The 1067557-nt window shown below is 35.3% G+C and overlaps 1 protein-coding gene across 3 annotated transcripts; it reads left to right on the top strand.

Annotated features, from left to right (window-relative positions):
- Positions 1 to 94577: 94577 nt before the first annotated feature.
- Positions 94578 to 891422, top strand: CNTN5 (contactin 5; the record flags this gene model as incomplete). 3 transcript variants are annotated; one of them, XM_079928800.1, is made up of 23 exons in its annotated part: positions 94578 to 94818; positions 380158 to 380379; positions 401484 to 401607; positions 401736 to 401911; positions 475388 to 475483; positions 513761 to 513964; positions 546603 to 546705; positions 601703 to 601884; positions 606799 to 606935; positions 609069 to 609198; positions 611275 to 611425; positions 714225 to 714352; positions 716622 to 716797; positions 755867 to 755987; positions 791855 to 792013; positions 819522 to 819671; positions 838752 to 838822; positions 840905 to 841139; positions 857701 to 857810; positions 877839 to 878025; positions 878493 to 878605; positions 886940 to 887108; positions 891319 to 891422. In XM_079928800.1, the coding sequence occupies exons 1-23, from the start codon at positions 94764 to 94766 to the stop codon at positions 891420 to 891422; spliced, it is 3303 nt and encodes a 1100-aa protein (XP_079784926.1). In that variant the 5' UTR covers positions 94578 to 94763. The 3 variants fall into 3 exon arrangements, with proteins under 3 accessions (XP_079784926.1, XP_079784927.1, XP_079784928.1); XM_079928801.1 differs by lacking the exon at positions 380158 to 380379; XM_079928802.1 differs by lacking the exons at positions 380158 to 380379; positions 401484 to 401607; positions 401736 to 401911; positions 475388 to 475483.
- Positions 891423 to 1067557: the final 176135 nt, after the last annotated feature.

A 1067557-nucleotide genomic window follows, 5' to 3' on the forward strand; every position in this document is an offset into this window, starting at 1 on the left:
ATTCCATTTCTCCACATCCACACCAATATTTGTTATTGATGTTTGCCATTCCGACAGGTGTGAGGTGATGTTTCATTGGGTTTTTTTTTGTTTGTTTTTTGGGTTCTTTTTTTGCGGTATGCGGGCCTCTCACTGTTGTGGCCTCTCCCGTTGTGGAGCACAGGCTCCAGATGTGCAGGCTTAGTGGCCATGGCTCAGCCTAGCCACTCCGTGGCATGTGGGATCTTCCCGGACTGGGGCACGAACCCATGTCATCTGTATTGGCAGGCAGACACTCAACCACTGTGCCACCAGGGAAACCCCTCATTATGGTTTTGATTTGCATTTCTCTGATGAGTAGCACTGTTGAGCATATTTTCAGTGTCTGTTAACCACCTGTATGTCTTCTTTGGAAAAATGTCTATTCAGACCTTCTGCCCATTTTTTAATTGGCTTGTTTGTTTTTGTGATACTGAGTTGTATGAGTATTTATGTATTTTCAATGTTGACCCATTATTTGACATATCATTTGCAACTCCCATTTAGCAGGTTGTCTTTTCATTTCATCAGTGGTTTTGCTATGTAAAAACTTCTAGGTTAAATTAAGTCCATGTGTTTATTTTTGCTTTCATTTCTTTTTCCTTAGAAAACTGATGCAAAAAAATATTGCTACAACTTATGCCAAACAGTGTTCTGCCTATGTTGTTTTCTACGAAATTTATGGTTTTAAGACTTACATTTAGGTATTTAATCCATTTTTAGTTTATTTTTGTATATGGTGTGAGGAAATAGTCTAATCTTATTCTTCTACATTTAGCTGTCCGATTTTCCAAGTACCACTTATTGAATAGACTGTCTTTTCTCCATTGTTTATTCTTGCCTCTTTTGTCATAGGCTAATTAAACATAAGTGTGTGGATTTATTTCTGGGCTTTCTACTGTGTTCCACTGATCTATATGTCAGTACCATGCTGTTTGGATTACTGTAGCTTTGTAGTTTAGTCTAAAGTCAGGGAACACGATACCTCCAGCTTTGTTCTTTTTCCTGAAGATTGCTTTGGCAATTTGGCATCTTTTGTGACTACATATAAATTTTAGGATTATTTGTTTCTAGTTCTGTGAAAAATGTCGTGGGTATTTTGATAGGGATTGCATTAAATGTGTAGAATGCTTTGGGTATTATGGATATTTTAACAATGTTAATTCTTCCAATCCAAGAACACCTGATATTTTTCCATTTCTTTGTATCAGCTTTAGCTTTCTTCATCAGTGTTTTACCTTTTCAGAGTATAGGCCTCTCACCTCCTTGGGTAAATTTATTCCTAGGTATTTTATTCTCTTTGAGGTTATTTTAAAAAGGATTTTTTTGCTTTCTCTTTCTACTAGTTTCTTATTAATGTGTAGAAAAGCAACAGATTTATGTATATTAATCCGGGATCTTATAATTTTACTGAATTTATCTATTAGTACTAATAAGGTTTTGGTGGAGACTTTTGGGTTTTCTATATATAGTATCATGTCATCTGCAAACAGAAATCATTTTGCTTCTTCCTTTCTAATTTGGATGCTTTTTAATTTCTTTTTCTTTTCTGGTTGCTGTGGCTAGGACCTCCAATACTATTTAAACAGAAATAGTGAGAGTGGGCATCCTTGTGTTTCCTGATTTTAGAGGAAAGGCTTTCAGCTTTTCACCATTGAGCATGTTGTTAGCTGTGGGTTTGTCATAAATGGCCTCTATTATTTTGAGATATGTTCCCTCTATCCCTACTTTGATGAGAATTTTTTTTTATTATGAATGGATATTGAATTTTGAATTTTGTCAAACACTTTTTTCTATGTCTGTTGAGATGATCCTGTGATTTTTGTCCTTCCTTTTGTTTACATGGGTGTATCACATTATTTGATCTATAAATACAGTATCATACTTGCAACTATGGAATAAATAAATAAGTAAATCCCACTTGATCATGGTGTATGATCATTTTTATATGTTTTTGAAAACAATTTTGTTTTTCTTTTTTTGTATTGTGTTTGTCTAGGGTTCTTATCAGGGTAATGGTGGCCTAATAAAATGAATTTGGGTGTTCTGCCCTCTTCAATTATTTGGAATAGTTAGAGAAAGATAGGTATTAGCTCTTCTTTAAATATTTGTTAGAAATTCCCTGTGAATCTGTCTGGTACTGGACTTTTGTTTGCTGAGAGTTTTTAAATTATAAATTCAATTTCACTACTAATGATTGGTCTGTTCACATTGTCTGTTTCATCCTGATTCAGTCTTGGCAGGTTGTATGTTTCTAGAAGTTTGTCAGTTTCTTCTAGGATGTCCACTTTTTTGTTGTAGTATTCTTTTAGGATTTTTGTATCTCTGTGATATTGATTGTTATTTCTCCTCTCTCATTTCTTACTTTGTTTATTTGTTTCTTATCCATTTTCTTCTTGATGAGTCTGGCTAAAAGTTTATCAAGTTTGTTTATCTTTTCAAAAAAACAGCTCTTGGTTTCATTGATCTTTTCCATTAATTTTTGGTCTCTATTTTATTTATTTCCTCTCTGATCTTTATTAGTTCCTTCCTTCTGCTGACTTTTGGCTTTGTTTATTTTTATTTTTCTAATTTCTTCAGGTGGTAGGGTAGGTCGCTTAAGATTTTTCTTGTTTCTTGAGGAATGCCTGTAAGAGAATAAACTTCCCTCTTAGAACTGCTTTTGCTTCGTCCCATAGATTTTTGGAAAATTGGTTTCCTTTTTCATTTGAAGAAGCAGTCACCTCTTTCAGTTTTACAGACTCTTTGTGGCAGAGAAAGTCCTTCAGAGTCATCTTGATCAGAGATATTTGGTTGGCCTTTTGGTGGAATCCATGGGTAATCCAGCCAGCCTCCTTCTGGGTTCTACATGTGAGCCTACTACAGGAGACAGTGGACCAGCTCTTGAGATCTGTGGACTGATTATTGGGAGACTCTGCTCCTTTTCTTTGTTTTTAGCTAACTCTAGACAATCTAACCATGCCAATTCCATCACTGGGTGTGGCAAGACAAAATCAGGCCTCTCAAGTAACACTCTAAAAGCCTTAGGAGTAGAGTTCATAAAGACCTTAGGCTTTTCTTCTTATAGCTGATGTATGTTGAAAAGCACTTTACATACATCACCTCATTTAATCCTCACAATTCTATGGGGTCGGAATTACCCCCATTTTCATTTTACTCATTCAAAAAATGAGGCTTAGAGACATTGAGAAACTTACTGGCTAGTTAGGATTTGACCTCAGGTCTCTTTGACTAGAAACTAATCATAATATTAAAACAAAAAAAAAACACAAAAAACAAAATAAACAAACAAAAAATAAATAAAAGCCTGAGGAAGTCAAAGGTTCACTTCACTCTCTCCCCTACAGTAGAACTTGCAGGTTGAGGGGATCTCTCTTTGGTGCTACACTGCCAAGTTAGGTGAGGAGTAATATAGGTAAAGTGAAACTATTCTTTTTCTTTTTAATGCTTCTCTTCTTGTTTTTGTGCATCATTGTGATTCTGTAATCTTTCTCCTGGGTTCCAGAACTCTTGTGAAGCTATTTTCATCCATGTATGATTGTTAAATTGATGTTTCTGTGAAGACAAGAGCTGAAACTTTCTATGCAACCATCTTTCTGACATCAATACCCTCTAGTGCTTTTTTGAATATTCACTTCCATCTGAAGAAAATTATTTTTCTTTATCCTTCTATATTATATCACAATTTTAATCTTGTATGCTATATCAACATCTTTCCATATGAAGCAATCTCTGCCATCATTAATTTCCAAATTTTGTTGCTTTTTGTCTGGGTCATCATTCTTAGATGACCAAGTTTTATACAAAATGTCTTAGATTGCTCCATCTTCTGAGCTTTCTAATCTTTTAGCTCATGTTCTGTTTTTCCTCCAATTATAGACCCTTTGATGTTTTCACTGTTGTATCCCTAACATCTAGCACTAGTGAACACTAAAGTAAATTGAATTTAAATGAATGTATTTAGGTGATTATATGAGAAATATTTTAAAATTCAAAGTTGATGTTGTTATTCCACTGTGCAAAATATTAAAATAATTTAATCAGTCATTGTTTCTTACCAACTTATTATGTTGGCATAAAGACTGTTTATTTTTCCAAGCTCCCAAGTGATTTTCTCCTCTAAGTGTTGACAACCTATCTCACCTCTTCTTCCCTTGAATGACTATATTTGGCTTTCAAATAATTCGGCTCAAATACTTATCTTCTTAACTCTTTCAACAGCTAATTATTTTCTCTCTGCCACAAGTATAATCTGTAGCTAACCCTATTATAGTTATAGTTCTCTATACTGATATTATATTATTATATTTGTGTCTCCCCTGAAGTGATCATTTATATAGGGAAGAGTTTTAATTTCTTTAAATCTTATGTGTTGAGAACATAAACAGTCTCAATAAATGGTATGTGACTAAGTCAGGAATAAATGAATAAACTAATAAACCAAACTAATATGTTGGTAAGGTTTGACATCCTTAAGATAATATTTTGAGTCAGAAATTCTAGATGATTCCATGTAAGGGAAAAGGCAAATTTGAAAGTTTTTTTTTAAGGGGAATAAAAAGTCAATTAAAAAATACTGTTAATTTCCATGTGAACTGAAGGTATAGTAAGATTTAACCCAACTAAGAATTATTATTATAAAAATTGTTATTATAAAATTTAATTCAAATTTTAATTATTACAGTACTCCTTTTACTTTCTTGAAAATACTGTGAAAAATGATACAATAAAGTATGTTGCCTATTAAGCACATAATTAAGCAAGTTAATGGAAATGCCACTTTTAATAAAACGTTTCTTAGTTTCTCACAGACAAGGTACACATTTATGAAAATGTGAAGAACAAAAAAGCAATTCTATGTTGCTTAAATCATAAAGAAATTCTGGTTATCCCTTTAATGTTAGTTTCTCAATGATCAGTATCATGTAGAATCTATTTCTATTGTGTGACCCAGTAATATTTTTTAACATATATATGTAGATGTAAGTTTTGGAAAACCAGAAGAGTTAATTTATTTAAAATTAAAATTGTGTATATTTAAGGTGTACAACATGATACTATTATTTACATATACATAGCAAAAGATAAAGAGTCAGGCTAATTAGTTTATCCATCTTCTCACTCACATTTTTTTGTGATTAGACGACCTGATGTCTACTCTCAACAAATTTCCAGTACACGATATGGTATAATTGACTATAGTCACCATGCTGTACATTAGATTTCTATAAATTATTCATCCTAGGTAACTGAAAGTTTGTATTCTTTGACTAATATCTCTCCATTTCCCCACCTCCCTTCCCCTAGTAAATGCTTGAAGAGTTAATTTATTAAGTCTATTGTGACTTTAGTCTGTTGTGACTTTAGTCTGTTGTTTTTGTTGTTATTGATATTGTCTTAAGTGTGATGCAAAACTATAAAACTCTTAGAAGATAACAAAAGAAAAATAGATGACACTGAGAATGATAATGATGTTTTAGATGTTTTAGACATTTTTTTCAAATAGCTGATACACTAGACTTAATTAAAATTAAACCTCTGCTTTGCAAAAAGTGATGTCAAGAGAATGAGAAGATAAGCCACAGATGGAGAGAAAATTTGGAAAAGACATATCTGATAAAGGATGGTTATCCAAAATATACAAAGAACTCTGAAAACTCAATAAGAAAATATACAACACAATTAAAACAATGAGGAAAAGACCTGAACAGACACCTCACCAAAGATAAATATGGCAAGTAAGCATATCAAAAAATGTTCAGCAACTATGTCACAAGGGAGTTGCAAATTAAAACAAGATACCACTAGACAACTATTAGAGTGGCCCTGATCCAAAACACCAATTACACCAAACACTGGCAAGGATGTGGACCAGTAGGAACTCTCATTCATGGCTAGTGGGAATGTAAAATAGTACTGCCACTTTATTTATTTATTTAGTTAGTTAGTTTTCAAGAGCTCTTTTTTAATTTTTTTATTCACATCTTTATTGGAGTATAAATACTTTACAATGTTGTGTTAGTTCCTGCTTTACAAGAAAGTGAATCAGCTATATGTATACATATATCCCCATATCCCCTCCCTCTTGAACCTCTCTCCCACCCTCCCTATCCCATCCCTCTAGGTCATCACAAAGCACTGAGCTGATCTCCCTGTGCTATGCCACAGCTTCCCACTAGCCATCCATTTTACATTTGGTAGTGTATATATGTCAATGCTACTCTCTCACTTCATCCCAGCTTCCCCTTCCTCCCCATGCCCTCAAGTCTGTTCTCTACATCGGCATCTTTATTCCTGCCCTGTCACTAAGTTCATCAGTACTGCTTTTTGAAATTCCATATAAATGTGTTAACATACAGTATTTCATTTTTGCTTTCTGACTTACTTCACTCTGGATGACAGATTCTAGGTACATCTACCTCACTACAAATAATTTAGTGTTGTTCCTTTTTATGGTTGACTAATATTCCATTGTAAATATGTGCCACATCTTCTTTAGCCAGTCATCTGTTGATGGACATTTAGGTTGCTTCCATGTCCTGGCTATTTTAAATAGTGCTGCAGTGAACAATGTGGTACATGTCTCTTTTTGAATTATGGTTTTCTCAGGGTATATGCCCAGAGTGAGATTCCTGGGTCATATGGTAGTTCTAATTCTGTTTTTTTAAGGAACCTCCACACTGTTCTCCATAGTGGCTGTATCAATTTCCATTCCCACCAACAGTGCAATAGGGTACCCTTTTCTCCACACCTGCTCCAGCATTTATTGTTTGTAGATTTTTTATGATGGCCATTCTGACCAGTGTGAGATGATACCACACTGTGGTTTTGATTTGTATTTCTCTAATGATTAGTGATATTGAGCATCTTTTCATGCATTTGTTGACCATCTGTATGTCTTCTTTGGAGAAATGTCTATATAGGTCTTCTGCCCATTTTCAGACTGGGTTGTTTATTTTTGTGATATTGAGCTGCATGAGCTGATTGTATATTTTGGACATTAATCCTTTCTTAATTGCTTCATTTACAAATATTTTCTCCCATTCTGAGGGAGAATTTTTTCATCTGTTTATGGTTTCCCTTGTTGTGCAAAAGCTTTTAAGTTTCATTAGGTCCCATTTGTTTATTTTTGTTTTTATTTCTCTTACTCTTGGAGGTGGGTCAAAAAGGATCTTGCTGGGATTTATGTCATAGAGTGTTACGCTTATGTTTTCTTTAAGAGTTTGATAGTGCCTGGCCTTACATTTAGGTCTTTAATCCATTTTGAGTTTATTTTTGTGTATGGCGTTAGGGAGTGTTCTAATTTCATTCTTTTACATGTAGCGGTCCATTTTTCCCAGCACCACTTATTGAAGTGGCTGTCTTTTCTCCATTGTATATCCTTGCCTCCTTTGTCATAGATTACTTGACCATAGGTGCGTGGGTTTATCTCTGGGCTTTCTATCTTGCTCCATTGATCTACATCTCTGTTTTTGTGCCAGTACCATACTCTCTTGATTACTGTAGCTTTGTAGTATAGTCTGAAGTCAGGGAGCCTGATTCCTCCAGCTCCATTTTTCTTTCTTAAGAGTGCTTTGGCTATTCGGGGTCTTTTGTGTTTCCATACAAATTGTAAATTTTCTTGTTCTAGTTCTGTGAAAAATGCCATTGGTAATTTGATAGGGATTGCATTGAATTTGTAGATTGCTTTGGGTAGTATAGTCATGTTCACATTATTGATTCTTCCAATCCAGGAGCATGGTATATCTCTCCATTTATGTTATCTTTGATTTCTTTCATCAGTGTTTTATAGTTTTCTGAGTACAGGTCTTTTGCCTCCTCAGGTGGGTTTATTCCTAGGTACTTTATTCTTTTTGTTATGATGGTAAACAAGAGTGTTTCCTTAATTTGTCTTTCTACTCTTTCATTGTTAATGAATAGGAATGCAAGAGATTTCTGTGCATTAATATTGTATCCTGCAACATTATGAAATTCATTGATTACTTCTAGTAGTTTTCTGGTGGCATACTTATTATTTTCTATATATAGTATCATGTCATCAGCAAACAGTGACAGTTTTACTTCTTCTTTTCTAGTTTGTATTCGTTTTATTTCTTTTTCTTCTCTGATTGCTGTAGCTAGGTCTTCCAATACTATGTTGAATAATAGTGGCAAGAGTGGACATCCTTATTGTGTTCCTGATCTAAGAGGAAATGCTTTCATTTATTCACCATTGGGAATGATGTTTGCTGTGGGTTTGTCATATATGGCTTTTATTGTGTTGAGGTAGGTTCCCTCTATGCCCACTTTCTGGAGAGTTTTTATATAAATGGCTGTTGAATTTTGTCAAAAGCTTTTCCTACATCTATTGAGATGATCATATGATTTTTATTCTTTAATTTGTTAATATGGTGTATCACGTTGATAGCTTTGAAGAATTCTTGCATCCCTGGGTTAAATATCATTGAGTATGGTGTATGATCGTTTTAATGTGTTGTTGGATTCTGTTTGCAGGTATTTTGTTGAGGATTTTTGCATCTATATTCATGAGTGATATTGGTCTGTAATTTTCTTTTTTGTGATATCTTTTTCTGGTTTTGGTATCCGGGTGATGGTGGCCTCATAGAGTAACCTTGGGAGTGTTCCTCCCTCTGCAATTTTTGGGAAGAGTTTGAGAAAGATTAGTGTTAACTCTTCTCTAAATGTTTGATAGAATTAGCCTGTGAAGCCATCTGGTCCTGGACTTTTGTTTGTTGGAAGGTTTTTAATTACAGTTTGAATTTAATTACCTGTGATTGGTCTGTTTATATTTTCTAATTCTTCCTCGTTCAATCTTGGAAGGTTCTACTTTTCCAAGAAATTGTGCATTTCTTTCAGATTGTCCATTTTATTGGCATGTAGTTGTGTGGTAGTAGTCTCTTATGATCTTTTGTATTTCTGCATTGTCAGTTGTAATCTTTCTTTTTTCATTTCTAACTTTATTGATTTGCATCCTCTTGCTTTTTTTCTGATGAGTCTGGCTAAATGTTTATCAATTTTGTTTATCTTCTCAAAGAACAATCTTTTAGTTTTATTGATCTTTGCTACTGTTTTCTTTGTTTCTATTTCATCTATTTCTACTCTGATCTTTATGATCTCTTTCTTTGTACTAATTTTGGGTTTTCATTGTTCTTTTTTAATTGCTTTAGGTGTAAGGTTAGATTGTTTATTTGAGATTTTTCTTGTTTCTTGAAGTGAGCTTGAATTGCTATAAACTTCCCTCTTAGAACTGCTTTTCCTGTGTCCCATAGGTTTCTGATCATTGTGTTTTCATTGTCATTTGTTTCTAGGTATTTTTTGATTTCCACTTTGATTTCTTCAGTGATCTCTTGGTTAATTAGCAGTGAACTGTTTAGCCTCCATGTATTTGTGTTTTTTACTGTTTTTTTTTTTTCCTGTAATTCATTTCTAATCTCATAGCGTTATGGTCGGAAAAGATGCTAGATATGATTTCAATTTTATCAAATTTTCTAAGGTTTGATTTGTGACCCAAAATTTGATCTGTTCTGGAGAAAATTCCATGTGCACTTGAGAAGAAAGTGTATTCTTCTGCTTTCAAGTAGAATGTCCTAAAAAAATTAGTTAAGTGTATCTGCTCTACTGTGTCATTTAAAACTTGTGTTTTCTCATGTATTTTCTGTCTGGATGATCTGTTTATTGGTTTAAGTGGGGTGTTAAAGTCCCCCACTATTATTGTGTTACTGTCTTTTTCTCCTTTTATGGCTGTTAGCATTTGCCTTATGTATTGAGGTGCTCCTATGTTGGGTGCATAAATATTTATAATTGTTATGTTTTCTTCTTGGATCGATCCCTTGATCATTATGTAGTGTCCTTCCTTATCTTTTATAACAGTCTTAATTTTAAAGTCTATTTTATCTGATATGAGTATTGCTACTCCAGCTTTCTTATGATTTCTACTTGCATGGCATATATTTTTCCATCCCTTCACTTTCAGGCTCTATGTGTCCCTAGGTCTGAAGTGGGTCTCTTGTAGACAGCATGTATACAGTTTTTGTTTTTGTATCCATTCAGCCAGTCTGTATCTTTTGGTTGGAGCCTTTAATCCATTTACATTCAAGGTGATTATCAATATGATGTTCCTATTACCATTTTCTTAATTGATTTGGGTTGGTTTTTGTGGGTCTCTTTCTTCTCTTGTGTTTCTTGCTTAGAGAAGTTCTTTTAGCATTGGCTATAAATCTGGTTTGGTGGTACTGAATTCTCATAGCTTTTGCTTGTTTGTAAAGCTTTTAATTTCTCCATTGAATCTGAATGAGATCCTTGCGGGGTAGAGTAATCTTGGTTGAAGGTTTTTCCCTTTCATCAGTTTAAATATGTCCTGCCACTCCCTTCTGTCTTGCAGAGTTTCTGCTGAAAGATCAGCTGTTAAACTTATGGGGATTCCCTTGTATGTTATTTTTTGCTTTTCCTTTGCTGCTTTTAATATTTTTTTCTTTTTATTTAATTTTTGATAATTTGATTAATATGTGTCTCAGCATGTTTCTCTTCAGGTTTATCCTGTATGGGACTCTCTATGCTTCCGGTACTTGATTGACTCTTTCCTTTCCCATGTTAGGGAAGTTTTTGACTATAATATCTTCAAATATTTTCTCAGACCCTTTCTATTTTTCTTCTTCTTCTGAGAACCCTATAATTCGAATGTTGTTGTATTTAATGTTGTCCCAGAGGTCTCTGGGACAGACTGTCCTCAATTCTTTTCATTCGTTTTTCTTTATTCTACTCCCTGACAATTATTTCCACCATTTTATCTTCCAGCTTACATATCCATTCTGCTGCCTCAGTTAATCTGCTATTAATTCAGATTAATCAGTTATTGTGTAGTTATTGTGTTGTTCATCACTGTTTGTTTGCCTTTTAGTTCTTCTAGATCCTTGCTGAATGTTTCTTGTATTTTCTCCAGTCTGTTTCCAAGATTTTGGGTCTTCTTTGCTATCATTACTCTGAATTCTTTTTCAGGTACGTTGCCTATTTTGTTTTCATTTATTTGGTCTTGTAGATTCTACTGTGCTACTTCATGTGTAACATATATTTTTGTCCTTTTTTTTTTTTTTTTTATGGGCATGGCTGTATTCCTGTCTTACTTGTTGTTTGGCCTGAGGCATCCAGCACTGGAGTTTGCAGGCAGTTGGATAGAGCCAGGTGTTGGTGCTGAGATGAGGACCTCTGGGAGGCCTCAGTCTGATAATATTCCTTGCGGTCTGAGGTTCTCTGTTAGTCCAGTGGTTTGGACTTGGCACTCCCACAACAAGAGCTTGGGACTGATCTCTGGCTTGGGAACCAAGATCCCACAAGCTGTGTGATGTGGCAGGAAAAGAAAAAAAAAAGGGCAATACAGTAAGAAAGAATAAAAAACAAAATAAAATTAGAAACTTAAAAAATATATTAGGAAAAATTTAAATATAATTGAAACAACTGCAACAAAGTAACATAAAACCACACACAAAAAAATAATAAGCCTTAGCTATGGGGGGCGGAGTTTAGGGGGGTGGAACTTATGCAGGGGTGGGGTTTTGGGTAGGGTGGGACCTAGGCGGGTGAGAGGTGACATTTGAACATGGGGCAGGGCCTAGTCTCTGGACCCACACAGCTGGAAAAGGCCTTGGGGGAAGGGCCTAGGCAGGGTGATGTTCAAGTTTAAGGTAGAGCCTCTGTTTAGGACCTGTGCATGGAAGGAAAGAGGCAGAACCTCCAAAGGAGGGCCTCCAGAGTGTGGAGTTCTGGAGTTTGGAGGTAAGGCCCTGGGTGAAGATTTGAGGGTGTTGTTTAGGCACAGCACAGTTGGAGGGGGACTCTGAGTGTAGAGGTTGGGCCCTGGGTGGGGGTATATGGCTGGGGCTTGGGCTCTGCATGATAGGAGGGAGGCTCCTAGGGCAGAGGATTAGGCCCAGGAGCATAAAAGTCTTCCCAGTGCCTAAGTGGACAGGGAACGCACTGGCCACATTCCCTTCCATCCCTCTGTGCCCCCCTCACCACAGTCTCCCCCATTCCCACTGGACCCCTAAACGTGGGTTTGCCCTGCTGGGTGTAGGAACTCCTCCCCTCCCCCAGCCACCCCTCAGGGTTGTCGGTCCCATAGATCTGGCCTTTACTTTTGCTCCCCCTTCCCTCCCTTCCACTCCCTCAGGACCCACACAGCGGGAGGGAGCCTTAGTAGGCAGAGGATCAGGCCCAGGATCTCAGCAGACTCCTAGGGGCCCAAGTGGACAGGGGAAACCTGGCCACACTCCCTTTTGATACTCTGCCCTCCCAGTCGTCCCCTAATTTCCTGCTATGGGCGTGGGATCCCTTTCCTTCCCCCAGCCACCCCTCAGGGGCACCAGTCCCATCCCACCTCCACTTTTCCTCCCCCCTCACCCCTCCCCATGCCCCCACATCCTACCCAGTTGCTGGGGGTTCCTCCCAACCCCTTAGGTGTTTGTGGTCCCATACTGGTGCCTGGTAGGTGCCCTAGTTTTGCGGAGATGCAAATTCCACGTCCTCCTGGTCGGCCATCTTGACTCCGCCCCCAGTACTGCCACTTTAGAAGACAGTTTAGCTCTTTCTTACAAGACTAAAGACACTCTTACCATACAATCCGGTAATCATGCTCCTTGGCATTTGCTCAAATAAACTGAAAATCTATTTTCACATAAAAACCTGCACACAGATATTTATGGCAGCTTTATTTACAATGTTCAAAATTTGGAAGCAACAAGGATGCCCTTCAACAGGTAAATGGATAAGTAAACAATTGTACATCCAGACAATGGACTATTATCTGGTTTTAAAAAGAAGTCAGCTATCAAGCCATGAAAAGATATGGAGGAAACTTAAATGTATATTGCTAAGTGAAAGAAGGCAACCTGAAAAGGCTACATACTGTATGATTCCAACTAAAAGACATTCTGAAAAAGCAAAACTATGGAGACAGTAAAAATATCAGTGGTTGACAGGGATTTGGGGGTGGGAAATATACTTCTTGACTGTGGTCATTTTTCTACAGGCATCTGCTATAATAAACAATTGTCACAGTGCAGAGACCATGAATAGGGATGGCTTCTAGGAATTCTGCAATTTCCTGTGTTGAATAGTGAATCCTTCTTCCTCTCATGGTTTTCAGGTTCTCACCTACATTTTGTTAATCCACCAACCTTTGCTATATAGTCACTTTAGCTTAATATATAATGAATACATAACAGGAACACTCAATTCCTCATTTGAGCATGTTGAACCAAACTAAATATCTTTGTAATCTGCCAGACCTAAAAAGAACTCAGGTACTTTCTCGATCTTCTTGTTGTCAACATCTGCTCTGCTACCATTTCCACTCTACAGTGGCCACCTCATTTTGTTGTAGAGTGTTTGTTAAGGATGACTCCTCCCAGAATTCCAAGTGGAAAGAGACTTTCATATTTAAAATAGGAAAAGCACAGAGGATTTTTAGGTCATTGAAAGTATTCTGTATAATATAGAATGGTGGATACATTCCAGTATACAATCGTCAAAACACAAAGAATACACAACACAAAGAGTGAACCATAGATATAAACTATGGACTTTGTGTGATAATGTGTCAATGTAGGCTCATCAATTGTAACAAATGTACGAATGTGCTGTGGGATGTCAATAGTGGGGGAGGTTTTGCATGCTTAAGGATGGGGGCATACAGGAACTCCCCGTACTTTCTACTCAACTTCACTGTAAACCTAAAACTGTTCTAAAAAGTAAAGGTTATTATTTAAAAATTATTCAACTGAAAAAACGATATACTAGCAATAAATTAGATTATTTTACTTTTGTAATCAGAGTGATGGAAATAAATTTGAAAAGAAAAAAAAAACCGAGTTTCTGTCTTAATATTATTATGTCCAATTATACTTTGGCCATCTATACAACCAGGAAATTGCTCACTGTATTCTTTCTTTGTAGTAGTAGTAATAAAACAGTCATTTTTCATTTACCTAGCTTGGAAAACTGTAAACATTCTTTCTTTGTAATTGTATACTAATAATTGCACTAATTCTTTTGTCTCTGATTCTGTGTCTTAACCTTATAATTGATATGTATCTTTTGGATTCAGTCACCCCAGTGCTGATCACAACTACTGTCTACTGTCTGTTTTCCCCAAAGTTTATTCTTATTGTGTAATATTTCCCCAAAGTTTATTCTTATTGTGTAATATTTGTAAAAAGTTTATTCTTATTGTGTACTAAAACTTTCTAGTTAAGTCTTATTGTTAACTTGGGCTTTCCTGCTTGAATTGGCCCAATTCAGTAAGTAGTATTTTTTGAAAATAATTGTTGTCATGTCTTTCACATATGTCTAGACCATGTTGATTATTTTATATTGAGCATTATATCAAATTTTTGTTTTTTTTATTTAATGTAAATTAAAATGATGATAAATTGTTTTGTTAACTATGTGTAAAATTGCAACATAATAATGAACATAGTGAGAGTAAAATGTAAAAAAAATTGTTTTAATTTTCAAAAAAGTCTTGAAAACTATGAATTTCAAATACAAAAACTGGACAGTTGATTTGGTTTTTGTTGTTGTTGTTTTAATTTTTAAAACATTATTTTGATCAGCAACAGAGGTCTTTGAAAATCAGAGTTCAGAGGTCAACCAAAAATTATAAAGTGAGGAAAGAGTAGGACATTTAAGAATATTTTCTTACTATACAGAGAATATATATATATATATATATATATATATATATATATATATCTCTCATTATTGGCTGTAAAATGATGGGAAAGAGGCTTTTAGATAAGAGAGCTACATTACAGAAGAGAGCAGATATTGATAACAAGAAGATTGAGAAAGTACCTGAATTCTTCTTAGGTCTAGCAGATCACAAAGACATTTAGTATGGTTCTGCATGCTCAAACAGGGGGTTGAGTGTTCCTGTTATGCATTCACTATATATTAAGCTAAACTGACTATACAGCAAAGGTTGGTGGATTAACAAAATGTAGGTGAGAACCTGAAAACCATAAGAGGAAGAAAGATCCACTGTTCAACAAAGGAAATTGCAGAATTCCTAGAAGCCATCCCTATTCATGTTCTCTGCACTATGGACAATTTTTTTATTGTAGCAGATGTCTGTAGGAAAATGACCACAGACAAGATGTTCATTCTCTGATGCCAAGATCTTATCAGACAATAAATGTTGGATGATTCTAGGTGCAAGGAAATATTCACTCATAACTTGTGAAGTCAGGTGTTCCTGTTGAAGAGTTTATAAAACTCTTTTAAACTTATAAGGTTATAATGTTTTTAAAGTGGGGGATGAAATTCTTTGTCAAATGAATCTTCATGAAGATCTCTTCTTCTTCCCTCATGTCCCATTTCCTTTTTTGTGTCCCTACTAGAGTTCTTGCTAGTAGATATCACTTGGATTGTCTCCAGCTTTCAGGAAAACAAAATCTAATAACATGAAACATCAAGAATGTCTTAATAAGGCATTCTGGAAGTTGGTCATGTAGTGGTTTTATCAGTGCCATATTGATTGTTCTAAGTACAGTTAATCTTCAGTTCCAGGGTCAGTTTGTTTGTATTTCCTTGAGGCAAGTTCTCAGAATTGTATAAGATGGAGCAACTTATGCCATGGCTACAGTCTGATTATGTAGTTAACTCCTTCTACCCGGTGGGGGTTTCAATATCTGTAAAACAACTCAAAGCATATGGCTCAGAATATTATCTATGGCCTTTGACAAGCAGCTAACCATCCTTGACTTTGTTTAATGACTAAACTATTATTCTTTGGTCTTGTTGACTGCTTTCTCACTTCTCTGATTAAATTTATTCTTTGGCTAAAGCTTTTATGCAGGCAAGAGGCAGGCAGAAGACATGGGGGTATCTGTCCTGGGAAGGCCCCATAAGGTTTTGCTTGGTTTTATTACTATAATTTTATTTTGCTTCAGATACGTTTTCTATAACTTTCTTGTATGCTGTCTCCATACACATTTTCTCCAGAATACCTTATTGATTTTCTTTTTTTTATTGAAATAATATAGCCTGTTTTCAGTATATCATTAATATTTTCAGTGTACCATCATAATGTTTGTTAAAAATAGCTCTTCCCACAATAATAAATATCTATATTTTCACAAATAGCTAGACATTGAAGCTCTAGGAAGACAACTGGGCAGAATGGCAGTAGAAGACAAAGGTAACATATCATTTCCTGGGGAGTAACTTCATGTAGATTTCTATGGTTGGAGATTAGAGAAGAAACGTTGTTTTATATCCCAGTAAAGATTATAATTTTCCATAGTCCAGTGTTCATATTGTTAAAGAACCTGCCCATCAGGGTCAAATATCCTATCTCTGTTCAATGGAGCTACATTAGGTGAATGTGTATGAGATGATCGAAATTACATGAGGAGTTGCACACATGGACTTGCCCTCTTATGGTAGAACTGATAACTATATTTGACCTTCAGTATCACTGCATTTGACACTGTATATTGAAGGTATTTACCATTGCCTGCTACAATGAAAAGTTTCCAAATTTCAGTGGATCCACCAAATGGAAGATTATTTTTTATTTATTTATTTTCCTACTTAACTGTCTGATGCTAGTGAGGGATATCTCCTGGGAACTATTAATCTAGTGGTGATTCTAGACTTCAAGATCCTTCTACTGTGTGGCTTTGACATCTCAAGTCCTTTACTTATAATCATAAGGATGAAGGTTAGATCCCCAGCCAAGGACCTTGAAGGAATTTTAGGGAACAGGATAAAGTAGGATACATCACTGTCTTCCACATATTCTATTGTCCAGAACTAGTCACAACGTATCAATTTAATCACATAGAATTGTGGAAAATGCAGTCTCTCTGTGTGCGATACAAGACAAGACAAGATAGGTGAGAATCTACCCAGTCATGTTACCAAAACTCCACATAGTCTGACTATTACTAAATGCCATGTCAGTATAGATTGCTTCTCCTTGGAGGGTCAGTAATATAATTAACAATAAAGGTATGTGGGAATTGGTTGAAAAATATTGAAAGACAAGAGAAAATGAACATTATTATGAAGGCTAGAAGTTTAAAAATGCTTTATTATAGAAAGCAAAAATGTTAGAATACCATTTGTAAGTCTCAATAGAATAGCATATGATGCACACTTTATCAAACAAGGCAGAAAACCATAAATAGCCTACTCTAAGACTTATAAAGGATAAAAACATTTTATTTACTCTATTTTTAAACAACAAATACCTTTGCTTTTCCTTTTTTCTTTCTCCTTTAATGCATTTGTACAATTGAATACTTTCTTTTAGTTTGGGTTTCTCTGGATTTAGAGGCATTCCTCTTGGAGCATGTAGGCACGAAACAAATAGCTATTCTCTGTATGCTACATGCTAAACTACAGGCAACTCAACCCCAAGAAGTAGGTTAAATGACATTTAGGTGAGTTTTCATTACCCTGGAGAGTCGTGTAACTGGATAAAAATCAGCCCTCAAATCAATAGAGCACTATTTATTCTGGTGTGTAAGCATGTAAACATGACAAAGTGAAGCTGTTAAAATGATGAAATATTATCCCTCTAAAGATTTAAAGTACAATTTAATATTACAACATCACGCTTTCTCTTAAGAGTATCTGATTTTGTCATATATATCTTTTAACTTCTCATTCGTTCTTGTGGTTCCTGCCTTTAGGGAAACTCAGTGTTGCTTTATTCACTCATACTGACACCTATGATTAATGAAAGCTTATCACCTGAGATTGTTTGCTCCCACTCAAATTCCCTACAATATTATAGCGTCTATACATACTTCATGACATACATTCTTTTAGCACAAAAGATCTGGCCAAGGTAATATTTATATGAATTATGGAGCAAGATGTCTATTCTGTAACATGGAGTCCCCCAAGAGATGATGCAACCACAAAAGGAATTCAGAAAGATCCTTGTGTTGCCATATTTCTGCTGAACATCCTTAGCCAGAGAGAGTTTTGGGGGAGGGGCAGATTTGAAAGAGCAAGAGGGAGAGCAAGCCAAGAGACTGAGAGAGGGAGTGAATTTAAAATAGAAAAACCTAAAAGAAAAAAAGGAGGACAAATAATTTTCTGTGGTATGAGGAGGTTGAAACAAGTGTCTTGTGCTTACATTTCAAAGTTTAGACTGCATTTAAATCTTTTATTATATCTGGACATCTTCACATCCAGAATTTGGACGTATTTCACTTCTTAGTTTTCTTACTTGGTAATATGATAGACTGCACAGAAAGAGAATTACTGTTTTTCTTTCAAAAATGTATTGGAGGGGCTTCCCTGGTGGCGCAGTGGTTGAGAGTCGGCTTGCCGATGCAGGGGACACGGGTTCGTGCCCCGGTCTGGGTGGATCCCATGTGCCGCGGAGCGGCTGGGCCCGTGAGCCATGGCCGCTGAGCCTGCGCGTCCGGAGCCTGTGCTCTGCAACGGGAGAGGCGAAAACAGTGAGGGGCCCACGTACCGCAAAAAAAAAAAAAAAAAAAAAAAAAAAAATGTATTAGGACATTACACTTAGTATGCTCATAATTTTTTAAATATTAATAAATCATTCTGTGATGTTAATTAATCTTAAAAATTATTAAAAATAAGTGCTAAATTTTACCAGCATTCACAGATTTTGATCAACAAAAGAAGTATAATTTAGGTGCCCAGTATTTGGGCCTTAAGTTACAACATAAATTAATAAAATGAGAGAAGTAAAAATAATCTATTTGGAAGCAGAATGTTATTCTGGACATAAAGTCTATACACAATCATTTAGCAGAAAATATCAGTTCCATTTCTACTCACAGTTCTTATATCTTCAAACTATATTTTCAGTGCACTCTTCTTACTTTAGAAATATCATGGAATTCAGAAAGAGATTTTTATCTTAACTTGGGTTCCCCAGAAAGCATAGTCTGAGAGTGCTTAATTATACTGTATGACAGCTGCTAACTGATTGTTTCCTCTCCCATAGAATTCAAATATACTGCTTCTCAGTTTATGTAGGGCTGGCTATCATGTGGTGAGAAGAGCAGAAGAATTTAGCCATAGTTTCCTATTTCTTACTGATGAAAGTTTGGCTCCACTGGGTGTTAACACATGACTACTTCTAGGTTGTGCATACGTGAGCACCAAGCAGAGTCCCATGGAGCCATAGTTAGGGAATCCCCTGGATAGGATATGCAGGCACAAGGCAAGGAGATGTGAAGTTGTCCTGTATGGAGTATGTGAGACCCCATCCAGATCAAATCATCATAGTGACAGCTAAAGCAAACCACTGGTAAGGCCTGGAAGATCTGAAGCGGTAAATGTGAAAGAATGATACATCCCAACCCTAGCACCACAGAGATATACTACTGCCCTTCACATCTAGCTTTTGTTCTACAATATGGGGCCTCCATAATTGTGAGAACAAAATATCCTCATTTCTTTTTTCTAGCAGAACACGGAAGGGCAGGGGTAAAATTCAGTCATTCCTAGTCTCCCTCAAGGTGTTAGCTCACCTCAGACTCTGAAAGATGTAAGGAACAAGGATCACTGAGGCAAGCTACAGCCTTTACTGCTTTGTCTAGTCTGTCCTACATCATTATCAATATTCATTGTCTCTCTATTCTACCACTTTTCTAGATTCCCCTCACCGTTAACCAGTACTTTGGTTAGTCTATATACTTTACTAGTGGAGTGACCCCAGACCTTTATTCATTTATTTAAAAAAATTGTTTATTTTATTTATTTATCGTTAGCTGCTTTTGGTCTTTGTTGCTGTGCATGGGATTTCTCTAGTTGAGGCGAGCGGGGGCTACTCTTCACTGCGATGGCTTCTCTTTGTTGTAGAGCACAGGCTCTAGGCTCGTGCGCTTCAGTAATTGTGGCTCACAGGCTCCAGAGCGCAGGCTCAGTAGTTGTGGTGCACGGGTTTAGTTGCTCCGCAGCATGTGGGATCTTCCCAGACCGGGGAATGAACCCATGTCCCCTGCATTGGCAGGCGGATTCTTAACCACTGTGCCACCAGGGAATCCTCCAGACCTTTATTCTTGAGAGATCTGAGACTTTAGTTGCCCTGCCTCTGTGAGGTCATGATTGCTGCAATTCCCATATACTGGGTCAATGGGCCTGGCAGAGCAGCACCAAGAGTTGCCCCAGTGAACTCCCTGGGTTTCAGACATACCCCTACTGTCCTGTCTCTAGAGCTATAAACCTAGCCCCTCATAGTAATATGACCACAGGCTTATTGTCACAAGGGACCCAAAGTGAATTGGTTATATTTGTAGCCTCATGCTCAGAGGGATTCTTATTATAACTCCTGGTAGAAATATTTCTCCACTAGTAACTAAGCCTTTAACACAGCAAAGTCTGAGTTGGTGAGGATAGGAGACACACACATTTAAAAAAAAGATACAAAGCTAAGGAAGACAGAATCAATTTAATTTGCACCCCTTGTTTCCTAGACCCAATATGTTATTGGACTCATCCTAATCAGTGATTCAGCAAACACATATATCTGGAAGGACAGCATTTCAATTCTGCTGGGTATTTTCTCTGGGATGGCATCTTAACTGAGGCTTTTGTAAGCCAATTCACTATCTATTAAGCTTTCTTAATGAGGAACATAGTACTACCAGTTCATTTTGTGTTCTTAGGTCCATGATAATAGCTACGTTCTTAGAAAATGGGCCCTTTAGTCTAAGGCAACCTCATTTGTAATTACATCAATAGATCATATATTCTGTAAGCCCTTGGATGGTGCTGCAGGCAGGGGCACCCAGGCAGGAAAGATAAATCGATACACTGAGTAAGTATTGAGGATGTTAAAGATAAACAGTTGTCCCTTTTCAGATAGAAGAGATCCTGTGTAACCAAGTTGAGACCTGGTTGCTTCAAGGAATTGTGCCATACTGAAAGCTTGTTTTGGTCTCTTGTTTTTGGAAAGTCTCACATTCATCAGTGACGGTAGTTTCCCCATCTTTGTTGATAAGCTCACTCATTTCTATTGGGCTCATATTATTCCTGTCACCATGGTCACTCACTCTGTTCTTATGCCCATCACACAAACTTGAGGGTGGGGTGGCTGAGGAGAGAAGCTGGCTGACACCTATTGGATGGGTCATGTCCCTTCATTGTTGAAAGTCTTCTGTCTTAGTAATTTTCTTTGATGAGCATTACCATGAAAAACAAAGATCTACATGTTTTGTGATCATACCCATAGGTATATCAGTTATGTCTTCTGTACACCTCCTTGCCCTTAATCTTCCATTCTTCTTTTCAGGCCCTCAAACCTAGTTAGAGAACATTCTTCATTACTCAGGAATCCATGTTTTCACCTACTTCAGCAATCTATTTTTTTTTCTGGCTATTTTTGTTGATATACATATAAGTTAAAATCTTTAGAAAAGATATGTCTCTAAGGAAGGTGATTAGGGTAATAGAAATATGATAGAGTCCAGTTTTTAAAATTTTTGCAGTTTGACTCTTTGTTTTTACTTTTAGTTACATAGTTTATGATATGTGAGTTGAATCAAGGTTATCTGAGGAAGTTGTGTTTGTTTATTGCTGTCAGAAGACAAAATAGTAATAGAATTCAAAGTTAAAGTTATTTTTTGGTTCAAAAAATAAAGTCAGAGCAACAATAATTGTAACAGTTAATCTTAGTAAATGCCAGAGCACTGTACAGAGTACTTTGATTTGGGCTCATTTGATGCTGTCAAACAACAACCTTAGCAAATGGCATTATTAGCATTTTCATTTTATGGATAAGTATATCCATATGAGTATCAATAATTCTTCACCTTTTGTTATTATGACAGTAGCTCTGACCAACGTTGTCTAACTCCATATCCATAGCTCTTTAAAATATATTATCGTGAATTTGTGCATTCAGTTAACAAATATTAATTGAGAACCTTAAGTGCTAGTGATACAGCAGTGACTCAAAATCTTGTTCTAGTGAGATTCAGAATAAGAAAATTAATATATAGTATCAGTAAAAATAGGTGTTGAGAAGAAAATTGACAGGGTACACAATGACAAAGGAGGGAATTAGGGTGTTCCGGGGAATTCCCTCTGAGAAACTAAAATTTGAATAAATGTTTGCCCTATACATATATTTTTAGCAAATAGAAATACTAAGGTTTTACTTTTCTTACATGTGCTCTGTATCTCTAATTATTGTGATCATGCATTGTAATACAGTATTTAAATTTCTGTAAGATTTCAGTAAGATTTCCTAAGTATAATAAAGTTCAAAAATAATGTCTGCAATCATATTAAATTTTATACTAGTTCTGATATTGGTGGCCATAGATTTTTATAAAGTTCTTAACAGTCATTTATTATGAAAAAAAATATTGCAAGAAATTATTTTCCTGAGAACTAAATCTGTGGAGATGCCTACACATCCATTTAATTTTCATGTAGCACCATTCTGAGACATTCAAGTGAGAGTTTAGAATTCTCCCCTGGAAATGATGAGACTCACTCTATAGGTTTCTATCAAATTTAGAAGTAATCAACTCCATGTGGCAAACCAAGGACTAAATGAAGTGCTTCTTAATCTTTAGAGGAATGTATGTGTTCAGTATTTAGGGCTTAACTCCAAAATAATGGAATTGCAGTACCCTTCCACTTTCCTGCCAGGCTGTATCACGTAAGTAGAGCTTAAATAGATTTAATCCTAAAATATATCCATTTGTGTAACATATTTAATGGCAATGCTAAATCCTTTGAACTGTATACCTTTTATCTTAATTGGAATAAATAATTGCTTCACAATGCACTAACATACCTTTAGATCTTGAGTTTAAATGGTGAAGAAAATCTTGTTACTTTCTGGTAATGGGGTCCAAGAAGCTGATATAACTTTAATAGCTTAAAGAAAAACACTTCAGGGATTCTGAGGAAAAAATAAGTATATGTGGAAACTAGAAGTTTTACACAAAATTTTCTAGTGTGTGGGTCTGAGATGGTCCGTGAGAATTAGCTTACCACAGATGACTATTGTGAAGTCACTATGGCTGAACCAATGCAGGTTACCAGAGTTAATAGGTCTGTTCCCACTGCTATCACCAGGTAAAGGCCTTACTTATTTTCTAGTACTTTGTATTTATCTTTTCTTCCCATGATATTCATCTCGACCTTAACAAACTAGGGATTGTAAGTAAAAGCTTATTTTTAAAAGTGAAAGAACAGATAACTGATATTTTTTTTCATACATTTAAAAAGATGTCAAGTGTTTGCTTATATTTTATATTAAATTAATCTTAATTAGTACACAGATAAGTATTTTTCAATTTAAAATCTTACAGATGTAATAAAAATGCAAAATTATTGATTGATCCAGTTTCCTAGTGTATTATAATAATATTATATACAATATAATGTACTATATATATAGTCCTTTTATTTAAATCATGCCTTCATATATTTCCTGTATGCCATTAGCCAGGTACTTATCTCATGAGATATGGTGCTTTCTGAAATTAACAAATACCCTCCGTGCACCATTCACTCAGTAGGTCAGAAAGATAGATAATAGCTAAAACACAAAGACCACGTTATATTATGCTATGAAGTTTGGATTTTGTCCTAAATGTAATGATGGATTTCCAGCAGTAATGAGTTAATCTATTAATCCTTTTGAAAGATCATTCTGATAACAGGGTAGACAATGAATTGGAAATGGGGTAGAATTTAAATTCTAGGGAGCAAAACTCTATGCATTGACATGGGGAATGAGGAGGAAAAACATGAAAGAGGTTATGCATTCTCCATTAGCTGTGTTAGGTTGAAATGTCTGTAGTGCATCCAAGGGTAAATGTTTTGTGAATTATATGACATATTAGATTACAAACAGGCTGAGATAGAGACTTGGTCGTCACTGATTATATATGCTTATTAAATCACAATAGAAATGTTCATGCAGCTGTTTTAGAGAGAGAAGAGGTTACGACTGAGATCAAACTCTGTGAGGGTTAACATTTAAGGGATGTGTAGACAACTAGGAATCCATGAAAATGATTTTTAATGAGTGGTCAGAAAGATGAGATGAAAGGTGGGATTTGACCTACAATCAATAAATCAAAGGAGGAGAATGTTTATTTTCTTGTTCCTAATACTTATATTTTGCTTGATATATTAAAAAGTTCACCATGTGTGTTGAAAGAAGAAATCCAGCTTCAACAGTCAGGTCTTTCTCAATTTAGGTTTCCTAAGAGGTATATGGGAAAAGGAAATACATTGTAATAGAGATAATTCTGCACATCAAATCAAAGGCTGACTAGCAAGATGCTGAGGAAGGGAAATTCAAGCATTAAACAACTTCAGTCTCCCTATATGCAATCATTTAGGATACTCCAGATAAGATATTTGATGATGGATGTGCAAGAATGTCTGTGAAGTTGTTTGGAAAATGTCATAAATATCTGAGGTAAGCTGTAGTGAAAACATTCCTTGTTCATTAATATCTATATATTTTGATGTATTTTCATTCTGTCTAAATTCAAAACATGAACCCTAAATGTAGATCCTGATGATCACATTAAAAGAAAACAGAGATGCAAAATATTATGCTTAAATATATCATGGTTGTAGTCTGATAGGTCAGAATTGAAGTGTAGATTCCAACACTTCCTAATTGTTTGATTTTGGATATTTTACTCTCATGGGGCTCAATTTACTCATCTACAAAACAAAAATGTTAGTGCTATTTACATCAAAGACTTGAGGAGAGAAAAAGAAAATATTTGTAAAATTCTTTACACAGAGTATGGTGCATTAATCACTCAGAAAAAGACTAAGATATACCAATAACTAGAGACTCTCCAGAGAAGTGTATAACAAACTCAGATAGAAAGAAATTAACTTAAGGTTGATCAATTAGTTTCTATGCAAACAGGTTATCTTTTAATAAATATATACATTTTCTAAAAATAGAAGAGAGAAAATTAAGGAGAAATTAAAATGTTTTGATAAAAAGGAAGTTAGGAAAACTGAGTTAGAAATCCAGGAAAGATTGATCACAAGTCATTTGTGAAAAAATGCAAAGGGACACTGTCTTTGATGGAAATTCTGGCTGTTAAGAGCAAAATGATTTTATTTGAAGCAAAGGAAAAACTAGTGAGCACAAATAGAAAATTACCCTTTTTCTCCTTGGACTTTTAGTAGTAGCAAAACATAGAAAGTACTTAATCCTAGTTCTCCAAGAAAAGGTAATAATGACATGAGCCAGGGAGAGAAAACAAAACTAGCTAATGAAGAGGGAGGGAACAAATAAACAAAACCCCAGAATATCCTAGAAGAGTTGCAATGACATGCATATAGCGCAACACAACATATACTAATGAGATTGTGAGCTTGGAAATAAACTCAACTAAATAATCAGTGTTTGAAAATGGAGATTTCTTTACACAGCTGTAAAAAGTGGGATGCACCTGACAAGTTATAGCTATTGTGAAAACATGAGGAAAATATATTACTGAGTGAAAATGGAAACATATTAGGAATATTCAAGCTTTGCAGGAAAAACAAAAACTCCTTTTAAAATTCTCTAGTGATAACTTTAGAAACTTACCTAGGAAAGTGGGCAAAAAAGAAAAAAAAAATCCCTGGTTAGATTTCTATTTGTGGTATATTCTAAATGGCCCCAAATTTTCCTAGAGTTGATTTTGACCAGTGATTTTATTTTCTACATTACTAACTACTGTGCTTTCAGTTTCATGCTCTTGGCCGTTTTATACTTGCTGCCCTTGTAATAACTTTCTAGTTATCTAATGGTCCCTGTACAGCCATAGTGGGTTTAGAGTTGAAACAGTAGGTCACATTTTCCATGTCTTTTTGCCATTTTTTTGTTTTTCTGTAGTATTTTAAAATGGCGCTTTCTAATAAGGATCAATTTTTAAAATAAGGTATAATGTATAAATATTATACTGTATTTTCTTTTTATAGCTTAATAGCATTATTGCAGTCCAGGGCAGAGTCAGTGTGCCAACTGTTGTTATACTTTTAGGCCTCCTGTATCTGTTTATCTTTTCATTACCAGGGCTAACTGCTTGGTCAAACTTTTACTATCTTGAGTCTGATTTATTGCAATTATTTCTCACCTAACTTTCTTCATTCTAATTCATTTTATTCACGAGTAATCTTTCTTGAGCAAGTCTCATGTTAACTTCTTCTACCATCCTCCTTCTAACTAGCACCAGTCTCCACTTTTCACAGATTTTCTTTTGGAAAACCTCCCCTCCACAGTACTCAGACATGGGAACTAAATGTTTAACTTCCTGCCAAAGACAAAAAAGTAGGCTCGGATGTTTCAAAGCCACCCATTGTACTTCATACCTCTGTCTCCTGTGATTGTTTTAAGAATGAACATATAACTCAGTAGGAATGATGAGGTGTGAGGAGTGTTTTAGGACTTTGGGGGAAAAATGTTTTTTCTCCCCTTAGAGGGAGGTAAAAGAAAAATGATTTCCCTTCTTGTGAACATTACACTGAGAGTGTATGCAGTCTGAAAACACTATAGCCACCTTTTTTATCAGGGGAACTAATTTTAGGATGAAACTGACATGTTAGAGTGAATGGAGCTAAGAGACGGAGCTTCGGATTAAAGCCAGTCCTACCTCTGATCTTTGCAATCACACAAGTCAGTAAATTCCCCTGTAGGCCTAAAGCAGTATTGACTTTCTGTCTTCCTTTCCTATTAAAAGCATTTTATCGGATAGAAGAGATTTTGTTAATAACATCACATCTAAAATTTTTCAATGCTGCTTTGAATTCTACTTCTACTAAGATAGTTAACACCCCATTTCCAAAATTTGAACTTGGACTACTACCTAGTAATTCATGTTTCTCTTGAATTTAAACAAAAGTGTTAAACCTAGTTAATATAAATGTTGTCTCACATCAAATTCTTACGAGTCACTGATAAATTAAAAAAAAAATTATCACAGCTAATTAATCCCCGTTGAAAAAGTTAAGTCAACTCAGCCCTGATATTTGTCACACTTGTCATATTTCCTTTAGTTTAAAATGAATTTTTTTTCAGTTTTATTGAGATATAATTGACATACATCATTGTATAAGTTGAGTGTACAACATAATGATTTAATATATGTGTATATTGTGAAATGATTACTGCAATAAGTTTAGTTAACATCCAAAATCTCACATGGTTACACTTTTTTTTCATATGATGAGAACTTTTAAGATTTATTCTCTTAGACACTCTCAAATATTTAACATAGTATTGTTAACTATAGTCATCAAGCTGAGATTACGTGCCCAGATCTTATCTTACAACTGGAAGTTTGTACCTTTTGACTGCCTTCACCCATTCCCCCACTCACCCACCCACCAGGACCTCCAGCAACCACCAGTCGGTTCTCTGTTTGTTTGTTTTTTTTTAGATTCCATATAAAGGTGAAATCATACAGTATTTGTCTTTCTCTTTCTGACTTGTTTTAATTAGCATAATGAACTCAAGTTTCATACATGTTGTCACAAACGGCAGGATTTACTTCTTTTTTATGGCTGAATAATATTCCATTATATATAATATTTTTTATATATATATATATATATATATATATATATATATATATATATATATATACACACACCACATTTCTTGCTCCATTTATCCAAAAACACTTGGGACTTGGGTTGTTTTCATGTCTTGGCTATTGTAAATAATGCTGCAGTAAACATGGAGGTGGAGATATCTCTCCAAGATAGTAATTTTATTTCCTTCATGTATACCCAGAAGTAGAAATGCTGGATTGTATGGTAGTTCTATTTGTAACTTTTTGAGAAACAACTATACTGTTTTCCATAGTGATTGCACCAATTTACATGATCACCAATAGTGTACAAGGGTTCCCTTTTCTCCACATCCTCATTAGAACTTGTTATATCTTGCCTTTTTTATTATAGCCATTATAACTGTTGAGGTGGTATCTCACTGTGGTTTTCGTTTTCATTTCCCTGATGATTAGAGATGTTGAGAACCTTTTCATGTACCTGTTGACCACCTGTATGTCTCCTTTGGAAAATTGTCTAGTTGGTTCCTTGGCCCATTTATTTAAATGGAATTATTTGGTTTTTTTGCCATTGAGTTGTATAAGTTCTTTATATATTTTGGATATTAACCCCTTACCAGATATTTTCTCCATTTTCATAGGTTGACTTTTCATTTTGTTGATCATTTCTTTTGTTGTACAGAAGCTTTTTAGTTTGATGTAAGGCCACTTGTTTATATTTACTTTTGTTGCTTGTGCTTTAGGTAGCATACCCAAAAAAATCATCACCAAGACTAATATCAAGGAGCTTTTTCCCTATGTCTTCTAAAAGTCAGTAACATTTCTACATACAATAAATTATGTGAAAAACAATACCATTTCCAATAGCATGAAAAACAATAAAATACTTAGGAATATCTTTTTTAATTTTTTAAAATTGGACTATAGTTACTTTACAATATTGTTTTAGTTTCAGGTGTATAGAAAAATGATTTGTACATATATTTGTATACAGGCATGTTTTTATGTGTATGTGTGTATATATATATATATATATATATATATATATATATATATATATATGTTATTTTCCATAATAGATTTTTACAAGATATTGAATATAGTTCCCTGTGCTATTCAGCTATTCAGTAAGTCCTTGTTGTTTATCTATTTTATATATAATGCTGTACATCTTTTAATCTCATATTCCTAATTCATACCTCCCCCAGCCTTTCCCCCTTTGGTAACCATAAGTGTGTTTTCTATGTCTGTGGATCTGTTTCTGTTTTGTAAATAAGTTAATTTGTATTAGCTTTTTCTTTTTTTTGCGGTACGCGGGCCTCTCACTGTTGTGACCTCTCCCGTTGCGGAGCACAGGCTCTGGACACACAGGCTCAGTGGCCATGGCTCGTGGGCCTAGCCACTCCATGGCATGCGGCATCTTCCTGGACTGGGGCACGAACCCATGTCCTCTGCATCGGCAGGCAGACTCTCAACCACTGTGCCACCAGGGAAGCCCTGGATTAGCTTTTAGATTCCATATATAATGATATCATATAATATTTGTCTTTGTCTGATTTACTTAGTATGGTAATCTCTAGGTCCATCCATGTTGCTGCAAATGGCATTATTTCATTCTTTTTATGAATAATATCTTATTGTGTGTATATATATAATCTATTTTTATGTTTTAAGGATTCTCCATACTGTTTTTCATAATAGTTGCACCAATGTACATCCACACCAACAGTATAGGAGGGCTATCTTTTTTCCACAACCTCTCCAGCATTTATTATTTGTAGACTTTGATGATGGTCATTCTGACCAGTGTGAGGCAATAACTTATTGTAGATTTGATTTGTATTTCTCTAATAATTAACAATGTTGAGCATCTTTTCATGAGCTTGCTGACCACCTGTATGTCTTCTTCGGAGAAATGTCTATGTAGATCTTCTTCCCACTTTTTGATTGGGTTGTTTGTTTTTTTGGTATTGAGTTGGATGAGCTGTTTGTACCTTTTGAAAATTGAACGCTTGTCAATCACATCATTTACAATTATTTTTTCCCATTCCATAGATTACCCTTTCATTTTGTTTATGGTTTCCTTTGCTGTGCAAAATCTCACAAATTTGATTACGTCCCATTTGTTTATTTTTGCTTCTATTTCTATTACATTGGGAGTCTGATCTCAGAAAATATTACTACCATTTATATCAGAGAATGTTTTACTTATATTCTTTTCTAGGACTTTGTTTGTAGTCCTATCTTATAGTTAAGTCATTAAACCATTTTGAGTTTATTTTTGTGTATGGTATGAGGGAGTGTTCTAACTTCATTTATTTACATGTGGATGTCCAGCCTTCCCAATAACACTTGCTGAAGAGAGTGTCTTTTCTTCATTGTATGTTCTTGCCTCCTTTGTTGAAGATTACCTGTAGATGTATGGGCTTATTTCTCGGCTCTCTATTCTGTTCCATTGCCCTATATGTCTGTTTTTGTGCCAGTACCACACTGTTTTGATTACTGAGGCTTTTTAGTATTGTCTGAAGTATGGGACGGTTATGCCTCCAGCTTTGTTCTTTTTCCTTATGATTGCTTTGGCAATTCTGGGTCTTTTGTGGTTCCATATAAATTTTAGAATTATTTGTTTTAGTTCTGTGAGAAATGTCTTGGGTAATTTGATAGGGATCGCATTAAATCTGTAGATTGCTTTGTGTAGCATACCATTTTAACCATATTAATTTTTCCAATCCTAGAGCATGGGCTATCTTTCCCTTTCTTTGAATCATCTTCTATTTCCTTTACCAATGTTTTATAGTTCTTAGCTTATAGGTCTTTTACCTCCTTGGTTAGGTTTATTCCTAGGTATTTTATTTTTTTGACACAATTTTAAATGGTATTCTTTTTACTGTCTCTTTCTGATATTTGTTTGTTAGTGTAAAGAAATGCAACAGATTTCTGTATATTAATGCTCTATCCTGCTACCATGCTGAATTCATTTACTAGTTCCAGTAGTTTTTGTGTGGAGTCTTTAGGTTTTTCTCTATAGAGTTTCATGCCATCTGCATATAATGACCATTTTACCTCTTCCCTTCCAATCTGTATACCTTTTATTTCTTTTTCTTGTCTGATTGCTTTGGTTAGGAATCCAATACTGTGTTAAATAAAAGTCATGAGAGTGGGCATCCTCATCTTGTTCCAGAATTTAGCAGGAAGGCTTTCAGTTTTTCGCCATTGAGTATTATATTGGCTGTGGGTTTGTCATAAATGGTTTTTATTATGTTGAGATATGTTCCCTCTATACTCACTTTGGTGAACGTTTTTATCATGAATCGATGTTGAATTTTATCATATGCTTTTTCTGCATCTATTGAGATAATTGTGTGTTTATTTTTTTTTCTTTTCTTTTGTTTTTGTGGTGTATCACATTGGTTGATCTGTGTATATTGAACCATCCTTTTGACTTTGAAGTGAATTCAACTTGACCATGGTGTATGATCCTTTTTATTTTTTATTGGATTACTAATATTTTGTTGAGGATTTTTCCATCTATGTTCATCAAAGATATTGGCCTGTCATTTCACTTTTTTGTAGTGTCTTAGTCTGGTTTCAGTATCAGGGTGATGGTGGTTTCATAGAATAACTTTGGAATCTTTTCAAAGAGTTTGAGAAGGATACGCGTAAGTTCTTTGTATGTTTGGTATACTGTAAGTCTCCTACATACGAACCTTCAAGTTTCAAACTTCAAAGATGTGAACATGGAGCTTACTAATGAAGACCTGATGGAATTGGAGGCCCAGAGAAAGGACGAAGAGAGACAAGAGGAAGAAGAAATAACTGAAGAACCAAAGAGATTCATGATGCAGGAAATGGCAAAGGGATTTTCTTTATTTGAGGCGGCACTGTTAATTTTTGAGGCACAGGACATGAACATAGAACGGTACAAGAAAGTTGCAGCAGCCGATCAGAATGAAATCCAGTGCTACTGTGTCATCTATGATGAGAAAAAAAGAGCTACTATCCAGACATCACTGGATCGTTTTTTCAAGAGGATAGATAGAATTGAATCCAGCAAGGAACCAGAACTTGTGCCATCAATGTCAGGCAGGAGTGAAATTGCAACTTGCCCTCTATTGCTGACGATCCTTCAGCTCTACCATCTCCCACCTCCTCTCCTTTCTCCAGTCAGTAACTCTTCTTGCCTGTTCACTCTATGTCAGCCCCTGTATGCCAGCTTTTGTACTGTACTACTGTACTTTTCAAGGTACTGTACTGTAAGATTAAAAAATGTTTTCCTTATTTTTTGTGTTTGTTTTTTATGTAGTATTTGTGTGAGCAGTATTATAAACCTATTACAGTACAGTACTATATAGCTGATTGTGTTAGTTGGGTACATAGCCTAATTTTCTTGGACTTTGGAACAAATTAGACTTATGAATGTGCTCTGAGAACAGAACTCATATGTATGCATTAAGGAACTTACTGTATCTTTAAATTTTGCCATTTTAATTATGCAATGTTTTGGTGTGGATCTGTTTGTTTTCATCTTGTTTGGGACACTGTGCTTCCTGTACCTCGATATCTGTTTCCTTCTTTAGGTTTGGGAAGTTTTCATCCATAATTACTTCAAATAAATTTAATATCCCCCTTTCTCTTCCTTCTCCTTCTGGAATCCCATAGGTTGGCACACTTTATATTATCCCATAGAGCTTGTATGTTGCTTTCATTAATTTTTTTTTCTTTCTCTCTGCTGTTCTGATTGTGTGATTACCATTACTCTGTATTCCAGATCACTTATTCATTCTTCTGCATTATTTAGTCTGCTATTCATTGTCTTTAGCTCAGTTTTTACCTCAGCAGTTGAGTTGTCTAATTTTGATTGGCTCCTCTTTATAATTTCTAGTTCCTTATTACAGTGATCTGCATTTCTATCTATAGTCTTTCTTAATTCCTTTAGCATTTTTATTTCTTTCTTTTCAAACTTGCAGTTCTGGTAGACTGGAGAGGTCTGTTTCATTGTTTGTTCTTTCAGGGGATTTCTTATGTTTCTTTAATTGGTCACAGTCCCTCTGCTTTTTCTTTTACTTATATTTCTCTGACTGTGGTCTTGATGGACTGTTTTCATGTGTTAGTGTCCCTGTGCAGCCTGTGTAAGTCTAATATTCTTGGTGTGAGGGTTGTTTTTGGTATGGACACCTGCCTCATCTTTCCTCAGAGCATGCTGGCTGTTTTCCCCTTGACGGGAGGTGTGTTTGACCAGAGCCTGCCCTGGCTGTTGGGTGGGGCCTCCTCTTTGCTCTGTGGTTGTAAAAGCCCTGTGGGGGCAGGGTCTGCACCAAGTTGGAGTAGAGGCCTCCAGATCCGGTTCTAAGCTGTGGTGTGAGGTAGGAGGGACCAAAGCACTCCCATTGGGAAAGAAGTGGCTTTTTATTCCCCTTCAGGAGCTATCGGTGGGGACTAGTGACTCTGTGATGCTTCTGGCTACCCCAGTGTGTGTGCCCACAAAGGCTGCTGTTGCTGGCACTACCATTGGATCCAACTTCATTGTGGGAGGGCTGGTTATTGTCTTGGACCTGCCTCCATTAAGCATGAGTTCCCAAAGCCGGCCGAAGTCATCCCCACTGTGGGAGTGCAGACAGTCAGCATATTTGTCAGCCCCACCTTCCAGCTTCTGGTGTTCTCCCAAAACCCACCAAAGCCAGAGCTGCACCTAGCCATGAGCATGATGACAATGAGGCTCTGATGGCAGACCCATGGCATCATGCCTTTCACACATTGATAATGTGTTTCCTATGGCAGACTCACACTCTATCCTGCGTGCACCCCCAATTGCAGCCTGGACCACATGTCAGGTCCTTTGGGCTATCTCTGCACAGCCAAACAGAATCCTCTCCCCAGGTCTGCCTGCTGAAACTGGAGTTTCAGCACCTAACTGCAGCACACACCAATAGGAGCAAGTCTCAGGCTGGAGAGCATGGGGATGTGGCATGGACCATCTGTGTCCACCCCTCCCTACCCTGTCTGGTAGCAAGCCAACTCCCATACCCTCCTTTCAAGCAAATTCCAGATGACTGACTGCAGCTCCCTATCTGTCCCAGCAGACCTCTCAGCTGGCGAAGGAGGTTACCAGGATGAGGGAGCCTTTTCTCTTTCACAGTTCCCTCCCAGGGGTGCAGGTCCCATCCCGATTCTTTTTTTCCTTTCATCCTACCTGGATAAGTAAGGATCTTTCTTACAGCTTTGATTGTATAAGATATCTTCTGTCAGCTTTCAGTGGGTATTCTGTGAGAATTGTTCCACATGTAGATGTATTTTTGATATGTTTGTGGGAGGATGTGAGCCCCATGTCCTTCTATTCCATCATCTTAAACTCCTCTCAGGAATAAATTTAACCAAGGAGGTGAAAGATCTGTACACCAAAAATTATAAAACATTGACGAAAGAAATTGAAGAAGATACAAATAAATGGAAAATTATTCCATAATCATGGCTGCAAGAATTAATGTTGTTAAAATATCGTACCTCCCAAAGCCATCTATAGATTCAACATAATTCCTATCAAGATTCCAATGTCGATTTTTACAGAAATAGAAAAAAAATCTTATAATTTGTATGGAATCGCCAAATAGCCAAAATAATCTTGAGAAAGAAAATTGGAGGCCCAGAGAAAGGCATCACACGTTTTGATTTCAAACTTTATTAAAAAGGTATAGTAATCAAAACAGTATTGTACTGGCATATAACAGACACATACACCAATAACTGAATAGAATTGAGAACTCAGAAATAAATCCATGCATATGTGCTTAACTGATATTTGGCAAAGGAGCAAGAGCTATTGCATTAAGCCATGGGTTTTGTTTGCTTTATTCAAGAGGCCACTAAAACCTAAACTTCTTGTGACAATAAAACAAAACAAACAAACAAAAACCTTTGTGACTTAATGTCCTCAGTGAGTTGAAGAACACTATTTTTGTGTGTGTGCCATATGACAAATCCATGCAAGTGAAAATAGTATTGCTGGTTAAGTTTATTAATATTTCTTCAGGCCAAACTATCATAAAAATCAGGGATGCTCTTGTTTGATCTTATATGAAAATTATGAGTAAGTTTGTTCATATTTAGTGATAGTAACTTGAAGCATGTACACATATTCATTAACCTCCCTTTTAAATTACTCTATTAATACTGATGGTATCTTTTAAAAAATATAATAAAACTAACACAGATTCATTGTAATTAATGATACACAAATAAGTGAAGAGACTTGAATTTTAAATGAAAAAAAGAAAACCTCTTTTTCCACAACACATTTTCACTTTTCATTTTTTCAGGAATTATTTATACATACACAAAAAAGGCATTCATAATTTTTCTCTTTCTCTTATTGAATCTTTCTTTCTATCTTTCTTCTTCCCTCCCTTCCTCCTACCCTCTCTTCCTTCCTTCCACCCTCCCTCCTTCTTTCTTTCTCTCCCTCTCTTTTTCTTTCTTTTCTTTATTTTTTCTTTTCTTTCCATTTTTCACATATATTTTGTGTGAAACTTGCTTTCTGTTTTATATAAAAATATATTAGGGATATTATGTTGTTCAGTACATATCATTAATTTTAACATAATATTCCATGGTATGTAAGTACCACAAATTATTCATTATTTTTTAAGGCATATTTTTGTAATTTCCAGAATTGCATTCATACAAACATAATAGTAATGAATATATTCCCATTTGCAAAGTGTCTTTTACACTTATGCTAGTCTATTTTTGTACAGATTACTTAAGTAAAATTGTTAAAACTATGTTCATTTAAATGTTTTAGATGTTAATAAATTCCTACCAAAATGTTGCATAAATTTGTAATTCTAACAAAGCCATATTATAGTGCCTTTTCTGTACATGCTAGTCTGTATGCCTTTGGAAGAAAATGACTTCAGAGATTTTTCTTCACTAATAAAATGTTTTATATATATATATTAAATATGCATACATATTACATATAGAGAATACATATATTCTTCATTTGTGTGTATACACACATATGTATATAAATATATACATACAGAATATATATATATACACTTATATACATATAGATATACACTGTTTTCCTAAGGTGTTCATATAATTGAAAGTAAAATTTCCCTCTTGAATCTATTATTCAGCTGGATTGTAATTAGAGCACTCAGTGACAAGCTTCTCCTCAGCAATTTGCTTTTCGAGTAACCATTGTTGTCCTGCTCCTTTGTGAAATGAATGAGGTCCAGGTCAAGTCAATTATAAAGGGAGGAAACATTGAAATTAATGCAAATCACTCAGAATAGTTTTAAATAACCCTTGATTTGTTTAAGTAACACTTAATTTAAAGAATACTTGAAATCTTAATTAGTCAATGAGTCCTTTCTTCAACTAAGTAAACCTGAAATGCAGATGCAGCCTTCAAGAAACCACTGACACAGCAATACTCTCTCCTGGCATCCAGCAAAATGCTGTAGTTGCAAAATAACTGATTTGAATCTTCAACAGTAAGGGGGCCCATTCCTAGATCAACAAAAAGTTCTGAATTTTATAGGCAGGTAAAAGATATGTTGATTACCAAGGACATCAGTGATTCAATCATTCATTCATTCAATCACTCACTCATCAAACACTTTTAGGGTGTTATTTCTAAGAGAATACTATCATCCTTCCTTCGAAATAAGGCACACTTGGTTTTAAAACTAATTTTATCTCTGGGTCCTTTGACTTTGGCTATGTAATTTAAGCTATCAGAGATAACACTTTCACGTACAAATGGAGACAAATAGCCCTTCCCTTGAAGTACTTTGAGTATTTAACAAGAATGTATGTATAAGACCTGATGAATAGGCACTTAGTAATTATTCCGCTCTCTTCCTTTCCATCATTCATCAGTGTAAATGATTGTACCGATAATCTGGGCAACAGCAATGGATTCCTGGTTTAAAAGTGTCCCTAAGTATAACACTGATGTCTATTTTAAAATTGCTCATGCATCATTTAATACACAAACTGCATATGTAACTATTCTTCCCATCTTGTACACTATGCTCCCTCAACTGTTTAATCTTGCCTCTATATATGCAACAGATGAGTCAATTATATTTTGTGCATTTCCACAACAAATGGAAATACACAACATGTTGTCTGTGTTGTAGAAAGTAAAAAACAGTACATACTGTACCATTCTTAGTTTTACCTCATTGTTTTCTTTAGAACCTTGCTTTTCCAAATATTGCCATTTTTTTGTACCTTAAATGTCCTATCAGTTATTTCTATTAAACAAAACATAGTTCTACTGTAGGTCCCTGACCTTTTCAATCAATATACCCTCCTAAAGGTGAACAAAAAACATATATGTATGTCCTACTTTGCATCTATATATTTGTTAAAGGCACTTCAAACTCATCTGTCCTTTATTTAACACATCATCTCCTTCCCAAAATTGTCTCCTTGATCTTCAGTCTAAATTTCAGTGAATGACACTGGAGTAACTCTGACAGCAAGCAAGGGAAATTGGGAGTCACCTTTGGGTGCCCTTTCCCTTACCTTTCATATTGAAATATTACTTAACACTGTCAGTTTCACACCCTAAATACCTGTTATCTATCCTATCCTCTCTGTCTTTACTTTTAGCACTTTTATTCATGTCCTCTTTAATTTTTACCTGGCATTCAATAAATATGGTTCTTGCCAGGATTATGATGTACATATTGCTTCATAATCTTTTCCCTGTGTAACTGTCTATCCCTCTTCCATCATACTCTTCACTTCCTCAATATATTTTGCTGTTCCATACGTGCAATGTTTGCACACAGTAAGTACTAGAATGTGAGGACAACCTGAATCCTGTTATCCCTTTCTCCAAAAAAGACATACAGATGACCATAAAGCACATGAAAAAGATGCTCAACATTGCTGATTATTAGAGAAATGCAAATAAAAACTACAATGAGGTATCACCTCACACCAGTCAGAATGGCCATCATCAAAAAGTCTACAAACAATAAATGCTGGAGAGGGTGCTGGAGAAAGGAAACCCTCCTACACTGTTCGTGGTAGTGTAAATTGGTACAGCTTATATGGAGAACAGTATAGAGTTTCCTTAAAACACTAAAAATAGAGCTACCATATGATCCAGCAATCCCACTCCTGGGCATATATCCAGAGAAAACCATACTTTGCAAAGATACATGCACTTCAGTGTTCATTGCAGCACTATTTTTAATAGCCAGGACATGAAAGCAACCTAAATGTCCATCAACAGATGAATGGATAAAGAAGTTTTGATACATATATACAATGGAATATTACTCAGCCATAAAAATGAATGAAATAATGTCATTTGCAGCAATGTGGATGGGCCTAGAGATTATCATACTAAGTGAAGTAAGTCAGACAGAGAAAGACAAATATCATATGATATTTCTTATATGTAAAATCTGAAAAAATATGATACAAATGAACTTATTTATGAAATGGGAACTGACTCACAGACTTAGAAAACAAACTTATGGTTACCAAAAGGGAAAGGTGAGGGGGAGGGATAAATTAGGAGGTTGGGATTAACATATACACACTACTATACATAAAATAGATAATCAACAAGGACCTACTATACAGCACAGGGAACTATATTCAATACTCTGTAATAACCTATATGGGAAAAGAATCTGATAAAGAATAGATACATGTATATGTATAAATAAATCACTTTGCTGTGCACCTGAAACTAACACAACATTATAAATCAAACATATTCCAATATAAAAAATAAAGGAAAAAAATAATATAAAAAACACTTGATGATTAACTCCTATTCATTGCTACATGCATGAGTAAGTTTGTTCCCAGAAAAGACAGTGATTTACCCAGGTAAAAGAGGTCTATTTTTCTGTAAAGTTATGCTAGGATCCCCAATTTCCAATGCTCATCCCTTTTATAGACACCTAATTACTATTCATCCTCCAAAGCTCAGTTCAGAAATAATGTAATTGCCTCCTGGAAGCCTTACAGGATTCTGGGAGTTTGAAATTAGAGCTTTTCTTGCCTCATCTAGGGCAACATCTGTTATAGCACATGACTGTTGATTTGTCTTTCGCCTTGCTAGACTTCAAACTACTGAAAGGCAGAAACTGTATATTTTATTTTGTTATTCCTGGACTCTAATAATACTGTACCTGGTATATATTAGATACTTGATAAATAGATCCAGATATATCTATCACTATATATACATATATATGTATATGACATATAACATATATATATCTTTTATGTAATGTGTATCCTTTATGAACACTGTTTTATGATGATAAGGAATTGTGCTTTATTCATTCTTTTAAAAATTTTCTACTTGTCATGATCCATTTTAGCTAATAAGTGTTAAGTAAATATGAACTGATTTAAGTTAACTAAGAAATACAGTTGGAATTAGTGTGTTTGTAACAAAAACTTTAGTTTAATAGAGTGACTTATATGTTTCTTTTCTGTATTCATTCTTTATGTGTTAATTGCTCTACTGGCTCTTTGGCTTACAAGTTTTTCTTCACCCACATTCAGGTCAACGAGTTTGAGATAACTCTGTAATGAACGGGGGCTGAAAGGGTTTAAAGTAATATTTTTTATCAAAAAAGTAGAGTATTGCCATAACAATATTTTGATGATAATCCTAGTACTCATGGGTTTAGGCAAGCGTTTTTTCTCTCATGGGGTCCTAAAGAAACTAAGACGTTTGCTCAGTTTGGGACCCATTAACAATTCAGTAGCCTGCTTCAATATTTCTACTCTTTTTGTTTTGTATGGGAGTCTATATTTTGAATTAAATTTTGAATTTTGAGCAGGAAGTTACTATGAGAGCAAAAAGTTAGGAATGTATTCTTCAAGCTCCAAATGAAATAGTCTCTGCTTTGTGATGCCTTTCTTTGCTTATTCCATAAACCTAACCACTTGTTGCTAAGGGCTCCCTTGACATTGAGATTGGATTACAGTTATTTGCCTTTGATGCTGTTTTCCTTAATCAAGCATGAACTCCTTGAGTGCATATTTTATTGCTCTAAAAATTATAAGTAATAAATGAAAGAAGGAGAGAATATAGGGAGTAAGGGAAGGAGGTGAATAAAATAGTCTCTGAATATTTTGTAACCACTCAATACAGTGTTATCTCAGATCCTATTTCTCCCTTTATTGACTTCTGATTGGCTCTGTGTCTACCAGGACCCTATCCAGATTAATTTTGTGTTCCAGTATTTTTCCTTTCTTTTCTTCCATTGTATCAACCATTTCCCTGAAGTAGCTCTGGGAACTAGCTGTTTGTAAAGCACTTCATTTAATTAATTCATATTAAGGATTGGGTAACTATTAGCTGTTTTTATATGGTATCCATTAAGGCCTTAGTATTTTTTAAAAAAACGACATGCTAACACAAAGCATAAATCTCTGTCTTAGTTCATACAGACTACTGTAACAAAATATCATAGACTGGGTGGCTTATAAACAGAAGAAATTTATTGCTCACTGTCTGGAGGCTGGAAGTCCAAGATCAGAGTGCCAGCCTGGTCCCTTCTGTGAGAACCCTCTTCTGGGTTGCAGATTGCCAGCTTCTTCTTGTACCACGTCAGAGTTAGGATTTCAACATATGAATTTGGGGGGGACACAAATGTTCAGAGCATACTAATCTCTGATTGTAGAAACTAGCTGAGCAATTTGGTGTTATAAGGGCTTTGCTTATCAATACCTCTCACTATCCTGCTCTGATTAATATTTTCAGAAGGGAGAAAGAGTATACTGACTAATTTTGGAAGCTAGTATAATGTAGAGAGGATAGAGTTTTTGACAGCTTAAGGGATTTTTTCAACATAACTTTTGAATAATTCACTCTGGTCATTTAGTCAGTAAGCCCAAACAGTGATGTTAGGAAGCTGGCAGACAGTGTGCTACACAGGATAAATCCAGCCTTTGGGAGAGTCTGTGGTCCTCCTAGCTGCCTCTCCATTTCTTTATAAATACAAGGCTTGGAGGCTAGACGATAACACAATTATATGCTCTTTTCCTTCCTAAATTATACAGACTTCCCATTTTTAAAAAAAATATATAAAACCTTTGTATTTCTCCAAGTAAGTGAGAATACAAGACTCATTGCACTGCTGAAGGATCTTCCTCTTTTCCCCACTTTGAATTTTCTGAATCTAATCAGCAAGGAGCCTGGTTATTCACCCATAAATAAATGACACTCTCCAGGCCAAGGGCTAACTAATAGCCAAGTCCAAATTCTGTGTGTTTACTACTAGTGTGTGTTCTTTTAACTTTTCAGAGTCACAACGGATCAGGTACAGTGGCTTCTGCTTTCATGTTTGAGCTGCTTGACTAAACAGGTGGTAATCCCTCACCTTAGGGTACTGCATTATGCATTCCAGCTTGTTGCTCTCAGTATTTTTGACAGTTTTAACATTTGTTACTGGCGATTGATCTTGGACTTTTTGATCCATGAATCTGAATGGCGTGGCTTGTCCTCATGCTCATCATTCCTTGGTCAGCAAAGCAGTCTGGGAGTCTTGTTCAGGATCTGGGCAGAAAATCAAAGTTTCCACAAAATAAATATTTCAATGTTTCTGATTATGCTTAAAAAGGAAAAATACTTCTTTAGATGTAGTGGCATGAGGCAGTTATCCTCAGATCTTGTAATCATATTGTCTCCCTTTAAAATGTGTATGTTATGCAGATTTTTAGATATAAAACTTTTATCTTTTTGAAATGAAGGCTAGTTTATTCACCTCTCTTGTGACCCCCTTTCTGGGTACCACTGCCTCCAATTTATTCTTGGTATTCTATGTTGCTATATGTTTTAGATAAATAATTTGTGTTTTATAATAGTCAATGAAAATTTAAGTAAATACATAAATGATGAAACCAGTAATAGTGTTTGTGTAGGAAGATTAAAAGTATTTTCTCATCTAAATTTTCTGTAATATATTTTATTTGTAAAAATATGAATTTTCATGTAGTGAAGAAATACATAACTATAATTAAATAATAATTATAAATGACATTTTAAAATTACTATCTGTTCACTTCATAATAGTAATTCTAGGAATCTATTTGAAGAAAATAAACAAAAAATCTAGCAAAATCATTGGATTATTCATTACAGTAAAAAAGACAAGAACAAAATGCCCAAGCCTGGAGTAATTGATAACACCATGGTGGAGCAATCTGAGGAAATATTCCATGGCCATAAGAAAAGGTGTTTATTAAAAATATCTGAAGAAAAGAAAAATGTTATTTGTATGGAAAAGGAGAATATAACATTCCACTTATGAAATGATCTAAATAGGTGTTATTCAAATGTTTTGATATCTGCCTTAAGTAAGAAATATATTGTACATATATACAGTAAATAAGTATACAAATTAAAAAAAATGTTTCAAAGCAATGTCATCCTATTACATATAATACATACTGACATTTTCTTCTAGTTTAATGTTTTAAAGAATTTAAGTTGTGACTCATTAAAGTGATTTCTTGGCCAACAAATGAGTTGTGACATGTAGTTAACCAAACACTGATCTAAACTGTGTAAATAATATATCTTGAGACTAGTCTAGAAGGAATTGCAACACCATATTCATATTTTCATATCTGAGCATTTGGATTTGGGATATTTTATTTTTTCCTTATTTTGTTCTGAATTTTTAAAAAATATTGACAATAAAATATTTTGACACTACAACCATGACTCATTTTTCACTTGCCATATTTTTTCATCAATTGTAAATGTGTTTTACATATCAAGTGTTTCCTTCCAACTTCCTTCTTGTTTTCAGTAGGGTGGGGGCTAGGTCTTAAATCCCATAGTATTTTCTTGGACATAGTAAATTCAAGGGAAGTAACTATTACATAAATGAATGAGTGGATAAGTGTATGAATGGCTTATAGAACTAAATCCAAATATACTTTTATGAGGTAAAATTTAGTTTTTCTTCTTTTATTCACTTTAATACAGAGCAACATACAGTCTACTGAAATGGGAGCTAGTGTAGCCAAATATGATGACATTTTTATGTTCAACACAAACTCCTGCCCCAAATATGTGCTGTTTAGACAGTTATGTTTTTGAGCTAATGTAGAAGATGCCATCCTGTTGCAGAAAGAATGTAGATGTTGGAGCCAAAGCAAGATAGTGTGAATTCTGGCTATGTGACAGCCTCAGTAGGTCACTGGAGAGTTAATTGATCTCATTGAGCTTTTGTTTCATTTGTTGTAAAATGAGAACAATATTTGTCTCATAACCTTTTTGAATAATTATTGAAATTAATACATACAAAATACCTACTAGGTTCATGTCTTCTATATATATTAAGTTCTATCTTTTCCTCTTCCCCAGCTACTTGGATAATATTTTTAAATATAATACCTGACATTCAATTTAAAAATATATAAAACCATAAGTTTTTAAAATGTAGGTTTTTATATTAACCCATGACAGATTCAACAATACACAGGGTGAAGTTTTAAATATAAATACATATTATAGTGTAATAATAAAATGACCAAAAACCCCACAAAAAACACAATATACTAGAACAACATGTAGAAAACATTTACAGTTATATGATATGGGGCAAAAAGTATTTCAGAGGGCTTCGGTGGCGCAGTGGTTGAGAGTCCGCCTGCCGAGGCAGGGGACACGTGTTCGTGCCCCAGTCCGGGAAGATCCCACATGCCGCGGAGCGGCTGGGCCCGTGCGTCATGGCCGCTGAGCCGGCCCGTCCGGAGCCTGTGCTCCGCAACGGGAGAGGCCACAACAGTGAGAGGCCCGCGTACCACAAAAAAAAAAAAAAAAGTATTTCAGAACCAAAAGCAGTAAGTTGAATGTAAATCATCAGACAGAATTACTCTTATGAAAAGTGAATGCTCATATATATTTCTGAAGTTTGGAGTCACAAGAATAGAAAGTGTCCTGTGAGCTCAGCCCTACATTCCCTACAATCCTCATTGAAGAAGTAGGATTGTTGTTATTACGGTTTTTTGTTTGTTCATTTGTTCCTTTTCAGAGTTTGCTAAGAAACTGAAGTTGTTTCACCAGAATACATGAAAAATGTCCAAAATAAATTTTGCAGATAAATTTATAGAATAATTTAATAGAATAATAGAATATAATAGAATTTAATACAATAATAAATTTATTAGAATAGAATAATAAATTAAGATTAAATAAATATGATCTCTATGCACATCCAAAAGAGGAATGATAAATTGTGCCTCTTGTTTACTGAGAAGAGTTAAGATATTTGTTAACTTAGCAAAAAAGAAAAAGAAAAGAAAGTGCTGTTGAATTCATTTTAAAGCAGAACTGAGCAAAACAATTTTGACACTCCAATACAAAATATTTGGTTGAAATTTCTGAAACTTCATAAATTAATAAAATGTGCCAGAAATTTTGATTTACATTTGAATAATACCCCTCATGCAAACAACTAAATATAAACAAAAATCAAAAGATCAATGGAAAAAAATAGAAAAATTATTATATATCATTTAGTATAGGGCTAATTTCCTTAATATATTTTTCTTGTATATTATTTTAATGAATTAATTTTTCTCCCTATAGAAAAAGCATTCCTAAGGTAATATGAAAAATTCAAACAATTTAATACTGAGAGGCAACACTGCCCAGCAGGTAAACACAGAAACCCTGGGTTTGGCTTCGAATCCTTACTCCATCTGTTACTAGTTCAATGACCCTATATGCAATGTTGCTTACCCTCTCTTTGCCTCAATATTTTTTAAAATGGAGATTAAAATAATACCTGTTTTTGTTGTGAGACTTAAATGATTTAACACCTGCATACTACATAGAATAGTGCTTGACCCATAAAAAGCACTCAATACATTTTAACTTTTATAATTATTGTGGAAAAACAGTCAAAAGACATGAGCAAAGAGTACTCACAAAAAGGAATATATAGGCAACAAATACATGAAGTCTAGCCAGCCATGCTTATAAACAAATAATTGCAACAATAAAATACACTTTTGCACTTTTGACTTATTGGATTTAAAGATTTCTCTATTAGTATAAGCAGGGGTAAAAAAGGGACTCTCATAATCTTGGTGAGTATGTAAATTGGTATAATCTTTTGAGGGCAATTTAGAAACAGCCATTAAACTAAAACACATGTGTCTTTTGACCTAGACATTTCACATCCAAGATTACTAATATTTAAAATATGTCTATGATATTGTTCATGGAAAAACTAATGGATGCAATATAGTAGTTATAGTATGAATTGCATGTGCTTCAAAAAAGTGCATATACACATTCATGCATAGTATATGTGTATGAATAAATGTTTATATATGCGATGAAACCTACTGGAAAGATAAACGATTCCTTGCAATAAATGATTCCTTGCAATAAGTGAGACTGTGGAGGGTGGAACCAGCTGTGGTGATAGGAAGGAAGACTACATTTCCATTTTGTACCTTTTGAAAAAACATGAACGTGTGAGATTTTTTTATAGTAAAATGTTTACATTTTGAAAAATACAACATTTCAAACACAATTATCATCACACAGACTAAGCAGAATAGAAATCAAGTAACTGAACAAGAAGACACTTAGAAAGCTTTACTTATCTTAAAAGAACTTTTGGTTCAATTTTTATGTTTATACATATTTGTGGAGCAAATTATTTTATAAATTTTTCATAAAAGAAGCAATCAGGAGAGGATAACATGCTAAATATGAGCCCAAGTGAAAAGAAAGAATTAACAGCAGTAAAAATCTTGTGGTTTACAATAAGTTTTGATAATATATATGCATATATAAAATATATGCAAAATTAAAATTGATATTCACAGGCCAAATAGATTTAGTTAAATTCTTAGGGAAAAAAAAAACCTTGTTTTCCTGAAACCTTTTGGACTCTGGTATTCAGAGGAAAAATGCGTTTTTGTAGTATATATTAGGTGAAGGCTCAGTTAACTGACCAAGATGTTGTCTGTGTTTCTCACTATTTTATTTCTTGCCTATGCTGACATTCACATTTTATTTATAACAGGAAATCATTAACAGGTCAGATAATTACTTAGAGAAAACTGATGCATTTTATAAAATTCAAATTGGGAACATTTTCAAAACTATGAAAGCTTACCCTTAATCTTTCCCTCCTGTAATCACTATATTAAAATTGTGATTTGCATACTGGGAATAGGTATTTAGCCATAAGTGCATGCATTTTCTATATCTAATGTTGCTTTATTAAAAGGTCTATAAACAAAATATGGAATCTTAAAAGTAGCTAGTTATATAGTAAAGATTTTTCATATCAATTGCTATTATCCTTATTTAAGATGGATAATTGCTAGCTAGTTTAAAAATTATATATTTTTAAACTATTAATATCTTGTAGAGAGTCATATACTTAAGTCTACAAGAGTTGTATCTATATATGTTTTTATAAAACAGAAAAACAAGATCATATCTATATCCCTTGCCAAACTGAGCATTTTCTGGTCAGCTAGGTTTTTCTGGTCACTTTCTCTATAGAAGAAAGTGGCTCACATTTTATTGATTGTAGTGTGAACTGAGCAATTGCTATGCAATAAGTGGTATCATAAGTGACAGAATAAAAAGTAAGTATTAATTGTTAAGAAAATGGTTGATTTAGCAATGCATAAATTATAAGTCCAACTTGTACTCTTAAGTTAAAGTGAGGTATAAATAGTAAGACATAAAATGAAAAATTATTTTTACCATTCTAATGGTCTATGTTCTTATTGATACTCTAAGCTATTGAATTTTTTTAAACTAGTAGAACCTGTTTTATATCAGTGAAAATTCTCCTTATAACCTTGGGCAATTAAAATCAATATTTGACTCAAATTTTACAGTAAGAGAAGGCCAACTCCATATAGATACTCTAGTCTCTGTGGTAAATAATATATTTTAGTCTTTTCAGTTTTGTCTCTTTTTGGAAAATGGAATGGGCAAAAGCATAATAACATGGAAGCAACCTAAATGCCCATCAACAGACGAATAGATAAAGAAGATGTGGTACATATATACAATGGAATATTACTCAGCCATAAAAAGGAATGAAATTGGATCATTTGTAGATATGTGGATGAATCTAGAGACTGTCATACAGAGTGAAGTAAGTCAGAAAGAGAAAAACAAATATCGTATATTAATGCATACATGTGGAACCTAGAAAAATGGTACAGATGAACTGGTTTGCAGGACAGAAATTGAGACACAGATGTAGAGAACAAACATATGGACACCAAGGGGGGAAAGTGGTGCGGGATGGTGGTGGTGTGATGAATTGGGAGATTGAGATTGACATGTACACACTAATACGTATAAAATGGATAACTAATAAGAACCTGCTGTATAAAAAAAAATTAAATTAAATTAAAAAATAAAAAGAATGGCACAAACATGCACACAAACACCCCTTCATCCAAACTGATAACATCAGATCGATGGCACCAATGAGAGTGACTTGAAAGTGCTAATTTCTTTTTTTGCTGTTGAGGTCGTTGATAGCAGAAGTTTTTAAATATGCTTGTTTTTAAAATAGAATTACTTTAAACAGTTCAAGTTTTAACTCAGTCCTGGATTTTAAAAAATTTCCTGCAGGTGATTTTACTTTTTAATAAAATTAAATCCCATGTCCAAAAATTGTGACATTAAAAGATGTAAGAATCTTTTTTTCCATTTCATTTGGGATGCACAAAGTATTAGTTTGTGAGATACTTATGTGAGATTACATTTTGTAAGGGATCTGTTTTAATCCCAACAAGTGAAATAATTAGCAGTTTATACAATGAAAAATAAATTGGCACTAATTGTGATCAACATTAAGAGTATTTCTTTGATTATTTTAAATAATCTGATAAGTAGAAGGAAAGAAGGGAGGAAGCTAAATATGTTTGAAATTCTCCTATATGCTGTACACAGTGATAGATTCTCTGCAAATGCTATCTAAATTTATACCTTACAACATCTTAGAGGCAGTGTTGAATCTCCATTTTAAAGATAAAGTAATCAAATGCAAGGAGGTTAAGTATAAAGTCAGAAATATGAGAGGTGTCCCACACTCATCTTTTTACTGCAAATATAATCAGTCACCGAGCTCTATCAAATGTTTCTTCTTCGCATTTTCCTCTTTCTATATCTCCTCTATTATTGCCTTTGACCTTCATCACCTCTGGCTGCATCCCTGCAATAGTCCCCAGAAATTGCAGTAGATCTTCTACTGACTCTCTTTTCCTGCAAAGTAAAACTAATCGCGTGAATCTTTTACTTAATACCCTTTAGTGTGTCTCCATTTTTCATAGGATGTAGTCTGAAACTCTTGGCAAGCTCTACAAGATTCTCTGCAATCTGGTCCCTGCTCATCACTCAAGGTTTATTTTCACAGCACTCTTATTTTAGTTCTCTCCCAGAGTTCTCAGCCGTCCCAAGATAATTGCAGTTTCGAATCTATTTTCTCCTGCTTTACGTCTAAGTATTTTCTCACCTGTCTCCCTCTGACTTAAGCTCTCCACCTCCTGAGTCCCAATTTCCACCTAATTGTCTTCTGTAAGCTAGTGATAACATCACTTTCTACATGAAGCGTTTTGTCACTTGTTATCCCCAGTCTCTGATCTCTCTTACTGTCAATTGACAACTCCTACCACACACGTATTTCTGTCGAGGCAAGCTAATTTTGTGTAAGTTTCAACTTACATGATTTTCTCTGATTATTAAACTGTGATTTCCTTGAGGGCAGGAACCATGTGAGATTTTGTGTGTAACTGTGATAAACAACACAGTTTTTGTGACATAGCAGACAATAATATTTTTGTTGTAAAGGAATATTTTTGGAGGAAAGGAAGAGTAGTACATTAGATCAAAGGAAGGGTTGAATAGTCACCAACAACCTAGAAGGGAATGAATTTGGAGTCAATTCACGGTATCCCAACAGTTATCAATTATGAACCGTTTTTTATAGTTTTGTAATTAATGTGACTCAGCTCTACTTATTCCATATTTGTGTGTGTATGTGAGTTATGTTATAGGTTTCAAATTTCCAGCACACTAAATCTGGTTTGCTTAAATTAAGTCAAGCATGTACAACTGAATTAATAACAATCACTTGGGTTCATGTAATTAATGTGATCCAAAGGTGCCATTCACAGGGAAGGAAGGTTATCGAAAGCCAGACCACCACCTTATGAGCTGTCTACTCGAGGATTCAATGTATTTTAGCCAACTAGGTAGTGGTTAACAGGAAGAGCAGGCCTATAAACAAACTGTTTACCAGCAGGGAAATGGTAAATCTAGAAGTATAAAACCACTTAAAGCATCTGAGACTTTAAGAGTCAAAACAATGAGACAAACCATCAACCAGATCTTCAAAACTCCTTGACCCTAAATTATGCTTATAACTGCAGTGACTACGGCTATGGAAAATGTTTGATTCCAAAGTAAAGTAGTAACAATAGGTAAATATTTTTCATTGAAATTATAATCTTTCTCCAGGGCAATGTGGCAATAATGGATACATTAAGTATTTAGCCAAACATACCATAGACTTATGGTCTTTTTCCATTTTTTTTTTTATTAAAGTGAATGGCTTTGCCTTCCACTTTGCTTATAATTGAGAAAATATGAAGTCATTCTTGGTATCTTTTCCTCTCTTCCTCCACTGCATGGTTTAATTTCTCACCCAATTATAATAATTATGGCTAAAAAATATCTCTAAAAATTTCAGCTTTGCCCACCTCCACTGCAACACTCTACTTCAAATTACCATTACTTCTCATCTACAGTAGCAAACTAGCCTCTTAACTTATAACTAACTGGTTTAAATCATCCACTCTGCCATTCTCCTTTTCAATTTGTTCTTCATACTTCGTCTAGAGGGAACTGTTGAAAACACAAATCTAAGCATGTCACTATCCCATCTGTAACCTTTCGGTGGGGTCACATATCTCCTATAATAAAAAATAGAATCCCATAACTCGGTCCACCAGTACCATATCTCCAACGTCACTTAATGCCTGGCTCTGCCAGATCAAACTGGTCTTGTATCTTGCTTTTGTACCTGGAGTCTCTCCTTATTGTAGAGCTTGTCCTCTGCCCCTGGGATTCTCTTTCATTACTGTTTTACTTAATGAATTTCTACTCATCCTTATGTTCTCAGCTCAAGCTAATTTCCTTAGAGAATACTTTCTTGATCTTCCTGCTAGGTCACATCCTGATACTATACTTATTCTTACTCACTAATCTCATCCTTAGCATTATGCTACTTTCCCATGAATTGTCACAGAACCAGTTTTACTTTTTAAATTTAATGATTGGATTAATATCTCTTTACTATAGGTAAAGTACTACAGGTACTTAAGGTCTATGAAGGCAGAGATGTATGTGTGTGTTTTTGTTTCTAAGGTTGTTTACCACGTGGCAACAATAAGTATTTGTTGAATGCATTCATAAATGATTGGCTATTCACTAAAATGTTACAGATCTCTGAATAAGAGGAGTTTACATTATTTTTTATGGTCTGTGTATATTTTATATATTTTATTATCCAAAATTTTAAAATAAACAAAAACAAATGAAAAGCTGCTTTTGAAGATGATTTGAATGTATCATTTTCCTTTTTCTTATGTTCTTGTTTGTAATATATGTTCACACTAATACTCCTACTTTTTATATCTATTAAAGACAGTTATTGATTGATAATACTAAGGTTTGACATAAACTTCATTCATGAGTAGATAAACTTCTGCTTGTTTAACCAAATAAAAATAAAGATGCCCCATTCAACCATTATTCAAACTAGTATAGGAACACAGTCCTATAGTTTACATGAAAAAAAATGTCACTTTTTACTGTCAATAGTGTTGATGTGCCCTAATTCTCACCCTAAATAGACTGCAAGTTTCTCTGTCAGAGACCATGCATTTAACATGTTTTACCCCCCCCCCCAAAGAACCAGAATTCCAGACTCTAAGTAGGTAGTCAATAAATAATTTACTCTAGTTTTCTTTCCACATTCATGCTCCCTTGGCTGCTTTAGATCACTTATTTTCCATTTCTGCAGCAACCTTTTGTGCCAGTTCACTGAACCAGAATATTTAAATGTTTCCATATAGCATTTATTTCATGCTTGCCCTGGCTTTTACAGTGTATGAGAATTCAGTACAACCAGAGAAGTATTTGGTGAATTGAAAATTAAAGCATTTGTGTTAGATTCTCTTGCAGGATATTTACATTTGGATTTATATACAGGCATTAAAGTAACACAAAAGTAAACAGAGAATGCTAAACTGTCAAGTAACTTAGAAGATATAAATACAGCAGAATAAATTAATAAAACTAAATGTATTTGATCTCTTCTACAAAACTGATTTTAATAAACTGTTATATCTCGTCTTCATTCCCTTTCCTACCCCCTCAATGCCCATCAGTGATGCTAAGTTGAACTCACATGCTTTATGTACAACTGAATGCTTACACAAAAGAGATAGGCAACTCCTTACTAGAGTGATGGAGAAAACTAATGTGGGGAAGATGTTGGCTAATTTTTTAATTTTTATTTTTAGAGGCAACTAAATTCTCTGAATCTACCTCTAGCTTTTCCCCAGCCATCAAAGGAGTATTGAAGCTGGATTTGAAGTTTCCCAGCTCCTTCTGGGTCATTCACAGTATCCTTCTGGGTCATTCACAGTATCCGCTGCTGAGAAACCAATGACTCTACAGCAGCAAGTCTTATTGCTTGGTAAAGAAAGAAAAGAATGAGGGATCTCACTGATAAAAAGATGACATAGGTAAGGGATATAAGGGAAGGCAGAGGTATGGATACATACACCCACCTGCTTTTTCCCTTTTTCAGTACATATTTTGAAATCCAAAGAGAGAAGAAAAATATTCACCTTGGCCAAAATAAAGAATGTAGGGCAACAACATAGAGATGTGGAGATAGCTTGAGTAGTTCAAACACGCCAACTGGGGATGTTGATTGTACACCTCTAAATCATCATCAAATAAATATCAACTAAGGCAGTATGCATTAAGGAGGTAAATGACTGATGACATGATCAGAATAATAACTTTCAATTGCATAGTTACATACAATTTATATAGCTCTTTCAAATTCATTATATCTTTTAAATCTTATCACACCTCAAGATATATGACTAAAATTTAGAAGAGCCAGAAATAGAACTTAAGTCTTTAAATCTAAGTTCAATAAACTTTCTGCTGTGGAAAGCTGAATCTTTCCCCTTCCTCCTCCTTCTGAGAACCACATCATTTATATTTAGATGTGATAGCATGAATGAAACTGTGGAAAGGATGTGGTTGAAGGTGGATTACATGATTTCTTCACTGCCCACTCAGCTTCCAGACATTGGGCTTTCCACTTAACCTGCTAATCTGTGTCTCTAACTTTTATGAGATTAACTTTCTAAATGTTCTCACACCTTCACACAAGCTTCATTTTAAGTTTGATACAAAATACTTTATGTGAACCCACTTTGTAAGCCCCCCAAATTACAAAAATTTCAAGTTATTTATTTAAATTTTATTTTTTATTTTCAAAGAAAATCAGTGTAATGCAATATGTAAAAATTTCAAATGATGAATAAAAAACTGAGTCATTGTTTCTTTAGAGAAGATGTATTCAAGCTAACAAAGGAAAAAAAAAAGAGCAACTTTCATGAATAAAATTTGCTTTAACTTGGCTTGCTATTTCCCACCATCACTGTAGTCCTCCTTGCTCTTTAAGCACTGAGTCCAGCCAGAGTGTATCTGTTGCTCTTGTTGCTATAGATGGCTATGGGTGTCAACAATCTTTCCTACATTATGCAAGAAGAGCTCCAGCGACAGTCAGTAATCAATTTTCTCCTCGCATTTTCCTTTTCTTTCCTGGGATTAACAGTTACTTTAGAACAAAATTTATTCAAATATATTTCCCTATTAATTAGCTTGGGAAGAGTTTCTGTCACTAGGAAGAAGAATAAACAATGTGCTTGACATGTAGAAACATTTGCTCTCTCTTCACCTTTGCAGTATGTATCTGCTGTGAGTAGCCTCATCATACTTAGCCTATGAGAATTAGAACTTGTATAATGAAGAGAAAGGATAGAAAATAGTCTTTAATGAGACTGTCAAGTAGGGGCCTTAGAGGTCCAGGTCACATCATGATAAATCACCCTTAGGGAAACACATAATGGAGGAGTTTCTTTCTTGTTTTATCTTAAGAATTGGAGGCAGCAGAGGGAGAGGTTATGAACACGGCATAGAGAAATAATTTTACTTGCTTAAACAAAGAATGACTTGTTCATTGCAGTAGACGTGTGTGTCTATAGACATATGTACACAGAATACATCTACGTAGGTGGTCATTGTCTTATCTGAAATAGAGCAACTCTGTTGTTATAAGACTTTAGCCACTGGTTAGGGTGTTCAGCCTAACTCATATAAACTTTCATGAAATTATACAAAGAATGTTTTGAATTAAATATAATAGGAACTTTTTGAGTAGAGCAAGGGTATACTCAAAACATCATCTCCTGCTAAATTATAACTATTATAATCATGAAATTAGCAGAGAAGTGGATAATTTTTACTGAATTACTGAATTTTCTCCATCGATTGAGGCTACCAGTCTTATTTGGAATATCAGAAACTAAGTGGTTATTTTAATAACAAGACTGGAGAATAAAATATTAACATTGTTTTCAAATATGCTAAGGGCTATTCTAGTATACCACTGGGGCAACTAATGATATTCTAGGAAAGTTTTATTCCCATTTACATGAAGAAGGTTTGAAGAAGGAAATAAAATAACACTTCTTGTAAGAAAGATAATTCTCTAGAGAAATTCACTAAAAAAGCTACATAATTTGAAAAATGTAAGTGAATTATTTAACATTTTATAATGCTATCACCCATCTTTTCAAATTGTGCTTTTTGCTTTTATTAAGATCAAAGGATCATATGGTTAATGTAGTAACAATGAAAAGAAGATTTTTTTAAGTTATAATTTCCACCTGCTAGTTTTTTAAGGCATTCATATTTTAAAGACTGGCATGTATGTTTCTTTATTGATATTCTTTAAAATAGTTGAGTAATAGTGTAATAGCCTCTTAACTCCTCTCCTCATTGCTAATCTCTGCCCCTTCCACATCATCATTTATGTGCTATAAGAATCATCCCTCTACCCGAATCTGATTAAGTCGTGATCCTGTTTGAGACCATTCAATGACCTCTCCCTGCTTACACAATAAATTCTAATGAAGTCTAAGACACTCATTCATGATCTGGCTGTAATCGAAACTTCTCTCCTTTTTTTCTTTTCCATTATGTTTCGGAAATACCAAACCATATGCAATTACCTACATTCTTTTATACTTTCATTTTTTTTCTCTTTTCAATGGCTGAAATGATTTTTCCTCCATGTTTTGTAAGGTCTTTTTCATCTTTCATAGCCTCCAACGTTAGGTCATTTGACACTCCTCCTTTCTGCATTCCTATTCATGTACATTGGGCTTACTCAAATTATTGTTCTTATACAATATTCAAACATATTGGTAAATTACTGTCTACATTATGAGTATTTGAAAACAAAACACTTGTTTATTTTTGCACCCCTAATGCCAGTTTAACATGCTTCTTAGCATATACCTAGGAAGTATAGCTTAGGAAAAGCAGAATAGATGTGGAGTAAGATAGACTCAGGAAATGTTGTATGTGTTTTGTTGGTTGTATGCTGTTGTTTGCCAGAGTTTAGTTTGGAAGTTAGACAAGTAGAGGCAGTCATTAATTTGCAAAAGGCATTATTCTCTGAATAGCCCAGACTTCCTCTACCATAACCTCTTTTCTCCGGAGCCCTGCTGTGCTAAAGATGAAGGGTTTGTTTTGTTAGAAATGAAAGAGATGACAAGAAATTTAGGAAAAAAAATAAAGAAAATAAAGCAATTAGTGTCCTTTCTCAATAATTTCAATGTTAAAAGTATTGAATAGGGTTTCCCCGGTGTCGCAGTGTTTGAGAGTCCGCCTGCCGATGCAGGGGACACGGGTTCGTGCCCCGGTCTGGGAGGATCCCACGTGCCGCGGAGCGGCTGGGCCCGTGAGCCATGGCCGTTGAGCCTGCGCGTCTGAAGCCTGTGCTCCGCAACGGGAGAGGCCACAACCGTGAGAGGCCCGCATACCGCAAAAAAAAAAAAAAAAAAAAAAAAAAAAAAAAAAAGTATTGAATAAAAAAAATTCTCCAAAATCTCCTTTGATAAACAGTTTATGATCCTACATGCCACAGCAATGGGTAGAAAATGGTGAGCCATATTCTTTGGTCTGCATCACTCTTGACTGTACTTTGACCTGGTGTGTCAGGTGGCTCTTTGGCGAAGTTTCCCTGACTAGTCTTTTAACAATTCTGATTATACAAGTGTGTTTTATATCTGTAAGGTGACCATTTTAAGTTAAAGGTATAATGAGGTCCTTATTTCTTGTTCAAGTTCGGTTTTATATCTTTGTGTAGATGTATTTTTCATCCTTACTTTCATCTGGTTTGTCAAATTAAAATTAAATCTCAAAAACTACTGATTACTGAGAGACCACCAAAGCCTTTTGTGTATTTGTGCAAATAAATCATGAGATAAAATCTGCAACAATTAACTATATTTACACCAATAGAGACTTCTGATAAAAATATACTAAAATGTGTCCATCAACAGAGGAATGGATAAAGAAGATGTGGTACATATGTACAATAGAATATTACTCAGCCATTAAAAAGAATGAGATAATACGCTTTGCAGTAACATGGACAGACCTAGAGATTGCCATACTGAGTGAAGTAACTTAGACAGAGGAAGGGAAATATCATATGATATCCCTTATATGTGGAATCTAAAAAGAAATGATGCAAATGAACTTATTTACAAAACAGAAACATACTCACAGACTTAGAGAACCAACTTATGGTTACCAGGGAGGAAGTGTGGGAGGAAATGATAGTTAGGGATTTGGGGATTGACATGTACACACTGTTATATTTAAAATGGATAACCAACAAGGACCTACTGTATAGCACAGGGAACCCTGCTCAGTATTATGTAACAATCTAAATGAGAAAAGAATTTGAAAAAGAATAGATACATGTATATGTATAACTGAATTACTTTGCTGTACACCTGAAACTATCACAACATTGTTAATATAAAATATAAATAAATAAATGGAAAACACTGTCCTCACTGGATAATGTAAGGTCAGAGGGAAAAAAAACTACACAAATGCCTAATCTGGTCAATAAATGTGTTTCTCATTAAAATATATATATATATATATATATATATATATATGTATATATACACTAAAATGTAAAAATACTAAAATGTCTCTACTTCTTATCCTAATTTTAGGATAAATTAAAATTTCTACAGTCAGATAGCTTTCAGAACATATTAATCAGCCTTCCTTAAAGACAAGTGAAGACTTCCAAAGAAATAGTCTCATTTGAGTCTAAATGAGTGTGTGTGAGAATAGGGCAAACATGAAATGAATATTAGCTGATATATCTCAGTCCTTATAGAAATAACATATAACAGATTCAGTGCATTGTGTCATATTCTCCTATGTTATTGTCATCATTTATCATAAAAAGTTGATTTATAAAGGAGGTTTATGCTTTTCTGCATCAGAAAGACCTTGTATATCTATTAGCAAAACATTATTAAAATTATAGCAAGGTGAAAATGAGAGAACCTTAATTGATGAATCAATAAATGAAGGCCAAATGTGACTTAGTGGATCAATTTGTAATTACAAAAAGAAAATCCTGACAGTGAGAGGGAGGGAGGGACAAATTAGGAGTGTAGTATTAACAAATACAAACCACTATACATAAAATAGATAAGCAACAAGGATTTACTGTATAGCACAGGGAAGTATATTAAATATCTTGTAATAGCCTATAGTCTGAAAAAAAATAAGTGAACCACTTTGCTGTACACCTGAAACAAACAAAATATTGTAAATCAACTATACTTCAATAAAAAAATAGAAAGTTACACACACACACACACACACACACACACACACACACAATCCACAGTTTGTTTAGGGATACTTCCAAATGCTGCTCTATCTTTAGAATTGTTGATTATTGTTGAAGTATCTACTAAGTACAATAGTCACTATTTCCAACGATCTTTTAATGCACACATGAAAAGATAATTAAATATACAAGGCTGCAATTGATGTGCCAAATACATGGTACAGATATGTAGTATAGGAATTTTGAGAAGTAGAATTCACTTTGAACTAGGATGATCTGGGACTGTTCAAAGGATGAACATATTTGTGTAAGGTGACATAAATGAGGTGCCAGAGGGTACTCCTGAGCTGTCATAAGGCAAATTAAGGTAGGAGCTACAAGATAAAAATGTTTGAGGGAATGTAAAAGCCTGCTAGTGTGGAGTAGTGGGTCCAATATAAGAGAGCAAAAGGAAGAATGGTGTTTTAGTAGCCAGGAAAAGACAAATGAAGTCAATGGAGACCTGGGTATAATTTCTGCATAGAAACACAGTGACAGTCCTCTTCTCCTTTTCCTTTTTTTTTTTTCCCCCAAAACACATCCCTTAACTAGGGTAGAAAGAGGGTGATTACTAATCTGATTACTCTAAAGGGCACACACATACACATAAAACACTGGGATGAGAAAAACAAAAAGAATTAATCTTCCTTAATTACATTAAAGCAAGACTACTTTTAAAAGCCTTGTATTTTTAATTTTTTATGTAAGTAACATCTCTCCTTTGAGTTCATCTCATTGGCTTTGAAAGTTAAAAAAAAAGTTAATTTTAGATTCTCTTTAAGCCTTTAATTGTAAGGCTACATGCAAGTTTGTTGGTCTGTTAATACTCAGCGTTTCTGTTTGTGCTATGCCAATAACTTGATTTAATAATAAGAAACAAAAATATATAGAAAAAAGAGAAATGTGGTAAACGAAGAAAAGAAATAGATAATGTGGTTGTCTTCAAATGCTTCAAAATAGACCTCTTCCCACTGACATATATCAGACTGTGGGGACCAAACCCTGCCAGCCACTGTGTGGTCTCCTTTGATACATAGACCTGCCAAAAATACCTTATTCATTTTATTAGATGACTTCATTTCAGAAATCATGGTTTTTACTGAAATCTGAAAGCAAAGAAATCCGGAACTGGCTTTACAAAGAGATGAAATGGCTTATGCAAGAATAGCTCAAAAGGAATGCAGAGGTTTTTGGATTGCTTGTGGCTTCAGAGACAGTAGTACATGGATAGTTTGGGTTTATATCTCCCTATATTAGAGCTGATAAACAAGTGAGAAACTTCAGCAAATTGTCCAAAGTCACAGTCATTGATTCTCTGAGATATAATAATACTTCATTAAGGCAACTCAATGAACATTTATTTAGAATCTACTATATACAAAGCACGGCATGTTATGTGTAAATGTGTTTACTGTTTCTTCACAATGGATACCAACATATTCATCATAGTTGCATTATTCCCGTTCCAAAGTGAACTTGATGCCATATGAATTCACAGCCTGTAAAGTTCAGGCCAGCATACAGAGAAACACACTGTTGCTGCAATTTCTGTTTCTAAGATCACAAAACTGCTCTGATGTTTCAGTTGCAGAGAGAAACCCTTACAGCATTTCCACAATTGGGTCAGATTAAACAGGCAAGCTATGCATTTGTAATTAATTATGCACACAGAAAACACAAAGTACCCAATTACCTATGTGCTCATTGTAAGCTTGTTAACATCTCAAATGTCTCCTGCGATCCCTTGCCCTTTTAACTAAGAGTAAAGCCACCTGTCTCCCCGGGGAAGGCTAGTATGTCTGAAATAGCTGATTGTTTGCTTTTGGGCTACATGCTTCTCCTGCTCGCTGGTTTATCTATTGATTGTGCTTTAGTTTATGACTGCTTTTCCCTGAGATTTCCCCCAAGGATTATAATCTATTTAACATTTATTCAGCAGAGCTGTTGTCACTAACCCTTTGGGTTTCCTGAGTGGCTTCTGACTGCCATTGTGTTCTTTCAAGAAACTATATGCACAGAGTATATGCACAAGGGATATGAAGGCTATCTGTAGTTTAAATATCCTGTCAATTCCTTTATGCAACTGCTGTCTAAATAAATGACATCATGTGTTTAAAATATAGTCTCTTTAAAATTATTAAAATAAAATTTGATAAGTTGTAACAATTTTTTTTTTTCTGTTTGTGGTATTTTATTGTAGCTACACAAGTTATCATTGAGGGAAATAGGGTAAGAGGCATAAGACATCTCTCTCTATTCTTTCTTTTCTTTTTTTTTTTAACATCTTTATGGGATATAATTGCTTTACAATGGTGTGTTAGTTTCTGCTTTATAACAAAGTGAATCAGTTATACATATACATATGTTCCCATATCTCTTCCCCCTTGCATCTTCCTCCCTCCCACCCTCCCTAACCCACCCCTGCAGGCAGTCACAAAGCACCGAGCTGATGTCCCTGTGCTATGCGGCTGCTTCCCACTAGCTATCTACCTTACGTTTTGTAGTGTATGTATGTCCATGCCTCTCTCTCGCTTTGTCACAGCTCACCCTTCCCCCTCCCCTTATCCTCAAGTCTGTTCTCCAGTAGATCTGTGTCTTTATTCCTGTCTTACCCCTAGGTTCTTCATGACATTTTTCTTCTTAAATTCCATATATATGTGTTAGCATATGGTATTTGTCTTTCTCTTTCTGACTTACTTCACTCTGTATGACAGACTCTAGGTCTATCCACCTCATTACAAATAAATCAATTTCATTTCTTTTATGGCTGAGTAATATTCCATTGTATATATGTGCCACATCTTCTTTATCCATTCATCTGATGATGGGCACTTAGGTTGTTTCCATCTCCGGGCTATTGTAACTAGAGCTGCAATGAACATTTTGGTACATAACCCTTTTTGAAATATGGTTTTCTCTGGGTATATGTGCAGTAGTGGGTTTGATGGATCATATGGTAGTTCTATTTGTAGTTTTTTAAGGAACCTCCATACTGTTCTCCATAGTGGCTGTAACAATTCATATTCCCACCAGCAGTGCAGGAGTGTTCCCTTTTCTCCACACCCTCTCCAGCATTTATTGTTTCTAGATTTTTTGATGATGGCCATTCTGACTGGTGTGAGATGATATCTCATTGTAGTTTTGATTTGCATTTCCCTAAAGATTAATGATGCTGAGCATACTTTCATGTGTTTGTTGGCAGTCTGTATATCTTCTTTGGAGAAATGTCTATTTAGGTCTTCTGCTCATTTTTGGATTGGGTTGTTTGTTTTTTTTGTTATTGAGCTGCATGAGTTGCTTGTAAATTCTGGAGATTAATCCTTTGTCAGTTGCTTCATTTGCAAATATTTTCTCCCATTCTAAGGGTTGTCTTTTGGTCTTCTTTATGGTTTCCTTTGCTGTGCAAAAGCTTTGAAGTTTCATTAGGTCCCATTTGTTTATTTTTGTTTTTATTTCCATTTCTCTAGGAGGTGGGTCAAAAAGGATCTTGCTGTGATTTATGTCATAGAGTGTTCTGCCTATGTTTTCCTCTAAGAGTTTGATAGTTTCTGGCCTTACATTTAGGTCTTTAATCCATTTTTAGCTTATTTTTGTGTATGGTGTTAGGGAGTGATCTAATCTCATACTTTTATATGTACCTGTCCAGTTTTCCCAGCACCACTTATTAAAGAGGCTGTCTTTTCTCCACTGTACATTCCTGCCTCCTTCATCAAAGATAAGGTGACCATACGTGCGTGGGTTTATCTCTGGGCTTTCTATCCTGTTCCATTGATCTATCTTTCTGTTTTTGTGCCAGTACCATACTGTCTTGATTACTGTAGCTTTATAGTTTATAATTTAGTCTGAAGTCAGGGAGCCTGATTCCTCCAGCTCCGTTTTTTGTTCTCAAGATTGCTTTGGCTATTCGGGGTCTTTTGTGTTTCCATACAAATTGTGAAAATTTTTGTTCTAGTTCTGTGAAAAATGCTAGTGGTACTTTGATAGGGATTTCATTGAATCTGTAGATTGCTTTGGGTAGTACAGTCATTTTCACAATGTTTACTCTTCCAATCCAAGAACATGGTATATCTCTCCATCTATTTGTATCATCTTTAATTTCTTTCATCAGTGTCTTATAATTTTGAGCATACAGGTCTTTTGTCTCCTTAGGTAGTTTTATTCCTAGATATTTTATTCTTTTTGTTGCAATGGTAAATGGGAGTGTTTTCTTGATTTCAGTTTCAGATTTTCCATCATTAGTGTATAGGAATGAAAGAGATTTCTGTGCATTAATTTTGTATCCTGCTACTTTACCAAATTCATTGATTAATTCTAGTAGTTTTCTGGTAGCATCTTTAGGATACTCTATGTATAGTATCATGTCATCTGCAAAAAGTGACAGCTTTACTTCTTCTTTTCCAATTTGGATTCCTTTTATTTCCTTTTCTTCTCTGATTGCTGTGGCTAAAACTTCCAAAACTATATTGAATAAGAGTGGTGAGAGTGGGCAACCTTGTCTTGTTCCTGATCTTAGTGGAAATGCTTTCAGTTTTTCACCATTGAGGATGATGTTGGCTGTGAGTTTGTCATATATGGCCTTTATTATGTTGAGGAAAGTTCCCTCTATGCCTACTTTCTGCAGGGTTTTTATCATAAATGGGTGTTGAATTATGTCAAAAGCTTTCTCTGCATCTATTGAGATGATCATATGGTTTTTCTCCTTCAATTTGTTAATATGGTTTATCACATTGATTGATTTGCGTATATTGAAGAATCCTTGCATTCCTGGAATAAACCCCACTTGATCATGGTGTATGATCCTTTTAAGGTGCTGTTGGATTCTGTTTGCTAGTATTTTGTTGAGGATTTTTGCATCTATGTTCATCAGTGCTATTGGCCTGTAGTTTTCTTTCTTTGTGACATTCTTGTCTGGTTTTGGTATCAAGGTGATGGTGGCCTTGTAGAATGAATTTGGGAGTGTTCCTCCCTCTGCTATATCTTGGAAGAGTTTGAGAAGGATAGGTGTTAGCTCTTCTCTAAATGTTTGATAGAATTCGCCTGTGAAGCCATCTGGTCGTGAGCTTTTGTTTGTTGGAAGATTTTAAATCACAGTTTCAAGTTCAGTGCTTGTGATTGGTCTGTTCATATATTCTATTTCTTCCTGATTCAGTCTTGGCACGTTGTGCATTTCTAAGAATTTGTCCATTTCTTCCAGGTTGTCCATTTTATTGGCATAGAGTTACTTGTAGTAATCTCTCATGATCTTTTGTATTTCTGCAGTGTCAGTTGTTACTTCTCCTTTTTCATTTCTAATTCTATTGATTTGAGTCTTCTCCCTTTTTTCTTGATGAGTCTGGCTAATGGTTTATCTATTTTGTTTATCTTCTCAAAGAACCAGCTTTTAGTTTTATTGATCTTTGCTATTGTTTCCTTCATTTCCTTTTCATTTATTTCTGATCTGATTTTTATGATTTCTTTCCTTCTGCTAACTTTGGGGGGGGGGGTTTGTTCTTCTTTAATTGGTTTAGGTGCAAGGTTAGGTTGTTTATTCGAGATGTTTCCTGTTTCTTAAGGTGGGCTTGTGTTGCTATAAACTTCCCTCTTAGAACTGCTCTTGCTGCATCACATAGGTTTTGGGTCGTCATGTCTCCATTGTCACTTGTTTCTAGGTATTTTTTTATTTCCTCTTTGATTTCTTCAGTGATCACTTCGTTATTAAGTAGTGTATTGTTTAGCCTCCATGTGTTTGTATTTTTTACAGATCTTTCCTGTAATTGATATCTAATCTTAATGCATTGTGGTCGGAAAAGATACTTGGTACAATTTCAATTTTCTTAAATTTGCCAAGACTTGATTTGTGACCCATGATATGATCTATCCTGGAGAATGTTTCATGAGCACTTGAGACAAATGTGTATTGTGTTGTTTTGGGGTGGAGTGTCCTATAAATATGAATTAATTCCATCTTGTTTAATGTATCATTTAAAGCTTGTATTTCCTTATTTATTTTCATTTTGGATGATCTGTCCATTGGTGAAAGTGGGGAGTTAAAGTCCCCTACTATGAATGTGTTACTGTTGATTTCCCCTTTTATGGCTGTTAGTATTTGCCTTATGTATTGAGGTGCTCCTATGTTGGGTGCATAAATATTTACAATTGTTATATCTTCTTCTTGGATCGATCCCTTGATCATTATGTAGTGTCTTTCTTTGTCTCTTCTAGTAGTCTTTATTTTAAAGTCTATTTTGTCTGATATGAGAATCGCTACTCCAGCTTTCTTTTGGTTTCCATTTGCATGGAATATCTTTTTCCATCCCCTTACTTTCAGTCTGTATGTGTCTCTAGGTCTGAAGTGGGTCTCTTGTAGACAGCATATATATGGGTCTTGTTTTTGTATCCATTCAGCCAATCTGTGACTTTTGGTGGGAGCATTTAGTCCATTTACATTTAAGTTAATTATCAATATGTATGTTCCTATTCCCATTTTCTAAATTGTTTTGAGTTCGTTATTGTAGGTCTTTTCCTTCTCTTGTGTTTCTTGCCTAGAGAAGTTCCTTTAGCTTTGTTGTAAAGCTGGTTTGGTGGTGCTGAACTCTCTCAGCTTTTGCTTGTCTGTAAAGGTTTTAATTTCTCCATCAAATTGGAATGAGATCCTTGCTGGGTAGAGTAATCTTGGTTGCAGGTTTTTCTCCTTCATCAATTTAAGTATGTCCTGCCAGTCCCTTCTGGCTTGCAGAGTTTCTGTTGAGAGATCAGCTGTTAACCTTATGGGGATTCCCTTGTGTGTTATTTGTTGTTTTTCCCTTGCTACTTTTACTATGCTTTCTTTGTATTTGATTTTTGACAGTTTGACTAATATGTGTCTTGGCATATTTCTCCTTGTATTTATCCTGTATGGGACTCTCTGTGCTTAACTATTTCCTTTCCCATATTAGGGAAGTTTTCAACTATAATCTCTCCAAATATTTTCTCAGTCCCTTTCTTTTTCTCTTCTTCTTCTGGAACCCCTATAATTCGAATGTTGGTGCATTTAATGTTGTCCCAGAGGTCTCTGAGACTGTCCTCAGTTCTTTTCATACTTTTTTCTTTATTCTGCTCTGCAGTAGTTATTTCCACTATTTTAACTTCCAGGTCACTTATCCGTTCTTCTGCCTCAGTTATTCTGCTATTGATCCCTACTAGAGTATTTTTAATTTCATTTATTGTGTTGTTCATCATTGTTTGTCTCATCTTTAGTTCTTCTAGGTCCTTGTTAAATGTTTCTTGCCTATTCTATTTCCAAGATTTTGGATCATCTTTACTATCATTATTCTGAATTCTTTTTCAGGTAGACTGCTTATTTCCTCTTCATTTGTTAGGTCTGGTACATTTTTTCTTGCTCCCTCATCTGCTGTGTGTTTTTCTGTCTTCTCATTTTGCTTATCTTACTGTGTTTGGTGTCTCATTTTTGCAGGCTGCAGGTTCATAGTTCCCATTGTTTTTGATGTCTGTTCCCAGTGGTTAAGGTTGGTTCATTGGGTTGTGTAGGGTTCTTGGTGGAGGGGACTAGTGCCTGTGTTCTGGTGGATGAGGCAGGATCTTGTCTCTCTGGTGGGCAGGTCCCCATCTGGTGGTGTGTTTTGGGGTGTCTGTGGACTTATTATGATTTTAGGCAGCCTCTCTGCTAATGGGTGGGGTTGTGTTCCTGTTTTGCTAGTGTTTGGCATAGGATGTCCAGCACTGTAGCTTGCTGGTCGTTGAGTGAAGCTGAGTGCTGGTGTTGAGATGGAGATCTCTGGGAGATTTTCGCCTTTTGATTTTATGTGGAGCTGGGAGTTCTCTTGTTGACCAGTGTCCTGAAGTTGGCTCTCCCACCTCAGAGGCACAGCAGTGACTCCTGGCTGCAGCACCAAGAGCCTTGCATCCACATGGCTCAGAATAAAAGGGAGAAAAAGTAGAGAGAAAGAATTAGTAGAAGTAGAAAGAAAGAAAGGTGGGAAGGAAGGAAGGAAGGAAGGAAGAAAGAAAGAAAGAAAGAAAAGAAAAGAAAAGAAGGAAAGAAAGAAAGGAGGGAGGGAGGGAGGGAGGGACAGTAGGAGGAAGGAAGGAAGGAACGAGGGAAGGAAGGAAAAAAGAAAGAAAGAAAGAAGATTAAAATAAAATAAAATATAATAAAGTTATTAAATTAAAAAATAATTATTAAGAAAAAAAATTAAAAAAAGGAAATGGATGGATAGAACGTTAGGACAAATGGTGGAAGCAAAGCTATACAGACAAAATCTCACAAAGAAGCATACACATACACACTCACAAAAAGAGGAAAAGGGAAAAAAAATCATAAATCTTGCTCTCCAAGTCCACCTCCCCAATTTGGGATGATTCGTTGTCTAAAGGAAGGAAGGAAGGAAGGAAAGAAAGAAAGGAAGAAACAAAGAAATAAACAAACAAAGAAAGAAAGAAAGAAAAAAGAAAGAAAGAAAGAAAGAAAGAAAGAAAGAAAGAAAGAAAGAAGGTAAAGTAAAATAAATTTATTATTAAAATTAATTATTAAGAAAAAATTTTTTTAAAAAAAGGACAGATAGAACCCTAGGACAAGTGGTGGAAGCAAAGCTACACTGACAAAATCTGACACAGAAGCATACATATACACACTCACAAAAAGAGGAAAAGGGGAAAAAATCATAAATCTTGCTCTCAGAGTTCACCTCCTCAATTTGGGATGATTCATTGTCTATTCATGTATTCCACAGATGCAGTGTACATCAAGTAGATTGTGGAGCTTTAATCCACTGCTTCTGAGGCTTCTTGGAGAGATTTCCCTTTCTCTTCTTTGTTCTCACAGCTCCCAGGGGCTCAGCTTTGGATTTGGCCCCGCCTGTGCATGTAGGTCGCTGGAGGTCCTCTGTTTTTTGCTCAGACAGGACGGGGTTAAAGGAGCCGCTGATTCGGGGGCTCTGGCTCACTCAGGCCGGGTGGATGGAGGGGCGCGGACTGCAGGGTGAGCCTGCGGCGGCAGAGGCCGGCGTGACGTTGCACCAGCCTGAGGCCCGCCGTGCATTCTCCTGGGGACGTTGTCCCTGGATCCCGGGAATCTGGCAGTGGCAGGCTGCACAGATTCCCCGGAAGAGGGGTGTGGATAGTGACCTGTGCTCGTACACAGGCCCCTTGGTTGTGGCAGCAGCAGCCTTAGCGTCTCCCGCCCGTCTCTGGGGTCCACGCTTTTAGCCGCGTCTCTGGCGTTCCTTTAAGCAGCGCTCTTAATCCCCTCTCCTCGCGCCCCAGGAAACAAAGAGGGAAGAAAAAGTCTCTTGCCTCTTTGGCAGCTCCAGACCTTTTCCCGGACTCCCTCCTGGCTAGCCGTGGTGCACTAACACTTTCAGGCTGTGTTCACGCAGCCAACCCCAGTCCTCTCCTTGCGCTCCGACCAAAGCCAGAGCCTCAGCTCACAGCTCCGCCCACCCTGGCGGGTGAACAGACAAGCCTCGGGCTGGTGAGTGCCGGTCGGCACTGATCCTCTGTGCGGGAATCTCCCCGCTTTGCCCCCCACACCCCTGTTGCTGTGCTCTCCTCCGTGGCTCCGAAGCTTCCCCCCTCCGCCTCCCGCAGTCTCCGCCCACGAAGGGGCTTCCTAGTGTGTGGAAACCTTTCCTCCTTCACAGCTCCCTCCCACTGGTGCAGGTCCCATCCCTATTATTTTGTCTCTGTTTTTGTCTTTTGCCCTACCCAGGTACGTGGGGGGTTTCTTGCCTTTTGGGAGGTCTGAGGTCTTCTGCCAGCGTTCAGTAGGTGTTCTGTAGGAGTTGTTCCATGTGTAGATGTATTTCTGGTGTATCTGTGGGGAGGAAGGTGATCTCCACGTCTTACTCTTCCACCATCTTCAGAACACCCCCTCAAGTTGTAACAAATTTAACAATACAAAATAAAATGTAGAGTAAAACTTAGTTTCAAGACTTCCAGTCTGAACATGGCAGGAGAGATATAGTAAGTTCCCTCTTTTTTTATATATGATACAAAAGCAGCAAGGTAAATAGGAAAAGAAAAAAAAATTCCATATTCACTGAGATCCAAAGGCATACATAATTCACAGACTGGCCTGCTTATAGCAGGTATGACTCTCACAAATGCTATGTGGAATGTAGAAGCCTAGCAAGGGGAAGTGAACAGAGTGACCATAAAACTACCCTGGAAATGCCAGTAAAAATACACTTCCAGGAAGGCATAATGCACACCCAGAAGTAGAATATCCCATAATTTGCATCAGAAAGGATCTGCAGGATCTAAAGGAAGTAGGTAGAGATCAAGCAGAGCCTGCATAGGAAGAAGGTACAAGAAAGACCCACAGAAAATGACCAAACAGCCCAGAGGTGCAGATTGCAGAAAAGGCAACAAAATATGCACTCCTCAGAAGGAAACTCCTACAAATAACCCTGTCAGGAAATCCAACTCATTCTTTGATGAACAATGTAGGAGAAGTTGAAAAAGAATCAATACAAAAATACTAAAAGAAACCTTTGTTAAAATAATGATGTCACGAAACAGAGAATTCAAAACATTTTACCACAGCCTAGAAAAGGTAACTAAATGGTCGTTTCAATGAAAGAATACCAAAAAAAATTTGAAATTCAAGAACTCAGGAAAAAGATGGTAAAGTTTATTAAAATGAACTTGTAGGAGTTAGTATAGAAGAAAAAAGTCAAAATGGTAAAAAAGGACAAGGTAAATAGACAATGTGGAAAATACCATAATTACCATGGAGCACAGAAATAGAAAGGAAAATAAAAAGAAAAAAGTGAAATAGGATTAGAAAATGTTATACACATAAACAATAAGCAAAGAGATTCAATCTTACATAATTGGAGTTTCCTATAAGAACAAAAAGAAAATACTTTACAAATTATTAGAGGAGTATAGACATTTAATAAAAGCATTATGTTATTTTTCTGGATTTTGTATATTTGGTCTTTGTCATTCTTTATATACTTGAAATATGTTGTGGTATTTTTATTATTATTATTATTATTTTATTTTTTGCAATATGCGGGCCTCTCACTGTTGTGGCCTCTCCTGTTGTGGAGCACAGGCTCCGGACGTGCAGGCCCAGCAGCCATGGCTCACGGGCCCAGTCGCTCCGCGGCATGTGGGATCTTCCCGGACTGGGGCACGAACCTGTGTCCCCTGCATCGGCAGGTGGACTCTCAACCACTGCGCCACCAGGGAAGCCCTGTTGTGGCATTTTTATCTGACCATATAAACATTTACTTTCTACCTAACTATGTAGTCATAAGTGTATTGATATATTATTTTTCTAAAGAAGTTCTTGAAATTATAGAAGCTTCAGGTCCACAAACTCCTTGACCTGCCCCTTTAAAGTTTTACTGCCCTCTCTTAAAAAAGTATAAATACTAGAGGCATATTTTTCACCACTTCTAATCATCCTTTTGAAATCAGTCTGTAATGAAAAACTGTAGGCTAGTGACAGGCGAATTTTCCGAGGTAAAATGGTTTTGTCACTTTAGTGTGAAACCATGAAGTAAAGGTCAAATTTTTTGCGAATGATCATGATTTTCTCTCATTGATTCATGTAATAACAAATATTTATTGAAGGACTGCTGCCTGATGCAGCTTTAAAATAGGCAATGTGCAAGAAAAAAGGAGCCAAATTAGCTATGTGTGTGAACCTCATGGAATGCACACCCTTGTAGGAGGATAGAATCAAAGTAATAATTACACAGGTCTGATATTTCACTGCGGTACACACTGATCAGAATAAACAAGTTGATTATTACATACCTGCTGGTAAAGTGGATAACTAGCTGCTGTCCCAGCTGTATTGCCTCCTCCTTCCCTCCCCCTTCACTATCCAGCAGCTATAGCATTAACACCAGGCACAGAATCAGGTCTCCAGTACCCAGCTCCAGTTCTCCCACCTCTGTTTTGATTGGTGAGTGCACATGCCACACAGCTGTATCCCCCAAAATCCTACCTCCTTGGTTCTATTTTTAGATCCAAGGGAGGCAAAAGAAGACAGACATCCCACTCCCTGATCTCCTGCTTTGTTCCAAGGAAAGGTGATGGGTCACCACAGGAGCAGGTTGGTGCCTGTCAGCCTAAGGCTAGCATTGGTCCACTGATACACTTATACCAAAGCCAAGGTGTGGCTGGCGGGAAAGCGAGGTGGACACAGCAAGAGACACACCCCTGGTGACTGTGGAGGACACTAGAACCCCAATGGCCAAAAGTCAGAGTTCGTGTAGCCCTAACTGTCTGTGGGTAGACTTTGCCAGCCAGCATGCTCACCACTCCCTTTATTGCAGGGAAACTATAGCTTCCTTAGAATATTAGCTTTGAGAGGAACTGAGAGAGACCAAGAGAACAGCGTGTCTAGATCAATGGGAATAGCTGAGGAGGGAAGCACTTCAGGCTTTGCGCACACTGAGAGAGTTCCCTAGGGTTTGTCTTAGAGGAAATTACAACTGGGATGCTGAGAAGTCCCTCTTTTCACCATCTCTGTTAATTTCCACCTTTTAATTCAATAAGTTTGTTAAAGCCCATCAAATCCCTGCCTTCTTGGCCAATAACAAAATAAGTTTGCAAATATAACTTACAGCTAACTGCTACACAGCTCTACCTTACATACCTGGCCTGAAGGATTAGGTTGAACTTAATTAAATAAGATGTTCCAATAAATGACTTTTATAACTTAGTCAATCATATAGATATTGCATATATTTTTAAATGTCATATACTATTAGAAGGGCTAAAAATAAATTAAATGTAATTGCTGTTAATTTGGCAGTAGCTGAGAGGATTTAGTGCAATGCATACTATTGTTGATATAAAGAGAAAGAAATCCTCTGCTTATTGATATTGTCACCTAATGACCATCATTTTAATAGAATTGTTCAAAAACCTTTATATGATTCCTTATGTTCAAGTCATGACTTAGAAAGGAACTTTACTTAGCTCATAACAGCTAGTTTAAACAAAAGATCACAAACATGTTTTCTAAAAATCAGCAAATAATTTGGGCATTGTTAGAACAATTTGATGAAAAATTTGTGCTACACATGATCACTTAGTAAATGGCAGTTGACAAATAAACACACACATATACACGTATATGTGTATGAATTTATTTAGAGAACAAGGAATATATTTAATTTTCTATTTACAAGTTAATTACATATTATTTTATATTACTGTTCCATTTGTTACATAACTGGAGTATCACACTAATAAATGTATAATACTAGTTTGGGAATACCATTTTATAGGAGGGGGAGAGTAAATTTTTATGAGCATATGATAAAGTAATATCTCCCATACTGGAGTTGTCTGTGAGGACTTTCTTGAGTAGTGATAAGTCAACTGCAATATAAGGACAAGTAGAAATGTGAGCATTCCAGGTTTAAGCAAGGAATGAAAAAGGTAGTATACTGAAAGGAAGCTCATTATGTTCAAGAAAACTGAAAAAGTCTAGATTGTTGGAGTGAAGTGAATAAAAGGAAGAGTGGTATGTGTTGTGGCTTGGGAAGTAGTGGGTGGCCATACCATGTAGAACGTCATAGGCCATGATGGTGAACATGGTCTCTACATTAGTGCAAAAACTAATAAAGGGATTTTATGAGTTTGGTGATGTGAACATATTCAAATTTTGCAGATATTACTTGGACTATGATGTGAACAACAAACTCGAGGGAGACAATTGGCAATGTTGGAAGACCAGGTATTAGAAATTTGCAGTGGTTCAGGCAAAAGAGGATGAAACTTAGAGTAAGCTATTAGGTAGCAATGGAATGATGAACTAACACGAGGAAAACTTTGTAGAATTTGTGAATATGTTGGGTGTGGAGGGTGAGAGAGAAGAGGATAGGGTAGGAAAATTTAAGTTCAGCCTTACCTTTTTTGAATTTGAGCTACTAATACTGAGTCACATGTTCATTCTATTCCCTCCTCTGTACATGCTATAGAAGAAAAAAATGGGACCCTCAAAATATTGTTGCCTAAACTACTCCAAATCCTATTAGAATCACCTAGGAAACTCCTTTCTCAGAGATTCTTATTCCATTGGTCTGTTGTAGGGCTTGGACATGGGAATGTCTTAAAAGTTCCCCAGAGGATTTTAATGTACAGCTAGATTAAGAACTGATATAGTGAGAAGTATGGTTGAACTGAACTAGGAATTTGTAATAGAAATTGAATAGGCCGCAAATTAGATATCTTTCAGGTGGCTAAAAATATTATAGCATCTTTGTAAAAATACTATCTCTCTTTCTCTTTCAGATTAGAGTTCACCTCTCTAGATGATATTTAGTTTCCTTTGGAATAAAAACCCTTCCAGATGTGATAGACTGAATTAAACCCACTGAGCATAGCAAGCATTTTAGAATTGCTTTTAATTCACTAAAATTGTGCATCTTATTTGATTCCTCCTTTTTTTTTCCTTTAGGGTGTAAAAGAGAAAAAAAATCAATTAGATGAATACTAATTAAGCCAGTTTATTGGATGGTAGTTTGTCAATTACTGAACCTTTAAAAATAGTATTATCAGTCACATTCTAAGATAAGTTATAGATCAGATGGTATGTGAGGAGCAGTGGAGAGTGAGTGAGAGAGAGAGAGAGAGAGAGAGAGTGTGAGGGACAGAGAGAGAGAGAGAGAGATTGATAGAATCTAGGTGAATAATTTTATAGGTAAGAATTTAACTAGGATGACTCTGTAATGCCTTTCTTTTAACTTCAGAATCTAATTATTCAAAAGTGGCATTATTCAGGTAATGATTGCATTTATCAATTTATTGTCTGTATTTTGGGGGCATTATTTGAATAGACAAAGTAAACTATCAGCCTTTAAATCAACTCTTTATACTAGAATTGGCAACCAGTTATAGTTAGTTTTAAATACCAATGTTTCTTTCAGCAAATATTTAGTAATTCTAAAATCTGTAACAATAAACATGTAAATGTTAGTTATTCCAAAATAACTAAAAATACAAAGTCCTGTCCTGAAGATGTTAAGATGCATAAGTCACATTCTTAGCTCTCAGGGAATCTTGAAAATAAAAACAGACTGTTTAAGTGTTATGTCATCTGCAAATAGTGACAGTTTTACTTCTTCTTCTCTTCCAATTTGGATGCCTTCTATTTCTTTTTCTTGTCTGATTGCTGTAGCTAGGACTTCTAATACTATGTTAACTAGAAGGGGTGAGAATGGACATCCTTGTCTTCTTCCTGAATTTAAAGAATTTCAGATTTTCACTGTTGACTATGATTTTAGTTGTGAGTTTGTTATAAATGGCCTTTATTATGCTGATGTACATTCCCTCTATACCCACTTTGATGATAGTTTTTTATCACGAATGAATGTTGAATTTTGTCAAACAGTTTTTCTGCATCCATTGAGATGATCATGTGATTTTTATCCTTCCTTTTGTTAATGTGGTGAATCACATTGATTGATTCACAAATGCTGAACCATCCTTGTGCCCCTGAGTAAATCCAAGTTGATCATGGTGTATGATCCTTTTTATATATTATTGGACTCAGTGTGTTAATATTTTGTTGAAGACTTTTGCATTTATTTTCATCAAAGATATTGGCTTTTCTGTAATTTTCTTTTTCTGTAGTGTCTTTGTCTCATTTTGGTATCAGGGTAATGGTAATGGTGACCGTGTAGAATAAATTTGAGAGTGTTCCATGCTCTTCAATGTTTTGGAATAGTTTGCAAAAGATAGGTATTAGTTCTTTTTTATATGTTTGGTAGAATCACTATTTATGATGACCAAGATATGGAAGCAACCCAAGTGTCCATCAACAGAAAAATGGATAAAGAAGATATGATATATATCTCTCTCTCTATATATAAAGGAGTATTACTTAGCCATAAAAATAATGAAATTCTACAATTTGCAGCAACAAGGATGGACCTAGAGAATATTATACGTAGTGAAATAAGTCAGGAAGTAAAAACATATATCACTTATATGTGAAATCTAAAAAAAAATACAAACAAATGTACACAGCAAAATAGAAACAGAATTACAGACACAGGAAAAAAAAACATTAGTGGTTATCAGAGGGAGGAAGGAAGGGGGAGAGGCAAGTTAGGTGTATGGGATTAAGAGATACAAACTACTGTGTGTAAAATAGATAAGCAACAAGGATATATTGTACAGTACAGGGAATTATCTTGTAATAACTTTTAATAGAGTATAATCTGTAAAAATACTGAATAACTATGCTGTACACCTGAAAGTAATATAATGTGGTAAATCAACTATTCTTCAATTAAAAAAGACAGACTGGTAAATAAACAAACTCAATAAAATATTAAATTTATAGAGTGGCATGTAACATGGAAATCTTGCAGATAACCAGTAGAGCCTTGAGTTTCCTATTCTAAGGATATGAACCAGAAGAATGCAGTAAACAGGACCTCACAATTTAGGGAAACTTGCTCTCTCTCCCACATGGAGGAGGAAAAGAAGAACTATAGGATATGTTCTTCTAATAACTAGTATTAATAGCTACTTGTTGTAAGCATTGTGATAATTATTTTTTCATACATGATATTGTTAATACCAATAAAAACTCTTTAGAAAAGTTATTATTATACATTATGTTTTACAGATGAGAAAAATAAGGCTTAGAGAAGCACTGTCCAATAGAAATACAAAATGAGCCACAAAAGCAAGCCATATATGTAATTTAAAATTTTCTAGTAGTCACATTTTTGAAAAGTAAAAAGAAACAAGTGAAATTAATTATAATAAAACATACAGTGAAATCCAATATCTGAAATTCAAAATATAATTATTTCAGCATACAATAAATGTAAAAATACATTACTGCAATGTTTTACTTTTTTTCATACTGTCTTTGAAATCCAGTGTATATTTTACACTTATAAAATATCTCAGTATTTACTAACCGCATTTCAAGTGCTCAATAGCCAAATTGGCTAGTGGCTAGCCTAGCTCAGACATTTTAAATAAGTTGTCCAAGGTTTAGTTACTAGAAAAGAACAGAGCTGAAATTCAAGTCTGTGTATTCTAACTCCACAGCATGGACTCTTAAATACTATATTGTGCTACATAGGAAGGTATGATCCTAGATTCATAAATTTAACTTGAAATGTTCTTATTAAGTACAGGATTTTCAAAAACATCCAAATAATTATATATATATATCCTTATTCACCTAAGAAAAGAAATGGTCTTAAAGAGGTTAAAAAAAAATACTGAAGGATTCACAATTAGTAGACAATATTACAGGTATTGAATTTACATCTTTCTAGTTTCAAATTCCATATTTCAACTATATCACAACCATAAGTAACTAGATTCACTGAGAAAGAATTCAAAGAAAAATCAGGCTCCCAATAGATATAATAGAAGATAATCACAAACAACGCAGGGTGTTTTTATGATCAAGCACTCTGCTCTTATTTTTTTTAGCTGTCTATGCCTTTTCACTCTCTTTAAACATAAAACATAATCACTACCACCAGCACAGCAACAGAAAATTCAATTAATAGCTTATTGCCTACAGGGCTCATGTTGTCCTAGGTTTTTTGCTGACAAGCAGCTATAAGACATGTGTAACTAAGCATCTAAGAACCATGCCCAGTATTCAGATTATACACGTGTGTTAGGAATACATTACCCCATGGACATAATGCTGCAGTAATGACACAGCCTTCTGGGAAATAGCAGACGTAGCCTCAGGCAACAAGGAAGTGGGAGAATACCTTCATGCTTTGTCATTAATGGCCTAGAAAACTTCATGTTATAGTGTCTTGGGTTTTAAATTAAATGTCAAATACAATTTGCCACTGAAAATGTGAAGTGTGGAACTGTCCGTAGAGACTCTGAGCATTCTGTCTTCTAATTGGTGTCTGCCTAATATTAAGTAAAAATAGTTAGAGATCATTATTTAGTGAATCGTCACACCAGTCTGCAGAAATGTGTGTATTTTTACTTTGAAAGTTAGTAAATTCTTGAGGCAGTATTTAAAATGTGCAGTGTTCAATGTAGTATTAAATACAGTGGAAATGGTAAACTCTTCCCTTTGGGACCATGCCACCATTTATGTCCTGATCTTTCTGACATTTAGCAGGTAACATCAGGAAATTTGTGAAAGAAACTGGAGCAGCACATATTCTACATATAGTAGGTTTTTTTTTCCCCCTGCTGAGAAGGGTCTGTGTTAATAATAGGACTAATAATAGGATTTCCAATCCACTTTAATGTGTTAGCATTATATCTTTCTGAACCACCTGTATATTAGTGCTAATTATAAGGTAGTTTATGTCTAAAAATGCAGTCTTAAACACAAAGACATCATTTTTATTGCCAGTTTTAATTAGAAACCTAAAGAAACATGTACAATTAAATATGCCCATAAAAATAATAGATACATTCCTATAATACTAGTTAATTTGTTGCACCATTAATATCATTCAGTGTGGCAGTTTTTAAAATGTATTGGAGTAATTCAAGTGGAAAATGGCTATGAACAAAATTATCACCATTTAAACCACCATTACTGTTTTAGAAAGTGAGTGATGCTTTCAGGTTTGCAGCACTAGCTGTTTTGCTTCACAGTCACGTTGTAAAGTTAACTGTTTGCCTATCTCATTGCACCCCTTTTTCCTAAGAACAATTAATCTTGTTCTAGAAGTATACAGCTTCAGAATAAAATTAATGTAACTTCAGGAATTTATAGTTGCAAACGTAATTTGTAAAGGAAATATTAATATGTCTAAATTTTCCTGTTGCCAAGGAAGTGATTTGTTTTACTTTCAGAAATATACTGTTTGAAAAGTCTTTTCCTGGAGCAGGTAAACCCAGGCTAACCCAAATGAATCCTTTTGGGATGTCCTGTGGGCCACGGGAAAGAGCACATACACTAGGGCACAGGCACCAGGCAGCAAACCTAACTGGTATGCTAGGTATGTCAGGATGAGATGTACAGCCTGGAATCATTTTCCTCTTTCCCTTGAACCTCAGCCAGCAATCCCTCACCTCTTGAACCTTGAACCTCAGTCAGGAATTGTTCTCTCTTCCCTTTAATCCCAAATTTCTGAATATAATAAAGGCAAACTTTCAAATGTACTTTATTTCCAAAGCATTGTCACATATGTAGTTTTATTGAATCATGTCAACAACCTTATATTAGGGTATTATAATGCCATTTTAGAGGTGACAATGTCTCATGACTTTTCCAGCATCACAGTACCTACAATGAAAGAGGATTAGAATACATGCTAGATTTATTCATAGATAACTTGAACTTTGTGCCTGGTCTAGTCTAAATGATCATAAATTTTGAATTCATAAGTTTGAAATTAAGTTTTATCACAATGTTATAGTTCATTGTAAAGTAAAACAATTTTATGTTGCTGGTTAAGATGTAAGTGTTATTATGAGACCGTTTATGGTATAATTTTCAGTTAAACACCATTTGGTAAAATTAAAAGGACAATATTCTAAGGCTATAAATTTGTATTTAGCTGAAACATTACATTTGAAATAGACACAAAGGCTTTTTATTTACTCCCTTTTTGCTAAAATTATGGTTGAATCTGATATTGTTTTTGAGCTGTTAGCCTAAATCTTGTTTAAATAATACTGTTTACACCTAAACCTTAAGTTGCAAAAAAGCTAGATTATTATCAATTAACACTTATTAAATGTTTATTATATTGCTAGCTTCTTTCATTTATTTCATTTATATATCCTTAGTATATTTGCAATGTCTATTACCAGTTATCTTTAGTTTATAGGAGCTAAATTTCAGAGTGATTAAAAGTTTTGAAAATGTCACACAACTAACTAGGCATCTAGCTGAGATTTAAAACTCATGTCTGTTCTCTCAAAATCTCATATTTTTTTCATAATATTACAAATGCTTCTCATGCTATAGTCACTTCAGGGAATGTATTAGAAGTTTCTAAAATCTTGTAGGAAATGTTTTCAACATAAAATAATTTTTTTGCACCATACATTACTATCGCTTTTTTGTAACCTATAGCCTCACTGTTTTAATCATTAAATAGGCTTATAAATTTAGTACTGTTGATGTGTGAACCACACGGGTTTGAGCTGTTCACTTATATGTAGATTATTTTTCAATAAATGCTACAGTACTACACAATCTGGAGCTGGTTGAATCCGCAGAGGCAGAACCATGGATATGGATGGCAGATTACAGGACTTGAACATTCATGGATTTGATATCTGCAGGGGTTCTCGATACTGAGGGATGACTCTAGTTTGATCCAGGATTTCCATTTTTGTAATATATCTTAAATCTTAGATGCTCTTCCTTTTGTAAAAATGTTGAAGTAATTGCATACAGTATATTCAGAGCTGGAGAATTTGCCTTAGTTACAGATTCTTCATTCTCCCAATTTATCTGAGGAAAAGTGAGCCCATCTCATGAGTACCCTTCTCCTCAGCGTGCTTTGTCCTTGACTGAAATACCTGCCTTGACGGATATTAGGAAAAAAAATTACATAGACAAGACATCTGTAGAGTAAGAAGCGTCTGTATTGAGCAAATGAAGGAGTAAGCATAGTACAGATAAATGCCCTAGAACTAATGATGCTTAAATATGTATTGAGTTGCCAAGACCCCAAAGAAAGAAAGAAAAAAGTTTACATAATGCATGTTTTCCATTAGGATTTTTGTTATTGTTTGCTTTGTTGACAATTTGATGATAAATATATCAAATGTGATCATTTATTGAGTGCTTAACTATGCCAAGCCCTTTTCTGGGTGCCTGGGAAACTAGTACAGACAAGATATGTCTTATACCTTCAAGGTGTCCACAAGTTTAGGTCAGAATACAAACTCACAGTTGCTAGACTATTATAACATAGGTGAGAACTGGGATACAAACAAAGGGCAACAAAATACAGTGAAAGCATTAGATTAATGTGCAGGTCAAGGAAACATTTTCTTTTTTTTTAAAGATACAAGACTTGAAGTATAAAGAAAAAGTCATCAGACTAAGGAGATATAAAGGAAGTTTAGTCCTGGGAAGGAGCTCAAACACTGAGGAAGATTCTGAAAGTGCTAATATCTAGAGGCTGTCAGCTAACTGTTCTCCTTGAAGTTGAACAGAAAATTCTTCCTTGAATGGAATTCAGAGCAGCATATCCATGGTTGCCACATAAAGGACACTAGATCCCCCTTTGCAATCGATGGCCTCATATTTGACATGTCTGATGTGCCTTATTTTGTCACTTATATTTAAACTTTTCCAGGACTTGAAATCTCTGTTCTGTTATAAATTCCAGGAATAGAATTCTTTCAATATGGGATTTCCCCTGCAACTTTAACTAGTTGTCTTTCCTGTGCAATTATAACCTCATCTTGACTCTACAGAATCGTGTTTCTCGGCATTCAAAAGTTGAAGTATATAGCTCTTAGATTTTGGAAATAAAGTAAATCCTACAACTGAGCAATACCAAAAGAACAGCAAAAATGTATTCTGCATTAGTTTTATACAGTGTATCTTATATTTAGGTCACTGCCTAATTTACAGTGGTCACATATTTCTTGTACATTCTACTCTGAAAATATGCTTCTGGGAAATATTCAAGATATCTTTCAAGTGGGTCTTCCTGATGGGTGGTCATGTTGACCATTACATCTATTTGCACTTCTAATATCAAATTCAATTGTACCCTAACTTTGCTGGATTTACAATCTTCATCTGGAAATGTAAGCATTTCTCAGAGACTGGGAGCATTTCAAAAATTGTATGAGCCAATCACAGCAGTCTAAAAATATCAGTGCACAATAGTCTATATAAACAATATATATTTATTCACTGTTGCTTTACTAGGCACAATATAAAATAAATGAAATGGATACAATTCAGATTTTTTAAGTTTTCCAAGATATTCTGAATCAGCATATTCTGAAATCATCAGTTATTAAAAGATGTATATTTAAACATATATTAATTAAATATGCTATTTATACAATGTAGAATTCTTGCAGCAGATTATGTAGGTATTGTGCTAAGAATATAAGGAAACCATTAACTGTATGGAGAGAGAGAGAGAGACATTATAAGGAGCTGACTCACATGATTATGGAAGCTAATCATTAGTAGCTAAAGAAAATGAGATACTTATAAATCTAACAAAACATGTTATGATTTGTATGTTGAAAATTACAAAATGTGGTGAAAGACATCAAAAAGGATATAATAACAGGAGAGGTATAACTTGTTCATTGACAGGAAGAATCAACATAGTAAAAATGTCAAATGTCCCCAAATCTATCTATGAGTGTAACATAATTCCTATCACAAGCCATGCATGATTTTCTTGCAGGCATAGAAAGTTTACCTCAAAACTTATATGGAAAGTCACAGGAGGTAGAAGAGCTAAAACAACTCTGAAAAAGAATAAGGTGAGAGTAATCACTCTTCCTTATGTTAAGACTTAATATAAAGATACACCAATCTAGGGAGTATGACAAAGGGTTAGATACATGGGTCAGTGGAACAGAAACAGACCCACAAAAATATGCCAAGCTGAATTTCTAAAACAATGCAAAAGAAATTAATGGGGAAGGGTAACCTTTTCAATAAATGGTGCCAGAGCAGTTAGATATCCTTTGGGAGTTAGGACTAGGTGAAGAGTCTTTAGACTTGACACCAAAATCACAATCCATAAAAGGAACAATCGCTAAATTGAACTGCATCAACATGGTTTTGGTCAATAAAAGACCCTGTTAAGAGGATGGAAAGACAAGCTACAGGCTGGGAGAAATATTTGTAAACCACATATCTGATAAAGATCTATATATAGCATGTATAAAGACCTTTTAAAGTTCAATAGTAAAAATATAAACAACTTAGTTAGAAAATGAGTAAGAGATACAGATATTTCACTGAAGAGGATATATAGATGGAAAGTAAGAATGTAAAAAAGTTGTTCAACATCATTACCCATTAAATAAATGCAAATTAAAGATACTATGAGTTATTACTATACATTAATTGGAACGGTTAAAATAAAAAAAAAATAATAACACCAAAGCATGGTAAGAATGCAAAGAAATGGATCACTCAGCATTTCTGGTGAGAATTTAAAATGTATGACCGTTCTGAAAAATTAGTTTGGTATTTAAACAAAAAAACTGAAAATGGATTTAATAGATAACCCAGCAGTTGCAACCTTTCTCATTTATCCCACTGAAATTAAAAAGCTATGCTCACTTAAAAAGCTTTACAAAAATATCGATAGTAGTTTTTTTACAATATCCAAAACTGGGAACGATCCAAATGTTTTCAGTGGTTGAATAAACAAATTATGATAAATCCACACCCTAAATACAACTCAGCAATGCCGAAGAATACATGTAACAATTTAGATGAATCTCAAGGGAAGTATGCTGAGCAATAAGCCAATCTCAAATGGTTTCCTGCTGCATGATTCTATTTATATAACACTCTGAAATAATGTAATTATAGAGATGGAAAACAGATTAGCGGTTTCTGGGGATTAGGCTTCAAAGACAGGGAGATAGTGGAGGAGGCGATAAAGCATGAGGAAGCCTTGTGGTGATGGAACAGTTCTGCATCTTGATTGGGGTTGTAGTTACATGATGCTAGGTATGTGATAAAATCACATAGAAATACACAAACACACACATGCACACACAAATGAAAGCATGTAATATGATGAGATTTGAATAAGTTCTGGAGATTGTACCAATACCAAGTTCATGGTTTTTATACTGTTCTATAACTATGTAAGATGCTAACTAACATTGGGGGAGGAGAGGTAAAAGTTGCACAGAACTCAGGACCTTCCTGTACTTTTTTTTTTTTCAACTACCTGTAAACCTATAATTATTTCAAAACAAGTAGTGTATAAAAATCAGTAGTAGGGAATTCCCTGGTATTCCAGTGGTTAGGACTCAGCACTTTCACTATATTGGCCTGGATTCAATCCCTGGTGTGGGAACTAAAATCCTGCAAGGTGTGTGGTGTGACCAAAAAATAAAAAAAATAAATAAAAAATCAATTGTAATATATGATATGCTACTTATTTTATTTATTTATTATTATTTTTTTGTGTGGTACGCAGGCCTCTCACTGCTGTGGCCTCTCCCGTTGCGGAGCACGGGCTCCAGACACGCAGGCCCAGAGGCCATGGCTCACGGGCCCAGCCGCTCCGTGGCATGTGGGATCTTCCCAGACGGGGGCACGAACCTGTGTCCCCTCTGTCAGCAGGTGGACCCTCAACCACTGCACCACCAGGGAAGCTTTATGCTACTTATTTTAGATTATGAAATTAATCAATCTGCTTAACTTTCCCTAATTTCTTCACTTCACTTATGTGAGAACTCAATTTAAGGACATCTTTCCCCCAAAATAAAGTACTATCTTGTTGGCTTGGTAAAATGTCAAAAGATGCAAATTCTTATTATACTTGAATGTGAAAAGTATCTTGATTTAATACATTTAAGACTATTTGTAATAGCCTAGAATAGCTATAAATATCTTAAATACAAACTAAGCCTAGCAACTTAACTCTACAAAAAAGTTTCCATTACATGACCTGATCTTACACTTTCCAATTCTTTCAGTTACTAGACTATGATAATCCACTTTTACTCATTTGACTGAAACTGAAGCAGGTCCCTTGGGACCTGTATCAGCTAGTACGGTGTTACATGGACTCTGAATCTCTTAGTCCTGGCAAGTTCTGGACACTTGTATAAATTCTCCCCAAGTTATCTGTTGATGAGGAGTAGAATTAATTGAGGTGCATCTTGTCTTTGATAACTTACTTATATTTGCAACTCTGTGAACTGTAATAAATGCTTGATGCTGAAATAAACTGAAAATTAAGAATTTTCAAAGCCATTTCACTGACTGAGGGTAACAATGTGGGGAAACATTGATGTCCATTTTGGGTTTTTAGACTTTTTATCTGTGAGTCTTCAAAGGCCTTAACAAAATCAGGTAACTAGATGCTGAGAGTCCAGAAAAGCTGGTGCTGCCATGATTGAAGAAGCTACGGCAGAGGGAGGCAGGGACTTGGCTTTGCCCAGAATTTAGGTTTCTTCACTTTCCTTACTAGTCCCTATTGACTTGATCACGTTGCTTCTCAGTAGTTACTGTGTGGAAAAAAAGTCAGTAATAGTCATTCAGATTAAAGTTTTGAGATATAAAAATATCCACTGCACTTCCCTATAGTCTCTTTTCATTCTTTGTTTCTTTATAAGTCCCTGGTCAGTCAACAGCATAGAAAACCACACTTACGCATTCTTGTCATATGGCAAGTAAAATTCCACCAGGGAGCTACCTAATGTTTTATAACAGCACTATACATTTATATGGGACATATTTCCAAGTTTTTGTTTGTTTCTTTCTTTGGTTTATATTTTTTTTGTTTGTTTGTTTTGTTTTGTTTTGTTTGTCTTTTATCAGCCATATTTCCCTTGTCTTTAGAGAATTTGAATATTTCAGGCAAAAGAGCTTAATATGGAAATGAAGAAAAAGATGTATATGATTCCTGAGGAGATTGCTCTTAGCTGTTTCAAACATTGCCTTGGAACTATCTACTATTCCCTTTTAACCATGTGCCTATAACAAGACATTCTTTAAATGCAGTTTAGCCTGGTAGTATCAACTGCCAAGCTGGCAATAATGATTCAAAGTGCCAATTTTCTGAGGAGGTACAGGTTAAATTTTAAGTAAATCATTAAAAACTCAATTTAGCCAAGACCAAGTGAGCACAATAACATTTTAAATGTCTTCAAAAGATCCTTGTTTTCATACTTGAATAAATTAAAAGAAAATTAAATACCAGGATGAATAATGGTTCCATATATCTTTCTAGAGACAATAACGCTAAAATTGTATTCATACCATGTTGTTATATAAAGAAAACCTTCAGTACTCAAGATTCTTTGGGTTTCCTCAGTGTCTTCTTACACTGTCCTACCTGTCCAGCTTTTCAAGCTCCCTCTCAGAGGCTAACTTTCATTAATCAGAAAACAGATTTATACTCATCTTAAATCTTTGCCACCTCTCACGGTTTGGTGGTAAAGAATACATACACCTGAAATTATAACTTTTTTTTTTTTTTTTTTTTTTTTTTGCGTTATGCGGGCCTCTCACTGTTGTGGCCTCTCCCGTTGCGGAGCACATGCTTCGGACGCGCAGGCTCAGCGGCCATGGCTCATGGACCCAGCCGCTCCATGGCATGTGGGATCTTCCTGGACCAGGGCACGAACCTGTGTCCCCTGCATCGGCAGGCAGACTCTCAACCACTGCGTCACCAGGGAAGCCCATGAAATTATAACTCTTTTACACAGAATTTAGTTGACTTACCTGTCCATGTGGAACCTTGTACGTGAACTGCTTTCACGGTTTGTTTTCCAGGACAGCATCCAATAACTCTGGCCCCCTTTTCCATCATTCACACATTTTGCCCTTCACTGAGACCCTATCATTGCAAGAAACCAAGTTTCAAGTCACAAGTCATTCCACTCATTTTTTCAAGAAGAACCTCTCCTAAAATATATGAAAATGTATTCTGTTAAATTCTACAACAACTATGAATTTAAAATACATTTTCTCATCAGTAGAAAATGGAAAAGGCAACTTGCAGATAATATGTAGCTCTCTAGACCAGGAATCAGAAGACAGGAGTGCTAGTCCTGTTGTTGGCATTGAATTATGGAGAGGTTAGGCAAGTGCCATCACTTTTTCACACCTGTCGTCCAATCTGTAAAAACAGAGTGTCATGTGTTCCTGTGTACTCTGTATGGCAAAATTAGATATTATTGGAAAGTATCTGAGAACTTCAGAAATTGAATTATGTGATAGGAATAGTTTATATTTATCAAGATGATGTTTATAATAAAATTCAAACTCCTTTCTCAAACCTATGAATACTTTGAGATCTGGTCTTATGTAACTCACAGATTTGATTCCCTGTTTCTCCTTCCTGAGCATTAGTGTGCAGCCATTCTGGCCTTATCACTGCAGCCTGATACCCCAAATACACTCAAATTATGACTTTTGCATGCCCTTAATTAAGCAACTTAATAATTTATTTTATGCCTTCCTAGATATTTTCAAATAAGGAATTTTATGCTGAGGAATGTGTGGATAAGTTTTCCTGGAAGATATACAACGGGAATTAGATTTGCAAAGGAAAAATTATTTCCATTAGCTGGGCTCCAAAATGTTTGAGGTAGAGTAGTAGAAGATATGACAAGATGTGTACTTTGAGTGAAACTGTGGAGAGCCTCTAATGTTAGACTAAACAATTAAGGTTTCTGTTTTATAGGGCATGCAGAAAGTTGTGTATGTGCTAAATTCTGTGTAAGAGTTTTAAATATAAAAGTTTTCTTCATTATTAAACAGTAGGAGATGGTAAATATTTATACTGAATATAAATAGATTCATTTTCTGACAAATTTCTATTTTGTTAGCAGTTAAATTAGAAAATTTAACGTTGACATTTTATAAAAAAATTAAATTAGTATCTTACTTTCCTTCTGAATATACATAAACTGTTGAACTATTTAACTTCAGTCACTTCTCTCCAGATTTTTTATGCTACTTCATGTATTTTAACTTTATTTGCCTTACATTTTAACCCGCAAGACATGATTATTGTTGCTTAATTAAAACAATCTTTGTTTTCCATTTATTTTTTTCCTTCCAATTTTATTGAAATATAATTGACATATATCACTGTATAACTTTAAGGCATAACAATATGATGGTTTGATTTACATATATTGTAAAGTGACTACCACAAGTTTAGCTAATATCCACCATCTCATCTAGATACAATAAAAAGAAAAGAAAGAAGAAACAAAAGAAAATTCTCCCTGTGATGAATACTTTTAGGATTAACTCTCCTAACAACTTTCCTATATATCCTACAACAGGGTTAACCATAATCATCATGTTGTACATTACAGTCCTAGTAGTACTTATTTATCTTAAACCAGAAGCTTTTACCTTTTGACCATCTTCCTCTAATTCCCCCTATCTCCACCCTCTGCCTCTGGTAATCACACATCTGATCTCTTTTTCTGTGAGTTTGTTTTTGTTTTAGAGTTCACATATAAGTGAGATCATACAGTACTTGTTTTTTTCTGTCAGACTTATTTCACTTAGCATAATGCCCTCAAGGTCCATCTGTGTTGTCACAAATAACAGGATTTCATCATTCTTTATGGCTGAATAATATTCATATATATGAGACATAAGTTGTGATTATATGTATGTTGTGATACATATCCTATATATATCATATATAAATATATAACATATATATATCATATATAACATATATATATTTATATATATAGCAATATATATAAATATAAGATAATATGACAACTTCCTTATCCATTCACCTATCAGTGGACGTTTAGGTAGTTTCTATGTCTTGGCTATTGTAAATAAAGCTGCAGTGAACATGGGGGTGCAGATACCTTTTCGAGTTAGTGCTTTTGTTTCCTTTGGCTATATCTCAGAAGTGGAATTACTGAATCATGTGGTATCAGGATCCTCCATACTATTTTCCATAATGGCTGTGCCAATTTACAATTCTACCAGCAGTACACAAGGATTTCCTTTTCTCCGCACCCATGCCAGCATTTGTTATTTGTCTTTCATGATGGCCCTTCTTACATGTATGGGGTGATATCTCACTGTGGTTTTAATTTGCATTTCTCTAATGACTAGTAATGTTGAGCTGCTTCTTGTATACATGTTAGCCTTTCAAATATCCTCTCTGGAACAATATCTATTCAGACCCTTGGCCCATTTTTTAATTGTTTCTTTTTGTGCTATTGAGTTGCATGAGTTTTTAAATATATTTTAGATATTAAGCCCTCATCAAATATATGGTTTGTAAATATTTTTTCCCATTCTATAAGGAAGAATCAGAAAATATTTTCACTTTATTGAACGTTTCTTTTGCTGTACAGAGCTCTTTAGTTTAATGTAGTCCCACTTGTTTATTTTTTATTTTGTTGCTTGTGTTTTAGGTGTCATATCCAAAAAATCATTACCAAGGCACATGTAAGCCAATCTTTTCTTAAATTTTCTCTCATACCATATTTTTTTCCTGACTATTTTTTCAGGCAGTATAGTGTGTTGTTTAAAGTCATAGGCTCTGTACCCAGACTATCTAGATATAAATCTCAAGTGTACTCTATAGCTGTGTAATTTTAGAAAATTTACTTAACCTCTTTTTACCTCACATATCTCATCTTTAAAATGAGAATATTAGATTTATCTCATAGAGCTCTATGTATTAAATGAATTCCCAAGGTAAGGTACTTAGAACAATACCTGGCATATTGCAAATATTATATTATATGAGTTAGCTTCTGTTATGTTCCTTTTATACATTTCAGAGATTCCCTCTGCAATTACTTTTTGTCCTTCTATTTGATAAATATCATTTATTATTTTTCTCAATAAAAGTTTATTTTTGACAAATTCAGGTGTTTCCCCAGTTTTATTAAGATATAATTGACCTCTTGGTTATTGATTGAGTAGAAAGAACTTTATTTAACTCATGTCCTTTAAGACATTTTCACTGTTCAGAATTATACATTGACAATTATTTCTTTTTTAGTGAAATACAGTCAACATACAATATTATGTTAGTTTCAGGTATACTGCAAATTGATCTGACATTTACATACATTACAAAATGATGCTACAATGACTTGCAACAATGTCCCCATACAAAGTTATGTAATATTGGCAGTATCTCTTGTGCTGTATATTGTTTCCCAATGGTTTATTTACTTTATAACTGGAAGTTTGTACCTCTCAATCCCCTTCACCTATTTCACTCACCAGCCCCACCTCTGGCAACCATCCTTTTGTTTTCTGTACCTATGAGTCTGTTTTGTTTTGTTTGTTTTGTTGGATTTTTTTAGATTCACATATAAGTGAGGTTATATGGTATTTTTTTCTCTGTCTGACTTGTTTCACTTAGCATGACACCCTCTAAATCCATCCATGTTGTTGCAAATGACAAGATTTCATTTTTAATGGCTGAGTTTATATATCTATATATATATATATATATATATATATATATATCTATATATATATATATATACATATATATATATATATCTATATATATATATATATACCACGTCTTCTTTATCTATTCATCTACTTGTAGGCTCTTAGGTTGCTTTCATATCTTTACTGTTGTTAATAATGCTTCAATAAACATTGAGGTACATATATCTTTTCAAATTAGAGTTATTGTTTTCTTCAGATAAATACCCATAAGTGGAATTTCTGAGTATTATAGTAGTTCTGTTTTCAATTTTTTGAGGAATCTCCATAATGTTTTCCATAGTGATTACACCAATTTACAATCTCACAAACAGTGCACAATCATTCCCTTTTTTTCATATCCTCACCATTTGTTATTTGTTGTCTTTTTGATGATAACCATTCTGACAGGTGTGAAGTGATATCTCATTTTCGTTTTTTTTTTAATACATTTATTTATTTACTTTTGGCTGTGTTGGGTCTTCGTTTCTGTGTGAGGGCTTCCTCTAGTTGCGTTGAGTGGGGGCCACTCTTCATCGCGGTGTGTGGGCCTCTCACTGTCACGGCCTTCTCTTGTTGCGGAGCACAGGCTCCAGACGTGCAGGCTCAGTAGCTGTGGTGCACGGGCTTAGTTGCTCCGTGGCATGTGGGATTTTCCCAGACCAGGGCTTGAACCCATGTCCCCTGCATTGGCAGGCAGATTCTCAACCATTGCACCACCAGGGAAGCCCTCATTTTGGTTTTGATTTAAAGTTTCCTGATGATTAGCAATGTTGAGTACCTTCTCAAGTGCCTGTTGGCCATCTGTATGTCTTCTTTGGAAAAATGTCTAACTCAAAATGGATTAAAGACTTAAATGTAGCACCTGAAAACATAAGCAGTATGATCTTTGACATTGATTTCAGCAATATTTTTTTGATCTGTCTCCTAAGACAAGGACAACAATGCAAAAATAAACAAATGGAACTGCATCAAACTAAAAAGATTTTGCACAGTGAGGGAAACTATCAACAAAATGAAAAAGTCACCTACTGAAAGGGGGAAAATATTTGCAAACAATATATCTAATAAAGAGTTAATATACAAAATATACAAATAACTCATCAACTCAACACCATGAAAATGAAAAAAAAAACAATTAAAAAAATGGGCAGATGACCTAAATATACATTTTTCCAAAGAAGACATCCAGATTGACTATTCCTTCTTACTGACACATTATTCCAATTTTTTTTGGATTCCATTACTACTATCATTAAATCAACTGAGAGTCTGATTTTCCACTTTTATAATTAATGCTTTTTTTTTTATCTCTTGCTCTTTTTTTTTGTCTTTGGTGTTCACAGTTTTCACTATGATTTATCTAGGACTTCATTCTTCTTGTTTTTTTCTGGTGTTCATAAATCTTAAAGTTGATACATTTCATCAGTTCTGAAAATTTTTAGAAATATATATCTCTTCACATATTGCATTCTTTGCCTCTTTCTGGAAATTTGATTAGACATATAAGATATTCTTACTATATGCTTCATTCTCTTTACCTTCTTTTCATATTTTCCATCCATTTGCCTTTTTGAGCTGCATTCTAGGTAATTTCTTCATCTCTATTTCTTCTTTTGCATAATGTTAATTCCTTTATGTTTAAAATCAGATCGTATACATTTGTTTGATGATTTGTGTTGAAAATGTCAAATATCTGAATTCTTTGCAAGTCAGATTCTGACCTTTATTGCTTCATTTCCTTCTCATTTATACTGATTTGTTTGCCTGTATATTTTGTGAATATTGATTATGAAGTTTTCACTATGAGACTTTTTTTTTTCTTTCCGTTCAGTCTCATTGTTTAAGACTTAATTTTTTCTTTTACTCTTCTCTGGGTAGAGTATCTCTCTGGAGACATATTTCTAATTCACCCTGACTATAATCTTGAAGCTTTTTGGAATCCTAGTTATAAGGAGTTTCCTATTTGAAGATCCATCTTATGTAGACCCTAAGCTTTGATTTTGGTCCCACTCTCTCAGAGAAGCCATGAATATCAATCTGAAGTTCACTGGGATTTGATGAATAGCCTCATGGTGAAAGTTAGCTTCATTGCTCAACTTGCTATTTTTATCTAGTTTTGATATTTAATAAGTTTTTCCTTCTAAACTAGTTCATTGAGGCATTTAGAAGTATTTTATATTATTTTAAAAAGGTCATGTATTATTTGTCATTGTGTCTAGTTCCCAATTACCAGAAAGGGAATCGTACCTAGAATCCTAACACAAGTCTTGTCAGAATTTACATGGAGGCTGGTGTCAGGCCGAATGAGCCACAGTTCTGTCTTCACCCTTTCCTCATGTCTATCACCAGGAACAGGAATCATGGAATATTTCTGACACCAGATTCCTAGAGTCACTGTCTTTTTTTTTTTTTTTTTTTTTTTTTAGTCCCTGTCTCGATTAAGTACACTATGTACTATTAAATACTCTTGAGTCATATCTTTTCTCTACATTTGTGTTTTAAATAAAATTACAAAGTTGCCTTGAAGTGTCAGAAGACTAGTGCTGACCCTTTTTAAAACTTTACTGTACCCTTTTCCACAGGGAGGGTCTGTTGAGATCAAGAGTTCTTAGATTAAAAAAGATGAGAGAAATAGAACACACTGTAGAAAACTGTGTTAAGGAATATCTTCATGATACGTAAACACTATGAGCTCAGTCTTCCATCTACAACCCATACCACTTTGTCCAGGACACAAAATATAATTTATTTTCTTGTGATTCACAATATCATGATTTACTCTGGTTATGTTTGAAAGCGAGAATTCTGTGTATCCTGCTCCTGACACTGCTGCTGTGTCCTCAAAAGATATATGATAGCAAACATAACAAGACCAACACACATTCTTTTTATTTGTTCTTGCTAGATCTTTGGCAGCATTTTATTATCTATTGTTTTGTTCAGGTGCATTGGGCTAGAAAACTTTAAGAGCATCTAGAATACAACGTCCCATAAAGTTTTTTGTTTTTTTTTTAATGATTCTTTTCTGTGAGTCCCATCCTGGCCTTGCTCAACCTTTAAAGGGTATCTTCCAAACAAAAGTGTCACTGGCTTCAGTCTTAGCAAGAGTCATTGTTGAGGTGGAGAATAAGGCACACAGAAAAAGAGATATTTGATTATCTTACTCCTTTCATTAAAATTTACATCCAAGTCCTTCATATTGCAGCTCTGTCACATGCTAACTGGAGCAGAACACTTTTACTCAACCTCTATTGTTCTAATTTGCCAAGTAACTAGCAACCTTTATTGTCTCCATAAATGAAAATAATGCAGAACTATTTAGATGTTGATGGTTAAGTAGGCTCACCTCTAGTTTACTCACTGTCACTGCATAAGTTGTATACTTACCAAGATTCAGGTGTGTAGTGTCATCCATCTGTGGAGATTGTACATGTTGATGTAATTAGGTAATTCAAATAAACATTATGCAGATCAATACATATGAGTGTACCAAGAGTGAGAGCATTTGGTTCTAAGAAAAAAAAAGGATGAAACATAAAATAAAACAAAAGGTAATAGTCTTAGACAAACAATAAAATGAGTGACTTAGGATATGCTATAAAATTAAATGTGTGTGAAACTGTATAAAAATAATAAAAAATCTCAAGGATGTTGTCATTAGACAACTTCACATTCTTATACCACTCTAAAGAAATTAAAAATTGTATATTATGCATTAGACAAGACTTTCATTGAAAAAGACTCATGATGTTGAGATAAAATAATTTTTCACCAGAATATTGATGATAAAAAAAAATCTCATTCCTATATACTAAGATAGGCCAAAGAATATAGAGTTAGATCATATTAGTTAAATGACAACATTTCAGGTATATGTGTAAGATTTTTTTTAATGATTTTTTTTCTAACTCAGTACTAGTTCCAATTGTGTCAGATAAGAGGGTTTCTGGAGACTTTTGTAGAAATAGCTGTGGAGTTCTGTAAGAGATGATGTAATTTAAAAGTCAACCTTATGCTTACCCCAGTCCTTTTACTAGTTGTGTGTTTTTGGGAAAGTTATCTTCATCAATAAGAGATGTCAAGTTAGTTAATAGAGGTTGTGTAAGTAAAGTGCATGACACAATGCCTGGCACATAGAATTTCATAAATGATAGCTGTTGTTAGTATTATGGAAATTTAAGGGACAATAATTTTTCTATTATCTTGTGCCAAATAATCTACTTACTAGAGGCTCCAGTTTATTCAATAATTATTATTCAAAATAGTTATTGAATACCTGCTAAAAACAAGCAGATTCTCTTCTAGATGCTGGGTATACAAAGATGAACAAGACAAAAATTCTTGCTTTCATTGATATCACATTCTAATAGGAGAAAAAGATAATTATAAACAAATAGCATAACTTCAAGCACTGATAATTGCTAAGAAGAAAAATACAGTAGGTACTGAAGGGCTTCCCTGGTGGCACAGTGGTTGAAAGTCCGCCTGCCAATGCAGGGGACACGTGTTTGTGCCCTGGTCCGGGAAGATCCCACATGCCGCAGAGCGGCTAGGCCCGTGAGCCACGGCCGCTGAGCCTGCGCGTCCGGAGCCTGTTACTCCGCAACGGGAGAGGCCACAAGAATGAGAGGCCTGCGTACCGCAAAAAAAAAAAAAGAATAAACCACTGAAACAGGGAAATGATGAAGCCTGATTTATGTTTTAAAACGTAATTCTGTTGTGTGAAAAGCCAGTAAGAGGCCAAACTGAAGGAAACCGTTGCTATAAAACAGGAGAGAGAGTTTGGTAGGCATTAATAGAAATCTCTCTCTCGACATTTCCCTCTCATTATGCACACTCACATACACATGTCATAAACAAGGCGGTTTCCTCTATGTATCTTTAAGAAGAAAAGCTAACTTGCATTCAGGTGGCAGCATACTATCACTTGATTTATTTTAACATATGTTTAGCAATCATATTTTAGACTCCAGTTAAGGAGTGATGTTTTTAAGTACTTGCCTATGCATTCAACTGCACAATGCATGTATTGTTTATAATTTATGACTTAGTACTAATACGATGCTCTACTTATTTTACTTTACTTGCAAATATTTGCAATAATTCAGGAAAAAATGCAAAGTAATATATCATTTCATACATCTAATTTGATTATCACAGATGATGATAGGTATATATTCTAAACATTGAAATAAGCTCTTTCAAAAATTGTTTTTTTTAAAAAATAATATATCCAATTAGTAGTATGCAACTTAGTAGTTCTGACTTTTCAATCCCTTGATAAATAACAGTTTAATGTCAGTTTCCATTAAGGTATTTCTAAAATATACATCTTAATATGCTTTAGTAACATTTATTAACTGATTATAATTTAACTTGGCATGCAGTAGGACCTTAATGTATGTCTGATTAATTACATTATTTTATCACTTTGATACAAGGATTTTATTAAAGTCATGGAATAATTGTCTTTTCAAGAGAAGCATATACAAATTTACATATTTCAGAACCTAAAGATTATTTTATTTACTTCTTTCTTTACTTGAGCGATTTCTTTACTTTCTTTACTTGAGAGAGCGATTGAGAGAGAGAGAGAGAGAGAATGAGGAGAAAGTAAGCCAGTAAAAAGAAAGAATCTCAGTTAGACATCTTAGAAAGAATGGCTTTTGAAGAACTATTATTTTTTGCATTTAGGCCCCAAGGACCAAGCACTGATGTTTGAAAATGAAAACACACACACACACACACACACACACACACACACACACACAATCACACACATGCAGGCTTTTTTCTCTTTGAAAAAGTTTTAATGTAAAGTGGATTATTTTAGTTATAAAATTCACTGTACTATTTTTATTTGAGAACTGAAAAAAATGTGCCTGGAATATAAGGCTTATTCTACAATGGTATGTTGAAAACATGAATACTGAGCCCAAATGTCATCTTATCAGAAATGCCTTCCATGAACCCTTACGAAAATAGCCTTGTCTATCCTCTGGCAGCTGGCTGTCCCTTTACTCTGTGTTGATTTATTCGGTGTGGATCACTCTCTGATAACGACTTATTTATCCATGTGCTCACGGCCATTCCATACAAAAGTAAGATATCTGTCTAAGCTTAATATCTTATTGAATTTTTGCTAAAGATGCTTCTGTACTATTCCCAACTCTTGTCATCCTTACAAATATATTCCCCTTTTGACAGCTCTGTATCTATGTTACACTTACATTGTCCTGTTTATTTGGCTTGTAGCCTATGGTTAACTTCTGTGTATGTGTGTGTGTGTATGAGCATGTGCACACACATGTGTATTTTCTCTTTGACATTCCCAGTGTATAACATTTAAGTGCTCTGAAAATATTTGCATTTGTTGATGAAGAATATTTAAGACAACAGAAGACATTGTAAATAGAGAGGGAAAGTACCAGTTTTCAGGACGTGGACTGAGCAGAAGCTCATCAAAAAAAGTTAAGCAAAACTGCACTAATGTCTTAGAACTCACAGTCTGTGAAAGGCCAATTTCATCAATGGATTAAGAATTCACTAATTTAAATATGCAGTTTTCATGAATCATAATTGTTTTTCTAGCAACTTTAAGTCTCTAATTGTTATGTGTGAAGTGCTGATTTTCTTCTTTTCCTTTCTGGTAAAAGGCAGTGTATAAATAATAATGTTTTAAACTGTAAAAAGTAGTGATAAGGTCTTTTTTGTGCTTCAAATTGTATTTATTTCTGATATTTACTTGGAAGAAAAACGATTATGAAAAATATCTTTTTTGAAGGGGGTGTCTGTGAACCAACCATTATTAACTCATTAACTTTCTTTTCCATTAGTAATCCATAACCTTGTAATTAAAGTAGGTTTTCAAGGCTTAGATTTTAAAATATAAATAAAATGGAACTAACATTCAGGTGGAAGACTCACTAAGAAAAGCTTTCCCTCTTTGGGTACGTCTGTATTGAATTATGACCTAACTAAGGGAAAAATGCTTGTCTATATTTTTAAGATATTTCCTAAAAGATAGAAATAACCTGAACCTCTAAGTCTATTGGGAGGAACAAGTTGCAAAGAAGCAATTGTTATTTTAAATCATCAACACACTGTACAATTATTTCTCAATTTAGTAGCTTTTGGCCAAGAAGGACACCAGTAACTGACACCTGAAAACTCAGAAGTTACTTGTCTATTATAGGAATTTCTAGTACACATTTGTCAAGTTTTTCCATATTAATTTTCATGTGAGAATTTTGTATTTTTATGCTTATTGTATCCTTCAGGATAGATAAAGGAATCAAAGGACATTAATGTGCTATAGTGGTTATTGTTATAAAAGTGGCATTAGACAAAAAATGTTAAATATTCATGAAAATCCTTATTTCCCTTAGGTTCTGGCTAGCAAAGGATGCTGAGAAAATAACTCACAGAAGGAGGGAACTATAACACAGTACAGATAATCACAGGAGTTATAAACAAAGGCAGTTGACATTAATAATTAAATGAGAAAAATTCCCTGTAGAGGTTTAGATGAGCTACAGACACAATGTGTAAAATCACTTGCTTAACTGATAATTAGTTATGTTCTAGACCAGAGGAGTATATATTGATGTAACTGGTCCTTCTACCCTATTTTTCTAGTCCAATAATTTGTTTAACGTAATAAATATAACTATTATACATTCCCTGTGAGGAAAAATCATCCCCATTAGAACCTGATGTTTTTATTATCTGTAAGGGAGTATTTATTATAAGTAAATGTGACAGAGAAAGTTTATCACTTTTCCGAAGTTTTTGTGTTGTGCATTAAATTAATTCCAATGGAAACTCTATTATGGTTGTCAATGTCCAAGTATATATTAATCTGACGTTTGCAATGAAAGTTATTTATCATTTTATTATGAGATTTTTGATTTGGTTTTTGTTTTTTTACCTTTTTGTTTGTTTATTTTCTTTTCTCTGTTTTTGAAAATTGTTATCTGTCTCAACAGGGCATTCTTTAATGAAGAAACGTCAGAGCTGCTAAATACACTGGGACTCAGGTGATCCTAGTCACCAAGGATGGCCTCCTCTTGGAAACTTATTCTGTTTCTGTCAGTCACTGGATGTCTTTCAGGTAAAAAACCCGCCTTACGTATCAAATAACAAAAATATATAAAGGTCTTCATTAACTATATCCTCCTGTGTTCATTTAAATTTATATCAGGATTCATCTTTTCAACAAGAAAAAGAGACAACAACCCTTAAACCTCTGTTAGCACCACAAAAAGTCACATATAATAAGGTGCTTATAAAAATACCATATAAATGTTAACAAAATAAGTGTCCATCCCATCTCATTGACTTTCATTTACAATCTAAATCATCATTTTATATATATATACATCTCTATAAAATATGGGTAGAGACATTTGTGAAAACATGAAAAATAAGTGAATAGTTTCAGAGACAGTGAAAGTTAAATGAACATCCTGGTTTATCATGATTATGGTCACTTATAAAAGAAATAAAGAGTCTTTAAATATTTTATCCTATCTTACATTCTTTCTGTGCAGTATTACCATCTTCCATGATGCTCTGGTCTCTCTTTTATCTTCTCAGTGCCATTCTCCTCTTGAACTCATAAACTAACTGAGGGGAATGGAGGTAGGTTTGCAAGATGAAATGAATGATGCTCAGTTAAGATTGAATTTCAAATAAACAACATATAATTACTTTATTTCTAGTATGTTCCATGCAATACGTTATTCTATTTTATCTAAAATTTAAATTTAACTGGTGTCCAGTGTTTTTATATATTAATCTGACAATGCTAGGTGGAGGAAGAGTGATAGATTGTAATATCGCTCCAAAGTTTTATTTTCATGTGCTGGCCCAACTTATCTCCCCGAAATACAGTCACTTCAAAGGAGGTATTATATAATGGTGTTGAAAGACAAAAATACTCAGCTTGAGTTGGTATCTGTGATGCCTAGATTTGTAGCTCATAAGGGAATCTAGGTGCTGCTCTTTCTGATGAAACAAGATGATGAGTCTGGAGGTAAGTTGTTTTTCAAATACTATAGACAAAGACAAAAAAAAGTCAAAAGCAAAGGACGTTTCTAATTTTTACATGGGATCTGATTTTTAATCATCTGCATTTAATATGAAGCATATATACACATATTAGTGATATTTAAAACATGAATTTATTTGTTGTAGATAGCTGTTTAAATAAAATTGATTAGATATTGAAAGGACCACTTATCAAGGATAATTATTTTCAAAACCTTTCTCCAGGGGCTTCCCTGGTGGCACAGTGGTTGAGAGTCCGCCTGCCGATGCAGGGGACACGGGTTCGTGCCCTGGTCCAGGAAGATCCCACATGCCGCGGAGCGGCTAGGCCCGTGAGCCATGGCCACTGAGTCTGCGAGTCCGGAGCCTGTGCTCCGCAACGGGAGAGGCCACAACAGTGAGAGGTCTGCGTATCGCAAAAAAACCAAACAAACAAAAACCTTTCTCCACCTCCTTATTTAGCAAATTATTCTAGAAGTACGGCTTTTATTATGCTCTTGTTACTTGGTGATACTTACATTCAATATTTACTATTTTATTTTATTATTAATGTTTTCCCTGGTTATTTGTCTATGAGTATTACCTAACAGGACCTATTTTGTACACTAACTTGATTACTATTACAGAAAATGTGGGTAATTAAGCCATAGGTCATAAGCACATTTTATATTGTTGATGCTATTTGAACCAACACCAGTTGAAGAAATAAGAGAAGACCCAGACTGTATTTCTTCTCTGTTTTATTTATTCATTTTTTAATGGGTGGATTATCTTGGGTGTGTTTAACTAGAAAATATAGAACTCTTACACAACCTTAAGTTTAAAAACTGGCTATTCAGAGCAATGAAACTTTGACACCATTCACAGGAATATACAGCCTTATATTAAAAATGCACTCAAAATTAAAACAATGAGATACCATTATACATATCAGAAAGGCTAAGATCCAGAAAAAAAAAAGAGGAAGTAAAAGCAATACTAATTACTCTTGAGGATGCAGAAAACAAGGAAGTTCATTAATTGCTGGTAAGGAGGCAAAATGGTACAGCCACCTTGGAAAATAGTTTGGCAGTGTTTACAAAGCTAACTGGTTTTACCATCTAATCAAGCATTTGGTTCCTAGGTATTTACCTAACTGATTTTAAAATTTATGGCACACAAAATACCTACACAAAAAAGTTTATACGAGCTTTAATAATAATCACCAAAAACTAGAAATAACCAAGATACCCTTCAATAAGTTAATAAACCATAGAAATTCCATGTAATGCAATACTACTCAGTGATAAAAATAAATGAACTATCAAGTTATTCAAACACAGGATGAATACTATATGCATATTGCTAAGTGAAAGAATCCAGTCTGAATAGGTTACATACTGTATGATTTTATATATATGACCTTTTGGAAAGGGAAAAACTATAGAGAGTGCACAGATCAGTGATTGACAGGGGTTGGGGTCAGGGGATGACTAAATGAGTGAAGGAAGTGTAGGCATTTTTCAGCTTGGTGAAACTATTCTGTATGATACTGTAGTGGTGGAAGAATAACATTATGCATTTATCAAAACCAATAGAGCTTAACAGCACAGAGTAAACCTTAATGTACATAAATTAAAATAATAATAATCTAGGAGGTTAGAGGCTCCCTGGATGAAACGCAGAATGTGACAAAGAATCTAACAGTATTACAAATGTATGAAACAACCTCCACTTTAGGGGAGTGTGGGAAAAATGGTACCAACTTAAGTAACTTTGGAAATGAATCTGTAAAACTAAAGGCAAAAACAAACAAACAAAAAACTGTACTTTGACACTGTACTCTAGTTAAGAACTTTATTTCTCTGTGTTAGCAACTCTAAAACCCCTATGCATGGGATTGAACAATTAAGTCAATGCATGGTGGATGGTGGGAGCCAACTGTCTCACTGATGGAGTGGGAGGTTACAGATAAGCAAAAAGAAGAAGGTTAGAATTATCCATGTGGTAATGGATTAGAGTTGGAGACTTCAATATGAAGTCATGTTTAGCTTAATGTAGATACATATAGTTACATATGAAAAGTATTCATAGATATGTATATATACATGGCTAGGTGTACACACATATATTTACTTTTCTCTGTCATCTGAGAAGGCCTAGAAGCAATGTACTGCAGTAGAAACCAGCACACAAAGTGCCACGATCTTGGTTTCTAATACCATTCTCCAATTAAAAGAATCAGGGCTATTTGGAGATATGGCTGATTCTAGGACTGGGGCAGGAAATATACTTGATTAGCCTAGAATATCTTGTGCCAGAAAGTGAGGAGCTGCTAAAGCAAACAAACCAGTAAACAAAAAACAAACATATGAGGAACCAATGTCAAAGGGACACAGGAACTAACTGAAAGAGAAAAATAATTACCGTATGCTAACAAGTATATATGGAATCTAAGAAAAATAAAAAAGTCATGAAGAACCTAGGGGCAAGATGGGAATAAAGACACAGACCTACTAGAGAATGGACTTGAGGATATGGGGAGGGGGGAGGGTAAGCTGTGACAAAGTGAGAGAGTGGCATGGACATATATACACTACCAAATGTAAAATAGATAGCTAGTGGGAAGCAGCTGCAGAGCACAGGGAGATCAACTCGGTGCTTTGTGACCACCTAGAGGGGTGGGATAGGGTGGAAGGGAGGGAGACGCAAGAGGGAAGAGATATGGAGATCTATGTATATGTATAACTGATTCACTTTGTTATAAAGCAGAAACTAACACACCATTGTAAAGCAATTATACTCCAATAAAGATGTTAAAAAAAAAAAAAAAAGAGTTCCCAATGGCCCAAACTGGAAAAATTTGAGCAAGAAAATAAAGAAGTATTGAGTTACAACCCAAAGAATAAAATTTAAAAGTCCATATTGATATAAATAAGTGATTGAATAATGAAAAGAATAGACAAACTTCCCATGTAGATGAATTTCAAATAATTTATTTAGATGCTTTGTTTTCAAGGAGGTGGAGTGTAGCTCCCACTTCCTTAAGTGTGGACTGCACATAGTGACGTGTCTCCAAAAAGTACAGAATAGAAAAGCGGAATAAAGAAAGTAGCTTTACAGCGGAGGAGAGTGATAAGGACTACATCAACCTAGTGATGAACAAGGTCAACACCAACCGTAACAGCATTTACCCAAGATATAATGTGACAAGAATGGCACCTCACCTCTGTAGTTTTCCTTCCTAAAGCCTGTGTCTCTATATCAGAAAAATCCCAACTGAGGAGCATTCTATGAAACACCTGGCCAGTAATCCTCAACATTTTCAAGGTCATCAAAAACCAAGAATATTAGAGAAACTGTCACAGAAAGAGGAGACTAAGGAAACATAATAAATAAATGTAATGCATTACCCTGGATAGGATCTTGCAACAGAAAAAAAAATATTTAAAAATTAAGGAAATCTGAATAAAGTATGTACTTCAGTGAAAAATAAAATGTCAATATTTGTCCATTATTTGTGGCAAATGTTCCATATTAATATAAGATATTAATAAAAGTGGAAACTGGTTGGGGTTTATGGAAACAAAATGGATTAAGCATAACAGTAGTGAAGGGCATCAGGAGCTGACAGATTCAAACGTTTTTTGGCAATAAAATATATAGAAATTGGTAAATGATTAAATATTTTGTTTTAGAGGAAATAGCAAGGTCTCAATTTGCTTATGGAGTAGATGATATTGTCATTTGCTTGGATACTGAATAAAGTAGGGGGTGCAATTCAGAGTGGGGAAATACTGAACTCAATAATGCACATGTTGAGCTTCAGATATCTGTGACACACTCAGATGGAGATGTTTAAAGAAAGATGACTGAGTTAAAAGTAAATTTGGGGTTCATTATTGTATAGATGGATTTGAAGCTCTGGGGAGGAAAATAATCACCCAAGGATTATGTAGGTAATGATGAGTCATAAGGCAAGGAAGAAATTCTGAGAAGCATGAATAAGGGGCAAGAGAAAGTATAGGTTGAAAAGCAGGGATGGTGAGTTGGGAGAAATTCTAGGAAAGAGTGATAACAGAACAGGTTCTGAGAAGGAGTGGTCAGCAGTGGCAATGCTGTAGGAATGTTACGTGAGATTAGTACTAAAAACATTTCCTCTTAATGCTAATGATAATTGCCTTTAACGAAGTAGTGGGAACATCTGTCTTATGATAATGAGCTGTGAAATGATTAGCAGAGGAGGAAAATAATACAATTACTATAAATTTTGTTTTATGAGAAGTTGAGTTGAGGAGGAGAAAGAGAAAAAAATGACAAATAACTTGGAAAAGAGAAATTCAGGAAGGAATGAATTTCATCTATACATTTCTGGGTGTGTGTTTTAAGGTTAGAGAAACTACTGTTTATAGAAATATAATCCACATAATAGATTAAATAGATGTCAATTGTATATTGTGCTAATTAGCTTTAACTCCATAAAAATCATCCTCAAGTTTTTTAGCTTAAACAAAAACTTCAAAAATATTATTTCTCACAATTCTGAAAGTCAGTTTGGTGGTTCTTCTGATTTGGGAAGGTTCAGCTGATCTCTAAAACTTCCCATGAGGGTTGAAAGAATAGGACTTGATGGTGTCATGCGGTCTCACCCATGCTGCTGGTTACTATCTCCTACTAGTAAAGGCAGTGGGAATGACCTTGTCATGTCTCTGATCATCCAGTAGTCTAGCCCAGGCTCTTGGCTGTGGTTGCGGGTTCCTAGGTACAACAATAGAAAGGGTAGGTGCCAATTTGCAAGCATGGTTCAAGTCTGTCTGTCATGTTTACTAATGTCTCATTGACAAAAGCAAATCACATAGGCCAAGACTGATTCAAGGATTGGAAAACTATATTTGACCTCGTAAAGAGAGTAGCTGGAGAAGCATATTGTAAAGAATATGCAGTACAGTATTACAAACTATAGGCACTATGCTCTATAGTAGATCTGTAGGAAGTATGCATCTTGCATAATTGAAACTGTGCACCTTTGACTAATACTCCTTCCGTCCCCCCTCTCTACAGCCCCTGGCAACCACCATTCTACTCTGTTTCTATGAGTTTGATTATTTTTGCTTCCTCATATAAGTGGTACCCCTTAGAAATTTGCTAAGAGGGTAAATCTTATTTATTTTATATACTCTTACCACTAAATAATAATAATACTAATAACAATAATAATAATATAATGTCAAGAAGGCAGATGATAACTTTTGGAGTTGTTGGATATGTTTATGGCATAGATTGTGGTGATGGTTTCATGGGTATATACTTATTGCAAACTCATCAAGTTGTATATACTAAATATGTACAGCTTATTATAATTATACTTCAGTAAAGTGGTTTAAGGGTGTGCATAAAGCCATAAAAATAACCATGATCAGTTTTGAGTTCTACCACATGTTTATTGATATCTATAAATGTTTAACATGCAAATAATAACAATCCTGTTTTAGTTAACAATAAAGAAAATGGAATTTCTTCGTATCTTTATTTCAGAAACAGTGACAGAGACAGCACTGTGATCTAATAACCTCATTAGCTGAGCTTAAAAAGCTTTAAAAATCAGTCAAACTATTTTTATCCATATGAAATTAATTAAGTTCAATAAAATTTAAGCTTTTCATGATAGAATGTGTGAAATCATTTGGGGAAGCAATCATAATTACTAAAGCCTAGTTATGAACGTATATGTGACAAGAAGCATCAACATTTCAACCTCTACTGTGCCAAAATCCATGTTATTATATTCTTTAAAAGTGATTCTTCAAGGATATATTATCCTTCAAATATGTGAAGAGATAATGATTGGGAAGAGACAATAAGGTTCAGGATTTATAAGCAACTTGACTGGCATTTCAAGGTTCTTTGTGAATTGCTTTTCATTCAGTCTCCATGTTGAAGTAAATAAATAATAACAACAACAAAAGCTAAAGGGTTTACATTTTTCTGCTCTGTTATACAGAATACCCTATTCAATGGATTTCTTACTCATTATATTCCTTTTGAAATATGGCTAGTTTCTTTTGAAATGTTTAACAATGGGTGAAATCTATTACAATGATATTTATTACAAATAGATTTCTTTCTGTGAAATGTAATAGAATAGCCTTATAGGACACTGTCATATACAAATATTAATTTTAATATGTATTATTAGAATATCTAGAAAGCAGCTATTATTAGACTCATTAACACACACCCTTTTCTTTGAAGATTTTTGAAAGTGTTCTTTTTGCATTCCCCAGTACCAGCCTATATTTGTCAACATCACAATTCTATTTATATATTTCTATCAAAGTTATAACTTAAAATAATATTTAATTAGATTTATTAAAGCTAGATGTATTTATATCTCTTCTAAAATGAAAAAAATGTATTTCTCTAACTGCATTTATAAATCTTAGAATTAAAAATAATTTGGAGATTGTGAAGTCCAGTTCCTTGTACTTGGGCAAGTAAAATACTGTTTGTTCTCAATAGGGATGAGAGGCTCAGGAAGATTCTGTCATATGCCCAACATCATATAGATGGTAACTAGTGGAAGAATAATGAGAAAGCTGCCTCCTACAACAATTCTTTCAGCATAGCAGGTGACATGAAGGGGAGGCAAAAGAGGAAATCCAGTTGCTCAGAGCTACACTGACCTCCTTCCTACATAAGTACATCTAGTTACCTTCCTTGGCTTACTTTCAGATGCTTTCAATATAAGCTGTATTGCTTCAAAAACAAGCCTGCAAATAAGGCATTTTTTCTCTGCTTTGACCCCATTCTCCTCCACTGGGTTAAATCCATTTTATTGGGAAGGTGACAGCCTGCTCCTTCTGCCAAGAGGATGATATACTATTAAACAGAGAATGTCTGTCATTGATAAGCTTATACAAATACTATCCTTCTTCTTACTGGCAGTGTGGTAAATAGCACAGAACTTTGTCACTGTCAGCTAGTGCTGCCTAATAACTTTAAAAGGAAATGAAAACAAAAGTGTTACTGAAAACAGGTGCCTGATAATATTAAGTCTGACTGGGCTACTGCAGATGAGAAAGAGAAATGGATTATGGCTCCTCCGTGATCATTTTGAAATTATGTATGTGCACACTGTATTGGTCCCCCAGAAAGTCATGATGATAATGGAGCCTACCTCAGTGCAGAAAACCAAGTTGACTCTTATCAGCTGTGCACTGGTGGTATTAGACATGTAATTAATCAGAATATAATTTAATTTCTCCTGTGAGCAAGGTGGAGGGCAGCAGGGGGAGGGGAGTGCATCATCTGAATTTAGAGAGTTTTATTTGTTATTTTTATCTTAAAGGCAAAGGAAATGTTAAAAAGTATCTGAAATTGGCAGCACTTCCTGGAGTGATATAAAATGAAACCATCAACTAAAGAAAGCATCCTAGAGAATTGAGGATAAATATGTGTTCTCAGTGTTTTGAAGATTAAAGAGAGAATTAACTAATTTATTAAGTCATCTAAATGTTATTTATCTTACATAAAAAAAATATTAAAAATATATTTCCCCTTGAGTTTGGTTAAGGAGTAAGCACTATACATCAAAGTATGTTGTAATCCAGAAAGTGCCATGAAAGTTATCCCATGCTTTTTACACTGGACTGGCATTATTATTTTTAATGATGACAAATATTTGCTGGTAAAAAATGAATCATATACTACATTGATTCTCTTTGTTATTTTAAAATAATGCTCAAAGAATTTGTATTGTATCAAGTGCCCACAAGAAAATGTAAATGAATATTCACAGTATCATTCTTTAAACAGAGATAAATTTCTACCACAGTAATACTACTGTGAAATATGTTTATTTATGGCAGAGATTACTAACTGCTTAGTATGAACTTCTGGGGAGCTGCCCCCATGCATTAGCTTGAGCCATTGTCAGCAAGAAAACAGCTACTTTTTTGTAACTCATTGGTTCAAATACAAGTCAATTCTGTCTGTAAAATGGAGAGACATACACTGAACCCCAAGGAAAGCTGAACACAGTTGAGACGCAGAACAAATGCAAGGAAAAATTTCTCCTCTCCTTGACTTTAAATAAATTGTATAGGTTTATCAGGACACAAATTCTGTAAACATACCATGTGTAAAATAAACCGTATATAATTAGTTGTGAGAATGGAAAAGGGTTAAGTGCTGTATAATTTTATGTTTATTTTAGCTCTTTGGGAACATCTTATTTTTCTAACCATTAATCAAGTTAACTACAGATTTCTTGAAATTTAGTCATCAACTTCTATATTTGATAATATTTATTCGATATAGATGTCAACACAATAAATTTTTCTTTCTAGCATTTGAAAAAAATGCTTTCCATTCTAATTCTCAGTGTTGGTTTAACACTGAAATTTGTCAGATAACTTAATTATTCCTAATGATCTGTTTATGATGCTGGCTATGATTGCAGCATGACCTTAACTACTGTGGATTTAGAGTATGGTGGAACCATCCAAATGGTGACAATCAGGGATAAATTTGGTTTTAAGTGATGATTTTTCCTTTTTAGTACTTGCATATTTTGCAATTATTATTTTTACATGTTTAAATAAAAAATTATAAGGCCATCTGCTCTATAAAAACAGAGGTGATACCTATTTTATTTGATGTTTCATACACAAGTTCTAGCATAATATTTTCTGTAAGTACAGGTACCTATTTTTAAGTGAATTAAAGGAAACAATTAATTGTTTGATTTGTTTCTTCTGTTAAGAGGGGCATAAGCTATGCTTCTGGTTATAGCACTTTCTGGCTAGAAAACATCCAAAAGGAATGAATGATTTTGTATTCTCTAAACTGATTGTTCTGATGTGTGTGTTTTTTAATTGAAGTATAGTTGATTTAAAACATTATATTAGTTTCAGTTGTACAATACAATGAATCCATATTTTTATAGATTATACTCTATTTATAGTTATTACCAAATAATTGTTATATTCTACTCTGCTGTACAATATATCCTTGCTGCTTATCAATTTTATACTAGTAGTTTGTGTCTCTTAATCTCATACCCCTATCTTGCCCATCCTCCTTTCCCTCTCCCTACTGGTAACTATTAGTTCATTCTCTATATGTGTGCATCTGTTTCTGTTTTTTTATACTCATTTGTTTTATTTTTTAGATTCCACATATAAGTGATAACATACAGTATTTGTCTTTCTCTGTCTGACCTATTTCACTAAGCATAGTACTCTCTAGGTCCTTCTCTGTCTGACTTATTTCACTAAGCATAATACTCTCTAGGTCCATCCATGTTACTGCAAATGGCAGAATGCCATTCAGTTTTTATGTCTGAGTAATATTCCATTTTATGTATATACCACATCTTCTTTATCTGTTCATCTATTGATGGGCACTTAGGTTGTTTCAATGTCTTGGTTACTATAAATAATGTTTCTATGAACATTGAGGTACATATATTTTTTATTTTTTGCATATATCTTTTTGAATTAGTGTTTTTGTTTTCTTCAGATATATACTCAGGAGTGGAACTTCTGGATCATACGGTAGTTTTACTTTTAGTATTTTGAGGAACTTCCCATAGTGTTTTCCACAGTGGCTGCAGCAATTTACATTCCAACCAGCAGTGTCCATTTTTTCCACATCCTGTCCAACATTTGCTATTGATGTTTGCCATTCTGGTAAGTGTGAGGTGATGTCTCATTGTAGTTTTGATTTGTATTTCTCTAATGATTAGCATGGTTGAGCATCTTTTCATATGCCTGTTAGCCATCTGCATGTCTTCATTGGAAAAATATTCAAATTTTCTGCCCATTTTTAATCAGGTTGTTTATTTTTTCAATATTGAGTTGTATAAGCTGCTTATATATTTTGAATATTAACTCCTTATTTGTCTTATCATTTGCAAATATCTTCTCTCATTCAATAGGTTGTCTTTTTTTTTTTTTTGATGGTTTCCTTTGCTGTGCAAAATCTTTTAGCTTAATTAGGTCCCACTTGTTTATTTTTGCTTTTATTTCTTTTGCCTTAGGAGACATATACAAAAGAATATCGCTATGATTTATGTCAAAGGGTGTTCTGCCTATTTTCTCTCCTAAGAGTTCTATGGTTTCAGATGTTACAGTTAGGTATTTAACCCATTTTGAATTTATTTTTGTATATGATGTGAGGAAATGTTTTAATCTCATTATTTAACATGAAGTTGTGCAGTTTTCCCAGCATCAGTTATTTAAGAGTCTATCTTTTCTCCATTGCATATTCTTGCTTCCTTTGTCATCGATTATTTGACCATAAGTGTGTGGGTTTATTTCAGGGCTCTCTATACTATTCTATTGATCTATGTGTCTATATTTGATACAGTACCATGCTGTTTTGATTATTGTAGCTTTGTAGTACATGTGGGGACTAAGCAACATGTTATTAAAAAATCAATGGGTCAATGAAGAAATCAAAGAAGAAATCGGGAAATACCTGGAGACAATGAAAATGGAAACACAGCTTTCCAAAGTCTTTGGGATGCAACAAAAACATATGGGAACTTCTAATAAGGAAGTTTATAGCAGTATAGGCCTACATCAAGAAACAGGAAATATCTCAAATAAACAACCTAACACATCATCTAAAGGAATTAGGAAAAGAAGCTCAAAGCCCAAAGTCAGCAGAAGGAAGGAAATAATAAAGATAAGAAAGGAAATAAATAGAGACCAAAAAACAACAGAAAAGATTAATGAAACCAAGTACTGGTTTTTTGAAATGATAAACATAATTGATAAATGTTTAGTCAGGTTTGTCAAGAATAAAAGACAAAGGGCCCAAGTAAACAAAATAAGAAATGAAAGAGGAAAAATAACAACTGATACCGCAGAGATACAAAAAAATCAGAAGAGAACACTATGAACAGTTATACACCAACAAATTGGAAAACCTAGAAAAAATGGACAAAGTTATAGAAACATGCAACCTGCCAAGACTGAATAAGGAAGAAATAGACGTTCTTAACAGAATCATTAGTAGTGAAATTGAATTTGTAATTAAAACAAAACAAAACAAAACAAAACAAAACAAAAAACCTCCCTGCAAACAAAAGTTCTGATATGTTTTCAATACCAAGAACTATGCTGAGCCTTGTTTGGACATTCTGAAGTCTTGAGTTAAAGAAGTAGCAATTTTCTTAGGTTAGATTAGGGGACTGTGAAAATAGCCTGTAAAAATTTGAAAGAAATAAAGAGGAAAAAAAAAGAAATGAAAAAATAAAGCAAAGAAAAATAAATTAGGTCAAATTTTTAAATTATTAGTGCATTTGATCAGGCTTCTCTGGTCTCATGTCACCCATTTCTGCTCAGCATGTATTCTGGCAGATTTTGTTTCAAGAGATTCTAAAGTTCCCCAAGAGGACACTTGGCTTATATACTCTTTACTTGCTCTTTTATAGTGATTCAGAGAGATGTACTAGCTGATATCTTTGCTGACATAGAGCTGTCTTTGTTTAATGCCTAAATTGGTAAGAGCTATTTCAAATTGGGCCCTGGATCCATATTTTTTTCAGTATAACTCTGAAGATAGTAACTGTTTTTTTTTAATAGGATTCAGTAGAACTTTTGGTGCAGCATTGTTTTATTTATGGTTTGGTCTGTCTTATAAAAAATATCATAGCTGTGGATAAAAAGTTCCAAGTGGGCATGACATATATAATGTGTCAAAGATGTTGTTTATTGGGGGTAGAGATTACAGAGATAAAAGGAATTTAAAAAATAATAATCTCATTCTCAGTTCCAGTGGCCTAATAAATTCCAAATACCTTTCAGTCCAATTTATTTGTTTGTTAATTTAACAAATACTAATTCAGTATCTACTATATATTGCTCTGTTCATCAAGGATATAGCAGTGAACAAGACAGACAAAATTTGTGTCCTTAAGGAACTCACTTTCTAGGAAGAGAGACAACTTAGCAAGAAATGAAATAACACAAGACCTAAAAAGGATAATTTTTATAAAGAAACTAAGTGGAATAAAGGGATAGTAAGTGATGTGTATGGAGATGGGGTAGCAAGATGTTACGTTACACAGGGTGATCAAGAAAGGTCACTCTGAGTAGGTCTCCAAGGAAAGACCTAATAAAAGTGGAAAAGGAAACCAGGTGAATATCTGGGTGAAAGTGTTTCAGCCACAGTGTCAAGTCATCAGGGGGAAACAGGGGCTTCCCTGGTGGTGCAGTGGTTGAGAGTCCGCCTGCTGATGCAGGGGACACAGGTTCGTGCCCTGGTCTGGGAGGATCCCACATGCCATGGAACAGCTGGGCCCGTGAGCCATGGCCACTGGGCCTGCGCATCCGGAGCCTGTGCTCCGCAATGGGAGAGGCCACAACAGTGAGAGGCCCGTGTACAGCAAAAAAAAAAAAAAAGAGGAAACAGACTTACTGTGTTTGAAAAAGAACCAATACAGAAGAAGAGAGGAAACCAATATAGATGAAGAGAGTATATGACAAGAAAAGTGATAAGGAAAAATAGAGAGGCAATGACCAGATCATATTTTAAGCAGAGGAGAGATGTAACTTGATAACATGTTAAAAGATTGTGCTAGGTTCTTTACAAAAAATAGATTTTAGAGCTTGGGAAAGAATGTAGGCAGGGAAAATAGGTAAGTTACTACTGCAAAAGTCTGGAAGAAAGAAGACAGCAATGAGGATTTAGAACTGCAAGTATTCAATGGATATTTATTGATTTCATTAGAAGTCAGCAGTGGTATGTGCTTACCAAAAAGGAGTTAGCATGATCTTCAGCTGTATTAACAATGTCTAGAATAAGGGAGAGGTTAGATCTACTTTGCATCTGTTTGCTAACAATGACTATAGTATTATGTTCAGTTCTAGGCTAGATCATATTATGGAAACATGGATAAATAAGAATGGGTTCAGTGGAGGGAAAACAAGTGATGAAGAAAAATTTGAAACCATATTATAATAGAAAAGATAAAAGAAATTAAAGGAATGAGAACTAAATTAAAGATTCAGCTAATGTTTAAGGTAATTTTTGACCAGATTCAGGGGAAACTTCCTTCTTTTTGCAAGGTCTTCCCTGAATTAATTAATGGATACTTTTCTAAGCTAATGAGTAAAATATTCAGAACTCCAATATACAAATGTCTTAGGAGAGGCAGGCAAAAGTATTTTTATAGTTGAACTCTGGGTATAGAACCTGGTCTATATTACAGAATGATTTACAGAATCTGATCATGATTTACAGAATGATTTGACCTGCCTGTATTATATCCAGATTAACAGTAATGACTTTCAATTGCAAATTATCTTCTGTATTTGGGATATTGAGAGTTGGCCTTTGTGTATTGTCTAGTAAACAAGTATAATTATTCATGGCATAAAACAAGCTGCAAAGACTGAAAAAAATAACCTTTTTTCCCCTTAATGTATCATATATAAATATCATTTTCAGTATCCTGATATCTTGGTGAGATGCATCAGCTTATTATTTCCCGTAGCAAGAAAGAATTGTCACATGGCAAATAAGCCAGAATCTCAGCTCAAAAGACAGATTTTTTTAAAGGTCTAACAACTGTTATCTTTAAGTAGCTAAAAGTTTGTTATATATAAGCAGCTTACACTTATTCTAAAGAAATCCAAAGGGACAAACCAGTCAAAGTACAGTAAAATGAGAGGTACAATTAATTTGTCTAAAAAGAAGATCACTCTAAGCAACCAGTGTCTGCCTGTGGTAGAATCAACTGTATCTCAAGAGAGTCTGTCAGTTCTCAGGCATGAGCTGAATGATTATTATATAAAGATAATTTTAGCATCAAAGGGCTTGCTCAATCAGATGATATCAATTTTTCCTCTAATCCTTAAATCTATGATTCTGAAAGTTGGACTTTAAGGAATAGTTACAAGATTTTAATTTTATTTTATCATGTTTTTAATAACAGAGGATGTTTAATAATAGAGGAATACCAAATGAGAGAATGGTGAATAGTTATAGGTAGAAGAACTGGGAATGGAAAGAATAGGTTGGAGTTTAGAAACAATATATGGATACATCCAGTGGAGTTGACACTTACCGGACATAAGGGATAAAAGAGGAGAAAATAAAAAATCCTCCAGTCTGCTATTTTGAGCCAGTATGTGGGAGAAGAGTGGAGCCAACAATAGAAATAAAGACCAAAAAAGAGATTAGTTTGAAATTAAAGATAGCAAACTATGATGTAATATTGAATTTAAGGAACAAACAGTTGTTATTGTCAAATAAATGCAATGAATTGGGGAAAAATAATGCACTAGAATCTCATTATGTAGCATAAATTGGCAAGAACCTAATCTGTTCCAGATTCCATCCCAGGAGATTTATTTTTTTAGAGCAATAAAATAGGTCTGATTATAAAAATGGTCTTTTCATGAACTCAAATGATTCCATTCTATGAAGCTATTCTGTTTGGTCAGAACCTTGTTTTAAATAAAGTTTCCTATAAGTTTTCAGAATGATTCCCTCCAGAATGCAAAATAACGCATTCGACGAGAAATAGACTAGAATTAGGAGGGCCGTGTGCTAATTTAAACTTTGCCACAAATTGTGAATTTCCTCATTTCTTTCTTTGTGACACAGCGTCTTAGGCTATATTATTTTAAATCTCCTTCTATATTCTAATATTGTTTTCCAATCATCTCAGAACTTTTACTACAGCCTCAAAGGTGAGAATAGACACTGTGTCCCAATATTTGAAAGAAATATTGCTGGACACATGGGTGTGTTATTTACTAGAAGATGCCAAATACAGTTCTGCCTAAACAATCAGACAATAAGAAATTTAAGGAAAGTTAAAAGAAGTTAAAAAATCATCAGACTATATAAAGCTGACAGAAGTGGAGTGAGTTTTCTCTTCCCATCACTAAGGGGAAAGAAAGAAGATATTTTCCTCAAGCCAAGAGAGAAGGCTCCAGGGGAACTCTTTGTAGCAATGGGAGTGTCTGCAATAGAAGAGACCTGTCTCTCACTCCACCACTAAATACTTGCTAAGCTACAGAAACTCAGATGTCCCTTACAAAGAGAGGGATGGAGCCGAACATGCTAGAAAAATCTTCAGAAAGCCTGAGGTGCTTTCCCTAGACTTTGAAGGTGGGTGATATGGTAGTCAGAGTATAGAAACTAACTCCTGTTGCTTAAAGTCATGAAGCTGGTAAGAGTTACCCTTGAAGGCTGAATGAGACGCAAAGGTCACAGAAGATGCACTAACTACTAGCATTTGGAAGGGCAAAAGTTCGTGAACTTCCTGGGGGACAGAGGTTGATCCTGATGGGCTTGACCCATCTCAATGGATTCTAGTCAATGCCATGTGATAGGAGATGAACTAAGAAAAAGAAAAAGAGGTAGCCTCCTAGAGGCTAGAACTGGGAGGGAGGCATCAACACAGGACATCAGTCAGAGGGTAGATTGTCATATCCAGGAACTGGGCAGCATGATGGGTTATAAGAAATCTTTAAAGAACCATCATGTGCAAGCCACTAGAGAATCAGCATTTTGTCATCTGACATGCAAAGAGCCTTTGTGACAGTATCACAACAGTGCCAGTCAACTAACATTTTTGGCCTTGATCTTTCCAACAACATCTGAAAGATTCATCAGGAGAAAGGATGACAGGAAAAAAACCTCCACTTTGGCCCTACCTCAGGTCTCCTTTTCACAGGGCAAACCTAATCTGGGGAGAAGAGGGATGACAGATTAAAATTTGGCTTTGGAAAGGCTGGGTATATTAGTATACTAAAAATTAGTCACAATTACCAAAGCATACCTTGTTTTAATACCTTAAAATATATGGAAAGCTGATGACTCATTGAGAATGTCATCTAGGGCAGAAGAAGGAAAATCTGTCAGTGATTGGAGAAAAATAAAACTTTTCAGTTTCAATCATGAGCTCATTCTGTATCACTGGATATTCTCTCCTTATTGACATATAAACCTGCTGGTAGCCTTTCACTGGTATTATTCTTCCAGTAAAAAAAACATTAAATGCTACTCTGAGTCAAGCAATGTCCTGGATGCTGTGAATAAACCAGAGGAAAAAGCATCCTACACATTCTTTGTTCACTAAGGTTACAGACATTTGGACTGATGAACAAATCAGGAACTACAATGAGGGAGGAAACATGTCCAGGAGTCTCTATGGTATAAAGCATTCCTAATATTAATCATAGTTGCATTAGAGATCTTCTGGAGACCCTCTCCTGGCACACTTATTAATTCACACCAAAAAACTTCAGGAAAAGACAGGGCTTAAGTGGACGGTGAGGTGTTGAGTGTATTTGAATGAGTGGAAGGAAAAGTATATTAAAGCAGAGGAAAGGTACTAGCATTTCACACACAGAGCCCTAGCTTTCCCTGCTTTTATCCTTCAGTACACAATTGCTTCCATTCCCCCCAAACACTCATATTCCACAGCCATATGCTCTAAATGGACTCTTCACAGAAAGGAAAATAAATTCAGAGTGTATGACTTGAGTATCTACAAGTGATTAATTTAAATGTTTAGAGAAAGCATGGAATTAAGAACAAATAGATGTTTTTACTAGATTACTGTGCAGAAGTTATGAACTGTTATTCAAGCTTGTATCCTTGGCAGATATTTTCTTTAAAATGAAGTAAGTAGGGAGACCTTCAAAATGGCAGAAGAATAAGATGTGGAGATCAAATTCCTTCCCACAAATGCATCAGAAATACATCTACATGTGGAACAACTCCTACAGAACACCCATTGAACACTGGCAGAAGACCTCAGACCTCCCAAAAGGCAAGAAACTCCCCACATACCTGGGTAGGGTAAAACAAAAATGAAAAAAGAGAGGCAAAAGAATAAGGATGGGACCTGCACCAATGGGAGGGAGCTGTGAAGGAGGAAAGGTTTCCAAACATTAGGAAACCCCTTCGCGGGAGGAGACTTCGGGTGGCAGAGAGGGGAAGCTTCAGAGCCACGGAGGAGAGCACAGCAACAGGGGTGCGGAGGACAAAGCAGAGAGATTCCGGCACAGAGGATCAGAGCTGACCAGCACTCACCAGCCCCAGAGGCTTGTCTGCTCAACCGCTGGGACAGGTGGGGGCTGGGAGCTGAGGCTTCGGCTTCAGAGGTCAGATCCCAGGGAGAGGACTGGGGTTGCCTGCGTGAACGCAGCCTGAAGGGGGCTAGTATGCCACAGCGAGCCGGTAATATGTCCAGGAAAAGGTCTGGAACTGCCAAGCAGGCAAGATACTTTTTCTTGCCTCTTTGTTTTGTGGTGTGCAAGGAGAGGGGATTAAGAGCGCAGCCTAAACGAGTTCCAAAGACAGGTGCGAGCTGCGGTTATCATCGCAGACCTCAGAGACGGGCCTGAGACACTAAGGCTGCTGCTGCAGCCACCAAGAAGTCTGTGTGCGAGCACAGGTCACTATCCACACCTCCCCTCCCAGGAGCCTGTGCAGCCCACCACTGCCAGGGTCCTGTGATCCAGGGACAACTTCCCTGGGAGAACACACGGTGTGGCTCAGGCTTTTGCAACATCAGGCCGGCCACTGACACCACAGGATCACCCTGCATCTGTATCCCTTCCTCCCCCAATCCTGAGTGAGCCAGAGACCCCTAATCAGCTACTCCTTTAACCCCGTCCTGTCTGAACAAAGAACAGACATCCTCATGTGACCTACATGCACAGGCCGGGCCAAATCCAAAGCTGAACCCCGGGAGCTGTGCAAACAAAGAAGAGAAAGGGAGACCTCTCCCAGCAACCTCAGGAGCAGCAGATTAAATCTCCACAATCAATTTGATGTACCCTGCATCTTGGGACTAGCTGAAGAGACAACGAGTCATCCCAAATTGAGGCAGTTGACTTTGGGAGCAACAATATATATATATTTTTTTCCTTTTCTCTTTTTGTGAGTATGTATATGTATGCTTCTGTGTGTGATTTTTTCTGTATAGCTTTGCTTTTACCATTTGTTCTAGGGTTCTGTCTCTCCGGGTTTTTTTTTTTTTTTTTGTATAGTTTTTAGCGCTTGTTATCATTGGTGGATTTGTTTTTTGGTTTGGTTTCTCTCATCTTTCTTTCTTTTTTTTAGAATTACTTTTTTTTTTAATTTTTAATAATTATTTTGTATCTTTTATTTTAATAAGCTTATTTTATTTTTCTTTCTTCTTTCTTTTTTCCTTTCTTTCCTTTTTTCTCCCTTTTATTCTTAGCTGTGTGGATGACAGGGTCATGGTGCTCTGGCTGGGCGTCAGGGCCTTTGAGGTGGGAGAGCCAAGTTCAGGACATTGGCCCACCAGAGACCTCCCAGCTCCATGTAATATCAAATGGCGAAAATCTCCCAAAGATCTCCATCTCAATGCCAAGACCCAGCTCCACTCAACGACCAGCAAGCTAAGTTTCAGGACACCCTATACGAAACAACTAGCAAGACAGGAACACAACCCCACCCACTAGGAGAAAGGCTGCCTAAAATCATAATAAGGTCACACCACCCCAAAAAACACCACTGGACACAGACCTGCCCACCAGAAAGACAAGATCTAGCCTCATACACCAGAAAACAGGCACTAGTCCCCTCCAGCAGGAAACCTACAAAACCCACTGAACAAACCTTCCTCACTGGGGGCAACACCAAAAACAATGGGAACTACGAACCTGCAGCCTGTGAAAAGGAGACCCTAAACACAGTAAGTTAAGCAAAATGAGAAGACAGAGAAACACACAGCAGATGAAAGAGCAAGGTAAAAACCCACCAGACCAAACAAATGAAGAGGATATAGGCAGTCTACCTAAAAAAGAATTCAGAATAATGATAGAAAAGATGATCCAGAATCTTGGAAATAGAATGGAGAATATAAAAGAAATGTTTAACAGGGACCTAGAAGAACTAAAAAGCGAACAAACAATGATGAACAACACAATAAATGAAATTAAAAATTCTGTAGAAGGAATCAATAGCAGAATAACTGAGGCAGAATGGATAAGTGACCTGGAAGATAAAATAGTGGAAATAACTACTGCAGAGCAAAATAAAGAAAAAAGAATGAAAAGAATAGAGGACAGTCTCAGAGACCTCTGGTACAACACTAAATGCACCAACATTCGAATTATAGGAGTCCCAGAAAAAGAAGAGAAAAAGAAAGGGACTGAGAAAATATTTGAAGAGATTAGTTGAAAACTTCCCTAATATAGGAAAGGAAACAGTTAATCAAGTCCAGAAAGCACAGACAGTCCCATACAGGACAAATCTAAGGAGAAACATGCCAAGAAAACTATCAAAAATTAAATACAAAGAAAAAATATTAAAAGCAGCAAGGGAAAATGAACAAGTAACATAAAAGGGAATCCCCATAAGGTTTACAGCTGATCTATCAGCAGAAACTCTGCAAGCCAGAAGGGAGTGGCAAGACATGTTTAAAGTGATGAAAGGGAAAAAACATACAACCAAGATTACTCTCCCCAGCAAGGATCTCATTCAGATTCGATGGAGAAATTAAAACCTTTACAGACTAGCAAAAGCTAAGAGAATTCAGCACCACCAAATCAGCTTTACAACAAATGGTAAAGGAACTTCTCTAGGCAGGAAACACAAGAGAAGGAAAAGACCTACAATAACAAACCCAAAACAATTAAGGAAATGGTCATAGAAACATACATATCGATAATTACCTTAAATGTAAATGGATTAAATGCTCCAACCAAAAGACATAGACTGGCTGAATGGATACAAAAACAAGACAGATATATATGCTGTCTACAAGAGACCCACTTCAAACCTAGGGGCACATACAGACTGAAAGTGAGGGGATGGAAAAATATATTCCATGCAAATGGAAACCAAAAGAAAGCTGGAGTAGCAAGTCTCATATTAGGCAAAATAGACTTTAAAATATAGACTATTACAAGAGACAAAGAAGGACACTACATAATAATCAAGGGATCAATCCAAGAGAATATATAACAATGGTAAATATTTATGCACCCTACATAGGAGCATCTCAATACATAAGGCAAATGCTTACAGCCATAAAAGGGGAAATTGACAGTAACACAATCATAGTAGGGGACGATTTCACTCCACTTTCACCAGTGGATTGATCATTCAAAATTTCCTATATTGCTATTCATTTTGGTCTCACGTTTATAGATTCCACAGAAGGTGATAAGTATCTTTCACCTCTTCCTCCATTAGAAAATTAGGTTAATAATGGGTTTGTTGATCGAGAGCAACACAACTGACTAAAACGTACATGGAGAGAATAATCAATAAACAGCATTTCTAGAAATAAATAAGGAAACACAAGCTTTAAATGATACATTAAACACGATGGACTTACTTGTTATATATAGGACATTCCATCCAAAAACAACAGAATACACTTTCTTCTCAAGTGCTCATGGAACATTCTCCAGGATAGATCATATCTTGGGTCATAAATCAAGCCTTGGGAAATTTAAGGGCACTGAAATCATATCAAATATCTTTTCTGACCACAACGCTATGAGGCTAGATATCAATTACAGGAAAAAATCTGTAAAAAATACAAACACATGGAGGCTAAACAATATACTACTTAATAACAAAGAGATCACTGAGGAAATCAAAAAATACCTAGAAACAAATGACAATGAAAACACAATGACCCAAAACCTATGGGATACAGCAAAAGCAGTTCTAAGAGGGAAATTTATAGCAATACAATACTATCATAAGAAACAAGAAACATCTCAAATAACAACCTAACCTTACATCTAAAGCAATTAGAAAGCAAAGAACAACAACAAAAAGCCCCCCACCAAAGTTAGCAAAAGGAAAGGAATCATAAAGATCAGATCAGAAATAAATGAAAAACAAAGGAAGGAAACAATAGCAAAGATCGATAAAACTAAAAGCTGATTCTTTGAGAAGATAAACAAAATTGATAGACCATTAGCCAGACTCTTCAAGAAAAAAAAGGGAGGAGACTCAAATCAATAGAATTAGAAAAGAAAAAGGAGAAGTCACAACTGACAGTGCAGAAATACAAAGGATCATGAGTGATTACTACCAGCAACTATGTGCCAATAAAATGGAAAACCTGGAAGAAATGGACAAATTCCTAGAAAACCACAACCTTCTGAGACTGAACCAGGAAGAAATAGGAAATATAAACCAACCAGTCACAAGCACTGAAATGGAAACTGTGATTAACAATCTGCCAACAAACAGAAGCCCAGTACCAGATGGCTTCACAGGAGAATTCTATCAAACATTTAAAGAGCTAACACCTATCGTTCTCTAACTCTTCCAAAATATAGCAGAGGGAAGAGCACTCCCAAACTCATTCTACTAGGCCACCATCACCCTGATACCAAAACCAGACAAAGATGTCACAGAGAAAGAAAATCACAAGCCAATACCACTGATGAACATAGATGCAAAAATTCTCAAGAATATACTAGCAAGCAGAATCCAACAGCACATTAAATGGATCATACATGATGACCAAGTGGGATTTATATCAGGAATGCAAGGATTCTTCAATATATACAAATCAATCCATGTGATACACCATATTAACAAATTGAAGAATAAAAACCCTATGATCATCTCAATAGATGCAGAAAAAGCTTTTGACAATATTCAACACTGATGTATGATAAAAACCTTCCAGAAAGGAGGCATAGAGGGAAATTACCTCAACATAATTAAGGCCATATATGACAAACACAGAGCCAACATTGTCCTCAATGGTGAAAAACTGAAACAATTCCCACTAAGATCAGGAACAATACAAGGTTGCCCACTCTCACCACTGTTATTCAACATTGGTTTGGAAGTTTTAGCCACAGCAATCAGAGAAGACAAAGAAATAAAAGGAATCCAAATCATAAAAGAAGAAGTAAAGCTGTCATTGTTTGCAGATGACATGTCCTATATGTAAAGAATACTAAAGATGCTACCAGAAAACTACTAGAGTTAATCAATGAATTTGGTAAAGTAGCAGGATATAAAATTAATGCACAGAAACTCTTGCATTCCTATACACTAATGATGAAAAATTTGACAGAGAAATTAAGGAAACACTCCCATTTACCATTGCAACCAAAAGAATAAAATACCTGGGAATAAACTTACCTAAGGAGACAGAAGACCTGTATTCAGAAGATTATAAGGCACGGATGAAAGAAATTAAAGATGATACAAACCAATGGAGAGAATTACCATGTTCTTAGATTGGAAGAATCAACATTGTGAAAATGACTATACTACCCAAAGCAATCTATAGATTCAATACAGTCCCTGTTGAACTACTATTGGCATTTTTCACAGAACTAGAAGTAAAAATTTCAATTTGTTTGGAAACACAAAAAACCCCGAATAGCCAAAGCAATCTTGAGAAAGAAAAACGGAGCTGAAGGAATCAGGCTCCTGGTCTTCAGACTATACTACACAGCTACAGTAATCAAGACAGGATGGTACTGGCACAGAAACAGAAATATAGATCAACGGAACGGGATAGAAAGCCCAGAGATAAACCCATACACATATGGTCACATATATTTGATAAAGGAGGAAAGAATATACAATGAAGAAAAGACAGCTACTTCAGTAAGTGGTGCTGGGGAAAGCTGGACAGCTACATCTAAAGGAATGAAATTAGAACACTTCCTAAAACCATGCACCAAAATAAACTCAAAATGGATTAAAGGCCTAAATGTAAGTCCAGACACTATAGAACTCTTAGAGGAAAACATAGGCAGAACACTCAATGACATAAATCACTGAAAGATCCTTTTTGACCCACATCCTAGAGAAGTGGAAATGCAAACAAATGTAAACAAATGGAACCTAATGAAACTCAAACTCTTTTGCACAGCAAAGGAAGCCATAAACAAGATGAAAAGACAATGCTCAGAATGGGAGAAAATATTTGCAAATGAAGCAACTAAAAAAGGATTAATCTCCAAAATTTACAAGCGTCTCGTGCAGCTCAGTATCAAAAAAAAAACAAACAACCCAATCCAAAAATGAGAAGAAGACCTACATAGACATTTCTCCAAAGAAGATATACAGATTGCCAACAAACACATGAAAGAATGCTCAACATCATTAATCATTAGAGAAATGCAAATTAAAACTACAATGAGGTATCACCTCACATCAGTCAAAATGGCCATCATTAAAAAATCTAAAAACAGTTAATGCAGGAGAGGGTGTGGAGAAAAGGAAACACTCTTGCACTGTTGGTGGGAATGTAAATTGATACAGCCACTATGGAGAACAGTCAGGAGGTTCCTTAAAAAACTAAAAATAGAACTACCATATGACCCAGAAATCCCAGTACTGGGCATATATCCTGATAAAACCATAATTCAAAAAGAGTTATGCACCACAATGTTCATTGTAGCTCTATTTACAATAGCCAGGACATGGAAGCAACCTAAGCATCCATTGACAGATGAATGGATAAAGAAGATGTGGCACACATATACAGTGGAATATTAGTCAGCCATATAAAGAAATGAAATTGAGCTATTTGTAGTGAGGATGATGGAACTAGAGTCTGTCATAGATAGTGAAGTAAGTCAGAAAGAGAAAAACAAATACAGTATGCTAACACATATATATGGAATTTAAAAAAAATGGTCATCAAAACCTAGGAGCAAGATGGGAATAATGACGCAGACCTACTAAAGAATGGACTTGAGGACACAGGGAGGGGGAAGAGTAAGCTGGGACAAAGTGAGAGAGTGGAATGGACATATATACACTACCAAATGTAAAACCAACATCTAGTGAGAAGCAGCCACATAGCACAGGGAGATCAGCTCAGTGCTTTGTGACCACCTATAGGGCTCAGATATGGAGGGTGGGAGGGAGGGAGATGCAAGAGGTATGGGGATATATGTATATGTATAGCTGATTCGCTTTGTTATAAAGCAGAAATTAACACACCATGGTAAAGCAATTATACACCAATAAGATGTTAAAAAAAAAAAATGAACCAAGTAGGTCTGCCACTTCAAGGGAGAATAACTGACAGTAATTACTGCCAACAGCAAAATTCATTATAGGTTTATTGTAGTTATTTTTAAATATATTAATACATATTTTAAAAATTTCTCAATTTTGATTTCTAATATAGTAAAAGTATAGATAATATATCTCACCTAAAGGAACAGTCTTTGAGAATCTCAAAAATTTTTCAAATTGCAAGTAAACTTTAAATCAAAAGGTGTGACAACAACTACCCTACTACAAAGTTGAAAGCATTGTAGACACTCAGACATATCTGTTCATTAAAATGGGAGTAATAAAATCTGGAGAAGTAATCATGTGCAAGATCATGAAGACCATGTCTGAAGAACCTTGTAATCCATGATAAGGAATTTGCCCTGTATCCCATATGAACTACTGATATATTAAGTGAGTTATTGGAATTTAAGATTTCCAAGATGAAGCAGGTGAATGACAATGGAAACAGAAGATGTGATTGAAAAATTAGTTGTTCATCATTTCTTCCTTCTGAATTCAGTCAGTTATCAAGTTAGTTTATTTCTTCTGTTATAATATCTCACATCACTTATCTCATCCTTTCTATTTTCATTCATTTAATTAAGTCCAGGCCCAAATCACTTCAGGTCAAATCTGCTCATTTCTATCTGGTTTCTGTGCCATCAGTACTTTGTTCTTTCATCCCATCCTAAAATCTGCTGACAGAGTCTTGACTACAACATCATCAACCTTTAAACTCAATCGATGTAAAATAAACATCAGTGAGATGATTAATCTTAAATTTCTCAACATAATGGCCAAGGGCCCTAAGAACCTCTCAGTATATAATTTATTCTTTCTTTAAATAAAAAAAGAGAGAGAGAAAGGAGCAGAGAAAATATTTGAAGAGATTATAGTCAAAAACTTCCCTAACATGGGAAAGGAAATAGCCACCCAAGTACAGGAAGTGCAAAGAGTCCATACAGGATAAACCCAAGGAGAAACATGCCGAGACACAAAGTAATCAAATTGGCAAAAATTAAAGACAAAGAAAAATTATTGAAAGCAGCAAGGGAAAAATGACATATAACATACAAGGGAACTCCCATAAGGTTAACAGCTGATTTCTCAGAAGAAACTCTACAAGCCAAAAGGGAGTAGCATGAGATACTTAAAGTGATGAAAGGGAACAACCTACAACCAAGATTGCTCTACCCAGCAAGGATCTCATTTAGATTTGATGGAGAAATCAAAAGCTTTACAGACAAGCAAAACATAAGAGAATTCAGCACCACCAAACCATCTCTACAACAAATGCTAAATGAACTTCCCTAGGTGGGAAACACAAGAGAAGAAAAGGACCTACAAAAGCAAACCCAAAACAATTAAGAAAATGGTCATAGGAACATACATCTCGATAATTACCATAAACGTGGATGGATTAAATGCTCCAACCAAAAGACACAGGCTTGCTGAATGGATACAAAAACAAGAACCATATATACGCTGTCTAAAATAGACCCACTTCAGACCTAGGGACCCACACAGACTGAAAGTGAGGGGATGGAAAAAGATATTCCATGCAAATGGAAATCAAAAGAAAGCTGGTGTAGCTATACTCATATCAGATAAAATAGACTTTAAAATAAAGAATGTTACAAGAGACAAGGAAGGAAACTACATAATGATCATGGGATCAATCCAAGAAGAAGATATAACAATTATAAATAAATATGCACCCAACATAGGAACACCTCAATACATAAGGCAACTGCTAACAACTATAAAAGAGGAAATCGACAGTAACACAATAATAGTTGGAGACTTTAACACCTCACTTACAACAATGGACAGATCATCCAAAATGCAAATAAATAAAGAAAGAGAAGCTTTAAATGACACAATAGACCAGATAGATTTAATTGATATTTATCGGATACTCCATCCAAAAAAGAGCAGATTACACTTTCTTCTCAAGTGCGCATGGAACATTCTCCAGGATAGATCACATCTTGGGTCACAAATCAAGCCTCAGTAAATTTAAGAAAATTGAAATCGTATCAAGCATCTTTTCTGACCACAACGCTATGAGATTAGAAATGAATTACAGGGAAAAAACCCATAAAAAACACAAACACATGGAGGCTAAACAATACATTACTAAAAAACCAAGAGATCACTGAAGAAATTAAGGAGGAAATCAAAAAATACCTAGAGACAAATGCCAATGAAAACACAATGATCCAAAACCTATGGGATGCAGCAAAAGCAGTTCTAAGAGGGTAGTTTATAGCTATACAAGCCTACCTCAATAAACAAGAAAAATCTCAAGTAAACAATCTAAACTTACACCTAAAGGAACTAGAGAAAGAAGAAAAAACAAAACCCAAAGTTAGCAGAAGGAAACAAATCATAAAGATCAGAGCAGAAATAAATGAAGTAGAAACAAAGAAAACAATAGCAAAGATCAATAAAACTAAAAGCTGGTTCTTTGAGAAGATAAACAAAATTGATAAACCATTAGCCAGGCTCATCAAGAAAAAGAGAGAGAGGACTCAAATCAATAAAAATTAGAAATGAAAAATGAGAAGTTACAACAGACACCGCAGAAATACAAAGCATCCTAGGAGACTACTACAAGCAACTCTATGCCAATAAAATGGACAACCTGGAAGAAATGGACAAATTCTTAGAAAGGTATAACCTTCCAAGACTGAACCAGGAAGAAAAAGAAAATATGAACAGACCAAGCACAAGAAATGAAATTGAAACTGTGATTAAAAATGTTCCAACAAACAAAAGTCCAGGACCAGATGGCTTCACAGGTGAATTCTATCAAACATTTAGAGAAGAGCTAACACCCATCCTTCTCAAACTCTTCCAAAAAATTATAGAGGAAGGAACACTCCCAAACTCATTTTATGAGGCCACCATCACCCTGATACCAAAACCAGACAACGATACTACAAAAAAAGAAAATTACAGACCAATATCACGGATGAATATAGATGCAAAAATCCTCAAGAAAATACTAGCAAACAGAATCCAACAACACATTAAAAGGATCATACACCAAGATCAAGTGGGATTTATCCCAGGGATGCAAGGATTCTTCAATATATGCAAATCAATCAATGTGATACACTATATTAAAAAATTGAAGCAGAAAAACAATATGATCATCTCAATAGATGAAGAAAAAGCTTTTGACAAAATTCAACACCAGTTTATGATAAAAACTCTCCAGAAAGTGGGCATAGAGGGAACCTACCTCAACATAATAAAGGCCATATATGACAAACCCCCAGCAAACATCATTCTCAATGGTGAAAACCTGAAAGCATTTCCTCTAAGATCAGGAACGAGACAAGGATGTCCACTCTCACCACTATAATTCAACATAGTTTTGGAAGTCCTAGCCATGGTAATCAGAGAAGAAAAAGAAATAAAAGGAATACAAATTGGAAAAGAAGAAGTAAAACTGTCACTGTTTGCAGATGGCATAATACTACACAGAGAGAATCCTAAAAATGCCATGAGAAAACTCCTAGAGCTAATCAATGAATTTGGTAAAGTTGCAGGATACAAAATTAATGCACAGAAATCTCTTGCATTCCTATACACTAATGATGAAAAATCTGAAAGAGAAATTATGGAAACATTCCCATTTACCATTGCAACACAAAGAATAAAATACCTAGGAATAAGCTTACCTAGGGAGATAAAGGACCTGTATGCAGAAAACTATAAGACACTGATGAAATAAATTAAAGATGATACAAACAGATGGAGAGATATACCATGTTCTTGGATAGGAAGAATCAATATTGTGAAAATGACTATACTACCTAAAGCAATCTACAGATTCAATGCAATCCCTATCAAATTACCAATGGCATTTTTTACGGGACTAGAAAAAATTATCTTAAAATTTGTATGGAGACACAAAAGACCTCGAATAGCCAAAACAGTCTCGAGGGAAAAAAACGGAGCTGGAGGAATCAGACTCCCTGACTTCAGGTTATACTAGAAAGCTACAGCAATCAAGACAATATGGTACTGGCACAAAAACAGAAACATAGATCAATGGAACAAGATAGAAAGCCTAGAGATAAACCCACACACATATGGTGATCTAATCTATGACAAAGGAGGCAAGGATATACAATGGAGAAAAGACAGTCTCTTCAGTAAGTGGTGCTGGGAAAATTGGACAGCTACATATAAAAGAATGAAATTAGAATACTCTCTAACACCATACACAAAAATAAACTCAAAATGGATTAAAGACCTAAATGTAAGACTGGACAGTATAAAACTCTTAGAGGAAAACTCTTTGACATAAATCACAGCAAGATCTTTTTTGATCCACCTCCTAGAGTAATGGAAATAAAAACAAAAATAAACAAATGGGACCTAATGAAACTTCAAAGCTTTTGCACAGCAAAGGAAACCATAAACAAGACAAAAAAACAACCCTCAGAATGGGAGATAATATTTGCAAACAAATCAAAGGACAAAAGATTAATCTCCACAATATATAAACAGCTCATGCAGCTCAATATTAAAGAAACAAACAGCCCAATCCAAAAATGGGCAGAAAACCTAAATAGACATTTCTCCAAAGAAGACATACAGATTGCTACGAAGCACATGAAAAGATGCTCAACATCACTAATTATTAGAGAAATGCAAATCAAAACTACAATGAGGTATCACCTCACACCAGTTAGAATGGGCATCATCAGAAAATCTACAAACAACGAATGCTGAAGAGGTTGTGGAAAAAAGGGAACCATCTTGCACTGTTGGTGGGAATGTAAATTGATACAGCCACTATGGAGAACAATATGGAGGTTCCTTAAAAAACTAACAATAGAATTACCATATGATCCAGCAATCCCACTACTGGACATATACCCAGAGAAAACTGTAATTCAAAAAGATACATGCATCCCAATGTTCGTTGCAGCCCTATTTACAATACCCAGGTAAGGGAAGCAGCCTAAATGCCCACCAACAGATGAATGGGTAAAGAAGATGTGGTATATATATATACAATGGAATATTACTCAGCCATAAAAAGGAAAGAAATTGAGTCATTCATTGAGACGTGGACATATCCAGAGACTCTCATACAGAGTGAAGTAAGTCAGAAAGAAAAAAACAAAAATCGTATATTAACGCATGTATGTGGGACCTAGAAAAATGGTACAGAAGAGCTGGTTTGCAGGGCAGAGTTTGAGACACAGATGTAGAGAACGGATGTATGGACATCGAGGGGGGAAAACTGCAGTGGGGTGAGGATGGTGGCATGCTGAATTGGGCGATTGGGATTGACATGAATATACTGATGTGTATAAAATTGATGACTGATAAGAACCTGCAGTACAAACAAACAAAACAACTAATACTAAACTTTCTTTGGGTTATTTGTATGGAAATATGTTAATACAAATGTTTCAGATATTACATGAAATTTCTAAAAAAAAGAAAAATACCAATGGCCATTATTGTTGTTATGTTATATACTGTGTTTAAACATAGACCAAAAAGTAAACCTCCAGGGTTCTTAAAAGAAAAAAAAGAAAGAACCTCTGAGTATATATTTTATTCTTTCTTTAAATAAAAACTACTCCAATGAAAGCAAATTATTCATTTTCTCTTTAAATATACTAAATCTATTTCAACCTTGTTACTTTCTTTACATCATGTTCTCCAGCCTGAAATATGCATAGTCCATGCCTTATCATCTTATACAGATTTAATGAGGTACTCTAAAGCAATTAGAACAATGCCTGAAAAGTCTTTTTTATTCTTACTATTAATATTACTAGTATAATGTAAGAACCTAGAGGGCAAAGACTATGCCTTGTGTCTTATTGGATTCTCCATCATGTATTAGACATTTCTACATATAGTACCTGTTCACAAAAGGTACTGTATGTGATTGATAGTAATTCTTACCCACATGTTGACTAAGTTTCTTTAAAGTTTGGGAGAAGAGCCACTCTTCTAAGAAATCTGCTTAACAAGGGATAAAACTTTTAAAAAGGCAACAAAATAAAGTACAATACTCAAATTCAGGGCATCATAAAGTGTTAGACATGTAACATGTTAGGAGTATCAAATATCTTCATCACCTAGACAGAAGAATCATCATAAACAGTCTAGTAATTTGCAGAAGTCTCATTAATCAATTTTTTCTAGGTAAGTGAAGTTCAATCAGAGTTCAGGTTAACAATGTATGAAATTTATACCATATATTAAAAACTTGGTAGTATCAAAAATAAGAAGGTTACATTGGCTATTAAGAAATAGTTGCTCAGAACTGGAGAGGTTTGATAATTCCTCTGACATTGTGCCTCTAACACTAGAGAGTGAAGCAACTGTAGAAGAAGCCTGCTTTATTGCACCCAGTGTATTCAGGTAGACTAGAAATCAAAAACACACCTCCATTTGTTAACATCACAGGGAGGATGAACATTTTTTGGAATAAAATGTACATACTGAAGACCTAAACAGAGTAATGTAGAAGGGGAATTGGCTGACAGAAAGAATGTCTCCCATAAAGGAGACAGAAATTCAATAGCAGATAAAATGGAATATGGGGAGCTATTGCCCTGAAAAGAAGAGCAACCAGATTCAGTTACAGGGTACCTGGGAGCAAAACCCACAACCTGATGCCATTTGACACCAATGAAGAGCCAATCTTTCTGTAATCAGTCTATGTAATAATATGTGTAGTTCTATTAGATGGTATGCTTCATCTCTATTCAAATGCCACTCAGAGAATTTAAAATCTGTGAGTGAGAGAGGGTGTATGGTCTCAAGTTAGAAGTCATTTTCAGGTAATATAAAGATTTTGTTAAAGGAAAACTATAGAGGGAATAAAACAAAATAACAATCAGTTTAAAAACTGGTAGCAAAATTCTCTCTTAACAAAAGAAATGCCATGTGTCCACAAAATGCATTGACGGACAATTTTGGTTTTCAAAAGAGTGTGTTTAAATCTTTGCTAAAATGGGCCAACCTAAAAGACAGAAAGAGCTGAATTATTCTCCTTTATAAAATGGGAGGCATTTAAACATTTTTTCATGTAACCAACTTAGAGAAGAAAAAGGCAGAGAGGAGCAACAGAGCAAGAGGACAAGAACTGGAAGAAAATATTTATCCAGTGAGAGTCCTAAGACTACTATCCCTTCTCCACTGTCAGCCCCAAATCTATGACTTAAGACTATATACCATACACAATCACTTTATGTAAATGGTATTTTGAAGAAGTTAAGGAAAAATCTCTCTGTTCTATGTTTGTGTCATTTTAGGATGAAGACAAGAAAAACAAATTATTCATGGACGAAATTAGGAATTGGGGGGGAAATAGAACTTTGGGAACAAGATGTAATGAGAGACATTACACTCCCAGTGAGCTCTCAGAGACATTGCAGAGAGCAGGTGGTGGAGGTAGAAGAATTTGAACTTTCCACAATTTGTGCAGTACATCTACAAGCCAATTTATTTAACATACTAAAAAAAAAAAAAAAAAGAAGAAGAAGAAAACTTTCTAAAGCTGGAGGACCTATAAGCAACCAGCAGTTGACATCTGGGATCATGGCTGTTTAGCTTCAAACATTAGGAAGATGTAGGATGGTAAAAACCACATGAATATGACACAATGAAACAGGTCTGAGTACAGACCAACATGGTAGAAGTATTCCTGCCTGCGTTAGCAGCTAAATAATTGGATCAAGTTTCTGTAACGTGATTAGACTTTCTTAGAATGAGTAATTGCCACAGTTGCTGTTGTAGAAAAGTAATTAATTATGTGAAGTAATTATAGTTTTCTCTCAAGTATACTTAGGTTTGACTTTTTTTCCTGGAAGTTAAAAAAGCAATATTGTTTATATCTTGATAGGTAGTATGCTATTTGGGGACAGAATTTCAGAGTACAACATGGCATTGACAAAATGTGGAAGCATGTCGGTGAAACTAAAGCAGTGATAGAGTGGAATGTTAACATAAACAGTATCTTAATCTTAGGGAATGACTTTGAAGAGGCAGCTTAAAATGAATATCATTTTTAGTAGAAGGAAATGTTTTACAAAACCCTGTATGCCTGAAGAAAATGATTGGAATAAACCAAACATAGTCATGCCACCTGTGATTTTGTAATTTCAGAAGAAATCACGGTGAATAAGGTGCAGAAGTGCAATAATTTGGAAGTGTGTTAAGTGTGCATATTTAATTATTTTGATTAATTTAAACCTAGAATTCAATAAGTTCCACCATGATCATTCAGTATTCATGTATTCAACATGCTAAACTACCAAAATGAGAAAAAAAAATACTTCTTTGGAAAAAGGACCTGAAATTAAGCACATGTGTATTTAGAATATTGACTTGAAATGTTGTAATGGAAATTGAATCAGGGGTGATTATGGGAATATGTTGTCTACAGTGAATTTCTCACATATTAATTAATATGATTATATATGTCAAGAAAAGCATAATAAAGTCAGTTACATAAAGTATGATTTCAAAAGCTGTCATTAATAATAAAAACAAAAATAAAATAGAAAAGATTGTTGGATACAGAAATGAGAAAATCATGAATAATCTCAGAGATTAGTGAAAAGAAGATTTAGAATTAGAAACCCTGGGTTTAAACCTTGGCATTGCTACTTATTAACCCTATTATTTACACAAGAAATTAAACCACCTTGAATTTCCTCAGCTCTAAAATGGAAATAATGTTAGTGAACACAAGTTTGTATGCCTGATGCACAGTGAGGCCAAATGAACCAAAACGTTCGAGTTTGGAGCAGGGTCTTGCAAAAACCCCGGACTCCCAAAGGGTGTCAGCAAAGCATTTTTAAAGGCCAGGTGAGGGAGGGGCATCCCAGGGTATGTGATCAGCTCGTGCACAATTCTCTGATTGGTTGATGTTGAGGTAACAGGGCGGTTGACATCATCAGTCCTTAGGTGCCAGTATGTCGGCGGACTATGGGCATGATCATCAAGTAGTTAATTTCTTCCATTTGATGGTGGTTTTTAGCATCTGAAAAACTCAGAAAATATGCATGAGATACTATTATCTGGGTACTTCAGAGAGGAGCTACAGCAAAGGATACGGGGGAAGAGTCTGTCCGAGGTAGGCCCCTTAGGGTCCTGCTCAGGTACAACAATAATTAATTCACATGTGGAGATGTTAAGATAGAACAATATTTCTCAGATTATATAACATAGTGTCTGACATAATTGAAATATGTGTCAAATAAATGTTGAATGTGATTCTGGGAAGGAACTTTGGGACTGAGGTACAAGTTGTGTGTTGTAGACATGTGTTAGAGTAGAAAAAGAAAGAAGTAATATTAAGGAGCTCATGTGGTAAAATATATTTGATGATTTGGTTCATTTCCCAAACTAGCATAAGCAAGCATGTGTGAAATCAGCAAAGGGCCCCTTCAAGAAAGAGACAGAGTTAGAGCAAGAGCAAGGGATAAAAGAAAGGAAAGAGAGAGAGACACACATTATAATAAAGAGGAACAGTTCTTCAGAAATTGGAAAGTAATAAGAGTGAAGACACATGGGTAGGAAGGAATATAATTTCCTTTGAAATGGGAAGGAAAAACATAAGGATATGGGATAAAATACAGATAATGTTAATTCAGGTTTTTGATTCAAATGCCTTCAATCTTAATGTCATTGAGTTACTTATTCAGAGTCAAAATAATGGAGGCGAAATGAGGGTATCCAAAATTGCTACTGACCAGTTTGCTTGCCATCATTAACAGGTGATTGACAGGACCATTGAGCAATGGCAAACATACTATTGAGATATGTGTCAAATTGTCACACAAAGTTTAGGTTGTTTAATTCCTGTTGTATAATCTAAAGGAGCAATATTGATATGGAACTGAGTATCACCTCATCTACAAGGCTTTTCTTGACCATCCTGTTGACTGAACAAAAAATGCACAGCCTAAAAGTTGAGAATTATGTTTCACTCAGTGGATGTTCTGAGGACTTTAGCCCAGAAGACAGCATCTTAGATCGCTCTGAGGTACTGCTTCCGAAGAGGTATGGGAGGAGCCATATATATAGGAGTTTTTGCAACAAAAACAAGGTAGTCGGAACATCAAAACATCACTGTTAATTAAAGAAAACTAGACATCTAAAGTTACCGAATTTAGCACTTTTCTATCTATGGGAAGATGAGAGAGTTTGGGCTCACTGCAATCATTACTTTGATATGCACCTTAACTATCTAGGGCCAGTATTCTGCTTTTCTCCATCCTGAATCCCTTCAGAGTGAACAGCTGGGGGTGGCTGCAGTGGCTGCTGGCTTGATGGCCAAAACATCCTTTGTTTGCTGGTATGGTAGGTGACATTCTTGATCCATAATCCTGTCTAAGTAATACTGTGTCCACCATCACTCTCTATTGTTACTGCTTAACTGTCTCCATACCATATATTTCCAATGACACATTTACTTGCTCTGAATCTTATCTCCCCCACCCTCCTAACTTATAAAATCCACAGGATCTTAGATTTTATTCATATTGTTCACTGCTATGTGCCCCACATCAAGAAAATTGCTTGGAATGTGGAGGTCACAATGTAAAATGTTGAATGAAGGCTTATATGTTTTCATTATTTTATTTAAAAATATTTATTGTGATAATACTATGTGTCAGATATCACTCTACATTCAGGAGATATGATGGTGAATAGGAAAGACCAGATACCAATATTCATCAGATTATTATTCTAGTCCTAGAAGTGAGATCATGAATAAGTACAAAACAAACATAAGAAAACATATATCAAAATGCGATAGGGTGGTGGATTGGTAGTGGAGTGGGGGTCTGGGGAGTACTGCTTAGTTAGGGAGATGACATTTAAATGAAACCTAAAGGGTGCAATGTAGCCACTATGCAAAGAGTCATGGCAAATACATTCCAGACAGAAGGAACAGGAAATATAAAGCCTGAGACAGGAAAGTGTTTAGAGTCAGAAACAAAATGGAGATGAACATGGAAAGAATATAGTGAGCTAAGAGGACAGTGGTTCTAGATGATTATAGAAGCAGGCTAGTGTCAATCATCTTATTGATCATTTATCCTTTAAAATACCATAGTATTAATTTTGTGAAATACCATAACACTAGGAATATCAATGTTATGGTATATGTAATGCATTGTGTCTATTAAGAAAAAAGTGTTCAAAATGTATTTTTCAAAGTGCCTATAAAATTAAAATTCACTATATTTCAAATAAAAATATAAGCACATTTCAAAACATCAAGTAAAACAGAAACTAATATAACTATAAATGCAAAGAATACATTATCATTCTAACGTAAATTATCAGCCGCTAATGGCTCTATGCTTCCTTTGACTTCCATCCACTAACCCTAAGGACCACTCCAAACTGCTGCCTCTAATGTAACTTCTCAAGGATGGCTCAGGCCTTCCTGCCCTGTTTGAGGCCCTTAAGAGGAAGTTAGTATATCTCCTCTACTAAGGAACTTCTCACTGGCCACCAAATTGATTTAACCTTCTAGCAGGAAGGGAGCCTTACTCAATCAATCCCTTTCCCTCCCCACCAGACATCTGCTAATTTCAAAATGTTCTTTCCACATTACTAAGCACAGTCTTATTATTTAGTAAGAGGAAGAAAGATAAGAAGATAAGCAATGATATGAAAATTATAAGAGTTATGGGGTAAAGAAAGTCTGAGAGGCTTGAGATGAAGATGTCACGGGTATGGGTAAAAGAAAGCAGCAGAAGGGAAGAATAAGGAAATTCTACAGAGTGCCAAAACTTGCTGATAAAGGCCTAAAATCAGCCATTACATAAAGAGAGATATCAGTATTTTAACATTTAAAAATTATCGAATATAATGGAATAATAAAATCAATATTAAAATCACCTGTAGAGATGAAGAAAAGAGGGTAGATTTGGTTTAAATTTTGTAGATGGGTATGAGAATAAGGCAAAAAGGAGAAAATATGGATGACTCAAGTTTTTGCCTTGAATATTTGAGCATACTATATATATATATATATTTTTCACTAAGTTCATTTACTGAAATTGTGAAGGCTTGGAGAGTATGAAACATAGGGAAAAATTGAGAACTCTGTTTGGAAGATCTTAAGTTTGTGATGTCTTTATACAGAGGCTGATTAGGTGGTTGAATATAAAAATCTGGACTCTCAGGGAAGTCAGGGCTAGAAGTATACAGCTCAAGTAAAACCTGAAGTGAGGTTTAAAAATGTGGGGGAAACAGGTAAAGATGGAAACTTAGGAAGAAGTAGTCAGTGAATTAGAAAGAAAACCAGGAGAGCAAAAGTCAGAGACATGAAGAGAAGAAAATGACCCCTAAATTAGGAGGAGGTTCATGTATCAAACGCTGCTATGATGACAAACATGGCGGAGACAGAGATGTGCCAACTTGGGCTTGATATCATGGAAAGAAGACAGGTTGCCATTGTGAAGAAAGTGAAATAGAGGTAAAGAACTGGAGCTGATGGGCAGAGGCCATTCTCCTTAGAAATTTTGGGTTGAAGGGCATAAAAATTTAGAAAAAGAAAAAGTGCAAGGACATGAGGGTAATTAGAGAATGTGAAATGAAAGATTTTTGGTTTTGTTTTAGTTTTTAATTTTTTAAATGTTTGTTTATTGGGGTATAGTTGCTTTACAATGTTGTGTTAGTTTCTGCTGTACAACAAAGTGAATCAGCTATACGTATACATATATCCCCTCCCTCGTGGACCTCCCCCCCATCCCATCCATCTAGGTCACCACAGAGCACCGAGCTGAGCTCTCTGCGCTATACAGTAAGTTCCCACTAGCTATCTGTTTTACACTTGGTAGTGTATATATGTCAATCCCAATCTGCCAATTCATCCCATCCCCCGTGTCTACATGTTCGTTCTCGATGTCTGCATCTCTATTCCTGTTCTGCAAATAGGTTCATCTGTAACATTTTTCCACATATACGCATTAATATACCATATTTGTTTCTCTCTTTCTGACTTACTTCAGTCTGTATGACAGACTCTAGGTCCATCCATGTCTCTAAAAATGACCCAATTTCATTCCTTTTTTATGGCTGAGTAATTGCAGCACTATTTACAATAGCCAGGACATGGAAGCAACCTAAATGTTCATCGACAGATGAATGGATAAAGAAGATGTGGTACGTATATACAATGAATTTTTGTTTTGTTTTGTTTTGCTTATTTTTTTAAATGGAAGTAGAACAGGATCATATTTCTGTGTTAATGGCTATTCTCCAGTAGAAAGGGGGAAATTGGTAAAATGCAGAAGACAGTGAAAAAGTACGGGAATAAAATCCTTGATAAAGACAGCAGGATAGGATTCAACACAAAAGTGGAAGAGTTGGCATAAAGTAAGGAAAAAGACTTCTCTTAAATTGTAAAAGGACTAAAAATAGATTACTAGTAGAATTGCATGAATGCAGATGTGGTGGTAGATATAATTGCTTCCAATTAACTGTGAGTAGGAGCTGTAAATAAAGTAGAAACTCACTGTGGAGAAAGAGCACATGGCAATTTGAGGAGACTGAAAAAACATTCACAATAGCCATTTTAAAGAGTGGGAAAACCATACTATGTAAATGTGTTTGAGTGTAAATTTGAAGTTTAAGTTCTGGAATTTAAAAGTAAATCAATCAGTCCAGTTGTGTAGTTTTCCCTAGGGTTTTCCACCTAGTTGTTGCATCTGTATGCAACTATAACTATAGTAGTTATTGGAATTAACTGGGGCTGGAAATCTGATGGGCAAGTACAATAGGAGGAGACTGAGGGCGACAATGGAATGGTGATTCCTGATACTATGGAATTTATGCCTGGAAAAGAGGACAGTAAGGGAGAATGAGGGCATGCATAGTGAAAAATAGGTGGGTTTGATAAAAGTAGAGGCCAAAAATTCTTGAGCCAAGGGTTTCAGAGCAAATCAGTTGGAAGGATTGGAGGTGCTGTTAAAAGGATGTTGCTGGAAATTGATGTTTTGGTGGGAATATAGTTACTAGTCATAACAAGTTCTGAGGTATGACTGTGAAATCATATTGCAGATTTAGTATGGAAGAATAGACAACACTTATTTCCTCAACATTTTTCCTGGTTGCAGCCATTCCTATTAGGTTTTTGTCCTTATCCCTGACTCTTTCCTGGTTTTTTGTCTGTACCAAATATGTCATCCACATTCCCACAGCTACCACTTGGAACTTTCCAGTGCTCTCCCCTCACATGCTCTTCTCTTATTTTATTCTACCTATTCAGTCCTTATTCATTCTTCAAGAACCTTGACTATCATTCAGGTGAATCTTCCCCTAATCCATCCAACCCTGAGCAATATTACCCTCTTTCAAGGACACTGAATGTGTAGCATACAGAATTTGTTTGGCACAAATAATATACTTTCTTTCAAAATAGCTTGTGTTACCTTTATATATCATGGTTCTTTACTCAGGGTAGGCTAAATACTGGAAAAATCCAGAAAATATCCCAATGGTTTAACCATATTATGTCTATTTTTCATTCAGTTTACTATCCCATCACTGCTGTTGCCAAGGGGAGGGGGGCATTCAGGGGCCTAGGTTCCTTTCACCTAGTGGCTCCTAGCTTTGTGGTCTCTTAGGGCCTGGGAATCCTCCAGAGAATCTTGGTCATCTGACCCACACAGCACTAGAAAGTAAGGAGGATTGTGTCCAAAGCTGATTGTGTAGGGCATTGGAGTTACTGTAAAGACTTCAGCTTTTACTCTGATTGAAAAATAGTGCCATTGCAAGGTGTTGCCAAAGAAAGTACACAATTAAACTTTTGTTTTTAAAGGAACTCTAGGAGTTAAGTGGGGAGCAGTAAATAGCCCAATAGTAGTTCCAGGTAAGCAATGATTGGACCAAAATGGTTAACAGCTGAGGTGGTGACAGTTTCTGGTTTTATTTGAAAGTTACAGCCAACAAAATGTCCCAATGGTTTTCATGTACAGTGTGAGAGATAAAAAGGGAATCAAAAGTGATAGAGATGACAACATCTAGAATATGACAACATAGGCGTTCAACAAATCAGTTCAAAAAATGGAAGTAAATAATTTATTTTTTTCCTACCAAGACTGGTTTTTACAACTAACTTTGATATCTCTCTGACTTCTGGCCTTAGATTTTCTTATATTAGTGAGGAGTGCTTTTTCCTCCAGTACAATCCTGAAACCCAAATGCATATTTTCGGTATTTATGCATTAAGAGCAAAAAAGATTTTTGATCTTCTCTTGTAATATTCCCTTGATTGCTAGAATGCCTGAAGGATACATAATAATAATAAAAAAAAAAACAGCTTTATGCTACAGGCCAACAAGACACATAAGACATAAAAATTGAAAGTAAACCCTTCTCACTTGTAAGAAAGGGACTGTCAGTTGTTTACTGATTTTTACGTGATCCTGTCACACACTGGGGACCCCCGCCAGTGCAATTTCAACCTTTAACTGCCTTTATTAAAAGTGCATGTTATCATGTGGCCACAAAAGCATGATATATCAGAATTCCATTTCTTTTATTTTCACTAACTGCAACATAGTAAAAGTTGTATTTCTATGGTTGCAGGAGCTAATTAATTCTATCTGAAGCAGATTTTAAAGTAGAGAAGACTTTTTAGATATGGACAAAACAAAGTTAATATTTCAACATATATTTAGGCTGCTTTTACCTTCCTATCAGCAATATCCCACCATATAAAACAGTTTCATGTATTATTGTTTTTAACCTAATGTGTTCTTCTCCCATATCTATGTTCACAAAGATCTGGACCAGAATATGCAGCTTCCTCCAGATCCCCATGATTTGGATTATGTCCATCCCTATTTTTGAATGTTTTCCAGAATCTCCCTCTTATTTCCAGCATAATGCCAAGGTGAAGTCAATCACTGGAGTGTGCAATTAATTTAATATATGCCTTTGCCAGGGGTCCATGGGATGAAGTAGATCCTCTCTTTTATGTACAAAGATTGTGGGGTGATTAAGAATATGTCTCTCTCCAATATTGGTACACTTTAACCAGAATTTTCTATAGAAGTATCAGATGATTATAATTGTTGATCTACCTAGCATAGTCTCATTTTTTTATGCACAGTGTATCCAGTTTACTTTTTATTGGTTTCAGCAGACAATTTTACTTTATCATGAAGAAGCATTTTGGTTTCAAACTTACATAACCCAGCCTTGTTCACTTTTCTAGCACTGTAGAAGGTAGTATTTATTTTATTTGCTGTCAGCTTTTGACTGGGAACAGCTTTCCTGAGTGGAGTGCTTTGGTTGGTAGCTTTTTTCATTAAGTGCACTAGTATGAAAAGCTCCAGCTAATTCAGTCAAGTGAGGCTTTAACACTCTGCCTGTCTAGGGGATGTTGCTGATGTCTGAACAAAGCTTGAACTTAGAAGGTAGCCTTGGTCTGTTTCATTGTGTTCAGATCCTTATGTAAGGTCCATTCATATCATGCAGTTGTTCTTCACCTGTGTACTGTTAAGAAGGGCACTGCACTTTAAGAGCAGGTGAAGGTTAACTATTGGAATCCACTCACCATATAATAGGATTTAGTGGGTTATTATGTTTGCCTTGGCCTGTTCTATCAATCTGAGCTCTTGACTTGGAATGCAACTGTGAAAAGAAGTGCTTTAGTTACAAAGCAATAGGTAGTGTCAATTTTGCACAGCAAAATCTGTAGGTGGTTAACAATGGCTTGTCACACTGCTGTTAGTGGTACCACTTTAGATCCATACAACCCTGTAAGTGACAACATTTAAACTCTGCACAACAATGTAAAAGGTGGTGCTTTCATTTCATTCAAAAAGACTCTGGGGCTTCCCTGGTGTCGAAGTGGTTGAGAGTCCACCTGCTGATGCAGGGGACACGGGTTCATGCCCCAGTCCAGGAGGATCCCACAAGCCGTGGAGCGGCTGGGCCTGTGAACCATAGCCGCTGAGCCTGCACGAACGGAGTGTGTGCTCCGCAATGGGAAAGGCCACAACAGTGAGAGGGTCCCGCGTACCACACACACACAAAAAAGACTCTGGAGAGTTATCTTCACTTTCCAGTTGATTTTTTGATAAGACCCATAGGTGATAATGTAGACTATTTCCATTACCATTCTCATCAAGTCACAGGGCATTAATTTAATATTAAGTGAAAATATTTGTAGAAATTTCCTCAGTAGCAATGATTTCCTCACATAAATAACTCATTCTTTGTTTTAAAATAAGTAAATTCAATGTGAAAATAATCTAAACTTCTCAAACATGTCTCTTTTAAACAAGTACTAACTTAAAATATTAGTAAAAATAGTAGAGTGCAATTTTGAAAAGCAGTCTACAGGAGAGCAAAACTGAATATACAACAGGACTCAGGACTTTATGATAAGCTATAGTGTAGATGGGAAATGTATGCATTACTCATCTTTTCTCCCAAATCTTCTAAATACAGAATAACTAATAACACAGAGGTTGTGTGCATGATAGTCAATTTCTAAAGCGTCACTGAATTCCTCCCTTTTCTTCCAAATATACACTACACTCTCTATATATTGTTAATTGCAAACGACATTGTAGTTTTTATCAGCAAAGTTAATAAATACTGAACTTTAATTTGGTATACTTCATCCCTGAAAAGTCTTAAGCCTATTAAAACCTTGCTGCTCAAAGTGTGGGTCCTGGCTCATGCCCATCAGTGTCACCTGGGAGCTTAGAAATGCAGAATCTTACCTCCACAATCTACTGACGCAGAATCTGCATTTTAACAGGATCCCACTGAGTCAGATACATTTAAAGTTTGAGAAGCACTGATCTAAATGACCTAGATAATTTTTAGAGTCCAGGCCCAAGCATTACAATCAAAATTAGAGCTTTTTCAAAATAGGTCAAGGAAGCTGTTAATTAATTACACCAGAGTTCTTAGTTTCACTTTATGGAGCCACTTCAGGACTTTTCTAAAATTTCCAGAAATCACTCACTTCCTGGCTGAAAAATGCTGCCTTGTACCAAAAGATAAGATTAGGATATCATTAGTTCAAGTGAGTAATCTGAAATCCTACTCAGAACTGAATTCAATCACAGACTGTCCTACAGTTAGACAATCAAGGAAGTTCTCCTGTAAACTCCTGGAGATTCTATCCTCATAGATGAATTGTGAACAAAAGATCCTAAAGATGTTTGAAACAAATTAAAGCAAAGAAATATTTTCTTATATATCTTTGTTCAGAATTAAAATTAACATATCATGCTCATTAGTATACTTAGAAACCATGGAGATTGGCATTAAACAAGCATGCAGGTGGGAGAAAAGACTCATTCCAATTATATTTTTAGTGTTAGTGGATAGCAAATTTTTCTATTCAGAATTTCCTTGTCAGAATGCTAGAAGTTGACAGATTATTTCCATGAATTTACAAAATATGCATTGCTTTTCTACGTTGGGGAAGCACCATTTCAACAATATAAAAGGACTTCTCTTTGCCAAACTGAAAAATCAAAGATGTTCATCAGACAAAAAGATTCAAAATTTTATAAATGGACAGATCATAATAATCACAGCTAATTATATTGGATTGAAATAGTCATGTATAAAACTAATATAATTGAAAAATGATTACGTGCTCTGGTCTATTACTAAATCTGTTATACATGAGAAGTTTTCCTCAACCAATAATAAGCAGGAAAAATAAATAGCACTTTGTCCTGAGAGACATTTTCTTTGTATATCTCAATTTTCAGAAAATTACAAAGTTCTTGCAAACCTCAACTGCATGATGCATTAAAGTTAAGAAATGGTTTCTGATCTAGAAGACTATTCTGTTGTTATAAAAGGATATATTAAAAAAGTACATAAAGTATGAATCATAACAAGTATGATTCATGTTCAAGTAACAAGTATAATTGAACATTTGCCATCAGATATAAACAAATATAAAACTTGAGTTTCATGAACTGTTCTTAGCCCCAAAGCCTTAGTCTTCCCATGTAGCAAGTGATTTATTCTAATCAAATCAGTTAAATTTAGTCTACTCCAGTAATATTTTCAATCCTTTGGATTTGAATAAATCTGAAATTTGAATATAGAATAGACATTGGAAAATTCAACTGTTTCTAATCTATCTTCTTCCAATAGGAAGAAGACTCTAAAACACTTCAAGCTCACAAAAGGAGGGCACTGATGGCAGCTTGTAGGATCTGTTTACGTTTAAGACTTTCTGAGGAAAACCAGAGATTGTTTGATTAGTTTGTCCTCAGTTACCTACAGGCAATCAATTACTAACTGCTAGGGGCCTCACCAGTCTGTTTTCTGGCACTAGCTGTATCCAGATGCTAATTTTCAGGTGCTTGGCTTCTCAGCTAAGGCAACATCTTATCCTGGCTCCCCAATGTGGCACATTTAAGTTTTCCTCAAGTGCCCAGCTGGCCACCCCCTCCATAGACTCCTGTACCAGGAATTTTCTGGAGTAATGACCACTTTTTCCCCAGATCCTCAGTGGGTGGTCTGCCCTGCAGATTTGTTGGGTATTTTTCATTTCTGGATGCCTTCTTGAGGTAAGGTTAAGGGAGAGGCCACCCAGAAAATATCCTAGCATATTTCCTTAGCTCTCTGGGTCTTGGCCCAGTGATTCCTTCCTAGGCCATCTAGTGTTTCAGGAATAGGAAACTCTCCTTGATGTCTTTCTCCTTGCTATTGCAACCTGCCTTCTCTTTCTGGTGTGCACCCATAGTTCTGAGTCATTGGGATGCATATGGAGAGTCTACTGGTTGAAAGAGTTTGTGTAGAGAATATGATGCCAGTCTCCCTTACTTCCAGATATTCTGGAATATTGTGGGAGGTATGTCAAGAATCAAAATATTAGACTCTCCAATAATTCCTCTCTAAAATTCTACCCATGGCATTCCTATTTTGCAGGGCTTTTTCATATAGTGTGTGTGTGTGTATATATGTGAAGTCTTTTTTACCTCTTTAATAACTTAGTGGCAGATTAAGGAAGTGTGCCCTTTGGAAAGGTGCTTTAAAAAATAAAGATTAGAGTCCAAAATACAGTTTATTTTTTCTCAGGTGTGAGTTAAAAGTCCAGCACTTCCCATTTAGCACTCAGATGGGAAGGGACAGTTGATAACTTAGGGGAGCAGGAAAGGACATGTCTAGGTGATGCTTCACATCATCACATTATATGAGATCATAAAATATTTCTAATATTACTGTAGAACCTTAGGATGTTCACAGAGAACAATTCATATTTTAATATACATGAAAAACATCATTTTACTGACAAGCAATGATATATTTCATTTTCATCCATGATAAATGTTAAAGTCAATTTTTAAAATGCTATAAAACTTGAAATTATGTCTGTGATATATATGTCTTTAATAGTGTCCTTTATTAATCAAACAAGATGAGAAAAATTGGATACAATTAGGTTACAAGAGGTAACACTTAAGAAAGTTAAAATTATGAGTCATAGTTTTTCTTCTTTGAATCTATTTCTAAAATGCTCCAGGTAGATGGTTAGTGGTTTTCAAAGCAGCAGAACACTGTATCCTCATAATATAGACTGTGTCTAAAATAAGCATCTTTAAATATCATTGGCCATTTTGAGATTTTTAATGTATAAAAAGGTACCTACATTCTGGAGGTATTGAGAAAATTGGATTTTTTTTTTTCAGATAACCATAGTAACCCTCTTCCATCATTTTACTGAGCTGTTTTTTTTTTTAAATACATCCACCTTTCATAGACTGCATATTAACATGTAACTTTAGAACAGAACTGTTTACTGACAGATTTTTAACACTGATTCACCCATGTAAAAAAAGCATTTTAATCTGTTATTGATTTGCCTATTATTTTACATCTTATAACAAAACCAAATATGTCTATTAAGTAAATCTCAATTTGAGATCATTTATTTCCAAATATGGTGCTTTGTCCTAAAGAGCACAGATCTTATTTTAAGGAAAAGAAAGATGTTATACAGATTCAATGTAATATCTACCAAATTACCAATAGCATTTTTCACAGAATTAGAACAAAAAATTTTACAATTTGTATGGAAACACAAAGACCCTGAATAGCCAAAGCAATCTTGAGAAAGAAAAAGGGAGCTGGAGGAATCCCTGCCTATATTACCAAGCTACAGTAATCAAAACAGTTTGGTACTGGCACACAAAAAACAGAAATATAGATCCATGGAACAGGATAGAAAGTCCAGAAATAAACCCACGTACCTGTGGTTAACTAATCTATGACAAAGGAGGTAAAAACATATAATGGAGAAACAACAGTACCTTCAATAAATGGTGCTGGGAAAACTGGACAGCTACATGTAAAAGAATGAAATTAGAACACTCCCTAATACCATACACAAAAATAAACTCAAAATGGATTAAAGATCTAAATATAAGGTTAGATACTATAAAACCTTTAGAGGAAAACATAGGCAGAACACTCTCTGACATAAATAGCAGCAATGTCTTTTATGATCCACATCCTAGAGTAATGAAAATAAAAACAAAAATAAACAAATAGAACCTAATTAAATTTAAAAGCTTTTGCAAATCAAAGGAAACCATAAACAAAACAAAAAGACAACCACAGAATGGGAGAAAATATTTGCAAACGATGTGACCAACAAGGGATTAATTTCCAAAATATACAAACAGCTCATGTAGCTCAATAACAAAAAAACAAACAACCCAATCAAAAAATGGGAGGAAGGTCTAAATAGACATTTCTCCAAAGAAGACATTCAGATAGCCAAAAAGCACATGAAAAGATGCTCAACATCATAATTATTAGAGAAATGCAAATCAAAACTACAGTGAGGTATCAGACCACACCAGTCAGAATGGCCATCATCAAAAAATCTGCAAACAATCAAGTGTTGAGAGGTATGGAGAAAAGGTAACCCTCTTGCACTGTGGGTAGGAATGTAAATTGGTAAAACCATTATGAAGAACAGTATGGAAGTTCCTTAAAAACTAAAAATAGAGCTACCATATGATATAGCAATTTCACTACTGGGCATATATCTGGAGAAAACCATACTTCAAAAAGATACATGCACTACAATGTTCATTGCAGCACTATTTACAATAGCCAGGACATGGAAACAACCTAAATGTCCAATAGAGGAATGGATAAAGAAGATGTGGTATATATATATAGTGGAATATTACTCAGCCATAAAATAGAATGAAATAATGCCATTTACAGCAACATGGATGGACCCAGAGATTGTTATACTGAGTGAAGTAAATCAGGCAGAGAAAGACAAATATCATATGATATCCTTTATATGTGGAATCTAATTATATATAGAATATTTTAAATCTCGTATTGAATTTTTCCCTTCCTCCCCCACCAAATACCAAACAAAATATTCTTACATCCAGACCAAGTCCTATGCACAAATGTTTCTCATAATCCTTAGGTGGACATCTTCAATACCTCAGTCAGACAATAAGAATTTATTGCATGGTTACAATACATTAATGGTGTGTTACTTAATTTATTAAGCAAACATTGTGTCAAAAGCTTAAAATCCATATGGCAAATGGTAGACAGAAAATATTTAGAAATCAATAAAAATAAATAATAAGGAAACTCAGTAATGGTTTTACTCCTTTAAAATTAAGGAGAAAATAATATCTTCCTGATGATGGCAGGATTTAAGATTGACTTTTAAGAACTGATAAGTAAAAACTAATTTCTCTAAATTTTAAAGGTATTAACAAATTGCTTCTTATGTGGGCAAATTAAGACCAGCATAGAAGGTTCATGTCCCCTCCTGAAATAAAATGTTGTGAGCTACTGCAACTTACCACACAATTAATATAGCACATTTAATGGTTTGCATAATCATTATTATACTTCATGTTAATTAATTATGAATTGTAATGGATAACAGAAAAGCCAATGACTAACTCTGCCCCCTTCAAATTTTGCCTGAGCATAGGTGCACTAAGGATCCAGTCACTCTTGAGTCTACCCCAGCTTCCCAGGGCAAACTCTCCTTCCTCAACCCTAAGATGAATGGTTAACGCAGGAGGATTAGGGTACCTTACTCTGGAATCCTCAGCCAGCCTGCTGCAACTTTAAGACCAGCTCAAAAGGGAAATGAACAGAAGCCAAATTTTTCAAACAATCTCATAAACAGAGTTTTCCTAGATTTGAAACATCTAGATGATTTGAAGTAAGGTTCTCCATCTCATCAGAAAGATGGATGAAAATGGTATATCGTTTAAGTTGTAGAAAATCAAGAGGGAGTTTGTATGTTCTGTCTCATTCCATTTTTCTGCCTCGTAAAATGTGGGGCAAACAGAGACCATTAAAACGAGCTTAAAGAGAAAGACTTTGTTGCATTGGGGTATAAGTTATGCTCTCTAATGAGGAATTTTCCCATTTCCTCTCTTTGCCCACTTCTAACAGAAAACTTCTACTGTTTAGCACAGAAATGAAATACAGAACCAACCAAACAAACACAAAAACAACTGAGGATGATACATTTTCAAGAAGATCAAAGGGTTTTTTTTAAATCTAGTTGATCATTGTTGATCACCAAGAAACTCTTCACTTAGTTTTCCTTGATGCTGAACTTGTACTATATCTTGACAGCATTTGTGTTTACTAACAGGATAATTGTCCCAGTGCCCTTCACTCTATATATTCTCTCAAATATTTATTTACATTTTTGGGTATTTGTCTCCCCAGTAAACTAAACAGCAGAAACCATATCTTATTTCCTATTTTATCTTCAATGTTTAGGCACTTGATAGGTATTTAATAAATATTTGTTTAAAAAACTTCTGATTTCATCCATCAACTGCCTATAATTTATTCTCAATTCTACATTCTAGTTTTTATCTTTATTCAATATGTTGAAAGTGGAACTTATCAATTCTTATATTTTCTGTTTTATAACCTCAAAATGTAGTCATTTCCTATGTTTCCTTCCTCCCTAAGTTGATTAATTCAACACAGTCAACCATCAAGTATTATGTTTTCTTTTTTTCTAACTTTCTTGTGTATACCTCCTTTTCTTTCTACCTGGCTCTTAAAACCTCCTGCCAATAGTTTCTTGCCCCTCAAGTACCTTCTACAGATCAATAACAGAAAAGCTTTTCAAAATGCCTTCTTCTAAGCTTTGCTCAGAAATGTTCCTTAGTAATAAGAAAAGAATCTAAATGCATATGATATTCAAGGTACTTCATAGGAATTTTTACCACAACCTTCCAAAATCTACTATACATATACTCTTCACCACAGCAAACTTTGCTAAACAGCTAATCTATATTTCTCCTTCTTTGCTCACACCACACACTAAGAATTACTTTCTTAAGTCTCATCCTACAGTGAAAGTAATCAGTCCCATCTTCTCCCTGGAATTCTTCTTGATGTCCCAGAACAGTTCTGGCTTCCTCATTACACTACTGTGCTACTTTCTCTCTCAGCCAGCCATTTGGCAAGGCTGCATATGACATTTATGCTTATAAACGTATAACATTTAACTTTTACCCTTAAAGTTAATTTGCTTAAGGATAGGGATCATGTCCTATACCTTTATAATCATACCACATTACAGACTAGCTTATATCTATGAAATGCAATGTTGTTTAATGTATATACTAATAAATGTTTTGAATATCACAAATATAGAGATATGTATATGATATATAATCATTATATTACAGAGATTTCAAATTTAACAGATGAAGTACAAGCTCTCAAGAATCTAGTAATAGTTACAAATCACATAGATAAATGAAGAAATGTAGACCAGAGAATTATCATGAGATAGAGACAAATTCTCATAGGAATATATATTATGTATAAAAAATTTGGAAGTCTGATTTTGTATATTCACCTCTAGTTTCTATTTGATTATTTACTTTATCTATTAATATTAATCAGAAGAGAAATATATTTTTGTTTGAAAATAGATTTAGTTGATAGAACTAAAATGTGTTAACTTACTGAATTCAAGGGAAATATTTAAGGGGAAAGCGAAGCATTTATACTTTTTGATCCCAAGGTAAGATGAGCCAAGAACACAGCTGAAGTTCCAACAAAAGGAGCAGAAGGGCCAGTGGAGATTATACTTATCAGGAATAATTTTTGGTTACCACAGTTGAAAGCCCTATCCATATGTTAATGATACTATAGTGAAGAAAAGCCATCTACAAACCAAGGAGAGAAACCAGGAACAGACACTTCTCTCACAGCCCTCAGAAAGAACAATATAGTCCACACTTGGATTTTGAACTTCTAGCTTCCAGAACAGTAAAAGACTATATTTCTGTTGTGTAAGCCGCCCAGTTTGTTCTTTGTCACAGTAGCCCTAGCAAATTATGCTTTCCATTTCCTTATGCATATATGTATGCAGATTATTATGACAGGAACATTGTGCTTCTGTGTGAGTTTTAAGTCTCAAGACAATAACTATGAATATTCATTAAGTGGAGATCATAGAACTGTAGGGATATTAAAATCTTGAAATGGGTATAAACATGTATTATGACCAGTTAAAATTAGTTTCAATGCTATTCTCCTCCCTCACTGATAAATATATGGCTCCATTTCTTAAGCCTGTCCTTCATCTTTCTATGACAGTTTCACATGATTATTCCCAAATGTCCACCTTTCTTCCCAGACTTGACATTGGTGTGACAGATGATGCAAATAGCTTAGAATGGATTCTTTTAGATCAATGAATGTATGAAAATCCAGATAGAATTTAAATTTTTGTCCTCTTGCCTTTTGTTTATTCATACTTATAGTTATGTAAACTAGCCTTGTGTTACAATACTAATATCTATCTTTAAGGCATTTATTCTTTCTGACTTTGAAGTCTTAGGCTTTTTCTTTCCCTAAAATGCTCAGCTGTCTCTAAATAAATGTGGAAGACTTGTTGAAAAACAAAGAGCATCGAAGCACAAAGCAACATTTAAGAGGAGTATGTAACAGCTATTTTTGCTTCTGTAGGAACATATATTGTTTTAGACTAGAAGTTTAAAAAAATGTTTCTACTTGGAAATGATAAGAATATGCTTTCCGTATGATAATCTAGTGCAGAAATTTTAGTCAATGCCATTAAAATATTTTAGTAAGAATTTTGGAATACTTTTGTGAAAGGAAATGTCTTGGACGTACAACTCTGTATAGAAATGGGTATTAAAAGACATTACATGTTCCAGAAATACTAATTTCTGGTGGGCTGTCCATCACCTCTGTATATGTGTGCCTGTAATGTCTCTACAATCCCAGGATTTCCCATGCTTATTCCTTAGACATTTTGCACCTAGATGTGGGATTGTACTCAAAGAGTATTGATGATCTGTTTATTGTTAGCAACAAATTATATTCCAGAGTACGTAATCCAAGATTGGAGATCATCAAATCGCATTTCTGCACTGGCTCAGGTAGTGTTGTGTTAAGGCTAAGCCAGAGAAAGGAGAAATCAGGAATTAGCAGAAATCTTGTCTTGCAAGATTCTAAAACTTCAAGATTCGATTAAAGTAAAATACAAATATCACTATTAAAATATCCACACCAAATGCAGCACCCAAAAAAGAAGGGTATATGAAGTAAATATAATTGTTCATTGCTTAACTTCAATAATGTGAGGTATCATTAAAGATGTACTGTGTGATAGACATGTATTAGATAATTCAACTCTTACATATTGTAACCCTCACAATCTTAGGAACATCATTATGTGACTTATCTGGAGCTGTTTAAATCAAATTCTGCCTAACTTCAAAGCTGATGTTTTTCATGTACCAGGATAATAGAAGGGAATCAAGTAATCAGTAAACATCCAAATGGAGGTAATCAAGTCTAGGTAAGCATCTTGCTACAGATTTGCTCTGACAATGGGATATAAGGGCAGAAATCTTATAATGGGATTGGGTAAGGCAGACATTGGTTGTAGGTCCAGTGATTAGCTATGGAACATTCCAGGGAGATATTCTTGTCACTGGTTTACCTGAAATGATACAAGATGAAGAATCTTTTGTATTTGAGAAAAGAACAAAAACACAGTACAGATAAAGAGGAATACATAGACTCAAATAGATGAGTGGTAAGCAATTAGGCTGCACATCTGACTAAGAGCTTCTTATGAAACTAGCGATTATAGAAATATCTATACAGATCAGAAAGACCCTACCTATCCAGATTATTTTTTTTCTTTCGTAAGGTTATAGCTGGTGCTTAATATAATCATCATTGTATTCAGGGTACTGTGGAACATATGGAAGTTAAAGACAACCCAAGTAGAAAATTAGGAATTGATTGTTAAAGAAACAGGGAGGAAATTGAATTGTTGATACTTCTATCCTGGCTCATGCCTATGCAGCATGTAAAATTTAGGGACAGATTTTCAAGGCTGTCCACTTAAGAACTTTGGATTGTTGAGACAGGATATGTGTCATCATCTCTCAGAGCTTTTGTAGAAATTGCGTCCATATTGGGTAGATGATTATAGTGGAAAGAACAAGGGCTTTGAAAACAGAAAAAAATAATATTAATATTCTGGCTTCACTGTTTACTAGTTGTCATTCTTTCTTTAAGGTCTTTAATTTTATGGAGTGCCATTTTCCTTTTCTTGAGGTTATTGGAAAGAGTAAGTGAGATAATGGTTAACAATCACATATCATGTACTATGGGCCAGGCACTGTGTGCCCTGAGATGTATTATCTTATTTATCCTCATAACATTCTTATACCGCAAATTGTACTATTATTCTTTTAATACAAATAAGGTAATTTACATTTGGCGACTCATTCAATACTACAAAGATAGTAAGTGGAAGAGCTTAGGTAGTCTTATTCTAAAGTCTAAACACTTAACTCTGCATTCTAATGTGTGCAAAGCACTTAGCACGGTACTTGACACTCAGAAGCATTAAATAAATATTAAATCTCTTCTTTCCAAGTAATTCTAAAATATTAAGACTGTAGGACTCTTGTTAATGATTTCTATAATCTGTTAATAGGAAAATTTCATGGATATAAAGGTCTGATTTTGATTCTGAAACATACTATTATTTATGGCTGGTACTATTTCTCATCCAGGTATAGATGCTCAGTTCTATACCAAAATTTAAGAACAGTCTTGGGCATAGATACCATGATGAGGAATAATGAGATTTAAATGCTTAATTTATGGAGGAAGTTGAATATGATTCCTAAAATATATTTCACTTTACCAAATAGTGCTATAATCAGGTTCAAGGACTGGAGGCAAACTTAAAAACAGTAGGGGGTTTAGAAGAAAAACTGGTTTACAAGAGATAAGACCATTACTTTGGGAAGTGGGTCTCTGTGAGAAAGGTCAGTGACACTTGTTTTATAACCAGATGAAAGTAAAGTATATGGTTCTGGTGATGAGGTGAAAAGAACTACGAAGAAATGTGATAACACCTGGCAATAAATAAAGCAGGGGTTCCAGTGGCTACATGTTAGAAAATAAAGGAAGGCGGATGGAGAGTTATAATGAAAGACAGTGCACTTAGTTTAGATGGTTTTCATTGTATGTTCCAGGTAATGGAAGCAGATATAAGAGGTTTTCCCAATGTAAGTGTATAGCAGGGAGGGTGAAGAAATGGTTAAAGAAACAAAGTAGGAACAGTTGTTAAAAAGAGCAATAAAGAAGTAGAATCATATACCTACAGAAAAGCAGGAGGTGGGCACATAACTGTTAAGTGCACAAGTATGCATGCACACATAAGCTCAAGATTGAAACTACTTATTACTGTAGTTGAACCTCCTTGGTTCTTTTCTCCCCTCCCGTTTTACTGAGATATAATCAACATAAAGCACTGTATAAGTTTAAGGTATACAGAATAATGATTTGGCTTACATATATCATGAAATGATTATTACGATAAGTTTAGTGAACATCCATCATCTCATATAGGTACAAAATCAGAGAAAGAGAAAAAAATGTTTCCTTATGATGAGAACCCTTAGGATTTACTCTCTTAACAGCTTTAATATATACTGTTTAGCAGTGTTAATTATATTGGTCATGTTGTACATTACATCCCTAGTACTTATTTATCTTATTATACCTGGACGCTTGCACCTTTTGACCACCTTCATCCAATTCCCCCTCCCCACACCCCTTGCCCCTGGTAACAACAAATCTGGTCTCTTTTTCTATGAGTTTGTTTGTGTGTTTTTGAAGTATAATTGACCTACAACACTATGTTAGTCCCTGTTACACAACATAGAGATTCGATATTTCTACACATTTTAAAATGATCACCACAATAAATCTAGTTATGATATGTCACTATACAAAAAAAATTATGTAGTTAACTATATTCCCCACACATTTCATTCCCTTGATTCATTTGTTTTGTAACTGGAAATTTGTACTTCTTAATCTCCCTCACCTATTTCATTCCTTCCCCTCTGGCAACCATTTGTTTGTCCTCTGTATGTCTACCTCTGTTTCTGTTTTGTTAGGTTTGTTCACTTGTTTTGTGCTTTCGATTCCATATATACAGTATTTGTCTTTCTCTGTCTGACTTATTTTACTAGCATAATACCCTCTAGGTCCATTCATGTTCTTGCAAATGGCAAGATTTCATTTTTTTATGGCTGAGTAATATACTGTATATATATTTGTGTGTGTGTGTATATATATATATGTGTGTGTGTGTGTGTGTGTGTGTATGTATATCACATTTTCTTTATCTGTTCATCTATTGATGTACACTTAGGTTGCTTTCATACCTTGGTTATTATCAATAATGCTGCAATTAATATAGGGATGCATATGTATTTTTTAATTAGTGTTTTTTTTGGATAAATATTAAGGTGTGGAATTGCTGCATATGGTAGTTCAATTTTTAATTTTTTGAAGACTCTTCATACTGTTTTCCATAGTGGCTGCACTAATTTGCATTCCCATCAACAGTACATTTGGATTTCCATTTCTCCAAATCCTCACCAACACTTGTTATTTGCTGGTCATTCTGAAGAGGTGTGAGGTTATATCTCATTGTGGTTTGCATTTCCCTGATGATTAGTTATGTTGAGTATTTTTTCATGTGCCTGTTGGCCATTTGTATGTCTTCTTTGGAAAATTGTCTATTCACATTGTCTGCCAACTTTTTAAGTTAGTCTTTTGGATTTTTTCTTTTCTTTTTCTTTTATGATACTGAGTTTATTAGTTATTTGTATATTTTGCATGTTAACACCTTGTCAGATATATCTTTGCAAATAATTTTTCCCATTCAGTAGGTGGCCTTTTAGTTTTGTTGAAAGTTCCCTTCACTGCACAAAAGCTTTTTATTTGATGTAGTCCCACTTGTTATTTTTTGCTTTTGTTTTCCTTGCCTTGCCAGAAGTTACATATCCAAAAATATATTACTAAGACAGGTGTCAAAGAGCTCACTGCCTATGTTTTCTTCTAGAAGATTTATGATTTTTGATCTTACACTTGTCTTTAATTCATTTTCAAATTATTTTTGTGAATGTGTGAGAGAGTAGTCCTGTTTAATTATTTTGCATGTAGCTATCCAGTATTCCCAACAGGATTTGTTGAAGAGGCTATAATTTACCCATGGTATATCCTTGTGTCTTTTGTCATGGATTAATTGCTATATAAGTGTAGATTCATGTCTGGGCTCTCTATTCTATTCCATTGATTATGGTGTCTGTTTTTGTGCCACTGTCATACTGTTTTGATGACTGTAGCTTTGTAGTATAGTTTGAAAACAGGGAGCTTAATACCTCCAGCTTTGTTCATCTTTCTCAAGACTATTTTGACTGTTCAGTGTCTTTTGTGTTTCCAGACAAATTTTAGAATTAGTTTTTCTAGCTTTACTCCTTTCTTTCCAATTTGGATTTTTAAAATTTCTTTTTCCTCTCTGATTGTTGTGGATAGGACTCCCAATACTATGTTGAATAAAAGTTGTGAGAGTGGGCATCTTTAATTTGTTCCATCTTAGTGGAAACATTTTCAACATTTCACCATTGAGTATCACATTAATTGTGGCCTTCTCATATATGGCCTTTATTATGTTGAGTCATGCTCCCTCTGTATTCACTTGGTTAAGAGTTTTTGTCATAAAAGGATGTTGGCATTTGGCAAAAGCTTTTCCAAATCTAAGATCATATGATTTTTATTCTTCAATTTGTTATTGTAATATACCACACTGATTGAATTGTAGATACTGAACCATCTTTGCATTTCTAGAATAAATCCAACTTATCATGCTGTATGATCCTTTTCATATATTGTTGGATTAAGTCTGATAGTATTTTGTTCAGGATTTTTGCATCTATGTGCATCTATGTCTTTTTTTTTTTTTTTTTTTTTTTTGCCTAATTTTGATATCAGCATGATGCTGGCCTCATAGAATGAGGTCAGAAGTGTTCCTTCCTCTGAAAATTTTGGAATATTTTGAGAATGATATGTGTTAACTTTTCTCTAAATGTTTGGTAGAATTTACCTGTGAAGCCATCTGATTCTGAACTTCTGTTTGTTGGGTGTTTTCTTTTATTTTATTACTACTAATTCAATTTCAATTCTGGTAGTTGGTTTGTTCATATTTTCTATTTCTTCCTGGTTCAGTCTTGGGAAACTGTCCATTTCTAAGAATTTGTCCATTTCTTCTAAGTTGTCCATTTTATTGGTGCATAATAATCTCTTATACTACTTTGTATTTATGTGGTTTCCTTTGTAACTTCTTTTTCTTTCTGATTTTATTGATTTGGGCCCTCTCTCTTTTTTCCTGATGAGTCTAGCTTAAAGGTTATCAATTTTGCTTATTTTTTCAAGAAACAACTGTTAGTTTCATTGATCTTTTGGGGTTTTTTTAGTCTCTATTTCATTTATTTATATTCTGATTTTTATGATTTATTTTCATCTACTAACTTTGGGTATTTTTCTTCTTTTTCTAATTCTTTAGGTGTAAGGTTAGGATGTTTATTTGAGATTTTTCTTCTGTCCTGAGGTAAGCTTGTATTGCTATAAAGTTTCTTCTTAGATCTGCTATGTCCCATAGATTTTGCATCATTGTGTATTTGCTTTCCTTTTTCTCCAAGTATTTTCTTGATTTATGCTTTGATTTCTTCAGTGAACCATTGGTTGTGTAGTAGCATATTGATAAGTCTCCACATTTTTGTGGTATTTGCAATTTTTTTCTGGTAATTGATTTCTAGATTCATAGCATTGTCAGAAAAGATGCTTGGTATGATTTCATTAAAAAAAAAATTACTGAGGCTTGTTCTGTAGCTTAGCAAATGATCTATCCTGGAGACTCTTTCATGTGCACTTGAAAAGAATATGTATTCTTCTGCTTTTGAATGGACTGTTATATATATATAAAGGCCTTTCGGTCTTATGTATCATTTAATGCCAGTGTTTCCTTATTGCTTTTTCTGTCTGGATGATTTATCCATTGATGTAAGTGGGGTGTTAAAGTTCCCTCTCATTATTGTGTTACTGCTGATTTTTCCCTTTATGTCTGTTAATATGTTCTTTATGTATTTAGGTGCTGCTCTGTAGGGTGCATATATATTTATAATTGCTTTATCACTTTCTTGGATTGATCCCTTAATAATTATGTAATGAACTTCAGTGTCCTAGTTACAAGCTTTGTTTTAAAGTCTATTTTGTCTGAAATAAGTATTGCTACCCTGGCTTTCTTTTTCATTTTCATGGAATACCTCTTTCCATTCTCTCTATTTCAGTCTGTGTGTGTCTTTAGATCTGAAGTGAGTCTCTTATAGGCAGCATATATATGAGTCTTTCTTTATTCATTCAGCCACTCTACGTCTTTTGATTGGAGCTTTTAGTCCATTTACATTTAAAGTAATATATTGATAGGTATATACTTATTACCATTTTGTTACTTGTTTTATGGTTGTTTTTGTAGTTATTTTTTGTTCCTTTCTGCTTCTTTTGTTCTCTTTCCTTGTGATTTGGTGACTATCTTTAGTGTTATGTTTGGAGTTCTTTCTCATTTTTTCTGTGTTTATCTATTATAAATTTTTTAGTTTGTGGTTACCATGATATGTATATAATTATTTTAAGTTGCTGATATCTTAAGTTCAAAAGCATTTAAACAGCTCTGCATTTTTACTACCATTCTTGCCATTTTTACTGTTTTGACATCACATTTTATGTGTTTTTCCCTTGTCAGCCCTTAACTACTTATTGTAGATATAGATGATTTTACTACCTTTGTCTTTTAACCATCCTACTAGCTTTATAAGTGATTTACTGTTTTTACTATATATTTGCCTTTACCAAACTTTCCCAAGATTTTTCCTTTTGTAATTTTCATGTTTCTAGTTGTAGCCTTTCCCTTTTTGCTTAGAAAAGTCCCTTTAACATTTCTTGTGAAGCTGGCTTGATTGTGTTCAACTCTTCTAGATTTTGCTTTTCTGTAAAGCTTTTGATCTCTCCATCAAATCTGAATGAGAGCCTTGCTGGCTAGAGTATTCTTGGTTATAGGTTTTCCCCTTTCCTCACTTTAAATATATTGCTCCCCTCCCTTTTGGCCTGCAGAGCTTCTGCTGAAAAGTCAGCTGATAGCTTTATTGGAGTTCCCTTGTACATTAATTTGTTGCTTTTGTCTTGCTGATTTTAATATTCTCTCTTTAGCTTTAATGTTTGCTATTTTAATTACTGTGTATCTTGGTTTTATCCTCTCTGGGTTGATCCTATTTGGGACTTTCTGTGCTTCCTAGACCTGAATGTCTATTTCTTTCCCAGGTTAAGAAAGACTTTAGCTATTACGTCTTCAAATATGTTCTCTGCCACTTTCTATTTTCTCCTTCTGGGACCCCTATAATGTTAAGGTTAATATGCTTCATGTTGTCATCTCTTAAACTGTCTTCATTTCTCTTTATTTTTTATTATTTTTGTTTGTATAGGTTCAGTGATTTCCACAACTCTGTCTTCCAGCTCACTGATCCATTCCTCTGTATCATCTAATCTGTTCTTGATTCCTTCTAATTTATTTTTCATTTCAACTATTGTATCCTTCATCTCTGTTTGGTTGTCCTTTATATTTTCCAGGTCTGTAATAAACTTCTCACTGTGTTCATCCAATATTCTCCTGAGTTTTTGAGTATATTTATGATCATTAGTTTAAATTATTTATCTAGTATATTACTTATCCCCACTTCACTTAATTCTTCTCCTGGAGTTTTATCCTGTTCATTCATTTGGAACATAGTCCTCTGTCACCTCATTTTGGATAATAAGCTGTTTTAATTTCTATGTATTTGGTAGGTTACTTACATTTCTCGATCCTGGAAAAGTTGCCTTTTATAGGAGCTGTTCTATGTTCCCAGTAGTGCACCCCCTTCTGATCATCAGAGCTATAGACACTAGGGTTGACCCCTGTTGGCTGCATCTGTCCTTCTACTGTGGCAGGCTAAAATCTGGACAGTCTGAAGGACGTGGTTGGCCCACCTTCTGGTAGGTTGCCAGGTATTTCCTTGTGCAGAGGCTGCTGGTTGTAGGTGTGCTGGGCCAGGTCATGAGTCAGCTGGCTGCAGAGCCCCAGGGAGTCCTGAATCTAGTGTTGGCCCACTGGAGAGTGAAGATGGGTTCTTGGGTGGATAGTTTTAGGGCCAGGGGTCCCAAACACAGCTGGTGGTTGGGGCTAGTTCCAGATTGACTGTAGGCCTGAAGTGTCTCAAAGATGATGTTGGCCTGCTGGTGAGGGGGCCTGGATCCCAGGGCAGGTGGTTTAGGGGTCCATGGTATCTTAGAGTTTGTGTTGGCCTGCTACTGGGCAGGGCCAAGACCTGGTGAGATCTCAGGTTTGTTGCCAATCTGCTGGTGTGTGGGATGGATCCTGACATGGCAGGCTACAGGGCTGCAGTATTCCTGGTCCTGTGTCCATCTGCTCACGTGTGAGGCCAGGGTCCAGGGGATCCCATGGCTGGTGCCTGCCTACTGGGGGTTGAGACTGGGTCCTGGGGCTAGTGCCAGCCCATGGGTTGGTGGAGCTGCATCCTGGGGTCACTGGCTGCAGGGCCTTGGGTTTCCCAGTGTGAGTGCTGGCCTGCTGGTCAGTGGGCCTGGGTCCCAATGTCTGGCTCTAGGACCCTGAGGGGTTCCCACAGCTTGTGCTGGTGCACTGGTGTGTGAGGCCAGATCCTGAGCCCTCTGGTGGACAGGACCAAGTTTCTGGGGTGGCTGTGGGCTGAAGGGGTCTTAAGGCAGCCCACCTGCTTGTGGGTGGGAATGTGTTTCTTCCCAGCTATCTGATTGCCTGAGGTGTCCTAGCTCTTGTGCTGACAGGCTGGTGGACAGAGCTGGGTTCCAGTGCTAATAAGCTAGAGGGAGGATTCCAAAATGGCCCTTGTCAGCACCACTGTCCACGTGGTAGACTAAGCTCCCAAGAATGCCTGCCACCAGTGTCTATGACCCCAGGGTGAGTTCTAGTTGCCTCCTGCCTCTCTGAGAGGCTCTCCAAGATCAGCAAGTGGGTCTGACCTAGAATCCTTTCAAATTACCACTTCTCCCCTGGGTCTCAGAGTGTGTGAGTTTTTGTGTGTCCCCTTAAGGAGTCGGGTCTCTATTTTCTACAGTTCTCTGGCTCTCCTGACAGTAAGCCCTGTTGGCCTTTAAAACAAATTCTTCTGTCTTCTCATTTTGCTTAACTTTCTCTGTCTCTATGAAATTAGATGAAACTATTACCTATCCCAGTCTTGAAGGCATGTCCCTGTGCAGTCTGCATGTGCCCAATGGCTTTGGTGGAAGAGCTGCAACTGAAGTGAGCATAGGTCAAATCTTCCCCAAGGGGTGCTGGCAACTATGACCTTGGTGGGAAGTGGGGCTGGAGCTGGAGTAGCTAGAGACAGAGCTAGGCGTGAGCCAGGCTTCTCCTATGCTCCATGGTTATCCCTGCCCTATGAGGGGCAGGGTGGGATCCCAAAGTGCTGAAGCAGAAGCCCTGAGGGTCGGGTCTGAGCTGATTTCATTTCCTTTAACTTTGTGCCCTCCCTACCCCAGAGGGGAGCAGTGCTGAAACAAGAGGGCCTGGAGCGGGCACCTGGTCTGGGCCGTGTCATTCACTGGCCTGGTCCCAGCATGCCAGTCAGAGCTCAAGACAGTTCCCAATCTGCCAACTCCATGAGCACCAACCAGCAAAAGCCACCCTCACCCCGTTCAAATGCAGTGCTGGGTCTGAGCTGGCTCTGCCCCATCTAAGTGTGTACTCTCCTTAGCAATAACAACAGTAGCCTTTGCTCTAGTGGGGAGCTACACTGGAGCTAAAAGGGATGGGGTAGGTTGGAGCAGTTGAGGTGACTAGCCAGAGCCCCAGGCAGTTTCAATCTGCTTCCTCCCTCTGGCCTTTAAAGCTAAATATTCTGGAGGCTTGTCTTTTCAGTGTAGGACCTATGGACCAGGGAGCATGATGTGGGGCTTGGACCCCTCACTCACTGGGGAGAATGTCTGCAGTTGTAATCATTCTCCCATTTGTAGATCTCCCACCTGGGTTATGGGTCTTGTCTGTACCATGTCTCTGCTCCTCCTACCTGTCTTGCTGTGGTTCCTTCTTTATATCTTTAGTTGTAGATGATCTTTTCTGCTGGTCTTCAGGTCTCTCTCATCAATAGTTGCTCTGTAAATAGTGGTAATTTTGGTGTGGCTGTGGGAAGAGGTGAGCTTAGCATCTTCCTATTCCATCATCTTGGCCCAACAATCCAAACCTCCCTGGTTATTTGATGAATGATCAAAAATAAGTCTCTTTCATGCATTTTTTAGGATAATGTGAACTATTTTGTATCTTTATTTCTCAAGGTGCCAGCAAACACAATGTAGATGATCATTTTCCTATAGATGCTTCTGTACTTTTATACATCAGAAATTATATTTGAATATTTAAACCTCATGAACATTGTGAAATAAAACATCCATCTCTTCGTATACACAATATTTCTTATCACAGGAATTCTCTAACCCATAATAACTATACCAAATGAATACCGAACTATATACTGTATTGCGTTTCAGTAGTGTAATCGGTTCAGTAACAGGTACATTCTAAAAACTGTTTAAACCCACCAGTATTTAGACATCCCAAATAGAGATATAATTATCGAAGTAAAATATATACAGCTGTAATTTATCAAGTTGACTCAAGGGAGACAAATCATATTAAAGACATGGAGATAATCACAGCACTTCTTATATTTATCTGGCAGTTTAGAAAAGTTAAATATAAAATAAAATTTGGTTCAGATTCTCTAAACATGCTGTTAATAGAGTCTGTGGTTGAGAGTAAATATATAGTGGAGAATGGACTTTCATTCAATTTATTTAAAGTAAAACTATATTTAAACAGTAGTCCTATTCAATAGCTATGAATCTGCCAATTTCAATTCTTTCATGATTAATGTATAGTATAATCAACTCAAGCAGGTGAAAACAATGTGGAAGGAAATATACATAGTCTTCACTCCAAGGAGATAAGCTGCTTCCTTTATCCAGGATTATTCTAACATCTTCGTTTGACCAGGAAACAGCACTATAGACAAGAAAGTCATGTTTATAGGCAACGATCCAGCATGGCAGTTTTGTACCTTATGATGCTATAACTTTAAGTAAACATTGAGAAAAAAGACATCCAACTTTTTACAAGTATGGATATAGACTTCTATTACTCTACAATATAAGGGGTGCTTTGTGGAATTTATTCTGTGTGAGAGAGTAAGAGGCAGAAGTTAACAAGGGTTATCATCCATACCCACTATTGCATTCTGCATTTTTAAGGACTTACCAGAGCGACAACCTTCCAAGAAGATAATAACATCATTCAGCCACTAATATGTAACAGCCACTTGCATTAATATTTTCTCAGACATTATGAAGTAGATCATATTATTTAGGTTTCCCATATGAAGGAAACTGAAGCTCATAATTGTCAAGTTGAGTGGTCAAAGTCATAATGCTACTAAATTGCTCAACTGAGATTCATACCTAGGTTTCCTAATCTCAAGACCAGTGTCCTCTCTACTTGAAGCAAGATGTAGTAGAAAGAGCATGGGTCTTGGGAGTTTGGGATCAGGTGAACTTGTGTTGGAAAGATTCTTCCACTTACCAGTTGTGGTCGCAAGGTCAGTAACTTAATCCCTCTGATATCATAGAGTGAAAATAGCAATATATCCCTTGCATAGCTGCTATGAGGTTTATAGATAATGAGTACAAGATGCCTAAAACAGCATCAACATTTAGGTGCTTTGGATGGACTAGGTAAAAAGTTAATATATTGTGAAATGTTAGCAATCACATTACATCATCTGTACAATGTAAATACTCTAGTGAATTTTCTTCTTAGTATATTGAACACCCTTTTTAGTGTATAGTTATTAAACTTACACTGTCTTCTTTAGTCTTTTTGAATACTTTTGATCTGGAGGATCTTTTCATAAATTGACAATGTTCTAGCCTGGGCTCTCGAATGCAGCCTTTACAAAATGAAAGATATGCTTTATTTTCTCAAAACATAGGTATTATAATTTTAATCATAATTTTGTCAATATTAATTCCATGCATTCAGTCAGCCTTTCCTTATTTTTTATTATTTAGCAACTATTTATTATCTATTACTTGAAAGGTACTCTGCCAACACTATAGTAATTCAAACTGCATAAACAAAATTCTTGCCTTGGAGACAACAGCCCTGTCAAGAGGTTGACACATAAGTAGATGCATGAGCGCTATAAAGAGGAGTTGATGAAGAATTGAGAGTGCTAGACCTATGGCTAAGACAAAGACTGAAGTTAGAAAGTCAATATAAAAATTTGGAATCCAAGGAAATGGCGGGTGTCAGAGCTGACTAGACTTTAGGAAGTTTGAAAGCTGAATAGCAAAGCATAGCCCGAGTTTTGGCTTAAGGTCATTAGTCCAGAGCAGTGATGTTCACAGGTACCATCAGTAAGAATAACAGAAGACCAAAGAAGGATATTGCAAAAAGTAAAGCAAGAATAAAGTCAGGCAAACAATAACCAAGAAATAAGGATAACTGACAAAAGAAGAGAAAGAAAAATAATATTGAGGAAAGGGAGCAAAAAAGATGAAAATTGTCCTTTGATTCCAGCATCAAAAAATTAAAAAAAAAAACATCCAGGACAACCAACACAATATTGAAGGAAAAAAAATCAAAGTTGGAGGGCTGACACTAAGTTAATTTTTACTTTATGTTTGCTTAATTATAAATCTGCAGGTTTCATTTAAATCTCCAGATTTTGCTACAAAATATTGAAATAGGAGCCAAAAGAACTGTTGCCTGAATTCTGTTTTCTACATTTTTACAACTGTGAGATGATTATAAAAATCTATTATAGCTACATAGCAAGTAATTTATATTTTCATAAAACCAGCATTAAAATTACATATGTGTTTGAAACATTACTCTTTGTTGGTTGAAACAAACTTCTTGCAAGTGAAGAATTTAGGTGAGGCAGTTTTCCTACAGTTTCCTTTTATCCAAATATATTAGCAATTCTGTATTTTCATATAAGCATTATGATCTTCATATCCTTGTTTTTTATATAAATTCTAAATACCTACATCAAGTATTTTCATCCATTATTTATTTTTCTGTGTAATATGATCATCTCTCAATTTTTGGAATCCGTCCACAACAGTGAAACAGACAATATAAAGTATAATTCTAAGGACGATAATAATACATCTTCAATGAATATTTGGTACAGATGTTCTTTATATGATTTTAGACTTATAAAACATGCATACTTTATCCATTGTCTTCATGAAGACTCTCAAGAAGTTTCTATAAAGCTGAGCTCTATGAATAGATAGAAAATTGGGAGATAAATTTCAGTAAAGATTAATGTCAAATTATCCTTTGAAAAAGTATTCTAACTCTTATTTTCATCATTGAAAACCTAGGAAATGGACCTAGGATCCCTAAAGCTCTAGAAGACTGTTTCCTGATATGCTGAGCAATACTAATACCCACGTATCAGCACTCTAATCTTGTGCATTAACTCATGAAGGAAAACCAAAGAAAATATGAATAAATTAATTTGTAAAATGAAGTCACTGGGACTAGTCAGTCTGGTGAAATGAATGTTGAGACAAAAGAGAAAGCAGGGCATCCCTGGTGGCGCAGTGGTTGAGAGTCCGCCTGCCGATGCAGGGGACACGGGTTCGTGCCCTGGTCCGGGAAGATCCCACATGCCGCGGAGCAGCTGGGCCCGTGAGCCATGGCCGCTGAGCCTGCGCGTCCGGAACCTGTGCTCTGCAACGGGAGAGGCCACAACATTGAGAGGCCCGCGTACCGCAAAAAAAAAAAAAAAAAAGAGAAAGCAGATCTAACAGTTCTTCCATAGCGCCCTATGCATAGTTTAATTACAGAAGTGTATCACTTGCTTTGTTCATTATTGGCTAACATTTCTGTGTTCTTTACTAGAGAACAAGTTACTCAACAACAGAGTCTGCATTATATTTATCTGTAATTATAGCACTTAATATAGTGTCTCACACAATAACCTAAACTTGGCAAAGGCCAATTTAGAATAACAAGAACAAGAGTCAATAATTGAATAGTCTCCATGAAATTGTTATATTGTAAACTAATTGAATGTAAGGGCATGATAGGTGGAATTGGTTTCCTTTCTTTGCACTTGGAGCAATGATTTCCTGTGCCAATCATTTTACAAATATATTGGCCTTTTTGATTCTTCACTCACTTTTTCATGTGTCTAATCTTCATCTGCTCTGTAATCTCCATGAAGGCAGATACTATTTTTAACAATTCTCTGACACCTATCAGAAAGGGAATTGGATAATATCTTTAAAAACTCTATCTTTAGCACACAATTTCACTCAAAACATGTTGCTCTTATTTTTTAATCAAAGTGATTTACTAAGGAAAACTAAAGTAACTAAGCATGTCACCAGTTCTAAAATATGTCCCATAAATAAGGTGAACATATAATCTGGTTTACCTGAGACCACTCCTGTTTGTGTCTCTTATACAGGGTAGTTATTAATAGCTTTTCCTTTCACTCTCAAAATATCTGGGTTTGGATAATAAGTTATTTGGTTAACCCTACCATAGTGCATGATGTCAGAATCTGAAATAATCAATGAGTCTAACTTTGCATTTCAGATGGGTATCTATGGTACCTAGATTATCCAATTAAAAAAAAAAAGGTAGATGTTTTAAAGCTTATGAACTCATTTAATAGTCTGTATTAATATCATAAAATGGAAAGACAAAAATGTGAAGAACTGTAGATAGAATGCTTGCAGAGATATCACCTCATTTGTCCCATTTAAAGTGCTAAAACTGACCCTATCAAAATTCTTAAAAGCGAAGTCTTTTTCTTGACCGAAGCAAAAAAACATGACTATTTAGATTTTAACAATAGTTTTATAGACCCTAAAACAGTGCTAGTAAGAAATCAGTATAGTCTATATCAAATTCTAGGGCTTCCCTAGTGGCGCAGTGGTTAAGAATCCGCCTGCCAATGCAGAGGACGTGGGTTCAAGCCCCGGTCCGGGAAGATCCCGCATGCCACAGAGCAACTAAGCCCTGAGCCACAACTACTAAGCCTGTGCTCTAGAGCCTGTGAGCCACAACCACTGAAGCCGGCACACCTACAGCTCAAGCTCCACCACAAGAGAAGCCACTGAAATGAGAAGCCTGAGCACCGCAATGAAGAGTAACCCTCGCTCGCCGCAACTACAGAAAGCCGCATGCAGCAACAAAGACCCAATGCAGCAAAAAATAAATAACAAATAAATAAATTTTTAAAAAAACAAAATTCTAAATTTGTCACAGAAATATAAAATTTTGGTTTATTTGTAAAAAACTACTTTACATCTGAATAAGTAACAAATTAAGTGTTATGATAAATAATGTAAATTTCTGTTTGTTGCTTTCTTAAATTTTTAAAAAATATTGTGGTTAAATAAACAACATGAAATTCCTCATTTCACCTTTTTTAAGTGTAAAATTCAGTGACATCGAGCACACTCACAATGCCATGCAACCATCACAATCATCCATTTCCAGAACTATTTCATTTTCCCAAACTGAAGCTTTTACTTTTAATAATAAAATATTTTTCTTTATTACTACACTTCTTTGCATCAAAATGAAATTTAAATAAATAACTCAAGAAATAAAATGTTTTAATTTCTAAACTCTGCGAAGTTGGCCTAAAATGCTCAAGAAATGATTTTGTTTTTCATTAGATTGAGTTTTATAGATTATAATATATATATATATATATATATATATATATATTCTTTCAGGTTTTAAAAGCCTGTAATAAGTAAAAAACTAAGAAATGAAGCACACTTAGATTAGCTCAGGGACCTGAGAAATTTTAATCTATAATTATTTTGCATTTGCACTTAAATGTTCATAATCTCTTTGCAAATGCTGAAAAAGAATCTTCAGGATAACCTTGATTAAAGGCTGAGAAGAATTATTCAGCTTTAGAGCGACACCACCTTTAAACATTAGGTCTGTCCTCAAGGCTGAGCATAATCTTCCCAACCCCTTGTGCTCATTGTTTATCTTATCCATAACGAGCTCTACAATCTCTTTTATAGTATTTCATAATTGTCTTTATCTCAAAATATGCATTGTAAAATAAATAGTCCATAATTAAATGAAGAGTAAACATATACATCATTTGCCAGTATACATTTTATTATAATACTGCCAAAATCTTATACCCTTCTTTTGAAATTTCAGAATTATTTTGCTGAGTGAAGAGTTATTGACTTAGCAGGATTTTAAAGCTCCCTTATTTCGTTTGAGCTTTTGCCACAGAAAACCATGAAGTGAATAAATAAAGCTATGCTTAAAATAGCTAACTACATGCCTAGTTTTAAAGACTGATGACCCAGCAGTTAGTACCAGCAGAAACCCCAGGAAAGCTATATGTAGCATATCAAATTGTGGGCATGGAAAAGCCAAACAATGGAAAGCTAGCCTCTCAGCAGCATACAATCTCACGGTGCCTTTCATTCTATAGACAGACATAGGGAACACTCAAGAATCAGAAAGCACATTCCTGAGCCTATGAGTTTATCAACTTATAAAATTGTGACTCCACTGAAGAAAATACTAAGTGTACACTGATCAGATAGAGAAATAATGAAAACTTGATTAAGATTAGAGAAATGTAAGCATCTAACTACACTTAGAAATATTTTTCCCTAATTCTTCCTTTAAATTTTCTTCTAGTAAATTCAATAAGCATCTGAATGCCTATTTGTTCAAGGCACTGTGCTAACAGAAAGAGATACAAATGCCAGACAAGGTATATTCTCTATCTTCAAGGAGCAGAGTCTGTAGGTAGAGATCAGATAATGTAAAAGACATTTACTGAAATATATAAATGTATCAAACCAACACATTGTATACTTTAAACTTACACAATGTTATATGTCAATTACAACTTAAGATCTTTATCATAGTGTAAGGACTATGATAAGAGTAGGTACAGCCTACTGTGATGTATAGACAGAACTGGAACCATTGTTCAATCATGACCAGTATTGAAGGATCTCAAAAATTGCATTTAAATTGAGGTCTTAAAGTTTAAGTTAACCAGACAGAGCAAAAAAAGAGCAGACCAGTCAGAGGCAGCATGATGTGCAGTAAGCCTGGAATCAAGAGATGTCTTAAATATTAGAGCCAAACAAACAAAAGAACAAAACCCGTGTCCTTGACAGATTGAGAATTTGATTAAAAATTGTAAGTTATCTACGAAAAAAACGGCATAACAAAGGGGTGACTGTCTGTAAGTTTAGAAAAAAATGCCAAAATTATCAAAAAAGGCTCAAGTAATAAGGACATTTTTTTCATTTCAAGAATAATGAATAACATATATTGATAACACGAAAACAGGTATTGTATGGTCAATACATATTTACTGTTTAATTTTCTTTTATAATTTGGGGAATAATGCTTTTTATACTGCTGTATATTCTATTTAGAGGTCTTCATTCAGGCAGGTAAATACTAATCAATCCTTTCTTGTTTTTTGCATTGCTTATATAAAAGAACATCATAATATTTATGATTAAAATGTTTTATTTCTTCATTAGTTATCTTTCTCACAATAAGCAAGTTATCCTGAAAATTATAAACGATAATTAGACATGCAAAACCATTTGCCCAATATTCTTATCATTGCCCACATATGTCTAGAGGAAAATATTATAGAATATTTATCAGTAAATATGGAATTGAATGGTATGGTTCTATGGCATAATTTTCTTTAAGTAACTGGAAATATTGACAGCATTTTCTCTCTAGGCACTGCTATTCACTCAGCATTTGAACATTATTATCTTCTGCTATTTCTTAAATAGCTGACTGATTTCTCTAACATGACGGATAAAACCTGACTCATTTTATCTGGAGCGCTTCAGAAGTATACACAATTGGGTGGTTTACACCTAATTCGGTATAGGCACTCACACAATGAATCTTTTTAAGAGTGTTCTGTTGTACTTTTCCCCCCTATCAAGGCACTAATTGAACAAATCTTATTTCTGCTGCTTAGTTCCTGAAAAATGTGAAAATCCTGCTTCATTTACATAACTTTTCATTGGCCTGTGGGATTCAGTAAGTTAGGTTAATAACTGTGTATTTGCAACAGCAGGAGACTTTTTCCCCTTAATTTTGTTGGATCATATATTCCAACCAGTTAAAATAAAATTTACAACATCCTGTTATCTTAAATGTAAACGAGCTTGCAATCAATTTGGTTTAATGAAATTAAAGCCATATTCTATGCCTAGAGAGAAGAAAGCCTTTGGTCCTCTGCTGAATACATAATGGAAAAAACTTGTGGACTAAATAGATCATGAGAAACACGGTTGTTTCAAAACACTAAAAAAAGATTTATTCTGTATTAATCAACAAAGTAGAAAATTCTAATTATCTTATCTGGGGAAGACTTAGAGATTGCATTTTCAACTGATGCATTTTGAGGCACTTTGTATGCCTCCTGTACATTTAATTGAGCTGTGGAAAAATATCAATCACTCTTTCAATGAAAAGATGTTTCAAGAATAGATGCTGACCCAACTTCTCTAAGCTTTGTTTTTAGTAGAATGCTAATTACCAGAGATGGCAATCTAAATTTGATTGTGTTCTTAGATTTGGGAACAGGTGTTATAGTATTGATTATTCAATGAAAAGGCCAGTTCCCTGGAAAGGTTATACACATGACTTTTGCTAACTTGTTAATTGATTTTCCCCTCATGGTGTTCTGTTTCACCTTTTTATTGAAAGATTAAGAAAACCAAATACTAAATGAACACACATGTATACACCCTAATGCTCTTTTTAAAAAATTTTAACAGTTTTCCAAATATAAACCTGCACTATGATTGAGGTCCAACCTAGTCCTCCAGTTTCAATTCCCATTATTCTTTAAATTTTCTCTGCATTGTCCAATCAGAACTACTTACCATTCTGTTAAACACTCCCCCTACTTCCCTGACTCCTTCTTTCTGGTTGGAATTGCCCTTTGCCATATATATAGTATATATATATATATATATATATATATATATACTATATATATAATCTCAGTAAAATTTATTCATTCTTTAAGATCCAGTTCAAATGTTACCTCGACTCCACTTGATGAAGCCTTACCGAATAACCTTTCTCTACCAAAGTATTCAGTTTTCTGAGTTAGAAGTGTTCTTGGTACCTATTTGGTGATTAAAATTATGTTAGAGTTCTTTCAGCTGCAGGTGACAAAAATCCCAGTCAGAATAGTTTATACAACAAAGAAAGGGCAGATCGTTGGTCCCAGTAAGTTGGAAGTTCAAATAGTGGCAAAGATTTTAGGCTCAACTGGATCCAAGGCCTCAGATTATATAGCCAAGGCATTCTTTCTTTGATTTAGTTTTCCTTTTCTTTGAATGGGCTTGACTCTCAGTCTCTCTAACTCCAGTGGGAGGGAATTAATACCTACCAGTCCCTCCAAACTTAAATTATTTAGAAGATAGCACTCTTTTTTTTTTTAACTGTTTCAACAATGGTTCCAACAAAATTTATTTTCACATTGGCCTATTTTGAGGCAGATAAATCACTATGAATAAGAGAATGGAGAAACCCTGTCCTTACCCATAGGCTCAATGGCTGAGGGCAGCCTCACAACCACCATATGGATTGTAAAAAGGGAGAGATAGTTACATAAAAAAAATCTGTACTACTTTTACCAAAAAAAAAAAAAAAAAAAAAAAGAGAGTGGTGGAGATGGAGAGATGGGACGTTTAGCTGAGAAAGAAAAAAGATAAAAGCTATGCACTATATCTATATTTGTGGTAATTTGTATATATGTAGTATCTGATTTATAAACTGAAGTTGTGATGCATATTTTATTAACCTGTATAGCCATCAAAATCTTAGTTTCTAATAAATATTCATTTAAATAACTGGAGTTCTCATTTTAAAAATAGCGTTAAATAAACGTTAATAAAACAAAGGATGAATGACACCGTATTCACTCAAACTTATAAATTAAGGGTGAGAGGTTGATACTCCATCTTCAACTGTTAAATCTAGTAATCAAAAGACAAAAGTGTATCTCAATATATTACATTAAGAACTAAAGAAAAGTCAAAGGGGAAATTTCATGGTAATCTTCTGAACTCTCATTTCATAATAAATGAAAGACATTTATTAGCAATGTCTTTCAATTGGCTTTTTCTCCTGACAATAGTGTAACGAGCATATTATGTCCTGTATACTTGACAAGACCAGGAGCTTCTTGATGACAGAACCTGTTTCCTTGGGCCCCTTTGTGTATTCATTATCTCAGTGCCTTACATATAACAGTTGCTTTAAAATGATTGTTTTGATTATTATAAAACTAAAAAATACTATCCCTTTTAAAATAATTTTCTACTTACTTTGACCTTAAATAGTCTCACTGCTAACACTTGAGCAATACTTTCTTTACAAGCTTTCCTCCTGATTGACTAAATAGTTATTTCATGTCTACTGACATTTGCAAGTTGAATTTGCTTTTTGAGCTCACTTTGAACAATCTATATGGGTTTCTAGGTGAACATTAATCCTCCTTGTCAGAGGATAAATTATTGTTTTTACCTGATAGTGTTCAATAAGAATTGATCTTTTACAAACAACCCAATCAAAAAATGGGCAGAATACCTAAATAGACATTTCTCCATAGAAGATATACAGATGGCCAAGAAAAGAAGCTCATGAAAAGATGCTCAACATCACTAATTATTAGAGAAATGCAAATCAAAACTACAATGAGGTATCACCTCACACCAGTTAGAATGGGCATCATCAGAAAATCTACAAACAATAAATGCTGGAGAGGGTGTGGAGAAAAGGGAACCCTCTTGCACTGTTGGTAGAAATGTAAATTGATACAGCCACTATGGAGAACAGTACGGAGGTTCATCAGAAAACTAAATAATAAAACTACATTTGATTCAGCAATCCCACTACTGGACATATACACAGAGAAAACCATAATTCAAAAAGACTCATGCACTCCAATGTCCATTGCAGCACTATTTACAATAGCCAGGTCATGGAAGGAACCTAGGTGTCCATCGACAGACGAATGAATAAAGAAAATGTGGTACATGTATACATTAGAATATTAGCCATAAAAAGGAACAAAACTGGATATTTGTAGAGATGTGGATGGACCTAGAGACTGTCATACAGAGTGAAGTAAGTCAGAAAGAGAAAAATAAATGTTGTATACTAACATATATGTGGACTCTAGAAAAATGACACAGATGAACTGGTTTGCAAGGCAGAAATAGGGACACAGATCTAGAGAACAAATGTATGGACACCAAGGGGGAAAAAGTGGGGTGGGATGAATTGGGAGATTGGGATTGACATATATACACTAATATGTATAAAATAAATAACTAATGGGAACCTGCTATATAGCACATGGGAATCTATTTCACTTTGCTGTACAGTAGAAACTAGCACAACATTGTAAAACAACTAAACCCCATTAAAAAAAAATTGGTGTTTTACATCTATTTCTATATTTCGACCTTCATGTACCCTTTCTGAAACATCATTTTTTAAAATATAGTGTACCATCATTTACAAAATTCTCTCAAGGGAAGTTGGTAGATGAGATAGTAAGTTGTGAAGGTGAGAACGAAGGGATTTAAAGAATAAAACCAAATAGCCTTGACCACACATTGCCAGGACAGACTTTTACTTTAGTCAGTGCAGTCTAAAAGACATTAAATGGGCTTCCCTGGTGGCGCAGTGGTTGAGAGTCCACCTGCCGATGCAGAGGACACGGGTTCGTGCCCCGGTCCGGGAAGATCCCATATGCCGCGGAGCGGCTGGGCCTGTGAGCCATGGCCGCTGAGCCTGTGCGTCCGGAGTCTGTGCTCTGCAACGGGAGAGGCCGCAACAGTGACAGGCCCGCGTACCGCAAAAAAAAAAAAAAAAAAAAAAAAAAAAGACATTAAATGGTTTTGTGGAGTTATAAGTCAAAAATAATTAGTTATCTTTTCTAATTTTCAACAAATTCCTCTAACGTTCTTTATATATGAGAAAGCATAACATGGTGAAATCCATTTCTGACAGCATCTTGCTATAGGCGGTAGTGACTAGACTACTGGGCTAATGTAATACTGACAGTGATACTTTGTTCCATGTACACAAACTTCATCCTTATGCAAATATAGACCATTATTTCTGCAAATACTGTCCATCAGTTACAGGGTGAGAACATGAAGATGGTTTAGAAATTCATCACCACTAAAGGAGAAGTGTTTAAAAATAGTTCAAACCCATGCCTGCTGGTACTGTTATTTTCATTTGACAAGATCACCATGCTGTTTCAGTTACCTGAAAGTTTTGTTTTGTCTCTGTAATAATTGCCATTTTATTCTCCCTTACATCTAGTCCAGGGTCTGATACATGGTAGGATATATGGCAGGAGAGGTAAATAATTGTTCCAGAATTAATGAATAGATACTTAATTATTAAACCATTATGAGGGAAGGGAAATGGACTCCTAAGTGTTTTTTGTTTGTTTTATGCTCATCTAGTATTAAATTTCCCAATGATCTGATGTTTACTCAAAATCTACTTCTTATTTGACTTCTTTACCAAATGATAGGAATTAAATTAACGGAAGAGAGCAGGTATATGCCATGAGTGAATTAAGTAGAACAGTACTTTTATTCCTCTTATATGCCATGAGTGAATTAAGTAGAACAGTAACTAAGGCTCAAAGCAATGGTGTTTCATGGAATGAACATTTGGAGAGTCATGAGACTAAATAGGACAGAAACATCACCAGTATCATAATTCCTCTTTCCCCAGGAGAGGCTGTAGAAATGCTACATCTTTCCTACAATGTTTGAATTACCCTTTAATTTATACTTATACTATGAGTTTCAAAATAGAGAAAGGAAATGTCAATTTACACTAATGTAAAGATTGCACTAAACTATTTCTTAATTCATGGCCCAAATACTTCAAAAGTATCCTCATATGTTATCTATATGCTGAGAATCACTTTCATATTCCCCAGATACTTAACAGCTATTATAATAATAAATTATCATAGAAATACATCATTAAATCTTATAAAGACCTCCCACCCTACCTACATCCCACTACTCTCCTTCATGGAGGTAATGAAATAATGATCCCCTTTATGATAACATATTTCAGTTCAAAAGATATTTTCTGAGAAGCTGTTCCATAAAAGACCCATTCTTAGATGTTGCATGGTGAGGTAGGGAAGCAAAGATGGATAATATATGATCTTTTCATCAAGTATCAAATGAGATCATGGCAGGAGTAAGATATAGTTACAAATAAACCTAATCAAATTTAGAATGAATAAGCATTCTCAAAACACAAAAGGGGAGTCCGAAGCAGAGAAAAATATAGAGCGGGGACAGGGAGAGGCAGACTTCATAGAAATTTGAAGTAGGCTGAGAAGGAAACACAATGGTATGCTATGTGTAATGTAGAGTAGCAGGAAGAGGTGTAGCAGTTGCAGTCAGAGAGAGTCCCATAAGAAAGGCCAGGGCGTAGAGCAAGACTGAGACTGATTCTGTATATTGGGATTGATTTGGCCTGGTAAAAACATAATTTTTATGTAGGAGATTAATGAGAACTGGCAATGGAAAGGTTGGTTGGATCTGCATTGTGCAGTGCCTCAGACCTGGTGAGGAGTTTATAAGGAATTTTTTGGGACATGAGAAACTATTGAATGCTTTTAACATCACAGAATGCTATGATTAGAATGACACCTTTGGGAGACTATTTTAGCAGCAGTATTAAGAATATTTATAGGACTTTGCCTTGTTCATTCAGTTAATGCAGCTGAAATGCCTCTTCTTTCCATCTCTGTCTGCAAATCCTGTCTATCTTTGAAGTTTAGTGCAAATGTCACCTCCTACAAAAAAATCTTCCCTCACACTTCCAGACTAAAGTAATCACTCCTAGCAATCACACTGCTGGTTTCCTGGGTTTAGTTTTTAAAATTTTCAGTATGTCATGGTATGTTCTAATACAAGAAACTATTTTTGTGTTAGGGTAAAACATATATAATCTAAATCCTGAAACATCTACCTCTTAAGAGACACCTAGGAAGCACCACACTGTCTTAAAATTTCAAGTTGAGAAAATGTGCATTTATTTAGAAAGCTTCAATAATTCTGCAGCCTCAAGAGGATGAATAAAATGATGATCAATAAAGCACTGTTTCTGTCCTACATTATCTGTGGTCAACTCAGCATTGTTATACATTGTTTCACAGCCTCTTTAGCATTGCAAAGAATAACAATGGAAGGAGATTTATTAGAATCCCTTTTCCCCATGTAGATCCAGAGCAGAATCTGCCAAAGAAAAGCACTTGTGCAAAATTTTAAAGACAAAAGAGGTCAGTCAGTTGTAGGCAGATTTATTGATAGAAGACCATCTCCATAAAGCCTCCACCTCCATGTTGCAAGCAGCAAAAACTGGTGGTGCTCACTCTTCTTGAGATTGCTGAGATTCGGCACACCTCCCTTGAATCACCAGAATCTAGCAGCTATTTCCCTGGCCTTACTTGCCCAGCCCTTTCAACATGTAAGAATGCTTGCATTTCCCTATTTTGAACATTACCAATTTGCACTACCTAGAGTAGTTTTTGTTTTCCTGATGAAAACTTGATTGATGCAGTTTCCATTGCAAGAATAATTCTTAGTCTAGATAAAGATTGACTTAACAAGTAGAATACAACCTTGGTGGTACCAAACTTAATTAAGATTATAAAACAGAAAATATGTTTTTTTAAATTGAGAAAAACAACATTACATTAAAAAAAAATAATCACAACAACATAAAATCACAGTTCCTACTAAAAATTAAAATTATTAAAAAAGAGCACCTCAAAGTTACCAACGAAGAGCTGTGATTGACTGAAAATAGATTCATAAAAAAATATGATCAGAAAGAGGGCTTAGACCAAATGGTAACTTTACTGCATGAAAATACACTCATAACTGGAAGATGACACCACTGATAGAGTTTTTAATTTAATTTTATTTAATTTTAAAAATTTTATTTGGAGTATAGTTGCTTTACAATGTTGTGTTAGTTTCTACTTGTAAAACAAAGTGAATAAGCTATATGTATACATATATTACCCTGATGTCCATACATTTCTACTCTATGTCTGTGTCTCTATTTCTGCTTTGCTGATAATATCATCTATACCATTTTTCTAGATTCCACACATATGCATTAATATACAATATTTGTTGCTCTCCTTCTGAATTACTCCACTCTGTATGACAGACTCTAGGTCCATCCACATCTCTACAAATGACCTAATTTCATTCCTTTTTATGGCTGAGTAATATTCCATTGCATATATGTACCACATCTTCTTTATCCATTCCTCTGTTGATGGACATTTAGATTGCTTCCATGTCCTGGCTATTGTAAACATAACTGCAGTAAGCATGCGGGTGTATGTGTCTTTCTGAATTATAGTTTTCTCTGGATATATACCTAGGAGTGGGATTGCTGAATCAAATGGTAGTTCTATTTTTAGTTTCTAAGGAACCTCCATACTGTTCTCCATAGTCATTTTATCAATTTACGTTTCCACCAACAGTGCAAGAGCGTTCCCTTTTCTCCACACCCTCTCCAGCATTTACTATTTGTACATGTTTTGACAATGGCCATTCTGACCAGTGTGAAGTGATTCCTCATTTAGTTTCGATTTGAATTTCTCTAATAATTAGTGATGTTGTGCGTCTTTTCATGTGCATCCTGGCCACTTGTTTGTCTTCTTAGGAGAAATGTCTATTTAGATCTTCCACCCATTTTTTGATTGCGCTGTTTGTTTTTTTGATATTGATCTGCATGAGCTGTTTGTATATTTTGGAGATTAATCCCCTGTCAGTTGGTTCATTTGCAAATATTTTATCCCATTCTGATGGTTGTCTCCTGGTCTTGTTTATGGTTTCCTCTGCTGTTCAAAAGCCTTTAAGTTTCATTAGGTTCCATTTGTTTATTTTATTTATTTATTTATTTATTTATTTATCTATTTTTGCAATATGCGGGCCTCTCACTGTTGTGGCCTCTCCAATTGTGGAGCACAGGCTCTGGTCGCACAGGCTCAGAAGCCATGGCTCACGGGCCCAGCCGCTCCGCGGCATGTGGGGTCTTCCCAGACCGGGGCATGAACCTGTGTCCCCTGCATCGGCAGGCGGACTGTCAACCACTGTGCCACCAGGGAAGCCCCCATTTGTTTATTTTCATTACTCTAGGAGGTGGATCAAAAAAGATCTTGCTGTGATTTATGTCAAAGAGTGTTCTGCCTATGTTTTCCTCTGAGAGTTTTATAGTGTCTGGCCTTACATTTAGGTCTTTAATCCATTTTGGGTTTATTTTTGCATATGCTGTTAGGGAGGGTTCTAATTTCATTCTTTTACATGTAGCTGTTCAGTCTTTCCAGCACCACTTATTGAAGAGGCTGTCTTTTCTCCATTGTATCTTCTTGCCTCTTTTGTTATAGATTAGGTTAACATAGTGTATGGGTTTACCTCTGGGCTTTGTTCCATTGTTGTGTATTTCTTTTTGTGCCAGTACCATACTGCCTTGATTACTGTAGCTTTGTAGTATATTCTGAAGTCAGGATTCCCTGACTGTTTATCTCTGTTCCATTGATCTATATTTCTGTTTTTGTGCCAGTACCATACTGTCTTGATTACTGTAGCTTTGTAGTATATTCCAAAGTCAAGGAGCCTGATTTCTCCAGCTCTGTTGTTCTTTCTCAAGATTGCTTTGGCTATTTGGGGTTTTTTGTCTTTCCATACAAATTGTGAAATTTTTTGTTCTAGTTCTGTGAAAATTTCCAGTGGTAATTTGATAGGGATTGCATTGAATCTATAGATCGCTTTGGGTAGTATAGTCATTTTTCACAAAGTTGATTCTTCCAAACCAAGAACATGGTATATCTCTCCATCTGTTTGTATCACCTTTAATTTCTTATTACCATTTTCTTAATTGTTTTGGGTTTGTTTTTTTCGGTCTTTTTCTTCTCTTTTGTTTTGTGCCTAGAGAAATCCCTTTAGCATTTGTTGTATAGCTGGTTTGGTGGTGCTGAATTCTCTTAGCTTTTGCTTTTCTGTAAAGTTTTTGATTTCTACATCAAACCTGAATGAGATCCTTGCTGGGTAGAGTAATCTTGGTTGTAGGCTTTTTCCTTTCATAACTTTAAATATATCCTGCCAGTCCCTTCTGGCCTGCAGAGTTTCTGCTGAAAAATCAGGTGATAACCTTATGGGGATTCCCTTGTATGTTATTTGTTGCTTTTCCCTTGCTGCTTTTAATATATTTTCTTTGTGTTTAATTTTTGTTAGTTTGATTAATATGTGTCTTTTTGTGTTTCTCCTTGGGTTTATCCTGTATGGGACTCCCTGTGCTTCATGGACTTGATTGACTATTTCCTTTCTCATGTTAGGGAAATTTTCGACTATAATCTCTTCAAATTTTTTCTCAACCCTTTCTCCTTCTCTTCTTCTTCTGGGCCCCCTATAATTCAAATGTACGTGCATTTAATGTTGTCCCAAAACAGTCTCAGAAGTCTCTGAGACTGTCCTCATTTCTTTTAATTCTTTTTTTCTTTATTCTGATCTGCAGCAGTTACTTCTACCATACTATCTTCCAGGTCACTTATCCTTTCTTCTGCCTCAGTTATTCTGCTATTGATTCCTTCTACTGTATTTTTAAATTCAGTTATTGTGTTGTTCATCACTATTTGTTTGTTCTTTACTTATTCTAGGTCCTTGTTAAACATTTCTTGTATTTTCTCAATCTATGCCTCTTTTCTGTTTCCAAGATTTTGGATCATCTTTACTATCATTACTCTGAATTCTTTTTCAGGTAGATTGACTATTTCCTCTTCATTTATTTGGTCTTGTGGGTTTTTACCTTTCTCCTTCATCTGCTGCATATTTCTCTGTCTTTTCATTTTGTCTAATGTACTGTTTTCGAGGTCTCCTTTTCACAGGCTGCAGGGTCATAGTTCTTCTTGCTTCTGGTGTCTTCCCTCAGTGCTTGAGGTTGGTCCAGTGGCTTGTGTAGGCTTCCTGGTGAGAGACTGGTACCTGCATTCTTGTGAGTGGAGCTGGATCTTGTCCCTCTGATGGGCAGGGCCATGTCAGGTGGTGTGTTGTGGGGGTGTCTTTGAGCTTTTTCCAAATTTAGGCAGTCTGTCTGCTGATGGGTGGGTTTGTATTCTTGTTTTGTTTGTTGCTTGGCCTGAGGCATCCAGCACTGGAACCTGCTGTATGGAGCCAGGTCTTAGATTCAAGATGGAGACCTCCTGGAGAGCTCTGGCCAATTAATATTCCCTGGAGCCAGGAATTCTCTGGTCCATCGTCCTGGACTCAGCGCTCCCACCTGAGTCTCAGGTCTGACCCCCAGCTGGAGACCAAGGCCTTGCAAGCCACATGTCACGGCAATAAAGGGGGAGAAAAGGTGGGGGGAGAAGAAAACAAATGAAAATAAACAGAGAGGCAAAACTCAAGACAAATAGTAAACACAGAATCAAACAAACACCACCACCACCACCAACAACAACAAAAATACAAACAAAACTCCAGACAAATGGTAAAAGCAAAAGAAAACAAACAAAAACAGACACACACACACACAAGAAACAAAAACAAAACCAAAGAAAACAAGAAACAAGAGAACAACTATGCAAACAAATGAACCCCAAAATGAAATCAAACAATTAAAAACAAAACTAAGAAACACACAAAACAAAAAGCAAATCCAAAACAGAATGCAAACTGAAGAATAAAGGAAAGAAAGCAAAACAAACACACAAAAACTATTTTAAAAAGATAAACACAAAACAGCACAAAGAGAAAAAAGTAAAAACCAAATAAAACAAAGAAAAGGAAAAAACACAGAACAATGTAAAAGCAAAGTAAAAATAGGATATAAAAATTTTTAAATATTAAAAATTTTTAAAGGGAAAAAGAAAAAAAACTCCCCAAAAACTAAATAAAAATAAAAAATAATTAAAAACAAACCAAACCAACAACAGAACGAATCAAAACACAGTCAAAATAATAGTAATAATAATATTTTCCTGGGGTCTCAGCTGTTGGTCTCTATACCCACTGTGGGCACTGAGGGGGAAGCTCAGACTTTGATCTGGCCCAAGTCCCATGTGTGCTTGCTCACAAAGTCCATAACTGCCAGATGTAGACAGGTTTCTTTTGTGGGAACACTCTTTGTTCGTTCATATATTCCACAGATGCAGAGTCTACCAAGCCAATTGCTGGGATTTAATCTGTGGCGTGTGCAGCTGCATGGAAAGATTTTTTTTCCTCTTGCATAGTTGCCCTGCCCCTGGGACTCAGCTGTGGTTTTAGCCCCACCTCTGCATGTGGGCCACCCACAGGTGTCTGCTTCCAAGGCTGTCATGGAGCACTCAGGTCTGCCCCAGTGAGGACAGGGCGTGGAGGTGGCATGACTGCCTGGATTGCTTGAGCCCCGGTGGTGACAGGTGTGTGGTGAAGCCAATGGCCATGGGAATGAGAGATCCAGCCCTAGTGGTAGCCTTTTCTAGTCCCCAGTGGCAGGCCTGCTAGGGCCAGCCCTGGCAGGGGCTTTTTCTAGTGCCTAGGAGGCAGGGGCTGGTGCATGGAGAGAAAGAGGCTGCAGTGGTGGCTCCACCCTATGTGCATCACTCCACAGTAGTGCCTCGCTTCCATGGCAGTCTGGGTTTCCTCCACAGGCATTCCCATTTGTTGATTTCCTCCCTCCCATCCTCTCAGGTTGTCTCCTCACAGCCAACAGCAGTCCTCCCCCTGGCTATGCTCTCCAATTCCCACATTCCAGCTCTCGGACCCGTGTGCACCAGAGGACACATGTCCCAGTCTGGTTCATGAGGGATACTGCATGGACCTTCTGTGTAGTTCTCACTCTGTCCTGTGGGCCACGGACCGGCCGTTTCACTCTCCTCCAACAGCCTCAGATGCTTCCCCTCTATCCCAACTGATTTCCCCATCGGTGAGGAGGTTTCCCTGATGCGGGAAACTCTTCTAAGCTTCAGCTACACCCCAGGGGTGCAGGTCCCATCCCACTTCCTCTCCTCATCTTTCTCACTGTTTTCTTTCATCCTACCCAGTTATGTGGGTATCTTTATTGTCCTTTCCAATGTCCAAGGTCTTCTGCTAGTGTTCAGCTGGTGTTCTGCGAGAACTATTCCATCTGTAGATGTATTCTTGATGCATCTGTGGAGAGAGATGAACTCCACGTCCTCCTATGCCTATGCCATCTTGAAAACTCGAGGTTATTTTCTTGAGAGTGCTTTTTTAAAATTGTTAAAATATTAACTATTATTATTTGATTTTTAATTTTAAGATTATTTTTTAATTTCACAGTTCAGCTTTTTTGAATAATTCTTTATTAATTTTACTAACATATTAGAAAATAATGTGTGTTTAACTTTTATGTTTTCATAAATGTATATTTTTCTTAATATTTTATGATGCCCTTATGTATTTTTGTATTTTAAATATATTAAATTATTGGTTTTACTGATTTCTAAAAAAAAATAGGGCTTATATTCCTGTCCTTATATGTTAACTCTTTAGTAACAATATCTTAGTTTGGCTTCTTCCAAAAGAAGACTTAGAGAAAATTTCAGTTCAAGTGGTTTATATAGTTTATTTGGGAGGTGATTACATGTTTCCAATAGGAGAAAGTAGATGTAGCACAGTAAGGGAAGGTGGTCAATAAATACGGGGGAAGAACGTGTTATTAAGTGAGTTACCACTGTGTGTACCTGAGCATAATCTTACTGGGGAATTTTGGAAAGAACACATTCCTTAGAATTAACTGGAGGGGCAAGAAGGAGGTGGGTACATACCAACTCCTGCCAGTGATTAAGGTTATAGTTAATGAAAACATAATATCACTATTTCTGATACTTGGAAAATTATGCCACTATTTTAAAGTAAAACAACTGTTATTCTTAAGATATTGGTGCATGATTCAATCAGCATCAATGGTTTGTGATATGATAAACTGGTCCCCATATTGTCCACAATGAACCATGTATCAAATATATTAATAAATGTTACTAATTTAACCAAAATGGAAATGGAAATCTGCATAAGAATTTGAATTATATCTACCTACACACATTGCCATGGGCCCAGAAATGGAAGATCTAAATATTTCATATATATGTGTGTGTGTGTGTGTGTGTGTGTGTGTGTGTGTGTGTGTGTATAAATACAAACATATATGTGGAAACAGAGAGAGCAAGAGAGAGAAAGAGAACACATCTACAACAATTAAGTAATTATTATAGGTAAGGAAATATTTAGAGAGCTAACAAAGGGCATAGAGAAAAGTTAAAATACATAGGTATCAATTACTTTTGTTTCTTTTTTCTGCTTTTTCAATGAAATGGAATTGCATCTGAATAATGAGTGACCCTTAAACTTTAGAATCAGAGCTGTTTACAAAAGTTCAAACAAGTAAAAGCTGTGACCGTTTAATTTGTAGACAGTTTACTGTTAAGATAATTGAGATAGTACCTCTTGCTTGTGACAACATAATTGGAAAAATCTGATAGACTCAGCACATATTCGCAAGTACAAATTGAACACTAAAACAAACAAAAAGTCAACTTCTTAAAACTATTAACTTCTCCTGAAATTTACCTTACTAAATACTATTAGATTAAATTACAAATATAAATATATTAGGACTATGCAGGAAAAGTACATGCCTAGTAATGAACAGAACACAGTCTATTACTATTAGGAATGCAAATGGCCCAAGTGGTCATCACCTTTTATTTTTTGACCACAGAATCATAGAAAACAGTAGTTAAAGAACATAGCTCAAGAGATTGAAAGTATGAAGGCATTTGGATTGTTGTTTAGCTTTGGGAATTTAAGAAGTAAATAATTTAAAAACAATGATATTTTATTAGCATGTTGAATGAGATTTTTCCTATTGTCTCTATTTGGGCTAGAGTCCCAAGGTTGAAAATTTTAATGACATTCCTCTAAATTCTGAAAAAGTATCCATTGTTCAAGGAATTTGCTCTTTGAGGGCAGATATTTCCCTAGGATCTATTAAGAAGTGGCTTAAATGGCTCTATTACTGCTCTATCATCTTAACATCCTTCTCCCCAGTTTATATAGTAAAACATTAATATATCAATGGAATTAGCTGGGAGAGGAGTCATCAGAGGTGCAGGATTTATGGGAAAAGAATATTCAAATAAAGTAAGGATGGTCTCACTAAAAGAATAATTTATAATTTTTAGTCATGCCTGCAAGAAGGGAAAATAATATCTCATTCTCTTTGTTGAATCTCTAATTTTGCAACCAATTTACTTATTATATCTGTAAATTTATTTAATTAGAATTTTTAGAGAAATAGAAAGAAGTGACTGAGCAGAGAGAAGGGTCTATAATGAGGCAAGCCTATGCTTCCACCATTAGGCGACACGTAGAAGGGAGCTACATTTGTGCCACTGTGCAGGTCACTACCCAAAAAGACTGTATTTGGATGAGTAATCCACTAGCAAGACTCTATGTAATGAACTTCCAAGGGTTGGAGGTGAAAAGAGAAAAGTTAGAAGTAGTCAAAGAGCAAAGCTGACTTCCCACATCAGGGAACCAGTCATTGAAGAAGCCCCCATAATCCCATCTGAAGAAAGCTCATGTGTATCCCATAAGACATCCAGGAATCCTGTGCTTGCCTCTTGGAGGGCATCAACAGCTAGAGAGGGCTATATTAGCACCCATCAGTGGAAAAGCAGCTATCATTTTTTCTTCTACCTCTTTCCTACATCCTCCCAGAGAATCTGAACATTTAAGAGAATGGCAGAGAAGGGTAAGAGAGAAGACTCTCTCCCAGTCCTATGGTCTCAGGACAAGGCTTAGCTGGCCTTGGAGATTAGAAGATGACCATTACATTGGAAATGAAATTGAACTTTACAACTTGACCAGACTTTTTATACTTAAAAATATTCAGGAACCCCAATATGTCAAAGAACATGTCAGAGAGATAGCTTAGGTGAAGGCTGTAATTAGAATAAATAAATGAATGAACAAATGAAAATTTCCATTTTGTACCCCAATAAGTTCAGAATATCCAAGGAGCTGATTGTAGTCAATAATCAAACTTCAATATATTAGGCAACTACTTAAAAATATCTCACCTATAACAGTTTTCAGAACAATAAAATAAAATATCTAATAAAGCACTACATCACTGGCTTAAGAAAAACAACCCAAACCTCTCCAGATCCCAACAGGGCCCCACTGAGGTATCACTCAAGCTCTCTTCAATGGCCATTAATACCTCTTCTTCTAAACTGCGGCATGTGCCTCCTCTACCAGTTCTGAAATCATCAAGCAGCTTTTGCTGTCTGTAATAATGGTCTCTTTCTATTTTGACCCCATGAGTCACTACCCTGAAGTGGTGAGAAACAGTTTCCTCTTCCTGTGTTTCACTTCATTACAGTCCCCAAGGCACAGCTCTGTCAATGATGAGATCCTCATGATGCCTCTAGTAATAAAGCATTTTTATTTGACTAATTTTTTCAATTCCTCTCTACAAGTCGATAATAGGTTCTTACCAATACTATGTCTTGTCCTGAGTGTATCACCTACACTAGCTTCACTTGTGAAATTTGTTTATTTCGTTCTCACAACAACCCTTAGTGACAGGTGTTTATTATTCCCTTTCTTTGAGAAAAAGGGAGACAGAGAGGATAAACAACTTCCTGTAGGTTACATAGCTACTAAACAGCAGAAGTAGAACTTAAACCCAGGCGGACCTCCAGTAAAGACCCAGTTATTGTCTCCTTGGGGCTAAGTCAAAACATATGTCAGTCTTACCATGCTGCACTTAAACCTGCTTTTTGCTCTGAACAGCAGATTGGTCTGCAGACCAAGCACGGTCACCATATATCTCTCTATTTTGCACAAGTTCTCTTTTCATAATTCAAGATAATTTGTGGACTTTACGGAGTCTCGTCTTCAACTGTCACTTATATGTAAAATTCTTCGGTTCTTTAAGCAAATATTTCCCTGGACAGTTGAATTCCTTTGGGGTGAAGATTGGAAAGCCTCCTGGGCTAAGTTTTGCAAAAGCTTTTTAAGTCATTGGAGGAGGGGAGAGTTTGTGGAGGAGCTGTGGCAGGGTGTGTGAGAATCACTTACAGGGATGTTAGGGAGATGAAGAACAAATTTTTTAGGATCTTTAGGCTGGGCAGTATGCACATACTCACCCTTAGATGGTTTCTTAGAGTGCTCTATCTAAGAGTCAAATGAATTCCAATTCCTTCTTTTCTACCTACATGACATTTCTTTGAATGTGATACTGTGATGAGACTAGACCATGTAGGGCTGGTTTTATGCAAATTACACTAATAGTTAATATGTGCTTTTTAGTTTTGATCCTTAAATTTCTTATCACATTGCTGTTGATTGACTAGACTGTAACAGCCTCTCTGCATAGTGGTTTTGGCTCTATCTTTATGTAACATATGAAGGGTAAGAGGTGGATATAGACAATTATTATTGAAAAAGATTGGAAGAAGTAGACGTTTGCAGTGTTTCAAGCTAGTGTAGCCAGCTTATATTTATTTCTCCTTAAAATTGTGCTTGGCAGATTAAATATTGAGCATTTTGGATGTCTGAATCTTAACAGAACAAGGTTTTAAAATGCAGATTTTCATTTCTTGCCAGTACCTAGGTTCATATATTAAGTTAAAGGGAAAAAAAGCCTAAATTTATTTTAAATTTTATTTTGTTTGCACACACAAGTGTACAAAGGGAGTAGGTGTGCATCAAGTCATTAATCAGCTGTATAAGAACTAGGCAAGAAAATGAGAAATTAAAAATAGGTGATTTGGGGCTTCCCTGGTGGCATAGTGGTTGAGAGTCTGCCTGCCAGTGCAGGGAACACGGGTTCGAGCCCTGGACCAGGAAGATCCCACATGCCACGGAGCAACTAGGCCCATGAGCCACAACTACTGAGCCTGTGCATCTGGAGCTTGTGCTCCGCAACAAGAGAGGCCGCAACAGTGAGAGACCTGCACACCGTGATGAAGAGTGGCCCCCGCTCGCCACAACTAGAGAAAGTCCTCGCACAGAAATGAAGACCCAACACAGCCAAAAATAAATAAATAAATAAATAACCTTTCATTTAAAAAAAAAATAGGTGATTTTTTTTGGCTAGGATGATATTTTTATTTTAAAAAAGATCCTTAACATTGTTGGAGACGTTAAAAAAATGCCTAAGAGAGAAAAATGATACAAGTTAGGAGTCTTTAACTCAGTAAGTTGATCAACAGTTGCAGATAAAATGAGGGTGAACTCAATTTAGCATCCTTATGCTCTGTAACACCTGCAGCATCCTGGCCCCTAAACAGTTTTAATTTTATTGATTGCTGAGTTAAGTCAATGAGAATATGAAGATTTGTGATTTCCCTGGACAACTTGTTTGATGACACATCCTGTTCAGAAATAGACATTTCTTATTGTTAATACATAAAATTACAAAAATTAAAAATTTAAGTTCATGAAAAGAGAAATAGAAATAATTGAAAAGTTTTTAGTCATTTAATAAATGTCTGAAATAATTTTAAAAGAGTTATCTGTACTCTGCCACTATCAGTGTTGGCTCTGACTTTTCTCCTTAACCACTGTCCACACATAAAATTATGTTAAAGTTGGCTAAAATTAAGACAGATATGATCATTTTAAAATAGAATTACCACATGATCCAGCAATCCCACTACTGGGCACATACCCAGAGAAAACCATAATTCAAAAAGACACATGCACCCCAATGTTCAATACAACACTATTTACAATAGCCAGTACATGGAAGCAACCTAAATGCCCATTGACAGATGAATGGATAAAGAAGATGTGGTACATATATACAATGGAATATTACTCAGCCATAAAAAGGAATGAAATTGAGTCATTTGTAGAGATGTGGATGGATCTAGAGACTGTCATACACAGTGAAGTAAATCATAAAGAGAAAAACAAATATCATATATTAACACATATATGTGAAACCTAGAAAAATGGTACAGATGAACTCGTTTGCAGGGCAGAAATTGAGACACAGATGTAGAGAACAAACGTATGGACACCAAGGGGGGAAAGTGGTGAGTGGGGTGGTGGTGTGATGAATTGGGAGATTGGGATTGACATATATACACTAATATGTATAAAATGGATAACTAATAAGAACCTGCTGTATAAAAATATAAATAAAATAAAATTCAAATAAAATTAATAAAATACAGATTTAAAAATATATAGGTATTTCTTTATATTAATAATTTATATTAATTACATATTATATTAATAATAGAAACTGTGATAAAATTTTTTAAAATGTTAAAGATGTATGAAGGATTTATAATACATTTATTTTCAAGATGACAGAACGTCAAATGAGCATGCCCAGATTACATTATAAACAAATAAATCTTCCAGAGTAGCTATAAATAAACATTAAATCTGATGAGTCAAACAATATTTTGTCCAGATTGTTGAGACAATCTTTCAAGTTATTCATGTATATTTTTATGACATATAAACACACATACACACATACATATATAAATATATATATTCCAAAAGTACATATTATGATTCTGATTATGGGGTACATAGTAGTTTACAGAAAAATACAAATATAATGTATAGATAAAATGTTTTTCTCATTTTATATTGATATAAATCCATAAGATGTGTACTCATTAAAAGTTAAAAACTAAAGCCAGATAAACCTCACAAAATAACAAAATAAAATGGTAAATTTATTATCAGAGGAAAAATAGAAAAAGATAAGTTGACTGTAGATTATATTGAGAAGGGTAGTCAAGAATTCAGAATATTTACTCTTTCCTTATTAACATATGTCTTTAGCCAAGCACTTTACCTGTCTGAACCTCAGGTTTTTGCCCACAAAATGAAGTCAAGAAGTAGAGAATTAAAAAACATTTTTAATGTTTACTTCTTAAAAAATTTGATATATACTTTATTTAATCTTTGCTTAAAGAATAAGCTTACTTTTGAATTAAATGTGACATCTATTTTACATAAAATTTTTAAAGTATGTAATTTTATGCAGTGAATTGTTATAGAGAGATTAACAAGTACCAGATAGGTCTTTCATCTTATTGGAGAACATGTATTTTCAAACACAGTATTTTATTCATCTGTATTACTTTTGCCAGACAACTCAATGGACTGAATCGTCACCTGAGACTCAAGAAATCTTATTTCTAACATCAACTCTTTCATTACCCATGTTGTGTCTTGTACATATTCACGTTTAAAATGAGTTTTGAGGCTCTCTCATAATATCATCCACATCTTATACTGTGGACTCCCTGTGTCATTAAAAACTGAAAGTATTTAATTACTAAAAATTACTCTCTCAAATTATAAAAAAATCCATTAACAATCTTTTATTTACTTATAATTTTTAAGAAATAATCACAATAACATTAAGTTTATATAAATATTTTGTTGACACAATTATTCAATTAGGTACTATGAAAATATAGAATGAATTTCCCAATCCATTTCTTGACAATTTGTATATATTGTTCCAGACACATAAAGGTTAAAGGGGTGACTCATTTTGATTAAATTTGAATATGGTAATATTTGATATAAAATCTCTATCTTGAATATTTAGATTATTGTTATTAGATAATAAAATTTCAAGAGACATTTTCAAATGGGATTTAGTTGAAACGGTTGATGATATATACACCTCTACACTATGGGAGATTGGGAAAATGTGATTATAATTCATACTTTCTATTTAAAACTGAAAAAACAAGTAATTTAAATGTCCATCAATAGATTATTAAATTATATTACACTCAAATAATTAAAAATAAATTAGATGGTTTTATACTGGTAAAAATAATAATCACCAAAATATTTGGCTGTATTGAAGACAAGTTTCAAAACATTATTTGTTTGTTTGTTTGTTTTTGGATGCATGTATATATGTCTAGAATATTGCTGGGGAGAAACTTAAGAAAACTGTTAACAGAGATTACTCCTGGGGAAGGAGTAACAGGACACCAAGGTGGCAGAAGTGTGGGAAAGACTTTGCACTGTATACCTTCCCTTTCTCTATCGTTTGATTTGTTTTAACCATGTGAACATGGTTTGGATTAATTTTCTTGTTATGGTTTCATCAGTGATTCAAATAATTCCTCTAGCTGTCTTTACATACACACGCACACACACAATCAACACCACCATGCCTCACTCGTCCTTTCACACAATTAACGTATATGGTCACACATGGTAGAGAACATGAGTTTTTCTCAAGATGAAATCTTCTTATTTCTTAGTTACAAGTTAGATCTGCTGTTAACACTTAGCTATTAATACTGTGTGTTAGAGTTGGCACGTTGCTTCAGTGATATAACACAGTAGCAAATTTCCATATCCAGAAGTATACTCCTGGGTCTTAGTAATTTATAGATTAGATGGTAGAAACTTTATATCAGGTCCTTGACCAATTTCTTAATTATTTACCATGTCAAAGATTCTTTAATGTTGTTGTTTTTTTTTGCACCCTTTCGGACAGTTTGCTAAAAAGCAATTTGCTATTTTGGATATAAATTAGCTTTATTATTTCCTGTTCGTGTACATTGAGAAGCACTGTGGACTGTAAATTTCCCTACTCCATCTCCTACCCTCGGCATCAATGCACCTATTAAAATTAAAATACTTTATTTTTCATATCATAGAAAGGCAGAGTTAGGGTTTTTTCTCCTGATTATATGCACAAAATATTTTTGCTAACTTATCCTGCAGAATCGCTGATTTTTCTTTCAGTAAAATTAATCATACAAAACCAGCAGGGGAGGAAACACTGAGTGCTTTTCAGAAAGGTGAAAAAAAAATAGCTTTTTAAAATGTATATGGAAGATAAGAGCTTGAAATTTAATACTACACTAATAAATGTCCACAGAGAAAGAGGCACGTGGAATTCATTTCACTTGATTTCAATAAGAAAAGAAGACAGGAATCGAAAGAATATTCTTCTTGCCTTAAATAACTTTGATATGTTTTAGAACCACATAGGTGAGCAATTTACTTAAGTGTAGGGTAATATTAGCATATAGTGATAGCATTAGAAAAGTACAGAATGGATTTTATAACTTTTAAGGATACTTAAACTGCTTAAGTTAATAAAGAAAAACTAAATCAGTATAATAAATATTTTTCAATAAAAGCACTTTTAATAATTATATAATTATAATGCTATAAGGGGAGTCAAATCTGTCTGTTTTTTACTACAGACTAGAAAAGCTATAATGTTCTATTCATATTTATTTTCTTTAATTCAGTTATACTTATATTTTTATAATTAGTAATGTGATATGGCTAAGCAGTATTAAGTAATTGGTCTATCTGTAATACAAACTAAAGTTTGTCTGACTGCATAAATCATCCTATTATGAACTTCATATGAGTATTTAATTTTACAATTTGGCACTGAATGTAATGGGATATAAAATATAAATATGTACGTATAATCTAATATAGCTAAATATATATTTAGATTAAATAATCGTAGTTATTGTAATCATTAAGTTTGCAATAAGGCAAGTAACATTTTACCTTTACTCCAACTGAACTGCAACTAGAGCTCTGTGATTGCTTTTAGGGTGAACATGTAATCTTTCCTATGTCACAGCTGAAGTCCAGGGGTTGGAACACTCTGCCCAGGTCGAGAGAGGATTTAGAATGATTCCAAAGGCCCTAAATTACACAAACATCTAGGAGTTCTTCTATTCTTGGCATCCCTCTCATTCTTGATTTCAAAACTGATTATTACTCTAGACCTGAGACATCTAGGCTTGTCACTTTGAGCTTCACAAAACTGAAAGTAAAGAATTTTTAAAAATTAATCTTATACAGATATTTAACAATATTATTATTAACAGCTAAGTTAGGAGGCTGTATGTGTTTAAACGACACAGAATTTAATAATTCTTAATGTTCCCAATAAATGCAGGGAGAGTCTCAGGGATCCTGCTCTGCCTTGCTCATCACTACATTTTCAGGTTCAAAACCTATTGGTTCTTCAGGGCTTCCCTGGTGGCGCAGTGGTTGAGAGTCCGCTTGCTTATGCAGGGGACACGGGGTCGTGCCCTGGTCCGGGGAGATCCCACACGCCGAGGAGCGGCTGGGCCTGTGAGCCATGGCCGCTGAGCCTGTGCTCCGCTAACAGGAGAGGCCACAACAGTGAGACCCACGTACCGCAAAAAATTATTGGCTCCTTAAGTTCTTAACTTTCTCTGCATTCAGAAGGATTTTGTTTAAATCATCACTAATGTGCATACTCCTTCAGGTATCTTCTAGGGACCACAAAAATTACCACCTTCTTTTAGTTCTGGGACAAAGAGTATATTGCAAAAGTAGTTATTATATTCTTTACCTGAATGTGAATGGAAATGTAACTGATTGCATACTAAGAAGATGTATCCCTCCTCAGGTAGTTCAGAGTTTGTACTTAGGACTATAAAAGAAGTATGGGTCAAATGTTGGTGGAATGGGCAACCAGCTCCAATTTGAAACCTCCAGAAATTACTCTCCCCAAGTAAATGGCTATAGATTCTTAAAGAAAAAAGAAGGGAAAAAGTTCTTCAGTTTCTCAGCAACCATTTTTCAGTGTATAATGAATCTGACAAGAATAGACTCCTATTCCTAGAATTGCCAATGTAACACATTTTATGAATACAAAGTGTTCTATTTAAAACCAGCACATATAGACTTTGCCCCTGCTTATGTCTGTGTTCTATAGTAATAGCATACCTAGAAATATTGTAAAGTAGAAATATTTCACTAATTTTCAGGTTCAAAAAAAGGCTATTTGGGAACTCCCTGGCGGTTCAGTGGTTAGGATTCCATGCTTCCACTGCAGTGAGCTCAGGTTTGATCCCTGGTTGGGGAACTAAGATCCCACATATGGTGCAGTGTGGCCAAAAAAAAAAGAAAAAAAAAAGTCTTTTCTTGATAGAAAATGAAGAACAGAATTTTACTGCATATTTAGTCAGAAATTGAAATTTACTCATACAATACTTTGGTCTTGCAATACGTATTCATCAAGCAGCTTCTATAGGCCAGAGCATCTTCTAGGTACTTGCTCCTGAAACGCGAAGACAGACTCTCGCCCCTCAAGAATTTGAGTCTGGTGTAGAAGATAAGACAACGATAATAACAAAACCAGTATCATTCAGAAAAGTAAACCCTTTAATAGAGATATGCCCTCAGTGATGGAAACTGCAGAGGAAAAGCTCACTGCTTTCTCTTAAATGGGAGAGAGCAATGATAGGAGGATATTTTAGAAAATATTTCATTTAGAATAGGAAGTTTAGATCCTTTGGAATATTGTGAGGATGAATAGGCAAAGCAAGCTAGTCATAAAGCATCTAAAATGCATACAGGCAAGGGAGAGCATGACCCATTGGGAGACATGTATTTCAGTATGAGGCTGGGGAAGATACAGGTCAGGCAGAAGAGGAAGGTGAGACCCAGATCAAGGAAAAACTTTTGACGTTGCTCAAGATATTGGCATAAACGTTGTCTCAATCCAAATGACAAAGAGCTTCAAGCAAATATTTGTAATTTAGATAGTTCATCAGGTAATAATACACAAGATACATTGGAAATTGGACTATAGGGAGTTTAAAGGCAAGGAAATGCTCTTAGAAGGTCATATGCAATGTTTAAAGAAAGAGTTTTAAGGGCTAAAGGCAAAACGTGATTAACATCTGTACTTAAAGATGGAAGCTGAATGCCCCCAAATAAAAGCGAGAAGAAATGGCTCAGAGACAAGAAAGGAAAACAATGAAAGTCAAGAGATAAAATAATGTAAGAAGATATTGTATGCACCAGTGCAAATACCACTAAGAAGTCAAATTAAATAAAATTAGGATGGCATCATTAGATTTGATAATTCTGAGAGCATTAATTTTTTTAACATCTTTATTACAGTATAATTGCTTTACAATGGTGTGTCAGTTTGTGCTTTATAACAAAGTGAATCAGTTATACATATACATATGTCCCCATATCTCTTACCTCTTGCATCTCTCTCCCTCCCATCCTCCTTATACCACCCCTCTAGGTGATCACAAAGCACTGAGCTGATCTCCCTGTGCTATGCGGCTACTTCCCACTAGCTATCTATTCTACGTTTGGTAGTGTATATATGTACATGCCACTCTCTCACTTTGTCCTAGCTTACCCTTCCCCCTCTCCATATCCTCAAGTCCATTCTCTAGTAGGTCTGAATCATATTCTCATCTTGCCCTTAGGCTCTTCTGACCATTTTTTCTTTTCTTTTCTTTTTTTTTTTTTTTTAGATTCCATATATATGTGTTAGCAGACGGTATTTGTTTTTCTCTTTCTGACTTACTTCACTCTGTATGACAGTCTCTAGGTCCATCCACTTCACTACAAATAACTCAGTTTTGTTCCTTTTTATGGCTGAGTAATATTCAGTTGTATATATGTGCCACATCTTCTTTATCCATTCATCTGTTGATGGACACTTCAGTTGCTTCCATGTCCTGGCTATTGTAAATAGAGCTGCAATGAACATTTTGGTACATGACTCTTTTTGAGTTATGGTTTTCTCAGAGTATATGCCCAGGAGTGGAATTGCTGGGTCGTATGGTAGTTCTATTTTTAGTTTTTTAATGAACCTCTATATTGTTCTCCATAGTGGCTGTATCAATTTACATTCCCACCAACAGTGCAAGAGGGTTCCCTTTTCTCCACATCATCTCCAGTATTTACTGTTTTTAGATTTTTTGATGATGGCCTTTCTGACTGGTGTGAGATGATATCTCATTGTAGTTTTGATTTCCATTTCTGTAGTGATTAATGATGTTGAGCATTCTTTCATGTGTTTGTTGGCAATCTGTATATCTTCTTTGGAGAAAAGTCTATTTAGGTTTTCTGCCCATTTCGGATTGGGTTGTTTGTTTTCTTGATATTGAGCTGCATGATTTGCTTGTATGTTTTGGAGATTAATCCTTTGTCAGTTGCTTCATTTACAAATATTTTCTCCCATTCTGTGGGTTGTTTTTTCATCTTGTTTACAGTTTACTTTGCTGTGCAAAAGCTTTTAAGTTTCATTAGGTTCCATTTGTTTGTTTTTATTTCCATTTCTCTAGGAGGTGGGTCAAAAAGATCTTGCTGTGTTTTATGTCATAGAGTGTTCTGCCTATGTTTTCCTCTAAGAGTTTGATGGTGTCTAGCCTTACATTTAGGTCTTTTATCCATTTGAACTTATTTTTGTGTATGGTGTTAGGGAGTGTTCTAATTTCATTCTTTTACATGTAGCTATCCTGTTTTCTCAGCACCAATTATTGAAGAGGCTGTCTTTTCTCCACTGTATGTTCTTGCTTCCTTTATCAAAGATAAGGTGACCATACGTGCGTGGGTTTATCTCTGGGCTTTCTATTCTGTTCCATTAATGTATCTTTCTGTTTTTGTGCCAATACCATAGTGTCTTGATTACTGTAGCTTTTTAGTATAGTCTGAAGTCAGGGAGCCTGATTCCTCCAGCTCCTTTTTTTTTTTTCCTCAAGATTGCTTTGGTTATTCAGAGTAATTTGTGTTTCCATACAGACTGTGAAATTTTTTGTTCTAGTTCTGTGAAAAATGCCAGTGGTAGTTTGATAGGGATTGCATTGAACCTGTAGATTGCTTTGGGTAGTAGAGTCATTTTCAAAATGTTGATTCTTCCAATCTAAGAACATGGTATATCTCTCCATCTATTTGTATCATCTTTAATTTCTTTCATCAGTGTCTTATAATTTTCTGCATACAGGTCTTTTGTCTCCTTAGGTAGGTTTATTCTGAGATATTTTATTTTTTTTGCTGCTATGGTAAATGGGAGTGTTTTCTGAATTTCACTTCCAGATATTTCATCATTAGTGTATAGGAATGCAGGAGACTTCTGTGCATTAATTTTGTATCCTTATACTTTACCAAATTCATTGATTAGCTCTAGTAGTTTTCTGGTAGCATCTTTAGAATTCTCTATGTATAGGATCATGTCATCTGCAAACAGTGACAGCTTTACTTCTTCTTTTCCGATGTGGATTCCTTTTATTTCTTTCTCTTCTCTGATTGCTGTAGCTAAAACTTCCAAAACAATTTTGAATAACAGTGGTGAGATTGGCAACCTTGTCTTGTTCCTGACCTTAGTGAAAATGTTTTCTGCTTTTCACCATTGAGGGCAATGTTGGCTGTGCGTTTGTCATTTATGGCCTTTATTATGCTGAGTACAGTTCCCTCTATGCCTACATTCTGGAGGGTTTTTATCATAAATTGGTGTGGAATTTTGTCAAAAGATTTCTCTGCATCTATTAAGATGATCATATGGTTTTTCTTCTTCAATTTGTTAATATGGTGTAGCACGTTGATTGATTGACGTATATTGAAGAATTCTTGATTTCCTGAGAAAAACCCCACTTGATCATAACTTACATTCCTTTTAATGTGCTGTTGGATTCTGTTAGCTAGTATTTTGTTGAGGATTTTTGCATCTATGTTCATCAGTGATATTAGCTTGTAGTTTTCTTTCTTTGTGACATCTTTGCCTCGTTTTGGTGTCAGAGTGATGTTGGCCTCATAGAATGAGTTTGGGAGTGTTCCTTCCTCTGCTATATCTTGGAAGAGTTTGAGAAGGAAAGGTGGTAGCTCTTCTCTAAATGTTTGATAGAATTCACCTGTGAAGCCATCTGGTCCTGGGCTTTTGTTTGTTGGAAGATTTTTAATCATAGTTTCAATTTCAGTATTTGTGATTGGTCTGTTCATATTTTCTATTTCTTCCTGGTTCAGTCTCAGAAGGTTGTGCATTTCTAAGGATTTGTCCATTTCTTCCCGGTTGTCCATTTTATTGGCATATATTTGCTTGTAGTAATCTCTCATGATCCTTTGTATTTCTCCAGTGTCAGTTGTTACTTCTCTTTTTTCATTTCTAATTCTATTGATTTGAATTAGAAATTTTTTTTTTTTCTTGATGAGTCTAGCTAATGGTTTATCAATTTTGTTTATCTTCTCAAAAGAATCAGCTTTTAATTTTATTGATCTTTGCTATCGTTTCCTTCATTTCTTTTTCATTTATTTCTGATCTGATCTCTATGATTACTTTCCTTTTTTTTTTTCTTGATGAGTCTGGCTAATGGTTTATCAATTTTGTTTATCTTCTCAAAAGAATCAGCTTTTAATTTTATTGATCTTTGCTATCGTTTCCTTCATTTCTTTTTCATTTATTTCTGATCTGATCTCTATGATTACTTTCCTTCTGCTAACTTTGGGGTTCTTTTGTTCTTCTTTCTCTAATTGCTTTAGGTGTAAGGTTAGGTTGTTTATCTGAGAGTTTCTTGTTTCTTAAGGTAGACTTGTATAGCTATAAACTTCCGACATAGAACTGCTTTTGCTTCATCTCATAGGTTTTGGGTCGTTGTGTTTTCACTGTCATTTTTTTTCTAAGTATTTTTTGATTTCTTCAGTGATCTCTTGGTTATTAAGTAGTGTGTTGTTTAACCTTGATGTGTTTGTATTTTTTACAGAATTTTCCCTGTTATTGATATCTAGTCTCAGAGTGTTGTGGTCAGAAAATATACTTCATATGATTTCAATTTTCTTAAATTTACCAAGGCTTGATTTGTGACACAAGATATCATCTATCCTGGAGAATGTTCCATGAGCACTTGAGAATAATGTGTATTCTGTTGTTTTTGGATGGAATGTCCTATAAATATGAATTAAGTTCATCTTGTTTAATGTATCATTTAAAGCTTGTGTTTCCTTATTTATTTTCATTTTTGATGACCTGTTCTTTTGTGAAAGTGAGGTGTTAAAGTCCCCTAGTATGATTGTGTTACTGTTGATTTCCCCTTTTATGGCTCCTAGTATTTGCCTTATGTATTGAGGTACTCCTATGTTGGGTGCATAAATATTTACAATTGTTAAATCTTCTTGGATCGATCCCTTGATCATTATGTAGTGTCCTTCTTTGTCCCTTGTAATAGTCTTTATTTTAAAGTCTTTTTATTTTCTCATATGAGAATTGCTACTCCAGCTTTCTTTTGATTTCCATTTGCATGGAATATCTTTTTCCATCCCCTCACTTTCAGTCTGTATGTGTCCCTCGGTCTGAAGTGGGTCTCTTGTAGACAGCATACATATATTAGTCTTGTTTTTGTATCCATTCAGTCAGTCTATGTCTTTTGGTTGAAGCATTTAATCCATTTACATTTAAGGTAATTATCAATAATTATGTTCCTATTACCATTTTCTTAATTTTTGGGGGTTTATTATTGTAGGTCTTTTCCTTCTCTTGCATTTCCTGCCTAGAGCAGCTCCTTTAGCATTTGTTATAAAGCTGGTTTAGTGGTGCTGAATTCTCTTACCTTTTGCTTGTTTGTAAAGGCTTTAATTTCTCCGACAAATCTGAATGAGATCCTTGCTGGGGAGAGTAATCTTGGTTGTAGGTTTTTCTCTTTCATCACTTTAAATTTGTCCTGCTGCCTCTCTTCTGGCTTGCAGATTCTCTGCTGAAGGATCAGCTGTTAATCTTACAGGGATTTCCTTATGTGTTACTTGTTGTTTTTCCCTTTCTGCTTTTAATATTTGTTCTTTGTAGTTAATTTTTGATAGTTTGATTAATATGTGTCTTAACATGTTTCTCCTTGGATTTATCCTGTATGGGACTCTCTGTACTTCCTGGACTTGATTAACTATTTCCTTTCCCATATTAGGGAAATTTTCAACTATAATCTCTTCAAATATTTTCTCAGTCCCTTTCTTTTTCTCTTCTTCTTCTGGGACCCCTATAATTCGAATGTTGGTGCATTTAGTGTTGTCCCAGAAATCTCTGAGACTGTTCTCTATTCTTTTCATTTTTTTTTCTTTATTCTGCTCTGCAGTAGTTATTTCCACTATTTTATCTTCCAGGTCACTTATCAGTTCTTCTGCCTCAGTTATTCTGCTATTGATCCCTTCTAGAGAATTTGTAATTTCATTCATTGTGTTGTTCATCACTGTTTGTTTGCTCTTTAGTTCTTCTAGGTCCTTGTTAAACATTTCTTGTATTTTCGCCATTCTATTTCCAAGATTTTGTATCATCTTTACTATCATTATTTTGAATTCTTTTTCAGGTAGGCTGCCTATTTTCTCTTCATTTGTTAGTTCTGGTGGGTTTTTGCCTTACTCCTTCATCTGCTGTGTGTTTCTCTGTCTTCTTATTTTGCTTAACTTACTGTGTTTGGGGTCTCCTTTTCGCAGGCTGCAGGTGCATAGTGTCCATTGTTTTTGGTGTCTGTCCCCGGTGGCTATGGTTGGTTCAGTGGGCTGTGTAGGTTTCCTAGTGGAGGGGACTAGTGTCTGTGTTCTGGTGTATGAGTCTGGATCTTGTCTATCTGATGGGCGGGTTCTCATCTGGTGGTCTGTTTTAGGGTGTCTGTGGCCTTATTATGATTTTAGGCAGCCTCTGTGCTAATGAGTGGGGTAGTGTTCCTGTCTTACTAGTTGTTTGGCATAGGATGTCCAGCACTGTAGCTTGCTGGTCGTTGAGTGGAGCTGGGTCTTGGCATTGAGATGGAGATCTCTGGGAGATTTTTGCTGTTTGATATTACATGGTCTTTTGTGGACCAGTGTCCTATATCGTTGCTCCCAAAGTCCGCCTCCTCAATTTGGGATGATTCGTTGTCTATTCATGTATTCCACGGATGCAGGGTACATCAAGTTGATTGTGGAAATTTAATCCTCTGCTCCTGAGGCTGCTGGGATAAATTTCCCTTTCTCTTCTTTGTTCACACAGCTCCTGGGGTTCAGCTTTGGATTTGGCCCCGTCTCTGCATGTAGGTCGCCTGTGGGCATCTGTTCTTCACTCAGACAGGATAGGGTTAAAATAGCAGCTGCTTTGGGGGCTCTGGCTCACTCAGGCCAGGTGTTTGGGGAGGGAGGGGTATGGACGCGAGGCGAGCTTGCAGCGGCAGAGGCTGGCATGACATTGCACCAGTCTGAGGCACGCCATGCATTCTCCCGGGGAAGTTGTCCCTGGATCTCGGGACCCTGGCAGTGGCGGGCTGCACAGTCTCCCGGGAAGGGAGGTGTGGATAGTGACCTGCGCTCACACACAGGCTTCTTGGTGGTGGCAGCAGCAGATTTAGCATCCCTTGCCCGTCTCTGGGGTCCACGCTGATAGCCGTGGCTCGAGCCCATCTCTGGAGGTCTTTTAAACAGCACTCTTAATCCCCTCTCCTGGTGCACCAGGAAACAAAGAGGCAAGAAAAACTCTCTTGCCTCTTCAGCAGGTCCAGGCTTTTCCCCGGACTCCCTCCCAGCCATGGTGCACTAACCCCCTGCAGGCTCTGTTCACACCGCCAACCCCAGTCCTCTCCCTGTGCTCCAAACGAAGCTCGAGCCTCATCTCCCAGCCCCCACCTGCCCCGGCGGGTGAGCATACAAGCCTCTCGGGCTGGTGAGTGCCGGTTGGCACCTATCCTCTGTGCGGGAATCTCTCTGCTTTGTCCTCTGCACCACTGTTTCTGTGCTCTCCTCCACAGCTCTGAAGCTCCCCCACTCAGCCACCCGCAGTCTTCGCCCACAAAGTGTGTAGAAACCTTTCCTCCTTCACAGCACCCTCCCACTGGTGCGGGTTCCGTCCCTATTCTTTTGTCTCTGTTTTTTTCTTTTTTTCTTTTGCCCTTCCCAGGTACGTAGAGAGTTTCTTGCCTTTTGGGAAGTCTGAGGTCTTCAGCCAGTGTTCAATAGGTGTCTGTAGGAGTTGTTCCACGTGTAGATGTATTTCTGATGTATCTGTGGGGAAGAAGGTGACCTCCACATCTTACTCTTCAGCCATCTTGAAGCTCCTCCATCACTAGTTTTAGTGAAATTTCAGTGGAAAGGTGTAGAACGATGACTACATGCAGTGGGCATGATGAGTGTTATAAATTTATTTTGCACACATGAAGAAGATACACTAAAATATTTTGCTTGCATTCTAATGTTGGTCTTATATTTAGTACTTGATTCTTTCTAATTGGAAGTGTGAACAGATTAGGGTTTCTTAACACTCTTGTTAGGCAGAAAGAGATATTATTAATATCTGGTATTGTGACAGCTGGAGAATTTACCCAAAAAGCAGTAAATAGGTAAGTATTTTCTATGTAACTATTACAGAAGTATTCTAGTATGCTTGAGAGTGTGGGATCAGGGGCCAGATTGCCTGGATTTATATTCAGTTTCTGACACAGTGATATTACTTTGGACAAGAAATGTAATCTCTCCTTGAGATTTCAGAAGTGATAAAGATATAACATTATTTAACTAAAAGATTGGTGTGAAGTTTAAAAACAAAAATTGGTGGTAATAGTGAGTATTATAGAATTCTCAATTAAAGCCCTTGCATTTACAAATGCTGTCTTTTCAGGTTATAGCATTTCCACTGGGGATTTCTTAGCAACAGTTTTTATCAACATTCATAGAATTCTCAGATTAAACTCCTGTTCTGAATGCTTTCAAACATTAATTCCCAACCCTAACTATCTTCTGGGCAGTTTTGGCCAGATATACTAGTTTTTTAAGATTGCCATAACAGAGTATCACAAACTGGGACTGGGTGGCTTAAACAACAGAAATTTAATTTCTCATAATTCTGGAGGCTCGAAGTATGAGATCAAGGTGTCAACAGGGTTGGTTTCTTCTGAGGCCTCTCACTTTGATTTACATATGGCTGTCTTCTCTTGTGTCTTCAAATAGCCTTCCCTCTGTACTTGTCAGTGTCCCTCTCTCCTTACTTATAAGAACACCAGTCTTTTGGATTAAGGCCCATCCTAAGGACCACATTTCAACTTAATTATCTCTTGATACTTGGGAATACAGTCATGTTCTGAGGTACTAGGGGTTAGGACTTCAACATATGAATTTGGGGAGACACAACTGAGCCCATAACACTGGATATGCGTTTAGCAGATCAAATTTAGTAGACCCTTCCCATATCTTCTCCTCACTTGATAACAGTGCTCATCAAAATCCATTTCCTAAATTTTGGAATACTTTGATGATCTTTGGTGTTTCTCTCTCTTGCACACTTATATCTGATTAATTGCAATGTCTTGATTCTGCTGCCATACTATTTCTCATTGTGTTCACTTCATCTTCAGAATGATATCCACTCAGCTCATGGAAGCTGTTGATACTTCTCACTTGGATTATTACACGTTTCCTATCATTTTTCTCTGTCTCTAGTTTTTCTTATGCAGTCTAATCTATACACTGCTTCTCAGAGAATTATCTTAAAACACCCTCCCACTGTCAAATACCTTCCATTTTTTAATGTATTCCTAAGGATAAGGAACTCTGGCAAATCACTTCCCTGTCACTCAACCTTAAATTTCCCCACAGTCAGTAGTGGCCAAGAACAGTAATGGATTGGGAAGAGAATTAGGCAAGATAAAAGCTCTCCCAGGGGGAAGTCACCATTGTCATTACCACTCCCCTTAAACAACTGCTTGCCTCACCCTACTGCCAAGCAGGTGGAAGCTACACAACTTGAAATCTTCATCCCTTACCACTGTAATGAAGGATTTGTTCATCACAATGTAATTAGGAAATAGATGGATAGAAGACATTTCCCTTTATTTGGGGGAAAAATAAGAAGGTATATTTAACCATACTATTAATAATAATTCTCAGATGGAAATGGAGAGGGGGAATGAGTTGGCCATGAAGAGAAGGATACTTTTACTTCTCACTTGGTGTAATTTCAATGTAGTGTTTCAAGGAACTTTTTTGTCTTTTAAATTTTCAGTATGTTTCTAATGAGGGAATATTTAAAATATTGCTTATGTATGCCACTATATAATGTGAAAGTCATAGAGTTTTATGATACTCCAAAGCAATAAACTCAGCTATCACAGAGATCAGCACATCCTCATTAGATATTAGATTTAGCTGTTTTTGCCTTGTGTATATCAAATTCTTTGAGACCCAGTTTCTTCTTTAAGATGAGTATAATACTACCAAAATTTCACCATTATTTTAAGAGTAGAGATTAGGTATACAGATTGAGAAGCATAGAGTAGGATCTCAGTGCTAGTCGATGATAAAACTAGAAATCATCATGATAAAAGCCATGTAAAAATTTAGCCCAGTACTTGTTATTACTATACTCCCCGCCTCTCCACCAGCCAAGTTCTGAGTCTAGGAACATTTTTGTTTTCTGAGATGTAACCTCTGCTGGGAATTCCAGAGATGTGGTAGCATTTTTACTTTTACAAATTTATTTATCAGTTGTTTGTGTAGCTGTAAAAACAAAGAGGAGAGAGGAAACTGTCCTTTAAATGACAGCATACCTAGGGAAAATGACAAGCTCAAGGTTGGTAAATAAATTATGTTTATATATTTATATACTCATGTCAGTTTTGTTACTATTTTCAAGCTGGCACTTGGAGGTTCACAGCTTTCATTTTATTATAGTCACTTTATATATAAAAGTATAAAACCCAGGGAAAAACAATGTCCCAAGTGGTATGCTGTTTCAAACACAAAACGGTGTTTTGAAACAAGAAAAAGCTTTTGTCTGCTTTCTTTGACTGCTTTTCAATAGAAAATAAACTTAACAAAATTTAGAAGCCCTTTAAAATGGATAAAATTCAATTAAAATTTATTTTTACTCTCTTAAATATATTTCTTCTTTAGAAAACTAAACTAGAAAGCTATATAAATAGGAAAGACTTTTTTATGTTCCATAAATTCCTGAGTTAGGAAAACAGAGGCACATGTGCTTATACCAATTAAACATTTTATAATTTACCTAAGAACAAAAAAGATGGGAATTCTATTTTTATTGTTAATTATTTTTATATTTTTAGTTCTGTAGCTATTTTGGGGAAAAGGATGGCCTAACTAAACTAACTTCCTTACACTCTACCAAAATATTTAGACCTATTGTGACACAAGCACACAAGAAGACTGCTAATTAGAGAAGTTTTTTTTTTTTCTGGTGTTTTGTTTGTTTGTTTGTTTGTTTTCTCTATTTGCTCTTTCAGATCACCTCCCCACTGTTGTCTGTCCTGTCCCAGCTCTGTGTTCTGGGAGGCTGAGTCCTTGGGTTGCACCAATGGCCTTTCTTTTTTTCCAGATTCTGTATGGGTTGAGACCATTAGAGACACATGTAGATGATAAGAGAGAAAAGGAAAAGTGACATTAGAGTAACAGTTCCCTGGTTTCTTCCCAGCTAGGTCTCTGGCAGTCACCTGTATTCTTGTACCAAAGGCCACAACTCTATCAGGCAGCTCTCATGCAGCTGCCTTTCCCAGTACAGTAACCTGGTAAGTTAAATGGTAAATGACTCCCCACTGCCGCTTTCTGCAGAATATTACACTATTGCTTTGATGGTTTCTGAAACTCTGGTAACTCTTTGGTAAACTGTCCAATTATTTAAAAATAATAACAATCCATCTAATTTAACTGTTAAGTGTCTTTTCTGATCCTATCCAAACTTTAAGTGATACAGTTTATAATAGCAAAATTTTGGAAATCACTTAAACCACTATCAATTAGATATGAATAGATAAAATATGGTACTCTCATGTGAATAATATATAGCCATAGAGAATACTCTATAGCATTAAAATGAATAAATAGGATCAATGTAAATCATTGTGGATGAATCACAATGTGAAGGAAAAGACAGGAAATTACAGAGTGTGGTACAGAGCATGATAATATTTATATAAATTGAATAAACACAAACTGATATCACATAGCATTTATCTACATGTATACGTAAAGGGTGAATTGGAAGAACACACATCAATTTGTGATAGCAGATATTTTGGAAGGGGAATAACAGATGGTTAGTAAAGGAGAATATGTGTCTTTTATATAAAAAAAAGTTATATACAGGGAAAACTGAAACATAATAAAAACAAATAGCAACATTTTTTTCTGTTGGTGAGAAAAGCACTGTTTCTTTATATTATTGTTTATACTTTTCTGTTTTAAAATTTCTCAAAACTAACCTGGTTCAGATATACTCACATCATAGTGGCAAGACTATAAAAGATGCTCAAAAATTTTGTAATTATTATTATATTGTTACTTTAAAATGAACTATTATATCAATCTTCTGTACACTTCTTAACTTCTTCATTATACTCATTATTACTTACATACTTGTATTATACACTTATATTACTCCTTATATGCTTATTATTCAAAGGACATCATTTACCATTTATAGCTCTAGTTTTTATCCTCCTATGTCCCTGGACTAGCCTCTGTGCATTTCCTCTCCTTGGCCTCTTATGTAAGAGTTAAGAGTGTTCTTTTAGATTGTTTTTTTATTTTTAATTCATTTTTAATATTTGGTGTTGGATATGTCTGTAAGAAGAACTCTGTTCTCAAAGATTTGGTCTCTTTTATTTGCCTGCCTTGATGTTCCTGTAACTGTGTTTGCCTAATAATATCAGAATCACACTGATTCTTACAAGTGATTGAGTGAGAGGCACTCACGTATAAATTCAAGACTTGTTTTAGTCTTTTGTGCCTCTGTCTTACCTCTCTCATCTCATGAACTCTGACAGAAAGTTAATTGACAGTGCCGTTGATTTTTAAGCAAAAGGTCTAGAATGAGTCACATTTTTCTTTTACAGTTCGTAATCTCATTTGAATATAATATGATACTAAAAATTGTTTTTTTAAAGAAAAAGAGCACTGCAGTGTGTCCCAAGGATCTAGTACTGTGTTTAACATATGATGATGATTAAATAAATATTGAAAAATGTATTCATTATTTTCATGTTTAAATAAAGGAATATTTAAACATTTAAACACAATATATTTTAGTGACTTTAAGGAGTTTAATTTTAAATATTTCTATACATAAATGTTATCTTAGCCAACACACGCACTGGACAGACTCAGTAAGATGGCAATTTGCTTGTTGGAGTTTGAGAAGTGCTCTTGAAAGCAATGCCTGAAAGGAGTGAGGGAGGCAGAACTGGGCAGAGAGGGGATTTTGAAATGCTGTCACAGTTGCAACAGAGACTTCAGCTGATCCTACAGAGAGCCTTTGAGCTGGGATGGCTACTTAGATTTGTCTTCAATTAGGGAAGGGCGGAATACTGGAACTCTTGCATACAGCAGTCATTGGAACTGGGCTAACCTACATCCATCTATTCAGCCGATCACAATTCCCAGACAAGAACACGCAGAGCCAGGAAAGGAGTGCCTCAGTCCTGAAAGCTGGGGAAAAAGTAAGGAGAACTAGAAAGTAAGTTCTTCATTAAGAATAGTGAAGAACTTGATTTCAGAAAACTTGAAATCTTTTGCCAGTGAGTGGAGTGTGCAAATTATCAGGATGTAGCCATTAAAGTTTTAATAATCCAGCTATTAAGATTTCTTAAGAGATGCAGAGAAAAAGACAATATACTGAGAACTTGGACCAAAGTACTGAGTAGAACATGAGAGCCAAGGACTGCTTTAACAGACAAGAGTCAAATCCATTAATAAAAATATAACTACAAAAACAAAGCAAGCTGTAGCAGTCCATAACAACTTAATTCTAATTATTAAATTGTGAATTGGTTCCAGTCTACCTGGGCCAGATTCTCAAAGAGAATAGGCTAAAGTTCTCACCTCTGTATGGGGAGTAGTGAAGGGGCTTTTAAAGGAGAGGATAGGGGATGGTGTGTCCTGGAGTTCATGGATAAGAAATTGCAAGCAACCTATCTTGGGAAGTAGAAATTCAGACAATGAACCTGTAACTCTTAAATCTATTACCTGTGATCTGGCCTATGAAAGAGATGCCTACTGACGGGGAGATTTCTGGAGTCAGTGTTACCATCTCCAAAATCCTAGCCAGTCATAGGGCCCATAATATTTCCATCAATATTTAAGCTGGGGAGGTAATTGCTCCTAAGGAGCACCAAACCTCAACTGAAACCAGGGCAGATTTGATCTGAAGGTCAGCTACTGGGACAGGATTTTCCTCAATCCCCTTATCCCTCAACTACCCTTCCCACTACTCAAACCTTTATTAAATGCACAATAACAACAACAACTAACGTTTATTATTTTGTTTGTCATTATCTACTATCTTTGAGAGAATTACTCGTCCCTCATCCCAACTCTTTGGTTCAGTTGAAGGTTGCCAGTCACTGTACCAACTCTCCTAACCACAGGAATGAGCAGGTGACTTCATTTGTTTGGGCATAATTGTTGGGGCAATGATGGGCAAGAAACTCAAATTAGATTATTCAGAATCCTACCCTGGGATTTTTCTTTCTTTCTTTTTTTTTTTTTTGCGGTACACGGCCTCTCACTGCTATGGCCTCTCCCGCTGCGGAGCACAGGCTCCGGACGCACAGGCTCAGCGGCCATGGCCCACGGGCCCAGCCGCTCCGCGGCACGTGGGAACCTCCCGGACCGGGGCACGAACCCGCGTCCCCCGCATCAGCAGGCGGACTCCCAACCACTGCACCACCAGGGAAGCCCCGGATTTTTCTTTTTTAAAGTGAAACTGATGGGAGATATTTCATTCTGTTCAAAAGAATGGAAGAACACCACTCTTGAGTAGCCTCTGGTCATATTTGTTCCTTGCTGTGCTGGAAAAATCTCATTTGATGTGCTTTATGTAATTGTAAAGGATGGTGCTGACACAGAGAGACAAGACTTAGAATGATAATGAGAGTCCAGAGAGTATCCAACTTTCTTGTCTCTATTGCCCCCAAGTGACAGATTCTACAATAGTATTCTGTACTTTTGTTACATGAGCCAATAAATACCCGATTTTTTTTTTTTTTTTCTATTCTTAAGCTGGTCCAAGCTGGACTGCTGTCATTTGCAATAGAAATGTTCTTATATAAGCACTTCATATGCTCCAAATGATGGATTAAGCTTTTAAAATGCACTATATCTCATGTAAAACTCAAATAATCCTATGAGAACAAAAATTAATTTATTATTATCCTTAGCCATTCATTTTAGGAAACTGAAGAAAGGATGTGGGAAATATTAATAATAAGGAACTGGAATGAATATGTATATATGTATATATATGTATATACCTATGTGTATTGTGTGTTCATATGTCTGTATACAATGTATGTACATACAGATATTAGATAGGTAGATAGATACATAGATAGACAGATAAACAGATAAGAATATAGCTATGTAAAGAGGCAATACCTTATGGTGATTAACAGCACGGATTTGTAGTTGTATCACATGGGATAGAATTCTGTTTCCAGCACTTGTAATTCCAGCAGTGTATTCTTCTGGACTACTTTGGGTTTTAGTTTTCACACATAAATAAGGATAATAAGTGTACTCACTCCATAGAGTTACTGATGATTAAATACACTTATATCATTTAGAACAATGAGTGATACATAAATATTCAGTATAAACATTTTCTATATCTTACTTTAAAAGAATATATATCTCAATATATATGTAATTACAATGCATGAGACACAAGTGATAGATATAGATTGTATAGACTGTTAATAATAATTATAATCACAATGACAGCTACCACTGCCTGAGTTCTCACTATCTGCCAGTTGTATGTTAAGCACACCTGGTATAATTTGTGACTGTAAACCACACAGATCATATATAGATGCCAGCTCTATGGCCCTTTGAAAGGAACTGAGTTTCTCCAGTGACACAACATTATTTTTTAATAATATTTTAAGTATTTAAATTCAAATATTTATAGTTTAAAACAAATTTAATTAAAATAACTTCAAAAAGAACAATATTAACTTTTTGAAAGTTAATATATGTGATCTTAATACAATTCATTAATTTTAGAAACAAAGAATTTCTAAACATTTCAGAGATCTGGATCTCATTCAAAGCCTATATTCTATACATAAGTGATTTGTTCTTAAAAATGTTTTTGAATAAGAGGTATAAATGTTTCTTTACATAAAACATATATATATATCTTCACATATAAAACTATATATAAATTCATGTATTTTTGCCCCAAACGTGCCCATGTCTCTATTGAATCTCTGAACACCATTTCCAGAAAATTTCTCAGAAAAAAAAAAAAAAAAGACTAGAAGTTGATATGCAACAAGGACCTACTGTGTAGGACAGGGAACTCTACTCAATATTCTGTAATAACTTATGTGGTCAAAGAATCTGAAAAAGAATGGACATGTGTATATGTATAAGTGAATCACTTTGCTGTACACCTAATACTAATGCAACATTGTAAATCAACTATACTCCAATATAAAATAAAAATTAAAAAAAAAAGAGTAGAAGTTGATATTATATATTGTTCTGAAACATAACTTACTGCTCATTATGCTATGAGCTCCAGCTGAGAACTTCTGAGCTCACTTGGGAGGAAGAAAACTGAACTCATTTTTCTTTCTCTTTTTATCTTTCTCTTTCTCTTGTATAGATGCCTAACAATTGTCAAGGTATTTGTTTCTGTCTTGTATTGCATTTAGACTGCACTGTCATTGAGATCTGGGAAGAGCTGAAGAAGATAGGGTAGGAAAAGGATAGGGCCAGATTCTGCCCTGTACCACCGTATATCTCATAATTTAGAAAATAATCTAAAGTCTAATAATTAATGTGCTATAAATAATTTATTTTATCTATGGTATTTCAAATAGACAAAATGACATTATTAACACTAGAATTTGGACTTTTAAACATTTTTCAGTCACATTCCTATCAATATTGTGAAATTTTTTCAATAACATGTTACCAATATTAGGACAAGAAAGCAGTTAAAATTAGCCACTTATGGGCTTCCCTGGTGGTACAGTGGCTGGGAGTCCACCTGCTGATGCGGAGGACGCGGGTTCGTGCCCCGGTCCGAGAGGATCCCGTATGCTGCGGAGCAGCTGGGCCCGTGGGCCATGGCCACTGGGCCTGCGCGTCTGGAGCCTGTGCTCCGTGACTGGAGAGGCTGCAGCGGTGAGAGGCCCGCGTAATGCAGAAAAAAACAAAAACAAAAACAACAAAAAAATGGCCACTTATAACAGTTTTTTTGCTTGTTGATAAATTGAACTAAAGTTATTTCAGCAAATCTTTATTAAACATTCACTAATTTAACAACTGAGCAAAACACTGTAAGTTATAGATATATTAGAACATTTCCCTACTTTAGTAAGATTATAACTCTTTTTTTTTTTCATTTTTTGTGATACTAGAAGATAGAAACTAAAGGGAATTACCAAAGAAGATTCCTTTTAAAACACTTATTTTCTTTCATCTAATAATAAATGGATAGTCATACATTCTCAGGTTCTTAGATGTAATATTCTCCTTTTCAGTTTAAATACATTCCAGAAAGTTTGTCCCAGATACTTTGACATTAAAAACAAACAAAATGACAAAAACAACAAGAACAATTTGGAGATAAAAGTGTATGGGTTTTTGAAATTTATACTACACTGAGGTTTTACGTGCTATGAAGTTTGCTAATGAAAGAATCAGTTAAATCTATAATCTATTCCTTGATTGGATTGCTCTCACAAGAAGGGTTAAATAAGGGTTAATAAGTGTTAAACAACATCAGAACAAAAGTTCACAGAACAAGTCCAAGTCACTAGCGCAGTTAATTTGTTTTTGCGGAGTCCATTTCTCAGTATTGATTTTTGATCTGGGCAATACATTGCCAGGAGCTGGAGCTATTTGCAGTTGAAAGGATTTGCTCCATTTTGTTTATTTCATTGGGCAGCTCATGTCTATGTACATTATTTCGTTGGGCAGCTCATGTCTATGTACAATCACTGCTTGAAAGAAAAATTGGAAAAGCATGTCAAAAGTATAGGTGCTTGATAGCAAGTGGATTAATACCTATTTTCTGGGCTTCCCTAGTAGCGCAGTGGTTGAGAGTCCGCCTGCCGATGCAGGGGACACGGGTTCGTGCCCCGGTCTGGAAGGATCCCACATGCTGTGGAGCGGCTGGGCCCATGAGCCATGGCCGCTGGGCCTGCATGTCCGGAGCTTGTGCTCCACAATGGGAGAGGCCACAACAGTGAGAGGCCCCCATACCGAAAAAAAAAAAAAAAAAAAAAAACGATTTTCTATCTGGAGGGATTACATCTACCTTAATATGCATATACAATGAACTTGATATCCCATTTTTCCTATCAGTTGGATGTGGAAAACTCATTCTATTTGTATTGATACTTTTCATGTGTCTTCAGCAAGAGAGATAGATGTCTTTATAGGAATGGTCTTGCTATACCCTATAAGAAGCAAGGATCAACCAAAAGGTAGCATGCAAAAAATCAAGGCAATATTTTCCCCATCTGTGCAGAAAATGCAATGGATCTGCTCACAGACATGCCTAGTTGACTGTTCAATATGATTGTTATTTAAGACATAAAGTTGTCATGCACTTGTTTACTTATATATGTCTTCTCCAGTATACTGGGAGCTCTTTGAAGAAAAATATTGTATCTTATTTATCTCTGTAATTCTCCATCAGGTATATTTTCTAACACATAAAAGATAATCAAAACACATTTGTTGAATAAGTGAATGAACCAATGAAAAACATTAACACTTTTCATTGAATTGATAAATAATTGGGAATATTTGACAAAGAATAAAAGAATGTATTTTTTACAAAAGGCTTGAAGTCTTTTTGTTAATGTCAATTATCTTACCAAAAAAAAAAAAGAGAAAACTCTCTCATACAAATAGTTTCCCATCTTTTCATAAAATTATTTTCCAAATTACTTCTATTAATTTAAACCTATTAAAATATTCTGGATATATATTCATTCAATCATTTAATTTTTTCCTGGGCAAAATTAATAAGCATCCCTCTGGAATTCTGAAACAAAAGAAACATGAATATGGTAGAATTGTTCTTGGTAGAAAATTCAGAATATATGAATATATTAACTGGGCATTATATAAATATCAATATGGCAACTTTATTTTCCCTAGAATCAACTTCAAGTGTTTTACAAACAGAAATGGACACAGAATTATATGAATAATAAACAAATACTGAAAGACAAATATTTATTTCTGGACTGTAGAACTACCAAAATTGCAGTATGTGTTGTAGATTTACTTTGGTCTCATATGAATAGCTACAATGTTACAAGATATTTATTGCTTAAAATAGAAAAAATGAAAACAACAAAGCTATGGGTCAAATATTTTACCTCCATTAGGAAAGGAATTTAGTATCTTTGAAAAGGGAGCTCATTCAGGCAATTTTTAATGGAAAATGAAGTTCTCTTTTTCTATAGTGAGAAGAAAGAGATTTTGCAGAATGGTCTGGAGATTTCATTCATTTGATTCTGTTTACTCCAAGTTATCTGAAGTACTGCCAATATTTTATGTTGATTATCACTACTTGATCACAAGATTGAATTTTCAGTAATTTTACAAATGAATATTCCTTATAGCAAACACATACTATTTTTCATTCCTATAGGTGTGATTTCTGGAACACATATGTGTAGATCAGAATCCTTTTCTGTATCAAGAACATTTGTAATCTACCTGAAATATATCTTTCCTTTCATTTGGAACATGCCAAGAATACAAAACATATTTTTTATTAACTGGTGAATAAATCTGAAAAATGAAATATATTTCTATAATAAAGTTTTTTGGTATGGAACATTCTTATTCAAGTTGAAACATTATTACAGAGTCAAAAGACAAGTATAAATACCATGATTTCAATGAATTAATTTACACTGCGAAATATAACTGTCAAATAAGCTACTCATGTTCAGGGTCAGTGTTTTCTTTCCCTTTCAGCAAATCTATTGGGAATTCAAATATTATCCAGAAGGATGTTTAGTAAGCTTGAACTCTGAGCAAGTAAATCTACTTCATTCATCTGAATAGTTGATTACATCAAGATAAGGTAACACAATGCATCCATCTCTATTATAATAACATCCGTGCTGCAAGAATAAGACCCAGGCTTTAGTGGGCCAGGTTACTCTCCCCAAAGAGCAGTATAAGAAGGCCACCAATGTTTTTGTCCTGATTATAGATTTACTGTAGACTACTCACTTTCCTTTAAGTCTCTCTTTCCTTAGATATAAAACAAGGCAACTTTCTGGAATATTTTTCTTAGTTTTAAGTATTTAGTTACTCTGAGTTTATACCATCTTTCCTTACATGGATTTTGGATGGCAATCTCCTAGGTGATCCTTCCACTACAAATGAGATAATACCTGGTAGTGTTTAAAAATCCTAGCTCTGAAATCAAATTATCTGAGTTTAAAGCTGGGGAATCTTAGACAAAATAGGGATAATTAAACAGTCTATTTAAGGAGACTATGAGCAGGACATAAAAAGTGCTCAAAAGTATTATGTACTTTTTTTCATAGTTGTGAATAGTGAGAGAACATGGATTTTGGAATCAAATAGATATTTAATGCATTTAGGCAGTATACACTTGGAAGCCTCCATGTGCCATTTAAGGAAGAGAGTGATAGGCAAAAACAATGAGATTTGAAAAATATTTCAGAGGGATTCCTACATTTCCTCATTGGCAGATAGTTTATCCCAAGACTATACAAATAGAAAAGAAGCAGATTTATTTTTACGTTTTTCCTCCCTCTATCTCTTTAAGCTAGAGCAGGGAAAATAGCAGTGGAGGAGGGAGACAGTTCTGCATCTTTAGCAGCTCTACGGACATCAGGGTTAATCTTCATAATACCACTTCACTGAGCAAAAGTCACTGTTCTTCACCTTAGAGTGACTGCTTGAAACATTAACATATTCAATTGGGAGTTCCTGTGCCCTGAGGAATTGACACCCGTGGGTCCCAGGTGATGGCATTTCAACCCAAAGTGGTATTCCAGTCCTTCTCATGCAGCTTCTCTCTTATCTGGAAACTCTGCCTTATTTTTTTTTTTTTTTTTTTTTTTTTTTTGCAATTCAGCTCAGGATATCTTCAATTACTTAGAAACTGTTATAATAATGATTTTTGGATCTGTCTTCTAAAGTAAAAGAAATAAAAGCAAAAATAAACAAATGGGACCTAATTAAACTTAAAAGCTTTTGCACAGCCAAGGAAACCATTAACAAAACAAAAAGACAACCTACTGAATGGGAGAAAATATTTGTAAATGATATAACCAATAAGGGGTTAATATCCTAAATATATAAACAGCTCATACAATTCAACAGCAAAAAACCAAACAACCCAATTAAAAATGAGCAGAAGACCTGAATAGATATTTCTCCAAAGACGACATGCACATGGCCAACAGGGACATGAAAAGATGCTAAATGTCACTATCATCAAGGAAATGAAAATCAAAATCACGATGAGCTATCACCTCACACCTGTCAGAATGGCTATCATCAAAAAGAACACAAATAACAAACATTGGTGAGGGTGTGGAGAAAAGGGAACCCTTGTATACTGTTGGTGGGAATGTAAATTGGTGCAGCCACTGTGGAAAATTTTATGAACATTTCTCAAAAAAGTAAAAATAGAATTACCATATGACCCAGCAATTCCTGGGTATATATCTGAAAGAAACAAAAACACTAATTCGAAAAGATACATGCACCCCAATGTTCATAGCAGCATTATTTACAATTGGCAAGATATGGAAGCAACTTAAGTGTCCACCAACAGAAATGGATAAAGAAGATGTGGTATATATATACAATGGAATACTACTCAGCCATAATAAAGAATGAAATTTTGCCACATGCAACAACATGAATGGACTTGGAGGGTATTATGCTAAGTGAAATAATTCAGACAGAGAAAGACAAATACTGTATATCACTTATATGTAGAATCAAAAAAATACAACAAGTTAGTGAAAATAACAAAGAAACAGACTCACGGATATAAACAACAAACTACTGGTTACCAGTAGGGAGAGGGAAGAGGGGAGGGGCAATATAGGGGTAGGAGATTAAGTGGAACAAACTATTATGTATAAAATAAGCTACAAGGATATATTATACAACACAGAGAAGATAGCCAATATTTTATAATAACTATAAATGGAGTATAACCTTTAAAAATTGTGAATAACTATACTATATACCTGTAACATATAATATTGTATCAACTTTACTTCAATAAAAATGATTCATCTTTAAATAATATTTTCATAATAGTCTCACTCTAAAGGTTGGTTCTCAAAAAAAATGTGAATAGGTAGAAGAATAAATATTTTTCTAAAAATGTATTTGGTACAAGGAGATAAAATAGTCATCAATTTGCTTGCCTCACAGGCTCCTTGAAGCATGACCTTATCTCATCCATTTCTTGGTACTCTTTGGAGAACTATTGCTAGAGTTTGTTTAGAGAGCTGGTTCTGACACTGCCTCGGTAGAAATTAGTGTGTCACATCCTGAGGCTGGGCCCTTAGAGCACAGCAAATGGGAAGACACTGTGCTCGGGAGAGTTGTCAGTCCTGCTTAGCATGTTGGGAAGGTTTGCCAATAACAAGCAAAGGACAAAAACACAGCTCGGCTAACATTCTTCTCTACTCCTCCTTACTTAAAGCTTTGAAGGAACCAAGTTTCTACCTTCAGAAAAGACACTAAATGGAGAAAATAAGAGGAATCTTCTTATCTTTCTTGATTTAATTTTCAAAATAAGCTTCAACTCTGGAAGTAAAGTTTAAAGAAGTTACTTATTATTTAGCATGTATAATCAAATTGGGATCAGCCTTCCTTAAAAAGGAAAAGTTGCTTCATATAAAATACTAAGATTGTATAGGTGAATAAATTGAGCTCATATATCTTAGCTGTTGAGGTTTGAAACTTGAATGTGAAACAGAGATGCCATAAACGATCACAAATTCAGTAATTTTTATAAGATATCTTCTTAGATCATTCTATGAAATACTGATTTCTGATAGTAATTGGATAGTTCAGAAAGAGGAAAGAAGTTGAGGAGTTAAAATATGGAGAGTGAAAAAGGTGAAGTGACTTTAAAAAGAACAATATCTCTGCTAAAACCAGTTCACCCTGGAAACTCTGATAGAAATTCAAACTTGTAGGCAATTTGATCCAAACACATTTAAATTTAATATCGTAGAACAAGATCTTTTCACACCCCTAGTAAGAATTGAAGTGACAAATATAAAGTGTTTTAGCTATTAGACTTTCATGAATGATATTCCAAATTGTAAAATATTGTGTGTTTTGTTTTGATCAGATCTGTGTTTCATCTTTGAGAACAGACTCATTCCCAAAACCCTTCTAGTTAAAATAAAACAATGTGTTATGTAAATTAACATATAACATATCTCATCTGAAGTGCTATGTAAATTAAAACTGAGTCACTTTTTTATTATGCTCTTATCAGAACATTTTTTTTAACCTCATCCACTCTCTGTATTATATATAAACTTTCTTTAAGATGACAAGCAACTCTAAAGTTAACGTAAAAATCCTCATTTCAAAGTATCTTTTTTTCTACTTCTTCATAGAACTGAGACAATGACTTAGTAAGAATTGTAGAAAATGGGTTAGATTGTGGTTAAGAATCTGAAAAAAGCTTTGAATTGGAAAGTAATACAATTCACTTATTGTATTACTTTTCTGATGCTGCATAACAAATTACTACAGTCATTGCAGCTTAAAACAACAAAAATGTATTTTCTCACAGTTTCTGTTGATACAAAGTCCAGCCACAGGTTAATTGTTTCCTCTGCTCAGAGTCTCATCAGCTAATATGTTGGCAGAGGCAGCACTCTCATTTCTCATCTGAAACTTGGGGTCCTCTTCTAAGATCATTTAAACTTTTGTCAGAATTCAGTTCCCTGAGGTCTCCATTTTCTTGTTGGCTGTCCAGCATGGTGGATTTCACCTCCTAGAGGCTGCCCTCAGGTGCTAACCACAAGGCCCTCTTACAACATGACAGCTTACTTCTTCAAAGCCAGCTGGACAGTTGCTCTTCTAGAGGCTATGACAGAGTCTTATACAATGTAGAATAATCACAGGGGTGACTAACTATCCCATCACTTTTTTCATTAAACATAATCTAATCAAGAAAGTGCCATCTCATCATATTAACAGGTCCTGCCCACATTCAAGAGGAGAGCCTATACACCAGGGAGTGGGATTTTCTGAGTCCACCTGAGAATTTTGCCCACCATAGTGATTTATTACAAGTCTACAGTCACTTATTCTCAATTATACAGTTTAAACGTTCTAAAAAGTGATATGTCCTAACTCATTTGCTGACAAAATCTGAGCAGAACTGACAAGTAACTTACAGAATGTATTTAATCAATTTAGTACAAATACACATGCATATTGCCAAAATATTAATATGCCTTGTATAAAGTGTATTATGTATACACTGTTATATAAATATGTGTCATTATGTGTATTATGGAACTCTCTGCTGGGGGTGTTTATTAATAACCAACTATGTTCAGCATTACTTTTCTAAAATCCCCAAAATCCCAAATCCTGAAACACATCTGCCCTCAAGGGTTTCAGATAAGAAACATTTAGATTTGGACCAAATCTCTCTGACAAGGAGCTGTTGAGAAAGGGATTATTTCAAAGATATAAACCTTTGGGTAAGCTCAACATTTGTTGAATTAAATTGACCTTCATCAAGATAAGGGTGAGAAAAGGCAGAGAAGAAACCACTGTTTGTTTTTATTTCAACTCTAAATTCACTGGTTCATTTCACTGATGACACCTTCGAAAAACAGGGCAGTATCAACAGATAGGGATGTATATTACATAAAAACGTGAGGGAAAAGATTTCTTTTACTAATTTGTTCAAGTTATTCAACAAATGACCTCATAAGGGGAAAGATTAGATTTGTACTACTAAACTGTAGAACAGAGGAGAATTGTCTCTTTATTTTTTAAAAAATCTATACTATATTAAAAGTAAGACATTTTAAAAAATAGGTATGTTTATCTCATTCTTCACCCTTAGGCAGAATATCTGGCTCTCAGGGCAAAACTTGTTACACTAAGAGTCTAATTTATCCATCCAGATTTTGGGTCAACTAATAAAAATTTTATGTTTATAGCTTCCCCCTTTGCTACAGATTTTAATCTTAAATCAGTAATCAATTATATTTACTAAAATAATTACCATATTTTAAAGGAGCAAATGTATATCTTGTTGTTGACAATAGCTAGGAAAACAAAAACCCTCAAAATGTATCAATGTTAAATGTGTAATGTGAGAAGGAAAAAAAAATGCTTATAGCCAAGAAAGAAATGTAAATTGGACTGCCACCAAACTCTCTCTCCTCTAAAATATCTTACAATTTACACTTAATATATGTGAATTTACAAGCAACACCATAATGCATACTTAAAAGCAATGCTTGAGTTAATTAAATGAGCTCCTAGGAGAGCACAGATCTCATTAGTTCTTTGCTGTAGTCAGGTTGGACTTCGAGAATTTCATTCAGGATATTTGATTCCTCATAATGAGCTGAGTGATCTTACAGAAGTTTTTTTTTAATGTCATTTCTGCAATGGATTGTTATGCAGCTTCTAAACTGCTAGTTAAAATGATATATCCCTCTTTGTCTAAATAATGCCAAAGCAGTCAGTCAATCAAGTCAGTTAAATCAAACTACTGTTATTTCCATTAAAAAAATTAATAAATCCACCAGATTAAGTACAAAACAAAACAAAAGGCTGTTAATGGATTTTTTTTTTCACTCTTCAATAGTCATATAAATGCTTCACTGTCATGTAAACAAATCAGGTGAAAGCTCTAAAGGAAAGTTATCAGAGCTGGGACTTTGCTTTCCAAACAACCACCCTAACTCATCTAAAGAGTGAATTCTAGGTCATTACTAGGTATTTTTTAGAAAGCACTCAGTCTGATGGAAAATATACCTTCTTCTTTTTTTTTTCATTTGAAAATAGCATGTAACCACAGATACTAATGTATTAGCATTGTTTAGTTTATGGAGGTAAAACATGTGGTAGACAAAATCTGAATAGTGATAGAATTTTGGGGTTGTTAGCCTCCCTTTCTTAAAAAAGCAGCTTGGTAAGGAATCCATAAGATTTTTACATAGGCTATTGACATTTTACAGAGGACTAACGTGGGTGGAACTGTATAAAGGTGGAGTTCCATTTAGGAGTTCTGATAACGTAAGAGACAGTGGAAGAGGCAATTGGTATGTGAAATGGTGCTACAGGCATGGTATTAAAGTATTTTAGGTTTCAATTGGATCAAATTTTCTCGTAGAGAGTTACTGTGTTGGGTGGGTAAAAATGAAAACCTGAGTTTTATAATTAAATGGCTTGTTCTGTAAGGAAATTCCCTACCTAAAAATGACGCCTACAAATGATTGAAAAAGTGCCCATTAACTGCATTTTCTTCAATGCTTTTTTTGGATTAGAAGGAAATTAATTGTATCGAATAAATCTTGGAAGCTGGATTGCATTAAAAAAAAATCTCAAGCCCTTATATGTAGACCTTAAATAGAGATTTTGTAGCTTAAAAACTAAATATGTAAACTTACAAGCAGGACCTTTCTCCCTGGGAAAAATCTCTTGCACGCTTCCTTCAAGGCTAATTGCCCACCCCCTCAAGGCTCCAGGTTCACATCTAGTTATAAAGGTCTGTGTCCTTTTGGAAGCTGGCAATTGCAATGTCAATCAGTGACCCCTTTAAAGTGATGTTGGTCACTGTAAGTTTAAATTGGCCTAAGAGTCTACTGAATTATCAGTCTTGGTTCATCCAGGTCTGGCTGCTCACTGCTTGAAAATCAATACTTGAGAGGCAAGTGCTGGTAGAAAAAAGAAAACATTGCTTTTTCAGAAATGCTTTAATCAGAAAGATGGCAATCTGGGGAGAAGGAGGACTCATGTCCCCAAAACCAACTCTGAAGAGCCTGCTTGGCCATGAAAGTTTTTAAAAGGAAAGGGGAAGTAATCTCAGTTAATTGTTGAGTTAGGGGATCAGACTCATCACCATCCACCACTGTGTGCAGGCTTATCGACTTCTTGTAATCTTTCTTTAGATGGTGTCTTGTTCACACAGTTTGTTCACACAGTTTGTTGATGAGTTTACCCAAGGAGAAGCTAGGGAAGAGATCTGGTCATCTGTTAATTACTTGTTCCTCATTTCTACTTCTTTGATCTACAGAAAGAACCAACATGTTAGGCAAGGTATTGTGTGATCAAAAGATTTGAAAGGTGTGCTTGGGCCAGAGATGAGTAGAGCATGGAGGCACCTGATTTAAAAGTTGATCAAATTATAGCTTTGCTAAAGTGACAAGACAAAAGGGGTTTCTTGCTGAAGACGGTTTCCTGAAAAGAGCTGCATACAACCGCATAGCCAAATGAAATATAAAAACACAAATTTATTTGGAATCATGAATAAACTTATCCCTTTCTTCCATCCTATGTTTCTATCCTGCTATGACCTCTTCATAATTTAAAAGTGAAATGTGCATCACAAAATAGATAGGTAAAACAAGTGTGTCTGGTTAAGCTTTGGGACGTTAGTTTGCATTTTTCCTACTATCTTCCCCCTTTCAATTCCAAACAGTTAACTAGACCTTTTATATTTCCTTCCTTCAGGAAATTTTACACAACACAAAATAGAACATTCTGAAAGACAAAAGTTCCACCTGTCTATAAATTTAAGGTCATTGAAAAGATGATGTAAAGTGTCAGATGTAGGCGGGAAACTGGATGGCTTCTTTTAAAGCAATGCTTAAGAAAAGAGGGATTCCTGGATGTTGGGAAGAGTGGAAATTTAGGAAGTTACTAAAACTGTGCCTTGGTATATGGGTGGCAAAAATGAGCTGGTAAAATCTCAGAGGGTGCAAGTTGTACAGGATGCCCAGATAAGTTAGAGCCTCTGCTTAGAGATTCTCAAACTCAGCTGAGATGCCTGAGCTCCATAAGAGACATGGAAAACTGGAATCCAAAAGAAACATGGCCTCAAAGGACCACAAAAACAGGAGCTCAGCAATGACCACAGTGCTTTGGAAAGCAAAGGCTCTTCCTTAGGTTTTCTGACCTCTCCGGTTCTATACTGGGTCTCTAAAATACCCAGTAGAACAATTTTCTGCCCTCTCAGGAGGATAGGGGTTCAGCATCTAATTTAGCTTAATTTTCTTTAAGAACAAGTTTTCAAAGACAACGTTTCTTGCACAATTACGTTTGTGGACTGAAAAATATACTCTCTCAGAAAAGTCAAAGATCAAATAAAGAAACACCCTCAAATAAGTATACAATAAATATAGAAAGCTTGATGAAAAAACACAAACCCCCAACAACAACAGAAAGCCCCATCAAATCTAAATTGCCAAAAATATATATATATATGTATGTATATATATAAATACATATATATATCCTTAACACTCTCTATGAGAGTTACTGGGGGTAGGAGACAACGTAAATGGAGAATCTTTCCAGAAATGTTAAAAAAAATCACTAACATCACCACAATCACATAACTGATTTAATAAGTAGTACAACATACTTGTAAAAATATATGCCTTCATCTATTTGGGGCATCTGGAGGTTTAGGATTTTTTAAATATCTAATTCATAGATAACCTAGGAACTGGAAGTAAGCATCGGCCAGGGGCTGCATGGGATCCATTGAATCAGTCTTGGTGGTATTCATGATTGCTCTGTAGGGTGACAAAAATTCCTTCTATATCATTAGAACCTGAAAATGAGCTTCACTCCATTACTTACCCAGTAATGATGGTTTCTCTTAGAAAAATATTTTTAATTTTCCTGTGTATTCCATAGGAATTTTTTTTAAAAACTGTGAAATCCCTAAAAAGAGACCTAGAATAGTTTCTAGGTACTTGAAAAGTTGCATGGATGTGCTGTCAATTATGACATATTATAATGAATAGTAATACAAATGAAACATATGTTTGATCACTCACTGATTACATCTGTTCTGTCACATTTGACACATTGATCAGGAGTACATGAAAAATTCAACGAAAATTTGTAAACGTGAGTGCTAGATCACTGATTTTGAAGGATGAGATGAGTTAAAATGACCAGACCCTTTCAGAATGTATTATAAAAGTGCCAGATCCTCAATTGGTCTTGTTTCAGCACTCAGACCCTTTTATTAATGGACTCTATCTTTGTAAATGCATTATATTCTTTAAACACAATGCCAAAACATATATGATCATAACATATATTTTATTACTGCATCAAAAATTTACACCAAACACATTTTTGGTGTTGATATAGCCCCAGTTCTTATGGAGTTTACATTCTTAAATATGAATGTGCAAACACAAAACAAACAAACAAAAAACACACAGAAAATAACAAATACTCCAAGTTGTGACAAGTAATCTGAAGAAAAACAAAGTCAGATAAGGAGAGGAGGAGGAAAGAATGTACCAATTTATATAGGGGAGTCAGAGCTCTACATTAGCTCCTGCAAAACTTTTAAAAGATTGATAATGCAAAATGAAATCAGGTCCACTCTTATACAGAACAACTGAATGGAGTTGGATCCAGAAGTCTGATTTGGAGGGAGGAACATTTTGTATAGACTCTCTGGATGATCAGATTGAACTTAAATTTTGTATTCTGATTTTCTCTTAATGTCTCAGGCAGACAGGGTTTCTACTAGAAACTAGAGTGTTTGCAATACATTATTTACTCTTACCTTACTTTAGAAATTTAGATTTGTTACTGCTTCTGAAAATAAATATATTGAATGTCATTTGCCTGTCAAGAATCCTCTTCTTTAGGGCCAGTTTCATCCTGCATATTATCTACATGGTTCCAGCATTAACATCCTTGTTACATTTTGCTCCCACTCATAGCCATAACCCAGGGATGGGCACCTTACCCAAGCTGGCCAATGAGACTCATTCATGGATTCTCAGAATTGGGAATGGAATACATTTGATTAGCCAGCAGCCATTTCTTTGCAATTAGGGTATTTCTGAAAAGTGAGAGTCAGTCTCTCCGAGTGAGAGAAAAAATGAGAAAGAGAAAACTAATGAAAGGAAGAGAGTCATAAGAAGTGTAAAGAGTGCTCTGATGGTATTTGAAACCCCGACTCCAACTGTGCCTGATGCCAGCTGCATTTCCCATTTTTGGATACCATGAGATACTATTTTTTTGCTTAAGCTACTTTGATTAGATTTGGTATCTGCAAGCAGTATTCTAATTCACATAAAAAGATCGTATCACTATATTAATCAAGGTTCTTCAGAGAAACAGAGCCAACAGAATGTGTATATACATTTCTGTCTCTTTGTGATAAATATCAGTATATACCTCTCTCTATTCATTTATTTATTTATTTTAAGGAATTGACTTACATGATTATGTAGGCTGGCATTTCTAAAATCTTCAGGGTAGGCCTGTAGGATGGAGACCCAAACAGTTGTTACTATATCTGGAGTATCAAGGTAATCAAGAGGCAGAATTCCCTCTTCCTCTTGGAACCTTATTCTGTTTTCTCTTAATGCCTTTGACTGATTGGATGAAGCTCACAAACATTATGGAAAGTAATCAGTTTTAGTCAAAGTCTACTGATTTACAGTTAATTTCATCTAAAAACAGCCTCTCAACAGCATCCAGACATGTGTTTGATTAATTGTCTTGATACCATGTCTTAGCCAAGTCAACACATAAAATTAACCATCACAATCACCGAATCCAGTAATTATGAGATTTTACTGTAATTTGAATGAATAAGAAAATGGGCAACTGATTTTTTACAAAGGTGCAAAGGCAATTCAGTGGAGGAAGAACTATCTTTTCAAAAAATTGTGCTGAAAAAACTAGATATTCATATGTAAAAATATGAACTTGATCCATACTTGTATATGTACATGTATATCCATCCAATATACAAAGATTCACTCAAGATATATCTATAGATATTGACTTATATGTAAAACCTAAAACGGAAAACCTTTTGGAAGAAAAAATAAGAGAGACTATTTGTGAATTTGGGTTAGACAAAGAGTTCTTAGATACAATACCAAAGACATGATTTAAGAAGAAAACTAATAAATTGGAATTTTGAAATTGAATCTCAGCTATCAAAGATGCTGTTAAAGAGTAAAAATTCAAACAACACACAGAGAAAACATTTACAAAGCATGTATCTGATAAAAGACTTGTATCTAGAATGAATAAAGAACTCTCAAAAATCAAAGAGAATAAAGCAAACAAACCCATTTTTTTTAAAAAAAAAAAAGGAGACAAAAGATTTGATACATATTTTATCAAAGAAAATATACAGATGACAAACACAAAACAAGATGTTTAATATCATTTGTCATTAGGAAAATGCAAAATTAAAACCATAATGAGGTCGCAATACAAACCTACTAGAAAGTTTAAAGCTTAGATGACTGACCATATCAAATGTTGGTGAGGAAGTAGAGGAAATTTAACTCTCATGCTGTGCTTATAGGAAAGTAAAATAGTACAACTATCGATACTTTGGAAAAGAGTTTGGAGGTTTCTTAAAATGTTAAACATAAACCTACCACAGGATCCAGGGGTTCTACTCCTAATATTTACCTAAGAGAAAGAAAGCATATATTCATGTTAAGACTTATATGTAAATGTTCATAACAACTTTATTTGTAATACTACCAACTTGGAAAGTACCCAATGTTCATCAGCAGGAGGCTGGATGAACAAATTGTGGTATCTTCATATAATGGAATACTACTCTACAAGGAAAAGGAAAGAACTATTCATACACACAACAACATTGAAGAATCTCAAAATAATCATACTAAGTAAAAGAATCCAAACTAAAAAATTATACACTATTTGATACTATTTATGTAAATTTGAGAAAGTGCAAACTAATCTATAGTGACAGGAAGTAGAACATGGATTACAGGAGGTATTGAGAGGTGAGACCAAGGAGGACTACAAATGAGATGAGGAAACTTTAGGGGGTGATGGATATGTTCGCTATCTTCATTATGGTGATGGTTTCACAGGTATATAAATATATCAAAACTTATCAAATTACACATTTTAAATATGTGCAGGTTTTTTTATGTCCATTATACCGTAATAAATTTGTTACAAAACATAGAAAGCCTATCATAGTCTAAATGGTAGACGAATTAGGGTGGTGACAGGGGTCATGGAAAGAAATTAGTGGGCTAAGGATTTACTTTTATGGTAGAACCAGCATGAGTTGTTGGAAGTGAAGGAAACAGTGGGATAAAGGATGACTCCTAGGTTTAAGCCTTGAGAAGCTAAGAAAATAGTGTTTCCACTTCTAAAATATTTATTGTATTCTTTGGAATTCCAAATTCTATAGAGATGCCTCAATAGTAATTACAATGGAAATAAATAGAAGCTCAGTGAATAGAGCCCCACCTAGTTGTTGCTGTATTCTTGTCTGCCCTACAATGATTATATCTCATTTTTGGTCATGTTTTCTCTATTACTTTGCCACATAAGGTTTTATTTGGAAAATTAATTTCCCTGCTGAACAAGAAACCTGAAAATCATTTCACTAGCATCTGAGAAAATATATTGATTATTCTTCCATTCTTCCTTGGAAAACTGAGAATAAAAATATGAAAATATTGGTATAATATTTTAATAGTGGGCAGACTGATGTCCATTATTTGTCAGACTCTATTTTCAACCATTTAAATTCATTACAGTTTACTCTTATAATCCTGTAATATGGATAGTATCAACCCCAATTTATAAAGGAACAGGATCAGATAGGTTAAATAACTCCCCCAAGACCCAAAGCACACAGATAGTTGAGATGATATTTAAGCTAAGTCTAATAATTAAGTTTATGTTTTTCCCTGTACTGCCAGCAGAAAAAATCCCCCAAGATTTTCTCCAATCATAGAAAAGTTTAAACTATATTTCCTAATATGTATTTTGCTGCAAATCTGTAATGGAATTAAACAAGAATTTAGTAAAGTGTCTTACAGAAGGATCATGTTAATTTCAAACTTCCTTGAAGTTATTAGTAATTAATGGAAAGTACATGCATAAAGTTTTACAATTCATTAGTAACTACTTGTCAAGAGTAAATGATAGTTTAATAACTGAGATTGTTTTTAATATTTTTAATACATGTATTATAGGTAAGATTAGAGTGTACTATTTCCTTTAGGGTTATTGTATATGTATATGAATGTGTGCATTTGTTTGGGGGCGTACAGGTTTCAAAGGTACCTAGAAAATTCTTCAGAAAACTAGTGTATGTACTCCAGGATCTAAGACTTTGAATTGGAAGGTCTAGTATGAGCACATATCTAGGTTTGAAATAAATACACTACCATGTGTAAAATAGGTAGTGGGAATCTGCAGTATAGCACAGGGAGCTCAGCTCGGTGCTCTGTAATGACCTAGATGGGTAGGATGGAGGGGTGAGAAGGAGGTCCTAAAGGAAGGGTTATATGTATACATATAGCTGATTCACTTCATTGTACAACAGAAACTAACACAACACTGGAAAGCAATTATACTCCAATAAAAAAAAAAAGCAAGATATAAAGTTAAGTAATAAAATATCACAGATGTAGACAGACTATCATGAGAATAATAGGACAAATTGATTATTAGTTCATTTTTTTCTTATTTTCAGAACACATAATACTTTTAAGCTTATGGGCATTATCTAAGTAGTTCAAATTTTAATGGAGGGAATTAGATTTATATATATGAATATTATCTTTCATAATTTTCTGTTAATGGGTTTTGCTATTCTGAACTGTATACTTATAAGCACTAAAATGTTTGCTTCATTAGGTACTGAAAATATTTCAAAGATATAGCAGACAAAGGTGTTCATCACAACATTGTTGATAACGTAAAACTGGAAGCAATTCTAGTGTCTACTAAGTGAAATTAACTAAGAATATTTGGTATGTCCATATGATAGAATAATAAGCAGCCATTAAAGACTGTGTAGACAATATTAGGAAATTATGAAATATTTACAGCATAGGATGATAAAAGAAACTTTCAATACAGTGTTTATAATGTTATCAAATTTTATTAAAATAAACTAAATAGAAATACTACTAGACACAAATATGTAAAAATTCAATGATGGTTATTACTTGGTGGAGTGATGGTTGGTGATGCCCATTTTCTTGTTTGCTTTTTCTTATTTTCCTAAACTGTTATAGTAAACATTCATTTACATTCAGAAAATATTCTTAAAGAAATAAGTATTTGAAGCTAAATATAGTAATAATAGTAATAAAGTATTAGTTTATAAGTGCAAATACTTCAGCATATGTATTTAGCATTATTATTTTCTAATTTGGGGAACTCAGGTACATTGGAACACCTCTGTCATCTAGAAATCTGCAGCTCAATGTGTAGTCTCCAGAGCAGCAGCAGCAGCAGCATCTGGGCACTTGTTAGAAATGAAGAATCTCAGGCTCCATCCACAGTTACTGAGTCAGATTCTGAATTTTAAAAAACTACCTAGATGTTTACATATTACAGTTTAAGAATCGCTATTCCAGAGGACAAAACCTTCCTTATCAAAAATATTGTTTCCTGATTTTGACTAAATGAGTATGAAGGAGACGATGCAGCATTTAACAAAATATTATATAAAACAAACTCTAACTAGATAGTATTATATAAGAAAAACTTGTTGATTCACATGTCTGTTTGCATATGAGGAATTGCATTTTGAGTTATCTTTTAGCAATGTAAAGTATGTTTATTATTCATATAGACCAGTGTTATCCAATAGAAAGATACAATGTGAACTATATAGGAAATATTTTTATTAATAAAAATAGAGGAATAAAAGGATCCTCAAAGACAAATTTTGGTTTGATTAACTTTTGGTTTGAGATACAAATTATCTTTTAATATAACACCATGTAAACAAAACACTAGCTAGATAGTGGATTATTTTATTGCTTTTTATACAATCCTTTTGCATTCTAATCATTCCATTTGGTACTTGGGAATGAAGGCTTCATCTTATAAGAGGGAGCAAAACCCTCAAATTCTTGACTTTTAACTTCAAAAGGTATTTTCCAGGTCCAAAATAGATGTTGTTTGGAGATACAAAGGGGCACAACCAGTGCATTTAGTCTGCTTTTGTTGACTTTTTTGCTTGAGAGTAAGGCAGAGACACTTAGAAATGAGCAAGAGACATACATTTCCTCACAAGTACGTTTGGATTCTGAGCTGAACCCTGCTTCCTTTGCTTTCCTATTGCTTCTGGAAAAAGGAAGCGTAGTGAATCCTTCTCATGTGTGGTGAAACAAGAGTAGATTAAAAAGCATCAAGCCTCGCCATAGGTTCATGCTGCCCCAGTAGCACGGAAAGGTTTCTGACAGAGCCTTACAACGACTCCATGCACCTCCGGTGGGGGTTGGAGAGAAGCAATAGTGTCATGGATACACCGTCAGAGGACATCCAGGTCTTGGATTGTAGCATTAAACTAAAGAGACGGTGTAGAAAGGTACTGAAAAACTTAGTGGAAGCAAGGGTATGACTGAGAAGTGGACTTTCTCTCCCCATCTTAGCTTAGCATTGGCTCCAGGAAGAAGAGAGAGCTGCAAAAACAAAATTCCTAAATTTGACTGAGAATAAGTTTCTAGGGCTATTAAGACTCAAATTCACTATGATATTTATTATAGGCATTTTAATTGTTTAAAATTAGTTTTTTCTCTTTGAAAAGGTATGTTTTTAATTTGATTTTTATATTAATATCTCTTTGAAGGACTACCAACCTTTTCTAATAATAGAATTATTATTATTTAATAATAATTAGAAAAATAATACAACTATCATTCTAATAATTTTTTTTGGTGTTACTAGAATTTGAAACACTTGGAGAAGGGGGGGGGGGGCGGGAAGGCCTAATTCTCCAAAAATTGTAAATTGTATTCTTCTGTTTGTTTAATATACTTTACTCTTATTTTTTAAAAACAAGTGGTCAGCTGGATAAATTTTTAATTGTGTGAGCTTGATTTTCAATATTTTATTATATGAACTATTTTCTTTGTAATTGCCTGCAACTTTTCTTGTTTTGTTGCTCTTTTTTATTTTAAAGTATAATTAATGAATTTTAGTAAGTAATCAGCTTTCCTGGCACTACTTTTCAAACTGTGTTTATAAAACACAGTCTTGTGAAAATTAATTTTTAATAAAAATTGCTCATTTGTTTTTACACATGTCAATAACTAATGTCAAGTTTAGGGCAGTTTTAAATACAAGTTAAGTCAAATTTTAGCTCTGTTTATTGTATCCTTGTTCTAGGCATGATGCCTGACCCACAGTGAGTACCCAAGAAATGTGACAAAATGAGTAAAACTGAAAGTTATTAAAATATTGGCTCTTGAGTTTTGCAATTATAAATTCTCTGTTATTTTTATAGTAGAATTGGCAAATGCCTGCCATGATACCCCTTGGCAGATCTTACTATATTATTACCCCGACCTGAGCATTGTTTCACCCAGAATCCACACTGCATTCCAGCCATTTCTAGTTAAATGGCATTGCCATTTTAGATAAGCCAGTTTACCATCCTTGATCTAAAGGAAGGGGGAAGTAAAGAGACTGCTAGTAGGACAAAACTAGAGACAGTGTCCAGATCCAGAGTAAAATGGTTACTGAAGAGGAAAGGGGAAACCATAGCTTGTATTCTTCTCTACTGTGTCTCACTGAGACAGCAAAGTATGGTGAGGAGCGAAGTATGATAGTGCGGTATGACATCTGGGGCCAGGAGTTCCTGTATCCTTCATGTCAACCAGAAGGAAAGAGATTCTGACCAACACCTGTGGGGAAGAGTGGACAGCTTGTGGACTGTGGCAGGGCCCAATCTTAAGTCACTCAAGGATGATGCTAAAATCAGGAGATTCTGGAAGAAGCTGGTTTCTTGCCATGCTGCAGGTGGGGTATGAACTAGCAAAACACTATATACTGTATTAGTTTTCATTACCACATTTATTATACTCTCAGACGCCTACAATATAACTATGTACTATCTTACAGGGTGGCATTATTTAGGATAAAAACATGAGATCAAAGTAAATTTTCTCACCTAATTTCATGTTGCGTGACTCATTATCGATTTGAAGATGTTCCAACTGAGGGTAAAAGTTAACTTTCTATCACCATACAGATTACAATTTTAGAATGTACTTTCCTATTTTTGTGAAATTTGATGCATATATTAATATTTATATATTTATATATATTTAAAGAATATATATTTAAAATCATTTATACTCTAATTTTGTCTAGTTTTACAGGGACTCTTCAGTTCTGCCAACTTCTACATTTATAATTTTGTTTCTGTCATATGACATGGTTTGAAAATACTTTCTTTGTGAAAAGAGACATTAGGAAAATAAGACTAGAGTGAACCTTAGGTGAGAAAAGGTCAAAGAGATTGAGTCAGGGAATGAAGATTGGAAAATTAATTCTAGTCCTATTATGGCTACTTAAACGATCATAGTCAACTTCACTTTTCACAACCTTGTTATTTCTTATTTCTAAATGAAGAGTGGTTTGGCTAAGTTAGCAGTTCTTTTTTTTCCCTGGCTATAACTTATACGTGTCAGATGACATTCATAAGCATGATAAACTTCCATGAGACCAGGAAATTTTATGCATGTAGAAAGGTGAGTGAGAGAAAAGATAATGGAAGAATAACCCTATTTGATTTATATTTTTAAAGTGCAAATAATTGACAAACTTAATGATAACTTATTGTTGATAAAGACCTACAACTAATTCTACCACACTTTTATGATTTAGCTCCACTGGAATATCTGATCCCTACCTCCTTACAAAATGTTTGAGCCTACACCGTATCTTTAAAGTACTCCTAAGAATTGGTGGCATAGGAAATACCACATCCTTCCGCAGCACCCTGTTCCCCATGTATTTAATGAATATGTTATAAGCAATAATGAAATATTTAGTTGCTTATTTCCATGGAAGTTTTGGGAATACCACAAGTAAAATCTACATGCTGCTTTGAAAATTTAAGAAGATTTTAAACCTCATTCTTCTAAATTCTTTAAGTTCATCCTTGTGAAGATGTATGTATTGTTTTATGTTCCATGTTTGTGAAAATTAAACTTCTTAAATAGTATATAATAAATGTCTCTAACCCTTATTTTGGTATTATAGTTGCCAGTTTAAAAAAATCCTCTGAGGAGGTATCATTAGATATTTTCTTGATCCCACTGCCCGCTGCTTATGTATTAAGTTAATGAGAATTATTCTAAGGTTGTGGAGTCTCCCTATTGCAAATTCAAGTGTAATCCATCACAGTAAGGTAGGTAGAGTCATGACAGAGTGCAAGTTTTTAATTTCTATTATGCTCTTTAAAAAAAGTATCTATAGAAAAATTATGACCCTTTACTCTCCCAGAAAAACTAGGAGCCATACATTTATCTCCATTCCTAGATCAGGCCACCAACATTTCTCACCTTGATAACTGCAAAGACCTCTTAACTGATGTCTCAACACCAGCTTGATCACTCACCTCATCTGACATCTGCACTGCAGCCAGGGGATTCGACTGCAAACATTGAGCTTACTCTGTACAAAAGGCTTGAATAGCTGTAGGATAAAGACCAACTCACTAGGATCTAACAGTCCTTCCTCATCTAGGTTCTGCCAATCCCTGTGCCCCAGTGACTCTCACCTCCTTTCCCTCTACCACAGCCAGACTGAGTCAGGAAGATTCCCACAAACACACCACATACTCTCAGATTTCTGAAGTCCTGGGGTGCAAGGTGATACTGCAGAGCGGCAAAGAGCGCAGTTGCTGGATCTCTATTGTATTTGAATCCTGGCTGTGCCACTTTCTAATTATGCCACTTGGTCAAGTTTTGATCTCTCTATGTCTCTATTTCCTTTTCCAAAGAGTGGTAATTAGTATTTATCTGATAGTTCATGCATGTAAAGCACTTGGAATTCTGTCTGGCATACAGTGGCCACTATATAATTGTTGTTACTCTTATTTCCCTTATTCTGGAACACTCTTCCACTCCCCATTGACTAGCTTTAACCTTTTGATGCTTCCTTTAGCTGTCATTTTAAATGTCCTTTTGCTTTCTCTTTTTTGTGAGGAGGGGCAGCTCTCCATCTAGATTAAGAGTTTCTTTTTATTTTCTACCCATATTTACCTCTACTTATACTATATGTCAGGACATATTTTTACTTACTTGCCTAGCCCAACAAGCTGTAAACTTGTGAACACAGAGACTGTGTTTATCTTGCTCATATTGGTCATTCCAACACCCAGCACAGTGCCTGAAATGCATAATAGTTAATAAACATCTGTGGCTAAACAAATAATTAATTATAACAAATAATAATTTGTTATAAATAGTAATTTGTTATAAATAACAAATAATAATTATTATTTTATTAATAGCTATTGAACTTTAAAAAACAGTGCGAGCATCCATAGAGGCACTCATGTATAATTGCACCATCAGTGAAGCATTGGTGAATGTGTGTGTGTGTGTGTGTGTGTGTGTGTATCTGCTAGTGGAACAGATGCATATGGTGTTAGTATAAAAAATATCCGAGGTCACTTCATATGTGCAAATAGGAATTAGGGAAGATTTTTTAAAGTCCAAACAGAAATGAAGAAGCCTACTGTGTGAAAGACTTATACACACTCCTGAATTCTCATTTTACTGAAAACATAAAAAATGCTGTCAGGAAAGTACCTTGCTGAAAATATTATTTTTCTATTACTTAGCTTTTGTCCCTTCTCTAAGGTGCTCCAAAGAAATCTATAGGATCAATCTATTAAATACTTCTGGAATAAAAATTAAAATTACTTCTGAGAATTTCAGATGCTTATTGGTAATAATAATATATTATTGTGGAAAAAGAAACTTTAAGTTTAGAAGCATAATATTGCCTCTCCAAGTTAAAGAAACATTATGTGTGTGTGTGTGTAATAATCTATACACTCACATATACACAACACCTGGTTTACTGAGAACTCTCAATCTTTGAAGGTGTACACGTGAAAAATATTGATTTCCTTGAAACCATTTTCCAAATATGCTGTCACAATTCCCTTGATTCTGGACAGCAATAATCTAAATAACAATGTAATCAGATTCCGTAACTGTTGTCACTTGTTCTTATTCTAACATTCTTTTTCTGATTCTAATTATCAAGTGTTGTTTATTTTAAGAATTTAATGTCATACTTATTTCAAAGTTCTTCTCTGGCCACTCTCAAGCACCTGTTACACCTGGTTGTGGTCTGTTCTTCATTCAAACTTATTTCTCTCTGCCCCTTTTATTTGTGCTACTTCTTCTGGTCTTAGGGCAGAGAAGAGGGAAAAGAAAAACACAAGTGTCTCCATCCTTAGGGTCCATTCTTTCCTTGTCAGGCTTGACTTGTTCATCTAGTTCATTGCTTTGTCTGTGGGCTCATCATAAGTGAGGTTGCAATGTGATGACAGGGCCCTCCCAGACGTCTTGTGTGGGCTTTAAAATGCCCTGGGAAGTTTGTCCCCCAGAGGGAGGCTTTAAGATTCATTCCTATGATATGCACCTCAGGCATGAGCAGTCCAAACAAAGACCCACTCGCAATCTCACCTACACAGCACAAGCCAAAGAGTATACCCAAGATGCATCTAACATTAAGAACTGAGAATTCTAGCAGAATATTCCTGGACCCTTGCAACCTGACTGACCCTGCCATGCCGTCGCTCCCCAATTCTTTCCTTCCTTTTCTGGTAGTATCACAAAGAAGAGTCATCAAGTCCTTTGACTATGACTAAGCAAAATTCATGAAATTGTAACTTCTTCTTGGAGGTTTGTACATTTTTACTATTCTCTTTCAGCCCAGTCGCTTTGCTATGCAGAGGAGAAACAATCCTAAAAAAGAAAGGGAAGGAGTAACTTCTTTTTACAAATGCTACACTTTACAAAATTTTAGTTTCCCTCTTCTTATCCTTCTTTTATATCAGTCTACTAGATGGTGGTAAGAGCGGGCTCAGAGGGCTGGTGATTATGGTGGGGCTCATTCTCTGAGGTTAGGATGCTTGGGAAGCCCTTCAGAGGGATGCTTGATCCCAGCTGGGAGTGGCTCCCTTAGCATAGAATTTGAGACACTTAAGGACCTTTTTCCTTAGCTTAGAGCTTTAGCTGCAGTTCTAGGATAACAGGAAAGATCCCACCCAATAGCCTCCTATGCTTTCCAGGGACAGCCCTATCAAAAATTGAAAAATATTAGAGTCTTATCTCATGCACAGCATAGCATAGTGACTGGACACACAGACTCTAGAGCCAGATGGCCTCGGCATGTACCACCAATTCTATAATCCTTTGTAAAAGAAAGGTAATAATAATAATGATTGCCTTGAGTTGTGCTAACAATTTGTACAAAGCACTAAGAACAGTGTCTGATACTATATGAGTGTTTCTTCTGTTTGTTATTATTGTTCGATTGGTTACTTGTCAGTCATATGTTTTGCTCTGTTCCCAAGATACACAGCCCCTTCAAACCAACCTCTGGTAGCTATGGACGCCTCTGCAGCATCCTTGGCTCTGGGTGGATAGCTCCATTGTTTATTCTATCAAGTAATTGTTGGAACCAAAATTGCTTCATGCCCTGAAATACTCTGAGAGGTCACTAACAAGTGCTTATTTAATAGATGCAATCTTTTAGGATACTCATTTTAACAAAGAGCAAACTCTTAAACCCAAGTTAGAATTTTCACCCACAGTACCAGGTTACTCTCTTTGTAGATTTCTCAGGACTTTGAAATCCTAGACTAGAGAAATCATCTGTAAGAGGGGAAAAAACTAGCCTCATGTCATCCTAATATCATGAATGCATTTTGGTAGAAGAGTAAAAAAACAAGCAACTGCCAATAAAAATAGAAACACGTTATTCCAAATGGAAGAATTCTTTAAAATTAAAGTTATATAAAACAATGGAAGGAAAACTAAAGAAGGAACATAACCCTTGAGTACTAAATTGTAACTGCCAAATACTAGTTGTGGAATTTTAAGGATATCATCTCAGCTCCTTGCAAAATGTAAATAACTGTATTTGATTTCTTACCACACAGGACTGCATAAGATTAAATGACATATGAGAAAATATTCTGAAAATATAAAGTTCTCTGTAGATATGATTAATAATAATTTTCAGCACATCATCTCAGAGCTCTGACAGAGTTTGAAGATGTTACACTTGTCTCATTTCTGCCTCCCAGGGATGTTGTGGTTTTTGAATGAAAAAATAAATATCTTATTTGAATATATCTGAAAAAATATCTTAACAAAATGGCCAGCATATAATAAACAATAACTGATGACTTAGTATTCTGGTAATTTGTAATTACTATTTAATTGCCTGATTCCCATGCTAGACTATGAATTCCTACACAACAGCTACTCTATTTTAGTTAGTGTTGCACCACTAACGCCCAGAATATTGTAAAGACTTAATAGTCATTAAATTAATTTATTATTATTAATAATTATATTAATACAAAAATACAACATAAAAGCAAAACCTCTAGTATCACAATGGAACAGTAGAGAAGGTAAAAATTCAAAAGCTACCTGGAGTTGAACAGCTAAAACTGATGGAGAAATAAATCTATTATACGCTTTTTGTCAAGTTACAGGATTTTTCCAAGAAATATATTTCTGTCTCATAGGCCCTTTCGCAGACTGCTGCAGTTGGTATATGTAATGCTGGCACGTGTAAAGAGCCTGCCACAATAAAATTACAAGGGCCTCTGCCTATAAAATTTTATATACTGCAGACTTTGAATCTGCATTACTTTGCAGAAGCAATAGATTTTTTTTTTTTTAAACTTGGTGGTTGTTAAGAAAAAAGAACTTAAGAAAAAAATTAGTAAGTTCTTAAACTTGTCACTGTGAAAAATGAATCTATAGATCAAAGTCTTAAACACAAATCATTACAAAGGAAAAATGTATTACTTAAATAAAAGTGCTATAAATTAAGGAATTCTGCAGTATATAAAATCTTATGGCCATGGGATCTTGTTGTATGCTAATCACACTGCTTAAAGCTCTTCACTCACGTGCAAGAGTGGTGCTAGATCTTCAAAATATGCATATGACACGTTTGACTACACATTTAGAAACTCAAATTCATTATCAAGCTGAAAATTTGTTTAAATTTCTGTTTCCTGTCCAATGTTTTCCATTTTTTTAATAAATTAAAATATAATAACTTCAGCAGAACAAGTTTTTATGAAATAAAAGTATGTTTTATTATGTTGCACAGCAATAAATTGATACTAAACCTCCTAGATTGTTAGGCAAAAATGTGCTTGTTGAGTTCCAAAATCATTTATGTTTTATTGACCGTTGCTCAGAGAAAAAAAAAGGGTCTTCATCTCTTTAATTATCTCCTCTGTTCAAGCTTAGCTCAGAGAACTAAAGCCACAATGGTAAGTGTAGTGAAGCAAGTTTCTTTATGTTTATGGGAACAGTTTTTACAGCAAGCATCTGAGATCATAGTTGCTGCTGCAAACATCAGTCCAATGAATGTCCTTCTGATACAAAGGGCAAGTACATGACTAACAGTTGGACACCGTCTACCATGTGAGCAGTGATGACATTGACCTCCAAAACAATCAGTCAAGTTGATAGCATTTAATTTATTCCACAACTGTATATATATATTTTTTGGGGGTGGGATTTCCAACATGTAATGCCATACTGCTCTAGCTACTTATGCAGTAAGGATATCTTAATTCTATTTCTTTCTTGTTCTGAATCTATTATTCAAAAATTCACCAAAACCAAAAGAGACCTCAAAGACTACATTGAAATCTAGATTATATTTCTTAAAAGTAGGTTTCCTTACTTTTTCAAAACTATATTGATTTGTTCCTTAGAAATGGGATGGGTACTTTGTTTTTATGTTTTTTGGTACTTATACTTTCTTAATTGTGTTATTGTTATGTGTATATATTCACCTACTTCCCACAGAAGAGGTACACAATACATAAATAATTATTGGATAAATTATATACTTGGACATACATGTTATAAAAATATTTGTCTGGTTGATTTTCTTATTATTCAATTGACTTTTAAATATATCTTTTCTAAGAAAGAACTTAACTACTATGGTTATCCAGCAAATGAGCTTTTCATAAATGGTGAAGTTAAAACATACACTAAAAAAACATTAGGTAAACATTGTGACAAAGAGGGATTATGGAATCTAGAGTGGATGATTCTTATATCTGGCCGAACAAAAGAATCATTGCAACACATATTCAAAAATACCTATTCTTTAATTGTAGCCATTTAAATCCACTCTCTCAACACATCTTTTCCCCCAAACCAAAAATTTAGCAATACATGTAAAGAAAACCACATAAGATCAACCATAACAACATTTCTAAGAGACGGAAAAAAACATGAACTTCAAATTATCCATAAACAGAGAAATAAACATGAAATCCCAGCAGTGCTTTGACCAGAGGTCTAGTGGCCACTCCAAGCCTGTGGGCATGGAGAGTGGGAAGGAGAGTTTAAGAGACTCCATGAAAAGGAGAATAAGGGAGTAAAGGACTTTGAGTATAGAGAAAATTATCCCTAGAAAGATAAAGTCCAATAGGAAGAGCTAAATTACTAAACAGATTTCTGAAGCATGGTTCAGAAATAATGGCTCATAGCATCAACTTCAAGAAAGAAATAAAAAAATAAATTACTAGGTGCCCAAAGGAGAAGAAAAATGAAAATTTATACATGGGGAATTGAAGAAAAGCATGTAAACAACCAAGAGAATGAAATTGAGATATATAACCTTTTTTTGTCTATATTCCTTATCATCCACTATCTCTCTGATCACTTTCTTTTTGTCTCACTTTCTCTCTCTCTCTCTCTCTCTCTCTCTCTCATTGTTATCCTTGGTGGAAATTACATGTATTCTCCCCAAAGGATGACAATGAAACAGAACTAATTATATTTACTTTATAATTTAGTAAAACTTGGCAGAAATAAGAAAAAATATACCTTAGATCTATATATTGTGTGCCTGAGCTAAAACAAGTAACTCCAAGACATATCTTACTAAAACTATTAATCTTTAAAGATAATAAAAATACTTAGTATCTATAGGAAAAAAGGTAAAATTACTTATAATTACTTACAATAGTAAATAATTATAGACTGCTGTAGACTTCTGAAGAACAATACACAAAGAAAGGAAACAATGGAACAACAATTTCAAGAAACCTAAGGAAACAAAGTTTGAGTCAAAGACTTTATGCCCAGCAAAACTTTTCTTCCTCAAGGATCAAGAGTATAGAATAATAAACATGCAAGGACCCAGGGAACGCTATACACACTGGCTATTTCTGCAGAATCTATTATATGGGTAGCTTCATCCACTAAAATATAATTCAAAAAATTTCAGCAAGAGAACTGCTGATGTGCATTTATATATTTAATTCTAGAATTAATTTTAAAATAAGGGCAAGGATATGAGTGGATGAACAGTATGAAAATTTTATATGCTCTGGCAAAGCAGAGAGTATTCAACTATAAAATGAAAGCAGAAGGGAGGGAGAAAAGTAAAAATAGAATGAGATAATTAAATGTTGTGTATCTAATAGATGTGAGTTAAAGGACACTACCTAAAAATGAAAATCAAATAGTAAAGTGCTAAATAAGGGGGGAAAAAAGCAGGGGTGGGAATTTAGGGATTATGAGGTATAAATACAAAGATAAAAAATGGAAGATAGATCCTAAATTTCCTAACCGCCAAAAGAAATTTTAAGAAACAAAGAAGGCACAATAAATTGAGAAACACAGTAAATAAAATACTGAACACACAGTAATTATACTAAAAATGGCAGTTAAACCCAAACAGATCAGTCATATCAATAAATGGGAATAGGTTTAACTCATCTTTTAAAATAAAAAGATTTTTAAATTGGTTTATAAAGAAAATCCAAATCTATACTGTATACAAGAAACACATTTAAAGCACAGTCATTACAAAAAATAAATGAATGGCAAAAATGTATCTGGCAAATGGAAACAATAGGAAAGATATCTTAATATGAACAAAGTAGAATGCAGGGCAAAATGCATTAAAGGAGACAAAAAATGCTATTTTATATTGCTAATAGCTACAGTTCATAAGTTATGTAAAAACATAGTGAGTATCTATGCACAAATAGAACAACCACACACATAGAATAGAAACTTCAGGTGACACAAGGAGATATAAATAGAAAAACAATAACAATAATGTTGTCTACTTTCCTGTTGAATTGTCTGTCTTTGCTTACTGATTTGAAAGTCTTTGTTTTATATATAAATAGTATATAACTCTTTTGTCAGTGTCATGCATTACAAATATCACTCATAGGACTAGTCATATGTATATTTGACTATATGACTTGTATTTTCACTGTGATAATTGTCTTTTGATGACAAAATTTCCTAATTTTATTGTAGCCCATTTTATTTTTTTTTATTTTTAGTGTTTTTGTATCATGTTTTAGAAATCTTTCCTTACCATATTTCAAGAAGATATTTTTCTGTGATATATTTTGGAAATTTTGTTGTTTTAAAAACCTTTCACTTTTTGTTCTACTTTCCACCTTACATTATGTATGATGTGAAATAGGAGTCAAGTTATAATTTTTTCTCATATGGGTATGGAACTAATTTACTATTTCTTAAAAAGACTGTACCACCACTCTGTATTACATATTTTTAATATATATATCAGGGGCACATACATGTGAAAAATTCATGTATGGTTTCTTTATTTTATTCCATTGGTTTATTTGTGTATCGTTGTGTCAGTATCACACTGCCTTAGTTACTGTAACTTTATAGTAAGTTGTGGTACCAGGTAGCCCACTCTCAAGCTATGTTCTTTTCTAAGGTTATCTTGGCTAATATGAGCAATTTGCATTTCCATATAAATTTTAGAAGTTTGTCAATGCTTACCAAAGACATGAGATGAGATTTTGATTGGTAGAACATTGAGTCAATACATCAATTTGGAAAACAATTGACAGTTTTATATTTTTTAATTTTTTATTGAGATATAGTTGTCTTACAATGTTGTGTTAGTTTCTTTGCCGTACAATGGAGTTCCCTATGCTACACAGTGGATTCTCATTATTATCTATTTTATACATATTAGTGTATATATGTCAATCCCAATCTCCCAATTCATCCCACCACACTTTCTCCCTCTTAGTGTCCATATATTTGTTCTGTATGTCTGTGTCTCTATTTCTGCCTTGCAAACTGGTTCATCTGTACCATTTTTCTAGATTCCACATATATGCATTCATATACGATATTTGTTTTTCTCTTTCTGACTTACTTCACTCTATATGACAGTCTCTGGGTCCATCCACATCTCTAATAATGACCCAATTTCATTCCTTTTAATGGCTGAGTAGTATTCCATTGTATATATATATACCATATCTTCTTTATCCATTCTGTCTACGGGCACTTAGGTTGTTTCCATGTCCTGGCTATTGTAAATAGTTCATCAGCAAACATTGGGGTGCATATGTCTTTTTTTTTAAATTTTATCTACTTTTTTATACAGCAGGTTCTTATTAGTCATTCATTTTATAGGCATCAGTGTATACATGTCAATCCCAATCTCCCATTTCATCACAGCCCCACCCCCACCCCCCACCGCTTTCCCCCCTTGGTGTCCATACGTTTGTTCTCTACATCTGTATCTCACCTTCTGCTCTGCAAACCAGTTCATCTGTACCATTTTTCTAGATTCCACATATATGTATTAATATATGATATTTGTTTTTCTCTTTCTGACTTACTTCACTCGGTATAACAGTCTCTAGGTCCATCCACGTCTCTAATAATAACCCAATTTCATTCCTTTTTGTGGCTGAGCAATATTCCATTGTATATATGTACCATATCTTCTTCAGCCATTCTTCTGTCTATGGGCACTTAGGTTGTTTCCATGTCCTAGCTATTGTAAATAGTGCATCAGCGAACATTGGGGTGCATGTGTCTTTTTGAAGTATGATTTTCTCTGGGTATATCCCCAGTAGTGGTATTGCTGGGTCATATGGTAATTCTACTTTTAGTTTTTTAAGGAACCTCCATAGTGTTCTCCATAGTGGCTGCATCAATATACATTCCCACTAACACTGAAAGAGGGTTTCCTTTTCTCAACACACTCCCCAGCCTTTAACAATTGACAGTTTTAAAATTGTGTTATCTCCTTTCCTGTTTTTGCTTTATATATTGAGAATAAATTATCAAACACTAATTTAGAGTTATTTCATGTTTTAATTTAATGATCATTTCATGAAAGTTCCCTATTTATTTCTGAGAATGTCTACCATTTGAAGTCTACTTTCTGATTTTAGTCACTTTGTTTAGTGTTGATATGGTGTACATTTCATTTCATTCTTCGATCATTTAATTCTTTTATTTTCAAGCTATCTTTATTATTATAGTTAGGTGTCTCTCTTGTAAGCTGTATATAGTTGCATTTTGTTTTGTTTTTCCAAGATGACAATCTTTGTTTTATAATTTTTTATTCAATTTAAGTCCTAAAATATTTAGATATAAATCAACTATTTTACTGATTTACTATTTGTCCCTCCTGCTGTATATTTTGTTTCTTTCTGTTTGTTTAAATACTTTTGGAGTATTTTTTATTATTCCATAGTTTTTCCACTTCATAGTTTATTATGCATTGTTTTACTATTCTTTTTTTTTTTTTTTTTTTTTTTTTTTTTTGTGGTACACGGACCTCTCACTGTTGTGGCCTCTCCCGTTGTGGAGCACAGGCTCTCGACGCACAGGCTCAGTGGCCATGGCTCACGGGCCCAGCCGCTCCGTGACATGTGGGATCTTCCCAGACTGGAGCATGAACTCGTGTCCCCTGCATCGGCAGGTGGACTCTCAACCACTGCGCCACCAGGGAAGCCCTGTTTTACTATTCTTTTAGAGATAATCTAGAGCTTAAAACATGTCCTTGACTTGTTAAAGCTCAATAAATATTAGTACTGTTACCCCATCACAAGCAATGTGAAAACTTTAGAACATTTTCTCTTCATTTACTTCACTTTGTGTGTCTGTGTATAGCATTGTTTCCATATATTTCATTCTGTATATATCGTTTAATCTAATTATATTGTTGTTTTTGTTTTATACAGTCATTATTTACATAGATTTGCCCATCTATTTATACATAGCTTTTTATTTCTCCCTGCACCTCTGATTTCTTTTATGATATTTTTCATTCTGTCTGAGGAAATTTCTTTAGTATTTCTTTTATAGACCTGCTGGGATGAATTATCTTAGTTTCTGTTTGCCTAAAATATCTTTATCTTGATTGATTTTTGAAATGTATATATGTGTGTGAGTGTGTGTATATATATATATATATATATATATATATATATATATATCAATACATATGATGTTTTTCTTGGGAGAGGATTTCTCTGAGTTTATTATTGTTTCCTTTGTTTTCTGTCTTGGTGCTTTGGTGTATGTCTTCACCTAGCTCTTCTAAGTCAATAACAAACCAACATAGTCTCCTTTTAAAACAACTACAGAATTTTTCAGTTAGAAAATCATGTTTTTCTAACCCCAAAATCCTTTGGAAATTCTGTTTTTAAAATATTAGTCAAGCTACCTTTTAGCTCTCATTGCACTCACTGGAATATATAACTAATTTCCTTCTTCCCAACTTAGAAGGGCTGTTACTGTTTTGTTGGCTTGATGGGGCTCTGATGTATGTTCTTGGGAACTCCAGGTGTCAGCAGACACACTGGTGAAGGGAACATGGAGCTTCTATTCCTATGGCCAGTAATGGAGAGCGTGAGGGCTGCTGCTTTTCTACCTAAAATTCTTATACCCTCCCAGAAAACTGGAGGGCTCAACTCATTGGTTCAGACCCTTCTTGGTAGCCTGGGACAAATATTAACCCTCATCTCAACCAGCAAACTCTTTCCAGTATCTTGACTCCACAGCTCGGATAGTGGCCTGCCTCACTCAACCCAGAGGTGAGTAATCCTCACACCAAGTATTTCTGCCCAGGTTCCCACAGAACTCAAGCAAGACCTCAGAAACCATTTTACTGAGGAGAAGTAAAGAGAGTGGTATTTTTTAGTCTATATGAAGAGCTCTGTTAAGGTCATCAACTTCCTAAACATCTCCACAGTTATTTACATAAGAAGAGCTTGAAGGTTAATGTACTTACATCTGCAATTCAAATTCTGCACTTTTTTTTTTGCACATTGTTATAACTGACCTTCCCAGATGGGGAATTGCACCCAAGAACTCCTCAACTCATAGATACTAATTATTATAATAACAAGGTCAATAAGATACCATTCAGTGTATTGGAACTATAATTTACTAGATGACTGACAGTACACTATTCTTTGTAAAAACAATAAAAACAAAGTTTTGAAGTAATTTTCTAGCTAGTTAGGTTGTTACCTATCCAAATTGGTATTCATAGCTCTCAATTTATGGTACATCTTAAAGGTCAAGATCAGAATGCACACGTTGAATTTTCAAAATATTCCCTTAAACATACTTTACGGTGTGTAGTTCATTCTAATTGCTCAAGTTACATAGTAGTTATGTCACAGTATTCTTCCTTGGGCTTTATGAAAGTTAATACTACATTTAGGTAGCTCAGTGATAATTGATAACACCAGAGACACAGATTATAGGGAACATAAGATTCTGCTGCCTTTATGTACATGTACATTTCTCATAAAATAGATTTAGTTACATGCAAAAGTCTTCATAATATGTCTTGATGTAACATATTGTATTTCAACAAAAGCAAAAGAAAAATCAGGTGTTGGTCTGTCCTGTGACACAGTTATACTCCTATTTATACTCCTAGTATTATTTGTATAAATCCTTATGCCTGTGTTTAAAATTCAGAAGTATATCTTTGGTCAGCAGCATTCTGAAATATAGCTTTGAATAATCCTCTGGCTACTTGGGTTATTTTCAGGATTTCCAGGATCTATAAGATAAATTTAAAGTGATATCTTGATTGGTTATTAAACTGCTTATTTGTTTTATAAATCAGCAGTGGATTCAGGCTGTAATATATTCACCATGATTATTCTTTTCTTACTTGAAAAATCTCTAATTTATATGGATATGTAAAATGGAACAGAAAAGCTGTAATGTATAATAAATCAAAATAACAGAAAAATCTACTAGAAATTTATTTTGAAAAAAATTCTTAGAGCATTTGAAATCAAGTTAAGAATAAAAATGTATTTGAAAATGAATTATTTACAAAGTCTTGTAACAGGTGTGATAGGGATAAATAACATAATGTAATCTACTTTCAAGTAGTTTAATATGAAGTAAGGGGTCAGTCAGGAAAATTACTATATGTAATAGGTAGAAAGACATAAATTGTAAATAGATATGTAGTTAATAAATTGTCCTCAATTAGTTTGGGAAACATGAGTTTATTTTTTTTTGGTAAACTCAAAAAACACATTAGTACACTAAAGGCTCTTATACTAAGGAAAAATCTGTTACTTATTTAACATTGAATTTCCTTGATCATTGAACCCTAATCACACCTTATTCTTTTCCAAAACACCTACTAATGTCCTTTGGAAAACCCTTTTGTGGAACAGTTAATTAGGTACTTATTATATCGAGCAGAAGTAATGAAATGTAATGAATCCTGATTGAGGGAACTATGAAAATATCACAGAGTCAGTGGTCTGGGGCATGAAAGAACTAGAAGGATATTTCAAAGGTGAACCTATAAATAGGAGCTGCACATAAAAATATGGAGAAAATAAATGTTTCAAGCTTTAATAATCACATAAGCAAGCACTTAAAGCAGCATTTCCGAAATAAGGGATAAATATGTACTTCCAGCTATTTTTGAAAAGTAATATAGTTATCAGATGAAAAAATTATTGACGTGTGTATGTGTTTGTGTGTACACAGCACTGAAAACATACATAAGAATAGACTATTTTCACATGAAAGAGGAAATAACAGCCTCTAAATAATGTTGCTTCATGGAAAATAGCTCAATTATTTCAATTTTAATAAAATTATGATAAGCAAAACATTACAAGGATAAATCAGATCATTCATTTATGTATGCAACACATTTGTTTAGTTTAGATACATCAGGTAAATTCTGAGGGTTAGAGATACCTAAGTGAGCCAAAATAAAAAATTCCTCCCTGCATGGAGTTGAGACTATAGTTTATCTTTTAATCAGATAATTATAGAAATAAATTTAAAATTACAGTACATGGTTTAAATGTACAACCTCTGATAATTGTGTTTAAAAGGAAGAGATGTTTGAGTTGAGGTTGAAGATGAGCAGGAGTTGACAAGGTGAAGGTTATGATATGAAGCATGTCAGCAGAGGGCACAAAGACCTAGTGGAGGGGGAAACATGGTGCCTTCAAGGACAGAGCAAAGACCAGTGGGGCTGGGACAACAGAGTGGTGTGGCAAACATGGAATCTCTGTGCGCATAATGCCCAATTAGTAGTTGACAAGAAAATGATTTCATTTCTTAAATATAAATAACAATATGTTAACAGGATTTTGATAGACTAGATTGTTCCTTTGATTTACACAACTATGACACCAATGCTTTTTGGAATGAATAATATCTGACCACATGAAAGTTCAGTTTAGCTGAACAAATATTTCTTGAGTCAGGTCCTAAAGGTAAGAAAATGAATATGATACAACCCCTGTTGTTGAAGGAGACAGGCACATAAATATCTGTTGGTACCTAAGATCCCTCAAAGGCTTTCTGAGTGAGGTGAAGCCTGAGCTGACACATGATGAATAAACAGACAGGACTTAAATCTGGAATAAGAAGGGTGATCAAGATAGAGCTGCATAAGCAGATATGTGAGGCTTGAGAAAATAATGTTGCTGAGAACCTTAAGTAATTTAATGTTAACTAGAATATAAAATGTGAGAAGGGAAGAAAAGGGAGAGGAAGTCAGGAAAAACAAAAAGCAAAAAGAAAGTGTTATATTACAGTAAATCTCTACAAAAACCATTCTGAGGGATGTGGATTTTTTAGATCAGGGATTGAAAACTATGACCAGAGGCCTAATTTTGGCTTACTGCCATTGTTTGATAATAAAGTTTTATTAGAACACAAACAAACCCATTTGATTAGGGTTGTCTATGGCTGTTTTCATATTCCCAATGGCGGAGTTTGTAGTTCGCTAGAGATTATATGGCCCGCAAAGGCAAAAATTATTATCTAGATTTTTACAAAAGTTGGCTGACTTTCTATAAATAATGAGTCATATACAGTATTCAAGCAAGAACATTTCACCTTAGATTTTATTTTAACTGAAATATATATGTATATATATATATATGTGTGTGTGTGTGTGTGTGTGTGTGTGTGTGTGTGTGTGTTATGTGTATATATTTATATACCACTTTTTGAGTCTCTACTATGTGTTAGACCCCAGACTATGATTTACACGTATTCATCAAATCTCAAAACTAATTTCCTAGGTAGACAGTAAAATCTCCCATTTTATTGATGTGAATATTGAGATTTAGGAAGATTAAGTAACTTGCTAAGGCCCAATAATTTTGACATTTTGGAATTGGAATTAAACTCGTTCTGTCTTGCTCAAAAACATATTGTTCTACAGTCTGGCAGCAGATCGGAAAAATGAAGTCAAGAATTACATGAAGTCTGGTGTGAGGAATTTGTTGTACAAATCTCACCAAGCCATTATCTGGGTAGGAATTAGGTGGAAGGATGACAAAGATAAATTCAATAGTTTAGTATGAAAAAAAAGCAGAACTTCTAGACTGAATTATTGATAGATTAGGTAGAGTGACTAAGGGAAAAGGAGGAGTAGGAAATAACTTCTGCTTTCTGCTTTGGGTACTTAGAAGGATGATGGATTCATTTATAGAGATGGGTAGTTCAGGACACAAAGCAGATACATGGGTGAGGCAGGAATGATAAGTGATGTTTTGTACAGGGTATATATTTTCAAGTGCCTGAAATAGATCTAAGGGAAGGACATCAGGCTCTTGACTAAAAGGCTAAAACTGGGAAGAGACACAGGGCACATGCTAGACATGCATTTGATTTCAGCAATGAGTACATAAATAGCAGAAGTTTCCCTTTATATAATTTTATGAACTTTTATGAAATATATATTTTATATATTTTGTAAAAGTCCATTAGATTTAGAAAAGAGCACTGTAATATAATGCTTAAGAACACAGTAGAAGCAGATTACCTGAGCTCACATCTTGCTGCTACCAATTCCTGTAACCTTATACAATTTATTTGATTTCCCTATGCTTCTGTTTCATATTCCCTCAAATGGCAATTAGTAACAACACTTATAAGAATTCTGGGAGGATTAAATGAGTTGATACATGAAAAGATTTTTAAATAATGCTTGTAAATGGTAAGAACCATATAGATGTTAGCCTCCATTATATTGTTTATTTTTTAAAAATCCTTAACAGTTAGCATTCAAATAGGATTTTTCTACATAATTTTTGACTACTCTATACACTGATGTTTATTCTAAAATGCAAAAAGATGAATATGAGGCTAGAAAAAGAGGCTGACCTGAATCCAGCATTTTCTACAAACCTGTATATATACAAGTGTATAATTCATCTGTTTACACATCTCTTTTTTAAAAAAGCAATACATTCAAAAAAATGAGCCATGGCCCTAGAGCATTGTATAATGTTAGAGTGAAGAAAGTGCTCAAAATGAAAACAAAAACAAATCCATAATGATTGGGACATGTCAAAAGGATGCAGAAGTCAACAGAGAGAGATCCCAATGGCCAAAACTGGAATAATTTGAGCAATAAAATAAAGTAGTATTGAATTAATACCCAAAGTATAAAGTAAATATCCTTGAGTCTATATTAATATAAATAAATTATTGAATTAATAAGTAAATGGAGGAGAAGAGACAAATCTACACAGAAGATTTCCAAATAATTTGTGTAGTTATCTGCACTTAAAGTGGTGGAGCAAAACTCTCTAGTTTGACTGTGAGCTGTTCTAGTGACTTTCTTCCAAAGGGTATGGAAAGAGAGGGAAAAAAAGAGTAATTTGTGTTGGTGAACTTGAAAATACTACCTGGGTCAATTGATCAAGGTCAACAACAACAGTAAGTCATATTGGTACTATATACCCTTGATTTGGTGTGATCAGAAAGGTACCCTTTCTCCACAGCCTTCCTCCTGAGAAACATAAACCCAGGTTAATCATAAGAAAAATATTAGACAAATCCAAGTTATTCTACAAAATACCTGTTCAGTACTCTTGAAAACTGTCAAAATCATAAGCAATAAGGATTAGCTGAGAAACTATCACAGCCAAGAAGAACCTAATGAGATATGATGAATAATATTATATGTTATCCCATATAGGATCCTGGAACAGAAAAAGAACATTGGTAAAAACTAGGTAAATCTGAATAAAATGTGAACTTTAATTAATAATATATCAATATGGGGCTTCCCTGGTGGCGCAGTGGTTGAGAGTCCACCTGCCGATGCAGGGGACACGGATTCGGGAAGATCCAGGAAGAACCCACATGGCATGGAGCGGTTAGGCCCGTGAGCCATGGCTGCTGAGTCTGCATGTCCGGAGCCTGTGCTCTGCAATGGAAGAGGCCACAACAGTGAGAGGTCCGTGTACCACAAAAAAAAAAAAAATATATATATATATATATATATATGGATTCATTAACTGTGACAAATGGGGTATATGGAAGTTCCTGTCCTATCTTTATAATTCTTCTGGAAATCTAAAACTATTCTGAAATAAACAGTTTATAAGAGAAAATAATCAGTTACATTATGTAAAATAGCAATCATGAGAACCTTCATTATAATCTAACATTCTCCTTCTTTTGGCCAAGTACTCTTATGGCAATCTGTTCAGCTATGCAATTCATTTGTTTTTCTTAAAAATAAAAAATGACAATTCAATATTAACTATCATCACCTTTGTTTCACTGAACTTTTTTCACTTTATGTGCAGGACATTATTTCATACCGTTAAAACTTCTGGGATAAATTACGGTATTGGGTTTTTACTACATAATTGTATATTCTTAAATTACTGTTGCAGTAGCCACTGAAATCCAGGAGCTTTCTAAAGTGTGTTACTTTTTCAGCAGTTAAACAGATAAAATAAAGGAGAAGAGAACTCAAGGGTAATTTTTGTAATTTGATTCTTTAAAATGATCAGGTAAGGGGAAATCTATAAAGGGCAAGTACTCACTAAATAGTTTTCTAAAAAAAAAAATCAGAAATTTAAATCTCTGGAATCACTTTCTAATAAATTATATTTACTTCGAGTATATAAATGTATTATCATGAATATTCACAATGTAGCCGCTTACTGATCTCCTTTGGGCAAATGAATTTACCGACTGTAGTTTTACATACATGAGGTGAAAGGACATTTTACACTTTAACATCACATGCATATTTACACACTATATGTCAGCACCTCTAAAATGCCTTTCCTATACCAGTTATTCCGTTTGAACACATTGTTTTAGTACTTGCATGATGATGTTTCCTGAGAAAACAACAGTTTTATTTTATTTATACAAAAGTGTCTTTACAATTAACTAGTTTATTACATTCTTCCATATGTTATAAAATTAGTGGAAAAATAGAAAAGTGAAATTACTGATTCTTGTGATACTACAATCAAGATAATGATGAAATTATTCTGTATGGCAAAGCAGTGAATCTTAATCTCAGTTGGATGTTCATTAAAATTAAGTTGTATAAACAATGTGCAAAGGATAAGAACACAAAAAATATATACAAAATACTTGAAACAGTGTTGAAGAGAAATTCTAAAGTGGGGACTAACGTTGTGAGCACAAAAAACAAGTGTAAACAACAGTTTTTCTTCTGAGTCAAATGCAAAGAGAAGTTAACAGAGACATAAAACTGTTGAAAAAGTTAGATCACTCTTTAATTTTCTTCTCACCAAGTTTTGGAAATACATAATAAAATAATTTTTACGTGCTTCCTGATAATTCCCCTATAAAATCTCTTACAAAATCACTCTAGAAAGACCTCTTATTTACTTATTTTTTATTGGAGTATAATTGCTTTATAAAGTTGTGTTAGTTTTGGCCATACAACGAAGTGAATCAGCTGTATGTATACATATATCACCTCCCTCTTGGACCTCCCTCCTATCCACACTGCAATCCCACCCATCTAGGTCATCACAGAGCACCGAGCTGAGTTTCCTGTGCTTTATAGCAGGTTCCCACTAGCTATCTATTTTACACATGGTAGTGTGTTTATGTAAATCCTAATGTTCCAATTCATCCCATGCTTCCCTTCCCCCACTGTGTCCACATGTCCATTCTCTACGTCTGTGTCTCTATTCCTTCCCGGGAAGTAGATTCATCTATACCATTTTTCTAGATTCTGTTAATATACATTAATATGTGTATAAATTAATATACAATATTTGTTTTTCTGACTTACTTCACTCTGTATGGCTGACACTAGGTCCATCCACATCTCTACAAATGACCCAATTTCACTCCTTTTATGGCTGAGTAATATTCCATTGTATATATGTACCACATCTTCTTTACCTATTTATCTGTTGTGGACATTTAGGTTGTTTTCATGTCCTGGCTATTATAAATAGTGTTGCAATGAACAATGGACTACATATATCCTTTTGAATTATGGTTCTCTCAGGGTATATGCCCAGTAGTGGGATTGCTGGGTCATATGGTAGTTCTGTTTTTAGTTTTATAAGGAACCTCCATATCATTCTCCACAATGGCTGTATCAATTTACATTCCCACCGAAGTGCAAGAGAGTACCCTTTTCTCCACACCCTCGCCAGCATTTATTGTTTGTAGATTTTTTGATGATGACCATTCTGACCAATGTAAGGTGATACCTCATTGTGGTTTTGATTTTCATTTCTCTAATAATTAGTGATGTTGAGCAGCTTTTCATGTGCCTCTTGGCCACCTATATGTCTTCTTTGGAGAAATGTCTATTTAGATCTCCTGCCCATTTTTTGATTGGGTTGTTTGTTTTTTGATATTGACCTGCATTAGCTCTTTGTATATTTTAGAGATTAATCCTTTGTTAGCTGCTTCATTGGCAAATATTTTCTCCCATTCTGAGAGTTGTCTTTTCATCTTGTTTATGGTTTCCTTTGCAGTGCAAAAGCTTTTAAGTTTAATTAGGTCTCATTTTTTTACTTTTGTTTTTATTTTCATTATGCCAGGAGGTGGGTCAAAAAAGATCTTGCTGTGGTTTATGTCAGAGAGTGTTTTTCCTATGTTTCTCCTAAGAGTTTGATAGTGTCTGGGCTTACCGTTATGTCTTTATCCACTTTTTAAAATAAATTTATTTATTTTATTTATTTTTACTTTTGGCTGTGTTGGGTCTTTGTTGCTGTGCGAGCTTTCTCTAGTTGCAACAAGAGGGGGCTACTCTTTATAGCAGTGTCCGAGCTTATCATTGTGGTGGCTTCTCTTGTTGTGGAGCATGGTCTGTAGGCACACGGACTTCAGTAGTTGTAGCACACAGGCTCAGTAGTTGTGACTTGTGGGCTTTAGTGCACAGGCTCAGTAGTTGTGGTGCACAGGTTTAGTTGCTCCGTGACCTGTGGGATCTTCCCAGATCAGGGCTCGAACCTATGTCCCCTGCATTAGCAGGTGGATTCTTAACCAGTGCTCCACCAGGGAAGCCCGTCTTTAATCCATTTTGAGTTTATTTTTGTGTATGGTGCCAGGGAGTGATCTAATTTCATGCTTTTACATGTAGCTGTCCAGTTTTCCCAGGACCACTTATTGAAGAGGTTGCATTTTCTCCTATGTATATTCTTGCCCCCTTTTTCATAGAATAGGTGATCATAGGTGTTTAAGTTTATCTCTGGGCTTTCTATCCTGTACCATTGATCCATATTTCTGTTTTTGTACAAGTACCATGCTGTCCTGATTACTGTAGTTTTGTAGTATAGTTTGAAGTCTGGGAGCTTGATTCCTCCAGCTCCATTTTTCTTTCTCAAGATTGCTTTGGCTATTCAGGGTCTTTTGTATTTCCATATAAATTGTAAAAAATTTTGTTCTAATTCTGTGAAGAATGCCATTGGTAAATTGAAAGGGATTGCATTCAATCTGTAGATTGCTTTGTGTGGTACAGTTATTTTCACAATATTAATTCTTCCAATCCAAGAACATGGTATATTTCTCCATCTGTTTGTGTCATCTTTGATTTCTTTCATCAGTGTTTTATTGTTTTCTGAGTATAGGTATTTTGCCTCCTTAGGTAGGTTTATTCCCTGGTATTTTATTCTTTTCGTTGCTATGGTAAATGGGATTGTTTTCTTAATTTCTCTTTCTGATCTTTCATTGTTAGTATATAGGAATGCAAGAGATTTTTGTGCATTAATTTTGTATCCTGCAACTTTACCAAATTCATCGATTAGCTCTAATAGTTTCCTGGTGGCATCTTTATGATTCTCTGTGTATAGTCTCTTGTCATCTGCTTTACAAGTTACAAGTGACAAGTGACAGTTTTATTTCATTTCTGATTTGAAGTCCTTTTATTTCTTTTTCTTCTCAGATTCCTGTGGCTAAAACTTCCAAAATGATGTTGAATAATAGTGGTGAGAGTGGACAACCTTGTTGCGTTCCTGATTTTAAAGGAAATGCTTTCAGTATTTCACCATTGAGAATGATGTTGGCTGTGGGTTTGTCATATATGGCTTTATTATGTTCATATAGGTTCCCTCTATGCCAATTTTCTGGAAAGTTTTTATCATAAATGGGTGTTGAATTTTGTCAAAAGCTTTTTCTGCATTTATTGAGATGATCATATGTTTTTTATTCTTTAATTTGTTAATGTGGTGTATCACATTGATTGATTTGTATATATTGAAGAATACCTGAATTCCTGGGAAAAATCACACTTGGTCATGGTGTATGATCTTTTTAATGGGTTGTTGGATTCTGTTTGCTAGTATTTTGTTGAGGATTTTTACATCTATGTTCATCAGTGATATTGGCCTGTAATTTTCTTTTTTTGTCATATCCTTGTCTGGTTTTGGTATCAGAGTGATGGGGGTCTCGTAGAATGAGTTGGGAGTGTTCCTTCCTCTGCAATTTTTTGGAAGAGTTTGAGAAGGATAGGTGTTAGCTCTTCTCTAAATGTTTGGTAGAATTCACCTGTGAAGCCATCTGGCCCTGGGCTTTTGTTTGTTGGAAGATTTTTAATCACAGTTTCAATGTCATTGCTTGTGATTGGTCTGTTTATATTTTCTATTTCTTCCTGTTTCATCTTGGAAGGTTGTACCTTTCTAAGAATTTGTCCATTTCTTCCAGGTTGTCCATTTTATTGGCATGTAGTTGCTTGTAGTAGTGTCTTATGATCCTTTGTATTTCTGTGGTGTCAGTTGTAACTTCTCTTTTTTCATTTCAAATTTTATTGATGAATCCTTTCCCTCTTTTTCTTGATGAGTCTGGCTAATGATTTATCAATTTTGTTTATCTTCTCAAAGAACCAACTTCTAGTTTTATGGATCTTTGCTACTTTTTTCTTCTTTTCTATTTCATTTATTTCTACTCTGATCTTTATGATTTATTTCCTTCTGCTGACTGTGGTTTATCTTTGTTCTTCTTTCTCTAGTTGCTTAAGGTTTAAGGTCAGCTTGTTTATTTGAGATGAGGTTTTTTTTTTTTTTTTTTTTTTTTTGGTACGCAGGCCTCTCACTGTTGTGGCCTCTCCAGTTGTGGAGCACAGTCTCTGGACATGCAGGCTCAGAGGCCATGTCTCATGGGCCCAGCCGCTTTACGGCATGTGGGATCTTCCCAGACTGGGGCACGAACCCGTGTCCCCTACATCGGCAGGCAGACTCTCAACCACTGCACCACAAGGGAAGCCTGGAGTGAGATTTTATTTCTATAAACTTCCCTCTTAGAACTGCTTTGCTGCATCCCATAGGTTTTGTGTCATTGTGTTTCTGTTGTAATTTGCTCCTAGGTAGTTTTTGATTTCCACTTTGATTTCTTCAGTGATCTCTTGGTTATTTAGCAGCACAACCAAGGTTGTTTAGCCTCCCCATGTTTGTGTTTTTTTTAATATTTTTTTCCTGTAATTGATTTCTAATCTCATTGTGCTGTAGTTGGAAAAGATGTTTGATATGGTTTCAATTTTCTTAAATTTTCTGAGGCTTGATCTGTGACCCAAGATGTGATCTCTCCTGGAGAATATTCCATGTGCACATGAGAAGAAAGTGTATTCTGCCACTTGCAGGTGGAATATCCTATAAATATCAATTAAATCTATCTGGTCTGTTGTGTCATTTAAAGCTTGTCTTTCCTTATTTGTTTTCTGTCTGGATGATCCGTGCATTGGTGTAAGTGGAGTGTTAAATTCCCCCACTATTATTGTGTTACTGTTGATTTCCCCTTTTATGGCTATTAGAATTTGCTTTATGTATTGAGTTTTTCTTATGTTGGGTGCATATATATTTATAATTGTTATATCTTCTTCTTGGATTGATCCCTTGATCATTATGTAGTGTCCTCCCTTATCTCTTGTAGCAGTCTTTATTTTAAAGTCTATTTTATCTGATATGAGTGATGCTACTCCAGCATTCTTTTGATTTCCATTTGCATGGAATATCTTTTTCTATCCCCTCACTTTCAGTCCATATGCTTCCCTAGGTCTGAAGTGGGTCTCTTGTAGACAGCATATATATGGGTCTTGTTTTTGTATCCATTCAGCAAGTCTGTGTCTTTTGTTTGGAGCATTCAATCCATTCACATTTAAAGAAATTATATATATGTATGTTCTTATTACCATTTTCTTAATTGTTTTGTGTTTGTTCTTGTCGGTCTTTTTCTTTTCTTGAGTTACCTGCCTAGAGAAGTTCAATAACATTTGTTGTAAGGGTGGTTCAGTGGTGATGAATTCTCTTAGTTTTTGCATGTCTTTAGAGCTTTTGGTTTCTCCACTGAATCTGAATGAGATCCTTGATGGGTAGAGTAATCTTGGTTGTAGTTTTTTTCCCTTTCATCACTTTAAATATATCTCACCATTCCCTTTTGGCCTTCAGACTTTCTGCTGAAAATTCAGTTGATAACCTTATGGGGATTCCCTTGTATGTTACTTGTTGCTTTTTCCTTGCTGCTTTTAATATATTTTCTTGGAATTTAATTTTTCTTAGTTTGATTAAAATGTGTCTTCATGTTTTTCTTCTTGGGTTTAGGCTGTATGGGATGCTCTGCACTTCCTGGTCTTGGGTAGCTACTCTTTTTCCCATGTTAGGAAAGTTTCCTACTATAATCTCTTTGAATATTTTCTCAGATCATTTCTCTTTCTCTTTTTCTTCTGGGACCACTATTATTTAAATGCTGATGTGCTTAATGTTGTCCTAGAGGTCTCTGAGACTGTTTTCAATTCTTTTCATTCTTTTTTCTTTATTCTGCTCTTCGGCAGTTATTCCCACCATTCTATCTTCCAGCTCACTTATTTATTCTTCTGCCTCAGTTATTCTGCTATTGATTCCTTCTAGTATATTTTTCATTTCAGTTATTGTGTTGTTCATCTCCGTTTGTTCTTTTGTTCGTCTAGGTCCTTGTTAAACGTTTCTTGTATTTTCTCGATCCATGTTTCCATTCTATTTCCGAGATTTGGGGTCATCTTTACTATCATTACTCTGAATTCTTTATCAGGTAGGTTGACTATTTCCTCTTCATTTCTTTGGTCTTGTAGGTTTTTACCTTGCTTCTTCATCTGTAACTTATTTTTTGTCATGTCATTTTTTTGTTGGGTGGGACTGTGTTCCTTTCTTACTCATTGTTTGGCCTGCTTCCAGCACTGGAGTTTGTAGGCAGTTGGTTAGAGCCTTGTGTTGGTGCTGAGGTGAGGACCTCTGGGAGACCTCACTCTGATTAATTTTCCCTGGGATCTGAAGTTCTCTGTTAATGCAGCGGTTCGGACTCAGTGCTCCTGCCACAGGCGCTCTGGCCCAACCCCCACCCCATGAACCAAGATTGTGCAAGGTGCATGGCATGGCAAAAAAAAGAAAAAAAGGAGAAGAACAATAACAAAGAATAAAAAATAAAGTAAAACTAGAAAACTAACAGATATATTAGAAAAAATAAAAAATATAAATCAAACAACAACTGGAAAATGAAACAGAACGGCAATACCAAAAAAAAAAAAAAAAAAAGAAAGAGCCAGAAGGCCTTTGGCTGTGGGGTGGCAGTGGTTAGGCAAGGGAGGGGCCTATGTCAGGACCCCTGAGGCCAGAAAATATCCTGGGGGGGTGGGTGGTGAAGCTTAGGCTCAGCATGGTCGGAGGGAGCCCCAGAGTTCCTCCAGCCTTGGAGGGTGGAGGGCCAGGCCCAGGACTCCAGCAGGCTCCCTGAGACTGAGTAGGCAGGGGAAATGCTAACTGTGTTCCTCTCCAATCCTCCAAACCCCCGAGGGTCTCCCTATTTTCCATTGATTACCTTGCAGTGAGTGGACCTCTCCAGGTGTGGTAATCCCGCTCCTCCCCCAGCCACCCCTCAGGGGCACCAGTCTCATCTGGCCTCCACCTCTTCTCCCCCCTTTCCCCCCCACAACCTACCTGGTCTCTTGGGGGTTCCTCCTCTTCCCTTGGGTGTTGAGGTCTCCCACCAGCATCTGGTAGGTGCCCTAGTTGTGAGGTGACGTGAACTGTGCATCCTCCTACTCCATCATCTTGGCTCTGCCCCCCCAAAACCTTTTAAATTTAGTATGTTCTTTAAAAAAAAGTCATTTTCAAATTGATTAAGTGAACTAAAATTTGAGGTAAAATTTGTTATCTAAAAGTATCATTTATTAATTATATTTAATGTTTATCTGTGCTTCTGTTTTAAAGTTCAGGGAACTTTTTAAAAATCTAAAAGCATATATTAATAGTTAGAAAGATTCGATTATTATGTTTTATGTCTAGGGTGAAAAAATATATAAAAGCATGTATGTTTCAAATTTGTCCTGAAATTTTGCATATTGAGGTTTCTTGTAAGATTTCTGGATTTCTTTATGGATAAAAATGAGAGTGTGTAGTTGCAAAAGTCAGTGAATGATAATATTCACTTATTTTTATTATTTTTCCTATTGTAAATTTTTCCTATTGTAAAATAGAATTATTATAAAACCTGGAAATAATGCAGGTAATATATTCAGCACAATATCAGACACAAATAAATGGTCTACTATTAAAATCTCTCCTATTAAGACTGTGTCCACTTCATTTAAGTAGACAGTTTAAGTACATTTACCGTGGATAGATTTGTGGGATCCAGTTGAAGAACTTTAAACATTTTACTAACCACTCCCTGTAGAGTCACACCCCCACCCTGTAAAGAACCAATAATTGTCTTCTCTTCTTATCCCTGTGGCCTTTAGATCTCATTTCCACAAATCCACCTCCTCCATTTCTAGTTGTTCTACATAATATTTCCCTTTGGCTCATGTGTCACAGCATTCTACAGTTGCTTTATGACACTTAGGAATTACACTTCCTTCAAAGTGAACACATTCTCAATCCCTAACACCATAGGCTGCCACATATTGGGTAAGTGAATGAATGAATGAAGTATATAACTACCTGAGTAAATGATTATTCTACTTACTACCAACTTGATTATCTTATTGTTCTCCAGGCTTCCAGAGGTATAGCCATAAAAAATAGTGCAGCACTACTAAATCCTACCACAACTGTGCACTCTCCTCAGCAGCGGCAGCCTTTTCTGTAGTGTGGGGCTGCACTATGGAGCAAGAGGGGCTGGAGCAGGCACTGGGGCTAGAGCAGAAAACCAGCCAGAGTCAGGGCAGTCTCAGTGTGCTTCCTCTACCTTGTTTCAGAAGCAAGCAAGCCTGAGTTTACTCTACACAAGTGGAGTCCAACTTTCTCACAAGCCTCCCCTGCCAGTCCCACTGGTCTTCAAACTAGACAAGGGGACTCATCTTCCTGGTGTCAGACCCCAGGGCTGGGTGCCCAATATGTGGTTTGAGCTGCTTACTCCCCAGGGATGATCTGAGCTCAAGTAACACCCCGTCTTTTGTGTCCCCTCCTAGAGGTTCAGGTCCTGACCTAATCACTTCTCTTTCCTTTCTACCCAACTCTGTGTGGATATTTCTTACAGCCTTGGTTGTATAAGAGTCTTTCTGCCAGTCTCTGTTTGTTTTCGGTGAGAACTGCTTCATATGTAGAAGTATTGTTTACCTGTTCATAGGGTAGGGGAGGTGTGAACTCAGCAGCCTCCCACTCCACCACCTTGCTCTCCTTCCTCTTCCCTCTAATCCTCCCCTTTGGCTACACCTAAAGAATTGAATATGTGGCATTTTTCAGCTTCCACACGAGGGTGACAGGAGGTAGGCACAGAAAGAGTGGTTACTGGGGAAGCAACTAATAGCAACTTTGATGACACCAAATTAAAAACTGAGTAAGCTGTGAAATGCCTATTAAAGGATTATTTTAATTTACCATTTTGAAACATATGTGTTCATTCACACATTTACTTTGTTTATTCTATAAACATTTATAAATGCCATACCTCTACACTGAGTTAGTGATGAACATATAGAAAGCAAAAGGAAAGTCCTGGTCTACTCCAGTAGGTAAACAGAACACACACATAAAAACCAATCAAACTTAGGCACAAATAATGCCAATGAACTTCAGAAGTGAATATAGTACAGTGAGTGTAACCTGAGAAGTCATCTCACAGAGCCGAGTTTTCAAAAAAAATTTATAGTTATTTTTGTATACTATAGTTAGAGTTCATTGATGTAACAACTTATTTTTCAGAAGATGTTAGAAAACAAGCAGCTCTGCTAGAATAAGCAAGCAGAATTAATTAATTTTGGACATTTACTCATTCTTAATATCCAACAATTTTCAATGTGATACACATACTAGAAATTTTTAAAGAAACAAAGCAAAAATAATTTTATTATGAAGAATAAAGCATTCCAAACTTGAATTCATATTATAAATCTGTATGTAATATATTCTGCTTTAAATATGCATTTAAAGATCTTCGACATATTTAAAATACAACATGGTTACCTACAAAGGAAAGAAATAAAATATGTCTAATTTTCACTTCTGTTTTTATTTTTTTTACAATAAATATATACTACTTTTAAATAATAAAAATCATTTTCTAAAAATTTACTTCATTATCTATAACTGTTCTCTGAATATTATAAACAGAGTTTACCAAACATATGGTAAGTATTAAGATAATTAATAGATTCTGTTGCCTTTGTCTCTTATCTTTGACTTGGCTTTTGAAATCACTTTGTTGATATAGCACTTTCACTCCTAATTTTTTCATACTGCTTTCTCTGATTCTACTGTTTAAGAGCATTCCAGAGTCGCTTGGTACAAAATAATTTACAATATGAACAAAATCACTTTGCTCACTATTTACTGTATTTTTTGTAAGTTTTGGTTTTTTGGTAGTAGAGGTACAGCTATAAATAATAAATAGTATGTTCCTATTAACTTCTCATTTTATGAAAGTTCACAAAATTGTGATATTTTCAAGGACAGGTGTTATGAGAATTCAGGTTGAAGAAGTCTAAATATCCATTTTTATCATGCAAAAGTTATTTGCAGCAGCAATTCATTATAAAATCTACTACAACTACCCAACCATGTGTTTTAAGGTATATATTTCAGATGGGCAGCAAAAACTAACAATAATGAAAAATTCAGGAATATGGAGTATCATTTTCTACTATTAGCCTTGCCACCAATGAAACACACAGTCTTGTGTCTCAATTTCCCATTTTCAACTTACCTGCAATGCAATATCAAATGTTAAATGAATAAGATGTTATAAAGTACTTCAGTGGAAAATATCCTATACATTTAAAAATGGCATGCTTATTAATATCACTATAAACTATGAAACTGTGATATAATTATCATTACAGTGATTTTTATTATATTATCTTATATTGTCTTTCTCTAATTGAAAACTACAGATATACAGATTAATTCTCCTGACATTTACTATTGTCAGCAATAAATGTTACAAAATTGCCTGGATTATATTCAAACACGCAGTATATAAGCACTATTTATCAATATTATTCAGGATACTTAAGTATTCAAAATCCATCCTTGTGTCTTCATATCCAAGTTGTTTGATCTGTTAACGTTTGAGTTAATTTATGGATTCACCAGAAGATCCAGATGTCTTTCCTATTCAAGTGTTGAAACATTGGTTTGAAAAGCTGTTTGCTAAGGTTAAAAGTAGGCACCATCTGTATAGGAAAGAAAAAATACCCTTGTTCACTTTTGTTTCTGTGATGACCTCTGAAAATTAGGTCGAATCTGTGAAGTATGTAAGTATGAAGTGTGCTGTAACTTTCTCTTCCTTTTAAAACAAAGAAACTTCAGTAAAATATAGCAACTTGTAAATATAATTTAAAGAAACAGAGGATCCTTTAAAAGGATGCAAGAAGAGCTTTGCTTCTATACACTAAATGAAAATGTCTATGTCAAACAGCAGGCCTATAATTCATATTGTAAAACTCTTTAAAAATGTTCATTTTCTACATTTAATTTTTACAATAATCATATGAGATAGGCATGATTATTTCTACTTTGAAAATGAGGAAATCTGAGGCTCAGAGAGTTTAAGAAACATACAAAGATTGACACAACTACATAATGGTCAAGTCATAATTAAAATTCAGGTTTATTTGATTCCAAAAGCCACATCCACTTTTAAACACACATTTCATCATTCTGTGTAATGTTTACATTGACAGGACTTCAACATATAGAGGTATTGTTCATTAATTAATTTTACCATTTATTTAGCAAAGGTATCAATCATTTGAGTAACTCTACTGGAACTCTTTAACTGTAATTAGATTAAAGCAACTTTGAGATTTTATTACCAGAAATGATCATGTATGATATTATCCATATACAGGATTGTAAATACAGTGAGAATGGAAATAATTAATCCTGAACAAGTTGTCATGGACACAGAAGGAGCTGTGGTTAGCTGCTGAAACACCCTTATAAGTGAAACAAGATACAAAATTAGAATTTGGGAGGTGAAAATTAGATGACTTTTGTTCCTTCCTAGCATATTAAAAAGTGACTTTGATCAGTAGACCTAAGTCACATCCTGTACAACTCAGAATAGCATAGTTTCTGGATGAAAGTGGCAAATGGAACAAATTGAGTGTTATTGTTATCTATCAAGATAAAAATATATAATAAGAACAAGAAAATATTTTGTCATGTTTTTTTACTCTCAAATGTTGATCAATACAGATTTTCAATATACCTAAAATGGTGTAAAACAAAAGGAGAACGAGATTTTATCTCAAATTGTCATTAGTAAAGAAATGTTTGTGGTGTACTTATCATATTTAAAATATTATATACTACCACTATGCTTTATCTATGTACTTATCTGTATATTCCTGGAAGGATATGCTACTCTCTGGAATTCATGCTACTTCTGAATATGAAATAATTCTGGTTTCAAAAATACAACAAGGAGGAGTAAAAAATTAAAAATGCAAAAGTTATCCCTATGAGAAGACTCCTCTCTTTTTAAGTAGTAACTTAGTCTTTCTTGGAAGATAACCTAATTCTTTCTTTTAAAATGTATACATATTGCTCAGAAATTCTTGAACTTAGAGAGTTTCTAGTTATTCCAGTAATGACTTCCAAATATCATAGTTCATTTTAATAAGATTTAATTCAATTTAGGAGATGATTCTGCATTTGACAGTATTTGTGGCTTATTAGGTGAAAAGGCAATGAATCAATAACAAAAGTGAGCTGTAGTCTCAAACACTCTGGGTTCCATTAACTATCTACTTCAGAGCTATCATTTAGCAATGTGCACAAATCTGTCTTGAACACATTTATGTTATTTTTCTATCCTTCCTAGAATTTTATGCTTCATTATCAATTATATAAAGTAGTAGTCCCTTTATGTGTTCTTCAGAATTCTAGGGATACCTTCCATTTCTGGTGTCCTAGAATGGGGTCTGTGATCCAGATGTGCTCTAAGAAGAGTTGTTGAAATTTTTTGAATTCTAGTCATATTCAGTCTTAGCTTTCACCATTACCAACTAAAGACTCCTAAAATTTTTTGTTCTTTCTTCCTTCAGAAGTAATTCCATGCTTCTGATCAATTTAATGATACAACTTCAGAGGTGGTTGCTCAATGTGTGTATTTAAATTCCTATCACCGTGAATGTATTCATTCTATACTTGGTAGGTTATAAGAATCTTAATTAACTTAAACAAGCACATGACCCCATTTTTTGACTTTAGGAAAGTTTGCTTGTTCTAGAGCTTTTCATTTTCCTTGATAAATAGACACCTAGACAAAAAGGAATGCAGTTATTCATGAGGTCATAAATTAGTATACTTAGAGGTTGGAAAAAGGAGGACCTATATATAAGGCCTGGGAAACAGTGTAGTTTGGCTGCAAAACAGAATGAAGAAAGAGGAGCAGAAGGAGATGAGTTTGAAAAGCTAGCTTTTTAATTAGAATAATAGAATTGTCAAACTAAAGCAAAGTGCTTTGAAAGCTCAGCCAAATCATGCCATACCAAGGGTGGAGAGGGATGTAATAAAACTTCCAAAGAGAAGACTTTTGAGGGAAACATATTAATCATTCATGAAATAAGTAGTAATTGAGTTCCTTTGGTTGTAGGGATTAAAATAAAGAAAGTTCAAGAAAATGACAGTTTCTTTTAATACTGTGTGGTTAGAACTGCCACAAATTTAAAAAGGGAATAGATATAGAAGGAGGAAAAAATTTGGTAGGAGGCAATGGGTTGGGTTTCACAAATGCACATAGGTGGAAATTCATCCTGCAAATTGGGAAGTGCTAATAATGAAGCACTAGATCTGGAGAGTTAGATATGCTTGAAATTAAAGGGCATAAAAAGCATAAAAGCATATGCAATCATCTGGGACTATGTATAATGAAAAAAAATGAGATCAAGAAAGAAAAGAACGATAGTAATATTTAGGATATAAGTTAAAATAATGTCAATGGTAATAATAATAATAACAATAGAGTTTACCTTTGTTTGTGTTATGTAGAACTTTATGAAAAGCGTGTTGCTGGAACTTGATCTCACATCTAAGCAATTACTTTTATTAAAATATTTTCCTTACTACAAGACACTTGCAGTAGTCTTCACTTGTGCACTTATCTTAATTCATTCAAAATAAATATTTAATTATTATCATTGAATAAGAATTAAAAACTAATGGGGTGATTAAGTAGCTTTCTTGCTCTTTTGTCAGTCTTATCAGTGTTTGGGAATACCATGGAAATTATCCATTATTTAAAGGAGTAAACCACTGTCTCTATCAATTTTTGCAAAATAACAACAAAAAATCCTCTCATTATTAATTAAACCTCTTGATTTAAAATTCTTTTTTCCTAAATTTGTATGTGTTGATGTCGGAAACTTTTCTTTCCTGAGTAAAGTTCTATTCAGTAACATGCATAATGATGGAGTGAGTTTCAAAAATTTCAAAATGCGATTTATCTGTCGATTTCACTATCTACATTTTTTTAAAAAATTCTTCTCTCTGGAAGACTTTTAAATTCTATATAAGCAACCTGTTTAATGAACTAAGGAAAGAAGAGTTCTTGTCAAAATAGAGTATTGATTTATTTGTTTGTTCGTTTAACTCTAAGGATACAGAATTAACTATGCAAACTGTGGCATAATCAAAGTTGCTTGTAATCCACTAGATGTAATCATGTGCTATATATCTCAATTAATCTTTCAGGCTCTGGCTAATCACATTCCCACCAGGCAGGATCACACAACTCACAGAGCCAGGATTATTAAAATCCATATTTCACATTAATAGCCACGTGGATAAGATTAGTTCCTAAGTAGTAATGCACCTGCCATAAATTCCTCCCTACTGTTATCTTCTGAAATACTTCTCTGTCAGAAGATGAAAACTACATGATGTGCATTCAGAGCCGGTTTACAGGGTTTTGTTCTTTTGTATTGGTCAAGTAAACTTTATCTTCATCCCTCACTATTTTAAATTCACTATAGAATACAAAGGTATTTAAGCCTCCTATGCAAAATGTGGTAAAGGTCAAAGTGATCAAGTTGTTTTTTTCTTTAAATAAAGCATAAGTATTTTCATTTTAACTTATTGTCCTAAATGAACTTAAAAATCATTAAGGATTATAACTTTAAAAATGTATGGCTCATTTGAGTACCTAAATTAATTTTCCTTCCAAGATTATTAAAAATTAAAGACTCCTGAATAACCTACATATTTATTTGTGCATGAATTTCAAATGAAATGAAATACACTAGAGTGAGATAATAATGAACTAAAAATCAAAATGCCCAAGTCTTAGCCTTGGTTCTGTTATTAAGTGAATAATTTAGAGCTAGTCACACAGTGTCTCTCTTTTTCATAGGACTGGTGTAAAATTTACTTTTGGATTTGTTTTCTTCAATCTGAAAGCTAATCACTTGGAAGAAAATGAAAAATCAAGTTCAGTCTTATATTTACTTTTTAAAAATTTTTTGGCTGCATTGTGCGGCTTGTGAAATCTTACTTCCCTGACCAGGGATCAAACCCAGGCCCTGGCAGAGAGGAGTCCTAACCACTGGATCACCCAGGAATTCCCATTCTTTATTAATCTGAGTTTGAAATATGATTATGTGAGAGATGTCAGGAAAAATTTATTCTCCTTAAAACTTATAGTAACCCCACGATCTCTCAGCAATCTTATCTAAAATATTTTGTATTATTTGGTGAACATAAAAGAAAGTTTTAGAAATATCCCCATTTGGGCCAAAATGGGAAACATTATTTTTGTCATTACTAATAAAATAATGGCATATATAAGTACTCTAAAAGATATAAAGCCCTTTTGCCAGCGCTTTGTAAGAGAATCTTTGAAATGTGTGTCCTACATAGGTCTGGAGCTATTATTAATATATTTGGTTTGGCACCAAATCTTTCTGTACCCTTTTTTTAAAGAGCTTTAAATATGGAAGTGAGTAACCTTCAGAGGGCAAATTTGAAAAGCTAGAGAATAAATTATGACCTAGACCACTATCCTTGATGAATAGCTACAGAGAGATATTCCCTGGATTGGTATAAAATTCACATTTTTTTCCTACTATGTGAAATACAGAGAAAATATTGCAGCTATGAAAAATGGATACTGCTGTATAACCTAAATTTTTAAACCTTTTAAGAAAATAGATGCTAATCGTTGTTATTGAGTTATTATAGTTTTAACATACACATACATAGAGACGCCTTAAACAAATTTACTCCTTTAATAATTTAAATGTTTTAAATGCATACATTTGATATTTGCATGACACACACAAATATATTCATACCACTTTGTAATGCCACAGAGTCAATCAATCAACATTAAACTAGAAGATTAAAACACCAAAGTCAATAGAAATATAAAAGTTGACAGATGCTTTAATGTTTCTTTCTGTACACATTGTTTATAACTCACATTGTTCAAAATTCTAATTAGGTATTAGAAAACAGCAACAACAACAAACCTCTGATTTGTTACAGCTTAAGCATTGCCAAGCAATCAAACATAACTAAACATTACATTATCCTTCATTTATCTTCTAAACTTGCTTTTCTTTTCTTTCTCACTCTGGTGAATGCATCTATAATTGAAGGTAAAGAAAGAGGTGTCAGCCTCCCTGCTACCAGTGTCACCATTCTTGCAGTCAGTGGGGCTGAAAAGCTCTGGGGTCATATTGACTAATCCCTCTCTTTTCTTTGATTCAAAGAGTCACAAGTGCTGTCAAATCTGGGTTATCTCCTAAATTTTCTATTTCCCCTTTTTCTTTATACTGTCCCTGTCCATTCCACACTGTTTAAAATGGAATCTCAAGTAAATTATGTAAAAGCCTCCTACTAATCTTTTTGTCTCCACTCCTCCCTTATTCAAATTCACACTCCTGGACACCTCTATTGGTAATGTTTTTCACACAAAAAACTATTTTTTCATCCCCTCCCACTTAAAAACTTTCAATGTTTTCTAAATGTTTCCAAAAATAACATGCAAATGACTTTTAAGCTAATCTTAATTATCACATCATCCTCTTCTTTTCTGACATAAATTGGGTGTCATTACTAGCATTTTGTGTACAAGGAATTCTTTTACGTATTTGTACTTTTTTTTTTTTCCTATCTACAATGCTCAATTTGCCTAGGCTCTTATACCTAAATTGGCTATTCATCAGACTTCCTTAAGATGCTTGTTAAACATACAGAATGTCAAGGTGTTGTCTGGGAATCTGGTTTTAACAACTGTCAGAAGAAATTCTGATGTAGTTGCTATGGCATTCAGGAATCACAGGTGTGGATCATCTTTTGCCTTTTCAAAAGCCATATCTATTCTTCCAAACAGAACAAGCACTCTTCTTCCAGGAATTCCTTTCTGATCCCATAGTATTTCCGGGTGGATAAGCAAAGTGCTTCTATAATTAAAGATTGGCATATTTAAGACTGAAACTCTTGTCAACCTGACTTCATAATCCATAGCCTTTTTGTGACTATACATAATCTACCTGTGCCCAGAAATTGGGTTTCAACCCCAAATTAGTGTTTGGACCAAGTGGTAATAGAAGAACAGCCCCCTAGATGTTCTAGAATTTCCATCTTCTCTCTGACCTCCCAACTTTTGCAACTTACTCTAAAAAGATTTACTTTTTAGAAATTTCTTATTGCTCCATAATACTCCTCAAGTCTGTTTCATTTTCCTTTGACTCCCCTCTATTTTCAAAATCTAATTCAGAAAATAGAATTACTGGTTTCTAAATTAGTTTTGTCAATATTTTTTTATAATCCTATACCTTTAAATTTTGGAAAAAACACAGAAATTCAGTACAAGTATTGATGCTTTTTAAACTTTTATGGGAGAAAATGTAGGAATGATTTGTCGTATCATAGAGAACTTGTCAACTAAGATTTTTGGTTAATAAATCAGGATCATTTACCTAGAGACATTTAAATAAAAGGTGGTAAGTTTTCCTGGAATGAGCTCCATGCACATGAGTTTGATTCCCATCTTACCAGACAATATATTATCAGGATATACTTGGGTAAATTACTTAATCTTAGCCAAATACGTTCTTCTGTGAATGTAAATGATATCTACTTTGAGATGTGGGATTTGACAATTTATATGAAGCATCTTGTACAATAGTAGGTCCTTTAAAATGATAGCTATTACAACTTAGGTGAAAGAAGAAATAGAACTCACGTTGTGTTCTTCATAGTTGCAATGATTTAAATATAATAACTTTTCATGAGCCTCTGGCAGAGTAAATCTAAGCCTTGCCTGTAATGCTACAGGGCACCTTGCATTACAGAAAAAGTACTGAAATTAAAGTCAGTGGGACTGGGTTTGAATTCAGGTTTACATTTTTTAGCTGTTGTTACCCCCCATAATTCTCTTTATTTCTCTAAGATTCAGTTATTTTTTCCATCTGAAAATTAATGATAATATATCCTCACAGAGTTATTGCCTAAGTTGGGCAATATTTCAATTAAAACAGGACTATTACAAATTAACAGGTTTTTAATAAGCAAATAAAGCTTTTTATGGTTGGGGTAAATCTTAATGGAAATTTGAAATAAAACTTATTAAAGTGTACAATACATCATTGAATTTGGATTAGTTGGATTTTTATTAAGGAAAGGATACTGAAGCGAATTCATGCCCTTTGAGAGTCTTTGCTGAGGAAAGGGATTAGAGGAGCATCCTTAGGTGTGGAGTTATATATTATAAAAATATCTAACAAAAGTTTATTGCTGAGAAGTTTTCTTGGTGTTTATTTTACATTTACATCAGTGATAGAAGTACAGCTGGGATTTCTGCATTTGCCAAATCTTTACACAAAGCACTCTTGTTTTCCTTTCTCTTCCAGAAATGTTTCCTTTCATGTTTTACTTTTATTGCACTACTAGTATTTTGGTGGTGTTCTAAAAATAGAGAATGTACATTCTGGGCATTTGCTGATTTTTATGTCTGGCTCACTCATAAATGTCCCACATGCTTCCCTGGCTGACACTTTTCCATGTATAGTCAGGGGACCTTCTGTAGCTCCATCCTAGGGCCACCAATGTTGCTGTTTTTGTCACCATCACTGCCCAGCATCCCTACTCTGGCAAGAGTCCCATGGGTACCCCTTCACAAAACCACCTTCCAGTCATTCACTAACAGTCTGCACTCTAATAGTCAAGGGTGCAAGCAAACAAACCTTTCTACACACTTGTCTTTATTCACTCTCATAAAACCACCACAACCACACTTCTCTAACAGAGAGAAAGAGAGAGAAAGTTGTGTGTTACCGAATTTGATGTGTTCCTGATTCATAGAGAAGCCAAACCAACCTAAACATTGAAGTCTGCAGCAGAGAAAGGTTTACTGCAGGGCCATGCAAGGAGAACAGGTGTCTCATGCCCCCCAAAATGAGCTCCCCAAAAGGTTTCAGTGAAACATTTTTAAAGGTCAGGTGAGGGAGGGGAGTCACAGTGTATGTGATCAGCTCCTGTACAATTTTCTAATCAGTTGATTGTGAAGTAACAGGGCAGTTCACATCATTAATCCTCAGGTGCCAGTAGGTGTGCTCAAGATCATCAAACAGTTAATTTCTTCCATTTGGTGGTGTCTTTTAGCATCTGAAAACTCAGGAAATGTGCATCAGATACTATTAATCTAGGTACTTCAGAGAGGACCTAAAGCAGAGGATATGGGGGAGGGGTCTGTTCTGGGAAGGCCCCATAGTGTCCTGCTCGGTTACAGCTGTTGTTTGTGAATCTGTGTTGTAAAGGATGGGAGGATGCTGAGACTGAATAGTGAAAAAGTGCATCTATGTAAGGAGGCATACCTGCCCCAGATCCCCTGTTCTAGACGACGTGTGTGTATTAGGATGGATGACAATTGCCTACATCCCAAGTGTAACACTTTTTCCTAGAGAAGCAGTCTCACACTCTGGAGAATGAAATAATGCTAAAACAAGTTCACTATTAGAGAATTAAGAATATATCCCCAAATTAGCAAAGTACTCTGGATTTTTAAAGGAGGAATTGGTATGTTTAACAAAGGACAAGAGGGGAAAAACAGAGACTGATAATTTTGAATAAATAAAACATTCTTTAAAAATGCACTTTGTTTATAAATTGATTTGTTATAAGACATTTGGAACACAGCTAAAAGATAAATGAGAATTTAGATTTGTTATATAAAATACAGGATGCCCAGTTAAATTTGAATTTCAGATAAAGGAGATATATATATATATATATATTAGTTAATATATCCCATATAGTGTATGTGACATATTTAAATGAAGGAGTCCTTTATTTATGAAATCTGGCAATCCTACTTGGATATATCCCATATAACTTATAAAATTTCCAAATGGGTCTTAGAAAGCTATTTTTGAATTGTTTTTCCATTTTATAAATAAGCTTTGATTTTTAAAAAAAAAATAATCTTTAAATAGACTTTTGTGTAAAATAAAAGGTAATGTTGACCAAAGCAATTTTATGGAGATGGGTGATAATGATAAATCTTTTGTTCAACATTTTTAATTCCTATAGTATACTCTTAAAACAAAATTCATGAGGTGAATATGATTTTGGTAGCTGTATTGTTATTCCATGGTTCAATCCCAGGTATAACTCCTAACATATTTATTTTTTCTTGGAATTCAGTAGATGTATAATAAAATAATTTTAGTTTATACAAGATATTCCTCACAGAATAAATATTCTCTATTCTGTTAGTCATCTTTTCAAGAGATATGTTTTGAACCCATCCTCCATGTAAACACTAGGAGTGACCTACAGAAAAAATTTTTGGAGTGAACATTTCTTTCTGTATCATAAATGTGTATATATGTCCACAGATAGAAATATGGAATCCAATGTACTGTTAACTATTAAGATTTCATCTTTTTCATTCAAGGGCATAAACTACAGTCGGGGCATTTTATTGTAAAAAATAAACAATCCATTTTTCTCCCTTCATTTAGAGAATGCATTACTGAAAAAAAAAAAGGATTCTTGCTGTCTATATACATTACAAAGGAACAAAAGCTGAGAAACTGAATTATCTGCATAGCTGAGATAAAAATTGCTATTCTGTGCTTGATATGAGTCAAATATTTTTAATAGAATACTTACATTTTGTGAGCAGAATTAGGGCCATGCATGACATTAAAATGTCCCCTGGACATGGAATAACTTGTATTACAGCTGACCCAGAACTCTTTGGAAAGACATTTTTTTTTTCAGTCTTAGAGTTTAAGAGTTAAGTATTATATCATCCATGTAAAAATTATATTTGTACTTCTGAATTCAAATATAATCATGGTACTATTATTAAGTAAATAAAAACTATTTTAATATAGTTATACAAAAATGACTACATAAATTATAGAGCCTTTGGTTGCAGTAGCTCTGTAGTATTTTACCAAAGGGAAATGTTACATATCTTCATTGTAGATTCTTTTTGTGCTCTACAGATCACCTGCATACTCACTCCAGAAGAAAAAAACAATCGGCATTTCAACTTTTCAACTAGCATAGCATAGATTTGAGTTTTAATTTTTACTGGTAGCTTATAGCAGAAAATTGTTTTACTATGTACAACATTTAGAATATTGAGCAGGACCATTTCACCACATTGTGCTCTACTTTACAAAAGGAGTCTACCTAGTGAAGCAAGTTATATGACGGTTTACATTTCTTATATTCTAGATAGGGAAAAAAGAAAGAAATTAATACTAAGTGGCTGCTTCCAAGTGCTCTGTGTATCATGCCTGCTGCTTACACACATTATCTCATTTATTCAAAACAGAATATTCCTAATTTAAAGATAGGCATTATCATCCTCTTTTACAGACAGACATGGGAGCTCAGGGAATTACAGTAAATAACCCAGAATCATACCAAAAGAAAAATGACATTGAAGTCAACAGCCAAGTACCATTTGATTCACAAATACCTTATGTTCACTATATTCTGCTTGATTGATAAGTGATTATCATTTGTTTGATGAAAATATACTTATACATATTATTAATGTATCTAACCATTTCATCTGGTTGAGCTACATCTCACGTAGGGAGCTGCCTTCAAGCTGCCTCACTCCTCAAGAATATTTTTTTTAATGAGAGGCACTCTTGACAATGATTAAGAGCAAGGGTTGTAGAATTTGAAAGATTGCATTTCAATCCAGGCTCTACCATTAGTTAATCTTTTTAAAGTCTTGGTTTTCTCACCTGCAAAATGGAGAGATAATCATACCTAACTTTGTTTAGGAATGAATGAAATAATACAAGGTTTTTAGAATGACTCCTAGCATATAGTAAATGTTCAGTAAATATTAGCTAATTGATTTGCATACAAAATTTTATTTTGTAAAAGCAGAAAAAAGGAAAGAACTTTGAAGAGAGAAGCCTGAATAGATTAGAATAGAATAGAATAGAATAGAATAGAATAGAATAGAACAGAATAGATTAGTCCCTGGGATCTAGTGATTACATGGTGAAGGCCAGCAGTTGGAAAATCTCTGTTTTTTGTTTTGTTTTGAGAGACTGTCCATAAAATCAGCAGGAGAATTTCTCTATATCCAGCTGACAAAGATAAGGATAAGGCCATCCTTCCCACCCCTACATAAATCTAGAACCTTCCAATGCTATACAGGTTGGCAGCTTGAGGGCACCAAGAACTAGAATAGTCAGTGGCTTTTTTAAATAATGGCACTGGTGAGGCTCCTTCAGAAGGCTATGAATGTTGTCCACTGGAGTCAGAGCAAGAACGGAAGTATAGGGTAGACCCCAAAATCTGTTTTATGTCTGTCTAGTTTCAAAAGCCTCATTGAATACTCCCCAAAATGCCTGAAGTGACCTTGACAGAAAGAGGACATGTACAGAAGGCAAGAACAGGTGTTTTAGATTATCAATTCTAACTTGGTATAACACTGTATGTTCAGGTTGGGAAGATTTTAAACTATTTGATAGATTTTAATATTTATATTATATGCATACATGAATTGGCCCCACCCCCAAAATAAAATTTATTTTTAATGTGTCAGGGAAGTGGAATTTTGTCAAGCAAAGATATATTTACATGACAGAATCATTGACTCACAAATGATTTTTGTTGTCAGAAATAAAGAGAAAAAAATCATTAGCACGAGTATAGAAATTCACTTCCCAAATAATCGTAACATTATTGGTTTCCACATGTGACTTTAGTCATTTAACTTCAAAGAAACTTATTGATTTGAAGACATTCATTAGCAAAGTGGCCCTGAGAAGTTATGTTAGTAGTTATACTCTGTATCTTAGAATTTAACATTATATTGCAATCACTCAAATTTTATATAGTTTTCTTTTGTCCTTCAACTATGAACTCTCTTGGATCAATAACTATTTTGTTTATTCCTTGTGAGCTTATAACAATCCCTAGTGGAGCAATATGCCCATGGAAAATAATTTTAAAGTATTTGTAACAAATTGAGATAGTATTCAATTTTCTGTCCTTCTTACTAGACTTTACAGGGGCATTTTAAACTAATGAATGTTCCTTCCACAAATTCCCTCCTCTCTGAATGCCTCCTGTGGCTTCCATGATATTTAGGGTTATCTTTGTTTTCTATTCCTCTGCCGATCCTCTTCAGTATCCAGAGTGAGCTCATCTTCTATCTCCAGCCAGACTTTTGTCTGGATGCTAACATTTATCATCTGCCTTCCCAACTGCTCCTATGCAAGTCCTACAAACCACTTACCCTCAACACATCCAGCTGGACTCATCAGCTTCAACCACTTCCCAGTTCCTCTTTATATATACTCTATCTCAAATGACATGCAGCCCCTATAGCTTGTAATAAACCTCCCTCCCTCAGTGTTCACAGAATTAATACTGCAAACCAACTCTTATATGGTAAGGCTAGAACTCAAAATTTTTAGGGGCTATATTTAAATAGTTTATGTCTCCTAACTCTAAAGGAAGAATATATCCCAAGAACATGTTAGTAGAATGAATAAAATTGTGTTTCAGATATTCATTCATTCAATATTTTTTTTAATGAAAATGTTTCATTTTTATGTATTGTTCTAAATGCAGTGTGTTATTGGAGAAAATAAAAAACATGTTTAAGATGTAATTTCACACTCAAGAAGCATACCAGGGGAGTAGCTAAGTGAATCAACTATGCTTTCATTTCTGTACTATTTTTTTAAATTTAGTAGCATTGGCAATATTAAAATGGAGCATTCCTTCTACCAATTGTTTTTCCCTTTGCTTATTACCCTGTAGAATTGGAATCCACACGGTGTACATCTATATTTGCTGTTTTTGGATAGCTTGCCAATTATTTTTCTGTCCTTTTGTAATAACACGTGCAAGCCTGTACTATTTGTAGTTTTACTTTTTAACTTTGTTATGTGTGTTGAACTTTCTAAAGGGAGAGTAAATCCAAGGTTGTCACTATTCTTCTGAATATAGAAGACCAAGGAAAGGACTGGGATATAGTATAGTTTAATAATAATTGCCAATATATTGTTTATTTCTAACTATTTAAAATGTTATGATAAATTTTCAGAATTGCTGTACCTGCTTATAAATACAATATAGGGGAGTTATTGCTAGAGAGTATGCATGTGCATTACCAATACAATGCTCTTAGAAGTATAAAACATAATATAGAAAAAAGTTAAGAATATAGTTTTCTATTGTGTCTTTTGGATGAGGAAGAGAGGTATGTGTTTTTTTTTATGTTTTTATTTTTTAATTAAAGTGTTCTGAACTAAACTTTTTATTTTATTTTATTTTATTTTTTATTTTTTTGTGGTACGCGGGCCTCTCACTGTTGTGGCCTCTCCCTGTTGTGGCCTCTCCCGTTGCGGAGCACAGGCTCCAGACTGGGGCACGAACCCATGTCCCCTGCATCGGCAGGCAGACTCTCAACCACTGCGCCACCAGGGAAGCCCTGAATTAAACTTTTTAAATTAAACACTTTTAATCAGCATTTCTTTAGTTAAATGCAGATAAATCAGAGGTAAGATGTGGATATATCCAAAATCTGGTCCTAAAAGTGAATGATAGTAAGAAGATAGAAAAATGTGAAAACCCAGGTGTTCTTCAAATGCATATACAGAAAAATAATTGTCATAATTCACACCAGTCATAAGTACTTTAAATATTATACTGTATGAAATGATTCTGGGGAATATTCAAAATGATCCTGAAATTTGAACACCTTATTATTCAAAGAAAATTATAGTTGGAGAAAGTATTTTGAGTTGCATGGATCCAATACAGCCATGACAAGTCAACACTCAGAACTACCCTAGAACTTTTCCTACCTTGTTCTGCTATCCTTCATTGCTAATTCCCACCCCCATGGATTTTTTTCTTCATTTTATTGTTTTTCTCACTATGAAGTGCCAAACTTTTTCTGAAGAGTATTATTTAACTTTTAGTGGACTTCCATTTGATCATGCCAACAAATCATGTTCAGGAGTCATCAAGCATCTTCAGGAGTTATTTCATTTATTTGCTAATAACCTCATTCTTCATGATTATTCTTTTAAGCTTTTTCCATTGTCTTCTATATTGTATGAATTATTCATTTATTCAATCAATAAATATTTATTAATCACAACTGCACTGTTAGGAGCAATGGGGAAAAAACAGAAATGCACTTTTGACAAGCTAATTAGTTCAAAATATATATTATTAGTTTCTAAATCTGTCTTAATATCAGTATAAACAGATGCTGTTCTCAGAGATTCTGATCTGAGAGAGGATCCAGGATGTTTAGATTTCCTTAGTAATTCTGATATATAGCCAGTTTCAGAACCAAATATAAATGAGTAAAATGTATTTTAACCTTGGAAGAGAAATTTGGGAATCTTCAGCTTGGGGATGCTTCTTGTAGCTGTATGAATGTGTAAAGCTGAGAGAAAGAGAAAGCACAAAGGGAAAAAAGACTAAGACTGAAGCTTGGCCTGCATCTCTGGACTGGTCAAGATCTTGAGACGAACAAAACATGAGAATGGTAATCTGTAGCATCAGATGCTCTAGAGAGCTAGCAAGGTGAAAAAAAGTAATCTTAATTGCCATTCACTGAGATCTTTCTATGTACCAAATACGTTGTCATAGACTTTGCCATGTTTAATTCTGCAATAGCTATATAGAAAAATACTCCTCATATGTATTAAGTGACTTGCCCAAGGTCCTACAGTAGTAAGGCCAGGATTCAACCCTCTTTCACCTACACTACCAATGTACTGGTTTTTGAACATCATCAACCTCAAGGATTGTCACCTATAATAGAAAAAAATAGCTCTTAAACTCAAAAGAAAGAAAAAACGATTGATAGAATGAAGTTCCAAAGAAGAGAGTACAAAGTAAGATTAAGATCACCATAGAGTGTCTTATTTAAGAAGGTCACTTAAATGTGTCACTTAAATAAGGTCACTTAAACTCAGAACTTTGTGTGAAGATATATTGAAATGTTTGTAAAAAAATGTATTTGTAGTGGTAAAATGCATACAAATGTAAAATATGCTTCTTATGATGTAACAAAAGTAGAAGGGAGAGAAAGTATGAAGATGAAGCAAGATTTTGAGACAAGGGATTGGAAGTTTAAGGAAATTCAAGTCAGTCCTAGTCCTTTTAAAGTATGAGGAAGAGTAAACGTGCTGAGAGGTAAGAAACAGGTTTTGGCCAGAGAATTACAGGTATTCTTGGTAAGACCCTATCCTTCATTGTACCCACAACCCTCAGACCTCCAGTCCTACCCTCACACACGTATTATGTATTTGGAGTCTATCAGGATTCCCAATCATCTATCATCCTTGCATTCTGATCCCCATAGGGACATCGACACCATTTTATTTGATCCCATTTCCCACCTACCTACACTCCTGAAACCCTTTAACCTCTGGAACTCAGAGTCAGAAGCAAAACCCACAAATCCTGCACTTCTTTTCTCAATACTATTCACTCAAGCTTTGTGCTCTAGCAGAAAACTGCTCCTCTCCTAAGACATTCTGTCATGGAGATGAAAGAATTGTCCTCCTTACTTCTCTTTGCTGCTTTCAGATTATTCTCTCTATCTCTCTCTAGGAAACACAAACTAACAAACAAAACAAACAGAAAAACATAAGCTTTGAATGTCATGACATCAGACAATATATTGATACTATCCATTACTTATTGCAGTCAACTTTCAACTCCTCATTTACTCCTTTTGATACCTTAAAGATTTAAGCTCCTTGCTCACTGTTGTTTTATTTCCAACAATACCCTTGAAACCAAGTGGGGCCCTGTGGGGCTCCTGGGCACAGAAGCTTTTTTGTCCCCTGTTTCTAGTAGATAAGACTCTAGCCTCCATGACTTTCCCTGAGTTCCAAAATGCAGATATGAACAGTTGCTAATCAAAGGAAGAGCAGCCAAGAAACCACCACCTGAGGCTAGATTAAAGGAACCAGAGAAGGTCATCAAGATTAGGAGACTGACCACCTGAGACCCTGCACACACCCTAATCTTGTCAGCAACCCCACCCTTCAACTATGGCTATAAAACTCCTCATCAAATCCTCCCAGGTTGGGACACACAGTTTTTCAGGGCAGGAGCTTGCTGTGTTCCCCTTTGCCTGGCAAAGCACTAAGACTGTCCTCTACTTCACCCAAAACTGTCTCCGAGATAACGATTTAGCAATGGAGTACAGAGAAGCTGAGCTTTTGGCATCACTCTTGTCATAATCTTATATCCACATACTGACATCTAGCCCTATTAGTTCCTCATTCTCTCTTTTAATGGTCTCATCTTCTACATTTCCTCAGATACCCATTCCCTTTGTCATATCCTAGATGTTGTCCTTACCAATAACCTTAATCACTTTCTAAATACACACACTCTCCTATTGTTTCCCAAATAATACACTCTATCCTTTCCTTTCCAAGTCTTTTGACTTCACTGGAATCTACAATCCATTGTTTCTATCACCTTTTTGCTGTCCAGGGTAATCATTCCATATCTTCTTTTCTTTAATCCAATCTCCAACTCCTCTATCCCCATCATCACTCACAGCTGATGACTCAGCTTCCTATTTCCTGGATAAATTAAAAACAACAAAGAACGTGTCTCCAAGCTTCCACCATCATACCTGGGTTCTGCATTTGAGCCCTATTTTTTTTATTCCATAGCACTCACCACCATCTAATATGCTATATGTTTTCCTTATGTATTTTGTCTATTGTATATTCTTTGCCCCTCTGCTGTCATTACAAATTTCAAGTGGGCAAGGTTTTTGTCTTTTCTATTTATCACGGTGCCTATAATATCTACAATAATGTTTGGCAAGGGAAAGACACAATAAGTATTGTCTGTGTGTGTATATGTGTATGTATACATGGAAAAATAATTTTTCCTCTACCATTCTAGGTTCTTTGCTGAGACTTCTCCCTCCCCCATAAATAAAAAAAGGAAAGATTAATAGGAGAACAGTAAATAGAATTTTAATAACATGTATAATTCCTATATACATGGTGACATCCAGGGAAGCTGAGTAACTCTCCAAAATATTCCAAGCCACCATCTTAAATACTATCTTCAGCTAGACCAAAGAGATGTTGTTGTTGAGGGGTAGGGAGAGACCAGTTATGGGAGATACCAGGAAAAACACAGTAAACAAGGGTATAGTTGTTCTGCAGATATAAGTCTGTGCCTCTCCATTGATAAGAATTTCTAGAGATTTGGTTACTCCTTTCTTCCTGGTACAAAGAGGAGGACACCTTTACAAATGGAGATTTTCTTTATCAATGTAAATTTCTCTTACGAAAATGTAACTTCTACTCAGCTTTCAGAGCTTCTCTTGTGTCTGCTATTTCTTAAAAATAATCACCCTAAAATGAAAGGGGCATATTTTGGGGTGACAAATTCTGCTCCCTTTCAGATTATATGCATACATATTTTATTTAAATAATTTTATGAGGTAGTTCTTAGATTTTATGAGGTAGATCATTTTAGAAATGATAACACTGAGGTTCAGACAGCTTTTGACTTTCTAAGGACCAATGATCCATCAAGTGGTGGAGCCAGAGTTCCAGCCTGTGTCATTCTAAACCCAAAGCTAAGTATGTGCCAACTTAAACCCAAAATATTAGTTCTAATTGTCTGAATAATTGATGTCTGTGCCCCAGAATATCTTTCCAGGTTTATCTCCTCTACCTTCTTACACACACCTTAGACTCATTAATCAACCTGGAAAACTTCCTGTCCTTCAACATGCCCTAAGCTGGGCCAGCCCAGCAATTCATGTGATAGGTGTCCTGTCCCAGCATCTGCTCTGTCTTCTGCCTGTTGAAATTGTATTTATTCTTCAGAACAGATACAAAATACTTCCTCTCTTTCTCTCTCTCTGTCTTTCAAATTCCTCTCAACTGGATTTTCTCTTCCCTTCCCTTAACTCTCAACAATGTCACAATCTACCTTAAAGCACATATTTGAAGTACAAAGCAGAGAAAGATATCCATCTTATCTGTGTTTCAACTTTATCCAGACACCCTAGCAGATAACCAGCTCCTTGCAGTGCTTATTCATTTTTATATTTTCCATACAGCAACACCACTTGATGTTTTTTACCTGATAATTATAAGGCTCTTCGAATACTTACTGCCAAACATTGTTCCCAGCCATTACATTTGTTAATTAATTCACTCCTCACAATTCTGTGACAATAGTTACTATCATTATCCAAAATTTTCAAATTGAAAATGAGGTACAGAGAACTTTGACAGGAAGTTACTTATCTGAGAGTATGAGGTCAAAATCTCATAGCTAGTGATTTTTTGAGCTGGAATTTGAACCGAGGCAATCTGGTTCCACAGGACTTGTACTTTTTAGCCATGAAAAGATACAATATTTCAGCTAGTGGTTGGTAAATTTACCATAAATATTGGTTGACTCCAATAGGCTGACTAACAGCATCTTAAAAATATTATAAAAACGCAGGGATACTAAAGGAATGAGTGTCATCTTGTGCTATCTTATCTGGCTTTAGATGACAAAAGCAGGTCATTGTAATTACAAGCTTTATATATGTTCTTATTAGGAGCAATCATAAAGGGCTCATTAAGGCTAATTGTATTGAATTAAGATGGAATTTGCATTGTACATCAAGTGATAACAGTTTGCATGCACCAGGCAAGCTAACTTTTTTAAAGCATGCTTCCAAGGTTAAGTAGAAGACTTGATCATGTAGAAATCAACTGAAGTCTATTGTAGAGTCTCAAAATGGTCCAGCAAAGAGAAGAAAACATCTGAAATTTTAGTTGCATAATTACCTGTGTAAATTGATATGAAATTTGCCTTTCACAATTTTTCCTCATTCTGGCTGGCCTCAGCAAACAGTGTTGCCATTGTTGGGGAGGGAATTTTCCTCTACATTTCTAGGTTCTACTGGGTGATCTAAGGGTTAAATTGATATGAGACAAATTGACAGGAGAAAATCAAACAGAAGTTTAATAACATGTGTACACGGGAGAGACCCAGGAAAACTAACTTGCCAAAATGACAGAAGACCTCATCTTAGATACTGTCTTTAGCTAAAGACAAAAAAGATGTTGGGAGTAGTGGTTTGGGACTTCAAAGGGAGGAAGGAAGCTCACATGGAGATGGAAAAGCAAGTGTTTGGTAAACAAAGGTTTGCTGTGCCCTGCAGAGACAAGGGGACACAGAGCAGACTCTGATCTTTAGGCTCTGCCTAGAGTTTCTCCACCACCCCTAGCTCATGTTCTTTGCAGATATCTCTGGTGTTAGCTTTATTCCAGGAATAGGCCCTCTATGTAAAGTCTTTTATTTTTTTTATTTTTTTTTAGTTTTAAACTGATTTATTTCTATTTTTCTGAATTTTATTTTTTTTATACAGCAGGTTCTCATTAGTTAATCTTTTTATACATATTAGTATATATATGTCAATTCTAAACTCCCAATTCATCCCACCACCACCAGCACCTGCTGATTTTCTCCCTTGGTGTCCATACATTTATTCTCTACATCTGTGTCTCTATTTCTTATTTCTGGTAGAGATGGTTCATCTGTACCATTTTTCTAGATTCCACATATATGCATTAATATACGATATTTGTTTTTCTTTTTCTGACTTACTTCACTCTGTATAACAGTATCTAGGTCCTTCCACATCTCTACAAATGATCCAATTTCATTCCTTTTTATGGCTGAGTAATATTCCATTGTATATATGTACCACAACTTCTTTATCCATTCGTCTGTCCATGGGCATTTAGGTTGCTTACATGACCTGGCTATTGTAAATAGTGCTGCAATGAACATTGGAGTGCATGTGTCTTTTTGAAGTATGGTTTCCTCAGGGTATATCCCCAGTAGTGGGATTTCTGGGTCATATGGTAATTCTACTTTTAGATTTTTTTTTTTAACATCTTTATTGGGGTATAATTGCCTTACAATGGTGTGTTAGTTTCTGCTTTATACCAAAGTGAATCAGTTATACATATACATATGTTCCCATATGTGTTCCCTCTTGTGTCTCCCTCCCTCCCACCCTCCCTATCCCACCCCTCCAGGCTGTCACAAAGCACCGAGCCAATATCCCTGTGCCATGTGCCTGCTTCCCACTAGCTATCTACCTTACTACGTTTGTTAGTGTGTATATGTCCATGACTCTCTCTAGGCCTGTCACAGCTCACCCTTCCCCCTCCCCATAACCTCAAGTCTGTTCTCCAGTAGGTCTGTGTCTTTATTCCTGTCTTACGCCTAGGTTCTTCATGACATTTTTTTTTCTTAAATTCCATATATATGTGTTAGCATATGGTATTTGTCTTTCTCTTTCTGACTTACTTCACTCTGTATGACAGACTCTAGGTCTATCCACCTCATTACAAATAGCTCAATTTCATTTCTTTTTATGGCTGAGTAATATTCCATTGTATATATGTGCCACATCTTCTTTATCCATTCATCTGATGATGGACACTTAGGTTGTTTCCATCTCTGGGCTATTGTAAATAGAGCTGCAATGCACATTTTGGTACATGACTCTTTTTGAAGTTTGGTTTTCTCAGGGTATATGCCCAGTAGTGGGATTGCTGGGTCATATGGTAGTTCTATTTGTAGTTTTTTAAGGAACCTCCATACTATTCTCCATAGTGGCTGAACCAATTCACATTCCCACCAGCAGTGCAAGAGTGTTCCCTTTTCTCCACACCCTCTTCAGCATTTATTGTTTCTAGATTTTTTGATGATGGCCATTCTAACTGGTGTGAGATGTTATCTCATTGTAGTTTTGATTTGCATTTCTCTAATGATTAATGATGTTGAGCATTCTTTCATGTGTTTGTTGGCAGTCTGTATATCTTCTTTGGAGAAATGTCTATTTAGGTCTTCTGCCCATTTTTGGGTTGGGTTGTTTGTTTTTTTGTTATTGAGCTGCATGAGCTGCTTGTAAATTCTGGAGATTAATCCTTTGTCAGTTGCTTCATTTGCAAATATTTTCTCCCATTCTGAGGGTTGTCTTTTGGTCTTGTTTATGGTTTCCTTTGCTGTGCAAAAGCTTTTAAGTTTCATTAGGTCCCATTTGTTTACTTTTGTTTTTATTTCCATTACTCTAGGAGGTGGATCAAAAAGGATCTTGCTGTGCTTTATGGCATAGAGTGTTCTGCCTATGTTTTCCTCTAAGAGTTTGAGAGTGTCTGGCCTTACATTTAGGTCTTTAATCCATTTTGAGCTTATTTTTGTGTATGGTGTTAGGCAGTGATCTAATCTCATACTTTTACATGTACCTGTCCAGTTTTCCCAGCACCACTTATTGAAGAGGCTGCCCTTTCTCCACTGTACATTCCTGCCACCTTTATCAAAGATAAGGTGTCCATATGTGTGTGGGTTTGTCTCTGGGCTTTCTATCCTGTTCCATTGATCTATCTTTCTGTTTTTGTGCCAGTACCATACTGTCTTGATTACTGTAGCTTTGTAGTATAGTCTGAAGTCAGGGAGCCTGATTCCTCCAGCTCCTTTTTTCATTCTCAAGATTGCTTTGGCTATTCGGGCTCTTTTGTGTTTCCATAGAAATTGTGAATTTTTTTGTTTTAGTTCTGTGAAAAATGCCAGTGGTAGTTTGATAGGGATTGCATTGAATCTATAGATTGCTTTGGGTAGTAGAGTCATTTTCACAATGTTGATTCTTCCAATCCAAGAACATGGTATATCTCTCCATCTATTTGTATCATCTTTAATTTCTTTCATCAGTGTCTTATAATTTTCTGCATACAGGTCTTTTGTCTCCTTAGATAGATTTATTCCTAGAAATTTTATTATTTTTGTTGCAATGGTAAATGGGAGTGTTTTCTTGATTTCACTTTCAGATTTTTCATCATTAGTATATAGGAATGCCAGAGATTTCTGTTCATTAATTTTGTATCCTGCTACTTTACCAAATTCATTGATTAGCTCTAGTAGTTTTCTGGTAGCATCTTTGGGATTCTCTATGTATAGTATCATGTCATCTGCAAACAGTGACAGCTGTACTTCTTCTTTTCTGATTTGGATTCCTTTTATTTCCTTTTCTTCTCTGATTGCTGTGGCTAAAACTTCCAAAACTATGTTGAATAAGAGTAGTGAGAGTGGGCAACCTTGTCTTGTTCCTGATCTTAGTGGAAATGCTTTCAGTTTTTCACCATTGAGGATGATGTTTGCTGTGGGCTTGTCATATATGGCCTTTATTATGTTGAGGAAAGTTCCCTCTATGCCACTTTCTGCAGGGTTTTTATCATAAATCGGTGTTGAATTTTGTCAAAAGCTTTCTCTGCATCTATTGAGATGATCATATGGTTAATTTGTTAATATGTTAATTTGTTAATATGGTTCAATTTGTTAATATGGTTTATCAATTTGTTAATTTGTTAATATGGTTAATATTAACCATATTAATATGGTTAATATGGTTAATTTGTTAATATGGTTTATCACATTGATAGATTTGCGTATATTGAAGAATCCTTGCATTCCTGGAATAAACCCCACTTGATCATGGTGTATGATCCTTTTAATGTGCTGTTGGATTCTGTTTGCTAGTATTTTGTTGAGGATTTTTGCATCTATGTTCATCAGTGATATTGCCCTGTAGTTTTCTTTCTTTGTGACATCCTTGTCTGGTTTTGGTATCAAGGTGATGGTGGCCTCATAGAAGGAATTTGGGAGTGTTCCTCCCTCTGCTATATTTTGGAAGAGTTTGAGAAGGATAGGTGTTAGCTCTTCTCTAAATGTTTGATAGAATTCACCTGTGAAGCCAACTGGTCCTGGGCTTTTGTTTGTTGGAAGATTTTTAATTACAGTTTCAATTTCAGTGCTTGTGATTGGTCTGTTCATATTTTCTATTTCTTCCTGATTCAGTCTTGGCAGGTTGTGCATTTCTAAGAATGTGTCCATTTCTTCCAGATTGTCCATTTTATTGACATAGAGTTGCTTGTAGTAATCTCTCATGATCTTTTTTATTTCTGCAGTGTCAGTTGTTACTTCTTTTTCATTTCTAATTCTATTGATTTGAGTCTTCTTCCTTTTTTTCTTGATGAGTCTGGCTAGTGGTTTATCTATTTTGTTTATCTTCTCAAAGAACAAGCTTTTAGTTTTATTGAACTTTGCTATTGTTTCCTTCATTTCTTTTTCATTTATTTCTGATCTGATTTTTATGATTTCTTTCCTTCTGCTAGCTTTGGGGTTTTTTTGTTCTTCTTTCTCTAATTGCTTGAGGTGCAAGGTTAGGTTGTTTATTTGAGATGTTTCCTGCTTCTTAAGGTGGGCTTGTATTGCTATAAACTTCCCCCTTAGAACTGCTTTTGCTGCATCCCATAGGTTTTGGGTCGTTGTGTCTCCATTGTCATTTGTTTCTAGGTATTTTTTGATTTCCTCTTTGATTTCTTCAGTGATCACTTCATTGTTAAGTAGTGCATTGTTTAGCCTCCATGTGTTTGTATTTTTTACAGATCTTGTCCTGTAATTGATATCTAGTCTCATGGCGTTGTGGTCAGAAAAGATACTTGATACAATTTCAATTTTCTTAAATTTACCAAGGCTTGATTTGTGACACAAGATATCATCTATCCTGGAGAATGTTCCATGAGCACTTGAGAAAAATGTGTATTCTGTTGTTTTTGGATGGAGTGTCCTATAAATATCAATTAAGTCCATCTTGTTTAATGTATCATTTAAAACTTGTGTTTCCTTAATTATTTTCATTTTGGATGATCTGTCCATGGGTGAAAGTGGGGTGTTAAAGTCCCCTACTATGAATGTGTTACTGTCGATTTCCCCTTTTATGGCTGTTAGTATTTGCCTTATGTATTGAGGTGCTCCTATGTTGGGTGCATAAATATTTACAATTGTCATATCTTCTTGGATCGATCCCTTGATCATTATGTAGTGTCCTTCTTTGTCCCTTTTAATAGTCCTTATTTTAAAGTCTATTTTGTCTGATATGATAATTGCTACTCCAGCTCTCTTTTGGTTTCCATTTGCATGGAATATCTTTTTCCATCCCCTTACTTTCAGTCTGTATGTGTCTCTAGGTCTGAAGTGGGTCTCTTGTAGACAGCATATATAAGGGTCTTGTTTTTGTATCCATTCAGCCAATCTATGTCTTTTGGTGGGAGCATTTAGTCCATTTACATTTAAGGTAATTATCAATATGTATGTTGCTATTCCCATTTTCTAAATTGTTTTGGGTTCATTACTATAGGGCTTTTCCTTCTCTTGTGTTTCTTGTCTAGAGAAGTTCCTTTAGCATTTGTTGTAGAGCTGGTTTGGTGGTGCTGAATTCTCTCAGCTTTTGCTTGTCTGTAAAGGTTTTAATTTCTCCATCAAATCTGAATGAGATCCTTGCTGGATGGAGTAGTCTTGGTTGCAGGTTTTTCTCCTTCATCACTTTCAGTATGTCCTGCCACTCTCTTCTGGCTTGCAGTTTCTGCTGAAAGTTCAGCTGTTAACCTTATGGGGATTCCCTTGTGTGTTATTTGTTGTTTTTCCCTTGTTACTTTTAATATGCTTTCTTTGTATTTAATTTTTGACAGTTTGATTAATATGTGTCTTGGCATATTTCTCCTTGTATTTATCCTGTATGGGATTCTCTGTGCTTCCTGGACTTGATTAACTATTTCTTTTCCCATATTAGGGAAGTTTTCAACTATAATCTCTTCAAATATTTTCTCAGTCCCTTTCTTTTTCTCTTCTTCTTCTGGGACCCCTATAATTCGAATGTTGGTGCGTTTAATGTTGTCCCAGAGGTCTCTGAGACTGTCCTCAGTTCTTTTCATTCTTTTTTTTCCTTATTCTGCTCTGCAGTAGTTATTTCCACTATTTTATCTTCCAGGTCACTTATCCGTTCTTCTGCCTCAGTTATTCTGCTATTGATCCCATCTAGAGTAGATTTAATTTCATTTATTGTGTTGTTCATTGTTGCTTGTTTCATCTTTATTTCTTCTAGGTCCTTGTTAACTGTTTCTTGCATTTTGTCCATTCTATTTCCAGGATTTCGGATCATCCTTACTATCATTATTCTGAATTCTTTTTCAGGTAGACTGCCTATTTCCTCTTCATTTGTTAGGTCTGGTGCATTTTTATCTTGCTCCTTTATCTGCTGTGTGTTTTTCTGTCTTCTCATTTTGCTTATCTTACTGTGTTTGGGGTCTCCTTTTTGCAGGCTGCAGGTTCGTAGTTCCCGCTGTTTTTGATGTCTGTCTCCAGTGGCTAAGGTTGGTTCAGTGGGTTGTGTAGGCTTCCTGGTGGAGGGAAGTAGTGTCTGTGTTGTGGTGGATGAGGTTGGATCTTGTCTCTCTAGTGGGCAGGTTCACGTCTGGTGGTGTGTTTTGGGTTGTCTGTGGCCTTATTATGATTTTAGGCAGCCTCACTGCTAATGGGTGGGGTTGTGTTCCTGTTTTGCTAGTTGTTTGGTGTAGGTTGTCCAGCACTGTGGCTTGCTGGTCGTTGAGTGAAGTTGGGTGCTGGTGTTAAGATGGAGGTCTCTGGGAGATTTTCACCTTTTGATATTATGTGGAGCTGGGAGGTCTCTTGTTGACCAGTGTCCTGAAGTTGGCTCTCCTACCTCAGAGGCAGAGCCCTGACTCCTGGCTGGAGCACCAAGAGCCTTTCATCCACACGGCTCAGAATAAAAGGGAGAAAAAGTAGAGAGAATTAGTAGAAGTATGAGGAAAGAATGAAGGAAAGGAGGAAAGGAAGGAAGGAAGGAAGGAAGAAAGAAGCAAAGAAGGAAAGAAGGCAAGAAGGAAAGAAAGGAGGGAGGGAGGGAGGAAGGAAGGAAGGAGGGAAAGAAGGAAAAAAGACAGAAAGAAGGAAGATACAGTAAAAATAAAATAAAGTATAATAAAGTTATTGAATTAAAAAATACTTATTTAAAAAAAAAGGGGGGGGATGGATAGAACCTTAGGACAAATTTTGGAAGGAAAGCTATACAGACAAAATCTTACACAGAAGCATACACATACACCCTCACAAAAAGAGGTAAAGGGGGAAAAATCATAAATCTTGCTCTCAGAGACCACCTCCTCAATTTGGGATGATTCGTTGTCTAAAGGAGGGAAGGAAGGAAGGAAAGAAGGAAAGAGAGAAAGAACGAAGGTAAAGTATAATAAAGTTATTAAAATTAATTATTAAGAAAAAATTTTTTTAAAAAACCATGGACGAATAGAACCCTAGGACAAATGGTGGAAGCAAGACTATACAGACAAGATCTCACACAGAAGCATACACATACACATTCACAAAAAGAGGAAAAGGGAAAAAAATCATAGATCTTGCTCCTAAAGTCCACCTCCTTAATTTGGGTTGATTGGTTGTCTATTCAGGTATTCCACAGATGCAGGGTATATCAAGTTGATTGTGGAGCTTTAATCCGCTGCTTCTGAGGCTGCTGGGAGAGATTTCCCTTTCTCTTCTTTGTTCTCACAGCTCACAGGGGCTCAGCTTTGGATTTGGCCCTGCCTCTGCGTGTAGGTCGCTGGAGGGTGTCTCTTTTTTGCTCAGACAGGACGGGGTTAAAGGAGCCGCTGATTCGGGGGCTCTGGCGCACTCAGGCCGCGGGGGGGGGGGGGGGGGCACTGCGTGCAGGGCGGGCCTGCGGTGGCAGAGGCCGGCGTGACTTTGCACCAGCCTGAGGCCCGCCGTGCGTTCTCCCGGGGAAGTTGTCCCTGGATCCCGGGAACCTGGCAGTGGCGGGCTGCACAGGCTCCGCGGAAGAGGGGTACGGAGAGTGACCTGTGCTCGCACACAGGCCCCTTGGTGGCGGCAGCAGCAGCCTTAGCATCTCCCGCCCGTCTCTGGGGTCCGCGCTTTTAGCCGCGGCTCGCGCCCGTCTCTGGAGTTCCTTTAAGCAGCGCTCTTAAACCCCTCTCCTCGCGCACCAGGAAACAGAGGGAAGAAAAAGTCTCTTGCCTCTTCGGCAGGTGCAGACTTTTCCCCGGACTCCCTCCTGGCTAGCCGTGGTGCACTAACCCCTTCAGGCTATGTTCAAGCCGCCAACCCCACTCCTCTCCCTGCGCTCTGTCCGAAACCGAAACCCAAGCCTCAGCTCGCAGCCCTGCTCGCCCCGGCGGGTGAGCAGACAAGCCTCTTGGGCTGGTGAGTGCCGGTCGGCACCGATCCTCTGTGCGGGAATCTCCCCGCTTTGCCCTCCGCACCCGTTGCTGTGCACTCCTACGTGGCTCCAAAGCTCCCCTCTCCGCCTCCCGCAGTCTCCGCCCGCGAAGGGGCTTCCTAGTGTGTGGAAACTTTTCCTCCTTCACAGCTCCCTCCAGGTGCAGGTGCCGTCCCTATTCTTTTGTCTCTGTTTTTTCTTTTTTTCTTTTGCCCTACCCAGGTACGTGGGGAGTTTCTTGCCTTTTGGGAGGTCTGAGGTCTTCTGCCAGCCTTCAGTAGGTGTTCCGTAGGAGTTGTTCCACGTGTAGATGTATTTCTGGTGTATCTGTGGGGAGGAAGGTGATCTCCGCGTCTTACTCTTCGCCATCTTCAAGGTCCCCCCCTACTTTTAGATTTTAAGGAACCTTCATACTCTTCTCCGAAGTGACCGTATCAATTTACATTGCCACCAACAGTGCAAGAAGGTTCCCTTTTCTTCACACCCTCTCCAACGCTTGTTGTTTGTAGATTTTCTAATGATGCCCATTCTAACTAGTGTGAGGTGATGACTCATTGTAGTTTTGATTTGCATTTCTCTAATATTTAGTGATGTTGAACAGCTTTTCATGTGACTCTTGGCCATCTGTATGTCTTCTTTGGAGAAATGTCTATTTAGGTCTTCTGCCCATTTTTTAATTGGGTTGTTTGTTCTTTTAATATTGAGCTGTGTGAGCTTTTTATATATTTGTGGATTAACCCTTTGTCCATTGATTCATTTGCAAATATTTTCTCCCATTCTAAGGGTTGTCTTTTTGTCTTGTTTTTAGTTTCCTTTGCTGAGCAAAAGCTTTTAAGCTTCACTAGGTCCCATTTGTTTATTTTTGTTTTTATTTCCATTAATCTAGGAAGTGGGCCAAAAGAAGATCTTACTGTGATTTATGTCAAAGAGTGTTCTTCTTATGTTTTTTTTCTAAGAGATTTATAGTGTCCGGTCTTACATTTAGGTCTTTAATCCATTTTGAGTTTATTTTTTTATTTAGGGAGTGTTATAATTTCATTCTTTTACATGTAGCTGTCCAGTTTTCCCAACACCACTTATTGAGGAGACTGTCTTTTCTCCATTGTATATCCTTGTCTCCTTTGTCATAGATTAGTTGATATATAAATTATTTTAGGCAGTTAAGGAGAAGGTCAGGTATTGGGCCTGGGTCTATACTTTTGGTATTGAGTCTTTTGGGCCTTGATTGTTTTCAGCTTGAAATGATACACATGCTAAAGAGAAAAGTTGGGGTAGCAAGTTTTGCTCCCCTACATCATACTCCCTTCACACTTGGCACAGAAGCACTGATATTTGTATGAGAGGCACAGTTTGGACTTCAGAGAATGAAAAGAAAAAATTAGATGCAGTAAAATTGTGTGTAGAAACTGAATTTTTTAAAAGAAGAGAGAGATCATTTGAAAACTATGCTAGATAGCCATTTTCAAAGAATATATGCTAAAAAAAAAAAAAAAAGAATATATGCTAAAGAACCTTTTTCAAAATATTCCCATAAAGATATATTTTTAGTGTGTCACTGAGAAGGATTTTCCATTTTTAATTATATTAAAACTTGATTCTTAAAAAATAATTTGGGTGACATTTATGTGCTGTGGGTGGTCCTTTGATCCAAAACTAAAATGTTCTATTAAAATCACAATGAAATAAGTATTCACCATTTAATCTAATCCTTGATAAGTTTCTCTTCCCTTAATTTATTGGAAAAACAAATAGGAAAGGAATATATTTATCAAAGACTTACTATGGTCAATCTTAATTCATTAAGGTTTTAAAATGATACATATTTCATGTATTTCAGAAACATGCATTATGTAAAATGAGTTCCCCTAGTATATCTTCATGCCCCTCAGTCTCTAGTGTTTAGCAATTCCCTCTCAGGTCATTAGTTGTGCCTATTTTTTTGACCACTTTGAAGAGTCTAAGAGTAAATTTGTACAATCCTTATTAAACACAAACCACACAGACTGTAGATTTTGATGACCAGGACTTCTGTAATGATGTGGCCTTTCAAACCTGATGGTTGGGAAGCAATCTCCAAATATTTCCCATTAGTCTTTTTAAAGACACAAGACTATTCCAGAATAGTCACATATATAAATCTAGGGCATACCCTGAGTTCAAGTAAATGTGAAGCTCTTTTTGGCATTATTCCCTTTTGAACATGATGTCAGTGGCACTTCAAACCTCTCCCTTCATTTCTGGGACCAATGCTCTCACCACTTATTTAATCATTTATGAATATACTCTGGGGTAAACTGAAAATAATCCCTATTTCCTCATCTAAGAGTCCTGACACAGTAGAAGGAAATAGAAGCAAAACAGGAAGCTACATGTCTTGGCCCTCAGATTTATGGTCTATACTTTTGGTGTGTGCCAGTGTTAACAGACAACTAGAGCAAAATATTTTATATAAAGACATCCCTCAGTACCTGAGGAGATGGGTTTCAGACATGCCATGGATACCAAAATCCATGGATGCTCGCATCCCATAGTCAGTTTTATCTATGAGTTTTACATCCTCAGATTCAACTAACAAACACCATCTATGATTGGTTAAACCCACAGATACAGAGCTTGAGGAAGTGGAGCGCTGACTGTATTAAAACTTCTTATACAGTTGCCTCTTGAGCAACATGTGTTTGAACTGCATGGGTCCACTTACACGCAAATTTTTTTTCAATAGTAAATATCATAGTACTACACAATTCACTGTTGAATCCATGGTTGTAGAGGAACCACAGATACCAAAGAACAGTGTGTAAGGAGGGCCAAAATCTAAGCTATAAGTAAATTTTCACTGTGTGGAAGGTTTGGTCGGTGCCCCTATCCCCATGGTGTTCAAGGATCAACTGTAATCTATGGACAAAGTTATGTTTACCTCGGTGTTGTTTTATTGTTTATTTGTAGAGTCTGCATTTAGTGTCTGAAACAAGAGTTTGATAACACACAAAGTACCACAAATTTTCTTCAGCAAGAAATAGAGCTATTCCTTTGAGACTCATTCTGGAATATTTACTTGAAGTTAAATTTTTATGTGATATTATTCACTAACACTGCTTACTTTACTTCAGGCAGTATTCTAAGCATTTTAATATATTGTCTTATTTAATCCTCACAGTTTCTAAAACATAGGAAAAATTATTATCTCCATTTTACAGATGGCAATACTAAGACAGACAAAATTAGTTAATTGTTTAAGATCATACAATTAATGAGTGGAGAAGCCAAGATTTTCACACAGGTTATTATTTTAGACATTTTAGAAGGCTGTTAAACATTGTGGACAGCACATGTAACAATGATGCAATACCACACCTCTCCTCACTCTAACTATATAGTTTTCCTGTAAGCAGATAGGGTAGGGGTTCCCCAGAGAAAGAGAACCAGGAATGGGTTTCTTGATAGAAGGGACACCATTTTTGGCCTAAGCCATTTTGTGATCTAAGCCTGCCCAGAATGATTGCCCTTGAACAATAAGGATCTTAAGGGAACAAAAGAACAAACTGTCATCAAGCTAGAGAAGTAACAGCAAAAAAGACAACAAATCAGTTGAAAAAACTCCCATGTCTCTTTCAATGGTAAAGACTATCCTGAAGCACTTTCTTGAGCTGTTTTGTAGAATTCAAACTCACCAGGTGGTCAACCACCAGACCAACTGGAACCTAACAGATGATGATATTAACCTCTTCTGACCTTCATGACTTCAATCAACTAAAGCTTGGACTCTGTCAGCCTCTCAAGCCCCTGCATGAATATGCATGTACCCTTAGCTTAAAACTTCCCCAATTTTGCTGCTTGGGCAACACTACTTTGGGAAAGATCCCCAGTGTTCTCCTTACTTGGTGTAATTAATAAATCCTTCCTTCTCCTGATCTGATCTTTGGCTTGGTTCTGTCTTTTAGCTGGACACCCACCAAGAGGTGAACCCAGTTGTTTTGGTAACATTTCCACTTAATCAAAAAATGTATTTGTGACAAAATTTTGTGAATTATAATAATTAAAGCTGGCAAGAACAATAAAATTTTGTATTGGAAACAACTTTGAGAAGATTTTACATTAAAAAATAGGCACTATTGGGCTTCCCTGGTAGCACAGTGGTTAAGAGTCCACCTGCCGATGCAGGGGACACGGGTTCGTGCCCCGGTCCAGAAAGATCCCACAGGCCATGGAGCGGCTAGGCCTGTGAGCCATGGCTGCTGAGCCTGCACGTCCGGAGCCTGTGCTCCGCAACGGGAGAGGCCACAACAGTGAGAGGTCCATGTACCGCAAAAAAACAAACAAACAAACAAAAAACAAAACAGGCATTATTTATACAGAAATCTTGGCCTCTGTGCATTGGTGCCAAATTGAATCTCAGAGACAGAGTTTTGGGTGACATAGAAAAAAATAACTTTATTGCTTTGCCAGGCAAAGGGGGACATTTCGGTCTCCTGCCCTGAAAACCTATGTGTCTCAACCTGGGAGGATTTGATGAGGAGTTTTATAGCAATAGTTCAAGCATGGGGTTCTTACAAAATTAGGGTATGTGCCAGGCCTACACTTCTCTAATCTGGTCTCAGGTAATCTTCTTGATGAGTTTCTCTGGTTCCTTTCATCTTGCCTCCGATGGATGGTTCCTTGGCTGCTCCTCCCTTGATTAGCAACTGTTCAAATCTGCCCTTTGGAATCCAGGAAAGGTCATGGAGGCTGGAGTCTGTTCCCTATAAACAAGAAATGGGGAACAGAAAGGCTTCTGTGCCCAGGAACCCCATAGGGTCCTTCATGGTTTCAATATCTTGATCCGTTCTTTGTTTTACAAGCTCTATGTCAGGATAAAGCATGGCAAAAACCCAAACTATGTCATTGAATATAAGTGATATAGTTGGTTTCTTTTGAAAACTGTTTTAGTGCTGTGTGCATTAAATGTTGCCCCAAACTAAATTGTCTCATTTTCAGGTTGAACTTAAATTTATTCTGTCCTTGAAAGAAAGAAGTCAATTAAGACACATTACTCATTTTCCAAATCTCCCACCACAAAAAAAAAAAAAAAATTGGAAAATATTAAAATATGTTTGAGTTCACTGATTGTGACTAAGAATGTTTAGTGATGCCAGCCACATAAGTGAGTTAATACAAAATACAACCCTGTAGGGGATCAAAATTTCCCACTCCAAAATGTGTCTCTGGCAGGCATACAGATTACTTCAAACTGAAAACAAACAAGGCCCAAAAGACTCAAGAAGAAACTTTGACCTTTTCCCCACTGCCAAAAAACTGTAGACAGAGTACCTGTTCCAGGAAGGAAACTATTACCATATATATCTATAGTATGAACTAGTTGTGGTAAACAGGGAGGAACCCAGCAAATTCTGTTTGTTAAAATTCCTCTCTGTGTCTCATTGTGTCTGCATGGCCCTGAAAACATTTGTTACTACACATTTGCTTTTCCATCTCCATGTGAATTGCCTCTTTCATTTTGAAGTCCCAAAACACTTTGCCCAAAGTCTTCTTTTGTCTTTAGCTGAAGCCGGTATCTAAGGTGAGGTCTTTGGCCATTTGGTGAGTTACTCAGTTTTCCTGGGTCTCTTCTATACATATATATAAAATTACATTTTGGTTTGATTTTCTCCTGTTACTCTGGCTCATGTCAGCTTAATTCTTACACTAGCCAGTAGAACCTAGAAAGACAGAGGAAAAATTCTTCTTCCCTGACAACACCATAAAGTTATTTTAAAATGATACCAAATTTAGACCATTTGTGGTTTTGTACATTTAAAATAAAATATTAATTTGTCTTTTTCTGTCTGACTTATTTCACTAGCCATAATATTCTCTAGGTCCATTCATGTTGCTGCAAATGGCAGAGTAATATTCCATTATATGTACGTATATATACATATATACCACATTTTGTTTATCATACAGTATGATATCACTTATATGTGAAATCTAAAAATAATGCTAACAAATATACATAGCAAAACAGAAACAGATTCACAGATATGTCAATTGAAAGAAAAATGCACAACCTAAAAGTCGAGGATTATGTTTATTTGGCAGGCTTTCTGAGGACTTCAAGCCCAGGAGGAAGCCTCTCAGATAGCTCTGAGATATTACTCCAAAGACGTAAGGGAGAAGCCAGGATATATAGGAGTTTTGCAACAAAAAACAGGTAGACAGAACATCGAAAGTTTACTGTTAATTAAAGAAAACCAGACATCTCAGGTTAATGAATTTAGCACGTTTCTCTTTATGGGAAGATGCAAGAGTCTGGTCTCATTGAAATAATTCCTTTGATATGCACCTTAACTATATAGGACCAGAGTCCTGTACTTTCCCATCCTGATTCCCCTCAGGGTGCACCATTAGGGACAGCTGTAGTGGCCGATGGTTTGATGGCCACAACGTCCTTCATTTACTGGTATGGCAGGTGACATTTTAGTCCATAAATACAGAGAACAAACTAGTGGTTACCAGTGGGGAGAGTGTAGGGGGGAGGAGCATGTTAGGGGTATGGAATTAAGAGATACAAACTATTATGTATAAAATAGGTAAACAGGGCTTCCCTGGTGGCGCAGTGGTTGAGAGTCCACCTGCCGATGCAGGGGACAGGGGTTCATGCCCCAGTCTGGGAAGATCCCACATGCCGCAGAGTGACTGGGCCCGTGAGCCATGGCCCCTGAGCCTGCACGGCCGGAGCCTGTGCTCCGCAACAGGAGAGGCCACAACAGTGAGAGGTCCACGCACTGCAAAAAAAAAAAATAAAAATAATAGATAAGCAAAAAATATATATTGTATAGCACAAGGAATTCTAACTATTATCTAGTAATAACTTTTAATGAAATAAAATCTCTAAAAATACTGAAATAAATTTTAAGATAGCACTGGAAAAATAAAGATATGAGATAATTGATCCAAATAATAAGCAATACCAATTTTCAGAAACAAAAGTTTAAAATAAAGCTGAATTTATGTATATGTATTATGTTTAAATGGTAAAATATATATATATTAGCTAATGCCTGTATAGTACTTACTACTTGCAAAGCACAGTTCTACGTGTGTATTATGTTTATTAACTTATTTAATTTCCACAATCATTTGTCATTACCTATATTTTATGTATGAACAAACTGAGTCTTTTGCCCAAGGTTTCAAAACTCACCCAGTTTGATTATTTAACTGCTATGGTAATCTACCTCTGACAATTAACTAAATCGATCATTTTATTCATTCAGGCTTAATAGAATTAAAAGTGAAGACATTTAAGAACTCTGCCTTCTTATAGATTAGAACCAGTGGGGAAAAGAGAGATTTTTTTTAAAAGGAATATATTTTCAAATACATGGATTAATATGTAGTTTTCAGTACAGGTTAAGAAACACACAGCTCAGTTTGATCCTATATGAGACAGAGACAATATACAAAGACACACACACACACACACACACACACACACACACAGAGACAGAGAGACAGAGAGAGAGAGAGAGAGAGAGAGAGAGAGAGAAAGGGAAATTTGAAAAATTTTCCTATCATTAGCAAAGGAATTAGAGCCTTTGGCCAGATGGTGTTCATGGATCTCCAAAACTGAATAATAAATTAAAGACTATACAGAAACATTAATTAATTTTAAGAGAATCGTTAAAGTTATCTATAAACAAAAATGATGGCTTTAAACAGGAAGAGTCAGCAAGTTGGTATTTTGAAACAGTTTTTCAATGGTTCCAAAGATAAAATCCTTAATGGATTTAATTTCTGAACACAAATATAATATTATATTTGTGAATATATTTTACTACCAAAGGCATTATGAACCGTTAACAGATAAACTAAGGCATATTACAATTTTTAAGAGTTTATTTGAGCAAAAATAAATTTGAATTGGGCAGCATCCAATCTAGCAGATAGAAAGGAGCTCCAAGAAACTACAAAATGAAAGACTTTTATAGGCAGAAAGGAGCAGGAACAAGAAATTTATACTAAGTAACAAAGTGGGTTGGTTATTCCAAGGTTACTTTCCTTTAGGGGATGGCAAGGGTCTGTCAGGCAGATTACCTCACTAATGCTGATTAGGCGATTCCTGATTGACTGGTTTCAGATTCTATTGATGTTTCTGAGAAAGCAAACCTGTAATTAGGTTAAATCAAAATTTGGTGACATGAAGCCTAGCATATGCAACTCCATTTGGGACCTTTTGTTTTTTAACAATACAAATCATATATACGATATTTCTGAATGATTTGGGGGCTTTTGAAGCATAAATTCTAACTAAGATTTTTAGATTAGAACCCAAATCCTGCAAATACTGCAACTCTTGTAAAACTCAGGTTAATTAACCAAATTACTATATTCTGAGAGTGTTACTGAACTGAGGTTTGGCTGCTTGCCACTCCAAAGCCAATACTTGAAAGACAAGTGCTGGTAGGAACAGAAAGCTTGCTTTATTCAGGAGGCTTGCATCCTGGGGAGAAGGCAGACGCATGTCCCAGAACCAACTCTGAAGATTCTGCTCGGCCTTAAAGATTTTTAAAGGGCAAAAGGGGAAGTAATCTCAGTTAATCATTGAGGTAGGGCGTCAAATTCTTCACTATCTCCCACTGCATGCAGGCTTGTTGACTCCTTGTGATCTTTCTTTAGATGGTATCTCATTCAGACAGTTGGCTGGAAAGATAACTGAAGGGGAAGCTGGGGAAAGGATCCAGTCATCTGATAATTACTTTTTTTAAAAATTTTTTTACTTCTTTAATCTAAGAAAATAATCGACAGGTTAAGCAAGACGTTGTGTGATCAAAAGATTTGAAAGTTGTGCTTGGGCTGGAGGTTAGTTAAGCATGGAGACACCTGGTATAAAGGTTAAGTTAAAATATAGCTTTGCTAGAGTGACAAGACAAAAAGGCCTCCTGCAGAGAGCTGCTTCCTGCCAAGAGTGGTTTCCTGCAAAGAGCTGCCTACAAAGAGTTGCTTACAAATCCCCACTGTCAGACATCATTCCATCTATGGGATTATGAATGAAGGTACATCTTCTGTAACTTCATGCTGACATAGGGCACCGTATTCTTAAAATGGAGGATATCGACATGGGTCTGTGGTTATCTCTTTGCTGACAATTTTAGTTGCACACTTACATATATGGGCAGAACAAGCCACAATAACTTTGATGCCCACAAAGATATAAATTATTAAGCACAATAGTGTTATCCCATTCTCTTGAGGCCAGTTCTTGGAATTGTGCTTGTCATAGATTTAGTACTGTGCAAGATGTAACATCTTATGTCATGGCTACAGCCTGGTCATCACACAGTTAGCTTTTTCCATCTGGTAGCAGTTATAGTATCTTCAAAACAACTCAAGAATGTACATCACACACTGAAAGATTCTGTGACTCTATTGTCCTAATTATTATTATTATTTATTTTTTATTTTTTTTTACGGTACGTGGGCCTCTCACTGTTGTGGCTTCACCCGCTGAGGAGCACAGGTTCCGGACGCGCAGGCCCAGCGGCCATGGCTCACGGGCCCAGCCGCTCCGCGGCATGTGGGATCCTCCCGGACTGGGGCACGAACCCGTGTCCCCTGCATCGGCAGGCGAACTCTCAACCACTGCGCCACCAGGGAAGCCCTGTCCTAATTATTAACTGTTTGAGCCTGCTCTTTTATGAATGAGGGGAAGCCTCAGAGACTTCAGCTTTTCTACAAACAAGAGACAGGGGGACCTGGTGGGGAATTTGTACTTGGGAAGGTTCTGCTTGGTTTCAAGAGGGTCATTAAACCACTAGCAAAGACAAGAGCACCTTTTTTGTTTTAGTCATTATCGATTATAATATAGAAATCTAATTGATTTTCCTTAATTTGTGAGGGTCTATCTTACAGAAATCATCTTTTTTTGTTCTTTTTCTTTCTTTTTTTTTAATAGATTATAACCTGCTCTCACAGGCCTTGTTTTTCCTTCAAGAGCAGCTTCATAGTGATGCACAGCAAATGTGTCAGAACAAGAAGTTGTATAAATGGCTTGAGCTCTTCAAATCATGACCCTAGGAGGGATAGAGGAGACAGTTGACACTGCAAGAGGGTGATTCGTGACCATGAGTCACTGAATCAGAGTGGATACAATTGGTCTTGGATATAAGCCTTGACTAAGGGAAGAAAAAATGTTTGATGTCTGAGGAGTCAGTAATCAAGGCCTACCTCAGGCAGGAAAGGACAGAAGGAAACATGGTCAGAATACATGGGAGGCAAAAGTAAACTTGTAACTGGAGGATACAGCTAAGTGGAATACAGGTGTCGTGCCTTAAAGAACAACATAAATTTTCGTCTAAAGAGCATGGGTTTTTGAGCCAAACCACCTAGATCAATGATCTGTTCCTGGCCTATAACTTCAGCTCACCACTCTCTGGTTTCCCCTTTTTGTTTAATAATACAAAACCGCTCCTGGAAGCTGATCACTGCTTCATGCCTCTTAGGACATGTCTGCTATTGAACTAGAGAGGCATTTACAAAAGCATTCACACAAGTATTTATAATATAGAACCAAATTTATGTTTATGTTAGGGTATCAAGCTCGCCAATATATCTCCAATATATCACCTGCCTATTTTTTAATGATAAATAAATGGCCATATTAATTATTATTGGTTAACCATAATTTGTTCCTCATTATCAAATGAGTATTGAGTCATGTCTTTAAAACTTATAAACATCTAAGCAAAATGGAGAGGGAAAAACAACTATATAGAACTAAATCTGAGCTTCCTAAAATAGAAGTGGGATTTTATTTTCTGTTACAACTCTTACTTTATACTGGGGAAAAGTCATATTAGTTGACTCTCTTTTTTAGGCAGTTAGAAGTCAGGTTCCTATTTTTTTTTATTTTTAGGATGGCTCAAATCAAAATGCAAATACTTCACCCTGGTCTTTAAGCCCTCATCTAGGAACTCAAAGTTCCATGGGGGCAGGAAGGTGGTAGTGTTATTTGTGAAAGAATTTTTTTTTAATGTAAAGAGTTGATTGAAGTTATTTCATTAAAAATGGACACATTCATTCCTACTAATACTACCATCCTCATTACCTAACCCTAATTTAATTCACAAGTTAATTTCGACCTTAGATGAGATCCTCCTTTCCAGGAAACCTTCCCTAATCCCACAGGCTAGGATGGATACTCCATACCCCACTGTATTTCTTTAGCATCCTTAGAGCCTTTTAGAGGCTGGACTACACATTGTCACCAAATCACTTCTACCACATTATTGGTTAAGTTTAGCATAAAACCATACATCCAGCATAAGGCCAGATTTAACAGGAGGAGAAATAAAATACCTCTCCAGGAAAAGACTAGATAGAGCAATAGGAGAAATGGTTGGTGTGCCCATTGTTAGGTACAGTCTATATGAATTCCCACTTGAAATTTGAGATCACAATTAAAGTTAGCATAGATTTTGTAATTTTATTTTCCAAAATTTTATTTATTTGAATATAGACATGGAGCAGGCAAATAGTTGACTTACCTATCATTTGAGTTTTATCAGGCAAGGAAAAAAAGATGTGGCAGGAAAGGATTTAAAGGTATATACAAAGAAGCTTTTATAGCAAATAAAGAGCCAAGAAAAGAAATGTGGGGGAGAGTGGATAATGAATAACTGCATATGAGGGCATTTTTAGGTAAATTACTGGGATGGAAGTAATAGCGTAAGTGAAGTGGATGGTTATTTAGGGTGATCATGTTACCACACTGAGGTCTGGCAGCTCACAACTCGAAAATCAATACCCAGGAAAGAGGTAAATGTTGGTAGAAAGGAAGGTTGCCTTTAATCAGAATGCCAACAATCTGGGGAGACGGTGGACTCAGTGTCCCCCAAAACCATCTCTGAAGGTTCTGCTTGGCCATGAAAGTTTTTAAAGGGAAAGAGGAAAGTAATCACAGTAAATCACTGAGATGGCGGGGGGGCGGTCAGAGTTGTCGCCGTCCCCCACCGTGTGCTGGCTTGTTTACTTCTTGTGATCTTTAGGTGCTGTCTTGTTCACAGTTTGTTCACACAGTTTGTTCATGAGATAACTGAAGGGGAAGCTAGGGAAGAAATCTGGTCATCTGTTAATTACTTATTCTTCATTTCTACTTCTTTGATCAATGGAAAGAGCCAACAGGTTAGGCAACGTATTGTGTGATCAAAAAATTTGAAAAGTGTGCTTGGGCTGGAGGTGAGCAGAGCATGGGGGTACCTGGTTTAAGGTTAGTTACAATATAGTTTTGACAAGAAAAGAGGTTTCCTGTGGAGGGCAGTTTCCTGCAAAGAGCTGCTCACAAATCCACTCTCCCCCCACCCTGTCAGGTATCATTCCATTTCTGTGAGATTAGGGACAAACGTTCATCTTCTTAACTTCTTCATGCTGAGAAAGGGTGCTAAGGTCTTAGAGTGCAAGATATGGGTTTGACATGGGTTTGAAGCATTTCTTTGCTGACAGTTTTAGTTGCCCACTTACATACACAGATAGAGCAAGCTGCAATGACATAGATTATTATGAGGAATAGTGTTAATCCCATTCTCTTAAGGCCAGTTCTTGGAATTGTGCTACCCATAGGTTTCAGTACTGTTCAGGATGGAGCAGCTTATGTCATGGCTGTAGTCTTGTCATCATGCAGTTAGTTTTTTACCTCTGGTGACAGTTATAGTATCTGCAAAACAACTCAGGAATGTGCATCAGACACTGAGTCTGTGACTCTATTGTCCTATTCATTAACTGCTTGAACTGCTCTTTTGTGACCCAGGGAGGCCTGGTAGATTTCAGCTTTTCTAAAACTAAGTGGCAGGAGACATGGAGGGACCTTTGTACTTGGGGGTGAGGGTGAGCAGGGTTCTACTCAGGTCCAATCAGAGGGCAGATATAAAGAAGTGTAGAGTTAATCGCTATGATAAGGAAACAGAACATAGAACCAAAAATAAATTAAACCAGAAACAAAAACAGCACAATGACCAAATACATAGTACAATTTTTGAAATAAGCCTTAATTTCAGAACAAAGAGAGCTGTCATGGGAAGCTGAACTGGAATAGAAAGGTTCCATGCAGGAGGTGAGAACTGAACTGAATCTAGGAGACAGGCAAGAATCAGTTAAAGAGGGGTGCAAGACAAGACACTGCAAAGACTTGGTAGCACTATTCACATAAAGTGCTTAAAGAATTAAGGGTGTATGAAACTTTCACACTGTCAGGAAAGGAGTTTAGAATTTGATCTTTGGAAAGTGGGAGTCACTGAAAACATAATTTAGTAAGAAAAGGTTATGATGAAGATAATAATTTAGGAAGATTAATCTGACAAGAGGAATACTGTACAAGATTGACTTCAGTAGGACTGAGAGAAAAGGGACCAGTTAAGAGTCTAGTGTAATAAGCCATTGCAATGAAGCATTAGCAGGTGCTTATTAGTTTTGTAGAATTAAAAGCTTTGCCATATTATTAATATATCTGATTGGGCATAAAAAAGGAGAGGTGAGAACTCTCAAGAACTTATTAAATGTATAATAAAAAGCACATGGTCAGCAGATGGTCCTGTAACAGTGAAAGGCCTCAATAGGGCTATTTCCTGTGGACATTCCTAGCAGTTTGACTGTGTCCTTTAGATCCTGATATTTCCCCCACAAAGACCTAGAATGCTCTCTTCTACATGGTTTGAAAGCCAGTTGAGGAAAAATCAAAATACAAGTTCAAGAGTCTATAGAAACAGAGTAAAGAAGGTTGCTGTAGCAGTAAGTGGGCCCATTTCAACTGTGTTGTCTCAGGAATCTCTTTGCTAACTGGAGAAACAATGGAGTTGTCTCCAGAATGCCTATTTACAAAAATGCAAGTTGCTGCAGTAGTACTTATGTCACAATTCACATCACCAGATTCCTAATTTGCTTTAGAAAGAGACTTCTGAAAGGCATTGATTTTGTTTTCTGTACCTAGTGGCTTCCAATGGTTCCCAGCCCTGGAGGCAGGATATGTCCCTATTTACATTGTTTATTATTATGTGGATTTCTTGCCTGTTTCCTACTGGGAATCAATAATCTTTAATTCTACATCCAGTTAGAAAAACATTATCTATTCTATACTCTCTTTAAAAGTTTTCTAATCCTTTATGTTGTGATATAATGAGAATGAAGCTGTCAACATCGGGATTCATTCATTCATTCAACGTATATTCACTTTCACCCACTATGCATCAGACATTGTTCAAAGATCTTGAAGTTTTGGAGCTTACTTTATAAAAGAGCTTACAGTCCGAGATATATCAGGTTAACACATTGTCCCCTGAAAAAGCTATTCCAATAAAACGTTGTATCAGAATTCTCTTTCTTGTACAACATAAAGAGTAAACAGTGGCATGATTCCTTAGGCTGTCTTTGGTTGTTTTTCCTTTATTTAGATACCACCTTACATATTTTCTCAATAGTGAAAATTGAGAGACCAAGTAAATCCTTTTCACAAAGCAGAAACTATATGCTTATTCTGTACAGCTGCTCATAGACTACACTATTTCATAGTTTTGATTAAGAAGACTGAACAATGAAGACTGAATTCATTAACTCACAAAATTGTTTGATGTCTAGTTTGTGTTAGGACTTGTGGGCCAAGGTCATCATTGATACTCAGTAAACATAATTATTTGTAAAGTAAAATGCACCAAATTCTTGTATAAACGGAAAGCCTGTTTTAATTATTATTTTTTTTTATTTTTCCTTTTCCTCGCTCTTCTTTCTTTAAATGTCCTTTTTTCTTTCCTTGTCCCTTCTCTTTCCTTCTTTCTTTTTTCTGTCTCTTTTATTTTCTTTCCTTTTTTCTTTCTTCTTTATCAATTATTTCTTTATTAATTTCTTTTTTAGCTACTGAAAATACTAGATGGGTTTATTTTATAAGATTTAAGGATTTTATTTGCTGTTGGGACACAACACATTGACACTGGGCAGATGAAAGGCAGACTCTTTATTACTTACAGATTTGAAAGAGAGAAGGCTGCTAGGCAGAAGCACACAGGTGTTATACCCAGAGGTCAGGTAACAATAAGCTGGAACTGTAGGGGGCAACTTAATGTTTTTCAGGTGGGGTGGTGTAAGCTAGGTTTCTCAGACTTCCTGAGGATTGTCTAATTCCAATATTTTCAGCAGGAGTATAGAAGTTCTAGTTGTGTGATACCTGCCCCTGGGACAATTAGGGTTGGCACATTGCAGCCCAGAGCATAAAAGTCTGTTAAATGAAGGGATTGGGAAGTGAACTTAATCAGGTATTCAAGAAGGGGAACTGACTGGTGTCTAGGTAGGGACTAGAAACTGGGTCAAGATAACATTATACATATGTATATATGTGTATATATATGTGTGTGTATGTGTATATATATATATATGTATATATATATACACACACACGTATATTATATGACTGTATCTAATGTGTTTGATTTAGATAAGGTTTATGTAAGATACCATTTTCTTTCACTCAAGATCTAGCAGGGTGACTTTATTACTTGTTTCGAGTTCAGGGAACCACACCAGCTAACCATGCACATGAGATCATAATCATATTTCTTGGAATGTAAAAACAATACTACAAGGATAGATTGCCATTGATGTCTACCAAATATTTTAATTTTCTTATTATGTATACTGCACTAGTGTGGGTGTATGTGTGTGTGTGTGTGTGTGTGTGTGTATATATATATATATATATATATAGTCTTATTTAATTCTTAAAGTAATCACTTTGTGAGATATTATTTCAACCTGGATGTAGAAGTCGTGCTGAGCAAAGGAAGAAGTGGTGAGTTAGAAATGAGATAAGAGGTAAACAAGGGCTAAAAGGCAAATGACCTAGAGCTTTGGACTCTACCTCATGGACCACAGAGAGTTTTAAGTAAGTGAAAGAAATTTAAGTAACAAGATATGTGTGGCTTTGTTCAAAACATATGTCAAAAGTGGCCTTCTTCCTTTGCTAGGAGGCAAATTATTAGAATCTTCTGTAGCCTACAACGTTTGGCACATGCATGAGAATAAATAATAAATTGTGTGTGTGTGTGTGTGTGCATGTGTGTGTGCGTGTGTGTAAGGAACTGGCTGTTTTACAGGGTTCAGATATAATAAAAATAGATGATAGCTTAAGAGCTCAAACATTTTTAGTCTCCTAGAGACTAAAATTTCTCTTTTAGTTTTACCACCTTTTTCTGTGTTGCTCACTGTCATTTAGATTTTAAGGTCATTATAGTTATTCCCCATACATTTTTCTTACCACTCTTCCCACATTACCTAATTGTTATTCCTCCATTGACTTTAAAAGTTCATTTATAAGAATATAAATTTGGAAGTTCACATAATTGACCCCTTTTGGAAATCACTAGTAGGACCTTTATCAACATTTTTTATCACTAAGTAGTAAAAATGATGATGATGATGCAATCAATTATCAAACACCATGTACACAGACATACATATACATATGCATTTACATATATATATTAGATAAAATTTAGTTTTTACTTTGAAGAAATACATAATAGGGAAAGTGTGGATAGTAACATAAAGTTTTACTTCAAAGCAGATTGCATTTTGGGGGAACCTTTTACACCTCAGATTTACATTTATGTTGTCCTAAAGATCTGGCAAATATAGTTTGGAAGATATAAGTATTCATTCATGTTGAATGAATAAACAAACACAACTCTCTGAAAGATGCTGGGATTCCCATTTGATCTACGTGTACATCTTATTCCTAAGAAGAATGGAAAGGTGAGGGGCTGTTCAACAGTACCCCCTGACAAAGACAATGTCAACAGAAATCCAGCCTACATCTGTTTACCAAGTCAGGATTGCATGACTTTTTCTTCTTTGTTGCTTCTGTTCAAAGAGATTTTTGTAGGGATGCCTCAGTTTTATTGTAGAGTCTGGTACACAGTAATCACCCAAAATATATAGATAAATTGAATTGAAGTATTAAGTCTAGGCAGGAAGCTTTTTAAAACTTCAGCTGGCATAAGTGACGGTGTGTATTAAATGTGACCATAACCTTGGTGTGTTTTCTGTAGGTTAAAATATATTGATCTTTATATTTTAGGCATTTGGCAAATGCTATTTCCCTTAGCAATTTAACCTTACTTGGTGATAAATACACTCTCAATTTTCAAATATTATGAAATACTATAAGATTGTTTCAAAAGTTGGAGGATAATATAATTTGGTCATATTAAATGACCTTGAGAGAATAATTCCAATTGTAAAGCAAAAGTGTTTTTCAAGGAACAGGAAAGGAAAGAGTTTTGTTTAGTTTTCTGTTCTTCCATAGCCTTACAAATATGAAATACAAGAAATGAAGTTTTTCCTTCTTTAAAGGGGTATAGGAATAAGAGATAAAGGATACTAAAAAAGTAAGAAAAGTTAGTAATCTAAACCCCAGAGTAGTTACATGGAAAGAATTTGCCCATTGCTAAGGTCTGAATGTTGTGGCCCACCAAAATTCATATGTTAAAATCCTGATGTCCAGTGTGATGATGTTAAGAGGTGGGGCCTTGTGGAGGTGCCTTTATAAAAGAGACTCCAGAGAGCTAGCTCGTCCCTTCTACCATGTGAGGACACAAGGAGAAATTTGCAACCAAGAAGAGGGCCCTGATCTCTGACTTCCAGCCTCTAGAACTGTGAGAGATAAATGTCTGTTGTTTGTAAACCACCCAGTCTGTCGTATTTTGTTATAGCAGCCTGAACAGACTAAGACACTCATCTTATTAATTGCTATGTGTGCATGTTCAATAGAAGATGACCTTACTTGTTAAGGTTTAAACATTGTAACAGCATTGCCAATGTAGCTCATAAATAAGATTTATTTCATATTCTGAGAAAGTCAGATGAAGAGAATAGGAACAGATATATCCATTTTTGAAGTAAAAGAGAAGAAAGAAGCTGAAGAGCATATTTGTGTCAGGGCTGCCTCTGGCACCTCGGGAACTTGGGGGCAATTAGAAGGGGCTCCCTTCCATCCTAGGGCTTGCAGTCCCAGCTTGAAGAGCTGACACAGGCTGGATTTCAGCCCCTGGCTGTACCCTCAACAGACATCATGTGTAGTGCATAACCTGTATCACTGAAGTGGCAGCAAATGTTTGCTGGATATGTACCAAAGGCTGAGTGAATTTGAAGTGTTCTTAACTGAAGATACATGAATGTCTAGTATTAATAATACTTAATCTCCCCTGACTGCCCCTCCAAAGAAACCATCAACCCGTACGGAATGGCCTGCTCTTGCCTTTCTGAATATGAGAAGTAAGCTGGCAAACCCAGTTCTAGGTGGTTTTCTGCTCACCAGCAACACTCTATATTTCATATTATTTTATTTTTTATCTATTCGAACTCTATCCATTTTATTGTTTCCAACTTGAATTCCACATTTGCTAAAAGCATTTTAGCCCAGGGTATTATCTTTGTTTTTGGAATTCTGTGAGAGTATTATGCCTGGAATATTCATGTGTGTTACATTATTATTTATTTTGCTTATTAATGTATCACTCAGCCTCTTTCATAAGGATTTAGAGTGGTTTACAGTTTAACAGGTTAAAAATTCCTAGGTTCATAGGTTTGGGGGAATATGGGTAGAAGAGATATTAGTCAGGGCACTCCAGAAAGACAGAATAGGTTTTGTATATGTGTATGTGTTATAGTATATATATATATATATATATATATATATATATATATATATATATATATATACACATATATATATATATATATATAGAGAGAGAGAGAGAGAGAGAGAGAGAGATTTATTTTAAGGAATTGTCTCATGGTGTCATGTGATTGTGAGGACTGGCAAATCCAAAATTTGTAGATCAGGTCAGCAGTCTGGAAAAACAAGCAAGAGTTGATGTTGCAGTCTGGAGTCCAAATTCCACAGGGTAGCAGGATGGAAACTTTGGCAGAGTTACTATGTTGCAGCCTTGAGGAGAATTTCTCCTTCTGTGGGAAACATCAATCTTTTCTCTAAGGTCTTCCACTGATTGAATGAGGCCCACCTACATTGTGTAGGGTAATACTCACTGAGATAAAATAATCAAGAAATAATATCATGTGAAATAGTTTAACTTTGAAATTCTAATTAAGCCAACAACAATTATAATAGTTTTGTATCTATCAGAGAAACTTATGTAAATCACTAATTTCAGTATGTTGGAAGTTAGCATTAAATGGTCAGAATAACCTGTTTCTTTTTCAGTGTAACTATAGTATTATATTTTGTCCAAGTCAATTGCTGATTTTTTTTTCTTTTTATATTACTAAATTCTGGTATTCTCTATATTATGAAAATCTCTTCTGTTTCCTTATTCACCTAGTGTTACTTAAGGTGATACAGGCTACATAAGTATGCCTGAAACTTACAGGACATATTTCTGCTTTACCAGAGTTTATTTTAGAAAAACCAAGTTCACCTCTAGTTTCCTAGCTACCTCATTGACATGTGTAAACAAATATTCTTACACTTTTACCGTGTATCAGAATAGCCACTTACCTTACGCAGTGAACTTGGCCACTAAGAGATAAATTTGCCCTAAACCTAACCTATCAGGAGATTTCACCTCTTAGACCTAATTCATAGCTTAGAAATAAACTCTTAAAAACTTTTGACTTTTTGTCAGATTGGAAATTTGGAATTTGGAAAATTTTACTGAAAGAGAATTCCACAAATTTTTCTACCTTAAGGCAGGTTAAGTATTTTCTTTCTATTACACTTATAATATTGTATCCCGCTGCTATGTGAATGTCTGGTATTATAAACTGTTATATATTCCATTGAATTAATTTTGCAAAAATATGCCTAGTAAGACTGAGACATTTCCTCTGTTTATGAATCCTCCATGCTCTCCTCCACTAAGGGTACAGCTTTTTACTAAGTAGGAGAAAAATAGCTTAATTTCATGGTTTACAAGTGATGAAAATAATACTTTCAATAGCAAAAATTAGGATCTATGAATGTAAAAAAAAGGAAAATTTTACTCCTAAATGTTATGGGAAGCAATGCCAAGATTAGCTCATTTAATTAGAATATAACACAACCATGGTATTCAGCAAGTACTTCAACATCTATTCAAAGCTGAACAAAGTGTAAGACAGGATAGTGAGTCCAAGTCCTAGCTCAGCCCCTTGTGAGCTGTGTGACTTTGGCTAATTCATCCTAAATTTACTGAGCCAATGTTTTCTCCTGTAAAATGTCAGAATGAGGATGGGTAACCTATAGGGCGATTAGCAGTTATGCAATTGTTTTGTAAATTCTAGAGTATGTTTCAAATATATACCTCATATTTGGAACATACTCTAGAAGTTATATTAAATTCTAAATAATCTTACATTAAGTAAGATTGTACTTATTTAACATGTAATTTTTTTTCCTGGTAAGATAATACAGTAAATATAGAACTGGAATGAGAAGCAAGAAATCTTGGTTCGATAACTAATAATTTTCTCTATTTTGTCAGCTCAGTATTTTTGGATGGCAGCTTTAAATGGGGTTGTGGTAAGAAGGAAGAATTCTCTTGGTTCTTTTCTAACTGTAAAAGATTTTAATATTATTATTTATAACTTTATTTTAAATAGGTAGGCAGATATTTTTACATTTATTTGATAGATCAACAAGCTATAAATTCAAGAAAGTGTTAGTGACTTGTGCAAGGTCTCGTAGCAAGTCAGCAGCTGTGTTGAGATAAAAATTTAGCCTAGAATCTGTCACTCCTTGTTAGTGTTCCTTCTTCTGAAATTCTCTGCCTTGATAATACTTCTAGTTACTCTAATTTGATTGATTATGTTCATGTAAATTATTATGGGAAATATTGACATATTGGGCACACTCCTGTTCAATGTTTCAGACTGTGTTAATGGACTGTAACAACCAGAATGATAGCTTCTGCCTTCAGGAAACTCACAGTCTCACAGAGGACCTTACATACTGCCACTTTTATATGAGTCTGTGTGGCTAAAAGTACAAAGTGCCTTGGGTAGTAAGAATTAGACAGCTACCTTCAACATTCACTGTGAAGCACCTCAAAGGGAAGGATAGGAGAAGTTCATTGCTTTGCTCGTTAACAGTATGGTGAGGAAAGTGATACATCATTTTGAAAGAACGCTGAAGAATCCAATTACATCAGGAATTTATACATTAGATGTGACATTTAAAATCCTGTGCCTGATTATGTATGTGTATATAACAAATATAAATCATTCCCCTTATACACATTTTTTATTTAATCTTTATGACAAACCTGTGGGATAGATTTATCCTAGTATTACAAATGATGAATATAATGTTTAGATATTAAGAAGTATAACTGTATAATTTTGCTGTTTGTCTTCCTCCTTAAATTGTAAGTTCTTGGGAGAGAATAGTGGAAAAAACTTGTTTCTCTTGAATTTTTTGCCCCATGAAAGCCGTGGATACCTGAGCAAGTTACTTAACCTCTCTAATCTTGGTGTCCTTACATATAGTAGAGAATTATGTAAAGAGCCTATAAAGTCTTGATAGGGTCTGGTTCACATTAGTTATACAATGGTTGTTTCCTACATGTAGGACACCATTCTGTATGGTAGGTGGCCCATGAATAGGTTCTTTGTAATTGTAAGGGATTGATGCCATTCAGTAGTGTTCTGCATGGGAGCTGTGATACAACTGGCTATTTGGCAGCGCTAAAAGAATCAAACCCATTTATTAGTTATTTGTAAAATCATATATTAAGGTGTAGATAACTTGCAGATGATGGGGTAAGTTACTTTAATAATTCAATGAAAGCTTAGGATTAACAGATACACACTACTATATATCAAATAGCTAAACAACAAGTACCTACTGTATAGCACACAGCACTATATTACATATCTTGTAATAATCTATAATAGAAAAGAATGTGAAAAAGAACATATATATATATATATATATGTGAATCACTTTGCTGTACACCTGAAACATTGTAAATCGACTGCACTTCAATTATAAAAAGCTTAAGAGATTCTTGCCTAAATCCAGGATAATATTAAAGCCTTCCACTTCAACAGATATTTTCTTTTTTTTTTTAACATCTTTATTGGAGTATAATTGCTTTACAATGGTGTGTTAGTTTCTGCTTTATAAAAAAGTGAATCAGTTATACATACACATATGTTCCCATATCTCTTCCCTCTTGCATCTCCCTCCCTCCCACCCTCCCTATCCCACCCCTCTACTTGGTCAAAAACCACCGAGCTGATCTCCCTGTGCTATGCGGCTGCTTCCCACTAGCCATCTATTTTATGTTTGGTAGTGTATATAGGTCCATGTCACTCTCTCACTTTGTCACAGCTTACCCTTCTCCCTCCCCATATCCTCAAGTCCATGCTCTAGTAGGTCTCTGTCTTTATTCCCGTCTTACCGCTAGGTACTTCATGACCTTTTTTTTTTTTTTTTCTTAGAATTCATATATATGTGTTAGCATATGGTATTTGTTTTGCTCTTTCTGACTTACTTCACTCTGTATGACAGACTCTCGGTCCATCCACCTCACTACAAATAACTCAATTTTGTTTCTTTTTATGGCTAAGTAATATTCCATTGTATATATGTACCACATCTTCTTTATCCATTCATCTGTTGATGGACACTTAGGTTGCTTCCATGTCCTGGCTATTGTAAATAGAGCTGCAATGAACATTTTGGTACATGACTCTTTTTTTTTTTTGGAGGGCAAATGACTAACATCTATTTAATTTCACATCCTTATCTGCAGAATACTGTATTCAGTCATTTTTCGTCCATGTCTTTGTTAGGAGGAACTGCCAACATACCGAAAACTTGAAAACATAGTACAAAATGCACCACATGCCATCCCTCCCCCGCAAAATCCTTAATAGAACGTTTTGCTACATTTGCTCTGTCTGTATGTTTTTCTCTGTTTCTGAAACTAAAACATTTATCTCTCATTTTGATTCAAAAGAGTACAGAACTTAAAAGCTTACAAAATGAAATCAAGTAATAAAGTAATTTGATATATTTTCAAATCATATATTCAATCCTGAACATTTTAAGTGGGTATTTCTTTTTTTTTCTTTTATTCTCCTTTTTCTGAACCCCTTGAAACTTTAAACTACACAGCTCATAACCTAAATATTACAACACACATCTCCTGAGGATGAAGACATCCTTTTACCTAACCAAAATGACATTATCATACATAAAAAAATACACAGTAATTTCCTAATATTATCTACTATGCTGCCGTATTCAAATTTCCCCAATAGCTCCAGCATGTCTGTTACGGTTTTCTTTTCTCCCCCTGAAGCAGCATCTAATCAACATTCATGCGTTGCTGGTTTTGTCTTTCTGGAGTCTTCCAATCTGGCGTAACGCTCCACTTTTGTGATTTTCTTTAGAGACACCAGGGCAGTCATCGCAGACAGTTCACTTACCGCAGAAAGAGGTCCAAGTGCTGCCCATTGCTCTTCCAAAAAATCCGGCTGTTTCTGCGCTCCATTCTCACTTCCACCGGTCTGGGACCAGTGCCCACATCCACCACCCGGGCTGGCTCCATCCACACCACCCCCAGCGCTGTTTCTCTTCAACAACGGTGTGGGGATTGTACGTATGGAGGCTACAGGGAAGGTTGGAACTCTTCCGTGGGAGCTCAAGCTTCCATGTGTTCCTGACATGACCCCCTGTCTGACCTCCCCAACCCCCCGCATATCCCAGTACCTCAACCTCCATCCACACGTACTCTTTCCTCCACCATATGTTGGCCATGCTGGGACACTCTTCTTTCCTTTTCTCCTCGCAACACCCTCTGCCCTTTCTCACCCAGTTATCAGCTGTGCCCTGTCTCCCACAAGATTCGCGGTATCTCTCTGCTACAGCACATCATGCTGCACTTCATTCCTTCTGTACAAGTGCGCCCCACAGGGGAAGGGCTTCTCTGGAGGCTGGGCCCAGGCTTCCTATGAGCAGAGCTGCAGAGAGTAGTCTCGGATGCATCTCCTTGGGCTGCCGTGCAGGAGTGTGGCTCAAACACAGGAGCGGAACGTCCAGCACGATGTAGGCAGCTCCTGCCGGGGGTTCCACCGTACACTCCCGCTGTCTGAGGTTGCCCCTTTCTCCACTCTGTGATCAGCTTTCGGGACCGTCACGCCTTTTCATACTGGCCGAGCGGATGGATGTGAATTGCTGTCCCGCTGTCGTTTCTGTTCACTTTTCCTGATTTTCAGGGAGGCCGGGCAGCTTATACTTTCATGGCCACTCAGTCTCCCAGTTCTCAGAATCTCCTGTGGGTTTTTGTGCTGTTGTTGTTGTTATTGGAGTATTTGTCTTCTTCAGAGGAAGGCTCACATGCAGTTTATCTTTTCCTCCTGGTTCATGTATGTCGAGCGCCTGCAGTATAGCTGCAGCTCAATAAACATTTGCTCAGCAAATGTGTTCACGTTGGAAATCCATGGAGTGCATGATAGCAGAGGTTCAGGAGTGTGTGATGGCAGAGGTCCAGCCCTCAGGTCCAGGAGCTACAAAACTGTTCTCTTAGTAGAAGGCTGTGATTTACATTGGCTTATCATACCTTCAACTTATGTGAGGGATTCTGTCGCACAGTTTGTAAATCAGTGCAGGTGAGAGGTCACTTGGTAGAGGTCAGAGAGTGGGCAGTCAGAGGGAGAGGTCATTCTTACTGGCTGCGTGAGTGTCAGGGAACACCTGCTGTGGAGCTGCCTCTGGAGGCCTTGGAGGGTGGGCAGGTATGGAAAGAAGGCTCTCTTTGTCTCTCTGTCTCTCTCTGTTGCCACTTCATGCACATGAAACAGGAGAAGCAAAGGCAATGGGAAACTCCCATGGAAAACAAGAAATACTTCTATTTGGCTGGACCCGAGGGACAGGTCTGGAGAGGAATGGGAACAGCAGCGGACAGAGCAGCTGGGGTGGGCCTGCAGAGAGCCTGCGTGCGCCGACACATGCACGCTGAGCCGTCAGAGCCGGGGCCTTGTTGCAGTCTGCGGTGTGCCCCAGCAGGGACGCGATGGGTCCCTCCATTCTGGTCTTTGCCCCATGAGGGAATCCTGTGTCTGGGTAAAGCCAACTGCTTTTTTTTTTTTTTTTTTTTTTTTGCGGTACGCGGGCCTCTCACTGCTGTGGCCTCTCCCATTGTGGAGCACAGGCTCCGGACGCGCCGCTGTGCGGCATGTGGGATCTTCCCAGACTGGGGCACGAACCCGTGTCCCCTGGATCGGCAAGCGGACTCTCAACCACTGCGCCACCAGGGTAGCCCAAGCCAACTGCTTTTATACCTGCCAGGTATATCAGCTCCAGGGTGAGCTGGCACCCGTGCTTTTTTTTTTTTTTTTTTTTAAACATCTTTATTGGAGTATAATTGCTTTACAATGGTATGTTAGTTTCAGCTTCACAACAAAATGAATCAGTTATATATACACATATGTTCCCATCTCTCTTCCCGCTTGCGTCTCCCTCCCTCCCACCCTCCCTATCCCACCCCTCCAGGCGGTCACAAAGCACCGAGCTGATCTCCCTGTGCTATGCGGCTGCTTCCCACTAGCTATCTACCTTACGTTTAGTAGTGTATATATGTCCATGCCTCTTTATCGCTTTGTCACCGTTTACCCTTCCCCCTCCCCATAGCCTCAAGTCCATTCTCTAGTAAGTCTGTGTCTTTATTCCTGTTTCACCCCTAGGTTTTTCATGACATTTTTTTTTCTTAAATTCCATATATATGTGTTAGCATACGGTATTTGTCTCTCTCTTTCTGACTTACTTCACTCTGTATGACAGACTCTAGGTCTATCCACCTCATTACAAATAGCTCAATTTCATCTCTTTTTATGGCTGAGTAATATTCCATTGTATATATGTGCCACATCTTCTTTATCCATTCATCCGATGATGGACACTTAGGTTGTTTCCATCTCTGGGCTATTGTAAATAGAGCTGCAATGAACATTTTGGTACATGACTCTTTTTGAATTATGGTTTTCTCAGGGTATATGCCCAGTAGTGGGATTGCTGGGTCATATGGTAATTCTATTTGTAGCTTTTTAAGGAACCTCCATACTGTTCTCCACAGTGGCTGTATCAATTTACATTCCCACCAACAGTGTAAGAGGGTTCCCTTTTCTCCACACCCTCTCCAGCATTTGTTGTTTCTAGATTTTTTGATGATGGCCATTCTGACTGGTGTGAGATGATATCTCATTGTCGTTTTGATTTGCATTTCTCTAATGATTAGTGATGTTGAGCATTCTTTCATGTGTTTGTTGGCACTCTGTATATCTTCTTTGGAGAAATGTCTATTTAGGTCTTCTGCCCATTTTTGGATTGGGTTGTTTGTTTTTTTGTTATTAAGCTGCATGAGCTGCTTGTAAATTTTGGAGATTAATCCTTTGTCAGTTGCTTCATTTGCAAATATTTTCTCCCATTCTGAGGGTTGTCTTTTTGTCTTCTTTATGGTTTCCTTTGCTGTGCAAAAGCTTTTAAGTTTCATTAGGTCCCATTTGTTTACTTTTGTTTTTATTTCCATTTCTCTAGGAGGTGGGTCAAAAAGGACCTTGCTGTGATTTATGTCATAGAGTGTTCTGCCTATGTTTTCCTCTAAGAGTTTGATAGTTTCTGGCCTTACATTTAGGTCTTTAATCCATTTTGAGCTTATTTTTGTGTATGGTGTTAGAGAGTGATCTAATCTCATACTTTTACATGTAGCTGTCCAGTTTTCCCAGCACCACTTATTGAATAGGCTGTCCTTTCTCCACTGTACATTTCTGCCTCCTTTGTCAAAGATAAGGTGACCATATGTGCGTGGGTTTATCTCTGGGCTTTCTATCCTGTTCCATTGATCTATATTTCTGTTTTTGTGCCAGTACCATACTGTCTTGACTACTGTAGCTTTGTAGTATAGTCTGAAGTCAGGAAGCCTGATTCCTCCAGCTCCATTTTTCGTTCTCAAGATTGCTTTGGCTATTCGGGGTCTTTTGTGTTTCCATACAAATTGTGAGATTTTTTGTTCTAGTTCTGTGAAAAATGCCAGTGGTAGTTTGATAGGGATTGCATTGAATCTATAGATTGCTTTCGGTAGTAGAGTCATTTTCACAATGTTGATCCTTCCAATCCAAGAACATGGTATATCTCTCCATCTATTTGTATCATCTTTAATTTCTTTCATCAGTGTCTTATAATTTTCTGAATACAGGTCTTTTGTCTCCTTAGGTAGGTTTATTCCTAGGTATTTTATTCTTTTTGTTGCAATAGTAAATGGGAGTGTTTTCTTGATTTCACTTTCAGATTTTTCATCATTAGTATATAGGAATGCCAGAGATTTCTGTGCATTAATTTTGTATCCTGCAACTTTACCAAATTCATTGATTAGCTCTAGTAGTTTTCTGGTAGCATCTTTAGGGTTCTCTATGTATAGGATCATGTCATCTGCAAACAGTGATAGCTTTACTTCTTCTTTTCCGATTTGGATTCCTTTTATTTCCTTTTCTTCTCTGATTGCTGTGGCTAAAACTTCCAAAACTATGTTGAATAAGAGTGGTGAGAGTGGGCAACCTTGTCTTGTTCCTGATCTTAGTGGAAATGCTTTCAGTTTTTCACCATTGAGGATGATGTTTGCTGTGGGCTTGTCATATATGGCCTTTATTATGTTGAGGAAAGTTCCCTCTATGCCTACTTTCTGCAGGGTTTTTATCATAAATGGGTGTTGAATTTTGTCAAAAGCTTTCTCTGCATCTATTGAGATGATCATATGGTTTTTCTCCTTCAATTTGTTAATATGGTGTATCACGTTGATTGATTTGCGTATATTGAAGAATCCTTGCATTCCTGGAATAAACCCCACTTGATCATGGTGTATGATCCGTTTAATGTGCTATTGGATTCTGTTTGCTAGTATTTTGTTGAGGATCTTTGCATCTATGTTCATCAGTGATATTGGCCTGTAGTTTTCTTTCTTTGTGACATCCTTGTCTGGTTTTGGTATCAGGGTGATGGTGGCCTCGTAGAATGAGTTGGGGAGTGTTCCTCCCTCTGCTATATTTTGGAAGAGTTTGAGAAGGATAGGTGATAGCTCTTCTCTAAATGTTTGATAGAATTCGCCTGTGAAGCCATCTGGTCCTGGGCTTTTGCTTGTTGGAAGATTTTTAATCACAGTTTCAAGTTCAGTGCTTGTGATTGGTCTGTTCATATTTTCTATTTCTTCCTGATTCAGTCTTGGCAGGTTGTGCCTTTCTAAGAATTTGTCCATTTCTTCCAGGTTGTCCATTTTATTGGCATAGAGTTGCTTGTAGTAATCTCTCATGATCTTTTGTATTTCTGCAGTGTCAGTTGTTACTTCTCCTTTTTCATTTCTAATTCTATTGATTTCAGTCTTCTCCCTTTTTTTCTTGATGAGTCTAGCTAATGGTTTATCAATTTTGTTTATCCTTTCAAAGAACCAGCTTTTAGTTTTATTGATCTTTGCTATCATTTCCTTCATTTCTTTTTCATTTATTTCTGATCTGATTTTTATGATTTCTTTCCTTCTGCTAACTTTGGGGTTTTTTTGTTCTTCTTTCTCTAATTGCTTGAGGTGCAAGGTTAGGTTGTTTATTCGAGATGTTTCCTGCTTCTTAAGGTGGGCTTGTATTGCTATAAACTTCCCCCTTAGAACTGCTTTTGCTGCATCCCACAGGTTTTGGGTCGTTGTGTCACCATTGTCATTTGTTTCTAGGTATTTTTTGATTTCCTCTTTGATTTCTTCAGTGATCACTTCATTATTAAGTAGTGTATTGTTTAGCCTCCATGTGTTTGTATTTTTTACAGGTCTTTTCCTGTAATTGATATCTAGTCTCATGGCGTTGTGGTCAGAAAAGATACTTGATACAATTTCAATTTTCTTAAATTTACCAAGGCTTGATTTGTGACCTAAGATATGATCTATCCTGGAGAATGTTCCATGGGCACTTGAGAAAAATGTGTATTCTGTTGTTTTTGGATGGAGTGTCCTATAAATATCAATTAAGTCCATCTTGTTTAATGTATCATTTAAAGCTTGTGTTTCCTTATTTATTTTCATTTTGGATGATCTGTCCATGGGTGAAAGTGGGGTGTTTAAGTCCCCTACTATGAATGTGTTACTGTCGATTTCCCCTTTTATGGCTGTTAGTATTTGCCTTATGTATTGAGGTGCTCCTATGTTGGGTGCATAAATATTTACAATTGTTATATCTTCTTCTTGGATTGATCCCTTGATCATTATGTAGTGTCCTTCTTTGTCTCTTTTAATAGTCCTTATTTTAAAGTCTATTTTGTCTGATATGAGAATTGCTACTCCAGCTTTCTTTTGGTTTCCATTTGCATGGAATATATTTTTCCATCCCCTTACTTTCAGTCTGTATGTGTCTCTAGGTCTGAAGTGGGTCTCTTGTAGACAGCATATATAAGGGTCTTGTTTTTGTATCCATTCAGCTAATCTGTGTCTTTTGGTGGGAGCATTTAGTCCATTTACATTTAAGGTAATTATCGATATGTATGTTCCTATTCCCATTTTCTAAATTGTTTTGGGTTCGTTATTATAGGTCTTTTCCTTCTCTTGTGTTTCTTGCCTAGGGAAGATCCTTTAGCATTTGTTGTAAAGCTGGTTTGGTGGTGCTGAACTCTCTCAGCTTTTGCTTGTCTGTAAAGGTTTTAATTTCTCCATCAAATCTGAATGAGATCCTTGCTGGGTAGAGTAGTCTTGGCTGCAGGTTTTTCTCCTTCATCACTTTCAGTATGTCCTGCCACTCCCTTCTGGCTTGCAGAGTTTCTGCTGAAAGTTCAGCTGTTAACCTTATGGGGATTCCCTTGTGTGTTATTTGTTGTTTTTCCCTTGTTACTTTTAATATGTTTTCTTTGTATTTAATTTTTGACAGTTTGATTAATATGTGTCTTGGCGTATTTCTCCTTGGATTTATCCTGTATGGGACTCTCTGTGCTTCCTGGACTTGATTAACGATTTCTTTTCCCATATTAGGGAAGTTTTCAACTATAATCTCTTCAAATATTTTCTCAGTCCCTTTCTTTTTCTCTTCTTCTTCTGGAACCCCTATAATTCGAATGTTGGTGCGTTTAATGTTGTCCCAGAGGTCTCTGAGACTGTCCTCAGTTCTTTTCATTCTTTTTTCTTTATTCTGCTCTGCATTGGTTATTTCCACTATTTTATCTTCCAGGTCACTTATCCGTTCTTCTGCCTCAGTTATTCTGCTATTGATCCCATCTAGAGTACTTTTAATTTCATTTATTGTGTTGTTCATAATTGCTTGTTTCATCTTTAGTTCTTCTAGGTCCTTGTTAACTGATTCTTGCATTTTGTCCATTCTATTGTCCATTCTATCTCCAAGATTTCGGATCAACCTTACTATCATTATTCTGAATTCTTTTTCAGGTAGACTGCCTATTTCCTCTTCATTTGTTAGGTCTGGTGGGTTTTTATCTTGCTCCTTCATCTGCGGTGTGTTTTTCTGTCTTTTCATTTTGCTTATCTTACTGTGTTTGGGGTCTCCTTTTTTGCAGGCTGAAGGTTCGTAGTTCCTGTTGTTTTTTGTGTCTGTCCCCAGTGGCTAAGGTTGGTTCAGTGGGTTGTGTAGGCTTCCTGGTGGAGGGGACTAGGGCCTGTGTTCTGGTGGATGAGGCTGGATCTTGTCTTTCTGGTGGGCAGGTCCACGTCTGGTCATGTGTTTTGGGGTGTCTGTAGACTTATTATGATTTGGGCAGCCTCTCTGCTAATGGGTGGGGTTGTGTTCCTGTCTTGCTAGTTGTTTGGCATAGGATGTCCAGCCCTGTGGCTGCTGGTCGTTGAGTGAAGCTGGGTGCTGGCGTTGAGATGGAGATCTCTCGGAGATTTTTGCTGTTTGATATTATGTGCAGCTGGGAGGCCTCTTGTGGACCAGTGTCCTGAAGTTGGTTCTCCCACCTCAGAGGCACAGCACTGACTCCTGGCTGCAGTCCCAAGAGCCTTTCATCCACAGGGCTTCTTAATTTGGGATGATTCGTTGTCTATTCAGGTATTCCACAGATGCAGGGTATATCAAGTTGATTGTGGAGCTTTAATCCGCTGCTCCTGAGGCTGCTGGGAGAGATTTCCCTCTCTCTTCTTTGTTCTCAGAGTTCCCAGGGGCTCAGCTTTGGATTTGGCCCCGCCTGTGCGTGTAGGTCGCCGGAGGGCGTCTGTTCTTTGCTCAGACAGGACGGGGTTAAAGGAGCCGCTGATTCGGAGGCTCTGGCTCACTCAGGCCGGGGGGTAGGGAGGGTCACGGAGTGTGGGGCGGGTCTGCGGCGGCAGAGGCCGGCGTGACGTTGCAGCCTGAGGCGCGCCGTGCGTTCTCCCGGAGGAGTTGTCCCTGGATCCCGGGACCCCGGCAGTGGCGGGCTGCACAGGCTCCCCGGAAGGGCGTGTGGCTAGTGACCTGTGTTCGCACACAGGCCTCCTGGTGGCGGCAGCAGTGGCCCTAGCGTCTCATGTCTGTCTCTGGGCTCCGCACTTCTAGCCGCGGCTAGCGCCCGTCCCTGGAGCTCTCTCAAGCAGCGTTCTTAATCCCCTCTCCTCGTGCACCAGGAAACAAAGAGGGACGTAAAAGTCTCTTGCCTCTTCGGCAGGTCCAGACTTTTCCCCGGACTCTCTCGCGGTGCACTAACGCCCTGCAGGCTGTGTTCACGCCGCCAACCCCAGTCCTCTCCTGGCGCTCCGACAAAAGCCGGAGCCTCAGCTCCCAGTCCCGCCCGCCCCGGCGGGCGAGCAGACAAGCCTCTCGGCTGGCGAGTTCCGGTCGGCCCGATCCTCTGCGCTGGAATCTGACCGCTTTGCCCTCCGCACCCCTGCTGCTGTGCTCTCCTCCGCGGCTCCCAAGCTCCCCCACTCCGCCTCCCGAAGTCTCCACCCGCAAAGGGGCTTCCTAGTGTGTGGACACTTTTCCTCCTTCACAGCTCCCTCCCGCTGGTGCAGGACCCGTCCCTATCCTTTTGTCTCTGTTTAGTTTTTTCTTTTGCCCTAACCAGGTACGTGGGGGGTTCCTTGCCTTTTGGGAGGTCTGAGGTCTTCTGCCAGCGTTCAGTAGGTGCTCCGTAGGAGTTGTTCCACGCGTAGATGTATTTCTGGTGTATCTGTGGGGAGGAAGGTGATCTCCGCGTCTTACTGTTCCGCCATCTTCCCGGAAGTCCATGACTCTTTTTGAATTATGGTTTTCTCAGGGTATATGCCCAGTAGTGGGATTGCTGGGTCATATGGTAGTTCTATTTTTAGCTTTTTAAGGAACCTCCATACTGTTCTCCATAGTGGCTGTATCAATTTACATTCCCACCAACAGTGCAAGAGTGTTCCCTTTTCTCCACACACTCTCCAGCATTTATTGTTTCTAGATTTTTTGTTGATGACCATTCTGACCAGTGTGAGATATCTCATTGTAGATTTGATTTGCATTTCTCTAATGATTAATGATGTTGAGCATTCTTTCATATGTTTTTTGGCAATCTGTATACCTTCTTTGGAGAAATGTCTATTTAGGTCTTCTGCCTATTTTTGGATTGGGTTTTTTTTTTTGTTGTTGTTATTGAGCTGCATGAGCTGCTTGTAAATTTTGGAGATTAATCCTTTATCAGTTGCTTCATTTGCAGATATTTTTTCCCATTCTGAGGGTTGTCTTTTGGTCTTGTTTATGGTTTCCTTTGTTGTGCAAAAGAAACATTTAACAAGGACCTAGAAGAACTAAAGAGGAAACAAGCAACGATGAACAACACAATAAATGAAATTAAAAATACTCTAGAAGGGATCAATAGCAGAATAACTGAGGCAAAAGAATAGTGACCTGGAAGATAAAATAGTGGAAATAACTACTGCAGAGCAGAATAAAGAAAAAAGAATGAAAAGAACTGAGGACAGTCTCAGAGACCTCTGGGACAACATTAAATGCACCAACATTTGAATTATAATGGTCCCAGAAGAAGAAGAGAAAAAGAAAGGAACTGAGAAAATATTTGAAGAGATTATAGTTGGAAACTTCCCTAATATGGGAAAGGAAATAGTTAATCAAGTCCAGAAAGCACAGAGAGTCCCATACAGGATAAATCCAAGGAGAAACATGCCAAAACATATATTAATCAAACTATCAAAATTTAAATACAAAGGAAACATATTAAAAGCAGCAAGGGAAAAACAACAAATAACACACAAGGGAATCCCCGTAAGGTTAACAGCTGATCTTTCGGCAGATATTTTCTTAAAATACATGTAATTCTTCTCATTCTATTACTCAAACACATACAGCATAGTGATAAAGAAATGGTGAATGATGAATATAACTTAAACTGAAACAGACAAATGAAAACATTTTTTAATCCTGATTTTTATATCTTGGTCAAACCTAGCATGTAATATGAAAGCTTCCACCTCTAAAAGAGAAAAAAATTCACATGTTACAACACAGGGGTTAAAAAGCACAACATTTCCAAAGATTTCTGAGTTGATAAAAGCAAAACCTCATCACCAGGATAGTACCTAACAGACCAGAACATTAGAGCTCATTTAATTACCATTTGAAACCAAAGTGACCAACTGTCAGTTCTACTGCTTATTTCCAATTGACCTCTTTTTCACAGAGGAGAGATAAGCATTAATCACTCTTCAAAACAAAGTTGCTCTGATTTACAAAGATTATAATGCTATAACAAACTAAACCAACAGATTAAGAGAGCAACACATTTCTTATGGAGGTAGGACACAGAGTGGGTAGTGTTTCCTTTAAACAGCATTGGAGAGGTTCATAACAGCTATAATTTTGAAATGGAGATGTTAACCCTGCATTCAGAAAGCCTGAGACTTTTTAAGCACAAGATAAGTACGCCAAATACTGTCCCTCAATGTGGAGAAAGTGAAGAAAAGTTGACATACCTGCCAATGTAAAAGTTTGTTTTTAGACCTAAATTCCAAAAGTTTAAGGGAGGAATTATTTTTAGCCTTCTATGCCTTTATTTCCCTTACTATTCAATTTCACAATTACAGAGATCAATCTCTCCAAGTAGCTGATTGATTGCCATCATTGATCTTGTACACCGAAGGTAGGAGAAAACACACATAAGTCTTTCTCGGCATTTCAGCAAATTTTCTTCATTAAGTGTTTATATTGGCAAACCTGAAATGTATGTTCTTGGTTTGGAAATGGTTCCCTGATGAGCATAGATTGCTGGCCATCCCACTAGTCACTCTTTTATAAATTTCTTAATTAGGACAGTGGTGAAACAGAATTGAAGAAAAGAAGGTATAACTTTCTAAATGCTAGAGGAAAAATAGAACTTCACTGGGATCGATGTAAAATGACTCTAAACTTTTATAATCCTCCCGGAAGTATCAGCAACTATTTTTTATCCCAAATTTCTAATCTTTTTCTTATTTTCTTCTAAAGGCTTAATATTCTGTTTTCTATGGACCTTCTTATACGGGTACATCAGTGGTCTTAGTGTGAATTGAGACGCTTTGGCTAAGGATCGGAAACCATATTGCTGTGCTCAACCAAGCAGTTTCTGCACTGCTGACCTACTGTGGCTGCCTTGTGAAATAGCTTTCATTTTTTGGTCAGGTTCTAATGATAGATAGCACCTATCTGTGTTAAAGAGGATTCTCGGTTTTGCTCAAAAAAATATGATGATTTTTCTGTTTTATGTCTACTGCTTCCTATATGCAATAAAGACATTTAATTCAATTCAATAAACATTTATTGAGAATGTTCAGTATTTTGTTAGGCGCAGGGAGCACAAATTAAGAAGACATGAGCAAGGCTTTTAAGGAACTTATAAACTATTAAGGAAGACAGTCATGTAAACACATATAGTCAAGTGTGATAAGTGAAAGGATGGGACCACACCGAAGTTGGAGGTAGGAGAGGGGAAGCGATGATGAAGTCTTCCATTGGTGGAGGTGAGAGACATTATCAAGGGCATTGTCAGAAAGGCAACCCAGGACGAATTTTGAAAGGTTAAGAGATCTTGCTTTTTTTAAAAATCAAAAGTGACCACTACTTGGTCAAGTTTTCCTAGAAATATTTAATTTTAATTTAAAAGAACAACTGTGGCTTCATCATGGAAACTTTTCTCTCTTCAAAAAGAGTAACTCTGACCCAGTCCTGCTCTTTGCCTTGTTACCTTTTTTCATATTTTATGAATCACATTTTTCTCTGCTCAGCTTGACAGCCAACTCTGCTATTTATTACATTCCATTGATGTTTTCCAAAAGGCTCCTATACTAAACTAGAATCTGTTATCTTATTGCCTCATTCTCACTTTTTTCTTGCTTTAATTCTGTCTCAGAATTAACAGATTTTATTCCTATATGCTTCATCAACTTCAGTTATTAAATATTTCATATGAAACTATTTCACCCCACTAAGTGTTAATCTCTTCATCCCTAATATGGCAGTAACCCTTCAAAGGGTCTTTGTGAGGATAAAGTTAGTTACTGTGTGGTAGGTACTTAGAACAGAGCAAGACACATTGTAGATATTCAATAAATGTCAGCTGGTATTAAAATATTCAAGAAGAGCACCTAAGACCCCAGTGGTCCAATATTTTCTTTTCAGATAAATTTTCTGTGTCTCTTCCTAGGATACTCCCAGATTGACACTAGATCTTTTAAAATTTAGTAAGCATTTTGAAAGAAGGTACAAGGCTGTGTGGACCAGATAGCACTCTTAAATCTAGAAGAACTTTCTCAAGGGTGGGTCAAATGGATATTAAGTTTATTTTTCCAGCTGTCTTTTTATCTAACATGCATTTTTTTTAATCTAAAGCAAGTATATTTTAGTTATATATATATTATTTAATGTTGGTTCCCAGTGAGAGTCATCGGGGTCTAGCTTAGAGGCTGCCACCACACCCAGACTCCCTCATAGCTAAGTGTAGCCATATAACTATATTCTGGTCAATGAGATATGGATATGGTTCTTGACCTTAAAACTGTAGGATGTTGACTTCCCTGCTCCCTTTCTCCTTCCTACTAGCTGGGAGGTGGTAGAAACTGAACCACCTGCCACAGATACACAAGTGAAAGTCAAAAGTCAAGGATAGTACACCCAAGTAGCCTCAAAAAGCCTGCTCACCTTTGGATGGATACATTGGAAAAACAAAAAACAAAAAACAAAAAAACAAAAAAAACTTTAATTCTCACATCTCAGTTACAGTGGTTTAGCCTGTACCCAGAGAAATGAAAATCTTTTTAAATTTGCATAGAAATAATTTAATTTCCCTAGTAAGTGTAAATCTATGTTGAAATTATTTACTTTGAGAAATTTTCCTCTCTACACTAATATTCTGAGTCTCTTCACTACAAAATATTTGGAGCTTTTAACATAATGTTAAATATTGATCCTACATGTAAATACGAAATGTTTCCTTGAAAGTGAGAGAAAAGAATTTCAGTCCTTATATTTTTTATACCTTAACTACGATTTCAGTTTAGCTGTAGAGCACAAACCTGTAAGCAGTCATTGTAGCAATATCATAACTCCATCAGATTGATATACGGGCTCCCGAAATTGTGTGACTGAAGTTTGACAGACTGGAGGGTGTTCTATTCTACCTGGTACCTAAGAGCCACTCTTACCTCCTCCATTAGTGAAAAAAAAAAAAAAAAGATAATATATTAAATTATGCTTCCCTAAAAAGACTGCTTATTACCAAAATCTAACTAATTATGCCATATAAACTATTCCTTAGGAGACAGAAGAAATAGAAATATCACTTGCAATAAGTGAAACTGAGTGTGAGCATTTATGCTCATACAGGAACAATATCTTTCTAAAGATAATCTCTGAGAAAATTCACTCTTAAAGCATCAGAGATAAGGTGCAATTTATATTCATACATTTTCATCTCATTAAAATCTTTTGTGAGCAGTCTTTAGCCCGGAGCATCTGTTTCTGCTTCTAGAAATGTGGTTAGCAAGCTGAATTGAACTACTTGTGCTATCAAAGTTTGCATTGAAGCTGGCCTAGACAAAATTCACTTTGGCCTTTCAACTAATTAACCAGCTTATCTATTAACCTCACCTCTTACAGTGTAAGTGAGGTGTTTGTTTCTCACAATTATAACTTTAAGCTCCATATTTGCATGGAACAAGATCACAGTTTTCCACATCGACTTAATGCCTTTCCCCACAAAAGAAATGTACATTTAAATTGGAAATATAGAATGTATCAAATGTAATATGGCCAAAGGCCATATATAATATAGTAAATTCTCTTGGACTTTTCAAAAGAGTTAGGCCCTCCTTGGGGAGAAGCTCGGCCAATAAAGCAATGATTAGGTGCCCTTTTCATTTTTACCCTAAGGGGAATTTACCAATCTCTCCCTTTGTAAATTGGGTGGTAAAACCTTTCTTGTACAACATTATTTAGAGTTTCTGCACTCCCACATCCTTACAGCAGCATATTAAGATATTACTGTCTAAACACTTTCTGACCTGTATAATAATATAGGCTGCATTTCAATTACTGACATAAATATTTTTGTGTAGTTTTATTACACTAGCAATAAAAAAGCTAAATATACTGGCATAAATAGTTTTACATTTTTCCCACAAGTAAAGTGCAGTTGTCCTATATATATAATTGCTCCTTCCATGCCACAGAAATAAGTTAAGATTTTGTCTTTCATGTATTTGAAGGTGATCCTGATGACAAACTTTATTGAGGAATTGTTTTAAGTTGTTTGTCAGGAAGTTGTATGAGGCTGATCCATGTCAAATATCTTACTTACTCCTCTGTGCAGTTATTTAAGACCCACCCACGACCCCATTGAACTGAGCTTTTTTCTCTTCTTATCCTCTAGAGATATTTAAATTGCAAGTTAATCATTAGCAACCTTTCTGAATATCTGTATAAATAACTGAATGAATTAACAAACAAATTGATTAATAGATCAAAAGCTAACCAAGTATGGATTAAATTATACACAAAATGTCAGACATTCTCAGAGTATTAGGTTCTTGGAATATAACACTCCAAGATTGAACTTAAAGATCTAACAAATAAATCATAAATGAAATCATAAACATCACAATTTGATTTTTAAATATTCTGCTCTTGACTCAACAGACTAAATATTTTCAATATTCTTAAAAATATTATTATTTAAAATCCAAGATTAAGTTTTGGGTTTGCTCTTTATATTCTCATAGAAGAATAAAAGACTTCATTAAACTTCTGAACTTGTAAGTAACTATCCTTATACACACAGGTCCCATGGTATTGTAAACCAATTGCCACTTCAGAATTTTAAAAAGCATCATTCTGTTAAAAAATGAAATATAATATTTGAACTAAATTAAGAGTCCTGGAATCAAGTATTAGCCATGGCATAGTCACGCAGTTCCAGCTTTCAAGAGAAGAAAATGTAAATAGTGAAGTATGGGGCAACACGAAGGACAGGAGAATATATAGAAGATGGCCATCTAGGAAATGATGGAGGTGGGTCTGTACTTGTCTGGCCTACAGAAAGTCATCTTTAAATTTACTTATTTTGACTCTAATATGGAGGAAACCCAGAACTATGCAAAATGTTCTATATATTCCCTTTTCTATTGTAGAGACCAAATAAAAGATATTAACCAATGGATGTACAGATTCTGAGATCCTCTGGTAGATTTAAAACATTCTAAGCAGTATTCCTCTTGGTGTTTTCTTTTTGTAATAATACTTTTTTCAAATATTGAGAAAGAAAGTGCTGAAGTATCTTGCATATGGGCATAGCATGTAATCCAGATGTCAGCTACTTCTTGTCTCTTGAGATGTCAGAAAGATAGACTGGAACCTCCAGTTTCCATGCCCTCTAGACTCCTGTGCCCTCTCCAAGATTCAGCAGATTCATAAGAACTCAACATTCTCAGAATTTCCTTTGGCTTCTTCTCGTACTACTTCAGTTAATTTATCAGTTCATGGTCCCACATGTGCTACCTCAGCATCACCAGGTTTCAAGCATATATGAATCTCAGCCCAATTTTTCACTTAAAAACAAACAAACAAACAAAGTCAAGGGAAAAAAACCCTCTTGATACAGACATTTTTGGAGGTAAGTTCAGGGCTTTTATTCTGGTGATATGCACTGGTAAGTTCAAACTGTTTTGATAGCTGTTGCCCAATCTGATTGATGAGTAGTGAGCCCATGCCATACCAAGTTGTTAAATATTTTAAATGTCATCCCTGGATGTGGTAGGTTGGGAAGAAAGATGAAGATCTTGAACACTTCAAGAATACAAATGACTTCAAAGAACATACAAGTCTAGTCTAAGAGCTCTTTAGGCACTTAACTATTTAACACACCCACCCCAATCCCTTCTTGCTCACAATTTTTTTTGACTCTCCTCTCCTTCATTCCTAAATTCTGTTCATTTATAATGTTGAGCAGCTTATCCATTTCTTTCTCTCATTTCCTGATTTTCTTTAACCCATGTCTCAAGGTCACAACTCCTACTCCCAAATAGTTTATTAATTTATTTTCTTAATTAGATACAGTTGTCTCCTTAAAAGTAATTGCTATGTCAGCTACAAGGATCATAATTTGTTTGTTTAAATAGATATTTTTAAAGAGCAGTCTAAGTTCACAGTAAAATTGAGCTAAAGGTACAGAGAGTTTCCATCTACTTCCTGCACCTCCCCTTCTCCATACAGAGCCACTCCCACTATCAACATATAATCTGGATTTTGATATAAAAAATCATAATTAGGACTATGGTAACAAGAAAAACAGTATAATATAAAGTAACCATGGCTATTATTATTTAGTTACTTTAAGTGAGTCAGTATTCATATATATATGTCTGTGCATGTGTGTGTATATGTATATATATTTATTGTTATTCTGAAATCATTCTCTGAAGTCACCAAATAGGTAAACTGCTATTAGTCCATGGCCCCCAACTATTCTCACATGTACCTCAAAATAAGGACTTCAGAATTAGCATAATTGTGACATTTCTGCAACACAGGACACAGGGAGAAATCTGTTTATTTCAAATTTTTTTTTATTTTAACCACTCCTTGAGAAAAATAAATCAGGGACTTCCCTGGTGGCACAGTGGTTAAGAATCAGCCTGCCAGTGCAGGGGACATGGGTTTGAGCCCTGGTTGGGGAAGATCCCACATGTTGCAGAGCAACTAAGCCCGTGGGCCACAATTATGGAGCCTACATTCTAGAGCCTGTGAGCCACAACTACTGAAGCTGGTGTGCCACATCTACTGAAGCACTTGTGCCTAGAGCCCATGCTCTGCAACGAGAGAAGCCACGGCAGTGAGAAGCCCTCACACCACACCAAAGAGTATCCACCACTTGCTGCAACTAGAGAAAGCCTGGGCATAGCAATGAAGACCCAACACAGCTAAAAATAAATAAATAAATTTATAAAAAAAAAAAAAAGAAAAAGAAAAAGAAAAAGAAATCAGACTTCTCACACTCCAAACCACCCATTAATTTAGAACAGATCCTATGTGTTAGGATTTGCAACTCTTGGAAAAATATTCTGAGAAAAAAGAAGACACAATTACAAGTGTGTTATTTCTCTGACTACTGCACATTTGTATTAATGATGTATTTGATTCATATGCAATACCTAGAGCTACTGGATACGCTGTTTGGATATTTCACTGTTATCTCAAACTCAGTGTATCAAAAACTAAATGCATCATCTCACTGCACTCCCTGTAAGCCTCACTAACTCAGATTCCTTTAGTAAAGTTCCTGTCTCTGTCACTTATATCCCTATTCTTAGTCTTACATGGCGTGAAATATTTTAATCTTTCTTCATGTTCTAATATCCAACCAATTTTAAAATTAGAAACTTTCCTTACTTTTAAGGTTTCTTTCTTTCCTTTTAAAAAAATGCTGTTTTAGTCCCAATGCCAAAAAACCTTCCTTCCTGTACCACTCCTAATCTGATGCCAGATTTGGGGTCATCACTTTGTACCATAACTGGTGTCATAGTTGCTTCCCTGCTAAAGTTTCCTGTTCAGTTATCTCAGGCAAATAGAACTGACCTAACATATATTTTTAATAATTTCACTATCTTCCTAGGAAATCTTCACCATTCTCAATTTTCATTCTCTTCAAATCTATCCTAGAGTTTACACTTATATGTCTACATAATCTTACTGCAGTCTATATATCCAGATTTATTTCGGTAGTTTGGCCAGTTATTTCACTGATCCTGTAACTATGTCATATGAATTCCATTCTACAAATCCCTTCTAAGCCTTTTTTCATAGTACTTAAGTTCAGCCCTGGCACACATCTACTCCTCATGATGTTGGCATTGCCATTTATTGGGTGGGTCATAAAGTCCCTTCGGATTTTAAGTAAAAATATGACACATTTTTCATCTTCACCAAGAACTTTATTGAACAACCTATTCATCATTTTGTTCCACTACCTTCTGCCATTTTTCAGGTAATTTCATAACTCGGTCTTCCCAAAACTTTTTATCTTTTTGAGCAAAGAACTGTTCCAGGTGCCTTTTACAGTCTTTGAGGGAACTGAATTTTTTTCCATTAAGAGTATTTGTAAAGACTGAAATAAATGGAAATCTGAAGTTGCAATGTCTGGTGAATATGGCAGATGAATCAGAACTTCCCAGCCAAGCTGTAACAATTTTTGCTTAGTCATCAAGGAAACATGCAGTCTCACATTATTCTGACGGAAGATTATGCATCTTCTGTTAACTAATTCCAGACTCTGTTGTCAAGTGCTGCTTTCAGTTGGTATAATTGGGAACAGTACTTGTTGGAATTAATCATTTGGTTTTCTGGAAGGAGCTCATAATAGAGAACTCCCTTCCAACCCCACCATATACATAACATCACCTTCTTTGGATGAAGACTGGCCTTTGGTGTGGTTGATGGTGGTTCATTTCGCTTGCCCCATGATCTCTTCCATTCCACATTATTGTACAGTACCCACTTTTCATGGCCCATCACAATTTGTTTTAAAAACAGAATGTTTTCATTACGTTTCAGTAGAGAATCACATGCAGAAATACAGTCAAAGGTTTATTTCTCTTAACTTACGTGGAACCCAAACATCAAAGCGATGAACATAACCAAGCTGGTGCAAATGATTTTCAACACTTGATTTGGATATTTTGATTATGTCGGCTATTTCCCACATGGTATAACATTGATTGTTCTCAATTAACGTCTCTACTTGATCGCTGTCAACTTCAACTGGTCTACCCGACCGTGGAGCATCATCAAGTGAGAAATCTCTAGCACGAAACTTCGTAAACCACTTTTGACAAACCACTTTTTGACACGTTCGAACGGTGACGGCACCTTCTCCATACACTGCACAAATCTATTTTTTGCGTTTCAGTTGCGTTTTAACCTTTTTTGGAATAATAAAGCATAATATGCCGAAATGTTGCTTTTTCTCTTCCATCTTCAAGATTAAAGTGTCTACACAAAAATTCACTAATTTGATTTTTTTAATGCATGCTGATATGACAGCTGTCACAACACAACCTAACAAAATTCTTTCGAATGAAGTTAAAGGCAACTAATTGCTACTACAGCCAGCTTACAGAAAAAAAAAACAAACTTGTTGGCTAACCCATACCTGTGGGAAAATGTCTTAATATCTTTGACCCAGTTTTCTTCTCTGCAGAATGGACTTAACATTCATCTTGCAGATTTGCTATATGGATTACATGAAATAATGTATATAAAATCACCTCTACATAAATGGATCCAATAAACGTTAATTTCCTCAGTTTTCCAGCCCTCCAGAAATTCTCTTGGAACTCTATTGCAATTCTGTTTGTCCACACAGATACGATGAAATCAAATCCAAATAAACTGAAAACTCTTTAAGATCTTGTCCTTTATTTTCTCAAGACTCATTGCATAGCCTCTCCCAACAGTGCCTTTTAATCCTACTGATCTGAGCTATGAATAACTTCAAAATGCTCACAAATCTTTTGCCTCACAAACACTGTTTCCTCTTTCTCAAAATTCTTGTCCTGTCTTCTGTAATTTCTCTAAGGGACTACCTACTGCTAGTCATTCAATAGTCAATTCAATGTTAAGGGACTACCTACTGCTAGCCATTCAATAATCAATTCAATGTCACCTTCTCCCAGAGCCTTGGCACACTCCTGATTTGATCTAGTATTCATCTCTGTGTACAGCACTCTCAAAAGTTTATCATTAAACTTACAATATTCTACAGAAATGATCTATTCACTCATTTGTGTCTCTCACTGGTCTGAGAGGATCTTGAAGAAGGAATCATTTTCATCACCTTTGTGTACCTAATACCCAATATGCTGCCTGACCCAATACAAGGATTTGAAAAATATTTGTTAAAGAAGTAGTTTTCTTATTAAAATTACGATTAATTTGTCTAAGTAAGCTTGCTATTTTATATGTTAGTTTGCTCTTTTAAATAAACTATAAGCTCCTTGTGAGTATGATCATATAATATTTCTGTGTTATTTATATTACCTAGCATAATACTTAACATATAGTAGATGATAAATAACTATTGATTAGTTCATCACAAACATTAAAAAATGATTTTTTTTTTTTTGCGGTACGTGGGCCTCTCACTGTTGTGGCCTCTCCCGTTGCGGAGCACAGGCTCCGGGCGCGCAGGCTCAGCAGCCATGACTCACAGGTCCAGCTGCTCCGCGGCATGTGGGATCTTCCCAGACCGGGGTATGAACCCGTGTACCCTGCATCAGCAGGCAAGCTCTCAACCACTGCGCCACCAGGGAAGCCCTAAGAAAAGATATATTTTTAAATTAAAACAATGTCGTGTTAGTTTCTGGTGTGCAGAAAAGTAGTTCAGAAAAAAAAGATATATATATATATATATATATATATTCTTTCACATATTATTTTCCATTATGGTTGACTACAGGATATTGAATATAGTTCCCTGTGCTATACAGTGGGACCTTGTTGTTTATCTATTTTATATTTAGTAGTTTGTATCTGCTAATTCCAAATTCCTAATTTATCCCTCCCCCACCCCCTTTCCCCTTTAATAACCATAAGTTTGTTTTCTGTGTCTGTGAGTCTGTTTCTGTTTTGTAAATAAGTTTATTTGATTCATATTTTAGATTCTACAGATAAGAGATATCATATATTTGCCTTTCTCTTTCTGATTTATTTGACTTAGTATGATGATCTCTAGATCTATCCATGTTGTTGCAAATGGCATTATAACATTCTAAAAAAAAGATATTTATAAAGAGAAAAAGAGGAGGGTAGAAGAGTTCTTTTGAAGTGGTGTAAAGCACTATAAAGTGTATTGTCATCAAGATCAACCCTGAGGACACTGTATTTCTATGTACCTCCCACAAAGTCACCTGAATCTGAGTACACTGTTAGCAGGCCAAAGGAAAAATGAGTATATTTTAACATCAAGGCAATAGTGTGACAATTTTACAAAATTCTACATATGTTTTGGTAATGATTTGTATTTCTTTTCTAGAATTCTACTCAAACAATTAAGTATTCATGATAGAAAGCAGCTTCTGTGATCCTTTAAACAATAATTATAAAAATAATAACAGTTGATATTTTAGAGTCCTTTATGTGTCAGAGAGTTATTTGACAATTTACAATTATCATCTCTAAACTTTAAAACAACCTGGCAAATTATTTATTATAATCCTCATATATAAAGAGACTGACATATAATTAGAAAGATTAAATAACTTTTCTTAGATTATATAGCTAAGTAGAGTCAGAACTCAGATTTATATTGATCTGTATCCGAAGTTCATATTATGTTTTTTACTGAATTGAATAAGATAGACCCAAAATTCATGACCTTCTTGAGATCTCTTATTTGAAAATAAGATCTTTGCTCATGTTGTCAGGTGAGATAAGATCATACTTAATTAGAGTGGACCCTAATCCAATACAACTGGTGTTCTTATATGAAGAGAAAACAAAGTGAGATACAGCAAGAACTCCATGTAAAGGAGGTGGAGGAGATTTGAGTGATGTGTCTACAAACCACAGAATATCAACTGTTGTCTTTAACACCAGAAGCTAAGAGAAAGGCATGGAACAGATTCTGTCCTAGAGCTTTCAGAGAGAACATGGTCCCAATGACATCTTGATTTGGGACATTTTAAGCTGTACAGTTTGTAGTAATTTGTTACATAGCCCTACAAAACTAATATACAATGTGATAAGTAATATAAAAAAAGAGTTGCTCCCAGAAACTTTAGTATTAGCAGATGTTATTTCAGTCACATACATCACAGAAAAAATAAAAACTATTTCTTTCCATTTTACTTCTGGCTATATTAAATTTTAGAATTGCTAGAGTTGTTATTTCTTCTTTTTACATAATACATAGCTTAAATAATTTCAAACATCTCTTTAGTAAGGAAAAATTATAATTCTATAATAGGTGATTTGAGCATCGTTTCTTTCTTATGTAAAATAATATGCGTGAAAGAGTTAATGAAAGTACTTCTATAAGATCTGCAAAACTGTAAAGTTTAAATACCTTGAGAATGGGTGACAATGCTGAAATTTACCTAAGCTGCTGTGTAAATGTTCAAAAGTCTTAACCACACCAAATCTGGTGAACAGACCATTCTTTATGTGTTTATTTAATGGGACAACTCTGATCTCAGCAGAGAGAAATGTCTTCAGCTCACTCATTGTACTTCGATTTGTGACAAGATGCAATCTGTCTTTCCTTAAGTTTCTTCTTATGTTAATAGTCTTTGGTATTTATATTGACAGGAAAATAATAAAAAATGGGCTGTGAAAAGGCTAGGCTAATCTATGCAAATAATACAAAACTGATGTGCCTATCTGTGTGGCCTTCAATCATATGCTCAGAAGGGACCTATAAAAAAGTATAGGTAGAGATCTTACTTAGAAAAAAACCAACAATCAAATATAATTATTCTACTAACATTTATTTCACAAAATACTTTTATAAGTCCCATTCTATGTTCCTTAGGTAGAACCAACACTTCATCACTGAGAAGAACATTCAGAAAACTAAATAGGACATTCTGATTTTATTCATAGTATTCTTATTTTTCACAGTTTAATAATGACAACCTGAAAAGGTTACAATAATCTGTCAAACCATAGACTTTCTTTAGCCCAGACTGTTCTTGTTAGTCAAGTTGTGTACCTTATGGTTAATTGCATGCTAGGATCTAATAATGTACTAATACATGGGGGAAGGATTTTTGTTTTAATTTTGTTTTCTTAACATAAAACCAAATCTTGAAAAACTCAACAGGCTATTAAATGCTTTTACATGTCCATGAGTTGCTAGTTTATATTCGTATTGATACACTTTGTGATAAGTTGTTGATGTCAAAATTCCATTTGAAAAATACACTTCTTGACGTGTTAAGAGTTGGAAGACAGATATAATCTAGGAACATTCTCTCAGGATCTCTAATTCCTGTACAAGCTACTACAATGCAACTGCGATAGTGTGGAAAAAAATTTTTTTAAATGTTGGCAGTAGAATGATAAGACAAGCTACAGACTGGGAGAAAATATTTGCAAATGATAAATGATTGTTATGCACAGTATACAAAGAACTCTTAAAACCCCCAAATAAGAAAACAAACAATCCAACTGAAAACTGGGCAAATAGATATATCACCAAAGAAGATAAAAAAATGGTAAATAAGTATATGAAAACAAGGTCAATATTATATGTTACTAGTGAATTACAAATTAAAACAGCAATGAGATACTTTTTATACATCTAGTTGAATGGTAAAAATCCAAAACACTGACAATGCCAAATGCTGACTAGGATGTGGAGCAACAGGAACTCTCATTCACTGCTGGTGGGAATAAAAAATGGTACAGCCACTATGGAAAACAGTTTTGCAGTTTTGTACAAAACTAAACATACTCATGCCATATTATATAGCAATTGTAACCCTTGATATTTACCCAAACAATTTGAAAACTTTTATAGGGACAAAACACAAAAACCTGTTTAGGGATGTTTACAGAAGCTTTATTCATAAGCGATACATTTTGGAAGCAACCAAGATGCCCTTCAGTAAGTGAATGTAGAAATAAACTGTGTACGTTCAGACAATGGAATGTTATTCACTGATAAAAATAAATGAGCTATCAAGTCATGGAAAAACATAGAAGATACATACATACACATTACCAAGTGGAGGAAGTAATCTTAAAAGGCTACATACTATAGGATTCCAACAATTTAACTTTCTGGAAAAGGCATAAGTATGGAGATGGTAAAAGGATCAGTGGTTTCCAGGAGTCAGGGAGGAAGCAGGGATGAATAAGCAGAGCACAGGATTTTTAGGGCAGTGAAACTGTTCTGTATGATACCATTATAGTGCATATGTATCATTATACATTTGTCAAAACCCTTGGAATGTACAACACCAAGAATGAATCCTACTGTAAACTACAGACTTTGGGTAATAGTAATGTGTCAGTATAGGTACCTCAACTGTGATAAATGTATCACTCTGGCATAAGATGTTAAGGTAAGTAATAATATTATTTTTAGTGTATCATTTTAACCACAACTTGATAAAAGGAATCTAGTATATATCACTGCATATATGAGTCTTCTTTTATTTCAAATTTAGTTTCAAAAGAGAAAAAAAGTTAAAAGTTCCTAAACAATCTGTTTTTGTTTTTTTGCAAAATGTTTACCCATTATCTCAATTAATTCATGAATTTATGAATAAGGCGGACTCTAAATAAAGATAGATGAGTTACAAATGGTTCAAACCCACAGCTAACTTTCTTGTAGTACAAGGATAATACATGTATGAAAACAATTATAATATGGGTAAAAAGTGATAAATACAATAAGAATTATAAAGACAAAGTATTAAGAGTATTCAGAGATGAACATACTTTTTTTTTTTTTTTTTTTTGTGGTACACGGCCCTCTCACTGCTGTGGCCTCTCCCATTGCAGAGCACAGGCTCCGGACACGTAAGTTCAGCGGCCATGGCTCACAGGCCCAGCCGCTCTGCGGCATGTGGGATCTTCCCGGACCAGGGCACGAACCCGTGTCCCCTGCATTGGCAGGTGGACTCTCAACCACTGCGCCTCCAGGGAAGCCCTGAACATGCTTTTAAGTATATGAATGAAGTAAAGTTTATGGTAAAAAATTTCATATAGATTAGTCAATGAAGACAACAATGAATTTCTTTCCTCATTTCCTCATTCATTCATTTTTTTCAGTGATTTGGGAAGGAAACCATTTTAGAGATGAGGTTTCCAAACTGGAATGTCTGTACACAAACACTTTCCAAGTGGCAGGCCGATGAAAGTTTTAAAGCTAAAAATTTTCCAGATCTTTGTATTCCTTATGAACTTTTTCCTAAAATTGATCTTGGGATCACTTCTGATATGGAAGCTTCATGCATAGTCTCCCTGTCACAGTCTCCTATGTGGCCCTTCATTGAAGATAAAGAACCTCCTTAGATCATCCTTAACCTTACAAAAAAGGTACAAAGGCCAAGGGTAAAAAAAATACCTGAAACACTAAACAAAAGGACAAGACTCTAATGCACCTACATTTGTAACTGATGCCGAAAACTCGGCCTCTGTGCACCAGTGCTGAGACACAGTTATGGGTGAATAAGAAATAAAAAAGCTTTATTACTTTGCCAGGCAAAGGGGGATATAGTGGGGTCCTGCCTCAAAAACTGTGTATCCCCACCCGGGCGAGTTTGGTGAGTTTTATAACAATGGTTCAAGGGCAGGGTTGTTGATAAGGATCAGAGTGTGTGCAGGGCCTACACTCCTTTAATATGGCTTCAGGTGGTCTGATCAGTTTCTATGGTTCCTTTAATCTTCCCTCAGGTGGTCTCTTGAAGAGCTTCTCTGATTCCTTTAATCTGGAATGAAGAATGCTAACATCTTCATTTATTGTGGGTTTTAGTTCTATAAAGAGCTCAAAGATATTGTTATGCGTATCCCTTGAGGTGGAACCAGCACCCTGCCCCAAGGCTACACTACTGTTCCTTGGCTACTCCTCCTTTTTCTCTGTTCCTTGGTTTCATGTGGAGGGTCTGGTCAGTACCCCTACCCCCATGGTGTTCAAGGATCAACTGTAATCTATGGACTATATTATGTTTATCTCAGTGTTGTTTTAACTTTTATCTGTAGAGTCTGGATTTAGTGCCTAAAACAGGGTCCTGCTCCATTTCATAACTCACTGTTTTTTCAATACTTCTTTTAAAATAAACTTAAAGGACAATCAAATTGAGTCTTTTGCTGACAAATTAATAAACATTATTTTGATTATAGATAACTGTGCTTTTTCTAATGTAACTTAGAAAGGGTTCAAAGTATTAAGCATCATTGTCAAAACACTTCTCTTCCTATCTGCTTTATATGGGAACAAGTTTTTATGTATATTTAAAAAGTGGAAATGAAATAGTCACACCCATCTCATTAAGAGACATATTTCCAATAACATTTTTTTGTTTATTTAAACATATTTCTTATGTATTTATTTTATCAGCTGTGTACAAATAAGTACCGTGATAGTTCAATCCAGAAGAAAAAGATTTTTACACTCCAAGTCTTAAGATCTGGGAAATTCTAAGATTCTGTTTTATAACAGACATTTTTTACAGAGAAATATTATAGGATAGTCATAAAAGATTTTTAAGCATGACAGAACTAAATGAACAAAAGATTATGTAGTTCCTAGAATGCTGAGGAGTCATTGTCTAGGCTAGTGCTATCCAATAGAGGTACAACATGAATCACTTGTGTAATTTCACATTTTCTTGTAGCCAACGATAGTTTAAAAAAAATTGAAGAAGAAACAGATGAAATCAGTTTTAATAAAATATCCACTTCATATAAAATATTCAAAATATCTTATTATAACATGTAATCAATATAAAAATGTCTTTGAAATCAGTGTGTATTTTACATTTATAGACCATCTCAATTTATACAAGTCATATTTCAGATGCCCAATAGGCATATGTGGGTAGTGGCTACCTTATAAGACAGCTCAGGTTTAAGCCAGTGTTTCCTAAAGTTTACTCATACACATGCCACTGCTATGATTTTCCATATCTCTGTATTATAATACATTTTGTGGTTTTTGCCATTTTCACATATTACATTTACTATATTGACAGTATTTTTCCCTGAATTGATTTATCATTTTTAGTAAATTTACTTATATTAATTTTTTTAAGTGTATCTTTTTTCATTTGTTACATATAGATGATAACCATAAAGCAAATACAATTTAAAATAAAATTACCTTTCATTTTACTTATATGTGGAATCTAAAAAATAAAACAAACAAATGAATATGACGAAACAGAAACAGAAACATAGATACAGAGTACAAGCTAGTGTTACCGGTGGGGAGAAGGGTAGGAGGAGGGGCATGATAGGTGAAGGGGATTAAGAGGTACAAATTACTAGGCGTAAAATAAATAAGATACAAGGATGTAATGTACAGCACAGGGAATATAACCAATATATTACAATAAATTTAAATGGATTATAATCTATAAAAATATTGAATCATTATGTTGTACATGAATGTTGTACATTATGTTGAAACTAATATAACATTGTAAATCAAATACACTTTAATTAAAAAAAAACATTTCAGATAGATATTTTTGCCTAACAAACTGAGACTGAGGCTAGCTTTTCTGGTGGAAAAATTGAGGAACAGTTGTTTAAAAAACATAAAATACATGAAAACTTTAAAATAATCAGGATAAAAGAGAAAAAGAACAAACGTCTCACTCCAGTCTACTCCAATGTCCCCACACCACATGAATCATCCTGATGCCATCAGCATCAGGTCCCACCCTGAGATTTAACCACTGAGAACATTTGCCAATTCTCCAGTAGGGACTATAGGATCAAACTATATTTTATAACTTATTTAGGCTACTCTATAGTTTAAGTACTCTAATTTGATTTTACAGAAAGGATTAAAATCTCAGAACACTTTTAATTCTGTGATTTTTTGCCATTTCTTTGTTATAACTGAGGAGGACCCTATGGGGCCTTCCCCATATCCTCTGGTTTAGCTCCTCTCTGAAGTACCTAGATAATAGTATTTGATGCAAATTTCCTGAGTTGTTTTACAGATGTGAAAAACTCCCACCAAATGGAAGATGTTAACTACTTGATGACCTGAGCACATAGCCCCAGGCCTCCTGGAGCCCAAGGACTGATAAAGTTAACCCCTGTGACACCACCCTGTTCCCTCATCGTCAGCCAGTCAGAGAATTGTTCAAGATCTGATCACATACCCTGCGATGTCCTCCCTCACCTGGCTTTTAAAAATGCTTTGCTGAAACCGTTAGGGGAGCTCGAGGCTTTTTAAGTCATGAGCCACATCTCCTTGCATGGGGTTGCAATAAACCTTTCTCTGCTCCAGCTCCAAACTCGGATGTTTGTTTGGCCTCACTCTGTGTCTGGCACACAAACTTCCATTAACATTGTGTTAGTGAACTGTATCATATTTTATTGGGCTACCAAGCTTATGTGACTTTTTAGCCTCTCCAATCATCTGAGATATTGTGACAAAGAGAGGAGCTAAGGATTCTGAAATTTTTTATATAAATGGCACCTATAGAAGAGAATGTGCCCCTTCCTTTCTTTCTTTCTTTCTTTCTTTCTTTCTTTCTTTCTTTCTTTCTTTCTTTCTTTCTTTCTTTCTTTCTTTCTTTCTTTCTTTCTTTCTTTCTTTCTTTTTCTTTCTTTCTTTCTTTCTTTCTTTCTTTCTTTCTTTCTTTCTTTCTTTCTTTCTTTCTTTCTTTCTTATTTCCTTCTGACATATAAGTCATAGAGAAGGCTCAAGAAGGATATGGAATAAGAGGCTTTGAAAATGTTTGAAAATTACTCATCTCTACTTACCTGTAGGTGATCAGATGTCGAGCGCAAAGACTTGTGCTTTTTCTGGTTACATTAAATGACAGTAGCCCAGAGCCAAATACCACATAATATTAAGATGAAATAGTTCAAGTACATTTATATCTGTCAAAAAACAACCTCTAGGCACCTAGGTTTTTATTACTCTGAATAATTTTACTAGCATCTTGAATGTCATCCGTGATTAGGGAACATGAATATTTCCCCTGGTAATCAAATACAGTTGCAAATAATATAGTACTTCTCACTGACAACATATTATTTTATTATGATTTACCTGTTAGATAAATATATTTGTAGAAATTTAAAACTTCATAGCTTTATGTCAGATGATAATTATTTTATTAAAATTAGAGACAGCTCCATAAGATCCTTCAGGAAATCGGCTTCAACAGAATGAAGATAATATTTATCTCTAGAATATGTCTCCAATGTACCTAGCACAGAGAAGACTTCCAAAAATACATTTTGGGGCTTCCCTGGTGGTGCAGTGGTTGAGAGTCCATCTGCCGATGCAGGGGACATGGGTTCATGCCCCAGTCCGGGAAGATCCCACATGCTGCGGAGTGGCTGGGCCCGTGAGCCATGGCCGCTGATCCTGCGCGTCCAGAGCCTGTGCTCCACAACGGGAGAGGCCACAACAGTGAGAGGCCCGTGTACCGCAAAAACAAAAAAAAACAAAAAAACATTTTGAATGAATGAAAAAGTCCATTCGCATTTGTAGGCCTTTAAAATAAAATACTTACAGTGTAATAGAAAAAAAAAAAAACAAGATATAAAATTTTATGTGCTGTATAATTTCTGAAGTAAAACAAATGCAGAGATGAATTGTATTAGATGATAACAATAGTCCTGTGCATCTGGGAGGATTATAGGTAACTATTTTCTATTCTCTTGAAATTAAATCGTATTATTTTATATTTTAAAATAATATACAGTTTTAAAAGACTACCCTGTTTCCAAAGAGGATGCAGTTTGAGTTACTTCAAGAGTGTGAGACTACACTACCTGACAAACATTACTCCACATTGCCTTGTCTTTCGATAATATCCCCATCACTTTTGTCTAACTTCTTTCTTCATTGTTTCCCTGTCGGATGTACCTGTTGAATTGGGTTTACATGAAGCTTTTCTTGATGTAGAAGTTATGCCTGCAGTAACTGAGGTGTTTCTAAAACCCACATTAGTTAATTCTTTCTTTATATAAAGGACAACTCAACAGTACTTGAGAGCATTTCAGTTTCCTAAAAAAAAAAACCCACTATGAGCCCTACTGATTTATCTCAGATACCAAATTTTCTGTTTTAAAAAAAGAAATTGTGCTGTGAGCATCCTTCTCTTTCTTTAGATACTTGCGTATCTCTTAATGTCTTCATGTAGCCCTAGATATTTTCAATGCTTGTCATCCTCTGAAGCCTTCCCTACCTTCTCCTACTGTTTAGTCAAATGTAGCTATTCTCTGGGAAATTTATCAAGGATCTAGTGCTAGGTGACAAAGTATACCTTTACCTTTATCTCTACCTCTATCTCTCACCTGTCTATATCTGTATCTATCTGTCTAGTTACACATATACATGTGAGTAGATAATACATATTAAGTATATAAAATTCCATTTTAAAAAACTAGTAAGCAAAGAAAATGAAGTAAAAATTACTTGCAAAACTAAAACCAAGTGATAATCATTAAATTATAAAGAGAGAGAAAGAGAATAGAACAGTGATGGAGCAAGCATTTGCTTTTTTGTATATGAATCACATCTGCTGAGGCAGCTTAATTTTTAAAAAGTCTTCAAGGAAAAAGCTAATGTTCATAGAGTATGTATTGTGGTGTGTTAAGTACCACAAGGTTTGTGAGTTCACATATAATCTAAGTAATCAAATTTATTTTCCTATAGCTAACATATTTTTTTCAGATTTATTGGTTAAAATGTCTAAGTTTGAGATTCTAATAGTTATATTTCTCTGGAAAGGTTTTTTTTCTATTACCATTCATTACTTGAAATTTTAAGTTTATGAGCAAAAAACCAGGATCAAGGAATGAGCAGTTTAATATTTAGAAATCTTTGTTCTCTCTAGCTAATGATCCTTTTTGTTTGTATCTAATGACCTGGATCTAAATCATCTCTAACTTTCTTCTCTTTATCTTGCTGAGAAGGGCAATGACATCACAGCAATTAAAGTCTAAGTGACTTATTATTAAAGACTGTTCCCACTTTTATAATATATAACATCAAGTAAGTAATTTTTGTTCTAACAGAATCCTGCCTCTCTCCACTTTTTTGTGGGGTTTTGACTATTTTCAATCCTACAAGAAAGTAAAATAAACACCTTTATAAATACTCACTTAGATCAGGGGTCTGCAAACTACATACAGTTCCATGGAAAATTCCAGCTTGTTACCTGTTTTTGTAAGTGAAGTTTTAAGAACAAAGCTATGCCCATTCATTTGAGTATTTTTTTATTGGCTGTTTTTGCATTGTAATGGCAGTGTAGCAGTTGTAACAGAGATCACATGGACCACAGAGCCTAATTTGTTTACTATCTGGCCTTTTAGAGAAAAATTTTGTCAACTCTTGATTTAGATTCACTGGTTATTAACATTTTTGCTATATTTGCTTCATCTCTCTACATAGAAATAGATAGATAGATAGATACATACATACATGCATACACACACATATATACACACACACATATATATATATTTTTTCTGAGCCATTTGAATATAAGTGGCTTATGTTATGACACTTCAACATGTGGCTCCTATGAACAAGGACAATCTCCTACATGGTCACATTATAATACTCAAGATATTTGACAGTGGTGCAATAATGTATGTAATATTCAATCCATATTCAAATATCTCCAGCTGTCCCAGTTCAGCATTCAAACAAGGATCATGTAGTACATTTGATATCATAGTTCTTGAGATGCCTTTATTCTATAATGCCTTTTGATTTATCTTTCATGATGTTCACATTTTTACAGGTCAAAAACAATTGTCCTATGTCTCATGATTTTGTTTTGTATGATGGCTTCCTCTTGAATACCTTAAATATATTGGTAAAAACATTACACAGGAAATGATGCACATTTCCCATTTCATCATACAAAAGGGCTTATGATGTCGATTTGTCCTATTATTGGTGAGTTTGATTTACTTGGGTAAGATGGGATTTGCCAGACATCAATTCTAAAGGCATATTTTTTCCTTTGTTATTGATAAGCAATGTGTAGAATGACATCTTGAAACTATGTGAATATACCCCTTCATCACAATTTTATGTCATAGTTTTAGCATACATGGATGATCTTTGCCTGAATGAATTATTACATTTGGAAACATAAAATGAAAATTTTCTAATTCAATAGTTCCTTCTACAATTATTGCCTTGCCTTCCTTTTTGTAAAAATAGAAGTGTTTATGTTTTAAAATACCATTATAGATTCATGGATTTTTATTTATTCAATGTGAAATTATACATTACTTGTTATATTTTTTTAATAGTTACAAAACATTTTCTTGTGATGAGGACTTTTAAGATATATTCTCCTAGCAACTTTCAAATATGCAATATAATATTATTAACTGTAGTCACCACACTGTACATTACAGCCTGTTGACTTTATTTTATAGCTGGAGGTTTGTACCTTTTGACGCACTTCACCCATTTCATCCACTCCTGCCTCTGGCAACAACCAATTTGTTCTCTATACCCATGAGCGTGTTTTTTGTTGTTGTTATACAAATACTGTACGATGCCACATATAAGTGGTATCGTACAGTATTTGCCTTTCTTCATCTGATTTATTTCACTTAGCATAATGCCCTCAAGGTCCACCCATGTTGTCGTAAATGGCATGATCTCATTCTTTCTAAGGCCGACTAGAATTCTGCTGTGGTGTGTGTGTGTATAAACATCTCCTCTATTCATTCATCCTTCCATGATGTTGTTTCCATATATTTGCAACTGTGTGCATGCATTTTTTCAAATTAGTATTTTAGTTTTCTTCAAATAAATACCCAGAAATGGAATTGCTGGATCATATGGTAGCTCTATTTTTAACTTTATCAGGAACCCCATACTGTTTTACATAGAGCTGTACAAATTTACATCCCCACCAGTTGTGCACAATGGCTCCTTCATCACCATACTCTCACCATCTCTTGTTATTTCCTATCTTTTTGATAATAGCCATTCTGATAGGTGTGAGGTGATATCTCGTGGTTTTGATTTGCATTTCCTTGAAGATTAGTGATGTTGAGCATCTTTCATAGACCTGATGGCCATCTGTATATCTTCTTTGGAAAAAGTATCTATCCAGAACTTCTGTCCATTTTTTAGTCAAATTGTTTGTTTTTTGCTATTGAGTTGAATGAGTTCTTTATATATTTTGGGTATTAACCCCTTATGAGATATATGATTTGTAAATATTTTCCCCCATTCCATAGGCTGCCTTTTCATTTTTGTCAATGGTTTCCTTTGCTCTGAAGAAGCATTTTAGTTTGATGTAGTTCTATTTTTTTTATTTTTGCTTTTCTTGCATTTGTTTTTGGGGTCAAATCCAAAGAATCAACACCAAGACTGATGTCAAGGATCTTACTGTGCATGTTTTTTTCTAAGAGTTCAATGGTTTCAGGTTTTCTGTTCAAGTCTTTGACCCATCTTAGCTTGATTTTTGTGTATGGTATAAGATAGCCATCCACTTTCATTATTTTGCATATGGCTGTCCAGTTTTCCTATCACCATTTATTGAAGAGGCTGGTCTTTCCTCATTGAATATTCCCAGCTCCTTTGTCATAAATTTGTTGTGGGTTTATTTCTGGGCTCTCTATTCTGTTCCATTGATTTTTTTGTCTGTTTTTATTTCAATATCACACTTTTTTTTTCTTTTTATACTTAAATTTTGCCAGAGTGGTTATTGGAAACCTCTTCAAACCAGCAACTTTGTTGATTTGTCTTCTCTGTACATTCATTATTTCTTTGAATTCTGAGACAACAAAATATTCTAGGATCAATTTACATTTCCTTCTCCCAAACATGGTGTCTTCCATTCCTCCAAAGAGTCCTAGTTTTAGTGACAAAGATATTTAGACACCAAGATCTAGTGTTAGGTGTGTTCATTGCTACTGAGGATTTAAACAAAAACTAGAAAATTCATAATCCTAGTTACATTTTCTTAATTATAGGTTGTCACCTCTAATTCAAATCAATTGATAACTGGTTCTTCCTCACCTTTCTTCATTCTATAATTTGATCTCCCTTTTCTTATTTTGAGAATTTTGATTCTCAAAAATTCAGTATATTTACTTATTTAGTTTACCTTACAAGGTAGACAAAGTAGATTAAGAATCATGATATCAATACCATTACAAAAAGCAAATTTATTCAATAAAGTTTGAGATTTATTGTGCAGCTGCTTTTGTTCCTAGAACATGTTTCACTGAGTCTTTACAGACAGAGGACTCTTTTCAAAGGTTATTTGAATTCATTCTATACTTTCTGTGTGATTATGTTATAAATTTGATATTAATTTGTTTCTGTTAGTGCACAATATTAGAGTTTGCTTTATTGTTTTTTAAAATTTAATTTTACTTTTTTAAAAATGTAAAACATTTACACAGTTCAAAAGTCAAAACTATAAAGATATACATTCCAAGAATTCTCCTTCTCATATATATTCCTTCCATTTCATCCACACATTCTCATAAGTGAACATTTTTATTAGTTTATGCTTCACTAGTCTGTGTTTCTTTAAAAATAAACAAGAAAAGAAACATCCTGTTAAGTAATAGAAACATCTTGTTATTAAGTGATAGAAACAAGATTTGTTTTCCTTTATTCCTACTCTCTTGCATTATTTTTGATCAGCTGAGTTTTTATGTGATTATTCTAATTTATATAGTCTAGTATCATATCATTTATATACTCTTTTGCATTTTTCTTTTTGAGGTTAATTTATAGATTACAATATGCATATTTGTTTCATTACAGCAACCTTAAATTGGTTCTTTTATTACTTCCTAAATAATGAAAGAAATGTACAGTAGGTTAACTCCATTTATCCTCTTTATCCTCTGTGCTATGGTTGTCATACATATACTTAAATATGTGTCATAACTTCACAAAACATTGCATTATTATTACATTACTATTACTGTGACCAATATTATTTTATTTGTATACATATTTACTCTTTCTAGTGCTTTTATTCCTTTCTGCGATGCAACACTTTAATCTAGGATAATTTTTCTTCAGTGTGAGGAACTTCCTTTATTTTTTATAGTGTGAATCTGCTTGAGCTACAGCTTTAGTCTTTCTAAAAACAGTTTTATTTTGCCTTCATTATTAAAAGATTTTGGGGAGAATATAGAATTTTGTCTTAAGTGTTTATCTTTTAGCAGTTTATAGATGTTGTTTTTGTCTTTTGTTATGCCTTTTGAAAAGTCAGCCATAAGTTTTACCATTGCTTCCTTCAAGTAGGTTTCTTTTTGTACCTGGCTTCTGTTCCATTATTTTCTTTGTCTTTGGTTTATAATAATTGACTGTGATGAGCTTACGTATGCTTTTATTTGTATTTGTGCTGCTTTGGGTTTATTGAGCTTTTAAAATCTGTGAGATATCTTTAGTTTTGGAAATTTCTCAGGCATCAATTTTCAATATATCTTCTCTCCCATTCACTCTTTCTAGGACTCCAGATATAACTATCTAGATTCCTTGACTATGACTCATGTGTTTATTATGTTTTATTTCCTTTTCCTTCCATGCTTATCTTTGTTGTTCTGTCTTTAAGTTTAATAACATATCTTCCATTGTCCAATTTGCTTTTAGATTCTCCAAATTTTTTCTAATTTCCGATATTTTGGGTGCTTTAAAATTAGAATATCCATTTGATTATTGAGATTCAAATTTTCTGTAGAAGCTCTTCAATCTTTCACCCATTTTTACACTCTTTACCTCTGTTTTATATAAATATTTATTATGCTTATTTTAAAGTCCTTGTGTGCTAACTCCAATAACTAGATCTATGTTGGGTTTGCTTTTATAGTCTATTTTATCTCTTGGTCAAGGATCACATTTTCCTTTTTATTCATATGCCTCATAATTTTTATTGTATGCAACAGAAGATGCTGGAATTGATTTAATTTTCCCCAGGAATGGTTCTTTCTTTCCTCTGTTAGGCACATAGGGCAAAGGGGTAATTATCTGCATCTAATCCAGGATTTAGCAGTGATTGAAAAGAGATGTAGTTTTAGTAAAACTCAGTTTACCTTTGGTTCATGTCCATTCCTCAGGTATGAACCTGCCAATATTTTGCTTGAGAACTTGATGGGTCTCTGGCTTATTGAAAAAAATTGAGATATTCAGTTATGTCCTGTATCAGTTTTGAGCTTGCTTCTTTATTCTCTTACTCTAATGAAGATTTGGTTGATAATAAATATTACAAGAAGTAAACTTTGCTCAAGATGAGCTTAAAAGGGGCTTTCTTAGAAGGATATGGGGTAATTCATAGAAGTAAAGGAAAAATTATACAGCCAAGCCCTAGAAAAATATCCAGTCTTAGTCCTTACAGTGTTGGCCATAAGACAAAACACTCCAACAATTTTAATCTCTGTATTTCTTTGTTTAAGTTTCAAATTATCAAGGAAAAGAATCTGACTGGTCCAGCTTGGTATAGGTCACACACTTGGATCAATCTCTTTTATCCAGGCCATTGCAATTATTGTACACAGACATGGTAACTAGTGAGCATGTCCTGTATGTTAAAAAAGATCCCAAAGAAAGGGAAATACTTGAGCTTCAACTAGTATCTATTATATCCTCAAATTTTACACATTTATATGTTACCTGGGAATGTCTGGGTAAAACACCCTGAAGAGAGTCTCTACTAGAAATTTTAGGCACTCAGGGAACCTGTTAAATAAAGCAAAAATGATTTGTGATAACCGAGCCTTAGAAATTTCTCAAATATGATTTTTTCAACACCTAGGGTGATTTCTGTGAAGAATAACCCTTGGACACTTTGAAAAACATTGTTCTGCTGCATTATTTACTTCATTTTTTCTTTTAACATAAACATTGGTTGAGTCATTGGGGATACAAAGATAGGTGATTCTAAGATTATTGATCTTAATCAGCTCAAGGTTAATAAAGTGTAGTCAATCAGCCATATCAACTAAACATTTTTTAAAATCATTTTACTATTATTATTTTCTCTTTTTGGCCGTGGCTTGTGGGATCTTAGTTCCCTGACCAGGGATCAAACCCAGGCCCCTGGTAGTGAAAGCCCAGAATCCTAACTACTGGACTACCAGGAAATTCCCTCACATCAACTATTGTAATGTAGTGTGATACAGGTAAGTCTAGGGTTTAAGTAAGTCTGTTTTTGTTTTCTTGTTTGTTTTGTGCTTTTTTGTTTTATTTACCAGAGGAAATGATAATTAACTGTCAGGAAAGTATTCTTTAAATATTTGTTACTTATGCTAAAACAAGCTCCTTGGCTTTGCTCCTGACGTATTCCTCTAAGAAACCCCATTGATATCCAGGGTTGACTCAGCTGATCAGGCTGATATGCAACATGTACCCTTCCTATTTCACTGATCCAGAAGCTACACTTTGTCAAAATAGACAAATTTGCTTAAAAAGGACAACTATCCTAACATATTCTAAAGATACTTTTGAAGGTCAACTTGTTTTGCTAAAGAAATGGCTTTTTTTTTTCCATTTTAACATGTCCTAATACATTTTAAATACTAGATTACTACTTAAGTTAAACAAGGAGTTCAATTCTCCAATCTCTAAACCTGTAAAAGTTTAACAACAGTTTAACAAAAGGAAGTAAGGAAGAAAAAGGCAATGATCTCCATCCCCAACTGTGATACAAATACAAGACCCAGAGAGGCAAGAAGCTAGATTGGTGTGCCAAGTCTATAGTTTGAAAATAACTCAGCCTTTGTTTAATTGATGTGTTGTCTTAGTTAGGATTTTAGAATTTGCTCCATATTTATAAATAAACAGTTACATAGAGATAAAGCATACATTAAAAATGTGTATATATTGGGAATTCGCCAGCCGTCCAGTGGTTAGGACTCAGCACTTTCACTGCCATGGCGCAGGTTCAATCCCTGGTTAGGGAACTAAGATCCTATAAGCGGTGCAGTGCAGCCAAAAAAAAAAAAAGTATATGTATCGTGTACAGCTTGGTGAATTGTTACAAGTGATCGTAACTGTGGAACCAATGAGCAGACAGGAAATGGATCATTATCAGCATCCAAAAAGACCCTTTTGTGCCCCTTCCAAACATTGATCCCACTAACTAAGGGAAGCCACTCTAGTCAATATACAGTATCTGAATTATAATTTAAATTCAAGGAGAGCATAGTTATTTATCAAAGATGACATGAGGTTTGAAGTTTAAAAGACCCCAGTTGTAAAGGAAAATCCTAGGCATCCATAATTGAACACAAGTTCAAATCTCCAAAGAAATTATCTCTCTTTTGATAGAGGTCTTAAAATTATTGATTAGAACATTTCCACTTAGAGTTTAGTTGCAGAACTAGAATATTATAAGCTTTAAGATTTTGAAAATAAAATATTCTCTGAACAGTTTTTCATTTATGGACTTTTAAAAATTGTTAGAAATCCATTCCTGGGTATCATGAAATTCTTTGGTTTTTAAGTTCATTGTGCTGTATACCTCTGTGTATTTTATTACTACTCTAGGGTACTTTAGAATAGAAATTAATTTTTGAAGCCTTATTATTAAAATGATATCCAAGATCACTCAACCTTTCACATAAAAATATAAGTAGCCATTTTAATTTTCATTTTATTGACTTTATAGGATGAAAAAAACACACATTTTCTTAAAAGCTGATATTTATTGTTTTAGAAATTTTCTTACTACTACAAATTCTAAGTATAAACCAACATTTAAAGTTGATATCTGATTATGATTTTCCTTGTAAAGCCCCTCCATTCTGTAGTGTGAATCCATCAACAGGGTAGAATTCAGGCTCCTTAACATGATGTAAAATGTCCTTTATGACTTAGACCCTGTCTTCCTCTGGATCTTAAATCAACACACTTCCTTATATTACAAAAAATTGCAAACTACTGGTAGTTTTCTAGTAAATAGTGTAGCTTTTCATGACAATATAAGTGCTTATTCTGATGAATAGAATCACATTTCCACTCTTTGTATGATGTAAAGTTCCACTTATCTTTCAAACCCCAGCTCCAGTTGTTCCTTCACTAAGATGTGATGGCCTATGGCAACCAATTTTAATCTCTTTTTCAAGTTTGTTGCCTCTTACTTTTTTTTCAGAATTTTTTCCCTCCAAGTTTTAATGACTTGAATTTCTGAGTCACTCGTATAGTATTTGAGCTTCTAGGGAGCAGGGAGTATTTCTTAATTACCTCTACCTGGTATAATACATGCACTTATCAAATATTTGTTTATGTGTAAGTAAATCTTGATGTACTCGGCACAGTGATGGAAAAATAGCAATACATTTAGGAATTTAAAATAGTTTTGAAGAACTCTAGGCTGTTTTCTGGTGTTAAAACTAAATTTAGTTTGTCCCCAAAATATAATGAATCTGATTTCCCCTCTTTTGTTTCTAATGGTTACCATGTTTCATGAACTCATAGAGCTAAAAAAAAAAAAAAAAAAAAATCTTAGTGACCCAGGCCAAAATTTTCAGCAAATTGATAAGAGAAGTAAGGAAATTGGTTCTATGTTTTAGAAGCTATTTAAAAACAGAACACCATGTGTGCCTCCATGAGAGCTATGAAGCCTTTAAAAAAAATTTTTTTATACAAGTGCTTATTAGTTATCAATTATATATATATTAGTGTATATATGTAAGTCTCAATCTCCCAATTCATCCCAATACCACCACTGCTCCCTTGGTTTTCCCCCCTTGGTGTCCATACATTTTTTCTCTACATCTGTGACTCTATTTCTGCCTTTCAACCCTGTTCATCTGTACCATTTTTCTAGATTCCACATACATGCACTAGTATATGATATTTGTTTTTTCTCTTTCTGAGTTACTTCACTCTGTATGACACTCCGTGGGCTCATCCACGTCTCTACAAATGACCCAGTTTTTTTTTTTTTTTTGTGTGGTATGCGGGCCTCTCACTGTTGTGGCCTCTCCTGTTGAGGAGCACAGGCTCCGGACGCACAGGCTCAGTGGCCATGGCTCATGGGCCCAGCCGCTCCACGGCGTGTGGGATCTTCCTGGATGGGGGCATGAACCCGTGTCCCCTGCATCGGCAGGCGGACTCTCAACCACTGCGCCACCAGGGAAGCCCCCAGTTTTTTTCCTTTTTATGTCTGAGTAATATTCCATTGTATATATGTACCACATCTTCTTTATCCATTCATCTGTTGATGGGCATTTAGGCTGCTTCCCTGACCTGGCTATTGTAAAGAGTGCTGCAATGAATATTGGGGTGCATGCGTCTTTTTGAATTATGGTTTTCTCTCTGGGTATATGTCCAGTAATGAGATTGCTGGATCATATGCTAATCCTATTTTTTGTTTTTTAAGGAACCTCCATACTGTTCTCCATAGTGGCTGTATCAATTTACATTGCCACCAACAGTGCAAGAAGGTTCCCTTTTCTCCACACCCTATCCAGCATTTGTTGTCTGTAGATTTTCTGATGATGCCCATTCTAACTGGTGTAAGGTAATATGTCATTGTAGTTTTGATTTGCATTTCTCTAATAATTAGTCATGTTGAGCAGCTTTTCATGTGCCTCTTGGCCATCTGCATGTCTTCTTTGGAGAAATGTCTATTTAGGTCTTCTGCCCATTTTTTGATTGTGTTGTTTCTTTTTCTAATATTGAGCTGAATGAGCTGCTTGTATATTTTGTAGTTTAATCCATTGTCCATTGATTTGCTAGCAAATATTTTCTCCCATTCTGAGGGTTGTCTTTTTGTCTTGTTTATAGTTTCTTTTGTTGTGCAAAAGCTTTTAAGTTTCATTGGATCCCATTTCTTAATTTTTGTTTTTATTTTTATTACTCTAGGAGGTGGGCCAATAAAGACCTTGCTGTGATTTATGTCAAAGAGTGTTCTTCCTTTGTTTTCCTCTAAGAGTTTTATAGTGTCTCATCTTACATTTAGCTCTTTAATCAATTTTGAGTTTATTTTTGTGTATGGTGTTAGGGAGTGCTCCAATTTCAATCTTTTACATGTAGCTGTCCAGTTTTCCTAGCGCCACTTATTGAAGAAACCATCTTTTCTCCATTGTATATCCTTGCCTCCTTTGTCGTAGATTAGTTGACCATAGGTGCATGGGTTTATCTCTGGGCTTTCTATTCTGTTCATTTACCTGTATTTCTGTTTTTGTGTCAGTACCATGTTGTCTTGACTACTGTAGCTTTGTAGTATGGTCTGAAGTCAGGGAGTCTGATTCTTCCAGCTCCATTTTTTCCCCTCAAGATTGCTTTGGCTGGGACTTCTCTGGTGGTACAGTGATTAAGAATCCACCTGCCAAAGCAGGGGAGATGGGTTCGAGTCCTGGTCCGAGAAAATCCCACATGCTGTGGAGCAACTAAGCCCATGCGCCACAACTACTGGGCCTGTGCTCTAGAGCCCATGAGCCACAACTACTGAGTGCTCGTGACACAATTACTGAAACCCAAATGCCTAAAGCCCATGCTCCACAACAAGAGAAGCCACTGCAATGAGAAACCCACACACTGCAACAAAGAGTAGCCCCTCCTCACTGCAAATACAGAAAGCCCGTGCCCCACAATGAAAACCCAACACAGCCAAAATATAAATAAATAAATATATTAAAACAGATTACTTTGGCTATTTGGGGTCTCTTGTGTTTCCATACAAATTTTATGATTTTTTGTTCTAGTTCTGTAAAAAATGCCATTGGTAATTTGATACGGATTGCATTGATTACATAGATTGTTTTTGGTAGTATAGTCATTTTCACAATATAGATTCTTTCAGTCCAAGAACATGGTATTTCTCTCCATCTGTTTGTGTCATCTTTGATTTCTTTCATCAGTGTCTTATAGTTTTCTAAGTATAGGTCTTTTGTCTCAGGTAGGTTTATTCCTAGGTCTCCTATTCCATTTGTTGCAATGCTGAATGGGAGTGTTTCCTTAATTTCTTTCTGATCTTTCATTGTTAGTATATACAAATGCAAGTGATTTCTGTGCATTAATTTTGTATCCTGCAATTTACCAAATTCATTGATTAGCTCTAGTAGTTTTCTTGTGACATCTTTAGGACTCTCTATGTATACCATCATGTCATCTGCCAACAGTGACAGTTTTACTTCTTATTTTCCAATTTGTATTCCTTTTATTTCTTTTTCTTCTCTGATTGCCATGGCTAGGATTTCAAAAACTATGTTGAATAGTAGTGGAGAGAGTGGACATCCTTGTCTTGTTCCTAATCTTAGAGGAAATGCTTTCAGTTTTTCACCATTGAGAATGATGTTTTCTGTGTATTTGTTGTATATGGCTTTTATTATGTTGAGGTAGGTTCCCTCTTTGCCCACTTTCTGGAGAGTTTTTATCATAAATGGGTGTTGAATTTTGTCAAAAGCTTTTTCTTCATCTATTGAGATGATCATATTGTTTTTATTCTTCAATTTGTTAATATGGTGTGTTACATGGATTAATTTGTATATATTGAAGAGTCCTTGCATTCCTGGGATAAATCCCACTTGAACATCGTGTATGATCCTTTTAATGTGTTGGATTCTGTTTGCTGGTATTTTGTTGGGGATTTTTGCATCTATATTCACCAGTGATATTGGTCAGCAATTTTCTCTTTTTGCAATATCTTTGTCTGGTTTTAGTATCAGGGTGATGGTGGCCTCATAGAATGAGTTTGGGAGTGTTCCTTCCTCTGCAATTTTTTGGAAGAGTCTGAGAAGGATGGGTGTTAGCTCTTCTCTAAATGTTTGATAGAACTCACCTGTGAAGCCATCTGGCTCCTGACTTCTGTTTGCTGGAAGATTTTAAATCACAGTTTCAATTTCATTACTTGTGATTGGTCTGTTCATATTTTCTATTTCTTCCTGGTTTCTTGGAAGGTTATACCTTTCTAAGAATTTGTTCATTTCTTGCTGGTTGTCCATTTCATTGGCATAGAGTTGCTTGTACTAGTCTCTTATGATGCTTAGTATTTCTGTGTTGTCCCTTGTAACTTCTCCTTTTCCATTTCTAATTTTATTGATTTGAGTCTTCTCCCTCTTTTCCTCAATGAGTCTGGCTAAAGGTTTATCAGTTTTGTTTATCTTCTCAAAGAACCAGCTTTTAGTTTTATTGATCTTTGCTACTGTTTTCTTTGTTTTGTTGCCTATCTCCACTTCATTTAGTTGTTTTTCTAGGGTCTTATCTTGTTCCTTCATCTGATTTATAGTCTCCTTCCTTTTTGTTTAGTCTATGTTTCTGTGGATGTGGTTTTCTTTCCACAGGCTGCAGGAGTGTAGTCCCTTTTCCTTCTGCTGTCTTCCCTCTGGTGGATGAGGCTATCTAAGAGGCTTGTGGAAGCTTCCTGAAGGGAGGGACTGGAAGAGAGCTATGAAGCTTTAATTGTCTCCCTAACTGCCCCAAAGGGAGCCTGGGGTAGGCAATCTTTGGTGATCATCTTTTTTGTCCTTTTGTTCCCTGCATTTACTTCTTTGCTTTACGCTTCCCTGTAACTTCTTATGTTGTGTAGTGCCATTCCTCTCTGTAAATAAGTATGATTTCAGCTCCATAAGGAACATGAGACTGTTCTTGCTCTCCATAATAAATCTACTCTCTAGATACTTCATTTAAGCCATTATATTCAAATATAAAATAAGGGAAATAACTTTATTTTTAAAATATCAATAACCCAACTATCTATTTCCTGGTGATTTGGCTGCAGTTTTAAGACATTTATTTGGGGATGTATTTTTAAATTGCTTGAGTGTCACTTTGGCTTGGATCATGCCTATAGAGCTGAAATAAATTAACCATGCTTTGGCAGAGCCATCAGAAAGGAATTGTGGCCAATTCTCTAAGTCTCTTTAGATGCTCTATAGCTAAGTCTATCCAAACTGATTGTTGTGGCCACACTGAGTGGTTTTACTGTGCCATTTTTGTGGTGCTTGGCTGTAAAAAGATTTGCCCTTGAGTGATAACATTTTCATATTTTCTGCTAGCATAGTCTCCCATTTCCAATGACATTGGGAAGTAAAACGTCTTGCTTTTTTAATATGGCCATTTTCATTTATGATTTTTTATTGTCCTTTAAAAATAAAAAGCCAGGCAGAATGATATAAAACCTCTGAGATGCTGGAATCCTGGAAATAAATTGTTGGGTTGATTAAATATCTGTTGGTCAGACTATTCAGAATGACTCTTCATGTCATTTTGTAAATGAAAGTAGGTTAATATTTAATCTAGCTAAAGGAAAATGAATGCGTATAGTGATCTGTGTTTCATCTACCAAAGTGTTTTTATCTAAGAAAAACCCAACAATTTTAAAAACATAGCTAAATCATATAAGAGAAAGAAACAGGAAAATAAGTATTTAAAAAATAATTTTAAGAATTATTTTAAAAATTATCATACTGGTTGCAATCATAGATTTCAAAAGTAGTTTCCTTTGGACATATGTATAATAGATAGATTTAAATCTATATATGTATATATATCATATTCGTGTGTATTTTACAAGTAGAATCTTGAGTTGCTGTTTCGCATTATGGTAATTTATAGTGCTAAGTATTAAGCTATTTTAAATGAAGTTTTCGTAGGAGGGATTATTTCTTCATTATCTTTCTTCCCTGTTTGGCATTCCATTAAAAAAAAAGTCAAGAAAATGGAAAGAAAAAAACTTCCTTAAAATCCTAAATAAAAATACAATAAATAAAACATCAGAATATGTATTGATAATGAATCATTTGCATCTGTCTATATTCAGGGTTATTTGGAGAAAATTCAATAGTCTCCTTAGTTATACCTTTTCACAGAATTTATATTTTAATTGCTCATTTGGCATTCTAAGTAAAAACCTCTTGAAATGATTTTCAGTTTTGTTAATTAACCCCTTGGTCATTTTTTCAATTCATATTTGTTGAGCGAACACTCTGTTCCAAGCATTGGTAGAATAATAAGAGGAGTCTCACCTCATAAAAGCCACAATTTAGCAGAGCCCTAGAGCATGTATATAATTATGCAAACTAAAAGAGCCACATTGTCGGGCACAGATAAGAAACTAATATTCTCATAAGAGGTAGAAATGTCAGGGAAAATTTTTCGGTAGGTAGGGGTATTTAAGTGTTAACTATAATAATTCAATTTCAAAATTAATGCCAAATTTTTCCAAGTCACTTATAGAAAAAAATTCTCTCTAAAATCATTGTTTTCTTTATTGTTATCAAATGTGTTTTAATTCTCCCAGGTCCTCTTTGGGGAAAAGAAAGTGGCTAGTAATTTTTAAACAATTCATGCTGAGATTAAAATATATATTAATATTGTTATTTAAAGGTAAAATGTTATTCTTAATGTCCTTTCCCTTTCTCTCTCCTTACTTTCCTCTGTGATCCCAATTTCTTCATTATGATAATCCACAAAAAAGCATTTGTCCTGTAAAATTTTATTTTCAAGTTTTAATGGCCAAGCAGGGCTTGGATAAATATACAGCAGTGCCCTCTACTGGACAGAAACCCATCAATTCACATAGAAAATTTTTTTTTCTTCACAGGGGAAGAGTTGGGGTGTATATTTTATTACAGGAAACTCAATGACCAATTTTAAAAAAATTCAGAGGAGCCTGCTAAAAGTAGTATCTTATAACTTTACTACTTTGACCTGCTTTCAGTGCCTATTTAAGCTCAAGTACTGAGCACAGCTTGGTATCCAATATGAAGATAAGGTATGAGCAAACTTCCTGCTTTCTCTAAGAAATTGTGTTCTTTCAGGAAAGTATCCATTTCTAACTAAAATATTGTGTTCAGTTTTTTAAAATTTTATTTGCTTTTAGAATGTTCTCCTTCAGTGGAACAACTACCATTCAACTTTCTAGGTAGCCAGATTTTGATGATATTAAATATAACTTTAAAGGTGTCAAATTGAGCAGCTATTTATCACAGTGAATATTACAATCACTGCAATATTTATACTTTTGACAATTTTATATTCAAGAAGTGTAAGGTTTACAGTAAGGCAAGAATGTATTTTGAAGTTCATCATGTCCTTTAAATAACACATTTACATATTGCCCATTGATATTTGCATTTTTGCACATAGATAGAAAAGTTTTGCATCTCTTTTTCACAGAAATGAAAGCCCTGTTCTCGCACTTTTTTTTACCTTTAACCATAAAATTTAGTACTAAATGAACTTGTCTGACAAATAAATTATGAATGTACAAATGTAAAAGTGAAGAAATAAATGATGCCACAAGGTGGTCTCAATTTCAAAAAGGACGTGTTTGAAATTCATAGTTTGCCACTGAACTTTTCCATTACTAAAAAACTGCATCTTAGAGATATATGGCAATTTTTTTGCAAGTTCAATCAAAAAGTGTTAATTCTCAAGAGAAAATTAAAAAAAAAATGTTCTTGACCATTTTGTTCTACTAGAGTAGTAAATGTGTGGTTACCGAAGATATGTTTCTAAATTGAGAACTTCAAATGTCCCTTCTTTGAATGCTAAGGAAACCTCAGGTGTAGCACAGTTGATTTTTACTGCCAAAACGTTTCAAACTGAGTAACAATAATAGTGCTAATTATATCGTCTTGCATTTATATGACATTTTATAGTTCACGGATCGCTTTCGCATATGTATATACATGTATACATAATCACTCCATACTCAGTTATACAGATTATATATAATAATATATGTGAAAGCAATTTGTTAACTGACAGCACCATCAGACACAGCGAAGAAATAGTAACTGGGTTTTCTGTGACATTGTTAAGCAACCCTAATAAAATACCCTCATACCAGCTGGATCCCTAGTATCTTAAATTGTATAATCATATATGGCTTTATTGGTTAATTCAGCTTGAGTTGAAAATTTTCTTCCTTGCAAACCAAAGCATCTTGCCAAAAGCAGTGTTCAAATCTTGGGCAATAGTTGGATCAACCTGGCCTTCTATTAGAATAATCTCCTTCACAAAACTATTGAAATCAAATATGAGACTCTTTATTAGTAATGGATTTCTGGGAACAGTTTTTGGATAGGTCCTGATGAATACACCATACAGGTTTTCAGATTTGTTTAGCTGAGTCTATTAAATACTGAGAAATATTATTATCTTGAGCAATGAGCAATGATTAGATATATGTCTATGACTGTTTTATTCTAAAACCAGAGTTAATTAAACTATTGTTTTTACTATTCTATATGCTTAAATAAATTCATATTTATGAGCATCTAACAGAATCTTTCTATCTATTGTATTCTTTAAAAAATACTGGACTTCCCTGGTGGCACAGTGGTTGAGAGTCCGCCTGCCGATGCAGGGAACACAGGTTTGTGCCCCAGTCTGCGAAGATCCCACGTGCCGCGGAGCAGCTGGGCCCGTGAGCCATGGCCACTGAGCCTGTGCGTGCACAACCTGTGCTCCGCAACGGGAGAGGCCACAACAGTGAGAGGCCTGCGTACCGCAAAAAAAAAAAAAAAAAAAAAAAAATACTAATATACATTGGAGTAGATGAATAAAAGCTTGTATGCCTCTGCTCTAGGAGTGGTGGCTTGATCTTATTAACCCACATTAAATTGTGGAGACAAACAACTACTCTCTTGAATGCTATAAAAATAAATTAATCTCCTCTTCTTATCCATAGTTATTGTGATTATGTGTCACAAAGAGGCAGCCAAACTAAAGTTCACTATAGGTTAAGGCCCTAATTGAGAAAATCTTTTGTTATGCTACCTGAGAACTTCTCCAAGGGCAGGTAATAAATGAAAAAATAATTAAATATATTATTATAATTAAAATTATTATTTTTGTATGGAGTTGAAGAATGGAGATTTCAAAAGCAACTAAATTAATGTTTCACTATTTTTTGAATTTTTTGAAATTAATCTCAATGGTTTTAAGTCTTTATTTGATAAATGTATAAAGAGATTTGGAAATTAATTTTATAAGTTTTTTTGGCTCAGTCTCAAATAATTCTGGATAGGTAGATATGTCATTACTCTCAATATCCAGGTGAAGAGGAGAGACTATAAAACAAAACAAAATAAAACTACCATTTTAGGTCTCATGAGAAAATAAAAATACCTATTACCTTCAAATCACTAAATCCAACTTCTTAAAGCATTTCTTTAATCTTAGTCAGTTTAATATTGCATTATGAATACTTTAAATCTATAAACATATACACATGCAGAAAAAATGTTTGTTTTTGTAAATTATTTCTGCATTTTTTTAATCTGCAGACTTTAGGCCAACAGAAAAATAAAATAAAATAATTGAGCGCATCGCTCTTGAGCAAGATATTCATTCATTTTCTCTATAATTCCAGCTGAATTTAGATGTGAGAAAAATAATTTTGGATCTATTTCATTTAGAGTAGTTGTAAACTAAACCGTCTTATGAATACAACACTAAGACTTCCAAATTCCCCTTCATATGGAGCCGAATAAACTGGCAATCATTCTTCGGTCACATTTACTTAGAATGTGTGATTCACAATCTGATTCAAAATTAACTTTACAGTAGACTGGTAAATTGCCAGCTTGCTTTAGAATAATAATAGTGATAGCTGAGATTTTTTGCCTGCTTTCTGTATGCCAAGCATTATTTCTGGTTCAAGTGCTTTACATGTATTTTTTTTGCTTCAAATTCTCAAAGCAACCTTATAAAGAACAGGGTTATAATTCCTACCATACAAATGATGAAACCAAGGCATAAAGGATAAGTTACTTAATCAAAACATCTGACAGCTACATGCAAACAGTTTACTGCTCAAAGGAAGTTCTTACTACATCAATATGCGGCCAAGAACAAAATCCCTGCACATGGCAAAAAAAAGCAAACTATGCAGAACTATAACCTTGCTGAGCCATGCAATGAACCACAACCCCTTTCTCTTTACCTGCATCCTCGTTGATGCAGCAGACAGCTCAGCTGACACCCATTTATGCAGGACCCTCACTATATTCTAGAACATATTTTCATGGTACATTGATCCTTCCCTCCCCACATTCAAATTCCCCAGTTCCTTGAAGTATATGTGTGGGGAGGGAGAAGTTCGTTGCTTAAGACAGAAGGAATCTGGACAAAGATATTACAGGAATTTCCATGATCCTTAAAAATGTTTTGCCAACATTGCGTTTTCTATTATGTTGTGGATATACTACTGGTACTTTCCATAACTATTGTCTTAAAGTTCTCCTTCTTATAATTTTGGTTTCTTTTGGGGAGATTAATTATGCCTTAAGTATGCAATCCTCTTTTCTCTTGACAGATATGTATTATTAGTACTTTACATATTACAAAACATGTGAACAAAGCTATGGTAACATATATTATTTACCAATGCTGAGGATGTTCACGGTAAGAGAAGAATATGGCTAATAATAATAAAAGATTTCATCAAGTGAGGATAATTAGAACTGGACTTACATGAGATGTTGAATTTAGCTGGGTGGAAAGGAAAGGCATTTAAAAGACATTTTAAATTAGAAATGTGTGAATAAAGGATGGGATGAGCATGAGTTGGTGTGTTGGATCTTAAGACTGGAACTCTCAACTTATTTAGCAAAATATTCAAAAGAGCAATAAGATTGAATCCACTTCAGTGGAATATCATTGAGCTCACTATGAGGACTAGCTCTGAAATATGAGCAATCTTAAAATTTTAAGAAAAGTTTGCCTTTCTATTTCATTGTTCATCTGATTTTATTATAATAGAAAAATAATACTTTAACTTTGTGAACACTTGTGCTAAAATCTTTGAATAAAATTGATGCCCTCTGAATGTGGGTTTACTTCATTGCTTGTTTGTTTTTATGAAATAGAGGCACACACTGTGCTATGTTGTTAATAACTGTTTTTTTAAAATTATGACTTCAAGGAAAATATGCTAAGGGCATGGTAGGAAAACATGAGAGATAATCTTTGGTGGGTAAGATGAATTTAATATACAGAAGACCTTGAATGTTAGGATTAGGAAGGGGAGCCATTAGAAACACATGCAGCATCTTAGGAAATCTGAATATATAGTATTTCAGGTGTCCATCAAGTCTTATGACAAAAATATTAATAGATGCTAATCAACCACATTAAATATCTTTGCATTTACTCCTCCAATTTCAAAATTTTGTCTTAGTCTAGCATAAGTGTGTCATCTTGAGAGGACATTTTAGTTTAAATAATATTTTTTAACTCTCAAATAGTATTCAGGGGTAAAATAGATTGTGAACTGCCTGAGGACATGGGTCATGTCTTTTCATTGTCCCCCGCAAAAGTTTTACATACGTTTAGTACTGAATAAGTATATCTTTTTCATGAATATTTGCATTGAGATGTGTTTAGACAGTGGAGTAAAAGATTACATGGTGCTTGGTTTTTGTAAAATGCCTATTATTTCACACATATTTGACTCAATGGCATCATTTGTTTTAAGGTGCAATTGTAATATTTGTACCTTAATAAAAGCTTTTTAAGATTGATAAATGATAAACAATCCTTCCATGCCAAGTGACGTATTGAAGTTAACATCACTCGTTATTAGTATTTTGTTTAACCCCTTCTCATTTTGCAGGTCCTTTATTATATGAATTTTGCATGGCCTTGTATTATAGTGAACATACGTACGTGTTTATCCTCTCCTGTTCCCATCTGCCTGCTCTTTAATAACTGCATTGTGCTGGAGCACTTAACAGAGTTCCTGGCACCCAGGAAATACTCAAAAAAAATTTATGTTTCAATTGAATCAACATACTTTCAACATCCATGAACATTACATATCTATAAGCAAGTGTTTGAAAATATTAAGTACTTAACTGTTTTCGTGCGGCCCAGGTTCTCATAAAATTCTGATAAAAGCTATGAATTCAGCCTCGTCTCTCCTCAAATGCTTGTATGCATATTATTTTACAGATGATTTCAGGGGTTTCAAAATCCCTGAAAGTTGATAAATGATCAAGTTTAAAAACTTTCATACAGGGCTTCCCTGGTGGCGCAGTGGTTGAGAGTCCGCCTGCTGATGCAGGGGACACGGGTTCGTGCCCCGGTCGGGGAGGTTCCCACATGCCGCGGAGCAGCTGGGCCCGTGAGCCATGGCCGCTGAGCCTGTGCGTCCGGAGCCTGTGCTCCGCAACGGGAGAGACCACAACAGTGAGAGGCCCGCGTATGGCAAAAAAAAGAAAAGAAAAGAAAAAAAATTTCATACAGTTTATTTCTGAATGCTGGAAAATTTAGAAACGATCTGTTTACTAATTGATAAATACTTATTTAAGTATCTTACTTATCAGAAAACATATAGATATAAGCATATGAAAAAGCTAATTTGGTGGTGATTGTCAAATATGTTTATATGTATTTAAATATTATGGAATGATAGTAGTTTTTCATTTGTTTCTAAGAAACAATATGAATATTGATTTTAAGATGATCATTGTAATCAGGGAAGAACTAAAGGCAAGAGGAGTGAGGCATAGAGTAAAATATGTGCATAAATGCATTTTTAAGAAGGGGAGAATGTGTTTCATTGAATAAAAACCAATCAGTTTGTTTATTCCTTTAAAGAGACAGTGACCATGAAATTAAGATCAGTTCAAGATTCCATAAATTATGTTATTGCATTTATTTTCCATGTTAAAAATCTCTTTATCATGTGAGATGATTTTTTCTAAAAATATCACTTAGAAGGTATAATGTTAAACTTGTACTCTTAGCAATGAGATTATATTTGAGGTTATGACCTCAGGCTTTAATTCCAAACAGAAAATAGTTTTTACCAGAAAAAAAAGATGACCAAAGAATGATTCAATATTGCATTGTATCACAGAGTTGACCTTTCTAATTAAGGAATTGTAATTGCTAGTAAGCTGAAGAAAAAAAAGAATAGACATGTTTTACAACAATTGCAATTCTGTTTTCTTTTTGAGAAGAAAAATACATTACCAGGTGTAAGAATCAAAATAATGCAGATATACATGATTTGTGTCCACTAACTTTGTCCAGAGCCAGTAGAAAAATAAATCACATATGCATTATACCTATAATTAAGACTTTAATACATAACTCAAATTTTCACTCATGATCTCATTCTATATGACTTATCCCTAAAGAACTTATCCCCAACCTTTGCAAAAATATGGAACTAACAGACCATAGGCAGATATGATTCCATTTTAATGTGTTTTTTTTTTCATTATAATGTTGGAGCGACTAGGGATGATGTCTAAATTAAACAGCTTTACTGAAATCTTAACATAACTTGGCTATGTCTCCCTGATTTGGAAAGTTTGTATGGTTTCCCCTGATATAACTTATTTTCAGTTCTCCTAATCTCAATATTTTTCACTCTAAATTTCTCCTTTAATGAATACCATCCACTCATTAAGTTTCACTGCTTTTTATTATTGTAAATAAAGCTGTTTTTTTAACAATGGGTAGCCATAAACTCATAAGTCTATGGAGGCCATTTCAAAATAGGAGTTCAAAAACTGTCTTTGGCAGTAAAAGCCAGTATCACTAATAGAAGCAAGTACTTTAAAAGATGAGACTTATTTGGATATAAAAACTTTTATACAGCTATAGGACTGTCTCTTTAATTCATTATAGGGCTCATGAGCAAATTATCTTTCTTATATTCTTTTTTAATGAGAAATTATAGAAAAATCAATCATTCTTTTGGCTTTTATGTTTCTTTTCTACTCAACAATACTTATCCTCAATTGACCACATCCAAAGCACTGTGGTAGGCCCTGTGGGGAGGTTAATTCAACTTTTTATATTATTGCAGCAGACAAGAGCCTTACCGCTTATGCAGATTCTGCTAAGGACTCCTGTGAGAAAACACATAAAATCACTATTACTAGGAACTGTAGTTATTCAAATTTTTATTCAACCACCTCTTGGCCTGATTAAATTTCTCCTCAATAGAGGTAGAAAAGAATTCAATTATATCATGTATATATATATTTTTAATCTTTTACTTCTGAAAAACCTATTTTAGATGTAGGGAATACTTTTAATAAGGGAGCTCAATTTCAGATTTCATCAGCAGAGATCTTTGAATAGTATATTTTAGATCACTTTCTAACTAAAATTTTCAATTAAAGACCCCCAAAAATTTAGTGGTTTAATGTTTTCTTTTTTAAACCTTTTCTTTAATATTATGATATAAAATCTAACACCTCCCTCAAATAGTGCTAATTAACCTGAGAATCTCTACTTTCCTAAGAATGCAAAAATAATAATAATAAATAGTTCCACATTACTTTGAAGAATCAGTACACATATATCGTACTGATTTTAATTTCCAGTTTTTGTAGTACAATACTATTAGATTTAGTAACAATAATAAAAAGAATGACCATGATACAATTTGTAAACTTCCTATTTTGTATCAGACAAGGTACTTGACAATTCATACATTATTATCTCAATCTTCAGAACAGCCATTGTGAAGTAACTGATATTATCCTGATTTCACAGATAATTAGAGATTCAGTTATTTATCTAATATCAGGCAGGTAATGAACAACAGAGTTGGGATTTGAGCTTGAGAAAAATAGGTTTGAAGAGTCAGAAATTGTCTTCAGAAATATTGTTACAAGCAGTAATGTAAATTATAGAATACAGCACACTGAGTAAGGAAATTGTCAACAAAACCTTGTACACTTTGCTGTAGAATTAATGGGCAATTGAATAATCATCACTTACTTTGTTTCCAAAAAACTGTATAAGATTTCTTCTAGATTCGATGAAATTCTTATAATTTTATGTTGTGTTTTGGAAAACATTTTTTCAGTGTTGAACTATTACATAGTTTAAAACATTTTATCTCTTAAATATATTGTCTTCCACCCATCAGGTCACACCATGGTAGTTCCTCAACTACAATGTAACATGTTTCCTCTCTTGAGATGAGAAGCTGGGCAAGCTGTTAGCTGGGGTTTTGAAATCTTTTTCCTTCATCTATGCCATGAAAATATAATGGCAGCATCCATTAGAAAACATCTGAGTAAAAAAAGCCCTCAGACTTCTACTTTTACCTAAAGTTGGTAGTCTCTCCTCTATATAGTTACACTTTATTGAATCAGAAGAATAATTAACAAACTTAAATGTGGCTAAGAATTTAATATTGTTTACAATATGGTAAATACATCCTTTGGGGAAAATATTTTGATAAATTGACCAAAGAAAAATGAATTGACTAAATGTATGCCCTAGTTTGCAAAATATCTCTGCTTCTAGTGAAAATCTAAACTTGTCTCAGCTGTTTTACAAAGCAATACTGTGACATTTGGGAATAGTGCAACTTATTAAAAAAAGTTAGATTGTTGCTGCTCTTCAAAAATACATTTTAAACTCTAAAATTATACCTAACATATCTATTATCCCAATTCTATGTGTTCACCCAAACATTATTACATGGACATGTGTTTTATAAGGTAAAAAAGTCTTAGTAAAGTATACACTTTGACGTTGTGATAGATTTAATTGTATATTTATAATCTCATAACTACATGCAAAGTATAGTTTCAAGAGAACAAAATTCTTTATATCAATCCTACAATATTTGCTTAATAAAGATAAAATCTTTTAATATGGGAGTATTAAAATATTTTTAAAGGCATATAATAAACAGTAAATGGATATATTAAATGTGTTTGATTCTATCTTTGAATTCGAATTATATTTTATCAACCAAGATAAAATGTTTCATTAACCTTTAGTTCTATGAATAACAGTGATGAGTTATGCATAACTGGAACATCCCCCAAATTATGTTTTTATAAACTATTCATTGCTTCATAATTAACAGCAGTAGGGAAAGAGCAAGTACAAAGGCTGAAAAGGAAATATGGTCTGATTCCTTTGAGAAACTGTAGATAATTCATTATTGATTGATTAAAATTTTAGAGAAGGAAGACAGGAAAGAGAATATATGAATTTGGACAAATAGATAAGAAGGGCCTTCTCTCTCAGAAGAAAAGTTTGCTTTGCCTTGCAGGTTTAAAGGTTTGCTTTGCCTTGGCAGGAGTGTACCACAATCATATTTCTGCATTAGAAACATGACTTTCATGAAGTTGTGGAGCATGCACTGGAAGGATCCAGGGAGAATTAAGGAGAAAAGAGTTAACTAGAGCAGTGCTAATGTGTATGGAGAAGGTAGGACTCGGAAAGTATGGAGATTGGGTAAAGTGGCAAATATCTGTGGAACATTCAGGAAGAGAATTCATCTGGCAATTAGATAGAAATATCCGAAAAGTGAGAGGAGAGATCTGGGCTGTTTTTATGGAAAATCAAAACAATTGAGGCTATGCCGTGAATCCCTTATCTGTATAGAGAAAAACAAATCAGAGCTATTGTTTGGCATCATGAAGGCAAACCTACCTGTTAATTTAATGAATTTTCACTTTTCAGCCAATTATTTTGGCAGCCTGTAGACACAACCTTGCAATCACTGCTCATTACGGCATTGGAAATATAGCTCCCCACTCCCTAGGGAAGCAGTGTGATTTCATAAACCATGGTAACTGAAGAATGAACACTTTCAATATGATATAATTAAACATTATGGGAAAGAATGGATTAGGGTTCTTTGTGACATTTGGCTAAACATGCTAGCTAGCAAAAATACACAAATGAAGGTCACATTTGCAATTATTATAAAAGAGTCTACATTTTAATTAGGTAGCTGATAAATGTCACTGAGCCTTAGCTACTGACCAAGTATCATTAACAAAAAAGAAAGAAAAATGTCATCCAAAAAGTCAGAATTTTTTGCATTGTCATGAAATTAAAACTTGTAGCCACAACTAAGTGTGTTCAGAACTAAGGTGTTAAGTGAGCTTAGTGACAATCTCAAATAAAATTTAAATAAGAAATATTTTGACAGCATGTAAGATGTCACTAATAATACAGTTTTGTTTTGTTTTGTTTTTTTTGGTACGCGGGCCTCTCACTGTTGTGGCCTCTCCCATTGTGGAGCACAGGCTCCAGACACGCAGGCTCAGCGACCATGGCTCACGGGCCCAGCCACTCTGCGGCCTGTGGGATCTTCCCGGAGCGGGGCATGAACCCGTGTCCCCTGCCTCGGCAGGCGGACTCTCAACCACTGCGTCACCAGGGAAGCCCAATAATACATATTTTTAAGCATTGTTTTGTAAAGCAGGTTTGCCTTTACTGTAAAACCACGTGGGGCCACACTGGTCTCGAAAGGTTCTTCTTAGTGCAGTTTAAATGTATTTTTTGGCCTGTGGGTTTGGTTTAAATTCATTGTTTATTAATTTGGATTAAATATTCACTGAATTTCTCCATCCCATGGTGAATCAGTCCTCTTTATCCCAGGCAAATTTTTTTACCTGACATAAGAATAAAAGAAATTGATATCACCTGTTAGATATTCTAAAAATTTTTGAACTTTACAATAGTAGTTACAAATTTGTTGTCCCCTTCTTCTGAAAAAATAATAAATAGACTTTGCATCATCTTAGGCTAATATGAAATTTCTTTTAAATTAGCATTTGAAAAAGCACAAAGAAAACTAAATATATGTGCTGTTTTTAGGGCCAATCTGACTAATATTTCTACATCTGGATTCTTAAAATTGTCACAAGTAAATTAAAAAGAGATTAAAAAGGAGAAAAAAGAAAGAAAGAAAGAAAGAAAGGGAAAAGAAAGAAAAAATAAGGAAAGCAAACCATAAAGAAAATAATCAATAAACTTGCCTACATAAAAATATCAATTTTATTTCTATAGCATATTATCATCAAGTTAAAATGAACACTACAGCAAATGCAATAATTAATGATCATAATACACAAAATGCTTTTAAGAATCATGGAAAAGAAATCACAACTCAATAGGGAAAAAAAGGATAACTATTTTGTAAAACATTCAATAAGGAATTATGTACATATGAAAAAATGAAGCATATAACTCATAACCAAAATGCATGTCTAAGCTATTGATGAAATAGGATTTTCCACTGTCATATTTAAAAGGTTAATTAACATTGCAATCATCTTATAAAATGGAATAAAAATACTATAATGAAATGTTAAAAATTACTGCTGTCTTACGATGCTAGCAGGAATATAATTAAGTCAAATCTCTGAGAAAAAAATCCTAGCCAGAACTATTTTCATATTCAGAAATTCCACCTCTACAATATTCTTCTAAGGAAATTATTAGTCACACAAAGATTTATGTACAAAGATATTCCTGCATTACTATACAGATATCCTCTGCTTTGAGAAAGTGGCTTTATGTCACTTTGCTTTTACAAAAGACTTACATTACTAGATGTTTTCACTAGAATAAAAGATATCTGAATATTTTCACTTTTGCGAAAAAAGTCAAAAAGCGAAAACGGCAGTCAGCATTTGTCTTGCATCAAGACTAGCAGTTATAGAGGCAGCGCACCCAGAGCGTTGAGAGTGGCACCCCCAAGCTCCTTGCCTGGGAACTACACTCAGCATCTTAGCATCAGGTCGCCACAGCTTTGAATTGTGTCTGTGAGTGTCTGTGCCTTATCTCGATTTGCTTTGTATATCCATTAACAAGTTGTGTCCTAAGGTAATTGCTTCTTCACTTTACGCCATTTTGGCTTATGAAAGGCCTTAGAGGAATGCTCTACTTTCCAATAGCAAAGAAAACCTGTATATGACAGATAAATTAATCTAATCACAAGAACATAGTTAAATAAATTAAAGTAAAACACATTATTGGGACCGTTTTGTAGGCAATAAAATTATTTTGAAGAACATTTGTGACAGGATAAAAAATCATAGTATTAAAGAAAAATTAGAAGAACATCTATAAACTGATCTTAGTTTCCTTCAAGCAAAACAAAAAATAAGCATATGTTTTTGTTGGTATATCTGTCTGTACCTCAACAGTGTCTCTTGGTTTTTGCAAAAGGTATACTTATGGGTAGCAAGATAAGAGATAATTCTGATTCTACAGTGAGCACATATTTCTTTTATAATCAGAAGGCTTAAAATTAGATTTCATGGGAAACTTAAATACCACTATTCCTTTGAATCTGAACACTATAACTTATTCCGTAAGGAAGATGATTAATAAGAGAAGGACTCTTCTGATCCTGAAGGCAATACCAAAAGAATAAATTGTATTGCCATACCAAAAGGAATGAACACTCGAAGATTTAGAGAGGTACCAGATGGCTATTCCTTCGAAACTTCATTCATATGTAAGTAAAACTTTCGAGTTGGAAAGTAGTAGGGTTTGTGATCTGTAAGTACCTGAGAGATAGCAGTTCCACACTTGGGCGTTGCTTTCTGGAAATAGAGTTTGCTAGATATTGAATAAGTGACACAGATGAAGTAGATGTGGAGGCACTGAAGGTGAGAGTGACATTCTGAATCAGGCTGTAAGATTTTAGCCTGTCCGATGTCTTTATCATTATTTAACTCAGTAAATAGAACAAATGAGCTGTCAGTTAAGGCTAGAGTACTACAACCACTGCAGATAAGTGAATTTAAGTGATTTGCAGGTATTTCTTCTCTTAAATGAGAATTCACATAACTTTGCTAAATTGTCATTGAGAAATTATCTTTTGAGCTCTTTGAAGAAATTGCTGTTTGTTGTACAGTTTCCACATATTCCAGTATGTGCCTCACTAGCTTATGGTTACTAGGGTCAAAGCTGTGGTATTGCCTTTGAAGAAAAATTGCCTTATAATGAGGTCATTTGGGGACTTAATAACAAATTCCCTTTGAAGGGATTCCCAGCAATTTTTTCCTGTGCTAAGTAGCAAAATAAAAATCATGAACAAATTTCCAAAATGCTGATTTTCCATTTGTAAGATATGACCAAAGCTCAATTCAAATTTCACATCTAGTGCCAAACCCTTTTTGATTGGTATCAACTGCATCTTTCCTAGGTGTTCCCAAACAAGCTAGATTAAACAGTAATTCTATCATGCACCTATTTCAGTCTCTTTTTTTTTAACATTGTGGTTTGTGGTTTGGACATCACAATGAGACTGTGATCGCTGGGAAGGCAATAACCAACAACTAAAGAAGATAAACATGGGGATGTCTTTAACTGTAAAATATAAGGAAATTGACTTGCTCAGAGCAGCTGCACAAAGCAGGAGCTGGCACGACCACCCAAGTGGGAAGGTGAAGTTTCCTTGGACCCTACTGGCTTCCTTACAGAGAGACACATGTCTACCCAAAACAGTGCCCATGTGGAGTGATGATTCCACCTGGCCTGAGAGAAACCTTTATTTTCTTAATGAGGGAGGGTGTCATTGTACCCTCTTGCTACTACTGTATGGCTTCTAGCCTATGCAAGTGTAAAAATCACTTCCCAGGCATCCTCTATTTAAAAAACAAAAAAACAATAAAACTAAACCTTGTGAAGACATATACTCAAAAACCGTGATTATGTTTTTATCTGAGTGTCTATCAGTGTCAGACTGAATTTTGTTCAAATTCCATGATTATAAACTGGTTTCCCTGAAATTTACATTACTCTGCTCTTAGATTGTAAGAACTATTTGAAGGCAAAGATTACACATTTTATTGCTTTATGTATTTCCATAGTTACCTTTCAATTTGGGATACATAATTGTTGATCATTTTGTATATACTGAAAAAATGCTAAATCACACAAATGCGTTATGTGTGCCTATGTAGCCCTCACAATTCAAGATTATTCTTAGCTATCTAAAATTCCACTGATATAATTGGCCACCTTGAATTCCATCACTAAATCCACAATGGACTGAGTGCATCCATATTTTATAGATTTTAGGGTCTATACTGCATCATAGAAACACTGGACATATATGTTTACTTTTTCATATCACTGCATATAATGAAAACATAAATTTCCCATAGAATATTTTCAGAAACAGAAGAGAAAGGCATTTAGTGTTATAATTTTTTTTTAATTGTAGTATTTATTGCTAACTAATTTCAGCTTTATTTGATTTATTATTAAGTACTATCTGATCTATCTTAAACACACAGAGAATAGGAAGGAAAAGCTAATATAATCATTACAAAGTTAGAACTTCACGGAAACTTTACCCCAAACAAGAAGGAATTTTTAATCATTAAATTAATTTGGTTATATTACATAACTAGCTCTTGCCTTTATTAATTTCCTGTGATTAGAAAACAGTATTCATATTATGAAAGAAATATCAATTTAATTCAATCACACATTATGCTTTTGGCAATTTAAAGAGACATCATCTAAACACTATAAACTTCTTTTTTTTAGAATTTAATTTTCTTAATTTTTTTATATAGCAGGTTCTTATTAGTCAACCATTTTATACACATCAGTGTATGCATGTCAATCCCAATCTCCCAGTTCAGCACAGCAACACTCCCACCCACCGCCACTTTCCCACCTTAGTGTCCATACGTTTGTTCTCCACATCAGTGTCTCAATTTCGGCTCTGCAAACCGGTTTATCTGTACCATTTTTCTAGGTTCCACATATATGCATTAATATGCGACATTTCTTTTTCTCTTTCTGACTTACTTCACTCTGTATGACAGTATCTAGATCCATCCACATCTCTACAAAGGAACCAATTTCATTCCTTTTTATGGCTGAGTAATATTCCATTGTATATATGTACCACATCTTCTTTATCTATTTGTCTGTTGATGGGCATTTAGGTTTCTTCCATGACCTAACTATTGTATATAGTGCTGCACTGAACATTGGGGTGCATGTGTCTTTTTGAATTATGGTTTTCTCTGGGTATATGCCCAGTAGTGGGATTGCTGGGTCATATGGTAATTCTAGTTTTAGGTTTCTAAGAAACCTCCATACTGTTCTCCATAGTGGCTGTATCAATTTACATTCCCACAAACAGTGCAAGAGGGTTCCCTTTTCTACACACCCTCTCCAGCATTTGTTGCTTGTAGATTATCTGATGATGCCCATTTTAACTGGTGTGAGGTGATACCTCACTGTAGTTTGGATTTGAATTTCTCAAATAATTAGTGATGTTGAGCAGCTTTTCATGTGCTTCTTGGCCATCTGTATGTCTTCTTTGGAGAAATGTCTGTTTAGGTCTTCTACCCATTTTTGGATTGGGTTTCTATTTTTTTTTAAATATTGAGCTGTATGAGCTGTTTATATATTTGGGGGATTAATCCTCTGTCCATTGATTCATTTGCAAATATTTTCTCCCATTTTTAGGGTTGTCCTTTTGTCTTGTTTATGGTTTCCTTTGCTGTGCAAAAGCTTTGAAGTTTCATTAAAACTAGGTCCCATTTGTTGATTTTTGTTTTTATTTCCATTACTCTAGGAGGTGGGTCAAAAAAGATCTTGCTGTGATTTATGTCAAAGAGTGTTCTTCCTATGTTTTCCACTAAGAGTTTTATAGTGTCTGGTCTTACATTTAGGTCTCTAATCCATTTTGAGTTTATTTTTGTGTATGGTGTTAGGGAATGTTCTAATTTCATTCTTTTATATGTAGCTGTCCAGTTTTCCCAGCACCACTTACTGAATAGACTGTCTTTTCTCCATTGTATATCCTTGCCTCCTTTGTCATAGATTAGATCACCATAGGTGTGTGGGTTTATCTCTAGGCTTTCTATCTTGTTCCATTGATCTATGTTTCTGTTTTTGTGTCAGTACCATATTGTCTTGGTTACTGTAGCTCTGTCGTATAGTCTGAAGTTAGGGAGTCTGATTTCTCCAGCTCCGTTTTTTTTTTCCCTTAGGACTGTTTTGACTATTCGGGGTCTTTTGTTTCTCCATAAAAATTTTAAGATGTATTGTTATAGTTCCATAAAAAATGCCATTGGTAATTTGACAGGAATTGCATTGAATCTGTAGATTGCTTTGGGTAATATAGTCATTTTCACAATATTGTTTCTTCCAATCCAAGAACATGGTATATCTCTCCATCTGTTGGTATCATCTTTAATTTCTTTCATCAGTGTCTTATAGTTTTCTACATATAGGTCTTTTGTCTCCCTAGGTAGGTATATTGCTAGGTATTTTATTCTTTTTGTTGCAATGCTAAATGGGAGTGTTTCCTTAATTACTCTTTCAGAATTTTCATCATTAGTGTATAGGAATGCAAGAGATTTCTGTGCATTAGTTTTGTATCCTGCAAATTTACCAAATTCATTGATTAGCTCTAGTAGTTTTCTCGTGGCATCTTTAAGATTCTCTATGTATAGTATCATGTCATCTGCAAACAGTGACAGTTTCACTTCCTCTTTTCCAGTTTGGATTCCTTTTATTTCTTTTTCTTCTCTGATTGCCATGGCTAGGACTTCCAAATCTATGTTTAATAATTGTGGTGAGAGTGGACATCCTTGTCTTGTTCCTGATCTTAGAGGAAATGCTTCCAGTTTTTCACCATTGAGAATGATGTTTGTTGTGGGTTTGTCATATATGGCCTTTATTATGTTGAGGTAGGTTCCCTCTGTGTCCACTTTCTGGAGAGTTTTTATCATAAATGGGTGTTGAATTTTGTCAAAAGCTTTTTCTTCATCTATTGAGATGATCATATATTTTTTTTTCTTCAATTTGTTAATATGGTGTGTCACATTGATTGATTTGCGTATATTGAAGAATTCTTGCATCCCTTGAATAAATCCCACTTGATCATGGTGTATGATCCTTTTAATCTGTTGTTGGATCCTGTTTGCTAGTATTTTGTTGAGGATTTTTATATCTATATTCATCAGTGATATTGGTCTGTAATTTTCTTTTTTTTTTTAGTATCTTTGTCGACTTTTGGTATCAGGGTGATGGTGGCCTCATAGAATGAATTTGGGAGTGTTCCTTCCTCTACAGTATTTTGGAAGAGTTTGAGAAGGATGGGTGTTAGCTCTTCTCTAAATGTTTGATAGAATTCACCTGTGAAACCATCTGGTCCTGGACTTCTATTTGTTGGAAGATTTTTAATCACAGTTTCAATTTTATTACTTGTGATTGGTCTGTTCATATTTTCGATTTCTTCCTGGTTCAGTCTTGGAAGGTTATACCTTTCTAAGAATTTGTCCATTTCTTCCAGATTGTCCATTTTATTGGCATAAAGTTGCTTGTAGTAGTCTCTTATGATGCTTTGTATTTCTGCAGTGTCTGTTGTAACTTCTTTTTCATTTCTAATTTTATTGATTTGAGTGCTCTCCCTCTTTTTCTTGATGAGTCTGGCTAATGGTTTGTCAATTTTGTTTATCTTCTCAAAGAACCAGCTTTTAGTTTTATTAATCTTTGCTATTGTTTTCTTTGTTTCTATTTCATTTATTTCTGCTCTGACCTTTATGATTTGTTTCCTTCTGCTAACTTTTGGTTTTGTTTGTTCTTCTTTCTCTAATTCCTTTAGGTGTAAAGTTAGATTGTTTACTTGAGATTTTTCTTGTTTTTTGAGGTAAGCTTGTATAGCTATAAACTTCTCTCTTAGAAGTGCTTTTGCTGCATCCCATAGGATTTGGATCATCGTGTTTTCTTTGTCATTTTTCTGTAGGTGTTTTTTGATTTCCTCTTTGATTTCTTCAATGATCACCTAGTTATTTAGTAATGTATTGTTTAGCCTCCATGTGCTTGTGTTTTTTTTTTACTCTTTTTCCCTGTAATTGGTTTCTAATCTCATAGCGTTTTGGTCAGAAACGATGCTCAATATGATTTCAATTTTCTTAAATTTACTGAGGCTTGATTTGTGAACCAAGATGTGATCTATCCTGGAAAATGTTCCATGTGCACTTGAGTAGAAAGTGTAATCTGCTGTTTTTGGACGGAAAGTCCTATAAATATCAGTTAAATCTATTTGATCTATTGTGTCATTTAAAGCTTGTGTTTCTTTATTAATTTTCTGTTTGGATGATCTGTCCATTGGTGTAAATGAGGTGTTAAAGTCCCCCACTATTATTGTGTCACTGTCGATTTCCTCTTTTATAGCTGCTAGCTGTTGCCTTATGTATTGATGTGCTCCTATCTTGGATGCATACATATTTATAATTGTTATATCTTCTTCTTGGATTGATTCCTTGATCACTATGTAGTGTCCTTCCTTGTCTCTTATAACATTCTTTATTTTAAAGTCTATTTTATCTCATATGAGTATTGCTACTACAGCTTTCTTTTGATTTCCATTTGCATGGAATATTTTTTTTCCATCCCCTCACTTTCAGACTGTATGTGTCCCTAAGTCTGAAGTTGGTGTCTTGTAGACAGCATATATATGGGTCTTGTCTTTGTATCCATTCAGCAAGCCTGTGTCTTTTGGTTGGAGCATTTAGTCCATTCACGTTTAAGGTAATTATCAATATGTATGTTCCTATTGCCATTTTCTTAATCGTTTTGGGTTTGTTTTTGTAGGTCTTTTTCTTCTCTTGTGTTTCCCACTTAGAGAAGTTCCTTTAGCATTTGTTGTAGAGCTGGTTTAGTGGTGCTGAATTCTCTTAGATTTTGCTTGTCTCTAAAGCTTTTGATTTCTCCATTGAATCTGAATGAGATCCTTGCTGTGTAGAGTAATCTTGGTTGTAGGTTCTTCTCTTTCATCACTTTAAGTATATCATGCCACTCCCTTCTAGCTTTTAGAGTTTCTGCTGAGAAATCTGCTCTTAATCTTATGGGACTTCCCTTGTATATTATTTGTCATTTTTACCTTGCTACTTTCAATAATTTTTCTTTGTCTTTAATTTTTACCAATTTGATTACTAGGTGTCTTGGCATGGTTTTCCTTGGGTTTATCCTGTATGGGACTCTCTGTGCTTCCTGGACTTGGGTGGCTATTTCCTTTTCCATGTTAGGGAATTTTTCAACTATAATATCTTCAAATATTTTCTTGGGTCCTTTTTCTCTCTCTTCTCCTTCTGGGACCCCTATAATGAGAATGTTGTTGAGTTTAATGTTGTCCCAGAAGTCTCTAAGGCTGTCTTTATTTCTTTTCATACTTTTTTCTTTATTCTCTTCTGCAGCAGTGAATTCCACCAATCTGTTTTCCAGGTCACTAATGTGTTTTTCTTCCTCAGGTATTCTGCTATTGATTCCTTCTAGTGTATTTTTTCATTTCTATTATTGTATTTTTCATCTCTGTTCTTAAATTGTTCTAGGTCTTTGTTATACATTTCTTGTATCTTCTTGATCTTTGCCTCCATTCCTTTTCCGAGGTCCTGGATCATCTTCACTATCATTATTCTGAATTCTTTTTCTGGAAGGTTGTCTATCTCCACTTCATTTAGTTGTTTTTCTGGGGTTTTACATTTTTCCTTCATCTGGTACATAACCTTCTGCCTTTTCAACTTGTCTATCTTCCTATGAATATGTTTTTTGTTCCACAGGCTGCAAGATTGTCATTCTTCTTGCTTCTGCTATCTGCCCTCTAAATACTATGGATTTTGAAAAACTTTTGACAATAGTGAAAAAAATTTACACAAGAACTGTAAGAAGCTCTCTCTCTCTCTTTTTTTTTTTTTTTTTTTTGCAGTAAAAGCATATATACTTCCCAGATTTAGGTGTAACAGCTTTCATGATCTATCTGTGCATATAACTGAGAATTAATATTCAGAAAAGAAAATAAAGTTCTCCAAATTTGAAATCATTATGACCTCAAATCCAAACACAGTGTACCTAAAAGGGAGTGATAGAAATAATTTAGAGTTATGTTTCTTTTTTACCCTGTAAGTATGTTTATTTTTCCTTCATATGTAGAGAACACTAGAAATGCAATGCTGTTAAAATATTTTTCTTACGTCAGTAAGAAAAGTACTACAGTTTAGATGCTATACTTTGGTGCTTTAAAAATGGTGAATTCATCCTCTGCACTCCCTTCTTACTCTTGCAGCTAAAACACTGTAAAATTTACACATAATACACTTCTTGAAGAAAGTGCTGAGTTGAGACATAGAACCCATGTGACTCAGGCTCTATCAGACTGTCCTCTGCCATAGATGAAGACAACCAAATTGAAATGATGCACATTATTTATAAATTATTAACCAGTTCTAAATATGTTTCACATGACTGGCTTCACTGAGGTGTTGCATCCATCCTTGCAGGCTTCATAAAACAGTAGCAGGCTAAAGTTGCACAATTAACATTAATTCTTATCGAAGAGAGGACAGCCTTAGCAATTACCTTGAAAAAGATCAGATATGAAATTTCTTTATGCTGACTTTGATGCCAAATTGAGTCACACTGTGGGCATAGATATTGTATGACTTCTGCTCTTTCTGTACACAGTGTCATCAGTAGATGGTGGCACTCTTTGTTCCTCTGACTTATGAGCCAGTGACTAAGCATTAATATTCTTCAGAACATCACATATCACTTGCTGCTATAGTTTACTTATATTTATAAGAGTTTAAATAAATATTTAAAATCAAACTAGAACTATAGGAAATAAATGAATTTATATAAAGACCTGTCATTCCATAAATTTTTGCTGTTGCTTATCCTTGTTTGGCTATAAAAATTAACAGCACTCTATGGATAATGGACAGAAAACATTCAAATACAGAATCCAATAGTGACGGTCTAGTTTTTTCATTAAGATTTTAAGTGCTTTCAGTTCCTGGTACATATGTTTTTCACACTTAGTAATAGAGATAGAATTCTGAAGTATGGTTGGTACCAGAAAATTTCAAATATGGTAAGAGATTAAATATTTTAAAATGTATCCTTTATCATATTGGCATTTTCATTTTTATTTATTCACAAATATTGCCATAAAATTCTAGTGCTGCCAATTCTAATCCCTTATTTCTTGAATATTACTTACATTCAATAGCAATGTCACATCTATAAACTGACCTTTTAATTAGTGAAAAAACAGTGCTTCTAGTTCCAAGACTGAAGTGGTGGCAATGCCATTCTGACTTAATAGGCTACAATTTTATTAAATAATATAAGTGCAGTTGTCCTGGATCAGATAATATTCAGGGTCACTTTATTAGGAAATATTTAATAAAGGTATTAATATTTACTCATACCCAACCTCCAGCTGGAATTCCATGGTGTGAGAGCACCAGGTTAATTGAGTTTTATCACAAAATCTCTAGACCACTTAATAACTGTAATGCACATTCCCTAAGGTCTGATCTATAAGAATTGGGAAAATAGAAGAAAAAATGATTAATGTATTCATTAATCATTATCCATTAATGTATAATAAAGATTCTGCTGACACTTTCAGCATAAATATTCATTAAAAGTTTGAGCAACTGATGAAGATTTCTCTCGAAAGAAATTATGAGTCACTTTTCCTTCCAAACCCTGGACAGGAATAGGGAAAAAAGATAGATAAGTATTGATATAGCCAATATAAACACAAGAATTTATCGGCTTTGAGTTTTCTGTAGATCTATGGTTTCCATCAGTGGCCACAATTTTTTCTTAGGAACTCACTCATGGGAATACATCTGTCAAGGTAATAGAAGTCTAACTATTCCCCTTTCATTTTTCACGCTTTTAATTCCTCAGAGTAAAGTGAGTATTAAAATTTGGTATTTATACTTTCGCTTTGTAACCCAATCAAATCTGGAAAGAGTAAGCCCAATATTCAATTAAGTCCACCAGATGGGAATGTAGATTGGTGCAGCCACTATGAAACACTAAATTGAAAAGATATATGCAGCCTTCTGCTTACTGAAACATTATTTACAATAGCCAAGATATGGAAACAACTTAAGTGCCCATCAAGAGACAAATGAATAGAGAAGATATGATATTATATATATATATATATATATATATATATATATATATATGAATATTACTCAGCCCTAAAAGAGAATGAAATTTTGCCATTTGTGACAACATGGATGGACCTAGAGAATATCATGCTAAGTGAAATATGGCAGAAAGAGAAAGACAAACACTGTGTGATTTCACTTGTATGCAGAATCTAAAAAAAGTAAATGAGAAACTGTTCAAGCACAACCAAAAAGAAACAGAGTCATAGGTACAGAGGAAAAACAGGTGGTTGCCAGAGGGGAGGGAGATAGGGGGAGGAGAGAAATAGGTAAGGAAGATTAAGCAGTATAAACTTTCAATTAAAAAATAAATGAGTCACAGGTATGAAATGAACTGTGTGGGGAATATAGCCAACAGTTATGTAATATCTTTGTATGGTGACAGATGACAGCTAGACTTATCATGGTGATCATTTTGAAATATATAGAAATATTGAATCACTATCTTGTCTAACAAGAACTAAGAGTATTGCAGGTCACTTATACTTCAAAACCAACCAACCAAACAAACAAACAAACCCATGAAAAAGGAGATCAGATTTATGGTTACCAGAGATGGTGGGTTGGGGGAGGGGAAATTGGATGAAGGTGATCAAAAAGTACAAACTTCTGGTTATAAGATAAATAAGTACTAGGGATAGAATGTACAACATTATAAAGATAATGAACACTGCTGTATGTTATAAATGAAAGTTGTTAAGAGAGTAAATCCTGAGTTCTCATCACAAGGAAAAAAGTTTTTTTTCTATTTATATGATGCTGTATCTATATGAGATGATGGGTGCTCACTAAACCCATTGTGGGGATCATCTCATGATGTATGTAAGTCAAAACATTATGTTGTACACCTTAAACTTATACAGTGCTGCATGTTAATTATATCTCAATAAAACTGGAAAAAAATTATGTCCACCAGAAAGTAGTACAGGGTGTTAACTAAAGTGCAGATAATATATAGATAGATAGATAGATAGATAGATAGATAGATATAGATAGATAGATATAGATAGATATAAATAGATATAGATATATATCATATCTTAAAAAGTACAGATAATATATTTATTATATATTGAGTTCTTACTGTGAACCAGGTAAAACTCTAAAGTTCTAAGTGCTTTATGTGTATTGATTTATTTAATCTCTACAACAACCTGTGAAGGAAGTACTATTGTTATCCCCCATTCTAAAGACAAGGAAATTGGGGCACAGAGCCATTTATGTCTTGCCCAAAGCCACAGAGCTGCTGTGGGGTAGAGTCCAGATTAAATGAGGCCATCTAACTTCGGAGCCTATAATACAGACAGGTTTACTGAAAGATCCAAAATTCTCATTCAATAAAACGAGTGGCCAAGGTGTAGGAGGAAGATGTACACACCACAGCCAAGAGAAGAGATTTTGTTCCCAGTAACTCAGTCATGATGTCAGCAAAGAAAACTAAATGTTGTAGACAAGCTTCCTCCTGGGACACTCTGCTTTCTTTGTTTTCCTTTTTCTTCATTCTATGTATCATAGTTCTTGGTTTTATATATTTTTAAGAATAACTTTTTTGTTTATTTAATATTCCTCTATTAATGCTTTACTCAAGTGTAATCTTCTACCAATACTCCCAGATTGTAAATTCCATGAAGTCAGGAACCACATGTGATTTACTTGCAACTGTATCCCCAGTTCCCAACACTTAGTAGAAATTCAATGAAGAGATGTTGAAAAAATCAATGAATGTTGAGTGAGAAAATAGTGAATTTGGGAGAAAATGATGTTTGAGCTTGCTGAAAGCAAGCAAGGAGTTATGTGTGAAAGGAATTCAGTCCAGAGACCACTGGATTGTCACTTAGTATTTATATTTCACTAAGCTTCTTTGAAATCCTGGGCTCAGAATTTAGACCCAACCTACTCTCCTATTTCTTAAATAACAGTTCTTGAAGTGATGACCAAAAACAGATTCTGAACCCTGAGTAATATTTACCAAATGATCTATTTTGAGAGATGTCTTTTAGGACAGAGGTCAGGAAATTCTTAGGAGCTGAGGCAGAACCACTAAAGGAGAGTGAGCAAAGAGACATTACTTAGGAGAAGGAGTTAAGAGTAGGAAATATTGGAATATCAAAGACTTGGAGCGGGGACCAAGTAACTGAGACTATAGGAAACGTGGAATTCATTTGGGAAGGAGTTGATGTTCATGAACAAGAGCATTTAAGAGCTAGTGTAAGTGGAGAAGACTTTTTTTTTATAGTACACTAACATTTAGAATTTGAGGAGACAAAGAAGAACTAGGCAAGGAAATAAGGAGTATCCAATGAAATAGGAATAAAAACATGAGATTGCAGTATCCCAGAATCTCATGAAGAAAATATTTAAAGAAAAAAGGAATCGTTATCCATGTTGCACATGGCTGATAGGCCTAGTAGAGTGATAATTGATCCTTACATTTAGCAGTGACCTGGTCACTATTAACTTGGAAGAGAGTCTTTATTGTGGAGTGGTACAGGCAAGGCTGCTTGGAATAGGCTCAAGGGAGAAGCGGGGGAGAGGAATTGAACACAATGACCATCCATAGCTCTTCTCAAGAAGTCTTGATGTAAAGGAAAATAAGTGGAAGAAATGGTAGGTCAAGGTGGCCCTTTTAAGGTTAGAGGAATTTCTGTACAGTTATGGGAATGATCTAACAGGGAGACAATGATTGATGCTGAAGGAGAGAGAGGGAAATTTCTAGAACAATGTCCTTCAGGAGTCAAGATAAGATGGAATGAGATTCAATGCACACAACTGGCCTTTAATAGGTGCACAGACTATTTATCCATAGCATATCAGTGAATGCAAGGCAGGGTATATGAGTGTACATACAGGTGGTGGGAGCATGTGAAGGACACTTTCTTCTGATTTCTTCTAATTTCTCAGTGAAATAGGAAGTAACATCATCAGGAGATCCAACAAGGTATGGAGCTTGAGGACAGAAGATAAGATGTAAATATAAAAGTCCTGTAATTGAAACACCATTTCCCATTTATTTATGCTAATATATCTATTTTCCAGAGCTGAGGATCCCCAGAACTGGGATTGCGGAGTGGGAAAATCAGAGATGTCAGAAAAAAAGCCTGGGCAGCTAGAATGGCATCAGGTAGAAGAATTAAAAATGCCCTTGAGAGAGGGATACCTCACTGAATTAATAATCAGTTGCTCTCAGACCAGGAGACTAATGGAGGCTACCAGCTAAGTCTAGGGTCTTTACGTCTAATGCAATGGAAATGGCAGTTTAGGGGTTTGAGACTCTCTCCAGGGCCTGGAAAGTCCTCTTTAGCTCCTGACTCTGACCCCACTTTCACGTACAACTGTGCATTGTATGTGGAGCAGTAGGGCAGCTTTGATACTGCTGGGCATCCCCTCTTTTCAGGGCAGCCTCTCTACACTGATCTTTAAACACTGTCTACTGCTCTCCCATTTGCTTTGAAAGACTCTCTTCCCTTCCCTTCCCTTCAATGACGTCCCACTTTTCTGCTTTTCCTCTTTCATTTCCAGGTTCTACTACCTCTGCTTTTATTTGAAATGCTGGTGCTCCTCAGGTTACCATTTTAAACACTCAAGTTTTCATTTTACCTATTTCATTGGCAAATTTATCAATTCTCATAGTTTTTATAACCACCTCTTTGTTTACCATTTAATAATCTCTCATGAGCCTTTATGTTTACAGAATTTTATAATCAACATAAATGCGTTAGAAGCACCTCTAACTCTCTACCTGCCCAAAACTGAATTATTGAGCTTTCATCTCAAGCATGTGCTTTTCCTGCATTTTTATCGATTTTTTGTAGCACAGACCATCCTTAGTTTCTTACTTTCCCTTCCTTGCCTTCAATTCAATCTGTCAGTAATTTTATTTATTTCCTTCCCATACAGATGATCACCTTCTCAGTTCTGACTAATCTTTGCTTTTTTACAGTTTTAGGCTCTTGGGTAGTCTTTTTTCCTTTTGTCTTAGTCCAAATGGCACTTTAGCCAGAGTGATCTTTCTAAAATGCATATTGTTTTCTTTCCATTTTCACATGACATACATTTCATCACTGGTCCCTTGCTTAATTATCCAGCCTTACCTCTTCTCTCATCTGTATGCCTCTAACCCTGGGTTCCAGACTATTTTAATCTACCAAGTATGACATGCTGACTTTCCTTTCCAGTTCTTCATGTACTTTCTCCCCTTTGTATAGAATATCTTTATTTTCCTACACAGAGTTTTGGTGAGCTAATCACTAACAGGCTTTCAGGGCTCAGTTTGGATAGTATTTCATCTGAAAATCATTTTCTGATGTCCCTAGGCTGAATGAGAGGATTCTGTGGCTGTGGATGAGAGTCCATAGGTTCCTGAATTTACCTTTCTCTCACACTAAAGTTGCACACATAGTTACCTTTCTTCTCCACTAGATCATAAGCTCCTTGAAGGCTGATGCAATACTATTTTCTCTCAGAATCCATGGGGCAATGGTTCCAAGATTCCTTTGGATACCAAGATCCGAGGATGCTCAAGGCCCTTGTATAAAATGGATTAGTATTTACATATAACTCACACACATCCTCCTGAATACTTTAAATCATCTCTAGATTATTTACAATACCTAGTTCAATGTAAGTACTATATGAATAGTTGTTGGTGTGCAGCAAATTCAAGTTTTGCTTTTTGGAACTTCCTGGAAATTATTTTCCGTGAATATTTTTGATTTGTGGTTGGTTGAATCTGTGGATGCAGAATCTGCAGATATGAGGGGACAACTATATTTGTTCATCCTTGTATCCCTCACACTTATCCCCTACTGAGTTCTCATTACACGCTTTTTGAATACATGAATGAATGAATAAACTGTTAAATTTCTAGTAGCAGATTTGGAGTCACTTTAATTGATGAAAAAGTAATTTCTACAGCAACAGATGCAACTGATTACATAACAAATGAAATCCTGTTGTGAAACACAACAACCAAATCCTAATTTGGTTCATCTCTAATTACATGGAGTGTCATAAGCCAATTATGGTACCACTTGGACAGTATGCATTTTGTATATATATATATATATGTTTTACAAGCATTATCCTGGCTTTTTTGAACTTCACTGTGGCCTTTCTAGTTTTCCATTGATTATCCTTATCTAGTTTTAAGAACTATAAGCCACATCTCATACTCCATTTTAATTTTAAACACTAGCATGGGACAGTTCTTTATTTCTTTTGTATATGAGCAAGGTAGGCAGCTAAAACAAAAGCAAAAGACTACACAGAGAAATGAGTAGTTTCAGAGACTACAACTACAAAATACTTTAAAGAAACTCATTCTCTTTTCATTACCTTACACCTCTAGGTGCCAAAACTTGCATTTAATTTCAGGTTTTAAAGGAGATTTTATGTCTACCCATAATCTGTTCTCATATAGTTTGCCCAGGAGAGCCTAGCTATTTTCAGTTAAAATTGATCCATCTTTACCAGACTTGTGGTTGAACACAAAGACTAAAGGACATGAATCTCTTAACAGCTCCTGATGGGATTGGACTACACATATCATGCTCATTTTAAAGGTGGAGTGCATCTAAAAATATACCTTTTTGAGTTTCAGAGAAATCATATTTACAATTTCACAGAACAGAAAATGTTAAATTTGATTTGATGCTTAACACCTAAAGGGTTATTTTCAAATCACAGAAATGCTTCATGCATTCCAAAATATCTCTATGAGACAGGATAATGATTCTAAATAATCTTAATTGTGAGAAAGCTTACTCACAAATATAAATTATTTTTTATCCAAAATTAAATTAACATCCATTAAGTTGAAATGTCAAATACCCTGACCAAAAATGTCTGTCTCCTAAGGGTACTTCCAAAATCAATGAATTGTCGAATACAGCCGATATTAGACATAGAAAAAATCCAATTCTTAATTGTTTTTCAGAATTCATCATAATTAGTTTGTGTTTTTAAACGTTTGATCTATACACCAAATTGACTTCCCTGTGGTCGTAAAGGAGAGTCAGTACAATCTACTTCAGGCAATATGCATATCTTTTCTAATGAAAAATCTTGGAGATTAAAGTAAAATATGGGCAATATGTTTCTCAATAATCATCAAAGGTAGGAATTTCATAATAGTATTCCTACTTAATAATATTGTTATATAGATTATATATAACAAACTCTACAAAACAAATTCCATCTATTTTTTTTTTACATTCCATAATGGATTTGACTGCTTTTCAAGAACATGAGGCATAACTTACAGTCTAGTGCAAATATATATGCTTCATTAGACACATTTCCTACTATATGATAAACTTTAGGTGATGAAGATCCGATCTATATTTGTAGAATGTAATTGATAATGCTGTTTTCCTCTTTTTCTCATTTTTAAATAATAAAGAACTGATTTAATGTGTGTGAATGGATATTTTAATATTAAGACCAAATATTCCTGACAAAGAAAATAAAAGAAATGAAATTTGGACAGATTGCGTCCTTCTTCCCTCCCTTCCTTTCTTCCTTTTTCCCTTCATTCCTCCTTTCCTTCCTTCCTTTTTCTCTTTTCCTTCCTCCTTTCCTTTTCTTTTTTTAAAAAATTAATTAATTTATTTATTTTTGGCTGAATTGGGTCTTCATTGCTGTGCATGGGCTTCCTCTACTTGCAGCGAGCAGGGGCTACTCTTCATTGTGGTGCACGGTCTTCTCATTGCGGTGGCTTCTTTTGTTGCAAGCACAGGGTCTAGGTGTGCCGGCTCCCGTAGTTGTGGCACGTGGGCTCAGTAGTTGTGGCTCACAGGCTCTAGAGTGCAGGCTCAGCAGTTGTGGCACATGGGCTTAGTTGCTCCACGGCATGCGGGATCTTCCCGGACCAGGGCTCAAACCCGTGTACCCTGCATTGGCAGGTGGATCCTAACCATTGTGCCACCAGGGAAGTCCCTCCTTTCCTTTCTTTTCTTTCCTCCTTCATGTCTTTTTTCTCTCTTTCTTTCTTTCTTGCAAAACACCAACTTTATAACTAGTAGAGTTTTCAGAAAATGTTTTAAAATATATTTTTAATATTTTATTTTTTCCATTCCCACTGTAGTTTGCATTTCATTGCATCTCCAAGGGAGATTTTCAACAATGTCTTCAGAAGAAAAATTTTCATTAAAAAAAACCAGTTTCCTCAGAATTCACTTTTCATTATTATTATTTTACAGAATACTCTGGAACTCTTCCTAGTCTCTCTACTTCATATGCTACTTTGCTAAGAATTAAGAAGAGTTCATCTTCATCCCTCTATGGTTCAAAGACTAGACCACGATACAGCAGTCCTCCATTAGGAACACTGAGTGTTTCTTCACCGAACTGGCGAGGGGCAGCTCAACATTATTATTCCCCCATCAATCTTTATCATTCCTCAGATGCCTTCAAACAAGATGGTAAGTGTCAAAAGAAAATTGCACCTGTTGGAGTTAAGCAGGGAAAAAAGACTTTATTCAAGACTATTGCAGTAGGAGTTAAGCCTATTGCAATAGAGGAGAGAGGTTAAACTCACCTGTGAAACAGAAAGTGAGTTTTTAAGATCTGGAAAGGTGGAGGACATTAAGGAGGAGTTTGGCCAGTGTGATAAGACCATTGGTGCTTATTGAAGTTAGTCTCTTACCATCTTATAGAGTCTGGGAAATAGGAACCCTCTCTTTTTTGATGATTACATTTCAAAAAAAAAAATGGCTCCCAGGTCCTTGAGAAAGACATTCTTGGGTTTTAAAACTGGTAAGAGACTGGGTAAAGATTTACATTTCACAGAAGCAAAGAAGGAATTTATAACTGCAGTTCTTATAAAGTAAATGCTCTAAGAAAATGGAGGTTAGGGGACCATAGTCAGGAGGAAACCTGTCAAATGTTAAGTGAAGCTGAGGAAAATGTTAAGGCTATCTTGGTCATAAGTTAGTCTTATGTTCCACACCTATTTCAAAATTTTTTTTATGTATTTAATTACAATTGCTTCCAATTCTGATTTAGGATTAAAACTAAATAAATTCATATACTGAAAGCAAAAATATTAAATTTCTGAAGGACAATTTGACAATGAAATTCAAGAACCTCAAAACAGTCATATCCTTCAATCTCATATTTTATTTCTAGAAATGTGTTTTGCATAAGGAAATAATAAACAATGTACACAGAGATATCAGCATATACTTAGCATTTATGAGTAGAAAATAAGAAATTATTCAAATGTCCAACACTAAGAAATCAGTTAAATTCAGGATGACTATGCAGCTATTAACATTATGGTTTGAACATTTTCTAAATGTTCTCTAACTTTGTCATTTTTGGATATATCAACAAAACAGTACAAGGCTAATTAACAGAGAGAAGCACTAGTGCTTGATTATTACCAGGTTCTGTGCCAGTCTCTTTTGCATAGCTTATATCAATAATACTGTCAACAAACATTTGAAGTGGATATTATTACTGTCTTCTTTGGAAACGGAAACTCAGGGGACAGATAAGTATCTTTGACAAGGTCACACTTCTAATAAGTAAACAATTTCATTCATATATCTACTGATTTTAAGTACAATACACTTTGGGCTATATTTCAATTATGATTGATAAAAGACTAAATATTTAGAGAAACATTTTGTAAGAACTAAACTACTTGGAAAAATCCTAGAAATTTCAAATTAGGTTGTGGTACCAAACCCAGGCAAACTCATCCCTCATGATTATGCCAATTGTTGCCATGTGGAGCATCATCTCATAGTGCTGGCATTTAAATTTTATTTAAGTATGGTGTTCGTTCTTTAAAATGTTTTATTTTTCAACGTACTTATAAATTTTTAAGTTTCCATAATATATTCTGTGAAAAAAAATCAAGAGAATTAGGAGACAAGCCACAGCCTCGATGAAAATATTTGCAAAAAGGCACATCTGATAAATGACAGTTATTTAAATATACAAAGTACTTTTAAAAATCAACATAAGAACTTCAACAACATGAGTTTAAAATGACCCCAAAACCTTAACAGACATGTCATCAAAGAAGATATACAGATGGCAAATAATTATATGAAAAGGTACACCACATCTTACGTCATCACAGCAATGAAAATTAAAACAACAATGAGATACCACTACACACTTATTAACAGGATCCAAATCCAGAACACTGAAAACACCAAATGCTGCTGAGGATGTGAAGCAGCAGGAACTCTCATATCTTGCTGTTGGGAATACAAAATAATACAGCCTCTTTGGAAGATAGTTTGGCAGTTTCTTATAAAACTAAACATACTCTTATCATATGGGAGAGATGGATAAACAGAGTACAAATGATTTTTAGGGCAGTGAAAATACTCTGAATGATATCATAATGATGGATATATGTCCTTATACATTTGTCCAAATCTATAGAATGTACAGCACCAAGAGTGAACCCTAACATAAACTATGACTATTGGTGATTATGATGTGTTAATGTAGGTTCATCTTTGGTAAAAATGTGAGTGATGTTCATTCTGTGAGTGATGAATCATTCTGGTGAGTGATGTTGATAATGGGAGAAGTATGCATGTGGGGGGAAGGGAGGTAGATGAGAAATCTCTGCCTTCTCATTTTGTTGTAAATTGCTCTAAAATATAAATTCTTTTTTAAAAATTCATTACATTAACTCTAATGTCATACTCATCAGGCAGAGATGTGTTGGAATTTGTCTTCGTTAGGCCTTATTCATTATTTTATAGGATGACACCAAGAAAGAATGTATTGACTGAGTGATCAGAACTATGGGATACTATTGTATTTGGTATAATTTGGTATCACCTCATGTTCTACTCCTTTGTTCTCTTGTTCCAAATATAAGTTAATGTGGTTTGCAATGATACATAGAATACAGCTAGAAAATGTGAATTAAAACATATGAAAATGATGAAAACAGCCAATATTGAGACATAAAATGGAGCCAAGTTTGAGACTAATTCAAAGTGTCTGTATGCCTGTCATAGGTTAGTCCCATTTGTGGTAATTAGTTAAAGAAAAAGAAACTCTGATCAGTTACACATTTCCCACTCTTTCAAGGATGAAAATGAATCAGTTACTCAGTAGAAATGCAGCTATTTCTGATGCTAGATTAGACAAATTTTTCTGGCAGGTCCTCATTTACAGTTTAATATTTGATGTAATGGTCAATGACCTGAACATTATTGTTATTGTATACATAAAAATGAGTTTCATCTGCTTCAATAAAGGCAGATGAAACCCAATCATCAACAACAAAATTAGAAGTAATTATCTAAGACTGTGCTCTTCCTTTAATCTTTAACATACATACAATCCCTTGAGAGTCTTGTCAAAATATGCCCCCTTTCAACAGATCAGGAGGGGAAGGCTATATAATCTGCATTTATAAAAAGCTTCCAGGTGATGCTGCTGGTCCGTGAACCATAATTTGAGTGGCGAGGCTCTAGGCTAGGGACCAGTTTGATATAATTTAAATCCTTTGCTGCTCTAGTTTAATCCATATTTAGAGTATCAGGCAGAATGGATAGTCTGAGTATTTTCCAAGTAATCTTCCATAAGTATTGTTTTCCCATCTGAGCATTTGATAGATCTTGGCTAGATGTGACTTTGAGTTTGTTCTCTCTGACAAGAGCCTGACATACAGCTTTTGTCAGGTAATTCCCTTTAGACTTAATAGAGAGTAAAGCTGGAGTTGACATGCTCTTGTGAAAAATGAGAAAACTAACAGAGCCTGAATAGAAAGTTATCCCACTTCTGCTCAGAGTGAAGCCCCAAAGTACCCCAGATAGAGTTAAGATTTTTCTGAGAAACATAAAAGTGGTGTTTGCAGATCAATTTGGGAAAGAAATTCTACTTCTGTATGCAAAACCTGGATAAACTCTCCCACACATGCACAAGGAAGTATAAAAGTACTTCACTGCAATGTAAGTTTAATAGCAAAAAGTTGGAAACAACTCACATGTCCATCAGAAGGGGAATAGATACATAAACTGTGTTTTTCGTTCATTGAAAAATTAAGACTGTTAAAGTGAATAGACCATATCTTTATGAAAAAAAATGGATATACCTCAAAATATAGTAGTGAGCAAGGAAATTTACAGAATATTACATATGATGTCATTTATGTAAAAAATAAAAATATAATATAATATTCATGGATAACTATATATAATGCAATTTTTAATATATGAACTTGAGAGAGCAAGTGACTATAGCATTTACCTCTGAGGACAAAGGGGAAAGGAGAGCAGGTAAATGGTACCAGGATAGGGAAGACAGATTACCTCAACAGTGTGATAATTTATTTCTTAAAATATAAAATATGAAAATAATATGGTGACACCTGTAGTAGGTAGACTATAAAACAGGTCACAGTGATTCCCACCTGCTGGTATTTACAGTGTAATCCCTTTTCTTCCACTGTGGGCTGAAGCTAGTAACCTTCTTCTAGAGAATAGATTATGACAAAAGTAATGGAATATAACTATATGACTTCCAACATTAGGTTACAAAAGACTCTGGTTTTCATCTGACTTCTGTTCCAAAGGAAAATGCTTAATTTGGGCCTGAGTAAACAAAGCTTGACTGATTATAGGGACTAGATGCCTAAAAAGAGTACCAACCTGTTAAAATAATTGCAAGAAAACACAGAAAAATAAAATAGATGAAACTTATAAAGAAAACCTTAAAATCATAATATTGTGAGAAGAATGCTCTGTAGCAAATATAGAAGTATGGTGAGGATATCAACAAAATGAACAAAAGTTATATGTTTATTACCTCACAACCTTTGTGGGTCAGGAAAACAGATGTGGTTTAACTTGTCCTCTGGTTCCGTGTCTTTCACAAGATGAGACTCCTGTTTTATCTCAAGGCTCAAATAGGTACAGATCCACTTGTAAGCTCACTTACCTCACACAATTGTTCACAGGACTCGGTTGATGAGGGCGGTTGGACTGAGTGTCTCAATTATTCATTGGCTTTGGCCAGAGGTCATTCTCAGGGGGCCTCTCTATAGGGTAGCACAAAACATGGTAGCTGATTTCCAACAGCAGGAGCAAGTCAGAAGAGAAGGCAAACAAGGTGGCTACCAGAAAAGTACAACAGTGAGTCATTGAATTTTGGTTGAGGTGAGGAAGTAGAGCCAGGGAAATAAATAAAAAAATTTGAGCTGGACTCAAGAAAGGGAGAAGAGAAACAGAGAGTACCTGAAAGAGAGAATGCTGTTCATTGGAGTTGAGCAATCAGAGAAGTCATCTGATTGTCATTTTTCTTTCAACCTGATATTGATATTTTGGATAATGACTATGATCACTTCAAATTATGCCAGTGAAATATTCCTTATACCAAGAGGTATTATGTAGTTTTAAAAAATTTAGTTGTTAATAGTTACTCTAAAGTCATTGTTTGAATGCAAGCAATGTCATTTAATTGATTTAAAAAATTGACTAAAGTTTAAATTGGAAATTCTCATGGTAATATAGGTTAATTGAAAGCCCTTATGAGTCAGCACCTCAAACACCTGCAAAACATGTCCTAGTTTTGGATTTTGCAATGTAGACAAGGGCTATTAACCACTGCTGACACTATACCTGTTCCTCCCATTATAAATGAACATCCAATAACTTGGTCTTTGACTTAATCTATTCTTGTTATTGTGGTTTTAGTGGGAGTAAACTAAGTGTAGGGTGCATTTTATTCTTCCATATGTGATGAGATGGTTAGGTAAGATATTTTATCTTCCTTGCAGAGAGACAGTCAGGATTAAGAGTGATTCTTACTAGAAAGTTTAGGCTTTTACTGGTGAAGCGCATTCTTGAGATTCAGAGACTACAAATGTTACCTCAGGTGGAAAAACAATGTGGTTCTTAAAAGTAGCTGAAGCAAGTTATTTTTCTCTAAGTTTAAGTACATAATTTTGGATATATTTAATTCCCTCAATGATAAGTACCACCTGCAATTTATGTAGCACTCTGAGTCTACCCAGCCTTTGGAGTTTCTACCACTGGCTTCTGACGTCTGGAACAGCCCTGCAACCTACCAGATTTGTTGCCTCACATTCTCAATACCTTTGGCTGAATATCATTGTTGATGTGGCTTATTTCCAGATTAGACTTGGAACGTGAGCAATGGCATCATGACTCAAAGTGGTCTCTGTGTTGACAATTTTCTGTTGTTTCCTCAAAGTACCCTTTGCTGATAAATTGTCTTGGAGGACTAAATAAAAAAATTAAATGATCTTTTATGAGAATAGGAATTCCCTCTGAGCCGGGAAAGAGGCATTTTAGTTGGATGATATACTCCTATATAAATCAGATAACTCCAGTTTCTCTCAGTTTAAAAACCATCTTTTAATAAAAGACTTACCATTTCATGACTATTCATTGAAACTTTGATTTTATTGTTTTATGGTTTCTTAATTTTTAGAGCTATTTCTATTAGTTTCTGTTAGTATGCTTTTCTCTCCAATTTAACTATATTCCATTTGAGGAAAGATCATCTTGTATATTCCTCTTTTTTTCTCTTTCAGCACTTAGAGCAGTGCAAGCTTAGTTGGAGCTTAACAAATATTGTTTAATTAAAGAGGCATGTACTTGAGGAATTTGAAATCTGAATTTAGGCTAAATTTCTACACCATGACAGAATATTGGCCTGAAGATTTTTAAGCTAAACTGTGTTTATTTTTATTACAAATGAAGAGGGAAAAACAATGTCTTCCATCTGTTGACAAGGTGGCTTTGTGGTTTGACATCTTCTGAATGTTGTATGGGGTCGGTACATTTTGATTGTTCTCATAAGTGATAGCATCTCTGAATCAGCTGACCTTTCTTTTATAGCCACATTAAAAATGATGAAAACATCTATTAGACTCTCAATGTATAGTATGTGCACAACATAATACTACTACTCATGAAACATTCATCACAAAGCTTTTTAATAAATCATGCTCTTCAGATCTTAGGAATCCTTGAAAGTTTTATAATGACAGTTTATACTTGTTTACCTTTCATAAAGAAACAATTTCAGTGTTAAAAGGCAACTTAAAGAAAGGTTTGGATATTTTTGTTAAGAATTCATCTTATATTCTCACAAACTGTGAAAAGTTTTACTCACATTGTAACTGTGGATGTCATCATAAAATGCAATTTCTAATTAAACATTTCAAAATTTCTGGAAATTATCACATAAAATATATCAATGATCATTAAAAGTGAATTTGGTTTAATTGTATTGGACATGACAGGTTGTTATTTCCTCTAGACCATAATACCAATATGCTTAGTTCACATTACATGAATAAGCTAGATGAGGCCATTAATTAGAGGTAACCAGTAGGTGGAGAGCATTGGGTCTGGCACTAGGCCTAATCTTTGAGAAAAATGGACACAGAAATAATTGTTTAAAAGAGGATTTAAGTCAGAAAGGCAAGTTTAGAATCTAGGTAGACATGGTAATGGCTGGTCATGATTCAGGAAACAATTGAAAACATAGTGTTTCAATACCAAGAAGCAAGGCTTCCCTAGGGAACCTGGCTGTAGAAGTCTCAGATAAGGTGATACTTAAAACCCTCCTGCAGGAAGAAAGTTAGTATCTGGGTAGCCTATCAATAAGTGACAGAAATTTCAAAAAGGGTTAGAAGAAATGAGATATCAGCTTGATCCTAAGACAGGACTCTACAAGGGAAACCAATGTCTCCATAAACAAAATGACATACCAGTGCTTCAAAAGCTCCACTGGAATTAGGGTAGATGGACTCCAGGGTCATCATTTCACAGTAGAACTTTGTCCTCCTATTTAGGCATCTCTGATGAAAGACTACTGTCAATACAGTGCTAACTTTAGGCTCTGGTTTATTGCTCTGGTCTGATTCTAAGAAGGGGTTGTACCTCCACTTTAGAGGTGTTTTTAAAATTTGTGGAGTAATTTTGATTGTCTTAATTTTGATTCAAGGATGCTATTTTAATTTAGAAAGTGGAGAATAGGAGTGCTAAATGACCTATAATTACAGTACTCTTAAATGTCCTTCTAAACTTTCACATTGGTGAAAATTCTCTTTAAAACTTTCTGAGGCAAGAATCTAACTCTGTACTTTATTATATGCAAGGTATTTTTGGTACATAATGGAAATGTCAATGAAAAACATGTAAATTACAGCAAGATTATATTTAGTTTTGTTAAGAACTTTAACAGAATTTGTTGACCATTTAGAAAATCACAACACCTAACACCAATAACACTCATAAAATTTGATTAATCTGTACTACACTTAGATCAGTTTGCCTTTGTAGCTGCTACATTCATGAGGGTTTTATCAACAAAAACAAACTTTGATTACTTCTTTATGTGTCCTATTACAATTGTTCTTGAGAATTTACATATTGAATTCAATACTGTTTTATAATGTTACTTATTTTTTATTTTATCCCTTCATTAGATTAAAAAATGCATATAGGTAGGCTAGAATATCCATTAATTTAAGAATCATGAGGAAAATTATAAAATACTTGTTATTAAAAGAATTTGATAACCACAAACCTAAAGATGGATGTGCAGCACTTTTTCCTAAATTCTACATTGTTTTTCTGGACATGGTGAGACCAGAAAGGATGGAGTTGTTACTAAGGCTCAGGAATAACAGAAGGGAAAAGGAGAAAGAAAAAAACATATATATGATTTTATGATTTATAAGTATAATTTAAACATTTGCAATTTATGTTACTCTACATAAGTGTCTCCAAATCTAGCCCCTGGCTTCCCCCCATAGGTAATGCCATCTTGCCCAAATAATTTGGATGATCTCATAGCATATCTTGTTTTCCTGATATAAACCTAAGAGAAAGCTATCTAGAGAAACTCAGGAGTTACCTTTCTCACATGCCTACCTTACACATTTTAGTTAACTGTCTGAAGATATATTGCTTCTATGGATGCAAAACACTTGGAAAGAATATATGCTTCCCTTATAGAAGACTGTCACCTACCCAGGTAACTGAGCCTTAAATTGCCATGTGATTTTCCTACAGATCAATATCCCATAACAAAAAATTGGTTCAAATGTAGAGACTAATAATGCTATACATATACCAAAAAGTGTTTATTATTCACATCATGAAGCTTTCTGATGAGAGCAGGATAGGCTGGTAGGAAAATGGCTTGAGCAAGAAATGAGTTGCATTAGTTTTTGTTGTGGTTGGGGAGTGGGGCTGGGGTGAGAGTTCTTATGTGGGCTTGGGTTTTCATGTTATGAACTTTCCTACCTGAGTCAAGGGAGGGATGCATATCATCTTTCCCTGAGGTGAAGCAAAAGGAAAAAAATGACTGGTGGGGCTTGAAAGCCATTTACAGTCAAAGATCAAAAATGAAGTCTGACTTGATTACATGACTGTACAGTGCAAGTCAACCATGTAAAAATGCAAAACAAGAAGCATAACATCCATATAATATAAATGTCTAAATAATAACACTGGACCTTCTAGAAAGGTTAACGATATAGGATTTAGAAATAGAGACACAAGATGAAAACCCATTTTCAGAATTTGGGCATGTGAAGAAGGACCGGGACTAAAGGATTAAGTAGAAAACTAGTTATAAAAACTGGAGTACCATAACCTGATATAGCTAGATATGGGGTGGAATGGTTGAATATCTCCTGTCATAGGCCCATGGCCTGAGACTGTACTTAACTAAGTAGTAATCCAAAGGCCTGAACTTGGAAAGGAGAATATAAGCAAGACTCTATAATCTAATGATATATACTTCAGTGACCATTGCTTCCTAATCAAATTATATCTTCATTAAAAGCTTTAAAATTATGTTGCTTTTAAATGTAATATTAATCAAGGCAAGGTAATTCTGTATGCTATAATCAACAATTTGACACAATAAATGTTTCTTTTCTATTCACATTCCATTCCACTTCATTCTTCAATGAATAGTTCTCCATGTGGACAGTTTGGGAACCATCTAATATTTTGATATCTATTAGGATCTTGCTGGCACCTACTGCTTTTTTACCTTCAGCTAATTTACAGGTGAAGAGAGAGGGTGAGGGCCATGCATGATTTTTGTGACGAGTTCTGAATTTCACACATATTATTTCAGTCCAGAAGTAAGTCACATTGGAGTCCCAGTCCAATCATAAGAAAGGTTACAAAAGTATTCCAGTGTTCTTAGGAAGAATAAGTGGGATTATTGAGCATCTAACCAGTTCCTGTCACACATGAATAGACAAAACCTATCAAATATAATTGTGTGCTAATGATGACATAAAAGTTCACTGTAGATGAACATTTTGACATTGAGTATAAGTATATGCTTAAAATACTCTTCTTCATTTATTAATTGATTATGATTCAAATCATTTAAGGTCAGTCTATTGGTTATATTAAAACAAATTTGTTTTTCAATAAATTAAAGTTTAAAGTTAAAAATATCATTTTGGTTAATTTCTTATTCTACATAATATTCTATCAGAGGAACATAAGATATTCATGGTACAGCCTTCATATTCTAATCTTAATGGCAATTTCCATAAATTAAGCAAGGTATTATTGATGTGCTAATCAACTCAATTATGATAAAATCTTGAGTAAAGTGTATTTATTTTAGAACAGAATTGAATCAAAAGATGTCTTCATCTAGGACATAAACTTATGTTACTTATTTAAGACATACTTTATTTTTGAGAATCCTAACAATAAAACAGTAATTTGTTAAGACTTCATACATTACTAGAAGTGATGAAGCTAAAACTGGATAAATATCCTAGAGATTATTAGAATGGAAAGATTATACTTCTAATTCTAAATGTTTAAGGCTCAATAAAACTTAAATAAAGCATTTTCATTCTCCCAAGTATGATTATTTGTAAATGATATTTTTATTCTTTACTTTTCCTGGGAAGTTCATAGATTTCATAGTTATGTCTTGTCTTAAACACCTTTTCATATAAGTAATATAAGGAGATAAAAAATAGTTTGTTAATTATCTATTCCTGTGTAAAAATTACCTCAAAACTTAGCAAATTAAAACAATAATCTTTCATTTTCTCACAGAGACTGTGGGTCTGGAATCTGTGAGTGGTTTAGGTGGGTGGTTCTGGCTTAAGTTCTCTCATGAGATGAAATGTCAGTCAAGCTGTTGATTGTAGCTGCATTCACCTTTGAAGGACTAACTGAAGGAAGTTCCACTTGAAAACACACTTGTGGTTGTTAGTAAACCACAGCCTCTTGTTGATTGTTGGCCAGGCCAGAGATTTCAGTTTGTCTTGTGTGGATCCCTCCATAACCTGAAAAATTGTACTCAGGATATAACAACTGTCTTCCTCTGAGGAAGTGACTGACAATAACATTGGAAGAACAGTTTAAAGAACCCATACATGAAATCAAAGTACATATGACAAGATAACAGAAAATGATAAGAAGTAATCCTCAGAGCTCAGGAAACAAATGGAAGAGACAAAGAAAACCATTAAAGAGTTGAAACCCTAATTATTGGTAATATAAAGGCAACTAGAGCTCAGGAAACAAGTAGGAGAGACAAATAAAACCGTTAAAGAGTTGAAACAATCATTATTGGTAATATAGAAGCAACTGAAAAGATAGGAGCATAGCAAACAAATTAGAAGTCAAACAAATAGGAAAATAATAAAAATATAAAACTTGTTAGAGAGATGATAGAGCAGACAATTTTTTTAAAAAGCCAACATATGTTTAAGTAGTATGAGGAGAATAAAACAAATGAAGAAGAAATATTCCAAAAAAAGAAATTTATGAGGAGGGAAATAAAGATGGTGGATTAAGAATATGTGGAGCTTACCTCCCCCAACAAATACACAAAAAAGTACATCTATGTGTGGAACTCACTGAAAATGAACTGGAAGCTAGCAAGACTCTGATACAACCAAGGATATAAGAAAGATGCAGATGCAGTTGGGTAGGAAGGGAAGACAAGCAATTGGGTCAAGACCTTTGCCCCTGGAAGGGACTCAGAGGACAAGGGAGATTACACGGGTATACACCCACCCTGGGGAGTGAGCAGCTCAAGCCACAGACTGGGTGTCTCCGTGCTGAAGTCCCACGCAGAGGAGACAAGCCCCCTTGGCTGGTTGGAAGACCTTTGGATCAGATAGAATGTCTGGAAAAGCCTGCACTCCACTTGTGAAGAGTGTGCACATTCTAACTAGCCCCCAAGGCAGAGCAGAGAGGGTCCTGCTCTAGTGGCTGCAGGTTTCCCATGACTGACCACCTCGTGGTTCATACCACAGCCCAAGTCAAGTAAATGCTCTGGCCCCACTTAATCCATGGCACAGTGCAGTGCTGGATCTGGAGCAGCTTGACCGGGGAAAGGACTCTACCATGGGATGCAGAAGCTATCTGGTCCCAGGGCAGAGCCCAGGGAGGGTGGCAGCAGTCATAGTAGGCATTTCCTCAGGCAGTGTCCCCAAAGCTGCCTAGATCTCTGACAGTGACTGCTCCACTACAGCTAATCTCCCAACATGTGCTGAGAGTCCATGTGGGTTCTCCCAGCACTGTGAAGTGACTCCACAACAGTGAGAGGGTGATGGGAGAAACAGAGGCAGGGGGCAATGATTGGCTGTGAGAGACAAAGGGAACTTGCACACAAGGTTGCATCTGAGCAGAGCCACATTCGCCTACACAGGCAGCACATGGACCTCTTTTTGCACATGAGCCCCACTTGCTTCAGCACTCCCCTCTTCTAGGGCAAAGGCCCTGGTGTGGGGAGAGAGAAAAATACACACTGAGGGAACAGAGCCACTTTGAACTCGATCCTCAGGGCTTCTGCTCCAGTAACTTGGAATCAGACCCTACCCCTGACAGTGTGGTGATAGCCACTGATCAGAGAGGAGGTCTTGTCTCATACCCAGTGCCACCTTTAGCTCCTCCACCTCCAGCTCCACTCCCTACCAAGGTGACAGCTATCAGCACACTTTGAGGAAAGATGTGACTGGAGTCCACTTCAGATCCAGTCATCCTACCAAAGGCATTAGGCATACACAGTCTGCATAGGGAGGTTCCCACATAAGAACAGCACTTCAAGACTGTAGTAGGTAATTATTTCACCTAAATTCATAGAGACAGAGAAAATTAAGTAAAATGAAAAGGTAGAGGAACTATTCTCAATTGAAAGAACAAGAAAATACCCCTGAAAAACAAATAAACAGAAATAATTTACCAGTTAAAGAATTCAAAGTATTAGTAATAAAAATGTTAACTGAATTAGGAAAAATAATTGATGTAACCACTGAACATTTTAACAAGGAACTAGAAAATATAAAAAAGACCCAATCAAAAATAAATAGTTCAGTATATGAAATATAAAACACCTTAGAAGGAATGAATAGCAGACTAAGTGATACAGAATAACAAATAAGTTATCTGGAAGGTAGAATAATGAAAATCACCCAAATAGAACAGGAAAAATAAAAACAAATTTTATAAAATGAAAGCAATTGAAGAGATCTCTGACCCAAATAAACAAAATAGAAATGAAAGATGAGAAATGACAAATGATATCACAGAGATACAAAAAAACCACAAGAGAATGCTATGAACAGTTACATGCCCACAAATTGGACAACCTAGAAGAAATGAACAAAGTTTTAGAAAGATACAAACTGCCAAGATGGAATCAAGAAAATCAGACTATTTGAACAGACTGATCACTAATATTGAAATTGAATTTGTAATTTAAAAACTCCCAGCAAACAAAGACCATCAAGGACTGGATGGTTTCACAGGGGAATTCTACAAGACACATAAAGAGGAACTAATACCTATCCTTCTCAAACTATTCCCAAAGCTGAAGAGGATGGAACACTCCAAAATTCGTCATATGAGGTTACAACAACCCTGATACCAAGACCCAATAATAACACTACAAAAAAAGAAAATTATAGGCCAATATGTTTGATGAATATACCTACAAAAATACTCAACAAAATATTAGCAAACTGAATACGATAATATCTAACAGGGATCATACACCATGATCAAGTCACATTTATCCCAGGGACACAGGATGGTTCAACATTTTCAAATCAACTTTTTCTACTCTAATTGCTGTGTTTAAAACTTCCCAAACTATGTTAAATAATAGTGGTGAGAGTGAGCATCCTTGTCTTGTTCCTGATTTTAGAGGAAATGCTTTCAGTTTTTCACCACTGAGAACAATGTTGGCTGTGTGTTTGTCATATATGGCCTTTATTATGTTGAGGTAAGCTACGTCTATCCCTACTTCTGGGAGTTTTTATCATAAATGGGTGTTGAATTTGTCAAAAGCTTTTTCTGCATCTACTGAGATGATCATACAGTTTTTATACTTCAGTTTGTTAATATGGTGTATTACATTGATTGATCTGAATATATTGAAGAATCCTTGAGTTCCTGGGATAAACCCCACTTGATCATGGTGTGTAATCCTTTTAATGTGCTGTTGGATTATGCTTGCTAGTATTTTGTTGAGGATTTTTGCATCTATGTTCATCAGTGATATTGGTCTGTAGTTTTCTTTTTTTTATGACATCTTTGTCTGGTTTTGGTATCAGGGTAATGATGGTCTTGTAGAATGAGTTGGGAGTGTTCCTCCCTCTGCTATATTTTGGAAGAGTTTGAGAAGGATAGGTGCTTGCTCTTCTCTAAATGTTTGCTAGAATTCACCTGTGAAGCCATCTGGTCCTGGGCTTTTGTTTGTTGGATGATTTTTAATCACAGTTTCAATTTCAGTGCTTGTGATTTGTCTGTTTATATTTTCTCTTTTTTCCTTGTTCAGTCTCAGAAGATTGTGCTTTTCTAAGAATTTGTCAATTTCTTCCAGGTTGTCCATTTTATTGGCATATAGTTGCATGTAGCAGTCTCTCATGATTCTTTGCATTTCTGCAGTGTCAGTTGTTACTTCTCCTTTTTTCATTTCTAATTCTGTTGATTTGAGTCTTCACCCATTTTCTCTTGATGAGTCTGGCTAGTGGTTTATCAATTTTGTTTATTTTCTTAAATAACCAGCTTTTAGTTTTATTGAAATTTGCTCTTGTTTCCTTCATTTCTTTTTTATTTATTTCTAATCTGATCTTTATGATTTCTTTCTTTCTGCTAACTCTGTTTTTTTTTTTGTTGTTGTTGTTGTTCTTCTTCTTCTTCTTTCTCTAATTGCTTTAGGTGTAAGGTTAGGTTGTTTATTTGACATGTTTCTTGTTTCTTGAGGTAGGATTTTATTGCTATAAACTTCCCTCTTAGAACTGCTTTTCCTGCATCCCATGGGTTATGGGTCATCATGTTTTCATTGTCATTTGTTTCTAGGTATATTTTTATTCCCTCTTTGGCTTCTTCGGTGATCTCTTGGTTATTTAGTAGTGTATTTTTTAGCCTCCATGTGTTTGTATTTTTTACAGTTTTTTCCTGTAATTGATATCTAGTCTCATAGCATTGTTGTTGGAAAAGATACTTGATACGATTTCAATTTTCTTAAATTTACCAAAGCTTGATTTGTGACCCAAGATATGATCTATCCTGGAGAATGTTCCATCATCACTTGAGAAGAAAATGTATTCTGTTGTTTTTGGATGGAATGTACTATAAATATCAATTAAGTCCCATCTTGTTTAATGTGTCATTTAAAGCTTGTGTTTCCTTATTTATTTTCATTTTGGATGATCGGTCCATTGGTGAAAGTGGGGTAAGTCCCCTACTATGATTGTGTTACTGTCGATTTCCCCTTTTATGGCTGTTAGCATTTGTCTTATGTATTGAGGTGCTTCTATGTTGGGTGCATAAATATTTATAATTGTTATATCTTCTTTTTGGATTGATCCCTTGATCATTATGTAGTGTCCTTCTTTGTCTCTTCTAACAGTCTTTGTTTTAAAGTCTATTTTCTCTGTTATGAGAATTGCTATTCCAGCTTTCTTTTGATTTCCATTTGCAGGGAATATCTTTTTCCACTCCCTCACTTTCAGTCTGTATGTGTCCCTAGGTCTGAAATGGGTCTCTTGTAGACAGCATATATATGGGTCTTGTTTATGTATTCATTCAGCCAGTCTGTGTCTTTTGGTTGGAGCATTTAATCCATTTACATTTAAGGTAATTATCAATATTTATGTTCCTGTTACCCTTTTCTTAATTGTTTTGGTTTATTATTGTGGGTCTTTTCCTCCTCTTGTGTTTCCTGCCTAGATAAGTTCCTTTAGCATTTGTTGTAAAGTTCGTTTGGTGTTGCTGAATTCTCTTGACTTTTGCTTGTCTGTAAAGGTTTTAATTTCTGCATCAAATCTGAATGAGATCCTTGCTGGGTAGAGTAATCTTGGTTGTAGGTTTTTCCCCTTCATTACTTTAAATATGTCCTGCCACTCTTTTCTGGCTTGCAGAGTTTCTGCTGAAAGATCAGCTGTTAACCATATGAGGATTCCCTTGTTTGTTTGTTTTTCCCTTGCTGCTTTTAATATTTTTTCTTTGTATTTAATTTTTGATAGTTTGATTAATATGTGTCTTGGTGTGTTTCTCCTTGGATTTACCCTGTGTGGGACTCTCTGTGCTTCCTGGACTTGACTGACTATTTCCTTTCCCATGTTAGGGAAGTTTTTAACTATAATCTCTTCAAATATTTTTTCAGACCATTTCTTTTTCACTTCTTTTCTGGGACCCCTATAATTCAAATGTTGGTGCATGTAATGTTGTCCTAGAAGTCTTTGAGACTGCTTCAATTCTTTTCATTCTTTTTTCTTTATTCTGCTCTGTGGTAGTTATTTCCTTATCTTCCAGGTCACTTATCCATTCTTCTGCTTCAGTTATTCTGCTATTGATTCCTTCTAGAGAATTTTTAATTTCATTCATTGTGTTGTTCATCATTGTTTCTTTGCTCTTTAGCTCTTCTATGTCTTGTTAAACGTTTCTTGTATTTTCTCCATTCTATTTCCAAGATTTTGGATCATCTTTTCTATCATTACTCTGATTTATTTTTCTGGTAGACTCCCTATTTCCTCTTCAATTGTTTGCTCTGGTGTGTTTTTACCTTGCTCCTTGATCTGCTATATATTTCTGTGTCTTCTCATTTTGTTTAACTTACTGTGTTTGTGGTATCCTTTTTGCAGGCTGCACGTTCTTAGTTCCCATTGTTTTTGGTGTCTGCCCCAGTGGGTAAGGTTGGTTCAGTGGTTTGTGTAGGCTTCCTCATGGAGGGGATTTGTGCCTGTGTTCTGGTAGGTGGAGCGGGATCTTGTCTTTCTGTGGGCAGGGCTGCATTTGGGGGTGTGTTTTGGGGTGTCTGTGAACTCAGTATGACTTTAGGCAGCCTTTATTCTAATGGATGGGGTTGTGTTCCTGTCTTGCTAGCTGTTTGGCATGGGGCATCCAGCACTGGAGCTTGCTGGCCTTTGGGTGGAGCTGGGTCTTAGTGTTGAGACAGAAATCTCTGGGAGAGCTCTCATCAATTTATATTATGTTGGGCTGGGAGGTCTCTGTTGGTCCAATGTTCTGAAGTCAGCTCTCCCACCTCAGAGGCTCAGGCTTGACACCATGCCAGAGCACCAAAACCCTATCAGATACACAGCTCAGAAGAAAAGTGAGAAAAAAATGAAAGAAAAATAAAATTAAATAATTAAAATTTAAAAATAATTAAAATAAAAAAAATAGAAAATAAGAAAAAAAGAAGAGAGCAACCAAACCAAAGCACAAATCCACCAACGATAACAAGCACTAAAATCTATACTAAGATAAACATAAAAATCAGAAATAAGTCAGTCACAGACAGCAACCCCCAAGTCTACAGTTGCTCCCAAAGTCCACCGCTTCAATTCTGGGTTGATTTGTTGTCTATTCAGGTATTCCACAGATGCAGGGTATACCAAGTTGATTGTGGGGATTTAATCCGCTGCTCCTGAGGCACGGAGAAATTTCCCTTTCTCTTCCTTGTTCACACAGCCCCTGGGGTTCAGATTTGTTTTTTGCCCCACCCCTCGTGTAGCTTGCCCCCAGGCTTCAGTTCCTGTTAAAGCAGAGGCTGATTAGGGCATTGTTGCTAATTCAGGCCAAGGGGAAGGGAGGCGAACGGTAGTTAAAAATAGAATGTGGGGCGAGACTGCGGCAGCAGAAGCTGGCGTGACATTGCAACAGCCTGAGGCATGCCATGTGTTCTCCCAGGGAAGTTGTCCCTGGGTCACAGGACCCTGGCAATGGCGGGCTGCACAGGCCCCTGGGAGGTTGTAGCTAGTTACCTGTGCTTACACCCAGGATTCTTGGTGGCTTCAGCAGCAGCATTAGCGTTTCATGCCCTTCTCTGTTGTCTGAGTTGATAGCCGTGGCTCACTCCTGTCTCTGGCGCTCATTTAGGTGGTCCCCTGCCTTCTGTGGGCAGACAGGGAAGGAATCCCCTCTCCTTGCTCACCCTGAAACAATGGTCTCTTGCCTCATAGGCAGGTCCAGAGATTTTCCCGGACTCCCTCCTGGCTAGCTGTGGAGCACTAGCCCCCTTCAGGCTGTGTTCACACAGCCAACCCTAGTCCTCTCCCTGGGGTCTGACCTCCAAAGCCCGAGCCTCAGCTCCCAGCCCCCACTCACCTTGGCGGGTGAGCAGACAAGCCTCTCAGGCTGGTGAGTGCTGGTCAGCACCATTCCTCTGTGCGGGAATCTCTCTGCTTTGCCCTCTGCACCCCTCTTGCTGCGCTATCCTCCGTGGCTCCAAAGCTTCCCCCACACCCACCCCCTGTCTCTGTCAGTGAAGGGGCTTCCTAGTATGTGGAAACTTTTCCTCCTTCACAACTCCCTCCTAGAGGTGCAGGTCCCATCCTTTTTATTTTGTCTCTGTTTTTTCTTTTTTCTTTTACCCTACCCAGGTATGTGGAGATTTTCTTGCCTTTTGGGAAGTCTGCAGTCTTTTGCCAGCATTCAGTAGGTGTTCTGTAGTAGTTGTTCCACATGTAGATGTATTTTTGATGTATTTGTAGGGAAGAAGGTGATCTCCACGTCTTACTCCTCTGCCATCTTAAGGTCTCCTGCAATGCATCATTTTTATCAATAGATGGAGTCTACTACTACAGGTGTATGTATCAAATTGTCTGAGTTTGTCTATAATAATACCTTGTTGGTTTGGAATTTTAAAAACGAATCCCTTCAGAGATAGAATCATCTTTGATTACTCTTTGCTGGGGACTGGAAAGCTCTACAGAGACCCAGGCTCTTCCACCCCTTACAGTGAACTTTATTTCTAAGAGAAAACCAAGAGAAAGAGGAAGGAGAGAGAGAGACAGAGACAGAGACAGAGAGAGAGAGACAGAGACAGAGACAGAGACAGAGAGAGAGAGAGGAAGAGGGCTCACTGAGTCACTAAGATGCTTTTGAAGTGACAATGAACAAAGATATCTAACAGAGCACAGGCAGTCAGAATACATGTTTTTCAGACTAGTCCCTTATTTTCCAGTCTGTGATTTACCAGTTCTTAACTCTTTGCTTTTCCCCAGTCTGGGAAGCCTTTATTTCTCTTGTCCTGTTTTGACAATTTTCAGAATATAAGATTTGGAACCATAGAAACCTAGTTAAAATCAACTATTTACTACGTGGCTAATTTTGTGGAAGTCTCCTCTCAGAACCTCAGCATTTTCAACTTTGAATTACAAATAATAATAAAACTCAACTCAGATAATTAAATAATAATATATGAAAGTGTTTGTAAATGTTGTTTAAATGTATAATAATTATTATTATAAATAATAGTAATAGTAGTAGTAGCAATAGTGGTAGTGGTAATCAGGTTCTATATTCCAAAGCCCTGGATTTGTGTCCCAAAGTTATCATTTATTTACTATACAAATTTACTTAATTGATTTCAGCCTCAGTTTGTCTTCTACAAAATGGAAAATTAAATAGATAACTAAGAGATACCTACCATATAGCACGGGGAATTCTACTCAATATTCTGTAATGGCTTATATGGGAAAAAAAAATCTAAAAAAGAGTGGATATATGTATATGTATAACTGATTCACTCTGCTGTACACCTGAAACTAACATAACATTGTAAATCAACAATACTGCAATAAAAATTAATTAAAAAATAAAGGGCACTACTGCTAAAAAGAAAAATTAAAAATCACTGCTCTATAAAAGAAATAAAAATAAAACGAGGAAATTAATTCTAGTCACATTGCTGTTATGAGTGTTACATGATATATTGCATATAAATTATTCAGTATAATGTCTGACATATAGTAATTATAACACAAGTAAACTTTAGTTATTATTCTTATTAATTATAATTTACTGAGTACTTGTGACATACTAAGTATTTACAAATGATCGATACTCATAATAATATTGTAAGGAGACATTGTTATCCACAATTAATAAATGAAGCAGCAAAGGGTAAAAGTAGTTGGCTCAAGGCTAGAAAATGATGGTACTAGAATTTAAACCCAAGTGTCTGACTCTAAAGCTCAAGAATTTTAAAATATATATATAAATATAAGATATATTTATTAAAAGTTAATCTTATGCATTATAGATATTTATAATATTAATTTAAATAATTGTATTTTAATGAGTAAAGACCAGAAGGAATTCTTTTTTCATGACTTGATTGTGCAGTTTAATTCTAACTGAGATTTTGACAAGGTTTCATGTGCTTTTCTGAATTTTAAAAAATTCATTATGATGCAACAACATGCAGTATAATATTTTGACAATAATTTACTCAAGTTATTTATTTATCAAATCACTTATTTTCCTCTTTTAAAATAAAACTTTAAGTAACAGCAATACAGTTTGGTATACAATAATACATTTTAGTTATTTTCATGTAATTTTTTTTGGTTGTAGCTAAGGAAAAAGCTGCCTTCCTTTTTATGCCTCTTCTCTTCTGATTTCCTTATTCACTTTATCTACCAGCTGGTAAACATTTAATTGTATACAGTTTTGTCATCTTTATTCAATTATTTGACTTATTTTGAGGACATGTCTCATTTATTCCATGAGAATGTGTGTACTTGCATTACATCATTTTCCCCTTACAATCCAGCATCATTAAGCACTAAAAGTCCTTGATTGAATGAGTGAAGAAAGGAATATGTGAAAAATGCATGAGGACGAACATTTTCATGTCTGTAGTACCCAAGTAGTAACACTATATTAGTTCATGATTTTCCTTTATCAAATATTATTTTTAACATTCTAAGACTTTTACAAAATTTGGGTATTTTAAAATAATGTTTTTGTTTAATGTTATTCTCCTTAGCTCCTCTTTTGGTGAATTCAAAGATATATATTTTAAAATGTACAACATCTATGTTTGAGATGTGTTTTTTCATTTCATATATCATATTTTTAAAAGCAGTCTTGGTCAATGACAGAAAAAATCCATTTAGGTCTCTGCAATTTTCTAAAACAATGTAATTTGCTAGCTATACCTGTCTTTGGTAATATGCCTGTTTATTATGAGGAAAGTGCAAGAATTTTGAGTAGGAACATAGTGGAGAAAAAATATTTCGAGAAATTTCGTTTCCTTTTGGTTCTTACAGAAAGTGTGGACTACGGGCCAGTGTTTGTGCAAGAACCAGATGATATAATTTTCCCGACGGATTCTGATGAAAAGAAACTAGCACTGAATTGTGAAGCTCGTGGCAGCCCAGTTCCCAATTACAGGTAGAAATTCAATGTTAATCATTTTTCTTAAGTCTTAAAAATTCCTTTCAATGAGATTCTGACACTCCCTGGGAGTATTATAATGTCTCAAGTAATTTTTATGTACTTGTCTTCTGATTTTTCCTAAGATGGCTTCGAAATGGAACAGAAATAGATTTGGAAAGTGATTATCGCTACAGTTTGATAGATGGGGCCTTCATTATAAGCAATCCAAGTGAAGCAAAGGATTCTGGCCATTATCAGTGTTTGGCAGCCAACACGTTTGGAAGTATTCTTAGTAGAGAAGCTGTACTTCAGTTTGCCTGTGAGTAAAGTATTGCTCTTTCCACATATACATATATATAGTGTGTTTGTGTAAATATATATACATATACATATATATAAAACTTTAAAGTTTAGTGAGGCAATAGCTTATGACTTCAACTTTTAAAATCATGGTATAAACTGGTAACGATTAGAAGTATGAAAACAATGTGTTTCTTCCTGAGATATTTTCAAATTCCCAGAAATGTTTGCCCTCTTCACATAAATAGTAGTCTGGGGAGGTTAAAAATTCTGTTCATAAAAGCAGATAAAGTTTTAGAATTGAAATATCCTTTGAAATCTAGTAAGAAATAGATTTTTAAGTTTTTCTCTCTGCTTTAAAATATACACTTAACTGCTTTTATTCTTCCACTGTCTATTATAGTCACTATTTGCTATAGATTCTTCTGTACATAAGATAGTATACACTAAAAATTCTGCTTGTAGTCAGGTAACCAAAGAAATGCCTCTGAAATGCTAATCTCTCAGATTCTGATTATAACTTCCTTCCCAGTGTCCCAGGTTTTTTTATTAGAAAAAAGACACCACATGTAATCATTCATGTATACTAGAATATATACATTTTAAAAAAATAGATCATACATGTAATTAACTAACTGTAGAGATTTCTTAAAACTCTTGAAATCATTTCATTTATGATGGGGTCTTACACCAAATTAAGGATAGGCTACTGGGTGAGATCATTTCTTAGTAGGTAATCCTACTTGAATTAAATTCTTGAGGATTATAATCTCTAAGAAATAGAAGGGCCAGTGACCTTTGTGCTAATAATTCATATGTAACTATAATGGCTATGTAATTTGTCACAAAAAGAATTTTTAAGTTAAAATTACACCCTGAAGAATGGAATAATTGATTTTTGTCTGTATAATCTTCATGTATTATGTCTAATTAACCCCAAACCCAGACACCCTATTAAAGGAGTGTGAAGGAGAAAAGGAAAGAATAAAGGAATGATAATGGATTCAGTTTCGAGAACATCGAGTTAGGTATTAGAAAAATCAAAATATTATCTTTTAAAGTATAATTGGCTAAGGAGTTTAGACTGGTACTTTACATACACCAAATATACCAAGATAGGGACCTAATTATACTCCTTTTGTTTTTGAAAATATTATGTGGTGTATCACAGAACCTAATACTTTTCAGTATGTACATTGAAAAAATCCTAATAAACCAAATAAACAACCCTCCTAATTGCTCCTCTCTTCAATAGAGCAGTCTTTTCAAGACAGATACAGCAAATCCAGAAAACACGATGTACTAGTATTAGTGGCTTATACCTTTCTCTTTGGTCTATACTCTCTAACACAAGTACGCTAATTCTCAATAGCCTGTAGATCAGTTGTTTTTCTCCCAAATCAAGAGTGGTGGCAAAATATGCAAAGTTTTCTGTATTATTCAGAACAGAAATCTATTTACTGAAAGATCCTAGATGTCTATATGATTGTGCCTTTCTAGATTTTTGCAAAGACCTGTCACAGCTATCAAATAGTCAATTCCACCTACCGTGAGCAAGTTGGCACCAGCATTTACAGTTCAATGACTAGGCAAGGGAAGCTTTATCTCTCAATCAACCTACCTACCTACTTAATTATCTTATCTATTCCACATCAAGCTGTCCTGAACTTAATTTAGAGCAATATTTGCTTTATTTTTAACTTAAATGTATGGGTAGACAGACATATGCAATCATTGGTAGTGTCTTATTACTCTGCCTTACCCCAACCCCACCCCACCTGACTCACTGCTGTGTTCTGGAGGCCATACGTATGCATAAGAGCCTGTAAGATGCCTGGTTGAAGCAGTCAGTCACTTACATAGGGAAGGCCACTTCTGCCTCAAAATTGCTCCCCTAGATTCCATTATGTCTGTGTTGATGATATAAAAATTAAGTCTGTTAGGCTTAGTTTTATTTTTTGCCAGGTGATATTTGGGAAAAAAATGCAAATACAGGTGATAGAGAAGATAGGATGAAGACAATCAATTTGCTTTCTAGTATACCTGGGTGCGAGCGTGGGTGCTAGGAGTCACCCATGCTCTAGGAATCAGGGTAGTTTTATGATTAGGGGGAGAAAATGAGGTAGGATGCTGGGGAGAAAGAAAAGAAGGGGCTTCTGAAAGGAAGTGAGAGCATACAAATGTAAAGCAAGACTACAAACTTGGTGGCAACTTTCCTTTACATCATGATTTTCTATGACCAGCCTCCAAGATAGAGAATGAACTCACTATTTGTTTTTCATAGAATGTCTAAAGGACTTTTGTGGCTACAGGAACTCTGATTACTTTTTATACATTTTGAAGCTGAAATCATTAACTATCTATATCCATCAGCCACTATTTATGCAAAAATTTAAATATGTATTACATAACTAATATTTCAAAACAAGTATATTTAGTAAGTTTAGATAATTATTAAGAGATTAAATTAAATATTTAAATCTAATACAAGTCTGTTCAATGTTTTAAATGTTATATAATTAGACAAAATTACAAATTATCAAAATGATTACAAACTTATGAACTCAGTTTACAGTTATTTTATTATATAAATATTTTTACCTTTATATCTTAATTTTATCATGTATTACACAATAATTTTATCAGCTATGGTTTTCTACATTGTGTAGTGCAATTGTGATCTAAAATCAAATAGAAAGGAGGATCATATTACCTAATCCAGAGTAGTTTCTGAGTTATCAACCAATTGAATTCAGGTTGCTCCTTTCAAAGTGAGACTGTTAACAGACTTGACCTCTTTTATAATTTGAACATTATTTTTGTTATATAAATAATACTTTAAATAATAATACTTTAAATAATAATAATAATACTTTAAATCTATAGCTTTTACATAGGTTTTCACCTTTTGAAATATGACATATTTGCCTAAAATAATGTGATTTTAAGACTTAATTGGACAATGTTAAATAGGCATTAAATGTGTCTTCCCTGATTATATTCATAGAAAAAAGTACTGATCTATATTTTATAAATAGATACATATTTAAATGAAGAATCAAGATATTCATATATTAACAATTCCATACTTATTAAAAGTAATAAAATTTAAATATATCCTACTAGAATTATCTTCCTTTTGTATGAAATTATATATATTATATACACACATGCATCATATTAAACGTTCCAATTTTGAGTATCATTAAAGTTGCATGAGATTTTGCAGATTTACCTTATTCATATACATATATAAATTGTCACAATTTGACTATTGGGAATCCCTGAATGTTAGCTTCTTTGTCCTCTTATTAACCAGAAATATATTTTAAAATATTCTAGCTTTCCTCCAATAACATCTTGATCTTGTGTCCACCCCCCATGTAGATTCAGCTACATTTCGTTGACCGTAATGCATAATGTTATTTATAGAGACTAAAATCTAGGTGTTAGAGGTGCATATAAGATTGATCCAAATAAGTTCTGGTGCTGAGGAGGATGACATTATTGCCAAACCAGTTTAGTAAAAAAAAGATTTTTAAAAACAAAAACTTTTAGGGTCTCAAGTTCATATAAGTAGTTTATATTTATTTAATGCTTACTTCTATGGCAGACAACGTTCTAAGTGTTTTAAAATATGTTAACTCATTTCATCCTCATAACCAACCTATGAAGTATTATGCTGTTAAATGTAAACACATTTTACAGATGACACCTCTTATTTAACTCTAATAGTACTCAGTCTTTTCCTTATATAAATATGTATTATATTCATTTTATGGCATACCCATTTTGTTTTAATTCCTTTCTCAAACAATAATTATATTGTAATCTTTCAAAAAAATCTTTTTATGTTTGCTTCATCAACCATCATTTTATAATCAATATATTAATACCTATGTGTAAAACAAAAATAAATACTGGGATAAAAAATAAGTATATAATCATTCTGCATTTATTCTCATTGTTTAAATTAGTTAATAAATCACTTGCTTAATTTTCCTTATGGAAATTTAAGAGCTTAAGACACATTAAGTCTCCTTCTAGATCTAGAATTTGGGGATTTATAGTACTTTTGGTATGTAATTTTTTTTTTCTTACCATATTTTCTCTTTTATTTTTAATAAATGTATTTATTTTTTATTTTTGGCTGTGTTGGGTCTTCATTTCTGTGCGCGGGCTTTCTCTAGTTGCGGCGAGCGGGGGCCACTCTTCATCGCAGTGCGCGGGCCTCTCACTATCGCGGCCTCTCTTGTTGCGGCGGAGCACAGGCTCCAGACGCTCAGGCTCCAGACGCGCAGGCTCAGTAGTGGTGACTCACGTTTCTAGTTGCTCCGCAGCATGTGGGATCTTCCAAGACCAGGGCTCGAACCCGTGTCCCCTGCACTGGCAGGCAGATTCTCAACCACTGCGCCACCAGGGAAGTCCATATTTTCTCTTTTATTATACCTTTTTCTCTTAATTTAAAAAATTTATTAGACAATCTATAGTTAGGACCTGGAAAACTACATTTTCTAAATAATCTTGAGACAGGACATGGATGACTGTGGCTGTTATCAAAAACTGAAACTATCATCGTAGATCCTGGCTTTTGAAGAGAATGGTGATTAGGAAATGAGTGTTGGCACTTTTACCTGCTGATGTAGCAATAATAAAGGACATATCTAATGTATACTAAGTGTAAAACAAATTTAGTTTCTTTGAAGTTTTGTTCCTATTCACTTGTCACTCAACATATCAAGTGTATATTTATATAATAATTATTGTAATTTACTAATATATTTGACGTTAACCTCATTCCAAAGATGATTTATTTGACTTGCCATATAAAATCATATACCATAAAGGATAAATATGTAAATTAGTAAATACAACACCAGGAAAAATGTACATTTCTTCATAAGAGGTCAAGATAGTATAAGCCATATGTCTCATAATTATTATGGTCAAGACACAAATATTTCCTTGGGACTCCCAGTAGTCAGAGAAAAAGGAGAAATACAAACATTTAAAGGATGTTTGTTTGAGAAAAAAAATTTTTCTTGACATTTAATTCTCATAGAAATTTCTCACCTTAGGCTTTATATAGAGATTTTAACATCTCTACATCAACTCAATAGCACGTTTAATTAGCCTGACTTAAAACCAAACCAAATTTTAAAATGTAACTAGAATTTAATCATGAAGCTATTCACTTTGTTCATTTAAAAATCTTTTTTTTTTTTAAATTTTGATTTGAGCAGCTAATGGATTTGAGCAGCTGCTGCTCCTTTTAACCCACCTCTCACATGTATAAATGTCTACCCATGAGGATCTTTCAATTTAAGCTCTTCCTAAATGAATATTTATAAACATGGCTCAGCTTAGTTAATGTTAATAATATACATTAGCATTAATAAATATATATCTCATAAGGGTGTAGTAAAAATTAATGAGGTGGAGAAGTCATGTCTGTGAACTGATTTTTAAGTTCAGAAAGACATAAATAAACACAAAGTTGGAGTATTATTGCTAGTAATGATTGTTACTGATTATCAATAAGATTATTTTTGACAGAGTATATTTTACTCCTGTAGCTTATGTTCATCATGAGTATAATTTCCTCACCTAGTATAGTGATTTTTCTTCAGTGACAAGCAAGAATACACCATAAAAAACTTTGTCACTCTATTAGCTTATTACCATGCTGATGAGAATTTTGAATTGATAATGTGACACTACACACTTCTCAAACATCCTTCAGAAAGCTAAGGCTCATAACAGTTTCTCCAAAGTTTGGATTTTTAGAAATAATTCATACCAGCAAGTCAAACATAAAATGAATCAAGAATAAAATCTCCTTATGCTGTCTCTTGCTTCAAAAAGATCTTTATATGCCATCCAGTAAATTGATAGTTCATATCTAAATTCAAACATATTGTTTTTCAGGGCATTTAAGATGATGTAGATCCAGAATATTCCATTAGTTTTCCTTGAAGCAGTTGATTAAAATAACCCCCTTAACTCTTTGAGAGATTATATGAGTTTTGTAGACTTTGTATTTAAGCAGTTTAAATCAACCTTTCATTTTCATATAAAACTCAAAAATTACTTCTCTAGTTTTTTCTTAACTTTTTCCCCTAAAGTAAAATTGATCCTAGACTTTAAAATCACATTTTACTAGCATTTAACATCTAATGAAATTATTTGAATAGTTACTAACTCTACAGTATATTCGAAGCTTTATCCCATTAGTCTATGAGGTTTAGTTCATAATAAATTTATTAAATTATTTGAATATTAACCTGAATGAGTCACTCTGGCATGGATGATTTTACTAATTATAAAATTATCTGATTTTATTACAGGAGAAGTTATTAGTTTGTAATTTTGTCTTCTATAAACAAAGTAACACTGTTTTACTTTTATAAAACCATTACTCAAAGAATACAGTTTAAGTTTTCCTTTAAAATGACAATTATTCTGATCATAATAGATATGGTACCTGTACCATATACCCCTTGGGTATGGTACCATATGACCCCTTGACAAACTATAGTATGAATTCTTTGACTGAGATCACAGAAAAAAATTTTAATTAAAAATAGTTTCACATCCTGCCGACTACACCACCCTCTGCTTATGGTGATCCATAGGCACTTCCCTGGGGCACCAGTGGTTGAGCCTTTGTCTTCCAATGCAGGGGGTGCAGGTTCGATCCCTGGTCAGGGAGCTAAGATCCTACATGCTTTGTGGCCAAAAATCCAAAACATAAAACAGAAGCAATATTGTAACAAATTTGATAAAGACTTTAAAAATGGTCCACATCAAAAAAAATCTAAAAATATTTAATTTTATGCTTTAAAGGAAAGTTATGAGTGAATCAAAGTGGAAATCTGTGGCCGATTGTCCTCAAATAATTAATTCTTAATTTTATTTAAAAATTTGCAAGAGTTGTGTTTATTAAAGTTCATCCAAACACATATTTTCATTATTTATGGAAATCATGAATAACTCTGGCCACATGTGAGAGATACAGTGAAATGGCTTGACGTCGGGTACAAGAGCTCCTCTCAGTGATCTCAGTGCTCTGCTTCTAGTTTTTAGAAATTCAGAAAGGCAGTTATTCACTCACATTGTGTGAAGTAACCCAGAAAGACCAGGTTCAGGGAGCATATAAATCCTCTGACCCTTAATGCCCAAGCCCATTTACCTAATTCATTGTTCCCTAATCCTTAGCAGAGTGTCTTTAGAGATCTTTTCCCAGCACAAAAAACCCATGGCATGAAAGTACAATGGAATTTAAATCTCACTACTAGTGCCGCTTTTACTTGATAAAATAGCAGTTCCATCTCAGGACATTCTATAGTCCTGATGAATAGAAAGATACTAATATACAACAAGAAGCATAAACAAAGGGGCAGATATGAGTCTTTTCTAAATTTATTTCACTCCAAAAAATCTTTTATTGAGGGACAAGTCCAAGTGAATATGTATTACACAGTCTAGCGTTCTCGTAACCTCATTGCCATTTCCACACATGGCTACTCTTCATGTATAACAATAGATGGATGGATAGATACATAGACAAATAGAGATGTGGATGTATAGATTTGTATATGTATGTATGTATATGTCTGTCTGTATGTATGTACATAAATTTAATAACACTAACACAGGAATAAGCAGCAATAGCTATTGAACGCTTAAAAGCCAGGCAAACTGTTAAATGCATTTAATGCATTATCACCCTCTTTCATCTTCCTATCAACCTTATGAGGGAAGTTCTATTTTTGACCTAATTTATAAATGAAAAAAAGTGAAGCTCAGGAATGTCAAGTTATTCTCCCAAAGTCACACAGCTAGTAAAAAATAGAACAGCAGCTCCAATTCATATCTAACTTCAAATTTCATACTTATAATCTACCTTGTTCTACCCTACACTGTACTTAACCATACAGTTTTTGTTCAGCATATCTGTAGTTGTTTTACTCATAGAGCATTTACTCAATCTCTACTCTCTCGGGCATTGTTCTAGAAGTCAAGGAGCCCATAATGAGTATCTCCCCTTGACCTACAAGAAAAATTGCCTACTTGGAACTCCTGCCCATCCTTAACATCTCCCTTCTCCACCCTACCCGAGCCCCACTAAAATACCTCTGTATTGTTTTCTGAAATGATATAAAACACAATTATGACCATATTGCCCTGCATAAATCCCTAATGTTTTACCATAATTAAACAGAAGTTTGTAACTTACCCTTTAAGTACATAAAGGGCAGAGAGAATCAGGGCGTTGCTCTGGAAATGTGTATGCAGACAACTCTGTAGGAAAAGCCAAATTAAGAGGTCATTTTGATAACCTAGGTAAAAAGGATTTGAAGGCCCTGATGTATTGGATATGATAGATATCTGTAGGATGCTCCAAAATGAATGAGAATTTGCAAATGGCTGAATAGAAAGGGGTGGAAATGTAAAAAATATGGAGGAGTTAAAATATCAAAATTCTGAGCTTTGATCAATTCAATTGAGCAATAATAAAGTCACACAGAGAAGAGGAACCAGTTTCTGGCAGAATAAAGTGATTTCAGATGAGCTAGTTTTATTCTGATTTTCAGAAGAAAATACCCAACATTGAAAAATGTTAGTTAACTCTCAGGAAAGGCAGACAGGAACAGAACATATTGAATGAAACCATAGGGATGGTTCATCAAGAGAAATTATATTAGGAAGAAAACAGGACTAAGGATTAACCTTTAGGATTATACACATTTCTCTGATAGATAGTGAAAGATAGAAAGAAAGGAGTTAGTAAAGAAGATAAGAAAAGAATGATCTGAGAGGTGCAGCAGAAACCAATAAAATAGAGTAAAATAGAACTGATATTCAGAATTTTAAGGTAGGAACTGTCATTCATGTCAAATGTTGTAGCACTCAGAAAAGACCTTAGGATTTTGAGTCTTTTAAAAATCAATTTTAGTAAAGATCGAGACAGAAATCAGAATTGAAGGCATTTAAGTATAAGATATTATAGTGGGTTATGATTTTGACCGTAACAGTAATGAGGATGTTTAACAGAGTTTTGCTGACATGACATGATAGTGAAACATAGTGTTATTTGGTAGTAGAAAGAAGGGAGTCAGTGTAGAGGAAGATGCTGAAAATACAAAATAGAGAGTGTCTAATTAGTGAAACGAATTTCTGCTTTCCAACTAAGGCATAGGTTTCCTTTAGATTTTAATTTTCTTCTAGGGAAATATTATGCCACACAGAAGATACTCAATGTTGTAAATGTATGTGGGACTAGAAAAAAACTTTTTTTTTTTTCAATAAAACACAACTATTATCTCAAGAGAAATAGAAACAACTTTACTACCATCATAACTTTGTAACACTCAGTGGAAGAACCACATGGTAGTTAGATTTAACTGGTATTTTTCCCATTCCCAAAGAATGTAAAGAAGAGGAACTAAGCGTATAATCCCTAAGCAAGACCAAATAATTAGCTGTGTGCTGCTCAGAAGGGCTCTGCACCTGTGAGTTCATGGTCCTGGTTTCTATATGAGCTTTCTGCAGTGTTTTTATGTCTTTTTTCTTTTTTGTTTTTAGTCAAAATTTAGTAGTTTGGGAAAATTATGGAAGCCCACATGGGTTTCTCATTATAAATCCTAACAGGCCTACTTGCGTATCTGAAACAAGAGTTTTTTAAACTAAAAGCCTCTTCACCTTATTGCAATAAAGTCTTGTTCAACTGTAAATGATGCTGTATGATCTGTGTTGGATCTCATATTAAAGTATGATAAGCATCTTCCACAACTTTGTTTAGGATATCCTTACACATTGGACATTTAAGCTAGTCTGTAAGTTTGATAAGATTGTATCTCTGAGGTATGTTTATTGGGCTTACAGTCTAAGTTTACACTAAAGTGGGATGAGGATGATTTTTCTATGCCAAGGTTATGTTCTGTCCATTCTGTGGGACTTAAGGGCCAAGCACAGAGTTTTTTGGGTCATGGGAATCACTTCATAAACCATTAAGCCTATCTCTATGGACATATATGTATGTATGTATTTATTTGCCTTTCTTTTAAAAAAATTTTAAAATTTCATTTATTTTTGAATTTAAGGTACAATTGATGTATAATATTATATTAGTTTCAAGTGTACAACATGATTCAAAATTTGTATATGTTGTATACTTATTGGTCACCCCAATAAGTCTAGTTAACCTCTGTCACCTTACATACTTGCAAAAAGCCTTTTTTTGTGTGATGAGAATCTTTAAGTTCTACTCTCTTAGCAACTTTCAAATATTCAATAAGCTATTATTAACTATAGTCACCATGCTGTACATTACATGCCCATGACTTATTTATTTTATAACTGGAAGTTTGTACCTTTTGACCCCCTTTTCCCATTTCACCTATCCCTCACCTTCTGCCTTTGGCAACCACCAATCTGTTCTCTGTATCTGTGAGCTCAGTTTTTGTTTAAAATTCCATATATAAGTGGCATAATAAGCTATTTGTCTTTCCCTGTCTGACTTATTTCATTTAGCACAATGCCCTCAAAGTCCATCCATGTTGTCACAAATGGCAAGACTTCATTAATTTTTATGGCTGAATAATATTCCATTATATATGTACATCATATTTTCTTTATTCATTCTTCCATCAGTGGACAGTTAGGTTGCTTCCATGTCTTGGCTACTGTAAATAATCCTACAATGAACATAGAAGTGCAGATACCTTTTCGGGTTAGTGTTTTTATTTTCTTCAGGTAAATATTAGAAGTGGAATTGCTGGATTATATGATAATTCTATTTCAGTTTTATTGAGGGCACGTCACACTATTTTCCATAGTGACTACACCAATTTACATTCCCACCAGCAAGGCATTAGTGTTTCCTTTCCTCCACATCCTTGCCAATACTTGTTAGTTCTTATCCTTTTGATAATAACCATTCTAACAGTTGAGAGGTAATATCTTATTGTGCTTTGGATTTGCATTTCCCTGATGATTAGTGATGTTGAGCATCCTTTTATGTCTCTGTTGGCCATCTGTATGTCTTTGAGAAAATGTCTATTCAGATCTGTCCATTGTTCAATTGGATTGTTTGGGATTATTTTGCTATTGAGTTGTATGGGTTTGTGTATATTTTCAACATTAACCCCTTATCAGATATATGATTTGCAAATATTTTCCCTTATTCAGTAGGTTGCCTTTTCATTTTGTTGATTGTTTCCTTTGATGTGCAGAAGCTTTTTAGTTTGATGTAGTGTCACTCTTCATTTTTGCTTTTGTTGCATTTGCTTCTGGTATCAGATTCAAAAAATCATGACCAAAACTGATGTCAAGGAGCATAGTGTTTATGTTTTCTTCTAGGATTTTTCATGGTGTCAGGTCTTATATTCAAGTCTTTAATCCATTTGGAGTTAGTTGTTGTGAATGGTATATGATAGTGGTCCAGTTTCATTCTTTTGCAAGTAGCTGTCCAGTTTTCCCACCACCATTTATTGAAGATACTGTCCTTTCCCCATTGTACATTCTTGACTCCTTTGTCATAAATGAATTGACCATATATGTCTGGGTTCATTTCTGGGCTCTCTCTTGTGTTCCATTGATCTATGTGTCTCATTTTATGCTGACATTTTCATGTTTAGACAAAAAGTTACTATTCTTTATTTTCTTCACTTTTCCTCCTACCCTCCTAACACTAATATGATAAGCCTGCCCTTCTTCTTAAAACGCTTAAAGTCTTCCCATCCATTCTAGAATAAAGTGCAAACTCCTACAAATGACTACAAGGCCATTTATTATTTAGATTCTGCCTGCTTTTCCAGCTTTCTTTCTAATTCTCAGGCTATACTAAACTATATACAGTGTTCAAAACATTTTATTCTTGTTCATGATATCATATTTTTACTTGTGATATTCACCTTGACTTCTGGGCTATTGTTCAATCACCTCTCTCTCTCTCTCTCACTCTCTTTCTTTCTCTCTCTCTCTCACATATGTTCCTTCTTGTATTTGTTTCTTGATACATTGCATGGCAACTATTGCTGACAATCATCTTTGGTTCCCAAAAGCCATTCCAAACTTGAGCACACCATTGATTCTACAGGACTGTGAATTCATTGAGGGCAGATTTCATGCCTCATTCATTTTTTTAGATTAATACCCAACTGCTAACATGCAATTTCATAGTCAACACTCAGAGAATGTTTGTCAAATGAGTAAGGGAATTAATGAACACCCTCCAGCACCACAGTGGCTGTTACCCTCAAAAAGAATCCCCTCCTGGGCTTCCCTGGTGGCGCAGTGGTTAAGAATCAGCCTGCCAATGCAGGGTACACGGGTTTCAGCCCTGGTCTGGGAAGATCCCACATGCTGCGGAGCAACTAAGCCCGTGAGGCACAACTACTGAGCCTGCACGTGTAGAGCCTGTGCTCCACAACACGAGAAGCCACGACAATGAGCAGCCTGCACACCGCAAAGAAGAGTAGGCTCCGCTTGCCGCAACTAGAGAAAGCCCACGCACAGAAACAAAAACCCAACACAGACAAAAATAAATAAATAAATTTATTTTAAAAAATTAAAAAAAAAAGAATCCCCTTCTGAGACTATAAGAATAATTATTTCTTAGGAGATACATACACATTTTCCCTAACATTGCAATAGAGAATCAAAACAAATAAGACAGTTTATGCAGAAACATTTTATAAATTATAAAGGTCTACATAGATTGTAGTTAGTGAGATTATTACTAAATTTAAAATATATATTAATACCTATAAGGGTATTCAGAGATATAATTGATATTAATATCAAAACAGGTACTGATACTCATTTTAAAATTAATAATATCTTTATATACTATTTTGCTTACTATTGGTATTACATTTCATATTTTAATAGATATCTAAGACAAACTAAAGTAGCTCAGAGAAATATTGAAAAGTTGCCCTTTTAAATGTAACTTTACATATGTCCCTGACTGCAGACAGAAGAAAATTCTGACTTTCTTTTCTAAACATGATTCTAGAATTCTAGCAATATTTCTCTATTGATCCTGGTAGCAAAGAAAGTTTTCTAATTATTTCATAGCCTCATTGGGTTGCAAACATAGTCAAGAATATAGTGATAGAATTTGTCAACCTAAGCAACAAACCTTGCTCTTAAGTTCTTTGAGAATGTATGTGCAAATGTTACTCTATAGCATTCAGTGACAATGCTAATAATAATAATAATAGCTAAGATTTATTGATTATTCAATCGCAAACAAAAATCCCGTAAGTTAGGCATATCCACATTGTATTGAATGTTAGGAAACTGAAGGAGGTAATTCACTTGACATAGTTAATAAGAGATGAAACTGAAATTCAAGTCTTGTTTTATCTGACTATAGAACCAGATCCTTTAATAAAATAAAAGGAATAATAATCCCCTAATGTTTGTAGAGTTTTGCATGTGATATCACATTGAATCACCTGAACAATACTGAGGTTGTGCTGGGTGGTCTCATGACCTCTAATTTTGAGATCAGAAAATTGAAATGATAAAGGTCATATATCCTACTTGTGGCCATACAGCCCAGATTAAAAATGAACTTCATACATGTGATACAGCCATGTACTTAGGCACATTCATATCATCTTTGCTTTTAGTTTATACTGCAGTGTTTTCACACAAGACCACTCCTTGGTTTATTCTATCCTAGGAGCTTATTTATTCACACTGATTATTGCAAAACAATGCCACACAGAGAACATGAACACCAACTGCTTTTACTCTAATGTTATTGTTTCAATAAATCAAGTGATGTATAATTTCATATTATATTGAGGACTTCATGTTGGTTTTTATTAATGTCCAGGTGAAACTCAAAATAGCCCTAATTATAAGAGAGGTAAAAAAATTGTATTCACTCACTTCTACTATCAATATTATCAGGTCACATTTGATCAGAAGATACCTGGAGACCATGGAGATTTCAGTAATGTGGTCTAGGGCTTACCTTCTAAAATAAGCCTAATTCAGCTTACTGCAATTGTATGCACCTTAGAAGGCCTAGCCTTAGAAATTTGGGATATACAGATATTCTACTTTAGTTCAAACTGTTTTCTAGCACCTGAAGTTTATAGCTACTGTTACTAGGCCTAAAGTAAAATCAGTTGAATAACTAGCAATAGCAATATGTATTTTTCTACTTTCAAAATTAGTTTTAGATGCAAGCTTTAACTGCAGTCAAAATTTTATGATTTGAGTTTTCATATTTTAGAAGTACTAGTAATATAAAATCTATAACATAATTTAGTTACATACAATGCATTTTCCCTAACATAATCTGGATGGCACTGTAAATATGGATAAGGCTAAATGAGCATTTAAATATACAGCATAAAAATTAACTGTCAACCTAATCTTGTTTACCTTTACAACCCTGACACTTCTTCATCATTTTGAATAATGAGATTTTCTTTGATGTTGCCAAATATATTTCAGCATAAATAGCTCAGGACAAATAAAATATTTCAATACATACATTTTTTTACATGGTCTTGTTGAACTAGAAATACTTGTCCTTGCCCAGGATCCATTGAAACTCCTCTGCCACAAAATGATATCCTTCATCTTTGCTTATAACAGATGTTATTTTTTACCCCTGGCCTCTGCCATGGAGACAAATTATCATCTCTCTATAAAACTACAAAACAGAATTGCTTTTCCTTATTCATAGATTATGCAGACTTTGTAGGCATATCTCATTCTCAACATTTACAACCTTGCACAAGGAGAAAAGAAAGAACAAAAAAACTCATGTTTTTAACACATTTTAACACAACCCTGTACTAAATTTTAACTTTCCTAATTATCTTTCTTTTAAAATGAAATTTAAAATATATTTCATTATTTAGTTTAGAAAATAATTATTGATTAATTGTTAATCATATATAACTAGTAAATGAGTCACTAGTAAATGGCAGTGATAGAAAAAACACAGGGACAGACAGATGATTCAAATCCTTTAAAACGATTTTAGAGAAAAGCAGCTCAATGGGCATTCTACTCTTACACAAATATAATAGCTTGTTAGAGAAATTTTCACCCTCTTAGACCTAATTTAGCAAATGAGCTGTTTTTTCTCAATAGCATAATAAAGGCATGTAACCTGGTGATTCAATTTACCTTAATGCTGATGAATGCTAAATGTTGATGTGCAGATATGTGTGTTTGGTTAAGAAGTGGTTTTGCTTACACTAAAAAGACTGAATACTCATCAAGGCCATAAAATTGTACTACTTTATTATAAAGTATTAATCATAATAAAAATTAGCAATCAACATTAGCATAAGAAAGACAATTGAGGGTTAGATTAGCCGGGGGCCCTTTGTTGTGTTTGAGATATATCTATCCTTTTACGACTGCTCTCCTAGAAAAGGATAAGGTAGAAAGTCTGTTAGTTGTTTTTTGTTTCATCAGAGTGGAGCCTTATACAATGAGAGAGATGGGATAAAGCAGCTTCTTTGCTCTGCTTAGAAGGACTAAGTCAGTGAGTGCAGTAACAGGGTTGGAAGTGGAGAAACTGAGTAAGTAGAGTTATGGAAAACATGGAGGAGAGATTTTCAATGGTTTGTTAACCACATCAAATTCCATTGAGTTATTTGCAGGTAAAATGGGCAAAGTAACTGCATCTGTCAATTAAGGGAACACTGTTGAATATAAGGACAGTACTTCCATTACAGGAGTGAGGTAGAAGTTAGTATATGGGATGTCAAGAAGTGAGCATATGGTAAGAAATTGGACACAAACATTTGCTTCTTTAAAAGTTAGGCAGTGGGGGCTTCTCTGGTAGCGCAGTGGTTGAGAGTCCTCCTGCCGATGCAGGGAACACGGGTTCGTGCCCCGGTTCGGGAAGATCCCACATGCCGCGGAGCGGCTGGGCCCGTCAGCCATTGCTGCTGAGCCTGCGCGTCCGGAGCCTGTGCTCCGCAACGGGAGAGGCCACAACAGTGAGAGGCCCACGTACCGCAAAAGAAAAAAAAAAGTTAGGCAGTGGATGGATAGTGGAATTTACAATGATAAGAGGGTCGGAAGGTACACATAGTAAATCCTATATTCTACTGAAAAAAAATAATTTGAAATGGCTTTTATTCCTCGACAGTAAAATGCACGGGTGTTCTTCTAGCTTCATCTTTCTCTTCCTTTTACATCCAATTAATTTTAACAACATCAGAGTCTCCTGACCATATCTAAATTGAGCATTTATTCCTGAAATAGGCTTTCAGTGTCAGTACTGTACAGAGGATAGGTCCTTCTTTGAATTATACTCATATGCCAATGCCAAAATTTACAAACATTTCATCTTCATCCCATTTGAGGCTTACTAAAATATCCCTGATAGCTCAAAATTTTGTCTTTGCAGAGAGAGCCACAGTAGAAATGCTGGTTGTGATTTGATTTACCAACTGCCTGACAATGTCACTTACAGCCCTACCCTCACATTTCTTTTGATTTGATGCTCAGATAGCTTAACAGCACTTAATCCCTAGATGAGCATTTCACCTATATGTGCCTCATTAGTTGGAGAGAATTTACTTTTACATAACACATTCTTTAAAGTCATTGCTGCCTACCTCATTTCTTATTCAGTATCTGTTTTCTTTGTTCTGTCCTTATTTTGTCCCTATTCTGTCCCTGTCCTGTTTTTCACTATGTGTAGGTATTCCCAAGTTTTGGGCAACTTCATCTCTATCTCTTTCAATCTCTCTCTCTCTCTCTTTCTCCCCCATCTCCATAAACTACCTCAGACACTCTCTCTTTTTTAACTATTTTCCTTATGCAGGATAAATTCATATCTCCTAAATCCATGTCTTTATTTTTGACTTTATTTCTAATATCTAGTACTACATCATTTATTGAATATCTCATTCAGCATCATAATTCTAATTCACCCTCTTTTCTATAAAAATCTTCTAGGCTATGAATTTCCCTATTGTAAATTGTACCAATGATGACAAATTAGAAAACTTGAGACCATCTCTGATTGCCCCTCCTCATTATCCTTTATCCCCATAGCCAATCAATTTCCAAGTAACTGTCACACATTGATCATTTTCTTACCAAAGTGCAACCACCCTAGTTGAAGTCTTTAATGTACTTTTTACCTGGACTATTGTGGTAGCTTCCTGATTCATTTTGTCATCTCCATCCTCTCAAATCACCCCTTGTGTTCCTACCTCAATTCTTATCAAGACTCCCCTCTGCTGCTACCATCAATGTTCCACTGAGTCCTAAAATAAAAATTAAAAGCCACCACATCTGGACTCAGGCAATCTTTCTCAGGCACTTTTGTACATATTTGCTATTTTACTGCAGGGAATCTGTAATATCCCTTCTTCTCTTTGCTTCATACAGTTATGCTGACCTGGAGTGCCTTCTTCTTTCTTGATTATTGACTTTTCAACTCTCCTTCAAGTTATAAACTACATGTTATGTTTTCCAAAAAGTTTTTTCCTGATTCTTCCCAGAGTGCAGTGACCTCTCTACAATGACAGATTCTTTGTACTCTGTTTATGTGACTTGAAGTCCAAAAATCTGGGTTCAAATACAAACTCCTAGCAGAAAAACTTGGGGCAAGTTACAGATTGTTTTCTCATGTGTAAAATAGGAAAAAAATCACAGACTATGGTTTTGATGTCACAAAGCCTCATTAGGGTCTTGTTATCTTTTTTGCTTAGAATGCTCATTCTCTGGATCTTCCCAAATCTCCCTCTTTCTCAGCTCTGATGATATTTTCCTCAACGAAGCTTACTCTGAACTCTGTAACTGATTAATTTTAAAAATATACTTATTTTCCATTAGGACATTAGTGTGTCATTTGCCTCGAAGTTTCTGGAATTGCGTATCACATCAATACGTTAGCAAACTAATGAAAAAAGACAAAAGAATCTCATCTGTGTTTATTATACAATGATTCACATGGGAAAGTGTACACTCTTCTCTTGAAGCAGTTTCATACACCACAATTTTTGTTTGTCTCCACTGAGACATAAATGCTTCAAATATTGTGAGAATATATGTGAATCCTTAAGAATAAACACAATCATTGGAATAAAATAAACATACATTAAGTTAATAGGAGAATACCAGTTACAACAAGTGGAATCAGCTTCCTCTACCTTGGTTTATACAACAAATCTTAGTAAAATCAATTTTGTGCCAGGTATTGCAGTAGGCGTCCTTCCATCTCTTTATTGGTCTTCAGATGTCCCTTTTACTTTTATACCCTCTCTGTACTCTTCTCACCTCTGTCCTTCAGTAGTATATTATACCTTGCTGTATTGTTGCAATTTTCATATGGACTATTATATATTTTCACTATAAGAATACGAATACCTAAAAGGTTGAGACAATATCTTTGAATCCTTAAGAATAAAAACTGTCACTAGGACATAATAAACATATACTGGATTAACAAAAAAATGCAAGGTACTAGAAGAAGAATTCAAATAACCTCTCTATATATTGAAGAAGTGAAAATTATAGTAATATAGTCTCTAAACAAATTATTTCATTTTACCAGGAGAAAATTTTTGACTTAGAGGTTTATAATTATAACCATATTTATATATCAAAATGAATATAATCTGATATAAAATATTTGAGAAATGATGTGTAAATATAATTTAATATAAGTAATTGAGAAAATATGTATTTTAAGTGATCTGAATAATAATTTACAATGAAAGGAAGTCTTTTATAGCCCATTAATTAACAGCAATGTGTGATTTGTTTAGTTTATTGCATTTTCCACAACTCATTAAATCTGGGCTTATATGTAGTTGTAGCTCACTTTGGTTTCACTTGTTTTAATTATTTTTTGATCATTTAAGACAATAGCCATATGGATTCAAGGTTTGATGTTTTTTTCCCTGCACCATACCATAGTGGAACTATTATTGTTCTTATTTATATATTTATTAAAATGCAATAGTTTTTCTTGAGAATTTGCTACTGGTTTTCACATTACAGTGAACTATGAACTATGGTTCAGTAGTTTCACACATTAGCAGCATCTAAGAATATATGAGGGTGGATATTCTAGCTTTGGGAATGTTCTGACAATATAATTTTTATTAAAAAGCAACGTGATCTCACAGACTATTTGGGTGGTTTCCAAGTGGCTTGTTATTAGTGGTCTTGCTCTGAAGTGTACTTCTGAGGATAGAAAACCAATAAACTGTTCTTTTTTCAGGAACTCAAAAAATTTAGGGACTTGCACAGCTCAACAATTTCCTTTGCACATTTTGTAAGGGTAGTGGTTCCTTCTCCTGGGTTATTAGTATTTGCTCCATTTAAAGTAAAATCTTATCATTTATTAATTACCTACATTGTGCCTGGCACATTATTAGGTGTTTAACATATATAATTTTAATTCTCAGTATGACTCTGCAAGAAAGCTATTTTTATTATATAGATAATATGCTACTGAGAAAATTGAGGCTCAAAGAAGTCTAGGTTGTTTTCCATGGTGTTTAAAGTCTCCTTCAAACTCAGGGTACCTGTCATCCTGGTGGATTTAAGTTTCTTGGACACTTGGCCCTGATACATACGCCTTGTGCCTCATAACCCCTCAATACCACCATCAGAGCTGAAGTTCAGGAGCTAGTACTAAAATGAGTCAATTTTCTATTTTTCTGTGAATCAGAATCAGGACTTTTAATTTGCTGCCATGGTCATTTGTAGGGGGTCTTACCAGTTGGATTCAGCCCATGGGTACTAAGGCCAGGTTGTATTTCAGCCGCTTGGGCTCCCCTCCACTGTGGACATGTCTCTTCCCCCAGTGGCACATGGTAGTGCAGCTTTTATCAGCCCCCACCACAGCTTCCTGTAGCATCTGTGTAAAGGAATGTGGTTGCCTGGTGGGACAGAAATTCACAGATCACTGGGAATTGTGCAGATATTTGGGGGCTTTTACAATTTTACATGGGTAGAAACCACATAAGGCAATGCAATTGCCACATAGAACATATTGAAGAGGGCTCCAATCCCAAAGGTCATACAGATATTTAGAAGTAAACCTGGGATTCCACCCCTGATCTTGGTGACTCCAAAGCTTATGTCCTTTCAACTAATTCCCTCTTCTAAAAACAATTCAATACACGTCTTCCATCTTGCAGTCAAGATCACCGTTTTCTAAATCCAAGAGCTATGAAAAGATACTGCCCTCTTGTCTTTCCCACCCTTAATACACTTTTGCTTTTAGCATGGTGAGGAAACAGCATAAGGGTGGGGTTTTAAATAAACATGCTTTTATTGAGCACCGCCTATGTGCCAGCGTCATATTGGTTGCTGCTATGGAGAACTGGTGTATTGGTTTTCTTTTTCTGCTGTGACAAATGACCACAAATTTAGTGGCTTAAATAGCACACATTCATTATCTTTCAGTTCTGTAGGGTAGTCCAACATGGGTCTCAGTGAGCTAAAATCAAGCACTGGCAGGGCTGCATTCCTTTCTGGGAGACCTAAGGAACTATCAGTTACCTTGTTTGTTCCAGTTTCTAGAGGCTACCTAAATTTCTTATCTTGTGACCCCTTTCCTCCCCCTTCAAAGCCAGCTGCACAGCATCTCTCTGACTGCTTGGGGAATCACCTCTGAATCTCTGCTTCTGCCTTCTTTCTCTACTTATCAGATCACATTTGATTACATTGCGCCCACCTGGATAACCCAGGAGACTCTCCTTATTTTAGGGTCAGCTGATGAGCAACCTAATTACATGTACAACTTTAATTCCCTTTTCCATGTAACCTAACATATTCAAAAATTCCAGGGTTCACATAAAGATAAATTTGGGGGAATATTATTCTGCCTACCACATGGAGAAAGAGGAAAGCACCCAAGATACACCAGACATGGTATACAAGATAACATTCAAGGAGTGTACGTGAAACAGAGAACAAAGCATCGTGTAAGAAGTCATAGCTAAAGTCAACAGTTAGTGAAAATTTATTATATACCAGGCACTCTGCTCAGTGCTTTTCATACAGTGTTTAACTTTACAAAACAACTTTTAAAGGCAAGAAATACTGATCCTATTTTGATAAAGATAAACAGACTTAGCTTGCCCAGGTTCTCCCAGATAATAAGTATTGAAATGAGATTTAAATTTAGGTTTCTAATTTCAAAGTCTGTGCTCCAATTTATAGAATATTCATATCATGCAGCAGGATTTATAGCAAGATGATTCCAAGTCAATACACAGTGCTGAAAAATGCACTTAATATGTAGTTTGCAGAAAAACAGTGAAGGCCACCTAAAAAGGATGAAAATAAAGTAGTCATCACAGGAAGTGATAAGTGGCACAATATGAGGTGGAGAAGGAGATCAATTGTCCTGGGGCATGTGATTGTTTGTGCTGGGGAACCAGGGAGATAAATATTCATAGGACAAACAATGGAGATTTGGGCTGTTCTGAAATCTCTTGAGCACACACTTGAACTGACAAACAAGAGGGGACACATTTAGCTCTTAAATAAGTGAGAAACATGATGAGATCATGTTTTAGGGACTTTAGTTTGAACAATACGAAGGATGATCAGGAAAGAAGAACAGAGTAAAAATAGAGTTAAAAATGCCAACAAGCGGTTGTGGTGATTTCAACACTAAATGACAAGGGACTTTCAGAGCAAGGGTCCGGTGACCAATAATCACCCTACAACAGCCTCTTTATTGAGCATGACTTTATTTATCTACACAACATCTCAAACTTAATATTTTGGAAACTTATTTTGAAAACTCTTATTTTAACTGATAAAACATTGTTTCAAGGAAATTTAAGAGGTTAATTTTCTTCATAATTTTCTCTAGGTTTAGGCCTTTAAATGTTTACAAAGTATTTCCACATACATTTTCATATCTGGGCCTGTGAATTCAATGAAGTGCAGTGTGTCATAGAGGTTATAGAGTGATAATTGAAACTGAGAAATTGATTAGTCAAAATCCAGTGATGATTTCAATCCTGACTTATTGCAAAGACCTTGCTCTTTCTTCTACAGATGTTGGATAGTAGATAAATACAAATTTTTAAAATTTAAATATTAGTATATCTTACATGAGAGAGATCCTGAATTTTATTTCTTTCTTATGAAACGGGCATAATCTTAAACTGTGATTCTTCACATAAGAACTTTAGCAAGTCTAAAAATTACCTCTTCAACCATCTACTCCTTAAATCTCTTTTCCATCTGCCAAAATTGCTATCTTATTCTCTTCCTCAGAACAGAAATATTTATTATAAATACACAGCTGAAATCTACTCATTTCTTCAAACTACACACCAGAAAACAAGATTAGCAGCTGCAACTTCCTGACAGGGCAAAACGTGAGGTATTAATAATACATAATCAATTGATCTGGATAGAGCAGAGCGGAGCTTAGACTATGTCTCCTTGATTTTCATAGAATTTATCTCTATTCAGTTTTCTTCTGCATTTAAGCTATTAAATTCAGATCTATGTGGCAAAGATGATTAGAAAAGTGTAACTACTCCCTTAGGGATCTATTTTTAAATGTCACAATTAAAATTTTCCAGAAAGTTTCAAGTAACTTTAGCCTCCGGGCTGATGCAAAATATTGAGCAGTGCTGTTAGCTTCAGGATGCTATCTGGAAATGGAAATGCTGATTTACCCTCACCCCCTGCCATGCTACCTAATTGGAAGACAGCACTCTCAGTGGTAGATACGCTAATAAGTGATTTTGCCAGTGGAACTGGGAATGGCATAGTAAATGGCTTTGTAGCAGGAAGGGGAGAGGTGGAATTTTTTTGTTCCCAACAGAGAGTGAAAAGTATAATCATTCAACCTCCAAGTTCATAATTCATCTGTGAGAGGTAACCTTACTCTTCCAATCCTTACTGCTTACCCCCAGCCAAAGACCTTCAATATGTGTTTGACAACAATTATTAAATCTGTATAATAGAAAGGACACTTTTCTTTTAGAGGAAGCTACCTTGGGATATTATTAATGTAATTTGAATGTTTTAAATGTTAACTAGATATGATAAAATATGGCTAAACTGATAAAAGAACAGAATTTATTCATGGCAAAATCAGAGATATATTTATTGTTACTTTGTAACCAATCAGACTAATACTGTTAATCACCAGGTTTAGTCAGAAGTGAACATGCTACCATCAAGTGTTTAGGCATAGATCTCTGGGTCAGAAAATTGAATTTAAATTTCAAGTGGCAATTTTTCTCCCAGCCTTTTTTCGGTAATTAAACAAATGGGAAGCTCCTTTCAGGACAAAAAAAAAAAAAAAAAGATGATTCTACCAAACCTTTCATACTTATTCCCTGTAAGTATAGAAACAGGAGTGACTTACCTGTTAACCTCCTATACTTTTAGAAGAGATTCAATGACTTTATTATATTCGACAAGGCTTACCTGGTTTCTCAAACTTGTCAGTGTCATAGCAATAACATAAATTTGAAGTGAATGTATTTGGAACGATTATTTAGGTTCTTAATGGCCAACTGCATTATTTCTTTAGGAACTGACCTAACTCTAGTTATAACTAGCCTAGATTGTCTTTAAAACATGGGAACACAGGTTATAAAGCCTAATTTCTTTGTACGTAGTAATTTACTAACAACAGGAACAAAGCAACCTTAAAACTACTGAGTATAAGAAGCTACCAAAGAATTTTTAAATTATATGCCATTAATATTAATTCCTTGAGAACAGAACAAAAGAGAATATACTCTCTAAACATTAAATAATAGGTTCAAATTCTTAAAGAAAATATAAGTAAAAAGGAGAATAGTTTTCAGTTTATAGAACACTGTTAACCTACTGAATTTGTAACTACTAGAGATTTTAAAAATCACACATCTTCAATTCCTTAATGAGCAGTGTAGATTGATTAAAATACAGACCCTGACTAATAAAATCATTATTCAGATGATCTTAACATTAGCCAGCCTGGATCTGGATTGCTTAAATTACAAATAATTGCTGGACTTAATTGCTATTAACTTAGAAAAAGATTTTCTTCTTTCAAAATTGATCATCAGCCTGGTGTTAAGAGCTGGAATTTTGATCTTTGTGCAACAAATACAGAGGTGTTTCTATCATAGCCACAACTATCCATCATGAGCTTAATGTTAAGCACTGGAAAAGATGTTTCATACACATTTATGGTCTAGAAAAAAAAAGAAGACATATACACAAAGTTGAGGGGAGAGGAAATACAATAAAACTTTTGTGGATTTATTACCTTTTTTTTTTCTGTCTGGGACAGCTTTTGATATTTCCACCAATGGAAAAAAAACACCCGGAAAAAATTGCCATTGAAATTTAGCGTTGATTTTCTCATTAAGAGATCTATGTCTACATATCTGATGTTTACTTCTGAATAAACCTAGTGATTGAAATTATTAGTTTTGTTGGCTTACACATTAACATAATAGTTATATTTCTGATCTTGCCTTGATGTGTAAATACCATTCTTTATATATTTAATATAAAAATAATATTACTATGAAAAATGGCATATCATTAAATAAATTACTTAATGTGTGATTTAATTAACTAATGAAAGATACATAGTACTTAGAGACAAACTTGAAACAGTAGTTACACACAGTAAGATAGGACAACATTTTAAAGGACATACTTGTGAGTACTGTCTTTTTTTAATTCTCATTAGCCTGTCATCTGCATAGTCACAAAAGTCTCCACTCGTCTATATAGTAAGTGATTTTATTATTTACCAAAAAACCCCAAAAACTGATAGACAAATACACTGTGGAATGAAAAAATAACTTGAAACTTTGCTTTTATTTCTCTGCTTTAATGTAAATATGTTTGCTGACTGGTTTCATCTATCTGAGTTATTTTTCATTTGCAATAAAACTATTATAGTATGCGTTTGATTTATAAATTTCTATTCTGATTTCAAAGGCACAACATGTAATAAAAATATATAAAACAAATAGAGCCATGACCTGTAATATTAAAATATTAAACACCTATTTGAAAGGAAGTTTCTTGCCTCATGCTCTAAGGACAGCTGGGTTTGCTAAACAATTGTAAGTAAAATATATCACAACTGAAGATACCTTATAGAATTAAAAATAAGTCCTGCCCTTCAGCTCTCTGAAGATGAGATCTCTAAACTGTTATCAGTAGATCTCATTTTGTGAAAGAGCGGAGGTAATTCATAGGGTCGGTGGGCTTTCTGGTGGAATCATGATTTTTGGTTACATATAGTCTTCTACTAATAAACAAGTTGGGTCTTGAACAAGTATATACCCCAGGTAACATTCAGTATACAAGTAACATGTACCAGTTTCTCAAAACATTCAACTTAAAGTCTTATTTCTGCTTTTATGTCTGTCATATGACTCTTACAAACAATCTTAATACTGTGCCCTTTTTAAAATTATCACATATTTGAGATTAAAGATTTTCATAAAACACCTAAAAAAGGAGAGTAATCAAAAATAACAAACCATATACTAAGGAACAATATAGTCTGGCTTAATAGCATATTTTGGTAGTATGTTATGTAAATTTGATATTCTATTTTATTTTTAAACCTATAAAATAAAATACAGACACAAAAGACAACAAAGAACATTATAACTTAATGAGTTATTATAAAGTGAATTCCCTTGTAACTATCACCCAGAACAAGAACTAGAACTTTGTGATTCCAGAAGCTGTGTCTCATACCAGTTTCAAACCTCTCTCTCTGTACACATAAAAAAAAATTATGAAATGTTTACTTCCTTGAGTTACTTTAGTTTTATCACCCATGTATTTATCCCTATAGCTTGGTTTTGCATATCTTTAAAGAAGATATGTCTTTTTAGTTCTCTTTTCATCCTTTTCCTTTACTTACAACTCAGTTGCTGAAAAATCTAGGTCATTTGACCTGCAGAGTTTCCTAAAGTCTGGAATTTTCTGATTGCACACTCACAATGCAGTTCAACATGTTGCTGGACCTTTTGTGTTTCCCACAAATTGGCAGCTGGATCCAGAGGCTTGATCAGACTGAGGTTTGATCCCTTTGATGGTGGTGGTGCATTCTTTCCACAGAAAGTAAACGATGTTTGGTAGCCTTTTGTGCTGTTAGTAGTTCTTGATGAATGGTTTCTATATCCATTAATACACTGAATTTGCAAAATGATAATATTCTAAATCTATCATTTATATGTTATTTTTTAGTTGGAATGCTTTAATAAAGAGACACTTCCTTCTTCTTTGGTATTAGTTTACCTAATGGTAGAATTCATACTGACAAAGCAGGATAAATATTTGATTCTTTGCCTTTGTTTAATTGCCAAATTCCAAGTTAAGAAATTGGTTCTCTATCATTCTTTGAAGATAAACAATTAGTTTTTTGATAACAAAGGAATTAATGAATTTAAACATATTGATATAGTTCAACCAATTGCAATTATTATCATTTTTGAACCTCAAATTTCCCTGTTTTGGCTAGTGGAAGTCCCCTTAAGTTGGCTCCTGGCATCTTTCAATATGATCCTAATTGTGACCACCTGGTATGACAAGCCCCAGATCTGGAGCTGATCATTTCTCCTAGGTGCTCTGATTTCTTTTACTGGAAATGATATATCAGGAACACAAGGTGGGGGAGGGATAAATTAGGAGTTTGGGATTAACATATTCATACTACTATATATAAAATAGATAAACAACAAGGACCTACTGTATAGCACAGAGAACTATACTCAATATTTTGTAATAACTTATAAGAGAAAAGAATCTGGAAAAGAATCTCTCTCTCTCTCTCTCTCTCTCTCTCTCTATAGTTGTAAATGTATAGTTGTAAATCAACTTATCAATTTATAGTTGTAATCAACAATCAACTTATAGTTGTAAATCAACTATACTTCAATTAAATTTTTTTTTTAGATCATACCACTGAAATGGGAAAACCTGATGACTTCATCCACATCAATGGGAATTAAAAGTACATGGGACTGAATGAACTGATAAATATGATTTATAACCTAAAAAAACAAAAACATAAGTTACTAGAATCACTCATTGCTTCAGTATTAGTAAGCATAAAATGTCTCATGAGTAGATCATACTGATACTTACAATCCAAATCCAGGATTGTAGTGCTTTTTACTTAGCCTTTTCTGAACAACATCTTATCTCTTCTTCCACGTTGAGAATCCCAGTTCTAACTGCTACTGGGGATGATAGAATTAGAATAACTCCTAATTATTCATTTACTTCATCCCATATCATACACAAGAGTCTCAGAATAACAATGCTATTGACCCTCAAAAATAATTACTGCGAATAATTTTTCTTTTCATATGTTGGTTCAATTTTGATTTAGTTCATAATTTAGTTTAGTTTGAATCTAGATTTATTCATATATTGAAAGTTGATTATTAGAGAACTTTCTGCATTTGAAGGGGAGCTAAGTAGCAAACTATTAATTTTCTTCTATTTGATTATTTTCATGTGCTTCTTTTATTACTACTGAACAACAAAAAGGTCATAAATTTTCCTATAGCAATAAGGGATTAAAAACTATGGCTGTGTAATCCAAGGGTTTTTTTTTGTTTTTTTGTTTTTGTTTTTTTTTGCCATGCCACGTGGCTTGTCGACTTTTACTTCCCCAAACAGGGATTGAATCCCGACCATGGCAGTGAAAGGCTGAGTCCTAACCATGGGATTGTCAGGTGATTCCCCATGTGTATTCCTAGTTTTAACTGCACTATATTCTTATAATATTGCTCCTGCCAAGCTTCAGCTTTCTCAGGTATATGTACTTCTCTAACCTCTTGCATTATTTTGTACATTCGAAAAATGTGCTGCATGTAGTACTCAACACATTTCTAATCATTCATTCCAAGTAGTCTCTCTAAAAGGCTGTAAACTCAGATTATCTTCCTTGAATACATACCTGGCACAGAGTAGATACTCACTGTATATCTACCGAATGAATGATTGAATGAATAAATGAAGCAGCTTCCTCATGTTTTAAATAAATGTTAAAATATTAGCTTAGTTCTGTATTTAACAAGCACTATTACACAAAGACATTCCTATATACAAATATATAATATTTGCTAAGTGATTTTTCACCTAAGAAAAATAAAAAAAAAAAAGTTTAACATATTCTTATTTGATGTCCATTAACACTACTCCCTTTTACCCCTCCAGGCTGGACATTGATAAGGTATCAATAATACCATGACAAAACTATGAATAGTGAAAGACTCCATATGATCCCTCATTGAAAGAAAGCTAATAAGTTTTTGACACCCCTCTCTGGTTTTAATATGCATAGTTGCTTTTGTCTAGCCTATCCTGTACCTTTAACTGAGCGCAGGATCCCTGTACTATGCAGCCAACTTCCGTGGAAATTCTCCTGGCCTCTTATTCAGGACCTGCATCTGGAACCCTATTTCTTCACCGTATTTTGCACTCTTTCTCACTATTATTATTTAGTACCCTCAAGTCCTGACTTATTGCTCTATCTCCTAACTATGCCTTTATTCTCTCCCCTGATATCTCATGATTGATTTTATTCTAATCCTGACATTCCTTTCCCCTCAGTTATTGTGCTTAGAACACAGACTATGTGGTTCTCTTCTCTGCTCTAGGCAACACATGAGACCTATTCAGCTTTATCCTCCACACTATTCTTAAGGCTGGGGTCTTAGTTGCATAAGGAATGTAATGGGGAGATGGTCTGAATACATATATATTTAAATTGTACTATACAAATAAGCATGAAACATTCAAACTTTTTGATCCAGGTATCAGATAAATAATTTATCCTTCTTGACAGACTGCAGTAGAAGAGTTAAGAATACAACATTTTATAAATGTAGAGTTTGATAACTTAACAAACCTTCCAATATAAATTATTTCAATGCCCCTGAAACTTGTAGTAACCCCAAATAAGGAAAATTATTCAGTTTTACACTGAATTAATGAGACTCAAAGACATTAAGTTATTTTCCAAGATCACACAGAATATAAGTGGAAGAATATGATTGAACCTCATTACCTTATTCCTACATCAAACAATAAATTTCATTTCTTCATCACCAATTATATAATAGTGACCAAACTTCTTAACTTTTATGTGCCTCAGTTTCTTTTATCCTTTTAAATGATTTTCGCTGTTAAAGTGACTTAACTATGTAAACTGCTTTGAACTCCCAAGGGAAAAAAGAGCTGTAGGAGTGATAATTAGATGCCATGGTATTATAGATGTTTCTAAATGGAGTTGAAAGGTTCATGGAATAATTTTTTTTCCATATTTTCATTAATATGGATTTTTAATACCCTTTGGAAGTTAACCTGAAAAGTGTTTTCCTTCTTTTATAACTAAAAAAGGAACTTTATTCTCATTGACTCTGAAATTCTTTATAATAGCAAATGCTCAAGTTTCATGAAATCTAAAAAGGTAGGCAATAGTTTAAATAGATCATTTGGCCAGTGGACAATTGAACTACTCAGACAGACGTCATTGGAAATAAAAATCTAGTCTTTCAAAGCCATTGGAAATTTTGTTTCTGAATTCAGGTCCACTGGCTCAATAGTCATGTGACCAAGTGGAAACTAGTTCTGCTCATTTAGTCTGCCTTTTAAACTTACTGAAACCAACTTCTCTGCTCCTAAAGGACAGACAAATTCCTTTCTGTGGATTTGGCAGCATTAAAAAAGTCTAAAATCAAGGTAATTTTATATTTCCATTTCTAATCAACAGTTTAAAATGAGTTAATTTGTACATTTATCTTTTAATAGCCTTAATTATTTAAAAAATGTGGACAGTGCTATTTTACCATAGAGAGAAGGCAGTTTTTCACATGCTGAGTCTAGCTTAATTGCTTAAAATTGCATGCAGTAGTAGTGTAAACACCATTATACATGCAGCATTATACAGTACAGTATCTGCATTGGTATTTCAGACTTTTAATCTACCTATTTATTAAACTCATCTCAGGACTATTGAATCTGTTCAAATTGCCTATTGACTTTATAAATAATGTGCACCTTTTCCATGTCTGTAAAATACGAATTTATTTCACCATTTGCCATCAAGAGTCTTGAGAATATGCACAAAATTCTCATCTTCCATTTTATTACTTTGAAGGGTAGGATTCTGTGACATTGCATGGTAATGAACTTCATATTGAGCAGTCTACTTCAATGCAGTCTACCTTAATAATTACTTATCAAGGAGTTCCACAAGTTCCACACCAGTTATTTTCTGTTAAGTAAGTAGCATACATTATACATTACACCAAAATATGATGGCATTTAGAATCATAGAACGGAAAGGAACTTTGAGATTTCTTCTTCCAACCCCTTATTTTAGAGGTAAACAAACTTATATCCAAGAAATGCTTTTCTAAGATGACAGAACTGACTGGTGAGAGTTTTGATATTAGAGTCAAATCTCCTGGCTCCTATTCTTGTCTGCTTTCTGCTTTTTCTTTTACACTGCCTCTCCTCTGTGTTTTGTTGTAAAAGATAAATGAGCTGATTTTACTCTGATTAAGAGAAAGCTATTAATGACCTGGTGGAAAAGAACCAAAAGCAGGGATGAATTATTGTTACACAACTTAGACTGTTTTCAAATTCTAAACAACAATGCAAGCTAGTGATGACTTACATACAATAAGTGACTATGCATTGTAAAAGAGCAAGGGAAACATGACCAAAAAAGAAAAATAAAAAAACCCAACAGACAAAGAAACACCTTTCTGCCCCAATCCAATATTTTGGTTGCGATTATTTGAAATAATACTTCCAGAAATGCTGGTGATGATGATAGCTGATTAAGCAGTGAGGAAAAGCAGGGACCTAGCTAAATGCAACAGTAAGAAGTCTTCCTAAAAGAAAGTTTAAAAAAAATTTGTAAAAGTTCTTCTGCCCTGTCATTATAAAATTCAATTTTTCTTGGTACTGATGAAATATGTCACCAGACCAGATAGTGCACATTGGTAGCTTTTAGGGGATGCTGGGAATTTTGAAATTGGACAGGACAGATAAACATAGATGAAATCTGACACCATCCAGAGATTTACAGATGCTGCAGGTTTAAGAGACTTCTGGATTATTTCCACACACCGACTTGGCAAGAATTGTTTTTTTACTTTTATTTAACTCATGGCTCTGTGTCCTAAATTTAAAAAATACAACTAGCTACCATTTTTTTTGAGTTTATTTATGTGCTAGCTGTACTTTAATACTATGAACACTTCATTCCATGTAATGCTCATGACAACTTTACGTGAGCTGGTAAAAATTATATATTACAGTGAATTACATAGATGAGAGAGTTTAAGAAACCAGCTCAAGATCTAGTAAGTGTGGGAGCTGGGATTTGATGCTCAGTGCATTTAGCAGAAGTTTATGCTCTTATTGACTCCACAGAGCTGCAGATGATGGCAGCAACCACTGGTAACTACACTTGCTTTCAGCAGATGCAATATTTATTTGCTTAACTTTCTGACCGTCTTAAGGGTAAAAAGTAAAAACTGAAACTAGGGCTTCACTGGTGGCGCAGTGGTTGAGAGTCCGCTTGCCGATGCAGGGGACACGGGTTCGTGACCCTGTCCGGGAAGATTCCACGTGCTGTGGAGCGGCTGCACCCGTGAGTCATGGCTGCTGAGCCTGCGTGTCCGGAGCCTGTTGCTCTGCAACAGGAGAGGCCATAACAGTGAGAGGCCCGCGTACCACAAAAAAAAAAAAAAAAAAAAAAAAAACTAATTGCATACGTGAGAACTTATCTTAATATAATGTACGTTCCTTACTGGCCAGCCAGTTTTCCCCTTCTTCTTTTCACTGTTCTTAAATTCAGGTTCATTATATTTGGTTATATATTACATTTCCCCACATATGCATTGCATGTGTCTATTAATATCGCAAATAAAATCAATGAAGTAATTGAATATATTGTCAATCATGAAAAACTATTAACTCAAAATATAAATAGATGAGATAAAGCATTGATATTGTCACTGCTCTATTGGCTCTCTTTTTCTCCAAGAATAAGTTTAAAAAAATCATGGAAATGTACTCAGGCAACATTTTTTTCTGCAATAATACTCATGGAATGAGAAAATTCAATGTAAACACTAAGAAGAATCACTCTCTTTTACTGCATTCGTATTCTTTTCACTCATGACCAATAAAACAGAAACAAAAAGGCCCCAAAAGACTGGCACCATAAGTGATATAATATCAATTAAAATAAGCTTCAAAGTTTTTTCAGAGTTGATGACATCCTTACTTCATGCCAGAAGCATGTCTCAAGAGAATAATATTTGAGCTGTTTGCTCAACTTTACAAAAATACTTGAAATTGAGGCTTATAAAAAATGAGACTGCAGCATCTTGTATAATATTATGAATTGATTTTGACTTTTGCCAAATGTTCTCTGGTGTGACATGTAATCATTTGCTTAAATCACCTTCTCAGTCAAGAATTCCAAGGACATTATTATACAATATTAGTAATAATAGAATTGTCCTCTCTGTTTAAGTATGGAAAATGTTATTTCAGAGATAGAAAAAAATTATTTCAACCATCTATTTGTGAGAGAGCGGAAGGAAACTTTATGAATTTTTCTTAATGTTGAAAAAGTCTCACTCTTTGAAACAAAATTTGTAAAGTACACCTAAAAATTGTCATGCTTCATAAGAAGCTATTCAGTGAGAAATTAAGGCCATCTATGAAGGTATTAATTGGGTTTAAGAGTTGCAAGCTAGTTTTAATTACAACTGGCAGTAATTATTTAGCACACATCTGTGACTTATCAGACATTGTGACAGACTGTGCAGCAGCAGGAATATGGCCAAGTTCTTGGAATTGTAGGTGTGACTAGTGAGAGCCCTTTGCACCAAAAGCTGTCTAGAAACAAAAGATGCTGGAAGACATGGATTTGATCTTCAGGCTCCAGACACTGCAAAATAGGAAACACAATAAATGAAACCATTTTTAAAAAAAATTTCAACTGTTGAATTACAATGATTACTCAAAACAAAATTCCTGCCCCAAACTTTTAAAAATTAGAGCCAGAAAGGAGAATGTTTTTAGGTCCTTATGAAATGATTTATATAACTGCTATTTACGTTTTTTCATGGGAAAGCTCATGGTGCATTTCCCAGGGAAAGTCACTTTGATTCTACATTAGTTATGCTTTTTTAAAATTCACTGAAATCCATTATTATGAATTACAGCATCATTATTCTTCAATCAATAGTGTACATTATGTCAGAAAGGATTTAAGTGATGCTAAAAAAAATCTTGACTCCTCGGGTAGGGTATACTATGTCATTATTTTTAAAAGAAAATAAAGGAGAAACTTGCTTGGTAAGTGCTGGGTATAAACTAAATCTGCCCTGAGGCAGTGATTTTTTAGTGTTACAGAAGCTGCTGGTGCTAGGTTTTCGGTCATTACTGTGATTTGTAGCAAAGGCAGATCCCCCTCCAGCCATGTATTGCAGAGTTTGCAGTTTATTTCACAGACTCCTATCTGAGAGATGCACAGCATTGTCTCATAACGTTCTATAGCTTCCCACTTAAGTTCCTTCTATCTCATCTTGTTCATCACAGAGATCACAGTCCCAGTTATTACTGGTGATCAAACACAGCACTGAGTTTGTCACCATTCTGCTGAGCCTGAATGGGGACAACAGAACCCTGACATATAGGCTTAGATAGTACAGTTTAGCACTGAAATTGTAGATGGGCATACAACCTGACACAAAGCCATCAGAAATGACTTCGCTTATTTTAGCAAAGATGATTTAGGTACTGTGAAGTCCCTGAACAAAATGTTAACAATGTCCAGTGCTGAAGATAATTTTAACTGTAAAGTGACTTCATACATAGATCACACGCTTAATCGTCATAGTTTATAGTTTAGATAAGAGTTTCGTCAATAAGTGCTCCGGACACTCCCAAGAACCTCTCACATTAAAAGATAAAGTACTCTTCCTAAAATATAATTAATGCTGAACTTGCATAAAGTGGGATAAATCTCTAAGAATGCATTCCTTCTAAGCCACTCACCCCCCTATGAAAAAAAGGAGGAGGAAAGACTTTGCTAAAAACAAGAGCTAGGCTGTGAGCATTAAGCAACTAATAACAGAGATTTGGCTTGAAGGCAAATGCCGCAGTCAGTAATACATTCAAAACTATAATATGTTCATAACTATGGCCCAGCAACCAGACCTCCTGAAGAAATCTGGGAAGAAAAAAAAAAACTGAGAAAGAACAACCTGCAACTTACTCATTCCTTTATAAAGGGATGCTAAAAGTAATGACCTACCTGGACGTAGCTTCCTTGTAAACATGCTTATGGTGTTTACTAACAGAAAGATGATGGAGAGTACCTGTCAAGAACAAAAACAAAAGCAAAAAGGTGTCTAATCAGTTAAGATATACCTGATCTTTCTAAGTTATTTATTATAAATGAACCTGGAATTTCTGTGTTTTTGAAGCACGGGTGGCTGGAGAATGAGAAAAGTCAATATTTTCCAACTGTGCCATTGAACGTAAGACTGGGGAACCCCCAAAATGAATCAGTTTCCTTTAAGAACAGTGTTTCCACACATTTTTCAGACTCACAGTCTGTTAATAAGAAATCATAGATGTCTTTTTGAAGAAAAAAAGAGATGATATTAATAGGAAACTGTGTCTGACATACTCATGCTTTTTCAGAAGGAAATGCTAATTCTTGGCAGGATATTACTTATATTGTTTGAATTGTTGGCAAAGGTTGGTATCAGGTAATATCTGCAATTCAAATGGTCCTGCTACATTTTAACCCCTCTTCCAAGTTGTTTTAACACTAAAATAACTTAGAAGCCGGATTGAATGACCCCAAAGCCGGTTTACCTCTTGGTTCAGAACAGAAGCAAATGGAAATCTCTCTGGAGGAAACCATCCTGAATATAGTCCTTCAGAGTCCCAAAATTTAACATGAACTATACATGAACTAACAATCAAACATCACCAACCACAGAGGAAAATGTTACAAGTAAAAGGCCAAATAGGAAAAATATCAGATTTTTACCCTTAGAACTTAAAATAATACAGATTACTTCAGATACAGAATATAAAATAACTATGAATTTAAATTTTTAAAGAAAATGATAATATAATAAAAAATAAATGAGAATCCGTACACTATCCAGATTGACCAAAGAGATTTAAAAAAGAAATAAATATGACTTTTTTAAATGAAATATATTCAGTGAATTGATTAAAGTATAGAATTGCCATTACTGAAGTATAGAAGGGAATAGAAATGGTAATGAAAGAAAAAATATTTGAAAATACAGTAGCTGAGAATTTTCCAAAATTCATGAAAATTATGATTTCACAGACACCAGAATACCAAAGGTGGGATATATACAGAACAGCATGAATAAGAGAGAACTCCACACCTGGACACAATGCAGTGAAACTACAGAGCATGTATTACAAAGATCTTAAGAACAGAAAGGAAAGGCAAAGCACTAAGAGAAGAATGACAACTAAATTCTTCAACAGCAACAAAAGAAGCCGGAAGATAAAATCCTCAAAGTACTAAACAAAAAAATAGCTCTCAACCTAGAATTGTGTGCTCAGAAAAATTACCCGACAAGAATAGGAGATTAGAAAAAAAAAAAAAAAAGACTTTGTAACTTAACAAAAACCTAGAGAATTTACCACCAATAGTTTTACACTAAAGGAAGGATTAACAGTATATTTCAGGAAAAAAGAAAATATACTCAAAAGGAAGATCTAAGATGCAGGAAAAAATGGTGAGCAAGATGTTGGTAAACTGATAATCACTTAAATGTACATTACCGTACAAAATAACAATGGTAACATATAATTATTTGAATTATAAAATATATAAGCCCCTAGCAGGATTAATGAACAAAAGAAGAGATAAGGTAAAATATATGATCTTATTAATGAAAAACAGGACATATAAAGCAATAAGATACCACTACAAACTTAGTAGAAAGGACAAAATCTGGAATACTGACGATACCAATTGCTGGGATGGATATGCAGCAGCAAAGAACTCTCATACATTGCTAATAGGAATGCAAAATATTAGAGCCTCTTTGAAAGACAGTTTGGCAGTTTCTTACAAAGCTAAACATATTCTTACCAAATGATTCATCAATTGTTCTTCTTAGTGGTTACCCAATAGAGTTGAAAACTCAAGTCTACATAAAAACCTGCACACAGACGTTTATAACACCTTTGTTTATAATTGCCAAATCTTGAAAGCAACCAAGATGTCCTTCAGTAAGTAAATGGATGAATAAACTGTGGTACATCCAGAAAATGGAATATCATTCACCACTAAAAAATAATGAACTCTAAAGCCATAAGACAACATGGAGGAACCTTAAATGCATATTACAAAGTGAAAGAAACCAATCTGAAAAGGCTACATATTGTATGAATGCAAAAATATGATGTTCTGGAAAAAGGCAAAACTTTGGAATGGTTCCTGGGAAAAGAGGACCATGAATAACAGAGCACAAAGAATTTATAGGGCAGCTGACTTTAAATCATTTCTATAAAATTCAAAATTAAATAATATATCTCATGATACGTATATGTGAGGAAGATTGTTAAAGGAAGGAATGATAAGCACAAAAATTTAAATATGTATTATGATGGGGGCAGTAATGGTACAAAGGCATAGGGAGGGAAAGGAATAGAAGAGCCCAATCACAAACTAAAGTTCTGCTTCTTTAAATTAGTGGTTGGTATATGGGTGTTCATTTGATATTTTTAAACTCATAGTTATGTTATATATATAATGTATTTATATATAATTTTGATTATGCCAAATATAACAAATTAATGTGTGATTAAAACATCAAATTTTTAATTTCTTTTGACATTCATATGAATTAGACATTCATCTCCACATTCTCACATCCATCCTGTTTTCACCAGGGCAGTCGATAACATAGCTCTTGAGGTTCTCACCATGGTTTTGACCAATGCTGTAGTCTACGATAATGGGACCAGAGACGATGACTTTTGAAGACTGGCAGAGGAGGAAATTCTCAAAATGTGAATTGAGATTTATAAATGCTTTAAAACGGTTGTTCCGGCAGTGATAACGATACATAATGATTAAGTGAGTGATACATAATGATTAAGTGAGTGTTATATAATGAGTAAGAGAATGGAAAAGAATCAAATAAATTTGACGGGAATTCCAGCTCTGTAATTTACCAGCTGAGCATCCTGAGAAATATTATTTATTTTCTTAAGTCTGTTTTCTCCTCTTTATTTTTTTTTTATACATCTTTATTGGAGTATAATTGCTTTACAATGGTGTGTTAGTTTCTGCTTTATAACAAAGTGAATCAATTGTACATATACATATGTTCCCATATCTCTTCCCTCTTGCACCTCCCTCCCTCTCACTCTCCCTATCCCACCCCTCCAGGCGGTCACAAAGCACTGAGCTGATCTCCCTGTGCTATGAGGCTGCTTCCCACTAGCTATCTACCTTATATTTGGTAGTGTATATATGTCCATGCCTCTCTCTCGCTTTGACACAGTATACCCTTCCCCCTCCCCATATCCTCAAGTCCATGCTCTAGTAGGTTTCTGTCTTTATTCCTTTCTTACCCCTAGGTTCTTCATGACTTTTTTTTCCCCTTAAATTCCATATACATGTGTTAGCATATGGTATTTTTTTAAACATCTTTATTGGGGTATAATTGTTTTACAATGGTGTGTTAGTTTCTACTTTATAATAAACTGAATCAGTTATACATATACATATGTAACCATATCTCTTCCCTCTTGCGTCTCCCTCACTCCCACCCTCCCTATCCCACCCCTCCAGGTGGTCACATAGCACCGAGCCGATATCCCTGTGCCATGCGGCTGCTTCCCACTAGCTATCTACCTTACGTTTCTTAGCGTGTATATGTCCATGACTCTCTCTCACCCTGTCACAGCTCACCCTTCCCCCTCCCCATATCCTCAAGTCCATTCTCCAGTAGGTCTGTGTCTTTATTCCTGGGTTCTTCATGACATTTTTTTTCTTCTTAAATTCCATATATATGTGTTAGCAGACAGTATTTGCTTTTCTCTTTCTGACTTACTTCACTCTGTATGACAGTCTCTAGGTCCACCCACTTCACTACAAATAACTCAGTTTTGTTCCTTTTTATGGCTGAGTAATATTCAGTTGTATATATGTGCCACATCTCCTTTATCCATCCATCTGTTGATGGACACTTCAGTTGCTTCCATGTCCTGGCTATTGTAAATAGAGCTGCAATGAACATTTTGGTACATGACTCTTTTTGAGTTATGGTTTTCTCAGGGTATATGCCCAGGAGTGGAATTGCTGGGTCGTATGGTAGTTCTATTTTTAGTTTTTTAATGAACCTCCATATTGTGCTCCATAGTGGCTGTATCAATTTACATTCCCACCAGCAGTGCAAGGGTCTTCCCTTTACTCCACACCATCTCCAGCATTGATTGTTTCTAGATTTTTTGATTATGGTCATTATGACTGGTGTGAGATGATGTCTCATTGCAGTTTTGATTTGCATTTCTCTAATGTTTAATGATGTTGAGCATTCTTTCATGTGTTTGTTGGAAGTCTGCATATCTTCTTTGGAGAAATGTCTATTTAGTTCTTCTGCCCATTTCTGGATTGGGTTGTTTGTTTTTTTGTTATTGAGCTGCATGAGCTGCTTATAAATTTTGGAGATTAATCCTTTGTCAGTTGCTTCATTTGCAAATATTTTCTCCCATTCTGAGGGTCGTCTTTTGGTCTTGTTTATGGTTTCCTTTGCTGTGCAAAAGATTTGAAGTTTCATTAAGTCCCATTTGTTTAGTTTTGTCTTTATTTCCATTTCTCTAGGATGTGGGTCAAAAAGGATCTTGCTGTGATTTATGTCGTAGAGTGTTCTGCCTATGTTTTCCTCTAAGAGTTTTATAGTATCTGGCCTTACATTTAGGTCTTTAATCCATTTTGAGCTTATTTTTGTGTATGGTGTTAGAGAGTGATCTAATCTCATACTTTTACATGTACCTGTCCAGTTTTCCCAGAACCACTTATTGAAGAGGTTGTCCTTTCTCCACTGTACATTCCTGCCTACTTTATCAAAGATAAGGTGACCATATGTGCATGGGTTTATCTCTGGGCTTTCTATCCTGTTCCATTGATCTATCTTTCTGTTTTTGTGCCAGTACCATACTGTCTTGATTACTGTAGCTTTGTAGTATAGTCTGAATTCAGGGAGCCTGATTCCTCCAGCTCCATTTTTCATTCTCAAGATTGCTTTGTCTATTCGGGTTCTTTTGTGTTCCCATACAAATTGTGAATTTTTTTGTTCTAGTTCTGTGAAAAAGGCCAGTGGTAGTTTGATAGGCATTGCATTGAATCTGTAGAATGCTTTGGGTAGTAGAGTCATTTTCACAATGTTGATTCTTCCAATCCAAGAACATGGTATATCTCTCCATCTATTTGTATCATCTTTAATTTCTTTCATCAGTGTCATAATTTTCTGCATATAGGTCTTTTGTCTCCTTAGGTAGGTTTATTCCTAGATATTTTATTCTTTTTGTTGCAATGGTAAATGGGAGTGTTTTCTTGATTTCACTTTCAGATTCTTCATTGTTAGTGTATAGGAATGCCAGATATTTCTGTGTGTTAATTTTGTATCCTGCAACTTTACGAAATTCATTGATTAGTTCTAGTCGTTTTCTGGTAGCATCTTTAGGATTCTCTATGTATAGTATCATGTCATCTGCAAACAGTGGCAGTTTTACTTCTTCTTTTCCGATTTGGATTCCTTTTATTTCCTTTTCTTCTCTGATTGCTGTGGCTAAAACTTCCAAAACTATGTTGAATAAGAGTGGTGAGAGTGGGCAACCTTGTGTTGTTCCTGATCTTAGTGGAAATGCTTTCAGTTTTTCACCATTGAGGATGATGTTGCCTGTGGGTTTGTCATATATGGCCTTTATTATGTTTAGGAAAGTTCCCTCTATGCCTACTGTCTGCAGGGTTTTTATCATAAATGGGTGTTGAATTTTGTCTAAAGCTTTCTCTGCATCTATTGAGGTGATCATATGGTTTTTCTCCTTCAATTTGTTAATATGGTTTACCACATTGATTGATTTGCATATATTGAAGAATCCTTGCATTCCTGGAATAAACCCCACTTGATCATGATGTATGATCCTTTTAATGTGCTATTGGATTCTGTTTGCTAGTATTTTGTTGAGGATTTTTGCATCTATGTTCATCAGTGATATTGGCCTGTAGTTTTCTTTCTTTGTGACATCCTTGTCTGGTTTTGGTATCAAGGTGATGGTGGCCTCGTAGAATGAGTTTGGGAGTGTTCCTCCCTATGCTATATTTTCAAAGAGTTTGAGAAGGATAGGTGTTAGCTCTTCTCTAAATGTTTGATAGAATTCACCTGTGAAGCCATCTGGTCCTGAGCTTTTGTTTGTTGGAAAATTTTTAATCACAGTTTCAATTACAGCACTTGTGAATGGTCTGTTCATGTTTCCTATTTCTTCCTGATTCAGTCTTGGCAGGTTGTGCATTTCTAAGAATTTGTCCATTTCTTCTAGGTTGTCCATTTTATTGGCATAGAGTTGCTTGTAGTAATCTCTCATGATCTTTTGTATTTCTGCAGTGCCAGTTGTTACTTCTCCTTTTTCATTTCTAATTCTATTGATTTGAATCTTCTCCCTTTTTTTCCTTGATGAGTCTGACTAATCATTTATCAATTTTGTTTATCTTCTCAAAGAACCAGCTTTTAGTTTTATTGATCTTTGTTATCATTTCCTTCATTCTTTTTCATTTATTTCTGATCTGATTTTTATGATTTCTTTCCTTCTGCTAACTTTGGGTTTTTTCATTCTTCTTTCTCTAGTTGCATTAGGTGTAAGGTTAGGTTGTTTATTCGAGATGTTTCTTGTTTCTTAAGGTGGGCTTCTATTGCTATAAACTTCCCTCTTAGAATTGCTTTTGCTGTATCCCATAGGTTTTGGGTCACGTGTCTCCATCATCATTTGTTTCGAGGTATTTTTTTATTTCCTCTTTGATTTTTTCAGTGATCACTTCGTTTTTAAATAGTGTATTGTTTAGCCTCCATGTGTTTGTATTTTTTACAGATCTTTTCCTGTAATTGTTATCTAGTCTTATAGTGCTGTGGTCGGAAAAGATACTTGATACAATTTCAATTTTGTTAAATTTACCAAGGCTTGGTTTGTGACCCATGATATGAGAATGTTCCATGAGCACTTGAGAAAAATGTGTATTCTGTTGTTTGTGGATGGAATGTCCTATAAATATCAATTAAGTCCATCTTGTTTAATGTATCATTTAAAGCTTGTGTTTCCTTATTTATTTTCATTTTGGATGATCTGTCCATTGGTGAAAGCGGGGTGTTAAAGTCCCCTACTATGTTTGTGTTACTGTTGATTTCCCCTTTTAATGCTGTTAGTATTTGCCTTATGTATTGAGGTGCTCCCATGTTGGGTGCATAAATATTTACAATTGTTATATCTTCTTCTTGGATCGATCCCTTGATCATTATGTAGTGTCCTTCTTTGTCTCTTCTAATAGTCTTTATTTTAAAGTCTATTTTGTCTGATATGAGAATTGCTACTCCAGCTTTCTTTTGGTTTCCATTTGCATGGAATATCTTTTTCCATCCCCTCACTTTCAGTCTGTATGTGTCTCTAGGTCTGAAGTGGGTCTCTTGTAGAGAGCATATATATAGGTCTTGTTTTTGTATCCATTCAGCCAATCTGTGTCTTTTAGTGGGAGCATTTAGTCCATTTACATTTAGGTAATTATCTATATGTATGTTCCTATTCCCATTTTCTTAATTGTTTTGGGTTCTTTATTGTAGGTCTTTTACTTCTCTTGTGTTTCCTGCCTAGATAAGTTCCTTTAGCATTTGTTTCAGAGCTGGTTTGGTGGTGCTGAACTCTCTCAGCTTTTGCTTGTTTGTAAAGGTTTTAATTTCTGCATCAAATCTGAATGAGATCCTTGCTGAGTAGAGTAATCTTGTTTGCAGGTTTTTCTCCTTCATCACTTTAAATATGTCCTGCCAGTCCCTTCTGGCTTGCAGAGTTTCTGCTGAAAGATCAGCTGTTAACCTTATGGGGATTCCCTTGTGTGTTACTTGTTGTTTTTCCCCTGCTGCTTTTAATATGTTTTCTTTGTATTTAATTTTTGACAATTTGATTAATATGTGTCTTGGAGTGTTTCTCCTTGGATTTATCCTGTATGGGACTCTCTGTGCTTCCTGGACTTGATTAACTATTCCCTTTCCCATATTAGGGAAGTTTTCAACTATAATCGCTTCAAATATTTTCTCAGTCCGTTTGTTTTTCTCTTCTTCTTCTGGAACCCCTATAATTCGAATGTTGGTGCATTTAGTGTTGTCCCAGAGGTCTCTGAGACTGTCTTCAGTTCTTTTCATTCTTTTTTCTTTATTCTGCTCTGCAGTAGTTAATTCCACTATTTTGTCTTCCAGGTCACTTATCCGTTCGTCTGCCTCAGTTATTCTGCTATTGATCCCATCCAGAGTACTTTTAATTTCATTTATTGTGCTGTTCATCATTATTTTTTTCATCTTTAGTTCTTCTAGGTCCTTGTTAAATGTTTCTTGCATTTTGTCTATTGCATTTCCAACATTTTGTATCATGTTTACTATCATTATTCTGAATTCTTTTTCAGGTAGACTGCCCATTTCCTCTTCATTTGTTAGGTCTGGTGGGTTTTTGTCTTGCTCCTTCATCTGCTGTGTGTTTTTCTGTCTTCTCATTTTGCTTATCTTACTGTGTTTTGGGTCTTCTTTTTGCAGACTGCAGGTTCTTAGTTTCCATTGTTTTTGGTGTCTGTCTCCCGTGCCTAAGGTTGGTTCAGTGGGTTGTGTAGGCTTCCTGGTGGAGGGGACTAGTGCCTGTGTTCTGGTGGATGAGGCTGGATCTTATCTTTCTGATGGACAGGTCCACGTCTGGTGGTGTGTTTTGGGGTGTCTGTGGACTTATTATGATTTTAGGCAGCCTCTCTGCTAATAGGTGGGTTGTGTTCCTGTCTTACTAGTTGTTTGGCATAGGGTGTCCAGCACTGTGGCTTGCTGGTCGTTGAGTGAAGCTGGGTGTTGGTGTTGAGTTGGAGATCTCTGGGAGATTTTCACCATTTGATATTATGTGGAGCTGGGAGGTCTTTTGTGGACCAGTGTCCTGAAGTTGGCTCTCCCACCTCAGAGACACAGCACTGACTCCTGGCTGCAGCACCAAGAGCCTTTCATCCACACAGCTCAGAATAAAAGGGAGAAAAAGTAGAAAGAAAGAATTAGTAGAAGTAGAAAGAAAGAAAGAAAGAAAGAAGGAAAGAAAGAAAGGAGGGAGGGAGGGAGGAAGGAAGGAGGGAAGGAAAAAGAAAGGAAAGAAAGAAAGAAGATAAAGTAAAATAAAATAAGATAAAATATAATAAAGTTCTTAAAATAAAAAATAATTATTAAGAAAAAAATCTTTTTAAATAAATATATAAAATAAAATGGACGGATAGAACCCTAGGACAAATGGTGGAAGCAAAGCTATACAGACAAAATGGCACACAGAAGCATACACATACAAACTCACAAAAAGAGGAAAAGGGGATAAAATCATAAATCTTGCTCTCAAAGTCCACCTCCTCAATTTGGGGTGATTCGTTGTCTATTCATGTATTCCACAGATGCAGGGTACATCAAGTTGATTATGGAGCTTTAATCCACTGCTTCTGAGGCTGCTGGGAGAGATTTCCCTTTCTCTTCTTTGTTCTTACAGCTCCCAGGGGCTCAGCTTTGGATTTGGCCCTGCCTCTGCGTGTAGGTCGCCGGAAGGCGTCTTTTCTTCGTTCAGACAGGACGGGGTTAAAGGAGCAGCTGCTTCGGGGGCTCTGGCTCACTCAGGACGGGGTGGGGTGGGGCAGGGGGAAGGGGCACGGAGTGCAGGCGGGCCTGCAGCGGCAGTGGCCAGCGTGACGTTGCACCAGCCTGAGGCGCGCCGTGCGTTCTCCCGGGGAAGTTGTCCCTGGATCCCGGGACCCTGACAGTGGCGGGCTGCACAGGCTCCCCGGTAAGGGCGTTGGATAGTGACCTGTGCTCTTACACAGGCTTCTTGGTGGTGGCAGCAGCAGCCTTAGCGTCTCATGCACGTCTCTGGGGTCCACAATCCTAGCCGCGGCTTGCGCCCATCTCTGGAGCTCCTTTAAGCAGCGCTCTTAATCCCTCTCCCAGGTACGTGGGGAGTTTCTTGCCTTTTGGGAGGTCTGAGGTCTTCTGCCAGTGTTCAGTAGGTGTTCTGTAGGAGTTGTTCCACGTGTAGATGTATTTCTGGTGTATCTGTGGAGAAGAAGGTGATCTCCGCGTCTTACTCTTCCGCCATCTTCCCCCTATTCTCTGTTTTCTCCTCTTTAAAATGCGGTTCACAATAGCTCCTACCTCACAGGGCTGTCCTTAGGACTAAAGGAAATAATGCATATAAAGCATCAAGCACAGTGCCTGGCACATAATCATACTTAGTAGATGTCAGGTATCATTATCATCATTTCATGCATTAATCTATCGTATGATAAAAGAGAGATGCTTACTCTTCTCTTTTCCTCAATTGCTAAGGGGAAGGAATGTGCAGCTGCAAAGTTTTCATTTTTCTTTTCAACTAACACTACTTGACAAGATTGAAATTTTGATATTTCTGTAACAATATGTTAACTTAGATGCCTCAAAAGAGCCCAGAGACTCAGATGTTAAAAAAGATTGACAGTCAACTGACAACAGCAGGCTGCCTAATCAGCCCTTGGCACTGGTGACAACATGGCTGGGCACAGTGAAGGAAACATCTGGGGCACCAGGAAAGAGAGCTAGAATAGGCTTATTTTTATTTCTAAGTTCAAAGACCCTGAAGCTGAATCATATTTGTTAGGCTTTGATTCATTCGTAGTTGTGAGCTTTCAGCAACAGACACCACGTAGGAAAGAAAACCTGCGGAGAGAACAGAGATAAAGGAAAAAATACCTAAAAGGACATTATCTCTAAATGTGCAGAGATGAGGAGTTATGGTGTGAGTATGTGTGATCTGAAATCAGAGGGGCCTGGGTTTGAATTCTGCCTGCATCACACATTTAGCTGTGTGACCCAAAGCAAGATTTTTAATGTCTCTACGTTTCCACTGTATCATTTATTTAATTGGGGAAGGTGCTTACATTTTGGGATTGTTGAGAGGATAATTCATGTAAAAAGCTTAACACTATCACTGGCAAAAACAAGCATTGAATATATTTAGATATCATTATAGTCATCCTTGTTATTATCATCATCTTCAGTCAGTATTTTTAACGGATTTATGTAGAATTTTACAAGAATATAAAACAGAAAAAAATAAAGCGTTTTGTCCAGCAAAATCTTTTCTTATGTAGCAACTTGAGAGAATAAGTGGATATTATTTGAAATGTCATCTGAATATAAACCTATGGGCATTGATATAACCTGCATACATTATATTCTCTAAAAGAAGAAAGCTTGGATGATGTCAGCATGGGTTCCCGTCGTAATCTGATTCTTTTCCCAAAGATAGAGATAGATATTTGAAAAACCATAAGAAAAAAATATACAGTAAGCAGTAAAATATTGACACAAAATTTGAAACTCTGAACTTGGAAACATGTTTGATTTTCCTTTCTACCATAAAAGAAGTCCATCAAGCTCAAAAAAATGTTTGATATATTGGCAAATTTCACTAGACATTTTATACTTCCAACATAATACTGAGGTTGGTCTTTTGAAGCAATAACAACAACAAAATACCTCATTTAAAAATTTTTTTTTCGGGCTTCCCTGGTGGTGCAGTGGTTGAGAGTACGCCTGCCGATGCAGGGGACGCGGGTTCGTGACCTGGTCCGGGAAGATCCCACATGCCTCAGAGCGTGAGCCATGGCCACTGGGCCTGCGCGTCTGGAGCCTGTGCTCCGCAACGGGAGAGGCCACAGCAGTGAGAGGCCCGCGTAACACAAAAAAATAAATAAATAAATAAATATATTTTTTCAAGTCACATTCTATATACTAATTCATTGATCTTCACCTTTATAACTCTTTTCCATTGCCAAATACAATGACTACAATTAAAGACCACAATTAAATGGTCACATTTAAGCTTTTTTTCATAAACAACCTTTCACTTAGCATAGATCATCATAATAGAACAAATAATTTATGCTCACCTATTATGTGCAGGGAATCAGAAAAATATAGTCTCATTCTTATCTCAGTGTACAATATATTTCACATGAAAAATTGAATATAGAAATAAAAAGGCAATGTAAGTGCAAGAAAGTGGTTAAAAATAAAAGAAAAAATCCACAGTAATGGAGTTTCTCAGCAAGGTACAAAATTCAACTGAAAGAGCTATAATTGCAAAAATTAGAATATGTTGAGCAACAAAATAAGATAGTACTGGGTTATAAAGCATAAAATAAATATACATTCATATTATATATAATACATATTCATAATTTATGAATAAATATATATTCATTCATTTCATAAATTAATAAATGGTAGAGAAAAGACACATCTCCCATGCAGAATTCCAAGTATTTTATGATGATATCCACCCTCACAGAGGTGGAGCATAACTACTCACTGCCTAATTGTGGGCTGTCCTTAGTGACTTACTTCCAAAGAATACAGTATGGAAAGGGAAGCTAAAAGGAGTAACTTCTCAGAGGAGAAGCCTGGCAAACACCACCTCAGTCAGGAGATTAAAGTCAACATCAGCAGCGATAAATCATGGTAATATGTATAATTAATATGCAGTGTGCAAAATGACACTTTAGCTCTGCTGTCTTCCTCCTCAGAATCCATAACTCCAGTCCAATAATGAGAAAAATGACAGGCAAATCTCAGTTGAGGGACTTTCTAAAAATACCCGACCAGTGCCCCTCAAAACTCAGGGTCATCAAAAACAAGGAAAAATTTGAGAAAATCTCACAGTCAAAAGGAATATACAGAGATGTGACAGCTATGAAACATGGTGTCCTAGATGGAATCTTGGAACAGAAGAAGTACATTAGGTAAAAACTAAGGAAATCTGAAAAAAATTATGGCCTTTTATATAATAATATGTAAATATTGGTTTATTCATGGTAAGAAGCACACCATACCTATGTAAGATATTAACAGTAGAGGAAACTGGGTGTGGAATATACAGGAATTTTCTTTAATAGCTTCTCAACTTTTCTATATATATCAAACTGTTTTCTATATATCTCAAACTTGTATTGCTTTTGTAAATATACTTTATTTACAAAAGCAATATAAGTACTAAATACATGATATGAGCATTAAGTGCTGTATTCAGAGGAAGAATGAAATCTTTTCAGCTCCCAGTCTTGGCAAAAGTTACTGGAGCTATTGAAGATTGGGCCACTTCACTGGGATTTGCATTTTAACAGGTGAAATCTTGAACATCAGAAGACCTTTAAATCCCATTTTTTCATGGTGACATCTCCAATCTGAGCAAGAAATACGAAGGTGCCACTTTCTGCCCTAACTACATATCAAGGAACCCTTATGAAAACAGCAATCACACTTATTTGGCATTACTATAAAATTACTGTTAATATTGCAAACTAAAGCTTAAGTGAATGTGCAAATAAAAGCTGGACAATTTGGACTACATCAAGAAAGATGGTGAAATTTGATACTTCTCAGTGAATCTTAATAAAAATTATCAATAATAATACTTTCCTTGCTTTTTGATAACATCACACTAATATATTCCTTTATTCAACAAGCATTTATTAAGCACATACTATACTGCAGAAAAGTTCATAGGCACAGAGACTACAGTGATAAATAAGGAATGGGAATCTCCCACAAGCTAGTGCAACAGTTTTGTAGGCAAATTGTTGTAGTAAGGACACAGGGAGACATGAACAAGTACATCAAATTCTTTATGGTTCATAATTGATAATGAAATTAGGAACATTCTTGCCATTCCTTCACATCAAGCTAGCCAACATCGCATTGTTTTTATATATCTCAATATATATGTTGGTGTATATAAACATATGTATATATAAAGAATTTTAAAATTTACTTTGCTAAAGCATATAATCCATTAAAAATATGTATGGTTTTACACAGTTTAAACATTTGGGGCTGGAGATCAAGAGAGAGAACACTTCTCTTTGTTTTCTGGTATTTGTGCAGCTGTTGCCATTGCCTTGCCAGGGATTTTTTTAGGAGGGAACTGCTGGTAACTTTGATGCCAGCCAGTGGCATTCTATTATTAAGTGAGATGAAAGCAAAATTACCTCTTCCTACTGCTGTTGCTATAGTGACTGCTGTACTTACCATTTCCACCCAACACCTAATGGGTAGTAGGAAGGTTTTCCTGGAGTCCAGATCGACCAGATATACTCTTCATGGTGGCATATTTCACATTTAAAATAGATGCTTCATTCACCAGTTAACTTTTCAATATTTACAAGCAAGGTGATCTTTTTTATCCTTACTTTCAAAGAAACAAGGTTTTAGGCTCAGCAACATCGATCATCGAAGTATCAGAGTTTAATTTCAATGTTGTTAATCCCCATTTAATCTAGAGACCTGTAAAGGTGCCGGAGTCATGAATGTGACATGAATAGCTTTGGCTATCCAAAACCTAATGAAACAAGTAGGGAGTTTCAAATTTTACAGGTTGTTTTTTTCCCAGCCTTTCTTTGTGTTCACCACCTGCAAAAATGTAACTAAAACCGAAAAAGAAGAGAATTCCAGTGTATTATGACAGGCACTGGCAGCAAGAAAAAGCTTGTATTCATAGCAGTTGGATCAATAACTTGAAAACTGAACATTTATAAACAGACACAAATGTTGAAAACAACTGTTTACTAGCTATTTCTTGAAAAGTCTTTCTCACATTACTAGTAAAAAACTCATTATTATGTAGAAAAACACAAATGCCAGCTATAACTCTAATGCCATAATAATCTGAAAACCTAATGTCAAAATGTAGAGAAATTTATAAGAAATATAAGCAACATGGTGTTGGATTTAGGAAAACCTAAGTTTTATTTCATAAAGTAAAGTGGTCCTTCTCACTAAGAATAAGAGAGGAAGACACGCTGCCCCTTTCCCATGGCATAATGTTACTATGTTGGTACTGCTGTCCAAAATTATCAGGATATTTTTCTACCCCAAGAGTTTACAATAATTCGTAGACAGCATCTTCTGTAAATGTCTAGGGTAGAAGTAGACCTAGAGGAGGTACATTGTATCTGAATTATACAGTCTTAAGGATAAAGTGATTATGATGGGACATAAGAATATTATGAACCTTGATAACATTGGATATTAAGAATTGTCAGTTTTCTGCTCCCAATCATTTCAGAGTCAGAACTAGCCAGCCAATATAAAAGATGTCACCTTAGTCCAACAGAGGTACCCCAAATGAATGTCTCCTAGGCCTGGGAATTGGAAAAAGTCCTGTAAACATTGACTTTCCCTATGGTAACTAACATAAGAAAGAGACATAATCTTCACATGAGCAATGTTCCAGTTTTCAAGAAAATTGTAACCAAAGAAATATAAACCAGAAGAGTTAATATTCATATCTGGATGTGACAAAAAGATACCTCAATAGTGAAAAGTTCTGAGATTTATCACATACATGGACTCGAAGTTCAAGAGAAGAATCACATAAGTGTTGAAGTTTTGCTGTGAAGAGTTAAATATTTATTTTTAAAGCTAGTTAGTCATAAAAATTACTTGAGAAGAAGAGTGTCAAAAATGTTGAAAGTAGAGATATCTAATACTATAAAGCATAACAACTTAATAAAAACAGTTTGGGCTCTAAACCAGATTATATTAATAATGTTCCAAAAAGGAAATGAGTAGTAATGATTAAAACACCTACTAAGTTTCTCATTTTGAATAGAGAGGAGATTAAAAAGTTCTCACACCACGCTTTATTAATAAGAATGCAATTATGTTTTCTCTTGAAAAACATAAGTAGGTTTTTAAAAGAATATAGATGATAGATAAGAAAGCTAGCCAGATAGATATAACTATATAGAATACAAATATATTGTATTATAACAAAGTTAAGACAAATAAAATTTTGCTATATTAAAGGGAACAGAAAAAAAATCACTATGAAAGCTTAAAAACAGAAATCACACATAAAATGACAAATAAGATCAGACATATCAGCTATGACAAATGTAAATGCATTAAATTACTATATTAAAATTCAAAGAATATCAGATTATTAAATTTTTTCTATGTATATGAAATTTTTATGTCCAGTTACACATACACATATAAATACAAACAGATTATATGTGAAAGAATAGGCAAAATATGTTCCAACAACAACAAAAATACAGCAGAGTTGATTAATAGTAATGTTAGATAAAGTACAAACAAAAGGACGAACATTCCTTCACTGGGTTCTCATTATGTGCAAAGTGTTTTGTTTTGTTTTGTTTTGGCGGGACGCAGGCCTCTCACTGTTGTGGCCTCTCCCGCTGCGGAGCACAGGCTCCGATCGCGCGAACTCAGCGGCCATGGCTCATGGGCCCAGCCACTCCGTGGCATGTGGGATCCTCCCGGATTGGGGCACAAACCCGTGTCCCCTGCATCGGCAGGCGGACTCTCAACCACTGTGCCACCAGGGAAGCCCCAAGGTGTTCTTTTAGATAACGGGCCACAACACTAAGTAACACAAACTTGGTACTTGCCCTTGCGAAGCTTATTGAAGGGAGCCAAGTATTTAAAAAGTAATTGCACAAAGTTATTTACACTTAAGATAAAGGCAAAGAGAGAAATAGTCAGTGTGTGAACCTATAATTTTGGGAGATTGGATTTGTGTGGAGGCATGGCTGAAGAAGTGATATTTAAGCTAATAGCTAAAAGATTAAAAATTCCATATACATATACTAGTCTATGTGTGTTGTGCTTGATCATTTGTGCACACATATGTGACTCTTGGGGGATAGGTTGGTGAGAAATAACATCACTGCAGGCAAAGGAAATAAGAGTGAAGGCTCCAAGCAAGAAAGGAGCTAGTGATTATATATTTATAAAAGGTATAGTCAATAATGGAAACATAAAAATTGTAAACATTTATTCATTAATATTAAATTTAAAAAGCAAGCACTAGTGGGATCTCAAGGAGAAACTGGTAAAAGAGCAGAAGTAAACAACTTTATCATATATCTTCTAGTCTTTTGTATTTCTCGGAATCAAAAAATAAATTAGCATTAGGAAATCTATTTAACATAATGTAGCATGGAAATAGATACATTTAAATTTGATTTTCTTATCAAATACTGAAAAGTCTATATTTAATTTTAAAAATAGTTGAGTGAAATATAAATTTTTAGTGAAACTCTCTTAGTTTCATTTATTCTATCAAATTTGAAGCAAATATTACCATATTATTTAATAGAGAAACTTCTGAGACATTTCCATTAAAGAAGCAAAAATGATAAGGTTTCTTACTTTGCCATCATGTAACATAATAGTGATCTTAAAATTCTAATTGAGTCACTAAAACAAATGAAATAAGAAAAATTTAAGATATAATATTGTTAAAAAGTGACAAAAGTTAACAGTATTTTGAAATGTTATGTTTTTATGTCTAGAAAATTCAGAACAATCAGAATAAAGATAAAAACATATAAGATTTAATATGGTAGCTAGGAAAGAATTGTAAAAGAAAAGGAAATGATTGTCACTACACAAGGAAAATATACAATTCTTCAGAATATTCTCTAAAAACAAAATAAAACAAAATAAAAACAATGAATATTATTTGAAAGGCAAATTCAATACTCATTGCTATAACCTCAGTGCCTTTAAGTGCCTGGAAGATAGTAGACATTTAATTTACACTTGAAAGAAAGAGTGAGTGAGTGAATGAATAAATGAGCTTCTTGAAGCAAGGACTGTGTTATTGATCCTACATTCTAGGTATTCAATTAAAGTTTATCAAATTAATTAAATGTTCATAATATTAATATACAAATTAATCTCCAGGGATTTTCTTTTGCTTACTAGCTGTGTGATGTTGGGCAACTGTATATAATTTCTATGAGCCTCAAGTCCTCATTACAAAATAAATAAGCAAAATTTCGAGTAATAAATGTATTTAAATAAAAGGATATTTTTGAGAGAATTAATTGAGATTAGATTAGAGACCAGACACTATAAAACTCTTAGAGGAAAACATAGGAAGAACACACTTTGACATAAATCACAGAAAGATATTTTTTGATCCACCTCCTAGAGTAATGGAAATAAAAACAAAATTAAACAAATGGGACCTAATGAAACTTCAAAGCTTTTGCACAGCAAAGGAAACCATAAACAAGACGAAAAGACAACTCTCAGAATGGGAGAAAATATTTGCAAATGAATCAACGGACAAAGGATTAATCTCCAAAATATATAAACAGCTCATGCAGCTCAATATTAAAAAAAAAAAAAAGTCCAAAAATGGGCAGAAGACCTAAAGAGACCTTTCTCCAAAGAAGACATACAGATGGCCAAGAAGCACATGAAAAGCTGCTCGACATCACTAATTATTAGAGAAACGCAAATCAAAACTACAATGAGGTATCACCTCACACCAGTTAGAATGGGCATCATCAGAAAATCTACAAACAACAAATGCTGGAGGGGGTGTGGAGAAAAGGGAACCTTCTTGCACTGTTTGTGGGAATGTAAATTGATACAGCCACTATGGAGAACAGTATGGAGTTTCCTTAAAAAACTAAAAATAGAATTACCATGTGACCCAGCAATCCCACTACTGGGCCTATACCCAGAGAAAACCATATCAAAAAGACACATGCACCCCAATGTTCATTGCAGCACTATTTACAATAGCCAGGTCATGGAAGCAACCTAAATGCCCATCGACAGATGAATGGATAAAGAAGATGTGGTACATATATACAATGGAATGTTACTCAGCCATAAAAAGGAATGAAATTGGGTCATTTGTAGAGATGTGGATGGATCTAGAGACTGTCATACAGAGTGAAGTAAGTCAGAGAGAGAAAAACAAATATTGTATATTAATGCGTATATGTGGAACCTAGAAAAATGATACAGATGAACCGGTTTGCAGGGCAGAAATTAAGACACAGATATAGAGAACAAACGTATGGACACCAAGGGGGGAAAGCAGAGGTGGGGGGTGGTGGTGGTGGTGTGATGAATTGGGCTATTGGGATTGACATGTATACATTGATGTGTATAAAATTGATGACTAATAAGAACCTGCTGTATGAAAATAAAATAAAATAAAATTCATGAAAAAACCAACCAAACAAACAAAACACAAAAAGACACTCTATGGAATGGGAGAAAATATTTGCAAATGATGCAACAGACAAGGGCTTAATCTCCAAAATATACAAACAGCTCATACAACTCAACAACAGAAAACCAAACAACCCAATCGAAAAATGGGCAGAAGACCTTAATAGACATTTCTCTAAAGATGACATACAGATGGACATCAGGCACATGAAATGATGCTCAACATCACCAATTATTAGAGAAATGCAAATCAAAACTACAATGAGGTATCAACTCACACCAGTCAGAATGGCCATTTTTAAAAAGTCTACAAATAATAAATTCTGGAGAGGGTAGGGTGAAAAGGGAACGCTCATACACAGTTGGTGGGAATGTAAGTTGGTACAGTCACTATGGAAAACAGTATGGAGGTTCCTCAGAAAACTAAAAGCAGAATTACCATATAATCCAGCAATCCCACTCTTGGGAATATACCCAGAGAAAACTATAATTCAAAAAGATATATGCACCCTTATGTTCATAACAGCACTGTTCACAATAGCCAAAACATGGAAACAACTTAAATGTCCATCAACAGATGAATGGGTAATGGATACATATATATACAATGCAATACTACTCAGCCATAAAAAAAAACAAAATAATGCCATTTGCAGCAACATGGATGCAACTAGAGATCATCATACAAAGTGAAGTAAGTCAGAAAGAAAAAGACAACTACCATATGATATCACTTATATATGAAATGTAAAATATGGCACAAATGAACCTATCTGCAAAACAGGTACAGACTCACAGACATAGAGAAAAGACATGTGGTTGCCAAGGGGGAATGTGGGAGAGAGAGGGATGGACTGGGAGTTTGGGATTAGTAGATGCAAACTATTACATTTAGAATGGATAAACAATAAGGTCCTAATGTATAGCACAAGGAACTATATTCAATATCCTGGGATAAACCATAATGGAAACAAATATAAAATAAAGAATGTATGTGTAAAACTGAGTCACTTTGCTGTACAGCAGAGATTGGCAATACATTGTAAATCAACTATACTTCAAAAAAAAAAGACATAAGAAAATAAAATATAACGTGGAAAAAAAAAAAGAAAACATATATAGAGCCCTTAGTACAGTGATTAACAGGTAGTGCATATTCAGTAAATGTTAGCTGTCATCATCATCATCGCCATCATCATTATCATACTTCCATTTTACATATTTTTTAAAGATTCAGTTTGAGATGCCATTTGAACTATAAGCTGCTAAGATAATCACAATATTTCTGAGAACTATTATTGGTATGTCTTCTCTGTTCAAGAACATAGAATGACTTACTTTTTCCTATACCTATAATCAGCTCACCAGTCAAGGTTTATTCATTCAACAATAATTATTAAGTACATAACATGGTGCCTGACACATAGTAGACATGCAATGAATATTTGTTTAATGAAGGAAAATGAATGAATAAAAAACTGAACTGCTATTTAGTAAACATAGTGCTAGATGCTGGATATAGGATGAATGTGCTAACTCTTCATATAAAATAGTAATAGCTAACATTTACTGAGGATTAACTATAAGTTAAGGCCTGCTGCTGGATGAATTGCAAGCATTGTCCCCCTGATACTAATTTTGTAGTATTATTATTCCTATTGCACAGGTAGGGAAACTGAAGCTTAAAGGAGCTTGTCCAGCATTACATGGGCAATAAGTGGAAGAGAAGTCAAATCCATTCCTTTCTGATTCTAGAGGCCAAGCTCTTCTACCATGCAAATATCTTACTTCTGTAAAATGATTTGAACAGGCTATGTAGAAAAGTCATTGACTCTCTAGCAGTAGAAATTTATTAAGTCTTCCTATTCCTACTAATTTCATCAGACTAGACCAGGGGTCAATAAACTACAGCCACAGGCTAAATCTTTGTTTTTACAGAGCCCACAAGCTAAGGATTTATTTCTACATTTTTAAATTGTTGAAAAATTTAAAACAATAATACTTTGTGACATGAAAATTATATGACAGTATCATATAATATGCTCAGTTTTGCCTTTTGGCCTATGAAGCCTCAAATATTTACTAACACTTTACAGAAAATGTCTGTGAGCCTTGGACTAGATTATGTGGGATGCCTTTCAGCAATGGAAGCAATGCATATGCCATAGCAGATTTAAAGAAAAATGTACAATGAGTAAATAGTCATCTTAGCCCTACAAAATTTCTGGGAAGTATTTTCTTGTACTTTAATTCAAAAGAACTAGAGCAACTACAAAACAGAAAAAAAATCACGAGAATACTAGTATATTGAACTGATGCTTAATGTGAAAAGTGATTTCATTCTGTCAAGAATTTCTTCATATAATTGATGAAAATTTCTACACAAAAGTAGTGTTTTCAATAAATTATTTAAATGTGTATTCTGCCTTAAGAAAAAAAAATAACTCTTCTCTTGTTTCATGGAAATAAATCAAATAGGAAGAGAATAGTGTTTGACATTTACAGAGATCAATTTGTAGCAACTGCCCTTTTAAGTGTGCATCATTTATTCATTCATTCATTCAACCAGTAATTTTTGAATGCCAGGCACTGGACTTACTAAGCATAGGTGATATACTGCAAATGACCTGAGATTTGACCTGAAATAACTTGTTATTTATTTTTTTCTCACCATTGAATTGCTGTATAATATGAGTTGCTGCACATAGTAAAATCAACCCTCCCTAAAATTTGAGCATTACCCAAAATCACTTGCCATATTAGTTCAGCCTAAGTGAAGATCACAAATTAAAACTTCCTAAGATAACTGAATGCTGAAAAAGGAAAAAAAAACAAAACAAAAGAACTGCTACAAGGTCAGAGGAGATTTAGTCTAAGGCAAGGCATGAGGTTTTTCACAAAGATCTAAGATAAGTTGAAAATTGAACACTAGTCAACTGAGTTATGAAATAAAGTAGCTCCCTAAGATTTTTTAATTAAATAAGGTGTAAGTTATTTAAATAGAACTAGTGAGGTTATAGCTTGTAAAAAAATGCAAATCCATGATACTTGATTTAACTCTACAACAGCAAATGAGCTAAGAGAATCAAGAAAAGCCAGCAATTTACATCTTGAAGAATTTGCTCAGGGGGCCAGGACCTGTTCTAAGTGCTCTGCAATACGCACAGCAGTTGAAAACAAATTTGGCAGAGCAAAACACTCGAACACACACATTAGTCAATTATGGAAAGAACTGGTATAACCAAAGCAAAATTCAAAAGAGACCAATACAAATTTTCTCATGCAGTTTGGGACTGGGTTGGATTTAGGAGGGGAAAATCTATTGCCTTGCTGAAATGTTTAATGCTCAAATTCAAAAGTATAATTTATACTTAGAGTGAAAAAATTGTTTAAAAAATATACTCACCAGTTAATTCTATATTTTCAGTAGATATATGGAAAAGAAATAATTGTGTTGTCCATTGAAGCTATTCTAAGTAAGAGCTAGTAGAACTAAAAATTGCCTTGTAGGAGTGGAGAGATATACAACAGAGAGGAGTTTTTCTATAAAAATATGGTAAGGTCTCAGAAATTCTTGATATTAATAGAAATAAATTAGATTTTTAAAATAAGAGTCATCCTGAGTTTGCACAAAGTAGAAGAGCAGACATTTCTGTAAAACTTAACTTCTGCTACAGTTCTTCAAACTGCATAAAGACATCTGTTGGCTTGGGGGTATTATTACAATCTAGTTTTCATATTCTACAAATGAGGAAGGAAATCATGATGTCTACTGGCCTATCATTTACCAAAAATATAACTTTGGAATAATTCCTCTAAGTATTATCTTCTACACTACAATGACTGGAGCTTCATATGTACACACTAAAATACATTTTACTTTATTTTTTTAAATTTATTTATTTATTATTTATTTACGGCTGCGTTGGGTCTTTCTTGCTGCGTGCAGGCTTTTTCTAGCTGCAGTGAGTGGGGGCTACTCTTTGTTGCGGTGTGCGGTCTTCTCATTGTGGTGGCTTCTCTTGTTGTGGAACATGTGCTTTAGGCATGTGGGCTTCAGTAGTTGTGGCTTGCAGACCCTAGAGTGCAGGCTCAGTAGTTGTGGCTCATGGACTTAGTTGCTCTGTGGAATGTGGGATCTTCCTGGACCAGGGATTGAACCCATGTCTCCTTCATTGACAGGTGAATTCTTAACCACTGTGCCACCAGGGAAGTCCTTTACTATTTTAAAACACATATCGTCTTTTATGTGTCAGACACTGTATAAAAGGCTTTAAAATATAATTCATTGTGACTTGAATATAAAGTCTCCTAATGTATAATTTAGAAGATAAGCATGACACATTATAGCAATTATAATGGCAGAATGTTCATTTCAGCAACTTTTTTCTATGTTTATTTTTCTTAGATCAATCATGATAAAACTACAGAAAACTGTAGCCTTGTAAGTAAATGGTGTACAATTTTACGCTGATAACAATATTTTCTTATTTCAGTTGATTATCAAGTCAATCATCAAAATATAAATACAAAATATAAAAAGTGTTTCATTTGATATTCAATGTAGTAATGGAGACTAGTTAGGAGTATTCATTCATATATATTTTATTTTTTATATATGTATTTATTTCATAAGTATGTTTGCAGATTGAAATAAGTTCTGAATGATACGTAATATATAACTACACATAAAAATTAGGTTCTGAAAAAAAAAAATTGGTTCTGAATGATAGCTTGAAGTTAGAATCATAGGCGGTAAGTTAAATTCATGGCGTGTTTAGCATCTTAGAGATCATCAAAACCAAGCTTGAAAAGCTGTTCTCCAGGAAAAATCTTACACACAAGTGTTTCCTTTAGTTTACACAGTGTTTATTAAACACATGTAAATGACTTTGTGTGCATACTCTCTCCATTTTACCTAGGTCCCACCATGATTATCATTTTTTACACAGTTTTATTGATATAAATGACATACGACACTGTAAAAGTTTAAGGTATACAGCATAATGATTTGACTTACATACATCATGAAATTATTATCACAACAAGTATAGTGAACAACTATCATCTCATATAGATACAAAATTAAAGAAATAGAAAAAAATATTTACCTTGTGATAAGAACCCATGATTTACCATCTTAAAAACTTTGGTGTATAGAACAGAGACAGCAGTGTTAATTATATTTATCATGTTGTACATTACATCCCTAATACTTATTTATCTTAAAACTGGGAGTTCGTACCTTTTGACTGCCTTCATCCAATTCCCCCTGCCCCACACTCCTGCCTTTGGTAAACACAAACCTGATATCTTTTTTTTATGAGTTTGTTCATTTGTTTTTGAAGTATAATTGAAGTACAGCATTATGTTAGCCTCATGGTACACAACATAGTAATCTGATATTTCTATACATTTAAAAGTGATCATGATGATTAGTCTACTTGTCATCTGTCACCATACAGTTATCACATAGTTATCAACTTTTACCCACACTGTACATTTCCTAACTGTGACTCACTTATTTTGTAACTGAAAGTTTGTACCTGTAAATTTCCCTTACCTATTCCTTCCCTCTCCTGAGGACCTCCTCACTGACAATCACCTTTTTGTTAACTGCTTTTATGACTCTTTCTGTTCAGTTATGCTTATCAATTTGTTTTGTTTTGTTTTAGATTCACATATAAGTGGGAATCATACAGTATTTGTTTTCTATGTCTGACATTGCACTTAGCATAATACCCTCTAGGTCCATCCATGTTGTCACAAATGGCAAGATTCCATTCTTTTTTATGGCTGAGTAATATTCCATTGTGTGTATATATATATATATATATATATATATATATATATATATATATATATATATATGCCATTTTCATTACCAATTCATCTATTGCTGGGCACTTAGATTGCTTCCATACTTTAGCTATTGTAAATAATGCTGCAGGGAACTATGGTGCACATATTTTTCCTAATTAGTATTTTTATTTTCTTTGGGTAAATACCCAGTAGTGGAATTGCTGGTAGTTCTATTTTTATTTTTTTTCAGGAGTCTCCATACCGTTTTCCACAGTGGCTGCACCAATTTACATTTCCACCAACAGTGCCTTCTCTAAATCCTCTCCAACACTTTTTAATTTGTTATTGATAATAACCATTCAGACAGGTGAGAGTTGATATCTCACTGTGGCTTTAATTAGCATTTCTCATAGGATTAGTTATGTTGAGCATCTTTTAATGTGCCATTTGACCATCTGTATGTGTTCTTTGGAAAAACGTCTATTCAAATCCTCTGCCCGTTTTTTAACCTGGTTGCTTGTTTTTTGGTGTTTTTTGATGTTGAGTTTTATAAGTTCTTTGTATATTTTGCATATTAACATGCTATCAATTTTCAAATTGTTTGAAAATATCTTATCACATTAAGTAGGTGGCATTTTCATTTGGTTGATAGTTTCCTTCACTGTGCAAAATCTTTTTAGTTTGACATAGTTCCATTTGTTTATTTTTACTTTTGGTTTCCTTACCTGAGAAGACGTATCCCAAAAAATTACTAAGACCAATGTTAAGCAAGTACTGCCTTTGTTTCTTCTAGAAATTTTATGATCACTGGTCTTACATTAAGTCTTAAACCATTTTGAATTTATTTTTCTGCATTGTGTGGGAGAGTAATCCGATTTGATTCTTTTGCATGTAGCTGTCCAGTTTACTCAACATCATTTATTGCAGAGGCTGTCGACAAGACTGTTTTTTCCCCATTGTATATTCTTGCCTCCTTTATCATAGATTAATTGTCCATGTAAATGTGGGCTTGTTTCTCAGCTCTCTATTCTGTTCCATTGATACATGTATTTGAATTTGTACCATACTGTTTTGGTTATGGTAGCTTGGTGGTATGGTTCGAAATTAGGGAGTGTGATACCTCCAGTGTTGTTCTTCTTCCTGAAGATTGTTATGGATTTTGGAGTCTTTTGCGTTTCCATACAAATTATAGAATTATTTGTTGTGGCTCTGTGAAAAATGCCATTGGTAATTTGACAGGGGGATTGCACTGAATCTATAGATTTCTTTGGGTAGTATGGTCATTTTAACAATATTAATTCTTCTAATTCATGATCACAGTATATCTTTCCATCTGTTTGTGTCATCTTCAATATCTTTCAACAGTGTCTTACAGTTGTCTGAGTACAGGTCTTTTACCTCCTTAGTTAGATTTATTCCTAGGTACCTTATTCTTTTTGATGTGATTGTAGATGGGTTTTTTTCCTTAATTTTTCCTTATGACAGTTCATTGATAGTATCAAGAAACACAACAGAGTTCTGTATATTAATTTTGTATCATGAAACTTTACCAAATTCATTGATGAGTTCCAGTAATTTTTGGTGGTGTCTTTAGGATTTTCTATGTATAGTATCATGTCATCTGCAAAGGGTGACAGGTTTACTTCTTTCCAAGTTCAATTCCTTTTGTTTCTTTTTCTTATCTGATTCCTATAGTTAGGAACTCCAATACTATGTTGAATAAAAGTGGTAAGGGTGGACATCCTTCTCTTGTTCTTGATTGTAGCTTTTCATAACTATGATGTTAGCTATGAGTTTGTCATATATGACCTTTATTATGTTGAGGTATGTTCCTTCTATACTCAGTTTGTGAAGAGTTTGTATCATAAATCAATGTTGAATTTTGTCAAAAGATTTTTCTCCATCTATTGAGATGATCAGATGACTTTTATTCTTCAATTTATTAATATAGAGTATAACATTGATTGATTTGTGGATATTGAACCATCCTTGTAGCCCTGAGATAAAACTCACTTGAACATGGTGTATGATCCTTTTTATATATTGTTGAATTTGGTGTGCAAGTATTTTGTTGAGGATTTTTGCACCTATGTTCATCAGGGATATTGGCCTGCAATTTTATATTCTTGTGATATCCTTGTCTGCTTTTCATATCAGGGTGATCCTGGTCTCACAAAATGAGTTAGGAAACATTCCTTTCTCTGAAATTCTTAGAAATTGTTTGTGAAGAAAAGGCATTTAGTCTTCTTTAAATGTTTTGTAGAATTCAACTGTGAAGCAATCTGGTTCTGAACTTTTGTTTGTTGTGGGATTTTTTTTATTACTGATTCAATTTCAGTACTAGTAATTTGCTTCTTCATATTTCTTTCTTGTTCTTTTCTAGGAATTTGTCCATTTCTTCTAGGTTTTCTAGCTTATTGGCATAGAATTATCCTCTTATAATCCCTTTTTATTTGTGTGGTTTTAGTTGCAACTTCTTTATTATTTCTGATTTTATTGATTTTGGTGTGCTCTCTTTTTTCTTTCTTGATGAGTCTGGTAAATATTTATCAATTTTATTTATCTTTGCAAAGGACCAGCTCTCAGTTTCATTTATCTTTTTCATTGTTTTTTTAGTCTCTATTTTATTTAATTTTACCCTGATCTTTATGATTTCTTTACTTCCACTTACTTTGGATTTTCTTTGTTCTTCTTTCTCTGGTTCCTTTTGTTGTAAAGTTAAGTTGTTTACTTAACATTTTTCTTATTTCCTGAAGTAGGCTTGTATTGCCATAAACTTCTCTTTAAGAACTGCTTTTGGATTGTTTTGTTGTAGTGCATTTATCTACAGATAGTTTTTAATTTCTTCTTTGATTTCTTCAGAGAACCTTTGGTTGTTTAGTAGCATATTGTTTAGCATTCACATGCTTGGGTTTTTTGTAGGGCCCAGGAAACACAGAAATTTAAGATATCTATATCTATATCTTGATATAGATATATAAAGACCATCTGGTCTAATGTGTCCTTTAAGGCCAGTGTTTCCTTATGGATTTTCAGTCTGGATTTTCTGTCCAGTGATGTAAGTGGTGTGTTAAAATCCCCTTTTATTGTTGTGTTACTATAGAAGATATAACAATTGTAAATATATATGAGCCCAATATAGGAGAACCTAAATACATAAAACAAATATTAACAGACATAAAGGGAGAAATTGATAGTAACACACTCCCATATTGCCTGCAGAGTTTCTGCTGCAAAGTCAGCTGATAGCCTCATGGGTGTTCCCTTGTTCATAACTTGTTGCTCTTTAGAATATTTTCTCTTTATCTTTAATTTTTGCCATTTTAATCACAATGTGTCTTGGTCTGGTCCTCTTTGGTTTAATCTTGTTTGGAACTCTGTTTCCTGGACCTGGATATTTGTTTCCTTTCCCAGATTAAGGAAGTTTCAGCTACGAAGTCTTCAAATATGTTCTCTGACCATTTCTTTCCCTCTTCTCCTCCTGGGACCCCTATAATGTGGATATTAGCATGCTTGATGTTGTTGCAGTGTCTCTTAAACTGTCTTTATTTCATTTTATTCTTTTGTCTTTCTCTGTTCACTGCAGTGATTTCCACTGCTCTGTCTTCTAGCCCACTGATCTGTTTCTCTTTATCATCTAATCTACTGTTGATACCTTCCAGTGTATTTTTGCTTTCAGTTATTGTATTATTTACCTACATTTGGTAAATAATACCAAGCAAAGGTAAAACCAAACTATGTTTGATTCTTTTTTGTTTTCTTACACTTTGTTAAAAATTTCTAACTTCTCACTCTGTTCATCCAAACTTCTCCTGAGTTCTTTGAACATCTTTACGATCATTACCTTGAACTCTTTATCAGATAGATTGCTTATCTCTGTTTCACTTATTTCTTCTTCTGGGGTTTATCGTCTTTATTAGGAACATATTCTTCTGTCACCTCATTTTGCCTAATTTGCTGTTTTTATTTCTTTGTATTTGGTGGGTTGTCTATATTACCAGACTTGGAAAATTAGCCTTTTATAGGAGATGTCTTATGCTTCCTGGCAGTGCACTCATTCTGGTCACCAGAATTATATGCTCTAGGGTTGCCCTGCTGTTGCTGCAGGCTGACTATGTGGGTAGCCTGGTAGGCATGGCTGGTCCTTGGTCTCATTGGTTACCAAGCCCTGATTTGTGCAGAGGCTGCCAGCTGCTGGTGGGTAGTGCTGGGGTAGGTTGTGGTATAAATCTTGACTACACTGTGTCTCACCTCTCCTACCTGTCTTGTTGTTTTCTTCTTTAAATTTTTTATTTGTAGAAGATATTTTCTGCAAGTCTTATGTTCTTTCTCATCAATAGTTGTTCTTTAAATATCTTATACTTTCAACTGCACAGGCATTTAAGCTTATTTCTCTTGAGTGACCAAAATCCCTGATTTATAGATGAAGAAGAAAACACAGGAAGGTTAAACTATTGCTGAAAATTGCATAGCTAAATAATAGAAGAGTTAAGTTTAGCATTAATCTCATGATTCTCACAACAGTGATTTTTTATAACAAGAATAATAACAGTTATAATTGCTTTAATTTATTGTGTTGTGCCATGTGTTGTACTAATTGCTGTGTATACATTATTATATTTAAGTCTTAAAAATTTTTATGAGATAATTTTTTTAGCCTTCATTTCACAGATAAAGAAGCTGAGACATGAACAGAGAAGTAGCTTGTTTAAATTTGGCTCCACTCAGCTGCCTCTTTTACTTAATGAGTGTTATTTCCTCTTTTAATTTGTATAACTTTGTAGATTGTGCTCAAATATTAGAATTTGAGAACCTCTTATACTATAGCTCAAAGTATTTAGAAAAAGAAATATTTAGGTTTATAATTAGAAGTTGATAAGATATATCTTTCTGAAATTAAAGAGGGAAATACTCGTGATTAAGTGCTTTTTAATTGGTCAGTTATGTAACATAGTTTTATATGTCAGGGAATTTTTCACAGTAATCTTATAACATATATATATATATAATTAATTATCTCATCTTGCCTGGGAAGTAAAGCATAGTGAAGTAAAATAATTTGCCCAAGGAGGCCATTAATAAATAGGGATACTAGAATTTGAACCTTGGTCTTTTGCTTTCAAAAATCTCATTTTTTATAGCAATATTTTAAAATATATTTTTAGGATTCTACTCTAGATGGAGAGTAGTTCAGGCAGAGAGAACAGCTAGGGCAAGTGCCTAAGAATATTACAATGAACATAGAAAACAAAAATCCCTTCTCTCATAGACCATAAATTCTCTGTGTGGGGGACACAATAGACAAAACAAGTAAATAGTTTGTTAGCAAATAAGTGCTAAATAAAAAAAAAATAGGGAAATGGAATAAAGGATGTGTAGAGGGTCATGGAGGTCATACTTTTTGATAAGTTATCCAGGAAAGATCTCTCCATGAAGGTGACATTAAAATAAAGACCTAAAGAGGGAAAGATGACAGTCATTATTATATCTGGGGGGAAGGTGTTCTAGATGGAGGAAGCAACAAGTACAAAGGCTCTGAGGCAGGATAATACTTGATATATTTGATAAAAGGCAAGGAAACTAGTGTGCTAGAATGGAGGGAGGGAAGATGTATGTAGTTGTAAGAGATGACATCAAAGAGGAAATAAAGTCTAGATAGTCTAGGGCCTGTAGGGCATCGTAAGTCTCAAAAGTTTGACTTTTCCTCTTAGTGAGATAAAAAGCCATTTAAAGCATTTGGTATATATAACTTTATTTTAAAATAACCAGCTCTGACTACAGTGCTAATAAATAGAAAGAAAGCAAAGGAAGGAGCAGTGACACCAGTAGGGTGATATCACAACAATCAAGGTGAGAGAGGCTTAGATGAAAGCTGTAGAAGAAGTTAGATGTTGTTGGATTCTGGATATATTATGAAATAATATCAGTAGGACTTGCTCATGAATGTATGTAGGGTGTGAGAGACATACTGAATTACAGATTATTTTTGTATTTTGTTTTAATAACTGGAAGAATGGAATGATTATTTACTCTGATGGGAAATATTATGGCAATGATAGGTTGGCAGGTGAAAATGGGAGTCCGAATAGGATGTGTTATGTTTGCAATGCTTATTAAACATTTAGATGGAAATGTCAAATTGTGTGTGTGTGTGTGTGTGTGTGTGTGTGTGTGTGTGTGTGTGCTGCCATTCAAGGGAGGTGTCCAGGCAGGAATAAGTTTGGTAATTTTTTGGTTTATACATGATTTTTAAATACAAGGGCTAGGTAAGATAAACTTGGGAATGGTACGGACTGAGAAATGAAAAGATCCAAGGAGGGGCCATGACATGTCTAGATATTGGGAAGATGAGGAAGAACAAGCTAATGAAAGTGAAGGGGAGGGCACAGTGAAGGAGGAGAAATGCAAGTGAAGAAAAATGTGATCAACTCTATCAATACTACTGAATATAGGTCAAATAGATGAGAACTGAGCAATTGATCATTAAATGAAACAATGTTGAGGTCATTACTTTCACAGTAACATTTGGACAGCAGTAGAGAGACAGCTTGATTTGAGAAGCTTAAAAAAATGGGAGTTTTTCTTTGTGTGTGTTTTTTTTCTTTTGCGGAAGGGGTGAACAAAATGTGTTTGTACCTAGAGGGAAAAATGGGGTCAAAGAGATACAATTTTGCCTTTCACATTTTTTTTGTCAACTTTGGAGCAATACCCATATGAGTGCTACTGATGATGTCTGAAGTGGAGATGGGTCTTTGATTAGATCACAGATAGTTACAATAAGAAGATGGGACACAATATAGATACAGATAAATCAATAGCTATTGTGGTAGTGTTACAGATTGGTTTCCCTGGGAATCAGACTTGGTGAGATGGAGTTTAGTGTAGATAATAATTTTAAGAAGTGCCTTTGGAATCACCCACCAGAAGGGAAGAGGAAGGAGCAGATGTGGGAAGAGAATAATTTGAGCTGTGATACAGGCCCAGCAACAGCCCCAGCTAACACTAAGTATGATGTCAAAAGCTAGAATGGCTTGCCAGTATTGTCTGGAGTTGGGCTGAGGTGGTCAGTGCTCTTATCGAGCAACTGTTGGATGTTGGCTGTTGTGCTACCCAAGGAAGGGATATAACCTCAGATGAGCTGATTCTCTGTAGCAAAGGCAGTCCCTGAGGGAGCTGAAAGTTGGAAGCTGTCTGTCAATGTAACTCCCAACAGTTCAGACAAGTCCTTCACGGAAGGGAAATATGTGGCACACACTGCAGTGCCCCCATAGATGGAATACATGCATGCAGTTTTTAGAATACTTCTATTTTCTTCAGGAATTATAAGGAGAGAAGTGGGGGAAGGGGCAGGAGGTTGTTTTGAAAGAGAGTAATTGTAAACTTATTGTCTAGAGGATTAAGAGAAAATGGACTCCATAAATGTACTGGAATTACCAGGCAAAACAAAGGGCTTGTCTGAGATTAATGGTCATAAATTTAGAGCAAGACTAGTCATCATTGTTGATGTTTTATCCACTCACATTCCCTTACCCAGAACAGAATAGGAAGACAGTTCAATTTAACCAAAGTTGAAGTTGTACTTGAATAAAATGGAAGGAGAAAGGGGTAAGGAGTCATGGTTGTAGATCAGGAAGTGATTATCTATTTAAATATTATAAAATGAAAAATAGCTGAAGAGGATAGTTGGGCTGAAAATTTTGAGAGACAATAAAAAGATCTAATAGTTTTAGGAATTAATGTGTGTACTAAATGACTTGCTGGTTTTACTAAGTGACACACAGGCCCCATCTCTATTGGTCTATAATACTCAAACTCCCTATACATGCTCTATTACTTCCGTTGTATATATAAGTTTCTAATGCTTAGCCTTATAATTTCCTGAGAATGAATTAAGACTAATTTGAGTTTGGAAAAATTGTAAACTTAGAAGCAAGCAAATAAGGATTATTTATGTAATTGTTTACCCAGAGTGGAGAAAATTAAGTCAAATGTACAAAACCCTCTGCCAGGGTTCATAGACTATCATCACATTAGTTAAAAAAATTTATATACAACTTTAACATTTGAGATTATTTCACCATATATATTATTCACAGTTGAAGTAGCTTTTTATAACATACATCAAGATACCAAAGAAAGGGCCTAAAATCAAAAACATTTTTATCACATTCTTTGGATAATTTATCTCTTTACAAAAGCATTTGCAATTTACTATTTCACTTATAATGTAGTTAAAATCATCTTTTTCAAAGCACACATACACAGGTGTGCTTTGGTTTCCTCTTAATCAGTGAACATTTTGGCTGGATGATTTGGGTTTGATAATACGTAAAGTGAAAATTGTAATCCATAGCAAGAGATTACTGACCTGTTAGATATAACCAAAGAAAGAATGGGAATGAGGAAAATTTCTTTATTATAAAATCTACAGGTCTCTTGTAGATTTACCTCACCATGTCTCCAACTGTATCTTAATTCAATTCTTATCTCCGTGTAATAGATGGGACTGTATTTTTTGAGATACCTCTAATTAGCTCCATTGATATTCTCAAAAGACTAATTTTATTAAATAATATACATTTTCAAAAGGTGATATGCTGTCCCATTTACAGATGACTTATAACAAATATATTAAAGAATTACTTCATGTGATATAATAGGAAAATGTTTTTAAAAATCACATTGATCAACATATTCTAAATTAAGAGTATCAGAACAACTCTAGATTAAAAACATGCTAGTTCCCAAAATGAATTTGTCATCTTGGATGCCCAAATCCTTATTGGCTGTGAGTTTTTATTCTTATTACTTAACCTTAGTGAATGACAGTGTCCTCATCAATAACTGGGGATAATAAGCCCTGCCCAATCTGCTTACAAATTGATCACAAGCTCATGAACTCACACTTGCCAATAAAAACCCACAAAGCTTCATGTTTCTATGGCTTTTGGTCAAGGTACCATTCAATAATCAAATTTTTATTTTAAATTTTATTTTAGTTTAATTTTAAACTATTATTAAGAATCTTGCTTGTTGTAGAGTATCTTATGAAAGACTTTTCGTGCAAATAGCTATGTATTAAAATGCTAATTTAATTATCTCTCAAAATAAATGTATGAATTATTTTATCAATTTTTCACTAATTTTCTCATCTCTATATCTGTCAGAAAATGATTTTTAATAATAGGTGCTTATGAAGATTATTTTTAAATTCCTAAAACCAACTATTGGTTGGTTTTAACTTCCAAATATTGAATTGCTTATTTCCTAATACATTTTTTAAAAACAACCACATTGAGTTTGATTTGCCAACTCACTACTTATTAACTGTATGACCAAAGTCAAGTGTTTATTTGCTTTTCACATACATTTAGGAATCTTTAAAACAGAGAAATTACTATTTCATTTCCAGGAAACTTGGCATATAGTAGTATGCTAGTAGCTAGTGTAATTATTATCCATCCATTCTTTTATTTGCCCTTATATTTTTAACATTTTACAATGTCAAAGATAGTTTCTGAATGAGGTCTGACCAATTTTTATTACAGGATATTTACATTGGATACACAAAAAATCTGACAATAATCTGAATTATCTTGATGATAATAACAGGAACAAGAACAAAACTGACGAAAGACTTCAATATGCAATCTATCAGTCATTTTTGTAGAAATCGTAGAAGTTAAATCCATGAGTCCCCTCAGATATATCACTCATCTTAGTTCCTCAATCTTAACAATCTTACATATGAATCTGATACTCCAAAGTTAGTAATATTTAATAAAGCTTGTGTCTGACACCTGGTCTAAAGTGTTTTGCCTTTTTCAATGGTTTCACTTTTTGTAAAAATTCAAACTCAACTTTAAGAATTTTTGAATTCATAATGAATTATCTCTATAGTCATAGCACTTTTAACATTAGAGAATCAATTGAGCATGCCTGGAGCATTGACAGTCTAAAACTTACAGCCCCACCTATAGGGTGAATGTATAACTGAGTGCAATTCAAAATGATCACCCCATTTCCATTCCTTCTTCCAAATGCATGACTCCCATAAGCCAAGGATTGCCATTTATTTGGAACAGATCTAAGACTAGGAAATTAAAAACCAGAAGAAAGGTGAACCTCAGCACTTCATTCCTAATTATATAAGATTTATCTTCTTGCCTTGACCATTTTCCCTCACTTCTCCCCAATAATTAACCAATCTCTTATATTTAGCATACATAATCGTAAAATTAGTATCCAAAACCCCTGTCACTCTCCAACACTTTAAAATAATTCACCATTCTAGGGAATAATTTCTGAAATATTTTTACGTGTGTGTGTGTGTGTGTGTGTGTGTGTGTGTGTGTGTGTGTAGCTCACACTACACCTACTTAAAGTGTTTCAGTGGGTGAAGAACCTTTCTAATTGACTTGAAAAGTTGCTCAGCCTACTATACCACCCACTGTGATCTTTATGAAGTCTTGCAGAAGAAATCCCTCTTGAACCTTAATATCCAGCGACACTGTACTTCTCCTGAGTTACTAGAAAGTTTTGATCTTAAAATAATCATGAATTATAAGACTGGGGACATATGCATGTTTGTTTTGACCCTCTTAAGTTTATGAGTCAAATTTTATGGCCAACTTCCAATAATTTACAAAAGAAGTCTATGACATATTTTCTTAAGTCCTCATGTTATGCTACAGGATTTTTGCCATACCTATTTTGCCTTCACCTGGAATTTGTCAACTACCAATTTTATATTTTGTATTATATACATATATATCTAAGCTACCCCAAACCCTTTGTGGAATAATGAAGGAAAGAAAAGAAAAGATGGAAAACAGAAAAGCAGGCAGGTAGACAAGAAGGTTTGAGGAAGGAAGGAAGGAAGGAAGGAACCCAAAGTGTATGTGCAGTGTATGTATGTGTATGTGTTGGTGTGCATATGTTTGCAACATACATTTAGGGGAATGGCATGTAGTGCTATATGGTACATGCCCATGGTATGTACTAGTTACCCATAAGTATGGCTGTGACAAGCTGAAGCAGTGATGGTTTGGGCTCATGCATCTATTTGGTGGCATAGGCTCATCTGAGCTGGGTCTATGGACAGTTGGTCCAAGTAAGTATGATTAGTTCATTTATATACATCCTTCCTTTACAGCTATTCTGTATCATCAGTACCTAACATAGTATTTGGTGTATAGTTTGCATTGAAAAAAATATTTGTTAAATGAATAAAGGAAATGATTTGTCTTATGTATGGTCAATATGCTTCCAATCACACATTCTAACTCTATATTCTGTCATGTGAGTCTCTCAGTCACATCATTAATTGTATACCTCTTTTTCTTTGTATGGTTTACCTAGGATGAATAGGTGTAATAATTCTGTAAGCCACAGTTCTAGTTAAAGCTCCACTCTCAAACTCTGCATGAGTTTCTGAACTTGGAAAAAGGGTCAGAGAAAAGACAAGGCCTGAGGCCCTGTGATTCTTGATCATAAACTTTCTCCTCCAGATTATTACTTGTCCGTTTGTCCATGTGTTTTATACTAAGTCCAGAAAGAAGTTTACTTCAGTTTATACTTTGAAACTGAATTTTAGAGTCCTTGTATTAAGATTTTTATTTTTACTCATTTTTTTCCCTTAAAGATCAAAAATAGAACATAGGAACAGGTATTTTTTCCCTTCTGTAGGTGACAAAAAATAATCAAAGTCACATCCATAAAATCTCTTGTTCTCTTTATTTTCATTTCTCTCCTAGATATAATAGAATGCTTACTAAAATAATGTGATAAGCACTCAAACTAAGTTCTATGATGAGTACCTCCAAAGAAACCAACTGCTTTCTGTTCACACTGAGATCAAAATAACTGGCTGTATTTTTACTCAGACTATTCTCTCTAGTTGCCATCCCCACTCCAACCAAGAATTTTTTCACATCAGTCTGGTCTCAGATCAACCAGAATCTTGCCTGACACGAGGACCACTTTTACATTATAAATAATAGTGTTTTACCCTTTTTCTTTTTCCTAAGAGGAAGGATTTAAATGAGGAAAACACACTCTCCTTCAAAGTGCAGGCTTCTTTTTAGTATTTCTCTATATGTCTTTATGAAAAAAAAAATCTATTCACAGTTGAAAAAAATCCATTTACCTTTGTACTGCTGGTGCTATAGCTCCTAGGAAATAATGACACAGAGAAAATTCCATGAGAAAATGTTAATTGTACCTGTATTAACTGATGATACAAAATAAAGCAATTAGAGCTGTGTTATCTTTTGGGTCATTGTGATCTCAAAACACAATTCAGGTCATAATTATTGTATAATCTTCTTTTCTTTTTTTGTGTCTAATTTCTAGGCCATGCTTGTACTTCAATTTATCAGAAATAGGCCTTCATTTAGGACTGTTTGCTATTAAAATATTTTTTAGCTACCATAGGTTGATTTGAAATATAATAAGCACAATATAAACTTGTAGTAAATGTATTGGAAGCTATATATATACTTTTCAGAAAACATTTAAGAAACTCAGTTAAAATAAATTGATATCCAAATTGCTTTTCAGAATTTATAAATTCAATGAAGATGAAAAGAGGACAATAAAACCATATAATCTCTAAAGAGATATAACAGCCCCACTGCAACCACTGCCTCACTGTGCTGTGTTTCTAAGAGTAGTCAAAGGAAGTCAAATGGGAAACCTTGTCATGCTTTGTTATCAGACTGAGGTCATTTGTTGGAAAAAAAGGCAGCCTCTATCTCTAAAGGTCAATGCACATTAGTTTAAAGCCATGAATCATATAAATTTGAAAACGAATGAACTTGACTTTTATTAGAAGTTAGTGTGTATGTTTTTCAAGCCACCAAAAAAAGTAAAAATAGAATTATTCTTTCTCTTTTGTATTGTCACTTTATCTATTATTTATATTAACTATTAGACACTTAACTACAGTGAAATGCAGAATTGTGTGTAAATTCCTAAACACTTTCTTCAATAATGAATTCCTCTCTTTTTATTCATTATGCCCTTACTGTTTATTAGTCCTTAATGACTTTGAATGTATTTTAAAAGGTTTGATTGTAAATTCAGCAAATAAGTAAATTGTAACCCATATCTCAAAAAAAATAAGTTATACGATCCCTCTTATAATATTAAAGTTAATGATTTATCTCTTTCATATCCATTCAGTATATTTTCTTAACTGCTTACTTTCATCATTCGTCAGTTTAACAGACATTAAATTTTAAGATCTACATTGTATTATTATGAAATATACTATTTTAGCATGAAATGATGAAAAGTTTGAAAAAAATCTCTTTTATGATTGGTAAATAATGACAGGAAAGGCAGAACATTTTCAAGAAGCATTTCTCACCAGGAGAATATGGTTTTACAAACTGGGAATTCTGGGACAATGTTTATTTACAAAAATATTGAACTCCTACCATTTCCAAGAAACTAAGAATCATTTCTTTGACCAGCCTAGCCCAATAAAAAAGGAAAGGTACATATGTATTGAGTTATGAATAGATTAATAAATGATAAATGAAATATAAATAATGCCTATCATTCTTTTTTTAAGGCCACTTTATTTTTAGGAAAATATTTTAAATTGTGCAAATGCAACATAATTTAAGGGAAGACAATTGAACCCCAATCCTTCATACATACAAGTGAGTGTTTTGATAACTATAATACTTCTAGAATAATCAAAATGGATGAGTATAATTAATTTGTACACACTATTCCAGGCTTCCATAAAATAAAAGTAACATGATTTTTTAAACTTACATTTATAGAAAAGAACACCTTATATCTTCATTATGTTTTGCTTGAGTGCACAAGTCTTTCTAATTTGGCAAATTCATGCTTGGCTTTACACACCGTTCCTAGCACGACAGATAATGAAGCAGCAGGTTGGACGCCAGGCACTCCAACCACTTCTATTTCTGTTCTTACTGTGTATCAGTGGGTTCAATTGGTGGTAGAAAAATTAATATGCAGAAAGTATTATAAAGATGTAAAATAACTACTTAATGAGTTATAAAGGTATTGTTTAATTTATTCCTACACTGGCAACTTGTATGCAGTATACACAGAAATTAGGAGTGTACATATAATCTGAAAATTGTGGTATTTAAAATTGGATGGTAGAGATTTATTGTCAAAGCCTTCCTATCACTGCTTGACAAACAAAAAGAAACCTTCACTGAATAATGATAGAAAAGTATGTACAAGTTACAAAATAGTAATTCTTTAAGCTCCTTTTTGCCTTGCATCTAAATGCTGTGTTATGTTGACAGATCTGGGAAATTTTAGTGGCCGGACAAGAAGTGCAGTCTCTGTGAGGGAAGGCCAGGGGGTTGTTCTGATGTGCTCTCCTCCGCCTCATTCACCAGGTACAGTCGGATCCCATTCTATATTGCTGCTGCTCTCTTTTACTATATGCTCATTCTTTTAGACAGGGTATTGACTGGGGAACATTCAGGTGAAATGTGCATGGTTTTTGTGACATGTATCAGAGTACCAGATGAGTAATTAAAGACCATAGAGTCTAAATGCCATTGGGCAGGAGACTTAGCTCCTGTGATAAGATTGTTTCATTGTCTTTCTAAGTGTTGACTGTCCTGGTTATGTCTCTGCCTGCCACCAGTGAGGAATATACTGCTTGGAGTACAAGGAAAGTGATAAGCTGAAAGAGTAAAAACTATTCAAAATTATTTGTAATGTCAGAGTTGAGTTAACTAAATACCACTGTGCATCTTGTTTCAGAAGATAAGCTGGAAACTGGGTTGTTTATGGTGTAGTTTTTCACACTGGAACAAAAACTGCTAAGAAATTTTTTTGTTCATACAAAACTATAATTTACTTGTTCTTTTCTTGCTACTTGAGTTTTTTTTGTAAAAGTCATGGTAATAGGTAAGTACTTCTTGGGGTTTGGAGTAACAGAATAGTAAACAGTGCTCAGGTTAATTATCTTACCTTTTGCTAACTCACAGAAAAATATACCCATTATGTTTGAGTCCTATAATTTGAGATGAGTGCCTCTTTGTACCTCAGTATAGTTTTCCTATAATACAATTTAAGAAAGGACAGCATCAATTAGAGAGAGAGAGAGAGAGAGAGAATCAAACATCTATTTCTACCTGAGAAATTATGAAGATTTTAGAGTTAACAACTGTAAACAGAATTCAGGATCCTGGTAACTCAACCAATTTTTCTTCTTTGTTTAGCGTGAAAGCAAGCCATATTTGTTTCTAGGTTGTATTATTAGTGTAGTGTTTGGGCTCAGTTTTGTTCTACCATAGATAATCCTTATCATAAATTATGATTAGACCTCAATCAGTTTTCTTAAAATTTCTCATCTTTATCTTACCCTCCTAACTTTCTTTTTAATTGAAAGAAAAGTAAACTATGTTTCAACAGGAAAATATTTTTGAAAACATTCTGCTTTGAAACTCAGAGGAATCACTATGAGGAATAATTTCTGAGTTGTACCAACCTAATTCTTATATGTCAATTCAGTCACTCCAATCCTTTTGTGAGCAGTTTCAGAAAACATATCTAGTCTTACCTATATGTTTTACCTTTTTTTTTTTTTTTTTTTTGCGGTACGCGGGCCTCTCACTGTTGTGGCCTCTCCCGTTACGGAGCACAGGCTCCGGACGTGCAGGCTCAGTGGCCATGGTTCACGGGCCCAGCCGCTCCACGGCATGTGGGATCTTCCCGGACCGGGGCACAAACCCGTGTCCCCTGCATCGGCAGGCGGACTCTCAACCACTGCGCCACCAGGGAAGCCCTGTTTCACCTTTTTAAAAAGGATTTTAGTAGGTTTAGGAGACTCCTATAGAATTAATACATGTTATGTCTAATGTTGGGTCATTAGATTTGTTTGAAGAGAAGTATTAGATAAATAAGTGTTAGAGAGAAAAAAAAAAAAAGAGGGGAAGATGGAGGAGGGGGAGGAGAGAAAGGAGGAGGAGAAGAAGGAGGATGAGAAAGCAACAGGCTCTACAGAGGATGAAGCTGTTCATCACCAGGCTTACAGGGGTTAACAATATGAAGTGACCCCTGTGGAGAACAAGTAAGATTTTTCTGAGGTACAATCTATATTGCAAGGCTGTTGGAACATGTGTTAAAAAATGAAATGAGAGAGGATAATATAAGAAACAAAGCTGCAAGATTACACATAGACAAATTATCCAATTGGCAGAGAAAACTATATACAGAAGCTTTCTAATGGGAAAAAATAGTATAGTGAATTGCATACATGATAAGCATAAGATAAGAATATGTATTAATAATTGATTAAATAAATAAAAATGCAATATCTGATTGAGATCAACAAGAATAAAGTCGGCAAGAGCAAAGCCAGCTGATTGCTATTGTATATGTCATAAGAAATATTAGACTGATTATATAATTTAAAATTGTAGGAGAGGTTATATTCTACCAGATACTCATGTTGAAGTGTTATGCCAAATGACCTACTCAAACATCAGTGTTAGCACAGCAAAGTTTTGGGGGACACATGCATGACACAGAATAACAGGAGTAGCTCAGCATCTAGACCAATGTTTAACACTTACCAGATGGGTAATTATCCTCTGATCAGCCAAATCCTATAGCATATCTTTAGCTTTTTTGTTGAACATGGCATTTACATTCTGGCTCCAATTGAAATCCCTGAAGACATGGTTCCCACTGCAGCTCTTTAAAGTTATGACTGTTTATTCTACCAAATTGTATGTGCCATTCAGTGTGAGATTGGAACATATACCCTCCCTTCTCCTCATTGCCCATTCTCCTTTCTTCCTCCTTACAAAAAAAGACCCCTCAATTTTTAAAATTTCAAGTCATCAAACTCTACACTTTCTTGTTGCTGTCATTCTTCTTCATTTCCTGAAGATTTTACCTTCTTTTCTTCATTCCCATGGTCTTGTTTTACAACCAATCTCAGCCACTTATCTGTTATTACCAACACCTACAATCTCATAATTACCTCATTTGCAAGCATCTATTCTCTGAGTAGCATGAACTATCTTCTGCACACTGCTTATAGTACCCTGATTCCAGGAATCCTTTAACCTCATTGAAATCTACAAATCATTGATCCTACCTCCTTTTCACCCTTCTTCCCCTCCTTTGATCCTTACTTTTCTCCTTCAATCATTATCATTTTCTTGCATACAGGCTTGCTTTCTTCATCTCTCTTTGCTTCATCACACTGACTCGACAGTCAGCAAAGCCCTGATCCCGATGTAAATCCACTTTTCAGCCTACTGCATGCCTGAAACTACTCAGCTTAATATGACTGTAGAAAAAATAGAGAGTTATGCAGACTAGTCTAAATCTAAAATACAAACTATGAATTTCAAGTGCGCTTATGATGACCAGAAATTAAGGGGGAAAAAAAACCAAACCTAGTCCTTTCACTGTAATTTTGTCAAACTTTCAATGTCTCCCATCATTCAATTTTTCTCCCATCCTCATTTTCAGCTGATAACCATTTCATTGTAAAAGGAAAGCGATTAGAAGATAACTTCCACAAGCCTTCATCACCAAGTCACACACTCATTAACATGTGTATTCACACTCTAACTTCTCTTTTTTAGTATAGATGCATTGCTGTGCTTCTAAGGCCAATCCCTCAACTTGTGCACTGTAGTTCATCCTTTTTTATCTACTTAAAGAATCGCTTCAGTAATTCTCTTTCCTCTCTTCTACATTTTTACCAGAGATTGTTTACTTTCTTCTGCGTCATTCCCAACAGGGTGCAACCATACTGTCCCCTACTTCATCTAAAGACAAAACAAAGCAAAGCAAACGTCTCCTGACTCCTGTCCTCTTTCAGCTACTACCTCATTTTCCTGCTCCTCTCCATAGCGAACTCTTCAAAAGCTCTGTCTGTACATGCACTATCCAATTTAACTCCAGTGCGGTCTCTCTGTCTCTTTCTGTCTCTCTGCCCTCTTTCTCTGTCTTTTTCTTTATATTTTTAACAGATTTATTGAGATCCAATTTATATCCCAGGGAATTCACCTAGTTTAAGTGTACAGGTCAATGAGTTTTCATATATTTAATACAGTTGTGTCACTATCACCACAATCCAGTCTTAGAACTTCCATTATTTCACAAAGGCATGTCTGCCCATGTCCCCAATAACTGATCTATTTTCTGTCTCTATAGTTTTACGTTTTCTAAAAATTTTATTTTACTGGAATCATACAATGTGCAGCCACGTGTGTGTGTGTGAGTTTGGCTTCTTTTATTTGGCTTAATGTTTCTTTACGTTTCATCCGTATTGTGGCATTTATCAGTAGTTTGTTACTTTATATTGCTGAACAGTATTCCATTGTGCAGATATGCCCCATTCTGTTTATCCATTCCTCAGTTGATGGCATTTGGCTTATTTTCAGTTTTCATGTTGGTCACTCTTTGCTTTATAAAATACTTTCTTGCAAGATTCCACACACTCTTGCTTTCCCCTTACCTTACTTCGTAATCCCCTATGCTGACTTTGCCCCATTTTCTCAAACTCTTAATCTTGCAGTCCCCCAAGTAAGTGCTTGTCTTTGAACTTCTTTCCTTAATATACCCTCACTCCCTTAGGTTTCACCTCACAATGATCTTTAAGTACTGACATCTCCCAAACATATGTTTCCAACCAGGAATCTGGGTTGTATATTTAACTGTCTATTCAAAATTTCCATTTGGATGGCTAACAGGCACCTCAAGCTTAACCATGACTAAAACTAAACTCCTGGTTATATCTTCCCCAAATCTGAGGTCTTTTCCACCTCAATTAATGGCAATTTCATTTCTTACAATTCATCAGCCTTAGAGTCATTCTTAACTTCTCACTTTCTCTCACACCTCACATAGAAACCATCAGTTTTATTGGCCCTACTTGAAATTTTATCCAAAATCTGACCATTTTTTATACCCTCCACTGATAGTTCTCTAGTATAAACTACCATCATTTCTTACCTGGGTTTTTGCAGTAGCCTCTTAACTAAGCTCCCTCATTTTGCCTTTACCTTTTTTCAATCTATTCTCAACATACTAGCTAAGAGTGATTCCTTAAAACTAATTTGTATCATGTCACCCCTCTGCCTAAAACTCTCCAAAAACTTCTGCTAAAGACTGAAGTGAGTTACCCCAAAATTCATATGAAGCCCCAACTCGCAGTGTGATGGTATTTGGGAAGTAACTAGGTGTATAGAAAGCCCTGAGGGTGGGATCCTCATAATGGGATTAGTGCCCTTATAAGAAGAGATATTAGAGAGCTCACTCTTTCTCTCCTCATTATGACAACATAGTGAGACAATGGCCATGTGCAAGTCAGGAAGCAAGCTCTCACCAGAAACCAACTATGCTGACACCCTGATCTCAGACTTCTAGCCTCCAGCATCGTGAGAAAACAAATTTCTGTTGTTTAAGACACCCAGTCTGTGGTATTTTGTTATGGCACCCCAAGCTGTCTAATACACCATTTTATTCAGAGTCAAAGCCAAAGTCTTTACAGTGGGTTAGAGAGTCCTTACCATTTGACTCCATGTAATCTCTCTGACCTTATCTACTATTCTCCCTCCTATTTTTTCACATGTAGTCGTGGTCTCCCTGATGCTCCACAAGTAACTACACATGGTCCTGCCTCAAAGCCTTTTCAGTTGCTATTCCCTGTGCCTGATCCCTCTTATGCTTGGCATATGAATGTCTCCCTCACATTCATATCTTCCTTCAAATTTTACATTCTTGGTAAAACAGTTTCCTGATTTTCCTCTTTTGATATTGCACCTCCACAATTCCTTTCCTCTTCCTCCACTTTCTTTCTCTCCATAATGCTCATCACTTTCAATATACTGCACAATTTTACTTACTCATTTATTCACTGTCTCCTTGATTTAGAATGTAAATTCCATGAGGACAGAATTTTTGTAGTTTTTGTTCAGAGTTGAACTCCATACCTAGAACAGTGCCTCACACAGAGTAGGAGCTCAAAAATTATTTGTTGAGTAAATATATGCATAACATTCATAAATAAGTTAGCCAAGGATTTTAACCCATACATAACTCTCAGAAACCTTGAGAAAGAAATCATAAACAAGAAGAAGTAAATATAGATCAGCCATGTATTCAATAGTAAGAAAACTTTTCTTACCATTCATCTTTTTCTCGATTGATGCTGTGAATTGTAGAACAGATAAATGAAACATGATTCACATCATCAGTATGGAAGAATAAAATGGAACATTTTATATTTTTGTCAAAAGAACAAACTGTAACCTGAATGATTGGATTTATTAGTTGAGATCACAATCACACTGTGAAATAGTGAATTAATCTTAATGCTTTGCTTAATCAATTAAAAGGAGAACTTTGAAAATGTCTTGGGGAAGTCAAGTCAAAAATTCTTGCTGAAGAGGCAGGGTGAGTGTAGAAAGAATAAGCCAGGTCTACTCAGTGAGAGAGGCCTTGTGATTGCATCCCTGGTCTGGTGCCAGTTAGCAACAGCCTCTACAACTGCCTTTGTTTTGGTGGGATGCAACTGTGCACTGTGAAATGAGTAAATACCCTGAGATGTACTAGAATCTGAGACCCAAATTTCTGTCAAGTCCAAATAGCCATGTAGATCAGCACAGCATACCTGGTTAACTGATGCTTGATTCTGCTTTGTTCCCCACTCTTATTTTACTTCCTTCTTTCAAATCATAATTAGTTTATTATTTTATTTTATCAGAGCTTTATTAAGTGAAGTAAAGTGTTGGAAGTAAAAGTTTCCTAATATTTTTATCTCCTCTAGTAGATTATATGTTCCTTAAGAGTATGAAACTTTCCACCTCATATTTGTATCTCTAATATTTAGTGCACTACCTGACATTTAGTAAGTATTCAGTAAATGCATGTTCAATAACTGAATAAATGTGCTGATTCTAACAAGAGTTTTATAAGGCTTTAGACAGTTTCTATTAGCCTCCTGTGATTAGTTTATCATAACCAACTCACATTTATGACAGATATTTGGGTCACATAATATCATATTCAAATATTATTACAAAGTATAACAGTTACTAAGATTTAGTAGCAACTATATGAAATTGTAAATAGTTTATACATCAAAGAAGATTAAATAATATTCAGAAATAGCCCCAAAATCCATTTACTCATTATCTCAAATGGACATACATGCACATTTTTTTTTCTGTGAATAAAAGCAAGAGCTAGGATTGACTCATTTGCTAAATTCCCCTGTTTACTTCCCAAGAGAGCAATATTAATTCCTGTCAGTAACATCTGTGAATAAAAACATCTTGATTGGATACTGAAGTAGTTATTCATTTACCAGGAAATAGATATATATTTCTAGACTGTTAAGCACATCTGCTGAAAATGATTCTGGTTGCCAAAAAATCACCTCTGTCAGTTTAGAAATTTTGAAATTCAGGGTTATACTATAAAAAAAAAAGCTCTGTGAAAATGTAAAAATAAGCCTCATAAAACCTGTAACCAAATACAGAAATACTTTAAGGTTTAGAGGTTATCACCATAGATACTTTTAAATAAAAAATCAGTAATTACTATTTTACTTTAAATATTTTTTATTCTATTTTGTCCATAAGCATTATCTCAGAAGTTTACACCAATGTGGAACTTAAAATTCTTGTACAAAGTGTTAGGTTGTAGTTAAAAATATATATGAATATAGCATTTTGCAATATAACAATCACATTTTCACATTTACTATACCATGTAATCTTTGCAAAATATCTGAGAGTTAGCAATTATTTATCATCCCTGTTGTATTGATAAGGAATCTACCCTTTAGAAAGATTAAGTGAAACCCTTAAGCTCTCATCTTTAATAAATCATGGAACCAGGATTTCAGTCTTTGTTATATTTTATACCATATAATATATATTTTGGATAAAGCTATACTAAAACTTTTATACCATGAACACAAACAAGAGGTTTTTTTTAAACAATGGATTTATCAGCCTTTCAAAAAATGCTTATTTTATTATATCAAATATTCTACTTAGTTTTTCATTCAGTGAATGCTTACTGAGTGCCTACTATGTTTTTTTTTTTAAATTGGGGTATAGTTGCTTTACAATGTTATGTTAGTTTCTGCTGTACAATTAAGTGAATCAGCTATAGGTATACATATATCCTCTCCCTCTTGGACCTCCCTCCCCCTACTTCCCCCATCCCACCACAGGGCACTGAGCTGAGCTCCTTGTGCTATACAGCAGGTTCCCACTAGCTATCTGTTTTACACATGGTAATGTATATATGTCAATCCCAATCTCCCAATTCATCCCACCCCCCTACCCTACCATGTCCACACATCCGTTCTCTACGTTTGTGTCTCAATTCCTGCCCTGAAAATAGGTTCCTTTGTACCATTTTTCTAGATTTCACATATGTGCATTAATATACAATACTTGTTTTTCTCTTTCTGACTTACTTCACTCTGTATGTCAGACTCTAGGTCCATCCATATCTCTACAAATGACCCAATTTCGTTCTTTTTTATGGCTGAGCAATATTCCACTGTGTATATGTACTACATCTTCTTTATCCATTCATCTGTTGATGGACATTTAGGTTGTTTCCAAGACCTGGCTATTGTAAATAGTGTTACAATGAACATTGGGGTACATGTGTCTTTTTGAATTATGGTTTTCTCCAGATATATGCCCAGGAATAGGGTTGCTGAATCAAATCAAATGATAGCTCTATTTTTAATTTTTTTAAGGAAACTCCATACTGTTCTCCATAGTGGCTCTACCAATTTACATTCCCACCAACAGTGTAGGAGGGTTCCCTTTTCTCCACACCCTCTCTAGCATTTATTGTTTGTAGATTTTTTGATGATGGCCATTCTAACTGGTGTGAGGTGATACTTCACTGTAGTTTTTATTTGCATTTCTCTAATAATTAGTGATGTTGAGCATCTTTTCATGTGCTTCTTGGCCATTTGTATGTCTTCTTTGGAGAAATGTCTATTTAGGTCTTCCAACCCTTTTTAGATTGGGGTGTTTATTTGATTTTTTTTTTATATTGAGCTGCATGAGCTATCCTTATGTTTTGGAGGTTAATCCCTTGTCAGTTGCTTCATTTGCAAATATTTTCTCCCATTCTGAGGGTTGTCTTTTTGTCTTGTTTATGGTTTTCTTTGCTGTGCAAAAGCTTTTAAGTTTAATTCAGTCCCATTTGTTTATTTTTGTTTTTATTTTCTTTACTCTAGGAGATGCATCACTATCTTTTAACTAATGAATTTTGTCTATTTATATTTATTTCTACTATCTTATTTTATACTAGTTACCCTGCTTTTTCTATGATTTATTTGCCCTCATTTCACTTTCATGGGCTTTTTTTTTTTTAATTAATGGAAGGTTTTTAAATACATATTTCCTTCTACTCATTTCAAAATTACAATTTTATTTCTGTTATTTCAGAAATTATTTGTAAAATGTTAATATGCCTATTTAAAATTATTTTGATCACTTTATATATGATTGTTTTGTTGATTAATTGATTCACTCATTCATTCACTAGTCAAACAGAATCTGAATGCAAGTGTATGGCTAAGATATAAAATTGTTTTATAATAGAATACATTTAACTGAGTCGTGGATATATGAAGTGTTAGGTACGTATAGATATTACAGAAAACTTCATATATAAGTCTGAAATCTAGGAAAGGGGTCTGGGCAGGAGACTATAATTTTAGGCATAATCAGCATAGTTGTCTCAGGATTGATTATGAGATTGGTTGGGATCTCTCAGGGAGATTGTTTACAGCGTGAACAGCATGATTTCTCTTGCTATAGTAAACAATATGGGGAAAAAACTAATAAAACAAACAAAAAAATAGTTGTTCTGTTTCTATGATACCAACCAGTTTAAATAGCTGTGAATTACTGACAGAATTTGTGATTTTACTGGCACAATTTCAACAGATTAACTTGAAATTAAAAATATCTACAGTTCACACTTTTTACCTCCAAATGTTTGTTAGGATTAAGTTAACTGCTTAGATGCAGAAGATTCATTGACTATTTAAAGACTGCATTGCTGTAGTTTTCAAACATATAAGATCTAGAATACTCAATGTTTAATGCACCTTCTATATGCCCAGGAACACCAGAGACTCAATTGTTGAAAAAGAGAAGAACTTACATCCTCAAGAGAAGAGAACCAGAATCATTATTTGGCATCTCTATTACTTGCAAAAATCTCTACTAAGTCCTGAGACAGGTGTAAGAAGAGCTTAAAAGATGCAAGCCCAGTCCCAACAAACTTGACTTAAAATAAGAGAAACACCACAGTATATAAAGTCACCTGCATCTAGATAAAAAGCATAATAATTAAGAAATTTATTTGCCAAAAACATTTTATCATTTTCCTTATTCTACTGCCTAGACCCTTAGCTTATTCTCAATTCTACTAGCCTAGTATCATTTTGCCTTGGCAATCTTGTAAAATTATGTGTGATTGAGTCCCAGGCAAAATAAATGCCTGATCTGATATATCTGGCTCCCTACAAATTCAAAACCATAGACACAGGTCCAGTTCCCCCAAACATGTTCTCCAAACCTACCCATCCCTCTACTGTCCCTCCTTCAATCACAGAATTGTGGTGACTCCATGACACTCATGGGGAAATGGGGAATACTAGTGCTGAATGTATCCTGAGTCTTAAAGTGAAGGAGAATAAAATATAATAATTGGTTATATAGGAAGTGCCAAGGAAACTGGATTAGAGGCATTACATGAAGATTTACAGACTAATATTTTATGTCTGCATGTGTGTTTTGAATCATCATAGAATATAGGTGAATTTATAATTAATGAACTATAACAAAGCTAATGACCTGCACACAGCAAACACAAGAGAGTAATATACTTCATTGTCCCTTAAACACTCTCTTTGTACACTCTCTAGTAAATAAGTTACTCATTTCAGAAAAATACTCAAACAGCAATGGACGCTGAATGACTAAGGGCCCTGGTCCTATTCCAGATGCTAAGTCAATTTAGCAACTAGGTTGCTAAAGCAACCCTGCATTTCCTCTAGCTCTGTGACTCCTCTGTGAAGTTTTAATTAGGATAGAGCAAAGGAGGCCTTTAGTACTTAAGTCTGAGCTGTAAAACTCCAGCAGAGACACTTAGTATTAAAGAAAAAAAAATTTTGTTTTTATTTTCTTTAGATAGAAAATATTTTGATCTCAACTTAATTTAAGATGAGTAGACAAGGTCACCAGCCTCAAATCCACTGTGGAACTGGATGATGTATAAGTTAACAAATCCAGAGAATGCAACTAGGTGGCCATCTAGTATGATAAAGGAATTACTAGGTAGTCTCTACTTCCAAATAACTATACTATAGCAGAATATTTCACCTAGGATTTAAACTCAGACAGCCAGGGATTCCCAGCCTGGCTCTGACACTTACTGTTGACTTTGTTAAAGTAAGTCTTATCTTACCTGTAAAGAGAGGTAATAAAAACTACGTCACAGGATCATTATGAGAATTAAGAGATAGTTTATGTAAAGCAATTAGCCCAATGCTTGGATGATAGTAAACGTTAAATTCAGTTTTGTCCTGTGGATCTGTCCTCAAGAATCCTCTTCAGAATGAAAATGCCTGTGAGAGAGATAACACCTCAAATCATTATGTACTAACATTAAGTACCAGTTTGCAGGGATTTATTGACATCAAACTGACAACAAGGTAACTGGAAGATGAGTGGCACTTGGAAATGTGAATCTGAGGGTTTGAAATGGGAGAGGAATCAATGAATGGAAAAATGAACTCTGTCAATGAAGCAAAAGGTCACCAGGACCTCTATCTTTAAAGGACCTCTGTCTCTTTTTTTTAATTGAGTTATAATTGACAAATAACACTATATTAGCTTCAAGTGTACAATATAATGATTTGATATTTGTATATATTGCAAAATGATCATCACAATAGTCCAATTAACATCTGTCACCATATATAATTACAAATTTTTTTCTTGTGATGAGAATTTTCAAGATCCACTCTCCTAGCTACATTCAAATATGCAACACAGTGTTAATAACCATAGTTATCAGGGTGTTCATTACATCCCCATGACTTCATTTTATTACTAGAAATTTTTTACCTTTAGACCACCATCACCCATTTCACCACCCACCCCCCGCCTCAGCCTACCACTAATCTGTTCTCTATATCCATGAGCTTGCTTTTGTTTGTTTTTAGATTCCAGGTGTGAGATCATATGGTATTTATTTTCTTTCTGTCTGACTTATTTCACTTAGCATAATGCCCTCAAGGTCCTACCATGTTGTTGCAAATGGCAAGATTCATTCTTTTTATGGCTGAGTAATATTCCTTTGTGTATATGTACCATACTTTCTTTATCCATTTATCCATCAATGGACACTTAGGCTGTTTCTATGTCTTACCTATTGTAAATAATGCTGCAATGAACATGGAGGTGCATATATCTTTTTGAATTAGTGTTTTCATTTTGTTCAGATAAATACCCAGGAGTGGAATTGCTAGATCATGTGGTAGATCTATTTTTAAATTTTTTGAGGCACCTCCATACTGTTTTTTTATAGTGGCTGCACCAATTTACATTCCTATCAAAAATGCACAAGGGTTTCCTTTCCTCTACCTCTTTTTTTTTGTTGTTTTGTTTTGTTTTTTTGTGTTTTTTTGTGGTTCATGGGCCTCTCACTGTTGTGGCCTCTCCCGTTGCGGAGCACAGGCTCTGGAAGCGCAGGCTCAGCGGCCATGGCTCACAGGCCCAGCTGCTCCATGTCATGTGGGATCTTCCTGGACTGGGGCACAAACCCATGTCCCCTGCATCGGCAAGCAGACTCTCAACCACTGCACCACCAGGGAAGCCCCCATTTTCTCTACATCTTGCCAACGTTCTTTCTTGTCTTTTTATAATAGCCATTCTCATAGGTGTGAAGAGACATCTCACTGCAGTTTTGATTTATATTTCCCTGATGATTAGTGATTTTGAACAGATTTTCATGTACCTTTTGTCCATCTGTATGGCTTCTTGGAAATAAAATATTCAGATCCTCTGCCCATTTTTTAATCAGATTTTTTTTTTTTTTGCTATTGAGTTTTATGAGCTCTTTATATATTTTAGGTATTAACCCCTTATCAGATATATGATTTGCAAATATTTTCCCCCATTCAGTAGGTTGCATTTAATTTTGTTGATGGTTTCTTTTGCTATGCAGAAGTTTTTTAGTTTGATGTCATCCCATGTGTTTATTTTTGCTTTTGTTCCCTTTGCTTTTGGAGTCAGATCCAAAAAAATAATCATCTCCAAGACCTATGTCAGGGGGCTTACCCCCCTATGTTTTCTTCTAGGAGTTTTACAGTTTCAGGTCTTATACTCAAGTCTTTAATCCATTTTTGGTTACCTTTTGTGTGAGGTTTAAGATAGTGTTTCTGTTTCATTCTTTTGCATATAGTTGTCCAATTTTCCCAACATCACTTATTGAAAAGGCTGCCTTTCCCCATTGTATATTTTTGGCTCCTGTGTCATAAATGAATTGATTATATATACCTGGGTTTATTTCTGGGCTCTCTTTTATATTCCATTGTTCTATGAGTTGGCTTTTATGCTTTTATCATTTTGTTTTGATTACTATAGTTTTGTTTTTTAGTTTGAAATCAGGGACTGTGATGCCTCCAGCTTTGTTCTTCTTTCTCAAAATTGCTTTGGCTATTCAGGGTGTTTTGTGGTTTCATACAAATTTTAGGATTGTTTGTTCCATTTCTTTGAAAAGTGCCATAGGAGTTTTGACAGGGATTTCTTTGAATCTGTAGGTTTTTTGGATATTATGGACATTTTAACAATATTAGTTTTCCAATCTATGAACACAGAATATCTTTTCACTTCTTTGTTTTTTCTTTTTTTTTTTCATCAGTATCTTACAGTTTTCATTGTATAGATCTTTCACCTTCTTGGTTAAATTTTTACTAGGTATTTTATTTTAATGAAATTATAAATGAGATAGTTTGATTAATTTATTTTTCTTATAGTTCATTATTAGTATATAGAAATGTAACATCATTTTGTATATTGATTTTGAACCCCATTCAGGGGGACTCTTCATCTTTAGTTGGTACCAGAAATCACTCACTTAAAGCAACTCTATATAAAACAGGAACACAATTTCACAGAGTTGAAAACAAAATATTTTGGTTGATATTTATTCTTTAAAAAATGAAATTTTACATTTTAAAATCTGAATCTCATAACTTAAAAATTCTGCAATAACTACAACTCTGAGAAAAAAAAATTACTCAAAAAGGTATTTTTTAGCATCTTTTTCCTACAAAATTGTAAGATAGCATGACACCCCATGCTCCATATTTAACTTTTGTACCTACAAAGATCACAAAAAATAATTGTTCCCCAAATACTTGAGGAATTCAGCAATCTTCCCAAGGCCTCTATCAATATTCAATTTCAAATCACTATATGTTCAATCATGTAACGTCCACATTCTTGCAGAGTTTCTGGGCACTTCATCACATCTTCATTTGTTAGTAACTATGCTCTAATGATTGAAGCCATTTTTCAAATTTGCCTTGAAATCTACAACTTTTTCAAGATTTGCAGTTTAACTTTGCAATATATGAACGCTGTATCCTCATTTGTTATAAACAACTGACAAAAAAAAGAGATTGGCAAGATGGAAAAAGGTAGATTTTAGTACTAAGAAGGAAAGAGTATTGTTGGGACTAATTTTTAAAGTGATGAATTAATTTGTCATTATTGTTATGTGATTATGATTTTTCTTCCCTAAAATCTCTTGTTATCAAGGGGGCATGACTTACATTATTTGGACACAGACACAGAGAACTACATTGTCAAGTTCTCATGAGGGTCATCCACTTCTTTAGAATAAAGAGAAGGAAAGGAAACCAATATTTTACACTTTCTATATAGTATCTTATTTCTTCTTTATCACTGCTTTGTATGTTTATTATTGTTACCTCCTCTTTATAAATGGGGATGTTGAAACTCAGATAGAAATTTCTCTAAAGTCCATGTCTAACAAACAACATGACAGAGATTCACCCATGTGTAATCCCAAGCCCAGTGTCCTTTTGTTTACATAATATGGGCTTTCCACAGCTTCATTCTGAAATTTCATTGAAAAATTCTATTTTGTGTATACATTGGTCACTGTTCAACCTGTTTGTTACACCAATTTAAATGAATAAGTAGTTTCATCAATTATTTTTACCGACTTGACCAAACTGTTAACTGAATTGAATATTCAGCACTGCCAAAATCAACTGTATAAACAATATATGAAAGTAAATAGTATGAATATAGAAATTTTAATATTTTTACCAAATAGAATAATACAATGCTCAAATTTGTATCTCAACAATTATTTAGAAGCCAGACCGGATACGTGATAATAGAATCATATTGAATGAAACGATAGAGAAATAAAGGAATCATGTATTTTTTACTATGCATGCTTTCCTATGTGAGTCAAATAAATAACAATACATATTTTATACCCTTAAATTTATACAGAAAAAGTCTGTTTCCACCCAAACACTGATAGCCAGTAAAACATTTATAATAAGAGCTTTACCTGGTTGCTTAATAGTTTCTGAACTTGGTTCTTATCAACAGATAAACTTTGACATTCTTTTAAAATCTTTACAAATCAGTTTTAACATATATGTTCTTATCATGCACTCTGTTGTACTGTGTTCTCTAGATGTCACTGGAAAGCTAAGCTCAACGTGTTTTGGAATATTTTTTTTTTAAACTCCATCTGACAAAATTTATACATAGAAAGCTAAATATCACAAAGCAAACACCTCAACCTGGAGTTTGTTTTAGAATATTTAGACACAGTAGAAGAGAAAAAAATGTAGAACATTGCAATGACCCTCTTTTTCTCTTATTATATTGATTTTGGTTTCTACATATAGCAGCTCAAGTTTATTTGTTTTTGGTTGTTAATCATATTTCACCATGTATTTCCAGCTCCTTTAAAATAGTCTATTTTTCCCCCTTTTTATAAGTTACTCTACACGGAAGAGTGTGGGAAATCGTGGGCCAGGAAATCAAGCTGCTCACTCCTTTGGTTATTACTTTACTGGAAATAACTCGTGTTTTCATGTTGTGCTGATATAAATTCCCACTTTGATTTGGGCAAGGCAGTTGAACGAGTCAAATTAATGTGGTAAAATGCAGCCAAGGTAGACTGAATTGATGAGCTTACAAATTAAAAGTCCTCATATTTTTTGAAAAATTTAATACTTCTTTCCTCTCGTGTGCTTTGATATACCAAAGAAACAATATTTTCTCATTGACTCTGATCCAATAAAGAAGATGATAAAAAGAAAAACACACATAATGGAGTCATGTAGTTGAGTGTGGATCCTAACTATACCATAACTAGAATGTTGATTTACAGGGCAAGAAATACAACTTATCTTAGCCTTAGTTTCAACCCTTAAAAATAGGAATACAAAGAGCTCTGATCTAATATAATACTTTAAAGTAATATTTTGGTACTACTTTTCCCAAACTTCTTCTCAAGTAATTAAATAGTACCATAGATCTTTGAGAGAAACAGACAGCAATCACAGTAATTCAAAACAGAAAAGCCAAGGAAAGTAAATAGCAGGTGCTGGCTTTAAAATGAAAATTGATCATCACAGAAAATAATAGGGTCAACAATGCCATAGTCCAGTTCTTTGCTTCCTACTCTGAGAAATCTTCCTACTTGCATTGAATTTAGCTTACTTACCTAAGCATTATCCCACCAAACTTAAATTCCTCTCAATCTAAGTTCAGCAAACTTTTTCTGTAAATAGCCAAATAGTAAATATTTTTGTCTTTGTGGGTCGTATAGCCTATGTCACAGCCACTAAATTCTGCCCCGTAGCATAAAAGTACCCATTGACCATGCAAAAAACGAATGAGGTAGCTCTGTTGTAATATAGCTTTATTTATGGACACTAGCATTTGATTTCTATATGCTTTTCATTGATCTTTTCAATTTTTTTCAGCTATTTAAATACATAAAATCCATTTCTAGCTCACAGTCCATAAAGAATCAGGTGACAGGGCTTCCCTGGTGGCACAGTGGTTGAGAGTCCGCCTGCCGATGCAGGGGACATGGGTTCGTGCCCCGGTCCGGGAAGATCCCACGTGCCACGGAGCAGCTGGCCCCGTGAGCCATGGCCGCTGAGCCTGCGCATTCGGAGCCTGTGCTCCACAATGGGAGAGTCCACAACATCGAGAGGCCCGCGTACCGCAAAAAAAAAAAAAAAAAAGAAAAGAAAAAAAGAAAAAAAAGAAAAGAATCAGGTGACAAATCAGATATGGCCTGTGGGCTGGAGTACGCCAATCCCTGATCTAACCCAAAATTCCCTTCCTGCACCTTTTTTTTTTTTTTTTTAACTTTTGCACTCTGGGGTCAGAAAGGCTCAGCTCTGTCATTTACCAACGGTGTGACTTTGGCAAAGTAATACAACTTGCTCTTATTCTAATTTCTATTTTCAAAATTCTACATGTATATGGTAGGTGAAAAGATGCAATGAGATAATGCAAGTAAAGTGCTTAACCTGGTAACTGATAAATAGTAAATATTCCATAATAGTGATTCTGATGATGATACCTCCCTCACTTTATCTTCTTCGGATCAGCTAAGAAACGATTCATCCTTCTCTACTCCCACTCTCTTATCAGATTTCCTAAGTGCCTACAAACAAGTTTCCTTCTCTAGTCTAATTCTTATCACATATTCCACTGTGTGACAGTCATTTCTGACATTTTAACTTTTCTACTTGATGGAGGTAGTCCTTGCATCTTTGTATCTTTTATAATCTGCTAACACAGTCCTGAATGTATCAGCTGCTCAATAAATACTACTAATTAATCTTATTAAAACAACTTATAAGGTTGTCCAACAAACCCATCTTAAATAGCTCATTTCTGTATTTTTCAGAAGATAAAAGATCATTCTTTATAATTTTATTTTCAAGGAACTAAATGTAGTGATATAGTTATTTAATCACACAATATAAATCTTACTGTAGAGGAATAGAAATAAATAGAAAATGTTATCTTCACCTAGGAATTTAAATATGCTCTAAATTAGAAAATTAACATTTTAATCATTAATACTTTTTATTTTATATCACTTATTAAATATGGATGATTTTAAATTAGCTTCACATATAATGAACATTAGCATTTTTAAGTGTACAATTCAATGAGCTTTGTGACAAAAGAATAGAGTCATATAAACACAGTCATAATCATGCCATAGAACATTTCCATTATCACAGGAAGTTCCCTAATACCTCTTTCCAATCACTTTCCTCCCCCAATGCCCATCCCTAGCATCCACTAATGTCTACCTTATATACCTAAGTGTCGTCTTCTCCAGAAATTCTTTTAAAGGAAATCATGCAGTGTGTTGTCTATAAGCTTGGCTCTGTTCACTTAGCATAATGTTTCTGAGGTCCATACATGTTACTGAGTTAGTAGCTAGTTCCTTTTGATTGCTGAATAGTATTGCATAGTTTCAATGTATCACAGTTTGTTTATCCATTCGTTAGTTGATAATGGTGGCTGTTCTCAAATTTAGGCTATTATGACTGAATCTGCTGTGAGCATTGGAGTATAAATCTTTGAGTGAAGAATATATGTCCTCGTGTGATTTTTAAAATTTTCATATTACAGGTACATACATAATCTTCATTTTCTCCAGGAATATAGCTTGCTTTTAGCATGTATATATATATATATATATATATATATATATATATATATATATATATATATATATATATAGCTGTATGAAAATCTTGTTCCTACTCTTGTTATATTGCTATCATTCTATGAAAATTTGTACATAATTTTAATGCTAGTATCTATTGTTTCTTTCCTTTTGGAATGATAAATACATTTGTCTTTTCTGTAAATATGGAGTCTTTATAACACACATATTTGCTTCCTTTCAGAGTTAAGATTCCTTTCCATGTCTGTAAAAAAAATAGATCACTAATGCTGATGTCACTGAAATGATTATAAAAATAACAGTGGTTGTATTTCTTTTTCTTTCTTTTATTTGAAGAATCTTTTGAAGAATCTGAAGAACACAGAGTGTTTTAGCTATATCTATGCAGTCTCCAGACAGAATCATTTGAAATTTTAACCAGCTGCACATATTTCAGATATATGTATATCTTTCAGTTTGAATACCAACTGATAATTAGTAAAAATCCCAATTTATCTTAGAGCACCATGCATACATGACATAAAACATCAGAATTTATATTCGTCCCATGTAAACATTATCTAAATTATTATTAGCACTTTCCTCCCTACCTCCATTCCTTTCAAAGAAGTAGACGAAATAATGGTTCAAACAAAACTGACATAATCTATGATGAAATTGAAAAATAAACTAAGGATAAATAATGTAAAGTTTGTAAATCCTGAAAACATACAAATGTTTATGTTGCAAAAGTCATAATATCAAGAAGGATAAACTACATCTCCAACCCATATTTATCTTCATATATATCTATATTTATATCTATATCAGTATCTTTATAATTTATTTAAGATATAAGGAGATTAACAGATCAGCAACTTCCTGATATTCTTTAGAGTTTATAAAAAAATGTGACCTGGAAGTAGTGTATTAAAGCTAGCCTTTTTCAATCAGAGTTCCACAAGGAAATTAAACGCTGCAGAAGATGATTTGAATGGCTGTTTTCTCAGTTCTTTCAAGGATAGTACATAGCTAGTATAATTCTAATGAATAGGATAGAAGTTAATTCTTTATATACAGTACATGACTTAGGGCATTAGAGATTAGATTTTTTAATAAGCAATATATTGGAAACATTATGGCATGTCTAATCTCCATTTTTATTTTAATAGCTGCACAGTATTTCAAAAAATAATTTGTTTAACCTCTACCCTGATGTTTGACATTTGAGCTTTATAAAAATATTTATTTTGCTGTAAATAGCCTTGCCATTAACAGTTATAGATATCTGCAGATATTCTAAATTATTTCTTTATACTAAATTCCAAGAGATGGAATTTCCTTGTGAGAGAATCAGCAGTAAGGTGGTTGACAAGTATCGTCAAAATGCTCTCCAAAAATACTGCAACAATGTAAATTAGCTTCATCTAGTCACCCCTGCACTAGCTGTAAAGCTCTCTCCTTAGTCCACTTGAGTTCTATTTAGTATTACTCTTTGCAAAACCTCTGAACTTCAAATTGTTGGTCTTTGTTAGACCTCTGTAGAGTAGGTCCTGTGTGGAGCAGAAGGTACAGCTATATTCCCTGGCCCCTCTTTCATCCTGGCTGGCTGGAACTCAGTTCTCTCCTAGTTTTGTAAAGGGCATTCATTGCCTTTCCCTCACATGTGCTCTGACTGCCTTTCTCTAGTTTCATTTTGTCCTTCTAACAGGAATAAAGATTCCTATTCCTCCATCAAACCCATTTCAAGAAAGATACTTTACAAAGTAGAAGGGCTCCAACTTCACAGCTCCAGTCTCTTCACTGTTCAGAGGCACCGTCATTATTTTTACCTCCTGCTGAACACATTTGCAGAGGTTAAAAAAAAATCTTTACCAAGGATGAGAAATAGCAGGGGGGGAGGAAATAAACATTCTCCTGCGCATTGGCTGATTCACTTAAAATACAGTTAGCACTTTGCCTAAGCAAACATATTGTCAGTTTCCATTTAGTAAAGTTCTAAGACTATATGTAGTTTCCTTTTTTTTTTTTCTTCAGAGAGTAATAGGAGCTAGGCAAGCATTATCTAATTAGTCCTTTGAATGCCTTCAACTTTTCTTTTTCCTTTCTTCAAAAGGACACTGCCTGCTGCTAGGTGCTTAGCTGCAGATAACATTTTTGGACTAGATGAGAAGAAATCCAGACTCTCCTGTAACAGTGAAAGGGTTATATGTGAACCTTGTTAAAAAGTCCGAACAATATCAGATCTCACAGCCTTATTTCTCTCTAGCCCACTGGTAGGCTGGCATCCCAGCCAGGGTCAGGGAATATGGAGGATGATAGTCTCTATGGATCAGCAGCCAGATGTGACTAAGGAAATGAAGAAAGTAAAATCTCAAGCACTGCTGTCATTGTTGTCTCACCATGTAAACAACCAAAACAGCCTAGGCTGGGATAGAAGTCCATTGTCTTAAGTGTGGGCTTCTCCTTAAACATTAAGCACATGTTAGGCGGGGAAATGTAGAAAACTATTCCTTCATTAAAAACAAGCAAAAGAAAACAATATTTATAGAATTCTTACTGAATAAGAGGCACGAGTCTAAGCTCATGCATGGATTAATCAAATTAAAACAATACCTATAAAATAGGTCTTTATATTATTATTTTATTTTGTAGATGAGGAGAAAAGGGTAAAATAATTCTTTAGCTAGTTCTATGATTTTTCTAAATTTGTGTATTTAAGATAAACTATTCAATTTTTTTTTAGTATCTTATTAAGGAGAATTCCCTTAGACCCATAAAAATATAATAAGCAGTGTGACTCTGATTAGAATATGCCCATGTATGTTGGGGAGAGGACAAGTCAGCTGCTAAGAGCTGCCGTCCCAAAATTGTTCTGTAAAGCTGGTCTGGAGGTTACTGATATAAATGGTTTCTCTTACGCTGTTCTTACATATTGCAAAGAGGCATTAAGCTAACAAGCCTCGAAAATGCGTGCCCTTAGACATGGCAGATCATTCATTGGAACCGTTCTTCCCCTTGGGGAGAATGAAAGTCTGGAGAGAGAGAGAACTGGCTGACCTCGCCCAATTAACACAGTACCGATGCAGGCAGAACAGGCCGGCAGTGACAGGGCTGTGCTTCAGGGATGTATGTTCCTGGTCTGTGATCCAGGTTATGTCAACATCATTCTGGGTGCCATTTCAGCGGCTCTCTATTGGACACAAGAGAAAGAAGGGGAAAAGACAAAGGAAAACTATGGACTTTTTAAAATTTTTAATGTACTTGAGAACTTTGCTTTTCCCTTAGGAAATGAGCTCTTTCTAAGCCTGTGTGCAGCTGCAGTCTGAAGCTTGACAAACAGGTCAGGAAGATAGGAAAATGCTATAATAGCAGCACAGCTTTTTCAATGGAAACTGATACTCCTAAATGTTACAGTGCTTCAGTCTGAAGTTTAACTAATCGAATGTCTTTAATCTAGAAATTGAACCAGGCAGCAGTAAACTGCAGAAGGTTTATCCTGCACTGAAAATACATACCATTCATTTTATATCTTTCCTTGTGTTTAATAAATGAAAATTTCCAAAAACCTATTGTTAAAGATATAGAATTTTGCTTTCTGTTTTGGGTAAGCTGGTATCATGCAATTGGTCTCTAAAGCTTTTAAAATAAATATTGTCACCTTTTTCTAAGAACAGTATTGAAAAGAAATCAACAAAGAACTCAGATTTTGAATGATTTTATGGAGGAGGGGGTGTGATTTGTGCTAATATAGTTTCTGTGCTAATAATTAAAGCTTGCAAAACTGCTCTCACGTAGGCCGAGGGACTCCCTAAATTAGAGAAGTCTTCACAGTTTCAGTTACTTCCTAAGATTCTAGTTGGAACTATATCCCTTTCTGTCTGTCTTGTACAAAACAAACAAACAAGCAAACAAACTAATTTTATCAATTCTCAGTTTCAATTCTATAAAACTGAGATAACCAATAATATTATTACAAACAATAGAGAATGGTTAGCAAAATGCCTGGCACATAGTAAGTGCTTAATATATTTATAGGTACTAAAACACTTACTACATGACATGTAAGAGAAAATTTCATTCTTTGCAACAATAGGATCTTGTGTCTCCTTGGGGAATAATCCCTGAATTATTTTAAGCCAAGCCAAATGGGGAAAAAATAGGTTATTAATTCAATACCAATTGAGTTAGGATAACCTTGTAATTTTTGTCCTTGTATATAGATTTGTCCTGTCTTAAAAATCTTCTTTAGCTAAAAGACATTCTGAATTAATAACATAATTTCATTTACTAAATGTTTTCTAGGCACCAAGCATGAAGCTATGTACTTTGCTTAAGTTACTTCTATTTAATCTTTACAAAATAATATGAAGCAACGTATACCTCCATTTTCAAAAGAGGACAATAAAGGCTGAGGAATATTGGTAACTTGCCCAAGGTTACACAGAGAATAAATGGTGAAGGCAAGGCTTAAACAATCAAAAACTAGAAATCTAGGTGAAAGAAAAGATCTGTCTTGTCTCTGAGTTAGTGTGTACTTGATTTGACTCACTCTAGATTGTGAGTTCTTAGGATTTATTACCTCTGGTAAACACAGACATTTGTGTAGCTTTGCCTTGAGTAGACTGCTTTCAACTGAACTGATTTACCAGCCATCCAGAATTTCTACAGTAATTTCTGTATTCAAAAAAATGTAAAAAATATGGAATCTTATGAGTCATGCCAATAATATGCCTTAAAACAGTGATTTAATGATCTGGAAATTTCTCTAACAATATAAGAAACCTATTTCTTTCTTCTCTGATTAGTTCAGACCCCATGTACCTTAAATATTCATGCAAACTCTTTCCTCCTTTTATATTATTTCTACTATAAATTTGCATTTTGTTTCCATTATCTTGAATTAATTTATATGGGCTTCATTTTTAATACAATCAAATAAGTTCTGGAAATACATATTTCATTATTTTTTGAATGTGGGGAAAAAGTAATCTCAAATGGCTGAGTAAAAAGAAGTAAATTAAATGCATTGTTTCAGATTTCACACACAACTTACAAGTCTATATGCTTGCAAGGTGAATTATTTATGCAGAATCAAACAACTGGACTGCTTATGAAACTGAACTTCCTTCTAGACCCTTCTACCTTTTATATAAGGAATAGAAAAATGACAATCTGATAGTGTCTATATTGTGTCATTGAGTCAATATATAGTCAACCCAGTCTTTGACATTTTTTTCAATTATTTTGACAGTTAATAGGGAAAAAATAGCCTGGAACAGTATAAAAATTTTTGATGTATTTTGATATATTCAATCAAAAGTAAACAATAGTTTCTCATCGTTCTGTGCTATGGATATGATTGTTTCCTAATTCTAATTCAATTCAGCAAACTGTGCTGATTACCTAGTCTACATATATATATTATAGAACTAAAATCATGAAGGAGGCATAGTACTCTGCCCTTAAAAATAAAACTGAAATTAAAGGAGCTAGCTTTAATCTTTCTATCTCTCTATCTATCTCTCTATCTATCTAATAATTTATAAAATGAAATAGAACTAAATACAATAATTACCAAATAACTCAAATGGTTGGTTAATCAGAATATATCACTTCTAGATTAATCTAGAGCAGTGATTCACAAACAGGAATACTTTCCCACACAAGGGACATTTGGCAATGTCTAGAAACATTTTTCATCATCATAACTGGAGTGGGGACAGGCAGTGGAGAGGGACAAGATGCTATTGGCAACTAGTGGGTACAAGGTAGAGGCTAGGGATGCTAATGAGTATCCTACAATGCACAAGACTGTCTCTCACAAAAATTATCTGGCCTCAAATACCAATGGTACTGAGATGCAGAAGCCTAGATCCAGATAACAGGAAACTTACTGCATCAAGATAATATTTTACATTGGTAATATGTTTATACAGTTTATTCTCTTTAGTTTTTAAGATCCTCAAAATATCAGTATTACTGAAGAGGACTCACTCTCAGAAATAAAGATATTGAATAAACTAATGAACTACTCTTTGACAAAAGTACAATTGGAAAAGAAAGCCAAAGGGGATAAGTAAAAAAAAGAGTATGGTATTTCAAAGTTATTAAAATTGGAATGGCTCCATATAGGCCAGCACCCTAGTGTTCTCATAAAGATACTATGACACTATCTAATCATAAATATTTATTAGGTATAGTATTTCAACAATGTCAATATTATTAGGATTTCCTTGGTCACCTTCCACATATGCATTTTCATTTTTTCCCCTGCTGCAATCATTGATGGAAATATTGGTATAGGATAGTGCTTGACCACTTGTAAAGCATAACTATCAGGTTGAGCTTTAAAATTTTGGCAATTCTATCTGAGGACTTCATTAGAGAGTTAATAAAATCAGTGCTGTGTTGCTGTCATTCTATAGCAAAGACCCATCACTGGAAAGCCTGTGCTTTTTCCCTAGATAGATTAAAACATTCATTCTGGTGACATTTCTTTGTCATTAAAGTAAAAGCTCAGGCTGAGTTAAAAGTAATAATGCAAAAACTGTACAAAGTGGCAAAAATCGCAAAATGTTGGTCTGATAGCAAAAGAACTAATTTTAAAAAAAAGGATGACATGGTTTTTATTAACAAGTCTTCACCACAAATTTTGAATCAGTAGCCTCAAATGAAATAAACAACACAAAAGAAATATAACAGAGTTGTGCTTACAGGTTCTCCTAATTCATCATTTAAAATTTTAGTTTCATTTTCTCTTCCACTTCTAACATTTGTGAAAACAACTAATAATCATATTGTTACTTCTATAGATTTTATTTACTTTGTATCAACCTAATTGCTCCTATAAAATCTAGCCAACACAGCATTGTAAAGCAACTATACTTTAATATAAATAAATAAATACATAATAAAATAAAGGAAAAAAAATCCAGCCAAATGGTTAGAATGTTGGTATTTATTCAAGTCTCATGTCCTTATCATAACATGTCTACATGTATAAAAAAATACATACATTCCCAGGGGTTCTTAAAAAATTTCCTCATAAATCGTTTTAATATTTTGCTTATTATCTTATAAAAGGGAAAATTGTACCCAATAGCTTAATTTCCAAGAGATTTATGTTATGACACTTAGTAGAAAGCATTTTCACTATTGTATTCATTCTCTATTCATTCAGTCATTACTTATTGTGTACCTCACACTTTTTACAATACTGAGGAATATGGTGGTGAACAAAATAGGTAAGGTTCCCACTGTAAGAAAACTCATAGTTTGGTGCAGAAGACAACCAATAAGAAATATATATATATGAGGATGGAGAGAGAGAGAGGATTGTTAGGGCTCATTTAGGTGAGTTGGTTAGCGAGGACTGCCCAGAGGAAGCTATTTGAGCAGAGACCTGAAAGAAGTTTAGTAGTGAGCCACACAAGCATCTGGAGGAAGAATGTTTCAGGCTAAGGTAAAAATTAATGTGCATGTCTTTGGTTAAAAATTAACAGCAAGAAGGCCAGTGTGGCTTGGGTCAAGTGAAGAAAGGAAAGACAGTGTTAAGGCTAAAGCGATATCCAGGGGCAAAATCATGTAGGGCCTTATAGGATTTATTAAAAAACTCTATTATCAAGGGTTAAATAAATAATATAAGAAAGCATCTTATTTTACTAATGATGAAATGACATAACACTACATTCATCATCAGAAAAGGATTTATAAACTACTCACTGGACACTATAGTGAGTTGGACACTATTTTAGACAACTGGAAAATGACATGCAAGAATACTCTGGTGCCACTCAAGATATCCCCAAGTATCTTTAGTGGCAACATGACATTCTTTTAAAGTCTCTAAATATAAATTAATTTAAATAATTTTATTTTTAATTTAATTTTTTAAATTAATTTAATTGATGCCACATTTGTTCAGTAAGCATATGACACAGCCCCTGCTCTATGATGAATATATAATCCACATAGAACAGAGAACAATGAGAGAGCATAGTCAGTACCAATACAAGAGGAGTTTCTTTTGTGGATGATGTGTGGGGAGGTGGGAGACCATATAATATATTTAATATATAAACTGGAGCATTTTTTAAAGTTAAAGGGGAGACTATTAATAATCCTGCTGGGAAAAAAATAGTGTAATTTGTCACAGTTTCAAGCAAATCGGGACACAAGTTAATGATATGTCCATAGAATTTCAGAAAAGAAGAGTTAAAAGTGACTCCTGACACCTTCTTCAAGAAAATAGCACCTGCACTTGACTTGTATGTAGGCATGTGACTGGGCAGAAGGAAGGTGGGAATGCATTCTAGTCCAGGGAAACGACATTATGAGGCATACTGATATGAGAATCATTTTATCTAAGATGAAGCATTAATGATTATAAAGAGTGGGAGATAATATTGGATGGTTTAAGAAAGAGATGTGTTGAGGTGTAAAAGCAGAGCAGACTATAATATATTTTAAGTTCCATGAAAAGGAGTCTCATACAAGAGAATCACTTAAGGTCTATTGGTAAGCATGTGGCATGCATAGAGTAAAAATACTCCTAAACTCCAATTTGATGTCAGATGAGAATATTATGGAGCCACATATATTATAAAATGTACAGATATTTTAATTCTGCATAATCTATATATTGTTGTATGATAAATTGGAACAAGAATAGCATATGGGTATGTTACTGACATGTAAAGTCAAGCCACTCTTTTATGCATGTGTGTAAAGAGACACATTATGAGGATTTTAGTGACTGCTAGATTGATTTGACAAAGATGGTAAACATAGAAAAATTTATATACATGTGTGTATATATATGTGTGTGTGTATATATATATATATATATACACATATGTTAGTATTTTAGATGATAATGATAATTTGTGAACCCTCAATATAGTCCTGAAATTATGTTAACATTTTTGTAAATGTTTCCCCCAAATCCTAAGAGCTTGGTGTTATTTTGATTATTTTACAGATGAATAAACAGAACTGAAGAAGTCAGGTAATTAGCTGAAGACTGCATAGCTGCTAGATGCAAAAGTTCAAACGCAGTTTTGCATTGGTATGAATTCCATGATTTTGATTTTGGTGCCACCTTACCTGCATGCACTCACTGAGTTCAACCCCATGTGGCTCAGTTCTTGCACAGAGGTCCCAACTGGAATAGGAAGCTGGGTACTTAGTACACATCTCATGTCACTCTACTATATTTGGATTCATGCTAGTATCACTGGTGTCTTAAGCACTTCCTTCAACTAAGAATAAGTACTTAATATTTATTTTTTTAAAAAATCAAATTTCCTGCTCTACCCAGTCTCTGATGTGGTATATCCTGATATTTCCTGATTTTCATTTAAGCAATTTGTGTGCATCCAGTTTCTTTAGGTGATCCCTATAAATCAGAATCTCTCATTTTTCACCTTTAACAATCAGCTCCTTAATCAGTGGTTTCTGAGTAAATTTATCTATCTAACAACTGGTTTACATTCTTGAGATTTACAGTAATCCCTACAAACATACAGTTTTCCTATTTCTAAAACTATAATATTGATTAATCCTCCCGGGTTCCAAGAAAATTATTATAGTGTTTTTATTTTAGCTATTATAGTTCCTAGTAGTCTTGTGATTTTAGAAAATATCTTGAATCAATCATCAGAAACCTTAATTGACCAACAAACTAGGAATAGAGGCTTATCGGGAAAGATACATCACAGAGCCCACACTTGTGGAGAATACTCAGAATACATCTAAGTACTTGATACTCAATAAAGAAGTCTGAATAAGTTTGGATTTTAAGAAGTAAAATCCTCTGTATCCAGAAATTATAAAAAGTGTTAAAGATTCAGGCAATATAGGAACTGACCAAAGAATAGTCAGTTTAGGAAACTGAAGTCTGGAAAACTTCTGGGCAAATTAAAAAAAAGAACAAGGCAAACATAAAAAAATAATTGACTCAGGGAGAACCAACATATTTTTTTCCACTGAAATCTTTTATTTTCATAGTTGATACGTACTACATATCTCTGAACACCTAACATTCATATTTAACATGAATATTAGGCTCAAAATAATGGCCACTCTTAATTACTGTAAATATATCAATTTTAAAGGCATAGTTCTTCTTTCTTAATGTGTACTTTCATTGTTCAAAAACCTCTATTAATCATTACTGGACTTTATCATAATTTCCAGTTCATTAAGTTTATTTTGATAATAATTATAAGATAGGAAAGATATAAACATAATTATAAAAATCAAAAACAATCTGATTTTTGCAGAAAAATCTCTTGTAGAATTAGAAAAAGAATAAATTCTAAATAGTTTTTTTTATACCATTTGTATTATTAGTATAGCTCATACCAACTTTTCTATTTTTTTCAAAGAAATCAACTAAAAAAGTTCTAGCCAGAGTTCTATGCTATGTGGATTCATATGAGTAGGAATTTGAAGATTTATTACAGTGATTACATATCAACAGGTATAAATATGTATTTTTTGATTAGGATTTTTTTTTTCTGAAGCAGGTGAACCATAGGGACAAACCCCCAGAGCAGAAAATATACCATTTCAGTGCCTCTTGATAAATAGATAATATCGACTATTTCTATATGATGCATAGCAATGTGACAAATAAATTACCTTCATTAAAGATTTGCATGAAGGACTAATGAGCATTAGTTAAGCAGTTAAGGCACAAAAATGTTTATGAAAAATTACATTGAATGTAAGAAGAAGTTGAGCATCAGAGAATCTCATTATAATAATTTATCTTATCTAAATATTCTCTCCTGCACCTATATGATAAATGTAACCAAAAGCAACCAAAGTTCCACATTTAACATGTGAAGCTTAGGCTAATCACAACTCTAGAGGATTTTGTCTTCTGTGAACTCATCTACCTAAAGGAGGGATAATTTATTAAACTCATATTTGTTTCCTGTTATTATTTATCCTGCAATAAATCTTCAAATTTAACTATAAAATTTGCATAGCATGAAATTAAAAGAAGTAAAGATATCTCTTAAAAAATTCACTGTCAATGAAAACTGTTGAGTGTTTTGAATATGTACTTTATGAATTTTCTTTTGCTTTCAATGCCTACAGCTAAATTAAATTTTATTTATTTTATTTTATGTACAAATGACAAATACCTTTTGGATAAAAGACATTTTACTAAATAAAACACAGAAAAATGAGAAAACATTTTTTTTACTAATCAAGATTTCCATTTTCCTCCCTTTGGAATATTGCCCAAGATTAATGCTTTCTACTCATCAAGCACTGCCATCTTGTGGACTCCTGTTAATTCCAGAAAATATTGGATTATTTATGTATGGGATTTTTTTTTTTTTTTTTGGTTAAATATTTGGAAAACTCTAAGTCTTAATGTAAGAGGGGAGCAGGAATAAATATCCTTGTTGGCAGTTGTACAATAATATTGCTTTTATCCCTAGGAACATCTGCATGTAAGGCAAACTGTTCTTCCATTTTACAGTAGGTTTCTGTGCTAGCAGGACACATTCTTACCTTTTTACATACTTAAGGCTCTGACCACAGTTTAATTAAATTGTGACTCAGTAGTTAATAGGAATATCTAGAAACCTGCTTTTGTCTGGTGAGTGGGATTTAGACACTGCTCTGATTAGTTGCTATTTGAAGCATCAAAGTTTTAATTGGCAAAATTAGACCCCATAATATACATAACTCAATTTAATAAATACTTGAAATAACTATTAATCAGATTTTTCTTTTTTCAAATAGAGATCTGTGCTCAACAAGGCTTCTTGGTCAAGTTTTTGATCTTTGTATCTTAGTTCCCTCATTCATAAAATGGGGTTACTTATCCCTGTAGAGATTAAATAAGTTAATATACATAGAACACACTGTCTGGAGCCCATTAAAGTGCTATAGAGGTTTACTAGATCCTATTGGTGTTACACCCAGTTCTCTCTCATCTGGTTAATGCACCCATCTGGCAGCTGCACCTTCTCCAGAGTTTTCCTTACCTAGGAAATTATGCTCCCTGCCCTAATTGCACCTCACTTCCCCACCTGGTAGACAATAACCAACTGATGCAGGGGAGGTGAGTATAAAAGACTGGTTCTCTTTACCTTCTGTTGACTTACCAAATCTACAGTGAAATTTGTATTCCAGAGCTGTAAGAAGGATTAGTCTTAAACCAATCTCTGGAAGGGACCACATCTTTGCTTAGGTTTTTTTTTTTTTTTTTTTTTTTTTTTCCTTACCCAATCCTGCTTCCCTTATTCCTTCTCCTGGGAACACTGTCAATAAATCACATTCAAAAGAATCCCCTTCTCAGACTCTGTTTCTAGGAAACTGACCTAAGACCATAAAATGTTCACTGTTACTGTTGTTGTTGTTATCATTAAGCTGTCTAATGTTTTGATTTAATGAGGATAAACTTTTAGATTACCTTGGTCATATCTAATTGATTAACTACACAGTCTTCCAGTAATTCTCCATGCATCTTTTCTTTCAGCTAAGCTCTTCATAATTTTGATAGGCACAGAATGCCAGGTCATATTTCTTGGCAAGATTCTAGGAAACAGATATTCTGTTGTTCATTAAGCGCTGAGATCTGTGTATTTTAACAAGGAATTGTCAGAAGTGTAACATGAATGCTTTTTAATGCAAAGTTTGAAGCCTAAGGTGAACTTGTGCCATGGACCATCACACCCTGCTGAGAAAATGCTGGTCTCTGACTTGATGAAGTTTGCAGTTCAATAAAAATAATTTTAAAACCAATTAGTAGAGCAAGAAATTTAGGTTGCATTTTGAGAAGAGTTAGCAATGACCTTTACATCTAGACACAGGGCTCCTGGGTTTATAAAAAAGTCCTCTGTAGTGTGAAACATTCCCAAAGGAAAATAAAAATAGATACTGTCACTCAGTTGGTATAATCACTTGAACTCTAGAGCTTGGAATTCACTTACTTGGAGTCATTTGAGTTGTGGATCATGAGAGAATACCAGTTTACTACTGTTTCTATTATAAATATTATTTTCTTTATCTTTTGTTTTACTAAAGGTGTTTTGAATTATAGGCACATAAAATTTTATTTTGTCTCAGTGACGTTATAATTTTTAAGCAGAACTCTGTTGTTTCTGACTCTAGGTAATAAACATATGAAAATACATGTCTCAAAACCTTATAAAAAGAAGAATTAGTACTTTGTTTTGTTCAACCAAGATAACTGAAATTTAATGTAATAATACAGCCTGCCTTTGTATTAAGGTAATTTGATTTTTAAAACATACAAATGTCCTCTCTTGCATTCTTCACATCTTTTAAAATATCTTGATTCTCCCGGTGCTAACCAAGTGTCAGTTAGACAGCTTTACTCTTTTGTTACTCTCAGAATCCTTGCTTCTGGCTATGTTTTAGAGGTGAAATTTTTGACACATGTAGAAATTAAACCAAACTGTACAAGGTTCAAGATGAATCTGAATTGTACCAAATACTACTGCAATATATTAGGTAATTTATCTTAAGCCAATAGCTATCCTTACTGAGCAGTTTCTGCATGTTGAACACTCTCATTTAAGTGGCATATATAATCCCCAGCACAATCACATCATATAGATATTATTATTCCATTTTAAGGATATTAAAATTGAGGTTCAGCAAGATTAGAATATAATAATCAAAGCAGAATAATACAATGATAAAATATAGGCTTAGAGTGAGTCAGACAAGTTGGAATTTTTCCTCTGAAAGTTATTAGCTATAATTTTCCACTGGTTCACCTGTTTGTGCCTCAGACCTTTAATGTTGAAGATGATTGTAATAATGGTAATAACTACATCAAGTTCTGTAATACTAACCTTACATGTAATATCTCATTTAATCTACAATTTCCTCCATTAAATTGCATTTTACAGATGAGTAGACTAATTTAAATAGTTTGCCCAAAGATACCTAGGTCAGTGGATCATGCAGCCATCTCTGTAACTCTGGTCTTTGTGATTCTGAAGTCCATGGTCTTATTCACTCACAATGTTGCCTTCTAATCTCTGTGTATGTGTGTGGCTGGGAGAAGTGGGAAAATGTGCAAAGTGTGTGACTCATAGTAAGCTCTCAAGTTAGTTCCTTTCCCAGACCCACCTTACATCTCCATAATATCTTAAACAGTGTTTTGAATATAAAAATGTATCACTACCTACTTGCTGATACTCCCAGTTGTCTTGATCTTAGTCCCCATCCTAAAGCCAGCAGCCAAAATAATCTTTATATATGATCTGTTTAGTAACCTGAGCTGCCAAATCAGCTTCCTCAACAGTGTCAGTGACATGTTCAAGCAGAGGCTAAATGACTGACCACCATGGAAGCTGTTAACCTGAGAGGGAGTTTGGATCACATTTAATTTAATGCTCCCCTCAATCTCTGTCCAATTTACCTAGTAGAATAAATCACAAAACTACTTCATAGTAACTTTGTAAGCAAGACTTTCTCTCTTGTCCATTGACAGTACATTCCAGATTCTTAAAACTGCCTGCATTACTTCTCAATGCCTGTTTTTAGATCAACTACAAACATAATCTTAGATTCATATTCTAAAGGCCAAAATAAGTTCATGTAGAGCTGAGAAAATTTTCAATGAGAACATTAAAGTGAAAAATATCTACTCTTATTCTTAAATTTAGAAAGATTTATAAAAATACATATATAGATATTTTATTCTATTTATTTTTTCATCAAATATGTATTAAGCAACCACACACCAGGCATCCAGCTGGGATCTAAGGATATGGTGGTGAAGACAGTAGATTTAGTCTCTACCCTGCCAAGAGTACTTAATGTGGCTAATAGTGACATTTTCTATCACAATGCAGATATAAATCAGCAATGTAAAAAAAAATTGCCTTCTAATTTCAGGTGTATCCCCTTATGCTCAGTAGTAATGGATAATTAATAGTACAATTCTCTAAAATTTCCTTCATGATGTCCTTAATTCCAAAACTCAAAATGGTAGCTAGCCATCAGCTAAAAGTTTTATATAAACAAAATAATCATAGTACCAATTTTTAAAGCAGTACTGTTTCGGCCAGTAACTTACTAATTTCCACTATTTAATTATCTTCATATCAATTAATTCATCAAAACAGGAGGCAAAGGAGTCATAACGGTTAATGGAATTGTAAAAACAAAAATGATTACAAAGCAATTAGTAAATATTAAAATGCTTATGACATACACGCTATAAAGCAGCATCCAGTAAAAATTAACAAAAAAATATCAAACTACATACAAAACTTAAATTATTTAAAAAACAAACTAAAAAGTTACACTTGTATAATAAATCATAATTATAGCTATTTGACAGATATAACATTAAATCTCACATTACAGGAATAACCAAAAATGGAAAAGACCAGGGATTTTGGTAAATACAGCCCATTAGGTGAAAATTTTACTATAAACCATGAAATTGAGCATATGTTAAAAATAGGGAAGGTTCTGATTTTTAGGTTTTCCTTTTTATAGCTGACAAGGGTAAAGAAACTAGGTTCCCTGGGAGAGTTGCATTATTAATTGGGTGGTGAACAAATCAATTGCTACATCCATCGTGTTCTCTCCAAATCTTTTGACCCAAAGCTTCTTCTGTAACAGAAGCAGAATAATGTGTGTTCCTAATAACACACATTATTAGGAAGAAAAATGTTTATTTTCTAACTTGTAGTTATACTAAAGAATGTTGAAATGAATTGCATATGATTACTCATTGAAATTGTTTACAAAGACTTCAGAGACTGCAGTATCCAGTTTCATTCCCCTTTCTCACCCTTTTTCTTTTTTTAAATTAATGGCACTACAGTTGTAAGAAATGAACATCATTGCCCATACAGTTAATACTGTTTTTATACCCTATAGATGTAGAAATATGTCATTTAAGTAATCATCTTATGTGTCAAGGGAGCAAAGGCAGGGTAATCTGCTTTGTGACACCAAATCAATTACAGCAATTGTGATGAAAGTCTGCACTGCATAAAGTCATGAAACCTAGACATTCAATTAGTACAATAGACAGAGTCAACCCAGAGACTTTCCCAAAATTTAGAAATAATAAATAAATTAAGTTCAGTATACAGCCAAGCTCACAGGAAAGAAAAAATATCCCAGGTATCAGAAACAAAAAAGAACTAAAACCCTAACTGAAATCTAGGAATACTGTTAATCCCGAGGAAATCTTGGAAGCAAGGTAGATTTGTTTACATGTCATGGTAACAGACCCTAGAGTCTAGGAGCTTAAGGATGACTATTTATGCTGGTATAAAGGACAAGTCTTTGGGTCTGCTTGAGAGGGGAAGTTAGAATAGCATGTCTGCAACAGCCAGGACCTTAATGGGCTATTCTTTCAGTGAACTTGAATGGCTCTCACTGACTCAGGGAGAAAGATAAAATAATCTCCCATAAGAAACCAAAACCTTGGGGACTTTCCTGGCGGTTCAGTGGTTAAGACTCCCGTGCTTCCAATGCAGGGAAAGCAGGTTTGGTCCCTGGTCGGGGAACTAGGATCCCACATGCCATGCATGCAGCTAAAAAACTTAAAAAAAAAAAAAAAAAGAAAGAAACCAAAACCTCAAGTCAATACAGCACATGCGTTTGTAGGCCAAATGTATGTTACAACACAATATAAAAATGTACTAGAGAAATTTAACATAGAAACTTTGGGGAGTACTCACTGAAGAATCGTATCAAGAACTTCTAAAACACTTTTAATTGTCTTAGCTAAACATGCTATTAAAAAAGAACCTTAGAAGAATGGGAAAATCACAGTTGACTAAACAGTCTCAGTATGCTTCTGATAATGAACAATAATATTAAGATTTTAGTACTTAATATATCAGCTTACCTTAAAATATTTTTAGGCCAAGCACAATTGGTATGAAACAAAGTGTTATATGAGACTAAAGACTAGACTCCAAAGCCAATTGTGTTTTACTACTTTCCTGAATCATTTTATAATCCTCACACTCTGACATACTAAAAATATAATGAATGCTTGTTTTTTATGAGAGTAAAATTTGAAAAGAATTTTAAATAAATGATGATAGAGAATGAAAAACCATATAGGAGAAAGTAAACAGTGATTTTAAAAGGGATTTAGCCCTGTTCAATAGATGCATTTTTGGCAGAGGTAGAAAATCCAATTCAAGTTCAGACTGTCAGCTTTTCTATTTTGTACTATTTCTACTTTTTCATTCTTCTTAGAATTATGAAATGCTTTGCTATGTAAACTTATTTTAAAAGCTAAATAAGCATTTTTGAACCCCCAAATACATACTTACCTGTAAAATTTGAGAAAATGCCAATTTTGTGTGAATACTTTCTTCTTATTCTAAAATATTTTACAAAACATTGACTCAACAAACACTATCAGTATAACAAAACTGGTATTTCAATTAATGATAGTCTTTAATGTGATTGTTTGTTGCTTTCTTTTACTCCAAATTTCTAATAATACAAAACAAAAATTGAGGTAACTCCAGTAAAACCTAACCTAAAGTAAATTGCAAAAATATAAAAATGCCTGAGTGATGTTTGAGCAACAAATGAAACTCTCATTATAACAATTAGAATAACTCATATACTTAAGGGAAGAAAAGAAGGAAGGGAGGGAGGGAGGGTGAGAAGGAGGAGGAGAGAGAGAGAAAGAAAGAGAGACAGGAAGAAAAGAAAGGCATAAAACAAGGCTTCCCAAGCCTCACTGTAGATTAGAATCACATTTGAGCTTTATAAAAATTCAGGTAATAAGTGTTACTAAACAAATGACTCTGTGGAAAGGGGACCTTAGAATCTGCTCTTTTAGCCATAACGTAGGTAATTCTAATGCCTATTGAGATTTTAATGCTATTGGCCTACACATAATTCCTTCAATTTCTCATATTCTATTAACTCAATTGCAAGCTGGTTTTGATTTTCACTCATCTACTGAATCTTCTATTCAGTGATTACCACATGTCAATCCTAAGTAACATTTTCCTTTATTATATTTATAAACATTCCCATTAAGTCCTTTTTGCCTTATTTGGCATTATTTAACCCTCTTGAAATTGTTAAGGCATTGGTCTCTGTGACACTGCATTTTCTTTATTCCCCTTGAATATTTCCAATGGTTCCTTCTCTCTTATCTTTTGAACATTTTCCTTCCTTTATTTAGATGTTTGTGCTTTCCAGAAAACTATCTTCTCACTGTATTTATTCTCATCTACTTACATGATTCAGTTACACCAACATACCAACAACTCTCAACCACAGATTTCCTCTCATGGACTTCAAACACATATTTACCAATTGCTGGAACTACTTATGTAGATTTGCCTCAAACTCAAAATGTCCTGAAAGTGAACCAATGATCTTTCTTCTTAAACCAGTGTGACTTCATTTATTTTCATCCTGAACTTCATGTGTCATCCTCTTCCCAGTCATTCAAGGGAGATAATGAAAGTGTTCCTGGACTATTTGTCTCTTCATTTGTCTTACTCCCTATATATTTCTTGGGCCAATATCCTTCTCATTGCTATGATTAGGTTCTGATTCAGATTTCTCCAGCTCTTACCTTCAGTATGCAATATCGTCCTATTTTTCCCTCTTTCAACTTGCACTTGCTTAAATCCAACCTTTGCAGAATCACCAGAATACCCTACTAATGTACATCTTTATGTCAACCCTTTGCTAGAAAACATCCAGGATAGAGCATAAGCTCCTTAATACAACATACAGACCATGTTAATTTGTGTTTAGTAATTTGGGTTAATTTCCACTTTCTCTAACCTCTTCTCCTACTACTCCCTTTCTTGGATTTTTCACTCTAATAACACAAAACTGTGGTGGCCCAAAACCTTACTCCTTGACTCATTTTTTTTTCCTTTTCACATTTCATAATCAATCCATCAGCAATTCTGATCAACTCCACTATCACATTTTTACTAGAACCAGTCACCTCTCATCACTTCACCACTACTGTCACTGCCACTACCATTATAGTGCAAATCATTTATATATTTCATGGCTATTTTGAAAATAGCCGCTTAGACGAGGGGACATTATTCTTCCTCCTTCCCCTTCTCCTGGTCCCTGCTTTGTCCTCACGCTGTCTCATCTGTAACCAGTAGACAGAGAGAGTTTTTAAAATATAAATTCATGCATCTTTCTCACCCCTGCCACTCTCTAGCTGTCTTACATGCTTTAGTTTTCTTCATAGCACTTATTACCACTTGACAAATACTTGTTTGTGTATTCTTGTACTTTCCACTATAATGGAAGCTCTATGAGAACACAGACTTTTTTTTCCACTTAGAGCATTCCTGGCCCATCAAGACCCACAACTAGTATTTGTTGAACAAATGAATAAATGAATGTAGCTCAGGCATCTCTTAACTTAAGAAGTTTTTGCTGATCAACATGATGGCTTAAGTGCCCTTTTCCATTGTCTTCTTTACAGTAGAGTATACATCTCCATTTCTTTATTCCACATTGTTTCATAGGTTTGGGTAAATCTTTACCATCAGACCAGTCTTTGAGAATGCAAAACTGTCTCTCTCATCTTTTTAATTTCAGTGCTATCATAGTGCCAGGCATCTAAAATACATTAAACACACATTAGAACTGAATGAATAAGTACATGGATGAATAGATAAAGGCTGAGCATCCTTAAAAAATATTTCAGATCTTCATGTAGTCATTAAGAGCAACAGTTCATTGAACATAAAATACAAAATGATATAGACATCTGGATCAAATATGGATGATCTTGCAACCTATCTAATACTTAGTAAAAGCTTTGTTGTTTGAGTTTTTTAGTAAAATAATCTGTCTTTCAACAATTGAATTTTGTGTATTTTCAGAGATCGTCTATAGCTGGGTATTTAACGAGTTCCCTTCCTTTGTGGCGGAAGACAGCCGGCGGTTCATTTCCCAGGAGACAGGCAACCTTTATATTTCTAAAGTCCAAACATCAGATGTTGGCAGCTATATTTGTCTGGTGAAAAACACAGTGACGAACGCTCGAGTACTTAGTCCTCCAACACCACTCACTCTCCGTAATGATGGTAAGTTCCATGGACTGGATTGAAATGGTCAGCCAACTCAAATGTGAAAAATTGAGTATAATCTGGAAAAATACTGAATCACTATGCTGTGCATCTGAAACTCATACTATATTGTAAATCAACTGTACTTCAATACAAAAAGACCTAAAAAAAAGATGTATTAGTGTTCTTCTAAGCACTTAAACCTAGCACAAATAAAATAAAAAGGCATTTGGCATATTTAGAAACTCTACACTTTTAGTCTAAGATCATGCATACCTTAGAATAAAATTTTTCACATAGGAAAGTGATGATCTATAGCTAAGAAATATTAACCTTAACACTACCCTAATGCCAAAAAGGGAGAGGGATTCCAAAAAGATGAACTGTAATAAAGACTCCACAGTTCTTTTTTTGCTCTTTAGGGCCTCTATATAGCATATGTGTATGAATTGCAAGTATTTTACAGGTTCATTTTTCATCACTTTTTAATTTTAGATACCTTCAAATTGAATATTCAGCTTTTAATACTTCATGGCATAGTTATAATTGTTATTATTACTTTCCAATAATAGGAGCAGTTGGAACTTTAACTTTTAAGTGCAATTCAGGTAGAAATGATGATTCTATAAGTATAGGTATTGCCATCTATCCAAAGTGTCTTCAAATTTAAAAACTCGATTTGTAGTTATAGACATTTACAGTTAAGCATTGCCTTAAAGAAGTCAAGTACTATATTAGAGTTGATATATGATATATGGCTTGCTCTGTCATGCAATAAAAAAGCTATGAAGGTATTATTGAGAAGTGAGCTCGAGAATCCTGATGGATTGTGAAGCTTAAAAAATAATCTATTTCAACACTAGTCTTTTATATGCTTAGTTTTAGAATATATACTGCAGTAATGTATAGCCAGAGTTTATATATATATATAACATTAGTAATAATCCTATAATCCTATCAGGTAGAGAGTACAAATGCAATATCTATTTCAGAGATGAGGAAGCCAATTTGAAAGAGATGAAGGGACCTCCAAATGTCACACTGCTAGGTAATGGCATGGAGGAATAGATGGGAAACAGGGATGAAAAATGGGAAACCAATTTAGAGGCTACTGAAACTAACCAGTCAAGAGGTGAGGAGGTGAGGAGAGACAGAATGAAAGCAGTGGTAATAGCACTGAAGGGTCGAAAACATGCCTGGGATATTAAGAAGGTAGAATTATCAGAATGTGATGATTAAACATGACGCTCTGGAGTAGGAGAAAGCTTTCACATAGTTCAACGAATGGATGATGATTCTTTTCATGAAAAGCGATAAGACAGATGAAAAAATAGATTGAGAAATTGATGAATGTGACAAATTCAGTTTTGGCTATGTTGAGATAAGATATCCATGGGAAATCTATGTGGAAATATGCAGTAGGCTACTGATACATATTCCTAATATGCACAAGAGAGGACTGGGCTAGAGAAAGAGATTTAAGTGTTATCATTGTGTATTCCATCAATACAGTTAAAGCTATGATTGTGTGTATATTATGCCAACTTCAAGATTATATAAGAATGTCTATAGGGTGAAAAGAATAAAGGAAAATAGATATGCATTTAGAAAACTTACCTAGTTAATAGTTTAGATTGAGGTGATTTTCTATAAGCCATTTTCATAAAGTTTCTGAGTATTTTCTCATTAATTATGCAATAATTTGAAGCATCTTTGTTGGAAAATTGTAACATTTTGCTGACTAGTTCCATTTACACCATCCATTTATGTAATAATACCATACATTCAGTTAGTGCCTGAGGTTGAGTAGGCTATTCTGCCTTCTTTTCATGCACCAAAACTAAACATTACATTGAGCTTCACAAGGGAGAGGAACACATGTAAAGTAAGAATACAAAAATTGACACCACCTTCACCAGTGATTTAAAAGCTCAGGACCCATGTTCAACAGTCTCTTGCACTTCTTTGATTTCATGGCCCAAATGTATCACTTAACTTTACCTTATACCTTCCATAGTCAAACATTTCAAGAATAATTAGAGTAATTTGTTTGCTGCTATTTAAACTCTTTGCCCTTCTGATTCTATTGCTTTTCCTGGGCAAAACCCCACTCCCAATGAACTCACTATACCCTTAATTTGTGACTGCCTTGGAATCTGAAAGCTGCTAGAGAGTTACACCTGCCAGGGATTCATGATCAACAACTTCAATACTGCCACTCAATCCTAGTAAGTTTCTGTGGATGGTTAATTTGTAACTGTCTCAAAGATTTTTGGAATCTTCTCTGCATTTCTCAAACTGGACAGCCTCCCTCCTTCCCCACTGCTTTACAAAACCTATTTAAGTATCAAATTTACTTTCCTACTAATGGAATTTCAAATCTAACTATTGATACATCTTCATCCATACTGTTCTTCCCTTATGTAATTTCAGTAGAGATACCCTCAGTAGAGTCCCTCCTACTATTAAAACCAATCCCTCCATCCTTGACTGCTGATTTTCATTCCCACTGGCCTTTTCAGAACATCACACTGTTAGCCATTGTTTCTTATGTAACCAATACTGTGTCAGTAAACTAATAAATATTTTTAGTCATGTTAATTGAATTTACTGAAGCAGTTGAAACCGTTGACTTATTTTTATTTTACAAACATCTATATTTCCAAAAAATCATTATTTGTGCAGTACTATATGAAAGGTTCAATAAAGCAATGCACACAAGTAAAATAAAACTGTTATTTTAAAGTTAACATTTAAGTTAAAAAGAAACAGGTGGAAAACACCTGCTAAATTTCAATTACATCATTCAATGACAGTCTTATTTAAGATTTTGTGAGAGAAGTTAGAAAATTCATATTTCTTCTTTCTGTAAATTATCTGAGATTATTTTTTCTTGGTGATTGTCTACTAATTTTTACTTTTTATCATAGTAATACACACTTATCAAAGGAATATAGTGGTTTATAAGTGCTGATAAGAAGGGGAAAGAAAAAGCAAACCCACACACCTCCCTTCCATCCAATCCTACTCCCTAAAGCTAACTTTATAATTTCTCCTATTTTTCTTCATGAGTTTCTCATATAATGCTAGGAAATATCTGTGCTTCTTGTTTAATCAAGTTTAGACAATAACTCATATGATGTACATCTGCTTCTTCTATCCTCCCCTCTTTTATAGTTAAACAATATTTTTCTGTTGTTTCCTTTTTAACCTTGACAATGTGCTTAAATCTCTATTATCCTTTTAACTCTTGAAAATAATTCTTGACTTTCTATTATATAAAGTGATAGTTTTAGTCCTACTTTTTCCTTTACCTTTCCTATACTACTTTTATGTCCTTTTGTCTTCCACATTTACTCTGACATTCTCTCCTGCAAATGCAACCAAGTGTTCTAAACTTTCCCATAGACTAACTGTAAAAGCTTAAAACAAATAGATGTTAACAAGTTATTACTATATAATTATCTTTCAATACATATTGTTACAGATTTTTAAGCTATTTGTAGATATGTGTGCTCTACTAGACATGCTTTTCATAAGTGAAACTTTGAATATAACAAGAAAATAATATTGTGATACAGTTTGGATGTAATTTCTCTTAAAATTTTGCTCTATAAATACAATTCATCGTTTCAATAATAGTGTTGAAATATGAACATGAGTCATCACAATGCAAATGATAAATTAAACTATTATTGTGGTTAAGAAAGCCCACAAAATGCATATGAAAGAGAAGTGAGCTTAGGAACAAGCCTTGAGTAGTCCAAATCGCTTTGGAAAGGTTAAAAATGAAAACCCTACAAAGGATAATGAGAAGGAAAAGTCAGAGAGATAATAGGAAAAACAATAGTGTAGTATCAAGGAAGCCAAGAAAAATGAGTGTTTCAACAAGGAGAAGTGGGCATGCAGCTCAAGATGGTGGACTGGGTGCCTGTATTTGTCTCCTGTCTCCCTTCTGAGACCCTGTAAGAAGAAATTCATGTCATCAATGAGTAGAGGAAGCATTTCATTAACAAATGAGACACTTTGATATATTTCTGGAAGAATAAGGAAGGACGTGAGTTTAAGGATTAAACAGGCAGAGTAACTAAAACCTAGAATAAAGTTTAAGGGATCTAAGGAAAGGGCTAAAAACCATGTGCCCAGTGGAAGCCTGAAAAAGCTCTGAAATCACAGTTAGCTAAGGGTGAGCATAAGAAATGGGGCCAAAGGGGGACTGAAAGTATATATGCTGAACATCTGTTTCAGTGAAATATTGGAATCCGTTCTCTTCCCTGTCCTTACGTGCAAAAAGACCAAAGGCTCTTAACAACTCTTTTAACAACATGAGTGAACTTTCCCTGGAAAGCTAAAGTTCTTAATGTGAATAGTGGCACAGAATGCAAAACCTTCTCATTCTGGCACATGAGTGTCCGCAGCCTGACAGCCGGTTCCTTGCCCTCACATCAAAGCAGAGCTGACTGTCGACCCACCTCTCCCAGCCACCCGCACCCTCACCTCAAAAGGAAACCAATTCTACAGAACTGGGAAACACACAGCAATGTCCAAGCTTCTCAGACTTAACGTTTATATGCAATGCTAAATTAGCAGTTTCTATTAAAAATTACTGAGCTTACTGAATGGTTATAGAATTCATATCAGGATAATATGCATAAAGCAGAAAAATTTAAATTATTCTAGGAAGGCATCAATTAGACTAGAATTGTTCTTAATTCAAAAAACATCTATTATTACTATTTGATCTCTCTTCAAAAAAAAAAAAAAATTGAAAACTATGTTTATAGGAAGGACATATTCTTGAATGCTTTCCCAAGTAGGTGGCTTATGTTAAACACTTAGTCTGAAAATAAAAATAGAATATGATTGTGGATGATTCCAGTATTTGCATCACAGTCAGCTACAATTCCTGCTGGGTTTTACAAACCTCTCATTGCAGAGACAGGCATTATAATGGTTATTCCTTCAAACTTGACAAACACCTCTGCAGGGGTTTGAATATAAAAGTTACATTTAATCTGCTGTGACCATAGAGTTAGCTATAAAAATCATTTCAGAATATTGTGTTTTTACACTTCTTTGAAAAAAAGTAGGCCTTTCTAAAAATAACAGAGGTTATATACATAGGCAAATTATTTCCCTTCAAGGACAAATAAAATTTTACTATATAAACTATTGGAAAAATGTCTTGGCTTGGATCTTCTTAAAGCAAAGCTTGAAACTAAATTCGCTTGTAGGTAGTTTATTTGAAATTTATCACAGAGAGCAGGAGTGTGGAATGGAGTGGGTTTGAGGAATGAACTAGTGAAAAGGGAGGTTGCATTATGGAGATGACCACTTCTACAGGCAGCTGGAGCTTGGTCGCACAGGACCAGAGCTTCATGAAATAAGGCTCAGAATAATCTCCTTGGCAGACATATCAATGGTCTTCCATCCCTGAAGGTGACTCCACAGACAGTTAACTCCCGTGCATTTACAGGATGCCCTCAAGTTGCAGCTGAGTGAAACTGGTTGCACCTACACAGACCTGGTTGCAGCGGTCATTGCAGGAGTAAAAATTTTGGCCAAGATCATTCAAACACACAAAAGTTGTCCAAAATACAGAGCAGGGAGCTTTAGAAGATTGGAAGTACATGAGTGACATGATCGGCTTTTCCTCTGCTGGCACTGTGAAAAACTATCTTCACACATTTACAAATGTATATTGCATACCTTTATGTGTCAGATAATTCATTAAGTAGTGAGGATATAATGGAGGGCAAAACAAATGCAATAATTGTCCTTAAGTAACTTACAATATAATACGAGGGAAGATATTACCCTAAAAACTGAGTGTAACCAAGCATCCTAGGATCTGTCTGCTTGTCCAGTGCCCCATGGAGCCAATCTCACAGGTCATTGCATTGTAAACAAAACAAACAAATCTAGCTCCAAAACTATTATAGGTAATACAGAATTTTACTAATGGTTTGGAGGGTAATGAACGTGGAGGCAGCATTCTGCAAAACAGAAAAATTTATTAAACACCCGCCTTTAACAACTTCTCTCTTTTGCCAAGTTTTTATTCCTACAACTCTATATCTCTCCCTCGACACACCTCTGCCTCTCCTTCAACACTACTGTATTGGTCTCCCTTCAAGGTCTCACTATCTCGGTCTGATGCATAGCAAGCTCATACTTTCATTTCTGCTCTCATTAGAATTCTCAGCCCAATTCTGAAGACTTTTTTATTTTATTTTATTTTTAGTCAATAAACATTTATAATGAATTAGTACATGTGAGACATTGTTCTAAAAACTTTACAAGTATTAAAGTGAAAAGAATGAAAACATATAGAAACAAATATGAACTAAAAACCAAAAGAAGTTTAAATTGGTCTATGAATATCATACAAGATATTAAATGCATCTCTAGGGACAGAAAAGAACATTACATTCTGATAATAGGTTCACTTTTTCAGGGAGATAGAGCAAAGCATTTTCCCACAATTCACTGTGTACAGCACCAGGTTCCCCACTCCTCTTCTGGTCCAGATGGAATCTTCTCCTGTAAAATCTCACTCCTTCCTAAGGCAGCATTTTTTCAGACCCTTCTCTAGGGCTATAGTGACTCCAAAGTGACACAGAGGGTATAATAAAAAAAAATGAAAGAAAAAGAAAAGGAAAAATAAAAACAGTCCTTGGGGCCCTTTGCCACCCCTGGAGTTGGATAGGGCAGGAGCGAGAAAAAGAATTGAGGAAGTAACTTGGATAATGAATGGGAATAGATTCAGAATGTATGCAGAAAGATTGACCTTTGTTAGAGAATTCATCAGTTGTCACAGTGGGGAGAAAAGTAAAAAAGACTATAGATGCAGATAACCTAATATTTGGTGGTGGGAAGTCTGATGGCATTTATTTTAAATGAACTACAGACAAAGTCATCAGCTAAGAATGTATATGTAGACAACAGGTTTATTTTTAAACTAAGAATTGTGTTGGGGGAATTATGCACAGAATCGCATACTTACATAATTTATGAATCAACCCCATTAATTCACTACTGAATAAGACAGGTCCTAAGAGCAATGGAAGAATATAAAAAATGGTATACCCTTGAAGATGGTGGTGGGTTGAATAATGACCCCAAGTTGTCCATATCCTAATTCCAGGACATTTTGAATGTTACCTTATATAGTAGAAGGATTTTTGCAGATGAGATTAAGGATCTTAATACAAGGGCACAGAAAACTAATACAAACATCAAAGAGAAATCTGAAGCAATTCAGTTTTCTTACTTATCTTTTGGAATATTCATGGCTATTCTAGCAGTGTATTGGAACTGGCTTGTTCCTGCTTACAGGAGTTGGTTGTGCATCTCTTCACATCTTGGTAGCTTGAGATCAACCATGATGGGAGTATCTACAACATAAAAAGTAGCAAAGGCTACATATCAGAGTTCTCACTGTCCTCCAACCCCAGAGAACTGGCTGTTAAACAGCATTCAGCTGGTAATTCAGCACCCAAGATCACAGTCACTGAATCAGAAATAACAACGTTTGATGGAATAAACATCACTTAAAACATATACCTGCTTCACTCCAATCCTCTCTGTTTTCTTTGCTCCAGATAAAGTACAGACTGAATGGATCCTGTGCTATTCTCTCTATTTCTCGTACCTGAATTGGTTTTGCCAAGCAAACAGTGAGATGCAGCAAAGTCATTCTTATTTCCTGATCAGTTTATCACAGGAAATATGGCAATTGGAATGGCCTTGAGTATTCTTAGATTTCCCTTTTCTCCTCTAAATTTTTTAGTGGGTATTAAATGTTATACCCTAAACCCAGGAGACTTTTTCTTCTTTTAATCTTTGTTCAGAATTTTCAATTTATGGATTGTTCCAAAGGAACTGGGAAAGCTTGTGAAAGAAAACTCCTACTAGAATATATTTATCTATGTGAAAGAAGCTGAATAGCATTAAGGTTTTTTGTCAAGTTCTGCAGGAATATAAGAAACTTACTTGGCTTTTATTAATCTTTTATTTATTTTGCTATGCGTCTCTCTGGAAATCTTGTAATCTTGATATGCTACAAATTAAATAAAAACTTCAAAAAATCATTGGAAGATTTCTGAATAAAATTAATAATTTTCTCAGATGTCCTTGACAATCAGTCATTTCACACAATTCAATTTCTCCTCAAGCAGACTTATGAAAACAATTTGAACTTCTATCTATGGAAATAAGAATTTTTTTCAAGAAAAACAATGTGCATCATTTTATTAACTCCCTTAATATGTCTTAGAAACTTTGAAGAATTAGTTAATAAGTGCTTACAAATAATAAGATAAATTTCTTAAATATGAATCTAATTTAGGCTTTTTCTGGTTTCCCACATGAAAACTTGTTATTGTCATTCAGGAAATAAAATCCCAAAGGATGTAAAGTTTTGATAACTGACATTGTAATGGTGAATATATCATTCTTAACATAAGAAAGGTACCATGAACTTTGAATTACTTTTTAAGAGTGGAAAATGTATGTTCAGTAATTTAATCTGACTTCCTTTCCTATTGTCAGACTAGTCTACACACACTGTCTCCATTGCTATACTTCCTTTCTTCATCTCATGGTCTGCAATCTGGCATTTAACCTCACCACACTGCTCAAGGTGTTTTCTCAAAATTCATCAAGTATCTGTTCATCAAACTCACCAGCTTTTTCTCAGTATTCTTCATTCTTGACATCTTATGAAAATCTGTTTAAACCTGAAAATATTTTATTTTATTGATTTACCTGGGTGAAGACTTCCCTGAATAGGTTCCTCTGTACCTTTCACTGTCTCTCCTCAATCTACTATACTACAAAGCTACAGTAATCAAGACAGTATGGCACTGGCACAAAAACAGAAATATAGATCAATGGAAGAGGGTAGAAAGCCCAGAGGTAAACCTATGCACATATGATCAACTTATCTTTGATAAAGGAAGCAAGAGTGATGCTGGGAAAACTGGACAGCTACATCTAAAAGAATGAAATCAGAACACTTCCTGATACCATACAAAAGAATAAACTCAAAATGGATTAAAGACCTATATGTAAGGCCAGACACTATAAAACTCTTAAAGGAAAACGTAGACAGAACACTCTATAACATAAATCACAGCACATCCTAGAGAAATGGAAATAAAAACAAAAATAAACAAATGGGACCTAATGAAACTTAAAAGCTTTTGCACAGCAAAGGAAACCATAAACAAGATGAAAAGACAACCCTCAGAATGGAAGAAAATATTTACAAATGAAGCAAATGACAAAGGATTAATCTCCAAAATATACAAGAAGCTTATGCAGCTCAATATCATAAAAACAAACAACCCAATCCAAAAATGGGCAGAAAATCTAAATAGACATTTCTCCAAAGAAGATCTACAGATTGCCAACAAATACATGAAAAGATGCTCAACATCACTACTCATTAGAGAAATGCAAATCAAAACTACAATGATGTATCATCTCACACCAGTCAGAATGGCCATCATCAAAAAATCTACAAACAATAAATACTGGAGAGAGTGTGGAGAAAAGGGAACCCTCTTGCACTGTTGGTGGGAATGTAAATTGATACAGCCACTATGGAGAACAGTATGGAGGTTCCTTAAAGAACTGAAAATAAAACTACCATATGACCCAGCAATACTACTACTGGGCATATATCCTGCGAAAAGCATAATTCAAAAAGACACATGTACTCCAACGTTCATTGCAGCACTCTTTACAATAGCCAGTACATGGAGGAAACCTAAGTGTCTATCGACACATATCGATGAATGGATAAAGAAGATGTTGCACGTTGATACAATCGATATTACTCAGCCATAAAAAGAAACAAAACTGAGTTGTTTGTAGTGAGGTGGATGGACCTAGAGTGGGTCATACAGAGTGAAATAAGTCAGACAGAGAAAAACAAATACCGTATGCCAACACATATATATGGAATCTAAAAAAAAATGGTTCTGGTGAACCTAGGGACAGGACAGGGATAAAGACACAGACGTAGAGAATGGACTTGAGGACATGGGGAGGGAGAAGGGCAAGCTGGGGTAAACTGAGGGAGTAACATTGACTTATATACACTACCAAATGTAAATTAGATAGCTAATGGGAAGCAGCCACATAGCACAGGGAGATCAGCTCGGTACTTTGCGACCACCTAGAGGGGTGGGATAAGAGGGGTGGGATAAGGAGGGTGGGAGGGAGATGCAAGAGGAAGGGGATATGGGGATATATGTATACGTATAACTGATTCACTTTGTTATACAGCAGAAACTAACACAACATTGTAAAGTAATTATACTCCAATAAATATGTTAAAGGAAAAAAAAAAACACAAAAAACTGCCCCCATATCAATCATTCTACTTAGCTATTGGTTTGGATGTGTCCATTCACCCATTTGTCTGGTTTGTTTACACTTAACATTTTTCCCTAAAGGACTTAAGAAAACTTATCCTTCCAAATGTAGGTATTCCTCCAGAATTCTACTCCTGTGCCCCATCTATATTTCTAAATATTTGTCTTTAGTGGACACTTCTATTTCTGTTTCCAATTTAGAATTTCCCACAAACTAACTTCTTCAGCAGATATCTGTTGTTAGTGAGATCACTTTTCTTCTAAACATCTAATACAAATATTTCTGGATCAATTAGAATCCTCCTAATCTTGTGACTGCATACATAACCCATAGGCTTGGCAAGCCCTATGAATTCTACACCTGCAATTTCATTCTCATTTATCCCCTTCTTTATACTTCTACTTACAACACTTTTTGCCTCTTGCTTAGATCAGTGGCTTTCAAATGACTTTTCCTACAATTCACAGAAGCTATCAGAAAGCAAGTTCATGAGAGTGGCATCATTACAGAGATTTAAATTAGAATGTATTTTTATTAATTTTGTTTAAAGTAAATCAGTCACAAAGTTGGGTTAGATTTACCACCTACTTTATCCCTGGACAAGAGACTTAACCTGCCTGTGCTTCAGTTTATTCATCTGAACAGAGGATAGCCTGGATACTTTTCTCATAGGATTATTGTGAGGATTAAATGCATTAATAAATGCAAAGCGATTAGAACAATGCCTAATACATAGTAAGTTTTAGTAAAAATTAGTGATTCACACAGTATTTATGACACAAGAGCCACTGCATTTCACTAGTGTGTGGGTAGTTGCAGTAAGGAACTACTTTCCTAGACTGTTTCGATTACTGTATTGTTTGTGGTTGCTGCTGTTGTTTACTGTGTAAATTCAAACTCAATTCTAGAACTGAGGTTTTAATAGAGGTTGGGGTGAGGGGTAGTAGCACTGGGAGAAGTTTTATATTCTATCACTTGTCTTCAGTCATATCTCCAATCAAAAACTGCTCCAGAATTTTCTGACTCAATTCCTTTTCTTTTTGTTCTCTTTTTTTGAGATACACTTTTAATTCCTAGCTCTGACTGCATATGTTTGAATGACTTGCCTAAAATCACACAACTTTTTAGTTACAATAAACAGGAATAAAATGTACCTGATAATAAGTATGGTTTAGATTTTATTCTAAAAGAATTTTCTTATGTTTGTCCATATTGAAATCCATCTGCCACTTTCATAATACCCACCCACAACTTTATGATATCGTCATGCAAATGATATTTGCCAGCTTGATATTTCAATACCCAGTAGAGCTCAGTGCCATCTAAAACTTTGGAATTTTATTATTCCAATATTAATTTACAAAATAGTCAGCAAATTCCAGCTCTAACTCAACCCCAGAGGACTATTCCATTTTGCCAACATGTTGCTTCCCATACCTAAGGTATTTCACCAGCCATGACAAAACATATTCCTTCATATTATTTCTATTCACTGTCTGTTTAATTTTAAATAATATTTATTAATAAAATTATCAAAAGCTTTTGGAAATCTATAAAATTACATCTAATAGGCCAGCATTTAATACTGTGATTCTCAAACACTTGAATGAGAATAATCTAGGGTTCTTGTAAAAAATGGAAATATTGGGCCATACTCAAGATCTATACAATCAGAATTTCTGGAGTGGTCCTAAAAACCAGCATTTTTAATGTTATACTAAATGTTGTAAGGTGTGGACTGTGCAGTGTCTTTAAGAATTAAGGCTGCATCCTTGGGAGGTCTCAGGAGAACCTGGGTCTTCAAATGTACCACCTGGACTCCATTAGTGGGGTTGTTCTATTCCTGCTATTCCTTCAGAGACAGGATTAGGTGAAAGATGTAATTTAAGATCTACATGCAAGTTGTCCTCAGCCTATAAATCCTAGGAATCTGCATTTTCATGACATATCCCAGATATTTCATATATTAAGAACAATTGAGAACTGTTGCACTAATCATTACTTGCTAAGTATAATTTTTTAATGTTACATACCTCTTCATATATTTTAAGCTCTTCTTTGTACCAGACAGGATTTCCAGACAAAAGGTGGATGAAAGACTATACAGAATTATGTTAGGAAGAATCTTGGTAAAAATTCAGGTTCCTGGGTCTTTCCCTTAGATACTCTGATTTAGTAGGTCTGCAGTGGAGATTGGAGGTATTCATTTTTGACTGCTTCACTAGGAAATTTTATGTCCAGGCAGGTGAGGGAACATCTGGCATTTTCTTTTATCTCCATAAGCAGCTGTGACTTTATAGTGATTGTCAGTCACAGTATTTTTGCAGTTGGTCGATTGTTTCTGGAATAATTTGAAATGTATTTCATTCATAGTTTTAGATCACCTTTAAGGTAATTATTGAAATTTAGATTAATATGCTGTTTTTGTAGGAGTGTTCTCATAATTGAGCTGTCATAGGTGACATAGGTCTTTTCACTTTATTTAGACAATCTTCCTATTATTAATAAGATGCCTATTATCCTACAGTTACCATTTCTCCTTATCTTACTTTGCACTGCTATTCTTAATATGATCTACCTGATTTTTCTCTGAGCATCAAATAAGGTATTTAAAAATAACCTTGTCTCTTTATGAATCATTTTAAATGATTTCCTTCCATTTTTTTTCTCCTGAACTAATTCTCACATTTTGTCTCAGTTAATTTGTCTAAAACTGAATAACTCTACGGTGGATATTTTAAGATTCCCCTTATCCTTCAAGGTTATTGAATTTATATCCTTATTTATATCTTTCTTTATTGAATTATATTCTTATTTTGTGATCACTTTTATCATCCAGTGCTAAAAATCACATCCAGGATATTGTGGGCTCTAAAACTACTGCTTCTGGAAAGTCATTTGTAATATTTAGAAGTGTTTCTTCCACAGTTCACTCCAATGAGATATTTTGCAAATTTATCATAAAATAACAAGACTTTTTTTTTTTTAAACAAATGTACTAGAACTCATATATTCAATTGAGTGTTATGTTCTTCAGAGTAGACATACTGGGAGGCAATTTACTTACACCAATATAATCTTGCCATTATTTAAAATATTTTGAAACTGAATGATTCATCTTACTATTTTATAACCCTTGTATCACAGTGCTGTGTCAGGGAGATAGCTGTTGCATAAGTGGAAGGCTTGAAAATGATTAACATTCTTTCTATGCAACAGGCGCAGTGGTGAAAGCATTTCATACATCCTCTCATTTAATCTTCACAACAATACAGCATTTGAGTTTATCTTTCTATTACAGTTAAACAATCCGTCATACAAACAGGTAGCAAGTCCTCTTAACCTATGTGTCTATGACTCTAAAGAGTAACCTGCTAAATATTATACTTTATTGCTCAGTTACCAACTGGTTAAGGGACCCTCCCAAGGTCATAGTGTTTTTTCCACTGTATCATTATGCCTTCCTTATGATTTCAATGCCAAATTGGGGTCTTGGATTACTTTATCAATATTACCTAAAATAAAATTTAAAGGGTATGGTTAGAGACGATCCTCTGTATGAATAGCCCACCTATCATAGAAGCAATCTTTGCTTCTTTCCAATTTCATCCCTAGATGATGTGAGGATTTTTTTTCTCAATTTATCAAGAAAGAGAGTATCCATCAAATATATGAAATTAGATAGCAAGAAAGGAGTAACCCGTTTCAGTAAAATTGGGGTTATGCTCATCTTTGGGAATGACAGAATTCATCTATAGAGAATGTAAGGTTGCCTGCTATATTGTATGTTAATTATCTATCAAAATAGCTGTCAAGAGAATACATAGCCTAATTTTCTTAATAATTAGTTGGTTCTACTTAATATTATAGCACACTTTTTTCATTAAAGGTAGGGTTTTTTTTTTAATGTCAGAATGTTAAAAATTTAACTATAAAGGAAAAGAAAATGAAGACTTCACCAAATCCAGGATCCTAAAGAATATTTGTGTTACTCACTGGCTTAATAAATAAATTAAAGCCAACATAGAGAAATATTTTGCTGTCACCCTGACAACTTGATGATCAAATACATGTAGTACAAACCTTACAGATGACCAACTTGAAAATGATTCATATGTATAAATAGCTGTTCTACCATAAGTTGGTCACTGCCATAGGCCCTTCTGATTTTTGCCTTTGTTTAAGCAAAAGACATGTCCTCAAGAAGTTTTTAGAGAATTTGAAATTCAGAAGTGAGTGAAAGCAGAAAACAAGTTAAAAAGAAAAAAGCAGTGGGAACAATTTTGAGGCTCTAACCTCAGAAATGGATTCTCAGACAGATTTGGCCAAACACAGCAGACCCATTGTCTACAATGTCTTCCTCCCCTGTGGCATAAAATGTATACCACGTGAGATAAATTCCACTAATTAAACAGTCATTTAAGTGAATAAGCATCATGCTTTAAAAAATAAGATGCCACAGAGAAAATCAGAGATCAGTACTTTTTACTTTAGTATATATCAGTTAAATCGTATCATTTTGCTTTTGAACATCTACCTGTGATAATTTCCCAGGAAGAAAGGAATAAGTGTTATTTGGGAAAAGAGTTGGATAGGATGTGAAGGATAATAGGAAGGAATTTGGCATCACTTAAAAGAATGGGGTCAGACAGAGAGCTATTCTGGCAGATTTAATTATTTTGTAATCCCAATTCTGCCTCATTTTTAACTATGCCACCTACCCTTTCTAAACCTTAGTTTCTTTATTCATACAACAGCCTTGAGATTGTTGTAAAGATTAAAATAATCATGAACCTAAAGTCTCTGGCACAGTTCACAGTATTTTTGGTGCTGAGGATTCAAGAATAACACACCCTCTGATCCTCAAAGAACACTTGGTCTAATAGGGAAAATAGACAAGGTGATGGTTCTGATATCACAATGTGCAAAAAGTAAAATCAAGAAGCATCATATGTCAAAGGCACCAAGAGGACAGGCACTAACTCCACAGGGCCATCCAGAGAATTTTCAGTGTGGAGTTGACATTCGAGTGCAGTGCTGAAAGAGAATAGGAGTTTGTCAATTGCCTCAATTCTGGGCTGGCATTATGGACAGAGGGAAAAGCATACCCAAAGGAACAAGAGAAGAAAGGTAAATAAAAAGAAGTAGAATATAAAAACAGTACATCTTTCAATTTTTTGTCTGAGGCTGGCTCTGAAACTATGAAAAAGCATGTGTAGGGAGGAGAAGTAATTTATCTTCTTGTGTTATGTCAATCATGATCTAAATTTATTTAGATCACATTTTATGAACTAGGTAATATTTTGTGAGTTAAACTAAACCATTACTTAACAATTTTCTATGGAAAAATATCTTTGCCTCCAAAGTGCTGATTTATGGCAAAACACATGGAATACAATTCACAAATTACTTAGCATTATGGAGAACAGCATAAACTCTGCAGCCAGATGTCATGAATTCAAATCCTGGATGTAACATTTAATAGCCATGACTTTGGACAATTTTTTAACCTTTCTAATTCAGTCTTCTCAGAGGTAAAAAGAAGGTAATTATTAGACCAGTTCAGGGGGTTATAGGGATCAGAGTTGATACATCTAAAGGACTTAGAAAGGTACCTCATATGTAATAAATCCCATATATGGATTAGGTATTATTTTCATTGCTATATTATCATTATACTTTCAACAGTGATTAATGCATGACCTGAGTGCCATACTAAGTCTCTCATTGTAGTTTTAGGTTTTAATTTATCTCTACAACTTTGGAAATCTTCTAAAAATGTGACAAAAAAATCTTTCACAAATTCAGTTATTGGCAATATGAAAAAATAATACAACTAGAATTAAAAAAAAAACAAAGACTTTACAAATCATAATTGTATCTATCAATAATTGATTACTTCCCCAAACCTTGACTTACCAAACATATTTAAGCCTGTGGAACAAGCAGATTTGTTGAACTGGGATAAGGTGATATGTAACTTTAAAAAAAAGCAGATTTCCAAAGACTTTTCAGTGTTAGAAATGCAACATTTGTGTAACCAGCGTGTTTGCAGTGAACACTTAGCTATAGGTACAGTCCTACTTCAGGTTCGCTTCTAAAAGCATTCACTCACACCCGGACAGAACTAGGACAATTTGCAAAAGAGGGTCCCATTTGTATTATGAATCCTCTTCTGACTCACTCCCTTCTTTTTCAAAGGGAGGAAAAGTGTATCTTTTACAGTCTATTGAATACCAGTTTCTGTTGCTTTTTAATGTGAACAGTTATATTCAATAATTATTGTTACCTTGTGGTCAAAATATTTTTGTCCTCTATTTTGGCTTAATACTGGCTAATATGTTCAACCATAAAGGATAATAAGGAAATGTATTAATATTTTTCTACTGTTGTATGTTGTCTAGTCAAATAGGTTATTTTGTGAAAAGAAAGGCATGAAAACTCAAATACATTGTGATTTATTCATCACCATTAACAGTTCATCATTAAGACAGGGTCTCTTTTCATCAGTGTTAAAGATCTAAGATAAATCTCTTTAGTGAACAAGGAATAAACGGTGCTATAATATATTAATGGGTTAATCCATTTAAAAATATTATATCTTTTTTTGTCATATACACATGTATACATCTATATAAAATCAAAAACTGAAAAATTAAATTTTTCTTCCCAAATGACATTGAAATCTGAAACTACCTATGAGGATTTGGAGGAAATTCTGGAAGCTTTATGATATTTTTCCAGTCCTGATAAATGATAAATTCTGGAAAGAATTTGAAGATTAGTTGTCATTCTATGCCTGCATATATAGTTCGTGCTCAAACACTAGCCCCTATCACTTACTTGGCTAGTGGTAGACTAAGACTATTAATGTTCATGAACCTCCCATGATCCAAACCTGTATGACCCAAAACTAAGTGCAGGGCATGGCTCTAGCCACCAATAAATTATCTATCTCATTATAGAGAAATAAGACATGCAAACACAAAACTTTAAATAAAACATGACTAAGTAGAGATGGGAAGTGTAAATAGTATATTTATATAATTTTGAATGCTTTAAGAATTTATAGGATGAATCCATCATTGTGGTCTACTGTGAGAATAGAAGATATTCTTGAGGAAAAGAAATTCAATCCAGCCTTGTTAATGGAGAGTCTTTGAGTGTACATATGGGTTGATAACTTCAATATAACAAATGAGTTAATGTCCCATTTCAGAAACAGTTTAATCAAAGCAGTGGACTTATAATGGTCAAGAGGCAACTAAGATTGAAAAGTTAGCTTTGGAGCAGATTTTTAGGGCTTTGCATGCCAAAATGTAAAGGAGTTTGAATTTTACCCATAAGATAATAGGAGATTTTTTAAAGAAAGGAAAATATGATGATAACGGTGTTTTACAAAGATCAAGCTGGAGTCATTGTACAGAATAGATTAGATGGAAAAGACTGCAGAATCAGGGGCCAAGAATACCAATGATCAAGATCAAGGTAGTGAAGCTTTGAATTAAAATTAAGATTATGTCTGTGGAAAAAAACAGGAAGAGATACTAGAAAGATACAAGAGATACTAGAAAGAATATTACAAAATTCCTTACTTTGCTCCTGAAGCACTCTCATATTCAAATAAGAAGTAAAGAAACTGTTTCTTAGAACCAATCCAAGATAGTAGATCAAAATTTTCATAGGAAAATGAAACCTAGTATTCAATAGGAGAAACTTATGGGCCATGAAATCCAGGCTGACCCAAAGAGTGAAATGTAGCCATAACTCTAGTAGTAGTAGAAAAGACAGACTAACACATTCAAATGTTGATCAGGGTCTTGAATAGCTTTTTGGAGAAAGGAAAGTATTGACAGTATACCCCAACTCTATTCTTCCATTGACTAATGAAAGTCAAATGAATGCAGTAGGGGGAAAATGCAGGTTTCTTTTTGACAAAGAGATAGAGTGAGGAGTTAAAACAGCTGTACAAAAATATGTTTGCTTATAATTACCTGGTATTTCAAAGGACAAGTTACAAAGACATCAGAAAGAAAGACAGACTAAAGGAGAATTAGGGGTAGGACTGGGTTAGATAGTAAAGTTTATTCAGATTTAATGATGATGGTTTTGACCAATAAGATAATTGGAATAGCTGTACACAAATAACTTTAATACAAGGTAGAACATAATTAGTATCATAAGAAATAAAATACTATGGTAATCCAGAAGTAGGGGACAAAATTTCTTGCTGGAGGAATTACAGAAGTTTTCTACACTAAAATAAAATTTTCTGCACTCCCCCTCTCCCTTCCCCTCTCCCATTCCCTCTTCCACTTCTCCTTCTTCTCCTTCTCCTTCTTCTCCTTCTCCTTCTCCCTCTTCTTCTTTTTCTTCTTCTTCTTCTTTTGATGAGATAGAATTTGAAGTGAACTTTATCGATAAACTAATATTTAGATAAGGACCAACAACATGTGTGAAGGTTCAACATCAGTTAAGGATGAATTATGTTTTGAAAATACAAAGCATTTCTGTTATATAAAATATTGGATGCATGAAGGGGAAGAGTGAGAGTAAATTTGAAAAGATAACTTAGGACTAGAACATTGAAGTCTGTGAGTGGAAAACTACAAAATATTGACAATAAATAAAGAGAAAGGATCCAAAGCATGCTTTTCAGGAGTTGCAATCAACTCTAATGCAATAATCTCTCATCTTTTTAGTTCAGTCTTTCTCGTTTACAGAAGATCTTATATTCTGTCTTGGTGTCATCTGTATTCACATCAATGATCCTTTCAGCGTCCTGACCTCTCAGTGTCTTAATCTCCTTGCTTCCCATGAACTTGTACTCCTTCCCACCTTAGCCACCCATTACGAAGGTAATAGCCAGAATTTTTCCATTACCAATCATTCTGCATTCATCAAAATTTCAATTTTAAGTAAACAGCTCTTTGCTCATAGCCTCTTTTCTGTCCAAATAATTCTGTTTATCACTTTCCATGCAAACAATTTTTCAACCCCTCAGGCTCCCCAGTCCTTTGATTAATCCACTATTTCACTGTCTGCCACAGCTTCGTGGCCTCAGGTGCCTTCCCTCTCTAGCTTAGATTACAGAGTCACCCATTATAAACATTTTCCCTGTACGCTCTTAAATCTGTTTCTCCCCAATCTATCTATCATATTTTACTCACTTGCTAGTAAGTAAGTAACACACGCTTCACAAAGTCAAAGAAAACTTGAGAAAAAAAAAACAACCATGAGTTTTAAATAATGGACTTATTATAAAGCTATATATATATATATATATATTTGTTATGTAGATATATTTACAGAGAAGTTTCTGCAATTTTATTTGTGAATACAAATTTATAAAAATAACCAAAATATTTTTTTTAAGGAAGGACAACTTTTCAACATACTTCTGATTCAAAGTGAATAGTCAACCTTTAGTTATCAAAATTTTAAGTTTGCTCTTTCTATCCTATTATTTTAATGCTAGGGAACTCATATGTTTTTTCATATATATATATGGTTGTTTCTTTAGACTTTACTTTCATAAGTTATTTTTCCAAGTTATTGATGCACAGGGAATGAGCCCTCAGATGGTGATGGTGAGAGATGGGTATATTTCCCTAAGTCACTGTGGCATAACCTGCAGAAGAAAATATGCCTTAAAATTCAGTAATCAGAGGAAAGCGATTACAATAGGAGGCAACACCTTGATTGATATATTCTTGATGGTTGGGTAGGGGAAAAAAAAATCTATTCCAGATTTTTTTCACTGATTCTGTTCTCTGATTTTCAGAATATACATAATTGTGATGAAAAACATCTTCTAATAATAAACCTCTCTGATTCTTCTTAATGTCCCCAGGTAAATAATGCCATAATTGTGCATGTATTTGAAGACAGCGTAAGTTATTTATTTCCTTTTGCCAAGAGATCCTTCAATCTCTTTATTTACCTAACAATGACTCACCTCGAGAAAGTATGATTCAGGGTAATATAAAATTTTTGAAGTGAGAGAGCAATATGTTGTCTATCTATCTAGGCTTGTGAAGTTGTTACTTAGGGGCTCATCAGGGAATTGAAAAGGCTTCTAGACACGTGTTTAAATGATTAAAATTTCCACAGATTATAATTTTTAACTTGTTTGAGTACAGTAAGTAAAAAGGGATCTGTTAATGTGTAACATATATTCCCTGACACACCACTACTAGATTTCTAAACCCACAATACCAGGTAGGATTCTCATTATACGTGAGAAAATGGACCCACAGAGGCTCTGTCATTGCCTCCGTGTTTCAATAGAGTCAGGAATGGAGTTGGGATTTTCATCATTTATCTACAATCACAGGTTGATATTTAATATTTCCTGAAAAGATGAGTACAGTATTGTGACACAATATCTGTAGGCATAATGAGAACTATTTAGTCATTTCCTTTCTCCCCCTCTCATCACATACATTTCTGATGAAATAAAGGGAAATCCCCAAGACATTTCATTAAGTCATTTCAATGCATTTAAATGTTCAAACCATATAATGTGAAAACTATATTTTAGTTCATAAGGCCTTCTTTTTGATACTTATCCTAGGTACACCTTCATTACACTTATTGTGTTCAATTTACCAACATGTAATCACTGATAACAATGAGTATGGAAAATAATAACTCCAGGTGCTATCTCTAAATAAAATCCAATGCCTATCAATTGTTGCAACTATTTTTCCAAACAAGTGCTTGTGCAAATTTATCAAGACTCTTCTGAGTCATTCTAATACACAAATGATGAAATACAACATTCCTTGATATTATTTATCATCTAGCTCCTACTTATGTTTGAAATTTCTCTCTCACTCTTACTCCTTCTCACATCTTACTCTTTTACTCCTTTGTACTCAATCCAATAAAATTAAATTTCTGATAAAATTCCAGACAGAATCTCACTTCCATGTCTTTGCTAATAGTCCCTTCCACTTGAAAGTCACTAAACCTCCACAGCCACATTTTCAACTCCAATCCCACTGTCACAATACACTTAAAGCAGTTCCCCATTTTTCTCAATAATCTCTCCTTCCTCTCAACTTCCATAATACTTTATCTTGTGCTTTTCTAATTTCATTTATCCTCTTTTACTAGGAGATAGGTAGATATATAGATATAGATATAGAATATTTGTATCCTCTATTAGAATTTACATTCATGATTAAATGGTACAATGTTTTAAAATAGGACACATTGTATATATTGATTTGTCTTGGCCCCTATCCCTCCACCACTCCATCTTGCCTTTGCCTAATCTAGAGTATGATAGACTCAGAATCAAGATAAATTATGAGATAGAACCTGACAAAGGGTCACCACTGGTTGTGCTGAGCTCAATGAGGTATCAGCCAGAACTCTTTTTGGCTGTAACTGAGAAACCCAACTTGAAATAACTTAAACAAAATAGGGAATTCATTTTATTTAACTGAGAAAAGGGAAAGAAGCTAAATCCCAAGTAGAACTGACATGCTACTAGTACTCTTTTTTTCACCTCTCCTCTATCTGCCTTGGCTTAATCCTATCTAAATTGGCTTAATTCTCTTCAATGACAGATTACCTCCTTCCACTTGTGGAGGTTCCAGTGGCTCTCAGACATGCAGGCTCTTTTTTGCCATGAAGGAGAAAGTGAGACTTGGGCTCCTGGTCCTTGGCTTAAAAATGCCAACCTCAGCCGCCCGTCCATGAATCAAATATTGTGTCCAGGACAAACAGGTAGTCTAACTGGTCAGATGCCCATAACAAGTTAATAACAACAGCAGAACTTATAGGAAGATAGTGGCTCCCATTTAACTTTCATGGTTAGAGAAGATGGAAGAAGCACTTCCCCAAAAAAACATTGAAAAAATAGTTGCTATTCTTGGAAGACAAGAAACAGTTGTTGAGTACAATTGGCATAGGCAATGAAGACAAAAATGTAAATACTCATTATTTGAACATAAGAAGATTACCAGCCAAACCTTTTTAGATAATTAGCTAAGTTAAATTTTTAAGACCTACTGAGCATGAATTCTTGACCCTAGACATGACATTACTGTGAGTGTCAGATGGAAATGTCATTTGAAATATTTATTTAACAAGTGCTATCTCCTGGACACTGACCAGTCAGAACTGATGTCTAGACAATCAGGGAGAAAAACAGCTCTAGTGTGAGTGCCAGTACAAGTTAAATATAATTTGTATTACTGTTAGGGCAAGCCATTAATGAATACAATATGATTGTAGACCCTCCGTATGCCATTTTTTTAGCCATTTTAGTCTGCTACACTCTAATCCCCGCATGACAAGTAACATGATAAAAATCAGAATCAAGGTAGGTCCAACTTTGAATTTCTTTAATGTACATAAAATCATCAAGAGAAATATCTTTGTGTATACACAAAGATTATGTATCACTAGGCTTGGAATTGAAACCGATAGCCTGAAATTTTAGTAAATTTTCCAGATTATTCTGAAGTCATTGGCTCTTTATTCTGCCAATGCACTTGGAGAAACACTGCTCTAAATTGCATTCTACTTAGGGAAAAGCACCCTAGCTCTTTGTAAGTAATTGGAATAAATAAGAAAAGCAACAACCATGAAGACATGGGAGAGTAATGTGCTCTCAGGTGGAAGGCTTCTCTTTATTAGGAATTAGAGTAATTTGAGGTCATCTTCTACTGGCATGTAATTCCAAAGTAGTGCAGCCAATTAAGCCAGAAGAAACAGGTGTGGGGAAGGAGATAAAGACACAGTATAGTGTCTGTTGAGCATATTTAGCTTAATACTGGAGTGATCAAAAAATAAAAGAGCTACCTTGATTGAAGAGATAAGCCTAATATTTTGATCTTTACCTATGTGTCTTATAAGACTATTTCCCTTTCCTTTCACCATCAAATAATACCAGAGAAAAAGAAATTATGAGCTAAGCTGTATATGACTTGATATATTAAAAATTACAGCTGAAATAAACCAAATATCCATGGCAGGCTGTTAATGATTGAAATAGTACATGTGATATGCCTGTACTCTTACACTCTGTGATTGAAATTCCTCAACAGAGTGATGTCAAGAAAATAACTGGAAACTTAAGGTGAGAAAACACCTATTTTGCCCTATTTCCACTAACAGCTTTCAATAGGACTTTGAACCAGTTACTTGACCTCTTTGACTCAGCCCTTTCATCTTTGAAAGAAAGAGGTAAATTATATAAACTAAAGTAAACATTCTTTTTTTCTACATACCACATTTTATTAAATTTTCTTTTATCTTATCACAGATCCAAATGATAGGTTTTATTTATTTATTCATTTTTGCTAATAAACAGAAATTTATTTTTCATAGTTGTGGGAGATGGAGTCCAGGATCAAGGTATCAGCATGTCTGGGGAAGGCCCTCTTCTGCATTGCAGACATGGCACAAGGGGCAAACGGACTCTGTTGGGCCTCTTTTTTTTTTTTTTTTACTTATTTATTTTATACATATTAAGTATAAATGTCGATGTCAATTTCCCAATTCATCCCACCACCACCACCCCCACCTCCACTTTCCCTGCTTGGTGTCCATACATTTGTTCTCTACATCTGTGTCTATATTTAGGCCTTGCAAATCTGTTCATCTGTACCATTTTTCTAGATTCCAATGTATGCATTAATATATGATATTTCTTTTTCTTTCTGACTTACTTCACTCTGTATGACAGTCTCTAGGTCCATCCATATCTCTACAAATGACCCAATTTCATTCCTTTTTATGGCTGAGTAATATGCCATTGTATATATGTACCACAACTTCTTTATTAATTCATCTGTTGATGGGCATCTAGGTTACTTCCATGACCTGGCTATTGTAAATAGTGTTGCAGTGACTATTGGGATGCATATGGTTTTCTCTGGGGATATGCCCAGTAGTGGGATTGCTGGGTCATATGGTAATTCTACTTTTAGTTTTTTTAAGGAACCTCCATACTGCTCTCCATAGTAGCTGTATCAATTTACATTCCCACCAACAGTGCAAGAGGGTTCCCTTTTCTCCACACCCTCTCCAGCATTTGTTATTTGTAGATTTTCTGATAATGCCCATTCTAACAGGTGTGAGGTGATACCTCAGTGTAGTTTTGATTTGCATTACTATAATAATAAGTGATTTTGAGCAGCTTTTTCTGTGCCTCTTGGCCATCTATATATCTTCTTTAGAGAAATGTCTATTTAGGTCTTCGGCCAGTTTTTGGATTGGGTTGTTTGTTTCTTTAATATTGAGCTGCTTGAGCTGTTTATATATTTTGGAGATTAATCCTTTGTCCGTTGCTTCATTTGCAAATATTTTCTCCCATTCTGAGGGATGTCATTTCATATTGTTTATAGTTTCCTTTGCTGTGCAAAACCTTTGAAGTTTCATTAGGTCCCATTTGTTTATTTTTGTTTTTATTTCCATTACTCTAGGAGGTGGGTCAAAACAGATCTTCCTGTGCTTTATGTCAAAGAGTGTTCTTCCTATGTTTTCCTCAAAGAGTTTTAGAGTGTCTGGACCTCAGTTTAGGTCTTTAATCAATTTGAGTTTATTTTTATGCATGATGTTAGGGAGTATTCTAATTTCATTCTTTTACATGTAGCTGTCCAGTTTTCCCAGCACCACTTACTGAAGAGACTGTCTTTTCTCCATTGTATATTCTTGCCTCCTCTGTCATAGATTAGGTGACCATAGGTGCATGGGTTTATCTCTGAGCTTTCTACCCTGTTCCACTGATCAATATTTCTGTTTTTGTGCCAGTACCATATTGTCTTGATTGCTGTAGCTTTGTAGTATAGTCTGAAGTCAGGGAATCTGATTCCTCCAGCTCCATTTTTCCCCCTCAAGATTGCTTTGGCTATTCAGGGTCTTTCATGTCTCCATACAAATTTTAAGAGTTTTTGTTCTTGTTCTGTAAAAAATTCCATTGGTAATTTGATAGGGATTGCATTAAATCTGTAGATTGCTTTGGGTAGTACAGTTATTTTCACAATATTGATTCTTCCAATCCAAGAACATGCTATATCTCTCCATCTGTTTATGTCTTCTTTGATTTCTTTCATCAATGTGTTATAGTTTTCTGAGTACAGGTCTTTTACTTCCATAGGTAGGTTTAATCCTTGGTATTTTATTCTTTTTTCTGCAGTGGTGAGTGGGATTGTTTCATTAATTTCTCTTTCTGATCATTTGTTGTTAGTGTATAGGAATGCAAGTGATTTCTGTGCATTAATTTTGTATCCTGCTAATTTACCAAATTCATTGATTAGCTCTAGTATTTTTCTGGTGGCATATTTAGGATTCTCTATGTAGAGTACCATGTCATCTGCAAACAGTAACAGTTTTACTTCTTTTCCAATTTGGATTCCTTTTATTTCTTTTTCTTCTCTGATTGCCATGGCTATGACTTCCAAGACTATGTCAAATTATAGTGGCAAGAGTGAACATCCTTGTCTTCTTCCTGATCTTAGAGGAAATGCTTTCAATTTTTCATCATTGAGAATGATGCTGAATGTGGGTTTGTCATATATGGCCTTTATTATTTTGAGGTAGGTTTCTCTATGCCTATTTTCTGGAGAGTTTTTATCATAAATGGGTGTTGAATTTTATCAAAGCTTTTCCTGATTCTATTGAGATGATCATATGGTTTTCATTCTTCAATTTGTTAATATGGTGTATGACGTTGATTGATTTGCATATATTGAAGTATCCTTGCTTTTCTGAGATAAATCCCTCTTGATCATGGTGTATGATCCTTTTAATATGTTGTTGGATTCTGTTTGCTAGTATTTTGTTCAGAATGTTTGCATCTATGTTCATCAGTGATAGTGGTTGGCAATTTTCTTTTTTTGTAGTATCTTTGTCTGGTTTTGGTATCAGGATAATGGTGGCCTTGTAGAATGAGTTTGGGAGTGTTCCTTACTCTGCAATTTTTTGGAAGAATTTGAGAAGGATAGGTTTTAGCTCTTCTCTAAATGTTTGATAGAATTCACCTGTAAAGCCATCTGGTCCTAGACTTTTGTTTGTTGGAACATTTTTAATCACAGTTTCAATTTCATTAATTGTGATCGGTCTGTTCACATTTTCTATTTCTTCCTCTTTCAGTCTTGGAAGGTTATACTTATCTAAGAATTTGTCCATTTCTTCCAGGTTGCCAATTTTATTGGCATAGAGTTGCTTGTATTAGTCTCTTATGATGCTTTGTAGTTCTGCAGTTTCCACTGCAACTTCTCCATTTTTGTTTCTAATTTTATTGATTTGAGTCCTATCTCTCTTTTTCTTGATGAGTCTGGCTAAAGGTTTATCAATTTTGTTTATCTTCTCAAAGAAGGAGATATTAGTTTTATTGATCTTTGCTACTGTTTTCTTTGTTTCTGTTTCATTTATTTCTGCTGTGATCTTTATGATTTCTTTCCTTCTGCTAAATCTGGGTTTGTTTGTTTTTTTCTTCTTTCTCTAGTTCCTTTAGATGTAAGGTTAGATTGTTTATTTGAGATTTTTCTTGTTTCTTGAGGTAGGATTTTATTGCTATAAACTTCCCTCTTAGAACTGCTTTTGTTGCATTCCATATGTTTTGGATCTTCATGTTTTCATTGTTATTTGTCTCTAGGTATTTTTTTTTATTTCCTCTTTGATTTCTTCAGTTATCTTTTTGTTATTTAGTAATGTATAGTTTAGCCTCCATGTATTTGTGTTTTTTACTTTTTTTTCCTTGTAATTAATTTCTAACCCCATAGCATTGTTGTTGGAAAAGATGTTAGATATGATTTTAATTTTCTTAAATTTACTGAGGCTTGATTTGTGACCCAAGGTGTGATCTATCCTGGAGAATATTCCATGTGCACTTGAGAAGTCACTGTAATCTGCTGTTTTTGGATGGAATGTCCTACAAATAACAATTAAATCTATCTGGTTTATTGTGTCACTTAAAGCTGTGTTACCTTATTAATATCCTGTCTGGATGATCTGCCCATTCATATAAGTGATGGGCTAAATTCCCCCACTATTATTGTGTTACTGTGTATTTCCTCTTTTATAGCTGTTAGCATTTGCCTTATGTATTGAGGTGCTCCTATGTTGGGTGCATATATGTTTATAATTGTTATATCTTCTTCTTGGCTTGATCCCTTGATCATTATGTAGTGTTCTTCTTTGTCTCTTGTAACATTCTTTATTTTAAAGTCTATTTTATCTGATATGAGTATTGCTACTCCGGCTTTCTTTTGATTTCCATTTACATGGAATATCTTTTTCCATCCCCTTACTTTCAGTCTGTATGTTTCCCTAGGTCTGAAGTGGGTCTCTTGTAGACAACATATACATGGGTCTTGTTTTTGTATCCATTCAGCAAGCCTGTGTCTCTTGGTTGGAGTATTTAATCCATTCATGTTTAAGGTAATTATTGATATGTATGTTCCTATGACCATTTTCTGAATTGTTTTGGGTTTGTTTTTGTAGGTCCTTTTCTTCCCTTGTGTTTCCCACTTAGAGAAGTTCCTTTAGCATTTGTTTTAGAGCTGGCTTGGTGGTGCTGAATTCCCTAGCTTTTGCTTGTCTGTAAAGCTTTTGATTTCTCCATCAAATCTGAATGAGATCCTTGCTGGGTAGAGTAATCTTGGTTGTAGGTTATTCTCTTTCATCACTTTAAATATATTGTGCCACTCCCTTCTGGCTTGTAGAGTTTCTGCTGAGAAATCAGCTGTTAACCTTATGAGATTTCCCTTGTATATTATTTGTTGGTTTTCCCTTGATGCTTTTAATAATTTTTCTTTGCCTTTAATTTTTGTCAGTTTGATTACTATGTGTCTCAGCATGTTTCTCTTTGGGTTTATCCTGTCTTGGACTCTCTGAGTTTCCTGGACTTGGGTGGCTATTTCCCCTCACATGTTAGAGAAGTTTTCATCTATAATCTCTTCAAATATTACCTCAGATCCTTTCTCTTCTCTTCTCCTTCTGGGACCCCTATAATGTGAATGTTGGTGCATTTAATGTTGTCCCAGAGGTCTCTTAGGCTGTCTTCATTTCTTTTCCTTCTTTATTCTGTTCTACAGCATTGAATTCCACCATTCTGTCTTCCAGGTCACTTATCCATTTTTCTGCCTCAATTATTCTGCTAAAGATTCCTTCTAGTGTATTTTTCATTTCAGTTATTGTATTGTTCTTCTCTGTTTGTTTCTTCTTTAATTCTTCTAGGTGTTTGTTCTTTAATTCTTCTAGGTCTTTGTTAAACATTTATTGCATCTTCCCAATCTTTGCCTCCATTCTTTTTCTGAGGTCCTGGATCATATTGACTGTCATTATTCTGAACTATTTTTCTGGATGGTTGCCTCTTTCCACTTCATTTAGTTGTTTTTCTGTGGTTTTATCTTGTTCCTTCATCTGATACACAGTCCTCTTCCTTTTCATGTTGTCTATCTTTCTGTGAATGTGGTTTTTGTTCCACAGGCTGCAGGATTGTAGTTCTTCTGCTTGCTGTCTGCCCTCTCTAAGCTAAACTGAACTTTAGCTGTAACATAATTATCCCATGAAAGACAAAGCAAAACTTAATCCCTGAATGTAATCATGTGTTTAAAGAACAAGACATACCTAAGGAGCTTTCTAATCTGTCCTTATATCACCACTATGAGAGTAAAATTTAAAAGAACTAGTTATTACTTACAGTGTAGTTCAAATTAGGTAATATAATTTGAAGCCTTGTACTTAAACCTTTTAATTTTATTTTTAGTATCCAGTTCAGATATTAGCAAACCTCTTTGGCCCTGGAGTGAGGCTTAACAGTGTCTTTGGATATAAAGGAATCATTTAAGTAGCACCAGAAGCCACTACATGGGCAAAAATTACTTCCCAAAACCCTACCAGGAATGCCTTTCCTTTGAATCATCCTTAAGAATTAAAGCTATAAAAGAATGTCTTCTTTGCAATTCACAAATGTTATCTGGAAGGGAATTTGAGAGAAGACATGGGTCTGACTCCTATTGGCCCCTAATATCAGTAATATCTTGGTATTCTTTTGAGGCAGATCCAGGTTTTGAAGGGCTTAAAATTTTGTACAATTATTGAACTTTCTTTAATATAAAGAATACAAAAGTATTAATATAAAAGTGGATTCTAAAGGGAATTTTTAGTTAGGTTAGGAAAAAAATAATCAAAAAAAATTACTGGAGTTTGAAGATTCTGGTTCTTTTCTTCTGAGATGTCTTTAAACAATTTACTAGAAATAATTATATAGAAATATTTTCTAAATTCAGCCTGACTTTCACTGCCTTTCTACAACATTCTACAGAACTCAACAACTGCCAGCACTCACAGGGACCTATGCAAGTAAGGCATTGAGTTTAATAAGCTTAAGCTTAATAAGCATCACAATAAATCATGTATTATTAAATCATCAGGTTAACAGGCAGACAGGAACACGAATACTACAGAATCAATGTTAAGAGTGGATGAGGCAATCAGAAGCTGACTTCAGGGACTGCTTCAGGTGGGCAGTCAAGGTAGCCACTGAACAGGATTCCTAGAAGTCCTTATATGAGGGCTTCCAAGTAAGACAGCATTAAAGATAAACTCGTCATCATTGGATACACTCAGCCAGGCAACACTAGCAGGACAAATACTGTCATTCAGGAGATATACAGGAAAAATATATATATAAAAAAGAGAAAGGAAGTTGGAAAATATATGGGTGGGGCAGAAGGATATAGGAAAAAAGAAGTAGAAGAGAAAAACAATATTGAGAAAGAGATAGAGAAGTGCTTAAACATCTGTTTTGAGTATTACTGTAGTACTAACCTCTCAATTCACTTGCTGTGTATCAGGAACTTGGTGCTCAGCGAACATTAGGCTTGGAAGGAATCAAGGGAGTTAGCCTGACAGAGCAGGATATTACATTAATGGTAGTTTTCTTCTATTTCCTCAGTTTTCAGATTAGAAAATGAGACACAGAGGTCACTGACCTGTCAGAGGTGCTGTAGGCTAGTCATGAGCAGAGCCAGTGTACACAAGCCCAATCTCTGATGAAAACATCAGTAATATTTTCTTTATGATTGCTTTGCAAAAAAACTAGGGAAAGAAAACAACAACAACAAAGCAAAGATAATATTCTTGTCCTCAGTGAACTTAAACATTTTCCATCTAAAGTTGTCTACATTCTTTATTCCTTCAAAGACCATCTCAAATCAAAATTTAAAATAAAAATAATAATAATAAATGAACACATAAGGGTTTTCTTTGCCAAAGGTAACCATTTCTCCCTTTGCATGCCCAGTGCATCTTGCCTTCATATCTTATGACATTTACTTCTTCCTCTGTCTGGGTTTCTTCCTCTTCTCTCCCTCCTGATACCATACACACACACCAAGGAATTACACATAGAGCTATACACATATGCAGATCTCTATGTGCACATATACCCCTATACAGAGACATCCCCCAAAACACACACACAAGGTCCTCAGAGAAGCATCTGTGCTCAATCACAATTGTGTCCTCTGTGGTACTTTACACATAGGGATCTGCTAAAAATTATTTTCTGGGGAAAATTAGCTCCAGGGCTGCCTGAGGACACAAGCACTGGAATTCACCAGGCATCACTAGTGTATGATTCTTTTAAGTTGAAGTATAGTTGATTTACAATGTTCTGCTAATTTCTGCCATACAGCCAAATGACTCAGTTATAGTGTATTGTTTTCTTGATAGGTGAAAGCCCTCTGCAATCTCATGGCTTTAACTGCCACCTGTAAGTGATGATATTAAGCATATATCACCTGTTCAGAACTCATCTCCAGGTTCATCCTCTCACTGCATTCTAAATATCTTATAGGTATCAAAGACAATACTCCCAAAATAGAAATTATCAAGTTTCCCACCATAGCTGCACACTTTTCTTTCACTTACATCACCCACCCCTCTCCCAAGCTGGAAATCTTACTGTTGTTATTGATGAGACCCACAACCTTATCTCCAGTACCCCTATTATGTGCAAAGTTCAAGTCTTTCTTGTTTTTTTTCTCATTCTAATGCCTCTTCTCTTTTTTTGATGTATAATTCAAGTCTAAGTTTTCATTATTTCTAACTTGCATTATTGAAATAATATAATTGATTTACTGGTCTCTGCTCCAATTCCAGTATATACATCTCAACAAAATGTCAGTTTCCTATTCGAAATTCCAAATGCTCCAAATTACTTACAGATTAAAATTTGAATGTCTTGCTCTGATAATCAAGGTCCTTTTTTTTTTTTGGCTGTACGCAGGCCTCTCACTGTTGTGGCCTCTCCCGTTGCGGAGCACAGGCTCCGGATGCGCAGGCTCAGCGGTCATGGCTCAAGAGCCTAGCCGCTCCATGGCATGTGGGATCTTCCCAGACCGGGGCCCGAACCCGTGTCCCCTGAATTGGCAAGCGGACTCTCAACCACTGCGCCACCAGGGAAGCCCAAGGTCCTCTATTTTTTGGAGTCCATTTGTATTTCCAAATTTTCCTAGTATGATTTCCCTTCACATACCAAGGAGCCAGAAAAACTAATATTCCTATTTCTGGTGGTTTCCTATCTCTTTGTCTTTATTCCTGCAGTTCCATTTACTTTCTCCTTTCTCTCACTTATACAAATTCTAACTATTCTTATAATTCCCTCAAATGCACATAATACTTTAGGGATACCTCATTCAGGGCAGAGCACTCATCCCTTCCTATCTTACATTACAGTGATTTTGATATATAGCTCTTCTCCCATCCTTGAGTATATGCTGTTTTTTTAAGAATACACTTGTTGAGTGCTTGAGGGCACAATCCATGGCTGATTTATCTTTATAACTCCCACAATGCCTAGCAAACTGCATGCATATTATAGATATTCAATAAATATATGTTGACTTAACAAATAAGCATTGATTTATCTGAAAATGATGAAGAAAGTTCTGAGACATTTACTTATTAAAAAAAAAAATCAACACCATTATTTACCATAGGATTTGTTCATAGTTATTTATTTCCTCTGAAATATAATCAGTAGCTAAACTACCAATGTTGATTAGTAGTTTCAATAATTATTACTTTAAATGGTATTGAATATACATGCAATCCAATCCTTAAGGGAAGATTAAGATTTCATCATAATGATTCAGTCTATGAGTACTTCTTATTTCAGTACATCGAAAGTTTAGCAGTCTTCAAACAGATATGGACAGCACAGTGCTTTCCAATCTACAGGACTGGAGAGAAATTGTGACATTCATTTAATGTTTAAAGACTATTCTTTATTTCCCAGGTGTGATGGGAGAATATGAGCCGAAAATTGAGGTCCATTTCCCTTTCACAGTTACAGCTGCTAAGGGAACAACTGTTAAGATGGAATGCTTTGCACTTGGCAAGTAAGTACATACCCTTCTAAAATTAGACACAATTGTTTATTAAGATGTGACATATCTTATTTTTGGATCACTTATTTTGCTAGGTTTTATTTTCCTTGAATGAAACCTTGAAGCTCCTTGGTGGTTATTCATTTTTTAAAAGAAGGGCAAATGGGAATTGATGAAGTAACAAATTATCATCTTTCTGGTTATTTCTATGAACAATAATGTGTATAGTTTTGCTCTTTTAACATAAAGGAAAAGTCTTTAAATAAAAGAAGAGCTTTACATCTCTTTGCTTACTTGTCTTAAAATTTCAGTATCATTCTTAAATTTCCTTCAGCAATGATGAAATAAAATGAAATGAAATAAAAAGGGGATAAGGTGCTATCCCTGACAAGATATAATAAGACAAGAGTATAAAAATCTTAAATAATTACACTGATGCAATTGATTACTTCAGTCTCTCCTGAAATAATGATAACATGATAACACCAGCTGTCAATATGTATAACATGCAATCATTCCCCAAATCAGAAAGATGATTTACATCAAACTCTAATGCCTGCTGTGATTAATGATTCTACTTCTGAGGTTTTAAATCTCACAATATATAATCACTTGTCAATGATGTTTACAGTATAAATATTGGGCATAGGAACAGGAGTGAGATTTTGATTATATTTGATTAGAGTATTATGATTTATTTTAAATAGAGTGTTGTAGTTTTGGGGTTTTTTTAGGGTGATAAGACCTCAGAGTCCTTTCTAGACTCTGTAATTATAATTTGCATAAATGCATCTCTATCAGAGTTACTAATCATTCAACCTCAGTCGTGGTGAGCTAACTCCCACAGCATAACTATAAAGTACTTGGAGATAAAACATGCTCTATAAATGTGTTTGAAGTAGGTGTAGTCTATGGGTGAGAAAAATATTAATAAATATGAAAAATTCAGCTAGTAAGAGGAGGTTTAGGACATGACAATAGTAATCACCATGTTTTCTAATATTAGGACTGATTGAAATAATATATGTGCAATTCTGTTTAAATCTGAGTAGGAGCAAGATCATAATAAACTAAAAACAAAATAAATTGTTGTCTGGTCTATTAAAAGTGTTGAGTGGTCCAACAAAAGATGCCTATAAGTAGAAACATATTTCAATAATTTAAAATTCATCCAGGAGTTATTTGGCAGATATCTGAGGAAGATTTCCAGACTCATATATATTAGATAAATGCACGAGATTAAATAATATCTTAAAAGAAATGTTTTTCACCATTTGCCCATGTTGTGGTACCAAGTATGCCTGAAAAGTCCCAAGTGAACTGATCAATTCTGAAAAATGCAAAAATAATTATTTGGCTTGATGTCAAAGGTTTTAGTATATCCTACAGTTAAATAATTCTTAAATGCCGGAATTTGCACTAAAGTCGCAAACAAAAAGAGGGCATACTATAAAACAAATTAGAGAACTAGATTCATGGAGAAAAAACAATATGCAAAATTTCCCCAGGCAGGCTTATTTAATAAGTTTGATGTGTTTGCTTTTGTAAGTCTTGAAATATGCTTACTAAATTGATCCTTAAAGTCCCTTTCATTCCAGGTAGGATCCAACTGTCAAATTAAGTTCTTTTAATACTTTATTTTTTTCAACTTCTCCACTCCTTCTTTGCTACTCCCTCTCCCCTCATGAAAATAAATAAATAAATAGGAAGATGAACAAAACACACAGCCTCTCAAGAAGGTCTCTGCTGCCCATTTGATATTCTTTATGTGAAGTGTCACAATTATGAAAAAAAAATCATGTTACGAAGAGATTTATCTGTACCTAAAGGCTAACTTACCACTCTGATGAAAGTAAATAAGATCAAAGAAATAACATCTTTATATGTGTTAATTTCTTTACAGCACTTTATCATGTGGAGTAGATCATCATTGCATCCCAACATGATCACAATTTCAAATAAATACCTGAGCATCTGCTTCATTCCCACAGCTCACCTGAGCTGCTTTCCACTTTAACAAGTACATGGTTCTCTGGCAGACATTTGTCTGTCCATAATCTTCAGTATCTGTCACTAGATATTGATCCACACCTTGCCACTCAAGCTGATTTGTCCCCTCAGTCTGTCCACATGGAATGGTTTAACCGAATGTTCCTCATAGAATATCATAACCAAATTCTGGCACAGAGCACGTCAAGCTCTTTTCTATCTTATGGGCCTTGCACTTGCTGTTTCCTCCATCAGGACCATCTTTCCCATTCTTTCTATGCTGGCTCCCACTTATTCTCTGACCTCAACTTAAATATCACCCTCTAAGAGTTCATCTGTAATACTTTGTTTAATTCACACCCATTACACTGTATCTCAATACTTGTATTTGTTTCTTCATAGCCCTTAAGACAGTTCTAAAATATTTACATATGTGTTTCTCTACATAAAATTAAAAATATATATATTTTATATATTCACTGTATCAGTCAGGAATCCAGTTGGAAAGACTCCGATGGCTCAAAAGAGTTTAGTAAAGGCATAAATTGAAATTCATATCCTGACTTTTTCCCCATGCCTTCTGATGGCCTCTGGTGGTTCTCATGGCTAAAGGCAACCAGAAGCCAGCTTGCAAGCCCAGAGAATGCAGTTGGCAGTACAGAAAAGAAGACAGAGAGTCTGGGGGAAGAGGAGTGTGACAGGCAAGGGAGGCAAACAGAATAACCAGCAAGTCACCATTGTTAAGTTTTAAGCTCCATGAGGGCAGGAGTCATGACTGCATTCTTTACTTGTATGTTCCTATTGCCTACCACAGTGCTTGGCACAGAGCACTCAGGAAATATTTGTTGAAGGAATAAATGAACTCAGAGAATACTGTGTCTACTTAATCCAATCAACACTTTATTAACAGATAATAAATAATAGCCTTTATTTTCACATGTCAAAATATACTTCCATTGCTCACAAAATGTTTGTTTGTTTTTTTTACTCCTTTTGAAAAGTACATTTACCTCTGTATATAGTCTGTCCCTAAAGGCATTCAGTTCTTGTAACTTAAAGGATGTAAATTAATGCAGTCATAGTTGCACAGATAATTTAAAAATATATGAATGGATATTTTTTTCTGTATTCTTAAAGGAAAATAACAGAAGGCAAGTGATTTTAGGTTATTAAATTTTACTATGTCTTAATATCACACAAGTTCAGCAACCTGCCAAATTTGAAGTTAAATAAAAAGTCAACAGGAAAGTTGTAAGCTGAAAGTTTTCTTCTAAATAAATCTCTCTAAATTAAATCTGAATTTAGAAAAAATCAAATGGTTTCTCTTTAAGCTACTGCAGAAGAATACAACAGGAGTGTGCTGGTTACACCCTGAGAAATCTCTCAGGAAATAGAATTACACAACACTGAGTACAGAAAGAATGCATAAAGTGACTGTCACATGCTATGTTTAGTATCGGTCAATTCTGCAAAGGTATAGGTTGGCCAAAAAATGTCTTCGGTTTTTAAGTAAAAATAAAAGACACATTTTTCATTTTTACCAAGAACTTTGTTGAACACAATATTCACCCTTTTGTTCTACTACCTTCTGCCATTTTTCAGGCAATTTCATAATACCACCTTCCCAAAACTTTTTACCTTTTTGAGCAAAGAACTCTTCCAGGTGCCCTTTACAGTCTTCCAGGGAATTGAAATTTCCCTGGAAGAGAATTTTTTAAAGACCGAAATAAATGGAAATCCGAAGCTGCAATGTCTGGTGAATACGGTGGATGAATCAGAACTTCCTAGCCAAGCTGTAACAGTTTTTGCCTGGTCATCAAATAAACATATGGTCTCGCGTTATCCTGATGGAAGATTATGGGTTTTCTGTTGACTAATTCCGGACACTTTTCATCAAGGGCTGCTTTCAGTTGGTCTAATTGGGAGCAGTATTTGTTGGAATTAAATTAATTATTTGGTTTTCCAGACAGAGCTCATAACAGAGGATTTCCTTCCAATTCCACCATATACACAACATCACCTTCTTTGGAATGAAGACCAGCTTTTGGTGTGGTTGGTGGTGGTGCATTTCACTTGCACCGCGATCTCTTCCATTCTGCATTATTGTACAGTATCCACTTTTCATCGCCCATCACAATTTGTTTTAAAAACGAAGCGTTTTCATTACATTTAAGTAGAAAATCACATGTGGAGATACCATCAAGAAAGTTTTTTTTGCTTGACTTATATGGAACACAAGCATCAAAGCAATTAAAGTAACCAGGATGGTGCAAATGATTTTCAATGTTTGATTGGTATAATGTTGATTGTTCTCAATTAATGTCTCAATTTGATCACTATCAACTTCAACTTGTCTACCCGACCGTGGAGCATCCTCCAGCGAGAAATCTCCAGCACAAAACTTTGCAAAGCACTTTTGACACGTTCGATCAGTCACATCACCTTCTGCATACACTGCACATTTTTTATTTTTGCTTTTCAGTTGCATTTTTACCTTTCTTTAAACAATGAAGCATAATATGCCTAAAATGTTGCTTTTTTCTTCGATCTTCAATATTAAAATTCACCAATTTTGATAAGTTTTTTTTTAAATGCATGCTGATATAATAGCTGTCAATACAATCTAACAAAATTGTTTCAAATGAAGTTAAAGACAACTAAGTGCTACTAGTGCCATCTTACAGAAAAAACTGAATGAACTCTTTGGCCAACCTAGTATAATTTCCAGAAAAATGGGAAATGCTTAACGAGGATCCATCAGGAAACAAAGGTGTGTAAAGGCAAGGGACATACAGCAAAGTGTAAAAAAGGGGAGGTGGATTAATTACTTTGGAAGAAAAGGCTGTTTTAGACATATAAAATATTATTATCAAGAGATCACCCACAAGCTGTTCTCCAGTTTCAACAAAGTGGGAAGAGGGTGAAATTCCAATGTTATGGGATTAAACTAGCAGAATTAGATTGGGTGTAATGTAGAAGTTCTCGAAAAAAGTTGTTAGAGGGAAAATGGGTTATCCACAGAGGCAGTAGAAGCTTTTCTCCCCACACTGCTGTAATAATATAGTAAGATCCATTTGTCTTCTAATAATTTAGATTTAATGTTTTCTGAAAGGAGAGAAATGATCTGGGTCAGGTTGGAAATGAACATTTTAAACATTCTCTTTTGCTGGCCACTCATCCACCCACTGGGGCTGAATATTAAGAGTAGAAGGCTAGAGTCAGGCAGACTTAATTAGCTGCCTTTTTGCAACTACATTATTATGCAACGTTTTAAAGTGGTTGGTGGTATGTGCAGGAAACAGAAAGGAAGAGTGTTGCCTTTTTTTACTTAACATTCAGCTCAGTGACTTTAGTTTGGGAAGAAAGTGTGTCTTTGATATTTCCCAGGTTGGCTTTTAAACACTGGACACAAAATTCTTGAAAGGAAATGAGAGGTAAGAGGTCAAAGGACAATGCAAGTAAGGAATCTCTTAGGACCCTAATAAATATTTCATTTCAGTGGCTCTCTCTGAATGTGGTATGCCTAGAGATTATCATACTAACTGAAGTAAGTCAGACAGAGGAAGACAAATACCCTATGATATTACTTATATGTGGAATCTAAAAAAGTGATACAAATGAACTTATTTACAAAACAGAAACAGATCCACAGACTTAGAAAATAAACTTAGAGTTACTAAAGGGGAAAGTTGGGGGGAGGGATAAATTAGGAGTTTGGGATTAACATATACACACTACTATATATAAAATAGATAATCAACAAGGACCTACTGTATAGCACAGGGAACTCTACTCAATATTCTGTAATAACCTATATGAGAAAAGAATCTGATAAAGAATAGATATATGTATATGTATAACTGAATCACTTTGCTGTACACCTGAAACTAACACAACATTGTAAATCAACTAAACTCCAATATAAAATAAAACATTTTTTTAAAAAAGAAATGCAGTAAATAAGAAAAACCAGAAAGTTGGTGATGTTTTCAACTGGTGGTACTCGGTGTTTAAGAATAGTCTATATAAGTTGTTAGCAAGGTCACACAGAGCAAAACAAGAACTTTAAAATATGGAGAGTTAAAAAGTGCAAGAAGTAGCTACCATCTCTTAGGCAGAAGGAAAAAAAGGAAGACTTGGAATCATTAAAATTTAGAAGTTTGGAGGCACTCCTCTGGGACTCAGACCTCTGAGGAGTGAGCACCAGCCAGCTGGCTGGTGCTAAGTTTTCCAAGGTGGTGGTGTGATGCAGCTCGAACTACAAGTGTTGGAAAAACTCAAATTGGTTCCTTTGCTGCTTTGGGAAGAATGCCCCACTGAGATGCCATTCACAGGACTCTCAAGCAGACAGTGAGCAACAATGAGTACGTCCCTTCTCCCTCCTCTATCCTTGCAGCCTCTCTCCAGTGCCCCCCTCTTGGCAGGGCAGAAATGTGGTTTCCAGAATCCTAGCCCTTGTATCACAAAGCAGAGTAAGAAGAGTGAAGCTGAGAGATGGTAATTTAATAACCAGCACAAGTTCCACTTTACATTTTCAAACTCATCTTTTTTTTTTTTTTTTTTTTTTTTTTTTTGCGGTACGCGGGCCTCTCACTGTTGTGGCCTCTCCCTCTCCCGTTGCGGAGCACAGGCTCAGGATGCGCAGGCTCAGTGACCATGGCTCACAGGCCTAGCTACTCCATGGCATGTTGGATCTTCCCAGACCAGGGCACGAACCCGTGTCCCCTGCATTGGCAGGCGGACTCTCAACCACTGCGCCACCAGGGAAGCCCCTCAAACTCATCTTTTAATCAACCACAGACACCCCTTCCTGTGTCCTATGCCCACATGCTTTCCTGCGTCTTATGCCCACATGCTTTCCTGCCTATTTGGGCCTGCAACTCGGATACTTCAGTCTAAAATACCCTGCCCTCACGATCCTTGTTCAGTCTTCAGGGTTTAGGTTTAGGTCAAATGCCACTTCTCTATTAATTCCCACCTGTTTTACTCGAGATTCAATATCTTTTCTTTGGAACCATATGAGCACACATATTTCACTAGTTAGCCTGCCCCACTGGACCAGCTGTGTGTATCTGTCTACTGTGCTAAATTTTTGGATCCCTAGAGTATTCTTATATGCAGCAAGTATTGAATATGTTTACTGAATTGAATTCAGATATGAGAAATATGGTCAATTATTTGTAACAGGATGTATATTATTGCCTTGGTTTGGTCAGACAGAAGTCTCCAAATGCCTTTCACATGTCTTGGCCCTGAAAATTCAGACCACTTTATATTAGCTACAGTTTTCTGGCAGGTTTCATTTCACCATATGACCTTTTGCAGACCCCAGAAAGATCACTAGATACGTCACATGGCCACCAACAACAAAGAAGTAAACTTTTGTCACTGATGCTTAAATGACCCCTTACACAAGGGCAAACTTCGGGTTGTTCTGTAATAAAAAAGCCATATGCTATAAAACAACATCAGTTTATCTACTATGACAATCTTACAGGCAGATTTTTTTCCTTTACTTTACCTGTTCCTTATCTTGCTTTTGCAGCCATTAACACAAAATCAGATCAGCTGTGCTCAAAAGGCCTTGAACAAGTTGCTGTAATAATTATGTGAATGACCTTTCCAGACTCATCTGAAACCTGGTGGTGAGGTGGGAGGGAAGAACACATTCAATTTCCTGCCCTTTTTAGTTCCTGCTTATCTCTCTTTCAGATAACATTAACAAATCATCTTTTGTTACACTCCATCAAACGCCTATTAGGGAACCAGGACATTAAGTAATTTTTTTCTCTTTTTATATGTTTATTGCAAATAAAAAAGCACCAGTTATCAATTCATAAAGTCATTTTTGATGTAGTTTATGTTTCATTTTCCTTGGTCCTTAGCCAAGCTGTCTCATATGGCTGCTCTTATGGCCCATTGTAACTGTGAGAATGACAAATATTCCCCTGAGACTTCCCACAGTCTGCAATTGGCAAAGGTTCCTCAAAGAACCGGCTCTTTAGTTACAGACTGATGATTTATTAATACTGTTTATTTGGAACTACCAGTCACTAAGGGCTGTAGGAATTAAAAATAAATTGGAGTTGTGGGGTATTTTTCTATCAAACCAAAATCAAATTACTTAATCGTTAGATTGACGGAAGATCTGGGGAGAGGAGTTAGTCACTGGGTCTAGGAATCAATAAATGTTTAGATATCATAGGAAAGTGGTACGTTATGGATTCAAGAAAATTACCCTTGTGAGCTACTGGTTGCTTCAGTATTGTTGAAACCAAGGATGCATCCTCATTTCAGATGGTACCCAAAGGAAATGGGTGCTGAAAGAACCTTAAAGATCACATAGACTGTTATCAATTTGTAGGTGGGAAAATGAGACTCTGCAGGGAAAGGTTAGACCAAGACATGTAGGCATGCTGGCCAGACTAATTATCTGCTGCTTCATCATTTGATGCTCTTTATATTTTCAACATTCTTCCATAGTGCCAAGTATGGAAGGGAGTGTTTTATTTACTTATTTACTTTTGCACTCAGAAGTGTTATCTATTTCTAGGGACACCAGACCAATTTATTATTCACATTTGGAGTCACAGGTAACAGGCATCATATTTCTAACTTTTCCAGAGCTGTCTTAGGACCACTTAATCTGTCTTACCAAAAAACCACATACCTGTACCAGGCCTCATAGCTAACATGCTATACAGGAAGAACTAGGTATTCTGATTCTAAAACTAATGCTCCTCTCAACTTACCATACCGCTTTTCAGTTGCTGAGAGTAATTTCCATTTTTATCATAGCAGCTCTTTTTCTAGATGCATTCAGGTATCTCAGTGATTAGGAATATTAGTATAGAGTATAAGTCATGAAGAGCATAAAGCAAGAGATCATTCCAAAATGACTGAGCTTTTTACTTGGATTATTTTAGACTCATCGAACAGCTTTATTTTGGATGAATTTCCCTGGAGTTTCATAGGATAACCTCTTCCACTGGAAGTTGATTGAGGGATTAGAAATTGGTTGGCCATTAACATTCATAAAGAGGATATAAGGAATCAGTATCTCCCTCAGGAAGATAAAATATAGAAAAAGAATTGTAGAGGCTTCCCTGGTGGTGCAGTGGTTAAGAATCTGCCTGCCAATGCAAGGGACACCAGTTCGATCCCTGATCTGGGAAGATCCCACATGCCGGGGAGCAGCTATGTGTGTGTGCCACAACTACTGGGCCTGCACTCTAGAGTCCATGAGCCACAACTACTGAGTCTGCATGCTGCAACTACTGAAGCCCATGCGCCTAGAGCCCATGCTCCACAACAAGAGAAGCCACCGCAATGAGAAGCCCATGTGCTGCAACTAGAGAAAGACTGTGTGCAGCAACGAAGACCCAACGCAGCCAAAAATAAATAAATTAAAAAAAAATAAAATAAATAAAAAAAGAATTGTACTTGAGAGATTTTTAGGTTTGAGGGAGGTCAATGATGATGTCCAGGGTTTGAGGTAGGTTACTTGGCTATTAAAGTTAGGGAGAGGAAAGTGTAAAGGAAGGTGTATTGTATTAGTAAGTCATACTTGATCATGACACATTCAAATTTTCAGAGTTGCTGAAATGAAAAATATAAAATTTTAAAATGTATAAAATACTAATCACATGCATTTTACCAATGTTTAGTACCTAAATTACCAATTTAGTATCAAATCATTCTAAAAATTATATATGAAAACATCCTAACATTCTAAATTCCTTTATCTAGTGGACAAGTTTTGATACTCCCTTAGCTCAAACAATATCGATATGACAAAAATAAACATATGACAAGTAGGCTTTATTCATAGTACAATGAATCAATAAGAAACATACCACTTTTAAGAGTCTCGTTCCACAAACGAGACCCTGGTGGGTCCAGGCTGGATTCCTAGAACTCCAACTCAAATACATCTCCCACACCCTACCCCCTCATTTACCTACAAGAGGAGTTTTTACTGCCACTGGAGGTGAGACAGCCACTCAGAGTATAAAGTCATATCTTTCACTCTTCCTTCCATTTCATCTTCACCTGTTTAATCACCATAAATGTCTCTTAAATTCATTCCCACTTAGTTGGTGCAAAGTGAACCTTCATGGATTGAATTAAATCATTCATTAATACAACAGGTATTTATATATTATCAAGAGAAATCAAGAATAAACTAATATATCAGAAAATTCTAAGCCTGAGACCACATATGCATAGGTATTCAGACTGTAAAATTAAAAGTGGCTCTATTAGTCTGCACCTCATAAGATGGCTTCACCATGGTAGGGCCTCATACAGTAGTGTCTCTTCCTGTATGTATAAATATCAGAAACATATTTTTTACAAGTGATATATGGGTTCTAGCATGATAGAGTTGTCCTACCAAAGTCACTCTGATAAATCAGAAAAATCTGTGATAATTTGCTAGTAGCCAGAACTGGTTGTCTATAGAAATAAATAATGCCCTCAGTAGAAAACATGAGTAATTAGAAAGTAGGTGGCTTCTGAGCACAGAGCTAGAACAAAGAGAGTGGACTTCCCTATGGGCTGTAACTATCAAGTCATTGCAAGTTGTTGTATTGCCCTTCTCTTCTCAAAATATTTCTGTATATATACCGCCTGTCAAGATTAAAAACATCTCTTCTCTGGGTGGTGTTAAAGAAAAACTAATTTTATTTATTTATTACTATAATGATCATCATTATTGTTATTTTCTACTTTTCCAATATGATTTATCAATTTACAAAAATAATTAATACTAAGTTTTTACAATACAAAGGTTTTTAGTATTATGTAACCTCATGACTATGTATAACAATTCTCAAAAACACAGTTTTCCTTTTATTCATTACATATTTAAGTTGGTGGTTTGCTTTGAGTTTGTAGGGAGACATTTTTGCCTTAGTAATCACATGCTTAGAAATCATATTCCAGGGTCTGGACAGAAATATTTCAATGAATGCCTAATCTTACCAATTCTAATGTATGTCTTCTTCTTCTCAATTCAGAATTTATCCTGAGATTCAGATGATGCATCATATCTGTATGTCTTTAATCTTTTTGCCAGATATTTGATAGAGTAGAAAACGTTCTCTTATATTTCTGATGTCAGTGAAACCCAGGACACATAAGACCACATATAAAGTTCATTTGTTCACTCTTATATTCTTACCAAATGAGTAACCAGGGACATAATTCCATCTCTGTCTTTGGAATATCTGTTTCAGTGCATCATAAAACTTGGAAACAGGTGCCACTGAGATGAGGTGGGGAGGGTGAATCACGGGGAAAAGGCTGTTACTTGAACTGTATTTTTCAAAGCCATCTCCTATGCCTTTACTGTACAGGTAACATTAGCTAAGCTTTTATTTATCCTTGCAATAATATTTACTGGAAAAAAAATTACTGTGAAGTTAAAACATTACAACTTCATATTCTTTACTTCTATGCTGCGAATATAATAGTATTCTTAAAAATATGCAATTAAATGAAATATATCTACATGCATAATGTATAATCAAAGTGGTTCTGAATTGTCTTATAGCTCATGCTTTGTTGCCTTAGATAATTTTTGATTCTCCATTATATCTAAGCATTTTCTATTTCAGATGACAGTAGAGGGCCTCATTCTCTTTTGGTTTGGTACTTTTTGCATTCATTGTCCCTGGCTGTGTACTTGATCTTCAATGGTAGAGTCACATGCACATGGTAGCATTTGCTGCAATTAAGCAATTTACGTTGGCTGTACAAGTGAAATATGTAAGTGTGGGTATGTATGTATCTGTATGTGAATAAATGGTTAAATCCACAGAAAGAATATCTGAAGATAGAAAATGTTAAGAAAACTAAACATCTGTCATCATGATTTTTCTTTATTCATTGTTTTTGTAATGTAATATAGCAGCACCTACCTTCTGTTCCTGTCACTGTTTTTGTTAGTAGCTATGTGGTACAGAATAGTTTTCATGTCAAATCTTTATAATAATATTTTGTAGACTGAAGAATAATTTTAACTGATAGCCAATAGACACAAAAATGATACTCAAAGGGGACCTGTGTCAGCTGCTGTTTCATAGTAGAAAAGCAAATGAAAAGTACTTTTGACCACTTCTATTCCCTACTTTTCTTTTGGGGATCTGGTTACAACTTTTAGAATGTCTTATTTATGGCCATTTTTTTCAAAGGAAGGTACATTATGAAATCAGGTCACTTGCTTTACACATCCCTGCAGAGAAATGTAGCTTTCTCAACATTTCTGAAAGAACACACGACAGGGTTTCCTACACAGAAACAAAGGGGAAGAACATCTTCCTGTCTCCACCTTCATATAATCCCATTACATTTAGCCACATTGCATTGAAAGAAAGCATAGATATATACGCTCCAAAGTACACATTTAAAAATAATTTTACATCTATGAAATCCAGATATATATTACAATTGATGGTGTGTTGTGTTTAATTGGCAATGTTTTCTTAGTTATTCTTAAAATAATGATGTGTCTTACAATCAGAGGTATCTTGGATGTGATGAATTAGAGCAGCAGTCCCCAACCTTTTTGGCACCAGGGACCAGTTTCGTTGAAGACAATTTTTTCATGGATGGGGCGGGGGATGGTTTCAGGATGATTCAAACACATTACATTTATTGTGCACTTTATTTCTATCATTATTACATTGTAATATATAATGAAATAATTATACAATTCACCATAATGCTGAGAGGAGGTGGAGCTCAGGCAGTAATGTGAGTGATGGGAGGTGGCTGTAAATACAGATGAAGCTTTGTTCGCTCACTAGCAGCTCACCTCCTACTGTGTGGCCGGGTTCCTAACAGGCCACAGACTGGTACTTGTCCATGGCCTGGGGGTTGGGGACCCCCAAATTAGGGTAACTAAGGCTAAAGTGGTATATGTTAAGTCTTAACTTAGTGATCAAGTCAATCAGAACCTGAATGATAGCATATTCTCCCTTCACTTATATGAAATTTAATTTTAAAAATCTGAGTTAATAAACAGAATATCTCCCCTGTAACATTGCAAAGCTATTAGAAAAATGGTTGTTGACTGCATATTTTTATCTTATTAAGTAAACAAGAGTTATGCTAGCATCAACAATATCAGTTACTTCCAATCATGTCATCTATGAGATTCCACATACAAACAGATTTTTAAAGAGGGGATTGAATAAAAAGGAAGCTAGTCCATGAGAAACCCTCTTCCCATTGCTTCATCATTTCTTAACTCTCTGGTTGTTACTGAGTCTGTGTCACAATAACAGAAAATAGAAGAAACATAAAGAATGATATCTAAAGACATTATACATAAGATGATTACCCCATGAAGTTCTTGTTTTGTTTTCATTTGCGGATTAAAAGAGTAAAATGGAAAGGATAAATATTCATATATTTTCTTTCTTTTTTTTTTTTACATCTTTATTAGAGTATAATTGCTTTACAATGGTGTGTTATTTTCTGCTTTATAACAAAGGGAATCAATTATACATATACATATGTTCCCATATCTCTTCCCTCTTGCATCTCCCTCCCTCCCACCCTCCCTATCCCCCCCATCCAGGTGGTCACAAAACACCGAGCTGATCTCCTTGTGCTATGCAGTTGCTTCCCACTAGCTATCTACCTTACATTTGGTAGTGTATATATATATCCATGCCTCTCTCTCGCTTTGTCACAGCTTACCCTTCCCCCTCCCTGTATCCTCAAGTCCATTCTCTAGTAGGTCTGTGTCTTTATTCCTGTCTTACCCCTAGGTTCTTCATGACATTTTTTTTCTTAAATTCCATATATATGTGTTAGCATATGGTATTTGTCTTTCTCTTTCTCACTTACTTCACTCTGTATGACAGACTCTAGGTCTATCCACTTCATTACAAATAGCTCAATTTCATTTCTTTTTATGGCTGAGTAATATTCCATTGTATATATGTGCCACATCTTCTTTATCCATTCATCCAATGATGGACACTTAGGTTGTTTCCATCTCTGGGCTACCGTAAATAGAGCTGCAATGAACATTTTGGTACATGACTCTTTTTGAATTGTGGTTTTCTCAAGGTATATGCCCAGTAGTGGGATTGCTGGGTCATATGGTAGCTCTATTTGTAGTTTTTTAAGGAACATCCATACTGTTCTCCATAGTGGCTGTAACAATTCACATTCCCACCAGCAGTGCAAGAGTGTTCCCTTTTCTCCACACCCTCTCCAGCATTTATTGTTTCTAGATTTTTTGATGATGGCCATTCTGACTGGTGTGAGATGATATCTCATTGTAGTTTTGATTTGCATTTCTCTAATGTTTAATGATGTTGAGCATTCTTTCATGTGTTTGTTGGCAGTCTGTATATCTTCTTTGGAGAAATGTCTATTTAGGTCTTCTGCCCAGTTTTGGATTGGATTCTTTGTTTTTTTGTTATTGAGCTGCATGAGCTGCTTATGAATTTTGGAGATTAATCCTTTGTCAGTTGCTTCACTTGCAAATATTTTCTCCCATTCTGAGGGTTGTCTTTTCGTCTTGTTTATGGTTTCCTTTGCTGTGCAAAAGCTTTGAAGTTTCATTAGGTCCCATTTCTTTATTTTTGTTTTTATTTCCGTTTCTCTAGGAGGTGGGTCAAAAAGGATCTTGCTGTGATTTATGTCATAGAGTGTTCTGCCTAGGTTTTCCTCTAAGAGTTTTATAGTATCTGGCCTTACATTTAGGTCTTTAATCCATTTTGAGCTTATTTTTGTGTATGGTGTTAGGGAGTGATCTAATCTCATACTTTTACATGTACCTGTCGAGTTTTCCCAGCACCACTTATTGAAGAGGCTGTCCTTTATCCACTGTACATTCCTGCCTCCTTTATCAAAGATAAGGTGACCATATGTGTGTGGGTTTATCTCTGGGCTTTCTATCCTGTTCCATTGATCTATATTTCTGTTTTTGTTTCAGTACCATACTGTCTTGATTACTGTAGCTTTGTAGTATAGTCTGAAGTCAGGGAGCCTGACTCCTCCAGCTCCGTTTTTTCTTCTCAAGATTGCTTTGGCTATTCGGAGCCTTTTGTGTTTCCATACAAATTGTGCAATTTTTTGTTCTAGTTCTGTGAAAAATGCCAGTGTAAGTTTGATAGGGATTGCATTGAATCTGTAGATTGTTTTGTGTAGTAGAGTCATTTTCACAATGTTGATTCTTCCAGTCCAAGAACATGGTATATCTCTCCACCTATTTGTAGCATCTTTAATTTCTTTCATCAGTGTCTTATAATTTTCTGCATACAGGTCTTTTGTCTCCTTAGGTAGGTTTATTCCTAGATATTTTATTCTTTTTGTTGCAATGGTAAATGGGAGTGTTTTCTTGATTTCACTTTCAGATTTTTCATCATTAGTGTATAGGAATGCCAGAGATTTCTGTGCATTAATTTTGTATCCTGCTACTTTACCAAGTTCATTGATTAGCTCTAGTAGTTTTCTGGTAGCATCTTTAGGATTCTCTATGTATACTATCATGTCATCTGCAAACAGTGACTTTACTTCTTCTTTTCCGATTTGGATTCCTTTTATTTCCTTTTCTTCTCTGATTGCTGTGGCTAAAACTTCCAAAACTATTTGGATTAGAGTGGTGAGAGTGGGCAACCTTGTCTTGTTCCTGATCTAAGTGGAAATGCTTTCAGTTTTTCACCATTGAGGATGATGTTGGCTGTGGGCTTGTCATATATGGCCTTTATTATGTTGAGGAAAGTTCCCTCTATGCCTACTTTCTGCAGGGTTTTTATCATAAATCGGTGTTGAATTTTGTCTAAAGCTTTCTCTGTATCTATTGAGATGATCATATGTTTTTTCTCCTTCAGTTTGTTAATATGGTGTATCACACTGATTGATTTGTGTATATTGAAGAATCCTTGCATTCCTGGAATAAACCCCACTTGGTCATGGTGTGTGATCCTTTTAATGTGCTGTTGGATTCTGTTTGCTAGTATTTTGTTGAGGATTTTTGCATCTATGTTCATCAGTGACATTGGCCTGTAGTTTTCTTTCTTTGTGACATCCTTGTCTGGTTTTGGTATCAAGGTGATGGTGGCCTCGTAGAAGGAGTTTGGGAGTGTTCCTCCCTCTGCTATATTTTGGAAGAGTTTCTGAAGGATAGGTGTTAGCTCTTCTCTAAATGTTTGATAGAATTCGCCCGTGAAGCCATCTGGTCCTGGGCTTTTGTTTGTTGGAAGATTTTTAATCACAGTTTCAATTTCAGTGCTTGTGATTGGTCTGTTCATAGTTTCTATTTCTTCCTGTTTCAGTCTTGGCAGGTTGTGCATTTCTAAGAATTTGTCCATTTCTTCCAGGTTGTCCATTTTATTGGCATAGAGTTGCTTGTAGTAATCTCTCATGATCTTTTGTATTTCTGCAGTATCAGTTGTTACTTCTGCTTTTTCACTTCTAATTCTATTGATTTGAGTCTTCTCTCTTTTTTTCTTGATGAGTGTGGCTACTGGTTTATCCATTTTGTTTATCTTCTCAAAGAACCACCTTTTAGTTTTATTGATCTTTGCTATCATTTCCTTCATTTCTTTTTCATTTATTTCTGATCTGATTTTTATGATTTCTTTCCTTCTGCTTACTTTGGGGTTTTGTTTTCTTCTTTCTCTAATTACCTTAGGTGCAAGGTTAGGTTGTTTATTTGAGATGTTTTCTGTTTCTTAAGGTAGGATTGTATTGCTATAAACTTCCCTCTTAGAACTGCTTTTGCTGCATCCCATAGGTTTTGTGTCGTTTTGTCTCCATTGTCATTTGTTTCTAGGTATTTTTTGATTTCCTTTTTGATTACTTCAGTGATCACTTCGTTTTTAAATAGTGTATTGTTTAGCCTCCATGTGTTTGTATTTTTTACAGAGTTTTTCCTGTAATTGATATCTAGTCTCATAGTGTTGTGGTCAGAAAAGATATTTGATATGATTTCAATTTTCTTATATTTACCAAGGCTTGATTTGTGACCCAAGATATGATCTATCCTGGAGAATGTTCCATGAGCACTTGAGAAAAATGTGTATTCTGTTGTTTTTGGATGGAATGTCCTATAAATATCAATTAGGTCCATCTTGTTTAATGTATCATTTAAAGCTTGTGTTTCCTATTTATTTTCATTTTGGATGATCTGTCCATTGGTATAAGCAAGGTGTTAAAGTCCCCCACTATTATTGTTTTACTGTCAATTTCCTCTTTTATCGCTGTTAGCAGTTGCCTTGTGTATTGAGGTGCTCCTATGTTGGAGCACCTCAATACACAAGGCAACTGCTAACAGCGATAAAAGAGGAAATTGTAATTGTTATATCTTCTTGGATTGATCCCTTGATCATTATGTAGTGTCCTTCCTTGTCTCTTGTAACATTCTTTATTTTAAAGTCTATTTATTCTGATATAAATATTGCTACTCCAGCTTTCTTTTGCTTTCCATTTGCATGGAATATCTTTTTCCATATCCTCACTTTCAGTCTGAATGTGTCCCTAGGTCTGAAGTGGGTCTCCTGTAGACAGCATATATATGAGTCTTGATTTTGTATCCATTGAGCAAGCCTGTGTCTTTTGGTTGGAGCATTTAATCCATTCACATTTAAGGTAATTATCCTTATGTATGTTCCTATTTCCATTTTCTTAATTGTTTTGGGTTTGGTTTTGTAGGTCCTTTCCTTCTCTTGTGTTTCCCACTCAGAGAAGTTCCTTTAGCATTTGTTGTAGAGCCAGTTGGGTGGTGCTGTATTCTCTTAGCTTTTGCTTGTCCGTAATGCTTTTGATTTCTCCATTTAATCTGAATGTGATCCTTGCTGGGTAGAGTAATCTTGGTTGTAGCTTCTTCTCTTTCATCACTTTATGTATATCATGCCACTCCCTTCTGGCTTGTAGAGTTTCTGCTGAGAAATCAGCTGTTAAACTTATGGGATTTCCCTTGTATGTTATTTGTTGTTTTTCCCTTGCTGCTTTTAATAATTTTTCTTTGTCTTTAATATTTCCAATTTGATTACTGTGTGCCTCAGCGTGGTTCTCCTTGGGTTTTTCCTGTATGGGACTCTCTGTGCTTCCTAGACTTGGGTGGCTATTTCCTTTCCCATGTTAGGGAAGTTTTCAATTATAATCTCTTCAAATATTTTCTCTGGTTCTTTCCTTCTCTCTTCTCCTTCTAGGACCCCTATAATGTGAATGTTGTTGCATTTAATGTTGTCCCAGAGGTCTCTTAGGCTGTCTTCATTTCTTTTCATTCTTTTTTCTGTATTCTGTTCCACAGTAGTCAATTCCACCATTCTGTCTTCCAGGTCTATTATCTTTTCTTCTGCCTCAGTTATTCTGCTATTGATTCCTTCTAGTGTTGTTTTCATTTGTTATTGTATTGTTCATCTCTGTTTGTTTATTCTTTAATTTTTCTAGGTCTTTGTTAAACATTTCTTGCATCTTCTCGATATTTGCCTCCATTCTTTTTTCAAGGTCTGGATCATCTTCACTATCATTATTCTGAAATCATTTTCTGGAAGGTTGCCTATCTCCACTTCGTTTAGTTTTTTTTCTGGGGTTTTATCTTGTTCCTTCATCTGTTACATAGCCCTCTGCCTTTTCATCTTGTCTATCTTTCTGTGAATGTGGTTTTTGTTCCACAGGCTGCAGGATTGTAGTTCTTCTTGCTACTTCTCACCAATAAAGTTTTTTTAAATTAAAGTATGTACATTGTTTTTTGGATACAATGTTCTTGCACACTTAATAAACTACAGTATATTGCAAACATAACTTTTATATGCACTGGGGAACCAAAAAAATGTCATGACTGGCTTTATTGTAATATTTGTTTTACTGTGGTAGTCTGGAATTGACCCCACAATATCTCTGAGGTATGGGTGTAATTATCTTGAGATTCATATAAGTTGTTAGATGTGTAAATAATTCATTCATTTATATTGCTAAGTAGTATTCCATTTAATGACAATACCATAATGTGTTCATATATTCACCCATTGATGGACATTTGGGTTGCTTCCAAGTTTTAACTGTTGCCAATAAAATTTCTATAAACATTTGTTTACAAGTCTTTGTATGTACATAAGACTTTATTTTTCTGTAAGTAACACGTTAAATATTTCCTCTAGTTTTTTGAACATATGTAATATAGTTGCAATAGCTCTTTTAATGTTCTTGTCTATTAGTTCTATCATATGTGTCTTTTTTGTGTGTCAGTTTCAGTTGATTGATTTATTTTTCCTCCTCATTATGAGTTATATTTTCCTGATTCTTTGCGCACCTGGCACTTTTTAATTTGATGTCAGATATTTGAACTTTACATTGTTGGATGTTGGGTATTTTTGTATTCTTAACCTTTGTTCTGAGATGTGGTTAAGTTAGTTGGAAAAAAAAAACTGATCAAGTTTTTCTTTTACACTTTTTTAGACCAGACCTGAGTGCCATTTAGTTGAGGTTTAATTTTTCCCTACCCCTGAGGCAAAACTTTTCTTAGTACTCTAAACAATGACTCTTGAATTTTGAGATTCTCCACTTAAGCTATTAGGGTAGGAAATATTTCTGGCCTGGGCAAATTCTGAGTACTGTTTCTTCCAGTCCATTCAGGTTGTCCTTTGCCATCTTTAAGTATTTTTCTCAAATGCATATGCTGATTCATTGTAAACTGAATAATCAAAGGGAATCATCTGTAGATCTCTAATGTTCTCTCTCTTTGCAACTCTCTTCCTTTGAGTACTGTGAACTCTAGCTGCCTTAGTTCCCTAGATTCCCAAATATGTCTCTTCAACTCAGGAAGACAGCTGGTCTTTGCCTGAGTCTCTGCTACCTGGAAACTTTGTTCAGGGAGCAAACTGAATCAGTTGTGTGGCTCAACATGCATATTTAAATTATATTAGGGATCATTGTCCTTCACAGCCTGAGGTCCAAAATTTTGAGATCGGTGTTCTCCTATATTTTTTCTAGTTTTCAGCTGTTTTCTTTTCAGTCATTTTTAGTTTTTTGGCAAGAGTAACTGGAAGGTCAAAAGTAAAGGCACCCTAACCATATTTATCTAACCAAGAAGGCAGAAATAAAGCATGTGGGATATAGCATATTTTACCTGACTTTATTAGCAAAAAGTATTGTATAAATTCTGGCAGTAGAAAGATAATAAAATGGTTCTTTCACTAAACCCTCCTCAGAAACAATTTGAAATAGGAGAAGCACAAAGCAAAGGTAATTTTATAATGTAACCCTATAATCCTCAAAAAGAAATCTGCCAGATTAAATTCATGGGAACCTGTAACTTTTCTATAGTTTAATAAGTTGTATTTTTAGTGCCAAGTGATAAGACAAGAATGAAGGCTTGGTAGTTTGAGATACCTAATTTCAAATATCGACTGACCCAATCATTTACCAGCAATATGACATCAGATGAGTTATCTTCTATATCAAATCTCATATTCAAAATCTGTATAGTAGGAATAAAAATATCAGCCTCATAAAACTGCTATTAGATTTCACTGAGAGACTCAAGAGTAAAGGCTTGTAAATTACATGTTAATTCCCTCTTTCACCCTAGTTCTCTGGAATATTTGTGAAATATTGTTTATTTCATGAAACATTTGCTTGTAGTTTAATGTTTTGCTTCTTTCTGAAATACCATCCAACACACAGTCCATTTCTCAAGTTTTTCTTAAACAGGAATGCCAATGTTCTATAAACCTCACACTCTCTACTACCATTCAGGTTTTCATGGTTTCAAATGAAAATAGAACATAGAAAATCCACTCTCTGGCTTTCTGCTTATAATATACATTGACATGTGCCTTAGTAATCTAAAGATATTCTGAATCTACAAAAACATTTCTATACATACAAAATACTGGGAATTTTTTGTCAGTTTTGTCTTTCCCAAATATTCTTTCAGGTTAAAACCCTTCTATTTTCCCCATGAGTTTAAAGACTATTTCTTTAGAGATGATTTTGCATGTTAAGTCAAGGGTGAAATTTTACTGGCTGCTGTTAATATTTTAAATATTTTATATGATTATTTGAGCATCAAATTTGACATACAGATCTTAACGAATTCCAAGAGGCCACAAAATTTGCAAAATATAAATATCAAGTGTCAAGTATTTAGGAATATATATATATATATATATATATATATATATATATATATATATATACGATAAATACTGCTCCACCATTAATTTTAATGGCTTAATAACTATTGCTATAAAATCCATATGATATGGATACAGAAAAAAATGTTTAAGCAAAATAGCTTGAGTTATATTCTAGTTTTTTTTTTAATTTATTTTTGTGGTACACGGGCCTCTCCCTGTTGTGACCTCTCCTATTGCAGAGCACAGGCTCCGGACGTGCAGGCTCAGAGGCCATGGCTCATGGGTCCAGCCACTCCACGGCATGTGGGATCTTCCCGGACTGGGGCACGAACCCATGTCCCCTGCATCGGCAGGTGGACTCTCAACCACTGTGCCACCAGGGAAGCCCTATATTCTAGTTTTAATTACAATATGGGCTAGAATCTTCTCTGCTTAAAAAGGTCCTCAGTGACTCTAAAATCTGTAGGGTAATTCAATTATAAAAAGTGCAAGTGCAACGCAGATAGAAATATAACACAAGAAAAATGACACTGAAGGGCAAATTTGAACCTCTGTTCCTCCATAGCAAGATACAGACTATGGTGTAATCTACTCCTTATATGAAATGTTTTATAGGCTTTTTGTGCCCCCTTGGCTTTTGTGGGCTTTATTCAGTTTAAAAAATGTCTTTAATAAAGAATATAAATTTTAAACATGTAAAAATTGAGAATAAATCTTCACAGCACTTTCATTCTATCTTTATCGCAAAATAATATTGTCTGTTAATAAATTGCTCAATATCTGCTTATGTCCTATATTTGAAAAGTTAGAATCTTAAGGCTTGTTCTGTACTTTATTTGAATGGAAATTCATTCAGAACATTGTGCTCCATAAATAAACTGAATACTAGTTAACATGTAAACTAAATGCATGTTAACCTTCATAAGCTGCTCTGGGTTGTACTTGGAACTATAGTGTGCTACGTTTTGGATTCATGGTATACATGAGGATAGGGAGAAATAGATAGAATTAATTTTTACCAGTACAGTCAAATTGTCATGCTTGATATACTTTTGCAGTAACCACCTAATGGTAAAAAAATTCAACTGTAGTAGAGAACAGAATTTACTATATTAAATGTAGATGAAAGTCATAGCTTTCTCATTAGCATGGAATATCACTAGCGTAGCATCTTAACCACCTGAGAGATTAAGCTATGCCATAGATTTGTATAATCTACTGTGTACAAATACTCAGGTATGCCACATATTCTATCCATTTCTCTCCATCTCTTCTCACTATGTACCCTAAAGAGCCAAAGGAGTCATGTTCATGAATATGTTTATTGAACATGAATGAGAATAATGGCTTCAGAGTTAACTTTCTTTTTTTTTTTTCCTAGCTAGAGGATTATTTAATGTCTTTTTCAGTTTACTTACCTGTAAAACAGAGAAAATAAAGCTTACTTCTTAGGCTTCTGTGAAATTAAATTACATACCAAATAAAAATCTGAGAACAAAGTAAAAGGTCATTTAGTAATAGCTATATAGTTTTATAGTCCAAGAATCATAGATGAATCAAGAGTCAGGAAAACCACGCTTCCCAAACACAATCTTTTCACAAATTAAGGCTTAGATAGAAATTAAATACCTGCAAGAGTTTCCCTTGAAATCACAAAGCTGGGTTTAGAATCCCTATCCCAGTACAAATTAGCTACAGTACTTTCCATTGCATAGTGTATAGACACTAGCTTTACATAAAACTCTTGTGGCCCCTAGCAGCAACTTTAATTTGTCTTTAACTTATTGATATAAAGATATACAAGAGAGCAGAGATTTTATTTTCCTCCTTTACTGACAGAATTTATAGCGTCAACCATGAACATATGAACTATACACTTCAACATATGAACTATACACTTCAGAACTTCATAAGTTCTGGTGCACCTAACTATATACTCAGTTCAACTTGAAAAATATTTTGGGAACCTGGGTGATGGAGGAGAGTAAGGATAAACCTTTATTTTGGTATATTTGTCCCATGAAGATTCTGAGAGGGCAGTCATTCTGAAAATGTTACTGTAGTGATATCATCAGATACAGCAAATCAGGTTATCTATTTGAATGTTCTAAATGCTACTTTTCAGCTATGGAGTGTAGTTGTATTAATGTGGATTTAGTTTTAATATATTAAGGAATTATATTTTATTTTACTATGGATTATTTTCAGTATTATTATCAACTTCAAATTTAACCTTAACACTAGAGAAAACTGGAAGTAACTCAAAATGGCAGGGTTTTAAATAAAAACAACCTGAAATGTTCTAGAGAAAAAAGGCATTAATGTTTCTTATAGCATTGTAAAGTTAATTAGCAAGAAAAATATATTAAGTAGCTTCAGGCTTCCTCTTTGTAAGCAGTGTACTACTTGGAATAACCATTAGTGGGAATCTTTCACAAAGATAAGTCTAATCCTATGGATTTATTATGATTATATGTTTATCAAAAACGAAAGTTTAAAGAGTATTAAGAAAGGACTATCTGCCAATGTATACCAGCACTATTGAACCAAAGTAGAATTCTTGCATAAATTTGTCATGAAAACTTAGGGTGATATTAATCTGTCTCTGAATGTTTGTTTTTAAGTACTGAATGTTTTCTTATTCCTGCCCACATTTAAGAGGAAGAAGTTTACACATACCTTTACTAAAGGAGAAATATTTTTTCATATGATCCCTACATAGTCCTTGAGTATAGGAATAGGTAAAATCAATATGAAAGAATGATGTTTATTTCTCACATTAATCTACAAATATGAATTTTTAATGAATGAAATTTTTGGTCGACTTCCAGCTGCAGTTTCATTATTTTGATAACAGAACACAGTTCTTAAAATTTTATCCAACCTTTTGTTTTAATAAAATGCATATTGCTTTGCAATATTTTTAAAAGCTATATACTTTTATAAAATTCTGTGCAGATGAAAATAGGATAAAGATTTTAGGTAGGAAATTAATATGTAGAGCAGATGATCACAAACTGTGGTCTTTCTGTACAGCAGACCCTTTTCCCATGTAAATTTTAATCCAACATATCCACTTTCTACAAAGCACATACAAAGTTTTTAAGGCAGTACATTGTAATATAAATCCAGAGAAGCAGGCTTTGCAATATATAAACATAAACCTCAAATTTGGGAGGGGTTCTAGGAAACAAATCAGGTTTTCTGGCAGAAACTAGAAAATTGCAGTAGAAGGTGAGAGTTCAGGACTTCCCTGGTGGTCCAGTGGTTAAGACTCCATACTTCCACTGCAGGGGGCACAAGTTTGATCCTGGATGAGGAACTAAGATCCCATATGGCATGGCCAAAAAACTTTAAAAAGTAATAAATAAGTAAATGAAGGTGAGAGCAAGGTAGAGTATAAAGTAGGAGACAAAGTTTATTGTTTATATATGTACATACATATATATATATATATATATATAAAATATATCCATATGTGGAATTATGTTGCACTTGAAATAGTAAAATCAATTATAACACTTTTTGACTGTGACTTCCCATCTTTACAAATATCTTACTACATTATTTGCAAGCCCATTCAGTCTTCAACCACATCAAAATTACCTTATCCATGATCTCTAATTTATTCCTTTTTATTAAGACCTCTGTCTTCATCTCTTACGTTTTATGAACTAGAGTATATGGTCCCCTGCTTTAGTCACTCTGTCTCATATCTTTAAGTTTCTTGCCACAGTGTTCTTTCATTATACCAACTCTTCAAATCCTTACTGAATTTAATCCTCCAATGTCTGTGTGCCTCTCCTCAAGCTGCTTAGCACTACTGAGGAAAGAAGAGAATTCTATAAAATGGTCCCACTATAAAGGTATCATCCTTAATCTTACTTAGGCTCTTGATGCTGTCACTAGCCTGCTTATGTCTTCATAATGGCTAATTCTAACACTCACTACTCTCTTCAAACCTTCATCTCCTGCTTCAGCAGGCTGTGTCAGATGCTACTTTACAGAAATAATCGAAACTATTGGACAAATAAAATTACTTCATTCCTGGCTACCAACCTACAAACCTCCAACACCCTACATGTCCTTTTTCCTAACATCATTTTAGAACACGAAAAGGCATCTTTATCACTAATGCAAATCTACCTTCATTCTGCATTTTATCCCCTTTTGTTTCCTTAGCGTATTCCCTCTTCTTTTTTTAATTAAAGTAGGGTATATTTGCAATATCGTATTAGTTTCAGGTATATAGCAGAGTAATTTAATATTTTTATAGATTATAAGCTAAAATTATTATAAAATAATGGCTGTATTTCCCTGTCCTGTACAATGTATCATTGCTGCTTATTTATTTGAAACAATACTTTGTATCTCTTAATCTCTTACCCCTATCTTGCTCTTCCCCACTTCTTTCTCCTCACTGGTAACCACTAGTTTGTTCTCTATATCTGTGATTTTTTTTCTGTTTTTTGTTGCATTCATTTATTTGTTTTGTTTTTTTGGATCCCACCTATAAGCGATAACATACAGTATTTGTCTTTGCCTGAGTTATTTCACTTAGCATAATATAATCTAGGTCCATTCATATTGTTGCAAATGGCAGAATTTCATTCATTTTTATGACTAATATTCCACTGTGTGTGTAAACATATATATATATACCACATCTTCTTTAACTGTTGATGGACACTTAACCTTGTTTCCATATCTTGGGTATTGTAAATAATGCTGCTATGAACATTGGGTTGCATGTGTCTTTTCAAATTAACATTTTCATTTTCTCAGATATATACTCAGGAGCAAAAATTCTGGATCATATGGTAGTTCTATTTTTAGTTTTTTGAGGAACCTTTATACTGTTTTCTATAGTGGCTGCACCAATTTACATTTTTACCAACAGTGTACTAGGGTTCCCTTATCTCCACATTCTTGCCAACATTTGGTTTTTGTAGGTATTTTGATGATAGTCATTCTGACAGGTGTGAGATGGTATCTCATTGTGGTTTTGATTTGCATTTCTCTGATGATTAGCGATTTTGAGCATCTTTCCATGTGCCTGTTGTCCATTTATATATATTCTTTGGAAAAATCTGTATTCACGACTTCTGCCCACTTTTTAATAGAGTTGTTAGATTTTTTAATATTGAGTAGTTTGAGCTGTTTATATATTTTGGATATTAACCCCTCATCAGTCATATTATTTGCTAATGTTTTCTCCCATTTTGTAGACTGTCATTTCATTTTGTCAATGGTTTCCTTTGCTGTGCAAAAGATCTTACATTTAATTAGGTCCCATTTGTTTATTTCGGCTTTTATTTCCTTTGCCTTAGGAGACATATCCAAAGAAAAATATTGCTACAGTTTATGTCAAAGAGTGTCCTGCCTATGTTCTCTTCTAGGGGTTTTACAGTTCCAGGTCTTACATTTAGGTCTGTAATCCATTTTGAGTTTATTTTTTTATATGGTGTGAGAAAATGTTCTAATATCATTCCTTTGCATGTAGCTGTACAGTTTTCTCAGCACCACTTATTGAAGAAACTATCTTTTCTCTGTTGTATATTCTTGCCTCTTTTATCATAGATTAGTTGACCATAACTGTGTGGGTTTATTTTTTTCTATTGCTGCCTTTAGAATTCTCTCTTTATCTTTAAATTTTGTCATTTTTATTATGATATGCCTCGGTGTGGGTCTCTTTGGATTCATCTTGCTTGAGACTTTCTGTGTTTCTTGTACCTAGATATCTGTTTCCTTCTTTACGTTTGGGAAGTTTTCATCCAGAGTCTCATCAAATATATTTTTGACAGTTTTCTCTCTCTCTTCTCCTTCTGAAATTTCATAATGAAAACACTGGTATGCTTGATACTGTCCAAGACATCCCTTAATCTGCTGTCACTTTCTAAATTTGTTTTTCTTTTTGCTGTTCTGATTGGGTGATTTCCATCATTCTGTCTTCCAGATCACTTATGCATTAATCTGTTTCACCTAGTTTTCTGTTGATTCCTTCTAGTATGTTTTTCATTTCAGTTACTGCATTGTTCGGCCCTGACCAGTTCTTTTTTATTTTTTCTAGGTCCTTGTTAAAACTTTCACTGTGTTCAAAGAATAAAATCTATTATTTTCTCTAATTCAGTTAACATTCTCATTACAACTGCTTTGAACACTTCATGTAGTAAAGTATTTATTTCTGTATTATTAGTTGTTTTTCCAGGGGTTTTCTCTTGTTCTTTCAGTTGAAACAAATTCCTCTGTCTTCTCATTTTGCTTAACTTTCTCTGTCTCTGGGAAATTAGGTGAAACAGTTATCAGTTCTTGTCTTGAAGTGGTGTCCTTGTATGGGAGCATCCCTGTACTGTCTGTGTGTGCCCAGTGGAAAGCTAGATCTGATGTGAGCATGAATCACGTCATTCTGGGGTGTGCTGGCAGCTATCACCTTGGTAGGACATGGGTCTGGAGATGGATGGGCTAGAGTCAGAACAAGGTGTGAGCAAGGGCTTCTCCTCTGTTCAATGGTCAACATCAACTTATTGAAGACAGAGGCAGGCCCCAACTTGCTGGGGCAGAACTCCTGAGGGTTAGATTACTCCATTTGCTCTAAGTGTCTGTTCTTCCCACTCCCAGAACTGGAACCTTCAGTGGAGAGGGAAGTGGTGCTAAAGCAAGAGGGGCTGGAGCCAGTGCTTGGCATTGGTCTGCATATGGGCTGTAGTGGTCCTGACCCCAGTCAGAGTCCTGGACCACTTCTGAGGCACTGCCTCCGTAAGTGGCTGTAATGGCTGTCCCTGCCCCTTTCAGATGCTATTCTGGGTTCAGTCATGTTCCGTCCTTCACAACTGAGCAGTCCCCTCAACTGCTGCAGCCTTCGCCCTAGTGTGGAGCTGCTTCACAAAGCAAATGTGTCCAGAGTCAGTGCTCCACTCAGGCTGTGGAGTGTGCCAGAGCAGTCACAGGGAACAGACCAGCGTCCCTTGCAGTTTCAATATGCTTTCTCCATCTTGTTCCAGGAGTAAGCAAGTGTGTGCATGACCTTCATTATCAGAGTCTACGTTTCTTAGAGCCCTCTTTTTAACCCACTGGTTTTCTAACCAGCTGTGGGGTCTCATCTTCCCAATGTCAGACACTAGTGCTGAGGTACCCAATATGTGGCTCAAACCCCAGGGAGGATTTCTGCCCATGTAATCCCCCTCCACTTCTGTGTCCCTTCTTAGGGGCACAGGTCCAGACCTGATCACTTCTCTTCCCTTTCTACATGATTCCATGGGGATCATTCTTAGAGCCTTGGTTGTACAAAAGTCTTTCTGCCAGTCCTCAGTTAGATTTCAGTGAGAATTGCACCACATGTAGATCTATTTTTGATGTGTTTGTGTGGGGAAGTGAGATCCGTGTCCTCCTACTCCACTGTATTTATCTGTCTCCTCTCTTAGTATATTCTCATGATTGTTAACCTTTCCAGTATTTTCAATATCTTTCCTTATACTGGCTTTTTTTTCAAGTGCATTTACATATGATCTTATTTCCCCCCTCTTAAAAGAATTCATTCTGTTCTCAAGTTCCTTAATTTCTCGGTACCTCAGACATAAACTAGACAGAATGGTAATTTTTACTTCATATAGTTGTTATAAAAATAAATTCAGGATAGTGATGGCAGGCATATGGCAGAATAAAAAACACTGGACCTTCATCCACCTCCCCCAGACATTGATTCAACAACAGTACATAGAATGATTCAATTTGTGAAGAATCCAAAAACTAATTGAGACCGTTGAATCCCATGCAAGAACAAAATGAGCCACATTGAAACAATAGGGATATTTATGATATTCTCTTTCCATAAACCCTACTCCTGATGTAGCACCATGCAATTGGGAGGAAAATCCTATTTCTCAGCTTCTCCCATGGGAAGGAAGGGAAGGATTGCAACATGCATGCAAGATTCTAATTTTTCTGTGGGCTTCCAAGATACTTCTGTATCACCTGTCTCAGAGCATTGACAAGACCCAGAAAACTCTAGATACATGTGGGTTACTGAAAACAAAGACAGAATTTTGAACTATCACTAAGGTTTGAGGGGTCCCTAAAATCTCTGGCTGGGTTGATTCATGAGATTTGCCACCTGTACAAGTCTAGGCTTTGAAGACTATGAGAGGTGACCAATTTGTCTACTGTGCAGACACTAATAAAAAGAGTCAAGAAAAATGAAGGAACAAGAAAATATGTTTCAAACAAAGAAATACGGTAAATCTCTAGAACTCTAATGAAAATAAGATATACTATATACTGACCAAGAACTGAAAATAACAATCATAAAGATGCTTAGTGAGGTTAGGAGAACAATGCATGAACTAAGTGAGAATTTCAACGAAGAGAGTAACAACAATCATGGAGCTGAAGAATATAATAATTGAACTGAAAAATTTACTAAAGGCTTTCAACATCAGAATAGGTAAAACAGAAAAAATGTATCAGTGAACTCTAAGACAAGTCATTGGAAATTATCCAAAGAAGCAAATAAGAAAAGGAATAAAAAAGAGTGAATAAAGCTTAGGTGACATATAAGAAATACAAAGCCAACCAATACACATATTATGGGAGAAGGAGGAGAGAGAAAAGGGGTCAGAAAATTTATTCAAATGAATAATGACTAAAAACTTGCTATATCTGAGAAAGAAATGGACATCCAGATATAGGAAACCCAGTGGACTGCAAATTAGATGGGCCCCCAAAATTCCAAGCCAAGAGATATCATAATGAAATTGTCATAAGTCAATGACAAGAGAGAAAACAGCAAGAGAAAAGTGATTTGTCATATACAAGGGAACCCCCATAGATTATAAGCAGATTTCTCAGCAGAAATATCACAGGCCAAAATGCAATGGGATGAAATTCAAAGTGCTGGAAGAAAAAAACACCCAAGCAAGAATACTTTATCCAGCAAAACTGCTAAACGCTGAAGAGGTGTTAAAGAAAGTTCTACAAATTCAAATTAAAGGATTCTAAACAGCAATACAAAAAGATATAAAAGTATAAAACTTGTTGGTAAAGGGAAATATATTGACATGTACAGCATACTTTAATACTGTAAAGGTGGTGGTGGATAAATCTCTTTAACCATAGTATAAAAGTTAAAAGACAAAAGATTTAAACAATTATGACTAAAAAATATAAACACAATATAAACAGATGTAAATAAACAAGGAAACAGCAGACTTGAACAATGCTATTCCAAATGGAACTAACAGACATATATGGAACATTCTACCCAACAGCAGCAGAATACATTCTTTTACCGCCACTGAGACAAATAAAAAATATTTTTTTTAATTTTTTATTGAGGTAACATTGGTTTTTAACCATATATAAGTTTCATGTATACAACCTTCTACTTCTATATACACTACAGTGTGCTCACCACCAAAAATTTAGTTTTTATTCATCACCATACACTAGATTGTCTTTATCAACTTCATCCTCTCCACTCCCCCTTCTCCTCTGGTAACCACTACTTTACTCTCTGTATCTATGTGGTTTTTTTTTGTTTTGTTTGGTTTGTTCATTTATTTGGTTTTTGTTTGTTTGTTTTTTATATTCCATGTGTAAGTGAAATAATATGGTGTGTGTCTTTCTCTGTCTTATTTCACTTAGCATAATCCCCTCAAGGCCATCCATGTTGTTGTAAATGGCAAAATTTTATCTTTTCTCTGCCTTAGAAATATTCCATTGTGTGTGTGTATGTATGTATGCCACATCTTTATCCATTCATCCATTGATGGGCAATTTTTTTTCCATTTTGTGGCTATTGTAAATAATGCTGCAATGAACATAGGGATGCATATATTTTTTGAATTAGTGTTTTTGTATTTTGGATAAATAACCAGAAGTAAGACAGCTGGATCATATGATATTTCTAGTCTTAATTATTTTGAGGAGTCTCCATACTGTTTTCCACAGTGGCTACACCAATTTACATTCCCATCAATAGTGTATGAGGATTCCCTTTTCTCCACATTCTTGCCAATGCTTATTATTTCTTGCATTTTTGCTAATGGCCATTCAAACAGGCGTGAGGTGATATCTCCTGTGGTTTCCATTTGCATTTTCCTAATAATTAGTGATGGTGAACATCTTTTTATGTGCCTGATAGCCATCTGTATGGCCTCTTTAGAAAAATGTCTTTTCAGCTCCTCTGCTCATTTATAAATTGGATTGTTTGCTTTGCTGTTGTTGAGTTGTATGAGTTTTTACATATTTTGGATATTAACTCCTTATTAGATACATGATGTGCAAAATTTCTCCCATTTAATAGGTTTTCTTTTCATTCTGTTGACAGTTTTCTTTGCTGTGCAGAAGCTTTTAGTTTCATGTAGTCCAATTTCCTAGGAGACCTATATAGAAAGATGCTACGACCAAAGACAAAGAATATATTGCCTATGTTTTCTTCTAGGAGATTATACTTTCAGGTCACATTCAAGTCCTTAATCCATTTTTAATTCTTTTTGTGTATGATGTGAGATACTGGTCTAGATTTTTTTTTTTTACATGTGGCTGTCCAGTTTTCCCAACATCATTTTTTTGAGAGAATTTTATTATTGAAGAAATTACAAGCATGTTTTTTGTCAAAAAGCCTATAATTCTTCAAACCCCAAAACATCTCTGGAGCTCCATGTATACTAGGAGGAAATACTAGGTAGGTTTATTCCTAAGTATTTTATTCTTTTTGTTGCAGTGGTGAGTGGGATTGTTTCCTTAATTTCTCTTTCTGATCTTTCATTGTTAGTGTATAAGAATGCAAGAGATTTCTGTGCATTAATTTTGTATTCTGTAACTTTACCAAATTCATTGATTAGCTCTAGAAGTTTTCTGGGGGCATCTTTAGGATTCTCTATGTATAGTATCATGTCATCTGCAAACAATGACAGTTTTACTTCTTGTTTTCCAGTTTGTATTCATTTTATTTCTTTTTCTTCTCTGATTGCCATGTCTAGGACTTCCAAGACTATGTCGAATAATAGTGGCAAGAGTGGACAACCTTGTCTTGCTCCTGATCTTTGAGGAAATGCTTTCAGTTTTTCACCATTGAGAATGATGTTGACTGTGGGTTTATCATATATGGCCTTTATTATGTTGAGATAGGTTTCTCTATGCCCACATTCTTGAGAGTTTTTATCATAAATTGGTGTTAAATTTTGTCAAAATCTTTTTCTGCATCTATTGAGATGATCATATGTTTTTCATTCTTCAATTTGTTAATATGGTGTATGACATTGACTGATTTGCATATATTGAAGAATCCTGGGATAAATCCCACTTAAGCATCGTGTATGATACTTTTATTGTGTTGTTGGATTCTGTTTGCTAGTATTTTGTTGAGAATTTCTGCATCTGTGTTCATCAGTGATATTGGTCTGTGATTTTCTTTTTACATCGTATCTTTGTCAGGTTTTGGTATTGGTGATGGTGGCCTCTTAGAATGAGTTTGGGAATGTTCCTTCCTCTGCAATTTTTTGCAGAGTTTGAGAAGGATGGGTGTTAGCTCTTCTCTAAATGTTTGATAGAATTCACCTGTGAAGCTGTCTGGTCCTGAACTTTTGTTTTTTGGGAGATTTTTAATCACAGTTTCAATTTCATTACTTGTAATTCATCTGTTCATATTTTTGATTCCTTCCTGGTTCAGTCTTGGAAGCTTGTACCTTTCTAATAATTTGTCCATTACTTCCAGGTTGTCCCTTTTATTGGCATGTAGTTGCTTATAGTAGTCTCCTATGATGCTTTGTATTTCTGTGGTGCCCATTATAACTTCTCCTTTTTCATTTCTAATTTTATTGATTTGAGTCCTCTCCTTGTTTTTCTTGATGAGTCTGGCTAAAGTTTATCAATTTTGTTTATCTTCTTTACACCTTGTCTTTTCTTAAATTGCTCAAAAGTTTTGCTCAGCACCAAACCCAAAATAGACTATGTATTGGGACCTGTGTTAGGCAGCTTCTGACATTGTTTCCAATGGTCCCTATCTCCTGGTATGCACTCCCATGTGTTACCTGCTCACCTGAGCCCAACACCATTTATTGAAAAGACTATCCTCTCTCCATTTATGTTCTTTACTTCTTTGTTATAAGTCAATTGTCCATATATGTATCAGTTTATTCATGGACTCTTAATTCTGTTTCATTGATCTAAGTATCTGTTTTTAAGTCAGTACCATGCTGTTTCAATTACTATACCTTTGTTATGTAGTTTGCAATCAGGGAGTGGGATACCTCCGGCTTCATACTTTTTTCTCAGGATTGCTTTTGCTATTCAGTGTCTTTTGTGTTTCCATATGAATTCCATTCTATTTCTGTGAAAAATGTCCATGGGATTTTGATAGGGATTAAATTGAAACTGCAAATTATTTTAGGTAATATGGACATTTTAATTCTTCCAATTCATGAACATGGAATTTCTTTCCATTTATTTTTGTCTTCTTCAGTATCCTTTAACAGTGTTTTATAGCTCAGTCTACACGTCTTTTGCCTCCTTGGTTAAAATTATTCCTAAGTATTTTATTCTTTATGTTGTGAATGTAAATGGGATTGTTGTCTTAATTTCTGTTTCTGCCAGCTCATTGTTAGTGTATAGAAACACAGCAGATTTTTGTATGTTGATTTTGTACCCTGCAGCTTTACTCTATTAAGTTATTATTTATAATATTTTTTGTTATCACTATGTAGTGTCCATCTTTTTAGCTTTTTTGGCTTGACGTCTATTTTGTGTAATATGAGTATGACTACACCTGCTTTCTTTTTGCTGCCATTTGCTTGGAATATCATCTTCCATCCCCTCACTTTGAGCCTCTGTCTTTAGAGCTGAGGTGAGTCTCCTCTAGGCAGCATATAATTGGGTCTTTCTTTTAATCCGGCCAGCCACCCTGTTTTTTGATTGGTGAATTCAAACATTTACATTTAGGATGATTATTGATAAATGAGGATTTAGTACTACCATTTGTTTTCTGGTTGCTGTATATCTTTTTTTTTTGTATGTCTGTCTCACTCTTTTTTCTTGTATGTCTGTCTGCCATTTTAGTTTGGTGGCTTTCTATGACATTTTTTGTAATTGTGTCTTTTTTCTGTTTTGTGTTTCTGCTCTAGATTTATGTTTTATGGTTACCATTAGGTTTTTATAAAACCTCTCATTGATAAAATAGTCCTTTTTCCTGATGATAGCTTCTAATCTTCATTCACATATATGGGTTCCATCCTTTTCCTCTTCCCCTTTTATATGTTTTCTTCTTTCTTTTTTTTTTTTTTTGTCTCAAACTCTCCCTTGTATGTTGTGAACTTGTTACCAACTCTTAGTAGATATAGCTGTTTTTTTTTTAACTTTCTCCCCTTTAACCTTTATGCTATAATAAAGTGTTTAAAACCTATTCTGATAAAGAGTGACAATTATCTGATTCTGTCTATTTATCACCTTACTCTTTTACACTTTTACCTAAGGCAACTTTGTTGATTTGGGGATGTTTTATTGGTTGTAGATAGAGAGAGACAAAGGGAGTGTTTCACTCCTCCATGCTTCTGACTTTACTCCTCCTGAATATACATTCTTATCAAGCACACATGGAACATTCTGCAGGAGGGATAACATGTAATACCACAAAATAAGTGTTAACAAATTTAAGAAGATTAAAATCATACCAAGTATTATTTCTTACCATAATGGAATGAAAATAGAAATCAATAATAGAAGAAAAGCTGGAAAATTCACAAGGATATGGGAATTAACCAACACACTCCAAACAGTCAAAGAAAAAAATCAGAAAAAAAAATTGAAAAATATATTGAGACAAATGAAAACAAAAATACAACATATGGAAATGTATAAGATACAGCAAGTGTAGTACTAAAAGGAAAATTTACAGTGATAAACATCTAAATAAACAACCTAATTTTGTACCTCAAAGAACTAGAAAAAGAGAGCAAACTAAGAGAAAAGATTAACAGAAGGAAGGAAATAAACTTAGAGCAGATATATATGAAATAGTGAATAGAAAAAAATAGAAAAAATAAACAAGACTAAAGGTTTTGTTTGTTTGTTTGTTTTTAAGGATAAACAAAATTGACAAAACAATAGCTAGGCTCACTAAGAAGAGAAGAGAATAGATTCACATAAATAACAGAAAATGAATGAGGAGACATTATAACTGATGCCACTAAAATTAAAACAATCATTAGAGACTAATATGAACAATTATATGCTAAAAATTAGATAGCATAGAATAAATGGATAAATGTATAGAAACATACAATCTACCAAGACCTAATCATGAAGGCATAGAATATCTAAACATATCTACAGTTAGTAAGGAGTTTGAATCAGTAATCAATAGCTTCCAAACAAAGAAGTGTCCATGTCCAGATGGCTTCAGTGGTGAATTTTACACTTAATGAATAATTAATGCCAATCCTTCTCAAACTTTTCCAAAAATTAAACAGGAGGAAACTCTTCCAAATTCACTTTATGAGGCCAGGACTACCTTAATACCAAAGTAAGGCAAAGACACTGCAAGAAAAGAAAACTTACAGGCTAATATCCCTGCTGAAGATAGATGCAAAAGTCATCAATAAACTATTAGCAAACAAAATTGAACAGTATATTAAAAGGACTACACACCTCAACCATGTGAGATTTATTCTTGTGATTCAACAATGGTCCAATATGTGAAAATCAAGTACTATGACACATTACATCAACAGAGAGAAGGACAACAGCCACATGATCATCTCATTAGATGCAGAAAAAAATATTTGGCAAAACTCTACATCATTTCATAATAAATACTCTCAACAAACTGAAAATAGGAGAAAATTAGCTTAACATAATAAAGGTCATATAATAAAAATCCCACAGGTAACATTATACTCAGTGCTGAAAACCTGAGAGATTTTTCCTCTAAAATCAGGAACAAAGCAAGGATACCCACTCTTGACATGTCTATTCAACATAGTACTGGGAGTTCCAAATCAGTTAGGCAAGAAAAAGTAATAAAAGGCATCAAAGTAAGATGGGAAGAAGTAAAATTATCTGTTTGCAGATAACATGATCTTAACATAGAAAACTTTTAAAACTACACACATTCATACACACACACACACACACACACACACACACACACACACAAACTGTTAGAACTAATAAATTAACTTAGTAAAATTGCAAGATACAAGACAACATACAAAAATCAGTTGCATTTCTGTACACTAACATCAATCTGAAGGAGAAATTAAGAAAACAATCCCATTTGCAACAGCATAAAACAGAATAAAATGCTTGGGAATAAACTTAATTGAGGAAGTGAAAGACATACACTGAAAATTACAAAACACTGATGAGGCAATAAAGAAGACACAAATAATCAGAAAAACATCTTATGTTATAGACTGAATGATATAATATTGTTAAAATGTCCATACTTCTCAAAGCATTCTACAGATTCAATGCAATCTGTGACAAAATTCTAATGGCATTTGGAAATTAAAAAAAATAAAAAATCTTAAAATTCTTATGGAACCACAAATGACCTCAAAGAGACAAAATTTTTTTGGGAAAGAAGAACAAAGCTGGAGCCATCACACATCCTGATATCAAACTATATAACAAAGCTACAGTAATTCAAACAGTATGGTATTGACATAAAGACAGACATGTAGACTAATGTAACTGAATGGGAAGCCCAGAAATACACCCACACAAATATAATCAATTGCTCTCAGACAAGAGTGCCAAGACCATACAATGAAGAAAGGAGAGTCTCTTCAACAAATGTTGGGTAAACTGGATATCTACATGCAAAAGAATAAAATTCAACCCCTATCTTACACCATACAAAAAAATCAACTCAAAATGGATCAACAACTTAAACATACAACTTGAAACTATGAGACTCCTAGAATACATTGGAGAAGAATTTATGACATTGATCTGGCAATGATTTCTTGGATATGACACCAAAAACACAAATAATAACAGCAAAAAATCAACAAATGAGACTATATCAATCTGAACATCTTCTCCACAGCAAAGGAGACAATTAACAGAATGAAATGCAATCTACAGGGTGGGAGAAAATGTTTGCAAACCATATATCTGATTAGAGGTTAATATCAAAATATATAAGGGACTCCAACTCAATAGCAAAAATAAAAAAATAATAATGATAATCTGATTAAAATATGGACAAAGAACTTGAATAGACATTTCTCCAAGGAAGACTTACAAATGGCTAAAAGTTATATGAAAAGTTGTTCAATATCACTAATCATCAGGAAATACAAATCAAAGCTACTATGAGATATCACCTTATACCTGTTAGGATTGCTATTATCAAAACAATCAAAAGACAGCAAGTATTGGTAAAAATGTGGAAAAATTAGAACCTTTAGACATTGATGGTGGGAGTGTAAAATGATGCTGCCACTATGGCAAATATTATGGAGGTTCCTCAAAGAATTAAAAATGTGACTACCATATAATCCAGTAATCCCACTTCTCAGCATTTACTCAAAAGAAATGAAATTAGTGTCTTGAGATTTTGCACTTCATATTCATTGTTGCATTATTTACAAAAGCCAAGATTTGTAAACAATCTAAACGTACATTGTTAAATTAATGCATAAAGAAAACGTTTTTATAAATAAAATGGAATTTTATTCAGCCTTAAAAAAGCAAGGAAATCCTGTTATATGGATGAACTTAGAGAACATTATGCTAAATTAAAAATCCAGTCACAAAATGAGAAGTACTGCATGATAACCACTTAGATGAGGTATATAAAATAATCAAACACATAGAAGTAGAGAGTAGAATGATGGTTGGCAGGGGATAATGGAGAGGGAAAATAGGGAGTTGTTATTCACTATGATAAAGTTTCATCTATGGAGAACAATTAAGTTCTAGATCTGCTGTACACAACATTGCACTGATAATCCAATATGATACCTTATTGAACACTTAAAAATTTGTTAGGGAAATTGATCTCATCTTAATGTGAGGGAAGGGAGGAAGGAATTCAGTGAGTTGATATGTACAAAGACAAAGTACTTGGAACAGTGTCTGGCCCATATCAAGAGCCCAATTAATATTGTCTCTTGTTCTCCAGTTATATAAGCCAAAAACCCAGTGACTAACATTGCAAACTTTTTTCTCATTGTACTCAAGTTCTGTTATTTCTACCTCTTAAATATTTTAAATATCCATTTCTTATTTCTACTCCATTACCTTTGTCTAGACCAGAGTCATCTTTCATATAGATATCTTCATCAGCCTCCTAATTTTTCTCCCTACCTCTAATTTTACTTATTCTCAATGCATTCTATTTGCTGCAAATATAATATCCTAAATAGAGAGTTGGTAAACTATGAACTATGACTGATAGCCTTTCTTCATAAACAAAGTTTCATTGGAGCACAGCCATACCCATTCATTTATATATTGTCATGTCTGCTTTCTCACTACAATGGCAGACTTGAGTACTTAAAACAGAGACCATCTAGTCTGCAAGCTTAAAATGTTTACTATATCTTGCTGTAAAAAATGTTTGTAGAGCCCTGTCCTAAACTCACATATGAACATCACACATCTGCTTAAAATGCTTCAAAGCTTTTCAGTAGCCATTAAGAAAAGTCCAAGCTCTTTAAAATTACTTTTATTGCACTTCATGCTCACTCCTGCCTACCTCTTCAGGCCTGTCACCACCAAACATACTGAATTTTTCATTTCCTTAAATACATGATTTTCTCTTACAAGGCAGCACATGCTACTAACTCTTCCTTGAAAATTTTTGCCTCTAACTGGACAACTCCTGCTCACCTTCAAGAATGAACTTAATGTTACTTGCTTAAGGAAACATTCTCCATCTCCCACCACACTGCCTTGGGTGTTCCTATCTCTGTACTTCATCAAAATCATGCCTATTATTCTTTAAAGTCATTACCTAACTAATTGTATGAAAGTTCCATGTCTATCAGGTTTATCATTAAAGCCCCCATATCTATTATAAAATCTATTACAACATATCACATAGTACATACATCATATATAATTTTTTAATGAATGAATGAATAAATATATCATTATTCCAGACACTTCCTTCAGCTATCTACAAACCTAGTCTTGTTGTTCCTTGGCAAAAACAGTTTAGCATGTGATTCTTCCAAGTCCTCATTTGGCTGAATTTAAGAGCCTCCTCTGATTTGGGGGCTAAGAAGCACCTGGGAAGAACTACATGTGGAAAAGAACTCCATGTCTCATATACTGGCATCCAATTGCCAATATATGAGACATGGACTGACCTCAGAATTCACTGTTACATTACTTTCTTTAAAGGAAAGAAAAGTAGTAAGTTTTATAAAACAATGATAAAAATGTTGGGCTGGCCAAATAGTTCGTTCGGGTTTTTCCATTACATCTGTGGAAAAACCCAAAAGAAGTTTTTGGCCAACCCAATATAAAGACCATGCCGGACCATAACCTCACAGAGACTACCAAGATTCTTTACCCAAACTTGATTACTTGCCTAAGATAGACATATTCTGAACTGTGACTCTCAGTTCCTAAGCGGAAAAAGGCTATGAGTCAATACATTAGTCAAGAATCAGAAAGCAGACAGATCTAAAGTTTATACGTAAGTTAGATGCAATTAATTTATCCTCCTTAAATGCTAACTAGTCCAATTGTTGGTGACTGTGACACTTGTTTCTTGCCTCAAAGGTGAAACCCTCTCAAGAAAGATCTGGGCATCATGCTCACTGTTGCTGAAAGTTTCTGAACTTTTACATAGAAAACTTCTGCCTTCAAAGATTTTGCATATTATGTAGCTAGTAGTGATCACCTACACTAGCAGTTGAGCTTTATTCTTTATTTATTTTTTTTTTGAGTTACAGGATCATAAAAGAAAAAAGTACTTTAGCTCAATACCTTTTTTTTTTTATGATGGCTTTTTATGTGCTTTCTTAGAGAAAAGTTACAAAACTTAGTTTTTTCAGTTTCTATCAAAGCTATACAATGTTTCCTTCTTTTCTGTGCAAGTCACAAAGGAGCCATAACTGTGTATATTTTCAAATCAGATGTAAAATTCATATCTCACTTGTGACTTATGTAAGGAAAATAGGAAGCTCCATTAGATATACCTACAGTTTGTCTATGTATGGTGATTTGCAGTTGGGGAGTACTTTCCTTTGAAATCATTAAATCTTTACAGCTAAGTATTCCTTCTGCCTTGACAGATTCCACACACTACCTTATCATATGTATAAAAATGATCTTTAAAAAAATATCTTTAATGAATTCAACAATGGCTAAAGTTCATCCAACACTTTCCTTACTTTCTAGATCTACATTTGGAGGCACTTTTTATCTTGTCACTTTGACAGCGCATAACAAAAAGCATGTGTCAGAATTTCAACGTAGCTTCACAATCTTTTACTGTTGTTAGCAGGGGTATTTTTGAGCCAAATGAATAGTGCCATTCTCAGTACAATATTAGTAAGAAAAAGCTCCTTTACCTTCTTTAAGTTGCGTTGCTTATTCTACATGAAAATAAAATGTATAGTTGAACAGATATAAGTTCAACAGTCTAAAACAAGGAAAAATATAACTGTCTCTGCCTTACCATCAAAGCTGACATTTCTACTCATTTTCTTAGTGTAGCTAAAATAAGTCCTCTTTTTAAGCAAAAACCCCACTTCAGGTTATTATTGAAAAGAAATTTTCTTTGAATAATATTATAATATTAAGTAGATTCAAATTTTACCATATTCTCAGATATTTAAAAAAATCCTATGTACCTACAAAGAAAAATGAATGAAACATACTTAATTATAAAGAAGTCATTTGAAAACAGCAAAAATTATTTTCCCTAAGGTGTCATGAACAACATAAATAAATATGAGCTGTCCAAAATGCCTGTAAAAAGTTAGAACTGCTACTAGGCTCAGGATCACTATTTCATTTAATAATAGCTTGTGCATATCATTGCATACAGAAATCTTTCCAATTAAGTCTTCAGCCACTCCACGCATACTTTTTGAAATTTTTACTTTCCAAAGCTTCTAACAACTTGCAGGCAAAAATTTTAGAATACTAATCTTGAGAATATAAGAAAGTAAAAAAGGAAGTAAAGAGCATTGAAAATTTATTGAATATATCTTTGTTTTTGAAGGGAAAACATGCACTTTTCATAAACTTACCAGCACTTTCCTGCACACATCATGCAGTGTAACATACATTACATTATGTGATGTTCCATCAATCTGACATGCTATCTCCTGCTTTTCTGTGTTTATGCACATGGATTTCACTGCCAGGAACATACTTTTGCTGCCTAGATAAATTTTCCTAACCCTCAAAGCTCACCTCATGTTTCCTCTCTTCTGGACTACATTCCCTCACTTTCCAGTCTAATATAAACAGTCTTCTTGACTATGTTCTCTTAACACCATCTCTTTTTGTATTTCAATCATTTAGTTCATTTTTTGGCCTTTATAATTGTTAGAAATTCCCTAATGCATTCTATCAGTTATTTCATTAATCTTCACTTCTAATATAGTTCTGGTATGCAGTAAGAACTAGGAAAAAATTTATTGAAGGAGTTAATGAACACACTTGAAACTCTTGAAACTTTGACCATAATCACTCTTAATACTGAAGTTCTCTTTATTTTTTCCTTCCTAGATCTTCCTTCTTATGCCATCAAAGTGCATTTTTTTCTTCCTACTTTCAGAAGTGTTTTCTCACGTCCCCTTCAATCTCATAACCTGAAACTACTCATCACTATCTCACAGCCTTGCCTTACATCTCACATTTTTTGTCTATTAATGCTGAGTTCTTTCCCTGGGAGATTGAAAGAGATGCTGCATAGGAATTAAGATTTTGTTACAAAATAAAGTAGCTAGAATGATTCAAACAAGAGTCAGAAAGTCTATGAATATACTACTGAAAATTAAGGCATTAAAAACTTAAGAAAGTAGAGAATGGCTATTTTAACTTTGGCCATTACTATTTGAGGTAATATGTTCTTAGATAAATAATTAAGGGTCAGCTATAAATAAATAAGGGTCACCTATAAATAATTAAGGGTCAGCTATAATTCCATTTATTAAGGCCCAAACACAAAGTAAGCTAGAAATGATGTAAAGATTAGAGACAGAAAAAATATGTCATGCAAGATAAGTGTTTAGTTCAGTAATTTTGTATTTTACTGAGGAGGAAATATAGAAATCTTGATGTAAGAAAATAATATCAAGAAGGGAATATTCTCATATGAAAGAACCAAGCTTTCTTTTCAGTGGTACTTCTCTACTGCATTAAATTATTTATGTGTAGATTATATAACTGGTAGTAAATGTAGAGATGAAGAAACTTAAAGTGTCAGAAATGAATTGACCTCCAAGATCGATTTGAAATTCTATATTACCATATAGATTGGTAGGAAAATATGAATGACTTCATGTAAATTCTTTTAGATATACATCTATTATTAAAAAAAAAAGAGCTGTACTAGAAATGCCATCACATAAGCAAATAGTGATTATAGAACCTGATGATAATAAAATGAATAGAAAAAGAAAATTAGATGTTAAAGTAGGTTTATTTATCCAACACATTTTTATTTGGAAAAAGATGACAATTATGTCTGAGAATACATTAGTGAGAAATAAAATTATCAGTCACTTTTGATCTATACATTTTAATATAACATATCTTTAATATAAAAGAATTCTTAAGAACCCTGCAACAAACATAAGAATCAAAACAGTACCAAGAGTAACAATAATCTTAAAGTCATTGTGTGGTCTTCATCAATCTCACCTGCCTTTCCCTATGAGGAACCAACAGCCTGAAGTATTTGTTTATCATCCTTGTGATTAGCATTAACAAAATTATCTTATAACATGTGGATATATATCAAAATATTCTTAATTTTTCTTAATTTTAAAATATTGCTAAATTCATATTATAATATATGTAATCATTCATGTCTTCCTTTTGTTTCCACAACCTTTGTTGAGGGTATGTGTAGTTTATTTACTTTGTTTAATAAATAGAAAACTAATGTGTATCATTCCAGCTTTCTGCCAGGAAGCATTTACCACAAACTGACCTAGGGAGGAAGAACCCAAGAAGAGCACAACAGTCTCAGTGAGCTGAAAAGACAGAGAAAGAGTAGCAGAGAGGCTGAGGTGACTGAAATTTATAAGGCAGAATAACAGAAAGGGAAAGCAACACAGAGGATGATTTGTTCAAATCTACATTGGGATATCATTGAGTACTTGACCAAATAATCAGCAGTGTATGTATAAAGTGAAACTTCACACCCTAAGAAAAATTACTGGAGAAGAAAAACCACCAGGAAGCTGAAAAAATACTGGACATTGCACAGAGTCAAAAGAAATGAAAACCCCAACCAATCAAAGTGATAAAATTTTATGAACAAATGGTTAATTCACCAGAGAACCTAAAAAAGACCAGACCTTAGGACAAGGGTTAACTTAGTCCTAAAGTAAAGACTACTCTGAACACATCTTCACAAAGATTACAAACAATCCTCATAAGGATTAAGCTGAGCTACAAGTAAGTCTGCATGTCAGAACAAAATCTACCAATTGTTAAGGAACAAATTTAAAAAATCAGGTACCTGACAATGTATAGGATATAACAAATATTGCTAGAAATATGAAGAAGCAAAAAAATGAACTATAAACAGGAGAAAATCAGTCAAAAAACACAGAGAAATATCAGGTATTATACATTTACAAAGAACATTTTAAAACAGCTCTTACAAATATATTAATGACTAAATTAAAAAATTTACTTGTTTGGCTTAATATCAGGTTAGACACTGCAGAAGAATAAATGAGTGAACTTGAAGATAGAGCAATAGAAACTATATAAAATATATAGAGAAAAAATATTGAATTATGCCTAAGAGATCTATGGAGCAATCATTAAGTTATCTAATATATATGGAAGTTTAGTCCCAGAAGATAGGGATAGGCATAAAAATATTTGAAGATTATAGTCAAAAGTTATCACATTATTGAAAAACATAACTCCACAAATATCCAAAGCTCAATGAAATGCAAGCAGTATAAGGCACACCATAATCTAATTGCTAAAAAATTATTAAAAGAAAAAATTTAAAGATAGTCTATCCAGAATTATTTTTCCAGTGAAAATATTCTTCCAACATGAAAGCAAAATAAAACCATGGTCAAGAAAAAACAAAACAAAACAAACAAAAAGACAAATCCTGAATAACTTGTTGTAGTAGACAGCATTATAAGAAATGCTAAAGAACATTTTTTTAAGCTGAAGGAAAACTAATATTATTTGGAAACTCCAATCCCCACAAATGAATGAAAAGCTAGAAATCACTTTTTTTTCTTTTTTAATGTGTGTAAATAGAAAATATATTTCCTCTTTTTAATTTCTAAAATTTCTAATTTCTACTTTTTTCTCTAAAGTAAAAATAATAGCAACGTGGTGGATGGTTTATAAAGTATGTAGAAATAACGTATATGATAAAAATAGCACAAAATATGGGAAGGGAAACAAGTGAGCATAATATTGTCAGATACATATTCCAAGCTTTAGAACAACAATACATACATAAAAAGAACAAAGTGCTATAGCTAATGAATCAATAGAGAGGCTTAATGAAATAATAAATAATAATAAGTAATTAAAGGAAAATAAGGAAAAGAAAGAGGTCAAAAAAGGAACAAAGAACTGATGAAGTAGAAAGAAAACTAGACTTCAAACCCAACCATAGATAACTGTTTTAAATGTAAATTCACTAACACACACCAAAGGTGGACATTGTCAAACTGGATGAAAAAGCAAGACCCTATAATACTATAATATACTATCTGCAAGAATCCCATTTTAAATGTGTGTTTATGTCTATCATCTATCTATCTATCTATCTATCTATCTATCTATCTATCTATCTATCATCTATCAAGAGTATATATGTTGAAAGCAAGAGGATAAAAAAGATATAAACATTACTCATAAGAAAGTTAAAGTTACTATCTTAATATCAGGTAGTATACTTTAGCACAAGGAATGTTACCTAATATGAAGATAGGCTCTTCATAATAATAAAAGATTAATTTCTCAAGACGATATTAGAAATCTAAAATGTATATGCACCTAATAACAAAGCTTTAAAATATAAGAAGGAAAATTTGATATTAAAGAAGAAATTGACAAATCCTCAATTATAATTGGAAATTTTAACACTCTTCTCTAGTAACTTATAAATTACAAGAATAGCAGGATGGAAAATCAATAAAGTAACATTCTTCTCCAGTAATTTATCAATTACAAGAACAAAAAGACAGAAAATCAGTAAAGTACGGAAGACTTGAATACAATTATTAACCAACTTGACATAACTTATATTTAAAGAACACTACAGCCACTAACTACAGAACACACTTAAAAAATCTACTCATAGAACATTCACAAAGATTAACTATATGGTAGGCCATAAAAGAAGTATCACTCCTTATTACAGGACTGAAAATTTAGAGAGTATATTCTTTTTCAAAAAAAATTTATTGGAATATAATTGATTTACAATTTTGTGTTAGTTTCAGGTGTACCGCAAAGTGAATCAGTTATACGTTTACATATATACACTCTTTATTTAGATTCTTTTCCCCATAGGCTATTACAGAGTATTGAGTAGAGTTCCCTGTGCTATACAGTAGGTTCTTATTAGTTATCTACTTTGTATATAGTAGTATGTTTATGTCAGCCCCAGTCTCCCAATTTATCCTTCCCCTGCTTATCCTGTGGTAACCATAAGTTTGTTTTCTACATCTGTGACAATACTTCTGTTTTGTAAATAAGTTCATTTGTACCCTTTTTTTTTAGATTCCACAAATGATATCATGTCACACTGAATGAAGTAAATCAGACACAGAAAGACAAATATCATATGATATCGTGTATATGTGGAATCTTTAACTGAAACAAAATTAAACTGTACCTCTATAACAAAAGTATACTTGAAAAGTCACTAAAATATTTGGAAATTCAAGAAAACACAACTAAATAACCAAATTGTCAAAGAAGAAATCATGGGGGAAATTAGAAATATTTTGAACTGAATAATAATGAAAACACAATGTGTGATATAGTTAAGGTAATGCTTAAGTGTAAATTTATATGTTTAAAAAAGGGAAAATTTGAAAATCAATGGTCTAAACTTCCACCTTAAACAATTAGAAATGTCAATCACTTTAAAATCAAAGTTAATACAAGGAAAGAAAGATTAAATAGCAGATATCAATGAAATTGAATATGGACAGACAATGGGAAAAAATGAAATATCAATATATTGAAATATCAATATAATAAACATAAAAAAGAAGAGATAAAATTCAAATTATCCATATCAAGTAGGAAAGAGGAAACTTCACTGTATCTCTACTCTAAAGCATTAAATGACAGGAAGGGAATGTTTAACATTTAATTTTACAATTAAACTAAATAAACTCCTTAAAGGACATAATTTGCATAATTGGCAAAAGAAGAAATAGAAAAAACTGAATTATCCCATATCTATTAATGAAATTGAATTTGTAATTAAAAAACCTCCCCACTGCAAAAACTTTAGAATAGGATAGCTTCACTGATGTATTTTGTCAGGCACATAAGGAAGAAATGATACCACATGGCCAAGTGAGGTTTACCTCAGGAATACAGAAATGGTTTAACTTTTAAGAATCAATTAATGTGAGCTTCTTTGGTGGTGCAGTGGTAAAGAATCCGCCTGCCAATGTAGGGGACATGGGTTCGAGCCCTGGTCTGGGAAGATCCCACATGCCGTGGAGCAACTAAGCCTGTGTGCCACAGCTAGCAGCCTGTGCTCTAGAGCCCGTGAGCCACAACTACTGAAGCCCGTGTGCCTAGAGCCCGTGCTCCACAACAAGAGGAGCCACTGCAATGAGAAGCCCATGCATCACAATGACGAGTAGCCCCTGCTCGCCACAACTAGAGAAAGCCTGCACGCAGCAATGAAGACCCAATGCAGCCATAAATAAATAAATAAATTTAAAAATCAACTAATGCAACTTGTCACATGAATAAAACAAAAGAGAATAATCTTACATTCATGTTTGTTAGTGCAGAAAAAGCATATGACAAAATTCAACATACTTAATGAAATGCTTAACAATGTAGAATTAAAGGGAAGATTCCTCAGCCAGAAAAAGGGTATCTAAATATATATATATATATATATATATATATATGTATGTATGTATGTATGTATTCAACATCATACTAAGTGGTAAAAACTAAAATATCCCCCTTTCTTTTTTTCTCTTACTACTTATGTCCAACATTTAATGGGAATGGATCCTAGATAGTAAAATAAACCATAAAAAGAAATAAAATGTCTTAGAGACAGGAAAAGAAGAAGTAAAACAGTCTCTGCAGATGCTGTAGATATGTATGTGTACTTTGTTGAGAATCTACCAAAAAGTACTAAAGTTAATATTTAGGGATAAACTATACAAAATATACACATGACTTGTACACTGAGAAATCACATAATATTGCTGAGAGAAATGAAAGAATATCTAAATAACTGAAGAGATATACCATGTTTATGGATTACAACACTCAGTAGTGTTCAGATGTCAGTCTTCCCAAACTGACATATGAATTCAACATAATTCAGTCAAAATCCCAGGAAACTTAAATTAGCAAGCTACTTTTAAAATTTACATTAAAATTCAAAGAATATAGAATAGCCATAATAATTTGGTAAAAAAAAAGAATGAACATAAAAGTCTTAACACACTTGATTTCAAGATTTTCTCTAAAAGCAATAGTAATCAGGAAAGTGAGGAACTGGCATAAGACAGGTTTACAGATTAAGGGAACAGAAGAGAGTCCATAAATAGACCCACACATATAAGATTAGTTTGTCACAAAAATGTCAAGTAATTCAATGGGGAAAGAGTACTATTTTGAGCAAATAGTACTGCAACATGTGGATATTCATATTGAATAAAATTTAAAAGATTGACAATACCTAGTATTTTTCAAGGATGTAAAACAGCTGGAAATTTTATACATTTCTGGTGGAAGTATAAAATTATATAGTTATTATGGCAAATAGTCTGGCAGTTTTTTATACAGTTAAACATTTACCTTATCATATAACATAGAAATTGTACTCCTAGTTACTTACCCAAGAGACATAAAAATGTATCCACCAAAAACTTGTACAAAGCGTTTTTATTCATAATCACTTAAAACTGAAAACAACCCAAATGTCCAATAGTCAAGACTGGGTAAACAAATTGTGGCTTATCCATGTATTAAAATACTACTCAACCATTAAAAGAAATGACCTATTGATCCGCATAACAACATAGATTAATCTCACAAATCTTATGTTGAGAGAAAAAGCCAGACTAAAAAGGGTACAGACTGTATAATTCAATTTACGTTACAGACTAAAAAAGACAAAGTAATCTTAAATTATGGAAGTCAGATAATTGATCACCTGGGACAAGGGTGAGGGTGATAGGGAAGGGGCATAAGGAAACTTCTGGGGGTGAAAGAAATATTCTACATCCTGTTAACCTAATTAAGGTGATGGTTGAATAGGCATGTACGTTTGTCAAGACTCTTCAAACTGTACATTTAAATAGATTTATTTTATTTTTGGTAAATTATATCTTATAAAAAGGTTTATTTTTAAATGCCACTATAAAAAATAGTGTACATTATTCTTTGTGGACGTGTGCAAGAGTTTCTCTGGGGATTGTAATTAGTAATTCCATTCCATCTCATTAGTGATCTTCCAGATCATAGAATATGTAATTATTCTCACTTGTAAGATGATTCCAATAGTTTTCCAAAGTTGTTGTACAAATATAAAACCCTACCATGTGTATAAGACTTCTTATTGATTGACATCCATGTCTACAATTACCAGGTTTTTCAAAGTACTACATTTTGCAAATCTGTTAGGCATGAAATAAAATTTCATTGTAATCTAAATTTACATTTCCCTGATTATTAATGAGATTCAATGTGCTGTCATATGTTTCTTGATAATTTATGTTTTTTTCTTTGTCTCATTTTTATGAGTTGTTTTCTTATACATTTGTAAGAGTTCTTTATTTAATCTGTAGGCTTTGTCAGTTATTTGTGTGGCAAGTAACTCCTCCACAGTTGTGTTCTTTTAATAAAAAGAAATTGTTAATATTAACGCAGTCAAATGTATAAATATTTTTATGGGTAGCAATGTTTTATATATTGCTTTAAAAGTTAATTCCTCCCTACAACAAAGACATAAAAGCATTTTATATATACCTATTTCTGCAAGAGTTATCATTGACATTAACATCTATCCAGCAGACCCAGGAAAACTGAAAATGGAGGATCATGTGGAAATTTCGTTCCTGGATCACGTTTGGTACATTGTTCTTTCCGTATTCTATTGACCAGAACTCAATCTCATGCCCCTACCTAAGGGATGCTGGAAAAATGAGGCGTAATTATGTGTCCAGAGAAAAAGGAAAATGTGGTTGTTGAACACTTAGTTAATCTATTCTTCTGAAGAATATTTTGGTTCTTCCAACACATTGAATGCACTCGTTCCTTTTCCCAAGGGAGACAAACCAAATCTCATCTGGCCTCTGCATCCAGTCAAGTCCAAGATTTCCAGATCTCCATCAGGTCTAGATATGGATCATCTTGATTCTGTAACATATGTACTTAAAAGATAAGTTCATTATCCACAGAAAAAAAATATTCCACTCAGAAAAGAGATGAACAGGAGCCCCAAACTACTCACTGCTCTATCACAAATATGAAATTCTCCTGTAAGATCATTCATTGTAAAGCTTTTCTCTCTTGTGTGTGTGGGAGGAATGAGAGAGTTCTTAATTAGACACTGATATTACTCTTTGTAAGAAATTACCTTGTCTATCCTCCAGGGTATCTTGACTTCCCTCTCTGACAACTTTTTTGTTTTATTTCATGGCCACAGTTGAAATGTGTATTGAGGAATATACCCTCCTTGGGGGCTGTACAGATTTTGTAACTCAAATTCCTGTTGATCTACATTTGGAAGCTTAAATTTTGTTTTAAGGCTCAAATGCTCAAAGATTTGTTGCTGCTTTTAACTGAGACACTTGGTTTCTTTGGCAATGAAGTCATCTCAAAATCTAATTGGCTTCTGACTTGTTTGCTTCCACTCAATTCCATGTACTAATAACTTCATTGAAAATTGTTCAATAAATAATATTTGAATTAAACAATTAACAAAAGCTATCTAAAAGCTAATTTTAAAACATTTATCAAAAATAAAATATACCTTATTTTTCCAAAGGACATATAACTTTCACAATAATTCATTCTGTATTTAGCTACAAAGCTTAATTTAACAAGTTCCAAAAAGCAGAAACTACGTCACAATCTCTACATGTCAAAATATATGGCATGTGGTTACCTCTGATATCAGAGGTAAAAGCAGTCATACTTTTATTATTAACCATAAAAAATAACTATATCACACCTCCAGCTAAAAAAGTTAGAGTACAATAATAAATGTGCTAATCAAGAGACAAGAATAAGGAAATAAAAATAGAAACTCTAAAACACACACCAAAAACTTAAAAATTCAAAATGTTTTTTTAAAGACCAGTAAAAGAGACAAACATTTGACAAAACTGATCGTCAGTAACATTTATTGGGTACTCACTACTTACAATGTATTTTGCTAAGCAGTTTATAAGAACTTAGCTCACTTAATGCTCAAAGTCATGTTATGAAACTTATTCATTCATTTACTTCATAAACATTTATTAAGTACCAACTATGGCCCAGCACTCTATGAGACACTGTGGACATAGTGCTGAACAAGAGAAATGATGTCTCTGCCCTCAAGATATTTGCATTCTGAAAGAACAAATAAATACCCTCATTTTACAGTTGGGGAAACAAGATCATAGAACTTAGATAACTTTCTTAAGGTTACATAGCATTCTTTGTGTTTGAATTTTATTGTATTCCCTGGTATATCGTGACCCTAACCAACACAGAATGCTAAAAAGGGGAGGGGGAGATTGAGAAAGCACATACTCAAACCATTAAAATTGTAAATACAAATTTAAAAAAAAGATACAAATATTATCACCATATTATTGCAAACATTTTTTTTTCACCTACTTGCTCTGTGCCAGGTAGTACTTTAAATCATTAAATGTTTATAATTACCCTCTGAACTATGTATTATTATTTCTACCATATTTTACATTTTGGGTAACTGAAGAAATGAAATTAGATATTAAAAAACTTGTAGTTGCATGCAAATCAAACTACAATGAGGTATCACCTCACACTGGTCAGAATGGCCATTATCAAAAAAGCTAGAAATAATAAATGCTGGAAAGGGAATGGTGAAAAGGGAACCCTCCTACACTGTTGGTGGGAATGTAAATTGATACAACCATGATGGAAAACAGTATGGAGGTTCCTTAAAAAACTAAAACTAGAACTACCATATGACCCAGAAATCCCACTACTTGGCATATACCCTGAGAAAACCATAATTCTAAGAGGTATGCACCACAATGTTCATTGCAACACTATTTACAATAGCCAGGACATGGAGCCAACCTAAATGTCCATTGACAGATGAATGGATAAAGAAGATGTGGCACATATATACAATGGAATATTACTCAGCTGTAAAAAGAAATGAAATTGAGTAATTTGTAGTGAGGTGGATGGACCTAGAGTCTGTCATACAGAGTAAAGTAAGTCAGAAAGAGAAAAACAAATACTGTATGCTAACACACATATATGGAATCAAAAAAAAAATGGTACTGATGAACCTAGTTGCAGGCCAAGAATAAAGAGGTAGACATAGAGAATGGGCTTGATGACATGGGGTGGGAGGGTGAAGCTGGGATGAAGTGAGAGTAGCATCAACATATAAACACTACCGAATGTAAAATAGTTAGCTACTGGGAAGCAGCAGCATAGCACAGGGAGATCAGCTCGGTGCTTTGCCATGACGTAGGGGTTGGGATAGGGAGGATGGGAGGGAGGCTCAAGAGGGAAGGGATATGGGGACATGAGTATGCATATGGCTGATTCACTTTGTTGTGCAACAGAAACTAACACAGTATTGTGAAGCAATTATACTCCAATAAAGATCTATTTAAAAAAAAAAAAAAAAAACCTTGTAGTTGCAGAGCTGTATTTATCCTGGGAAGTCTGGATGTAGAATATAGGCTTAACTACTACTAAAACATGTGACCACTTATGATGAAAGAATTTTTTTAAACCTTTAAACAATTGACATTTATATAACTCACTGCTAAAACATTGTAATTATGGATGAAATACTTGATTTTCTAGGGAAACATGAATCACCAAAGTTGACACAAGCAAAAATTTATATACAAATAATTAAAGAAAACATGGAAGAAATTGAAAACACTTTCAAAAACCTAACTCTGCTGATGGTTGGCAGGTTCAGGTGAATTTTTGTGAGTCCTATCAGTGTTCTAAGGAACATATAATTTCTCTACTATTTAAACTATCAGAATAGGAGATAGGAATGTTCTGGCATGTTTACCAAGCTATCACCCATCACTATGATACCAAATCTGTCAATGCTAACTTGTAAACAAAGCAACCACCAACTCACTAACAAATATGCACACATGCAAACCAAGAAACCTAATGAGTACAGACAATCTCACCTTTGAATATAGATGCAAAAATCTTAAATTTAAAAATATATCAAATCCATTCTTGTACACATTAAAAGAGTGATATATCAGGCCAATGTAAGTGTTATTTGAAAATGCAAGGTTCAGTTTTCCTGGATATTGAAGCAAAAATTGTCAACTCTAGTACAGCAATTTCAAGTCTATATTTTATTCCTAAGAAACAATTAAGAAAAGTGTTAAAAAATAAACAGGGTGTTTATCATAACATTGTTTATAATAGTGAATATTGTTATTGCTCCAGTCAGGAAAATTATTGGAAAATATCCTACATTTAGCGATTATAATCCATCGTAAAATGTTACAAAACATCCAAGTAGTATACACAAAGCACTTTGATGTTTAAAAGAAAAAAAATCCCAGCCGACTGCACAAATAAGGGAAGACTTTACTGAAGAGGAAGCATTTAGAATGGGTCTCAAAGAATTAGTAGCATTTTAACAGATATGACTGGGAACACACAAAGTTGTGTTTCTGGGTCAGGAGATATGGAAGGAAGTAGTGAGAAATCGAACTGAAAAAGCAGACTGGGTCCAGAGCATAAAGTACATTAAATGTAGATAGTAATAAATAAAACAGTGGAACAGAACTGTGAAGCCCAAAAAGATTTAAGCATGTGAGAACCAATTATATAACAAAGGCAACATTCCAAAAATTGTCGGAAAAGGAGTTTTAAGGGTGCTAAAATAATTAGTTGCACTTCCTATTTCACATCAAAAACATGAATATAGTCCAGATGGATTAAAGATCCAACTGCTAAAAAATAATTTTTACAAAATGCTACCAGAAACGCTGAAGGAAATATGGACATAAACTTGGGTTTACAGACAATTTTACAAGAAAACAAAAATTCAGAAGTTATGAAGGAAACTACAAATATGTTTGTTTCTCCCAAAAATATTTATAAACTTGTATCACAGATACCATAATAAACTATCAATACACTGAGAAAGAATTTTTCTGAGAAACAAAGTCATAATAGCCCTAATACACAAAGAACTCTAAGAAATTAAACAATGCAAACAGGCAAATAGAAAAGTGAAAGAAATAATTGCAAAATAATATAAGCAAACAATTCACAGAAAAGCAGATTCAAACAGTCAATATAATTATGAAAAGATGTTCAACTTTCTTAGAGTCCAGAGAAATTTTAACAGAATGCCACTTTTAACCTTTCAATGCTGACAAAAATTAAACAGATTGATCACATAATGCGGTGGCAAAGATATGGGAAAACAGTCTCATATATTACTTATACGTGTGGAAACTGCTACTATATTATTGGAAAACAATCTGGCAGTACTTATTAAAATTAAAAATGTGCACGCCCTTTGATCTATCAATTCCACTTTTGTGAATGTTGTAGAAACTGAAAAGCAATGGTATATGATATATGTACAAGGTTGCTTATAGAAATATTATTTCTTAGTAGCAAAAAAAAAAAAGGAAAAAGGTTGGGACTATGCTGAATGTCTAAGTATAGGGGATGGTTGATTAAATTCTGATACATCTATACAAGGGAATAATATGCAGCTATTAGCCAGAATAAGTCAGGAGTTGCTCTTGGATTTGATATTTTATTAATAAAATAACTCATCATATGTGTTTATATATGCATTACTGCGACAAGGTGGGAAATTACTTGCTAACTGTATTTCTTTTTGCAGAAAGGAGATACTTGAAGGGGTGGGAGCCAAAAAAGTTCTTAATTCACTTTTCCTGACTCTTTTGTTCAACATTTGTAATAAGCATATATTATTTTGTAATTTATCCAAGTTATTTTTGCCATTTAAACAAATTTACAAAGTTACAAAAATAAAGTATAATATATATATGAATATATATATGTATGTAATATATATATATGTAAAATAGAGTCTCTGAATTGCTTTCCTGAAATACAAAAGAAAAGGAAACTATCCTCCGTGTAATCTAACTACTTACCAGACGATCCACATGGAAAGTGAAGTACATCAACCAGCACACCGTCCTTAATTGTGATGACACTTTATCGTACTCAGCCTATTAAGTGCTTAAATTACCAGATAACAGAATCTATGTTCTTAATAGTGGAAAGTGTATTAATGGTATTTTCCTTCCTTATTGTAGCCCAGTTCCAACAATCACATGGATGAAGGTTAATGGTTATATTCCTGGTAAAGCACGTCTGCGTAAATCTCAGGCAATACTGGAAATACCCAATGTGCAGCTGGACGATGCAGGCATATATGAATGCCGAGCTGAAAACTCACGTGGAAAAACTTCCTTTCGTGGACAATTACAAGTATACAGTAAGTGTTTTCAGCAAAAATGGATGCTCTAGTCCCAAGAGTCAAACTGAAAATACAAACTAATTTGAACTAAATATTGCTTGTTAGCTACATTAGAACATGAGTAATAATTTATAATCATGTTTCTTTTACATGGCAAAGCATCAGGTAAAATTACCCTATACACAGAACTGCTTTAAATTAAAAATGAATGGGAATTATAAGGTTCTTTGTACAACATAAAGAATTGATAACCTTAAAAATGAGATACGTTCCCAGCACCAAAGCTATCGTCTAAGTTACAAATCTTGTAACCTTTATTAACTTATTCTGCCCTTGGCCTGAATCAGAAGTCACAATTAATGCCCATGAACCAAATCCTACTTGTCTTTTTTCCTTGTAAATTTATTGGAACACAGCCTCACCCCTTTGTTTACATATTGCCTAGGTCAGCTTTTGCACTGATAAGGCAGAATTAAGTAATTGAGACTGAGATCAGCTGACTTGCAAAGCCTCAAATATTTGCTATCTCATTCTTTACAGGCAAAATTTGCTGCCCCTACTCTAAATTAATGCATCTGTATAATAAATGAACTTCACAGCCTACAAGTGTTTATATTGTCCAAAAATTTCAGAGATAACAAGTTATGTGTAAAATTGGGAAAATCTACTTCAAAAATATGTACAATATCATCTTTACTTCTATGAATCACAAATTGTACTTTTCATATTTACTACTTTTCATATTTGCTTTTATAATGTACATTATACATAAAGGGTAAGTGATAATACTCATATTTCTCAGATAAGGGCACTAAAAAACAGAGGAAAACTATAATGCAGAGCACTGATACAAGCAAATACAGATGTTTCCAATATGAAATTAAACAAATTTCATATTCAACTGAATCAGCCAGCAGCTATAACTGTCACTGTATCTCAAGGTCAGTTCTTCTAAAAAACTGAATGTTCTTCACAGGGACTTTAAAAAGTATTTTGAAATATTAATATCTGAATTCAACCAGTTTTCCTTTTCTTATTTGTAACAACTCCTTTAGAAATTGAGCACCCCAACCAACTTGACTATGCCATGCACATTTTGTTCATTCACTCATTAATTCAACTAATGTTTATTTAGTGGCTATTACTGCACTACATGCTAGTAATAGAGATCTGAAGGAGCTCTTGGTCCACTAGATCAGATGAAAAGCAAGCCCCACATAAGGCAGAGCATGCTTTCTGCTGTGATGAAAGCATGTGCAAAGGACTATGGGAGCACAGGGTCCACTGCATTCTACTGGGATGATTCAGGAAAACATTCCAGAGAATTTGTACTTTAAGGGATATCCCACCCACCAGTGGTCTGGCAGCCAGCTGGGTCAGGACCCAGCCTCTACCATCAGCAGGCTGGCCCCAGTCCGAGGACCCCCCAGGGCCACATAACCAGCTACCAACCAGTGGTCAGTGCCAGCCTTGTGTCACCAGGCCATGAAGCCAGCCATGCTGGGACCCAGGCACTCACTCCAGCAGGCCAGCAGCCACTGTATTAGGTAGGGCCAGACAGCAAATGAGGCAGAAATAAATTACATAGAGGCTAGAAAACAATTTTTAAAAATCAATGAAACTAAGAGCTGGTATTTTGAAAAGATAAACAAAGTTGATAAACCTTTAGCTAGACTCATCAAGAAAAAAGGGATCCCATATAAATTAAATCAGAAATGAAAGAGAAGTTACAGCCAACACCACAGTAATACAAAGATCATAAGAGATTACTACAAACAGTTATATTCCAATAAAATGGACAATGTAGAAGAAACAGATAAATTTCTGGAAATGTCCAATCTCCTAAGAATGAATCAGGAAGAAATAGAAAATATGAACAGACAAATTTCCAGTAATGAAATTGAATCAACAATTTAAAAAATAAAAAAGAAAAGAAAGCTTCCAGAAAACAAAAGTCCAGTACCAGATGGCCTCACATGTGAAATCTATCAAAAATTTAAAGAAGAGTTAACATCTATCTTTCTCAAACTATTCCAAAAATTTGCAGAGAAAGAAATGCTTCTGAATTCATTCTTCAAGGCCAATATCACCCTGATGCCAAAACCAGACAAAGATATCACACACATACACAAAATTTTAAGCTAATATCATTGATGAACATAGGTGTACATATCATCAACAAAATATTAGCAAATTGAATTCAACAATACATTAAAAGGATCATACACTCTGATCCACTGGGACTTACCCCAGGGATGCAAGGATGGTTCAACATCCACAAATCAATCAATATGATATACCACCTTAACAAATTAAACAATAAAACTCAAATGATCATCTCAATAGAAAAAGCTTTTGACAAAATTCAACATTCATTTATGATGAAAACTCAACAAAGTGGGTATAGAGGGAACATACCTCAACATGATAAAGGCTGTATATGACAATCCCACAGCTAACACCATACTCAATGTGGAAAGCTAAAAGTATTTTCTATCAGATCGGGAACAGGACAATGATGCCTACTCTTGCCATTTTTATTCAAAATAGTGTTGGAAGTCCTAGCCACAGCAATCAGACAAGAAAAAGAAATCCAAATTGGAAAAGAAGTAAAACTTTGCAAAAGACAGGATACTTTATAGATAAAATCCTAAAGACACCACTCCAAAACTATTACAGCTCATCAATGAATTCAATAAAATTGCAAGATACAAAATTAATATATAGAAATCTGTTGCATTTCTAAGTAAAAACTAACTGCAAACTCTCAGAAAGAAAAATTATGAAAACAATCCCATTTACCATCACATCAAAAAGAGTCAAATACCTAGGAATAAATTTAACTAAGGATTTAAAAGACCTATACGTGGAACATTATAAGACACTGATGAAAGAAATTGAACATAACACAAACAAATGGAAAAGTATAACATGCTCAAAGTTTGAAAGAATTAATATTGTTAAAATGACCATACTACCCAAGGCAATCTACAGATTCAATGCAACCCCTATCAAAATATCAAAGGCATTTTTTACAGAACTAGAACAAATAATTCTAAAATTTGTATGAAAACACAAAAGACCCCAAACAGCAAAAGCAATCTTGAGAAAGAAGAACCAAGCTGGCAGTATCACAATCCTTGATTTCAAACTATACTACAAAGCTCCAGTAATCAAAACACTACAGTACTGGCACAAAAACACACACCTAGATCAATGGAACAGAATAGAGAGCCCAGAAGTGAACCCACATGTATATGGTCAAGGCCGCTGAGCATGTGTGTCCGGAGCCTGTGCTCTGCAACAGGAGAGGCCACAACAGTGAGAGGCCCGTGTACCGCAAAAAAAAAAAAAAAAAAAAAAAAGAACTAAATCAAACTAAAAAGCCTTTGCACAGTAAAGGAAACTATCAAAAAGGTTGCCAACTGAGTAGGATATTTGCAAATGATACATCTGATAAGGAGTTATAAACCAAAATGTACAAAGAACTCATACAATTCAACATCAAAAAAACAAACAACCCAGTTAAAAAATGGGCAGAGGACCTGAATAGACACTTTTTCAAAGAAGATATGCATATAGCCAACAGGCACATGAAAAGATGTTCAACATCTCTAGTCATCGGGGAAATGCAAATCAAACCAACAATGAGCATCACCTCACACCTGTCAGAGTGGTTATTATCAAAAAACAACAAATAATTGTTGGTAAAGATGTGAAGAAAAGGGAACCCTCATGCACTGTTGGTGGGAATATAAATTGGTGTAGCCACTGCGGAAAACGGTATGGAGATTCCTCAAAAAATTAAAAAATAAAACTACCATATGATTCAACAATTCCACTCCTGGATATTTATTCAAAGAAATGTAAACAATAATTTGAAAATAAATATGCACCCCTATGTTTATTGCAGCATTATTTATAATAGCCAAGGTATGGAAGCAATCTGAATACTCATTTATAGATTAATGGATAAAAATGATGTGAGATTTTATATATATATATATATATATATATATATATATATATATATAGAAAAGATGGACTAATACTCAGCCTAAAAAAAAAGAATGAAATCTTGCCAACTGCAACAACAAGGGTAGACCTAGAGGGTATTATGCTAAGGGAAATACATCATAGAAAGACAAGTAGCATATGATTTCACTTATATGTGGAATCCAAAAAACAAAATAAATGAACAGACATAAAACAGAAACAGAGTCATAGGTACAGAGAACAAACAGGTGGTTGCCAGAGGGAAGAGGGGTGGAGGAATGAAAGAAATAGATGAGGGAGATTAAGAGGTACAAACTTAAAAAAAATATTTGACAATGGAGGAAAGACACTTTAACCATATCTTACAGATTTCATACAATTGCATTGTCATCTTTCTGATAAAGAAATTTTTCTCTGTTGTAATTTTGAAAGCTTATATATTTACATACATATTTATAATGCACTAGAATGCTAGTAAATATAGAACAATTTTATAGCAAATGAAATTTGAATTTACAAATTATTTTCCCAAAGCTATTCAGGTTCTATCAGAAAAGAAAAAGCAGAGCAGTTATTCAATAAACTGACATGTTTTAGTACTTCAATCCATGCTAAAGCTGCTTTAGTATTTGGAAGAAGTGATACCTCTAAGCCTTCTTTACTAAACAAGTTCCAGTGCTCTCCATGGGGAGAGTCTAGCCACTTACTGCAAAGTGGGTAAAACAACAAGATTTGCTTCACTTAGATTATCAGAACATTATCATTGCTATATTTTTTTACACAGGAAATAGAGTGCTGTGTGTAATGTAATGCTGTGTTTCTTCCAAACACCAATAGTTAATGCATAAGAATTTGTGAATATTCCATATGAATTTTGAGCTTGGTGAAGTATTTGAGAAATGAAATCACCCTTATTTAATGCCTAAACTCTTACAGCATACCCACACTGGGTAGCAAAACTGAATGATACTCAGTTAGACAGCGGGAGTCCTCTCCGATGGGAATGTAAGGCTACTGGAAAACCCAGACCCACATACCGTTGGCTGAAGAATGGAGTACCCCTCTTGCTTCAGGTACTGTTGGTAACCTTAGCCTGTTCCAGTGTAATTTTAGATGGATTTCACAAAGGATAAGCTATCTTCCTTTAGTCTTATTGAAAGCCATTTCTTACGTATCCCTTATGTTTGGAATGAGAAAAATAACATATATAAACAAGATTTTCTTTTAATTTTAATTGCCTTATTACTTTTTTGAGTAATATATCACTTCTTTAAACATTATTCTATCCTATAAATTCTTTCAAAAATATCAATGATTATCATAGATGTATTGCCATTTCCAGCAGACTTTTAGACATCATCTAGTTTATTGCTGTCACTTTGCAGATGATGGAGTTATCTCCAAGAAGTAAAGTGACTTGCCCAAGATCATATATCTAGTAAGAGGTGAGACTGAAAGAGAATCCTAGTCTTCTGTGTCCTGGGCACGTTCTTCACAACATCCTGCTACATATTGAAAAGTTTATTTTTAGTAAATCTATTGCATTCTTTTATTTTACTTTTTATTTTTTAACATCTTTATTGGAGTATAATTGCTTTACAATGGTGTGTTAGTTTCTGCTGTATAACAAAGTGAATCAGCTATACATTTACATATATCCCCATATCTCCTCCTTGTGTCTCCCTCCCACCCTCCCTATCCCACCCCTCTAGGTGGTCACAAAGCACCAAGTTGATCTCCCTGTGCTATGCAGCTGCTTCCCACTAGCTATCTATTTTACATTTGGTAGTGTATATATGTCCATGCCACTCTCTCACTTCATCCCAGCTTACCCTTCCCCCTTCCCGTGTCCTCAAAACAACTTAATATCTACTGAATTTGAGAATAAATCGGTTACTATTTAAAATAAGAATAATTGTTATAATTTCAGCTCTTTCCCTTGTCGTGGCCTTTCCAGGAAGGAGGACAAAAAGGGAATAGTTCACTATTTATGGACAAAAGAGAGAGAAAGTTTGAAATTCCAAACACAGCTTCTGCCCAGGTCCTGTCATTACCAAAGGATCTCGTCTGACATTTGCCTCTTTGGGCTTTGGTTTGCTCTTTTGTAAAATGAAGAGATTGGATCAGATCACCCCCACAGTCCCATTGAGCTCCTATATTCCCTTATTCTAAAACCAGTTAGTCCAAAACAGAACACAGTTACACAAAAAAACAGACACAAATAAAAAGAACAATAGAGCTGTTAAGGAAAACTGAGGGGGAGGGAGTGGGAATCCTGAGATACTGGTTCATTGCCTGTCTCTCTCTAATTCTCTGGGATATCAGGTAAACCTTGAGATGGGATCTGTGCTAGTTATATTTTCAACTGTCACATCCAAGTAAAGTGAATTCCACTGGCAGATAATAGTCTGTTAAGTGAATGGGTTAATTTTTAAAATGATGTCAAATTTCTTGGCATCTTCGTTGATAGGTAATCAAAGCACTGCTCACTAAAATTAAAAGAATGATTTGTTTGACATTAAGTAGATAAGACACCTGGTTGTTTAACAGCATTTTAAATTTAAAATTTGCTTGTCAAATGTGTTCTTGGCCTCAGTTTACCTCAGTTTGCTCATGCTCAATCCTCTGTTTCCTGTATTGTTTCATCTGACCAGTTTACATTTTCTGACCAATAGTTCTATACAGAATCCAGTTGCAAGGCAGTTTTTTGATTTGTGTTACTGTGTTGGGAAGTGAGAGAAAATGCAAATTTCTGACCGGATTAATGTAGTAAAGAGATTCTTGTGATGACCTGGTCTGTATTTAACCTTGATCCCATGTATATACAGTCTCGATCCTTCTACCATTTGAACTCCTGCTTCTCCTTTGTAAAATGAATTCAAATAAAAGCAGTATCAGCTGATTGTATTTCATAAGCTTAACTAGTATACCAAACAAAAGCAGCTTATTTTAAAAACATAACTAAAAGTAAAACTCATAACTACAGGAAAATATAGTAATAATTAGGTTTCTGACTGAGAAATAGTTGTATTTTACATAAGATGTTATATTAGAATAATGAACAGAAGATTTGTGTTCCTAAGTTGTCAAATAATGTTCAATTGCATTAATCAGAGGCTTTTCTGTCTTGATCTAGGAGAGAGTAACTGTAAAATCTCTATGATTTGTTCACTTGCTATATCTATTTTTTTTTTATTCCATTACAGAGTAGGGTTGAGATGGTTAATGGAGTATTGATGATCCACAATGTGAATCAATCAGATGCTGGAATGTATCAGTGTTTGGCTGAAAATAAATATGGAGCCATTTATGGGAGTGCTGAGCTGAAGATCCTAGGTATGCAATTTCTAAGTAAATAAAGAGGAAAAAAATGTTGCTTCTTTTCATGCTCTAATTCTTACTATACTGAAGGTTTATGATGTGATCGTAAAAACCTATTTTATGGTTTGAAAAGAAATACTATGTCTTGCTGATATGTATTTTTTAAGCTTGAGGAGACAAGTATACATGGTGTACAGTTTATCCCGTAACTTTCTATAAGATTTTCTCTAATTTTAGTTTTAACCCTAACAGGTTTATACAATATGTCTTTTCTATGGCATTAAAAAAAATCATATAAGAAAACTATGTTAACTTTCAAGGAAGAATGCTTTAAGGGTAGGGAATCAGAATGTAGGTTTTCAACACAGCAGCGCTTAATATTCTCCCAAGCAGCTCCTACCTACCAGTAGGGGTGTGGCTCCTGCAAGGTGGGACTCCTAAGTAAATCACCCTCTCTTGAAGTGTCATCAACCATTGCTACCCTTCCAGGTTGATGAAAGCCTTTCTGAGGCCAGGCCAGCAAGCTCCTAGTGTTACACTCTTGAGAATATAACCACAACACAAGCACTACTTCACTCTTTACTACAAGAAAAATTCAGTCCAGGGGAATAAGCTACCCAGATTGAGCATGGTTCAGTTTCTGGAATGGATTTTACTTTTTCCCACTCGCATGATTTTCTAAGCTTTTGTTCTGGGATGATTATAATACAAAGAGGGAGACTTAGATGGTCTTAATGCACCATCTCCCAAATGTGGCAGGAGCCTAAGTGTGCTTTGTACTTTCCACTGACTCAAAGTACAACATTAACAGAAACACCCAAGATCTCTGGAATCTGAAAATGCACCATTCACATATCAGCTGTGTGATAAATCAAAAACCATAAATCAAATTGAATAATGAATGTTTACATTTGAAATTTCTTCACATTATCACAAATCCATCCAAAATAGATATAGGAGTCCACGTTTCAATGTCGTACATACTAACCAATCAAATATTAATGTACTTTCCTGTCAGCTCATACTCCAACATTTCTGAATTAAAAAGCTGATTCAGCTTTCACCTAGTTAATGTTTTATCCAGAAACACTCTCAAATGTGTCCCTTTCTCATTCACCAGACATATTTTCAAAATTATGTTTAATAAGGTACATTCCCAGCAGGCAACCAAAAATATCACCTGCAATCTTCCTTTAAATTCCTTAACTTTTCTTTCAATTTTTTAATCCATCTCAATTGGTACCTTTTTTGTGTGTGTTGTGTCTTTTAATGTTGTGTGCCATGCATTATACCAATATGTGATGGACATAAAAAACTTATGAAATATTCATAAAATTGTCATATTGGTATAAATAAATGTCTCAGATACAGTAAACCTGTATACATATTTCCAGTTTCTCTTTAAGATTCAAAGGTGACTTTTTTTTTAATTTGTTTTTGTCTCTCTGTCACGTGTTGTTTTAGTCCAGCATTCTCAACCACAGCTACCTACTGGAATTTCCTGGGAAGTTTAATCAAAACTGTCTTAAAATGATCAGGCCTAGATGAATAATTGCAAACAATGAAATAAAATTTTAATTGAAATTTAAATAATTCAATTTCTTAAAAATATATTTCTTTTAAAACTACATTTAATTTTGTATACTATTAAAATAAAATATGCATTGAGACTCACAGATAGGAAATGGGCTACACAGGATTGCCTTCTATACAGATAACCTCCATTTTTCCAAAGGAAGCCCAAAATAGACTTCTGTGTCCAGCCCCTTCACCTTTTGTCCAAAGTGCTCATTAGTCTTTCACAATTAAAGTTGATAATCGTAATTAAAGCATCTCATTCTTTGAAACAGCCTTTGTCTCTGGGCCTCACAATTGTACGGAACTATCACCTGCTGATGGAAAGAAAAGCCAATAAGATAGCTACTAAATAATAATAAATTAAATTTCAAGTTAGTGCCTTTTACATGTGTAGATATCCTATGATTTTATTAGAAATGCATTCCAAAGATAAAGTTGCCAAATCTTGGTGAATCATCCATTAGAAGTTATTGTCATTGCTTGTGGTAGAACTAACCTTTTACTTTTCCACAGCTTCAGCTCCCACTTTTACACTGAATCAACTGAAGAAAACAATAATTATTACTAAAGACCAAGAAATCATCATAGAGTGCAAACCCCAAGGCTCTCCAAAACCAACCATCACTTGGAAGAAGGGAGACAAAGCAGTTAGAGAGAATAAAAGGTTAGAAGTCTATTTCATAATTCAAACTCTTAATATCAGACTTTTTCAATGCAGATGATACAAACAAAGTATATGTCTTGCCATAATTGTGAGATATATGTCATGAACTGACTGAACTATGGTTTTGTCTACATAGTGATTAAAAAAATATCAAATGATTTATAAAGAAAAAAGTTATACCTCAATATAGCCAGACTTCTTTGCTTCAGTGGTATTTCAGCACCAGTTGGGAATTTCACCAGGTTATGAAGAAAGCAAGCACTTTCATTAAGTTAGTAATTTTTGGTTTTCATTTGGGTCTGCCGATTTGAAGACCCACAAGTTATCTATGATAATTTTTAGAGATTGGACTCTCATTTCAATCTTAATATTAATAATAATATAAATATACCCTGGATCTTCTGGATAATCACTTTATGACAGAATACTTCCAAGTGAAATTTGTGCTGAAGTTTGCATTTTTGTTTTCAATCACACTGATGCAAAATACTATAGAATTATTTCAATTGCCACAGGCAAATGAGAAATGTTCAGAAAACTATTTAACGTGTAAAGGTTTGTCTTTGGTATGTAAAGCCAAAGGATACCACAGGAATACAAATGGGGAAAAGTGATGAGAGAATCAAATAGTTGCATGACAGTCTATATATGGCAAATTTGAAAGTCCCATTCTTTACCAATCATTATCATGTGGTGTTTTAGCTTTGGCAAAATATTATCCTCCATTCTGTTAAAATAATGTTGTGTATGTTGTTTTACAGTTTTGTTTTTCATTTGATCTATAAAGATAAGGAGTTTATGTTTTGTTTTATGTTTGGGTCTCTGTAAACATATAGCTAAAATAATTTAAGTCAGCATTAGGGGTCCATTTAAGCAATTCTTTAAGTAATTTTGGAATATTTTGAAATACTTGAAAAATTTCTTTAGAATATATATATATATATATTTTTTCCCATTCAATTCTGAGAAACACTGTTTTAAATTGCTTGTCTCTGATGAAATAATTTATGAATGATTGGATTCCGTCCAGGCCCAAGGACCTACACTGCCTGGAAAAGGTGATAACCTAGAATTGACATGGGTCATAATGGACATTTTGCTTTGAAAAAAATTTCTCTTTCTTAGTGGGGGTAGGGTTGGGCAGCAAATCACACACTGTGAGATCAGTGTTGCATTTCGTTGAATTGCCTTTGGTTGAATTACATATGGTCAAATTGAAGATTTTTGGATTATAACTCAGAAATATGAAAAAAAAACTGACACAAATCTTTCATTAAAGCAGAAGAAAATTAATTCATCATATACCAGTAAGAAAATATTTACATTGTTTGGTTACCATTTTTTCTGAACGTATTAAATTTTTTCATAATATCATCAAAATATATATGCCATATTAGTACAAGCCATTCCATTTGAAATGCATTACTTTGTTTTATGTTTGTGGATGGCATATCAGCTTTGTCTTATTTATTTCAGTTCACCATAGAATGTTCCTCATCAACTATTCATAGACATCACATTGAGTTTAAAAATGTGGCATCTCTTTTGTCAAAGCAAAAGTACTGAGAGAGGAACAGGATTATGTGTTTTCTATTACAACAAATATGAGCATAATAAATTTTTATTTTCCAGAAGTTAAAAAGTATAGTTTGTGAATTTTCCATTTTTCTTGCTCACTTTTCTATTCACTGCTAACCCCTTGGGTTAATGAGACAAATACAATGGCTTCAAACTCAGATCACTCAATTTTTCCAGATCTAAATATTTCTGGTCAAAGTGCTATTTAGGAAAAAGGCTGAAAGGTGTTTTTATTTAAGTAAAAGGAAGATTTGGACACAATTACTTAGCATTGTGTTACCCTGATATGTTTATATCATAATAGGTCTGTAAACTGGTTTAATTTAATAACAAAGATCAAAGATAATAGTGCATTTTTATTTTTTTGGCCGCATCTGCACGACATGCAAGATCTTAGTTCCCTGACTAAGGATTAAACCCGTGCCCCCTGCAGTGGAAGCAGAGTCTTAACCACTGGGCCACCAGGGAAGTCCCAAAAGGGCATTTTTATTCTTAAAAATTGACAGGAACACTTGCAAAATATAATTTTTAGTTGTGTACAATTTACTACCACACTGAGACTTCAGGTTTCACAAAGAATACAATCTAGTTGGGTATAAAAAATATAAATGTTCAAATATTAAAATAAGAGGCTAAAATTTAATTAACAATAGAAAGAATTCCACAAAGTAGTATAAGAAGACACACATAGATATTTGGACAACTACATTCTAAAAATATTAATGGAAACTTGAAACTTAAAATTTTAATTATATGTATTATACATTCTTTAAAATAGCATCTCAGTTACACATGACAACTTATTTCCTTACATATATTTTAGATCGTTTGTCTCTGTTACAAAGAACCTCAACCATTTGTAAGAATTGTAAATATAAGCTTAAGTGGAAAGGGAGATGTTAGAAAACTGTTAAGGCTTTGAAAAGTTTGGGTCATATGTATTTCACATGGGGCTACAGATTCAAATCATGGTTTATTTTGTTGTAATATAAGTATATTCACCATTCATGTGATCTTCATCAAGTATGTCCCCCACTCATGCAAACTACAACTGGAAAAAAAATGTGAAACGAATAGTTTTGCCCTTCATTCATAATCCTCACAGTTATTTGGTGTCTTTCCAAATTAAAGATTGAAACAGCAAATGGCAGTTTCCTACATGGGCAAATAAAGACTAGTATTACATTGGGGAAAAGGTTTTAAAGTAATAATATATCATAAGAGGAACATTTAAGTGTGAGAAACATATCCCAAAGCATAAAATTGTGTCCAGAGCAATAGCATAAAAATGTAATAAAAGCTTTTAATTGCAGAAAAATATGTTACCTAATCATCTGAAAACATGTCAGAAACTCAAAATGGTGAATTTGCATCTAGCATTAATTTCAATTTAACTCTAAACTGTAAATACAATGTTATAACAACTGGAGGTTAATAGTCAGTCATTTGTTTTATCAATAGAGTGTCAAACAATTTATTAGCTTACCTTTTCTGCCACATTTTCATGGAATGTTCCCAAATCCAGTTTCATTTTGTTTGTTTTGGGAGGGATACTTCAAAACACAGACTTCTTTGAATTTATCTGTTTCACTAAAGAAATACATAAACCATTATTCTAAAGTTTAAAATTTAGTAAGGAATAACTAGAACACAACATGAATCTTAGAAGAAATATGATTAACAAATAAGTTGTCTGATTATATATTACAAAATATTTCATTCATTTGGCCCTAAATGATACATCTAAAGTATGTAAGAAAATGGATTATATTAGAGTTTGTGAGTTGCTTGTAGTCATTTGTTGTTTATATTACAGAATGAGTTGTTTATATCAGAAAATGATCAGTATCAACTGCTGTTCAAACATTAAATCATATTATTACTAATAATGATGATAATTACTCATAAGTCTGTAGCATTTATAATTTACAGAGCACTTTAACATTGTGGGTAACAGAACCCAGTGTGTATAACAGGAAGACTATGAGTTTTCAACAAGTTACTTAATTTTCTTACTTATAAAATTGGAATCTAAAAGAGTAACTTTGTTAGGTTCTGAAAAATAAATGAAACTTTGTGTGTAAAATACATTGGCTGGTGTATGGCATTCAGTAAGTGCTCAATGAATGTTACCATGGTGACGAAGTTGTTGCTGCTGAAGTTGGCAGTGGTGGTGTCGGTGATGACGATGGTATCATCTGAGGCTTTGAATCTTTGCATACTGGTCTCAATTTTTGTTATCAATAGTTCTGAAAAACTTTAACACTTTCCTATCCTTTCTCTACCAATTAAGGGAAAGATACCTGAACTAAGTTATTATCTGGCATTAAAGGAGTCTTTGGGGCCTTCCATGTGACAAATTTGTTAATCTGTGTCCCTAAATTGACATTCTTTGTCCATCACACCCCAAACCTCCACTTCTTGGCATCTATTCCTGGTGTGGCCATTCTCACCAATCTTACCTACTCCTAGTTCAGTATCATTGAGATAATTTCTGAACTAGCAGGTTGAATAGTTGCTTGTTCCATGATCAGTATTTTAGGCCATGTGAATATACACATAGATAAATACACATGGGGAGTTAATGGAAATAGAGAAGAAGATTTTAAAACTATATTTATTTTTTTTTCTTTTAAGGAATCTCTTGGTTTTGCCCCATTGCTTTTAAAGATCACCAGCACATATCCACTTAAGTTCCTTTATCAATCATGTCCATTTTCATACTAAAAGGAATTTGCTCCAGGAGTACTAAGACATGAAACAGTCCATGGGGATTTTCTCCTCTAGTATACTTTCATTCAGAATGTTCTGCTTATCAAACTCATATTAGATTTTCACTTCAGCTCATTATTTCCATTACTTGGCCATTAACTTTTGTTAAAATATAATCACCCAGAGGCACTCCAGCTGTGCACAGATATTAAGCTTGCATTATTCCTTGTTCATTTCCTGTACTTTTTGTGGACAAAGACAATTTTGGCTGAAATGAAGAATACATAGTTTTTGGTAAAGGCATGATTTGTTTCCTTTCCATCTGCATGTATATAAACTGTTATTGCAATGCATAGAATATGCCATAACTGTTTTAAAAAATATTCACTATTATTGGAATAAGTACCAATTTTCATTTCTAGATGGGGGCGGTGGGTACCAGTTACAGAGATAATAGACTATAATTCAGATGGGTGCTAAAGAAACCCTGCATCCCAAAATATAAAAAGTATCCTATGGAGGGACAGTATTATAGCATAATTTTTCTTTTATGGGTCTATAATCTAAGGAAAGACTTGTCCAAAATCCCTTGTAATAATCCCCTCCTCACCAAAGGAGCTTCAGAACGGCAAAGTTTCCAACTTACTCATTTAACACGCACAGAAAAATCGCACTTGGAGTGCCCATTAGTTGACTTCTAGTGGGAATTCATGTTGTGTTTATTAGGCAACAATGATCAGGCTCACATACTGACTCACAGACATATGGAAAAATATATTCTTAGCACAAGCCCTGAAGGACACTGTTACTGAGGGGAAAGCAGGGTCTTCTTTCATTTTCTAAGGAAAAAGAGGAATTCATGGGTATAATTAAGGTCTTGTTTCTGTCCCTTTGTTTCCTTCTACATGCTGTGTCTGCTAATGAACAAGCTGTTTCGTTGTTTCTTCTGCGACAATGTCTTTTACATATTAAGAACATAAAACAATATAGACCTTAGGTGTCTTGCTTTTTTCAGGGTCTAAGAAATTGTATAATGAGGGAACATGAGCATTCATATATCAAGAATATATCAGTTGACTTCCTTTATTAATTAAAATCTATGTTTTCAAAGGAAATAAAATAAAATAGCATTTATCTAAGGGAAGAGAAGGTTAATAGCTGATTTCATAAGTTTTAATATGTGTGAACTGCTTGCAATCTACAATGTTTTATCTACAATGTTTATCAGGGACTGTGACATCCCCACCAAGCTTAAGGGGATGAGGAGGAAATGGCCTTACATTCATTATGGTGGTGTTAGGATGCTGACTTCCTGGTTTCAAAAGCTAACTGCAGAAGTTCCTGCCTAATTAACCTTCTCTTTAAAATGTTAGCAAAACACTAAAGAGGAAAAAATGCAAAGCCATAGGAGCATTGGAAATTAACCAATGTAGATGAACAAATTTTTGGCCTCTAGGAGGAATCATGCCTTCAAGTAAAAATGGGCTCAATTACGAAATGCTCAAGGGCTATTAAAACCTAGGTCCCTGAAACTACAACTAAATCAATATAAGAAATCAAAAGGGAGTCTTCCACTAACTGCCTTCCACCCTCCAAAATATTTTATCTTTAATTACACTGGACTCTCATAATTCCCCAAAGCAGGTTATTCATTTTCTCACCTTGTAAACTTTACACAAACTTCTCCCTTCTCTCTCCTCCCCTTCCTTGTAGCATGCTGGTCAACCTCAATAACACTTGAAATCCTAACTCAAAAGACAGAACTCTCTTCTTATGCTTTCTCACCATTGGAAATGCTCAAGTAGATACAATAATCAAGAAGTTGTAGTTAGTAGGAAGTTAGATAAATGATGTCACTCAACTTCTAACTTTTAATTTAGTTCCCAACATGTTGCAATTCACAACCCTCTGATTAGGTACTCTCATCTCTAATATACCAATTTTGAAACTTAAAGAGATTAAATGACTTGTTCAAGGTCATCCATCATAAAGCTGAGCTTTAAAAATCAGTCTGATGCTAGTCAATGATTCTGTGATAATCTTTAATAGTCAGTGACAATCTACATGGAGAATTGTGATTGAATTCCTTCTTAGTGTCCATGATGTTTCTGATAATTCTGATTCACCTTCCCTGTCTATACTCAAAAGCTGCATGAACAACTTCATAGGCAGTTTTCACACACACACACACACACACACACACATACACACACACACACACTCTGACAAATATTCAGAAAATCCTCCAAATAAAGAACTAAATTTGAATCTAACAAAAGCCTTCCAACAAAAGCCATGGAGCCAAACTAAAAACCAAGAGACACAGTGGTCAAAATTTCACCTTGCTTTTATTTTTTTCTTTCTCCATCTTACCTTATGATAAACTAGACCACATAGGTATTGATTGACAGTCCAGTTATAAGAAATATTATGTGTTCTTTAGTTTCAGTGACACATTGATCAATTGATCAAGTGTTATAGAAAAAATAATTCTAAAGGTGCCATTATTGTGATGTTTCTGGGCTGTGCTCAAATATTTTTCCCATTGTAGATCTCCCTTATTTTGAGGGATACCCAATATTTCTAAACTTGGTCTTCCTCAGACAATGAATAACCCCAAATTATTCAAATTTATTGAGTAACAACGTGCTCACACTACGACAAATAGTTGAATGGGAATGGAAGATCAAAAGAATTCTCACATTTTCAGATGATTCCATTTTCAAAAGTATGTTTAGATAACATAATAATGATCATGAATATTCAAATTAATGACATTCATTTAAAGACAAAACATGCATGTAAGAAAGCTTCAAATTATTTGTTCCTAACATTTCCCAAATTTAAGGTTGCAGAAAATCTAAATGTTTCTCTTCAAAGGTCTTCACACTTTTTTTCATGATCTCACCATCAGTTTGTTTCATTTCCACTTTTTAAAAAAATTGTTAAATATAACAAAACATGCCTCAGTTCCCAAGGGGAGGTAACACTGAGGAAGTCAATTAATTTAACCTGCAAATGACAACAAAATAATTCTGGCTCTGTTGTGCTATGAAAACCTCCAGTTTGTGGCTTTACATCTCTAGCTAATTACTAGTTTAGCCAATACTTCATAAATTCTACTTCTAATTATGGTTCATTTACCCCAGTTAGTATAAATTGCTGCACAAGTTCCTTAGTTATGCTCTCCACACAGGCACAACTTGAACAAATCATTAATTGCTAAAAGGTTTTTCTTTTCCAAAAGCCCCCCAGACTACAACGTTCAGCTTAATTTGTCCTTAATACAAACAACATCTAAAATACTTGGGAATTCAAGCATCTAAGTACATACTACTGACTGATCCTACTATCTCACCAAATGACTCTTCAGTGAATATAAAATAGTGAAAAGAGACGATTCCGGGGATGTTTAGAAAAAAAGTATTTTATGACAGACATTTTTAGCTTCCTCTGAGAGTTACAGAGTCACTTCTGTTCAGTTTTTGCATAAATCAGCATCTAATTTAACTATGGTTGACTCATAATGGGAATTAGTGGGCTGGTTACAAATTAGGGCATAGATACAATAACCTTGACAACAATGAAAAACAACCCGCAGATCATTTCTGTAAAAGATAGCATACACACATGTAATCATTAGCGTGCTTTCTTCTCTTTGCTCAAATAACAGAGTTATTTATCAGTTAAGGTTAGATAGATAGATGGATAGATTGATAGATAGATAAATAGATGATAGATAGAAAAATATAAGATGATCACTATGTTCTTAGTTGTATTTAGAGGTTTCAGGGTACCAATTTATTTTTGTTTGTCTCTCTTTTCAGTTGTAAATAGGAGCTCATGCCAAATTGCCGAGACACTGTTCTGTTTAATTCAATTTATTTTAGGGAAAACAAAACTTTATTCAACATATACTGAATGTAAAACACTATGCCGGTTCATACCAAAACAAGTAAGACAGAATCTCAACCCTCAAGGTGGCACCTGTTTAAAGGACAATAAAATTAACTCATAGATAATTATAAAACAGGATATTTAAGGTAATAATAACATAGGATTATTAACACAGGATCCTTAATAGATACTATTTAGGTAATATTAACAGGATAATTAAGACAACAATAAAAATAAATACCTTTTATTGAGAATTGGTTCTTTTATCTAGGCAGTACTTAATATCAGTCCTCAAAATAAGGTACCGTTTTAAGGGACATATAATCAACCTCATTTTAAATAGAGTTATTGACTCACAGAGAGATTGCCTAAAGCCACACACATAGTAAGTTACAGAGTCAGAAAGAAAGTCCAATTCTCATTGGAGCCAAACCACTTCTTGGTGTATTCCATTCTGTAAAAAAAACTTTTGCGATTTAAGAAAAGGAGAAAATGAAATCTGTATGGAAGATGAGGGAAAACTTGGATGAACCGCCATTTGAAATAGTCCTTAAATAGGATTTGACACATAGAGGTAGAATGTATTTTAGAAAGAGTTTAGAATTTGCAAAAACATAATCATGAATCCAGCACACTTTTGTGAAAAGTAAATACTATTATTTGGCCAAGGAATAGATTCTGTGTAAAAATGTAAATAAGCAGGAAAGATTGAATAGCTAAGGACAAATTGAGGAGAACTTAGAAAGACAAATTGAGTCTATGCTTAATTTAGTAGCCAAAGGGTAGTTTTTAAAAGCTCACATCTATTTTGGAATATTTACTTTTATTATACAGTTTTTTAAATTAAATTTAAGTTTTCTGTAACAGGAAAAAAAATATGCCCTAAATATTACACTAATCTTCCCAAAAGAAAAAAGATAAAATGATGACAAATATAAAATATGTAAATAAATATTATTTAAATATCTTGATTTTATCACTGAGTTGACAAGAAAGTTAGGAGGAAATGCTAAGGCCAAGATCTGAGCTTACCCTGGAGTCATGTGCCAAAACTGGCTTTTATCTCAAGGGCATTTACTGACCTTAATTTTTATGTGTTGCTGGGCCAAGGGGGAAGACAAAGCCCAGAGCATGCCCCCTATAAGACTGTCTCACAAGTGGCTACCCATGCAGAGTAAAAGTGACTTTAATACTAATCAACCTGCTCGGAAAAATCACAAGGAAAATCATGTCTTGTGTCTGAGTTCTGAATGGAGGGAGGAGTTCTTTCACTGAGGTTTTGTAATTAAGAGTCAGAAACCCTAAGGTATAGTACCTGGGCAGCCTGAAGAATTCAGTGTAAGAATGTAGTTAAGGTCGATCCCAACATGAAGTGAACCCAGACACTTAAGGTACAACAAAGAATTAAAGGTTATGAAAGTACCCATATGTAGGCAATTTTTGTTTTATATTGCCGTAAAAAACAATAATATTTTTTAATGTTACAAAATAAGAAAAAAATCAAAAACTCAAAAAGCATAACATGAGAGGGTATTTGGAGTTAAAGTGTTCCAAGATGCTTGAATTATTTGGAAACAGGTAAATATATTTATTAATTTTAGAATTTGCTAAGTTTAAGCATGTCTAAATTTCTAGTACAATGAATGAGAGGATTGAAATTAAGTGTGCTGTTTCCAAACTAGTTGAGGAAATAAATATAATGAAAATATTAACTAATTGATGAACAGAGGAGAATGAATATATATATACACGGACACATATGGCAAATGAGGGACAAATAGGAAGTATGAAATAAATTAGTAAAATAAACCCAAACATCAGGAATGACTAGAAATATTGAACTAAAATAAAAATCTGATAATCATATGTTTACAAGAGATATGCTTAAAGCATAAGGAAATAGGAAAGCTGGAAGTTAAAGAGTAGGAAAAGATTTATCAATTAAATAATAACCCCTCCCAAAACTTAACTCCATCCATATCATAAAAATAGACTATGAAAGAAGAAATATAAAGATGGTCATTATATAAAAAAAGCTTGAACTGATCAAGCAAACAATTTAAAGCCTGTACATCTCTTATAACTGCTTCAAAATATGCAAAATAAAAATTAACCATTTTATAAGAAAAAATAGGTGAATCATAGTAGGTGAATTTAACATATATTCCTTGTATTTCAGAACTTAGAGGAAAATTTATATCTTTAAGGCTTATATTAGAAAAGGAGAAAGCTGAAAATGAAAGAGTTAAGTGTCTATCTTAAGAATTTAGGAAAAGAACATGAAACTAAACTTACAGAAAGTAACAAGAAATTAATAAAAGCAAAAAATTAATTAAACTGCAAACAAATATCAAACATAATTTAAGGGTTGACCAAATATTGGTCCTTTCAACAGTCTAAGACAATTGGCACATCCCTAGTGATCAAGAACAAGAGAGAAGACATAAAAAAATTTAAGAGAAAAAATGAAAACATGAGCACAAATTTTGCAGACCAATTGAAAGCATAGTAAGAATATGAGGAAAAATTGAATGTCAACAAAGTTGTACGCTTAAATGAAAAGGAGAAATAAAACATAATTTCCCAACTAACTCAAGAAAAATTGGAAAATCCAAATAGTCAACTAATTATTATATTAATCGTTAAAAACCTTCACCTCTCCCACCACACTCAAACTCCAGGCCCAGATACTTTTACCTAAAAGTTCTACCAAACAAAGGATAAATGATTCCAATCTTACACAGTTGTTTTATAGTAGAGAAAAGAAGGAAAACAACCTAACTGAAGCTGACAAAGAGAGTATGAGAAGTAGAAATACAAACCAAGCCCTCTCATGATCATAGATGTAAAAATTCTAAACAAAATATTTGCAAATATAAAACAATAGAATCTAAAAAAGATACTACATGACCAATTTGGGTTTCACATAGGAAACCAAGTTGATTTAGCACGAGAAAATCAATTTATACAACTTACCGCATTAAGGATTAAACAAGAAAAATCTTATTGTCATCTCAATAGAGCAGAGAAAGCATTTGATGAAACATACCTGTTTATGATTTTTAAAAGTCTCTAGCATCTGGGAGGAGGTGCGGGGACATTCTAAACCTCTGAAGGTATCAACCATTCAATCAATAAACTAAGAATAGCAAAATATTAGAAGTATCCCTTTGAGACTGGGAAATAGACAAAAGTTTCTGCTATAGCCAAATTCAGCATTTTATTAGAGGTCCCAGTCAGCAAAACAGCATGCTTCTGGGATTAGTAATGTTCTAATTTTAAAATTTATATTTAGTTAAAATATACAATTTAATTTATCTATGGATGATAACTTTTCCAAAAATATAGTACAACCAGGACCCAGTATTCTAGAAGCTTCTTGTTTATTCCCTCTTTTCTGATGCCAGAGGAGCATTTTAAGTGTCATATTCTCAAAGGCTTTTTTGAAAGAAACTCCTTTTTAAGATTCCATGCAAAGCAGTTACAGAGACAAGTGGCTTGAGTTTGGGATTTTCCCATAGAAATTTAGATATTTTTGTACTCTTCATCACTGTGTGCACCAGCAGTGTCATTGGACTGAGATTACTAATAACAGTGATTTACTAAACACCCATTGTGTACCAAGCTATGTTGCTTAATACTTTATAGATGCTGTTTCTTTCAAAGATGTTTTCTATGTGTTGTGTGAACAAGTAAGTAGAAATGGAATAAGAGCAGACAATGTGAGAATGCCTGAGTATAGATCTGACTATATTGTTTGTGCTTTTTGAGAAAAATATATAAAATATTTATGGTTTACCTATTATTTTGTTTTTGGTACAACTGGTTTCTCTGCTGGAATGGATCATTTTGTACACAGTTTTCCCAGGGTATCGGAAGGTCATTGCTTTCAGAACCCTCTGCATGGATGCTCAAGACCCTTATATAAAATGGCTTGTACAGTTTGCCCTGCATATCTCTGTGTTCCACATCTATGGATTCAACCTTCTGTTGATCAGTCTTCTAGGTATGTGCCAGAAGATAGAGAGGGCTGGCTGTATATGCATATTCTTAAGCTTTTCTTTTAACATCTATTATAACATACTGGTTGACCTGTACATTATAAAATTCAATTTTAAAAAGAATTAAAGTACTGAAATAGTATTTAGGAAATCCTCGGTCTCACATTTCATTATAGTTCTTGGTAAGTAAATTAAAAATGAAAAACATTACTTATTTACTTGTTAGATGTTTGGTTGTACCCCAATTTTTTCATATACTCATTTTTTGATGATTTAATCATTATTGGAAAAAAAGAGAGAAGTGAACATCACCACTTGCTAGCTGTGTGAATTGATCAATAATAATAATTGGTAACATTTATTATGGGCTTACAGCAGGACAGGAATATGTGAAAGCATTACATATATTAGCTCATTCACTCTCACAAGGTTGGTTTTTGAATCCTTCCCATTTTACAGACAAAGAAATTGAACTCTACAAGCATGAAATAATTTGACAAGTCACACAGTTAGTATGGGGTCGATGGTGACAGGCTTCACATCTAGAAACCCCAGCCTCACTTATGCTCTTAAGCACTTAATAAAGAAATACCATCTCACATATACTGAGCTTGCCTAACTATCTTTCTAAGTCTCAGTTTTGTCATTTGTAAAGTGAAGCCAATGATAATTAACTAAGATTTTTGTGAGACTTTAAGATTTTGCATATTGACTTTTTTATTATTAAAGTATAGTTAATTTACAATGTTGTGTTAGTTTCAGGTGTACAACAAATTGATTCAATTTTCCATATATATATGTTTTTTTCTGATTCTTTTTCATTATAGGTTATTACAAGATATTGAATATAGTTCTCTATGCTATATAGTAGGTCCTTGTTTTTTGTATATTTTATATATAGTAGTATATATCTGGTAATCTCAAACTCCCAGTTTATCCCTCCCTTCTTTCCCCCTTGGTAACCATAAGTTTGTTTTCTATGTCTGTGATTCTATTTCTGTTTTGTAAAGTTCATTTGTATCACTTTTTAAGGTTCCACATATAAGTGATATCATATAATATTTGTCTTTTTTTGTCTGACTGACTTCACTTAGTATGATAATATATAGGTCCATCCATGTTGCTGCAAATGGAATTTCATTCTTTTTTATGGCTGGGCAATATTCCATTCTGTGTATGTGTGTGTGTGTGTGTGTGTGTGTGTGTGTGTGTGTGTGTGTGTGTGTGTGTATACATACATACATATCACATCTCTTCTTTATCCATTCATCTGTCAATGAGCATTTAAGTTACTTCCATGTCTTGACTATTGTAAATAGTGCTGCTATGAATATTGGAGTGCATGTATATTTTCAATTTAGACTTTTCGTCTTTTCCAGATATATGCCCAGGAGTGGGATTGCTGGATCATATAGCAATTTTATTTTTAGTTTTTTAAGGAAACTCCATACTGTTTTCCATAATGGCTGCACCAATTTACATTCCCACCAACTGTGTAGGAGGGCTCCCTTTTCTCCACACCCTCTCCAGCATTAATGATTTGTAGATTTTTTAATGATGGCCATTCTGGTGTGAGGTGATACCTCATTGCAGTTTTGACTTTCATTTCTCTAGTAATTAGCAATGATGAGCATTTTTTCATGTGCCTGTTGGCCATCTATACATCTTCTTTGGAGAATTATCTATTTAGGTCTTCTGCCCATTTTTTGATTGGGTTGTTTGTTTTTTTGATATTGAGCTGTATGAGCTGTTTGAATATTTTGGAAATTAATCCCTTGTCAGTTGCATTGTTTGTAAATATTTTCACCCATTCTGAGGGTTGTCTGTCTTGTTTATGTTTTCCTTTGCTGTGCAAAAGCTTTTAAGTTTAATTAGGTCCCATTTGTTTATTTTTGGTTTTGTTTTCATTATTCTAGGAGCCAGATCCAAAAAAATACTGCTGCAGTTTATGTCAAAGAGTGTTCTGTCTATGTTTTCCTCTAGGAGTTTTATAGTATTCACTCTTACATTTGGGTCTTTAATTCTTTTTTGAGTTTATTTTTTTATATGGTATTAGAGAATGTTCTAATTTCTTCTTTTACATGAACCTGTTCAGTTTTCCCAGCACCACTTATTGAAGAGACTGTCTTTTCTCCATTGTATATTCTTATCTCCTTTGTTATAGATTAATTAACCATAGGTGCATGGGTTTACTTCTGGGTTTTCTATCCTGTTCCATTGATATGTGTATATATATATATATATTTTTTTTTGGTGCTAGTGCCATACTGTTTTGTTACTGTAGCTTTGTAGTATAGTCCAAAGTCAGGGAGCATGATTCCTTCAAGTCCATTCTTCTTTCTCAGGATTGTTTTGGCTATTCAGGGTCTTTTGTGTTGCCTTACTAATTTTAAAATTTTTGGTTCTAGTTCTGTGAAAAATACTATTGGTAATTTGATAGGGATAGTATTGAATCTGTAGATTGCATTGGGTAGTATGGTCATTTTAACAATATTGATTCTTTCAGTGCAAGAACACGGTGTATCTTTCCATCTGTTTTGTCTTCAATTTCTTTCATCAGTATCTTATAGTTTTCAGAGTACAGGTCTTTTGTCTCCTTAGGTAGATTTATTCCTAGGTATTTTATTCTTTTTGAGCAGTGGTAAATGGGATTGTTTCCTTAATTTCTCTTTCTGAGAGTTCATTGTTAGTGTATAGAAATGCAACAAATTTCTGTATATCAATTTTGTATCCTGCAATATTACTGAATTCATTGATAAGCTCTAGTAATTTTCTGGTAGCATTTTTAGGATTATCTATGTATAGTACCATGTCATCTGCAAACAGTGACAGTCCTACTTCTTTTCCAATTTGGATTCCTTTTATTTGTTTTTCTTCTTAAGCTGTGTCTAACACCGGAAGATTCTCAGTAAATAGCAACCATTTGCCTTACTATCAATATCATTAACGACAGCAATAGTGGTCATGTCAGGGAGGGCAGGCATTATAATTAGCTTCTGGGAAGGAGTGAATCTTCACATTTTATCTTTGAATATTATCTTTAAAAATATGAATGAAAATTGATTCATTTATTTTGTCTTTAATATATCACCTATTTTTTATTTACATCTGTGCTCAATCATTAATAATTTCATGCTACAGAAATAAAATCTTCTGAACTGCTCAAAGTAGTTTTATCTCCCCAGCAATGCACAAAATCCACACTACATTGTCTAGCCTACCCTCTCAATAGCCTCTGAACTGGCTTCTCTTTATCTGCATTTGTACTAGCATTCTCTACCCAGCAACTAGAGTTTTCATTTAAAATATAACTTGAATCACGTCAGTTTACTTTTTAAAACTTTCCAATGCTCTCTCCTCTATTTAGAATAAAATTAAAACTTCATACCATGTCATGTGAGACCCTATATGAGCTGACTGCTGCCTTCTTCTTTCTCCACATCTCATTACTCCCCTTCCTCTTACTCAAAAAAGTCCAGCTCCACAGTCCTTCTTCCTGGTCTGTGCACGTACTACTTATTCCTGCCTCAGGGTAAGACACCTCCTATTTCCTCAGTTTGAAACACTATTGCCCCAGGGTGTTAGCACTATTGTGTCCTTATGTACATCTAAGTCTTGGGTTGAATGTTACCTTCTCAGAAGCATTCTTCACCCTCTATTTGTAATAGAACCTCCATCTCAATTATCCCTCTCATTTCACCTCATCTTGTGCTCTTCAAATCACTTACCACAATCTGAAATAATCTTGTTTGTTTATTTTATGTACTCTATAGTTATCTGTCTCCCTCCCTGGAATAGAATCTCTGGGAGGCAGCAACTGTGGTGGTTTGTTATTCAGTAGCCTCAGGGTCTAGAATGGTGCTCTGCACAGTATAGAAACTAATCAATACCTTTAAATAAATCTGTTGGAACAACACAGGAGCCCAAGTCCTCTGCAGTCTTACCTTTTGTCTCCATGACCCAGCCTCTCAAATGTGAGTGAAGATGGTAATATTTCAAGCTAAATTATTAAGGATATTATGAGGATTAGAGGAGACAGCATCATATAATACTCTAAATTTCTCTGAAGAAAGACATTATAATAGAGGAAGTGATAGTATATTATTATTCTATTCACATAAAGATCTGACACTTCTCTCTTAAATGGTAAAATTAAAATAGTGTGGGATTATATTAGGAATTTGTAAGAAGAACGGTCAGTTCAATTTGTTTTTTTAATTTAAGAAAATTAACTAAATGGAGTTGCATTTCCAAGATAGCTTCTTTTATGCTAGTTTAAAATCTGATTCTCTAGTCAACCCAGTTTACATGACTATCACTGGATTAAAAGTGGCAGCCATAAGGTGTGAGCTTTCCCATCTCTACCTCATTTACGCAGTGAAGCATCTGCAAAGCCTCTGTGGGTGGTTTAAATGCTAATATTCAGAAAAGCAGTCCTGGAAGCAAACACCAGCTGTATTTAAGGCCTGCATTTTCCTGGTGAATGTGTCTCTAGGGATGTAACTTTCCGGTGCCCAGACTTTTAAGCACCATCCATATTAAGCACAAATCAGAACACGTTTCACAAACCACTTAATACTGTTTAAACCTCACAGGTAAATCATTTTAACTAAATACTTTGATATAGCTTTGCTCTCCAAACTGTCCCTATCTGGTTTTAAACACTATTATGAAATTGTTTTAAAAATTTAGAGGGTGGCATACGATATTAGAGCTGTTATATCTATATAAATCATGTGTGTGGAATAAGACTGTGTTTTTCTCCCATACTGAGATCAACGCTTAAAATTTTATGTCATTGTCCTCTGTGTATGTGTGTGCTGGGGGTGCACCCACCTGTGCATCAATTTTTAGTGCAGTGATTTCCAACTTCCATTCTCTGGAAGTTGGTTAGGAGCCCTGATGCTTAATATGGAACTGAAACAAGATGTGTTCCTTAACTGTATAGGATGTAAATGGCATTTTGATCCTTAGTCATTAAGCTTCTTCCATCAAGCAGAGTTCTTGGGGTACACAGTTATGTTTGAAGGAAGAGACTCAGTCCCATCCTTCTGCCTCATTTTATGTGTCATTTACATGTATATGAGCCTCTTCAGCAGTGACATACAGTACCTGCCTCCTCACCCAGGGACCATCTCTGAGTTGAGTCCACATGTTTTGCAGCACTGAAGGGTTTGTTTACCTAAAGCCCATGGTGATTCATAGGAAAAGAGGAATGTCTCTTTCCTTCCCCTGGTTCAGGCCTCACAGAACCATCTTAGGTGCTGGCAGCCCTGTGTTCCCTCAGGTTTTTTCCAAACTATAGCATGTGTTTGTTGACGACTTCTGGAAGCTGCAGGCTTCTAAGTGCACACCTCCCTTTAAATTGTGCCTTTCATGAAAGTAGAGATAATAAAAGAAGTCTGATTTTTCTACTTCTTTCTGCAGTTTGTACAACCATAACTTGAGTTTGGGGGCACAATGAAGAACTCATGATCATTGCTCAATAATTTTTTTTCATAGTGGTTTAGTCATAAGGATTATACATAAATCTTATCAGGAATACAGAAGAATAGACCACTTCCCCTTGTAATTCTGATGCAGCGGAAATGGGGTGGGTCTACATGATCTAGAGTTTTTATTAGGGCATGGGTGATTTTCATAAGCAGGCAGGTTTAGAAACCACAACAGTTCAGGATTATCATTTTTCCTCAAACAGGGTGAACTGGACAGAGTTCTACTCTCCTGGTTTGTATCAAATAGTTCCAATTATGCAATTTATTCATAACTTATGTCAGGTTCTTTTGTTTACATGATATCAGATGCAATTAAGCTTTCTCAAATAATGGGGATTATTTGTATGGTAACATCTGGCAATGAGAGAGAAGCAGACACCATTCAGATAAAAAGGAACAAAAACAAGTAGGGAAGCCAGACCTCCAAGAGACTGAACTGAACAGTTATCCTGGATCAGGCAGAATCAGAAACATTATCAGCCCTGGTCCATGGACTTAACTCTAGTGTGCTCCTATTTGGACTAGAATCTTTCTCTTTCTCCACCTCTGTATCTCATTATGTGTCTTCTTGCTTCTCCTCCTGACCAGACTAGACCACTACTCACTCTCCCCTCTGAATCATATACTGAGAACATGACAACTCCAACCTATCTGCCTCTCCCACACCTGCTGCATAAATAACCATTTAGACTAAAGTGGTATTTTCAAATCTCTGTTATATTTCTCATGATCCTTGATTTCTAAAGAGTCAATCTATTTTTAAGCACTTTAAAACTTAGATTTAGTTTTATGAAATGTTTAAAGCATAGTTATTCTAATCACTGGAATAAAGACTCCATGGTGTGCTGGGAGGAAGGCGAGGTGATACGATGTTGTAGGTTCTGATGCATCTCTCTGCTAAGGGGTGTCCCTCACCTCCAGCTTCCCCACCATCCTCATCAAAGAGAGAGAGAGAGAGAGAGAGGTGGATAGGGGAGAGAGACAAAAAAAAAAAACTCTTCATCATTTGGCTTCATGTTTGTTTGACAACATATTTTTTATGGAAATTTATTGCTTACCTTGCATAAGTAGAAACACTAGTGTACATCAAGACTTATGTTTGGAAACCAATTTTTGTTTAAATCCCTCTTGGCAAATATATTTAAAAATTAATGAAGTAAAGCAAATATAAAACACTTTCATTTCAGTGACCCAAATATCAATTATTTTAGAAAAGCATCCATATCGTAGCAAGATTTCTCTAATCTGCTTATTAGATGAAAATATTCCATAAAGAACTAATAAACTTAAAGGATATAAAGTAAAAAGCAAGATTCCAACTTGGAGAATAGATATATACTATCAAAGTTTTCTTTCTGAAATTACAAAGTGTCTGAATTTACACTGAGCTTCCAACAGAACCCAGAATGTGTTTTGGGGTAGAAGCATCTAGAAATGTTTCTACAATTGTTCTTTATTTATTAAATATTCATAATGTGTTTGAAACCATCTAGTGCACACCCTTATTTACTTTCCTGGTGTCTAGAAGCGTTTGAATAAAGACAATATCATACACATCACAGTTGATGTTCATACTACATATGCAAATACATCTGCATAGGTAATTTCAAATTTGTCTCTCTTTTTTAAAAACTCATCTTAAGTAAGAGGCTTTACTTGAACTTTACAGGGTAAGATGATGTTTGTAGTGGTTTGACAAATGTGGTATTACTTTTTCAGCACACATTCTCCCCAGTCAATACTTTAGTCTCAAATTTAGGATCAGACCAGGTTTATATGTAAGCCTTTGTGTTTTAAACTACCAGGCTGTATTTCTGATGGCTTCTCAAGCTTGTAAGATAAAAAAAATTACAGAAAATACTTCAGTTGTTTTTTGTCCACATGTGTACCTTTGATGATATATTTAAACATTTCATCAGATAATATGTCTCAATAATCTTCTGGCAAAGAGCTATTGTCAATATCTTTATGTCCAGTTATAATAGCTCTCCTAAACTTTCATCAGAATGGTTCTGCCCCCCATTCAACAAGAACCAGGATATGAGGTAGAGGTCACAAATATCAACTATGATAGGACTGGGATTAACTATTGGTAGACAGGGCTGGCTTCATGTGTGCAGTTGCACAGAGCACCATACTTAGAAGGGTTCCATTCTTGGTTTGGTGTTTTGCTGTCACGAGATTGAAATTCTTAATGATTTTTTCAACAATGGGTCCTGTGTTTTTATTTTGCACTAGGTAACCAGTCCAGTCACTAGACTGTTTACTTGCTGTGTGGTCCCAAGCAAGTTATTTAATGTTTGTAAGCCTCATTTTCTGCATTTATAAGAAGGAGAGGCTAATCATATCTATTTCACAGATGCTCTCAGAATGTTTACTGCAGCACATGGTTCATGTTCAATACCCATTATGCATGCATTGACTGATGTACACTTCCATTCTGGGGTGGTTCTTTCACTTGGAGCTCTTGACATTGCCTAATGTGTAGACATCACCTACACATCATCCCTTGAAACCTGGTCTCTCTCCTACCTGGAGCTCTGTCACTATTCCCATCATTCTTCTACCAACCATAAGCTTTAAATAATAGTCCTCTGATCGATTGCTCTCCTAAGCCATATTAATCACCAAAATCTCTAAATCCCAACTACCATATCACTCTTGGACTATCTCAGCCTACTGACTTAAATCCAGTTTCCGATTTCACCTATACTAAAATGTAGGCTATGTATCCTACAATGAAAAATTAATATACCTAGAAAGTCATTTTCTGTCAGTATATTAGTCTGCTCTAAAACTTTTACTGGTCTCCCAGAGCAATAATTCCCTATCATTTTCCATGTAACTCTTTCTTGCTATGCAACTACATGGAGAGAGAAGGGAGAATGTAAATATAATTTACAAAAAAATATGCTTATTTGAAAGCAAATTAAAAATCTTCACAGTAGATGGGAACAGCTTCTTCAAGCTGCTAAAGTAAATGCAGTAGCCAGGGAAAAGCAGAGTGTCCAGGATGCTGTTTCCCCAGCCCAGAAATCCAGCTTTCCCCAAGGCTCAGCTCTTCACTTTATTCATTTTCAACACCAGGCTAATTCTCTAAGGAAATTAGAATTAACAAATTTTAACTGAAAGAAAAAAAAATAGATTATTTTCCTTTCACTGTTAGATATTATAGAAAGTCACTTTTTCTTAAGTCACTCTGTGGTGGGAAATACCTGTATAAATTGACTATATCATTATAACCTCAGTGCCTTCCATAATACTGAGGAAGCAGATGTACTTACAGATGGAAGGAATCTTGGATATCATTCAGTCCAACTTCCTCATTTTATAGATAATAAAAATAAGGATAAGAGAAGTAAAATAATTTGCCCAAATTCACTAACCTGCCTCTCCTAAATTTCAGCCAAGGGTCCTTCCCAAAATGCCATATTGCCCTTATATTATGAGAATCAAGTTTATTTTCCATGAGAACAAAGGAGGGTAGTGTTAAAAGGAAGAGGTTGACTGGATGCAGTGTCATTATGCCTATATGGAGGAATGTTAGTGAAAATGAAAAAAAGCCCACACAGAATAAAAGAAGTTATTCTTGGCAATTGACTGAAAGGAGAAGAAATCAAAGAAGCTTAAATGACAGCCAGATGAATAATGTGATAAGATAAATAAAATTTTGGTACTATGGAGATCAAAAGGAGGAATAAAGTATAGGGAATGAAAAATGATGTCTAGATTTAACATTCACCTGAAAATCATTTAGAAATCTTGAGATGAAAAGTTCTCTAGAAATAATAAATGTAGTGTTACTTAAATTTTTATGGACTGAGAGATTTATGCATTGTCAAAAGACGTCATTAAAAACAGCTATTCTTTTTTCATGTAATGAGACAGAATATACATTCTATATTGGGGGCAAAATTACACTTTCAGTCATTCCCATGTATTTTTCTTCAAGAGCAGTTCAATTGAAATTGTGAGTGAATATCAAAGGACAGAGTTGAACACTGTAAAAGAAATTTAATTGGGAAGCATGTAAAAAAATTCTTCCATTTGTCTCATTGTTAGAATTACCAACATTGTGTAAGAACTCGCTGAGCTAAAAGTCATCTTCTATTAAATGGACTGCGTATGCTCTTTCTGGCCCATTTGCATTAGTGTTTATTTAAGTATAGAGTGACTGCTGCATCATTTTAAAGCTTGAGTCCAATTACCCAGGGACATCACAGCATGAATTATAGCTATTATAAGCAAAGAGATTATGTGTCATCAGACTATAAAATGAGTACAATAGTATTTATCTTTAATTATATTCAAAGATGACATCAGGAGAAGTGATTACTTATATTATGTAGTTACAAATATCTATCATTACCCCTAACTTGCAGTATACTGCAAAATGTGAATAATATAAGGATCCCAGGGATATGATCTTTTCAGATAAGGGAGTCCTCCTCTGACTAAGATTCCCATATTCCCAACAGCTTTTTTTGTTGTGTTGTGTTGTTTTGGTCTGTTTCTTTGTATTTTAGAGTTACTCTTTTAAGTAAGAAACATTATTCCCAACCCTGGTCCTTACAATTCTCTGTGCTGGAATATAATCCATTTCCAATCAGATTAGTGTCCCTTGGCACCTCCTTTAGCTTGAATTTATAAGTAATCTTTTAGACCTATCTGTTGCTGTATAATAAACACACTTAAATACAGTGGCTTCAAATGATAGCCATTTATTATTGTTCAGCAGTTTTTTTGGGTCAAGTTGGGTGGTTATTCTGCTGGGTTTCCTCATTTGTCTGCACTTAGTTGCAGCTTGGGTCAGGGATTTTGCTGGTCTTAGTTGGCTTCTTACACATTTCTTGTAATATCTATCACATCTGTCTGGCGCAACTGGGCTGACTTAACTCTGACCTACATATTCTGCCATTTTCTATCAGATTAGCTAGGCTTGTTTGCCCAGTGGTGGGCAGGGTTCCAAGAGACTGAATGGAAATCTTGCAAGGTTTCTTAAAGCCAGCCTCAGAATGGATTTAGCATCACCTCGCTGCATTCTATTGGTCAAAGCAAGTCATAGAACCAGCCAGACTCAGAGTGGGAAATAGATAAGTGGAATGGACTCAAAGTCTCATTGCAAAACAGAATGGATAGAGAGAGGGGAATGTTTGCAGTCAGTTTTGTAAATAATGTATCACAGACCTAGAAGAGTTTCCACGGAGAATTTATTTTAATTAGTTTGATTAGGGTTAAAAAAACAAACAAACAAGAAACCAGTGAAGCCTTTCCAAAGTCAAATGACTGTGGCAAATTGATGGCAGAGTTAAAGTGACTAACCACCCTAGCTTGCCCAGAACTATGTCAGTTATAGAACTGAAAATCCCACATCCCAGACAAACTGTGATGAGTGGACACCCTAGACAAGGACTAGCATTTTCTGATTCCTAGTCCAGTCTTTTCTTCAACACACTGAAACTGGCCTAGGCACTTGACCTACGTGACCAAGTAGCTACTAGCATAAAAGCACCTACCCTATCACCTGCATCCTCCACTCACATACTTGCTTATGTTTAATTAGTTGGTTTGTTGGTTATACCCTGCTTTGTTCCAAGAGCATTTAAGCCATCTTACAAAGCACGGTATATCACAAGGTGATAATTATACAAACCTCTATCGCCATTCTTCAAATATGCCATGTACTTTAATGTTTCTGAATGTTTGTTCTTTCTGGTTTGTGCTTACTCTGTCCCTCTCTCTGTCTAGAATGGCCTTCACTTTTTGTTCTTTGCTAAAATCTTTCAATTTACAGTTCCCCATTACTTTCTCTGTGATGTCTCCCTCCACCTGAAGAATTAATCACTACCTCCTCTGTGCTCCCAGGATATTTGGCCCATATTTTGTTCACAGCACTTATCACATTATTCCTACCAAGTTATCTGATTACCTCACTTTATTGGGTTTTTCACCTTTTATCTCCTTTATTTAAAATAATCCACCATATCCAGTAGGCACTCAGTAATTTCTTTTGTTGTTATATTTTTTGAGTAAATAAATGAACAAACTATTTTCTTGGGGTTTACTGCAATATGAGGATTTTCTCTTTTGTCACTAAAATGCCCTTGATTGCTTTTGGCTTGTTTTTAGCTCCAGTTATGTATTTTATACATTTTTATCTTTTATCTCAGTGTAAATCCTGCCCTAAGCAACGCGGCTTTCCCTTTCTGATTTGTTGATTTTTAATTGGCTGTAGGTTCCAAAGCTAGGAAACTAGCTAGGAAACTAGCTCCAGTAATATTGTTTCTAACTCGTCACCAAATAAGGATTCAAAATAAAATCTCTGGTTAAAGGCTGAGAGACTTGAAAGTAATTGACCCAGATACACTGAGATGCAAATAGATTACAAAGCATAGAGCAGAGTTGGAAGAAATGCCTGCATTTTTGGAAGGAATGGAAAATGAAGAATTAAAGGCTGTGGAAAAAGAGAGGTGGGGAAATGTAGTTTCCCAGAGGTCAAAATAAAAGAATTTCAAGAAGAAAAGGGCTAAAGTTGTGCCAAATGTAGTAAAGAGGTCAAAACCTGAAGAAAATATTAAGTTAGGATTCATCAAAAATCTGATCATTGATAGGAGATATTTAAGGAACAGTTTTAGGAAAAACTATTGTTAAAATGTATGCTTTTATTATATATTTTATTTACCTGAGGTGATAAAATGTTTACTCAGGAAAGGAGAAATTTTTAACTACTGTCAGTGATCTTTGGTCATAGTATATAACTTTCCTCCCTTCTATATTACCAGCAATCTTAACATTAGCACCAGACATGGGATTAATTAAGAGACATGAATTCTATCTCTAACTAGTTGTGTGATTTTGGACAAAACATAGAGCAATCAAATCTTTAAGTTCTAAGGTCATTTTATTCTCATCCAAGAGAAGAATTCCCCTACAGCCTCCTTGGCAATTAATTTGTTTCACCTTTCTAGATGACAGCCCCATTGTCTCTAAAATAATACACTTGAAAGTATGGTTCTTAATTCTGATTAAATGAACTAGAAAATAAAGTCATTGAGTCAGATGCCTTCAACTCATATTCACCATAAATACTGTACAATATTTTAATCCATATTTTATGTTTAAAGTGAACATATTTTTTAATGTTAGTAAATGTTTAAAATCAATAAGTAAAGAGTAATCAGGATGGATACCTTCTTATTGTCCTCTAAACTTTACTTAAACTTAAGAGAAAGTTCTGTTAAAAAGTATTAATATTTGTATTGACACTTCAAATGAGTTGCAAATAAGTCCTTGCCAGCTTTCCTCCTGATTCTAGCATTTTGCCTAATTCTGATTTCACACATCAGTAAATTCTGAACAATCCGTGTCTTGGAGCGCATCATGCACTAATTTTCCTCTGACAACCTTGTAATGGGAATTTAAACACTTATTACATTTTTCTTATTAAACTAGAAAAAAAAAAAGTATTCCAAGTGTTTACAGCTCTCAAACCTTGCCTTACTGAGGTGAAGTTTGATGTAGCTATTTCCTTTTTCTTTGAAATCTCTTTTTTTTTTTTTTTTTTGCAGTACGCGGGCCTCTCACTGTTGTGGTCTTTCCCGTTGCGGAGCACAGGCTCCGGACGTGCAGGCTCAGCGGCCATGGCTCACGGGCCCAGCCATTCCGTGGCATGTGGGATCTTCCCAGACCAGGGCACAAACCCATGTCCCCTGCATCGGCAGGCGGACTCTCTACCACTGCGCCACCAGGGAAGCCCTGAAATCTCATTTTTAATAACACTATCCACACTTGGTACTGCATGTTTCATCTGTGAACTCATTCACCTTTGGAAGGAGTAGCCATAATCCTATAAAAATCCTATTTTGCTCCAGTCAGTGAGGGGTTGAAAAGTAGAGTCTATTTTAATTATTATATTCTACCTATCAGTGCCTGGATATGCTAGAAGGGACCTGGAAGTAATTATTATACTCTTAAGTTTTGGGGAAATTTCTACTAAAAAGTAAAAAGGTGTTTGTCCCTTGAGGAGCCCTTAATCACACTTAGCAACTTCCATAGGCTAATTATGATATTCTCTAACATATTTGCAAGGGGTTACAGAGATCTTTGACTTATACCAGATAAATAAAAAAGTATGAAATCATGAAGTAAATAGAACTTGTGTAACTCTTTTTAAGTCCCAGAATTTATTTTATATTTTATTCTTTTTGTCAAACAACTGGAAATCATGAAATTATCCACTTCTCACACATAACTTTAAAACAAAACAAACACAAAACTCTCAGACACAAGGTACAAAATGTCATGTTTAAAAGGAGTAGTTTTCAAGCATTAGAGTATAGTCAGATATAGGAGCAGGAAGTTCCAGAACAAATAGTCACATATAATAGCTTTTAGTGTTAAGTACTTGCTGGAAACCAAGTGTTGTACTAAACATTTTGCATATATCATATAAATTAATCCTGACCTCATTGAGGAAAGTTAGGAATGGTTACATCAATTTTACAGATATGGAAATGGAGATGAAGTTGCATAACTGGAAATTAAGTGGTAAAACTTGTTAATGGCAAAACTCAAATTCAGTGCTAGGTTGCCTGAAAAGCCTGTACACTTTTTAGAACATCATATAGCTTTGTCTGAGTAGGAATTCACCAGACAGACAAGGGAGAGAATACACTTAATTCAAAAACTGAAGCATAAATTGCCAAAGCACAGAAGCTTGAGGGAAGCTGGAGAACAGGATATGAAGGAGCAAGTTTGGGGTGAGGAGATCTGAGGATTGAAAGATTGGCAAGAACCTAATCTGAGGGTACTTAGATATCATGCTAAGGAGTTTGGGCATTATCTTGATGGCTAAGGTAAAACCATGGAAAATATTTACCCTAAATATATAGGAAGTTTATACAAATTGAAAATTAAAACACTAATACTTTGGAAGAAAAGCAAATAAAGCATATGAATAGCCAACTTAAAAGAGAAGAAATTAAAACAATCATGAATATACCTAAAAACAAGTCTCATGTCCATTATTATTCAGGAAAAATTAGATACCATTTACATTTACCAAATTAGAAAAAAAATTAAACCTTAGTGCTTAGTTGCTGGTGAGAATGGCATTGAGATAGGCCCTTTTATCTTGTTAGTGAGAAATTACATTGTTAACACATTGCTGCAAATGAAGCAAGATGACGGAGTAGAAGGATGTGCTCTTGCGAGAGCACGGGAATCACAAATAACTGCTGAACAATCATCGACAGAAAGACACCGGAACTCACCAAAAAAGATACCCCACATCCAAAGCCAAAGGAGCAGCCACAATGAGACGGTAGGAGGGGTGCAATCACAATAAAATTAAATCCCATAACTGCTGGGTGGGTGAAACTGGAGAACACTTGTACAACAGAAGTTTACTGATTGGAGTGAAGGTTCTGAGCCCCATGTCAGGCTTCCCAACCTATGGATCTGGCAGTGGGAGGAGGAATTCCTAGAGAATCAGACTTTGAAGGATAGCAGGATTTGATTGCAGGACTTTGACAGGAGTGGGGGAAACAGAGACTCCACTCTTGCAGGGCACACACAAAGTAATGTGTGCATGGGGACCCAGGGGAAGGAGCCAGGACCCCATAGGAGACTGAACCAGACCTACCTGTTAGTGTTGGAAGGTCTCCTGCAGAGGCAGGGTGCGATGGCTCTGTCACACCATGAGGACAAAGACACCAGCAGCAAAGTTCTGGGAAGTACTCCTTGGCATGAGCCCTCCCAGAGTCTGCCATTAGTCCCATCAAAGAGCCCCCATAGGCTCCAGTGTTGGGTCGCCTCAGGCCAATCAACCAACAGAGAGGGAACACAGCCCTACTTATCAGCAAAGTGGATTAAAATTTTACTGAGCTCTGCCTACCAGAGCAACAGCAAGCTATACACACCACCAGTCCCTCCCATCAGGAAATTTGAACAAGCCTCTTAGATAGCCTCATCCACCAGAGGGCAGACAGCAGAAGCTAGATAAACAACAATCCTGTAGCCTATGGAACAAAAACCACATTCACAGAAAGACAGACAACATGAAAAGGCAGAGGGCTATGTACCAGATGAAGGAACAAGATACAACCCCAGAAAAACTACTAAATGAAGTGAAGATAGGCAACCTTCCAGAAAAAGATTTCAGAATAATGATAGTGAAGATGATCCAGGATTTCAGAAAAACAATGGAGACAAAGATCGAGAAGATCCAAGAAATGTTTAACAAAGACCTAGAATAATTAAAGAACAAACAAGCAGAGATGAACAAGACAATAACTGAAATGAAAAATAAACTAGAAGGAATCAATAGCAAAATGACTGAGGCAGAAGAACAGATAAGTGACCTGGAAGACAGAAAGGTGGAATTCACTGCTGCAGAACAGAATAAAAAAAAAAAAAAATGAAAAGAAATGAGGACAGCCTAAGAGGCCTCTGGGACAACATTAAACACAACAACATTCAAATTGTAAGAGTTCCAGAAAGAGAAGAGAGAGAGAAAGGACCAGAGAAAATATTTGAAGAGATTATAGTTGTAAACTTCCCTAACATGAGAAAGGAAATAGACCCGCAAGTCCAGGAACCACAGAGAGTCCCACACAGGATAAACACAAGGAGAAACACGCCAAGACACATAGTAATCAAATTGGCAAAATTAGAGACAAAGAAAAATTATTGAAAACATCAAGGGAAAAATGACAACATACAAAGGAACTCCCATAAGGTTAGCAGCTGATTTCTCAGCAGACAATCCACAAGCCAGAAGTGAGTGGCATGACATATTTAAAGTGATGAAAGGGAAGAACCTACAACCAAGATTACTCTACCCAGCAAGGATCTAATTGAGATTCGATGGAGAAATCAAAAGCTTTACAGACAAACAAAAGCTAAAAGAATTCAGCCCTCAAACCAGCTCTACAACAAATGCTAAAGGAACTTCTTTAAGTGGGAAACAAGAGAAGAAAAGAACCTACAAAAACAAACCCAAAATAATTAAGAAAATGGTAATAGGAACATACATAGAGATAATTACCCTAAACGTGAATGGATTAAATGCTCCAACCAAAAGACACAGGCTTGCTGAATGGATACAAAAACAGGACCCATATATGTGCTGTCTACAAGAGACCCACTTCAGACCTAGGGACACATACAGACTGAAAGTGAGGGGATGGAGAGATATTCCATGCAAATGGAAATCAAAAGAAAGCTGGAGTAGCAATACTCATATCAGATAAAATAGAATTTATAATAAAGAATGTTACAAGAGACAAGGAAGGACACTACATAATGATCAAGAGATCAATCCAAGAAAAAGATATAACAATTATAAATATATATGCACCCAAGATAGGAGCACCTCAATACATAAGGCAACTGCTAACAGCTATAAAAGAGGAAATCGACCGTAACACAATAATAGTGGGAGAATTTAACATCTCACTTACACGAATGGACAGATCATCCAAACAGAAAATTAATAAGTGAAACAGAAGCTTTAAATGACACAATGGGCCAGATAGATTTAATTGATATTTATAGGACATTCTATCCAAAAACAGCAGATTACACTTCCTTCTCAAGTGTGCATGGAACATTCTCCAGAACAGATCACTTCTTGGGTCACAAATGAAGCCTCAGTAAACTGAAATCATATCAAGCATTTTTTCTGACCACAACACTATGAGATTAGAACTGAATTACAGGGAAAAAAAGGTAAAAAAAAAAAAAAACAGACACATGGAGGCTAAAAAATACATTACTAAATAAACAAGAGATCACTGAAGAAATCAAAGAGGAAATCAAAAAATACATAGAGATGAATGACAATGAAAACATGACCATCCAAAACCTATGGGATTCAGCAAAAGCAGTTCTAAGAGGGAAGTTTATAACAATACAAGCTTACTTCAAGAAAGAAAAAACGTCTCAAATAAACAATCTAAAGGAACACCTACTAGAGAAAGAAGAACAAACAAAACACAAAATTAGCAGAAGGAAAGAAATCATAAAGATCAGAGCAGAAATAAATGAAATAGAAACAAAGAAAATAAAAGCAAAGATCAATAAAATTGAGAGCTTGTTCTTTTGAGAAGATAAACAAAATTATTAAACCATTAGCCAGACTCATCAAGAAAATGAGGGAGAAGACTCAAATCAATAAAATTAGAAATGAAAAAGGAGAAGTTACAACAGACACTGCAGAAGTACAAAGCATCCAAAAGACTACTACAAGCAACTCTATGCCCATAAAATGGACACCTGGAAGAAATGGATAAATCCTTATAAAGGTGTAACCTTCCAAGACTGAATCAGGAAGAAATAGAAAATATGAACAGACCAATCACAAGTAATGAAATTGAAACTGTGATTCAAAATCTTCCAACAAACAAAAGTCCAGGACCAGATGGCTTCACAGGTGAATTCTATCAAACATTTAGAGAAGAGCTAACACCCGTCCTTCTCAAACTCTTCCAAAAAGTTGCAGAGGAGGAACACTCCCAAAGTCATTCTATGATGCCACCATCACCCTGATACCAAAACCAGACAAAGGTACTACAAAAAAAGAAAATTACAGACCAATATAACTAATGAATATAGATGCAAAAATCCTCAACAAAATACTAGCAAATGGAATCCAACAACACATTAACAGGATCATACACCATGATCAAGTGAGATTTATTCCAGGGATGCAAGGATTCTTCAATATATGCAAACCAATCAATGTGATATGCCATATTAACAAATTGAAGAAGAAAAAGCCATATGATCATCTCAATAGATGCAGAAAAAGCTTTAGACAAAATTCAACACCCATTTATGATAAAATCTATCCAGAAAGTGGGCATAGAGGGAACCTACCTCAACATAACAAAAGGCCATATATGACAAACCCATAGCAAACATCATTCACAATGGTAAAAAACTGAAAGAATTTCCTCTAAAGTCAGGAACAAAGCAAGCATGTCCACTCTCACCACTATTATTCACATAGTTTTGGAAGTCCTAGCCATGGCAATCAGAGAAGAAAAATAAATAAAAGGAATACAAATTGGAAAAGAAGAAGTAAAACTCTCACTGTTTGCAGATGTCATGATACTATACATAAAGAATCCTAAAGATGCTACCAGAAAACTACTAGAGCTAATCAATGAATTTGGTAAAGTTGCAGGATACAAAATTAATGCATTGAAATATCTTTCATTCCTATACATTAATGATGAAACGTCTGAAAGAGAAATTAAGGAAACACTCCCATTTACCATTGCAACAAAAAGAATAAAATACCAAAGAATAAACCTACCTAGGGAGAAAAAAGAGCTGTATGCAGAAAATTATAAGACACTCATGAAAGAAATTAAAGATTACACAAACAGATGGAGAGATATATTATGTTCTTGGATTGGAAGAATCAATATTGTGAAAATGACTATACTACCCAAAGCAATCTACAAATTCAATGCAATCCCTATCAAATTACCAAAAGCATGTTTTACAGAACAAGAAAAAAAAATCTTAAAATTTGTATGGAGACACAAAACACCCCAAGTAGCCAAAGCAGTCTTGAGGGAAATAAATGGAGCTGAAAGAATTAGACTCCCTGACTTCAGACTATACTACAAAGCTACAGTAATCAAGACAATATGGTACTGACACAAAAACAGAAATATAGATCAATAGAACAGTATAGAAAGCCCAGAGATAAACCCACACACCTATGATCAACTAATCTATGACAAAGGAGGCAAGAATATACAATGGAGAAAAGACAGTCTCTTCAATAAGTGGTGCTGGGAAAACTGGGCAGCTACATGTAAAAGAATGAAATTAGAACACTCCCTAACACCATACACAAAAATAAACTCAAAATTGATTAGAGACCTAAATGTAAGACTGGACACTATAAAACTCTTGGAGGAAAACATAGAAATAACACTCTTTGACATAAATCACAGCAAGATCTTTTTTGATCCACCTCCTAGAATAATGGAAATAAAAACAAAAATAAACAAATGGGACCTAATGAAACTTCAAAGCTTTTGCACAGTAAAGGAAACTGCAAACAAGATGAAAAGACATCCCTTAGAATGGGAGAAAATATTTGCAAACAAATCAACAGACAAAGGGTTAATCTCCAAAATATATAAACAGCTCATGCAGCTCAACATTAAAAAACAAACAACCCAATCCAAAAATGGGCAGAAGACCTAAATAGCCATTTCTCCAAAGAAGACAGATAGATGGCCAAGAAGCACATGAAAAGCTGCTCAACATCACTAATTATTAGAGAAATGCAAATCCAAACTACAATGAGGTATCACCTCACACCAGTTAGAATGAGCATCATCAGAAAATGTACAAATAAGAAATGCTGGAGAGGGTGTGGAGAAAAGGGAACCCTCTTGCATGTTGGTGGGAATGTAAATTGATACAGCCACTATGGAGAACAGAACACTATGGAGAACAGTATTTTAAAATCTAAAAATAGAATTACCATATGACTCTGCAAACCCACTACTGGGTGTATACCCAGAAAAAACCATAATTCAAAAAGACACATGCACCCCAATATTCATTGCAGCACTATTTACAATATCCAGGTCATGGAAGCAACCTAAATATGCCCATCATCTGACGAATCGATAAAGAAGATATGGTACATATGTACAATGGAATATTACTCAGCCATAGAAAGGAACAAAATTGGGTCATTTGTAGAGACATGGATGAATCTAGAGACTGTCATACATAGTGAAGTAAGTCAGAAAGAGAAAAACAAATATCGTATATTAATGCATATATGTGGAACCTAGAAAAATGGTACAGATGAACTGGTTTGCAGAGCCGAAATTGAGACACAGATGTAGAGAACAAACGTATGGACAGTAAGGGGGGAAAATGGGGTGGCAGAAGTGGGATGAATTGGGAGACTGGGATTGACATATATACACTAATATGTATAAAATGGGTAACTAATAAGAATCTGCTATATAAAAAAATAAATAAAATTTAAAAATTAAAAAAAAGAATAAATGCACATATGGGTATCAAAATAAATCTGGTATATTCAAAAACCAAAAGAAAAAATAATTGCTTGAATTAGCAATATGTATCTATTTGTATCCCAACAATTTTCCTTCTAGGAATTCATCCCTGAGAGCACAAACCAGGTTTTATTTCAGTGTTTATTGAAGTATTATTCATTATAGGAAAAAGTGGAACAACTAGATGCCCAAGAATAGGGAGATGATTGAATAAAATTATGTGATTGTTCGGCCATTACACTCACGTTTTTTGAAATACATTTAAAACAGAGACAGTTAACTGGAATTATAAAGCTCTAATTGGTTCTTGCACATATTTTGTTTAGTTTTCACATTGTTTTTAGAAAAAAAATAAGTAACATTTAAAAATCAGGAAATTCTTCATAAAATTTAGATTCCCCCCCTTATTTATTTATTTATTTTGAACAGTTTAAAGACCCAACATGGCCACAATTGGCAGATCTGTGTAGTGGCAGTGGCTTTTTTCTTTCAATAGGTCATGATCTCCCAGTTCACCAAAAAACTTTTTGACTCCCTGTTGTTTCAAACACAATTATGCCTGGTAGTTTTACATTTTTTTTAAACTTTATTCACGTGGCCTCATAGGAATTTCTTCATAATATAAGTTTATATGAAAGAAACAGAATTTAAAAACTGTATTTGAAATGTGTATAATTTCAGATATATATGAGGGAAACAATAGCAAAATATTAACAGGAATAATCCTTAGATGAAGATACAGTTGACTTTAGACAGATTAGGTGGATGGATAGATAGATGATAGATAGATAGATAGATAACCAACCTTAGGTGTTTTCCTTTGAGAAGAATGGGTAGGTGATAGTATCTATCAGGATAGTTTGATCCCTCCATTATTACATCTTACCTCTACTAGTTTCATATCTGAATCTGGTAGTATTACTCTCTTTCTAATTAAGAGATCTATGGTATCGTTCTACAAACATATATTTTCCTCCAGCCTTTTTGTCATATGCAATTCTTCTTCACTATACTTGCATCCTATAATCTTCATGCTATATCTTATATAAACTAGAAGTAGAGCCGCTATTTAACATAGGCAATAATAAGAAGAGAAGGATGCATGCTGCTGTACCCCAGTGATAAAAGCAGGGCAGTGAAGAGTTAGTTTTGATATAACACATTCTTTGTATCTTGCACTAATTTAGGCAGATATCGATCCCATCACAACTAGAAAGGCACGTTTCATAATATCTGTTTTGCATTAAGGAAACTAACACTCTGGGGTTAACTTATCCAAAGGGGTTACTTGAGCCAAAAGGGTTTCATAAGTTTGCCCAGGGTATTCACAAGCTTGCTGCTAAAGGGTTGAGATAGGATTGGAACTCAGGGGTTATTTGACTTCAAACTCCTGCTACTTCCATCACATCCCTGTCATGAAGAAGATTCCAAGCAGCAGAATACCTAGCTTTAGCTGGTGCTTCTAGAAGAGATGCATGAGCTGAGGCCGCGAGCAGAGAATATGTTGCATGTGTGTGGCCAGAGACATAGTGCTTCATTTACAAGCAAGAGGCAAATGCTGACCTCTCTGAGATTATCAGCAAATCAAAGAATCCTTTGGATGGCTGTCTTCTGGAACACCTTGTATACCTCATAGAAACGGACCTCAAAGTGTCATCTTGGCGTATGCATCTCCTCAAGTATGCCCGCAAAGTCAGAAGCGTTTACAGGTACAAACCTCTACCAGAAAGAAAAGAAACGTACCATAAAATGACCACAAACAGAAGACTTTACCTACTGAATCATCTGTTGTTCTGAGTCTGCATTCCATGAATATCCAGGAGTTTATTCTTTACCTGGCCTCCTTCCTTCTTCGTCTTTTTTTAAATTTTTTTTTCTTTTATTTAAATTAGGTACGTTATATTAGCTTCAAGTGCACAACATAATGGTTACATATTCGTATACATTGCAAACTGATCACCACGATAAATCTGGTTAACATCCATCACCATATATAGTTACAGTTTTTTTTCTTATGATGAGGACTTAAGATCCACTCCCTTAGCAGCGTTCAAATATGCACTACAATATTATTCACTATAGTTACCATGCTATACATTACATTCCAAGACTTATTTATTTTGTAACTGGAAGCTTGTACCTTTGGCCCCCTTCACCCATTTCACCCACCCCCCACTTCCTACGTCTGGCAACCACAAATCTGTTCTCTGTATTTATAAGCTTGTTTTTCTTTTGTTTTTGTTTAGATTCCAATTATAAGTGACATCATACTGTATTTGTCTTTCGCTGTCTGACTTATTTCACTTAGCATAACGTAATGCTAAGGGCCCGTTCATGTTGTTACTAATGGTAAGATTTAATTATTTTTATGGCTGAATAGTATTCTATTGTGTGTGTGTGTGTGTGTGTGTGTGTGTGTGTGTGTGTATCACATCTTCTTTATCCATTCATCCATTTAGGATACTTAGGTTATTTCCTTATCTTGGCTATTATAAACAATGCTGCAATGAATGAGAGTGCATATATCTTTTTCAATTAGTGTTTTCATTTTCTTCAGATTAATACCCAGAAGTGGACCTGCTAGATCATATGGTAGTTCTAATTTTAATTTTTTTGAGGAAATGCCATACTGTTTTCCATAGTGGCTGCACCAGTTTACATTCCCACCAATAGTGTATGAAGGCTCCTTTTTCTCCACATTCTCACCAATATTTGTGGTTTCTTGTCTTTTTGATAGTAGCCATTATAACAATTGTGGGTGATAGCTCATCGTGATTTTAATTTGTATTTCCCTGAAAAGAAGGAAGGAATATAGCATTCTTTCATGTTCCTGTAGGCCATCTGTATGTCTTCTTTGGAATAATGTCTATTTTGTCCTTTGCTCATTTTTTTTTTATTGGATTGCTTGGTGTTTTGCTATGAGTTGTATGAGTTTTTAAATACACTTTAGATATTAACCTCTTATCAGATATACGATCTGCAAATATATTATCCTATTCAGTAGGCTGCCTTTTCATCTTGTTAATGATTTCCTTTACTGTACAGAAGCTTTTTAGTTTCATGTAGTCCCACTTGCTTATTTTTGCTTTGTTGCCTTCACTTTTCAAGATTTCTTCTTCTTTTTCCTCCTCCCGATTGTACTCATCCACCAGGTCCCCTCCCTTCAGACCTCTCAGCCCCTTAGCTGGTTCCAATTCAAGACAAAAATCCCCACAGCCAGGACTTTATGTTTCCAAGCAGTGCCCAAGGATCCACACAATAACCAATTATTGTTCTTAAAGGCAAATCTGTGAGACATTCAGATTCTTCAAAGGGAAACATCTCTATGTCAAACAATCCTTTCCCTCACAATATTGCCCACCTTTTATAGATTTTGATGTTAAGTGTGCTAACAAAGTGTATTATTTAATGGAACACTAGCTACATAAAAGTTTAGCCCTCAAGTCACAAGGCTTACATCAATGAATATGATTTCAGCTCATATAAAGTTCAAACCAGTGTTGCTGATCAGAAGGCAGCTCTTCCACAAATGGTAATTCACAGGCTCAGGCCCCTTGCAAGTTGTGCCACAGCCATCCTTACATCCAGCTACAAAAAAGAAAGTGGCATGGGAAGTTTGAATAAGCCACACCTGGAATGGGAGCTTTCACATCTACTCACTGGCACTGGCCACACCTAACTGCCAGGAAATCAGACAATAAGGGCCACCAAGTGGCACGACATTGTATAAAATATATTCTTAGTCAGAATATACCATCTAACTGGGTGCCCAGGAAAAGAAGGAGAGACGTTTGCTAGAGATAGGTTGACTTTGCAACACAAAATTTTGTTTGTTTCAAAAGCCTTATCAAGACTCTCTTTCCTCAGGTTTGGGGCATTTTACAAGGGTGGGGAAGGGAGTGTCTGGAGGGGAATAGGGAGGAGAGGGGGAAAAGAAGAGATGGAGAACACTCATCAATATTGAAACAGTGGCATATACACTAGAATCCCTTTATAAAGTAAATTTGCAGTTTAAATTGGACATTATATTGGTAAAACCATCATATAACATGGTAAAGATGGAGTCCATCACTGCCTTGAAAATGTAAAAATAAAATGTATTTGTTTGGATGATGATAAGACTATCCAGAATCGACAACAGGCATTTGTATATTTGCCTGTGAAATCACCTTAAATTGTCTGTTTCTTGGGACAAGATGAGGAAATGATAATGGCTTCCATCTCTCTAACAGAGAACATCATAAGGTGATACAGTATTTATATAAAATGGTGTCCCCACCTGGACAACAGGAAATCAACTGTAGTCAGAGGCACATGAAATATTCTGCATCACATCTTACTTTCATGGGAGTTCTCTGAGCACCATTGAAAGTCAGTCACTCTGAAAGCAATTTAATATTTAGGCAGTTGAAAGACATACTAACTACCATCATATCTATTTATGCTTAAGGCTAAAAGTTCAAAAAATAAATAAATTCACCCAGATTTAGTAGATTTGGAAAGTGGATTTAGTGGATTTGGATTTACTATTTTCGGAACATAGCTTAAACATTAATAAAGTAGACTAATAATAAGCTTAGACTAATAAAAGTATCCCCAAGACCACTTTTCCCTCACTCCTTGCTGACACACTTGTCAGTAAATTATGTTTTATTTCCTTCATGCCAGGTATCCTGTAGATTTTGAGGAAAATAAAGATCCCTAGTGTAAAATACAAGTTTCTGATAGTAGATAAATTCTTATTTATTAAAAATAATTTCTTTCTTAGCATGAGGTCAATAGACAATGAAAAAAATTTATGCTATAAACAATATTAAAGTATGCTAATTATGACACTTCCAGCAAACCCCATAGTGCAATGGATTATAGAATAAAAGGCTTATTTCCAGATGCTGCAACTATAGTTTTATCCTTTTTTACCTAAACATTTTGGTGATTCTTAAAATCAGGGCAAAGTACAATAGAATTAAATGTCTGAGAACCACATTGACAACCGATTTTGAGAACTGAACTGTAGGCTAATTAAAACAAACAAGCAAGAAAGTCACTTTATTATATAGGCAGATTGAAATGGGACTCTATAGTAATTGGATAGCTGATAATTGCACTTCTTTTCCTCTCCATTACCATGTATTCATCATTTAACAAATTCTTAAGGAAAACTTTTGTATAAAACAATAGAGTTTATAGAAGTGAAGTCTTCATTTTCAAAGACCTAAGTATCTATCTACCTATCCATCTATCTACATATATATATATATATATATATATATATTTCAACATGTAAGCTAAGTACATATATATATATATATATGTGTGTATGTGCTTTTAATGTCAAATTATTCCAAAATGGTAATATTATTAATACATACTTTATAGGAAGCAAAGTTTGTTTTGAGTGAAACCTGGAAAGCTGAGTAAGATTGCCTAAACAGAGAATAGTGGGGAGACCTCTACTTGTTAAGAAAAAGCCTAAGTAAAGTTATTAAAGGACATTCTGAGCAGATGGGCTTGACTGTGGTGGAAGATTTGTGTAGGAATAAAGGAGTGAAAAGATTAGAAAAATAGGTCGGGGTCACACTAGGGGGAATGCTGTAGGCCAGACTGAGGACTGCATTTCATGTAAGATGAGAGATACAGGGAACAGGGAGATACTATAGGATTTTCAGCAATGTCTAACAAATGTTATTGAGCTTGAATAGAAGTCAATGGGGTTAGTGCTGTATAGCAAAAGGAATACATAAAATGCAATAGACAACTGGTTTTATGAAGACATCACCAAACAGCTACATGTGGGATAGACAGAGTGGAGAGAGATTGGAGGTAGAAAGCTGATGCAATAATTCAGATGTGTGGTGGGCAATGTAGTTGGCAGGAAGTATCAGAAGAAAAAGTCAAATGAGAGAGACACATATTTATATCACAAAGCTCCAATGAATTAATAAATCCATATATTATTTCAACTCTTTACATATGCAGTGTTTCTTAGTTATATCAAGACCTGTAAAAAAACAAACAGCCTGAGTATGAAAGTTAAACTTTGAGACAGTTCTCCTGAGTCCCTATCATATGGTCTCATATGTGCTCTCCTTGACTCCACTGTTACATATTTTCATAACACTTTATATTTTTCTTTTGTAGCACTTATTACCATTTTGATTAATTAATGTTTACATTACCTTGAATGAAAAGTGGTTGACCCCACAACTAGTCTACAAACTCTGTAAAAGTGCAGACAACGTACATATTCTCACCATTGTATCTAACACTTTAAAGTTTAATAATTTTTGATTGGTGATCTATTGTGATTTAGAGGACCAGAGTCACTTGGCAGCATATCAGCTCTACGTTTCTTGCATAAATTTATCATAGGCAGAACTGGCTCTAGGGAAAAAAATGCAAAATCATTGTGAAGACTTCTTCCCCTTTTGTAATGATATTCCAACACCCTTGACCAAATTCTTATCCCCAGCTTCCAGCACTTTCATGCCACTAAGGTCTTCTCTCCTCACTAAAGAAAAGCCTATAGAATTAAATCACACATAATACTAGGATTGTTTGCCTTTTAAAGATCCCCAAATAATGCAATAGATGACTAGATGATGGTAGCAGGGACATGCCTCAGGCATCCACTCCTGCCACCCATCCATGCAGCTATTGTTCCACTTATGTAGCAGAACTATATTCCTGGCTATTTTCTCTCCTACTGTTTTTTCTTCCTTATAATAAAATAAAAATTACTAACTAACCTTACCTCAGTAATTCCTTGTAAATATGAAAGCGTAAAAGATGGTCTGTATTTCAACTTATATTTCAGATAGATTTTACTCCTTGAATGAGCATTCAGAACGAAAGGCAAAATGTAGCAAGAGCACAGTTTACCGATGCAGCGTATAAGAAAAAATATGGTAAAGATCTGCTTTCTTTATCTTTATGATGGGACCTAAGGAATTCATCTTATGTTTGTTTTCAGCTTTGGAGTCAGCTCATTCATTTCCATTTTCTAGCTGTCTATCTATATAGAAAGATAGAGCATAAGCTGAACAGAATTTTCTCTGTAAATCCTAGACATTTAAGAAATAATGCTGAAATTTTATCATTTAAGTAAATTATATTAAGGTGATCAGTTTATAAAGGATCATTACTTGAATGTAAACATCCCTGAAGATACATGTAGCATTATAAGTGCAGTTATAAGGAGTTCTACCCAAATTGATATTTTTCAATAATATAGGATGCCTATTTTTCATGATACAGGCTTAAACTATTTTCTGAATGTTTAAAAAGCAAAATGTATCCTGGTTCATCATGAGAACGTGAGCTTAGATATGGGTTTTCCCACTAGATATTATAAAGTACATTACAGACAGAAAAACACAGAACAATCTATTTATAAACCATATAATGTACACAAAAGTGCTCTTAATCTAATTTGTGATCCATGCCAGAGGCTATAATTTTCTACAGTAGGATAAAAATGACTTATATTTGTTCATAAAGAGTATGTTGAAGGGCTCCGTATTTAAGTAAGTGTCCAATGACAAATCTGATTGCCCTGCTTGCATCTTCAGAATCAGAGATCGCTAGAAGGCACAGGGTCAGGGGAACCATTTACCACGGTGATAGTGAAATGTGGGATTGATGTCGCTTCAATCTGGAATGTTTTATTTGAAGATGCTTAGTCTCTGGGAGCATCAACAATGACATTTTATTATCTTTCAGCATGTGTGCAAATACTCTTGAAGGTTCAGCAGCCCACTGAGTATTGAATTAAAGAGGGGATTTCAAGCCATATCCTTGACTAGAATATAGCTCTTCCCAAAGTGTCAATGTGAAAAATGTAAAGTCAAAGTAAGTTTGTAACCCTAAATTTCTGCATAACAGAACGTGGTTACATAGATGTACCAAGGGAGAGAGAAAGAAAAATACATTATATTTATATGTAAGACCTGTCAATAGCAACACTGGTTATAAATGACACCTGAGGTTAGTTATTTTGAGGGTGCAAAGGGGGAAGTTTAGACCAGTCTTTTTCCACTTAAGTGATTTTTGTTGGACCAAGTGGTTACTGTTTAAAAACTGGTACCATTTTCAGTTAAATTATTCAATTAATAATTCACTTTAGAAAGTGGTAAAATTACAAGGACAGAGAGACTGAATAAAACAGACTGATGAGGCAACATCTCAAAAAGACAGAAAGGATGAAAGGCATATGTCAGCCAACCAAGTTATCTTTGTGATCCAGAGGCATGGCAAAGAGATAGATTTGTCCCTGAAGCAGTCTTCAGAATGAAAAGATACGTTCATAAAGAGAGTTTAACATCCCCAACCTTCTTCTAGTATTCATTATCTCCTTAAAAGAAGAGACAATAATAGTTTTTCTGTTTACCTCCTGCAACGTCATTTTATCTTTTTCTTTCTTGACTTGCCTTTTATTTATGAATTAAGTAGTTTCCTACCTTATCTCTTTCTCTTATTTTTATACAAAGTTGTATAGAGAAATATTGCCTAAAATGCTGCATTTCCCCCCTGTGATAGTCATTCTGGATGTTCATAAATATTCAGACTCTGTCTTCAGCCCATGATGGGACTGTACCTCCCTGCTGACTTGGAATTAGGTTCAGCCATGTGACTTGCTTTGACCAATGAAATGCGGGTGGAAGCTGCTGTGTCACTTTTGGAGAGGAGCTTTAATAGACTTAATAGCTTTAAAAAGACTGTTTTGCCATGTTCTCATCCTCTCTGCTACCAAAATAGACAGGAGCCAATCCAACAGCCAAGGTCATGAGGTTAAAACAATGAAAAATAGGGCCACCAGCTGACCTTCAATGTACATGCTCAGGAGTGACAGGGGAAAGGCCTGGTGTGCTTTATATATAATGAGATTTAGAGTTTGTTACTGCAGCCTAGTGCATATCATTGGTGATAAACACACTGATGTAATGAAGAGTAGAAGAATATATGCATGAACAGTAGAGAAATTCTATTTTAAGACATGAATTTGTGATACATATTACTAGACACCACAAATGCAACAAGCATCTCTGAATTGTCTTAGTTCCTTCTAAATTATTCCAGTTTTAGAAATGAAATATTTTGATACCTGTTCAGAGAAGTGTTAGGCTACTTGTTACAATTAACTTCTTTGTATGGCATTATGTAACTCTGGCAATCACATTTTCATTCCTCATAACTAGGGTAATAGAAACATGAGAGGATAGAATATAGACAGAATGCATCTTTCTTTACTTGAAATCATTTGACTCATTTTGAGATTGATCAAATGGCACAATTAAGTCTAAAGATAAAGCACAAGTGAAAGTTTCAAACCTATGGTTATGACATAATTTCAAGCTGAATGTAAAAGAATATAATTAAGGAAGAAAAGAGTTCCTTTATGACACAGATCATTCACTAACACCTTCCCTTAACGATACTCTGACTGCAAAATTAAGAGCACCATGATGCTCAAGTGATATATCTACCTCAAAAAGACAGCAAAATCAAAACAGCCGTGTAACAGAACTTTTTGATCACCTCCATGTTAGTCATTAGAGAAAAACATGGAGGACCAAATTCTTCATTTAACCTGATTTAAATCATTTATTATTGAAGTCAAATCTCATCCTCTCTCCAGTGCTATCCAATCAATCTTTGTGATCAGAGCAAATGTTCTATATTTGCTCTGCTCAATACAGTAGCACTTGGAGTGTGGCTAAGTGCCACCGAGAACCTGAATTTGTAGTTTTATTTAAATTGAAATAGCCTGTGTAGCTAATGGCTACCATATCAACAGTGCAGCCTGTACCTCCATGTAACCTGAAAGTAAGGTTGAGTCTTCAAGGTCACAAATAAATTTTGGAAGGGACCAACACCAAACTCTTAACATTCAGAACCTCAGCACCTTCCATTAAGATTACTAAAGGGGATGAGGCAGCACAATGAAAGGAGGCTTTGCTACTAGAGAAGTGTTATATTGCAAATAACAATACTAATTATCTCTTGCTTCCTGAAATTGCTTTGGGTCTAGAATTTAAACTGTGAACATAAATTTTCTCCACTTCTTTTTAATCCAAACAGGCCATGTCCCTGTCAGAAAACAAATTCCAATAGTCGTATTACAATTTTTTGCACACCTAACATCACTATAAATGTTTCAAATTATTTTTACTTCAAATAAAAATTATATCAGTTCCCCAGGTTTTGCTTCTATGCAAGTTCAAAGGTTTCCATTTATGTACAGTTGGGGGGTTTAATTTTTTTAATTTTTAGCATTTGTGTAGCATTGTGTCATCACCAAATGAACATCATATATTTCTGAAACTTACCATTTCCATACCTCCCAAATTTTCAAGTAGAGCCAGTTGAGGTACATCTACCCATCTACCCTCTAGTTGATCTTGGATACATATATATATATATATATATATATATATATATATATATATATATATATACATACATACATAGATCTATATATATGTATGTATGTAGTTTATTTACAATATTGTGTTAGTTTCAGATGTACAGCAAAGTGATTCAGTTATGTACATATTTTTCTGATTATTTTCCATTAGAGGTATTATAAGATATTGAATATAATTCCCTATATTATACAGTAAATCCTTGTTGCTTATCTATTTTATGTATAGTAGTTTATGTATGTTAAGCCTATACTCCTAATTTATCCCTCTCCACCCTTCCCTTTCCCCTTTGGTAACCATAAATTTGTTTGCTGTTCCTGATCTGTTTGGGATCACCATCAAGGTGAGTATCTACCCTATTCTTCCATTAAAATGTTGAAGGATAGGTAAAAGTGTTTGATCTTTGGGTATACATCCAAGGTTTTATGTTTTAGAATTTAAAACAAATTTCTAGTTTGTGATGCATGGTATCACATCAAAATTAGACATCGTTATACTTGTGAGGCAATACCAAAATTTTATTGAAAACACAACATTCAGATAAAACTTTTTTTCTTGATTAATTATTGTTGTGGGTAAGCACAAAGAAAGATTTTGGCAATTCGTAATCATTAATTCTAGACCTGCAGGCTGTAATTGATCTGGCACTAAGACACATTTGCCAATATCAGTCCAATCTTACTTATGCGTATTTGGATCCTATTCCAAAGTGTCAGTTTTATGAGATAGTCAAAGCAGTTTGTGGCAGGGAGAGTTTTTAAATATTTTTTTCTTAATCTCCACCTGAAATAACTTGATGCTTTAAAAATCCTATCACGTGTTAAATTTTTATTTTGTCTCTTTTTTATAGAATTTTGATTTGACAGAATGTCACATTAACTAGAAACTGTCAGTGGCTCCCTCAATGCCCATTGTTTAAACTACTTAATATAATGTGTAGAAAGTTCTTTAAACTTGGGGCCAACCTTACTTTTCAACCCCCTCTTACAGCAGTTCCATCCTTTTGCCCAGAATTTACTTGTCAGTTCTGAAAATTTTTCTGTTCCAACTGTTGAAAGAAATATATCTATTTCCCCAAATATCAAATTTCCTCTCATCTTTTAAGACTAAGTTTATAAATCATTCACTCATTTATTCAACAATTAGATAATAATTATTTGCTATGGGCCAGGCAGTATGCTTAGTGCTGTATAAATTAATTCACTTAATCCTCACAATTGCTGTATAAAACATATTAATGATTTTGTGATTTCACAAAGACAGATGAGGACTCCTCATCCTTTGGTTCCACCTTCCAAAGAGCCAACCCACTCCACCCACCATTCTGACCAGCTGGGCAAGCTCTCCAGATATCGTGTCTCCATTATTGGACAGCACTCACATCATCAGCTTCCATTACCAGTCAGTTCCTCTAGGACCTCTCTTCTTCAGTGGTCAAGTCTCAAAGTAGAAACAAGTGAACCTCATAGACTGAAATAGATTTAGAGTAGGAAAGAAAGCTCTGATTAACAATGGCACAAATCTGTTTTCATCCTGAAAATCCCAGTTGAAATTTAGGTCATTTTATTAGCAAAATGACTTTGGTTACTGCTGTGCCTTTTGTATACAATAATTACAAGCTGGTCTTTTCATTCCAATCAACTATTAAGGCTACTTGAAGAATAGATATTATAATTTGTATTTTGCTCACATCACAGTTAGTGGCAGAAAACATTTATTAAGTGACTACTATAAGTACAAGGGCATCAGCAATTTATATATATATATATATATATATATATATATATATATATATATATACACACATATAAAACTTGATTAACAAAAAAGAAATCAGAAGTCTTGAAAGAGTACTGTTTTGAGAGGATTAACAAAAAAGAAATCAGAAGTCTTGAAATAGTGCTGTTTTGAGAGGAGAAATTGAGAAGTATGTTTTGAGACATGTTATTTCTGGACTGATACAGCAGATCTAACAAATGGTGATGCCCAGCAGATATAAGCGTAACAGAAGGATGGGAGCCAGAGACATAGCATGCTCTATCTCGTTTTTGTTTTTTGTTTTTTTCTCAAAAATGCCAGGAAACTGTAAAAATTTACTGTTATAACCAGTAATGTTTTGGTAGAAGATTAATGCTTTTAAAATATAACATAATTTTTAAATCATATAATTTTAGTAGAACTTGAGAACTTGTTCTTTCTTTATACATGATTTAAAACTATTATTTAAATGGAAAACTGGACATTGTATTAAGATAATATTATAAAGTATTTTTTGTTTTTGAAACTCAGAAGCCAAGAAATCTATCCATAGATAGGTCAGTCAGTGAGGTTTTCATGGAGAAGAACCTGGTTCTACATTCACATTTTACCTCAAGCCATTCATATGAAAAATTCAGGCCAATGGCTACCAGAGAGATGAGAGAATGTGTTGGAAGGATCTGTTGCAACTGATTACCACTTTTGAAAGGGAACGACCTCTCCTTATCTTCCATTCTTCTAGTGCCCTAAGATAGTCCCTCAGACAGTATAACAATAAACACTCCTGGCATCAGACCCAAACTTGGACTCCAGGAATGGACAGTTTTTTTTTTTTTTCCATGGATAATTCTTATATCAAAAAGTCACATATGGGATCCATCAGAACCAGCAAGCAGAGGAAACAATGTAAGAGCATTGGTCCCCCTAATTGTTGGGTCAGTAGAAGTCATCCATAATTCATTCAACATACAACAGTTTTATGTAAAAGAGAAAGCACATTGTACATTTTACATTGCTGGGAGAGAAACTAAGGTTATTAATGAACCATTTAAATAAAAAGAAGTCACCCCTGTATTTATGATATAATTGCAACTTGTAAATATCCCATGAAGCATAAGAGATTTCTTATCAAATAAAAAATTAAGTTTGATGGTTATAACTTGGATTTGGAAGAGTGCAAACATACATAATATATTCAGATATCACTGGCTTGTATACCAGAGTGAATTAGAAAAAAAAAGAATTTGTTATGAACTTGGTTACCTGAGAGGAGGAAAAAGAGAGTAAACCCACTTTTTTTCCTGGGAATGAATAAAAACAGCTTCTGAGAGCCAAGTAGAAAGTATAATTGCCTATTACAAGTTTACTTTTCTCTATATAATAGTAAAATTATATCTATATTTTATTATTCTTATTCTATTATTCTTGACAAATCTCATCTTTGGAAGGCAAGTCTTATTTTATATGTGGATTTTGCACATTTCTTCTCGCAAGTTTGAATTGCTGATAGAAAGTAAAATATAAGACTTAAGGTAACTTTAAAGAGAGTGTTGGCCTACAGCAGAGAGAATGAAATACTGAATAACAGCTTTCAAGAAGCTCTTTTGGGATAATAATGCAAATGGATTTGGCTGCCTTGAAAGTACTTTACAGGCGGCAGGTGAGGAAATTCTCAGCTTCCTTGAATTTTTTCCAGTAAATGTGTCCATCAAAGACACATGATCAGCACCACTTGCTTGTCTTGGATTGTATTCAGGAAAAAATAAAAAGTAAGAGGATTCTGTGATAAGCACATGCTTGTTTTCTCCTGGCCGAGGAACTGCTGTCTTCTGAAGAGATTTTAGGCAAGAACATAGTGTGCCTGTTAGAATCACTACACACCATTGCCTTAAGCATTTTGGGAGTGAGCTTCCAGGACCTGGGTTCTAGTAGGTCTTGATCTGGCATAAGCACCAACTTGCTTTGTGACCTTGAGTAAGTCACTTCCCCGAACTTCCATTACTTGTCCTGCAAAACGAACAAGATAAATAACGCTCTTCCCAAATGACATGTGTTATGATAATACTGTCTTATTTATATCATAGAATTCTGCTATGAAAAGAAAAATACCAACCCACAAAACCTATGAAGTGTCCTGACCTGATACTATCTATTATAAAACAGTGTTCCTGAGAGTATAACATGAAATAGTATGTCTAAACTGTCTGACCCCTAGCATGTGTTCCACGAACATTAATCTCTTTGCCCCAGGGTCAGTCCCAGTATCTCACTCCAGTAAAATCTTCTCTACCATCTGAAAATCTCTTTGTGCCAGGTATAACAGCTGCCACTATGATTACTAGGGTTGAAATAAAAGGATTTATGAGTACCAGAGTCTAAAATGATTATTGGAAAAATAAGTTCACTAACTTTTGCAGGACATTTTTTTAAAAGAAAGGCATTCTATTTCAACACTCTGTTATGTTGCATTTATACTTAACACAACATCTATTAGTTATTCAGTAAGTGAATATTATTCACTTGGATAAATGAATGAATGAATCATTTGAATAGAGTGTGTCTCCACTCTAGCATTAATATATAATATATTTCAGGCTGTGTGTTTCATTAGACTACATATGAGAACCAGACTCTCTGTGATATTGATTTGGACTGTGTAAGAGAATCCTGTTGTGGAGTCAATATGAACTGGGGGAATTAGTCTAACTTGTTGAAACTCAGAGGCTTTTTTCCCCATCCACGTAATGGGCATAATAATACCTAAGTTACAGAGGTTTGTCAAAACTGAAGATAATATCTCACATGGCAAAGCTATGATATGAACTAATGTGGTAATTACCTTTAACATTTGTATTACTTTGAGAATATAGTGTGGCTTTCAAAAAAACTACTTCAATTTATTTATGTAACTATATCTCTGATTGTAGGCTTTTGAGAGATTGCAGGAGATTCTCTCACTATGGTTAGGCTGAACTGTTACTCACTATAGCAGAATGAAATCTGCTGACCTCCACTCTGATTCTGAATTTCTTGCGATCAACAGAAAACAAGATGAGAAGGGCCATAAAAGCTGGTGTAAAGGCATTACTGCTTATTACACTCTAGTATCTTTTAACCATGCCTATCTGTTATAATTTTGTGATAGACAAAAGGAAATGCTATTGATATAAAATGCAAATGACTATATGAGTCAATAATAATTTGCTGGGTACAAACTATTCAATAATAGGGAATTGATTTGAAACCAGGAAGCATTTTCAACTTTTCTATTGTCTTCAGCTATGCTAAGTTAATGAGGATTTGTAACTGTTTTGAATTTTAACTAATACATCTTTTTCATTTGGAAGCTGATTTTATTTCAGTGTCATATTTTATGGTTTGCAAAATTACCTAACCACATAAAAGTTGACAGAATTGACAGTAATCAAAGGCTTTGGAATACAATAAGCCATTTTAATAGGTAGAATGTGTTTTGCCTTTCCAAGAATATCTGTCTTGTCTTTAAATGTTTCTTATGTATAATCATTAAGAACTTCTATTTCAAAATTGTAAAATGGACATGGAAATAGCTTTTAGTAACTAAAAAGCATTATTCATATATGACTATTTTTATTTTTCAAATTACATCGTTTACCTAGAAAAAAATTCAAAAAGCTGTGGCTAGCATTTTAAATCTCTATTTCACAGAAATTTTCTACACTAACCATATCAGAGTGTGATAGACTTTCTCTGAATTTCACTCACCAAGTAACACATATACCACAGAATGATCTATTGTGGAAAAAAAAAAAAAAAGAAAGTGGCACAAGAACCCTCTCTAAAGAGATTAAACTGTTATTTGGCTCGGTTCGGAACTGGCCAATAGCATGAACACAGTATTGCTCGATTCTCAGGGACAAACAGGTTAAGTTAGAAACACATATTACTACAAAAGAGAAAAAAGTTTGATTTGTCCATGGTTATTCATTTACATTTCTCCTTGGGGGTCCCTAAGAAGCAAATGATATGCAAACAGCTGCAAGATTGTTGTTATGCTCTTGTTGCTATTTGTTGATTGCTATTTACATGTAAATTACTACTTAGAAAAGTACAACTTCTTCTCTTCACCAGTAACCAGACAACAGAACAGTTCTTACTAAGCTGTCCAAGATTGATTTCTCAAGAATACTTCCTAAAGGAATCATTCTTTACTTTTCACTTCTGCATTTTCTAAGAAAATAAATTTTGGAATGAATGAAATAAAAGGGAACAGCCTCACCCTGGTTCTGAGGCAGTGTCTATATAATAAACAATTTTAGAAGAATATGTGGAAGAATACGTAAGAGTAAATTTCTTGCTGTGAAGATTGATTTTTTTCAGAATGGAAAGGAAAAGAAAACCATGAAGCTAGAAAAGATGCTTAAAGACAGATGAGAATATATCAAAGATAAAGTTGATTTATCTCCAGATTTTATCTCTGGATCAAGCTAGATGAAATTCCTCTACACCTTTAATGTGTTCATGCCTGAAGATTGTCCTGAAAGTAAACTGCCATGAATTAAGCAAATAAATATTTTTAAAAGTTCTGCATGTTATGTCAATTAACACTTTGATGCTTTTTTGACAAAATGAGAGTTCTTTAATTTGAAAATATGAATACTGATATATTCACAAGTGGAGCATACTCTATATTCAGTTATGCAAGTTTTTCACCTAATATAATATCAAGGCTCATTTTCCATATTAATTTATATAACCACTGCAAAGTTCTAATGTCTGTATAATATCTCCTTTTATGCCTGTACTATTACTTACTTAACCAGTCCTCTATTTTAAAATGTACATTATTTTCATTTTTCACTATTTAGGCCATTTTGAGATGGAAATACTTAAGCATTTACTTTTGCCTTACTTGTCCAGTTACTCTCTTAGAATTGGAACTTCTGCATTAAACAATATGTATGTGATTGAGGGTTTTTATACATATTGACAAGTTGCTCTCCAGGGAAGTTGATCAAATTTATACCACCATGATGAGTGTAAGAGAGTATCAGTTAGTCCAATTGGTTCCATTGAAACTGATCAAAGTGTCAGTAGCCTAGCTAAAGAATGACTTTTTCTTCCTCCAATTTCATGTTTCAGAACATTTTAATCAACACAAAGGAGTTCAAGCTGGATTAGTACAGTCAAGAAAAAGAGAAAAATGGAAAATACATGATTCCACAGAAAAATCATAACCCATTTAATTCAGGGATCAGTCTGGCTTTTCAATACTGGTATATCAATGACTATAAACCATAGATCTAGGGGGAGAGAAAATCAAAATTTAAGAATACTCGAAATAATGTGAAAACAAGGCTTATTCTCAAGTACTCTTTATAGAGTTTGTAGATTTGACTGATTTGTTATTGGTTTGGATGTAGAGTGGCAGAGAAATAAAGTGCATTATTCAAAAATATAAACTTGATTCCAAGGTAATAGTTTAAGGACCAAAATATTATATAAATAGCTTTATAGAGATATATTCCTACATTATTTTTATTCTTACACTCACAGTTTTTTTGCATTTTAACATTTGTAAAATGGAATATCTCCTCCTACCCATCCCACCCTCCACCCCCTGTTAGAAAATATATTTGCTTAAAACTGATCACTATTGCTTCAATAAGCTCTTTTCCCAGCACACCCAGGCCCAGTGTTAGATGAGGAATAAGTTAGGCAGAGATACAGTCACAACTTGGGGTTTTTTGCTTTACCTTCTCTTCTTCACCCATTTGTCTGTCTTCCTAGATCTGTGTTGAAGGATTGTTGCATATTTCACTGAGTGAATCTGATAGTCCAAAGATGGGAGATACCCCACTGTGCAGTACATACAATGTGGAATCTATGGATTTTTATGTAGATACCATCAAGAGACACTTCTTAAAAAGTACATATTTTTCTCTCAGTCACTTTTTAAAGTTAATGTGCTCTTATTTGTTACTTTACTTAATCCACAATCCAGTGAATACACTACAGGATAGCCAAGAATTCAGTTCACCGTGGCCTTCCTGAATAAATTTTATGAGGCCCATTCCTTAATTTAGCTTCTAGCATAGTTGGAGACTAAAAGTAGAATCTCCAGCTCTTGCCCTGGGTTGTTTTCTCCTGAGAAATATATTCACCTTTGTCTCATATTTCAGAAGTTTGACAGAACTAACTATCCAACTTTAAAGTTTGTGAAATAGTATTAAGTAAATCAGTCTATCACAATTTCTACCCTTTAAACATGAAATGTTTTTGCCACAAGATTTTTCTATTACTATTAGATGAAAATCAGCACTTCCCTTTACATCTCTATATATCAAGCCTTAATATTTCATGCAGAGAGAGGAATCAAATTTATAAATAATACATCTCAACCTCTTAGGTGGAATAATATGAATATAGTGACTTGTCATGCTAATCACAAATGTAATGTAATGCACTTTCATGTCAGATGCTCTTTGATGCTATTTAACTGATTAAAGTGCCAATAATCCTTTTAACTATTGAAATTAATCATCATCACTAATTTAAAAATTTTTCCCTAAATTTTTAATTTTACAATTAGTCAGCCAAATTCCTAAGGCACATGGAAATCATTTTTGTACTCTAATATAGAATGGGTAATTGAAGAAAATTTTGGAACTGGAGATGCTTTGAGGGACAGAAAAGATATTAGGCACAGAAAGGTGTCCATCTCTAAGAGTATTAATATTCAAAGTTAATAACAATGAGTGATTGAAATGTAATTAAAATGGTTCATTGGATTGTAAACTGATTAGAAAAGTGTCTCTAAATAAAAGTGAATTAATCAATATTTATTAGTACCCACTAGGGTAAAAGTAGTTTTAAAATTATTTGCTATAAGAAAAAAATTAAAGTCTGGAAATTACTATGTCATCACCAGCTTAATTTGAATCAACAGTGAAGAGCTATTAAGTAATAAAGGAGAATTTCTCCAGGACATATCAAAGTGGGCTTATAAACTGCTATCATCTGAATGTTTGTGTCCCCCCTCAAAATTTGTATGTTGAAAGCCTAATGCTCAAGGTGATGTTATAAGGAGGTGGGGGCTTTTGAGAGATGATTAGATCATGAAGGCGGAGTCTTCCTGAAGGGAATTAGTGCCCTTATAAAAGAGGCCTCAGAGAGCTCTTGAGCCCTCTTTCTGTTATGTGAGGACACAGTGAGAATTCTGTAACCCAGGGCCTTCACCCGACCATGCTGGCACTCTCACCTTGGACTCAACCTCCAGAACTGTAAGAAATATATTTCTGTTGTTTATAAGCCACCTGAGTATTTTGTTATAGCAGCCCAAAGGGACTAAGATATAATTCAAAAACCCATTGCCCTTTTTATAATAAAGCCAATATTTATTGAATATTTATCATGCACCAGGTACTATGCTAAGTACTTTATGTGCAATGTCTTGTTTAATTCCCTCAGGAACCTTCTGAGATCAATGCTATTATTGTCCTCATATTGAAGATAGAAAAACTGATCCTCAGAATTGTAAAATAGCTTAAGGTCACACATGAAGCAAGCGATAGATGTAGGATTATGAGTCAAAATTTTCTGACTCTAAAGCCCATACTCTTGAAAATCGGACCTTGAAACATTGGTAAATGTAGAATTCACATCCCCTTTCCTGTTGTATTCAAAATATACATTTTTTTTCTATAGATAAGAGCCATTTTACATAAATTAAATAAAAGGACAAAGGCTTGTAAATATGTGTCAAGAAAATTATTATAGACCCTGGCAGAGAAGTCAGAGAACAGAGAAAGTTAAATAGCATGAAATGAAAAGGTAAAAAAGAAATAAAGATGAGAGAGAAGAGGAAGCCACTGGGGAAATCTTTAGAGATATCTGATAAGATCCAAGTCAGAGAGACTCCTGGCTCTGAACCCTGGGAAGAAAAGCAGCTAATTTGGGTACATCACTCATCTGTACAATATATTATATTGTGATTTAGACTGAATGCAACAATAGTACTTGTAATATTAACTAAAGAGGAACTGTAATCCTCACTTTTCAAGGGTCCTGAAAAAAAATAGTAATAAATCTGAGAATGTGATTAAACAGGGTGAGATCATGGAAAGAAACCCATGACCATAGGACACAGACTAGAGATGCATCAGGGTTAAGAAATGACACTGTGTACCAATAAGTTGCTCACTTGGGTTCATAACCCAAGGTTCTTCGTGTGCTAATAAAGTAACTCTTACACTGTAAACCAGTGGTTCTCACACTTTAGCATGCAGAGAAGTCACTTGGACAACTTGTTAAAATACAAGACTTCTGGGCCCCATTCCCAGCATTTCTGATTCTGTAGGTCCGGGCCCCAAGAATTTGCATGTCTAACAGGTTCCTAGATGATTACAAATGCTGCTGGCCTGGGAAACCACTGCTCTAAACAGCTGGTTAAGTGTTGCTATTGCTGAGGATGCAAGATAAGAAATGCTAGAGAATACAGTGGGAAATGTTGTTCCCCACTCCCTCATTTATGCAGACCTCCCTTCCAGATGTTAGAAGTGGTAATAACAGTCCTTCCTTGAAAGCAGTCATAATTTTCTGCTTGACAATCCTCTGGTTATCATCATAGTTTGCTATGTTATTTTGCTTGGAACATAAAGTAACCTACCTTACATGAAGGGTTAGTCATGTAATTGAACAGCCAGAAAGATTTGTGTTAGTTGTGGCAGAAGTTTCACTCCCTGGAAGTTATTGAGATCAAGATAAATAACCATTTTTCTAAAATATATTACCTGAAATTCTATCTGAGTCATGGAAGGAGAAAGCTAGATGAATCTTAATGGTCCTTAAATAGACTTTAGTATGGTAGAAATGATGGCCACTCTCAGACCTAGGCACTCTTCTCTTATATTCTCTCTGCAAGTGATCTCTGTTACATCAATTATCATCTATGCATCAGCCACTCAAAATATGTATCTCCAATCTAAACATCCACTCTGAGTTCCAGACCCAATTGTCTGTCTCCACTTGGCTGGCTATCTCACTTTAACAAACCTAAACCTGAACTCATAATCTCAACTTCATTCCTAAACTGACTCTTCTGTTCTTACTATATTCGTAAAGAAAGCACCATATTTTCATATGCTTAAAGCATAAATTTAAAAGACATCCTTTATACTTCCATTCTTATTTTCCACCACATCTAATCAATCAGTAACTCCAGTTTATTCTCCTTCCTATAGCTCTTTCATGACTGTAGTAAGCAGGAAAATAGATCCCCCAAAATAAACAGGTTCTAATCCCTTGAATCCGTAGGTACATTACATTACATGGCAAAGGGCTGCAGATAGGAATGAGATTATGAGTCAGTGGATCTTAAATTAGGGAACATGTCCTTGGATTATCCCTGTGGGCACAATACAATCACAAGTGTCCTTAAAAATAGAAGACATATTAACAGTAACCAAGACATGGGAGCAACCTAAGTGTCCATCAACAGGTGAATGAAAAAAGATGTGGCATATATATACACAGTGGAATATTACTCAACCATAAAAAGAATGAAATATTGCCATTTTCAGCAACAATTGATGGACCTAGAGAATATTATACTTAGTGAGGTCAAAGACAAATATTATATATAACTTATATGTGAAATCTAAAAAAAAAAATACAAATGAATCTATGTACAAAACAAACAAACAAAAAAAAACCTCACAGACATAGAAAACAAATTTATGGTCCAAATGGGGAAAGGGAGATGAGGAAGGATAAATTAAGAGTATGGGGTTAAGAGATATACACCACAATATATAAAATAAATAAAACATTTAGAGAAGACCTAACACCTACTGTTCTCAAATTCTTCCAAAATATATCATAGGGAGGAACACTCCCATACTCATTCTATGAGGCCACCATCACCCTGATACCAAAACCAGACAAAGATGTCACAAAGAAAGAAAATTACAGGCCAATATCACTGATGAACATAGATGCAAAAATCCTCAAAAAAATACTAGTAAACAGAATCCAACAGCACATTAAAAGGATCATACACCATGATCAAGTGGGGTTTATCCCAGGAATGCAAGGATTCTTCAATATATGTAAATCAACCAATGTGATACACCATATTAACAAACTGAAGGAGAAAAAACATATGATCATCTTAATCAATGCAGAAAAAGCTATTGAAAAAATTCAATACGCATTTATGATAAAAACCCTGCAGAAAGTAGGCATAGAGGGAACTTTCCTCAACATAACAAAGGCCATATATGACAAACCCACAGCCAACATCATACTCAATGGTGAAAAACTGAAACCATTTCCACTAAGATCAGGAACATGACAAGGTTGCCCACTCTCACCACTATTCTTCCAACATAGTTTTGGAAGTTTTATCCACAGCAATCAGAGAAGAAAAAAAATAAATAAAAGGAATCCAAATCAGAAAACAAGAAGTAAAGCTGGCACTGTTTGCAGATGACATGATACTATACATAGAGAATCCTAAAGATGCTACCAGAAAACTACTAGAGCTAATCAATGAATTTGGTAAAGTAGAAGGATACAAAACTAATGCACAGAAATCTCTAGCATTCCTATGCACTAATGATGAAAAATCTGAAAATGAAATTAAGAAAACACTCCCATTTACCATTGCAACAAAAAGAATAAAATATCCAGGAATAAACCTACCTAAAGAGACAAAAGGCCTGTATGGAGAAAATTATAAGACACTGATGAAATAAATTAAAGATGATACAAATAGATAGAGAGATATACCATGTTCTGGGATTGGAAGAATCAACATTGCAAAAATGACTATATTACCCGAAGCAATCTACAGATTCAATGCAATCCTTATCAAACTACCACTGGCATTTTTCACAGAACTAGAACAAAAAATTTCACAATTTTTATGGAAACACAAAAGACCCCAAATAGCCAAAGCAATCTTGAGAACAAAAAACGGAGCTGGAGGAATCAGGCTCCCTGACTTTAGACTATACTACAAAACTACAGTAATCAAGACAGTATGGTACTGGCAGAAAAACAGAAATATAGATCAATGGAACAAGATAGAAAGCCCATAGATAAACCTACACACATATGGTCACCTTATCTTTGATAAAGGAGGTAAGAATATACAGTGGAGAAAAGACAGTCTCTTCAGTAAGTGGTGCTGGGAAAACTAGACAGCTATATGTAAATGTATGAAATTAGAACACTCCCTAGCACCATACACAAAAATAAACTCAAAATGGATTAAAGACCATTTTAATCAAAATGTCATGCCATACACTATCAAAGTCTTAGAGGAAAACATAGGCAGAACACTCTATGACATAAATCACAGCAAGATCCTTTTTGACCCATCTCCTAGAGAAATGGAAATAAAAACAAAAATAAAGAAATGGGACCTAATGAAACTTAAGAGCTTTTGCACAGCAAAGGAAACCATAAACAAGACCAAAAGACAACCCTCAGAATGAGAGAAAATATTTGCAAATGAAACAAATGACAAAGGATTAATCTCTAAAATTTACAAGCAGCTCATGCAGCTCAATATCAAAGAAACAAACAACCCAATCCAAAAATGGCAGAAGACCTAAATAGACATTTCTCCAAAGAAAATATACAGATTGCCAACAAACACATGAAAGAATGCTCAACGTCATTAATCATTAGAGAAATGCAAATCAAAACTACAATGAGGTATCACCTCACACTGGTCAGAATGGCCATCATCAAAAAATCTAGAAACAATCAATGCTGGAGAGGGTGTGGAGAAAAGGAAAACTCTTGCACTGTTGGCGGGAATGTAAATTGATACAGCCACTATGGAGAACAGTATGGAGGTGCCTTAGAAAACTACAAATAGAACTACCATATGACCCAGCAATCCCAGCACTGGGCATATACCCTGAGAAAACCATAATTCAAAAAGAGTCATGTACGAAAATATTCATTACAGTTCTATTTACGATAGCCAGGACATGGAAGTAACCTAAGTGTCCATCATCGGATGAATGGATAAAAAAGATGTGGCACATATATACAACATATTACATATATAGTAGAATGGCACAGAGAGATATAACTTTGCTCACTTTAAAAATAGAGGAAGGGAGCCTAAAGCCTCTAGAAGCTTGAACGGGCAAGGAAACTGTAATGGCATCAGGTTCCTTCCTGCCTAGGATGCTTAATAAACTATCCTCTCTTTTTAGAATACTCCTCCTCCCACCTAGATAATTCTTATTTGGCTACCAGCTCTCATATAAAATATTACTTGCCCAGAGAAGAAATTCTCTAAATTTGAATCAGGCTAGGTTGGACCCCCCTCCCCATGGGCACTCTAGTACTATTCTCTAGTTATCCATTATAGCACTTGCTACAATTTGAATTAATATTTATGTAACAATTTGTTCAAGACATATGTGTTCCCAAATAGACTATAAGCACTAGGAAATCTGAGGCCAGTGAATATATCTTTCTTGTTTGTTATTATATCTTAGTAACTTGCAGAGTACCTGGGATCAAGTCGGTTCTCAGAAAATATCTGTGAATCAGCAAAAAACTAAATACATGTATCTATGTAGGAGTTTGGGGTGTATGGGTGGAATTGCAAAATATGCTGATGGAGAGTCATGCTATTATAATGTCGCTGTACCCCTGTTGGTTGGCCTTTTTTTCTATTCTCAGCTGGAAATTTGCTAGAAACTTACAAGATGTATTTTCTTTTCTTTTCTTTTCTTTTTGTGGTACACGGTCCACTCACTGCCGTGGCCTCTCCCGTTGTGGAGCACAGGCTCCGGACACACAGGCTCAGCGGCCATGGCTCACGGGCCCAGCCGCTCCGCGGCATGTGGGATCCTCCCGGACCGAGGCACGAACCTGCGTCCCCTGCATCGGCAGGCGGACTCTCAACCACTGCGCCACCAGGGAAGCCCCAAGATGTATTTTCAATGTGGATTTTTCTTAATCCTGACCAACTGACCAGTAAAAGTCCCAATCCATGAGAGTCATTTTCCATTCTACAACCATTTTTCTTGATTCCATTTTTGTACTTATGCACAGACACTCATCAGATCAAAATTCCCTTGAAGACAGAAAAGCGATTGCAATCACAAATAAAACTGCAGTTGCTTAGAAGTATTACCAAAGCTCATTTTCATCAGGCCTTCCAAAGAGTGACATAAATATATAGCTCTCCAAGCATGAATATTTTCTGAATTTCTTGGGAGCTACAGAAGTTCTTTTGCCCCTATATAGGCATTTAAATTTACCAGTGGAAAAAACTACCCCACCCACAAAAAACCCAAACAGTTGAAGACCGTGAAGTTGCAAATCACGGGATATTACCATATTGCTGAAGAAAATACCACAGTTCAGATCCTCATCCTTTTCTCATAATCACATACCACACCTACAATTAGGATGTATCAAAAAAAGAATCCTATATTCCACCTCTGAAATTTATATATTTATTTTTATATGTGTATTTTATATATATATATATTTATATTTATTTATATGTGATTGATACAATTTTCCAAAACAAAAATCCTAAAAGTAACTCATGAATTGAAAATATAATTTTCACAGATGTTGTCCCGTTGGTTCAGAACAGGGCCAAGGATAAAGAATTTCTTCTTGGGCAGGGGTGCGGGGAGGGTGGAAGAGGAAGTACCACACATACAATACATAACACACATCCAAACCCACACTTTCTTATTGACATTTGCATTTTCCTTAAAGAAAACAATGAACAATAAAGCTTATGTGCAATATATATATACTCATGATGGAATACTTCTCAGCCAAATCTTGCCATTTGCAACAACATGGATGGGCTTTGAGGGCATTACTCAAAGTGAAATAAATCAGATCTAGAATGACAAATACTGTATGATTTTACTCATATGTGGAATATTAAAAAAAAAAGACAAAAAAGAAAGGAACAAAGAAAACAAAATAGATACAGAGAACAGATTAGTGGTTTCCAGAGGGGAGGAAGGGTAGGCGGAGTGAATGGGTAAAGGAGTCAACTGTATTATGAGGGACTGAAGTTAAACTTTTGCTGGTGAGCATGCTTTAGTGTATACAGAAGTGCAAATATAATGTACGCATGAAAATTATATAATGTTTAAAACTGTTACCTCAATTAAAAATTTAAAAATAAAGCTTAAAATACAAACATCTCTGAGTCATAGTCATTCAAAAGATTGTATTGTATGTTTCATCCATTTTATTCCTTCATTCATTCACATATCTATTCAATACATTTTTTGAATGGCAACGGTATGCTAGACACTATGTTAGGTATTAGAGATACAGCAGCAAACACAACAGAATTCCTGCCCTCATGTATCTTTAAATAAAACTATAACAGAACAGAATAGAATTTAATATGTGAATAGTGCTAAACCTAAGAATAAGAACACTTCAGGCAAAGGGAACAGTATGTGTAAAAGCAGTGAGATGGGAAAGAGTTTGGCATGGGGAGCCAGGGTCAAAGTATCTAGTGGCAAAAGAAGAAACAACCAAGGTCTTATCATGCAGGGCTTTGCAGGGCAGGTGTGGCTGGGTGAACTAAGGTTCTTCCAGAACTGTGCTGGATGACACATAGAGAGTGCTTTGAGAGTTAAGATCAATGCTTACTCAGCTTTCTAATAACTCTGTAATCATGAGTTATTTACCTCCCTCCTGGACCTGTTTCCTAATCTTTAAAAACAGTACCCATTACTATGGTCTGAATGTTTGTGTCCCCCCAAAATTCACATTTTGAAAATCTAATGCCCAAGGTGATGGTATTAGGAAGTGGACCATTTGATAGTGATTAAGTCATGATGATGGAGGTGTCATGAATGGGATTAGTACCCTTGTAAAAGGCTAGCTCACCCCTTCTGCCATGTGAGGATACAAGAAGTCAGAGGTCTGCAATCTGGAAGATGGCCTTCACTAGAACCTGACCATGCTGGCATCCTGATCTTGGAATTCTAACCCTCAGAACTGTGAGCAATCAATCTCTGCTGTTTATAAGCCCTCAGTCTATAGTATTTTATTTAGCAGCCCAAATGGTCCAAGGCACCCACTTAATAAAATTATTGTGAGAATTAAATAAAAAGTGATAATTGATGTAGCACATCTCTATGGAGCCTGCCTGGCACATATTAAAAGCACAATATGTGGTAGGTGCTGGTAGTGATAGGGGAGTGCTAATAGTGGGGCAGTAGAGTGGTAAATGTACTACAAGTTGAAGAAATAGAATCAGCTGCTTTTGCCTATTTAATGTTTTCTCTGAATTTTGGAGTTTTTAAAATATAGTTTTTTGACATTCATACTTTATTTTTACATAAAGATTTCATGGATTGATCCATTATGCACATTCTTATAATAAACTTGCAAGTGAAGACATTTTTAGCAATTTGCATGAATCATATATCCTTTGAGAAAACCATGTAACATTATGCTTAAATTTTGTGTAACTAAGCAATAAAATCCCCAAATGTTTCATATTTACTTTTTATAACTGAAACCAAGTGATGTTCTGTTATTAATGCACCAAAGAGTCTAATACTGAAGAAAGAGGACCATTTTTCAAAGAAGGCATTTTGCTTGAAAACAACCTACTTGCCTTGATAAATCTAATATTTATGAATACCCCAATTTTTACTTTAAATATGGAGCAGAACCAGTGTTTTTGATTTATCCTTCCTTTGCAAATACAGAAGCAACCCATATATTTTTATTTTTCACTATTAATTTTCTATAGGCTTATTATAGACTTTATGTACTATAAATTAATCACCTTTATAAAATAATAGAAGTGTATTTTATTATTAATTTTAATTGTATTATAAAATGGACAACATAAATGAAAGATGTTTGGAAACTCTTCAGTAATTTCTCAATTATGGCCACATAGATTAAAAGAAATTATATACACTGAGGTTTATGTGCCGTTATTGGCAATAATCTTAATGATGAATAGCAACCTACATATGAAGTTAATGGCCAGTTCAACCCCTGTCACCCTTCACACAGACTGTCTGCTCTTAGATATTCCCTACACAAAATGTACTGTCACCAACAGATATGGAAAGAATTGCCAACGTCAGAGGATTAACTGTTTCATTTAGGAGGTCCAGCTGGCTAATGGGATTCACTTTGGTTTGTTGTCAAATTCAGCCTAACATATTTAATTTTTCTTCCCTTGAAAATATTGTTTTTCATAGAGATTCTGCACACATAATGCCAATGAAAATGGTACAGTAAAAAGCTGAAAAATCCACACTCCCTGTTTATCTCTAACAACGCAGACAGCTACAAAGAAAATATCATCATACTTTTGCATAGAGAATATATTTATAAGAGCTTATGGGACCCAGGATGGATAATTTGACCATGATACAGTTCACCAAAAATCATTTAAAATTATAAATGTGGTCACAAAGCCCCTCCTTCCTTCATTTCTTTCGTACATATTTATTCAGCTACTCTTTGTTCTCAGCAGCAATGAGCTTGTTCCCTTTACTTTGTAATCTGGGAGGAGAGAAATAATTTGGCCCTCTGTTAGTGATATTAGTTCCATTGGGAAGTTATCAAGGGCATGTAATCAGCTATTTGCTGGTAACTGGAGTTAAAAATTGAACAATTCAATTTTGTACCTAATTTCAAAGGTGATTCTCCCTCAAATTCAATTTATAATTTCATTTGATTTTGATTATTTTTTAATGACACCAAAGATGGATTCATAGATAAGAGTACCACCAAAGCAAAAGTTGGTCTAGAGGGTGAAATGTCAGAAAATAACAAAGGATTGCCAGGATAGAAATCAGAAAGCTAAATAGAAAAGTGAGATAAAAACTGCTAAAGACACAAATGATATTTTTAACTCCCTAAATGTATCAACAAAAAAGATAAAGGAAATATGTCTTTTCAGAGATGATAGAAAAGAAGAGCTCATAGCTGCTTCCAATAATTCACTTACATACAAAACTGAACTTATTGAGCATGACTTTTCTTTTTAAACTCAGTTTTTACCAAAATAAATGAAATGTGAACTTGGAAGGGCAAGCTATCAACCCTCCATAATCTGTTTAGAGAATCCCTTTTTCTTCTATGTTCCCCTTAAAGGGTGGTATTCCCTCATAAAAATTCAGCCTCTGCATCTTATTGGCTATTTGTCCTTGAGCAAATTAACTTTTCCAAGCCTCTGTTTCACAGTACTATGAAGTGGGTGGTGGAGATTTCATGAGGTAATGAATATAAAGTGCCTATGCCAGTCCCTGGCATATGGCTAAATGTTTAATAAATGATAAATTGTAATTTTATTTTATTAAAAAGTACCTGTTTATCAGTCAATTGACTTCATTGGAATAGAAATTCCTGTAAGTCAAGGGCCATCTGTTATTCATATTTGTATCCTTAACCTGTACTGGTACATTGAAGCTACTCATAAAATGTTTGTGCAACAAAACTGCACATTCTGATCATCCATCAGCCTGAAATGCCCTTACCAACACCTGCTGATTTGCCTAACTTTGACTTAATTTTCAAGATCCAGTTTAAATGACTTTTCCCCAGAAAAGCTTTCCCATGGCCTCATGTCCACCTACCCAACACAAGCAAAGTGAGTTGCCTCTCCTACTGTATTTCAATAGTATTTTATTTTCTACACTTTTCCAAATATGAGGATATTGCAATTATTTGTTTATGTTGCCCCCCCAACCTACTCATCTCTTTGTAGTTAGTACTTAATACAGTGTCTGACACAGAGAGAATTCTCAATACATACTGGTTTAATTAATTGTTCATTGGTTCATTGATTCATTTTTTACTTTTATTGTAAAAATTAATTACTGTATTTTCTCTAGGGGTACTAAAGACATAAAGAGACAACATGGTTCAAGTTTTAATGAGGAATATGTATGTTTCCATGTTGAATACAAGTTCTTATGTTATGTTGGATAGACGAGAGAAAAAATTATTTAAATCGCCCAGATAAAACATGTGCTTCTTACCAAAATGTTGTGAGGACTAAGCTTGATCATTTTTCTAATTCCCTTCCATTGCTAATCTTCTCTATTAAACAAGCAACATATTTATTAAGCACCTACTACTTACTCAGCACAGGCAAATGTGGCTCGTTATCTTAAAAAAAGAGTAAACTTGCGCATGAATATTACCCTTACTACTGCTTTTTAACATTGGTTACAGTTTCACTGGGCTCTTTTCTGACTAATATGGTTAATATCACACTTGCAGTTGCTGGTGTTGTTTCATAATTTTTTTTCTCTCATTTAAGTTCATAAACTCAAATAATACCAGCAATCTCTTGTTCCAGTTGGTTCCAATCATAACTTACAGGCTGGTTCTAAATAATGGTCCCTCATCCACTTTGTTAGATATATCTCTGCTGTTCCCTGAGTTAGCTCTAGCCTCATCTCTGCTTGTAATTTATTGAATACTGGTATGTGACATTATTTGTCACCTTTATCTGGAATTTCAGTATATGTTCAGGGCATATAAAAATGATACTCTTCACCTATAGATTATTCAAAAGAATAGTCTTTTGCTGAATTAGGAAAATAGATGTGGCTAAATCATCCATAGCTCAATAAAGATCAGATTAAACCCAGGATTGTCAAAGTAAAGATACAAAATAACAACCATCATTATAATACTGGCCTTAGGAATTTGAGATACCTTACCCTTGAATATGGTATTCAAGATCTGCATTTCAATTCGTCTATTCAATATGAATGGAAATAAAATTTCTTCATATATCACTCCTTATGACAGTGGCATTTCCCCATCTTCTTTAAAGATCACATATTCATCTGTATTTGTACTTAGAGCCTGCCAAAAGTCTGGTTTATGCCAGTTCTTTTGCTTTTCTCTCAATTTACTTTGAAAAAGTAAAATGAACTTTGTTCTACTTCTATCGAGGTTTATATAATTCTGAAGAAAACTAATTTACATGTGCAGTCTTCTTTTATTCTTTTCTGTTATTTTTATGATTCTCATTAATCAATCTAATGATAAATTATATCAAAAAATAACATATAAGTTAATACTTTTTACTGCCTGGACAGTCACAGGTATGTTTTCAGCTCTTTTAAAACTCCTTCCAAAGAAAGATAAGAGGATGATCACTTGTTCAATCAAACAAAATGTATATCTTTTAAACCAGGAGAGATTTATGTTGACTGACACTTTTCAGTTATCAAAGGCATGAAATTAACATGTTCCTGGTTTGCTAAACTTAAAAAAATATTGAGCAATACACAGAAACAAACAATTGGGAGAACAAGAGAAATGTTTTTTTCATCTTTCCATCCTTATTTAGGTTGTATACCAAGAAGGGCCTATGGCGATGTGACTCCATGTTTAAACCTGAAAGAAAAAGTGAAGAAATTAAAAATGAATACAGATATTCTGATCAAGTTAACACTTTTACTAATATATATATTTCCTTACACATATAAATATATATAATATATAATTAAAATATATATTCCAGTAAAAATGACATAAAATATATATGACACATAAAAGATTTTGAGTGGAGAAACTTTATGTTTTACTAAAGATTTCCCTATTTTCCATTTTGCTTTTATATATAGGCATACCTCATCTTATTGCTCTTTGCTATATTTATGCTTTGCAGAGATTGTATTTTTTACAAATTGAAGTTTTGTGGCAACCTTGCATTGAGCAAGTCTATCAGTGTTATTCTTTCAACAGCATTTTCTCACTTTCTCACTTCTGACTCTGTGTCATATTTTAGGTATTCTCTCAATATATCAAACATTTTCATTATTATCATATTTGTTATGGTGCTCTGAGGTAAGTGATCTTTGCTGTTACTATTGTAATTGTTTTGGAGCACCATGAACCTCATCCAAATAAGACTGCAAACTTAATTGATAAATGTTATGTATGTTCTGACTGCTCCACCGACCTGCCATTCCCCTGTCTCTCTCCCTTTCCTTGAGCCTCTCTATGCCCTGAGACACAACAATAATGAAATGGCTTCTAAGTGTTCAAGTGAAAGGAAGAATTGCACGTTTCTCACTTTAAATCAAAAGCTAGAAATGATTAAGCTTAGTGAGGAAGGCATGTCAAAAGGCAAGGTAGTCTGAAATCTAGGCATATTGTGTCAAACAGTTAACCAAGTTGTAAATGCAAAGGGAAAGTTCTTCAAGGAAACTGAAAGTGAACACATGAATAATAAGAAAGTGAAACAGCCTTATTACTGATATGGAGAACAGAAGATCAAACCAACCAGAACATTTCCTTAAGCCAAAGTCTAATCCAGAGCATTCTATGAAAGCTTCCATTCTATGAAAGCTGAGACAGATGAAGAAGCTGCAGAAGAAAAGTCTGAAGCCAACAGAGATTAGTTCATGAAGTTTGAGGAAGGAAGCCTTGTCCACAACATAAATGTGAAAGGTGAAGCAGTAAGTACTGATATAGAAGCTGCAGCAACTTTTCCTGGACATCTAGCTAAGATAATTAATAAAAATGGCTCCACTAGCTGACTGATTTTCAGTGTAGATGAAACAGCCTTCTATTGAAAGAAAATGCCATCTAGGATCTTCATAGCTAGAGAGAAGTCAATGCCTGGCTACAAAGCTTCAAAGGACAGGCTGACTCTCTTGTTAGGGTCTATTAAAACTAGTGATTCAGTTGAAGCCAGTGCTCATTTACCATTCTGAAAATCCTGGGACTCTTAAGAATTAGGCTAAATCTGCTCTTCCTGTGCTCTATAAGTGGAATAACAAAGACTGGATAACAGCATATCTGTTTACAACATATTTTACTGAATAGTGTAAAGCCCACTGTTGAGACCAGCTGCTCAGAAAAGATTCCTTTCATAATATCACTGCTCATTGACAAGGCACTTGGTCACCCAAGAGCTCTGATGAAGATGTACAATGAAATGTTTGCTATTTTCATGCCTGCTAATACAACATTTATTCTGCAGCACATGGACCAAAGGATAATTTCAACTTCAAGCCTTATTCTTTAAAAAATGCATTTCATAAAACTATGCCATAGAAGGATCTGAGCAAGTAATGTAAATTGAAAACCTTCTGGAAAGATTTACCATTCTAGATTCCATTAAGAACATTTGTGATTAGTGGGATGAGCTCAAAATATCAGCATTAACATGAGTTTGGAAGCAGTGGATTTCAGCCCTCATGGATGACTTTGAGGGGTTCAAGAATTTAGTGACAGAAGTAACTGCAGAGGTCGTAGAAATGGCAAGAGAGCTAATTTAGAAGTGGAGCCCTAAGATGTGTCTGAATTGCTGCAATTTCGTGATAAAAATTTAATGGATGAGGAACTGATTCTTATGGATAAGCAAATAAATTGTTTTCTTGAGATGGAATGTACTCCGAATTAAGATGCTGTGAAGATTGTTGAAACGATAGCAAAGGATTTAGAATATCACATAAACTTAGTTAATAAAGCAACAACTGGGTTTGAGAGGTTTGACTCCAATTTTTAAAGATCTTCTACTGTGGGTAATCAAAGAGCACTGCATGCTACCAAGAAATCATTCATGAAAGAAAAAGTAAATTAATATGGCAAACTTCATTGCTGTCTTATTTTAAGAAATTGCAAAAAAAAAGTGTTATTATGGAATTATATAAAATCACGTATGTGAAACTTTTGAGAATTGTAAAGCACTCTAGAATTTAAAGAATTTTTCATTCAATAAAAAAAATTTAAAGAAAAGAAACTGCCACAGCCAACCTTCAGCAACCACCACCATGATCAGTCAGCAGCCATCAACTTCAAGGCAAGATACTCCACCAGCCAAAAAATACTCCATTTGCTAAAGACTCAGATGATGGTTAACATTTTTTAGCAATAAAGTATTGTTAAATTAAGGTATGTACATTGTTTTTTTTTTAGATATAGTGCTATTACACACTTAATAGTCTACAATATAGTATAAACATAACTTTTATATGCACTGGGAAATAAAAAAAAACATTCATGTGACTCACTTAATTGGGATATTCTCCTTATTGTGGTGGTCTGGAATAGAACCCACAATAGCTCCTAGGCTTGCCTGTATAAAGCACTATCTCAACACATATGTATACCAGGGAAGTTATATAAAATAAAAATTAAATTTCCATTTAAATATTCAGGCTGCCATACCTTTATGGGAAGCTTAGATTGTGAAATTCCTCATGTGAACTAATAAACTCACAGAGTTTCAAGTATAAATTTCATTTCAAACCAGAAACATTAGAAACTTTTCACTCACTTATTCATTTGTTTAAAAAGTATATCTTTTGAACACCCAAGTACTATTCTAAATACTGAAACTCTCCTGGGGAATAAAGCAAATAATTACATAATAAATACATTCTCATCTGAAATATTCAGATGATTAAATCAAAAGACGAGAATCTTTTTCTGGTTCAATAACTATCTCAGTTTATCCATCTAGTGTTTCTTAAATAAAATCTTCCTCATTCAAACAATATATTTATATGAATGAAGTGTCCTGGAGTAGAAATTGCAAACCTGGAATCTAGTCACTTACTGGGAACTTGGGCAAATCACTTTATCTCTATGAGCTTCAGTTCCACTGATAAATGGAAACAATTAATTGAAATACACTGTGAAAACCATTTTAACAAAAGTATGCAAAAAAAAATGGTATGAGTGTAAAGAGAGCAAAGCAGTGCCTGTATTTGTAGTAATTATTTTGCAAATAGTATGAAGGATGGATTTAAGAGTTGGGAAGAGAGCCAAATACCAGTTAAAAGGGTATTATAAATATCTAGGTGACAAATAATGAGTCCCTAAACATTGACACTAGCAGTGAACTTGAAGAATAAAAGACTGACTTGAGGAATATTGAAGAGGTAGAATTGGGACTTCCCTGGTGGTGCAGTGGTTAAGAATCCACCTGCCAATGCAGGGGACATGGGTTTGATCCCTGGTTCAGGAAGATGCCACAGAGCGACTAAGCCTGTGCACCACAACTACTGAGCCTGCACTCTAGAGCCCACGAACCACAACTACTGAAGCTAGTGAGACTAGCGCCTGTGCTCTGCAACAAGAGAAACCACCGCAATGAGAAGCCTGCACGCCGCAGCGAAGAGTAGCCCCTGCTGTCTGCAACTAGAGAAAGCCTGCGCACAGCAATGAAGACCCAACACAGCCAAAAAATAATTAATTAATTATTTTTTAAAAAAGAGTGAGTACTTGATTTGTAAAAAAAAAAAAAAAAGTAGAATTAACAGAACTTGGTTGATAAACTGTATTATGGAAAGTGAGATTAGGGAGAGATAGTTATGCAGGTTCAGATTGGATTGGGGTGCCATTACCTAAGGAAGAAATAGGAAAGAAAATAAAATATGAGAGATATGAAGGAGAGCAGGCTAGGGAGGGATTTGATTTATGGGTGAATTTGAAATACCCATCTGTAAAAATCTTGTAGTCAATTGGTTATACATAGGTCTGGCTCTAAGGGAAAAAGATGGTGCTGATGATAAACATTTCTGAGTTGTTATTCATTCATTCAATAAATATTTATGGAGTGTTCACTATCAGACAGGTATTTTTCTCAATGGTGGGAACTCAGCAGTGAATAAAGTCTCAAACAATTTATATTTTATTGGAAGAACCCATACCAAAATGTTTAAAAGTGTGCAATTTGTCAGATGGTGTTAAATATAATGAAGAGAAAATAAAGCAGGGTAAATGGAATAAAGAGTGCCAGAAAATAGGGGTAAACATTTCTAATTCATATAATATAATTTAAAACGCCCTGCTCATCTGATAAACAGCAAAGAGATTAGTGTGACGAATGTTGAGTGAGTGAAAGGAAGTGTGATGGAAGATGTGGCTACGGTGATAGTAAGAGGCCAGAATACATAGATTCTTACCACTCACTGAAGTACTTTGGTTGTCACTATGAGTGAGACTAGAAACCTTTGGAGAGGTTGAGGAAAGAAGCATGATTTGACTTATTTTCTAAAGGATTGTTATGACTTCTGTGTAAAAAATGAGCAGCTGTAGTGTGTAATGGTAGAAGGAGGGAGACAGATTAGGATGCTACTGTATACATTTAGGCAAACAAAAGTCTGGCTTGGACCAGAGTGTTTGGTAGTAGAGTTAGTGAGAAGTGGTATGTTTTGAAGATAGAAAGGACAGGATTTTCTAACTGATCGAAATTGAAGCATCAGAGAAAGAATGTGGCTCTAAGATGTTAACTTGAAAAAACTGGAAGAACTAGGAGAATGGATTGGTCCTTACTCCTTACTGAACCAGAAAGATTGCAGAATAAGTAAGTTTGGGAGCCTGGGGAATTTAAATGAGAACCCTATGCAAATAAAAATATCTAAATACAGTTGGATATCTGAGATGGTAACAGGAATGAACTAGGGCCAGAGATTTGGAGTCTTCAACATATAAATTGTAATTAAATCCATGAGACTTGATTAGCTCATCATGGAGTAAGTGTTGGTGCAACAGAGTTTTTAGAAGTAGAGCACTTCAAAATTTGGAGGTCTTCAAATAAAGAAAGAATCAGAAAAAGAAAGTAGGCACAGCCATTTAAGTTGGAGAAAGAGATAGCAGAGGTCAAGAAAAGAAAGTGATACCTCGTGTAAATGATGCTGGTACATTAAAGTGAAATGAGGACAGAGACTTGACTCTAAAACTTTAGTAACATGTAATTCAATGGTAACTTGACAGGAGCAGTTATAGTGTTGGAGACAAAAGTATGATTGGAGCAGTTTCAAACAAGAATGAGGGCTTCCCTGGTGGCCCAGTGGTTGAGAGTCCGCCTGCCGATGCAGGGGACACGGGTCCGTGTCCCAGTCCGGGAAGATCCCACATGCCGCGGAGAGGCTGGGCCCGTGAGCCATGGCCGCTGAGCCTGCGTGTCCGGAGCCTGTGCTCCGCAACGGGAGAGGCCACAACAGTGAGAGGCCTGCGTACCGCAAAAAAAAAAAGAAAAATAAAAAAAAAAAGAATGAGAGGAGAATTATTAGGGAAAGCAAGTACAGATCTTTCTTGATTTATGATGGAGTTACATCCTGATAAACCCATAGTAAGTTGAAAATATCCCAAGTCGAAAATGCTTGTAGTACACCTAACCTACCAAACATCATAGTTTAGCCTGGCCTGCCTTAAATGTGCTCAGAACACTTGCATTAGTCTACACGTGGGCAAAATCATCTAACACAAAGCCTATTTTATAATAAAGTGTTGAAAATTTCATGTAATTTATTGCTTGCTGTACTAGGGGTACAGAATGCTTTTAAGCGTATAGGTTGTTTACCCGCGTAATGATGTGGTTGAGCAGTGGCTGCTGTTGCCCAGAGTCAGAGAGTGCTGTACTGCATACCACTAGCCTGGAGAAGATCAAAATGCGAGATCTGAAGTACGGTTTCTACTGAATGCATATCATTTTTACACCATTGTAAAGTTGAAAAAGCATAAGTTGAAAAAATCATGGGTATAATACTCAATAATTTGTAATAACCTATAAGGGAAAATAATTTGAAAAAAATAGATAAATATGGATGTATAACTGAATCACTTTGCTGTACACCTGAAACTAACACAACATTGTAAATCAACTCTATTTCAATAAAAATAATAATTAAATAAAGAAAAATTGTTAAGTTGGGGAACATCTGTAACAGAGTTTTCTGAAGGAGTTTTAAACAGGAAGGGAAAGAAACTGATGGTTACACAGGAGTAGGAAAGAATTATTGAAGCAATGCTCTTGAGTATGTGGTGGCCCACTAATCATGTTGAAGTAGGTAATAGTACCTACTTCATAGAGTTCCTGTGAAGAATAAATGCAATTATGCATGTAAAGGGCATAGCAATAAAACTGACACTTAATACCAAATAAATATTAGCTATTGTCAATGTTATCATTCAGGACAAGACAATTTGTGTTCCAATCACCAATCACACGTGTCCTTATTGAATCACACATGTGCTTATTGAAAAGAGCATGCACTGGGATGGCATTTTCAGACCTCTGGCCCATTTGCTGATGATGGGTTTAAACTTCTGAAGAGTAACTCTTACCCTAGGAAGTATCTGTGTGATGCATGGGAGGCATGTGTTTGTATTTAGATGGAAAGTGTGACTTGACAGGAGCCTCCTGGGAGTCATCACTGCCTAATAGGCTTTCTTAATGACCAGTCAATTAAGAACTTGTATTTGCAAAGTGCTTTGCCATCATTGCTTTTCTTTCAATTCTCTGAGCCATTACTATCATCTTACTGATGAAACAGATAGAGGAAGCCTTATTGACTTGCTTTTGGCTATACGGTCGGTCTGTAATTTCAGGCTCTCTTGGGATTTGGATCTCAAGAAGCCTGCCATTCTAAGAAAACAGGGTTAGGCTCTCTCAGTAGATAAGTACTCAAGAGACAGGGAAACTGTAGGTAGTCTGATCACAAACCACGAGAGGCCATAAGGGCTTTTGGTCTGTAAAACAGTTCTGTGATTGTCCCCAGATCACTCTATTCATAACCTTTCTCTAACAATCATGATTTGCTCATTAAATTATTGGCCAGTATCAGAATCAGACACCCTGGAGTAGAAGGGTTTTAATACATGAGTTATTCCAGCACAAGCATCATAAGACCTAATCTTTAAGTAAAAAGGAAGAAATGTCCTTTACCTCCTCTGCAAACATAGTAAATACAGTGGTGCAGATAGAAACATAGTCATTTTGTAGCCCATATAGGGGGTTTTTGGTTCCTTATAAGAGAAAGAGCTAATAGTAATGTTTAAAGGTTCAGAATTTGGAACTTGCTTAAGAGTGACTCTATTACAATTTTCTTCTCACATAAATGTCTTTCATTAAATACTGGAAGAAAATAGCCCCAAGTGTAGACAGTGATTATATCTAGATGGAGAATTGTTTAAGACCTCTATTTTCTTCTATGCACATTTTAATTTCCATATATATTATACTGAATATACAGCACTTCTAAATTTTGTAAGCAGGAATACATACATGCAACCTTTAAATATTCTTTATGTTTTATTATTTTTATTATCAGAAGGGCAGAAACTGTAATTATGGATATACAGATTCTCCTGGGAAACATTCCCTCGTTATTTGAAGTTTTGGTCTCTACTCTTGTATCTCAGCTTTGTAATGACAAAATAAGGTTTATGTCAGTTTGTTACAAATTTTGCTGTTCAAAATAAACATGTCACAGAATATGGAATAGTAATTCCTTAGTAGATCCTTTAGTAGATCATATTCAATGTGGAAAATACCATGATATACTTAGAAAGACTGTTTGATCATTTTATGTACAAGATAAATTCATTTTTCCTAATATATTTTTACCTTTAGGCTAATATGAAGGAATATAAAGGTAGCTCTATACTACATTCTACACTATACAATGTGCAAAATAAGATGTAAGATATGGTCTCTATCCTCACCATTGCCTATAATCTAGGTCTTCCTCATGTTTTGCTGGGCTATTTCAGTAACTCTTTAAATAATCTCCCTAGTAGAATATTGCTATAGTATTTGAAACCTAAACATGAGTATGTCTTTAAAAGTCTTATAATCTCTCCCTCCCTACAGAGTAAAGTCTAATCTTTTTAGCATGATAAACAAGATCTTCTCCGATCAGTCCCATTTTTTCATCTGCATCTTTTGCCAGCCCATCTCAAAATTAGCTCTGGAGCAAGGCAGGACTTCTGGAACTCCTAGTCCATATTTCCCAATTGTTTAAAACCTGGAGGGAAGGAGGTATGTGTTTGGTACCCTCAAAACATCCCCTGGCATTTTAAGCTCAAAGTACATTCTGCTAAATGGAAGAGGCTGGTACACCAAGAGACAAAAGCAAGATTAATGGTTGATTGAATTCACCCCCAAATGGGATTTGTATATGAGGTATAATTAAATGAGAGACAGACAAGGGTGTGTTTACAAAAAAGTGATTGTAATGGATGACCATAAAATTAAAGTTGAGAGAGGAGGAATGTGAGGAAATAAAGGTGGCAGGGAATGTGAGAAGGTGGTGGAATCAGTGTATTGTAGATATCTACGCATTTCAAAAAAGTGTAGGAATTTTAGAGTGATTGAGCTGGAAGGATAAGAAATGGTGCTCAGAGGGTTGTTTGCCTGAAATTGAAATTATGGGGACCAATAGCCCCTAGAGGATTACGGTAATGAAGATTACTGTAATGAGCCCAGAGTGCAAGCCATCTAATGAGCACCACTTTTAAGAACGTTGCTTAAACTGGATTTATTCCTCACTGGGCAAGCTACTTGGTAAAAATAATTGCACAATTCTAAATGGTTTCCCCATATTAATTTAAGCAGATGTTACCAACTTAGTTTTGGATGCCTAAAGTATTTTGAAATACCTTCAAACTCATTATAATAGGTTTAGGTATCTCTTAGCTTCCTGGGTATAATATGTCTTTATTCCTATATGAAAAGTGCTTGGCAGGTGGTTAAATCCAGCCCTCTGGCCTGGCTCTGTTTAATAATATCTTTAAGTCATTATTCTCTCCTGAGCCTGTGTGCTGTTTTTTTCTGAAACTCATAACCCTTCACAATATGACTTTAACCACATATCCTTTAGCCACAATTTTATTCCTGGAGGAAATGAGCAATCTTTAGCCTTGACCCTCTAAGTGGAATCACCAATCAAGCTTCTACTGCTCTCTGCCCTGGCTGTGACAGGGCCGCCAGCCTGAATCGTTGCGACTTCTACAGCTACTCATTTATATTTTTCTCCTCCTTAACCCCGAAGGTTTCTTTTCACTTGGTGCTGTTTTTCAGGTGAAGTTCATGCAACAGGGCTCAGTGTACTGTGTGAAGTTACAAGGTAGCATTATCAGAAGTAGAGATACAGATGCCTTAATGTGAGCTACTTAAAGCTGGAAGGTTAATTACTGGCAGAGCCGGACCTGGATTTTGGGTCTCTGACTCCCTGTTCCAAGCAGTTTTGAATGTATTTACTGCCAAAAAACAAAACAAACAACAACAACAACACACACACACACACACACACACACACACAAACCAGCTAAACAAAAAGTACTTACCCATGGGCACAGAGAAGTGATCCTAACGTCAGTGTGTTCCTGAAGAAGACTGACAGAGCTCTAATGAAAGTGCCCAGTGTATGATCGATATATATCTATTGATTGAAAAGAATTGATTTATCATTCCCTGAGACGTTCACACAGTGAAAACTGCATTTTTAGTCCCTTTGCCTAAATGCATCTGAATGTCTTCAATACTTATAAATACCTGTCAGAAGTTTTTGCACTGCTTTAACTAATGTTCATCCATTATTATTATTGTTATTTTTATTAATTACTATTTTAAAATGACTGCTCTGTATGCATAATGCCATCTATAATCCAAAACCCTTCAAAGTAGGTTACAACATTCCTGTTTTACCGATGAGGAAACTGAGGTTCAGAAAGTTAAGTAATCTGCCAAAGGTCAGACAGAAACTAAGGATTTATTACATCCTCCTGCATGTGCATGCTTTTCCCAAAGAACGAGATTGCTGTCATGAAGAAGATATTGTGGATTGTTTTTATACATAAAGTATTAATTTTTAATGTCTTACCACAAAAAATATTCTCATAAAAATGAGCACCAAAAAAAGTCATAAAAATGTAATTTTCCATTCCATCTGATTTATGAGAAACAATAAGGGGCCAGGGCAACTGAGCAAACATTCTAAAATTAGAATCCAACTAGAATTTCCAGTAATCAAACTCTAATCAGCAAAATTGTTTACATATCTGTTTTATTTTATACAGGATTTCAGCCTTAGCATTATTAGATAGTAAATCTGCACAATCAGTTAAAAACAATCATTTTCTCAGAATTGCAGACTAAATTAAATGTTACTTGTGACTTCCTGGATAATAAAAATAATGTTATTTTCCTGGATTATAAGTATTTTTAAAATATTCATTTTTAAACAAAAAGTTATGTAACATCTTTGGTAATATTCATTTAAAATTTTCAAAATTCCATTTATTTAATCAAATATAAGGCAATGCTGCTATTTATCATCTTACCCCCAAATTGGTCAAAATATGTAAATCAGATTTAATTCCTTTGATCCACCTTATATTCATTGTTTAAAAGAAATGATAAAGATTTCCAAACTCTATAGACAATTATAAAAGCAAAGTGGCTTTACTATCAATCAAATCGTATAAATACTAACCTTTCTTCCTTGACCGATAGATACATCGGTTTTACACATGAAAAATGGGCACACAATTTTAATGGTGTAAAAAGTGTTTGTTGAAGAAAACCTATGCCAACATATTTTACCTGGTATCAACAGTCACTGTATTTTCTAGTATCAAACTATTTTAAAGATCCTAACCAATAATTTGATAATGATATATAAATTAGATTAGTTTATGCTAACTTTTGGTCAAATATGGAAGAACGGTAGCAAGTAATAAATATTACTTCTAGTGCATGTAGATTTAAAACCTGTCAGGTACATGTCTAGTTAACATTGAAATGTTTATCTGCCACTGAACTAAGCACTATTTAGCAATCTGATTATATTTTAAAATAGCAATTTTACTATATTTGTTAAATGAACCTTACCATGAGTTTCTTAATTTGCATATTAGTTGAAGCAGGATTAAAAAAATAATTGTCTTCATAATGACATATTGCTAGTATATAATATAGTATAAAGAATGCATGAGTGAAAGAACAAAACTCTCATTATTTTTGTGTTATATATTTGCCTATACTGAAAACCAAAAGAATATATAGATACATTTTTAGAAATAAGAGAGTTTAGCATGATAGTACTTCTATATAATAGTAAAAACAAATAGTTGCAAAATAAAAATGTTTTAAATGGATTCCATTAATACAAAAAATAAAATATATAAAATATATTTATATATTTTATATATTCAATATATAAAAAATCTTGAACTCACTATTAAATCTAATTAAAATTGGCAAGACTTTATTGTAGGAAAATAATATTTTTTCCAAAGGCAATAAAGATGTTCCAAATAAATGTGATATACCATGTTCATGAATCAAAAAACTCAATTTGTTAAAGATAACAATTCCAGTAAATATCTTAATCATATTTTAATATTGGTCGTGGATTTTTGCTTTTGTGGAACTTGACAAGCAAATTCTAAAAATTATATGAAAGTACAAAAAGTCAAGAACTGTAAAGATTCACATGAACAAAAAGAAAAAGGAGAAGAACATGCCTCGTAAAATATAATGACCACTATAATACAGTCTTATTCTTACAAGGTTATAGAATTTAGATAATCAAATCCTGACACAAATTAGCTTATAGACAAAAGAAACAGAATAGAGAGAGATTAAAACAGAGCTGTATATTTATGGGTACTTAAGGCAGAGGAGACATTGCACATCAGTTGAAAATTGAAAACCATGTAGAAAAACAAGAAATTTTATCCCTACCTCACATCATATTAAAAAATATATTCAGGTGAATTAAAGCCCTAAATACATAACATTTTATAAGATAATATAGGAGAATATCTTCATGACCTTAGAGTAGATAGGAATTTCTTAAAAAAAAAAAAAGATTGAAAGGGAGTGGGAAGCAACCATTGAGGAAGATTGATTTTTAAAAAATATGTTTTAAAATTATGCAATTTGTTCTTCAAAATATACCATAAAGAGCGTCAAGGCAAACCTTAGAGTGGAACAAGATATTTAGATATTTCAAACACACAGCTAAAAAAAATCTTTTATCCAGACTTAATACCAAACAAATAAACAAAAAACAAAACAATAAAAAAACAAACAAAGTAGAAAAACTGGAAAAGTCCTGAACAGGCTTTTGACAAAAGAGGAACTCCAAGGGGAAAAAGTGCTCAATATGATTAGTATCAGGAAAATGCAGATCTAAAAATAACATAGTATGATATCCTTATATATCCTCCAAGTTAGGAAAAATTTTAATAATCCGACATTACCAAGTTACAATGGAGCAAAGGGAAATCTTAAACCTGCTGAAGAGATTGTATATTTTCAGTACTCTTGAAATAATATCATTATGTAGCAAGGATGCCTATACCCAAGAATTTTGCCATTCTGTTTCTGTGTAGATAACTAATCTCTTACACATGTGCATCAGGAGATAAATACATTATTCATAGAAACACTGTTTGTAATAGAGAAAACGAAAAATGACCTAAATGTCCATCAACAATGAAATAATAAATAAACTACAGTATATCCAGATAGTGAAATGCCCCTCAACAATGCAAATTAGTGGACTACAGTTATATCCCACAATTTAGATGAATCACTTAAGCATAATATTAAATGAAAAGAGCAAGAAACAAAAAAGTATATATACTGTGATTTTATAAAATTAAAAAATGGGCAAAACTAAACCATATTGTTAAAAAATGCATATATAGATGTTAAAACTAAAAGAAAAGCCAGAGAATGATCATTGCCAAAGTCAGAATGCTGGGTATGGCTGTGATCATGGTGGGCCATGCAGTGTAGTTTTGGAAGTATTGGCAATACTTTAGTTCCTGACCTGAATAATCGTTAACATAAGCGTTCACTTCATAATTTTTCTTTAAGGTGTACAAAATGGTTTATGCACCGTTCTCTTTGATATAGTATAACTAATTTTTTTATTATTATTTAAAATGTCTACCTTTCACCAAAAGCACTCTACTACTGATAAATCACCTAGGTTGTAGACTGCCCATGTGAGTATGGCTTTTTACACTTTTACTGCCATTTAGCTTTTTTTTTCTTGAACTTTTTTTCTTATTGCAGAAGAAACCTTGTGACAAAGGTCATTAGGTTTCCTTTCTAAAGATAATGGGTTGACAGTATAGTACACACAAGTTAATGCTTATTCCAGTGAACTTGCTGAATATTTGTAGTATTTCTTGGGTTCAAAAGACCTCTTGGATAAACATAATTTGGAGTGATGGGCAGATCTATGGGGCACTATTACTTCAGGCAGGATTTTTTAAGTACTCTGAATGCACTCACTTTATCACAACATGCATATTTCTAAGAGATAAAGAAAGATGATTATTTAAGGCCTCCAGTAGAAATGAAGTTTCATTGAGCATGGGGGAGGGGAGAAGAGGGTGGGGAAAGAAATTTAGGCTTATCATCACCCTTTAAGAAAGACAATCACTATCACAAATATGAACATCAGAAATGTGACAGAAACAAATGAGACAAGTAAAGTGGTCAAACATGCTATTCCATTTATTGTTTTCTAAAGGAACAAATTTGTTTTTATCCTTAATATCAATAGTAATAAGATCTTTGAATATAATGCATGTTTCTTGATAACGGCCTTTTTGTCTCCAGTGGCTAAGTAAGAATTCACCTTTCATCAGAAAAGATAAATGGTACTTAACCTGCTTTGCAATCAGAGTACCCAATAACTCAGTTCCTTCACAGAATGCTAAATGAGTTTTTATTCTCACTCAAAACAACCAAGGGAGTGTAAATAAGACACAAGTTCATTATTGTCTTCATGCCTCCTACCACTTTAATAATGTGCTAATGTATTAAATTTAAAAGCAATATTATTTGTAGAGCATTTGACAGAAATTGCCTTCTAAAAGTTCTGTACTAAGCTTTGTTATTTTGACAAGTTGAAAACAAAACACAAAACAGATATCTAGCTTAGAATTTAACTAGACACATCCTTTGTTAAAATTAATTTGAAGAATTTTGAATTAAGGTTGAGACACAATAGCTAATAAAAATAAGGAATTGAGATATAAGCCATCTCATAAAGATTATCTATTTATTACATTTATAATTGTTTATATTATTTACATTAAAATTGTTTATTTTTTAATATTGTGTCACTCAATACAGAGCACTCTCATTGAAATGTTAGTGGTTTAAATGAATGTTTTATACAGTAAAGCAATATGTTTGATGATACAGATATTCTGGATAGATAAAGATATAGATAAGTATGAAAATATTTCTTGGAGAAAGAATTCCCCTGGACATTATTACTACTAATACTTATCAGGCAACTATCATCCTAACATCAACAAATACAAAATGCAACTTCCTGCATTATTGCCTTAAAATTTACTTTCAATACCACAGGTCCTGAAATCAATCTCCTGGCCTGTTGCCTACCCCATATTTCTTATTTCTCCAGGCCTTGTTTCCTTATCTGAGTTAATTTACTTACCCTCCAACCAAAGAACCTCTTCTCCAGCTCATTGATTATTTCACTTTCTCTCATTTAGTTTTCTCTGGTTGAAATAGTTTGCCTCCCTAGGACCTTCTATTATTCTGAAGAATATTTTCAAGTGAAAATAGTCATGATAATTAAAATTTATTTTTATGAACCAGACACCGCAAGAAGTATTTCATATACTTTATGTCATTTATTCTTCAAAATAAAGTGAGGGTTGTTATTATCATTCTTTTTCACTGATGAAACAACTGAGGCTTAGAGAAGTTGCATAAATTATCCAAGATCAAAATGCTATCTAACTCAAATCCACACTCCTAACCAAAAGACTAAGTTTAGAAGATCCTCTAGGGCTAGAACTAGCCTACTTCTGTTATCCTAATCTAACAGATTGCTGTGCTCATTGCTGTGACTCTCTGTAGATCCTTATTTCAATTTTATATATATTGATATACTTTTTTCAGTTATTTTCTATTATAGGTTATTAAAAGACATTGAATATAGTTCCCGGTGCTATGCAGTAAATCCTTGTTGCTCACCTATTTTATGTGTAGTAGTTTGTATCTGTTAATCCCATACAGTACTCCTAAATTATCCTCTCCCCTCTTCTTTTCTCCATTGGTAACTGTAAATTTGTTTTCTATGTCTGTTAGTCTATTTCTATTTTGTAAATAACTTCACTTGTACTACTTTTTAGATTTCACATATAAGTGATATCATGTAATATTTGTCTTTCTCTGATTTACCTCACTAAGTGTAATATTCTCTAGGCCCATCGACATTGCTTCAAATGGCAATATTTCATTCATTTTTATGGCTGAGTAATATTCCCTATCCAATTTTAAATCATGAGCTTGAGAGATTAAGTTTGTGTGGTTCTCTATGTCCAACACTTGGCACTGATGGCAAACACAATCAAAGCTAAAAATCCACTTCTGAATATAATGAATATAAGGATAGGGCAAAGTATCAATTAATAATTTTAATGTTATTCTGTATTTTTCAATTTTTTGACTCTTACTCTGTCTTTAGATTATTATTTGCTGTATCTTTGCTCTAAATTAAAATACAATCTTATTTAAAGTGGTAGCTATATCTTCTTTATTCTATATACCATTCCTCATATCACACTGGACCAATGAATAAATGGGAAAAATAATCCATATTTTAGTTATACCTAGATAAATTTGAAAAACATGGAGAGCATAGTATAAATGAGAAATCCAAGTGAGGTCCCCAAATAAATGTCAAGAATATCCATTTCCCTATTCTTATTTTCTATAATTTATGATACTATAAATTATAAATTATGGAAAAAATGATAATACTTTTGATAAAAATAAAATTAACTGGATAATATGATTTTTGTAGAAATGTATCAGAAAACCAATAGGTAGCAGTGGCAAGAGCATAGTATTTAGCCAGAAGATTCTGGGGTGTTTTGTATTATCTAGTTACTTGCCTGCACAAGTCACTTAATTTTTCCAACTAATTTGTAAAGGAATCTGGTAATCTCTAATATACCACAAGTTTAAGAATCAAGTGAGATATTGTACATGAAATTAAGTCATAAAACCACAAAATGTATAAATGTGCATTTTTATTTTATAATTGTTTAAGCAATCTACATTCAATCTCAGCTTCTAGCTGGGTTTCAGCCAAAGAGTAGCCTAATAAAGCAAATCTGTAGGAAGAGGAATGGGGTAAATGATGAAGTGATGAGGGTCAGTAAGGTTGGTGGCAGCAGGATTGGAAGAAATTTAAAGAGGCAATATGAGGCAAATGAAAATTCTACATACTATAGGATTCCAACCGCCTGATGAAAAGGCAAAATGATGGAGGTGGTAAAAATATTAGTGGCTGCTAGAGGTTAGGGGAGTAGTAGGGATGAATAGGCAGAATACGGAGCATTTTCAGGGCAATAAAACTACTCTGTACAATGTTACAGTCTTGGGTACATTACACATTTCTCAAAATCAATAGAATGTACAATACCCAGAGTGAACCCTAATGTTAACTATGGGTGATAATGATGTGTCAATGTAGGTTCATTAACTGTAACAAATTTACCACTGTGGTGTGGGATGTTGATAGTAGGGGAGGTGCTATGTGTGGGGACAGGGGGTATAGGTGACTTTTTGTACTTTCCACTCACTTTTGCTGTGAACCTAAAACTGCTCTAAAAATAAAGCTTATTAATTTTTTTTAAAAAAAGCAATGTGAGAGACATTGTGAAAGAATCTGAGACTCAGATTCTCATCTCACAGAAACAAATAATTAGTGTTACAAACAATCTGGTAAAAAATAGTACACCAAAATAAGAGCCTAAAGATCTCAGCCCTTTGATCTGTTATGAAGCTGTAACTCCCCAGAACCTAGATCAGTATCTGGCACATAGAATATACTTAATACATATTTTTGAATGAATGAATAAATGAGTAAACGAATGCAACATACTTCCCTCATTGAGTTGTTGTATCAAATGAGATAATGTATCAAAAGTACTTTGTGAACCATAAAGAAATAAGATATATGAAAATGCTATTAACAAACAGGAAGTCCATTTTTAGGCTTATTATTAAAGAGTGTCAACAAAGCTTTCCAACAATTAAGTGGGTTATTTTCAAACTACTGAGTTCCTTATCCCTCAAAACATTTAAACAGTGACATTGAATGACCCTTTATCATATAAACACTAAAAGTAACTCTTACTGTGAGTACAAGGGTGAATGCATGAAGTCCCACATAATTTTAAGATTCTACAATTCCTTCATGAATAATAGCCGACATTTATTTATTGAATGTTTATTGGGTGTTAGACCCAATGCTAATCAATTTTCATTCCCTCTCAATCCTTAAGGTAATCCTTAGAGATAGATAATGCTATATCCACAAAACAAAGGCTCAAAAGAACGTGTCTACATTACGGATTAGGAAGTAATTAGGGAAGGATTTGAACCCAGATTTATCTAACTCCTGAGCCTTCACTTGAAAGTCTTTATCATTACATTGCACTGTCTCATAAAATTATCCATGTCTCCTTGACGCATTGCTGAAATCTTTGCTCCAATTTTCTTTCTAAATGACTGTCAGTAGCTGTTTGGTGATTCAAGTCTATTTCATCAGTCCTACCAAATCAAAAGTAGCATTTCTGATTTCATTAATTTCTCTAGCTAAAAAATGGTATATGATGCAGAAAAAGAAGCAAAAAATTATAGTATGATTTTTGGAGTTAAAAAATGAATACTGGGCTTCCCTGGTGGCGCAGTAGTTGAGAGTCCGCCTGCCGATGCAGGGGACACGGGTTCGTGCCCCAGTCCGGTAAGATCCCACATGCCGCGGAGCGGCTGGGTCCGTAAGCCATGGCTGCTGAGCCTGCATGTCCGGAACCTATGCTCCACAACGGGAGAGGCCACAACAGTGGGAGGCCCGTGTACTGCAAAAAAAAAAAAAAAAACTTTTTTCTTTAAAAGGTGTCACTAACACTTGATATTCTAGCAGTACTGTTGAAGACTATGAAATCAATTAGAGAATCAGGCCTCATCTGACCAGACATTATTATAAACCTTACAATAATAATATTTATGTAGATGATTGCTACCTAGGCATATGGATACGTTTCATGTAAAAAAAAAAAGAAGAGGAAAATCTTTCAGACAAACATTTAATTACCAATCCTAAATTTTAAAGAAGCATATTCCACAAATATGTGCTTCAGGATAATATGGAAATAATTCTGCTGTTCATTTCATATTGCTCAAGGTAAGGTAAGTTCTGTCCATCCTAACTGTATTTGGCCTCCATATAATGAAGTTCATTCTAACTTAGGCTATTTCTCCCTGACCCTTGGTAATTATGCCAAGAACACTTTTTTAAATTAACCCATGCTCACCCAAAGACTCATTTAAGCAAAAAAATATAAGAATATTTTAGAATTTAGTGAAAAACAGTTTTGTCCTCCTTCGAGTTGAGTCTATCATCTAACCCAGAACAGGCAATAAAGAAGAGTAGTTACTAGCTTTGTGCCAATGACCTACATTTGTGTACACTTGTCTAATGTTATCTTGAAAAAACAGCTTGCCTGATGGATCCCATATTTGGTCAGATATCTAAATTATAAACAATGATCTTCCTCCTTGGGTTTTCTGAATGGGTTCTCTTAGTTATAGAATCATATAATGTTCAGAACTGAAAGAGTCATTAGAAACCACCTAGACTAACTCCCTCATTTTACAGGTGAAATGACTTATTTAACGGCAAACAATCAATGGAGCAGAAGAGTTAGGCCCCAAGTGTCTCAATTCCAACTTTTCTTCCTATTCATGTTTCATAGAGGAGTTCCTAATTATGCTGCAATGTAAATTCATGACATTTTCATCTTTATAAAGTGGCATTGCCTGCCCCAACTTCCAACCCTTGCCTCTAAACTGCAATTAAAATAGTACACCAAGGTAGATATTCATCAAAATGAATCAAGAGAAAATAATATTAAATTAATATGTATGTAATCTTCTTTTATTGTGCTCTTAGAGTGTGATTAAGACATATCTCATGTGTAAGAGATAGTAGACTTTGTTTAAAAACAAGCCTTTAAGTTTTCAGTATTTCTTAAGCCTCATTTTAAGAGTAGCAGAAAAAAAGATGAAGTGACCAATACAATGCATTTAAAGCAAGGCAAAATAGGAGATATTTTCTTAAGAATATTCATTCATGCAATTATTTATTCACTCAGCAAATACTCTTTTGCAACTTAATCTGAGCCAATCTCCATGTCAGACATGAGGGATACAAAGAATAACACAAATAAACTTGGAACTATGTTCATGGAACTTATAGTAGGGTAGCAGGCCTCAAATAAATATTACATTAATTAATAAATAATAACAAATTGGGTTAAGGAATTTACTTTTCTTTCTGAAGAATAGAAATCTGATCCAATGCATGTGTGTAACAAAATAAACAGACAAGGCCAGGGGTAGTCAGAGAGGGCTTCTCAAAGGAAGTGACACTTAAACAAAGAACGAAGGATAGGTATCAGTTAACTAGCCAAAAGGAAGATAGTGATAGTGGAGTTATAGAGCATTCTAGACCCCAAGGTTTGTTGCTGGCACTAGTGTGCTACATTTTTCCATTCAAGGAACAGAAAGATATCTATTGAGAACTTTATCCAAAGAAATTATTTCTCCTCATCTGTGTAGCATGAAACAATGCCTGACACGTGCTAGATGCTCAACAAATATTTAAGTGAAGAAAGAATGAAGAGCACTTGTTAGTATAAGACTATGAAATTCAATTGGTAGCTGAGCTTTCTCTGAGTCCAGAGGTACCAAGATTGCTCTAAAAATAGCAAGAAAAACTGAACTGCCTTGTTTAAAGATGCCAAAAGTAAAGATGTGCTTTTGAATGGCCGTTCTCCAACCGAAACACCTGACCAGAACTATGAAATGTTAAAAAATTATTCATATTATTTCAGTCAATTTTATGATATTATATAAACAGTATTTATTTTAAGTACATGAATGACCCCTATTTTGTCTTCCAGCTAAAGTGAATACCATTTAAGTAATTAGATCTGTATTCACATCTCCGATTATTCTCACTGAAAGCAAAATATACTTTTTCTTTTTCTTCCATGGTAGGTTAGATCTAAAATTTCTAGCTAATCTACTTAAATGTTTCCATCAATACAAACATTTACCTCTCTTATCTTTACTTGGTGCACTTCATTCATCCTGGCCTTCTCACTGTCCCTAGGCCCAAACTCACTGTAGTCTCAGGGTCTTTGTACCTGTTATTCCCTCTAACAAAAATATTCTCCCAGATTCTGAATGTCATGACTGCCTCCTTCTTATCATTTAGAGCTCAGCTTAATGTTACTATATTAAAAGATCTGCCCAAGAGAATATGACTCAGGTATGCGAATATGGCACAGTGCCTGGCCCATAGCAAGCACTCCACAAATAATAACTATTATTATTTTTAATGTTAAATAGCAAATGCCAGCTGAATGCCTTCTATTACTCTTGGCATGGTAATGGCCACTTTATTCATTTCTAATGCTTACTACTACCACATCAATATTAGCATCCCTGATTTTACAAATGACTTATTCAGAGAGATTAAATTGCTTGCCCAATGTCACTCAGCCCATAAGTGGCAGAGTCTGTCTGTCTAAAATTAAAAAAAAACTGTGTGTGATTTTTTGTACCACATAAATTTTGATTAAAAGAAATTGAAATATAAATGATGCAGTTAATGGACTCACATCAAAATAATTAAGATGGTCGAACTAATATGATTTCTTTTTTTTTTTTTTTTAAACATCTTTATTGGAGCATAATTGCTTTACAATGGTATGTTAGTTTCAGCTTCACAACAAAATGAATCAGTTATATATATACATATGTTCCCATATCTCTTCCCGCTTGCGTGACCCTCCCTCCCACCCTCCCTATCCCACCCCTCCAGGCGGTCACACAGCACCAAGCTGATCTCCCTGTGTTATGCGGCTGCTTCCCACTAGCTATCTACCTTACGATTGGTAGTGTATACATGTCCATGCCTCTTTATTGCTTTGTCACCGTTTACCCTTCCCCCTCCCCATAGCCTCATGTCATGAAAAACCTAGGGGTGAAACAGGAATAAAGACACAGACTTACTAGAGAATGGACTTGAGGCTATGGGGAGGGGGAAGGGTAAACGGTAATATGATTTCTGATTGGACAACAGCTTCTAATTTCTCCAAACCTTTCTATTTATGAAACTGACTAAGCCCTAAACTCAACTGAAATTTTAACTGGCAGTTAATTTCCTTATGTTTCAGTTAATACTGTCTTAAAATTTCTCAAATACTGATAGTTATTCCCTACCACCCAAATGAGTCTTGTTAGTAGCCAGGTAGTTTCACATAAGTGAAAAAGGGATCAGTGAGTATCTCAGGGCACTGATCAAGGTTTTATATTCTTCTCTGTCTTCCCCAAAAGAGGACAGTGCCCTGCATGTCTATGCAAATTGGAAGTCAGGGAACTGGGAACCTGTCTTGTTCTGTGAAAGATCTTGATTCAAAAAAAAAAAAAAAGAGAGAAAGAAAGAAAAGCAAAAAAAGCAGCAGACATATACTCTGGGGCTTGGAGCTTACTATAAGATAGAAAAGAAATCATGGAATGTAGCCTGAGACAGAAAAAGATTTGAAGTTATGGATCAATAAGTGAAAAATAGCTTAGAAATTTAGTCCACACTCTTCATTTTATAGATGAAAGAGATGAGGCATAAAATTAAAATAAAGGTCAGATAACAAGTGAGAGCAGAAGTGGGGTTTTGTACTGACTGTCTAATATACTTTAATTTACCCTATACTGCCTTACATCAAAATCAATTAACTGATAAAAAATAAAAATAAAAATTACAAACAAATCAATTAGCTGATGTTGATGTATTTTGTTCAGAAAGTAACTTAAGCTGCTCTCCAAGAGAGAACTAATAAAAAAAATAATAAAGTGCATTCTTTTAGTATTAAAGAGCTTAGCCACAGTCAAGCTTTCTAATTAGGTCAGTATAATTTAACATGGACTAAAAACCATACCAAGGTGGGGATATCAAAAATTCATAATTTGCCCTGGATGCTATCTCTGTGACCTTAGAGGTTTCAAAAGAGCAATAATTTATTTCTGCTTCCTAAGAGATTTAGATATTTATACAGGCAGCAGACTAAAAAGAAAATGCAAAAACTCACACAAACTCCAGGAGTAATAAAGATTTCAAGTCTTTATAAATACCTGTTCTTTTCCTTTTTAGTCTGCATTAAGATATATTGACAAGTTTCATGTCCAAGTTAACATGAAATGACAGAGTATTCAGAACACTATGAAAAGCTACAGGGTAAATGATTCAATGCCATTTCAACTATGTTTTTTACTAAAAGAGTTCTCAGTTTGAGGCTATATACAATTCCAAAGCATCTTTCAGCTTTAGAAACATCTCAGTGGAAAAGTTTAGAATCCAGTGCCATCACTCTACATTTACCTAGCTCTATTGTGTTTGGTTTTAATTTCTCTTTCTTTGTAAGATCAATTTCTCATTAGTGTTAAGCCAAATGCTTCCAGGGGAAAATGAAAAAAATGCACTTAGTTGAAACAGGTTTTTACCAGCCTATAAGGAACAAATAAATTTAATATAGAATAGAAGAACATATTATAAATACACAGGTTTATATCTAGCTAATAAATAACATTTTTCAAAGTATGGTTCAAAGAAAGAATATCCATTAAGATTTGAGTAGCTTTGCATTGTCGATAAGGAAAAACTGGCATATTCATGCTAACAGACATACCATAGTACTATGAAATGTACCTAAACCTGTGAAAATAATGAAAAAATATTTTTTAACATCTTTATTGGAGTATAATTGCTTTACAATGGTGTGTTAGTTTCTGCTTTATAGCAAAGTGAATCAGCTATACATATACATATATCCTCATATTTCTTCCCTCTTGTGTCTCCCTCCCACCCTCCCTATCCCACCCCTCTAGGAGGTCACAAAGCACCAAGTGGATCTCCCTGTGCTATGCAACTTCTTCCCACTAGCTATCTATTTTACATTTGGTAGTGTATATATGTCCATGCCACTCTCTCACTTAGTATACCACGTTCTTGGATTGGAAGAATCAATATTGTGAAAATGACTATACTACCCAAAGCAATCTACAGATTCAATGCAATCCCTATCAAACTACCAATGGCATTTTTCACAGAACTAGAACAAAAAAATTCACAATTTGTATGAAAACATATTTTAACAGTGAAGAAAAATATAGGAATTTCAACCCTATCAAATTAAGTTAACTCAAAATATCTTCTATTGTCTCCTTCTACAATTTTACTCTTTGCCTCCTTACCATAGTTAGATAGCCAGAGCTCTCAGTGTGGACCCTTATGGAAAAAACAGGGTCTGATAAATTAATTTATACTAAATGTGGTAATTAATCAGATACTAAGATAAGGGATTTGAGCACTAATTTGTTGACTACTTACTGTGTCATTATGATGCTCATTTCCTTCCTCAAATAGTTTTCAGTCTAGAAAATATATTTATAACAGTATTCTGAGATCTGGGATACTGAGGAATGTATTCGAAGTATAAGAGTACAGAAGAATAATGATGTATGGGTAAGGAGATAATAACTGAGGATCACAGAACATCACCCAGATGTGATTTGAGCAACAACAACAAGTAGTTTGAGAATGATAAGGAATCTACCAGAGAGATCTGAAGCTGGGAAGCAGGAAAAGCTAGATAGAGGAAAACTACTTGCCAAGACTTGAGGTCATGGAAAGACATAGACTCTTCACAGGATGACAAGTGGTTCATTATGAAGAGAAAGAATGATGGGTGTAGATGTGAGGAAGCAGCTAGGAGTTTGAGATGTGATTGGAAAGGCAGAGATAGACTAAGATTACGAAAGAATCATACATCATACTGAAGAGTTTCGGATTTTATCCTGAATGCCGCATGGAGACTTGGATAGGCATTAAGTCAGTGGTAAGAGCATCATACACCACACGGTGGCCAACGTGTTGAAATAGGGAGTGGCCTGGTACTGAAAGCAACGGACTTGAGGATATGGGGAGGAGGAAGGGTGAGGTGTGACAGGGCGAGAGAGAGGCATGGACATATATACACTAACAAACGTAAGGTAGATAGCTAGTGGGAAGCAGCCGCACGGCACAGGGATATCGGCTCGGTGCTTTGTGACCGCCTGGAGGGGTGGGAGGGAGGGAGACGCAAGAGGGAAGACATATGGGAACATATGTATATGTATAACTGATTCACTTTGTTATAAAGCAGAAACTAACACACCATTGTAAAGCAATTATACCCCAATAAAGATGTAAAAAAAATAAAAAAATAAAGATGAATGTTGATGAGAGCTTCAAATAACATTGTGGTAGTAAGAGAAAGTGGTAATTATATGTTAAACCTGAAACTCAAAAGTGAGAACAAAGCTGCACTAAGCACCCAATATCCTGCAGAGACACCTAAAAATTTAGGAACCAGGTAGCTCATTCGGGACACAGGTAGCTACACCAGTTCTGCTTGTCTAAATGTCATCTCAGCATAGCGTTATCTTCCACCTCCACGTCCTTCTTCCCTCCTCACTTCTGTGTGTATAAGACAATATTAGAGAGATGGGGAGACATTCTTTGTAGACTCTGGCTTAATGTGTATTGTGAGATTTTTTCCTTACCCCTCCCAACTTGAAATTCAAGTAAGGGAGAAAATTCCAAGGACAGTCACAGACATTATAAAACTGGTATCTTATTCCTTATGGAACATTTGCTTAGATAACAGAATTGCCAATCGTCTTCTGGCCCTGTTTGAATAGGGGGAGAAGATAACTGGAGAGAGACGACACAACAGCAAGGGGGGGTGGCAGGAAGGAGACCTACACTCTTACCATTTAGAAGAGCAAGAGTATGTGGGGTTCCCATGGGTTGGATGGAATTTAGAGAAGGGAGGCAAGCATGAGTGTTCTAGGCTCCATGAGCAAATTGACAGAAGTGAGAGCTGACAGAGAGGGGAAGAGGCAGTGCCTGAAAAGGAGGCTACATCAGGGAACACTCAGGAAGAAGGGCCCACAGAATAACTGACATGCTCACAATTACCAGTCTTTGGAGGCCTCCATCAGCAATGGGTCAGTGGATAGCACTTCACCCAGAGTGGCAGCTGCATCCCAGTAAGGACCAAAAAGAAGTCAGGGAAGGAAGAGACACTGCTCCCTTACCAGTTCTCTCCTCCCTACTATGACACACAGAGGAGAAAGAGAATTGGGGAGAAGAAAGAGAAAAAGTGTAAAGAGAGACCATTCTCCATTCTCCTTATAGTTGCAGCTTCCTGGGTTCGAGTCACTTGCTAAGGGCTGAGCAAGTGGAGGGGAAGAGCAGAACATCAGAGATAACTGTGCCCTTTGTGACAACTAAAAGTTTTCTGAAAGCTGAGGGACCTTCTGGACGTTCAAAGGAAGTAGAAAAAGGGATTAGACAGAACATGTTTAAAGGCAATAATTAGAAAAGGTCAAACCACTTCATGTTTGTTACCCACTGTGTTTAGGCTCTCCAGTAAGCCAAAATTAAGGGGTTAGATGTAAGAGATATTTAAAATGTGCAATAGATCTGGCTTGACCAATTTGTTATGATGGAAAAAAGACAAGCAAATGATGACTTCTGAGTTAATAGTCTGAATTTTACCCTGAACTTTAAAAAGGTAATACTCTAGGTTTCCCATCTTTGAGTACAGTTATGTCATCTACAAAATAAAAGATTTTATGATGGTTCTTAATCTTGTTTTCATCACAGATTCCCTTGAGAATCTGAGGAAAGTTACATAGTGTCTCCACAAAAATAGATACATGCACACTCAGAATTTTTCATACAAATTTATGTAAAATAAGAAACATTGGTGTAAGAAGCCAATCTGAGGGAAAAAAAAATGAGTGTAGTTCAGTCTATGTTGTTTGCTGTGTCTGTGACAAATCCTTGTAACTATATCCTCAGAAAGAGGACAATAAAAGTATGTGTTTGTGGTTTTTATTTTATTTCATTTTGTTTTGTTAATGGCAAATACCTTCCAATATCTAGCTCTGACAAAGAAGCTGCCTCTGTTCCGTCTCACCCTTTCTGCAGAGCATAGAGGTTCTGAAATGATTCGGTGGCTCAGCACAAAAGGCCCTGCAATTTCTTCAAGTTCCTTGCAGTGATGCTCAGAGCCAGGGATAAGATCCATTAATTAAAGTAACTTCTGCACTTAAACTTTCCCTCTTGCTTTCTAAAGGCCATCATACATGTCTTTCTGGGTCATCTCCCTTCTTCCTTCCAGCTAAACTGCATCTAAAGGGAAGAGAAGGTGACGGCACAGCCCTCCTTGAGTGCATATTGCCCTTAGCTTTGTAAAATCTTACTGATCAAGTTAAGGAGTGTGAATTTCTCTATTTCATCGTCTATAGGAAACATGTGTCTCCTGTTGTTACCCTTGAGCTTCCACTTCTGTCAGCTTCTATCACAGGTCAGAGCTGCCACTAAGCTTGTGATTTAATGCAAAGCTTTCTTCTGATGCTTACTTTGGGTCAACGTATAGTAGTTGAAAGTGCAGTATGAATTTTGGAATCCAGCAGGCATGCTCTAAAATCTTGATAGTTATTTCTGTCCTCTGTGCCTCATTTTCTTCCTTTTCCTTTATCAAATGAGTGTAAAATTACACCTGGGGTCTTTGTAAGTATTAAAATGTATTAAAAGAGGTTTTTTTTTTTTACAGGGCTTGGCAGACAGTAGGAGCATAATAAATATTATCAAACAAACTATATGCCATTTTATTTTTTAAAAGTGATTTGAAGTGCTCTGGACATCAATTTCTTCATCTATAAGATAAATCACTTAAGGTATATCCAGTTTATTTCCATCCCCATTTATTAAGTACCAGCTATTGTGGAGTTTACGAAGACAACAAGTGCAGGAGGTTACAAGTGAGTCAGGTAGATACTGACAGGCAAACAAATAACAAATCAAAGACCCTGGCTGAAATCAAGGCACTGTCACTTGCTGAATAACCTTGAATAAAGCAATAAATTATGAGGAACCATAGTTTTCTCATTAGTAAATGAGGCTAGCAATACTCAACTCACATAGTTAGAAGCCTTATGTGAAATAAGGTGTAGAAGTTTAGTATGATGCCTGACACATATAAAGTGATTAGTAAATGCTTAGCATTAGCAGAACCATATTAAGACATTTATAGGTCCTAAGCTGTCTTATTTTTTAAAGGTTTCATCTCAGATTTTATCAAAAATCATAAATGTACCTATATCTCATATAAAATGTACTTTTGTTATAGAATATTTTGAAATATTTCTTATAACTCTGTCATTGAAAGTACTAATATAATAGTAAAATTTTATTATATTTTTATGGTGGTAACTCTTATACATCAATGGAAGAGATAAATTTGGGTTGACTAATTGTTACAACATTCCATTGTATTATTTTCAACACTGAAGTAGTTTTTAATTATTTGAACCAATCATTTTTTTCTGTTCTCAAGTCTTAATGTAGCCACTTGAAAATGCTGAAACTGTAGTTCTTAGTGGGTAAGACACACAAGCTATCATGTACGAAGAAAAAAATGTGACAGTGCTATTTTGCTTCTGAGGAAGTAGAAAACGAAGGCAGTAATAATCCTAACTAAAGAGCATTAAGGAGGAGTTCAGGCAGATAGCACATTTGAGCTGTGATAAATAGGTAGGAATCTAACCACTGAAAGGTACATGGACTTATGACTAGAGAAATGGTCTCCAAATGCAGGTATGAACAGTTCAATTGTGCAAGATATTCATTAGGGGATGGGAGGGGGGAAAGGAGAAAATGGAATAACATGTTTGTTTTACTTATAATATCTAATTATTATATGTTTACAGTGTACTTAGCATTATTAGTATAGCACTCTATGTGTGTATGTGTGTGAGATGCGTAGGTAATTTACAAATGAAATAAAACACACAGAGAAAATGCATTACAAAGGGTTTGGAGACCTGCAGAGCACAGGAGATCAGGGATGATAGAAGTTATGACCATTTGGTGGAGACTTTTAACTGTTCTACAAAGGAGAAGTATGTTATTTTGCCGGCTAGACTGAGAGCCATGAAAATTTCAGGCAAAAGAGTAAGCTCTAATTTAGGAAGTTAAATCCAGAGGAAATGTACAATTTGAATGCAAGGAGTGAAAGACTAGAGTTCAGAAAAGCAATTAGAAAACAGGCTTATCAATAAATAATTTTACCTATCCCTCCCACAAAGCCTGGATAAGAATAAGACTTACCTAATGTTCAGCCCTCAAATGAGTTGTCACCTCCCCTGAGATTTCTCCTCTAACCACACTCACATCCCCCAGGCTGGTGAGCTGTCGCTCTATGTAATCCAAAGAGTTACCTGTGCTTATTCCTTTCCAGAATTTAATATGCTGAATGTTAATTTCTTGCTTGCTTGTCTGATGATTCCTCTTTAGTTGTAATTCCTGAGGGTAGGAACTGGAATTTTTTCTTCATTGTATACCAGATACCTTCTGTAGTGTCTGGACTACAGAAGTTATTCAATAAGAAGTTGACGAATCTAACTGAGATGCTTCACTCTATCTCCTGCTTCCAGCCATTCAATGGCCTAATTCCTACTTCTTGTAGGTATCATCTTAGATATCACTTTCTCCGGAAACGTGCATCTCCATTAGCACAATCTCATTTAATTATAATTACACATATAATTGTTTTTCCTATTAAGAAGATGACAGGAGGGACGCCTTCAAGATGGCGGAGGAGTAAGACGTGGAGATCACCTTCCTCCCCACAAATACATCAAAACTACATCTACATGTGGAACAACTCCTACAGAGCACCTACTGAACGCTGGCAGAAACCTCAGACTTCACAAAAGTCGCCCTCAGGCGACCTACACACAGAGGCGGGGCCTAATCCAAAGCTGAACCCCAGGAGCTGTGTGAACAAGGAAGAGAAAGGGAAATTTCTCCCAGCAGCCTCAGGAGCAGTGGATTAAATCTCCACAATCAACTTGATGTGCCCTGCATTTGTGGAATACATGAATAGACAATGAAACATCCCAAATTGAGGAGGTGGACTTTGGGAGAAAGGGTAGACATGGGGTTTGCTTTCTGCATCTAATTTATTTATGGTTTTATGTTAATCTTAGTTTAGTATTTACAGCTTATTATCTTTGGTAGATTTGTTTACTGATTTGGTTGCTCTCTTCCTTTTCTTTATTTTGAGAAGAAAGTGTATTCTGTTGTTCTTGGATGGAATGTCCTATAAATATCAATTATGTCCATGTTGTTTAATGTATCATTTAAGCTGTGTTTCCTTATTTATTTTCATTTTGGAAGATCTGTCCATTGGTGAAAGTGGGATGTTAACGTCCCCTACTATGATTGTGTTACTGTTGATTTCCCCTTTAATGGCTGTTAGCATTTGCCTTATGAATTGAGGTGCTCCTATTTTGGGTGCATAAATATTTACAATTGTTGTATCTTCTTCTTGCATTGATCCCTTGATCATTATGTAGTGTCCTTCTTTGTCTCTTGTAATAGTCTGTTTTAAAGTCTATTCTGTCTGATATGAGAATTGCAACTCCAGCTTTCTTTTGATTTCCATTTGCATGGAATATCTTTTTCCATCTCTTCGCTTTCAGTCTTTATGTGTCCCTAGGTCTGAAGTGGGTCTCTTGTAGACAGCATATATACAGGTCTTGTTTTTGTATCCATTCAGGCAATCTATGTCTTTTGGTTGGAGCATTTAATCCATTTACATTTAAGGTAGTTATCGATATGTATGTTCCTATGACCATTTTCTTAATTGTTTTGGGTTTGTTTTTCTCGGTCTTTTTCTCCTCTTGTGTTTCCCACTTAGATAAGTTCCTTTAGCATTTGTTGTAGAGCTGGTTTGGTGGTGCTGAATTCTCTTAGCTTTTGCTTGTCTGTTAAAGTTTTAATTTCTTCATTGAATTTGAATGAGATCCTTGCTGGGTAGAGTAATCTGGGTTGTAGGTTTTTCCCTTTCATCACTTTAAATATGTCCTGTCACTCCCTTCTGGCTTGCAGAGTTTCTGTTGAAAGATCAGCTATTAAACCTATGGGGATTCCCTTGAATGTTATTTGTTGCTTTTCCCTTGCTGTTTTTAATATTTTTTCTTTGTATTTAATTTTTGATAGTTTGATTAATATGTGTCTTGCATGTTTCTCCTTGGATTTATCCTGTATGGGACTCTCTGTGCTTCCTAGACTTGACTGATTATTTCCTTTCCCATATTATGGAAATTTTCAACTATAATCTCTTCAGATATTTTCTCAGTCCCTTTCTTTATCTCTTCTTCTTCTGGGATCCCTATAATTTGAGTGTTGGTGCTTTTAATGTTGTCCCAGAAGTCTCTGAGACTGTCCTCAATATTTTTCATTCTTTTTTCTTTATTCTACTCTGCAGTAGTTATTTCCACTATTTTATCTTCCAGGTCACTTATCCATTCTTCTGCCTCAGTTATTCTTCTATTGATTCCTTCTAGAGCATTTTTAATTTCATTTATTGTGTTGTTTTTCATTATTTATTTGCTCTTTAGTTCTTCTAGTTCCTTGTTAAATGTTTCTTGTATTTTTTCCGTTCTATTTCCAAGATTTTGGATCATCTTTACTATCATTACTCTGAATTATTTTTTAGGTAGACTGCCTATTTCCTCTTCATTTGTTTGTTCTGAAGGGTTTTTATCTTCCTCCTTCATCTGCTGTTTATTTCTCTGTCTTCTCATTTTGTTTAACTTACTGTGTTTGGGGTCTCCTTTTTGCAGGCTGCAGGTTTGCAGTTCCCATTGTTTTTGGTGTCTTCCTGCAGTGACTAAAGTTGGTTCAGTGGGTTGTGTAGGCTTCCTGTTGAAGGGGGCTGGAGCCTGTGTTCTGGTGGATGAGGCTGTATCTTCTCCTTCTGGTGGGCAGGACCACGTCCGGTGGTGTGTTTTGTGGTGTCTGTGAACTTCTTATGATTTTAGGCAGCCTCTCTGCTAAGGGTGGGTTTATGTTCCTGTCTTGCTAGTTCTTTGGCATAAGGTGTCCAGCACTGGAGCTTGCTGGTCACTGAGTGGAGCTGGGCCTTAGAATTGATACGGGGATCTCTGGGAGAACTTTCACCATCTGATATTATGTGGGGCTGGGAGGTGTCTTGTGGACCAATATCCTGAACTCGGCTCTCTCACCTCAGAGACTCAGGTCTGACACTTTGTTAGAGCATCAAGACCCTGTCAGCCACACGGCCAGGTACATGGGTAGTTTCTTGATTTTTCGGAAGTCTGAGGTCTTCTGCCAGCGTTCAGTAGGTATTCTGTAGGAGGTGTTCCACATGTAGATGTATTTTTGATGTATTTGTGGGGAGGAAGATGATCTCCATGTCTTATTCTTCTGTCATCTTGAAGGTCTCTGGTGTGCTGAAGAGCTTGCTGAAATGCAGATTCCTGAAATCCACTCCCAGACTTGAGTCAATATGCTGAGGTTGGGCCCCAAGATGTGAGCCCCAAGATTTTTAACCATATCCTCTATTACTCTGTGTATTACTTCTTAAAACTACATGTTTTTCTATAATTACCTCAAAATATTTCATATAAATAAATGCATTAATTAATTAATTTTTTAAAAGTACTTTACTATAGCATCAAAAAAAGGATAAACCTGACAAAAGATATCTAAGACCTGTAGACTGATAACTACAAAATATTTCTTGGAGAAATTTTAAATGACCTAAATAAATGGAGATATGTCATGTTCATGTACTGTAAAGCCATATCATTAATGTGTTAATTTTTTTGTGAAAATTGAGCTAAAGCACTGAAATTCCAATCAAAATCTCAGTAGGCTTTTTCAAAATTGGCAAGCTAATTGAAAAATTCATATGGAAATGCAAAGAATATAGCCAAAACAGCTCTGAAAAAGAGGAGCAAAGTAGAAAGAATTAACTTACATGACTTCAAGACAAATCATATTGATACAGTAATCAAGACAGATCAATGAGATAGCAGAGACAGTTAAGTAGTTGTTGACCTACACATATAATGTTAATTGATGTATCTCTTGGGCAGGGATTTTGCAAGCAACTTTTTATTAAGGAAATGCCAAACATTTACAAAAATAGAGAAAACAGTTTAATGAGCAGCTATTTGCAGCTTCACCAATTTTTGACTCATCAATGTGTTTCCTCTATGCCCCAACCTAATTCCCTGTGCCTCCGTGAATTATTTTTAAGCAACCCCCAGACCGCTCCATCACTTCATGCAGTAAATACAGTCAATTCTCATTTTTCTGTGTATCTATGTTCTATAAATTCATCACAAACACTGAATTAGCAAATACTGAACCATTGTTCATGGGGGAAAAACAGGGTTACGTTCCTGCAAGCCTCTGATCACCTTGTGGACAACTGGTCAGTACATAGCCTTGTCTTATGCATGTCTGTTTAAAGACATCTGATATAATATATAATGGTGATTTATTAACATTGAACTCACGGTCAACAACACCATAACTCATAATGGAAAGAGGTTTACCTAATGCATGGTTTTTCTCTGTAATGTACAGCTAATGGATTTTTTTTTATTGGAGTATAGTTGCTTCACACTGTTTTGTCAGTTTCTGCTGTACAGCAAAGTGAATCATCCATACATATACATATATCCCCTCTTTTTTGGATTTCCTTCCCATTTAGGTCACAACAGAGCATCCAGTAGAGTTCCCTGTACTATACAATAGGTTCTCATTTGTTATCTATTTTATGCATAGTAGTGTATATATGTCAATCCCAGTCTCCAAGTTCATCTCACTCCCATTCCCCCTTGGTATCCATACGTTTGTTCTTTATGTCTGTGTCTCTGTTTCTGCTTTGCAAACAAAATCGTCTATACCATTTTTCTAGATTGCACATATATGTGTTAATATACGGTATTTGTTTTTCTCTTTCTGACTTACTTCACTCTGTATGACAGTCTCTAGGTCCATCTATGTCTACAAATGACCCAATTTCATTCCTTTTTATTGCTGAATAAATATTGTATATATGTACCACATCTTCTTTATCAATTCCTCTGTTGATGGACGTTTAGATGCTCAACATCACTAATTATTAGAGAAATGCAAATCAAAACTACAATAAGGTATCACCTCACACTGGTCAGAATGGCCATCATTGAAAACTCTACAAACAATAAATGCTGGACAGGGTGTGGAGAAAAGGGAACCGTCTTAACACTGTTAGTGGGAATGTAAATTGATACAGCCACTATGGAAAACAGTATGGAGGTTCCTTAAAAAACTAAAAATAGAACTACCATATGACCCAGCAATCCCACTACTGGGCATATACCCAGAGAAAACCATAATTCAAAAAGATACATGCACCCCAATGTTCATTGCAGCACTATTTACAATAGCCAGGACATGAATGCCAATTAATTTTTGACAATGGAGAGAAGATAGTCTTTTCCAAATGGTGGCACAGAACAACTGGATAACCATATACTAAATAAATAAATAGTTAAATTCCTACCTCATAGCATGAACAAAATGTAACTCAAAATGAATCATAGACATAAAAATTAAAACTATAGAATATCAAAAAGAAAACATAGAAAAACTTTGTGACCTTAGGTTAGGTAACAAACCTAACCTATTGCTTAGTACAACAACAAAAGCACAAAGCATGAAATAGATTGGACTTCATCAACCAAGAACTTCTGCTGTTGGAAAAATGCTAAGACATGCCAGAAACTGGCAAAAAATATTTGCCAGTCTGATACCTGCAAAAGGAATTCTATATAGAATATAAAAAGAACTGTCAAACCTCAATAACAACTCCATAAAAATGGTAAAATATTCTCACACTCTCTTCACCCAAGAAGATATACAGATGGAAAATAAGCAAATATAAAGATGCTCAACATCAGCAGTCATTAGGGAAATGGAACTTATAACAACAAGATTCTAGAGTACCTGCTTATCGTAATCACTAAAATTAAAAAGACTGACCATATCAAGTGTTGCAAGAACTCTCACACTGGGATGCTAGAAATATAAAGTGGCACAACCATGTGGAAACAGTATGGCAGCTTCTTAAAAAGTTAAACATAAAACTAACCAGATGATCTAATCATTACAGTTCTAAGTATTTATCCAAAAGAAATAAAGCAAATATTCATAAAATACATATATACAAATCTTCATAACAGCATAGCAGCCACAAGCTGAAAATAACACAAGCATCCACCAAAAGGTGAGGGATATACAAGTTGTGCCATCTACACACAGTAGAATACTGCTCAGCAATGAAGAGGAATTGATTCTTGATCATTGTAACAAGGATGACACTCAATTTAATGTCAACTTAATTATGCTGAGTGAAATTAACTAAACAAAAGGAGTACATAGTGTTAAGAGTCTATTTATATAAAATTTTGTAAAAGTGAAAACTTACTCTAGTGATAGAAAGCAGATCAGTAGTAGTCCAGTGATAAGGGTGGTATGAGAAGGGGCTGGGGGGAGATAATACAGAGGAACACAGGGAAGATTTGAGGGGGACATATATGTTGATGATCTCGACGATGCTAATTAATGGTTTCATGACTGTATATCTATACGTGAGAACTTTTCAAAGTTATACGCTTTAAACATGCGAGCTTATTATATGCCTATTATACATCAGTAAAGCTGTTAAAAAAAAATTGGCAGCTCTCATTGACCTAAAATAAAGACAGATATTTTTCATAGTATGAGAGGTCCTGCATAATCTTACTCCCTGTCTACCTCTCCAGTCTTACCTTGAGCCACTCTCTGCTCCTGCTTTTTATATGCCATCATAATTGGCCATTTCATTCTTCAAGGTCTTGTGGTCTTTCCCATCTGGGGGCCTTACAAATGTCATTCCCTCTGCTTTCCCACACTTTGCCTAGTTAGCTCTCTTTCATCCTTCAGTTCTCACTGCAATACTTCACTCAGAAAAGATTCATCACCCTAAATAGTTGAGGCTTTCATAGTAAGAACTTTCCCTGGCACTCTCTACTTTTTCTTTTTAAAAATTTGTCACAAATTTTATTTAAAATTTTGAGTAAATTTTCAATTAGTGTCTACACACACCACAAAAATAGAATAATTTACATATATTATCAAGTTAATACTGTTAAAGAACTAGTTAGATATAATTATGATAGTTTTACATATAAGGAAAGAGACTGAGTAATTTTAAGATCATACAAGTACTCGTCAATGGCAGCGATTTGAACGCAACCCTCTCTGACTTTAAAGCACACAGTCTCAATTAGTGATTAATGATTCCGTGATATAATATCCATTATGATAGGGTACTAGAAAAAATCTAATCTGGAAGTCAAAGCATGATCTCTAAATAATATGGCAGCAGGTGCATAGGTGGTACTCCCAGACAAGCACTTGGAAGGGTCTAAAATAGGTTGTACTATCTGACAGGTAAGCCAAACATGGAAATGGAGAGTCCAGAAAATGATCCTGAAATTTGGAGATCAAGATAGGCATCAGGAAGTTAGCAATGAATCCTTGCAAGATAGGGTAAGCACAATGGTATACTAGGTAGATTGTGGTATTGGGCAAGTTACCAAGGCAAAGATCCAGTAACTAAGTGCAAGATGAGAACCAAGACACCTCCAGGTCGAGGCAGAAACTTGTGGAGAAATTTAGACCAGAAGAGAGTAAATGCGCCTTGATACTAAGTGCTAGAATGCTGGTTTGCATTTCTAAAATTTCTCCCTGTCCACAACGGACCGTCACCTTACCACTCCCTTATTACCCCATTCCAAGTTCAAGGATGTCTCAGAAGAATTAGTCTACAAATCTGAAGATTCCAAATGTAGGAGTCACATGGTAATAACATAGGGCAGAAGACAAAGAAGCTGGAAATTGCAAAGAAATATTAATTCAGTATTCAATTATCTCAGTATTTGTTTGCAATAGCCAGATGTTATAATATAAATTGCATTCATTGTCTATTCTATTTTTTTCTTTTCTAAATTAAAAAAAGAGCTTATCTGATAAGGATTTGAAACTTGAATCAGTAGATAGGCTTTTGGTTAAATGACATTGTCACTTGACAGGTAAAAAACACCATGGTATTCAAAATTCTTCATCCTCCAAGTGGATCAGTGGCCTAAAGTACAGGAGTGTTCATAAACTATCTTTGTAATATATTGCCTCCTGTCAGTGAGAAAGGACTTATCTTAAATTAAGAGCTAAAATACTACCAATATCTAAGATACATTTATTTCTTTAAAGGGGGTGACATTTTTCTAAGATACATTTATTTCTTTAAAGGGGGTGACATTTTAAGCCAAACTTCTCACCTGCTAGATTAGAATTTACACCAGTCAGTAAAATGTAGACATTTTCACAATATTAATAATCTGCACAAACTGTAGTAATTTAACTATATTTCAATAAAGTGTGTCATTCTCACAAGAGAAAGCTTATTTGTTTATAAAAAGTATAATCTTTGTTTTCAAATAAATCTTTTTGTAGCATGTGTATCTTTGTGATTGAAATGGAATGAGTACATATATTCCATTTTTATAGAAATAGTGCTATCTAAATAACAAACAGAATTTTTCATTGACCATCTTAAATGGGTTATATAACTTCAGAGACCACTGTGTTTTCCAAATGTCTCATTAATATCCCTGCTAGACATAAATTACAGTCAAATCCTCTATTCCTAGTTTGGCTTGCTTCTAAATTTGGCTCCCTTCTCATACATTGTAAATCAAATTTGATCCATATTGAAAATCCATATTGAGAACAGTAAACTGGTCTCTTTATGGGTAATAATATGTAAGTATAAATTAATAAGCAATATTCAGCAGCCTAGAATCTAATCCAATTGTTAAAAGTTCAATGCTGCCCATAACCATGAGTTCTGGACTGATTGGCAAAACTGAATACATATTTTAAAATAACATAAAGGATGTTGATAAACTGATTTAGCCATTATTCTTGTATCTTAAATAGTTTAATGTTATCATGTTGCCCTGCAATAAACTATTCTTTTCAGAACTAGGAGGATCCAATTTTAGGATTTTAAGTTCAGTGAGACCTTTAGTTTTCTACCTAAAGTAGCACATACTGTTACTTCCTCTTTCCTAAGTCAGTCTAAATTCTAGTGGCATATCAAATAAAATCACAACAGCCATTTCTGTTATGTCTCGGGTTGCTTCAGTAGGTCGATGCACTGGTGAAATAATAGGTTATACTTCAGGAGCATAAGAAGGAGAAAAGGACAAAAATTCTAATTAAGTTTGATATCCTTATATTTCTGGAATGATGAATACACAGGAGAATATGGTAATCCTGAATGTCAACCTCATTTTCACAGAACTTCTAAAAATTTTTAATAATGCTTTAATTTCTCACCTTCATATAAGACTCAAGATCCAGTTTTGATAAAGGTCTTGAAAGAGCCCAAATGCAAACTCAGATGTCATGCTTTTATGTTTGAAAAGCGCAGTACGAGCAGCCCAGGTTTCAGGTATCAGGTCTGTCACGCCCTTGCTACACGGGTTGCACTGCAGAGAAACCACCATAAATCATCTCGAGGCTGTATACAATTAATTTTATGTTTGTACTTGTCCTCCTCTATGTTTTTATGATGTTTCTTTTTATATTTGATTTTTGAGGTCATTCTTGGTTTGAGGTGAAATACCTCAAGCTTAATATTAAAATAACACTGGTGATAGTATAAGTTTTAATAATCAAATTCAGGGTCACCTTTTTTTCCACAAGTTTTAAAAGGAACTGTCATAAAGTTGTCAAAAGAAAAATAACCTGTAACTCCCTAACCTTTTTAAATATAAGAAGGCGTTATGTGGGTTTATTGCATAATTTCTTGAAGGGCAAAACATTTCTACTATCACTGCATATTTTCACAGTGATCCTTTACCTTATTTATTATTACTTGGAAGTGGTTTCAGATTTCATGAGAGTTTCTTACCACTTACTTGATTTGCAGTAAAACAGGAAAAAAAAAACCTTTTTAATAATTTTCAGAATAGCTATTCTTCCAGACGGGAGTCTACGGATCTTAAATGCTTCTAAATCAGATGAGGGAGAGTACGTTTGCCAAGGGGAAAATGTCTTTGGTTCTGCTGAAATCATAGCTTCCGTTTCTGTGAAAGGTAAGAAAATGTGGCTAAATGTTTTATAAGCATAGTTTCATGGCCTTATCAGAAAGTGAATAAATATAACGTGCATGTATGTGTATTTGCATATATGTGTGTGCATGTTCCTGTTCAAGAAATATATTGTACACAAAGAACTAACACAGTCAAATTGTCCCTTTCCATTATTTAGGGGACTATGAAGAAAGGAACACCTTGTTGGTAGAAATTTAAATATTATGCTCTGAACACACTATGTGGGAGGGTAAATAAAGCTTTCTGAAGTTTTAGTCGATGTCTCAAAATTTAAAAGTATACCAACAGTATAGAAATATTTTCCTGAATCAAGATTAATTTTAGCATCAATCAGTAATATTCCTTTGTTACCACTTCAACTGGGGATTTGGGGCAAAAAAAAAGAGTAGCAAAAGGAGGACATGAACATGTGGTGTTGAAATATACATCAGATGAACTGACATCAGAGCTACTCTTTGATTTCTGCATCAATGGAATTTTTATACACTGTAACTTTTTAGTATGCTTAAATGTTTCTGTTAGTTTTCTAACAGTTAGTTAGTTTTCTAGTTCTAAAGTGAACTAGATTCCAAGTCTAGAACATGCTTTTGAGACTACCTGTCATTGTTTAGTACTAAGAAAATCTCCTATCTTAGACATTCTCTTCATTTGGTAAAGGAATAGTTTCCACGATGAAGTATATCACTAATTTTTTCCATTTGTGCATGTAGTATATAATGAATCATACTTTGGCCACAAAAAATATAGTAATGTTCATTTTCCCCTTTCTTTAGAAAGATAAATGTAATTAAAATAGCCAGCACTCTGATATTTTAGAAAAGAGGCAAACATCCAGGGAAGGAAGGAACATAATTTTAAAAATGTCTTCACTTATAGCATACATTACTGGAATCCAAGTCAGTCTTCCAGTCCAGGTCTCATTCCTTGTGTGTGCTAAACAACGTTTTTCATAGTGAGGCAATGCTGGATCCACAGACTTTTTAAATTTAATAATAACAAAAATGTTCTCTGTTAATCACGAGTTAAGTGGAATATTTAGTTACTCAGAACATTCCAATTCTCACAGTTTAAACTGCAGTATGCTGTGATGATCTGTCTTCTCTGATGAAGACAGAATTTAGAATGCCACACAGAATATTTGACTTCCAGAATGTTAATATTTACTGTGGCATTCCTTTCCTGGTATCGCTCTTTCTGAGACTGCTTTGAAGGAGGCTACATATTAAAGGATCTTATCAGTGGTTAACCATGGTCTTTCATCAGACTATGCTATTGCAAACAGTAGAGCTGAAATAGGAAAATTAGGATAATTTTTCATCTGTGTCAGGCTTCTTGAGGTATCTACAATCAGGAACCTAATTAGGAAAAAAGAAAGTATCAATATCCTGTCTCCATCACCTCCCTACTTTATTAAAATAAATATCATATTGCAGTTGTTTGATCATTAGCTTAACTAACCCTTAGATGTACAGCTGGTATTAGCCTTTATTGGTTTAAAGTTGCTCTAAACCCAGTAAAAATGTATCTATTTTTTAAAAATTTAACTGAATCATTAAATAGTTAATGTAAACATTTTTTCTCAAAAAACATTTCTATTCAATATTTTGCCTTTTTTTTTAGATCTCAATTAAAGCATCCACTGTCTATCAAAGGGGATATTTTATAATCAGCCAGAGGTGCCTCTTCTACTCCTCTACTTACAAGGTTTTGTAAACTATAAAGTGAATACAAGCTGTTATAGTAGTAGTAGTAGTATAGTTTTTATCTCCTTTAAGATAGTAATTTGAAGGGAGGTGCTCTGTATAACCTTTAAAGTGAACTCACTTGAATTATTCCTCCTTAGATGTGAAGTATTTTTTATTGTAAAAATTATTTTATTTATACTTGATGATCCTTGAAGGTAGACAGGGAGGCTACAGCTTCTTTTTTCTAATGTTCCTCCTTCCAGAGCACCAATTGCTCTTTCTAGTTATGTAGTCTTTCCTCTTTTTCATCCAAGCTGACTTCTTAACAGGAATAGGGACTTTTAAATCATCTGTTCCCTACAAATGCTAATATTTCAATTAATATGGTAATATTTGGTAATATTACCAAATGGTAATATTTCAATTAATAATAGTTTATTAAAAGATATGTATCTGGAGCAACTATATTACATAGATTCCTTGTTTAATTTTTCTCTATTATTTAAAATGCAGAATGAAGGTGAAAACTATACGTTATGCTAATTAACATATTTTTATTTCTATAGAACCTACAAGAATAGAACTTACTCCTAAAAGAACAGAGTTAACAGTGGGAGAAAGCGTTGTCCTTAACTGCAAAGCAATTCACGATGCTAGTTTGGATGTCACTTTCTACTGGACACTGAAAGGACAGCCTATCGATTTTGAGAAAGAAGGTGGACATTTTGAAAGCATCAGGGCCGTAAGTTAATAAAATTTTATTCTTTGAGTAATAATACTTTTAGAAATTTAGACTCAAATGTAAAAACCTTCTTCTCTGTGAAATGTTAAGGAAAAATTAGGACAAAATTCAAATTGATTCAAACAATTATTTTATTTCATTATTTTATGTTATGTCAAACCAAAAATAATACTTATTTAAAACTCTCCCAGTAAGAAATTGGGAATACTTGATTATGCAGATCTGGTTTCTTTGCCATTTTTTTCTATTTGATTAGTATTGTCAATATTTACACCTTACTTCTCAAAAGTTATGTGGCTACATAAACATAAAAGTGTTATTTAAAACATTCTTAGCAATTACGATACAATAAATAAATGAAATAAGCCTGCCTGTCCTACTCCTGAAGAAATAGTAATTCTTGGAGATTCTTTAATCTGTCACAGGCTATAGAGCTTAAACATGCAACCCAAAGTCAGAAATGCAGATTAGCCTTAGACAAACATTCACAGACATGCTCATTTCTCATTTGCCAAATTTTTCCTTGTATTATCTTTTATATATCTATGTGACAATCAACTAAATGGAGTAAGAAATCTTTTGAACCAAATTCTACAGTATGATCATAGTGTCTTAACAGAGAAGCAGAAAAATGATCTTTTCCCCCACTGGCTTTTTTGAAACATAAAAGAGTAACATAATGATGGAGAGAGACAAGGGCAATGGAACTCGGGTGGCAGAGAGAGATTTTGGCTGAAATATCTCTTCTATGTTGGTTAAAGAGGTGGATCCAAATACAAACTATGCCTACAAATACAATTTAAAATGCTGCCACATACTTATTAACATCAGTTTATTCTTCTGTAAACATTATGGGAAGCACTGGTAGACCACAGCTGTAATGAGCCCAAACATATAAAACTTGGCTTGGATTGAATTTTATTTTAAAGGTAATGTGATACAGTGGGAAAAGTCCTAGACCCAAAGTAAGGAATTTTCTGGGTCAAGACCCAGCTCAGTCTTTAATCAGCTGTGTAACAAAAAGCCAGTCACCTGATTTGCCTTGGCATTAATCACATAGAGCACTAAAGTGAGGGAGTTGGACCAGATAACTTCTAAGACCCCTTCTTACTCTAGAATTTGATAAATTTGTATTAGCAGAATAGTAAGAATGAATTTTCTTTGTCGCATTTGCCAATGTAACTTAAAGTAAACATTTTCTTCTAAATTATTCCTTTCATCCTGATTTACTTTGCAGTTAATGAGAGACTGTATAAATAAGAAAAAATTACCCAACTGCATTATTCACATCTCATTAAATAAATCAATTTTGTCAATGGTTATGTCATATACAAAATATTTAGATCATGTTAAACTCATTTTCCTCGAATTTGCAACTTTTCTTTTTTATTTACCTTGGGTCGATCATAGCTTCAAATTTTGAACAACTTTTATGCTATGAATGTCATAAAACAAAACCAGAAAAATATGACACAAAAATATTACATTTGAAAACAAAAAAATATACCATCAAAAATATTTCTTCTTAGGATTACCTGTAAACATTCATTTTGATTGATCAGAGATATAAAGAAAAAATATGTCTAAACTAAATTTTGGTTTTTCTTCATAGAAGCAGGCTTCCTCTTTATTTTAAAATATCAGTAGAGAAATTAATGGTCTGATAAATTATATGAATTCTTGTTTTTGTCTCTTATATGTTACCACTTTAGTTTCAGGTCCATTCATTTGTATAAATAAATACCTTTAATCCTTTTCATAAGGTTGGCAGTCAACTCTTTACACATATGCTGTTCCTGCCCTTGAGAATTACAAAATTGACTCCTTACTCCATGCAAACCTATATTGCTACAAGCCATAATAAATTGAGCTCAGTTTGTAGACAGTGATAATAAACTCCAGAATAGAAAAATAAAGCAAATTAATATATTGAGAAGTGAGAAAAATATTTAGCTTAAGGTTATGTAGAATATATCACTTTAGCTTATTTTAAAAAATTAATAGAAATATGTTTGTACTTAAAATATTTGGAAGCTTCAGAACTGCAAAGTTAGAAGAAATTGTCTATTCCCTCTACCCCAATTACCTCAAACACTGATTGGGTCCTCGTTGGCTTCAAGGACATACATGGGAGAGAATCCCATTCTGTGACTTGAAAAAGTCAGAGAAAAAAAAGAAAAACATTCTATCCCCATCCTGCCTTTCACCTTGTGAAATATAATATGTCTGAGAAATAACATGTTTTAGAAGGAGGGATGAAAGTGTTATAAGGAAGTGAGATTTGGGAAGGCCTCTGGTCATGTGGATACTTTCTGTTTGAGAGGCCAATTGAAGACTCTGGGAATAAGAGGGCAGGCCAGGGCTCAGAAGAGAGCCTAGTGGGGTGATCTATGGTTTGCTCTGAGTTTCAAAGGAGAGCCATTGATGAGACCTTAGGGGTATAGGCTGGTCCAACAGAGTAAGAAAGCCCAGCAGGATTCGGGACTTAAGCAGGAATAGAGTGTGCCTTTGACTGAAGTACTCTTTAGGTTAACTGACCTGGCCCTAACCCACCAGTGTGTGATTGAATGGGGGTGAATCAGAGGAGAAAGGGGGGTATATATTTCAAGTATATTAACACTGCATAGTGTCAAATGAATCAACCAAATCTCTGAAAAAAAACCCAAAAAGATACCAATTGTGTTGATATTTTCCATCTTGTAGTGCCAAAATATAGCTTAATGAAGTTCTCTACCTTTCAACTTGTTATAGTGATATCTTTTATACACAGCCATTGGTTTACAGATGAAGCTCTAGGAAAAATTTTATGTGTAACTTTTATAACACCTATAGACAAGGTATATTTATGTTTTAAATAAAAGAGTGCTTTTGGACTGCAAGAGAGTGAATAAATAAACATATAATCACATCAGGTTAAAAGAATAATAGCTATTGCTTTGAAATCTATAATGAAAATGCTTCTATTTCCCTTGCCTCTTGACTTAGGCCATGTTTTACAAACCCAGAAATTTGACTGATTTTTGGAGTGAATCCATTATTGAAGCCACTGTTCAAAGGGTCCAAACAATCAATTAGTCTGTAAACATTTGATCCAATTCACCCAAATCCCTTTTTTGGCAATGATATGAGTTAACTGAAGGTGGCAAATTAGTGAGGCTATTCTCAAGATTTAATTTAGATTCAATTGTACAAGCAAAGTGCTGTGCAGGATCCAAGTTAAAATACATGGCCTTTCACCCCTAAGAGAGCACAGATTAAGGAGACAGACAGCAGGGTGGGCTAGTAATCTGCTATTACAGTGCTATCACTAGAGAACTCTACATACAGCTGGCAGAAGAATTTGGTATTTGAACTGGACCTGGACTGGTAGAATTTTGCCAGGTGTTAGGAGGAGAAGCTGCATTTCAGACAGAGACAGCAGGTGAAGCAAAGACGAGGCAGAGAGTTTAGAGCACGTCTCGGGAACAGTGAGGAACATGTAGCCCTGATGGCATAGTGACGACACAGAGTAGAGAATAAGTCACTATTTGTTGAATACATTTAAAGGAGAGCAGCAGAGGCCTCATTGTTAAAGGCACTGATTTCGGAGTCATGGAATTTGGGTTTTATTTGGAATGCAACAGGGAGCCATGTGACTCAGATTTGTTCTTTAAGAAGATAATTCTGACAGCTGTGTGGAGCAGGGGTTGAACATGAGGCAGACTTTACATTCATTCCAGGCAGGTTAAGCAGAGGTTACAATGAGGAATCGACCATTATAAGCTTCAGCCTTAAATAACCACCCTGTTATCAAATAATTATTTGCAATCGTGCTTTGACACAATTGTGTTTTGACACAGTTTTTTATGTTGGTCAGAGGTCTTTGAGAACCTCTTAATACTCTCAGGATGTCTGAACAGCACCTGAACATGGCCGTGTGACTCCAAAGCCACAGTCTTAATGGAGGACTGTGGTGATCCATTGTTCTCCAGAGACTTGAAATCCCTAATTATTCATTGAAGATGTAAGCTAGTTTTAATCCCTACAACGCATAAAGATCAGTTACACTGAATATCATGGAAGCCTGTAATTTGTTCCTTTTGGAGCAGAGAAAAAAGCCAAATATTTGTAATCAGGAAGGTTGGCAAAAGAAGAACTGCCCTTTCCATTGTGAGCTCTCCAAATGTGATAAATTGCAACTAAATGGGCAACCAAATCAAAGTGCACTATTTCATGGTCCTTCATATTCACTCAATCCTCTGGTTATAACAATACACTCAGGAAAGCAGAGTAAGGATGTTTGAGTCCATTTTTAAATGAGGAAACAGAAGCATAAGACTTTTCCAGGCCACATGAATTCTAAATTGGGGTAAAAATATTAAATACACTGTGATTTTTAAACTATGTTATGTTGATTCTCCTTTGTAAAGCTCACCCTCTCCACATTCATTGACCATTATGTGTTCAGCCCTTGCCTATAAACTGTGGGAAATAAAAATAAAAGGGAGATTTGGTTCTGATCTTCAGTAAATGTAAAGATGGCATAGAACATAAAGTAATTCAAGAAAAATATGACCATAAAAATTACTATTTTTTGTTAGAGCCAAATACTGTTGGAGACCAGAAAAGAGATTAATGTGAATTTTTTTTATCATTGTGGAGAAAAGTGAGGAAAGGAATTAATTTAGCACCTGCTATATGCCAAGCACTCAGCTTATATATATATATATATATATATATATATATATATATATATATATATATATATATATAAAATATATATATACACACAAACAATAGCTCATCAATTCCTCATAACAATCATATAAAGTAATATTATTTGGGAAGAAGGTGCCACCTGACGTAGACCTCAGAGGATGAATAGCATTAGGATAGGAAAAGAAAAAAGAGAAAGTCAACCTTAGATCAGAAAAGATATTGTATCTCAGGGTTACAAGGGATCCTGGAGATTATTGAGCTAGTCCTGGATTGGTACCTGGATTCTCCATCAGTATCATCAGTGTCCACTGTAATCCTTTTAGTGATGAGGAACTCACTCCTCTGACGTAGTCCATTCCACTACCAACCAGATCTGAATGTCAGAAAATTAGAAAGTTGGAGTAATTATGATAATCTGTATACTAAGCATAGGCATCATAAGAGAACATGCCTGATTCATAGCCCTGATTTGTGTGGAGTATTAGGTGAGTGAAGGGGCCAGAATATAAACTCCTTAATACCATAAGATTTTTTATTAGCTGAAAGTAGTAGCCTATGTCAGTCTTCTTATCATGGTTACTTCTGTTCCTAGTTTGTCTTCTTAGGAATTAACCACTATTTCTTAAGGAGTAAAAGTGTCAGAGTAGGGCTTCCCTGGTGGCGCGGTGGTTGAGAGTCTGCCTGCCAATGCAGAGGACACGGGTTCGAGCCCTGGTCCGGGAGGATGCCACATGCTGCGGAGCAACTGGGCCCATGAGCCACAACTGCTGAGCCTGTGCGTCTGGAGCCTGTGCTCCGCAACAAGAGAGGCCGCAATAGTGAGGGGCCTGCGCACCGCAATGAAGAGTGGCCCCCGCTTGCCACAACTGGAGGGGGCCCTCGCACAGAAACGAGGACCCAGTGCAGCCATAAATAAATAAATAAATAATTTAAAAGAAAAAGAAGTGTCAGAGTAGAAGACAGCAAGTGCTCAACTGGTACCATTCTCTTTCCCAATGGATAAATGTTAATGTTGTAAAAATAAATGAAATCACTGGACATACTGCCAGGGTTTACTGAGGCACAAAGCTCTTAGGACTTTGAGACCATCTGCTGCACCATCTTCATTATATTAACAGGTGTAAGTCTTGGAGGCACTTCATAACTAATCAGAAAATGTGTGAAAGGCCGAAAATCAACAGTTCTACTAAAGTCACAAGTTCTCTTTGGCTCATTCTGCTCACTAGTAATAGTCATACTTCCAAGTAGTATGGCCTCCTGGACTCTGAACCCTACCCCTCCCTGTCTGGCAAAGGGCTTGTCCATCCTCATCACTCAATTTCTTGCCTCCTGGATCTTTGCCTTGCTCTGAATCCTGGTAATTCACCAAGTTTCTGTACAGAACTGTGCTGTAATCTTTTGATTGCATATATTAGATTTATAACAGTTTTCTCCCAGTCTTTCACCTAGTTTAACAAAAGAAATTACATTGTCACTTTAATAGGACAGAATAGAGTAATAACCAATCAAAGCTTGGGAGCTAAAGAGAGGTTACACTCAAAGGTCCAAGAATTTTCAGATCATTCCAGAAAGTGTACCACATCCATGCTTCCTGCTTGTCTGTGTTAGAGAATGTGCCTCCATCTACTCTCTTCTCAAAGTAGTAACAGTTCCCATGGCAGAAAAGAATACACATCTTCTTAGCGTGTGTATGTTTCATGCAGTCACATGAACATGACTAAAATATGCCATTAACACTTGTGATTCTGTGACATTTTATGTATTAATGACATAAGCTAAACTATGGGGCCCCCCAAAGCAAAGGCTAATATTCTGTTTTATTTTTGATCACTTTGTATGTCGATACAACAGTCACTCTGTCTATATTTGTTGAAGAAAAAAATAAACAATAAAAATAAAAACTGTAAAAGCATTTTCTCAGCTTAGCCCACTACTGCATTATTTCATGTTCTAACATAATTAATTAACTACTGCATAAAATTCTGCTAAATTATATTGCAGAATAGTTTATTTCATTGCTTTTTTATGCAAAATTAGACATTCACTTTAGCCCAGTTTGGAACTGAATAGAAGATGACTGCCTTAGATGACATCGAAGGCAGCCTATTATTGAGAGACTCTTCCTTAACTCTTGGGCTTTTCACCTGAGTAATCTGTTAACCACAATACCCCATCACGATCACAGCTGATGGTAACACCATATTGATTATCCACCTCCATTTTTATTTGAACTGGCATCTGGCCCCACAAAGCAAAATTTGAAGTGCGCCTCATGACTTTTTGTAGTTTGTCAGATGTAGTCCAATCAGGTAATGCTTCCAAAGGCACACATATTAAAAGACAGTTTTAGCCATCTAAGTCACAAGCTTCACTTTGTTCATTTAAAGGTAGTCCACCAAAACAAACCTTCTGGGTATGGTATTATGGTGACCATATAGAGCTTTTTTGTTCATTTAGAGGCTCCACTTTTGATAGCTGTTTTTATCTTTATGATACATTTACATAGCATTATGAGTAATATAAAAGTTACTAGTTTCTCTGCAATGTGCTTTAGTGCAGAACTGCAGGTTTACTTTTTGTTTTTGGTTTGTTTTTCTTTTGAAAGAGAGACAGGGAAAATAGAGCTTCTTGAAGAGAAAGGCAATTTTAGTATTGGCCATGCTGAGAAAAATCAGATTAATAGCCTGTGTTCTGTGACCTCTGAGAGGATAAAAGTACCATACTTCCCAGAGATTGTCATCAGAGTCAGGTGAGATGTTTCAGGTTATTGGATGGGGAAAAGTGGGCAGTAAGAAATAGAAAACACTCTTTTATCTCTTAACAGAATTTGCTTTCCTAGATTGTAAACTCCAGATATTAAATATGCTTTTAGCTCACTAACTCCAGAAATGAAGTGGTTACATGTCTAGGACTCCATATTTATTTTCTCTTTTGGAAGTTTTGTTTTTCTCCAAAATTATTTTCCCATTTCATGCATATATTAACTCAGATCCAATCAAATAAATATTTAATCCTGAATGAAGTGCTTCTGTCTTTGGTAATGTGACCACTTGTAGGCCCCAGTAAGTTTTTGCAACCATTGTTATTGTTTTTAACCTTGACCATGAAGCCTATCTGATTTTTTCCAGTGATGTTTATTAAACCAAGTTCTTACCTAATTCTAAGTCATTTTCAACAGTGAATTACTTGCTTAAACTTATTAGTCTTTCTAATATGTGTAACAAACTTCTAATATAAATTTTCATGCAAAATAACCCTCCAAATATTTTGAGTTTCAGTTCAGAATTTCCATTGTATTTATTCATTATTACTCTAAATTTCTATTAATTTTCCTGGAATTGTACCTTGAAGAATAATCAATGGAGTTTGACTCCATACCTCCTTCCCCATCCCAATCTGACAGAGACTTATTTTTATGAGACAGCAAAATCTTTATAAATTATATATGTACTAAACAGTTTAGAATGAATAAATGAATTAGTAAATAAAGTATCAAATGTTCAAGTTACTGAAATGAGTTCCTAAATTATCTTCAGAGCCTAATACTCATCTTTTCTCAATATTCTAATTTTGTACATAATCCTTGTTTGCTTTTATTTATTTCTTAAGAGGCCACTATTCAAATCTTGGTAATTTTTAAAAATACCTCTCTCCTTCTTGTTTTCTTGTACTCCTCTCCCATTCATCATTCACATTGATTCATGGGCCTGTTAAAATGAGTCGTCTTAGGAAGGATAACTAATCGTGTCAATTTACCTGAGGATACCAGAGGCCATTGTAGTAGATGTTATGGAGTGTTGCCCAGATTCCCCTTTCAAGACTGAGGCACTCTTTCCCTAAGCCATAGAAAGTATTGGCAGCTGATGGCTCTAACCTGAGTCACTGTCTGGGAATGACTCTTAGCCAAAGAGTGTTATCTGGCCCAAGTTATGCCCCACCCTCCAGCCCATAACCAAGGGTAAGGGTGATGAATGCATAGGGATGGTTAAAAAGGTCGAGTCTCTTGCCTTAAAGCAGGACAGCTCTGAAGGGTCTCTCAGCTACAGAGCTCCCTGTGGGATAAACTGAGGCTTTTTGTCATGACTGCATCACAGTTAAACTCCCCCTCTGCTCAATTCTGCTTTCTTCATGTTCCGCATAAACGCTGATGCCAATGGCATGCCCCAGTGAAGTCTCCATCTCAGAGTCGGTTTCTCTGAAACCCTGACCTAAGACAGCCATGATGGCAAATGTCAACACCGAGAAAGCACTTGAAGCAGGTATGAGTAATAATAAAAAGCAATGATAATAGTTCTCATCCACTGAATGCCTACTAAGTAGCTGGAAACATGCTAAAGTTTTCAAGCATCATTTCTTTTACTTCCCACAAATATCCTATGATATAGGGATTGGTTTTGTTTTCGTTTGGGGTTTTGTTTTTGACAAAAAAAGACACAAATTCAGAAAGAATTTGTGAATAAATAAACAACTTTTTCAAATTTAAACAATTGTTGTATGGAAGAGTTATTATTCAAATGAATTCTGAACTCCAATACCACACTATCTCCCAACATATAGTAACAAACCTAGAGCATATCTACAACTATTTGGGGAGATAACATTGTAAACTCCCTTTTTTCTCCATCAGTTTAATGTTAAATTATATCATCTTGTGAATAACACAGATAAATATCCTTCATCTGTTTTAGAATTTTTGGGTCAATTATTCTCATTGCTAAGATTTTCGTATATTCATCTAAAGTTACTCCTATAAAGTTTATGATTATATGGTTACATTTACACTATACAAGTTCTTTTTTCTAACATTTGTAAACTTTACTATTATGAGCAATATTCTGTCCCTTTGCCAAAAATATGTTTCTCTTATATATATATTTTAAAGGCAACCCTACCAATCAGGCTCTTCAATGTTTAGTTAATCATTTCAGAATAAACTTGAAACAGTTTTATTAGCTGATTAAGACCTAGGCTAAAATATGTAAATAGAATTTTACATAATGAAGAGAACTTTTGCCCTTCCTCTCTCATATGTTTTATTTCTTTTGATTCCCACAACATTGTGAGTTAGGCAAATTATATATAAATGAAGAAACTGAGACCCAGGAAGAAAGAGGGGTGAAAGGCCTCAGGGTGAAGGTTCTGAGCGCCACAGGCACATTTATAGCACAGCCACTATTCCATTTAAGCTTCTTTGAGCTGAAAACTTCATTGCCATGAATGATATTCCAAATCTGATTTGATGAGTAAAGATATGAAGAACTAAAACTAGGTGTAATTCTTCACAGTGGCATTTTGAAAATTGAAGACAGAAAGAGATTGTGTTTCTTCTCTGCAATCTCACCTCTTTAGTTGGACAACTCAGCTTATTTTTATCTTAGTTACTTGATCACTATTAAAACAATAAAATTGTATGTTCTGTAAGATCAAATCACACATTGTTTTAAAAAATCCTGCCATAAAATTTACTGAGAACGAATTGAAAAACATCTTAAAATATCCTATTACACTTGCCTCTTCAGATGTTCTGTGGGTGTGTTTTCTGATTAATTAACGCTCACTCTTCTGGCTGCTGTAATTGTTTCATTTTATAGTGTGTGAACCCCTTTTTTTTATCACCTTCCTTTTTTAGTCTTTTGAAAATTCTCTCAAAATGAAAATGAGATGCAATATGTTACATTTCTTTTACTGCTGATCAGGCAAAGAGAGTAGAGCATAAATTCCACATTTGAGACACTTTAAATCATATCTGTTCTTACTAAGTATGTTACTTACAGAATGGCTGGTTTCATGTGAGTTTTTGGCCACCAAAACCCAGTTTTCAAGTCAGATATCCAGTAGGGGTTCAGATTCTTCCCTCTTCCTCACCCCCAGTGCTCTCAGTCCTTCCATTATAACTATTCAATCCCTCCACCAGAGCAAGTATCAAAATCTACTGTAAATGTCACTTGATTCTTTCATTCTAGCCTTTACATTTCTGGAAGTTAGGAACATATTTACTTTTGAACTTACACAGTAACTGTGCACATTTAAGACTAAATCAACATTTGTGAATTTGCTAAAGGAATCAGTGAATGTAAGAATATATGAACTAAAAATGAGCCATTTAGAGTAGGCCGCTTAGAAACAAATTGTTGACTATAATATCTAAATAGCATTTTTTACTTTTTTGTTAACCAAGAAAAGTTTCTAGCTTCCATTAAAATTATAGAAAATGACAGTAATCAATAGTTTTATTCATTTTGCTTCACATGGACATTTCAATATTTTTGATATTGTGCTAAAAGTAATTGTTTTCTCTGGAAATAATAATCCCAGGAGTTCTTAATAAAAGAGAAATATACAGTGGTTCTAGTTATCTTGTTGAAGTAATGCTGATATGTTTTATAGATTTTTTTGTTATTTTAAAAAGAATGTCCTATGTAGATCTATGTATCCAGGGGATAAAATTTAACCTGCAGAGTGATGAAATGCATAGTATAATAAGGTCCTCAATACTAGAATTTTTACCTTGATGGAATAATATATAATAAAAGATTATTCTTTTTAGTTTCTGAAAGGCTTGGTAAATAAAAGGCTGTCCTTATTCCCTAATACCACATAAGGTTTAGGATTTTTATAAGCAAACATAGTTCAGTGTTACATTTTGAAATACTATTGATATGTAAGTATTGTGTTTTAGACTGACTCCTGTTATTATTTCTCAAAGTAATTTTCAAAGAGCTGGGTTTTTGAGAGGCCATTATTTTCAAGACATCTTTGAAATTCTACCTTTATTTAACAATTTCTCTTTCTGCGTCTGTTTTGTATTAAGTTCTAAAGGGTGCCTAAGTGTTATGATATGTTTAGCTTGTAGCTTTTCAAAATCCTGCAGTTTCTCTCATGGACTATTTTTATCATATTACAACATAAAAGTGAAATTTAGGAGTCTAGAGTTAATAATCAATAGGTTGCCTCTCAAAGATATTTCCTGTCTTAAAAAAGGAGAAGGAGGAAATTTTAGAAATAACTATTGGGCTATTATCATTCACTCCTTTCTTCATTTGATATCCCTTATATAAGGGAAGTAGAAAAGATCAACTTAGAGAATTTGGAAAGCATGACATCATTATCTTTAAGGAATAATTGATGGCTTTATAGAGTATTTATCAGTGTACAATAGATGAAATCTGAGTTTATCTCAGTTCCATCAAGATTTACTGAATGGCTATATGCTAGGCACCTGTCCAGGAACTGAGGATTCTGTAGCAATCAGTAGCAAACATTCTATGGGAGGTATATGACTACAACTGAGATAGAGCACCATCTTTGGGGAGCTTGGAGTCTTACAGAGGAACAGGCATATAAACCAATATGTGGCAAGAGCACTGAAAGAAATATGTTCAGGGAACTTGGTCCAAGTTACACACCATCCAAACTGTGGAAGAAGAGCAGACTTCCTAAACCAAATAACACCTAAGCCTATTCTTTAAGGAGAAAAAGAGTATTGCAGGCAAAGCAGGGAGAGAACGTAGAAGGGGGAAAGACACTCCAGGTAGAGACTAAGGATGAGGAAAATATGAAAGTCAAAAGTCTACCAAATCTACCAAGTCTTCCAATAACAGTGGTGATCTTACAGTTATAGCAAATCTCATCTAATATAGTAATGTAGTGATTCTATTTTAAAGAAAGCTTCCCATGTCACCTATGAAAGTGACATAAATGGTCATGATTATTCTTGGTTCCTATTATATCATGTTACATATTCTTGCAAAAGTAAAGCTGCTATATGTCTTCAAATTAAATCCAGGGTTAAATTGTTGCTTAGCATAAGTATATGTGTTTTACATAAATTTACATGTTGCTTGAAGCTTTCTGTGTGGTATATAAAAAAGAAATTAACTATTATAGTGTTAAGTTTCAATATTCAGCGTCATTTACATAAATCCCCGAGAAACACTATGTGATTTTTTTCAGGAGACTGCTTGTTATGCTAGGAACAGCTGTAAGAATAAAGTATAGTTTAAAAAGTCAGGGGCTAAAATCAGAATTTCTGCTTTCTTCCATATTTTTTCCTTAAATACATTATATATTTTTGAAAACAATAATCATTCCTATTTTGCTAACCATTGCCAGTGCCTGACATCATGTCAGGTAGATTAGTTGCTAAATAAAGTATTTGGTAAATTAATTATTATATAAACAAATACAATTTTGTACTCTTACACAGAGTTACTTTCTCATTTCTTTGCTCACCTGCTAAATTACCACATAAAAAAAGAAATATACCAGTATCAGAAAAAGTTTTAATACATTTATTCACTTTACAAAAGCTTAATGGTTACTTGTCGTATATACAGCACAATATCAGGGCAGGGAATGTATGGCTGAGTAAAGCATGATCTCTCCCTTCTAGAAATCTTAATCTAGACAGTGGCAAAAAACTCTTGAATGTGATAAATGTTATAGTACTGAGACATTATGCTGTTGAGAGAGAAAAACTCTGGAGGAGAAATGTGATTGTTAACCAAGTATGTCATTGGCAGAAAAACTAGTTCTTGAGAATTAATGTTCAATTGAATTCAACTAAATTTACTACTGAAGGATATTCAATCAACTAGTACAAGGTAAGGTAATAACCTTTCTGATTATTTTTAAATCACCCTAAAATCAAACCATTTTTCATTATACACCTTACCCATATATAAAACCAAAAGAATTAACAATTTTGAAGCAAAATTAGCTAAAATAATTTAGAACACATTAATTGTGAAGATACAACACTGTACTAAACAGTTCAAGGATTTCATATCAAGAAGCCTAACCCAAACTATAAAATACTACATTTTATCCTTTTTAATTGCTGAGAGTCCCACAAACAAATATAGCATATTGACAAAGTTTATTTTAAAGTACTTATTAAATATAGTGGTAGTATTTCCTAAAAGCATTTCTGAAACCTGCAGTCTAATTGCCATTATCCATCACTTAAGTAGTAAGGAATACTAGAAGTGACATGCTTTGTTCACTGTTCCTATCACATCAGTAATGACTCTGAACAGGCTACTGCAATATCTCTGGTGTTTAAAATAACTAGCTAGTGTGAGAGATGCAAGCATTTCAATAAGAACGTTTCCATGTGTCTTTAAGAATAATAAGGCAGGGCTTCGCTGGTGGTGCAGTGGTTGAGAGTCCGCCTGTCGATGCAGGGGACACGGGTTCGTGCCCTGGTCTGGGAAGATCCCACATGCCGCGGAGCGGCTGGGCCCGTGAGCCATGGCCGCTGAGCCTGTGCGTCCGGACTTGTGCTCCGCAACGGGAGAGGCCACAACAGTGAGAGGCCCGCGTACCGCAGAAAAAAAAAAAAAAAAAAGGAATAAGAAGGCAGAGTAAATTAAGGATCATTTTTCTTAGCTAAGTATTTTTTGGTTTTTCCCACATTGCTGTTTCTAACCATGTTTAATCTTATATCAAAATTCTAACTGGAATAATCCATTGGTCTGTTGATATATATATATATATATATATATATATATATATATATTAGATGTTGAGATATAAATATCTTAGAAGAAAATTTCACAGTTTAAATATCAATGAATACTTTTTGCACATCTCCTTTTGTTCCTGTGAATAATTATAGGTAAAGAATTAAGTAGTAGTTTACACAACATTGTAAAGCGACTATATTCCAACAAAAATTAATAAAAGAAAAAATAATTAAGGAGTAGTTATTCTGAATGTATAGAGGTGACCACTAAACAAACAATCTGTATAAGTTAGTTTTTGCTGCAAAACAAACCACCCCAAAACTTAGTAGTTTCAAAGCATCATTTATTTAGCTCATGACTCTATGGGTTGGCAACTCAGGCTGGACTAAGCTGGAGTTCATGCATCTGTAGTCAGCTGTCAGCCAACTTCAAGGCACTAATGTGGGGGATCAGCTGGCTGTTGTCTGGGGCTACAGGGTCAACTGTGCCATGTGTTTCTCATCATCCACCAGGCTAGCCCAGGCTTGTTCATATGGAAACCTCAGGGTTACAAGATCCGATAGCAGAAGCATCATGATCACTTAGGCTTAGTCTCAGACCTTGCTCAGTATAACTTCTGTCACATTCTATTGGTGAAACAAGTCATAAGGCCATACCAGATTAAAAGCGGGCGGTAATTCCCTGTGGCGGGGGGGGATCCGCAAAGTACTGAGGCCATTTTTGCAATTTACCTCCATCTGTCCTCTGGCCACATTTTTTTTATATTTCTCTAACTTGCAGCCCTCATCCCAGGACCCAAAAAATCTCATTCAATTATGATTCTAATTTTGTTTTAGTTAGCTTTTGCTGCAAAACCAATTCTACAACATGTATGATCCAATTCTATGGATCAGTAATTTGAGTGGATGTGTTTTTTTCTGCTGGTCTCAGCTGGGCTCCTTAATGAGTTTGCAGTCAGCTGTCAGGTCAACTAGAAGCTGTTTGGGGAGGTGGCAGCTAGGATGGTTGTCTCTGCTCTAAGAGGTCTCTCATCCTTCAGCAGGCTCACCTAGGCCATGCTGTGTGGTTGTAACAGGGCTCCAAATTAACAATCTCCAATGCACACACACATAGCAGTCACCTGTTTGTTCCATGTTTGCTAAGGTCTCATTGACCAATGCAATTCACTTCGTGAGTCACAATGAATATGGGAGGGGGCTCCCCAAGGGTATGAATCCAGAAAGGCATGAAAAACTTTGGGACCATTACTGCAACAATCTACCACACAGTCTAAACAGTGCAAAATGATCCTTAACTTCAGTTATGATATTTTTAAGACTAAATCAGAAGCTAGATTATACATATGGAGTTAAGTAGGGGAAAAAAAGAGCATTTGGAAAAATAGTAATTTGCACAACACTAAAACTCAATATGTGCTGTCACTAGCAACACAAACTAGGTCAACTGCTGACTAAATTAACCAGTCACTATTTGAATTGACCCCTTTTTTAAAAAGTTAAGTCAGTTAATGCACTTGATCTGGTTATTTTTCCATTTTATATGGTTAGTGTTCTCTTTTTTTAAGTGTTAGGAATTATTAATCACTTCACTTGTTAGTAGAAAATTGGCAGCAGTTATAAAGAAAAAAATTAACAGAGAAACATTAATTTTTAATTAAAGAATAAATGAATTAAATAGTATTTCAGAAAAAAAGTAGCATATTCTGAGGACAATTATAATATTTTCTACTTCATCTATCCTAACATAATCCATGTTAAATGTCTCATCCAAATATTGCTTCTACTGATTTCTGTGCTTTAGTTATATTTGATAGGAACAAAAGCAGATATATTTATTTATGAACTGCTGAAAAGGGATTGTGGATATATCTAAAGCTAACATGAAATACACTGAATATGCCATACCCAAATGAATTCATAGGTTCTTTTAGCCAGAATATGCCAGGTGTTTTTCATTAATGAATGGTGGCATCATTATTTGCATTACCATTGATTTTGCTGCAGGTTAAACTGTTGGAGAGAATGGACATACTTATGAAGCTGTTCACAATCTAAAGTTAAATTTAGAGTTTATCATACAAATCTGTGATAATAATAGACTAACCTAAGGACAATAGTAGAAGTGAAAAATTAGTCCAAATTCATATTTGCAACTTCTACATTCAGTAATTCTACTTCCTGTGAAACATATTTATATTTATTACTGTGCTTATAACTGTAGCTTTAAGGTATAATAAAGGAATACAGATTGTAGGATGTGAGTGTTTTCTTCAAGTAAATATTAGACTTGAGAATTCAAAAGATTTTAGGAGTTTCCAAAAGACATTTGAAGATAAAAATAAAGATGACTAAACTATATTGATTGAGACATACAAACGATATAGTTTTTTAATGAGTATTAGACATATTTGTTGAAGTCCTTGAATTCAAAGGTGAAGCCTCCACCTGTGAACACAATGGTAGAAAATTAATTTTCCATGAGGTCGATTTTTAGCTGGTAACATCAAAGGATACTGTCAAAGTCCTTCAGGAAATCCTCCAAGAAATTCTTATCTGTCATGATTATAAAGTGAATGTATGAAATCAAAAAGACCTAAAAAATCAACTCAACTGTGTGGCTTAATATACCGAAAGATAATTCAAATATAGATTTTATATGGGTCTGTATAGAAATCTCATGTGCAGCCAAGATAAACTTAAAGAAATATAATGAAATATTTCTATATAATTAATACATAATAAAATGTGCTTGACTAAGCCGAAAATAAAGACTATCAGCTTGTAGCATCCTAATGACATCAAGCTCTAGTTAAATCTGAAGACCTTAGTAAGCTGTTATAAAATGTCATCTTCTACCCATCTAGAAGTTCTTAATCAGTCATCGAGGTCTCATCTAGCATCATAAGCTTTACATTTACTGTGTCATCAATGTAACCCACCAATAATTCTTAATATTAAAACAAGTAATATGTTTTTGAGCTTTGGAATGCTGTTGTGTGCCTTTACTCAGTTATGCTGGATTGAGCAGGCATGGAGAACAGATAACAGCAAGAAAACACTGAAGTAACTTGCCCCAAGATTAACTAAAATATGACCTTTGCAAAGAGACTTTAAAAGAATATATGGAGAGACATTCAAGATGGCAGAGGAGTAAGACGTGGAGATCACCTTCCTCCTCTCCACAAATACATCAGAAATAAAATCTACATGTGGAACAACTCCTACAGAACACCTACTGAATGCTGGCAGAAGACCTCATACTTCCCAAAAGGCAAGAAACCACCCACGTACCTGGGTAAGGCAAAAGAAAAAACAGAGACGAAAGAATAGGGAAAGGACCCACACCTCTGGGAGGGAGCTGTGAAGCGGGGAAAGTTTCCACACACTAGGAAGCCCCTTCACTGGTGGAGACAGGGGGTAGGCAGCGGGGGAGGCTTCAGAGCCATGGAGGAGAGTGCAGCAATAAAGGTGCAGAGGGAAAAGCAGAGAGATTTCTGAACAGAGGATCGGTGCTGACAAGAACTCACCAGCCCGAGAGGCTTGTCTGCTCCTCACCCGCCAGGGCAGGTGGGGGCTGAGAGCTGAGGCTTAGGCTTCAGAGTTCAGATCCCAGGGAGAGGACTGGAAGTGGCTGCATGAACACAGCCTGAAGGGGGCTAGTGCGCCACAGCTGGCCCAGTGGGAATCTGGGAAAAAATGTGGAACTGCCTAAGAGGCAAGAGACCATTGTTCTGTGTGTGAGGAGAGGGAATTCAGATCACTGCCTAAATGAGCTTCAAAGAAAGGAGCAAGCTGTGGCTATCAGCATGGACACTAGAGATGGGCAAGAAATGCTAAGGCTGCTGCTGAAACCACCAAGAAGCCTGTGTGCAAGCACAGGTCACTATCCACACCTCCCCTCCTGGGAGTCAGTGAAGCCCACCACTGCCAGGGTCCCGTGATCCAGGGACAACTTCCCTGGGAGAACGCACAACGCGGCTCTGGCTGTTGCAATGTCACACTGGACTCTGCTGCTGCAGACTCGCCCCTCATTCGGTACTCTCCCCCCAGCCTGAGTGAGCCAGAGTTCCCTAATCAACAGCTACTTTAACCCTGTCCTGTCTGAGCGAAGAACAGATACCCTGAAGCGACCTACACATAAAGGAGGGAACAAATCCAAAGCTGAACCCCAGGAGATGTGCTAACAAAGAAGAGAAAGTGAAATTTCTCCTAGCAGCCTCAGGAGCAGCAGATTAAATCTCCACAATCAACTTGATGTACCCTGCATCTCTGGAATACCTGAATACACAACGAATCATCCCAAAATTGAGGCACTAGAATTTGGGAGCAACTGTAGACTTGGGGTTTGCTTTCTGCATCTAACTCATTTCTGGTTTTATATTTACCTTAGTTTAGTATTTAGAGTTTATTATCATTGGTAGACTTATTTATTGAGTTGGTTGCTCTCTTCCTTTTTTTTTAAAAAAGATATATATATATATATATATATATATATATATATATATATATATATGTTTTCCTTGTTCTCTTTTTCTGAATGTGCATGCTTCTTTGTGTGATTTTGTCTGTATAGCTTTGCTTTTATGATGTGTCCTAGGGTTCTGTCTGTCCTTTTTTTTTTTTCAGTATAGTTGTTAGAGCTTGTTATCATTGTTGGATTTTTTTGGTTTGGTTGCTCCCATCCTTCTTTCTTTCTTATTAATTTTTTTTTATTTTTTATATTAATAACTTTTTTATTTTATTTATTTTCTTCTCCCTTTTCTTCTGAGCCGTGTGGCTGACAGGGTCTTGGTGCTCTGGCTGGGTGTCAGGCCTGTGCCTCTCAGGTGGGAGAGCTGAGGGCAGGACAGTGCTCCACCAGAGACCTCCTGGCTCCACATAATATAAAACGGTGAAAGCTCTCCCAGAGATCTCCATCTCAATGCTAAAAGACCCAGCTCCACTCAATGACTAGCAAGTTACAGTGCTGGACACCCTATGCCAAACAACTAGCAAGACAGGAACACAACACTACCCATTAGCAGAGAGGCTGCCTAAAATCATAATAAGGTCATACACCCCAAAACATAGCACTGGACACAGTCCTGCTCAACAGAAAAACAAGATCCAGCCCCAAACACCAGAACACAGGGACAAGTCTTCTCCACCAGGAGGCCTACACAACCCACTGAACCAACTTTAGCCACTGCGGGCAGACACCAAAAACTATGGGAAATATGAACCTGCAGTCTGAAAAAAGCACAGTAAGTTAAGCAAAATGTGAAGACAGAGAAACACACTGCAGATAAAGGAGCAAGGTAAAAACCCACCAGACCAAACAAATGAAAAGGAAATAGGTAGTCTACCTGAAAAATAATTCAAAGGAAAGATGATCCAAAATCTTGGAAACAGAATGGAGAAAATAAAAGAAACGTTTAACAAGAACCTAGAAGAACTAAAGAGCAAACAAACAATAATGAAAAACACAGTAAATGAAATTAAAAATTCTCTAGAAGGAATCAATAGCATAATAACTGAGGCAGAAGAATGGATAAGTGACCTGGAAGATAAGGAAATTACTACAGAGCAGAATAAAGAAAAAAGAATTGAGGACAGTTTCAAAGACTTCTGGGAAAACACTACATGCACCAACATTCAAATTATAGGGGTTCCAGAAAAGAAGAGAAAAAGAAACCATCTGAGAAAATATTTGAAGAGATTAGAGTTTAAAAATTCCCTAACATGGGAAAGGAAATAGTCAATCAAGTCCAGTAAGCACAGAGAGTCCCATACAGGATAAATCCAAGGAGAAACATGCCAAGACACATATTAATCAAACTACCAAAAATTAAATACAAAGAAAAAAATATTAAAAGCAGCAAGGGAAAAACAAACAGAAAAAGGAACCCACATAAGGTTAACACTTGAACTTTCAGCAGAAATTATGCAAACCAGAAGGGAGTGGCAGGACATATTTAAAGTATTGATAGGGAAAAACTTACAACCAACTATACTCTACCCAGCAAGGATCTCATTCAGATTCGACGGAGAAATGAAAACCTTTACAGAAAAGCAAAAGCTAAGAGCATCCAGCATCACCAAACCAGTTTACAACAAATGCTAAAGGAACTTCTCTAGACAGGAAACACAAGAGAAGGAAAAGATCTACAATAACAAACCCAAAACAATTAAGAAAATGAAAATAGGAACATACATATCGATAACTACCTTTAAAGTAAATGGATTGAATGCTCCAACCAAAAGACGTAGACTGTCTGAATGGTTACAGAAACAAGACCTGTATATATGCTGTCTACAAAAGACACACTTCAGACCTAGGGACATATACGGACTGAAAGTGAGGGGACGGAAAAGGATATTCCATGCAAATGGAAATCAAAAGAAAGCTGCAGTAGCAATTCTCATATCAGGCAAAAAAGACGTTAAAATAAAGACTATTACAAGACACAAAGAAGGATACTACATAATGATCAAGGGATCAATCCAAGAAGAAGATATAATAATTGTAAATATTTTTGCACCCAACATAGGAGCACCTCAATACATAAGGCTAATGTTAACACGTAAAAGGGGAAATCAACACTAACATAAACATAGTAGGGGACATTAACACCCTACCCTCACCAATGGACAGATCATCTAAAATGAAAATAAGTAAGGAAACACAAGCTTTAAATGACACATTAAACAAGATGGACTTAATTGATATTTATAGGACATTCCATCCCAAATCAACAGATAACACTTTCTTTTCAAGTGCTCATGGAATATTCTCCAAGATAGATCATATCTTGGGTCACAAATTAAGCCTTGGTAAATATAAGAAAATTGAAATCATATCAAGTATCTATTCTGGCCACAACACTATGAGACTATATATCAGTTACAGGAAAAAATCTGTAAAAAATACAAACACATGGAGGCTACACAATACACTACTAAATAACCAAGAGATCACTGAAGAAATCAAAGAGGAAATCAAAAAATATTTAGAAACAAATGACAAAGAAAACACCATGACCCAAAGCCTATGGGATGCAGCAAAAGCTGTACTAAGAGAGAAGTTTATAGCAATATAATCCTATCTCAAGAAACAAGAAACATCTCAAGTAACCAAGCTAACCTTAAACCTAAAGCAATTAAAGAAAGAAAAACAAAAAAAAAAAACCCTAAAGTTAGCAGAAGGAAAGAAATCATGAAGCTCAGGTCAGAAATAAATGAAAAAAAAATTAAGGAAACAATAGCCAACATCAATAAAACTAAAAGCTGGTCCTTTGAGTAGATAAAAAAAATTGATAAAACATTAGCCAGACTCATCAAAAAAAAAAAAAAAAAGGGAGAAGACTCAAATCAACCGGATTAGAAGTGACAAAAGAAGAAACAACTGACACTGCAGAAATACAAAGGATCATGAGAGATTACTGCAAGCAATTATGTGCAAATAAAATGGAAGTTATGGACCAATTTTTAGAAAAGCACAACATTCCGAGACTGAACCAGGAAGAAATAGAAGACATAAACAGAGCAATCAGAAGCACTGAAATTGAGAGTATGATTAAAAATCTTCCAACAAACAAAAGCCCAGGACCAGATGGCTTCATTGGCAAATTCTGTCAAACATTTAGAAAAGAGCTAACACCTAGACTTCTCAAACTCTTCCAAAATACAGCAGAAGGAGGAACACCCTCAAATACATTCTATAAAGCTACAATCAGCCTGATACCAAAACCAGACAATGGTGTCACAAAGAAAGAAAACTACAGGCCAATATCACTGATGAACATAGATGCAAAAATCCTCAACAGAATACTAGCAAACAGAATCCAACAGCACATTAAAAGGATCATATACCATGATCAAGTGGGGTTTATCCCAGGAATGGAAAGATTCTTCAATATATGCAACTCAATCAATGTGATACACCATATTAACAAATTGAAGGAGAAAAAACATATGATCATCTCAATAGATGCAGAGAAAGCTTTCAACAAAATTCAACACCCATTTATGATAAAAATCCTCCAGAAAGTAGGCATAGAGGGAACTTTCCTCAACATGATAAAGGCCATATATGACAAACCCAGAGCCAACATCATTCGCAATGGTGGAAAACTGAAACCATTTTCTCCAAAATCAGGAACAACGCAAGGTTGTCCACTCTCACCAGTATTATTCAACATAGTTTTGGAAGTTTTAGCCAGAGTAATCAGAAAAAAAAAAGAAATAAAAGGAATCCAAATTGGCAAAGAAGAAATAAAGCTGTCAGTGTTTGCAGATGACATGATACTATATATAGAGAATCCTAAAACTGCCAACAGAAAACTACTACAGCTAATCAATGAATTTGGTAAAGTAGCAGAATACAAAATCAATGCACAGAAATCTCTTGCATTCTTATAAACTCATGATGAATAATCTGAAAGTGAAATGAAGAAAACACTCCCATTTACCATTGCAACTAAAAGAATAAAATACCTCAGAATAAAGCTACCTAGGGAGACAAAAGACCTGTATGCCAAAAACTATAAGACATTGATGAAATTAATTAAAGATGATACAAATAGATGTACAGATATGCCATGTTCTTGCATTGGAAGAATCAACATTGTGAAAATGACTAAACTACCCGAAGCAATCTACAGATCCAATCCCAAACCTATCAAACTACCAATGGCATTTTTCACAGAACTAGAACAAAAAATTTCACAATTTTTATGGAAACACAAAAGACCCCAAATAGCCAAAACATTCTTGAGAAAGAAAAACGGACCTGGAGGAATCAGGTTTCTTGACTTCAGACTATACTACAAAGCTAGTGTAATCAAGACAGTATAGTACTGACACAAAAACAGAAATATAGATCAATAGAACAGAATAGAAAGACCAGAGATAAACCCATGCACATATGGTCACCTTATGTTTGATAAAGGAGGCAAGAATATACAATGGAGAAAAGACACCCCCTTCAATAAGTGGTGCTGGGAAAACTGGACAGCTACATGTAAAAGAATGAAATTAGAACACTCCCTAACACCATACACAAAAATAAGCTCAAAATGTCTTAAAGACCTAAATGTAAGGAAAGATACTATAAAACTCTTAGAGGAAAACATAGGCAGAACACTCTATGACATAAATCACAGCAAGATCTTTTTTGACCCACCTCCTGGAGTAATGGAAATAAAAACAAAAATAAACAAATGGGACCTAATGAAACTTAAAAGCTTTTCCACAGCAAATGAAACCATAAACAAGACAAAAAGACCACCCTCAGAATGGGAGAAAATATTTGCAAATAAAGCAACTGACAAAGGATTAATCTCCAAAATTTACAAGCAGCTCATGAAGCTCAATATCAAAAACAAAAAAACTGCAATCCAAAAATGGGCAGAAGACCTAAATAGACATTTCTCCAAAGAATATATACAGATTGCCAACAAACACATGAAAGGATGCTCAACATCACTAAGCATTAGAGAAATATAAATCAAAAGTACAGTGAGGTATCACCTCACTCTGGTCAGAATGGCCATCGTCAAAAAATCTACAAACAATAAATGCTGAAGAGGGTGTGGAGAAAAGGGAACCCTCTTGCACTGTCGGTGGGAATGTAAATTGATACAGCCACTATGGAGAGCAGTATGGAGGTTCCTTAAAAAACTAAAAATAGAACTACCATACGACCCAGCAATCCCACTACTGGGCATATACCCTGAGAAAACCATAATTCAAAAAGAGTCATGTACCACAATGTTCATTGCAGCCCTATTTACAATAGCCAGGACATGGAACCAACCTAAATGTTCATCGAGAGATGAATGGATAAAGAATATGTGGCACATATATACAATGGAATATTACTCAGCCATATAAAGAAACAAAATTGAGTTATCTGTAGTGAGGTGGATGGACCTGGAGTCTGTCATACAGGGTGAAGTAAGTCAGAAAGAGAAAAACAAATACCATATGCTAATGCATATATATAGAATCTAAAAAACAAAGAAAAATATGTTTGGAAGAACCTAGATGCAGGACAGGAGTAAAGATGCAGACGTAGAGAATGTACTTGAGGACAAGGGGATGTGGAAGGGTAAGCTGGGACGAAGTGAGAGAGTGGCATGGACGTGTATAAACTACCAAATGTAAAATAGATACCTAGTGGGAAGCAGCCACATAGCACAGGGAGATCAGGTCGGTGCTATTCCCTAGAGGGGTGGGATAGGGAGGGTGGGAAGGAGATGCAAGAGCGAGGAGATATGGGGATATATGTATATGTATAGCTGATTCACTTTGTTATAAGGCAGAAACTAACACACCATTGTAAAGAAATTATACTGCAATAAAGATGTTAAAAAAAAAGAATATATGAAGAACAACATATCACGTGATGACAAACAGAATGCAGCTATTGATTGCTAACATACAACTGCAGTGCTAAATCAGTCTGACATTCAGCATAAGAAAATATTAAGACTCTTTGTTAACAGATGCCTCGAGAGCACCATAAGTCAGTGATGCATAATCATAAAGAGACTGAGTTCTATATGACTATCTGTACTTAGAAATAGAAATGCAATCTTCACTTGTGTGGGAAGATCTGCTTATCTGGCATGGATTGTTTAAGCCACACAAGCTGATTTGTTTATAATATCTGCAATTGATGACAAACACTTGGCTTGGTGCTTCTCCATGGTAAAAATATCTTTCAGCTCTAAATCAAAGTCAGTTTTTCATTTTTTCACCACAATGAAGGTAGAGTTTTTTTCTACTTATATAAATAATAGAAGCTTATTATAGATCATTTAAACATACTAAAACTAGAAAGGAGAGAATAAAAATCCCTTGGAATCATACTACCTTAAGGTAATCACCATTAATTTTTGTAATCATTTTTCCATGCATCTCTTCAAGCATACACAGTTACACATGTTACACAAGTGAGATTATATCATGCATGCTGCTTTTATTAGGATGACCTTCCCCTGCTTTTATCCTCCCATGAAAGCATTTATCACACTTAGTTAATCTTTTTAATGTTCTATATATGCCCTTCTATATTATCCTCAGTCCTACTATAATCCTAGTTAGATTTACATATGTGGAGGGATATTTTTGTGATTATTTTTTTAAATATTGAAACATACTTTACATGTTTTTCTGCATCTCATTATTATCTTAATTCTTCCATGTCACATGATATATCTCTAATTCATTCTTTTCAATGGGTACATAATAAGTATATGACTATTCCTCAATTTAGCCATTACCCTGTTAGTAAATACTAACTCTGTTTCCTGTTTTGAGAGATTAATGAACAATACTACAGAAAACAACTCTGAATATCTGCATTCTTGGGTGTTAATAATTTCCTTTCTTTGGGATACATTCTCAGGAATAGATTGCAGGGTAAAAGAACAAAACTATTTTTAATTTAAATAGATGCTGCCAGATGTTTTTCTCATAAATGATATAATGTCAAAGTACACTACTGAGTGACATCATTATATGGTAAAAGATTACTAGATCTGATGTGGAGGTGGTGTCAAGAGTTTTTGGTGTGGGCCCAGCTTTGTCCCTACTTAGCTGTAATACCTTGGATGATTCATGTCACATTTCTGAGCCCTTATCATCAAAGTGAAGAGGTTAGAGTAGACGACTCCTAACGTTCCTATCTAATTCTAAAGTTCTATTATTTTTAAAGGTTATATTCAAAGATTAAAACCCAAAAAACTCTTCAGGTATGCTAGCTGATAACAGTGAAATCATCTTTAAAAGTTTTAGTGAACACTAAACATTTTTTCGGGAGGGGCTTTGATAGCCCCCAAATCACATTTTATTCTGTTAAATATTGCATACTTGCTTGATTTATGGAAGATATTTCAGTCTCATGATGTCCTTAGAATTTGAAAATTCTTAATTCAGAAGGGGTTCCAAACTGGAAAAATAATCTCAAATCAGAATTCTTCCTATGGCTAAGAATATATTTGTATATATAATATCTCGATAAATGATAAAATGGTTTCTCTAAAGCTAAATAAAGATTTTCTCTAAAAGCAATAATAATCTTATAGAATGGAACAATGTCCTTTTTCTGGGTAAGACACAGCATCCCTTAATTTGTATAAACAGCACACACAAAATATTTCACATATAATGAACCATTCAAGCCCTAGCAATATGAAATCTTAGAACAAAATATATGTACATATATAATCATTGGTGTTGCAGTCAATTCAAAGATGTGCAGTTTTGAAAGAGTCTTGTAACTCTTCCTTAAAATATCAGAAGCAGTATTATATATTTACAGAAAAGTGAGGGGAAGTAATAGACTATGGCCTCTGACAATTTTTCAATATCTGAGTAAACTGATTTTTATACATTAAATAATTGGTGAATTCTCTTTCATAAAATTACAAAGACTTATTAAAAATGAGTTTTCTGTATCAAAATGACTCAATCACTTTCAAAATGTCAGTTGAATTTGACTATGAAAGTCCTTGACCTTGAACTTTTCATAGCTGGCTTCTGATTGACACATTTATTCAGTTTGACCTTTCCTTTTAACTGAACTATTCTTCTTCTGATTGAATCTTCATTGGAAGATTGCTGTTGTAGCTCACAATCTAAGCAGTAGTTTGAGTAGTCTTTTCTGACATTGATGTGTTTGAATTCCCTAAATTCTAGGTATTTTTGATGTTGATGAGAATCTTCATGACTGTGAATGACAGTGCTTAAATGGATGCTGTGACCCAAATTTCCTTCTCTTGCAGTGGGATATTTTTTGACTCAGAAACTTGTTCCTAAGCATTAACAACTACCAAGTTAGGCTTGGCAAAAGAATACTTAGTATTTGGTCATAAAGCCCATAGTTGAAATAATAATCTACTTCTTGAAGATTGTACTTGTTAAAGTATTTACTAATATTGCAAATAAAATGAGAAAAAAACTTGAATTTTTAGGGTAAACTTGAAACAGTCAGATATTTAACTGGAAAATACATCTTTAGAAATTCTTATATAAAATTACTTATTCCATGTGGAATATTATATTTTTGCAAAAAAATTAGGTATAAAAGTTTCTCCACCATTCATGGTCATTTTTCTTTCTTTTAAAACATCTGTCAACACACTCTTTCCATTGCAAACCATATTCTTTCATATATATAAAGAGACCTCTATGAGACATACGCTGAGCTCATCTTCCACATAACCCTCGTCTGCCAAGGGTTTTGCTAATTTTTCTGCCAATTCATAACTCAGTTACCTTTTCCTCCATCCTCCAATTATGATCTTCTCAATGCTTTCTCAGCCCCCATTAACAGTTTCTTCAAATTCTTCCCTATCTTGGACAGAGGGTCTGGTTCCTCTGGAAAAATGCCTGTAATATTCCAGTGCAAATAAAGTATCTTTTAGCCACAACTTGGGACCTTTACCCTGGGAATATGTTTTATTTGGTAGCATCCTGGATTTGGTGTTTTCCAAGGTCATTTCTTACTTTACTAGTCTGTTACCACTTGGCACGACTAAAGCTGAAGAGTCTTTCTGTTTTCCATCTGGAGCCTCAGCTCCTTTAGATTTCTTCTATATTCTGCTTGAGAAATGAGCACTTCTCTCTTTCAGCTCATCTCCTTTTCTCCACTCTCCAGGAAGTTTCCTCACTGTTCCTCAAGCTCTTACCAATAGTCTCCTTGAGATCCTTCCAGCTCTCAGTAGTAATGTCTTCATGACCTTCCAAGCCTCTGAACTAGAACCCCAAAGCCAGTGCCACATATTTAGACTTTAGTTATGTCAGCACCCCACTTCCAGGTACCTAATTATTTTATGATTATTTACTACTGTACCACAAGCCACTCCAAAACTTAGTGTTGGAAAATGACAACAATTTGGCTCTGCTTACAATTTTGTGGCTCATGAAATCAGGTAAGTAACACTGAAGATGGCTTGAATCTATTCCACAGTGGCTGAGCCTTCAGCCAGGGTAGCCAAATGAGTCTTCTAGACTCAGCATTAGCCTCTGTCCTTCCCTCATAATTCCAGGGACCCAGGATGATAAATTGCTGGCATCTAAGAGTCCTAAGTAAAATAGAGGCACACAAAAAAACTGGCCTCATTCTGGACCCATTAGTATAGTTCTATGCAAAGTCAATGAAACACAGAGTGGTCTACAACATTCCTAAGACTTTGAGACTTTATAACAACATCAGATCAATACTGGCACTAAATGATGGGTGAGATGAGAGCTACCATATTCTGCCTGCCTGGGCTCTGTGATTTCAGGGGAGAAATAGAAAACCTCCAGACTGGTGTCTGAACACTCTTTCCCATAGCCAGGATGGGACTAGACTTGTGTGTAGACACTGACTATTCCACAATGTAAAAATCAGTAGCAAAATAAAACACAATTCATCCTGGAAGCCGTTATATGATGGTGTAACAAAATAGTGTTAACTTCAAAGATAAATGTAAAATAGACAGTACTAGAAAAGAGAGAACAGACACGTTGAAATATCAGTAAAATATTGCTCCCTCTAAATTATGCACTTAAGTTAGGAAATCAAATTTGGTCAATTCTTCTTCAGCTAAAGCTGTGTCACTACAAACTACACATGGCTAAAAGAAAACATATCAGTTGTGGGTCACACACAGAAAATTCTCTCAATGCTGGATTAAAAGTCACAGAAAAGTTGAATGATGGCAAAGGTAAATGAAGCTAATGGGTCATGTGTATTATCAGAAAAGTGATTCTGGCATTTCAAGGGAAGATGCAACATTTCATTTTGGATATGGCTGATAAACAGCAGTCTTAAAAACATGAGCTCTCAGATCATTCTATGGTGTATTTGGAGAGTTAATTTCTAATAATAGTTTTGTGGTTGTTACCATATACTGAAACCATTTTATTTTGGTACGCTTGCCAAAATGTGCTTCAACTTGTACAAGTGAATCAAATTCCCTGCAAGTTTAAGTAGAACAAGGATTGGTTTCATAGTCACAATAGTAGAGTGGAAAGAACACTTGACTAAGAGTCAAGTGCCCAAGGCTCTACTTCAGCCTCCATACTTAACCTGCCCTTGAACAAGTCACCTACACTCTTTAGCCCCCGATCTTCTCTGCTATAGGAATTGGTTGAACCAGATGATTTGTTATTTTTCTTTGCACACTAAAATCAATTTTTTCTGCAATGATATGTTTGTCCTATTATTTATTTTAACACATCACATTGCATTAGAGCTGTCTACCTCCCACATTGCATTGTGAGTTTCTCAAAGACACAATTTATCTCTTATCTTGTAACATGTGCAGATCAGATATGACAGATTTCATGTCTTGTACCAACTCCAGTCAACTGAAACACTGCATTGAGAAAATCCATAGGTTGGGTCAAAGCTCATCCATATTTTCTATGAGCAAATGACAAGGGCATAACTTCAAAGGTGCCAAGTGTTTTCAGTTTCCTGTATAGACAAATTAGACACTCTAACAAATGATTGTTACATGAATGAATGGACAACTTTAACTGTGTATATGCTATGAGCTCTCAAAATAAATGTATAGCTATTGTAAAATGTTATTATTCTAGTGCTTTCCTGGTGGTCAGGCCATTACTAGCTGTTTAGAAAGCACAAGCTAATGCATGGAGGAACAAAATTTTTTTCTAACTAGTGATATCATCTTTATGTAACATCAATGGAGGTAATTTAAAAAGCATAAACAGTGAAAGACAGTAAGATAATTCTATTCCTAGACAATGGTGTAATTCACTCTTAGGGAAAAACATTGATTACTGCCATGATTATTAACACCTTTTTACCTCTACCAGTGTTGCCTCATTGAGCCAACCTGTGAACCAGGTGTTATTCAGATTATAAAATATTATTACTGAAGAGATTCCATGAAAAAGTTGATCTGTCATACAAACACTACCATATGCTAACATATATGTATATGGAATTTAAGAAAAAAAAATGTCATGAAGAACCTAGGGGTAAGACAGGGATAAAGACACAGACCTACTAGAGAATGGACTTGAGGATATGGGGAGGGGGAAGTGTAAGTTGTGACAAAGCGAGAGAGTGGAATGGACATACATACACTACCAAACATAAAATAGATAGCTAGTGGGAAGCAGCCACATAGCACAGGGAGATCAGCTCAGTGCTTTGTGACCACCTAGAGGGGTGGGATGGGGAGGGTGGGAGGGAGGGAGACACAAGAGGGAAGAGATATGGGAACATATGTATATGTATAACTGATACACTTTGTTATAAAGCAGAAACAAACACACCATTGTAAAGCAATTATACTCCAATAAAGATGTAAAAAAAAAAAAGAATGATTTTCTCATAATATTAATGATGTGAGTTTAAGTACCACTCTTGCCTAGAATTCTCTTAAAGAAAACTGGTCTGCCATGGCACTTAAAACACTGCCAACTTCAAAGTGAGGATGAAAGTCCCTCCATGGTCCCTTCCAGCTCTAGGACTGTAAAGTTTAGACAGAGTCCCCATCTCCATTCTTCGAAGCATAAGATGCTGTCTCTTTGTTTGCCACAAACATACCAAATAGATTGAAGCAGACAGAGGTATATCAGTGAGCTTTGTGCTTGTACTGGAGATGTAAGAAAAAAGTAAAAAGAATATTTGGATGGAATAATGCATAAATATGCTAATGTCTGGATAGGCTCACAACAAATATTCAGTATAAAACATAAAGTTAATCACTGTTTTTTAACACAAGCCTTAAGAAGATATAATCTAATTATTCTTATTCTTTCATGCTAAAATGCATTGAGAAAAAAGATCGCAAGTCAATGAAGAATAAAAGAGAAGGTAAAGACATTAAGATAGGAAAGGATAGGTGTTTTATAATTTATAAAGAGATGCATTTTTCCTTTGATATTTATTCCAAAGAGCACCATTGCCTAGAACGTGCATACATGTTCGTTCGTGGACTGGAGGGTTCAGTGGGACCAACTTCATGGGTCTGCTGTGTGGTCACCCAGCGGCCAACACTGAGACGCATCTTGTACTTGGTGTAAAGCTTGGCTGTCAGTCTTTTGAAATTCCGAATAATTTTTGGACACGGGGATTCATATTTTTAATTTGCACTGAGACCCAAAAATGATGTAGCCAGTCCTCATGGTCAGTTAAGCCTTTCTGAAAGACATAAGACTTGAACAAGGCTTTAACGTGTGACACAGAATTCAGAGACTTTGGCAGTTCATTGGGGGAACAACTTGAAGAAAATTGCAGAGAGTATGTTTTCCAGTAGAAGTGAGAGACAAGATTGGTTGTGTCCAGCCTCAAATGCTGAGTAAGAAGTTAGACTATCCTGTAGGTAATAGGTGAAGATAGCCAATGAAGATGTTTGAGATTGTAAATAAAATCAGTTTTAAAAAAGTATTAACCTAGCAATGCCATGTCATATGGGTAAATGTGAGACAAAAAGAGGGCATAACATAGAGGATATAAAGGGCTGGTTTGAAAGCTACTATTAAAAACCAAATTTAAGAGTCAATTCTCACAGAATGATTGCTAAAACTATATGAAGCACATGGAGGAGAAAACATTTCTCTCTGGACCTGGTCTGAGTATTGTGCCATCAGATAACACATCCATCTGTCTCCTTTACATCTCTTCCAAACCTAGATACAGATGAAAGGGAAGCTACTCCACATTCTCATCCTGTATTTTTCCCATCAAACCTGGATTAGACTAAGCACTCCTTAAGTGCAGAATCTATATCTGTATATCCAAAGCTTAGCATAGCACATAAAAATAAATATCTACTGAATGATTAGTGATAATTGCACAAACAATAAAAGAACTATGAGTCAAATATTCTCAGTAATCATTTAAGACAAATTTGGCAACAGGTAGGATGCAGTTAAGAATAAATTCAAGAAGCATAAGACTGATAACTTGTGTGACCTTATCTATTTCATGCCTCTTTTAGTTTAGAAGCACTACATTAATATAAAAATGACAGTATACATACTTAGGGCCTATATTATTCCATTGAGGCTACAGTAAAATAACACCATAGTCTGAGTGGCTTATACACAACAGAAATTTATTTCTCATAGTTTTGGAGGCTGAGAAGTCCAAGTTCAAGGCACTGGCAGGTTTGGTGTTGGTGAGAGCAAGCCTCCTGATTGACAGATGGTCATCTTTTCACTGTGTCCTCACACAGCAGAAAGGGTGAGAGAGCTCTCTGAGGTCTCTTTTATAAAGGCACTAATACCATTCATGAGGGCTTCACCCATGTTCATACTCTAATTATTTCCCAAACATCCACCTTCGTATACCATCACATTAGGGTTTAGGTTTCAATAGAGTAAGTCCCCTACATACGAACCTTCAAGTTGCGAACTTTTAAAGACGCGGACATGTGTTCACATGTACAATCACATAAGCTAGTTCTTGTGTCTGGAGTACATTGTCATGTGTGTGCATCCTCTACAAGTGGCTGTGCTTTTGTGTACTTTACTGTACAGTACGGTATAGAGTGCAGTAGTACAGTATCTTTATTTCTTGCCTGTTCACTCTATATCAGCCACTATATGCTCACTGTTGCACTGCACTACTGTGCTTTTCAAGGTACTACATTACTGTAATATTAAAAATGTTTTCTTTGGGGCTTCCCTCATGGCACAGTGGTTGAGAGTCCGCCTGCCAATGCAGGGGACATGGGTTTGTGCCCCGGTCCAGGAAGATTCCACATGCCACGGAGCGACTAGGCCCGTGAGCCATGGCTGCTGAGCCTGCATGTCCGGAGCCTGTGCTCCACAATGGGAGAGGCCACAACAGTGAGAGGTCCGCGTACCATGAAAAAATATATACTTTTTGTGTGTGTGTGTGTGTTTGTTTTTTATGTATTATTTTTGTGAAAAGTATTATAAACCTATTACAGTACAGTACTACATAGCCAGTTGTGTTAGTTGGGTACTTAGGCTAACTTTGTTGAACTTACGAGGAAATCGGACTAAGGAATGTACTCTCAAAATGGAACTCATTTGTACATAGGGGACTTACTGTATATGAATCTGAGGGAACACAAATATTCCATCTATAATAGAGTCCTTTTGTCTTGGCCTTTTATGTTAATCTTAGATAAAGGAATACCCATTTACCTTGCCACTAGGGAAAGGAGAGTCAATGTACATATGACCAGTTAAGAGACATCTCTTAAGAATCAGGGTACAAACATGCCACCTAAGCCTGGCATCCACTGACAAGTTAAATATCACACCCTCTAATCCTGTATGCCAACTTGGGAAAAGAGGAACACTAGTGTGATATACACAGCATTTTTTCATCCACTCAATATTGTTCATATATTCAATATCATCATCTATAAAATGTAATTCATTGTACTAAAATTTAATTGTGATTTCTTGCTTTGAGTTGCGTCATAGTTCCTAATCTTCATTTTAACCAAGGTAGAGGACTGATCCCATAAATTTGTGACTTTGTGTTTATAATACTAAACGATCCAGTTTGGATACCTACCCATCCTGAGTTCATCAATGAGTCATCAACTAGTTTTTCCTCTTTAATCTATGTCCCTAAGAAAAACTCTTTCTGCATTTGTCTTAGTACTTAATAATACATGTTTAGAATATGTGCTTGAAGTAAATACCAAGGTCCCAGTAATGGCATGGTAGAGCCATTTTTACCTACTTTTAATCTTCAGTGCATTGTTGGATACATTTAATATTTCATCATAATAGACATAAATGTCTGTCAAATAGCATTTTGTCTAGTATTTTTGTCACTGGAAGAAACTAAAATTTCTATTTCAGATAATATATCCAATTATTTAAGCATGTGAGTTAATAACAGCAACTTTCTTAAAAAATATATTAAAACCCAGGTCATCATGAATGTAAATCCCATTATATAAAGGTCTAAGAAAAATACAAGTGTAAAAGGAAGAATAATGTATATGTGTATTATTTTCTTATCATGTTAGGCTATTTTAAGCAAATTATTTTCTGGGAAAAAGAAATATTGTTAGCAGGAAAGTATTTTAACTATCCAAGATTTTATGTCAATAACATTAATCATATCTAATAATCCATGTCTCATAGCTAATACCCAGTTTTTTTATGTTAGATGGTATTTTTTTAATTGCATCTCATAGAATTTACATGTTGTACTACTTTGTTTTATAGAGAGGAATGGTTTATGTATCTCTTTGGTGGGGACTGGGGATGGTGGAAGTGCCCTATGTGAGCCCATTGAGAAAGTTATGTAAACCCTAAATAAGGACACAAAAACTGCTATACCTAGAAGGTTTCTGAGTAAGCCATTCAGCATGAATTCACTTTTTATGATAACAGTCAAGTTATCTTGTTGTTTAGACAATTCATTCCCCAAACCTTCTCAGAGTGCTTACTATGTGTACAGCATTCTGCTAATCCTGCTGAAAAAAATGCTTTACAAGTACTTTACCTTTCTGAAGCATTTCCTAAGAGTTCATTTATGAACATTGTTTCATTCAGTTTCCCTCAATACTCAAGAGAGAGACAGAGTAGCTATTATTATTCCAGTAAAGTGCCTTTCCCAGAGTCTCAGGGCTAGGAAGATACTGAACTAAGTCTAGAATTCAGGTCTTCTTATTCTGAGTGCAGTAGTATTCCATGAGAGGGGGGATAACACACATCTAAAATAAAGCTAGGCACTTACCAGAAAACTTACTATAACTATGGAAAACATTGATATCCAGTTTGTTGAAGGAGTGAATACCAATTAAGGAAATATTCCTCTTGGCTAAGAATGCAATTATAGTGCCCTTTAACAGATAACATTTACTATGTGCCAGACATACTGCCATGGGCTTTACTTGCATTATCACATTGAAGCTGTGAGAGAATCTCTGAGCAATAGAGTAATTTTCCCAAGTTCAAAATTTAATAAGTGGCAGAGCAGGGGTTCACACAATTCTGTGTCATACCAAAACCTGTATATACTCTTTCAGCACTCTTTTCTGCTGTCTTCCTCCATAGTCTTTCCTATTTCCCTTCCTTATTTCTTTAAGAGAAAAAAGAGGGAGGGGAGGAGGTACTGTCAGGCATGAAGAAGGAAGGAAGCAAGCCATCCATGCGTTCATTAGCTCACCCAAATACAATCGGCTGCCCTAGTGCCCAGCTCAGCTCTGGGAATGCCCTTAGGCGTGACTTCCAAGAATGTCAAGTGATAGTTCAGAGACATGAGCAGAGTGCTAATGAAGCAAAACTAAACAGTGGCAGAACTAATGAAGAAAGGCTTAACCAAGGAGAAGGCATTTGAACTGTGTCTAAAAGTATCTTTCCAGGCAAAGAAGAATGAGCATCTGTAACAGAACAGGCAGAATTATGGGAAGTGTTCCGGTGTAGGAAGAAATGTGAGGTTAATGTCATAGAAGCACAGAATTCAGCATAGGAGGTGGAATCATGCTCTGAGTAGACCTCTGCTGAAACAAGGAAATTGGACTTTATCCTCAAGGCAGCAAAAGTTAACAGGCACTTTGAACAGCAAAGTTAAATATGCTTCCATTTTTAGGAAGTCTTAACTGGCAGTCTTATGTTGGATGAGCAGGACCCTTAGTCCAAGTGAAAGCCAATAAAGAACTGGACTTGAGTGGAAGGATGATATTTCCTCTATTATTTCCGAGTCATAAATAAAAGTTACAGTAATCTAGCAACTGCTCTAATGAGCGTATGTGACCAAGAAATGTAAATGACTTAGCAGTGTTGCCACTCCCACAGAGAGTGAACAGAGAGCCTCTTTATTAAAGAGCCCTCATTTATTCATCCATTCAACAGATAGTTATTGAGCTCCCACTATGTGGCATGCAGTATGCTAGATGCACAACACTTGGAGTGTTGTGTTAAGCACTGGTTGTGGGAAAGTTGTTTTGAAGCAACACATAACACAATTTATTCATAAAGCCAAAGAAAGCAGCAAAGAAAAGGCAGTGTCAAACAAGTGTCAAAGAAAACAAGAAAAGAGAGAGTAACTCCCAAGAGAGAAAAAGTGAAAATGAGGTTTAAGCTTAAGAAAGCAAACATCTGCTGTAAGTAACCATTTCATTAAAACTGTACTAAATTGTGGGAGTTCTCTCTCAGGAACTGCACACTGTGGGCTGAGATTAAGTGTAATGGGCTCCCACATGAATTCTTCTCATTACTTCTCTAGAAAGATCAGTAAATCTCCTGAAAGGGTAATTTAGGTTTAGTGTTCACAATTCATTCATTTTACTTTTAATCTTCCCTGTTTAGAATTGTAAAAATATAATGCAGATATAATCCAAAAGAGGAGGAATGGGCCCCAAATGAGACAATTTCAACTCCTCCAATAGTCTTGTCATTAGTAGATATACAATAGACTGTAGGCTTTTATTCCTGATGATGGTGATGGAGCTTCAGCCAGTTTCTAGAGCATTGCATGCTGTTAATTGCAGGAACCAAGGAAAGGACAACATGGAAAAGATAATCTATGTTTTACCCTTCTGAATCCCTTGGACCTTTATGTGATTTTCAATGAAGCCTCTTCTTAATCCCATTAAGTTTTCTTTCACTACAATTCAATGAAAACGACAAAAGTTTTAAGACTTTTGTCCAGGAAAAATAGAAGTCAATTATTTGGGAAGAAAAAGATCTGGAAAAAAAGGCAATCAATTATTTAATCACAAGAATGTGATTTTATGAGATAATTTTGTCAAAAACGTGAGCCTGAAAAATGACTTACAATCATTACTTTTTCTGTTGTTAAACTACCACCAATCAGTTTGTAAAACTGGAAAACAAGCAAGTAAAAGAACAACAAAACAAACAAAAAACTCCAGTAACTAAGACTACAGTCTTTCAGACGTGTTACTTCTGGAAATAGTAAAGTCCTCTCTGATTTTCTAGGCATCTCCTTGGCTTTTTCATTAAACATAGGCCCTATTCTAGGCCCATGGTGTGCACATTGATTCTTAATTTAACAGAGTACCCTACTAGGAGAGCATCTTAGAAATCCATGGGTAAAAGGAGATCTTCACATCTAAGATGGATCCATACTATATAAATTGGTAAATATATTTAAGCTCATTTAGACAGTATTATATTATGTAGATTTGAAACTGAGCCATGGCTTATGATGTTTACAGTTTGCTTTTGTTTCCCAAAGTGAAATCAAAGGGTTTTTTTAAGGTTAATTTCCTTTTCAGGTTTGAAAGAAGTGATCACTTAGTCTAGTACAGATGAGAAAATGAAATTTGAGTAACAATTTTATCTAAGGAAATTAGCAGTGGAGGATATTCATTGGACAAATATCACATTTCTTGAAATTATTGTTATAACATTGTAATGCATTCTCACCAAGAAGCATTCCCTTGTAAATGACTGAACTAGACCATGTCTTAACAATTATTTCATGAGAGGAAACGTCAACACCCTTAGAAGTTCCTATCATAAGACTAATGGGAAGGAAAAATAACAAACAAACCAGAAATGAAATACCAGAAAGAAATGGCTAAAACATAGTATACAGTTAATTGATTCATTAAAAGAAACACACATCATTTGAGAGGTAAAAGTTTCCAATGACTTCTCACCCTTTTACGAATGCTAAGAAAATGCTAAGAAAAAAAAAAAAGAATCCAACAGATTTCCAGAAATTCCTCTCATTTTCATGATTTTTATATAGTCCATTAGTTTATTTCAAAATAAAGGTGAACAACTAAAGTCTTAAATACTCATCAGGCCACTGCCCTATAAGGACAAATACACCATTTTTTAAGATAATTCACCCATTCCATCAACAAATTAAAGATCTCTAATCTGGGGTGCTTCTCCAATCTGAGGTGCTTCTCCATAGCTTGCATTAAACATTCTTTCACGTGCCCAACTACCGTTGGAGAGGAGTGTTGAGTTCTTTGAAGATGTCATTTCATGCTGCATGCGTATACTCATTCCAGTGAATTGTTTTTGATTGCAACATGGAAACTGAAGAGCATATTGGAGTTTCACTATGTCATTCTCTGAAAAGAATACCTCATGCGTTGTTGTAAATATCAGCTCTTTACACATTCATGAAAATTGAAATCTATCTTTCCTGTTAAAGTAAATGAAAGACAAGATTAAGTAATGAAAGGTTGTACCAGTCATACTAAAGTGTAGGATCAGCACTGATCCCATGAACTGATACATCTAAAAGATAATCTCCCTGATACTTATTGATCTCCTTAACTGCAGTTGTTCTTCAACTGTGTTCTAATCATCGTGCTTCCAACAAGGATCAAATGTTTTGAGGTGCCTTTGTGCTCTGTAATTGCATTGATTAAGAGAGATTCAGGCTGACCCTACTCCTGATGGTGGTGGTTATGGAAGGAATAAATCTCTGTGAAGTGAAAACACATGGTTTTGGGACCAGCACTCTTGCATCTAAGCACTACTTCATTCTGTTGCCCACAGTGTACTTATGAAAGCAGCCATTCAATAAAGCCACACAAGATAATATTTTGACTACTGTTGCCTCATAATTAATTTCCATGTGTTGTTATTCCTTTCAATACTGCTTTCTTGCCACAAAAATAATCCTGTCTCTGAATAGCAAAGCAACAATTTTTGCTCACTGATTATTTTTCCTGTACTTTTAAAGATATGAATTTGTTTGTGCATATTTAAATATTTTTAAATATTGTAGCTGCTAACTTATTATATTCAATATTAAATGTTCAAACCCGTTATTAGCAATTGTTGAAAGCATAGCTTCCATGTGTTCCTTAAATTAGGGTATGTTTGATTTCTGAATTGTTGTAATATAAATTGTAAGACCAAAAATGGGCCCTTTGACTGAATATGCAAAGTTCCCCTTAAACCACCTTGAACTAGGCAGATTTGCAACATTTTAAACTGGCACTTCATCCCTCTTTCAGCAAGCATCCTCTGCAGATTTAATGATCAGGAACATCCTTCTGATGCATGCTGGGAGATATGGCTGCAGGGTACAGACCACAGCAGACAGTGTGTCAGATGAGGCAGAACTTCTTGTTAGGGGTGAGTATGCTAATAGTGCAGTCTGAAGACATGATCACCATAAATTATCATACAAAGGAATTTAAATGCATGGACTTTGAGCACATCAGTACTGTGCCTTTTACTTTCGATTTTACAATATATGTCATTTTTGCTTAACCTTTTGCCTTTGAAAAGATTACATGGAAACTTGCTCCTTAGAAACAGACAAAACCTACAGAGCCAACTTCAGGTCCAAGACACCTTTAGTACTAAGTTGTTACTAGATGTTTACCCAACTTAATGCCAAACAGAAATTTTCAACAGTTGAGTCACAAAGAAACTTTGACACTACAGAGACAACACTTTTTTTTCTATGTATGTGTTTTTCAAATGCAAAGCTAGTGGAACCCCCAGGCATTTTTTTTCCTCCACGAACTTCTAAATTCTACTTCGTGAAACAGGAAAACTGTGTGCCTAATATGGTGGCATTTGTGACTGTTAACAGGGATTTTTTAAAAGTCTGGAAATGTCAACACAATCTTTCTGTGCAGAAATGACAGTTAAGTGGTTTCCAACCATGAACCAGGCTGCCAGATTCTGTGACCCTATAAAGCTACATCTTATTTGAATTAAGTAAATGACTACAGCACTAATTTCTTTTAGCACATTATTCCCCAGTATGGGAAATGCAGCTCTTAGCATGTAATATTTTCCCTTTTTTTCTTTTTCTTTTCCTTTCTTTCCTTCCTTCCTTCTTTCTTTCTTTCTTTCTTTCTTTCTTTCTTTCTTTCTTTCTTTCTTTCTTTCTTTCTTCTTTCCTTCTCCCTTTCTTCCTTCCTTCCTTCCTTCCTTTCTCTATTTCTCTTCTTCCTTTCTTTCTGCTCTCTTTCCCTTTTCATTTTTCCTTCTTTCTTTCTTTCCTTTTAGCATTTTTATGGAGCAAAAATATACCTGCAGAAAAATTTTAAAATCATAGGTGTACAGGTATACAACTCAAAGAAAAAACATCACAAAGTGATGAAATTACTTTACACCATTACACCATGAAATTACCATTTAAGAGAACTAGAACATTACCAGAATCTCATCTCTCCCTTTTCAATTTTAAACAATCACATTTTGACTGGTGTGAATACTGCATGCTAAGACCCCTTGCATGATCTCTGCAAAGAAAAATTTCACAATCTATAGCAAAAACTTATATCTTAGATTAACTTGTCTTATCCACTTGGAGTGTTTTCCAATCATAATTTTTTTTAAGAATTCATTAATATTATAAAAATCTTGAGCAGGAAATATAAGGTCTATGTAAGCTTCATCATCTCTTTGTTTTAGTTGTATGTGTCATCCAAGGTTTATTGATTTTGGGTAGTACATCCACCACTGGTTCAAGTAAAATGTTGTTTTGAAACAAGTGTATATCTGAGTGAGTGACAGCTTGTTCATTTCTTTGTACATGATGGTTCTGTTCAGAAGGTTATTTGAACTCTTCTCCAAATTTATAACAAGAATGTGTATCTGTATTACTCTATTATAAAACATCAAGATTTTAAAGTGCTCAGCCTCTCATGATATTTCATTTAGCTAAAAATTTTCCTTTATGCCTTTAAAAGTTATAAGGCTTATGGAACAGCAAACCCGACGCTGCAGTCAAATTTATAGAAAATTGCTTTCTTCTCTCACTACAGTTTGTTTTAGATTATGTGTATTTATTGTGTAGCACTTGCCTAGTAATTTAGAATGATGCTCCTAAAACTGGAGCTTTCTAAATAAATAACACAATTTAGAGGTTGATAACAAGAAACCAGGTATTTTTACAGGGCCATGAGGGGCATATTTAAGTGGCAAAGTAACATTCTGCTTTGTAAGTAAAATTAAATTCAACAGGGTTTAGAACATAATTCAGGCTTGGCTTTTTTGTGTTCTGCTCTTTTAGCCTTTGGATTTATGCCTAGGAGATGATAAAATGCAGAAATTTGGAATTATACTCAATGGCAATTTCAAACAGGTTGTTATTGTCTGAATATTCATGTAACATGCAGCTCAAGCTTTCCTTTGAAGTGAGTTGCTTCATCACCAATTTTCTATTATATATTTGTATTATTTTTCTAAAATTAATAAAAATAGCTTGCCTCTTCTGCCTGGTTGGTTTTAGGCAGATTTAAAAACTGAACTAAAGGTTCTGGTTCTTATTTTATTTTTACAATTATTTTTTGTAAGTTAATGGTTCCTGATAATTTAAGGAACCTGGATGCTTGAATATTGCTGTTTCTAAGTTTGGCTTGTGAAATGAAACTCAAAATAGTTTTACCCTGCATTCTTCTTTCTCCCACTCCTCCATTCGTTGGTTTGTAAATTTGGGACATTCTAATAGTACAGGCCACAGGACCAAAGCTGAGAGTTCTAGATGAAGTTTTTCTAATGATGGCTACAATTCCAGCAGCAGAATCCTTAAAGCACACTTATTCAAGTGTGTCATAAAAATGGGAGCAGTAAAGACAATTTCACCATACTTCTTATAGGGTACCTTCATTGGATTGCCTCAGCAGTTCACTTTGCTCAGTCTTGAGAATGAGGAACATTCTTAGGTGGCAAGGAATATGTTTTTGTAACTCTGTAATTCTATTTCAGTGGAGATTTAGGGGACTAAAAATCTATATTCTCCTAGATCAGTCTAGGAGATCATCTCCTTTCCCATTAGAGATAGTCTATGAAATTATTTTGGGCATCTCACAAAATCCTACAATTCTTCACCTGGCCCCATAAGCACACTAAATTGGAGATCAGGTGTGTTGTCCTAAGACCTCATCATTGCCTGTTTAGAATCTGAGAGTCCCTAACTAGTGATGTTCCCTGCTTTTCTTCCCACTCATTGCTTTAAAGCTATCTTTACCCCAAATGCTTGTTTCCACTTTTGCTTTATTTTGCTTGTTTCCACTTTTGCTTTATTTTGCTTGTGAATGTCAGTGCTATTACTCACATCTATCCCACCATTATTATCATCCTCCAAAAATTGAATTTTCCCATAAATAATCATCTGAAGCATAAAATTGCTTGCTCCAACATATTTAGTATTCAGTGAATCAGCCTCATAACATCACCATGCATAATTTGTAGAACCATAATAGAAGTAATGAATATGTTAAAATAAGTTATTTTGCTGGAAAATAAAAAGAAATTAAAGCCACACCTGGACATCTGTGCACAATTTAAGTCACTTATTCAAGTGTGATATAGCAAAAAGAAAGAAAGTAAGTCTAGGCAATGTTATAGGGAACTCTTTAAAGATGAATAAATCTGTATTATATTATCCAAGGTAAAGGAGATAGACCATTAAGAGATAACCTCACTGGGGGGGATACATAATTTGTAAAGAACTGATACTCCCAAGCAATATGAGAGGTAGGTGATCAAACACAACATAAAACACTCCAGAGAAAGGAGTGTTAGTTTTTTGTTATTTTATTTTATTTTACAAAACTGAATGTAAGAAATATGTTTCCCAAAGAGGATATAAAGGTAAGAAACTATCATCATTTAAAGAATAAAATGTGTTTAGCTAATCTAATTGGGAACCAGAGCCTGAGCTCTGTCTCTTCTGCCTAGAGGCAAAGGAAACAATAAAAACTCCACTTCTTCATGCAAATTTTTATTCATACTACTCTGTTTATTAATGCAAAACTGTAGATCAAGAAACTCTTGGAATAGTCAAAGAAGAATCAATAATCTCTTGGTTCCTTCTGAACACACAACCTATATACCCTCCTTTCCCCAAACTTGGACAACAAATTTTATTTCTTTAATTACAGTTTACAAGATGAATCTGATGTGTATTAAACTGAATTTGAGAAGAAAGAATCCACATCAGGACACACCTTGTTGAGAAAAATCTAACTGCTTTTAATTATTCATACCTCCTTCCACCCATCACTTCTGATTTAACCTGGAGTTCAAACTGTATTTCAGTCTTACTTGCTTTAAACTTTTCATCAGTTCAATTCTATTTATTCTTTCCAATAAATTTTTTTCTTTGAATAATTTACCTTTAGTCTCTCCTGATCCATCTAGTCACTTTTTATTGCAAACCTGAAATTATTTTTTTATAAATTTATTTACTTTTTATTTATTTTATTTTTGGCTGCACTAGTTCTTTGTTGCTGCTCACGGGCTTTGTCTAGTTGCGGAGAGCAGGGGCTACTCTTCTTTGCTGTGCGCTGGCTTCTCATCATGGTGGCTTCTTTTGTTGCGGAGCATGGGCTCTAGAGAGCAGGCTCAGTAGTTGTGACACAAGGGCTTACTTGCTCCTCGGCATGTGGGATATTCCTGGACCTGGGCTCGAACCCGTGTCCCCTGCATTGGCAGGCGGATTCTTAACCACTGCACCACCAGGGAAGCCCCACAAATGTGAAACTATTAAAAGTTTGACTGTTCTGTCAATTAAATAAGTCAACAGGTATTTGTTGATACTTTGCTATTCATTTATTCACTCACCCATTCATCCAGCACCTGCTCTGTATCAAGCCTTGAGCCAGGCAGTTGGAATAGAAAGATGAAGATGTCAAGGTCTCAGCCCTCTGTGTGGCTCTATGTCCACTTGTCCACTAGTATAAGAGGCATCTTTGGGAATGGGGTGAGAAACACCAAGGAAGAAAGCTCCCTGGATAACCTACATCCTTTAGGGGAAATAATGAAATAAAGACATAGGCATAGCTATAGCACTGGCTTCATAAATTGTTGGGCCCAGTGCCAAATGAAAATGCAGAGTCCCCTGTTCAAAGCTTGATAAGAATTTCAAGGCAGTGACAGCAGAACATTAATCCAAGTATAGGGACCTTCTAAGGAAAGGACCTTATGTGACTGCACAAGTAACACACCCATGAAGCCAGCCTGGCAGAGCTATTAAATTATGTATAAATCTACAGGAAAAAAAGGACTTTAGCAAAGAGGAAGATCAGTTATAACAAAGTTGTCTCACTCTGCTTTCTCATCTATAAGATTAACATATTAAAGACTCCTCAGAGGTTTCACCAGCTTTTTACACAAAAGATCATTTTTTATTATTCTGCCTCAAGAGTCACGTTTTGAAAGATTTTGTTTATCATGTTGAAGTAATCATTAATTCATATTTCTATTTTAATTTTCACCAAAATCTTTTATCATGAGGTAGCCACTGTTAAAAAAGTAGGTGGTTTAACTCCAGCCAAGAGCAAAAGAGACTTTACATTTTAGCTAGTTGTGAACTGTTATCTGTTTTGTTTTGTTTTATTTTTCAAATAGTTGGAAAAAAAAAGATACCAGTTACCATCGAATGGAAACCAATTTGGAACCTTTGATTAAATACTCTTCAAATTTTCTCCAAGCTATAATTTTCAGTGATTCTCACCAGTGAAAGAGGAAAATTTGAGAATTTTCTGCCTTTTGCCCTTGGAAAGATGCAAGTACATACTATCACTTTTCCACATACAAAGGGAAACTCAAGTTCAGTGAAAATCTTGAACATATTCCTAATACATTTAGATTTGAGAATTGAGCAGTATTAATGTGCTCTATCTTTATATCTCTCAAAGCACTACCCTTATGAACCATTGATATAAATGTCTATCTTTAGCATCTGATCACTTCTGAAAATTTCAAGCTTTAAAATGCACGTGTTTAGCACAATTATCTTTTAGAAGATAGAATTTGCACAGTTTTTCTTTTCCACCATTTATCTAATAAGAAATGACAGGCTTGGAGATTGCACAAACTTTTGGTAGAGTAATGTCTTGGACTCAAAAGAGTCTCCAGTGAAAAAGAAAAAGAGCCATAAATCACAAAAAGCAAAGCTGGGTTTGACGATATGCTGGTATTTGAGACTCAAAAGGACAATAACAAATGTCTTCAGTGTAATTTTAATGTAATTAATATTAATAGTAAACAAATCTGCAAATCATTTATGTTTTAGAGCAGAATTGAAATTATTCAGTTAATATATTTGCTTTTCCAATATTTAAAAAATCTTTAAAATGGAGTTATAAAATGTCCTTGCCTAGAAGAAAATCTAATCTCCTTCATGCAATGTCTTATTGGAATATCCTGCATCACTGTGGAAATTTTAGTTCACTACTATCACTAGTATTGGGTAAGACTTTTTAAATAACTTATATCAATCTCTTGCTTTTCTAGCTTAGACATTTTCTACATTAACTAGTTTGATTGACACATGTAACATTTTTTTTAGACACTGAATAGCAGTTTAGTTTCTTTTCTCTTGTATTTTTCATATGGTTGTTTTCTAATCTGAGGAACTCTTTACTAACTGACTAAAAAGTAACATTTTTCGTCAGTCATTTGGATTTTCTGCAGCACATTTAGTTTGGTTCACTGAAGTGGTAGTTGACTTAAGTGACTTGACTCAAATGACTAAATGATTGAAACAGTTATATATAAAATGCACAAATGAATTGTCATTGCATACAGACAACCAATTGATGGAGACTAAATTTCTTGTATTTAACCACTCAATGAATATTGAGTGCCTACTGGAAGCCAAGCTCTCTTTTAGACACTGATATTTCCATCAATTGACTTAGACTTTCTGGAGAGCATTTTGCTATTTTGAAACAAGTACACTGATTTCACTTTTCCATTTTAAGAAAAATCTAATCAACTGGATTTTACATCATATATATTTTTGCATCACAAATTGTACATACATTTCACTATGTATTTTGTTCCACAGACATAACCTGTTTTTCTTACATATCTATCCTAATATAATAATGGCATTTAGTATTACTTCACATTTATGTAAACATGTTGAAATAAGTTCTTGGTGTGTGGAGTTATGTCTTAAATGCTGATTTCATTCATTGTTTAGTTAGTACCTACTATATGTCAGGACAGTTCTAGTGTGCAAGAGGGAGAACTGGTGAGATGGGATTGGGTATAAGTGCTTTCTGATGCCCTGGGAAAGAACATAACTTTTATGCCACAGGTTATGGATATCCATCAAAGGGCCAAAGCAGGAAAGGCACATGATTTGATATGCACTTTAAGAGGATCATTCTGACAAATGTAGAAGATGTTTTAGATGAGCGTGAGATGAAATGGGAGACCACAGCAAAAATCCTGACAAGAAACAAGAAGCGTATGAAAAAAGGCAATGGTAATTGAGATGGAAAGGAAAGCAAATGTTCAAAAGATAGGAGGGAGACAGAAGCTACAGATCTTTGTGGCTCACTGGCTATGGAAAATGAGAAACAGGAGGCAAGAATGAATGCCAGTGGTTATGTTTAACTGAGTGGTCAGTGGGAGGGAAGTCACATTCTGGTTAGACCAAAACAGTTCCAAGTTATACCTGGAGTGCCAGCGTAATTATTAATGAAGTCCCTTCTCTCAAAACTGTCCTGGTTTAGTTGATATATTATGTGGCCATCCTAATGAAGAATGACCATGCTTTTCATGTAATCTGGAAGATAAGTAAATAAGTGAATTGAGGGTAAAGCAAGAGCATTTAAAATAAGGCTCTCCAGAGAGAAATACCCAGTAAGCAAATAGATTTGTGGCTATGGATCTCAGGAGAGAAAATGCATGAGTTGAGATGTAGATTTGAGCATGATCAGATGAAAATGAAATTGCAGAGACAGCATGTGAAGAATGGGAAGAGGAAGAAGCTCAGGATAGAAGCTTCAGAAACACTTCTGTTGAAGGCAGGGAGGAAGCTACAAAGAAGATTGGGAAGTAGCTGACAAACACAGAGCAACTAAGAGGAAAGTCAAAGAAACCAAGTCTTAGGGACAAGAAAAGGGAGTTTCAGGAAGGAGAAAATAGGCAAGAGTGTCAAATGCAAGTAAATAGAGAACAAATAGATACCATTGGTTTGAGCAATTTAAAATACACTGATGACTTTGGCAAGGGTAAATTCAATGGAATGATGGGTGTAATAACCAAATCACAGTAGGTGGAGAGAGGCAAGTGATAATACATGAGAGGTGGTGTAGTATCTTAAGGAAAGCATGGGCTTTGAAGTCAGACAGATTGTCTCACATCCCCACAAGGTCTTACTAGTTGTGTGACTTTGGGCAGGTTGCTTAACTTTAACCCTTGCTCACCCTTCACTCATTCATTCAATACTTATTCATCAAACATTTATAAGGCACATATTATGTGGCAGACACTGTGTTAAGAACCAGCTAACCATGAGCAACTGATGTCTCCAACATGAAGGAACATCTTACAACATAATACAAGGAATACTATTACAGATATATAAACAGCACATTTTGTTTTCTGATCATAAGCTCCATTAATAATAATAAAAACAGCTAACATTTATTAACTTTTTCCTATATACCAGGCACTGTGCTAAAGGCTCTCTATGAATTATTTCACTCAGTACATTCAGAATGTCCTATAAAAACAATATCAGAGGGATACTATTTTTAGTTCCAATATGCAGATAAGAAAACTAAGGATCAGAGGGGTTTTGGACTTGTCAAATTTCACCTTAATAAGTGGAAGAATAGTGAGCAGAGTCGAGGGAGACTGACTTCAAAGCAAGCATTTTAAATTACTACACTGCCTTCCACCAACAATTGCCAAATTGTTTCAGTGTTATTAATCACTGTATTCCCTGGTCATACTTAGTTCCTGACACATTATAGGTCTTGAAAAGTATTAATAAATATTTGTGGAAGGAAGTTGGGAAGAGATGAAGAGGAAGGGAAGGGCAGGGAGGAGAGGAAAGAAGGGAAGGGCAGGGAAGAGAGGAAAGAAGGGAGGAAAAGAAGAAAGAAGGTTGGAAAGGAGGGAAGGAAGAAAGGAAGGAAGGAAGGAAAATGAAGGAAGGAAGGAGAAAGAAATAAGGAAAGAAAGAAAGAGAGAAAGACAAAAAGAAAAGAGTCCTGTGAGAAATAAGGGAATGGAGTAAGAAGCTCTGCCTAGAAGTCACAGAATTTTTATCAAGGATGTGATATATGGGCAGGATTAAAGGACATGTAATTATTTGCTAAGCCAAAAAGAGAACAGAAGTTACTCTATATCAGCTTGGGAACACAACACATTTTCACTCTCATCTGCCTCTAAGGATAGGCCTCACATTCTCTAATCCTCTAAAGTACCTAATCTTGGACCACATGACCAGAAGACTCAGCATCATTGATCACCCCTATCTTATACCTTGGCCTAAATGACCTCTAACCCTACTGACAAGTCTGAATTTCTTCTGACCCTTACATCTTGCCAATCATATATAATATCAAAACTCTAATAACTATTATCTCAGAACATCTTGTGGGGCTTCTTATTCAAACACTCTAGGTTTTGATAGAAAAAAAATCACTTCTGGAAAAAAATACCTTCAGGAATATTAAGCATCAATAAATAATAGACCTCTTTCTGCATGATCTGTCCTCATTCTCTTATTTTAAACTTTCTTCCGATTGCTCCAACTATGAGGGAAGGAAAAAACTACCAGTTGCTTTAAAAAGTGCCTCGTCTTCCATACAATCGCTGCTGCTATTCTTTCAAAGCTTTGATATTCATTGTTTCTCATCTACTTTTGGGTGAATTGTGCCAAGAGTCATGAAAAAAAAAACAACACAAAATTTAAAAAATGGTCTTTGATGTTCAAAAAAGTGTCCTTAAAGTCACCAATATTATTTAGGTAAAATATTGGAAGTACATTTTATCTGTCTGTTCATTTGTTTGTTTGGAAATATCATCTTACTTACTTTTTATATACTTCATATAGACACAGCCTAAACCCACCACCAGTCCTTTCTAAAACCTGACCTTTTTATTTTCCTGAATATATTGTTTTCTGTGACTGTTACCTATATTGTTTTAGCATGTCTTTAGAGTATTGGGTAGTAATTTGCTTTCATGTGAAGCCCTGAATACGTAGTTCTGTAGGGTATATACATACTACTTGGCCCTTTTTTTTTAACATCTTTATTTAAGTATAATTGCTTTACAATGGTGTGTTAGTTTTTGCTTTATAACAAAGTAAATCAGCTATACATATACATATATCCCCATATCTCCTCCCTCTTGCATCTCCCTCCCACTCTCCCTATCCCACCCCTCTAGGTGGTCACAAAGCACCAAGCTGATCTCCCTGTGCTATGCAGTTGCTTCCCACTAGCTATCTATTTTACATTTGGTAGTGTATATATGTCCATGCCACTCTCTCACTTCATCCCAGATTACCCTTCCCCCTTCCCGTGTCCTCAAGTCAGTTCTCTATGTCTGCGTCTTTATTCCTGTCCTGCATGGCCCTTTTTTGATAACCCAAATGTGGAACCCAAGTTCCAAGCAAAAGTTCTGCCAAATATCAACCCAATGACTGGTCACATCTCCAAGGAAGACAATAGAAAATTGGTGAGTTCACTTTAGTTTCTATCCCAAAATCTTGTTTTATTTCCACCTATATCAATACTCAATTCTTAATTATTTTCTTGATTTTATGTAACACAATACAACATGTAGCCTGGACTCTGAATGATTCTTCATTAATCAACACAAAATCCATGCAGATTGAACAGAGGGCTAATATCGATTGGAAGAAACTTTTACTGCATATTGGATTTTGTCCTCCCAAACACCTGGCAAGGTAATGTCTCCATTTCACTACTCCTTAATTTGGAATTACAAAGGCAATTAACTCTGTAATGAGTTAGAGCAAGTGAAGTGAAAGAGTAGGGAAAAAACTGAACACCAGATGATGTCTGTTAATGCTAAGAAAAAAAAGTCACTCGTTCTTGGTAAACATCTTTCAAATGCATGTCTCTCTTTTGTATTTTTTAAAACTAAGGTGTGTAAAACATGTTGCTTAATATGTATGGAGAAAATCTAATTTGATACACTATGTGTAAAGATTGGCAGTCATGAGCACATGGGTCTCTAAGTTATTGACTGAGTATATCAGTAAATTTTGCCTTCGGAAATTTGTGCATCATTGGTACCTAAAAACTGAGAAGGAAAGGAAAAAAAAAAAAAACAGTTCCTACTTTTATTAAAAAACAGTTAAAATAGAGAATTAAAACGTTAAAATAGAGAATTACTTCTGCAAGAGTCAACATGGGCAAGTATTGAAAAGCTGAGATATAAAAGTGACAGCTGCAAGGTTAATTATTGCTGTGAGAAAATAAAACTGCATACATTCAAAATGTGCAAAAAGTAGTGGAGAAAGATCTGCTCTACTTGGGGAAAGATCTGCTCTACTTGTGCTGCATTTGGAAAAGCAAGATCTTGGGGCAACTGGTACACTCAGCACTGGACTAGTTTATAGCTGGTGCTCAGTAGATGTTAGCTGAATCTCAATAGTCCAATTTAAAAATGACTCAAGTTGTTTACAGTGGCTGCGATAGAAGCCAGGTTACCCAGCCCATACAACGTAGCATCATAAAAATGACCCAGGCCAGGACCTGAATCTCACTCTGACACTAGCTGGATGACCATAGCAAGTCATTTTACCTCTTTTGGACTCTTCAGTTGTGAAATGGGGATATAATACCTAATTTGCAGATTTAATAGGAAAATGAAATGAGATTTCAAATGGTAGAATGCTTCTCAGTAAAAGCTAGTTATTGTTGTTGATATTCTTAACTAGAAGAATTTCTGTTTCCCTAAGCATTAAGATTAAGAAAATGAATCATTGTTCTTCATGGTTCCTATAAGCAAGAGAATGGCCCACATTTATCCAACAGGCAATCCTATCTGATTATCCATTATTATGGATAATGAATTATTATTCATTATCCACTGAAATGTTCATCTTGTTCAATTATAATTTGATAATACATTCTAAAGGGGAGTGGGAGCATTTTGGCTGCCTCTCCTTCCTCAGGGTCAAATCAGCATGTTGATAAGCTTGGCATAATTGTTTTCCCTGCAGGTTTACTGTCATTAGTATAAACTGTGAAATACCACTAGGACCATCTCAGTATATTCAGTTAACTGAGTCAATGAAACCTTGCCTCACTTTCCAGAAGTGTGTTGCTTACATTAATGTGTACTTATTTACATTGAAGATTCTGTTTTGAGGGCCTCCATCCTTGAACAACCTACAATAGCTACCTTAGTGTACAAGAGAATTTCCCATATGTGAAATAAATACTGAAGTGCTTGAAGTATGGTTACACAAAGTCACCAAGAGGATAAGATTGAGTAAAAAAAAAAGTCAAATACACAAATTATATTTCATTCTAGAAAAGATGTGTAGATGAGGCTACAATAGAGACGTCATAATCCTAAGAGTACTGCTTTCCTATCAGTGACAGTCATCACTATCTGCCTATCTAAATGTCACCAGCTTGATAACACATGAAATGAGCCCCAAATATATGTTAGAAAATTGATTTAAATCACTGTGTTCAATATTTTTAAAACATAAATATGCATTCTATGAATGCTTACATGAGACTTTGCCATGCCTTTAGTTTAGTTGACAATGAAGTAATGCAAAACTTAAAATAAAGAGTAGAAAGCCTTTATAAACACCACAAAGGACACTAAAAGACTGGAAGTATTTGTGAAATAAATACATAGATTTTTTAAAAAAATTGAATACAAATGGTATGAGTGGTTTTCAAGTTCCTCTGGAATTACGTCTTAGATCTTAAAACATTCTAGGTCAAAAGTACAAAATTTCAGACAAAGCGATTTTTTCCTAAATCACATAAGTTAATCATCTATACCAAACTGTCAGCTTTCTCATTTGTCAGCATTCTGATTTGGTTAATGTTAGTGTATATTAATCACAGAAAAGTATGGCATAAAACAAGTTCAGGTGGTTATTGGTTCATATAATTATTTCTTTTGTGTCAACTCAAGAAGTAGAACTGTTATTAGTAAACTTTATTTGAAATACTTAATCACTCTTTCAAAGACATTTTATCACCTGATCTGTATGTATCAGTAAATCAAACCTCACATATTTGTCTCACAACCTCAGCTCACAGAATGTTAAGTCAAGCTAATAAGAAGCATCAATCATACCCTGAATGAGATAGTCTGCATTACAAACACTCTCCCTGTAAACCATCCATTATATGGAACAGCTGTTACAAATTATCCAGCCTCCAGGACTACTCTATTTAAGTGTTTCTGCAAAAGCCCACTGTCTCCATTTCTCCAAATGAGTTAGTTGGTGGCACAGGGATTGTACCAAGTTCACTGTCACCATATGACAGCAGTCTTTTTCAATCTGTGCCTAGTTCTAATGGTACATTGCATAGTAATAAATGTCTTCTTACAGTTGTAGAGCAAAAATCCTCAGAGTATAAGCAAGTAGCCATCAAGAAACCACTAAGACAGTTTTTTCTCCATTATATCTCAGCCATTGCCCAATAAGTTAAGCACTTAGGAAGTAATACTTACTCTTTTCTAAGTCCTAAGGGGACTATTGATTTGCTCAGTTAGTTAAAATGTGAAATTAATGACCCCAGATACATGTTTGTCAACTTTTGCTCACTTCCATGACTGTGAAACATGTCCCTAGTCTCAAATAGATATCTTGCAGAACATGTTGGTATCAAGGAAAATCATGAAAGAAAATCTAAATACAGTCAACTCTCCATATCTGTGGAGTCTGCATCTGCAGATTCAACCAAATGTGGATCAAAAATATTCAGGGGAAAAAAAATCTAGAAAGTTCCAAAAAAGCAAAACTTGAATTTATTGTGGAGGCAATTATTTATATAGCATTTATATTATATTTACAATTATTTGCATAGCATTTACATTTATTAGGTGTTATAATTAATCCAGAGATGATTTAAACTATACAGGAGGATTGTGTAGATTATATGAAAATACTATGCCTTTTTATACAAGGGACTTGAGCATTCCAAAATTTTAGTATCTGAAGGGATACTGGAACCAATCCCTGGTGAATTAGAACAAGTGAAAACTTATACTTCAGAAAAAAACATATTAAAGGAAGTCTACTACTTCCAGTTTAGTTCACAGTTTTGCCAAGGGTGCTCCTGTCTTAAAAAGAATGGCTTTATAAATGTATGGCCTAATGTGTCTTTGGAAATAATAATTCCAAGTTTACTTCATGGTATATTTGAGAAAATATGTCACAGGGATATCTATAAATTATTCATAAAAGAATAGTGAGACTGAACGAATTTAAAAGTCTATATAGGCATACATCATTTTCTTGGTCTTAATTTGCATTGCAGAGTTGTAATGAGTCATACACAATAAACCAATATTGGATTTATAGAAAGCTTTGCAGAAGCATGGTACCTTGCATATTTTAGCACTCCATATGCTATTTTCCTACAGGGTTTCTTCAACTCATCTGTTTTTAGAATTTATGTAATACTAGCTTACTAAATTAATTTCAAGATAGCGTCTGGGTTGCTTGAGGTTTTAAATAAACAAGTTGATTATTTTTAATTATTCTTGCCAGTTTGCACAATAGATCCTCAAATGTCTATTTTCCATTGCAGAAAGATCACCTTCAATGGATGGAGAATAATACTTATATATTGGAATACACACAGTGTGTACAACTTCAACGCATGTAAAACTACATTAAATATTTATGCCTTCCTAACTACCTGAAATTGTTGGTTAATTTACCTTTCACTTGAAGTTTGTAATAACTGACCAAGAAGTGTTTGTGTTTTTCTAAAAATGAACACAAGAATTCTTTAAATAAACATTTTAAATGTAGTGATGTGTAAAGTCTCACATTAGTAATTAAGTTCTTCAACCAAAAATGGCATGAGTCATTTTAGCTTAAAACTCACAAGGTGTCAAAATTCCAATGACAACCACATGTTCACAAATTATACTAAACAGGATAAATGTCATGAAATTCTAATTTTATTAGACTAATATGGGGAAGAGGTGGTATAACTTTTGTTTTTGCTTACAATGGAAGTAGAAAAATCATTATACTCTCAGTAAGACTGTGAAAGGCATATATGCAAAGCATCCTCAGATCATCCAATGACCACTATCGTTGAAACTACATTGACAACTTCTATTAAGCAGAAACAGTAAAATAAAACAACATTGGAAAAGTGATTTACTGAGTCATCACAATTTACATTTGTTATCAAAACTTTATTGCAAAGAAAAATATGCATACATTTTAAATAATTTAAATAGATTTTCCCTCCAAATCTTTCTACATCCTCTGAAGTCTCCTCCAGATTTTGCCTTTTTAGCAACATGGAGTACAGGCATACCTTGGAGATACTGTGGTTTTGGTTCCAAACCACCAAAATAAAGCAGATATCACAATAAAAAGAATCACACAAATTTTTTGCTTTCCCAGTCTATATAAAAGTTATGCTTACACAGAAAAAGCTTTTTATAAAATATAACATTGTTTATGATTAAGAAAACTCTTCAGAAAGTGGGCATAGAGAGAACCTACCTCAACATAAGAAAGGGCATATACAACAAACCTACAGCTAATGTTATACTCAACCATGAAAAGCTGAAAGCATTTCCTCTAAGATCAGGAAAAAGACAAGGATGTTCACTCTCACCACTTTTATTTAACATAGTTTTGGAAGTACTAGCCATGGCAATCAGAGAAGAAAAAACAAAATACAAAGAATCCAAATTGGAAAAGAAGAAGTTAAACTGTCACTATTTGCAGATGACATGATACTATACATAGAAAATCCTAAAGACGTTACCAGAAAACTACTAGAGCTCATCAATGAATTTGGTGAACTTGCAGGATACAAAATTAATACACAGAAATTTGTTGCATTTCTATACACTAACAACAAAAGATCAGAAAGAGAAATTAAGGAAACAATGACATTTACCACTGCATCAAAAAGAATAAAATACCTAGGAATAAACCGACTTAAGGAGGCAAAAGACCTATACTGAGAAAACTTTAAGACACTGATGAAAAAAATCAAAAATGACACAAACAGATAGAAAGAATATGACGTTCTTGAATTGGAAGAATTAATATTATCAAAATGACTATAAAACCCAAGGCAATCTACAGGGCCAATGCAATCCCCATCAAATTACCAATGATGGGCTTCCCTGGTGGCGCAGTGGTTGAGAGTCCGCCTGCCGATGCAGGAGACGTGGGTTCGTGCCCCGGTCCGGGAAGATCCCACATGCCATGGAGCTGCTGGGCCTGTGAGTCATGGCCGCTGAGCCTGCACGTCCAGAGCCTGTGCTCCACAGCGGGAGAGGCCACAGCGGTGAGAGGCCCGCGTACCACAAAAAAAAAAAAATTACCAATGATATTTTTCACAGAACTAAAAAAACAACTTTTAAATTTGTATGAAAACACAGAAGACCGTGAATAGCCAAAAAATCTTGAGAAAGAAAAACAGAGCTAGAGGAATCAGACTCCTTGACTTCAGAGTATACTACAAAGTGACAGTAATCAAAACAGTTTGGCATTGGTGCAAGAAAAGGCATATAGATCAATGGAACAGGATAGAAAGTCCACAGACAAACCCATGCACCCACGGTCATCTAATCTATGACAAAGGAGGCAAGAATATACATTGGAGAAAAAACAGTCTCTTCAATAAGATGTGGTGGGAAAACTGGACGGCTACACGTAAAAGAATGAAATTAGAACATTCTCTAACACCATACACAAAAATAAACTCAAAATGGATTAAAGACCTAAATATAAGACCAAATACTATAAAACTTGTAGAGGAAAACATAGGCAGAACACCCTTTGACATAAACTGCAGTAATATCTTTTTTGGATCCATCTCCTAAAGTAATGGAAATAAAAACAAAAGTAAACAAATGGGATCTAATGAAACTTAGAAGCTTTTGCACAGCAAAGTAAACCATAAACAAAATGAAAAAGCCCTCAGAATGGGAGAAATATTTGCAAATGATGCAAATGACAAGGGATTCATTTCCAAAATATAAAATCAGCTCATACAGCTCAATACAAAAAATAAATAAATAAATAAAATCAAAAAATAGGCATAAGATCTAAATAGACATTTCTCCAAAGAAGACACACAGATGGCCAAAAAGTACATGAAAAGATGTTCAGCGTCACTAATTATTAGAGAAATGCAAATCAAAACTACAGTGAGGTATCACCTCACACCAATGAGAATGATCATCATCAAAAAGTCTACAAATAATAAATGCTGGAGAGTGGGTGCAGAAAAGGGAACTCTTCTACACTGTTAGTGGGAATGTAAATTGGAATAGCCACTTTGAAGAACAGTATGGAAGTGCCTTAAAAAACTAAAACTAGAGCTACCATATGATCTAGCAATTGCACTCCTGGGCATATATTTAGATAAAATCATAATTTGAAAAGATATATGCACCCTAATATTCATAACAGCACTATTTACAAGAGCCAAAACATGGAAGCAACATAAGTGGTCATAAACAAATGTATCAGTAAAGATGTGGTATATATACACAATGGAGTATTGCTCAGCCATAACAAAGAATGAGATAATGTCATTTGAAGAAACATGGATGGACCTAGGAATTATCACACTAAATGAAGTAAGCCAGACACAGAAAGACAACTATCATATGTTACAGTTATATATGGAATCTAAAATTGATAGAAATGAATTTATTTACAAAACAGAGGTAAACTCACAGACATAGAAAACAAACTTATGGTTATCAAAGGGGAAAGGGGGGGGAGGGACAAATTTGGAGTTTTAGATTAAAATATACACACTACTATATATAAAATAGATAACCAACAAGGACCTACTGTATAGCATAGGGAACTATACTCAATATGTTATAATAACCTATAATGGAAAAGAATCTAAAAATGAATATATATATGTATAACTGAATTACTTTGCTGTATACCTGAAACTAACTAACATTGCAAATCAAGTACATTTTAATTTTAAAAAGATTTGTGCTTACAACATATTGTAGTCTCTTAAGTGTGTATTAAGCCTCAAAAACAATGTACATACCTTAATTAAAAAATACTTTATTGCTAAAAAATGCTAACCATCATCTGAACCTTCAGTGAGTCGCAATAGCAAAATCAAAAATCATAGATCACCATAACAAACATAATAATAGGGAAAAAGTTTGAAATAGTGCAAGAACTACCAAAATGTGACCCAGAAACGTGAAGTGAGCAAATGCTGTTGGAAAAATGGTGCTGATAGACTTGTTAGATTCAGGATTGCCATGAACCTTCAATTTATAAAAAAACTGTATCTGTGAAGTGCAATAAAGGGAGGTTTAACTGTAAATGGACAGGAAATTCAATGAGAGCATTAAAGAAAAGGCTTATGTGTCATTGCCTTCCTCTGAGTTTCAGATGGACTCCACTTTACTTGTAAGGTCACCAGCTTTACCTAATTCAATTCCTACCTGAAATCCATGACTTTCCTGATGCCTATCATGCCGGCTTTTAAACTTGATCACATTTTTTCTGGTTATGAACAAATGTAGGGCATAAAGAATCTAATGGAACAATGTTGACTCAACCCCTATAAAATCATGTTTTTCATTTCATATAAGCTCTCAATGTTTTTCGGCAATGTTGCTGTTCAACTCTTATTTATTCCCCATCACATAGCTCCCAGTGACTATTACTGGCCTTTTCAACTCTCTTCAGGCTCCAAACTAGCATCTTCCTGTGTCTGCAGTTCAGTGTTATCATTATAATTATTTCAATTAAAATTTATTGCATTAAGTTGAAAAGAAAACTTTTGAGATCCTCCTCCAGATTTCGCCTTTATTGTACCATTATTCTTCCAATTTATTTAGCATGAAATTCTGGAATAATGTTTCATTCCCACTCTTGACTCTTCCTTTTTAATATCTAATGTGTTAGTCCACCTCCCATTTTAAAGCATTTACTGGCCTCCACTATCTACATAAAAATGCTCAAACTCATTGTCCTGCTGTTCAAGGTCTTCCCTCAACCTCCTTTTCTCCACATAAAATCCTGCTACTCTGATCAAACTTAAACCATCTGTCTTCCTGCTTTTCAGAAATGCCTTGAATTTTCCAGTCTTTGGGCCTATTTTTTTATTTATCCCTTTTTGCCACCAAAAGAAAAAAGTCACCTGTTCTATCTTTAAGTACTAGCCCAGAGGAACTGTTTTCTTGGAATATTCACTGCAAAACCCATCCTTCCAGCATCACTGTCTAAAGAATTTTCTGTGTCCTAGAGATACAAAAGTGAATTTCTAACTCACCTGGCTGGAAAATGGCAAGGCCTGCATGAGTTCCCATGTGTCAAGGTATCTAGTCAGCCTCCATCAGTCAAAGCTGTCAAGTTTAGCTTTTCATTTTTTGTCCTCACATGGCAATTTCTCCAGCCCTTTCAGGCCTTTTTTTTTTTTTTTTTTTTTTTAATGAATGTAGTAATGAGAATGACACAGATTATTTAATTGTGGGCTTGTGAAATAGGATTTTTCAATCTTGTTCTAAAATTCCTTCTTTAATTTTCAATACTTTGTTGAACTTTATTGTCATAGGTATTCATTGGTTATAATACTACATGTTTAATAAGCTCCAAGTCTCTATCCAAAAGTGATTAATATATCCTATAGGTAAATTTTTAAGTCATTTTAGTAATTTCATTGTATTCTGTGTTTACCTCTCTGGCTGTTTGTTGCTAGTTGGCTGGCTGTTCTTTCAGTTTTCCTGATTGACTTTTAGTCATTTTTCATTTCCAAAAGATTTATCTGGAGTAATTAGATATTGTTGGAGATCCCCTTTTCAGATTATTTATGCTAATATAACCAGTCTTAGCACAGATAATGACTTATTCCAGTTTTAATCTTTGTAAATCAAGGTACTTCTGTTATCCTTTGTATCTTAGGATGCTTCCAGTTGCAAGTAATATAAAGCCTAACTCAAATTGGCTTAAACAATAAGAAATTTATTAGTTATGTTGACAGGAAGCTAAAGCAGATTTTTTTCATTGGTTGATCCAATGTCTCAAGTTTTTTTCAAGGACACAGGTTGGTTCCATCTCCATTCTGTCATCTTCAGTGCTGGCCTTACTCTAAAGCTCATTGTAATCATAGGCTGACTGCCAAGAATAATAGGGCCTAAATTCTTTCATGTTCACATACAACAGGAGAAAAAACTAGCGTATCTACAAATGTCTATACCTTCATCTGGCTTTGCCAATTTAGACCATGTGCTTACTCCTGAACCAGTACCTATCATAATACGATTGTCATGATCTGATTGGCTTAGACCTAACTTCCTGAACCAGTCACTAGCGGGGCAGGTGAGATTGCCAAGATGGGCATAGACTAATCAGGGCTACTGCATATAATGGGGGTTTAATTCCCTATACCACATTGGGACAGGTGGAGTGAATATTAGGGAGCCAACCACAAGGCTCACTTCATCTCTATCATATATTTTCTATTTCTAAATCCATTTTTAATCAATAAAAAAATTATTCTTAAACTTCTGAAATCTACATTTTCTGTCTATGTTGAATTATGTGAAGAAGTGTTGCATATTAATGAGTAGCACAGAGTTAAAACTCAGATATATATGCAATTAAGAATCAAAACTGAATCCCAGGTCCAGTATTGGAATATTGTGTTGTCTTGAGTGAGTCACTCGTACTTTCTGAGACTCAGTCTTCACGGGTCAATACGAGATTTTCTGTAAAAATTAAAGAGAAAGTACATAACATTTAGTTCATTACATTATACCTGATAGGTGCTCATTAAATCATTATCATTTCAGCACCACTTTTTCCTCTTTCCATTATAAACTCCCCTGAAGATAGAATTTGTTTATTGAATCCGCCAATAATAGTACTTTTTTTTCCAAAGCATTTTCACATCTATCCTTATTTGTTTTGATAAATCAATGTGGTATATAGGTTCTCATTTTTATTGGTAAAAAATGAAGTATTGTGAGATCATATGACATTTTCAAAGTTCTTGAGTTAGTTAAAGGCCTAACCAATGCTAGTATAGCTATTTACAAAGTACTGTTACATACATTACCCTACACAGCCCTCACAATAATGACATAAGATTGATATTATCATCCCCTTTATAAAATGTAAGGAAACTGAGAATTAAAGAGGTTCAGAAACTTGAATAAAGCTCTTACATAAAAGAGTCAGAACTGGAATAATATTCCTATGACTCTTTATCAAAATCTCTTTTCTTTAGATCAGTTTTTCTTAAAATATAGGGTGCACAAAAATTTCTAGACAACCTGTACGAAATACAATGCTGAAGCTCTAGTCACAGAAATTGAAATTCAGTAGCTATTGAGTACAGCTCAGGAATCTAGATAATTTTTTACAAACATGCCAGAGATTTTGTTGCTCATCAAAGTTTGAAAGATACTAATAGCTTGTTTGTTGTTGCTGTTGATTAGAAACACCATGATCTGATGGGTATCTAATTAAGAGAGTTTACCAAAGATGAGAACATAGCATAATTAGAATCTATTTTTAATATATATATTAAGAGTATTTTTTTCAAAATAAATGATTTTGTAAAGATATATTACTTTTTTTCATATTTTATTGGGTCAAAAGGAAAGATGTGTAAAAAGGTAACCCAACAGCTATGCTAGCCTATTAGGTTAATAAAAATTATTCATTCATTCATTTATTACAAATCTATAGTGATAACACACTAGATGCTAAGAACTGTACTAGGAAGTGGGAATACAATTACAAGCACAACTTCAACCCTCCTGTACCTAAAATTCAGATAGGAAATCTACCCTTAATAGGAGATTCACACAAATAAGTAGAAGCCTTCATAGATTTCAACTATGATTGAGAGGTGCATGATACTATATGAATGTATATAATCTTGTGATTTTACCTAGACAGGGCAGCAAGAGAAGTTTCCTTCAAAGCAGTGATACTTGAGCAGAGATTTGAAATTTGAAGCCTAAACAGGTGTTAAATAGGCAAAGTAAGGAGAGACAAGAATTTCATGCTGAGGGACCAGGTTACATAGATAATGATGATGATGATGATAATGATTATAGACAGATAAATAGATAGATAGACAGATACAAAATAACAATAATAAATATAATGGAAATGATAGGTAGATATAAAATAATAATAATATATATAATGATGATAATAATGATACATGGATAGATATAATAAATGGTGAACTTTACCAAATTAATTAGAAACAAAATTGCTTTTGAAAAAAATAATTAGAACTGTTTAGCTCTCATTTCCATCCTTAACTACCCCTGGTTTTAAAAAAATATATTCTCATGGGATCAAGAACAGTATGAAAGGGTCACATAAATTAAGTATGTAAAAAGTAAAGAAATTTATGAACACCCTCTCAACTTCATTAGGAACATAATGATTGTAAGGAAGTATCTGAGGAAAAGGCAAAGAAAGATGCAATGCTATGTGAAGTTGAACTTTACAATATGTCAAAGTATGCCAGGAGACATTTTCTTGTGTAAAAATAAATATGCTATCAATAACATCTTAAATAAGGGCATATCATAAGTCTTCATAATTCTATTGTAAAGATGAAAACCTCAACAACCAGTTACTACTAGGTATTAATATGTAATGTGATACAGGAAATCTACTCACGTTGTTGACTATTACTTTCTAATGAAAGTTTTTTTTGTTATTTATATATGGCCTTTTAAACTTGATCTACACAAAATGGTCCTTTGTACTGGATAGTTCATTGCATGTATTTAAACTATACATCATAAAAAAATACTCTTCAGGGCTTCCCTGGTGGCACAGTGGTTGAGAATCTGCCTGCCAATGCAAGGGACACGGGTTCGAGCCCTGGTCTGGGAAGATCCCACATGCCGCGGAGCAACTAGCCCCGTGAGCCACAACTACTGAGCCTGCGCGTCTGGAGCCTGTGCTCCGCAGCAAGAGAGGCCTCGATAGTGAGAGGCCCGCGTACTGTGATGAAGAGTGACCCCCGCTCGCCGCAAATAGAGAAAGCCCTCACACAGAAACAAAGACCCAACATAGCCAAAAATAAAAATTAATTAATTAATTAATTTTAAAAAATACTCTTCATGGTCTGAGTTATCGAGTTTATTTTTCTGCATTAATATAATCTTTCAGACAGTAGCTAAATCTCTTCCCTTAGTATTAGAAGGGCATGTTCATGACTTTACTTCTGTGATTGCTTTCCTTTCTTCTGACCCATATACCTACATGTGTCTAGAAGTAAGAAGTGTCTGTCCCCAAGCAATATTTATGGGCTTAAAGACAGAATCAATTTAAGATACCATGGCATATTTGGTGTTGAATTTTTCATTTTAGCTTAATCAATTTAAAGCACAGAATTTGTAACGTTTTGAATCCCAACAAGTTTAATTTTTCACTTAAAACTTCTATATAAGAAACATAGAAAGTCCCCCAAATCAAATAAAAATGAAAATAAAAACTGAGTAGATTTATTTTTACAAAATAAATTTGTTTAAAAAATAACATGTACCAGTAGAAATATTTGTTGAATAAGCAGGTGTCAGAATCAGACAGGGAATGTGATGCTAGGTGAGAAAAAGAAGTTGCTTGCCACAGGGAGTCATTCTTAGCATTAAGAAGATGTTTTAAATAATTATCCCTCAAAAAGGATTGGACAGTCACACCACAAATTTCTAATGTCCAGCACCACCAATTGATGTCTAAAAGGAGAACGAACAATAATTTCACAGGAGGTCAGTATGCAGTTTCCTGTTTGTTAACATTAATTTGTCATAATTTGCTTTAAACAGGAAACACCCCTCCACTGGCTGTCCAGACTAAAGCCAACACCTGCTTCCACTCATTTTCCTTCTAAAGGATAAGGACCCTTTTGATCTCGTTTTTCTGAGGAGGAGTTTCCCTCTCTTCTTCCTCATCTGAAAAATAATAGGGTTTAACTAGATGGCTCTGGTTAATTTAAATATTCCAAGACTCTGTAACTTGTTTAACTATTACATGAAGTCTTTAAGTCCTTGTTTCATGTCACCAGGATAAAGATAACAACATTAAGTGTTACAAAGAGATATATAGTTTATTTGTTTTTCAACTATAAAAGTCAATGGCTTCTCAAGAGAAGACAAATTTCTAACTGAACATTAGGTCAGCAGAGTGAGTTGATCTGATAGCAATCTAACAGCAATCCTGGGGGGCCCTTGATTGAGACAGATTGAATTCATGAGAACATGGCTTCTGCCAAGGGCCTTTGTGCTTTATCATTTGCTCAGAGTCCTTACCATGAAGAAATAAACATAAAATGTGTCCATTTTTCTAAATGGTCTAATTTTTGTCTCCCTAGGTAGGTTTATTCCTAGGTATTTTATTCTTTTTGTTGCAATGGTAAATGGGAGTGTTTCCATAATTCTCTTTCAGATTTTTCATATAGGATTCGTATAGTAATTCGTATAGGAATGCAAGAGATTTCTGTGCATTAATTCTGTATCCTGCAACTTTACCAAATTCATTGATTGGCTCTAGTAGTTTTCTGGTGACAATTTTAGGATTCTCTATGTATAGTATCATGTCATCTGCAAACAGTGACAGTTTTACTTCTTCTTTTCCAATTTGTACTCATTTTATTTCTTTTTCTTCTCTGATTGCCGGGACTAGGACTTCCAAAACTATGTTGAATAACAGTGGTGAGAGTGGACATCCTTGCCTCATTCCTGATCTTAGAGGAAATGCTTTCAGTTTTTCACCATTGAGAATGATGTTTGCTGTGGGTTTGTCATATATGGCCTTTATTATATTGAGGTATGTTCCCTCTATGCCTACTTTCTGGAGAGTTTTTATCATAAATCGGTGTTGAATTTTGTCAAAAGCTTTTTCTGCATCTATTGAGATGATCATATGGTTTTTCTCCTTCAATTTGTTAATATGGTGTATCTCATTGATTGATTTGCATATATTGAAGAATCCTTGCATCGCTGGGTTAAATCCCACTTGATCGTGGTGTATGATCCTTTTGATGTGTTGTTGGGTTCTGTTTGCTAGTATTTTGTTGAGGATTTTTACATCTATATTCATCAGTGATATTGGTCTGTAATTTTCTTTTTTTGTAGTATCTTTGTCTGTTTTTTTTTTATCAGTGTGATGGTGGCCTCATAGAATGAGTTTGGGAGTGTTCCTTCCTCTGAAATTTTTGGGAAGGCTTTGAGAAGGATAGGTGTTATCTCTTCTCTAAATGTTTGATAAAATTCACCTGTGAAGTCATCTGGTCCTGGACTGTCGTTTGTTGGAAGATTTTTAATCACAGTTTCAATTTCATTACATGTGATTGGTCTGTTCATATTTTCTGTTTCTTCCTGGTTCAGTCTTGGAAGGTTATACCTTTCTAAGAATGTGTCCATTTCTTCCAGTTTGTCCATTTTATTGGCATAGACTTGCTTGTAGTAGTCTCTTAGGATGCTTTGTATTTCTGAGGTGTCTGTTGTAATTTATCCTTTTTCATTTCTAATTTTATTGATTTGAGTCCTCTCCCTCTTTTTCTTCTGAGTCTGGCTAGATTTATCAATTTTGTTTATCTTCTCAAAGAACCAGCTTTTAGTTTATTGATCTTTGCTATTGTTTCCTTTGTTTCTATTTCATTTATTTCTGCTCTGATCTTTATGATTCCTTTCCTTCTGCTAAATTTTGGGTTTGTTTGTTCTTCTTTCTCTATTTCCTTTAGGTGTAAGGTTAGGTTGTTTACTTGAGATTTTTCTTGCTTCTTGAGGTAAGCTTGTATAGCTATAAACTTCCCTCTTAGCACTGCTTTTGCTGTATCCCATATGTTTTGGATTGTCATGTTTTCATTGTCATTTGTCTCTAGGTATTTTTTTTAATTTCTTCTTTGATTTCTTGAGTGATCTCTTGGTTTTTTTGTAATGTATTGTTTAGCCTCCATGTGTTTTTGTTTTTTACATTTTTTTCCCTGTAATTCATTTCTAATCTCATAGCGTTGTGGTCAGAAAAGATGCTTGATATGATTTCAATTTTCTTATGTTTACTGAGGCTTGATTTGTGACCCAAGATATGATCTATCCTGGAGAATGTTCCTTGCACACTTGAGAAGAAAGTGTAATCTGCTGTTTTTGGATGGAATGTCCTAGAAATATCAGTTAAATCTACCTGGTCTGTGGTGTCATTTAAAGCTTGTGTTTCCTTATTTATTTTCATTTTGGATGATGTGTCCATTGGTGTAAGTGAGGTGTTAAAGTCCCCCACTATTATTGTGTTACTGTCCATTTCCTCTTTTAGAGCTGTTAGCAGTTGCCTTATGTATTGAGGTGCTCCTATCTTGGGTGCATATATATTTATAATTGTTATATCTTCTTCTTGGATTGATCACTTGATCATTATGTAGTGTCCTTCCTTGTGTCGTGTAACATTCTTTATTTTAAAGTCTATTTTATCTGATATGAGTATAGCTACTCCAGGTTTTTTTTGATTTCCATTTGCATGGAATATCTTTTTCCATCCCCTAACTTTCAGTCTGTATGTGTCCCTAGGTCTGAAGTGGGTCTATTGTAGACAGCATATATATGGGTCTTGTTTTTGTATCCATTCAGCAAGCCTGTGTTTTTTTTGTTGGAGCATTTAATCCATTGATGTTTAAGGTAGTTATAGATATGTATGTTCCTATGACCATTTTCTTAATTGTTTTGGGTTTGTTTTTGTAGGTCTTTTTCTTTCTTATGTTTCCCACTTAGAGAAGTTCCTTTAGCATTTATTTTAGAGCTGGTTTGGTGGTGCTCAATTCTTTTAGCTTTTGCTTGTCTGTAAAGCTTTTGATTTCTCCCTCGAATCTGAATGAGATCCTTGCCACGTAGAGTAATCTTGGCTGTAGGTTCTTCTCTTTCATCACTTTAAGTATATCATGCCCCTCCCTTCTGGCTTGTAGAGTCTCTGCTGAGAAATCAGCTGTTAACCTTATGGGAGTTCCCTTGTATGTTATTTGTCATTTTTCCCTTGCTGTTTTCAATAATTTTTCTTTGTCTTTAATTTTTGCCAATTTGTTTACTCTCTGTCTCGGCATGTTTTTCCTTGGGTTTATCCTGTATGAGACTCGCTGTGCTTCCTGGACTTGGGTGCCTATTTCCTTTCCCATGTTAGGGAAGTTTTCAACTATAATCTCTTCAAATATTTTCTCTGGTTCTTCCACTCTGTCTTCTCCTTCTGGGACCCCTATAATGTGAATGTTGTTGTGTTTAATATTGCCCCAGAGGTCCCTTAGGCTGTCTTCATTTCTTTTCATTCTTTTTTCTTTATTCTGTTCGACAGCTGTGAATTCCACCATTCTGTGTTCCAGGTCATTTATCCATTCTTCTGCCTCAGTTATTGTGCTATTTATTCCTTCTAGTGTAGTTTTCATTTCAGTTATTGTATTGTTCATCTCTGTTTGTTTGTTCTTTAATTCTTCTAGGCCTTTTTTAAACATTTCTTGCATCTTCTCAATCTTTGCCTCCATTCTTTTTCCGAGATCCTGGATCATCTTCACTGTCATTATTCTGAATTATTTTTCTGGAAGGTTGCCTATCTCCACTTCATTTAGTTGTTTTTCTGGGGTTTTATCTTGTTCCTTCATCTGGTATATAGCCCTCTGCCTTTTCATCTTGTCTATCTTTCTGTGAATGTGGTTTTTGTTCCATAGGCGGCAGGATTGTAGTTCTTCTTGCTTCTGCTTTTGGCCCTCTGGTGGATGAGGCTATCTAAGAGGCTTGATGGGAGGGACTGGTGGTGGGTACAGCTGACTGTTGCTCTCATGGGCAGAGCTCAGTAAAACTCTAATCCACTTGACTGTTGATATGTGAGGCTTGGTTCCCTCCCTGTTGGTTGTTTTGCCTGATGCAACCCAACACTGGAGCCTACCTGGGCTCTTTGGTGGGGCTAATGAGAGACTCTGGGAGGGCTCACACCACAGAGTACTTCCCAGAACTTCTGCTGCCAGTGTCCTTTTCCCCACGGTGAAACCAAGCCACCCCCCGCCTCTGCAAGAGACCCTCCAACATTAGCAGGTAGGTCTGGTTCAGTGTCCCCTGGGGTCACTGCTCCTTCCCCTGGTCCTGATGCACACACTACTTTGTGTGTGCCCTCCAAAAGTGGAGTCTCTGTTTCCCCCAGTCCTGTCAAAGTCCTGCAATCACTTCCCACTAGGCTTCAAAGTCTGATTCTCTAGGAATTCCTCTTCCCATTGCCAGACCCCCAGGTTGGGAAGCCTGTTGTGGGGCTCAGAACCTTCACTCCAGTGGGTGGACTTCTGTGGTATGTGTTCACCAGTCTGTGAGTCACCCACCCACCAGTTATGGGATTTGGTTTTACCGTGATTGCACCCCTCCGACCGTCTCATTGTGTCTTCTCCTTTGTCTTTGGATGTGGGGTGTCATTTTTGGTGAGTTCCAGTGTCTTCCTGTCGATGATTGTCCAGTAGTTAGCTGTGATTCTGGTGTTCTCACGAGAGGGGGTGAGAGCACATCCCTCTACTCCGCCATCTTGGTTCATCACTAATTTTTAGAATATTTTTATAATACTGTATTCATAACAATCTTTCAGATTTACAAAGATGTAAAAAAGTTGTCTGCCCATAGACCTTAATACTCTAAGTTTCTAATAATGATGAGCCTTAGTATTAAATCATATGAAAATGTTTTCTTCGTTCGTGGACCTAGTCTTTCATTTTTATTACCAACCTACTCTACTCTTAACTGAAAAACAAAACAAAACAAAACAAAAAAACTGTTAACTCAAATATTTTGATTTAACAAAAAAAGAGGCTGTCATATTGGATCTTTGTCTTACATGATAATTACTTTATTTTAAAACTTGTTAGTTTTTACACAGCATTTCAAATTCAAAACAAATCTCCTTTCGTCTTTCCAAATCTCTTCTTCCTTCTTCTCCCTTCTCCCTTTCATCTCTTCTTCTACAGATATTTACTGAGGGACTAATATATACCAATTACCATGCTGAATATTCAGACAGATGGAACTTACATAAAAATAATTATAGCCAATGTAACAAGTGCTATAATGAGATGTCATATGTACTAATGTGCAACGTTATTATTGCCTGGCATTAGTTTTTTGTAAAAGATCTCTCTCTGCCCTGGATTTTAAACACACCTGGGGTTGGAACCCTATTTTATCCTCCTATAAACCATTTCCCCCACCTTTTTCCCACCACTCAGCACAGTGCTTTCCACACACATACTAGGAATAAGCAAATGCTTAGTTAAATAGAATTTACTTAGAATAGTACATACATATCACAATATGGAAGCACTGTTTAAAATAATGACTTTTAAAATAATTTTAGAAGTAATACATACTTATTGTACAGAATTGGAAAATCCAAACAAGTATAAAGAATAAAATTTAAATCATTATAGCTTCAGCTCCAAGCAATAACCACCATGTACACTTTAATGCATTTCTTTCCAGTCTTTTCCTATACACATTAGGCAAATTACTATTTATACATTTATATTAACATATAATTTTGCATTCTGTTTTTTTTTGTGAACATTTCCCATATCATTAAAGTGTCCTAAATATTAGGCAGTTTAATGGCTGCCTACTATTTTATTTTAAGGTTTTATGATTTAAACATTACATGATTATTGGACAATTAATTATTTACAGTGGCTTGTAATTATACATAATTGCACAGCCACAATCAGCATCCTGGGTACATAAATCTTGTTCACTGTCACTGATTATTTTGCTAAGGACTATATTTGGGAAAATAGCCAAATATAAAGAAAAATACTTGGGGATTTATTAATTATGTTGTAAGTTCCATTTTTTGTTCCAGCTGAAGTTTTTAAAAGTATTTAGAGTAATTATTGCCTATTATTAAAAGAAATATATGTTTTTTAAGAGAAATAATTTAAATATTTTAGTAGAGATTTAATACTCAGAAAGGCAAATTATTTTATTTAAGTTAACTAATAGTTACTTTCCACAATATCTCCTATCATGCCTCACATGTAGGTGATCGTTAATTCTTTCTGAAGACATAAATGAATAGAATGGGTGAAATGGAACAATATGGAAGAACTTAATAAATGAATTATGTTGGTAGTTATTCCTATTTGAATGCAATAGCTAAATTTCAAGTCTTTTTTCAAAGCATGTTAAAGATTCTCCTGACAAATTCCCTACCTATGAACAAACTCTCAAATCAGACTATTTTGAAGTCTGTTCCAATTATCCATTGTTTCCCCAAAATTTGTGGCTTAAAATATGCATACATTATTTGCTCTCACGGTTTTGTCAGCTGACAGGCATAGCTACGTTCTTAGCAGGGATTTCTCATGCACATGTGTCTAAAGGTGATTGAAGCTGGAATCACTTGAAGGCTTCTTCACATGTCTGGTGCCTGGGCTGAGATGACTGGAATAGCTGAGGGCAAGTTGGATATCCCTCTCTCCATGGGATTCTCCAAATGGCTAGCTTGGACTTCCTGACAGAATGGTAGCTCAGTTTAATAGGACTTCTAACTAGGCAGCTGGATTTTCCCATAAGCATTCCAGGAGACATGGGATGAAGCTGCAAAACTTCTTATGATTTCTCCTCAAAAGTTATGCTGTGTCACTTCTACCATTGTCATCTGGGTCAAATATAGGCATACTTCATTTTATTGTACTTTATTGCACTTTGCAGATATTGCATTTTTTATAAATTGAAGATTTGTGGCAACCCTGCATCAAAGAAGTCTATCAGCACAATTTTTCCAAAAGCATTTTCTCATTTTGTGTCTCTGTGTCACATTTTGGTAATTTTTGCAATGTTTAAAACTTTTTTATTATTGTTGTATTTGTTATGGTACTCTGCAATCAGTGATATTTGATACTACAATTGCAATTGTTTGGGGGCACCATGAACTACACCCATATAAGAAAGCAAATTTAACTGATAAATGTTGTATGTGTTCTTATCACTCCGCTGACCATCTGTCCCCCTGTATCTCTCCCTCTCCTTGGGCCTTCCTATTCCCTGAGACACAACAATATTGATATTGGACTAGTTAATAACACTACAATGGCCTCTAAGTGTTCAAGTTAAAGAAAGTGTCTCAGGTCTCTCACTTTAAATCAAAAGCTAGAAATGATTAAGCTTAGAGAGGAAAGCATGTCTAAAGTTGAGATTAGCTGAAATCTATGTCTCTTGAATGCAAAGGAAAGTTTTTGAAGGAAATTAAAAGTGCTACTCCAGTGAATACACAGATGATAAGAAAGCAAAAGAGGCTTATTGCTGATATGAAGAAAGTTTTAGTTCTGAACAGAAGATCAAACCAGCCACAACATTCTCTTAAGCCAATGCCTAATCCAGAGCAAAGCCCTAACTCTCTTCAATTTTATGAAGACTGAGGTGAGAGAGCTGCAAAAGAAAAGTTTGAAAGTAGCAGAGGTTGGTTCCTGAGGTTTAAGGAAAGAAACCATCTCCATAACATAAAAGTACAAGGTGAAGCAGCAAGTGCTGATGTAGAAGCTGCAGCCAGTTATCCAGAAGATCTAGCTAGGATAATTAATAAAAGTGGCTCCACTGGATAACTTATTTTCAATGTACATGAAACATCCTTCTATTGGAAGAAGATGCCATCTAGGACTTTCACAGCTAGAGAGGAGATGTCAATGCATGACTTCAAAGCTTCAACAGGCAGGTTGACTCTCTTGTTAGGGGCTAATGCAGCTGGTGACTCTCAGTTGAAACCAATGCTCATTTACCGTTCTGAAAATCCTAGGGCCTAAATATACTCTGCCTGTGCTCTATAAGTGGAACAACAAAGCATGGGTGACAGTATATCTGTTTACAACATGGTTTACTCAATATTTGAAGCCCACTGTTGAGACTTACTGCTCAGAGAAAAAAGATTTCTTTCGAAATATTACAGTTCAATGATAATGCACCTGGTGACCCAAGAGCTCTGATGGAGATGTACAACAAGATTTATGTTGTTTTCATACCTGCTAACACAATATCCATTCTGCAGCCCATAGATCAAGGAGTAATTTTGACTTTCAAGTCTTTTTATTTCAGAAATACATTTCATAAGGCTACAACTGCCATAGACAGTGATTCCTCTGATGGATCTGAGTAAAATAAACTGAAAACCTTCAGGAAAGGATTCACCATCATAATTCCATTATGCACATTTGTGATTCATGGGAAGAAGTCAAAATATCAACATTAGCAGGAATTCGGAAGGAGGTGATTCCAACTTTTATGGATGACTGAGGGATTCAAGACTTCAGTAGAGGAAGATGTAGTGGAAATAGCAAGAGTACTAAAGTTTGAAGTGTAGGTTGTAGCTGTGACTGAATTCCTGCATTCTCATGATACAACTTTAACAAATGAAGAGTTACTTCTTACAGATGTGTTAAGAAAATGGTTTCTTGGGATGGAAACTACCTTGGCAAAGGTGCTATGAAAATTGTTGAAACAATTATGAAAATTGTTTGGGAGGACTGACTCCAATTTTGAAAGAAATTCTACTTTGGGTAAAATGTTATCTAGCATCATAGTATGTTACAGAGAACTCATTCATGAAAGGAACAGTCAATCTATGTGGCAAACTTCATTGTTGACTTAATTTAAGAAACTGCCACAGCCACCCCACCCTTCAGCAACCACCACCTCAATCAGTCAGCAGCTGTCAATTTTGAGACAAGACCCTCCACCAGCTAAAAGATTATGACCTACTGAAGGCTCAAATAATGGTTAGCAGTTTTTAGCAATAAAGTATTTTTAATTAAGGTATGTACATTGCTTTTATAGAAATAATGTTATTGCACACTTGATAGACTATAGTATGATGTAAACATAATTTTATATGCACTTAGAAATCAAAAAAAAATTGTGTGACTTGCTTTATTGCAATATTAGCTTTATTATGGTCATCTAGAAAAAAATCCACAGTATCACTGAAGTATGCCTGTAGTCACAGGCCAACCCAAATTCAACGGGATTGAAAGAATAGGATTCACCTTTCAAAAAGGGAATGACCTGCACGTACAAGGAGGAAAGACAGTGTTGGTGGCTATCTCATACACAGACTGCCACAAAGTCCTAAACAGTTTCTTCAATGTTATGTTTATCTCTACTACATAATTTAAATGTGTCATTCCCCAACACACACTTTTTCTCTTTCTTTCATTCCTTCAACTGAAAGTACTCCATAATTAACAGGAAAAGGAAGAAGGATCTCTGTAATCCTTGCTTTCTTGAACAAATCAGGCTTTACAATCAGATCTGAATTCAGATCTCTGCTGTGCCATTCACTAGCAGAGCTACTTGGGTGAATAATTTCTCCTCACTAGAAGGGATTCTCTGATACCTACTGCCTAGTGTAACACCTAACGTATAGTAAGGTTATTGACTATGTAACTTATTTATTATTAATCGACCAAACTAGCTCTTTGAGATTCCCTTATGTCCTCTATGAAATAGGGATTATAATGCCCACCTCACAGAGACATAGAAATAGGTGAACAAGTTAATGTTTGCAAAATACTTAATGACTTAATACAGTACAGTGAGGATATGGTAGCTATTGGTATTATTATTACAGTTAATATTCTTATCTTTATTATCGTTAGACTCACTCCTCCATATCCATGTCACTGCAGTCTAACAACTTGTTAGACATCTTCAGTACCTGGATCTCATTTATCTTCCACACCTCCTTCTTAACTACCATTTTAATACTCTGAACTTTAATTTATATTGGTGACACATCAAACATATTCTTCCATAAGTCCTTGACCTAATAATTATATTTCCCACTTCATTCCAGATAAACACAAATTCTCATCAAAAGTTCCCTACACTTAAATCACAAATCCTACTATCTTCCTCTCACAATTTCTTATTCTTACATCTTCCCCTCATAAAAACCTGGTTTCCTGGACTCTGCTCTTTTATTCTAGTCTGCCAACACCATTCTGGCTTCACTTGACTCTCTAGTCCTCCTTGAGACTATGGTCATTTATACCATTGGCAACTTTGATGATGTCATATCAAATTTGTAAACTAAATCTAAATTGACCCAATTAACCACTTTTTCTGGCCCTGGTCCTGGCTTTCTAACCTATTTGTTGACTTGGTCAGTTCCACTTCAAAATTATGTTATTGAACCAAACTTGAACTCCAGGACTATTCCAAAATACTTATATTTCCCTCTTCTTCATGTCTTTCCTCTTTTATCATGGGCTTATTCAGACATTTTCCATTCTCCTCTAGCTCCCAATCCCATTCTCACCCAACAACCTTCACTTTCTGTGGATAATTTTTCCTTCTTTAGTGAAAAAAGGAGAACCTTCCCAAATGAGCTCTCCCAGCTTCCCTTCTTAACATTTCAAAAGCATTATCTCTCTATTCATTGTTTCTTCCTTAATTGCTCTCAGAGGAAAAAGGTATGCCACTGCTCATGGTTATCCTCTACACATTTGCTCACAATCCCAGTCTTTTGTCACCTTTCTGATGGAATAGTCCTTGTCTTCTAAGTCTTGAGTCTCTGCTAGCCACTGCTGGTTCTTCTTACTCTTGATAAAACACTCATTTCTCATTTCCTAAAAATGTCATTCACTTGGTGATGTTCAAAAAACACTTTGTCCATCTCATCGTCCCTTCCTTATTTTGTACTCAGAGGTCTTTACTGTCTCCATCTCTTTAGCATTCCACCATTTCTTAGCTCCTTACAGTCTAGGTCAGCCCTTACTGCTCAGACTTCATAATCCCCAAATCCAGAGAGCAACTTGCTACATAAGGACTAATTTGGAAAATAAAATATTTAAAGATGGATTATATTTTTCATTGAAAATAAAAGCATTCTTGCAGCTTGCATTGTCCATATTTGGGAATACAAAAATGTTAATAAGGAAACTGGCATTGTTCTTAGCCACTAAAATATCAACACTCTACATATTTTTGAATGTTATTAGAAATCCCTGTTTTAGAAGTAGTAATACAGAGGTATATTTCTCCTCATATCAGATCTTGGTTGTTTTTTGAAGCTGGAGTCTACGTGCACATCACTTGATAATCACTATTCTATACCAACTTTTTATGATCAAAAAGGGCAATAATCTTCTCTAATTCATCATCTTCTCACCCTCACCAAAGTCATCATCATTATCATCATCTAATCATTTTTCCATGTCTCACTTCTAGTATATACTCTTTCTTGGTCTGAAATCTCATTATTTCAGAGCCTTTCATTGTTCCCTGTTTGAATTTTTTTGTTTTGGCTATGTTGGGTCTTCGTTTCTGTGCGTGGGCTTTCTCTAGTTGCGGCGAGCGGGGGCCACTCTTCATCACAGTACGCGGGTCTCTCACTGTCGCGGCCTCTCTTGCTGCGGAGCACAAGCTCCAGACGCACAGTCTCAGTAGTTGTGGCTCACGGGCCTAGTTGCTCCGCAGCATGTGGGATCTTCCCAGACCAGGGCTCGAAACCATGTCCCTTGCATTGGCAGGCAGATTCTCAACCACGGCACCACCAGGGAAGCACTCCCTGTTTGAATTTAAGGTACTTGATAGGTACATCACACTATTTGCACACTGTACTCTTCGTGAACATGAAAATTAGGGCCATACACCTGTAGGTTTGTGGTAATGATGGGATTGTTTCTGTTCCTGATAGCATTGCCTATCACTCTGTTGTTGCTTCTGTAAGCTGTGATTGATTTCAAGAGTCATAGTTGCTCCTGACATTCAAATCCTTGTATTTGTTTTTAATTATATTTTCCTCTTCTATAAAATGCAATGCTAACTGCCTCCAAGCACAAAGTATTAGGAAAAAAAAAATCTAAACTATAATTAAATTATCCCCAGAAATCATGGAAACCAACATGCATCTCATTTACTTTTTACTGTCAACGTTCATTACTAAATATGTATTTCATTAAGATACTTACTAGTTTTGTTGGGTCCTTACTGGAAATACAATTTCTCATGGCTTGACCTTAACTTTATCCATTCCCTTTTGCTTATAGGTCCCCCAGGCCCACCAGGGATAGTGATCGTTGAGGAAATCACTGAGAGCACAGCCACACTTTCCTGGAGTCCAGCTACTGACAACCACAGCCCAATCTCCTCATACAACTTGCAGGCTCGCAGCCCCTTCTCCCTGGGCTGGCAAACAGTAAAAACAGGTAAGAGGCTCTAAGGCAATGTCAGACACCACCAGAGCAGCTTCCTATGTCATGAGCTATATTTGCTAACAATCTTAGTAGGATTATTTTGGATTCTGGAAATTTTATTATTTATGACAATATTATTCATTGTTGCCTTCTTTTTATAAAGTCACTTTTCTTTCTTCTTTTCTCATTTCCCAAGGAAGGACCACATCATTTATCTTTGTTTATTGAAATAACCTTAGACTCACATAAAAGTTGCAAAAATAATACAAAGATTCCCTGTGGGCCCATCCCTCACCTTGCCCCAATGAAAATATTCTACATAACAATGGCACAATGATCAAATCAGGAAACTGACATTGATACAATGCTATAAACCACAGATCATATTCAAATTTCACCTTTTTTTACATGCAATATTTTTAGGGTATAGTTCCATAAAATTCTATGAAATTTTATTATATCTATTCAAATCGCTACCAAGACAGATACAGAACTGCTCCATTACTCCAGTTCCTTGGGCTACCCCTTTAGAGTCACACATCTGTTTTATTTATAAAAAGAAAATCTAACATAAAATCACATTATTTAAAACAATACAGCATTTTAATGCTTACTTCTAAGATGTTTGCCTTCCACTTGCATTATTTTAAAAATAATTTTCTTCCCTGAAGGTTTTCTCATCACGTTATAACTAAACTTCCCTTCCCTCTTCAAATGTGGCTGTCTGCAAGGATATGTGAAATTACACTCAGTTGATAGTTATCACCAATTTAGCATATTGGTGAAAAAGTGTACAGTATCTATAAAATGTAATCTTCAGAAGCAGTTGTCCATACTGAGCAGGGATTTGTGATTTTATTTTCTATCTAAATATAAAATGGATTTACCTGCATAGAAGTGAAATATAAAGTCAGTAAAATATCTGAGTGCAGTAACCATAAAACTCAATCTGAATGTTATAGGAGTAAAGTGGTCCATCTCATTGCTTAAATAAATTAAATTTGAGCAGAAAATTGTTTTTGGGTAAAAATTTGAAATTTAGGGGAAAGAAAGTGTATTCATCCACATGCGAAATACAATCTAGGTTTTTCTTTTTTTTCTTAATTTTATTTATATATTTATTTCACTTTGGTTGGGTTCGGTCTTTGTTGTTGCACAGGCTTTCACTAGTTGTGGGGAGATGGGGCTTTTCTTTGTTCGGGTGCATGGGCTTCTCATTACGGTGGCTTCTCATTTTGGAGAGCATGGACTCTAGGCACATGGGCTCAGTAGTTGTGGCACACGGGATTAGTTGCTCCACGGCATGTGGGACCTTCCTGGTCCAGGGCTTGAACTTGTGTCCCCTGCACTGGCAGATGGATTCATTTTTCCTTTCTTTTTTTAAACATCTTTATTGGAGTATAATTGCCTTACAATAGTGTCTTAGTTTCTGCTTTATAACAAAGTGAATCAGCTATAAACATACATATATCCCCATATTTCCTCCCTCTTGCATCTCCTTCCCACCTTCCCTACCGCACCCATCTAGGTGGTCACAAAGCACCAAGCTGATCTCCCTGTGCTAGGCAGTGGCTTCCCACTAGCTATCCATTTTATATTTGGTAATGTATACATGTCCATGCCACTCTCTCAATTCATCCCAGCTTACCCTTCCCACTCCCTGTGTCCTCGAGTCCATTCTCCATGTCTGCATCTTTATTCCTGTCCTGCCCCTAGGCTCTTCAGAAACATTTTTTTTGATTGCATATATATGTGTTAGCATACAGTATTTGTTTTTCTCTTTCTGAATTACTTCACTCTGTATGACAGTCTCTGAGTCCATCCACCTCACCACAAATAATTAAATTTTGTTTCTTTTTATGGCTGAGTAATATTCCTTTTTATATATGTGCCACATCTTCTTTATCCATTAATCTGTCGATGGACATTTAGATTGCTTCTATGTCCTGGCTATTGTAAATAGAGCTGCAATGAACATTGTGCTACATGACTCTATTTGAATTATGGCTGTCTCAGGGTATATACACTGTAGTGGGATTACTGGGTCATATGGTAGTTCTATTTTTAGTTTTTTAAGGAATCTCCATACTGTTCTCCATAGTGGCTGCACCAACAGTGCAAGAGGGTTCACTTTTCTCAATACCCTCTCCAGTGTTTATTGTTTGTAGATTTTTTGAGGATGGCCATTCTGACTTGTGTGAGGTGATACCTCATTTAAGTTTTGATTTGCATTTCTCTAATGAATAGTGATATTGAGCATCCTCTCATCTGTTTCTTAGCAATCTGTGTATCTTCTTTGGAGAAATGTCTATTTAGGTCTTCTGCCCATTTTTGGATTGGGTTGTTTGATTTTTGATATTGAGCTGCTTGTAAATTTTAGAGATTAATCCTCTGTCAATTGCTTCACTTGCAAATATTTTCTCCCATTCTGAGGGTTGTCTTTTCATCTGGTTTATGGTTTCCTTTGCTGTGGAAAAGCTTTTAAGTTTCATTAGATCCCATTAGTTTATTTTTGTTTTTATTTCCATTTCTCTAGGTGGTAGGTCAAAAAAGATCTTGCTGTGATTTATGTCATAGAGTGTTCTGCCTATATTTTCCTCTAAGAGTTTTATAGTGTCTGACCTTACATTTAGGTCTTTAATCCATTTTGAGCTTATTTTTGTGTATGGTGTTAGGGAGTGTTCTAATTTCTTTCCTTTACATGTAGCTGTCCAGTTTTCCAAGCACCACTTAATGAAGAGGCTGTCTTTTCTCCATTATATATTTTTGCCTCCTTTATCAAAGATAACATGACCATATGTGCATGGTTTTATCTCTGGGCTTTCTGTCCTGTTCCGTTGATCTATATTTCTGTTTTTGTTCCACTACCATACTGTCTTGATTTCTGTAGCTTTGTAGTATCGTCTGAAGTCAGGGAGTCTGATTCCTCCAGTTCCATTTTTCTTTGTCAAGGTTGTTTTGGCTAATTAGAGTCTTTTGTGTTTCCATACACATTGTGAATTTTTTTGTTCTAGTTCTGTGAAAAATGCCAGTGGTAGTTTGATAGGGATTGCATTGAATCTGTAGTTTGCTTTGGGTAGTAGAGTCATTTTCACAATGTTGATTCTTCCAATCCAAGAACATGGTATATCTCTCCATCTATTTGTATCATCTTTAATTTCTTTCATCGGTGTCTTATAGTTTTCTGCACACAGATCTTTTGTCTCCTTAGGTAGGTTTATTCCTAGGTATTTTATTCTTTTCATTGCAATGGTAAATGGGAGTGTTTCCTTAAATTCACTTTCAGATTTTTCATCATTAGTGTAAAGGAATGTGAGAGATTTCTGTGCATTAATTTTGTATCCTGCTACTTTATCCAATTAATTGATTAGCTCTAGTAGTTTTCTGGTAGCATCTTTAGGATTCTCTATGTATAGTATCACGTCATCTGCAAAGAGTGACAGCTTTACTTCTTTTATCCAATATGGATTCCTTAACGTTCTTTTTCTTCTCTGATTGCTGTGGCTAAATCTTCCAAAACTATGTTGCATAACAGTGGTGAGAGTGGACAACCTTGTCTTGTTCCTGATCTTAGAGAAAATGGTTTCAGTTTTTCACCATTGCAAACGATGTTGGCTGTGGGTTTGTTATACATGGCCCTTATTATGTTGAGGTAAGTTCCCTCTATGCCTACTTTCTGGAGGGCTTATATCATAAATCGGTGTTGAATTTTGTCTAAAGCTTTTTCTGCATCTATTGAGATGATCATATGTTTTTTTTCCCTTCAATTTGTTAGTATGGTTTATCACATTGATCGATTTGCATATATTGAAGAATTCTTGCATTCCTGGGATAAACCCCACTTCAGCATGCTGTATGTTCCTTTTAATGTTCTGTTGGGTTCTGTTTCCAATATTTTGTTGAGGATTTTCTCATCTATGTTCATCAGTGATATTGTCTTGTAGTTTTCTTTCTTTGTGACATCTTTGTCAGGTTTTGGTATCAGGGTGATGGTGACCTTGTAGAAAGAGTTTGAGAGTGTTCCTCCCTCTGCTATATTTTGAAAGAGTTTGAGAAGTATAGGTGTTAGTTATTCTCTAAATGTTTGATAGAATTTGCCTGTGAAGCCATCTGGTCCTGGGCTTTTGTGTTTGGAAGGTTTTTAATCACAGTCTCAATTTCAGTGCTTGTGATTGGTCTGTTTAGATTTTCTATTTCTTCCTGGTTCAGTCTTGGAAGGTTGTCCTTTTCTAAGAATTTGTCCATTTATTCCAGGTTGCCCATTTTCTTGGCATATACTTGCTTGTAATTATCTCTTATGATCCTTTGTATTTCTGCAGTGTCAGTTGTTACTTATTTTTCGTTTCTAATACTGTTGATTTGAGTCTTCTCCCTTTTTTTCTTAATGAGTCAGTCTAATGGTCTATAAATTTTGTTTATCTTCTCAAAGAACCAGCTTTTACTCTTATAGATGTTTGCTATTGTTTTCTTCATTTCTTTCTCATTTATTTCTGATCTGTTCTTTATGATTTCTTTCCTACTGCTAACTTTGGGGATTTTTGTTCTTCTTTCTCTAGTTGCTTTAGGTGTAAAGTTAGGTTGTTTATTTGAGTTGTTTCTTGTGGTAGGATAGTATTGCTCTAAACTTCCCTCTTAGAACTGCTTTTGCTCTATCCCATAGGTTTTGGGTCATTGTGTTTTCTTTGTCCTTTTTTTCTAGGTATTTTTTTTATTTCCTCTTTGATTTCTTCAGTGATCTCTTGGTTATTTAGTAGTGTATTGTTTACCCTCCAAGTGTTTGTATTTTTTACAGATTTTTTCCTCTATTTGATATCTAGTCTCAAAGCGTTGTGGTCAGAAAAGTTAATTTATTTGATTTCAATATTCTTAAATTTACCAAAGCTTGATTTGTGACCCAAGATATGATCTATCCTGGAGAATGTTCCATTAGCACTTGAGACAAAAGTATAATCTGCTCATTTTGCATGGAATATGCTATAAATATCAATTAAGTCCATCTTGCTTAATGTATCATTTAAAACTTGTGTTTCCTTATATATTTTCATTTTGGATGATCTGTCCATTGGTGAAAGTGGGGTATTAAAGTCCCCTAGTATTATTGTGTTACTGTCGATTTCCCCTTTGAAGGCTGTTAGCATTAGCCTTATGTATTGAGGTGCTCTTATGTTGGGTGCATAAATATTTACAATTCTCATATCTTCTTCTTGGATTGATCCTGTCATCATTATGTAGTGTCCTTCTTTGTCCCTTGTAATAGTCTTTATTTTAAAGTATATTTTTTTCTGAGATGAGAATTGCTACTCCAGCTTTCTTTTGATTTCCATTTGCATGGAATGTCTTTTGCCATCCCCTCACCTTCAGCCTGTACATCTCCCTACGTCTGAAGTGGGTCTCTTGTAGACAGCATATATACAGGTCTTGTGTTTGTAATCATTCAGGCAGTGTGTATCTTTTAGTTGGATCATTTAATCCATTTACCTTTAAGGTAGTTATTGATATGTAGTTCCTATTACCATTTTCTTAATTGATTTGGGTTTGTTATTGTAGGTCTTTTCTTTCTTTTGTGTTTCCTGCCTAGAGAAATTCCTTTAGCATTTGTTGTAAAGCTGGTTTGGTGGTCCTGAATGCTCTTAGCTTTTGCTTGTCTGTAAAAGTTTTAATTTCTCTGTCAAATCTGATTGAGATCCTTGCTGGTCCAGTAATCTTGGTTGTAGGTTTTTCCCTTTCACCACTGTAAATATGTCCTGCCATTCCCTTCTGCTTTGCAGAGTTTCTGCTGAAAGATCAGCTGTTAACCTTATGGGGATTTCCTTGTATGTTATTTGTTGATTTTCCCTTACTGCTTTTAATATTTTTTGTTTGTATTTAATTTTTGATAGTTTGATTAATATGTGTCTTGGTGTGTTTCTCCTTGGATTTATCCTGTATGGGACTCTCTGCACTTCCTGAAATTGATTGACTGTTTCCTTTCCCATATTAGGGATGTTTTCAACTATAATCTCTTCAAATATTTTCTCAGTCCCTTTCTTTATTTCTTCTTCTTCTTGGACCCCTATACTTTTAATGTTGGTGTGTTTAATGTGGTCCCAGAGGTCTCTGAGACTGTCATCAATTCTTTTCATTCTTTTTTCTTTATTCTGCTCTGTGGTAGTTATTTCCAGTATTTTATCTTCCAGGTCACTTATCAGTTCTTCTGTCTCATTTATTCTGCTATTGATTCCTTCTAGAGAATATTTAATTTTATCTACTGTGTTGTTCATCATTGTTTCTTTGCTCTTTAGTTTTTCTAGATCTTTGTTAAACGTTTCTTGTGTTTCATCCATTCTGTTTCCAAGATTTTGAATCATCTTTACTATCATTACACTGAATTCTTTTACAGGTAGTTTGCTTATTTCTGATACATTTGTTTGGTCTGGTGAGTTTTTACCTTGCTCCTTCATCTGCCGTGTATTTCTCTTTCTTTTCATTTTGTTTAACTTACTGTGTTTGGGGGTCTTCTTTTTGCAGGCTCCATGTTCGTAGTTCCCATTGTTTTGGGGGTCTGCCCCTAGTGACTAAGGGTGGTTCATTGGGTTGGGTAGGCTTCCTGGTGGAGGGGACTAGTGCCTGTGTTCTGGTGGATGAGGCTGGTTCTTGTCTTTCTGGTGGGCAGAACTGTGTTTGGTAGTATGTTTTGGGGTGTCGGTGATCTTATTATTATTTTAGGCAGTCTCTCTGTTACTGGATGTTGTTGTGTTCCTGTCTTCCTAGTTTTCTGGCATAGGGTGTTCAGCACTGTAGCTTGCTGGTCATTGAGTGGAGCTGGGTCTTAGCATTGAGATGGGATCTGTGGGAGAGCTTTTGCTTTTTGATATTACATTGACCCCTGAGGTCTCTGGTGGACCAATGTCCTGAACTCAGCTCTCCCACCTCAGAGGCATAGGCTGGACACCCAGCCAGAGCACCAAGACCCCATCAGCCACATGGCTCAGAAGAAAAGGGAGAATAAAAAAGGAAAAAAGATAATAAAATAAAACATATTTATTAAAATTAAAAAATATGTCATTAAATGTAAAAAAATAAAAAGTCATTAAAAAAGAAAGTAAGAAAGAAAGAAAAGAGCAACCAAACCAATAAACAAATTTATCAATGAAAACAAGTGATAAAAACTATACCAAAAAGGTACAAAAACAAAAAATAAACAGACAGAAAGAACCCTAGGACAAATGGTAAAAGCAATGATATACAGATAAACTCACACAAAGAAGCATACACATACACACTCACAGAAAGAGAAAAAGGAAAAAAACAATTATATCTATATTGTAAAAAAAAAGGAAGAGAGCAACCTAATCAATAAAAAAATCTACCAATGATAATAAACTCTAAATATGAAACGAAAATAAACATAAAACCAGAAACAAATTGGATTCAGAAAGCAAATCCCAAGTCTACAGTTGCTGTCAAAGTCCACTGCCTCAATTTTGGGACGATTCATTGTTTATTCAGGTATTCCAGAGATTCAGGATACATCAAGTTGATTGTGGAGATTTAATCTGCTGCTCCTGAGGTTGCTTGGAGAAATTTCCCTTTCTCTCCTTTGTTCGCACAGCTCTTGGGCTTCAGCTTTGGATTTGGGCCCGCTTCTGCATGTAGGTCACCTGAGCGCATCTCTTCTTCACTCTGACAGGATGGTGTTAAAGTAGCAGCTGATTAGGGGGCTCTAGCTCACTCAGGCCAGGGGGAGGGAGGGGTACGGGATGGAGGGTGAGCCTGTGGCAGCAGAGGCCAGCGTGATGTTGCAACAGCCTGAGGCATGCCATGTGTTCTCCTGGGGAAGTTGTCCCTGGATCACGGAACCCTGGCAGTGGTGGACTGCACAGGCTCCTGGGAGGAGAGGTTGGATAGTGACCTGTGCTTGCACACAGGCTTCTTGGTGGCTGCAGCAGAAGCTTTATCATTTCATGCCCATCTCTGGTGTCCTCACTGACAGCTGTGCCTCATGTCCATCTCTGGAGCTCGTTTATGCAGTGCTCCATACCCCCTCTCCTTGCGCACTCTTTTGGGAAGTCTGAGGTCTTCTGGCAGGTGTATTCTTAACCACTGTGCCACCAGGGAAGTCCCACAATTCAGGTTTTTCTTGTTATTAGGTTCCTATATTAATTCATAGAATTCAGTATGATTATCTTTATAGTGTACTATACATGCGTATATATTTATCTTGTAATATATATAATTGTGAGTATTAGACTCATTCCTGGCTCCATTTTAACCCTATAATAATATGCAGAGTCAAGAAATTGGGGGAATGTCTATGTTCAGTAGATAATTCTGGAAAGGACACAAATTCAGACCACATGAACAGGTTTATACAAGAATTCTTATAACCTCCATTTATAAGATGCTCCCACATCATCCTTAGTGTGAGAGCCCAAACCCTTTGCTATGCTGAGAGGAAATGGATTCACCTTCAGATCTCATGTTGTGCACTCAGGAAACTCATTCTCCTGCTTGTGGCTATGTTCCCTGCCCAGTCTTGCCACATTGCCTACAATACTTACTTCTTGGGAAGTTTCACTTGTGGGTACATTGCAATACATATATATGTTTCCTTGCTCATCCATACCCATGTTCTTGTGTTTCTTACCTTAACACATGGTACGGCAATCCAGGACATCTAATCTTCCATATTTTCCTAGTTACTCTTATTTCTTGATTTCTTACATACCTTGACTCACCTGTTTCTACGTTTTGTTGTTTGATAGATTAATAGATAATGATAGATAGATAGATATGTGTATATATATCTATATATCTTGTACATATATATGCATATATACATATATAAACTAAAATATTTTGGCATAAGCTAGGGAAAGACAAAAGCGAGGTGTGTGTGTGTGTTGGTGTTTGTGTGTGTGTGTGTTGTATGTATAGAGGGCTTAATTGTTTGGATTACATGCTATTTTAGGTATTTGTTTATTTATTTAGAAGTCCATGATATAAGGTTGCATTCTTATTTTTCTAATTTAATTTGAATGTTGTAAATATTTTTGAGTAGAGAGTTCTTTTTAAATTCAGTTCAGCAAGTACTTATAAAAAATCTATGGTTGTACTGTATTTATAAGTAAATATATTTTTTTCAGAAATATATTTCTATAAATGATCAATTTTATTTGCCCTTGAGAGTAATAGTTCTCTAGCAAGGAGTTCCTCACTTAAGTTAGTCACACCTTTCTCTAAAACTCAGCATCTCTTGAAGCTACTCGTAGAGGCATTGCCATCCTCCAGGCCAGCCAAAGAGCAGTCCTCACCTTTTGCATGTTCTAAAGGAGATGTTTCAAATGTTTCCTGGGTTTTGCCCCTAGCTCACACTGACCATAATTTTTTTCATGGCTGTGATAGGGAAAGAAGTCCTTCTGGATGCAAATCATCTCCACTGGGCAGCAGGTCTTTTGTTTTCATAGTTACTATCTCACCTAAATCAATTTCAGTAGAAATATGCTCTAATGTAGAAACATATGATAGAAAAAAAAATTTAGTTCTGCAGTTTGAACTCTCTGATGAAGTTAATGCAACACATAAGCTAGCATTTAAAAAGCTATTAAAATTCGTTATATGCCAACATGAATACAAAGAATAATGAGTTCCTCATTTTTGACAAATGAAGTAATGAATCGCACATGGGCCATCTAGCCAAGGACATCTGGAATTAACTTATCAATGCCACCCACCCAAAAATAAGACTTAAAACAGGTGACTGTGAATGGGGCTGTTTATTCATTATGAAAGTATGAAAACAATCATAAGAAATAGATGATTTCACTGGCAAACCCCCTTTTCTGTTCAAACTACTTGTTTTTGATTTGAACACTTGCTTTCCTATTTGTATTACTGAGCAGTATTAGCTGACTTAGTGTTTTTGACTATGTCTGATTAAGAATACCAAATCACCTATAATCAAAGAATCGATTGGCCTTTATTTACTTAATTCAAATATGTTTCTTAACTATTCTTCAATCAGTAGATATGTCTCCTCTTTGTGGATAGTTTCCACGGACTGATTGGTGATTAAATTTATCAACTAAATAGGTTTATTGTTTTAATATAATTTAATTTAATTTAATTTAATTTTTGGATACAATTTTTTAACAGGAAAAGCATTTTAACAAGTTTTTCTCCTGGAATCAATATGCAGTCCTCCACTAAAGTTGCTGTGTGTTCTCTCTGAAGCAGAATAATTTCTTTGAAACCAACTTGTCTCCAGAGTTCTAGAAAGATTAATTTTATAGAAAGATACATGCAAGTCTTTAAAAATGCATCCTTTGATATACATTCTCCATTATCTTTAATCTCCACAATATTGCATTTGAAATAAAAATCCTAATTTTATAAAAATATTTCTATTCTAGTTCATATTATATGTTATTTCATCTCAAATATTAATACCTTCAACTCTTTTTTTTTGCAATTTTTTAATAGTCCTTACAAGTAGCAATGAATTCAGAATTCTAAACTTTCTTTTATCATTTTCAAAGAGAAATTAGAATTAAGGATGATGGAGAGGATATGGAATAGGGGTGGGAGTCTTTAGTTTTTGTTAACATCTTTATTGGAGTATAATTGCTTTACAGTGGTGTGTAAGATTCTGCTTCATAACAAATTGAATCAGCTATACATATACATATATCACCATATCTCCTCCATCTTGAGTCTCCCTCCCGCCCTCCCTATCCCACCCCTCTAAGTGGTCACAAAGCACCGAGCTGATCTCCCTGTGATATGCAGATGCTCCCCACTACCTATCTATTTTATATTTGGTAGTGTATATATGTCAATGCCACATTCTCACTTTGTCCCAGCTTATACTTCCCATACCCTGTGTCTTCAAGTCCATTCTCAATGTCTGCATTTTCATTCCTGTCCTGCCTTTACATTCTTCAGAACTTTTTCTTTTTTTAGATTCCATATATATGTGTTACCATACAGTATTTGTTTTTCACTTTCTGAATTATTTCACTCTGTGTGACAGTCTCTAGGTCCATCCACTTACTACAGAAACTCAGTTTGTTACTTTTTATGGCTGAGTAATATTCATTTATATATATGCCATGTCTTCTTTATCCATTCATCAGTTGATTGACACTTAGGTTGTTTCCATGCCCTGGCTATTGTAAATAGAGCTGCAATGAACATTGTGGTACATGACTCTTTTTGAATTATGGTTTTCTCAGGGTATATGCCCATTAGTGAGATTGCTGGGCCATATGGTAGTTCTATTTTTACTTTTTTAAGGAATCTCCATACTGTTCTCCATAGTGGCTGTATCAATTTACATTCCCACTAAGAGTGCAAGAGGGTCCCGTTTTCTCCACACCCTCTCCAGCATTTATTTTTTGTAGATTTTTTTGATGATGACCATTCTGAATGGTGTGAGGTGACACCTCATGGTAATTTTGATTTGCATTTCTGTAATGAATAGTGATATTGAGCATCTTTTCATGTGTTTGTTGGCAATCTGTATATCTTCTTTGGAGAAATGTCTATTTAGGTCTTCAGCCCATTTGTGGATTGGTTTGCTTGAATTTTTGTATTGAGCTGCTTGAGCTGCTTGTAAATTTTGGAAATTAATCCTTTGTCAGTTGCTTCATTTGCAAATATTTTCTCTCATTCTGAGGGCTGTCTTTTCGTCTTGTTTATGGATTCCTTTGCTGCAGAAAAGCTTTCAAGTTTCATTAGGTCCGATTTGTTTATTTTTGGTTTTATTTCCATTTCTCTTGGAGGTGGGTCAAAGAAGTTCTTGCTGTGATTTATGTCATAGAGTCTTCTACCTATGTATTCCTCTAAGAGTTTTATAGTGTCTGGCCTTACATTTACGTCTTTAATCCATTTTGAGTTTATTTTTGTGTATGGGGTTAGGGAATGTTCTAATTTCATTCTTTTACACGTAGCTGTCCAGTTATCCCAGCACCAATTATTGAAGAGGCTGTCCTTTCTCCATTGTATATCCTTGCCTCCTTTGTCATAGATTAGTTGACCATATGTGTATGGGTTTATCTCTGGACTTTCTATCCTGCTCCATTGATCTATGTTTCTGTTTTTGTGCAAGTACCATACTGCCTTTATTACTGTAGTTTTATAGTATAGTCTGAAGTCAGGGAGCCTGATTCCTCCAGCTCCATTTTTCTTTCTCAAGATGAATTTGGTTATTCGGGGTCTTTTCTGTTTCCATACACATTGTGTAATTTTTTGTTCTAGTTCTGTGAAAAATGCCATTGGTAGTTGTACAGGGATTGCATTGAATCTGTATATTGCTTTGGGTAGTATAGTCTTTTTCACATTGTTGATTCTACCAATCCCAGGACATGGTATATCTCTCCATCTGTATGTATCCTCTTCAATTTCTTCCAACAGTGTCTTATAGTTTTCTGCATACAGGTCTTTTGCCTTCTTAGGTGGGTTTATTCCTAGGTATTTTATTCTTTTTTGCTGCAATGGTAAATGGGAATGTTTGCTTAATTTCTCTTTCAGATTTTTCATCATTAATGTATAGGAATGCAAGAGATTTCAGTGCATTAATTTTGTATCCTGCTACTTTACCAAATTCATTGACTAGCTCTAGTAGTTTCCTGGTAGCATCTTCAGGAATCTCTATGTATAGTACGATGTTTTCTGCAAACAGTGACAGCTTTACTTCTTCTTTTCCAATTTGGATTCCTTTAATTTCTTTTTCTTCTCTGACTGCTGTAGCTAAAACTGCAAAATCTATGTTGAATAATAGTGGAAAGAGTGGGCAACCTTGTCTTGTTCCTGATCTTAGAGGAAATGGTTTCAGTTTTTCACCATTGAGAATGATGTTGGCTGTGGGTTTGTCATATATGGCCCTTATTATGTTGAGGTAAGTTCTTCTATGCCTACTTTCTGGAAGGTTTATATCATAAATCAGTGTTGAATTTTGCCCAAAGCTTTTTCTGCTTCTATTGAGATGATCATATGGTTTTTCTCCTTCAAATTGTTAATATGGTGTATCACATTGATTGATTTGCGTATATTGAAGAATCCTTGCATGCCTGGGATAAACCCCATTTGATCATGGTGTATAACCCTTTTAATGTGCTCTTGGATTCTGTTTGCTAGTATTTTGTTGAGAATTTTTGGATCTATGTTCATCAGTGATATTGGCCTGTAGTTTTCTTTCTTTGTGACATCTTTGTCTGGTTTTGGTATCAGGGTGATGGTTGCCACATAGAATGAGTTTGGGAGTCTTCCTCCCTCTGATGTATTTTGGAAGAGTTTGAGAATGATAGGTGTTAGCTCTTCTCTAAATGTTTGATAGAATTCTCCTGTGAAGCCGTCTGGTCCTGGGCTTTTGTTTGTTGGAAGATTTTTAATCACAGTCCCAATTTCAGTGCTTTTGATTGGTCTGTTTATATTTTCTATTTCTTCCTGGTTCAGACTTGCAAGGTTGTACTTTTCTAAAAATTTGTCCATTTCTTCTATGTGGTCCATTTTATTGAAATATTGTTGCTTGTAGTAATCTCTCATGCTCCTTTGTATTTCTGCAATGTCAGTTGTTACTTCTTTTTCATTTCTAATTCTATTGATTTGTCTTCTCCCTTTTTTTTTTTTTTTGATGATTCTGGATAATGGTTATCAACTTCTTTTTATCTTCTCTAAGAACCAGCTTTTAGTTGTACTGGTCTTTGCTATTGTTTCCTTCATTTCTTTTTCATTTACTTCTGATCTGACCTTTATGATTTCTTTCCTTTTGCTAACTTTGAGGTTTTTTTTTGTTCCTTTCTCTATTTGCTTTAGGTGTAAAGTTAGGTTGTTTATTTGAGATGTTTCTTGGTTCTTGAGGTAGGATTGTATTGCTCTACACTTTCCTCTTAGAACTGCTTTTGTTGCATCCCATATTTTTTGAGTCATTGTGTTTTCCTTGTCATTTGTTTCTAGGTATTTTTTGATTTCCTCCTTGATTTCTTCAGTGATCTCTTGGTTATTTAGTAGTGTATTGTTTAGCCTCCTTGTGTTTGTATTTTTTACAGATATTTTCCTGTAAATGACATCTAGTCTCATAGAGTGTGGTCAGAAATGATACTTGATATGATTTCAATTTTCTTATACTTGCCAAGGCTTGACTTGTGACCCAAGATATGATGTATCCTGGAGAATGTTTCATGAGCACTTGGGAAGAATGTGTATTCTGTTGTTTTTGGATGGAATGTCCTATAAATATCAATTAAGTCCATCTTGTTTAATGTATCATTTAAAGCTTGTGTTTCCTTAATTATTTTCATTCTGGATGATCTTTCCACTGGTGAAAGTGGGATGTTAAAGTCTACTTTGTGTCCTGTACTATGATTTCCCCTTTTATGGCTGTTAGCATTTGCCTTATGTCTTGAGGTGCTGCTATGTTGGGTGCATAAATATTTACAATTGTTATGTCTTCTTGGATTGATCCCTTGATCCTTATGTAGTGTCCTTCTTTGTCTTTTGTAATAGTCTTTATTTTTAAGTTTATTTTCTCTCATATGAAAATTGCTACTCTAGCTTTTTTTGATTTCCCTTTACATGGAATGTCTTTTGCCATCCCCTCACTTTCAGTCAGTATGTGCCCCTAGGTCTGAAGTGGTTCTCTTGTATACAGAATATATACTGGTCTTGTGTTTTTATCTGTTCAGGCAGTCTGTATCTTTTGTTGGAGCATTTAATTCATTTACATTTAAGGTAGTTATCGATATGTATGTTACTATTACCATTTACTTAATTGATTTGTGTTTGTTATTGTAGGTCTTTTCCTTCTCTTGTGTTTCCTGTCTAGAGAAGTTCCTTTAGCATTTGTTGTAAAACTGGTTTGGTGGTGCTGAATTCTCTTAGCTTTTGTTTGTCTGCAAAGATTTTAATTTCTCCCTCAAATCTAAATGAGATCCTTGCTGGGTAGAGTAATCTTGGCTGTAGGTTTATTCCCTTTCACCATTGTAAATATGTCCTGCCATTCCCTTCTGCTTTGCATAGTTTCTGCTGAAAGACCAGCTGTTAAACTTATGGGCATTCTGTTGTATATTATTTGTTGTTTTTCCCTTGCTGCTTTTAATATTTTTTCTTTGAATTTAATTTTTGATAGTTTGTTTAATATGTGTCTTGACATTTTTCTCTTTGCATTTATCCTGTATGGGACTCTCTGCACTCCCTGGACTTGACTGACTATTTCCTTTCTCATACTAAGGAAGTTTTCAACTATAATCTCTTCAAATATGTTCTCAGCCTCCTTTTTTTTTCCTCTTCTTCTTCTGGGACCCCTATAATTCGAATGTTGTTGCTTTTAATGTATCCCAGAGGTCTCTGAGAATGTCCTCAATTGTTTTCATTATTTTTTTCTTTATTATACTCTGTAGTAGTAATTTCCTGTATTTTATCTTCCAGGTCACTTATCCGTTTCTTCTGCCTCAGTTATTCTGCTACTGATACCTTCTAGAAAAATTTTAATTTCATTTTTTTGTTGTTGTTCATCATTGTTTGTTTGCTCTTTCATTCTTCTAGGTCCTTGTTAAACATTTTTGTGTTTTCTCCATTCTATTTCCAAGATTTTGGATCATCTTTACTATCATTACTCTGAATTCTTTTTCAGGTAGATTGCCCATTTCCTCTTCATTTGTTTGGTCTGGTGGGTTTTTACCTTGCTCCTTCATCTGCTGTGTGTTTCTCTGTCTTCTCATGTTTCTTAACTTACTGTGTTTGGGGTCTACTTTTCACAGGCAGTAGCTTCGTATTTTCTGTTGTTTTATGTGTCTGTCCCTAGTGACTAAGGTTGCTTCAGTGGGTTGTGTAGGCCTCCTGGTGTAGGGAACTGGTGCCTGTTTTCTGGTGGGTGGCACTGCATCTTGTCTTTCTGGTGTGCAGGACCATTTCCAGTGGTGTGTTTTGGGGTGTCTGTGACCTTATGATTTTTGGCAGCCTCTCTGCTAATGGGTGGGGTTGTGTTCCTATCTTGCTAATTGTTTGACATAGGCTGTCCAACACTGTAGCTTGCTGGTCGTTGAGTGGAGCTGAGTCTTAGCTCTGTGACGGAGATCTCTGGGAGAGCTTTCACCATTTGATATCACATGGAGCCAGGAGGTCTCTGGTGGGCCAACATTCTGAACTCAGCTGTCCCTCATCAGAGGCCTGACACCCAGCTGGAGCACCAAGACTGTCAGCCACATGGTTTCAAAGGAAAGGGAGATTAAAATAAAAAATAAATAAATAAATAAAATAAAGTTATTAAAATAATTTTTTTAAATTATTAAAAATTAAAAAGTAATTTAAAAAGAATGAAAGAAGAGAGCAACCAAACCAAAAAACTAGTCCACCAGTGATAACAAGTGCTAAAAACCATACTTAAAAAAAAGTAAAAAGGACAGAGAGAATCCTATGAAAAAATTGTAAAACATAGCTATACATACACAATCACACAAAGAAGCATACACATACACACTCGCAAAAATAGAAAAAAATATATATCTCAAGTCTGCAGTTGCTCCCAAATTTCACCGCCTCAATTTTGGGATGATTTGTTGTCTATTCAGGTATTCCAGAGATACAGGGTACATCACGTTGATTGTGGAGACTTAATCCGCTGCTCCTGAGGCTTTTGGGAAGTCTGAGGTTTTCTGCCAGCATTCAGTAGGTGTTCTGTAGGAGTTGTTCCACATGTAGATGTATTTCTGTTGTATTTGTGGGAAGAAAGGTGATCTCCACATCTTACTCCTCTGCCATCTTGAATGTCTCCCCCTAGGTAAGAGTCTTTAAAACCTATAGTTATGGCTAGGAGAATATAAATATATGTAGCTTTGGGAGGAAGGATAGTTATAAATTTTATACTAATTTTGTTTTTTAGCATTGCATCAGAAATAATTACATCAAGATTAAAACAGAAATTAACTGTTGGTCACACCTGGCAATTTGAACTCCCCTTTCATTCATTCAACAATAATGTGACAAGAAACCTTCAGACAGTGATCTAGGCACTTAGGATGTATGAGGGAACAAAACAAAACAAAATATTCATGCTCTTGTGTAGACGGTATTCACATGGGTGAGGACAAACAATAAACAGAGAACATAATAAACATGTAAGTTAAATAGTATCTTGGAAGTTAATGAATGAAACAAATAAAGAAATATTATATTGTAAGGAAGATCAGAAGTACTGTGGAAGAGGTAGTATATTAGTCTGCTTGGGCTGTCATAACCAAATGCCATCACCTAGGTGGCTAAAACAACAAAATATTATTTTCTAACAGTTCTGGTGACTGAGCATGTAGGTGTCAGCCAGTTCCTTTTGATTTCTGCTGAGAATGCTCCCCCTGACTTGCAGATAGTAGCCCTCTCACTGCGTACTCACATAGCAGACAGACAGGAAGCAAGTTTTCCAGCGTCTCTTCTTATAAAGACACTATTCTTATCAAATCATTGCCCCACCCTTATGACTTCATTTAACCTTAATTACTTCCTATTTTCAACATAGCTTAATATATTAAAGATAACACAGTATCAATTCCCCAATGTCTCTTCATTTCTCTCAGGATGAAAGCCCGAATCCTTTATGACTTTGTTCCTCCAATCCTTCTACAAACTCATTTTCTACCATTCTCACTCTGCTTCTGACTCACTGGTCTTCTAATGTCCTGCCTATAATGCATCTAATACCTTTGTACTAGTTACTCCTTTTACATGGGATGCTTTCCTCCAAATATTGGCATAGCTAAATCCAAACTTCATTCAAAAGTTCACTCAAATGCACCTTCCTAATGAGGCTCATACTGACCACACTGTTTAAAATTTCAAGAGATGTGCGGTGAAGATAGCTGAGTAGAAAGATCCTTAACTCACCACTTCCCATGGGCACACCAAAACTACAGCTATTTACAGAATGACTACCTATGAGAATGACCCTAAGACTAGGAGAAAACATTATTCTGCAACTGAAGATATAAAGAAGAAACCATAAAAGAGATGGGGAGGAGGGACAGAGACACTGTGTAGTTGAGACCCACACCACCAGGTATGTGACCCACAAATGGGAGGATAATCACAGTCTCATAGGTTCTCCCCAAGGAGCAAGGATTCCAAGCCCTACATTGGGGTCCCCACCATGGGCATCCTGCACCAGGAAGAAGAGTCTCTAGAACTTCTGTCTTTGAAAGCTAGTGGGGCTTGCATTCAGGAGAATTGGAGGGCTGTAGGAAATAGGGACTCCACTAGTAAAAGGCATACACAAAATCTCACACATTTCAAGTCCCAGTGTAGGGGCCATAATTTTAAAGGCATCTGGGTCAGCCCACTTGCTGATCTTGGAGAGCCTCCTAGAAAAGCAGGAGGCAATGGAGCTCCCCTTGGGGATAGAGACACTGGTGACAGCCATTTGGGGGAGCTCATGCTACCACAAGCACACTGATGTTGTCAAGTGCCATTTTGGAGTCCTCTGTCTAACCTATTATTGCTGAGGGCCTACCTGCCCACCAGCAGGCTGACACCAGCTCAGGGCCCACCCAGGCTGAGCAGCCAACCATTTCAAAACTTGGCCCTGTCCTTAGCAGGCCAGCAGCCATGAGGCAGCACCTGAGAGTCAAACAGAATGGAGGCCAGTCTAGCCCACCAGAGCACCCACAGTAGTCAGCCTCTGGTGGGCAGCCACTACAATAGATGGGTCCATGCAACCCAAATAGGGGAGACCCCTAGAGTATATAGCTCCAGTGACTAGAAGGGAGTGTGCTGTTGGACGTCTATTAGATGTCTCCTACATGAGGCTACTTCTCAATGATGGGGAAGTATAACTGACTTATCCAACACATAGAAATAAGCAAAGAATTAGGCAAGATGAGGAGACAGAGGAATATGATAAAAAGGAAAAAGAAAAAAATCTCATAATACCTCAGAAAAAGAACTAAACAAAGTGGAGATAAGCAATCTACCTGGTAAGAAATTCAAGATAATGTTCATAAAGATGCTCACTACACTCAGGAGAACATAGATGAATGTGGTGATAATTTTAACAAAGAGTTAGAAAATATAAAGAGGATCCAAACAGAGCTGAAAAATACAATATCTGAAATAAATACACTAGAAGAAATCAATACTATATTATGTAATACAGAGGAACAGATCAAACTGAAGACACAGTAGTGAAAATCACCCAAGTTGAAAAAAGAAAAAAAAGTTTTTTAAAAAAATAGGACATGGGCTTCCCTGGTGGCGCAGTGGTTGAGAGTCCACGTGCCGATGAAGGGGACACGGGTTTGTGCCCTGGTCCAGGAAGATCCCACATGCCATGGAGTGACTGGGCCCATGAGCCATGGTCACTGAGCCTGCACGTCTGGAGCCTGTGCTCCACAATGGAAGAGGCCACAGCAGTGAGAAAAAAAAAAAAAAAAAAAAAAGGACAGTTTAAGAGACCACTGGGACAACATCTAATGTAATAGCATTCATGTTATAGAGGTCCCAGAAGAAGGGTCAGAGAAATCATTTGAAGAAATAATAACTGAAAACTTCCCTAACCTCATAATGGAAACAAACATCAGGTTCCTGGAAGCACTCAGTGTCCCAAACAAGATCAACCCATAGAAGCCCACACCAAGACATACCATAATTAAATGTCAACATCAAAGATAAAAGGATATTTTTTTAAATCAGCAAGAGAAAAACAAGTTACAAGAGAACTTCCATAGAAAAATCAGCTGAATTTTTAGCATAAACATTGCAGGCCAGAAGGAAGTGGCATGATATATTCAAAGTGATGAAAGGAAAAAACCTACAAACAAGAATACTCTACCCAGAAAAGCTATCACTCAGATGTGAAGAGATTTACAGACAAGCAAAGGCAAACAAACATACAATAAAGTGAAACATACAATAAAAGTGATAGATCAACCATTTATAAAGCTAGTAGGAAGGTTAAAGACAAAAGTAGTAAAAGCATCTATATCCACAACAAGTTGTTAAGGGATACACAAAGCAAAAGGTGTAAAATGATGTGAAAAATATTAAACTTTGGGGGGAGTAAAAATGCAGGCTTATTAGAATGCATTCAAATTTAAGAGATCATCAACTTAAATAATTATATATATATATATATTTATATAGTTATATAGTTATATATGAACCTCATGGTAACCACAAACCAAAAATTTACAAGAGATATGAGATACACACAAAAGGGGGACAGGAATTCAAACATAAAACTAAAGATAGTCATCAAACCACAAGGGAAGAGAGCAAAAAGAGAAGTGAACAAAAATGAACTGTGGAAACTACCACAAAACAGTTAACAAAATAGCAATAAGTACATACTTATCAATAATTACTTTAAATTTAAGTAGACTAAATGCTCCAATCAAAAGAAATACAGTGGCTGAATGGATGAAAAAAAAGAGCCATATATGCAATGACAAGAGACTCACATCAACTCTAAGGAAACAAATTGGAAGTGAGGGGCTGGAAAAAGATATTCCATGCAAATTGAAACAAAGAGAAAGCTGTAGTAGCAATATTTATATTAGACAATATAGACTTTAAAACAAAAACTGTAACAAGAGACAAAGAAAGATATTACATAAAGCTAAAGAGATCAATCCAAAAAGAAAATATAACAATTGTAAATATATATGCACCCAACCTAGGAACACATATACATAAAGCATATATTAACAAACATAAAGAAAAAATTGGCAGTAACACAATAATAGTGGAGAATTTAAGATCTTGCTTACCTCAATGAACAGATCATCCAGGCAGAAAAACCAATAAGGAAACACTGCCCTTAAATGACACATTAGACCAGATAGATTAACAGATATCTACAGAATATTCCATCCAAAAACAGCAGAATACACATTCTTCTCAAGTGCACATGAAATATTCTCCAGGATAGACCACATGCTAGACCACAAAACAAGTCTCAGTAAATTCATGAAGAATGAAACCATACTGAGCACTTATCCAAATGCAATGATTAAAGACTAGAAATCAACTACAAGGAAAAAAAACTACAAAAAACACAAACACATGGAGGCTAAACAATATACTACTAAACAAACAATGGTGGGGGATTTCTCTGGTGGTCCAGTGGTTAAAACTCTGTGCTTCCACAGCAGGGGGTATGGGTTCAATCCCTGGTTGGGGAACTAAGATCCTGCAGGCTGCACAGCCTAAATAAATAAATAAATTAAATAAATTTAAAAAAATAAAGAAAGCATTGTTCTGCTAAGGTATATTATTTGGAAAAAAGAATAATAACTAACATTAAGAAATGAAAGACTCCTTATAAAAAAAATCAATGGGTCACTGAAGAAATCAAAGAGGAAATCAAAAAAATTCCTGGTGACATATGAAAATTAAAACAACATCTTAACATCTATGGGATGCTGCAAAAGCAGTTCTAAAGTTTTAGAAATACAAGTCTACCTCAGGAAACCAGAAAAATCTCAAGGAAACAACCTACCCCTACCCCTAAAGGAACTAGTAAAGGAACAAATAAAACCCAAAGTTAGTGGAAGATATGAAATAATAAATTTCAGAGCAGAAATAAGTGAAATAGAGACTAAATAAAACAATAGGAAACAAAAACCAATAAAACTAGGAGCTGTTTCTTTGAAAGTATAAACAAAATTGATAAACCTTTAGTCAGACTCATCAAGAAAAAGAGAGCCCATATCAATAAAATCAAGAATGAAAGAGAAGTTACAACAGTTACATAAATAATAATAATAATAATCTCTTATAAAGGATCATAAGAGATTACTATGAAAAATTATTTGCCAATAAATTGACAATCTAGAAGAAATAGATAAATTTCTAGAAACTTATAATCTCCCAAGACTGAATCAGAAAGAAATGGAAAATAAAACAGATCAGTTACTAGTATTGAAAATGAATCAGTAATAAAAAAAAAAAGCCAACAAAAAGAAGTACAGGACCAGATGACTTCAAAGGGTATTCCTACTAAACATTTAAAGAAGAGTTAGTACCTATTCTTCTCAAACTATCCAAAAAAATTGAAGAGGAAGGAACATTTCTAAACTCTTTCTATGAGGCCAACATCACCCTGATAACAAAACTAGATAAAGACAACACAAAAAATAAAAATATATGCCAATATCACTGATGAACATGGATTCAAAAATCCTCAACAAAATGTTAACAAACTGAATTCAACAATGCATAAAAAAGATCATACAGCAAGGTTAAGTGGGATTTATACCAGGAATGCAAAGGTGATTCAATATTCCTAAATCAATCAGTGTGATATACCACATTAAATAATTGAAGAATAAAAATCATATACATATCAAAGTAGATACAGAAAAGCTTTTGAAAAAAATCAACATCCATTTATGATAAAAATTCTCAACAAAGTGAGTATAGAGGAAATATGCTTCAACATAGTAAAGGTCATAAATGACAAGCCCATAACTAACATCATATTGAATGGTGAAAAGCTGAAAACATTTCCTCTAAGATCAGGAACAAAACAAGTATGCCCACTTTTACTACCTTTATGGAAGTCCTAGCCATAACAATCAGACAAGAAAACATAAATAGAAGGAATTCAAATTGGAAAGGAGAAGTAAAACTCACTGTTTTCAGATGAAATAATACTATACATAGAAAATGATATAATGAAAGAATTAATATTGTTAAAATGACCAAACCATCTAAGGCAATCTAAAGATTCAATGCAATTTCTATCAAAATACCAATGGCAATTTTCACAGAACTAGAACAAATAATTCTAAAATTTGTATGGAAACACAAAACACCCCAAATAGCCAAAAAAATCAAGAAAGAAAGAAAAAGCTGGAGGTATCATTCTCCCTCATTTCAAACTGTACTACAAAGCTACAGTAATCAAAATAGTATGGGAAATGAGAGCCCAGAAATAAACCCACACACATATGGTTAATTAATCTATGGCAAAGGATGCAAGAATATAAAATGAGGAGAAGAAAGACTTTTCAGTAAATAATGCTGGGAAAACTGGATAGCTACATGCAAAAGAATCAGATTGGACTACCTTCTCACACCATATACAAAAATAACTCAAAATGGATTAAAGACTTAAATGTAAGACCTGAAACCATAAAATTCCTAGAAGAAAACATAGTACACTGTTCGACATCAGTCTTAATATTTATTTTGGATCTGTCTCCTCAGACGAGGGCACTAAAAGCAAAAATCAACAAATGGGACTACATCAAACTAAAAATTTTTAGCATAACAAAGGAAACTATCAACAAAACAAAAAGGTAGACTACTGAAATATTTGAAGATATTTGCAAATCATACATCTAATAAGGGGTTAATATCCAAAATATACAAAGAACTCATACAACTCAACATCAAATAAAAAAATCAAACAACCTGATTAAAAAATTGGCAGATGACCTAAATAGACATTTTTCCAAAGAAAACATAGAGATGGCCAACAGACACATGAAAAGGCACTCAACATCACTAAGCATCAGACAAATGCAAGTCAAAACTACAATGAGATATTACCTCACACCTGTGAAAATGGTTCTTAGCAAAAAAGCAACAAATAACAAATGTTGGTGAGCATATGGAGAAAAGGAAACTCCTGTGCATTCTTAGTAGGAATGTAAGTTGGTATATCCACTATGGAAAACAGTAATAGCTTCCTCAAAAAAATTAAAAATAGGATTACTAAAATCTGGTGCTTGCTGTTGTATTGCCAGATGCAGAAATGCAGCAGAACACTGATGTTCCCTCCACAAGCTCTTGTCATCGACCAAGCTCTTGATTTTTAAAATCTGGACTTAGCCAAGTATATTTGGCCACGTTAAAAATAGTATCTTTGTTATTAAAATTTTGATTGCATAATTTTAAAAAATAGAATTACTATAAAATCCAGCAATCCCACTTCAGGGTATTTATCTAAACAAAACAAAAACACTAGTTCAGAAAGATGTATGCACTCCAATGTTCATTGCAGCATTATTTATAATAGCCAGGATATGGAAGCCACCTAAGTGTTCATTGATAGATGGATAAAGAATATGTGGTGAATATATAAACAGTGGAATATTACTCAGCTATAATAATAATGAAATCTTGCCTTTTGACATAATGTGTATGGATTTAGAGGGTCTTATGCTAATGAAGTATCAGAGAAAAACAAATACCACATGATCTCATATATGGAATTCAAAAAACAAAAAAAGAAAGAAAACAAAATGAAAACAGACTCTTAGATACAGAGAACAGACAGACATCGCCAGAAAGTTGGCATTGGGGGATGTGAAATAGGTGAAGGAGATTAAGAGGTACAAATCTCTAGTTATAAATAAATAAGTTACAGGCATGTAATATACAGCCTAAGAATATGGTCAGTAATATTGTAATATATTTGTTTAGGGACAGATGGTTACTAGACATAATGTGGCAATCATTTCATAATGTATGCAATGTCAAATCATTCTGCAGTGCACGTGAAACTAACATAGATTGTGCATCAAGTGAATTTCCAAAAATTAACATAAATTTAAAAAAATTTTTAAAATCACAACCTGCCTGCTATGGACTGACTTGTGTCTCCCCAAAATTAATATGTTGAAATCTTAACCACTGTATGACTGTATTTGGGGGAGACACCTTTAAAGAGATCAGACAGCAATTAGATATACAAGGCTGGAGTTTAAGAGTGAGGTTTAGAATAAAGATATAAATTAGGAAATTATTGGCATATAAATTTCATTTAATACCATAAAACTGCATGCCATCTCCAAGGATATAAGCATAAAATAAAGAAGAAAGGAGTATGAAAACTAAGCCCTCAAGTATCGAATAGAAAGAAGTTGTGGAAAAGGAGCCATCCAAAGGATACAGAGGGGAAGCAACCATTTGTTAAAAAAAAAAAAAAAAAAAAAAAGAATGTGATAGCCTGACAGAAAAAAAGAGTAAAATCTATCAAGAAAGAGAAAGTAGTCAGCTGGGTCAAATGCTGCTGACTTGGAAAGTATGATGAGGAATGAGAATTGATCATTGATTTAAGCAACATAGAAGTAATTCGTGATCTTGACACTAGAAGTTCTAGTAAAATAGTAAGGACTAAAGTCTCACAAGAATTGGTTTAAGAGAAAATGGAGAAAAGTTAATGCAGACAACTCTTTTAAGAAGTTTTGCTGCAAAGGGAAGTGGAGAAATCAAAACACTTTGAAGTCAGAGATGTCATAATTTGCTTATGAGTTGGAGTGGTGCAGGGGAAAAAGAAAGAAATCCAGGATGACCCCCAAATTTTGGATACAGAAATTGTCATTCACTGAGTAAGGAATACTGCAGAAGTAGGTGGGGGAAATTAAGGTTAAGAATCCCATCTAAATAGAAATGTTCAATAGGTCATAGGACATGTGAATTTGGAGTCTAGGGAGGAAGTTCATGGCTGAAAATATTGGCGTCATCAGCATACAGAAGGTATTTAAAATCATGAGACTAGATAAGATCACCATGGAGTTAAAAAAAAAAAGGGAGTTAGTAGATCTGTGGTGCACCTGGAAGAAGAAAAGAAACTAGCAACGGAGACTGATAAGGCATAATCAGAAGGGAGAAAAACAGAAGTTTTGAAAAGTATTTCAAAGAGAAGAGCATGATCAACTGTGTAATAGCATGATGTTAGAACAAACAGTCTAAGGAACAGAGACCCAACCATACAGTTTTAGCAATAGAGACCATTGGTGATCTTTACAGGAGCAGTTATAGTGGAATGCTGGAGGTTAAGAGCTTGATTGGAGTGGGTTCAAGAGTGAATAGAAAGAGAATAATTGGAGATAGCAAATAAGGCACAAATAACTCTCGAGAAGTTTTGCTATAAAAGAAACATAGAGACTGAGTGAAGGCTGGAAGGAGAGAAAATTTTGAGACAATTTTGTTTTGATTTGTTTTTAAGTGGGAAAAATACCTGCATGCTTGCTTTAGAGACATTTGTGGGGGAGGTGGGGAGGAGAGAGACACAACTGAGATGGACTGACCTCTTCTTTACAATATCTTAAGAGGGCCACCCCTTGAGAGGCATAAAGTTGCCTTAGAGTGGATTCATGTTTCTACTGTAGTTAAAAGTTGTAAGAATGTTCAGAAAGAAGAATGAGTATATGGCAATTTTGCTAATGACGGATTATGAATTCCAAAGGCCCTAATAAAAGAATTTTAAACAGTAGGGAAGGATGACAACTGAGACAGAAAGAGGAAATGTGCAGAGTTCTATGGGGATTAGAATAAAACGGATGAGGCACGACCTATCTGTCTGGAGTTGCTTGAAATGACTGACATAAACAGAAGTCAATGAAACAGTAAGTCCTGAGGGACCCAAGGCAAGTATTGGTGAAACAGTGTATGTTGGGGTCTAGGGAGAGCTGAGTGTCTTGGTATCTCTTCTTCCCACCTTTATGTTTGGCATACACAGCTCAGTATTCTACCAACAGTGGCCTTTATCCCCTACCTCTTAGACTCCAAACATGTCGCTCATTTGCCAGTGCAGCAAAAGGGAACAGACTTTTTTCATATCTTCATTTCATTGCTTTAAAAAGTCAGCTCTGTAGGGCTGTGAGATTTGTCAGTCAGCCCACACTGCCTATGCGCTGATCATTCACCTTTCATGGAACTAATTATCTGGTAATATTCTACTGTTACATTTCAAAAGAGATTTTTATGGGAAATCCAAGATGCATTTAATTAATTACACCTTGTCACAGTAAAAGTCCATCAAGTCATCAGATCAAGAGTTCCCCCCTGCCACTGCCCTGCCATGTTTAAACAGAAATCCAGGGCTGATATAAACCCAGAAAATGATTGAACTTCATAAGGGAGGTTTTCTACTTTCCCCCTTTTCACTTCTATAACAAATGTTCTTCCAGAAATGTTTCCTACACAGCAGAGATGAGTGAACAAGAAAAGCAGTCAAATAGAGCATAAATGCTATGTAAAAAATACTTTACTATGTGGTAATTATATTGACACACAATTTTATGTTTTAATAAAATCTAAATGTAGTGCAAAAATCACTCCAAGGAGAGTTCAGAGCTTCCACTTTGAAACCACAAACTGGAGTTTTTAAATTAGAGAAATATATTCTTACTCTGCTGCTTGGAACTGCCAAGTGGCTAAGCATGTTTGCCAGAACTGTGAGGAGAAAACTGCTCAAGAAATTTCTCTAGAAATATGAGAACTATTTGCTTAAATTAGAGCACTAGTTGGTGTCTTATCTGGGGCTGAGGGGTTGACAAAATGATCATGGCAAGTTATGTTATGTCAATCTATGTGTAAATATGAGATGAAAGAATTCTAACTACAACAAACTGACATGTGCAAGTGCTTACTTCTGAAGACTGATTTTCATTTTACTAATGAGATGGGAGGTGACACATGACCATGTGTTATAAGGATGTACGCAGCAGCCTGCCAATTATGTCAGTGCCTGTGATATCTTTGATCACGATCTATAAGCATTTCCAGTTCACTTAATGGCATGAAATCTACTTCCTCTCCACAGTCCCAGAAATCATAACAGGGGACATGGAATCAGCCATGGCAGTGGACCTGAACCCCTGGGTGGAATATGAATTCAGAGTGGTGGCCACCAATCCAATTGGGACTGGAGATCCAAGCACCCCATCTCGAATGATCCGCACAAATGAAGCAGGTAAGAATATTGGGGAGTCAGCATTCTATTTGGTATGTCCCTAATCACTTTTAAAGCAAGTTGAATTAACCACTAATGCTTGCTTTAGTATATTTTTTCCTGATTCATTTACCTAGACATCATAAAATATTTTCCTTCAAAATAATTCTTTCATTTTATCTGTTTTCAGAACATTCTTTCCTTGTTTCTACAAGTACAGGTCTAGGTGCTTCAATTTCCTCCCAAACCTTGCCTGCATCAAGTTACCATGAAACTGAAGCAGTTAGTTTCTTCTTCTAATTATATACTCATTCAATACAGCAGACCTATAAAATTCGGAATAGATTAGCTCACCCTCTTTTTCACCAGTGATAACAGTTACCTCTAATTATAGGGTACTTCCTTAAACTCTTTATGTTGCCCTTCACCGTCTGAGCTGGTATAAATTACACTTGGTAAAGACAAACATAGTCTTAACTTGACCTACTGCCATCTTGATGTCTATGTGTAAAATAACTGCTTCCTAACTCAGAAAAAAAAAACAGTATTCTTCTGGCCTTTTAGAATGAAGTATCTCTGATAGAATCTTTCTAAAGACCACACAAGGAAAATTAACAGCTTTATTTAAAAACAAATGTTAAGATAACTTGTCCATCATCTGGAAGAAGCAGAATAAAGAAAAATTGTTAGTAGAGTTTTGATTACTTTGGACAAAGTCTTATTGAGATTTATCTGTATGTCCCTATAAAATTGTATATAAAAAGTATTTAGTAAGGCACTAGCTTAGGCAAACACAAATATCAATAATGTTGATAAGAAAGATTAAAACAACAGAGAAATGAAGAGGGGGGTCGATTACAGATATGAGAAGGAGAAATACAAATTAATGTCTTTACACTCAATGGTAACAGGAATCTCAATAATCATTACAACGTAAGTACACTAAGGATGAAAATTTTGTCTTATTTGTTCACTGTTTTATCTTCAATACCTAGAACAATGTCTGGCACTGGTACTCCATATGTCTTTGTTGAAAGATTAAAAAGGAATATTCCTTTTCTTTCCTTTATATGCTGCTATCCACATCAGGACCCAGGTCAGAGACACATGTACATAGAAGTTTAAGAATGAACTGTGTATTGTACAGTTTGTATCATAGTTATAGAATTGGACCAAAAATGTGATTTGTGACTTCTTAGAAATCGAACAAAGCTTATAATAATTAAAATAAATTATCAAAAGAGTTGGTTCTTTCTCTAAAACACACTCAGTCTGGTTCTTAAAAAGAGAAAGAAGGAAAAGAAAAGAATCCCAAATGATCAACTTATTGCATAAAATGTGAATAATCATTAAAAATATGTTCAAATTCTTTTCATATAAAAATTAAGCAACCAAGAAAAGAACAACTAGTCTAAATATGTTGGAAAAGATTCATTCACAGAAAAATCCAACTTTTCTGCTTTTGTGATTTGCCTATCACAAGTTGTTTTTTTTCTGCTACTTTTTCAATAGTGTGAATTTTTAATTGAACATTAATTGCTAGGTTGGATTTCCATGCATTCGTGAAATCAGCTTTCATTGTGTACAGGTGTTCATTAATTAAGGGCATAACAGGTTAGTTGTTCCTCATTTTATGTACTCACTGTGCAGATATTGAAATGACTGCCAATATTAATACTTAGGCTCACATATTTTCTAAAAAACACTGCCTTAATTTGCATATTGTTAATTGTGTTTAAACAAAGGCAAAGATTACTGCCTAATTCAGATGTTCTCTATAAATATTCATTTCAAAATAAATAATCCGTTTGGGGTGAATAATCATTTTAGACTTTCTGTAGTACAAATCTCTTTGTGCTATTAAAAATAACAACAACACTTTCACTTTTCAAGTTAAATCGTATTCAGATAATGCATTTTAAAAGATTTGTCCCTTGTCTATTTCTGAAGCTACTTCAATCATATAGCGCCTGTCTCTCCATTTTATCATGAGTTCTATACACATGACATACTTTAGTCCATTAAAATCTTATGGAAGAGAAGAGAAATAGCATGAAAAATACATGAAATACTCTTTTTTGAAAGTGAGTTGAGGAAGGCTGTACTGCATACTTTATGCTTCTTGTGCTTTGGTACCACACAGGGCTAAAGCTGCTAATGGTGTTGAACCAAGGGTTGAGTTTTGTGCCTGTTTTGTCAGGCAGCACAGATTAAAAGGGACACTAACATCCTGAGACATCCTCTCAAGTGATGCACTCTGCCTCTATTAAGTACATGTCCTGCATTTTAAAAGATGATGCTGTTCTAATGGGCCAAGTAATCTTTGAAAACCAATGGAGCTGCCTGGAAGAGAAAAGGTCTCACACTCAGGATATTGAATCAAAAGTTTTATGTCCCTTTAAAATTCTCCTCTTTACTAGAATATTCTAAATCCCAAAGCAGTTTTAGTAAAGCATTTTTACCTTAGATTGTTTCTTGCCCACACACCAAAAACGGTTAATTTTTCTTTGCAATATACTGTAGGGTATATTTTGAATTTTATGGTCATCAAAATATTCTTCATAAGCAATAAATATAAGATAAATTGGTTTAGTCAACTTATTATTTTTAGGATGTCAAAATCGTGGTACAAATACAGATTTCCCCAGCTATCTAAAAGGAAAGCATTCCTAAGAAAACTTGTAAGCCAAAATGGCATAAAGTGAAGAACCAATTTTCATTTTTCACCTTTTTCATAAAAGTGAAAATCTATTCAGATTTTTTTCAGTTTGTGAAAATAGGTACTAATGTAAGTCTTTTGTAAAAAAACAAAGTGGTATAAAGCAAACTTTTGAAAAGCAAGGGATACCTGTATATGTTTGCACTTTAATGTATGTTTATATTTATTTATTTATAGTTCAATTTTCTTACAAGTTTTAGTGAGTTTGTTAGCTACAGAGAGAGAGAGAAAGAAATTTGCAAATGTGGAAATGTGTTACTATCTTCAAACCAGTATATAAGTTTGTGTTGAATACTGGGAATGCTTTCTCTACCATTTAAAAAGATGACACTCAAGAGAGAAAAATCACATTTTAGGAAATGAATTTTGAAATAAACACTCTGGTAGAAATAATAAAATATGTAAATATGAATTTAGCAAGAAAAATTCTCTCATTTAATTAATTCTCTCATTTAACTGAACTTTAATATTCTGTGTTACATATTTATAACACTAACTGATGAAAGATAAATGAAAAGGAGAGAAGATACCATTAACTATGTAATCTATAGTTTAGAAAGGTTTGGTCTTTTCTGTTCTATAAAATTTCTATTATTATTAAAGCTCTTGGTTTAAATCTCAATACCTGCAGTTTTTTATTCCAAATTATGATGAACTGATAGAGAGAGATAAAAGAAGGTGCTACCTAATACCTGTAATTAAGAGTTTGAGGTTCAGAGTTATGCAGGTCTGGATTAATGTTCCTCTCTGCCACTTACTAGCAATAAACATAGGTAAGCGATATGCACTGTTCAAGGCTCAATTTTTTCACTTGTAAAATGGAGATCATATAGCAACCTACTCCTTTGGATTATTGTGTTAAATAAGATAATGAAGGTAAAGAGTTTGGCACATGGTAAGTGCTTAACATTAGCCATTTATTATTATTATTATCATGAATTTAAATGAGTTATTACTTTATTAAATATAAATTTAAACGAAAGTAATTATGCATGTTGCTATTTTCGTATAGAGGAAACATTTTCAGGTTAAATGTATGTTTGTCAACATAGTAAGAGCCATTCAGTCTCTTGGCTTGCAGTTGCCTCCAAGACACTGTCCTGTTGAGAAGTCTCCACAGCAGACTGTGTGTCATCCATCCTGGCCCCTCAACCCACCTGAATGGTTGGGGAGTCAAGAGAGCCCTTCAGAGTGTGGTGCACAGTACAGAGCACCATGTTCCCCTCTACATCTCCCTTCTCCACCTCCATGTCTGGGCTCTCCATGCTGCTTTTCTTGTCTAGCCACCCTCATCCATAAGTGGATCATATTGTCACAACACATAGCCATTTTCTTTGGTTCTTATAACATAGATAACACAAAAGGAGCAGAGAAGAAGAAGTGTCAAATGAAAGACTTTGCTTAAACACATTGTTGCATATTCAATAACTTTCTAGTTTCTTAGTGCATTGTAGTCTGTCCTGTCATTCCCTTTGGACTTTGAAATGGAAAATGTCACATATTTTTTGTGACACAAGGAAAAACTTTTCTACATTTAAGAGATTAATGGTCAACCAGATAAATATGACTATCAGGTAAACAATCAGATGAAAATCTTTCCTAGCCTTAGCACTTTCTGTACTATATTATGTTACAGTTAGGTAACTGGTTTACTGAGCAGACTGAAATACATAGAGTTTAAACATAAGAGTTTAATTCTTCTCCCACCATTGTTCTCCAATATGTTCCATCTCATCTCTGGCTTCAGCCTCAACTATATCCAAGGCTCTTTTAGGTACTAGGACAGTCTCATTTTCAACTATTAAAAAATTCTATACTGGGGAGGAGCTTCAAGATGACGGAAGAGTAAGACGTGGAGATCACCTTCCTCTACACAAATACATCAGAAATACATCTACATGTGGAACAGCTCCTACAGAACACCTACTGAACGCTGGCAGAAGACCTCAGACTTCCCAAAAGGCAAGAAACTCCCCATGTACCTGAGTAGGGCAAAAGAAAAAAGAAAACACAGGGACAAAAGAATAGGGACAGGACCTGCACCAGTGGGAGGGAGCTGTGAAGGAGGAAAGGTTTCCACACACTAGGAAGCCCCCCCGGGCGGAGACTGCGGGTGGCTGAGGGGGGAAGCTTCGGAGCCACGGAGGAGAGCGCAGCAACAAGGGGGGTGGAGGGCGGAGCGGAGACATTCCCGCACAGAGGATCGGTGCCGACCGGCAATCACCAGCCCGAGAAGCTTGTCTACTCATCCGCCGGGGCGGGCAGGGCTGGGAACTGAGGCTCAGGCTTCAGTCGGATCGCAGGGAGAGAACTGGGGTTGGCTGCATGAACACAGCCTGAAGGGGTTAGTGCGCCATAGCCAGCCGGGAGGGAGTCCGGGAAAAAGTCTGGACCTGCCAAAGAGACAAGAGACTTTTTCTTCCCTCTTTGTTTCCTGGTGCCCGAGGAGAGGGAATTAAGAGCGCCGCTTAAAGGAGCTCCAGAGACGGGAGCTGAGACTGCTGCTGCAGCCACCAAGAAGCCTGTGTGCGAGCACAGGTCACTATCCCCACCTCCCCTCCTGGGAACCTGTGCAGCCCGCCACTGCCAGGATCCCATGATGAAGGCACAACTTCCCTGGGAGAACACACACCGCACCTCAGGCTGTAGCCATGTCATACTGGCCTCTGCCGCCGCAGGCTTACCCCGCACCCGTGCCCCTCCCTCCCTCCGGCCTGAGTGAGCCAGAGTCCCCGAATGAGCTGCTACTTTAATCCCGTCCTGTCTGAGCGAAGGACAGAGGCGCCCTCAAGCGACCTACACGCAGAGGCGGGGCCAAATCCAAAGCTGAGCCCCGGAAGCTGTGCGAACAAAGAAGAGAAAACGAAATCTCTCCCAGCAGCCTCAGGAGCAGCGGATTAAATCTTCACAATCAACGTGATGTACCTGCATCTGTGGAATATCTGAATAGACAACGAATCATCCCAAATTGAGGAGGTGGACTTTGGTGGCAAGATATATACTTTTTTTCCCTTTTTCTCTTTTTGTGAGTGTGTATGTATATGCTTCTGTGTGTGATTTTCTCTGTATAGGTTTGATTTTACCATTTGTCTTAGGGCTCTGTCTGTCCGTTTTTGGATTTTTTTTTTCTTTTCTTTTCTTTTTTTTTTTACTTTTCAAACTTTTTTCTTAATAATTATTTTTTTTATTTTAATAACTTTATTTTATTTTACTTTATTTTATTTTATTTAATCATCTTTCTTTCTTTCTATTTTTTCTCCCTTTTATTCTGAGCCATGTGGAATGTGGAATGAAAGGCTCTTGGTGCTCCAGCCAGGTGTCAGGGCTGTGCCTCTGAGGTGGGTGAGCCAACTTCAGGACACTGGTCCACAACAGACCTCCCAGCTCCATGTAATATCAAACGGCAAAAATCTCCCAGAGATCTCCATCTCAATGCCAAGACCCAGCTTCACTCAACGACCAGCAAGCTACAGTACAGGACACCCTATGCCAAACAACTAGCAAAACAGGAACACAACCCCATCCATTAGCAGAGAGGCTGCCTAAAATCATAATAAGGCCACAGACACCCCAAAAAACACCACCAGATACAGTCCTGCCAACTAGAAAGACAAGATCCAGCCTCATCCACCAGAACACAGGCACTAGTCCCCTCCACCAGGAGGCCTACACAACACACTAAACCAACCTTAGCCACTGGGGACAGATACCAGAAACAACAGGAGCTACGGACCTGCAGCCTGCGAAAAGGAGACTCCAAACACAGTAAGTTAAGCAAAATGAGAAGACAGAAAAACACACAGCAGATGAAGGAGCAAAGTAAAAACCCACCAGACCTAACAAATGAAAAGGAAATAGGCAGTCTACCTAAAATAGAATTCAGAGTAAAGATAGTAAAGATGATCCAAAATCCTGGAAATAGAATAGAGAAAATACAAGAAACATTTAACAAGGACCTAGAAGAACTAAAGAGCAAACAAACACTGATGAACAGCACAATAAATGAAATTAAAAATTCCCTAGAAGGGATCAATAGCAGAATAACTGAGGCAGAAGAATGGATAAGTGCCATGGCAGATAAAATACTGAAATAGCTACTGCAGAGCAGAATAAACAAAAAAGAATGAAAAGAACTGAGGACAGTCTCAGAGACTTCTGGGACAGCATTAAACACACCAACATTCGAATTATAGGGGTCCCAGAAGAAGAAGAGATAAAGAAAGGGACTGAGAAACTATTTGAAGAGATTATAGTTGAAAACTTCCCTAATATGGGAAAGGAACTAGTTAATCAAGCCTAGGAAGCAAAGAGAGTCCCATAGAGGATAAATCCAAGGAGCAGTACTCCAAGACACATATTAATCAAACTATCAAAAATTAAATACAAAGAAAAAATATTAAAAGCAGCAAGGGAAAAACAGCAAATAACACACAAGGTAATCCCCATAAGGTTAACAGATGATCCTTCAGCAGAAACTCTGCAAGCCAGAAGGAAGTGGCAGGACATATTTAAAGTGTTGAAGGAGAAAAACCTACAACCAGGATTACTTTATCCAGCAAGGATCTCATTCAGATTTGATGCAGAAATTAAAACCTTTACAGAAAAGCAAAAGCTAAGAGAATACAGCACCACCAAACCAGCTTTACAACAAATGCTAAAGGAACTTCTTTAGGCAGGAAACACAAGACAAGAAAAAGACCTATGATAACTAATCCAAAAGAATTATGAAAACGGGAATAGGAACATACATATCGATAATTACCTTAAATGTAAATGGATTAAATGCTCCAACCAAAAGACATAAACTGGCTGAATGGATACAAAAACAAGACCCATATATATGCTGCCTACAAGAGACCCACTTCAGACCTAGGTACACATACAGACTGAAAGTGAGGGGATGGAAAAAGATATTCCATGCAAATGGAAATCAAAAGGAAGCTGGAATAGCAATTCTCATATCAGACGCAATAAACTTTAAAATAAAGAGTATTACAAGGGACAAAGAAGGACACTACATAATGGTCAAGGGATTGATCCAAGAAGATATAACAATTGTAAATATTTACGCATACAACATAGGAGCACCTCAATACATAAGGCAAATACTAACAGCCATAAAAGGGGAAATCGACAGTAACACATTCATAGTAGGGAACTTTAACACCCCACAGTCACCAATGGACAGATCATCCAAAATGAAAATAACTAAGGAAACACAAGCTTTAAATTATACATTAAACAAGATGGAATTAATTGATATTTATAGGACATTCCATCCAAAAAAAACAGAATACACTTTCTTCTGAAGTGCTCATGACACATTCTCCATGTCAGATCATATCCTGGGTCACAAATCAGCCTCGGTAAATATAAGAAAATTAAAATTGTATCAAGTATCTTTTCTGACCACAATGCTATGAGACTAGATGTCATAAAAGGAAAAAATCTGTAAAAAATACAAACACACAGAGGCTAATCACTACAATACTAAATAACCAAGGGATCACTGAAGAACTCAAAGAGGAAATCAAAAAATACCTAGAAACAAATGACAATGAAAACACTAAAACCCAAAACCTATGGGATGCAACAAAAGCAGTTCTAAGCGGGAAGTTTATAGCAATACAATCCTACCTTAAGAAACAAGAAACATCTCAAATAAACAACCTAACCATACACTTAAAGCAATTAGAGAAAGAAGAACAAAAAAAACCCAAAGTTAGCAGAAGGAAAGAAATCATAAAGATCAGATCAGAAATAAATGTAAAAGAAATGAAGGAAGTGATAGCAAAGATCAATAAAGCTAAAAGCTGGTTATTTGAGAAGATAAACAAAACTGATACACCATTAGCCAGACCCATCAAGAAAAGAAGGGGGAAGACTCAAATCAATAGAATTAGAAATAAAAAAGGAGAAGAAACAACTGACACTGCAGAAATACAAAAGAGCATGCGAGATTACTACAAGCAACTCTATGCCAATAAAATGGACAACCTGGAAAAAATGGGCAAATTCTTAGAAATGCACAACCTTCTGAGACTGAACCAGGAAGAAATAGAAAATATGAACAGACCAATCAAAAGCACTGAAATTGAAACTGTGATTACAATCTTCCAACAAACAAGAGCTCAAGACCAGATGGCTTCACAGGCGAATTCTATCGAACATTTAGAGAAGAGCTAACATCTATCCTTCTAAAACTCTTCCAAAATATAGCAGAGGGAGGAACACTTCCAAACTCATTCTACGAGGCCACAATCACCCTGATACCAAAACCAGACAAAGATATCACAAAGAAAGAAAACTACAGGCCAATATCACTGATGAACACAGATTCAAAAATCCTCAACAAAATACTAGCAAACAGAATCCAACAGCACAATAAAGGATCATACACCATGATCAAGTGGGGTTTATCCCAGGAATGCAAGAATTCTTCAATATATGTAAATCAATCAATATGATATACCGTATTAAAAAATTGAAGGAGAAAATCCATATGATCATCTCCATCAATGCAGAGAAAGATTTCGACAAAATTCAACACCATTTATGATAAAAATCCTGCAGAAAGTAGGCATAGAGGGAACTTTTCTCAACATAATAAAGGCCATATATCATGACAAACCCATAGCCAACATCATTCTCAATGGTGAAAAACTGAAACCATTTTCTCTAAGATCAGGAATAAGACAAGGTTACTCACTCTCACCACTGTCATTCAACATAGTTTTGGAAGTTTTAACAACAGCAATCAGAGAAGAAAAAGAAATAAAAGGAATCCAAATTGGAAAAGAAGAAGTAAAGCTGTCACTGTTTGCAGATGACATGATACTATACATAGAGAATCCTAAAGATGCTACCAGGAAACTACTAGAGCTAATCAATGAATTTGGTAAAGTTGCAGCATAAAAAATTAGTGCACAGAAATCTCTGGCATTCCTATATACTAATGATGAAAAATCTGAAAGTGAAATTAAGAAAACACTCCCATTTACCATTGCAACAAAAATAATAAAATATCTAGGAATAAACCTATGTAAGGAGAAAAAAGAGCTGTATGCAGAAAATTATAAGACAATGATGAAAGAAATTAAAGATGATACAAATAGATGGAGAGATATACCATGTTCTTGGATTGGAAGAATCAACATTGTGAAAATGACTCTACTACCCAAAGCAATCTACAGATTCAATGCAATCCCTATCAAACTACCACTGGCATTTTTCACAGAACTAGGACAAAAAATTTCACAATTTGTATGGAAATGCACAAGATCCCAAATAGCCAAAACAATCTTGAGAAAGAAAAATGGAGCAGGAGAAATCAGGCTCCCTGACTACAGACTATACTACAAAACTGCAGTAATCAAGACAGTTTGGTACTGGCATAAAAACAGAAGTATAGATCAATGGAACTGGATAGAAAGCCCACAGATAAACCCATGCACCTATGGTCACCTTATCATTGATAAAGGTGGCAAGAATATACACTTGAGAAAAGACAGCCACTTTAATAAGTGGTGCGGGAAAAACTGGACAGGTATATGTAAAAGTATGAAATTAAGACACTTCCTAACACCATACACAAAAATAAACTCAAAATGGATTAAAGACATAAATGTAATGCCAGACACTACCAAACTCTTAGAGGAAAACATAGGCAGAAGACCCTATGATATAAATCACAGCAAGATCCTCTTTGACCCACCTCCTAGAGAAATGGAAATAAAACCAAAAATAAACAAATAGGACCTAATGAAACTTAAAAGCTTTTGCACAGCAAAGGAAACCATAAACAAGACCAAAAGACAACCCTCAGAATGGGAGAAAATATTTACAAATAAAGCAGCTGACAAAGGATTATTCTCCAAAATTTATAAGCAGCTCATGCAGCTCAATATCAAAAAAACAAACAGCCCAATCCAAAAATGGGCAGAAGACCTAATTAGACGCTTCTCCAAAGAATATATACATCTTGCCAACAAACACATGAAAGGATGCTCTACATCATTAATCATTAGAGAAATGCAAGTCAAAAGTACAATGAGATATCATCTCACACCGGTCAGAATGGCCATCCTCAAAAAATCTACAAACCATAAATGCTGGAGAGGGTGTGGGGAAAAGGGAACACTCTTGCACTGCTGGTGGGAATGTGAATTGGTACAGCCACTATGGAGAACAGTATGGAAGTTCCTTAAAAAAATACAAATAGAACTACCATATGACCCAGCAATTCCACTACTAGGCATATACCCTGAGAAAACCATAATTCAAAAAGAGTCATGTACCACAATGTTCATTGCAGCTCTATTTACAATAGCCAGGACATGGAAGCAACCTAAGTGTCCATCAACAGATGAATGGATAAAGAAGGTGTGGCAATATATACAATGGAATGTTACTCAGCCATTAAAAGAAAGGAAATTGTGTTATTTGTAGTGAGGTTGATGAACCTAGAGTCTGTCATACAGAGTGAAGTAAGTCAGAAAGAGAAAAACAAACACCGTATGCTATCACATATTATGGAATCTAAGAGGAAAAATAAAGAGTCATGAAGAACCTAGGGGCAAGACGGGAATAAAGGCACAGGCCTACTAGAGAATGGACTTGAGGATATGGGGAGGGGGAAGGGTAAGCTGTGACAAAGTAAGAGAGTGGCATGGACATATATACACTACCAAACGTAAGGTAGATAGCTAGTGGGAAGCAGCCGCATAGCACAGGGAGATCAGCTCGGTGCTTTGTGACCGCCTAGAGGGGTGGGAATGGGAGGGTGGGGGGGAGGGAGGTGCAAGATGGAAGAGATATGGGAACATATGTATATGTATAACTGCTTCACTTTGTTATAAAGCAGAAACTAACACACCATTGTGAAGCAATTATACTCCAATAAAGATGTTTAAAAAATTAAATAAATAAATAAATAAAATAGAGAAGAGGTTATTCTCAATATTTTCAAACTACCCTATGTATTAGCCATTCAAGTATAACTAGTGGCTTGTGTGTGCTTCTTTTATTTCTTTTTTTCTTTTTAAATACTTAGTGGTCTATTTGGAACTAGGGAGTTATGAAACTGAATATCTATATCTCATGTGTATAGCTCCAAGTAGAGCTGAAATAGTAAGTTCTAATAGGTACATTTTTTTTTTTCCTGTGAAGATTTGTCTTGGAATACAATAGATATGTGTAACCTTTTGATTGTTTATTGACCTCGGTGACAAAAGAGTCTGAAATAAACATCTAGTACCCAAAAAGTAACAACAACAACAAAATTCTATATTAACTTAATAAACACTTTCATCTCATATCCAGTTCCATGTTTCTGTCCCTCCATCCCAGCACAGCCTTGACTCAAGGGTTATGATTTGTCTTTTCTTTCTTCTTTCTACTTCCTCCCTGACCTTCCAACTGCTATTCTGGTCACTTCCCAGGTCAGAAAAGAAGAAAATGAAAAATGACTTCACGTGTTGTAATTTGTTGTTCTCACGTAAATGTTGAGTGCTCCAGGAGATGGCATTTGTCCACATTCTGCTTCTTTCATTCTCGGAGTACATTGGTTTCTTAAGAGACTATCTTATCTCCTAGTAGGCAGCTTCATTAGCTGTGATACCAACAGGCTTATTCAAACCTACCTTCCACAGTGTCTGCTTTGCCCATGATAATCATTTTGCATTTCTGACCTGCCAAACTCTAGAAATGCCATATGTTCTCAAGAACTATTTTGGTCTCTGCTCTAGTAGCATAGTGCAGGGCTGAGCCATCTTACATAATTCTGAAGCTCAACAGCATCCAGCCAGGATGTGAGAGGTAAGCATCTGTAATCTCCTCATCAGCTGTTTTGCTTCTCTTGTCACTTAGCTTGAGGGGGAAATGATACTCCCACTTTGCTCCTAGAGAGAGCTGGGGATGGAGGGATATGCCGCAGCACATCCATCTGCTAAGCTGACAACCTTCTTCCAAAACACTGCTTGAGCTAAAATTTTATATATATGGCTGGAGGGGGGTAATGGGAAAGGGTCATGAAATTGGTTTTCTCTATTTCCTAGTAGTTCTGTGGTTTTGTCTAGCCAACCTCATTTTAGCATCTGAGGTTACATGTGTCTCATCCCAAGTCCAGAAAAGACTCATTAAACTTCCTACTACAGTTTCTTTCCCTGTACATTACCTTCCTACTTCTGAAAGGATCTTGCTTTGTTCATATTTGTATATTCACAGTCTTGTCCATGATAATTACTTAGGAAACTTCACTGAGTTCAAAAGTTATGGAAAGAACACAATAAAATACTATTATAAGATGGGGCTGAATTAATTTTCCCAGGGGCATGTGGGTTGGCCTTGTAAATGGCATTTAATGGAGCTTTGAAGGCCAGCCCAAATGAGACTCAGGCAGAATTATTTATAGGGGGCAATTAAAAAATCTACATACTATTGTCAGGCACTGGTGTGTACAGAGAAAAGGCATAAAACTGTGGGGTTTTTAAAGGTCTTTCTAGTCTACGCTTCTAAAAAATATATATGATATAAAAAATGTAAAGCAGTCAACTGAAATAATTGGGAAACTCTAAAAGAAAATACTATTAAATGAACATTATAACTTTCTTCAACTCAATGAGTAATTTAATTATATTAAATAAAAGAAATTGTTCTTAGTAACATTAAGAGCAGACAAAAATCATAGCAAGAAACAGACCTCTAAGACCAAATCTCAATAATTAGGAAAAAAGAAGATAATAGTATGGCTCATACAGCAGACAGTATTTTAAATCATGAAACCACTTTGGTCCAGGAAAGCCTTTTCTGCAAAATATATTCAAGAAATATATCTTCAGTTTCAGAGACACTTTGCAAACAGAGATGGTAACTTTAACAAATGCCCTTCTAAATGAAACATGGTTAATTGTTAGGCATGCCCCTTTCTGATTAATAGCAAGATGAGGGAAGAGCAGTAGAAGACTTGAGCATGAAAGACAAAAGGGTAATGAGAGGTTATCAACCCAGGAGTAAATATGAGACACTCAAGTTAGACTTTTCCCATCTTCCTAGTCCCTATAATGCCATATACCAGTCATAAATCATGAACCATGTTTCAAGCCCTATACTAAGCCCTTGCCTTCCATTATAGCATTTAATTCTCACATCAACCCTCTAAAGCAAGCAGGCTTATCCCCATCTTACAGATGAGAAACAGAATAAGAGAGTTAAAAACTTGTACAAGGTTATCTAATAAGTAAGTGGCAGAGTTGGAATTCTAATCCTAAACCAAAGGTGATGACTCCCAAGTTATCTTCCTCCCACCCCTCCCTTCTTCCTCTTGCCTTTTTCTTTCTCTTCATTTTACCACACGTTCCAACAAATTTTGCTCAAAGATTATTATGCCTATCCTCTGCTTCTACTTCTTTGTGGAATAAAGTTCAGAGAAAATGAGTGAATGGAAACACCTTTTATTGTCTATACGTACCTCCTGTGGTCCTGACTATTGCTATTTATGAGAAGGTTCATATATCAGAGAAATCTTACATTCTCTGAAATATCCTAGCAACGAAAGTTGTAAATCAAAAATGATATATTGCCTAGGTTTTCAAATTAAAACAAGCTGAGCCAAAACTGAAAGCACAATTCCCATGGTACTGTCGAAACTGTATTATCCAGATTTCCAAAATAACAGTCTATTTCAAGATCACATGTTTATAGATTCCTACTGAACTTAGTGTTTATCATAGAAGACAACTGTATTTTCTTTTTGAAGTAGATAATAACATTAGGTAATAGTTATAAATTACAGTTCCAGGCACTGTGATACATAATTATGAAAACCTTAAAAAGTAGGTATTATTATTATCTCCGTGAGACAACTAAAGGACAAAGTGGTTAAGAAATATTTTCAACCCATCAGCTAGAATGGTAGAACTGAGATTCAAGCCCAGATCTTTCTCAGTCCCAGAAGAATACTTTTACCACTTACACATACCACCTTAGCTACCCTATTGATAGGAATAACAGCATTATCTGAACTCTTTAGGAAACACCACTGGTATTATTTTTTTTAATTTTGGAAGCTCTTTAACTCTTTTTATAAAGTGAGCTTAGATGATAATCAGTTAACTGAAATATTTGTATGTTACATACTTCAATTCAGGTAGGAATTTTTTTTTTAAATTTCTCTCCTGACTCCCACCTTCACTATATTATCAACCTCCATTCCCTCCTTCCATTCTTTTGCACTTCTCTGCCCAAACCCGTTGCTGGATTTGCTCCTAAATTATGTGACCGCTCCCAGGTCTCTAGTAAAGCTGTATTATTTAATGAGCTATGTAAACATTTACTGTAATAGATTTGGAAATTTTTCAGGGAAAAAAAGAGAGATTGGTAAACGATTTCATCCTGTATTCTTTTGTTTAGTTGAATGCTAATTAAAGTATGTTTTTAGTGTGATTGACTTTGTTCAGACTATTACACTTAGGAAGAGTTCTTTGAGACTCAAGCTTAAATTCATGCACACTTAAACTAAGGTAGTACACTATATTTTAGTCACTCTGAGCATTTACAACCAAATGTATAAGATAAAAAGGGACAAGAGTCTACATTTCAACATGCCAGTTAAGACACTAAAACAGCAAGACATTTATAGATTGTTGGAAAAGTATTAATCACGTTATTCCTTCATGGAAGACTAATGTTCAAAAGAAATTCTGAAGAATAAGAGTTTAACTCATTAACCATGCATGTAAACTTGATTCTCTAAGCTAATAAGCTCATGGCATTGATCAGTAGCCAACAGAGGGAGAAAAGCATCTAGCTGCTTAATTCTAAATCAGATTTTCAATAATTATATTGAAAATAAATTTGGGTTTAGGTAAATATGTATTTCTCTGAACTCAATGAAAGCATTTATTACATGTTTGATTATATTAATTTTATGCTTCTAACAAGAATTATAGAACTTTTACAATAGAAGTGCTCTGAACAATTAAGTGAAACCTCTACATATCATGAATATGTTGTTTTAAAAATAAAAGGATATAATTAAAATCAGTGTTGACTGCAGAGATAATAACTGTGAACCACCAACTTGAAAAGGAAACCAATGAGCATGGGTTCCACTGATCATCTGCATGTAATTAGGAAATTTAAGCCAATTAGAATTAGAGTACCCAATTCAAACATTGTGATCCTGACAGCAAAGCACAATGCCTGAGTTGCATCTATTAAAGACTTAGGTTTTCTTTTTGTTTGTTTGTTTGTTTTTCCAGTTTTATTGAGATATAATTGACATATAATACTGTATTAGTTTAAGGTGAACAACATAATGAATATACTGCAAAATGATTACCACAAGTTTAGTTAACATCCATCACCTCACACAAGTACATTTTCTTCTTTGTGATGAGAACTTTTAACATCTTCTCTCTTAGCAACGTTCAAATATACGATAACAGTATTGTTATCTATAGTCACCATGTTGTATATTATATCCCTAGAACTTATTTATCTTATATCTGGAAGTTCATACCTTTTGACCACATTTCCCCATTTCCCCCACCCTTCATTCCCACCTCTGGCAATCATCAATCTGTTCTCTGTTCCTACCAGTTCCATATTTTTAGATTCCACATATAAGTCAGATAATAAAGTATTTGTCTTTCCCTGTCCAGCTTATTTCACTTAGTATAAGGACGCTGATGTCCATCCATGTTGTCTCAAATGGCAGGGTTCCCTTCTTTGTATGGCTGAATAGTATTCCATTGTATAATACACCACATTTTCTTTATTCATTGATCCATGGACATTTAGGTTATTTCCACGTCTTTAAAGCCTTAAGTTTTCTGTTAGTATTTCCTATTATATCTAGTAAGCCTTTCTTAAAAAAGAACAGTTGGTGCTTATACACATATACTATTAAAACTCAATGAACTATAGTGCCTCTTTTGTGTCATTTATTATACATTAAAATTGGATGATCTTTATTTACATTATTTTATTTTCTTTATTTACATTTATTTATTTTATCTTCTTAAAAGGAATTAGTAGCAGTAGGAAGACTTCAAAGACTAATTTCAAATGATAAAATAAATTTTACAGAATCTAGGTCATTTATGGATAATTTGATATGGAAGTAACTCACATAGAAACAAATTAAATTTTGCTTTCTTGGTTCCTCAAAGTGGAAATTTTCACCACATTTTTCATTAGTTTCTTTTCAATTTTTTTACTCACAAAGTTAAAACTTTTGAAAACTCTAAATATTCTTTTTAAAAAATAAAAACATTATTAGACTATGGAACAATACTACCAAAGCTCCAGAAGAAAGATTTGACCTCAAATCATCACTTGAATTTCATTCTGCTCATACTTCTTTAATGAGCTTCAAGAGAGAGATGTTCACAAGATAGCCTATAGCCTACTCTCCAACCCTAAGCTAGAGGTTCCAAGCATCCTCTTTTTAGATGATGTTTGAGGGCTGAATAAAATAGAAAAGGATGCTCAGTGCCTAGTCTTTCCACAAAATCCATGATCATAGGGAGGGTATTTTCAAAGAAAAATATTCAAATTCCTACATTTAGGGTATAAACTAGCAATTCCAATGTAACAGATGAAGTAGGTGGTTGTGGTAGATATTACTTGTAATATTATTTACCTGTTAATTATTGTCAGTGATGAATGTGAAGCATATGTGTGTGCATAACTTTTTATATTTTACAAACAAATGGTACTAAGAGAAACCATAGTGGCACCATATCAACAAATTAACTTGCTTCTACTATTTATCTGACCATGCACTCATGGTCACAATATTCAGAACTCTGAGATTAGCCACTGAGGGTATATTTGGAAATGTGTAGCCCTACCCTTTTACACATACAGTTAAACCAGTTTTCCTCCTGTGTGCTTTACTCATACCATACACCAGAAAATGAATTTAAAACTACTACTCTATAACAGTGGTTTTGAGACATGGTGTCAAGGCAGACTGATGTGTCATAGATTGTTACATGCAGTGATAACTTATGACTACTAGTAAAAAACTCAAGTTAAGTCATCTGCCTGCTCTTCATATAAATTAAGGCATATTCACTGTTATTGCTCTAATACCATCATTCTTCTTAGTTGAATTCCTTTTGATTTCCTGATTGAGAGACAAAGGGGTATCCAATTCCATGTAATTCTGAGGGAATTCATGAGAGTGAACTCCACTTATGAATAATCCTTAATGTGTATGTAACTGTGAAAAAAGAAATATTGGTAACGGCTTCTGTATATATCCTTCTACGTGTGCATGAGAAAGACAAGAACTCATGTTCACGGAGAAAAGTGTCAAGGAAATGAAATTTGGACCTGGTGAATAAATATCATCTAGTTCAATGGAGGCAATGATAGTGTTCTCTTCCACCTCCGTGGTCCAAGAAGAATTGTTTTTTTCCTTTCTAGTAGCATATAAATTCTGCATCAGTTTTTCCAGTATATAAAATGCTGTGTTAATATCTACCAGTAATTAACAGCCTTCCACTCCAAGTAGGTAATAAATGGGAGTGAATTTATTGTTTATGAGTATATCAATATTTTTTAAAAAACTATATGCTGGGATATAAAGGCAATGCTGAAGTGAATTGCTAATGCAGGCTCATAGCCTAGAAAAAGATTTCTTTTAATAGTTTTCTTTGTTTAACAGTTCTTCATTTGAATATATTCCCTTTCAACTACATGTTTTGTGGTTTGGTGCCATGAAGGGGAAATTTATTCCTTTGACACATTTATTCTTTTAATAGTTTTGCATTTGAAAAAGCTTCACCAGGTATCTATATATTTTGCAGTTTGCAGAGAGGTTCATTCTTGACAGTTTTTTAAAATGTTTATTCATTTAAATAGGTTCTCACTCCATGGAACTGTTGCTAAGATTTCTTTAAACTGGAGCCACCTGGGAGTTCTAGTAAAGCAGTAAGGCTAATGTCAACCTGTGGACTTTCCAGGGGCTCTGCAAGCCCTGAAATCACAGAAGATTCACATCCTCAGGAAGAAGAAAACATGTAGGATGAAATTTAACTAACCATTAGCAGATGTCCTTGACTATAGTGTTAATTATGATTTGGACCTTAGTAACCACAGAGCATTTATACAATTGAACTAGTTTGGGAATGCAGTATGTGGCCATGAAAAATATATATCAAACTCCCCCACATATATTTGAAAGCAAGGTATTTGTCACAAACATTTTGTTTAATATTTAATAAGACCACTTTGACTTCCAAACACATTTTGATTTGTTTATTTGGGGATGTTACCCAACCAGAGTAGGGTTATGATGCATTCTTGGTGTAGGGACACTTAAATTGTACATCTATGTATTGTCCTCACTCTTGGCCCATTTTTAACGACAGTTCCAAAGACAACACCCACCAATGTAAGAGGAAGAAGTGGAAGAAGGCACGAGTTAGTCATCGCCTGGGAGGTAAGAAAGCCTACTCAGATGTCAGAATTTGTTGATTCCTTAAAAAAGAAAGTTACACATAGAGTATCAGTATTTGGTATAGAGTAACTGAGTAACTTCTGTTTAAAGGAGGTTAAGAAACACTTTGAGCATGCGTTACTCACATGAATATTTCCAAAATGAACTTTTCTCATTTTCATACCAAGTCTAAAGTGTGCTGTCCTGTCATATAGGCTGTCTCAGAATACAGTTTGAATGATTAAAACACATTCTCTCACAAATTACTTCAGATGTTTATTTGGCTTAGTTTGATATTTATTTACTTCACAATTGAATAGCACTCTTGACATATACGTAGGCTAAAACCATTGAGGTTTTCCTGGAGTAGTGACTGGGTTATTTCATTTACCTCATACAACCATCCTATTAGTGGGGATAATTTTCCTTGTTTTACAAAATTATGAAACTGATGCACAGCTTGAGTACTTTCCTGAGAAGCAGTAGAATTGGGGCTTTGAATCCAAAACCCTTATTCTTTTGTGTCCCTCACTGTATGACCTCCAAAATTCCTTCTGTCAAAGGAAAGGAACAGGGGAGAAAGAGTGTGAGAGGTACATTTATTTTCCATAAAGCCACTTTCCTTCTTTAATGTTAACTTTATTATCAAATATAGCTAGGTAGCTAACAGAACAATGCGTTAGAATATGGAGATGGAAATAACTATTGGAGAAAACAACCAATCCCTGACCATCTCTAAGAACAATGATAGAATGTACAGAAACATATAGAAAAACTCCTTTCCCTAGTAAGAAATCTTCCATGAGCACATCCTCTGACCTGTTCTTCTGTTCATATGCCTCTTCTTCAATAAAACTTTATGCCTTGTTTTTGATTTCTGCAGAGGTATTAACTTCCCAATACCTGACCTTCACTGAGATCAAACCTCTCTAAACGGAATTGCCTTCCCTGTCAGTTTTATGTCTTAGTCAGCTGGGGCTGCTATAACAAAAATACTGTAGACTGAGTGGCTTATAAACAACAGAAATTTAATTCTCACAGTTCTGGACGCTGGAAGTCTAGTTCTGGAAGGCATTGGTGGATTCAGATCTGGCAAGGGCCTGCTTCCTGGTTCATAAAACACAATTTCTTACTATGCCCTCACGTGACAGAGGGGCAAGACAGATCTCTAGATTCTGTATTACAAGGTCAATAATCTGATTCATGAGTACTCCACCCTCATAGCCAAGTCACCTACCAAAAGCCCATCTCCTAGTACCATCACATTGTGTTAGGAATTCATCACATGAATTGTGGGGGAGGAAGGGGTATAAACATTTAGTCTATAGTACTTTGATATAATAGGCTTTGTCTCTTTTCCTCCACTCAATACATAGTTTTCTCTCAAATCAAAATTCAAAATAAGAAAATATAGCAAAGGTTTATTGTGTGTCTATTTGTCAAACATTGTGCTAGGCAATGTCTGGTAACTGCTCCACTGACTAACTAGTTAATGACAATTACTGTTTTCTTTGGTGTGCAATTGATGCTCATTTAACAAATTTAAATGTAAGCCATGGAGTACAAGTCTCTTGAAAAAATTCTATATACTAATTTTTTCATATGTTAGTAAAGCACAACAGTAATTGAGAAAAAACTAGAAGAAAGGTCTTACATTAATTTCACCGAGATTTTCTGTGCAAAGCCCTCTGCAGAGCATTACCAGTGACAAGATTTTCCCGACCACCAGACCATATGACAGTTTTCCCCAGCATATTACATTCTAGTGTGGAATCCAAGGACCTTTGTTTCATATACATGACTAGTTCGAGCAAATTTGTTTCACTTCAAGAGTTTTCAATACTCCTGATGCTTTTCTTAAATACCAACTGATACCATTTAATTTTTTAATCTTATACCTTTAAAGCCTTTTAAATTTCCAGTGACTGTCAAGCTATTTTTCTATGTTGGCTTCCAATGTAATATAAAGATTGGAGAGTCTCTATTGCTCTAGTTATCCATAATCTTTAAAAATTTAAAGATTGGAAAGAGTGGGGGTTTTGATGAATTATTTTCCTGATATTTAATTGCATTTTTCTTCTTTAGCCAGTATCGGAAGAGTTTCAGAATGGGGAAGGCTTTGGCTATATTGTGGCTTTCCGACCCAATGGAACACGTGGCTGGAAGGAAAAAATGGTGACATCTTCTGAAGCTTCAAAATTCATTTATCGAGATGAAAGTGTCCCTCCTCTTACTCCCTTTGAAGTGAAGGTTGGCGTTTATAACAATAAAGGAGATGGACCTTTCAGTCAAATTGTGGTCATATGTTCAGCTGAAGGAGGTCAGTTTTTTCATGCTTATTATTTTCATTTAACATTTTAATATTTTATTTTGGTACATGATTGTGACACTATTGTAATATATTAGATAATACAGGTACCCCAAAAGCAAAAATAAAACTTACCCATAGTCCCACTACACTTTTTAGATATATTTTTCCAAAATTTTTTCCAAATAATTTTTATTGAAAAAAATTGATCATTCCATATACTTTGCTTTATGTTCTTCACTCCCTGATGATGTATGGCAAATATCTTTCCATGACAATACAATATTAGTAACGCCTGTAGAATATTCTCTGGATGGATGGACATTTAACCATTCTTCTCTGTTTCACAATTTAGATCATTTTCTATTTTAACCTTATTCTAATTTAAATTTAGAAATTTAGATAACTTCTATTTTAATTGAAAATTTTAACTTATGTGAAATAAATTTAAATAAAGACTCCAATAACTATTTATTACTAACCTCATACACAAAACAGCCGACTGATAAGTATCAGACAGGATTTTTTGTTTGAAGCTTTTCACACATGGTATTATTAAATCCTCACAACAATCTTGTCTAATAGGCTTTATTATCCCCATTGTAGAGAAAGAGAAATTGAAGTCGAGAAAAGTTAAGGAACTTGTTAAAAAAAAAGTTAAATAGTTTCTAATTGAGAATTAAACCCAGTCCTTTCAATCATTAAATCCTTGATTTGTCTATAGCAAGCTGTCTTCATATGTATAACCTCATTTAATTCTCAGTATAAACCTACTAGGTAGGCGGACCTAGGCAGGAAACCCATTTTACAGATCAGTAAACTGTAAATCTGAGACTTATTCATGGTTACAGTCAACAGGTGGTAGTGCTAGAGGACAAACTCAGTTTCCTACATCAAAATCCTTGGTTCTTTCAAATTTTAATACAAAAATGTATTTTCTGAGTGAGAGAAAGCTTGATAGAGCTAACTCCCTAAAGTTAACTTTTCTGCACAGTCCTTCTTCAATTCAAGTGCACAATTTCAATTGGCTCTGCAAGTAAGTAAAATGCCTTACAGTCCCTAAACCTGACAGAAGACTGAGCTAATGTTACACCAAAGGCAGCACACATTTGACCTTCCAAATAATTATTGTTTTTTCATAAACTGACCCTTTTATTTCCTTTGTGCCTACATGTGTGACTTGACTAGCTTAAGAGAATTACCAATCTTTTTGGTATGGGGAATTCATGGTGGGGGAAATAAGTAAGGTTGTTTGAATACTGAAGCACAAAGGTAGTGTCTAATTTATGTAAGATGTAGTTTTTCAGCACTAGCTGCCTTGTATTTTATGACATAGAGCCAAATTTTGAAGCAGAAGTAGAAAATTTTTCCTAGTATAAGAATGAACAGGAAAGTGAAGAATCAAGTAATAATAAGGAACCATAGGTATTCTGATGAGATATTCATGCACTTAGCATCTCAAGTTTCTGATGTTTTTTCAGATAGTATAGCCAGTCTCCACATTACTTATATTAACTCTTACAATCAAATATGAGGTAGGAATCTCAAGCTGCAATCTATTTTGCAGGAAACTGAGACTCAGAGAGGCTAAGTAACATGCTCAAATCAACCCAGTAAATAACAAAAGTTATAAGTAACTGTAGTAAGTGACAGGGCTGGAATTTGAACACAGGTCTGTATGACTCCAAAGCTAATGCTTTTAATCACTACCCTATACCTTCTCATCAGGAGTGTCTTTAACAATAATGTTTCATTATTGTATTATGTTAGTGTATATAATAATAATATTTTACATCATTTGTTAGTCTGATATCTGTTTTGAACTACGTCTTATTCAGGAAGTGCATATTCTTGTGGTTTTAATTTATTTAACCTAACTATAAAGTGCATGGTCCCAAATGTCACATGAGATGAATTGGACAGGTGTGTACATGCTTCGTATGGTAACACCAGTGTTGCCTTTAAGAAATCCAGATTTGTACGTTCCTTGTCAACCTTTGCTTTAAAATTAAATCATAGCAGCCACCATGGGTTATTTATACTGTGTTTTCTTAAATTTGAAATGGCTTGCTTTTAGAGATTTCTCTTTCCAGCTAGATAGGAAATATGCATATTTTCTTTCAAAAACACCGAGGTTGTTGCTGTAACATATTTCACAGTAACACTTCATTTACTTTGGTGGACTGAAATATGAAAGATACCAGGCAAATTAAATCCAAATAGAGGGAGGAGCTTCAAGATGGAGGAGAAGTGAGATGTGGAGATCACCTTCCTCCCCACAAATGCATCAGAAATACATCTACATGTGGAACAGCTCCTACAGAACACCTACTGAATCCTGGCAGAAGACCTCAGACCTCCCAAAGGCAAGAAACTCCCACGTAACTGGGTAGGGCAAAAGAAAAAAGAAAAAAACAAAGACAAAAGAATAGGGATTGGACCTTCACTTCTGGGAGGGAGCTGTGAAAGAGGAAAAGTTTCCACACAATAGGAAGCCTCTTCACTGGCAGAGATGGTGGGGGTGGTGGGGGGAATCTGCAGAGCCACACAGGAGAGCACAGCAATAGCGATGCAGAGGGCAAAGCAGATAGATTCCCACATAGAGGATCAGTGTCGACTGGCACTCACCAGCCCAAGAGACTTCTCTGCTCACCAGCTGGCCGGGTCAGGTGAGGGCAGGGCGCTGAGGCTTGGGCTTCAGAGATCAGATCCCAGGCAGAGGACTGGGGTTGGCTGCATGAACACAGCCTGAAGGGGACTAATGTGCCACAGCTAGCCAGGAAGGAGTCCGGAAAAAAGTCTGGACCTGCCTAAGAGGCAACAAGACCATTGTTTCGGGGTGCACAAGCAGAGGGGATTCAGAGCACCACCTGCCTAAACGAGCTCCAGAGACGGGCACAAGACGCGACTATCAGCACGGACGCCAGAGACGGGCATGAAACACTAAGGCTGCTGCTGCAGCCACCAAGAAGCCTGTGTGCAAGCACAGGTCACTATACACACCTCTCCTCCTGGGAGCCAGTGCAGCCTGCTACTGCCAGGGTCCCATGATCCAGGGACAACTTCCCCTGGAGAACACACGGTGGACCTCACGCTGTTGCAACGTCACGCCACCCTCTGCCGCCACAGACTCTCCCCGCATTCCATACCCCTCCCTCCCCCAGCCCGAGTGAGTCAGAGCCCCCTAATCATCTGCAACTTTAACCCTGTCCTGTCTGAGCGAAGAAGAGATGCCTTCAGGTGACCTACATGCAGAGGCGGGACCAAATCCAAAGCTGAACCCCAGGAGCTATGAGAACAAAGAAGAGAAAGGGAAATCTCTCCCAGAAGCCTCAGGAGCAGTGGATTAAATCTCCACAATCAACTTGATGTACCCTGCATCTCTGGAATACCTGAATAAACAATTATCTCAAAATTGAAGCAGTGGACTTTGGGAACAACTATATATATATATATTTTTTTTTTCCTTTTTCTCTTTTTGTGAGTGTGTATGTGTATGTTTCTTGGTGTGAATCTGTCTGTATAGCTTTGCTTTTACCATCTGTCCTAGAGTTCTCTTTCTTCATTTTGTTTTGTTTTGGTATGTTTTCCATTTAGTATAGTTTTTAGCACTTGTTATCATTGGTGGATTTGTTTTCTTGAATTGGTAGCTCTCTTCTTTCTTCCTTTCTTTTTTTAAATTACTTTTTAATTTCTTTTTATTTTTAATATTTTTTTTATTTTAATAACTTTTATTCTATTATTTTTTCATTCTTTCTTTTTTTTTTCTGAGCCATGTGGCTGACAAGGTCTTGGTGCTCTGGCCAGGTATCAGGCCTGTGCCTCTGAAGTGGGAAAGATGAGTGAAAAACAATGGTCCACCAGTGAGCTCCAGGCTCCACATAATATCAAACACCCAAAGATCTCCCAGAGATCTCTATCTCAACACTAAGACCCAGCTCCACTCACCAACTAGCAAGTTACAGTCCTGGACACCCTATGCCAAACAACAAGCAAGACAGGAACACAACCCCACCCATTAGCAGAGAGGCAGCCTAAAATCATAATAAGGTCCCAGACAACCCAAAACATACCAGCAGATGCAGTCCTGCCCACCAGAAAGAGAAGATCCAGCCTCATCCTCCAGAACACAGGCACTAGGCCCCTCCCCCATGGAAGCCTACACTACCCACTGAACCAAACTTAGCCACTGGGGACAGACATCAAAAACAACGGAAACTATGAACCTGCAGCCTGCAAAAAGGAGACCACAAACACAGTAAGTTAAGCAAAATGAGAAGACAGAGAAACACACAGCAAATGAAGGAGCAAGGTAAAAACCCAACAGACCAACCAAATGAAGAGGACATAGACAGTCTACCTGAAAAAGAATTCAGACTAATGATAGTAAAGATGATCCAAATTCTTGGAAATAGGGAGGAGAAAATACAAGAAATGATTAACAAGGAGCAAGAAGAACTAAAGAGCAAACAAGCAATGATGAGCAACACAATAAATGAAATTAAAAATTTTCTAGAAGGTATCAATAGCAGAATAACTGAGGCAGCTGAACTGATAAGTGACCTGGAAGATAAAATAGTGGAAATCACTACTGCAGAGCAAAATAAACAAAAAAGAATGAAAATAATTGAGGACAGTCTCAGAGACCTCTGGAACAGGATTAAATACAACAACATTCGAATTATAGGGGTCCCAGAAGAAAAAGAGAAAAAGAAAGGGACTGAGAAAATATTTGAAGAGATTATAGTTGAAAATTTCCCTAATATGGGAAAGGAAAGATTCAATCAAGTCCAGGAAGCGCAGAGAGTCCCATAGAGGATAAATCCAAGGAGAAACATGCCAAGACACATACTAATCAAACTATCAAAAATTAAATACAAAAAAAAAAAATTTTAAGCAACAAGGGAAAAAAAAATAACATACAAGGGAATCCGCATAAGGTTAAAAGCTGATCTTTCAGCAGAAACTCTGCAAACCAGAAGGGAGTGGCAGGACATATTTAAAGTAATGAAAGGGAAAAACCTACAACCCAGATTACTCTACCTACCAAGGATCTCATTCAGATTCAATGGAGAAATTAAAAACTTTACAGACAAGAAAAAGCTAAGAGAATTCAGCATCACCAAAGCAGCTTAACAACAAATGCTAAAGGAACTTCTCTAGGCAGGAAACAAAAGAGAAGGAAAACATCTACAATAACAAACCCAAATCAATTAAGAAAATGGTAATAGAAACATACATATCGATAACTATCTTAAAAGTAAATAGATTGAATACTGCAACCAAAAAAATACACTGTCTGAATGGTTACAGAAACAAGACCCATATTATATTCTGTCTACTAGAGACACACTTCAGACCAAGGACACATACATACTGAAAGTGAGGGGATGAAAAAAGATATTCCATGCAAATGGAAATCAAAAGAAAGCTGGAGGAGCAATTCTCATATCAGACAAAATAGATTTTAAAATAAAGGCTATTAAAAGAGACAAAGAAGGACACTACATAATGATCAAGGGATCAATCCAAGGAGATATAACAATTGTAAATATTTATTCACCCAACAGAGGAGCACCTCAATACATCAGGAAAATGCCATAAAAGGGGAAATCAACAGTAACACAATCATAGTAGGGGACTATAACACCCCACGTTCACCAATGGACAGATCATCCAAAATGAAAATAAATAAGGAAACACAAGCTTTAAATTATACATTAAACAAGATGGAATTAATTGATATTTATAGGACATTCCATCCAAAAAAACAGAATACATTTCTTCTCAAGGACTCATGGCACAGTCTCCAGGTCAGATCATATCCTGGGTCACAAATCAAGCTTCAGTAAATATAAGAAAATTGAAATTGTACCAAGTATCTTTTCTGACCACAATGCTATGAAACTAGATGTCAATTACAGGAAAAAATCTGTAAAAAATACAAACACACAGAGGTTAATCAATACATAAACAAATAATCAAGAGATCACTGAAGAAATCAAAGAGGAAATCAAAAAATACGTAGAAACATAGGAAAATGAAAACACAATAACCCAAAACCTATGGGAGGTGGCAAAAGTTGTTCTAAGATGGAACTTTAGAGCAATAGAATCCTACCCCAAGAAACAAGAAATATCTCAAATAAACAACCTAACTTTATACCTAAAGCAATTAGAGAAAGAAGAACAAAAAAACCCCAAAGTTAGCAAAAGGAAAGAAATCATAAAGATCAGATCAGAAATAAATGAAAAAGAAATAAAGGAAACAATAGCAAAGATCAATAAAAGTAAAAGCTGGTTCTTTGAGAAGATAAACAAAATTGATAAACCATTAGCCAGACTCATCAAGAAAAAAAGGAAGAAGACAAATCAATAGAATTAGAAATGGAAAAAGGAGAAGTAACAACTGACACTGCAGAAATGCAAAGAATCATGAGAGAATACTACATGCAACTATATCCCAATAAAATGGACAACCTGGAAGAAATGGACAAATTCTTAGAAAAGCACAATCTTCTGAGACTGAACAAGGAAAAAAGAGAAAATATAAACACCAATCAAAAGCACGGAAATTGAGACTGTGTTTAAAAATCTTCCAAAAACCAAAAACCCAGGACCAGATGGCTTCACAGGCGAATTCTATTAAACATTTAAAGGAGAACTAACACCTATCCTTCTCAAACTCTTCTACGATATAGCAGACAGAAGAACACTCCCAAACTCTTTCTACGAAGCCACCATCACTCTGATACCAAAACCAGACAAAGATGTCACAAAAAGAAAAACTACAGACCAATATCACTGATGAATATGGAGGCAAAAATCCTCAACAAAATACTAGCAAACAGAGTCCAAAATCACATTAAATAACACACACCATGATCAAGTTGGGTTTGTCCCAGGAATGCAAGGATTCTTCAATATAAACAAATCAACCAATGTGATACACCATATTAACAAATTGAAGGATAAAATCCCTATGATCCTCTCAATAGATACAGAAAAACTTTTGACAAAATTCAACACCCACTTATGATAAAACTCTCCAGAAAATAGGCATAGAGGGAACTTACCTCAACATAATAAAGGCCATATATCACAAACTCACAGCCAGCATCATTCTCAATGGTGTAAAACTGAAAACATTTCAACTAAGATCAGGAACAAGACAAGGTTGTCCACTCTCACCACTATTATTCAACATAGTTTAGGATATTTTAGCCACAGCAATCTGAGAAGAAAAAGAAATCAAAGGAATACAAATTGGAAAAGAAGAAGTACAGCTGTCACTGTTTGCAGATGACATGAAACTATACATAGAGAATCCTAAAGATGCTACCAGAAAACTTCTAGAGCTAATCAATGAATTTGGTAAGGTAGCAGGATACAGAATTAATGCACAGAAATCTCTTGCATTCCTAAACAAATGACAAAAAATCTGAAAGAGACATTAAGGAAACACTCCCATTTACCATTGCAACAAAAAGAATAAAATACCTAGGAAAAAAACCTATCTAGGGAGACAAAAGACCGGTATGCAGAAAACTATAAGACACTGATGAAAGAAATTAAAGATGATACAATCAGATGAAGAAATATACCATGTTCTTGGATTGGAAGACTCAACATTATAAAAATGACTATATTACCTAAAGCAATCTACAAATTCAATGCAATCCCTATCAAACTACCAATGGCATTTTTCACAGAACTAGAACAAAAATTTCACTATTTATATAGAAACTAAAAAGACCCTGAATAGCTAAAGCAATCTTGAGAAAGAAATACGAAGCTGGAAAAATTAGACTCCCTGACTTCAGACTATACTACAAAGCTACAGAAATCAAGACAGTATGGTACTCACACAAAAACAGAAATGTAGATCAATGGAACAGGATAGAAAGCCCAGAGGTAAACCCACGCATATATGGTTACCTTATTTCTGATAAAGGAGGCAGGAATATATAGTGGAGAAAAGACAGCCTCTGCAATAAGTAATGCTGGGAAAACTGGACAGCTACATGTAAAAGAAAGAAATTAGAACACTCCCTAACACCATACACAAAAATAAACTCAAAATGGATTAAAGACCTAAAGGTAAGGCCAGACACTATAAAATTCTTAGAGGAAAACATAGACAGAACACTCTATGGCATATATCCCAGCAAGATCATTTTTGACCAACCTCCTAGAGAAATGGAACTAAAAACATAAATAAATAAATGGGACCTAATGAAACTTAAAAGCTTTTACACAGCAAAGGAAACGATAAACAAGATGAAAAGACAACCCTGAGAATGGGAGAAAATATTTGTAAATGAAGCAAATGACAAAGGATTAATCTCCAAAATATACAAGCAGCTCATGCAGCTCAATATCAAAAAAACAAACAACCCAATCCAAAAATGGGCAGAAGACCTAAATGGACATTTCTCCAAAGAAGATACACAGATAGCCAACAAACATATGAAAGAATGCTCAACATAACTAATCAGCAGAGAAATGCAAATCAAAACTACAATGAGGTATCACCTCATACCAGTTCAGAATGGTCATCATTAAAAAATTGACAAAGTATAAATGCTGGAGAGGGTGTGGAGAAAAGGGAACCATCTTGCACTATTGGTGGGAATGTAAATTGATACAGCCACTATGGAGAACAGTATGGAGGTTCCTTAAAAAAACTACAAATAGAACTACCATATGACCCAGCACTCCCACTACTGCCCATATACCCTGAGAAAACCATAATTCAAAAAGAGTCATGTACCACAATGTTCATTGCAGCTCTATTTACAATAGCCAGGACATGGAAGCAATCTAAGTGTCCATCAACAGACAAATGGATAAAGACGATGTGGCACATATATGCAATGGAATATTACTCAGCCATGAAAAGAAAGGAAATTGTGTTATTTGTAGTGAGGTTGATGAACCTAGAGTCTGTCATACAGAGTGAAGTAAGTCAGAAAGAGAAAACAAGTACTGTGTGCTAACACATATATATGGAATCTAAAATAAAAAAGTCTTTCTAAAGAACCTAGGGCCAGGACAGGAATACATATGTAGACATAGAGAATGGACTTGAGAACACTGGGAGGGGGAAGGGTAAGCTGGGACGAAGTGATTGAGTGGCATGGACAAATATACACTACCAAATGTAAAATAGATAGCTAGTGGGAAGCAGCCGCCCAGGACAGGGAGATCAGCTTGGTGCTTTGTGACCACCTAGAGGGGTGGAATAGGGAGGGTGCAAGGGAGATGCAAGAGGGAGGAGATATGGGGATATATGTATATGGATAGCTGATTCACTTTGTTATAAAGCAGCAACTAACACACCATTGTAAGGCAATTATACTCCAATAAATATGTCAAAATAAAAAAAATCGGAATAGAGTCTGCCTTTGTTCTGACAACAAAATTCAAACATATATTAACATTTGCTCACTAAGTATATTTACTAATTTGGAACTTTATGTGTAAATATTAATAAAGTTTTAGCACTATTAAATTGTGTTAAACGTGAAAAGCAGGACAATGGAAGGAAGAGTGTATTTGCCTAGGGTAAGCGGAGCTTCAGTTTCAAGCTCAGACTAACTGTAAGGTCTTGGGCATTTTTTTCACCTTTCTGAGCCTTACCTTCCTCCACTCTAAAAATGAAAATCTAGAAGTAGAACATCCCTGGACGCCATTAAAAATCTAAGACTAAAATTTTGTCAATTTATTCTACATTCTGAAATATTCTTTTAAATTTTAATTGTCCCAGTATAGGCAACAATAACAGATCAACTTTTGCTCTATAATAAAAAGAGGGAAACCAACATCCTTTTTAGTCACTTGACAAACTGCTTTACTTGTAAAGGAGTGAACATTTTCAAGATTGAACCATTTTTAAAAAGAGTCAAGGCCTGTAATAAACTGACGAAATAATATATTGTGCTTATGCCAGAGCAGGGGCCTCTCTTCCATGTCTGTGGATGTTCACAGAGATTCACAGTGAGTCTTTGTCATCATACTCTTGCCCAAAGCCCAACTGATCTGATTGAGACTGTATTTCTCCATAGACCACTTCTGTTTCTTTTTTCTTCCATTAACCTAGTCCACATGTCCTCTGTATTCTTAGATAAAGCAAAGAACAAGAGCAGAGGGACTGGCTTTCTATCTCTGTTTATGGCCATAGTTCCTTCCCTTCATATCATGATACAGCTACACACCTAGAGTACCATGGAGAAGGTACCACCCTTTCACAGCTGACATCAAGACATGAAGAGAAATGTACCAGATGCCATATCAAACACAGCCATGTTTTTGGAGGGAAGCACAGAACACAAGGACTTCAAGTCACACCTGACAGTACTAGTTCTCAACCCGTTTCTCACTGACACATTGACAATGGATGACATTCGCATCCAGAACACACTTCCATAAGTGCTTGTGTGCATTCCCCATACCTCTATGTTTTCCTTTTCCTCTCAAGAAACCTATTGGGATTCAAGTGAATAGTACATTATTGAAGGGAAAACCTTGAATGTAATCAGTTATAGAAGGATTCATCATTTATACATATAGATACTTAGTAAATCACTTGGGAAATAACCTTGACTCTTGCCACTCGGAGGTTGACTATTGCCCTAAAGTACTGTCAGAAAAGCTCCAAATGGTTTTTCTGCTAACACCTTTGAGACTTTGAAACCTTTCAAGGTTTCCACAACAGAAATAATCCTGAATGGCTCTGTCAGTGACAAGCAACATTCGACATAAACCTGGGAGGAAAGAGATATGCCTTCTGGGACTTCCATGCATCATGCATATTTATCTATACCCTTTGAACCAGGCAAAAATTATGTGCATTCTAACCCTGATTTGACTTCAGGTCTCAGGGTATGATATAATCCCATGCAATACTCTCATCTTGGAAACAATTCTATTTTTTTAAAGAAAAACAAAATTCCAACATAATTGATTTTAAAGTGCATGGTATAAGTGATAAAAAGCAATATTTCCAACATGAGAAATCAAATTGGCCTTCATTTCCATATTTCTAGAAATACTTATTCATTAAACTTACATCCATTTTCCACTTGAGATTTGGAAAGGGAAAGAAACTGAGCATTCAAATACATCTAATAGAAAAATAGAGGGAAATTCAATATAGATTAATTGTAGGTTGAAATATTTGTTTATGTGTGATGTGATTTAACCTTCTCTAGCTTTTTTGGCTTTTTCCTTATATGTAAAAATATGCGGCTATTATGTTTTATTAAAGTCAAAAAGCTTCTTGTTTGCAGAAAATGATATGCAATTATCCTCTTGTAAATTGAGCTACCACAGCTCAAATTAAAACCTGACTTTCATGAGGTGTTATTCTGCAAATCAGTCCTTAGCTGAAACTGAGCTCAGTGGGATTTATGTGAACTTGAAAATTAATAAATTGGCATATTAGTTGTAAAATACGAGGAATAATTTCCTGTCTTTGCCAGATGATCCATTTGGATTAGTGCCTGTAAAAGTTCAGCTACAGCTGTCTTAACTGAATTTTTAAATAATGAAACCATAACCCTTCTCCCAAGGAGTTTATTAAACTGTCCTTTGATTAATGCTCTTACCCACCCCTCCTGGGAAGTTAAACGTATAATCAATATTATAAGCACATCCGCCCATATTACTTGGAGAACTCCAGCTGCTAGGTCACTTAATACAAATGTATCATCTAAATTCATGAACACGGTAATGCTGTACAAAATTTTTAATCTAACAGGAACTGAATTCTATCAGTCAGCCTGTCCACTTCATATCCCAAGATTGGAGTGAAGGAGTCAGCCATGGCCTAATTAATATCATCATAAGTGAAAAAAAGAAATCTTCAAAAATCTTTGAATCTATTAGACAAAATACTAGTGTAATCTCAAATAAATCCCTGAATTTTCATCAAATTACCCAAGCATAACAGATAGAAATGAGCGTGGCAAGCAGCATCCTGTGATTTACAGATCAGGAGAGTTTTAGAGATGCCTGAATATGACAAGATCTATGAGGAGCAGTGTAGCTGTGGTTCAAAATTACCAAAAGTTCCATAAAATGGGAATAAAAGGAGTTGATAGTATGCCTGTGGCAGGGTTAAACAGGAGATGACGGGGGTTTAGGTGGTTTCTGGCATGACTTAGAGAGGCCAGCTGGGGATTCCAACATAAATATTCTTGAGAGAAGTTAGGCGTGGTGGGGCAAGGAGAAGAGAAAGCAGTAGGAAGAAGCACCAGGGGGGGTAAACACAGATGTGTGCACAGAAGCAGAACAGTGTGGTGGTCAGGGCCTGACTGCTCTGTTCAAATCTTCTCTCCACCCTCTAGCAGCTGTGCAACTTTGGGCAAGTTGCTTAACCTCTCTGCCCCTAGATTTCCTCATCTGAAAAATGGTGACAATGATAGTAGGGTTGTTGGAAGGATTAATTGATACATTATAAAGAATTTTAAATAAGGCTTGGCATATATCAAATCTTCAGGAAATGGCAGTTACTATTATTATCTTTGGTTATTCCTCCCTCATCTATTTCCTTTGTTATTTTTGTTCATTTGTTTTTAATCTTATTCCATTCATTCATCTGTCAGTTATTTGGAAACAATTGTGCAGCAAGAGAATTGACTATATATTCTTCTTGTAAAATCTCTTCTGCACCCCAAAACTGACCCTAAGAGGTAAAGAATGAGCAAGCTGCTTCCTTGGTGCCATTTAAAAACAACAGAAGAGAGAGCACTTGAGACCTGAGTTCTACTTGGGGCTCTTTCAGAGACAGAAGCAGAGTTCAGATAAACCTGTTTCTATGTCACTTTTTTCATCTTCAAAATGAGGGCATGTTTAAGTTTTCAAACAGTACCTATTATATACAATGATATTCGTAAGTCCTTTTTCCTTTATGCAGGTAATGTAGCCTGTGCAAACTTATCACAGAGACACAAATCTTCATTGAGTCTACAATCACTAAGATGAGGGAGCAATGAGAACTGTGTGTGTGTGGCATCTAAACAATTTCACGATAGGGAGCATTCATCAAATTAACAATAAATTTCATATTTTTAAGCTTTAGAAGTAAGAGAATAATAAATATTTACAGTGAAAGAGCACTGGATTTATTATTTTGCTCCTGATGGCACTTTGCCTTCTGAATCATATTATGTGATTTTACAGTATTTTAGATTAAAAAAAAAATTAAAAAGCAAAAAAAAAAAAAATGAGAGCATGGATTTAAAACATAGGTTCGTAACTCAAAAGCCTATAGACGTCAGGTAAGAAATATAAATAAGTAAAGTAGTCCCAGAAGTGAGACAATAAAGACTGGTAGAGAATCTGGCAAACTAAAAAGAATATACCCTGACTAATGGGAACAACTGCTAATTCTCATCTACCAGCACCCAAGGATTCAGATTTGGTATCCCCCTTTTTTCCCCCAAATAAGCCATAAATTCTTATTTTTAGATGGAATGTTGGAATTAATTAATTTAATAGATTATTTGGGCAAACAAAATATGGCTGAAGACCCACTGGCCATCCATGTGTGACCTTTGATCCAAGTGACTTTCTAAAATTCTTTCTAGTTGTGACTTTCCATCATTCAACTGCAATGGGATGCCCAAACAGGACAGCTAGTTCCAATTCAAAGCAGACATTCTATGATCTAGTCAGTTACTCTTGCCTGCAGACAAACTTTTTGATACACATGAAAATATTCACTGGCTAATAAACCGTACAAATTGAAACTTTTGGAAGTAAACTGAATGAGGTCACTTTTTTACATGTTTAAATTTCCAATGCAGGTCAGCATGGGTCTACTTCTTATACTATTTACATCCAGAAGGTGAAAAAAATAAGAAATGACTCTTCAATTCTTGTTTCATCTACCCTCATTCATTTGATGCAACTATAATATTTATCCCCCAAGTGTGCAACTATGAAATGTCTTCTTGTGTCTGACCTGGATTTAAAAAGCTTAGAGGTTTTAAATAGAAATTAGGGTGCTGGTTTGGGAAATAATTTCTGAATATTTTTCTTTATTTTTTACTTTTTTAAAACTTTTGTCATTCTATTTAAAAAGTACTTAAACATGTGTAGTGCTACAGAAAGCTGAGAGAGAAATTTCTTTCTCTAATGGTAAAGAGAGATCGAAAGGCTGCCATCCAACCACATGTTTTGTGCTTCTGAAATTGTTTATCCCCCTGCAATCTCCTTTGACAAAGATGTAATTGCCTCAATAATAAAAAAAGTTGAAAGAAGGCATTTGTCACACAAATCTCTGCAATGCATTCACTTAAAAGATAAGCAAAACTTCTTCCAAATAACAAATGATATTCAAAGGGTGGCTTTCTTTGAAATAAATCATATCCTAAATCCTGGAGATCAGATTATACACACTTAAGAACATGAGCATTTCTTTTCATTTACTTGCAAAATAAAGAATTTTAACTCCTGTTAAATAGCAATGAAAAAAAATTTTGTTGCAGGTCTGCTGAACAGAATTCTAGAATGAAATAAAAGTAGAAGCTTTTCACAGTTTTTTTTTTTTAATCTGGTAGGTGCACAAATAATAGGCAGTTGGAAAGTGGGATGAAGGAAACCATTGAGCAAAAGCAAATAAAAGATATTCAAAGGGCAGAATGAGAAATGACAATTTATACCATGGCAGAAACTAATGTCAGCTTCTGTGTAAAGATTAATGTGCATTTACCAAAGCACTTTGAAGTAACACAAATATAGTATATAATTTTAATGAAAGCTTTACCAAAAGAAAAATCATTGCTCAGTGCAAACATGCACTTTTGAAAAAGTCTTCTGTGTGCTTTTTTACAGTAACAAGGGTAGATGTTTTTGACTTATATTTTTCAATTAATAATATATAAAGGCTCTCCAGGTAGATATGTGGCCACTTTCCTTCCATTAGAAAAGGAAAAATCTCAGCAAATGGTTACATTGGGTTGTCCAAAAAGTTCATTTGGGTTTTTTCATAACATCTTACAGGAAACCCAAACAAAATTTTTGACCAACTCAATAATTCCCTTTATATGACTAAGACTTAAAAATTTTTTTGCGGTACGCAGGCCTCTCACTGCTGTGGCCTCTCCCGTTGCGGAGCACAGGCTCCGGACGCGCAGGCTCAGCGGCCATGGCTCACAGGCCCAGCCGCTCCGTGGCATGTGGGATCTTCCCAGACGGGGGCACGAACCCGTGTCCCCTGCATCGGCAGGTGGACTCTCAACCACTGCGCCACTAGGGAAGCCCAAGACTTAAAAATTTTATTTAGAACTCTGCCTTTGCAGTAAGGTTTCCTGAATCTAAAAACAAAAAGAAAAAATGTGTGTGTGTATGTGTGTGTATATATATATATATATATATATGTATATATATATATATACATATATATATATATATATATTTGTGTGTGTGTGTGTGTGTGTGTGTGTCAACAGTTTCATCTGAAGTCTTACCAGTGATATGGCATTAGAATCAAAAAGCCTCTACAATTTTTATGGGGTAGGAGTTTTTGAAATCGACTTTGTATAGACTAGTTGAACTAACTTATGGCATTTATTCCGCCATTTCATTTAACCTGTGTTTGTGACACAGTATTTATGATTCAGCAATGTTAAAGCTGAAAATATTTTGTTCCTCACATAGATTACAACCTCAAATAAAGTGCACCTCTTGATGGATACCAGTCAGACATGGTGTATTTGAAAAAAAAAAAAAGTAATAAGAAAGGTCACTGAGCATAGGAATGAATGAAAAGGTGGTTTTGAGCAACAGCACTGAGACCTTCGGGGACTTTCCTTTTTGGTCTATATCTGTCTTAAAAGTCAATGCATGCCTTTCAAATATCATGATTCATAACACATTCCTTACACAATCATGGAAATGTAGCTTTGTGGTTGGAACAACAAAAGAAATCTAATGAAATTTAGATTCTGTTTGTGCCTTCACAGGGTAAAAAAATAAAATAAAAAGTGATATTTTGTGAATGAATGTTTTAAGTGCCAAGCACTGTGCTAAATAATTTATATGTATTATTTCAATTAAAATTAACCTTAAAAGTTTATGAGCTAAGTACTCTCAATATGCCCAAATGACAGAAGATGGAACTGGAGCTCAGGAAGAGGTAAAGCAACTTGTCTGAAGGTAAGTAATTTTTTGGAAGACAAAAATCAACAACAACAGCAAAAAAAAAAAATCCAAGCCTGACTCCTAGTCCATTCTTTTGATCATTATGTTAGACTGGCAGACAATTTTAAGTCAGACAATTTAACTTCTCCAGAAATGTCCTTGTTAATCCAAGGATAAAGATCTTCTTTACTTTTCTTGCTAGATTTGTTATTTGTCATTGGTAAGGTACTGATGAGACTTGGACACAGTGTAGAAATCCAAAAAGAACATCTTTCTTTTTCTTGCTGTGCTTTTCATAATCATCACAGCACTTCATTTCAAAAATCAGATAGAAGGAAGTAACACCTGAATTATTCAGGTGCAATGCTTTGGTATGCATAACTTGTTACCATCGTGGTTTATTATTTCCATTTTCCTTCATACAGAACCCACTGCTGCTCCCACAGATGTCAAGGCTACAAGTGTGTCTGTGTCAGAGATTCTTGTTGCATGGAAACATATTAAAGAGAGTCTAGGAAGACCACAGGGATTTGAGGTATGAACAGAATTACTGAAAATAAGCCTTGTTATTTCTGCCGGCATTGTACTCTCTTGAAGAAATTGTTTGGTGACACTTCAACAGAATTACATTCCTTTGAAATTCGCTCTATGGAAAAGAAATGAGAAATATACTATTCTACTGACATGTATTATGTTGCTCATTAGCTAGCTTATTTTTCAATGTAGTAGTTTCCATAGCACTGGGCAGATATTAAAAAAAAAAAAAAGAAAAGAAAATAGACCTTTAGATAAAAAACCAGGAGCTACAGGTTGATATTTACTGGCATCCAATTTATTGGTGGTTAAAAATACTTTTTGTGTATTTCTCTCTAATAATTTAATGTATAAAACAAGTTTTCCTATTATATTGTTTGTGGCAGATCTTACCTCCTATACTAACTTGTCAGATTTGCTTGGAACTTAGTGATCTCTACCTATTCACCCAAATGACTTTTTGTCCTTCAAATTTTACTGTTTTTAAACATAGTTATGCCAGCCTTATAGTGGTGAATATTTTATAACAATTCATTGACTGCAATAAAATTTTATCCTCCACATGGACTAAAGGTTTGTGGGCAGTCTGTGAACTTGAGTATTCCACAAAAACAAGAGCTCTCATACAGCTCTTGTTCTTGCCTTTGCCAGTGAGGGATAGGATTAGGGGAGTAATTTATAAAATACAAAAAAGAATTAGCATCCAACTGAGGATCTTAGTTGTCTTTAAACTTTTTAATGTTTACTTTTCCTCTGTTTCAACTGCCACTAAGAGAAAATCATCTTGATTTTTAAATAATGACCGAATATAGGACTTGTATACCAACATGGTTTCCAGGCTAAAAACACATTTCTTTATTATATTTGAGTTTTCAAATAATGGCTGAGAACTATTTGATTAATATACAGCCAGCATTAAAGATCACAGTGATTAACAGTTTATACAATATTTCTAAGAGTTACAGCAAATATCATTTATATGAAACCATTACCTATACAATATCATGGATTTATTTCTACAATCTTGCTTCAGTTCATTATTTGGTGATAATTCAATATGTATCATATCAGGATTGCATGCTTGTTTTATTAAAATCTCTTTTTCTCCCTAGCCATGCTGCAGGGACCATGTCTGTTCACCAGTCAATCCCAAGGCTGGTAGTACTTGGCTCAGGACAGCTACAATAAATATTTGTTGAACAAATGAATATCTGTGCTTCACAAACAGCCCCTTTTGCTCCCACTGTAGAAGACATTGGGGTGGCCTGCCCTGCTCCCCTGCACTGGGCCAGGGCACCATCCTCTAGCTGCTGTGAGTGTTGGCTATGAATGGTTTTCAGCTTCCTTTCTGGAGAACTGCCCTCCACTTAGGGGTGATGCCTTACCTGAAAAGGTACCAACCCCACAGTCAAGCAACCCAAGGTCAATGACTGGCTGATACTGACTGATACTGGTCCCTTGCTTCAAGGAGGAAACAACTTTATGGTGCAGTTTATGATCCAGAGCCTTAGTCGTGTACATCAGGCCAAGGCTAGATCACCTGGGACCACACTCTTGCTCAGTTCCTTCTACTTCCCATCCTCTTTTCCTCCCTTCCTTATAGATTCACCTGCAAGCACTCTCACAGTAAATCACATCATTCAAATCCCTGTCTCATGCTTTGCTTCTATGGAACTCAACCTAAAACAATTACATAAGTATAGGTCCACTTAAACCTCTGAATCAGAACATCTGGTGTGCATACTTGTAGTAAGCCATAAAGTGTATTCTGCTGTTCAGAAGAGTGAGGATCCAGGCTTCTACATCTCAAAGTGGTGCTCCTGTCACACAGCCAGTCACCCTCAACAATTTTTCTGCCTGTCCTAATAGCATGACATTCATATTCCCACTATGATTTACCTGTAATAACAGCTTTCTATGAGGTCCTACAGAGATCACATAAGATTTAAGCTTGTGAACAATGGTTCTCTTTTGATATATAAATCATCATTCATTCATTCTTTCAACAAATATTTATTGGAGGCCTACTAATTAGCAGACACTGAGCTAGATGCTAGGGATAAAACAATGAGCAAATTAAAGTCCCTGTCCTCATGAAGCTTATGTTGTAATAGGGAAGGCAAACAATAAACAAGCTCACAAATAAATGTGTGATATAATTTCAGTTGATGATGAATGTTGTGCAGAAAAATAGTACTGCACAAGAAGGTAGAGTGAGAGTCTGCTGTTTATAGAGGTTTGAGGAATTAACCTTTCTGAGGTTCTGACATTTGACATGATCAAATGAGAGAAAGAAAGAGAAAGAGAGAGAGAGAGAGAGAGAGAGAGAGAAGCAGAGAGAACAGCAAACTCAAAGGCCCTGTCTTAAGAGCATGCTGGCCTTGTTCAAAGAACAGGAGCGATTTTGGCTAGATAACAGTTAACAACAGGAAGAGTGGTAGCAGGAAAAATCGCTGGGACAAGAACCAGGTTATACGCAGTCTTGTGAACCAGGAAAAGGAGTTTAGATTTTATCTTCAGTATAAGGAAAAGCCGTTAACGATTACAAACAGAGAGTCCAATCAGGCTCTGACTCATATTTTAAAAGCATCTCTTGGTCTAGAGGGTGAAGAACAGGCTCTAAGAGGACCTCAGGTAGAGCAGTGGAGAAGCGGTCCTTCCAACCTAGCAGACAATGAAGTTGCTTTCGACTAGAACAGTAGAGGTGGAATTGATGAGAAGTGGACATTTTAAGATATATTTTGAGTGGAAGTGTGGCAGGATTTGATTATGAATTGGATGTGGACTATGTCAAAGTTAATTCCAGAGCTTTTTGACCCAAGAAGCTGGGAGAATGACAAATCATTCACATACATAAGGAACTAATGGAGAAGAGCATATTTTAGAGAAAAAGATCAAAGATTCTGGTTTAATGTGTTAAATTTTATAAGCCTTTTATTTTATTTTATTTTTTTACAAAAAGAGCTATCAAGTAAGTCTTATTTTAAGAGAAAGGTTAGAGACAGAGCTATAACTCTGAGGAATCTTCAGTATATAAATGGTTTTTATACATGTGCTGGCTGAGATCACCAAATGTTGATAAAGATGTCTGAGAATTGAGCCCTATGGCGCCTCATCATTTGGAACTCAAGAAAGAAGATATGGCCAAAGAAACTATAGAAGACATTGAAGAAGTTCAGAAGCCAAGAGAAGAATTTTAAAATGGAGTGTCAAATGCTGAGTCAAATGTTGCTAAGAAATTCAGAAAGATGAGGCCTGAGATTGCCCAATGGGTGTGCCATGCAGAGACCTTACTGACCATGGTGAGAAGGGTTTTATAAAATGCTGATGATCAAGGTTTGACTAGAGATCAAGACCAAGATCACTCAAGCATGGCATTCCAGAGTGTCAGAGCACAAAGTTTTCTCTAAATCTATTTTATTCAAAGCAACAACTTATCACAAGCAAAAATGGAATATCTTTGAGGATATGTTAATAGCATTTAATCAAATTCTGGAGCAATCATTACATTGACGGAATTTTATTTAAAGTAAATCAACACAAATTCTGACAACTATTTTTACACAAAGAAACAACACAGCTTCCATGGGCACAGTAACATTTATAGTATTTTATAGTGCATTATAAATTGTATTTTTAAAAAGACGGCATCTTGTTACTGAAAAAAAAACAATATCTTGTTAATGGGAAAATCAAATGTATGCTTTTCATTATCAGAAAATAATTAAAACTTTATATAATTCAATGACCAAATATGACATAACAGTTATTTTAAGTAAAATATAGTCAGCAAAGACTCTTTATAAGATATACTGTCTCATAAGTGTATAGTTGCATGTAGATTTTAAAAATAAATGTGAAATTTGGTCATTTGTAGAGATGTGAATGGACCTAGAGACTGTCATACAGAGTGAAGTAAGTCAGAAAGAGAAAAACAAATATCGTATATTAACGCATATATGTGGAACCTAGGAAAATGGTACAGGTGAACCGGTTTGCAAGACAGAAATAGAGACACAGATATAGAGAACAAATGTATGGACACCAAGAGACAAAAGCGGGGTGGGTAATTTGATGGTGGTGGTGGGATGAACTGGGAGATTGGGATTGACATGTATACTCTGATGTGTATAAAATAGATAACTAATAAGAACATGCTGTATATAAAATAAAATAAAATTCAAAAATAAATAAATGTGATATAAGTAAAACTTACCAGCATCACTCCCACCCCCTCTTTTTTCTACTCTCTATCCCTTTAAGAAAAGATCTACCTCTGCTCTTCACCTTACGCATCCCAGAATTTACTGTTCTCATTGTCTCCTCATCTTTCTTTTCAGTAAAAAGATCTCCCAAACTAAATATTTCTAAAATGTAGTAACCCCTAAAGCTTAATATTTTATCTCATCACTATCTCCCTCCTCTATTCTATCCCGGCCACAATCCTAGTTGTATTTACTAATAGTAGAATTCTGAGCATGATGACGATGAAACAAGTATTGTTTTTGTCACAAAAGCCAATGAGACTGGTTTCAGGTTTTATGTACTTATCATATCAATCCTGTGAGTCGTTTTTCTAGCCATAATTGCAGCTTTACCTGCAATGTCTAAAGTAGTTAGTCACTATAACCGCTACCAGTCCTGTGCCATTCTGAAAATAGTGGAGACAGTGTTTTTGGTCAAGTCTCTTGTTTTTCCTGAATTGAATGGGTGAATAAGATAGAAAAGGTCCTGCTCTTATGAATACTGCATCGTAATGGGAGAAAATAAATAAATAAATACGAGAAAAATAAACTTAGATAACAATACATGTAGAAGTGCAAAGGTAGAACACACCTGATTCATTTAAGGAACAGAAGAAAGTGGAGCAACTACACCTTGGTGAACAGTGATGTGAGTGAAATTTGAGGTAGTCAGAGTGTTAGGTGGGCAGACACAATATTATTTAGGGATATATAGATTATGAGAAGAGTTTGTATTTTATTCCAAATACAATGAAAAGCCATTGGGACAATTTTAGGAGGAGAGTGACAATGTCTGATTTACATTTTTTTAAAATATTATTCTGGCAGCTATTCCATGCAGAATGAAAGGGTGAGGAGAGAAAGGTCAAGAGTAGAAGTTAGGAGGTCATTGCAATAATTCATGCAAGAAATGATGATAACTTAGACTAAGGTCATAACAGTGGAGTAGGAGAAAGGTAGACATACTTTAGAGGCAGGTCTGGCAGGATTTTCTGAATGATCAGATGTGGAGGGAAGGAAAATGATGATTCCTACATCATGGCCTTGGTCAAATGGATGAATAGTGGTATGATTTACCAAATAATAATAATAATATTTTAAAAATTTAAAGGGAAAACCTGGACAAAGAAGAGATTTGAAAACGGGAAATAAAGAAGTCTGTTTTGGCTAAATTAAATTTGAGATGCCTATTGGAAATTTAAGAGGATAAGTCAGATAAGCAATAGGATATGTGAGTTTGGAGTCTAATTAAGAGACCAGTGCTGAAGACATAAAGGGGGCAATCATAAAGGTGGTATTTAAAGCCATTCTATTACATTAAATCACCTAAGGACAAATTCCCAGAAGGGAGTAAAGGAGAGGATAAGAGGAGGAATGAAGGGGGAGATAAGCTGTGTCCTGGTGCAATCAGCATGTAGAAATTTAGCTGAAGGAAAGGAATCAGCATGGAGAGTGGCAAGGAGAGATCATCTTGATGGAGAGAAAATCAAGTGTGTAAGGTGTCAAAGAAACTAAAAGAGCTAATCAAAAAGAAGGAAATGGTCAACTGTGTTTACACCTGCTAAGAGATCGAGATGAAAGCAGAAAAGTTTCTATTGGGTTTAGCAGTTACTGGTGATCTTCAGGAAATTTTCACAATTAAGTAAGTGATCCATATCCCTTGTGTTATCAGTTTAGTTACTTCAGGTTGTAGACATCAAATACCCTTAAGAATATTACTTCTATCTAAATAATGGCTAGTGGCAGCAATTTAGAGAGAACCTCAATTCAGAACTCCAGACCAGCAACACATTTGTTTGTTGTGGAATCATTTAAGTCTCTTGTCAGGATATCAAGGTGTCTTGATATACATTAGAATCATAACTCTTCAGTGTTATCAGAAATGGGTAAGAGTCAGACTCAACCTCTCAATATGTTTTCACACCAGTCAATGACTATAAGAGAATTGAATTAACCACTGCAGACAACTATCTTAGCCTCAGATAAAAGCAGTTAAAAGAAGTCAAGGGCTTCCCTGGTGGCGCAGTGGTTGGGTGCAGGTGGACACGGGTTCGTGACCCGGTCCGGGAAGATCCCACATGCCGCGGAGCGGCTGGGCCCGTGAGCCATGGCCGCTGAGCCTGCGCATCCGGAGCCTGTGCTCCGCAACAGGAGAGGCCACACCAGTGAGAAGCCCGCATACCGCAAAAAAAAAAAAAAAAAAGAAGTAAAGATGAGACTTTTATATGGGAAACTTCCCTTGATACACCAGGCATAATAATGGAGGTAAATGAGAAAAAAGAAATCATATCTGAAGTCATGACCACACCTTTAATTCCTTCTAGGATATGGCTCCTGTCAAACACATACTCAACTGCCAGTTTGATATGGACAAACTTTAGAATACATAGTACAGTATTAACTAATGATAACCCCTCAATGAACTCTTCTTAATAAATAATCAAACTTGAACCTATGTCGTTCACTTGACTCTGAAATCTTTGTGTTTTCTCTTCCACTAATCTTGGGAGGCTACCCTCAAGCAAGGGTCATTTAGAGGGAAGATGGACATCATCAAGAGCAATAAAGTCCTTAAGGCTCTTATAACATCACCTGATCCCCCATCTAAGCTCCCATCACTGTGCTCTCCTTCCCCTGTACGCTCTTCAAGTGACTCTGAGCCTGATTCTAATTGTGATCTGGACTGTCAGATTTGGACCTCGTTTGTGCCTGATCTGACTTTCTGTGCGTTTCATCTGAATCTCAGTTATCATTTATTATTCATTCACTTACTTATCCACGTGCTATTTATTGAATGCCTGCTAAGTCTTGGTGTAGTGCGTGGGGTAAAACAATAAGTAAAATAGACAGATTCCCTGCCCTTATGAAGATCACAGTCTAGCAAGGGAGACTTTATTTCAGTTTCTTTCATTTTTGTTTTTCTGTTTTTTGGTAAGGCCTTGTAGCTCCTTTTGTTTGATGTCTTGGTTTTGATATTCTTTTCCCTGATGTAGTCAGACCTATAGGGCAGCTGTAAGGATCTCAGTAGGAGGCTTTCCCTGATACCATCTGTCAATTACCTACCTACATTTAGCATTTTTGTCCTTTACAAGGAAGCCTCCATTACACTCTCATTTGTTTACCAAATAATGAATCAAGCATTTTGACTTAAACTATGTTCATCTGCAACTAACTTACACTTTCAAATACATTAACCAATTAATTCAAATCAAACTGTTTTTGTTATTAAAATGACTAATTGCTCTATCTAATAGAATGGTCAAAGCAATTGATATGGTAGAAATAGCTATAAATAAAGATAGCGTCAGAATGATGACAGCCCCTAGCCTACCAGAAAATAAAATGACTTTATGGTAAGAGGCTTCAGGAAATTTTAGTAATATTATCCCCTTTAATTTCAAAGTGGGTCCACCCATGGACATTTCTAAATGTCACAATTAGGCTAGATTCAAATTCTGTTATGAAAAGAAAAAGAGTGGTCTTTTCAACAAGTTTGCAAGGCTGCCTTTTATTATACAAGTCTTATACTACCTCACAAAAATGACCATCTGAGGAAATAAGAAAGAATATGAAATCACAAATATAGACACCACTCTATCTAATTGTATTTTACAAATACAATTGAACAATTTTGTTGACATTCTCTTAAAACAACCCATTTGAGAATTTTGTTTACTCACATGGAAGTAGCTTGAGATTTCATGGCTACAGAGACTAAATGTAGAAAGCGTTGACATTGAGATATGTGAAATTTCTAGCTTATGACATGCAGCATGATTGAAAATCAGAAGTGAGCTATATGCATTGAATGACTGATTTTTGAATTATCATGACTGCCCCATCTCGATTGCCATCCCTGTCATTGGCCCATGCAAATAAATTATTAGTTTCAGTTTTGAATTTATGAACCCACCAGCATTAAGTGTCCTGTGAATGGTAATTCCTGAATCTTCGAGCAGAGCCTCTAAAGCTTTTCCTAGAACACCGGGATTTTTATGTGCATACAAAATCAGAGCAGATGCCAGTCTAACAAGAAAAAAGACTAAAGAAAAATAGGGCCAAATTTCATCATCTTTTCTCTGATTTTCCCAAATTGGGAGGAATGACAAAGGAAATTGGGTTATAATGCAATGTTGGATGATTAATATTTGTTATTCCTTCACTTATCAAGCATTTATTATCAGGCACTGTTCTAGTCAGTGGAAATGCAAAACTATTAAGATCTAGTCCCTGCTCTTAAAAGAAATCACAGTTTAATACTGAGAGATGTTTGTGGGAAATTTAAATAAGCAAAAAGCAGAGAGGAAGACATTGGAACAATACAATTCTTATGTCCATAATTACCCTAGGATTCCTTAGCATCCTGATCCTCTGAAGAAACACTAGTAGCATAAACCCATGCCAATGCCCTCCATGGGCATAGGTTTTTGTTTGCTTGAGCATATGCTTCTGTCCCTAAATGTCCTCAATTTTCCTAAATAAAACAATAAATCAATCGATAGAAATTTTATTGAATAAAATAAAAAGGAAATTTTTAGACATATTTTTAAATATTATATTGTATATTCTGCCTGTGAAACAAAATTCCTCATGATTATCAAGTTAATGGTGCTTGTATTCATTGTGACCTTTTTGGAAGAGTATTATTAAGTATATTTTTTAATGGCTGGGTTCATTTCAATAATAAGCGACAATGTATTTTTATAGCAGAGTGAAAAGTGCACAGTGTCCGAGTCCTAATTCTTAACTTTTTTATGCTTATTATGAAGAAGAACAAAAGGCAAAACAACTTGTTCCATTTTACAATTCTCACTAAAAGACACACACACCCCTAGAGACTCCTTTTCCCAGGCTATATTCAAGACTTGCATGTATTTATTTTAGAACTTCCAGAGGGTATGTAACTCAGAAGTTCATTTTAGACATGTCACTAAAGCCATTTCCACTTATTGATTGCACTGAAAAGACACTAATTGTGTTTTGCTCTATAAAGTAAGTTGTAGTGGGGATTTCTTATGGGGAAAAGGGATGAGATTGTTGTTTTTATTTTATGAGCTGACTCTAATCGTCAAAGCAGGAGACAAAAAAAAAAAAATGGTCCTCACTGCTGTTTGACAATAACTCATACTAGGCAGATTGCATTTAATTGGTATAGCAGAGGGTGCAAGGGTGAGTGTGTGTGTGTGTGTGTGTGTGTGTGTGTGTGTGTGTAAAATGGAATTTCAGACATAAATTAAAGGGGGAAAAGAAGCTGAAATGAAACCAGTTACCAAAAGGCTAAAACAAAGGCTGTTTTATTTTCCATATGGTGGGCAGCCGCCGTTGTACGGATTCTCCTTTGGCTTTTTGTTATGACTATATAAAACTAAGAATATAAAAAACTAAACAGTGAGAAGAAAATACTTCTACACCCCCTTTTCTGAAATTCTGCGGACTCTGGAAAAATCAAATAGCTTTCATGTCTCTATCATTAGATTTCCTTCTTAGGTTATTTTCAGAGACTGGGAGGCTAACTAAAACTATTTATGATTTTAAAAAATCAGCAGATCAAAAGGAAATTATAGAAGTAACTTGAAGATGTAACAGTTGTTTAACTTGTTCCTTCCCCTGTCCTATTGAAAGGCAACCTGTAGAATTCTTTTAGAAGGTAATGAATAACTCAGTGTATACTGTGTTTCTGTTTCATTTACTTCTAAATACATTGCTTCATGGAGAAAATTCCCTAACCCAAACCACATTTCATATTTTCTTCTACTAAAACTTTTATAAAACATTTTATTTTCAAGAATATTAAAATATTTGCCTGAATATATTGTTTTACCCACATGAAGAACCAAAAGGGTATGTATGGATGATATCTTTTATCATATTCAGAAGTACTTCCTATTTTTTTCACTCTTTGACACAAATGGTAATTTACTGTGTGACCTCTAAACAGGGTTTTTTTCTTTACTCCTAAACGCAGCCATCCTGAGCTCATCATGTCCATCCACAATCTCACTCTCTGTTACATAATACACATTTGTACACAGAAAGCATCCACGCAAAAAATAAAATAACAAATGTAGACACCAACCCATTTAATTTTACAAATACCTGGAATATTTTTGTTGACATTCTCTTAGAATGATCCATATGAGAAATACCAAATTGCAACAAAATCTTCCTTTTGAGGGTTGGGTTTTTATCTTAAGTACCTGACAACATACTTGTGGCATAGAGGTCCTAATTCAATGAGTGTTGAAGAGTTAGATACAGACATGGTCTTGCTTACTATACTAAGAAATATAGAAATATTATAAGGTGTTTGAACACGCACAAAAAGGAAGTTTTGCAAAAGACATGCTTAGCATTATAAAAATGCCAATTACTAATTGACTATTTGCTAATTACAAAATGGCTGAGACTTTATTTTCAAAAGGCAAGACTTTTTTTAATCTACATATAGAAAAGTGCACAAATCATAAATGTACAGCTCAGTGAATTATCACGAAGTGAACATACCTGAGTAACCACAATCCAGGTCAGGAAACAAAACATTTCTAAGAACTAGAGAATCACCTTGTGTCTCTTATAGTCATTATCCTTATTCTGAACCCCACACCCCCACCAAAAACAAAAACGAAAACCAAGTATCCTGACTTCTGATTGGTTTTACTAGTTTTGGGAATCATATGGCGCTTTTTATGTCTTGTATTTTTCACTCAACATTATATCGGTAATATTCATCCATATTTTTATGTGTTTTCTCCTAAATTTCATTTGTGAGTATCCCACAATTTATTTATCATTCTTCCATTGATGGACATTAGGCCTGTTTGCAGTTTGGGTCTGTTTTGAATAGAGCTGAGTACAGAGGAAAATTTTGGTAGAATTATCCACTTGCAATATTAAATCTAATCCATGATTATTATATCCCTCTTTTTTTTAAGCCTTCTTTGATCTTTGTCTATACTGACCTTGCAAATCTTTCCTTAGATTTATCCCTATTTAATATTTTTATTCTAATGTAACTGTAACCTTTGTGGGGTTTTTTACATTTTTTTAAAATTGTTTTTATTTAAATTTTTTAAAAATCTTTATTGGAGTACAATTGCTTTACAATGTTGTGTTAGTTTCTGTTGTACAACAAACTGAATCAGCTATATGTATATTTATATACCCATATCCCCTCCCTCTGGAGCCTTCCTCCCACCCCTCTAGGTTGTCAAAAAGCATCAAGCTGATCTCCCTGTGCTATGCAGCAGCTTCCCACTAGCCATCCATTTTACATTTGGTAATGTATATATGTCAATGCTACTCTCTCACTTCGTCCCAGCTTCCCCTTGCCCTCTTGTGTCCTCAAGTCCATTCTCTATGTCTGCATCTTTATTCCTGTCCTGCCCCTAGGTTCATCAGAACGATTTTTTTTTTTTTAGATTCCATATATATGTTTTAGCATATGGTATTTGTTTTTCTCTTTCTGACTTACTTCACCCTGTATGACAGGCTCTAGGTTCATCAACCTCACTACAAATAACTCAATTTCATTTTTTTATGGCTGAGTAATATTCCATTGTATATATGTGCCACATCTTCTTTATCCATTCATCTGGCAATAGACACTTAGGTTACTTCCATGTCCTGGCTATTGTAAATAGTGCTTCAGTGAATATTGGGGTACATATCTCTTTTTGAATTATGGTTTCTGCAGGGTATATGCCCAGTAGTGGGATTGTTGGGTCATATGGTAGTTCTATTTTTAGTTTTTTAAGGAACCTCCATACTGCTCACCATAGTGGCTGTATCAATTTACATTCCCACTAACAGTACAGGAGGGTTCCCTTTTCTCCACACCCTCTCCAGCATTTATTGTTTCTATATTTTTTGATGATGGTCATTCTGACTGGTGTGAAGTGATGCCTTATTGTGGTTTTGATTTGCATTTCTCTAATAATTAGTGATGTTCAGCAACTTTTCATGTGTTTGTTGACAATCTGTATATCTTCTTTGGAGAAATGTCTGTTTAGGTCTTCCACCCATTTATAGATTGGGTATTTTGTTATTTTTATATTGAGCTGCATGAGTGCTTGTATATTTTGAAGATTAATCTTCTGTCAGTTGCTTCATTTGCAAATATTTTCTCACACTCTGAAGGTTGTCTTTTTGTCTTGTTTATGGTTTCCTTTACTGTGCAAAAGCTTTTAAGTTTCATTAGGTCCCATTTGTTTAGTTTTGTTTTTATTTCCATTATTCTAGGAGGTGGGTCAAAAATGATCTTGTTGTGATTTATATCATAGAATGTTCTACCTATGTTTCCCACTAAGAGTTTTATAGTGTCTAGCCTTACATTTAGGTTTTTAATCCATTTTGATTTTATTTTTGTGTATGGTGTCAGGAAATGTTTAATTTCTTTCTTTTACATGTAGCTATCCAATTTTCCCAGCACCACTTAATGAAGAGGCTGTCTTTTCTCCATTATATATTCTTGCCTCCTTTATCAAAGATAAGGTGACCATATGTGTTTGAGTTTATCTCTGGACTTTCTATCTTGTTCCATTGATAAATATTTCTGTTTTTGTGCCAGTACCATACTCGCTTGATTACTGTAGCTTTGTAGTATATTCTGAAGTCAAGGAGCCTGATTCCTCAAGCTCCATTTCTCTTTCTCAAGATTGCTCTGGCTATTCAGGGCTTTTTTTGATTCCACACAAATTTTACAATTTCTTTTTCTAGTTCTGTGAAAAATGTCATTGGTAGTTTGATAGGGATTGCACTGAATCTGCAGATTGCTTTGGGTAGTATAGTCATTTTCACAATGTCGATTCTTCCAATCCAAGAACATGGTATATCTCTCCATCTGTTTGTATCATCTTTAATTTCTTTCATCAGTGTCTTATAGTTTTCTGCATACAGATCTTTTGCTTCCTTAGGTAGGTTTATTCCTAGGTATTTTACTCTTTTTGTTGTAAAGGAAAATGGGAGTGTTTCTTTAATTTCTCTTTCTGATTTTTCATTATTGATGTATAGGAATGCAAGAGTTTTCTGTGCATTAATTTTGTATCCTGCTACTTTACCAAATTCATTGATTAGCTTTAGTAGTTTTCTGGTGGCATCTTTAGGATTTTCTATGTAGAGTATCATGTCATCTGCAAAGAGTGACAGTTTTACTTCTTCTTTTCCAATTTGTATTCTTTTTTTTTTCTTTCTCTTCTCTGATTGCCATGGCTAAAACTTCCAAAACTAGGTTGAATAATAGTGATGAGAGTGGGCACCCTTGTCTTGTTCCTGATCTTAGAGGAAATGCTTTCATCTTTTGAGATGATTGATTGAGAATGATATTAGCTGTGTGTTTGTCATATATGGCTTTTATTATGTTGAGGTGTGTTCCTTCTATACCCACTTTCTGGAGAGTTTTTATCATAAGTGGGTCTTGAATTTTGTCAAAAGCTTTCTCTGCTTCTATTGAGATTATCATGTGGTTTTTATCCTTCAATTTGTTAATATGGTGCATCACATTGATTGATTTGCTTATAATGAAGAATCCTTGCATTTCTGGGATAAACCTCACTTGATCATGGTGTATGATCTTTTGAATGTGTTGTTGGATTCTGTTTGCTAGTATTTTGTTGAGGATTTTTGCATCTATGTTCATCAGTGACATTGTCCTGTAATTTTCTTTTTTTTGTTACATCTTTGTCTGGTTTTGGTATCAGGCTGATTGTGGCCTTGTAGAATGAATTTGGGAGTGTTCCTCCCTCTGCTATATTTTGGAAGAGTTTGAGAACGAAAGGTGTTAGCTCTTCTCTAAATGATTTTTAGAATTCACCCGTGAAGCCATCTGCCCCTACACTTTTGTTTGTTGGAAGGTTTTTAATCACAGTTTCAATTTCAGTGCTTGTGATTGTCCTGTTCATATTTTCTACTTCTTCCTGCTTCAGTCTTGGAAGTTTGTACTTTTCTAAGAATTTGTCCATTTCTTCCAGGTTGTCCATTTTATTGGCATATAGTTGCTTGTAGTAGTCTCTCATGATCCTTTGTATTTCTGCAGTGACAGTTGTTACTTCTCCTTTTTCATTTCTAATTCTATTGATTTGAGTCTTCTCCCTTTTTTTCCTGATGAGTCTTATGCCGTGTCTTTTTGGGCTCACCATTACCCCAGTTGCCTACAGGCACAGTGCATGGTAAATAATATATATTCAAAACAATTTTTTGAAAAAGTAATTAAATTAATAGTTTTGAAGTTCTCAAAGTATGGTAAAATACTTACATTTCAATATGCATTTTGATTATTTTTTAAAACTCTAACCTTTGGCTTCCCTGGTTGCATAGTGGTTAGGAATCCACCTGCCAATGCAGGGGACATAGGCTCGAGCCCTGGTCCGGAGAGATCCCACATGCCACAGAGCAACTAAGCCTGTGCACCACAACTACAGAGCCTGCACTCTAGAGCCCAAGAGCCACAACCACTGAGCCTGCACACCACACTACTGAAGCCCACACACCTAGACCCCATGCTCTACAACAAAGAGAAGCCACCACAATGAGAAACCCATGCATCGCAACGAAGAATAGCCCCTGTTCACCACAACTAGAGAAAGCCCACACATAGCAACAAATACCCAACACAGCCAAAATAAATAAATTTAAAAAAGAAAAACTTAAAAAAATAAAAACTCTAGCCTTACTAGTCTAGAGAATAAATTACTTTCAATGGTGCAAAAATCACATTTTTGTTTTGCAACATTAAATAACAGCAGAAAGTGGAGCTGTCTTTATTAAATTCAGGGAGTACACTATTGAATGAGCAGTGATCATTGAGTGCAATTTAAATTATAAAAACAAGTGAATACAGGAGCTAAGAATTGTGTTTTTAAAATCTAACAGGTAACAAAAATCAGACAGGAGAATATAAAATACTAGTAAGAATTCTTCAGTGATTATATATATGACTGAATGAAGACTGGGAAGTAGGGGAAAGTTCATAGCTCATCCAGCAACCACTGACTCCATATAGCAGCATTCATGGATTTTAGATCTTGCAATTTCATGTAAGGGAACCAGACTGTGTATGACATGGATATCTTAGAATCATCACATCAGATAATTGAATATGTTATCTGCTTAGTTAAAATCATCATTATGGAGAATCAACTTTGGAAAAAAATAGGTTATCTACTAAGAAAAACCATCTAGATTTAGGTTCAAATCTACAAACTTAAAGTTATCAGCTGACTCAGAATTCATGCTTCCTGCCTGCCACTATTAATATTACATAATTTGGAGGAACAAAGTCAAAAAACAAAACAATATGAAGGATAGCAAAAAAGTAAACACAAATTACAAAAATCAGAAATGTTAAGCCATCAAGAAACAAAATAGTTCAAGTAGTTGGGTGACAATAAGGGAGCTGTCTAAAACTATTCATAAAACTGAGGTTTTTATAAACAAGGTTATAGAGATTCAGTGGTTAAGTAACTTGTCCCATTATATGAAGCTTATAGATATCAAAAATAAGATTAAAATTTAGGCCTTCTGACTCCAAAACCATGATGTTCCTAGAGCTTGCAACATTTTGGCGTATCTTTCAGATTCATACACTTTTGTTGGAAGTGAAAATTAGTGCAAATTATTTGAAAACCAGTGTGGCATTTTTGTGTCAAAATCATAAAAATTTCAATAATCTTAGACCCCATAATCACCTGTCTGGAATTCTATTCCGGGGAATTATTCCAATATGTGGAAAAAAATGTACATGAACATATTCATGGCAACATTTTAATTAAGAGAGCAAAAGTTGGAAGCTACCCAAATGTTCCACAATAGAAAAGTGGTTAAATGATATTTGGTACACAAGGCATATGATAGACTTTTAGTATTGATATAAAAAATGGGAAAATATTTATATGTGACTATAATGTTAGAGAAGAAAAGTAGTTACATAATTATATTAACTATATGTAATAAAAATACAGGAAGGGATAAACACAAAAAAATCCCCAATTGTGTGAGGGCGATAAAATAGCAGGTTATCTATTCTTCCAGTTTCAGATATTTATATCTGTTTAAATGTTTTTAACCTCATTTCAAGTGATCTCATACAGAGTTCAAAGTTTATAGGTTGATAAAATCTATCATCAGGATAGAATTGAATCATGAAGAAATAAATTGAATGAAGAGGAACTTTCAACTTTCAGAGGTGCAGTGTGACTTATGAATACTATATTATCTCAATTCCAAGTTAAGAATCACTAAATAAGCACGATGTTAAACTCCAAATATTTTTCTGTTTTTCTGATTTACCCTATCCTCCATCAAAAAAAAATGTAGTAAATAAAATTATTATTTCACTGTGAAGGTCATAACTTCTCCAGCTCTTTTTTTCAATATGCCAGAAAGAGAAATAATGTGTGGATTTTTTAGATTTATCACAGGTTTTACCTGATGCAGCTAGTATTTGTGTTTTCTCACAATCAGTGACTTCCAAACATTTTATCTTTTACTTGGGATGTTTAATTTTGTGGTGATTCATCAGAAAATTAAACATTCAATATTTAACCTAATTGTCCATCGACAGATGAATGGATAAAGAAGATGTGGCACATATATACAATGGAATATTAGCCATAAAAAGAAACAAAAATGAGTTATTTGTAGTGAGGTGGATGGACATAGAGACTGTCATACAGAGTGAAGTAAGTCAGAAAGAGAAAAACACAACCCGAATACTAACACATGTATATGGAATCTAAAAAAAAAAAAAAAATGGTTCTGAAGAACCTAGGGGCAGGACAGGAATAAAGACGTAGACATAGAGACTGGATTTGAGGACACGGGGAGGGGGAAGGGTAAGTGGGGACGAAGTGGGAGAGTAGCATGGACATATATACAGTACCAAATGTAAAATAGATAGCTAGTGGGAAGCAGCTGCATAGCACAGGGAGATCAGCTTGGTGCTTTGTGACCACCTAGAGGAGTGGGATAGGGAGGGTGGGAGGGAGATACAAAAGGGAGAGGATATGGGGATATATGTATACATATAGCTGATCATTTTGTTATACAGCAGAAACTAACACACCATTGTAAAGCAATTATTCTCCAATAAAGATGTTAAAAAAAAATTCAATATTTAGAAGTCCAGAATTTGTATTGAAATCTGTGTTTGTATCAAAATCTGTAATTTGCTGAATTTAATCACACTCAACTCCCTCAAATATATATATTTAACTAACTTAAAATAATCTAGCCAATTAAAGAAAATTGGCTAGATTATTGCCTAAATTGAAGCAGAGACCTAGAAATCAGATATATCACTGGGAAGGAGAAAGATACACATTTGTTCATCCAACAACATCTCATCAAATTTTGTAGTTTGAAAATAACTTAGATTTCTTCAGTTAAAAGTATGCTCAAGACCAAGCAAGATAAGTTAGTTCTTGGAATTGGGACTAATGGGGCAAACATAGTACAGAAGGTAGTGTTAGAGCATTTCAGCTTAATCAAACAAATTTCTGAAGTTCAGTCACTCAGCTGTATGCCAGGTCAAATCTATGAAGAGACAGGGATGAGAAATAGAAATTTGATTATGATTATCTTATTAACCATATATATATATATATATATATATATTCATATTCATATTCAAAATCTGTGTAGGTGTGTCAGGCAGTGTTTAATTGCAAAGAACTAAATTAGTCTAACTAGTTTAAGTAAGAAGTGTTTTATTATAAGTATTAAATGGTTTACAGAATTATTGAGTTAAATTACCACACTCCAGGGTGATCTTTCAAAGGTAACTGTTAAAGCTAGTCAATAAGACTAAGACACCAGGAAGACACTGATGTCTTCTAAAAGCAGGAAGTCTCCAGCCCTAGTCCCACACTCCACTGCCATGGTTTGGAAGCCACCATGAACAAAATGGCACCACATTCAGGAAGCCTCTGTGATCTGAAAGCCTCTGCTATTACTGCCTGTTCCAGAATCCTGCCATGTTTGCTATAATTTGCACCAATAAGATGGATGTCTTGTGCCTGGCTCTTTGACTCCCATAAAGCTAATGGTTAGACAATAAGCCATTCATTTTTGCTGCCACAGTCAGGGGGTGGAGGGGAAAGGAAAAATAATGTCTCCATTTCTAAACTCATAGGCAAAAGAAACAGAATTTGTAGAAATTCACTCTCCATCTCATTTTTACTTTCAAATACCAGGCATGGCATCTGACTGGTTAAACCTAAAACATGTTCAGAGCCCTAACTGCAAAGGAGTCTTGAAAGTATGATTTTTATCTTTGCATCTCTTAAGTCCAGGAAGACACTAGAATGAGGGTGAAATGGATGCTGAAAGCTAAAGTACCATATCCCTTTGGTTACTCAACATCCATACACATCCTTCTCCCCATTCAACAACTCCCCAGAAGCAACAACTGGCAATGACAATGCTGCATTGTGCAAATATCTCTTAAACAAATGAAAATGTACCCACAATCTCCCTAAAAGGGAAAGCCAAGGAAATTTCCATTAGTCAGTCTGTCCATCTCCTGTAATGAACTACATTAGAAATTTATCTACCCACAACACTCTATCACAAGAAAGGAAGGGACCCAGGTTATTTAATATTTAGATATAAAACAGTATAAGGAAGAAAATATGGCTCTTACAGTCTTCATTTCATAAGGCTGCAGTTATAATTTGTAACTTTCTTCCCCCTCTACCCATTTCTTACACCCTTTGTCTTTAGCCATCATCTAGGCTGGTAGATGCATTTTAATATGGTACAGTGACTCAAATGTTTTTTTCTTGAGAGGTAGGAGCCTACAGTGACTTCCTACGGCCCCAAGGTACTGGTACTAGTATGCTAGTACCATGCAAGTACTGGTACTAGGCATGCTCCAGAATATCTCAAGTTCCAAACAAACTCCTCACTGCCCAAATTTTGTAGCATCAACCTTAGGTAAGCCAGAATCTGGAAAATGTGATGTTTGGTTTTCTAGCCTGCAGAGTAGAAAAAGTCCTTGAAGGATGATGAAATGTTTGCAGCAATCCACTTCTTTCACCACAGTAATTAATTGGAGAAAGAAGAATCACTCTTCCATTATTTTTACCGCAGGAAATAGGTAGGGGGAAAAAAACTACTCTCTTGTGCCTTTATGCATGGTTAAATTCCAGGGTCCGAATAAGGTTAAGCTTTAGGTACACAGAGATAATTATTGAATCTCATAAAGGGATCAAGATCTGTATGAGACCAGTCACCAAGAGCTCATAACCAGGGAAGATCACCTCAATGTACAAATTGTGCTTTGACAAAGAGCTGTTCCCTTCTGCCGCCCTCCCATATCCTAGCAAAGCCATTTCTCTGCATTTAAACCATTCCAAATTATCATGAGTATTCTGTCGCCTCTCCTCTGTTAAATCCATCCAGCTGTGTGATTCACCTTTGTGTGGGGCCCAGGAGGAAATATTTCTCATGCCTCTTTCTCAAATAATTCATTAAAAGCCCCATGGCTTTGAATGGGAACTGGTTCTGATGACCTATGAGAAAAGAACTTCTTCAATTTCTTTGAATTATTCTTCATACTACCAGGTTACAAGGTAGCACCTTTCATTGCTTTGCTAAGTTGCTGCAGTTTACACAGCTACAAATCATGCAGTGGCCAAGATAGTGATTTTAGCCTCATTAGTAGAACCTGTTAATTGGATGATACAGGAGTGATTTCCCAGGGATGGGTTTTAGAAACATCCAAAGGGAAAAAAAAAATCAACAATCATAAGCACAGGAGAAACTTTAAAATTAATCTTTCATGTTGACAGATTGGCTATAGGAAAGACATGGAACAAGAAGATGCAGCAGAAACCATCAAAACTAGGGGGAATGAGTCATCTGTCATCCTGACAGGATTAGAAGGAAATACATTATATCACTTCACAGTGAGAGCTTATAATGGAGCTGGATATGGGCCACCTAGCAGTGAAGTGAGTGCAACCACAAAGAAATCCCGTAAGTGACCTGGGCTTTTTGTTTGTTTCAGACAAAAGGGAAACATCTTTAAACATTTCTGAAAGCCATGTGAGGTACATAAAAAGCAGAGTTGAAGAGGAGTTTTGATTTATAGTCTTGCTTCATGCTTAGATCTGAATTCCAAAACTAGCTCAGAAAATTTTGTATTCATAGTAGATAAGGGTTATCTTCCTGTGAAACAAGGCTAAGCGATTTTGACACAGAAGGGAGATAAAAGGATTCAGGTTCAAAAACTCAGCAGAGTAGCTATTAAAATGACACTCCTGGAGCAAAACCTTCCTTATCTGACTCTAGCTGGAAAGAAGCCTATGGTGCCAGTCAACTAGAAAAGACTGATGTACTCACAAGAAAAGACTGAATACAAGAAAAGACTGAAATACAAGGATTTAAGTGAATAAATGTATTTAAGACTCTTCGTCCACTCACTTTTGCTTTTTATTTTGTAGCTCCCAGTCAAGCACCTAACAACCTCAGGTGGGAGCAGCAAGGCTCTCAGCTTTCTCTGGACTGGGAACCTGTCAGACCATTAGCCAACGAGTCTGAAGTCATGGGCTACAAGGTCAGTGTTTTTTCACTCTTTGGATAGACTCTCATCTAAAAAATTGCTAATGTGAGGATGTGTAATTTAAAAGGTGTATAAAGACCTATTGACATACCTATTTTTTTCTCAATCATTTTTCTACCTGTATCTTAGAAAGAGCCTTCCTGCAGTGGGGAATCCAAGGCAATCAAAATCAGTTTCAGCTACACAAGGCACAAGAAGGGAATGGGTAGGAAAGACAACAACAATTTGAATACAGGGTAAAAATGACTCATGAAACAGTGTCAGGACAAGCAGAACTTAGAGAGTCTTGGCATTCTCTTCCCAAAGACAAACTGTCCTGGCAGATGGAAAAAACTGGACCACATAGTTTGAGTATAAAGACTTTCCATTAGCAAAGAAACACAAGAAGAAAAAATGCTAGCGTCAGCACAGGGGATAGGAAAGAGACCATGGAGAGAGACAGCAAGCTCCAAAAGAGATACAACATTTCACATATGGTCATCCTGCTATGTGCCAGCAAGAGATCTGCAAATATAAAAATGTTTAGGCAGTTTGTTTTTGAAAAACAGCTTTGTCTCTGATTTTAAAATATGTGGTCAATATATTGAATTGGCTGAATTTCAAATTCTTTTTTCCATAACATCAGATTCTATTTATTGTCTTAAACTCATACTGATTCATTAGTGGAATATTATTTATAGCAGATTTTTTAAAAAATTTCAATGATCATATTTGACTGAAAAGCATCATTTAGGTGGCTGTTCAACTATCAGAGATGGTAACACAGCACTTTGTATATAAAGTGCTAAAATTCTGAAGCTAAAAACTGAAAAAGTTATAAATGGAATATATTTTTAAGTTAGATAATTCCCATTAAGAATATCTTAAGGCACAAACTGTAGCAATTCTTACCGACTATGATTGGTATGGATCATAGACATCCTCACAATTAAACACTCACACTCAAATCTGTCCTAATCCGCGTGGGTATTGAATTTGATCTTTGGGGGGAGGGCAGATGTGCCATCTTCTGTATCCTTCTCTTAGTCCTCTTCTTTCCACATCCTTCCTCTCATCCTCACAACTTGTATTCTAAGGCAAAGATACCCTTCAATGATTAAGGGTAGCAGTCTGGCCAGAAATGGTGATGGACCACCCGAGAACCAATCTAATGTCATTAGAACTCTAGCAAGCAATCTCCCAAACTGGAGAGGCAAATAGACGCAAGAAAGAGCTAGATAAAAGCATATGACTTCCTAGAAGAGCCATTTGGCTTCAGGCACCTTTCAGGTGAGAAAGGAAATACCATACCACATGGAAAATACATGAGCCTCGGCATAGGGCTCCCAGGTGGGATGACCCTCCTTGTTGCTCGCATTTGCCACTTCTACTTCTGTCATTGCTCACCTCTTTACATGTGACTGTCTCCCCACGCTGTTTATATATGATTGAAAGCAAGGCCTCTGTCTTACTCATCTCTTTATCCCTAACATTTCTAGAGTGGATGAATAAATTAATTTTTGACCCAACTTGAGGTATTTTATGCAATTACTCACAAGTGTGTATTATCAGCTGTGTGTTTTTCCTATCATGGCCTTCCCATGTGTTGTGGTGGAATGGGAAAAGAGAACTGGCTTCTGAGTCAGACAGACTTGAGTTCAAATCCCAGTTTTGTAACTTTGAGCTAGTTGCTTAACTTGAGTTTCATTTTAACTTCAAAAAAATGCAAAAATAATGATAACATATTATACAGATTATTTTAAGGATTAAGTAAGATAATTTGTGTAAAATGCTTAGCATATAAGAAGTGCTCATTGAAAAATAGCTACTGTCTTTCTTATTGTTATTGGAAGAATTCCACCTAGTAAGGTGGAATTTTCAAATATTTTAACAGAAGAAACTGATCTTTAAAAGTTGCCTGCCAGTTCTGTCTCAATGAAGACAGCGCAAGTCACCTGGAATACATTGTTGTGGAGGAGGTAATCACTAACATGGTCCATCTTAGTTGTATAAATAATGACAAGTAGGTACATGTTGACAGAGGATTTTTTTCTTTTATTTCCTTGAAATGGTCTCACCTCCTTATGTCCCTGAGAAGGAAAATCTAGTTCCTAAGAAAGGACTATGCTGATAACAAATGGAGTGAGACCTCAAAGCCTGTTCTTTTGTAACTAAACCTTATTAGAACTTCTGATGTATGGGCTAATCCCCAGTTAGAGACCTACTGGCAGGAATGACACAAAGTGCCCTGTGAGGGAAAGGGGACTTCAGATTGATGATTGAGGCTTAACATAGAGCCTGGATTCTCCCGGGAAGGTCTGGTTTTCACAGGGCAGGTGACTAAGCATGAAAGCTCCTATTGACACAGGCATAATGGAACAGGAATATGATTAGGAACAGTAGCTGTGAATATTTACTAAAGAGATGGAACCCAGAGGACACAAGCTTGGAGCCCCCTTTTCTGAGCATGAGTTGGAGGAGAACTACTACAGCCTTAGGCAAGGATCTGCATGCAGTGAAAGAGCTGTACCATCTGGAGGGAGGTTCACACAAATATGGAGTGGCTAGTATGGTACTCAGATAGAGAAGACTTTGATTCCTACTACATCCCCAAAAAACTACTGCCAGACCAAGAGTGGCACCACTCTTAAGAGCCCCATCTTCTTAAACATAATTGTGTGTGGCTGTCACAAAAAAATTAACAAAATTAGGGACATGTCAACACACTAATCTTTTCTCTTTCCATGAGGTAATTTGAGGTAAGCTTGCTGTATTAAGACTAAGTTTGCCTCTTGAGATTCTTGGAAAATTTGCAGTAGAGGATTTCCTGCTAATCAGAGCAAGAGAGAACTTCCACAATTAATTGCAATATCAAAAGGAAAGTAAATTTATTTTTACTTTTTGTCCTGGCCAAGTTACTTTGCTTGTAAAATCAAAAGAGATCACTAGAAATATACATGGTATGTAAATTTGAAGCTGGAAACTAGGAGTTAATGCCTGAGGTTTAAAGTGCAGGGATTGTATATTCCATGTTTTATATCAAGTCCAGTTTAAGATGGATGAATTAAGAAAAAGTCCTCATCTAGAAATTATCCAGATTGTGAAAATGATTGAAATGTGATAAATATGGAGAAAAATGGATTTGTTCCATAGGCTTGATCCATAAATAATCCATTAAACTATTCTTTTTTATAGTTAAGATATTATATACTGGATGCAATTTATTCTCAAAAAAATAAACCACAAAAAAAACATAAGATAATAAGATAAAACAGCAGAGCTTGTAATTAGACCAACCCATTTTCTAAGGAAACATGAATCTTACTCCTTTACTTGATTCCACAGATTGAGGTGTCAGCAACATACATAAGGACAAGATATTACCAGAGAAAGATACAATAACAAAGGAAATTTGGTTCAAAGATGTTAAGAGAAAAAGAAGGTCTCCCTACCACAACATCTTATCAGGGACTTCAAAAGTGACCAAGATTATAGTGAAAGAACAATGGAATTGAACCATATATGACAGTGTCACAGGAAACACATTAAAATTGAATCTATTCAGATAAATAGAATTAGCTAGTACTGAAATTTCTCACTGCTCTTTGAGACTGTCCAAGAGAACTTGGACTTCTTGGGATTTTGTTTAAGAAGTCCAGATTTAAAAGTAATACTTTTAAGATATCACAGCTTCTATTAACAAGCAAGAGGAATAGAAGCATGAAGAACAAGAAAAATGCTGGAAAATAATTGTCATTTGTAGATATGGCTACAAATTATTTCCACTCAAACAAAATAGCTTCCCACCTAAAAATATGAGTCAAATTTGGGAGTTTATTTAGAATATTCATCACTTCTTCAGGTCATTTTAATATTTGACTTTATTTTACATTTCCCAATTCAGATTAGCTGCATATTTTATTTATATATATATATATATATATATATATATATAATCAGGAAAGTGGAACAAAAACTTTAAAGAAATTTCCTAATTTAACTTATTTTTCTCAAATAAGTATTTTTAAATGAAGAAAACTTTGTTTTTATGACTCCACTAGCTTGGGATCTGAATCTAGAATCCTTACTAATTTTGGCATATGTTATGTCTGTTACTACCACTTCCAAAGAAATGCCAATAACAAAACTAAAGTATATTTAGCCATAATTCTCCTTAATGATCTTGAGAATGGAGAATTTTTTTTCTTTGTACTGTGAAAGAAACTTACCAAGATTATAAAGTAAAACAGCCATCTTATCCCCATCTTATTCTCCTTATACAGACTTAAACTTAAGTGAAAGAGAAAATAAATGCTAAATATCCAGGGGCTATGCTTTCCCTTGTGCAAATATCCCCTTCCCCACCAAGACAGACTTCTGTCCATTCAGAAGACAAAAGCACTCAGAGGGAATTCAGGATAAGGGCTTCAGGCTACATATCAAGAAAACAGGGTCTCATTTTTTCTGTCTATATCTAGAAATATCCTTTCCTGGATACACAACCTCTTCACCATACATCTTCTCCCTCACCTCTACTTTCTGATATTTATAGAGCTAGGGAGAATATGGGGAAAATCAGGCTCAAAGCTTACTAGTTATTATATGATCCATCAATATAGACAGAAATTTTTGTTTGTTTATTCCATTTAGATATCAATTAGGACCTGCCAGACTCCTGAGATATAGGTACACTTGAACTGAAATTGTATTCCACAGCCTGTGGAACTTTGAAGTCCATCCCTATATTTCTTCAGCTTCTCAGGGAGCCTAAGGTCTGTGGCCATTCTGGTCTCCTTGATTTCTTGTATCTTACAGCTGTTACTTTATCTTATATTTACTCCAAATATGGGACTCTGCCTCTTTCCTGTGATCTCTACAAGTTAAAAAGACTCATATATAATGGTTTATACCATAATTTCTATATTTGATTATGCTTATATGTTTTCATCATAAAATATTTTTTAAAGATTAAAACAGAAATGGCTTGTATAATGTCAAGTATATACAAGGAAGACTTTATGGAAATGTCAGTAGGAGATAGAGTGAAAGGCACAGCATACAAACAAACATCTGAAAATTGCCATAGGAACTCCTGTTCTTAAAAGTCCTTGGAGTCACCCTACAGCTTGTGGCTTCTCACTGGTACTTGAGCCTCCCACCTTATTTTCACCTAGATTCTACTATCTTGCTGATTCCTCCTCACCCACCCATTGCCACTGGGGTTTTGGATCCCTCACCCACTTTTGTGAAGAACAATTGTACCCAAGATGCTAAGCAAGTGAATAGCCCTTCCATTGAATAGGATCCATCCTTCCAATGACACTTGTGGGTGAAACTAGCAAAAATTTATTCTGCTATATTTTTAGGCACACTCACACCATTATTGTTACTATCAGACATGTAAACTAGCCATTTCTAGATCATGCCTTTGAGAATAACAGGACTGCACTAAATTTTTGTTTAGGATCATCTCTTTGGCTAAGTTTTTTAAGTAGAATTTGAGAATAGTCTTGACAATAGACAATTTTCTTTATGCCTAGAGATAGCCATCATTGCAACTTCCAATCTATAAATGTCCAAATTCTCAAAGTACTCCCTGGTCTTCTTACTGTCAATAACTATTTCTGGCATGTCTTGATAACTCCTTAACCTTCTCATATTTCTCATTCGAGTCATGTCTTCTAAATCAGTACTTTAAAATGAGCAAAGATTCTCTAAATCACGCAAGACTAACCATTAATTTAATGTATCTTTTCACTTAGTATACCTACTTATTGACTCATAGCACTACATCTCTCTGGATGTATTGTTTAAAGCCACATTTAATCTCAAACTTCTTTTGCTACCATTAACTGATAATTTCCTGCCTTTACCTTTGTTCCTAAATCTCAACTGATCCACACATTTTTCTTCAACTCTGGATTTTACAGCCACATTAGATATGCATTATTGCCTGCATTTTTCTTTGTCATAAGAATTGTAATTTATTGAACCATAATAACAACGTCCTCTAAAATAGTCACTCCCCTGCCAATCCTCACCAATTTACATACTTTTTTGTTGCCATAAATTTGCTTTCTAATTACCTCATGTGGATGAACAGAATTCTAATTCAGTATGCTGCTACAGTCAAAATGAGAGGCATAAATTCTGATACAATTTTCATTTTTTAAAGCCAAAAGAACGTGCTATAGGCATCCTCCTAGAAATGTTTCTGATTCCCAAATCTGTACCACTCTGTACGTGGCTATAGCATCAAATATGTTTCCTACTGCAGAACACAGCACACTCAATTGCACTGTTTATCTGTCTCCACTGTTAGACTGTAAGTGCCATGAGGGGACCATATAGTCTTATTCTCTGATGAATCTCCAGTATATAGCACTGTGCCTAACTCACATGAGATACCCAGTAAAATATTTGATGTTGCTCTTGCCACTTCCCAACTATGTTAAACCTATGGCATCCTTCCCTATAAGAATTTCAGTAGATAGAATTATTGCACACATTTTATACTTTTACAGAGAATTTACTTCTCTCCCAAGACTCCGAAGTAAATTTGAATTCATGAAAGATAGAGAAAGTAAATGGAGGCAGCATACTTTACCAGAATGCAGAAAGGAGAATCGAGTACAGGCACGCTTCAATATATGAAAATATTACTTTTCTAAAGTATTTTTTTCTTGTATGTAGGTTAGTTCAAGTTCAAAACACTTTTGTTTTTATTTTTTTTGCGGTACGGGCCTCTCACCGCCGCAGCCTCTCCCATTGCGGAGCACAGGCTCCGGACGCGCAGGCCCAGCGGCCATGGCTCACGGGCCCAGCCGCTCCGCTGCACGTGGGATCCTCCCAGACCGGGGCACGAACCCGTGTCCCCTGCGTGGGCAGGCAGACTCTCAACCACTGCGCCACCAGGGAAGCCCAAAACACATTTTTAATAAACAAAAAGTATTATAAATTTTTGTCTAGTCTCCCAAGGAAGTTCATCTTTTATGATGCAAATGAAATACTGACCATTGACAATGAACAATAATAGCAACAGAAAAAGTCGCTTTCTCTTATTAAGCTTACCAGGTCCTGTGCTAGGCATTTTACATGCATTTTCCTAACAAAACCATGAAATAGGTGTTATTATCTCTACTATACTGTACAGGCACTTCAGATTTAGAAAGGTTAGTAACTTGCTCAAATTTGCTCAGACAGGAATGTGTAGGAGATTGTTTTTTGTTTTGTTCTGTAGGAGATTGTTTTGAATCCAGATCTGTGAGACTGCAAAGCCACTGTTCTCTCCATTATGCAAAGCAATCATAATACTCACAATTATGATAAAAGCACTAAAACAATGAAACAATGCAAATGCATTTAAAATCTTAACTGCTGCTACTTGACCATTATACACACACACACACACACACACACACACACACACAAAGTTTATTGGGGGCAAATGAGTAGAAACAGTATAATACAGTGAAACACCTCTGAACTGATCATCTGAATACTAATCTTCCAATGCAATTCCTTCTACAGCTAGCCATATGATCTTGTATAAATCATATAATCTCTATGACATTAGTTTTCTGACCTGTAAACACAGGACAATTCTGTGTCCTAATCTGTAGTTATAAAACTCTGTTTGCCATGAATACATGTTCAATTCTAGTACCATGGACAGATGTCAAAAAACAACTTGGCTACCCAATATATCCAAATGCCAATTTACCAAAAGGCAAACACAAAAGTAAAAATAAAAATAATATAATTTTAAGCTTTCAGCTATCTTCTACATTGTTAAGGATTTATTATTGATGTATTTAACAAATTTTCTGATTACTCCTTTCAAATGATTTGAAGATGACAGATTTGAGTACTCCCTCAGAATGCTATTCATTTCAAGAACCAGGAATAACAGACTTTCAATGATCTGCCCCCTCACTACCTACTTCTCTAGCCTCAATTTCTCACTATTTCCAAATGTCTTCTAATGCTATTGCTTTCTTATTGCTTAGATGTATTTTTAATCTTCTCTTATCTCTTTGTAGTCTTTTTTTCCTGCCTTTTCCAACTGGTGAACTCTACTTATCTTTAAATACTTAACTCAGCATCACCTTCTCCTAAAAACCTTCCTTAAACCACCAGACAGAATTAAACTCTCTCTTTTGTATTCCCATAGTCCCTTATGTATATTCCATAGCTGCATATAACACATACATTGCATTTACTTACATATCTGTCTAAGCTGTAAGCTCCCTGTATCTAGCTCAGAATGTGACATACAGAAGGCAGTCAATAAACATTTGAAATCCTTGATTGAATATCAAACGTTTAAACATCTGATATTGTTCCCAGGTATTTTATAGGCAAGAGGGTCACAGCAACAGTCAAATTATTGAAACACAGAAACCTCAAGCAGTAGTTCCACTCCCTGATGCTGGAGTCTATATTATTGAAGTTCGAGCATGCAGTGAAGGAGGAGATGGAACCGCTAGCTCCCAAATCAGGGTCTCATCATATTCAGGTAAGTTTTGACACAATAGGCTTAATTTGTTAACCACTAACAATATTAAGATGGTGTAAAACTCATCAAAATTAACACGATGGACTGCATGATTCAGAGACTTTGAATTTTCTCTTATTTTACTCTGATTTGCTATATGATCCTCCAATTAATACAAACCATGGCATCCCACTCACAACTGTGGAATTTCTACAAATCTAGAAAAGAGTTAACATTTTCATTAAAATATTTTTATTTGTGAAATTCCCCTTTCTATCCTGATCTCAAGTAGTGTCTTGCTGGTCATTTGTGCTTTTCAATATTGCTTTTAACCAGTATTGCACTAATTTAATATATTATACCCATTTCTCTATTGTCATGATTGCCTTTATTATTAGATAATGGAAAGTGAGGGACAGGAAAGTTTAAAGGGAATGCTTTTTAAATTAAAATTTGATTATGTTTATTGATTTCAAAATAAATTATAAATTTCATTGAATATCTTTGGGTTTTTTTTTTAATTTTTCCAGCTTTATTGAAATATAATTGAGATATAGCATTGTATAAGTTTAAGGTGTACAACAGTTGATTTGATACACTTGTATATTGCAAATATGTACACAGATTTATTGCAAAAATATAGCTAATACCTCCATCACATCATATAACTGCTATTTCTTTTTTGTAGTGAGAACATTTAAAATCTACATTCTTAACAACTTTCAAGTATATATTACAGTTTTATTAATTACAATCACTATGCTATATATTAGATCTCTAGAACTTATTTGAGCATCATTGTTATTATTAGCAATATTAATAATTTCTAGCTTTGACTGAACCCTTGCTATATATAAGGCACGGTCATAAGTGCTTTACTTTCATCATCTTATTTAATCCTCTTAACAATCTATGAGATAGGTTGCATTATTCTTGTTTTACAGAGAAAATTTAAGTAACTTGCCTAAGATCACACTATTACTAAGTAGAAGAACCAGGATTCAACCCCACTGCCATCATTATTACACCAGCAGGAGAAAACTGATTAAAGGAAGGGAGATTTTTGCAAATTCAGAAGAAAGTAGTCATTTCATTGAGATAGTCAAAAAGAAAGGAAACGATTTCATTAAACAAATGTCTCATTGAGAAAATATTGGGCAATTTTTATTAAGGCCTTGTATAAAAATGTTTAATGTACATTTAATTATAGGTAATGATGAATATTATTTATTGAGCAGTCATTCTCAAGCAGAAGCATCAACCTAAAGGGAAGTATCCAATGATATTCTGTAGAATTCTGAATGTGGCTTTATTATATTCAATGTATTGCTCAACTTAGGTTAAGACCAGAGATATTTCTTATGATTGTTTTTTGATGCCACAAAGTGAGATAGAAGGAAAACATAGTGGAGAAAATAATATGATAGACTGAAACTTTGAGGAAAAGCTGTTGCCATAATACTTGGTAAGTAAATTCTTGCATAAAAATATAAGATGAGATAAAAGACATTATTGGGACAATTGATAAATTTGAATAATGTCTGTAAATTAGATAATATTATATCAACATTAATTTCCTGTTTTTAAAAATTGTACTGTGGTATACAAGAAAATGTCTTATTTTTAAGATCTGCACATTAAAGTATTTAGGGGTAAAGGTACATCATGTCTTCAACTTACTTTCAAATAGTTCAGGAAATAAACGTATGTATTTATAGAGAGAATAATAGAGCAAGAAGATAAAACATAAACATTTAAGGAATCTGGGTGAATTCTTTATTTTATTCTCACTACTTTTTGATCATCTAAAATTATTTCAAAATGAACATTTAAAAATAAAAATCACACGATACAGAAAATCTGACTTTTTCAGAAATTCAGGTGAAAAGACCTGAGAACTTAAATACATTGTGGTCACACAATATTTAATACACTTTATGATTTATTTATAAAATTATAGTTTCAAGAGCAAGAAAGGTAATAATGTCTCTACACTGATTCATTCACAATTGAAATGTTCAGATTTTCAAGAGCACATTGAAGAACTAAAGATTATTTCTGAAAAGTGAAAAAGATGACAACTCTCTGCCTGCTTGATAAGTCTTAAGTTTCTAATAACAACAATACAAAGAGCATTTACTGCACTCTGGTCATGTTCTTTGCATTGTGCTAGCTGTTTTCTATATGTCATTTTATTTTATTCTCCTAGCAAACTTATGAGTTAAGTATTTTATTATTCTCTGGCTCTCCAAGGTTCCTTTCAACTGTAACACAATCAGATTCTAAAGTATCATCCAAATAATATCACCCCCAAGATTGAAAGTACTTACAAACACCTTGATTCTCCCATTTACATTCTAATTAACTTGTAACTTCTATTCCATAAAAAAAAAATTATCAACTTTTATGTTTTAGTTAATAAAACACTTTGGCCAGTACAACCCATTTCCTGAGTTTTAATGAAGTGAAATCTCATGGTATTTTCTTAGACCGATAAAACATGAGCAACGATTGATTTCCTTCTTATCTTTTTCCAAAAACCAAAAGCCTAAGAAGTTGAATGACCTGCTCAAGTGAAATAGTTAGTTAGTTTTATATCTGGGACTAGAACTTAGTCCAATGTTTGTTGTTGTTTTTGTTTTGTTTTGTTTTGCTATGCTGAAATAGCATATTTTTGCTTTGTGGATTCTATGTGGAATTTGAGATATAGATCCTACTTAGCATTATGAAAGTGAGGGTTTTTTTGTAAAAATGTCATGTAAGTTGACTTAACAATGATGCAGCCACTCTCAAATAAACAGAAAGAATGTTTTCACAGTCATTTATTAAGCATGCACATACCACTCCAGTGAGGCTTTGTCATCATGCCTTTCTTATAGCTCATGTGTGGCCATGCACTTCACAATGACCCCATTTTGTACAAGTTGAAATATATGTAACACTCCCCAATATGTTGAATAATAGCTTTTATTAGTGCCTTAGCTGTAACAGTTTTCAAAGGAAAGAAGATTTGCTGCTTTTAGAGTGTGTATATGTTTAGTTTATCAAACAAAAGTTTCTTCAGCTCTTAAAGAAGCATCTGAAAAATAAATTTAGACTCTATCCTGTAACAAAAATCACACCCAGAATCCTGTTACACTCAGTCTGGTCAGAGAGGATAACGTGACAGAAGAATAATTCCAAAAATCAATTCATACATTTTATTATTAGTCTATCATGGTTTTAATCAAGGCCAATCATTGTTTTAATAGAGACAACATATAAGAGCATCTCTTTCCACTAATTCCTAGCTCAATGACTTTAAACAAGTTTCTATAATCTTTTTAAGCCCTGGTACCATCTGCAACACCAGGATAAATAATAGCACTTACTACATAGGAATGTTGTGAAGATCAAATTAAATAACATGTATGAAGGGCTTTGTACAGTAGTTGGCATATAATAAGCATTCATTAAATATCAATCATGATGATGATACTTCCAAAGACCTCTGGCTTGAACAACCATTCCTGAAGTTAGGTCTAAGGGTCGTACTTAGTTTGTAAATGTATGGAGCTATCAAAACTTCTTCAGACTAATACTTTCAAATCAGTGAGTTTAATCAAGCAACCACCCTAATACATTAACTGTATACAATGCTTTTGTCTCAAGAAGGAAGAACTTCTCCTGGGTAGAGGTAAGATTAATGAAAGATGCCTTTTCTTTACCAAGTTTGGCATAAGAACCGATAATTTAAGCCTGCTCAATTGAAACAGTCAAATCAATCAAGGACCCATAAGTAAATTAAATAAATTAATATTTTATTATTAAATTTAAAAATATACTTAAAAAAATAAAAATAAATTATGAATTCTTGTTGCCACAAATTTTGCTAATTATTTTTACTCCATTTCCTGAACTGTGCACTATAGAAATTATTTTATTTTCATACCTGGAATTTGGGATATTTTCCATCAGTGCATCATGTTGAAAATTATACTGAATCTCCTGATGAGGTGTATTTGTTTGACACGACACAGCCTTTTTAACACAATATTCCATATACACTTCTGCCCTCCATATACCTTTTGAGAACCCCAGGCAACATCTTGTTTCATAAGCACAAGGAACGCTGTCATCAGAAAGAGGATTGATGTTGCATTCATTTATCTTAACATACATAAAACAACTCTTTTCTAGCTCAGGCAAAACCAAAATAATTTTGTCCATATAATGCTTCTCTTTTCCACAGGTGGGAAAATCACTAGTGCTCAGTCAACCCTCCACACTCTTTCCACGTCCTCGTCATCAGTAACGTTGCTTTTGGCATTGATGATTCCTTCAGCCTCTTGGTGAAAACTACAGACTTAATTTGCTTTTCTTTACTTTAGCTTGATAACAGCAGTGAATAGAGTGTAATGTAAGTGGAGACCCAGGACCTTGAGATAAGCGTTAAAAACTTGGAACTACACATGTTGCACTTACAGGAGGTTGGGGGGAATATTACTTATCCGTCAGGTTTCTCTTTGGTTTTTGTAAATGGAGAGGACAGTTACTGGTCCAATAAAAATATGCAGATTGTACGTAATAAATTTTGTAAGCAAAGGTAATTTCTGTCAAATGTATTCTTTACTTTTTTAGTATGTTGGAATTTGATTTTATATCTGATGACCCTGAGTGTGTGCCGTCCATTAGCAAGTGGTCTCTAGCAGATCTGTTTCAAACACAAATACAAAACTGAGAATGAAAAATTTGCTTAAGACTCCAAGTCTACTGTTTTTCATTTTTCCTTTGGCTGACTATTCCAATTGACAAAGCAGCAGGAGATATAAAAAAATACTTCAACTGTGTGGTCCATTGTAGGATAAGTACACAAAAATTTTCTCAAAAAATATTGTATGATTGCATCGTGAAATAGCAAAATTTGTCAATATGCTATTCTATATGCATCCCTAGAACAAGTTATTAGGATAGGGAATAAGCCATTTACATTAGTGCAAGGTAAATAGAAAGTGAGTCCAAATGAACTGAAGTGCTATTGTTTTTCATCAAGTACTATGTTATCTAGCTGCAAATACAGTAAATGTTTATTTTTAATAACAAAATATAAAGTCACAAAAAAATATATATGATCACTAAAAGCTGAAGATACTGACATGCTGCCAAGGGTGCTAACTTGAAAATGAAATGAATATGGGACAGAGCTTCCCCATTTCCCCACCTACTGCCAAAAAAGGTATTGAATTAGGCCCAAGGTTTTCTTCTAACTGCAAATAATTTTAAGGACAATGAAAATCTGTTCTGCAAGTAATTTTGCATAGAGATAGTCTATGGATTAAAATGGTTCAAGCATAAAAAATGTTGATTTTTTTAAAGAGTTCCATGCATCACATGCCATTAATGAAATCTTACCAACTATTAAAATAAAGAGGACCTCTTGGATAAATTGATTTTTTTTAAATTAAGCAGTGTGTGGAAACATGGCCTCAATACAGGGGCTCAGCTAGTCCATCTAGCCATACACTGCTTAGGAGGTAATACCCATTTGCTCTTTGAGGACTCAACTTGAACCTAGGTGATCCTAGATAGTTGTCGGAAAGTGAGGTGAAAGTTTTCTATGTGATATTTTACAGATATTCTAACCAGTATGAGAACGTGCCAGAGTTCACATTAGACCCAAGAAGATTCCTGAAGGGATAGTTATTGCAAAGCCATATGCCAAAAAATAGCCTGGAGAAACTACCATTTTACAGGTGTTGTTAATATGAGAACAAAATGTAGATTCTTTTCTTTTCCTTTATAAAATCTAAACCTGCTAATTCTATTCACATCTTTAACAGCAAGCAAAATGAAGCAATATTGAGCTCAAACTGCCAGCTCTAGAGGCTAATCCTTGTAGAACCAGAAGAGAGATTGGAGTTTCTGTTCTGAACATCCTCAGAAATTGGGTTCAGAGACACAGAACCACTCTTTGTGTTGGTTACTCATCTTCTTTGGGGGAGATTATGCTCAAGACAACCCTAAACAAACAAGAAGTGATTTAGAAGACTATTTTGGTTAATAGATTATTGTAGTAAATTACCACGGATGGTGAATATCAAAGCCTGTGAATAATGACAACCAAGTGGCCTTCCTTGAGTACCTCCTTTGGAGTGGGAGAGGCTGGACTTTGCATATAGAGGGATGGTAACTGTTTTGCAGGCAAAATATGAGTTCCCCCCAAGTATGGTATAGCTTGCAGGAGCAGATTGTGCATCTGAAAAAACTGCAGCAAGAATATTAAAGAATGGGCAATAATTTTTACTTCATATTTGATGAATAAAATCATTTTCTTCATTTTCCATGGTGTTTCATACTAGACTTAGCAGACTTTAAGAATTGAATTATTACTAAAACTCGTAAAACAAAGCCCAATGAAATATAATGTCAATACACGGCAAATTCAAATTAACCAATATTTCTGACTAGCTGATGGATGGTGTATATCTGACAGAATATTTAAATACAGAATGTCTGATATATTCTTAAAGGAATCAGCGATACAGGATGTTTTAATGCAACATGCACAGAATATGTATTCTGCATCATAAACCTATTAAAAACAGGTTTTAAAATGTTTATGTACTTATGTATTACATACTTGTTACTTTGTAGAAAGCAGAGCAGCATTCCTTATCAAGGTACATTATACTGAGTCAGCTTTTTCTTGGATGGAATAGTAACCACACAGTCTTAAATCACTAAACAGGCTGTAGTTTTATATAACGTCAGTTGAACTCTGAAGAAAAAGACTCCTCCTATTTAAAAATTTCATGAAATTGAATGCCTTGCATACCCAAATAAAGGTACTGTGGACCCCATGTCAAACCGTTAAATATATTGTATGCAGTCTGTATATATACTATATATAATGGTATATACCATGTGGAAGGCACAGTCAGATAATAGTTCTGTGTACTGTTCTTGTAACATTAGATCTTTTTAATAAATAATTCTCTTTTTATTGTCTTTTATCTTCTCTCCTGTCAACTACATGAGTAACATTATTTTATGCAGACCACAATATGCTCATAATTATGGTAGTGTTTTCACACTGAAAATATCACTATGTTAGGACTCTGCATGTTGTTATCACCTTAGGTTCAAAAATCTTTATAGAGGTCCATGGTAGTTTCAACTTGAAAACTGAAAGCTATGTCAAAGAATAAACCAGCAAAGAAGCAAATACAAATGAGATAAATTCAGAGTTAAACTCATGTTTATTTATTCTCAAGAAGAATCCATTAAATTAGTTTTATAAACAGTTTATTAAATACATACTTCTGCTTTTTCTAAGAGCAGTATATCCCGATCTATACCAGGTACAATTCTCATAGACAGAGTTTTTGTGCCAGCACTTTTGTGTTTCCTTAGTACCAAACATACATCTCTATTATACCAGCAATCACATGATGTTACAATGATTTCTATATAAATGTTTCTTCTCCACTATCTAGGTTATGAGATCCTCCAAGGGAGACTATATTATGTTCATCTTAGAATTTCTCTCACTAGTGCCAAGCATAATACATAGCACATATCAAGTGAGCAACTGATTGGATTTAATTTCATGTTAGACTTTAAAATTTCCTTCAGAACAAGATTCCAAAAGCCAGGGCCACCATCCAAATCACCTGGGAACCTAAAGCTCAGAGTCTGATTCAGTAGGTCAGAGACAAGGGAACTCTTATTTTCAAAATCTTCTCAAACACAAAATGATACAACTCTATTGAAGGGAACTTAGCAATAACCAATAAAATTTTATATGGATTTACACTTTGACGTAGCAATCCTATGTCAAGGGATATATTCCTAAGGTAGACTACAAAAATATGCAATTTTAGGTGAATAAATAAGGTGCAGAACAGTGAGTATATGCTCCCTTTTGTGTAAGAAGTGGGAAAAATACAAACACATATTTGCTAATATTCTCTAAAATAAATAATGGAAGAATAAACTAAAAACTAATAAAAATTGTTAGTTACTAAGGAAGTGGAGAATTGGATGTGGGAACAAATATGCAAGCAAGCTCTTTCTCAATGTACTTGTTTCATAGTTTTGAGTTTGGAACTATATACATGTTTTACATTAATTTAAAAATCAAACAAAAAGGAAAAATGGAAAATTAACTATATATCAGATGACTGAGAAGTTAATTTTTTTCTTTATAAAAGAATTATAACCACAAAGATAAGTTTTTTACGTGGGCCTCTCACTGTTGTGGCTTCTCCCATTGTGAAGCACAGGTTCCGGACGCACAGGCTCAGCAGCCATGGCTCACAGGCCCAGCTGCTCCACGGCATGTGGGATCTTCCCGGACCGGGGCACGAACCCGTGTCCCCTGCATCGGCAGGCGGACTCTCAACCACTGCACCACCAGGGAAGCCCCAAGATAAGTATTTTAATTCAGTATTTTGACAGTATGGAACTGTCATGTCCCATGTCATGCCTCTAATGAGACGTACATACCAAGGACAAACCACACACACACACACACACACACACACACACACACACGTAAATCTACATTCATTGGTCTTCTTGTGAGTAATATAATTAGTATAATTGTTTTTGAAATAGCCAGTATGTACATTTAAATGTTAAAATTATTAAAAGAGTATACTTTCAGAATAAACGAATAGAGATACATACATATATAAAATAAAACCTGTAATCTTTGACTTAGAAATATCAGTATGAATTCATGGTTTATTTAACATTTTTCTTAAAAATGCCTGTTTATTAGCTTTGTTCACTGTAAAGGTTTATAAAAACAATGAACACCTGTAATGGACAAATAATACAAATAATGAATAAACAGTGCACAACTTGTGGTTTCCAAATTCCATTCACCACTAAAAGAAACCTTCTTGGGGAAATAGCTGATTTAAGGTCTCAGTAGGAATGTACAGGATGAGATTGGGACTCATTGTGGTTATAAAGGCTATCATTTAAGTGGAGACTTAATCACATCCCATTAGAAAAGACAGGATAACTTGAGCTCATAAAGAACAATGACAGCAATGAATTGAAACATGTATAATATATAAAAATTTATTATTTCACACTAATAAATACAAAATCAATAATTTTCTTTGCTGGATACAAGATTCATCATTCTGGGAATTGCTATAATATAAAAAAGGGAAAGAATTTAAGTATTTTGCCTTTCCTATAGGGACTGTGTTTCAGGACAATCAAATAATTCATGAAGGATAGCTCTACTTTACAAAATAATCACAGTTAATAAATGCAAAAGGAGTCATAGAATTAAAAAAATAACGAATACTTTACTCAGGCAATGATTATTAGTAGATGTTAAAACCATTAGGTAAAGTGCTGATGAAGAACATTTCAGTAGAAATATCAGTCTGCCATCATCTGAACCCACTGATTTTTACATCATTGAAAGGAAGACACATAGACACTTAGTACATCCTGATATGATAGAATGAGACGTACACAGCACTACATCTTATTTCTTTCAATAAAAGAAACTTTTGTTCTTAGAAAAATATATATCATGCCACACTGTTGTGTTCTACTTTGTTTTCCAATATTTATGTAACAGCAATAATACTGTCATATCTTTTTTTTTACATGAAGTATTTTAATCTTTATTTGTATCATTTTAAAACATTATATTAAGATGAATCCCATTTATTGCACACAGCATCTCTTCTCAAGTCCCCCAAACGCTACCCAAATCCTTGGCTTAAATGATTGGGTTTTTTTTACATGTTTATTGCAGTATAATTGATTTACAATGGTGTGTTAGTTTCTGCTTTACATCAAAGAGAATCAGTTATACATACACATATGTTCCCACAACTCTTCCCTCTTGCATCTCCCTCCCTCCCACCCTCTCCATCCCACCCCTCCAGGTGGTCACAAAGCACTGAGCTGATCTCCCTGTGCTATGCGGCTGCTTCCCACTAGCTACCTATTTTACATTTGGTAGTGTATATATGTCCATGCCACTTTGTTACAGCCTACCTTTCCCCCTCCTCATATCCTCAAGTCCATTCTCCAGTAGGTCTGTATCTTTATTCCTGCCCTACCCCTAGGTTCTTCATAACTTTTTTTTTCTTAAATTCCATATGTATGTGTTAGCATATGGTATTTGTCTTTCTCTTTCTGACTTACTTCACTCTGTATGACAGACTCTAGGTCCATCCACCTCATTACAAATAGCTCAATTACGTTTCTTTTTATGGCTGAGTAATATTCCATTGTATATATGTGCCACATCTTCTTTTTTTTTTAACATCTTTATTGGGGTATAATTGCTTTACAATGGTGTGTTAGTTTCTGCTTTATAACAAAGTGAATCAGTTATACATATACATATGTTCCCATATGTCTTCCCTCTTGCATCTCCCTCCCTCCCACCCTCCCTACCCCACCCCTCCACGCTGTCACAAAGCACCGAGCCAATATCCTTGTGCCATGCGGCTGCTTCCCACTAGCTATCTACCTTAAGTTTGTTAGTGTGTATATGTCCATGACTCTCTCTCGCCCTGTCACAGCTCACCCTTCCCCCTCCCCATATCAAGTCCATTCTCCAGTAGGTCTGCGTCTTTATTCCTGTCTTACCTCTAGGTTCTTCATGACATTTTTTTTTTCTTAAATTCTATATATATGTGTTAGCATACAGTATTTGTCTTTTTCTTTCTGACTTACTTCACTCTGTATGACAGACTCTAGGTCTATCCACCTCATTACAAATAGCTCAATTTTGTTTCTTTTTATGGCTGAGTAATATTCCATTGTATATATGTGCCATATCTTCTTTATCCATTCATCTAATGATGGGCACTTAGGTTGTTTCCATCTCTGGGCTATTGTAAATAGAGATGCAATGAACATTTTGGTACATGACTCTTTTTGAATTTTGGTTTTCTCAGGGTATATGCCCAGTAGTGGGATTGCTGGGTCATATGGTAGTTCTATTTGTAGTTTTTTAAGGAACCTCCATACTGTTTTCCATAGTAGCTGTACCAATTCACATTCCCACCAGCAGTGCAAGACTGTTCCCTTTTCTCCACACCCTCTCCAACATTGATTGTTTGTAGATTTTTTGATGATGGCCATTCTGACTGGTGTGAGGTGATATCTCATTGCAGTTTTGATTTGCATTTCTCTAATGATTAATGATGTTGAGCATTCTTTCCTGTGTTTGTTGGCAGTCTGTGTATCTTCTTTGGAGAAATGTCTATTTAGGTCTTCTGCCCATTTTTGGATTGGATTGTTTGTTTTTTTGTTATTGAGCTGCATGAGCTGCTTGTAAATTTTGGAGCTTAATCTTTTGTCAGTTGCTTCATTTGCAAATATTTTCTCCCATTCTGAGCGTTGTCTTTTGGTCTTGTTTATGGTTTCCTTTGCTGTGCAAAAGCTTTGAAGTTTCATTAGGTCCCATTTGTTTATTTTTGGTTTTATTTCCATTACTCTAGGAGGTGGGTCAGAAGGGATTTTGCTGTGATTTATGTCATAGAGTGTTCTGCCTATGTTTTCCTCTAAGAGTTTGATAGTTTCTGGCCTTACATTTAGGTCTTTAATCTATTTTGAGCTTATTTTTGTGTATGGTGTTAGAGAGTGATCTAATCTCATACTTTTACATGTACCTGTCCAGTTTTCCCAGCACCACTTATTGAAGAGGCTGTCCTTTATCCACCGTACATTCCTGACTCCTTTATCAAAGATAAGGTGACCATATGTGCGTGCGTTTATCTCTGGGCTGTCTATCTTGTTCCATTGATCTATCTTTCTGTTTTTGTGCCAGTACCATACTGTCTTGATTACTGTAGCTTTGTAGTATAGTCTGAAGTCAAGGACCCTGCTTCCTCCAGCTCCGTTTTTCGTATTCAAGATTGCTTTGGCTATTTGGGGTCTTTTGTGTTTCCATACAAATGGTAAAGTTTTTTGTTCTAGTCCTGTGAAAAATGCCAGTGGTAGTTTCATATGGATTGCACTCAATCTGTAGATTGCTTTGGGTAGTAGAGTCATTTTCACAATGTTGATTCTTCCATTCCAAGAACATGGTACATCTCTCCATGTATTTGTATCATCTTTAATTTCTTTTATCAGTGTCTTATAATTTTATGCATACAGGTTTTCTGTCTCCTTAGGTAAGTTTATTCCTAGATATTTTATTCTTATTGTTACAATGGTAAATGGGAGTGTTTTCTTGATTTCACTTTCAGAATTTTCATCATTAGTGTATATGAATGCCAGAGATTTCTGTGCATTAATTTTGTATCCTGCTACTTTACCAAATTCATTGATTAGCTCTAGTAGTTTTCTGGTAGCATCTTTAGGATTCTCTATGTATACTATCATGTCATTTGCAAGCAGTGTAGCTTTACTTCTTTTTTTTCTGATTTGGATTCCTTTTATTTCCTTTTCTTCTCTGATTGCTATGGCTTAAATTTCCAAAACTATGTTGAATAAGAGTGGTGAGAGTGGGCAACCTTCTCTTGTTCCTGATCTTAGTGGAAATGATTTCAGTTTTTCACCATTGAGGATGATGTTGGCTGTCGGTTTGTCATATATGGCCTTTATTATGTTGAGGAAAGTTCCCTCTATGCCTACTTTCTGCAGGGTTTTTATCATAAATCGGTGTTGAATTTTGTCAAAAGATTTCTCTGCATCTATTGTGATGATCACATGTTTTTTCTCCTTCAATTTTTTAATATGATGTACCACGTTGATTGATTTGCATATATCGAAGTATAAATAAACCCCTTGATCATGGTGTATGATCCTGGAATAAACCCCACTTGATCATGGTGTATGATCCTTTTAATGTGCTGTTGGATTCTGTTTGCTAGTATTTTGTTGAGGATTTTTGCATCTATGTTCTTCAGTGATATTGCCCTGTAGTTTTCTTTCTTTGTGACATCCTTGTCTGGTTTTGGTATCAAGGTGATGGTGGCCTCGTATAATGAGTTTGGGAGTGTTCCTCCCTCTTCTATATTTTGGAAGAATTTCTGAAGGATAGGTGTTAGCTCTTCTCTAAATGTTTGATAGAATTCACCTGTGAAGGCATTTGGTCCTGGGCTTTAATTTGTTGGAAGATTTTTAATTACAGTTTCAATTTCAGTGCTTGTGATTGGTCTGATCATATTTTCTATTTCTTCCTGATTCAGTCTTGGCAGGTTGTGCATTTCTAAGAATTTGTCCATTTCTTTCAGGTTGTCCATTTTATTGGCATAGAGTTGCTTGTAGTAATCTTTCATGATCTCTTCTATTTCTGCAGTGTCAGTTGTTACTTCTCCTTTTTCATTTCTAATTCTATTGATTTGAGTCTTCTCCCTTTTTTTCTTGATGAGTGTGGCTAATGGTTTATCAATTTTGTTTATCTTCTCAAAGAACCAGCTTTTAGTTTTATTGATCTTTTCTATTGTTTCCTTCATTTGTTTTTCATTTATTTCTGATCTGATTTTTATGATTTCTTTCCTTCAGTTAACTTTGGGTCTTTTTTCTTCTTCTTTCTCTAATTGCTTTAGGTGCAAGTTTAGGTTGTTTATTTGAGATGTTTCCTGTTACTTAAGGTAGGCTTGTATTGCTATAAACTTCCCTCTTAGAACTTCTTTTGCTGCATCCCATAGGTTTTGGGTCGTCATGTCTCCATTGTCATTTGTTTCTAGGTATTTTTCATTTCCTCTTTGATTTCTTCAGTGATCACTTCATTATTAAGTAGTGTATTGTTTAGCCTCCATGTGACTTATTTTTTACAGTTTTTTTCCTGTAATTGATATCTAGTCACATAGCATTCTGGTCGGAAAAGATACTTGATACAATTTCAGTTTTCTTAAATTTACCAGGGCTTGATTTATGACCCAAGATATGATCTATCCTGGAGAATATTCCATGGGCACTTGAGAAAAATGTGTATTGTGTTGTTTTTGGATGGAATGTCCTCTGAATATCAATTAAGTCCATCTTGTTTAATGTATCATTTAAAGCTTGTGTTTCTTTATTTATTTTCATTTTGGATGATCTGTCCATTGGTGAAGTGGGGTGTTAAAGTCCCCTACTATGAATGTGTTACTGTCGATTTCCCCTTTTGTGGCTGTTAGTATTTACCTTATGTATTGAGGTGATCCTATGTTGGGTGCAGACATATTTACAATTGTTCTATCTTCTTCTTGGATCGATCCCTTGATCATTATGTAGTGTCCTTCTTTGTCTCTTCTAATGGTCTTTATTTTAAAGTCTATTTTGTCTGATATAAGAATTGCTACTCCAGCTTTCTTTTGGCTTCCATTTGCATGGAATATCTTTTTCCATCCCTTTACTTTATGTCTGTATGTGTCTCTAAGTCTGAAGTGGGTCTCTTGTAGACAACATATATATGGGTCTTCTTTTTGTATCCTTTCAGCCAATCTGTGTCTTTTGGTGGGAGCATTTAGTCCATTTACATTTAAGGTAATTATTGATATGTATGTTCCTATTCCCATTTTCTTAATTCTTTTGGGTTCATTATTGTAGGTCTTTTCCTTCTCTTGTGTTTCTTACCTAGAGAAGTTCCTTTAGCAATTGTTGTAAAGCTGGTTTGGTGGTGCTGAACTCTCTCAGCTCTTTCTTGTCTGTAATGTTTTAATTTCTCCATCAAATCTGAATGAGATCCTTGCTGGGTAGAGTAATCTTGGTTACAGGTTTTTCTCCTTCATCACTTTAAATATGTCCTGCCACTCCCTTCTGGCTTGCAGAGTTTCTGCTAAAAGATCAGCTGTTAACCTTATGGGGATTCCCTTGTGTGTTATTTGTTGTCTTTCCCTTGCTGTTTTTAATATGTTTTCTTTTTATTTAATTTTTGACAATTTGATTAATATGTGTCTTGGCGAATTTCTCCTTGGATTTATTCTGTATGGGACTCTCTGTGCTTCGTGGACTTGATTAACTGTTTCCTTTCCCATATTAGGGAAGTTTTCAACTATAATCTCTTCAAATATTTTCTCAGTCCCTTTCTTTTTTTCTTCTTCTGGAACCCCTATAATTTGAATGTTGGTGTGTTTCATGTTGTCCCAGAGGTCTCTGAGACTGTCCTCAGTTCTTTTCATTCTTTTTTTCTTTATTCTGCTCTGCAGTAGTTATTTCCACTATTTTATCTTCCAGGTCACTTATCCGTTCTTCTGCCTCAGTTATTGTTATTGATCACATATAGAGTATTTTTAATTTCATTTATTGTGTTGTTCATCATTGTTTGTTTCATCTTTAGTTCTCCTAGGTCCTTGTTAAATGTTTCTTGCATTTTGTCTATTCTATTTCCAAAATTTTGGATCATCTTTACTATCATTCTTCTGAATTATTTTTCAGGTAGACTGCCTATTTCCTCTTCATTTGTTAGGTTTGGTGGGTTTTTATCTTGCTCCTTCATCTGCTGTATGTTTTTCTGTCTTCTCATTTTGCTTATCCTACTGTGTTTGGGGTCTCCATTTGGCAGGCTGCAGGTTTGTAGTTCCCATTGTTTTTGGTGTCTGTCCCCAGTGCCTAAGGTTGGTTCAGTGGGTTTTGTAGGCTTCCTGATGGAGAGGACTACTGCCTGTTTTCTGGTGGATGAGGCTGGATCTTGTCTTTCTGGTGGGCAGGTCCATGTCTGGAGGTGTGTTTTGGGGTGTCTGTGGCCTTATTCTGATTTGAGTCAGCCTCTCTGCTAATGGGTGGGTTTGTGTTCCTCTCTTGCTAGTTGTTGGGCATATGGTGTCCAACACTGTAGCTTGCTGCTCATTGAGTGTAGCTGGGTGCTGGTGTTGAGATGGAGATCTCTGTGAGATTTTCACCATTTGATATTATGTGGAGCTGGGAGTTATCTTGCGGACCAGTGTCCTGAAGTTGGCTCTCCTACTTCAGAGACACAGCACTGACTCCTGGCTGCAGCACCAAGAGCCTTTCATCTCAATTTGGGATGATTTGTTTTCTAGCATGTATTCTACAGATGCAGGGTACATCAAGTTGACTGTGGAGTTTTAATCCACTGCTTCTGAGGCTGCTGGGAGACATTTCCCTTTCTCTTCTTTGTCTCAGCATTCCCGGGTCTCACCTTTGGATTTAGCCCTGTCTCTGCATGTAAATCTCTGGAGGGCGTCTCTTCTTCGCTCAGACAGGATGCGTTAAAGGAGCAGCTGCTTCAGAGACTCTGGCTCACTCAGGTCGGAGGGAGGGAGGGGTTCACAGTGCGGAGTGAGCCTGCGGCAGCAGAGGCCAGTGTGAAGTTGCACCGGCCTGAGGCGCACCGTGCGTTCTCCTGGGTAGGTTGTCCCTGGATCCCGGGACCCTGGCAGTGGTATGCTGCACAGGCTCCCCAGAAGGGGAGTGTGGATAGTGACCTGTGCTCGCATACAAGCTTCTTGGTGGCGGCAGCAGCAGCCTTAGCGTCTCATGCACGTCTCTGGGGTCCACGTTTTTAGCCGCGGCTCGCGCCCGTCTCTGGTGCTCCTTTAAGCAGCACTCTTAATCCCCTCTCCTTGCGCACCAGAAAACAAAGAGGGGAGAAAATGTCTCTTGTCTCTTCAGCAGATCCAGACGTTTCCCCGGATTCCCTCCTGGCTAGCTGTGGTGCACTAATCCCCTTCAGGCTGTGTTCATGCAGCCAACCCCAGTCCTCTCCCTGCAGTCCGACCGAAGCCCGAGCCTCAGCTCCCAGCCCCACCCGCCCTGGCTGGTGAGCAGACAAGCCTCTCAGGCTGGTGAGTGCCGGTCGGCATGGATCCTCTATGCGGGAATCTCTCTGCTTTGCCCTCTGCACCCCGGTTGCTGTGCTCCCCTCCGCGGCTCCAAAGCTTTCCCCCTCCGCCACCCACAGTCTCCGCCCACAAAGGGGCTTCCTATTGTGTGGAAACCTTTCCTCCTTCACAGGTCCATCCCACTGGTCTGGACCGGGACACGAACCTGCGCCCCCTGCATCGGCAGGTGGACTCCCAACCACTGCACCACCAGTGAAGCCCCCATCCCTATCCTTTTGTCTCTGTTTATTCTTTTTTTCTTTTGCCCTACCCAGGTACGTGGGGAGTTTCTTGCCTTTTGCGAAGTCTGAGGTCTTCTGCCAGCATTCAGTAGGTGTTCTGTAGGAGTTGTTCCATGTGTAGATGTATTTCTGATGTATCTGTTGGGAGGAAGGTGATCTCTGCTTCTTACTCTTCTGCCATCTTCCCCTTGTCCCCCACTCTCTGTTTTTTGATTGGAGAATTTAGTCCATTTACATTTAAAGTAATTATTCACAGGTATGTATTTATTGCCATTTTGTTATGTGTTTTCAGTCTTTTTGTGTTCTTTTCTTCTTCTTTTACTCTCTTTCCTTGTGATTTGATAACTGTCTTTAGTGTTATGTTTGGATTCCTTTCTCTTCTTTGTGCATATATCTATCATATGGTGTGTTTTTTTATAAATTTATTTATTTATTTATATTTAGTTATGTTGGATCTTCATTGCTGCACCCAGCTTTTCTCTATTTGTGGCGAGCGGGGGCTACTCTTCACTTTGGTGCATGAGTTTCTCATTGCAGTAGATTCTCTTGTTGTGCAGCATGGGCTCTAGGCATGCCAACTTCGGTAGTTGTGGCACTCTGGCTCAGTAGTTTTGGCTCACAGGCTCTAGAGAGCAAACTCAGTTGTTGTGTTGCACAGGCTTAGTTGCTCCACGGCATGTGGGATCTTCCCAGGCCAGGGCTCAAACCTGTGTCCCCTGCATTGGCAAGCAGTTGCTTAACAACTGTGCCACCAAGGAAGTCCCATAATTTTTTGTTATGTGGTTACTATGAGGTTCACATATAACAACTTATATCTATATGTGGTTATATTAAGAGGACAATCACTTGACTTCAAATAACCCTGTAGGGCTTCCCTGGTGGCGCAGTGTTTGAGAGTCCACCTGCCAATGCAGGGGACATGAGTTTGTGCCCCGGTCCAGGAAGATCCCACATGCCGCGGAGCAGCTGGGCCCGTGAGCCATGGCTGCTGATCCTGTGCATCCGGAGCCTGTACTCTGCAATGGGAGAGGTCACAACAGTGAGAGGCCCGCATACCACAAAAACAAACAAACAATAAAAATCCCTGTATTCTTAACAACTCCTCAACATTTAATGTTTTTGATATCATATTATACCTCTTTTTGTTTTTCATATCCTTTAGCTACTTTTGTGTCTTAACCTTCTTACTAGCATTATAAGTGGTTGATCTACTTATAATCTATAAGTAGATCTAAACCTTTGATATATACCTTACTGTATATTTGCCTTAATGAACGAGATTTTTCCTTTCATAATTTTGATATTTCTAGCTGTGGTCTGTTCTTTCTCACTTAGAGAAGTCCTTTTAACATCTCTTATAAAACTGGTTTAGTGGTTCTGAGCTCTTTCTTTTGCTTCTCTGTAAATCTCATTATCTCTCCTTCAAATACAAATGAAAGTCTTGCTGGTTAGAGTATTCTTTGTTGTAGGTATTTTTCTTTCATTATTTTAAATATATTATGCCACTCCCTTTTGGTTTGCAAATATTAGTGCTGAAAAGTCAGCTGATATACTTATAGGAATTTCTTTGCACATAACTAGTTTCTTTTCTCCTGCTGATTTTAAGATTCCCTCTTTATCTTTAATTTTTGATATTTTAATTATAATGTGTCTTGATGTGAACTTCTTTGGGTTCATCTCATTTAGGACTTTCTGTCTTTCCTGGACCTGGATGGCTGTTTTCTTTCCCATATTAGAGAAGTTTTCAGCTACTATCTCTTCAAGTAAATTATCTAGTCCTTTCCCTCTCTTTTCTCCTTCTGTAAACTTTAGAATGTAAATGTTGGTATGTTTGACATTGCCTCAGAGATCTCTCAAACTATCCTCATTTATTTATTTTTTTTTCTTTTTTCTATTCAGCTAAGGTGATTCCCACTACTCTTTCTTCCAGTTTGCTGATCCATTTTTCAGTATCATCTAATCTGCTATTGATTTCTTCTAGCATATATTAAAATAATAATAAAGGAATGCTATGAACAACTCTATGCCCACAAATTTGGTAACCTAGATGAAATGGATAAACTCCTTGAAAAACACAATTTTTCAAAACTTATACAGGAAGAAATAGACTACCTAAATAGACCAATATCTATTAAAGATATTGAATCAATAATTAATAACCTTCCCAAACAAAAAGCACTGAGCCCAGATGGGTTCACTTGTGAATTCTACCAAACGTTTAAGGAATACATTTTACCAATGCTCTACCATTTCTTTTCAGTGAATAGAAGCCAAGGGAATACTCCTGAATTTATTCTATGAAGCCAGCAATACCCTGATACCAAAACCAGACAAAGATATTACAAGAAAAAAAAAAAAACCTGGAAACCAATATCTCTCATGAACATAGATACAAAATCTTCAACAAAATATCAGCAAATAGACTCCAACAATGTATAAAAAGAATTTACTCCATCATCAAGTATGATTTATCCTTGGTATACAAGGCTGAGTCAACCTTCAAAAATCAATTAATGTAATTCATCACATCAACAAGCTAAAAAATAAAAATCACATGATCATATTAATAGATGCAGAAATAGCATTTGACAAAAATCCAACACCCATTCATTATAAAAACTCAGTAAAGTAGGATTAGAGAGTAACTTCTTAAACTTGATACATAATATCTACAAAAAAAATTTACAGTTGACATCATCATTAATGATGGGAAACTAGATTTCCCTTATGATTTGGAGCCAGGCAAAGAAGACCCCTCCCACTACCCCTTTTCAATATCATACTGGAAGTCCTAGCTAATGTAATAAGACAAGAAAAGGAAATAAAATGTATACATATTGGGAAAGAAGAAATGAAATTTTCTTTGTTCGAGCATGACATGATCATTTATGTAGAAAATCTAAAATAATCAACCAAAAAACTTTTGGAACTAATAAGCAATTATAGCAATGTTTCACAACACAGGTCAATATATAAAGTCAATTGTTTTCCTATATACCAGAAATAAGCAAGTGAGATTTGAAATTAAAAACACAATGCCATTTAAATTAACATCCCTGAAAATGAAATATTTAGGCATAAATCTAACAGAATATGTACAAGATCTATATGATGAAAACTACAAAACTCTAATGAATAAAATAAAAAAGAACTAAATAAATAGAGACTTATTCCATGTTCATGAACAGAAAGGCTCAATATTTTCAAGATGTCAGTTCATCCCAACTTGATCTGTAGATTCAACGCAATCTCAATCAAAATCCCAGCAAATTATTTTATTGATATTGACAAAATGATTATAAAGTTTATATGGAGAGGCAAAAGACCAAGAATAGCCAATACAATATTGATGAGAAAGTACCAAATTGGAGGACTGACACTACCTGACTTCAAGACTTACTGTAAAGCTACAATAATCAAGACAGTGTGGTATTTGTGTAAAAATAGATCAATGAAACAGATCTGAGAACCCAGAAATAAACTCACATAAATGTAGTCTACTGACATTGGACAAAGAAACAAAGGCAATATAATGGAGCAAAGATTGTCTTTTCAACAAATGCTGCTGATACAATTGGATATCCATCCATATACAAAATAAATTAAAAAACAAATCTAGACATAGACCTTACACTCTTCACAAAATGAATTATAGACCTAAATGTAAAAATGCAAACATATAAAACTCATAGGAGATAGCATAGGAGAAAACATAGATGACCTTGGATATGATGATGACTTTGATATAACACCAAAGACATGATACATAAAAGAAATAATTGATAAGCTGCAGCTCCTCTCCCTCAACAATCAAAAATACATCTATATGTGGAACAATTCTCACTGAAAACTAACTAAAAATTAGAAGAAGTACTCCTGTGCAACCAAGGCTGTAACAAAGATATGCATATAATTGGGTAGGAAGGAAAGAACAGTGATTGGTTCAAGACTTGTGTTCATGGGAAGGAACTCAGAGTAAAAGTTAGAATTCACAGACAGACACCCATCTTGGGGAGTGAGTGGTGAGAGCCACAGACTGGATGCCCTAGTCCTAGGGGCCTACATGAAGGAGACAAACTGCTTTGGCTGGCTGGAAGAGTTCTGGGACTAACAGGTGGGCTGTGGAAAGCCAAACTCTACTTGTGAGGAGTGTGCATATAGCCTTGCCTGTGAGGCAGGGTGGAGAGTTCTGAAAAGTGGCTGCAGGGTTTCTTACAACTGCTTTGATGCACACCTCAGCCCAAGCCAAGTAAATTCTCCAGCCCTGCTCACTCCACAACACAGCTTGGCACTGGATCTGGGGCAGCCACAACCAGGGAGAAGACTTGACCATGGGAATCAGAGCTGGCCCAGTCCTGGGGCAGAGCCTGGGTGAGGTGGCAGTGGCCATTTTTTGTGCTTACCCAAGCAGTGCATCAGAAGCTGCCCAGATGTCTGAGGGTGGCCTCTACACCATAGCTCACTCCCCAGTACATGTTGAGGGTCCATGCAGGCCCCAACTTCCCTGTAGTGTGGCTTCACAATAGAGCAGGGACAGAAGAAGCTGGGGACACTGACTGCAAGGGAGAAAGGAGACTTGCACATGGGGTTGTGTCTGGACAGATTGAGGGGAAAAATTGTGGGCACCTGTACTGGCAACACTTTGGAGACAGCTCAGACTTCTGTCTGAGGCCTGCATGAGCCAAGAGCCCACATAGGCTCCACTTGTTTCAGCACTCCTGCCCTCTGAAACAAGTATCCCAGTGCAAGAAGAGGGGAAAACACACACTTAAAGGGAACAGAGCCAGCTTTCAAAGAACCCTAAGGGCTTCTGCTCCAGCAACTTAGGATCAGAACCCCCTCCAGATAGGGCAGTGATGGTCACTGAGCAGAAGGGAAATCCCACTTCACACCTGGCTCCAGTTCTAACCCCTCCATCTCCAGCCCCACCCCTACCAAGGTGATAGTTGCCCACTCACACTGAAGAAAGATGTGATTTGCCCCCACATCAAATCCAACTCTTTCATCAAAGGCACTGGGTACACACAGTCTGTGTAGGGATGTTCCCACATAAGAACAACCCTTCAAGACAGCAGTAAGTAAATGTTTCATCTAAATTTAAAGAGACAGAGAAAGTTAAGCAAAGTGAAAAGGCAGAGGAATTTCTCTCCATTGAAAGGGCAAGAGAATACTCCCAAAAAAATAACGAAAGGGAAATAAACAATTTACTATATAAAAAATTCAAAGCATTGGTAATAAAAATTAACTGATTTAGGGAAAAGAATATATTTACACTGTGTAAATTTTAATAAGGAACTTGAAAATATAAAAAATCTAATCATAAATTAGAATTAAATAGCTGAAATTAAAAACACACTAGAAGGAATGACTAGTAAACTAAGTAATACAGAAGAACACATAAGTGATTAGCAAGATAGAATAACAGAAGTCATCCAATCAGAACTGAAAAAAGAACAGATTTAAAAATATGAAAACATTGGAATTGGTACATATACACTATTGATACTATGTATAAAATAGACAACTGATGGGAACGTACTATATAGCACAGGGAACCCTACTTAATGCACTGTTGTGTCCTAAGTGGGAGGGAAATCCAAAAGGGAGGGGATATATGTATATGTATGGTTGATTCATTTTGCTGTGCAGTAGAAGCTACTTTGTAAAGCAACTATACTCCAATAAAAATTAATTAACTTAAAAATATGATAAAACAGTTGAGTTCTCTGGGATAACATTATGCATACCAAAATTCACAATTTATGTGCCCCAGAAGGAGAAGAGAGAGAGAAAGGGATTGAAAATGTATTTGATGGAATTATGGCTGAAACATTCCCAAACATGAATAAGGAATCAGATATCTAGGTACAGGAAGAACAGAGGATTACAAACAAGATGAACACAAACAGACCCACACCAAGACATATTATAATTAAAATGGCAAAAGGTATCGATAAAGAGAGAATTCTTAATGCAGCAAGGGAGAAGCATGGAGTCAAACACAAAGGAATTACCATAAGGCTTTAGCTGGTTTCTCTGCAGAAACTTTGCAGGCCAAAGGGAGTGGCATAATATATTCAAAGTGCTGAAAGAGAAAAACCTGCAACCTAGAATACTCTACCCACCAATATTATCGTTTAGAACAGAAGGAGAGATAAAGAACTTCTCAGAGAAGCAAAAACTAAAAGAATTCATCAATACCAAACCTACCCTAAATGAAATGTTAAAAAGTCTTATCTAAGTGGAAAAGAAGTAAGAATCTATATTAAATGGAAAAATCCCACAGGTAAGGGCAAATATCAATTATAGTAAAGGCAGTGACTCAACCACTTAAAGAAGCTAGTACAAAGGTTAAAAGACAAAAATTATTAAATTGACTATAATTATAATAAATAGTTAAAGGAGAGGCATGAGATGTAAAATGTAACGTCAAAAACACAAAATGTAGGGGGAGGTGTAAAAAATGTAGATCTTTTAGAGTATGTTTTTTTGTTTGTTTTTTGCAGTATGAGGGACTCTCACTGTTGCGGCATCTCCCATTGCGGAGCATAGGCTCCAGACGTGCAGGCTCAGCAGCCATGGCTCATGGGTCCAGCCGCTCCGCGGCATGTGGGATCTTCCCGGACCGGGGCACGAACCCGTGTCCCCTGCATCAGCAGGTGGACTCTCAACCACTGTGCCACCAGGGAAGCCCCTAGAGTATGTTTGAACTTAAATGACTATCAGTTTAAAACAAGTAGATATACTTATAGGTCAATATATATGATCTCCATAGTAACCACATATCGAAAACATACAATAGACATGCAAAAACTAGAAAGAAAGGAACACAATCATACCACTAAAGAAGTTATCAAACCACAAAGGAAGAAACTAAAAGAAGAGTAAAAGAACATAGAAGAACTCCAAAAACAACCAGAAGACAAGTAATAAAATGGTAATAAGTACATACGCTCTAATAATCACTTTAAATGTCAATACATTATATGCTCCAATCAAAAGACATAGGATGGATGATTAGACTAAATAAAACAGGATCTTTCTATATGCTGCATATAAGAGAGTCACTTCAGAGATAAAGTTACACTGAAAGACTGAAAAGAAGACAATGGAAAAATATATCATGCAAACGAAAATGAAAAGAAAGCAGGAGTAGCAATACTCTTATCAGAAAAAATAGACTTTAAAACCTAGGCTATAACAAAAGATAAAGAAGATCACTATAGGGCTTCCCTGGTGGCGCAGTGGTTGAGAGTCTGCCTGCCGATGCAGGGGACACGGGTTCGTGCCCCGGTCCGGGAGGATCCCACATGCCGCGGAGCGGCTGGGCCCGTGAGCCATGGCCGCTGAGCCTGTGCGTCCGGAGCCTGTGCTCCACAACGGGAGAGGCCACAACAGTGAGAGGCCCGCGTACCGCAAAAAAAAAAAAAAAAAAAAAAAAAAAAAAGAAGATCACTATATAATGATAAAGGGTTCAATACATGAGAGGATACTATACTTGCTAACATATGTGCACCCAACACGGGTACACTTAAATGTGTAAAGCAAAGAGTAAAAGACATAAAGGGAGAAACTAACAATAATACAATAATAGTAAGGGACTTTAACACTCCACTGACATCAGAAACAGATCATCCAGACAGATAATCAGTAAGGCAATAGTAGTCTTTAATGACAAAACAGACCAGTTCAACTTAACAGATATCTATAGGACATTACATTGAAAAACAGAATAATACACATTATTTTCAAGTGCACATGAAAAATTCTCCAGGCTAAATCACATGCTAGGCCACAAAACATGTCTCAACAAAGTTAGAGGACAGAAATTGTATCAAGCATTTTTCTCTGACAATGATATGAAACTATAAATTAAATTGAAAGAAAAATGAGAAAAGAACAAACTTGTGGAGACTAAACAATGTGTTAATTTAAAAAAGACAGTGAGTCAGTGAAGAAATCAAAGAGGAATCAGAAAATACCTCAAGACAGATGAAAATGGAAACCCAATACTGTAAAATCTATGAAGTGAAACAAAAACACTTCTAAGAGAGAAGATTATAGCAATACATGCTATACAAGGAATATCTCAAATATTCCTTGAGGAATATTTGATATTCCTCAAATATTCCTGAGATACAAGGAATATCTCAAATAAGCAACTTAACCTACCACCTAAGAGAATTAGAAAAAGAAGAACAAAGTCCAAAGTCAGCAGAGGGAAGAAAATAATAATGATTAAAGAGGAAATAAATAAAATAGACATTAAAAAACTATAGAAAGAGCAATGAAACCAAGAGTTATTTTTTCTAACAGATAAACAAAAATGACAAACCTTTAATCAGGATCACCAAGAAGAAAAGAGAGAGGACCCAAATAAACAAAATAAGAAATTAAAGAGGAGAAATAACACCCAATACCACAGACGCAAAAATCATTAGAGGATACTATGAACAGTTATATGCCAACAAACTAGACAGTCTAAATGAAATGGACAAATGTCTAGAAACATACAACTTTTCAAGACTGAATCAAGAAGAAAAACATATTTGAACAGACTGATCACTAGTATGAAAATTGAGTTTGTAGTAAGAGAGAAAAATATTCCCAACAAAAGTCCAGAGCTGAACAGCTTCACAGGGATATTCTACCAAATATATAAAGAAAAGATAACACCTATCCTTCTCAAACTATTCCAAAATGTTGAAGAGGAGGAAACCTCCCAACTTCATTCTACAAGGCAATTATAACCCTGATATCAAAACCAGACAAAGACACTGCCCAAAAGAAAGAAAATTACAGGCCAAGGTCTTTAATGAATATAGGTGCAAAAATCCTCAACAAAATAGTAAACAAAATCCATCAATATATGAGAAAGATCATACACCATTTTCAAGTTGAATTTACTCCAGGGACACAAGGATAGTTCAACATTCACAAATCAATCAATGTGATACACCACATTAACAACAACAAAAAAAGAGATAAAAATTACTTGATCATTTCAGTAGACATAAGAACAAGCATTTGACACAATTCAACATCCATTCATGATAAAAAAACTCTCATCAAAGTGGATATAGAGGGAACATATATCAAAATCATAAAGGCTTTTTATGACAAACCCACAGCAAACATCATTCTCAGTGTCTCAAGACAAGGATGACCACTCTTGCCACTTCTATTCAACATAGTATTGGAAGTCCTATCCACAGCAATCAGAGAAGAAAAAGAAATAAAATGAATCCAAATTGGATGGTAAGAATTTAAATTGTCACTTTTTGAAGATGATATGGTACTGTATATAGAGAACCCTAAAGTCTCCACCCAAAAACTTTTAGAACTAATAAATGAATTCAGCAGAGTTGCAGGATAAAAGATTATTATATAGAAATCTGTTGCTTTTCTATACACTAATAATGAACTATCAAAAAGAGAAAGTAAAAAAAAAAACTATCATGGCTAAAAACATATAAAAAATAAGATACTTAAGAATAAACTTAATCGAGGAGGATAAAAGCTTATAGCCTGAAAACCATAAAATGTTGTTAAAGGAAATGGAAGATGATACAAAGAAATGGGAAGATATCCTGTGTTCTTGGATTGGAAGAATTAACATTGTTAAAATGGTCATACTATCCAAATCAATCTACAGGTTTAATGCAATCCCTGTCAAAGTACCAATGACATTTTTCACAGATCTAGAACAAAAAAAAAAATAAAATGCATATATAACCACAAAGACATAGAATTGCCAAACTAAACCCATCTTGAGAGAAAAGAACAAAGCTGGAATTATCAACCTCTCAGACTTCAAACTAAACTACAAAGCTAGTGTAATCAAAAGAGTATTGTACTGGCACAAAAACAGACACATAAATCAATGGAACAGAAGAGAGAATCTGTAAATATACCCACACAGCTATAGTCAATTAATATACAACAGAGGAGCCAAAACTATACAATGGAGGAAAGACAGCCTCTTCAACAGCAGTGCTGGGAAAACAGGACGTCTACATGTAAAATAATGAGATTAGAACATCTTCTCACACCATATACAAAAATAAACCAAAATGGATTAAAGGCCTAAATGTAAGACCTGAAACCATAAAACTCCTAGAACAGAACATGGCAGAACACACTTTGACATAAATCGTAGCAATAATTTTTTAAGTCTGTCTCCTAAGGCAAAAGTAATAAAAGCAAAAATTTAAAAATGCAACCTGACTAATCTTAAAAGCTTTTGAAGAGCAAAGGAAACCATTGACAAAATGGAAAGAAAACCTACTGAATGGGAGAAAATATTTGCAAAATGATATCACCAACCATAGATTAATATACAAAATATATAAACATCTCATACAATGCAATATCAAAAGAAACAAACAACCCAATCAAAAATGGGCAGAAGTTCTGAACAGACATTTTTCCAGAGAAGACATAAAGATGTCCAATGGGCACATGAAAAGATGTACAACATTATTAATTATTAGAGAAACATAAATCAAACCACAATGAGATATCACCTCACACCTGTCAGAATGGTTATCATCAAAAATACTACAAATAACAAACATTGACAAGGATGTAAACAAAAGGGAACACTTGTACAATGTTGACAGGAATGTAACTTGGTACGACCACTATGAAAAACAGTATAGAGGTTCCTCAAAAAGTTAAAAATAGAACTACCATATGATCCAGCAATTCTACTCCTGGGTATACATCAGGAAAAAATGAAAGCAGTAATTAAAAAAGATGCATGCCTCCCAATGTTCATAGCAGCACTATTAACAATAGCTAAGATATGAAAGCAACCCAAGTATACATCAACTGACTACTGGATAAAGAAGATGTGAGATTATATATATATATATATATATATATATATATATATATATATATATATATATATATATATATATATATATATATATGATGTGGTACATATATATATATATATCTTATTTATAAAATAAGATATTACTCAGCCATAAAAATAAATGAAATTTTGCCATTTTCATCAATGTGGATAGACCTAGAGAATATTATGCTTAGTGAAATAAGATAGAGAAATACAAATACTTTATGACAACACTTTATGTGGCATCTAAAAGATAAAATGCACAAATGTATATAATAAGACAGAAACAGACTCACAGATATAGAAAAGAAACTAGTGATTACCAGTGAGGAAAGGGAAGATCAGAGGGGCAAGATAGATGTATGGGATTAAGAGATACAAACTATTATGTGTAAAATAGAAAAGCAATAAGCATATATTGTATAGAACAGGGAATTATAGTCATTATTGTGTCATAACTTTTAATGGATTATAATCTAAAAATACTGAATCACTATTCTGTATACAAGAAACTAATATAGCATAGTAAATCAAAAGTACTTCAATAAAAAATTAAAATAAATAAAAAATAGAGACCAGAAAAATAAGAGAAAAGGTCAATGAAACTAAGAGCTAGTTTTTTAAAAAAACGATAAAATTGATGAATATTTACATATACTAAGAAAAAAAGATAGAGGACCAAAATAAATAAAATCAGAAATGAAAGAAGAGACATTATAACTGATACAACTGAAATATAAAGAATTATGTGGGAGAATACTATGAATAATTACATACCAAGAAATTGTATAACTGAGAAAAAATGGATAAATTCTCAGAAACATTCAAACAATCAAGACTGAATCATGAAGAAATAAAAAATCTGAATAGATCAATGATGAATAAGGTGACTGAATAGTAATCAGAAAACTTACAACAAAGAAAAGCCCAAGACTAGATAGCTTCACTGGTAAATTTTAGCAAACATTTAAAAAAGAATTAACACCAAACCTTCCTAAAAAATAAAGGGAAAGAAACACTCCCAAACTCATTTTATTAAGGCAGCATTATTCTGATACCAAAGCCAGAGAAGGACACTATAAAAAAAAAGAAAACTACAGGCTAATATCCCTGATGAAAGATATACTGTGTTCTTGGATTGGAAGAATCAGTATTGTTAAAATGATAATACTACCCACCTACTGATTCAATGCAATTCCTATCAAATTACCAATGGCATTTTCAGAGAACTAGAACAAATAATTTTAAAATTTATGTGGAAACACAAAGGACCCTGAATAGCCAAAGCAATCTTGAGAAAGAAAAATGGAGCTGGAGGAATCATGCTCCCTGACTTTAGACTATACTACAAAGCTACAGTCATCAAAAAACTATCATACTGGCACAAAAACAGACACACACACAAATTGAAAGATATATCATGTTCATGAATTGGAAGAATTAATATCACTAAAATGACCATATTACCTAAGGCAATCTACAGATTCAATGTAATCTCTATCAATATACCAATGGCATTTTTCACAGAACTAGAACAAATAATTCTAAAATTTGTATGGAAACACAAAACACCCCAAATAGCCAAAACAATTGAGAAAGAAACAAAAAGATGAAGGTACCATGCTCCTTGAGTTCAAACTGTACTACAAAGCTGCAGTAATCAAAATAGTATGGGAAATGAGAGCCCAGAAATAAACCCACACACTTATGGTCAATTAATGTACTACAAAGAAGGCAAGAATATACAATAGAGAAAAGACAGTCTCTTCAATAAGTGGTGCTGGGAAAACTGGACAACTACATGTAAAAGAATGAGATTAGAACATTTTCTCACACCATATGCAAAAATAAACTCAAAATGGATTAAAGACCTAAATATAAGACCAGATACTATAAAACTCCTAGAGAAAAACATAGGCTGAACAACTTTGACATAAATTTCAGCAATAGTTTTTTTTTGTATCCATCTCCTAAAGAAAATAAAAACCAAAATTTTAAAAATGGAACCTAATTAAAATTAAAAGCTTTTGCACAGCATAGGGAAACATCGACAAAATGAAAAGACAACCTACTGAATTGAAGAAAATATTTGCAAATTATATGATTGATGAGGCATTAATATCCAATGCAAATAAATAGCTGATACAATTCAACATCAAAACAACAAACAATCTGATTAAAAAATGGGCAGAAGAACTAAATAGACATTTTTCCAAAGGCAAAATGTAGATGGCAAACCAAATTCAACAGAACATTAAAGACATCATAATGATCAAGTGGGATTTATCTCTGGGATGCAAGAATGTTTCAACATATGCAAATCAGTAAATATGATGTACCACATTAATATAATAAATGTTAAAAACCATATAATCATCTCAATAGATTCATAAAAATAATTTGACAAAATACAATCTCCTTTCAGGATAAAAACTCTCAACAAATTAGGTATAGAAGGACCATACCTCAGTATATAAAAGGCCATGTATGAAAATCATAAGGGGAGAAATAACACAGGGTGCTCATTCTTATCACTCTTATTTAACATAGTACTGGAAGTCTTAGCAAGAGTAATCAGGGAAGAAAAAAAGAAAGAAAGAAAGAAATAGCACCCAAATTGGAAAGTAAGAAGTAAAATTGACTTTGTTGACAGACAATATAATCTCATATATAGAAAGTCCTAAAGATTACACACACACACACACACACACACACACTCACGCAAAACAGTTAGAACTAATCAATGAATTCAATAAAGTTGCAAGATAAAAATCAATATATTAAATAAAATCATATATGAAACAAAATCAATATATGAAATGCTTCATTTACAATAGCATCAAAACAAAACAAAAAACTTAATAATAAATTTAACCAAGGAGGTTTAAAATCTGTACACTGGAAACTATGACTGATGAAAGATATTGAAGAAGACAAAAATAAATGAAAAGATATCTTGTGTTCATAGGTTGGAATAATGAATATTTTTAAAATAAGCATACTATCCAAAGCCATCTACAGATTCAATGTAATCCCTATCAAAATTACAATGACAGTTTTCACAGAAATAGAAAAATTAATCCTAAAATTTGTACGGAACCACAAAACACCCTGAAGAGCTAAGCAATTTTCAGAAAGAAGAACAAAGGCTGAGACATCACACTTCCTGATTTCAGACTATACTTCAAAGTTATATTATATTTAAAACAGTAGGGTACTGGGATAAAAATAGACACATAGACGACAAATGGAACAGAATCAAGAGCCCAGAAATAAACCCTTGCATATACAGTAAACTAATATTTGACAAGGGAGATAAGAATACTGGATGGGATATAAATAGTTCATTCAAAAAATTGTGCTCAAGAAACCAGATAATCACATGCAGAAGAATAAAATTGGACCCCTATTTTATACCACTTACAAAAATTAACCTGAAAAGGATTAAAGACTTAAACATAAGATATGAAACCTTAAAATTCTAGAAGAAATCCTAGAAAAAAGAAGCTCCTTGACATTGGTCTTTACAACAATATTTTGGATATGACAAAAGCACAAGCAACAGAAGCAAAAGTAAACAAGCAAGACTATATCAAACTGAAAAGCTTCTTCACAACAAAAGAAGTGACTGACAAAATAAAAAGGTAATCTACAGAACAAGAAAAAACATTTGCAAACCAACTATCTTCTAAGGAGTTAATACTAAAATATATAAAGAATTCATACAATTCAACAGCAAAACAACAAATAATCCAATTAAAAATGTCAGAGGACCTGAATAAACATTTTCCACAAAGGATATACAAATGGTCAAAAGGTACATGAGAAAATGCTCAACATCAATGATCATGAGGGAAATGTAAATCAAAATCACAATGAGAAATATTCCTCAAATGTGTTGAATGGCTATATTTAAAAAGAAAAGTGATAACAAGGTTGGTGAGGATGTGGAGAAAAGAGAATCCTTGTACATTGTTGGTAGAAATGTAAATTGATACAGCCACTATGAAAAAAGTATGGAGGGCACTCAAAAAAGTAAAAATAGAATTACTGTATGATCCAGCAACCCCCCTTCTGGGTATATATCAAAAAGAAATGAAATCAGTATCTCAAAGAGATATCTACACTCTTACGTTCATTGAAGTATTATTCACAGTAGCCAAGATACAAAGTGCCCACTGGTGGATGAATGGATAAAAAAGATATGCGATATATATATATATATATATCTCACACAACACAGAATATGAATCATGAGAAAGAAGGAAATCCTGGTTTTTGTGACAACATGGATGAAACTTAAGGGCATTATACTAAGTGAAATAATTCAGACAGAGAAAGACAAATGTTGAATGATATCACTTTTATGTGAAATCTACAAAAATCTGAACTCAGGAACAGAGAGTAGAATGGTGGTTGTCAGGAGAGATATTGATCAAAAGGAACAAACTTTCTGTTATAAGATAAATAAGTTTGGGGGATCTAATGTACAGAATGATGATTATATTTAATAATGTGTACTGTATACTTGAAAGTTGCTGAGAGAATATATCTTAAATGTTCTCACCACACAAAAGGGTAATTATGTGAGTTGATGAAGTTGTTAACTAACCCTATTGTGGTAATCATTTTTTAATATATGCTTGTACAGAATCATCACTTAGTACACCTTAAACTTACACAATGTTATGTGTCAATTAATCTCAATAAAGCTAGAATAATAATAATAAATAATACATTTAAAATTCTTCTTCATCCTCAGTTGGGGCCTACTGTAAATGAGAAATCTATAGTCCAAGAAGGTTATCACATTCCTTCTTCTCCCTTAGTCTGACCTAAGGTTTCACTCCCCTCACTTCCCATTTATTGTAATCTAAGCTTGTAACCCTAACAGGTTCAAAGAGGTGGGATCAGGAAGGAAAAATTAGGAAATCAAGAAAACTTCTTATTTAAGTAGAACTAATGTAATATGACTTCCTGCTCTCTGAGCTAAGCAGGTGTTTAAAGCTAATTCTTTATCTCACTATTGAATGGTTCCATGGGTTCTTGCCTCGAATGTCAAGATAAGGGCTTTGAGAAGGCAAATTTCCACGAGGACTCTACCTAGGAGGTCCTAGGTAAGAACACTTTTCTTAGTCCTACCTAAGAAACACTTAGTTCCTCGTGCTTAAGAAGAACTCAAGGGAGAATATCAGGCGCGTCGCATTCGGCTGTGATTCTGTTTCTTGTCCTGACTCTCTCGGAACAGAAGTTATCTGATAAAGGTCTGCTTCCAACCTACAAGTCTGGCTTCCAAGCCAGACTTGAGGACTTAATATAACTGTGACTTTCCAATGCTTTCAGAAAGGGTGCCTCTCTGTAAAGAGCTTCCTAATTCATTAAGTGGGATAGTCATTGAGATGTTAAAGTAGATCTGAATCTGAGAGACCTGTAGCTGGAGGTTGGAGGGAGACTTGCTTTTCCTTGGATACCCTTAGATACTGGTCCTCTTCCTCCTCGCACCACCCCCGCCCCTCCCCCGCTTTCCTCCTTTCCTCCCTCCCTTCCCTTTCTTCTTTTCTTTCTCCTCCTCCTCCCCCTCTCTTTCCTCCTCCTCCTTCTACTTCTTCTCCTTCTTCTCCTTCTTCTCCTTCTTCTCCTTCTTCTTCTTCTTCTTCTTCTTCTCCTCTCTCTCTCTTCCCATTCAGAAATTATTTTTTATATATACACACACTCAGAACCAGGGTCAATAAACACCAGTGACATTTTAACATCATATTCTCAAACAACTAAACCGGATTTGAAAATTGAAAGAAAAAACAAACACTAAGTATATTTGACTTCTCTTTCTGTGTTGTGGGAGATGTATTTTCCTCTGGCTAGTCATTTCCCCCGAGTCTCTTTATTACTCAGCAGTGCTTTTGGGCAGGATTTAAAACAGACTAGGGACTACTCTCTCACACATGATCTATATCTAGTCCTTGTGAAACACACAAATCCTTTGTCCTATTGAACTCTGCATGCATAGACCCAACCCAATGCAATGAACTTAACCCTAGGATTAGCAGCTAGGCTGCCTAACTCCAACCCTTTAAATTTCTCAGGAGGAAGTTTAAAAAAAAAACAAAAAACACTTTACCATTTCACTCATTCTGCATGCATCATATATTAAGATCTCTGAATAGTCTCCTTGTAATACCCTCATTAGATAATTGGAGGTGGTACATTCATAGCCAAATTCTCTTCAGAAATCTTCATGAGTCTTCCTGTTGTGTCAGTCAACTTTTTACACTCTTGATGTGGATAACGTATTTTAGAACCATGTAACTACTTTTGGCTATCCATTTTGAAACACCTAAAAGTGTTCTATCTTCCACCTCCCTTTGCTATCTGATGGCTATTGCCTTAAAGTCTCAGCCAAAACATGGCTTTTAATATCCTGTTATTAAGGGTTTGAGAAAAGGAGGGAAATAATCAGAATTATGTTGACAAGGAATTACTCTGGTTGTTCTGCTTTAAAATAGATTGTAGCGGTGGAAGAAAATGTGGAAGCACAAAAAGCTTTTAGAGTAGTCCAAGTGAGAAGACTAGAGCTGTAAAAAGAAGTTACATGCCATATATATTTTCAAGGTAGAATCAGCCATCTCATAAATGATACGAAAAGTGTGAGGAAAAGAAAGGAGTCAAGGGTAACTTCTAGATTTTTATCCTGAGCAATTAGATGAGGGGAATGTCATTAACTAAATACTGGGGAGACAAAGTGTTTAGAGAGGTAAAGTATTAAGAGTTCATTTTAGACATGTTAAGTTTGAAATGACTATTAAATATCCAGGTAGGAATGTCAAAGGGCTAATTGGATGTAAAAGTCTAGTCCTCAAGAGAAGTCTAGACATCAGGGCTAAAAATATGTATTTGTACATAATCAACATTTAGGAGATATTGAAAACTGTGGGATCAAGTAGTGTTACCTTGGAACTGAGTGCAGCTAGAGGAGAAAAGAGAGCAAAGAATTAAGTAGCCTTCAGGCACTTCAAAATTCACATGTTATGAAAATGAGGAGGAACTAGCAAATAAGAATTAGAAGGAATGACCACTTAGGTAGATCCCAAGGTCTCTAAAAGGGGAAGCAATTAGGGGAGGGTCATTAGGTGAAATGGTGAAATGCATAATATCCCATTTCCAGATATTTAAAACTTAAGCATTGAGTTATACTGAGTTAATTTTTATATAAATATGAGTTTACCTGATGTTTATTTTTTGGCCTATAGTTGTTAAAATCTACAGAATCATTTGTTAAAAATGCTGCCCTTCCATCATTAATTTATTTTGCACCTGGGTAAAATTTTAGTAGGGCATACCTCTGTAAATCTATTTTGGGGTTTTTCACAGTGTTCTATTGATATATGTGTCTATCCCTATGTCAACACCACAGTCTTGACTGTTGTAGTTCTATAATCAGTCTTATGATCAGATTAATTCTTCCTACTTTAGTCTTCTTTTCAAAATTATTTTAGCTATTTTAATACTTTTACCTTTCCATGTAAATTTTAGAATAATCTTGTCTACATTTGTAAAATATATGGCTGGGGGTTGATAGAAATTTGACTTAGGAATTGAGCTATAGGTTTTCCTATATATCTTTTTGAAGAGAATACAAATATTTATAATGTTTAGTATCCCAATCCATGAGCACAAAATGTCTTTTTATTTCTTTAGATCTTCTTTGATTTATTTAATCAGTGTTTTGCAGTTTGTAGTATACAAGTCACATACATGTTGGATTAACCCTTAAGTTTTTATTTATTTGAGTAGTAATGTATTTTTTATTTCAACGTACACATGTTCCACTGCAGTATCTAAAACTACAATTGATTTTTGTACTACATGTATCTTGTATCTTGAAATCTTTCTCAATTCACTTATTACTCCTAAGAACTGTTATATAGATGCATTGGGTTTTATCAGTATAGACAATCAAGTCATTCGTAAATAGGGATAGTATTATGTATTTAATTATTACATAAATAAATTTTAAATCTTTTTTTTAATTTAATTTAATTTATTTATCTTTGGCTGCGTTGGGTCTTCATTGCTGCACACAGGTTATCTCTAGTTGTGGCAAGCAGGGGCTACTCTTCGTTGTGGTGCATGGGCGTCTCATTGTGGTGGCTTCTCTTGTTGCAGAGCACGGGCTCTAGGCATGCAGTCTTCAGTAGTTGTGGTGCATGGGCTTATTAATTGCTCCGTGACATGTGGAATCTTCCTGGACCAGGGCTCAAACCCGTGTTCCCTGCATTGACAGGCAGATTCTTAACCACTGCGCCACCAGGGAAGTCCCTAAATCTTATTTTATATAAATTTAAAAATAAAAGAATTTCAACTTGAAGGAGGCAGCCCATATAGTTGTTGGTTTAACGCACAATATTTCAAAAAAAAAAGTAGAAAAGATAAATGAAACTAAAAGTTGGTTCTTTGAAAACATAAACAAAATATCAAAACTTTTAGCCAAACTCATCAAGAAAAAGGAGAGAGGTCAAATCAATAAAATCAGAAATGAAAAAGGAGAAGTTACAATGAACACGACAGAAATACAAAGGACCATAAGAGATTACTACAAGCAACTATATGCCAATAAAATGAACAGCTTAGAAGAAATTAACAAATTCTTAGAAAGGTACAATCTCCCAAGACTGAACCAAGAAGAAATAGAAAATATAAACAGATCAATTACTAGTACTGAAATTGAATCACTAATTTTAAAACTCCCAACAAACAAAAATCCAGGACCAGATGGATTCAAATATGAATTCTACCATTTAGAGAAGAGATAACACCTATCCTTCTCAAATTATTCCAAAAAACTTGCAGAGGAAGGAACATTTCTGACCTTGTTCTATTTGGCCTCTATCACCCTGATACCATAACCAGGAAAAAGGGTCACAAAAAAGAATAATTACAGGCCAATATCACTGATGAACATAGACATAACAGTCCTCAACAAAATACTAGCAAACAAACTCCAACAATACATTAAAAGGATATACACCATGGTCAAGTGGGATTTATCCCAGGGATGCAAGATTTTTTCAATATCCACAAATCAATCAATGTGATATACCACATTAACAAATCGAAGAGTAAAAACCATATTATCATCTCAATAGATGCAGAAAATGATTTTGATAAAATTCAACAACGATTTATGATAAAAACTCTCCAGAAAGTGGGCATAGAGGGAGCATATCTCAACATAATAAAGGCCATATATGACAAACCCAGTTATCATCATACTCAACAGTGAAAAGCTGAAAGTATTTCCTCTAAGATCAGGAAAAAGACAAGGATGCCCACTCTCACTACTTTTATTCAACATAGTTTTGGAAGTCCTAGCCACAGTGTTCAGAAAAGTAAAAGAAATAAAAATAATCCAACTTGGAAAAGAAGTAAAACTGTCACTGTTTGTAGATGACATGATGCTATACATAGAAAATCCTAAAGTTGCTACCAGATAATTACTGAAGCTCGTCAATGAATTCAGTAAAATTGTGGATACAAAATTAACAGATAGAATTAACATATAGAAATCTGTTGCATTTCTATATACTAACAACAAAATATCAGAAAGAGAAATTAAGGAAACAATCCTATTTACCATCACATCAAAAAGAATAAAACACCTAGGAATAAACCTACCTAAGGAGGCCAAAGACCTGTAGTCTGAAAACTATAAGACACTGATGAAAGAAATTGAAGATAACACAAACAGATGGAAAGACATACCCTGTTCTTGGATTAGAAGAATAAATATTGTTAAAATGATCATACTACCCAAGGCAATCTATAGATTCAATGTAATCCCTATCAAAATACCAATGGCATTTTTCACAGAACCAGAACAAAAAGATTGTAAATTTGTATGGAAATACAAAAGACCCTGAATATCCAAAATAATCTTCAGAAAGAAAAATGGAGCTGGAGGAATCATTCTCCCTCACTTCAGACTACACTGCAAAGCTACAGTAATCAAAACAGTATGGTACTGACACAAAAACAGACATATAAATCAATAGAACAGGATAGAAAACCCAGAAACAAACCCCTGGACTTATGGTCAATCAGTCTCTGACCAATAAGGCAAGAATATACAATGGAGTAAAGAGAGTCTCTTCAATAAGTAGTGCTGGGAAAACTGGACAGAGAGGAGAATGAAAACTGGATATATAAGAGAATGAAATTAGAACATTCTCTAATAGCACATACAAAAATAAACTCAAAATGGATTAAAGACCAAAGTATAAGATCATATACTGTAAAACTTCTAGAGGAAAACACAGGCAGAACACTCTTTGACATAAATTGCAGCAATATTGTTTTGAATTCACCTCCTAGAGTAATGGAAACAAAAGCAAAAATAAACAGATGGAACCTAATTAAACCTAAAAGTTTTTACACAGTAAAGGAAATCATAAACAAAATGAAAAGAAAACCTATGGTCTGGGAGAACATATTTGCAAACAATGCTGCCAGCAAGAAATTAATTTCCAAAATAAACAAACAGGTCATACAGCTTAACATCAGAAAAACAGCTCCATCAAAAAATGAGCAGAAGACCTAAATAGATATTTCTCCAAAGAATACATACAGATGGGAAACAGGCACAGGAAAAATGTTCAATATTGCTAATTATTAGAGAAATGCAAATCAAAATTACAATAAGATATCATCTCACACCGGTCAGAATGGCCATCACTAAAAAGTCTGGAGAGGGTGTGGGGAAAAAAAGTACATTCCTACACTGTTGGTGGGAGTGTAAATTGGTAAAGCCACTATGGGAAACAGTATGGAGGTTCCTTAAAAAACTAAAAATAATTACCATATGATCCTGCAATCCCAATCCTGGGTATATATCTGGAGAAAACACTAATTCAAAAAGATACAAGTGCCCCTATATTAAGTGAAGCACTATTTATACAGACAAGACATGGAAGTAACGTAAATGTCCATCAACAGAGGAATGGATAAAGAGGATGTGGTATATATAAACAATGGAATATTACTCAACCATAGAAAAGAATGAAATAATGCTATTTGCAGCAACATGGATGGACCTAGAGATTACCATACTAAGTGAAGTTAAGTCAGACAGAGAAAGGCAAATATCACATGATATCACTTATATATGAAATCTAAAAAAAAAAAAAAAAGATACCAATGAACTTATTTACAAAACAGAAATAGACTCACAGAAATAGAAAACAAACTTACGGTTACCAAAGGGAATAGAAGGGGGTGGGGAAAAAATAAATTTGGAGTTTGGGATTAATATATACACACTAGTATATATAAAATAGATTAAAAAACAAGGACTTACTGTATAGCACAGGGAACTGTATTCAATATCTTGTAATAACCTACAATGGAAAAGAATCTGAAAAAGAATATATATATATTCAGTTACATGTATATATCGATACATAAAACTGAATCACTTTGCTGTACACTGGAAACTAACACAACTTTGTAACTTAACTATACTTCAAAAAGAAAATGGTTAAAAATAAATAAATAAGAATATAGCACAATATTTCATGGCCTGCAAGATAGCATCTGGTACTCCCAATGTGTTTTCTTATCAGTGATGCTTTAGCTAAGACTATAAAGGATCAATATAGCATTTTATAAAGCTAGAATAAAATTCCTTACTACTTTGTCAGTTAGTATATATCCATGTTATCCTATTATTGAAAGAATAACAATGTGTCCCTGAGTCAGTACTAGGAGAGAATTCTCATTTAAAAAATAAATTAAAAGAAAAAGATGTAAAGAGTTTCAGTTACTTCAGAAACAGAAAGAAGAAAATATATAATTTTGCTTCACCATCTGCATTCATCTATTTGCTCTACAAAGGACACAATCTGATGGAAAAAGTTGTTCAGATCCAGCCCTGACATACTCCCCAATTAACTCTACCAGTGCTTTCAAAAATGGACTTTGATTTTGCCCATTTAATGAACAAATCCAATCAGACACCCTGTATAGAAAATGGAAAACAGGTGTCCTTGAGAATGATAACTAATTGTGGAGGGGGCTTGTAAAGCATACCACTATAGAAGTTGTTTTATATTCAATCTCACCACTGGATTTTTTTAGTGGATTAATACCAGGTTTTCTTTGTCCTATGACAAACTTCCGGTTCAGACTGTCAGGAGACAATCCATCACACTGGAATACTATTACCTTTCAACTGAGTCTATGGAATCAGATTCATGAGAAAATAAGTGGCTGTTGTTCAAATTACCTCCATTTGATGGAAAGCTGAGGAATCACCCACTTATATAAGCATGAATTTCTTGTGTGAAATGGTTTGTTTGAGGTGCCTTTGAATACTAATGCTGAGCGAATAGAAGCTGAATAATTTTCTCTATGTTCAAGTCAACAAGGTAATACACTGCATTGTAGAATCAGAGGGTCAAACACAGATCACTGGAATGGGACATTGGATCATATAGTATAGCCTTTGTAAAATCTTAATCCCAGCATTCCCCTAAATCCTACTAGAATCAAAAACCAATTGTTTATATATAGGTATTGAGGTACATGATTGCTATATAACTAGGGAAATTCGCCTGACAAACTCCTCATCACCTCTCAATCCCTAGTTCATATTTCAACTTCTCCATGAACTTTTTTAATTCTCCACTACTTATCTCTCCCTTCTCTGCTTGCACAGATTCACATCACTTTGATGGCACCTATTCACATTTTCCTACAATCATCCACTTACAAGTCTATTGCTCACAATCTATAAATTTAATCACTACTCTATTCCCAGAGCACAGGTTAGTCCTACAACATAATGGGTCTCTCTAATCATCTCTAGAATGAATAACTGAATAAATATAGCCATGTGACAAGGTGTAAAGAATCACGCTGTGAAGGCAGCATTTAGCTCACAGCCCCTAGTTAAGTCTTCAACTTATTTTGCTGATAACCACCAAGGAGGTATATAACCTTGTGCTGTCCTACTGTAGTGGATACTATTGGTATCTTTCCCTGAACACTTTTACTATTTACTATGTCTTGTACACACACACACACCCTAACCCCAACCTCAGTTGCTGTGAATGTTGGCTGAGAATAACTCACAGCTGGTATCTTCACCAAAGAAGGAACACATCCCCCTGAAACACTGCAGACCTGACTTATAGCCAGAGACAAAGGGAAAGCAAGGGAATTCAAAGGGCTAGACCTCTGAACTCAAGGTGGGATAGGCTCTGTGGTACCATATGTGTTCCAGAGCTTCCCTAAGAGATAAGACTGAAGCCAATCTCCAGATGAGACTTAATTTTTGCTTCATTTCTTCCTCTCCAATCCTGTTTTGCTCACTTCCCTCCTGCTTTAGTGAATCACTTGAAGAAGAATCTCCATCTCAGGTTCTACAGTACTTCAGGGTAATTTGACCCAACATAGCTGGTACTGGAAGTTGTTCTTAGAAGCAGACTTTGTGGCCGGAATTCTGAAGTGGTTCACTTGCTGGCTGGATGGCAAGGAGGGCCTATCAGTGGTGGTGGGTGTTCTATTTATAGGTCATGGCATGCTCTAAGGTGCAACTGCTAAAAACTTCATCTTTTCTAGACCCAGAAGGGACACAGGCAAACGGGAAGCAAGCACTAGCTTGTACAATGTCTTGAGTTTGCAAGATCAGGGAGAAACATCAACTCTAAGGACTATGAAATTTGGTGGCTGTGCTAAAACGCCACTGATTCATTGAAGAGAGAAAGTGACAAGCTCAAACCTATTAATCAACAATTTAAAGCAAAGTGTGAGAGTCAGAGGGCAGCATTTAAAGTGATGCTCACCTCCTGCAGCCAGAAGATAGACATAGAAAATCAGTCACGGGACATAAGTGGAAGAGAAGCAGAGCTTCAGAGAAAACTGAGTTCTCAGCCCTGGCGAGTCTTGCATGCTGTAGCAAGAGCTTTTATAGGGAAGAAATAGGATCCTGAAACCTGAGATGGGGATGTCTGGATAGATGAAAATCATGCTACCTAACTAACAGAACCAGAATAGGGTTTCTTTAATAATTCAATGTCAGAATCCATGGAAATTATGTAACTATATTTGGGACATGGGATGCACTTGAAAACATGGCTGGTAGTATTTTTCACTTAGACAAATAAGGTCTGGTCTTCTTTTAAATTTTTCTTTTGGGCAGAACTAATTTGGAAAGATGACATGGGATGTGTTGGCAATTATTTTAATCTAAAACTTTTAAATGAGATAGCTCTAGATTACACTGACCAATACAGTAGACTGGAACCACATCTGGTTATAAATTAATTATAGTTAATTAAAATTCAATAAAATTTTAAAATTAGTTGCTCAACTGCACTAGGTACATTTCAATTGCTTTGCTCAATAGCCACACGAAGCTACATGCAGCTTCTCTGATAGAAAGTGCAGATAGAGGATGTTTCCATCATCACGGAGCACTGCTCCAAATCATACAAATTTCACAAAGTAAAAGAAGGTTCTTCTCTGAGAGTGATTTATATGTATAGTAGCTAACAGCACTTATGCCTACATCGGGGTGTGTGGACCTTAATTGTATTGCCTTTTTGTTCTTCACAGACTGAAATTTAAATGAAACAATCCTTGCAGAACTTTGATCTTGTTGAGTGTGACAAGAAGTGTTAGCCTACACAGTGTCATTAATGAGAATATCACTTATAAGATCTCTATAGTCATTAAAAAACATTTACATTATACTGTCTGCTAATTTTCATTGGGATTTTCCCTAATTATAATAATGCAGTTCTTCAGCTATAATTTGAATATAGTGACAATGCAGAGGCCAACTTGATCGTTTTTCATTTGTTTTGTAATACCATATTAATCCTTTTCCCATTTAATACTTTCTACCATCAATTTTAAATTCTGCCAGCAATTTCCTCTATATAGTTTGCAGTCCTTATGCCATTTACAAATGATCACATTCTTTCAACGTAAGTGATCATATCTTAAATTTAATTTCATCAAGAATAATGTCTGCCTTTCCTACTTCTTTGGCATTTATTCACATTATCTTGAACTGTTGACGTGCAACTGCTGTTACTAGTTGAAGGATAAACTTATTTAACAACAGATAGGCTCTGTGGTTGGCAATATTATAAACTACAGAAGTAATACAAGATTTTGCTTCTTTTTCTGTTTGAAAATGATAAGACTAATCCTGTCTCTATTATTTTCTCTAATCCAGTCTGGTTTTAAGAGCTGTTCTGAATAATCATTATTCATTAATTGTACAAACTTATATTAAACAGCTGTACTGTACTATTAGTAGGACAATTATATTCAAAATTCCAAAATCAGAACTTTTTTCTAAAAATTACTGGATGCTAAATTGGTCATTTGACTATATTTTTCATTTCCGCAGTTATTTTGTTGTAACTTATGCAGGGCCACAGCACATAGTAGATGTGATCCTTGCCTTTGGTCAGTGATAGGTCACAGGTAGATACTAATCTATAGGATAAATATCCCAAATTTATATGTTGCATATTAAGGTCAAAAATTCAAATACAGAAAAGTATAAAAAATATATTGCAAAAAATTAGATGAAATAGAAACAGATTAAATGTTCATTCTCATCATGGTTTCTTGTTTTGATGGGTGGGGTGTAAACATGAGAAATCGCTGATGTGCAAAATCTCAAAAAAAAAAACCCAAACAGGAATTGAACAACTTTATATCGAGCTCCCTCCAAACCCACAAAATGTAGTCAAGTATAGATTTAACAAAGAAACTTGACCTGTTGGTTTAAATAATAATTGTCTGCATGGTGTGATTTAACAACTACTGATCCATCAGGCCAAACTAGGTTTTGCTGCAGTAATAAATAACCCAATAATCTTAGTGGCTTGTAACACAGTTTTATTTCTGGTCAGGATTCATGTCTATCAGGCATCAGCAACTGCTTTGCTCTACAACATCCTCACTCCAGGACCCAAGCTTGTGGAGCAGCCTTTGTCTGGAATATGCTTGTCCTGGTGGCAGAGGGAAGAAAACATGGAAAACCACACACAGGCTCTTAAAGTTTCCCCAGCAAGTAACACATGCCACTTCCACCACACCTCATTGTCAACACCAGTCTTGTGCTCACTCCTAAGTTTAGTAGAACAGAGATGTATAAAACTCGCTCAAGGAGGGGCACAACAGGCAGAGGAAGCAAAATATTTGCTTAGAGTACTACAAACTACCCTAACTCCCAAGGTCAATTCATTCCAAAATGCCAAACACATGTTTTGCTGCACTGCCTGATTGTTTCCATGTCATCATATTACCTTAGCTGATTTCCATTAAAATTTAAATATGCTTTCTGAAAAGTCTTCAGCCTGAGCTCTGAATCTGAAGAGAAATTTGCAGTTTTCCTGCTGTTCTGCAACAGTGTTCCAATTCAGTTTACCACTAATAAAGCTGATATTTTAATTTGTTCCTAACTTCCATGTCTATTTCCTATTTCTCATATGGACCAGAAAATAGGAGGAAGAGGAGGTTGACTGATAGCCTGGGGCCCGACCTCTGTGTGACAGTCTCATTCACAGTGAGCCTGGGGCCCGACCTCTGTGTGACAGTCTCATTCACAGTGCCTTCTGATCAGAGAATGCTTTTCTCTGCAAAGGAAAGGCATCTGCAAGAGGATTTCACACACTTTATCCCATTTAATCCTCATAGGATCCCTGTCTAGTATTATTATTGTCATTTAACAGGTGATGATACTGAGACTCAGATAACCTAAGTCAATTGCTCAGAACAGTGATTTAAATCTTTGCCCTGTCAGCAACTTCACCTTGCCCATTTCCTTTTGAGCCAAAAGTGTAAGAATCCATTAAGACCCAGGTCTGATGTCATATTCTCATGGAAGCCTGCCTTGTTGTCTATCTCCCAAGCTAAGTTAGCACCATCCCTCCCAGCACTGTGTGATTATCTCCCCCACCAGACTATACGTTTCTTTAGGGCAAGTAAGTTCTTATTTACCTTGTATCCTCAAGGCTTAGGACAGTGCCTGTCATAGGCCTCACCATTATTAAGATTAATAAAATGAATGAGTAAACTGTGCATGTAGTTTCAAGTTTGGTCAAAAAATGCTCAAATCAATGTACTAAATCAGATAGGGTACAAATACATTGAACCTAGATAGTACTGAATAATTGAAGGTAACTAATTGGAAATCAATTGACCTGGATCTTAATTGTGGCTCAGTCACTATCTACTATTGTCATCGTAGCACTTTAGCTTTCACAGCTATTAAGTAAAGGGGTAGGAGTTGTCAGGAGCACAAAAAAGATTTTTCTCAAAGAGGGGACAGCACAGGAAATAATATAAAAAATGAGAGGCCATATGTTTTGGTGGAAAAACACGTATTTTTTAAGGTCATTGGAGATTGAAATGAGATGGACATTAAGAAAGTGATATGGAAGAAGAAGCCAGATGGTGAAAGATTTCCTTTCCCAAGTTATCTGTTAACAATGAGAAAATCATGAGGCAGTTTAACCCCCAGACCCAGGCAATTGCAGTCCCTACTCTAGACTCCAGGCTTCAGAAAGCCCTCTCTCTGGCTTTTGTCCAGCGGACCCCCTCCCCATGGGACAAGGGGTTTGCTGGGACAAGTGAATGCCCCCCTGGAGCCCAACTCCCAGCCTTTTCCCTGCCCCCTCACACTCCCAATCTCTACAGCCCCCTTCCATCCTTCCACTCTAAACTATACTCTAGGTATTCCTAACCCTGATCTTACTTGCCCAGATGCCCTCAAATCCACTTCCAGGGACTGCAAATTTCTTCCCCAGCTCCATACTCCCAAGCACAGACCATAGTACTAGTGTATGCATCTCTGGGCATGGGGAGAACCCAGGGGCTGCTGCTGGCTGACAGTAGGGTTGTGGGTAAAGATTAGATATCCAAATGTGAAGCAGAGCTGGGGTTCAAAGAGAAAGCAGGAAGAAAGTAAGGGAGTCACAGGTCACAGGCATGGCTTCTATCTGTACATTTACCTATGCAAATGTTAGGGGCAGGCTTGTAAGGAGGGCCCAAATTTTAACCATTTCTCATAATTTTTTTTTTTTTTTTTTTTTTTTTTTTTGCTATACGCGGACCTCTCACTGCTATGGCCTCTCCCGTTGCGGAGCACAGGCTCCGGACGCGCAGGCTCAGCGGCTATGGCTCACGGGCCTAGCCGCTCCACAGCATGTGGGATCTTCCCGGACCGGGGCACAAACCCGTGTCCCCTGCATCGGCAGGCGGACTCTCAACCACTGCACCACCAGGGAAGCCCCATTTCTCATAATTTTTTGAACTATAAAGATTACTTGATTCCTATAAATGATTAACATAGATATTTGCGCTTAAATTAAATTTTAGTGAACTAGTGAATGAAAAAATATTTTAGGGCCTCCCTGGTGGCACAGTGGTTGAGAGTCCGCCTGCCGATGCAGGGGACACGGGTTCGTGCCCTGGTCCGGGAGGATCCCACATGCCGCGGAGCGGCTGGGCCCATGAGCCATGGCCGCTGGGCCTGCGTGTCCGGAGCCTGTGCTCCGCAATGGGAGAGGTCACAACAGTGAGAGGCCCGCGTACCGAAAAAAAAAAAAAAAAAAAAAAAAAAAATTAGTGAACTACAAATTTTTTTTTACTAGTTCCCGTGCTGAATTAGATTAATTGCTTCACCTGCACTTTCAAGAAAGTGGTCCTTCTGTCTTTTAAAATTTTGTAAGTAAGAACACTAGCTATCCAATATGACAGGAAATCCACTCATCTTGCAAAGGCAGAACCTTAAGTCCTCAGGAGATGCCTCATCATAACAGTGAATGAATTTATAGTGAACAAGTATTTTCCTACTCCCTGACAGATTTCAATCTTGACTTTCTTCTAGAACTCAAATTCTTTTTTGTTTGTTTGTTTTTTATATTGTTTTTTCCTTCTTAAAAACAGCTTTATTGAAATGTAATTCATATACCACACAATTTGCCCATTTAATATGTGTAATTCAATGGTTTTTAGTATATCCTTAGAGTTGTACAGCCATTACCACAAACAATTTTAGAACATTTTCATCACCCAAAAAAGATACCCCATACACATTAGCAGTCACTCTATTTTCCCCCAAGACCCCCAGACCTAGGCAACCACTATTCTACTTTCTGTCTCTATAGATGTGACTACTTTGGGCATTTTATATAAATGGAATCATATAATATTTTTCCTTTTGTGACTTTTTTTTCACTTAGCATAATGTTTTCAGGGTTCATACATGTGGTATTGGGTATCAGTACTTCATTCCTTTTTAAGGCCAAGTAATACACTATTGTATGGATATACTACATTTTATCTATTCATCAGTTGATGGGCATTTGGGTTGTTTCCAATTTTGGCTGTTATGACTAATTCTGCTATGAACATTTGCCTACTCTGGGCACTTTGAGAGATGTCAATGCTGTGGAAGAAAGGTAGGGTTCTGGGGCTAGTGTTCTTTCCCTTGCTGCGTTTTCACTCCTCTGCTCCAATAGATGAGAAACTCCCAACCACAGTTCTTGAAGCTTCTACAGAAGTGTTTCTTTTAGAGGCTTGCTTCTGGTTCTCTCTGTCAAGCTCTGTTCCTTGGTATTGGGCACAGGAACGCAAAAATGGGAAGGTCACCTCTTTCCCCAGCATCAAATTAGGAATGTTGAGTCCCCCAATGTGATTTCCACAGCAACTCCTTTATGGAACTCAAATTCTTGACCTTGGCTCTGCTGTGCTGAATCGATACTTTGCACAGCTACCTCCAGACTCAGCTCTAACTACAGATATTAGATTTTGGCATGCTGCAGAGGCTTCTTTTTATTTCCTTTCCATCCATGCCCAGCATCCAACACCAACTCCATCCCCTTCTTCAGCTTTATTATTTCCCTGTTGTCAGTGGCAGCTGGAGGTGCCTCACCTCCCTAAGCCTCCTAATATGACAGATCAAACATTGCAAATAGCAAACATCTAGTCATAAGAGAAATTAAGTTTTTTGCAAAATTCATCAACTTCTTCATGATGAACTATATCCTTTACACCTTGTTTTAAAAGAGGGTCTTAATTTTCTCCTTAATTCTTAGAGGACTAAGTCACACATTTGGAAGATGGAACAGGGCATCCCTTAACCAGGCAGCAACTGTACAGCTTACAGTAATTTTGGAGAAAAGAAGTAGCTGGAGAGTCACTGGGAAGTCACAGACGGGCTCTGTGAGAGCTTGATTTGCTTTAACATACTCTTGTGTAGCTGTCTTAATTGGCTTCAAAAAGACAGTTGTTGGAAATGTAGTTTATGATTCATCTAAAAGTATTCACTGAAGCATATGTTTCTTGGCTGTTAATAGTTATTTTGGAGAAAAAATAGGTTGTGTTTATTCATTCTTAAAATACTTTACATTCGATTGTGGTTGTAATTTTTGACTGCACAATCCATTCGATGAAAGAACAAGATAAGAAAGATGTCTGTGATTTTTATGGCTTCCTGTTTATTCACCAGGCTCCTAATTCCTTTTCGCCTACACAGTTACCAAGGGGAATTAAGCCTTCTGCTCAATCTGGCATGCAGAAATAACTTCTTCAAATATGTTTTGCTTTGTGATACTGAAAATGCATCACTGGTGTAACTTTTTAATCAAAACTTATTTCCAAAGTCATTTTAAAGCACAAATTAAACCAGTCTAGATAATGGGCCAATTTTAACATTAGACTGTCTTTCAGATACCCAGTGAAATGAAATGGAAGGCTGAATCTGAGCCCTTAAAACATCATTGGTTAAATGAAACAGGATCAGCCAATGGGGAGGTGATCATAGTACTTCACAGCAGGGTGAGTTAGAGAATTCTGTCCTTAGTGATTCCAACCCAATTTTAAAAAATCAGTTTGAAGTAAATTCCATGTCAGAGACTTGGGAAACTTACTGATACTCATTAAAATTACTTCCTAAGAAGAATAGGGTGTTCTTTAAGTAAAGAACATAAATCTTTGAAGGGAAAGCCAAAAATTGACTTTTAGTTTTCAAAATCAGCTTTATTGACATCCATTGAGTTGATTTTTACTTGCTCATGAGGTGTCAGGCTTTAAAAGCTCCTAAGTGGACAAGATGGGTGCCTACATTTATCTCCATTCCAGGCACATGCTCGACTTCCCATTCTCTGTATTAAAGAGAAAAAAATCTTCCTGAGCTTAAAGCCTGCAATGACAACAGCCCTGGCTTTGCTACAAAGCTGAACTGCAGAGCAGAATATTAAGTGCTAAGGGCTAAACCCACCCTAAGGTGATGACTCTTAGTTCATACTGAATTCAATTAGACCAGCTTCATTTTCATCATTAAATTATTTTGATGGGAGTCCTGTAGCCACTAAGGAAAGAGCCAGCCTTCAATATAATTCACAGAGGAAATGCCCTTGTTTAGTAAATCAAAAAGTAAGTGGAATTAGAAGGAACCTCTAGCTCATCTATCGCTCACCATCCCCACCACATCTTGGGCAAATGGATTTTATCATTCCTAAATCATGCTTGACAAACTGATATCACACCGCTCTCCTAAAGCAAGTCACAAGACAATTAGCCATTGCAAGGGTATTAAGTAAGCTTGCACAAAATAAAGATGAAGGAATACCCGGTGACCATTGTTGTCATAGCTGACTGACCTCCAAGAAGCTGAAGCATATTAATATTTAGCCCATATGAGTTATTTAGAAACCACTAGAATTTCCCAGTATGCTGGACACCTTACTGTATCCAAGAATGCCTGCCATTGAGAATTTGTGTATTCACAGAATACATGCAAACATGGCTTTCTCTGTAACATAAGTCATAAATGACAAAGTAAACTTAAGTCCCACAGGTAGCCAACATTAAGGAAAATGTGTTAAAAAGTTTGTGACATATCAAAGGAAATGATTCTCTCAAATCCTCTGTGGAGTCAGGTAAAGTAATGTGAACAAAAAAGTGTATTAATACATACATACAGGCAGCCTGGCTATACCTGCATGTGTAATATATAGCTACCCACACTGAAAATATGACTAACATTTACTATGTCCCAGAAATTTAGTAAGAGTTCTTGGATATAACATCTCTGGTAATCTGCATGATATTTATTCACATTATTTCACAAATGAAGAGGTTAAATGAGGGCTTCCCTGGTAGCGCAGTGGTTAAGAATCCGCCTGCGAATGCAGGGGACACTGGTTTGAGCCCTCGTCTGGGAAGATCCCACATGCCGCGGAGCAACTAAGCCCGTGTGCCACAACTACTGAGCCTGCACTCTAAAACCCGCGAGCCACAACTACTGCCCACACGTGCCACAGCTACTGAAGCCCACACGCCTGGAACCCGTGTTCCATAACAAGAGAAGCCACCGTAGTGAGAAGCCCGTGCACCACAGCGAAGAGTTAGCCCCTGCTCGCCGCAACTAGAGAAAGCCCAAGCGCAGCAACGAAGACCCACTGCAGCCAAAAAAAGAAAAGAAACACATGAGAGCATGCATTAAAAAAAAAAAAATAGGTTAAATGATTTACCCAAAGCCACACAGCTAGAAAGTGATAAAACAAGGATCGGCCCTTTATCTTCTGATTTCAGATCTTGTACTCTTTCCCCTTTATCTTATATATTAAGTTAGGATATTCTACTTAATTAAAATTAGCCATTTATGGGTCACCAATTTTCCAAGGATTTAGAAAAATACACGTAATAATGAACCTATGATAATTGAAAACATACCCTCTGTGATGATCTGGCTCTTTTGAAGCTTAGTGTTATGTTTGGATTATACGTGGTTTTTACTGCTGCAATCCTGTTGATGTAGACAGTGCAGAATACTTAACCAAATGTGTACAGGCCCAGGATATTCCCTAATAATTTAATTACATTTTTTAATTTCAAACAAAATCCAAATGCCCACATTTATTTATCATTGGCAGTAAAATTCAGGGAGTTTAGTGAGTTAAATTATTGAAATGCTTTCATTACTCAAATGCTAGACAAATAGAAATGTGAGCACCTAAAGCTGAGGACCTTGTCTTATTTCTTTTTCCCCTTGTGTCTAGCACAGTCTTAGAATGTAAAAGAGGCTAAATAAGTATTTTTTGAATGAATGAACATGGAATCAGTAGTGTGAAGTCCTAGTTGTAGCCTCATAAGATTCTGTGAATGGACAAACACCATTTATATGCAAAGGAAACTCTATGGTCCCCTAGCACTTGAACATAATTGAAGCTCATTGTAAAATTAAAAGCAAACATTTATATAGTGTGTTCTATTTGCCGGGCACTGTTTTAAGCCCTTTAAATACATCGATTCATTTACTCATCAAAATAATCTTATAAAGTATATATATATATATATATATATATATATATATATATTTTCGGTACGCGGGCCTCTCACTGCTGTGGCCTCTCCCGTTGCGGAGCACAGGCTCCAGACGCGCAGGCTCAGCGGCCATGGCTCACGGGCCCAGCCACTCCGCGGCATGTGGGATCTTCCCGGACCGGGGCATGAACCCGCGTCCCCTGCATCGGCAGGAGGACTCTCAACCACTGCGCCACCAGGGAAGCCCTAAAGTATATATTTTAATTATGTATATAATTTACTATACATATCTCTTCTTTCTTCTCCTAGATGTTAGCCTGCTTAAAATAAGGGATTAGATCTTATTTATCTTGTAACTCAAGCCTCTACCATACTGTTTGGCACAGTCTATGTTGGGTAAGGAAATAAATTTATGAGTAAATGGTTTTTCTCTGTGGTTCAGGCACATTGTAAAGATCAGGTCACAGCCATCATCAGTGCCTTCTACAGTATACCTAGGAGAAGACTGTTCAAGCTACCACTACAACACTCATACTTATTTTTTCAGCTCTTCAATTCATCAAGGACTGAGCCATACAAATTACTCCTCAACCTACCAGAATGGCAAGCCCTTCGAGTGTATGCTCTATGCTCTACAGGATCAAAAAGCATAGCTACCTGCATGCAGCTTGTACTTTCATAGGATAAGGTTAAAGCTGATATGTACTTAATACTAAGCCGATAAAGCAGGTGCCAAGCTGAAATCCTTAGGCATGCCAGAAATTCAGGAAGTTGGGAGATTAGGCTGATGTTGGGCACATGGCCTGAGTTTGGTTGCTGGGAATATAGGTAACACATGCCAATATTTGAGTTGACAAATATTAAAGAGAAAAAATCTCTGGGACTGTTTGAAGTCAAAACTGAAGGAATACAACCCAGTGATGGGATCATGAGATTAAACATGAGTCAACTTGAATAATTTCTTTAGGCAGGAGGATTTGTGCCAGCACTCATTGGTAGGAGGAGGCCAAGTGGATGCAGAGACATACAACTAAAAGGCTACTACAGAGATAACTGTAGATGTGATGAGATTCATAAGGAATAGACAAGTGAAAGAAGAAAAAAGTCAGGATTTAGTGACTGAAAGGAAATGAACAGAGAAAGGCAAATAGAGAATAAAGGATGATCCCAGTGGAATGCCAGGAATTTCAAATCTTTGTGATAGGAAGACTTGGCAAAAGTAAGGAACTCTAGAAATAAATGCTAGTTTAGGGGAATGATGATAAGCCCCTATATAATTATACTGAGTATGAGATGATCCATCCAAAATCATACAGAGCAAGAGATCAGAAGGCCCAGCATTTTCCCTTAAGAGTCCACAAGAGAATGGGAGTATTATAATGTCATCTAAGACAAGGGAAGAGAAACTACAAAGAATTTCTCAATTGTCAGATGAATACTTTCAGGTCAATACATTTTTGAGGTGCCCAGTTGATGGCATTAGTATTTTTGCTTTAAAGGAAATTGGTGGACTCTGTCAAACTTGACCACCCTAATCCTCCACCTTACTTCTAACTGAATATAAACATCCTGCAGTCAGTGACTTTGTTTTCTTCTCCATTAGATCCCTAACACATAGAATAACACCTGCTATATAGCAGAACCTCAACAAACATTTGTTAAGTATAAAGAAAAGGCAAAATGGGGAGGGATGGAAGGCAGGGAGGGAGGGTGGGAGACAAGAAGGGAGAGAAAAATCTGCAAAATGCTACAGATTTGCAGCAGAACATGAGACAGGAAAAACAGAAAATGCTTCTCCAAAGTTCTGGTTTAAAGATCTCTTTATAAGATAAAAGTATCTCTGGCAACATCACACAAATCATAAAATAACACTGATTGATTCAGAATCAGAAACTCATTTGTTTTCCATGCTTTTTTTCCAGATGCACATCACCCCCAGAGGCCTGTTGCTGAGAACTGACAAGGTGAGAAATAACGTCAGGTATGTAAACCATTTAGAAGCACCTCACTTATTTCCTCTTTCCTCATACACACACACCAACATTAATTCTGAACACATTTCACCCCTCAGTTATTTCATCATACAATGGGAACACCTTTAGGGGACTTAAAGGTGAAAAATGAATTTTATACTATCATAAAAATTTAAAGTCAGCCCATCCATGGCTAAGGTGATACAACTATAGGTAGTAAATATTCTTTTTATTAATCTGCTTAAATGATCTGGAGAGGAAATTGTCCCACAATAATCTTTCCTTTGTTCATTGGATTTTATGATTGCTTCTTTTAGCCACTAGTCATTAAGGTAAATACAGAACCTCCCTCACCTTCTACCATGAGGAAAGTTATGCAATGTGAAGACAAAGGCTTATAGAAAACAGAAATTCTACTTTCATCTAAAAACTCTGAAAAATTCAAGTTCCAAATGCCATTTTTTAATGAAATGTTTAAAACTCAGTTTCAGCTAATATCCTTTTGTTAAATGGAGGTATGTTCACAACTTTTTAAAAATACTAAAAATATGAAAATTTGCAGTAAAATCGTTTTTTTACCAGAATTTAGCAACCCAGGATCCTCAGCGTTACAGGAAATTGTGTTCATCTCCAACCTTCATGCTAAAAAGCATAGAGAAACAAAAAATTACTCCAAATCTTGGTGACCAGGGCTCAATCTAGGAGAATAGCAAAGGGAATTTCAAGAATGCAACAAAGAGAGTTTATTTCTATATATGGTGTTAGAGAATGTTCAGTTTCATTTATTTATTATTTATTTTATATGTAGTTTTCCAGTTTTGCCAGCACTGCTTATTGAAGAGACTGTCTTTTCTCCATTGTATATTCTTGCCTCCTTTGTCATAGATTAATTGACCATAGGTGCATGGGTTTATTTCTGGGCTCTCTACTCTGTTCCATTGATCTATATGTCTGTGACCATTTGCAGCCATGTGCATGGACCTAGAGATTATCACACTAAGTGAAGTAAGCCAGACAGAGAAAGACAAATGTTATATGATATCATTTATACATGGAATCTGAAAAAGAAAAAACGGCACAATTGAACTTATTTACCAAACAGAAATAGACCCACAGACACAAAAAACAAATCTATGGTTACCAAAGGGGAAGGAAGGGGAAATAAATTAGGAGAATGGTATTAACATATACGTATTGCTATATATAAAATAGGTAACCAAAAAGAACCTACTGTATAGCATAAGGAACTATACTCAAAATTTTGTAATAACCTATAAGGGAAAAGAATCTGAAAGAGAATATATATACATATAAAAATATATACTTATATATGTATCTGAATCACTGTGCTGTACACCTGAAACAAACACAACATTGTAAATCAACTATACTTCAATTTAAAATAAAAAAAGAAAATGACTTAAAATGGTCAATATTTATTGGTCAAAACTAGAGATTTGGGGACCCATCCACCAATTACTGTAAAATTAAGGGAAATACATTTAGAAATTACTTGTAGTCAATAAGCCTCATATAAAAAGTTAAACAAACAAACAAAAAAAAAGAATTCAACAAAGAGAGGTCCTAAGATGAAAACTATTCAGCAGGCACAGGGAAACAATGCACCTAGACTAGAAAACTGAGGGCTTGTTTCAGAGGGAAAAAGAAACTGGAACCAATCAAGGATTGAAAGTGATTGACTTTGAGGAAAACTATACCAAGAAGTTCTTGAAAGGTGTGAGAAGAATTAGTGATGGGTATAAAGAAAACTATTCAAATGAATAAGGAAGAAAATTATTATTACCTTCAGGGAAAGGAAACATAACCATAGTGCACCGTAACACTCAGCTGAGAGTTGCATTTGTATAAGCATAGTATAAAGACTTAAAAACTGATTACTAATTTAACCAATAATTATAACAAAACTATATTGGAAAATACATTTTCACCCTCCTTAACAGAAAATCAGTAGGTAATGTGGAAAACAGATGAATCAAAATACCCACAGACACCAAATCCGTATGCTAACATGAGGGAAAGAATTATTAAGTGAAAAAAATGAAAGGAGGAATGCATATTGCAAGATAAATGTGAGCAAAGTAATGGTGGTGGGAAGTGCAAGTCATGAGAGGGAATTGTGGGAAATGAGGCAATCATTCTGTGTGGATGGTCTTGCATGCCAGAATAAGGAGTTGGAATATTTCCCTTTAGGACCTAGAGAACCACTGAAGGGTTGAGTAGAGGAGTAACTTGATGAAACTGATGTTTTTCAGAATCTGAATCTGACCTCAGTATGTTAACTGGTTTGGAAAGGAGAGAAACTAAAAGCTGAAAAATCAGTTTGAAGCTATGGAACTAGTACAACTAGTTGATTGACAATACAGGCCTGTCCCCTCATGAACATACAGTTATAGAAAATTGAGATTTGAAATATTACAACTTTATAAAAAATACAAATTAATCAAGAGTGGAGAATTTCTTAGTGGAGTATTTGATATACTGCAACAGAGTACCAGTTAGTAAGTGATATGGTGTTAACTGAACAGTTTAGCTTGCTCATCCCCCTGACCATCAGGTAATATCACCTTGTTCAAAGAATTCTATTTGTTAGATCTCACATCTTATATAAGAAAAGGTTGTAATAATTGTTGTTGTTATTGTTCTCAGTTTTTTACATAAAGAGATTAACCCTTTAATAACACTATGTAGGTAGTACTATTATTCTCATGTTTCAGGAAGGTAAGATATACAAAAGTTAACTAACTTGCCCAAAGTACAATAGCCAGTAAGTGTTAAAGGTGAGATTTGGATTCAAGTAGGCTATTGCCGAAAACTCACACTCCTGGCCACTCTACTAGATCGCCTCTTATTCAAATAAGGGAAAATTAAAGGTAAAAAGATTTCTTTTGGTTTCTTATTTCAGTTAATCAATGTTTTCCTATAAGAAAAAACATAAATATGTGAGGACTCACATCCAGTTGAGCCTTTTTTTCCCTCATCTGTAAAATGACAAAAATAATAACCATGCCCCTCTGGGGATTTTGTTAGCATTATGGTAGATAGAGGGAAATCATAGCCCCAGTTTTTTATATATCTTATTATACCATGACTTCCCTTGCTGATTCTGGTCTGGTTCATGTGTTATGGGTGGAATTGTGTCCTTCCTGAAGACATTCATATTTTAAACAAAACTCCAGTATCTCAGAATGTGACTGTATCTGGAGATAGGGCCCTCTTAAAGGTAATTAAGTTAAATGAGGTTGTTAGAGTGGGCCTTATCCAATCTGACTGGTATCCTTGTGTGAAGAGGAAATTTGGACACACAGAGAGACACTTAGAGATGCAAATGCAGAGAGACAAGACCATGTGAGGACACGGCGAGAAGGCAGCTATCTTCAAGTTAATGAGAGAGACCTCAGGAGAAGCTAAACCTGCCGACACCTTGACCTTGGACTTTTGGTCTCCAGCATTGTGAGAAAATTAGTTTCTGTTTTTTAAGGTACCCAGTAATGGTATTTCATGATGGAAGCCCTAGCAAGTGACGAGTACCCCAGGTTACTTGCTTTGACAAAAAGGATATTAGTACATGTAACACAAACAGAAACTGGAAAAAACACGCATCTTTCTACTTACTCTCATTCCCATTCTTTGCCATCATCCTAAGAACATGCTCAGTAGCTTCTAGAAGAATGAAAAACAAATGGGACAGAGCTGAGTGACCATAGATAAATCTATCTTAAGTCATCCAATGATTAGTCAACTCCCAGATGGATGAACAAGATCAGTCAATACCACACCATGCTGAATCCAGCCAAAAACACCTATAGACCTATGACCTAAATATTTGATTATTGTTTTAAACTACTGCTTTGGGGAGAGCATGTTACAGCAATTGTTACAGCAATGGGTAACTGATACAAGCATCAAATATGGTAGACAGTCACATGGTACGCAGTAGCAACTCATTTAATTTAAATTAGGCTTTTACATGACTATTTTTTTTAACATCTTTGTTGGAGTATAATTGCTTTACAATGGTGTGTTAGTTTCTGCTTTATAACAAAGTGAATCAGTTATATATATACATATGTCCCCATATCTCTTCCCTCTTGCATCTCCCTCCCTCCCAGCCTCCCTATCCCACCCCTCTAGGTGGTCACAAAGCACTGAGCTGATCTCCCTGTGCTATGCAGCTGCTTCCCACTAGCTATCTATCTTACGTTTGGTAGTGTATATATGTCCATGCCACTCTCTCACTTTGAACATGACTATGTTTTAAAGGAGGCTGAAGTGAACAAATAAATTCTATGCCAATGTACTCACATCACATGTGTAGATAAAGCTCTAGTAATTAGAAGAAAATGATCAACTAAACCATTCATTTCAAATGTATGGGAATTGATGAGAATATAAGATTTTATTCTTTTAAAGGATGTACATGTCCATTACAAATTATTTTAAATGTTAACAGGCCTCATTTCCCTTATGTCATTAGTAAAGAAATTCACAATTACCTGTAGGTTCATTAAATAAATCAATCCTCTAATTCTTTCAAATTAATTATCATTAGTACAGATGATTGCTGTGGTCACAGTAAATAAAGCTATTATCAACTGCCAGCAGTGCATCTCTCAAAGCAAGATTTTGTTTCCATTGTTTAAAAAGGAAGGCTCAGAAAAACAAATAGGCTTGGTTTGAGAAGAAATTAGAAATGACTATTCAAATCAACTCTTTCCCCAAAGAATGTAATGCTTGAATCCTCCACAGCATGCTCAAATTTTTGTTTTTCAACTGTTTCAATCTGAGTACAAACAGGAGATAGAAACCATAACATGATATAGAGAATTTTATTGTAAAAATCATTAATCAATGATAAGACAGATACTCTAAGATGCAAAGAAACTCCATAGGATACCCTAGGACTGATAGAAAATACCCTAGAAAGGACAAACCTGAATGGAGTTACCTCCCCAAGGAGAGGATTCAGACTTTGTTACAGAAGGTGTGGTTGTCCACTGGATGGCAGAAAAGTTTGTTGTGGTACTTAAACCAGATCTGGTCCACAGTAACTGGTCAAATAGGAAGTAACTTTCCAGGACACAGAGAGTCAAGGTGCCACTCTGAGCAGGTGGTCCGGAGCCCATGGTAACATGGGAAAGCCACAGAAAGGTGATTGATTGCCAGGCAGCATCAGGTCTACGATGTCAGAGAAACCACGTCTTCCTGCTTCATGGCTGGGGCAGGGTACCACCAGATATCTTCACACTCACATGGCTGACCATCCATGCCATGCAGCCTCTGGATCCAGTGAGAGATGCCCCATCTTCCTGCAATATCCCTTTAGCACCCTCTATTGAGGAAGCTAACATCATATTCACTGTAAAGAAGAGCTGGTTTAAGAAATTCCATTCATTATCTCAGAGCAAGTTTCAGAGCAAGAAAGGTGAATGTGGAGATGAGAGAAAAAAATTGATAACTGGTGTACCAACCAAATCTTAAACACTCACTGTGAAGGAGGATTCAACACTTCCCAAATAAAAAAAATATTTCAATAATAACTGCAGTTTTTAATCTCATTTCAGATTTTTTTTTTAACCTGCAAAGGAAATTTACAAATCTAACAAACATGGTAATTTATTTCTGGATATTTTATGGTATTTCCAAATACAAACACAATCTAAATTAAATTAACAATTTCTTGTGGAATGATTCTCATCTAGTAGATAAAATTTCCAATCAATAAAGTACAGCATAGAATTATAACAGAGATGAAGAAATGAAAAATATGTAACGACCTTTTGTGTGTTGAAATTTAATAAATATATCTAAATATTCAAAGAATTAATTAAAATGTCTATTTCTAATGTATGGTTGTAATAAACCTTCCTTAGAACTATAAATGTAATGTTCTCCAGAACTGGTTCAAGTTCACTTAGTATTCAGCATACCTGAACTCTATATTCTCAGAGGAGATAAATGCTAGTATCTTCATGGCAGTGAGAAAATAGGATTTCTCCCTAAAATTTTTCTGTATTAGTTTGCTAAGACTGCTGTAACAAAGTACCACAAACTGGGTGGCTTATACAACAAAATTTGTTGTCTCGCAGTCCTGAAAGCTACAAATTCAAGATCAAGGTATCAATAGAGTTGGTTCCTTTTGAGGACTGTGAGGAGCAATCTGTTCCATGCCTCTCTCCTAGCTTCTGGTGTTTTACTGACAACTTTTGACGTTTCTTGACTGGTACACGCAGAATGAGCACCATTCTGCCCTCATCTTCACATGGCATTGCCCCTTTCCACAAGAATACAGTCACCACTGGATTAGAATCCACCCTAATGACCTCACCTTAACTTGATCATCTGCAAAGGCTCTATTTCCAAATACGGTCACATTCTCGGGTACTGGGGGTTAGGATTTCAACATCTTTGGGGGGTTATACAATTCAATCCACAACATTCTCCTTATACCTTAAAGCCAGCAATTTCCATAGATCCTAGCTTCCCTTGTGCCAGGGGCTCCCATAGTATTTTTAAACCTCTCAAGTTATGTTCTCTCATGGGATTCATATTTGATTGACCCACCAGTAACAATTAATAGTTAGTGAATAGACTCATGTTTAAGACAAACAACAGAGACTCGTCCACAAACCATAGTGAAAACCCACTTATTAGAAATTCTCCAGAGGAATGCACTTGACTATCCAACCAGCAAAATTTTCTACTTGAGGAGAAAGCCCTTAGAGCAACCAAACTTAGAGATGAGAAAAACACAAAGGATTATGGGAAAAAAATTAGGCAGAACTCTTCTGATTTCAAGCAACAGAAACCAAATTTACACTGACTTATGTGGGGAAATGGGAGGGGAGTGATGACATTAAATGGTTTGTGTAATTAAATCATCCAGAATTGAGAACAGTTAGATAGGGGAGATGAGCAGCTACTGTTAGGACTCTCCTCCATCTCTTTTCCCTACAATTTTCTGTGATGGCTTTATCCCAAGGTTTCTCAACCTCAGCACTACTGACAGTTTGGTGTGGAAAATTCTTTATTGTGGGAGTTGTCTTGTGCAGGATGTTTAGCAGCATCCCTGACCTCTACCCACTAGATACCAGTGACACCTGCTTCCAAACTGTGACAACAAAAATGTCTCCAGACACTGCCAAATGTCCCCTGCAGGGAAAAATCACCTCTTTTTTCAAGTGGTGACCTCAGGAACCACTTAAGCTATAGTACATCTACTGATTTAGCAATTCCTATGTAAAGAGAAAGGCTGCCTTTCAAATAGTCTAATAATAGCGCTAGGCCTGATGCTTATAATCTGGTGTTTATCTCAAATTTTTTTATTATTATTTTAAATATTTTATATTTATAATATTTGTAGACATGAGCATAGGACAGGGACTCAGCATTCTATAATAGTTCAAAGATTATAAACATATTGTCTATCCTTAATTATACTTTATCCTAATTTCCATAGTAACTTCTATCAATTAATGTGAAAGAGTTTCTCTTCTACTAGTTGTACTTAACTTTCTTCTTAGAAGTTTGACTTTTACCTCAACTTCCAGTGTCTATAGTATTTGGGGCCTGGGATGGTCATCTGCTTAACATGCTTTTAACCTATGACACCAGCAATTTCATATGGTTAATACTAATGCAAATTAGGATATTGGTTTGACTGCTTTAGCAAAGAACAAAATATGTTGATTAATTAAGAACAAAATATATCTTTTCCTCACACAAAACTCTAAGCTGATAGACAGTCCAAGGGATAGAGAGGCCCTGCTTCATGCAGTCACCCAGAAACCCAGGTTCCGACTATCTTGTTTCTATGCCATTCCCATCTCCACAGGTCAAAGCTGACTCACTGTCACCACACCTGCATTCTAGCCTGTGGGAAGGGGAAAGAGGAAGTGGAGGTTTATTTTGAGAAGTTTTTCACATCAGTTCCACTCTCATACCGCTGACTACAAGAAGTCACATGAAACACCTGGTTGTAAGCAATGTTGGAAACAGGGGTGCTACTAGTAAAAGGAAGAAGGGAAAATGGATAGTGGAGGACAATTAATAGCTTCTATTGTGCCCTGGTACTAGCAAAATTGCAACTAGGGGTACCGGTGGAGTCAACTTAAAACTCAGAAGAAATAAAAGGGAAACAAAATATATTAAAAGCATACAGGCACACTTCAGAGATATTGTGGGTTTAGTTCCAGACCACCACAATAAGCAAATATCACAAGAAGCAAGTCACAGGTAATTTTTAGTTTCCCGGTGCATATACAATGTTTAGGTTTACACTGTACTGTAGTCTATTAAGTGTGCAATAACATTCTGTCTAAACAGTGTACATACCTTAGTTAAAATATGCTTTACTGCTAAAAAATGCTAGCAATCTTCTGTGCCTTCAGCGAGTCATAATCTTTTTTCTGGTGGAGGGTCTTACCTCAATGTTGATGTCTGCCTACTGATCGAGGTGGTGGTTGCTGAAGCCTGGAGTGGCTATGGCAATTACTTAAAATAAGACAATGAAGTTTGTCACATTGATTGACTCTTCCTTTCATGAATGATTTCTCTATAGCATGCACTGCTGTTTGACAGCAAATTACCCATAGAACTTCTTTCAAAATTGGACTCAATCTTTTCAAAACCTGTTGCTGCTTTATCAATGAAAGTTATGTAATGTTCTCAATCTTTTGTTATCAGTTCAACAATCTTCACAGTATCTTCAACTGAAGTAGATTCCATCTCAAGAAACCACATTCTTTGCTCATCCATAAGAAGCAACTTCCCATTAGCTAAAGTTTTATCATGAGATTGCAGGAATTCAGTCACACCTACAACCTACACTTCTAATAAGTTAGTAAGTTCTTGAATCCCTCAAAGTCAGCCATGAGGGTTGGAATCAAATTCTTCCAAACACCTATTAATATTGATATTTTGACTTTTTCCCATGAATCACAAATGTGCTAAATGGCATCTAGAATGGTGCATCCTTTCCAGAAGGTTTTCACTTTACTTTACCCAGTGATTTAGAGGAATCACTATCTCTGGCAACTATAGTCAATCGCAAACAAGGGATTGACATATACACACTGCTATATTTAAAATAGATAACCAGGGAATTCCTTGGTGGTGCAGTGGTTAAGACTTTGCCTGCTGAATCTCCCAGGCTGCCGGGCCAGAGCGGTTCGTAGACTTACAGTTGCCTAGCCCTAGAATTCTGAGGCTTCCTCCAGGTGAGAATTGAGCTGTCCATACAGCCAGGACACTCGGGGTTACAGAACCAAGGGGGTCCATGGCTCGAGATATAAGTCCTGATCTTCGAACTAAATAGAAGTTTCCAAGAAGGAGTGAAGGATGAAGCTCTACATATAGTAGCTGCTTGATAAACCTTTACCAAATATTAAAAGGAATTCCATGAAGACACCAGTAGCTGAAATAATGGTGTTTGATTTCACGGAGTAAATTCTCATTGAGAAGAAGTACTATATGCTAATCATAAGACATCAAACAATATAAAAGCACACAAATTGAAAAGTGAAAATCCTTCTTGACTCTCTGGGAGGCAATGCCAAGTGTGGTGCTCAAGAAAGGCTGTTACAACTACAGCGACTGTATATAAAAGCCTGAAGTAAAGGTGTGTGTGAGGAATCAGTGCTGTGCCTCTGAGGTGGGACAGTCAACTTCAGGACACTGGTCAACAAGAGACCTCCCAGCTCCACATAATATCAAACGGTGAAAATCTCCCAGAGATCTCCATCTCAACACCAGCACCCAGCTTCACTCAACAATCAGCAAGCTACAGTGCTGGACAACCTATGCCAAGCAACTAGCAAAACAGGAACACAACCCCACCCATTAGCACAGAGGCTGCCTAAAATCATAATAAGTCCACAGACACCCCAAAACACACCAACAGATGTGGACCTTCAAACTAGAGAGACAAGATCCAGCCTCATCCACCAGAACACAGGCACTAGTCCCCTCCAACAGGAAGCCTACACAACCCACTGAACCAACCTTAGCCACTGGAGACAGACATCAAAAACAACGGTAACTACGAACATGTAGCCTGCAAAAAGGAGACCCCAAACACAGTAAGATAAGCAAAATGAGAAGACAGAAAAACACACAGCAGATGAAGGGGCAAGATAAAAATGCACCAGACCTAACAAATGAAGAGGAAATAGGCAGTCTACCTGAAAAAGAAATCAGAATAATGATAGTAAAGATGATCCAAAATCTTGGAAATAGAATGGACGAAATGCAAGAAATATTTAACAAGAAACTAGAAGAACTAAAGATGAAACAAACAATGATGAACAACACAATAAATGAAATGAAAAAGACTCTAGATGCGATCAATACCAGAATAAATGAGGCAGAAGAACGGATAAGTGACCTGGAAGATAAAATAGTGGAAATAGCTACTGCAGAGCAGTAAAAAGAAAAAAAGAATGAAAAGAACTGAGAACAGTCTCAGAGATCTCTGGGACAACATTAAATGCACCAACATTCAAATTATAGGGTTTCCAGCAGAAGAAGAGAAAAAGAAAGGGACTGAGAAAATATTTGAAGAGATTATAGTTGAAAACTTCCCTAATATGGGAAAGGAAATAGTTAATCAAGTCCAGGAAGCACAGAGAGTCCCATACAGGATAAATCCAAGGAGAAATATGCCAAAACACATATTAATCAAACTGTCAAAAATTAAATACAAAGAAAGCCTATTAAAAGCAGCAAGGGAAAAACAACAAATAACACACAAGGGAATCCCCATAAGGTTAACAGATGATCTCTCAGCAGAATCTCTGCAAGCCAGAAGGGAGTGACAGGACATACTGAAAGTGATGAAGGAGAAAAACCTACAACCAAGATTACTCTACCCAGCAAGGATCTCATTCAGATTTGATGGAGAAATTAAAACATTTACAGACAAGCAAAAGCTGAGAGACTTCAGCACCACAAAACCAGCTTTACAACAAATGCTAAAGGAACTTCTGTAGGCAAGAAACACAAGAGAAGGAAAAGACCTATAAAAACGAAACCAAAACAATTTAGGAAATGGGAATAGGAACATACATATCAATAATTACCTTAAATGTAAATGGACTAAATGCTCCCACCAAAAGACACAGATTGGATGAATGGAAACAAAAACAAGACCCATATATATGCTGTCTACAAGAGACCCACTTCAGAACTAGAGACACATATGGACTGAAAGTAATGGGATGGAAAAAGATATTCCATGCAAATGGAAACCAAAAGAAAGCTGGAGTAGAAATTCTCATATCAGACAAAATAGACTTTAAAATAAAGACTGTTACAAGAGACAAAGAAGGACACTGCATAATGATCAAGGGATCGATCCAAGAAGAAGATATAACAATTGTAAATATTTATGCACCCAACATAGGAGCACCTCAATACATAAGGCAAATACTAACAGCCATAAAAAGGGAAATCGACAGTAACACATTCATAGTAGGGGACTTTAACACCCCACTTTCACCAATGGACAGATCATCCAAAATGAAAATAAATAAGGAAACACAAGCTTTAAATGATACATTAAACAAGATGGACTTAATTGATATTTAGAGGACATTCCATCCAAAAACAACAGAATACACATTTTTTCTCAAGTGCTCATGGAATATTCTCCAGGATAGATCATATCTTGGGTCACAAATCAAGCCTTGGTAAATTTAAGAAATTTGAAATTGTATCAAGAATCTTTTCTGACCACAACGCCATGAGACTAGATATCAATTACAGGAAAAGATCTGTAAAAAATACAAATACATGGAGGCTAAACAATACACTACTTAATAACGAAGTGATCACTGAAGAAATCAAACAGGAAATCAAAAAATACCTAGAAACAAATGACAATGGAAACACAATGACCCAAAACCTATGGGATGCAGCAAAAGCAGTTCTAAGAGGGAAGTTTATAGCAATAAAAGCCCACCTTAAGAAACAGGAAACATCTCGAATAAACAACCTAACCTTACACCTAAAGCAATTAGAGGAAGAAGAACAAAAAATCCCCAAACTTAGCAGAAGGAAAGAAATCATAAAAATCAGATCAGAAATAAATGAAAAAGAGATGAAGGAAATGACAGCAAAGATGAATAAAACTAAAAGCTGGTTCTTTGAGAAGATAAACAAAATAGATAGACCATTAGCCAGACTCATCAAGAAAAAAAAGGAGAAGACTCAAATCAATAGAATTAGAAATGAAAAAGGAGAAGTAACAACTGACACTGCAGAAATACAAAAGATCTTGAGAGACTACTACAAGCAACTCTATGCCAATAAAATGGACAATCTGGAAGAAATGGACAAATACTTAGAAATGCACAACATACCAAGACTGAATCAGGAAGAAATAGAAAATATGAACAGACCAATCACAAATACTGAAATTGAAACTGTGATTACAAATCTTCCAACAAACAAAAGCCCAGGACCAGATGGCCTCACAGGCGAATTCTATCAAATATTTAGAGAAGAGCTAACACCTACACTTCTCAAACTCTTCCAAAATATAGCAGAGGGAAGAACACTCCCAAATTCCTTCCACGAGGCCACCATCACCTTGATACGAAAACCAGACAAGGATGTCACAAAGAAAGAAAACTACAGGGCAATATCACTGATGGACATGGATGCAAAAATCCTCAACAAAATACTAGCAAACAGAATCCAACAACACATTAAAAGGATCATACAACATGATCAAGTGGGGTTTATTCCAGGAATGCAAGGATTCTTCAAAATACGCAAATCTATCAATGTGATAAACCATATTAACAAATTGAAGGGGAAAAACCATATGATCATCTCAACAGATGCAGAGAAAGCTTTTGACAAAATTAAACACCCATTTACGATAAAAAAAAACCCTGCAGAAAGTAGGCATAGAGGGAACTTTCCTCAACATAATAAAGGTCATATATGACAAGCCCACAGCCAAAATCATCCTTAATAGTGAAAAACTGAAAGCATTTCCACTAAGATCAAGAACAAGACAAGGTTGCCCACTCTCACCACTCTTATTCAACATAGTTTGGAAGCTTTAGCCACAGCAATCAGAGAAGAAAAGGAAATAAAAGAAATCCAAATGGGGAAAGAAGAAGTAAAGCTGTCACTGTTTGCAGATGACATGATACTATATATAGAGAATCCTAAAGATGTTACCAGAAAACTACTAGAGCTAATCAATGAATTTGGTAAAGTAGCAGGATACAAAATTAATGCACAGGAATCTCTGGCATTCCTATACACTAATGATGAAAAATCTGAAAGTGAAATCAAGAAAACACTCTCATTTACCATTGCAACAAAAAGAATAAAGCATCTAGGGATAAACCTACCTAAGGAGACAAAAGAGCTGTATGCAAAAAATTATAAGACACTGATGAAAGAAATTAAAGGTGATACAAATAGATAGAGAGATATACCATGTACTTGGATTTGAATAATCAACATTGTGAAAATGACTCTACTACCCAAAGCAATCTATAGATTCAATGCAATCCCTATCAAACTACCACTGGCATTTTTCACAGAACTAGAACAAAAAATTTCACAATTTGTATGGAAACACAAAAGACCCCGAATAGCAAAAGCAATCTTGAGAATGAAAAACGGAGCTGGAGGAATCAGGCTCCCTGACTTCAGACTATACTACAAAGCTACAGTAATCAAGACAGTATGGTACTGGCTCAAAACCAGAAAGATAGATCAATGGAACAGGATAGAAAGCCCAGAGATAAACCCACAAACATATGGTCACCTTATCTTTGATAAAGGAGGCAGGAATGTACAGTGGAGAAAGGACAGCCTCTTCAATAAGTGGTGCTGGGAAAACTGGACAGGTACATGTAAAAATATGAGATTAGATCACTCCCTAACACCATACACAAAAATAAGCTCAAAATGGATTAAAGACCTAAATGTAAGGCCAGAAACTATCAAACTCTTAGAGGAAAACATAGGTAGAACACTCTATGACATAAAGCACGCAAGATCCTTTTTGACCCACCTCCTAGAGAAATGGAAATAAAAACAAAAATAAACAAATGGGACCTAATGAAACTTTAAAGCTTTTGCACAGCAAAGGAAACCATAAACAAGACCAAAAGACAACCCTCAGAATGGGAGAAAATATTTGCAAATGAAGCAACTGACAAAGGATTAATTTCCAAAATTTACAAACAGCTCATGCAGCTCAATAACAAAAAACCAAACAACCCAATCCAAAAATGTGCAGAAGACCTAAATAGACATTTCTCCAAAGAAGATATACAGAATGCCAACAAACACATGAAAGAATGCTCAACATCATTAATCATTAGAGAAATGCAAGTCAAAAGTACAATGAGATATCATCTCACACCAGTCAGAATGGCCATCATCAAAACATCTAGAAACAATAAATGCTGGAGAAGGTGTGGAGAAAAGGGAACAGTCTTGCACTGCTGGTGGGAATGTGAATTGGTTCAGCCACTATGGAGAACAGTATGGATGTTCCTTAAAAAACTACAAATAGACCTACCATATGACCCAGCAATCCCACTACTGGGCATGTACTCTGAGAAAACCACAATTCAAAAAGAATCATGTACCAAAATGTTCATTGCAGCTCTATTTACAATAGCCCGGAGATGGAAACAACCTAAGTGTCCATAATCGGATGAATGGATAAAGAAGATGTGGCACAAATATACAATGGAATATTACTCAGCCATAAAAAGAAACGAAATTGAGCTATTTGTAATGAGGTGGATAGACCTAGAGTCTGTCATACAGAGTGAAGTAAGTCAGAAAGAGAAAGACAAATACCGTATGCTAACACATATATATGGAATTTAAGAAAAAAAAAATGTCATGAAGAACGTAGGGGTAAGACAAGAATAAAGACACAGACCTACTGGAGAACAGACTTGAGGATATGGGGAGGGGGAAGGATGAGCTGTGACAAAGCGAGAGAGAGGCATGGACATATATACACTACCAAACGTAAGGTAGATAGCTAGTCGGAAGCAGCCGCATAGCACAGGGAGATCAGCTCGGTGCTTTGTGACCGCCTAGAGGGGTGGGATAGGGAGGGTGGGGGGGAGGGCGATGCAAGATGGAAGAGATATGGGAACATATGTATATGTATAACTGATTCACTTTGTTATAAAGCAGAAATTAAAACACCATTGTAAAGCAATTATACCCCAATAAAGATGTTTAAAAAAAAAAAAGAAAGAAAAAAGAATCCGCCTGACAATGCAGGGGACACAGGTTCGAGCCTGGTCCGGGAAGATCCCACATGCCGCAGAGCAACAAGGCCCATGCGCCACAACTAGTGAGCCTGTGCTCTAGAGCCCCCCAAGCCACAACTACTGAAGCCTGTGCACCTAGAGTCTGTGGTCTGTAACAAAGAAGCCACGGCAATGAGAAGCCTGCGCACTGCAATGATGAGTAGCTCCGCTCTCCACAACTAGAGAAAGCCCATGGGCAACAACAAAGACCCAATGCAGCCAAAAATAAATTTATTTATTTAAGAAATAATAAAATAGATAACGAACAACAAGGACCCACGATATAGCACAGGAAACTCTGCTCAGCATTCTGTAATAACCTAAATGAGAAAATAATTTGAAAAAGAATTGATACATGTATATGGGTAACTGAATCACTTTGCTGCACACCTGAAACTAACACAACATTGTTAATCAAATCAACTCCTGAAATAATGACTTGAAAGTCAAAATTACTACTTGATCCATGGGCTGCAGAATGGATGTGTTAGCTGGCATGAAAGCAACATGAATCTCATTGTATGTCTCCATGAGAGCTCTTGGTTGACCATGTACATTGTCAATGAGCAGTAATCTTTTGAAAGGAACCTTTTTCTCTGAGCAGTAGATTTCAACAGTGGGTTATAAATATTCAGTGAACCATCAGTTGTAAACAGATGTGCTGTCATCCAGGCTTTGTTATTCCATTTATGGAGCACAAGAAGTATAGATTTAGCATGATTCCTAAGGGTCCTAGGATTTTCAGAATGGTAAATGAGCATTGGCTTCAACTGAAAGTCACCAGCTGCCTTAACCCCTAACAAGAGAGTCAGTCAGTCTGCCTGTTGAAGATTTGAAGCCAGGTGTTGACTTCTCCTCTCTAGCTATGAAAGTCCTAGATGGCATCTTCTTTCACTATAAGACTGTTTTGTCTACATTGAAAATCTGCTGTTTAATAAAACCACCTTCACTAATTATCTCAGCTAGATCTTCTGGATAACTTGCTGCAGCTTCTACATCAGCACTTGCTGCTTCACCTTGCATTTTGATGTTATGGAGATGGCTTCTTTCCTTAAACCTCATAAGCCAACATCTGCTAGCTTCAAACTTTTCTTCTACAGCTTCCTCACCTCTCTCAACCTTCATAAAATTGAAGGGAGTTAGGGACTTGCTCTGGAATAGGCTTTGGCTTAAGGGAATGTTCTGGCTGGTTTGATCTATCCAGACTGCTAAAACTTCCTCCATGTCAGCAAATAAGACTTTCACTTTCTTATCATTCATGTGTTCACTGAAGTATAACACTTTTAATTTCCTTCAAGAACTTTTCCTTTGCTTTCACAATGTGGCTGTTTGGTACAAGAGATATAGCTTTCAGCCCATCTCAGCTTTCACCATGCCTTCCTCACTAAGCTTAGTAATTTCCAGCTTCTAATTCAAAGTGAGAGTCATATGACTCTCCCTTTCACTTGAACACTTAGAGGTCATTGTAGGGTTATTAATTGGCAGGTCATGGTGTCCAAAACAATTATAATAGTAACATCAAAGAGCAAAGATCACCATAAAAGATATAATAATAATGAATAGTTTTGAAGTATTGTGAGAATTACCAAAAAGTGACACAGCAACACGAAGTGGCAAATACTTTTGGAAAAATGGCACCAATAGACTTACTTGATGAAGGGCGCCACACACCTTCAATTTGCAAAAAACGCAATATCTGAGAAGCACAATAAAGCGAAGCACAATAAAGTGAGATACGACAATGTTTACATGCTGGGCGCTTATACGTAACTACCATAACAATTATTATTATCGCCACTTTATAGATAAGGAAACTAAGGGTTAAAGACATTAAATGTCTTGCCCAGAGACATAAAGCTGTAAAAGTAAAGCCTGGTTTTAAATCCAAATTTATGAATCTGACTTTCTTCTTTAACCCACAGTACATAGCAGCAGTCCTTCCACATTGCGTGTCTCAATGGTGGGCTCACATGTCAAATGTAAAATGAGGGAAAGTAATGACAGTCAAGTTAAATATCACAAAAATTCAACTCCCAAATTTTTAAAATCTATATTTTCTTACCCAGCAGAATTATATAAAAATATTAAGTTGAAAGAACTCTGAGACTAATCTAAAAATCTAATCTTATTTTCTCCCTTTACAATAGAGATATCTCGAGCAGGCATCATGGTCAAAAGCCCATCTATCACTTTTTGTTATCTTTTCTATATCTGAAATGTCAGGGATGTATCTAGTCTTGAAGTCCCTACTCTCATGGAGCTCACAGTCTAAAAGTGAAATAAAGCTGTAGAAACTCACTACAACACTATCTGAAGAGTCTTCTAGGCCAGCAGCAAAGGGCTACGTATAACCACTGCCCAGAGGATGGAGTCAGATGCAGTTACTGGGTGAGCAGAGACTGGAACCCAGGTCTCCCCTACTGCAATACCTGAAACCTGGTTTGTAAGGATATTCAGAAGAAATTTAAGAGATTTAAACTTAAGATTAAATTTGCTGCACCATAATATAAGGATGGTTCTAATTTTTGACTAGTTAGCTACCTAGGAAGCAACTTTTATTGTTCTTCAAAAAAAGTCATATTCATTTTAGAGCTTAGGAGCCAAAGACTCAGACAATAAACTGATGCAAAAATGATTTTCTAAAAGGTATAATTCAAGGGCATTAGATCTTTGTAAGCCTAGTAGTTCAATTTCTGCCTTAGGCTTTCTCAATAAATTTAATGCAGAATACTCTAGTGTTATGAATTAAAGCTGTAGATTATAACCCAACTGAGTTGAATTCCTAGTTCTACCTCAATTAGAAACGGGTAGCATTTGGCAAATTACTGAACCTTCTAAACTAGTTTTGCATTCTTAAAGTCCTTATCTTAACCTCATGGTGTGAGGTTGAAAAGAGATAATACACTGTAAGTGAAGCACTTGGTACAGACCCAGGTATGTGGTGAGCACTCAGAGGTTGCCTGTAAGTTGTATCGGTTTTTCCTTTGGTTGTATAAGTTTTCATTTAGTTCCTTGATCAACTCTTGTGATCCCACTGTGCATGGATGAAGAGAGAGGGTTGTGTTTCTAAGTTTCCTGTCATTGTAAGAGTTCTTCCAAACACTGTCTAGCTAGCTCCATACTCCTAATCACAAGACAGGCTCAGGGTCTACCTAGATTTTTTTCAGGTAAGCCAGCATCCCCAGGATTCATTCATTCATTTGTCCATTTAATAAATTTACAAATATTAATTAAGCATTAACCAGGCAAAGATCATTGTGCTTAGACAACGCAAAAGTAAACAAGTGCATAATTCAATAAATAATTTTTTTGGAGAGTGACAAGTGTAATAAACTAGAGCACTGTGTGAGAGCAAGATAAGGAAGATATGGTTTAGAATACAAGGTGAAAGAAATCTGCTGTGAGGAGGTGACATTTGATCTGAGACTAACGATCTAGGCCATGGTAAAGAGTCAAGGGAAAGCGTTCCAAACAAGGGGAACTTCAAGTACAAAGGCTCTAAGTCGGGAACAAGCTTGGTATATTCAAGGGGAAAAAATAGCATTGTGACTTATTATAACCTTGGCAGGAAATGAAATCAAAAATTTAAGTAGGATTTAGATCATGTAGGGTCACATAGACTGTAGTGAGAAATCTTGAATTTGATTCTACGTGTAATTGGAAGCCTTTAGTAAGATTTATTTCTAAGATACTTGAACGTTCTAGTGTTCTGTAGTGCTATAATTTCTGTGATTTTTTTAAGGAGTCCAGGTCCAATGGAAGTTAAACTGTTTCACTACATTTTTAAATCACTTTTATAGTGATTTAGCAATTTTAGTTAGCTACAGCATTTACAGTTAAACTAAAAAGTGTCCTACAATTATCTGTCATTGGAATAAAACTCTGAGATGGGTAAATTCTAAGCATAAATTGGAAGCTATTTTTCAATTACACAGAACCTCCCTTAGCCAAAGGTATGAAATGCCATGCCTAAGAAAGAAAAATCTATGATCTGTCTCAACAGTTCTCTCTCTCTCTCCACAAATCTAATGAAATTGAAATGAAAAAATAAAATAAAATAGTAACTTTTTCAGAATACTTATATATTAGAAAAGCATTCCATGTAAGATGATTATATTCCAATTTTGAATAACAATAAAGCACTAAAATATGTTGAAGTTTCAAAAGTCTGTTTCTTCAATTGAAAACTCTTGAGTTCCAGACTCATATTCCTCTCGCCAAACATGTAGATCTGGCACTCAACTACTTCAAATTCTATGCATCAAAAATTATTTTTCCCACTAAACTTACCCTTTCCCTTGCCTTCCTTATCCCATTTGATGACTTTGATATCTAGCCAGTTACTCTAAGGATCAGAACTCTGAGTCTTTCCAAACTAACTCAGCATTACCAACAACTTCCAGTACTTAAAAATATTCAAATTTCTTCACATTGATGTCTGCTAGTTCTCCTTCATGAAATGGGATTCCCTTCCTTGTCTTGCCAGTGAGCTCCTACCTATGCTTCCAGGTCTACCTCAAATTTTCCTCCTCTCTAACATAGGAATCCCATGAATAGCATAAGCAATCAATTGCTCAAAATATACCTGCTGATTTTCCCCCTTCTTCCCTTTTTTCTAATTATCTTTAAAACCAATATGCAAAAAAATAATATTATATTTTCTTCACCTTTTTAGAAGTTCATGCCCAGTTTTAGCAATTTTCACAATATTCTATAAATGTTTTAATTGTCTGTCTTCCATACCAGATGATGAAAACTTCCTAAGGCTCTGCCCAGTTCATCTTTAGAGAACCCAATATATTAAGTAGTAATGGGTAAGTATATTAAAGTAAACAGCTGACCAGTTTCCTGTTAACCATTTCCTACCATCCCTTTGCCTTTCTGAAAGAAATATCTGAAATATTTTTTTCTTAGAATTTTCAATTGACATTTGTTTAGAAGAATATTCAGATAGGAAATACAGCTTAGGGAAGGTGGCAAGAGATGTGGCCAGAGAGGCAGACAGGGAGGGAAGATCCTGTCCACCCTCATAAGGGATTTGGGCATTAGCCTAAGAAACCAGTGAAGATTTTAACTCAAGAGGGTTACATGATCTGATTTATATTTTTAAAAAAGAACTCTGCTATATGGAAATTTGGATTTTTAAAAGCCTTTGCCAGTTAGAAGGCTATTGCAATAGTCCAGGCAATAAGTGATAGTGGTCACAGTGGAAAGAAGGAGATATAGACAAACTGTATATTTTGTTGCTGTAATAGATATGTAGATGATGAAAAAGGAGACATCAAAGATCATTACTAACAGGTTTTGTCTTGCTTAATTAAGTGAAGTCTGATACCATTTACTAAAGAGGGAAAGAGAGGGTGAGGAATAATTTCAGAATAAAATAAAAAACTGCATTGATACACATTAAGTTGAAAATGACTGGTAAAAATACAGGTCTAGAGCTCGGGATGAGGTTATGGCTAAAGAGATACACTTGGGATTCATTAGCATTTGGACTGGATTAAATTTATAGTTCTAGATAGAATTGCCTAGAGAGGAAGTCAGATGAAGAGGAGAATGGATGGAAGACTCAGCAATGAACTCTAGAGTCCTCCCATATTTAGACATAGGATAAAGGCAACAATGACAAAAAAAAGAGAGAGAGAGAAAGAGAGAAGAAAGGGACAGTGAAAGAGGCAGAAAACCAAGAGGAAGCAGTGTAATCATAGCACACTGGTTAGCACTACAGAAAGCAACTTTTCACAGTCCTGATCATGTAAATCTTGCTGTTGTCCACATTTAGAATCAGCTTCTAGAATATTTTGGCTATGGTTACAAAATAAAATGTATAGCTTATTAATCTTGAAAGTATTATAAATGTAGAATTATAGCAAGCAGAAAATGGTCAGGAAAAGAAGAGAGAGAAAAGTGTGAGAGTGCTAAAATCTTCACTTACAAAGTGGAAAGAAATGAAATAGTGGTGAAACAGAACAGGCAAACTATTTGGAAATGTTGATGTAACTAGCAGAACTGTAACTAAAAAAATGTAAAACCCTTCAAGTGGACATAGAAGGGATAGGTATAGGAAACTGTTCCTTCTCATTTTTAATCCTTCCATACTATTCGATTTTTTAATCATGTGCAGGTTTTACTTTGATGTAAGTAAAAATTTTAATTTAAATAGTGATTCCAGAGACTCAGTGGAAGATGTGTGATTGGGGGCAAAAAAAATTAAATTAAATTTATAAGGCTAAGATGTTCTGACCCAGAAATTCTACTTCTAGTAATATTCTCTAAAGGAACATTCGGAAATGAGGACAAAGATTTATGTTCAAGAACGTTTGCTGCAGTATTAATTATAATAGTTTTAAAAGGTTGGAAACTACCTACATAATAAATATTTGGAGATTATTTAAATAAATTATAGTTTAAATAAATTATAGTTTGCCCATACAATAAAATATTAAACAGCCACTAAATCATATTTGAGATTATTTGGGAGCTTATGTAATATTCATATCACATTATTATTCTAAGGGAAAATACAGGATTAAAACACTCTGTGTGTGCACATATGTGTGCACATGTGTGCGCATGTACATATGCCCAGAATTGGACACCTAGAAAATATATGGTTCAAGAACAAGAACCAATATTTCTGTACAAAACTGAGAATTTACTACCAACAGACCCTCTCTAAGAAACTTTTTAAACGTGTACTTCTAAAAGAGAGTAAAACTTTAAAACTTTTTTAAGAGTTTAAAAACTTTAGGACTTCCCTGGTGGCGCAGTGGTTGAGAGTCCGCCTGCCGATGCAGGGGACACGGGTTCGTGCCCCGGTCCGGAAGGATCCCACATGCCGCGGAGCGGCTGGGCCCGTGAGCCATGGCCGCTGGGCCTGCGCGTCCGGAGCCTGTGCTCTGCAACGGGAGAGGCCGCAACAGTGAGAGGCCCGCGTACTGCAAAAAAAAAAAAAAAAAAAAAGAAAGAAAGAAAGAAAAGCAATGGTAAAAAAAGAAAAACTTTAAATATGTGGATATATCCACATGAACATTGATAGTGGGCCTGAAAACAATAGAATTAAAATCCTTGTGGGAAATATGTACAATTTGGAAGAAAAAGATGAGTTACAATGTTCTAAGTCCTTTGGTGAAGAAGATAAAATTATTAGAGATTTTAATACATGCATACTAAAATGTCTAAGCTAATCGATGGAACAATATACAAAATTTATAGCTTCCAAAATAGTTTAGGAAAAAAATGGGATAAGGAAGGAACAACTACTTGATTTTAAAAAAAGTAGAGAAAAAGAAGAAAAAAGTAGAAAACCAGAAGAAAAAAAGCAGAACTAAAGTACAAAGCAAAATGGTAGAAATTAATATAAATATATTGAATCATAATAAATATAAATGTACTAGACTCAAGAGTTAAAACACAAAATTATGAGATATGTTTAAAGTCCAGCTAAAATCCATCTATGAGAGACAAAACACAGTGCCTCTATTCTAACAAGAATGTCATGGGACTGATTTGAATCCTTGGGTCTTTTCATATCAACTAAGACCCTAAATCCAACAGCTCTCAAAACAATTTCCCTTTCCCCAGTGTAGAGTTACCTAAGAAGATAACTAGATCCCTTTAGTAGAGACTGGGAGAACCACACCATATACACTTGCCATGATGTTGTACAGTCTTTCTTCATGGGATGTGATCACTCACTCTATGGTTCTGAGAGTGAAAACTGGCTCATGTCTGGAAAGTGTTCAAGAAGTCATGATTATATACATGATTATGTACATTAAGCAGTACCTTTGCTGACTGTGCATCTACCTTACCTCTGAGTCATCATATATCCCTCATGTCAGGACCCCCTAACTCTCATTCTAAACTTGCTTCCCATTTTGGTAATTAGGTCCACCTTGGTTATGAAAATAAATTGTTGCCACCTGTCCTCTACTATTCTAAGGTCCTATCAACCCCCTTTTTACTAAGGAGCCCACTACTGTAATAGCATCTCCTATGAAATGATCCATTCCTGAGCCTTTCAACAATGTGCTTGCCCTCTCACTAGCACATTCCTTATCCCCTTGGAAAATGGAGTTGACTTTGGTCCCTCTCAAGGAAAACTGTCAGCTAATAAGCCCAATTGAGCAGGCCCATTGCTCTGAGCCTTTTGATTGCTTCCTCCTCAGTTATCCATGGCAGTTATGGTATCTCTATTTCATTTATGAGAATTATTACTGTGTTTAAGCATTCAACAGCCATCTCAGAAACATGCTAAAGAAATCACCCAAGGCCCAAGCCAGGATGTTAAATCTTATTTTACAGCAGAGTGCCTCTATATTGACATTCTCCCCTTAGCCAGCTTTACATTCTGCCCCAATGATCCAGCATCCTCAGGCATCCTATTCACACCAGTTTATATTAACCAGGTACTGTAGTTCTTTTGGTGTATAATCTCTCTCCCTTAGCAGTTCCAGCACTTACCTAATTAGCTTGTGCTAAGGTTTGGCATTACTGGTGGTCTGGTGGTCACGAGAAGTGGTCAGTTCCTGAGGAGAAGCAGGACTGTCATACAAGGTATTGGCCTCCTTTGAGGCACTTGCATAGTCTTCAAGCAAGGAAGGGGGCTGTTTCTTCCACAGGGATGGGTGGGCCACTTTTTCAGGTCAAAGGATTCAGGAGAATTTAGGGACTCAATATCTTCAAATGCACCTACTCCAATATTCTAATTGTCAAGTCCCACTTTTTCCCTATCAGGTTTTATCAAGTTTACCCGGTTTTGGTATAAAGAGCCTTCTCTGAAGTTCTGCCATTTTACAAATCTACAACTTTTAGAAGAAAATATAGATTTTATCTATGATTAGGTATAGATTTCATAAAATGACACAAATAACCATGAAATAACTAATTTAAGTTCTTTTGTTCTTGAAAACACAATATGATAATTTAAAATCAAATTACAAACTGGCTTAAGGTATTTGCAATATATATACCCTAAAAGAATTAATATTTAGAATACATGTACCAATCAATAAGACAATAGAAAAATGAGTGAAACTATGAACAAGCATTTAACATAACTGGAAACATGAATGGCCAGTAAACATTTAAAAGACGCTCAATGTCAGTAATAATTAAGGAAATGCAAAAATAAAATCATAATGTAATAGCATTTCACACTCATCAAATTAGCAAAATTACAATATCTGACAATATCAAGTGTTGGAAAGGATATGGATCAATGAAAATTCCTATACTGCACTGATGGGAGAGTTTATTGGTACAACAACTTTGAAAATTAACTGTACCTAGTGTCAAGTTGTACCTAGACTATGACCCAACAATTTCACTTTAAAATATGTATGCTTGAAGATTGTGGGTTACTTAATAAATTGTGAAATCAGTCTCATTCAGTGTTTCCTTCTCTGTGGTCTCCAGATCAGCAGCATTAGCATTACCTGGATCCTTGTTAGAAATGCAAATTCTTGAGCTGCTGGAATAGAAACTTTGGAGAAACTCCCAGCAATTTGTGTTTTAATAAGCCCTTCAGGTGATTCTGATAAGTGCTAAAGTATTGAAAAAAAAACACAGATCTAGTGAGTTAAAACCAGCTTTTTAAAAAAAATAAAATATACTAGATTTCACTAGAACAGGACAAATTAGAAAAGAAAATATTAGATTTTGTGTTGCAAGGAAGAAGGGTAATAACTGTTTCATTAAAGTATTGTTTTACGTGTACATGTATTTAGGTATGGGTGTGCATGTTTGTGTGTGTGTGTGTGTGTGTGTGTGTACATGTACCTTTGTACTGAGTCAATCTGCAGTATGTATTTCCTACTATGGATCATAGCCAACAGTGTTTGAGAAATACTGATAGACTTTTAAACATGTGAAGCAGGAAACATGTACCAAGATGTTTCTAGCAGTATTGTTTATAATAGCAAAATAGTAGGAATACTTGAATGACCATGGACCGGAGATTGAATAAATAAATAAGGAAATGGAATACTCTATAGCAGCAAACAGAAATAAACTACAGCTATACCTATGAACATTAATGATTTTTTTAAAGTGTACTGGTGAATTTCAAAATAAAAAATGAAAAATTATTCTAATGACTGAGAAAAACAGGTTACAGAAAATTACATATAATATATTCCATGACAGAAAGTTCAAAGACAGGCAAAATAACATTTTCCTTGAGTAATCACACAAATATGGTGAGACTAAAGAAAATAAGGGAATATATATATGTATCAGATGTGTGTATCAAATCATCACATTGTACACCTTAAACTTACATGTTATATGTCAATAATATCTCAATTAAACTAAAAACAAAACCAAAAAAAAGGGAGTATTTGTCATGGAATTCAGGATAATGATTATTTCTGAGGGATGGAGAAGGAGTACATTTGGGTAAAAGTGAATAGGAAACTTCAAAGATATTGCAAGCATTCTATTTTTTTAAGCAAGGTAGCAGGTAGTCTTTAAATTATTATTCTTTAATTGTGCATATATGTTATATACTGTTCTGCATGTAGTAAATTTCACAATAAAATATTTAAAGTATATATAAATATGCACAAATAGAAAAAAATGGAAAGTACGTGATTAAATTGTTAGTAGTAGCTATCACTAAAAGGTGGAGCTGTGGCAATTTTATTTTTTTCTTTGTATTTGTTACATTTTCCAAGTTTTCTGATCTGAGCTTGATATCCATTTTAAACTGGAAACTAACTGTATTGGATATATCCTGTCTTTGGTCACTTTCTCAGGAAAGCTAAGCCTACCCAAATTGTCTGCTGTGTCCAGCTGACCACATGACACATGATGCTGCCTTCTCCCTATATCCCCAGCCATTGCTTATGATGCCATAACTGAACATCTAATCTGAAGGGTGCCCATATAAAAGCTGGGCAACATCCTTTGTTTGTATAATTTTGTGTGTGTGTGTGTGTGTGTGTGTGTGTGTGTGTATGCAGGTCTCTCACTGCTGTGGCCTCTCCCGTTGCGGAGCACAGGCTCCGGACACGCAGGCTCAGCGGCCATGGCTCACGGGCCCAGCCGCTCCGCGGCATGTGGGATCCTCCCGGGCCGGCACAAACCCGTGTCCCCTGCAGCAGCAGGCGGACTCAACCACTGTGCCACCAGGGAAGCCCTAATTTTGAAAAATTCATAGGGACAATCATGTTTCCCTTAAAGAATATTGAGACACAGAAGAAACTATTGTAACTAATGGGGGTAAGAAGAACTAGAAGGTCCTGGACAATTTGGAGGAGTTTTTAAATTACTGATTCAATTTCAATACTGGTAATTGATCTATTCATATTTTCTATTTCTTTCTGGTTCAGCCTTGGAACATAGTACACTTCTAGGAATTTGTCCATCTCTTCTAGGTTGTCCATTTTATTGACATATAGTTGTTCATAGTAGTCTCTTCTGATCCTATGTATTTCTGTGGTGTCCATTGTAACTTCTTTCTCATCTCTAATTTTATTGTTTGGGCCCTCTCTTTTTTTTCCTGATGAGTTGGGTAAAGGTTTATTAATTTTGTTTACTTTTTCTAATACAATTTTTAAAGGTTACACTCCATTTACAGTTATTACAAAATATTGGCTATATTCCCTGTGTTATGCAATACATCCTTGTAGCTTATCTCACACCCAGTAGTTTGTACCTCCCACTTCCTGACTTCTATATTACCTCTCCCCCGGACACCCCCGTCTCCCCACTGGAAACCACTAGTTTGTTCTCTGTATCTGTAAGTCTGTTTCTTTTTCGTTATGTTCACTAATTTGCAGTATTTGTTTAGATTCCACATATAAGTGATATCATACAGTATTTGTCTTTGTCTGACTTGTTTCACTGAGCATATTGCCCTCCATGTCCATTCATGTTGCTGCAAATGCAAAATTTCACTCTTCTTTATGACTGAGTAGTATTCCATTCTGTATATATACCACATCTTCCTTATCTATTCATCTGTCAATGGACACTTAGGTTTCTTCCATATCTTGACAATTGTAAATATTGCTGCTGTGAACACTGAGGTACATATATCTTTTCTAATTTGTGTTTTTCTTTTCTTTGGATAAATACACAAGACTGGAATTGCTGGGTCATATGGTAGTTCTATTTTCAGTTTTTGAGAAACCTCTATACCATTTTTCACACTGACTGCACCAATTACACTTCTACCAATAGCATATGAGGGTTTCCTTTTCTCAACAGCCTTGCCAACATTTGCTATTTGTGTCCTTTTTGATGACAGCCATTCTGACAGGTGTGAGGTGATATCTCATTGTAGTTTTGATTTGCTTTTCCCTGATGATTAGTGATGTTGAATAACTTTTCATTAACATGTTGGCCATCTTCATTTCCCCTTTGAAAAAATGTCTCTTCAGTTCTTTTGCCGGTTTTTAATTGAATTGTTTGTTTTTTTGATGTTGAGTTATATGAGTTGTTGGTATATGTTGGATATTAATCCCTTATCAGTCAAATCATTTGCAAATATTTTCTCCCATTCCATAGGTTGTCTTTTCATTCTGTCAGTGGTTTCCTATGCTGTGCAAAATCTTTTAACTTTAATCAGGTCCCTTTTTTTTTTTAATTTTCACTTTTATTTCTTTTACTTTAGGAAAAGCATCCCAAAAAATGTTACAATTTACATCAAAGATTATTCCATCTATGTTTTCCTCTAGGAGTTTTATACTATCCATCTTTACATAATGGGATTAGTGTCATTTTAAGATGGAAAAGAGAGTAGAGACCTCCCATCTCCATGTAAGAGGATACAGTGAGAAAGTGGTCATCTGCAAGCCAGAAAGAAAGTCCTCTCCCTGAAGAATTGAATCTTCCAGTACCTTGATCTTGGACTTTCTAAAGTTCAGAACTGTGAGAAATAGATGTTTGTTGTTTAAGCCACCAAGTGTGTGATATTTCGGTATGGCAGCCTGAGCCAACTAAGACACACATGAGAAAAGCAGATAGAAACTGTATAAGAGTGAGTGACCATTCATCCCCAGAGACAAGGAAGGCAGCACCTCAGTTGCTTACTTTCTATTTCTAGTACCTTTGAGGCTAGTGGTTCTTTCCTATCCTTAGATGTCCGTCAAATAGCCTCTCATTTCACTACATTTTTTTCATTTAAGCCAACTTGCTTGGGTTTTACTTCCTTATAATAAAAATCCTTGTCTAGACCAGTATTAAGAAATATTATTTGAGAGTGTATCCTGTGCACTATTTATTCACCCCTACTTAGAACATCAGAAAAGAAAAAGTGAAGAAAGTTATGACTGACAGTGTAGTGAGTTGAATACTGGCCCCTCAAAAAGATATTAAGCCCTGGAAAATATGAAGGTGCCTTATTTGGTAAAAGGGTCTTTGCCACTATAATTAAGGATCCTGAGATGAGGTCATCCAGGATTTAGGGTGGGCCCTAAACACAATGACTGGTGTCCTTATAAGAGGAAGGAGAGGGAGATTTGAGACACAGAGACACACAGACGAGAAGGCCACGTAAGGACACAGCCAACTGGAGTTGTGTTGTATGAGCCAAGGAACATCAGAGGCTACCAGAAGCTAGAAGAGAGGCATGGAATGGATTCTCTCCTAGAGCTTCCAGAAGGAACCAACCTTGCCACCATTCAATTTCAACTTCTGGCCTCATGAGCTGTGGGACAATGAATAAAGCCCCCCAGTTTGTGACGATTTGTTACCATAGCCCTAGGAAATTAATACAGACAGTATTTTAGATAAGCCACTGGTGACTAGATATCTGTCCCTTATTCATGTTTAATGAGATTATTACTTATGTCAGCATTAATATAAACAGCATTTTATCATTAATATGAATATGTAGACAAGTATAAAGATGATATTATTAATATGAATTTGTACAAGGAACGAGGTATAGACCACTTTTTTAGACTAGACTTACTGAACTTTGGATGCACAATACCAATAACAATTCGGGCTTTGTTTAGTTTCAACCTAGAACATCTTAAGACTCAAGTAATTCAAAGAAAATTGACTTTACAAAGAAAAGACCTTTTATAAAAAAAGAAGACAAATATGGGGGAGGCATAAGAAGTTAAGACTCCTGTAGGTAGAAAGAAGTTCATTTGTTTTCTCTTTTATTTCATTTCTCTCCCTGCTCCAGCCCCCAACACATGAAGGCATTAGAGTGCGAGCAAATGCAGAGCACAGAAGGAGTAGGATATAAGACTTCCTTCTATAGCTATCAGTTGACACAGCTGTGTTCTACCCTGGGTATCCTTCTCTGAAGCCCAAAGAGCACACCCCTAGAATATATACTCCATTCTCCTACTCAACATATGGCTTCACATTTTAGCATACGTCTACAGCCCACAGTACGTGAGAGTTTTGCTGCTGGCCAGGTGAGAAAGAAGTTTGCACTTAGAGATACTAAACTAACAGTGTTCACAGACATTTGAGTTCACGGTAAAAGAACCACTTCAAGTGAAGTCATTAGTGAATGAACATCAGCAGGTTTAGGACTTCATTCTGATAACTTGCAGAAAGGTGAGATGTCTGGATTTAACAGGAAGATGCACCGGACAGAGGAAAGTGGAGGTGAGAGAAAGTGCAGGAGGGTTTGGGATGGGGTCCCCACAGCTGGCAAGAAAGCTGCCAGCCTTCCCAGTAATGGGTCCGTCTTTTGGCCACCTTTGTGACCATGTTTCCTGCTGCCAATATGAAAGCAAACAAAACAAAAGGAGGATGATGATAGATAAGGAGAAACACTATTTTTAAAAATATTAGTAGTAGTAGATTAAAAAGTCAGGAAAGAGTAAAACTGAAATTGAGAGAGTGGGCTAGGAGAAAAATAGAAGGTAAAAATTAAGAATGAGCACATGATTGCAAATAAAGATGAGATTAAGAATTTTTAAATAATAAAAATAAAATAGGTGAAATTAAAGGTCAACAGAATTAGTAGATCAAAAGCCATAAAAGTAAAGGACATAAAAGGTTATTGTTAAAAGCTAAAATCCATAAAATGAAAAGTAAAGTGTAACAGAGGGAATTAAAGATTAGAAACATAAATTATGATAATAAAACTATAAGATTAAGGAAGATTGGGAAAATGTTTGAGATAAAGTATGTACAAAAGGCTTGAAGATATATAAACAGATTAGAAAATAATATAAAGGAGAGGGGAGGGAGATAAACCACAGGCAAGCATGCAATGAGACAGAGGGCCCCTCCCCATTTATTGTGCCATATCACACCTCTTTGTGTGTCATGAGAAATACTTTTTTATCTTCTGTACTTGGCTATGACTTTATAACCTTTCAAACTCATCTCAGGAATCACTTTCTTCAGGAGGCAAAACACACACACACATACACACACACACACACACACACACACACACACACACCCCTTTCCACCCAAGTTGGGTTAAATATTTCTCTATGACCCAACAGAGTCCTGTGTATACCTCAAATCAATATTTCTGTCTCTTGCCTTGCTCTCCTCTGACCCTGACTTTGAATTCTTTGCTATACATAGAAGTAATATTACAATCACTTTTTTTTTTTTTTTTTTTTGCGGTACACGTGCCTCTCACTGTTGTGGCCTCTCCCATTGCAGAGCACAGGCTCTGGACACGCAGGCTCAGCGGCCATGGCTCACAGGCCTAGCCGCTCCATGGCATGGGGGATCTTCCTGGACTGGGGCACGAACCCGTGTCCCCTGCATCGGCAGGTGGATTCTCAACCACTGCGCCACCAGGGAAGCCCCTACAATCACTTTTAATAATAAAATAAAAAGAATAAAAAGAAGAAGGTTTATCAACTCCTGTAGTTTTTTTTTTTTTTTTTTTAGCTATATGTATTCAACAAGTGTTTCCTAAGTATTCACTCTGTTCCAGGCTCTGTGAATACAGAGATCAATGAGACCCACTACCTGTCCTCAAAGAATTAATAATTGAATTGGGGAGCTAGCTTAGTAAGAAAAAACTGCAGCAGTGTGACATCAAAAAGCATGTGAGTTTTATACATTTCAATTAGTTCATTTTGAGGTTATATATACAACATCAAGTCTCCCTACATTGGGTAAAACCTTCATTCCCTGTTTCCAAAGTTCCATCCTAAATGGAATTTTGAGTGTCCTTCAGTAAAGATTTTATAACATGGTAACAGGAAAAGTAGTTTATTTGAGCCATTCTCAGGAAAACACTAGCTGGGTGTAAAGCAAAATGCTCCATTGGCCAGCTACCTTATTTCACCAGATGACGCACTGTTGGGCTGGACCACTAGATGGCGTTGCCCAGGGCAGGAGTTCTGTAAATTCTTGTTAACAATCTTAAGATAGCTTTGCCTCTGAGCACTCCATAGTATATCTACATATATAAATTCTGTTATATGATATGTTTCTTAGACTTGTTTTGTGACTAGAAGAAAAGTCAATAGTATAACTTCCAAAAATTATTCTTTAAGAAAAATAAAATTCTTCTTCCCCTCAGATTAAAAAAAAAAGTTTTCCAAAGAACACCAACTGAGGTTGATGAATAGAGCTATCAGATATGTGTTTTATCAGCTTGCTTTATGTTGTCTTGAAGGTTTCATTTTTCAAAACCAAAAAAATTCCTGCCTCCCATGATGGCTTTAATGGGGTGGGAATTATTATAACTTTCTAATATAGGTACTTGCTTAAGATGATTATTAGGAAAGTATTTAGAAATCTATTCCAAGGTACATAGTATACCACAACCTCCTTATGCTTTAAGTAATCGACATTTATCAACACTCATCCTTTATTAGAAAGAGTAAATTGAGAAAGAGATGCACGACACTGGACTTGGAGTCGTAAGGCTGGGAGGCTCCAGATTCTATGTATTAGCAGTTTAGTTTAAACAAATTACTCAGTTTGTCCACTCCTCAGTTCCTTCATCCAAAAAGTGGAGATGATGACAACATCCACTTTACCGTGTCATAAGGATCACATGTGATTACATATATGCAACCCTGTAGAAAGAACATTAGTATACAAATATCAGGAGCAGTCATCTGAGTTAAATGGTCAAAAACCCAGTAACTGCCTAGTCAGAGATTAACTTACCCATTGGCAAAATAAGATATAACTTCAGGGACCTCAAAAAGTCCTTTTACTGAAAAAATATTATTGACAAATTGCTGCTTACTAATGATATAAAGCCCCTTATATTTTTAACATCTTTATTGGAGTAAAATTGCTTTGCAATGTTGTGTTAGTTTCTGCTATAAAACAAAGTGAATCAGCTATATGTATACATATATCCCCATATCCCCTCCCTCTTGTGTCTCCCTCCCACCCTCCCTATCCCACTCCTCTAGGTGGTCACAAAGCACTGAGCTGATCTCCCTGTGCTATGCAGCTGCTTCCCACTAGCTATCTATTTTACATTTGGTAATGTATATATGTCAATGCTACTCTCTCACTTCATCCCAGCTTACCCTTCCTCCTCCCCTTGTCCTCAAGTCCATTCTCTATGTCTGCGTCTTTATTCCTGTCCTGCCGCTAGGTCATCAGAACCATTTTTTTTTAATATTCTATATATATATGTGTTAGCATATGGTATTTGTTTTTCTCTTTCTGACTAACTTCACTCTGTATGACAGATTCTAAGTCCATCCACCTCACTACAAATAATTCAATATCGTTCCTTTTTATGAAAGCCCTTTATTTTAAAAAAGTAAGAATAAAAAGCCTTTATTCTACCATGAGAGCTAAGAATCAAAATGGAATATTTTTTGGTAATGAAGTTGAATCCAGGACACTCTGGAAAAGACAAGATAAGTGTATTTAAACATAAGAAGCACAGAACTAAAGCAAGAAAAAATTAACAAGATAAAATTCAGTTGGACAAAGGGAAGGAGTTATTTATTGTAACCATAATAGCAATGATGGAGAGTCATTCCATGGTGTAAGGAGAAAGTAGAAGGAAATTCAGGCTAAGGACAAATCTAACAAGTTTGGAAGGTGTAAGAAAGGAGATTCATCATCATTTACATGTGCAAGACATTATTCCAAGTATCTTACATATATTAATTCATTTAATCTTTGCAGTAACTTGAAGGAGGATTATAATTATATTTGAACCATTGTATAGATGGGAAAACTGATGTTCAGAAAATGAAATAACTTTTTAAAAATTTCTGTCATCATCTCTTCGTCAGTATCTCTTTGAAATACTAGGTATTAAGCTGATAATGTTTCCTATCCATGATTCTGAGTCATTAAACTAGAAACTGCCCAGATATTATTTCAGATGTAATGTTTCAAGAATTGAATTAATCATTCAGCCAATTAGCAGTGATATTACATTTCTAATGCCTGGGCCACATGAGTACATGAAAGTGAGGAATTTTCCTTGAATTATAATGAATTAACTTGGGGGATGATCAACTAGCAAGTAGCATATTCCTGCTTCTGGAAGTAGGAAGAGAAGAAAAATACTACATAAAAACAGTCTGGGACAGACTCCAGGCATGCAGTGTTTTGTTCCAATGACAAAATTTGCTTCTAGATGATGTCCTAAACTTAACCTCACTCCCCCCAGACCCCCCAGATGTTAAGCACAGCTTCAGTTCAGAAGAAGCCAATATCAACACCATATGTTCTAAAAATCTTATTATTATTATGAGCAATCCGTATGTCCACATTTGGAGCATAGGAGTGATAAATTGGAGTGGGAGAGCAAATAAGCATTTTCTATTCCTGAAAGTTGGATCCTTCTATCTTCTTATGATTCTAGTTCTCAGTCTTGCATTGTCATCTGAGAGATGATATCCCAAGGAAGCCAATAGAGGTCCACAATCCAGTGTCCAAGAACTTATGAGTAGATGTTTTTCAGAATTTACATATTTTCTCAGATATTAGGAATATAATGTGATGCTTTTCTGTAATTGTGTAACATCCCAACAGGTTTTGGGGAGTTTCATAATCAAGCACATTAATATTTTTGCAGTAAAGTATATAAATATTCAAGCAAAGTAGAATAATAAATACTATAAATAGTTCCATATCAGGATGGAACAGTTTTAATATAAAACAAATTTTCCACACACTTAAAACTTTTGGTTTTGTATTTGAATTGTGAACTCTTTCCATTATTCCTTGAGCCTAAACCAAAGCAAGTGATCTAGTGGAAATTTATGACCTCCAGTAGACCAATATTAAAATATAAGAATTCCTAAATGGGGTTAGCTACCAGAAGGAGTGGCCTCTGGTGAGTTGGTTAGACGTAGTCTCTCAGGAGGTGACCTATACCACCTAACACTTCTAACCAGATCACTTGTCACTTCTCTTTAGTCAGAGCATTTAATTACTACCATGGCACCAAGAGCTCACTCGAACAATAATGTAAGGTTAAAAGAAAATAACATGTTGGTAAACAGTATGGAAAGCATGATCACATTAAGCTACTTCCAAGCTCACTCACATAGTTATTGGCAGGCTTTGAGCCCTCACCACCTGGACCTCTCACACAGTTGCCTCACAACATAGCAGCTGGCTTCCCTCAGAGCTAGGGACCCAAGAGTGTGAGAGAGAATGCACCGAAGATGAAAGCCACAAATAGATTTGCTTCTACTGTCTTTCAAAATTTTATCATTCATTTCTAGTCAAATGTTATTATTAATTCTTCCATCCCAAAGCCTATGACTTTTATCATGAAATGCTCAGAGAAGTAACTCATGATCTCTCCTCCTACACCTCAACACCTAGATTTATTCTGGGATTCCTTCATATAATTTGTATCTATTATGCATTTTTTTCTTACATGGAGGACTAGAGAATCGTATAAAGATGTAAAAGATATGGCCCCTGTCCTTGAGAGGTTCATGATCAGTTTGGTTGACAGGATCATAAACCAGAGTTAAAATACAATGTGCTAAGTATTTTGTTTTGTTTTGTTTTTAATAAATTTATTTTATTTTTTTATTTTTGGCTGCGTTGTGTCTTCATTGCTGTGCGCAGGCTTTCTCTAATTGCAGTGAGCAGGTGTTACTCTTCATTGCAGCATGTGGGCTTCTCATTGCGGTGGCTTCTCTTGTTGTAGAGCATGGGCTCTAAGTGCACGGGCTTCAGTAGTTGTGGCATGAGGGCTCGGTAGTTGTGACTCATGGACTCTAGAGCGCAGGCTCAGTAGTTGAGGCACACAGGCTTAGTTGCTCCGCCGCACGTGGGATCTTCCTGGACCAGGGATCAAACCCGCGTCCCCTAAATTGGCAGGTGGATTCTTAACCACTGCACCACCAGGGAAGTCCCTGTGCTAAGTGTTTTAATTGCAGTGTACACAAAGTGATTTGTGAGCACAGAGAACTGAGACACTAAATCTGTCTGAGATACATGACGGTTTCACACAGGATATGATATATTCCTCTAATACTCTTTATACTTCAAGTATAAGTTTCCATTGCCTTGAATGCAGATAACAGAATAGCCTGTGCAAAGATATGAAAATAAGAGAGAGCACGGTATGCAGAGGAAACAAGTCATTTTTTTTTTGTGATTTGAGCATACCAGATGTGTGTTTGAAGGAATATGAAGGTTAAAAATGGAGGGAAATAGGATAAAATCTTTGCAAAACACATAAATTTCAACTAAAGAATTGGTATTTAAAATATACAAAGAATGCTCAAAATTCAACATTAAGAAAACAAGCAACCCAATTTAAAAATGGGCAAAATATCTGAAAAGACACCTCACCAAAGAAAATATACAGAGAGCAAATAAACATATGAAAAAGATACTCAACATCATTAGAGAATTCAAATTGAAACAACAATGAGATACCACTACACACCTATTAGAATAGCCAAAATCCAGAACACTGACAACACCAAATGTTCGTGAGGATGAAAAGCAACAGGAACTCTCATTAATTGCTGGTGGAAAGGCAAAATGATACAGCCATTTTGGGAGACAGTAGAGCAGTTTCTTACAAAACTAAACATAATCTTACAATATGATCCAGCAATCATTCTCCTTGGTATTTATCCAAATGAGTTGAAAACTTACATTCACACAAAAACCTATGTGTGAATGTTTATAGCAACTTTATTCATAATTGCCAAAACTTAGAACCAATCGAGACGTCCTTCTATAAGGAAATGGGTAAACAAATGGTGGTATAACCATACACTGGAATATTATATGGATGATAAAAAGGAATGAGTAAGCCACCAAAAGACATGGAAAAACTTTAAATACATATTTCTAAGTGAAAGAAGCCAATCTAAAAAAGTTACATACTGTATTATTCCAACTGTATGACATTCTAGAAAAGGCAAAACTATAGAGACAATAAAAATATCAGTGATTGACAGGGGTTCTAGGAAGCATGATCACAGGGGTTTTTAGAGCAATGAAACTATTATTTGGTATAACAAAGTAATGGTGGATACATGCCATTATACATTAGTCAAAACCCATAGACTGTACAACACAAAGAGTGAACCCTAATGTAAACTACGAAATTTACTTAATAATAATGTAACAATATTGGCTCATCAGTTGTAACAAATATACCACATAAATGCAACATATTAAAAATGGGGAAATTGGTAGGGGGTAAAGGGTGTATGGGAGCTTCCTGTATTTTTAGCTCAATTTTTTTTTGTTAACCAAAAACTGCTCAAAAGATTAATAAAGCCTATTAATTTTTTTTTAAAGTAGAGGAAAATGTGATGAAGAAAGAGACTGGTGTTAATTTATAAGAAACTTGATAAGCTATTATTATGGCCATCTATTTCTGTGTAACCAGCCACTCCAAACTTGATGGCTTAAAAACAAAGTCATTTCATAATGTTCACAATCTGTAAGTTACAAAATGGGCCAGCCTCAGCTGGTTGATTCTCCTGTTCCATGTGGTGTTGAATGAGGTCACTTGGTAACACATTCAGCTGGTAGCTGGGCTGGAATAGAGAATCCAAGGCAGCTTCTTTTATATATCTGTTGCCTTGGTGGGGAAGGATGGAAATCAAGGCTCTGTTGGGCCACTTTCCCTCTCTTGCTTGTTTTATAGTTTTTCCACATACTGTCTACAACAGGATAGTTTAAACTCCTGCAGCTCAGGTGCCAAGAGTGGGTGCTCCAAAAGACAAGAAGCAGAAACTGACAATCTCGTAGGGCCTCGGCCTATAAACTGGCAAAGCATCACTTCTGCCATCTCTATTTGTCAAAGCAGTTATGAATCCTGTCCAGATTCAAGGGGAAGAGACATAGACTCCCACCTCTCTAAAAGAGAGATGCCAAAGCTTTTGTGACCATCATTGACCTATCACAGCCATGCTATGGAATTTGAATTGTGTCCTGTAGTGCCTGGCAGCTATTGAAAGACTGTAATCTAGGGAAAGACATATTAGAATCACTTGCGGCAGTATGAAATAGGAAATGAGGGGGAAGAAAATTGAAGGAAGGAATCCCAGACACTCATTACCACAGAATATTTACTTTGTATTTTTAAGTGATTTCTTGGGGGAAGGGGGCTGGGGGGATTAAAACCCACTCCTTTGTTTTGATTGTAAAGATGATTATTTGTGGCTTCTAAGATACTGATATAATTTCAAATAATAAACTTTCATGTGTGCTAGGTTTTTGTCTCTCCAATTAGACTAGAAGCTCCTTGAAACAGAAATTGTGTAAATCTATAGCAGCAAGTATTTTGTAAATGTCCAGGAAATATTTACTGATTGGCAGATTAAAGAAGGCAAATCACATGGGACTCCTCTTCAGTCAACAAATATTTGAGTTTTGATATGTACCAGGCCTATTCTTTTTATTATTATTGTTGAGATATAATGAGATATAACATTGTATAGGTTTAAGGTATACAATACCTTGATTTGATATATATTGCAAAATGATTATGACCATACTATTAGCTAACACCTCCATCGCTTCACATAATTATCATTTCTTTTTTGATGAGAACATCAACTCTTTTAGCAACTTTCAAGGATATAATATGGTATTTTTTACTATAATCACCATGCTATACATAGAGTCCCCAAAACTTACTAATCTTATAATTGGAGGTTTGTACCCTTTGACCAACATCTTCCTATGTGGATATCAAATTTTCCCAGCATGATTTATTAAAAATACTATCCATTCCCCATTGAGTATTCTTGACGCTTGTCAAAAATTAATTGACCATATATGCCAGGATTTATTTCTGTGCTGTCGATTTTATTCTATTCATGTGTATCTATTTTCATGCCAGTACCATACTGTTTTGAACACTACTGCCTTGTAGTTCAGTTTGAAAGCAGGAAGTGTGATGCATCTCACTTTGTTCTTCTTTCCAAAAATTGCTCTGGCTATTTGGGGTTTTTGCAGTCATGCAAATTTAGGATTGTTTTTTCTATTTCTGTGAAAAATGCCATTGTGATTTTGATAGGGGTTGCATTACATTTACAGATGACTGAGTAATATGGATATTTTAACAATATACATTCTTCCAATTCATGAACACAGATATCTTTCCATTTATTTGTGTCTTCTTCCATTTCTTTCAACAATGCTCTATAGTTGTCAGTGTAGTTCTTTCACTTTCTTGGTTAAATTTATTTCTTTTTGTGCTATTGGGAATAGGATTGTTTTCTTTATTTCTTTTTCAGATATTTCATTGCTAGTGTATAGAAATGATACTGATTTATATATGTTGATTTTGTACCTTGCAACTTTCATGAATTTGTTGATTAGTTCTAACAGTTTTCGGTGGACTCTTTAGTGTTTTCTATTTATAAAATTGTAGCATCTGCCAACACAGGTAATTTTACTTCTTCTTTTCCAATTTGGATGTCTTTTTTTGTGTGTGTGGTACGCGGGCCTCTCACTGTTGTGGTCTCTCCCGTTGCGGAGCACAGGCTCCGGACGCGCAGGCTCAGCGGCCATGGCTCACGGGCCCAGCCGCTCCGCAGCATGTGGGATCTTCCCGGACCGGGGTACGAACCCATGTTCCCTGCATCGGCAGGCGGACTCTCAACCACTGCGCCACCAAGGAAGCCCTGGATGTCTTTTTTGCCAAATTGCTCTGGCTAGAACTTCCAATACTATGTTGAATAGGGGTGGTGAGTGTGGGCATCTTTGTCTTGTCCCTGATCTTAGAGGAAAAGCATTCAACATTTTACTGTTGAATATGATGTTAGCTGTGGCCTTGTTTTATATAGGCTTTATTATGTTTAGGTACATTCCTTCTTTACCCAATTTATTGAGAATTTTTCATCCTGAAAGAAGGTTGTATTTTGTCAAATCCTTTTTATGCATCTATTGAGATGATCGTATGATTTTTATCTTTTATTCTATTAATGATTTGCATATATTGAACCATCCTTGCATCCCAAGGATAAATCCTATTTGATCATGGTATATGATCCTTTTAATGTGTTATTGAATTCAGTTTGTTAGTATTAAGAATTTTTGCATCTATATTCATCAGGGGTATTGACCTGCAATTTTCTTTTCTTATAATGTCCTTTTTTGGCTTTGGCATCAGAGTGATGCTGACCTCATAAAATGAGTTTCCAAGTCTTCCCTTCTCTTCAGCTTTTGGGAAGAGTTTGAGAAGAATTGACTTTAATTCTTCTTAAATGTTGGTTATAATTTACCGGTGAAACCATCTGGTCCTGAACCTTTCTTTGTTCGGCAGTGTTTGATTATTGTTTATTGGGTATTTAGATTTTCTCTGTCTTGATTCAGACTTGGTAGGTTGGATGTTTCTAAGAATTTATCCACTTCCTCTAGGTTAACCAGTTTGTTGGCATATAACTGTTTATAGTAGTCTCTTATGATCCTTTGTATTTCTGTGGTTTCAGCTCTAATGGTTCCTCACTTATTTATGATTATATTTAGAGTCTTCTCTCTTTTTTCTTAGTCTACCTACATATTTATCAATTTGGTTTATAATTTTTTAAAAAAGTGCTCTGAGTTTCATTAATTTTTTTTTTTTGTTCTCTATTTCATTTATTTCAGCTCTGATCTCTGTTATTTCCTTCCTTCTCCTAACTTTGGGCTAGTATGTTCATTTTATCTAGTTCCTCAAGGTGTAAAGTTAGGTTGTTTCAGATCTTTCTTTTTCCTTAATGTAAGCTTTTATAGCTATAAACTTCCCTTTTAAAACTGCTTCTACAGCATACCATAGGTTTGGTATGTTGTGTTGCCATTGCTGTTTGTTTAAAGATTTTTTTAATTTCTCTTTTGATTTCTTATTTGACCCATTGGTTTTTCAGGAGTGTGTTGTTTAATGTCAACATTTTTGTGAATTTTTCAGCAGTTTTTTTTTTTTTTGATTGATTCTAATTTTATACCATTGTGACCAGAAGAGACCAGGTATTGTTTTTTATGCTTGCAATACATCAGTGAATAAAACAATAATGCCTTCCTTAGCAAACATTTTAAGTCTACAAAACTCATAATGGAGGTGGAGGGCCACCTGAAAGTACTCTGTCTAGAGAATCTGTAATTCTTTCCCATGGCTCTCATCTGAGTGCTGTTTCTATAAAATTTCAAAAATTTTCTTGTAAACTGAAAGTGACCTTGGAGTCAGAAATTACTTTGTCTGTGTAAATAAACAATTATTTTACTCAACACTACAGGGTCTATAAGTCAACTAAGACAATCAAGTAGCAGTAGGGTATCAATCTAAAGAGAGAATCTTGCCCTTGCAGGTATTTCTTCAATTGAATGCACAGCTGCAACTACTATTATGAAAGCAAAATCCTGATTGCACTCAATCAACAACAAGATTATTTCCATTATTGCTTGTCCAAGTTCATTTATTTTTGCTGCTATCCAACCTGTGTAAGTATCCAAAAAATGCAAATGTTTTAAAGTCTTTGGATATACACACACTCCAAATTAAAGATGTATATCCCTGATCCAATGAACAATAATTGGATTTTAAACAGAGAGACAGAAAGAGAAAGAGAGGTTATCAACAGCATAAAGTTCATAGAAACAAAAGGTTTTCTCTAAATATCAAAATCAGAGATTCAAAACTATATTATACTCTAATCATTTTGTTTTTCTCCTACATTTTAAGCCATATTTAGAAAAAAGGGCTCTAGTAAGCATAACTTTGGAAAAGCAGATCTCATAAAATTAATCAGATCATATTTTGTAACAAATTAACCACTCTGAAAAATTGAGGAAAATATATAAAGTACATATCTAGGTATTGTCAATATTGTCTATTTCTCTTGTTTTTTAATTCAACCTGTATTTATTGAATATCTACTATATGCTAGGCACTGTGCTAGGAAATGAGAATAAGCAACGAAGAAGACAATGTTCCTGTTCCATTAATATTCACAATATTGGGAAAGATATATACATAAATAGAAAGTTTCATTTAAATCTTTGTGCTTTCCTAAGAAATTAAATTTTTATTGGCAAGTGTACACAGAAATTGAAACTTTCATGTATTGCTGATGGGAATACAAATTGATAGAGATAACTTCTTTTCGAGAGTATTTTTGTGGTTCTTATCAAAAGCCTTCAACGCTTACTCAAGTAATTCCATTCCTGGGAATTCATCCTAAAAAAAATAACTGTGAAGCTACACAAAAATTTATCTAAAAGGAATTACATTACACAATTTTTTATAATATTAAGACTGGCAACTACTTAAAAGGCAACAATGAAGAATTTGGTCAAATTCTTTGCAATTTATGATAAAACAGTGCATGGCCATTTAAAATAATGTTATTAATAATATGGGAACATGTCAGTTATGCTGTCAAAAATTTTTTTTTCCTTAAACAGACTACAAAGCAACATGCTCAAAATAAGGCTATTTTGTTAAAAACAATTTTATATATGTGGTGGGATGAACTGGCAAAAACCACCCTTTATTGTCCCCATCATTTGGGAGGCCTAGAATCAAAATAATGTAATCATAGTTGGCACCATTCTTCCTGGCACCAAAAAGAATAGTCATTGACAACCAGTGTGGTTGTTCTTGTGATTCAGCCAAGATTCAGGTCTGGCGAGGAAGAGCAAAATGCTTCTCAGCATAATAATGGGGCAGTCTGTTTTTCACAAGGGACAAAACACAAAAACCCAAGCTGATAGGAAAAATGTCCTTTCCTCACACCCAGACCAGCCTGCATTTTCTCAGAAGAAAATTAATCCTTCTCTTTGTGAGATGGATGTACCCTACAGGTGATTTAATTAAGAGAACCTGCTCTCAAAGGTGAAGAGGCTGAACTGGTATTAAGAGACTAGCACTCACCCTTGTTCACAGGAGAGAGGTAGATGCCCTCTGTCCCCTGCTAGGTCTAGTGCAGGAGTCAGCAAACTATGGTCTGCAGGCCAAATCCAGCCCACCACCTATTTTTGTGTGGCTCACAAGCTAAAAATATTTTTTACATTTTTAAATAGTTGAAAAACATTTAAGGAAAATGTTATGTGACATGAAAATTACATGAAATTCAGATGTCAGTGTCCATAAATAGAGTTTTGTTGGAATGCAGCAATAGTCTTTTACTTAGGTATTATCTATGGCTGCTTCCTGCTACATTGGCAGAGTTGAGTAGAGTTTCAGTGAAGACTGGATAGCTCGCAATGCCTAAAATATTTACTATTTGGCCCTTTTCTAAAAAGGTTTGCAAACTCTGATCTAGTGGAGAGATCTTCAGTATGCTTCTCAGCACAGCCCAGGTGGCACTCAAGTTTGAAATCTCTCCTGTGAAGACATGTGAAATTTTCCAAGGAAAGGATTTGCATGTGAAATTTTCCAAGGAAAGGTTGCAGTGACTTGAAGTACACCCTCCTTTCTTTGATGGGTACAAAGAAGACTCTGAATGTTTATCCCAGTAAAAATTACCCTATATGTGGTAGCAAAGATTCTTTCCTTCAGGAATAAAAATACAAGGGAACCCTGTCATACCTAGGTGACATATAAATGTAACACAAACGTTGATGTCCATCTCTACCCTCACTTCCCACTTCAAGGGTCAACCTCCTCTAAAATACTCTGAAAAGTGAAGCTTCTCTAAAGTGTCTCCCAAAGTGTCCACTCATAAGCTCCTCTGGGGCAGAATTTCTCTTGACTTGGCCATGGACCACCACTCATATACTGCTGCTCTTTATTTGGAACTCTTGGACCCTGACTCTTATTTGGACACAACTTCCTCTGCAAGTGCTGGCTAGAGGTCAGTGTGTAGCACTCTGCCCTTTTATTCTCCACAAAACCACTAGGCAAGCCTATAAAGATATAAAGTATTTCCTACTCCTAGCTTTTTGCTTCACTCCCAAGTTTTTCCTTCATTTAAACCCTCCCATGCAGAGATCCCTCCACCTTCTAGGAAACTTCATTCCTTGCAAACAAGGATTGATCTTGCTCCAGGATGCATTCCCTGTCCCCTTCCTTTACACCTGTACAGAACACTTCTCTAAGCCTTTTTAATGCAGTCTGTACTAATGTGGGGGTGTGGAGGGCATTGCAACAGGATCATTGATGATAGCCATGACATCTCAGGTCATGTAGCATGATGGGTAGCTTTGGAACTCCAAGTCTCAAAGCAAATCATAAGACCTCTGTTATAGACTGAACATTTGTGTCTGCCCCAAACTCATTATGTTAAAGCCCTAATCCCCACTGTGATGGTATTTGGAGGCTAGGCCTTTGGGAGGTGATTGGGTTTGGATGAGGTCAAGCAGAGGGGCCACCAGAATGGGATTAGTGTCCTTGTAAGAAGAGAAAGAGAGAGCAGAGCTCCCTCTCTCCACCATGTGAAGACACAGTAAGAAGGTGGCTGTCTACAAGCCAGGAAAAGAGCTCTTGCCAACAATTGAATCAGCTTGCACCTTGATCTTAGACTTCCCAGCTTTCAGAACTGTAAGAAATGTCTGTTGTTTAAGCCACCCAGTTTGTGGTATTTTGTATGACAGCCCAAGCTAAGACACCTTCCAAATCAGGTCACATTCTCAAGCTCTCTATTAGTGAACAGCATATGAACTTGTTTAATCTGCCAGATTTTTTCTAGTGGGTAACTACTAGACCAAGCATTACATATTTACATATGCTCACACACAAACACATACACACTCACACACTCACATGCACTCAAACCATATACCTGCACTTATTTACCATACATCTCCCAAGAACAAATACTACTTGTCAAAAACTGTAAAATATGTATTAAAATTGTTTCCATTGCTGGAATGTAACCTCCTTCTCCATCCCTGTTATTAAAGCTTTATTAAAATCTATATTGTTCATGAATACTTGGGATAAAAGAATTCTTTTGGGGAAAGCTCAAAGAGACATAACTTTCCACATGTGGATCAATATGGTGTGATAAACATTATGCATTTACTTAACCAGAAGTCTTTTTTAGCCAAAAAAGGCAACAATATTAGGCCTCTGGATATTTGAAGAAATCTAGAAGGAATGCTTTGAGCTACAATAAACTGCAGAATAAGAATCTAAACCAACTATAAATGTATCTCTGTTGGCCAGGGGAATATTAACTACAACTTTCACAAATAAGTTTTATTATGTGACAGGATGTTTTAGCTGTGTTATAGACTGAATGTTTCTGTCCTTCCAAAATTCATATGTTGGAAGCCCTACACCCCAACGTGATGATATTGGGAGATAGGGCCTTTGGGAGGTAATTAGGTTTAGATGAGGTCATGAGGATGGAGCTTTCCTGATAAGATTAGTATCCTTATAAAAAGATTGCTCTCTCTCTCTCTCTTTCTCTCCCCTCCCGATGTGAACACACAGAGGAAAGGCCATGTGAACACACAGGATGAAGGTGGTATCTGAAAGATAAAAAGAAAGTCTTCATCAGAACCCAACCTTGCTGGCACCCTGATCTCAGGCTTCCAGTCTCCAGAATTGTGAGAAAAAAAATGCCTGTTGGTTAAGGTCCCCAGTCTATAGTATTTTGTTCTTGCAGCCCAAGCAGAATAATCTAGAAACTGGAACTAAGAAGTAGGGTGGTGCTGTAACAAATATCTATAAATGTAGAAGTGGCTTTAGAACTTGTGGTGGGTAGAGGCTGAAAGAGTTTTGAGAGACATACTAGAAAATGTAGAGATTGCTGTCAAGGGACTGCTAAAGGTGATTCTGGAGAGAGCTAAGAAAAGAGCAGAGCTGTAGAGAAAACTTCCATCTTCTTAGGGCATACATAAATAATCATGAATAAAATGTTGGGAGAAATATGGTAAAAAGCCATTCTGGTAAAGTCTCAGAAGGAAATGAGGAACATGTTATTTGACAATGAAGGGAAGGCAATCCTTGTTACAAAGTGGCAAACAACTTGGCTGAATTGTATTCATGTTCCAGTGTTTCACTGAAGGCAGAACTTTTTAAAATTAATTTTTATTGGAGTATAGTTGCTTTACAATGTTGTGTTAGTTTCTGCTGTACAACAAAGTGAATCAGTTACACAAATATACATATCCACTCTTTTTTAGATTCTTCTCCCATATAGGTCATTACAGAGTACTGGGCAGAGTTATCTGTTCTATACAGTAGGTTCTTATTAGTTATCTATTTTATTTATAGTAGTGTGTATATGTCAATCCCAATCTCCCAATTTTTCCCTCCCATCCCCCACCCTGGAACTATAAGTTTGTTTTTTATATCTGTGACTCTATTTCTATTTTGTAAATAAGTTCATTTGTACCATTTTTTTAGATTCCACCTATAAGCAAAAAGAATATGTGGTACATATATACAATGGAATATTACTCAGCCATAAAAAAGAATAAAATAATGCCATTTGCAGCAACATGGATGGACCTAGAGATTGTCACACTGAATGAAGTAAGTCAGATAGAAGAGGCAGAACTTTTGAGTGATGAAAAATATAATTTATCTGAGGAGATTTCAAGCAAAGTCTTAAAGGAGTAGTTTATTTCCTCCTGACTGCTCACAGTAGAATGTGAGAATGGAGAAATGAATTTAATAAGGAATTGTTAAGCGAAAAGGATCAGTACATAGAGATTTGGAAAATTCTCAGACTATCCATATTGCAGAGAATATCAAGAATGTGGCTGAACAACCATTAGATATAAAGTTTAGTATGGGTATGAACCACAGACCTAATCAGCCACTCCAGTGGAAACCCTGCCAATTTGAACTGCAGGGAATGTAAATAGGACAAAATAAAGTGTCCTAATCTGTTTGGGCTGCTAGAACAGAATACCATAGACTGGATGTCTTATAAACAACACAAATTTATTTCTCATGGTTCTAGAGGCTAAGAAGTTTAAGATCAAGTCACTGGCACATTCAGTGTCTGGTGAAGGCCCACTTCCTGATTCACAGATGCTGTCTTTTCACTGTAACCTCATATGGCAGAAGGGGTGAGGGAGCCCTCTGTGGGGTCTCTTTTATAAGGACACTAATCTCATCATGAGGGCTCCACCATCATGACCTAATTACCACACAAAGGCTTCACCTCCAAATATACGATCACATTGGGGATTAAGTTTCAATATATGAATTTTGGGGAGATACAAATATTCAGTGTAGAGCATAAAGGAAAGCTGTCAGACTTCTTAGATCCTACAGGACAAGATCAGAGAGCAGTTCAACTTCAAACATGCACTATTCTTCAAAACACTGGAAGAAACCCCAAAAGCAACCCAAAGCTTATCAGGACTCTCTCCTGGGTTTCTAAGGGTAGAGACATCACCACAATTTCAACAGGTCAGAAGGCAGCCACCCTGGAGCTGTGGAGGTTGGGCTGCCTGAAGCTTTGTAGGCTTGACCCCAGCCCAGCAGAGTCCTGGAGGCATGACCCCCACCAGGCCACCTCAGCAGGTCCCTAAGGCAGAGCATTGAATCCAAGATGATTGTTCTCCAGCCTTAAGATCTAATGGTTCCATATATATTTGTTAGAAGAACCCAGGGACAGGACAGGAATAAAGACACAGATGTAGAGAATGGACTTGAGGACACGGGGAGGGGGAAGGGTACGCTGGGATGAAATGAGAGAGTGGCATGGACATATATACACTACCAAACGTAAAATAGATAGCTAGTGGGAAGCAGCCTCATAGCACAGGGAGATCAGCTCTGTGCTTTGTGGCCACCTAGAGGGGTAGGATAGGGAGGGTGGGAGGGAGATGCAAGAGGGAGGAGATATGGGGATATATGTATATGTATAGCTGATTCACTTTGTTATACAGCAGAAACTAACACACCATTGTAAAGCAACTATACTCCAATAAAGATGTTTTTAAAAAGTTATTATAAAAAAATTAAAAAATAAAAAAAGATCTAATAGTATTTGCATTACTAGGTTTTAGCTTCTCTTGGGATCTGTCACCCCTTTCCTCCTTCTGAGTTCTCCTTTTTGGAATAATGAAGTCTATTCTATACCTGTCCCATCATTGTATTTTGGATACATTGTATTTTTGAAGTGCATAATTTACCCAGTTTCATAGGCTGGAGAAGAATTTTCCCCCGATGAATTAACCCTGGAGTCTCACTTGTATCTGATTTAGATATACAATCAGCCCTCTGCATCTATGGGTTCTGTGTCCACAGATTTAACCAATTGGAGATCAAAAATATTCAAAGAACACTTTGCAGAAATCTTCAAAATGCAAAACTTCAATTTACTGTGTGCCAGCAATTATTTACATACCATTTACACAGTATTTACAACTTTTTACATAGCATTTACATTGTATTAGGTATTATAAGTAATCTAGAGATGATTTAAAGTATATATGTGTAGGTTATATACCAATACTACATCATTTTATATAAGGGACTTGGATTTTGTTATTTGAGGGGGGTCTTGGAACCAATACACTTGGATATGTAGGGATGACTCTTTGTGTGACACTTTGAACTTTGGACTTTAGAGTTGATGACGGAACAAATTTAGACTTTTAGAGCTGTTGAGATGGAATGAATATACTTTGTATGTGAGAAGGACATGAATTTTGGGGGACTAGGACAGAATGTGACAGACTGAATGCGTGCCTCCAAAATTCATATGTTAAAACCTTAACCCACAATGTGACGCTGTTAGTAGTTGGCCTCTGGAAGGTAATTAGGTTTAGATAAAATAATGAAGAATGGATCCCTTATGATGGGATGAGAAAGAGACAGCCAAGCTTCCTCTTCCACCATGTGAGGATTCAGTAAGAAGACAGCCGTCCACAAGCCAGAAAGAGGGTCCTACTCCTAAAGAACCAAATCTGCCAGCATCTTGATCTTGGATTCCCCAGCCTCCAGAACTGTGAGAGTAAATACTTGTTGTTTAAACCTCCCAGTCTGTGGTGTTCTGTTACAGTAGCCCAAGCTAAGACAAGTTGCATATAGCATGAAGTATAACCTCAAACTGGTTGAAACAATTAAGATATTGATTATCTACCATTAATGGAAACCCAGAGGTATGAGTAATATTTGTTCAGTTCAGTCAGCTCAATTCTGTTATCAAGAATCCAGGTTCTTTCTATGCCTCTACTCAACCATCCTCAATGTCAGCTTCATCCTAAAAGTTGTCTCTCATGAGTTCAAGTTGGCCATCTTTGGCCATTAGAACTTCATGCTTTCTTTGTTCATATTGAACAAGAAAGGGAAAGACCTCTCCTACACTTGCAGAATAAATGTTCTTTCCTACAATCTGATTGGTCAAAATAAGTCATGTATCAACCCTTGAGTCACTGGTAGTCTTCAAAGGAAGTCTATATGTTAAGTAGCTCAGAGTAATGAGAACTCACCTTCCCTAGAATGGAGTCGGCTTTCCCTGAACTAGAAGACTGAGGTGGATACCAAACTAAGGTTCTATTAGAAGGGAGAAACAGGTGAATAAATGCCTGGTGGGCAATAACATTATCTACTGCACAGTAGTATATGCAACTCTTATTAGAGCTTAGTTTTATCTATGAATTCATGTTCTGGAGTTCACTACGGCTTCCATTTTGCAGGCAATATTGAATAATTTGCCAAAAGAAAATAACTGCCTAAAAAGTTTACAGATATTATTATATCAATAAAAACAGCCATCAAAATATCATGTTACGCCACAGAGTATAATTACATGTTCACATAAGTGACTTCAAGTTCCAAAATAATTTCTGGAAACTAAAACATTGTCACACATATAAGTGTTAAGTTGAATATCAAAGAAGTCTATGGTGTTTATAGTAAATTATTTGCTGTTTTCAGCACCTCTGATCATAGTTTTTCAGTTAAATTTCTCCAGGTTATCTCAAAGTCAGTGCATGTACTTTTTTTTTTTTTCTGTCTTCCTCAGGACAGTCTAACCTTGCTTTTATCTAGCTATAGTGAATATAAAATATAACCATTATTAATGGACTCTCAAAATCCTAATCTCAACCCAGAATATGGGGAATATTATTTATGAGTCCACCTGTAATCACTGATGACCTCAATCGGAATTTGAACTCAATAAAAGATTTGGTCTCAGGTAGATAATATACCTTCACAGGATAAGTCAAAAGATTAAAAATAACCCAAGTGACAAAGTGAGAGAGTGGCATGGACATATATACACTACCAAACGTAAAATAGCTAGCTAGTGGGAAGCAGCCGCATAGCACAGGGAGATCAGCTCTGTGCTTTGTGGCCACTTAGAGGGGTAGGATAGGGAGGGTGGGAGGGAGACGCAAGAGGGAGGAGATATGGGGATATATGTATAAGTATAACTGATTCACTTTGATATAAAGCCGAAACTAACACACCATTGTAAAGCAATTATACTCCAATAAAGATGTTTAAATAAATAAATAAATAAATAACCCAAGCAAACTAGGTTAAAATATAATGGCCATCATTTACACTGACCCTTTACATTGACCTCTTGAGGCTCCGGCTCACTGAAATTATAAGTACTTTGATAATCTTCATGTCTTTTTCTCATTTTTGTGTTTATACAAGTTCCTATAATTATGAGCTGGTGCACCTTTCTCTTCATTCATTATCATACTTAAATTTAATTGAAAAAGTAATATCCTTACAATTTATAAATGGTCTTTTGACAGTAATTCACTATAGTAAAGCAATTTCCTGGCTTTCATTAATGACCAGACTAAAATCTTTTAAAAATTGAACAAGGGATCTATTAAAATTGCTATTCACCATCTGGGTCTCCTTGAAAGTTGTTTGAGGCCAAGCTATTATTTCTATAGAAGAAAAGAAAATGGACTAAGCTGGAAGCACCCAAAGGCCTATAACACACAATTATAAAATTTTTTCTCATATAGAGTATGCACTTGATTAGCCTCTAGCAGTCAAAAATGTAAAGAATAGCGATAAATACTTAACAATCCAAGAGATAAGTCTTAGAAACAGAGGAAATAGGAGGGGTGATAAAGATTATCTGAAAAGTGAAAAGGACTGACTGCATCTATTTAAAAGTAATTTTAAGCCATCAAACCACCAATATTTTGAACACAACCATTCACTGATTGATTGTGTGACTCCAAGTGGTTATTTACCCAGGGCATTTTCAAAGCAGAGGCTGGAGAAGGCTCCCTGCTCTTGAGCCCCAGTATCAAAGCTTAATAGCTGTGTGACCTTGAACAGGTCACTTTACCTCTCTATTCATTATGTTCCTCACCTGCAAAATAGAGATAATAATAATTACAATAATTTCTTCATGATCATTTATAAGTACTAAACAAGGTAGTATATATAAAGCACAATGCTTAGTACATTGTAAGCCCTTTCTACATGCCACCTATTATGATCAATTTGAAGAAAGAAATACATTGGTTATACATCGATGGAATTATTTTTGAATTGTCTTTATTTTACAAAGACTATCTCAGTTTCTACAATCAACCAATAATAGAAATAAAGAGTAAAGTATATAGTATAGGAAGTGATACATGCTATATATAAAAATAAAATGGGGAAGGAGATAAGGCAAGTCAGGGAGAAGGTAGAGGTTTTAGTTTTAAGTAGGGTGGTCAGGGGAGGTTTCACTTTTGAGCAAAGACTTGAAGAAGGTTATGGAGAAAGCCATAAAAATACCTGGAGAAAGAGTGCTCCAGATAGATGGAATAGTCAGTGCAGTCACATTAGTTCCAGAAACAGCAAAGAAGCCAGTTTAGATGGAGGGGTGTACAGATGGGGTGATAAGGTTAGAGGTGAAACAGGGACCGTGTCATACAGCCTGGGAGATCATGGTGAGAACTTGGCTTTTTCCCTAAGTGAGATGGGAAGCCACTAAATGGTTTCAAGCTGAGGAATAATATAATCAGACTCACATTTTAAAAGGATTCTGGTGGCTTTGTAAAGAATAGACTGTAGGGAAGCAAAGGTGGAAGCAGGAAAATTAGTCAGGTTTTTACAGTATCTCAGGCAAAAGATCATGGTAGCTCATGTCACAATGATAACAGTGGAGGTAGTGAGAAATGGAAGAGCCATAAGTATTTTCTGATGGATTGAATTTGGAGTATGAGATAAAGAGAGGCATCAAGAAAGACAGGTTTTCTGTCCTTAGCAGTTTGAAAGGTAAATTTGTCATCAGCTGAAATTAAGAAGATGATGAAAGAAATTTTCACATATTGAGGTATGGAGAGGCCATTCTGGCTTATACATGATTTAACTTAAACTTTGTGCTAACTAGAACAGCCTGTTTAGTGGCATATTAAACATACATTGTACATCTGCTTTAACCTTTGAAGAAAAAATGCATTTGAAAAAAATCAAAATGGAGTAACTATGGTTCAGGCATTCAAAATGGAGCCAGGCGGCCACTGAGGATATGGTTTCAGACATGTTCCTGCATCACTGAAAACCTGAATTTTCTGAACTCTATCAAACTTAAGGACGCCACCACTCATTCTGCTGGCAACTGCCAGCTGCAACCTTATGGTCTCAAGTTCTCCCATTATAACTATGCAACCATTTCAGACCCCAACTAATCCTTTCTTAGCAAGCATCCTTACTTCTTGCCAGTCCCAATCCTAATTCTTGACAAACCAACTTGTGTAATTTTGCAGTTTCTGCCTTTATAAGCCTGCCCATTTTGTAGTCTTGTGGAACACAACTCAAGTACTTCTTGAATCTGTGTGTCCCAGGCTATCATCCTCAGTTTGGCTCAAATAAAACTCTCTTCTATTGTTATTATAGATTGGATATTGATTATTTTCATTGACAGAGGTCATAGGTGGAGCAGGTTTGGGGGAATGGAGGAGAAATCAGCTATTCAGTTTTAGTCATGCATGCTAAATTCAAAATGGCTAGTAGATATCAAAGTGGAGATTCGACAGTCTGATATAATTCTGGTATGTTTAACAGATACAAATTTGGTAGTCATCAGATGTGGTATCTACTGCCACAGAGTGAATATAGACAAAGAAGATGACCAAGGACTGAGCCCTAAAGCCCTCCAACACTGATAGATCAGGAACAAGAGAAGGACAGATCAAAGCAAAAAGCATCCCTTCACTAAGAAGGAACAAAAAGTGAAGTACTAGAAAAGCCATGAAAATGTGATTCTTAGAACATATGTGAAGAAATTCTATTGAAGAGGAAGGCACAAGCAATTGTATAAATTCTGTTAGTAGGTCAAGTAAGGTGAAGACTGTGATCTGACCATTGGATTCAGCAATGTGGAGGTCATGTGTGACCCCAACAAGAGCAGTTTTGATGGTGTGATGGGGACAGAGTCTGATATGGGTGAGTTAAGAGAGAATGAGAGGTAAGGAGTTGAAGGCAGCAAGTGTAGACAAATATTTCCAGGAGTTTATTAATCATAAACCCTCCAAACAACCCTGGAAGGTAATAGTGTGTATTCATCTTACAGATATGGAAACCAAAGTTGAGAGAATATAAAGATTCAGCCCCAAATGAAAAAACTAGAAAGGAAAAACTGAGATCTAAACACAGATGTCTAGTTCCAAGGATATAGTTCTTATGTGGTCCATGTATTCAGCAGACATACATGAGTGCCTACTATGTATATGATACATAGTACAGATAAATGTTTATCTGCACAGTTATCTAGATGGTGTTTCTCAGAATAGTCCTAGGACAACCTGAATCAGAATTAACCAGCAGGCATCTTAAAATTTCAGATTCCTGAACTTTATCCTAGACTCACTGAATCACTCTGTGGGGGTTTTAGCATGCCAAGGGATTCTTAAGTCCACCAAAGCCTGAGTTGCTCATCTAGTGAAATATGTTTTTTCCTCCAAAAATGCAATTAAAATACATATAATTGTTAAAACTTCTCCACCTTTTGTCCTTCATATATCTCATTGCAATGGATGAAAATCCACTTAACAACTCATTCCAACAAATTCTTAATATTCTCTTTTGTAACACTTTTCATAACTAAATAAATTTCACTTGAATGATAAACCCTACTTTTTTTCTATTTAAACCTCTCAATGAGATTTTCCAGAATTTGGGATAATCTCACATGCATTTTTTCCCCTTAAGGTAGGGGTTTTTTTTTTCATGGCAACTTAATCTGGAAAGAACCTACTCTTTATATCAAATTGCTGTGTTTAACAAAGGATATGAACTTGAGTTTTGAACTTCAGTATTTTTCTGTGAAGGGAGAATGCACTATGCATTGTATGTTTCACATCACTCACCACTTACGCTGTTGATTGAGGCAGTAGTTCCACTGCAGCTTCTGAAAAATCACCCCATTGTAGACACTTGATCTCCCTTTTCTAATAATTCAGGAACATTGGTTTGCTGCACCTATTCAGATAATGCTTTATTTTGTACCAGTTCTTTGCTTTCTATACAGAAACAGCTGCTCTATCTCCTGTGACACAGGATGTAATAAAATGGAGTAAAAGGAGTAGAGTATTTTGATAGATTAATCACTGTGGGGTGTGCAGCGTTCACAGCACTCATGGTGAAAGGGAAGAGATTATACCAGAATGACATCTGTTTTCTTCCATGTAAATTGCTAGACTTTGAATCTGCTGTTATTTAGCAGAGTGTAGATTTAATTATTAGGATTGCATAACCGCTGGGGAAAGCACAGGATTTTATTGATAGCTTTCCACCTACGATAACTGCAAAATAAGTAAACTGCCATTGTCTCCTTCACGGAATAAAGCTTAAAAAGTTAAACCTAGAGGGATGTGTCATTTCTTATTCTTACAGTGCATCTGAACTGGTTGTGTTGATACCTATGTATCAATAAAATTCCAACAAATGTTTGTAAGAGTTTGACAATTATTTTCTCCACAGGCTGCAACTAAAGACCCATTTTCACTAAAATATTTCAGAGATGCTTATTGGTCCACCATCTGTAACAGTGAAGATCTTTTCTGGACTCACAAGATTTTTATAGGTTTATCTACAGTTTGGGTTAAAAGAACCCTTGGAGATTATCTGCTACTATCCATTCATTTGACACTCGAGGAAACTGAGGAAAGAAATATAATCTCTACTAAGCAAATGCCAATTTATTCCTCAATTTGCTGACTCTTATTTCAGTGCTCAGAGCACAGTTTGGTTAGGAGGCAAGGGACTCAGATCTGTTTACAGGCTCTTCATAGAGTGGCCGAGGCTTGCCCTTCTCAACCCCTGTGGTTGCACCCTTGTGTGGTAACAGAAATAGCTTAAAGCAATGCTGTAGGAGATCTTTAAGAGGATGTGACCGCAGGTTGACCCTCAAGCTGGGCCCAGACAATCCCTCACTCCCTCCCCTGTCTTTGAAATATACATTCTTCCCTCTGTTCCCACAGTGGGAGCCTTTTTTCATAAATGAAGCCTTGAGAGACCAATGAGTTTTTGAGACCATCTGGACTGAGTATGTGTCTGAACTCCATTAAGGCCTCTATATAAACTTTTAAGATTCTGGTAGGTGGGTGCAGAGATCTACTCATCTTGCAGCCACCCAACACAAGCCTATAATGTAAGTTCCCTTGCTTATTAAACCTGCCACTCACCAATCTGAGTGATTTGCCTCTTTCTTCAGTCTCTCCTTGCCTTCTGTGTAGGGGGCCAGTTTCAGATTTCATAAGCCAAATTCTTGAGGTTTTGAACCAACAGGCAAATGGAAGATACCAGGCTCTGAAGAGATTACTGCTCCAAATGTCAGGGAAACACAAAATTCAATTGTCCAAGACTCCAGTATCTGGACCCACACCTGCTGTTACTGTGACTTGTGGCCTTAGCCACACATTTCCTCATCTGTGACATGATTGGTTAGCCTGAGAAGCCATCACCCTGCACCACTGGGGTTAAAATCCAATCCAGTGACTCTTCTATTATTTGATGCTCTTTCTTGTTTTGCCCAAATTCTCTTGAACCTGATGTATAAAGCAAAGGTGCTAAATGATCGACTTCACTTGTCCAGAAAGGGTCGTTCCTGACAATAAACTCTTAGAATTTCTATGTTGATCAATTTGAAAACAATTTAAATACACTGAAGAGTTTTAATCATATCCAGGAATTAAGTTCATATAGGGTCTGCCTCCTCTCCTTTGTAAAGTAGTAATCTAACATCTACAGAATAGCAGGCGCATGTAATTTTAGCCAAAACAGGCAAAGGCATGTCTTTAAAATATCAGGCATATAATATCAAAATTTAACTTTTCAGATAGCCATAAAAAAGTTTTGTCCAACATAATGAAACCAACTGAATATTTCAAAACCATTTGGATAATTAGTTGTTTCCCATTTTGACTCAGATGTTTTGATAGTATGCATATAGTTGAAGCAGAGCTATGGTACTTACCTGATTAATTGCTTATGAAGTGCCCAATTATGGCATTAGATACTGCTCACAGAAAGTGCCCATAGAGTCACACAGCCTATAAATGCCACAGCGTGTCCACTGCCTTCACTTCACCATTACCACGACTGAACCAGGAAGCCAGGGGCTTATGCTTGGCCCAGAAAGATACCACTTTCCATCTTCCCACACCCACCGTGATGAGCCTTCAGGAAACATCACTTCTTGCCTGACATCACTGACCACTCCTTAGTTGGTCTCCCAACACCTGAGCTCTTCTTCCCATCTTAGTCTGTATATTCCTTTAATCTGAAAGAAGGTTTCACCACTTGCTGACCTCTCTGACCTTCTACTATATCCTCTAAGGCTCTTCACCTGTCATTGACAAAACATACTTTATCCTTAACTACTTCTCTGAATATTCCCTCCTCCACACACCCATCTAAATACCTTTTTTAATACCTTTTGATCCTTTTTTAATACTATCATGGACAAGGAGAATTTTCAAAATATTTAACTAGTATGGAAAGGGACCAATCAGCAGTAAAAGACTGGTACCCCTGTTGTATGGTCAGGCCCCCCACAAGATGGCTGTTCTCTTGCTCTTGGTACATCTCCTGTCTGACCAGTTCCTGCTTCACCCACACCCTACTCACCTGACTGATCTTCCCTCTTAATCATAGAGCTTAATTAGTAAATGCCTACTTACTTGCCTCCGGCCCCAGCTAATGATTGTTCTAAACTTTAGATCAGAACATCTCCACCATGAGAATTTATCAAAGGGAGTGGTGAGGAGTGTGCTCATCTTCCGCATGCTCCTCTGCTGGTTTCCCTGGTAACCAACAGTCAACCTGACATCAATTGTCAATTCTCTCTATAACTGGTAACACCCCACCCCGCCCCAATGCTGGAGCAAAGACTGCTGCCATGTACTGCCCACCATCTGCCACACGCTGAGGGGTGTTGCTCCAGGACATTGCTTCAGATGTATAAGATCCCCCTGTCCATTAAACCAACGATGTCTCTGTCGCTGAATCCAGGCTGTTTCTTCAGTCTTGAGGCTGGGCAAGGACAGGGCTTGCAGGCCTGTGGGGTGCAGCCCAACACCTGTGTATACCAGCTGACTATCAGTTCTGCACATAGACAGTTCTTGCAGTCACCTGGCCTCTCAGTTGCCAAATCCACTTCTTGTCACTCTTCTTATATATCCCTTTATCAGACAGGCCTTCTCTGACTAGTCCATATAAATTAACAACACCTCCCATAATGGCCACTCTCTAATTGTTTACCTTTTTCCAAAGCACACCTGACAGGTAATACATTTATAAGTTTACTGGTATATTGTCTTTCTCTTCTTACTAGAATAAAATCTACATGAGAACATGGGGTTTGTTTTTTCCCCTGCTATCCAGTGCCTAGATCAGTGGCTGATACATAATTGGTGCTCAGAAAATCTTTGTTGAAAAATAATGTTGGATCGAAAGTAGGAGTTTTAGAAATGAAATTACCAGATTTCCACTTTGTACTATTTAGCTTCTGAATGTGAATTAGTCCTTCAATATTTGAAATAATTGTAAATGAATCAGTGAATAACATAGTTCCTCTTACTTTGGAAAGGAATGAATTTAATTCGGGTATTCTAGTATACACAAAATTCTCAGCATCCACCAATACCCATGACTGTGCTTGCTAAAAATGAGGCACTTTAAATCTTATGGAATAAAGTAGTTCATGAAACATCACAGGTGATATCTTGGTCATCATATAGACAAACTTGTAGAAATAACATCATTTCAACCTAGGATGGTAGGAATATATAAATGAAAAATAGGATTCAGTCAGTGAAAGCAACACTAAATTTCTGCTTCTGTCATGCATAAGTTTCCTGTCTTCTAGAAAATAGCATTAGGAGAAGAACAATTCATTTATTCATTTGGGAATTTGCCACATAAAATAGAATATATGGCATGAATTGCAGCAAGGGACACATTATTCTAAAATTTTCTAACAAGCAAGCCAAGTTTGCCAGATACTAAATTAACATTTAGTCATTTGTCCTATGAGGAAAATGCAAAATTATTTATTTATGTCTCTTACAACTTTTTCTTGGTTAAAGTTATATCTGTATAATTGGCAGTGTGCTAGAAGAGGAAGGAAATAATGCTATGGCATCTGCCATAAAAAGAAGTTATTAAAATGACAATGTTACTGATTTCTTGAATGTTGAGAATAAGTACTCCATGAAAAAATCATTGTGCAATAACAGGCTAAACTGGAGAGTTTTATTAACAGAGCCCTCACAGTTATGATTCCCTGGACCAGAAGACAGTTTACATCTGACAAAGCGTTGTCATCTCTAACTATGAGCCCAAGCAACAGCCACGCTTGACCTAAAAGTGGAGAACACAGTACAGATGAGATGAGGGGTGAGCACTTACCTTAACCTTTCAACAAATTCCCATTAAAAGGAGAAAAATAGAGAACAAATTCCAAACTGATAGCAAAGATTGGAATTATTTTCTGTAATAGATTCATGTTCAACATGTCAATTGTATTTTAATTTACAAATGATAACTTGTGGTGATTTTTATCTAATAAAAAATTGTGATCCACTACAAGCACCCTGTAAAATTTTCATACATTGCCATTTATAATTTTTGCTCTAAACCCTATTTCTTCATAATGATTATTTTCTTTTTATTTACATATTTTTAAAAATTTATTTTCTTTTTCTTGGGCAGCCAAATCTCTCCTCATGTCTCAGACTGAATGGAGTCACATCCCCTGACTCCTGAACCACTCACCAGCATTCACTGTTTCTCTTTATAGACCAACCAGGCCAACTCTGGAGTTGGGGCAGAGTCAGCTTTCCTCAAAGCATATGGTTTTGTGGAACCAGGATAGACACATGGACAAAATTGAGTATCCATGAGGAGCAGATGTGGACAAAAAAACTATTCTCACTACAGTAATTGAATCTAAAGAACCAAAGTCAAAATGTGAAGGCTGGTTTTTCAAACACACTCTTTGTGACTTAGACTATCAAAATAACCTGGAATTTTTTAAAGTATTCACATCACCATTTAGTCAAACTTAAGGAGAAACTTAAGTTTCTCCTCACTGATCTCCTACAGTGACAACAGAAAAGTTAACTTCATATAGTGGGACTTGATATCAGACAAACTGTATCAAATCCCAGCTCTGCCAGTTATCAACTGCATAACCTTGGGCAAGCCATTTAACTACTCTAAGTGTTTATGATTATCAGGTGTAAGATGCCCATGATAATGCCAACTACAGGGGGTAGTTTGAAGTTTCAATCAGATAAAGTAAATATAACATTCTAGAATACTCCTCAGTACATTATCTATTTATAATATAGAATAAGTGCTCAACAAATATTATTGAATAGGTTATTTAAAAAAAAAATACCTTTAATCTGAGAAAAGAGAAAAGATGGTGGGGAAATCCAAAGCCAAATACTGGTATAATGGGCTTGGAGATTTTAACGGGATGGGGGCCCCAGACTATTAATAAGTACTATATTAAAACAGCTCCACAGTCGATAACAACTAATATTTACTAAGCCTTTGCTATAAGCCAGACAGAGTGCTAAGCACCTTACATACACTATCATATTTAATCCTCCCAACAACTTTATTTACAAAGAAGGGAACAGAGACAGTAAATGCTTTGCTGAGGCCTCAAGCCGGTTCAGCTGCAGAGTGGAGTCTGACTTTAATTCTGTCAAGGAAGCTCCGCTCTTCACCACTACTAATTACTACTTTATTCTGCCTCTGTAAATGTAGGTTGTTGCATCCCCATTGGGATTTTAAGTCTGATTCTCCTTGTATAAGCAGGTACCCAGTCACTTTATTGACAAGGAAGTATACAAGTGTGCAAGTGGGTGCAGGAAGCCTATCCTCATCTCTCTTTTAAGCTGCAACTGGTAAACTGGAGGGAAGCTAGGGCAAATGTTAAATATAAAGGCTTACAACAATGTGCTGCCCAAAGTGTTCTGTCTAAATAATAGGAAGGATTCTCCAAATAGCTGGGTTCCAAGGGAGTACACATTTCCTCTTTGGCCCTGACAACCTACTTCCGAGAAGGATGCACAAAGAGAAATTTTCAACTTTGGATTTTCTAAAATATCTTTCTAATCACATAAGATTGAAATCTAGGAAGCTCTCTCCCTCAGCCCACATGTCTTAACAGTCATCTGTTCTTCCTTCATAATTTATCTCTAATCTATCCTGGCCTTTTTAGTTCTCTCACAACGTCTCTAGGTGGCCCTTCCCTACCTCATGTTTACTTCACACTGTGGTGATCGGGGTGTCACTGAACTATGTCCCAGCTCAGGTATCTCCAACTTATCTACAGCAGCTGCCCCCCACCTTTGCCTAATATAAGTTCAGGAATGTATCCCCGTCACATGGGCTCCAGATAAGCAGGTACCCCCTTTGGGTTTACAGGTTTCTTGGGACATGAATTGTGGGCATTGTTGTATGAAGCTGGGCAAAATTTCCCCCACCTGGGCAGGCTGCAGTGCTGCTGCAACTTATGAGGATGGTCTTTCCTCTGCAAGGAAACTGAGAAGCAGCAGTCACAGGCTCTGGGGTGATACTGCTGGTGATGAGTCAGCAACCTGAGACTCCAAGGCACCGGCACAATGGCCCTGGCAGGATCCTCTAGGGTCATTCAAACTGGTTTCCTGGATCCATCTGCCCATCACCTTTCTACTTCCTCCTTCTCTTGCCTACATTCTCTTCTATTCTCATCCCAAAGAAAAGCCTTAGTCCCTTCCTTTTCTTCAACTAGTAACCCATGAAAATCAAAGCAAAAATCACTGGAAACCAAAAACTCCCTTACCTTTTCATTGAGGGCCTGGATGACTTAATCTTCAAAAATTCCTTGGAAGAGAGAAAATATTTTCATTCCTTTTTTTTGAAAGGAGTGATGTCCTCTTCCTTTTAGTGGTTTGGAAGCCTTCTTTCATTCTAATGTAGAAGAAAAAGGAAAAAAAATCCAATAGTTAAGTTTCCACAGTAAAATAGTCTGACTACTGACTTCCCATTACACTGCATTTGCCATGCCCTCCTGACTTTTCTTGCTTCACGTTTTCCCATTCCAATCCTCTCCACTTACCACTGTTTCCAAAATTCCACTGACTAATGACTCTTATAAACCTGCTTTGGTCTTTATCTCATTAAATTTCCTCCTCCTTAAACCTTGTGGTTTCTTGACTTCAGTAACAACACACTCTCCTGGAAATCTACTGGCATCTCTGGTGGCTATTTTTCAGTTTCCTTTACAGGCAATTCTTTCTCTATCCATCTTTTAGGTATTAGAGTCTCAAGAATTTCAGTCTGTTTCCACTTGTCTTTTAACTCTACACACTTCCCCTGGGTAATCTTATCTATTCCCATATTTTGATAAAACCCTAGTACATATCTGCAGTCCAATCTTTTCCTGAGCTACAGACTCACCTATCTAACTACCTGTAAGCATCTCCACTTGGCCGCACCATGGACGCCTAAAATTCAATCTTGTCCAAAACTGAAGTCAATATTGCTTCACCAACCTCCTACCTCTAGGGACAGCACTGCCAACTCAGTTGCTCGAGGCTCTATCCTGGACATAATACTTAGCCCTTCACCTCCCCCTGTCCTCCAAATTTCAAGCAAACACCAGTCACTTTTCTCCATACCACACCGCCCCAGTTTAGACCCCCTCAGGATTATTACTATAGTCTCCCTACCCATCTCCCTGCCTCCTATTGACATCGCCTTCCATGTTCTAATTAGCCATTTTTCTAAGATCCATATCTGATTTGTCACTTTCCTGCTTGCAATAGTGGATCTGTCTCCCCTTCCCTGCTCTCAGGACTCAGGTCCAAAATTTACAAATTCCTTCATAATCTGACCCCAACCTAACACTTCACAGGTTCATAGGTAACCCAAGGAAAGACACATTAGTACAAATTAGAAAAGATATTCCTTTATCAGAGTAGAGGCAGCCTCTTGCCAGGGTGCAAGGCTTGGTGAGTGGAGTGTAGGTTGGATTTCTACATTCATGTCCGCCCGGTGTTTTTGTACAGAGCCAGCCTCCATAGCATGTGATGGCCTAGTTGCCTAATCTCCTAGACTCATTCTCCAGATGTGCCACTTTTTCCTCTTCATTTTTGTGCATAGTGTCCCTCTTTAATGTCCCACCTCCTCCAGGTAAATCCTCTTCACTTCAATTCATAATCCACTTTCTCTAAGCAGTCATCCCTTCCCTTTAGTATGTTCTCATGGAACCCTGCACTTTCACCACTACCAGCCGAATCAGAGTTGTGTCACTCTGTCACCTAAAAACTGGGTTCACCTCTTGGTGGATGTTGTTGAGCCAGAAGACACAAGTAAGTCAAAGATCAGGAGAAGGAAAGATTTACTACTTGCAGCAAGTAAGGAGAACACTGGATCATTCCCAAAGCAGTGTTTCCCTGAACAGCAAAATTAGGGAATTTTTAAGCTAAGAGTACATGCATATTCATGAGGGGGCCTGAGCAGGAGAATTCAGCATAGAATTGGGGCAAAGGGTGACAGATTAAATCCAAGCTTTAGTTGATTGAAGTCACAAGGGTCTGAAAAGGTCAACATCATCATTCCTTAGGTTCCAGTTGATCTGGTGGTTGAGTGCTCAGAGGGGGATTTAAATTCTGCAAAACAGCTCAAGAAAGTGCTTCAGTCTAATATTTACCATTGAAAGAGAACTGGGAGTCTTTACAACTGATTTATTATCTTTACTATTGTTACTTCTCTTGCCTGATAACAGTTCTTCTTCTTTTGTTCCCTTAAGGTCATTATTACTGAGACCTATTCAAGAGAAAGTATTATGGCCATGCTTAGATCCCAAAATGGCGTAGGCCAAAAATGGCTTCTCTTATGTCAAGAAAACCATGCCTGGTTCTCATTCTCTGGGGACACTACTTTATCTGCTTACAGTTATGAGTTTGTAAAATTCATTACAAATTATAATGCTTAATTATAAATTCTGGGAGGGAAAGGATCATGTCTGTCTTATTTACCTTTTTATTCGCGGTTCTAAGCAGATGGCTGGCATCTAGTAAAAACTCAATAAATGTTAGATGGATCTAAGTCTTGTGTTCTGAAATTACTCCAAAAACAAATCCCAGATTTAATTTTAATTCACCCTGACTTAAAATTATAGGTCATAAAGACTTTTAATAGAGACTGTGACCAAATCAAAAAATAATAATGGAGAACCAGACTCCCGAAAAGATTGAACTCCAGGTAAAAAGATAGAAATATCTGAAGGGTAGTAAAGTTGATACAGATAAATGCTTTTATTTAAATATCCAAAGGGCTCTGACTGCCAAGGCCTGTAGCTCTATTTGTTTCTCATTTCTTTCTCAAAAGTTAACATTTAGTACCTTCTTAAAGTTTTTCCTTGAAACAAAATGTTAACTTTCTATATAATTTCGAATGTGATTACTAATTTGGTCAAACTAGGATATATTCTGTTCTTTCTAAGGTATGTTGTGAAAATGATTCAATGTCTATATGTCTTGTCTGCTTAGAAAACAGACATGACAGCTAAACTTTAAAAAGATTCCTGTGGGTCCCTCCTGGGCTTTTTTGGTCCCTTTGGCCAGACCTGGATCATCTGTAATGGAGATTTTGCACAGATTTCACAAACTTTACTAATCTCTTCCACAAAAGTATAACCTTGGGGCATTCAGGTTGACAAGTGGAATGTCAATATTTCTTAGAATTTATTTAAGAAACCATGAATAGTAGCCATGAATTCTAAAGTGTTAGAATTATTTTTCTAGGAAAACTTTCTGGAGAAGAGCAAGCTCTCAGAGGATAGGGTGTGGATATTTTAAATGAAATACAAGGAGACACAAAAGGAGCAGAGAGTGTTGCCAAGAGAAAGTGGTAGACACATGAAGATTAACTCAAAATGGATTAGAGACTTAAATGTAAGATCTGAAACCATGAAACTCCTAGAAGAAAACATAGGAAAAATGCTCCCTGACATGGGTCTTGGCAAGGATTTTCTGAATATGACACCTAAAGCACAAGTGCCAAAACCAAAAATAAACAAGAGGGATTATATCAAGCTAAAAAGCTCCTACACAGCAAAAGAAATAGTCAGCAAAATGAAAAGACAATCTATGAAATGAGAGAAAACATTTACAAACTATATCTGAAGTTAGCAGAAGGAAAGAAATCATAAAAATCAGATCAGAAATAAATGAAAAAGAAATGAAGGAAACAATAGCAAAGATCAATAAAACTAAAAGCTGGTTCTTTGAGAAGACAAAATAGATAAACCAATAGCCAGACTCATCAAGAAAAAAGGGAGAAGACTCAAATCAATAGAATTAGAAATGAAAAAGGAGAAGTAACGACGGACACTGCAGAAATACAAAAGATCATGAGAGATTACTACAAGCAACTCTATGCCAATAAAATTGACAACCTGGAAGAAATGGACAAATTCCTAGAAAAGCACAACCTGCCAAGACTGAATCAGGAAGAAATAGAAAATATGAACAGACCAATCACAAACACTGAAATTGAAACTGTGATTAAAAATCTTCCAACAAACAAAAGCGCAGGACCAGATGGCTTCACAGGCGAATTTTATCAAACATTTAGAGAAGAGCTAACACATATCCTTCTCAAACTCTTCCAAAATATAGCAGAGGGAGGAACACTCTCAAATTCATTCTACGAGGCCACCATCACCTTGACCAAAACCAGACAAGGATGTCACAAAGAAAGAAAACTACAGGGCAATATCACCTATGGACATAGATGTAAAAATCTTCAACAAAATACTAGCAAACAGAATCCAACAGCACATTAAAAGGATCATACACCATGGTCAAGTGGGGTTTATTCCAGGAATGCAAGGATTCTTCAATATACGCAAATCAATCAACGTGATGAACCATATTAACAAATTGAAGGAGAAAAACCATATGATCATCTCAATAGATGCAGAGAAAGCTTTTGACAAAATTCAACACCGATTTATGATAAAAACCCTTCAGAAAGTAGGCATAGAGGGAACTTTCCTCAACATAATAAAGGCCATATATGACAAACCAACAGCCAACATCATCCTCAATGGTGAAAAACTGAAAACATTTCCACTAAGATCAGGAGCAAGACAAGGTTGCCCACTCTCACCACTCTTATTCAACATAGTTTTGGAAGTTTTAGCCACAGCAATCAGAGAAGAAAAGGAAATAAAAGGAATCTAAATCGGAAAAGAAGAAGTAAAGTTGTCACTGTTTGCAGATGACATGATACTATACATAGAGAATCCTAAAGATGCTACCAGAAAACTACTAGAGCTAATCAATGAATTTGGTAAAGTAGCAGGATACAAAATTAATGCACAGAAATCTCTGGCATTCCTATACACTAATGATGAAAAATCTGAAAGTGAAATCAAGAAAACACTCCCATTTACCATTGCAACAAAAAGAATAAAATATCTAGGAATAAACCTACCTAGGGAGACAAAAGACTTGTATGCAGAAAATTATAAGACACTGATGAAAGAAATTAAAGATGACACAAACTAATGGGGAGATATACCATGTTCTTGGATTGGAAGAATCAACATTGTGAAAATGACTCTACTACCCAAAGCAATCTACAGATTCAATGCAATCCCTATAAACTATCACTGGCATTTTTCACAGAACTAGAACAAAAAATTTCACAATTTGTATGCAAACACCAAAGACCCCGAATAGCCAAAGCAATCTTGAGAACGAAAAATGGAGCTGGAGGAATCAGGCTCCCTGACTTCAAACTATACTACAAAGCTACAGTAATCAAGACAGTATGGTACTGGCACAAAAACAGAAAGATAGATAAATGGAATGGGATAGAGAGCCCACAGATAAACCCACACACATATGGTCACCTTATCTTTGATAAAGGAGGCAGGAATGTACAGTGGAGAAAGGACAGCCTCTTCAATAAGTGGTGCTGGGAAAACTGGACAGGTACATGTAAAAGTATGAGATTAGATCACTCCCTAACACCATACACAAAAATAAGCTCAAAATGGATTAAAGACCTAAATGTTAGGCCAGAAACTATCAAACTCTTAGATGAAAACATAGGCAGAACACTCTATGACATAAATCAGCAAGATCCTTTTTGACCCACCTCCTAGAGAAATGGAAATAGAAACAAAAATAAACAAATGGGACCTAATGAAACTTCAAAGCTTTTGCACAGCAAAGGAAACCATAAACAAGACCAAAAGACAACCCTCAGAATGGGAGAAAATATTTGCAAATGAAGCAACTGACAAAGGATTAATTTCCAAAATTTATAAGCAGCTCATGCAGCTCAATAACAAAAAAACAAACAACCCAATACAAAAATGGGCAGAAGACCTAAATAGACATTTCTCCAAAGAAGATATACAGACTGCCAACAAACACATGAAAGAATGCTCAACATCATTAATCATTAGGGAAATGCAAATCAAAACTACAATGAGATATCATCTCACACCAGTCAGAATGGCCATCATCAAAAAACCTAGAAACAATAAATGCTGGAGAGGGTGTGGAGAAAAGGGAACACTCTTGCACTGCTGGTGGGAATGTGAATTGTTACAGCCACTATGGAGAACAGTATGGATGTTCCTTAAAAAACTACAAGTAGAACTACCATATGACCCAACAATCCCCCTACTGGGCATATACCCTGAGAAAACCATAATTCAAAAAGAATCGTGTACCAAAATGTTCATTGCAGCTCTATTTACAATAGCCCGGAGATGGAAACAACCTAAGTGCCCATCATTGGATGAATGGTAAAGAAGATGTGGCACATATATACAATGGAATATTACTCAGCCATAAAAAGAAACAAAATTGAGTTATTTGTAATGAGGTGGATAGACCTAAAGACTGTCATACAAAGTGAAGTAAGTAAGAAAGAGAAAGACAAATACCGTATGCTAACACATATATATGGAATTTAAGAAAAAAAATGTCGTGAAGAACATAGAGGTAAGACAGGAATAAAGACACAGACATACTGGAGAATGGACTTGAGGATATGGGGAGGGGGAAGGATGAGCTGTGACAAAGTGAGAGAGAGGTATGGACATATATACACTACCAAACGTAAGGTAGATAGCTAGTGGGAAGCAGCCGCATAGCACAGGGAGATCAGCTCAGTGCTTTGTGACCACCTAGAGGGGTGGGATAGGGAGGGTGGGAGGGAGGGAGATGCAAGAGGGAAGAGATATGGGAACATATGTATATGTATAACTGATTCACTTTGTTATAAAGCAGAAACTAACACACCATTGTAAAGCAATTATACCCCAATAAAGATGTTAAAAAAAACTATATCTGATAAGGGGTTAATATCCAAAATATATAAAGAACTCATACAACTCAATAATATAAAAGTAAACAATCCAATTTAAAAATAGTCAAAAGGCCTGAATAGGAATTTTCCAAAGAATATATACAAATGGCCAACAGGTATATGAAAATGTGTTCAACATCACTAGTCATTAGGGAAATGCAAATCAAAACTACAGTGAGATAATACCTCATGCCTGTTAGAATGGCCATTATCAAAAATTATCAATAACAAATGCAGACAGGGATGTGGAGAAAGGGGAACACTTGTGCACTGTTTGTGGGATTGTAAACCAGTACAGCCACTATGGAAAATAGTTTGGAGGATGCTCAAAAAATTAAAACTACCATATGATTTGGCAATTCCACATCTGGGAATATATCCAAAGGGAATGAAAACACTAACTCAAAAAGATATCTGCATTCCCATGTTTATAGCCAAGACATAGAAATAACCTAAATGTCCACTGATGGATAAATAGATAAAGAAGTTTTGAGATACTCTCTCTCTCTCTCTCTCTCTCTCTCTCTCTCTCTCTCACACACACACACACACACACACACACACACACACACACACAATGGAATATTATTCAGTCACATAAAATGAGAAAATCCTGCCATTTACAACAACATGGATGGACCTTGAGAGCATTATGCTAAGTGAAGTAAGTCAGACAGAGAAGGATAAATACTGTATGATCTCACTTATATGTGAAATCTTAAAAAGAAAACATAGAAAAAGAGATCAGATTTGTGGTTACCAGAGGTGGAGATGGGAAGTGGGGGAATTGGAGGAAGGCAGTCAAAAAGTACAAACTACCAGTTATAAGATAAATAAGTACTAGGGATGTAATGAGCAACATGACAATTATAGTTAACACTGCCATATGATAGTAAATTCTGAGATTTCTCATCACTAGAAAAATTTCTTTTTTCTTTTTATTTTATCTATATGGGAGGATGGAGGCCAACTAAACTTAATACTATAGTAATTTCACAGTATATATAAGTCAAACCATTCTTCTTTATACCTTAAATTTATACAGTGATGTATGTCAATTATATCTCTATAAAACTGGGGGGGGAGGGAAAGTAGTGACTCTTTGTTTATTTACTCACCAACTTTTATTGATTGTCTACTATGTGCGAGACATTACATTTGATGCTTGGAGGATATAGTGGTAACCAGATAGACAGGTTCTTGACCTAATGGAAGTTACATTCCATTGGGACAGACAGGAAAGAAAGTAATTCTACTGCTGGTGGGACATTTCTTGTGATCAGATTGCTCACATCCCAGTGGATATGAATACTAGAAGATCGTGTCTCTGAGCTCCTTTTTCTCTGTTGTGTTCTGATTATCGACTCTAATTCTGCCCTGTCCAGTTGGGATGCCACTCAGATGAGCAGGCATTATTCCCATTAGGACTCAGGTCTTAGAATCTTATAGGTGGTGAGACTTGGCAAAGTAGCTTTTCATCTAGTGAGCTAAGAGTGTAAAGAGGCCAACTGCCTCTTGTGGTCAGGAGACCCAGCATATTCATCCTCTGCTTTCCCAGCCCTCATCCTTAAGTTCCATCATTGCTTTCCACCTGGTCTTCGGCCCACAGAAGATTAGAGTTTGGGAAGCCTACCCAATTCTCTTTGCACAGACTTCAACATAACCTGAAGCTTTAACCACATAAGGTCACTGCAAATATGAGTGCTGCCTGCCTCAGGAGAGACATGTAGCCAGTCACAGAAATTATGATTACAGTCGGGGTGAAGGGGAATAAACATCTCCATTTCCCAGAATCTCCGTAGATTCTAAATTATAAATCTTTAACAAAGTGGACTTTGAACATGCATTGTGGAAAAGTCATGTGATTGAAAATCATAGTTACTATGAATTAAACAATAGTTATGTTTCAGCAATTAGAATTGCTTCCTATTTTGCCACTAATCAATTGGCCATATTATCAAAACAATATCATGCATCTCCCCATAAGCTTTCCTCTATATATAAGGAGACTGAAGTAGAAGACCTCTAGAATCTGCTTTTAAGATTCCATAGAGTTATCCTCTAGCACTCTTTGGAAAAGTCAAACACTTTAGCTGGTTATAATTCTAGAAAATCTGATCCCAAATTTCTTATCTGGCTGTGTCTTTCTAACTCTAGTGAATAACTCTCTACTGCAGCTAAACTGTCAGATGCTGACTTTACTTCACAGGATTTGCACACCTATTTCCCTTCTTGGAATTCTTTCCTGCCTTCCATTCCTCTGGAGTATGCATTATTGGGAAAGACAGTCCCCCACAGGCCCTGAGAGTCCATGTACACTATTTATGAGTGTGTCAAACTTCAAGGACAATGCAACCTACCACATGCATAGCATCTATCTGGGCTCATTGCTTCTCCGTCTGGGACTTGGAGACAGGGGAACAAGATAATTCTTTCCCATGCTGTGAGATTTAAGCTGTTTTGCTCTCATCCATTTTCTAATAATTTATGGAGTGGTGGCAGGTTAATTCCTTACCATCCCCTGTGAGGTTGAAGTTCTTCCCTGATGTGTACATTCATGAAGACCAAAGTAAAATTCTATCTCACAAACACCCCAAAATCTAAAGACTTCACCATCATCCTCTGAGTATCTATGTGTTAAAGCTAAAAAAAAAAAAAAAAAAAAAAATTGACTACAAGGAAACCAAGGAAACAGAGAAGTTACCATGGCTCCAGTTCTAATCCTCAGCTTTCAAAGTGCAGTACATTTATTACAACCTTGTCGCAGGGTTGATTAGGTGCAGGGAAAATGACTCCAGCAAACCACACTCTCAAATGACTGAAGTAGAAACAGGGACCCAAGTTGTTCATTTTCAGTGAGAAAGATAACTCTTATGTTCATCTGAAATGTGTTTGTCAGTATGACAAAACATCCTTTTGCCACAAGCAGATCTATTTGAGAAACAAAATAACAGACCCAAGATTTCTTGGTGAGCATGGAATTGGAGCTAAGGGAGTTGGTTAAGCAAGACCAATATTTATGGGTGGAATCAGAGTAGGAGAGCTTATGTATCCTTCTCACTTTACGAATTTACCCACTACAGGAGACAAATCAAATTCTTGGTGTAGGGCAACCTTCCCCAGAGAATACTTCTGTTTGCTTATGCTCTATTGTTGCCCATCTATCTACTTTCTCATGGGACCTTCCTCCTCACTGCACTTCAGATATTAGACCTTGAATTTAAATTCAGTAGAGGGACAGACTTCATATTTGTTGGTCCAAAACCTCAGAAATTCCTGGCTGAGATGTGAAATTGGCCCCCATACACAAGGGCAAGGAGAAACCAAAGAAAGAGGCAGACCACTCAAGATTAGTAGGTGGTAGGTTTAATAAGCAAAGGAATTCACATACCAAGTGTGTCTCGAGCAACCACAAGATGAGTAGAACTCTGCACCAGCCTGCGGTAACCTTAAAAGTTTATACAGAGGTCTTAACGGGGCTCAGTCACACATTCAGTCCCGATGGTCTCAACAAAACATTGCTCTCTCAAGGCTGCATCCTTGAAAATGACTCTGGCTGTGGGCACTGTGAACACAACATACATGTAAGGACTGGAGAGGGGGTGAGGAGGCTCTGTCTGGGTCCAGCCTGCAAATCACCTTGTGTCACATCCTCATGACCTCTTCCAACAATGTTTTAGACTTAAAGTTTCTTTTGCATCTATCTAATTTTTCCTCTATCTAATGTTTAATTCTCATCAGAGCCATAAAAGGAGAGAGAGAGTACGGAAGATTTGCAAAGGCTCCCCTTCAATACACTGCAATTTAAGAAATTACAATTATATTTTTTCTTCCACTTTTATTGAGACATAATTGACATACAGCACTGTATAATTTAGGATGTACAGCATGATGATTTTGACTTATATACAGCATGAAGTGATTATCACAAGAACTTTAGTGAACATCCATCATCCAAATAGGTACAAAATTGAAGAAATAGAAAAAAAATTTTCCTTTTGATGAGAACTCTTAAGATTTACTCTCTTAACAACTTTCATATACAAAACACACACTATAATTCGATTGGTCATGTACATTACATCCTTAATACCTATTTATAACTGTACATTTTCACTGCCTCCATCCAATTCCCCTTCTCCCCACCCCCACCCTTCTGCCTCTGGTATCCACAAATCTGATCTCTTTTTCTATGAGATTGTTTGTTTATGAAGTATACTTGCCCTACAACACTATGTTAGTGCCTGTTACAAATCATAGTGATTCAACATTTCTATACATTTCAAAATCATCACAATAATCTATTTATGTTATGTCACCATACAAAGATATTGTGTAGTTATTGATTATGTACCCCACACTATACATTTCATACTCATGACTCACTTTTTTTGCAACTGAAAGTTTATATCTCTCTCTTTTTTTTTAAGTTTATATCTCTTAATCTCCCTCACCTATTTCTTTCCTCCTCCTACCCCTCCACTCTGGCAACTACGTTTATTCTCTGTATCTATAACTCTGTTTCTGTTTTGTTATATTTGTTCATTTGCTTTGTTTTTTAGAATCCACATATAACTGAAATCATACAGGATCAGTCTTTCTCTGTCTGACTTATTTAATGTAGCATAATACTCCCTAGGTCCATTCACATTGTCACAAATAGCAAGATTTCACTCTATTTTATGGCTGAGTAATATTCAAGTATGTATGTATACACCCCACATCTTCTTTCATTCATCTATTTATGGGCATTTAGGTTGTTTCCATACCTTGGCTATTATAAACAATCCTGCAATGAACATAGGGAAGCATATATCTTTTCTATTTAGTGTGTTTCTTTTCTTTGGATAAATACACAAGACTGGAATTGCTGGGTTATATGGCAGTTGTATTTTTAGACTTTTGAGGAACTCCATTCTGTTTTCCACAGTGGCTGCACCAATTCACACTCCCACCAACAGTGCACAAGGCTTCCTTTTTCTCCACATCCTCACCAACACTTATTATATGTGTCTTTTTGTTAATAGCCATTCTCACAGGTATGAAGTGATATCTCATTGTAGTTTTGATTTGCATTTCCCTGATGATTATGGATGTTGAGCATCTTTTCATGTGCCTGTTGGCCATTTTTATGTCTTCATTGGAAATATATCTATTTGGGCCCTCTACCCATTTTTTAATTAGGTTGCTTGTTTCTTTGATATTGAGTTGTATGGGTTCTTTGTATATTTTAGGTATTAACCCCTTATTTGATATATTGTTTGCAAATATCTTCTCCCATTAAGGAGGTTGCTTTTTTGCTTTGTTGATAACTTCCCTCACTGTGGAAAATCTTTTGGGTGACATAGTCACATTTGTTTATCTTTTGCTCGTTTGCCTTGCCTGAAGAGACACATCCAAACAAATATTACTAACACTGATGTCAAAGAGTGTACTGCCTATGTTTTATGAATTTTTATGGTTTGGGGTATTATATTTAAGTTTTTTGTCCATTTTTAATGTTTTTGTGCATGGCATGAGAGAATGGTTCACTTTGATTCTTTTACATAAAACTGTCAAGTTTTCTCAACACCGTTTATTGAAGAAGCTGTCTTTTCCCCATTGTATATTCTTGTCTCCTTTGTCATAGACTATGTTGCGCATATAAGTGTGGGTTTGGTTCTGGGCTCTCTATCCTCTTTTGGTGATCTATGTGTCTGCTTTTGTAGCAGTACTGTACTGTTGTGATTACTGTAGATTTGTGGTATAGTTTGAAAACAGGGAGCTAGATAATTCCAACTTGTTCTTCTCAAAATTGTTTTGGCTAGTTGGGAGTCTTTTGTGTTTTATACATCGTTTAGAATTATTTGTTCTAGTTCTGTGAAGAATATGATTGGTATTTTGATAGAGATTGCATTGAATCTATTGATTGCCTTGGGTAGTATGATCATTTTAACAATATTAATTATAAAAATCCATGAACATGATATATTATTCCATCTGTTTGTGTAATCTTCAATTTCTTTCATCAGTGTCTTATATTTTTTCATGTACAGATTTTTACCTCCTTAGACTTAATGTTAGGCATTTTATTCTCTTTGATGGGATAGTAAATGAGATTGATTTCTTAATTTATCTTTATGATAGCTCATTATTAGTATGTAGAAATGCAACAGATTTATTTTGTATATTAATTTTATATCCTGCACTTTTCCAAATTCACTGATAGCTCTAGAGTTTTTCGGTGGCATCTTTAGATTTTTCAATGTATAGTACCTTGTCATCTGCAAAGAATGAGTTATACTTCTTCTTTTCCAATTTGGATCCCTTTTATTTATTTACTTATTTATTTAATTTTCTGATTGTTGTGGCTAAACCATCCAATACTGTGTTGAATAAAAGTGTTAAGAGTGAACATCCTTCTTTTGTTGCTGATCTCGGAGAAAATGAGTTTAGATTTAGATTTTAGCATACATAGATGTATGCTCATCATATATGTGCTTTATTATGTTGAGCTATTATTCTTTTATACACACCTTTTAAGAGTTTTTATCCCAAACAGATCTTGAATTTTGCCACATGTTTTCTCTGCACATATTAAGATGATCATGTGATTTTTTATCCTTCATTTTGTTAATGTAGCATATTACATTGATTGATTTGCAGATATTGAACTATCCTTGCATCCTTGAGATAAATACCACTTGATCATGATGTATGATGATTTTAATGTATTGTTAAATTCAGTTTCCTAGTATTTTCTTGAGGATTTTTGCACTGATGTTCATCACTGATATAGGCCTGTAATTTTCTTTTTTGTGGTATCTTTGTCTGATTTTGGTATCAGGCCTCATAAATGAGTTCAGAAGTGTTCTTTCCTTGGAAATTTTTTGGAATAGTTTGAGAAGGAGAAATTTTAACTCTTCTCTAAATGTTTCATAGAATTCACCTATGAAGCCATCTGGTCCTGTACTTTTGTTTGTTTGGAGTTTTTAATTACTGATTCAATTTTATGACTGGAAATATTTCTATTCTTATTTTCCACTTCTTCCTGGTTCAGTCTTGGGAGATTTTAAATTTCTAGAAATATGTCCATTTCTTTCAGGTTTTCCATTTTATTGGCATATAATTGTTCATATAAATTTATTATGATCCTTTCTATTTCTATGGTGTTGGTTTTAACTTCTCCTTTTTCATTTCTGATCTGATTGATTTGAGCCTATCTCCTTTTGCATGATGATTCTGGCTAAAGGTTTACCAGTTTTGTTTATCTTTTCAAAGAACTAATTTCATTGATTTTTTTCTATTTATTTTAGTCTCTATTTCATTTATTTCTGCTCTTTATGATTTGCTTCCTTCTACTATGAATTTTCTTTATTCTTCTTTTTCTACTTCCTTTAGGAGTAAGTTTGGATTATTTATTTGATATTTTTCTTATTTCCTGAGGTAGGTTTTATCACTATAAACATCTGTCTTAGAACTGCTTTTGCTGTGTCCCATAGATTTTTGAATGTTGTCTTTTTTTTTTCATTTGTCTGCAGGTTTAAAAAAAAAAATTTCTTCCTTGATTTTTCCAGTGATCCACTGGCTACTAAAGAGTAGTATATTGTTTAGCCTCCACGTGTTTGCCTTTTTTGCAGCTTTTTCTTGTAGATGTTTTCTAATCTTGTAGTGTTGTGGTTCAAAAAGATGCTAGATATGATTTCAATTTTCTTTACTGAGACTTCTTTTGTATACTAGGATGTGATCTATCCTGGAGAATGCTCCATGTGGAAAAGAATATTCAGCAGTTTTTTGATGGAATGTTTTATACATATTGATTAAGTTCATTTGGTCTAATGTGTCATTTAAAGCAAGCATTTCTATTGCTTTTCTGTCTGGATGATCTGTCCGTTAATCTAAGTGGTCTGATAAAGTCTCATACTATTATTGTGTTACTGTCAATTTTTTCTTTTATGTCTGTTAATATTTGGTTTATGTATTTAGGTGCTCCTATGATGGATGCATCTGTATTTACAAAAGTTATAGCTTCTTCTTGGCTTGATACCTTGATCATTATGTAATGTTCTTCTCTGTCTCTTGTTACAGTCTTTGTTTTAAAGTCTATTTTGTCTCATATAAGTATTGTTATCCTGGTTTTCCTTTAATTTCCTGTTGCATGGAATACCTTTTGCCAACCATTCAGTTTCAATCTGTGTGTGTCTTTAGATCTAAAGTGAGTCTCTTGATAAAAATATATCAAGCTAGAGATTAGCTCAAGATGGCGGAGTAGAAGGATGTGTGCTCAGCCCTTCTTATGAAACACCAAAATCAAAATTAACTGCTTAACAACTGTCAACAACAAAAATGCTTGAACTTACTGAAAAAGATACTCTACATCCAAAGACAAAGAAGAAGCCACAACGAGATAGCAAGAGGGGCTCAATCACGATAAAATCAAATCCCATACTTGCCAGGTGGGTGAACCACAAACTGGAAAACAATTATACCACAGAAGTTTTCCCACTGGAGTGAAAGTTCTGAGCCCCATGTCAGGCTTCCTAGCCTGGGGGTCCAGCAATGGGAGGAGGACCCCCCAGAGAATCTAGTTTTGAAGGTCAGCACAGGAATTACACAGGACTGGGGAAAACAGAAACTCCATGTTTGGAGGGCACGCACAAAGTCTTGTGCACACCAGGACACAGAGGAAAAATGTAGTAATCCCATAAAAGACTGGGCCAGACCTACCCACTAATATTGGAGGATCTTCTGCAGAGGCAGGGAGGTTTGTGGCTCACTATGGGGACAAAGTTACTGGAAGAAACAGTTCTGGTGTGTACTCATTAGTGTGAGCTCTCCTAGAGGGTGCCATTAGCCCCAGCCAACAGCCTGTAGGCTCCAGTGCTGGGAAGCCTCAGGCCAAACAACCGATAGGGCAGGAACACAACCCCACCAAGCAGCAGACAAGTGACTTAAAGTCTTACTGAGCACAGCCCTGCCCACCAGTGGGATAAGTCACAGATCCACCCACCACCAGTCTCTCAAATCAGGAACCCTGCACAAGCCTCTTTGATAGCCTTATCTGTCAGAGGGCAGCCACCAGAAGCAAGAAGAGCTACAGTCCTGAAGCCTGCAGAACAGGAACCACAATCACAGAAAGTTAGACAAAATGAAACAGCACAGGAATATGTCCCAGATGAAGGAACACAAATAAAACCCCAGAAAAACAACTAAGTGAAGTGCAGATAGGCAAACTTCTGGAAAAAGAATTGAGTAATGATAGTGAAGATGATCCAGGATCTCAGAAAAAGAATGGAGGCAAGGATTGAGAAGATGCAAGAAATGTTTAACAAAGACCTAGAAGAACTAAAGAACAAACAAACAGAGATGAACAATAAAATATCTGAAATAAAAAATACACTAGAAGGAATCAATAGCAGAATAACTGAGGCAGAAGAACAGGTAAGTGACCTGTATGGAAGATAGAATGGTGGAAATCACTGCCACAGAACAGAATAAAGGAAAAAGAATGAAAAGAAATGAAGACAGTCTAACAGACATCTGTTACAACATTAAATGCACAAACATTTGCATTATAAGGGTCCCAGAAGGATAAGAGAGAGAAAGGACCTAAGAAAATATTTGAAGAGATAATAGCGAAAATTTCCCTAACATGGGAAAGGAAACAGTCACCCAAGTCCAGGAAGCACAAAGAGTCTCAGGTAAGATAAACCCAAGGAGGAACATGCCTAGACACATAGTAATCAAAATGACAAAAATTAAAGACAAAGAAAAATATTAAAAACAAGTGAAAAGCAACAAGTAACATAAAATGAAACTCCCATGAAGTTATCAGCTGATTTCTCAGCAGAAACTCTGCAGGCCAGAAGGGAGCAGCAAGATATATTTAAAGTGATGAAAGGGAAGAACCTACAACAAAGAATACTCTACTCAGCAAGGTTCTCATTCAGATTTGACGGAGAAATCAAAAGCTTTACAGGCAAGCAAAAACTAAGAGAATTCAGCACCACAAAACCAGATTTGAAACAAATCCTAAAAGAACTTCTCTAAGTGGAAAAGAAAAGGCCACAACTAGAAACAAGAAAATTATGAATGGAAAAGCTCACTGGTAAAGGCAAACACACAGTAATGATAGGAAATCATACACACACAAATATGATATCAAAACCATCAACTGTGAGAAGGGGAGAACACAATGCTGGATATCAGAAATGCATTTGAAATTAAAATATCAGCAATTTAAAACAATCTTGCTTATATATAGACTGCTATAACAAAACCTCATGGTAGGGGTTTCCCTGGTGGTGCAGTGGTTGAGAGTCTGCCTGCGAATGCAGGGGATGCAGGTTTGAGCCCTTGTCTGGGAGGATCCCACATGCTGTGGAGCGGCTGGGCCCATGAGCCACAGCTGCAGAGCCTGCATGTTTGGAGCCTGTGCTCTGCAATGGGAGAGACCACACAGTGAGAGGCCCATGTACCACAAAAAACAAACAAACAAACAAACAAAAAAAAACCTCATGGTAACAACAAATGGAAATTCTACAATAGATACACACACACACAAAGCAAAGGAATCCAAACATAACACTAAAATTTGTCATCAAATCACAAGATAAGAGAAAAAAAGAGGAAGGAAAGAAAAAAGACCTACAAAAACAAATCCAAAACAATTAACAAAATGGCAATAGGAACATACATATTGATAATTACCTTAAACATAAATGAATTAAATGCTCTAACCAAAAGACAAAGATTGGCTGAATGGGTACAAAAACAAGACCCATATATATGCTGTCTACAAGAGACCCATTTCAGATGTAAGGACACATACAGACTGAAAGTGAGGGGATAGAGAAAGGTATTGCATGCAAATGGAAATCAAAAGAAAACTGTAGTAGCAAATACTCATATCAGACAAAATAGACTTTAAAATAAAGACTGTTACAAGAGACAAAGAAGGACACTGCATAATGATCAAGGAATCAATCCAAGAAGAAGATATAACAATTATAAATATATATGCACCCAACATAGGAGCATCTCAATATATAAGGCAAATACTAACAGCCGTAAAGAGAGAAAATGACAGTAACACAATAATAGTGGAGACTTTAACATCCTACTTTTGTCAATGAACAGATCATCCAGACAGAAAATCAATAAGGAAACACAGGCCTTAAATGGCACATTAGATCAGATGGACTTAACTGATATTTATAGAACATTCCATCCAAAAGCAGCAGAAAACACATTCTTCTCATATGCCCCTGGAACATTCTCCAGGATTGACCACATGCTGGGCCACACAGCAAGCTTCAGTAAATTTAAGAAAATTGAAATCATACCAAGCATCTTTTCCGACCACAACACTATGAGAGTAGAAATCAACTACAAGAAAAAAATCCTAAAAAACACAAACTCATGGAGGCTATGCAATATGCTACTAAAGAACCAATGGGTAATGAAGAAATCAAAGAAGAAACAAAAAAAAAATAGCTAGAGACAAATAAAAATGAGAGCACAATGATCCAAAACCTATTGGATTCAGCAAAAGCAGTCCTAAGAGGCAAGTTTATTCCAATAAAATATTACCTCAAGAAACAAGAAACATCAAAAAGAAACAAACTAACCTTATACCTAACACAACTAGAGAAAGAAGAACAACAAACCCAAAGTTACCAGAAGGAAAGAAATCATAAAGATGAGAGCAGAAATAAATGAAATAGAAACAAGGAAAACAATAGAAAAGATTAATGAAACTTAAGGTTGTTTTTTTTTTAAAGATAAACAAAATCGATAAAGCTTTATCCAGACTCATCAACAAGAAAAGGGAGATGGCACAAATCAAATATGAACAGACCAAGCACTGACATGGAATCAGTAATTTTAAAACTCCTAACAAAAAAATAATACAGGACCACATGTCTTCATAGGTGAATTCTATCAAACATTTAGAAAAGAGTTAACACCTATCCTTCTGAAAATATTCCAAAAAATTGCAGAGGAAGGAATAGACCTGAAGTCATTCTATGGGGCCACAATCACCCTGATACCAAAACCAGACAAAGATACCAGAGAAAAAGAAAATTACAAGCCAATATCACTGATGAACATAGATGCAAAAAAAAAATCCTCAACAGAATACTAGCAATCCAATTCCAACAATACATTAAAAGTATTACACACCATGATCAAGTGAGAATTATCCCAGGGATGCAAGGATTTTTCAATACACACAAATCAATCAGTGTGAAACACCAGATCAACAAATTGAAGAATAAAAACAATATGATGATCTCAACAGATGTAGAAAAAAGCTTTTGACAAAATTCAACACTCATTTATGATAAAAACTCTCCAGAAAGTGGTCATAGAAGAAACATACCTCAAAATAATAAAGGCTATATATGACAAACATACAGCAAAGATCATACTCAATGGTGAAAACCTGAAAGTATTTGCTCTAAGATGAGGAACAGGCAAGGATGTCTGCTCTCACCACTTTTATTCAACATAATTTTAGAAGTCCTAGCCACAGTAACCAGAGAAGAAAAAGAAATAAGAGGAATCCAAATTAGAAAAGAAGGAGTAAAACTCACTGTTTGTAAATTACATGATACTATACATAGAAAATCCTAAAGATGCTGCCAGAAAACTACTAAATCTCATCAATGAATTTGGTAAAGTGGCAGGATACAAAATTAATACACAGAAAACTGTTGCATTTCTCTACACTAACAACAAAAGATATTTCAGAAAGAAAAATTAAAGAAACAATTCCATTTATCATTGCATCAAAAAAATAACAAAATACCTAGGAATAAACATACCTAAGTAGACAAAATATCTGTACTCCAAAAACTATAAGATGCTGGTGAAAAAAATCAAAGATGACACAAAGAGATAGAAAGATATACCATGTTCTTAGATTGGTAGAATTAATATTGTCAAAATGATTATACTACCCAAGGATATCTACAGATTAAATGCAATCCCTACTAAATTACTAATGGCATTTTTCACAGAACTAGAACAAAATGTCTTAAAATTTGTATGGAGACAAAAAAGACCCTGAATAGCCAAAGCAACATTGAGAAAGAGAAACAGAGCTGGAGGAATCAGGCTCCCTGACTTCAAACTATACTACAAAGCTACAGTCACCAAAACAGTATGGCAGTGACACAAAAACAGAAATATAGATCAATGGAACAGGATAGAAAGCCCAGAAATGAACCCATGCACCTATGGTCAATTAATCTACAACAAAGAAGGAAAGACTATACAATGGAGGAAAGACAGTCTCGTCAATAAATGGTGCTGGGAAAACTGGACATCTACATGTAAAAAACTGAAATTGGAACCATCTTTAACACCACATTCAAAAATAAACTCAAAATCTGTTAAAGACCTTAATGTAAGAAGAGATATTATAAAAGTCTTAGAGGAAATCATAAGAAGAACACTCTCTGACATAAATCACAGCAATATGTTTTTCAATCCATCTCTCAGAGTAATGGAAATAAAAAAATAATAAACTAATGAGACCTAATTAAATTTAAAAGCTTTTGCACAGCAAAAGAAACCATAAAAAAATGAAAAGACAACACAAAGATTAAGAGAAAATATTTGCAAATGATGCAACTGACAAAGGATTAGTCTCCAAAATGTATAAACAGCTCATGCAGCTCAATACCATAAAAACAAACAACCGAGTCAAAAAGTGGGTAGAGGTGGGGGGCGGGCAATTCACCATTGGCCAAAAAGGAAGCCAAAGCTTAGAATGATACGAAACATGCCAGGTCTCAGAGTTTGTTATGGTGGACAGTGGTGGAAACTCAGGATTCCAGAGCTCAGGCTTCCATAGGTCCTAGCACAGCATATTTGTGAATGAAAAAGAATTAGATACTCCTTATAAATCAACAGAAGCCATGTGGCTGACAGGGTCTTGGTGCTCTGGCCAGGTGTCAGGCCTGAGCCTCAGATGTGGGGGAGCCGAGTTCAGGACATTGGTCCACCAGACATATCATGGCCGCTCATAATATCAATTGGTGAGACCTCTCTAAGAGTTCTCCATGGCAACGCTAAGACCCAGCTCCACTCAGTGACGAACAAGCACCAGTGCTGGACACCCCGTGCCAAACAACTAGCAAGACAGGAACACAACCACACCCATTAACAGAGAGGCTGCCTAAAATCATAATAAGTTCACAGGCACCTCAAAACACACCACTGGACATGGTCCTGCCCACCAGAAACGCAAGGTCCAGCCTCATTGATCAGAACACAGGCACCAGTCCCTTCCACCAGGAAACCTACACAAACGACTGAACCAACCTTCCCCACTAAAGGCAGACACCAAAAACAAAGGAAACTATGGACCTGCAGCCTGTGAAGAGCAGACACCAAACACAGTAACTTAAGTAAAATGAGAAGACAGAGAAATACACAGAAGATGAAGGAGCAAAGTAAAAACCCCCCAGATGAAACAAATGAAGAGGAAATAAGCAGTTTACCTGAAAAAAAAAATTCAGAGTAATGATAGTAAAGATGATCAAAAATCTTGAAAATAAAATATAGAAAATTCAAAAAACATTTAACAAGGACCTAGAAGAACTAAACAGCAAACAAAAAATTATGAACAACATAATAAATGAAATTAAAAATTCTCTAGGAGGAATCAATAGCAGAATAGCTGAGGCAGAAAAATGGATAAGTGATAAGATGAAGATAAAATAGTGGAAATAACTACCACAGAGAAGACTAAAGAAAAAAGAATGGAAAGAATTTAGGACAGTCTCAGAGACCTCTGGGACAATATTAAATGCACCAACATTAGAATTATAGGGGTCCTAGAAGAAGAAGAGAAAAGCAAAAGGTCTCAGAAAATATTTGAAGAGATTATAGATGAAAACTTCCCTAATATGGGAAAGGAAATAGTCAGTCAAATCCAGGAGAGCAGAGAGTCCCATACAGGATAAATCCAAGGAGAAACATGTCAAGACACACATTAATCAAACTAACAAAAATTAAATACAAAGAACAAATATGGAAAGCAGCAACGGAAAATCAACAAAAGACATACAAGGGAATCCCCATAAGGTTAACAGCTGATCTTTCAGCAGAAACTCTGCAAGCCAGAAGGGTGTGGCAGGACATGTTTAAAGGGATGAAAGGGAAACAGCTACAACAAAGATTACTCTACCTATCAAGGATCTCATTCAAATTCAATAGAGAAATTAAAACCTTTACAGACAAACAAAAGCTAAGAGAATTCAGCACTACCAAACCACCTTTAAAACAAATGCTTAAGGAACTTCTTTAGGCAGGAAACACAAGAGAAGGAAATGACTTACAAGAGCAAGCCAAAAACAACTAAGAAAATGGTAATAGGAACATACATATCGATAATTACCTTAAATTTAATGATTTAAAAGACATAGACTGGTTGAATGGATACAAAAACAAGCCCCATATATATGCTGTCTACAACAGACCCACTTCAGACCTAGGGACACATACAGACTGAAAGTGAGGGGATGGAAAAAGATATTCCATGCAAATGGAAATCAAAAGAAAGCTGGAGTAGCAATTCTCAGATCAGACAAAATAGAATTTAAAATAAAGACTATTACAAGAGGCAAAGAAGGACACTACATAATGATCAAGGGATAATTCAAGAATAACATATAACAATTGTAAATATTTATGCATCTAACATAGGAGCACCTCCATATATAACGCAAATGCTAACAGCCATAAAAGGGGAAATTGACAGTAACACAATAATAGTAGGAGACTTTAACACGCCACTTTCACCAATGGACAGATCAACAAAAATGAAAATAAATAAGGAAACACAAGCTTTAAACGACACATTAAACAATGTGGACTTAATTGATATTTATAGGACATTCCATCCAAACACAACAGAATTCACTTTCTTCCCAAGTGCTCATGCAATATTCTCCAGGATAGATCATATCTTGGGTCACAAATAAAGCTGTGGTAAATTTAAGAAAATTGAAATTTTATCAAGTATCTTTTCTGACCATGGTGCTATAAGACTAGATATCAATTACAGGAAAAAAAAAACTGTAAAAAATACAAACACATGGAAGTTAAACAATACACTACTAAATAACCAAGAGATCACTGAAGAAATCAAAGAGGAAATTAAAAAATACTGGAAACACATGACAATGAAAACACAACAGCTCAAAACCTATAGGATGCAGCAAAAGCAGTTCTAAATGGGAAATTTATCACAATACAATCCTTCCTCAAGAAACAAGAAAAATATTAAATGAAAAACCTAACCTAACACCTAAAGCAATTAGAGAAAGAAGAAGAACAACAAAAAAAACCCCCAAAGTTAGCACAGGGAAAAAAATCATAAAGATCAGATCAGAAATAAATGAAAAAGAAATGAAGGAAAAATAACAAAGATCAATAAAACTAAAAGCTGGTTCTTTGAGAAGATAAACAAAACTGATAAACTGTTAGCCAGACTCATCAAGAAAAAGAAGGAGAAGACTCAAATCAACAGAATTAGAAATGAAAAAGAAGTGCCTACTGACACTGCACAAATACGAAGGATCATGAGAGATTACTACAAGAAATTATATGCCAATACAACTGACAACCTGGAAGAAATGGACAAATTCTTAGAAAAGCACAACCTTCTGAGACTGAACCAGGAAGAAAGAGAAAATATAAAGAGACCAATCACAAGCACTGAAATTGAAACTGTGATTAAAAATCTTCCAACAAACAAAAGCCCAGAACCAGTTGGATTCACAGGAGAATTCTATCAAACATTTAGAGAAGAGCTAGTACCTATCCTTTTCAAACTCTGCCAAAATACAGCAGAGGGAGGAACACTCTTAAACTTATTCTGCAAGGCCACCATCACCCTGATACCAAAACCATACATAGACGTTACAAAAAAAGACAAATACAGGCCAATATCACTGATGAACATCGATACAAAAATCCTTAATGAAATACTAGTAAACAGAATCCAGCAGTACATTAAGAGGATCATACACCATGATCAAGTGGGGTTTATTGCAGGAATGCAATATATAATATAATTTTTTCAATATATGTAAATCAATCAATGTGATACACCATATTAACAAATTGAAAGATAAAAACCATATGATAATCTCAATAGATTCAGTAAAATCCTCGACAAAATTCAACATCCATTTATGATAAAAAACCCTCCAGAAAGTAGGCATAGAGGGAACTTTTCTCAACATAATAAAGGCCATATATGACAAACCCACAGCCAACATCATTCTTAATGGTGAAAAACTGAAACCATTTCCACTAAGATCAGGAAAAAGACAAGTTGCCCACTCTCACCACTATTTTTCCACAAAGTTTTGGAATTTTTAGCCCCAGTAAGCAGAGAAGAAAAAGAAATAAAAGGAATCCAAATTAGAAAAGAAGTAAAACTGTCACTGCTTGCAGATGACATTATACTACACACAGAGAATCCTTAAGATGCTATCAGAAAACTACTAGAGCTAATCAATGAATTTGGTGAAGTAGCAGGATACAAAATTAATGCACAGAAATGTCTTGCTTTCCTATGCACTAATGATGAAAAATCTGAAAGAGAAATTAAGGAAACACTCCCATTTACCATTGCAAAAAAAGAATAAAATACCTAGGAATAAACCTACCTAAGGAAACAAAAGACCGGTATGCAGAAAACTATACTGGTGAAAGATATTAAAAACTATACTGATGAAAGACACTGGTGAAAGAAATTAAAGATGATACAAACAGATAGAGAGATATACCATGTTCTTGGATTGGAAGAATCAACATTGTGAAAATGACTATACTACTGAAAAGCAGTCTACAGATTCAATGCAATCCCTATCAAAATACCAATGGCATTTTTCACAGAACTAGAACAAAAAAATTCACAATTTGTATGGAAACACCAAAGACCCCGAATAGCCAAAGCAATATGGAGAAAGAAAAACGGAGTTGCAGAAATCAGGCTCCCTGACTTTGGACTATAGTCCAAAGCTACAGCAATCAAGACAGTATGGTACTGGTATAAAAACAGAAATATAGATTAATGGAACAGGATAGAAAGCCCAGAGGTAAACTCACGCACATGTGGTCAACTTATCTTTGACAAAGGAGGCAAGAATATACAGTGAAGCAAAGACAGCCTCTTCAATAAGTGGTGCTGGGAAAACTGGACAGCTCCAAGTAAAAGAATGAAATTAGAACACTCCCTAACACCATACACAAAAATAAACTCAAAATGGATTAAAGACCTAAATGTAAGACTGGACACTATAAAACTCTTAGCAGAAATTATAGGCAGAACATTCTATGACATAAATCACAGAAAGATCCTTTTCGACCCATCTCCTAGAGAAATGGAAATAAAAACAAAAATAAACAAATGGGACCTAATGAAACCTAAAAGATTTTGCACAGCAAAGGAAACCACAAACAAGACAAAAAGATAACCCTCAGAATGGGAGAAAATATTTGCAAATGAATCAACGGACAAAGGATTAATCTTCAAAATTTACAAGCAGCTCATGCAGCTCAATATCAAAAAAACAAAAAACCCAATCCAAAAATGGGCAGAAGGCCTAAATAGACATTTCTCCAAAGAAGATATACAGACTGCCAACAAACACATGAAAGGAAGCTCAACATCATTAATCATTAGAGATATGCAAATGAAACTACAATGAGGTATCACCTCACAGTCAGAATGGCCATCATCAAAAAGTCTATAAATAAATGCTGGAAAGGGTGTGGATAAAAGGGAACCCTCCTGCACTGTTGGTCAGAATATAAATTGATACAGCCACTCTTGAGATCAGTATGGAGGTTCCTTAAAAAACTAAAAATAGAGCTACCATATGACCCAGCAATCCCACTACTGGGTATATACCCTGAGAAAACCATAATTCAAAAAGAGTCATGTACCACAATGTTCATTGCAGCTCGGTTTACAATAGCCAGGACATGGAAGCAACGTAAGTGTCCACCGACAGATGAATGGATAAAGAAGTTGTGGCCCTACAATTATTTTTAAAGATTCTACCTGTACCAACTTTTTAACCTCCATGAGGTCAATGTTGGGTGACCCATTCCCCTCAGAGCCCTTTACCAGACCTGTATTTCCATCCCTAGCTGATATAAGTATTGAGTAATCACCCCCAGCTGATGGAGCTGCCACCCTAAGCATTTAACATTCCTAACCCACGGTATACGGGGTTAACCCGCAACCAATTATTGACATGTTGGGAGTACAAAAGCCAGCTCCATGTCTCAAAGAGGTCAGTACTTCAGTGATGTTTATGTACCACAGTCCCCATCCCCAACCCCTGGTTCAAGTCTAGACTTGACCTGAGACCTCATCCTTACTCCACTCTTTACCCTCACCTTTTCTCCTCTGCTCTCCCCCAACAGGTCCTTCTTGAAGAGCTCCCCAACAATAAATCCCACACCTGAACCTCTGCTTCTATGACATGCAACCAAAGATAGTTCATAACCATGTCCCCACTCTTCTTCCTGCCACCCATCAGCATCACCGATAGGCTTGTTGTTTACCCTAAATAAGTTCACTGCTAGCCTGTGGAATCAAATCAGAGGCCCAAGATCTAGCATAAGGGACTTATCAGGTAGGATCCCTCATTCAATATGCGGATGGTAGGAGTGCATTGGAGAGAATGCTTCTTGATGCTTTTGCCCCCAGCTGCAAGAATTGTACATTATAGCCTTGATTCCATTACTGGAGGTGCTTTTTGTGTCCTCTGCCATAATTTTTCATTAATAACCAAGTTGGCACTTTCTATCTAATGATAATTGACTCTTTTTTTTTCCTAACAGGGAAAAATAAGTCCAACAGTGCCCTGGCATGGGAAAGAGACTAACAGGATGTGAGAGCACAGGGAATAAGACCATGCCTGGCACACCTAAGAAAAATCCACAGGAATTTTTTTTCTTTTTTTTTTTTTTTTTATCTCTGGAGCCCAGGACAGGGTGAGAAGAAGCCAGAAGACTACTGACACTAAAAAGGGAAGATGAGAAGGTGCCAAAGCACTTAGAGAATCTGAAAAATTGGTCACAGGGACTCCACTCAGGATGGGGGCTACCCCAAGAAGCATGGTCATTCGACGACAAGAGAAACTAAGTACCAACCCTCTCCTGACTCTGGTGGCTTCAAGTCATCTCCTCATTGAAATAGGAGGACTGATAATTGTAAAAAAAAAAAAAAAAAAAAAAATGCAGGAGCCAACAAGCTGGGAAATGCTCCAACTCTAGCAGCAGGTGCCACAAAAGCAGCCTCCACACATACAGACACTCCAACCTCAGCATCCCTGCCACCGCATCCTAGTTGTCTTTTCAACACCAGAAAATAATCTTCCTGAGGCCTGGGACCAGGTCTCACTCATAGTTGCATTCTTCACTTTATAAAGAAGGTCTTACTTCTAAATAGGACCAGCTTCTCCAGCATGATCCCACCCTTTGTTCAACATCTCTCCTAACCTCCTGTTCATTTTCTTCATAGCACACACCACTACTACTTGAAAATATATATTCCCTTGTTTCTCTTTTTACTGTCTGTCTTCCTCATGAGCTTAAAATCTCTGTATGGACAATAACAGTATTTATTTACCATGTTTACCCAGTATCAAGTTCTGTAGACTTCATAAAGACTTGTGGAATGAATGAATGAATATTTTAGCTAATGGCATGCTGGAAAGGGTTGGAGCTGACCATTGTTTTGGCTTGGCCCTTTGATTCAGGATAGGAGCTTATCTTCAAAAGCTAAGTTTGAGTTTGGCACTGGGAACAGATAAAGGTTGGAACACTTCCTGTATCCTGATGCCTAAAGGATAATTGTGTTATGTGTGTAGTTAAAAGGACTGAGTAGGATTTGGTGATTACAAATGGAATAGAAGAAACTTGACCGGAAAAGAGCTTTTACAGTAATCCTCTTTCATTCAGTTTTTATCTTAGAATGCTGATGAGTTTTCCATATGTATCATATTTTCAGTTCTGAGTTTTCAAGAGTTTCACTTATACAGTTCCAAAAGAATAATTGGCATCATATGAATATGCATGTGCATATTTATGATATTGCATCCATCAGCACAATATTACCTGTCCTCCTGGATTTAGAATATATAACTCTGTACTTTAGAATAATGTGTCTGCATGGGTTGGTGTCAAACAAATGACTCTACCATTCTTTACTAGTTTTCCTTTTGTAGTCCTTTATGCCAAAAACAAAGACCACTTTCTTCAAAGGTTGTTTTTATAGAATGTTTTCTCAGATGATACTAAAAAAGCAGAAAGGTTTTGTTTTCATATAGGACAGCATATACTAGATGAAATCTTCTGGAACAATACTATCAACAGTAAAACAATACCTTTAGTGTAATCCATTCAATTCCTCAATTCTGTGAGTTTCTCCGATTGACCTGTCAACTAGTCTCAGATTTTTGGCCCTAGAAATGAAAGCTAGCCCTCCTTTATCACCATGCCAGTCCTCTGTGTCTCCCTTCTACTAAATTCATTTGCTAATGTTTTTTTCTGACTCTGTCCTTTCCACTTTCAGTATACCTAGGTCGCTCCTCCCAGAATTAATGTTGATTGAGCCTGTACACACTTAATGTACACAGTCTTATTTAATCCTTACAATTACCCTGTGAAGTACTGTATCAGAGTTCTCAGGTTGCAAGCAATGGAAACCAACTCCCGCCAAATTAAATAAAAGGAAATTTAGTGGAAGTATCTTGGAGTTCTCAGCATCATTGGGAAAGGCAGAAAACCAAGCTCAGAAATGAGCAGGATCTAAGCTATCTCCACAGAGCTAAGAATCAGAAACTACATGGATAATGTGTGATCAGAACATTGCTACTAAAATAAATGAGTAAATGCTCACACTTACATGTTACTGACTCTGTGCTAGGTGTTATTTTAAGCATTTTACTTAGTATATATATGCATATCAAAATTTGTAATAAATATTTATTTTCTCGGTTTGGTACCTATCTCTCTCAAAGTTTGAAAGCCTCGTGTAAGCAGAAACCGTATGTGTTTTATTCACTGATACATACCTAATGCCAAGGACAGTAGCTGGCACTGGATGAAATAAGTACTATTATTCTCATTTTATACATGAGGAAACTGAGCCACAGGGAAGCTAAATATACCCCAAAGTCATACAGTTGGTGAGTGATGGGGTTAGTATTCAAATACATACGGCCTGTCTCTAGAAACTGTGCCCTTAACCAACATACTACAGATTTCGTCCATTTTTAGTCCTTTCATTCTAGTGGTCAAGATTAGACCTCCAAATAATCCATCGAGTTGGTATTTGTTGGATCATATATATATATATGCCCATCAGCTAGGGAAAAGTGAACCCATGATTACCAGGCCACTAAACTCAATTCACAGAGGAAGCAACAATTTCTCCAAAGGAAATCAGGGTATTGCAAGGAAGATAAAATGGGAAGTCAAAGAACAACAAACATCTCACAACAAACTTCAGAGTAGATAATATTAACTTCCCCATTTTACAGATGAGGAAACTGAGGCAAGATATAATCCTTTACTTTTATAGTAAAGAAGATGACTGTACTGGGCTGAATCTTGTCCCCCCAAAAAACTCATATGTACCCAGAATATGTGAATGTGACCTTATTTGGAAATAAGGTCTTCACGGATATAATCAGGTTAAGATGACGTCTTACTGGATTAAAGGGAGATATAACCCAATGATTGGTGTGCTTACAAGAAGAAGGAAATTTGAATTCAGACACACTGAGAGGGAGAATGCCATGTGACGATGAGGGTCAAAATTGGAGTAATGTGTCTACAAGCCAAGGAAAGCCAAGGATTGCCAGCAACCACCAGAAGCTAGATAGAGGCAAGAAGAAATCCTCCCTAGAGTCTTTATGGAGAGCATGGCCCTGGTAACACCTTGATTTTGGACTTCTGGCCTCCAGAATTGTGAGAGAATAAATTTCTGTTGTTTTAAGCCACCTAGTGTGTGTTAATTTGCTACAGCAGCCCTATAGAACCTAATACACTGAGGCTCAGAGATATTAAGTTATCTTAGATAACAGAACTCGTAAGAAGCATATATTATATTACAATGTTTTCTCTCCTTTCGTTTTCTTCCAATTTTCATGACCTCACTCTACCTCCAATCCCTAATCTTCTAGTTTTTTCCCCATGTTGCCTAACACTTCCCCTATTCCTACCAACTGCAACATCATTTGGGACTTGTTCCTCCCATAATCTTGACTGCTAATCTCCCTCTTGGTTGCTTCCATGACTTAAAATGTTCATTTTGACAAGAGGGAGGTTAGCAGTCAAGATTAGAGGAGGAACAAGTCCCAAATGATGTTGCAGTGGCTAAAGAAGTTGTGGCACATATATACAATGGAATATCACTCAGCCATAAAAAGAAATGAAATTGGGTCATTCGTAGAGATGTGGATGGACTTAGAAACTGTCATACAGAGTGAAGTAAGTCAGAAAGAGAAAAACAAATATCATATATTAACACATATTTGTGGAATCTAGAAAAATGGTACACATAAACTGGTTTGCAAGGCAGAAATGTAGACACAGATGCAGAGGACAAAAGTATGGACAACAAGGGGGTTAAGGGGGTGGGATAAATTGGAAGATTGGGATTGGCATATATATACTAATATGTATAAAACAGATAACTAGTGAGAACCTGTTGTGTAGCACAGGGAACTCCACTTCGCTGTACAGTAGAAACTAACACAGCATTGTAAAACAACTATATCCCAATAAAAAATAAATGAATAAAATATTTTTTAAAAACGAACATTTTATTTCCCAAGGTGTGCTCAACTTTCTGTCAATAAGACAAACTTCTCTGATAATTCAAAAAGAGTTAAAGCACATTAATGTAACATTTTCATTTTAAAACAGCTTTATGAAGATAAATGCCTTGATCAACGGCACCGTGATCAGAGCGGATGAAGGAAGGCATCTAAAGCATTCCATCCTTTGGCTCACATCTATGTGTCTAACAGACTAACAATTTTGCTCACTTTTTCTAAAAATATTGACATTTGGCTTCTTATACCATTTGAATCATTATTCTTTCTTTTAAAACTCTTAACATCCTGGGGAAAAAATAAAAACTTTAACCTTCTGAAACTAGCCACTTTGATTTGCTCTATCTTCTTTCTTTTTTCTTTTTTTTTTTCTGATTTGATTTTTTTTTTACAACTTTATTGGAGTATAATTGCTTTACAATGGTGTGTTAGTTTCTGGTTTATAACAAAGTGAATCAGTTATACATATACATATGTTCCCATATCTCTTCCCTCTTGTGTCTCCCTCACTCACACCCTCCCTATCCCACCCATCTAGGTGGTCACAAAGCACCGAGCTGATCTCCCTGTGCTATGCAGCTGCTTCCCACTAGCTATCTATTTCACGTTTGGTAGTGTATATACGTCCATGCCACTCTCTTGCTTTGTCACAGCTTACCCTTCCCCCTCCCCATATCCTCAAGTCCATTTCTAGTACGTCTGTGTCTTTATTCCTGTCTTACCCCTAGGTTCTTCATGACTTTTTTTTTTTTTTAAATTCCATATATATGTGTTAGCATACGGTATTTGTCTTTCTCTTTCTTACTTCACTCTGTATGATAGACACTGGGTCTATCCATCTCATTACTAATAGTTCAATTTCGTTTCTTTTTAAGGCTGAGTAATATTCCATTGTATCCATGTGCCACAACTTCTTTATCCATTCATCCAATGATGGACACTTAGGTTGTTTCCATCTCTGGGCTATTGTAAATAGAGCTGCAATGAACATTTTGGTACATGACTTTTTTGAAGTATGGTTTTCTCAGGGTATATGCCCAGTAGTGGGATTGCTGGTCATATGGTAGTTCTATTTGTAGTTTTATAAGGAACCTCTATACTGTTTTCCATAATGCTGTACCAATTCACTTTCCCACCAGCAGTGCAAGAGTGCTCCCTTTTCTCCACACCCTCTCCAGCATTGATTGTTTCTAGATTTTCTGATGATGGCCATTCTGACTGGTGTGAGATGATATCTCATTGTAGTTTAGATTTGCATTTCTCTAATGATTAATGATATTGAGGATTGTTTCATGTGTTTGTTGGCAGTCTGTATATCTTCTTTGGAGAAATGTCTATTTAGGTCTTCTGCCATTTTTGGATTGGGTTGTTTTTTTTTTGTTTTTTTTTTTGTTATTGAGCTGCGTGAGCTGCTTATAAATTTTGAAGATTAATCTTTTGTCAGTTGATTCATTTGCAAATATTTTCTCCCATTCTGAGGGTTGTCTTTTGGTCTTATTTATGGTTTCCTTTGCTATGCAAAAGCTTTGAAGTTTCATTAGGTCCCATTTGTTTATTTTTGTTTTTATTTCCATTTCTCTAGGAGATGGGTCGAAAAGGATCTTGCTGTGATTTATGTCATAGAGTGTTCTGCCTATGTTTTGCTCAAAGAGTTTGATAGTTTCTGGCCTTACATTTAGGTCTTTAATCCATTTTGAGCCTATTTTTTGTGTATGGTGTTAAGGAGTGATCTAATCTCATACTTTTACATGTACCTGTCCAGTTTTCGCAGCACCACTTATTGAAGAGGCTGTCCTTTCTCCACTGTACATTCCTGCCTCCTTTATCAAAGATAAGGTGACCATATATGCATGGGTTTATCTCTGGGCTGTTTATCCTGTTCCATTGATCTATCTTTCTGTTTTTGTGCCAGTACAATACTGTCTTGATTACTGTAGCTTTGTAGTATAGTCTGAAGTCAGGGAGCCTGATTCCTCCAGCTCCATTTATCATTCTCAAGATTGATTTGGCTATTCGGGATCTTTTGTGTTTCCATACAAATTGTGAAATTTTTTGTTCTAGTTCTGTGAAAAATGCCAGTGGTAGTTTGATAGGGATTGCATTGAATCTGTAGATTGCTTTGGGTAGTAGAGTCATTTTCACAATGTTGATTCTTCCAATCCAAGAACATGGTATATCTCCCCATCAGTTTGTATCATCTTTAATTTCTTTCATCGGTGTCTTATAATTTTCTGCATACAGGTCTTTTGTCTCCTTAGGTAAGTTTATTCCTAGATATCTTATTCTTTTTGTTGCAGTGGTAAATGGGAGTGTTTTCTTGATTTCACTTTCCGATTTTTCATCATTAGTGTATAGGAATGTCAGAGATTTCTGTGCATTATTTTTGTATCCTGCTACTTTACCAAATTCATTGATTAGCTCTAGTAGTTTTCTGGTAGCATCTTTAGGATTCTCTATGTATAGTGTCATGTCATCTGCAAGCAGTGACAGTTTTACTTCTTCTTTTCTGATTTGGGTTCATTTTATTTCCTTTTCTTCTCTGAATGCTGTGGCTAAAACTTCCAAAACTATGTTGAATAAGAGTGGTGAGAGTGGGCAACCTTGTCTTGCTTCTGATCTTAGTGGAAATGATTTCAGTTTTTCACCATTGAGGACGGTGTTGGCTGTCGGTTTGTCATATATGGCCTTTATTATGTTGAGGAAAGCTCCCTCTATGCCTACGTTCTGCAGGGTTTTTATCATAAATGGATGTTGAATTTTGTGGAAGCTTTCTCTGCATCTATTGAGATGATCGTATGGTTTTTCTCCTTCAATTTGTTCATATGGTGTATCACGTTGATTGATTTGCATATATTGAAGAATCCTTTCATTCCTGGAATAAATCCCACTCTATCATGATGTATGATCCTTTTAATGTGCTGTTGGATTCTGTTTGCTAGTATTTTGTTGAGGATTTTTGCATCTATGTCCATCAGTGATATTGCCCTGTAGTTTTCTTTCTTTGTGACATCCTTGTCTGGTTTTGGTATCAAGGTGATGGTGGCCTTGGAGAATGAGTTTGGGAGTGTTCCTCCCTCTGCTATATTTTGGAAGAGTTTGAGAAGGATAGGTGTTAGCTCTTCTCTAAATATTTGATAGAATTCGCCTGTGAGGCCATCTGGTCCTGTGCTATTGTTTGTTGGATGATTTTTAATCACAGTTTCAATTCCAGTGCTTGTGATTGGTCTGTTCATATTTTCTACTTCTTCCTGGTTCAGTCTTCGCATGTTGTGCATTTCTAAGAATTTGTCCATTTCTTCCAGGTTGTTCACTTTAGTGGCATAGTGTTACTTGCAGTAATCTCTCATGATCTTTTGTATTTCTGCATTGTCAGTTGTTACTCCTCCTTTTTGATTTCTAATTCTATTGATTTGAGTCTTCTCCCTTTTTTTCTTAATGAGTCTGGCTAATGGTTTATCAGTTTTGTTTATCTTCTCAAAGAACCATCTTTTAGTTTTATTCATCTTTGCTGTCATTTCCTTCATCTCTTTTTCATGTATTTCTGTCCTGATTTTTATGATTTCTTTCCTTCTGCTAACTTCGGGGTTTTTTGTTCTTCTTTCTCTAATTGCTTTAGGTGCAAGGTTAGGTTGTTTATTCGAGATGCTTCCTGTTTCTTAATTTAGGATTGTATTGCTATAAACTTCCCTTTTAGAACTGCTTTTGCTGCATCCCATAGGTTTTGGGTCATCGTGTCTCCATTGTCATTTGTTTCTAGGTATTTTTAAATTTCCTCTTTGATTTCTTCAGTGATCACTTCATTATTAAGTAGTGTATTGTTTACCTCCATGTGTTTGTATTTTTTACAGATCTTTTCCTGTAATTGATATCTAGTCTCAGAGTGTTGTAATCAGAAAAGATACTTGATACAATTCCAATTTTCTTAAATTTACCAAGGCTTGATTTGTGACCCAAGATATGATCTATCCTGGAGAATGTTCCACGAGCACTTGAGAAAAATGTGTATTCTGTTGTTTTTGGATGGAATGTCCTATAAATATCAGTTAAGTCCATCTTGTTTAAAGTATTATTTAACGCTTCTGTTTCCTTATTTATTTTCCTTTTGGATGATCTGTCCATTGGTGAAAGTGGGGTGTTAAAGTCCGCTATATGAATGTGTTACTGTTGATTTCCCCTTTTATGGCTGTTAGTATTTGCCTTATATATTGAGGTGCTCCTATGTTGGGTGCATAAATATTTACAATTGTTTTACGTTATTCTTGGATCGATCCCTTGATCATTATGTAGTGTCCTTCTTTGTCTCTTGTAATAGTATTTATTTTAAAGTCTATTTTGTCTGATATGAGAATTGCTACTCCAGCTTTCTTTTGGTTTCCATTTGCATGGAATATCTTTTTCCATCCCCTTACTTTCAGTCTGTATGTGTCTCTAGGTCTCTCTTGTAGACAGCATATATATGGGTCTTGTTTTTGTATCCATTCAGCAAGCCTGTGTCTTTTGGTGGGAGCATTTATTTCATTTATATTTAAAGTAATTATCGATATTTATGTTTCTATTACCATTTTCTTAATTGTTTTGGTTTCGTTATTGTAGGTATTTTCCTTCTCTTGTGTTTCTTGCCTACAGAAGTTCCTTTAGCATTTGTTGTAAAGCTGGTTTGGTGGTGCTGAACTCTCCGAGCTTTTGCTTGTCTGTAAAGGTTTTAATTTCTCCAACAAATCTGAATGAGATCCTTGCTGGGTAGAGTAATCTTGGTTGCAGGTTTTTCTCCTTCATCACTTTAAATATGTCCTGCCAGACCCTTCTGGCTTGCAGAGTTTCTGCTGAAAGAACAGCTGTTAACCTTATGGTGATTCCCTTGTGTGTTATTTGTTGTTTTTCCCTTGCTGCTTTTAATATATTTTCTTTGTATTTATTTTTTGACAGTTTGATTAATATGTGTCTTGGCATATTTCTCTTTGGATTTATCCTCTATGGACTCTCTGTGCTTCCTGGACTTGATTAAATATTTCCTTTCCCATATTAGGGAATTTTTCAACTATAATCCTTCAAATATTTTCTCAGTCCCTTTCTTTTTCTCTTCTTCTTCTGGAACCCTTACAATTCGAATGTTGATGTGTTTAATGTTGTCCCAGAGGTCTCTGAGACTGTCCTCAGTTCTTTTCATTCTTTTTTCTTTATTCTGCTCTGCAGTAGTTATTTCCACTATTTTATCTTCCAGGTCACTTATCCGTTCTTCTGCCTCAGTTATTCTGCTATTGATCCCATCTAGAGTAGATTTAATTTCATTTATTGTGTTGTTCATTGTTGCTTGTTTCATCTTTAGTTCTTCTAGGTCTTTGTTAAATGTTTCTTGCAATTTGTCTATTCTATTTCCAAGATTTTGGATCATCTTTACTATCATTATTCTGAATTCTTTTTCAGGTAGACTGCCTATTTCCTCTTCATTTGTTAGGTCTGGTGGGTTTTTGTCTTGCTCCTTCATCTGCTGTGTGTTTTTCTGTCTTCTCATTTTGCTTATCTTACTGTGTTTGGGGTCTCCTTTTTGCAGGCTGCAGATTTGTAGTTCCCGTTGTTTGGTGTCTGTCCCCAGTGGCTAAAGTTGGTTCAGTGGGTTGTGTAGGCTTCCTGGTGGAGGGGACTAGTGCCTGTGTTCTGGTGGATGAGGCTGGATCTTGTCTTTCTGGTGGGCAGGTCCACGTCTGCTGGTGTATTTTGGGGTGTCTGTGGATTTATTATGATTTTAGGCAGCCTCTCTGCTAATGGGTGGGGTTGTGTTCCTGTCTTGCTAGTTGTTTGGCATAGGTGTCCAGCACTGTAGCTTGCTGGTCGCTGAATGAAACTGGGTGCTGGTTTTGCAATGGAGATATCTGGGAGATTTTCGCCGTTTGATATTACGTGGAGCTGGGAGGTCTCTTGTGAGCCAGTGTCCTGAAGTTGGCTCTCCCGCCTCAGAGGCACAGCACTGACTCTTGGCTGCAGCACCAAGAGCCTTTCAACCACATGGCTCAGAATAAAAGGTAGAAAAAGTAGAAAGAAAGAAAGAAAGAAAGAAAGGAGGGATGGAGGGGGGGGAGGGAGGGAGGGAGGGAGGAAGGAAGGAGGGAAGGAAGGAAGGAAAGAAAGAAGGAAAGAAGATTAGGTAAAATAAAATAAAGTTATTAAAATAAAAAATAATTATTAAGGAAAAAAAATTTTTTTTAAGAAAAAAAAAAAAAAAAACAGACGAATAGCACCCTAGGACAAACGGTGGAAGCAAAGCTATACAGACAAAATCTCACACAGAAGCATACACATACACACTCACAAAAAGAGGAAAAGGGGAAAAAATCATAAATCTTGCTCTCAAAGTCCACCTCCTCAATTTGGGATGAGTCGTTGTCCATTCAGGTATTCCACAGATGCAGGGAACATCAAGTTGATTGTGGAGCTTTAATCCGCTGCTTCTGAGGCTGCTGGGAGAGATTTCCCCCTCTCTTCTTTGTTCTCACAGCTCCCGGGGCTCAGCTTTGGATTTGGTCCCGCCTCTGCGTGTAGGTCGCCGGAGGGCGTCTGTTCTTCGCTCAGACAGGGCGGGGTTAAAGGAGCAGCTGCTTCGGGGGCTCTGCCTCACTCAGGCCGGAGGGAGGGAGGGGTCCAGAGTGCGGGGCGAGCCTGCGGCGGCAGAGGCCCGCGCGAAGTTGCACCAGCCTGAGGCACGCCATGCGTTCTCCCGGGGAAGTTGTCCCTGGATCCTGGAACCCTGGCAGTGGCGGGCTGCACAGGCTCCCCGGAAGAGGGGTGTGGATAGTGACCTGTGCTCGCATACAGGCTTCTTGGTGGCAGCAGCAGCAGCCTTAGCGTCTCATGCCCGTCTCTGGGGTCCGCGATTTTAGCCACGGCTCGCGCCCGTCTCTGGATCTCCTTTAAGTAGCGCTCTTAATTCCCTCTCCTCGCGCACCAGGAAACAAAGAGGGAAGAAAAAGTCTCTTGCCTCTTCGGCAGGTCCAGACTTTTCCCCGGACTCCCTCCTGGCTAGCCGTGGTGCACTAACCCCCTACAGGCTGTGTTCACGCAGCCAACCCCAGTCCTCTCCCTGTGCTCTGACCAAAGCCCGAGCGTCAGCTCCCAGCCCCGCCCGCCCCGACGGGTGAGCAGACAAGCCTCTCGGGCTGGTGACTGCCGGTCGGCACCGATCCTCTGTGCGGGAATCTCTCCGCTTTGCCCTCCACCCCCCTGTGGCTGCGCTCTCCTCCGCAGCTCCGAAGTTTTCTCCCTGCGCCTCCCGCAGTCCCTGCCCACGAAGGGGCTTCCTAGTGTGTGGAAACCTTTCCTCCTTCTCGGCTCCTTCCCACTGGTGCAGGTCCCGTCCCTATCATTTTGTCTCTGTTTATTCTTTTTTATTTTGCCCTACAGGTACGTGGGGCTTTCTTGCCTTTTGGGAGGTCTGAGGTTCTTCTGCCAGCGTTCAGTAGGTGTTCTGTAGGAGTTGTTCCACGTGTAGATGTATTTCTGGTGTATCTGTGGGGAGGAAGGTGATCTCCGCGTCTTACTCTTCCGCCATCTTCCCCTCGTCCTCTATCTTCTTTATTATAACCTGTGACCTACACCATGCTAAACAAAACAAAACGAAACAAAACAAAAATCTGTTTTCTGTTCCCTTGTATCAGTAGAGGATTATTGATCTTCAAGTAAGTAGAAAATCCCTCTTACAAATAGGATGCTATTTACCATTTAGCAAAAGAGAAGGAAACAAGAATGGTTGTCAATTCAACAAGCAATGTCGGCCCTGTGCCTCTATGTGGCAGACACAATTCTAAGTACTTTATATTCATTAACTCACTTAATCTTCACAAAACCCTAGAAGGTAAATATTATTATCACTATCACTTTGTATATGAGAAAACTGTGGCACAGAGAGATGAATAAATGTCTTGTGTATTATGGGTTTTTTTAGGGCTGCCATAACAAAGTACCACAACTGAGTGGCTTAACAGAAATTTAGTGTCTCACAGTTCTGGAGGCTAAAAGTTTGAGATCAAGGTGTCAGCAGCACTGGCCCTTTCTGAGGGCTACAAGGGAGGATCTGTTCCACCCCTCTCTCCTAGCTTCTGATCATTTGCTGGCAATCTTTGGCATTCCTTGGCTTGTAGATGCATTACCCCAATCTCTGCATTCACTGTCCCTTGAGGTTTCTTTTTTCCCCCACCTATAAGTATTGTACTTATCTTGACTTTGTGAGCTATGAACGCTATGTGGTTGGTATAATCAGAAACAGTCTAATAAATAATGTAGAAAAGGTACAGGGATGTAATTAACCTGTATGGAAAGTAGCAAAAGAAAAAGAACAGATTATAAACTGTGTTTGCCTCAGTCCCTTAGAAGTACTTTGAGCATAGATAAAGGAATATTTTAAATAACATTTTCAGTCTCATTTTGACAGCATACAATTCAACATATGATTCATGTTTACTATTTCATGTTTTAATTATACAGTAAGGAAAAAACTCATGTCCTTTTGAACCACAGCATTATCTCTGCCTTCTCACATATCATATTTGCAATAAACTACATCTTTCTCTTTCAATGAAGAACATAAAAGGATAGATAGAAAAGTCTCACTTAGAAAGAAATATTTAAATGTGATGGCCATTTGGTGAAATTACTGAAATGAAAATAATAGGCTTCCATTTCCAAAGTAATAAAATCAATTTTCTTAGAAAACACACTCATCCCGTTGTAGATGTTAGAAATGATAAATGGTTGTCAATCCCTAGAAATAAAGAGTGATAATTCACTTTTAACAAATAGATTTGCCACACTTTCTTTACATTTGATGGTCTTGACTGCATCAAGGATCTGTAAAGTAATAATTATCTATAAAACAATGGACAAACTAGTAAGTTAAGTAAAAGCATGAAAACTTTTAGCAAAAGGAGGAGTATTTCAGAACAAAGTTGACTATTAGATTTTCTTCCAATATTATTAAATTGGTCTGATGACTAAAGTCACTTTAAATACTACTACAATTAGAATTAACCTAGAAACCTAACTTATGAGATTTGAAGAAAAATCACCATAGATTTTTTTTTTTTTACTGAGGTATATCTCAGAAAAAGAACTTTTGGATTGCACGGCATGTGGCAAGATAAGGGGACTGGGGGGGTAGATGGAATATGTAGAATGTTCGTAATTTTATATTTTAATACTCCTCTTATGTTATTCAAATAATTGAGGTAAACTATTTTCAGGAGGGTGCATGGGAAAACTGAGACAAGAGACAAATGTGAGAGGCAGACATTGTGATGGTTGCAGAATCTCTTTTTTCTGAGGATAAATATGCATTTCTTATAGAAGATGCCTGGCAGGTCTGCACCCATCAGATTTGTCTGAATCCCAGTTTAGATTTAAATAGAGAGGGATCTCTGTACCACAGGTATCCTCCACGGCACCTTGCTTGGAATAGAAGACACATAGAGAGATTAAGAGACAAACGTCTCAGGCTGAAAAACAATTCTAGGGCTTCCCTGGTGGCGCAGTGGTTGAGAGTCCGCCTGCCGATGCAGGGGACACGGGTTCGTGCCCCGGTCCGGGAAGATCCCACATGCCGCGGAGCAGCTAGGCCCGCATGGCCGCTGAGCCTGCGCGTCTGGAGCCTGTGCTCCACAACGGGAGAGGCCACAACAGTGAGAGGCCCACGTACCGAAAAAAAAAAAAAAGAGAGAGAGAGAGAAGAGAAAAAAAAAAACATTGCCAGCCCCAATCCAGATGCAGTGATCTATTGAAAGAAGCTCATTGGAGGTGAGGTCCTGGAGCTTTCTTTTTTTTCTAAATATTTTTGGATTATTCTGATGCTCAGCATGATTTGGGAACAATTAACAATGCCAGTTCTCTACTGTGAATGACCTTAATGTTTGTTTTCCCCACTCCTTGGTTGTCATACATTGCTAGATAACATCGCAATGCCACACTGGTTGTTTGCTTTAAATTTCAAATGACTTAATATCATTTGAGCCCCCCAAGTGCTCAGAACATTTTTAGTATAGCTTATTGACTTTTCATTGAGTTTCCCCAGTCGTTATTATTATCTCTTGTCTAAACTTTGTCTTATTCTCACTCCAATTTGCTCACAGGAGGAAGCATTGTTGCCATGTTACTAAGAAGATATAGGCCAGCAGCTTTCAACTGTGGCTGCACAATAGACTCACCTAGGGAGTGTTTAAAAATCCTGGGGTCTGGGCTCCACCCCTAGAGACTATGATTTAATTGGACTGGCATGAAATCTACACAACAATATTATTATTTTTTAAGAACTCCCCAAGTGATTCTAATCTGCAGCCAATGGTAAAAACCACTGATCTGGTCATTTGACACCAATTATCTCAACTTCCAACAGCACCACCCCATCCTCTACACACACACAAACACGCACACATATGCTAACATTTTTTTGTAACCAATTTAAACTTTCTTCTTTCACAGAAGAAATATGCCTATTCATTTTCAAGACTAACCTTGACTCTACTGCATCCTACCTCCTCTAAGAACTTGATACCTTTTTCCACACTCTTTCATATCTTCAATCACACTGTTATGCATGTTTAAACAATTTCCCCACTGCTTTCAGATATATATGTCTCTTCTATTTTACAAAATTTCTGCTACCATCAACAAGTCAACAACAGCAACATTACATTTTTGTCATCCATTATTCAGAATTAATAAGTTCTCTAATAAAACAATATGTGCCCATTTTCTCCACTCTCTCTCTTTGTGTCTTCTCTAACCTAAACTTCAGACTCTTCCTACCTCACTCCAACCTAAATACAACCCACAGATTAACTTTCCAAGTATACATCTGATCATGTCACCCCTTTGTTTAAAAATTTCCAATGGATTCCTACTACTTTCGTTCAGCAAATATTTATTAGGCAGAGTGCAGGGCACTGGAGATACAAAGGGAATAGGATACAGACTATATCCTCAAAGAATTCATATTGGTAAGGAAACTAGTGCTTTGATGACCAAATTAATTCTACTTGCAAACTAAAGTTTTTAGTCTTCGTTTGGGCATTTGAGACCATTGATATTAGCTCTGTCTCTCTAACTTGATCTCTTAATAAAGCACTTGCTATAAGAATCAGTAGAAGGATCAGAAGTGGCATTTGAATCCAGAACTGATTCCAAAGTCTTGTCTCTCAGTACAAAGGAAAGAAAGGGATCAGCAACAGTTCTGAGTTTTCTTTCCAGGTTGACTTGGAGGACAGTGATACTGCAAATTAAAATATGGAATGAATGCATGATGAAATGATCAAAACAAGTACAAAAAGAAAATTTGTAGAAAAACATGAAAAGTCAGAAAAGATAAGCTGAAGGAGGCCAAGATGAAGATAGTACCATTGCATGTAAGAAGGGAAGGAGGTAAGAACAGAAAGTGAGGATGATGAAGAAGGTAAGGAGGAAAGAGAAAGTAGAAAGGAGCACCATATTAAAAGCAAGAGAGAAATCATTGTTCAGCAAACATCCACAACAATAAATTTATGAATTCCATTTGAAGGAATGTCTCAAGAAAAACTTTAAGAATGTCTGCACCAAAAGGAGAATACCTGCAGGGTGTCTAGCATAATAACACTGAGGTGGGATATTTGGCCAGGCCAGGCTTGGAGAAGCAATATCCATTTCAGACTATGACTAAGAATAACCAGGTCATGGGGATTTTCCCTAAAACAACCAGATAATATTTTATTGTGATTCTGTTACTTTCTAGCTTTATAATTATGAATGATTACCAAACCAAAAATGTAGATTAACACTTATTTTGGTATAATTCTTATAATTCTACTTTCACATTCTAAAATTTTTTTATTTAAAACAGTTTTGATAATAGGTATCACCAAAGATAAGAAGATAAATACAGTAGAGCAGAAATCACTTCATACTTAAATAGTAGTACTTATTTTATAGTGATATTATGAGATTACATGAGTTAATACATGAAAAGCAATCATAAGTACTCAAAAACAGGTATGTATTATTATTCTGAAATAGTTCTCTATGTCCAAAAGTTGGACACTAGCTCAAAGCCTTATTACAGCTAGTAGGTGTCATATTCTTATTCTTACTTAAGACTCCATTCTTTAGCAAAATTTACCAAACCCCAAATTGTGTAACCTCAGCCAATACTGTGGGCACTCTAGAGTTGGGATGATCCTTCATGGTTGTCATGAATGGAGATGGGAGAACAGGACTGTATACCCTGCGTTGACCAGTCTTTGGATGCAGATTGTCCCCTGGGAGGGTTGTGATCTTGAGTGAGACAGCTCTATTCCACTGACGGCAAGACCCAGTTTGGAGTCAGCTGAGACACATCAGCCACTTACAATCTCAAAAGCTGGGAGGATGAGTGGCTCGGTCCTGAAGTACTCTGCATGGCTCACCATAGGATCCACTACAAACACACAGTGCCTGTTTTCAGGGTTCCTTAGAAATGGTAAGGTAAAGAAACTATGCTTTACCATTAGCCCTCCCCCAGCCACTCCAGCTCTATAGTATAGACACCAAGGCCCAGGTAACATCTATCGTAGGCCAGTCAACACAATCTTAGATTGCGATCACTTTAATTTACCTGAGGACATTCACATCACTGTAGGAACCAACCTCTTCCACAGCCATAAGGTGGGACTAGTCTTATCAAGTTGCAGTATTCCTGTTTATTCCTATCAAAATTGACTTCCACAATTCACAGATATTTTCTATATCATTCCTGAAATCCTAATATCAACATAATCCAATAAGAAAATTTTACATAGCATTTTCTTTATATTCTTGCTCCATTAGCCCCCAACATGTACAGACAAGGTTGAGGGTGAATATCCTAGGAGTGTAGGTGCAGGCCACACATATAAAATCTAAGTCATCTCAGAACACTCACTCCTGGCTGCATCCAGCCCTTCTACAGTAGACTGTCAGCTGTTATCTGCTATCTTGGTCTTATCCAGGAATAACATGATATAATCATTCCTTATCATATGAGCCACCAAATTCAAGAACATTTAAATACCACAAATCTAATATATCCTAATTTTATACAATAGCAAGAGTCTTCTAGCCCAGGTATATAATCTCATGTGCATTTTCACATACTTCCAGCCTATCTTGAAGCAAAAGATATCACTCCACAAAATCAAGGCAGTTATAGAAGAAAGAACAAGAGACTGAATTCCTAGAACATGTGGAAATGTAGGGATGCACCAAGAATCTTCCAAAAATGCAGAGGTTCAGGACCTAGGTTAGTGGAAGCCTAGGTATAGTTCCTTAAAAATTAGAAAGTACATTTATACACGTGAGGAATGTTTCTGATTACTCAGAAACAAGCCATGCAGTTTCTTTCCTAATGCTAAATAATTGAAGATTGATGAGAAGTTTCATTCTAGTTTTCTTCTGTGTGTGCCCATTTTGGATGGAATTATAGGTAATACACATAAAATCTTTTTTCTCATCATTTACATTTTTAGAAAAATAAGTCGTATGTTGCTAAGACCATGAAACAAAAGAGAGAAAAACAACTTCATAGGCCAGAAGTTACTTTCAATACCTATCTAATGACTCTGTATTTCAATTTTGTTCTGTCTTCTCAAATACATTTTATGGGACTGTGCTGTATGTGTGAATGATGCTATAACTTCAGACATGGACATACCTATCTTGTTATGTTTTATCTTACATAATTGAACCATCCACAATAGCATTGTTTCAGAAATAAAGACAAATGATTTAACTTTTTAATTAAGCTTTAAAACCCCTAATTAAATGCCTAAATTGCAAAGAACAATTTCAGTCTTTAGATTGCTGTGTGTGGATTTTCCTACTACATGGTAACTGCCAGAGAAAGTAACAAAGAGCTATAAATCAAATTTTGTAATCGGGACCATTAATGCATCTTTCATTATCTAGCAGGGCAAGAACAGAGAACACACAATGCTTCAGGTAAAACATAAATGCACTCATATTGGCTACAAGTGCCTTCTTTTAAGCTTGAAATTTTGGAAGTCTATTAGGCAACATGTACCTGTGTAACTAGTGGCCTGGAAAACTTATCAGGACATGATTACATGGCTGGTTGGGTCTACCTGGGTCCAAGTGTATTTTTCAATATCTGAAGGCGTTTTTTTTAAGCATGGAATTTTGAGAACAATGAAACAAGTTAAGAAGACTCGTGAGTATTCACATTTATTGAACATCTATTATAAACCTTACAGTGTATTTTCCTTTACATACATTCTCACATTTAACTGCATTTCAGTCCTATGAGATAAGAGCATTTTTGCCTATCTGAGGAAGCTGAAGCTTAGAGAGTTTGTGTAACATATGGGTGGTGACTCAACCAGAAAAGTGGCAGAACAGGGTTTCTGAGTCAGATTCTCAAACATTATTAGCTGTTAGAAAAAATGCAAATGAAAACCAAAGTGAGACACCTCTACACACCTATTGGAATGAAAAAAATGTAAAATAAAAAACTTACCAAATGATGGCAAGGACACAAAACAGCTATAATTCTCATACACTGCTGGAGCCAGGGACAGAGTGCAAAATGATATAGTCACTTTGGAAAATAGTTGGGCAGTCTTTTTATAAAGTTAAGTCTTCACTTACCACATGATCCTACAATCCTATCCCTTAGTATACACCTAAGTAAATAAAAAGTTATGTTCACACAAAATGCCATACACAAATGTTTATAGCAACTTTACTCATAATCACCCAAAACTGGTATGTGTGTGTATGTGTGTATGTGGTGTGTAAGTGTGGCCTGTGTGTGTTTTAAGGGTGAGAATCACTATATCTCTTCTGAAAATAGGAAATACCAATTTGTCTATTTCAATTGTACTCACTTTTAATGCCTGGATAATTTTAGTGAATTTTATGACTGAAGTTTGAAAAATAAAAAATAGTTCTAAAGTGACAATTTAATACTTTTCAAAAAACACAGAGACATAAACTAATGGCTAAAATAAACTGAAAGGGGAATATAAACCAAAATTGGGCATTTTCCAATGGTCCAAAGGAAACATTTAAAATTCATAGCTGAGGAATATAGGGTGCTTTCCCTGAAGAGTGTACTCAAATGTCAATGTGTATAAGATTCACTAAAAGAGCCTGTTTTGCGTGTTGTGGTGTGCTGCCCAGACCCCACCTTCTGGACTGATGCACTCTCTTTTCCAGCTGCTAGGGTTATTGGCTACTGATGACTCACAGCCGAGTCCCTCTCCAGGCATCTCCCTAAACCAAAGGGAGTTGTCTGACCCAAGGTTACATCCTTCAATGCTAGCAAATGGCAGTAAACTTATATAAACTCAAAAACTTTAGTCTCAATTGCAGCTGCTTTGCCAACAGTGGTGTTTCTGCTTCAGAAGATCAGCATAGCCCCTGTGACATTGTATGTTGCCCTTAGTTTGGCCAATGCCATTTTTTCCATTCTCAAGAAGAAGGATCAGAAGCACTTCATATTCTTATGAGATGAACAACAAAATACCTTTATGGTGGTGCCTAAGCTATGTTAACTCTCCCACCTTCTGTCATAGTACAGTTCAAAGGGATCTGGATCATTTGAACATTCCACAGAATATTTAAATAGTGCATTCTGTTGATGATATCATGATAATCAGACCAGATGAACAAGAAGCAGCAAATATGATAGAGGCCTTGGTAAGATTCATAAAGTAAGGTACGGAAAATAAACTCTGTGAAGATCTATGGGCCCACATCTGTGAAATTCTCAGAGATCCAGTAGTCTGGGGAATGCTGAGACATTGCCTCAAGAATAAAGGAAAAATCATTATACCTCAGAAGTCCCATCACCAGGAGGGAAACACAACCATCTGGCAGGTCTCTGCATGTTCCAGAAACAACATATTTCACACTTGGGAATACTGTCTGACCTATTTTCCAAGTGACAGCTCTGTGTCAGGTTCAGGATGTGGTGCACAATTCTAGGTAGATCCTATGGCACTAAAAGTATCTATAGTGGGAGAAGATGCTTTGTAAAGCTTATGGCAAGCTCCAATAGAAGAAGAATAATATACATCCTCTAGAGATCTGGTGCAAGGCCATACCATTTTCAGCAAGGAACTATACAGCTTTCAAAAACTCTGGCATGTTACTAAACTTTAGTGGAAATGTAGCATTTGACCTTGAAAGTTCAAGAGAACATGTAGCTAGAGCTACCTACCCATCACTAATTGTAAATAGTCAGATATACCAAGTCATAGGTGGAAGCAACAGTAATATAAGAGGGAACAATACATTTAGGGACCATACTGATCATAAGTAAGGCCACAGTGAGAAAGTAAATGGCATAGGCAGGTGGTCCAGACTTCCGTGTCATTTACCAGTATTTTATTTGTACCTCTCCATCAGCTCACACCCATGGCTGCAGAGGGAAGGTGGAAGAGGTGCCTTTATGACCAGCTGATGGAGAAGGAAAGACTGAGTTTGTTTTACAAATGGGTCTGTCAGTATGTGTGTACAAGATGAAGATGGATGCTTCATTACAGCCCCACTCAGGGGTGGTCTGAAAGATAGCAGTAAGGGGAATCCTCTCAATGGGTAGAGCTTTGAGGATCTGAGGATGTACCTAGTCAACCACTTTGTTGGAATAAAAATGACCAAGTTAAGGATATACATGAACTTGCCATAGAAATGAGTGGCATAGAAATGAGTCACCATATCTGCAGGTATACTTGACCCTGATCCTCGGGAAAAAGTAGGACTTCTCATACACAGTGCTGGCAGGGAAGAATTATTTGATACCCAGATGATCCATCAGTGCATCTTGTGGCACTTTGCTTCTTAATTTTGATGGTAAATGGACAAGTGCAACAATCACAGCCTGAGAAGAGCACAGTGATCAGAAGCTCAGACCTCTCTGAGATGAGAGTCTAACTCACTCCACCAAGTTACCCTCCTGGACCAACAGAGATGTTAGTCAAGGTGAGAGGAATCTAGAATGCATGTTGAGAATGGAGGCAATCAGTGCTCATTGCAGTCTCAAGATTAGTTTCAGTAGCTGAAGCTATAATTCACCTCACTGACTTTCTTCTTATGTTTCCCCAGAAAACAGACCAACTGGAATCCTGGGGCAAGTTTTACCAAATGGCATGAACTTACTAAATGCTACAAATATACCCAAGTGGTGGAAAGAATGGACGATAGTGGCTTCTGTAGACGGAGGCACTCATTCCTCCAGAAACCCAGAGTGTTGGCTACTGATGTGGATGATTACAATTGTGCTTAGCTAAGGGAAACTGCCTCACCCAAAGTTACACTCCCTCCATGCCTATAATAAATAATTGTTCAATGCAAAAACACAAAGGCCTGGTCCATTTGCCTCAGTTCATGGCAAATCTGAAGGCCCTAGCTCCAAAATCCCCTGTAGGATTGGCTGAGGTTTCTGTTACAATAGCCAATTATGCTTCCCTCACTCCCTTACAAGTGCTGTACCTGAGAGCAATCTCTCAGTAAACGTTCTAATACAAAACTCTGCTTCAGAGTCTGTTTACTGAGGAATCTGACCTAAGACACTCCTGCAACTGCCAATTTCTGGCCAAACCTCCAAAGGTGAGACCAAGAAATCTATAATTTTAATAAACACCAAAGGAGATTCTGATACAGTAGAGTCAAGGACCATACTTTGAGAAACAGTGCATTCAGTAAGCCCAAGACATGGATGAGCTAGTATTGCAAAAAGAAAGTATCTGGAATTCTGTCACCAGAATCCATGGAGCTGCCTCCATACCTTTGCATTCAACCTCCAGGAGAAAAATGCAGTGAAGTCCTAGCTGTGGTGCTGAGATTCAGCCCATCATTTTCCCAGAAGAATGTGGCCTGCTTAAGCATCAGACTAATCCCATATTTCCTCTGCCTTCTACAACCATGTTTCTTCTGGTCCAGTTACAGAGCTACCTTCTCAAATGGAAGAATTCCAACATCAAAATTTGCACATTATTACTTATTGTTGGTCTCCTCTATATCCATTCATAAGCTAGTGTGTTCAGAGCTTCAGATAAGCCAACTAAACCCAAGGTATAGAAACAAAGTGATGATTATATATTCCCGCATTTCATCTTTCTAATTTACTTTTACCAAAACACCTCAGTTTTTCCAGTTTCATCCTGAGCAGTTATTATTTCCATTTACCTTTCCCATTATTACAACTAAGGTGCTGAAAAATCAGGGTCTCCTGATCTTAATTTGAGTCTATTAATGTCACTATCTTTTCTTAGGATTCATTATCAGAGTAACTGTTTCTTCCATCTCTCCTCCTTAAGACTCTCATCCTATATCTTTCGTCAAATTGAAATAATCTCCATTCATTCTCAAGAAATCTTAGTAATTCAAGTTACTCATACATTCCTGAGCAAAGAGGTGGAGAAAAATGAGGTTCATCATTAATTTCCAGATCCATGTTTTTTTCAGGGCTGTATCTTCCTAACATTTTATCCAGCATGACAGATTTGGCTATTTAAAAATAGAAAGTAACTATGGGTGCATTATTAGTGATTTCTTAAATACTCTTTCCAATCCAAGATGAGGAGAAAGAAAAAGGTTATTACAAGAGTTCAGACCACAGAACACTTGTCCAGGTCATTTTTCAAAGAGAATTTCACCCTGGACATCCATTTCTTATAATTTTATTTATTCATTAGTCACCATTCCAATCTCTTAATTAGGCAATAACCGGGGTGATACATCTCCAGTTGATCTATTCTGCTTTTGCTTTTCTCTGGCTGTAGTCTTTGTAGGAACAGACTAATGGTTAAAAATGCAGAATTTACAAACAGACAAATCAAATTCAAATCCCAATTGTGCCATCTTGGACAAGTTAATTACCTTCCTTTTCCTACTTAAAATGGAAATACTAATATTAATACTAATGGTAAAACGGAAATACTAATATCCATTTCATGAGGTCATGATGAGAACTCAATGAAATAATGAATATAATGTATACAGTATTGGTGATTATTATATGGTGTTTTAATATAGCAGCTATTATTATTGATACCCTTACAGCATTGTCATCAAAAGAACTTTTTGACAAAATTTCAATAAGGAATAAGTGAGAATCACCTGTAAAGAAGTTACAGGGACAGGATCCCTATAATCATTTTTTAAGTTCCGTCAAGAAGCACTTGCTGGGCTTCCCTGGTGGCGCGGTGGTTGAGAGTCCGCCTGTCGATGCAGGGGACACGAGTTCGTGCCCCGGTCCGGGAAGATCCCACATGCCGCGGAGCGGCTGCGCCCGTGAGCCATGGCCGCTGAGCCTGCGCGTCCGTCCGGAGCCTGTGCTCCGCAACGGGAGAGGCCACAACAGGGAGAGGCCCGCGTACCGCAAAAAAAAAAAAAAAAAAAAAAAAAGAAGCACTTGCTATTGTCTGTAGGGAAGTGTCCATCTTGACAAAAAAGGTCCCAGATCCAGTTCCTGTTGATTTTTAACAGGTCTATCCTGGCAGTGCTGCTCTGCCTTTATTTTACTCTCATATAAAAAGTTTTATATGGGCTGTCATCAAAAATATGCCCTCATCTTTTCATATATTTTAGTTTTTAGTTTCATTGGAAAGTACAAAATATCTTAATTATTCATTTAAGTATGTATTTAAGATAAGATGTATTGCATGAGAAAACATTTGAATTAGTGTCCACACACTAGAACGCTTTTTAGTAAGGTTTTATCAGTTTTGCCAGTTAGTTTTGGAAATTAACACAAATTCAACCACGAAAATCTAAGGAATGATTTATCTATACATGAAGAACACATTTGATTCAGTACCACCCCGAAGAGAATCTGCAAGGCCAGCAACTCTATTTGACCATAAACCACTTCAGTGAATAACACACTCTAATGAAGGATGAAGATGAATCGTCCTGGTTAGTGCTAATGCTTCAGTGCAGCGAGAGAGAATAAGTACCCCCACAAATGACTATTAGGTTTACTTTTTTTCCCACTTTAAGGCACTAGAATAAATAAATATTTAATGAAAGAAAAAATGGGACTCTATAAAACCAAACTGGGAGGCTTAGCAGAGCTTTATTGAGAAAAAGTATAGGGTCCTAAAATCAAATCCAAGCCAAAGCAATTCACACACTGGAGAAGAGGGCCCCTGACTTTTCAACATCTTAGCAGCTTTTATTATCATGAGGACAAAATTTATGTAGTTGTTCATTCATCACATCATGGACACTTGAGGTGGAAGAATCATCTGGTCTGGTATTTCTAAACTTCAGTTATTATACAGCTACTTCTGTCACATCTGTATATAATCTATATTCAGATTTACTTATTATTCTTTAAATTAACTCTAATTTTTGTTTTAAAACATTTATGCTCAAGAGAAAACTTACACTGTTGTTTTGAATATGTTATAGTATATAACAGTATTATGTTAAAGTACTAGTTATTTTATCCTGATACACATTAAAACAGACACATATTTAAAATTTATTTACTCACAGTCCACCTAAAATCATCTTGTATATCACAAGTGGTACTTGTAATAGACATTGGGAACAGTGGTCTGGTTCAACTTTCTATATATGAATACTATCTTGGAAACAAATTTTATATACTTCTCAGGTTTCCTTAGAGGCAGCTGTTCCCTGGACCCTCAGCTGCTCTGTCCACCTCAGCCAACAACACTTTGCTCACAGTGTTCCTCCCCCTGAGACCAATAAGCTACCTGCCCTAGGTCCCGCTCCTTCTCACCTTTGGCCACCTCAAAGCAATGTGGCTGACAAATCCCACACATGGAGTTTCTGGCTCTTCCCGTCACTTCCAGATTAGACAAAACACTACACATTCAAGGCATGGGATGTGACAGAGAGCAGCTTTTGAAGGTGTCAGATGATAAAACTCAGAGTGCAGAGGAGTTAATCCACAAAGCAAATGTTGAGTATAATTCCCCTATTTTTTGCTTCCATAAATGAATCTAGGCAAAATTTCTCTTTAAAGCCCATCCTGAAAATGTCCTTATACAAAAAAGAGTCACTTACTGAGCGCCCTCCTATGTCTTTTCGTAATCTGTTGTGAAATAGTACCTGATTTCTCATTGCTTCACAGCCTGCCTTCCTCACTTGCCTTTTTACTCACTGTCTGCCCTAGGTTTGGCATCTCTCAAATAAATCATTAGCACTTTAAATCTTGCCTCAGGATCTTTTTCTAGAAAATTCAGATTAGAAAAAATGCCCTTTATAACCCTCCCAGACAAGTCTTTCAGCCTCTGCTTGATTACCTCAAATGACATACAACTTATTGACACAAAAATAATCCTTTCCAGTTTCACATAGCTCTCATTAGTAGAATATTCTTACAGTGAGCTAATCTATTACAATCTCACTGAGACTTTATTCTGTGTCCAGTGCAGGTGGGTGCTCTCAGGGAGAATGAGAAGGGTTTGCTCTAGTATTGGCCCTCATGAAGCATGCTAGGAAGACACAACAGGTTCATATAAAATCACTAAAAAATAATAGTTGAATAGTATCAGTCTGTGACAGCTTGTCCTACTGTGCTTTAGAAAATGAGAAAATTAAAGACAGTGTATAGATTTTTTTATTAAATTAATTTTATTCATTTGTAGAACTATTCTTTATTCTGAGATTATGCCCTTTTTATCTTTTTGGTATTTAAAATACCCTTTCTTTTATTAAGTGATAATAGATAAAAGTATTTTAAAATGTTCCTTCTTGACTATATAAAAAATAGCAAACTTACAATGATCACCACACTTGTTTTTATTTTTTTTCCCCATTCTTCACATGACATTTTATTTTATTTTATTTACATCTTTATTGGAGTATAATTGCTTTACAATGTTGTGTTAGTTTCTGCTGTACAACAAAGTGAATCAGTTATACATATACATATATCCCCATATCCCCTCCCTCTGGAACCTCTCTCCCACCCTCCCTATCCCACCCCTCTAGGTCATCATAAAGCATGGAGATGATCTCCCTGTGCTATGCAACAAGTTCTCAATAGCCATCTATTTTACATTTGGTAGTGTATATATGTCATTGCTACTCTTTCATTTCAACCCAGCTTCCCCTACCTCTTCTCCATGTCCTCAAGTCTATTCTGTACGTCTGTGTCTTTATTCCTGCCCTACCACTAGGTTCAACAGTACCATTTTTTTAGATGCCATATATATGCGTTAGCATACGGTATTTGTTTTTCTCTTTCTGACTTACTTCAATCTCTATGACAGACTCTAGGTCCATCCACCTCACTACAAATAACTCAATTTCGTTTCTTTTTATGGCTGAGTAATATTCCATTGTATATATGTGCCACATCTTCTTTATCCATTCATCTGTTGATGGACATTTAGGTTGCTTCCTTGTTCTGGCTATTGTAAATAGTGCTTCAATGAACATTGTGGTACATATCTCTTTTTGAATTATGGCTTTCTCAGGGTATATGCCCAGTAGTGGGATTGCTGGGTCATATGGTAGTTCTATTTGTAGTTTTTTAAGGAATCTCCATACTGTTCTCCATAGTGGCTGTATCAATTTACATTCCCACCAACAGTGCAGGAGGGTTCCCTTTTCTCCACACCCTCTCCAGCATCTATTGTTTCTAGATTTTTTGGTGATGGCCATTCTGACTGGTGTAAGGTGATACCTCATTGTGGTTTTGATGTGCATTTCTCTAATGATTAGTGATGTTGAGCATCTTTTCATGTGTTTGTTGGCAATTTGTATGTCTTCTTTGGAGAAATGTCTATTTAGGTCTTCCACTCATTTTTGTATTGGGTTTTTTATTTTTTTGATATTGAGCTGCATGAGCTTCTTGTATATTTTGGACATTAATCATTTGTCAGTTGCTTCATTTGCAAGTATTTTCTCCCATTCTGAGGGTTGTCTTTTCATCTTATTTATGGTTTCCTTTGCTGTGCAAAAGCTTTTAAGTTTCATTAGGTCCCATTTGTTTATTTATGTTTTTATTTCCATTACTCTAGGAGGTGGGTCAAAAAGGATCTTGCTGTGATTTATGTCATAGAGTATTCTGCCTATGTTTTCCTCTAAGAGTTTTATAGTATCTGGCCTTACATTTAGGTTTTTAATCCATTTTGAGTTTATTTTTGTATATGGTGTTAGGAAGTCCACATTTGTTTTTAAATTTAAAGATCTTATTTATTGAACAAACAACTAAATCAAATTAAATACAAAATAGAGATGAAAGTTGAGATATCAGATAAAGTCTACAAGTTATCTTACCTTAATGTGAATATCCATGACTAGAGATTAAGCTATGGGTTCTAGTCTGTGTTCTAGAAATTCTTAGTCGATAATTTCCCATCTAGATCCTTAACCATGGTGAGAAATGTTTAATCATAAGTTATAGTTTTCCGAGTAAACTCTATCCCATCTTTGTTACTTCTACTGGTATCTCGGTTTTCTTTTCTGGTTTGTTTGACACTTTCTACCATGTGAGACAACTGTTATATCAGATTTTCAATAGTAAATCCCCTATCAACCTGGTAATTATTTTCATTACTCACAAAAACTGCTATTGAATTCCTCCAAGAAATGATTGATATGCTGCATCTTGTTTTGACATATCACACTAATGATGGAGGGAAAGAGTGAAGGAAAAAGTTTTAATCATGCATTCTAGAAGTTGGAAATGTGGCTTCAGGGTAATGGGAAGCGGTTACTGGCTATATCTCCTTCAATTTAGACTCAAGGCACACAAGCAGGCCAGCATTTCCTTCAAAACAGATTCTCTCCTAATGCCAGACACCAAGATAGTTTCTGAGGTTGATGAACTTAGTGACCTTAGTGCAACAACTATCGGAAGCCCAACCCCAGACAGTGAAGCTTAAAGAGTTAGTCCAACAGCACCCATCAGATGATAACAGAAGTAATAATAAATAGTAATAATGTTTATTGAGTAGTACTTAACTACACACTAGGCTCTGTGGTAAGTGCTTTATGTGTATTATATCACTTAATCCCACTGCACATTATCTAACTCCCTCACAAGTTCCAAGTGAGGAGTTCTCAGGGGGAGGGTCTGTTCAGCACCAGCACGTGTCCTAGGTTCCTACCACAGCACCTGGCCCACGAAAGGTGCTCAATAAATATTCATTCTCAGAATGAATGAATGAATGAATGACCATCTCCTTCTTCTTTGAACTTGGTACTTGGGGTCTCCAGAAGGAACTCCAGGATTCTGGAGAGAAATCTGTATAACCATTGAAGATGCTGAAAACACAAATAGGTTTTAAACTATATATTTTTTTGAAGTCTGTAAAGCTGTAAGAGTTTTTCATCAACTGTAAGATCTGAATCAATAGTGAATTTATACTTCAAACTAACGGAAAAATGTTTTAGTGTTGTTTATCATATGCTCCTATGTGGATAAAAGGAGAGTTCTTAAACAAAGATAATCAAGTATGTAATGAGAAACCAGGGTCATGTAACAACAGTGGACAGAAGAACTGCATTTCAGTATGGAAAGCTTTCCGGAAGTTGATTGAAGAAGCACCCCCTATGCCCCCACTTCTTGCAAATAAGATGCTTAGTATATATGGATGTCAACCAACCTGGCTGTCTCCCAGACCTTCTCTATAAAGAATACAACCAAAGCTACAAGTATATAGGCATTCCAGAACTGCGATAGTGCCTTCCACAGTGCCTTTGGGAGTATCACAGACAAAATGAAATCCTCATGAGTGATTTTGATGGTAAAGAACTTACCTTTAAAGAAAAACTGGGGAGAAAGAGATGACAGAAGCAGACAAGAGTTCTGTTTTAAAGGGTTTGTGCCAAACTGGGGTTATCATTTGCAGCAAAGTCAGACTGTGAGAAGGCAATGATAACACCAAAAAACATGTAATAGGATCCCCCAAAGCACGCTTGTGACCCCACAGTTTCAGCAATCCTAGGAAGCTCTAGTCACTGCTAGGTAATGGAAGTGCTACCTCCTTCCCTGTGCCCACTTAGTGATAGATGGCCCCACCCAGAGCAGAGAGCATCTTTAAGAAAGAAGACAGATAGACAATAAGCTTTTCATTTTATCATAAAGTGTTCACTTACAAAGAAAAAGTTTCAGACAGAGACTGATACACACACAAAAAGTGCTATTATTTCAAAAACCTCTGGAGCAGATAAAACACAAAGCATTTTACAGATCTGGTGGATTCTTTAGAGAAAGACCAAAAAAATTGCCAGATGAGAAAAACTTTCTTATAATAACCTTGGTCCTTGCTAAAGAATCTTTTTAATACTCTTATTTCCTTCTCATTGTTCTTATATTTTACTAATATTGTCTACTCTTTTCTCCATTTGCTCAAGTTTCTTGATACATTCTTTTCCAGAGAAATTCAGAAAAGAACGTGAGGAGTATAATTTTTCAAAGCCCCAAAATACGTGTAGTAAATATAAAGCCCAGTTTACAAACTCAGATGTGGAAGAAACAAAACTTCCCTTTATTTTCTAGAAAGCAATCCAGTCTGTAATTGGAGTTTCCATTCCTGTTTCTCAGAGCAAGTGTTAAACTTAACCTTATTCGTTTTGGAGGTTTCCCTCAAGATTCTCTCAAGGTTCCTAAGGGCTTAAGCATTGTCAAACAACATGGTGGTGGATACTCTCTAATTATTGGGGCACTTGTTTAACTGTTTCTGCCAGAGCATTTGCTGTTCCTGTCACGTGATCCCCTCAGAGCCTATGGATCTCTGCTGCTTCTGGGCCACCCTTGAGGCACAAACATCTTGCCTCAAAACTGTTCTCAGTTCCACATGCCAGAATGCGTCCTGTAACAACTTCTGTCTCTGGTCTCGCCACTGCCATGAGAAGCCGATCCGCCACTGCAGTCAAGCCATCATATGACTGATGCCACATCACAGAGGATCCAGAGCCAGAGCCACTCAGCTAAATTCTTCTGATCTCTTCCTTCTGGTGACAAGGGAATCTCTTTTTAATCCAGAGGATTTCTTTATATTTTTTAAATAACAAATCATTGCTCCCATGCATTCTACTTCTTTCTATAGACTCTGCAAACGCCCCTTCAGTCTCCTAAACCTTAGGCTTTTGAAAAACAATAACCAAAAATATGTTGGCTACTTCTACTCTCTTTGCCCCATACCTTCCTGAGGCAACTAGGACATAACAAAATCTGATTGGTAAGAAACAAGGGAAAAGGAGAAAGAGAAACAGGGAGAAAACATCTCACATATTGACCCAAACTGACTTTGGTCAAATTTCCTATTAATATGTGTACATATAACCAAGTTCTGTTGAGTCTTCCTGTCTCCCATCTCTTCCTTCCTTTTCATTCCCTTGTCACTATTTTGGCCCAGGACATTATCATTTCTCATTTGAAATACTGTAAAAACCACCTAGCCCGGCCTCCCTGGTCTAACTTCCTCACTGTTATCAGCGTGGGTTTGGTAATAAAAAAATCAAATCTTACCATGTCACTAAGTTTTTTGGAAATGGTTCAGAGTCTCTGGGTTGCTTTCAAGAATTAATCCAACCTCCTGAGCATGTCATGGGAGACTTCATGGTGTGGTCCTTGCTTCTCCAGCCTCATCTCTTGCTGTTCCTCAGCACATACTGAACCCTAGAGCCATAACCAGGCTAGAATATTACTGTTCTATTCCAAGTCTTCCTGCTGTTGTCCATGCTGTTCTCTTTTTCTGGACTCCATTCCCTCCAGTCTTCTCATGTGGAACTAACTTTCCTTTCAGACTGTCCTCTGGGATCACTCTCCCAGGGAGTTTCTTGACCTCCCTCTCTGTGATTAGGAGCCTCTTCCCTGAGTACCTATAACACTCCATACAAACCACATTATTATAAACGTTGGTTTGCTAATCTCTCTTTCCCAAGAGTGTGTGAGCTCCATGAAATCAGGAATTCTTTCACCTCTGTATCCCCAGGATCTAGCACAGTGATGCACAGATAGTTAACGTTCACAAAACAATTCTTGAACTACTGTGTAATCATACAATTTATGCTAATAAGATAAGGCTAATTTCAACATTAAATATCTAGCACACTGGATATCTGTGTCAAGTAAATTAAAATAATAATAATAAGCTTTACTGACCAATTCTAAACTCACTGACTAGGTTAACATTTAATTTTTTTTTTCCCCTAAGAAAAATGCTCTCATATCAGCCTAAATACCTGGAGTTCTTGATTCATCTCTGATATAAGTAACAAGGTTCTATTTTTTGGTGTTCCTAGAAAAACAAAACAGAGTAAGAAATGCATATAGGTATAACTTATATGTTACTCTGTACCTTAATATAATCTTACCCTTTGGGGGGCAACTGATTGAAAGTTAAATGAGAATAGACTTTAAAAGTTATAACGAAAGGAAGTCAATAGATTGAAGACTTATTCTATCAGACTATCCTCAATTGCACAAGACTTTGTTAATGGTCACTGTATAACACTTTTCAAAGGGCATTGCATGCTGCATGTTTTTCTAGATGCAGTACCATGTGATTATAGAATTATGGAGTGATTATTTGGTTACTTATTTCACGTAACATATTAAGTAAGCTAAACAAAGAAATTCAAAAAATGTTCTCAAAACGCTATCGAAATGAATATTTAATTTTGTAAAAATTAATTTGACCTACTTTTACACTATTTTATCCTTTTGTTCATTTAAGCCCTCAAAGTCATTATCCTTGGATTAGCTGTCAGATATTCCTAATTAAAGTTATCCTTAAGTATAATGCGGGTAAAATTCTCAACTCATGGTATAATGAAAGGAGAATGGTTTGTATTATACACATCTCAGTTCCCTTTAAAGTGTACACAGCAAATATTCAGCATTATATTGGTGGTCAGAAAGCATCTGCCGTTAGATAGATAGAGGCTGACACCTCTATCACACAATTAACTAGTGTGATTAATGAAGAAGGAGATCAATGTTTCATGCAATTTTAATTTTATGCTCTGGGCTTGATATGGAAAGAATTTGTACTGGGTAATAAAGGAATATAGGTTCATTCTAATAAGCATGAAAAATGATTTTTAAAAAATGGGTCCAACTCATTAGCTAGACATCTACAAGCCTATATGACCCTCAGTGCCCTGGCAGAATTTGGGGATAATCTTAATGCCTAATTACCAGTTATGTGACTATACTTCAACAAATTGGTTCCTTTATGAAAGTCAAACAAACATAGAAGTATTCATGCTGAGGTATGACAAAAACCAAAATGCTTATATAGAAAAACATCTTGACCTCAAAAGCTAAATCATATTAACAGCATTTTCTACAAGGCTACATTTTTAACATCTATTGTGGGCCTCTGTAGGCACTTTGACAAGAATGACATTTTGTCAGAATTAACAAACCAGGGAAAGAATGTATGCTCTAACCCTGACGTGAGTGCTATTGAAATAAAAACACAGACAACACTGGATGCTGTGTTCAGCTACAACATGCATTTCTGAGATGTTGCTGATTCAACTTGATCTCAATGTCCATATTGTAACGAGCTGGCCTCTTGCCTCCAGAGAATACTATGAGATTTCAGTAGCTTAAATTAAGATGAAGTACATGTTGTCTTTTAAATAAGATCCTAGGCATAACACAGTGTAAAGAAGACAATTTTTGAAAAAACAAATACAATATGTAGTTCTGAATAATTGAACTCAGAGTTAGGAGTAAATAAAAAACAACTTCTCCCGGAATTTTTTCTGAGAATGACTACTTGTCACTTTTTAAAAATAAGTTCCTATTTTTTTTTTTTTTTTAGGAAATTCATCTTAAAAAATTTTTGGAGGGAAATCATGATGGAACCAGGGACTCAGCAATCAATAAGATTCTCAACATGTTTCAAATCACCTTTGACCAAAGTCATTGTTGTTTAGTTTCGTTTTGAAGCAAGCATGCCTTGGGCACTTACACTATGATAAGTGCTGAAGGAATTCGCATGAACACAGGGCCTCATCTTGAAAAAGTTCAAAACTTAGGGAAACGGAAGTACAAACTGTATAATGCAGGGAGGTCATGCACAAGTGGTATAGGAAAGGAACCAGCTAAATGCTGTGAGAATCCAGGGGCACAAAGGAATTAGCAATTAATTCCAAGCTTGGCAGAGAGATGTTGGAGAGGCTAATATGCACTCATTCATTTATTCATTCGTTCATCAAACATTTATTGACTATCAATGTATTAGGCCAGTATTAGACACTGACTATATACAGGTGAATAAAATATAATCCCTGCCCTTCAAGATCACACAGCTTCACTTCCATCATCAATGAATATTTTTGCTTGGCCTTAGAGAATATAATGATGAGACCAACAGTAGTACAGATTTCATGGAGTTTATAATCTGGAAGGATATATTGACAAGTAAGTGGACGATCGTGATAATATGAGTTAATAATAATGGCTAACTAACTTTTACTATGTGCTTAAATGAATTAGCCCATTTAATCCTCATTCTGAACTCCTGAGATAGGCACTGTTTAAGCCTCATCTTAGAAAGGGGAGAACAAGTACAGAGAATGTGTGTAGCCTATTCAAAATCAAATTTAAGGAAAAGGCAGAGCCAGAATTTGAACCCAGGTGATCTGGCAGCAGAACTAGTGCTCTAAGGTGTCACATTACCTCTCCAAGTTCTGGGATGGGAAAATGCAGGGTGCTGTGGTGCAAAGGTGAGATTTAACCTAGGGGTGGAAGGCGTGCCAAAAGCTACCTGGAAAAAGCAACATCTATCTATTTTGAAACTTGTAAATAACAGTGATAAATGCTTTTCAAGAAGAAAGCACGGGAAGCTAGTGCACGGTTCCTGCTACATTTGAGGCAAGACTACGAAGGATTAGTAGAATTTGGACAGGAGGAAAAGAGAACAGCATTCCAAGCTGAGGGAACACCACAGACAAAGGCAGGGAAGCTGACTTAACTATTTTCTCCTTTTTGGTAAAGCTCTTACACTTGCTATTCATTTGGAAAATAACTGAAATTGATTGTCTGATGTCAAAAATCCTGGGAGGGCAGGTCTTTCTGAAGGATACTGAATATGCAAATGGAGTGTTGGACTTTTAAATACTTCAATTTGCTCATCAGGATTCCAATATTACTTAGAGTCCAAGGAACATTGACTGTAACATTTTTCCACTGCAGAAGGATCTAACCACGAAAAGCATCCTCAAAAAATTTTGTCAGATGTAACCATAAAAATAATAGCTAATATTTATTAAGCATTCACTCTGTGTCTGGCTCGATGCTGTACACTTTACATGAATTACTTCATCATATAATTGTGTGGATTAAGTGATTATGTACTGTCATTTTCCACTTTTTAGGAAGGAGGAAACTAAAACTTAGAAAGATTAACTAATTTCCCCAAAGTCCCAGAGATGAAAGAGCCACAATGGAGATAAGTCAGATATCAACCCACCTTCTTAAATATTGTTATATGTAGCTGAGTTCCAACCAAAAGGTTTTTAACCCAACCTTTATGTTGTCATTGATGAGAAGAAACTGTCTTATTTTTTCTTTTTCTTTTAACAGCGTAGAGGAAAGAGAAGGAGTAAAGCTTGAGTTGAGTCCCAGCTCTACAACTTTCTGCTCTGTGACCTTGGGCAATCATTTCACCACTCTGAGCCTCAGTATCTCATCTTTAAGTTGAAAGGATTTAACTACAGGGTGTCTTAATGATTCTTCTGGCTATAAAGATCTATGATTTTGTTTTTATTTTAAAAAGAAAAAGCATAGTAATCACTAACTATTCCCACATTTTTAAAAAGAAAAAGCAGGCTGGATAATCTAAAAACTTTTAAAGAGTTCAAATTTACTAGATTTTTGGTAAATGTTGGCTAAAATCATCTGAGGAATAGACATGACATCTTCAGTGTGCTGAATTATTCTCTGCCCCTGTGAAAGGCTGAACATCTACCATATTTTTCACTCATAACTCTGAGGGCTAGTGACACAGTTCATTTCCTTATTTCAAAAAGATTGATTTCATCCCCGAGAAAAGGTGCACATGAGCTGGAAAAAAATGAATGTTTATGGGAACTGGGAGCATCCATTCTCATTCTATTAAAGCATCAGCTTATGTTCCGCTTCGGCCTTGCCTACCAAATTCAGAGTTGCTCAGTCTTCAGTCTAGGAAACCATGTGTTTGTGAAAAGGAACAAGCTGTCTCTTTTAATCCAAGAGCCAAATGTTAAGATTCCTCAAGTGTCAGTTTGAATTGTAGTGTTCATAACTTTAAATTGCATGGATTGTGTCTGCTCAGGGCTAGGCCTCCAGGAACTCCCAGTACAAGTCTATGGTCATGAGAAAGGCCAGATAACCAGAAAAATGGCCCCAACAAGGGTGGCTTCTTCTGATAACTCCAGGGCCCACTTCCCACTGACCTCCTCAAACCTGCTTTACTTTTTTTTAATTGAAGTATAGCTGATTTACAATGTTGTGTTAATTTCTGCTGTACAGCAAAGTGATTCAGTTATACATATATATACATTCTTTTTATATTCTTTCCCATTATGATTCATCATAGGATATTGAATATTGTTCCCTGTGCTATGCAGTAGGACCTTGTTGTTTACCCTTTCTATATACAATAGTTTGCATCTGCTAACCCCAAACTCCCAATCCATCCCTCCTCCATGCCCCTTCCCCCTTGGTAACCACAAGTCTGTTCTCTATGTCTGTGAGTCTGTTTCTGTTTCGTAGATAAAACCTGCTTTCACATTGGGCTTCTCTGTTCTATTTGTTTGGAGGCCTCACCTACCCCAAACGCCCTCTCAGCGGGGGTTTCCAATAGACTGAAAATCTGATCAAGCCCTTCCTAAGATGCAGCTTTTTATTAACAGCCTCTTTAACACCGTGAACAGCAAGCAAGAGCTGTTACCTGCCCAACTTGTGCTCCATGTAGGAGTTCAAGAAAGAAGTGGAAGGAGGGCAGAGGCAAAGCAGGTCATGATAAGAAAAAGAAATTGGAAAAATTTCTGCCAAGACATGTGGAACAAAATATAATACTTTTACGTTTATGCATCACTTTCCCAAACAAGATCTTTTTTGATTTTCAGAATTAGGCAGGCGGGATAAGTGCTCTTAGCCCAATTTTAAAATAAGAAAGCTAATCCTTAGAAGTGGCATAGGTTTCAATGTTTTGTGGGAGCCATTTAATTCCTGTGACTGCAGACCAAGTGCTCAGGCATAGCTTTGAGCAAGACAACCAATAAGATTTAAGGTCATCTATCCTAAAATTCATACTAAAATTGATGCAACTTGGATCTTACATTAAGGCTCAGTTAATCTTAACCACTCAACAAACATTTCTTGGCCACCTACGTTCCCCGTTCTCAAGGAGCATACATGCCAAGTCTAACTTTCCAGCTGCTGCACTATATTTGGAAACTAATAAAACTCAATGATGAATAATAAATTGTAACTCCATTAGCCCAAATGTTGACTTTGTACAAATTGGCATAAACAGCTTTCCTCAAGACACTTTGTGATATTTGCTAGAATACTGTCATCATAATTCTCCAAACATGATGAACACAATGTAAAGGGAGCCACTTAGAATTGTGCAAAGTGCAACCTACAGAACCATAAGAGGGGAGCTTTGGCTCAGGGAAGGTTTCAGGACTCAGGAAAGAATCTTGAAACGAAGACACTGTTTCAAAGACAAGAGAGGAAGATGGAAGGTGTGGAGGCATAAGCACAATCTACATGAGGTCAGTGCAGAGGTGAACTTGAACGGAGCAAGCAATAGTACAAATAATGAAGATAATAATGAACATTATTTATTATTTAGTGTGTGCCAGAGCCTAAACTTTCCATGTACTGATTTATTTAACCCTTAAAGCAGCTCAGTGAGAAAAACATCAGTTATTATGAAAGAGAAAACGAAGGCCCACAGAGAGCTTAAGTACCTGGGACCCTATGGAAAGTATCACTGACTTCAACTGCTGTGTAACATGTATATGCAATTACTAATAAAAAAGACTACTTATCAAGGTCTGCTCAGTCAATCTGTTTGTAAGAAATGAGTAATGGAGACAGCATAAATTATTTGTAATTTTTATATATTATGTTTTTAATCAGTATTCATCATATTGGGAAAGTAAGATAAAAATATCTATTTCAACAAGCTTATATAAGCAGACTATAAATTAATTTCCATTAATGACAATTTTAGGAGGCACATTTCAAATTAATCCATTTTCACCAAAAATAATTTCCTTGATATATTATATGAATTCATTTGAACACTGTGAAACAGGTGATTTTTTTTTAAATCTCAATATTGAATAAGTTGCAGACTACCCCAATTATAAACTTCTTGTAATAGTCCTACACCAAAAACTGGATGATTCCATTAATGTAGATGACTCAGTACAAAGTTAAGTCTTATTTTGTTTAGTGGACTAAGAAAGATTTTGATAAATTTTAAGCCCTTTTTAATCTATTTTTAAATTTAGAAAGCAAAGCAAGGCAATGCAATCTTTGAAGTATTTCTGCACTGAACAGGGCAGTGCTCTCTTAAAGCCACTGCAGTGGTACTAGTTATTTTATAAGATTACAATGTTGATTCCTACAGACACTCCTCAAATTCAAGCCCTCCTCTTCCCTATACCTCTGTTTACTTAGAAAACTTCTCACTTTGGAAGTCTTTCTCTCACAAAACCCAGCTTTAGAGACAGCACACATATACCTAAGAATGGAGCTTAAGGTGCTCGTACTATATTATTGCTTCTAGAAAATTATAATAAGTTAGACAAACTTGCTGTATGTATCTACTTAAAAGTATACAGAAATACATTGCAATGCTAATTCGAGGATCAAATGATCAAAATAGTAGGGTAGACTTGGTCTGCAACATCTGGCCCAGAATTTTTTCCTCCAAGTGGCTAAAACACCCTTCAATTTCATGAAAATAGAGGTTTTAATGCACTTTAAAAATGGATTCAATTGACTACCTCGACATCTAATAGATATTGAAAATCAAGATTTTAATTATTTAGGGCTTCCCTGGTGGCGCAGTGGTTGAGAGTCCGCCTGCCGATGCAGGGGACACGGGTTCCTGCCCTGGTCTGGGAAGATCCCACATGCGGCAGAGCGGCTGGGCCCATGAGCCGTGGATGCTGAGCCTGCACGTCCGGAGCCTGTGCTCCACAACGGGAGAGACCACAACAGTGAGAGGTCCGCGTACCGGAAAAAAAAAAAAAAAAAAAAAAGATTTTAATTATTTAAAGATAAGTGAACCTCACTTTTATTGACTTTATTGCTCTAAGAGGGCTATAAAATTTAAGATAAAATGTTTTCTGTGATTTATGAATCTATAAGAGCTTCTGGATAGACACAAATATTTGGCAGTGGGTTCACTAATCACCTGGAATCATAAGTTCCCTACCTGAGGAAAGAACTTCACAGTAGGCTCCGAGCTGTATTGAAGCCTCAGTGGCAAATACTCATACTTCCAAATGTCATATGTCTCCTTGGGAGTTTTCAAGTTACAGAAATTATAGTTTACCTCAGAGACAATATTCCTTATAAGCTGTTGACCCCTCCTTACTGTCTACCACCCCATGGGCTTCTAGCTCAAAAAAGGGATACATTTATTTCATCATTCCTGATTGCATAGTCTGTTCTTCAAATTCTGCTTTAAATGAGTTATAGCATTTTAATGGTTTGCTTATCAATTAATAAGTTAAATAAAACCTTGGAATGTTTATTTTATATTTGTATAAGAGGCATGATTTTATATATCTTGAAGCTATAGTTTAACAAAAATATGACTACAAAGTCACAATACTGTATGGAGAAGGGGAGGAGTTGAGTTAAAGAAGAGAATTGTGAGGTGGGGAAAAAGGGACCCCTCAAGCTCTGTTTTTGGGAATGTAAATTGGTGCAGCCATTATGGAAAACAGTATGGAGATTCCTCAAAAAATTAAATATAGAACTACCGTATGAACCAGCAATTTCACTCCTGGGTATTTATCTAACAAACCAAAAATGCTCATCAGAAAAGATATATGCACCCCTATGTTCATTGCAGCATTATTTACAATAGTCCAGGGTATGGAAGCAACCTAAGTGACTATCAATGGATAATAAATGGATAAAGAAGATGTGCCATATGTATATGTATATATATATATATATATATATATATATATATACACGCACACACACACATATATATATGGGACTACTACTCAGCCAAAGGAAAGAATGAAATTTTGCCATTTGTGACATATCATAACTAGACTTATCATGGTGATCACTTTGAAATGCACAGAAATATCGAATCACTATGTCGTATACCAGGAACCAACATAGTGTTGTAGGTCAACTATACTTCAAAAACAAACAAACAAACAAACTCGTAGGAAAAAGAGATCAGATTTGTGGTTACTAGAAATAGGATGTAGGGGAAGAGGGGGAAGGGGGAATTGGATGAAGGCAATCAAAAAGTACACACTTCCAGTTTAATTTTGTATCTGTATGGGATGATGGATGTTCACGAAACTTATTGTGCTGATCCCTTCATGATGTATGTGAATCAAATCATTTTGCTGTGCACCCTAAACTTATACAGTGCTGTATGTCAATTATATATCAATAAAACTGGAAGGAAAAGAAGAAGAGAATTGTGAGTTCTCTTGGACTTTTATTACATAAAACATCAGAGAATTGAGCATCTATTCAGATCAAAAATCCAATAGGCAGCAGTCTATTTTAGCAGTGTCCCACTATCTCCCTAATCAACTACTAACACAATTTCTTTCTTAATATCTTGTGAAGAATGTTCATTTGAAAAAATACTAGACATTCTCTTCCAGGTTAATCTGGGAAGAGAGTGGCCAGCTGTTTTTCAACTAAATTTTATCAATATAACTAATGCTTCTTTGCACATGCTTGTTCCTAAGCAAAAAGAAGCTAATACAAACTAAATTCTTGTTGAAACCATTATTCTGGTGACAGGTAACCAGGAAAGATAAAAATCAATAAAGGAAAAACTGAATAAGACAGATGAGTTATAGCCCATATA

The sequence above is a fragment of the Stenella coeruleoalba genome (assembly GCF_951394435.1).
Source record: "Stenella coeruleoalba genome assembly, chromosome: 8".
NCBI lineage: Eukaryota > Metazoa > Chordata > Mammalia > Artiodactyla > Delphinidae > Stenella > Stenella coeruleoalba.